The 1,086,396-nt window shown below is 35.6% G+C and overlaps 3 protein-coding genes, 1 long non-coding RNA gene, 3 other non-coding genes and 5 pseudogenes across 21 annotated transcripts; 8 read left to right on the forward strand and 4 right to left on the reverse strand.

Moving 5' to 3' along the window:
* Positions 1-46,897: 46,897 nt before the first annotated feature.
* LOC124984069 (cytochrome c oxidase subunit 6C) lies at positions 46,898-57,754 on the forward strand. Of its 3 annotated transcripts, none has more exons than XM_047551836.1 (4): positions 46,898-47,034; positions 47,990-48,116; positions 52,822-52,949; positions 57,638-57,754. In XM_047551836.1, exons 2-3 carry the CDS (start codon positions 48,003-48,005, stop codon positions 52,933-52,935), a joined length of 228 nt encoding a protein of 75 aa, XP_047407792.1. In that variant the 5' UTR covers positions 46,898-47,034; positions 47,990-48,002; the 3' UTR covers positions 52,936-52,949; positions 57,638-57,754. The 3 variants fall into 3 exon arrangements, with proteins under 3 accessions (XP_047407792.1, XP_047407794.1, XP_047407793.1); XM_047551838.1 differs by having other exon boundaries at positions 46,933-47,034; positions 47,995-48,116; XM_047551837.1 differs by lacking the exon at positions 46,898-47,034 and adding an exon at positions 47,854-47,904.
* Positions 57,755-58,480: 726 nt separating this feature from the next.
* On the reverse strand, positions 58,481-887,911 carry Vps13b (vacuolar protein sorting 13 homolog B). 7 transcript variants are annotated; one of them, XM_047551787.1, is made up of 62 exons: positions 887,675-887,902; positions 887,081-887,255; positions 867,306-867,449; positions 819,574-819,694; positions 811,797-811,964; positions 808,867-809,048; positions 804,113-804,287; positions 796,888-797,156; positions 774,629-774,724; positions 774,055-774,177; positions 773,470-773,607; positions 772,343-772,430; positions 767,004-767,195; positions 760,046-760,215; positions 749,942-750,136; positions 729,412-729,536; positions 705,960-706,141; positions 605,784-605,918; positions 604,860-605,033; positions 504,285-504,394; positions 498,888-499,035; positions 480,103-480,230; positions 469,144-469,378; positions 447,425-447,645; positions 421,950-422,153; positions 385,921-386,092; positions 385,265-385,379; positions 382,858-382,999; positions 380,094-380,502; positions 360,514-360,625; positions 333,357-333,560; positions 308,681-308,807; positions 305,479-305,622; positions 250,500-251,187; positions 230,360-230,497; positions 214,136-214,543; positions 193,852-194,054; positions 191,851-192,058; positions 191,367-191,551; positions 156,080-156,276; positions 146,859-147,040; positions 145,294-145,643; positions 139,884-140,045; positions 117,572-117,727; positions 109,352-109,615; positions 109,002-109,085; positions 108,648-108,823; positions 107,809-107,979; positions 107,151-107,352; positions 105,876-106,064; positions 103,273-103,419; positions 100,770-101,053; positions 98,253-98,380; positions 97,845-98,044; positions 85,073-85,191; positions 80,297-81,102; positions 75,448-75,624; positions 73,382-73,552; positions 66,732-66,908; positions 64,616-64,718; positions 63,790-64,039; positions 58,481-60,060 (listed from the first exon to the last, which is right to left on the reverse strand). In XM_047551787.1, exons 2-62 carry the CDS (start codon positions 887,225-887,227, stop codon positions 59,812-59,814), a joined length of 12,069 nt encoding a protein of 4,022 aa, XP_047407743.1. In that variant the 5' UTR covers positions 887,228-887,255; positions 887,675-887,902; the 3' UTR covers positions 58,481-59,811. The 7 variants fall into 7 exon arrangements, 5 of the variants coding, with proteins under 5 accessions (XP_047407743.1, XP_047407758.1, XP_047407734.1 ...); XM_047551802.1 differs by lacking the exon at positions 382,858-382,999 and adding an exon at positions 383,533-383,599; XM_047551778.1 differs by having other exon boundaries at positions 705,912-706,141.
* On the forward strand, positions 358,770-359,193 carry LOC124987925 (40S ribosomal protein S19-like; annotated as a pseudogene).
* On the forward strand, positions 682,290-682,396 carry LOC124968231 (U6 spliceosomal RNA). The gene has a single exon (XR_007105652.1). It is a non-coding gene; the product is annotated as a U6 spliceosomal RNA (small nuclear RNA).
* LOC124988036 (NADH dehydrogenase [ubiquinone] 1 alpha subcomplex subunit 1-like) lies at positions 691,397-704,308 on the forward strand (annotated as a pseudogene).
* On the forward strand, positions 738,664-739,676 carry LOC124984044 (E3 ubiquitin-protein ligase RING2-like; annotated as a pseudogene).
* Positions 853,318-853,424, forward strand: LOC124968283 (U6 spliceosomal RNA). Its single transcript, XR_007105658.1, has one exon. It is a non-coding gene; the product is annotated as a U6 spliceosomal RNA (small nuclear RNA).
* LOC124984055 (40S ribosomal protein S13-like) lies at positions 871,737-872,190 on the reverse strand (annotated as a pseudogene).
* A 104-nt stretch (positions 887,912-888,015) lies between the features above and the next one.
* LOC124963182 (uncharacterized) lies at positions 888,016-914,193 on the forward strand. 5 transcript variants are annotated; one of them, XR_007104675.1, is made up of 6 exons: positions 888,016-888,207; positions 898,437-898,563; positions 906,067-906,264; positions 909,789-910,132; positions 910,908-911,135; positions 913,377-914,193. It is a non-coding gene; the product is annotated as an uncharacterized LOC124963182 (long non-coding RNA). The 5 variants fall into 5 exon arrangements; XR_007104673.1 differs by having other exon boundaries at positions 906,067-906,146; XR_007104674.1 differs by having other exon boundaries at positions 906,067-906,146; positions 909,789-909,844.
* Positions 914,194-958,606: 44,413 nt separating this feature from the next.
* On the reverse strand, positions 958,607-968,958 carry Osr2 (odd-skipped related transciption factor 2). Of its 3 annotated transcripts, none has more exons than XM_047550056.1 (6): positions 968,541-968,958; positions 968,178-968,244; positions 965,847-965,981; positions 961,093-961,861; positions 959,953-960,052; positions 958,607-959,181 (listed from the first exon to the last, which is right to left on the reverse strand). In XM_047550056.1, exons 4-6 carry the CDS (start codon positions 961,746-961,748, stop codon positions 958,999-959,001), a joined length of 939 nt encoding a protein of 312 aa, XP_047406012.1. In that variant the 5' UTR covers positions 961,749-961,861; positions 965,847-965,981; positions 968,178-968,244; positions 968,541-968,958; the 3' UTR covers positions 958,607-958,998. The 3 variants fall into 3 exon arrangements, with proteins under 3 accessions (XP_047406012.1, XP_047405400.1, XP_047406815.1); XM_047549444.1 differs by having other exon boundaries at positions 968,530-968,958; XM_047550859.1 differs by lacking the exons at positions 968,178-968,244; positions 968,541-968,958 and having other exon boundaries at positions 958,607-959,099; positions 965,847-966,225.
* A 55,990-nt stretch (positions 968,959-1,024,948) lies between these two features.
* LOC124968380 (U6 spliceosomal RNA) lies at positions 1,024,949-1,025,055 on the forward strand. The gene has a single exon (XR_007105697.1). It is a non-coding gene; the product is annotated as a U6 spliceosomal RNA (small nuclear RNA).
* Positions 1,025,056-1,061,015: 35,960 nt separating this feature from the next.
* On the reverse strand, positions 1,061,016-1,061,871 carry LOC124963694 (60S ribosomal protein L6-like; annotated as a pseudogene).
* Between the last annotated feature and the right edge of the window lie 24,525 nt (positions 1,061,872-1,086,396).

Below are 1,086,396 nucleotides of genomic sequence, written 5' to 3' on the forward strand. Positions count from 1 at the left end.
TAGTTCCTCTGAGAACTGTCACCCATTCTGAAGCTATCTAGCTCTCCTGTTAGGAATATTATTTGGTTTTAGTCCCAAATATTATTACAAAAGATGTTCTTATGACTTAGATATTTAAGGGGGCTTGGGGACCTCTGTGTCAGGAATCAGGAACAGAGACTGTTTTAGTCAGTTTTTTCACTGCTGTGACTAAATGATCTGACCAGCGCAATTATAAAGGAGGAAAAGTTTGAGGGCTCACAGTTTCAGAGGTCTTAGTCCATAGAAGGTCGGTTCCATTCCTCGGAGCTCCAGATGAGGCAGAACATCATGGTGGAGAAGCATGGCAGAGGGAAGAAGCTCACATCATCAGGAAACAGAGAGAGGGAGTCCACTCTCCAGATAAAAAATATATGCCCCATAACCACACCCCAATTCCCACCTCCTCCAGCCACACCCTACCACTTCAATTAGTCCCATCAGGGACTAACTCACTAATTGGGTTAAGACTTTTACAACCCAATCATTTTTCCCCTGAACCTTCCTTCATTATCTCACATGTGAACTTTTGGGGGACACCTCACATCCAAACCATAACAGAGACCAAATATATATTTCTTACTATGTTATAGTCCATCCCATGGTCTCCGTTCATGGACCCCTTACAGTAAACAGATCATAAAAGTCAAAAGATAATGACACATTACTGGAATCCCATGCATTCGTTAATTAGTCTAGTTCATCATCATAACACATGAAAATTTCTCCCAGAGCAAGGCCACTCAGGTTGGCAGGCTTCCTTTCTATGTTACCGGGTTCTAGAAGCAGGAGTGGTGTCATCAGACTTATAGTACCCTCTTAGATGTCTGGTATAGTTGAGCCATGAAACAATATTTTCTCTTTCCCTGAGTCTCTTTTAGGGTAGTAATGTAACATTGAATTTCCCTCATTAAGGAACCCATTCATTCATTCCTTTATACTCGGCTACTATTCCTCCTCTCTGTTTATGTCCAAACTTTTCTACCTTTGGGAGAGACATTAGGTTCAGCCACTGTGCTTCAGGTAGTGATACCAATCTAGCAAGTACCTCTCCTCAATCCACATTCAGATAGATTAAGACTCCCTAGGTGCAAAATTAGTGGGTTATTTAATACAGTGCAGCTGCCCTCACTGCTAACCCTGATTTTGGCAGATGGGGTAAAGGCACAACCTGCTTCACCAGGTCCTTAGAAATTCTGATGTGAAGGTTTGAAAACAGAGTTAAAATTTTTTGTTTAGGAATCATCCTTGTTTCTGGCACCTAGAGTGGCAGCCCTGGTCCTAGGACTACCACATCAGAGAGAACTTGAGGTGATGTAGGGAAGAAAGAAAAAACAGGTAACTGTTGTATGAACATCCTCCCCATTTGGCAATAATTGTATAGTTTTTCAGGATTCTCTACACTCCCTCTTGTCTAGATCTACTGCCCACATGCCTGCTCTCTGGGGCTACCTGCTATTATCTACAGTTGGCAGGTATGACGTGTTGCTCATAGTGGTATCTTTCTGGAGTCCCCACTGGGGATTCACTCCAACAGCTCCATTTCCATGGCTACACTTGGCATTGCCCCATGGGGACCTCTACAGGGACTCTACTCCTGCAGCACACTTCCCTCTGGTGTCCTACGATTTCCTTTGAAATTTTGGTGGAAGCCACCATGACGCTCTAACTCTTGAATTCTGCGCTCCTGCAAAATCACAATGTGGTCACCACCGGCTGCTGTCAGCATAAGCTGCAGCTGGCCTGCTTATACCACAGCTCTAGCCAGGGCATGCTTTGCAGGCTGAATGCAGGGAAACAAATTCTGAGATGAGCTTAAGGAGAGTGTTCCGGGGTTCTGTGAAACAGTTTTGCCCTAAAGGTCTCTGGACCCATGATGAAAGGGGAGATTTCTGAGATGCCTTCAAGTTCTTTTCCCAGTTGTCCAGATGCAAAGGCAACTGTGTCTTTTTCCACGCTAATCTCTTGACCAAGTGGTTTCTCAATCACATCCTTACATGCATTTTCCTCCCTCCTTCCCTGGCCAGGATGCAAATTTTCCAGGTTTCTTCACTCTGCTTCCTTTTACTCCCAAGTCTCCCTGTAAATCTGACTAAACATGGTCAATAATACCCATGCCTTAGCCTGAAAATTTTATTGTTTTGAATTACTTCCATAAACTAAGCTAGTCTGTCACTTTTAAATTGTGCCTTCCACAAAGACTTTGGACGCGGACTCAATTCAGTGAATTTCTTTGCTACCTCCTAACAGGAATGTCCTTCCCACTGATTTCCAATTAAATCCTTCTTTCCACCGGAGATTAGTTCCCTAATTTCCTCATCTCGAGTGCTCACCGGAATCACGTGTAACATAACCCCCCACTTGAATCACGTGTAACATAACCCCCCACTTGACAGCATGCTAGGCTCTTTCTGTCCTGCTCCTCCAAACTCTTCCAGGCTCTGCCCATACGCCAACTCCAAAGCCACTTCCACATTTTCAGATACTCATTAGCAGCAGCTCTACTTCTTCGTACCAATTTTCTGTATTTATTCATTTTCTGTTGCCGATAAAACAGTATTACAGGCCAGGTAAGTTTTAATGAAAGAGGTTTATTTTGGCTCGTGGTTCAGAAAGCCCGAGGTGGAGGAACTGCATCTGGTGATAGCCTTCTTGCTGGCAGAATCCTGACGTGGTACAGGGCGTCATCTCCAGAGGGAGGAAGCATGCAGGTATAGTCGGTCTCTTATTTAATTGTGAGAGCTCTACCCTGATGACCTTATCTGATCTTAATCACCTGCCAAAGGCTCCCTTTTTTAAAAAATATATTTTTTATTTATTCTAATTAGTTATACATGACAGAATGCATTTGGCATGCATAAATGGAGTATGATTTCTCATTCTCCTGGTTGTACATGATGTAGAGTTATATAGGTCAGATAATCATATATGCACATAGGGTAATAATGTCCAATTCATTCTACTATCATTCCTACCCGCATGTCCCCTCCCCTCTTCACTTCCCTCTGTGTAGTCCACAATGCCTCTATTCTCACCACCCCCTGTTGTGAATTAGCATCCACATAGCAGAGAAAACATTTGGCCTTTGGTTCTTTGGGATTTCACTTAGCTTATTTAATTTAGCATAATATTCTTTAGTTCCATCCATTTATTGGCAAATGCCATAATTTCATTCATCTTTAAGGCTGAGTAATATTCCATTATGTATATATGCCACAGTTTCTTTATCCATTCATCTGTTGAAGGGTACCTAGGTTGGTTCCATAGTTTAGTTATTGTGAATTGTGGCTGTGTCACTATAGTATGCTAATTTTAAGTCCTTTGAGACTTAAAACCAAGGAGTGGGATAACTGGGTCAAATAGTGTTTCCATTCCAAATTTTCTGAGGAATCTTCATACTGCTTTCCATAGTGGTTGTACCAATTTCCAAAGGCTCTAACTCTTAACAGTTCATACCATCTTTCCATGTTGCTGCACTAGGTACCAAGTTCCCAACACATAAACCTTGAGGGAAAAACAACATCCAAACCATAATACCATATATAGCTACATAGACACCCAGGAATCAAAGGTTCCTCATTCCCTATTCTTTATCCTTATTCCCAAAACACTTTTTTCAGTAATCCAGGACCATTCTAGAAAGCCCCACTTTTTCCATATCAAATCTAGGAAAAAACTTTCTTCTACTATAAAATTTTTGACATCAAATGTGTAGATTTTCCATACAAAAAAATAAATCTCCAATTCTCTAAAAACACCAAGTGGGCTTCCTATATTTTAATTTAATTTGGACACTAACTACCCAGAGTTAGTTCAGACTACACTGGTTAAGAACTTGGTCCCATAAGACTTTCCCCTCTTCAGATGCTAATTCCAAGTGTCAGGTCACTCAGTCTCCTGTGCTCTGACCAACGAACTAAATCAGACGTTCCCACAACTCAATTTTCATGTATAATTACTTGCTACAACAATTCACCAAAATTAAAGAAGCATTTCTTTTAGTTTTATGGTTTGTTATAAAGGAAACAACTCAGGAACAATTTAGGAAGCTAAATGGAAGGGATTCAAAGGGCAAGGAATGTGGAAAAGGCTCGGAGCTGAGGTGAAGGCCTCCAGGTGTTCACCAACCCAGAAACTCCAGCCCATGGTGAGTAGTTGTAACTTCTGACCAGTGCTTGACTGAGCACCACACTGTCAGGATCCAGCAGTAACCCCTAGGTAATAAGGTTTAAACATAAAAACAAGATTTAAAAAATGAGCAGAGATATAAGTAGCTATACAGCGTAGAGGGGACAGATTGTAGAATTAGTCCAGTCAGGTCGCTAAACAACGAAAAACCCGAAATGCAACAACCCCCAGGGTAGGACTTGGCCAGTGAATCGGAATCCAGAGATACTATATTATCTGAAATTCCAATAATCTTTAAAAATGAAAACTATAATACATGCAAATAAATGGAAAAGTGTGACCATACACAGGAAGAAAAGCAGTCAATAGAAAATGTGTCTGAGAGGGCTTACTTATTTGAATTTTCAGATAAAGACTTATAAGTATACTTAACTACCTGATATAAGTATACTTATATCAAGGAAAGTATGATGACAATAATCTCATTAAATGAAAATATCAATAAAAAGTTTGGAGTTGAAAAGCATAATAACAAATGAAAAATTCACTATAGTAATCCAATATCTGAGCTGGAGGAGGAAAGAATCAATGAACTTAGAGATAGATTAATAGATATTAGACAATCCAAAGGACAGAAAGAAAAAATAATGAAAATAAAAGAATAAAGCCTCAGAGAACCATGGACACCATTAAATATACCATACATGCATAAAAAGAATCAGAACAAAAGAAGATAGAGGTGCCATAAAAATATTTGAAGAAATAATGAACAAAAACATCCCCACATCCAAATAAAACTCTAATCAACACATCCAAGAAGTTTAGAAGCACACCGGATGCAAGGTTGATTGAACAACTCCAAATCATTTAATGTATTATATTAATAAATGACAGCAGCCGTATGATCATTTCAACAAAGAAGCATATGGAAAAAATCCAGCACCCATTCATATTAAAAATCCTCAGCAAATTAAGAATAGAAAGGAACAATCTAATAAAAGACATCAGCAGGGCTGGGGACATAGCTCAGTTGGTAGAGGGCTTGCCTGTCAAGCACAAGGCCCTGGGTTCAATCCCCAGCACCACAAAAAAAAAAAAAAAAAGCCCAATAACTAACATTATACTTAATTGTGAAAGATCAAAGGTTTTCACTCTTAAGATTGGGACCAAAACAAAGGCATGCACTCTTGCTACTTCTATCACTGTACTGGAGATTCTAGTCAGTGAATTTAGGTAAGGAAAAGAAAAAAGCAGATTAGAAAGGAGTGAGTAAAACTGTCTTCATTTACAGATGACATGAGTCTATATCTAGAAAATTTTACGGAATTCAAAAAACCTACTAGACCTAATAAATTCAGTAAGGTCACAGAATTCATGGTCAATGTACAAGAATCAATTATATTTCAATATACTACCAGTAAAGAAACCAAAAATGAACCGTGCATGGCGGGCCATGCCTGTAATCCCAGCGGCTCGGAAGGCTGAGGCAGGAGAATCAGGAGTTCGAAGCCAGCCTCAGCAATGGCAAGGTGCTAAGCAACTCAGTGAGACCCTGTCTCTAAATAAAATACAAAATAGGACTGGGGATGTGGCTCAGTGGTCGAGTGCCCCTGAGTTAAATCCCCAATACTCCCCCGCAAAAAAAAAGAAAAGAAAAGAAACCAAAAATAGAAACAATGAACACAGTTCTATTCACAATAGCACCAACAGAATTAAATACTTAGAAATAAAATTAGCAGAGGAATTTCAAGACTCATACATTGAAAATTGAAAAACATTGTTGAGATCAGTTAAAGATCTATAAATGGAAATATATTCCATATCATGGACTAGAAACTGGATATATTAAGGTGCCAATTCCTATGAAATTTATTAATGAATTCAATACAATATTTATCAAAATTCCCCAGAACTTTTTGTGGAAATAAACAAGCTGACCCTAAATTTTATATGGAAAAAGCAAAGAATATATGCTAAAATAATTTCAATAAGGACTTACACAAATCAATTTAAAAACATTTTATAAAGCTATAGCAATCAAGACAGTATGATATTGGCCTCAAAACACATTCAGATCTATGTAACAGAATCGAGAGATCTGAAGTAAATCCTCATATTTATTGTCAACTGATCTTTCAACACAGGCATCAAGACAATTCAGTGAGGAAATTACCTCACACAAGACACAAAATTTTCTTCAAAAAAGATCATAGATCTAAATATAAAATAGAGTTTTTTTTAAACAACACAGGAGAAAAATCTTTGTGAACTTGGGTTTGACAAAATTTTCCTTTGTACTAAATCAACTGCTACATCCATAGAAAAATGTCAGAACAAAAAATTATACTTCAGAAAATTAAAAAATTTTTGTCGGCATAGTGGCACACACCTGTAATCCCAGTTAGTTGGGAGGCTGAGGCAGGAGGATCAAAAGTTCAAGACAAGCCTGTGCAACTTAGACTCTGTCTTAAAAAATAAAAAATAAAAAGGGATAGGGATGTGGCTCAGTGGTCGAGCACTCCTGGTTTCAAATTCCAGTACCAAAAAATAAAAATAAATATTTAAAAGTTCTGTGCTTCAAAAGATATCACTTAGAAAAAAAAGAAAGACAAGCCACAGAGTGGGAAAAAATACTGGCAAATCATCTGCCAAAGAATTTGCATCTACAATATGTAGAGAACTTTTGCAATTCAATAATTAATAGAGACCAATAAAAACAAGATTTTAAAACCATATTTTGCATCTTTGTTTATTTTATGTGGTTTAGTTTTCTATTAAAAATGTTCATTCAATACAGTTTTTAAAAATGTCCTCACTTTTTTTATTAGAGCACTAATGTTTTACATAGTAGTTGTGACAAAATGCAAGGAATTTGATTTTAAACCCCATTCTTCCCCTTTTCCCTCCCCTCCTTTTCCCCTTATTCTCCTTCCTCTACTCTACTGATCTTTTGGTTTGTTTATTTGTTTATTTTTGATAGGTACTCTCTCTATATATATAAAGTTTGTACTCCCTGTGGTATATTTTTATATACATGTAACATGATTTTGTTCAATTCTTTCCTTATTTTCTCCCCTTTCCCATTGCTGCTCCCTGCATTTCAATCTCTTTCTTCAACTCCACTGATCTTGCCTATATCTTTCCTTTTTTTGCTCTAACTTCCACATGAGAGAAAACATTCGACCTTTGATTTTCCAAGTGTGATTTATTTCACTTAGTATGATATTGTACATTCCATTCCTTTACCAGCAAATGCCATAATTTCATAACTGAGTAAAATTTCATCAAGTATATATACCACGTTTTCTTGATCTGTTCATCTATTGACAGGCATCTAGGCTGATTCCTTAATTCGGCTATTGTAAATTGTGCTGCTATGAACATTGAAGTGGCTACATCACTATAGTGTGCTGATTTTAATTCTTTTGGGTAAATACCAGGGGGTGGGATAGCTGGGTCATATGGTGGTTCCATTCCTAGTTTTTTGAGGAATCTTCATACTGCTTTCCAGAGTGGTTGTACTAATTTCAATAAACCCACAATGTATCAGTGTACCTCACCAGCATTTATTACTTTTGAGTTCTTGAAATTGCCTTTCTGATTGGGGTGAGATGAAATCTTGGTGTAATTTTGATTAGCACTTCTCTGATTGCTAGAGATGTTAAATATTTTTTCCACATTTTTTTGGCCAATTATGTTTCTTTTTTGAGAAATATCTTTAGTTCTTTTGCCCATTTATTGATTGGGTTATTTGGTTTGTTGTTGTTTGTGAAGTTTTTTGGGTTCTTTATATATTCTGAATGTTAATCCCCTGTCAGAGGAGCAGCTAGCGAAGATTTTCTTCCACTCTGTAGGCTCTCTTCATATTTTTAATCATTCCTTTGCTGTGCAGAGCTTTTTAATTTGATGACATCCCACTTCTTGATTCTTGATTTTATTTCTGTAACTTTAGGGGTGTTGATGAGGAAGTCAGTGCCTGCACCTATGTGATTGTGTTGACTCAATGTCTTCTTCTATCAGTTGCAAGATTTCTGGTCTAATTCCTAAGTCTTTGATCCATTTTGATTTGATCTTTGTGCAGGGTGAAAGTTAGAGATGTAATTTCATTCTTCTACATTTGGATAGCCACTTTTCCTAGCACCACTTGTTGCAAAGACTGTTTTTATACTTTTGCCACCTTTGTCAAATATCAGATGACTGCAAGTATATGGGTTTGTCTCTGTGTCTTCTATTCCATTGGTCTTCATGTCACTTTTGATGCCAATACCATGCTGTTTTTGTTACTGTTACTCTTTAATATAATTTGGAATCAGGTATTGTGATGCCACCTGATTGTGCTCAGGATTGTTTTGGCTATTTTGGGTTTCTTATTCTTCCAAATCAATTTAAGATGGTGTTTTCTAATTCTGGTATTTTGATGGTGATTGCATTGAATTGCACAGTGCTCTTTGTAGTATAGCCATTTTGGCAATATTAATCCTGCCTATCCAAGAACATGGGTGTTCTTTCTGTCTTCCAAAGTCTTCTTCAGTTTCTCTTTTCAGTTTTCTATAATTTTCACTAACCTCTTGGTTAGATTAATACCCAGGGGTTTTTTTCCTTGAAGTTATTGTGAAAGGGATGATTTTCCTGAATTCTTTCTCAGTGGAATTGCTGATAGATTATAGGAAAGCTATTGATTTGTGAGTGTTGATCTTGTATTCTGCTACTTTGTTGAATTCCTTTATCAGCTCTAGAAGTCTTCTGGTGGAGTTTGGGCTTTGGGGGTTGGGATGGGAAGTCTTTTAGATATAGGATCATGTCATCAACAAACAGATGGTTTGACTTATTCATATTTGTATCCCTTTAAATTCCTTCTCTTGTTTGATTGCTCTGGCTAAAGTTTTGATAACTATATTAAATAGAAGAGGTGAGAGCGGACATTCTTGTTTCTGACTTTAGAGGAAATGCTTTCAGTTTTTTTTTTTTTCATTCAATATGATGCTGACTTTGGATTTGTCACAGAGCCTTTATAATGTTGAGGTAATGTTATATGCCTCATTTCTTCAGTGGTTATTTAACATGAATAGGTGCTGGTTTTATCAAATGCCTTTTCTGTATCTATTGAGATGGTCATATATTCTTAATCATAATTCTATTTAAGTGGTGAATTACATTTGATGATTTACATATGTTGAACCAAATTTGCATCCTTGTTATGAAACCCATTTGATCATGGCATATTATCTTCATGATGTGTTTTTGAATGGATTTGCTGATATTTTAATAAGGATTTTTGCATCTATGTTCATCAGAGATATTGGCCTATAGTTTTCTTTCCTTGATGGATCTTTATCAGGTCTTGTCATCAGAGTTATAATGGCTTCATAGAATATATCTGGAAGTGTTCCCTCCCTTTCGAATTCATGGAACAATTTGAGAAAGGTTGGTGTTAGTTCTTTTTGTTTGTTTGTTTAGTTGTGTATGAACATAATACCTTTATTTTATTTATTTTTTTTATGTGTGCTGAGGATCAAATCCAGTGCTAGGGAAGTGCCCTACCACTGAGCCACAATCCCAGCCCCTGGTGTTAGTTCTTTAAAAGTCTGGTGTAACTCAACTGAGAATCCATCTGGTCCCAGGCTTTTCTGTATTTTAAGGCTTTTAATTGCTGTTTCAATTTCATTACTTGATATTGATCTGTTTCAATTTTCTATATCTTCCTGGTTCATTCTGGGCAGGGCATGTATGTCTAGAAATTTGTCAATGTCATATAGATTTTCCAATTTATTGGAGTTTAAATTTACAAAATATTTTCTAATGATCCTCTGGATTTCAGAAGTGTCTATGGGTATAAACTGAGGAGTGGGATAACTGGATTTAAAATTAGCATACTACAGTAATGCAGCAACATCAATGTTTATAGTAGCTCAATTCACAATTGCTGGATTGTGGAACCAACCTAGGTGCTCTTCAACAGATGAATGGATAAAGAAACTGTGGTACATATTCACAATGGAATATTATTCAGCCATAAAGAAGAGTAATATTATGGCATTTGCAGATAAATGAATGGAATTGGAGAATATCATGCTAAGTGAAATAAGCCAATCCCAAAAAACCAAAGGCCGAATGTTTTCCCTGGTAAGTTGATGATGATATATAATGGGGGTGAATGAGAGAAGAATGGAGGACCTTTAGATTACATAGAGGGAAATGAGAGGAAGGGAGTATAAAAAATGGTGGAATGAGACAGACATGATTACTCTATGTACATGTATGATTACACGAATGGTATGAATCTACATTGTGTACAATCATAGAAACGAAAAGATGTACTCCATTTGTGTACAATGAATCAAAATGCAGTCTGTAAAAATAAAAAAAATTTAAAAAAGAAGTATCTATGGTGATATCTCCTTTTCTTTCACAAATTTTAGTAATTTGAGTTTTCTCTTTCTCTTTGTAGCATAGCTAAGGGTTTTTCAATTTTTTTTTCAAAGAACCAACTTTTCCTTTTGTCAATTTTTAAAATTGTTTCTTTTGTTTCAGTTTCACTGATTTCAGCTCTGATTTTAATTATTTCCTGTCTTCTACTGCTTTTGGTGGTGTTGATTTGTTCTTCTTTTTCTAGGACTTTGAGATGTAATGTTAGGTTGATTTTTTTTATTCTTATAATGAATGAACTTAATGCAATGAATTTTCCTCTTAGCACTGCCTTCATAGTGTCCCAGAGATTTTGATAGGGTGTATTGATCTTCTCATTAAACTGCTAAGTGTTTTTTTGTTTCCTCCCTGATTTCTTCTGCTATCCATTCATCATTCAATAGCCTATTATTTAGTCTCCAGGTGTTGGAGTAGCTTCTATTTTTTATTTTATCATTGATTTCTAATTTTATTCCATTATGATTTGATAGAATGTGGACTAGTATTTCTAATTTTTTTGTATTTGCCAAGAGTTGCTTTTTTAGTTGTAGGTGTACACCTTTATTTTTATTTATTTGTTTTTATGCAGTGTTGAGGATGGAACCCAGTGCCTCACATGTACTAGACAAGCACTCTACCACTGAACCATAACCCCAGAACCACATATGGTCTATTTTAGAGAAGATCCATGTGCTGCTGAGATGAAAGTGTATTTACTCGTTGATGGATGGAATATTTTATATATGTCCTTAGAGTCTAAATTATTGATGTATTATTTAGTTATACAGTTTCTTTGTTTAGTTTTTATTTCAAAGATCTATCCAGTGGAGAGAGAGGCTTGTTAAAGTCACCCAGTATTATTGTGTTGTGGTCTAATTGATTCTTGAAATTGAGAGTGTTTGTTTGATGCTCCATTGTTTGGGGCATAAACATTTATGATTGTTATGACTTGTTGATTTATGCTTCCCTTAAGCAGTATGAAATGTCCTTCGTTATTCCTTCTGACTAACTTTGACTTGAAGTCCACTTCATCTGATATGAAGATGGAAACCCTTCCTTGTTTACACAGTATTTATGAGTGATATTTTTTTCCCCATCCTTTCAAATTCGGTCTGTGGATGTCTTTTCCTATGAGATGAGTCTCTTGAAGATAGTGTATTTTGGGTCTTTTTTAAAAATCCAATCTGCCAGTCTATGTCTTTTGATTGATGAGTTTAGGCCATTAGTATTCTGGTATTTTTGAGATATGATTTATATTCCTAGTCATTTTGGTTTATTTTTGGGTTTTAACTTTATTTAGTTTCTCCTTTGATTGACTTTTCCTTTAGGGTAATTCTTCCCTTTGATGATTTTCATTGTTGTTTTTCATTTCTTCCTCGTGAAATATTTTGCTGAGAATGTTCTATAATGCAGGCTTTCTAGTTGTAAATTCGTTTCACTTTTGTTTATTATGGAAGGTTTTTATTTCATCCTCAAATCTGAAGTTTAATTTTATTGGATATAAGATTCTTGGTTGGCATCCATTTTCTTTCAGAGCTTGATATATGTTATTCCAGGACCTCCTAGCTTTGAGGGTCTGGGTTGAGAAATAAACTGAGATCTGAGTTGGTTTCCCCCTATTTATAATCTGATACTTTTCTCTTCCAGACTTTAAATTCTATCCTTATTCTGTATGCTAAGCATCTTCGTTAAAATGTGCCTTGATGTCCCGACCCGCGGGACATCAACGCAGGACGGCAAACCTAAGAGAGAAGGAATGAAGGGTCAAGAGACACAGGGAGTGACAGCAAGACAGGAATTCTGATCAAGCTGCAAATTTTTATTGTTCTCACGGGTATTTATGCTGAGGGAATGGGGGGTATGATGAGACACAGGCTGGTTGGCTGTGTTTTTCTTTTGGGCTCCTGATAAGGTGCAAGTTCATGCCAGCGGGAAGGTGAAATCCCGGAAGAGAAGCGGGGGCGGTGCCATAGGCAGAACTATCAGCTGGGAGTGGGGAGGGGGCGCGCTCCGGGAATCCATCAGCCATCAGCTGCAGGGTGCCTGAGTCAGCTGCAGGGTGTTTGCGCAGGGGATGCAACTGCAAAATGCTCCCTGGGCTGCTGCTTATCGTAAAGGTCAGAACGTCCTCAGAATGAGAACTTCTTCTTGGTCCCTGACACCTTGAGTGGGTCTGTTGTAATTTTGTACACTTGGTGTCCTGTATGCCACCTGCAGTTGATTTTCCATTTCATTCTTCAGGTTTGGGAAATTTTCTGATATTATTTCATTGAAAAGATCATGCATTCCTTTGGTTTGTATCTCCAGACTGTCTTCTATTTGATCTTTTCATGTTATCCCATAGTTCTTAGAAGTTCTGTTCATGGTTTCTTACCATCTTCATTGTGTGGTCAACTTTATTTCCAAGATTATATATTTTGTCTTCATTGTCTGAGATTCTGTCTTCCAAGTGGTCTAGACTGTTGGTGATACTTTCCATTGTGTTTTAAATTTGGTTAATTGATTCCTTTATTTCGAGGATTTCTTCCTAATTTCTTTTTATGATCTCTCTTTATTGAAGTGATCTTCCATCTCCTGAAATTTATCTCTGATTTCACTCCTTACTTCATCTTTTATGTCGAGGGTCAGTTTAACTATGTACATTCTCAACTTCTTCTCTGACATTTCTTTTACTGTGTTGTCAATGGATTCTATTATTGGATCATCTTGGTTTGTTTGGGTGCCTTGTTTTTTCATGTTGTTTGTGTTTCTTCCCATCTAGCAGTGCAGATCCAAGGTATTACAGGTTTTACCCTGTAGACTTAGAGCATCCCTGCAGGTTTCCAATACCTCACCTTTAAGGGGGGGATCAATATTAACAGCACCTACTGCAAACAGTATACAGCCTTAAACCAAATAGCTCCTATTAAGACGTCTATAGTATTGTTGCAATAAACAGAAATGATATGTTCAATTATTGTCTGCAATATAAATACCCAATCAGCCAAAAATCTTTGACCAACATTAAGTGAAAAACTCCTAGGTGTTATGTTTTGAACTAGGTACTGGGTATACAAAATTAAATAAGATCCAGTCCCTGTTCTCACTTAAGATAGTTCATAGGCTAGGAGAAGTGCTTGTAGCATAGGAGTTTTGACATGTGCAGGACTTTGATATTCATCATGGCCCTTCTTTCAGTGTGGTTCGAGTCCTTGTGAATAGATCAGGGTGGGGCCCTTGGCTCAAGTTGGCCTGTGTCCTTATAAGGAGATCAGGGCGGGGCACTTGGTTCAGTGTGTCTGTGTCCTTATAAGGAAAACAGCGTGGACCCTAGTTCAGTATGCATTGTGTCCTTATAATGAGAACAGCACAATCTTTGATTCAATGTGAATTGCTTCATTATATGATTATCTTTCCTCCTAGTTAGTTGATGATAGTAGTGAAATGCCTTGACCAGTGTGGCCAAACTCTTGGTTCCAGCTGGGGAAAAGGGGGATTGGAAAATAAAGATTCACAGACACAGCTCTTGAAGATTAAGCTGGGATCAGGTGGAACTCTGCTCTCTGATGGAGATGTAGATCTAAACAGTTACTCCAGTAATCTTTATTTATATGTCTCATTATCAGGTTAAAGACTATGGAAGCATTATTCTTTGTATTCAGAAAAGTTACAGAAACCAGTATATCTATGTAGCTTTTCCGCAGTTGCAATCCATAGCTGCAAAGTGCAATGTTAGGAGCTTTGTGCAGCTCTCAAGAAAGTCCATTGTTAAAAGTTACTGTAAAGGGGGCAGGAACAGAAGCAGAGCTGGTGAAACATTTTGGTTGTGTAGCATAAGAATTCCTTCATTCCCAGGTGCTATGTGCCTGAGATCAAGGTCAGAGCTGATAGGACCCTTGCACAGAGCCTCCTCATGCAGGGCATTGCCACAGCAGCTAAGCATCCTGTGCCCTTGCACAGAAACATTTCCAGACACCAGGCATGCCACAGCCGTGAGGTCATCAGAGACCCCCAATCTCAGTCACTGCTCTCCCATCCTCTGTCATCACTCTGCACAATTGACAAAACAAAAAGTTGGTTCTTTGGAAAAATAAATTCAAACAAGGGCCACACTAATGAAAAAAGAGAGAGAGAGAGAGAGAGAGAATCCAAATTACTAAAATATGTGATGAAAAAGGAAATATAGAAGATAATTAGAAATATTTTGAAAATTTATACTCCAATAAAACATAAAATATTGAAGACATCAACAAATTTCTAGAGACAAATGACCTACCTAATCTGAATCAGGAGATCCTACATGATTTAAACAGAACAATTTCAAGTAATGAAATATAAAATGCCATCAAAAGCCTACCAATTGGGTTGGGGATATAGCTCATTTGGTAGAGTGACTGCCTCACATGCACAACACCCTGGGTTCAATCCCCAGCACCACATTAAAAAAAAAAAAGGCCTACTACCAATTGAGAAAAACCTGGGATCAGATGGATTCTCAGTAGAGTTCTACAAGAGTTTCAAAGAAGAATCAACACCAATACTCCTCAAATTATTCCATGTAAAGGAGGGAACCCTTCATTCTATTAGACTAATATTACCCTGATACCAAAGCCAGACAAAGACACATCAAGGAAAGAAAACTTCAGAACAATATCCCTGTTGAACATAGATGCAAAATTATCAACAAAATTCTGTCAAATTGCACACAAAAACATATTTCAAAGATAGTACACCTTGGAGTTCATCCGAGGGACGCAGGGTTGGTTCAATGTATGGAAATCAATAAACATAATCCATCATATCAAGAGACTTAAAAACAAGAATAATTTGATAATCTCAATAGATGCAGAAAAAGTATTTGGCAAAATACAGCACCCCTTCATGTTCAAAACACTAGAAAAACTAGGGATCATAGGAACACACTTCAAAATAGTAAAAGCCATATATGCTAAACTGAAGGCAAACATCATTCTAAATGGAGAAAAATTGAAAGCATTCCCTCTGAAAACTGGAAGAAGACAAGGATTCCCTCTTTCATCACTTTCATTCAACATTGTCCTTGAAACTCTAGCCAGAGCAATTAGAAGAAAGAAATTAAAGGTATACAAATGAGTAAAGAAGAACTCAAACTATCACTGTTTGCTGATGACATGATTCTATATTTAGAAAATCCAAAAAATTCCACCAAAACCTTCTGCAACTAATAAATGAATTCAGCAAAGTAGCAGGTTATAAAATCCATACCCATAAATCAAACGTGTTCGTATACATCAGTAATGAATCCACTGAAAGAAATTAAGAAAACTACCCCATTCACAATAGTTCCCCCAAAAAACATACTTGGGAATCAATGTAACAAAAGAGGTAAGGGGCAGGGAATGTGGCTCAGTGGTAGAGCGCTAGCCTAACACATGAACCACATAAAAATAAAATAAAGGTATTGTGTCACCTACGACATATATATATATATACACACACACACACACACACATATATATATACAATGAAAACTACAGAACACTAAAGAAAGGAATTTTTTTTATTGTAAACAAATGGGATACATGTTTCTCTGTTTGTACATGGAGTAAAGGCATACCATTTGTGTAATCATAAATTTACATAGGGTAATGTTGTTTGATTCATTGTTATTTTTTCCCTTCCCCCCACCCCTCCCGCCCCTCTTTTCCCTCTATACAGTCCTTCCTTCCTCCATTCTTGCCCCCCTCCCTAACCCTAACTCTAACCCTAACACTAACCCCTCCCACCCCCCATTATGTGTCATCATCCACTTATTAGTGATATCATTCGTCCTTTGGTTTTTTGAGATTGGCTTATCTCACTTAGCATGATATTCTCCAATTTCATCCATTTGCCTGCAAATGCCATAATTTTATCATTCTTTATGACTGTGTAATATTCCATTGTATATATATACCACAGTTTCTTTATCCATTCATCAATTGAAGGACATCTAGGTTGGTTCCACAATCTGGCTATTGTGAACTGAGCAGCTATGAACATTGATGTGGCTGTATCTCTGTAGTATGCTGATTGTAAGTCCTTTGGGTATAGGCCAAGGAGTGGGATAGCTGGGTCAAATGGTAGTTCCATTCCAAGTTTTCTAAGGAATCTCCACACTGCTTTCCAGAGTGGCTGCACTAATTTGCAACCCCACCAGCAATGTATGAGTGTACCTTTCTCCCCACATCCTCGCCAACACCTGTTGTTGCTTGTTTTCTTGATAATCGCCATTCTAATTGGGGTGAGATGGAATCTTAGGGTGGTTTTGATTTGCATTTCTCTTATTACTAGAGATGTTGAACATTTTTCCATATGTTTGTTGATTGCTTGTAGATCTTCTTCTGTGAAGTGTCTATTCATTTCCTTAGCCCATTTGTCGATTGGATTATTTGCATTCTTGGTGTAGAGTTTTTTGAGTTCTTTATAGATTCTGGAGATTAGTGCTCTATCTGAAGTATGATTGGCAAAGATTTTCTCCCACTCTGTAGGCTCTTTCTTCGCATTGCTGATGGTTTCCCTTGCTGAAAGAAAGCTTTTTAGTTTGAATCTATCCCAGTTATTGATGCTTGCTTTTATTTCTTGTGCTATGGGAGTCCTGTTGAGGAACTCTGGTCCTAAGCCAGCATGTTGAAGATCTGGACCTACTTTTTCTTCTATAAGATGGTCTGATTCAGAGGTCCTTAATCCATTTTGAGTTGAGTTTTGTGCAGGGTGAGAGATATAGGTTTAGTTTCATTCTGTTGCATATGGATTTCCAATTCTCCCAGCACCATTTGTTGAAGAGGCTATCTTTTCTCCATTGCATATTTTTGGCCCCTTTGTCTAGTATGAGAAAATTGTGTTTATTTGGGTTTGTGTCCGTGTCCTCTATTCTGTATCATTGATCCACCTTAAAGAAAGGAATTGAAGAAGACTTTAGAAGATGGAAAGATCTCCCATGCTGCTGGATAGGCAGAATTAATATTGTCAAAATGGTCATACTACCAAAAGGGTTGTACAGATTTCATTAAATTCCTATTAAAATCCCAATGACATTCTTCATACAACAAGAAAAGGCAATCGTGAAATTCATTTGGAAAAATAAGGGACCCAGAATAGTCAAATCAATCCTTAACAAGAAAGTAAAGCAGGAGGCATCACAATACCAGACCTCAAACTATACTACAGAGCTATAATAATAAAAACAACATAGTATTGGCACCAAAATACACAGGCAGACCAATGATACAGAATAGAAAACACAGAGACAAACCCACATAAATACAGTTATCTCATACTAGACAAAGATGCCAAAAATATTCACTGGAGAAAAGATAGCCTCTTCAACAAATGGTGCTGGGAAAAATGGAAAGCCACATGTAACAAAATGAAATTAAACCTTTCTCTCTCAACCTGCATGAAACTCAACTCACAGTGGATCAAAGACTTAGGCACTAGAACAGAGACCCTGTGCCTATTAGAAGAAAAAGTAGACCCAAATCTTCACCATGTCAGCCTAGGATCTGACTTCCTTAACAAGACTCCTAAAGTACAAGAAGTTAAATCAAGGATCAATAAATGGGATGGATTCAAACTAAAATCTTCTTCTCAGCAAAAGAAACAATCAATAATGTGAAGAGAGAGCCTACAGATTGGGAGAAAATCTTTACCACATGCACCTCAGATAGAGCATTAATCTCTAGAATGTATAAGGAACTCAAAAAATTTAACACCAAAAAAACAAATAACCTAATCAATCAATGGGTTAAGAAATTGAACAGGCACTTCACAGAAAAAGATATACAATTGATCAACAAATATATGAAAAAATGTTCAACATCTCTAGCAATTATAGAAATGTAAATCAAAACTAAGATTTCATCTCACTCTAATCAGAATGGCAATTATGAAGAATACAAACAACAATACATGTTGGTGAGGATGTGGTGAAAAAGGTACGCTCATGTACTGCCAGTGGGAATGCAAATTGGGGCAACCATTATGGAAAGCAGTATGGAGATTCCTCAGAAAACTTGGAATGGAACCAACATTTGACCCAGCTATCCCACTCCTCAGTTTATACCCAAAGGACTTATAATCAGCATACTGCTGAGGCAGTCACATCAATGTTTATAGCAGATCAACTCACAATAGCTAAACTATGGAACCAGCCTAAGTGTCCTTCAACAGATGAATGGATAAAGAAAATGTGATATATATATACATATACAATGAAATATTACTCAGCTTTAAAGAATGAAATGATGGCGTTCACTAGTAAATGGATGGAGTTGGAGAATATCATGCTAAGCGAAATATGCCAAGACCAAAAAATCAAAGGCCAAACGTTTTCTCTGATATGTGGATGCTAATTCACAGTAGGGGATGTGGTGCTAGGGAAGTATAGTTACTTTAGATTAGATAGAGGGGAGTGATGGGAGTGGAATGGGTATGGGGGTAGGAAGGATAGTAGAGTGAAACAGACATTAATACCTCATGTACATATATGACTCCATGACTGATGTGATCCTACAATATGTACAATCAAAAAAATGAGAAATTATACTCCATTTATGTAAGATCTATCAAAATGTATAAATGCATTCTACAGTCATGTATAATTAATTAGAACAAATTAAAAACTTTTTAAAAAATAAAAATTAAAGCAGAATGATTTAGGAGAAAAAGATGGCATTGTTTTACATTTTTATAAATCTCTTGATATCTGGCTTCACAAAGGAAAGCTGAATTCCCTGCTTCTCCTTTGAATCTGTTACAAGTTTTTGTTTTAACCAAAACAAAAAAGAAAGTAAATCTGATCTCACATAGATATGTAAGGAAGAGAAATACTTCAATAGACTTCCCAAATTATTCTTCCTCACTTTATTTTTCTGGTGCAGAGGATTGAATGCAGGGCCTTGACTATGCTGGATAAGCACTCTGCCACTGAGCTAAAGCCCCAACCTCTGCTCTTTATACTACAGCAGCACTCAAAAAAAGTGGTTTATTCCTTTTTTATTTATTTATTTATTTATTTATTTTAGTGTTATGGTTTTATTGTCCCCTAAAAAGCTCATGTGTAACACAATGCAAGAATTTTCAGAGGTGAAATGAGTTATATTATAAAAGTTGTAACAGAATTAGTAGATTAATCCACCTTCATGGGTTAACTAGGCAGTAACTGTAGGAAGGTAGGGTGTGGCTGGAGGAAATAGGTCACTAGGCGTGTGACTCTGGAGTTTATATTTTGTCCTTGGTGAGTGGTTGCCATGTCCAGACTTCCTCTGCCATGTCCTTCTGCCATAATGTTCTGCCTCACTTCTGACCCAGAGCTATAGAGTCAGCTGAACATGGACTGAATTTTGAATGTGAGACAAAGTAAACTTTTACTTCTCTAAGTTGTTCTTATCGGGTCTTTTGGTCACAGCAACAAAAAAGCTAAAACATCCAAACCATATTATGATGCCAAAAGAACCTTGGTACCAAAACACCATCTACGCGAGCATAGCTTCCCCAGAGAAACTTCTTCCCTCTCACCTTCTGGTCTGTGCCCAGACTCAGAGGTCTCAATCCATAGACAGCTGGTTCCATTCCTAGGGGCTACAGGTAGGCAGGAACAACATGGGGGAAGGGTGTGGTAGAGGGAAGCGGCTCATGTCATGATCAGGAAGCACAGAGAACAAGTGGTTTATTCTTAAAGATTAGTTGCAAAGTAGATGATGAACCCATATCACTACTGGAACTTATATCAATGTTTTCATTCTCTGCTATGAAAATTCATTAGTCTGTTTTGCTTTTTTTCAAAAAGATGCTTTTTGAATGCATCTTTTGCCCACGTGTAGTTTTGTAACTTCACACATTGCTCTTAAAAGGGGGAGGGGACACTGAATTATGTAGATATTCCAAATGTTAATGTTTCATTGAGCACTATCCAAAAATCACATTAGTTATTATCACCACCAACTGCACACACACACACAAAATCTTTAAGTTGAGAAACTATCAACTTGTAGTGGTAGATTTATAAGTGGAAGATAAAAGTTTTCCAAAATTCTTACTTTTACTTTTTTTTCAGTCACTGGAAAATTACTCTCCTTTTCTTTGACATAGTCTCAATTTGTACATTTTAAAGAAAGCATTTGCCTAATACTCAAATTTAAATAACCACAATTTGCATATTAGTCCTTTCAATAATACCTGGTATGCCATGAAAAAGTTGCTAAAGTCAGGCCCAGGGGTGCACACCTGAAATCCCAGTGGCTCGGGAGGATGGAGAGTTCAAAGCCAGCCTCAGCAAAAGTCTGACACTAAGCAACTCAGTGAGACCCTGTCTCTAAATAAAATACAAAAAAAAAAAAAAAAAAAAAAGAATAGACTGAGGATGTGGCTCAGTGGTCAAGTTCAATCCCTGACTCAATCCCTGGTACCACCTTCCAGCCTCCCCAAAAAAGTTGCTAAGTCAGCTGCAACTCAAACAACTAAACTAATGTTTTTTTCTGGAGCATTATATTTAGGATTGTAAAAGATATGTTTTTTGTGCACTTCCCACAAAATATTAAAAAGATATGTACTCAATGTTGACATTAATATTTCAATATTTTTGGACATTATTAAGTAAAAAGAGTTATTCTACTTTAAAAAAGTTATTAGTGTATTACTGATATACAAAAAACCTGCACATATTTAATGCATTCAGTTTGATAGGTTTGGACTTATGTGTACACACATGAAATTATCACCACAATAAAGATAATAGACATATTCATCAACTCGGAAGGTTCCTTGCCTTCGTTTTTTTTTGTTTGTTTGTTTTATAACATGAGATCTACCCTTTTAACAAAAATTTAAATGTTACAATGCAGTATTACTAACTATAAACACTATGTCTAGATCCCTAGACTCTGTTCATAATCATAACTGAAACTTGTACTCATTGAACAACAATTCCACATTCCCCCTTTCCTAACCCCAAGCAACAACCAGTTTATTTTCTGTTCCTATGAGTTTGACAATTTTGGATACCTTATAGAAGTAAGATCATGCGGTCTTTGTCTTCTGTAATTTGCTTATTTCCCTTAGAATAATAAACTCAAGATTAATCCATGTTGTTACAAATGACAGAATTTCCTTCTTTTGAAGGATGAAGAATATTCCTGTTTTAGTCAACTTTTCTGCTTCTGTGACTAAAAAACCTGACAAGCATGATTAGGGGAGGAAAAGTTTATTTGGGGCTCATAGTTTCAGAGGTCTCAGTCTATAGACTGCAGGTTTCATTTCTTGGAGCTTGAGATGGAATCATGGTGGAAATGTGTGGTGGAAGGAAGTGGCTCACATGATGATCAAGAAGCAGAGAGACTTCACCTGCCAAGCAAAAAATATATACCCCAAAGTCATGCCTCCAATGCCCACCGCCTCCAGCCACACCCTACCGCTTCAGTTACCACTTAGTTACCACTTAGTTAAACCCTCTCAGGGGATTGATTCACTGATTGGGTTAAGGCTCCCCTAACCCAATCGTTTCTCCTCTAAACCTTCTTGCTTTGTCTCACACATGAGGTTTTGGGGGACACTTCACAAACCATAACAATTCCATTGCATTAATCTGCCACATTTCTTTATCTGTTCAACCCTTGTTGGACATTTGATTCCATATTTTAGCTATTGTGAATAATGCTGTAATGAACATGCATAGTGGCTGTACTATTTTACATTCCCACAAGGTTCTACTTTCTCCACAACCTCACCAACACATTTTATTTTTTAAAAAAATCATAACCTTTCTCATTAGGTATAAACTGATATATCACTGTGGTTTTGATGTACATTTCTCTGATGATGAGCACATTTTCATATACCTGTTTGCTATTTGTGTGCCTTCTCTGGAGAGATGCCAATTTAAATACTTTTAAATCAGTTTTTTTCCCTATTTGGGTTGTAGGAATTTCATATGTATTATGGATATCAGCCTCTCATCAGATGTATGGTTTGCAAATATGTCCTGACACACTCAGAAGCTTCTTAATCTTAGGTATTTCTTAATTCAATCAAGTTGGCAATTCAGATTAACCGTTATATCTACTTATCTATTTTGCTTTCATTGCCTGTGCTTTTGGTGTTGTATGTAAGGTGCCTTTTAATTCTTGTAATGGTTTGGATCTTGAATATATCCCCAAAGGTCAGGGGAGAATTGAATTGAATCCTCAAATAATGGTGCAATTAGGAGGTGGAGGAACCTTTAGGAGGAGGAGCCTCCTGGAAGAAAGTTAGAATCCTGGGATCATGCCCTTGAAGAGAAGAGGATATTGGAAACCTTGCCCCCTTTCCCTTTCTCTCTCTCTCTCTCTCTCTCTCTCTCTCTCTCTCCCCCTCTCTCTTTCTCTCTTTTTCTCTTTCTCTGCTTCCCAGCTACCATGAGGTTAACAGATTTGCTCCACCACATTCTCCCCACATGACTTTCTACCTTATTCCAGGCCACAGTGAGAGGCCATCTAGCCATGGACTAAGACTTGTGGAACCATGAACCAAAATAAACCTTTCCTCCTATTAAGTTGTTTATCTTTGGTATTTTGTCATAGAGAAAGCTGACACAATTCTTTTGGTTATTTCTGTTACTATACAGAAGCTTTTTAGTTTGAGGTAGCCCCACTGTATTAGTCAGGATTCTTGTTATAGTTTAGATATGAGGTGTCCTTCAAAAGCTCACATGTAAGACAATGCAATAAAGTTCAGAAGTGAAATGATTGGGTTATGAGAGCCTAAACTTAATCATTAACCTACTGATAGGGATTAAATGGGCAGTAACTATAGACAGGTAGGGTGTGGCTGGAGGAGATAGGTCATTGGGGGCATGCCTTTGGAATATATATTTTGCTGGTGAATGGAACACTCTTTCTTCTTCCTAGTGTATGGAATGCTATCTCTTCTTCCTGGTGCCATGTCTGAGTTGCTTTCCTCTGCCATGCCCTTCCACCTTGATTTTCTGCCTCACCTTGGGTTCAAAGTAATAGAGTTGCCTACTTATGAACTGAGACCTCTGAAACCATGAGACCCAATAAATTTTTTCTCCTCCATGTTGTTCTTGTCAGGTCTTTTGGTCACAACAATGAAAAAGCTGACTAAAACAGTTCTCTAAAAATTCCCTTTTTATAATAAATATATTATTATGTATGTGATTATATATATTTATTATAAAAAAAGAATTTATTAGATTGGCTTGCACAACCAGAAACTGAATAGTCACACAATGGTCATCTGCAGGCTGGAGAGCTGGAGGAGCCAGTTTCTGCTCAGCCCAAGAAGCTGAAGCCTCAGAACAAGAGGGACCAAGAATGCAACCCCACTGCAAGACCAAAGACCTGGAAACTACCTGGAGAGTTGCTGGTCAGCATCTTCTTTGAAAGAGTAAATAAGTTAGAGTCTGATGTCCTAGGTGATTCCAGCAGCAATCAAAGTGCCTGCTCAAAAAGAATCAAGTTTGTGTCTGCTTCTGCTTCCTTATTCTTCCACCTTTTAGTTCCATCCAGGCTTCCAACCCATTGGTCTGTGCTGCCCACGTTCGAGTGAGTTTCCTCTCAGTTTGCTGTCCCATATGCCAATCATTCCTAGAAACACCCTCATTGACACACTCGGAAGCCTCTTCATCTTAGGTATTGCTTAATACAATCAAGTTGGCAATTCAGATTAACCATTACACCTACTTATCTAGTTTGCTTTCATTACTTGTGCTTTTGGTGTCGGACCCAAGAAATAATTGGCAAGACCAATGTCAAGAAAATGTTCCTGAATGTTTTCATCTTGAAATATTACAATTTCAGTTCTTATGTTTAAGTCTTTAATCCATTTTGAGTTGATTTCTATGTATGACAAAAGGTAGGAATGCAATTTCCTTCTTTTGCCCGTGGATAATCAATTTCCCAACACCTTTTGTTGTGGAGATTATTCTTATTATTCTAAGCACTCTGGTTGAATATCAGTTGACTACATATGTGTGGACTTATTTCTAGGCTCTCTGTTCTATAACATTGTTCTGGCTTCTGCCAGTATCATACTCTTTAAATTAAGGTAGTTTTGTAATATATTTTGAAATCAGGAAGCATGATGCTTCTACAGTTGTTCTTCCTCCTCAAGATCACTTTTACTATTCTGGATCATTGATTGTACCATATGAATTTTAGGAGACATTATAATTGATACCATAGAAATAAAAATGATTGATTTTAAGAGACTACTATGAAAAATTACACTGCTAACAACTGCATAACCTAGAAGAAATTGTGAATTCCTAGAAACATGAAATATAACAAGACAGAATAATGAAGAAATAGAAAAACTGAGTAGACCCATATCAAGCAAGGAATCAAAAATTAAATTACCACCACCACAAAAAATAAAACAGAAAACCTCAGAACCTGACAGCTTCAACTATGAATTCTATTAAATTGTTAAAGAAGGACTAACCCAGTCCTTCTCAAACTTTTCCAAAAACCTGAAGAGTAGAGAACATTTCCAAACTCATTTTCTGAGGCCATCATTACCCTGATAGCAAAGACAAAAATACCACAAGAAAAGAAAATCACACACTAATATCCTGATGAAAATAGACGCAAAACACCAAAAAACCAAATTAAACAACACATTGGAAGCATCATACTCTGTGTTCATGTGGGATTTATCCCTATGATGTAAGGATAGTTCAATATTCACTAATAAATAAAAATGAACTGGGTGCAGTGATGCAAGCCTGTAATCCCAGCAGTTTGGGAGACTGAGGCAGGAGGATTGTGAATTCAGGGCCAGACTCAGCAATTTAGCAAGGCCCTCAGCAACTCAGTGAGACCCTGTATCTAAATAAAATATTAAAAAGATCTGGGGATGTGGCTCAGTGGTTAAGTACCCCTGGGTTCAATCCCCAGTACCAAAATAAATAAATAAACAAACAAACATGATATGCCACAGTAATAAAATGAATAATAAAATATCACATGATCATTTCAGTTGATGCAGAAAAAAATTGATAAAATTGAACATCCTTTCATGATTGAAAAAGAACATTCAACTTGATTTAGGCAGAATGTACTTCAGTGTAACACAAAGCACACATGATAAGCCTACAGTTATCATCATATTCAATGATGAAAAACTGAAAGCCTTTCCTCTAAGATCAGGAGCAAAACAAAGATGTTGACTCTTATCACTTCTATTCAACACAGTATTGGAAGTTCTAGCCAGAGCAATGGGCAATAAAAAGAAATAAAAAACTTTAAAAGAAGAAAGAAAGAAGATAAATCATCTCTTTTTGCAGATAACAGGAGCTTACATGTAGAAACCCTAAATATTGCACAAAAAACAGAGCTAATAAATGAATTCAACAAAGTTACAGGATGCATATTAACACACAAAAATCAGTGCACTTTTCTACAATGACAACAAACTTTCCATAAATTAAATTAACACAAAAATCCATTTACAAGAGCATTAAAAAGAATAAAACACTTAGAAATAAACAGCTAAGGATGTGAAAAACATACACACTGAAAACTACAAACATTGATGAAAGAAATTGGAGAAGACACAAATAAATAACAAGACGTCCCATGTTCATGGATAGGAAAACTGACATCATTAAAATGTCTATACTGTAAAAAATGTTCTAAACATTCAATGCTCTTCCCATCAAAATGCCAATGGCTTCTCTTTTTTTTCTTCTGTGTGCAAGTGTGGGACAGTGAGGAATATAATCATTTTGACACCACTTCCTTGATACATACAAGCCAGCAGTTTTACCCACCATTGCATTAGCATCATCAGTCTACAAATGTCAAGAAAGAAAAAGTCAAATAAATCCTAGTGTTACAGTGAAAACAGTTTGGACCTTGTAAACCCCTTATTAAAAGGAATCCACAGAGCATTAAGAACCACTGTTCTCTAACAAATTATCTACAACTCACAAATGGGCCATGACAGTTTTATACCACGCTATCTGCCTGGAAATTCCTTCTCTTTTCATCTTGCAGAACTCCTACCCATTTTTCAAAGACCCAATTCGAACATGATATTCTTAAAACTGTCCCTGATCCCTTCCTCCTGACCAGTTATCATTTTGTCTTGCCATGGTGTTTTCTTTGCACTTACCTCTGCTGCAGTACCTAGTGCATCATTTTTGTTTGCATATTTTATTAGATAACTCAATAATTTAATAAGGCTGGAATTTTATTATTACCTACCACAAAATCATGACAATGACTGTCTTTTCTTGTTGTGGGCTGTTTTCAACTGTTTAAACAAAATAGTGCTGTCGTTTGGCCACTTTGCACGGTACATGGCCATTCAATTCCTGTACAATTGTAGTTCTTAGTCAGATCCCCTTATTTATTTATTATTTTCACATATATTCTACAACAAAATAATAATTTACCTATCCAATTCCCATGAAAAGTGTACAGAGAATATAGTATTTTTGGTGAAGTGTTTTGTCTCTTTGTGTCCTTCTTTTTAAGTTCAAGTAACACTTATTTACTAAATTTTTCCAGTTATCATGAAAAGAAGAAAAAAACTTAAATTTCTTGACAGAATAATAAATTTGCTCATATGAAAAACACTTTTTTACAGTGATACACTTATTTCATCTGATGATTTTTAAATGGAGAGTTACCAAAATAATCAGTGCATTTTTTATTTTGTATACCATTCATTTGTAAGGCTTATTGGCACAAGAGAATATACTTAACAGATTGTGCTTTTAATTGAAGAATTTTTTTTTTTGTCTATTAGGCTATTATAGGCATGGCCCTTTTATGCCATATGTGTTTGAAATTCCCATCCTGCCAGAAATAAATTTTTTTTTCAAATCAAGAGAATTATCTCTTCTCAGAAAAATATTCTTGTACACAGAAAAGCAATCATCTCATTAACTAGAATGTGAAATGAGACAAATGACAGAACAAACAAGGAACAAACACATTGTCATACAGGAAGAATGTGCTTGCGTGCAAGAGCTTATGCATTACTGCTGCTAAGACAAATAATTTGATGTATCAACAAAAAGTAACATACTGTGTGAAATATTTTATAAATGTGTGTGGGGGTGTATGCGTTTGAAGAATGGCTATTCTTGTTGGTAAGTCATTATTATATTTCAACCTAAGGAGAATGACTGTTTTAATTCAGATATAATTCAGCAAAGACAACTGTGTAATCATTATAGCCATCAACGAACTGATTCATGTGCAATTGGTCCAAAAGTTACAAAAGCTGTTTTCTGAGTTCTTGTTTGTACCCACCATCTTAAGATTACATCAGAATTAAAGCATGCAGGACTTGAACTGACTTCAAAGACTAAACTTAGACTTCTAGCTAGTTTAGCTTTTTTTCTTTTATTGGTTTATGTTTTCCATTTGGCTCCCATATCCTGTTCTAGCTTGATGCCCCTTCTAGAATTTCATTTACAAATCTTACAACTCTGGTTGGTGAAACATACTAATTAATATTGTTGTGGAGGCTGAAGATTTTAGCAATCTCATGACTTCTGCTTGGAAAAATATCTGCTGTTTTTCCACTCCTGTTTAGCACCATATTGAACACAGCAAAATGTATCTTTCATGAAATTCTAAATGCATTTAATCAAAATGCATTTAATCAAAATGCACTCAAGGAGGACTGTTTATTATCTGTTGACAATGCTATTAATCATAAAATCCAAACCTTTCAATGCAACAGAAATAAAAAATCTACTTTTTCTTAATTGGATTTTTTTTCAAGCAAAATGATAAAGTAAAAACAGGCCATTTTATGTTTTCTAAAAGTTCCAAGTAATGCTTAAGCAACAATGTTCCAGCTTTTAAAAACAGGCAATTCTATAGGCTTTGTAAATTTCTTATGATAATATTAAGTAATATTAATTTAAGGGACAAACTCCAGTTCCATAGGTTTTTGACTTGCCTGACAACCCTGTAGAGCTCACCAAGTTCCTATTTGAAACTTTGTGCTTGAAGAAACTCTATATGGGCCCAACTATGCAACAGATTTGGGTTAGTGTGATGGTACCTATATCACATTTTACTTGGAATTGAATAAACCTACGATTACTTGTGTTAATTTACCTTCCAAGTTTATAGCAGATCTGTGTGGTGCTGCATATTTTTGGTGATTTCCTAGATCAGTTCATCTGTAGGCCATCTTCTGATGATGTTAGTAAATGTCATTTTAGTGTTTCTGAGCAGCATATGGAGTCCACACTTCTAGTAGGTTTTAAATCTTTGAAAGAATAGTTGGGTGTTCTATGAGCACTCTGTTTTGTAGATCATGAGATTATAGTTCAGTTTCTAGCTCTTAGATTTCCTCCACTCCAGATGAGTGAGAATGAGAAAAAGACAAACTACTCCTGAAACTCAAAATTCACTGAGGCGGGATAGCAGTCCTGTTGTGTTGGCTAACTTGCCTACATTTGTTGGCTATCTATAAACAAGGGAAGATGGAAAGGATGCTTTGTGACTCTGTGCTGTAGATTTAGCAATTTACACTGCCAATTTCAAAGCTCTATTTTTCCAGGTTCTCTTATTGTCCAAATCCTCGTGTATTTGAAAGCTTTATGTGTCCCTGGAGACCTTCTGATGAATGTGATTCCACCATACTTCCAAGAACCTGGAGATCCAGGATTAGCTAGTGAAAAGATAATTTATAGTGCATTTGCCCTGAGTTCTGATGGGCAGTATTCGTTAATGTAGCCCCAGTGTTTTGTCTAATGTGTATATGCGCAAACACAAAGGAATGACAAGTTGGTTCCAAAACAATAATTTTTTAAAAAGTACAAGGAAAAAAACCTGCATGTGGCTTCCTTAAGATTGTCTTTCCTCAAAATTTAAAAATATCTTTTCCAACATGGCATGCTCCAAATTTTCTAACATTTAATTGAAAGTTTATTTTGAAAAATAGAGAAGTATAATTCAGAAGTGTATTCACAGGTTTCTACTCCTAAAACACCTGTCACAATTGTCAGGTGCTTCACATTATGCTGTTGGTATCCATATTCCTATTTTACTAAAGGGAGTACAAAGGAAGGCCCCAAATGACAACATGTGTTGCTTATATTCTTTTTCACATTCTTATGCAAAGTGAATGACAAAGTTATGATATCAGAACTAATAACATCTAAATTTTCTTATCGTAGTGATGGCTATGATGATGATGATGATGATTGTTGACATTTATTAAGCAATTTTTTCCTGGTACCAGGGATTGAACCCAGGGGTGCTCTACCACTGAACCACATCCCCAGCCCTTTTTATTTTTTATTTTGAGACAGGGTCTCACTAAGTTGCTGAGGTTGACTTAGAACTTGTGATCCTCCTGCTTCAGCTTCCCTAGTCTCAGGGATTACAGGTATGTGCCACCCTGCCAGGGTATTAAGCAATTTTCAGGTACAAAGCTGTTTTAGGTATTCCTCAAAAATTCAGTTGCCATAACCAATAGGGCCAGGGTCAAGGATGTGGCTGGCATGGTTGGCAGAGGTAGGGTTCAGGAGATGCCCTATGTGGTTAGGAGATTGATCATATACAAGAAGATTGACAAAATAACACATTGAGGAAAACAGCAGCCTCACTGTTATAGGAGGGAGTTACAAAGAAATGTGAGACTAAATCTTGGGGGATTCGATTGAATTGGAATTACTGGTGTCAACTCATGGTTTCTGTAGTTTCGAATATCTCATTATGAGCTACTTACTAATTGTTAATGAGTTAAAGACATTAATTTACAGTGGAGAAATAAGGCACATGCCATTTTTTATTGTGGTAAAATCTACATAATATAAATTTGAAATTTTCATTATTTCAGTGTGTTCAGTGGCATTAAATACACTCACATTGTTGTGCAACCAATGCTGCCATCTCTCTCTAAAAATTTTTCTTCTTTCCAAACTGAAACTCTGTACCTGTAACTTCCCATTACCCTTTCCTCCAGCTCCTGGAAGCGCTACCATCCTGCTTTCTGTCTGTATGAATTTGACTAATTTCAGTACTTCCTGTGGGTAGAATCATAAAGTATTTGTCTTTTGTGACCAGCTGATTTCATTTAGCACAATATCCTCCAGTGTCATTCATATTGTGGCACGTGACAGAATTTCCTTTTTAAAGGCTGAATCCTATTTTATTTATTTATTGATGGACACTTGGATTGCCTTCATCTTTTGACTATTGTGAATAAGGCAGCTACAAAGATAAGTATACAAATATATCTCAAGTCTCTATTTTCAAATCTTTGTATACACATACATAGGAGTATAATTTCTGAATCATATGACCATGCTTTTTTGACTTTTTGAGAAACTTCCATAACACTTTCCATAATGTCTATGCCATTTTATATTCCCACCAGCAGGGCACAGGGTTCGAATTTCTTTACATCCTTCATAACACTTGTTACTTTCTGGTTTTTGTTTTGTTTTATAGTACCATCCTACTAGGTGTGAAGAAGTATCTCACAGTAGTTTCCATTCACATTTCCCTAATAATTTGTAATATTGAACATCTTTTCGTGAGCTTATCAGTCTTTTATACATCTTCTTGGATAAAAATGTCTGTTTGAATTCTTCACCTGGTTTCTACTGTGTTGTGTTTGTTGTTGTTGTTGTTAAGTTGTGGGAATTCTTTATATATTATTGATATTGACCTCTTCCCAGATATGTGCTTTGCAAATGTTTCTTCTTTCCATGACTTGCCTTTCATTCTACTGTTTATGTCCTTTGATGCATATAAGTTCTAAGTTTTGATGTAGTCTAATTTCTCTATTTTGCCTGTGCCTTTGGTGTCATGTCTAAGAAATCATTGCTGAATACAATGTCATGGGGATTTTTTCTGTTTTCTTCTAGGAGTTTTATAGTTTTAACTATTATGCTTAAATGTTTGATCTGTTTTGAGGGGCCTTTTTGTTTGTTTGCTTTATTATTTCCTTTGGTATGTGTTGAAAGGTAAGGGTTCAACTTCAGTCTTTTGTATGTGAATATTTAGTTTTCCAAACATTATTTGTGAAGAATACTCATTTTTCCATGGGATGGTCTTGGTGCCTTTTTTGAAAATCATTTGAACATATATGCAGGGATTTATTTGTTGGCTCTATATTCTAGCCCATTGCTCTGTATGTCTGTCTTCATTCCAATGCCACATTATTTTGATTACTGTAGCTTTGTAGTATAATTTGCAATCAGAAGATATGACTCTTTTAACTTTATCCTTCTTCAAGATTGTTTTAGTTATCCAGGGACACATACCATGTTAACCAAGTAATGAGAACAATTAACATTGTGTACTTCCTGATACCATGCACCATGAAGAACATAGCGTAACTGCTTGGTATTCCTTCTCCTACCAAAAAAAAAAAAAAAAAAAAAAGAATAATTTGTCTTGAATAATGAAGGATATCTTGCAAAGTAATTGTCATGTATTCTTCAGAAAGTCAAGGTCATGAAAGACAAAAAGGAGAATTCATTCAGATCGAAGGAAATTAGAGACATGGTAACTAAATGTGATGTATGAAAATGGGTTAGATCCTAGGCTTCTAAAGAACATTATCAGGTAGTATAGTCGTTATGAAAAACATTGCACAGTTTCCTCCATAAATTAAAAGTAGAACTACCACATGGTTTAGCAATTCTACTTCTAAATCTGTTTACAAAGGAAATAAAATCAGTATGTCAAAGAGATATCTGCACTGCGTGTTCACTGTAGCATTATTCACAATCATCAAAATATGGAATCAACTTAAGTGTCCATTGATGTATGAATGGATAAAGAAAATGTGATACACACATTTGCACACACACACATGCACACATTTTGAAATACTGTTCAGCCCTAAGAAGGAAGAAAGCCTGTCTTTTGCAACTATATGGATGAACCTAGAGGATATTATGTTAAGTGAAATAAGGCAGGCACAGAAAGACAAATACCACATGATCTCATGCATACATGGTCTCTAAAAAAGTAGAACTCATAGAAGTAGGAGTAGGTTGGTGTTTACGAGAGAAGGGAGGAGAAAAAGAGGATATTTAAGTCCAATAGTACAGTTTCCTTTAGACAGTAGGAGTAAGTTCTGGAAACCTTTTTTGTACAGCATGGTGATAAGTATTTTCACCACAAAAATTTGGTAATATGTGAGGTGATATGTTAATTAGCCTATTTATCATTTACCATTGTATAGATATATGAAAATGTCACAAAACATCACACATTACACCAATAGTATATGAAGTTTTATGTTTTTCTGTATTAATAAAAATGAATTAAACTTTATAAAAATACTGTATAGATGTATATAATTTTAATTTGTCAATTAAACCTTAATAAAGCTGGAAGGGAAAAAAAGAACATTGTCAGGGGAATCTGAAATTTGTGCAGAATCTGTGAATTAGATGATAATATTATGTCAATGTAAATTCCCTGACTTTGGTTCATTCTATCTACAACTTTCAAATGGTTCAAAAAATGTGTGTGTACGTGTGTGTGCACGTGTGCACCTGTGTCTAAGTGTATGTACATCCACAGAGAGACAGACAAAATGATTAAGCAGATCTGGCAAGGTGTAACAATTGAATGTTACCATTAAAGAGGAAGTTGTTTTTTTCCCTACCACTCTTGAATTTTTCTATAAGCTTAAACTTTTAAAAGTTTTTAAAACTTTAAAAATTGTGGCTACATATAGACGTTTTCAGACAAGCAAAAGCTAAGAGATTTTTGGCACTAGATCTGCACAGCAGGAAAAATTAAGGAAGTTTCTACGGCTGCATAGAAATGATCCCAGATGGGAGCCTGCATCTGCAGGAAGGAAGAGCACAGGAAATGTTAAGATTTCTAAACTGTAAGACTTGTGATTCAATATGGTGGATTAAGCATGTGTGCTTAGCTCCTCTCCCTCCAAACTCCTAAAAATGAGTTTTTAAGGCTAACGTTATAAACCCAGAAAAATTGAGGGCATCAATTAATCAGAGATTGCAGAACCACATGCAACAATTTTCTTGAGAATGAAAGTGGATGTTGGAGTAAGCACTGAATGAGGAAGCAGAGAGAAGGAAACCTCACTTAAAAGAATGTATGGAGGATACTGTAGCTGAGGAAGCCATGGGCTACTCCTCAGAAGCCTGGATTTCCCAGCTGGTTCAAAATGCAGATCTCGGGCTACGCCCAGACTGGGTCACAATCTGTGCGACACTGAAGTTTAAGAAGCATTTCTCTCCAGCTCCTGATAGAATTGACTTGAGCCTCCTCCCTGCCACCCTAATGTATCCAAGCTCCAGCCAACTCCTCTCTGATTTTCTCCCCACCTAATTGTTATTTCCCTTTGAGTAGGGACTGTATATTTTGGATTTATGCTTTATTCACTCCTTATAATCCTGTTTCCTGGTGGACTTAATTGTTGATTATCTAAAATTTTCTCTACTTAAAAATACAAACCAAAATCTTTGGCTCTTAAGATTACTCACCTATTGCCAGATTTAAGTCACCTTAGTAAGTTGACAGTCCCTGAGGACGGTATGTACAGAAAGCTCTTCCTCTCTAAGTACTGGAGATACCAACAACAGGAAAGCCCAAGTTAGCATCTCAAAATTTTGATGGTATCTTTGATATTTTAAAAAGTGTGCCAGTTTAAAGAAAAAATGTTAAAAAATAATAGTGCAAACAATCAAAGTTGGAAACTTAATTCAGGTTGTAGGCAGCCTAAAATTCTCACCTGGGGCTGTGCCCATCTTCACTTGTCCTGAGTCAGCCGCTCTGTAGAAGCAAAATAATTGGCATAATGAGCCTAATTCTACCAATAAGAACAGCTTGTGATATTTAAGAACTGGGAAGTTGGAGGACAGTGTTTTGGAATTCAGAAGAGAAAGAAGATGTCTACAGGACTCTGGGAACTTCTCAGGGTTTGAACTGTGATCATCTGTGCTCACAAACTATCATGAAATCAGGCCAGTAGAAGCCCCAGGAAACGTTTAGAATGAGCACCTTAGACTGAGAGCATGTAGAGTTTTGTATTTCTTAAGTTGTTTAAAGAAATGCTAGATGTGAGCTGATTCTTCATAAAAATGGAATGGCTTAAGAGAAATGAGAGGACTTAAAAGTGAAAATACAATGAAATAAAGAAAAAAACTTATAAATAATACACCTATAAAAAATCTTAACATAACAGCAAACGGGGAAGCCAAAACAAAATTAATGTGGTTGCTCAGCAACTTCGCTGGCGAGTTGGCATTTAAAGGCCTCTACCCCAGGCGGGGGGCACAGCTTGGTGGCAGAGCACTTGTCCAGAGTGTGCACTGGCCTGGATTCCACCCTCTGCACTGCAAATACAAAAGAAATATTAGAAAGGATGATGCCTAGAATCATGAGGGGTGGTCTGAGGTTCACAGATAATGCTAAACAATTCAATTGTCTTAAATATTTTATTACAAAAAACAAAGGTTTCTGCACAGGTAACAGCAAACAGATTAATGCAGTGAACTCCCCTACACACACGATCCAGCTACAATAATGATCATTTTGCCCAGACTGACCAAATTATAGCCCAAAGGCCAAGTCCACCTGTTTTTGTAAATAAAGTTTTATTAGAACACATTCACACTCATTTCTTTATAGTTTGCCTGTGAGCACTTTTGAATTACAATGGCAAGACTGAGTAGTGGCAACAGGGATCCCAGTTTTATTTTCCCATTATCAGTACCCCCTGTTGCCTGTTCATCAGCCTACCCACTGACTTGTATTATTTTGAAGCAAATAATCATAATGTCACTTGATTTGTAAATATTTCAGCCTGTACTTCTAAAACATAATGCCATTATCACTCCAGAAAAGAGATTTCAGAATAATGCCTTAAAATCATCAGAGAGCCACCTCACTTGCTGTCCCATTGAGGGGGACGATCCTCCCCCAGATCTTTACGGTGTTCACTTCCTCCCGTCAGTAGGAACTCTGCCCAAGGTTCCCTCCTGGGAGAAGTGTAGGCCTCCTCTAAAAGGCACCTCTTCTCCACTTTGCTTCATTTTTTTCACAGAATTTACCACTGTTGGAAGTTATAGGATGTATTTATGTGTTTATTCTCATGCTGAACAAGGAGTAAACAATGTGAGCTCATATATTCCACGAATGTAAGAAATTTATCATTTTCTCAATTCATCTTTAGTGTTAGGCCTGGGTTGATGTATCAATAATCTCACACTTATTTCCCATCTTCCAAACTTGCTGCCTTAATTCATTGACTCATTTCGGTCCTGAACTCTAGCCTCTGGTATTGGTTTTTTTTTTTTTTTTTTTTTTTTTTTTTTTTTTTTTTTGACTCTTTAGCAAAATTTCCAGCTACTAGAGCTAAAGGGCTGGATTATACAATTCCTTTCCCTGTTCCATAATGACAGGCACAGATCTGGGAACACAGTAGAGGCTCAGCAAATGTTTTTGGAATACAGTAAGGGAGTTTGGTTTAATGTCTTCTTGAAAGTGAAGTGTAAAACATCACATATACAACGGTTCATCCTTCATGTTCTGTAATTTGTAACCCAGAGAAAGCTTAAGACCAATGTGAAGGAAAGTGTATACAATAGGGGTCAGATCTACTCATTTTTTCAGACATTGATGGGTGTGGTGATCCTATTCAAAAGGTCTGCTTGGGGCCCCAGATTTTAAATGTGCGCCATCAGGGTGACCTGGGGTCCTCTAATGATTGTGTCCTGCTTGCACACAGTGACTGCCTACCCAGCAGAGCATCTGGAAACTAAAGATATCCATGTTTATTGGATCCAATTAGTTCACCATGTCCATAAATTAAAATAAACCTGAGTTCAAAGTGGGATTTTGAAGTAACTACCAAGAGATCCTTTTTCCCAAATCAATTAAAAGTCATTAAGTGTACTATCATAGACAATTTATATCTTTTGGCTTTGTTGTGTCCTCTTGGAAGTTAATGCATGATATTTCCCCCTTCTCTTGAATTTTTTCCCATATAGTAAACTTTGATTCTTTTGCTCTCTCTGTATTCTTAATGCAACTGAGTTTAACAAGACTCTCATTTAATGGCTTTATTTCATAAAGGCCTTTATCAGTCCAAGACATCTCTGACTATAGCTTCTGTGATTGATGTCGACCTTATTCTGGGGAAACTGTTTTAATTACTACTGGCTTTGATATACCCAAGGGAGTACCAGATCTCATCACTATTAGTCTGAATAAATAACCTCTTAGATTTTCTAAGTAGGACATAGGAGGATATGTCTATCTAACTAAAAGAAACTGAAGGCTATGAAATAATCTACTGATTTGAGGAGTGTTCTCAGTGGCTGCTTGGGTGATCCTCTCAGCTATTAGAGACAACAACAGAGAATATAGCAGGGACTCAATGAACTGTTATAGGTTGATGAGTGGTGTGCGCTAAGGTAAATTTGTTTTTCTTTTTAATTTTTAAAATTTGTTCTAATTAGTTGTACATGACAGTAGAATGCATTTATTCATTTTGGTAGATCATACATAAATGGAATGTAATCTCTCATTTTTCTGGTTGTACATATTGTAGGATCACATCAGTCATGCAGTCATATATGTGCATGAGGTGATAATGTCTGTTTCACTCTACCATCTTTCCTACTCCAGTCCCCTTCCCCTCCCTTCACTTCCCTCTACCTTATATACAGTAACTCTGTTCTTCCCTATCAGCCCACTTATGGTGAATTAGCATCTGCATATCAGAGAAAACATTTGGCCTTTGTTTTAGGGGGATTGGCTTATCTCACCTAGCATGATATTCTTCAACTCCATCCATTTACCAGCAAATGTCATCATTTCATTCTTCTTTAAAGCTGAGTAGTATTCCATCATTCATATATATATATGAATATATATATATATATATATGCACACTATATTTTCTTTATCCATTCATCTGTTGAAGGACACCTAGGTTGGTTCCATAGTTTAGCTATTGTGAGTTGAACTGAACTGCTATAAACATTATGTGGCTGCATCACTGTAGTATGCTGATTTTAAGTCCTTTGGGTATAAACTGAGGAGTGGGATAGCTGGGTCAAATGGTGGTTCCATTCCAAGTTTTCTGAGGAATCTCCATACTGCTTTCCATAATGGTTGCACCATTTTACATTCCCACCGGCAATGCATGAGTGTACCTTTTCCCCTATATCTTCACGAACATATATTGTTGTTTGTATTCTTCATAAATGCCATTCTGATTGGAGTGAGATGAAATCTTAGAGTAGTTTTGATTTGCATTTCTCTAATTCCTATAGATGTGGAGCATTTTTTCATATATTTGTTAATCAATAGTATTTCTTCTTCTATGAAATATCTGTTAATTCTTTAGCCCATTTATTGATTGGGTTATTTGGTTTTTTTGGTGTTAAGTGTTTTGAGTTCCTTCTATATCCTAGAGACTAATGCTTTATCTGAGGTGCATGTGGTAAAGATTTTCTCCAAATCTGTAGGCTCTCTCTTCACATTATTGATTGTTTCTTTTGCTGAGAAGAAGCTTTTTAGTTTGAATCCATCCCATTTATTGATCCTTGATTTAACTTCTTGTGCTTTAGGAGTCTTGTTAAGGAAGTCAGATCCTAGGCTGACATGGTGAAGATTTGGGTCTACTTTTTCTTCTAATAGGCACAGGGTCTCTGTTCTAGTGCCTAAGTCTGATCCACTGTGAGTTGAGTTTCACGTAGGGTGAAAGAGAAAGGTTTAATTTCATTTTGTTACATGTGGCTTTCCATTTTTCCCAGCACCATTTGTTGAAGAGGCTATCTTTTCTCCAGTGAATATTTTTGGCACCTTTGTCTAGTATGAGGTAACTGTATCTATGTGGGTTTGTCTCTGAGTCTTCTATTCTGTACCATTGGTCTACATGTCTGTTTTGGTGGCAATACCATGCTGTTTTTATCACTATAGCTCTGTAGTATAGTTTGAGGTCTGGTATTGTGATGCCTCCTGCTTTGCTTTCCCTGCTAAGGATTGCTTTGGCTATTCCTTGTCCCTTATTTTTCCAAATGAATTTCATGATTGATTTTTCTAGTTCTATGAAGCATGTCATTGGGATTTTAATAGAAATCGCATTCATTTTGTATAATGCTTTTGATAGTAAAGCCAGTATTCATTCTGCCTTTCCAGCCGCATGGGAGGTCTTTCTATCTTCTAAGATCTTCTTCAATTTCTTTCTTTAGTGTTCTGAGAACAATTTCAAGTAATGAAACTTGTTTTTCTTTGGGTGTTCTTATCTCTAGAGTGGAAGGACATTACTGGAAGTTCATGCTCTAGGTTCTAGTTCCAGTTCTGCTATTTTTTTTAATTTTATTTTACCACTATTACCCTCAGTTCCTTTATCTAAAAAACAACAATCACCTCTTATCTCATGGGATCAGTGAATGGACAAATTGAAAACATATGTGAAAATGTTTTGCAAACTACTAGGTGATAAACAGGACTTACAAATACAGTGAAGTAGCCACTTAGCTCTTGGAGTGGCCAGAAAACACCATCTCGATCTACACACAAGCTTCACTTCTGCATCAGAAGTCCTGGACTGATGCTTCAGGCGCTCAACTTCCAAAGAGGCCCAAACATTCACAGTTCCCTTGGGCCAGAAGATGGAGGGCTATTAACAAAAGAGGTTCTATTTAAAAATTCAGGGCTTCTTCACAGTTTCTCTGGAGGTTAGGGCTGGACTTAGGCATGCCACCATTCTGAAAGACCTTTTGTTTTCAACTTGGAAGATATTGTGATGATCAATACAGCTTCTTTCCAGTGCCACTTTAAGGTCCTCATGTTCTTTTCTCATTCATTTTGTCTCAACATTTATGCACATGAATCCTTAACTAAAACAGATTATTTTTTTTTCCTTCCATGGCAGTCAGGATGAGCTAAGTCTATCTCTACGACTGCATTAGTCAGCCTTCCCATTGCTGTGACATAATACCTGAGAAAATCAACTTAAAAGGAGGAAGGAGTTGGAAAGATTTATTTTGGCTCATGGTTTCAGAGGTTTCAGTGCATGGTCACTTGACCCTGTTGCCTTGGGCCTATGGTGAGGCAGAACATCATGGCATAGAATGTGCAGCAGAGGGATCTGCTTACCTCATGATGGCCAGGAAAGCAAACGAGAGAACGAGGAAAGGACTGAGGTCATAATATTCCCTTCAAAGACACACAATGACCTAAGTTCCTTCCCACTAGGTCCCACCTCCTAAAGGCTCCATCAAATCCCGATAGTGCCATAGGCTGGCAACCAACCCTTTAACACATGGCCTTTGGGGACATTTAAGATCTACACCAAACAACCCCTGAATCTCACTGAATAACACATCAGTAAAACCGTCCTCACCCACCGCACCGGGCCAGTACAGGTGAGTAGAAGTGCTTTGCTCATCCTGGTTTCTTATGGACTCCATGACATAATGGTTGTATCCATCAGTATTTCCAGGGCAGAGTGAACATGGCAAGCCACAGGGTTTGTAAAGTTTCTGCTACTGATTTAAATGGGAGCAGGGAAATATAACCCTACTGTGTGCCTGAAAGGAGAATAGACATCTTTCTTAATTGGTTCTAACCACAGTCACAGCTCTTGTAGTTGCAAAACGACATCACTTCAAAAGCATCTACTTACTCTTACTCTTACTATTATGTGTCAAAGAGAAATAAGGTTTCATGGAGAATTAAGGCTGCCCATCAGTTGATGTTAAAATAGGGAGATGATCTTCAGTTACCCAGGTGGGCCACAAGAAAATGGAAGAGGAAGGGCAAGAGGAGAGTCAGAGGGAGAGAAGTGACACAGCTGGCTTTGAAGGTGCAGGTGACTGCCATGGTTTGTGTAAGCACAAAAGGACGGGAGGCAGACCTCGATGGAGTCAGAGAAGTCTTTATTCCTCTGTGGGGGCCCATTTTCTGGATGGGAAAATGGCTGTCAGTTACAGAGGGGATTTTGGTTTTATAGGGTACAGTGATGTAATCTTGAGAGCCGTGTATGTGCAGTTTCGACTGTCAAGGGCTAGTTAAGAACAGGTTAAAGCTTTAATTTAGAAGAATAGTTGTAAAAAGATTGAAACTTGTTGTTGTCTGGGGAGATAAGAGTCCAGCATGGAGGGATGAGCACTCAAATCTTGTCCATTGGTATTTGCTGTGCTTCCATTTAGGATTAATTTGCGATGGGGGAAGTTCAAAGGTTAGGGTCCAGCATTCAGTATTTGCCACTTTCCTTTAGGGCCCATTGTTATTAGGAAAGGGTACACTGGGAGAGGTTAACGTTTGGCCAGTGTCCGCCCCTCCTCCCGAGCCTCGCTGTCCCTCCATTTTTCTTGTGGAGCTGTCTTGCAGGAATATGATTTTCCATAACCCTCGAGTTTGGATGTGGGTTGTCCCCCAGTGGGGCAATGTTTAGGAGTGATGAAACTTTTAAGAGGTGGGTCCTAGCAAGTCACTGGGGACTCTGCCCTCAAAAGGAACTGTCAGGGGACCCTGGCTAGTTCTCTTAAGAGGGTTGTTATGGAAGAGTGAGACTTACCCTCGAATCAGTCTCTGGCTTGCTGTCTCCCCAGGCAAACTCTCCCCTCTACATGTGCTCCTGCCATGAAATCATCTACCCTGTGACACAACCAAGGGGACCTCACCAAGGCTGAGTGAAAGCTTGTGCTACACCCTCTTTTATTTTTGTTTGTGTGTGTTTGTTGGTACTGGAAATTCAACCCAGGGATGCTCAACCACTGAATCACATCCCCTGCCCTTCTTATTTTTTATTTTGAAACAGGATCTTGCTAAATTGCTTAGAACCTCACTACATTGTTGAGGCTGGCCTGGAACTTGCAATCCTTCTGCCTTAGCCTCCCCAGATGCTGGGATAACAGGCTTAGGCCACTTTTTTTTTTTTATAAAGGCCCCAGCCTCAGGTATTTCATTACAGTAAGAGAAAGTGACTAAAACAAGGATTATTTCTTTGTTATGAGAAACAACAAAAAGCAAGGAAAGAGATTCTCCACTAGAGACTCCAGAAGGAACACAACCCTGATAACACATTGCGTTTGGGTTTAATCCAGCAAGACCTGTGTGAGACTTTGGAACTACAGAACATAATGAATTTGCATTGTTTGAAGCCAGTAAATTTGTGGTCATTTGTTACAGTGACAATAGAAAACTAACATACCTCACTTTTGAAAAATCAGATTTATTATTTGTTTCTTTTCCTAACCATAAAAGACATGATCAGATTTGGAATGAAAAAGAGTAGAAAAATGAAATAGAAAAATAATACACGATATAAGTTATTGGTGTATGTCTTTTTAGTATTATTTCTGTGTATAGCTACATATGTATATGTGTTACTAAGTTAGAGCACACTGCATTGTGTTGCAGTTTGCCTTTTCATTTAGTAATGGCTCATGAACATTTTCCTATGACTAAAACGTTCTAACGATGTTTCAGTCACATGTGGCTTTTAGAACTTGAAATGTACTTACTATAAACTGATATGTGCCATAAGTGAAAAATACACCCCAGATTTCAAAGACAGTATGAAAAAAATATAAAATATCTGGGAATTTTTTATACTGGTTACATGTTAAAACAATAATACTTTGGTTTGTGTCTGAGATGTAGCTCAGTGGTAGAGTGCTTGACTAGCATGAGGAAAGCCCTGGATTGGATCCTCACCACAAAAAAGAAAAAAGAAAAGAGAAAAAGAAATAATAATATTATAGCTTTATTGGGTTAAATGTATCAACATTAATTTCACTTGTGTCCTCTCGCTTTTTAATGTGGCTGCTAGAGAATTTTACATTACCCATATGGCTAGATTTATGTTTATATTACACAACACTGTTCTAATATGTAAGGATTTTTTTTTTCTTGTGGTACGGAGGGTCCAAACCAGGAGTGCTTTACCACTGAGTTACATCTCCAGTCCCTTTTTATTTTTTAATTTTGAGACAGGGTCTCACTAAGTTTCTGAGGCTGGCCTCTAACTTGCGATCCTCCTGCCTTGGCCTCCTGATTTGCTGGAATTAGCAGGGCACAGTGATGCACTACTAACATGTAAGATCTTAAATGCAAATTTTTGATAGTGAAGAATTTCTTTGGAACTTTCACCCTGTCTCTTATTTAGGGTGATAACTACCTTTGAGAAAACAGTTACATTTCCTCTGCACTGTCCCCAGCGTTTGTCTAAAGTTGCAGTGAACTCCATTAAGATGTGGGACCATGTTGTAGCTGATGAGTTTTTCAACACTAGACCAGTGCCCTCCTTAAACTGCACTATGATCTTCCTTGCCTCCCCAGGTCCATGCCAGACAGCATCAGTGACAGGAGAAGGATCTCTCCGGCATAACTACATTTCTGGGGGACACACAGAGCCAGCATATATCATGTTACCTGAAACAATACTGAATGTTGTTGGTCCCCGGGCAGGAGATCATTTGCAGATGATCACTTACTGCATTTGCTTTATCAATAAGAAAGTCACTAAGATCCACAGTATTGTTTTACCAGCTTCTAAAAATTCCCTTGGATCCTCATCTACATGTTGGATACAGTCAGGTTTTTAAAAAGTATTCCAGTCCCAAGCTTTGTGATGGTCCATATCCTCAGCTGGGTCCTTAGACCCAACTCAGGGAAATATTGAATATGACTTTCAGGGTGAGGCAGCTTTTCCCGTTGAAACTTGCTGACAATTTCTTACTTATTGATCAGTGGGCATGCAGAGTAGGGTGCATAGTATGTAAGTGACCACATCTCTGAAATCTTAGATTTTCTTGGTGATAGTGAGTGATAAATAGAAAATTTCTTCCCTCATCTCTTAATTCTATGCTCTAACGTCCAGCTCAGCAATCTTTTATTATTTGTTAAATTTGAAAGTAGAAATAAATTACAAATAAGAGAGTTAATAGATGAATCTTTGAAATTTGTCAAATGCTTATTATAACCGCTGCCATTTTACCTTACAGAAATTTGTTGTTGCTACTGCTGTTACTTTTTAACTTCTGAGCACCTCACATTTTCTTAATCCACAAAATTATTTATTGCTCCTGCCTCTGATATCAGAAATACACAGTGTGGTTGGAAGGATTGAAAGCTTTCCACTCCTTAGGGTTTATTACAGCTTATTCTGTGCAGTCAGCTTCATTTCTTTGGGCTCCTGGCACTGTAGTCTGTACACACCACACAGTGACGGGCTGCGGCACAGATAATGCCAGGTCTTCTCAGAAGTACCTCAAGAGCAGGGCAGTAATGAATGAGCCAGAGCAGTTGCTTCCCCAATACCTATACTCCCCAAGGGTATCTTCCCAACATGTTTCAAGGTAACAGGTTGACCTGGTGATTGTCAAGGCCAGCATGCAAATGGACAAAGGAAGCAAGACTGTAGTCCTGTCTCCTTACCAGTTAGGGGATTCTTGTCTTCCACAGTTGGATGTCTCTGGTTGAGGATCACCTTGAAGGGAACTGATTTCTGCTATTGTGAACATTTAACTGAAATCTCCCTGTATCTTTCATCTAGTCATCCCAGTTTATTTCCTGGGGCCATGCGGAACGAGCCCAATCCTTCCACTGAGCCGTTTTTTACTATAGTGTGGAGTGTGGACTCAGGTCAGAGTGCCAAAGTCTTTCTCAGTCTTCCTATGTCAAAAGATAATTCTTCACACAAACTTTCTTTACCCTTCTTTACTTTTTTTTTCCTTTGCTCTTATCTCCATTGGATACATTTTTGTTTATTGTTTGTTTTGCCTGCTGGAATAGAAGCTTCCTGAGTGTAGGCTCTTGATGTCATTCCCCCCACCCCAAGAGTACCTGGCACATTATAGGTGCTGGAGACTCTCTGGCCTCACACTCTCGAGGATGCACAGAACCTCTGCTCTATCCCATTACAAACTCCCTTCCCTTCAGAGGAGATCCTTTTTCCCCATTCCTTTCAACAGAAGTTTCATTAACCTGACTAGGGGTTTGTGCTCATCCCCAACAAATCCTGCTGTGACCAAGGCCATGGGAGACCTTGTTTGACCATTCTTGGGTCATCTGCCCAACTGGAATATGATTTGGCCCTTGGGGAACCACATGGCTGGAAGGGTTGATTCCTGGAAAGACAAGCAGGCTAGAAGAAGGAAAGAAAGAAAGCAGGGTAGGCTAAAAATCAGAGTGTGGAATGCAAATTCAGAGCATCTATTTACCAAGCACTATACATACATTATGCCATTTAATTTCCACCATAGCCAACAAAGTGGAGACTGTTTTAGAGGAGAAAGCAGACTTCTTTGAGGAGTTAAGATATTTGCTAGCTAGAAGGTGGAGATCAGGGACTTAAAGGCAAGTCATGAACAGAATTCACAGATACCATCTCCCTCTGCTCACCCCCTCCAGCAATCAAGTTCTTTTGAAGTGTTGACTTCAGTCACTTACTATGGATTTATTGTGATTGGTCCTGGACTTCCCTACTCAACCAGTGCCCCTAACCAGCCTCTCTACTCCATCCAGGCTAGGCTCTGTGCCTTGAGTTTTGTCTTGGCCACATTCTTCCAAATAATATTGTCTTTCCTACTTCTCCACTTTTCCAGACCTCTCCATTAGACTGAGACTGTTTTGCTTCTGTCTTCCATATCTTCTCTGAAGTTTTTGCTGATGGTTTCAACACACAGAAAAATCCTAGTGAATGCTCAAATGCATTGCTCATTCTCTGGTCAGTGGGGATGGAAAGGGAGTGAGAACAAGTGAACTCCTGGACAGATATCATGTCATAGGGAGAAGTTCCAAGAAGTTCTCGGAAAGGGGGTTAACTTGATGCAGGGCAACTGGGGTCCTTGGGGTACATGAAGGAAAAGAATTTCAGTACATGCCAATCAGAGGCATGGACAGATTTATTTAGGAAAGCAGATACACATTCAAGGGAAAATGCTGGCTCTCTCAAAAGAGAAACACATTTTGGGGGTTCCCAGCTCTTCCTTTAAAGGAGTGTGGGAGAAGGTATGTGGGAATTACAAGGTCCTGGTGACTCTTATGGTCCTTTAGGCTTGGGGGTCTCCATTATGTGATCAATAGATAATGCTGGGAAGACTTCCAAATAATAGATTTGTTAAAATATTATATCTCTCTTTACTTAATCTATTAACTGGTGGACTAATTAACAGCATCCAAGGTAATTTTCATAAGTGAATAATTTTATGGTAAGATTTATAGACTTCTCAAAAATTTGGTAGTAACAGGACAGGGAGAAGAAATTAAGGAGTGACAAAACTGAAAAAGTAAGTAGAACTTTAAATTAATATTATATTTTCTTGTCCTCCCTTTTGTCTTCTCCTCCTATTTTTTTCTGTCCTACCTCAGGTAGGCCCTCAGGGTCCTGAACAATGTTGCTGAGGCCCATACCTATTCTGACTCTTAATGAGTATCTTTCTGCATATAACGGGAAGTTTTCACTCCTTTTAACTTTCAGAGTGTCTGTTGAGGACAAAGACTCTGTAACAATGCACCTCCTTGCACCTGTCCTCCTGTAAAGCAGAGCTGAGCATTAATAGGTATATAACCAAAATATGTTGAATCAGTATCATGTGACTTTACTGGGGATTGAACTCAGGGGCACTCAATCACTGAGCCCTATTTTGTATTTTATTCAGAGACAGAGTCTCATGGAGTTGCTTAGCAAACTGATGTTACTGAGGCTGGCTCTGAACTTACAATCCTCCTGCCTCAGCCTTCCAAGCTGCTGGGATTACAGGTGTGTGCCACCACACCTGGCAATGTCATGTGATTTTTAAGTGTCAGTGTATCTTCCACAGTGCTTGCTCAGTTGACTTAAATCATGCTTTTCAAATAGAGGTCATTTCAATAATAACAAGTCAGCACAAATACCTTCCTCTTCTACACCACTTTCTAGGAGCTTCTAGTTGCCTGCCTTAAAAACGCTCGTCTTTTATTAACAATCCAACACAAATACCCCTTTCATTAAAACTTGCTCAGCTTTGACAACCTTCCAAAATTGCTTCTGTGGTAGATGGCCACATGTCTGTGTTCCTTCTCACTGCAGGGGATTGGTATTAATCTGTTTATGTCTGTCTCATCTGTTAGACTGTGAGTTCCTGGAAGTCGTCTCTTTACCCAAACCAAGCGATTATTCACGTAAAGGTAGTCATAAAGTGTTGGTTTGCACATGCTTTAAGCAATTGTTTGGCCTGGGTTAATCTATACTCCATTTGCAGGGTACATTTTTTTTTCACATATTAAATATCTTTGAATTCCTTAATAAGTTTATAACAACTCTATATGAGTAAGATTACCATTTCTAATTTACCAAGCAAACTGTCTCAGGAGGTCAATAGTTTCAAGGTTGCACAGTGTAGAATCTGAACCCATCTATGATTCCGCAGTGAACGGCTGGAGGCGCACTAAAGGTCTTTTGGACCCTTTGGGTTCCCGTCGCTGCAGCCGCTCCGGGCACTCTCCTTCTGCGCCTGCGCGCTGCGGGACACCGTCCATTTCTCCATCTACCGGGAAGGACGTTGGTGTGGAGGTGAGTTGGGGTACTCTTTGAGGCCTGCGTTCGGGTTCAAAGACTGCCGCTTCCCGCTCTCTGTCGGCCTGGGAGTTGAGTCGTGAACTCCAAGCCTTAGCCGCGGTGGAGCCCCGGACTTCTGTCCCACGTCGCCCTCCGCACGTCCCCGCGGTGGCCTTAGGCGGGCGGCGGGCTGCCGGGGTGGGTGCAGGCGGCTCCCCCGAAGCGCTGGGACTGGCAGGCAGGGACTCCTCAAGAAGCCAGCGGGCTTCGGAGCCGGTCGGCGGGGCCCGGGTCCCGCTACGTTTCCCCCCGTCAGTGTGACCTTGGTTAGGTCATTTGGCCTATCGGGCCCCGGCGTCTCCCTGGTGAACAGGGGATGGGGGGTTCTTCCCCAGGCGGCTGCAAGGTTTGAGGTCGACGCAGGTGTTTGCCGGGTAGCCTGGTTTGAGATTAGAGTTGGGCGACTGAGGAAGGTCACTGGACTGTCACGGAGGGAAGGATGAGCCGCATTAGCCGCTGGGGCCCAGGCGCCTGGCGGCCCTCAGACCCCAGGAGCCTGGGCGCCGTGGGGAGCGCGGGCCGCCGGGGCCGCGGTCCCGCCTGCGTTGTAGTCGCTCCCGGTGTGTTACCCACCTCCCTGTCTCATGGAGTTGTCGCGAAAAAAAGTTGTGAGGGCAAATGCTGTAAGTATATTTGCACGTGTAATTACCACGAGAGCTACTGCAAGTCTTTGTGGTTGCGAGAGATTTTTAGTTGTAGACTTTGATCAGCGGTTTCTGGGTGTGCCGTAATCACCGCGTTTATTTGGGGTATGGAACTGTTCAGCAGGCTGACACCAGACTTCTTGGGCTTTGAGGGAGGAGTCGGCCCATGGTTGACCTTTGCGTGAGTACTAGAGTAGCATGCGTGAGAGTTCTTCGGGTGTCCTACTCCGTTCTAAAGGTTTTCCCCCTTTATTTTACCTGTGAAGGACAGGCGCTGCCATGGCTTCCGGCGCTTTGACTAAACCTCAGATGCGGGGGCTTCTGGCCAAGCGTCTGCGGTTTCACATCGTAGGGGCATTCACGGTTGCCCTGGGGGTTGCAGCTCTCTATAAGGTACGTATGTTTGTTTTTTGCTTTGTGTTTAAAGTCTTAAACTGTGTTTTTAGTTTAAAATTTTAAGAGTCTTTTATTTAAATGAACTCTCTTTACGGTGTTCCCTCACTAGCCTTCCCTGCATTTACTTCATTATGACAGGAACTACCTCCTGCTCTCCAGATAGTTTGTCCTTGATCTTCAGATGCAGCTGTGTTCTTTTGCCAGGACTGCCATAACAAAGAATCACAGACATAGGGATTTAAACAACAGAAATTTATTTTTTCATGGTTCTGAAGACCAGAAATCTGTGGGAAGGGTTGACGTGTTCTTAGGCCTTTTTCCTTGCCAAATTAAATGGCTGTGTTCTCTATCTTCACATGGTTCTCTGTGTGGGCACATGACTGGGTTAATTTCCTCTTATAAAGACAACAATCATACTGGGTTAGGACTCATCCTAATGTAGACCTTGTTCTTAACAGTTATCTCATTAAAGTCCTTTTTTCCAAATAGGTTCTATTCTGAGGTATTGCAGTTTAGGACTTCAATATATGAATTTTTGGAGACCACAGCCCCAAAAAGGCAGTAGTTCTGCTTGGCACCTTAAAGAATTGTCATTTACATCTTAATGCTGGGCCTTGGTGGATTTTAACATTTATACATTTGTTGTTATCAAAGGTTGTATATTTATATCTCCTTTTTATAAAAATGTTTATGATAATACGTGTTTATCATTAAGTAGTCCATGAGAGAATCAGATTTTATAATTCCTCCTACTAATCATTTTTGGTTTAGTATCTGTTTACTAGGCTCTGAGCCTCATTAAGGCAGGCGCCATGTCATTTATTTATTTATTTGTTTATTTTTTTTTACTGTGTCATCCCAGTGTCAGGTGCCTTACACACAAATAGTTGCCTAGAAGTATCTATTGAATAGGAGGCAGTATCTGAAATTCAATACAGTGTTACATAATGTGGAGTTACAGGTGCATTGGAGGATCCAAAAAAAAAAAAAAATATATATATATATATATATGTATATATATGATTCATCCTCTGTCTTTAAGAACTTAAGAGGTATATTGGGGAGGTTAGGGTTAAAAAAAATTAGAAGATATTGCAAGATAGGACATAAGTGAAAGAATGTGGTTTTAGGGGGAGGATATTATGTGCCATTCTTTATTCAAGGAAGTGGAATTTGAGCGTTGAAAGTTAGGGAGAACTTGGAGAGTAAAGAGGAAGGGTAAACACTGAACAAAAGCACTAAGTGGACCTTTGCCTTGGGATCCTTTGAGGAGACAAGCACAAGAAATAAATCCTTTGCTTAGTCCTTGAGATCCCTGTTGCTTGGTACATAGTGGGCACAAAATAAGCATTGGTGGGAAAAGGGATAGATACAAAAGAAAGCAAGATGGGGACTTATTTTTGGCTCTGTCATAATAGTTATTATCAAAGTTGTGACCTTTATAAATAATTGTATAGCTTCTTGCTACTTCTAACTTGTAACCCCAGTGTTTAGTGAGTTTCAGACTTTTTACCTCCAGTGAGAAATACATATATACATTTTTGCATTTTGATTTAGTTAACACATATTTTATACACATGGGTGGAAAGTTTGTTTACGTACATATAACTGGAACAGTTTGCAGCAAAATTGTATGTGCTGCACTTTTAATATTTTCTATTCATTTTTTTTGAAGTGATGACTAACCTTCTAAATTGGTTTCAAGTTCTATTGATGGATTGTGGATAATTTGAAATAAACTCATCCAAAGGCTGATACTAAAACTTACTTTTGATTCTAAAACCTTTGCCATTTTTCCCTTTTTTCCTTTCCATTGTCCTCCCCAATCACTTGTAGTACATTCCACTGGGAGTCTTTAGACCTATTTGCTGTTACCCAGTGCTGCTTTCTCCCATGATTATGAGCATGCCAGGAATATTTTTTATCTCATTGGCAAATTCATGTTTGTCTTTCAAGGCCCTCTCAAATGTTTTCTTTGTGGAGCAGTGTGCACCCTATTCCTCTTGTGAGGTTGGTTGTACTCTCCTGGGTTCTCGCTCATTTCATACCAGACATGTATTTTCTGTTAAATTTTATTTCCTACCTTTACTCTAAATAGCTGGGATCCTGCCAGACTCATGGGCTGTCTTCTGTGATGAAAAGTCAGAAGTGCTTTGTAATGAAGCAGAGTGTTTATGTATAATTAGCTAGTGATGTTTGTTTAGAGGGAAAGTTCCCAGAACATTGAGGAACTAAAGAATAAGACAGGAGCTTTGGTTGTCTTAGTTGCTGATCTTCTTCATTTCCCCCTTCCCCATTAGTGTTTGTGCTTTTGAAGACTTAATGTTTTCATTTTACAGGTTTTGGACTGTGTTCACAGTTTCAGTCAGCTTCTGTGTGTGTTACATGGATTACTATCCAGCAAATCATTTTTGGATGTTAGTGTGCTCTAAAACTTAATTCATGAATATTAGTTAGATTTTAAGAGATAAATGAACAGCATTTACATCAAATGTGGAATTTCCTCAAGGTTCACTAATTACTATCATAAATTAGGCTTTTTCTAAATCTTCTTGTATTGATAATTTTATAAAGTTACTCATGACCTGGAGGACCTAAATTGATAATTTCATTTCATTTCTTTTTTGAAGTCCAAATTTTTCAGAGTTAAAAGAAACTTACCATTTGAAATATTACAGACAAAATAATTTAGATGAGGTTATAAAATCACTTTGCTTCCATCTTGGGTTCACTAATTGAGCCTATTATTACTTTCTCTCTGCCTTGATGTTCCAAAAAATGTCTAATGAAAAATATTTTTCTTCTAACAAATTGTGGTTGCCTTGTATAGTATGTTAGGACTCTCCAGAGAAACAGAATCAGTAGAGGGTGTGTGTGTGTGTGTGTGTATGTGTGGCAGACTCACCAGCTGCCATCTACAAGTTGGAGATCCAGAAAAGCTGATAATATGTGTAATCCAGTCCAAGTCTTAAAGGACTGAGAATTAGGGAAACTAATGTTGTACCTCCTAGTCCCAGTACAAATGCCTTGCGGGCAAAGAGGTTGCTTCTAGCCTGCCTTGCGGGCAGAGAGGTTGCTGTTGGCTTAAGTCCCAGAGTCTGAAGGCCAGGAGCACTGATGTCTGAGGGCAAAAGATGGATATGTCAGCTTGAGAAGAGAGAATTTGTTCTTTGCCATTTTGTTCTATTTAGGCCCACAATGGATTACACCCTCCCACATTGGTGAGGTTGGGTCTTTTTTAATCTCTTTCCAAAATACCCTCATAGATATATCTAGAAATAATATTTTATCATCTGTATTTGAATATTTCTTAACCCTGTCAAGTTTATGCATAAAATTAGACACCATATGTAATGATGGACCCCAGCAGACTTCCTTTCAGATGTATTTCTGTAGCACTTTGACTGAAGTGGAATGACACTTGAATTTTTTTCTGGTTTTTATATGCAGGCTTAGATTTGAATTTGGATTATAACCCACACATTGAAATCCAATAAGCAGCATTTTGTGGAGAATAAAATTTTTGCTATATGGTAGACATGGGTTTGAATCCTGATCCAGCTCCTAGCCAGCTAGTGCCTCTTTCTAGACCTTGATCAAGTCCACATTGCTCTCTTGAATTGTCATTTATTTTTTCTCCATTTCTGTCTCCCCTTTGTATAAGAGACTACAAAATAACAACAAAATGAAGACCCCTCCATCCAATCCTTTTCCTGCAGTTTTAGCAGCATCAAGGCTATCTTTTTCTCAAAGTGATCAGTGGACATCATCTTGGGTCCATTCCTTCATTTGTAAAATAAGACAGTGCTTATTCTTAGAGTTTGTTTTTTTTATTAGTGCACATTAATTATACAGAATATATTTCCTTGTGGCATATTAGTATTTGTGAAACCTACCTACCTATTACCTGCTCTGCCTCCTTCCCCTGTCCCCCTTCCTCATCTCTAATAGTCTCCCTTCTTCTTTCAAACACTTATGTGGTGGGCTGGGACTATGACTCAGTGGTAGAGTGCTTACCTAGCACGTGTGAGACACTGGGTTCGATTCTCTGCACCACATGCAAAAATAAATAAAGATATTGTGTCTGTCTACAACCAAAAATATTTGTTAAAAAAAAAACTTGTGTTGTTGAAGTATAAATCATCTCAAACTATTCTTGCTAGATAAGAGTTTCCTGTGCCTTTTAGAGGCAGGTGGTTACCACATCAATTTCAGACTCCTTTGAAATTCAATGTGGCTTAAATTGAAGTAGAATATTGTTGTGTGTCTCAGCTGTGGGGATACGTAGGCTTGCTGGACAGAGGCTATTTATCTGCTCTCAAACACCTTTTAGCATTTTGGCCATCACCCTCTGACTCTTGCCAGTCCGCACTTATTTCTCACCAAACACATATACAAATCACATTTACATAACTCATCCAGGGGAAGGTACAATCTGTTCCTAGGAAGTGGGGTTGAGTCTTTTTTGCTGTGTAGTTTTCATGAAACTACTTTTTCTTCATTGCATCTGGGTCACCTCTCCTATTCCTTACCTTTTGAATTGTAGGGTTCAAATCCCATTAAGTCCCAAGCTTTCAATTCTCTGTAGGACAGTAGGACATAATGGGTTAAAGAGTGAACACAAATATGTTCTAATTCACCTTTTCTTTAGATATTTTTAATAATTTGAATAATACATTAAAGGACTGTGTTACTTTTTTAGTTTGGTGTGGCTGAACCAAGAAAGAAGGCATATGCAGATTTCTACAGAAATTATGATTCCATGAAAGATTTTGAGGAGATGAGGAGGGCTGGCATCTTTCAGAGTGCTAAGTGATTTTGGATATAAAGGTAATGCCATTTTTTTTTGAAGTTGCTTTTTCAAAAATGATTTGAACTGTGGTAAAATGCAATAAAATAAAATTTCATCTCAATCATTTGTAATTTTATAGTTCAGTAGTATTAGCTACTGTACATTCACATTATTGCGCAGTCTCCAGAACTCTTTCTTCTTGTAAAACTGATGCTGTCTTCCCTTTAAACAACTCCATTTTCCTGTGGCCCTGGCATCCTCTACTTTACTTTCTGAATTTGATCACTTCAGATATTCATATAAGTAGAATCATACAGTATTTATCTTTTGTGACTGGCTTATTTTACTTAGTATAATATTCTTGGTGTTTATTCATGTGTAGCATGTGTCCTTTTTAAGGTGGAACAGTATTCCATTGTATACTACATTTTGTTTATCCATTTATCAGTAGACACTTAGCTTGTGTTCACCTTTTGGTTGTTGTGAATAACTACTGCAAACATAGGTGTTAAAAATCTCTCTTCAGGGTCCTCTTTACAGTTCTTTTTGAATATGTACTCGGAAATGGAATTTCTGAATCATATAATGATTTTGTTGTGAAGTTTTTAAGAAATTGCCATACTGTATTCCACAGTGGCTGCACCATTTTATATTCCCACCAACAGTGCACAAATGTCCAGTTTCTCCACATCCTCACCAACACTTGTTACTCATTAATTTTTTGGTAGTAGCCATCCTGATGTGGGTGGGATATCTCATAGTGGTTTTGATAGACATTTCCCTAATGATTTGACATGTTGAGTATCATTTCATGTACTTATTGGTCACTTGTTTATCCTTGTTGGGTATATTGGAGATTTTGAAAATTCATTTTTCTCATATTTGAATTTGGTTGTTTTTTTGTTGAGTTCTGGGAGTTCTTTTTACATTCTGGATATTAACTCCTTATCAGATATCATTGATTTGTATTTATTTTCTCCTATTTCATAAGTTACCTTTCACTCTGAGGATTGCATCCTTTGCAGAGATTTTAAATTTTGATGTCCAAAATAAGAATTTTATTATTTCAGTGCTTACATTTTAGGTCTTTGATCCTTTTTTGTTGTTTTTTTAAACTTTGTGTATGTGGTGCTAAGAGATTGAACCCAGGGCCTTGCTACCTCCTAGACTTCTTTGATCTATTTTGAGTTAATTTTTGTATATGGTATAGAGATATAACTTGATTCTTTTGCATGTGGATGTCATGTTAAAATTATCTTCTCCAGGGATGGAGTTGTAGCTCAGTGGTAGAGCACTTGCCTAGCACATGTGAGGCACTGGGTTTGAACCTCAGCACCATATAAAAAAATAAAGGTATTGGGTCCATCTACAACTAAAAATATTTCTAAAAAATGTTTGTCTTCTCCCCACAAATGGTCTTGGCATCCTTGTAGAAAATCATTTGTCCACATATTCCAGAGTTTGTTTCTGGGTTGTCTATTTTGTTCCATTGCCCTGTATGCCTGTCTTCTTGTCATTACTACACTATTTTCATTACTATAGCTTTGTAGTTAGTTTTGAAACCAGGAAATGTGAGTTCTGTTTTTTTCCCCCAAGATTGTTTTAGCTATTTGGAGTTCTTTTGACAGTCTCTGTGAATTTTAGGAAGGCTTTTTCTATTTTTTGCCAAAAAATGCTGTTGGGATTTCGATTGGGATTGCATTAAATCTGTAGATTGCTTTGGTTAGTATGGACGTCTTTACAATCTTAAGTTTTGCAGTCCATGAATATGGGATTGTCTTATTTCTGTCTTTAATTTCTTTTTAGTAGTGCTTTGTAGTTTTCTGTGTAAGTCTTTCATGTTTTGGTAAAGTTTAGTTTTGTTTTATTCTTTCTGATGCTATTGTAAATAAGATTATTTTCTTTGAAATGTTCATGTTAGTGTAGAAAAACAACTGATTTTTTTGTATTTATATCATATCCAGCAACGTTGATGAATTTGCTTATTCTAACAAGTTTATTTTTTGTGTGGAATCCTTAGGTTTTCTACAGACAAGATCATGTTACTTGGAGGGATAAATTTCTCCTTTCAATTTCTGGATGTCTCTTCTTTTTGTTGCCTAATTTTTTGGACTAGGACTTTGGGGGTACATATGATATTGAATAGATTGTATATGACTTAATATTAAGGTACATAATTTCTGTACCTAATTTGCTGAGTGTTTATATCAGTAAAAGGTTTGGGATTTTATCAGATTATTTTTTCTGCATCTATTGATCATGTGATTTAAAAAAAAAAAAACCTTTCATTTTGTTACTGTGATATATCACTTTTATGAATTTGTTGACTCTTGCTTGCATTCCAGGAATAAATCTCTTTGCCCTCAGGTGTAATCCTTTCAATGTGCTATTGAATTTGGTTTGCTTGTGTTTCATTGGGAATTTTTGCATCAGTATTAATGCAGTTGGCCTATAATTCCCTTGTTTTTGTTTGGCTTAAGTATGAAAGTATTTTATTGTTCTTATTTCTGGAAGAGGATTGGCGTTAATTCTTTAAATGTTTGATTTTTTTAATTGAATTATTATATTTTTTCAACTTCAGAATTTTTTTGTAATTCATTGTTTTCATTTTGTTTACCTGTTGTTTTCCTGATTTTTATTTATCTCCTCATGTTCTTCAGACTTACTGAATGTATTAATTGTTTTTAAGTTTTTGTCAAGCCAGAAGTCAGTGTTTCTTTGTGGTTTGTGGAGATAATTTTGTTTGTTTGGGCCATATTTCCCTGTTTCTTTGTGTGCCTTATAATCTTTTGTTGTAGTTTGGGCATTTGAAAAAACAGCTATCTCTCACCCTGCGGACTGGCTGCATGTGGGAGAAGACTTTCACTAATCATACAGCCTTAGAGTCCTCTTTTTTTCCTAAGAATGTATCTACCTAGTACCTATGCATGTGCTTTTTTGTTAGTTTCCCTATATACACAATTACTCTTAAGTTTTTCTTAACTTTCCTAAAAGTTTCAGTTCTGCTTCCTGTTGGAACTCTGGTTATTTTCTGTCTGTTCTTTCTTGCCCCGAATCCTCCTGAAGCTCTCTCATGCCAAGGCATTCACCATTGCTTTCATTTGTTTCCAACCTGATATTCAGACTGTGCCACTAATTCCCATCAGTGCTTCAAGTCAGGCACGACAGAATCCATTTCCTTGGGCAGGCACCAGATGAGCCAGCATGTTGTAATAAGCAAGTTGCATTTTTTGTCTTCTATCCCAAGGAGAAACCAGGAATTGGGTAGTTTCCTTCAGATCACACTGCACTGCCTGAAGAGGGGTTAGGACAAGAACAAGCAAAAATGTCACAAAATTTCCAATTTTGAGTGGTTTTCTTCTTGGTTAGTTGTTCATTTGGTTGCTGTAGCTTAACTGGTTTCTGGAGTTATTACATATGTAGTTGACATAGGAAGTTCCTTTTTATGTTCAAAATCATTTAAAAGGTTTTGTTATTATTAACTGATAGATTGGCATTAGGAAAATAACTTTTTAGAAGTGACTTTTCAAAAAAAAGCAGTATTTTAGACTTTTTGTTGTTGTTGTTTAAGTGTTTAAGTACTGGGAATTGAACCCAGGGATGTTCTACCACTGAGTTACATCCCCAGCCAGCCACATATTTCTACACATACACACATACATACTTATTTTTTAAGTTTACTTATTTAAAATTTTGACAGATCTTGCTAAATAGCAGAAGCCTGGAACTTGTAATTCTCCTGCCTTAGTCTCCAAAATTGCTGGGATTATAGGCATCTGCCACTGAGCCTCACTAGATACCTTTTATAGTTTGTTGGATGGGTGTGCACAGCTGATTTGCTTGTTTTTTTGTAGATTCTGATTTGGCCTGTCAAATCCATGAGGTCCTTATATCTCTTGTGTGAATTAAGATTCTACATCTAAAAGTGAACTGACTGGTGTGCTGATGCAAGGATGTAATACCTGTTGATATTGTTAAGTGTGATATGTACTATGAGTGACTTTTGCCTTATACATATGATTTGATTCTGCAACATTTTCTAGTTGTTATGGAAAGTTCTGAAATGAAGAAAATGTACTAAGATGTGCTATTAAATTATGTAATAGAAAATTAAGAATGTTTTATTTAAGGGATGACCTGTTATAAGTCTTGCATATGGAGAAAGACTGAAGAAAAAGATCCACAAAAATATTAACAGATGTGTTTATAATTCTTAACATTGCTATTTGAACTTTGAAATTTTCAGATTTTCCACAGTAGGTATGTAACTCATAATCAGATATTAGGCTAATTTTTATATATGTTAGATTTTTTTTATCCCTTTTCATAAGAAGGTGATTGTTCTAAAACTACCAAGAAGAAAGATTTGGAAACAAAACAATTTGGAAATGATGAGTTCTTTTATAATAACAGGTATAGATATGAGAGGGAATTGGGGAGGGGCTAGACTTCAGTGGGGGGAGGCAGAATGTGTTAAATGAAAGCATAAAGCAAGAGTAAGATATGTTAGGTCCAAAATGGAAAAGAGGCTAGTGGTTAGGCCAAGCAACTTGGTGGGAAAAATGAACCTAGAGCTCAGGCAGCCTAAGGCTTCTCCTAGGGTTGAAGGTGAGCAGTGAACATGTAGTAAGGACTACTAATAAGAACAGACCTCAGTTAATGTCAAAAGGTAGTGAATATTAAGAGAATATTTGTTATTAACTATTTTCTTTCTCTCTCTCCACAGAATTTCTTTGGATTGAGGTCCTTAGAAGTTTGTACTGATTTGGCCTCCTGAACTATAAAACATGAATACGTGGGATAAGGAATAGTTTTTCTTGGTAAATAAACAACTAAAAAATACTGTGGACAGTGTTTGCTCAATTCTTATTGATAACTTTGGGCACTTAAAAACATCGTAATTGTTTGGAAACTTTTAACTCCGTTTATGAACCTTATGAAGATAACTTGATTTCAGTATTTCTTACAATTTTTGTTGTTTTTATACATCTTTAATTGCTCTGATGTTTTGTCTATTTCACTGAGATATACTACTCCCAGGTACAGTTACCTGGTCCTGGCCTTGAAAGGGTCTCCAAGAGTCCATATAAAATTTCTGTATTGTGGACTCTAAGATTTTATTGGAAGAACTATGTCTCGTCTGTCTGTGGACATTGTCACTACTAGGTACCCCTGCCACCATAAAAGGTGATAACCAAGAAATACTCAGTATTGTTTTGTTAAAGCACTAACCATGTGTATATGGGACTGTGTATCTTAATACAGAAATTCATTTTACTTGAGTAATGTGTTAATAACTAAACAGTGTTAACTTTTTTCAGAGGAATTCTTACAACCTCTTCTTTGCTTGTGATGAAAGTAACACTATACAGCACTTTGAGAGTTACATTTATTTTATCCAAAGCTAGTTTTAATCATGAATTGTCACTTCGTTAGATAACAAAAACTGTATCTTACCCTTTTGAACTCATGCAAAATTGAGTCCCACTGATGTAACCTGTATTAAACTCAGATGGTATTAATGAAAAACTTCATTGTAAAAACCCCTGGTAAACAACAGATGTTTATATATGGCCCGTAATTCAAGGACACCTTTTATTTTTAACAACTTTATATAACAATTCTTAGCAGTATGCAAAATTACCGTAAAACATACAAGAATTGGTACATACTTACATTTCTAAAAATAGTTATTCTTGAGGTTGACAAAACTGTCACTTTCCTAAGTGAGTATACATAACAAACTGAGGAGCTGTTTTTCATATACAACCTGAATTGTCCATTAACAGTTTTGCTTTCCAGGAACAGTGATGTAGTGGTGACTTATGCCTAACAACCTGTGAGAGTTCAGTCAAAGATCAGTGGGCCTTTGAAGTTGCATTTTAGCATTTCACAGTTGTAGCAACAAGTTATAGGCCCAAGCTTGAAAGTAATCGAGTTTAATTAATTGGACCACGAGACAGATATTTACTGAACATTAAGTTATTTGCTGACTCAAGACCTGAGTCAAATCCACTCTTAGATGCTAACAGAAATTTAGCAATGTCTTCATGCTTTATCAAGTCACTCAGCAAAATAAACTATCTGGACTGATGTCATTGCTAGTATTAATGTTGGGGTTCTTGGCTCCCCTCCCAGGAGTTCCTAGTATGTTTGTAGAACTAAAGAAACTCACCTGAGTACTTCAGGTGTGTTTTTAATGGGTAGACACATAACGATTTACTTTTTAGCTCATCTATTGAACACAAGTGGGAAGAACATTTTTCTAAAATGGACAGTCATAAGACTGTTTTATAAAATTCAGTGAAATGCAAACTTTGAAGGGAATATACATAGTGGCTTTCACTAAAGGAATTTCACTGTAGTTAAGCAACACATATAACAAGTTAACCAACAGAGTTCTAAGCAATTCATGTCATTTAAAGAATCTAAACCTTTGCAGAAAAGGAGTTATTAGGCAGAGGTGGTATCTCAGTCCCCCTAAAACAGACGGAACTGGGAATGAAGTTTTAACTCTGGCTCTACATTCTAAGGCCTAACCATATTTTGCTGTAGAGCAGAGAATTAACAGATCCAAATTATAGTGGAAATTTTAGCAAATGGCATTGTTTTCCATGTGTGGGGAGAATACGACATATAAAGGATTGTGTTAATCATTGTCTTCAAATGGGAGCGGAACCCTGCCCACCCTTTCCCACCCTTTTATTCCATCTTAAAGTATCTAATTTGTTGTTAGGGAAAAGGAAGCTGAAATAATTATAGAAGTGGCTAGAAAGTTACTATACCTGTAACTATAGAAAAGTGTTGGCCTTGTGTCCACACTGAATGTTAGAACTAACCTCTAGGTTTCTTGTTTCAGAAATAAACTGCACAAGCAATAATCAACTTCTTAGAGGGGATTCAAGGGAACCCTTTCCTTAGGGCTTTATTCTTCACCATGGTAAATTTACTAATGAAGACCTGACCAAAATGTGGGTCAACCAAATAATGGTATGTTTTAACAGTGGAAAGGGGAGGGTCCACAGCCACCACAGGGGATGATGTCTGCATGGAAGAGCAGCTGGGGGCCAGGTGACAGGAGGTCTTTGTGATATAGTCCACGAGTCTGTTGTATTGTTGCTCTGACAGTCTCTCTCGGACTCCATCCACCTGGGTTCCAAAAATAAAGATTCATTAGCTGCCAAACCCTTATGATGAGCTTTCCACAACAAAATTATTCCTTTTCCTTGATGCCTTCTAGGTCATCTAATTAATAAAGCCTTTTTGTCCAAAGCAGTGTTTCCTTTTCTTTTTCCTATGAGATGTGGCGATAACACTATTTCAGCAATATAACAAAAGCTCTGCATGCGAATATTAAGGGACACTTCTTTGAATAAGCATCTGGTGTTGCATAAAGTTCCCATGTTTGAAGTTGACGATTTGATAACATTTTACCCAGTAAGTATTAAAACATCTGTCATTGCTCTTTAACAAGAAGCCCGGGAACAAAGAAGAAAAATGTCTTCCCTGTGCTTTAAATTTAATCAACATTAAACTCAGCATCCTGAAATAAAAGCTCTGCTAACTTGGCTCCTCGAACCTCTTAAGATTAAACCTCTTCAATTTGACAGAAAGTGGGGAAGAGCACCTCGTTCAAACCAGTGGCTCTGGGCAGAGCATTAAGAAAACAAATACCTTTTGAACTGTAACATTTTCTGCTTTTAAAAATACTACGATTTAAAGCCAGAGAAAACAGAAAAGCTGGGCAGAGGAAGGGGAAATTTTTATGGAAAAAAGGGAGGATGCAAAGTACATTTATGGTTCATAAAAGTCTGGCTCATCTTCAGTGGAACTGAGTAGCAGAACTGAGATATACTGAGTTCTTATGTGAGATATTCTGAGAAAGTGCCCATCAAAGGCAGTTGGAGCTGTAAATTCTTCCCATCCTCAAGTCCTGCAGCTATCTAGTGTGTTGATCAAGCACTGGGGGAAGTTTGCAGTGTGAGCCACTGATCTGTGAGAATTAAGTAGCCACTGACCTTGTAGTGGTTTTTACCTACCGAATGTTGGCAAGACACACTGGAAGAATTATAAACAGTTTAACGAGGGCTTTTTCATCCTCCAAGTAGTGGTAAAGATTTTTATATTTCTGTAGGACCCGGAAACAATGCAATTGAAAGCGTCCTAAAAGCTGCAGAAAGCCAGTGAGATGGCAAAGAGAGTCAAGGGGCCTGCCAGAAGAATAAGCAGGACATCCTAGAGTTTGTCTTATATTTTCATGCTTGAGAAAGAAAATAGAGGCCTCCACAGATTCACTGACAGATGAAAGCTGTGCTCCACTAGGCAAAAGCCAGAGCTCTGATGATATCATTTGATGGGGCCAGAATTCAGCTGGAAAGCTTTGAATACACAAAAAATCTTAATTGCTCCTCCTGAACAGCAGCACAGGAAAACCCGTGTTGTGAAAGGAACCTGGCCAAGGAATAAATTGACCTTCTGACTCATTTTGAGCCTCTCATAAGGGATTTCAATAACGTGCCAGGCATATTAAGCAATTATTACCCCTAAAAATGGCTGTATTTAACCAAGAAAAGCAAATGCTGATTTTAAAAAATCTGAATCCTGCCATATTTGAATATACTGAATGATGTCATCTACAAATTAATTCCTTCCAAAATTCAAAGGAGCTATGTTTCCTAGCCTCCAAGGCAAAAGCAATAAATCAGAAAAGCTGTTTTATGTGAAGAGCTTGAAACACTGCTCTTGATTTTCACTGGAAGGCAGCAGGTACGCTTCCTAACCAAGCTCTGTACCTGCATTATAATGAGAGGCACTGACAGCTGTGGGGCGAATAAGGAAAACTGTCAAAGTAGCACCCGAAGCCCCTTCCCGCCCCTGTGCAAAAACATTGGTTTATAGCCCTTTTAATAAAGGACTCATTAAAATACTCTGCAGTTGGGTTTTCTTTGGGGTGAGTGGGGGAGGTTAGGGATGGACACAGGATTAAGGGGGGATTCCTGTATCTTAGGAGTTGAGGTGGGGAGGTAAGGTGGAATAGATGAGAGCAGAATGTGGAGACAGGTGCGTTGGATATCCACCCTCTGCCCACCTCCAGGTACTGCTTGTGTGAGCTCCGCTTCTCTAATGGCTGGTCTGTAGCACTTCTGGTCTCATTTTTTCCTGTCTTTGTTTTAGCCATCCCTTGATCCCAACCCTTTTTTATTCCTGGACACAGGGAAAATCAGTATTGAGCATAGTGTCCAAGAGCTCCAGAGCTCCACCCCTAACTCAGTGATTCCATGGTCTCAGCCTTGGCACCTGTTAAAGGTGCTGACTCCTGCTATCATCTCCACAACCCCTGGGGGAACAGGTCTCTTCCTCTCCAGCTATATGAATCCTCTCAGTACCCTTCTCAAACAGAAATGCAAAAGAGAAGGATCACATTGAAGACGGTTTAATGGCAAAAGATGAATCTCCAGGCTCAATTGTTTAAGATCTTAAGCTTTTCCAGCTAAGGAAAAAAGAAGGTCACAGATATTCCTAGGGTCTTGGAGGTTTCTCGTTAAGGACTAAGAACTTGAAGATAATGATACTATCCTCTGCCAAATCCTGTAGCCAGATCACTGCTGCTTTATTGTCAACTGGATCAGAAGATTTTTGGCAGATGTAATAAAGTCAGCCTGGACATCTGACCTCTGTTTATTCCCAGAAAGTCATCAACTCAAAGCAGCAGTATAGTCCTCGTGCCAAGCCCCAGCGTAAAGCCTGACTGATTATGATCCAAGAAACTAGAGAAATCTTAAGAGTTGTTGTGGTTGGCTGCTTTCCATCTTCTCAGATAATTTTTACCCAAACAGTGGTGTGAGGGAGGCAGGCTCCCATATCAGGAAGAAAATAATGAAAAAAGGGATCAGGTAAGGCTTGCTGTCCTTTGCTGAAGCCACTCAGTCCCCAGTGAGGACCAGTAAGCTACACCTTGCCACTGATCACGCCATATTGATTTTCTGGAAAAAGACTTGTTTCTTGGGTCAACAATCAGGGCCTGTGGATAAGGCCATCTCCTGGGAGGTAGAGGTGGAGAGCAGTTTTCCAGTGGGTGCATCTGCGTACCCTGAGCTGGACTGCAGGAGGCTGCAGCCACTGGTTGGGGCTCACCTCCGAGCCCTGACGCTAAGGACGTCCCATCTGGGCATCCATTCCATATTACCTAAGTGTGCCAGGCCCCAGCAACCTGTGTGTTTCAGGAGCTGTGGGGCCAGGAAGCTGCCCCAAGAATCTAAGCACTGTCCCCAACCCTGTGTTACTTATGGGACAGGAAATTGTCCTGTCTTGTTCTGGAGAATTAAAAGCAGTGGGCAGAAATGAGATCTATTTATAAAATAAATCTCTGGGGTTGGATGCTGGACAGGGAGCAAGGGAGGACCCTCGTGTTGCATCAGTTTGTGGAGGTTCCTGCCCTCATCTTGGGCCCCCCCGCTTTTGCAGCTGTTCCTCCTGCACCCACAGGCCTGTTGGAGATGTGCCCGGGTGGTGTGCAGCCCAGGGGCTTCCTCTGTGGATAGCTGCCAGGAATTGCTGTGTGCTCCTCACCCTTCCTAGGCCACCCCACTCATTTTGGAGCTCCAGCGTCTTGCTCTGTCCTTCCCTGTCCTGGGGCACTCCAGCCCTCTGACCAGAGCAGGATCAGCCCTGTTCTATTCACTTGGTGAAGGGCTCACACGCACACTTGGGTGGGGTCTTCCAGCATACCCGTTCCCCACCACCTTCACTGTCTGTCCTGTCTCACACTCTCCAGGTCTGCAGCAGCCACTCCTGAGACACAAAAATGCCTGGGTACCAGTATCGGCCTGTGTCTCCACTCCCTGGCAGTGAGCCCAGCCCCCATTTTCTGAAACGTACCTCCACATCACAGGCCACTCTCGGCTGCTTGAGCTGCACGGTGAGCAGGTTGCTCTGCTTACTGTCCTGTGTGCAGTCAATCTCTGTGACAGGGAAGGCCTGTTGCTGTGTGTCCTCACTGACGCTCACCACGAAGAGTACTTCTGAGGTCAGCAGCAGGCACCCTTCATGCTCCTGGCCTGAACCCCTCACCAGAACCACATCCAGGGCCATGTGGACTTCTGGTCTCCCCAGAGACTGGAGCATTTTCCTGTTTAAAAGAAAGCAAATGAGGCCAGAGAGAGCTTGGAAAAGGCAGTCACTTGTCAATGTTCACTGTTTACCAAAGACTTGGGACAACCCTACACAAATCTCCCCAAGGGCAAAGGACTTTCACCAATCTGATTATTCACTTTAGCTAGAAATGTTAATTGTCAGTTTAATTCTCAAACTGACTCGGTCAACAGAACCTGGCTTCTCCTGGGAACAAAGATTTCCTGTGGCTCTGTTGTGCTTCCTCTCTTCCCATTAGAACTGATACCTCCTAATTAAGAGTGCTGGTTCCGCAGGGAATCTGGAGCCCTCTCACAGGCCCTGGCTTTTCCGCCAATGTGTCCTCTCCCTGAGTGGTCAGGGTGGAACAGAGTTCTGTAATCAGCCCAAATCTGGGAACAGCGGTTTCCCCCAGTCCTCCAGGATGCCCTGCTACTGCCCAAGATGCCAGTGCCAAGAACAGCTGTTCCTCTTGTGCTCCCCTGGAAGCATGGCCCCTTAGCTTGGGAGCAAACTAGGAGCTATTAACATACAATGTGGATGTAAAGTTGAGCAAGTGTTTCAGTAACTTTACCAGACATATTTGACATGGCTGTTTGGAGCCTGGTCAGCATGTAGATCACTTGGCTGATAGCGCTGTTTGGGAAGCTGAGAAAGTCCAGCTCCATGTAAAATACCTGTGGGGAGAGCAGCAATGGAGTTTACTGGCTGTTTTCTGGGAACCACTTCCATACTGTAGTGATGTCATCTGCTTAGAACTATCCATAAAATGTTACAGATCTAAAATGATGTCACATCTAGAGAAGCAAGTGTATAGATAACCATTACAATGCTCTTAACCCTGGCAATCTTACATTAGCTGCAAACTATGATCGTGCTACAGTCCAGGCAGGACTAGCACTTAGGGGAAGCGTAACACTCCTGAGAGCAGCTCGTCATGAGCAATAGCGGACACGTCATTTACAATTTGTGTTAAAAAAGTCAAGATTTCTAGTTGACTTCCTTACTTATTATATACTCCTGTATCTGTGCTGTGGCTGGTCAAATAAAAACACAACACACACATAGATACATATGAAGGCACATGGTTTGCCTAGATACAGTATTTAAATGCTAAGTGACTTAATCCAGCTGTTAAACAAGATTCCATATACATTTATGAGTGCTCTTGGGGCCTCGGGTTTATTACATGCTCTCCCTGGTGCCAGCTCCAAATGAGGGCACCCAGCGGCAGCCACACAGGCTTCCAAAGAGGCTCTCCAGAACCAAAGATGGTACAGCATGTGTGCTTTCTGAAGGCTTGTAAATATTTATAAACGAGGCATAGTCATTAGACTAAGAGTTAGTGGTTTGTAAAACCTTCAGTGTGGTAATAAAAGTTTTACAAGAGTGATGGAAACCAAAGAGGCCATGTGAAGCCTGCTCTGAGATGCTCTTACATAAGGCCGAGCCCTGGGAAACACAGGAAGGGACGATGGCATTTTCGAAACCAAAAGAATTTATGAAGCACAAGTTGACCTTACTTCACAGGAGTCTGTAGCAAAAGGAATAAGTTTTTTAAAAAAATTAACATAGAAGTCCTAAGCATTTGGTAAGGGAGAGTTTCACCTTTTCTACTTTCAAGGTGCAGCGATTCTTACAGTCGGCTTTCCTGTGAGGAGCGAGTGTGTCACTCACAGGAGAGAAGTGGCGGGGGAGAGGGAGGGATGGAGCGAAGAGGGGCGCTGCTCGTGCCTGTGTGGTCTCAGCGGCTCGCGAGGGCCTGCCTCCCACCGTCTGCCTTTTAGATACCAGTTTTATGTCCTGATCTGGCTGCCTCTTAGCCCTCCTGAGGGGAAGGCCATCGTGGTAAAGTGAAACCCACGGGCGCAGGGCCAGAGGCAGGCTGGTGCTGTCTGACCTTCATGTGTCTGAGATGCTAGCTGGATTGGCCTGCTTCACCAACAACATGATGACAGCAATTTTAGGTAAAAAAGGAGTAATTCCAGTCACACGTTTACTAAAAGTTACTTTAAGGTGCTCTGCTGAGAGAGCAGAAAAGAAGCACAGGAGGAGGGGCGTGTGAGGGAGAGGCCCTGCGTGGCCCTACCCAAGTAGAGCAGCGTCCCAGGTCCCAGGCCCTCGCCTGTCCGCCTGGGGAAAGGGTGTTCCCTGCAGTGCAGTTCCGCGGGCCAGGGGCTTGGCCTGGCTGGAAGCTGCAGGATGGTTTCTGCAGGCGAGAGCCACCCCACCCAAAGTCCTGCACGGCCCCTCTTAGCTGCCCGTGCTCTCACAGGATTTTTCCTGCCTCTTTCCTTCCAAATTCCTCATGGGGGAGAAAGTCACCATTCTTTTCTTTGTTGCAGTATATTCTCCAAATTGCTCTTAACCCCTAACTGCTAACTTTTCATTAGAGTCCTTTTAATTAAGCAAACTGTAAAACAGATTCTGTGACACAGAATCACAGAATTTCCTCTGAAATTGCTATTGGAAATTACCAACTGACGTTCTGGGTCTACACTTTTATTTTTGTTTTTAGTAGTGTAGTTCTACTTTGTATGAGTAAGCACAGGGAGGCAAGAAAGGTCACTGCTATTGTCTGTTGTACTTTTCTCTCTTCTCCCATGTGGAAGGACAGAGGACCTCAGGAACCTGGTGTCACCATGCAAACCAGTCAGTAAAGTCCCAGCAGCCTGTTCTCTGCCTCTTACCGTAGCCGGTCTGCGACACGAGCTCAGCAGCTCCTCCAATGGGCTTTGTGAACACCCCCATGATTCCTTTCCCCACACCCGAGATAACACCCTTGGCCTTGTGTCCGGCTGAAGCCTGAGCCTCGGATGTTTTCTGGAAGTTCTGCATTGGCTGATCGACTATACCAGCAATTGCACCTGAAATAACAAAGCCCTCAGTGAGTACAGAGGCTTAAAATCCTCAGCAAATGAAAACCTCAGTCAGGCATGCGGTTTTATTTGGATTGAAAATGAATCCCTGCCCTCATTATGAAGTTCTTTACATTTATTTACCAATTATCTAAGTACATTTTGGGCTGTTTACGTTAGACATTTTTTATCTTCATTGAAACGCAATGTTCAGACTGGGTTTGGTCCACACAGCCAGGATCAACCATATCAGACTATTTCCAAGTGCTATTCCTGTGTGTTTCCCCAGAAATAAGATGACACAGTTTAAGAAGAAAGAGCTAACCATTCATTCCTCAGGCGGCCAGAAAGCCTGCACAGTCTAGTAAAGTTCCACTCAATCAAGGGGGGAGGGGTAGAGCCAGCCTCTTTCTGTGCCTCCAATTCTAATAAAAATGACTATCAATAATCCAATATCATCATCCATTATTATGATTTAATGATTATTTAATAAAAGTAACCATTGATATGATAATTATCTCTTTTATCGATAACCTGTCTTGAGTGCTTACTAGGTACTGGGGACTATGCAAAGAGTTTCACCTATATGAGATCATTTAAACCTAATAATTCTATGAATCAGGCATGGTTTATATCATTTTCCAGAAGAGAACACTGTGGCACAGAGAGGTTAAGGAGTTTTCCCAAGGTCGCACAGCTGTTAAACGGTTAGGCCTGGATTTGACTCCAAAAAGTGTGAGTCACAGCCTACTCTTAACCACCAAATTTATCACTTATCCTGTTTATGAAACAGGCTCTTCTCCTCTCTACCAATCTTGGAAAAACTTCCTTCCCTCTCACTTCAACTGAGGTTTGGCTACTTACTCTCCACTTTAGAATAGCTACCAAAACTCTGCTTCACTAATGTACTCCAACAGCTTCACAATGGGGCCACCATTGCCTTGACTGAGCTTGAAGGCTGCTGCAAATGAAAGACATTCCTCGGCCACTCCTCTGGATGTGTCCTCCCTGCTCCTCTTGCTCCATGGGAACAGTGATGAGTCTAAGAAAGGCCCTAGGAGTCCTGCCGTTTTTCAGGATGGGAGGCGGGCTCCCTAACTCAGAAGTACACATTCCTTACAGTTCTTGACAGAATCCCCTGCTTTCAGCTCAAGCCGGGTAGGGTTAATGAAAACACACGCACCCTGGTAGAAATTTTAGGTATGTCAAATCCTATCACTCCAAATGTCACCAATCCTGAATCTCTCCTGTAAACAGAGATTTCCAGGTCTCAGTTAATGATGTGCTAATTTCAAGTCATGTTCCATTGAACAAAAACTAATAAAACAAAAGGCTGGTTTCTCTAGGTCAAAGGTTAAGGATCCCAATGTTCACGGGCTCCAGTCCTTTAGGTCTTGACAGGGTTGTTTACAATTCTGCATTGACAGACTTAACTGAATTAACTGAAGTGATAGGTCTGTTTCCCACCCTAGATTAATGCCACCCTAACCCTCTAAAGACATGTCAGGGGGTGATGAGAGGTAGTTGCTCCTGGTTGGCACAGGCCACTCTGGCTCTCATGGTTGACTGTCCCTAACTTTGTCAGCGGCTGATGAATCAGATGCTCTGCTCTCCACCTATATGATCAAAGGTCAGTGGCCACACAAGGTTGGGGGGTGGCATCCACCAGCAGTGTGATGGAGAGGCAGGGACTTGGGGTCTTCTCCTTAAATCATTTTATGGCAGGTAAAGCGAATAGCATCAGATTAAAGAATGCAGCTTTCATCATTTCATTATCTGATTTCTCTGAAAGGTCTTGCTTAATAATACAAAAGTGGGTAAATGATTACAAAAACACCAATAGATTAAATTATTGCCAATATTTCTGGTAGAAATGTCTTCTCAAGCATATCTTTCACTAGGCCTCTTAAAATTGGATTGGGGGATGGCCAGGCATGGTGGTGCACACCTGTAATTCCAGTGAATCAGGGGCTTGAGGCAGGAGGATCATAGGCTCGAAGCCAGCCTCCGCAACTTAGCAAGGCCCTGTCTCAAAATTAAAAAATAAAAAGGGTTGGGGATGTGGCTCAATGGTTAAGTGTTCTTGGGTTTAATCCTTGGTACGAAAATAAAGAAGTAAGTAAATATATTGGGTTGAAGGCAGGTGGTCACCTCATTTACGGTCTTCTCCCGTTTCCCTTTCCTGTGCTGACCCTAACCTGTACAAGGAATGTGGAGCCCTAACCAGCTGTGTCATCCACACAGGGTACAAACAGGTATGGCGGCAAAATTCCCCTTTGATCTTCTGCTTGCCCCACTTGGCGGCCACAGTGAAGGCCCCAGTTGCTGTGGCTTTGATGGATAGGCTGTTGGACAGCCAGAAAAGCCGAAAGCCTGAGCCCCATGACGGGGTCAGTGCCTACAAGGTGGAGGAGTCATCAGATTGCACACCCCCAGCTCAGCACCAGACCTCGAAGGGGGAAAGCCACCCATCACACACCGGCACCTCACTGGTCGCCAGGTGCTACTGTCTCTCGCTGTGTGCTGATGAGCTGGGGAATAGAGAGCAGGGGAGACGAGCAGCCGTCCAGGCCTCTGCGAGCCGCCTGCAGGGAGGCCCTCTTATTAAGCTAGTCCAGCTGACTCCTGCGACTGGTGAGTTATTTACTGTCATGTACTTAAACTCTAAAGCTTTAAGTAATGGAAAGGGATCTCAAGACTTGTCTGCTGGCAGCAGGCCCACGGGCGGGGGCCACATGGAGAGGGCTGTGACGTGATGCAGGGGCGCGGAGGGAAGAGGGCTCCTAGGAGGGCACCAGGGACCCTGCGAGTGGGCTGGGCTGTGGGGTGGGGTGGGCTTCCTGGGCACCTTGGCTGTAGGAGGGCCCAAGGGACCAAGGGAACTATGAGCCCCTCCTTCACCTCCCCTGTGACTGTTCCCAGTACCAGGCAAGGATGCGCCCTCACTGATCTATTTTGGTGCCAGCCTTAACACAGAGTGTAATCTTATTTTGGGCACTTTTTTGTCACAATAGCAGAGGTACAGACCTAAGCTGGGATACCACTCCATCCACAACTCACCATTCCAGACACAGGTGACCCAGAGCGTGGAAAACATTCCAGCTCCGGGGCAGTAGTTGTGTTAGAAGAGAGGCAAACTTTGGTCTGTCGCCCTGAAATTCCCAGCTGTCAGTCTGACTGCTGATGAGAGATTCTGGTGGCTACACATAGCTCCTTGCTCACTTGGAGGGAAACTCTGGCTCCACCTGGGAGAGGCCAGATTGGGATTCTGAGAGGAGCCCCCAAGAGTGCAGGAGGTGGAGGGGTGCAGCTGTAGGGATCCAGCCCGTGATGCATCAGTCAGGCAGTGGCCTGGCCTGGCCTTTGGTGTTTGGAGAAGAAACAGGTCTGGGAAGGAACATGGAGTGAAGAGAAGACATGGAGTTGCCCAGCCTTCCATGGTGCAGGCTCCAGGGCACAGGGTCAAGTGTGTGTATTTGGGGAAACAGATTTGGTAAGTGTGGGCAAGGCTGATACCAATTCTACAGGCTGAACACAGTTCTCTCAAAAGTCACTGCTTTTAGAAATACTGTTGTGGAGCGCATCCAAAAGCCCTGGTGACCTCTCTCGGCCAGTTGGAAGACCCCGCCTCACTGACCTTCTGGTCCCCAGAAGGCAAAGCAGAGACAAGAAGTCCCCCAAATCCAGATTCACTAGGAGGAAAGGTGTTTCTCCTACCCTGGAACTTTTGACTGTTAAGTCTCCCTACATCCTGTTTTCAGGCCCAGAGCCCTCCAGGGTAGAAGGCTCCCAGGTTCTGGTTCTTGCTGGAGGTTTGATCTGGGCAGTCACCTGACTTCTTCAAGCCTTGGGCTGTGAAGATCAAGTAAGGCGGCACATGTGAAAGTGCTGTTAACCCTAAAATATTCTTTAAGTATATATTTTTTTATAACTGGGTCTTTAAAATTTCTGTCTTACGGGCTGGGGAGATATAGCTCAGTCGGTAGAGTGCTTGCCTTGCAAGCACAAGGCCCTGGGTTCGATCCCCAGCACTGCAAAAAAAAAAAAAAAAAAAAAGAAAAAAAAAAATTTCTGTCTTACAAAGTAAGAAACTAAGCAACTAGAATTTTAATTTCCCTACCAGAGGTTTCAAACTACTATATCACAAGAGCCCTAACTTCAATTAGACATTGAATTGTATCTAGCAATTTTAAACACCATTTCTGGGGATGAATGAAATGGTGACAAATCTGTACTTCTCACATAGGAGGCCTGGTTGCTCCTGCTCCTCTTCTTTCCTTCTTGCTCACACTGGTGGTTCTAAGACCAGGCATTTTGAGATGAGCCAGAGGTTCTGAGAGACACAGACAGAACTCTTTGAGGAGGAAAGAAAGTTGCTTTGGCCAAGCTAGAGACACCCATTATGAACTCTGAGAAGCCCAGAGATGGTTGTCGGATGTGTGCTAGGCGGGACCAGAGCTCCCAGGGGTCAGGGCAGGCCAGTGTTGGCAGGCGTGGGGAGTTTATGTCAGCTCCAGAACTCAGAGGTTTCTACAAATTACCAGAAGTGAAGAAAGACTGCATGAGCTCACGGTCATTTCCACAGACAGCATGGATGAAGATACACGAGACACATGCAAAAGACCACAGCAAAGATCAGGGCTCTGTGACTTCCACCCTGTCCGTGAAAGCCAGGTCCAAAGGTGACCTTAGCAGGACAGGGTCAGGGCTCCTCAACGAGCTGATCTCTACTTCCAGACACGTTTTTAGACAGTGACTGGGGCTTCATTGGGTGAGAAGGGAGTAGAATCCACAGGCTAGAATTCAATCAGGATCAGGATGGAGATGGCCATGCACTGGCCAGATCAGGTCTCTTCTTCCTGATCACCTGAAAGTTCTAGGAATAGCTTGACTGGGGGCAGGGAGCTCTTATATCCAGAGTAGAGGGCACTGAAGACTAAAATTCTTAGCATAAAAGGGTCCCAAAGTCCCAAATGGTGACCTTGATGCCCCAGGATAACATCATTGTTGATTCCTCTGGTTATAGCAACTTAATCCACTGGACTACATGAAAGCAAAGAATGCTCCTGCCATTACTCCAGATGTCTCTTTCCTGGGACACTCTTTGAAACCAGGCAACTATTATATTACCTTTGCTACCATAATACAATAAATACTGACAGGTGATATCTGTTCAACATGGGCTTTGTGCCTGCTGTTACTTCCAGTAGTGGTATTACCAGTCTCAGTTTATAAGGCAGAAACCAGGATGAGAGAAGTGAAGAACTTATCTGAGGTCATGAAGAAAGGACTTGAACACTGTAGACTGGGGCCCAGGGTCCTGAGGGATGTGGTCCACACTTACCACACCAAGTTCCCTAAGGGAAACACATGGTCTTTGGGTTGCTGAGTCAAGCAAGAAGATCGTCCTTTACCCAGCATGTCCACCGCAGGTCACTAGCTTCCCTGTTGCCATGCATTATCAAGTGACAGTGCCCCACACCGTGGACTGTTATTACTTAAACAATTTCTAGTGACTTAACCTGCACTTGTAACTTTTTACTACTTCCTCCCTCAGCCTGAGCTGGCTGCACACAGCTGGGGGGCTGCATAGGGAACTGAAGACCAGGGGGAGGACGGAGCCTTTCAAGCCCATCTTTCCCACCCTGTGCTCTGCACTGCCTTGGTCACTTTGATCTCTGAGAGCCCACACTCCCTCAGACACGTGGGTGGCAGGTTGCCAAGCTGTACAGTTTTAAATTCCTTTTGTAAGCAAATAAACAAAAAATACCCTTGAAAATCCTGCACTGCAAACCTTCAGCTCTGAAGCTTCCTTTTTATAGATTTTCCAAAGCAACTTATTTTTAAACATTTGAAATGTTTTGAAACATCCATAGCAATCTTCACCTCTAGCTATACCACTGACTGCTTCACAAACAATCATGCTCTGAGTCAGGCAGATCTCAAAAATAAGTAAATGAATAAATAAATAAGAGGAAAAGCAGGCTCCTCGCTGAAGTTCACATGACACGTGTGCACTGCGCAGGTGCTGCTCAAACAAAAGCAGGCGCCCGCGATGCTTGCAATAGGGGCCAGTGAGTGCTTCGGAAGGGTGTCTGTTACTCTAAAGAGCAAAGGGTGATGCGTTGCCTGTAGTGTGGACGCCATGTGCTCAGGGGCGTCCCACGCAATCACTCTTTGCTTTGGAGTACCACACTCAGGCCCAAGTTACGTTTCCTACCAGATGCAAATGAAGGCAGAGCACAGGGGTTTGGGTGGGCCAATGTCCCTGCCAGGCAGGTCCTGGGAAGGCCTGTCTCTACCACATGATGGCTCTGAAAACGGGGTCTGTCCCCACGGTGGGCACCAGGACGAGTGCCTGTCCTTCTGAGTACCTCAGCTTTGGCTACAGAAAGGAGGTGAACTTCACAGCATCCCCAGGGAGAAGGCAAAGCTGCCAACCCTGCAAGAGCCACCCTGGATGGGAGTGGCCCAGCCCTTACCGAGCAGGCTGATGCCCAGCCGGGACAGGCCCTGTCGCAGCCCCTCGCCCAGGCTCTCAGGCAGCTGCCGCCGCCATTCCTCCTGCCGGTTGTAGTGCTCCTCATCCAGGGAGAGCCGGTCCATGTTCCGGGCCAGGCTGGTGGCCAAGTTGGTGATGGATGTGAGGGTACCTGAGGGCACAAGAGCACAGGGCTGTCCTCTTTGTCACATGCATACTGGACCCTAGAGCAGAGGCCCTGGAGGTCTGCTGGGGGAGTGAGAAGGGGCGGAGGCAGCATTTGTGTCCTTCCTGGACATGCCCGGTGGGGAGTGGCACTGCTTCCCTCCTGGGCCACGCGAGGCATGAGTTTTAAACAAATGAGGTGCAGATTAACCTCTGCCCAGGAGGGTGACGGCACTCTTCAAGGGGGATAAGAAAGGCCTGGAGTTTCACGTCCTTCATAGCACTTGATTGTCAAGACTTGGCAAAGAAGTTCTGAAATCCCTGATGAAGCCCCGTTCTGAGGCTAAAATTCCCCCGCTCTGATTTTAAAGTTTAAGGTTAAGGTTATGTTGCTGTATTTTAGACAGATTGTAAAGAAATACTTTCCCTTTAGGGATGAAATTTACCTCCCCTTCATTACTTCAGTCTTAATAATGGCAAACACTACACCTTATCATTTGACACTCTGATTAAATAATCACTGTGCCACAGAGAACACACGCAATTTTAATATTCCAAATGTTAACAAAAAACAAGTGAGGACAGTGAAGGGGGCGAAGTCACAGCCGCTCTGGTTGTCCTAAGATGGTGACTTCAGCCTCTTGCTCCAAACAGTCCTAACCCCTCTAGCAAGTCTGCATGTCTTTCAACCAACAAAACTGGAGGACAGACAACTAGTCTGGAGAAGGCATGGCAGATGTCATTTTTGCAGCTGTGTCTTTACTAGTGATCTGAAAAGAAACACAAACACACCAACAAACCAAACAGACTCTGCAGGAGAACAAGTGTAAAGGACATTTAGTGAGTAAGTCTGCTGAAATCATTGCTGGGGTTCAGTGCAGCAGGTGTAGGTTGTCATATTTTACAATAAGAACAACAGGATGGCAGTGTCAGGAGGAGCCCCTGCCTCAGTCCCACTGACTCATCTGGTGAGGGCAGTTCTGTTCCCAGGCCTCCCAAAGCTCCTGGGCTGGGAAGTGGTCCTTTTCACTGTCAAATGAACTTGTTTTTATTGTTCTTGCTGTTTTCTTACCCACTACCTTGGGCCTCCGCCCTACCCGATGGATCTTGGATTCTCATATTTCAAGTTCAAGTCTTCTTTTGAGGTCTTCTAGAGACTTCCACAACCTGCCCACTCATGACAGGGTTGTGGCACTGTCTACAGTAAAATGCCTTTTATGGGGAACAAGGCCTTTGCCCTGTTTTCCCTGCCTCCTGCTGAGAAGAAAAGGGGCCTCAGATGGCTCTTGTTAGTTCCCGAGTCACTGCCAACCTGACCAAAATATCATCAAGCAAACTCAGGGATGAAACGAAAACATTCTCCTCCTTATGGGAAGCGGTGTGGCCTGTGTGCCCGGGGACCAACTAGGGCCACAAGATGGCACTGTGTACGTATCATGTTGGAGAAAAGTTGGCTGCTTCGCCTCTGAATCCGCTTCCATGTCAAAATGCATCCATAACCTCAAGAAAGTTATGACAACTGTATCTACATTTTAAAAAAACACAATGAGGCAACACAGTGTGGGATCTCTGATGTCTGGCAGAAATCCTGAACACCTTTAATATTTCTGCATTTATCACACGGAATAACAGTTGAGCCGATCCTTATTTTCCCAATGGGAGGTTTAAGATTCTGACGTTTCTGAAACATTTTCACACACTACAGGCAAGCAGTGAGCTGTTTAAAACCTAAGACATTATACATGAGCATTGTTACAAACCCAACACTTCACTGCAAGCTAACACACCGAACAAGCTAGAAGTCATGTGAGCACACTTACAACTTCAACTTGGTCTTTACAAATAAAAGGCAGGACGAGGAAGGAACGAGATAAAGCATTATCACAAGGAGCCGACAGCTACCTTTGGAAATGTGCTTCACGAATGATGTTGTCCCTCGGGAAACTCCACTCACGAAGGCTCCTGGGCCTCGGGTCAGTCCCTCATAAGGAAGTCTGAAGAAGTCGGAGATGCCATTCCCTACGCTCCTCACCAAGCTTGCCGGGCTGCCGAGGATCTCCAGAGACCCCACCACCCAGCCTGCAACGGACCAAAGGAAGTCGTTACTGAAACCTGACTACTGCACTTCAACATTTGTGAAAAAGTGGCCCATTTTCCCTGCAATTCATTTTTCACACTAGAATTGAGAATGTAATAAGCATCTTTGGAGCAAAATATGGGAAATAACTCATTCACTGTGAATTCATAAATGGTGAACTTTCATACTTTATAAATCAAAGTGATCCTCTGGCAGTCTCACAAATGGCTTTAATATGACTTCCTTGCCTGAGCCTCCTGGACTCCCGTAAAAGGGATTCCTGTGCAGGGGATCACTCCAGCCAGCCCATGGTGCTGTGCTCTGGGTTGCAGGTGCTCCCAGGCGGGGAAGTTCCTCCTGAACCTGCACAGGGCAGGGAGAGAGGCCAGATGCTAAATGGGGTGCTGTAAAGGGGACACAAACTTCTGACAAGGATGGAGGAGTTATTTTTAATCTTTCCCAATCCTACCAAGTTGAGTGCTTCCCTTTGGAGCAGGGTTAGAGCCAGACAAATGTCTCCCCTTCCACCCCAGCTTTGGTTGTGTAAACATCAGTGACAGGGACATACTGATTAGGTTAGCAACAGGGGAGTGTTCCCTGCGGATGTCCCAGGGGGTAGCTTTGAATCTGGTTTCCTACTTAAGTTCAGCCTTGCCAGAAGCCGTCCTGTTTAGTGGCCTGATGGCCATAGCTGCCTCGTGGGAATGAGGCTGTGGTGCAGGTCTGGCAGAGGCTGACCTTCCCCTTCCGCCCTGGGGTGGGGATGTGGGGCTCTGAGCCCAGAGAACTACAGGGGCAGGTGTGGGCCAAGGGCCAAGGGGAGGAGGAATCTGAAAAGGCAACTTCCTCCAGCAACCCACTGCCCCGCCCCCCCCAGCCCAGTGCTGGGGCCCTTTTGTGGGAAGCTGTGGGGATAAGAGGCATGTGGGAGTAACCTCCCTCAGCCATGAGCCTTTGGAGGACAGGACTGTGACAGATCCTCAGTTAAGTAACAGGTCCGAGAGTATTTGGAAGGTGAGTGTGCAAGAGCTGGACCAGAGTCCCAAAGGGTTTCAGTCCATGCAGAGAGGGGCTTTCTTAAGTTTTGAGCCCCTCTCCACCTTCTCTGGAACACATCAGGAGGATAAAACTAGGTTTAGGTCCAAGGAAGGAGAGATTTCCAGTAGATGGAGAATACAAATGGGAGGACCTAAGCAGCTGGGCATGGTTCCATTTAGTTCTCACAGCATCTGTGTGAGAGTATCATTATCTCCCTTGATTCAATTAGGTTAACCAATAACTGAGCTGTTGCTTGGCATCAAGGGCTACACTAAGCACAAGAGGCAGAGACAAATTCAACATGGTGTCCTCTGCCTCCATGGTCTCACTGTTAGGTAGGAAAAGGAGGACCCTGGAGCTCAAAGATTAAGTCAATTGCCCACAATCTCCTGATTAGATATGGGGGTTGTGCTTCTAACCCAGGTTACCTGATTCCAAAGCCTATCCATGAGCCCAGGCAGCAAAAAGGCAGGATGTGGGAGGTTGTGGAATAGTATTCCTGGGAAGGCCCTCTCTGGGGGTGAAGAAATAGATTCCCTAATGCCTGGAAGGGTTGTAAAGGTCCACATGAAAGCAGGTCTAGAGACATCTTAATTCCCAATCTCTCCAAAGACTTGATATTTGAAGAAAGAAAAGCAGCTTTGACCAAATAAATGCCTCCCATGACAAGGTTCATTCAAGTACCTTTAAGGACACATAGGCAGAAGGCTCCAGCCTGGCCACTGAGCACCTGCCCACTACTGGGGCCCTTTCCTACTCTTTTCAGTCACATGAAGGGTGTGGTTAGGATTTCCTGGGTTATGACCTTGGAAGCCTGAAGTCATGCCTGGTGGAAGGCTATTTGTGGACCAGAGGTACATCTCAGTAGTATTTGCTTCTGGCCAGAAAAGGGTAGAAAGTACCCAAGGACATTCCTTTAATTAATTTCCTCCAAAAGCAAATATTGTTGTTCTTTGGTATCCACGAGGGGTTGGTTTTAATTCCCCTATATATATAAGGATGCTCAAGTCTCTTATATAAAATGGCATAATATTCACATGTAACTTGTACACATCCTCCTGTAAACTTTAAATCATTTCTAGATTACTTATAAGACTTAATAAATGTGAAAGCTATGGCAATAGTTGTTATACCATTTTTTTTTTTAACTAGGGACTGAACCCAGGGGTGCTTAACCACTGAGTCACACCCCAGTCCTTTTACATATTTTATTTAGAGATAGGGTTTCAATGTTGCTGAGTTACTAAGTGCATTGCTAATAATCTGCTGAAGCTGGCTTTGAACTCCTGATCCTCCTGCCTCAGCCTCCCAAGTTGCTGGGATTACAGTTGTGCCTCACCATGCCCAGTTGTTATGCCATATTTTTAAGGAAATTGCTGATAAGGAAAAAGTATGCACACATTCAGTACAGATGCAATTCTTTTTTGGGATACTTTTGTTCTGTAGTTGGTTGAATCTGTGGATGCAGAACTTGCAGATACAGAGGGCCCAGCTTATCTTTTGCTTAGGTTTTTGGGAATTTTGTTGACAAAGAAAGTCTGGGTGGATTCCCATGAAATTGAGACTTGGAGGTAGACAGGGACCTCAGGAAATTCTCAAGCCCACATTCTTTCGAATAGGGTTAGTCACTCATTTGTAATCATCATTTATTTATTTTTAAAAACTCTTCAAATGGCTCCACAAACTTCCCTAGAAATGAGGTCAGGGTGTTTTTGACCACTGTGGCCAGGAACCTTCTTCTCCAGCCCAGTGGATGAAAGCTGACCCAAATGAGATACAACGTGCTCCCTCCTAGGCCAGCCCTCTCCCTGCTAGTCCATTCTCTAAAATTTCTCTACCTGGCTTGGCAACCTCTGGCCATCTGTCCATATCCTATTCCTTGGATCACTGCTTGCGTTCAGATAATCCTCATATTGACCATAGATTTTTAGTGACAGAGTTTCCACAGGCTCTAAAAACTTGGCTCTCTCTATTAGAATTTCTTGTCTTGGTATACAGTGAGATTGGGACAGCAAGAGGATTTTTAGGTGGATTACAAAAACTACAAACAGAATGTTCTTGTGAAACCTCATTAAAAACAAAACGAAGAGATCATTTTTAGCACAAAGCTGCAGGGGCCATGGTTACTTGGGGCCACAGGTGGGGTTTCTCCTCCAGCTCATTAACAGATGGGTGCTTCCTGCACCTTGGCATCACCCAGTGACCACACAGAGCCTTACTCCTCCCCTGGCCTCAGATCAGAGCTTAGTAACCTACATGTCTGCTTCTCATGTTAAAAGCAAAGTTGCCTGAAAGGGTATGTTTCTGGAATGGTTTGTAAATATACCCATCTATTAAATTTGAAATGTTAACTGCTTATTTTTAAATGACTTCTTAGCAAGAGGAAAACATTTTCTCCATTGTTGTGCAAGCTCTCAAAACAACAGGTCTGGCAGGGCCCTCTCCCTGATCTTGTCATTTTCCTTTATAAGAGTCTGGATAGGCCTGTTAACTCTATGACTTGCATTGTGGGGGAAATGTAATCTTACCAACATGGCCAGTTACTGGCATCTCAGCAGCGATAACATGGGCCATTTATTGCTACAATCTGAATCTTCTATGGGAATGCATTTACCAAGTACATGGTCTCAAAGAGGATAGGGCAGATGTTCTCTCCTTTGTCACTTTCATAAAGTCAGACTTCCATGTTCTTTCCTGGAGAGGACTGATGAGGCTGACCTGGGGTGGTGCTCTGCTTGAATTCCTGGGACCATGAGGAGCCAGACTATCAAACAAACTGCTTTAGAGTGAACTTGGCTCAGGAACACAGGCTCATGCTGATTACTGTAAAGTATTCTGAGACCACATGGTTCCCAACACTCAATCTTTGGTGCACAGTACTGCCAATATAAGATTTTGTACACATATTAAACCACCCCTTGCAAACTTTTCCAGTCAGACTGAAAAGGCCCTCTCTCACTGAGAAACAGCAACCTCTGGCCTACAGGAAGCCACCTGCCTGGCACCACACGGCAATCAGGATGAGCAAGGGCCATTCTTCCTTTTTGGAGTTGGGTCTGTGGAGGGGCCGAGACACTGATAGCTTTCTCTTTGCAAGCTGTCTAGACAGGCGGTGAGGCACAGGGCAGGCAGAGGGTTCTTTGTGAATTTTAGAAGCACAGAAATTCTCTGAATTTCTCACCTCGAGCTATTCATGAATAGAAATGAAGAAAACTAACCTAGAACTGGATTTCTTTTTGGTCTAGTTTTCCTGGTTGCATTAGTGTGCTAACACAGGGTTTTGTGCTTGCAGGTGCTAAAAAAGTGTTTGCTAAATTGAATTAAAGTCTACATCATATAACAGCTAAAATATTATAGTCACTATTGCTTAAGAGTTCATTAAGTGCCAAGCCAAATGTTGGGTACTTCATATACTTTCATCTGGTCTTAAAAAAAATCTTAAAACCCACTTTATAGATGAGGATGTGAGACTTGGGGAGGTTCAATAACTTTCCCAAGACCTCAAGTCTAACAGCAGCAGAGTCTAGATTTGGATGTGGTTTTAATTGCCCTTGTGTACCATCTTTCACTGATGGCTCAGCCACTACCCCAGAGCATGTCATTATTGTCGTCACAGACCCTTAGCTGTGTCCTCACCTGCTCTGAAGAGGGCCCCAGCAGCATAGTGCATTGCCAGGGCATGCACGAGCTGTCTTGCAGTGGTGAAGATGGGTCCTCTTTCAAACACTGAGAAGGAGAGCGGAGTGTGGTCAGAGGCTATGTACAGCTTGAGAGATGCGTGGATGCTGACGAGCAGATTCACTGGCTGGATCACCAATCTCCGTAGCTTCACAGGATTCACCAAGGCCCTGGCATGCTGTCTCACCTGCACAGGTAGCACCTGCTTTCTCCCAGAGAGCTGTGGGGGGCGACAAGCCAGCCTGCTGTGAGGGAGGTAAGTGTCAAACAAAGTTTTGATGTAGTACACAAATGTGTCTTCCACATATAACCGGGCAGGTTTCAGTTCAAAACTGAACTCATTAACATCCAGTGGGACACTCCTGCCCTCAGTTAAGGTGACTCGAAGCTTGATAAAGCAGTTCTCCTTGTATTCTTCCAGATCTCTGCTGGAGGCAAGGAGACTCTGCCCTTTGGAAAACTGAGTAGGCTCTGTTTTTTCTCCCTGGCAGACCAAGACAGCAAAGTGGAAATTGGACTTGTTATAGAGCTGGTTATCCAACTGCAGGTCCCCACAGTACACCTCCACACAGTGAAGCTGGAAGAGAGCGGCAGCAGGTTCCTCCCCTGGAAGGACGCCAGCCACGGGGGCCATGTGCAGGAAAACATTGTCCAGTGTGAGCCTCAGCAGTTCAGATGATGCTCTGTGGTGGGTGAGGTCATCGGACACTGCCAGGCTCAACTGGGTGATGAACACTCTAAAGGCAATGGTCTTCTCCAGAGTTCTAGAGGAGAAAGGGAGAAAGGGAAAAGGACATCAGCCTCCCTTTTCTTTCTTTAGTATTTCTTTTTTAATGACAGTGCCTTATTAAACACCTCCTGATGGGACATCAGATTCTCATAAGAAACAAATAAGAACTCAACTTTTAGTACATCGTGTCTGGACAGAGCCAGCCACAGTTGAACAGTATTGGGAAATGTTCCCAATGGGATTATTACAAGTTCCCGTCATGTTTCTGTGTGTGTTTCCCTTATCAACACCAGATTTTTACTCCCAAATCCTTCTAGTTTTTGTGCACTAATTCTCTGTCATGATGATCACAAGGCACAAAGATTAATAAAATAACTAAGACCCCTTAAGTTGAAAATATGAGGCTAGCAGAAGAGAGCTCAGCATGAAGCCTGCCTCCAACTGCCCCTGCAAACCTCTGCCCTCCCCGTGTCCCCTTTCTGGAGGGGAACCACCTGTGCACCTTCTGGAACCTTCGAGGGCAGCATGGCCCTCTGCACTCACCTGCTCAAGACCATCACTCGAGTGATGCAACTCTGTCCTACAACATCTTTTCCCTCCTTACTAGCAGTTCATAAATGTGTGGTTATTTCTCTTAGAAAACACCTCAATCACTCACTTTTATGACCCCTTTATATAAAAAACTCCGTAGAGTTTCCTACACGAATTCTCTCCTATTTCCCTCCTTCCCTTCTCTCTAAAGTTCCCTACAGATAGGCTTTTGCTCCCACGAAACAACTTTGTCAAGGTCACTAGTGACTTCCATTTGGCTAAAGTAAATGATGGACTTTCAGGTTTTTGCTTATGCAAGTTACTAATGGCATCTGGCATTGTTGGCAACTCCCTCCTCCTAGGAACACTTTCTTTACATGTATTCTCTTGGATCTTCTCCCTCTCTGTTCACTCTCCTCAGTCAGCTGTGAAAATATTTTCCCAGTTCTCTTAAAGTGATGGGGTTCAAGGCTCGGCCCACAATCCTCTTCTCTTCCCCACCCCCATGACCTCCTTGGGGAGCTCATGACTTGGCCACTCTAATGACTTCAAACACTGCTCATACGCTGCTGCTAAGAACTCCCCCTGAAACTCTAATTCTATGTATCTAATTGCCTATCCATACAGTTATTTAGATGACTGAGTGATATTCAACTTGCCCTGTCTGAAATCTAACTCTTGATCTTATCCCTCACCCTACACACAGTCTTTCCCATTTTAGTCAATGGTAACTATATCCTACCAGCTGTTCAGACCAAAAAGTTTCAAGACATACTGGATGTTACAGCTTGGATATGGAATCTCTCCCCCAAATTGATCCCCAATGTGGCAAAAGAGGCTTTAGGCAATGGTCGGATCCTTAGGGCTTTGGCCTTATCAGTGGATTAGTCCATTTGGTGGATCAATAATTCAAATGCACCAACTAGGAGGTGATAAAAGACTATAGGCAGGTCGGGCCTATAAACCTATTAACATGTTGTATTTATTTTGTGTACATCCCCCATTCCTAGACCTATGAGAATACAATCTCAAATGCAGGAGTTTCAGTCTTTTTATTCATTGATGATCCCTAACCCTAGAACATCAACTGTCATCCAGGCAAAGCTTGGAATGGAAACACCATTTGACCCAGCTATCCCACTCCTTGGCCTATACCCAAAGGACTTAAAATCAGCATACTACAGAGATACAGCCACATCAATGTTCATTGCTGCTCAATTCACCATAGCCAGATTGTGGAACCAACCTAGATGCCCTTCAGTTGATGAATGGATAAAGAAACTGTGGCATATTTATACAATGGAATATTACTCCGCAATGAAGAATGATAAAATTATGGCATTTGTAGGCAAATGGTCGAAATTGGAGAATATCATGCTAAGTGAGATAAGCCAATCTCAAAAAACTAAAGGACGAATGATCTCGCTGATAAGCGGATGAGGACATATAATGGGGGGTGGGAGGGGCTAGCATTAGGTTTAGGGTTAGGTTTAGAGTTAGGCTAAGGAGAGCAGTAAGAATGAAGGAAAGAAGGACTGTGTAGAGGGAAAAGAGGGGTGGGAGGGGTGGGAGGGGTGGGAGGGGTGGGGGGGAGGGGAAAAATATAATAAACATCATTACCCTATGTAAACGTAAAAAAAATAAAATAAAAAAAAAAAAAAAGAAAAAAAAAACTGTCATCCAGGAAGCACTTAAAAATATTTGTTGAATAAATGAATCAAGGAAGTGTAAGTAGATAATTGGACTGTTCTTATTTCTACCTCCAAATGTATGGGTTGTAGTTATTGTCATTAGTATTTATGCCCTAGACAAATGTTTCTGAAATTGTTGTGTAGGCTTGAAATTTGGGCTATATAATTAAAATTTTTTTTTACAAACCCTTTCAGGCAAATAAGCCGATTTAATATTTTAATTTAATATTTAATTTTAATTATTATAAACAATTATAATATTGTTTGAAATGCTATAAATTCAAATTAGCAGCACCTAAACTAATGAGTTCTTAGCCATACATGAGAAGCACAGAACTTTTTTTATAAAGGGCTTATATGAAAGTGTGCAAGTTAAAGTTAACCTTACATTCTAATTTAAATTACTTTTATGATGATAAAATGAATAAATGCTATTACAGAAAATCAAAATAAAGAATTTATTAAATAAACACAACCCCACACCCATCTATTAACAATTTTGATTATTTCTTTTTCAGTCTTATTTCAATCTTTATTTCTGGAAATTTTATATATCTTTGTAAAAATATAAGAAAATATATGTATGTATATAATATATATTTGTGTGTCTATATGGACAGATAACACATAAGTACAGATAACACATAACCAGGATATTTATATATTCAATATTATATTCAGTTTGCTTTACTTTAGGTTATATTATATGTATTTTCTGTTTTTTGTGATATACCATTTGTGGTACATTTATGTATCACCTATTTCCCTACTGATGGGCATTTTGGCCATTATGTTTAGCAATATAATAAACATCTCTCTGTTTATCTTTTCCTTTCTTTATTTCCTTAACTCTTAAAACTGCAATTTCTAAGACAAAGGGATTTTAAAACTCTCAATATATATTGCTAAAGTGCTTTCTAGGAAATGGCACAAATTATCATTGGATCACCATTGTTAATTTGATAAATAATATCTTATTTAAGTTTCTATTCCTTTGATTACTTATATTTCCTTCTCCCAGATTTCAAATTTTCTGTTCATATCTTTGGCCTTTAATTTTTTTTGAAAGGAGGGGTTATCTTTATATTATTCCTATTGAATTATATGAGATCTTTGATTTATTTACTTATTTTTTTGGTACCTGGCATCAAACCAAAGGGTGTTTAACCACTGAGCCACATCCCCAGTCCCCTCCCCCTTTTAAAAAAAATTTTATTTAGAGATAGGGTCTTGCTAAGTTACTAAGGGCCTTGGTAAGTTGCTGAGGCTGGCTTTGAACTCGCTATCCTCCTGCCTCAGCCTCCTGAGCCCCTGGGATTACAGGAGTGCACCAGTTCTTTTAAATTTGGATATTAATTCTTTGCCTATTTCATGTTTTTAAAACCTGATGGCAACACTCAGGTCAAAACTGTGGCTCTAAGAGGTGTATTTATATTTGATGTACCTCTAATTGCTAAGGCTACTAAGTTGTCATGTGGGTACAGAAATGTTAACCTAAATTTCACACTAACAACAGTGGTATAATTCTGAGATACATGTCTCAGTTTGTAAATTAGTTTGTTAAATTTATCACAGAAGAACCGGAAGGAAGATCCAAGAATGATAATATACTGCTACCTATTATAGGTATGATTGAGTGCTAATTACTAGTTCTAACTTATAGTTTACACAATAATTAATCCAAAGTTTTAGGATGTATATGGGGATGAGAAAGAATGGTAAATAACAGATTTACAACTTTATAATGGGAAGGCTTACTACAGGGAAAATTACGAAGCCTACCTGTTGGTGTTGGTTAAAATCGATCCTGCTTTTCCTTCTGGGGCCACAGTGATGAAGACTGTGCCACACTGATGGACAACGTCCACGTACACATAGCCAAAGCCAGTGAGGAACACAACCTGCAAAAAGAATATTCAGAATCTGATTAAAAAGAAGTAAGAACACTACTGAAATGGGTGACTTCAAATGTCTCAAGTTCTGATTCAATACCACAAACACTTCCTGGTTATATTTCTTTATATTCATGTGTACAGGCTATTCAGCTGACTTAAAATGAAAACAAAAATCAAATCCAGATTTTTCAATATACAGCTGTAAGGATCACAGAAAAAAAAAAATGATGGATGACGGGGCAGGAGTGTCTTCATTCTCTGCTTTTTTGGAATTGGCAAATAACCCTGTATGGGCTGGAGCCCAGCCATGGGGCCAGCTTTGTGAGCACATATGAATCTCTGTGGAAAAAAACTCAAGACTCTGGACTTGAAATGCAATGCACAAAACATTTTCAGGCTTGTAAGTGTTCACTTACTACTACAGGAGTGAGTGTCCTTCCATGCTGGGCACAAAAAGCATCCCCTAAGACACCAACAAGACATTTCATAACCCCGCCCCCCTGAGGTCCTCACATAACTTGCAGGAAGAATTTTAGGTAAGTCAATTTGCCTAGAGTCAAAATTACTTTTTCTATCATGAGAAGGTGAACTAAGACCTAAAAAAAGTTCTATCTCAGCAGCCAGGTACCAGGCCAGCAGAACACATGTCCTATCAGCATCAAATGCCAATGTTGCCTAAATGATAAATATTCGAAAACAGAACAGAACTATGTAAATAACAACTCTAAGAACATTATGTTCACAGTCAGGATTACCTGAGGGTTGAGGTAAGAACTTCCTTGTGCTTGGGAATGTGGTTTTGATGATCTGTAGTATCAATTTAGTTCAAAACTAGGCCATTTATGAATGTTAGGACAGTAAATAAAAGAAGAAAGACTGACAATTCCTGGATGAAGGAACAAAGCTAGATGCTTGCTTGACAAGTAATGAACGTATTCTTATTCTGCCCACAGGAAGCAGTACTGGAGAGAGTATACACAGATCACAGATTTAAACTTGGAAGCAATTTCAAGGTGACTGGGCTTCTTTCTTGTGTAGTGATTCCTCTCTCAGAAATCCTGCTCATATTCAGCATCCAGGACACCTGGAAGTCATCTCTGCTTCCTCCCTCTACTCCTTCCCTGTAGTCCAGGAGTTATCAGATCTTCTAGGTCTGCCAGGCTATTGTTCAAACGTAGGCCCTTGTCTGCCATTCATTACTACTGGTACCTAGAATACACTTTTCCCCACATAATTCCTTTCAAAGTCCTAAGTATCTTTCACGTACAGCTTAAAGAATTCCTATTCCATGAAGCACTTCTTTTTTATGAGGGGGTGGGTGTCCAGGGATAGAACTGAGGGGCACTTGAATACTGAGCCACATCCCCATTACTGTTTAGTATTTTATTTGGAGATGGGGTTTCACTGAGTTGCTTAGCCCCTTACTTTTGCTGAGGCTGGCTTTGAACTTGAGATCCTCCTGCCTCAGCCTCCTGAGCTGCTGGGATTACAGGCCTGTGCCACTGTGCCCAGCCCACAAAGCACTTCTTTAATCTTTCTATTCCCTTCCTCAGTTTGACACCTCCTCCCTAATTCTAAAAGTACTTAAACCATATTTCCACTAGATCATGAATTTTATTGTTTTAATATTAGTTACCTGTTTTATGTATCTGATTCAGTCACTCTATTATAAACTTCTTAAGAGCAAGAATGAGTCAATTTGTTGTATCTATATCCTCTACAGACACATTTTCCAATGATTTCCCAAAAATACCTGTTTCCAAGGATTCTGTATCCTGATTTTTCTGTGTTTGTTCTAGGTAAGAATTGAACTTGACTATGATAAAATTTGAAATTAAAATGGTTCAGCTCATGAATCTAAAACAAAATGAATATTCTTTGAGAAACATTCCTAATTATAAAAGTCATCCTTTTTAACATCATCTTCAGCCATTATGAAATAAGAACACTTAACTGTCCTTAAGATAATAAAGAGAAGGCAAGTTGATGATTGCTGTTAACAGCTGGAGGGACTCAAAAGCAAGCAAATTAGCCTAAGCTTTTAAGGTACTTCTTTCTTCTGGCCCAAAACCTGAACTATGGAGAGAGATTTTGCTGGGTGTCCCTTCTCCCTACAATGAGAATGGAAGAAACAAACTTTAACACATGGCTTCTCTCCTTGTCTCCTTTCCTACAAAGAGCAACAACTCACAACCTTAAGGCTTTGCATAGTACAGCTGTAGTGATTAGGAAACTAGGTACCTAAGAGATACAGAAATTAGGTACCTCTGACCTTGACTCTAGAAATTTAAAGGAAATCTTTGCTTTGGTCTGATGCTTTGGTCATCCAATCATTCCATTCATTCCCTGATAAAGGCCTGAACTGTACCCACAAAGAATCAGTTACTGGAAAAGACAGTCATACCCTCAAGTGGCTCACAGCCCAAGTGGCAAAAAATCCGACTGCATAAATAATGAGATGAGAACTGGCCCAGGGCAGAGGTGCCTGTAGTGCTTCCCCTTCTTAGGCACTGACCACACTGTGATCCATGAAAGCAATGGTTTTATGTCCCTTTTCTTTAGTGCTTAAAACAAGTGCCTGGTCCTTGGATGATTTGCCTGGACATATCTGAAGGTGGTTCCTGAGGTACGACTTGTAGTGGCCATCCATGTCCAGGTCCCTCTCCTTTCAGTCGCAGAGCTAAATTGTACTTCTTGCCCCTTGCAGTTAGGTTTGGCCAGGTGACTAGTTTGACCAATGTACTAAAGGTAGGACTGACATGTGTATGTCACTTGTAACTAAAGCATAGAAGAGATATCTTTCTCCCCCTGCTGTAAAGAGTGAATACAGGGTTTCTGTTTCAGATCAGTGGTAGGCCACTGCCTGTTACTGAAAATAAAGTTTTACTGGAACAGAGCTATGCTCATTTGTTTATATACTGTTTCTACCTAATAAATGATTTGGGAAGTTGCAATAGAAACTGTAAAGCCTAAAGTACTATCTAAATGTAAAGAAAATGCCTGCAGAATCCTACACTCTTGTAGTTGTGGTAGACTGTTACACAATCAATGAGTTGTATATCCCAGTATCTATGCCCTTGTGTATCCCCTTCCTATACTGACATTGGGTTTGGTTCTGTGACTTTCTGTGGCTAACATGACATCAGCGAAGAATACACTCGAAAAAGTCTGCTTATTGGGGTCTGCCTTCCTGTTGCCATGTAAGGAAGCTGGTCTAGCCTCCTTAAGGAGGAAAGACCACATGGTGAGAAAGCTGCCTGGAGTTTGCAGCTGAGGCTTCCTCCAGACACTCCTGTGCTGCACGCAGCTGCATGTGTGAGTCCAGGCTCGCCTGTAGGAAACTCGGTCAACTCCCAGAATCATCGTTTTAAGCCACTAGGTTTTGGGGTGACTTGTTACAATGGTGCAGATGCAAGATGATGCAGCCTTTATCAACCTGGGTCCCTGAGTGACCATGTAGAACAGAGCCCCTTAATGACAAATACTGGCATGTAGCATGACAAGAAATAAACTCGGGATTACAAAAGGCAACATAATCTGGTTTATATACTAATGTAGATACTTGTAATAGAAATAGGGTTCTAGCAAAAACTAAAAATATGGTGCCCTGGATTAGTGGTCAGACAGTAAAACTAGACATTGAAAGTTACAAAAATGGAGATCCTCATTTTGAAATGTCAAAGTATTTAGTAAAACTGTTGCCTGAGGATACTGGGGATGTGAATCATAAACCTAATAAATTTGTAGCTCTAGAAAATGAGGTTCAGTAGTATGTGTTGGCTGCTGTTGGCTCTCTAGCAATGTAATCACAAAGAGATGAGCTCAGGACAGAATTGGCCAGGTTGCAAACAAATGAAAGAGAATAGAGAGATTCCAGAAATTCTAGGTCTTACAAAGTTAGAAATGTTTTAAACCTGCTATGGTCTGAATGTGTTCCTTTTATATTCATATATGGAAATCCTAATATCCCCCACAGATCACGCTATTAGGCAGGGATCGGTGCCCTTTTAAAGGAGGCCCAAGAAAACCCCTCCCTACTACCATGTGAGGTTACAGTGAAAAGATGGCTATCTATGAACAAGAAGCGAGGCCTCATCAGATACCAATTCTGGATGTACCTTAATCTTGGGCTTCCTAAACTCTAGAACATAAACAGAGAGAACAACAGAGAAATAATCTCTGTTGTTTATAAGCTATGCAGTCTATAGTATTTTGTCATACTAGCTCAAACAGATGAAGGGAAAACCCCAAACACAACAAATAAAATCAGAAAGTCCTTGAACGTGAAGGCAGATTAACATTCAGCATTAGGACAGATCATAGGCATCATACTCACTACTAAAACTTTTTAAATGTTAAACTGACAAATGAATTCAGATTAAGGGTATAATTTTCCCATAGAAGCTCTTTTAAATTCATAAAGAGGTAATGAAGCAAGATAGCAAAGAAAAATGTCTTAAGTCAAGGGATATGGTAACTAGAAAATGGAATTCTAAATAATCAGACAGGTAGGGAGTATAATGAGTTTCTGAGAGATCACTATGATCCAGTATACTCATGAACCTAGATTGATAGACACTGTGATTATCTGAGGCTGAAGACAAGCTTCACATGGCCCAGGAAGATCCTCCTAGAGAGTGGATCCAGGAACCTGAACAACAGTGGTAAGAGTGCTCTCCAGAGAAGAAATCAGGGCTGTCAAAGGCGGTTTCTTGCTTCCAGGGTATAAGCCATACCCAAAAATATACCTGGAAACATTTCAGAATTGCTATTGTCTCATTCTTCCTGGTTTCAAACTGGACAGGTTGTTACTGTTATTTTGTGCTAAGAAACAGAAGGGCGTGGCAGATCAGTTCAGATCAAAAGGAATCACATCCAAACTGAGCATCACTCAGAAGTACTGAACTTCAAGTGTGATGCCTAGAATCTTCGGAGAGTGGACATTTATTTGTTTTATATGTGGGGAAAGAACAAACTAAATGAATGATGGTCAAGAGGATGTTTTCTGGGGGGTTGTTCATTACCATGGAGCAACCTAGCCAGTCCTGAACCATGCCATCATGTTTACTTTCATCACTTTTCACTACTAGTATGTGGGGTGGGGAAAGGTTCTGGGTAACATATACTAACATACTTGCTGCTTTAACCACAAAACAGACCTGGGGATGCTCTGAGCTTTGCTATTTGAATCTGTGTCAGAGAGCTCTGATCAGTAAAGCTCTATCTTACCTAATGTGGGTATAAGAATATCATTCAAGGCCTAGGTCCTGCCCTCCTCTTACTACATCATCTATTACTGTACTTACAAAACTTATGCTTTTCTATGTACTCAGTTATCTTTCCTAAAATGATTTTTCTTAAATTTATATTTAAGACAATTAAAAAAAATTATGCCAATTTAATTTTACTAAATCAAAAAGTTATGCAGTGATAGAAAAAAATGGAAAATATTCTGGAAAGTCTCTCTTCCACACTCACCCCTCCTGGCATTCCACTCCCCCCAATAGGCTCTATGTGCCGAAGATATGGGGCTAACACTGCAGCCAAGTTAAACTTAAATAATAGCTATCCCTGTTATTAAAATCCTTAAACTATCCCCCTCCTTCAGTTTTCATTAATTCTCTCTTCAACTGGCCTTCAATTCCTATTATTGGTCCATCTTGGCTGGGCCTTTTCCCTCTGCTTCAACCTGACTCATTCTGCCCCACCTCAAATTTTCACTCCCTTTCTTAGAAAGAATGAGAGTGTAGCCATCTCTTTTTCTTACCTCCAGTCTTTTCTAGCTACCTTTCCACAACCAAAATTATTCATCCAACTGCTTTTGTAAAGATCATTTTCTCCCCTCATAGAATTCAATTTAGTCTCAAAAATGATAAAAGATGAACATTTCCTACTTTTGCATCTTCAAGCTTTAGTGACATAATACAACAAAACCAAAACTCTACCTCTTATTTTGGGAAGGAATAAGTTAAAACTCTACTACTCATATGTCTATGTAAGTAGTATGTAAGAGATTCTCAACTAGGAAAACCATGATAAGCAAGACTGCTAGAATTCTTAGTCTTTGAAGAAAGGGAACAAGAGATTTCCATGTGTGCTAAGGAATTGATGTGTGGTCTGTTTTACGTGGTCCAGAAGACTGGACAGTTTTCCCTGAGCTGGACTGTTTTAGGAATCGCATTGGTAGCAGTTATGAACACAGACTTAAGGGTAGAGAGGATGACAATGGAGACACCATTTAAGTCACTCTTCCTAAAATCTGAGATGGAGATGATGAACCAAAGGCCTAAAACAGAGAGAGGCACCAATTTCAGAGACATGTCTGATATATCCTTGAAAGAAGCAGGCAACTCCCTGGATGTGTGAAGGAAGGAAGAAAAAGGAAGGCACTGGAATTCAAGAGGGAGAAGCCAAGTCTAGAAGCTAGGCCATACTGGGTTTGAACTCCAGACTGAGTTATGCTGTGCAAAATCACCTCTAGGGGTTTCAGGCAGCATCATCCTTTGAAGGGACATGACAGGGACTAATGCCAATACTTTTGAAGTGCTTGAGAAAAAAAACAGGTATTCAGTACTATATTACTTAAGGCTTTGTGTTCTGGGAAAAGTGTGATGACATTAACTGAAGCAGAGATGCTAGGAGAAGATGGCTTGGGGTCTGGGAAATGATCATCTTGGTTTTAGACACATTGGTGTGAGTTGCTTGTAGGTCTAGATCTTCAGTGGGTAGCTGGAACTGGAGTTCAGGAGGGACATGAGGGACACACACACACATCTGGGAGTGATGGGTGACAGACAGTAGCTAGAACTATGAGAAACTACAGAAAGGAAAGAAAGGGAAATGAATTTCTAAGATGATTAAAGTAGAAAATGTTGGATAGGGATGAAAAGATAAAAGTAGATATTCTGGATATAATTTTTCTCTCTGTATACTTTTAGAAAAATATTTTAGAGGATCTTTACTCTGAATATCTGTGGTAACAGTTTTGACTCAGCCAGAACAAACTAAAAGCACACAGGAGACTCTAGATCAGGGGACTAAGCAAGCATTCATAAGTGGGTGCCAGCTTGCTTCTGGCCCTGAAATGGGGGTGAGGGGGATGTGAGAGAGGTAAGCAAGAAGTCAAAATACCTGCACTACATATTTTCTAAATCAGATCTTCACTTGGATCCACAATTTTTTGCTTTTCTATGTAAAAATTCCTGTATGGAGGTAGGTATATCTCTGAAAACTACCACCTGTGACTTTAAGCATCAGTGCCTGGGGTCACATCTGTGTGATGTTTACTTGATGGACTGATCACACATTTGAGTTCTGGTTCACCAAGGAACTTTAACAAAGTACTTCATGACATTCTTTCAGATAAGATCCTGCACATTACAGTTTAAAAGTACTTACAGGTATATTTTCTAAAAACTGTGGGCTAGATGATATAGTTTGGCGTTATTGGCTGACTGGAGGGAAGTCTCCAGTGATCCTCCACAGTATACTGTAGGCCTTGGACTTGTCCTGTTCAACATATTTACTGATGACCTGGATGAACATGGAAAATGCATGCTCACCACATCTAGAGCTGATGTAAAGCTACCATGGATACTTAATATGTTAGATGACAGCATCACAATTTTTTTTAACAGTAATTTCAACAAGCTGGACTAGGCCAATAGCAACAAGACTTAATTTATTGGGGATAAATGTAAAGTCCTGTCATTGGGTTCAAAAAGTCAATTATATAGCAAGTCATACGATAAAGACCTGGGGGATGTGGTTGACCACAAGTTCAATAATAACAAACAGTCTGAACTTGTTAATAAAAAGCGAAGTCAATCTTCTACTTTATTAATGGAAGCACAGGGAGGTAATAGCTGGTTAGACCACATTTGGAATATAGCATGTAATTCCTGCTGCCAGATTTTTAAAAGGGAACATAACACACTGGTGTGTTCAGACAAGGGAAACTGGTGATGGGTCTGGAAATCACATTCACTAAAGGAGTGACTCAAGGAACCAGAAATGTTTGGCCTGGATAAGGGAACACTTGGGGAAGATGTTGAAGCCTCCATCAAAAATTACAGTGTGGCTCTACTTAAGGGGATGTCAGCCCACGAAGCCCTACAGGGCAAAACAAGGATGAATGAGTAGATGCTATTGAGGGAGAGTTTTCAGTTGGATTAAGAAGAAGGTTTCCTACAGTCACCACTGGACTAAGCCATGACTATGACACTGGGACTTTCTGAGATAAGATGTCATGCAGACATTCTCGCACTAGGAGAAATTAGAAAATGTTCTCTAACCTGTGCTTTGATGAGCTTTCAGGTAGCAGTATCTTTAGTCAGCAGGACTACAGAGGACAACCAGTGACCGCAGTTTGGTGTAGAAGAGAAACAGCTCTGGGAGAGCTGTGAGCACAGCCAGGTGCCAGCCTGATCCTGCTCAGTTGTAAGCCAGCTTAGCTGATTATTCTTTAAGCCTCAAACCTCTCATCAGTAAAAAAACATAAAAATTATTGTTCTTTACTGGATGAATTTAGTTAAGTCCTTAAAGGTAGGAATTATGCCTTAATAAGGGCATAATTTGATAGACCCTCAATAAAAATTTGTTGAACAAATCAAAGAACAGATTGTGGGAGAGCACTTCAATGGCACAGAGCCATATAAACACAAACTGTCACTCTATGCCTCTTCCCCTCCCAAACATAAACAGATTGAGAACCAGTGACACTGACCCCACTAAATACTTCTGTTAAGAGCCAAAGATCATGAGAATTCACCTGATCCTTTTAGAAGGATATTCACCTGCAAAGGGATAATTTGGAAGTGGGGAGGGTATTTCAAACTGAGCATTCTACTTTGCTCATTCTTCAGGGGTGCATAAATTACTTTTCATAAGTTCATGCCTTGCATCCTTGAAGGCATAGATGAAAAGCCCCTCACAGAGACACAATCCGTGGCCCCTCAGACTGGCCTACTGTGCTCTCCTACAGCACACCTACTCCCTTCCTTCATTGATCCCACCAGAGTTTATGATAATACAACTCTCCACGTGATTACTTCCTTATTATCTACCTTTTTCACATGTAAACTCCCTGGGGGCAAGGGCTGCGTTTTTTTTTGGTTCAGTACATTTTAGGTAGTTCAATTTAATGTCTGGCTCATATTAGAATCTCAGTAACTGTTTGTTGATTGAACGAATAAAGCAAGCTTTACAATATTTTTGTTAAGCAGAAACTTCTATGTGCTCTCTTTGTACTTTGTTTTGGTTTTTTAAAGTAATGTTTCCTAACTTTGTCAAAAATAATGTTTCTATTAGATATTGAAATTCCATACACTATGACAGAATTTTAACCTATTGTGCTGACAGAAGCAGTATAAATGATCAGTATAAACTTGTTTCTTAGGCCTTTATTAATTTATCAAGAGCCTAAAGGTTCCCCCTCCTAAAGTCAGGTTACCACCCACTGTCACATGATAATCAGTTGTCACTTTGGGGCCTCTGGCTGAATAACCACAAGATGTCTTCTAACCAGGTGTGAGCCAAGGACACAACTCCAGAAAGCCCAGACCAACATCATAATCTGGATTTTGTGGCCTGCCTGCTGTGAGGTCTTCTTTATAACTCTTGGTACAAAGAATGCTTGTCTGTGAGATTATAAACCTGTTTGTGCACATTCTTTCACACACTGCATTTAAAATTGTACAATATGAGATTGTCTTATTTACAAAACTGAGCCCGGGGATAGTAGGGCTAATGAAACCCAAAAGAGTTTCTTCCTAACGGCATAATGGAGATCTTTGGTGTTTCCCTTGAGCTTGTCTAGGCCAGCTTTGAAACTCGCATCCCTTCTCTCAGACCAAGGGCTGAGGGGAGGTCCTGAGAAGACAAACCCGCTCCTCCCAAGGGCTGCTCTTTCATCAGGGACACAACTCCTTCATTCCCCAGTGATTTATATGCCTGGGGTATTATGGAGAAAATGTCGGTGAGGGTCTGAAGCATGCCTTCCTCCAGAGGAGGAAGTGCACCATGGTCTGTAGGACATATGGCACACAGCTCCTGAAAGATCAATGGGAAAATGGAACCTGAGCCTTTGCTGACCACGGATGATCAGGGTGTTGGAAAGAGCACCTTCCCTGAGCTTTGAAGTATCCCTGACTACAAAGGTTCGAGGAAATTTAGAGTGAATAGGAGCGCCCAAAATATAGTTTGGCAGGCAGAATGCCTATCGTAAAGAATTCCCAAGTCATATATGAGCAAGATTTCAAAACTCTTCAGACCAGTGCAGGGGAATTTAGGAACCCTTGAGAAGCTTACAATATTCACTTTGTGAATTAACAAGACTGGGAACATCTCCAGGAGCTGCAGAGACTCCACAGATTTTCAGTGTTCATCAAATGAGCACTGCTGATGGAACGCACGCCCCTGGCTGCTGCAAGTGCAGGTGTCCAGTGAGTGCGGCGCTGCCGGCTGCTCAGTCATTCTTTTGTTTATCCCTGGCCAGATCCTTCATCTGTTTCCACAGCTACTGCTCTCCCCACACCTCTTCTTCTTTCCCTCTCTCTTGGCAGATCATTCACTCCAACTTCACAAATAAACTCGAGGCACTGAGAACCAATTCAATTAATTTCCTGGCCCCATCCCTTCACGTTTCTATCTGCATCTGTGCTCATCCTTGCCCCTTTCCCCTGCTGGAGAAACAGAGTGGTCTTTCTAGTCAAGTTCAACTACTTTGCCTGTGCCTTGGACCTGAGTCTCTGGGCACATCCTTGCTCATATTTTCCACTCTCCTTGCTTGGCTTCTCTCCCACAGTGTGTAGTGCTTTCTCCCCACTGATCTCATTTTCTTATGCCACACTCTTTGAGAGAACAACACTCATCTGCTCTTCTATTCCCTCACTTCTGCTCACTCTGAACTTATAATTTCTCATCATTATCTTAGTTGGCTTCCCTCCAGGACTTTCCACCCTGTCACTGTTCTCCTCTGGATGCTTTCCTGTCACTCCACCCAGGTTCTCTTCCTACCACTTGTCTCCTTTTCTCCTTTCTTTCACTGCTCTCTATTTGCAGTTGGAGTTTCCCTGGATTGCACCTGCTACCCTCTTGGCCTTCTTCATACAATGTCTCATTTTCTCTTTCAGTTCATTCATTCAGACATTCATTTATTCCATTGATTTTTAAGATCTTCCTGTGTTGACGGGTTCTCTGCTGTGGGCTAGGAACGCATAAGGTATTACCTAACTGCCAGGAATCTTGATGTAGTAAGAAATCATTTAAAGAAATAAGTGCAATTAAATGCTATACTTGCTGGAGGAGCATATAGAGGGGTTGCAGAGGTGAGGAAGGAGGCTGCACAGAGGCTCTAGGAGAATCTTGAGATGAGAAAGAATGTGCCTGCAGGGCTGGGCAAGAGGAATCAAGGAATTCCAAGTAAAGAAGTAGCACATGTGGCACAGTGTTTCACAGCATGGATTTTGGAGCCAGGAAATCTGGATAAAATCCCAGGTTCTCATCTTGTAAGGAATGGGAATGAGAATGTGCTACTTTTACAGGTCTCATTTTCTATTTCTGCAACAAGCCCTAACTTGTATGGCTGCTGTAAAACTTAAATAATAGCAGAAGTGCTTATTAGCACAATGACTGTCGTAGAGTATGTGATTATTAAATAAGCCATTATAACTACAAATATATTTATAACTTTAACATGGATTTTATAACCATTACAAAAGGATCTATTTCATAAGCTTGTTGTGAAGACCAAATGAACTAACAAATGTGAAAGAACTAAAAAAGTATAGCACAAAATTGTTCAGTCATAAAAAGGAATGAAGTTCTGATACATGCTATAATATGAATGAGCCTTTAAGAAAATAAGGTAATAAACCGGACACAAAAGGACAAATAGTTTATGATTCCCCTTGTCTGAGGTACTGAGAGTAGGCAAATTCATAGAGACAAGAAAGCCGAATAGAGGTTACTGGGAGTTGGGGAAAGGAGGCATAATGAGTTATTATTGAATGGGCACAGAGTTTGTTTGGAATGATAAAAAAAGTTTTAGACATAGTGGTGATGCTTGTACAACACTGTAAATGTATTTAACACCACTGAATCATACACTTACAAATATTAGGTTTCACGTACAGCAGAAAGAAAATAACAAATTCATATGCTATTTTCAACAAAATACCACTCACATTCAGAGTCTGACAAACAAATCAGGATATTTTCCCTGCTCAGGTTTTTAAAAACTATACTTACATTTGCAGAGGTTTACTAGTATAAAAATGTACATTTTTAAATTGGTACATTTTCAAAAAAGGAAATTAATCTAGGGTTGGTATTTTGATCATCCTAAAATATGGACAACGAATTTACTTCTAAATAAAGAAGTCTAATAATTGTGCCTCACTTTTGACCTGTGTTAGAACCAAGATGACTTGATTTTTTCCACATGCTCCCTCTGGTGAATAGTTGCATAGTATACTTTGGAGATACATATTTGTATTTAAGAATTTAAGTCAGATGAGGATGTAAAAACGGATACACAAACACCCCTACATAGAGACAAGTCCAGCATTTAGAAAGCTGTGTTTAAAATAAAAAACCAACAAGGCTTCAGAAAGGGGAATTTTCCCTTGGGGCTTGGCAGGGACACATGGCTTACTGACCTGCATCCCCTGACTGTTGATGTCAACAGCATCACTCCACTCACTGGTTATTTCATCTGGCAACTCTGTCCTCAAACAGAGGCTAGGAAGTAAGTCTTTGGTCTTGCAGTCTGGATAACTGGAAACCTGATGATAGAGCTCATGATGAACTGAGCTTTCAGAAGGAATTTTTCTGCAATAAACCTCAAATTTTGGGACGTCTGAAATTAAAAAAAAGGCATATGCAGACTTAGGTCTGAACCATAAAGACAGGGGTATTAAACATTACATGGTAAAATGAACTTCTTAAGAAGGGATGAGCAATACTTTTATTTAAACATTTTTCAGAGGATACAGGTATCTATTAAATAAAAAATAAACCTCCAGAAAGAAAGTTTTATTATTTAAAGTCAGTTCTATAAAATATACCTTTAATGTTTTCCTTTATAAGCATTGCTACTGGGCATCTGTTGTGGAAAATGACTCGAGGACTAGGGTCTTCTGAGAGGGTTAAATAAGTCACTCCAAAGTGTTCTTGATATGTCAGTGCTATAGCCCTAAAATAGAATCAAATCAAATGACAGAGATGGTTTAGAAAAAAGTGCAAGTTCTCTCTCTTGATCATGTTTACTTGGATTAGCAATGTTCCAAACACTAAAATGCCTCTCTTTTATACCTTAGGGGAGATTTTTTCCAGAAAAATGAGGCCATCCCTTCATTTAATTTAGTATAGGAACTGAATATTTACTGATTTTTTAAAATGGTAACATACTTATTGTAAGATATCCAAAAAATGTGAGGAATTATTTAAAAGATTAAAAACCATAACTCTACCACTCAGAAAGAACTACAGCTAACTCTACAGTCATCTTGTCCTTCCACCCTTTTCCTCTATGCATATGTATCTTAAACTACTCAGACAGGGTACCATCTTCTCCAAAAGTGCTCAGTAAGTTCTGATAAAGGAAGAGGTGAACTACTTTAAGGACTACTTCAGAATGTGGATGTCTGTCCATTTCCATTATAAAAACAGACAGACTTAAATGTTGGTTGTCAATTTTCACAAGATGGTCAGGCTTCACAGGATCTACATTTTGACCACCAGGTCAAAGGTGTATTGCTAGCAATAAGAAAAATAGCTGCCTGGGCACAGATTGCCCTCTGTAATAGAAAGAGAAACTCTCCTATTGTATGTACTACAGACTATCAAATGATATTTCATGTCAAATCAGGAAAAAGATTCTCTCTGAAGTTCAAATTACATACACTGTCAGAAGTAATAAAATAAATTAGTTAATTTGCTGAATGTGGTTTTTTGTTTATGCTTATTAAAATGGGTTAATAGCACATTAAACAATTTCCTGTTTGCCATCTATCCTATTTCCAATTTGCCAATGTGAGTTCTTTCCAAAGATCACAGTAGTCTAAGATGCCAAAGTGAATAGTGCATTAGCATTTGGTGAAAGATAATACCATCAAATGTGCACTACAGAGTGAGGGGAGGAAAGAGATGAGGAAACCGGGAGATGAGCAGAAAGTGCATTCCTTTTCAGAGTGAAGCTCTTAGATAAATAGGGAAGATCCTTTCTTAGACTAATTTTGGAAGAGCTGGGAAAGCTGAACTCAGACAATTTTCTTTTGATAGCTATGAAAGTTGGGGGCCAAACTAGAGCTACTTAGATTTAATATTTATAGACAAGATTAATTTATATTATAATTCTTTTTTTAAAATTTATTTTTAGTTATACGTGGACACAATACTTTTATTTATTTTTATGTGGTGGTAAGGATGGAACCCAGTGCTCCACATGTGCCAGGTGAGTGCTCCACCAATGAGCCACAACCCCAGCCCCTATATTACAATTCTTAGAATTTTAAGCTTCATTTCCAAATAAAGTTTTCCTTCAAATTTTGACTTTTACTGTAAAAATAAGATTTGTTTTATAGACAGAAGTTTGTATACCTTTCAAGAATACTTCCTTAAATTCAACATGCTTAATATTATCTAAAACCAGAATATAAATTAGGGCAACCCCTCTTTGCAGGGTTAAGGCTGAAAATGTTGGTAAACTCAGGGATTTTTGTGAATGTTGTGAAGGAAGAAAGTATGTGGATGTGGAATAGGGCCTTACCACTATGGACAACTCCAGTTAAGCTGTTATCTTTTAAAATATTACTATTAAATCTTTGTATACATCAAAAAAGTTAGGATGGCTGAAGTCCAAAAACCTATAAATTCATGATCATGAGCATAAGGTACCTCCCATAAGGTCACAATATGTTTTCTTTTGTAGCTGTTATATATACCATAAATAAGTTATTCCTGACAGCTGTAGAAAGAATGGATTGCATGCAAAACAACCACAAAATAGAAGTCCAGTATGAAGAAACCATTACATGTCTCTGCCTTGATTCTGTGGCTGTTATTTGCATAATTGGTATTGGTAATTGGCAACTGGTGTGCAGAAACAACCACAGCAGAGAGTCTTCTGTGGATCGTGTTTATCTAAGTTCTCTCTCTAGATGATTTTTTTGTGAAAAATTCCATTTTGAAATAAAAGTACAATATTAGAAAAGAAAAAGCTTTCCCAACTTGGTTTTCTCATATTTTAGCCTTAATTTCTCACCATTTTACAGAGGCTAAGAACTCCTAAAAGAAGGTAATCTTTTTCATTATGGTGTATTGCTGCTATGCTGTGGTACAAATGACATCATTTTCCCCCAGGATAAGATGCATACAGAAAAAATCTCCTAAGCAGTACACTGGGACAACCCATATGTGATCACAACATCTGACCAACTATATATAATGTCTAAAAGTCATTAAAGATAAAAGTAAAATGTAGTCTTACATATGTGGAACATTGCACCTATTCTGTCTCTCAGCATCTCCATGGACAGTGACACTGACAGGCAAAGAAGGGCATTCACATATATGTAAAATACCTGGTACAGAATCCGTTTTCCCTAGAATTCCCAAGGGGCACTGCCACACTCTGTCTGGGAAACTCTTGTTTAACTAGAGCTGGCAGGCTCCAGCACTGTGAGCTGTTGGCACCTGCAGCAGGAGAAAAGCCCAGCAAAATCTGTTTCTGAAGTAAGGATGCATCCAACATCGATGGCCCAATGTCAGGCATTAAATCCCAGCAAGGAAGGGAGCTGGGTTGCATAGCAGGCTGCTCTCCACCTGGGCAAATGCTGAAAGTAGCACTGTCTGGAACATGAAAATACTGGAAAAAGAAAAGACAATGCAGAGAGGGCATAGTTACTACAACAATGCAGTGAAGTTAAGGTTTAAAAGCATAGCTTCTAAGAAACCATAACCATGTGTTCTCAGAAAGTGGCCAAGCTGGGAATGTGGGTCTATTGGTACAAGAAAGCCCTAATGAGACAATTAAAGTACTGGAAGCAGGGTTGCTTTTCAGGGCATACTGAAACATGATAGAGCTGGGGTGATCTAAAAGATGATGCACAGTTCCCACTGGGTTCCAGGTATTGCAAAAATCCCTATGCCACCAGGGTAGAAATACCATGTGTTGGGGAGGAAGTCCTCTTGAGTAGATAGGTTTGGCTACACTGAAAGGGTGTGGCTTGGTGGGGATGTCAGGAAAAGAGATCTGGGTAAGATTCAGAACAGGAAACTGGGAGTTCAGAAGACAAATTTTATGTAAGGCTCATCCTGAGGGAGGAGCAAATTCTGATGGAATTTTACACTGTTTCTGGCATTAGTGTCTGAATTTTAGACTTAAAAAGAACCTCAAGGAATAATATATTTGAATGTCCTCTTTCACAGCTGAGGAAGCTGTTTGTTTTTATTTCATTTTTGTTGTTACTGTTGTTTGTTTTGTTTTGGTATCAGGGATTGAATCCAGGGGTGCTTAACCACATCCCCAGTTCTTTTTATTTTGAGATAGAATCTTGCTAAGTGCTGAGACTGGCTTTGCATTTGCAATTCTTCTGCCTCAGCCTCCTGAGTCACTGGGATTACAAGTGCATGCTACCATGCCCAGCAGGAAGCTGCTTTTGACTGAGTTTTGTCCAATATCACAAAGCCAGGAAGTGGCAAAGCCCAGCCAGAAGTCAGAATTTCTGCTTCTGAGTCTGGGGTTTCCCCACTGTTCCACAGTCTTCCTGAGAGGCTAGGGATTATCATGCCTCTTGAAAAATTCCACATCTGCCTGAAGCAGAGTCAGTGTTGGAAAAGGGGATATTCCTCAGCTATAGGGGCACACTGGGTCTTCCTCTTCATCCAGGAAGCTTAGGCAAACAGAGGAGATAGAGGATCCTGGGTGATGTCGATGCTGCAGATGCTGCTGGCTACAGTCATTTACTAAGCACCTATCCTTTTTCCTTAGTTAACTTATTTAATTCTCATTAAACCTACAACGAATGCAAAATGATGCCTATTTTATAGATGAGAAAACGTCATCTGGTCCAATGTTTCAGGAAGTCCTAGAGTAAGAACTAGGACAATTATCTAGAGGCATGCTGATTCTCTTGTCAAAGCAAATGTTGTTGACCTCTATTTCTTAATTGGATAATCAACTGGGTACTTCTGGTCACCTATTTATTTATTTTTTATCAATGAACCAGGGAGGAATTCTAGTGTTCCACATTTTTGTAAATACCACAACACACTGTCTAAAAAATGTAAGATTTTATCCTGATCAATTATTCTAATATAATTTTTAGAAACAATGTAAGGAATAATAATAACTGCAGAAAAAGATAAAGAAAGATAATACTTTCTCATAGGACAGTTTCATTAACATTAAATATCAGCATACTCCTTGGCATATTGTTAAGTTTTTCTTTTTTTAAAACAATCTCTACTTACTTTCTTAAAATATATCTATTCATTTTCATTGTACAGAGCTGAATCAAGAACACCTCTCAACATTCCTGGATTTATTTTCTACATGTTCTGCCATTGAGATGTTAACATAAACGAGCTGGTACATTTTCACATTCACTCTGTGTGAACACAAAGCTCACTGCCCCAGATCATTGGCTTGGTCTGTTCGTGGCTCGGGTTGGCTCTTGCCCTTGGTCCACTCCAGTTACTCAAACCAGCTCTTCAGTTGCTGCAACCTGTGGGGCAGATGTTTTCTTCGTGCAACTCAGAGCTGGTCCTCGGGCCCACTGCTTTGCTAGTGGGGGTTCAGTGAACCTGTGAGAGGACCATGCTGGAGCCTCTGAGCAGATGGGGCGCAGGCAGAACTAATCCAGCAGTGTCAGGACCTGCTGCTCTGGAGGATTTCTGATCATTAATTACCTTGGAAGTACTGACCATGACATCCATGGCTTTAATTAGAGCCACAATAAGTGGATTTCTCTTTACCTATATTCAGCATTAGCCTATTCTTTGCCCTAGGCTATAAAAAATTGATCCTATTTGTTGTTAATTAAGCAAAATGTAGACAAAACAATTATGTTATGAATTGCTTACCTCCTTTCCAGAATGGGGTTTGGAGACAGATAGCTGTGGTTTATAAAATATCTGATATGGTGTGTTATTGATTACTGTAGTCTTGTCTTCAATCTGAATAATCTGTATGCCTTGCTGTACCATGGAAGAGATGCAGAACTGACACAACTGTAAGATAATTGAGGAAAGGGTATTTTTAAAACAATATTATAAGGCATATGCAAATCTTTTGACTATCTTTAAAGGTTAGTTATATATTAGTTTGTGCAAGATAGCACCAGTTTACCTTTCTCCAGAGTACTTAATAGGATTTCCTTTCAGTCTCCAAAATGCCCTGGCCAATACAGGGCTAGCATTTACTTTAACAAGCCAGTTATTTGTGCTACTATTGCAAGAGATTTGTGTTCAGATTATTTTACAGATTACCTCACACAATATTTATAAAGTACTTATATGTAAACAAATTCCTACTCATCTTACTCAACAGAATTCAATATGGCATCCCTTCTTAAGAGCATCACAGCAGCGACCTCACAGTGTGCCTATAATGGGCTCAGTAGAGTTCTAAAACTTTAAAAGTGACAATGAAGATGAAGGAAACAATAATGATTGACCTTCATGTATTGTTACATCATGTACCCCACTTGTTTTAAGTAATTTATGAATATTAATTCACAAATTCCTATGTATAGTAATGATATAGGGTTTTTTCTATTATTCCCATTTTACAGAAGATGAAAGTGAGATGCAGAAGGTCAGCACTTGTCAAGGTCTGGCTGGCGCTGGAACCTATGTGGTCTGGCTGGCACTGGAACCTATGTGGTCTGGCTCTGCAGGGCTGCTCCTCACCACTATGTGCATTGTTCCTCACACTCCTGCATCACATGTGGCACTGATGCTTGGATGGTTACCTGCCTAAGGGCAGCCATCCAGTCAGTGCCAATCTCAGAGCAGCAGTTCTCAAAGGGTGGCCAGGGACTCGTATGGAGGATCTCCAGAAAGAGTACTAAGTTGAAAACTGTTTTTATAATACTGACATTATATTTTTCTCTTTACTTGAATTTCCTCATGAGCATACAGTGGAATTTCCCAGAGGCTATGTGACATACCATGTCATCTCTGATGGCTAATGGAAAACTCTTATGTTTAAAAAACATCTTGGGGCTCAGTGGCAGAGCACTTGTCTAGCACATGTGAGGCACTGGGTTCGATCCTCAGCACCACATGAAAATAAATAAACAAAGGTATTGTGTCCATTTACCGCTAAAAAAAAAATCTTAATTTTCAATCTGGTAAAAACTGATAGAAACAAAAGGTCTCTGGGGCGGGGGTCCCCAACAATTTTTAAGAGTATAAAGGAATCCTAAGACTAAAGTGTTTGAGAGTTACTACTGAGAATAATTAGACATCACTATATGTTCCAACAGTTAGTTCATTCATTCATTCATTTGCAAGCATTTATTCAGCACTTGCTATGGCTACTTTGTGAGGTGCTAGAGGTATTGGGAGTTTGCCTGCATTGTTTCCAGGTTTTGATGGCAGTTCTCAACTTACAACTATTCAACTTTGGGTGATTCATGCTTACAGCTCTTTGCCATTTACACCCATGTTACAGCACTTTGGCAGGCAGAACATAAACATGTGTTGCCCAGACAACCTTGAGGAAATGGATACCAGCCTTGAACACTGAAGACCAAGTTCTTATTTTGGGGAAATTTATTTTTTAAAAAATGACCAAAGAACCCTAACTTTTCTCAAAAGATTCTTCAAAGATGCTCAAAAAGACACTCTCCCCAAAGAAAGGTTATTCTGAATTCTACTATTCTGATAAATTCTACTATTCTATTTTATCTCTTTCTCATTTGGGAAAGCTAAAATGATGAAGATAATTTTAAATACAGTATGAGACTTCCACATGTCACACTACATATTATACTTTCATACATACAATTTAATGTGATTAGCTGCTATATTAATCAGCTAATTGGTTTTCATAGACTTTAGATTTATGCTGAAAAGCACACACCATTTGTATTCATTTGAGTAACTGCTTACGTATGTTTTTGTTTGTGTGTGTGTACAAATCCTACTAAAAACATGGGCACTAGTTGACTGTTGAAGAATTCCATCAGTTGAAAACTGTTATAGGAATTTCCTCCTTTAACACTGGTTCTGTGGGAAAAACAAACTTGGTCCACATAATGTCGCTTAGGATGCCCTTTCCAGGAATATAACCTCTGCTGTAGGAGTCTTTGTTCTTTCACTCAATGCTTAGAGTGTTAGCAACTTTACTTCCTGTTCTAAAAAAGGAAGCCAAAGTACAGTTTGTGGATATTTTGGACTAAGTTCATTCCCCTCTCATATACTATAAATCAAGTGACTGCTGAGTGTTCTGAAATAGAGCAGTTATGGGATAAATTATGTGACACAGCTTTTATCACTGGTAAAGAAAAATACATTGTAAAACAGAAGTCTAAGTACTTAAGAAATCAAGTATTTCATTATTATATATTATTTAGAATATGTAATATCAAAAAAGGATTTTAAAAAAGGGTAGGTTTATATTAAATAGTTTAAGGGAATGGCATGCTATTTCCCTTGAGCCACATTAACTCTGACCTTACCTTCTGATGTCCTGGGAAAGCACCAAGTCTTATTTCAGCATCAACAAACCCTTCTTCGTCCAATGTCACAACTTCACCATTACCTCCATCTTTCCACTTTGGAGATGTCAGATTATGGACTAGTTTAATTGCTACTGACTTGTGCACAGTGTTTGTATTTGCCCAGTATATTCCAATTTGAAAAGCTTCCTGGAAAAATAATACCTCAATTATAAAGTATTTTTCTTAAATTTGGTATATTTTTTTAACCTCAAGCACCAGAAATTTTTTCATATTATATAATAGGTGCACCAAAGCAACCAAATATCATTCCACTTTTTTTTTTTTAAATAATAGCAATATACATTTTATCTTTGTTTCCAATGTCAATTTTGATTCACAATGAAATTCATATTTATGGAAGGGGAAGAAAAAACAAACTTGAGATGTGACTATCCTATAAATACCAAGGCTTAAAAACTGAAAGTTTCATCTCATTTGACAAGAGAATAACATGCAATATTAGGTCCATCCAGGTCAACATTCCAATTCCACAAGGTAACAGTATCTGATTATTAAAAAATGAAAAATGCAATTGAATAAAGATGTTTATGGACTGGAACTCAAAAAAAAAAAAAGAACTCTGAAATTGTTTTCTACCAGGAAAATATTTTATTTAGGAGTTATTTTCACTTCATTTTCTTACAGATTTATATGTCTTGAAATGATCTAGCCTTATAAAGTTAGTTTTATAAGTTAGAATATAAAATCTTCTGAAATTTTATTTCATGATTAGGTTTTTCTCTCTGTGTCCATGTTATAATTAATAACTGGGTAAGCCTTCATAATTATGGACATACAAGTCCACTTATAAAGAAAAAGAAGTCTGACAAAAATGGTGGTTCAGAAAATCCTCAACACCTCACAGATTTCAGAGAATTTAAAAATTGCAGAGATTATCAAGGGGGTGGGTTAGCATATAATACAACCCTGTATCCTTAACACACCGAGAGATTAATCTTAACACTTGTCAAATATCCTGTACACAACAGAAATGAGCATGTAACTAGTACAAATTATCAAAATTTAATGATAAATCAACCATGAATACTGCTGATGGGGGGAAAATGGGAGGAAATGTTCTCTGAATATCAAAGAACATTCCATACTCCTTATGTACATATCTATAAGGACAGTTTTCCACAATGTACTCATTCTGTTAAATCATAAATGTAACCTCAGAATAAAATCTAGTTGTTGGGAGAAGAATTATGTTACTTTTAAAAGTTATAGTACCTGAAAATTAGGAGGAATAATAGTTTTGCCAGCAGGAACCTGTAGAACAATCTTCTCTCCTTCAAAAAGCCAGAGGTCCCACTTGGACTGATTGATAAGCAGGGCCCAGGGCAGAAGTTCTATCAACAAAGTTCTAACATATGGCTTCCAGACTGACAGCTTCACTCGCATTGGGCTATCCCACTGACTCAGCTGTTCATTCCTGTTTCAAATACCACATCCAAGAGACTCAATGAAATATGATGACTTTAGTATTCATGAAATATGTTTAAGGATTCCAGACACACAATGCTCCTGTAGGATACCTCTTCATATCAGTCATTCAATGTTGAATTTGCAAGCAGGAGAAAGCAACTTTTCATATAATTACGTTGTACATTATGAGTAAAAAAATCTATAAATCTATCTACTAGATGACAAAAGGTCAGAATCTCACAAATACATGCAAATATCTTTTTTCACACCATTTATGGTATCTTAATTTTTTTTTTTTTTTTTTTTTTTTGCGGTACTGGGGATCAAACTCAGGGCCTTGTGCTTTCGAGGCAAGCACTCTACCAGCTGAGCTATCTCCCCAGCCCGGTATCTTAATATTTTTGTGAAGTCATTTCTTAATGTTTATTAGCACATGTAGAAAAAGATAGCTGAAGACTGTTACCTGTCAGAATCCTTCTTATTATAGGGCCATGTGGGTTCAAGAGACTTTTCTGGTCCATAGAATTCATCAAGGATCTGATTAACTGTACCTCCAGGGTGTATCTTAGTGGCTATTTGCTTAATGAGGGCTGTTGAGATGGGAACAGCACAATCAGAAGGATCATATTCTTCTCTAGGAAATGGAAAGAAAAAAATAAGTATCAGAATCCTAAAGTGTTCTATAATTTATTTTAAAATACCTAACTAAAAATGTACTATGAACCATACTTTTAAGTGGCTTGAGTCCATTTTCCATGATTTAGGAAAGTATGATAGTTTTTGGATTACCTGGTCTTGGCTTTTCCTTCTTACCTGCCCATGCTTGGGTGAGATCTCGAGTCACGCCTTCTTCCACTACAGAAATCATGTGTCAGTTAAATCTAAACTAAATTACATTTTTTTGATGACACTTCCTGATTGGTTCTTTTTTCTTTCTCTTTGTTTTGAGTAGTAAATATTTATTATAAAGGGATAATACACACTTGAGAATGGGAGTATGGGCAATCACATGGAGGAAAAAAAAGGACAGAGAAGAGGGAGAAGGGAGAAGGAGAGAGTCAGAGAGGGGAAAAGGGAGACACACACACATGCACCACTCTTATTTCTAAGCTTGATGTGAAAGGGTAAATTTTATCTAAAACTATAGAAGAGAATAAGAGAACACTAAGCAGAACACTATTTAAAAATAACATTCTTCTAAGATAAAAATTCCATGCATGCTCCCTCACTCCTCAAGAATACAAGGTTACTTTTCTACCAAACTTCTTTTAGGAAAATAAAAAAAATGTATCTTGCTAATACCTTGCTTGAAATGTTAGGTGATGTACAAGGTCAGGTTCTATGTTTTGCAGTGGTTTTTCCTGCCCTCTTCCTGGAATTATCTGTGTTTCATTCAATCCCAGACTCCTTTTCTCCAAATGTATGATAATGGGGTCTGGAAGATGACTCCTCATGATAAAAAGAGGGCTGAACACAATCTATAAAAATAAAAGGACAGAACAACTTTCATATTTGCTTTGTTGCAGTATCCCAGCTGTTTGATGCTGAAACAAACTCGTAATAAATCTCTTCCCTGGGTCACTGTGACCTTAATTTATTTCAGAACAGGAAAGGTCAGAGTCGTATACCATATTTTAGGATTGGGAAAGCACTCACCATTCGTTGTTGCACTTGAGAGTTGGGTTCTAAAGTCAAAACTGTGCACCAGACATAAATAATAGAACTGTTTGAAGATGGCACCTACGCATGAGATAGGAGAGAGTCCTATTAAATACCGAACAGCTACACATTAATCAAAATAAGACAAGGATATAATATCAGTTTGGATGATAAAAAAACTTAAAGTTGGATAAAAAGCACCCCAAACAAAACAAAAACAATGAAGCAAAAACAGACTTTGACATGGCATAAAGTAAATGTACAGTGAACTGAAGGGGCCAATTCATTCCATAGAGAACATTTCAGTTTTAAAGCTGCTTTATTCTAGATTGTACTACTTCTCATACCTGGATGACAATGCTATACTCAGAGGCTTTGGATTCCAGGCACACATCTCTTGACCAGTCTTCATCTCCTTTGGCCTTCACACACAACTCTGTCAGTTCACTGTTTTCTAATATATATGAAGGCAATTTCTGTTGAGCTGTGAGGCAGTCGAAATGTTCTCGAACCACGGCTTGTCCATCTTGTCCAATATAATGCTGAACAACTTTTAGTTCTATGCTTTGAGACAAATAACTACAGATGATCTGTCTTCCACAGATGATAATCTAAAAGACAATGTGTAAATATACAAGGCTTCATCAATTCAGAGTTCATTACATACAATCATCCAGATAGATATGTTGAGGTTAATGGAAAGCAAATGAAGTAAATTAGCTTAATACAAGAAAGAAAAGAGACTTGAAGGAAAGAATTTTGCTCTGTCATATTAAGTTTTCAATACTTTAAAGAGAGACTCATAGGGAGGGTCCAGTGCCCAGTCAGAAATACTGATCAGGTGCTCAGGAGAGAAGATGAAACTGCAGACAAAGACTTGTGAAAGAAAAGCTGTGCAAATGTGCATCGACAGAGGACAGTTCATCCAGAGGAGAGGATGGAATCTCAAGCCCAGAAATTGACCGATACTGTAGGAACAGGGTAAGAAGTCAGAGAAGGGGCCAGAGGAAAAAGGGGTGAAGGAAGGTGGAAATAAATCAGGAGAAAGTACTTTTGCTGAAGCCATGAGAGGTGACTGAGAGGTGTGTGATCAGGTGGTGGTTAATCTCATCAAATAATGTAAGAGTTGAAAAGGATGGGAACTGACAGGAAGTATTAGCTCTGGTAACTGAATAGAAAACTGTGGTCTATCTATTTTGCATAGCTGATTTCCTAAAGTATACTGTCCTCTTATCTGGTAAGAGATGTCTGAATACAGCAAGACACAAGATCTTTGACTGAGATATCTCATTATATTTTACTTTATTCAGTTTCTTCTACATTGTAGTATATATCTTTATAAAACACTCAGAATTATCCATTAAACCCTCAGATCCAACTTTGTACTTGGACAAGAGTTCATAATAGGTATTAAGAAATGTTTCTTGAATTGATTGAAAATGAAAGGATATTGGAAAATTTACTCTTATTCAGTAAACAATTTTAGAAAGCAAATACTTTTGCAATAAATATTCACCACGGTTACAGAAAACAGAACTTTCACAAACTAGATTTTATATTTTTAATATTCTTATAGTATACTTAAGTATACTATACTTAATATAGTATACTTAAGGGTCTAAGCATGTGATGGTTAACTTTAATGTGTCAATTGGCTATGGAGTGCCCAGATATTTTTAATCAAAAATTATTCTCAATGTGTCTGTGGAGATGTTTGTGGGTGACATTTACATTTGAACTGATAGGCTGAATTAAACAGATTGTCCTCCCCATGTGTTTGGTCTCACCCAATCAACTGAAGAACTGACAGCAACAAAAATGCTGAGTGAGAGGGAACTCATTCTGTCTGACTGCTTGAGCTGGGACACTGGTCTGTTTTAGCCTTTGACCTTGAACTGTAACATTGGTACCCAGAAGCTCTGACCTAGAATCTGTGTTGAAGATCACCCTGATAATCTGTCACTCATAAAATTAATATCTACTCATAAGAAAATTTAGATTTCAAATGAAAGCAAGTTATGGCTGATCACCATAACACAAATGTGGCAGAAATCATTGGTTGTCTTCCTATAGTGGGTCCTTTTTTATTCCTGCTGTTAAAAATTGATTTGGTTTAGGTTCAAAAGACAGTCAAGCACTCAAGGGAGGTGAATATCTCCCACGAACCTTGGAGACTGTACTGAAATGGGTGAACACTAATCCTGGTGATTCATTTCCCCTTTACCAATGATTAGCTTAGGGGTGAATGTGTTTTGGCTACTGATGTGAAAAGGCAAGATGGCAAAGGCTCTGGAGAAGATTTTACTCCTTGAAAGAAGGGAAACAATTTGAGAAGAAAATGTCCTTCTTTTCTGTCATAGAAGGTATTAAAAGAGGATGTACATCTTGAGACCAGAGAAGCATACACAGAGGATGGCAGAGAAGTAGATACAGTACTGAGGTGCTGAGGTCACCAACACCAAACTCGCCTTCTTCCTTCTTATGATGTGAAATAAAATAGGAATAATAATAATAGGATCTGCCTTATTAACTTTCTATGAAGATTACAAAGTATATATTTTTTTCAAATTTTATGAGTTTATTATATTTTTAAAGATAAAACATTTGAAAAACAAACATATTGAAAATAACTTGTATTTGGAATGTACAAAGAACTCTTAAAATTCAATAATAAATAAACCACCTAGACTTTTTTCTAAGTGGGAAAAAAATTGGAGCCTTTTCACCAGAATAGAAAAACAGGTAGCAAATAATCATATGAAAATGTTCAACATCATTTGCTATCAGAGAATTGCCAATCAAAACAAAATAAAATTTTGTTTCTACATACTTTTAGAACGACTGAAATAAAAAAAAAAAGGAAAATACTAACTACTGCCTAGGATGCAGAGCAACAGAAACTCTTTTTAAACTATTTTTAGATATACATGACAGTAGGGTGTATTCTGACATATTATACATACATGGAATATAATTTTCCATTCTTGTGCTTGTACATGCTGTGGATTTACTCTGGTGGTGTATTTATATATAACATAGGAAAGTTATGTCACATTCATTCCACTCTCCTTCGTATTCCTATCTCCCCTCCCTTCCCTTCATTCCTCTCTGCCTAATCCAATGAACTTCTATTCTTTCCCTCCCTGTTTTGTTGTATGTTAGCAACCACATATCAGAGAGAATATTCAACCTTTGGTTTTTTAGGATTGGTTTATTTCACTTAGCATGATAGTCTCCAGAGCCATCCATTTACCAGCAAATGTCATAAAGTAATTCTTTTTATGGCTTAGTATTCCATTGTGTATATACAGCATATTTTCTTTATTGATTGGTTTGTTGAAGGACACCTAGGTTGGTTCCATAGCTTTGCAGTTGTGAACTGAGTTACTATAAACATTGATTTGGCTGCATCACCATGCTGATTTTCAATTCTTCGGGTATATATCAAGGAGGGGGATAACTGGGTCAAATGGTGATTCCTTTCCAAGTTTTCTAAGGAATCTCCATACTGCTTTGCAGAGTGGTTGCACCAATTTGCAGTCCTACCGGCAATATATGATTGTAGTTTTCCCCCCACATCCTCACCAACATTTATTGTTACTTGTATTCTTTATTTTTTTTTATTTTTATTTTTGTTTTTTGCAGTGCCGGGGATTGCTTCCAAGGCAAGCACTCTACCAGCTGAGCTATATCCCCAGCCCTGTTACTTGTATTCTTGATAACTGTCATTCTGACTGGAGTGAGATGGAACTCAGAGTACTTTAAATTTGCATTTCTCTAATTGTGAGAGATGTTTAACATTTTTTCATGTATTTGTTGATTATTTGTATTTCTTCTTCTGTAAAGTGCCTGTTCAGTTCCTTTGCCCATTTATTGACTGGGTTATTGGAAAAATCATTATTTAACAAACATAATTAGTTGATACTTTTTCCATGTCATCAAGAGTTCTCTGTGATGGTCATTTAAAATGAGCTACTATTTACACACATAAATATAATTATTTTTGAAGGAACTATTATTTATCCAAAAGACACCTATTAGATTGGTGGATCAAAAATGAAATCTCATAGTTGTTTTGCCTTGTGCAATTTACATAGTTAGATTCAGCATTTTCTTCAATATTTATTTTCTAACTATCTGTTAATTTGCATTTTCTTTAGGAGCACATGTGTAAACTTCACTATTATTAAGTGTATACTTCACTATTATTCTTCCCCTAGACCTCACAGTCATTATACCTATGCTTTCAAAATAATAAACTATTAAAATCAACAGAACTATAAGACTTAAATTAGCAGGCAAGCTTATCTTTAGCATATGCTAGGGATTACTAGACACTCATGAAAAAGTCTTATGATGCCATAACAGAACCTAACTTCAAATAAACATTTGAGAATTTGGAGGCAGTATTTAACTCTTTTCATTCTTGATCTGCCAAGCCTGGCAACATGTGTGCACCACTCTTGCCTTACAACCTTTGAACCTCAGGAGATTTAGAAGAAAATTTTGCTGTCTCTCACAGAAACCACAGAATATCTGCAACCATCTGGGACTCACTTTGTTTAAAGACAAAGATCCTCTTGATGGGTTTTTATAGTTTCATTTTCAACTAAAAAGTCTGTTAAATAGGCTTTCAGATTTGATAAAAAGAAAATCCTTACAAGTGGCCAGGGAGGGAAGACTACTGGGATAAAGGACAATCCAAAATGACCACTCATCAGAGTGATGCTTTGTGTGGTTGTGGGTTCAGGAGAGCTCCGTCTGCTCTTCTTCAAAGTGACCAACTTACAATGCCTTTATTTTGAAAATTATGGTTAGAATTTCAAGATTAATTTATCAGTTGAAGACAGCTACTTAATTTTTTTTAAATGTAGGGTTTCTCTTTAATACATATTTCCCGCTTTCACACTAATTCCCCTCTCTTACCAAAGCCACAACGATGAGCACTGAAGATTCCACATATGATTTTACTTAGCAGGTTTCAGAACTCTTATTAGATCAGTGCCAAGAACAGAGATATTAAAGAATAACTCCAGAGCACCAGATGCACTGGAAAATGATATCTTAACCATGATTAAAAGTATATGTATAAAGTTGCAAATATACAAACATATATACATACATTTGGGCTTTTAGAGTGGTGAAGGTTTGTTCAATGAAGGCCTGGGAAACATGGAAGCAATGCGTACATGAGTAGTCATATAATGTACAAAGGTCCTGGGAAATTTTATATGTGGTCAACTTTCATTCAATTGTGGGAAATGAGAGGAATAAAGGAGAGGCAGAGTACAGATAACAAAACATCAACATTAAAGAGCTCTAGCCAACTCTCCATTATCCAGGGCGTATTAATGTGGTTAAGGTACATCAGGGATCTGCATGCACTCACCTCACCAAATGAGTCTTGGTAATTAGGCAGCTGCAGTTTATTGCAAATTTCCAGGCCCAAGTGGAATAGAAGGAAAGAAGCCAAGATGTGAGGGAGGCAAAAATCCATGGAGCTCTTCTGAAGCTTGATTCCTTCCTTCCTCACCTCACCATCTGAGGAAATCCTACGTCTCTCAAGTACTTTAAGTAGACCTAATCTGGATGCTAAACTACCCTGACAATAAAAATTAAATCCAATTGGAAAAGACATTTAAAATTTTTGCTTGTGTGTGTATGTGTGTGTGTGTCTGTGTGTGTGAGAAAAGGAAGAAGGACAAAGAGAGAAGTAAAATTTTGTGAGCAGTTTTTAGAAATGTATTTTTCAAATAACCAATGATTCTAACATTTGGTGGACTGTTGCATTGTGTACTATCTGTGTAGGAATATCATGTTTATTTATCCCTGAAGTTTAACATAATTCCTCAAAAATACAGATCTATGCAAGAATGAGATGCTATTGTAGGTTAACACAAAAAAGTCCAGCTAGTGTTACTCATGCCTGAGAATATTTCATTACCATAATTTTAATTGTCGTTTACTGGACTGACAGTGGGCTGGGCACATCAAAAGCACTCTGCATACAAAAACTCATGTAATGCTCACAATAACTTCCTAAGGAAGCCACCATTACTATCCTTATTTTCTAGGTTAAGAAATTGCTTTAGAAAAAGATGCAATGATTTGCTAAATATCACACAGCCAGCAAGGGGATACAGATGGGTTGCCTAGGATCTTAACTGCTAGGACATATCATTAAAACCATTTCTTGGCACCGTTTCACTCTTTAGTAAATGTTCTAGCAACCACACGCAGAGGAGTTGAAGAAATTGGGAAAGTTTGGATGGGAGGAGGGATAGTGTGGCCCCTGGACCAGTGGCATCAGCATCACTGAGAACCTTTTATTAATACAGATGATCAGGTTACTCCCAAGACCTACTGGATCTGAAACTCTGGGGGAGGGATCCAGAAATCTGTGTTTTGACAAGCCCTCCGGGATTCTGATGCACACCTGAGAGAGAGAACCCTCAGCCTAAAGACAAGGAAAATGTGCTAGTCCCCTTCACAGTTTTGAAGGGCTGGAATATAGAAGAGAGGTGATTTGTCCTTATAACAAGGTGTTGTGTGTTGGTTGTGTACACCTCACAGTTCTGGAGAATGGTAAAAGTTTGTGGAATGGTGAAAGATTTTGGTAAAATTTGGGAAGAACTTCCTAACAGTTGGTAGAAATCAACAACAGAAAGGGTGAGGGGATTGGTCTCTGGTCTGAATTCCTCAAACAGAGGCTGAGTGATCATTTCTCAGACATGCTAGTGAATGAGAAGGTGGATAGACATTTCTGAAAGAGCATGAGTAGCAGAATTTGAAACCCAGCGTGTATTTGTTGGGCAGGTCTTTACTGAGTGAACACCAAGTAAGAGACCTCTGAGGGCCAATGACAGTCAGGGGCACTTTCAGTTCTTATGACTAGCTCAAAGCTCACATGAGTAGATTGATCTCCCATGAGTCCTTCAACAAGATTCATAAGATTCATTTATTCTTTGTGTTGTTTTTTAATGTAATTCCATGTGCTTGGAATATTTCTTAATCTAAATTCTAATATTTTCTGAAGCCAGCTTCAGTTGTATCTTCTTTTTTGTCAGGGGTGGTACCAGGGATTGAAATCAGGAGCACTCAACCACTGAGCCACATCCCCAGCCCTATTTTGTATTTTATTTAGTGACAGTGTCTCACTGAGTTGTTTAGTGCCTCCTTGCTGTTGCTGAGACTGGCTTTGAACTCATGATCCTCCTGCCTCTGCCTCCCCAGTGGCTGGGATTACAGGCGTATGCCACCGTGCCCAGATAGGTTGTATCTTCTTAGTAAAACTTCTGAATTCCCTTCAGAATTACCTTACTCTTAATTATATACATGGCTGGATTTACATACATTTACAATGTAAGAGCAAAGACTGTGTCACACACTTGGTGTCTTCCACTTTACCCTGTTCCACGTAGGTGATCAATACATACTCTGAGGAATGACAGTTAATTGAGAAAAGTCTTCCACATTTCTTCTCTGGACTCCTCTGCTGTAGTCTCTTTTCATTTCTGTTACTCACACTAATGAGAACATGAAGCCCACTCCCTGATTAGGTGCAGACCAAGAATGTACATAGTTTGGGGCCTACTGTTCCTCTCTCGCCAGTTGCTTCCTGCTTGTTTCCTGGCACAGGGCAGCAGAAGAACCCCTGCTGCTTGATAAGAGGAGCTCCCTTTTCCAGGGCCTGGGTACTATTTCTATCATGTCCTAGTTCACATACGCTCTGGCTCAACTGCTACAATCCAGATGCAGATGTATATGTGAAAACTCTTATGACAAATCCAGTTATTATGTGTGTGGTGAAGCCAGTTTTCAGATTTTAATACTTCCTTTCTTTCTTTCTGCTCTTGTCATATGCTCCATGCTTGAAAAACATCTTTTAGAAACCACATTTTCACATCTTAAGAACACAAAAAAAGTGTCAGATACTTTTTTCCCTTCGCAGTCTTAGAACTTCAAAAACAGCCAAAAGGAAGTTTTATAAAATACGTAAAAATATGTGCTGAGAGCTGAGGTTTTATATGCCAAGAGTTAGGCTGCAGTGAATTTTTACTGCAGTTAATATTAACTTCTAGAAGAGAAAAGCTTGCTGGAGACCCAGGCTTACTGTGTCACGGGAGAGTATCACAACACTTTCACACAGCTTCTTCTCACATGCTGCAGAAACAACTCCTGGTTATCCACTGGTGGATTATCCAGGGTCCCCACCACCCCTTGCTTCTCTTCCTTCTCAGTAAAGGCCTTTGGCTATTTCACAGCTCATTAGCACCTCCACCAGAAGGTAGGTGGTGACAGGGAGAAGAGGTGAAACTAAAATCAGTAAATTTTACTGCTCGTTAGCAGCTCTTGTAAAAGATGTGGGACAAGAGGTTTGATACCATCATCATCATCAGGCTTATCAACCAGCATTTATTAGGTGCTCATATGTATGGTCATAGTAGGCCTAACCAGGCATAACCACTGTGATATTTTTGTTATGAATTATTTATGTTTCTTTTAAGTTTCATCTCCATTACATCAAATATATGAGATGTCTAGGACATGAATACAAAGAAACTTACCTGTTTTTGCACTCCACTGAGTTGCTGAACCTTGATGATGAGTGATGCAGTTCGACCCTTGTACTGAATCGTTCTAATAAACGTCCCAGCATGGTCCACACTGAAGGGCTCTGACCAACGCCAATTGCCCCAACCTTCAATACAGATGTGTAACAGCTGGAGAGAAAAACAATAATCATCACAATGCCAAATGTGCCAACAAAAATCTAGTCCTAAAATGAATGTCTCATTGCTGGAAAACCTTTCTATTTGTAATATCTAGCATCTGTTTTCTCTCTAACCTGCATTATTCATCCATTTCCAGCTTATTCCGCCAGGCTAATAATAGAAAATATGCCACATAGAGTCAATGTAGTTTTCCAGATCACATTTTAAACCTTCTTAAAAATAATGGTCCTATCAAATGGTAAAAGGCCTCTTGAATATCTAAGAAAAGACCATTTCATTCATTTTGGAGGACAAGACGGTTTAAATGTGAGATCAAAGAGCCTTGGTCTTAAATGACAGCTTTTTATTTATTTATTTTTGGTTCTGGGCATTGAACCCAGGGACATTTTGCCATATAGTTATATCCCCAGTCCTTTTATTTTTTAATTTTTAAATTTTGAGACAGGGTCTTATTACATTATTGAGGCTGACCTTGAACTTGAGATCCTCCTAGTTCAGCCTCCCCTAATATTACTGGGATTATAGGTATTCACCACCAATGTCCAGTAGTTTATTCCTTCTTATAGTTAGGTTGTAATAAAAGCTAAGTTTGATTTGTGGTATTTTATTATTATATTATTATTAATTTATTTTTTGGCACTTGAGGACATACTTATTTTTTTCCTTTAATCTTACAATAGGGTATGGATTTTGCACACAACTGAGAGAAAGGATTATATCAAGGTCAGAGTGTTGATACTAGGCAGAGGCCACAAGCACATTCAAGCCTCACAGGAAGTCTTTTCCTCAGCAATTCTGTCAAGGTCTGTATCCCTCTATGAGAAGTCTGGAGGAGATCACAAGCCTGACAAAGTTGTCCATTCTCTGATCAGATAACTGACATCCTGGAATGTCATTTCTTATGGTCCCACTGTCTTCCAGAAATATCCCCTTTCTGTAGCTACATGGAATAAGCCTACAGTAAACTGAGATGGGTATGTAAGAGGGGGAACCAAGGAGCTAGGTGTTGAGAAGTTGGAATGGTAAGATGTCTGGGGAGACTCTGGATGGTCCAGTTCTTCTTCTGTGTCTACAGAAGGGGCACAGAACCAGAGCAGCTAGACCAGTTAGCCTGGAACAGGTGCATGGCATTATCTTTTTTTTACCCTAAATTACCATTCCTTATTTTTTCTTTTGATAAAGAGCAAAACAGCAATTTGAAGATTCAGTTCATTTAATATATTCCCCTTGTGAGATCACAATATCAAGTTAGAAATACCTTCAGTATTATGATGTAAGAAAAAAACTTTGTTCTTTTTGTTTTTTGCACTACATATTTACTGTTAACTTTTACCAACTGAATCTCTTGATTCATATTTTAATTTATTCATATGGTATTGCCACTTTGGTACTATCTGGATTTCTTCTGTGCTCACTTAATTTTCCTATTTTGACCCATTGAGGAAGGGAATCAGTTTATGTGGACATTCCAAAGTAATAATTATTAGTAGTACTTCTTTAGGACACATTTACATGAAAATAAACAATGTTCTATGAGTTTTTAAGTCACCCAATATCATTAGTCATCACAACATGAATTTTGATGATTAGGTGAAGTAGGGTCCTACCATGAACAAGGCATTTTTAAAAATATAACTACCACCCCATCTTTAATATACAGCCCCACTTCAGTTCTTTTTCCATACAATTGCCAGTGAGTCTATGAAATCAAAGGCTACCAGTGAGATGACTTCTAAAAAGAAAGGCTAATAGTGAAGAGGAAGAAGAAGAGGAAAAATAGAAAGAAGAGTGGGTAGGAGGAGGGGGAGAAGGAGGAGGGGAAGGAGAAGGAGTAAGAAAACCCAAAAACCTAGATAGCAAATATCTTCAGGGGAAAATAGGGTCTTTTATATACTCCCCAACATAAAAGTACTAGAGTAACTTTGATGTTTAAATATAAGTTGCAGGGCAAAAAAAAAAAGAAAAACAATAGCAGTGTTTGGAAAAATTTCAGTTTTTTACAGCAACAACTGGGAATAAAGCTCAGGGCACATACAAAACTAAAAGAAATAAGAAAGTTGTTTTCTTTGGAGAGACTAGTAGCTGGAAATGACCAAAAAAAAATAATGAGGCAAGGTACTTAAGGTCAAGCTCAGCTATATTTTTCCTGAACATTCCATAGACTCTAGAGATAGCAATAATATACACGATGTAATTTTAATTGAGGAGTGTTCACATTTGTATATGAGCTCAATGTAAGATAGCTACTCACTCTATGTACCTAGCTTTTAATGACTGAATGTCACTAAGGAATATTCGGTCAGGTTTTGCTTGGCAGTTATTGGTTCTCAGAATGTATGTGCAGTTTTTTTTTTGTAGAATTATAAACTTTTAGATCTATTTTGATTTAGTTCACATACTAAAGTTAAGAGGGAGAAAAATTTTCCTAACACTTCTCCCCATATGCATCATCAATTGAATATATGTTAAGTTTGGTCTTTTGTTAAAAAAAAACTCCCTAAATATTCACTAGTAATTTGATGTATATACTTATTAGGAAAGGAATTACATTCTTAAGAGAAACAGCTACACAAAGAAATTGAGGAGGCCCAGGAGTATCACATTCCTCCTTCTCAGGGTTTAAATACCATGCTTGGGAGCTGTGGCCCTGGGTTTGGACACTGGATGGCAGTGGCTCAGATACCCACAGACACCAAGCCAGGGTGGGAGGTGGTATTCTTGCTGGCCCCACTGAATCAATTTCACTGCTACAAGTACTGAAAATCTCCATTTAATAACAAATATTCATGTACCTATTTTCATTTCTATACAGAGGTAAGTGTAAAGTCAGGCACAAAAATGTGAAATTTGTGTTAGACCATCTGATTTTAATGAGATTTCTTTCCCACATTCATCCATTTTCACCACATAGGTACTAAATGGAAGGCACTATGATAGGCCCTATGGAGAAAATAAGGAGGAAGAAGGAAGAGATGTGCTCTTTATCCCATAAGGAACTTTTGATCTTTCAGGGAGAATAAGGCAAGGCAAATAATGAACAGGAAGCAGCAGGAGAGGAACACAGCATTACAGTAGTCCAGAAGAGAGGGGGGCCTGCTTCAGGCCTCCTTGACTGAGAAAGCTTCGGCATTAGCTGAGTCTCACCTTGGGTAGGATTTCAACCTGAAAAGATGACAACCTGTCCTAGGTCAACAGACAATCTGAGATGTGAAAAATAGACGCCATGCTTAGGGAAAGTCAATAGTCTCAACTGGCTGGAGAAATGGAAATGTGGAAAAAAGAGTAGTGGACAGGGTCAGATAGGTAGATCTGGCTGGTAGGTCAGGGATTTGTGGTCAGTCACTGCCAGAAGAGTAAGTGTGGCCTGTGGAGGCGGAAAAATTATAATAGTAAGGATGACCTCAGTGTGGGGAAGAGGAAGGAACTGGCTTATTCTTCTTGCCTAGAGACTGAGGACTTTTTATCTTCTCTTACCAACTTGGACATTTTCTTTCACCTCTTTTGTTTCCCTTACTGATGTACTTCCTCCACCACCTTTCCATCCATCCAGGCTTTTCATTCTTTTTTGGTTCATTTAACTAGTATGTAATGTTTTCCACTGGGGGAAAAAAAAGTCAAATAGAAGCCACAAGCAGGATGTACAGTGGCCACAGTTGTTGTGAGGTCCCAAGGGGCTATGTTTTCTGTTTTTCGGCAGACCCCCAGTTTTACACTGGCAGTTAGACTATAGTCATAATTTTACTACTGGAGACCTCAGATAGGAGCATGTATAGCTTTTGATTCTTTTTTTTTTTTTTTTTTTTTTTTTTCCTGTACAAGCTAAAACTTAGAATTAGTCATCAGGGAGTTAGGGATTATTTCTGAGGACCACACACAGTCATGTCCAAAGGAGGAATTCCTGAATCAATATTCAGAAAAAAATAAAAATAAGATAAAACCTAGGAAAAAAGAGCATACCAAGAAGGAGAAGGAGAAAGATTAGGCAAAAATTTTAAATTACATTTTGAAATACAAACGATAAAAGTACCAAATACTTTTCTGTGAATTTATGTATCTCGTTTATTTAAAAACTGTTGAGACTTTTTCTACCTCAATAACAGCAAATTAGAATTTTGTCTTCAGACCTCTTTGTGATATTCTTTTGCATTTTCTGGTAGTGTACCCTATAGTGATATGTAATGTTCTAAAGAGAAACTGAAAATCTAAACAACTTCAAAAAATTTCCTAATTCATTATGTTCATCATAGAAATTTCAGGGGTTATGAAAAATGATCATGAAATCTACGGGGAAATAAGTTATTGAATATACATTCATTTATTTATATATTATACAAATATTTGTAAATGTTCCCTGTATTAATAATTAAAACTTAGGTATAAAGTATTTGTTAAACTTTAAAACTCATCACTATAAGAGCCTAATGCACAGTGGGCACTCAATAAAATTGAATAAATAAATAAATAAAGGTTAATTTCAAAAAAGTAAGTATTCAAAAATTTTAGTGGTGGTATTTATATATAAAAATATAATAAAGTGAGCATTAAATTAAAGTATTTAGAAAAGATTATATGTTTTACACAGATATTAGATGAAACCACAAATCAGTGTGATTCCTCAGCTCCACAATTCAGATATTACAATATTAACATTAAAATATCAAGTATACTCCAAATGACAAAACAAATGAACATCATGAGTGAAAACTGAGTTTAAATATATTAAAAATTATTCATACAAAATATTGTTTGGAAAGCAAATTAAACAGATCAAAGTTAAATTGCTTGTTTCAAATGGATGACTCTAAGTGGAACTGATAATACATTTCACACTGCTAAGTTAGTATAAAAATGAAATATGTTGTTCACTGCTGCTTTTTCAAGGCAGTTGGATTTCAGGACATTAAGGGTAACTGAAATAATGCTAAGAATTAAGTAGGAAAATTTCTAGAAGATGGCTCATACTTAATGTCCTCATGACTTGATACTAAAACTCTAACCCTACATATATCCATTCATATTGATAGAACACAATCTGCCATCTAAAAGAAAGATTAGGTGGAAATAAATAAAACAATTGCTTATTATGAGCGGATACCTTGGATTCTTTGGTTCAGTTTATTTTGGCAGAAGCAAGAAAGAAAGTCAAAATATAAAAGTCTTTCCTAAGCAAACTTGCAGGAAGCAACAGACCCTGTCACAATGCAAGTGCTGGGCTGTTTGCTTTCCAAAGAATATGAACACTTGAAAGTTTCCCCTCAAGACTGAATTCATTGAAGGACATCAATACTGTTGCAAGCGGCATGAAGCATCCTCTTTAAAAAGGTTAACACTTGTAAGGTTGGAATAAAAATTGCAATGGGAGGGTAATCCTTGAATCAAAAATCTTAATTTCATACTTAGATTCATCAATTCTAAGAAAGAATTTATCCTCATGTGATAATATAAATGTGTGCAAAGTCTTAACTAGTTGTGTGTCTATTCCAGAAGATGTATGCTTACTCATTAAAATAATAAAGAAAATTTGGTAGCACTAAAAATTGGTCAAATAAAATATAGTAAAAATAACAACATCTATCATTTATTAGACTCTTACTATATGCTTGGCTAAGAGCTTTTTATATATTATTTTATTTATTCCTTATAACAATTTTGTAAGGTAGGTACTTTTTTTTTTCTCTTTTCGGGATGAAACAAAGCTGAAGTACACAGAGGCTGAGGCTGAGTGACTTCTTCAGGGACACAGTGCTGGGAGGGGAAGGTAAGAGATCTGATCATGTGCTAACTTAGAGTTTCTGTTCTTAATCATCCTTATATACTGCAGAGTCCTCTCAAACTACTGAACAAATTTATAGCATAAAAAAATGCTAACACTCTGTCAACAATAGATTAACTGGAAAAAAAAACTACAAAAAGATATGTGCGGCACATCCCATTTTGGTAAAATAAACAAAAGTTACCTATGTATGTGTAGTGTGTGTATGTGTGTGTGTTTATGGGTTGTGGGGTTATATATTTTAACTTTCCTTTTTTCATATGTTTTGTATAATTTATAAATTTTAATCTGTAAATATGTAGTATTGTGTAATCAGTTAAAATTAATGCTATTAAAATGAAAAACATCTAATAGCATATACAGCTTGTATTTCAAGTAAGAAGAAGAAATATATTTCTATTTTAAAATCCCATATTCAATCTCTTGCATGAAGTTCCCCATGTGTCCTGGTCAAAGTCATTTGCACTCTTGGTACTTTGCAAGAAGGTGACTGAATCCTCAGTTCATCTCCAGGGCCTCCACAGCTGCTAGCACGGTTTCTGGCTTGCTAAATCACTTTATTATATAATCACAAGATTCTTAGAGTAGTTTAATGTGATGATGTGAGGTTTTTTCCCCAGGATAATTTTATTCCAATTTTGCAAGTATTTTTAAGGATCTAGAGCTATTAAATATTTACCATAAGCCAATTAACTATGTAACACAGGGTAGATATAGAAAAGAATGAGATGTTTTACTTAGGTTAAAAATACTCTCAATATAGTGTGAGAAACAGATATTCAACAAGACTATACTGCAAAATTAGAAAGTTAAAAAAAAAAAAAAAAAAAAGGTTGCAGGAATCCAGAGACATTCTGCAGGGGAAAGTTAAAAGGTTGACCAGAGGACATATTATACTTATCCCAACAAGTAACATGAAAAAAGACAGGTTGAAATGGAATGAAAGATGACCAACAGTACTGTTACTTCTGATAAACCAAAGCAGTTAATAGCCTAACTTGCCATGTGACTACAAGACAGAGTGGTTCTTTCTGTACAAAATTAATGTCTCCAAAGGATACTGACTGCATTAAAAACAAGGAAAATTCATAAAAGTGACAAGCTATTGCTTCAAACTAACTGTGAAAAAAATTTCTGGTTATACTTCTTATCCATATAATTTGGAAAATTAACTTTATATTAAGAATTCATCAGCTTCCTTTCCTCTAATAGTTCTCATCATAACCCGAATGGAGCCATTGAATGTTGATCCTGGAAAGGACAGAGTCAACATGGAACAAAATTCATTGCTCTAGGAGGTCAAATCTTACTCGTGGTCAGCCAAGAGGCCTGTGTGACTGGCTTATTTCACTTAGCATGATTGTCTCTAGTTCTATCCATTTACTGGCAAATACCATAATTTCATTCTTCTTTAAAGTAATACTCTATTGTATATATATACCACACTTTAACAATTCATCTGTTGTAGGACACCTAAGTTGGTTCCATTGCTTGCTATGGGAAATAAGCCAGTCCCAAAAAACCAAAGGCAGAATATTCTCTCTGATATGTGGATGCTAACCTACAACAAGGGAGGGTAAAATCAAAAGTTCATTGGGTTAGAAAAAAGGGAACAAAGGGAAGGGTGTGGGGGATGGGTACAGGAAAGACAGCAGAATGAATGGGACGTAACTTTCCTGTCCTTATATATGAATACATGACCAATGAAACTCCAAATCACGGATAACCACAATATGAAATCCTAACTGGAACAAGTTATATTTATTCTATGTATATATAATATGTCAAAATATACTCTATTGTCTTATATAACTAGAAAGAACAAAAATGAAAGAAAAAAATAAAAGGCCTGTGTTTAGACTAGTGGGAATATAGAGAGGGGAGCACTGGAAAGCTAGGGAAAGGCCTTGCCTGAGGGAGTAGTGAAGAAAGGAATGCGAAGAGGCAGTGAACTCTTAGGTCAGTAACTGCTATTTCCCCTGGAACATCAATCATCAATCAACACCAGGGACTGAAATATGAAAGACAATGAAACAAAGCAAGGGAAACAGTACTGTTTGGCTGCTTGAAATAATGTTATTCATATACTGTACCTATATTCTCAAAGTTTTAAAACTGCATTGTCATTTCATCATCTAGTTTCACTGTCATTTGAATTTACATGGGCAAGTGAGGGTGTCCAAAGTCACATATTTCTAGCAAACATTAAGGATTAATCAATGTCTTAGTATATCTGTAATAAATCAATCAGAATATTTTAAGCATTATTTTTCATAAATAACTATAAGCAAAACTCTAAGTTCAAGAATTCGTTTATGGACTTTCTGTTTGGTCTCTGGCTAAAGTTTACATACTTAGAGAAAATGAGTTAAAAAAATAAGAGTAGGGTGAAGAGTAGTGGCACTTTTGTTTTATACTTATCTGCCAAACAATGGGATATTTAGTGGGCATTCTTTATTAAAATCATCTAAATTTAAATGATCTCTCTAGTATTAAGTGATTTACTTAACATTTTTTTTGCAGAAAGATTACATTAGCAAGCGGTCTCATATATTGAGAATATTTTAACATTTTATCCATAATGTTCTGAACATTTCCATCATGAATTATAAATTTGCACAGTAAAAGTATGAAATGATACACAGTCTTATTTTAAAGAGGTCATTTCAACATCATACGTATCTATTATTTTCACGTTTCTAAGAGGTGTGGGTTTTCCTACAGTTATGTGGTATGTGACTGAAAAAACAAGAGCTGTGATAGTAATGACTATCTCAAGTTCAGACTGTATGACAGTTTACCCTTTATCACTACACAGGGTTGAACAGGAAACTTTCAAAAACCAGTGATATGTATATATATGTGTGTATGCAGAAAAAGATAACTGACATTTTATTTTTAAATGAATACATATGACAAATAAAAACTTTCTTTTTGTTTAATAGAGTTGTACCTAACAGCCAGGAGATTATGGTGCTGTGGAGACACACTCTTTTGACACAATGATAGTCAATTTGGTCATCTTGTAGTCGGTTGGACATAATTCTTTAGTGGAAGAGTTTAGAGTACGCTGGATGGAAACAATACGACTAGTTTAGCTGCAAAATGGAAGCCAACAAGATAAGCAACTGGAGAAGCAACTGGTCTCAGAGAAACATTCTGTGAGTCAAGTTGTCAGGTTTTGTTTGTTTGAAACTCAATTTTGACTAAGTGTAAGTATAAACAACAGAGAAACTGACCCCGAGTTTTCATTAAACTTTCTTTTAAATTATTCTCGAATGAACATTCATTGTTCATCAAAACTGATTTTAATTTAGAAGACATGTCAATACATATCCTAAGATCAAGTGGTTTTATGTGATTTAAATTTATTTTTAGTCATTAGGGCAATTTAGACAATTATAATCGTTATCACTAATTTTTAATTAGAGAAAAAAGAAGTCAACAGATGGATATAACAGAAATCCAAAAATTTTAGTTATTTATTTTCATTTAACTAAACTGCCTTGCCATACTAAGAAAACATTTTTGTAAAGGTTAAGTAAAGTATTTCATGGCAACCACTGCTTCTTAGTGCCTGTATAACAAGAAACATGAGCCAGCCAAAGTTGTGCAAGTTGGTTTTCTTTCCCAGTGAGGGAATGTGGTATCTAAGACCTTGTCCTAACTCATTTTATCCCCAAGTGTAAGTCAAGCAAGTCAAACATGAACTAATGCCTGAAGGGAAGTCCCTGACTCCAAAAGTATGGATTATTTCACATTTATCTTAAAATCTGCTCTCAGAGTTCTTAAAATTCACTAACTTGGCAAGTCAGGAATTATCATGAGAAATGAAATAATTTCATAACTATGAAGTCATCCAACATTCCATGCATCTGACACTCACTGGGCTTGGCCATGTCTTGGGCATTATTCTGACCTTTAAATAATAAGTTCCTCAATATTCTGGAAATAATTAAAAAGCATGGAAATAATTAAAAAGTACCACCAAGTAATAGGTATGCCATTGTCTTTCAGTTAATGCTTTTGCTAAAAGACTAATGGTGATAAGTATGATTAAAGACAATCACACTAGTTATGCTAAAATCTTTATAATATTCTTAATCAGTATTTCCCATTATTTAAAAATGGCAAAATACCATTCTTTAATGGTACAGCTGCATTCCCTTTCTCCAAGCACTCTGTATTAAATTCACATTTAAAATTAGTTCGGTGAAGAACCTTTATGTTTAGACATCAAGAATTCACATTTGTGGAGCACTGGCTTGTGAAAAGGCTTTGAGTGTCTTGTAAAAAGCTTAAGGAATCTCCAGTATGTTTTCTCCAAAGCAATATTTCAATATCTAAAATTTATTGCCAGGGGAGGGACATGGAGACCATTAGCAGCACCAGCAGTCATTCCTCTGGGTGCTTCGTAGCTAAAATAATCCCCAGTCTGCCACTTTCGTGCAGGTTTGTAAAAAACTCCAGAAATCAGTCCTGGGACTGGATAAAGCACGCTATCACAATCCTATCTTAGCCATTTCTTGTGAAAGACTTAAAAAGATTTAAAACAGGTCATACTGCAAACAATTTTTACAAAGAAACTTTAAAATCTATAGGAAAAGAAAACTCAATGTCAAACTTCTGTCTCTAATTTAAGTAGAATAAATGTGTTCCCCAACAGAAAATGAAGAAATTCCAAATATGCTCTGTGCATTAGACACTTAACAACCTAAACTGTAAGGGCCCCATTTACTTCTACTGGCGACTTCAGAAGGTACTGTCAGCTTTCTTAGAGAAAGTGAGTTTCCTGGAATCCCTCATGAAACTAAAAATACTTTAAGAGAGAAAAGTGAAGGAACTGAATCTACAGTCTACTTTTTCTGCTGTTTTGATTACTGCTTAAAACTGAAATAAAAATGCAACTGATGTCGAATGGACAGTAGTTCCGGGTACTCAAATGGAGTCAGTGTTTACAGAATATTTTGGATTAAAATCCTTGCCAGATGGTCCCAAGAAGTGTTTACCTCACTGTTGATTTTAGCTATCTTAATGTCAGCACAAAGAAAAAGAAGCTTGTTACTGCCACTGGGGAGCAAAGACATAAAATCCTTCCTCCCCAAATGGAACTGCTAGTTGCAGACAGCTGTGCCCTATACAACAATAGGGGTGATACTGTAGACTTCTGGGAAATGATATCCATGATTAGAGAAAAAGACAGTGTGTGGCAAATTTAGTTTCCAATGACATCTATCTTAAATGTGTAATATTTAGTTATTGTACTATATGCTGTTAGTTTGTGATAATGAGAATTTGGATAGAATAAACACAAAAGATTAAGCAAAAGTGTGAGGAGCTGGACATGCATGTGGGGCTGAAAGCTGTTCCATCTGAAGTAAATTGCTAATAGCAATCTGTAGCATTTTCCTATTTTATGAGATTTTGCTTGAGGCCACAGGGAGCATCAGGAGCTATTCTTAGAAGAGTTCAAGTGCATTGACAAGACACTGAGGCATATATTTTGAGGTTAGTGCCTCCCTTTGTGTACTTTTGTATATACTAGATGTGAAGGACAGTGTTTGTGATTTTAATAGTTAAAATAATTAAGATCATAAATCTGTGTTCTTGAGAAATGTTACAAAAAGTATGAGAAATCCCAACATTTATCTATTCACTGAACATTAAGTAAGACACAGGAGTAGATATTGTAGAAACACTGTTTTATTAAAGCCTATTCCTTTTCTCCCCTTTCATGCTCAGCAAACACCCACTATAATCTCATTTACATTCACCATTCCCATTCTGTCTTTCCTGTCTCAGTAGGAGGAGTCTTTTGTGGTACATTGTTAATGGGCACAGATCCTCTGCAGCATCTCTGAGGATCTAGCTCTCTATCCTGTGGATTTGGTCGAACCTTGTGACTTGCTCTGTACAACAGAATGGAGCAGAATGGCAATGTGTGAGTTCTGAGCCTAGGTGCAAAAGGCCTGTTCTACTCTTGTTTTCCTGGGACAATTTTACCATGTGAAGAAGCTGCTCAAGAGGCTCTTGGAGAAGAACCAAGGCAACAGTGTGCCAACTACCAAGTATGCAGGTCTGGCCATCCTACACCACGTACCCCTAAGTGCCTCTTGAATGAGCCCAGGTGAGACCAGCAAAAGAACCTCCTGAGTGCACCGCTGTTTCCAATCAACAGTCTTATGAACTGATAAATGGATTTTAAGCACTACGTTTTGGGTGGTTTATTAAGATATCTGGCAAGAACTGCTTCCTAGCCAAGATTAATTCTTCCATCTGTGAACTGAATTCTTTCCTCTTCTCCCCTTCTAAGGCCTTATGCTATTGACCATTCTTTTTCTGTTCTGCCTCATCAATCTCTATGCTATTTATTTCTTCTTATATGAACATGCCTAAATTTCATCCATTTAATGCCCTCCCCCAACTATGACCCTGCAGTATTCTAGAACTAAAATATCTAACAAAGATTAAGAAAAAAAAAAATCTGACCCATCCTTTCCACTTTCTTACTTCCCATTCAGTTTTCAACCTGCTGGTAGTCTGGTTTCTAGCCCTCTCTCTCCATTGAAGGAGCTTTCCTCAGGCCATCAATGATGTCCCAATTGCCAAATATAATGGTCTCTTTTCAGTTCTTATATCACTCAATCTCCTTATGGCATCTGATAACACTGATAATTCTATCCCGCAAAACCTTCTCCTTTCTTTAAAAAAAATTTTTTTTAACCTGTAGATGGACATATACCTTTGTTTTATTTATTTTAATGTGGTGCTGATGATCAAACCCAGTGCTTCATACATGCTAGGCAAATGCTTTGCCACTGAGCTACAACCCCAGCCCCTCCTTTCTTTACTTTTAAAACACAATTAGGTGCTGGTTTTCCTACTATCTCCATTTTCCTTATACCTGTTATTCTCTCTCAACACTTCCCATTCCTCAGCCTAACCTCCAAATCTACTATTGTTCCTTATGCAATCTCATCTCCCAAATAGCTTCAATGATCCCTGCCTCTTATTATCCATGTCTCTGTTCAGTGTACTCCACATTAAGTAGGCCTGACCTATAGCACTAGGATACTATGAACATGATAATGAATGACTTCTAAGGCTAAGACATAAAAGACACTGAGGCTTCTGCCTTGTTCTGTCTTGGATCACTTGATCTGGGAGAAACCAGCTGCCACGTAATGAGAAAAATAAAGCAACTCTATGGAGAAAGCCTCACTGTGAGGAGCTGAGGCCTCCTACCAAGAGTTATGTTGGTGTACCATTTTGGAAGTAGATCTTCCAGCCCAGTCAAGCCTTCAGATGACTGTAGCTCTAGCTAAAGTCTTGACTGCAACTTTATCAGAGACTCTGGGTTAGAACCACCCAGAGCAACTCCTGAAATTCCTGACCAATACAACTTTGAGATATGTTTGCTGATTTAGCTACTCAAGTTTTGGGATGATTTATTTTTAATTTTTTTTTTTTTGAGATGAGGTCTTGCTATATTGCCCAAGCTGGCCTCTAGCTCACTATCCCCCTACTTCAGCCTCCCGAATGGCCAGGAATATGGGTGTGCACCCAGTTTCTTCAGAGTTTCTTCACACTACAAGTTCCCACCTTTCATAAAATTTGGGAAGTTTTCTAGGATTATTTAATATTTTGTCTTATTTTTTTCCTTTTTCATTCTGGAATTGCTATTTCTCATATCTTAAACATTCTGACATTTTCCCAGAGGTCCCTGGGGCTCTATTCATTCTGTTTAAATCTATTTTTCTCTTTCTTCTTCAGAGTGGACGAGTTCTATTGACATTTTCAAGTTCACTGACTTTTTCCTTTCAACATGTTATATTTCTATTACTAAGTGACAAATCACCACAAATTTAGTAGCTTAAACCAATACACATTTAGTTTCTCACAGTGTCTGTGGGTCAGGGGTCCAAGCATGGCTTAGCTAGGTCCTCTGTTCAAGGTCTCACAAGTTTGAAAATGAGGTATCAGCTGGGTGCATTCCGGAACTGAGAAGAATCGACTTATAAGCTTGCTCAAGTTGCTGGCAGAGTTTATTCCTTGTGGCTATATGAAGAGAATCTTAACTTCTTAGTGGCTGGTGCTGGCAGACACTTTCAGGTTCTGGAGGCTTCCCACAGCTCCCTGCCCCATGTCCCTCTTCACAGGCCATCAAAACAGGGCAGTTTACTTTTTCAGGGTCAGCAGATGTGTGTCTTTCATCAAAAAAAGTTCTAATCTCTCTTTTTAAGGTTTTTATCTGATTACATTAGACCCATTCAGGATTATCTCCCTTTTGATTAACTAAAGGTCAATTAATTTAGGACATTAATTACATCTATAAAATTCCTTCACTTTTCACAGATGCTTTAAAGTGCAAAGCTGATAATGCCAACATCGGGACTATCTTGGGGTTGGCATCTATTAATTATCTTTTCTTTGAAATTGAGTAACATTTCTTTGTCCTGACTCTAATCTATTAAGTAATTCAGTCATATCATGAACACTGTAAATCTTAGGTTGTGAAGACTCAGGATTCTCTTGTGTTTGCTTCAAAGAGTATGGATGTTTTTGATTTACTAGGTAATTAATATACTTAGCTTTAAACTGAAAACTCTCACACCTGGGTGAGTGGCAGCTCAGATGAGTTCAGTTCTTTGAGCCCTGAGTACAAACCACCTTCATCTGTCTCAGGCACGTGTGTGGTTCAGTCAAACAGTTGGGCCAAATTTAAACATATTATGTCCTCATTTCATGACTTTCTTCTTCCCAGGGTTTTCTCCTCTCTCTGTAGCAGGCTTGCTAGACATTTCCCCTTGCACCAGAAAGATGATATGCCACCCTACACTGCCACCATTGTACTTGCCCAAAAGGCAAAGTTACAAAAGATGGGGAATTTACTCTGCAGAGTACTTGCTCCAAGTTTTGACTCTCCTCCATAATCTGACTCCCTTTTTTTATTCTCCTGAGCCCGCAGGTAGATTTTTTTTTTGGTTCAGAATTTATAGCTCTTATGCACAGAAAGACCTTTTCCTTAGGCATTAACATCAATCTATGCCTTCTCTGTCTTAACTCAGTCACTCTCCTCTCCCTCCCTCCTAGACAATGCAGCAGTGCTCAGCCTACTCTCTGCTTGTGTTCTCAATGTCCTCTAGACCCTCTTCCACTATACCAGAAGCATTTTCCCAAAGCAGTTGTGATCCTGGCATTTCTCTTGTCTGTCACATAGAGGATACCACCTCAAAATGGACTGCCAGGCTCTTCAGAACACAACTCCTCCAAACAGTGGTGTGCTGGAGTTGGCTCATACTTGCTTATGAAAACCAGTCATTAAGTATTCAAGAATTCTGTAAGCTGGTTTTTAAACAATTGGTCACTTGAAATCAGCTATATGGGATTATTTGATCTGAAAATTGGTGAACCCTACAAATGAGGGCTTTCTACCACTACTGCCCTAAGAGCCAGGGTACCAGCATACATTTCTTCAGCATGGCATGACGTTTTGACACCTCAATTATACTGAAGAAATCCTGTATTTCCTTAACTATGTGACATGCTGTGTGTGTGTGTGTGTGTGTGTGTGTGTGTGTGTATCTACATTGATATATATTATATATTCTGGTTCTGTTTGGTGTGCTGGCTCCACTGTGTCCTCAGGGCCAACCTCTACTCATCTTTCAAATCCCACCTCCGTGGAAAGCTAATCAGACCTCTTTGAGTATACAGACTATCGCAGTCTCAAGTTGGCAGTAAAACTGCCTAGCACAGTGCACCTTTGCCTCCTCCACATCTTGCAGTTCCACGCATGTCCTGAACACTGCAGCCAAATGAGCCAGGTTCTCCTATCACACCATGCCTTGGTCACTTTCACACTGTTGGGTCATTTATCTGGAATACCATCTTTGCCCTCACTTCAGTGGCCTATCTAACTTTATTTAAACATTAAATTTAATACCAACATCCCTTCTTCTATGAAGCGTGGACAGATCCTCATCCTCCTGTTAGGTTTGGGAACATTCTTACATTCCAGGGAAGACTTTGTCCAAATCCAGATGTAAATGATTCTGTATTTTTTTCTTCCTGTGGCTAGTGTTTTAACTAGCCACCCATCATTTTTCCTTCTCCTAAATTGCTCAATGAAATCCTGATGTACACTGATCATGTTTATAATGTTATGTTGACTTTTCTGACTCCCTCAATAGACACATCATATATTCCTTAGAAGAACGCACATACTTAATTACTTAACGGATCACAATAAACTAACACTTATTAATTAAGCAATGAATTGGAGGGAAGGAGCCTTTAAAAAGCTGCTAGAGAGAAATCATGGAAGGCATAAGGGCCTATAGGAAGACGGAGCTAGGCCTGGACACCAGAGATCCAGATATTACCTAACAGATTTTGGGGAAGCCTGTGAAGGTTTTCAGACAGGGAAGAATAATAATCAAAGTATTTAGGAAAACTACTTGCAGCGGGCAAACTATAATTAAGAAAGTAACTGAGAAAAACTGCTGCAACAGTTCATATGAAAAATAACTTAAAGATAATCATTCTTGATATACCATTATACTTGCCACTGTTTTAGTTGAAATCTCAAATTCTTATCTTTTAGGCTGTATATATATATATTTTTTTTTGGTACCAGGGATTGAACTCAGGGGCGCTTAACCACTGAGCCACATCCACAGCCCTTTTTTATATTTTATTTAGAGGCAGGGTCTTGCTGAGTTACTTAGGGCCTTGGCAAATTGCTAAGGTTGACTTTGAATTCGAGATCCTACTGTCTCAGCCTCCCACACTGCTGGGATTATAGATGTGTGCCACTGAACCCAGTTGTATATACTTTTTTTTATGGGTTTTAACTTTGATTTAAAATTTATGCCCATTATTAAAATGTTAAAAATGTTAATAGAAAAATATCACCTTAATCCACCACACAGGGTAACCATATATAATCTTCTAACATTTCTTTTCAATATTTTTCTTTGCATTTGCTTTTATGTTGTGAAGATCAAATTGTATACACAGAATTTTATATTCTGCTTTTCTGATTTATATGATATGGCAGTGTTTCCCCTTTCTAGAAACTTAAAGGTCTTATAATAGATCACTTTATAGACATATCAGATTTTACTTATTTCCTTAAAAGTGAATGTTTTGCTATTTAAAATTTTTCTACCATAAAAAATTGTAATAAACATTTTTTACATATAAATGTTTTAGCTTGCATTTTCTTTTTATTTCTTGCTTAATTTTTTTTTTTTTTTTAGTTCTACATGACAGTAGAATTCATTTTGATATAATTGTACAAGCATGGAATATATCTTATTCTAGTTAGGACCCCATTCTTATGGATGGACAACATGATGGTGGGATTCACTATGGTGTATTCATATAAGTACATGGGAAAATTATTTCAGGTTCATTTCACTGTCTTTCCTTTTCCTACTTTCCCCTCCCTTCCCTTCATTCCCCTTTGTCTAATATACTGAATATCCATCTATTCTTCCCCCCACCCACTTATTGTAGGTTAGCTTCCACATATCAGCAAAAACACTCGATCTTTGGTTTTGTGGGACTGCATTATTTCATTTAGTATGATAGTCTGGGTTAAAATCCATAATCATTTTAAAATCTTTGATGCTTCTTACACAATTGCTTTCTAGAAAGGAAGTACCAAATCTTTTTGCATATTCAGTATGTGTCAACTCATTTGCCCTTTTTAAACAAACTTTAACAGGTATGTAGGCATAGGAGAATGCTTGAAAAATGTATCAGTTTTACTAACAGAGTCTTTCCTCATCCCTTAGTCTACTTTTTTTTAGTTTTAAATTGTGATGATGGAAATAATGTATCCCTTTCTTCAGCTACATGTGTACACATGCATTGTATGAATGGATTTGGAAAGAGTGGGAACTGAACAGGAATTGCCCTGTAGTTAATGAAACTGACAAGTGGCTGAAGTCACCACAGGGTAGGTCTATACTCAAAACCTGTTGTTTTCCTTTTTGGATAAAGGAAAATGATCAGATCTTACTTTAAAATATTTTTACATCCAAAAATAGAAATGGAGAGCTTTCTGTTTATATGCTGATTAGACCCAGAACAGATAAAAATAATTATTTAACAGTTAATATTTAACAAATATATTTAATAGTTAATATGAAAAAAAATTTAAAATATAAAAACTATTTTATATTTACATTAACATATATATATATTTTTTTTTGGGGGGGGTAAGAATTTGATTTAAACTATTATTTGTCATTTATCAGTTTCTGAAATTTATTACCAAACTTTCAAGTGATAGGAATACCATTTAGGTCAGAATGAAAACAACTTTAGATCAAATCTTTGGCCTACTGAATTGTATGAACTGAGAGACCTGAAATGAAAGGTTGACACACGTGGGCCAAATTTGGCAAAATGCCTATTTTGGGGTGGCATATGTTCTAAAAATGGTTTTTACATTTTTAAGGGTTGAAAAAATCAAAAGATTTCATAATGTGTGAAAATAACATGAAATTCAAAATTGACTTTGTCCACTACCAACTTTCATTGGAACATAGCCACATTCATTCACTTATACATCACCTGTGGGTGCTTGCAGAGTTGAGTAGCTCTGTGACTGAGACTGTAAAACCTTTAAACTTAAAATATTCACTTTCTGGCTGTTTAAAGAAAAAGCTTGCCAATCTCTGTCTTATAGCCAATGTAGGATTTATGCTTTTCTTTCTATGTCTATTTTTCCAAAATGCTCTGCTGCTCATCAAAATTAATTCTTACTTTGTTATATTTGCATTTTAAAAATATTGTTGTTTTCATCAACTTATGAAACTGCTTTTATATTAATTTTAGAGAAATATTTTATTATTTTTTATAGTTGTAGCTAGAGCCCATTTCCACCCTATTGATGATTTAAGTACTAAAATCAAGTCATTGGTAACTGGAATTCTGCAATTCTGAAAAAATGTGCATAATTCAGAAAGCGTGTATATTTGAGCATAAAAAGCACATGTAAATCCTTACATGAAAAGTAGAGGCATTCCTATCCCCCACAGTTTTGTTATCCAAGAGTTTTCTCTATCAGTCAGAAAAGGAAGGTAATTTCAGCAGCTTATACACAAACCCCACAAACCTTACTAGCTGGTGAAGGTGCCACTGTATCTGGTTTGGCTAAATCAAACAAAGTTTCCCTCAACTCTGTTGCAAACACTGCTCATATTCTGGGAAAAGATTCCATAAACTCACACTTCAGTGCTTAGGTTTAGTTCTGCACAATGCAAAGCACTTCTTTGAAGACAAACCTTTTGCTGGTTGTTGTTCTCATTCAACCTGATCTTAAGTCTACTGAACTGGGATGTTTAAGGGCCCTTTGTGGTGGCATCTATGATTCTGTGCAGCTGAACATGGTGAATTATTCCCTAGGAAATAGTTTTGTTCTTCCTTTGTTTATTTAGGCAAGAAATTGTTGTGGGATATCCAGCATTTTAAGTGACTCTGCCTCAAAGCATGTGTTAGGAACTATAAGCAGAGTTTATGACTTCTCAATTCTAAAAGGTTTCTCAGCTTCGGGTTTCTGGAATTGGTTGTGTCCATGTTTCTTCCCACCCTACTGGGACTTAATGTTGTTAGCAACCTCCTGTGTGGTTCTAAGATATCTTGACCTCTTTGAAACCTTTCCAGGTGTCATTGCCACTTTCTTGATCTCTGCAATATAAGCTACATTGTTTAGTGGAGTTAAGTTCTATGAACTTTAGAAATTCTCCCTGAGACTATGAATTGACTAACACCTAAGGTAGCATAAACATTCAGACACAAATGTTCCTAAAACCAAGCTTGCTGGGCAATGCAGGATATGACTAGGAGTCTGGAAAAAGGAACATTTTGCTCACTTGTGCATCTCTGACTAGCTCCAGGTGCAGTCTGAAGCTAAGTGGCTAGTTCTTCTGATCCTCAGATATAACTTCTCATTAGAACAAGTAGAAGTTACAATTGTGAATGTAAGGAATTCCATGAAGACCCTCCGGACCCATTAAGACTACTGGCTTCAGAGGGTCTTAAAATACACTTACTTCAGCACACACAGATTTAGTAGTTTCCTATAAATTTAATTTTAACCTAAAAATATTATAGTGACTGAAGCTCATCTCAAAACTTTGAATACTAAGTCTGCATTTACAACTCTAAAAGAAAAAAACATTTTAACAGATACCTGTCTATGTTTCCTGTTTGTCATGATAAGGTTCTTATTGCTTTGGTAATACAACTAAGACTTTGCAAGTAATACAGTTTTGGTAATGCAGTTAAGTATTTACTTGGATAAAGAATCTTGTTTCAGTCTAGCTTTAGACTTGCATGGTCTATTCTATCAGATCACTCAGCCCTTCTCTGAAACCTTACAACTTTGCTAACACACAAATCATGCTGCCCAAACCTAGGGGAATGAGACAATGCTATAGAAATAACACCAGGTATACAGAGAATTGAAAGATATGTCTTCTTGTCTAAGAATACGTGTGACAAATAATACAAACAACAGGAATATTGTGAAAATAAAACTAATGATAAATATAAAACAGCCTTGAAAATGTGGAAAAGGGCATAAATATGAAAGATGTAGTGGCTGACAGTGGTTGTCCATTCTTTTTGCCTATTGACATCTTCCCCCCCAGAAACTGTATGTCCCCACAATCCTGAGTCAGCTGTTCTTATGATCACCCTTCCCATCCTGGCCCCAGTAGGTCATGAAGGGCAATGGCCCCATGAAAGTCATGAAGGGCAATGCTAGCTATGCATCTTCACATGACCATGAGCAAGGTTAAGTTTCTTCTGCTTTGCTTACTATAGGCTGAGACCTGCAGCTTGCTGTGTGTGGGCAAAGTGGCTACAGGTATAGTGTACAATTAATATTGCTGTGGCTCCTCAGAGGTTTCTTTCCTCCTACTAATAATAGTTCATTGCTGGGAATGCAATTACCATGGAAACCTTTATTAGACTAAAAGGCTACACAGGAAGAGTTAACATGGGATTACAGCTGTTTGGATTTTTTTGTGTGTGTGCTTTCACTTTTGCAATCAATAGAAAAAAATAATAAAAAGAAAATGCATTTTGAAACAAACACAATGTCCTTTAGCTATGTTCCTACGGGCAAACAACTTTAACAACTCTCTAACATGGAAATTTCTCAAAAAAGAAAATTGGAAAATAAAGGCATGGGATCACCCCAAAAACATGACTGTACTACCATATTGTGTGACAAGTTCTTATAAGAACTTTTGTTAAAAAAGATTTATCTAATTTTAATGTCCTATTAGATCAATTTGAATTAAATACATATATTTAAATAAAAAATATTACATTATATCTACTTTTCTAAATTTTATAACAACAGTGTGGCAATCTGATGAATAAAACAAGAAATTGGAATCTAGCTACTGGGGAAAAAAAAAAAAATAAGATGGAGCCTGAGGGTATAACATATTCTGAGGCTGGCCTATAGACCAGATGGGAAAACTTGCTCTCTAATCTAATGACTTTCTTTTAATCATAAGCAGACAGTTATTACCCACAGTTTTAGAAATACATTATTCTTCAGAGTTCTTCTTAGGATTTCTTTTACTCATTTAAGACCACATCTTTATATTTAATTCATCCTTGTATTATCCCTGTAGGGCACCTCTCTCTAATTATTCCCATCTAAAGTGACAGGAAAATGGAATTATACTATTGGAAAACAGGCATCCTTTGATATGTCTCCTTGCTGCTCCCTTGGGCAGTTTGTCACTGAGCTCACCAAATATAGATTTTGAGCTGCACTTAGAGGGCACAGACTATGACTTCCATGTCTTTGCAGTCCCAGTGCCTAGCACGTGCCTGGTACAGAGTATGCACACAGAAGAAATCTGAATAAAGGAATGATAATGCTCAACATGTAATGCTTACTGTATACCAAGTACTAGTCTAGTACCTTATACGTATTAGCTATTTAGTCCTCACAACCCTCTGGAACAGGTATTGCTTTTATTCCCATCCTATCTATAAGATAAATGAAGCACAGAAAGTAGAGCAAGGTTCTGCAGAGCCAGGATGCAGACCTACTACATGCTTTGGCTCTAGAGTCCATCTTGTAACCACTACATACTGCTGCCTCACCAGCACCCTTGCTCAACAGGAAAATGCTCCATTCCAGGGGAAGCACAGATATACTGGGACCCACCTCTAAACATTGCTGGGGTTTCTGTCAAATGTAGATACCCTGTGTGGTTCCTTGGTAGACTTAAACAGGGAAATAACTGGACACAGGCACATGAATGCAGAGTAAATGAATCTCCAACCTTAACAATTGCTGTGTTTGTAAGACTGTTTCTCAAATACCTGTGGGGATTTGTGAGAGCGCCAGCTGTACTGGTGACTGTGGAGACTCGCCAGCAGAATATTTTCGTCAGTATCCACCTGGCCAAACCGCAGTGTCTCCTGTGTGTCATTACAGATCACAAAATGGCTGAAGACCAACTCCTCTACCTCAGGGCATTTGTTCTGAAAGAAAAAGAATATGAAAGCCAACGTGTATCAGATTAATTGCAAGATGTTTGGCAGCTGTCTGCCCAGTGGCCATTGTTACAACACAGAAACCCTAAGGATCTGTTGTCATTAGCTCTGGTATACAAAGTATTCTATACTTCCAGGATAAGCACACACAAAAAAATCTTAAAGAGATCATAAATGTTCCAAGAATGTGTTTTGATTTATATTCCTACAAAATAAATCATACAGAAGAGTAAGAGAACAATGAAATCCCTTTTAACATTTCTTAAAATGTATTAACACACTACAAAGAGTGCTGGACTGGGTAGTGCACGTTTCTGAGCAGTATACTAGAGGCTAGAATTACCATGTCCCCGGCCTTCTAAACTCAACAATCAAGACCAATTAGCAAAGCCACAGTTTGTACCCTACAGAAAGTAAGGATCATTTAGGTAATACATCCCCAGATCCCTTAAGGGGGAGGGTGGATGTGTGTGTGTAAATCTGTTCAGGGAGAGAGAGACATAAATAAAACCATAACTTTCTCCCTATTGTTAAGAGGCTGAACACAAAAAACAGATCAACTCCAGAGTCAGTTTAAGCCAAACTGTAGTTTTCAAGAGAAATAATGTTAGTTGAAAAACAGTTTCCAACAAATGCTCAGTTAATATTCATCACTCAATATTCTTCATTAATCTGCTAAGTTTCAGCAAATTAGTAATATGTTCCAGTGTTGACACCTCTTTTTCGACTAAATGGGGGCTTTATTGGCTGCTGCTATAACAAAACACTGGCACATTGATAGAGGACTTCTGTGATTACACTTTCATCATTCTGGTTAGGCTATGGCTTAGAAATCAGGAAAAATTTTAGTAAACTAGTAAATTGAGAATATAAGGGAAAAAAATCATCATTAGGTAATCAATTTGCTGATAATGGAAGATACTATGCAATGGATGCTTCTCCAATTGGCCTCAATTCCCTGGCTGTGGATCTAATGAACACCACAGTGACATGTTTCACCCTTTGCCCCTTTACTGAGGTGAGGGAGAATAAATGGAGTTACAACTCAGAAGCATACTAATTCAAGCCACTGGGAAGCCTGAAGCCAAGAAGTCTATGGACGAAAGTACCTGGAATCCAGCAGGGACGGAGATCATACCTAGAGCTTCCTCAGGGAACAGTCATCTTGGGAAATAGAATCCACTCCTAGCCATGCAGAATGTCCTTGAAGTGGGTGGCAGTATACTATGGCTGCAATTGGTGAAGAGGCCCCAACAAGCCTCATTCTTCTGGTGGCCCTTGAGGACTTCTAAGCCCTCTTTCTATCACCCATCCATTCTCACCAAACTCTGCTTAAAAGTCACACTAGTCACCAAAAAGAATCAGTAGAGTTTGCACTTATAAGCAACCTGCTTCTACCATAATGCTCTCTGTTGTAGCTTTTGATCATTAGCCATGAGTTCAAAACTTGCCTGCCACCAGGTTTTAGATGTCCAGTCTCACTCTTGGGCCCTGCCCACAGCTCTGTCTGCTACTTGAGCTACTTCCCATTTCCTGATGATGCTTGCTCAGGACACCCCAACTCTACTAGTAATTTCTCTGCTTTTCCAATACTACCCTGGTCTCCTCTCAATTTATCCAACATATCAAACTACTTCCTGCCTCACTGCCTTCTCTCTGCTGGGAACTCTTTTCTCTCACCTCTTGCTTGACTAACTCGCTTCTACTTTTCAGGTTCCTCTTGAAAGGTCACTTCTCTGGGGAGCCTTCTAAGATCCTTCCCAGATCAGACTAGGTTTCCTTATTTTATATCCACGTGACACCAAATCACCTTCAGAACACTTGCTCATTTGTACCAGCCTGGGCTCAGTATTGTCTTCATTATTAGACTATGCTACGAAAGAGCTGGAACCCTATCTGTATTATTTACAACTCCATTGCCAATACCCAGCATAATGCCTAATACATAAGTACTCAATCAACACTTAGGAAACTAAAATAGATTTAATTTTTAAAATTATATGTTCAGCATATTAGAAAAACAAGAAAGTTATGAATTTTAAAAAACCCTTTATTTTGCAATCAGCAATAATGGCTATTAACATTACAGTGAATTTTCTTCAAGCAATTTTTTTTTCTTTTCTGAATATCCTAGCAGTTGCTATTCTAATCTATCCTATCCGACCCTATCTTATGTGTTTATCTACAAACCTCTAATCAAACTGGAAGCACAGTGTATAATTAGTTTTGATGAGATTTTTCCATTTAGTATTATATAATCAACATAAACTGCTCTCCTTGTAAACATTTTCTCTCCTTTCCATCCAAGAGTTCAAACATGAAGGGATATGATTCCAATCTCTCACTTAGTTACACATCCTGAAATTAAAATTCAGTTTTCATAGTGAATTGGGATCAATCTCAACACAGAAGTTAAGTTACCAGATGGAGCTTGAGTAGAAAAACTCATATTACTTTCCTCATCTCTAAAAACTGACCTTTAATAAATGATGAGGGTTTTAGGAAAACATGTAAATTAAAGAACACAAGGGGGTTGTTTACATTTTTCTAAAGAATACTCAAAGTCCTTAGGGAACTATTTCTCTACTGTTCCTTCATCTGTGGAGTTCATTATAACTACAATAAGTTTAAGTACGTCTTGGAATGTTTTAAATTTTGGTGTATTATAAAAAAGCTCATTCACATTTACTGTGACATCATAGATGCTGAGCTTCAGAATGTTCACTGGGTTTGTAGTTAAAAGTTGACTTATTCATATTTAAGTTTCACAGCATACTGTACAGGCATTTGAAATTAAACAGTAATACTGTTTTTGTATAAAGGAAGAAATATGAATATAACCTTGATTTTTAGGTAATCCCTTTTAAATACTACTTTGTTCAAATCTGGGAATGTGACAAATATAAAGCAAACTCACAATGGCATTTTGGGTCCATTCAATATGGTTTCACAGAACAGTCATCATGTATGAGAGAGAGAGAGAGAGAGAGAGAGAGAGAGAGAGAGAGAAAGAAAGAACTGATGAAGGTTTCTGTTAATCTTGAACTCGTGACCTAAAGGTGAAAGGCCAAAGTATTTCATTCTTTAGCTCTCTGGTCCATCTATACTGGGTAAGAATGACTAGTCTCCGATATGAATCTGATATAAAGTATTGTGGAGAACTCATATCACTTATCCTGCTTATTAAATTCATTTTTCTCTTTGGCAACAATTACACTGTGAGCATTATATACACAATAAAATTGAAATTTGGGAAACTAAACTTCCCTACAAAGAGGATAAACCACATTCAGAACATCTTAGGAACAATGAACTTAATAAACCTCCATCAGCCTATTTCAATGTCAAACACTGTATAATTTCAAAGTAGTGCACTTTCATATTTACTTTAGAATACACAGGGTTAGAAGCATACCACATTAAAACTTGGTGGCAAGTACCCTTGACATGGGAGGAAACAAGAAAATTACAGCAACAATTACAGAAGTATATCCTCTTGTGGCTCATGTTAACATTGCCAAATCCCTGTATAAATCAGAACCAACAATTCATAGAATGTACCTGTCAGCAATATGCTACGTGACATATGGCTCTACTTAATCAAATATACAATTCCTTAAAAAAATTCAGCATATTCCTTCAAGGCACTATGTTAGCCAGTCAGTCATTCACACTCTGATGTGGTTTAAAACATTTAAATATTTATGCACCATATTTTATTTATACGTATAGTGGTGTCTATGAGAATATTTTTACCCTGGGAGGAAACTGATATTTCTCAAGGCCATTTTGCAGTAGTTGCTACACATGAGTCCTCTTATAATGGCTCTGATAACCAAGACAAAAATATCCTGGGTTTAAATGCTGTATCAATGACTCTTTTATATTTTCTAGGTTTGTTTTTTATTAAATGCATTGTTCAAAATATGACAAAAAAACAGAAATTGGAGCCATGGAGGTTTTTTTCACACTGCTATTTGAACCAGCTGCAAAGATTTAGATCACACTAGCTCTTATTTTACGCATGTCCTTTGCAACAAGAAAACCATGGAATGCCCTTAAAAAAGATTTTTAAAATATAAAACAGATGTGTTATCTTCTTTTCCTTTGCTATTATAGTACCATGTTAGGTAATTAATTCCTTAGTCTTGTATAGGTCTTCATGCATATAAAGAAAAACATTAAATTTTATTTCCAGAAAATTTAATTCCCATAAAAATTCTTGTTAGAGAACTAAAAATTCTTTTTTAGAATTATTTCATAAAAATTTATTTTCATGAAAATTCTTATTGCCCTAAAAATCTCCCTATTCTTTTCACTTATTTCCATTATAATTTTTAAGTTAGAGAACTCAAGTCCCTTCCCTCACCCTCTAGTGCCTCTGTTCCTATAAGAGGGGAGGTAGGAGGAAGGACCATTCCTCCTGGGGATCCAGCTCCACATAAGTGTTTGCAACATATACAAAAAGTGGGGAAATGCCTCATTTTACATGGCAACCAAACATGAGGGTGATACAATATAACACTAAATATCAGTATGGAAGCAGACACGATTTGTTGTTAAATTGCTGACCATATTATCAATCAAACATTCTGTGAAATTACTTTCATGCTAGCTAGACAGGGACAGGTTTCCCATTTTAAATATGTCATATAGCAAAGACACAGACTTCATCCCTTTTTGATGTGGATAATTTCTTATTAGGGATTTAGATTACTGGAAATTATTGGAGTAACCAAGAGTCTCTGATGGATCCCAAAACTCCATTGTCCAGTGCCTTTTAGTGAATCAAAAAATCAGAATGACAGTTGAGGATTAGGACTGTGCTGTGCTCACAGATGCCATCTCACTGCTCTTTTTATTTAAGAAACTGGATCACTATTATGAGGAAGGCTCATGCAGGTTCTTCAGTTCTGTGGTGGACCCTCAGTTTTGGTATATGGTTAAGTTGAAGCTTTAGCAAAATAAGGACACAGTACTTGGAGAAATTTTCTGGGAATATGTTAATTTCCATGCAGATGTGGTACATGATCATGATCCCATATTCTTCAAAGTTTAAAAAAAATAACATGCATCACTTTGTCCAAACACAGAAGGCTCCAAATATTATGGTGCCCATCAAATTCTTCACTCTCTCACATTTTTGTGTGTAACTTATAATTAGAAGTGATAACATATAGTACTTAATAAAAGATCATATGTAGCCAAACTGTAAACTGTTCTGGAATGTGCATACCTGTTGCCAAGCTTGTACTGCAGTGTTTAGAGAATGAACTACATGTTGTCCAAAGTTTATAAATACGGAGTCCACTGTCACGGTGCAGTCAAGCAGCTTTCCAAGTGCATCACTGGAAACGGCAATCTGTCCAAAGATGCTGAAAGGTTTTATTACACTTTGCATTGTAACATTTCTGCATTCTAGAAGTTTACAGTCTGCCTGAGCTGAGAACCGGATCTCCTGGCAGACAGAATCATTATTCCATTGTCGAAGATACATATGTGGTTCTCTGAAGGAAACAATCATGTATTCTAGTTCAGATGGCATGTTTTTATCAGAAATGAATGGTTGTAGGTATTGTGGTGAAGCTGTTGAGAAAGAAACAAAAAAGCCAGCAATTAAGATGAGTCAATAGTTATGGAAATAAAGAGATGATGTAAAAATTACTCACTTTTCAGTTATGAATTTAGTATTTAATAAACTGAAACATTCTCTTGAAGATACTAAAATCTCTGAATTATTGTTTGATATTTGAAAATAAAATTGTTTTGTTCAATCAGGTCTCTTAATGTATACTGTCTAAAGGTTAATTTTACTTTCACAGACAAAAATTTTTGACTGCAAAGAACAAATAAAACAGAGGAGGAAACTATCTAAATTTCTATCTACCAAACAGATCTCAGGAACAAAAATAAAAATATGACTCACAGTTAGAAAAAGCAGAAGCAGGTTAAACTCTAGTTTTGCTGAAAAGGCAAGATGTTTAACAGCAGCTATGTTTGCTTTTAATCTGATCCCACCCCCGTTTTTCCATTACATGTCAGGAATCAAAATGTTTTGACTGATATGTAAATGAAAATGTATTAACTAAAAAAGATTTGGTACAGAATATAATGCTTTAGAAATAACTATTCAAGTAACATTAGCAAGTTTATAAAAGGTCACTTTGGGTATGTGGGGAAATCATCTTCCTTCTAAACTTATAAAAATGTGACTCCTGTAGACTAAATTAAAAATGGGTTCGTCATTTGTAGAAGGTATTCATGCTTTTAAAATCAGGCAGGGGGGCTGGGGAGATAGCTCAGCTGGTAGAGTGCTTGCCTTGCAATCACAAGGCCCTGAGTTCGATCCCCAGTACCGCAAAAAAAAAAAAAAAAAAAAAAGTCACATGGTCATAAAATCAGGCAGTATCAAGTGCTTTTGGAATCTGCCACTAATATGATGGCCCAGGATACAGAACAAAACCAGATGCATTTCTGTCAAAAAGATCATAATTAAATTAATTATTAATGTTAAATTAATATTAAAACCTGCTGTTTTAAAAAATTCCTTGAAAATTCTCCTTAGGAAGCATGCCAAAACGTGTGTCAGCTCAATACCATTGATAACTTACAGGTGTGTAAGCTGGTTCAAAAGTAAGGGGTATGCTTTTTGTACCAGATCAACTTCAGAATAACTGCCAATGCTCACTTCATACTTCCTGGAAATAAATCAGCTGGGTCAAAATTGATGAACTGGGTCTTAAGAACACTTAAGAGATAGGTATTAAGTGAAAGTTATCCTGATGGTAAAGGAAAGAATACCTGTGCCTAGTTGATCAAGATGATGACAGAGATGGAACTCCAGGTGAGCAAACTGGAAGGACATACAAAGAGACGGTACAAACCATGGGGTAAAACAGGAGTCGACTCTGGTACAGGCAGCCAGAGCTGTTGGAGTTACAAGTTGATCACAAGTGCTTTGAGAACCAGATTCACTTGCAGAGCTACAAGAAATAGTAATAAGAGAAGTTTGATAACAAATTTTCAAATATCATATAAATGCAATGTCTTTTCTATATGAATTTTAAAAGCTGGTCCACAAAATTCTAGATTCAATATGTTATCATCAAATCTTCTGTATACACTCACATAAATCTGTTTAAAAAATAATTAAGTTCATGTTGATTTACTGTATGTGGGCTATTCCGAGAGTACTTCAAAGGTTTCCTTCAGGTTATAGTGACCTACCTCCAATCTAATTTTCCTCCACATACTTCTACAAAACTTATGGACAATTTGTTCTCATATTAGTTTAAGATCAACACAATTCAAAGTATGCTCAAAAAACTCAGCAGGGGCTGGGGGCCTGGGTTGTAGCTCAGTGGTAGAGGGCTTGCCTACTACGTGTGAGGCTCTGGGTTCGATCCTCAGTGCCACATAAAAATAAATAAGTAAAATAAAGGTATTGTGTCCATCTACAACTAAAAGAAATTTCTTAAAACCTCAGTATTAACAATGCCACCATGCATGTTTCACTTTTGCTCTACTTCTTCAGATTTCCATGAGTCAGTTAATACTCTTTACTGAACATCCATTGAATATTGTACTAGATATCATAAAAGTTATGACCACATTAAAAGAATGAGGATCCCATGGTCAATAACTTTGCATGGATCTTCTCTTCACTTGCTCATTCTCTTAACACCATTTCATATATGTAGAGTCTGATTAAATGAGTATTGAGGGCATTCACAGAGGGAAGACATTTGCACACAATGTCTACTGGTATGCATAGGAAGTATGTTGACCGGACTGCATTGTGCTAATGGGACCATGAGAGCTGGGGATTGGAGTGAAGAAGGAGAACAAGATGCATACTGTTCACTGTGGATCACTAAATAGATGCTGCCCCTTCCCCTTGAACTGTCCTCCACGCCTGCCTTTTCAATTGAATTTGCTGTACAGTTCTGGTAGCCTGACTTCCAAATCTACTAGGAGCCTAGAGAACAACACTGTGATTTACAGTATCTTTGAGAGAACTATGACAGGAAAAAGCGAGAGATAAGTTCTTAGTTTTCAAAGAATTCACAATTTAACTGGTGGCACCCAGTACATAGAAATTTGCAAACTTTATAAAACATTACCTGGAAATAGGAGAGTCAAAGTGCTGACAGAGTAGATAGCTAAGGATTCTCTGAGGTCTGAATTTTCAGATGGGTTTTGAAAATGGTTATGAAAAGGCTGGTGAAAATGAAAGCTGGAAGAATTCCAACGTGTTTACTGAGTTGTTTAACCTCAAAGAGTTTTTAGTTATGTGGTGGTATTTATTGAAATGCTAGTAAATCTCCATTGCACACAAAGAAAATACAAACTCTGGGGCAATATGTTATTGGCTAAACACTATACACAAAAACGCAGCTAAGATATTCTTAGAATGTCTATAAATGGGCATACTAATTTAAATCATTTTCTAGAACTTTATCTATTGGATTTCAAATAAAAGACTTCATTGGTAAGGTAAAATTAACTTTTATTTATTCAGAAAGAGTAAAATATATTAGTTGTACCTGTGTTTCACATATTGAGATCTTTCCCTAATACAAAAGATGCTATAAAAAATAGGGTACAAACTTAGTCAAAATATTATTAAAAATCCAGGCAGGAGTTCTAGAGATCAGTTTTAAAACAGTGAGTGAACAATTTGAGGTGTTTATCTGAAGCATTTTTCTTGCCAACTACAATTTTTGGACCCCAAGATTTTCTAATTTTCTATCTCTAGAGATCAGCAGATATTATAACATATTAGAAAAGTTTGTGAAAATATCATGAGTATCTTCCACAATCTTCTTTTTGACCAACTGATTATTTCTTCACCTTTTTTCTAAGTTAAATACACAATCAGTGATTAGTAAGAGATTTTTAAAGTATACATAGTATCTCCTGAATCATAAAACCATACTCAAGTGGTCAGCAATACTCTTTTCCATCTTGAAATCCTGACTGAAATGGTTACTAGGTTAATCATATTCAGAAATTTAGGCTTTTATTTAAAAATTAGAATCATATCACAATTAAGCATTTCTTTTAAAAATATTTTCTAGACACTGATAGACCTTTATTTTATTCATTTATTTATATGTGGTGCTGAGAATCAAACCCTTTGCCTCACACATGCTAGGCAAATGCTCTACCACCAAGCTATAACCTCAGCCAAAAATTAAGCATTTCTTAAACACAAGATTAACATGGAATATATAATGTGAATGTACCTTAACTGTACTTTGAATTAGTACATTTGTAGGTTTTTGATACTATAAGTTTGATTACCACTACATGCTATAAAATGTTATCTGCCTACCTTTTACATAAAAATTGAAAAGTTCTCAGTGAAAAAGAACTAAATAGTTATAAATCTGAGTGATAACCTTGCTAATAACTTATAGTAGTCAAATTTTTATAATTTCTTGAATTAGGAGCAACAATGGACTTTGACTTGATATAGAAATCAAAAGTAAAAATGTATATTTATGAGATGTACAACAGGGAGAATAGAGAAGAAAGTTTTAAAAAATTCAAAAACTTTCAACCTATGATATTTATATTCCAACACTTTTCTTTTTCCAAAAAGATTTTCAAAATGGGTCAAATTTAGGCCAAAGAGTGTTCACAGAATTCTCTGGTATTGCTTTTTTCTAACATGCTGGGAAATGGTTCTTAGAAGCAATACCTCTAGTAACAGAGCTCAAGATTTAGCAGTTTGTTCAACCATCTGTAAGTTCAATGCAAAATCAATTTTTTAGAGCAATGAAAACATTAGGACTGCTGGGAGTTTTGCCTATCTATAACTTCAGTTTAGCCCAAGGACGATTTATTAGCTTTAATGGTGGCCTACATTTAGATGTAGATTGAATCTACCATAATGGCACTGTGAGGACCCAGGCATATCCCCTAAAGATTCACCCCCGAGGGCCGCCTGAGGTGAAACCCTACAACATAGCAGGTACCAAATAATACTGTGACCCAACTGATGAAGCCCTGAGCTGCTCTCTGCATTCCTTGGTGGCATTAGGTTTTACAATATAGCATAATAGAGCATACAGGTTAAGCAGAGAATGATAAGGGTGAGAGAACCTAGATCAAAATGCATGCCCTGCTATCACTTGCACTGTACTTATATTGGGTAGGTTATTTCACCTGGCTAAATTTTTATTTTCTCATTTGTAAAATGAATATATTAACTAGACCTACTTTTTGAGTATTAAATGAGACACTGAATTCTAACTGCTTAGTATAATGTCTAGCATTTAATAATAGGAAAAAAATCCTTTTCTTGATGGCCAAACAAGGTACAATACTGGTTACTTAGTGTAATGTTAACTGTTGGAAATTATCTCAGTGGGCACTGCCTCTCACCAATGGTTCATGTAAACACTCTCCCGCTCACTGTGGTAACACTGCTCTGTTCATCCTGGGAGTCATAAACAGATGACAAGACATGGGAGGAAGTGTCACGCTCTCTAGTCCTTACAGTTGTAGTTTCTCAAATGTCTTAACCCAACATAACAAATACACCTTTATTGAGACACTGTAAACACATATAAAATGGGAGGGGTTCCCCAAAACAACGATATATAATGATAATTTTATAGTGTTAATGTATCATAAAATTTATCATCTGAACCATTTTAAAGTATATGGTTAGTGGCATTAAGTACATTAATTTTTGTGCAACTATCATCATCACCCATTTCCAGGACATTTTATTTTCCTCAACTGAAACTCCATACCCCTTAAATAATTACTCCCCATTCTCCTGGCCCTCCAGCCTGGGCAACCACTATTTTACTCTCGGTCTCTATGAAATGGACTACTCAGTATCAACACGTAAGTGGAATCGTACACTATATGTCTTTTTTTCTATTTTATCCTATTTTATTAAAAAGTTTCATTTGCAATCTGCTAAATTCTCTCATAACCCACCAATGGACTGCAATTTGTAGTTTGAAAATCAACTTCAAATGGGCCCTCAGGGACAGAATTCCTTTAAATCAAATTAGAGAGAGGAAGAGGGGAGAGAATGTACACAAAAGAGATAGAGATATCTCCTAAGATTCTTAGAATAAGCAACACAATACAGAGACGTTGTTCATATCATCAACCTAGAAATTTAAATACCTGAGGAACACCAAATGCTTCAAGGAATGTATATCAAAACTACATGGCAAAGAACCAAGCCCTTGCAGGATTCCTGCATAGAGTTTAGTCACTAACTAAAAGGAAATAGCAAAAGGCCCCAAAAGTATACTTGGGAAAAGACTGCCATGCCACCAAAGGGAGAAAAGGAAGAAATTCATGTTTAGCCTTTGGAAAGAATAAAACAAAGACTTTTCTGGATAAATCCTAGAGTATATTATTGCGTAGAATCACAGGTGACAAAGCAATTCCAAACGTTGAGTTACTCTAAATGGCTTATGACATTCAAAATTTTGATTAAAATAGAAAAGCTACCCCCCAAAATATTGATGTATATAAAAGCAGATTTGAGTAGTCAAATGGAGGGCAAGTACCTGGAGGCCACAGTCACCTTCTCATAGGAGGTGGAGAGAAAAACTTAGGGACTTGACCATCATCACTCTTCCTCTGATTCTTCCTTTGTCTGTATATGTGAGGGTCAGTGCTTTGGGAAATGAAAACAGTTCCTCCCTACACACAACAGAAGCTGTGAGTCACTGTCTCAAATATTATGGAAGATGAGTGGACAGTGACTTCTTTTATGGGATCTTTTGTGGGAAGAGAGTAGAAGGGGAAAGAAGAAAATATAAATGTAAATGTGCTTAATGCTACTAAACTCGTTTCCTTCTTTTGGGCACATTCAAAGATAAAAGCACTTCAAAAAACTTACAAGAGGTTCAATTTTCATCATATATGAGAAGAACCACACACCCTTTATGCATTTCTCTTTCCAAGATGACTCTCATCATTAATCTGCATTTTTGGGGGTGGTGATAGAAAGTCCTTTTAAGCCATCTGCTGGCACATGTTTTACTACTGTGGGAAGATGGCCATGCAATACAAACAATGAAATGCCAAAGACAGAACAACAGAGTTTAACATTATCATTAAGGAACTTATAATCAAGTATCACTGGACTGGTATATGGTGAATACCTATAATTTGTGTGATGTTAAAATAAGTACCTCTAGAATTGGTTATTTGGAGGTGAAGGTAAGGAAGGGGGGAACAAAGGAAAAGTTCAGATTCATCAGAAGATACCTGATAGGAAACTCAGGGAACTGGGCAGGGTGGCTCAAAGTCTGAGAGCAGTGCCATGACTCCTTTTCCCCTTTCTTCTTCCCAGGGTCAGTCACTGGGTAAGAAACTGCAAATTGCAATTAAGAGCATGTACTCGCTGGGCATCTTCTGTTTGCTATCTAGATTCACTTTCTACCCTTCCCCACATTCCTTCTCTGTCCCTGGAAAAGGACCTTTCTGCATTGCATCAACAAACTACTTTGTCCTCTTTCTTGTCTTGAGTGTCAGTCAGTGGAATGGACCCACACATTAGAATGCAAGAGGGCAGTGAGGTAAGGGTGTACATTTTCCTGGTTCTTCCTCAGTCAGATCTCTGTACATGGTTGTCTATTTACCAAAAATAGCTACGAATAATCACTCTGAGAGTTCTGGGTAACTGCTCTGTCACTTGACTCTTTTAGTCCTAAAGTGGGATAGTTTCCCAGGGTTTCTAGTCTCAAGGTAATATGCCATCCCCTGGCCTCCCCATTCTTCTGTAAAAGGAGTCAGTTTGAGTTGCCATCTTGACAGGGACTGACTGATAAAGGGGGCTTACTTAGGCTTCTGCAACAGGTAGTGAGAATGGCCAAAGACATCCATGATGGAATTAAAATGGATAGCCTCAGAGGGTTCCACAGTTTATATCTCTTGCCTCCATCGAGTGCACAGGAAATAGAAGGGGAAGGTTTCTAAAGATCTATAATATTGTGGAAACTAAGACCAAAGCACAACATTGACTACACTGCAAATAGTACATCTAAAAAGCAATAATCAGTATCAACTCTTTGTTTTTAATACAGATCAGCAAAACATTAGTTAAAGATAATGGAATGAGGGTTGGGGTTGTGGCTCAATGGTAGAGGTGCTTGCCTAGCACATGTGAGGCACTGAGTTCAATCCTCAGCACCACATAAAAATAAATACATAAAATAAAGGCATTGTGTCCATCTACAACTAAAAATATTTTTTAAAAAAGATAATGGAATGTAATAATTAACTCTATCTCCAGTCCTTTGTACTGGAGGCTCCCTGTTTATTCTTCAAAGAATAATAGGCTAATAGAAACAGGCTCGCCTATTAATTCTTCAAAGTCTCAGTTTAGCAAATCTGTTTCTCAAGGTCAAATACACTGTTTGTGATAGAGTCAGAACTTAAGCCTAGGTCTTCTAGCTTGGAATTCTGCTACATATACTTTTATTTACAAACATACAGTGATGCCATTACCATTCTAGCAGCAGACCTACACTGTTGTAATGTCACTTCAATTGTGGGCAAGATGCTCTTCTTCTTCTTCTTCTTCTTCTTTTTTAAGAAATTCATGGAACTTGTTTTTATGAGCATTTTTGCAGTACATCCAATAGTTAGTTGCATATCTTTCTCAGGTCATTGAAAATATTACTTATGATAAGATGATTTCTAATCATAATAATGCCAAGTTTTGGTATACATTTAGATTTATTATGTGACAGAATATACTGGAAGTAACTGAAAAAGCTTCTGTGCAATTTGCTTTTGCAAGAAATTTTTTGCTTTTGTTTTTGATTTTTGGTGCTGAGGACTGAAGCCAGGGTTTTGTGTATTCAAAGCACACTTTCTACCACTGAGCTATACCCTGTCCCTGTACATAATATTGACATTGATATTTTCTTTCTAGAAATTGGATGAAATTTGTTATCCTTTTTGAAAAATATCTTCAGAGTATTTTATTATGTTGCTTTTTAAACTAACTCTTTAATTTAATTTCTCTAATGTCAATTTTTACCTGAGAAAAGAGTAACCTCAAACAATTTAAAGTGAGATCAATTGAGGGGCTGGGGATATGGCTCAGAGCTATAGCACTTGCCTAGTGTGTGCAAAGTCCTGGGCTCCATCCCTAGAACTGAGAAAAAAAAAAAAAGTAAGGTAAATAGTGAAATATTAGAAAAAAATCCAAAATTTCGGGCAAGGACAAAAGATCTGTGATCACAATGTCAAAATATTGTTGAAAAGCATCCTGGATTTGGTTGTCTGTATACATTTCTGCCTCTTAAAGGCTCCACATTTCAATAGTGCTGAGCTTACCATGAAACTAATTGTCATGAATGTTTCAGATTCAGAGGAATTAACCTTGTCTAAAATGGTTCTTTCAATGAAGAAAACGCATTCTTCCATAATTAAAATCAAGAAATTATTTCTAACTTGATACTCTTAATGCAACTCAGAGTTTGAAAAATCAAAGTAATTATCTATAGTTCCACTTTCTGATTTTCCTCATTTCTGATGAGGTAATTTATACTTAGGAAAAGCAATCTATTCATCTGCTAATTCCTCATAGGATTGGTGTTCTTTTTATTGCTGCAATACTTTGAGTAAAAATCAAGATCTTACTTCTCTAATGTATTTTCACCAATTGTGTATTACTAGGTAACATACTAGGAGAGTAACTACTTTTAAGGAGCCCAGACGACCCTGAAATAGAATATACAGAGTACAAAACACATCCCTATCATTAAGCATATAAAGTAATCAACAATGAAAAAGACTCGGGCTACAGAGCAAAAAAGAGGTTATTTTGGTGTGATATGATTATAGTAGGTGTTATTTACTTTCAAAATGTACTTCAGTGAACACATATAATTAATAAAAATAAATACTTTCAAAAGAAAAAACATTTAATTATTTATAATATAAAGTAGAAATTAATACAAAATGGCCTGCTGCGATTATAATATAAGTATACATATGGGCAAAACAGAAAAGAATTGATTTGCAGAGTATTGGAATAGTGAGTATTTTTCTCTACATTAGTGTCAGAATGTTGTCTAAGGGGGAAAAGGGATTGTATAAAATAAATAAAATATGTAAAGCCAAACCCATCAGCAAAATTGGAGTAGAACATTGAAAGCAATGAAGAGTCTTGCTATACATTATCCAAGAAAACTGTCCAATGTTGTGGTTTACTTTCTTTTTCTTGTATTTTATGAGAGCAGGAGCAGAAAAGTTTGGTAGGGTGTGTAAACTAGAAGAGGTGCTGTAGAATAGGTTGCTGAAGCCATTTTCTCAACCTTAAGTCAGTTTATGTGTTACACAGGCAAACACAGGAAATGGGTATAATCTAATCCGTTTCTACCATTAACCAGATGTCCATTAGGAATAAGGAAGTTCCAGGGACACGATACAGAATACCTGAATTCTGTAGCTCTTGAGATTCACTGTGGCCAAATTGACTTTATAGCTGGATAAAACTTTAGCTCTTGAATTTGGTTAGTCAAGCTTTCCTAATGTCTGCAGGTCTGTCTTTTAAAGTTCTTTAAAACCGTTTCAGAAGGAAATACTTCCAAAATTTACCTTTTAGAAGAAAAGAATTCAATTTATTTAAACCTTCCTTTTAATGTCCAGGGTTATCTGAATACACACGGATTACTCTGCCATTAAGAGTCTATTGAGATATATGTGGCTCTTTTTTCTCTGTATTTTTGGCTTCAAGATGACTGGATATATATTTTTTAATTGCTTTTATGCATTTTTTCTTTTTATATTTAAGGAACAAATTCTTAGGAAGGGTTCTAAACAGGGCTATATTATTAGTAAAACACAATTTTTAGTACAGACTGTGAAACATCAGATTTTACCCATCTTCTTATTTGTAGTTCAGGCAGTCGCATGTGCTAAAGCAGCTGTGATACAAGCAAGTGTCACTAGAGAAGAAAAGATGATTTGGAGATTGTTTACTAGTCTAATGCCACTAATGCTTTCATCTATTGTTGAGTTACCTTTGGTCATCAGCTCCATTTTGGTTGCTGTTCAAGACAATTCTCCAAAGATCTGAGGATACCAGTTTCTTCTGGTCATTCACAAGATTGATATCTGGCAACTGCAGTTCACAAACTTTGCTTTCAGACAGACTAAATTCTTGAAATGCAACAAAAACCTTCTGGAGTTCATCCCAGTATTCCAAACTACAAGGAACCTATGTCAGGGTAAAGATAAATTTAGAAGTTATAAATAGGAGCTATGCTTCTGTATATGTTGAAATACAAATTGAACGTTCAATGCAGTTATAACATTAAGACTGTGAAAGGAGGATAAAATTGTAAAAGACAATGGTTTAGGATTTATTTTCATAGTTATAGCACCGTGTTTCTTTATTTTTAAAAGACCCACAACAAAGTCAAAATTTTCTGAATAAAAGAAATAATAGGGACAAGTCCTATAAGGCATTAAGTGTACTCTAAAGCTATAATAATTAAAAGGCTGGAGTAGTAACTTATGAATAAATTAAAAGAACAGAATGAAAAACAGTAAAAGAGGTGAGTACAGATGATATGTTAGTATTCAATGAAGGTGTTCTTTCAAATAAGCTGGGGACAGATGGAAAATGTGGTTGCAAGAAATGGCTAGTTATTTGGTAAAACCAAGGTAGGTCCCTACATCATTCTTTATACAAAAGTAAATTCCAAAAGGATGAAAATAGTAAAGGTTAAAAAACTGAAAGTATAGGAGAAAAATAAGTCAGTTTTTTTTTTTTTTTGGTAATCAGGCAGTATTTCTATGTATGCAATGAAATGCATGAATAGGGAAAAACTATGATTGATAAAAATCAAATTTAAAAAAGTAAACTTGGATAAGACAGGCAATATTCAATGACAGATCAAGGAATATGGGTTCTGATAACAAAGAGTTCTTATAAATCAAGGACAAACAGATAAGCAAGCATACAGAAGAGAGAAGTGTACCTGCCAAGTTCCATGGTCCTTTACTGTACCAAATATCTACTGCATGCATAGCATTCCCCTGGAACCCTTCTGCATCATACTTGTGGGACTTGGGGAGCAAGGAGGAACCAGTACAAATATGAGGATCATGCTGTTCACTGTTCCAAAAGCAATAAAGCTTTTGTTTCTGACCCAGGAGTCTTATGTCTTCTGCTAGCATACATGAAACATTAAAAAGATAACTTACTAGCTTGCATAGAGTAAAAATCCCAGACCCTGACAGCAATTAGTTCACAGAAGAAATATAACAGCCAGTAGACATGAAAAGGTACTCAACCCATACTAAAAAAAAATCCTAATTAAAATAATAAGGTAACATTTTTATTTATTAAACTGGCAGTTTAAGAGACTAATAATTTCAATTTTTGTTCAGGGGTGGAAAAATACTTCTTCACAGTATTTCTGGAGGGTAATTTAGCATACCTATTAAATGCTTATATTTTTTTACCTAGGAAGTGTACTTCTAAGAATTTGTTTTATAGGGATTCCAATGCAAGGACGTGTGTATGCATACATATGTGTGTGTGTGTGTGTATATAAATATATATATATATTTTATGTATCTTGTGTGTTTGTACATATTTACTGCATACAGGAGTAAATCTAATACTATGTATATTAGTAATAAAATTGGAAACAACTCGAATATCAATGGGGGTTAGTTTTAGATCTTCAAAGTGGATTACTATACAACTGTCAAAATGAATAAGGAATATCTATATACACGAACACAAAAAGTACCCAGTATATATTACTATACTTAAAAATATTAATTTAAAAACAAGAACATGGGGGTTGATCCTATTTGTCTTAAAAACAGAGCGAGAGAGGGGCTGGAGTTGTAGCTTAGGGGTAGAGCACTTGCCTAGCACGCATAAGGCAAGGCACTAGGTTGGTTCCAGAGAGAGAAAGAGAGAGAGAGAGAGAGAGAGAGAGAGAGAGAGAGAGAGAGAGAGAGAGAGAGAGAGAGAAAGACAGACACTTGGCACAGATGTGCTTCCTTCTAGAAGCATTCCCTAATGACCACCCTGAGCTGATCACAGCCTCTCCTCTGTCATCTCTATTCCTAGTACAATCCTTTATCACAGAGCTCACTACACTCTGCAATTCCTAACTTACATGTCTGTCTCTTTTATTAGACTCTGAGATTCTTGAGGATAAAAAGTACACATTAATTCAAAATTTATTGTTAGCACTTAACACAGTCTGGAAAACATAGTATGATCTCAAAAAAGTTTCCTGAGTGAACAGATTTCTCCTTAACTTTTTCTGCCTACATAACTGATCCACCCCATCCTACCCTGGTGGTACCAGGCATCAAACCCAGAACTTCATGAATGCTAGGCAAACAGACGTATATCTGATTCTCAATCTTACAATGGCAATATATTTCACTTCCACCTACGATGAAGTTTCTTTTCTTTAAAAAGTGAGTTGAGCATTCACATATGAAGAGATGCTAGATGGAAGAAGGGAGAACAAAATAAATATATGTAAGAGCCTAACAGTGTGGTGAAATAAAGGCACATGTTTTAGATTTTGATAAGTAACATATTCATAGTATTCCATGTTTAGCTATCATTTCTTGAAATTCCCTTTTCTTGCTATTCATGGCATAATTTTCTCTTTCTCTCTCTGGGTCATTGTTCCTATATTCCCTCTCAGTCTAAAATACCTGTACACTCTATTTTCTCACTGTCCAATGTCTTCCATCTATCAAGGACTAAATTAAAAGCTACCTTTCATCTCTCAAGATGGAAAAACTCTCCCTTTTCTGAATACCAAAATTTAAAAATAGGAATCTGTTTCATAGCTTTTATCACTGTATACCTCAAGTTATACTTATTTCTATACATATCTTCCCTGGTAGACACATTCCTTGAGAGAATGATTTCCATTTGGCTAAACTTTGGATTTTTTTTAGCACCTGGCATAGTATATACAACGAATGTTCAAAAAGAGTTGCTGAATGAATAATTCATAGATGAATGAATGAATACATACAAACCAGACTACTCAGCCCATTTCTGGCACATTAAAGAATCTCCACAATGAAGTACAAAAGTAAAAACATGAACTCTGTAGTCAGACTTACTGGGAATCAAATCCTATCTCCATTAGTTATAAGTTCTTTGGCAAATTAATTTTTCTAACATCAGTTTCTATATCTCTAAAAAGGGATATTAACAGAGCTACTCTCATGAATTTTTGCAAAAACAAAGAGCTTAATAAATGTTATCTAATAATTATTTATCCTCTTCATGCTCAAAGAACTCTCCTGAAGGCAACTTTATGTTATGTTGTGACTAGAATCAGGTTAAGTCATAGAGTCCTGCTATTATTTCCTAACAGTGGGTTATCTAAAGAAAAGAAACCTCAAACTCAGATGTTCAGAAATACTGTGACCATAGTTCAGTGAGTTCATCTGCTGCATGCTTGTCAAACTGGCCTTCTATGCATCCTATTATTATTATGTAAAAGAATTTCCTTGTTTAACTTCTCTTTGGATTTCCAGTGACCCTGCCCTTTGGTATAGGAGACTCAAAACCAGGGGTGGAAGAGTTGTGGGAAGTGAGGTATGAACCTCTAACTGGCATATAAGAATCTCAGCGGAAGAGGCAAATGAATTTAGAAAAAGTGACTAAGACACCTGATGGGTTTTTTAGAATACAAATAATGCAATGTAAAGTTCAACATAATCTTTTTGTAGACAGATAACACAGGAAACGGCAAAAAAATATTTGATCCTGGCATTGACTCCAGAAGTTCTATATTAGAGCTAACATACAATAGTTAATGAAAACTTGCAGTCACACTGTAAAGTGGAGTAGGAACTTAAGGAAAAAGAACTAGTTAGTTCTGATGGGGTTGGAATCAGTCTATAACATGGGGAAGTTCACACTGGGAAGTGCTGTGGGAAGCTATCAGGCAATTTAAGGGCAGTGAACGTGAACAGTACCAACATACACAAGGCCCAGGGTTCGATCCCCAGCACCACAAAAAAAAAAAAAAAAAAAAAAAAGTAGTACCAACATAAGTTGGGGGAAGGAAGAACTGTGGGGGCTCAAAAACAGATGTGCAGGAGAGTCAAAGAAAAACTTCATTTAGTTTACAACTTAGGTGAAGCTGACCCTATAGTTATATACTATAGTTGGACAACTCTGAAATTTCAGAAAATAATAGAACACTGCTTCAGAAAAACATCCCAATACATGTTAGTTATGTGTTCAAGGATTTTACTTTTTATACTATATTTTCATTGGTTAATAAAGGGGTATTAATAAATTCACTCCAAAAAAATACCCATTAAAAATTTTATGCCTTAAAGTACAAGTCACACAATTATCCTTTTTTCCCATCATAAGAATATATACTGTCTTCAGTATTTAAAAACAAATGCTAATAATAAGCATAATTAGTATTTTAAAGGTAATTTTATTAAATCATCCAAATATATATTGTATGTGTGTGTGTATAGAGAGCCATAAATTTATAAAAGAAAATAATACAGATAATAATCTTTATGTTATCTTATTTTTCCATCTTAAAAAAAAACAAAAACAAAACACCTCACTGATATTCCACAAGGGATAACATTCAGGTCCTGCCACTTAAATCGAGACTCTATGACCTTGCAATCTATTTAATGACCTAAGCCACATTTCCCTCATTTGTAAAATGAGGGTAATAAAACTTACTTACATTATTTTTAAGTACAATTAAGGATTTTGGACTTTAACTCTTTAGGTCAATGGTATATCTCTGAAGGGTTTTAAATAAAGAAGTGATATAGTTAAATTTACATTTTTCAAGGATTCTGGATATTATAGAGAATGGATTTTAAAAGGTTAAGTATGGATGCCATAAGACAAATTAGGAGCTCTGAGCTAGAAATGGTAATAACTTAGAGGTTGGTGGCACTGAGGATTCTTAAGACATAAAATTAGTAAGTCTAGTTGATTGATCAGATATGAGAAATGAGAGGAAATTATCAAGGATGATTCCGAGATTGCAGGCCTGAGCAATGATGTGGATGCTGATATCAGTTCTGAAATGGGTAAAAGTCTGATTTGTTTCTCTAGGGAGTAGGTCTGTGGTATATGTGGGGTAAAGGAGGGAAGGTCAGAAGTTCATCTTTGGACAAGCTGAGTTGGAGGCACCAATGAGTCTTTCTAATGGAAATACTGAGTAAGAAGTTGGTTATTCCAGAGAATAGCCAAAGGAATTTAACTGTGCTGATGCAAAGCTATAAGGCTTTACCTTTTGTCAGGAGGGCATAATGGAAGGGAAGGCATTGAGGTTTAGGGTATTTATTTGCAGGACAATGTTTTAAGTGATGAGTTAAGAATATAAGCTCACTAAAAAATTATATGAAAACGGTAAGTTGATGGATAGGGAGAAATCAGAGAACTATACATAGGTCAACATATAAAGTATGACTGTAGTGGCAATTGTTGGGTAAGTAGGCTAGAGGGCAATAAGACTGTGAGAAAGATCACGATGCTGTAACAAATGATTTGGGAGGCAGAAAATAGATGATGTCAAGATCCAGGGCTTGTGTGTGGAAGTGAGTGGTAGATGGAATGGAGGAGATCACTGAGAGATGAGAGAAAGGCAGTTTGTGCTGGGTCATTCACATAGATGCTGCTAGAAATGAAGAGGAAGGAGGAAAGTTGTGAGCCAATGACTTTTAGGAATGAGAAACAGTGCTCATAAAGTCAGTGAAAGGCAACAACAAAGAAATGTAAGGATGGTATGATTAGATGGGATGAGGCAAAAAGAAACAGGGATTTGACAGTAGGGTAGAGTCAAGGCAAGTGGCATTGATGAGCAGAGAGAACACCTTACATCTTCTCACTAGAGAACAGGGATGTGAGAAATTAAATAGTCTCCACTTCATGTTGCTGTAAATAGGGTTATAGGGGACACAATTTTATTTAAGGTAATAAAACAGAAGAAATGCTTGAAGAAGAGGGTGCTGGGGTTTAGGGAGCTCATTAACTTTAAAGTAGGTGTTCCAGAGGGCTCCAAGGAAGGGTATGGAAGGTGGAGGAGGAGGGAGGTTGGTAAGACTGGAAAAGAAAGACATTCAAATCAGTAAATAAAAAGGATACATTTTATAGTTTGGGTGGTGACTAGGAAAGTAGGAAGTATTGAAACTGCATTCTGATTTATGAGGTGCAGGGGTGGCAGTATGATTTTAAAAGTAGCCTACTGCTACTTCTTTAAGCCTGGCTTTAATGCCATGTGTTCTCAGACCAGTATCTTAAAGAACTATAACTATTTTGCCAATAAATTCATCGAACAAGGTCTAGTATATAGTATATGCTTAATAAGTACTTTTAAATTAATCAATGTGGGCTGAGGATGTAGTTTGGGAATAGAGCATTTGCCCTGCATGGAAGAGGTCCTGGATTCACTCCCCAGCACTGCCCCCACTCCCAAAAAAGAAATAATAATGAATGAATGAAGATAGTTGCTGAAAAGAGAACAACGTCACCTTCTTTAGCCATCTTATTCTAAAAAGGACTTTTATGTATTTACTGGTTCATCCACTCAAGTCATTTTGCCATTGCATTCATTGTTAACAAACTTCAGTGCATTAATCTTCTGTCTTTCTGTTAAAAGTTGACATTGCTCAGCTAATCTGTAGGTTAGTAGTGACATAATTAAACTAAAAATCTAATGTGGTCATATTATGCTTACAGCTTCATATGGTAGCAATTAATTTTTCTCAAGGAAAACGTTGGGTTCTATTTTGTGTGATCTATTTAAAATAACTTTATTATGTGCTTTTAGGTTTGAAAGAGATGATAGGAATGATCTTTAGTTACATATCTATAACTGAGGATTTATTACTAATGCCTGTACTGAATAACTTGAAGGAAAGATGACTATTCCAAGAAAGTTTGGTTGCCAAAAAATAGTTTAGAAAGCCTGAATATCTAGTACTGAGTCATGGGAAGTGGGAACAAGTAAATTGGTTTCACTGGAAAACATTCCACATGTAACACATGGTACATTTCAAATGACTGTCAAGATTATATATTTTTTTTATTACATTTTGTTTTCCTATCCATTATTTGACAGGACCTAAAAAATTAGCCAGCCATACATAATAAACTGTACTCTAAGCATATGTGGTCTTTGCATATATTTTAGGTTGTATATCTGCCAGTTGGTAAGAGCACATCTATTTTTGCATTTAAAATGTTATTCCACAATTTGTTTCCATCTGATGGCTAATTTGGGAGGATTTGCATGTGTGTTGGCCATTTAAAAATATTTTTGGTACAAAGGATATTTTGGCACTTAATTTGTTTTTATTACTTAGTAGTACTGCCAAGACTATTAGCAGGGTTACAACTGCCCATCTGTCCTTGTGGATGAACAGCTCTGACTTCTTTGTGCAGGGGCTGCTGAAGCTAGGCAATTATGTTCTTCTTCCCATTCAATCCCACTAGACCACCTAGAAAAATGATACAGAAGTGTCTTCCCTGTTGATACGTCCATAATAAAGAGATAGTAGATACAAAGAGAGATCTAACAACTGATGCATCCTTTTAGTCTGCTTCAATTGTCCTTTCCTTTGTCTTATGACAAAATAGGTTAGCTGCCCATGTAGAGTTTATAAATACAAGAGGGTTTCCATTCTGGACTTAGTTATTAAAGTTTAGCTGCAGGAGAGATTACTACCTTCATCACTCCTCCCACATGTCTAGATTTCCCAGGATGCCAAGTCAACAGGTGATTATAACAGAGGGAAGCACAGCTTCCACCACCATCTGGGCTTCTAGAAGTAGCAGCAATAGTCATGGCAGCTGGAGAGGAGAAGGAAGACACTACCTTTTAAACAGCACTTTACACTTTACTAAGATTTTTCTTATATATTATTTTAGGAAAATATTTCCACTTTCAGATAAGTTAACTGTGGGTTCAGAGAAGTTAGGTAATCTGCTCAAAACTACACATTTAGTTAAGTGACAGATCTTTGGCTGTAAATACTGTTCTTTAAACAAATCATCTCTAGATTAAAGAAAAATAGACTCATGTCATTTACAATTTCCAGTTCTGGATTCTTTAAAGTAGAATCTCAGGAAACAAATAATGTAGAATACATTTTGACTTTTGTCATTTATCTCAGTCATTCATAGGTACTTTAATTTGGCAAGTATTTATTTTTTAGCACTTTTTGTCATTTCATTGTGTTCTGGTCTCTACGGTTTTTGATGAGAAATCAGCTGTTAATCTTAGTGTTCTCCCTTATATGTAATGTGTCACTTCTTTCTTATTGCTTTCAAGGGTCTCTGTCTTTTTTTTTTTAGTTGCTTGTTCAGTAAGTTTATTATCTTTATCTGAAAAAACTTCATAGAAAAACTGTTGTTTGGTTTAGTTCTCAGCAGTCCATTCCTAAGGTCTGAGGAAGGAAGCTCTCTTCTTTAGAGATACCTGATCTTTTTCCTGGGCAAGGGACATTTTAGGAGGGTCCACCTCTTCTTTTTAACTTCTCTCTTGGGCTTCTTCTCATAGACTGGATTCTCTTGTATAGCAGAATGAGCTTTCTTACACATCTCCATCATGTCAGGGGTAACACTGTTCTTTATATACTGAGAGAATTGTTTCTTGTAAGCACCTTCATCTTCTTCCATTAGATAACACATATAATCTGCAACATTTTGACCATGATGTGCTTCCATCACTTCTGAAGGCAACTCCTTGCCTTCAGAATCATAACCAGGGAATTGTTTGGTACTGAGGGATAGATAAGGCTCCATCCACAGCTCCCTTCAAGGCCCCAAAGACTTTACTGCCAGTTGCAGTTCTAGCAAGGCATGCATTCAAATGACAGATGAAGGCACCAGATTGATTATCAATGCTTTCCACATTGTATTCATCTCCAATCACCTCCACTTGGCCTTCATAGATCTTGTCCGTACCAAACCTACTGAGAAGCTGGTAGGCCAGCAACAAGCCCGTATAATACGCTGCAGCATAATTTATTAGGCCATCTTTCACACTATATTTTGTTCATGTGCATATGCTGTGCAGATTATCAAATCCCCTTCTATAAGAGCATAAGCAATCTGGCAAATGATATGTTAGTTACATGAACTATCAACCTGTATTTCGGTGTGTTGTACTTATTTTTGTCCCTGGTAACCAAGTATTTCCAAGCATAGTAATCAGTTTTACCCTCTCATCTTCTAAATTTCACTTGATATCTCTTAAAGTGACCTCGTTCTTGACAACTTTAACAAACCCCATCCTGCAGAACAGAGACCCGATCCGTGGCTCCACACAGACCTCAAGATTCTTTGTCTTTTGACAGCTTGAATCTAGGGGTGGGTATCTTTCTTTGAGTTAATGCTACTTGGAGGTCATTGGGTTTCTTAGATGCATAATGTCTCATTAAATTTGACTGAAAGTATTTAGTCATTATTTGTTTAAATATTCTTTGTTCCTCTCCCATTCTCTTTTCTTCTGGAACTCCCATTATGCATATATTGGTACACCTGATGATGTACCACAGGTCTCTTAGGTTCTGTTCATTTCTCTTTGTTCTTTTTTTCTTTTTTTTTCTTCAGAATAATCTCAACTGACCCATTTTCACTTACTGATTCTTTCTTATGTCTACTCAAGTCTGCTGTTTAGTTTCCAAGCGAATTTTTATTTTGGTTATTATGCTTTTCAACTCTGGAATTTCTACTTGTTTTTAAAAATTATTACAGGTTGAGTATACTTCATCTGAAAATCCAAAATGCTTCAAAATATGAAACTTTGTTGACCTAATTCTACAGTGGAAAATTCCACATGCAACTTCATGATGGGTTTTAGTCAAAACAGGCACACAATACAGTGTGAAAAATTATGAAAGATATGGTATAAGATTGCCTTTATGCAGTGTATATATCTGAAATATAAGTAAATTACATGTTTAAACACAGGTCCTGTCCCTAAGATATCTCATTATATGTATGTAATGTTTCAAAAAAGAATCTGACATCCAAAACAGTTCTGGTCCCAAACATTTTGGATAAGAAATATTGAAGCTTGTATTTTTCTATATTGATACTTTCCATCTGGTCAGACATCATTCCAATATCCCCCTTTAGTTCTAAAGACATAGCTTTCTTTAGTTCTTTGAACACATTTCAAACAGCTGATTTAAACTGTTTGTCTAGTAAGTCAAACATCTAGGCTTTATCTTTACATGAGTCACACTTTTTTTTTTAATTTGTTTTTTTTAGATGTTGACAGTCCTTTATTTTATTCATTTATTTATATGTGGTGCTGAGAATCAAACCCAGTGCCCCACATATGCTAGGCAAGCACTCTACCACTGAGCCACAACCCCAGTCCCCACTTTCTTACTTTACTCATAAATTTTTGTTGGAAATTTGATATTTTAAATAATGTAAAACTTTATAATATTAATAACATTAGGTATGCTTAATATAAACATTATTTTTAACTTATTTATAAACAATGAAAATTATAAAAATCAGATTTTGACCCTTCCCCAGGGTTTATCATCATTGCGATTTGTTTCAGTTGTTGTTTATTGATATCTACAAACTAATTTTGTAAGGTCTGATATTTATTGTTGCTATGATATGGATGTTGTTTATCCCTGTGAAGGTTCACATGATGGGAGCTTGGTCACCACTATGACAATGTGGGAATTGGTGAACCTTTGAGAGGTGGGGCCCAAAGGTAGATCTTTAGGTCACCGAGGGCATGCCCTCAAAAAGGATTAAAGTCACTCTTGTGGTACACTGGTTAGTTCTCACAAGGTGATTGCTATAAAAGCCTGAGCCTGGTCTCTCCTGTAGTGAAATATGATCACACAGTTCTGCCTTCACACAATAATTGAGGGTTCTAGTTATGAATGGGTTCAAATGTCCTTTTAAATATAAAGACCACTTTTCATATCAGTTATTTATAATTAACAACAGGAGACACATCCTCAGCTACAGTCCCAGCCCTAGAATCTATGTTTTGTTTCTACTTCATTGTAAAAGTCTATCATTTAATAATGCAATAAAATATAAATGTTTGTAGTCTCCATTGTTTCTGCATATATTTCTTTTTGTATGTATGTGCTTATAAGTTGATTTTGAACAAGGAAAAGAAAAGCTTCTATGCATCTTCAAGTAATAGAAGTTACACCAAAAAAAAAAAAGCCTTGTAACATTGGAACCAGTTGAGAAACCACAAGTATTCAAATGCAGGAAATCATGATTTTATAACATTCTAATGTGATCTGCTCTTGGGAAACAAAGTTAACCAAACTCTATTTCTGAACAGGAAATTTTCAGTGTACAGTTGTAATACATTGTGGTGAAGGGTACAGCTGCAGATTTTTCACCTGTAATGCCCCACTGGTATTGTGGCTTACTGCATTGCATCAAGACTGCCTTCCTGTCCGGAAAACCCTCTAAGTACAAACAAGTCTCTAACTCCAGATTTTATTTTCCCTTGGTATCAGAATATGGTAATTTAAGAGCCCTGAGAAATACTTCTTAGCCTTTAAAAGGAAATGTGTAACATTCTTTTATTAAGATCTATGTTTGGGTTGTTTTTTAAAAAAGCTTAACATATGACCCAGTTATCTTATCAACTGATCAAGCTACCAGGTTTCAAGCAAATGCAGGTGTGTCATATGACATTCTTCAAGATTATATTTTTTCTTAAAGAGAAATAATAAAAATATATTAAGACTTTCTGAGTCAAAATTGCCTCAAAATAGGGCAACTTTACTATTTCAGGGTTTCTTTTTATCTGACTAAAAACCCTAAATTCACACTGTGCCTTGGTCTCATTTCTAACTATTTAGGTATTTTACTCATTTATATCAAACACAGTTAAATGTACATGATATACTTTAAAAGTCAACAAATAACTTGTTCACTTGCAAATGGGTGAAACAGACTTTTCAATTATACTTTTCAATTATACTTATTGAATAGATATTTGTATATGTATCACATGCTTACTTATAATTTAATAAATATTTTATAAGTATAATACTTACTTATAAAATATTTATTAAATATTCCCATGGTAAGGGCAAGATAGGAATATGATGGTCAGCAAGACAGACACATATAATTCTTAACTTCATAGAGCTTATAAAGAAGTAGTAAATAGTCAATTACCTGGGGTTGCCAGCAGTGATTTTAAGTGTTTTTTTAAAATATGCTTTTTCCAGAAATGTACTTATTCTATACTTTTCTGATACATATGAATCTGTCTTTATAATCGGATAGTCTAAATCAATGTGATTTAATTATTTATCAGGGGCAGAGATCACCTTGTAAGTGCATATCAAAGTCCTATCTTTTCACTAGATCTTCTATAAGAGCTGCTGATAAGTATGCAAGAGAGACTCATGTGATTTTGACTCTGACGGAGGTGCTAATGGGAAGAAAAATTACTTGTAGACATATAACAGGAGGTAGGAAGAAGAAAAAGTATGAAAGAAAAAAAAGAGGGGACTGGTACAATCAACTCCTGAGTAAGGAATAGTGTAGCTTTGAAAACAGTAACTTTGTTTGGCCTCTGGTATTCTGGGTAGATAACCTAGGAGAATAAATCTTAGAATGGTCAAAATGGAATTATGTACAATATTCTATAGAATTAAGCACAACCTGGTCCTCTTTCCCCAGACTACTCTTCTATTTTAATACTACATATGTCTTTAGCCATCATCAGCTTGTTTTCATCAGTGTTTCTTGAAATCTCATATAATCTTTCAAATCTACTCACTACACTACCTCTCAGAAAAACAACCTCCCCAAACAACCCTTAATAATCCAAAATAAAAGTTCTTCTGAACTTCTATAACATATATGGTGCTTACAATACTTAGTAATACTATCTTATCTGTGCATATTTCTACATATGGAGCTCCTGTCTGTGAATCTCTATGATTACCTGCTTCTCCTTAATTGTACCCTGTGGCAGAATAAGCACCAATCCTGGATATCTTATATCTTTACTTCTTATCAGACTTATTGGATGGTTTTCTTTGTCATTAGCCTACTTAGAGATCCACCAAACAGCTAATGATAACAGCATGTAAAGTCCAGACTATAAAGAAGATGCAGACAGGGTTTTACTTTAGCCATGATGTTTTAGGAGACAGTCTTGATACATTAAACTAACCTTATTCTATTTCATCTTAAGCTTCCACTTAGTCATGGTCAACAACACCAAGTAAATGTTAGGTACTAGAAATCAAAGAAAATATCATACAAACTCTCTCCTCAAGAAACCCAAAGTAAACGGAAATCAGTAATATGAGCATTCAAAAGGAGGGCAATGTTCCCAGTAAGCTGAGATAGAGGATATTATGGAGAGCTTTGTGGAGGAAAACTGAAGAAACAAATACGTAAAAATAACAAATCCACACATATATAAGATGCATTTGATCTTTTCAGGGTTCATTTTAAGGCCTTCCTACCTTCGAAATATTTCATCATGAATGAATACAAAATACATTTAATTTAAACTAAATGTGAGTTGTTACATTTAAAACATCCATAAATCTGATTGACAAGACATGACAATGTGGGCTGGGGATGTAGCTCAGCAGTAGAGCACTTGCCTTGCTCTACTAGTCTACACAAGGCTCTGGGTTTAATCTTCAGTACAGCGAAAAACAAAATCATGCACAAAAACAAAAAGAACAAAATGATAATGTAACTGGCACAAACCATAATGTACTCTCTGTTTAAAAATGGATATGTATTTCAATGTAAATGCCCAAATGAGAAAACATTTTTTTGTCATTATTGTGTATTTTAAATTTTGTTCATGACATATAAAACTTCATAGAATTTTGAAAAATGTTTTTTAAATCTGATAAATAAATATGAGCAAAGTGTACAGTTTTTTTTAAACAATCATATTCATCAGTGACCATTTTAATACTGTAGCCCCAAAGTGGAATGCAAAAAAAAAAAAAAAAAGTAGTCAGGCACATATATGATATATAGCATCACAAAGAAACAAGAAGGTCTCTAACATTGTCATGATTCTTTTCCTATTGTCTGTCATGTTAAAGTTGCCTGAAATAATGATTTTTAGTAGTTCAGTGTGAATTACTCAAACCTTAAACTTAAAAAGACTAAAAAGAGTAGCCATAGGGTGTTAGAAAACATCTGCTTACAAACCAACTGAACATACCAAACCACAGTTTGTCCACTTAGTTTGTTTTTAGGCTTCAGGTAGCTAGGGGAACAAAGAATGCTCTCATACATATCTATAATTCTCTAAGTCTTGCAAAATCTTCTCTTAGAAAATCTAAGAAGAGGCAAATTTCCTGGACTGTAATGACTAGCTATTTCTTCATGAATTTGCAGATAGAATTTCTGGCTGTACTGACCACCATTATTTGGTGGTGACCTATGTCCTATTAAATGGATCATCATGTAGAAAGAATGTAATGTGGAAAAGATGAGTTTTGGGAATGTGTTTGAGACAATTTAGTTAAATTCATAATGTCATATGTTAAAATAAAAGCTACAGACACCTAGTTTCCTGTTTAGGGGTATGAAACAGACTATTTGTGGGGTATTTTTCCCTTAAGATTCATGGAAATGAAAAAAATTAAAGTGTAAAATACAAAATAAACAAATAACCTGGATAAGGATGACAACAACCCTGTCAACAACCAGTGGTACCCATAGATACACTTAAATTTGCACAGAATAATCAGGAACTTTCTTGATTATTACCCTCTCTTATTCTTTTCACCTGGTCCTGCTACCCAAAGGGGGAAAAATATTCTTAGAACAAGCTGCTCTTCAAAAAGCAAAAAAGAACCATAAAGAAAAAAAATTCTCCCTAATATAACCAATTTTAAAAGTTTAGGATGCAATTAAAAAATGGCATTAATTTTAGAGATTTTTCCCCTCACTAAAAAAAAAAAAAAAAAGCTTACTTAAAAATACAAACATTTTGCCATGTCTTACATAATTACACAATATTTTAAAGGTTTTAGGTTCTATTTATAATTCTTGACATGTAAAAACTGATAATTGGAAAGAGCAGCAGAATGATTTTATTTGTGATAAAAGAATATAGGATTATAGATTCTCTATAAGGTAAAATCTGGCACGGGTTTGAGGAACTCAGGGCTGGCTGCATTCACTTGAATGTAATGAACAATCCCCCTGCCCCAACTATTTATCCCCAACTAGAACCTCACTTAACAGTTTGATCTAAGTATTTTAAAGAATTTTTTTTTTTTTTTTGGCTAAAAGTCAAATTCAAGACTTTTTTTTTTTTTTTTTTGGTATAACAACATATCTATTTCTAACTTCTGGCATGCTTTTCTCTTTGGATCCCATCCCTGACAGACATCTGTATTTTGTAACTTTTCCTACATTCTGGCTCTGAAGACACTTTGAGTTCTGGCCCAATAATCCTCTTCTGTTTGAATTCATTAGTGTGAGAACGAACTTCAGGGCTGAAAAGGATTTTGGGAGGTCATATGAACATCAACTTGCTGCTCTGGACAAGATAAACTCCAAACCATGAAAACAAAAGATGTGTAAACACTTGAAGAAAATGTGTTATAATGCAGTTTTTTATTTTATATAAATGGTATTTGGTGAACACCATGACTTTCTATAAAATGAACTACCATTGTTTCTATAAAATGAGCTTACATTGTTAGCTCATTAAAGGGACATTTAATGCTGGAATTGCTTTGAGTACTACTAAGCTTATATGACATTAGCATCACTTTACTAGAAACAGTACAAATGCAACTGATGTCATTTTCATTCAGCCTGGTTATAGTTTACTTTATCCATTTCTCAATGAATGTTCTCAAGGTTAACTTTTCACAAAACAATTCCCCAAGTCTACATAACTGGGTCCACTTACTTACTGTATGACTTGAGAAAATTAATTTCTTTATTTCTAGTTTCCTTACCTATCAAACTATAGTAATATATGAAATGCACAAGATTTGGGGAAGAACAAGGCAAAAAAGATAGGTAAATTGTCAATCATAACTTCTGACATGCAGAAATGCTCAATAAATGCAGGTTGCCTCTTTTAGTAAAAAATACAATGAAGTTACTTTCTGGGGTTTGGGGAAACTGCTGACAAACCATGGTACACATCACTGGGTGCTAAAACCACTATTTAAAAGGTTGATGGGGACTTTATAATGATAGGTGAGACTGAAAACACCTGACCAATTTTAGCGTAAGTGACATAAATAGGCATATGTGCCTCTGCCATAATGCAAAAGGATACCTAGGAGGTATGTTTTAAAAAAAAATTCAACTTATATCTAATTAAGCTTCTATAACAACAATAATGTTACAGAAAATATGGTGGATAGAGGAACATGTTTAAAAATATTATAAAGATACAATGAACCCACAATTCAAAATAGGAAAAAATTTCCAGGCCAAATGATCCAATTATTTCAGCAAATAAAAGGCATGGTGCGGGGTAGACAGGAAACCATTATAGCATAAAAGAGACTGAAGAAACATATCATATGAACCACAGTGGGATCTTGATTCAGAAAAACCTACTCTAACAATACAGTTTTGGGATAACAGGAGAGAATTAAATATACACTAAATTTTATGTGCATAAGGAATCACTACTTTTGTTGGCTCTGATAATAAAGGTAAAATGATATGATATCTGAAACTTCTTTTACAATACAGCAGAACAACAATAACATCATTAATAAAAACTGAGGGATACGAATAGGAAAAGAAGAACTCAAACTATTCCTGTTCTCTGATGATATGATTATATACTTAGAGGAACCAGGAAATTCCACCAGAAAACTTTTAGAACTCATAAGTGAATTCAGTATGGTAGCAGGTTACAAGATCAATGCTCATAAATCCAATGCATTTTTATACATAAGTAATGAATCTTCAGAAAGAGAAGTTAGGAAAACTACCCCATTCACAATAGCATCAAAAAAAAAATAAAATACTTGGGAATCAATCTCACAAAAGAGGTGAAAGACCTCTACAATGAGAACTACAGAACACTAAAGAAAGAAATTAAAGAAAACCTTAGAAGATGGAAAGATCTCCCATGTTCTTGGATAGGAAGAATTAATATTGTCCAAATGGCCATACTACCAAAAGTGCTATACAGATTCAATACAATTCCAACTAAAATCCCAATGACGTACCTTACAGAAATAGAGCAAGCAATTATGAAATTCATCTGGAAGAATAAGAAACCCAGAATAGCTAAAGCAATCCTTAGCAGAAAGAGTGAAGCAGGGAGTATCGCAATACCAGATCTTCAACTCTACTACAAAGCAATAGTAACAAAAACGGCATGGTATTGATACCAAAATAGAAAGGTAGATCAATGGTACAGAATAGAGGACACGGACACAAACCCAAATAAATACAATTTTCTCATACTAGACAAAGGTGCCAAAAATATGCAATGGAGAAAAGATAGCCTCTTCAACAAATGGTGCTGGGAGAATTGGAAATCCATATGCAACAGAATGAAACTAAACCCATATCTCTCACCATGCACAAAACTTAAACTCAAAATGGATTAAGGACCTCGGAATCAGACCAGAGACCCTGCAGATTATAGAAGAAAAAGTAGGTCCAGATCTTCAACATGTCGGTTTAGGACCTGACTTCCTCAACAGGACTCCCACAGCACAAGAAATAAAAGCAAGAATCAATAACTGGGATAGATTCAAACTAAAAAGCTTTCTCTCAGCAAAGGAAACTATCAGTAATGCAAAGAAAGAGCCTACAGAGTGGGAGAAAATCTTTGCCACTCATACTTCAGATAGAGCACGAATTTCCAGAATATATAAAGAACTCAAAAAACTCTACACCAAGAATGCAAATAACCCAATCGACAGATGGGCTAAGGAAATGAATAGCCACTTCACAGAAGAAGATCTACAAGCAATCAACAAACATATGGAAAAATGTTCAACATCTCTAGTAATAAGAGAAATGCAAATCAAAACCACCCTAAGATTCCATCTCACCCCAATTAGAATGGCGATTATCAAGAATACAAGCAACAACAGGTGTTGGCGAAGATGTGGGGAAAAAGGTACACTCATACATTGCTGGTGGGGTTGCAAATTAGTGCAGCCACTCTGGAAAGCAGTATGGAGATTCCTCAGAAAGCTTGGAATGGAACCACCATTTGACCCAGCTATCCCACTCCTTGGCCTATACCCAAAGGACTTAAAATCAGCATACTACAGAGATACAGCCACATCAATGTTCATAGCTGCTCAATTCACAATAGCCAGACTATGGAACCAACCTAGATGCCCTTCAAATGATGAATGGATAAAGAAAGTGTGGTGTATATATATATATACAATGTAATATTACTCAGCCATAAAGAATGATAAAATTATGGCATTTGCAGGCAAATGGATGAAATTGGAGAATATCATGCTGAGATAAGCCAATCTCAAAAAACCAAAGGACGAATGATCTCGCTGATAAGTGGATGATGACACATAATGCGGGGTGGGAGGGGTTAGAGTTAGGGTTAGGGAGGGGGGCAAGAATGGAGGAAGGAAGGACTGTATAGAGGGAAAAGAGGGGTGGGAGGGGTGGGGGGAAGGGAAAAAATAACAATGAATCAAACAACATTACTCTATGTAAATTTATGATTACACAAATGGTATGCCTTTACTCCATATACAAACAGAGAAACAACATGTATCCCATTTGTTTACAATAAAAAAAAAACAAAACTGGTGAAGAAGTCGGGCACGATGGTATCTGCCTATGTTCCCAGTTATACAGGAGTTTGAGGCAGGAAGATCCTATTTTCAAGACCAGCCTGTGCAACTTAATGAGACCATGTCTCAAAACAAACAAACAAGCAAACAAACAAACAAACAGGACTGTGGGTGTAGCTCAGTGGTACAGCATTTGCCTAGCATGTGTGAAATCCTGGGTTCAAACCCCAGTAAAACACACACACACACACACACACACAAACATGCAAGGAGAAATTAGATGTAACAAGGACAACTGGATATTGGTAATTACCAAGATGGGTGAGAGACTATTCAAAGTTAATTATACTAATCACTCTACTTTCATTTACTATATATTTGAAATTCTTCATGATAGAAACTTAAAATTCTTTTCAAGGGAAATTATCAAAAATTTTTTCAACTAAAATCAATTGAATGGGTTGGAGTTGTGGCTCAGTGGTAGAGTGCTTATCTCGCATGAGTGAGGCACTGAGTTTGATTCTTAGCATCACATATAAATAAAAAATATACAGGTCCATTGACAACTGAAAATATTTTAAAAAATCAATTGAATAATAGAAGTTTATGTTAGGAAATAATACCGTAAAGATGCATATCAAAGAAAAAAAATTTAAAATTTAATTGAAATTTCCCTCAAGATGAGTTTATGAATCACATTAGAATGATAGAGTTCATGTAACAGAAATAATTGTGATGAAACCATATTTATAAACTGTACAAAAGGCCCAATTTATATTGGATCATTAAGAAAAGAAAAAAAGAAAGTCTAAGAACTAAAACAAACATGATAATACTAATATTAATATTTTATTTACTGGTCTGTGTTGATTATATTAATATGATAGTTTATAAAGGTACTTTTATGTGGGATGACAAATAATTAGTGAAGATTTTTTTTTTTGAAGATTTTTAACATGGTATATAAATTTTAGAAAGTTCAAGGAAATGCTTAGAAAGAATGTAGGGCTATGTATAGAAGGAGTCAAATTTACAATAGGATAAATTGTGGTAAAGAGTCTTCAAGACCATTTTTATTCTGAGTATACTAATGATACACTAAAACAATTACTAAGAGTGGTTTACATCAACATTTATCTCAGAATTTCCTTAATGTACTCAAAAGTTGTAAAAAAGAGAAAAAATTCAGTAATTTGTATCTTTTTAGATTTTTTTAAATGAAATAGGAAGGAACTTTGAAAGCTTGCTATTTTTACAGATATACTGTGATTTAGATAAAAGGATCCTGATATTGATAGTGTTTGAAATTCAGCATTGAAATGACTTTTCTGGGTTGGGGCTGTAGCTCAACGGTAGAGTACTTGCCTAGTATGTGTGAGACACTAGGTTGGCTCCTCAGCACCACATAAAAATAAATAGATAACATAAAGGCATTGTATCTATTTACAACTAAAAAATTATAAAAATATAACATTTTTGAAAAATAAATTATTTTCTTCATGAAGGAAAAAATTGTCATGATAAAGGTTAAAAAAATAAGATTAATAAAATCATTGTTTATATTTAAGGAATGGTTAAGGTTGACTTTACAAATATTTCTCCAAGGCTAAATAATTTTCAATCAACAAATATAAGATAAAACTGTATGTTTGTTTCAACATCACTATAATAAAATGAAGTTTGAGCTGTGCTGAGAGTCATGATGATAACAAATTCTCTGAGAATCTTAGTTCAGCATATATATATATATATATATATATAGTGAGACTCCAAAGAAAACCACATCACTCATCTTTCTTCACTTTAAAAATGACCTCTGTTGAGTATTTTCATAAATAGTTAAAAGAGGCTATATTATGTATTGTACATTAGCAAACCATTTCAGCCCAATATATGATGTAAGAGAACTGTTAATAAGAAAACACACTTACCAGAATGCCTTTCAATAGAAGCCTAAAATCAAAGTATGATTTAGTTGCTTTGGCAGCATTCTGCGTATCTCAACTCAGTGATTTGCCACCATGTAGCTAATGAAGCAGTGAAAAAATGATTGCCATCTGTAGTTCCTTATTTATTAAGTCTACTCTTTCAAAATAGTATGACAGCAAGATAGAGAAAACTGTCCAACACATGCTTTTGGCTTAGATCAATTTAAAAAATACAAGAAGACCCTGTCAATAACTAATAGTATAGGAAAAAAATAGAAATCAGAATATTATTTTATAATTTTAAACATTAATAAAATACATTATAGAGTAGAATATGGAATTCAGGTGGGGGACAAAAGGGGATTTCAAAAAACTTTTGTGATTGGGGAAGGGAGGCTGCTGCTTTGGGATGATACTAAAGATTGACAAGATTCAAGAACCACTGATCATCTATGAAGGTGTGTTTCAGGAAAGACATCTTCAAAATGATGCCCCGAAGGATCTCAAATTCAATAAGACAGACTTGTTTATCAGTCCAAAGTATATACCCATCCCTTTAGTTAAATGGTAGATTCAGTAATCAGAATGCTTGAGATGGAGTTCTGGCTTTGCTATTTACCCATGGTATACTCTTGGGAAAGCCTTAGCTTCCTTATCCATCAAATAAGAATAATAACAATGTGTGTAACGTAAGAATAAGTTTTTGTAGCCTGAGGATTAAGTGAGATAATTATGTAAAGCTATTAGCATAATATCTAATAAATGGGGGAAAGACTACCATGGTTGCCTGGTGTCTAAAACTCTCCAAATCAGCAATGTCCTCAAAGATGTTATATTCACTGCTTGCTTCCCCCCGACCCCCGAGTCAACAATATGTTATGTTTGCAGGCACGATGCTCCTGATCATTCCAATCTTCCTGAACTTTTCACATTTCCTCACACTGTAGTCTCCTATGCCTTCCACTGTGACCATTCCTTTGTTGATTCCTGTATTAGTTTCCTAGGGCTTCCACAGCAAATTACCATACTACGTGGCTTAAATAACAAACATTTACTCTCTCACTATTCTGGAAAGCAGGAATATGAAATTAGGATGTCAGCAGGACCATGATCCCTCTGAAGACTCTAGAAAATAATCCTTCTCTGACTCTTCCTGGTTTCCAATGTCTCCCAGCAATCTGTGGTGTTCCTTGGCTTGCAGCTGCATTGTTCTAATCTTTGCCTCTGTCTGCACATGGTCTTCCCCCCATTTGTCTGTGTCTCTATTCAAATTTCCCTTGTCTTACAAGGATACTAGTCACTGGATTATAGCCTTCCTTAATCTAGTATGACCTCATCATAACTTAATTACAGCTGCAAAAACTGCATTTCCATATAAAGTCATACTTGAAGCTTTCAGGTAGAAATGAATTTGGGGATGATACTCTTCAACCAACCATAATTCCTAATCTGGACGTAGTAAGCTTTCTCTCTCATCTTTGACCTCTTTACTCCCTCTAACTGTGACTTCTATTTCACTTGGATGGGTTCACTTTTTACTTCTATGAGTCTGACTCCCAAAACTGTTTCTTAAATAACTCTGACTCTTCTCTGCCCACAATTATCAGCCCAGATTTCCAAATTTCTGATAGGCATTTCTACTGTGATTTTCCCCCTGAAATCTTAAATTGTAAGTGTTCAATGCAGAACTTATTATCTCTTCCACACGCCTGACTGTTCCATTTTTCCTGACATTTCCAGTCCCCATTAATGGTGGTGTTCTATTCGTTTAGTCACCCGGCAGAGACCAAAAGAGTCATCTTTAATTTTCCTTTCCCATTACTGGCTAGGTCCAGGCATTGAAATCTGTTTATTCTGCCTCCAGCTGTCTATCGTACATTAATTTCCTCCTTCCTCTTCCAACTGTCATTCTTATCATTTCTGAGTAATTGCTATGCACTGTGAACAGGTCTCCATGCATCCAACCTATAGTATCCTTTAATTCATCCTTTCCTGTGTAATTGGCCATGGCTGTTGCTTAGCTCAATAACCATTTTAATCACTACCCTCATAGAATAAAATTCTTTGTGAAATAAAGTTCAAATGTCTCAGTGAATCTTACTTTAAATCTTTTTTCCCTAGCTCATATCCTACCATATTAACTTCTTTCTCTGTGCTTTGATTATAACACTTGCTATATTCTGCTGCATAATCATTGTGAATGTATTTGTTTCTTGAAACTTAGAAGATTCTAAGTTTTTTTGAGAAAATGCATGTAAGAACACCTTGAGAATATCATTAATCATCATCACTTTTTGTTCTCCCCCTCAAGTTTGTAGTACAGAACAGAATCTAAGTAAGGAGGAAAAGGATTCAAAAAAATGAAAATATCCAAATGCCCTTTAACTGATGAGTGGATAATTATAATTGGCATAGCTATACAATAGAATTATTATTTGACAACAAAAATAAATATTGATCCATGATAAACTTGGATAACTATAAAATATGCTGAATGACAAATGCCAACCACAAAAAGGCAATTTACATGAGATGTCTGCAATAAAGGTGATACATAGAAACAAAGTAAATTTGTGGTTGCAAATGGAGGATGGGGAGATTGGAGAGTGATAACTAAAGGGTAGTAGGTTTTTTTTGAGGTGATGAAAATGTTCTAAAATTGAGTCTGGTGGTGACTGCACAATTCAATGAACATATTAAAAACCACCAAACCCTTCAAATGGGCAAACTGTATGTGAATTGTTTCTCAATAAAGTTTAAAAAGGGAACCAAGATCCTTAACTTTAATATTTAAAGATATTGCTACAAAACAGTATAAAACATGTAATCAAGTTAGATTTTTTTCCTGATCAATGTCTTTATAAAAAGATAAGGAAGAGAAAGAATTTGTAGTTTATAATCAAAACTCAACTGTCCTCTAACATTCAAAATTTAGGGCAGAACATGAGGCAAACTGGCATGTAGTGGGCTTCTACTATGTGCTAGACATACTAAGTGCTCTTTACATCCAGCAGTCATTCCTTCCAACAACTTAGTGAAGTAGGAGCTATTATTATCTCTAATTTACAGATGAGAAAGATAAAGAACAGAGATGTTATGTAACTTGCCTGAGGTCACCAGCTGACCTTGGGTTTGGAGCCAGAGACTCTAGCTCCAGAAACTGTGCTCTTAAGAGTTGAGCTATAGTGCCTCTTTATCCATTCCTCTTTTCTTCTGTTTGTTGCTCTCTTAAACAATGAAGAATCTATACTTAATGAATTATGGTTTTCTGCTGTGAATCTCAGTGGGAAATATTTCTATTTGGCAGAGACTAATTCATAAAAAGATGATCATTAGAACATCATTCATATTTATTATTATTTCATTTTATCTTTTTTACATCTCAAACATTTTTAATACTGAGCAATAAACATCAAACACACTCTCATTGCTAAGCATAGTTCTGTTTCCAGAAAGAAATACCCTGTCCACTTTTAGATGTAAGAGTATTTAATGGGAAAAGAGAAATAGGCTAATAAAATTTCTACCACCAAATAAAGTGACAGGACAAAAATGACTTCAGTATTCTTCCAGTTTGCAAATGTTTTCCATTTACTTTAAAAGCACATCTTACTGACAGATTCCTTCCCCACCTCTTACTTTTTTGAAGGGTGAGGAATGTGAGCATTTCAAACTATTTATTTTTTTATTTCAAAAATAATATTTGTGTCTTAAGTTCTGACTACAAATTCTGTCTCAGCAGACCTTTTATTAATGAATTACAAAGTTAGTTTTCTCACTGCGTCATACATTAAATGGTGTACCTCACAGCCAGGCAGGAGGAGAAGCAGGTTGCAGGGCGGGAGAGCACAGCAGAGCCCTCCTCAGGGGGCTAGCAGGGAATACTGCTGTCTCCCAACATCTCCTCTTTCCTTCCTCCTCAGATAATGAGCCCAATTTCCCTTTCAACTAGGTGTGGCCATGTGACACAATTCTGGACTCTGTGATGTTGGCAACACAGCAGTACAGGGTGTGGGTTCCAAGAAATATCCTTAAAAGAGGAGATGTGCTTTTGTTGGTTCTTTCCTCCTCCTATGGTTGGAGTAGGGACAAGCTGGTTGAAGTTTGTGCATCCATCTTGGACCATGAAGAAAAACCAACTGCTGGAGACAGCAGAGCAGTATGAGCCAGAGATGCCTGTGCCCTCAGAACCTTGTAGAGATACTTGCAGTCCTGATCAATCCTGAGAGGAATAAACTTCTGTTCTGTTTAAGCTACTGGCATTTTGTATTTTTTTGCCTCTTATTCTGAACCAAATCCTAATTGATTAGCAGTGTTTCTTGTGTTATTGGGATTCTTCACCAATGATTCAAACTTAGCTGACAGGGGTCTACAAACTTCCTGCAATTGTATGTTAAGTCTCATGTGCTTTCATGCATTTTTCTGAGAGAAAGGTCCAGGGCAACTCATTTAACGTTACAGATCTTCTCAGCTTCCTTGCCTCTAATAAACGAACAACAACATTCCATTGCAGGACTGGTTTCAAGCTTAGAATTTGTGCCTCACAAAGAGAACAGAGCTTAGCATAGCAGGGACTCCTTATCTCCGAAATTGTGTAAATGCTCTTACCTTCCTCTTATTGAGCTTAAATTTCTCACTCATATTTAAAATTCTCTTACTGTTTCCTTAAATGACCATATTAGTTGTCAAGAGCATCCATTTTTTCTCTACACATGTCCTGTATTCATTTCTTTTTCTCCATCCCAACTAGTCCCTTCAGTTTAAAGCCTTTGCCATCTCTGAGGTCCCTATCATTCTCATTTCTGGTCTCTCCTTGTTGCAAGTCTATTTCTACCAGACCACTAGGTTAATTTATCCCAAATCCTGAACTGCCAGTGGTTTGTCAAGGTTGATCAAATGAAAAATAAACTCCATACTCTAAATGTAGTTAGTCAAGGCAGCACAACACAGAAGGACTTAGGGATTCAAACAATCCCAGGTTTGAGTCATAGTTCTACCCCTGCTACGACCTCTAATGTGGAGATAACAATAGCTACTCCTTAGGGTTATAGTGAAGACAGAGATGACATACACACAGTAGGTACTCAATGAATAAGTGGTCTTCTCCTTTCCTTCCATGGACAGACAAACAAACTGTGTCTGCAGATTATCACTCTCCTATTAATCCCACTCTTGTCTAACCTGTACTAGTCAAATCAGACTATTTGCCAAGTCCTAGAAATGTTATATTCTGCCTTCTCTATTTAATTTTGAAATTTTGTTCATATTGATTTTTTTTCATAATTCCTTTCTATTTTTTTTTTTTTACTCCTAATCTTTTAAGGATCCCCTCCACAGCCATCTCTTCTGTGAAGCCTTGTCCTGATACCCCCAATCAGCTATAAACTCTTTGTCTAAAGAGGTACATTTGCTATGTCTTTTCAATGACACATCTCAGGCTATGTCTTGTCTTATTTTTTGAGCTTATTGACTACAGGCACATTGGGACTAGAGCTAGAACCCTCTCTACCTTTATATCTCTCACAGCACTTAGCTGAAGGTCTTTCATTTGTATTTACAGAGTTAACCTCAAAATTCTCAGGCATGACTCTTTAAAATTCCTAGATCCTATTCCTAGATCCTTTTTTCATATTTTTACAACACTATGAAGACAGAATGATTAAAAGTGTATTCAGGGAATACTCTATTTTATATTTCCCTTCTTTGGCTTCTGGATGTAAAACACTTAGTAGTCGATCCAGCACTGTTACCCATCATTCAAAAGCATTTATAATTGTGTCCACCGAGTACACAGGATCTTTTCCTTTCCTTTATTTCCTAAGAGTCTGACTCAGCCTCTTATTTCCCCAATGCCCCCCAGACTTTTTCTTCTTTTCTGCATTTCAACAACAATGAATATCATAACTGGCTTTGAGTACCCCTCCTAAAGATGATGGATAGGAGCAAAGCCTTCTGGGACACATTAGTACAGCTGCCAGTGGGCAGGAGGTGCTTATAAAATAAAATGCTCAGGATTCTGGGAACATATGTGTAGCTATAAGCAAACCAACCAACACAGCTGAAAAGAAAGAAACACTCAAGAATATTTCATTTTATTCTTTTTAAGCTGTGTGTGGAAGAGGCAAATCATATTAGATTGCAAATAACTCTCAGAAGGATTCTCTTTTTGTAGTGTCACCATGTGCTAACACTGTAACCTTTGCCTATCAGGTCCATGTGCTTTAGAAGTATAAGAAACTTGTAAAGTTAAGTTTAAAGCAGCAAAAGTCCAGTTTCTAATTTATTGAATGATATCAAGAACAACTGTCTGACCTGGAACATTTTCTGCATAATTATGAAAAAGGAAAAAATCCACACAACTATAAGATTTAATGGAGTTTTAGTTCAGTCCGGGGATAAACAGAAGATATTATGTTATCAGAAAACTAAAGACAATGAAATCACCACTAAGCTACAAATATTAAAACATCACATTACAAAATCAATTTTTTAAAACAGAAAATTATATGTAAAATTCTCATACCTCATCAGAACTAGGAGTATATTTATGGAATCTGTGAAGCTGTCCATTAAAAAGAAAGCTCTGGCAAGAGTGGCACTGATTATTTTAAGCATACTGGGGACAAGAAATGATCTCATGTGTGTCTTATGCACCTTGTGTGACTTATATTTTAGGAGGAGGACAATGAGAAGATTTAAAACATGGTTTAAAGCTTTTCTCCAGACACAGACAGTTTTTGATGTATAGAGAGAAACGACATCACCAGATATTTGCAAATGGAAAAGCTAGAAAACCACAGCAAAAAGGAGTCCATGTTTTTAGGGAAGCAGTCCTTCTAGAAACCCTTTGCCATTGACGATCCTTTCTCTAAAACCAAACACCATCCAGGGAAGGCAACCCTTTGAGAAGAGCAGAACATGTTGTTCAGACCTTCAGAATCAGAGTGGAAAGCAATGGCTGGTGGTGCGTGATCAGTACTGGCCCATCCAGCGGAGACTAAATGTGAGAGCAGTAAGAGACCTGTGACAAAGAACAGATCCTTTGGTGGAGGATTTCTGCAAAGCTCACATTGACCACTAATTCTCAGTTGTGTTGGTAAAATGTCACTGTCTCCTATAACCATGCATGACTGGGCCAAGAGTACCACTTCCCAAACAGAATTAATTAAGAATGTGCATCTGCCAACAGAGGTTGGACTTGTCAATGTAACTATGGGACTTTGGGAGCTGTGGGCAACTTATCAGGTGGCCTAAGAAATGAGGAGAAAAAGCCAGTCTGTTGAAAAGGAAGAATAAAACAAACACGGAGAAAGAAGCAGAGAAGACCAAGACTCCCCTGGGTCCCTGTCTTCCATTCCAGAATCCCAGCTGCATCTTGCTTTTGGCCTCAAGGACTCCCCATTGTATCTTGATAATGGACTCCCTCTTCTTTGCTTACATTAGCTTCATTGAAGTTTCTGGTTACTTGCAACCTAGAAAATTACAACTGACATACTACCACAGAGGCCACAACTGCTGAGGGAAAGTGTCTCTTAAGAGTACTCATTTTCTGTCAGTGAAAGTATTCCACTTATTAGTCACATGAAGAGCCAGCATCCTCAAAATTATGATGGCGTTATATTTATGGCATAAACCATAAATATAGAAAATGGGATTTCTTGGTCTAATACAGTAGGATCCAGGTTCTTTGATCAATTGATAGGATGATGATACTGATGATAATAATCATAATAGCTACTGCTATCTGTCACAATGATTCCTGTAAGGCAACATGCTAGAAGCTTTACAAACATTATCTCTACTCCTCATAACTCTCGAAGGTAGAGAAAGTAGAAGTCTCTTTGGAAAAATCTGTGACATACTGAATAATACAGATTCATTTGGGAAAGGCAAGTAGTCATAAGAGGGCATTTAATGTGATAGATTCACCATGACTCAAGATCTAGCTGTTGGTCTTGCAGTCTCAAAAAATTTCAGTGGTGTCCTGCCACTGACTAAACTTAGGAATGCTGACTCATGCTAACAAAGTTCACTAGAGACTAATGTATGAACCAGATGCTAGGTTATTAATTTACCATGAGATGTCTAACTGCCAAGCTGCCTGGATACTGATGCTGGCTCAAACACTGTATGATACTTTCTCTGTAGACGGACAGTATTGGGAGCCAAACTGTTAGAAGGTTGTTTAGGTGGTTACATGATTTGAACGTTAGACACAAAGATTTGACAGCTGCTACATTCATCTCCACAGAGGGGATTTAGCTACCAGGTGAACAGACACTTGGGCACCATTTCTTTGGATGCTGCCAGGAAGGTCTTTTCTGTGACTGCTCCAGGCCTCCAGTAGACCAGTCCTCTTTGTGAAGGAAACATTCTTTCTTTAGATGTCCTAGTTCCCAGCCTATCTTGCCTGGCTGGTGTCCTTTTATTGATTTAAAGTTACTTAGGATATCTTGGGGATAACCATTTAATGATTCAATAGCTTACAGGAAGAGAGAATTTTATTTTTCTTCTTTCCACATTTCCTAATTAGATGGTTCACTCACTTTCACCCTAGTATATCCTCTACAATATTATCATCCTACTCTTCTACACAAAGGGGAAAGAATATTGATTTTAGAGTCAGAAACAAATAGGTTTTAGAGTCAGAGAAGTTGGGGATGAAATTCTGGTTACCACATTTATAAATTTTAAGATTTAAGGCAGTTAATTAACTTCTCTTATCCTATGTGTCCACACTTCTACAATGGGGATAATGCCCACCTTGGAGAATAAAAAAATTTTGTTCATTGTTTTTCCAGTAAGGTTTTACTTTGAATTTTATAATCATACTAGTGTTACTTTAAAAACTAATTTTCCTGACTTGAATTGGGAAAAAAAAGTGAACTGGGCACAAGTGCGTTGAGCTCTTTGGCTTACTCTTCTCCTTTTCTGCCAGAAATAAACACAGGAAACAGCTTGATTTTGTCTTTTCTCTTCTTGTTACCCTTAAGAAGATTTCTTTTAAGGACTCTAGTCAAAATTTTTACACGGGAGAACTCTGCACTAAATTTTGAAGAATCTGTATAGGAGAAATCATGCAGTTTGGGGAATTCTGACATCGAAGAATAAACTGAATTAATTGGGAAAAAGAATAAATTTTTTACTAAAGATACAAAATTGCATAGCACTTTTTCAACCAGAAAAGGAATTCTCAAGCTTCAGAATCTATTCTTGGGGCTGGGGAGATAGCTCAGACGGTAGAGTGCTTGCCTTGTAAGCACAAGGCCCTGGGTTCGATCCCCAGCACCCCCCCAAAAAAAAAAACCAAAAAAACAGAATCTATTCGTTTCCTCAATATTGAGTCTTTCATGTTTCCCTTCTTATTTTTATTTATATATTGCACTAAACTGTTAGATATCTTCATTTGTTATGTGACAATGACCCAAAGGGGAGTAAGAACAAGCAAATGACAGATCTATGTAAGAATTAAAATATTCATTGTCAGTTTTCCCACAAAGGATGGATTAAAATTTACAATTTTGCAACACAGATATTTTCAAAATGGAATCCTCAATAAACAAAGTACACAGCAGGAAAGAGGAAAGCCTACTATGTGCCAGAAATTTCTTACACTTAGGCTCATTAAAACCACACAACACTCCTTTTTAGAGTAGTGGCACTATTTTATAATTTTACTTTACCTTATAGATCCTAATTTATTGACATCTAAATATATCAATAACACTTAAGATTACATAATTATAAATTGACACAAAATAAGCTCCTTTTGTTTTCCACGAACATTAATTTCAGGGTTTTTATTCAGAACCTATGGTTAGTTTGATTTAATATTACGGACATGCTTCCCATATTTTTCATTATTATTACAAAATAAATTCCGTAAGGTTATATGGGGGGTTGTTTATAAATATCACTGACATCATCAATGATGGAATATAAATAGATACATCTGAGGATTCTGTAGGGTAACTGAATGCTGTAAGGTCCATTTTTAAATGAACTAATGGTCCTGAAAGAAAAAGTCATCCAAACTCGATTCTGCTTTTAGGACTAAGGCCAAGGAGATTAATTTATCTTCATACATAAGAACTATCCTCTGTTTAGGGAACAAGTAGGCTTGGCAGAATATTCAATGATCTCACCAAGAGCCTGGGTAGCATAATAACATTAGACTGTATGTTTATGGCAGATGATACCACTGATGAATAGCACACTGCATCCTGACATAGTTCAGTTTGGAAAACCAAAATGTATTCATTAGTCCCATAAAATAGTGATAAATAATATAATACTTTTAAAATAATATGAAATAGGAACATGGACATTCATGTATTTATTTCTCCATTCAATATATTTTATTGAGCATAACTGCAGCAGATACTCTAAAGAAAATAATAACAAAATAGATATGATCACTTCCTTTAGAGACATTAACTCTAGGAGGGAGACAAGATATAGACAAATAAGAGAAAAACTGATGAATAAACTGGGTGCAGTGTTGTAGTTCTGTAATTCCAGCTACTTGATAGGCTGAGGTAGGAAGAATATAAGTTTGAGGTCAACATGGACAAGTTAGTGAGATCTTGTTTTGATAAAATAAAAAAGGATTGGATATGTAGCTCAGTAGTAGAGTGTCTCTGGGTCAATCTCTAGTACCAAAAGAAAAAAAGCAAGAAATAGGGTGAAAAACAGCATAAAAATCATAACATTAAGTGTTCTAGGATTTCAGATTTAAGGGTATCATGTTAAGACATGTTATCTGGGAAGGGGTTCATGAAACAGACAGCCTGTGAGCCATTCTTGAGGTGTGGACAGGATTTCAACTGGCAGAGAAGGGAGGGATTCAAAAAAAGATGAAGCAAGGTGTTGCAGGTTGGTGTGGGGAATGCCAAATGGGCCAGCTTAACTTGAGCATAGGGGCTGTAAAGCGAAGCTGGTGGAGTGGTGGTAGAGGTGATGGCTACACAGGGCTGTTAAGATCAGGGTAGTAGGGTGATACACTGACAAATCTTCAGGGAATTATAGAATTCATCTGTTCCCAAGACCTTAGGATAGATTGAAAAGAAGAGAGACTGAAAGTTGGAATTTCAGTTAGGAGTTTCTTTTAGCGGTTCAGGCATTTGTGTATAAAAAAGGAGAAGAGGGAAGAAAATAAACATTTATTGAAGTTCATCATGTGTAAGGCACTTAGTTAAGAGCATTACCTATAATATTCCATTTGACATAATCTCCCTGAATAATTTTGAAAGGTAGATAACATTAACTCCAGTGTTCAGTCAAGGAAATGGAGCTCTAATAGACGAGGAGTTTGCCTGAAGTTGCTGAATCAGTAAAAAAGGGCCAGGAGATGAGACTTCATGTGTTTGCACTATACCACATTGACGAAGGGCATTCCTTTCACGAGCTCCCTGCAATTCAAGATCACAAGCTTCCAACACACAAACAATATTTCATCTGCCTCTTAATTCCCAAGACAAAGGGTGTAATACTGTACATGCACAAGAAAAAATCTGTTGAATTGAATTATACCTGTGATTTATGCTATATATTTTCTGTTCTCAACAGAAGCTCCAACAAAACAAAACAGTCTGTATGAGTCTAAAATTGCAGCTCCTGGTTGTTTTTACTGATGAGACCCATTCTAAGTTCTGGGACAAACTCTGCTCCTAGTCAGGAAAACATGGGGATTATAAAAGGAATTCATCAGCATGGTGTCAGGTCAGCCCTGTTGCCTGTTCTACTCTGTTCTTTCATCCAAGCTGTTGATTCTGGATCAAGCTCTTTCAACTTTTACAAGCTATAACCCTGTCTTGCTCCCTTCTTCTCTGTCCAGTATCCTTGTCTTTGTCCCTCCCATCTTGGTTCCTGATTTCTTCACCAAACTGTGAAACATGACAAGACCTTTCTGATAACAAATCTGAGACCTTCCAGGCTTCTTTCATGCAGTGCTTTTCTTACATGTTAAGTTCACTACTTAGGCCCTGGGATTACCCCAGATCTGGACTATTCTAGTTGGATCACAAAGCCATCCATCAGACCCCAGTTCTCCCTGGCCTAGCCTATGCTTCTGCTTGATGAAAAGAGTCTTGACAGTAGTCATCATAATAGGTGGTAACACTAATACTTATATAACACTTGCTATTTGCCAGGCATGATTCCACATGTTTTATGAGTATTAATTCTTATATCATTAATACTTCATTTTATTATTTTAATAGAAGCAAAACATGAAACCCAAGGCTGAAAGGTCATTACTTCCCTACTGTGATATTGTTTGCAAGTGGTAAAGGCAGAATCTGAACGGGGCATTATGCCTATAGTTTATCCTCTTAACCACTGTGCCCCCCCCGTCTAATAGCAGTGAGAAGATACAGAACATGCCACTAGTGAATGTACTTACTACTTTAGTTAAGCAATTTAATAGAACTGACATCATAATACTGGTAATAATTATTTATTAACTTATACTGTAAATGCATTAATATTTAACCATAAATTTGAATCTAAACATCAGTTGGAAAGAAGCTTTAATATGCTGCTGATACTTTTATATATAACTATTTTCATCTTGATTGAAAATCTATAGATATGCAGTATTTAGAAAGTCTAATAAGAGAGGAGAACTCACAGATACTGCTATTTCATTTGGCAAAATAACCCAAGAATTCAGGCAGAGAATATAATCATGAACATATGATTTTGATAGGAAAACAACAAATGTGATGATTTAAGAATCAGAGAGGAGACTGTTGTCATCTTTGTAGTCTGGATTGTTCTGCACATTTGAATTCATCTGACAATATGATGGCAAGCTTCATTGTTATCAATTAAAAAGATGAATATCTGACTAAACATAACTAAGAATTTAAATAAGAATAATTAAGAATGCAAGAACACCTATATTAATATGTATCTTGGATTTCTCTGATTTATATCATTACTCTAATTTGTTAAGTATAGAGCAGTCATTTTTTTGAAAAAATTGGTGAGAACTTCTAGGTACTAGGGGCTAGAGATATGTGATCAAGAAACACAAACAGCTAATAGAGAATGAATATATAAGCAAGTAAACAAATAAATGCATAAAATAATTTTAGACAGCACTAAAAGACATGAAAAAGGAAAGCAAGGTAATATAATACAGAATTAAGTAGTGGTAAGTGGGCTAACCAGGCTATGTCATTTGAGCTGGTATCTGACTGACATAGATCAAAAGTGTGGCTGGGGTTGTAGCTCAGTGACAGAGCACTTGCCTAGCAGGTATAAGGTACTGGGTTGGATCTCAGTACTGCATTTAAAAAAAAAAAAAAAAAGATTGAGAGTGGTGAGGCAAGGGCAAGAGAAAGGCAAGAGAAAGGAGGCCAGGGTGGCTGGAGCACAGTGTGGAGGAGGAGACGACCTGACTTCCAGTCAGAGAGCAAGGCTGCAGTTCTGTTCAAAGTATTAGAGGAGGCTACCACAGAGTCTTAAATTGTGATTTGATATGACCTATATTTTAAAAACATCACTCAAGCTGCTATTTGGAAATGCATTACACATAGTCAAGAATGGAAGTGAACAGACTAACCAGGAATAGGGAATAGGTGATAGCAGCTTGGACTCAAGCTGTACTGGTAGAAACAGAAGTAGGAAAGCAGGTAGAATAGGGATATATCTTGGAGGTAAAACTGATAGGACTTGTTGATGGTTGGATGTGTAGAGTTAGGGAAAGAGAGAAATCAGAAATGAGTCTTGGGTTTTGTTTGTTTGTTTGCTTGTTTGGTATAGGGGATTAAACTCAGGGGCACTGGACCACTGAACCACATCCCCAGCCCTATCTTGTATTTTATTTAGAGACAGGGTCTCACTGAGTTGCTTAGTGCCTCACTTTTGTAGAGGTTGGTTTTGAACTCATGATCCTCCTGCCTCAGTCTCCCAAGCTGCTGGGATTATCAGTGTGTACTATAGTACATGGCTCAACTCCCAGGTTTTGAAGGGATGAATTTGAGATCCAGTAAGAGATGGAATACTAGGGGTGAAACACATTTTATAGAAATTCAGATCAGTAGAATAATAATAAATATTCACAGTGATACTCACATTAAACTCAGGGAACCTGATAAGCAACAAGCATTTCAAAACCATAGGGAATATAATCACTGGTTAGACAATTTTTCTTGTTAGGAAAATCAGCCTACCTCAAGTCCCAAGACCATTTTCAGTTCTGGAAATGAAAATTACAGTTATTGAATTCTGGCCTTATGTGGGCATATTTTATTCCAAAGAGCAGTTCCAGAAACTCTAAGGAGTGCAAACATAGTAGGCAGCTGATAAATGTGTGGCAAATTGAATGACACCTTCTTTTCCCATTACAGTAAAAGATCATGTAATCTTATATACATCAGGATGAAGATGAGCATTAGGAACTCTTGAAATTCCCATGTATCTTGAATCTGAATTACATCATTCCTTTAATTTAAAATTTCTATTGTACATACAGGTGTGTACATGGTATAAATGTGTATATTTCTCTATGATACTACTGACCATAAGGAATAAGTATGCCACAAATCATTCTTAACGAATGATCAACACTTTCCCACACTTTATTTAAAAATGAATATTTTTTACATACCTGTAGCACATCACCCAGGTCTGCTGTGCTAATATCTGGATCCTCTGTGGTGTTGAAAGGCACAGGAGTTATTCGCACCAGCGTAAGCACTCTGGGTTCTGGATATCTCCATAACATCATTCCTGGGCTATCTTCTGTTTCATTGTAAAACAAGACTTCATAGATACCAGGGAGTTTCAAAGGCTCTGTCAAATGAAAATATAACACACTGTATGCTTTTAGAAGGGACACATTGGTTCATAGAATGAGAAGAAAGTTTTAATACCAAAAGAAAATAATAAAAAGAAACCATTTGATCATTTTTATATGGTTTGAGATAGAAAGAAATCAAGAATTCCCTTGAGAGATTGAATGAGAATGCATTATTACTGTACTGCAAATATGAATGCCCTGTCAAGTGACTGATATGTTATAATTTAGTGAACATGCATTTAAACACACACACATGCACATACACTCTCATACTGGAGCTGTTGCTACTTACCAGCATCGTGAATGTACTGAAAAAGACCTGTTCGTAGGTCATCTGAACTGTGTTCACTTTTAAAGGCCTGATTCTTTTCCACAGGAGATGGCATCTGAGGCACTGATTCAGAAACTTGCACTTCAACATTTGTCTCTTCTTTAAGATATCCAAAAAGTAATTCATGTAGGAGGACTAAACAATTCAAATGTTCTTGACCCCAGAAGACCTTCAAAGTGACATGAAAAATTCTAATGGCCTTAAATACAAACAGTTCTTAAGGATAATTAGGTGTGATCATATTTAAACTAATGGAAGACTATAATTGTGTTCATTTTATAGTTACTGATAAATAACTAATAATAATAAGAATAAACTAATAATAATAAACTAACATCTAAGATGTAATTAACTTATAGGAAGAAATTCTATTACTTAAATATATAATAACAACAAAATCAATTATATCATCTATTGTGTCAATAACACATCTTAAATGTTAGATTGATAATGAAATAATATTGATGTGAAATAATGTTTATAAACTCATTTAGTTAGGAGGGCAAAGAATGCCTATTATAGTACAAGAGAAGGCAATGAAGACCCTTTAGGTAAAAACGCTAATAAAATAATAATAATAGCTTTATAGAATAGCTTCCTGCATTTTGACATGAGATTAAATAAATAATTCTGATTATGAGGTTCATTTCTTTGCTCTTCTACACTTAAGAGAAAAAGAGAGAGGAAACCTGCTCAGTGGTCTTGAACTTAGAAGGCGCCAATCTTCCGCACTTAGTGACAATATGCTAATACACAGGATTCCACAGCCCCTCCCTGAGACTATACTGCCCAGGAGCTACAGAAGAGTTTTAGAGCAAAGGGAGGAAGAGGTAAACTTTCCCTCTAATGGAGAAGATTAGAAAAGAATAGCCCAATACCTGTGGGTAAATTTTAAATAATAGACTTAGGTTCTGTTCTTTGGAATTGAGGCATCTCTGAAATGGAAGTAAGAGATACAACACTGTTCACTTTTGTTCTCATCAATATTATTTTTATTGGATGATAAGAAATAGAGATGGGTGAAAAGTCAAGTTGGGGAGAAGAATACCATGTCCCAGATCTACGCTGTTAAGAGAGGCACTGACTAGAATGTAGTCATGAAATATCTAGTTTTTGCTCTTAATGCTTTTTAAATGTGTACTTTGCTGTCTTGGAAAAAAAGTTAACAATGATAATATTCTCTATAAAGCACCACAAAACTGCATGCTTCTTACTAAATACCTGAAAATTTATGAGAGACACTGAAAATCTTCAAAGCACCATAAAGCAATAAGTTAGTGGAGTTCTCTGAGTCAGTAAAACTGGTGAAAAGTTGAGGCAATACAATTTTTAGATGAAATCAAGAAATTTGTGTTTAATATGCCGCCATTACTCACAAATCAGTCATTTCAATTTTCTATTATTGTGAATCTTATAAACTTTTTGGATTCCTGGCAAGTTTAGACGACATAAAATCACAAAAATGTTAGATTAACATCTATTCGAATAATATCAAGAAATAAGATGGATACGCATGCATTGTGTACCTGGCTAAAATGCAAATGCATAAGAGGTTGCAATGTCACTTATATCAAGTGTTAGTAATCAGCAATCATAATATGTAAGAAACCTGTCACCAGGAATGGTTCTTATATATTGCCAGTGATACTGCTTAAGACAGGTCTACTACTTTGTAATTAGAAAAGAATATACATTTTTAAAAGTTTCCCCCCAAAATTCTACTCCTAATTATATACTCAAATCACTGAATTGACTGAATTGTACTCTTTAAATAGGTGAATTATATGGCATGTGGTTTTACCTCAATAAAAATACTCAAAATTTAATAAGAATAGCAATCTGACAATACCCTTTTCTCACCACACAAAGACTTAAAATTTAGTGAAATAGCTGAAAAAAACAAACAAAGGTACCTTAAAAATTTATGAAAAAAAAAAAAAAAAAGGGTCAATCCCCACTGACCTGTAGCAGACCACCTCTTAAATCGATGGATATTTTTGGTATGGACTGTTCTGGGCCTGGATTGCCACTGTGTTTACACCATTTAGCTTCTAGATTGGCAGTAGCACAAAATGGTCCTGTCAAAATCCTACTTCTTTCTCTGAGACTTGTTTTAAGGAGAAAGTCATTTATGCTGAGTAGAAATGATGATCCAAGAATTATGCCTTAAAAAGAAAAAGAAAAACTATAAAGAAGTATATAATTCTACCTTGATCCCCCCAAAAAGAGTTTGGAAAAGGATTGTCTATATTTTTAAAGAGTGTTAATTTACCCTCTGTCAGAGTCTTCTTTTTCATTTGGCTTTTCGACCACAGTTTCGTGCCATTTATATAGAATTCTAGTTATGAAGCAGGTATACCTCATTCACATTCCTTAACAAAGCAATATTTGCCAAAACATTATGACTTTCTCCACGTGTTAGTATTTTAAGTTTTATGAGTAGAGACATTTTCATTAAATTGTTCAAGTTTTTCAAACAGCTACATTAAGAATAAGAACAGCTGCTTCATTTGTCTATCGTTAACATGACGGGAATGGGCAATTTTCTATGATTTCTTACAGCACCAGAGTACAGTATATTATTTTGCTAGGCACTCAAAGTTTTTGACTGGCTCATGCTAAAATTCAAAACAATCAAAATATATAACATGTGTTTCCTAAAAAATTTAGTTTAATCCAAACTTCACACATCATAACCATTTGAAGTTTACAAAGACTTAAAAACAGATAGTGGCAGGTTAGATTTATGAGAAAAACTAAATGCTGTAGTTCAAAGTAAATATACCCAGAAAAGGAATACACTTCAAAATGTAGGTTTTCTTTTGAACTTAAAGTACGAGTATGGATCAAAACCTTTTCATAAAACTAACCACACACTTTTAAGATATTTAGATGCAAAGTTAGAGTGGTGAGTTCACTTTCCTCCCAAGGAGCTCATATTCTAAATTGTCATTGTGAATATTGAATTTCACCAGACCAAGTGTGTAATGCTCAGGGCTTATTTTTCTAATGCTATTTGATCCTTAAAAAAAGATGAAAGATTAAAAAACACCTTAGGCCCACAGTATACACATTTCAAAGTATAGTATTCACACTGACTTTTCAAGCCATGGACATTTGAAAACTTCATATATGTTGTATGTTCCTACTGTAGAAATAAGATACATAACTTATAAATCTCCACCAAAGGTCTCACACCCACAAAAGTGACAGTGCTAAGACTTTTTGTTTAAAAATTACAGTGAAAATCAATCTCTTAAATTTTTAAACAAATCTACTGTACCACTGACACTTCATTTTTTCACACAATTATCTTTATTCAAAGTAACATTTAATTTACACTAAAGGGAAAAAAACAGAAAATAGAGAAATAGAAATAGGCTAAAAAATACTCAAGAATCAAAAATCATCTTTATCAATGTGGTTTGTTACTTGAGTCATAACTTCCTGACAACTGCATTACATTTCCTGACTTTTCAACAGTAAATATCTGCTAAATGAAGAACATCAATTCAACAGCCAGAAATTATTGTAATAGAATTATAAAAGCATAGATTTGTTGGATGAGGGGCTACCCACCTATACTCCCACTTACTCAAAAGGCTGGGGCAGAAGAACTGTGAATTCAAGGTCAGTCTGGGTAATTTAAGGAGTCCCTGTCTTAAAATAAAAAGGGGCTGATGTTACAGTTCAGTGTCAGTGTGTACCTAGCATGTGTGAGACCCTGAGTTCACTGGGGATTGACAGTATCATGGAAGACAGGGGAGTATAGGCTTACTCTTCTGACAGGGGGTTAATATCTAGAATATATAAAGAACTCAAAGTTAACACTAAAAAATAATAAATGGACATAAACTAAACATTTCTCAAAAGAATATTAATGCCAACAAATATGTGAAAAAAATGTTACACATCCTTAGCAATCAGGGCAATGCAAATTAAAACTACACTCAGATTTCATCTCATTCCACTTAGAATGGCAGTCATCTAGAATACAAATAATATGTGAGGGGGTAAAGGAAGAATGGACTGTGTAGAGGGAAATAAGGGGAGGAGAGGGGAGAAGATGGGGGGAAGGAAAGATGGTGGAATGAGACAGACATCATTACCCTATGTACATGTATGATTACATGAATGGTGATTGTATACAACCAGAGAAATGGAAAGTTGTACAATGAATCAAAATGCATTCTGTTGTCATGTATAACTAAATAGAACAAACAATTAAAAAGCGAGGTGCTAAGCAACTCAGTGAGTCCATGTCTCTAAATAAAATACAAAATAGGGCTGGGGATGTGGCTCAGTGGTCAAGTGCCCCAAGTTCAATCCCCAGTACCCAGAAAAAAAAAAAAAAAGAATACACATAACAACAAATGCTGGCATGAATATGGGGAAAAAGTTATCTCATACATTGCTGGTGGGACTGCAAATTAGTATAAACACCTTGGAAAGCAGTATAAAGAGTTCTCAAAATTTTGACTAGGAATGGAGTCGCTGTATGACCCAGCAATCTTGTGCCTTGGTATTTATTTGTACCAAAGAAACTAAAAGCACACTATAGTAATATATGCATACCAATGTTTATAGAAGCACAATTCATAATAGCCAAATTAAGGAACCAGTCAAGATGCTTGATAACACATGAATGGATGAAGAAAATACACAATGAAGTTTTACTCAGTCATGAAGAAGATGAAATTATATCATCTGCAGGAAAATAGATGAAGCTAGAGAAAGTCATGCTAAGTGAAATAAGTCTGTCTCAGAAAGTCAAGGGTCAAATATTTTCTCTCCTATGCAAAAGTAAGAGAGAGGGAGAGAAAAAAAAGGAAATTTTTAAAAAAGGTGATCTCATAAAAAATAGAAGGGAGACCAACAGAGTAGAGGAAGGGGACAGAGAGGAGGGCACAGGGAAGTACAGGGGAATGAAATCTACCAAATTATGCTATGTCAATATGAATATACCACAATTTATCCTGTAGAGATATAGATGTGTATATATATATATATGTAAAATTATAATGTACTAACTGAAATAATAATAGTAGTAGAAGGTATAACAGTGGGTTAGAGTAAATGGATGGGGGGAAGGGCAGGAAGGGGAAAGTATTGGGGAATGAGATTGATCAAATATGTGTTTACACAAATATGGTATAATAAACCCCACTACTATATATAATTGTAATGCACCCATAAAATTTTTTTATAAAGGGCTAGGTGGGGATGCAGCTCAGTGGTAGAGTGCTTACCTGGTATTCGTGAAGCCCTGAGTTCAACCCCCAGAAATGAAGGGCAAGTTTATGGAAGCAACAGTAATTATCTACCAAAGAAAAGACTATTAACAGCAAGAGGTGATATTTATTTCTGGAAGTCTCTTTAAGAATGGGCTCAGCAACATTGTTTCTGATGCACACAGGTGAGTGAGATTACCTTTTCTCACTTTATAGTAGCTTTCATTTATATAAGACTATTTGTAAGCATACAAAAAAAACATATCTAAGCAGAAATAACAATACATACAGACTGTATCTTACTAGGTTTCTACCATGTAGGAACTATTTCAAAATACTGATATTGTATATCTAGTTTCTGAGGTTTGTCTAAAGAACTCTTAATACTGGGATGATAAATTTTGTATGCCTTCTATATACTCTGAAAGTTATGTATCTCTTCTCCAAGAGGAACTTAAGTAGGAATAATGAAAGGAGTTCTTCTTAACTCCACCAAATTATGCACGTATAAGTATTTACTGATGGTGGTAAGGCGAGAATAAAAAAAAAGTCTCTAGACTTGAATTATTATGAAAACAAATAAGGAATGGTGAAAGCTTGTGTGTCACTGTGTGAACTGCTAAACCCATGAACATTTTCCTCTCATTATACAAATCCTGTTTTTCTTTGCTTGGGCAGAGAGAATAGGATGGCTGGAATTCTCAAGAGAGAAAGCAAAAGGGTAGCATGTTAGCTTCATATTCCTATGATGAAATATCTGAGATGAGTAACTTATAAAGAGAAACAGATTATTTTGGCTTACAGTTTTGGAGGTTCCAGTTTGTGATCCCATTGTTTTGGGTGGATGGTGAGGTGGCACATCATTGTGGGAACACCTCAAGATCAAGAAGCAAAGAGAAAAAGCAAGAGACTGGAGTTTCACAATCTCCTCTGAGGGCATGCCTCCAATGACCTCCCCAAAGGTCCCAACTCCTAAAAGTCCACAGCACCCTCCAACAGTGCCAGGCTGGTGACCAAGCCTTTAATACATGGACCTTTGGGGGACACTCAACATTCAAACTATGCAGCTAGAAACTGATATCTCAGGAAAATATGACAGCATTAGGAAGCCAATAGCCAGTCAACCCTTTGGGAGTCTGAAACAAGAGGAAAGTGAGCCAGACTCTGAAGAGTACGGAGAAGGGCAGGAGGATGAACAATATGTCTGAGATAGAAACTCTGTAATTGTATCAGGTACTGACCCCGCTATTGCTATGTTTCAGACTGGGAGCTTGCAACATTTTATAGATTTTCATGTTTGATATTCACTGGAGTTTGGTTTGGTTCAGAGGTAAGCATGAAAGCCAACAATGAGGTAGACTGTTACTATGGGAAAAAATGACCCTTTTTGCTTCTTAATCATATGCAAAAGGAAGACACTGGAGGTGCTGGATGTTGCCAACAACTGGAGTCTGAAGTTGAAACTGGGTAATGTGGAAGGAAGAAATCTAATCATTGTTGCAGTGCCTGAGGACAGCAATGGTTTGGTGCTCTTCACTTTCATGACACTGCTTAACTCACTTTTGGTTGTTTTTTTCTATCACTTACAACCCAAAGTGTCCCAACTGATGGACATCTTCTAACCAATGGGATTTTCAAGGTAATCCTCAGTCTGCTATTCTCCCCCTAATCTATGTCAGTGTACTTCTCTATTCTCATGGCTTTAAATACAATTTCTTTTTCGATGGAGTATCCATAATCAGGCCTATTTTCTTAAACAAGTGCTACTCCTATGCTTCTGTCTGTAAGACAACTGAACTTTCTGGCTTGCCTTCAGCTTAATATTCATGTATTCATGAACTCATTATTGAATCAAAATTCACTCCCTGAGTATGCAAAGATAAAGTAAATAATTTACAATTTTCTTTTGTATTGTATACTCTTTCAAGTTCTGAGATCTCAGTAAACACTAGAGGGAAAACTAAGAGCATTTACAGTAGTGACTACTGGCTGGGTGTGGCAGCACACACCTGTAATCCCAGTGACTTGGGAGGCTGAGGCAGGAGAATTTCAAGTTCAAGGCTAGCCTCAGCAATGTGGGGAGGCCCTATGCCAAAAGAACAAAAATAAAAAGAACTAGGAATGTAGTTTAGTGGTACAGTGTCTCTGGGTTCAGTCCCCAGCATACACACACACACACACACAAAGATAAAAATACTGACTGCTGAATATATGAGAATGGTTATAGAACATGGACATTTTGTTGCTCTCATATAAATTCTATTATTTTGGGCTTTCATTTTATTCATGTTATGTGTTATCAATTCTTTTATTCAGGAATTTAATTGAGTCTGTTCATTTCTTTCTTTCTGTTCCCTTTTATTTTTTCCCCCAATAACCACCCCTCACTGTAACATTTTCTAATCATTTAGTCTTGTAGCTCAGGACTACCTGCACTACCACAGACTTGTTTAAACCTACTGACAGAACTGAGAATTTTTAAAGAGAATTTTTAGAGAGAATTTTTAAAGTTCTGTTTAAATTTGCTCTGGCTGTAAGCACAAATGTATTTGATGTGCCATCCTTGACATTTCCTGTACTTTTAATCTTCCCCTCTAAATTTCCAAAAATTAGAAAGAGGGAAGAAAAAAATACTAAAGAAATGATGCTTAAGTTTAAGATGTAATATTATCACTTAACCTTTGAAAGCATTTAAAGTTACTTACTTGGTTATGGATCAAGTCTTTTTTTAAAACTTCAAATTCTGGAATAAATTTTAGATTTTCACCCAGCTTCCCTTAATGTTAATATCTCACATCAAACTAGATGTTTGATGGCTTTCTCAAAAGTCAGTAAATTAACAGTAGTACAATACTACTAATTTATAAAATTCTGAATCACATCAGTTTCTCCTCTAAAGTCGTCTTCTTCTTCTTCTTCTTCTTTTTTTTTCCTGTTCTAGGATCCCATGTTGTATTCAGCAACTATGTCATCAGGTCATCTTGACCAAGGATACAACTTCTTCTCTCTACCTCCTTTCATTCAGCAGAATGGTCTTCTCCTAGTTTTTTCCACTGACTTCTTTCAAAAATTTGTGTTTACATTTTTAAATTCAGTTTTAGAAAGCTAATAGCATATATTTAATTAAACTAAATGAGGTATAGCAACACTGAGAAGTAATTTCAGAAACAACTGATGTGATAAACAGAATCATGCTTTGTTTGCATACTGACATACTTTTCATTGAGTATAAAAATCTAGTTCCAGGAACAAATAGTTTCATGACCTTTAAAATACTCCTTCAGAAGACTAATAAATGCAAACCATTTGTTTTGGAAAATATTTACAAAACGCTGCCAGTCCTACATCATCAGTGCACACTGGACTCTAAGTAAGGTTCTTATTTTCTACATGCTGACTGAGCAAAATGCAATCTAAATCAAGCTTCTGTATATCATTAGAAAGAGTACTCAATGACGACATGTGCTAGCAAAACTTATCCAGGTATATTTTTTTCCATCTGGAAGCAATCTTAGACTACTAGAAAATCAGCAAGCATGTGTTAGAGACATCCAGAAGCTGATTTGCATAGTGAAGCCTAAAAGAGGAGAAAAAAATTTGTTAAGTATGATTCATAAAGATGTGACCAAAAATAAAATCAATAAATCAATAAATTAATAGAATCAATAAATTCGATGGACTCAAACTAAAAAACTTTTTTTCAGCAAAGGATACAATCAAGAATGTGAAGAGAAAGCCTACAGAGTGGGAGAAAATCTTTTCCACCCACACTTCAGACACAGCACTTATCTCCAAAATTTATAAAGAACTTGGGAAAAAGGTACATCATACATTGCTGGTGGGGTTGCAAATTAGTGCAGCCACTCTGGAAAGCAGTATGGAGATTCCTCAGAAAGCTTGGAATGGAACCAACATTTGACCCAGCTATCCCACTCCTTGGCCTATACCCAAAGGACTTCAAATCAGCATACTACAGAGATACAGCCACATCAATGTCCATTGCTGCTCAATTCACCATAGCCAGATTGTGGAACCAACCTAGATGACCTTCAATTGATGAATGGATAAAGAAACTGTGGCATATATATACAATGGAATATTACTCAGCCATAAAGAATGATAAAATTATGGCATTTGCAGGCAAATGGATGAAACTGGAGAATATCATGCTAAGTGAGATAAGCCAATTTCAAAAAAACAAAGGATGAATGATCTCGCTGATAAGCAGATGATGACACATAATGGGGGGTGGGAGGGGTTAGCGTTAGGGTTAGGGTTAAGTTTAGCGTTAGGGTTAAGGAGGGTGGCAAGAATGGAGGAAGGAAGGACTGTATAGAGGGAAAAGAGGGATGGAAGGGGTGGGGGGGAGAAAAAAATAACAGAATGAATCAAACAACATTATCCTATGTAAATTTATGATTACACAAATGGTATGCCTTTACTCCATGTACAAACAGAGAAACAACATGTATCCCATTTGTTTACAATAAAAAAAAGAAAACATTCAAAAAAAAATAAAGAACTTCCAAAACTTTACAAGAAAAATACAAAGAACCCAATCAATAAATGGGCCAAGGAACTGGACAGACACTTTACAGAAGACACAGAGGCAATTAATAAATATATGAAAAAGTGTTCAACATCTCCAGTAATTAGAGAAATGCAAATTAAAACAGCTCTAAGATTTCATTTTACTCCAAAGAGAATGGCTTCTATCAAGAACGCAAACAATAATAGATGTTGGTGTGGATGTGGGGAAAAAGGCACACTTTTTTTTTTTTTTTTTTTTTTTTCTTTTTTCTTTTTTTTTTTTTTTTAATTTATTTATTTTTTTTACGTTTACATAGGGTAATGATGTTTATTATATTTTTCCCCTCCCCCCCACCCCTCCCACCCCTCCCACCCCTCCCACCCCTCCCACCCCTCTTTTCCCTCTACACAGTCCTTCTTTCCTTCATTCTTACTGCTCTCCTTAGCCTAACTCTAAACCTAACCCTAAACCTAATGCTAGCCCCTCCCACCCCCCATTATATGTCCTCATCCGCTTATCAGCGAGATCATTTGTCCTTTAGTTTTTTGAGATTGGCTTATCTCACTTAGCATGATATTCTCCAATTTCGACCATTTGCCTACAAATGCCATAATTTTATCATTCTTCATTGCGGAGTAATATTCCATTGTATAAATATGCCACAGTTTCTTTATCCATTCATCAACTGAAGGGCATCTAGGTTGGTTCCACAATCTGGCTATGGTGAATTGAGCAGCAATGAACATTGATGTGGCTGTATCTCTGTAGTATGCTGATTTTAAGTCCTTTGGGTATAGGCCAAGGAGTGGGATAGCTGGGTCAAATGGTGGTTCCATTCCAAGCTTTCTGAGGAATCTCCACACTGCTTTCCAGAGTGGTTGCACTAATTTGCAACCCCACCAGCAATGTATGAGTGTTCCTTTTTCACCACATCCTCGCCAACACCTATTGTTGCTTGTATTCTTGATAATCGCCATTCTAATTGGGGTGAGATGAAATCTTAGGGTGGTTTTGATTTGCATTTCCCTTATTACTAGGGATGTTGAACATTTTTTCATATATCTGGTGATTACTTGTACATCTTCTTCTGTGAAGTGTCTGTTCATTTCCTTAGCCCATTTGTTGATTGGATTATTTGTATTCTTCGTGTAGAGTTTTTTGAGTTCTTTATAGACTCTGGAAATTAGCGCTCTATCTGAGGTATGGTTGGCAAAGATATTCTCCCACTCTGTAGGCTCTCTCTTCACATTTCTGATAGTTTCCTTTGCTGAGAGAAAGCTTTTTAGTTTGAATCTATCCCAGTTGTTTATTCTTGCTTTTATTTCTTGTGCTATGGGAGTCCTGTTAAGGAAATCTGATCCTGAGCCAACAAGTTGAAGATTTGGACCTACTTTTTCTTCTATAAGATGCAGGGTCTCTGGTCTGATTCCGAGGTCCTTGATCCATTTTGAGTTGAGTTTTGTGTAGGGTGAGAGATAGGGGTTTAGTTTCATTCTATTGCATATAGTTTTCCAGTTTTCCCAGCACCATTTGTTGAAGAGGCTATCTTTTCTCCATTGCATATTGTTGGAACCTTTGTCTAGTATGAGAAATTTGTATTTATTTGGGTTTGTGTCCATGTCCTCTATTCTGTACCATTGATCTACCTGTCTATTTTGGTACCAATACCATGCCGTTTTTGTTACTATTGCCATGGCTAATATCATTCTAAATGGTGAAAAACTGAAAGCGTTCCCCCTAAAAACTGGAACAAGGCAGGGATGCCCTCTTTCACCGCTTCTATTCAACATCGTCCTTGAGACTCTAGCCAGAGCAATCAGACAAACCAAAGAAATTAAAGGGATACGAATAGGAAAAGAAGAACTCAAACTATCCCTGTTCGCTGATGACATGATTATATATTTAGAGGAACCTGGAAATTCCACCAGAAAACTTTTAGAACTCATAAGTGAATTCAGTAAAGTAGCAGGTTACAAGATCAATGCTCATAAATCCAATGCATTTTTATACATAAGTGATGAATCTTCAGAAAGAGAAATTAGGAAAACTACCCCATTCACAATAGCATCGAAGAAAATAAAATACTTGGGAATCAATCTCACAAAAGAGGTGAAAGACCTCTACAATGAGAACTACAGAACACTAAAGAAAGAAATTCAAGAAAACCTTAGAAGATGGAAAGATCTCCCATGTTCCTGGATAGGCAGAATTAATATCGTCAAAATGGCTATACTACCTAAAGTTCTATACAGATTCAATGCAATTCCAATTAAAATCCCAATGATGTACCTCGCAGAAATAGAGCAAGCAATTATGAAATTCATCTGGAAGAATAAAAAACCCAGAATAGCTAAAGCAATCCTCAGTAGCAAGAGCGAAGCAGGGGGTATTGCAATACCAGATCTTCAACTCTACTACAAGGCACACTTTTACATTGCTGGTGGAGTTGCAAATTGGTGCAGCCACTCTGGAAAGCAGTATGGAGAAACCTAAGAAAACTTGGAATGGACCCACCTTTTGACCCAGTTGTCCCACTCCTCGGTTTATACCCAAAGGACCTAAAATCAGCAAACTACAGTAACACAGTCACATCAATGTTTATAGCAGCTCAGTTCACAATAGCTAGATTGTGGAACCAACCTAGATGCCCTTCAACAGATGAATAGATAAAGAAACTCTGGTATATATACACAATGGAATATTATTCAGCCATAAAGAAAAATAATATTATGGCATTTGCAAATAAATGGATGGAATTGGAGAATATCATGCTAAGTGAAATAAGTCAAATCCAAAAAACCAAAGGCTGAATGTATTCCCTGATAAGTGGAGAACGATACATAATAGGGGTGGGGGGTGGGGAATGAGAGAATAATGTGGGAACTTTAGAATACATAGAAGGAAATGAGAGGGAGTGGGGTATGAAAATGGTGGAATGAGACAGACATCATTATCCTATGTACAGGTATGTCTCCAAATGGTATGAATCTACATTGTGCACAACCATAGAAACAAAATGATGTACCCCATTTGTGTACAATGAATCAAAATGCAGTCTGTAAAAAATTAAAAGCTAAATAAAAAAAAAATCTTTCCATTTCTAGTTCCTTCAAATAATTACCCTGAAGCACATAAACGTGACATTTGGGTGTTTTAACCATGAAAAAATCCCAGATGCCCCATGAGAATGTGTAAGTTGATCTGATATTATTTAACTACATTCAATTTTGTAATAAGCTTATACACATATACTGCATCTGTTACTATAGTAAACTAAAACATAGGATATAATTGATACATGGAACAAAACAAAACAGAACATGTTTCATGGAGTCTGATGTAAGCTATAAGGGAAGCGAGTGCCCTCCAACAAAGTAACTTAAAAGTCTAGTCATAAAATGAGAGCCAAGTTGGGTGGCCCACTTACTACTGTCTCTTTTTCAAAGTACCTAATGACTTCTCCTAGGCAGGATTTCCAGTGTTGTTAGGAACTTTTATCCAGTCCTCACTGCTGAGTAAAAGCTGGGATTCCTAGTCTAATGCAGACCTTATTGTTTGGATATAAGAGAATAGAAAAATAACTAGAAGGCAGAAGAGGAATTTTTTTCTTTCATATAAAGAGAACAGGAGAATTTCTACAGGCAAAGCATCTACTGATTGACTAGTTGTATTTGGTCTTTGTCCAGGAAAGGTACTTTGTGTGAAAATGTTTAAAACTCTAGAATCCTAGAAAACTTAAAAATACCAAAGGGCGATGGAGGTTATGCTTTGCCTCTTTCTTCCCCTCCAAACTGCCACTATGCTCACTTTTGATACTCTTATCAGTTTATAAGAAAAATAAAACCTGACAGGACTATGCAGTTATGTTTTTTTAAAAAGGCAGATGAACATCTAACTCTATATTGGAGACCATATGACAACCTTCTTACTGAGAAAAGAACAACAGTAAATACATACTTGAAAAGCTTTGAGATGAATGCAGGAGCTCGTTAATTCAATAACATGAGGAAACTCCTACTAAATCACACTTTTTTTGGTCAGCAAAATGGATAGAATTGGCATAAATAATGTTGAAAGCAAAATGACTTGCTAAGTAATTTACTGCAATGGCTTAAAAAATGGTCTTTATCTACATAACCCAGTTTTTAAAACATGGATATAACAGAAATATCAGAAACCAGAAGTTCACTTTATTTCAGAATAACCATGGACAGCCTGGGCATGGTAGTGCACACCTGTAATCCCAGATACTTGGGAAGCTGAGGCAGGAGGATGGTAAATTGGAGGCAAGCCAGGGCAATTTAGCAAGACCCTGTCTCAAAATTTAAAATAGAAAGGGTTGGGGACATAGCTCAGTGGTAGAGCAACCCTGGGTTCAATCCCTAGTATTGCCAAAAAAAAAAAAAAAAAAGGAAAAGAAAAAAATGATCCTTGGACAAATGCTTACCCTCTCTACTTCACTCAATAAGGCAATTAAGACTAGCTCAGTGGGCTTTAGCTCAGAGTTCCTTGACACTTAGGGTATCCCACATGGTAATTGTAGCCCATAAGATAATTTTAGTATCCTAAAGAGCTTCAAAATCATGAGTCTGTCTGAGACTGGGCTGTGGAATGAATGAAAGTTTTTATTTTTAGCTACAATCATATCATGTTGGTACAGTTGACTATATAATCCTAAATTCAATGTGTTTGGACTATGGAAGAAAAGAATAAAAAGTACTCTTGATAAAGAAAAGTATTAACTTTAAGGTAAGTTTTAGCTAAAAAAAAGTTATCTGTGACTTCAGCATTCAAGTGGTGTGACTTTGTTGAGGGAGGGAAGGAAAGAAGATAAAGATCAGTATTTACTGAGCACTTAATTTGTGACAAGCAGTATGTAGGGTTCTCTGCACAGATTATGTCATCTAATACTCTGAACACCCTGTGAATTATTTCTGCTTTCATTTGGGAGATGAGCTATGCAGTAGTTTCTTCCACAATCAACTAGGTAGTAAGTAGCAGGGCTGAGATGCAGACTGTCAGCCTCCTTCAAGTACCATGGTGCTTTATAAAAACTACCACTATTAGTTAGCTCTTAGTAATTTCATTTTCTAAGTGGTTCTGCAGCTCTCTTGCACAGTCTTACTGTGCTATGTCAATTTAGCCAATAGGTCAAGGGGACCAGCTAGGGTACTAAAGAACATCTCAGATGTATTTTCAGTCACTCATTACTGCCAGGGTTGCTTTGCCAGCAACTTTCTTAGCAAACAGCCTACTGGCTTTTGTGGACAATAGGGCAATTTGTGACCACAGGCAAAACTAAATGTTGCCACAAGTTCAGCAGAGTGATAGATGCAGATTTACTTTTGTCTCTTTTTCCACAGTCCCATTGTTGGGACTCTGACAATGTGCCCATTTCACTGAATACTAACTAATAAGTACTATCATTAGGATGGAAAGAAGAGACTACCAAGATAAAGGTTATAGTTCTTAATTATTAGGGCTGAAACTTTCCTCTCCAAAGACATTTTGCACAGTGAGATATTCTCATGTTAATTGATAGCACTTTTGTTTTCTCAAAGGCCTTTTATCCTCCTATCCAAGAACATTCTGTTTTAATATGTCTGAATGTAAAATTTATATCACTTGTTTTTATACAAATGCATCAAAATCTAGGGAAATGCATTGTTCTTTAAAATACTTGTGTTAAAATTTGGAAAAGAAAATAAAAAGCACTGATTTTTTTCACCCTATCAGATATAGGACACATAAGGGTCAGTGTAATGGGATGTGATTCTAAAATATATATGACCTGAGGCCAACAGTTTTCTAGCAAAGAATTTGTAATCTGGTAACTGAAACTGATAGCAAGAAATAGGTTAATTTAGGCAGGGAGAAGATTTGAGGGTGGATTTACATGAAACATTATAATAACTGCACTGCATTTCTCATTAGAAGGGAGCAGAGTCTTATGAAGACTTCATACTCCCCAAGAGAACCATATTTATACAATTAACAATTCTTTGTTGAAAAAAGCTTTTCATTATTGTGTGTGGACACATGTGGGCTGTGTAAAAATACAAGAGATGTGTAACACACGGTAATCAGAAAGTAATGATCTTAAACAGGCCAAATCCTTGAACTCGTCATTAATAAATGTCTCTCCTACATTCAGCTACCCGGGCTGCTGGGAGCCTGTTTTCTTCAAGTACTTCAAACACTGAAATCCAGGAACATTTATTATTTTAATCCATTACAGGCAGTGCTTGATTTAACTTTATTGGTTGTGGTGGTACTAGTGGTTATAAGTGGGGGTATAGCTATGTTCTTTTACACATCATTTCAAAAGGGCTTAATTATATTTTATAGTTCAGGCCAGGAATTCTGCTTGTTTTTTGTCTAACAAGGTTCAAATGGAGTTCAGGTCAGCGATGAATCAGAAGAAAAAGTCAGAGATGGTTATCTGTGTGCAGTGAGCTCATCTCCCTGTAGAAAGACTGGGCAGGTACATCATGTTCCCCACACCACCACAGGAGATCACTCTGATAGCCCAAGATTGCTGCTTATTAGAAAGTATTCATTTTCATGCAACCTTGAAATTAAAACAGCAGAGATTCAACCCAGGGGTTACCTTCTATAGCGTTGGAGTTAACTATCCTGCGTATTTGAGAGGCTTCCTACTGGAATCCAAAACAGCTATAGTAGCCACAGCACTAAAACAAAATCTGTACCAAAGAACAACAATCACTTAACAGACATTTTAAGAAATGCATAAGCCTGTTACCACAGAAGATGAATATATGTCATAAAATAAAAAGACATAAAAGTTTGCAAGAACATAATTTGCTTATACAAAAGCATAAGTGACTATATAACATGCCCAAATAGCAAAAAGCTACTAGTTTTTTTCAAAAGTCAAATACTCATAATTTTAATCTTTTTTGAGGGTGTAAAATGACATTTTCTAAGGTAGTAGTACTTTAATATTGCTGACTACTGTCCAAAAGTCTATGTACTCATATAACAATTACAGCAAGAATAAAACCTGTACATTGAGATTCTTCTCCACTGTATGTGATGTCTAAGAAGATAGAAGAATTACAATAGCTCATATATTTATGAATTTTATTTTCCATCATATTAGAGAAATAATATGGGACATTATTTTGAGAGAAAAAGTTATAATAATTTTACTGTTCTATTTATTTCCTATTTAATGTCTAGAACCTCCTTCTGCTTTATTTTTTTAAATGCCTCAGTATTTTACCAGAATGTACAGAAAAACATCACCACTGAAAAAACTCAGCAATTTATAGGTAATTTAAGGGTGAAAAATAGGTACATGCCAGTTCATCAGTAGCAACTTTGAACCTTGTTATAAAGTAATAGGAGGGAATCTGACCAGGATTAATAGTGGTACTCAGTCCTGGGATGAGGGAGTGTCGTGTTTCACGAACTCTAGGCCATCTGTTCTGCCTGCCTACGTTTTACTTCTGCAAAACTATAAACGCACCTCTACCTCAGGGACTATAGAAAGGCATTAGAATTCTTCTGCTTTTCATTATCACAAGATTCAGTAACTCATTTCATTGTCAAGATAATCCCCTTTTACTCTTTCTTTTGCGCTTGCAGGGTATGCCAAAATGACAAATAAAATCCCAGATGTTACAGACCCAATGAGGTCTCCACCTTTCCTTGAGTGTTGGGTTTAGGCTACTTGGGACATGGTGTCAAAAATGACAGGACCCTGATGCCCACACCCAATATTCATTAAGGTTTGTTAGTGATTTGTATAGCTGTCTACAAGCTGTACTTCCACTTCAATCCTCGGTGGTTGCTTAAAAGTTACATTTGTCCTTTGGCTTTTACTGTCAAAGAATTCATTTCCTATTGTGCAGGCACTGAAAAGAGATGCTATTTCTTTCTAGAAGTAACAAGGGTCTTTGGGGTATTATAAATGACTTATTATTGCAACATATTATTTTAGGTAGTCATACCTAATTTAATGGTTTATTTCCCTTTAGGCTAACCTGAATGTGCAGTATCGATGCCTTAAGAGATTTTCCTCAGGAAAACCAGTTAACAGAATGAAAAGCTGAAACTCTGCTTTCTATCAATTAAGGACTGGGTTTCACTTTTCAGTATATGAGAAGATATTTTAGGTTCCTGATATTTTTCCTGGTCCTGAATTCGGTGAACATGAGAAGAGATATTTTGTATACATGAAAAATAACATGGTTATGCTTTCTTTTTCTCCTTCTGTTTATACACAAAGCTAAGTACATCTGGATGCTAATGGAGAGTATAGTCAAAGTTACTTAAACCATGATTCTTTGACTAGAAGAAGTTCAACTTACTGCTTTCTGCCTGGGTGAAAAGTCCCCAGCATTTTTCTATGGGCATGGGGGTTCCAACCTTTTCCCAATTCAGAGTAAAACATCAGCCAACATGGCCTCATGTAGGCTTTTCCCTTCTGTGCCACCTAACTTGTTCACCTATTTTCCCCTTTCTTGTCTATGTGGGGGTTGTCAATATCAGTGCTCCCAATGGGCAAGAACAAGGTAACCTCAAGTACCATGATTTCACAGCTCTCAACTGCATACTCTTATTTGCTGAAATCTAAGGATCACTGCCCTAAGAGAGCCATAATTTAATCTGACAAGGGGAGCTAAAATGTGCAGCTCACTCCCCATACTGTTTATGGCACAGCCAATTCAGAATTGGTAATACACTATGGTTTCTCCCAAATGCTACACTGGATTGGCAAAAAAGACTGTGTTGTTTGCTCATGTGGAAGGAAGGGGTTATTTTTAAAAAGTATGTACTATGGAATAGGATGAATCTAATGGATAGCAAGAAATATTATCTGCCTTATAATATTTCAGAATATAAGATATAATTTTTAAAGAACATTCATTGTTAGTGACAATGCAATCAGGATTTTCTGCATTATACACTAACTTTTAATATATAAGCATTACACCTACTAAAATCAGAACTTCAAGGACATTTTGCAAAATAGACTTGGGAGAACATAAGTATTCTAGCAGAAATATGAGTTTGGTTATTGTAAGTCACTGCTACACAGCATCTGTGCAGTGGAAATAAAAAAAAAAAATCAAGTCCCTTGAAACATCCGTAGTTTAGGGTTGCAAAGTAGCACAAGAGGTGAAAAGAACGGGTAGATTTTCCTTGTAAAGTGGAAAATATTTAACCATTTCCCATTTTGTTTCATATGATGAAAACAGGAATTCCTTTAACCACTTCAGTGAATAACTTATAAACATTTAGTTTTAAAAATGAGTAAATGAATATGAAAGAAAGCATTTCAGCTTATTTAAATATATTGACAATGTTTCAGGGAAAACATTAACTTTCTCATTTCATGCTTTTATTATTCCCCTTTCCCATACATTTCTCATAAGCTTATGACAGCTTAAATGATTAAAAAATATAATCATAGGCAAACTCAAATATTTTTTGTACCTCTGATGAGTGAGGGTACATGCCTACAACACATTCCCAATGGCGTTTCTCTAAATATTACTTAGCACATAAGATTCCTCTAGCATTACAAATCTATTTCAGCTCCTAAATTAAAATTCATCTGGAAAAGACCATTTTTCCCTGTTTATATAACATTGTCACATAAAGAGTGTTAAAAAAAATATTTCACTAAAAATAGCTTGCGTAAGTTAGGGATTAGAGTAGTTTCTGCTGCTATAATTGTTCCTTTGTAGTTTTTTCCATGATGTTTTTGCACAGTGTTTTTGACTGTGTTTATTAAAGTCAGCACATCAAAAAGGATCAAAGAGAAAGTGAGTGAGAACCAAAGAAACCCCAAGTGTGTTGTCTCATTGGGGAGCTATGCAGATTTGAATAAACAAGTGCAAATTGTTGAGGTTTTAATGAAAATTTTCTACAATTATTTTATCTTAAGTCATTCTATACAATAACATCTGTACAGCAGATGGCCATACTGTACCGAGGCAATGCTCCTTTTTCTTTCTCTGTTTAATAGTACATCTGAGATGACTACTTTTGTCACTGTGCTCAACTGGGTTCAGCAAATAATTTGAAAAATACAGCTGCTGCAGATGGTCACAATAGTTATATAAACTGTAAAATCAAAGACACAGTTAAGTATTTCTGTATTAGATTCAAACTATAAAAATCTGACATTAACCCCACTGAGCTCAAAGATATGCTATAAAAAGTTTTGGATGAATGCAGAACTATGTCACTTGAAAACTACAAAAAGAAAGATGACTACTGGTAGGAGGTTTGTGTGTGTGTTGGATACTTTTTACCACTTGGCACTACTATACCTTAAAATATATAAATATGTTTGCTTATATTTCATACAAACTGCAAAGCATGAAATTTGAAGATATTCAATTGTACAATGGAAATTGTTACTCAAAGCTTAAATTATTTTAAAAATAGTTAAAATTAATTTTCTAAAAATATGAAGTTATCTCTCAAGTAAATTTTCCTAGAAATCAGCCCTTAGTAATAGTTAACACTCAATACAATCTTATTTTCACTTAATTGTTTTATTTATTTTGCTAACTATGCTATTTTCTTGTTTGAGCATTCTGTCACATAAGGACGAAATGGAGAAGAATTAGATTTTGGTGTTTGTTATGGTCTCAAATTAAAATTTTTACTATTAAATGGCTAACTTCAATTTTTATTTAATTTGACACAAATAATTATTTTAGAATGTTTGTTGGACACTACCCAGTAGAGTTGTATAAAATATGTTCTGGTCAAAGCCATAGTTTCTATTTCTGTGTTTAACTAGATTTAGGAACATAATTGTAAGAGGAGAAGGGCTATGTAGTTTTTCTAGTAAAAAGGGGAGAAAAACAAGTTACAAAAATAGACTAAGTATGGCTCAGTGAGAGAAAGATTTTAATTATATTTTAGAGACTAATGTTTACCAAGGATAGATACCATGAAGAGTGGGTAAAATATGAGTAGCAAACAAATTTAAAAGCCAAGAGAATGAAAAACAAAAAGGACTTAGAATGGAGTACAGTATGTTTAAATTCTTCTAGTCTGTTTGAATTCTAACTTTCCCCGCTATGATTAAGGTAAGACTGAAAAGGCGTGGGAATGAGTCCAGTGTTGTCTGGGCTGCAATTTATTTGTGGATAAATTGGACACTGTAGCGTCCACTGTTTCATAGGCTTTCATGTCCCATGAACCTAACATTTTTCATTTCTAACTTTAAAGACAATAAAAAAATACAGAGCTTTTAGCTGGCTTGGTCACAAATATTTCTGGTGAGAAAGAAATAAATCATCCATGTTTTGGACTAAAATTCATACTTCTCAACTGTAAAACATTTTTTTTTCTTTATCTTTTAAACTACTGTGCCCAAACTGGCTGTATGGAACAGACTTAGCTGCCACCTAATTACTTTTTGTAAGCAACTAAATTGCACATAATTTAAGGATTTATTTTATCCCTCGCACTATCTCATAGCCCCCTTTTTTTTTTTCCCCTAAAAATTAAAGTGGAAAAAAGGGTAGTTTCCTCTCCATACTTTTACTTTCAGAACAAAATATCTGGCACTGTGCCCTAAGCTTTTACAGTAGCAGTTTCTGTGATTGAAAACTGTTATTTCCCACCTGTGCATTTCATTTTTTCTTCCCCTCCTCACATTCCTTCTGCCCACCCTTTTTGATTCAGTGTGAAAAAGCACATAACAACTTAGTCATGGTAACAGAAGAGAAAAATGTAGATGTCACTGCCAGTTAACTTCTCACCTCTCCACCCCTCAATGACATTCATTTTGCAGGGTCCAGGCCTCTGTGTTCAGCTGGGCACAGAAGCACAGACTTTCCTTGCCAGGTGTTGCTGTCGGATAAAATGCCTCTGCAGCACTCCTGCAAAGCTGAACCTTGGATTTGATTACACTTTGTGTAGCATATCTGCCACCACAGCTATTTTTCTTTATTACATAAATTGTTACCAGTGATTTAATACAGCGCATCAGAATCACCTGCAAGGCTTTTTGAGACAGACTGCTGGGCTCCATTCCCAGAATGACTGATTTGGTAGGTCGGGGGCAGGGTTTGAGAATATGCATTCCCAAGAAAGTCCTGGGTGATACCGATGCTGGTTCTGAGACCATGCTTTGAGAACCACTTTTCTAATGGTTCACAAAACTCGACTCTCTGTTGTCCCACCCTATTTTAGGTGAAAAGAAATGAGGAATTAACAGTTTTAAAACATCTGTAGGAATGTGCCTGAAGAGGTGGACAGAACAGTTTAGTTTAGTTTAGGGCATTAAAATACCTAGGCTCGAAGGATTTGTTATAAAACTATCTCTGCAATAAGGTCACAAACCAGAAATGTTCTCTTCTCTAATGGCCTTTAAAACTTTTAACTTCTACATAATAAAAATCTTCAAAATGATGCATTTTTCAGATGTTAACAAACGATTTTGCTTGGTTACTCTCTCCCTCCCCTGCTCCCATTTTCTGTGACTTACCAGGTACTTTTTGTGCTGCTTTGACACTAAGGCTTCCATTAAGATTTGATAGAGATGCCAACAGGCATGGTTTATTAGGATGGGGGACAGTTTCCATGGAGAACACAATCTGAGTAGTATGGACAGAAATTTTTTGAAAGCAGGAAATGGCTCTCCACATGTTTTCTTGAAATGAAAACTTCTGTACTCCATCGCCATGTACTTTAGGTTTAGACAACTTTCCACGGTAACATTTGGAGACTGGAAGCTCATCCTTATTCGGTGTGGTGTCTGAAAGAGCTGAGGTCTCTTTGTTATGTGCAAAGCCATGTGCACTTTTTATCTTCTTTAAAAAATGGTTCATCTGATCCAGTTTGGTAAAACTCAGGTTTGCTTTCAAAGGCTTTGATATATCCAAGTTGACATCCGCTAGAGAAGTGAAAAAGACAAGAAAATAACTGAAATTCTCTTATTTAATACCCATTAGGATGCCAGAATGTTATATTTCTTTTACTCATCACCTAATTTTTTCTTTCCATGTAGTTAGCTAAAGGAATGTTCTCTTTTGGTCACTTACGCCTATATTCTTGTGATTGTTCCTGCTACAGCCAGTACTGCATATGTATGATAGCAAGACCATCCGTTCCATCTCTTCCCACACTCCCGAGGTAAACTGACGCAGGCTTTGCCTTTCATTACTTACCCAAAACTGGCATTCTTTTTCCCAAAGAAAAAGGACTTCCCTTTCTTCCCAGAGCAATGTTTGACACAAACACTGATAGTAATCAACACTGATCCAACTGAATAAAGCAACCTCCCTTACCATTCCCTAAACAAGTTTATGCAGAAAATGTTTCTCCTTCGTCACCTGCTGCAAACCAGAAGAGTCCCTGCACCTTTCCCTACATTTGACATTGATAAAAGTTGTAATCTCTAACCCACGTTTACTTAGATCTGGATTTCTTAAAATCTATAGTGCATTTCACATGTAACGTATAGCAGACACTGTCCTTGTCACTTGGTTGCCTGACATTAAAACAAACTGGCCTTATTATTTATTTTCTTATTCACCTTGTATCACTTTTTCTCCCTGATTTAAGACATAAGACTGTGTCACGAAGGCACAGCATGTCATACATCTTGCCTGACAGTGTGTCTTGGTATGTTCAATCAGTGCTGGAGCTTAACTGAAAACTACAATTGTTTGTTTCATCTATCCCCAGCTCCAGAAAACCACTAATCTTAATTTCTGTCTCTACAAATTTGCCATATAAACGGAACCATACAATATGTGCTCCTTTGTGCCTGGTTTTCTTCCCATAACATATTTTTGAGGTTCATCCATTCTAAGACAAGGGTCAGTACTTCATTCCTTTTTGTGGCTGAATAATACTCCAAGATATGGATACATTTTATTTGTCTGTTATCAGTTAATGGATATTTGGAGCCATTATGAATAATGCTATGAATATATCTATGTGCAAATTTTTGTGAGGACATGTTTTCAGTTTTTTAAAATATTATCTAGGAGTAGGATTGCTGGGTCCTATTTGACTGGAGTCATTCTAGTTGGTGAAAAGTAGCATGTCCATGAGGTTTTGATTTGCATTTCCCTAATGACAAATATGTATTCAAATTCTTTTGTCATTTAAAAATTGGATTATTTGTCTTTTTATTATTGATGGGGTTCTTTATATATTCTGGATATACGTCCCTATCAGAGGCATGATTTACAAATATTTTCTTCCATTCTGTGTATTATCTTTTCACTTTATTTTGACTTTATCTTTGGCACTTTTATTTTTCAGTTTTTTTTCCAGCACAGAATATTTAAATTTTTGTGAACTCCAGTATCCTTATTATTTTCTTTTCTTTTTTTTTTTTTTTGGGTGCTGGGGATCGAACTCAGGGCCTTGTGCTTACAAGGCAAGCACTCTACCAACTGAGCTATCTCCCCAGCCCCCTTATTATTTTCTTTGTGTTGCTTAACCCAAGGTCACAAACATTTACATTTACGTATTTTTAAAGAGGTTTAAATTTATAGTTTTACCTCTTTCATTGGCCCACGATCCTTCTTGGATTAATCTTTGTATATTGTATAAGATGGGGGTCCAACTTAACTCTTTTGCATGTGAATATCCAGTCACAGCAGCAATATTTGCTGAAAGGCATTATTTCTCACTTGAAGAATTTGGGGTTCTGGAAAAAGCTGATGGGAATATTGCAGGGAAGCTATATGGTTCAAATTATCTATGCATTTACCTACTGTGCTTATATATTCCTTTATATGAACTTCTAAATTTGGTGTCCCATAGAAAATTGTCCACCTCTACATTGTCCACAATGAAAAACATAGAATAATGTTAGCAGATGATAGCAAAAACAAAAAGTGCAAATTAAGCCAAAATACAAAGAAGATTCAGCTGTTATGGGTCTGAAACGCTGTGCTTTTTCTGAATTCATAGCATAAAAACTTGAAACTAGGTGCCAGAAGTGCTCATCTTGTAGCCAAAGAAACAACTTAGTAACTTAAAGTTGCCCAAATAATATCCACCTAAATCAAAAGATTTCCTTGACTTCAGACATGCATAGCATCCACAGGACAGTATACATGGGAGGTGCTAACAATTAGTTTAGTATGGACCCTCAACTTTCCACTTGCCCAATTTGTCTTTCTAGACTCAGCCCTTGAGTCATTTCCAGGACATGTTTCTTGGTCCCTGTTGCTGAGTGAGGTGCCTCTCATTGCATTCAGAATATCCTGTGCATTTTTTCTGTCACTGGGCACTTATTTCTATTATTGTTATAGCTATCTGCCTAAGTGTTTGTCATAGTTCAGTGAAATGTGAGTTCCTGAATGGTAGACTGTGCTACATCTTAATATTCTGAGTACCTAAAATACTGTTTGTTCTATTGTAATTAAATGAATGTTTAATAATGCAATGAAGGAACAAACAAACAAATATAAAAGCCTGTTTCCCCTTTCTACTGAACTTCCAAGGGCTCATCAAATCAATTTATCCATTAACTACCTTTAGACATGCTATTTTCCCTGTCTCAGCTAATGGTTCTAAAATCGACCACGTGACCCAAGTCAGAAATCTGGCTTTTTTACTCTTCATTTCACTCCCTCTTTCCCTGGTCCCAGTCCAATCACTGAATAACTTCTGTCAATTTTATTTCCCAATCACTGCTTGAATCTAATCTCCTCTCTTTAGCATTCCAGCCACTCCTATTTTTCTTCTCCAGGCCTCTCATTGTTCAGTTATTATAAAGTCTCTTAAATGGTTTCTCTGTCTAATCCATTCCCTTTAGTCCAGTCTCCACTGAGTCATTTCCAAATGATTTATTTTCAATGTGATCCTGATTGGTTCACTCCTATTTAAAACTCTTTACTGGTTCCTCCTCATCTAGAAAATAAAAGACCAACTTCCTTAGGAAAAGAGAAAAGGTCTTGTCTTTATTGGCAGTTATTACTTGACTCCACCTTTAATAAGTATTAGAGTTTTTAAAACCTACTTCCCCCAACCCAAACTATGTCATATCACTAGGTCTTTGCTCATATATTTAATGCACCCTTTTTTTGCCTAACTATTAATCTTCAGAATACTCTCCACATTTTCTCCAAGAAGTTAATCCACAAGGTTAGGTTAAGTGCCCCGCCTCAGAGCACTAGAGCACCTGCACAAGTATCTTTATGGGAGATGATCTGTTCCACCAGTTAAGAAGACCTTAAATGCACATTTTCCCCTTACTAATTAACTTCAAACTTGCCTCAAATCACTTTGTACTGAAGCACTCCAGAACATTCTAATATCATTCTAGATAGGCAGAATTCTAACCAGTTGCTCTTTCCCCAGATTTTTATCTTGATTATTAAATCAAACACTAATCTATGTGCTGCTATGCAATGAAGGGATGTTATCATTGTGATTGAAGTCCCAGGTCAGATAATGGAGATTATCTGATGGACCTGATCTAATTATGTGAACCCTTTAAAAGGCCCATGAAGGAGGCAAAAGAGGAAGTCAGAGAGATGTGAAGCATGAGTAGGGAATCATGAAATGTTATTGTTGCTATGAAGATGTCATGTGAGAAGGAATGGGTATGCTAAGAGCAATTCTTGTATAATAGCAAACGAGGAATTGGGAACTTCAGTCCTACAATCATAAGGAACTGGATTATGCAATGAACCAGAATGAATTTTGAAACAGATTCTGTCCAGGAGCCTTCAGATTAGTGCCTAGCCCAAATGACATACTGATTTTGGCATTGTGAGAGAACCTGAGTATAGAATCCAGCTGAACCCACTCTGGTTTCTAATAAAGATGGAAACCCATGCCTCCACTGGAGAGAATATAGCCAAAAATTCTACATGGAACAACTCTTTGAGAAAAAGTAAAGGGTAACAAGTAGGCTGGGGAAGAAGAATAGAATTCCAAATATCACCAAAATGGTATTTTTCATTTATACTCCCATCACTCCTCGCCTGGATCAATGGTGGCTCGAAATTCAGAGGTGTGCACTATGTGCATATAGAGTAACTATGAGGGGAAAATGTCTACTTTTGACTTCAGAGATTGTGCAGAGAACTCTTAATGCGTAGAGGAACTATGGAAATTCTCCATTTTTTCTTCTTTCTTTTCCTTATTCTTTCTCAGGCCCCTGAATAGAAGAGAATTTTTTGTATTCATTTTATGAGATCATCATTACTAATAGCGAATCTAAGATAATTTAAGAAAACTATACACATATATCCCTCAAAATCAGAGACATAAAAATCCTTAACATATTTAGGAAATCAAATCCAGCAAGATATAAAAGCAGCAATATATCACAGCCAAGCAAGATTTATCTTGGGACTATAAGATTGGTTGAACCAGTGTAACGATATTAACAGCTTCAGGGGGAGAGGAGATATCTCTTGATGTAGCAAAAGATACTTGAAAAATCCAATATCCACTCATTGTTAGAACTCCTGGAAAACTATCAATATAGGGGCACTTTCTTAACCTAAAAGAGGTCATATATGACGAACCTACAACTAATATTATAAATGTGAGAAACTGAATGCTTTCCCCTAAGATCAAAAAGAAGGCAAGGAGTTCCATTCCCAGTGATCATATTCAATATAATACTGAAAATCATAGCCAGTGAAATAAGGCAAGAAAAGAAATGAAAAGCATACAGACAGGAAAGGATGAAGTAAAACAATGCTTATTTGCAGATGACATCATTTTATATGTAAAAAATCAACAGGAATCTACAGAAAATTTTGGTAGAAGCTAATGAGGGACTCTGATTAGGTTTTACAGTATAAGGTGTCAGCATGCAAACACCAACTGAGTTTCTATATACTAACAATGTGTAGATGGAATAAAAAGCTTAAAATATAGCATTTACAATAGCTCCAAATAAAAGGAATATTTAAGTATAAACATGATAAAACACATAAAGAATCTATAGATCAGTCAAATACAATGGTATGACCTATAATCCCAGCAACTCGGGAGGCTGAGATAGGAAAATCTCAAGTTCAAGGCCAGCTTCAGCAACAGCAATGAGGCACTAAGCAACTCCGTGAGACCCTGTCTCAAAATAAAGAATACAAAGGGTTGGGGATGTGGCTACCAGTTAAGCATCCCTATGTTAAATCCCCAAAAATTTGTATGCTGAAAACTACAATATTGAAAAAAAACCAATTAGAGGCTGGGAAACCTCAACAATAGAAAGCATACTTAGCATAAACAAAGTCCTGGGTCCAACTAAATACTAATAAATAAATAACAAAATTAACATAATAGATGGATGAATCATATACAGAACATGTTCATGTACTGGAAAATTCAACATAATAAGGATACCAGCACTGAGAAAGGTGACATATGCCTGTTAGCCAAGCAACTTAGGAAAAATGTTTATTAAGCATTAGGTTTTATTTCATGAATTTGAACAGTGAATTCTAATGTTAACCTTCTGTGGTACTGGTTTTTGAATGACCCTTTCTCAGACCAGTTAAGTAATAGAAAGGTTGCTTCTTTAAGCACTTTAGTCACTTGATTTACCTTTTTTGTGGGGTCATGTCAAAACATGTATCAAACCTTTTAATCTTGGATGATCTTAAATCTGGGATTATAAATAAAATTTCTCAACCACTGAGCAGTAACTGATGAAAGTTTTTATAAAGTCAAAAATCTATATATATAGCTATATGTGGTCTAAGGTGTTACCTTTTAATAAGAAACAAAATTGTTACTTAAAACATTTAGATGATTAAACTTTTCAAGTCTTTTATATATGCTCATGCATAGTGCAACATCCATATAAGGCCCTCCAGTGGCCCAGAGTACATCAGCCCTACCCCACTAGAGTGAGAGGGCTGAGCCAGTCCTGTTTGGGCATGTTGGACAGGACGATAAGCCAAGTGTGGGAAAAGCAGAGCTGAAAAGAGGCTATACTATAATAATGGAGCTTCCTTTCCAAAGTGCCCACTGAAAGACAGGAACCCCACACAAGAATGAGAAGCACCACGAATGAAGCAACACCCTTTGTTGGTATATAAAATACACTAACATATATCCTTTACCAGAAATCATGAAGTCAATGTCACACTTGGTAGTTCACCAAATTTATATCGATAATTGTAGTATCCTAGAATAATACATTTTCACCTCCTAGCCATGTACACAATGAATTATTGCCCTCATTGTGAATACTTTCAGTCTCAAAATGACAGGAAGATTATTTTTAGAAATGGCAAACTTATGCAACAAAAATTTGGCATTTTTAAACATAAAAATAAAAATCAAGCAGACCACTTTTCTGGTCTTCCTTTATACTTTAAAAAATTAATGAAACAGTGGATGATGACACATAATGGGGGGAGGGGGCAAGAATGAAGGAAGGAGGGACTGTATAGAGGGAAAAGAGGGGTGGGAGGGGTGGGGGGATGGGTAAAAATAACAGAATGAATCAAACAACATTACCCTGTGTAGATGTATGATTACACAAATGGTATGCCTTTACTCCATGTACAGAGAATCAACATGTATCCTATTTGTTTACAATAAAAATAAATTTAAAAAAATAGTTAAAAAGTTAAAAAAAAAGTCAAGTGTCAAATGTTTTCTCTCAAATGTGGAAGTTAGAGCAAAATAAGTAAAACCAAAGAGGCGGGGGGAATACCACAAAACTAGAAGCGGGAGGTCAGTAGAGTAGAAAGAGGAGTTTGAGGAGGGGGAAGGAGGGACAGGAAAAGGGAGGAAGTGCAGAATGAAATAGACCAAATTACACTATATATACATATGAATATACCAGTGACTTCTACCTTCATGTGTATCAATAAAGCACCTCTTAAAAATTAAGTAGAAGGAAGAAGGGAAGAGGGGAAAGAAGGAGGAGGAGCAAAGAGGAAGCACTGGGGATGGAATGAATCCCACTATTATGTATAACTATAATGCAGTAATAAAAACATTTTTAAAAATTGATGAAACATAGTAACCTCATCATTAAGATAAAAACATTAAAGAAACAAACTAAAAAGTTTTTTCAACAGAGACACAGAGTTATGCAGAATAATATTTTTAAAGAACTGGGCATAGATTGTTAATGTGAGTTTCATTCCAATTTTACCAGATTCTTGAGTTTAAGAATTTCAATTTTTTTTCATAATCCTCATTGAACTTTAATAAATGGATTAGTTTCAAAGGTTTAGATTTTAGGAATATGCAGTAATAGAGAATCTCCCAGCTGAGTCATCTACTTCTCTGCCAGCTCTAATTCCTCACCATTTCTGGAACATATTCTGTATCTTTAAATTACCAAGTAAACCATGTCTGTCAATTATTAGATTCTAATTACCCTTCAAAACTTTCTGAACAGCTATCAGGAAACAGAATGATGGAAAGACTATGGAGTTAAAAGGCAATTAGACAAATACAAATAAATTACAGTTATTTTTTGCTCCCATCACCCAAGAAGGTGACTTAATAGTGAGAGGAAAAGAATCATATTGCAATAATGAAATCAGAGAGGGAATTCAAGCCCCAGACGTGATTCCCCTAAGTTTATGTTAATGCACACCTTGTGGGGGACCAAACATCAACTGGAAAAGTTTCCTGAAGACTGTTCCAGCTATTTTCTCATTTAAAATGTTCCAACTTTACTTGACCCATTAGTCATCATATTACTTACATTTATGATGTATTATGAAATCTATTACCAAAAACCCAATGGGTTCAATATGGCTTGTTATACTCAAATCATAACATTTATGAAAGAAAACTCCTTTGTTAAAGTGTTTCTTCCTTTGGAATTTTATTTGCAAGAGACAATTTATTTATTTATTTTTAGACAAGTATGGCTTACTAGGAAAGCACTCAGTGCACATGTGGGGGGCTATGTACAGACACAAGAGTGGTAGCACTTTTATTCCCCATCTCAGAGAGGTAAATACAAAACACAGAACCAATCTATAATCTAACTTGACTTGATAGTTTATAATAACTTTAATAAAAACATTTATATTACTAGGTCATAGTACATTTTTATAAACTTATCAACTCAAATTCATATTTTTGTTACGGTATCCCAGTAAAGGTATTCATGATGACAGTGGACACTGGAGACAGTATTCACCTGGAAAGCTGCCCAAGACAATGAGATCAATGTGTTTGTGTTGAAAGTGTGACATGTAAAGACCTCAGTGGCAGCAGACCTGAGTGCTTTAATTAAAAATGGTATATTAAATGGAAATGGCAGATGATATCCTATGTCCTGTGAGGAGGCTCAGATACCTGAGTCAGATGGCAGTGATCATGGTGCTTATCAATGGGTCTGGGTATCATCACTATTAGAAGTATTACTCAGGCACACATGTTCATGAGCAAGAACTGACTTTCTGACTTCATTATTTCCCCCCAAAAAATACCATATAAAATTATGATTACAGAGTAATTGCACTGGTTTTCTAAAATGAATGTATTGAACTGGAGTTGGATGAGCTTCTCTCCTCTATTGAGCAAACCATACAATGCTAAATACATCCCACGCTCCAGTAATACTGGCCAATTTTTTGGTGCCTTTGTCTTTGTTCTGCTGTTCTCAATGGTGGCAAATACTCATCTTTAGAGACAATAGGTATAACTTGTGGAAAGAGTCAAATGTTGAGATAAGTTTAATGAAAATTATATTAATAACCTGCTCAAGGAAAAAGGAGAGATTACAGAGAAATTGGGGTGAATGGAAATAAAAGAGAAAAGGATACCAAAGGAAATGCAACTTATACTAAAACTAATACCACAGAATTAAGGTAGACAGAGAAAAAGGGAGCAAAGATTCAGACTAAGGAGCCAATAAGATTAAAGACAAAGAGATGGCAACTTACAGAGGACACCACTGCAAGAGATGAGACAATCTGAGCATCATTAAAAATAATGAGTTTAATACCAAACAAAATCAATTAATTGGCCATCATTAGGATATGCTAGAAAACTCACTTATGAAAATGGGTAAGAAAGTGAAAAATTAAGGATTTATCCTGCCTTTTCATATGAACAATAGTACTGAGTAGCCAAACTGTAGGTAAGGGAATGTTTTTCTTTAAAAAATATGGCAGCTAATATATAAAAAAGGAATGCTAGAAATAGAATATTGCTGTTTATAGCTTCCAATGAATTCAGGCACTGAATATCACAAAAATAGAGACCTTCAGACATTAGGTACTTCCTGATAGAATAAAACAAAATCTCATACAAAAAATAAACCTGAATCAGATTAAGCCAAATGTCAATTTAGATGTAGGAAATATGGAGAAGGAAAGGGGTACCAAGGCAGGGGCTGAGAAGTTTTTGACTAGATAGACTGAGGGAAGTGGGCAGTCAAGATTCATATGAATGTGGTAGGAGAGGCTAATCTAGTGAGGATGGAGGAGATGGAATTATGAAGTAAAAGGAGACTCTGAAGTTGGGATTACTGGTAATCATAATGAGGACGTAATCAGGGCATATGCCTACACCTGGGAGATATTAAGCATAATGGAGGACCATTTCAAAGGAAAAACCAAAAGAGAAAGACAACAGTACAACTGTCAGAAGACACGATTGGAATGACACGCTGTCACAGTTTTAAAGAAGGCAGAACACTATACTAAGGGATGGAGAGAGGAGAGAAAAAAATGGTCTAATCTGATGTGATTAACACATTATTAACTAAACATATCTACTAGGTAGATGGAGAAAGAGCCTTGGAGTTGAATCATAAGTCAAAACTAAAGCTAGGCATTTGGAAGTTCTTAGCATAAAAGAGATGGCTGAAGCTCTTGTACAGATAAGAATAGAAGGCTCAGGGCTGTGTCCTTCAGAAAGCACAGGGTTAGTGAGTTAGGGGAAAAAGAGCTGAAGCAAGCAGAAGTTGGGAGAAGCCAGATGTATTTCTTTTTTCTCTTTAACCTTAGCCTACTCCATATTCCTAGAAAGATATTCCCCAATCATCCTCATTCTCTTCTGTAGAAGAAGAAATGCTGACAGAATTAGGCTCCACAAAGAAATAAATAAATCTAAAACACTGCCACTCCCCTGACTCCTTTATCTAATCTTGCCACACCTATGACCAATATCTGCAATTCCTAAGGTCCTACTACTTAGCCAAGTAGCAGAGAGGTATAGCATCCCAGAGGTACCACTGTCAGCAAGATCTGGAAAGAAGATTTAAGTCTCTTCATTTTATTATGAGGGAAAGTAATGGCATACTGATTCTATGGTAGAAAATCTGATATTAAAATCAGGTTGTTTTCTGAGAAAATAAAAGTTTATTTACAAAATCATTTTATTTAAAATCATTCATTTTTCTCATTTCTTCTAATATACAAGTTATAGTTGAAAAACTAAGGTCAAAATAATGGTTTTTGTATTCTAAATTCTTGATCCATTCCCTATTTGATATCCTAACATCTAGTTTGCTGTTTAATTTGTATTCTAAATTCTTGATCCATTTATTTGACATTCTAACATCCAGTTTGCTGTTTTGTTTTGATAAATCATGGGAGAATGAACTATGATAATATAATGCTCAAAACTGGAACCCATATAGTTCAGGAAATGTAAGCCAAGGTTCTTATGATTTTATTAATTACTTTGCATTTCTTAAATGTAGAAGATAGCTGGATCATATGGCTATAAAACTGAATTAACCTAGAGGCAGGACTCCAGTGATTGAAGTACAGGCCTTAGTTCTAGTTCTGGAAAGAGAAAGGGGCAAAGGATTAAACATCAGGGTAACAGTAAGAGATATAAGTTAATTAAAATTAGCTTAAGATCTTTTCTTTCAATTTGAATCCTCTTGCCTTTTAAAAAAATCACATTATTCTTCATTTTCTTCTCCAGAAAATGTCAAGAGACTATTTAGCTCACCTTCTTCAGGTATGTTAATCCCTCTGAATCAGTTCTATTTAAGATACATCTGAATTAATCCCCACCGAGTAATGAATTTAGTAATAACAAAACATAAAAGAAAGAGTTCACCAAGAGAAGTAAAAGTATTTCAAAATACAAGGTTAGGGGTAAATAACCTAAAGGTTCCACTTTATATTCAGATAAATCTATTTGAAAGATGTATTTCCATATTTAAGAAGTCTTTTAAAATTAAAGAGGCTGTGGAAATAAAATATTTTGGATGTTTAGAAATTTTTTAAAGTAGAAATTAAAAACACTGTAACCTATAAAACAATAAATTAACCAATAAAATATAAGTAAAGAATATTCAAAATAGGATTACAGTCAGTTAAAGTCAAACAGATTTTTAAACAAAAACCAAATACAACTAGAGAGGAAACCAATCCGAAGATAATATAAAATTAGAAAACTACACAGGTAATTCAATGAACAAATTAAACAGGATGAGACTAAACAAGTGATTGTACTAAGAGAAAAACACATCAGTGGTTATGCTTTTCAACTATAGACACTTCGTATATTAAACTAAAAGAAATGTGAAATTTCATTCATAAATTGGTACTTGATAAACTCATGGTAATTAAATTATATGATAAATGAGGCATGCTAATCATGAATTTATAATAAAACAGAAATGACTTGGGAATGTTGGTCCTAATTTGGCAGTTCTGTTCCCTGCTGTCATTACAATGTCATTTCATGGCTATAACGACAATGCCTCAAATTTTTTTGTGCCAAAGAACTATGAAAAAACAAAACAAAACAAAACAAAAAACCCAAGAAGCTCAAATGTTTTCGTAAATGACCCTGAGTTAATTAGAAAAATCTGCACCCTTACCAGTTATTCATCTCACGTGTCAGCTCTCATTAAATTAGAAAAAAAAATAATTTCAAAGTTAAGAAATCCTATGGTTAAAACTTTTAAACTGGGATCAAGTGGGCACATTCCTACATTTCTGTATGATGTCATACCAAACACTTCACAGCTGAATTTGAATTTGCAAGAGTATGAATGACTTATCAATATAAGAAGTATCTGATCTAACACTGATTTTTTTCTCTGTAGGCTAACTGTGCTGGGAACAGGTGGCCCTGCTTTCAATTATGGAGGGTTAGCATGCCAGTGTGAGGCCTGGATTAGTTCACCTTCTCACGGGGAATTTTCCTCGGTTGGGAATGGATTTATTATGGCTTCACACATGGAATAGAGCTCATGTCAGCTGAGGGCAGTGACACATCATATGATTCAAATTAACCTGCTGTGGACTGTTCCGCAGGGCTTAGATTGTGTATTAAAATGACGACATTTTAAAAACAGCTTGAAAGAAACCAGGATTGCTGAACTGAAAAGGTTCCAATTTGTTCCAACTAATCTATCACCTGCTGGAGATATTATTCTAGTGGGTTTCTGGTAGCTGCTGTTTTCCAGGTTTCTCCAAGCCACTGACCTTGCTAATGGGTACAATTGTTGCCTCTGAAGGAAAGACATGGGGGTTTGGGAGCTTTGAAGGAGTTTTTGATATAGAAGTTTGGACCTACCATTTGCCTAAGATGATATTACATGAACAAAGGAAATAAAGGAATACTCACTAATTCTGAATTATGTTTCCAAACACAAATGCTAAAGAACAGAATTTGTATCACCTTGTTTGGAAAAAATAATCCCTAAAAAATGAATCTGAAAGGCTAACTTCCAGAATTGTTCACACTTTTTGTTTGAAGAAAATGTAAGGTGATGCAGTTATAGTCAGTATTTCCTCTACCTTTCAGGGTCATCACTTTTATTGTTACCATAACCTAAATTTAAAAGTAAGACAGAACAGATTTAGCAGTAAGACATTCTCTGGAATGATACTTAAATAGATAGGCATACAGATTAAAAACCTAATGGTAGAAAATATTTCTAAGGCTAACAATGACAATTTTACATTAAAAATTACAAGTATTATTTGTAATGCCTTTATTTGTGATTTTTAAAAATGTTCCAAGGGAAGGGGACAGTATTGGGGAGTATTATAAAGTTTGTTCTCTCAGTCTCAGCATAAATCATATTCTCTTACTTAAAGTCTGGAAAACAGAAAATTTTTTTGAGTTGCCTGAAATTAATAAAATGATAAACTCATATGGCAAAAATGTTTTAATGTGTCTTGTTATGTCCATTTAATTAATCTTACTATTTGCTCTAGCTTTTTGATTTTTAAATTACAGAGTAACATTCTTGCTATGTAGTGAGAGAGTGCATTCTGTGGAATAACACCTACTTATCTGCTCTGACAAATTGTTTACAGTAAGAAAATTTTTGTCTAAGACAGTAAATTTTGGAGTTCAAGGATGTTAGATTAGTGTTTTAGAAGAAATCCCAAAGAGCTGATATATTATTCAAACTAATCTTTCCTTAAATACAAAGAAAATATAAATACTTTTGGTTAAAATGTTTTAGATGTGAAGAACTTAAATCACTCATTGTACATTATGTTCAATTTTTGACAACAAAAGTACCATGTTTAAGACAACTTCTTTCTTTGTATCATTCCTCTCTCCTGTATCCCCAAATTTCTGGAGTTTGGTGCTCAAAGACTGTGACTGATGCTCTTGAGAAAATGTAATTTGTGTGCGTGTGTGTGTGTGTATGTGTGTGTAATATTTTAAAAAGAATTTTAATAAGAGTCACATAAAATCTTGCTACAAAAAGTATAGTCCCCAGATCAATATCACTCACTTCACCTGAGAGCTTGTTAGAAACATAGACTTTCAAGCCCTACCTTCTAGAACCATTAGATCACCATTTCCATTTTTAACAAATTCCTCAGAGATGCTTCATATGCAGACTCAAGTTTGAGAAGCACTGCTGTAAAATAACTATTTCAATTCAATAACTTAAAAGTGTGAATCTCCAAATATAGTATCATCATTATTAAAAGGACACGAAATAAAATATGGTGTATATCTACTTCCCAGCTGTGAAAAGTATCCTAAGAAACACAAAAGTATAATTACTTTAAAAATCACATTTCTGCTACTTAGTCATATTAAATGATAAAATTAAAATGTATAATTTTTCATTATATATAGGCATTTCTTCTAAAACTAAGTTTTTTGGTTGCATTTGAAAATATGGTGCTATCTACCCTCAACTTGCAGACTCCATCCCTTTTACAAACAAATCAAACAAATGTAAACTACAAGTGAACTTTTTAGCCAAACTGAAAGACTGCCTGAAAACAAATGAAACCTGCAACTAAAACTGAGAAATAAGAAGTAAATCCAAGTTTCCCTTCCTTTCCTCTATGATCTAATGACACGTTCTTACCCTAAAACTGTTCAGTCTTTGACACATGAACCACTCTGAAACCAAGAAATGTTCTGCAATTGACAATATAAAAGAAAACTGAATCATAGTTTCAATGGCAGTTTTTTTTTCTTTCTTCTTAGTGATACATAAAATGTTTTTTCTTACAATTGATGATGGTTCAGTTTCAATGAAATGTGGTACTTCACACTTCATACTTACTGACTGAGTGCTAGGAACCACTCTTCCAATCCACTTACCACCTCACCCCACAGGCTTCTTCCAACACTCTGAAGACACCCTTGCAGTGCTTAATCAGTTTCTTACTTTCCTTCTATTCTTTAAAACCATGTCTAGATATTTATCATGAAGCAATTCTTTATAGCAGCACTGGTGATATGTGCTTAATCAGAAGTGGGGCCCAATGAAAGGGTCAGTGCCGGTGGTTTTAGGCTCTGCACAGTCCAGATATCATGACTGACCGCCTTCTGTGTGGTACACAGTAAGTGCACTGTTAGGCCATGAAACACACACTCAACAAGGTCCACACGTGGATATTTTTCTTCATCCAAATCCATGCCTTACAGAGCTGTTGCTGGAGTCTTAAGAGAGTGTAACATCATTGTTCGAAATTCCTATTGAAATTCCTAATGAGGAAACTAATATTCCTTTGATGGCTAACATATTCTGAAGTACTATAAATATAATGAAAGCAAAATGAAAATACAGGAATTCTGTTAATAAAAATAAATGATACTACACTGAGGGGAATACTAATAGAAGACGAGGAGGAATGTAAGATGAAAAGAACAGAAAAAGAAAAAGAGCAGGGCAAGGATAAGGAGAAAAAGAAGAAAAATCTCTAATTATGTTAAAATTAGTGTGGGACAGATGTTCAGAATAGTGTTTGGAGTTATAAAGGCCTAGATTTTTGAATGGCTCTTCTATTGCTGGCATTTTACGTCACTTTCCTTAGTGGTAGCTTCCTTATTCAGAAAATAGGGATAATTGTAGTACCTACTCCTGGGTCTTTATGGGTGTGTAAAGCACACTTTGATATCTTTAGCTGTCTAAAACTGAGTAATACGTCTCAAGCACTCTGTTAAACATCTTAAGTAAGTAGACCCAACTAATTAATCTACATATGCTATCTTAGTAATGTATATCATATATCCCATCCATCTATCCATTCACTTTTTTCTCTTTAAATACAGGTAAGAAAACCGAGGCACAGAAGATAACAGCAATTGCTTAAGATTACACAACTAATTAATAGAAAAAGCAGAAATAAAATATCAAGTCTTTAGCTTCCAGTCAATTATTCCTTAATCAAAAAACATTTGTCAGACTTTTTTATATCTCTAGAATGGGCAGCCTGAAGGTAGTACCCTTCTGGAAAACAAATCAACCACTCATTTTTGGCAGGGAATGTCAAAATTATTATATGCATGTTAGTATAGTCACATGGAAAAAAATGGAGACCCTTTTGAATTAAGAGTTTCTTACCTGGTCCATTAAGAAAGTCTTTAATCTGCAGCGTTACAAGGGAGGGTGGGATACCACTTTTGCTGTCTGCTTCTCCAGGTACTGTCTGTAGCCACACAGTGTTGTAATCAAGGGCCTCAGGCAGTGTTTTCCCAGGATCTAGAGGGACAAAATAGAAATTGAAAACATCAGTTACAATACAGACATCTCATTTTGGTGTATGAGTTTGAGTTGATAAACAGGTGAAAAAATGGTTAAATAGCTACGTGTATCTTTCATTGTTTCCTTTATTTGTATACTACAGTGTACAAGTATTGTACTAAACAAGATCAACTGCTGTACAAAGTGGGATGATGAAATACCGTTTTCCACAACAAGGTCAAAGAGAAAAAGACACTTCAAGTCTTTTATCATCTGAGTGAAGCAAAGTTTCTGTACTGTGAGTTGCTGACTCCTAACAGTTTAATAGTTATATTTTTAGAAGAACATGATGTTGGAAACAAATTAAAGAAAAAGGGCAACCTTGTCAGCTTAAAAAAAAAAGGGCATACATATTCAAAGATGCAGTGGATTAGTACTACTTAGGGGTTATTTGATCTGTTTTAGAGTTTTACTGACATTACAATCACTTTTTACTACAAGGCTTTTGAAGTTAACTTCAGTAGCTTTCCCATAACCTTCTCTAATGATAAAAATTGGTCAATCTTTTACAAGGTTCAATTAGACTAAAACTTAGGGTTTTTTTTTTGTTTGTTTTGATTTTGTTTAATACTATGCATGTTTTTTACTTTTTCTGGTTGATACTGTGTATTTTTTAAAAGTATATTTTGGCTATTGGTGATAGCAAACTTAATTTGCTTTTTAATGCTTAGAAATCCACAGTTTTTATTGAAATAGCTCTTTAAATAAGACTGCTGTATCTTGGCATACAGTGTAGCAGGCTTTTAAAAAAACTTCTAAATATTCGCAGTTTTTCTTTAGTTTCAAGATTGTTTTACTCTCTGTGTTTTAATGGCCTCTGAATGTCAATTTTATAGGGATGTTCTTGCCATAGAGCCCATCTATTCCATTTTCAGTCTATTTGAAATGTGTTATTAAAGTGTTATTTATTTTAGCTTTTATTGATTGGACTGCTTTCAAGAATAGCATTTACATACAGTGTATTATATTCAACATATGGTTATATAGTATTACTGTCATATGTGAACTGGGCATATAAATTCTGCCTTGGAATTTGTATTTCTTGACCTTATCATGTGATCCTTATGAAATTTGGCACATATGAACCTTTATGTGATTTCAAAGAAAATACTGAAAGCAATTGATCATGACGTTAGATCTATGTGGTAAAGATCAAACACTCAGCTAGTGCATTCTTCTCTTTTTATATGATCAGTGAATTTAAAACTGAGAATATGAATAGTATACGCATTACATAGTAAGACTATACTATTCTCTCTTTTAAATGCAGTGGTCAGGTCTGGTGAATGGATAATAGAAATCTGTTGCTATAGGCTCTACACTCTGTGTAGGATCTATGTAAACCTACCAGAAGCTGAGTGTTTATTTCTAGGATTGCCCCTATCTAGGAGTCACTAAAAGTGGTTTTATCAAGTAAGAGGTACTTGCAAGATCTATGAGAGGAGATATTTTTCACATTATGAGAAAACAACTGAGAGAAAATATTATCTGAGAGAGAAAACACAGATGTGATATAAATAACAATAAATAATGAATAGACATGAATTAAGCTGAGATAGAAAGGTGAATAAGATAAAAAACTGGGAGGTAAAACTTAAGTAGAACAAGTACCAGGAAATGCATATTCTAAATTATATGGAATTAGGAAAACTGTCATACTTGTCGCATTTAAAAAACACAACCCATTTTCTATCTTTTTTAGGGATAAGGATTCTGAGTAGCAGGGCAATATACACTATGGGAATGTAAGTACATTGATTGTTATATCCTACATCATCAACAATAAGATGCCAAAATTACAAAACAAAAGTCTCATATACAGTATATGACATATAAAACTTTTGTCAAAGGAGAGCATGAATAAAGTAAAAAGTCAAACAGCCAACAAAAGATAAAATTGCAACATAAGTGACAGTGACAAGAAGGAGATATCACTAATATATAGAGCTCACATAATCCATATAAACACAAGTAGAAAAACCTGTGGTGTAGAGAATAAGCAATTAAAAATGGCATATAAACATTTGGAAATTGAAACATTAAAAGATACTGGTTTTAGCAATAATCAAATAAAAATTCTTAAAATAAGGTAGACATTTTCACCTGTAAAACAATTGATAATGCCTGTATTGATTTATGATGAGATGTCTCCTCTAATCCAATAGTGGAAGGCCTTTTTGGAGGGTAATTTTCTAGTACGTGACAGATTTTAAATGTGTATATTATTTGATGCAGTAAAATCAAAGAAAACAATCAATCAGGTAAGTACACACACACCCACACACACACACACTCATATACACACATAGTCAACTGTAGAAGAGTTCAACATTTTTCTACTTTTTTTTTCTTACTGATTTGTAGGAACAAATATTTCCTATTAGTAGGCTGACTATCTTTCAACTGTATTCTGATACTTTTTTTGATATGCATACTTTTAAAAAATAGATATAGTAAAATATTCTATAGACTTTGACTTTATGAATTTATTCCTACATATATATATGTGTATATACACACATGTGTATATATGTGTGTGTCTTATAGTTTTTTGAAGATTTTTAAGTTTTTAATTTCCTTTAACTATTTAATCCTTCTGGAGAGCACTGCTTTATGAAAAACAGGAAAAATCTGTTTAGCCTCACTGTTAAATGGGGATTTAAAAATTAAAATGATAAACTCAAGCTTGCATTCATGAGATCAGATAAAAAGATTGATGATGATATCCTGTATAAAGGGTGAAGGAGGAGAAATGGATCCTCCATGTGTGCACATGTAATATTTCTGTATGAACAGGAAGTTGGTTGAGAATGACTGCTCATCAAAATTCAAAATTGTTATGCCCATGGCATCAGAAAGGTCATCTATAAGGAATCTAACTTTAAAAACTACTTAAGAATACATAGATAAATGTCCAAAGGAGTTGACTGTAGCATCATTTGGAATATTAAAAATCTGGGAAAATAAAATTAAATATCCATCTACAGAGAAATAGTAAAATAAACTAGGACTAAGTTATGAATACTGCAGAGAATATTTTATGCTGCTGATAAAAAGAATAGCGAGAATCTCATGTACTGATACAGAAGACCTTCAAAGTACTTGTTCAGTGATTAAAAGAAATAACTAGGACAGCAGATTTAGTAAATATGAATATTAGAAAACCTGTATGTATAAAATATTCAGGAATCACTCTAACAAAATAGGTAAAAGATCTATACAATGAAAATTACAGAACACTAAAGAAAGAAATTGAAGAAGACTTTAGAAGATAGAAAGACTTCCCATGCTCCTGGATAGGCAGAATTAATATCATCAAAATGGTCATACTATCAAAAGTGTTAAACAGATTTAATGCAATTCCAATTAAAATCCCAATGACATTCTTCACAGAACCAGAACAAGGAATCATGAAGTTCATTTGGAAAATTAAAAAACCAGAATAGCCAAAGCAATCCTTAGCAAGAAGAGTGAAGCAGGAGACATCACCAGACCTTAAACTATTCTACAGAGCAATCATAACAAAAACAGCATGGTACTGGCACCAAACAGACACACAGACCAATGGTACAGAATAGAAGAGACCCAGAGACAAGCCCACAGAAATACAATTATCTTGTACTAGACAAAGGTGCCAAAAACATTCACTGGAGAAAAGATAACCTATTCAATAAATGGTGCTGGGAAAATTAGAAATTCACATGTAACAAAATGAAATTAAACCCCTATGTCTCACCCTGCACAAAACTCAACTCAAAGTGAATCAAAGACTCAGGCACTAAAACAGATAATTTGTGCCTAAAAGAAAAAAAAGTCGGCCCAAATCTTCACCATGTCAGCTTAGGATCTGACTTCCTTAACAAAACTCCTAGAGCACAAGAAGTAAACTCATGGATCAATAAGTGGGATGGATTCAAACTAAAAAACTTCTTCTCAGAAAAAGGAACAATCAATAACATGAAGAGAGAGCCTACAGATTGGGAGAAAATCTTTACCACATGCACCTTTATCTCCAGGATATATAAAGAACTCAAAAAACTGAACACCAAAAAAACCAAATAACCCAATAAATAAATGGGCTAAGGAACTGAACAGACACTTTACACAGGAAGAAATACAATAATCAACAAATATATGAAAAAATGTTCCGCATCTCTAGCAATTAGAGAAATGCAAATCTACTCTAAGATTTCATCTCACCCCAGTCAGCATGGCAATTATCAAGAATACAAGCAACAATACATGTTGACGAGAATGTGGGGAAAAGGTACACTCATACATTACTAGTGAGAATGCAAACTGGCGCAACCATTATGGAAAGCAGTATGGAGATTCCTCAGAAAACTTGGAATGGAACTACGATTTGACCCAGTTATCCTACTCATCCGTTTATACCTAAAGGACAAATCAGCATATTACAGAGATGTAGTCACATCAATGTTTATAGCAACTCAATTCACAATAGCTAAACTATGGAACCAACTGAGATGCCCTTCAACAGAAGACTAGATTAAAAAATGTGATATATATATGAAGGAATATTACTCATTCTTGAAGAATGAAATGATGGCATTTGCTGGTAAATGGATGGAGCTGGATAATATCATGCTAAGCGAAATAAGACAATCCCCAAAAACCAAACCAAAGGCTGAATGATACGCAGATGCTAATTCACAATGGGTGGGGCTAGGGAATGAATAGTTACTTTAGATTAGGTAGAGGTGAGTGAGTGAAGGGAGGGGAGGGGCTATGGGGATGGGAAGGATAGTAGAATGAATTGGACATTATTACCCTATGTACATATATAACTATGTGACTGGTGGGATACATCATGTATAGCCAGAAAAATGAGAAATTATATTCCTGCATATATGATGTATCTGCCTATAGTCTTGGCAATTAGCTAAATCAGCAGTAGCAGAACAGTATGTTAGAATCCCAGAGAAACTGCTAAAGTTCTAAAAGCACCATTTAGTCCCTATGCTCTACCAGCCAGATGCTAAAGAAGATGACTTCTAGACTTCTTGGACTCTCTTCAATTTAACTTCCCCTTAACTCCATCTTCAGGGCTAAAAATGAGTCATGTTCACATTTCTCAGGGTCCATATACCTGGGAAAGCACCAGATCAATTAAGATTAAAGGAGCTTGTAAATATAATATAAGCAAAGTGACAAAGACTGCTGTTTCATATTGGAAGTTCCTTCCAACTTCTCTATACTTAGGAAACAGTTAATTTATTCACGAGGGGGAAGCTCTCAAAAAAGAATAAACTCCACTTAATGTGGATGGGCACATTTACACCGTTGTCCTAAAGCCAAGGAAACAGGAGGTTTCATCTTAGGAAGAGTAAGAGGGTGGGAAATGGATCAGATAAATGGTAAATTGCTCATAGCCATAAACCTTGCTCAAGATGGGTTAGAATTCACTTTTAAAAGACACTGTTGTTGACCAAGTTGTAATGTTTCCTTTTAGCCTGACCTGGCCCCTCAAAGAAAATCATGTCACAAAGAATACCTAAAGAGAAAATTGAGAGCCTCAGTTTAGTTCCCAGATTAATCAAAGTATTGAGTTTCATAAGGATTTGATCAAGATTGTATTACTCATATTGGTAGGTGACTTTACTCTTCTTCAGAAAAATTTTCATTTCACTGACCTGCATGGGACAAATTTCATAGAATCTGATAAAACTGTCTTTTCAAATGCTGTGAACTATTATTTTTAAACCTTGGCAGACATCTGCAGAGTTAAGTATATATTTGCTTACCATTGGAATGCACAAAATACAACATAATTCAGTTCAGACAACTCAAAATAAAGCTTTGAAAATGAACTCACTTATGTTCTTTTAATTTTCTACATATCAAAAATTTTGTTTCTCAAACTCACATAGAACAGATGAATGGGACCAATTTTTAAGCCTTACTATTATTATGCTGCTCTGTTCCACTATATGTCCTGCCATATATGGAACAGAGCAGCATAATATGTATATATGTATTTTTTTTTCATAACAAAGCTAAACTTTTACTAAGTTACTAAAAAAATGTTTTTCCCTCCAGATTTCAGTGGTAATTTCCTCATTATGAGAATGATAAAGGTTTAGCTCAATGATAGAATGTTCACCAGCTCATATAAGGCCCTGAGTTCAATCCCCTGAATCATACTTCCCCCAACTGATGTAATACTGAATATAAAATGATGTTAAATTGCTTTTATACTGGATAATTCTAAGAAATACCCATCATAGATACAATTCCTTTTTTTTTTACTTTTATGTTATACATAAAGAACTTTAAATTTTAAAAAGCCAAGTGCCATGAAAATCTGTTTATTTCAAAGTTTAACTTTTATAGAAAGGACTAAGGTGGAATTCTAAGTCAACATCATTTCTCTCCTCACACTCCCCTCTCTTCTCTACATGGTTACTTTCATCAATCATAGGCCTATTGTGGAGGTGAAAGTCTATGTCTCTTTGTGCTTTCTCTTGACTTAAAGAGTACCTCTGCAAAGGAACTGGTTGAGAAATGGCACAAAAAGAAGTCAGTCCAATAGTTATTTTCTCTGGCAGTTCCAGGCAAAGTTTTTTGTGTGGGAGATGTGTGACTATAGTCACAATAATATTTTGTTTTCCTTGGCTCAATTTCCTTAGGCTACCCTTATTTTTTACATTTCTGTGGAAATGAGTGCTAACTTAAATATGAAGTACTATTGAGGAAACTAAAATTTCCTATGGAAGAAAGTTCTTGCAAACCTGTGCACTTACAAAAGTCCAATCACATTTAGGGGATGAGTGCTGAAAATTATCTTTCTTTTCTTTCTTTTTTTTTTTTTTATAATTTTAGTTGCAGATGGACAAAACACCTTCATTCCATTTATTTATATGTGGTGCTGAGGATCAAATTGAGCGCCCCACACATACCAGGCAAGTGCTCCACCACTGAGCCACAACCCTGGCCCTCTCTTTCTTTCCTAACACAGGGTCTATGTTGCCCAGGCTGTCCTCCTGCTTCTGCTTCCTGAGTAGCTGTGACTATACTGGGCATGCCACCACAACCAGTTTAACCACATTTTCTTCAGCAACCAAATAACCTGTCACCCTATTGCATGCATTGACCTTCTAATGCATGAATCTGTTCTTGTAATTTTGGGTAATATCTTGCGCAATATTATCAACTCATGAAATGACACCATGCTTTACCTCCTAATCTTACTGATGCAGTTAGCATTACTAATGACATATAATTAAAATCAATGTTTTTCCTAAACTATTACTATCATAGATTCAAAATTCAGTAACATTTTGCTTTGATGCCATATTGCATTGCACTGACTGACTTTTCTAATAGTAGCACATAATAAAAACATCACAAATTCCTCAGACGTGCAATAAAACAAATGCTTGTGTGATATGGCATTGCAAATAGCTTCAAGATTTACTTCTGTCTCCATTTTTATCACCTCCAGAAAGTCCAAAAGCTCTACTGTGATTTTTCTTAGAGAAATAACAGACGTATACATTTTTATTCACTTTTTTTGGTGAAGTCTTCAATGAAGTATTATACAAATTTTAAGTGTATTCTAGTGCATTATAGCTAATAAGACCAGGCCTGTCCTAGGCTGCCTCAGAATCAAGGTGGTGCCTACACCAGTTTGGGGAGACTATTTCTTTTTGGTCTGTGGTATACTGGGCTGTCATATTCATGAAACAGCATTTAAATGACTTTCAATGAGCTCTTGAGTAAATAACTGGAAGGTGATATGATACTGTCCTATAGAAGAGATTTGAGAAATAATTTGCTAATGACTCAGGACTCACAGGACTCACTGAGCACAGTTTAACTTTCAATGGTGCTTTCCTATATGTTGTTCTGTGTGAGAGTTTTAACGTGGGAGAAAGTATGGGGTAATGGAAAGAACACGGAATTGGGAGTAGTCGGATTTGGGTATAAGTCCTGATCCCTTTAACTGGGTAAATTCAATTTTATTGAATTATTCCCAAAGTGGGGAAAATAAAAAAAAATTGTGAGACTGTTGAGAATACTATATTAGATAATGTATGCAACGTGCTTGTATGACTCTTGTCAGGGAATTCAAGAGTTACCATTTTGTTTCTTTTTTTTTTATTGTAAACAAATGGGATACATGTTGTTTCTCTGTTTGTACATGGCGTAAAGGCATACCATTTGTGTAATCATAAATTTACATAGGGTAATGCTGTTTGATTCATTTTGATATTTTTTTCCCTTCCCCCCCACCCCTCCCACCCCTCTTTTCCCTCTATACAGTACTTCCTTCCTCCATTCTTGTCCCCACCATTTTGTTTCTTATATCTGAGCTCTAAACAAAATGAGTATATATGTTTGTAAGGTATGTCATTCAAGGGCATACTGTTCCTGGTTTAAAAAGGTTTCTTTTTTCCTTTTATCTCCCATCTAAAATAAGAGACAAATAATAGAAAGGTAAAAAATATAAAAAAGCTTTGATCATTAGTAGAAATTATACTATTTTTGTCTTAAAAATTGTTAAAAATAGTATTAATTACTAAGGTTTCAAATAATAGTCAACGTATTTGACCTCCCTATTAGTACTGTTGACTGAGAAGAAATCTCACTCCACTTTGGTTCTGATGACTGTCAACATTCAACATTATATCCTTACTTCCTTTCCTATTCCTTAGAAGTATTTGGTCTATATGTAAATCAAGGAAGTAAATAATCAGCAAGCCAAAATAGTCTGTTTTCTATTTTCTAAACTGGACATGAGAGTAGTATCTGGGTATATCAACCTTTATACAAAGAAGACCCTGAAATGAGACTTGACAGTAATTTTCAAGTAAACACAGTGAGTGTGGAAGAATTTCAGTTTTACAGGCTAGGCAGAGTAGAATGGAAGAAAATACCTAAGAAGGCATCAGGATAAATAGGTCAGCACTTCAAGATTGCTTGCTTTCCCTCTCTCTCAATTCTTGGAAAAAAAAAAAAAAAAAGATGTTCGGTGATGGTAGTTCAGTTTAATCCTTTTATGTCTAGCTCAAAATAGACAAAGGTGTTTCTTAAAAGAACTTGCAGAAAATGTAAAGGAAAGCATTTTGTAAGACCTATCATACTAGATCTGTTTGCTTCTATCTATGGAATTAATATTGTTAAAGCTTCTAAGGGAACTTAATCAGAAACCATGACTATGCTTGGTCTTGGCTAGGCTCAGTGGCTCAAAGTACAACCCCCCTGCAATAAATGAACCCACTACCAGAACAGTCACTCTTGATCCCTAGAAATGTAAAAGACAAATCTACAAGCTCTAAGTTTCTCGTGTCTTTCTATATTTATTTCATGATTCATAGTTACTGGTTACCCTTTTCTTTTTTCAAAGTAGCCACAGAAGCAAATGTAGTACATGAGGCTCCTATTATACCTTAAAGTTAAATTATGAAGAATCCTAGATCCACAAAACACCATAATAACTCAATTCATGGAAGCAGAATTGTCCATGAAAGCAATTCTACACTGTTCTGGATGCACCAGAGCATCATCTCTTTCTGAATATCCAGACATGTGGCAAACTTCATAGCACTATTTTCTATGCTCTGCTGTTCTGCACCTTCTCTGCACCTGGTAAGATGTGACAGGAAAGGAAAAGAGATTTACTGGCTTGAAATATCAGGTCTGCTGCACATAGGTACAGAAGAGATTATAACGGCTGTTGGGATGTTTGACATTGAGTGTCCACTGGATCTTAAACTTTTAGAACCAAGATTTCCATATCCCATGATATTATGAAGTTGTGGTAAACATAATTTAATGTCTATACAATATAGAGAATATACCAGAGTGTATTGTTAAGACATTTGATTGTACCTTGTTTTTCACTGTTATAAATAATGCTAGGATTAAGTATTTTTATAGTAAAGCAATTTAATTTATCTTCCTGTAATTCCTGAAGTAGAATTATAAGATAAAAGAATATAAATATTTTATGGTTCTTAAAATTTAAATTGGTTTATGGTAAGATTTTCTTCCTTCTTTTCTACTTCCCACCCTCCCTCTTTCTCTCTCTTCTTCCTTCTTTTATTATAAAGCATATTCTTTACTTTTAAAAATATTTTTAGTTGGATATAACCTTTATTTTATTTATTTATTTTTATGTGGTGCTGAGGATCAAATCCTGTGCCTTACACATATTATGCAAGTGCTCTTCCACTGAGCCAAAACCCCAGCCCTAAGCATATTCTTTCTACTTAATGATGTCAATTGGTGAATGCTGTGTGAAATATCAATTCAACAAATCCCTTTTAGTTTGTCCTATTTTGTGATATTCTTGATCACGTTCCTATTTGGTTGTTTTCATGTTAAAGTCTAATGTGGGTTTCAAATATTTTACAGAATACTAAAATTCAGTGCAATTAAAATGCAGTCCTGCAAAGAACATGTAGTCACATACCCAAGGAAGATTAACTTAATGCCAACCGTCAACATCTTGTCTACTCTAAGCAAAGTCTGAAATCTGTAAAAGTAAAGTCAGTTCAGAGTCAGAAATGGTGCTGCACCTGTATAATCCCAGTGATTTGGGAGGGTGAAGCGGGAGGGTCATAAGTTTGAGGCTAGCCTCAGCAACTTAGCAAGACCTTGTCTCAAAATACAAAATAAAAAAGAACTAGTGATTTGGCTCAGTGGTAAAAAGTGTTCCTGGGTTCAATCCCTAGTACCCATAAATAAATAAATAAATAAATGAAGTCAATTCAGAGTCTTCAAATGATTCTCCCCATTTTTCCATTCATTTTAAGTAAATGTTGATGATCAAAATAGGTATCACAAAGGCCAGGTGATCAATCATGTCCAAAAAATTGAGTCCATTAGTTTCTCCCTTCTACTGCTAATAATAACAGAAGTCTTAATTTACAGCCGAATAGTGCTTTACATTTCCAAAGCATTTCATAAATATTATCTCATTTGGAACTCGGATAAAACCATTTCAGTACAAAGACCAGATATTATACCCATTTTAGAGATAAGGAAACTAAAGCACTAAGAAATACATCTGTATCAAACCAAAAATTAAAAGTCAAGGTTTCTGATTTCCTTTCCAATATCTTTCTCCATGTAACATTAATTCCCCCTGATGACTGGGCCATTTCTTATTTAACCTTTTCACCACCTTTCTCTCTCAGTGATGCATGCCTGCCTCTCATTTAAGAGATCTACTTACTTGCAGATGCCTGTCAAAGTAAGAATTTCAATCTCACATTATTTTCCAAGAAGAAATGTTTCTAGCAGCTAAATTTTCAGATAAATGTTAAGTTGTGATCATTATGACATTAAAGTCACAGGTTAATTCTAAGCCTTTCCAGGGACATTAACAAAACCTTTAATTCTAAAGAGACAGGTAATTTGATCCTTAAAGTCACAATAACTAAATGAAATCAAGATATGATTTATGAGGTGTAAAAAGCTAGTTTATGATTTTTTCAACTGTTAGTTTACTCAAATGTCTTTGGCATATTTTCTGCAGTTCTATTCATGAAAGGGTAAAACAGTCAATTACTATAACTGAAAAATTTCACATTACACAATAGTTATAAATACACCTAAATGATGTTAATTTCTTAGCTAGGTACAACCAGTATTTTAAATAGGTTTAAAGAGATAATACCCAATTAAAATACAACAATATTAATATTTATTGAACCCTGTATAGTACACTTAACTAAGAGCTTCACACACCATTTAATCCTTGTAACAAGTCTAGGAGGTTGCTACTAGTATTACTCCCATATTATAGATAGTAAAACTAAGGAGTAGAAATTAAAATAATTTGTCCGAGGTCATACAGTTGTAAATAGCAGAGCTGGGATCAGAACTCAGGACTCATTCATTATCTCCAAATCTAGAGCTCTTCTTGGACTCCATTTCCTGTCTTTCTCTTAAATGGACATAACAGCATATCTGCAACATTTATGAAACTTTAAAATGCAGAAAATATCCCACACTGGAGATGTTATATTTTAGATATTACTCTCCAACAAAGAAGTGTATTATTGCCTGCTTTTTTAATTATGATACAGTCTAATTAACTTCTGCATTTTAATCTAGCTGATGTTTTAAAAGTTACAATCAGGTAAAGAAGTTGCAAGAGGGAAGTTATTATTTTCAACTGGTTTCTTTGTTAGAAACCAACACATTAACGTGTCATAAGACACTGGACTGACTGTACACCCAGAAGTATGGTGGTGAGTTGAGTTCCTTCAGAAAGACTGAAACCTTCAACCGCACAGATGGCACAGTCGTTACTTCAAAAACAAACAAAAAGTCCTACACAAATAAGAAGAAAAACGACATTCTGAGGTTGCCTTGGGCTGCATAGTTAGGTTATGAGGCAATTTCAAATCTGGACTCCATTACCTTAAACAAAACAAATACCAATTTTTAAATATTTATAAACACAACTAATACGATTATGTTAAAAACAACTACATACATCTTTATTTAAATGAGAATCGCCAATAATACAGCTGCTACACATAAAGGTACTGGCAGAAGATCTCATTTCTGCTAGAGGCTGCTCCAGGTGGGAAGGGCATGGAAAAGACCATTGCCATACTATTTTAATATTTTTAAAGACCTCTTAACTTACAGACATATTATTTACTTAGACTAGATGGAAAGTCATTTGAAGTTGATCATTATTAATAGTAAAAAAAAAAAATTTAGGCTGATAATTTAGGTGTTTACTCTGCCAGTCTTTAAGGAAAGAAAATACAGTGCTGTATATACTTAAAGATATAGTTAGTATAATTTAGGATCACTATAAATTATGCAGATTGGGAATTATACTTTACTAATAATTTTGAAATAAGTAATTGTTATTTTATTTCACATCAGCATTCTAAAGTAGATGTAGTTATAGATTACATTTGTCAGCTATTATGGGAAGAACTCATAGGATTTAGGTTTTATATGTATTATATATAATATACACAAAAATTTAATTATACATAAATCATATACTTTTCAGTCACGTGTTGGGGAAGGCAGGTTAACAAGAAAGGCAATTTCACACCACATTTCCTCCTATAAATGGATTTTATAATATATGAAAGGAAAGCCCTTAGGAATGCATAGGAAGAACACCATTGCCACCCTTTGAGTATTTGGGCATGTTCTTTGCTTAGTGGTGACATGGGCAGAATCAAGTTAATGCTGACAACTCCCTAAGAGCAGTAATTATTCATTTATAATATATCTAACTGAACTGTGCTCACAGATGCAAAGATATACATGTATCAGTTTTGGAGGAAATCCTGTATTAAGTTTCTTGAAAACCAGGTATTGGAAAATGGACTAAAAAATATTATTTTAAAACTGGAGAATTCCTGGTGTCAGTCCTAATGGCACAAGTTTACTGCTGCCTAACCCTTATAACCCAAAACACTATAAAAAATACAAAAAAGCCAATAAATACCTGAGAGCTCTGAAAAGGAAGTAAGAACAACACAAATTGGGAAAGGAAGTCAAATTTATGGACATAACACATAGGGTAGTGAGTTTTCTGTTTGCTTTGTTTTTGCTTTTGCTTTTTTCCCTTATAACTGACTTGAGAGTGAGTCCTAAGTTGTGGTACACAGTAATGACCACATTCCCTGTCATTTAAAATCCCTGTAGTTTGAAGGATATGAAGAAACCTGCTACTTTTTTTTTTCTTTTTTCTCTTCTTTTTTTTTGCCAAGAATGTGTGTGTGTGTGTGTGTGTGTGTGTGTGTGTAGAAAGAGTGATGGCCATATAGTGGTGGTGGTGAAACAGGCACATAAGACTTTAAACAGCTATTACAACTGTATTTCATGAGGTAAATGTGAACACACCTGAAATGACTGGAAATCCAGAAGTTTTCAACAGAGAGGCTACCAAAAATTAAATAAATAAATAAGTACATAAATAAATAGTTTAGAGCTGAAAAATTCAGTAAAAATTATCCAATCTGAAGAATGGGGTGGGGGGTATTAAAAAGTTTTAGAGATCAGTAAGGATAATATTAAAATTAACAATGAAGTCCCAGAAGTAGAGGAACAAGAAAGTGGTTTAAAAAAAAAATCTGAATAATGGCCAAGAAGTTTTCAAATTTAATAAAACCAAAACCACAAATATACAGAGTCAAGAAGCTCAGAGAACCCAAAAAACAAAGCAAACAAACAAAAAAATCAAAAAAATCAGAAGTTTTGCTGAAAAAGAATTGTAAAAGGAAGTTCTTAGGGACATGTACCAGAGGGAAACTTGGAACTTTAGGAATGAAGGAAGAGCAATGGACATGGTAAGTATCTAGGAACATAAGAGATTACATTTTGCTCCTTTTTTTTTTTTTTTTTTGGTTTTCTTTTTTTATAGTAAGATTACTGAGGCAAAGATCAAGCTCTTATCTGGTAGGACTTTCAATGTATGTTGATGTAGCATATAGGGCAATTAGAACATAAATGGGAGACAATAAAGGAATCTAGAACATTGTCAGGCTTCTACATTTTCCTTGAAGTGATAAAACATTACCTCTAAGTTTTTGGCATCTATAGTGTAATCCCTGGAGCAACCATTAGACTATATTACGAAGAAATATGGTTGAAAAGCAAATAAATTAAATAGAATATTTAAGAAATCCTGTATTGCAGTTAGAGCTGAATCTACTATTAATATAAAATTCATTAAAGATCAGTCCTCTGTATCTAAGAAGTTTTCCTTAAACCATCCCAATACAATTGATACTAGCTTTTCTAAATTTCCTCCCCAGAAGAAGTTACAGTTCTTACTTAACTCTCCTAAAGTAATTCACAGCACTCCATTTTATGAAGATCTAAATTCTGCTAAACCTCCATCAATTATGAATAAAATTATTAATGAAGTGAGGTATCTTAAGGCAACTGGGTCTTATTTATTACTGGTTCCTCAGCATCTTGCACATATTTGATAAGAGGCAGGTGTTCTAACGGAATAAGTGATCATTCAAAAAGATTATCTGAATGTAAACCTAAAAGCAAGGGCTAAGAGGTTCATTATAAGGTAAATAAGTCAAGCTGATTCTATAAGACAGGGGAAAAAATGTGATTTCAAAAACTACCTTAATTTAATGGGGTCACCTTGAAATATTCTACCATACTCCAACAATGTTTAAAAAATTTTTAGTATTTGCTTTCAGAGTTTTTATTACTGTCTCTAAATGTCAAATGGAATCAAACATTCATAATTTAATACCAAAATAATTCCACCTTATTAGAATCACCCAAGAGCCATGCTTTAGCAGTACAGAATGTCAATGATCAAGTGATTCTTACCATTTTTAGGACCCTAATGAATTCTAGAATAAAAATCTCTGAGATAACCAGGTGTCTTGTGCATAAATTCCTTTGGACATTCTTGTACATTAGTGAATAAAATTAATTAGTCATTAATTAATTGAGTAAAATAAAATCTTAGACATACGTTCAATTGTATTTACATAAGAACTATGCTTTTAAAGTTTATATTTCTGTTCTAATAAAATTTTGAACTTTCAAATCAATTTCCAATGTTTTTCATTTTATTTGCTGTCAGACCAATTTAGTTTATGAACTAAATAAAAATTTGAATGTGAAAAAAACTATAATCTTTACCTTTAAAAAAATCTCCTAAAGATGGTAAGTCTTTTGAAAGAGTAAAACAATGTGAACCAGAGTTCACATTTGTCTCATATAAAGGAATATGAACATATAGAATAATGGATTATGATTTGCCCAGAAATCAACAATTACAAGTCACATTTTAATAAAATTATTTTATAATCAAATAAAACAAGTTTAAAAAACAGAAACAAAGAACCTAAATAGCACCTCTATAACCACGTTAGGTGTGTCCAAAATACTGAAAAGAAACAATTATTGAGGTGCATATATATATTAAAATTGCTATTGCCTGGCTGTTACTTGTTACCTTTCAGAAGAAGATTAATATTCAGAGAGAAAGTAGAACATAACATGTTTCTTCTTTCATTTTTCACTTTTGGTGCCTTAAACTTCTTCTTAACTTTTCTTAAAAGGTTAGCATTACAGTGACACTCTTCTTGCCCTGAGGCACTGAGGTCTGCTGGACTTCAGAGTCAGGAACAGAGCTAGCCACTCCTACCTTACTGTTCCCTCCCCACCCTCCCCATGAATGTTAACATTACAGCCACACACATTTCTCTCTCTCTCTTTCTTTTTATTAATTCAGTTATCTCAGGACTTCCAAAGACTATTGAACATGGAATGGGGCTTTTGTGGAGGATAGAAAAGGTTACACAAAGTCTTTTTCCTTTTTTGGTACTGGGGATTAAACCTAGGGGCACTTAACCACTGAGCCACATCCCCAGCCCTTTTTTATATTCAAGAGACAGGGTCTTGCTGAGTTTTTAAGGTCTCACTAAGACGCTGAGGCTGGCTTTGAACCTGTGGTCTGTGGAGTTGCTGGGATCATAGATGTACGCCACTGCACTGAGCACACAAAGCTTTTTTAGATAATCAAATTGATAATGGGTCTTTAAGGGGTTCATGCAAGTGAACCAATATATAAATCTGAAATTTCAGAGATCAGTTTTTAAAAACTCATTTCATTGACATTTAATAACATTTATGCATTTATAACTATAAAGGAACCAATCAGTGATCTCCTAAACGTATCAAAAAAAGATTTCATCTTCAAAACAAGTAAAAAAAAAAAATTTAACCAGATATGGTAGTGACTTACTGATCTCAACTCTCTGAGGTTAAAGCAGTATAGTTAAAATATTTTTGGAAAGGTAATGGTGGAAAGAGGAATTCCAAATTACAGCATGATAAGACTTTAGAACTTTTATAATCATCACATTTTACAGAAAAATAAACAGAAACCCAAATAAGTGAACTATCTGGCTAAGAGCACTGTGCCAAGGTAGGACCAGTATAAAAAAATCTTGGTTTTTCTACTTTCTAGTTTAGTAATCTTTATACTACATAATAGAAACAACTAAAGCAGAAACAGCAAACATTTATGAGGGTCTCTACTCACTAGGCTCAATTCTAAATACTTTAGAGTTATTCAAAAAACATCTTTCATTTTCATAACTGCCCTATGAGATAGGTATACATTTTGTGACAGAGTTTGAACCCATTTGCGTTATACTAGTAAGATAGGTGGGACTGTGTAGTCACATTATGCATACATTTAACATTGTACAAATTTGCCAGTTAAAACTTAGGGAAGCATTTGATGGTCTGGAGTAGGCCAACGGCGTCTGATTGAGAGACCTGTGGATCCATATCTTGTTCTTCATTTGAGGGATCCTAGAGTTGGAGAGTCCAGGCTCAGAAGTCCAACAAATCTTGGGTTTGAATTATATCTGTTTATTGCTAGGTCTATGGCCTTGGGACAATTATTTAATTTCCCTCATCTGCAATATGAAATATAACTCCAAAGAGTTGTTATTAGAATGAAATGAAATAATGCATTTAAAGCATTTAGTACAGTGCCTGGCAGAGTGAGTACTAAATAAATGTTTGTTACATCTTTTTATAATCACTGTATTTACCTAGTTGCCTTTTTTGGCTTTCTTATCAATTTTGCCAGATCATTAAATTCCATTTTAAGAAACATGATTATGTGCATTGATAGCTCTTGATTATGACTGAGAATTACTGCATCATGGAAGTGTCCAGGTAGATGACTTTTGTATAAGGAATGGCATCCACAAGGATATCATGTAGTGGAAGCCCCTCAGAACTCAAGAAAGACTTTTTCCTCTCACACATATACTCCACACTAATGCTAGCTCATGACTGTCACTCCAACTTCATCTGCTGAAATTGGGTTCTATGTTTGTTTACATACAAAGTCTTCTTCTCCTCAGCAGAATACTTTATTATTTTTAACTTAGGAAGATATAATTCAAATGACTATCTTGAAATGAGCCCTCGTAAATTTACTGCATATAAGTTTAGATAAAGTATATAAACTTATGATTTAGGAGTATATTAATAAAATGGATTAAAGAAGATCTCCTCCTACAACTTAGGAAAATGGAAACAAATACATCGATGGCAGTTTTCTTCTATTACAGTGGACCTTTGCTTGCCTCAGCTCAATGATTATTTTCAAAGGCTGAAGATATACAAAGAGTATTCTTAGATTGGGCTTGAAGTACACAAAACAAGTCTTCTGGGATCTCTGTATCATTACAAATACAAGTCTGGAAGAGGGCATAGCTGTTCCTATCAACCCCTTTCCCCTGTTCTAGTTTCCTCTACCTTTTCCCAGTATCTCTTCCAGGATCACAGAAGCCACCTGCCTACAGAGTAACTGCAGCTGAATGAGCTTAATGAAGAGCTAGGAATGAAGATACATTCTTAGTTCTGGATCTAGTTTTCACCAATGTCAAGCAGACCTTCAAACAGGTACTGGATATGTAGGCATGAGTCCGAGTCATATAACATGTTATACCACTCCAGCACCAACCCCCAACTCAAGTACTTCTTTTTTTTTTTTGGCCTTGTGCTTGCGAGGCAAGTACTCTACCAACTGAGCTATATCCCCAGTCCCATCTCAAGTACTTCTGACATACCTATTGTATTGTTGGCACCCAGTAATGCCAGTATATCTGAAGAAGGGAAGCATTAGTGCTAGTAAATGTTTATCAAATGTCTAGGAATAGGAGAGCTGATTGATTAATATTGATGGTGTAAATACTCTCACCATGGCTGTTTTAAGTTACTAACGATTAACAATTATCTTGCAAAGTTCCTGAAACTCTAATAATCAGCTCTTTAAAGCCAGTAGGAGCAGCCAGCTCTAGCACATCACTGGAGAGAGGTCTAATAAGCAGTCTAGGGGGTAAGTAACCCTAGGTTACTCCTTCCTTAGCAATTAGTCAGTTACCCCTTTGGTAATGCAGAGGACTTCCATTAAACATGGGCAAGACACTAGAGTTCCTTCAATTCTACTTCCTTGGGCTGTCTTGATCCCTACACTTGCTGTCTGCTCTCCAGGATCCAGGATTCAAAGTACCCAGAACAAACCAGCCTGCCTTCAGATCAGACAGATTCTCCAAATGTCTCACTGCTGGTATCCATCTGCTAGATGGGATTGGGACCACCTATAGCAACACAATGCCTGAAGTACACCTGTGCTTGCTAGGGTTCTCTTCAAATACTGAGTCTTGTTTGACCCTGTAGACTTTGCCTTCAAATTTCCAATTATACCTTAACTAACGAAAAAGGCCCTCCCATTCTGTCTTACTCAAGCCCATTTCCACCAAGCCTTGTTACCTAAGAGGTCATATATCTTAAATCTGAATATCTGCTCACCTTCCTAGTTTCAACAAACTTCAGAAGTTTCACAGTTATAATACAGGATGCCCTCTGGTTATAAGGTAATTATGAATGGGGCTACAAGAACCTATTAGACAACACCATTAACAAATATTTTTGTTGTAGATGTATAAATAATTAAATCATCTTACTTTATTAATAAACTTTCTCAATAACATTTAATTTCATGCTGGTTCAGTGAGAAATTAGATCATAAAGAACACCCAAATAATAGACTTTGTATTTTAAAGTTTTTTCTTCTTCATCAACACAGCTGCATTCACATGAACTGTATGCCTATGGGCCATTAATAAAAAAAAGGATAAACTTCTCAAACACTGGAAATTGTTAAGCATCTGTATAGCCAAGAATGAGTCTTCTTTTCATTCACCTCCTGAGAAAAAGTGAATATTCATAGACACACCAAGAATGTTAAGGTTAAAACCTTGGTACATGTCAACTTTGCTTAAACATGATTCAGCTGTGGGACATGCACTTTATGTATTCTGTAGAGAAAAAAGGGCTTGTCTAGTCTGCCAGCTGCTTTCTGTTTGATCAGTACTGAAATTATGGGAATAAAATTTACAACACAGTAGTAATTATTAGATCTTTAGTAATTTGAAACTCTTACCTGTACATTTGTAATCAGAGGATACCCCTTTAAGCACAGCATCAAAAATGGATATTTCCACTCGCTGCTTTCTGTGGTGACAACTCAGAAGCAAGGAAGGCTGGGACACAATGAAGTACAGAAACGGTTCTAGCTGTAAGTCACCAGTTCCTCTTCGACCAGGCTGCCGGACGATAGTTATGCCAAGTGCTTGTCTTGCAGATGACCTTGTGGATGCATGAAGACTTTCAAGAGAGAGAACCCCTATTTTTTTCCCTGAAGTTAAAGAAGTGCTACTGCTTAAGAGATCTTCTGCTGTCACCATGGAAATACATGCCTGGTTGGGCTTAGCAACATCTGAATCAACTTCTGGAAGATTTAATGAACTCTTGCCTGTTTTTTCATCTTCTTTCTGTTCTTGTGATTTCGATTTGGGCAAGGCTGTACAGGAATAGGTCATTAGTGAGATTCTACTTGCTGTAATAAATATGTCAAAAGGAATAAAATTTAGATTTTTTACAATTGACGACTGGCGTGAGGGACGGGCAATGCGGTGCTGACTAGCACCACTGTGCTGCTCTATTTGCACTATTCTGATTTTAACGCTGTCACTGCCAATTCCACTGTCCTGAGCACCACTGTACCGAGATGAGGTTTCAGCCATGCCTCCATCAAACATATCCATTTTTTTCTGTTCCTGTTTGGAGATCTGTAAGAAAAAACAATGTTTCGAACTAGTACATGTCTAGTGTTATGATATAAACAGGATGTTTAAAAAGGAACTTCAAAGTGTATCTAACATAACTTAGAGTAATCATGAAAACAAAGTAGGTAGGTGCCCTCTCAAAAAGAAATTCACCTTAGAACGCTAAGGAAATACTTGAGAAAAAGTATTAGATGTGCATTCCCTTCATTAAAACCAACTTTTGAGTACCAGATTATCCTATTTAGGGTTCATACAATCTAGAAGTTATTTTTAAAAGCACTTCTTCAAATAATGATTTTAGTATTATTTATAGTGATTTTCCAAGTAATATAATAAGTTGTTTCCAAATCATGTTTAATATTTTATGTAGGCATGGCTTATGTTATGTTCTTTACGCTTGTTATAAATCTGATTTACAGGATTTTGCACAGTGAGAAAAGTAGAGGACAATCAGCAATCCTAAATTATGAAGGACAAAGAAAAGTAAACTAAAAAAATGCACAATATTTAAAAAGACATTTATTTTTCTTTGTACAATAAGACTTTGCACAAAGGTAAATATAGGTGATCAAAAAAAATTAAGTTAGAAATTAAGTAATTAAAGCCTCTCAGGGTAGATTTTTCCTTTGTGCAATAAAGGTTGTTAGTTCCCAACATTGTTCATCCTTGACTCCTGAGAAGAGAACCAAGAACAACCTGGTAGCAGCAGCAGTTATGATCACTTTGCAGCATGACTCCAAAGACTTCCCTTCTTCCCTTTTGTATGTCCTCCAACCATCTATTCAGCAACTAGATTTTTCATCTAATTTTCTTTGAAGTAATACGGAATTATCAATGTAACCATGGAAAATCCAGAAGGCTAAGAGAAAAAAACAAAATCCTCCCACTCCTAATTCATCAGCAAATATAACCAATAGTAATATGGAACATATTTCCTTTCAGTCGTTTTTCCTTATATAAATAGACACCCTTCATCTACACCACTGTGATTATGATCATACTGTACAGACAAATTTTAAGTCTATTTTTTAACATGCTATTATACTCTGCATAAATAGAATTTTTAAATGGCTGAATATTTCAGTTAGTGTTGGGAATAATTTGTTCAACCATTTCCATATAAATGACATTCAAGTTTCCAATTTTTGCCAAAAAAAATCTATGACAAACATATAGTAGTATTTCTTTAGGACAGGCTCCTAGAAGTGGAATCCCCATGTACATGACATGAATAATGTTAAAGTTATTGAATACTGTCAAATTGCATAAAGGCTGCACTAATTTACATTAGTACTAGCAACAGAAAATTATCTCCCAAAGTACTGGACAGTTGAATATTACTTATCAGTTTTTATACTCTTCCTTAATTTGGTTGGTTAAAAAAAAAAAAAAAAAAGAGTATGATTTGCCCATGCTACAAATTATTATAAGTTCTTGTCAAAGGCTCATGTGGAAATGTTCAAGGACTAATAAATAATTAAAGAGAATGATGCAATAGTTATTAAAACTTTTCAAATAATATTTCTTTTATATACCTTTTATATATAAATTATCCATGGACCTTTTTATTTTTTTAATTATATGCAATGCTGAGAATTGAACCCAGTGCCTCACACATGCTAGGCAAGCTACAACCCCAGTCCTCAAATAATATTTCTTGTTAATTGATTTCATAGTTGTCAAGGAAGACATATTGTGAAAAAATATACTATCTGAATCAAAACAACTTATCCCTGCTCTTGGAAGACACCATGTTATTTTAAATCATTCTACTATGCTGTGCTCCTTTCCTGCCTGGAGACCCCTCTGAGTTTGCCACAGCTGGCAAACACTTGTCCATCAAAATTAACAGAATTTGTCTGAGAATTATTTCTTCACTCTTTTTCCTCTTGGTGAGATTAGTACTTCACTCATACTTCTATTATGAGTGAGGATGGATTATATTCTACTAAAATGTTCTGTGGTGATAATATCAGACCGGGTTACATCGATACAGAAGTACCTATAACATTTTGGTCAATGATTAATGTATATACCATGGTGGCCCCATGAGATTATAATCAGGCTGAAAAATTCCTATTGCCTGGTTTCTCTGTAGTCATAATGTCCTAAAAGCAATGCATTACCCATGTGTTTGTGGTGATGCTGGTGTAAATAAATCTACTGTGTTGCCAGTCATAGAAAAATACACATATAAGCTACTTGGGAAGCCAAAGGCAGGAGGATCACAAAATTGAGACTAGTGAGCAACTCAGTGAGACCTTGTCTCAAAATAAAAACTAGGCATGAAGTTTAGTAGCAGGTACTGGAATATCATGTGTGAAACCCTGGGTTCAATCTCCAGTACCAAAAAAAAAGTATAGCACATATAATGCACAGTATATAGTTGATAATAAATTACTGGTTGCATATTTATACTATACATTATTTTTGCATGTACTTCTACTTATAAAAGTTACCATCATGTTCAGTGAAATAACTCAAACTCAGAAGGTTAAGGGTACTATGTTTTCTCTCATATGAGGAAGCTAGAGAGGAAAAAGGAGAACAAAGGTGGCGGTAGAACTCTTAAAACTCAAAGGGAGATCAGTAGAGGAAAGATGATGAGGTAGTGGGGGGGGGATGCTGGGGAGTGATATTGGACAAATTATAGATGTTATATTGTATGCATGTACAAATATGGAACAATAAATCCCCTCAATATGTACAACTATAATGTACCAATAAAAAATGTGGGAATGAAAATTTACTCTAAACCAGCATGCCATCTTATGCCTGCAGCAGCCTCCTACATCTCATGCTTACATCATCTTTCTTCTTAACTGCATTGTTTTCTCTCGTGCTTGATTTTTAATCTTATGTTGTTTTGTACACCATGGCCCACAGAGAAAAGGATATAGCATGTGTGTGAGCGCACACACACAACACACACACACAGAATCCCTGGGTGTAGAATAGGCTAGATCATCTAGGTTTGTATAAGTATACTCTACAATGTTCATATGACTAGGAAATCACCTATTGCATGTTTGTCAGAAAGTGTCCCACCACTAAGTGATGCATGACTACATCTAGGTTTTGGAGTTGGACCGGGGGATCAAGACCAACATGACTTTGGGAAAACTACAAACCTTTCTAAAGCTATATACTTTTATCTGTAAAATGGGAAATAATAATTCCTCAGAGTGTGATTATGAGAATCTGACAAGGCAGTCTGCCTAAAAAAAGGTCAGCACAGTACCTGGCACCCAGTAAATACCAGTAAGAGACAGCTATCACATTCATCTCTTCTACCAGGTGAAAAACTGCCAAAAGAATGGACCATGTCACTTTGTGTATTACTAAGGAGCAGTGCAGTGCCTGACACATTTGAAAAGATCCATAAATATCTGATGGGATGTTTGTTTCTGATACAATACTAAATGAAAAAATACCTGATAGCACACACTGTAATCCCAGCAGCTCAGGAGGCTGAGGAAGGAGGATCATGATTCAAAATCAGACTCATCAACCAATCAAGGCCCTAGGCAACTTAGCAAGACCCTGTCTCTAAATCAAAAATATAAAAAGGTATATGGCTCTGTGGTTAAACACCCTGTGGGCTCAATCTACTGCTACAAAAAAAATTTAATATATAAAATAAATTAATTAATAAAAAAATACTACCTGGCAAACAAGTCGATTGTTAAGATATATGTGGACGAAAACTTCCCAGTACTGTACTTTATAAGGTCTTTCCCAGGTGAAGGGATCCTTCCTGATCTGTACCCTCTACCTTGTGAGCTGAACACACTTCGGGCTATCCTCTTAGTCTCTGCTCCATCCTCATTTTCACATTGGGACATTAAAAAGTCAAGTTGCTACAACATTAAATGAGTTAATGTGCTGAACACACAAAGTGGGCACTCATAACAGGTAAGTTAAAAAAAATCCACCTTCTTTATGAAGACATCTGCAACCCTTCCAGATGCTGCTAGTCTCTCCCACTTCTATGCATTTAAAACAACTTATTATTATAGTACTTTTCACAGTATATTCTTTCTCAGAGACTGTAAGCAATTGAAGCTAAATAAGATGCTATTAAATATGTTTATTATTTGTCACATATTGTTAGCATGATACATACATCTTCTTTACTGTTATAAGTCTTTGAGAGAGAGAATACTGTTATCTCCATTTGAAAACTGAGTAAATGAGGCTTAGAGAGATTAATCAACATGTCCAAGGTGATGCAGCTAGCAGGCTGTGGTATGGGGAAACACCATGTTAACATCCTCAGAACATACCACACTGCTTCTCACATAGGAAAGCTTAATAACTATGTGCTGACTCATTATATGAATAAACAGATTTAATTCAGAAATTCAGCAACGCAAAAATAATGTCACTGGTTTTTGAGACAACAACTTAACTTTAAAGCTTTGTTATCCCTATTATGAAAATTTCAAATATACCTCCAAATCCACTGCAAACTAGGAATTCTCAAATAGCATGTGAAAAAGTAATAAAATCAAGTACTTGAGTCATAAGGATTTACTGTACACATTTTGAGGCAATACAAACTAAATATCTGTATACAGTTTTAAAAATCCTTTAGGTTGAGTTCAAATCAGGAACTCAAGATTCATAAACTATTTTTATTTTCTCAGTCAGGAAATCAACAACAATTACCTATATGCAACTAGATTTCCTGTGCATAGAGACTTTTTTCTAATTTATCTATTCATATTTTAGATCTAGTCTCTCCTGCTTTAAAAATGAATTAAGTGTCTCATAGGTGTTAGCAAGGAAAAACAAAACATCTGTAGGGGAAGTTACAGAAATTTAGTATCCAGCCTTATTACGTGTTGAGATTGCCACATTAGGCTCCAGTCCATGCCAAGTGGCGTGATCCTGAGATATAAATAATCAGCAGGGCAGGACAGCAGCTATCAGCTTGGGTCACACAGGTTACTGAACAGAAGTCAGATGGTAACTAATTGTAGTCACTCCTGAGTAGTAGAATGGAATCTGAACCAGTGACCCAGAGATGAAAGACTCTGACTCTCACTGGAAGGAAGGGCAAAAAGGTGTAACTTTCCCAGTCCCGGAAAACTAAATTCTTAAAACTGGGTTAAAAACCAAGGTTGCTCCATTTTCCTAAGCTTCCAAATTATCTGTAGCACTGCAACAAGTTGAGGATTTTGAGACATATTTTAAAACCACCAGTATGTCACCAGTTCACTGTAGACTTATCTATTATATTGAGAACTATCTGGTCCACTACTGAGAAATATTTTACAATTAGTTATGAGTGCTGGACCCTAAACTTGGGCATCAAGTTTACCATTCCCCTGAGGAAAATGAAAAGTTCACAATGCAATCTCTCTGAAAATAACTTTTGCTTTATTATTGTCTAAGGAGGCTAATAAGTTGTCAAAAATAGCAACATATCTGCTTGCTGTGGGTGAGTGGTGTGTATCTCTGGGCAGCACTGTTACATCAGCTTTCCTGCTCTTTACCTAACTTATTCAAAATGAACAATAAAAGTTTTCTTTAATTAGCTACTGGTGTGCATTAACATGATCATGATTAAACCATAAAAACCAACTGTACATTACTTTGCTCTCCTGTTCCATATGTTTTGAATTATTCTGTTTGAAAATGTACTTTGCGTCCCTTTTAAAAGTTCGACCTTCTGCTTTCAGAGAATTAAATGCATATTACTGTAGTGAAGAAGATAATGTTTCAGACCTCCAGGCATATATTAAACACACTGGCAGCACTTGAGACAAAATGCTTTACTTATTAGATACTTCCTATTCTAAACAGTGTCATCAAAGGCTAAAAACAAAATCCATATAAAAGCTGCACAATGCTTCCACACAGAACCTGTGCCAAAATCCCTGTACTTTCCAACTAATGAGGAAAGGATGTGTACTCTTAACATATGAATGTAAGATTTTCCAAGCATTCACTTTAGGAAACTAGGCTATTGATTCCATATGGGTTATGTTAAATGAAACTGTATTGGTAAAATAACCTTTAAGATATCTGGCATGATAACAATAATTAAACAATATTCAAAAGACTAAAACAAAAGGGAATTTGGTTCCACAATGGCTAATTAAAATAAAATGAAAAAACATAGCATGCCATCCATCAAGATAAATTGTTATTGTTTAAGAACTTTTTAAATACTGTTAAAATATACTTTTAGATAAAATCTGAAAGAGCTGGAAAAATATTTGTGGCTTAAAAATGGATAGTTTGGTGAAGAAAAAGTAGAGGACTCTGAAATTTTATGTGGAGATAACAGCTTTAAAGCCTTGAGCACAACCAGATGGTACTTAAATTGGAGGAATTCTACAATTTCACTATCAATGGGTTTCAATATAAGAGGGTTTTCAATAGCCAGGAAAACATGTCAAGTTGATAGTTTACTTCTTAGATCATTTCAGTGCATTTTCCCATCCTTTCACAGTTATGTATGGTACAGCCACCATGGAGAAGGTGCTGAAAGCTGTACTAGTAGCCAGAGAACTGTAGCTAATTCCTCTTTTTAATGTACTGAGATAGGTAAGTTTACTAGCTCACCCTAGGGTCTGGTTAAGACCCATGCTGTCTTAGAAGAAGTGAATAAAATCACACTTGAATAATGGGATAATATTGAAGGATGCACTGAAACTGTTCCAATTACATTAATTACATGTTCTTCAGTAGCATTTTGGAGTAGAGAAAGATAAACTTGATTGAAACCTCCTGTTGGGCCATATCAACCTTTTTTATAAGCACCATCAAAAGTCAGCTACATTTAAAAAATACTGCAAATAAATTAATGTTTAAATTATTAAAGAAAAATATGTGGAAAACAACCTCTTGAGAATTGACTAGGACCAAAATAGTTCTGTTCTGATGGCCACCAATGGAAAGAAATTCAGCTTCTACTTCAGTGTTTGAATTCATATTATTTTTTCAAATTCCTCTCTTCTAAGAAAAACTTAATATTTACCAAACGTAAGTATAGCCACAGATTTTCCACCTTCTTTTCACAATTGTGGTTATATAACAGTAACACTGAAGAAATACTTCTAGCGAGCAACAATTGTACTTTAATCTTGTTTTTTTTGCAGTACTGGGGATCGAACTCAGGGCCTTGTGCTTGTGAGGCAAGCATTCTACCAGCTGAGCTATCTCCCCAGCCCCCACAATTGTACTTTAATCTTGGTCAATACCTTTTTCCAATTACAACATCATTTTTCACATCTTATAAATTATAAAAATGTTAAGTATAAAACCGCAGAATCAAGTGACAATCATTTCTGTATACCACTGTGACATACCTTAATTTTACTACCCTTGCTGAAATGTAGTAGTGTTTCCAAACAAGTAAACGTTGTATCTATCTTACAAAATCCAATACAGTTTAAAAAAACAATCAATCACAGTATTTTAATAGCTTTACATACTGGCATTACAAAGGAGAAGTTATAAAAACTTGAAAATATTATATGCCTCATTGTTTAAACATTTGCAAATGTATTTGTATCTCAGAAGTTTGTGTAGGATGGTATGGTGTGGTGGGATTGAGAAAGGTTGTCACATGTCTTTAACAGAGTCTACACTGGAAGCTTTATGTAAATAGTATAATTTAATCAAAGGAACAATAAGAATGCATTTTTAGGTCTCAAATTTTCAATGGCATCAGTATTATAAATCATAAACTTGTATGATTTTATGGATGAATTATCATCTCAATTCAGTGATATAGGAGGTGAAATTTATCTTAGTATAATACATAAAAATGCATTAAAAAGTTGACTTCATTATGAAACATCTCATTCAGTGTCACCATTGTCATTTTTTAATTTAAAAACCAAAACTGAACAAGCATTGTATGAACTTTGGTAGTACCAATACTGAGTGCTAGCAAACAAGGGCTTTTTATATTTTATTTCCTTAGGCCAATGTTATACAAGATCTCACATAATATAACTGTTCCCAGTTGGATGACAAAAAAAAAGTTTTCACAATACTTCAGTGATTATGTAAAAAAGCAGAACTAATGATACCCATCACTGCTTAATTGACAGAATGGTAAAGAGTATTATAGTTTCAAGTTTTCCCTTTCATGAAGTTACTTTTCTGGCTCTTTGAAGTAACAGTCTGAGGCCACTACTGCCTATAAGTATTGGGTCAAATATTCATATTTCAAGACCTGTGATAACTGTAATAAAAGAAGCATGGACATACTTCAGTCAACATTGTGTTTTACTTGTAGTCTGTGGCCTACAGTTCTAATTTAACTTGTAAATTATGAAAAGGGATCAGGACTAGTGCTGACTGACTATAATATCTAGATGATTATCAGTGACTGTTACAATGATAGACAAAAACTATACACAACAACCTATCCACATAGGCACATGTAAATTCAAATCCTACCTACTGAGATTTTATCTGCAGTATTGATCTTTAGACTTTTGTGTCTGTTTGTCACTTTACACATATATGATTTCATAGCATAAACTTATTTGCAGGGCCTTCTACATTCATGAAAATAAAAAAAATTAGTTCCAGCAAAACACTGCATACAGGGTCTTAATTCAGAAACAGTTCTGATTGTCCTTCCCTTTTGTTATGTCTCCTGCATATACAATAAACAGGAATATGTTGGTCATTTTGTGTTCAAGAAGCACAGATCTAATTGATTTATATAATGATCCAAGTTTCAAGTTTGACTTGTTTACTTCTTGTAATGAATTCAGTTTTCAAAAAACAAAACTTGACACATTCTGAGAATCTTAATTAAAACAGATGCCTCTATATCAGAAACAATAACCTGGCTTAGAAATAGCCGGGATGTTAATTCTTAAAAAGTGGCTACTGTGCATACAAGGTAACTACTCTTCAGACTGATGAAATCTAAGGTTCGTTCCATTGATGTCAATGTGGAAACCATTTTGTCCCATGGCTGCTTAAAGAGTTTCAATAGGATTAAATCAGCTGCAAGTCCTCATTATATCAGGGTTTACAATTGTGTCTGAGTTGGAGTCTGTTTCTCATAGAATTTTATTCAGAGACTGACTTAGATTGGCTCCTTAAAGCTAGTCTGATTTTACTAGAAACAACTGTATCACATCAGCCACTCTCATAAACTTGCTTTAAGATTGAATCAGTCCTAACCCAGAAGCAGATGAAAGTTTCCTGAGCCTATGCATTCTCTCTGTAAGAGTCACAGAAAAGGTTGCATTTAGTTTCTGCAGCAAGGTAGAAGTAGACTATGCTTATTAACTCTTCCAGAGGGTTCTGAATTGCAACTATGAACTTAATTTTCTGAGAAGAAAACTATAGTTTAACTTGTAGAGATATCTATTGATAAGATAGACAAAAGTCCCTTATTTGATCATGTCCTCTATAATACTGTTTCTTGCTTCATTTCTTTAAAGAAATTATGTAGGGTTTACGGAAATGAAGCAAGAAAAGAGGATGCTTTTAAATCAAAAAATTTCTCCAGTATTCAGTACAAGTTGAGAAATGATGACAACAATCAAGCCTATCTATAATTAACTGTATCTAGTAGCTGGTTTTCATTTTCAAATAGACTATAGTTATTTAATAAAAATATTGAGATGATTTTCATTACTAGATATTCTATTACTAAATGAACTTGGCTCAGTTAACTCTACATTCTCTTCAAAGTAAGCCCAGATCTCAGGATTCTCCACTGATTTCACTGAAATCTATATTACAGAACAGAGGATCATATGCAAAGTTTATTGGTTACTCTTTAATTTCATGATGGAGATCAAATCCAAACGGAACTAAAGCCACGTACTAATTCTTTCTGTCATATATTACCAACACCTTAAAAAGTAATGATGCAAAGAATTTGTAATGAAAAGTAATCAAGGTGTTAGAAACATCTGTTTATGTTCTGCAGACAATATTTCCTTTCCCTTAGAGAGACATTTTTATCTGTTACTAAATGAAAATCATCATTACACCAAAATGATCTTCCACATAAAAGCTGTGACCATAACCTCTTTCTTCAATCCTTGGAAATCTGAAGTATCATCTAAATCAGATAAAAATTTCAAACAATAGCTCTGCTCAGTTAGCCCCCTATCGTCAATAAATTTTCATATTCTGACATGACCCAGGAATTCTTGCTGTTCTTAGGAAGCTACCTTCTGTAGACTTAGGAAGGTAATCCAACATATACCTTAAGTTTGGATATTTCTGGTCACATGGGATTGCTTGAATAAAGAGTTTAAAAGTTAGAAAAATTTAATTTCCTCCTTCCAGATACCAAATATCATTATATAAATATTGAAGTAGTAACCAAGTCTAGGAATTCCAGAGAAAACTTTCTTAAAAATTGATGAATTAGAAGATAAATTTTCACTATACTTTGTACATCATTATTAAATCATCTTATGAGAATGGTTAAGGCTAAATTCAGATCACATTCATGATAGTATTTCCAAGTCAGTACTATTAAAAAGGAGTACTCTTTAAAATTTACTGATATTTCTTCAAATTAGAAATAAATAGTTGTTTTAAAAATTATGTTAAAGTAACATTATTTGGTTAATAAAATTACCAAATAATATTGAGTAGTTGGGTTTCAGCTATAATTTTAGTGGAATAGAATATTTCCTGAGCTTGTTGAAGACAGAGCCAACCTTCAAAATTACTTAGCCAAAAGTGGAATGAAATTTTATTTCACACTGTTCACGCAACAAATTATAACTGAGCATAAAGTCTTATTTTCATGGAGTTTATATTGCAGGAAGTCTTATTTTCATGGAGTTTATATTGTAGGGAGGAAATAACAAAAATTAACACACACAACAAATCTGCTGATGAATTAGATGCTGGGTATTATAAATGACAGGAGTAAGAGATGATTTGAGTGTTTTGGTCTAAGTAGCTATAAGAATGGAGAAAGATGAATTTTGAGGTTTTTGCAGAAGATTTCCAATCTATCCACATCTTATGTCAATGCTTTTACAATTAGTCCAAACTTTGCCTGTTTTGTTAAGAATTCTAAATCTCCACAGTGATCTTTACTTGGGGAGATAACACTCACTACTTTACCCAATTCAATTATGCAGTCTTCCTAGTTTCTCCAACAAGTCAAACTTCTTATCAGTTAAGAACCATTCAATGAAAGGCTATGATTAGTTTTCTGGGAGATCAGAGAAAAGGAGCTAAGACTTGCATTCATGCCAAGATCCCCAGAAAAATCAGTTGAATGAGACATAAACAACATATCTATAACATCACCAGAACATTATAAAATATCTTTTCCCGGAAATAACACTTCTCTACCTTAACTTAATTTTTTCTTCTCAAAAGGCTTGAATATTAAATATGCCCTCATGGTCCCCCCATCAATTACTGCTGGTCATATCTTCATTTCATTAATAATCCTTGGTGGTTCCTTTGTATTCTGTATTTTCACTGGTCCTTCCCACTGTACAAAGTTTCTCAATAACTAATGAATGAATTAATTAGGAAAGGAAAAACAAACTGAATCATCTGCAAGATACATATCAGGTGTGTAGTCATAAGCAGATGTAAGAATCAGTTAAACTTGGAGCCTGCTTTCTAGGGTAGAGAGACACATTAATTTACTAAAGATACCTTCTGGACACATCTGAACCAGTACAGAAAGAAGGCAGAATTTGGACTCATTGAAATGACATTAATGACACTTAGGGTGAGGGAATCGCACACACATCAAAGAGAAAATAAAAATGAAATCATTTTAGAGAATGGGTAAGTAAGGAAAGGAAAATGTCCAATCTGCCTCAAACAAAGACTATATTAATAGGAATAATGGAAGATGAGGTTGGAAAGGCAGGATAAAGCAAGACTGTAGGTGGCAGGAACCTGAACTACACCTTTCACCCCAGTCTTCCTCAAAACAGGGCCTGTAGGGCACCTCAATCAGCATCGCAAAGGGCCCTTGCTAAAACTGAGATTCTCCAGCCCCAAGCCAGAAACATTTTATCTGCCAGTGAGAAAAAGTTCCCATAATTCATACGCACACTAATGTTTGAAAAATACTGTTAAGGACAATGAAGAACCATAAGAACTTTGTTAAGCAAAACAGTGAGAAAACTCTGAGGAAAGAGATGTGATGAAAATGTACAGATGGGAAATTGCAGGTAGTGTCACCAGTTAAAAATGGGGATATCAAATAAGGCAATGTGTAAAGCAGCAGGCCTTAGGTGAATGAGGAAATGTATTTGATTACCCCAGTTCAGAATCTGGTCGTGACAGATGACTGGTTACTGAATAATCTAACCAGTATTCTGGGCCTCCTCTTTAACTCATCCCTTACTACTTCTCCATTCAATTTCTCCTCTTTGGAGCTTCACACTCACTTTCTTGCCTCCGCATCCTCATTCACCTTGTTCTTCCAGCCTGTTCTGCCCTCCTGAAAGGTTCACTTGCTTGGTGAAGCACTCCCTTGATCAGCCCATAGCTACTCTGCTACAATCCTGTGGGGCACTATTTCTGTCATTTAGCATGTGCTACTTTCTATTACAGTTTTATTTTAATCCTTATGCTTTCTCCCTTAACTAGAGTATAGGATTCTTGAGTCCAGAAACATGCCACATCCGTTTTTGTAAACCCTGTACACAAAGCATATATATGTGATAGGCATCTGCAGATGGCAATGATGATGGTGATTAAGATGGTAATAATAACCTAAATAGTTGATTTCCTGATCACCTGTAAAGCACAAAAATCAATGCATAGCTAACACTCATGGCATGCTTAAAATGTGCCAGGCACTTTTCTATGTGTACCACATTTAATCCTCAGAACAACTCTATATAGAGTAGGTACATCATTATCCCCATTTTGAGATAAAGAAACTGAGGCCCAGAAATGTCAAGTAACTTGCTCAAAGCCATGCCGCTAGTAAATAGTGGAGTTGGAATTTAAATATTTGCAATATTACTTCAGAATTCATTTTAAAATCACAACCTATGGAGTTTGTCTCCCAGAACCTTTTTTTTTTTCTCTTCACAGCTCTTATTACAACTCAAAAAACGTTAAACTCTTTGCTGTTCTAACGAATGTCTCTCTTAAATAGCAAGATAAATAACTATAGGAACTAAGTATTATTGTTCCCTACTACATACTTACTGCTGGGCACAGATGCTCCATGAATATATGCTTTGTAAATGAATGAAGGGGAAAAAAGCGAGGAAAAGGGAATAGGAGAGAGGAGTACAGTAATGAAGCTGCAAATACCACTATGAAAATCTAGGGGAACCACACAGTTTTTTGCATTGCAGCAGATTTCAGACAGATGGTTTCCAAAGAGAGCCTTCACCAATACATGAATACATTTTGAAATGCTGAAAGGAAAAATCCATTTGCAAGGTGCTGGGACCAGGTGTCTCTATTTTAGCAAATCACTGTATTCAAGAACAGGAAGGAGAACTTGGAGATAAAGCACTGCACTAGGGAGCTGAAGGCTGGCTGAGTTCCAGTTTCCACTAAGTCACACCTGTCTTTGTTCACGGCTTTCCTTTTGTTGATATGGAGTTAAAATGGAGTAATGTATAGGCCAAATTCAAATTCTCAATTAAATGCAGCAGAATCATGGCTTGTTAGAGCTGGAAGAGGTTCTGGAGTTCATTGTTTCCAGAAATTTTCAAACCACTTTTTTGCTACAGTATCCCTGTTTTCAAAGAAAATCTTACAGGGTGTTGGGGTAGTGGTTGAGGGCTGGGAGAGGAGGGAGGGTGTGCAATATGTAAAACAGAACAAGGTTGCCATGGAAGACTGCGTCATGCTTGTGTGTGCATGGCATTTGAGGACAACACAGCTTGTGCCTTCAGTTACCACCCATTGATAGGATTTTTCATTATTATTTTTGATCAACAAGTCATAATTATATACATTTATGGTCATTTACGTGGTTTTGGTATTATGTTTTGATACAAGTTTACAATGTAGAATGATTAAATCAGGCTGATTAACATATCCATTACCTCACTTATCATTTTTTAAGTAAGACATTTGAAATCTACTCCTATTTCCTACAAACATACGTTATTATTAAATGCAGTTATCCCGTTGTGCAACAGATCTCAAAACATTCTTCCTGTCTATCTAAAACTTTGTTTTAATCAACAACTTCCCATTTCCTCCCTGGCTTCCACCATCTGGTAACTCATTCTACTCCTCCCATGAGTTCAACATTTTAGCTTCTTCATATATGAGAAACTTTGGTATTAATCTTTCTGTATCAAGCTCATTTCAGTCAGCATAATGTTCTCCAGATGGATCCATGTGTCACAGAAGTTCAGACCCTCCACCTTTAAGACTGAGTAATATTTCACTGTGTATATATGCCACATTTTCTTTACCCATTCATCTGCTGATGGATACTTACATTGATTTCATACCTCTGGTTATTATGAATAATACCACAAAGAACATGGGAATGAAGATATCTCTTTGATATACTCATTTTACTTCCTTTGGGTACAGACCCAGAATAGGAATTACTAGATCAAATAGTAGTTCTATTTATAATTTTTTGAGGAATCTCCATGCCATTTTCCATAATGGCTGTCCTAATTTATATTCCTACCAACAATATACAAGAGTTCCCTCTGCTTTGCATCCTTACCAACACTTTATTACTTTTGGTATGTTTAAATAATATTTTATTGAGATAATAATTCACATAAAATGTAATTCACCTATTAATTGTACACAGATAATGAAGAAATCCCATACCCATTAGCAGTCACTTCACCTGCTAACTCACCTCTCCTACTCTCTGTGAGTCCTAGGTAACCATTAATACTTTTGTCTCTATGAGTTCTCTTACTCTGGACAGTTCATATAGATGGAAGCATATAACACTTTAGTCTTTATTGACTTGCTTCCTTCCTTTTGTACAAGTTTGTAGGATTCATTCATATTGTAACATAAACATGAACTTTATTCCTTTCTTTTCTGCAATGCTGGGGATTGAACTCAGGGGCAATTAGCCAAGAACTACATCCCCAGTTTCCCCACCCTTTAAAAAAAAGCTTTTTATTTTGAGACAGGGCACTTCTAAATTGCCACAGCTGGCCTTGAACTTGTGATCCTCCTGCTTCAGCCTCCCGAGTAGCTGGGATGACAGTAGTGCACCACCACACCTGGCTCACTTCTTTCCTTTTTTATGGACAAATAATACTCTGTCATGTGGATATGTTACATTTTATTTACCTGTTCACTGGGAGATAGATAAAGGTTACTTCCCTTTTTTTTGTTATCTATTATGAATAATGATGGTATAAATATTTCTATTACAAGGTATTTTGTGGACATGCTTTTCTTTCTCCTGGTTATATATTTAGGAGTCCTGGGTTATATAATTACTATATGTTTAATCTTTACAGGACCTGCCATACTGTTTTCCACAATAGCTGCACCTTTTCACATTCTCATTAGGGATACAAAGTTTCTAGTGTCTCTATTCTCATCGACACTTTTTACCTGGGTTTATGATCAAAGCCGTACTAGTAGGTATAAAGTGGCATCTCACAGTCTGCCAATTTGCATTTTCCTAATGACTAATTACACTGAGTTTTTTCAAGTGTTTATCTGCTATTTTCATATCTTCTTTTGGAAAATATCTGCTCAGATCCTTTCCCTAATTTTTAAATTTTGTTAGTCTCCTACTAACAAAAAAGCAAAAGGGTTTATTTGTCTCTCTTTCCCTCTTGGTTTACATATGAGGTGTCACCCAAAACCTCAAGTCTGAGACAATGCAAGAAAGTTTAGAGGTGAAATGATAAGCCTTAACTTTACCAGCCTATTAATTCACTTGAATGGGTTAACTGGGGGTTAACTATAGGTATGTAGGGTGTGGCTGGAGGAGGTATGTTACTAGGGGTGTGACTTTGGGGAATATATTTTGTCCCTGGTGGACAGAGCTCTTTGCTTTCCTCCTCCACACCTTCTGCCATGATGTTCTGCTTTAACTTGGCCTAAAGCAATTGAGTCAGCCATCCATGCATTGAGATCTCTGAAACTGTGAGCCCCTAATAAAGTTTTCCTCCTCTAAAATTTCCTTTTCAGATCTTTTGGTCACAGCAGCAAAAAAGCTGACTAAAATACCTCTGAACTTTAAAAAAAATATTTTATAGACAAGTTGCAAACTGTGGCTGAAGTAGAGGAACTGTTGTGGACAGAGCACCTTGTGCTCACAGGAGTCTAAATTCTCAGGGAACAGGGAACCTCTTCTCCAAGTGTGCCTGTGCATACAGTCTTCCTCAGTTAAAATGGATGTTCCAATACAATGCCACTTTTCTGAAGAGAGAGATTTCTCCTCCATGAAAGGGTTCAAATTGAAAGTTTAAGAAAAATGGAATGTATTTCTCTTTTACCACCTGCCTCTCACACTCCAATCAGTTGCCAATAATTGACTTTCTACTCTGTCTGTCCATTCTTCACTCTGCCCTAGATCTATATTTTCCAAAGAATTGGAGATGGTTCTGTGATTCCATCTACCCTTGGCACTTCTCCTTCTTCAAGCACAGCTGAAGGCACACTGCAAACGAAGACACTTTATCCCTTATTAGGTATACTTCATTTACAACAGGAGTCAAGAATTGTACATTCAACATTTCTAGAAGTACCTTGCACTAAATTAAGGAGAATTAAACATATTTTAATGTGCTTTCTTTGAATCCTGAATCTTTTGCAAATATTAGTTTAGAAATACAATATATTGTATTGTCCTGATTATTACATTTTACTTAAAAAACTTTTTCTTATTTTTATCGAGTGTGCTTTTTTCATGTTACATTGTTCTTTAGATCTTATTTAAAAGAGGATATTTTAGGAACTGAGGTTTTAAAACATTTTATAAGAACTTGTTTGTTAATAGGAATGTGCTTGACATCAAAGTAAAATCACAAAGAAAAACCTGGTATGTTCAAGGTTTTCACAGGAAAAAAATGGTCATTAAATGTGGGGGAAAATATTACTGTTGCTTTTGGCAATAAGATAAAATGATGAATCAGGGCTTCTGTAACAATGTAAAGACAGTGGGACAGTGACTCAAGGTACTGGCAGATGTTTTATTTTGATACTTAATGGAGTTCACAGAATACCAGTTGACTTTATTCTTAGGGGCATATTTTACAAATGGCAATGATGGATTTTCAGGCCTGGTTACACCTACCAGGAAAATGATGCAACCATTATTCACCTCTTCCAACTATGGTTTTTATTGGCATCTTCTATGAGTTACACTTTGGCACTCTTCTAAACATCATCAGAGCATAAGTTCATTCTAAATCAAAAATTTTTACAAACTAAACAATCCAGTGCTAAAAACTACCTAATTTACAAAAACCTAAAACTGTTTCCGTTCCAAGGAATGGGGCTATTTTGCAGGGGAAAATGTTCTTACTACATTAAGAGATAAATAGCTCTTTAACCCAATATAACTGGGTTTGCCAGAGCATTAGCCAAAACTGTACTGGCCATTAACTACCAGATGTGACCTACTGGTGACCTTTTCTAGTCCCTTTATCCCATATACCCACATCATGGATTGTCTAGACAAGTTAAAATTGCCAAAGCATATCCCCAGTAATTGCTGCAAGTATCTTCCACTTCTATCACCTGTATCTGCAGTTGTACTGCAATAAGGCTTATATTCATCAACTGCTGTGAGAACCAACATAGTATTGCCTTCTCAATAAAATTAAATTCTTTGCTCATCGGTATTCATGAAAGAGGTTCATCATTTATTCATTTAGCAAACTGACACTGAGCTCTAACTCTGCACCCAGTAATTTAAGGCACTATGGATGTAACAGTGAAAAAAAAATAATTAAAAAACTGTCTTTGTGAAACCTATATTCGGAGAAGGTGGAGAGAAGTCATAAGTAATTCTATAGAATGTCATTAGATCATAAGTGGCAAGAGAATGATAAGAGAAGGGTAAAGCAGATGTGGAGTTCTGAGGAAGTGTTGTTAATTTTAAACAGGGTGGTCACAATAGGCTTGGCGAAGGTAAAAACCTGAGGAGCTGCTGGGAAAGCATCCTTGCGAAGGCCATGGCAGCAACCACACCATGTATGCTCAAGGAACAAGGAGGCCACTACAGCTGGGGCAGAGTAAGCAATGGGGAGGGGAGTGTTAGCAAGAGAGGTCAGACAATAGTGGAGACACCCAATCTTAATCCTAAAAGCTATTTATTTCATGACTATGACCAAAGTACCTGCTGAGAACAAGTTAGAGGGGATAAAGTTTTTTGGGGGCTCATGGTTTTCAGAGGTCTCAGTCCATAGATGGCTGATTCTATTACCCTGGGTGCAAGGTGAGCAGCACATCATGGGGGAAGGGCCTAACAGGAAAGTTGGAAGCAGAGGATGGGAGAAGGGGCTACAAGGAAGATGTAGCCTCTTCCAGGGCACATCCTCAGTGACCCACCTTCTCTAGTCATACCCCATCTGCCTGTAGTTACCAACTAGTCCGTCCATTCAAACGAGGATGGACTGATTAGGTTACAGCTCTCACAATCTAATAATTTTACCTCTGAATATTCCTGCATTAACAGGAACTTTTGGGGGAGGCCTTGTACCCAAACCATAACAAGATCCATTATTATAAAGACTGGCTTTTCTCTGTGAGAAACAGAAGCCTTTGAAGAAAGCTTTTGAGGGGAAGGTGCCCAGTTTTTGGAGGTGGAGTCTAGATTTCTTATCAAATTTTAGTGAGGTTAGCAGGAAAACAACATGGATGATAATCTCAAGTTTTGGAAATTCTTTGGTAACTCTAACTAAAAGATGCTTGCAAGATCCATGAGGATCCTCTAGTGTTTCTCTCTCCAAAATGCCCTTGGACACATGCACTTGAGTAAAAATTTACTGAAAGGGTTGTCTTCTGATCTAAGGTTAGAGCACTCCAAAGGTTGGGAAGATATTTTATTTAACCTTGTAACCAAAGATCTTCTGGCACATACATAACAGGAATTCAATAAAGGAATTCAATCACTCTTCTGATTCTTACCTCTTGAGTAAAGGTCCTCAAATCCTTTACTTTGAGTGGTGCCTCCAGAGATTTTTAGGGATATCTCACCTATGCTTCACTATCCGTTCAAGCTATAGGGTGCTCATAAGAAATATTTAATACTAAGCAATTTTAAGGCAGGAAACATAGAATTGTAGACTATGCATTTCCCCATAAGGAAATGGTATGCTTCTGGTACAATAAGGCAGTATCATTCTAGAAATTCACCTAAAATGTCATTTGGTTGTTAAACTTATTACTGTCTTAAGAATTCTGGCTTCTAGTTCATGGGAGTCATCTTTGGTGTTTTCTTGTGGAATTATCATTCTTGTAAATTCATTTTTTGTTAATGTCATAAAGAAAATTTTTATGACATTTAAAAAAAAATTTTTTTGAAAAAATTTTATGGTAAACATCTATGTATTTACCACTTAGATTCTCTAATGAACATTTTCTTGTCCACTAGTTTTCATAATTATCTAGGAATAACTGATGGCATAAGCTGCAGAAGGAAAAAAGGGCACTTTTGTCTTTGTTTATAATTTCAAAAGCAAACAAAAAAGATTATAACAACTATTTTTTAGTACTTCCTATCACTTAAGTCTCATACCTACATTGTTTTTCATTCTTCCAAAATTCCTACAAGGAAACCTAGGCTTAGCACATGAGTTGAGCAACCTGGCCAAGTGCCAGAGTAGGCACTTAAATGCCAAAACTTATACATTTTTAATTATTCTGTACCGACCTTAAAAAAATCACATGAAAAAGAAAGACAAAACAAATGAAGGAGGCATTACTGACTACCTGTTCACCAAGCATTCCTCTTTCCCCCATCCTAAGAGAAATCTAATTTTTCATAACACTTCCTACCCTAACCTAGTGCCTCAGGGAAAGTTACCCCTTAATCCCAACTCCAGGATCCAGGGAAAAAACAGACCTAAGGGTAATCTTCCTTTCCTGTGACTGAGTCAAAAAAACAGTTCTAAACCAGTCAGATAAGGCAGGGCTTCAATCATAGGGCTTGAGTCAGGAACAGGCATGAGACACAATTTGGGCTAATAATTCATGGAAGATGTTTTCTCAGAACTTCTGGGGAAGAAACTTCCCCATTCCTATAATATAGCTTTGGAAAACAACTCTGTATACCGTGAAGCAACCAAAGAGCTAGAAGCTATTACAGCCACAGAGCCACCATGAAGAAAGCAGTCTCAGGATAACATCAACATACCAAGGAAAAGAGAACAGAGCAGAAAGTTAAGAGAAAAGAAGTTGTATTCAACTGATACAACTCTAAATTCCCTCTAATCCTGAACTTCAAGTTTCAAGAGTCAACACACTTCTTTACTGTACAATTACTCTGGGTTTTTTGATGTTCCTATTATATAAGAAATACGCTAACAAAACCACCAATGTATTATGGAAGAAACAGATCATTTGTCCTTTTATCCTTCCCAGCTGGTTGGAGTGTGGTCCACATAGAGCAATGTGTAGCTTTCCCCTAAGCTGTAATGTTAGTATTTATCCCAATGGAGAACAAAGCACAACTTACTAAGGAAGGAACATTTTTCAGGAAATAGAATATCAGGAAAACACACACGCACACCCCAAAAGCTGAGAGATCATGGGTGAGTTAAGCTGCCAGAGTTGGGTCTGAGGTTTGTATTCAACGAAAGAGAGGGCAGAGAGGAATGGCCAACACATTTTTCTTCAGTTTAACAATGCTTCCTGAGCTGGGAATGGTATTGTTTATACACTTTGCCTCCTTAAAACAATAAAGCCTAGTAAAAGTGAGGGTAGAAAAGTTGTTTATACATCATTCAATGTGATAGATGCCGGAGTACAAGCGCGTATTGTCCTCTTGTTCCTTACAGGTGTTATACTGAACTACATCCAAAGTAGGTTAAGTGTTAAAAAAATTTATAGACTTTACTATTTCAAAGTAGTATTATGGATGTGTGTGTGTGTGTATCATATAATCAATCTCATATTAAGTAATATAATAGAGCCAATGTATGAGGAAATATTTTTTAAACAGAACAGATGCAATTAGTAACTCCTAAATTTATTCACCTGAGTTTTTCAAATGCTAGGACTTTTCCATTGGTTTTTGGTGTATATGTGTGGCATCTGTGCTGAAATTTTTAAAAATTTAACTGATCATACTCCTGCAAGTAACAGCAAAACATTATGGATGTGAACTGAACCTTATAACAGTATACTTCTGTTGCCCCTCATGGATTTTGTACTACCATAATACACATTTTACTCCCCAAACTGCCAGGTTATAAACTGCCAAATACATTGTTACTATTTTAGCTTCAAACATCTTTTAAAGAGATTTAAAAATTGCAGGAGAGGGGGAAGTCCTTTACACTAACCAACCCCACTGGTCTGCTTTCTTTTGCATAGAGACCTGCTGGCAGCTGCTATCATTTCCCTTCTGCCTAAGTAAGGACTTCCCTTACCTTCTTAGACAGTGTAGGTCTGCAACACTATAAGGAATTCTTCCAGCTTTTATATATATGAAAAGTGTCTTTATGTTGCTTTAGTTTTTTAAAAGATGTTTTATGTGGATATAAAACTAGGTTGACATGTTTGTTTTTCTATACTTTACAGATGCTTCACTATGTATCATCTCCTGGCTTGCATTTCTGATAAGAAGTCTGCTACTACTTTTTTTTTCTTTTACTCTTTAAATTTTTTTAAAAAAAATTGCTCTTTTTAGTTATACATGACAGTATATTTTGAAATATTCTTACAAAAATTAATTATTTTAATTAGGATCCCAGTCTTGTGGTTGTACATGATGTGGAGATTCACTGTGGTGTATTTGTATATGTACACGGGAAAGTTATGTAGAATTCATTGCATTGTCTTTCCTATTCAGGTCCCCTTCATTTTCCATTTTCTAATCCAATGAACTTCTATTCTTCTCCTCCCCACCCTTGTTGTGTGTTACATCATATATTAGAGAGAACATTCAGCCTTTGGTTTTTGGAGATTGGCTTATTCTACTTTGCATGATAGTCTCCAGATAAGTCCATTTACTGGCAAATGTCATAAACTCATTCTTCTTTATGGCTGAGTAATATTCCATTGTGTGTATATACCACATTTTCTTTATCTATTCATCTGTTGAAGGGCACCTAGATTGATTACATAGCTTAGCTATTCTGAATTGTGCTGTTCTAAGCATTGATGTGGCTGTCACTGTAGTATTCTAACTCCTTAGGATATAAATTGAAGAGAGTAACTGGGTCAAATGGTGGTTCCATTCCTAGTTTTTTAAGGAATCTCCATACTGCTTTCTAGTATGGTTGCATCAATCTGCAGTCCCCACTAGCAATGTATGAGTAAAACTTTTCCCTACATTCTTGCCAACATTTATTTATTTTTTTATTGTTACTGCTTTTGGTGTTGATTTGTTCTTTTTCTAGGGTTGTGAAATGTAATGTTTGGTTATTTATTTGTTGACTTTATATTCTTTTAATGAAAGAGCTCATTGCAATAAACTTTCCTCTTAGCACTGCCTTCATAATGTCCCAGAGATTTGGTAACTTTTACCACTATTCTCATTTTACCTCTAAGTATTTCTTTTACTTTATCCTGATATCTTCTGCTACACATTTGTCATTCAGTACCCTATTACTTAGTCTCCAGGTGTTAGACTAGTTTCTTTTTTTATTTTATCATTGATTTCTCTTTCATTCCATTATGATCTGATAGGATGCAAGCTATTATCTCTATTTTCTTGTATTTGCTAAGAGTTGCTTTTTGGCATAACATATGGTCTATTTTAGAGAAGGATCCATGTACTGGTGAGAAGAAAGTATATTCAGTTATCAATGGATGGAATATTCTATATATGTCTGTTAAGTCTAAATTATAATTGTACTTTTTAGTTCTATAGTTTCTTTATTTAGTTTTTGTATGGAAGATCTATCCAGTGGTGAGAGAGGTGGGTTAAAGCCACCTAGTATTAATGTGTTATGGTCTATTTTATTCTTGAAATTGAGAAGGGTTTTTTTTTTTTTTTATGTACATAGAAGCTTCATTGTTTGCGGCATAAATATTTATGATTGTTATGTCTCATTGATATATAATTCCTTAAGCATATGAAATGTCCTTCTTTGTCCATTCTGATTAACTTTGGCTTGAAACCCACTTTATCTGGTGAGGATGGAAACCTCTGCTTGCTTATGTGATCCATCATGTGAATGATATGTTTTTTTCCCCCCTATCTTTTCATTTTCACTCTGTGGATGTCTTTGCCTTGAGGTGAGTTTCTTGGGGACAGCATATTGTTGGATCTTGTTTTTTAATTCAATCTGCTAGTCCGTTTTTTTTTGATTGATGAGCTTAGGCCATTTACATTAATGTTATTATTGAGATATGATTTGTATTCCCTGTTATTTTTACTTATTTCTGGCTTTTAATTTGAATTAATTTTGTAAATGATTTTCACTGTTCTTTTTGTGTAGTTCTTCTCTTTGCTGGTTTTCACTTTTATTTTTCATTTCTTCATTAAGTATCTTATTGAATATGTTTTGTAGTGCAGGCTTTTTAGCTGTGGATTCTTTTAAACTTTTGTTTATCATGGAAGGTTTCTAGTTCATTATCAATTCTGAAGCTTAATTTTGTTGGGTATAGTATTCTTGGCTGGCATCCATTTTCGTTCAGAGCTTGGTACATATTGTTTCAAGATCTCCTAGCTTTTTATGGATTGAGAATCAACTGAGATCCAGATTAATTTCCCTCTATATGTTACCTGTTGTTTTTCTCTGGTAGCCTTTAAAATTCTATCAATATTCTGTATGTTAGGCATTTTCATAATAATGTGTCTTGGTATAGGTCTGTTATAATTTTGTGTATCTGGGGTACTGTAAGCTTCCTGTACTTGATTTTTCACTTCATTCTTTAGGTTTGGGAAAATTTCTGATATTATTTCATTGAAAAGATTGTGCATTTATTTCATTTGTATCTCCAATCCTTCATCTATCCCAATAAATCTTAATTTGGCCCTTTCAGGTTATCCCATATTTCTTGGAAATTTTGTTTTTGGTCTTTTTACATCTTTTCTCCATGGTCAACTTTATTTTCAAGATTATAAATTTTATCTCCATTGCCTGAAACTCTATTGTCCAAGTGATCTAGTCTGTTGGTGATGCTTTCAAGTGAATTTTTAATTTGGTTTATTGATTTTTTCATTTCGAGGCCTTCCTCTTATGTTTTGGTTACAGATTCTCTCTTTATGGAAGTGATCTTTCACTTCTTGTATTTTCTCTCTGATTTCATTCCTTTACCATCCTTTACTTCACAGATCAGTTTAAATATGTACATTCTAAACTCCTTCTCTGACATTTCTTCCACTGTAACGTTGATGGATTCTGTTTATTGAAGTATCTTGATTTGTTTGGGGTGATTTGTTCCCTTGCTTTTTCATTTGTTTGTGTGTCTACCCTAAGGCAGTAGTGTTTCTACCCTATGGACTTAAGAGTGTCCCTGAAGGTTTCCCATACCTCACTGTTTAGGAGAAGACAAATAATAACAAGCACCAATGCAAACAATATACAGCATTAAGCCAAATAGGTCCTACTATGGTATCTATAATAAACAAAAATAAGCAGATATTGCCTACAATAAAAAAGCAAGTCTGCAAAAGAATTTATGATTTCAAATGGTGGACTGGGAGAAAACAGAAGTAATAATAGATATGATGCTTATGAAGGAGGAGGACATTAGATAGAGGTAAAAAATTAAAGGAAGAGTGAAAGAGAGAACAATAGAGATTGGTTGTTAGTGGAAGAAAAGAAAGAGAATCAAGGAAAACAGGTAAGAGAATAAAATAAACATTTTTAAAAATTAAAAATAAAAATAAAAAAATAAAAAACAAAACTAAAATATACTAATCAAACAAACCAGTCCTCAAAACAATTGATCTGCGAAAAATAAATGGCTTCAAAAATGCTCAAAATGAGAAAAAAAACTGAGTATGTATAATGTCCATGTACCATTAAGGTCACAAATAAACAGAGAAAAGTAAAGGGGGAAAAAACAAGAAGGAAAAAAGAAAAAAAAAAAGAGAGAAAAAAATCTCAATGTAGAGTTGAAGAATTCTTTCCCTTGGAGTTTAAAAGATTTCCAACTTCTCTTCTCAGCAGTTTTAGGTGGGGTTGTCTGGAGCATGATGCTCCATCCTCTGGATTGCTGGAGTGAGAGAGGTAATCTGATAGGTAGAATTCCTGGAGGCTTTTAGGCTTAAGTGGGCTCTAGACTCTTTGCTGAATGCCAGTTGGTCTGGAGATTTTTAAATCATCACACCTCCAGAGCCCAGTAATTGAAGGCTCACCTTAGGGATCTCCCCTAGGTTTTCCTGGTGTGGTGGAGGAGCCAATTCTTAGTTCCCTACATCAGCTGCAGACTGCACATTTCCTAGTTTCAATCTCTCCTTCCCCTACCCTTCCAAATTCCCAGCCAGGAACACCTCTTCCAGCCAGTCCTGTAAGCAGCCGGATTAGAGGGGGAGGGAAACAGCCAGGAGGGTTTCTAAGACCAGTTGTTCCCTATATAAACGTCTCTCCATGTTTGATTTTTCTCATGGTCAGTTAAGCACACACCATGTTGTGCAGTGTGTGTGTTTACTGGGCCTATATTTTGGGCGAAGCTTGGGTTTGACAGGAATCAGTTTCCTTAGCTACTGGCCCCGTGCTGTGGCAGAAAAATGGTTCCTTCTTTGTCCCCCACACACCGCTTGGAGAGATGGTGGCTTCTTTTTCCCACAGGGATATTGTGCAGCATGTCATTCAGATTAGTCGGACAATGTCCTTGATCTCTAAATGCTCCATACCCAGGCACACCTCAGGCTTCCTAAAAATGGGGGTTTCTTTAATTCCCTTATTCCTCCACTTTGCTCGAGGGGGGACCACTTTTGCTGGTGGATTCAGCCCTGCCCCAGCAGCAGCTTTGCTGCTGGGGATTTCTTCCTTATTTTATTATATTCAACTTTGAGTTGAATTTTGTGCAGGGTGAGAGACAGGTTAAATTTTATTCATTCAACATACAGGCCTTTGGGGGACACTGCCTATATTCAAACCATAGCAATAGCCCTGATTATCACTGCCAACCAGATTTAGAAAAAACCTATTTATATCAAATCATAGACAACGAAAGGAAGATGAACTTTTAGAATAAACATTAGAATGATCACATTCTACAAATAATCATTGAATTTTAAACTGAAAGGCATTCACATATTACAACTCCTCTTCTCCTAACTCATTTCACACAGCAGAAAACTGTCCCAGAGTCATACAGATATTTGACCAGGACTCTATCATTACTGGCAAAGCAAGTTTCACAGCAATCTTTCTGATTCTTAGTTTAGATTTATTTCCATAATATCTCAATGTTCAAATCTCAATTTAGTTTAGATCACAGAAAATTCAAATAATAATTTTAAAATGATTCATCATAAATTGCCCCAATATATTTAAATATATAGGTTTTCTCATCAAAGGAACAATTTTTAAAAATGTATAAATTAGGGGCTGGGGTGGTAGCTCAGTGGTAGAGTGCTTGCCTAGCAAGTGTGAAGCCCAGGGTTTGATCCTCAGTACTAAATAAAAATAAATAAATAAAATACAGGTATGGTTTCCATCTATAACAATTTTTAAAAAATATATAAATTAATCTATGGCAGGGAAATTCCAGCAATGACACCTAACAGAATATTTGAGGAGTGTTGATGAAGTGCCAAGTCTAAGTGTTTGATTTTTTTTTTTTTTTCTCCTTTGGTACCAGGGATTGAACCCATAGGTGCTTAACCACATGCTCAGCCCTTTTATATATTTTATTTAGAGACAGGATCTTACTGAGTTGGTCAGGGCCTTTCTAAGTTGCTGAGGCTGGCTTTGAACTTACAATCCTTCTGTCTCAGCCTTCTGAGCCAGCTGTTCACCAGTATGCTCAGTTAAGTGTTTGATTTTTAATTCACATAATTTCATTTAGACCTCACAATAAGGTTAAGAAATAAACAACACTGACTAGGAAACATGCTGGAGAAATTAGACAATTTGCTAACCTTTCAAAGTAAATAAATGGTAGTGTCAGAATTTTAGCCCAATTTTTCTCAACTGTACTATATTTTTTGTACTATGCTATATTATTTCAATTAGAAGATGGTCAATAATATTAGTCATAAAAATAAAATGAGGAATTATCACAATGAAACAATGGCAAATTTCAACAGCTCTGAAAGCTTCCTGATATCAATTTTAGATTTCTAAATATGAAACTTAGTAAAGGCATCTGCTATTTCTTCTAGACTATAATAAAAGAAATTTATATTTAATTCCAACAGCTAAAGCAAAAAGTTTTATTATAAATAATTAAATAATGTAGAACTGTTTTTAAGCATCTGGATCAAGTCTAAATTCCCACATAACACTTAAAATCATCCTAGACTATGAAACTTTCTGTTTATACTGAAATATTTTTAAAAGAGTAGTAATTTAGCTGGGTGTAGTGTCTCGTGCCTGTAATCCCAGCAGCTTGGGAGACTGAGGCAGAAGGATGGTGAGTTCAAAGCCAGTCTCAGCAACTTAGCAAGGCACTTGGCAATTCAGCGAGATCCTATCTCTAAATAAAATATTGAAAAAGGGTTGGGCACTCTGGAAAGCAGTATGGAGATTGCTCAGAAAACTTGGAATGGACCCACTATTTCACCCAGCTATCCTACTCCTTAGTGTCTACCCAAAGGACTTAAAATCAGTATACTACAGTGATGCAGCCACATCCATGTTCACAGCAGCTCAATTCACAAAAGCTGGATCGTGGAACCAACTCAGATGCCCTTCAGTTGACAAATGGATAAAGAAACTGTGGTGTATATACACGATGGAATATTACTCAGCCTTAAGTAGAATAAAATTATGCCATTTGCAGGTAAATGGATGGAGTTGGAAAATATTATGCTAAGTGAAATAAGCCAATCCCAAAAATCCAAAGGCCAAATGTTTTCTCTGATAAGTAGATGCTGACACATAATGGGGTAGGGGGGTAAATAGTGGAGGAACACTGAATTGTATAGAGGGAATTAGGGGAGAGGAGTGGGAGGGGGAAGGAAAGATGGTAGAATGAGACAAACATCATTACTCCATGTACATGTACAATTATATGAATGGTATGACTCTGTACCATGTACAAGAAAAGAAATGAAAAGTTGTACCACATTTGTGTACAACGAATCAAAATGCATTCTGCTGTCATGTATAACTAAATAGAACAAATGTTAAAAAAAAAAAAAGGGCTGGGGATTTGGCTCAGTGATTAAGCACCTGTGGGTTCAATCCCTAGTACAAAAAAAAAAAAAAAAAAAAAAAAAAAAAAAAGCTAATAATTTAAAATAAGGCAAAAAGATTCTTCCATGGAGTCATTTTTATGTAGTAAAATCACATTAGCCTATATAGACTACTAGTAACACTTTAATTTATCATTTATTTCTTCTTGTTTATTTAACTGAGGAGTTAGAATTAAGTACTAAGACATTCCTGTACACATTAGGACAAAGACAATATTTTCCTGGGTCTTTTTTTTCTTTTTCTTTAGGATTAACAATGTTTTTTCTGAGTACATGTTTTTTGAGAGCATGCCAACAAGTTAAAGTAAAATGTATCCACTTGGTTTTACATTTATATAAGCTATCATTCAGGTTCTGAAGCACTTTGCTGTCTATAATATTTTACCAACAAACAACAGGAGGACATGTTAACATTTCATCTTTCCCTTATGTTCCAGGCTACTAAAAGTTCATGCAACAAAACACACTAGGGATTTATTACAAAAAAGTGATCATGAATCACTGCTTGATATACAGAGTAGAGGTGCTACTCCTAAAAGCTCTCCCAGTCTTTATTTATTGACTTATTTTGTAGTACTGGGGCCAGGTGAATAGATAGATAGGCAAATAAAAATGTAAATGAGTAAACAAATAATGAATATTGCTTTAATTGCTCTAAAAAGCTTTCAGTCTAAGAGGAAGTAATTTAGAAAACACGAATTTATCATTTATTATAGACCTAGCATTATGCAAGTTACCAGTAATGCTGAGAAAAATGTTACAGAGTATTTACGCCCAAAGAATTTAAAACGGAGACCCTATCCTCCAGAAATACTTAACAAGGTGTAACACACAGTACTGTGTATATGTTGGGATACTCAAATATGAATCAGACTTTGAACCTAGCTTTTAAAAAGGTGTAGGTTAGTAAATGACCTTCTTCATAAAAAATAATTATAGACAGATATAAAGGGTAAAGATATGTAAGAATTTAAAAAAGAGCACAGGCATAGTTCAGGTATAAACTCGAGGGATCTAGGAATATAAGTGATAATTTAAGTGTGGCACTGAAGGCTAGATAATATGAAAGCAGCTATAGATCTTAGGAGAGGAAAAAATATTCAAACAAACAGCAGGATTAACGTCATAATAGGAAAAGATGAGGAATATTCCAGGAGCAGAAGACTGAACATATTGACTACCCACATTTGTGAGTGAGACCATTCATGTGTAAGGCAGTTATACTCATGGAACAGCTTGCAGCTGGCCCCAACCCTCTAACTATTGGTTGTAGATCTTCAGGAACAATGGCAATCTAAAATTTCCAAACTGTGCTCCACTCAAAATGAGAACTACACAAAAGTTTTTGTGTAGGATAAAATAAGTAGGAAAGATAAACTGAAGTATTCAGTATTAGGCTGAGTTCTTATTCTGTTCAGTAAGCAAAGGGAAATCATTGAAGATTTCTGAATGAAAGGGTATTATGATTCTAAATTAACTTCAGGATAATTATTCTGGCTGTTGTGTGTACTGGAATAGCTTTAAATGAGAAAAGAAAGCAGAATCATTTAGGAGAATATTCCGTACTGCTTCAGAGTAGAAAGGGTTATCTGGCTGGAAATGAGGTACTCCATATTTGTTTTGTTATTATTATTGTCATAGACATTGCCATTTACTGAGGACTTCTGTGTACTAAGGACTGTGCTGAACACTTTACTTTCTTATTTATCCTCACCACAAGCCTCACAGGGATCTGTGACTCTCAAAAGTGTTAAGAAATTTAAAAACTGTTAACTCTTGTTACCATTTTATAGAGGAGGAAACTGAAGTTTAACATTTTTAAAAATCATACAAGTATATAAACACTTAAGTGGAAAAGCCAGGGTCAGAAATCAAAATTGCTAGTCTAATGAAAAAAGTAGCAAGTACTTTATACATAATCTGAGTTGGAATCATGAATCCCAACTGAACAAATATATCATCTTCAGAAGATAACTTAAATCTTTGTATCCTCTCCCCTTTAAAAAAATGGGAATATGAACTCATATTTTAGGGGATTTTAGAGAAAATGGAAAAGATGCTTATATGATATTTATTATACTTAGCTAAAAGCAAGTTTATAATGAATGACTGTCATCATCATCATCATCATCATCTTTATTATTCTAACTCCTCAGGGTCCTAAAATTTTTAGACATTACGTGTTATCCTCCATCTACAGTTTTTGTGGAAAAATTCAATCAAATCTATTTTATGAGAACACCATTTCCAGAAAGGAGAAAATGTTTTAAAGTGTATAGAAAGATCATATTAAGGTCTATTTTACTAGTGTTAAAATATAAATTTAAGTTATGTTGTGCTAAGAAACCAATACAGAAAGTAAAACCAAAACATCTGTCACAAAACAATCCCTGCATAAAACAGAAGGCTACTTTGATGATGGTTTGGAAGGTGAAAAGGTTGTTTTTGAGTGGTGAAATGACTCCTGTGACAAATAAATATGTCAGTAATTTTACATGCAAAGCTTTGTTGTTGTTGTTTTTAATTTTTGGTCTATTTGACCTTAGATCAATTATTTCTATATTCTTTTTGAAGAATGAGATAATGCACATAATAATGCAGATAGTATTTGGTAATTATCTATTGGTATCTTCCTTCCCTTCATCATCACTATTAATAATGTGATCCTTGAGAAATATATGTAAATATGTGATTCAAATCTTCCTAATAGTCTCATTTCTGCTAAAAATGTCCAAATGAAGTACTGACAAAAATCTTCTTTCAACCAGATAATAATCTATATGTAACTTATTTTATGTTTACTGCAGGGTTTTATATAACTAATTCATTCAACTTAGCTTTTGCAGCAATAAAAGGTTTTACAACTGAAGGCACATCTCATTCTTAAAATATTTCTTTAAACTGCTCAAATGAATTCATTTCCTGTAGAATACTGCTTAGGGGAATTTTACATGAGAATGTTAGAATGTCAGCATAATTCATATCCAATTTCTCGAATTGAACCGTTTTTATGTAACCATTTTTGAAACCTAGGAGATTATCTGAAGATTATTCAATGTGACAGACAAATTAAGCCTACACTTTGGACTTTTTCAAAGATATTATGATATTTCAAATACACTTTCTAGTAAAGTAGCCTCTTAAGAGACTTGCTTAGACAACAAGCACATTTCATTTTCAAGATTAGACATCTAAATAAAAATCAATTTCTAATGTTTCCTCATTTTAAAATAAGGGTGGAGACAATTTACTTTCTGAATTTCTTTAGATTATGTAACTAGTAAAGGTAGTCAAATTGGAGAAATCTGTCACAACTATATCATGTTCCAAAATTACAAAAACAATTTGTTTCCATTCAAAATGATAAAATCAGTTTTCATCAACTTTAACATTTCTGGAAAATATTTTTTAAGGAAGACAAACAGGGACTGAAAGCTTAATGTTTGAGAGCAACATTCTCAAAGCATGGTCCATGTATACCCTGAAGTCCCAGAGACCCTATTAAGGACACCTAAATGTCAAAACTGATTTCATAATACTAAGACATCACTTCTTTTCTACCACACTGACATTTCCATTGACGGTGCAATAGCAATGGTGGGTGCTTTAGCATGAATCCAGGCAGTAGAAATCAATAGGAACTATTTCTTGCTGTATCCTTCCCAACCATACACTGCAGTATAAGTTTAATTTAAGAATGTTCTTAATGAAACAGTAAAAAAAAAATTCATTTTATTGAATTCTGACACATCGATAAACATTTTTAATATTCAGTGTGATAATATGTAAAGCCCATACAAAAATTCTGCTGCATACCAAAGAATGATAGTTTGAGGAAAAGCAGATGTACAACTGAACTGTAAGTTATACCAATGGATTTCTTTATGAAAAACCATTTTTATTTGAGTGACTGACAAAACTATGGTTATTCTTAATTGGTATTTCACAAATATTTTCTTTAAATCAAAGTAAGCTTGGTACTTCAAGAAAAATAATATATAGTGTTTGTTGCCAATGATAAAACTCAAGATTTTAAGGAAAATTATAAGTTTTGAAAACTTGTATTTGCCATCATGAAGTTGACATAGCTGTCCAATTTTGAGACTTCAGATGAGATTAGTAGTAATGTTGCAGAACATAATGGAAACTTTAGCAGTTTAAGAGCTGACCAGCTGTGGTTTCACACATTGACACAGTAAGCTCTGCTTACTGACATTTAACCATAGAGGCCTGCAGCAGCTAACAGGTACCTGTAATAGATAACCTCAGTAGCAAAAACAGAAAACAATGTAGTGGGGCAGAACAATCCACCCTTTAGGTTTAGTACAGTAAAAGTCCCTAAGCTATATTAGATAAGAGTCCCTAGGCTGCTGACAAGCTTGTACCCATATAAGGAATGTCGAATGTATCCTCCAATAGAACTGCACCAATTCCCTTGCCTTGATGTACCCCAAACTTGCTTATGTATAAAATAAAAAGCCCTGCTGTGCTTGGGGCTCAGACTTTGGGAATTATCCCTCAGGGCTGTGGCACCCCTAAAAAGTGTTGCTACCATGTCTTGGTGTCCTGACCCTCATTTCCTGCTACAATATTTAAATGTGCGAATTTTAACAATATGTAATAAAATGTGTCAACTTTTGGAAAATCTATATAACTAAGTAAACAAATTATTTTCCAAATGATCTATGCATGATGTTTAAAATTGCATATGGGTAAAAGATTCATTGAAAGTCAGGACAATCAATGAACTATAGCATAAGGGAAAAAGAAAAGTTCATCGTTTATGGTTTCAGATTTCTTACTGTAACTAACCATTAAGAAAGTACTTTTGTAGTTGCATGCCTGTAAACCCAGCTACTCTTGCATGGCTGAGGCTGAATGATCCCAAGTTAGAGGCCAGCCTGGGCAACTTGGCAAGACCATGTCATAATAAGTCTTAGAAATAAAACAAAAAGGCTGGGGATATATATCAGTGATAGATTCAATACCCAGTACCACAACAAACTAAACAAAACAAAACAAAGTGCCAATGTTAAACAGTCCACCAGATTCAGCAAGTCTAAAACCTAGTTATATTTTGAAAAATAAATGAAAACATGTCCACACAGAAACATGCCAGTGAATATTCTTAGGAGAACTACTCATAATAGTCTCAAAGTGAAAAACCCCAAAGGTCCAACAATTAATGAAAGCATAAAAAACTGTGTTAAGTATGTATATACTAAAGTATTATTCAGCAATGAAAAACGGGATACTGATATAGTAGGTAAAACAGAGGAAAACTATAAACATGCTAAATGAAAGAAACTAGTCATAAAGGACCACATATTATGATTCCATTTACATTAAGTCTTCAGAATAAGCAAATAGAGAAAAAAATATACTAGTGGTTGCCTAAGAATGGAGGGGAAGGGGGAATTGGTAGGTGACAGCTGAGGGGTGAAAGATTTCTTAATGAGGTAACAAAAACATTCTAAAGTTGAGCAGGTAATGAAAATGTTCTAAAATTGATTGTGGTGATGACTACACAACTGAATATATTTAAGGACTACAGAACTGAACACTTTAAGTATGAACTTGTATGTTGATTATATCTCAATAAAGCTGTCAAAAATATCAAATTAATAAAGTAAATAAAGATACTGCTAATGCTTGAGTTATTATATTATAAAAGAATAACCATAATTATATTGAAGGTTTTTAAAATTCTGTCTTTTCTAACTACATATCTGTGTGAGGTTATATTTTCTTCATATACTTCAATCAAAATAATATCTTGTCACAGACTGAATACTGAAGCAAAATGCAAAGTGAAATATTTGGCTGTCCTCCATTAAGTCATACATTAATGAAATTCATAAAAATATAAAACAATGTCCGTGATTGTGTTTTGGAAAACATAATTTCATAAGAATTGTCATTTTTACATATCAAGGGTTTGTATTGTTATTTTTCAATGAGCTAATAAATATCATTAAATTTTATTTTATTATGATAAATATTGATAGCTCTACCCTACATAAACAGAAATTCTATGTGGTTCTGCTGTTTTTAGCTTATAAAGTCCTTAAAAGTTGATAACTTTTCTTTGATGTAAGAAAGATGAAGTGTAAGAAGATATGGACCCACCATGGTTGGTAAATGAAGATAAAGGAAGGGTACCATGAGCCAAGTGATATAGGAAGTCTCTAGAAGTTAGAATAGGCAAGCAAATGGATTCTTCCCTAGGGTCTCCAGAAACAAATACAGCCTGTCACCTTGGTTTTAGTCCAGTGACACTTCTGTACCACATTTCTGACCTAAAGAGATAAAAGATAATAAACTTGTGTGGTTCCAAGCCACTAAGTTTTTGGTAATTTGTCACAGCAACAAAAGAACGCTAATACAGTGGTAATATCAGTTTTCACCTCTGATTGACTAAAGATTTGCCATAACATTAAAGAAGAATAAGCTTTAAGGTCTTTTACTTGTGGAGGCCATTTTTGAGGTCTTGAACCTAAGTTGGTATTTATAATTTGCATTAGTTTTAAAGATAATCAACTGCTGAGCCCAGAAATCCTAGCTCCATTTAGGGAGAATGCTGAAAACAATATTAGAAGAATTATTCCTGATCAGATATACCTCAATCCCAGAGGTTTATAAACATCTTCTGATATTACTGGGATAGCAATTTCTTAGTTTTTATGTAAATACAGCTCTATGAAGAGAGAGAGATGCCTGAGAAAAAGATCAGGAAGATGAGAAATTGACTTAAGAAATGTTTTAAGAGAACTGAAATGAACATTGGTCAAAATTCTTCTAAAATACTGCAAGAAAATCATTTAAGCAGAACAAACATTTATGAAACGATCATATCAATAATTAGGGGTAACTACAGATTGAAGAACATTTAAACTCCTTATTCTTTCTTTCTCCCAAATGACTCTAATTTCAGAAAAGCAGAAGAAAGAGACATTTTTAAGTTGCTTCTAGAAAGAAACTTCACTAATCATATCAAGGAGAAGTTGAGGCTTTTTATTAATTTTCAACAAATAATGTATAAGAAACTCTCTTCAGTGAGTGTTACTTTTTCTTAACTACCTGGTTGCTCCAACTTATCTCCTCAACCAAGAGGCTTTTATTTTTTGGAGCACAGCACAAATTACCACTGGAGGTCAGTCTTGGGCTTTCCCTCAGGTCATCAAAAACAATAAAAGATGAGCAGGGGAAGTGAAGGTCAATTAGCATGGTCCAAATCTCTTCTTCTGCAGATGAGGACACTGAAGCTAAAAGAGTCTTAGATATGAACTCTGGCATCCTAGAGGTTATAGTTGCAATCCATACTACTAATTGATTTTTAATTTTTTTGAGAATCAAAAACATATCTTTTAAGAAAATATTTTACTTAAGTATTTTAACTGAAGGAGAACAGACAAACCTGAAGAGAAGATCTGTATGATTCATGATGATTCATGTAGGTACTCTACTCTCAACATTAGATAAATCCAAATTAAAGGACATTCTACAAAATATCTGACCAGTAATGCTAAAAACTGTCAAGATTATACAAAACAAGGCCAGCATGAGGAATTGTCATGGTCTAGAGCCTATGGAGACACAACAAACTAAATATCATATGGTAATCTGGATGGAATCCTGGAACAGAAAAAGGGCAGTAGGAGAATGTCTTGAGTAAAAACTGAGGCGAGCCAAATAAGTATGCATTTTAGTTGACAATAACATATCAATAGTAGTTCATAAGTTGTGATAAACATATCTTAATATTGTAAGATATTAATAAGAAGGGAAACTGGGTGCAGGATATAAGAGAACTTCTATATATTTGCATAACCTTTATGTAAATCCAAACCATTCTAAAAATTCTTAAAAAATAAACACATTATTGAAAATAAAACATTTAAAAATTTAAAAAAATTAAGATTTATAAATAAATAAAAATTTTTTAAAGTTCTATAATAAAATAATAAAAAGCTGAGGTTTAGACTCTAATGGCCTGAGTTTATATATTTTTAATCCTGGGGTCTTCATTATTAGATTATTTGTATGTATCTCTGAAGATTCTGATCTATATTTACCAAGCCAAAAGTTAAAAGTTTAATAGAATAAGCCTGTTCCTGCCCCATCTCGAACCTTCAAACCCAACTTATCATTCTTTTATAAATGACCTTATATCCTATTTTCAAGAGACAGAAAACAATGTCATTAATGGGCATCCTCTCAACTCCCTCTTAACCAAACTCATGAACCTGTTTATATCTGATCATTTCTCTTCCCTTCTGTCATATTAAAAGTATTCTGCATCCCAATGTCAACCTCCCCTACCATTTTAGGTGTACACTATTCTCCCACTGTTTTAATAATATTGTACTATCAGTTTATCCTTCTCATTCCAATATATTTCAATCTCTCTTTTAATTGAATTCTTCCACTGACATTTCAACATGCTTGTCTTTTCCATATTTAGAAATAAAACCAAATAAAGCAAATAAATAAATGTCTCTTGAAACTTTAAGCAGAAAATAGTTCATTCTAACATTTTTTTATATGTCAGCATAAAGGAAATGCTGGTCAAAAGTTTAAGAACAGGTGCAAACTGGTCACCCTGACACACATCTGTAGTCTTAGGTACTCAGAAGGCTAAAGCAGGAGAATTACTTGAGCCCAGTCTGGGCAACCAGTGGGACCTCATTTAAAAAAAAAAAAAAAAAAAAAAAAGAGAGAGAGAGAGAGAGAGAGAGAAAAGGAGAGCAGAATGCAGAGAAATACTATTCTATGACTTTCTAATTTTTGTTTAACTCTTCCTATAAATTCCCAATTCATATGCTTGGTCAGTGAACTGCCTCTAACCATGCTTCTAATCAATATATTCTCAATGGTGTGTGTGTGTGTGTGTGTGTGTCTGAGAGAGAGAGAAAGAGAAAGAGCAAGACTGGCAGGGTGGGAGGCAGATAGAGAATGCAACCCTGGCTTTGACACTTATTAGAATATACCTTGGGCAAGTTATAAAAACTTTTTTGAAATTTAGTTTCCGTATCTGTACAATGTGAAAAACAGCCCCAAACTCAGAGAGTGATTATAAAGATGAAAGGAGTTCAGGTATGGAAAACAGATCACTGTCTTAACACATAGTGAGTACTCAGTTAAGGGTTGGCTGGTATTACAGACTTTGAGTAGCTACTCTGACACTGATGGAACTCATTGTTGCCAGTGAGCTGTTGTGTCTTCTAAAGCTCTGCTACTGAGCAGTTCCTATAGCTAGGTTTATTGAAGCATAATTGTAAATAATAAAATTCACCATTTAAAAATGGACAGCTGTGGCGCAGTGGTAGAGCACTTGCCTGGCATATGTGAAGCACTGAGTTCAATCCTCAGCACTACCTACAAATAAATAAATAAAATAAAGATATTCTGTCCATATACAACTAGAAATATTTTTAAAAAATACACAGTTGGATGAGGTTTTAAAAATGTACACAGTTGGGCAACTATCACCACCACCAAATATTTCCACTACCTGTGTACTTCTGTATTTTTCAAAGATACACTACTGAATGAGTCAATCTTTAGAAAGAATTGTGTGGGGGCCACCTATGGCATGTTTTCTTTTATATGATTCTTTTTAGTTATGTTTAATTTTATACATGACAGTAGAATCCATTTTGACAATCATAAAAGCATGGAATATATCTTGTTCCATTCAGTCCCCAGTACTTCCCCATCCCTTCTCCCTTCCCTAACTCCTGCTCCCTTTCCTCCACTATCTTTCTGCTATTTATTCATAGTTTTCTTTTAAAATTAATTTCTTGTAGATGCACAGAATGGTGAGATTTGCTGTGCTATATTCGTATAAGTACATAGGATTGTTATGTCAGATTCATTCCACCGTCTTTTCTTTTCCCATTCCTCCTTCCTTCAGTCTCCATTCTCCACTCCACTGAAGTTCTATTCTTTTTTTTTAAACCCCCCACCCCCACTTATTGTGGATTAGTTTCCACATATCAGATAAAACATTCAACCTTTGTTTTTTTGGGATTGGCTTATTTCACTTAGCATGATATCCAAATCCATTTACCAGCAAATGTCATAAACTCATTCTTCTTTAAGCCTGAGTAATATTCCATTGTATATATAAACCACATTTTCCTTATCTACTCATCTGCTGAAGGGCACCTAAGTTGGTTCCATAGCTTAGTTTTTATAAATTGTGCTGCTATAAATATTGATGTGGCTTCGTCACTGTAGTATGCTGATTTTAAATCCTTTGGATATACACTGAGGAGTGGGATAACTGGGTCAAATGGTGGTTCTATTCCTAGCTTTTTGAGGAATCTCCATATTGCTTTCCAGAGTGGCCATACCAATTTGCAGTCCCATCAACAATGTATGAGTATCCCTCTTTCCCCTCATCCTCACCAACATTTATGGTTACTAGTATTCTTGATAATTGCCATTCTGACTGGAGTGAGATGAAATCTCAGTATAGTTTAATTTGCATTTCTCTGCTTGCTAGCGATGTTGAACATTTTTTTATATATTTGTTGACGGTTCACACTTCTTTTAAGAAGTGTCTGTTTAGTTCCTTTGATACGGAATATTTTCTGAAGTCTAGGAATCTTACTAAGTGTAAGAGGAATATTATTGGGTTTAGGCTTGGTGTTTATTTTATATATGTCTATATTCTGGGAGGATTTTTAGTCATTTGCTGTGCGGAAACTTTGAGGATAAGCCAAAATTCTAGAAATAAGATATCTAAAAAGCTATGAAATCTTAGAGGAGAGTTATATATATTTCAATGATTCTGATGTTAGTGTTTTAAAAAGTCAATTCTTTTACATAATAGTAAGCATAGCCTAAAAATTGCTTATTAGAAAAAAATACAGACTATCAGAGATGAAACCAAGCAAGTCATGGACCCTCAGTTATTTTAAAGAACCAACTCATTTATCCCATTTTTAATCAGAAAGAATAGCAATGAATCAGTTATTAGCTATTTTCCTAGGGCTTTTCTTCTTATATACAATAATTTTTGTGCCACTAGAACATGGCATTTAAAAGACAGCACTGGAAATTAGAGAAAAATAGTTTTGGGGCTGGGGAGATAGCTCAGCTGATAGAGTGCTTGCCTCGCAAGCACAAGGCCCTGAGTTTGATCCCCAGTACTGCAAAAAAAAAAAAAAAAAAAAAAAAAAAAAAAAAAAAAATAGGTGAGGAAGAAGCAATAATTGCAGAGACAGAATTGAGTGTCAGAAAGAAGACTTCTTCCTTAGCATGGATCAGAAGAAAGAAACTGCGGAGAAGTAGATGGCAGAGGCCTGTGGAAGGACATGAGGAGAGAGCAGCCTTGAGAGCAAGGGCTGAGGGAGCATGGGGAGGTGGCTGGACCAAAGGGTCTTTTACCTGCTCCAACAAGCTGGACTGAAGTTTTATTTTTTAAAATTTTGTAGTTATAGATGGACTGCATGTCTTTATTTTATATGTTTATTTTAATGTGGTGCTAAGGATGGAACCCAGTGCCTCATACATGCTAGGCAAGCACTCTGCCACTGAGTTATTTCAGGATGACTACTTCATCTTCAGCCCCTAAAATATTTTCAAAATGTAACTTTAGCATGCTTCATAGGCAGATAAATATGGTGTTCATGTAGTTCTTTACACTTTAGACAGATAGACAGCAGCCAAATATAATAAATAGTAGCAGAAAGTCTAGGGAAACAAACCTTTACTTTTAGATAGAAATATTCATTTCTTTAGAAATGTTAAAGGAACATGGAGTAAGAACTGTATATTTTGTGATGGGTAAGTGAAAAAAAATTTTTTTTCAAATGAGATTTTCCTTAGAAAACAGAATTTTTACCTATCAAAGAGGTACCAGGCAACAGGCTATCAAGTGCATCAACAGTGGGGACTGAAGGAAAGGGAGAGCTAAGGAAGTGCCTAAAACCAAGTGGTTAAGTGGAGGAGGAGGAAGAAGAGAAAAAGCAAAGAAAGCAGCACTCAATTAGCTGTGAACTGTCTACTTTCCTCTCCAGGATATGCAGTACATGGATCAAAGGACTCCCACATCAGATCTTCAGTGATGTGGTTATATTCTTTGTCCCTGAAAACATGGTTTATATTTTGCTTCAGAAGTTTTATTTACTCTAAGACATTGATTTTAAAATGAGCATGTGTTACTCCTTATATACACCACCTCTGTAAGTAGGCTTAATAAGATGATTACTTGTTATTCAGGAATTACTATAATTACTGCAGTCAAATGAACATAACCCATGGCAATCTGAACCCTCTCAGCCTTCTATTTAGTCCATTTTGAAAGTGCTTAAGAAAATAAGATAGAATGATTGCAGCTTCTGGAAGCAATGGGTGATACTACTTGGTATAGATATTTGAATTCCTTACTGAAATAATCAGATAGTGGTTCCTCATTTATATTATATGGGGGAAAATGTACATATGATTTTATGTTTGAAGACCACATGCTTACAGAGGACTACTATCAATATGTGAGAATTTAGTCTAAAATGGATCTGAGCTTTGAAGCATACCTGTCATTCTCTAGCACAACAAACGTCAACTTCTCTCTATTGCCTGTTGATTTAAAGAAAACATTTCAGCCTCCTATTCACAGTCCTCCACAATATGCACCAAACCTGTCCAAAAACTATACAGTTAGTCATCAAGTTATTCAAATTCTTTTGGAGTATATATTGCATATACCTTATCTTCTCTATTTGTAGGAAGAGATATAGGAATTCCCATGAACTAAGAAATCTCTTTATTAATTCATAAAGCAAGCATTTACTCAGCATCAATTCCAATGTGTGCTCAGTATTTTCCCAGGGTTTTATCATCCCCCATTTAGTAAACTACAACAATACCTGTATCAGAGGAGACTGTGTTTGGCCTTATGTTATAGAAAGTCCAATATTAGTGGCTTGCTTAACAATTTATGATTATTTTTCTCACATAATCTAAAGTGATGGCTGATGGTAATACTATTATGTCCTTGTATATAAGGATCATTTTTCATTGCTATTATCACTATATGGCTTTTGTTCTGTTTGTCATCACATGGTCACAAGTGGCCAATAATTCCCATCATTGTTATTCCAAGGAAGAAAAGGAGGAAGTAAAAATCTTTCCCAGAAATCCATGGAGTACTTTATGGACCAGAATTGTGTCAAAGGAATCAGAAGAGGTCATTAAGATCCTGGGTCAATTTCTTAGCTTTGCTTATTGTGTGTGTTCACCTCCTATTTTCTGTATTTATTTTTAAAATACAGATAGGTTGTCTTCCCATGACAATGGTAAAGTAGAAGAACAGGTTATGGTCAATGACATTTTCATTATTGCAGCACCTAAACTTATTCATCCATAGGAAAGAGTTCTTTCTTTATAGTATCTTCATATGAAACACTGCCCTTGCCTGAATCCATTAACTAGTAACCAGGTCAGAAAGATTAAGTACAACAATTGGCTAAGTATTTGTCACATGACTACCCTATAATAGGAAGGCCCATCAAAATCACACAGAATGGAAGAATGTTGTACACCCAAAGAGAGTTCTACCATTTGACGAAGAGAGGGAGAAACACTGGGAAAAGGCAGTGTCCATGCTTATAGTAGCACTAAACAATTTGTAAGCTAACGTTATTATATTATATGGTAGAGAACTTTAGGCTCTATTTGGGGATATGTTCAAAGTATTGTGAAAATGCACGGCTTCTTTCTGAGGAATATTCTGGCTTTACTTTCCAGGTAACCCTGAAATCTCTGTACCCCAAATATTAATTATCCCTTCTTCCATAGTAAAACAATTTCAAGCAGGGCACATGGCCATTTAACAGGGCACACAGCAGTAAAATAATGTTTAGCAGGGCAGATGTAAAAAGACTGTTTCTTAGCCTGTGCAGCTGAGTATGACCAATGGAATGTGAGCATAAAGGATGCAAGCAACTTAAGGGCCTGTCCTTACAGGGAGCAGTGTGCTCACTACTCCCCATTTCATTTCACCTTTGCTCTAATCTGCTGATTACAACACAGTAAATTATCTTGGACTAATGCAGGGAGACACCTTAGAAATTACTAAGGAACAAGAGGAGAGGAACCTAGGTCTTTGGATGCAGTCCTCATCCAGTCTTAGATCACTGATCTAAGAAAGAAACTTCAAGTTTTGAGTTTTGTGACATGTAGCTAAGTTGAAACAACAGGTGAAATGTTATAACCCTTATTTTCATAATAGACCTCTCTTCAAACCTATCCATTATTGATCTGGTTTTCTAAGTGTATGTATCTGTTCTTAAAAAGAAATAACACATATTGTGCACTCTAGATTTCAGTTGGAAAGCTATGTAGTTCAATTTATGAGTTAATGTGTGTATGTGTGTGGCATGTGAGTGTTTCAAGAACGAATAATAAAATTTCAGAGATATACTTTAGGGGTAGTAGTTTCAAACTCTGACCTACTTAATGTTCAGAATTTTGCAGAGATACCCCAAGTGTCACTGAATAGCGGGCCATGCAGGTAAACAATCTGTTCTAATGTAGGAAGGTTCTAATTCTTCACATCCTTTCCTTCACTTATTATTTGACCTCCTGATTATAGCCATCACAGTGAGTGTGAAATGGTGTTTCCTTGGGGTTTTAATTTGGACCTCCTTAGCTGCATGTCACAAAACTATCTTTGGAAAAATATTTATTCAGATCCTTTATATAAATCATTAAATTTGATTATTTTTCTTTTTATAAGACTTCTTTATATATCATTGGTAGAAATCCCTTATCAGATAAATGATTTGCAAGTGTTTCCTCTCATTCTGTGAGCTGTCTTTTCATTTTCCTGGTCATGTCCTTTGAGCCACATAAGTTTGAAATTTTGATGAAGTCCAACATGCCTATTCTTTTAATGGAGGGAGGTGTTCCTGGTGCTTTTGGTGCCATATCTAGAAAGTCACTGCCTAATACATTTATGCCCATGTTTTCTTCTAAGAGCTTTATAGTTTTAGCTTTTATATTTAAGTCTTTGATCGATTTTGAGTTAGATATGGTATGAGTTAGGCATCTTCCTTCATTCTTTTGCATGTGAATATCCAGCTGTCCTGGCACCGTTTGTTGAAAAGACTCGTCTGCCATTGAGAGGTGTAGGCTACATGTACATTGTCAAAAATCAGTTAACTGTAAATGTTAGTTCCGTTAGTTCCTGGACTCTGAATTCCAGTCCAATGATTTATATATCTATCATTATATCAGTACCACACTATCTTGATTACTATAGTTTAATCATTAGTTTTAACATCAAGAAGTAAAAGGCCTCTGATTCTCTTCTTTTTCAAGACTGTTTTGCCTGTTTTGGATCTCTTGCATTTCATTATGAATTTTAGAATAACTTGTTAATTTCTACAGAGATCAGTTGGGATTCTGAGCAGTATTTTGCTGGTGGGAGATCAATTTGTGGAGTACTGCCATGTTGACTATTAACTTAAAGTAAGTCTTGTGGTCCACAAATGTCTTTTCATTTATCTAGATCTTTAAAAACTTTCTCCTAGGGTTGAGAATATAGCTCAGTGGTAGAGAGCTTGCCTAGCAGGCATGAGGTCCAGCACCAAAAAAATAAACAAATCCTTCTCTCAATAATATTCTGCAATTTTCAGAGTGCAAATTTTAGATTTCTTTTGTTAAATGTATTTTGAAGTATTTTATTCTTTTTGATGCTATTATAAATAAAATCATTTCATTTTTAATTATTTGTTGTAAGTATATTCAAGTATAATTAATTTCCATATACTAATCTTTCATCTTACAACTCTACTGAACTCACTTATTTGTTGTAAATTTTTTTAGTGTATTTTTTTCTACACACAAGGTCATTTCATCTGTAAATACAGATAGTTTTACTTCTTCCTTTCCAATCTAGAAATCTTTTTTTCTTTTCTTTTTATAAATATTTTACTTGCCTACTTTCCCTTGCGAACCTCTCGAGTTCAATGCTCAGCAGGAGTGGCAACAGAAGATATATTTGTCTCTTTCTTGGTTTCAGAGGGAAAGCATCCAGTCTTTTATAATTAAGTGGATTTCTTATAGATATAATGTATTGAATTGGGGAAGTTCCCTTCTATTCCTAGTTTTTTGAGTGTTTTTATTGTGGAAGGATATTGGATTTTATCAAAAGTTTATTGAAATGAGTGTATGATTTTGTTTTTTAGTTTAGTTTTATTTTTTTTTTCAGTGGTGCTGAAAATTGAACCCAGGGCCTTGTGCACATGAGGCAAGCACTTTACCAACTGAGCTATATCCCCAGTCCCTGATTTTGTTTTTTATTCTATTGATACAGTTTTTTACATTAATTGATTTTTAGATGTGAAGCCAACCTTGGACTCCTGGGTACATCCCATCCAGTTATGGTGTATAATTCTATTTATATGCTGCTGGATTTGGTTTGTCAGTATTTTGTTAATGATTCTGCATCCATATTCTCCGGAGATATTATTCCATAGTCTTCTTTCCTTATGAACACAGTTTCTTAAACGCCACTTCAATCTTTTGCCAAGAGATTATACATAACAAACAAATACCACTTTTACTATGTTACCCCACTCATTTTAGTTTTTAAGCTTTGTTTCCCAACTGTCCACAATAAAATACATACATCATAATACATCTTCCATTATTTCCCAGCACAGTTCTTTCATTTAAGAAAAATGGACTTTTCAGCATTCCATCAAGAAATCCTAAGGTTTACAAATTTCCATGTCTTTTTCCACACTATTTCTTCATACCTTAACTAATTTTTAGTAACACCAAATGTCGTGTCTATCCCTCTACTGCTTCTCTTCCCCAACATTCAATCTCTAATCTCATGAGATTTAGGTTTGTAAGAATGATTTGATCAGTTACTAGTAGTTGTATTTACATATATTCTGACCTGCTCTAATCTCTGATTATTTATTTATTGTCTATCTTCCCTACAAAATAATCACTAGAAAATGAGAGTAGACACTTTACCACTTTTAAGTGTTGTCACCCTAGTATCCATACTCTTTCTCACGAAAGAAGAACTAAATATTTGTTGAGCAAATAAATAAGCTACTTTTCTCTACCTCATCAATTTCAACTTTTCCATGAAGCTAGGTTATTGATAAAATGGCCTAAGGTCTTTCTTCCCTGGATTCTTATAATGTTAAGCTTCCCAAGGGGAATATTTAACACTTAATACATACTACTCTGTTCTTAATTATCACTGTAGTTATCTATGCTTTACCTCCCAACTGGCTATAAAATTCTAGAGGGTGGGGACCACAGTGTATTTATCTTTCACACCTCTGTTCCTCTGTAGCCCATAAATGGTAGATACTAAGCATTCAATTGACACTACTGAAGAAGGCAAGGGTAGTCAGTTTAACAGAACCTTAGGAAAACTTAATGCATTTACTGGATTTCTGGCAGATGAGTGATAAACATCATTATAGTGGAAAAAATTTAAATTTTTATTGTCTTCTTGATATTTTCTATCTACTTTGAGGCAACAATGATGTTTCCACCTGAGCACAGCCTGTTTATCAGGAGAAAATTTTCACTACTTTTAACATTTACAAGGCTTAACTAAAACTTCAATAGGTATGAAAGTTCAGTGTACTTATGAAATCCTTCCCTTGAAGAGAATACAGAGTAAATACTTAATCTCTTTTCCAGGTCTAGATTTTAAGTAATTCAAGGTATTCCGTCACAGCCCCTCTTGTGCATTTAAGGCTTGGCTTGAATTAACATTTTACTGGAGTCTGTGTTTATGGCCTGATTACAAGTAGACTATCCAGGTGCCTTGGAAGGAAAACAAATACTTAGTATAGCAACACCACAGGGAGGACACTACATGTATATTGTCCAAAATTCCCATCTCCTTTTCCTAAATATAGAAACATATAACCTCTGGTCTGACTTTTCCATTTACAGTCTCTTCAAGATAGAGAACATTGAGATAGGTTTGAACATCAACAAACTCCCCCACAGCAATCTTGGTTTCCAGTTTCTAACCCAATCTGTACCCACCACATATGTTCTTGGGATGTGCACTGCCTCTATTTCCCTCATTTTACCTGAAATTCTACTACATAAACATCGGGTACTATACCACCACACACTTAAGACTCCCTTTTCCTCTTCACCCTCAAGTTTCTATTTCTATTTCTAGCAATCTGAAGTTGTTCAAATGTGTCTACAAGAATTTTTTTCCTTCTAATAAAAGATTTTCCACTTCTAAAATGAAGAACAATTCCAAAGCAAATTATTTGCAGTTAAAGTAGAAAGAATACCACCAAAATAATCTCAACTTCACCACTATTTTCTGTGCACATTCTCAACCACAGTTCATACCAGAAGTCTAATGTGTTATGGTCTATTTTATAACAAACTTTATAAACATTCAATTAAACTATATTAATCAGGTCTAATAAATTAATTACAATAGTTTTATGTACTGTTTTTATATGGTAATTCACAATAGTTACTATTTTAGAATGGTGAGGTAAAGAAATTAGCAAATTTATGTATTCATTGAACATAATGGTTTTTTGCACCCTAGATTTTCTCCAACACTCTACATCAACCTCAAAAATCATAATTTCCTTTCATTTAGCTATTTTGTGCTAAGGGCACAGTAGGTCTAAAGAAGCAACAGTACAGAATGAAGAATGCAGAACAAAGTCTTCAGGAAAAACGTCATGGTTTCAAGGGCTAAGGGGCAGAGGTAATATTATATAAGTTTCAAAGTGTGAAAATTATTAAGCATTATGTAGAGCTACTGGTGAGAAAGGCAAGAAAAATAAAACAGATTTTTGAAAAACTGAGCAAATACAAAATATAGCAATGACCAATTTCAGGAAAAACAAACAACAAACAAAAAGCATAAAAAACAGGAAATACAACCATACAATATGACTTCACTACAGAATGAACATTATTTACAAAATCTTTATAATGAAAACAATTTATAATGACAAAGAAAAAATACATAAGAATATTGGGAAGATGGAGGCATGGAATACAAAAGCAGAAGAGATGGAACCTTTATATACAATAACTATCAAGTGAATAAGATTATAGTGAACCAAGAGATGGTAGTTAATTCAGGTTATTCAGAAACATTGGATATCAACATCATAAGAAAGAGCTTATAGAGACAAAAGTGGTTAACGAAGGAGCAGAATGAGGTGGGAGTACTGGGGGAACTGAAGCTAATTTGGATAAATATAACTAAGCAGTACTTGATTACTAAAATTCATGTACTTCTTCAATGAAAATAAAACTATATTATAAAAAATAAACTAACCATTTCAATTGAAAATACTAATTTTAGTATGTTATCTGTATTCTTTGTGATTTCACAGATAACAGATCATTTATTTTTCATCTTTCAGTCTAAATCTCTCTAAAACATTAAAACAACATGTAAAGTTTATGTTGTACCTTTTTTTTGATCTTCACTTTTTAATTCAATAAACTAGTAAAGAGTAAAAAGAAAGATTTAAAAAACCATGGTCCATACATAAAACTAAGGCCTACAGATATTTATGTGATATGAACTGAGAATGAAATACAGGTCTGTCTACCCAAATACCCTCATATCATCCACACTACATACAAGCACACACGAAGACATATATACCACTCTGCAGTTGCCTCCAGTAACCTTAAAATATTTTCTCTGAGCAGAGCTTTAACATATTATTATTATTATTATTTGTTTTTTTAAAATTTTTTACTTACAACTGATTTATTTGCTTATTTTTAATTTTTTTTTATTTTTACAGACTGCATTTTGATTCATTGTAGAGAAACAGGGTACAACTTTTGTTTCTATGGTTGTGCACTATGTAGATTCACACCATTCATGTAATCATACATGTGCATAGGGTAATGATGTCTGTCTCATTCCACCATCTTTCATGCCCCCGCCCCCAACCTTGTCTCATTTCCCTCTATGTAATCTGAAGTTCCTCCATTATTCTCTTACCCCTCACCTCCTACCCCCACCCCCATTATGTATCATCAGTCACTCATCAGGGAAAACATTTGGCTTTGGTTTTCTGGGATTGGCTTTATTTCACTTAGTACAATAGTCTTCAATTCCATCCATTTGCCTGCAAATGCCATAATTTTATTATTTATGGCTGACCAATATTCCATTGTGCACATATACCATAGTTTCCTTATCCATTCATCTGTTGAAGGGCATCTAGGTTGGTTCCACAATCTAGCTATTGTGAATTGAGCTGCTATAAACATTGATGTGGCTGTGTTACTGTAGTATGCTGATTTGAAGTCCTTTGGGTATAAACCAAGGAGTGGGATAACTGGGTCAAAAGGTGAGTCCTTTTAAGTTTTCTGAGGAATCTCCATACTGCTTCCCAGAGTGGTCACACAAATTTGCAACTATACCAGCAATGTACAAGTGTGCCTTTTTCCCCACATCCATGCCAACACCTATTATTGCTTGTGTTCTTGATAATAAGCCTTTTTAATTGGAACAAGATAAAATCTTAGAGTTGTTTTAATTTGCATTTCTCTAATTACTAGAGATTTTGAATACTTTTTCATATATTTGTAATATGTAATTTGGCCCATTTATTGAATGGGTTCTTTATATTTTTGGTGTAAAGTTTTGTAAATTCATTATAAAATTTGGAGATTAGTGCTCTATCTGAAGTGCATGTGGAAAAGATTTTGTCCCACTCTGTAGGTTCTCTTTTATAGAAGACATTGACAAATTTTTAGAGACATATGATCCTCCCAAACTGAATCAGGAAGACATACACAATTTAAACACATCAATTTCAAGCACTGAAAGAGAAGAAGCCATCAAAAGTCTACCACCAAGAAAAGCCAGGGACCAGATGGATTATCAACCGAGTTCTACAAGACCTTTAAAGAAGAACTAATACCAATATTCCTCAAAATATTGCGTGAAATAGAAAAGGAGGGAACCCTTCCAAATTCATTCTATGAAGTTAGTAGTACTCTGACACCAAAATCGGACAAAGACGCATCAAGGAAAGAAAACTTTAGACGAATATCCCTGATGAACATAGACGCAAAAATCCTTAATAAAATTCTGGCAAATCGCATACAACAACATATTAAAAAGATAGTGCACCATGATCAAGTGGGCTTTATCCCAGGAATGCAAGGTTGGTTCAAAATCCGGAAATCAATAAATGTAATTCATCACATCAATAAACTTAAAGTTAAGAATCATGATTATCTCAATAGATGATGAGAAAGAATTTCATAACATATAGCACCCCTTCATGCTCAAAATACTAGAAAAAATAGGGATAATAGGAACATACCTCAACATTGTAAAGGCTATCTATGCTAAGCCCAAAGCCAAAATCATTCTAAATGGAGAAAAACTGAAAGCAATCCCTCTAAAAACTGGAACAAGACAGGGATGCCCTCCTTCACCACTTCTATTCAACATATGTTGTATCTTTTTTTGAGACTGTAACTGGAATAAATGATATAAAGGTAGGACTGTCTGTTTTCTTTTTGAATTATTTGTTAAAATGTTCTGTATACTAATAACCTTGGGAATATTTACAATGATTTTTAATTTCCTCTTCTCATCATATAAAATGACCTGCATTATTTCTCTAAAAATACCTACATGAATTAAAACTTTTTACCTCTTTATTTCTTCACATTCTCTTATCAAAGCTTTCTGAAACTTAGTGAAGATGTAATGAAACAATCTTCCTAATTCCTGCATGTCATGATATTATTACTAATAGCCATGTTCATATAATTGGGTGTTCATGGGAGCAGAACCATTTTATAAGAAGGTAAATAATCTTCTAAAGAGAAACCAATTGTGCCAATCATCACTGCCCTGCTGAACACTGGGAAGGAAACCAAGGCTAAGCAGTAGAGCTTTGGGGAAAACCTTCGAATTCTAGGTTTGGCTTTCACTCTTATGGTATCTAGCACACTGACTACCATCTTATGTAAATAGGAAGGAACTAGGATCTAAGAATCCCAAATAACATGCCTGTTGTACTAGCTTTACAGAGCCCAGTGCTGTCAAGAGAGGACTACTAAATGGAATGGTGAACACTGGCACTAAGCTACATAAAAACACATCCTTTGTACTGTGGAATGAACTTCAGTTTTTTGAAAATTAAATGTTGATCTCTCTTATGTACTTTTTCAGACTATCATATCATGTATAGAGAAACAAGAAAAGATTAATTTAAATGAAGGAAGATGTATATGCTAGAAGCCATATGCCATAAGTAACAATGTTGGAAGGGGACAACGGAAATCAAAGACTACAAATACAAGCATAGATGTAGTGGCCTCATTCTACCTAGTGTACATTTTTTTCCCAAGCAAAAATACTGGAAATATTTTGTTCAAGATGTGTGGCAACTTGCTTAAATCATCACTACACATTTTATTACTCAGAAGTGGTTCTTTTCAGATATGAATTTGAAAGTTCCATTATGTGTCAGTTGTTTGTTTAACTAAAATTATTGTTAAATATTGTTCTAGCTGCAATCCTTAAGCTGTCCTATTGTGCTCACTTCTATTTGCAAAGATATGTCCTTTGTTTCTCTTTCCTTTGTTTATAGTGTAGAAATTTTCCTCTACTAAACAAAAATCCACCTATCCATACCTGAACAATATTTTAAAAAATATTTCAAATGAAACCTTGCCAAAAATTTGTCTGAAAATATTAACGCTCTCAAAAATAGCAATATACTAAATATGCATGATGTCTTTTTACTGAAATATATTCCACACTACTGCATCAATATAGTGTCAGATGTGGGGCTTAAAATAGACAGCACATTGACTGGTCTGTAATTCCCAGGATCCCTTTACAGTGCTAATAAATGATATTCTCATTAGTAATTCATTATTCTTATAAAATAGTAGCTGTTCCTAATTTGAGGATACACTTTTTTAACAAACACATATCCCTTCTTGCATTTCTTCATTAACTCAGTCTAAATTTTTAAAGAGTTAAAAATAATAATAGTGCGGTTGTTTTAAAGGTAATCACCTATGTATCTGTGAAGGATGAATTGATGTTCAGGGAAGGGTGTTTGTATTCTGAGTGTCCTTTTATTTACTGAAATTTGTTCCTAGGGATAGGCAGTACAAGTATGTAGGTAAACAGTTATAAATTCCTTGGCCTAGCATGAGGAGTTATTGCTGTCCTGCTGTGTGTGGCATTCCAGCCTCTTTGGCTTTGGCTAAGAAACTGGAACTTCACATGCAGATATTTTTTGCAGGGGGAAGAGGTGGAGGTGGTGCAGTACCAGGGATTAAACTAAGGAGCACTTGGCCGCCACATCCCCAGGCCCATTTTGTATTTTATTTAAAAACAGGGTCTCACTGAGTTGCTTAGTGCCTTGCTTTTGCTGAGGTGGGTTCTGAATTTGAGATCATACTGACTCAGCCTTGTGAGCTGCTGGGATGACAGACAAGCTGCTATGTCTGGTATCACATAAGAATTTTTCAGGGTGTACTTTCCATGACCTCAGTAGATAGGGTCCCAACATACGTTATTGCAGCTTATATTGTAGACTATAAATGCAGGGCTCTGCCCTCCTTGCTAAAGGATCACTGTAGAAGACTTCAGACCTATAGATTGTATGGTGAGAAATCCTAAAAGTGGGCAGATTGTTGGGACAGGCCCCAAATGACTACAGATAGGCTCCCTTGCCAAGACTTCTGGTGGGCTATGATATGTTTTATAATATGTTTTTAGTGTGTAGCCAGGGTTGGGAATTGGCTGTTACGGTTAGTGAAGGCCAGAAACACTGATTCAGTGTGTGTACTCAAGGTTATAAACATTGACTTGTAAATACACACCCTCCCTTCAGTAAGCTGTTGGCAGTGTGCCAACTTCTTTATTTGAACTATACCTAAAAAGGGCCTACGAAAATGGTTCAGAGGGCTGGCTAATGGCTGTGGCCACCTCTGAATAAAGGATGACCAATTTCCCCAGCATGCCTCTGCATCTTTCAACTGCTGATCCTTAAACATTGGTCCCTAGAACTGAGCCTAGTCCTCAACGAAACAAGGCTCTAATCTTTCTGTGTTTCTCTTTCTTTTTGTTAAAAGTGGTATGTAATACAGCCTGCCTCAAAGTGTCACTTTTAGGAGAAAATTAGGTAAAATGGTCTGGATATTTCTTGGTATGTAGGAAACATTATATAATCTGCAGTTATGATGGTAATGATTATCATAGTTTATGGAATTTCTCTGTAATAAATGAGATAACATACTTGTTTGACAACATAAAAACTACATCTCACAAAAATAACCAGTTATTAATTCCTAAAATAAATCAGTAATCTGTGAGTAAATTTCTTTGATATAAGAGATTTATAAAACTGGCACAAATAATATAGGGATATAAAATATTATTTTCCAACCCAACTTGCTTCATGGACTTCATTGAAAATGCATGGGATAATTTTTAAAATCTGCTTATTTTATGCCATATAATTATGTTTTTATGGATTATCTAAAGTACACTGGAAAAAAGTCATTAGATTTGAGAATATATAGCTTTGTGGTCCTTAAAAAAGACAATGAATAAATATAAATCATAGATGGTGAAAGATGATTGAGTTAGAGAATCTCCATTTACAAAAGTTTATCATACTTAAATAGCTTTTGAAAACTAAATAAGACTGAGAGAAAGAGGTGATAGGTACATGATCTGTGGCAGAATAAGAAGAGAACTGAATTTAAAGACCTAAATTCAATACACAGGTCTTCATTTTCTGGCTATGGATGATGATTTGGGGTAGGTCACCTCTCTACTGTAAAATGGGAATAATGCCCATCTCATAGGCTTAGTATAATATGATTGTAGATGTCTGTGTTATCTTATGGGACATGCCTGGCCATGCTGACTGGCACAAAGTGACTCTCTGTGAACACCTCTTCCTTCCCTACTTCCCTACCTCTACATTCTTTTTTATTTTTCCTTTTTTTTTTTTTTTATGTACTGGGGATTTAACCAAGGGCACTTTACTACAGAGTTACATCCTTAGCTTTTTTCTATTTTTGAGACAAGGTCTTGCTAAGTTGCTTAAGGCCTCACTAAGTTGCTGAAGCTGACTTTGTACTTGCAATCCTCCTGCCTCAGCCTCTGAGCTGCTGGGATTACAGTGTATACCACCGCACCTGGTTCTCTACGTTCTTAATAAACAGAAATGAGCCTTCTCTGTAACTTATGGTAAGAATTTTAAAAAACACCTTTTTCACAGTTTGTTCTCCTGGGATTATATAGAAGATTTATTCTAAGTACAGCTACAATAAATGAAGCAGAAAATAAAAGCAAAGAAAACACTTCAAGATGCTTCTAAGAAGCAGTGTTCTGTTTTATGCTGACATGCTTTGTGGTTATAATAGACTTCCAATGAAGACCAGATCAAAATTAAAGTACTAGGCAGGCATTCAACTATTATCATTGTTTCCATTCTTCACTGAGCATGGGAAATAAATGATTTACCAGTTATTTATTGAAGATATTCCCATAGTACTCTTACAAAGTTCCCTTTCAAAAGAAGCCCTATCCCTGTAATGTATCTGAGTCAATGAAAGCTATACCAGGTTTCTTATAGCAGGGAAATAAAATCATGTTTTCAACAAAGGTTTTTCTGAGGTCAGTCCACAGCAATTTTGTAAAGTTGCATGACAAATAAGAGGAAAAGAGACTGAACAAAATTCAAAACTAAAGAACATCAATCCAAAATGATTTATGACCATATTGTGAAAAGTTAACTGCAGACTAATTAGCAGAAAGCATCTAGTTTAATTATAGTTGTTCTATTGTAAAGCTGGCACAAATGCAGTGAGTCTAATCAAAATCATGTAACAGTTACCTCTGTGGCCTTATTTGATGGTTCCAGACCAGTCATATTTGCTACTATTAACTGATGTAAGAGTTGAACTTGAGCCACACTTAGGAAGAAATCCAGGTTTGTTGTTATATTCACTTCCAAGGAATGGCCACACACTAAAATCTCCTGAAGGAGGGGAACAAAGGTTGAATATAGATAAAGAAATATGATAGGTTTCAGAAGATAATTTATCATTTTTATTCTTACTTATTTGACTGTTACTACTTCCTAAGTCTGATGGGACTTAAATTCATACATTAATAAGAAAAGCAAAAATGGTGAGCACAGTTGCTTGACATAGATAATGGATTAATTTAAAGACTATTTATATAGGCTTGCAATATGCCTGGCCTTGTGTTAAATACAGGGTCATTAACAAGAATTTTTCACCTTTTCATATCCATTTGACTTGTTCATACTTCAAACTACTATCCTTGTTTTAATATATAAGCAACAATGTAGTTCTATAGCAGGATCTTGTTCATCAGTTCAAATCAAGTATTTACTAAAATTCTTCTAAGTACTAGTCATTATAGTAGAATACTAGGACTATCATAAAGAATAAGGTTGTTCTTAAAGGACAACTTGCTCTAGAGGAGGTTATAACGTAAGGGGCAGACAGATATAAACAGACAACTGCAGTAGGCAATTTTAATTGCAAACACTATGGTATAAGTATTATTCACAGGATACATTTTAAGTGTTTGCAATAATATATGGTGCTAAAGCCAAAGATAGCTAGACTAGTTAATTTTACTTCTTAAAACTGCTAAAATCTTGGCAGCATTACACGTCCACTATTTAATTGTTGCTGTTCTGCATAACTGAGTCACTTGAACATTTATCACTGGAAAACCTATTACAGAGGAAGACAACAGAAAAAAAAATCCAGAAGCTTCAGCTAATAAGCAAAATTCCTGCCTCTTGTCATGAAGTCCATGTGGACAATGTTCCAATGCTTGGAAATGTCCAACATGCCTTCTCCTTATTAGCATCACCCAAAGGAATGGATTTGAAAGGAGACTATGGCTGTCCAAATACAAACTGGACAGCTTAGAATAGCTTTTAATAAAGCCATAAAGAACAGCATATCTGAAATGATTATCCTTTTTTTGGTTAAACTTTCCTTCACAAATTTCCTGTATTTATTCATTATACTTGAAATTCTTATTTTATTCCTCAAGTAATGATGAAAAAAAGTATCGCTCAGAAGGTCTTCTTTTTCTTTTTAAATTGTCATTGTTGCATTTCCCAAGGATATGAAATTTTGTCCTCAAAAATATGTTAGTTCTATTAGTAGACTATCATCCCATGAAAATTAGCATTTTCTTGTCTGTTAAATGGTATGAATGCAATTGGTAGAATCATTAGCTAACACCATAAAAATAAGTTCTGTTTTTACTCCTTTTATAATTATCATCTGATCAGTTTGATCTTTAAAATAATCCGGAGGCTAACTGGGGCATAACACTATGCCTTTTATTTCATTTTTGTGAGTCATATATAATCAGGAAATTGAAGTAATTAAAAAATGTGATTCTAATATGTTAATCTTTTTTAGATATATTTTTAGTTGTTGATGGATCTTTATTTTATTTATTCATATGCGATGGTGAGAATTGAACCCAGTGCCTCATACATGCTAGGAACTGAGCCATAACCCCAGTCTGTGACTCAATTCAAAAATTTTTTTTTGGCGGTGCTGGGGATTGAACCTAGGGCCTTGTGCTTTCGAGGCAGGCACTCTACCAACTGAGCTATATCCCCAGCCCCTCAATTCAAATTTTTATAGCAGCATTAGTATGGGGGTGAAAAAAGAACTTTTTAATGAGTTCTCTGTTTTCCAAACCAATTTTCTTACTAAGTAACTAGTAAGAATTAATCTTTCTACACCTTTTGTGGACATAAAGAAACTTTTTCTAATCTAACTTTCCCAGTACAGCTATTATAAACATCAAATGAGATAATACATACAAAACACTGTTTTTAAAAAATATCTAGAGAGGGAATGTAAGGTATCATTATCTTGGATTAATACACATACTATACTCCTCAATTTATAATGGGGTTATATTCCAACAAACCCATGGCAAGTTAAAAATATCATGAATCAAAATGCATTTAATACACCTAACCTACCAAAAATCCTAGCTTAGCAAGGCAGAGTATCAGCTGTCTCCCTCATGATTGCCTGGTAGACTAGGATCTGTTGCTTGCTGCCATGCTGCCCAGAATCATGTAATGGTATGGTTCGGCATATCACTAGCCCAAGGAAAAATCAAAATTCAAAATTCAAAGTATGACTTGTACTGAATTCATATACTTTCTCACACTATAAAGGTGAAAATCAGTAAGTCAAACCATCTTAAGTCAGGAATTTATTTTATACCTAAGCATTTAATCTATACCAATTTTTCTTAACTTTTCATAATACTGCCTATACTTCTATGAAAAAGCAAAAAGTTTATAATGTGTTTAGCATAACAAATTCTAGGAAGAATCTTTCTTTTTAAATTATGGAAAACCACATTTGTATTCATTTCTATTTTAGACATGGAGACAGTATTCCATAATGATCAGAATTGCAACCTGGACCCACCATTTAAGTTACTTAACCTCTGTTGATTTCAGTTTTGATTAAGTCAAGTTACTTAATCTCTTTTGATCTCTGTTTCCTCATCTATAAAACATGGATACAAATAAAATATATCCCATAATGATGCTATGAAAATTAAATATAGTAATTAACATAGAATTTATTTTGAAAGATAATCTGTATGAGGATTACATATTATTTTGTTGGTATATAGTTTCATTTGAAAGATGCTATACAAGTTAATAGTATACAAACTGAAGTTAGACCAATTGAGATCATACTTTGCTTGTTTCTTACTACTTTGAAATTTGGCAAATTGGATACCCTCTTAAAGTCTCAGTTTCCTCATCTATAAAATGCAGGTAGTAGGAGTAGCTGATAGGATTATCATGAGGATTAAATGAGTTATTACAGGGAAAGTAATAACTGGATAGTATTAGGAAGTGCTTAGCAAATATAAGCAATGATGTTAATTGTTATTATTAATAAGCTAGTTTGATGTCATGGGCTGAAACTCAAAAATGTGTAACATACTAAGAGGAACTGCTCCATTATTTAGACTAAAATGATATCTATATTATGTCCTACCTCAGTATGTAAATTTTCTGAAGAACTTATTTTGGTGAAAATGATGGCAGGTGCTCCAGTTATTCGGACAGAAAAATCAGTCAAAATGGGGGTCAAAATAGCTCTCCTTTCTTGATGTCGCCTTATGCTAAAAGATAAAGTAAAAAATTATTAGCTCACTTTTTTCACGAATAATTTTCATTAAATTTATATAAGGTTTTAAACTACAAAGATAGAAGACAAAATTATATCACTATTCTGAGAGTGCTGCATATTTTATAGACACAGTTTCTTAACTGTAGTACCATAAGATATGAAAAATAGGAAAAATCTTCACTGGAAAACATAGATGTAATTAAGACATTTCATATTAGTATCATCTTAGGATCTTTTAACAAATTACTTCATTTATTTTAATTCCTTTTGTTCTACAAATAGATGCCTATCTTTTGTCATCATCAATAATTTTACTGTTTTTGGAATTTTTTTTTTTAAGCAGAGATTGAACCCAGGGGCCCTTAACCACTGAGACACATCCGCAGTCCCTTTGTATATTTCACTTAGAGAGATAGTCTAAATTGCTAAGGTTGAATTTAAACTCACAATCCTCCTGCCTCAACCTCCCAAGTCACTGGGATTACAGGCGTGTGCCCAGATGAAATAATTTTTAATTTCCTCTTTTTAATATTTATGACCTTCCACTTGACAACTGCCAACATTTTCAATCTCATTAAGCTCATGAGCATATCCTCTTAATCTTTGAACTCCTTTTTTTAAGCTCTAAGAACCATCTAAGTATGAATTACTGCAGTCTTTAAAGTCTATTAAATAGCTTTTGTTCCTAAAACCAAATGTTTTCTCAAAACAACCCTCCATATAAAGTAAAAACCAATATTAGACCCACATTACCAATGAGAAAATGAAGTTTTAGACTGGGCTAAAGTTATCCAATAGGAACAAAGGCTCCAGAACTGGCTTGGAGGGCAAGTTGGTATCAGACAACACATTTTCTTACCTCTGATCAGTTACATAGCACAATATTTCTACTTAGCACTGAAAATTGCTAAGAATTTCAAAGGAAGCATTGATTACATGGTAGAAGATGAAACTGGAAAAAGTGCTGAGAAACCAAATCGTGTGTTGTTACCGATCTTCAGGATCATTATTTATATCCTTAATTTTCATTTCATGAAACAATATACTGAACTTTTGTTTTACTAAAAAAGTCATACCTTAAAATTTCAATCAAACCATTAATTTAATATTCTTTATAAAAGTATTCTTACCATTCCCTTATATTATAAAATGATAAAGTTAAAATCAAAGAATTGACAAGTTATCTCATGAAAAAGTCTAGATAAAATTCAAGTCTCTGCATATCTCCGCACCCCTGCCCCCCAAATCAGAGGGGCCTAGAGAGTACTAACCTCTTTTGTTAAATGTGCAACAGGCAGAGCTTTATGTGGTGTCTGCCAAAAAAGTAAATTGGATCATCTGGTTCTGTGACACATAAGTATTGGATTTCAAGAAAGTCAATTTTAAAGAATTAAGAGATCTGGTAAGTAGAGAGTAACAGGAAGAAGTATTAAAGTATGTGACTACAGAGGAAGGGTTTAGATCCTGAGAGACACTATAATTATAGCCTAATAGCTCAAATTCCATAAAATGACCAATGTGAGAAACATGTAACATCTGATGTGTTCTCATAGGGGAGTGCTAAAATATATGATGGATTAAAAATACCTTAAAATGGAAAAGATGGCAGGGAACCAAATAAAAACAAATGTTAACTAAAGCACTGATGGAAACAAAAAGTACTTGTCCATAGCATATATTTTTTCTCATTGTATGATGAATTAAATCAGTGACTAAAAGTATGAGAGACATACAGTTATAGAAGAAAACTGAAGTCAAGTCAATAGTCCTAGAAAACTATAATTTTTCTTGTATAAAGTATTTTTATTTTGTTATATCTTTAATAAATATTTGAGGTAAATATAAACTTTAAGAAAAAAACCTTTGAAAATGTTTGTAGGTCAGGTATTTTCAAGGGTCAATCAAAAGTGAGAAAAAAAGAAACACTAAAGAAATAACTACAACGAGAAGTTAAATTCTGAAAATATTTTAATAGTTAATAGTTCACAGATCAAAACTTAAAAGAAGGAACTAAAATTTAAAGTATTAAATGAGGTTGTTCATAGAGGACCTCAGCATTTTATGCATTTTAATAGCTAATTTGAAACAAGGCAAGAGTTTTGAAATGAGCTGCTTACCTAGATCTTAGGTCCTTAAAACGCTAAGAGAATATTAGCCCATCTGAAAAAGGGAACAAGGGAATTTGCCTGTTTTGCCAAGATTTTTTGTTGGAAAACAAAACATAACAAAACAACAAAAACAACAAAAAATTATGTACACACACACACACACAAAAACTCCTAGATATCTTCCTGGGAAATAAAAAATGAGAAATTCCCCGTGTGTGTTAGGTGGTTTTAATTTATATTACATGTATGGTCCTGGAATATTCTTTTGGAGTTATTTACATAAATGGGGCATCAGATCTTTGATAACCTTATAGCATCTGTCCAAAATAGATGTAAAATCTCTTTACAAAAACATGTCCTCAATGCAAACAGAATTATTAGGGACAAAGACCACTGAATATAAGCTCCTAATCATGGATCATTTTATATGCCAAAAACATTGTTATTAGCAAGAGAAGAATTAGATCCCATTTTCAAAAGCACTGCCAAGAATTTTTGATAAGAAAATTAGTTTATATGGATAATAAAATATACTTGTTTAAAATTATTAAATAAATATGTAATAAAATAAAAATTAAAATTAAAGCTACAAAAATAAATATAATTTGCAGAAATTAAAACTGTAGCTATTAAAATTGAAATGCATATTAGTTGAGATAAAAAGCATTTTAGATAATAGCTTAAGAAAGTATAAACTAGCCAGGCACAGTGGCACACACATGTAATTCAGCAGCTTGGGAGACTAAGACAGGAGGATCTCGAGTTCAAAGTCAGCCTCAGCAAAAGCAAAGCGCTAAGCAACTCAGTGAGTTCCCATCTCTAAATAAAATACAAAATAGGTCTGGGGATGTGGCTCAGTGGTTGAGTGCCCCTGAGTTCAATCCCTGGTACCCCCCAAAAAACAAAAAAGAAAGTATAAACTAGAATACAACTAGTAGTACTTCAGGAATGTACTATAGTGAATTTTATTTGTTTTTTCTTTTTAATTATCACATAATAATTATTTTTAAATAATTTAATAATTTTTAAAATAACTATTATTATTTTGGGTACAGTAAACTTTAAAATGGAAAGGTGAAAAATTAAGAGACAAGGAGGGAGAAGTCTCACATATTTATTAGCATTACAAAATGAGAACAAAGATAAGAAAAGGGAAGATAGTAAAGAGACAAAGGCTAAAAACTTCTTCATAACTGATAACATGTAAGAATCCATAGTCTGAGAAAACACAATTAGACATAGCTTGTGAAATAGTTTATCAACCATGATGATGGGAAGGTGTTAAACTGACCCACAGAGAAAACAGTTACCTATATAGCTTGCTATGACACATGGGGTTAGGAGAGTTGTGGATGAAATATTTCTCTGATGCACTCAAATATAACAAAGATTTACATTGTCCACAGAAACAACAACAAAAAGGACATTTATTTGTAGTTATCATCTAATGTAGAGGTTTGTATCCATAGAAACTAAACTCTTGTTATAAGTAACAAAATATTGAATCTCATAAGGTTCTAATCAAGTAACAGGAAAGTAATCCTGTGTTAACAAAAGTTTTTCAGTTAGGTTTTAAAGGTGTATATTGTAAGCAGGGAAGGTATTATTTTCTAAAACTATTATTAAGCAAGAATGCCATAGGCGTGTGCCACTTGGAGTGACAAAAACATATTCACAAAGACTGGTCAGTTTTCTTAGGCTCAAGGTATTTACACTAAAGTTCTGCCCAAGTACCACACATTTTGGTGTGTCTTTGTGAAAAACATCAAAGCAGATAATAATACTTAAAATACTGAATATTATGAAAGTCCAGAAGGAGGAAAAATGGTATCCACGTTTTCCAAAATATTCCACTAAAACGACAGATGAAAAGTGTTGATGACCTACTTGTGAAGACAATTCTTAAGCAACATAATTTCCTGCCATGGTATTAGAACTGAGCTCCAGACAGAATAGAGCAGAGCAGAAGATACTTCAGTCTCGTGATGATTACCATTAATAATCAGCAGCTCACAATAGATATTTTTAAATATAAAAACCAGTAATATTCACATTTATTTTAAACAATCAGGTATTTGGAAACCTATTTGTTCCTAGAGATTCCCCTTACTTTTAGATTAATGAGAGTCATAAGGATAAATACTTTGAATTCTACAGTAACTTTAAAAATGAAATATTTACTCATATGTTTAAGCCTATTTAAGTATTTTTTTCAAGAGGAACATTATCTAAAGACTTTGTATTTTAATGAAAATAAAAGTTGACCTCCCTTTGACCTAAAACACCATTTGTAATTTACCTCTTCTCTCCCTAAAATGTGACTTCTGTTACTCTTGTCATGCTAGCCCAGCATGGTACATAAATGTATTAAACTTGTTCCTACTCAAGGGTCTTTGCTCTGCCTGGAACATCTGAGGTAGAAGTACTTCAGGGGTATTTGCATGTACAGCTCATTCTTTTCATTCAGGTATTAAAGGAGGCATTCCCTGAGCCCTAATCTAAAATAATTTCCCAGTCACTCTTGTCACATTATACCAATATACTATTTTCATAGTATTTATCTTTCTCTGAAATTGAGAAACATGAACATGAGTATCCACTATGATGCCAAGATCTTTGCTAGTGATGGGGAAATGGGAAATGGCAAAAATAGATACATAGTGCTGATTCTCATGAAGCTCAATTTAATAGGAAAGATAACTAAGCAAAATAATCATAAAGTATAAAAAATAAAATAACGGAGGTATGGGAAGAATCAGTAAATGACCTAATGTTTTATCTTAAGGTTATAGACATAGAAAACATCTTGTGAACAATGCTATAAGGACTACAGGATGTAATGAGGATTATTTTTAAATATATTAAAATAAAATGCCAATACAAATTTAGTTTGGCAAAATTAAATAAAATTAAAAATGAAATATTCCAAAAATATACAAAAACAAAACACAAACCACCAAAACCATAGAACATCAACTCCAAAAACTCATCTTCCCAAACAGGACAAAACCCAACAGATAATAAATCAAAACTATGGCTACTGTAACTGTGATGATCACAAGTGCTAGATTTATTACAGTCTCTATTTGACAGTTTTATAACATACCTGAATTGAAATATTAACATAATTGATTTTTATTGAGATCCAATGAATACTGGTTATACCCTCCAGTTGTTTATATTTACAGCTGGGAACTCCTGCATCTAATTATACTTGATAGACCTTTGACAAAGTAAACCTTCAATATAAGCTTCACTGAGGAAGAAGAGACTAGAGGAAGTGCCACGATTTGACAGGGAAATATATTGAAAATAAATAGGAATCTAACAAGGGATGGAGGCTCAAGAGATTTCTTTTATTTGATTACAAAGTTATTAATAACATATATTCATGTTGTATATATGCTTTTAAGTACACTCTTGATATTATCTTCTTAAAACAAAATGCTGCAAGAGAGAAACTGGTTATTTGGGGATTTGGTTAATTGAGTTTTAATGAATCAGGTATCTATTTGTCTCTATCACAATTACCATTCTGGGAGCTGAAAGACTTCAAAATAACTGAAGGACGGGTTGGGGTTGTAGCTCAGTGGTAGAGCACTTGTCTCGCATGTGTGAGGCACTGGGTTTGATTCTCAGCACTGCATATAAATAAACGAAATAAAGGTCCATTGACAACTAAAAAATAGTAAAGACAAATTTTAAAAAGTATTAAAAATAATTGAAGGAGGTTTTAAAATTTTATCATTTGGTATACTACTATGGGGATTACATTGGATATAAAGATTTTTCTTATTTTTTGAGTACCTGTTGTTGGTAACTGTGCAAAGATAAAAGAATGAGACCAGGCAAGACAGGATTTCTTTCCATTTACTTCTCTGCCATCTTTTCTGATTGCCACAGAAAACACCTTCAATCAAGATGGAAGGAAGCAGATACCTGTTGGTTGCTAGGAAGTATAAACTGACTCTTTGCTCCTTTGTGTTGCATCAGGATCTCTTTTCCCTTCACTCTCAGTCTTCAGGTACTTTAAACAGGAAGGAAATCACATTCTTTCATGTAAAGTCATGGAAAGGTTTAAGCAAATCGTTATAAAATTATATAATATATAGGTCACTCTAGGTATTAATCTATGAAATATGAGAATTAGAATAACTTCTATAATTTTTTTAAGTGTTAGTTTGATAAACTAGTAAATTGCTATAAGAAAGGGATGGTTTTTAGGTTAAAGATTTAAAAGAAAAAACTGCTTTCCTTGCATATTATTACTATTTATGATTTCAGGTGCAATTCTGGAAAAATCTCATATTTGTTTAATTACAAATCAAAATATGCAAGGGCTACTGTCAGGTGTGAACATTTGGATAACACTTCCAAAAACAAAAATTAAAGAGATCAGAAGACACTAAATAGACACAATCTCTCAGAAATAAGGTTAGTAGTAATATATGGTTCTGGGATTTTAATGTCAACACTTAGGAAGTTACCCATATTTAATGTTATGGTGACTATGACATATAGGACTGATGGATTTGGGGAATGTGTCATATTCAAATGTTGCTTGGTAAGCAAACACAGTAATAACAATCTTAAAAAAAATCTGTTGGGGTGGGGAAGGCCCACAAAATATCACATGAATTTGATCAATTTGTATCAAAATATTTAAATGAACATATATTTTTTTGGTAATGAAACTCAAAAGATAAAATTTCCAAGGAAATCAAACATAATCAGTGATAGGAAGAAATAAAAGTATTGTAATAAAAAATTAAATTGCTTCCACCATCTTCCCTGTTTTCCCTGAGACCACCACATCAGTCATTCAACTTTAGGTTTCACTCTCCTGCTTTGGAGTCCCAGATTGCTCTGCTGTGCAGGGGCTGAAGATCCCTAGGGACAAGGACTGGCTCCTGAGCACCAGGAAATGAAAAGAATCCATGTGCTGCTAAGAAGATTGTGTATTTGAAGATCCAAGATGGTGGACTAGAGGGTGACTGCATCTCCCATCTCCAGAACTCAGGATTCAAGAAGGGGAGGTATTGAGACACTCGGACCAACATAGAGCCGCGGGAAGAGTCGCTCCCACCAGGTGAAGCTCGGCCCCGGCCCCGGGTGGCAGGCCCAGACAGGGGGCAGCTTCTTGAGCAGGGCAGGGTAGCAAGAGTCTTCCCCAAGCAGCTCTGCTCTCTCTGGCAGCAGGCTTGATTCACAGCCAGCTTCTAGGAACAGGCCAGTCCAGTGAGAGCTTTTCTGCACAAAGCCAACCCTAAGACCCGGACCCAGCGGCCCGCAGGCAGTTTCTCGGACCAGGGCAGGGCAGCGAAAGACTTCCCCAAGCAGCCTGGCTCCCTCCCATGGCAGGCCCGGTCCACAGCCAGGTTCTCAGAGCAGGCCCGCCCAGCGAGAGCTTTTCTGCACAGAGCCAACCCCAAGTCCTGGACCAAGCGGCAGGCCCCTGCCCACAGGCAGCTTCGGGGACCAGGGCAGGACAGGAGAGGCTTTCCCTGAGCAGCCCGGCTCCCTCAGGCGGGGGCAGGCCCTTTCTATAGCCAGCTTCTAGGAGCAGGACCGCCCAGTGAGAGGATTTCCACGCAGAATCAGCCCCCAGGCTGGACCCAGTAGCGGGCTAGGGGCAGCTTTCTTCGGACACTGCATTATCAAGTTCCTCCAACACTTCAGGCTACTGAAGGCTGGGAGGTGATATACTGGAAATCTACAGGGACACTATAAGCCAATAGAGGAAATCTGCAATATCTCAGAGTCCCACTGACATCTGACCAATATGAGAAAACAAGGGAAGAAAATGTCCCAAACAAACCTAGATACTATATCAATAAAACCCAATGACAGCATAGCAGAAGAAATGTCAGAAAGGGAGTTCAGAATGTACATAATTAGCAGCTTCTCCAGGTTCTCGGAACGGAACTGGCCCGCTAGTGAGAGCCTGTCTGAACAGAGCAGGCTCCGCGAGTCCCGGAGCCGCTGCAGTGCAGTGTACTCCTGCAAAGAACCAGCGGAGAGCCTCGATCTGCAATCAGCCTCAGGGATAAGGGCAGGGCAGCCGGAGACCTCTTCAGGCGGCTCTGCCCACTCCGGCTGCGGGCTCTCTCCACGGGGCGATCCAAGATGGCGGCCTAGAGGGAGACTGCACCCCCAGTCGCTCCAGAACCCAGGAGTTAAGAAGGGGAGGCATTGAGAGACTTGGACTGAAGTGGAGCCACGGGTGAGTCTGCCCACTGGGTAAAGCTCGGCCCGGGTGGCAGGCCCAGATAGAGGTGGCTTATCGGAGCCGGGCAGGGCAGCTAGAGTCATCCAAGGCAGTCCTGCGCACTTCGGCGGTGGGCCCCGCCCACACAGCCAGCTTCTCCAGGTTCTCGGAACAGAACTGGCCCGCTAGTGAGAGCCTGTCTGAACAGAGCACGCTCCGAGTCCCGGAGCCGCTGCAGTGCAGTGTACTCCTGCAAAGAACCAGCGGAGAGCCTCGATCTGCAATCAGCCTCAGGGATAAGGGCAGGGCAGCCGGAGACCTCTTCAGGCGGCTCTGCCCACTCCGGTTGCGGGCTCTCTTCACGGGGCGATCCAAGATGGCGGCCTAGAGGGAGACTGCACCCCCGGTCGCTCCACAACCCAGGAGTTAAGAAGGGGAGGCATTGAGAGACTCGGACTGAAGTGGAGCCACGGGTGAGTCTGCCCACTGGGTAAAGCTCAGCCCGGGTGGCAGGCCCAGATAGAGGTGGCTTAGCAGAGCCGGGCAGGGCAGCTTGAGTCCTCCCAAGGTAGTCTTCCACACTCCGGCAGTGGGCTCTTCCCACACGGCCAGCTGCACGGTGCAGGCCCACAGTGAGAGCATTTCCGCACAGAGCCAGTTCCAAAACGTGGAACCAGTAGGGGGCTAGGGGTAGTATTCTTCGAATGAGCTGCTTTATCAGATTCCTCCAAGACATCAGGCTACTGAAGGCTGGGAGGTGATACACTGGAAATCTACTGGGACACTATAAGCCAATAGTGGAAAACTGCAATATCTCAGGGTCCCACTGACAACTGACCATTATGAGAAAACAAGGGAAGAAAATGTCCCAAACAAACCTAGATACTACATCAATAAAACCCAATGACAGCACAGCAGAAGAAATGTCAGAAAGGGAGTTCAGAATGTACGTAATTAAAACGATCAGGGAAGCTAATGAGGAGATGAAAGAGCAAATGCAGGCATTGAAGGAGGAGATGAAAGAGCAAATGCAGGCATTAAATGATCGCACCAATCAACAGTTAAAAGACCAAATACGGGAAGCAAGAGATCATTTCAATAAAGAGTTAGAGATACTGAAAAAAAACCAAACTGAAATCCTTGAAATGAAGGAAACAATAAACCAAGTTAAAAACTCCATAGAAAGCATAACCAATAGGATAGAACACCTGGAAGACAGAACCTCAGACATTGAAGACAAAATATTTAACCTTGAAAACAAAGTTGAACAAACAGAGAAGATGGTAAGAAATCATGAACAGAATCTCCAAGAACTATGGGATATCATGAAAAGGCCAAATTTGAGAATTATTGGGATTGAGGAAGGCTTAGAGAAACAAACCAAAGGAATGAACAATCTATTCAATGAAATAATAACAGAAAATGTCCCAAATCTGAAGAACGAAATGGAAAACCAAGTACAAGAGGCTTATAGAACTCCAAACATACAAAATTACAACAGACCCACACCAAGGCACATTATTATGAAAATACCTAACATACAAAATAAAGACAGAATTTTAAAGGCCGCGAGAGAAAAGAATCAAATTACATTCAGAGGGAAACCAATAAGAATATCAGCAGATTTTTCAATCCAGACCCTAAAAGCTAGAAGGGCCTGGAACAACATATACCAAGCCCTGAAAGAAAATGGATGCCAACCAAGAATCCTATACCCAGCAAAACTTACCTTCAAATTTGACGATGAAATAAGATCCTTCCATGATAAACAAAAGCTAAAGGAATTTACAAAAAGAAAGCCAGCATTACAGAACATTCTCAGCAAAATATTCCATGAGGAAGAGATGAAAAACAACGATGCAAATCAGCAACAGGAGGCGCTAGCCTAAAGGAATAGCCAAATAAAGGAGAAACCAAATCATGTCAAAAACAAATATGAGTCAATTGACTGGGAATACAAATCATATCACAATAATAACCCTGAATGTTAATGGCCTGAATTCATCAATCAAAAGACACAGACTGGCAGATTGGATTAAAAAGAAAAATCCAACAATATGCTGCCTGCAAGAGACTCATCTCATAGAAAGAGACACCCATAGACTAAAGGTGAAAGAATGGGGACAAACATGCCATGCACACGGACACAGCAAAAAAGCTGGAGTATCCATCCTCATCTCAGATAATGTGGACTTCAAACCAAAACTAGTCAGAAGGGATAAAGAAGGACATTACATGCTGCTTAAGGGAAGCATAAATCAGCAAGACATAACAATCATAAATATCTATGCCCCGAACATTGGCTCATCCACGTACGTCAAACAAATCCTTCTCAATTCCAGAAATCAAATAGACCACAACACAATAATACTAGGCGATTTTAACACACCTCTCTCACCACTGGATAGATCGTCCAAACAAAAATTGAATAAAGAAACTATAGATCTCAACAACACAATCAGCAATTTAGACTTAACGGACATATATAGAATATACCATCCAACAAAGAATGAATACACTTTCTTCTCAGCAGCACATGGATCCTTCTCCAAAATAGACCATATTTTATGCCACAAAGCTACTGTTAGTAAATACAAGAAGATAGAGATACTACCTTGTACTCTATCAGATCATAATGGATTGAAATTAGAAATAAATGACAGAATAAAAAACAGAAACTTCTCCAATACCTGGAGACTAAATAATACACTATTATATGATGAATGGATAACAGAAGACATCAGGAGGGAAATAAAAAAATTCTTAGAAGTAAACGAGAACAAAGACACATCATATCAAAATCTCTGGGACACTATGAAAGCAGTACTTAGAGGAAGATTTATTTCATGGGGTGCATTCAAAAAAAGAAGTAGAAATCAACAAATAAACGACTTAACACTACAGCTCAAAGCACTAGAAAAAGAAGAGCAGACCAATACCAAAAGTAGTAGAAGACAGGAAATAGTTAAAATCAGAGCCGAAATCAACGAAATCGAAACAAAAGAAACAATCGGAAAAATTAATAAAATAAATAGTTGGTTCTTTGAAAAAATAAATAAAATTGATAAACCCTTAGCCACACTAACAAAGAGAAAGAGGGAGAAAACTCAAATTACTAAAATTCGGAATGAACAAGGAAACATCACAACAGACACGAGTGAAATACAAAACATAATTAGAAGCTATTTCGAAAATCTATACTCCAACAAAACAGAAAACCTTGAAGACATCAACAAATTTCTAGAGACATATGAACTACCTAAACTGAACGAGGAGGACATACACAACTTAAATAAACCAATTTCAAGCAATGAAATAGAAGAGGTCATCAAAAGCCTACCAACAAAGAAAAGTCCAGGACCAGATGGGTTCTCAGCCGAGTTCTACAAAACCTTTAAAGAAGAGCTCATTCCAATACTCCTCAAACTATTCCATGAAATAGAAGAGGAGGGAACCCTACCAAACTCGTTCTATGAAGCCAATATCACCCTGATACCTAAACCAGACAGAGACACATCAAGGAAAGAAAATTTCAGACCAATATCCTTAATGAACATCGATGCAAAAATTCTCAACAAAATTTTAGCAAATCGCATACAAATATATATTAAAAAGATAGTGCACCACGATCAAGTGGGTTTTATCCCAGGGATGCAAGATTGGTTCAACATTCGGAAATCAATAAATGTCATTCACCATATCAATAGACTTAAAGTTAAGAATCACATGATTATTTCAATAGATGCAGAAAAAGCATTTGATAAAATACAGCATCCCTTCATGCTCAAAACACTAGAAAAAATTGGGGTAATGGGAACATTCCTAAACATTATAAAGGCCATCTACGCTAAGCCCATGGCCAATATCATTCTAAATGGTGAAAAACTGAAAGCGTTCCCCCTAAAAACTGGAACAAGGCAGGGATGCCCTCTTTCACCGCTTCTATTCAACATCGTCCTTGAGACTCTAGCCAGAGCAATCAGACAAACCAAAGAAATTAAAGGGATACGAATAGGAAAAGAAGAACTCAAACTATCCCTGTTCGCTGATGACATGATTATATATTTAGAGGAACCTGGAAATTCCACCAGAAAACTTTTAGAACTCATAAGTGAATTCAGTAAAGTAGCAGGTTACAAGATCAATGCTCATAAATCCAATGCATTTTTATACATAAGTGATGAATCTTCAGAAAGAGAAATTAGGAAAACTACCCCATTCACAATAGCATCGAAAAAAATAAAATACTTGGGAATCAATCTCACAAAAGAGGTGAAAGACCTCTACAATGAGAACTACAGAACACTAAAGAAAGAAATTCAAGAAAACCTTAGAAGATGGAAAGATCTCCCATGTTCCTGGATTGGCAGAATTAATATCGTCAAAATGGCTATACTACCTAAAGTTCTATACAGATTCAATGCAATTCCAATTAAAATCCCAATGATGTACCTTGCAGAAATAGAGCAAGCAATTATGAAATTCATCTGGAAGAATAAAAAACCTAGAATAGCTAAAGCAATCCTCAGTAGCAAGAGCGAAGCAGGGGGTATTGCAATACCAGATCTTCAACTCTACTACAAAGCAATAGTAACAAAAACGGCATGGTATTGGTACCAAAATAGACAGGTAGATCAATGGTACAGAATAGAGGACATGGACACAAACCCAAATAAATACAATTTTCTCATACTAGACAAAGGTTCCAACAATATGCAATGGAGAAAAGATAGCCTCTTCAACAAATGGTGCTGGGAAAACTGGAAAACTATATGCAATAGAATGAAACTAAACCCCTATCTCTCACCCTACACAAAACTCAACTCAAAATGGATCAAGGACCTCGGAATCAGACCAGAGACCCTGCATCTTATAGAAGAAAAAGTAGGTCCAAATCTTCAACTTGTTGGCTCAGGATCAGATTTCCTTAACAGGACTCCCATAGCACAAGAAATAAAAGCAAGAATAAACAACTGGGATAGATTCAAACTAAAAAGCTTTCTCTCAGCAAAGGAAACTATCAGAAATGTGAAGAGAGAGCCTACAGAGTGGGAGAATATCTTTGCCAACCATACCTCAGATAGAGCGCTAATTTCCAGAATCTATAAAGAACTCAAAAAACTCTACACGAAGAATACAAATAATCCAATCAACAAATGGGCTAAGGAAATGAACAGACACTTCACAGAAGAAGATGTACAAGTAATCACCAGACATATGAAAAAATGTTCAACATCCCTAGTAATAAGGGAAATGCAAATCAAAACTACCCTAAGATTTCATCTCACCCCAATTAGAATGGCGATTATCAAGAATACAAGCAACAATAGGTGTTGGCGAGGATGTGGTGAAAAAGGAACACTCATACATTGCTGGTGGGGTTGCAAATTAGTGCAACCACTCTGGAAAGCAGTGTGGAGATTCCTCAGAAAGCTTGGAATGGAAACACCATTTGACCCAGCTATCCCACTCCTTGGCCTATACCCAAAGGACTTAAAATCAGCATACTACAGAGATACAGCCACATAAATGTTCATTGCTGCTCAATTCACCATAGCCAGATTGTGGAACCAACCTAGATGCCCTTCAGTTGATGAATGGATAAAGAAACTGTGGCATATTTATACAATGGAATATTACTCCGCAATGAAGAATGATAAAATTATGGCATCTGTAGGCAAATGGTCGAAATTGGAGAATATCATGCTAAGTGAGATAAGCCAATCTCAAAAAACTAAAGGACGAATGATCTCGCTGATAAGCGGATGAGGACATATAATGGGGGGTGGGACGGGCTAGCATTAGGTTTAGGGTTAGGTTTAGAGTTAGGCTAAGGAGAGCGGTAAGAATGAAGGAAAGAAGGACTGTGTAGAGGGAAAAGAGGGGTGAGAGGGGTGGGAGGGGTGGGGGGGAGGGGAAAAATATAATAAACCTCATTACCCTATGTAAACGTAAAAAAAAAAAAAAAAAAAAAGAATGTACATAATTAAAACAATCAGGGAAGCAAATGAGGAGATGAAAGAGCAAATGCAGGCATTGAAGGAAGAGATAAAAGGGCAAATACAGGCATTAAATGATCACAACAATCAACAGTTAAAAGAGCAAATACGAGAAGCAAAATATCATTTCAATAAAGAGAGATACTGAAAATAAAACAAACAGAAATCCTTGAAATGAAGGAAACAATAAAACAAGTTAAAAACTCCATAGAAAGCATAACCAATAGGATAGAACACCTGGAAGACAGAACCTCAGACACTGAAGACAAAATATTTAATCTTGAAAACAAAATTGACCAAACAGAGAAGATGGTAAGAAATCATAAGCAGAATCTACAAGAATTATGGGATATCATGAAAAGGCCAAATTTAAGAATTATTGGGATTGAGGAAGGCTTAGAGAAACAAACCAAAGAAATGAACAATCTATTCAATGAAATAATATCAGAAAATTTCCCAAATCTGGAGAATGAAAGGGAAAACCAAGTACAGGAGGCTTACAGGACTCCAAATATACAAAATTACAACAGACCCACACCAAGGCACGTTATTATGAAAATACCTAACATACAAAAAAAAGACAGAATTTTAAAGGCTGTGAGAGAAAAGAATCAAATTACGTTCAGGGGGAAACCAATAAGAATATCAGCAGATTTTTCAATCCAGACCCTAAAAGCTAGAAGGGCCTGGAACAACATTTACCAAGCCCTGAAAGAAAACGGATGCCAACCAAGAATCTTATACCCAGCAAAACTTACATTCAGATTTGATGATGAAATAAGATCCTTCCATGATAAACAAAAGCTAAAGGAATTTACAAAAAGAAAGCCAGCATTACAGAACATTCTCAGCAAAATATTGCATGAGGAAGAGATGAAAAACCATGATGCAAATCAATAACGGGAGGAACTAGCCTAAAGGAATAGCCAAATAAAGGAGAAACCAAATCATGTCAAAAAACAAAAATGAGTCAAATGACTGGGAATACAAATCATATCACAATAATAACCCTGAATGTTAATGGCCTGAACTCATCAATCAAAAGACATAGACTGGCAGACTGGATTAAAAAGAAAAATCCAACAATATGCTGCCTGTAAGAGACTCATCTCACAGAAAGAGATACCCACAGACTAAAGGTGAAAGGATGGGAACAAACAATCCATTCACATGGACACAGCAAAAAAGCTGGGGTATCCATCCTCATTTCAGACAATGTGGACTTCAAGCCAAAACTAATCAGAAGGGATAAAGAAGGACATTACATACTGCTTAAGGGAAGCATAAACCAGCAAGACATAATAATCATAAACATCTATGCCCCAAACATTGGCTCATCCATGTACGTCAAACAAATCCTTCTCAATTCCAGAAATCAAATAGGCCTCAACACAATAATACTAGGCGATTTTAACACACCTGTCTCACCACTGGATAGATCTTCCAAACAAAAATTGAACAAAGAAACCATAGATCTCAATAACACAATCAACAATTTAGACTTAATGGACATATATAGAATATACCATCCAACAAAGAATGAATACACTTTCTTCTCAGCAGCACATGGATCCTTCTCTAAAATAGACCATATATTATGCCACAAAGCTACTGTTAGTAAATACAAGAAGATAGAGATACTACCTTGTACTCTATCAGATCATAATGGATTGAAATTAGAAATAAATGACAGAATAAAAAACAGAAACTTCTCCAATACCTGGAGATTAAATAATACACTATTATATGATGAATGGATAACAGAAGACATCAGGAGGGAAATAAAAAAAATCTTAGAAGTAAACGAGAACAAAAGCACTTCATATAAAAATCTCTGGGACGCTATGAAAGCAGTACTTAGAGGAAGATTTATTTCATGGAGCGCATTCAACAAAAAAAGTAAAAATCAACAAATAAACGACTTAACACTCAGCTCAAAGTCCTAGAAAAAGAAGAGCAGACCAACACCAAAAGTAGTAGAAGACAGGAAATAGTTAAAATCAGAGCTGAAATCAACGAAATTGAAACAACAGAAACAATAGAAAAATTAACAAAATAAAGAGTTGGTTCTTTGAAAAAATAAACAAAATTGATAAACCCTTAGCCACACTAACAAAGAGAACGAGAGAGAAAACTCAAATTATTACTAAAATTCGGAATGAACATGGAAATATCACAACAGACACGAGTGAAATACAAAACATAATTAGAAGCTATTTTGAAAATCTCTACTCCAACAAAACAGAAAACCTCGAAGACATCAACAAGTTTCTAGAGACATATGAATTACCTAAACTGAACCAGGAAGACATACACAATTTAAATAAATCAATTTCAAGCAATGAAATAGAAGAGGTCATCAAAAGCCTACCAACAAAGAAAAGTCTGGGACCAGATGGGTTTTAAGCTGAGTTCTACAAAACCTTTAAGGATGAGCTCATTCCAATACTCCTCAAAGTATTCCATGAAATAGAAGAGGAGGGAACCCTCCGAAACTCATTCTATGAAGCCAATATCACCCTGATACTAAACCAGACAGAGACACATCGAGAAAAGAAAATTTCAGACCAATATCCTTAATGAACATCGACGCAAAAAATTCTCAACAAAATTTTAGCAAATCACATTCAAAAGCATATTAAAAAGATAGTGCACTACGATCAAGTGGGTTTTATCCCAGGGATGCAAGGTTGGTTCAACATCCAGAAATCAATAAATGTCATTCACCATATCAACAGACTTAAAGTTAAGAATCACATGATTATTTCGATAGATGCAGAAAAAGCATTCGATAAAATACAGCATCCCTTCATGCTCAAAACACTGGAAAAAATAGGGATAGTGGGAACATTCCTTAACATTGTAAAGGCCATCTATGCTAAGCTAATGGCCAATATCATTCTAAATGGTGAAAAACTGAAAGCGTTCCCCCTAAAAACTGGAACAAGGCAGGGATGCCCTCTTGCATCACTTCTATCACCATCGTTCTTGAAACTCTAGCCAGAGCAATTAGACAGACCAAAGAAATTAAAGGGATACGAATAGGAAAAGAAGAACTCAAATTATCCCTGTTCACTGATGACATGATTATATATTTAGAGGAACCCAGAAATTCCACCAGAAAACGTTTGGAACTCATAAGTGAATTCAGTAAAGTAGCAGGATATAAGATCAATGCACATAAATCTAATGCATTTTTATACATAAGTGATGAATCTTCAGAAAGAGAAATTAGGAAAACTACCCCATTCACAATAGCCTCGAAAAAAATAAAATACTTGGGAATCAATCTCACAAAAGAGGTGAAAGACCTCTACAATGAGAACTAAAGAACACTAAAGAAAGAAATTAAAGAAAACCTTAGAAGATGGAAATATCTCCCATGTTCTTGGATAGGAAGAATTAATATTGTCCAAATGGCCATACTACCAAAAGTGCTATACAGATTCAATGCAATTCCAATTAAAATCCCAATGACATACCTTACAGAAATAGAGCAAGCAATTATGAAATTCATCTGGAAGAATAAGAAACCCAGAATAGTTAAAGCAATCCTTAGCAGAAAGAGTGAAGCAGGGGGTATCCCAATACCAGATCTTCAACTCTACTGCAAAGCAATAGTAACAAAGACAGCATGGTATTGGTACCAAAATAGACAGGTAGATCAATGGTACAGAATAGAGGACATGGACACAAACCCAAATAAATACAATTTTCTCATACTAGACAAAGGTTCCAACAATATGCAATGGAGAAAAGATAGCCTCTTCAACAAATGGTGCTGGGAAAACTGGAAATCCATATGCAACAGAATGAAACTAAACCCCTATCTCTCACCCTGCACAAAACTCAACTCAAAATGGATCAAGTAACTTGGAATCAGACCAGAGACCCTGCATCTTATTGAAGAAAAAGTAGGTTCAAATCTTCAACATGTCCGCTTAGGATCAGACTTCCTTAACAGGACTCCCATAGCACAAGAAATAAAAGCAAGAATCAATAACTGGGACAGATTCAAACTAAAAAGCTTTCTCTCAGTAAAGGAAACTATCAGTAATGTGAAGAGAGAGCCTACAGAGTGGGAGAAAATCTTTGCCACTCATACTTCAGATAGAGCACTAATTTCCAGAATATATAGAGAACTCAAAAAACTCTACATGAAGAATACAAATAATCCAATTAACAAATGGGCTAAGGAAATGAACAGACACTTCACAGAAGATGTACAAGCAATCAACAGATGTATGAAAAAATGTTCAACATCTCTAGTAATAAGAGAAATGCAAATCAAAACTACCTTAAGATTCCATCTCACCCCAATTAGAATGGCAATTATCAAGAACACAAGCAACAATAAGAGTTGGAGAGGATGCGGGGAAAAAGGTACACTCATATATTGCTGGTGGGGTAGCAAATTAGTGCAGCCACTCTGAAAAGCAGTATGGAGATTCCTCGGAAAGCTTAGAATGGAACCACCATTTGAGCCAGCTATCCCACTCCTTGGCCTATACCCAAAGGACTTAAAATCAGCATACTACAGAGATGCAGCCACATCAATGTTCATAGCTGCTCAATTCACAATAGCCAGACTATGGAACCAACCTAGATGTCATTCAATTGATGAATGGATAAAGATACTGTGCTATATATATATATATAATGGAATATTACTCAGTCATAAAGAGTGATAAAATTATGGCATTTGCAGGCAAATGAATGAAATTGGAGAATATCATGCTAAGTGAGATAAGCTAATCTCAAAAATCCAAAGGATGAATGATCTCGCTGATAAGCAGATGATGACAAATAATGGGTGGTGGGACGGGTTAGTTTTAGGGTCAGGGTTAGGGTTAGGGTTAGGGAGGGGGGCAAGAATGGAGGAAGGAAGGACTGTATAGAGGGAGAAGAGGGTGGGAGGAGTAGGGGGGAAGGAAAAAATAACAGAATGAATCAAACAACATTACCCTATGTAAATTTATGATTACACAAATGGTATGCCTTGACTCCATGTACAGAGAAACAACATATATCCCATTTGTTTACAATAAAAAAAATACAATAAAAAAAACTAAATTGCCCAAGTGTTGTTTTCAAAGGTCTATTCAAATTATGCCTGTAAACATTATAAATAAGAAAATAATATTAAATTGGAGAATTAGAGCTTAGTGGTACTTGTAGCATATCATAAGATAAACTTCCCACCAACCCCTCCATATAAAACATCAACATTGCTCTGAAGGTGCAATCTGCACACAGCAGGTATTAGCAAAGGTCATTTAGTTCTCAGCACTTCATATTCTGAGTTTATAAAATCAACTCAGATATAGCAAATACAATTTTTAAGAGGAAAAATTTTTAAAAAAAGATTAGGTAAGAATGAACTGTAGCATAAACCTATGGGGGTAAAGCCTAAGCAAAGTAGGTAAGGAAACTAAGGAAACCAGGGTTCTAGAATTAGCTCTATATTTAAGGACACTGGACAAGCCAGGAATTAAACTTAGTATTCTGTAGTTCTTTTGTTGTATAACAGATTTAGAGTTTAAGGTCGTCAAGAGTGACCTCCATAAAATGTGAAAGATGTAAGGAAATAGTAATAACCAGTACTCTATGAAAGTCATCATGGTTTAAATGCAGTGAAAGACCAATGCAGAAGTGCTGGAAGATACTAGCTTATCCTCACTTTACTTGGCTGTGTGCTCACATCTTCCTCCTGACTGAAAGAAACTCCAGGGCCAAACTCAGATGCAGAGGCCACAACTTCCAACTAATTTCTCTATCAATCTCCTCTTGGTTCCACTCTATCAGCCAGATGCGTCTGGTTTCCCAGGTTCTTTTGAAAGCTGCAATGATTTTACCCAGATCAAGAACTTCAAGAGGCTTTGTTCCCAACTTCCTCTTTTAGATCCTTACTTCCCAACTTCTTCCCTAATAGAGTAATATTTTATTCCTAAAATAAATTATTTATAATATTCATAGTGGTCTGCTGTCCAGTTGAATCCTTTCAACTTTGGAAAATTAATATTTGGGAAGAGGAGATCTACAAGTTTTAAAATTTAATGATTCTCTATGCTTAACTTTTTTATTCCCCTTCTCTCAACATACACAGAAAAAATTTGAGTAGCATAATCAGGAGAAGAGAATGAAAGTCATTAAAAAAGACTACAATTTGTTACTGGTCATGGGAGGGAGCAAATTATCTTTACTTTGAATCTTTTTGCATCTTTTAAATTTTATCTATAATACCTATTCAAAAACAAATAGAATTATATTAAGACCCTGTTTATACTTTTGTTGAGATTACTCATCAGAACTGGATTCTATTTGATTTAAAATTTCTTGTCTTCATCTGAATCAATGTCTCTCAGAAATATTTACATTCAGTGACCTGACTTGTCAGTGTCACTTAATCATCAAATCATTCAATCTTTCATTGATTTACTCAAACCTCTATTTTCTATTATGTGACTAGTATGATGTCATATGCTGGGTATTCAGAAGTGAATAAAATATGACACACTTCTGGCCTCTGGATCTAATGCTTCCTCAGTTTAGAATGTTCCCTCTCTCCTGGCACCCATACTCTTAAAAACAAATTCAGGAGCCATGTACTGTATGAAACCTTCCTGAGACCCCACTCACAGAGCTAATCATTAACTTCTGCCTTTAAATTTTCTACTTTGTACCAACAGACATTGTCAACGCAGCAATAATTTATTGTTTGATTTATGTGTCTGAGATCTCCTATGTGTATAGAATGTGCTTATTCTGATTTGTGGCTCTTTCTGTAAGTCTAGGTGTACTGTAGTTGTTTGTCATAACATTTTCACTGTACTCTAATGGTTAATTAAGTAGCTTGTCTCCTTGACTGGATACTGAACTTGTTAAAGAACAGGAACATATTAAAAATTATTTCATTTTGTCTAATATAAAACAACTTTAATGGTATACATTTTATATTCAGAAGTAATCGTTAATTTTTGACAATGGTAACAAGACCATCCCAAAGGTAAAGAATAGTCTCTTCAACAAATGAAGCCAAGACAACCAGCTATTCATATGTAAAAGAATGAAGTCGGTTGGATCTTTACCTCACACCATATTAAAAAGAGAAAACAGGAAAAAAAGGAAAATACATAAAAACTTCAAGTGGATCAATGATTTAAAAGGGATAAAACCATAAAACTATTAGAAAATTAACAATAGGAATAAATCTTCATGTTCTTGGATTTGGCAATGGATTCTCAGATATAGTACCAAAAGTAAGGATAAAAAAATCAATTAAACTTAATCAAAATTAAATTTTATACATCAAAGGACACTGTGAATAAAATGGAAAGATCATTCCTAAATCACATATCTGATGAAGGCATAATATCTAAGATAAATAAAGAACCCTTATAACTCATCAAAAAAAGCACAAACAATCCAATTTAAAAATGGTCAAAGGACTTGAGTAAACATTTTTTCAAAGGAAATATATAAACATGAAAAGCTATTAATGATTAATCATTACAGAATTATACTTTCAACCCACAATGACTACCTTCTCATACCAAAACAAATGGTATTATTAAAAAAAGTTGGGGGGAGTGGGTGAAGTAACAAGTATTAACAAGAGAAACTAGAACTCAGGGACATTGCTGATGGGGAAATAAAATAGTTCGGCTACTGTAGAAAACAGTTTGGCAGTTTCTCAAAGGTTGAGAAAAAAATTACAATATGACCCTATAATTCTACTCCTATGTGTATATCTAAATACTTATAAACAGGTACTGAATCAGATATCTGTATGGCAAAAACCATAGCAACAATATTCACAATAGCCAAAAGATGGTTAAAGCCCAAACATCCATCAACAGATGAATGAATAACAAATTGTGGTATATACACAGGCAAAAAAGAATGATATACTAATACATGCTATGATGTGGGTGAATCTATACAGGATACTAAGTGGGAAAAGATATAAAATGTTACATATTATATTATTCTATCTATATAGAAATACAGAATAGATAAATCCACAGACACAGAATGTAGATTGGTGGCTGACAAGGACTCAGGAGAATGAGAAAGATGGATAAAAACTGCTTAACACATAAGGGGTTTTACTTCAGGGTGAGGAAAATGTTTTGAAACTAGACAGAAGTGGTAGTTTTGCAAGACTGCAAATGTACCAAATGACACGGGATGTTTGCCTCACAGTTAATTTTATGTTACATGACTTTCATTTCAATAAATTATTAAAACATAATCATGAGTGTGTATACAAGCACATATTTACAGTTTGTTAAATGAATTAAAGAGCGAGTAGGAGAGACTTAACTGAGTTAAGACTAGATGGCCATATATTTCCTAGGAAAATAATGTTCATTTTCTTTGTTGATGACAGAATTTGTGATTTTTAAGACCTCATAATCTATAAGGTTTTTAAGCTAAATTTGAAAATTGAGTGAAGAAGAGGAATTAGGGGCCTTGAGGCTGGCTGATGTTATGTAACATTTAGAGATTAGGATTGGTGTAGTGGATGCTGCGGTGTGTCACCCAGATTCTCCCTGCAGGACAAAAATGAAGTCCCTAGGTGCCAGGCCAGTTTCCTGTAGATAGTTCAATAGCTGCATCCTCTCCTGAAACTTACCGTGGTTGGTTATGTTTCCTCTTTCACCCATATTCACACCTCTCCTCAGGAGTACATTCAATCATTTGTAAGTGAAGGGCTACAGTAATACATCTTACATCATTGCAGTGGTATATGCTTGGGATAAATCAATAGACAAGATGATGAACATCTCTGTTTTTGGAACCCAGATAAACATATATATCACTTAGCATATTATATATTATGCAATTGTATACATAGTTATAAAATATATAATTATAAAATTAGTATAAAATATGCTAAGTGATTAGTATAAAATATGCTAAGTGATATGGTAGGAGCATATACAAGGAGGATCTAACTTGGTCTTATGACAGAGTCAGAAAAAACATGTTTCCTCTAAGACTGGATGAGGGGAGAAGCAAGACAAGTGAAAGGGTGGGTAAAGAAGACCACATAGAAAGAAGAAGAAGAACCTTAGAAGTCATGCTAAGGAACAAAAACTGTATCAGTATTTTGGTTTAGGGAAAGTATCGATCTACTCTAGGATTCAGTTTCTTCAGGTATAATCAGGGAAAAATAATAGCTCTTACTTCAGCTTTATTGTGAATATTAAGTTAAATAAGGTAAGTGATAAACATTATATAATCCTAATGAATGTCACTATTATTATTGTCAAGACATGGAGAAATATAGTTTTGGTATTAAAGGAATAGAACCAAAGCAATCATCATTGTAAAAGGAGTACAGCAAAGACTACACAAGATGATGTAAAGAAATCTAATCTTTTTTTTTAAAGTTGTAATGAACACAATACCTTTATTTTATTTATTTATTTTTATGTGGTGCTGAGGATTGAACCCAGTGCCTCATATGTGCCAGGCAAGTGCTCTATCACTGAGCTACAACCCCAGCCCAAGAAATCTAATCTTATAAGCAGAACACATGAGAAATTAACTGTTAAAATCATAAAGACCTCCAGTTTCCACAATATAAAGTTAGTTTTAATGCCTAGTACCTTCTTTCAGCAAATAATCTTACCCATCTCTCTGATGAGAACCATGAATGCCTGGGTAAGATGGCAGTGGTTCTCTACAGATCTTAATGGTTCACATTCAGTACTAATTTCTTTAAAAATGTTCTCTGTGAACATAGCTGCTTTTAGTTAAAGACAATGGAAAAAAACCCAGGGCTAGGAATTCTTGCTGTTCCCCCTTTTCTAACTTAAACATAGCCTTACAAAGCATTTGTTACTCTTCTCCTTCTATCACTATAAGTAGAAAGAAGAGACTAAAATATTAAAAAATTGACCCTAAACCCAAATGGACTTTTGAGAAAAATTATAATTGTATCTTTTAGACTAAAGTGAATCCTTTCATCAAATAGCAAGGTTAAAACAAACAAACAAACAAACAAACAAACAGGATCAACTTTAATTTGTAATAATCACAATGTAACAGTGGTAACATTAGCAGGCTTCCCAGCAAAACCATCAGCTACAATTACAAAACTTATTTTATGCTTGTAAAGAAAAGCGAAGGCAATACCAAACACTTAGGTTGGGCATGCTAAAGATCAGTGACTGCTGGCAATGAAATATTAGAAATATTTCTCAATAATTTTGTACCTGCTGGCCATATTCCACTCAAGGGCTGGATTTTGAGAATTCCTTTCACTCTCTGTAAGCACCCCTCTTGTTCCACTTTCCTTCTCTGGTTTTAGTTGATCCCACTGTGCAGTACCAATATTGATGGACTGCAGGTCTATTTGGTATTGTCTATCTTCGATTTCTGATCCAGGATCTCGAAGAATTCCTAAGTTCAAGGCTCTTCTGTAAAGCAAGTGGAAAAAGTAACAGATATAATAAACAACCTACATTTATTTTGTTTACTAAATAGTATCATTATCTTTTTTTGTATTAGTGATTAATAAACTAGGTTAATCACATTTATGATAGTTAATAGAAAATTAACATATGTTGTGACATCAAAATTTATCACTTACAATTATCTATCCTATGACAACTTCTTACATGTTTCTCAGCACAGTACTCTTTTCCTATGTGGTTTCATATATGTGATTTCAATTACTGAGATGCTTTCACATTCTGTTATATCCACTTTTACCAAAGAGTAAACCAAATTCAGAGGTTCAAAGACAGCAAAGTTACAAATTTACTCAAAACCCTTTCCCATGCTAATCATTTACCATCCTAAGAACTTTGATATCTTGTTAGGAAAGGTGAAGGTCAGCACTTGGGGTTGAGTCTCAAATATGGTATGAAAATGATTTCAATTTGGAGAGGTTTGTCTCAAGTAGGAAGTGCTACCAAAGACAAAGGCAAAGGCAGAAGCATATTTTCTTGGGGTAAACTCAATTTCAACTCAAAGAATTTTCCCACTTTAGGTTTCAAGTAAAATGAGACATTCACAAATAAAATTCACAAGTCACACATGAGTGACCATGAGTAAGACAGTAGAAATAGGGCAGAGAAGATACATCCTCAGAAACTTAAAAAAAAAAAAAAAAAGTGTACTAGCATACAAAAAATATGAGACAATTGTTTATAAAGTTAAAAAGCATCCTCAAAGTAAGGCAAGGAATAAGGCTTATTATAACCATGTAGATCCACAAAGAACAAAATTATAATTTAAAACTCAAAACAGATTAAGCCCAAAAGTGATAGCAAATTGAACCAAAGATCCAAATAAATTCAGAATACAATTCAAAGAGACAAAGAAATCGTGTAGCTAAAAGAGGTTTAATGTATGTATAGAAGACAGCAACAAGGTCTAAAAAAATGCCTCATTGGAGTTTGAGGGAAATTATAGAGAATGGGAAGGAGGCATTATTTGTAGAGAGACTGCCAGAGAATTATCCCACAATTGTTGAAAAGTGCCAAATCTAAGATCCAGATAGCCTGACATCCTAAGAAGTAATGATAAGGAAAAAAACCGGCACCTATATGGATAAATCTAAATAAATATTATCTTTAAATGAATAATATTCATATGTCTAAATTGAAAGAAGAAAGGGTAAAAATAAGACACTGAACAATAATAGTATATAAATTAGGGGACTAGGTAATGTGAAGTAGTGTTCTAAGGTTGTATGGTTGTGGAGAAGTGAAAAGATGCTGATTTAACTTGAGGTTTTTGTTAACTTTGGATACATGTTAAAATAGCTATAAAAACCTCTAAAATAATATACATGAATGACATAACTTTCACAGAGTAAAAATTAGAATGTAAGAAATAAAAAAAATTGAAAAGTTTTATTGAAATTTAAAAACATTTTCAAATTTACCATTTGTTGGTCAAAAATAATAAAAATTAAGAAATAAATAACAATGTTATGCATTAAAAGTGATATGCAGTAACAGGGACATTTGAAGAAAAATTATCATCTAAAATACTTGTTTCAGCAAAGTAGAAATATTTAATATTAGTAAGATAAACATAAAAAGGCAGCATAAACTAAAAAGAGAGGGAAGGAAATAAAAGCAGAAATTAATGAAATAAAAAAAAAAGAGGAACAAAGCTAAAAATAGACATACCTCCAGCACCAGGGGGGAAAAGAGACAAAGATAGAAAGTCAAATAAACTATATTTGTAATGAAAAAAGGAAACATAACTATGATGCTGTAGAAATTAAACAGATAATAGAATGATACCAAGATTTATGGAGACAAAGATTTTATAATTTATTGTGGAAAAAAATCTCTCCAGATCATCACTGTCCCTGGACGATATTTCTTCCCTTTTCACTACAGGATTAATATAAAGGTTATCTGCTCATTTCTTCCACCAAATATAACATTTCCTTTCTTCATACAGTTCTTTTTCTCTATGAAACCACACTATTTTAAAACCCTGAGAGAACAAAACTGCTTGTTGGTTTAGTGAGAATCACCAAACTATCATCCTCAAGAGATTCTTCCTTCAATGAGCTAATTTGCATTTGTTCTTTGAATGCAAAGTTACTTAACACTCTCTTTTAGGTTTTGTGATAGGCCCTAGGGACACTAGGTCCTAGCCCTCATAGATTTAGTCTAGTGGGAAGAAGCAACTATAAAGCAGACAACACTACAAAAGGTCGAGTAGAGAATGCAATTAGAAAACCTGACCCAGGCTTGGGAAGACCAGGAAAGAGAAACAATGTTTAAAGGAGCTCAGAAAAGCTCTATTTTCTCATCTCATACAGTGTAGAAAGTACCTCAGGTAGGGGAGTCAACAAATTCAAAGGCCAAATGTGTGAGAGAGTAGTGCATCCTGTAATTAGAGTTTGAGAAAGTCTACAAAGTTTAGGAGACCCGTACTAGGCCCAACCTTTGGCAATGATGAAATGTGGCCTGAAAATTGGAGTTGCATTGTAAATCGGCCATTTCACTCCTACCAAACAAGATACAGAAATTATGTAGTAGTGTGGTAGTTCAGAGCAAACAGAAAATTGGGTATCTGTCTTAATTATGAAGATTAAGTAAAATAATATATATAGCATATAAAGTAACATCATAAAAACTTCTATAAGTATTAGGAAATAATCATACTACTTGGACTCTTCTCCTCAGTCTCTGAATAAAATGTTAAATAAAAGTGAAATGATTGGAAAGTGATAGGAAAAGAGACTCATCGGGATAAAGCCCATTTTAGTATTTGACAAAAAATAAAAAAGCTGAGCAGAGAAACCACTGACCCTGAGTTTAATAAGTCAAACTCAATAAATTCTACCCATATTTTCTAATTGGATCTAGTTTATTAGCCTAAAAAGATTTTAATAGCATGCTGGTTAATATGTAGTAAACCCCTTACTTTCTAGGTCAAGTAAGTTTACAGTGGAAGATTTAGTTCAATTAAAAATATACTTGCATCTTTAAAAACACCCTTTCTTCAGTAATTTTTTAGCCTCTTGAAATATCAAAATCAGGAAGTATCAATATTTCCTCTGCAGACAATTTCCCATTATGTAAAAGTTAAATTTATTTTATAAATTTAAAACCATAAGCCATTTGCTTATTAGTTTTTGTTAATAAGATTATAGTCAGTTAATATGCATAAATTTTATAAGTTTGATTTTTCCCTAATAAAAATAAATGAAGAATAGTTTTTTTCAGAATTAGATAATTAAAATCCAACTTTTCTTTCTTATTACATGATCCTCATGATTTATTTTCAATTCATTATAGTTGGACAAAATATACTAGTAGAATACTGATTTACTTCATTTTCTGGAAAGTACTTGAGAATTTGTTTTCAGCTTGGAATAGTCACTAAGTTTAAATCTTTAAAGTATAAGATATGCCCTGGTTTGTTTTATACACATGCAAAAATCAGTCCAGTTATTATATAAAATATTCAAAATACTGTCTTTTCCAATACTAAATTAAGAAAATATACTCAAAATGTTTTCAAATACCATGCATTAACTTTTATTAAGCCCTATTACAACAAGATGTCTTTTTATTTATGTTTCTTATACATATTAACTCATAGTAATTGTACAAGTTAATGGTTTCACTGCAATGTTTCCAGGTGGGCATATAGCAAGATGTCTTCTGAAAGAAATATTTCATATTTTATGGCACACTAAAATTTTTAAAAAGGTATAGATAAAATATTAACAGATATAAGATTCAAAACTATTTTTATTTTTCAATAATCAGAAATTGCTTTATAACTTTACAATTTTTAAATGTGGGAATGAAAAACTATTTGATTGCAAATATCAAAATTGGAGTAAATTTTATTCAAGAGAGCTTTGAGTTAGTGTACCAGACTTTCATAGCGCAAGAAACAACTGCAGAATCAAAGAATTCCATAAGAATGACATTTTAGTAGGGAACTAATCAGAGGAAAAGAACTGTGAGGGAGGGAGGACTAGGTGCCTAAAGTTAGCAATGACTGCCTTAAAAATACAAGAATTTCTTAAAATAAAATGCCTTGTATTATTGTTTCATTTCCTAATTAAATTTTTCCTAGAAATATCTGCTGTCAAAAACAGTAATCAAAATTTTGTTTAAAATTCTCATACTTTTAAAAGCTTTGAACTTTGCTCTCTCTTCTTATTGTAGCCTTTAAAACCTTTTAGCAATTCAAATCAGGAAAGAGGGTGAATCAAGATGCCCATAACTTCCTTCCTCTTAACACAAAAAGCTGCTTTATTGGCTAAAATGTAGGAGTTTTAATTGTAATTACTTTGCCCTTCCGAAACTCTTCTCCCATACCATTTGAACCATTCAGCAGGTGGTGTGGGAGGATAAACTAAGTCTGCAATAGTTGGTCAATAATGTAATCATAGGAACCAAAGACGTCTTTAAGTGTATAACAGGAAACATAGCTTTAATGTTTTCCTTTTTAAATTGATTTAGTCTGGGTCAGGCCTTTTGTATGTTTACATAAGGAACAGCTCATGTTGAACCATTTACTGCTCACTGCTGAATAGGCATATCTCGGGAATTCACTGTAAAGAAGTAACATTCATTCTCTTATAGCTCAATTGAGATCTACAAAATGTTAAACAAGCCAGAAAATAGGAATGTAAAACTTTTGTCTTGATTAAATTAAATGGGTATATATTTATCATCAAGTTTCCATAATTTATAATAAATTTGAAAATAAATAGGCTAGGGGATAACATGGTTGACTGTCTGGCTGAAACCAATGCTGCATTCCTTGAACAGTGACTAAGGACAGGAACATAGTCTCCAGATTGCAAAAGAATCACCTGAGCAGCTTGTTAAAAACGTTATGCTCCCAGCTCTACAGATATTGATTTAGCAGATTTGGATTGGGGTTCAAAAATATCTTCTTTCATTTTACTCTAAACTAGTATCCCTATGGAGTCTAAAAATCACACTGATAACTTGAAGCATTATATCTCCTTGACTTAGGACATTTTTTCTCTGCTACCTGAATAAGCAGGAAAAGAACCAGTAAAATCTAAGAGTGTTTCATTTATAAACAGAAATTCATATTTTTTCTTCTTCCTCCACTAAGCTCTTTAGAGGAAGTGTCTATATGGGGTCAGATCATTAGTAACGTGCCAAATGATATGTATGGCTCTATTAAATGGTTTTATCATTAATTAAAAAAAAATATTTATTTATTTTTATGTGGTGCTGAGGATCAAACCCAGTGCCTCACATATGCTAGGCAAGTGCTTACCACCGGGCGACAACTGCAGCCCCTATCATTAACTTTAATGAATTCATAAATGGGACATCAAATTTTCAGAAGATGAAGTTGATAAGTACAGCTAAGATGATGAATTATAGAATTATATGATAGTTCAAAAAATGAGCTAATGAAAATTAATAAGATGAAATGACAGCAACAATTGCAAACTTCCATTTATGGATTCAAATAGCCAACATACAGAATGTGAAAGAGTTGGCTTAAAAATGCTATATTAAATCAATAGCAACAACAAAAGATACCTGACAAAGTTAGGAAGGTTTATGAGAAATAGAATTATCAAAAGGTTTGTTAAAACTATAATTCTACTGTCATGTATAACTAATTAGAAAAAAAGAAAAAAGAAAAAACTATAATTCTAGTCTTAATATTTTTAAACATTTTTTAATCATTCTAATTATGCATGACAATAGAATGTATTGATGCATTTTGATAAATCATACATAAATGGAGTATAATTTCTCATTTTTCTGATTGTACATATTGTAGGATTAGTCTTATTTTAATTAGCATAACAAACACCACAAATTGTGAATTTTCACAAGATTAAGAAATATTTTTACACTAATAGAATTCTTAAATACTATTCATTAGTATTCAAGTATTAAATTTTAGAATGAATACATTATATTTGCATAACTTCAAGTGAACTAATAAAATAATTCATTGACAACATGGCATCAGAAGGTTTTTGAGAATGTTATAATATGTTACAGGTGTGTTTACATAAAATCCTCATAGGTTACTAAAATGTGCAAGTACTTGGCATAAATGTTAACTTCATATGTACTAGACTCAGAATGGTCTTACTTAGCAGTGAAGTTTACTGTAATTCCCACGAAAGGTGATTTTGAAAGGCTAACTGTAAACTTAAGTTCCTTTTCTTTAGGTTTCCATGGATGGTAATAAAATAAACACATTGAATTTATAATGTGTCCTTATTAGGGACAGTCAGACCTCCTACTTGCTCTAATGTTTTTAACAACATGTCTTCAGCACACTCCTGTTTTAGGACTTTCCTATAAAACATGCCATGGCTGCAAATCAACTTTTATAAACATGAATCACTAACACTTTATTCCAACTATGTTAGTATCCTTTCTTATTTAGATATACTCTTCATATCTTTTTTTTTTAACATTTACTCAAAATAACCAGTTTTGGTCATTCAAAGACTCTATTTCCAAATCCAAGTTGAGTAATACTATTTGAATATTTCTGCAAAATTCTCCTAGTGTTTTTAATGTCTTTTTTCTGCTAACCAATCATTACCCAGCATCTCCCAGTACTAAAATTATGTTTAACAGAAGGCATCTTTTATAATTCAAGTCAGAATTCAGAATTGGCTCTTTATTTATTACCTCAGCTAACAATAGATAGCAAGTATTTAAACTCATTGCTAAGTCTTTAAAATGAGGTTTTAAAAGAATATATAAGGACATAAGGACAGAAATATTCATAATGCATGAGTAAACATAGTTCTGGTTCAACTATCAAACTATAAATTACTGTGTAATACAAAACAAATGCATACAAATGACAGTAATATTACTAATATATTAGACTGTACATTGTCTTACAGTTGTCTTACAAAGTGTTCATTCATCATTCACAGGGTGTCAAAGGTACACCCCATTTGTGGATTCTTTAGGTAGGAAAGAAGCACAGTCCAAACTGGAAGCCAACCTTCTGAGTACAAATTTGGCCCTCTCTTCTCACCTACTTAACTATATCTACATAACAATATGAGAACTTTCCAAATTAAATAAAAGATGATACTTTATTAAAATGCATTTGTGTGTTTTGTAGTTGGTGGAAAAACTGTGAGACTTGTTTCAGTAAGATGGCCAAATGGGAGTTATGGTGCAGTGGGATCCTGGGTAACCCTGAGTTTGGTTGCCTTCACTACAAAATGTGAATAATGGTATTGAATAATGCCTAGGGCTGTGGTGAAAATTATAAGAGGCAATGTATGCTATGCAAATTGTAGCTATTAATGTGATGTGGCCTGTTATTAGACAGGGCTTGAAACTACAAGTTGAAAATTATCTGGTAATTTTTAGCTGCTCTAAACATCAAGGGAAGGTGGGTAATCCCTATCTTGCTCTCTGTCTCTGTCTCCCTCTCTGTGTTTTGTATATAAGAAACTACAATTTCTTACTTTTGCCAGTGATGTTTTTGTATTTCTGCAAAGGAATGTGAAAGAAACTGCGTTATATAATATGGTATATTATTTTACCTATACATTCTTTCAATTCAAAAACCTTAGTTCAGAAAATGACACAAAAGTGGTAGAACAGCTTAGACATATTTTATCATTAAAATTCAGATGTAAAAGTGGTAAAAAAGGATATTGTTCACAATTGTCATGTATGGGGGACAAAAACATTCAAAGTGAACTTAAGTTAGAGAACTGAAAAACAACGAGATCAAACTGCTGTTAAAGAGATGCTACTAAAGAGACTTCCAAATTTAGCAGGTGATGAATTTTAATTCTCATTTATTTTCACCAACACTATAAAAGAATCCATAAAAATGTAACTGTTTATAGAAATTAAGATGTTCTTTTCTATTTTAGGGTACCCAAAAGAAGGAACAGAATATAGTTCCAAAGAGAGAGTGGATTATTATTCTTACTCCTAGATACATTTTCTATCAGTGATTTTTCTAACTATATTTACTCATTATATCATTTTTATTTGATTATGTATCAATACTTCCTTTGCTAAATACTGAAACTGTTATTCACACTTTGTATTAAAAAATCATATTCAGTTTAAAATATACAAAGTTCTTATTTGACATTAACATGTTTTCATTTATACGTTGTACTTCTATATATTGACATGTTACAAAATAATTCAAAAGAAATTGCCGAAAATTATTGTACCTATATTTTAAAGGTCAGTTGATGGGCATGAGTGCAGCTCAGTGGTAGAGTGTGTGCTTGGCATGTGCAAGGCTGTTGGTACAATCCCCAGCACCACAAACAAACAAATAAATAAAGGTCAATAAAACTGTTTAAAATTTAATGATGGAAAGTGTCATCTGTTTTTTTTTAATGATGAAAAGTGTCACCTGTTTTTTTTTTGTTTGTTTGTCTGTTTTTTGTTCTTTGTTTTTTGTGGTGCTGGGGATTGAAATAGAGCCCTCACACAAGCAAGGCAAATGTTCTACCATCAGTCTACACCCCTTGCCCTGTTTTTGCTTTTAAAACTTTCACTTTGTACTTATTAAGCTTGGAATAAAATCATGATAATTTGTCTCTTAAATATTAATATCATTAACTAGGGTCTGAAAAATTCATTAAACTATGGTGACAAGGGGCTAACATACAAAACTGGTAAATATCTTCCTTTGAGATGAAATAATGCAGATGTTACATTAGTATGCTATAGATTAAAAATCTAAAATACTTGTTTATAATTTAAATGTTGCATATATTTCTTTGCTTTGGGAAAATTATGTTCAAAAAATCATTCAATGTCAAAGATAATTAAATTATGTTCTACCAAGGTAAAGACTATTAATATGTTTTATCCATGCAGCTTTACATCTAGCAAATACTTTGCAAACTGTCAGCATTCATACGTTATCTGAAAGCAAAAATAAGTGATATAATAAAACATATTTATTATGTATGGAAGAAAGACTACTTATTTTCCTATAGGCAGAGGCTTTTGGCAGTTGATGTATGCCTGCAGTCTTATCCTGCAGTATTAATACCTGTATTAATAATATATTCAGCACTGGCACTGAAAAGGAGACAAAAGACAAATTCTAAGAACATCTGGATACTCATATGCAGGGGAAAAGATGAAACTGGTTCTTCAAATAACAAAAATTAACACACACACAACCCAGGTTAGAGCACATACTCATTTAGAATCATCAAACTGTAAACAGTAATGGATGAGCTAATGACATCATACTAAAATAAAGTTTAAAACATTCCTAAACAAATATAGAGGGTCATACAAAAATGAATAGGAAAGAATAAAGGATCTATTTTCACATATTTTAACTGAATAATATTTTAAAAATTAAAAAATTAAATAGCTAAAATCTTAAATACAAAAGATATAAAATAACCATTTTTTTTTTACTTTTAAAAAAGATTCAAATGAGTCTTTAAAACACTAGAAAATATCCATAGAAAAGAAGAAAAGCAACTGCTTACAGATGCATTATCTTAGGTAACTACCTTTGACAATTTGGTGTGAAACCATTCAGGCTATTTTCCATTCTCATAGAAATCTGTAAACAGGTGAGATCATACTATACATACAGTTTTTAAAATTATTTTATTCACTTACCAAATACCTAAGTATTATTTCATTCCAATAAAGCAGTACACATATCATCTTTAGAGATGACTGCTTAGAATTTACCTGCATGGGTATTCAATTATTATATTAAATGAATCTCTATAGCTATTTAGATAGTAAACAAATTTTGCTAAATACAATCAGCATTGTTGCTCATATATATTTTAAAAGAAGTTTAAATCCATAAATTTAGTAATTTACTGCTTGTGAATATGTGATCTGAGAATACAGAGCATGTGTAATTGTCAAACTGTGTTTCATTAAAGGAATATAATATTGCTAATAAAGATTTTGTTGATGTTATTGCATGTAAGATTCACATGCCCAGGACAACCACACTGTAAACCTAGTTTCCGTCTTGAACTTTATATGCTCATAGGAGACTGTGGGGAGAAAATGCTTTTAAAAAAACAGGTCTGCATGGTAAAGGGAGGAAACCTAAAGAGCATGTGTCTCTAGTAATGTTAGTATTGGCAGTCCCTAACACTGAATCATCTCTTTCATGAGAATCATAGTTAGTAGGATGATTATCCAATTTTGAAAAATAAATATTTTAATGAAAATGAGGTGGTTATTTAAAAGAAAATGGTACCCTTAATTATAATAATGCTGTTAGATATAATTAATGACCCTATACATTAAGGAAGGTCGTACTTTAATGACCTGGACCACACCAGGGTCACAATTGGTAGCAGAACATTGATCATCATATAAAAGCCACCAAACACATGAAAAGAATTACAGTACATCACACATCAAACACTTTGGCCTGTTGCTTCCTTCCTCTAATCCTACTGGCAGGAAATGTTCCACATATCCTTTGAGGTGACCAGACACATTTAAAAGTAGTCCCTTGTTAAAAAAGCTCTCCAATAATGCAATTTTCTCTAAAAAGGAGAGCAACTTCTGCTTAGCACTACTGTACTACATTTCCATTTGCAGCACTGAAGTGGAGCCCACTGATGAGGTACTGTAACTGCATAATGTAACTTCTTCTTGAAAGGGTTAAAAAAGTATACAGCATGGATCTGGAAAAATGGGTTTTCACATTGTGTATAATAAATATCAGGCAAATTCACCAATAATGTTATTGATTTAACTGTTTTATTACAGACAAATGCAAATGAAGTTAAACAGTATTGTTAACATATTTTAGCCTATATCACCTTATAAATCAGCTTTTCTCCTGCATAAACTTACGGCACTAGAATATTTTAAAATCTCTTTCACACATAATCATATTTTAACCTGGACAATGATTCTGGTGCACTGTTCAAAAAAGGTTGCTACTTTTTGAGAACTCATTTTCAAATAAAATAAATGAATGAAGTTGGAAAAAATCAATTCAGATAAAAGAATAATTTTTCCAGGGGAACACTTGTTGTGATATAAACTATGATAAAAAAGATAAAGATATTTGATTTTACTGTATTATTTTACAACATAACTAAGTTAATAGCATAATTTGACGCTATTTACCAGAATGACAGGATATTTCTATATATTTCATTAATATCTGTTTTGTTTCCTAACTGAACAAAGGGCAATGCAATTTTGTAACCCAATGCATGTTAATTCTTTTGCTAGTTTTTGGGAAATTCTTTAAGTTTAGTGGTACTATACCTCAGTTTTATCAGGTGTTCTTTAAAATCACCTGGAAATACTGAGGTTGTGTTTCACTGAACACAAGCTTCGTAGCTGCTATTCAGAACCTAAATGACTAAAAATGAGTTCAATGCCAAAGACATGTGGTCCACAGTGTGTTTGATAAGCTGACACGGGACAGGGATTCTTTTCACTGTTGTGTCAGTTTATCAAACCCATACCTGGATGACAGTCGATTCAATGCCAGGAAAATGGAATACTAGAATACAAAGCATGGGTTCCTTCAGAGAAGCTGTGTACTCTATGATGTACTAATATCACATAATATATGTAGATAAAGTGTCCACTGAGTAAACCTGGCAATAAATAAAATGGATAGAAACTGGTTCAGAAGTTTATTATATAACCCCAGTTATTAAGGTTTACTCTAGAAATTTAATGAATGGAGGTTTTCATCCTCATCACATCACATTCAGAGATTTACATGGAAAAATACCATGAATAGTGAATGAATATAGATAGATAATAAGGTATGATCAAGTAAAGTTTAAAGAAAACTTAAAAAATTGATATTAACATTTAGTTACATAAAAACTTACCTATCCTTACAAAAGTCAAAATAGTGGTTGGTTATCTTTGGCATACTACTGGCTGGGATGGGGATGAAGGTTTCTGTAGTTCTGGGTTGTGTTAATGTGGCTGTATACATATGTATAAATTCATCAAACTATATACATATGATTAATACATTTTCCTATATATATAAATAAAACTATAAAAAAAAGTTTAAAAAAGTAAAAAAAAAAACTATAAGTCAGAAAAAAATCTGACAATTTTTAACTACTTGTACAATCAGAGTCCTATTTTTCATCACCTCTGTGAATGTGGAAGGTTCTTCTGGTATCTGTTTTTGCTTCAAGATCAAAGTTAGAAATTATGGGGCAAGAAAAGTGTTTCAGATTAAGGAACTGTCTGTCTTCAAACCAAATGATACAAGGTCTCCAAACAAAGGATAAGTATTTACAGTGTGTAAAAGAGTAAATTGTAGTGTTTACTCAGTGGGCACAGAATATGAGATTAAGTTAAGCGGGTGTATTTAAAATAGAGTTTCAGAACATGCTTATTTACTTGCTTTCATGCAAAAACTACAATATTTTTAGTAGCAGCTTTTTACTTTACTAGTTGTTAGCAGGTGTTTTTATATTATGTATGGAGGTAATTTATTATTAATCATATATATTAAATGTATGTATAGATGCTTGTTTCATAATTTTCTAATTAGCTACTGTACTGGTAGTGGGGATAAGAGGTATTCAGATGAAAACGGAGACTAGTCAACAAAGAGTAAAGTGGAACTTTCTCAAAATTAACTACCAAGTCTACACTGTACCTCTCATTTACAAATTTCTTGAACTCTAAACTTCTTAAAGATGAAAAAAAAAAAACCCCACAAATATCTATTGATCTAGCTACCCATCCATCCATCCATGCACACATTCTGCTTAATTCTTTTAGGATTATGAGCAAGTTACACTATATGAATAACTTTAGGCATACACATACAGGGTACTCTTTAGATATAAAATTTAATCATTGTTATTAGTGGGGAAAATTATTTCCTCCTTTATATCAGATACTTAGAGAGCAGCACAATGTTTTAGTAATTTTTAAAGAGTTACCTTGTATGACAGCAGTTATAGTGCACAACTATACCCCAGATGCTCTGAAAAATTTTTTAAATTTTTCATTTCTTACCCTTTTAAGATGTATTTTAAAGGTAAACTATGCCTTCCTCTCACTTGTCTTTATGCCTACACAGATGTTAAGATAATAAATTCATATGATAATGTTGGTGCCTCAATGAAGGTGCACAATCAGGAATTGATAGAATAAGATATGTGTCCACTGTACTTTATATAACCCAAATGTATTTGTAAAAAGTATAACACAGATTTTCCAATAAAAACTGTTATGATGTGAACCCAAACATTCTATTATTCTCTAGCTTCTTTTCAATATGAATGCCTAAAGTATAAAAAATGTCAATAAAAAGGATAAAATACATTTTTAAAACATTCCACAATTTATGACAGTAGAACTTAGTCATTTTCAACATTGTTACTGAGGTAGCTTTTGGCAGCAAACAGAAACATATTCAAGGAAACTTATATCCTGCTACAGGAAGCCACAAAAGACACAGTTAGTTTGGTGAGGGCCAAATGTAAATCTAAAGCCTTCAAGTAGATCAATTGAGGAACATGACAAGGACCAAAACTCTGCCAATACTATTTTCAAACAAAGTTTTTAGGCAAGCTATGCTAAAAACCTACTCCTCCAGGCTCTCTGACTTGCTAAAAGGGGGTTATTTAAAACTAGCACTAAGCGTTATAGGATTAGGGTCATAACGTCACTTGATATGAAACATACCTTGCCAAAAACCAACACAAAGGTTATTTTGAGAACATTTTTACACAAAGAGTATTATGAAGAAATTAAAGGTTGGGAGAAGGGAATAAAACATAATTTTGTGGGGATTTGTAGAATTTAATCTTAATCTTGTATCTGGAAACTATAGCTCAGTGTTAAAGTAGATGATAAGCTAGGTTTTAGAAGAAACCATAAAAAAAAAGAAAAAAAATGTCATAACTTGAGCTACATTCATCAGAAATAAAGAAAGGTTATTATTAACAGAACCATAAAAAATGTTTTTCCTATTTTTAAATAAACATAATTTGTTGGAATACACATGCATTATTGTTAATGATGTTATATTAATCTATGGAAGGATCTTAATCTTGACTATGAATTTCTATTGTTTATATGCTTCAATTCTCAACTGCTGAAGTATATGTGCAATAAAATTTGGGTTAATCTTAATCATGGTTTCACTGGTCACATCAATGTAATGTTATTTCATATTGAGAACATTAATCCTTTGAATCTTCAGGATGACCATTACAAAATTTGCTGGGATTACATACAGCAGAAGAAATGAAGTTGGAGGTCAAAGATATTTTAAAAAATACTGTCAAGATGTGAATGTGGGCTGGGGATATAGTTCAGTTGGTAGAGTGCTTGCCTCACATGCAAAGGCCCTAGGTTCAATTCCAGCACAGCAAAAAAGATGTGAATATATCAAACAACTCTCACAAATGTTTCCTGGGATTGTCTCACAGTTTATCAAGGTCTATTTATTATATCACTTTGAACAAGATAGTTGATTCCAGATTTTAAGTAAAGTATGTTTTTAAAATTCACAGTAAATCGAGTATACCCCAAAGTCAATAAAAAGACACATTTTATAGTAGTCTATAAAAGCCTTTGCTAAGTTTGATAAAATAGTAAAGCTTCTATTTAGGAACCATGCATTTTTTTTGTTTTAAGTATTTATGCTACAGGTCATGAAGTGAATTTTTGCAATGAAAACTGCAAGTTTCTCAAAACTTATATGAGACCTGTTTTTCCACTTGTCCTGTGACTGGTTGTGTCACATGAAGTTCACAGAGAGAAACAGCATGCAACCACTGTTGCAAAGTTGTTCATTAAAAAGCAACAGGCAGCTGGAGAACAAATTCTGTATATATTTCTGGAAGAATTCTACCATTGCAAGTCTTCTCAGGGTGAGAAGTGATATCCTGTCTTTTATAATATTTTAAAAGTGAAATGCCAATGATTAAACTGCCAGAGAATAGGGTATACCTTTTGAAGCCCCACTTATGAAAGATGTTTGTAACCAATTTGCCAAAATTACCAAGGTTTATTCATATAATGTGTGTAGAAATTTTTTAAGAGAATGAAATTGTCTGAGAAAACTGAAGCCCAATACCAGATACAAATCTATTAAGTACTGAACACAATAAAAAGGATTAGCAAATGTCTGCAAAAAAGAAATGGAAGAAAAAAAAATCTAACAATCGACCAGTTTTTAAAGAGCTATGGAATAAATTAGTCACAGATAAAATCCCAGAAGGGACATCAGAAGACCCACAAATATTTATGGCATGAACAAAAAACTGCATGCAGGAGTTTGCAAATGTCCAATTACAAGGATACAACTCTCTCAAGTAAAAGATGAAAGTTAAGAAAATTCTAATTAAAAAAAAAACTACAAAAGAAAAACCAGTTTTTAGTATGTACAATTTTTAAATAAATAATTTTATACATTTTCCCACAATATTTTGTTAAAATCACTAGTTTATTTTTAAAATTTCCTAGAGTATGTATTAAAAACTTTTATGAACCTTATTTTTTAAAATTTTTTAGTTGTACATGGACATAATCCCTTTTTTAAAAATTTATTTTCATGTGTTGCTGAGGATTGAACCCAGTGCCTCACACATGCAAGGTAAGTCCTCTGCCACTGAGCTACAACCACAGCCCCAGCATTTGTGAATTTTTAAATAATATGAAAGTAAATGATGCAGGGAGTAAAATATATAATCTTAAATGTCTTCCAACTTTATCTAATTCTACAACAAATTTATCTAATTCTACAAGAGTTATTTTCAGATCTGTAGCTTGAACATAGTAGTTCTTAATTATATAGGACGAATTATTTGAAACCTTCATAACATACTCAACTTCAATATAATTTTGGTATATGAAAAATACATGTAAACAAGTAACAAATTATCTTAAAGTTAATATTATCTTCAATATAATTTATGAAGTTAATTTGTGGATATGAATAATTAAGGAGTAGGAGGTGAGAAATCTAACAAAAATTTAATGTACGATTTACCATTTTGAGATACAACTAGAATAATAAGCAAACTTTGCTAAGGAAAAAGAGAAGAGATTCATAAATATTTGTTTTATAATGATTTAAAAATACCTTTTATGAAATAAGAACCAAAAATATACTGACTTTATTAATCAGATAAATTTATGTTAATATTTACATCTGGTCATGATTCATTGCAAAGCTCATAAACAATATGACAAAAATCTTAATGACAAAATCATTAGCTAGGGAAGGTTTTTTTTTGTTGATCTAATGCAATATTAAGCACACTCTGATGAAAATTCTTCTAAAATGGTTTGTATGTTCAAGTGCCTCCAAGGACTAAGAAACATGAACACTGGGATTTTAAGAGTTTTCACCATGATTTATAGTTCTAATATTAGGTTCATCCTAGTTCATAATACTTTAAGAAACCAAAGGAAAATACATAATCATTGCTCAGGAGAATACAGTTGGGGGGAGGGAGATAGTATTTAAATAAAAAAGAGTAATGAAACATGAATGTGGAATTTTTAAAAATTAAGTTTAAACTTGATATTACACACTGTTTATAAGTTAGTTAACCTAAAGGCCCTCTGTATTAAAGAAACTCAGATACAGGCAACCAAGACACAGTGGTAAAGAACAAGTATAATGGAACTGATATTCTGGGTCTGTCACATATTTTATGTGATCAAGGAGAAACAATTTGATATCTAAAGACTCAGGGTTTTTTGTTGTTGTTTTGTTCTTCTTCTTTTTTTTTTAATCTGTAATACACAGATAATGACCATAATGCCTAAGGTATAAGATTATGATGTGGATCAACTAAGATGTAAGCACTGCACTGAAAGCCTGAAGCAGAATCTTTTGACACAAAGGAAGCACTACTGCTACATGCTACTGTTTTAACACTACAATTACAGGAAGGTAGGTTAGCCACTGCTGTAGATGGCCAAATAAAGGGACATTATTACTTCTTCCTTCTCTCTCTCTCTCTCTCTCTCTCTCTTTTTTTCCTTATCTCCTAGTCTTGGGCTACATCCCGTCTCAAAATAAAAAATGAAAAAGACTGGGATAAAGCTCAGTGGTAAAATGCCCCTGGGTTCACTCCACAGTGCAGCAAAAGAAAAACAAAATGTTGAACTCTAAAGAAAAAAAAACTTAAGACCTATGACTCCATCAATGTAAGATTTGTCATAACAAAAAGTCCTGAAAAGTTGAACTGGAAGAAAGCTATACCTCAAGAAAGTTGAAAATGTATACATAAATGAGTCACAGAAAGGTACATACCTGAGCTAAACAAAATATTGAACAAGTGTCTTACATAAGGAAGTGGTAAGATCTGAAGTATAGGATGAGATCAGACCAGGGAGCATGTTGAGTTAAAAGATAGGGATTTTGTGTTGTTAAAAATTAAGCACGATGATAGGTATTGAATATACTGTTGAAATTATCAAATAATGTTTCAGAGGGGTATATTAAAGTTCAAACTCCTAAAATATTTGAATTTACACAGCAGTGTTGAATTGTGAATGACTTGGGCTTTGCATTCAACTGGTAACAAAGTACATATTAGCTAGAATAATTTTAACTTCTGTGCAGATACAACTGTTCTTTCAGGACTACCCTATTAGCTATTTCACTGATGGAACCAACTAATTTTTGCTTTTATGTTTTATCATGTAAATGTTTGGATGTCTGCAAAATCTTGATTACAATATATTAACGAGTTAAATTTAGGGGAGCTTTTCATAAGTGGATAAATTGTTTCAAAACAAAAAGCAGAATTTAAATTCTTTTTATCTATGTTGTCTAAATCAATAAGTTTAAAAACAGGCAAATATTATTGAATATGATGACACCAAAGGATGACCACAATATATTAGAGTTAAAACAAAAGTAAGTTATATAACATCATGTAAAGTACAATTCCATCATTTAGGACAAAGACACAGACATACAGAAAAATGGGCTGAGTATGAATCTTTTTTTTTTTTCCTAATCTTCTGAATCAAGAACACTTAGCACTGAGTATATCCCCACTCCTTTGTTATGTTTATTGTGAGACAGGGTCTTTGAAGGATGCCCAGATTGGCCTGAAACTTGTGAGCCTCCTAAGCAGCTGTGATTACAAGTGTACACCACCTCTTCCAGTTCAATGTAAGTATTAACATTGGCCATCGAGTAAGAAGTGGTCGCCATTCATAATAAGCACTGGTAAGTAGAGAAACTGCATTTTCTAGTACGTACATTTCTGGTATTATTTTTTATAAAGTGAACACCACTATCCTTTTATTTAATAAACATGAATCTTAGTTATACTGGTTGATCAAAAGATTAAAATAAAGATGTCTTAGTTATCAAAAAAGTATCCACTCACATGTTTATACAATTTCAGAATGTCATTATTTTAACTTTTCTTATTCATTTATATTTTTAGGGGATAGTGCTTGAAATTAAAACTTGGGCCTCCATCACATTAAGCATATGCTTTACCAGTAAGCAATACCACCAGTCCTATCCTTTCTTACTTTAATTTGATAATTTAAAGACTACACATTAATTTTAAGATATATTTGAAATAACATTTTTAAAATTTAGAATATAAAAAGAATTTGAAAAAAAAACATTAAAATGTAAAGAAAAAGTGATTTACTTAATTTAAACAACATGAAAAATTAATGTTAACATCCTGATCCCCTCTCCACTACTTTTAAAGGGGGAAAAATTGGAATGGTATAAAAGACTACTTTTCTGTAATTCTTTCTCTGAAAACTGAGAACTAGATGTTATACCTGGAATCATTTTTTTCCTCTTACAAACACTTTTAGAAGATATATGACAGAATGCTATAAGGATATTTAACAACAAAAATGAAACCATGAAAAAAGGCAAAGCATATAATATTATGATATCAGATCTATAAGAGCTTCACAATATACCTTCCTTGACTCAGGATGATAGGGCTGAAGTCTTAAGTTCTATAAGGGGAGGTACCATTTTGTCAAGGTGAAAATATACATTTACCATTAGTGTCTAGTACAATATAAGCACTCTAATAAATATCTATTCAATAACTGAAAGAAATTAATCGATATATATTTTAAATATAAATGAATTACAGTAATGAATGCAAGAAAAGGAATGTAATGTCTCAAAGATCTTTACTGTTTTAATAGGTGACAAATGGCTGTTCTATTTCACATATTAATGACTATCTCAAGAAAACCACCAATGAAAATCAAGTCAAAAAACTTATAAATAACATTCAGGATCATAGGCAATGAGGTTTTCAGAAAAAAACACAGGAATCTGGGAGCAGTGGCACATGCCTGTAATCTCAGAGACTCAAGAGGTTGGGGCAGGAGGATTACAAATTTGAGGCCAGCACTGGCAACTTAAGGAGACCCTGTTTCAAAATAAAAAAGTTTTGGGGATATAACTCAGAAGTAGAGTACCCCTGGGTTCAATCCCCAATATTGGAAAAAAAAAAGGCATAGGTAGTAGAAATAATATAAAAATAATATATATCCAGTGTAATTTGCCTCTAACAGTTATAGTGTATAGAATAAAATGGCTTAAAGTTTTCACTGAAATATGTTTCTATTATTCAACTGAAACAACTATTAACACTAGAGCTAAAGATGATGCACTGGCATACTGTATAATATAAAGTGTCTAAAAATTATATATAAATCTTTACATAAGTAGTAACCAAATTATTAAATTTTAATATGCTTAACTTATAAACATACTTAAACACTTTAATCTTGCTTGTTTATACCATCTATTGATTTTCTTAAATTAGCCTATGAAAGAACACTTAGCATAGGTAATTTTGGAAAATCTGCCATTATAACCTTTTTTCCTTAACTGTTTACCTCTTTCTCCTTTAGAAATTGAGACAAGAAATTGAACTATTTCTCAGGAAAAAAAGATGTGTAAGAAAAAGGAAAATTATCAGGCCAGACTGTCTTCATAACTATGGTGTAAGTGAAGAAATGGATGAACATATCACAGAATAAGAGAATCTCCAACTGAATTGAAAGGAAACAGATCTCCTGTCCAGGAGTTGGCAGTTATAAACTAGGTAGATTAATGGATAAGAAGACTAGGGAAGAGCCAAAGGCAACAAATACCTGGACTAAGCATTGCATGAAGACTAAATAAATAACACATTACATATGTTGTTTTCTAGTGGATCGTATGTTTTTAAGAGTAATAAGGTACACATGCACATAAGGTATTAGCAAGTTAATAGAAGTATTTTATTATTATTTTTTAAATATCTTTTTAGTTGTAAGTAGACATAATACCTTTCTTTCATTTATTTATATGTGGAGCTGAGGATAGAACCCCATGCCTCACATGTGCTAGGTTAGCACTCTACCAGTGAGCCACAACCCCAGTTTGTATTTTATTATTTTACATTTCTATCAAATGGAAATGTGTGAAAACTACAATGTTAAAAAAGAATCCACTGAGGCAACCCTGTTTGGGAGTGAGAAAGCCTAGAATGCAGGAAACTCAACATTTAAGCTTCTTCTCACTACTGTGGGAAAACTACCTTAGCCTTGGAATCCTTTGGGGGAGGCAGATGTGATTGTATGGTCCCTTTCTTCCCTTAGCGTCCTCCCATAGCTTATCAGGGAGGAGTCTCTGATGTTCAGCAATTGGCCATGTCATGCCCAGCTACAGTTTGCTTTGCATTTGGTTTGCTTGGGTTGAAAATAAAGTAATGGGCTTCTTGAACCACTGATTATTTAATTTTGGAAATCTCAAAAATTATCTCATTATTTCTTCTGTCCCATTCTTTCTTCTATTTCTGTACTAATTATACAAGTTAGATCTTTTGACAGTGCCTGTCCTTTGGTTTGTTCTGTTTCCTTTTTCCTTTACTTCTTTTGCATTCCTTTTTTCTACTCTGTGCCTCCGTTTGGATAATTTTTATTCATCTATCTCCAAGTTGATTCATTTTATCTTCTCTGTTCATCTGCAGTTAAGTCTCCCCAGTAAGTTCTTACATTTCCGATACTGTATGCTTTTTAATTTCAGAATATTTAGAAGATAGAGTTTATATCTCTGAAGTTCTCTATTTTTTGACATTTTTCTTTAAAATAATGGTAATTATTTCAAACTCCTGTCTGCTAATTCCATTTTCTAAGTCACCTATTGGTCTTTTTCTTTTAGCTAATTTGTTTCCTGATACTGGATCATCTTTTCCTGCTTCTTGGATATCTTACAATTAAAAAAAAATTATATATTAAATACCACATATAAAAAACCAGTAAGGACACTGAAGTCAGCATTATCTGTCCCACTACCCTCCAGAGAAGACATCCTTCTCCTGCCAAGCAGATTAAATAAAGGGTGGATAAATTTTATCCAATGAGGAATTGAGCTGGATTGGCAACTTTAGGTATATTCAGTTTAGCTTTGATTTCAAATACCTCAAGGATGAGACTTACTTGGTGTTTATGTAGTCTCTTCCTATATTGTGACACCATTCAATGGAAATATAAAACAAACTACAAATATGAGTAATCAATATAAATCAAAATTTTTGAGTGGCCTCAGAGAAAAAAATTTTAAAGTGCAAAAAGTTGTTAAAGTATATTTCATTCAATATACCTACAGTACGATTATCACAACACCCAGTGAACATAAAGAACACTGAGAGCTGGGGTTGTGTCTCAGTGGTGGAGTGATTACCTTGCATGTGTGAGGCATTAGGTTTGATCCTCAGCACTACATAACAAGAATAAACAGTTATTGTGTTCACCTATAACTAAAAATATTTTTAAAAAAGAATACTGAGGTATTTTACTTTGTTTTCTTGTACATTTTCCATTTTTGTTATGTATTTTATGCATCTTAATTTGACTAGCCACATTTTAAAGGCAGAATAGCCACATACTGTTCTGGACAGCATGTCTGTAGTGTGGCTTTGTCTTAAGGAATATGAAACTTAGAGAAACTCAATTTCTTTTTGCCAGCATTCCCTCCCAGAAAAAACACCGTGGAACACTGGTTGTATGTCTGGAGCTCTTCCAGATTCCAATTTGTTACTCTTGCCCACAGGATTGATAAATGCCCCCTGCTTTCTCCTTCTGACAACAGAATCCCTCTGCATATACCCAGACAGGCAAACACGAGGAGTTAAAAAGAATACTCTACCTTCACCTACCTAGGAAGAAAAGTTCCCCTTCTGCAATTAATTCCTTTGGACCTCTTTGTGATATCAATCTATGACTTTTTCTAAAATCAGCTTTATTGAGACATAATTGATAACAAAAAATTTAACCATATAAGATGGATTTTGTATATTCTCAGTATGCTCTTGCTATGCACCACTCATTGCACATCTCATTTATATTACTAATTTCTAATTCCAGAATATCTTCCTCACCCCCAAAAGAAATCCCATACCCATTAGTAGTCATTCTCTTCTCCCCTCCAGCTTCCAGAAGTTGTATTCTACTTTCAGTTTCTATGGATTTATCTACTCTAGGCATTGCACCTAAATGGACTCTAAGTGGTCTTTTAAATCTTTTTTCACTTTGTGTGATGATTCCAAGGTTGTCATGTCATAGCATAATTTAACTCAATCCTGAAAATATCTCCCTGGAGATAATATCAGATTCCGCAGGTTAGCATTAATCACACATGACTGTTCCTCTTCTTTTTAGTAACTGTTGAAAGCCTCAAGTTGTTATCTGTGATTCTCATGTACTGCCCATAAACCAGGGTTCCTACATCTTCCTCTCTTCAGGTCCTATTAATTTACTAAAGCTGCTCTCAGAACTGAGAAATACCTCAATTAACTTTACCTACTTTTTAAAAATAAAGGATATTATAAAGGATAAAGATAACAGCTAGATGGAAGAGATCCACAGGGCAAGGTATGTGGGAAGGGCTTCTACAGGTATGTCACCATCCTCAGGTACACCTGTGTTCAACAATACAAAAGCTCATCCAAACTCTTTCTTTTGGGGCTTTTACTGAGGCTTCCTTACATAGACATGATTGATTACAACAATGGCCATTGATGATATCTCACCTCTGAGCCCTTCTTCTTTCCCTCAAAATTAAGGAGTGAGACTTAAAGTCTCAACTCTTTTATTATACTTTGGTCTATCTGGGGACCACCTGTCCCCAGCTACCAGTCACCTTGCTAGTTTTCAAAAGATAGTTTTATCATTCTGGAGGTTTCAAGGGTTTTAGGAGCTACAGGTCAGGAAGTGGGACAAATACCACATATATTTTTCATAATATCACAGGAACCTGATGTCAGAAATGTTGTATTGAGTATAATGTTGACTGTGTGAAGGCAGGAAAAAACACTTTGGGTTTTTATGTCCTTCATGGTTTTAACTTCTCCACATTTGTTGTCTTTTTGATTACAGTCAACCTGGTTGTTATGGTTTTGATTTGACATTTATCTAATGGACTAATAGTGTTGAACATCTTAGTATGTGCTTATTAGTCATATTTATTTTCATCTATATCTACTTAAATTCTTCGCCCACTTAAAAACTGGTTTATCTTTTTTAATCAATGAGTTTTAAGAGTTCATTATGACAGCAGCCCCTTATCAGATATATGATTTGCAAATATTTTCACCCATTCTTTGCAGTTTTAGTTTTTTGACAGTGAAATGCAAAAGCAGCATATAAGTTTGAAACTTTGATAAAGTCCACTTTAGTTTTCCTTTTTGCCTTGTTCTTTGGATGACATGTTTAAGAACCCATTCTCTAATCAAGATAATAAACATTTACTCCTAGTTGTTCTATACAAATTAGGATGACAGATCTTATATTAAGGTCTCTAATGGTCGAGTTAATTTCTGGGTATGATGAAGAAGGAGTAAAACTTCATGTTGATATTCAGTAGTATAGGGACCATTAATTGAAATGACTATTGTTTTCCACTGAATTATCTTGGTATCTTTATAAAACACCAAGAAAAAATAATGTGACGGTTTATTTCTAAATGTCCAATTCTATTCATGGATCTATGTGTCTATCCTTATGCCAGCACCACATATCTTGACTATTGTTGCTTTGCCATAGTTTAAAGAAGTGTTGAGTCCTCCAGCTTTATGTACTTCCTGTCTTCATGGATCCATCTGTTCTAAATAGTTCATACAATATATATCTGGTCCATTGAGATTTTATTGTTAATAAATATCATAGGAATAATATAAGTAGTCCTAGGATACAGGGTCTTTTGCTTTGTGTGCATACCTGTTTATTCTGAGATACTTTTGCTCTCAGAATTCATTCAATTGTATTTTCTGTTTTTGCATTTTTTTTTTTTTTTTTTTTTTTTTTTTTTGGTACTAGGGTTTGAACCCAGAGGCACTTTACAACTAAGCTACATTCCCCAATCCCAATACTTTTCATTTTTTAAATTTTGAGACAGGGTCCTGCTAAGTTTTTGAAGTTGTACTTGACCTTGCAACCCTTCTGTCTTAGCCTTCCAAGTCACTGGGATTGTAGGCTTGTGCCACCATGCCCAGCCCCTCCTTTAATGTTGATGCTATAGAATTTCAATGAGATCTTGAAACGTTTTCATAAACCCCTATATGAATACCTTCTATAGTTTAGTTATTTAGAAAAGACTTTGGAATGTGAATTTTGGAGGAAAAATGTTGAGTATGCTATAAAATACCCAGAATTTTATGTTTGACACTCTAACACATATTTCTAATTTTGGACTACAGGAGCGTTTCAAAGTTAGTATACATGTTTGGAATTCAATTTATTCTCAGCCAGGAGAGCAGAAGGACTCATCCAAGAAGAAATGGCCAACAAGGGATAAAAGGGAAGGTCTGAGAGATATTAACATTAAAGGGATTGTTTAGGACAAAGAACAGTAAAGAAAATAAATATAAACTGAATTCCAAACAAGTAAGGATAAAAATTCATGTGAGAGCTTGAAAGTGTTTCACTTTGCTAACAGAAATAGAATCTTTTAATATAAAACATATTTTGTGCATCAAAAGCAAAGCTGGCTTGGTGTGGTGGCATACACTTGTAATCCCAAGTTAGGGAGGCTGAGGCAGGAGAATCTCAAGTTCAAAGCCAGAATCAGCAACTTAGCAAAACCCTAAGCAATTTAGTGAGACCCTGTCACAAGATAAAACAGAAAGCTTTTTCCCTGGCTGGCAGCATGGAGGCCGCTTGATGCCTGGAGTTTACTGTAAAAGATGTAAACCAGCAAGAGTTTGTCAGAGCTCTGGCAGCCTTGCTTAAAAAGTCCGGCAAGCTGAAAGTCCTGGAATAGGTGGTCAAGCATCTCTCTCTATGTGAGAATGGGTTCTACACATAAGATGCTTCCACAGCATGGGACCTATACCTCTAGGGTGGCACTGGGGTTGGCTCCATGACCAAGATCTATGGGGGACATCAGAGAAATGGTGTCATGCCCAGTCACTTCAGCAGTGGCTCTAAGAGTGTGGCCCACAGCGTCCTCCAAGCCATAAAGGGGCAGAAAAGGGTGGGAAAGGACCAAGATGGGGGCCTTAAGCGGACATCTCAGGGACAGAGAGATCTGGACAGACTCTCTGGACAGGTGGCAGCTGCCAATAAGAAGCATAGAACAAAATAAACTGCCTCATTTGTAAAACAAAACAAAACAAAACAAACACACATAAAGGACTGGGATTATGACTTTGTGGTTGAGTACCCCTGGGTTCAAGCCCTGGTACCAATAAAATAAGTAAAGCTGTACCCTGAGGTCAACTTATTCACCCTAAATTTATGTTCTACTATAATTCTCTCCTTCAACTCTAAAGAAGTTAATGATAGTTATAAAACTTGGCTCTACTTCTGTTTGGAGACAAATCTTTTGGATACTTAGTTTCCTAATCTATAAAATATTAAAGAAAATGGATCAGATATTTCTCAAGGTTTCCTTCTGTTGACAATGCTTAGATTTTATATAAGCATAACTATATAAAACTCATTTAAGAGATGAATACTATAAGCTACACATAAAAAAATTAGCACAATTTAAAAGACCTGATATAAAAGTCAAAGGAAATATTATCAATTCAGATATCAGAGAAATTTTTAGAAATATATAATTCTTCTATTTGAAGTAAAAACGGATGTAACATGTAGGTAAATGTATTAACAAAATTAGAATATTTTCCTAGGAATATTTACTGGAGAACAGTAGGAATTTATTCTTTTTAAAAAGTCAGACCCAACATCTGAAAAACAGACCAGCAGGAAGAATAAGATACTTGTTCATCTGCATTTCTGTGACTTTTCTCACTTGGTATTATGTACAACTGTACTTTTATGTCTGCAGCAGGGCCAACTTCAGTACAAATCATATATTATTTTTATCATGTTGATTACATATGTTCACCAGTTTAGTTGTCTATATATGCTTGGTGTGGTTTGCAAATTCTCAGTGACAAAGTCCAGAGCATGGCATTTTCACAGAAAGTGTTTACTGTGAAATTTCTCCTTAGAAGTTTGCTTTGTTTTACGGCTTTGATCCATATGTCATACATAGTACTACATTTCAAATAATGGCATACATTTAAATTAAGTAAATGCTACACTTTGATACAACTTGACTACAGTAGGATGTGGTGGTTCTAGAGAGGACCTCATTTTCTTATGTGATTAGAGATGTGGTCAAATTTGAAGTCTGTTAGAATTTTCCAAACTATGCTTCTTCATTTTTATGGTGACTTGGTACTTACATTCTGTTATTCATCAACACTTCACAGAAATACTTGATTTGTCTGAATGAATTTTAAAACCCACAACTGAAGAAAATCAGAAAAACCTGGTTTAAATATCAAAAGATTTGGAATGAAAAGTATTTCTACAGGCCACACTTAGCAAGTTTTACTGATAACTGTACTTTGCAGAAACTGTTGCAGGATTGAACATAAGAACATAAACTTACTGGTAAATATCTTTCCTGAGGACAGACCGGCCAAGGGGATTGTCAGCCTGGGGAGCCATGGCAACAGAACCAATCTTCAAAACCATTGTGTCTTCCTTCAATGCCTGATTGACTGTAAGAGATGGACAGATACACTGTGGTTCTGTGCATAACTATACACAAGGAGAAATATGTGAAGGAATGGGATAGAGACACATTAAGACAACCAATAAATGAGGAAAAGTAAAAGTAAGAAATAATGTTGAAGCTAAAAATATTTGATGCTTTTCTTAACTCTATTTTTTTCAGATTCCACTTTGATTAAAATACATTAAAGTAAAATAACAATGAAAAAACAAGCAACTCTACCCCAACATTAAACTACATAATAATATTAAGTAATACTGAAGCCACAGGTTTATCTAATTTCACAATCTCATAAAACTGCATCTTTCTCACAAGCGATTTTGAGTCCTGGGTTTTTAACACTCTCTTATTATCTACAGACATATTAAAAGATATCAGTGAAATAAAAAATTCTTAACGACATCTTAATTTACATGATTAGTAATTAAAATTAAATACAAAATGCACTCTCTCTCACACACATCGAGTATAGCACCTTAAGTTCTAAAATGTCAGAGAAATATGATGACTATAATGTTGATGGAAAAGAGCAACTAGTTATTTAACACAAGAGAACATTTCAACATGTTATGTTAGGCACTTTAAATTTTAATAATTTCTACTGTGTGAGTGTTTGAGAAAAGTAACCGCACACCTGTTTAAAAATTCTACCTCCTAACAAAGTCTAAAAGTAACATAAGTAATCTTAGGAATCAAAAAAGGTAAATGGATATGTGAATTATTTTTCTTTGTACTGAATAAGAGAATGTCATTTGTTCTCATGAATTTCAAGCTTTTCTCATTGGCTAATCCAATGACTTCTCTAAGGACTATCTGGGATGGGTAGGGGACATATTTGTTAAATTTGACTCTTTATTTTCCAAAAGACAACTTCACTGTAGTAGGTTTGAACATTATTTAAATTTGTTAACAATATATAATTTTTAAATTTTTGAAGCAAAAATATATTGTAACATAATTTCTCTCAAGGAACTATCATCTGCTACAAACAGCATAGAAAAGGAAAGACTGCAAGACTTCAGGAATATCCTGAACAGAACATGTCTTACAAAAGCATACAATCCATATTTCCGAAACTGTGGTGCTCAAGGAATGCAAATGCTAGGAGATTATTTCCAGCTGCTTCAACAATACACTTGGTATGGTCTGACTTAAAAAGAAAGTTGAAATTAAGAAAATCAGAAAAAAATAAGAAGAAAGATATTCAGCAAGGAAAAGGAGCCAGAATAAGATGACAATAAAGGGAATGGAAGAAAGTCAAACAGTAGAGAGGTTAGGAGGTGGGAGGGCAGCAAAAGGAAGAGAAAGAGATGAATTATCATCATTAATACTACCATGTGGATGCCACAGTCAAGATAATAAATTTTAAAATGTCCAATACAAAGAGAGATCAAACAGAACTACTTCTTATGCAGCCGCAGTATTTTCAAATGACTTGCAGTCTGTCTTGATTATAGGTCCTCATACAATGAACACTGTTTACATTTCACAGATCTTGCATTTTATGCCAAGCTTATCAAATAGTTCCATGTGGGTAAAAAACCTCTGATTAAGCAGCAGGCAACAATTAAATCAATAAATAGTAAGCCTGGAGAATAGACCATTCCACAAAAGTGCAATTAGTGTACTTGCTAACTGTTCTTCCAGGCTACAGATACTACCCACCAGATGAAGTCTGAATTGTAATAGAAACACTGCAGTAAATGAGGCACATATGGAAGAAAAATGACGTACTTAGTGTTACATACAAGGCCAGATCCGAAAACAGAATTCTGTTTCTGTTATAGCCAAAAGTGTTCTCAGTAAATTATACTGACAATGAAGTTATTTTATACACACAGAAACATACACACACACACACACACACACACACACACACACACAACATACACATGCAAGCACACATACAAGCAAATACCTACATATGAGTATACCTGGGTAAAGGGAACTCAGTGGAGATTATTCATAAACTAGATCAAAATAACATTTTATTAAAATATTCATCTTATCAGAAAATTTCATTGATATATAAGCAAAAATTAAAAATGTATTTATTCAAGACAGTGCCTTGAGTCATTTCTTCAGTTACTTTATAGCTAGAAAAAAAAAGCTTCCTGTCTTGGGTTTATTTCACCTGCATTTAATAGTTGGGCCATATGAGGAAATATTCACTCTTAAAGCATTTTCAACATGAAAATAAATGCCTTCCTTCTTTAACTGTATTTTTAAAAACTGAACCTCATGAGGAACTTATCACCATAGAAGACTCACACCAGATCCAAAACACAGTCCTCTATTCTGAAATAAAAAGTTTAAGTTGGAAGTAAAACACCTGCAGATCTAGAATCTTGACATTAATTGCACATAATGCAAACAATACTGAGGTTGAAATCAGATTTTCAATATCACTTCTCTAGAATATTACAATGTTAAATATATTGTCATCATTAAATTTCAGACAATTTAAAAGTTTTACATTAAATATCAATAATTCTAAATCTGTAAGATTTTATTCATTTGGGGGTCAAAAGTTTGTGTATGTGTGTGTGTGTTCATGCAGATGCATAGCAAATAAGTATGTTTGTAGCAAATAAGTAGACTATAAATCAGTGAAATCCTGAGATGCATCAGTAACCAAAAGTTTAGACAAAGCATTGAATTTTCATGCAATTGTCAGATAATGTAAGACTAGAGCTTAAACTACTCTTTTTAAAGCTAAATATGAAATAAAAGTGTTTGGAGATTTTGACATTTTTGAAGATTTTCAAAATAAATTCAATATAATAAAACATCTAAAGTTTCAAGAGTTTTGAAAACTGTCACTGTATAAGGCTATAGTTTTATAAAGCCGTAACTATTATGACAGCCCAACACAAAGTCATTAACAAAGGTTTTAATTAGTTACTGCCATATTAGCAGTTAAAGACAGAAGATTCAATAAGTGTGCAATCTCAAGAACATTATGCGTATTAAGGGGAAAATTAGTTTATGAATCATCTCTGGCACAGATTACTCATCACTTTAAGGAAAGTTTGCTCTGTGGTATTTTTATAATAAAATGTGGGAAGTATGGTATAGTAATGTTTAGTTACACTATCATATGTTATAACCATTCATGAATACATTCTCAATTTCTTTAACTTGATAAACATATTATTCAAACTTTCTTTTAAAACCTTTCTATAATAAAATGAATAATATGCTCTTGATTCTATTTTACTACTCATTTAAGTAATGATATTTATTCTAATGGAACTGTGGCTTCTTTCATGACTTTCATAGTTACATTATAGCCTTAAGAAGTGTTAAATGGAAATATCCAGTCCTCCACATAAAATGTATTTAAAAATATATTCTGCACCAGAGTCCTGCATATGCTACACAAATCTCTTCCACTGAGCTACATCCATAGCCCTTTTTAGTTCTTATTTTGAGACAGGGTCTCATTAAATTGCCCAGGCTGACACCAAACTTGCCATACTCCTGCCTCAGTCTTCTGAGTGGCTAGGATTATAGGCATGTGTGCCAGCATACTGGGTTCTTTCTAAAAAAATTTTTTTTCTATAATTTGAAATGGGTAAAAGTAGTGAAAAAGAAAAAAATTTTTCTATAATTTGAAATGGCTAAAAATAGTGAATATAATATCAATTTTACATGAATGAAAAAATTTCCATTTCCATTTTCATGAATGAATTAAGTGCATGTAACATAAGAGTGGCAATGGGAAGAGATAAAATATCAAAAAATTGAGCAATATATCAAAATCTTTCAATATTTGGCAAGCATTTTTGTATTTATATTTTCACAACATGGCCATTTATAGCATATCAGCTAGACATGGATGCAGGTATAAGTAAATACAAATATATGTGTAGAGATCCACAAACATATGCACATACAAAGGACAAAACCAAAAAGGTAAAGTTATATACAGTACCTGTGCTAAACAAAAGGTTTAAAATATATAAAGGTATTATTATTAAAGATGAAAAGATTTGATATCTCTTAGCATTTTAAAGGTATGTATCTTTTTTAAAAAAACTTTTAATTGTAGATGGACACAATGTCTTTATTTTGTTTACTTAATTTTTATACGGTGCTGAGGATCAAACCCAGTGCCTCACACATGCTAGGCAAGTGCTCTACCACTGAGCCACAACCCCAGTACCAAGGTATGTACTTTTTGATCTATCCTTTTTCTAAAAATTAATATAATAGAACTACAAGCTATAAAAAGTACTACTTAAAAAAAATTCATAGAGCAAAGAATTAACCTAAAATTCCATAGAAAAATGTGAGAGATTACATATTCTAAAGATGTCCACATCTCCCATCTCATATGGTCTTATTTAAGGTGACATTAGGAACTACTTAGGCATCAGAACCCTGGAATTATACATTAAAAACTCCAGCACGACTACCACCAAAAAATAAGAGAAAAGAATCAGTTTAAAAAATAACAAGGCAAAAATCCAGAAATATTTTTGCAGTTACAATTAATTTGTGATTTCCCTAGTTATAGTTGACCAATGGAATTTAAAACCAAAAATATAAAAAATAAAAATTATGTGATGCAGCATTAGTTAATGATTATAACACAGTAAGCAAAGAACGAAAAACAAAATAAAACAAAAAATGCATAGAGGAAATAAAGCTGGTTTTTATTTCCTCCCTTTCTCAAATAGTTAAGATTCCTATTCCTTTTGACATATATACAATTAAATCAATGAAGCACATAACCTGTTTCAATAAACCTTGGGAAGTATGACAGAAAAATAAAGCTAGAGTTAAACTGTGAACTTCTGACCTCTCCCTCACCACAGCCCAGCACAGAGGTGCTACTAACACACCTGCTAGGAGAGGGTTCCCACTGCTTTTCCTGCTAACAGCACTATGCTTGCACACATAAACAATGTTCAGACACTGGAATGAATTCTGCTGTATTTAAACTGCCAAACAGGTTGATGGCTCCTCAAGATATAGATTTTAGCCAGGCATGGTGGTGCACACCTGTAATCTCAGTGGCTCGAGAGATTGAGGATTTCAAATTCAAAGACTCAGCAAAAATGAGGCGCTAAGCAACTCACTGAGACCCTGTCTCTAAATAAAATACAAAATAGGGCTGCGAATTTGTCTCAGTGGTCAAGGGCCCCTGAGTTCAATCCCCCGTCCCCCAAAAAAAGAAATTGTTGTGTGTTTTTTTTTTTTTTTTTTTTTTGTGTGTGTGTGTGTGTGGGTGTGTGTACACAGAATGTGATATGTGATATGTGGTAATATATACAGAATTATCACATGATCATTCCTCTCTAGGCTATAAGCCCACAAGAACTGAAAACAAGGTTCCCACAGACACTGGACTTTCAGTGTTCATAACTCACATTAGTCAATCAAAAGGTGGAAATGACCCAAGTGTTCAACAGATGGATGGAGAAACAAAATGTGATATATAGCCATATTAAATAATATGATTTAACCACAAAAGTAATTAAGTTCTCATATATGTTACAAATTAGGTGAAGCCTGAAACCATTATGAAAATAAGCTAGATAAAAAAATAAATATATGATTCCATTTATTGAAATCTCCAGATTTGGTAAATCATAGAGAAAGAAAATAGATTAGAGGCTATCAGGGATTTGGGAACTTACTGCTTAACGGGTACAGAGCTTCATCTTGTGGTGGCAAAAACATTTTGGAAATGGATAATGGTGATGGTCACCCAAAATGTAAATGTAATTAATACAATGGAATTATTCACTTAACAATGGTTAACATGTTTTGTTATGCATATTTTAACACAATAAAAAAAATGGAAGGAAAAATGGTTTACAAATCAATGGCCAAGACATTTTATAGTTATTTACAGGCAAACTCTGTCTTAGGAGGTAACATTAATCATTATAAATAAGTTCCTTCTAAAGAAGACCATGTAGGAGTGGTGAACAATACTGACATGGACAGCAAAAACAAGTCCGTCACGTAGGTATCTTTTACAGATAAGGTTAGTTACAAAAACTTCATGCAAATGAGCTCTATAATGAAGATCTAACTGAAGCAAAAGAGTAGTTTATTGTGAAAATGTGTCCTCCACAATAAAACACTGAAGACTTTAAAGAATTAGTCAGTATATCACATCAACTAGATAAAATATTTTAAGAAAACCAAGCAAATTTTGGATATGGATCAAATACCCACATTGAAGAATAGCCATATCTGATTCAGGAAGATTTACCGGTAAAAATACAACTGGACCCATATATTAAAAGCCTCAGTCGGGCTGGCTAATACAGAAAAATCAACCTACTAATACTGTTTTATGTTCTTGGTCCAGTTTTAAAATTTTATAAATGAATGATGAAGCATATGCATTTGGTATATATTTCAAAATGCATACTTGTGAACAATATTGGTAATTTATGGTGTGAAGCATGTTTTCAGAAAAGAAACCCTATGGAGGTAGGGTTACAGAACAGTGGTAGACTATGTGCTTAGCATGTGTGAGGCCTTGGGTTCAAACCTCAACCAAAAGAATGAAAAGGAGAGGAGGATCCAAGATGGCGGACTAGAGGGAGGCAGCGTTCCTTGTTGCTCCATAACTCCGGTTTCAAACAGAGGATATCTGTTTCTTGGTGAGGCAGTTTTTGCTGCTTATCGATCCCCTGCTGTTTATCCCATTTGTCTGCTGTGATCACCTGCAGTCTTCCAGCATATGGATGTCTTTTTTGAGTGCAGATTGCTCACTGTCAGGCGCCTATCATCCGCCATTTGCCTTCCTCTCGCCTATCCATCGCCTGCCTTACACCTACCCATCACCCAATCCACGAGGTTCACCTCCAGATCGTCCGACAACAGTCAGCGATCTGATCACCGACCGCCAGTGGAGCACCAGCTGCCTGCTGTTGCCTGGAAGTTCACTGTTACAGTACCTACAGGTTTGATTATACGTGGCTGCTGCCATTTTGAGACAACAGCCAGGCCCCGTAGGAACCCTGGCTGGACTGACTAAGCCCCATCTCCAGGACCCCTCAGCCCGACCGATCACTCCCTGCCCCTGGGGCCCTCACATCAACTGACTGACTACTCCTGCCGCCAGGACCCCCAGACCAACTGATTGCACCCAGCCTCCAGGATCCCACAACCACACCAAACACACCGGACTTCTAGGACCCCTGCCCGACCAATCGAGACCCGCCTCCACGACCTCCAGCTGACCACGTCCACACCCTGAGCTGCAGCTCCCCATTTGCCAACACATTTTGAAGCCAGAGCGGTCATCTTGGATAATCCTAGAAGCTGGAGCTCCGATCTTTAGGTGGGGCAAATCCCATCTTGAGACGCCTGCTGGAGGCTTGAGGCTCATTGTCAGGTACCTCTCATGCATCAGGCTACTGAAGACTGGGAGGTTTCATTACTATATGAGTGTTATACTGTAGATTTTCTTTTTTCTCCTTATTGAAAAATTTTAAGTTTTTATTTCTTTACTTTTCTGGCTCTCTTTTCCTTTTATTTACCTGTTCCCCCAGTGTCTCTTTCTCCCTTTTTTGCATGCTAATATCCAATTTCTTTTGATTACACTCTCACCCTTTCTATTTTCTAGAACTTCTGTATATTCTTTTCTTATCCCATTAACACCTTCTACATCCCTATGCATCCTCTTTGTCCTCCATTAGAAACTGCAGACCTTATTACAAATCTGTTTGTTTTACTGAAGAAAATATTTGAACTTATTCTGTTTATTATGACAATTTTGTTATTGTCCTCATAGGGGCTATTTGGTCTACGATTGCATAGTGTCTGAATTGGGCACTGCTAATATTGATTTCCCCTTAAAGAAAAGGTTTTGGAAACTTATAGGGCCACTATAAGCCCATAGGGGGAAATCTGTAATACCCCAGATCTGCACTGCTAGAGGGGAAGATACATGAACAACATGAAAAAAAGGGAAGAAAATGATCCAAACAAATCTAGATTCTGTATTAATAGAATCCAATGACAGTATGTTAGAAGAAATGTCAGAAAAGGACTTCAGATTATACATGATTAAGATGATTCGCGAAGCAAAGGATGAGATAAGAGAGCAAATGCAGGCAATGAATGATAATACCAATAAGCTGAAAGAGCACCTGCAGGAAGCAAAAGATCATTTCAACAAAGAGATAGAGATTCTCAAAACAAAACAAAACAAAACAAAAAACGGAAATCCTTGAAATGAAGGAAACAATAAACCAAATAAAAAACTCAATGGAAAGTCACCAAAAGACTAGACCACTTGGAAGACAGAACCTCAGACAATGAAGACAAAATATTTAATCTTGAAAATAAAGTCACCCAAACAGAGAAGATGGTAAGAAATCAGGAACAGAATCTCCAAGAACTATGGGACATCATGAAAAGACCAAATTTAAGAATTATTGGGATTGAGGAAGGCACAGAGATGCAAACCAAGGGAATGAACAACCTATTCAATGAAATAATATCAGAAAATTTCCCAAACCTGAAGAATGAAATGGAAAATCATAAAAAAAGAGGCTTACAGAACACCAAATGTACAAAATCACAACAGATCCACACCAAGGCACAGTATAATGAAAATGCCTAACATTCAAAATAAAGATAGGATTTTGAAGGCCATGACAGAAAAGCATCAGATTACATATAGGGGGAGACCAATACGGATAGCAGCTGACTTCTCAACCCAGACTCTAAAAGCTAGAAGGGCCTACAATAACGTATTTCAAGCTCTGAAAGAACATGGTTGCCAACCAAGAATCCTATACCCAGCAAAACTAACCTTCAGATTTGAAGATGAAATAAAATCCTTCCATGATAAACAAAAGTTAAAAGAATTTATAAATAGAAAGCCTGTGCTACAGAATGTTCTCAACAAAATATTCCATGAAGAGGAAATGAAAAACAACAATGTAGGTCTACAAAGGGAGGTACTACCTTAGAGAAAAACCACTCAAAGGAGAAACTAAGTCAACTTAAAAACCAAAAATAAGTCAAATGACTGGGAATACAAATCATATCTCAATAATAACCCTGAACGTTAATGGCCTAAACTCATCAATCAAAAGACACAGACTGGCAGAATGGATTAAAAAGAAAGACCCAACAATATGCTGCCTGCAAGAGACTCATCTCATAGAAGAAGACATCCACAGACTAAAAGTGAAATGATGGGAAAAAACATACCACGTACATGGAATCAGTAAAAAAGCAGGGGTTTCCATCCTTATATCAGATAAAATGGACTTCAAGCCAAAGTTAGAAGGGATAAAGAAGGACATTTCATACTGCTTAAGGGAACCATAAATCAGGAAGACATAACGATAGTAAATATTTATGTCCCAAACAATGGTGCATCCCTGTACATCAAACAAATCCTTCTCAATTTCAGGAATCACATAGACCAGAACTCAATAATTCTGGGTGACTTTAATGCACCGCTGTCACCACTAGATAGATCTTCCAAACAAAAACCAACCAAAGAAACCATAGAACTCAATATCAATAACCTAGACTTAATAGACATATATAGAATATTCCATCCATCAACAAGCGGATTCACTTTCTTCTCAGCAGCACATGGAACCTTCTTGAAAACAGACCATATGTTATGCCACAAAGCAGCCCTTAGGAAATGCAAAAAAATAGAGATACTGCCTTATGTTCTATCAGATCATAATGGACTGAGAGTAGAAATCAATGACAAAATAAAAAACAGAAATTACTCCAACACTTGGAGAATAAATAATATGCTATTGAATGAAACATGGATAATAGAAAACATCAGGGAGGAGATAAAAAAATTCTTAGAGGTCAATGAGAATGATGATACAACATATCAAAATCACTGGGACACTATGAAAGCGGTACTAAGAGGAAAATTCATTCATGGAGCCCATTCCAGAAAAGAATGAAAAGTCAACAACTAAGTGATCTAACATTACAACTCAAAGTCCTAGAAAAAGAAGAACAGAATAATAGCAAAAGTAGTAGAAGATAGGAAATAACTAAAATCAGAGTTGAAATCAATGAAATTGAAACAGAAGAAACAATTCAAAAAATACACAAAACAAAAAGTTGGTTCTTTGAGAAAGTAAACAAAATAGACAAACCATTAGCCACACTAACAAAGAAAAGGAGAGAGAAAAATCAAATTACTAAAACTCATGATGAAAAAGGAAATATCACGATAGACACCACTGAGATACATATTGACAAATTTCTAGAGACATGTGCTCCGCTCAAACTGAACCAAGAGGACATACACAATTTAAACAGATCAATATCCAGTAATGAAACAGAAGAAGCCATTAAAAACCTACCATCCCAAAAAAGCCCAGGACGAGACAGATTCTCAGCCGAGTTCTACAAGACCTTCAAAGAAGATCTCATTCCAATACTTCTCAAAATATTCCAGGAAATAGAAAAGGAGGGTACCCTACCAAACTCATTCTATGAAGCTAATATCACACTCATAACCAAACCAGGAAAAGACACATCAAGGAAAGAAAATTTTAGACCAATATCCTTGATGAATATAGATGCAAAGATCCTTAAGAAAATATTAGCAAACCGTATCCAAAAACATATTAAGAAAATCATGCACCACGATCAAGTGGGGTTCATCCCTGGAATGCAAGGATGGTTTAACATCTGTAAATGAATAAACGTAATCCATCATGTCAATAGACTTAAGGATAAGAATCATATGGTTATTTCCAGTGACGCAAAAAAAGCGTTTGACAAAATACAACACCCCTTCATGCTCAAAACACTAGAAAAAACAGGGATAGTAGGAGCATACCTGAACATTGTACAGGCTTTGATGCTAAGTCCATGGCCAACATCATTAATAATGGAGAAAAACTAAAACCATTCCCTTTAAAAATGGGAACACGACAGGGATGTCCTCTTTCACCACTTCTATTCAACATTGTCCTTGAAAATCTAGCCAGAGCAATTAGACAGACTAAAGAAATTAAAGGGATATGAATAGGAAAAGAGGAACTTAAGCTGTCACTATTTGCTGATGACATCATTCTATATTTAGAGGATACAAAAAACTCCTCCAGAAAACTTCTTGACCTCATCAATGAATTCAGCAACATAGCAGGCTATAAAATCAACACACATAAATCTAAAGCATTTTTATACGCAAGTGATGAAACATCTGAAAGGGAAATGAGGAAAACAACTCCATTTGCAATAGTCTCAAAAAAAGTAAAATACTTGGGAATCAATCTAACCAAAGAGGTAAAAGATCTCTACAATGAAAACTTCAAAGCATTGAAGAAAGAAATTGAGGAAGACCTTAGAAGATGGAAAGATCTCCCATGTTCTTGGATAGGCAGAACTAATATTGTCAAAGTGGCCATACTACCAAAAGTGCTATACAGATTCAATGCAATTCCAATTAAAATCCCAATGATGTACCTTACAGAAATAGAGCAAGCAATCATGAAATTCATCTGGAAGAATAAGAAACCCACAATAGCTAAAGCAGTCCTTAGGAAGAAGAATAAAACAGGGGGTATTGCAATACCAGATCTTCAACTATACTACAAAGCAATAGTAACAAAAACGGCATGGTACTGGAACCAAAATAGACAGGTAGATCAGTAGTACAGAATAGAGGACATGGACACAAACCCAAATAAATACAATTTTCTCTTACTAGACAAAGGGGCCAAAAACATGCAATGGAGAAAATATAGCCTCTTCAACAAATGGTGTTGGGAAAACTGGAAATCCATATGCAACAGAATGAAACTAAACCCCTATCTCTCAACCTGCACAAAAATCAACTCACAATGGATTAAGGACCCTGAAATCAGAGCAGAGACCCTGCATCTTATAGAAGAAAAAGTAGGTCCAAATCTTCACCTTCTTGGCTTAGGATCAGACTTCCTTAACAGGACTCCCATAGCACAGGAAATAAAAGCAAGAATCAATAATTGGGATAGATTCAAACTAAATAGTTTTCTCTCAGCAAAGGAAATTATCATCAATGCGAAGAGAGAGCCTACAGAGTGGGAAAAAATCTTTGCCACTCATACTTCAGATAGAGCACTGATTCCCAGAATATATAAAGAATGCAAAAAACTCTACACCAAGAATACAAATAACCCAATCGACAAATGGGCTAAGGATATGAACAGACACTTCACAGAGGAAGATCTACAATCAACAAACATGAAAAAATGTTCAACATCTTTAGTAATAAGAGAAATGCAAATCAAAACTACCTTAAGATTCCATTTCACCCCAATTAGAATGGCGATTATCAAGAATACAAGCAACAATAGGTGTTGGAGAGGATGTGGGGAGAAAGGTACACTCATATATTGCTGGTGGGGTTGCAAATTAGTGCAGCCACTCTGGAAAGCAGTGTGGAGATTCCTTAGAAAACTTGGAATGGAACCACCATTTGACCCAGCTATCCCACTCCTCGGCTTATACCCAAAGAACTTCAAATCAGCATACTACAGAGACAGCCACATCAATGTTCATACCTGCTCAATTCACAATAGCCAGATTGTGGAACCAACCTAGATGTCCTTCAACTGATGAATGGATAAAGAAACTGTGATATATATATATATATACACACACACAATGGAATATTACTCAGCTATAAAGAATAATATGACCCAAACAGTGGCTCATCCATGTACGTCAAACAAATCCTTCTCAATTCCAGAAACCAAATAGACCGTAACACCAATAATACTAGGTGATTTTAACACGCCTCTCTCACCACTGGACAGATCTTCCAAACAGAAATTGAACAAAGAAACCAAGGATCTCAATAACACAATCAATAATTTAGACTTAACAGACATTTATAGAATATACCATCCAACCAAGAGTGAATATACTTTCTTCTCAGCAGCACAGGGATCCTTCTCTAAAATAGACCATATATTATGCCACAAACCTAATGTCAGCAAATACAAGAAGATAGAGACACTACCTTGTATTCTATCAGAGCATAATGTATTGAAATTAGAAATAAATGAAAGAGTAAAATACAGAAACTACTCCAACACCTGGAGATTAAACAATATGCTATTATATGATGAATGAATAACAGAAGATATCAGGAAGGAAATTAAAAAATTCTTAGAGGTAAATGACAACAAAGAAACATCATATCAAAATCTCTGGGACACTATGAAAGCAGTACTTAGAGGAAAATTTATTTCATGGAGCGCATTCAATAACAGAAGAAAAAATCAACAAATAAACGAACTAACACTACAGTTCAAAGCCCTAGAAAAAGAAGAACAGACCACCACCAAAAGCAGTAGAAGACAGGAAATAGTTAAAATCAGAGCTGAAATCAACGAAATTGAAACAAAAGAAACAATTCAAAAAATTGACAAAATAAATAGTTGGTTCTTTGAAAAAATAAACAAAATTGATAAACCCTTAGCCACACTAACAAAGAGAAGAGAGAAAACCCAAATTACTAAAATTTGGAATGAACAAGTAAATATCACAACAGACACAATTGAAATACAAAACATAATTAGAAGCTCTTTTGAAAATCTATACTCCAACAAAATAGAAAATTTCGAAGACATCAACAGGTCTAGAGACATAAGAATTGCCTAAACTGAACGAGGAGGACATACACAATTTAAATAGACCAATTTCAAGTAATGAAATAGAAGAAGTCATCAAAAGCCTACCAACAAAGAAAATCCGGGACCAAATGGGTTCTCAGCCGAGTTCTACAAAACCTTTAAAGAAGAGCTCATTCCAATACTTCTCAAAGTATTCCATGAAATAGAAGAGGAGGGAACCCTCTGAAACTCATTCCATGAAGCCAGTATTACCCTGATACCTAAACCAGACAGAGACACATCGAGGAGAGAAAATTTCAGACCAATATCCTTAATGAACATCGACGCAAAAATTCTCAACAAAATTTTAGCACATAGCATACAAAAACATATTAAAAAGATAGTGCACCATGATCAAGTGGGTTTCATCCCAGGGATGCAAGGTTGGTTCAACATCAGGAAATCAATAAATGTAATTTACCATATCAACAGACTTAAAGTCAAGAATCACATGATTATTTCAATAGATGTAGAAAAAAGCATTTGATAAAATATAGCACCCCTTCATGCTCAAAACACTAGAGAAAATAGGGATAGTGGGAACATTCCTTAACATTATAAAGGCTATCTATGCTAAGCCCATGGCTAACAGTATTCTAAATGGTGTAAAACTGAAAGCATTCCCCCTAAAAACTGGGACAAGGCAGGTATGCCCCCTTTCACCACTTCTATTCAACATTGTCCTTCAAACTCTAGCCAGGAAATTAGACAGACCAAAGAAATTAAAGGGATACGAATAGGAAAAGAAGAACTCAAACTATCCCTGTTTGCTGATGATATGATTATATACTTAGAAGAACCCAGAAATTCTACCAGAAAACGTTTGGAACTCATAAGTGAATTCAGTAAAGTAGCAGGATATAAGATCAATGCTCATAAATCTAATGCATTTTTATACATAAGTGATGAATCTTTGGAAAGAAAAATTAGGAAAACTACCCCATTCACAATAGCTTCAAAAAAAAAAATACTTGGGAATCAATCTAGCAACAGAGGTGAAAGACCTCTACAAAGAGAACTAGAGAACACTAAAAAAAGAAATTAAAGAATACCTTAGAAGATGGAAAGATCTGCCATGTTCTTGGATAGGCAGAATTAATATTGTCCAAATGGCCATACTACCAAAAGTGCTATACAGATTCAATGCAATTCCAAATAAAATCCCAATGAAGTACCTTACGGAAATAGAGCAAGCCATCATGAAATTCATTTGGAAGAATAAGAAACCCAGAATAGCTAAAGCAATCCTTCACAGGAAAAATGAAGCTGGGGGTATTGCAATACCAGATCTTCAACTATACTACAAAGCAATAGTAACAAAACGGCATGGTATTGGTACCAAATAGGTAGATCAATGGTACAGAACAGAGGACACAGACAGAAACCCAAATAAATACAATTTTCTCATACTAGACAAAGGTGCTAAAAATATGCATTGGAGAAAAGGTAGCCTCTTCAACAAATGGTGCTGGGAAAACCGGAAATCCATATGCAACAGAATGAAACTAAACCCATATTTCTCACTGTGCACAAACTCAACTCAAAATGAATTAAGTACCTTGGAATCAGACCAGAGACCCTGCAGATTATAGAAGAAAAAGTAGGTCCAGATCTTCAACATGCCGCCTTAGGACCAGACTTCCTCAACAGGACTCCCATAGCACAAGAAATAAAAGCAAGAATTAATAACTGGGATAGATTCAAACTAAAAAGCTTTCTCTCAGCAAAGGAAACTATCAGCAATGCGAAGAAAGAGCCTACAGAGTGGGAAAAAATCTTTGCCAATCATACTTCAGATAGAGCACTAATCTCCAGAATCTATAAAGAACTCAAAAAACTCTACACCAAGAATGCAAATAACCCAATCCACAAATGGGCTAAGGAAATGAACAGACACTTCACAGAAGAAGATGTACAAGCAATCAACAGATATGTGAAAAAATGTTCAACATCTCTAGTAATAAGAGAAATGCAAATCAAAACTACCCTAAGATTTCATCTCACCCCAGTTAGAATGGCGATTATCAAGAACACAAGCAACAATACATGTTGGCGAGAATGTGGTGAAAAAGGAACACTCATACATTGCTGGTGGGGTTGCAAATTAGTGCAGCCACTCTGTAAAGCAGTATGGAGATTCCTCAGAAAGCTTGGAATGGAAACACCATTTGACCCAGCTATCCCACTCCTCGGCCTATACTCAAAGGACTTAAAATCAGCATAGTACAGAGATACAGCCACATCAATGTTCATTGCTGCTCAATTCACCATAGCCAGATTGTGGAACCAACCTAGATGCCCTTCAGTTGATGAATGGATAAAGAAACTGTGGCATATATATATACAATGAAATATTACTCCGCCATGAAGAATGATAAAATTATGGCATTTGCAGGCAAATGGATGAAATTGGAGAATATCATGCTAAGTGAGATAAGCCAATCTCAAAAAACTAAAGGACAAATGATCTTGTTGATAAGCGGATGAGGACATATAATGGGGGGTGGGAAGGGTTAGCGTTAGGGTTAGGGTTAGGTTTAGGGTTAGGGATAAGGAGGGCGGTAAGAATGAACGAAAGAAGGACTGTATAAAGGGAAAAGAGGTGTGGGAGGGGTGGGGTGCAAGGGAAAAAATAATGAATCAAACATCATTGCCCTATGTAAATGTATGATTACACAAATGGTATGCCTGACTCCATGTACAAATAGAGAAACAACATGTATCCCACCTATTGTATACAATAATAATAAAAAAATAACTGGGATAGATTCAAACTAAAAAGTTTTCTCTTAGCAAAGGAAACTATCAGCAATGAGAAGAGAGAGCCTACAGAGTGGGAGAAAATCTTTGCCAATCATACTTCACATAGAGCACTAATCTCCAGAATATAGAAAGAATTCAAAAAACTCTACACAAAGAATACAAATAACCCAATCAACTAATGGGCTAAGGATATGAACAGATACTTCACAGAAGAAGATCTACAAGCAATCAACAAACATATGAAAAAATGTTCCACATCTCTAGTAATAAGAGAAATGCAAATCAAAACCACCCTAAGATCCCACCTCACCCCAATTAGAATGGCAGTTATCAAGAATACAAGCAACATTATGTCTTGGTGAGGATGTGGGGAAAAAGGTACACTCAAACATTGCTGGTGGGGCTGCAAATTAGTGCAGCCACTCTGGAAAGCAGTGTGGAGATTCCTTAGAAAACTTGGAATGGAACCACCATTTGACCCAGCTATCCCACTCCTCGGCCTATACTCAAAGGACTTAAAATCAGCATAGTACAGAGATACAGCCACATCAATGTTCATTGCTGCTCAATTCACCATAGCCAGATTGTGGAACCAACCTAGATGTCCTTCAGTTGATGAATGGATAAAGAAACTGTGATATATATATATATATATATATATATATATATATATATATATATATATACACACAATGGAATATTACTCAGCCATAAAGAATGATAAAATTATGGCATTTGCAGATAAATGGATGAAATTGGAGAATATCATGCTCCAATTTTTGAGATAAGCCAATCTCAAAAAAACAAAGGTCGAATGACCTCTCTCATAAGCGGATGATGACACATTGGTGGGTGGGAGGGTTAGTGTTATGGTTAGGGAGGGGGGCAAGAATGTAGGAAGGAATGACTGTATAGAGGGAAAAGAGGGGTGGGAGGGATGGGGGGAAGGGAAAAAATAACAGAATGAATCAAACAACATTATCCTAAGTAAATTTATGATTACACAAATGGTATGCCTTTACTCCATGTACAAGGACAGAAACAACATGTATCCCATTTGTTTACAATAATAAAAAAAAGAAAAAAAATTACATCTAAAATACTTTCATCTGAAAATCCTTAATGTGAAAGAAAAATGTAAAACTATTTAAAATACTGTATAGTAAAATCTAATAGAAGAGCACAATATTTAAAATACAATAAAACCCAAAGATAATGCATCCCCAATAACATGCATGTGAATGTAATGCAACTACTTGCAGAACCTCCAATCAACAAGACCATGCACTGTATGGAATTTAATTTTTAAACTGTATTCATGTCATCATGGTGAGGTTTACTGTGTCTCAACTATGCAAAAGACACCAATAATTTTATTTCCTTCTATTAAGTACTAATACACAGTGCACAATGTGATTCCTTCTAGTTTATTAATAAATATATAATTTTATATACATATATCCCCATTTTATCAACAATAAAACTATAATCTTAAAAAAAAAGAAACAGCATTTTAATCTAACTTATTCTCTTATATTTTAAGTTTCTAAAATTTTCTTATGGTTATGATAATGGCATAAAAATCTGGATAAGCAGAGTATGTATATAAAATATTCTTTTAGTTTAATTAAACACTTTCTGAAATATGTAAATTTCTTTTGACTCTCAGATGTTTAAGTGTTTATTCTTATATTTCTATTGCTTCTAATTATTCTGTTTTCTATATGATCCAACATCATAAACTTATTTTAGAAGAAGAAGAAGAAGAAGAAGAAGAAGAAGAAGAAGTAGTAGTAGTAGTAGTAGCAGTAGTAGTAGTAGTAGTAGTAGTGAGGCCTTTGGAACTAATTAGGTGATGAGAGCTCCATCCTCATATAAAAGGGCTTCAATATATTTATCCCATTTTGCCCTTCTCAATTTCTGCCATGTGAGGACTCAGCAATGAGTTACCATCTGAAGAAATATAGTAGCCCTCACCAGACACTGAATCAAATGGCTTTTTTAAATCTGGGACTTCCAAACTTCCAAGCATCCAGAACTGTGAAAAATAAATTTCCATTATTTATAAATCATCCAGTCTATTTTATTATAGGTTCAAGAAAGAACAGAGACAACATACCACCACCAAAGTAAAAAAGATTGTTATCTGAGACTTAAGTATGGCCAATGAGGTAAACTACAACTTTAGTTTTTTTAAAAAGAGCACAACCTTCTAATGAAAACACTTCCAATTATTGAGAACATACTATGGGACCTGCACTATACACACAGGCTCATGTTTTCATTATTTGAAAGTAAGCTTTTTCATAAAACCTACTATCTAGTTAGATCCTATAATCAGTATTATACAAATGAGGATCATAGATTAACTTGCTTAAGATGTCAAAATCATAACTAGCAAAGTTGAGATTTGAACTCAATTCTGAATAACTTCAAAGTTCATACCATTAAGTACTGAGCTATCTTGACTCTCAAAATCTTTAAAGTTCTCATTTTTTTGAATACATAAGAGAAACTAAAATGTTTTAAAATACTTTTGTGGATGGAGTCAGTTGCATTATCAATTCATTTCAGTTTAATGCAGTAATTTCATGACACTGAGGAGCCTGGAAAAGTGAAAGGGGTCTTGATACGTTGACTAAAATTTTTCCCATCCTCAGTCATCAACTAGATATTTAAATCATAGAATTTTTATATATTTCATCATTATGAACATTATTGTTTTGAAGCAAAATTTTAGTTATCTTAGATGTATAGAACTCAACATTTGAATCTCACATAAAAAATGGCAAAAAGTATAAGCTTTATTGGCAAGCATCTCTGGAAAAAAGTCTCCTATTTCTGACTGTAGTAACTAATGAAGGCAGATACTTAAATCAGTGTTCTGATATAACTTCAAAAGATACAGCTGTACAATGAGTATGATATATTTACTCTTTCTAAAATACACCAAACTCAAAGTAGAAGCAGCTGCTTTGAAACAAAACACAGAAAACTAAGGTCTCTATAATAAAATTATGTAAATTCAAACAAAAAAAAATCAGAAGACAATACCTTCAACAGTTGACTGCATTTCTTCTGTTTTTGGAACAAAAATTCTGATTACACTTGTGTTGATATAAATCAAAGGTAAACTGCGTGAAGTCAGTGTATGGGTCCTCATGGGCTGACCAGGAGATTTTCTTTTCTCTTTTTGGGTCCTTGGTGGTTTTGCTTGAAATACACTTGCAATGGCATTAAGTAAAGGAAAACAAAGCACAACATCAAAGGCTTGGGCTGAAAGAAGAATTTCATGAAGAAAATGAGGGGAACCATCCATTAAACCTTCAGATAACTTATGAAAATTTCTTCGTTCATTTCTTGATGTTAACTTGTGGCGAACATTTTTTGTTACAGCTTTTGTGTATGTCAGAGAGAGAAATCCATGCTGCTGATGTGAGCCATCTAGAAGTTTTGTAGTTGTCTGTTTCAGAAAAAGGAAACCACAATACATATTATTTTTAAAAAAAGGAAAATGATAGAAGAAAATGATCTTAGTATTTTGACCTTTTTATCTTACATACCTACACTTCTTCATAAACATGTGACTGATCAATTTTGCAGATGGGATAAAAGCTTCCACGATTATTAGAATGACTGACCTGAAATCAGGAATTCTTTAGTGTTTTGTTTCCTGAACCAATTAATGGTACACAGACTCCTGTTTTGCAAATTATGCAACATAAATCTAGAGAATTGGTATATTCCACATACCTCCCAAACACTTGAAAAAGAGTTTTATTTGTTAGGGTCCCAGGAGTGATATTAAGGTAAGAACTAAAATAGGGAAAAAGAAAAGGAAGGTAATACATTCTGAAAAATAGGGAAAAAATGAGAAGCGACAAAGTCAAGATGTTTTTGTGTCCATGTCATTCTATCACTCCTAAACCTCCTTTTTTTTCTACTCTGTTCCTCTCATGTTGATACCTACAAACCAAATAATATTATGAGAGGAAAAATGTATGCGGTTATACTACTCCTACTAATTTTGCTTTTCATCTGAACTTTACAATGAAGGAAAGTGAGAAAACACTGATTTTTGTACATGTTCTCTTGTTTATACAAGTTAATCATTTGGTCTTTAAAACAAACTGGGAAATTAATCATTTAAGGGTTGTGAAATATAAACACTTTTTTCTGAAGTGGACCGTCACTCAGAACATTTTTCATTGTTTCCTACATTCTCACTGTTTCTACTCTATTATTTCCCATTATTTTTAAATTTTCAAAATTTAAAAAGGAGCACAGTAAAGCAAGGAAGATTTCTAGTAGTTTGGTCAGTCACCATGTTGCTGGCTAGTAATCAAAAACAGATGATGAGAGATGTGGTGTGGCCTCAACGGCCATAGCAGCAGCATCTGTTCTAGGTGTCTGAACAGCACTTTAGGGAGTAGGGTAGTAGTTACCACTAATTTAAATAATTCAACTCATAAAAAAATCTTTATTCATAGCAATATTTGAATCTCAGGTATAGTAAAGGGTATTTCAATGTATGAATATTTTTATTTGGAAAAATATTTTAAACCTATTGAATAAAAGCACTCTTAAAAAAAGTAAGGTAGATGAGGAAAAGGTTTTTCCCTTGTTAAACTGATGCATGCCTAACTCCCTTAATATAATAGGAAAAATACATAGCTGGAATTGGAGCACTATAAGTATTACTTTTCATACAATAATAATATTTAATACTATTTAAGACAGAAAGTTAGAAAACTGATAATTAAAGAAATGCTAATAAATGAACTTAATCATTAGAAATTTAGAGAATGATAAAGTTTAAAAGGAATCATTTTTTTTCTGAATATATTTAAAATTAGTAAGAATCTTTCTCACTGACACTAATGAACATTAAAAGAGAAAAATAAATCTAAACAGAACTTCCACTGGCATGAAAGTCAGATTTCAGAGGTATCTTTTTCTAGTATTATAGGGATTGCTAGAAAATTCAAAAATCAATCAGAAAATAGCATTTACTACTATGGAAATAAACTATTAACCACTAAATGAAGAAACAAAATTATTTATGTCTTAAATATGTCTTAAATCTCAAATGAGCTAGGAAAAAAGGAAATACATAGTTCACATGTGCTGAGAAAATAACTAGTAATGTTTGTAGTGATTTAAAAGAATAGACATCACCATTGTAAAAATCTGCTCATAATATTTAAAAATTTCAGGCATTTTATTCATTTTAAGAATACGACTTAAAAGACTTAGTTTAAGAACACATGTACATGGTGTTGTACTAGTAGAAAATGCAGGTTTTAAACTTCTAAAGCTATTGGTAAACAGTCTACAGTTCATCTTCTATCCAATCACTGACAACACAGATTTGTTCAGATTCAAGAGGGCACCAAATTAGATAATTTGAATTAGTTGTGAGGAGAAAACAATGGCATAACAAAAAAAAATAACAAAAAGTAATCTCAGCAAAGTCACAAAAGGAATGACACAAGCAGTACTGGTCAACTCTTGATCACTCGATACATGTACAATTTAAAAAGCATTATATTTAACATCTTACTTTGATTTTCTTATGATCAATAGTAAAAACCGTTTGTATTCACAAATCCAGAATGACAAAAGTATTATATTTGACTCGGAAAAACATTATAGTGAAAAACCAATCTATATTTGAAAATATAATATTGTTCATTAACAAAGTGAATGATAACAGAGAAAAATGAAAATCAAGAGTTGACTCTATGAATAGTTAAATTCCTTCTCTGGGTTCCTGTTAAGGGTAGTTCTGTATCAAAATTTTAAAATGATTTCTTACAGAAGGAAAGAAGCCAGAGCAATTACTGAAAGGGTCCTGCTTGCTGACGGGTCGAACCAACAAGGTGCGTCTATTCAGCTTGTCAGTACAGGAAAGGAAGACACCTCCACATTGCCCCAGAGACCAACACTCTTCCCCAAGGCTTGAGGTGATGGACAGGAGCAAAGAAGGTTGAAAGACAAAAAGTAATAAAAGCCATAAGCAAAAAAAAATCTGTAAAGATTTTAATTCTGCTCAAGTTTGCACAGGTTTAGGTTTGAGGCACAGTTAGGTAGGGACTCTGGACCATCTTCTGCAAAAGTATTGTTAAATGGAAGTAAACAAAAAGTAATTGCTTTTAGTTCACAATTACTACTTTTAGTTTATGACAAAAGACAATCCAGCATGAACTCACTTATGAAGGGAAAAGTTTCCAAAAGTCAATGTAGTAGTACATTAAACAGCAATCCTACCTTTGCCTTTTTGATAAATTTACTTAATTGCTATAAAAGAAGATGGTTACAAAACATGAGCAGATTAAAAGAACAGTTTTAAATTTATGAGGTAATTTTGGAGGAGCAGGTCAAAAAGAATATACTCAGCTTTAATTCTTGTAACTATTGGTCCTATTGCATGAAACAAAAAGAAACAATTTATAATATATTTTTGAAATTATAATTACTAAATGAGTCTCACCACAGATTTTTCTTTGCATTGTAGAAATATTCCTTCAAAATGTCCTGACTGCCAACCTTCCCCTGGCCTGGAAAACATAAGTTCACCTTATCTGTTCTCTTCAATTTTTCTGAGTTAAAAAATTGAGCACATATAACTATTTCAAAAGTTCAAAAGTAAACAACACTACACTGAGTTGGCTCTATGAATATAACAATGCAATCAATAGAATCATTTACAAATTAGCACCACACCCTGATAGTTCTGTATTTATACTTTAACAGTAAATTGTTCATTTATCTGGTTGGTTATGAATTTCTATCACATCCACTAGAGTATATAAAGTCCATAAGGGTGGAATCTATGTCTGTTTTTGTCAAATATTATATCCTCAGTGCTTAGCATACAGTTTAGCACATATCATACACTCAATAAACATTTGAACTTAAAGAATAAATTACCTAAATATATAAAATTTATATAAATTTAACTGTAAAGTCAAGGATAAACTCTAATATTCATTCAGCAAGAAATTATATTGTTTGAAAATTATACTGTAATATAATTTGCAAATATCATTTTAATATAGACATGTATCACTGAAAAGGAAATAGTTAAACATCAAGAGTCAATTAATGATTTAATTTTAATGATACAAAAAAATTATTATATGACAGAATATAACAGGTTCTAATATATAACCAGTGAAATATTTTGTATTTCACAATTATGACATGATTTTGCAGTTGGAACAGTTTTGATAATTACTGACATAAGCAAAATGATATATGTAGTAACAGGTAAGAATTCAAATGTTTTCAATGAAGAATTAGAAACTTTACACAAAATAAAAAATAGACTTTTCAGGACATGCTATGGATCAATACACATATAGAAAAGCATGTTGCTGCAGACACACAATAAAAAAAACTGTTGAACGAATCTATATCATGAATTCTGAAATAAATGGACTTTAATGCCATTTTTCTAAAAGAAAATGCTACTAAACAAAATATAATGTTAGTTAAAATATTTTTAAAAAGCATGCGTGGGTTTTAAATGATGTGAGTTCTGTTTCAATAAAAAAAATAAAAATTAGAGTTGAGTTGTAAAGTCAAAACAACAAAACGATTTGCATTTTTATTTGGGAAATATTAATGATAAAACTGCTTTATGGCTTTGTGACTACTAAGCAAAAATTAACTTTTTTACTATCATTTACTATTCCAAACAAATAATATTTGCATATAATATTACTTTTGATGAAAATTTATTAGGGAAGGAACAGTATGATTTTAGAAACACTTACCACATGTATATGAATCATTCATAATATAAGAAGTCTTCAAAGTGCTAACATACATGAGCAATTGCTCCATTTCAGTACAGATTATATAGAGAGTGAATAAAAGTATACAGCAAAAACCAAAGCCATCAAAGTGTTCCAAGTATCTCAACAAGTACATAACACACTTAGTAAATTGTGTGAGATTATTAGTAAAACCAGGTTATTCCATATAATATGGCTATGAGAATGTTTATGAACAGATATGCAATCTTACAAAACAAAATCTTATTAAACCACGTAAATGAATGAATACTAAGTAAAATCAATTTATTTATTAAAAATCCTCCCTGGGAATATGTATAGTTATTTCAAAAAATAATAAGTCAAACTAAGTTAGAAAAATTCTTACAGTGACTTTGTTCAAAGAAAGTATAGTTTTTCCTATATTAATTATTTATCATTTACCTGCTTCTATAGTGATCAATATTGAAACTCTCTATTTTACATTTCACTTTGGTATATACATCCTGCACATCTATGGAAGCACTGAGATCTTCTAGTTCACTGACCATACAAATCTCTGTAAAAGAAGCAAACGTAGATATCAATAAGTCATGGTCAATATTAACACTTTCTATTTTATATTTCACATTGGCATATACAAAGTGGACATCTACAGAGACAATAAGACTAGACAAGTTCCAACAATCATAAGCAAAATTAATATTAAATAGGACTTCCAATTAAGATAAGACACCTATCTCAAGACAGGAGAAATTTCATTTAATGTTTGAAGTGCTAAATCTGAGACCAGTTAAAGATCTTTGTATATAGTAACAATGATATAATGCATTCACATGACCAATGGTGAAATTCCCTCATGGATATTAGGATGAATTTTAGTACGAGCAAGCAAAATTAAGGTATTACACAAAGAGAATATATGCACATAAACCTTAAATATTGATATGACTATAAATATTAATAACAGATATCACTTGAAATAGAAAAAAATGTTCACTTAATTATAAATGATAATATTAAAATTAATTCTAATATTTCTTTTTAAAACAGTTCTTAATAATTGATGTTTTTAGTAGAGAAGAAAAGTAATCCTATACCTGTGCCTTTGTTTTCAGGATCTGGAGCAAAGAGCTTTATTGTAATTTTGGGGAGAACCCACTGCATCCAGAGACTAACCCGTCCACTGGATCCACCAATGTTACTAGTAGTTTGTTCCAAGGTAACAGAATCTGAGAATGGTGACTCATCACCTGCTTGTATAGAATCTCCCTGGGATGAAGAAAAAACAAATTGCAACTTAAACAAAAATAACTAAAAATAAAATTTATAATTTTAAATTATTATTTGCAACACTTCTATATCACATGTGCTAATGGTAAACATAAATAGTAAGGCTATTACATAAGCATTTAAAGTACTTGTTTCTATAGCAATATATAGGCATGATATTCCAGTTTTCTCTAAAAATATATAAGATTCAGAAGAAGTTAGGATCATATCAACAATTATTTTCTTAGAGAGTGAAGGTCTACAAGCTATACCAATGGCCAAATCTAGCTGTTTTAGAGAACAAAGTTTTGTTAGATCATAGCCATATCTATTCATTTATTTTAGTTGCTTTTCAGCAGGGCTGAGAAGTTATTACAAAGATAGCATGGTCCATAAAGTCTAAAGTGCTTATTATTTCACCCTTTATAGTGAAAAAACTGTCTATCTCTGATACAGAATATTTATGAATTAATCTAGAACAATCATAACAAAGTTATTAGCACAGTTTATGAAACAACAAAACATTCATCATATATTATATATTTTAATATGAGATATTAAAATTAGACTGGACAACGGACTTTTAAAAATGTTTTAAATGATTAAAATGTAGAGGAACAAAGCATGAACTTATTCAATTCAATACATACATTCTGAATATTGAATATGTATCAAGTTCTAAACTGGGTGCTAACAAACTTGCCACTGAAGACAAATTGATTTATTTTTGGTCTTTTCAGCAGCTTTTAGTAGCTCAGAGGGGGGGAAAAAACCCTCTTTTACCTCAGGTTAAACTGGAATTGAATAACTTCAGTCTCAAATAAAGGAAAAAATGGTGCTAGAGGCAGTGATCACTAATTGATATGTTCAGTTCTTTTAGGATTAGTTACCCAGTATTTCAATTTTTGAAATCCTAAACTTTGTTGTCCACTTTAAACCTCAAATAAAACTTGGAAGCTTAAACTCCCAAGAACTGATCACATATAACCTGTTTATCTGTTTAAAATACATGTGTGTGGGGGGCTGGGATTGTAGTTCAGTGGTAGATTGCTTGCCTAGCATGTGTGAGGCACTGGGTTCAAGCCTTAGCACCACATAAAAATAAATACATAAAATAAAGGTATTGTGTGCATCTACAACTAAAAAATATTTAAAAAATACATGTGTGGGCATGTATTTAAACTTTAGTTATACCGACTTTATTTAGTTTGGCAGGCAATATGATGTACTAGGTTTAGGACCTCAAACACCAGTCTGTAATTTTAGGCCAATAATTTAATTTCTCAGAGTTCATCACCTCCTTTGTAAAATGGTTTTTACAATGACACAAATCTCCTACAGTTAAAATTAAATGCAAACATGAATGTGAATGACATATCTACATATAACAAATATTTCATATCTGGTAGCTATAATTATCACCACTAAGCAAAACCAATTCTAAAAAAAGTAGATACTCACATTCTTACATAATTTGATATGCCTCCTCATTTTGTTATCTTTCTAACTTCAGATACATTGTTGTTTGGCATTTACATTCTTAATCTCTAACAGTTCACTGTTGCTCTGAATGTCTCAAACAAAATACCTATTTCCTATGCTAAGCACTCGTAACAAAAAGACACCTTAAAATTTTAGAGAAATCAATTTAACATAGTAATTATACTACTTTATCAATAGTTTGTTAGACCAGAAGTCATTTATTTCTACATCAAGTCATTAGCTTGACATCTAAAAGTAGAAAGTAAAATAAAATTCCATAAAAAATCAACCAAAACCTGTGCTCATTACCACAGACACACCATCCAGAAAAGAATATGTTTTAGTTCCTGTATGAAGATTTTACTCTGACCTCAGCGCTTTACAATGTCTTTCAATCAGAAGAAAATTCAATTTCCCCAAATCACCTGAATGAGGCAAAATCAAATGGGAAAGATTTTCACAGAACGATAGCTAAGTTGTTTACTGTACAGATACTTAGGCACCAAGCACAACAAAGCAATAAGAGTCCAGGGACTGACTGTGACACCAAATTATGGTTAAACCTGACTTGAAGACAGCATTGTCACTCCTTGACCCAATTCCACCAAGCAAAGAAAATAACTTGCTGTTTGTGAGCGTTTCATACAAATACTTCTTCAAAATAAGTAGTCCTAAATCTGCTACAATTGAAATTTCTAAAACTTGAGAAGCTATTAAAAAAAAAAAAAAAACCCCAGATTTTTAGTTGGTTGTGTAACATAACAACAACTAATGAAAATGATAAATTCCGGAAAATAATGTTTTGTTTTTTTTTTTAAACAAAGTCAAGTCAAATAAAAGACAACATAATGTGATCAGTACGACTTTCTTTGTGGATAGGTTCTTAGAGCAGAAGCCTGCATAAATTAAATCCTCCAAACATTGAGAAGAACATCATACTCCCAGAATAGAAAACTGCAGAGAAAATAGCATCTCAAATCAACAAGACCTCAATTTTCAACACTATTGTGTACACTTGGTAAGAATGCTAAGAAAACTGTGGCTTCAAATTTAGTAAGTACTCTTGAGAAAAATCTTTTCTCTACTTCTTCATGCAGTTTCAATTTTCATTTTGGATTTGCAACATTTGGTGTGGCATTGTTAAACATGTTTGTGCATTAATTTTCTGCTCTGTTTTCAAATCTATAGTGAAAATGGGGCCAGAAATGGAGATGTTGAACTATTTTCCCACACTTCTTAGGCCAAGTTCTAAAGTAAACAGTTCATTTTTTTTTAACCATTTTGTTGCAAATTGACCAAATTCCTGAATTTATTTTCCTAGGTGAATTTATCTTTATTCATCTGGAAGAACAAACACTTCAGTCATTCATCCTTGGCCTGCTTCAGAGTTCAGGGATGATCATGCGTTTTGGCCACATTGCTACTTTCTCTTATCAAAATAACTCCAGCATTCTTGGTCAATCACAAAATCTCCCAAAGGGTTAAACACTTCCACCACTGTTTGTTCTTAAGTCAACAGTAACAAGTGGCCTGCTGGGGTCTCCACTACCTTTTTCTAACTATTTCAATGCAAGGGTGGGAAAAAAAATGATCAACTGCTTTTAAGCTCCATACTTTAGTCTCTCATTCATATTTCCCACTCTACCTCTACCCAAACTGAAATGCAGGAAAATACAGTACTCATTATCAACATGCCAACATGAAAAGAATTGCTCATAGTTTAAATGATAAATTATCTAGGGATTATGTAAATAAATACTCATATTTAACACAAATAGTCATTAGAATGTATTTTCAAAACCAGAATTATTTTTATTCTCCTGAATATGGAGAACTAAAAAATTTTAGTTTTGACTCAGATAAGAAAAAATACTTTAAATAGTAAAATATTTAAAAATTTGTGGGTTTTTTATAAAACAATACTTTCTTTATTTTTAATTTTTTGTGGTTCTGGTGATTGAATCCATGGCCTCAAGCACGCTAGGCAATTGGTCTGCCACTGCCACTGAACTGATCCCCACCTCTTGAGATTTTATGAATGCAAATTTTAACTTGAAACCTTAAAACACCAAAACTGTAATTTTGAAATGGACCCCAAAATATACAACTGGCATAAAGAAGCAAAATAAATATAGGGTAACATCAGATCACTATATTATATTTATAAAATTTTACAAAAATGCCTAAATTTTACAAAAAGCAAGTAGCCAACAGAGATGAAAGACAAAGGCATTTTCTGATAGAATTATTTTGAAATAGAAAAGGTATTTATATAAAATATTTTGCTGAACAGTATGTGAAGGCTAATCATTATCCTTCATTTCTTTGAACTACTTTGATATCTTTCTTTATCCCACAGTTATGCAAATGATAAGAGAATAGTCTAAATGCCATGATTTCCATATTTTAAATAAAATTCCTCCTTAAATATTGGAGATAAACACATGTAAAGAAGAATGTTAAACAAAATGTCAATTTTCAGGAAAGATTTAAAAATATTATGAGATATTCTTAAAATAGCAGTTGAGTAAAAAGATCAAATTAAATATACCATTTAAAGGATTTTTAAAATAATAATTTGAGGTAGAATACTTTTTTGGTTAAATAATTAAATAACTGAAAATCTAACAACAGTTTTGCTATAGCAGTTGATGTCAAGCAACCTCTCAGTTCAGTTTCAGTTTGTAATGAATGAAAGTGAATGCACTTTAAGCAATTATAGATATTTTTAAAAATGACCATCTCATGCTAGATTTTCTTTTAAGCCTAGGCTGCTAATAATTTTAATTCTTGGATCAATAAACAATGCCAATTGAATTTTGCCAAGAACTTAAGTTTGTAAACCCTGGTAGGTTAATATATATCAATTTCTACTTTAGATAGAATCATTATTTTTAGCATTCACTTAGAATTTCAGATTTTTTAAAAAGTTTTAAAATTATCTTATATCATTGTTAGAAATAAAGAAGACATCAGCCCAAAGTATATACATAAAAGCTAAAATTTCAAAAAATAGCAAATAGTTTGACTAAAATCACAACTGCATTGGGATTTAATTTCATCAATATAGAATATTCATCCATAATTAATGTCATTTCTAAATTACCTTCACTAATACCATTGAAAACTCAGAGGTTTGAAATATCATTTTAGGTAGTAATAACAATTTCAAAAGGACCTATGAATTGTGACTTATTGTGTAAGGGAAATATGTGAATATATTGTGTGTATTTGTATATGTGTTTTATTTGCTTAATTATTGGGCTGGGGATATAGCTAGTTGGTAGAGTACCTACCTTGCATGTACAAGGCCCTGGGTTAATTTCCTAGCACCATTAAAAAAACAAAACAAAACAAAACAAAAAAACTACATGCTTAATTGTTATAAAAAAGAAACATCAAAATGTTAGTGCTTCTAATGATATTTCTATTGTTGGGCTGTTCTATCAGTAAAGATGACATAAAATTTTTTAATGAATGTAATCTGTGTAGTGTTTCACTTTCCCAAATACCTACCTCAACACAAATTTTTCCTGGGAACTGAACCCAGGTCCTCATGCATGATAGGCCATTATTCAACCTCCAAGATATATCTTCCACCCCTAAAACAAATTTTTTGACAATTTCACCTAGCTGAGGTACAAAGATAAACTGGTAAAGTTTGGTCTTTGAATCCGTGACAATTGTTAATGTGGCATAAATTACCTGTCTGAAACAAGATAATTTTTCTGCCACTTGTAGAATACAGAATTGTCTCTAGAAAGCAGCTCAATTATGGGTTAAATTTCCAAGCCCACCTTTTTATTATATGTATACACATATTCATAACCCCACTAGAAATATTATAAATTCTTCTAAGGATAAAAGAGTATGTCTTTCACTTCCTTTTTTTTTAAAGACATAACATTAGTAAGTATCAAATTCAAGAAATTAGAGAAACAACAGAATAAACCCAAGAAAAAGGCAGACTCTATCTCAATCTTGTAGGGAGGAAATGTTACCCTTAAGAATTTTTAAACCAAACTCTGGAGTACATATAGGCTGACAGGCTTGAGTTCATACTGCCAATGTTTTATGAACCTTCTGGCTATGAAATAAACAGTAAAGGTGTCCAAAGCTACTGATAGCGTCTAGAGTTCCTTAAAGAAGTAAAACATGTGACTCTGTTGAACAGGCATTCAACCAATATGTAAGAACCTAATAAAGTTCCAATGAGAACTATGATGAAGAGCACCTAACACAAAATTATGTAACACATACAGAAACTATCTTCTATAGTCAAGAGTTGAGAAAACAACAGTGAGATGAGACTCTAAAGAAATTAAGATACCAGGTAAGCTCTGATAAAAATATAATTAGGTTTAAAATGATTAAATACACAAAAAACAAACTAAAAATATAAACTTGTATATACTTTTATTCCTATAAAAATATCTGTAGTGACTTAATGAACAAATATTTCTCCATTGCATGTACCATGATAAATTAAATTTAATCATTATGTTAGTTGATATTATAAAATCATTTGACATACATACACCACAGAACAATAAGCTTAGAACCTATCCTGTACAGAGTTTAAAACAAAAGGCGGTTATCCTTTGATAATAAAGATAATGGATGGTGGACAGTGGTAAAATGTTTGTATATCAAATCTAGTACAGAATTGAAATAATATAATCATTATTTGATACTTTTACTTCTGAGTCAATGGAAACCTCCCAATCTAGACAATTTTACTTCATATCTATAATGTATAACTTAATACTTATTTAAGATCAAAAATAACATAAAACTAATATGAAAATAAAAAGGGTTAATTTGTTAATATCTTTTGTTATTTACATAAAATTTAATTAGAGCCAAAATAATACTGAAGTTTCCCTTCACAATAAAGATAATTTTCAAGAGAGAAACTTATGTTCATCTTTGCAATTATTTCCTAATATTTTTTAAATGAACAGGAAAATATATCCAACCTAGTACTGGAAGTTCTCATCAGGGCAATTAGGCAACAAAAAGAAGAAAATTGGAAAGAAAGAAGTAAAATTATATTTTTTTGCAGACCACATGATCTTATATGTAGAAAACTCTAAGGGCTCAACAAAACTAACAAAAATTTCAGAACTAATAAATTCAGCAAAGTTCCAGGACATGGAACCAAAACAAAATATTCTGTTGTTTCCATGCTCTATCAGTGAATAATCAGAAAAGGAAATAAATAATTCTAGCCACAATACCATCTAGAAGAATATAATAGTTAGAAATAAATCTAACCAAGGAAGGGAAATGTTTGTGCACTGAAAATTACAAAATGTTGATAAAAGAAATTAAAGATGACAGAAATAAATGGAAAAACATCTGTGCTCATATATCAGAAGATTTAATATTTAGATTTCAACTTGCTGATTAACAGATACAGAGTTTCAGTGGAGAGAAACGAAAAAATTATGGAAGTGGATGGTTATACAATAATGTGAATGTATTTAAGGCCACAGAGTTTTAATAATGGTTGAAATGGTAAATTTTGTGTTGTGTATTGCTACAGTATGGATCTGGAATATGCCCCAAAAACCCAAGTATTAAAGGTTTAGTCCATAGCTTGGTGCTACTGGGAGGTGAAGTAGTGGGAACTTTAAGAGGTAGGGAACCATGGGAGGTCTTCTGGTTACTTGGGAGGTGAATGAAATTGGGACCCTAGCCCCCTCCTCTTCTGCTTTTTTTTTTTCATTTGTAGCCAAGAAGTGAGCAGTTTTGCTCTAAACCTACAGGTCCCAAAACAACAGGACAATTAATCATAGACTGAAACCTGCCAAACTGAGCCAAAATAAATCTTTTCTTTTCACAAGTTGACTGTTTCAGGTATTGTTTACAGTAAAAGATGAATATGTATATATTTTCTCACAATAAAAAAATTAAGACAAAAAAAGGCAAACTGGAATATAAAAATCATACTTGTAAAAACAATATATTATATATGGTTAGCATCTATAATGAATATGCTCACTAGTTTTATTTGACCTAAGGCCCCTGAAATGGGATTTGAATAATTTTCATTAAGTATTATTTTTCAATGAATAGTATAAAATTCACTTTCTAGGAAGATAGCCAAATTGGGGCTGGGAATAGGATCAAGACGCTTTCCTGTGTTCCCTTTAGAAAACTCAGTGTCCATTGTCCATCTAGTACTACCTTCTTTATTGTCTCTGTATTCTAATAATTTTCTAAGTTAAAATTTCTTCTGTATCTAAATAAGACTTACACCAAGACCCTCTATTTATTATACCATATATATAATTCATCTGTATTATATTATGTGTTATAAATAAAGTGCCTCTTCAATCAGGACAGTTTTGTTGTCCTGGGAATGTATAGTTATTATGAGAGTTTCACATGAAAAATGTACTTTTCTAAGAGAGTAGAAAAAGAAGGAACACTTCCCAAATTATTTTTTGAAGACCATATGATCTTGATACCAAAATATGACAAAGCTATTATATGACAGAAAAGTCAAAGGCCAGTGTCATTCATGACTACAAGTACCCAAATCCTAAACAATTAGCAAACATTTCAGCAATATACAAAACCAAAAATATATAACAACCAAGACTGAGTTTGTTCCAAAAACCAAGCTCAGTTTATCAAGATAATTATTCACATAACAAAGGAGATAAATCAAGTATATAATAATCTCAACTGAATATAAATATCAAATATTGAAGAATAAATCTAGTATAAATTATTCAATCCATAACAAAGAAAAGCAAACTCCTAATGAAATTAAAAAACAAAAATCAATAAAGTAATATTTCATATTTACAGGGTACAAGACAAACATAAACTCACATAATAGCTGTACTACCATGTTGAAAGAAGTATCAATATTACCTTATTTTATAGACAATGTAGCTAAAGCACATAGGTTAAATAATGTGATTGTGAGATAAAAACTCAAGCTAACTCCAAGGTCTCTATCACAGACTCCATAAACTTAGAATTGTGCTAACATAAGTTGGCCCAGTCCCTACTTGTGTGTCTTCAATTCACTGCTTCCATTTTCTAGTACATAAAGTGAAAATGCAGATCTAAAAGATTTCTCAGATAATCTCTTCAACAATACAGTTGTAAACTGAGAGATTAAGAGAAAGATCTTTGCTCATGTTTCAAACTCTGGAAAACTACTATGCCAAAATCGGAGGCAGACAATTCTTAGGACTGAGAAAAGTGAGAGTCTATAACAAACCCTAGGAAAGTAGCAGAAAGCATTTAATTAGTTTTCTCCAGGAGAAAAGAAATACCCCTAAGAGAAATTAAATTACTAATGTACTATTTCTTTTGTTTGAAAAGTTACTATGGAAACTAAACACACGATTCTAATTTTCCCTTTTGGTACCCACATTTTCTGCCAAAATTTTGAAATATGCTTGAACACATTTGGTGTGTTCAGCACATATAAGTACTACTATAAGTTTAGACCATCTGTGTTAGTACTAAGTCAATCATATAAAGATGACAGAAGAGTGCTCTTCTAAGTCAGAAAAATTAATATGAATAAAGTACTTAAAGTTACCTAAAGTGTATTTTATTCAATATTGATTTTCTGACTTAGAGGAACCCTTTTTCTTCATTCTCCCCCTAGTATTTACACCACACATCTCAATTATCCTTAGGTTCAAAACAACTAAAGAATATTTCTGGTATTAGTTTTGAAATAGCTTGTCAGACACAAGTCACATAAGATGCAGAAGCCAAAATGATTTCACTAAAAATAATCAGTCCACGTACCACAGTGTTCACACCCAAATATGCAAACAACCTACACATCCGTCAACAGATAAAGGGATAAACTAAATGTGCTATATACACACGAGTGTTAACCAGTCATAAAAATGAAAAAAATTCTTGAATAGTTTTGATTAGCATTTCTCTAATTGCTAAAGATGTTGAACATTTTTTCACATATTTGTTGATCAAATGTATTTCTTCTTCTATGAAGTGTCTGTTCAGTTCCTTAGCCCATTTATTGATTGGGTTATTTGTTTTTTTCTTTTTTTTTTTGGTGTTAAGTTCTTTACATACCCTGGATATTAATGCTCTATCTGAGATGTGTGTGGTAAGATTTTTTCCCATTCTGTAGGCTCTCTCTTCATGTTACTGATTGTTTCTTTTGCTGAGAAGAAGCTTTTTAGTTTGAATTCATTCCAATTATTGATCCTTGATTTTGCTTCTTGTACTTTAGGAGTCTTGTTAAGGAAGCCAGATCCTAAGCCAACATGATGAAAATTTGGACCTACTTTTCAAATTGGCAATTATCAAGAATTCAAGCAACAATAAATGCTGACAAGGATGTGGGGATAAAGGTACACTCATACACTGCTGGTGGGACTGCAAATTGGTGCAACCATTATGGAGATTGCTCAGAAAACTTGGAATGGAACCACCATTTGACCCAGCTATCCCACTCCTCAGTATATATGCAAAGGACTTAAAATCAGCATACTAAAGTGACACAGCCACATCAGCATTTATAACAGCTCAACTCATAATAGCTAAACTGTGGAACCAGCCAAGATGTCCTTCAACAGATAAATGGATAAACTGTGGTATACACACACAATGGAATATTACTCAGACTTAAAGAAGAATAAAATGACGGCATTTACTGGTAAATGGATGGAGCTGGACAATATCATGCTAAGCGAAATAAACCAATCCCCCAAACCAAAAGTCGAATGTTCTCTCTGATATGCGGATGCTAATTCACAATAAGGGGGGGTGGGGCAAGGGAAGAACAGATTTACTTCGGATTAGGCAGAAAGGAGTGAAGGAAGGAGAGGAGGTCTGGAGGGAGGGAGGATAGCAGAATGAACCAGACATTACCTTATGTGCATATATGACTATACAACCAGTGTGCTTCTATATCATGTCAACCAGAAGAATAAGAAGCTATACTCTATTTATGTATGACGTGTCAAAGTGCATTCACTGTCATATACAACTAATTAGAACAAATTTAAGAAAAAAATATATATATATACATAAATGAATGAAACTCTAATACATGCTACAACAGAGTGAAATCTTAAAAACATTACACCAGACAAAAAGGACAAACTGCGGAGCTGCCACCCTGATCGCAAGCATGAAAGTGCTGTGCTGAGGCTCCCCATCTACCACCACGTGGCAGCCTCCATCTTGGGACACTCCAGCCACCTCCATACCCCCTCCATGTGGTAGCCTCTACCTTGGGATACTTGACAGGGCATGGAGACAGTCACCCACTGCAGCACAGGCCACCACAGTACTACATCTCTGAACAGGCTGCACAATGCCACTGCATGGCCTGCCCTTGCTGCCACATCTCTGAAAGTAGTTGCCTCCATCATGGGACAACTCCACTGCCATCTTGGGTTACCTCTGCTGCCACCATTGCCAATTTTATTTGGGGCAGCATCCATTTTGGGACACCAGGCAGATCCTGGAAGTCCAACAGCAAGGTATATACAGGCTTGGCATGGTCACCACTACCATCTAGGGACATGACTGCTCCATGTAGGGATAACAGCCAGGTCCTAAAAGAATATCACCAAGGTCCCTGCAGGTTTGATGACATCTGAGGTATCCCTCCTAGGTGTGCTAATAGGCCCCATCTTGCTCAAGAGGCAGAAGAGAGACTTGCAAGGGGTTGGTAGGTTGGAAGAGGGTGTGAGGCATCTTAATCCCAGCTCGTCCAGCCAACCAGCCTGGCACCCACCAGGATCCCAGAGACAACTCCAAAAGTACTTGATGGGATCCAACACCAGCTGGTCCACAACTCCCTCCCGAGTACAGCATCCACCAATCTCATGGTTCCATTGGTTTAGTAATCAACAGGGTCCTCCAGGTCCTCAATCCCCAGGCTCCCAACTTGCACCCTCTCCCCACAGCCACCAATACAGCCCAGCGCTTACAGCTACGTGGTTGGCCCACAGCTCTCAATGCCTAGTCCTGATCTGCCCAATACAGAATAGTTTTCCACGACAGGCACACACTCTATATTCCTCTTATTTATCTGTTTCCTTGGAGTCTCTTTCTCTCTTCCCTCCTGCTAACAACCAACTTCTTTTGATTCCTCTTTCACTCTTCCTATGTTCTAATACCACTATATTCTCACCTCCTACCTCATTAACATCACATCCTACACTCACTCATCCATTTACCACCAATAGAAATTGTAGACTTTATAGCAAACCTACTGTTTATGTTATAGATAATAATCAAACACATTATTGTGACAAAATTGTGTCTTAATGGGTGCTATCTGGTTTAAGGGTGCATATTATTTGCTTTGGGTGCTGTTAATATTGATCTCCCCCTTAAAGGTGAGGTATTGGAAACCTGTAGGGACACTGTAAATCTAGAGGGTAGAAAATGTAATATCTCAGGTCTACAATGCTAGAAGGGAAGACACATGAACAACATGAAAAAAAAAAGGGAAGAAAGCATGCCAAATAAACCAAGATGCTGTATTAATAGAATCAATTGACAGGATAGCAGAAGAAATATCAGAAAAGGAGTTCGGAATGTACATAATTAAAATGATCTGCAAAGTAAAGGGTGATATAAGACAGGAAATGCAGGGAACAAGAGATCACTTCAATAAAGAGTTAAAAGAACAAATGCAGGACACAAAAGATAGAGACAGAGATTCTGAAACAAAACAAAACAAAACAGAAATCCCTGAAATTAAAGAAACAATAAACCAAATTAAAAACTCAATAGAAAGCATCACTGAAAGATCAGATCACATGGAAGACAGAACCTTAGACAATAAAGACAAAATATTTAATCTTGAAAATGAAGTTGACAACACAGAGAAGATGGTAGGAAACCATGAAAACAACCTCCAAGGATTATAGGATAACATGAATAGACCAAATTTAAGAATTCTTGGGATAGAGGAAGGCACAGAGATAGAAACCAAAGGAATGCAAATCTTTTTTTTTTTTTTTTTTTTTTTTTTTTTGCGGTGCTGGGGATTGAACCCAGGACCTTGTGCTTGCAAGGCAAGCACTCTACCAACTGAGTTATCTCCCCAGCCCCTGCAAATCCTTTCAATGAAATAATATCAGAAAAATTCCTATACCCGACGAATGAAATGGAAAATCAAATACAAGAGGCTTACAGGACAAAAAATGTACAAAATTACAACTGATCCACACTAAGCATGTTATAACAAAAATGCTTAACATACAAAATAAGGATAGAATTTTAAAGGTCACATGAGAAAGATACATACAGATTACATACAGGGGGAAACCAATTTGTTTATCAGCAGATTCCTCAACCCAGACCTTCAAAGCTAGGAGGTCCTGGAAGAACATATTTGAAACTCTGAAAGAACATGGATGACAACCAAGAATCTTATATCCAGCAAAACTAACTTTCAGACTTGATGATGAAATAAAAACTTTCCATGATAAACAAAAGTTAAAGAATTTATAAGAAGAAAGCCTGCACTACAGAACATTCTCAGTAAAATATTCCATGAAGAGGAAATGAACACAACAATGAAAGTCAGCAAAGGGAGAAACTACACTAAAGGAAATGTGAATCAAGGAGAAACCAAGTCAAGTTAAAAACCAAAAATAAGCCAAAATGACTGGGAATGCAAATCTTATTTAAATAATAACCCTGAATGTTAATGACCTAACCTCATTAATCAAAAGACGCAGACTTGCGGACTGGACTCAAAAAGAAGATGCAACAATATTCTGTCTTCAAGAGACTCATTTCATAGGAAAAGACGTCCACAGCTTGAAGGTGAAAGAATGGGAAAAAACATCACGCACACAGATTGCTTAAAAAAGCAGGGATTTCAATCCTATCAGATAGAGAAAATTTCAACCCAAAGTTAGTCAAAAGGGATAAAAAAGGAAATTTCACAGTGCTTAAGGGAACCATAAATCAACAAAACATACCAATTGTAAATATTAATGCTCCAAACAATGAGGTATCTGTATGTCAAACAATCCCTTCACAATTTCAGGAACTGAATAGACCACAACACAATAATACTGGGTGACTTTAACACACTTCTCTCACCACTGGATAGATGATTCAAACAAAACCTAAACAAAGAAACTATAGAATTAAATAATATAATCAATAATTTAGAGTTAACAGACATATATGGAGTATTTCACTCATTATCAAGCTAATATACTTTCTTCTCGGCAGCACATGAATCTTTCTCTAAAAGAGAACATATGTTATACCACAAACTAACTCTTAGCAAATGCAAAAAAAAAAGAAATACCTTGCATTCTATTAGATCATATGGAATGAAATTAGTAATCAATGAGAAAATGAAAAAAAGAAGCTACCACAACACCTGGAGGTTAAATAACATGCTACGGAATGACAAATGGAGAGCAGTACAAATCAGGGAGGAAATTAAAAGAATACTTGGAAGCAAATAAGAATAGCAATACAACATATCAAAATCTCTGGAACACTATGAAGGCAGTGCTAACAGGAAAGTTCATTGAATTCAGTACATCCATTAAAAGAATAAAAAGTCAACAAATAATGACCTAACATTATATTTCAAAACCCTAGAAAATGAAGAACAGATCAAAACCAAAAGTAGTAGAAGACAGGAAATAATTAAAATCAGTTGAAATCAATGAAATTAAAACAAAAGAAGCAATCAAAAAAACTGACAAAACAAAAAGTTGGTTCTTTAGAAAAATTTAAATTGATAAATCCTTAGCTACACTATGAAGAGGAGAGAGAAAACTCAAATTACTAAAATTTGTGATGAAAAAGGAAATATCACAACAGACACATTTGAAATACAAAAGACAATTCGAAGCTATTTTGAAAATCTATACCCAAACAAAATAGAAAATCTTGAAGGAACTAACAAATTTCTAGAGACATATGATCCCAAATTGAATTAGGACTACATACACAATTTAAACAGATCAATTTCAAGCAATGAAACAGAGGATACCATCAAACGACTACCAACCAAGAAAAGTTTGCGACCAGAGGGGTTCTCAGCCGAATTCTAAAAGAATTTCAAAGAAGAACTAATCCCACTATTCCTCAAAGTATTCCATGAAATAGAAAAGGAGGGACCCCTTCCAATCTCATTCCATGAAGCTAGTATCACCCTGATACCAAAAGCAGATGAAGACACATCAAGGAAAGAAAACTTCAGACCAATATTCCTGATGAACATAGATGCAAAAATACTTAATAAAATTCTGGCAGATTGCATAAAAAAAATATTAAAATCAAGTAGGGATCAACCCAGGGATGCAAGGTTGATTCAACATCTGGAAATCAATAAATGTAATTCATCACATGAATAACTTAGACTTAAGAATCATATGACCATTTCAATAGATGCAGGAAAAAGCATTTGATAAAATACAGCACCCCTTCGTGCTCAAAAGACTAGAAAAAATAGGGATAACAGGAACATATATCAAAATTGTAAAGGATATTTCCGCTAAGCCCGTGGTCAACATCATTCTAAATGGAGAAAAACTGAAAGTATTCCCTTTAAAATCTGGAAAAAGACAGGGATGCCCTCTTTCACCACTTCTATTCAACACAGTGCTTAAAACTCTAGCCAGAGCAATGAGACAGACAAAATAAATTAAAAGGATACAAATAGGAAAAGAAGAACTCAAACTACTACTGTTTGCCAATGACATGATTCTATATTTAGAGGATCCAAAAAATTCCACCAGAAAACTTCTAAAACAAATAAATAAATTCAGCAAAATGGCAGGATATAAAATCAGTACCCATAAATCTAATGCATTTCTATTCATAAGTGATGAATCCCCTGAAAGAGAAATTAGGAAAACTACCCCATTCACAATAGCCTCAAAAAAATACTTGGAAATCAATCTAACAAAAGAAGTAAAAGACCTCTACAATGGAAACTACACAACACTGAAGAAAGAAATTAAAGAAAACCTTAGAAGATAGAAAGATCTCCCATGTTCTTGGATAGGCAGAAATAATTTTGTCAAAATGGCTATACTACCAAAAGCTCTATATAGATTCAATGCATTTCCAATTAAAATCCCAGTGATGTATCTCATAGAAATAGAGCAAGAATCATGAAATTAATTTGGAAGAATAAGAGACCCAGAATAGCCAAAGCAATCCTTAGCAGGAAGAGTGAAGCAGGAGGTATCATAACACCAGAACTTAAACTAAACTACAAAGCAATAGAAACATAAACTGCATGGTACTGGTGCCAAAATAGGCAGGTAGAACAATGGTACAGAATACAGGACAGTTCAAGATGGCGGACTAGAGGGCGGGTGCATTTCACGTTGCTCCAGGACACAAGATTCAAAAGAGGAGATAGTGAGAGACTTGGGACCAACTCAAAGCCGCCAGGTGAGTCTCTCCCGTTGGGGAGGCGTCCCGGATGGGGCGGTAGCCCCGGAACGCAGGGAACTTTCTGAAGTAGAGTTGCTCGGCGAGACGCCCATCCCCCAGTTGGAGCGGTAAACACGGACAACTGGGATCATCGTAGAGGAGGCGGCTCAGCACAGCGCTTGGACTTGGAGCGACCACTGGGACTCCGGGCGACTGCATGAGGAGGAGCTGCATGGCGAGCTGTTTGGACTCAGAACGACCGCTTCTGAACACCGGGGGGCTGCCCGGAGAAAGAGGAGGAACATGGCGGGTCGCTTGGTCTAGGAGTGACTGCATCAGAGCCACAGGCAGTTGCCAGAGGAGAAGCTGCATGGCGAGCTGTTTGAACTCAGAACGACCGCTCCTGAACACCCGTGGCCTGCCTGGAGGAGGAGCGCAGTGGGTCACTTGGTCTCGGAGCCACCGCTCCTGAACACCTGGGGGGCTACCCCGAGGAGGAGGAGGAACAGGGCGGGTCACTTGGACTCAGAGTGACTGCCTACGGCTATGGGCGGTTGGCGGGAGGATGAGACGCGAAGTGAGTTGCTTGGACTCCTAGTGACTGCGTTGGAAACCAGGCAGCTGTTCGGAGGAGGAGGTGTGTGGCGGGTCTCTGGGTCTCAGAGCTATTGTACGGGACTCCAGGTGGCGGCTCAGAGGAGGGGCCGCATAGTCAGGCAATTAGGTGCAGAGCAGGGTCCCAGGAGCTAGGCGGCTTCTTGCTGGAAGAGCCACACAGAGACACGCCTAGGGGCGGAGCAAAGGTTCCAGGGCTGTGGGCAGATTCTCTGGGAGAGGCAGCCTAAGGAGACTCGCCTGCGGAGGGTGAGGGTCCCAGGCCCAGGAGGTAGGTCCGGGCCCCTGGGAACGTTGCAGAGGAAGACAGCCCAGCCCAGGCGGTACTTGTGGACTGAGGGGAACCTCTAGGAGGGTAACTGACCAGCGATACTTCCCCATGGGTGAGTCTTCCCTGCCGGGTGAGGTTTTCCCACAGGGACGGTAAAACCAGAGACACAGGAACAAACAGGCTTTGCCTCAGCCCGCAGCCTAGTTCCCCTTTGGATGACCATTAGTCAACAAGTGGAGGCACCTCTGCCCACTAGCAGGGAATATACCCCACCTGAGGGTCACCACCCCTAGAGAGGCAGCTTCTTCGTGGAGCTCCACATTATCAACTTCCTCCAAGACTTCAGGCTACTGAACGATAAGAGGGGATATACTAGCAATCTTCAGGGACATTATAAGTCGATAGAGGAAATCTGCAATATCTTAATGACCCACTGATTCCTGAACAATATGAGAAAACAAGGGAAGAAAAGGCCCCAAACAAATCTAGACGTTACATCAATAAAATCCAACGACAGCATGGCAGAAGAAATGACAGAAAGGGAGTTCAGAATGTACATAATTAAAATGATTAGGGAAGCAAATGATCAGATGAAAGAGCAAATGCAGGCATTGAATGATCTCACCAATCGACAGTTAACAGAGCAAATACAGGAAGCAAAAGATCATTTCAATGAAGAGTTAGAGATATTGAAAAAAAACCAAACAGAAATTCTTGAAATGAAGGAAACAATAAACCAAATTAAGAACTCCATAGAAAGCATAACCAATAGGATAGAACACCTGGAAGACAGAACTTCAGATATTGAAGACAAAATATTTAACCTCGAAAACAAAGTTAAACAAACAGAGAAGATGGTAAGAAATCATGAACAGAATCTGCAAGAACTATGGGATATCATGAAAAGGCCAAATTTGAGAATTATTGGGATTGAGGAAGGCTTAGAGAAACAAACCAAAGGAATGAACAATCTATTCAATGAAATAATATCAGAAAATTTCCCAAATCTGAAGAATGAAATGGATAATCAAGTTCAAGAGGCTTATAGGACTCCAAATATACAAAATTACAACAGACCCACACCAGGGCACATTACAATGAAAATACCTAACATACAAAATAAAGACAGAATCTTAAAGGCTGTGAGAGAAAAGAACCAAATTACATTCAGGGGGAAACCAATACGGATATCAGCAGATGTTTCAATCCAGACACTAAAAGCTAGAAGGGCCTGGAATAACATTTTTCAAGCTCTGAAAGAAAATGGATGCCAACCAAGAATCTTATACTCAGCAAATCTTACCTTCAAATTTGACGATGAAATAAAATCATTCCATGATAAACAAAAGCTAAAAGAATTTACAAAAAGAAAGCCAGCATTACAGAACATTCTCAGCAAAATATTCCATGAGGAAGAGATAAAAAACAAAGAAGCAAATCAGCAAAGGGAGGAATTATCCTAAAGGAACTGTCAAATAAAGAAGGAACAAAGTTGTGTCAAAAAATAAATAAATAAATAAATGAAATTTTAAATATGAACCAAATGACCGGGAATACAAATCATATCTCAATAATAACCCTGAATGTTAATGGCCTGAATTCATCAATCAAAAGACATAGACTGGCAGATTGGATTAAAAAGAAAGATCCAACAATATGTTGCCTGCAAGAGACTCACCTCATAGAAAGAGATACCCTTAGACTAAAGGTGAAAGGATGGGGAAAAACATACCATGCACATGGACTCAGCAAAAAAGCTGGAGTATCCATCCTCATTTCAGATAATGTGGACTTCAAGCCAAAACTAATCAGAAGGGATAAAGAAGGACATTTCATACTGCTTAAGGGAAGCATAAATCAGTAAGATATAACAATCATGAACTTCTATGCCCCAAACAGTGGCTCATCCATGTATGTCAAACAAATCCTTCTCAATTCCAGAAACCAAATAGACCGTAACACAATAATACTAGGTGATTTTAACACGCCTCTCTCACCACTGGACAGATCTTCCAACAAAAATTGAACAAAGAAACCAAGGATCTCAATAACACAATCAATAATTTAGACTTAACAGACATTTATAGAATATACCATCCAACCAAGAGCGAATACACTTTCTTCTCAGCAGCACAGGGATCCCTCTCTAAAATAGACCATATATTATGCCACAAAGCTAATGTCAGCAAATACAAGAAGATAGAGACACTACCTTGTATTCTATCAGATCATAATGGATTGAAGCTAGAAATAAATGAAAGAGTAAAAAACAGAAACTACTCCAACACCTGGAGATTAAACAACATGCTATTATATGATGAATGGGTAACAGAAGATATTAGGAAGGAAATTAAAAAATTCTTAGAGGTACATGAGAACAAAGAAACATCATATCAAAATCTCTGGGACACTATGAAAGCAGTACTTGGAGGAAAATTTATTTCATGGAACGCATTCAATAAAAGAAGTAAAACTCAACAAATAAACGAACTAACACTACAGCTCAAAGCCCTAGAAAAAGAACAGACCACCACCAAAAGCAGTAGAAGACAGGAAATAGTTAAACTGAGAGCTGAAATCAACGAAATTGAAACAAAAGAAACAATACAAAAAATTGACAAAATAAATAGTTGGTTCTTCGAAAAAATAAACAAAATTGATAAACCTTTAGCCACACTAACAAAGAGAAGACGAGAGAAAACCCAAATCACTAAAATTTGGAATGAACAAGGAAATATCACAAGAGACACGACTGAAATACAAAACATAATTAGAAGCTATTTGAAAACCTATACTCCAACAAAATAGAAAATTTCGAAGACATCAACAGGTTTCTAGAGACATAAGAATTGCCTAAACTGAATGAGGAGGACATACACAATTTAAATAGACCAATTTCAAGTAATGAAATAGAAGAAGTCATCAAAAGCCTACCAACAAAGAAAAGTCCAGGACCAGATGGGTTCTCAGCCGAGTTCTACAAAACCTTTAAAGAAGATCTCATTCCAATACTTCTCAAAGTATTCCATAAAATAGAAGAGGAGGGAACCCTCCCAAACTCATTCTATGAAGCCAATATTACCCTGATACCTAAACCAGACAGAGACACATCGAGGAAAGAAAATTTCAGACCAATATCCTTAATGAACATCGATGCAAAAATTCTAAAAATTTTAGCACATAGCATACAAAAACATATTAAAAAGATAGTGCACCATGATCAAGTGGGTTTCATCCCAGGGATGCAAGGTTGGTTCAACATCAGGAAATCAATAAATGTAATTCACCATATCAATAGACTTAAAGTCAAGAATCACATGATTATTTCAATAGATGCAGAGAAAGCATTTGATAAAATACAACATCCCTTCATGCTCAAAACACTAGAAAAAAGAGGGATATGGGAACATTTCTTAACATTGTAAAGGCCATCTATGCTAAGCTAATGGCTAATATCATTCTAAATGGTGAAAAACTGAAAGCATTCCTCCTAAAAACTGGAACAAGGCAGGGATGCCCTCTTTCACCACTTCTTTTCAATATCGTCCTTGAAACTCTAGCCAGAGCAATTAGACAGAACAAAGAAATTAAAGGGATACAAATAGGAAAAGAAGAACTCAAACTATCCTATTTACTGATGATATGATTGTATACTTAGAGGAACCAGGAAATTCCACCAGAAAACTTTTAGATCTCATTAGTGAATTTAATAAAGTAGCAGGATATAAGATCAATGCACATAAATCTAAGGCATTTTTATACATAAGCGATGAATTTTCAGAAAGAGAAATTAGGAAAACTACCCCATTCACAATAGCTTTGAAAAAAATAAAATACTTGGGAATCAATCTCACAAAAGAGGTGAAAGACCTCTACAATGAGAACTACAGAATACTAAAGAAAGAAATTAAAGAAAACCTTAGAAGATGGAAAGATCTCCCATGTTCTTGGATAGGAAGAATTAATATTGTCAAAATGGCCATACTACCAAAAGTGCTATACAGATTCAATGCAATTCCAATTAAAATCCTAATGATGTACCTTACAGAAATAGAGCAAGCAATTATGAAATTCATCTGGAAGAATAAAAAACCCAGAATAGCTAAAGCAATCCTTGGCAGAAAGAGTGAAGCAGGGGGTATCGCAATACCAGATCTTCAACTCTACTACAAAGCAATAGTAACAAAAACGGCGTGGTATTGGTACCAAAATAGAAAGGTGGATCAATGGTACAGAATAGAGGACATGGATACAAACCCAAATAAATACAATTTTCTCATACTAGACAAAGGGGCCAAAAATATGAAATGGAGAAAAGATAGCCTCTTCAACAAATGATGCTGGGAAAACTGGAAATCCATATGCAACAGAATGAAACTAAACCCATATCTCTCACCATGCACGAAACTAAACTCAAAATGGATTAAGGATCTCGGAATCAGACCAGAGACCTTGCATCTTATAGAAGAAAAAGTAGGTCCAGATCTTCAACATGTCGGCTTAGGACCAGACTTCCTCAACAGGACTCCCATAGCACAAGAAATAAAAGCAAGAATTAATAACTGGGATAGATTCAAACTAAAAAGCTTTCTCTCAGCAAAGGAAACTATCAGCAGTGTGAAGAAAGAGCCTACAGAGTGGGAGAAAATCTTTGCCAATCATACTTCAGATAGAGCACTAATCTCCAGAATCTATAAAGAACTCAAAAAACTCTACACCAAGAATGCAAATAATTCAACTGACAAATGGGCTAAGGAAATGAATAGACACTTCACAGAAGAAGATCTACAAGCAATCAACAAACATATGGAAAAATGTTCAACATCTCTAGTAATAAGAGAAATGCAAATCAAAACCACTCTAAGATTCCATCTCACCCCAATTAGAATGGCGATTATCAAGAATACAAGCAACAACAGGTGTTGGCGAGGATGTGGGGAGAAAGGTACACTCATACATTGCTGGTGGGGCTGCAAATTAGTGCACCCAGTCTGGAAAGCAGTGTGGAGACTCCTTAGAAAAATTGGAATGGAACCACCATTTGACCCAGCTATCCCACTCCTTGGCCTATACCCAGAGGATTTAAAATCAGCATATTACAGAGATACAGCCACATCAATGTTCATAGCTGCTTAGTTCACAATAGCCAGATTGTGGAACCAACCTAGATGTCCTTCAGTTGATGAATGGATAAAGAAAATGTGGTATATATATATACAATGGAATATTACTCAGTCATAAAGAATGATAAAATTATGGCATTTGCAGGTAAATGATGAAACTGGAGAATATCATGCTAAGTGAGATAAGCCAATCTCAAAAAACCAAAGGCCAAATGATATCGCTAATAAGTGGATGATGACACATAATGGGGTGTGGGAGGGGTTAGTTTTAGGGTTAGAGTTAGGGTTAGGGAGGGGGGAAGAATGGAGGAAGGAAGGATTGTATAGAGGGAAAAGAGGGGTGGGAGGGGTGGGGGGGAAGGGAAAAAAATAACAGAATGAATCAAACAACATTACCCTATGTAAATTTATGATTGTACAAATGGTATGCCTTTACGCCATGTACAAACAGAGAAACAATATGTATCCCATTTGTTTACAATTAAAAAAAAAAGAATACAGGACATAGAGACAAACCCACATAAATAAGTTATCTCAGAGTAGACAAAGGTGCCAAAAACATACAATGAACAAAAGACAGCCTCTTCAACAAATGGTGCTGGGAAAACTGGAAATCCATACGCAGCAAAATGAACTTTAATCCTTATCTCTCACCCTGCACAAAACTCAAATCAAAATTGATCAATGACCTAGGAATTAAACCAGAGACCTTATACCACCAAATAGAAGAAAAAGGAGACCCAAATCTTTATCATTTCAGGTTAGGACCAGACTTCCTTAAAAAGACTCCTAAAGGGCAAGAAAAAAAAAATCACCATCATTAAATGGGTTGGATTCAAACTAAAAAGCTTCTTCTCAGCAAAGGAAATAATCAATAGGGATTATTGGAGGAGAGAGCTTACAGAGTGGGAAAAAAATCTTTACCATATACTTCAGATAGAGTACTAATCTCCAGGATTTATGAAGAACTCAAAAAACTTAACAAAAATACAAAGAACCCAAACAATAAATAGGCTAATGAACTTAGCAGACACTTCACAGAAGAAGATATACAATTCATCAACAGATATATAAAAGAAAGTTCAACAGTTCTAGAAATCAGAGAAATGCAAATCAAAACTACTCTAAGATTTCATCTCACTCCAATTAGAATGGCAATTATCAAGAATACAAGCAAAAGTAAGTGTTGGTGAGGATGTAAGGAAAAAGGTACACTCATACATTGCCAGTGGAGTTGCAAATTGGTGCAACCACTCTTGAAAGCAATATCGAGATTCCTTTAAAACCTGGAATGGAATCCCATTTGACCCAGCTAGCCCACTCCTCAGTTTCTACCCAAAGGACTTAAAATCAGCATACTACAGTGATGCAGCCACATCAACATTTATAGGAGCTCAATTCACAATAGCTAGATTGTGGAACCAACCTAGGTGTCTTTCAATAGATGAATGGATAAAGAAACCGTGGTATATATACACAATGGACTATTACTCAGCCTTAAAAAGAATATAATTATGGCATCTGCTGGTAAATGGATAGAGTTGGAGAACATCATGCTAAGAGAGATAGTCTATCCCCAAAAAACAAAGGCCAAATGTTTTCTCTGATAAATGGTGCTGATACATAAAGGGGATGGGGGGGAAAGGAAAGAATGAAGGAATTTTGGATTGGGCAGAGGGGAAAGAGGGGAAGGGAGGGGGCACGGAAGTGGGAAGGATGGTGGAATGAGACAGATATCATTACCCTATGTACACGGATGATTGCATGGATTATGTGACTCTACATTGTGTACAACCAGAAAAATGAAAAGTTGTACTCTGTACAATTAACTGAAATACATTCTGCTGTCATGTATACCTAATTAAAAAAGAAAAAAAGTCAAACGCTGTAGGGTTCCTCATACATGAGGTATCTTGAAGAGGCAAAATCATAGAAACATAAAACATAACAGAAGTTACCAGATAAGAGAAGAAGGGGATGAGAAATTGTTCTTTGATGAGTACAGAGCTTCTGTTCGGAATGATGGAAAAGTTCTGGAAATGCAGAGTGGTTATGGTTACACACTGAACTGTACATTTAAAAATGATTACAATGTGATATTTTCAGTCATATATATTTCATAATCATAAAAGATCACTGGTCTAGCACAGAGGTACACACCTATAAACCCAGCAATTTAAAAAGCTGTAGAAATATTCCAAGGAAGAGTCCAGCCTCAGCAAGTCAGCAAGGCCCCAAGAAACTTAGCAAGATGCAATATTAAAATTAAAAAAAAATTTAAAAATAAAACGGGCTGGGGAGCTGGGGTTGCAGCTCAGTGGTAGAGTGTTTGCCTCACATGTGTGAGGCACTGGGTTCAATCCTCAGCACCACATAAAAATAAACACATAGGGGCTGGGGAGATAGCTCAGTCGGTAGAGTGCTTGCCTTGTAAGCACAAGGCCCTGGGTTCGATCCCCAGCACCCCCCCCCCAAAAAAAAAAAATAAATAAATAAATAAAAAGATATTGTGTCCATTTACAACTAAGAAATATTAGAAAAAAAAAAGGCTGGGGATGTAGCTCAGTGGCATAGCACCTCTGAGTTCAATCTTTAGTACCAAAAAAAAAAAAAAAAAGACACAGTGTCACATGCCTGTAATCCCAGCAGTTTAGGAGGCAGGAGGATCACAAATTCCAGGTCAGTTTCAGCAATACAAGACCCTGTTTTGTAAGACCCTGTCAACTGTTTTGAGAATGTAATATAATATGTATCAGGTAGAGTGAGATTAAAAGACTAATTCATTCAAAAATGTCAAAAAAAATTTAACATTGAGACTAAGCTGAAATGAACACTTCCTGTTTATAGTATAAAAATTCTGAATAAAATACCATGCTATTTTGTTTAAATACATGGAATTCTTGTGTATATTTTCTTTGGCCCTCTGAATCTGCTCTGCATGTCCACCATCCTCTATGACTTAAAAGCCTAATGTATATGAACAATATGGATGAATTGCCTTTTCCTTTGGTTTTTAACTGCTTCCAGTCAAAGGGGAATATGAGAGGAGATAGAAAGGAGAGAAGAGAATGAAGTCAGCGTATTTATTTCCTGTTCCCATAATCTCTCCCTGTTGCCCTTTAAGTCTATTGGTGGCAATAACATTACAATATTAACTAGTTTAAGGGTTAATATTCTAGATATTAATCCTCTGTCATACACAGTAGCAACCAAAGATTTTCTCCCATTCTTTAGGTTATATCTTCACATTCCTAATTGTTTGCTGTGAAGAAGCTTTTTAATTTGATGCTTTCCCATTTATTAACTTTTGATATTATTTTCTGAGCATTAGGAGAACTTTTGATAAAGTCATTGCCACGTACAGGCAAATACTACATGCAAATTGTTCAACTAAAACTTTTTAAATTTAGTGGGTCATCATTTTATGTTTCCAGCTCTTATAAAGACAGGAACAATGATATTTACCCAGAACAGTTCAAACAGTCAGTGACAGGCCTCCATGTAGCTTCTTAACAGATTCTTGAAAAACTAATCAGAGTTAAATAGTTATGTCATTTGAATTTAACTTTTAATTTTGTTTTTAGCCCTGGGGACATGAATGAGATTCTGCTACACTAATCAAATGGTGTAGCATTGTAGCCCAAGGCTATTATCTGTTATAGTATGATTTTATTTTAACAATAAGGGAAGGGGATATAATTATAAAAAATTCAAAATAATGATTTTACTTAAATGCATTAATATTCTATTAAAGGAGAAATAATAAAAATGTTAAGAATATATTTTCAAAGATTATAACTCAGAGCTTGCTAACTAGTGGGCCAGGGGAGGGTTGGGATGAATGGAGTTTTCAGTCTCTTGGAGCTTTTCTGATTACCCCTCTTATGCAAATCATTTTCTATATATACAATGACATGAAAAAGTTTGGAAAGTACGCTAAAAAGAACCACAAAATACATACTGTACATTTAATTCTATGTACAGATAATTCTGTTGTTTATATTATAGTGTTAATAAAAATACTCTTATAATCAAAAGATCACCACAACAATGATGACCAACAAGAGCAAAGGAATGCTAGAACTGTCTATGAATGGTACATCTAAAGAAGTATAAAGGTTTGTGAATGGGTTCAAACAAAATATGTATATATACTCTCATCATAGTCTAGGTCCTGTATAGTCTCATTCGTTTTAAAGCTTCTCCAATGAGAGAGCAATTTTATTTCTGTTCAGCAGGTGACATTTAAAAATACAGGCAAATTCATCAATATCACAAAACATCTTTTAGGTAACATGTATGATACATGATAACACATTTTTTACAGGATAGCAATGATGTAGCCTACCATGTAAGAACCCAAAATAAAAGGAATGAAAATTACAAAGGTCAACAAGCATAGTTTTAACAGAATTGTGAATCAAGGAAAAAGAAATGAAAGCTTAGGAACAAATTCTGAATTATTAGTGAATTAAAGAAGCACAGGTAGGTCACAGATAAAGCACTCATATCATGTGGAAACCAATCATTATATTTTTTGATGTCACCATTTACTAATTAACTCTCACAGAGGTAAATTTAAACTTGGATGCATACAGTTAATCTCCACATAAATATTTTCTTGAGAGGAAGACAAAAAATTAAACAATTGTTTGAAAGACAAACACCTTGCTCTTAGCTACTGTAAGGTAGAGTTAAACGAAGTCTTAATATTGATTTTTATCATGATATTATGCATAAAATCCTTCCTGTTTCCTAGGGAAAACAAAACAAGATCTACATAAGGAGACAGATACATTTTGCAAATGTTTGATACTTCTTTATCTACGACTATCCCCATAACTCCCTGTAACCTTCAGGGAGCTACCTCACATGTTTTTTGTTTGTGTGTTTTTTGGGACCAGCAAGTGAACCTAGGAACACATAACCACTGAGCCACATTCTCAGTTCAGCCCCTTTTTATTTTTTATTTAGAGACAGGGTCTCACTAAGTTACATGGGGCCTTGCCAAATTGCTGAAGCTGGTATTGAACTTGCAATCCTCCTGCCTCAGCCTTCCCAGCCACTGGGATTACAGGCATTACCACTGCATCTAGTTCACAAGGTTTTGCTTGAACATTAATTTATGAATGTGTGAATTGTTTCATTTTTACTTCTTTGTCAAACAAATGAGATTAATTTCATAACAGGTACAAAACTAACAAATCCACTATGAACATTTTCATTAATTATCATTATGACCCAATCGAAAAAAAATCTCCAACAATCCAACTTCAAATTAATTAGGCATGCAATGACCTTATTAAAATCAGAATTAGTTTGTTTATTTTGCATTTGTTTTACAGTACCGGGAACTGAATCCAGGACCTTATAAATGCTAGGCAAAATGCTCTGCTACTGAGCTACTTCTCCATCCCAAAATTAATTTAAGCATTGAGGAAATCCACCTTTCTTATTCCCTTCCTTTTTTTAATTCCCTCACATTGGCTAAGGAAGATACTATTCTTCTAGTCTATTATATTATAAATTAACTAAAATAAAATCATTACCAATGTCTCATTCACTTTTAAAAAAATACATTTCAGATACTATTTCTTCTATGAAATATCCATAAATTTCATAAAATCAATTTGCTAATCCTTACTCTATAAATGTAGAACTTTTATTTCTACTACATCTCACATTCAGGCCACAGTGTCTTCTGTGTGAGTTGTCTACTAATAATTCTAGAGTCACTATTCACACAATACCTTGAATGAATAAGAGTCCTATATGTATGATCAACAGCTGTAAAAATTCCTGGCTCTCCTGTACCTGCAATACTTTTTAAAAGTATCTCTTTTAAAAGAACACTTTCAAAATAGAAGGTTTTATTCATCTCTGTGAACACAGTCCTTAGCAAAAAAAAAAAAAACTGTTTAATTGAATGTTTACTATTCTACTAGTGAAATATCTCTCAGATTTAACTGTATTTAAAAATTAGAGCTGTAACTAACCTTATCTAGCAATTTGTTACTTCTTTGAATACTCTACCAAAGTATTTCATAAAATATATTTTGTACAGTGTTAAGAGTAGACTATGAAAAGAGTCTAAACAAATTTTGAATTGTTGCATTCAATAAGGCCTGAATGCAGTACTCAGGATTGATCCCAGAGCCCTGAGTATACTAGGCAAGCACACTACCACCAAGCTATACTCCTGTCCCTTTTCAAATTATATTTTGAAACAGGGTCTTGTTAAGTTGCCCTGGTCAGTCACGAACATGTGAGCCTTCTGCCTCAGCCTCCGGACTAGCTGGGACTTCAGGTGTATGCAAGGATGCCTGGCTAAAGTTTTCTGTACGGCAAAACTTCTCCAAGATTTTGTGTGCTAATAAATAACACTGAGAATCTCCAAGAACAAATTCACTGCTTTTATTCTAGAACATATACACTCCATTACCTTCATAAGGGCTCATGAGATCTAGACTTTCCACTTGTACCTCATTTGGAGGAAAAGGAAAAAAAGGAAGGAAGGTAAGAGGGAGGGAAAGAAAGAAGGAATGGAAGGAAGGAGAGGAAGGAAGGAAGGAAGGAAGGTAGGAAGGAAGGTAGGAAGGAAGGAAGTAAGTTTGTAAAATTTATTTATTATTATTTATTTATTTCAACTCATTGTAAACAAATGGGGTACAACTTTTTCCCTGGTTGAACATGAAGGAGAGTCACACCATTTGGGTAATCATACATGTACATAGGGTAATGATATTTGTCTCATTCTGTTAAGTTTCCTTCCCCCCACCCCTCCAATCCCTCTTTTTCCTTTATACAATCCATCCTTCCTCCATTATTGCCTCCCTCTCCACCTCACCCCCATTATGGGTGCAATAAGCAAATTCAAAATTTGTTTAGACTCTTCATAGTCTACCTATTAACACTATACAAAATACATTTTATGAAATACTTTGGTAGAGTACTCAAAGAAGTAATAAATAGCTAGATAAGGATAATTACAGCTCTAATTTGTAAATAGTTAAATCTAAGAGACATTTCACATTTTATCAGAGAGATCATTCCACCTTTGGTTTTTTGGGATTGGCTTACCTCACTTAGCATGATATTCTCCAATTTCATCCCTTTGCCTGCAAATGCCATAATTTTATCATTCTTTATGGCTGAGTAATATTCCATTGTGTATATATACCACAGTTTCTTTATCCATTCATCAATTGAAGGGCATCTAGGTTGGTTCCACAATCTAGCTATTAGGAATTGAGCAGCTATGAACACTGATGTGGTTGCATCACTGTAGGATGCTGATTTTAGGTCCTTTGGATATAGGCCAAGGAGTGGGATAGCTGGGTCAAATAGTGGGTCCATTCCAAGTTTTCTTAGGAATCCCCACACTGCTTTCCAGAGTGGGTGCACTAATTTGCAACTCCATCAGCAATGTATGAGTGTACCTTTTTCTCCACATCCTCGCCAACACCTATTGTTGCTTGTATTCTTGATAATCACCATTCTAATTGGGGTGAGATGGAATTTTAGGGTAGTTTTGATTTTCATTTCTCTTATTACTAAAGATGTTGAACATTTTTTCATATATCTGTTGACTGCTTGTAGATCTTCTGTGAAGTGTCTGCTCATTTCCTTAGCCCATTTGTTGATTGGGTTATTTGTATTCTTGGTGTAAAGTTTTTGAGTTCTTTATAGATTCTGGAGATTAGTGCTCTATTTGAAGTATGTGTGGCAAAGATTTTCTCCCACTCTGTAGGCTTTCTCTTCACATTGCTGTCAGTTTCCTTTGCTGAGAAAAAGCTTTTTAGTTTGAAACTATCCCAATTATTGATTCCTGCTTTTAGTGCTTGTGCTTTGGGAGTCATGTTAAGGAAGTCTTGGTCCTGAGCTGACATGAAGAAGATCTGGACCTACTTTTTCTTCTATCAGGGGCATTCTCTGGTCTGATTCCCAGGTCATTGATCCATTTTGAGTTGAGTTTTGTGCAGGGTGAGAGATAGGGGTTTAGTTTCATTCTGCTGCATATGGATTTCCAGTTTTCCCAGCACCATTTGTTGAAGAGGCTATCTTTTGTCCATTGTATGTTTTTGGCAACTTTCTCTAATATTTATGTGGGTTTGTGTCCGTGTCCTCTGTTCTGTACCATTGATCTACCCGTCTGTTTTGGTGCCAATACCATGCCGTTTTTATTACAATTGCTCTGTAGTATAGTTGAAGTTCTGGTATTGTGATACCCCCTGCTTCATTCTTCCTGCAAAGGATTGCTGTAGCTACTCTGGGTCTCTCATTCTTCCAAATGAATTTCATGGTTGCTTGCTTTATTTCTATGAAGTACATCATTGGGATTTGGGATTTAAATTGGAATTGCATTGAATTTGTATAGCACTTTTGGTTGTATCACCATTTTGAAAATATTAATTCTGCCTATTCAAGATCATGGGAGATCTTTCCATCTTCTAAGGATTTCTTTAATTTCTTTCTTTAGTGTTCTGTAGTTCTCATTGTAGAGGTCTTTCACCTCTTTTGTTAGATTGATTCCCAAGTATTTTATTTTTTTCAAGACTATTGTGAATGGGGTAGTTTTCCTAATTTCTTTTTCCAAAGATTCATCACTTATGAATAAACATGCATTAGATTTATGAGCATTGATTTTATATCCTGCTACTTCCCTGAATTCATTTATGAGTTCTAGAAGTTTTCTGGTGGATTTTTCAGTACCTCTAAATATAGAATCATGTCATCGGCAAATAGGGATAGTTTGAGTTCTTCTTTTCCTATTTGTATCCTTTTAATTTCTTTGGTCTGTCTAATGGCTCTGGCTAGAGTTTCAAGGTGGATGTTGAAGTGGTGAAAGTGGGCATCCCTGTCTTGTTCCAGTTTTTAGAGGGAATGCTTTCAGTTTTTCTCCATTTAGAATGATTTTGGTTGTGGGCTTAGCATAGATAGCCTTTACAATGTTGAGGTATGGTCCTACTATCCCTATTTTTTCTAGTGTTTTGAGCATGAAGGGATGCTGTATTTTATCGAATGCTTTTTCTCTGCATCTATTGAAATAATCATGTGATTCTTAACTTTAAGTCTGTTGATATGGTTAATTACATTTATTGATTTCCAGATGTTGGACCAACCTTGTATCCTGGGATAAAACCTACTTGATCATGGTGCAATATCTTTTAAATATGTTTTCCTATGCAATTTGCTAAAATTTTGTTAAGAATTTTTGCATCTGTGTTCATTAAGTATATTGGTCTGAAATTTTCTTTCCTTGATGTGTCTCTGTCTAGTTTTGATATCAGGGTGATATTGGCTTCATAGAATGAGTTTGGAAGGGTTCCCTCCTCTTATATTTCATAGAATACTTTGAGGAGTATTGGAATGAGTTATTCTTTGACAGTCTTGTAGAACTCTGCTGAGAATCCATCTGGTCCCAGATTTTTCTTTTTTGGTAGGTTTTTGATAACTTCTTCTATTTCATTGCTTGAAATTGATCTATTTAAATTGTGTATGTCCTCTGGATTCAGTTTGGGTGGATCATATGTTCCCAGAAACCTGTTCATGTCTTCAAGATCTTCTATTTTGTTGGAATATAGATTTTCAAAATAACTTCTAATTATATTTTATATTTCAATAGTGGCTGAGGTGATACTTCCTTTTTCATCCTGAATTTTAGTAATTTGAGTTTTCTCTCTCCTTCTCTTTGTTAGTGTGGTTAAGGGTTTATCAATTTTGTTTATTTTTCAAACAACCAACTTTTTATTATGTCAATTCTTTCAATTATTTCTTTTGTTTCAATTTCATTGATTTAAGCTCTGATTTAACTATTTCCTGTCTTCTACTACTTTTGGTGTTGGTCTGCTCTTCTTTTTCTAGGGCTTTGAGCTGTAATGTTAGGTCATTTATTTGTTGACTTTTTGTTCTTTTATTCAATGTGCTCCATGCAATGAATATTCCTCTCAGTACTGCTTTCATAGTGTCCCAGAAATTTTGATTGTTGTATCTTTGTTCTCGTTTACCTCTAAGAATTTTTTGTATTTCCCCCCAATGTCTTCTGTTATCCATGCATCATTCAATAGCATATTATTTAATCTCCAGGTGTTGGAGTAGTTTCTGTTTTTTAATTTGACATTCATTTCTAATTTCATTCCATTATGATCTGACAGAATACAAGGTAGTGTCTCTCTCTTTTTGTGTTTGCTAAGAGTAGCTTTGTGGCATACCATATGGTCTATTTTATGCGCTGCTGAGAAGTAAGTGTATTCACTCATTGATGGATGAGATATTCTATATATGTCTGATAAGTCTAAATTATCCATTGTGGTATTGAGATCTATGGTTTCTTTGTTCAATTTTTGTTTGGAAGATCTGTTCAGTGGTGAGAGAGGTGTGTTAAAGTCACCTAGTATTATTGTGTTGTGGCCTATTTGGTTCCTGGTATTGAGAAGGATTTGTTTGACGTACATAAATGAGTCATTGTTTGGGGCATGGATATTTACGGTTGTTATGTCTTACTGATTTGTGCTTCTCTTAAGCAATATGAAATTCCTTCTTTATCCCTTCTAACTTTGGCTGGAAGTTCACTTTATCTCATATGAAGATGGATAACCCCACTTTTTTACTGAGTCCATGTTCATGGTATATCTTTTCCCATCCTTTCACCTTTAGTCTTTGGGTATCTTTTTCTATGAGATGAGTCTCTCTATCTCTTTTTTTTTTATTATTATAAACAAATGGGGTACAAATTGTTGAGATGAGTCTCTTGAAGGCAGCATATTGTTGGATCTTTCTTTTCAATCTAGTCTGCCAGTGTATGCCTTTTGATTGAGGAGTTCAGGCCATTAACATTCACGGTTATTATTGAGATATGATTTGTATTCCCAGTCATTTGGCTTATTTTTGGTTTTTAACTTGACTTGGTTTCTCCTTTATTTGGCTATTCCTTTAGGGTAGTTCCTTCCTTTGCTGACTTACATAGTTGTTTTTCATATATTCTTCATGGAATATTTTGCTGAGAATGTTCTGTATTGCCAGTTTTCTATTTGTAAATTCTTTTAGCTTTTGTTTATCATGGAATGATTTTATTTCATTGTCAAATCTGAAGGTAAGTTTTGCTGGGTCTAAGATTCTTGGTTGGCATCCATTTTCTTTCAGACCTTGAAAAAACTGTTCCAGGTCCTTCTAGCTTTTAGGGTCTGGGTTGAGAAATCTGCTGATCTGTATTGGTTTCCTTCTGAATGTAATTTGATTTTTTTCTCTTGCAGACTTTAAAATTCTATATTTTATATGTTAGGTATTTTCATTATAATGTGCCTTAGTGTGGTTCTGTTGTAATTTTGTCCATTTGGTGTCCTATGAACCTCTTATATTTGATTTTTCATTTCATTCTTCAGATTTGGGAAATTTTCTGGTATTATTTCATTGAATAGATTGTTCAGTCCCTTGATTTGTATCTCTGTGCCTTCCTCAATCCCAATAATTCTTAAATTGGGTCTTTTCTTGATATCCCTTAATTCTTGGAGATTCTGTTCATGATTTCTTACCATCTTCTCTGTTTGCTCAGCTTTGTTTTCAAGATTAAATATTTGGTCTTCAATGTCTGAGGTTCTGTCTTCCAGGTATTCTATCCTATTGTTTATGCTTTCTATGGAGTTTTTAATTTGATTTATTGTTTCCTTCCTTTCAATAATTCTTTTATTTTTTATAATTTCTATGTCATCAATGAAATGATCCTTTGCTTCCTGTATTTGCTCTTTAACTGTTGATTGGTGCGATCATTCAATGCCTGCATTTGCTCTCTTATCTGATCGTTTGCTTCTCTGATCATTTTAATTATGTACATTCTGAACTCCTTTTCAGACATTTCTTCTGCCACACTGTCACTGGATTTTTTTGATGTAGCATCTAGGTTTGTTTGGGAAACTTTCTTCCCTTGTTTTCTCGTATTGCTCATGTATCTTCCCCTCTAGGAGTGCAAATCTGAAGCATTGCAGTTTCCCCCAGTGTACTTGCAGGTTTCCAAGAACTCACCTTCTCGTCTTCAGTAGCCTGAAGTTTTGGAGGAACTTGATAATGCAGTAACCTAAAAAGGATGCTGCCCCTCTAGAGATGGTGACCTTCAAATGGGGTATATTCCTTGCTAGTGGGCAGAGGCGCCTCCACATGTTGACAGATGGTCAACTGCAGGGGCACTAGACTAGACTGTGGCCCAGCTGGGCTGGGTCCGACTCTCTGGGCCTGCCTCCCCAGTCAGTTTGTTAGTTTTTACTTGGTCACTGTTTTTACAGTTTTCACTGAGCAGGAGGGAGAAGTTGTTTGAGCAAGGGGTTAACTGTATCTACCTGAAAATATTTAAAAGTCTCATAGCAGGTGAAACTTACCCTTCAGAGTTTGCTATCACCGATTTGTAAGAGAAAAAAATCTTTTGGGACTGCGGTTGTAGCTCAGTAGTGGAGCACTTGCCTATCAGGTGTGAGGCACTGGTTTGATCCCTGGTACCACATAAAAACTAAATATATAAAATAAAGACATTGTATGCATGTACAACTAAAAAAGATATTTTATAAAACCCTTTAACACTCCCTTTACTTCACTGTTCTCCCACCACTCCATATTAGGCTTTATTTCCAGAGGAATTGATGTCTTTATGCAGAAAGAAACACATAACTTCTACCTCCATCTACTATAAAACAGTAGTTCTCATTGGGGAAGTTCAGCAGTATAGGAGGTTTTCTGGAAGTAAATGAAGATGTTCTGGGGTCACTGCTGGCATTTCAGGGATAGGAGTTATAGAAGTTTAAGAGGTCCTGTTGTGAATAAAGCAGTTAATCCTGCAAAATGAAGCCAGTCTCACACATAAATCTCATAAGTAAAATCCTATTCATGAAAATTTGGGCATAAAATCTGTTTTCAATCTTAACACAGTTTGTTTTTTACTTTTATATGATTTTAATATTAACAGTTGCAGAAATGCAACTACTGAAATAAAAGGCTAAACTATGCTTTATTTAAAACTTTGTCAAGTTTGTCACTATTTCAGAAAATACACCACCAAAAGCAATACTAGTTGTGGTATTTAAAAAAGACTTGCGTAAGTCATTGTGTAGCCATCCCATTCACAATAATTATACCTGACTACTCTACTATGTCTTCTAATATGTCACACAAAAGCATCTGTATACTGAAATACGCATTACTGTAACTTAAATTACTTTCCTTTATAGTTTATTTATTGTACATTTTATTTTTTAATACTTTATTTCATGTAGGTAAACACATTTTTATTTTTATATTTTATTTTTATGTGATGCTGAGGATCGAACCGAGGGCCTCACATGTGCTAGGTGGTGCTCTACCACTGAGCCACAATCCCAGCCCTATTGTACATTTTAAATTATATGTATATATAGGTTTTACCACTATTAATTTTCACTTCATGTTATATCACTGTTATTTTCATTTCAAGAAAATAAAAGTTCCATTATAAAATATTTGTAATGTAAGAGGGGTATTAGTATGCGGGGTAAAGTGAGGGTGTTAAAATATAAAAAGAAAGGATTTTATCTTAGAAGGGAAGAAGGGGAGAACACTGGGCATGTTAGGGTTGAAAACCATGAATCTAAACAGTAATACCTCAGTTCAAAGAAACGTCTGGAGGCATAGTGATGGGGAAAGTGAGAGTATGAGCCTCTTTTTCACTTAACTTCTAAGTTTCCACAGTCCTGAGGAAACGTGCTTTTACTGTCTCAGCTTCTGCCAGTTTCAGAGTCTACACAGTCCTGAACTAGCGCCCACAGTCTACTGAAAGTGATAAAAATCCTTGGACCAAAAAGGAACGTAAAACACAGTGCTACAACAGCTCCTCATGAGCCTTCTGAATCTGTCAGCTTCCACAGTGGTGAGGTCACCTTCACTCCTGACCATGATATGGAACTCTATGTTATATATTACCCTTCATTTGGTAACAGAATTTTTCAAAAACACTTACCTCAGTAGTAGTTCCAATATCAGCAGATGGGCTGCATGTGCTAGCATCTGGAGGAGCTGTGCCTACACTACTTCGAACTGGAGAACTAGGGACAGGCCCTCCCACAGTCTCTGAGTAAGCTGAAAATGAACTGAGATTGCCTCTCCTCTGAATCTTATTCCAGACCTTCTTCATGGTATCAGTTAACTCATAGAAGAGCTGGACCTGGGCAAAAAAAAAAGCAAAGGAAAACTTTTTCAACTTCTATTCACAAAGTCACAATCCACTAAAATACTAACTATGAGAAAAATAACCACTCCAAGGAAACAATCTACAAAACAAAAATTTACCAATATTTTGCCACTTGCTATTTGCCTCATACTCACAATATGATATTTTATAATCAATTCAGCATTTCTGTGGACTGAAATCCTAACAGCTTGTTATGAAGAGTAGATTTAAGATACTAAAAAATAGAACAAATTCAGATGTCTCTTAAGCAGAGGACAGGATCAGAATAAGAAAACACACATATACCCCAGTAAATGTAATTATTTAATGAAATATAAAATGGTTACTCTCATTTCTAAATAATTTTCTAATTTTCCCTTTTTATAAGACATGACTCTGAAACTAGGATTTCTGCTTGGCAACATTAATCACAAAAGAATGATAAAGAATAGAAAAAAACACAAAATGTTACATATGGGACTTTTTTTTTATTTTTTATTTTTTATTTTTTATTTTTTTTTACATTTACATAGGGTAATGATGTTTATTTTATTTTTCCCCTCCCCCCACCCCTCCCACCCCTCTTTTCCCTCTACACAGTCCTTCTTTCCTTCATTCTTGCCGCTGTCCTTAGCCTAAATCTAAACCTAACCCTAAACCTAATGCTAGCCCCTCCCACCCCCCATTATATGTCCTCATCCGCTTATCAGCGAGATCATTCGACCTTTAGTTTTTGAGATTGGCTTATCTCACTTAGCATGATATTCTCCAATTTCGACCATTTGCCTACAAATGCCATAATTTTATCATTCTTCATTGCGGAGTAATATTCCATTGTATAAATATGCCACAGTTTCTTTATCCATTCATCAACTGAAGGGCATCTAGGTTGGTTCCACAATCTGGCTATGGTGAATTGAGCAGCAATGAACATTGATGTGGCTGTATCTCTGTAGTATGCTGATTTTAAGTCCTTTGGGTATAGGCCAAGGAGTGGGATAGCTGGGTCAAATGGTGTTTCCATTCCAAGCTTTCTGAAGAATCTCCACACTGCTTTACAGAGTGGCTGCACTAATTTGCAACCCCACCAGCAATGTATGAGTGTTCCTTTTTCACCACATCCTCGCCAACACCTATTGTTGCTTGTATTCTTGATAATCGCCATTCTAATTGGGGTGAGATGAAATCTTAGTATAGTTTTGATTTGCATTTCCCTTATTACTAGGGATGTTGAACATTTTTTCATATATCTGTTGATTACTTGTACATCTTCTTCTGTGAAGTGTCTGTTCATTTCCTTAGCCCATTTGTTGATTGGATTATTTGTATTATTGGTGTAGAGTTTTTTGAGTTCTTTATAGATTCTGGAAATTAGCGCTCTATCTGAGGTGTGGTTGGCAAAGATATTCTCCCACTCTGTAGGCTCTCTCTTCACATTTCTGATAGTTTCCTTTGCTGAGAGAAAGCTTTTAAGTTTGAATCTATCCCAGTTGTTGATTCTTGCTTTTATTTCTTGTGCTATGGGAGTCCTGTTAAGGAAATCTGGGACTTTTTTATAGAGGAAGAACCTATCCAACCCACTACTCCAGTGGGATATGTCATTCCAATATTCAGAGAAAACAACTGTTTAAGTTGTACATTGTTTGGCTGCACTCTAAGATATTTACACAAGATTTCATAAATAAGCATTAATCATGGAATTTGTATAACAACATATTGCCATATATTGTATAAAACAAGCTCAGGAAAAAAATGCAAACACAATATATAAGCAAATCCACAGCTGGAAACCATATTCTGTTTGCCATTTAAGAAAAAAAAAGCGAAATTCTCATATTTATAAGAAGTTTCAGCCCCAGGACACATCCAGATGATGAAGCTGTCTTCTTATGTGGGCAGAACAGATGCATAAAAATACTGTTGTCAATTCTTATTTGATATAAAACAATTCTTGGGTATACAGTTTTCTCCTGCTTTTTGTGTAATGAAGTCTCCAATCTCAGGTTATAACTATTTTTGTTTTTAAATAATGTAATTGCTAAAGATCCTACAAAACACTTCACAGAGAAAATTTTTAGTTCAATTTTTTTTCTCCCTTGGAATGATGAATAAGTTTCTTTCTACAATGAAACAATTTTGTTGCAAATCACATTTTTAAAAAGGTTATTTTGATTTGTTTTTAAATAAGAGAAGTGACTAATAAGGAGAGTATAAAGTAAAAGGAAAAGAGTTCTACATACTCTGAAGAGCAGAGGTTTATTTACTTAAGAGAAATGATGCTTTTATTGTCACTATTTCTAATTTCGTTGTGATTATTAAAAAATTGTGTATGAATGTCAAAAATGTTGTGTTTAAAGTGTCAAGCAAACAATGACATAACCATTAAACATATTTCTATTTTCAAAGAAGAAAGTTACTAACAGAACACAGACTTTCTTCAAAAAGTAAATGAAATATTTAACATAATAAATATTCAAATCTTACCCTTCACGTTTACTGAAAAAACTGTGCCAATGAAAGCTACAATGAACTACCACTTCCCACCCACTAGAATTAAATTTTTAAAAAATATTTTTAGTTGTACAGTAACACAATACCTTTATTTTATTCATTTATTTTTATGTGGTGCTGAGGATTGAACCCAGTGCCTCACACGTGCTAGGCAAGTGCTCTACCACTGAATTGCACACCCAGTCCTTAAATTAAGTCCTAAAATAAAAAAGCCTAACCATTCCACATATTGGTGAGGATAAAGATCATGTGAAACTCTCTATTGAGGAGAGTGTAAAATTTACACTACAATTTGATAGTTTTGAAAAATTATTTATATGAGTCAGCAATTCTACTTTTAAGTATTTCCACCCACAAGTAAAAACCTATGTCCACAGAAACACATATGTCCACAAATGTTCACAGCACCATTACATGTAGTAACCCAAAATGGAAAGATTCTATAGCGGTAATCCCACCCCCCCATACACCAAATTACCTGAATAAGAATTAATGAAGCCAGATGAAAGACCATAATGCCTAGTTTAGTAAAAAAATAAGAAAAGATGCACAGAAGGTAAGAAGAAAGAGCTGTAGGCATCACCATCCCCTAAGTCCAAGCAGCATAGAGAGAGGCACCTCTCATTTGGGAAAGGGAGAAGGAATTAAATTTCAGGCCTCAGACTTAAAACATATTACTATGTACACCACAGTGGAACTCAGTGCAGGGCAAAGTACCATAACCCCTGCCACAGGTCAGAATCTACACACTGAGCCATTGGAACTGTGATAGGCAGGCAGCAGACTGTCTCAATCTCAGGAAGAAGACAAGAGAGGGACTCCACTCACTGAGAAAGGGAAGAAAAGCAAGGCAGGAAAGCTAATAAAGGCTTTGTCTTAGAGCTCAGTGAGAGGCACACTAAAGTGAGACTTAGCACCAGGCAAAAATCAAGGCTCATATACCCAGGTCAGACCTCACAGAGCAAGACACTAGACCTGATCTAATATCAAGTGGAGACCAGTGCACCAGTGGGACAAACTCATGTTTTATTCTGTATTACCTCCAGCTACAACATGGAAATGGGCACATGAGGCTATCCAACATCTTAGAACTATGACATTAGGGGAACCCAGCTTAGCATAAGTTTTGATTGCCAAGAGACTACCTTCATCAGCAATACCCCAACTTTGGCAGAATTATGTACAGAAAGACTATTTGCTGAGGGTAGTACAGGGTAGTAAGCATGAGACTTGGTCATGGACCTCAGATCCAGGCTATTAAAATCTGACACTAGTAAAATCCTAATAGCCTCCAATCCCAGGCCTGCCTGAAGACAGGGCCTATGAAACAGTCCTGGTGTTACAAGAGAAATGCAACCCCAGTCCATTGGTCTTACATTCTGGTCAGCATTATGTAATCTAACTGCAGTAATCTTGGGCTATTAGACATCTCAGAAGTAGATAGCCCATAGCAACATAAGCTTTGGTCTTACCCAGTGCTACCCAGGGCTCAAGGTGTGACACAGTAATGAAGCATCAATGTCCACAAGAATGGCAAAGGAGCCTCAGGCGGGTCTACTGTGGCTCTGCAAAGAGCCAAGAAGAATTCCATAGTATCTGATCACAGGCCAGTAACTATGGATGAGATGAATGGGTTCTGCTAGTGGCCTCTGCCAAAGGCTTGTAGGATAGACCACCCTCTCTAGGTAAATCCTCAGTTTGTGTTGAACAACACACCAATGGTGAGTATGGGACAAAATTGAGTTTGGATCATAGCCTAGTGCTAAAATAACACAACTCACCAACAGCAGACTCAGAAAACTGAAGAGCACCATTTAGTGATGAAATAGTGGTAGTGACTACAGACTGAAAAGCAAGCAGTCTGCTTAGAATTTCTGGAAACACACGCACAAAGTCAAATTATAAAGACCAGAGTAAGTACCTAATCCTTCAATGCTGAGATGTTTTCATATACCAACATGCATCAAAAACTTTGTTTCACCAAGTGGTAAAACTAAGGTACAACAAATTGACCATATAGTAATTAGTGCAGGTGAAATCTCAGATGGAGAATTTAAAACACTTGTTTAAAGAATACTTAACAAACTTCAAGACTGAAAAATGATTCAATAGTCCATCAGAGAAACTTAACAGAAAGATGGATGCTATTTTAACAAATGAAACAAATTTAAAAGTAAAGTGTAACTAAAAACATGATAGAAGGCATAAATATGAATACATCAAACAATAAATAATTAGGGAATTTAAGGACAGGATATTTAAAAACATAAAGCTGGAAGAGAAAAAATAAGAATGATGAAGCAGAATCAAGAAAATATATAGGAACTTGTAGAATGCCTTGACAGAGTAAAGGGTAAAAGGGCTCAAGAGAAACTAAACCGTCAGAGAGTTTATCCAAAGAGATAATAGAAACATTCTCAACCCTACTGAAGGAATCACATATCCAGATACTGGAATATCAAAGGTCACTGGTCATATTTAACTCAACCAAGTAAGTCTATCCCCAAAACAGATTATAATCAAGCTCTCAGAGGTGAACGATAAAGAGAAAATTCTCAAGGCATCAAGAGAAGAGAAACAGTACACAAGAGTGTACCAATTCACTTGACAACAGCCTTTTCAGCAGAAACCTTAAAGTCTAGTAAGGGTAGCCTCATATTTTCAGAGCACTAAAAGAAAAAAACCTGCCAACAAGAATACTATACCCAGCAAAGCTATACCTTAAGAAATGAATAAGAGTTAGATGATTCCAGACAAAAAACAAAAAACAAACAAAAAAAAAAAAAAAAAAAAACAAAACAAAAAACAAAAAACAAAAAATCTAAAGGAATATACCTCCACCAGACCCATCCTACAAAAAATGCTAACGGGAGTTCTTCAAACTTAGAAGAGACATAAATATGTAAGAACAAAACAACAAAAGGTATAAAATGACTGGTAAAAGTATCTATACAAAGTCAGAATGTTCTAAATGTTATAAACATGGTATATAAACCATTCATTTCTTTAGTATAAAGATGAAAATACAAAATAATTAAAATAATGACTATGTTAAGAGAAAGATAATATGGAAAAATGTAAAGCAGGACATCAAAAATTCAAAATGTACCAAAGAACACAGTGCAACTGTTGTGTTTTTATTAGTATATTTTCCTTTTATAGTTTCTTTTTCTTCATGATAGATGTTATGTTGTAATAATTTTGAAGTAACTTGTTATAATCAAAATATATTTTTGTAAACCTCAGATTAACCACAAGGCAAAAATAGGGAAATGAAAAATAATGAACAGGAATCAAAACGTATTATCAGATAAGTCATTTAACCACAAGGTAAACTGTAAGAGAAAGGAAAAAAAACTATATAAAACTAAAATTCAAGGTACAAAATGGACTCTCATAGGAACTTACAATCAAAAATTTTCTCAAATGTAAATGAATGAAATTCTCCAGTGAAAAGATACATGGTGACTAAATGAAAATCAACACAAGTCATGCAAGGTGGTGTACACCTGTAATCCTAGAGGCTCAGTAGGCTGAGGCAGGAGGATTGCAAGTTCAAAGCAAACCTCTGCAAAAAGCAAGGCACAAAGCAACTCAGTGAGCCCTACAAAATAGGGCAGGGGTGTGGTCAAGTGCCCCTGAGTTCAAACCCTGGTCCCAGAAAATTAAAAAAAGAAAAAGAAAAAGAACATACAACAAAACAAAACAAAAACAAGACCCAACTATACACTACTTACAAGAAATTCAATTCATATCTAAGGAAATGCACATACCAAAGGAAAAAATGGAATAAGATATTTCAAGCAAATGGTGGAATCCCAAAGAAAGCAAGAATACTAACATCAGAGATTCAAGATGCAAACTTGAAATCAGTAAAAAGACATAAAAGGTATAAAAAATAAAAAAAACATAAAACATGAAAAAGATACCAAAAAATAGCATGAAAGGGGGAACTTCAACATTTGACTTTCAGCAATGGACCACCCAGACTAAAAAACAAACAGGAGAGTTAAATTGTACCCTAGACAAATGGACCTAACAGACATCTATAGAACATTCAACATCTACAGAATACACATTCTTCTTAGTAGTATATGGAACACTGACCAGGACAGATCATCTTTTAAGCCATAAGCTATGTCTTAACAAATTAAAAAAAAATCATATTGTATATATTTTCTGACTATAATTAAACTAGAAATCAATAATATAAAAACTTTGCAAACAAAAAACAAATGGAAATTAGACAAATTATTCTTCAAAAATCAATGAATAAATGAATAAATTAAGAAGGAAGTTAAAATATTCCTTTAAGCAAATGAAAATGAAAACACAACATACTAAATCCTATGGGAAACAGATAAAGCAGTGCCAAAAGGGAAGTTTATAGCAATCAATGCAAAAAAGCACAAAGATCTCAAATAAACAATGTAAGTTTGATCTCAAAGGAAAAAAAAAAAAGTCAGTGGAATAAATATTAAAGATCTGAGCAGAAACAAGTGAAATAGAGAATTAAAAATAATACAAAGGATCAACAAAACAGAGACTTGTTTCTTCAAAATTAAAAGTACCTCCCTTCCCCAGAAGAACTAAGAAAGAGAAGATTCAAATAAAGAATAACAGAGATGAAAAGGGAGACCTTATAACTGACACCACAGAAACACAAAGAAACACCAGAGATTATTATACATAACTATGTTCCAACAAACTTGATAACCTAGAAGTTATGAACAAATTCCTGGACACATTAACCTCATCAAGATTTAACCATGAAGAAATAGAAAACCTGAACAGACTAATAGTAATGAGATTGATTCAGAAATATCTTCCACCAAAGAAAAGCCCAGGATCAGATGGCCTCTTCTAAACACTCAAGGAAGAATACCAATTTTTTAAAAATTTTTAGTTGTAGATGGACACAATGCCTTTATTTTATTCACTTATTTTCATGTGCTAGGCAAGTGCTCTGCCACTGAACTATAGCCCCAACCCCAAGAATACCAATTATTCTCAAACTATCCCCCCAAATTAGAAGAGCTTCTTCCAAAGTCTTTCTGTGAAGTCAGTCTCTTATACCATAATCAGACAAGGATTCAAAAAAATAAAAAAATTTTTGGGTCAATATACTTGAACATACATGCTGTTATGGTTTAGATATGAGGTGTCCCCCAAAACTCATGTTTAACACAATGCCAGAAAGTTCAGAGGTGAAATGAATGGATTATGAGAAGTGTAACCTGATCAGTGGACTAATGCACTGGTGTATTAACTGGGTGTTAATTGTAGACAGGCAGGGTGAGGCTAGAAGAAGTAGCTCACTGAGGGTATGCCTTTGGGGTTCATATTTTGTCTCTGGTGAACAAAGTTCTCTCCCTCAAAGAAGCTGCCATGTCCTGAGCTGATTTTTTTTTCACCATGTCAATTTGGCATGATGTTTTCCCTCACCTCAGGCCCAGAAATGTAGAGTCCACTGACCATGAGCCAAAACAAACTTTTCCTCCTCTAAGTTGTTCTTGTCAAGTCTTTTGGTCACAACAGCGCAAAAGCTGATGAAAACAGAAACTGGTATCAACAAGTGGGGTCACTAATGTGACTAATGTGACCACATAGTTCAGAAAACTTTGGAACTGGTTTGTGGGAGGAATTTTGAAAAGTTGAGAGATGCAAGCTGGACAAGTTTTAGAACATTTTAAGTAGAGTTTAATGGGTGATTCTGGTGAGAGCTCAGAAGACCAGGATGATAATAAGACTGTGGGCAATGAATATTGTTCTCATTATATTTCAGAGAAGAAGGGGACTCTAGACTAGGGGCTGTTCATGTTACATTATGGCAAAAAAGTTATCTTCATTTTACTCATGTCCTGAAACTACAAGGCTGAATTTAAAGGTGAAGGACTAAATCTACAAGGGGAAATTTCATGGCAGCACAGCATTCAGAGGATGGCATGGACACTTTTAGCTAAGTTTACTGTCATAATCCAGAGCACAATGCAGAGCAGAAATATCTGAAGAACTTGCATTTTGGCCAGAAAGGTGCAAGTAAAACAGAGACTAAGGAAGGAGATTATAATCACCGAAGAGATTCTACACAATTTACCCAGAAACAATAGAAAAAATGGCTTGAGGGCATCTCAAGAATTGACAAGATCATACTCATCTCAGACTCAATGGAGTCAAAGTAAAAATTTCTTTGAGAAGAGACCATGGGGGAATCCTGCTTGCCCAGGGGGGTCTAGGAAGTCGTTTCACTGTGCCCAGCTGCACAGGCAGTTAGAAATTGTTGCAGTCATGGTCCCAAGAGGCTTGCTATTACAAGAAATGGTGCAGACCTTGGCATCAGCCATGTGGTCCTGGTTCTGCAGGAATTTAGGAGGCTGGACTTAGGGGTTCATGGAGGTTTCCATTGAAACTTCAATGGAAGATCTGAGAGGTCAGGTAAAATGATGCAGGGTTGAAATTTCTGCAGGCAGTCTCTGAGAGGGCAACAAATGAACATGTGAAAAGAAAAACTTGCAGTGAAGCACCTTAGGTTAGGACATGCCAGTAATGTGAAATTTCTACCAAGGAAAATTGAAGGAATCAAGCAAAGACAAGCCAGGAGGGAATCCAGATGGGCTACAACTAGAAAGTCTTTAGTGGCACAACCACAAAGGTCCTTTAGAGAGAACAACACAATGCCATGTGTCCCAGATGCTAAATACAAAACTACAGGACTTGTTTGCCTAGCTTGATCTTGGTCTTGCTTTAATCCTATGCTTGATCTTGGTCTTGCTTTAATCCCATCCTTTCCTTTTGTGTTCCTATTTCTCCATTGTGAACTGGAAATGTTTACTCTATGTCATTATAGATTGGATATATGTAACTTGCTTTTCATAGTTGCAGGTGAAAACATCCAAGAGTTTGCCTTGAGTTTCATATGAGACTTAGACTTGACTTTTTGGTAATGCCAAGACTGTTAAGACCATGGGAACTCCTGGAAATGAACTAAATATATTTTGCATTGTGATGTGCATATGAGATTTTATAAGTCAGGTACAGATGTTATGGTTTAGAGATGAGGTATGCCCCCAAAAGCTCATGTGTGACATAATGCAAGAATATTAAGAAGTGAAATGATCGGATTATGAGTAGTGTAACCTAACCAGTGGATTAATGCAGTCATGGATTAACTGAATGGTAACTGTAGGCAGGTAAGGTAGGTGGGGCTGGAGGAAGTATTTCACTGGGGGAATGCCTTTGGGGTTTACATTTTGTCCCTGATGAGCAGAGCTCTATCCCTGCTTCCTGGATGCCATATCCTGAGCAGCTTTCCTTTGCCACACCCTTCCATCATGATGTTTGCCTCACCTCGGAACCAGTTATGGAATAGCCTATGGGATAAACTTCTGAAACTGTGAGCCAAAATAAACTTCTTCTCCTATGGGTTGTTTTTGTCAGATCTTTTGGTCACAGCAAAGAAAAAGCTAATAAAACATACACAAAAATCCTCTATAAAATACTAGCAAAACACATCCAAGAGCAAATTTAAAAGATTCTTCAGGATGATCAAGTGGTATTCATCCCACAAAAGCAAGGAAGGTCCAATGTAAGCAAAATAATAAATTATCAAATATAATGCATCAACAGAATGGAGAAAAAAACAGCTGAGCCCGCCCCCACACCGATGTCAGCGGCCTGTAGCTGAGCGCGCCACCACACGCCAAGGTCAGATACCAATAGCTGAGTCTGCCCACCTGCACCCCTACTGCTGAGGGACAATGTGCCTGCCTCCGGACTGACTCAGCGCACCCTCGCTGGGGCTCCCCAGCTTCTTTGGAGGCTGGTGCAGACATTTTGAATTATTCCTGAGGGCATGGCCATCATCACTGGAAGGGAGGTTCCCTTCCTGAGACACCTACAGGAGACTGGAGGCCCTTTGACAGGTACCTCTACTTACTCACTTACATCCTACACCCTTCCCCATCCTCTTGTTCACAACTAGAAATACTGTAAATAGTAATTGAACTGATCCTGTTTATTTTAAAAATGTTAAAGTCTTTATAGGGGCTATCAGGTTCAGGACTACATTTTCTCTGTATTGGGTACTACTGGTATGGATCTCCCCTTCAAAGGAGAGGTAGTGGAAAACTGCAGGGTCATAATAAGCCTGCAAGGCGGGAACTTCGGTATCTCTGATCTTCACTGCTAGAGGAGAATATATAAAAACAATATGAAAAAACAGGGGAGGAGAGTATCCATAAAAAATGAAGATGCTATTGACAGAATGGCAGTAGAAATGACAGAAAAAGAGTTTAGAATCTGCATAATTAAAATGATCTGTGAAACAAAAGACGAGATGAGAGAGCAAATGCAGGTAATGCATGACCATTCCGGTAAACAGTTGAAAGAGCAAATGCAGGAAGCAAAAGAACACTTCAATAAAGAGAGATTCTGAAAACAAACAAACAAACAGAAATATTGAAATGAAAGAAAGGATAAACCAAATTAAAAACTCAATAGAAAGCAACACCAACAAAATAGATCTCGTGGAAGACAGAATCTCAGACAATAAAGACAAAATATTAAATCGTGAAATAAAGTTGAATAAACTGAGAAGATGTTAAGAAGTCATGAACGGAACCTCCAAAAATTATGGGATATCATGAAAAGAATGAATTTAAGAATTATTGGGATTGAGGAAGGCACAGAGATACAAACCAAAGGCATGAATAACCTGCTCAAAGAAATAATTTCAGAAAATTTCCCAAACCTGAAAAATGAAATGGAAAATCAAATACAAGAGGCTTACAGAACACAAAGTGCACAAAATTAAAACAGATCCACACCAAGACACATTACAAGGAAAATACCTCACATACAAAATAAAGATAGGATTTTAAAGGCTGTGAGAGAAAAGCATCAGATTAAATATAAGGGGAAACAAATACAGATATCAGCAGATTTCTCAGCACAGACTCTAAAAGCAAGAAGGGCCTGGAACAATATATTTCAAGCTCTGAAAGAACACGGATGCCAACCAAGAATCCAATACCCAGCAAAAATAACCTTCAGATTTGATGATGAAATAAAATCTTTCCATGATAAACAAAAGTTAAAAGAATTTACAAATAGAAAGCCTGCCCTACAGAACATTCTCAGCAAAATATTTCATAAGGAGGAAGTAAAAGCAACAATACAAGTCGGCATAGGGAGGAACTATCCTAATGGAAAAGCCCGTCAAAGGAGAAAGCAAGTCAAATTAAAAACCAAAAATAAGCCCAAATGACCAGGAATACAAATTATATCACAATACTACCCCTGAATGTCAATGGCCTAAAATCAGTAATCAAAAGACAAAGACTGTCAGATTGGATTAAAAACAAAGACCCACAATATGCTGCCTTCAAGAGACTTTTATGCTTGCCTTAAGTGAACCATAAAACAGCAAGATATAACAATTTTAAATATTTATCCCCAAACAATGGAGCATCTATGTATATCAAACAAACTCTTCTCAATTTTAAGAATCAAATAGACCAAAACATATTAATAGTGGGGGACTTTAACACACCACTGTCACCACTGGATAGATCCTCCAAACAAAAACTGAACAAAGAAACTACAGAACTAAATACAATAATACAGACTTAATGGACGTTTACAGAGTATTGCATCCATCATCGAATGAATATACTTTCTTCTCAGCTCATGGATCCTTCTCCAAAAGAGATCATATGCTATGCCACAAAGAAGCCATTAGTAAATACAAAAAAAAAAAAACCCCAAAAAACAAAAAAACAAGTTAGAGATCCTACCCTGTATCCTATCAGACCATAATGGAATGCAATTAGAAATGAACAATAAAATAACAAACAAAAACTACTCATACACATGGAGACTAAATAATATGCTATTGAATGATGCCATGATAACAGAAGACATCAGGGAAGAAATAAAAACATTCTTAGAGGTAAATGAGAACAATGATACAACATATCAAAGTCTCTGGGACACTATGAAAGCAGTACCAAGAGGAAAGTTTGCTGCACTGAGCTCATACATTAAAAAAATAAAAAGTCAACAACTAAATGACCTAACATTACATCTCAAAGCCCTAGAAAAAGAATAACAGATCAACACCCAAAATAGTAGAAGACAGGAAGTAATTAAAATCAGAGCTGAAATCAATGATATTGAAACAAGATAAACAATTACAAAAAATGACAAAACAAAAAGTTGTTTCTTTGAAAAAGTAAACAAAATTGATAAACCTCTAGGCACACTAATGAAGAGGAGAGAGAAACTAAAATTACTAGAATTCATGATGAAAAATGAAAGATTATGACAGACACCATTGAAATACATAACATAATTAGAAGTTACTTTGAAAAATCTATACTCCAAAAAATAGAAAATATTGAAGACATTGACAAATTTTTAGAGATATATGATCCTCCTAAACTGACATGAGGAAGACGTACACAATCTAAACAGATCAATTTCAAGCACCAAAATAGAAGAAGCCATCAAAACCCTACCACCCAAGGAAAGCCCAGGACCAGATGAATTCTCAGCTGAATTCTACAAGACCTTTAACAAAGAACTGATACCAATACTCTTCAAAGTATTCCAGGAAACAGAAAAGGAGGGAACCCTTCCAAATTCATTCTCTGAGGCTATTATCACTCTGATACCAAAACCAGACAAAGACACATCAAGGAAAGAAAACTTTAGACCAATATCCCTGATGAACATAGATGCAAAAATTCTTAACAAAGTGCCGGCAAATCACATATAAAAATATATTTAAAAGATAATGCACCATGATCAAGTGGGGTTTATCCCAGGGATGGAAGGTTGGTTCAACATCCAGAAATCAATAAGTGTAATTCATCACATCAATAGGCTTAAAGTTAAGAATCACATCATTATTTCCATAGATGCTAAGAAAGCATTTGATAAAAAAACTGCACCCCTTCATGCTTAAAACACTAGAAAAAATAGGAATAGTAGGAACATACCTCAATATTGTAAAGACTATCTATGCTAAGCCCACAGTCAACATGATTCTAAAAAGAAAACTGAAAGCATTCTCTCTAAAAACTGGAACAAGGCAGGGATGTCCTCTTTCATCACTTCTATTCAACATTGTCCTTGAAAAACTTCTTAGAGCAATTAGACAGACCAAAGAAATTAAAGGGATACAAATCAGAAAAGAAGAAGTAAAGCTATCACTATTTGCTGATGACATGATCCTATATTTAGAAGATCCAAAAAACTCCACTAGAAAACTTCTAGAACTCATAAATGAATTCAGCAAAGAAGCAGGATATAAAATCAGTATGTGTAAATCTAATGCATTTCAATTCATAAGTGATAAATCCTCTGAAAGAGAAATTAGGAAAACCACTCCGTTCACAATAGCCTCAAAAGAAAAAATAAAATACTTAGGAATTGATCTAACAAAAGAGGTGAAAGACCTCTATAATGAACACTATAGAACATTAAAGAAAGAAATTAAAGAAAACCTTCAAAGATGGAAAGATCTCCCATGTTCTTGGATAGGCAGAATTAACACTGTCAAAATGGCCATTCTACCAAAGGCCCTATACAGATTCAATGCAATTCCAAGTAAGATCCCAATGACATTCCTCATAGAAATAGAGAAAGCAATCATGAACTTCATCTGGAAGAACAAGAGACCACGAACAATTAAAACAATGCTGAGTAGAAAAAGTGAAACAGGAGGTATCACAATACCAGATGTTAAACTATACTACACAGCAATAGTAACAACAGCATGGTACTGGCACCAAAACAGACAGGCAGACCAATGGTACAGAACAGAAGACACAGAGACAAAACCACATAAATACAGTCACCTCATACTAGACAAAGGAGCCAAAAACATACAATGGAGAAAAGGTAGCCTGTTCAACAAATGGTGCTGGCAAAACTGGAAATCCATATGCAGTAAAATGAAATTAAATCTCTATCTCTCACCCTGCACAAAACTCAACTCAAAATGGATCAAAGACATAGGAATTAGACCAGAGACCATGCACCTAATAGAAGCAAAGTAGGTCCAAATCTTCATCATGCTGATTTAGGATCAGATTTCCTCAACAAGACTCCCAAAGCACAAGAAATCAAAGCAAGAATCAATAAATGTGATGGACTCAAACTAAAAAGCTTTTCTCAGCAAAGGATACAATCAAGAATGTGAAGAGAGAGCCTACAGAGTGGGAGAAATCTTTTCCACACACACTTCAGATAGAACACTTGTCTCCAAAATTTATAAATAACTTACAAAACATTACACCAAAAATACAAAGAACCCAATCAATAAATAAGCAAGGAACTGGACAGATACTTTAGAGAAGAAGACATATAGGAAATTAATAAATATATGAAAAAGTGTTCAACATCTCTAGTAATTAGAGAAATGCAAATTAAATCAACTCTAAGATTTCATCTTACTCCAATTAGAATGGGTATTAGCAAGAACACAAACAATAATCGATGTTGGCATGGATGTGGGGAAAAAGGCACACTTTTACACTGCTGATGGAGTCCAAATTGGTACAGCCGTTCTGGAAAGCATTGTGGAGAATCCTCAGAAACTTGGAATGGACCCACCTTTTGACCCAGTTATCCCACTGCTCAGTTTATACCCAAAGGACTTAAAATCAGCATACTACAGTAACACGACCATATCAATGTTTTTAGCAGTGTAGTTCACAATATAGCTAGATTGTGGAACCAACCTAGATACCCTTCAACAGAAGAATGGATAAAGAAACTGTGATATATATACACAATGGAATATTATTCAGTCATAAAAGAATAATAATATTATGGCATTTGCAAATGGAATTGGAGAATATAATGCTAAGTGAAATAAGCCAATCCCAAAAAACCAAAGGCCGGATGTTTTCCTGATAAGTAGAGAATGATAATGGGGGTGGGTAGGTGGGGAGTAAGAGAAGAATGAGGGAACATTACATTATGTAGACGGAAATGAGAGGGAGAGGGGTATGAAAAATCGTGGAATGAGACAGACATCATTACCCTATGTACACGTATGATTTACATGAATGGTATGAATCTACATTGTGTACAACCACAGAAATGATGTATCCCACTTGTGTACAATAATCAAAATGCAGTCTGTAAAAATTTTTAAAATTAAAAAAAGAATGGAGAAAAAATATACAATCATGAAAAGGTGCAGAAAAAGCATTTTATAATTCAACATACTTCCTTGATTAAAAAGTCTGAACAAATTAGATCTAGAAGGAACATATCACAACATAATAAAGGCTATAAATATGAAGATAACAGCCAGGTGATGAATGGGGAAAAACTGAAACCTTTCTCTCTGAGGTCTGGAACAAGAAAAGGAATCCCACTTTCACCACTTTTGTTCAACATAGTACTAGAAGTCCTAGCCATAGCAACCACAGAAGAGAAAAAAAGAACAGGTATCCAAAATGGAAAAGAGGAAGCCAAATTGACAATGCTTGTATATATAAGACTTTGTATATAGGAAGTCCCAAAGAATTCATCAAAAGACTTTTAGAAATAACTACTTCAGCAAAATTGCAGAATACAAAATCAATATACAAAAATAAATAGTATATATATACACCAATAGCCAGTTGTATGAAACAGAAATCTAGAAAGTAATCCCATTTACAATGACTGCAAAGAATATGTCTCACCAAAGAAGTGAAAGATCTCTACAACTAAAACTTTAAAACAACAATGAGAGAATTGAAGGAAGCATATACACACAAAAAATGGAAAGGCGCTGTGTTCATGTACAGTTAGAATCAATAGCATTAAAATGTCCATACTACCCAAAGCAGTCTACAAACTCAATCCAACCTTTATGAAATTACCAATGATGTTCTTCACAGAACTGAAAAACCAATCCTAAAATTTGTATGCAAACACATACACACACACACACCAAATATCTAAAGACATTTTTAACAAAAAGAACAAAGCCAGAGGAATTATGCTACACCTGGCTTCAAATCATAGTACAAAGCTACAGTAATCAAAACTACATGGTACTGGTATGAAAACAGACACATAGACCAATGGAAAAGAATAAAAAGCTTTGAAAATCAACATATCTATAGCCACATGGTTTTAGACAAAGATGTCAAGAACACGCAGTAGAACAAGGACAGTTTTTTTTCAATAAGTGATGCTGTTAAAACTATATGCACATGTGGAAGAGTAAAACTAGATCCCTTGTTGCTTGCCACATACAAAAATCAACTCAAAATGGGTTAAAGCCTTAAATGTAAAACCTGAAATGATGAAACTACTTTAAGTAAACATAAGGACAATCTTTGAGACACTAAAATAAGTAAGGAATTTTTTTATATGACTAAAAAAGCACAGAAGACTAAAGCAAAATTAGACAAACAGAATTGCATTAAACTAAACAGCAAAAGAAACAATAGACTAAAAAAAACTATGGAAGGATGAAAATATATAGAAACTACATATATGACCAAGAGTTAATATCTAGAATATTCAATTAATCCTAAAAGTTCAATGGGGGAAAAAAAAAAACCTTATAAAATAACTAAGCTAAGTTAGGCAGTACACCTAAGTAGCCATTTCTCAAAAGGAGACATATGAATGCCCAAAAGGTATATGAAAAAATGCTCAATACACCAACCATCAGGAAAATGAAAATCATGTCTGCAACAAGGTATTACCTCTCCCCATTAAGAAAGTTATTATCAAAAAGGCAAGAAATAACAAATGCTAACAAGGATATGGAGAAAAGGAAGCACTTGTTCACTGTCAATGGAAATGCACATTAGTAACAGCCATTATGCAAAATAGTATGGAGGTTTCTTTAAAACTTGAAAACAGAAGTAACATATGATCCAGCCAAAGAAAATGTTGAAGAGATATTTGAACTCACATGTTTATTGTACCATTATTCACAATAGCTAAGAAATGAAGACAATTGTAGTGTCCATCAAAAGATGGATGGATAATAAAGAAAATGTGGTACATATACACGGTGGAATACTATTCACCCATAAAAATGAAATCCTAATATTCGTGATAACATGGATGAAACTGGAGCAGATTATATTAAATGAAGTAAGCCAGACAGAGAAGGAAAGTACTGAATGATCTTACTAATACATATAATGTGAAAAATAAAAGTTTAATTCATGAAAGTTGAGAATAGAATGGTAGTTCCCAAAGGCTAGAGAGAATGAGAGAATTAGAGGGATGGGGATTTATCTATCTATCTATCTATCTATCTATCTATTTACTTATTTATTTATACCAGGGATTAGACCCAGGGGCACTTAACCACTTCCCCAGACCTTCTTTATAATTTGTATAGAGACAAATTATAGTTGAGTTGCTTAGGGACTTGCTAAGTTGCTGAGGCTGGCTTTGAACTTGTGATCATCCTGCTTCAGCCTCCTGAGCTGCTGGGAGGATGGGACAAATGTGATAGGTGGGCACAGAGCTAGAGTTAGGACTAAAATGTTCTGATATACTATCATACAGTAGGGTGACCATACATAATCATAATGTAGTTTGTATTTCAAAAAAGTAGGAGAAAGGATTTTGAATATTTCCATTAAAGAGCAAACATGTGAGGAGATAGATTTGATCTGATTTAAACATTACACAATATGCACATGTATCAACCCATTACAGGGTGCCATAAGTGCATACAATTTTAAGTTTTCATGGGTTCATTTAAAAAAAAAACCTACTTTAAATCTGAAAAAAGAAGAAAAATTGACACACATTTTCTCTTTTAATCTATAGCCACTGAGGAAAAAGATGTAACTGGACAAGAGCCTAAGAAAAGGCTACAGAAATATATTCCTAAGGTAGACAGAAGATTTAAGTGGGTGCAAACAGCCATTACAGTACAGTATGAGAAGAAAAAAAAGTCAACTGAAGGGCATTTAAAGGGAGAAAATATAATATAGGGCCAATGAAGAGTCCTACACAATTAGAGAGGAAGAGCTTCTTTTGCAGAGTATTAGGCAACAGGTCAGACAAAATCATAAAAGAAGAGAGGAAAAAGAAAACGGTGGATACATTATGTCAATGAAAATTAAGGAGGAATGGGGTATGGTCCAGCTGAGTGATATTTGTTTAACTACGTCATTCTTTAGTCTTCATGTAAGCTTTTTTTTTTTTTGCGAGGACTGGGAATATAGCTCAGGGGCAGAATGCCTGCAACAAAACAATAACAACTAAATTTTTTTTTGCTTCATTTAGTGAAGATTTGAAGTTTAAAAAGTTTCTTTTAATTTTTGTAACTAAAAGATGTGGCTTTTCTGGTCTCCATAGTTGCTTATGGGAAAGTAAGTTGTTAATCAGATCTTGGTTTCACTGTATTTAATATGTCATATGTGCATTCTCTTATGATATTTTCATAACATGCTCTTTATCTTTGGCTTTTAACAGTAGGATTATGACACACGTTGAGACATGGCGTTCTTTTTGTGTTTTTCTTCTTCATTTTTGTTTCTGTCATATCTACAATATGTGTAAGTATATAGGACCCACTAAATATTTAGTGAATTCATTTGGGGGGAAAAATCAAGTCATTTTTTTGAATTTTGACTGAATCCAGGAGTATGGAAGCATTAGTAAAAGCAGTCACTCATAAGAAAGATGTTTATTTGGACTAGTTTTATTATTAAAATGTAAAATGTAGGTTATTCTTTGCACAGAGGAGATTAAAAGTTATTAACCTCTAACTAAATCTTTGAATATATACTGATTCTTCAATGTTATATTATTTATGGTTTCATATCTCTTCAGAAATACTGTTATATTTTACCTGAGATATTCATACCAATTTGGTATAGAGTATTTTAATCAGTGTAAACTAACAAAATGACATTTATATAGCATATCAGAGTTCATATTTTTATAAGTACCTCAGATTCCCATCAACATTGTGATTAACTTTTGTTAAAGCAGTTGGTAAAAAATTATCACAAGTCGATTTATGATAGCTTATCAACAAGATAAATAAGAAGTAAATAAATAAGAATTATTATGTTTTGGTGACAAGTGATTCTCAGTGTACAAGGCTCATTAAGTCTTGTTCTAACTCTCCCAAAATCAATTTTTAGTATTTCGGAAGCAGAACAAAAGAGGTCTGGAGAACCAGGTGATGCAAAAAAGGATAACAGAGAAAAAACACACACAGGAAGGAAATAACAGACCAAATGCTAGCTTTATCTATGTGATGACATTACTTAAAATTGACAGTTAAATAATAAAAGTTAAGTTTAGACCCAAGCAAAGTAAATAACTAAAGATACCCCTGTGCTCTAGTTTTGATTCACAGTAGTACATTTAAGAGGTACTATGAAAATCACAAAAACTATTGAGTATCTCAAAAGATAATTTAGAAAAGATTAATAATAATGAAGTCCAAGACTAAAATAATAATGGTACAAAGGTGTTTTGCTTAGCTAGGATGCTTATGGATAACCAGAACACAATGGGATAAGAATCTATAAGCATCTGTCCTAATTCTCTGATATAAGAATTCTGGTAGATAATGTAGAATAGCAGAGTGCTGTTTTATATATGGCTTTACAACAGATTCAAAGCAATCTCCATCAAAATACTAGTGACATCTTTCACAGACCCAGTATATAAAATCACAATCATAAAATTCACATGGAACCACAAAAGACCCAGACTAGTAAATGCAATCCTGAGCAAAAGGAACAAAGCTGGAAGCATCACAATACCTGACTTCAAAACAAGCTGCAAAGTCATAATAACTAAAAAAACATGACTTTGGCATAAAAATGGTTACAGTCCAATGGAACAAAAAAGAATATTCAAAAATTAATTTATGTTTATAACCAAGCTACTTTCAACAAAGGTGCCAAGAAAAATAATGGAGGAAGGACAAATTCTTCAATAAATGGTGCTAGTAAAACTGTGTATGAGTACAGAAGACTAAAACTAGTCCACTTCCTTGCCTTTATTTATTTTGCTTGGTTTACTGCAAAGGCTATTAATGTTATATAACAGATATTGAAAGTAGACATATTCAGCTTTTTCCTCACCTCAGAGGGAAACAATTTGATATTTTATAATTATGTGTATGCAGTGTGTGTGTGTGTGTGTGTGTGTGTGTGTGTGTGTAACTCTATCGTGAGACAGATTCTTGCTATATTACCCAGGCTAGATCTGAATTCACAATTGTTGGTCTTGCATCTATGTCCTTTATCAGTTTGAGAAACTTATCTGTTGTTGGTTAAATGCTGACAGTTTCTTTAAATCACAAAAGGATATTAAGTTTTTCAAATGATTTCACTGCATCTATTGAGATAATCAGGTAATTCTCTTCATTTTGTTAACAGGGTAAAAAATTATATTGAATAATTTTTAATGTTAAACCAGACTTGCATTCTTAACATTAAATCATACTTGGTTGTTATGTTCTTCTTAAAATGATTATATTTTATTTACTAATCTTCATTTAGAATTTCCAGGAATGATACTGATATCTTATTTCCTTCTTTTGTAAAGTCCTTTCTTTAGATGTACTGAAAGTTATTCTGGCTTCATAAAAACAGAAGAGCAGAGACCCTTCATCTTCTCTTTCTGAGGAAAAAAAACTGTAGAAAAAAATTGTTATTTTTCCCCATGAAAATTTGATAAATTTTACCCATGTAGACCTGACTTTTCTTTATGAAAAAAGTTTTGGCATTACATTTATTTTCTTGAAAAGATAAAAAGCTGTTCAATTTTGCTATTTCTTCTTACAACAGTTTTAGAATTGTTCTCTCTAGGGAAAATCATTTAAACTAAGTGGCTGCATTGTTTGATATATAGTTGTTCATTGTTTTCTTATTATAATTTAAATATCTGTAGGATCTGTATTGTTAACTTCCCTTTCATTACTAATATTGGTGATTTGTAATCTCTCAGTCTCTTTCATGTCTAGGTAGGGTATTTCTTATCTTTTCAAAGTAACAGTTTATGGATTTAATTTTCTCTCCCACTTATTGTTTGTTTTTTCAGTGGTTCTATTCAACTCTGCTGATGTCTTCATTATCTTCTTCATTTACTTGCTTTGAGTTTATCTTATTCTTTTTTTACCTTCTGAAGTTCAATCTTAAGTAGTTGAGAAAAGATCATTTTTCCTTATGTAAGTGTTTAAAGTTATGCTTTTCTCTAAACAATGTTTGAACTGCATTTACTTTTCAATATCATTTAATCAAAATATTTTCTAATTTCCAAGTGATTTTATCTTAGCTTCTTGAATTATTTGGAAGCATATTTTTCAATATCCTGATATTTAAAGTTTTTCTAACTACTTTATGACCGCAGTAAGATAACACAATTTCATGTGCTTTTGATTCTTTTAAATATAAGAACATTTAGACTTGCAAAAAATGGTCTGTTTGACGATTGTTGGATATACTGTTCTATGAATGTCAATTAGATCAAGTTGAGCTCACGGTATTTTCAAATCTTTTGTATTTCCAATTATCTATTTATTATTTAAAAAATTTTCTTTCTAGGTATTTTATCCATTGATGAGCAAGGTATTAAAAAATTTCTTACTTTGTAGAATTGTCTATTTTTTCCTTTGAGTCTACATCACTTTTTATATCTGGTAATACACTTTTTTGTTATTTTTATCTTTATTAAAATAAGTCAGTCTAGCCTCCTTAGGCTATTTGTATAGTGTATCTTTTCATATGCACATTGGTGTATCTTTACTTAATATGCTATTTATATTTAAAGATTTCACTTTTTGGCCATTTATATTACTATCTTTTCTTCCTTCCTTACCCCCTATAAATTTTTGCTTTTTAATTCAAGTATTCAGATCAAGAATCGGTGAACTTTCTCTATAAAGGGCCACATAGCGAACAGTTCAGGATTTCTGAGCCTGACTGGCTTTAGTTCATCTGGTGTATGCCTTTGAAGAGAAATGTGGACCCAGGTCTCCTTTTTGTCTTTTCACTTCTTGGCCATGGGGTAAGCAGACCAACAAACCAGTAGGTAACAACAAGTATTTTTTTCTGTATAAGTTGATTATCTTGGGTATCTATTATAGTGAAAGGAAATTGACTAACACAATCTAAAGAAGTTGAACCTTTTCTTTTATATTCTACTTGGCAGTTTTGTTAAAAAAAAAAAAGTATTGTAAACTAGGTGAAGTAAATCAACAGAAATTTCACATTTCACATTCCTGGAGGATAGAACACTAAGCCAAGATATCGGCAGGATCATGTACCCTCTGAGACTGTGAGTAGTATTGTTCCTTGTCCCTCTTCTTAGCTTCTGGTAATGTCTGGCAATCTTTCTGGTTCCTTGGTGTGTAGCTACAACATCAACTTCTGCTTCTATGTCCACATGGCACTCACTCTATGCATCTCCATATCATCTTCAGTCTATATGTTTCAGTATCCAAATTACCCATTTTTATTGGAATACAGTTCACCCTAATGACCTCATTTTATCTTGATTTCCTCTGAAATAGTCAGAAACTAAATAGATCACATTCCAAAATACAAAGATCTAGGATTTCAACATATCTTTTTACAAGGACACAATTTAACTCATAACAGTTTCTCTCCCTCTTAGAAATGTTTTAAGACAACCATTAGCAGTAGCATTCAGATAGTAAACTAAGAGAGAGTAAGAACATTTAATAATTATTTTCTTCTACATCACAATGAGTTATAATAGAATGGCAAATGGGCATTACACTGGCTTATTTATTATTTGGAAGTATTAGGCAGGTGTGGTGGCACACTCCTATTGTCCCAATGATTTAGGAGGTTGAGGCAGGGGGATTTAAATTTGAGGCCAATCTCAGCAATTTAATGAGACCCTGTGATAAAGTAGGAAAAAAAAAAAGTTGGTGCAGGATGTAGCATAGTAGTAGAAGTCCCCTAGATTCAATCTCCAGTCTTGGAGAAAGAATTTATGACTGATTCTAAAAAATAAATGACTTATAAAGGAGGATGGGTTCTTAATTTTTATGATAGAGTTCTTTTATTATAAGTGCCTTGTCAAAAGTCTACATTTTACATACATTTTACAGTAAGACCTTCACCAACACAATAGCTGATTAAATCTTTGCCAAGGGCACATATATATGTGTGTGTTAAACCAAGCTGAATAGTAAAGAGAAAGGAGCAGTGAGAAGAGAAAAAAGGAGGAGGATGGCATTAGTAAGAGAACACTATAAAATATGGGCTGACATTAGAATTTACTTTTCAAAAAATACTTTAAAAATTGGTTTTTAAGGATGACATAAACACAGATTCATGAATATCAGATCCAATAATGTTCTAAAAAGAATTGTTTTAAAAATATAAATTTAAATAGTATTCAACATCAACAGTCTGTGGAAAATATAGTAGAGTTTATTTGAGGTTAAAAGTAAGTGATAAAATATATGTAACTAATCATTTGTATAAATTTGAGCAATATGAATTCTTTTTTTTTAGATTTTTTAATTTAATTTTTTTTTTGATTCATTGTACACAAATGGGGTACAACTTTTGACTTCTCTGGTTGTACGCGATGTAGTCACACCTATTTTTTTTAGATGTTGATAGACCTTTATTTTATTCATTTATTTATATGTGGTGCTAAGAATCCAACCCAGTGCCTTACACATGCTAGGCAAGTGCTCTATCACTGAGCCACAACCCCAGGCCCCAGGCAATATGAATTCTTATTAAGATGCAAGACTGTATAATACAATATAATTTTCCGGCAACAACTGAAATCTTATGGGATTAATGATGTCTAAAAATAGTAAACAATGCTATTTTCTTTTTAAAAAAATACTCCAAGATGAGCAGAAGTTCTGAATGAGAATATGATAGAAATTTATACTTTATCATTTATTCACTTCAATTCTAACAGTAAAATAGTTCTTCTGTGTTTATAACATAATTGCTGGCAATGGAGAAAACAATGCTAAGTAAAATAAGCCAGGCTCAGAAAATCAAGAGTCCAGTGTTTTCTCTCATATGTGAAAGCTAGAGCAAAATAAGGGAAGGAAGGTGGCAGAGAGGATATGATATCATAAAGATATAAGGTAGATCAGGGGAGTAGAAGGAGGAGAACAAGAAACAGGGAGGAAAGAAGATAAAGGGAAGAAAATATGGAATGAATTTAACAAAATCATGTTATATACAAATACAAATGTACCAAAAATAATTTTACCTTAATATATGTGTAGAAAATACCAATCAAAAAATAAATAAAGGAATGAAAGGAGGATCAACAGAGGAAAGGAAGGAAAATAGAAGGAGGGAGGAGGGGAGAGAAAGGGGGATATGGTGATTAAAATCAAATTCCTTGCACATCTTATTCTGTCAAAATGAACCCAAATACTGAGTATAAATATAGTGCTCTAATAAAACAAAACTGAAAAGGAACAACTTAGAATGCCTGCAACATTAAAATAATTAAAACTGTTTAGTGCATCAAAAAAATCTGTATAATTGGTTTCATTCCATTAGCCAAAAGATGTATTTTTGCTGCCATTATTACATTTTCAGAAGAGTTGAATTACAAAATTTGAGAGAGCTTCAAAACAATTCTTAATCTAAACACTCTGATCTTAATGGCCTAAGTAAAAAACAAACAAACAAACAAATACTAGGGTATAAATGAAGAGAAACCCGTCAACAAAATGGATGACAAATGTTTTTAAAATATTAACTTTCTTTTTATAATTTAAAAATACCAACCTGAGGATTAGAACATTTTATCTCTAGGGACTCTAGGTCAACATGGAGACAGACAACAAATGAATGTCTGGCATCAGGTCCAGTAGCAAGTAGTTTTTGAGATGTGACAGCTAGAGTAGAGGTACAACCCATAGGTTCCACTAGGCAAAGTGTCACTTGTTTTCCAATAAGGGTATAGATGCTAAAATGATGCAAGTTGATGGTCCATGGAAAAGCATCACCTGAAAAAGGGACAAAGGGAATAGGAAGCACACAAACAAAACTACAGTTAATTGTCACTTGATAATAAATGTTCTACTATTTATATTTGAAATATAAAAATAAAACACTGCATCAAAAAAGCGAAGAGATCCCAGGTCAAAAGTTCTAAATAAGTTAAAAGCTTTAAGATAGCTTTTAAGATAAGTTTTTTAAAATGTTTATATTTTTACTTATGAACATATTTCAACAGCAATGATTATGCATATCATACACAACAAATGAATAGTGGATTGTTCTTTGTAATAGTGGGAGACATATGCATCTGTATTGTGTCCAAGTGAACTGTTCTGTGTAACAGTTGGAGATGTATACACCACACCTAAAAATCATAGAAAATGGCATAAATTATGTACATGCAGCAATTTTTGTAGGGACTTAAGATGATCATAGATTTGTCTAGGGAATGGGAGAAGAAACAATAAGTAGTGGTCTATTGGACAACCTGTATGAGAGTTGTGTGGGATATTTACTTAAAATAGATGTGCCTGGGTTCTATTTTAGACCTACTTAATTATCTCTGCTGATAAGACTCAGTAAGCATTTCAATATTCCCTGGATAATTCAAAAGTATAAAAAGTTCCTTTTAAGTAAATGCTCTCGATAAAAACTAACACTCAAATGTCAGTATGAAACTAAAAAATCCTTTCCTTCTTTTATATTCCTATCTCTTACTAATTTATGGTTAGATAAGATTAATTCATTAATATACATTTCTCATATAGAATATCTTAGTTTTTATTATGGTTATAATAAATTACTCTGTAAGATGATTTTTAAAAGTCCGGTATAAGAATATTTATTTATTTATTTACTGTATTTTGTTTTAACTGTAGTTAGATACAATACTTTTATTTTATTTTTATGTGGTGCTAAGGATCAGACCCAGGGCCCCACACATGCTAGGCGAGCACTCCACTACTGAGCCACAACCCCAGAATATTTATAAACATTTACTTTTGTGATGTCAGATATTCCTGTCATTTGTATTTTTGACTTTACAATTTTACCAGCACCTAACAGTATAGAGGGTAATAAACATCTTTTTAGATAATTCAATTATTTAGATAATTTTAAATAATTCAATTATTTGAAAATAAATTGAGAACATTTATATTATAATTACAGAGGTACTCAGTAACTCACTATAATTTAGAACATATGCTATTTAAAGAGCAAAACATCAAAACAGGTCATAACCCAACTTCTATCCTGCCACTACCAATAAGTACTATTAATATTTTGTCATAGTTCCTTCATATATTTCCCTCCTATGGTTGATAGTTGTGCTCAGACAGAAGTAAGAACAGGGATCGCACTGTTCTTATAATTTCACATTCTTTATTCACTGAAGAAAAAATATCAAGTGAATTGGGACAAGAACCATACTGTACTTATATACTTAAGGAATCTAAATATGCATTAGATATTCCACAATTTCCATAGGTAGATTCTAATCAGGATGAACATTCAACATGTCCTGACCAAATGTACTCAGTAAAACTGTAAAATAAGAATCTTTGAAACTGAACCTTTGATAAAAGAATAAATCTAGCTAAATACTAGTTCACAATAACTAAAAACAATGACAACTGAATACTAACATGTGGTGAATACTGTGATACTTTGCCTATCATAATGACTTAAAATATTTTTTCCCTCAAGAATGAATGACAAACTTATTTACTTATTCTTATTTCTAAAATATAGACTTTAGGTTTCAGAACTGCTTTAGGTTTTCAACGAAACTGTGCCAAGTTCCAAATTCCACCTTCCCCTTCACCTTGTTCAACCTCATGTACATGTGTACATGAAGTTTCTCCTATTATTAGCATCTCTTTTTTTAATTTATTTTTATTGTAAACAAATGGGGTACAACTTGTTTCTCTGGTTGTACATGAAGTACAGGCGTACCATTTGTGTAATCATACATTTACATAGGGTAATGGTATTTGATTCATTCTGTTATTTTTTCCTTCCCCCCACCCCTCCCTTCCCTCTCCATTTACGTAGCATATGCATTATTTTAAAAAGCACACTATACATAATAGCTGAGTTGTTAGCATGTAATATCAAAAATTCCCAAATTAATTGTTGTGATAAAAATTTTCAAATCAGCCAGGTGTGGTGGCACATGTCTGTAATCCCAGCAGCTCAGAAGCCTGAAGCAGTAGGATTGTGAGTTCAAAGTCAGTCTCAGCAACTTAGCAAGACCCTGTCTCTAACTAAAATACAAATAAAGAGCTGGGGATGTGGCTCAGTGGTGAAGTAGTTAAATGCCCCTTGGTTCAATCATTGGTAACAACAACAAAAAAATTACAAATCACGTTAAGTGCACAAGTTATACACACACACAGAAACACCTCATCTTTTTATAATATCAGCAGAATAATGTTCTGCATATTTCCTAAAATATACCCACATATCCACGACAGGTCAAAACTATATTATTTTGATAATCCCATGTAGATTTTTATGACCTTCACAACTAGGATTTTTATTTTATTATTTCCTTTTTTGAGACAGGGCCATTCTGAATGTAGTGAGTTGAAATCTCAATGTAGTTTTGCTTTGCATTTCCCTGACTGCTAAGAATGTTAAACATTTTCTGATATATTTGCTGCCCATTTGTATTTCTGTTCAGAAGTTTTTGTTAATTCCTCTGTTCATTTATTAATTGGGTTATTTGGTTTTTTGGTGGTAAGTGTTTTGAGTTTTTTTTTTTTTTTTTCCATGTATTAATTCCCTTTCAGAGAAGCAGGTGGCAAAGATCTTCTCAAATTCTGTAGGCTCTTTCTTCAAGCCCTTAATTGCTTCCTTTGCTGCTCAGAAGCTTTTTAATTTAATGTTGTCCCATTTATTGATTCTTGGTTTTATTTCTTGGGCTTTAGGGGTCTTTTAAGGAAGCTGATATCTGGGACAATGTATTAGAGTGCTGAACGTATATTTTTTTCTAGGAGTTGCAGAGTTACAGATCTAATACCTAGGTCTTTGATCACTCTGAACTGACTTTTGTGTAGAGTGAAAGACAGAGGTCTAGTTTCATTCTTCTACACAAGGATATCCAGTTTTCCCTGCAACATTTGTTAAAATGGCTATCTTTTATCCAACGTATGTTTCTGACACCTTTGTCAAATATCAGAGGAGTATCTCTCTGTGGATTTGCTTCATTAAAAATTAATTACACACAATTAAAAACACACAATCAATCCAACTCTTTGGGAAGCAAAGAATCTGGCAAGTATTTATGATTTAAAAACTGTTGAATTGGGGTGTTAAGAGTATCTGATCCTGCATAAAGTCACTTCAGTCTTTCCATAGTTCACTCAATGTGGATATTGACTGCCAAGGTGAAAAAAGAGTTTACCTGATTTGGAGTGCTAAACAATGCCCACACCTAGTAGCACTATTGGTGAATTACGATCTCAGTAGTGGCTGAACACAGACAGAAGGCCAGCAGTTCAACTAGTCTGAAATTGTGGATGGGACTGAAGCAAGACTCTTACTGATAGTGGTAGAATATACTTACACATTGGGCAGTGAAAAATTACGTAGCATACACATGTGTGTATGTGTGTGCTCCAGAGCAACCCTGAGATTACAAATGTGTGCAGGGAACAGGAGGGAGAACTCATGTAATAAGAGCAGGGCACATACGAATATGGCCAGAATACTGAATGCACAACATATGTACATACCTATCTATCAGTACAAGACAAAAGTCTGACTACTGATAATCTGGGAGCAAACTCTTGTTCAGTTTTGGCTAACTACTAAGATGAGAAGACACATGGTGACATGGAAAAAGCCAGGGTTTAAAATAAAACTGAGAATAAAAACAAAACTCAGAAGCATCAGTGGTTACACAAATAGAAACAGATGGCAGATTTAGCACATGGAAGTTCCTAAATGAAGAAGCAAGTAAACAAAAAAAGCACACTATCTTTAGAGGAAAAATCAGAACACAGAGTTTGTGTGTATGTCTACATACATCAATTAAAAAATACTGAAGGGGTATAAAGAAAAAGGAATATGAGATTTATGGCAGAAAAAAATCTGTAGTCAATAAATATCATCTTTGAGTAACTGCAGATATTTGATATAGCACAAAAACAACAAAAAATCAAAAAGCAGCTCATATAAATATAATGAGAGACAATGGAAAAATAATTTAGAAATTAAAGAATGATGGGCTGGGAATGTAACTCAGTGGTAGTGTTTGTCTGCTATGAATGAGGCTTTGGGTTCAATTCTAGCACTGTAAAAAATAAGAAAACTAATAAATAAATAAAATTAAAGGAGGATATGACAACAATGAATTGACAAAGAATTTTAAAAGGAAAAATTGAGAAAGAACCCAATTACATTCTAGAGTAGAACATATCATGATTAAAGTGAAAACTTCAAAAAGGCTCAAGAGCAGATTCATGATAGCATAAAAAAAATAAATGAACCTAAAGAAATATCATCAGAAATTATCCAATTTAAAGAATGATAAGAAAAAATATTGAAGAATAGTTCACAGAACCTCAGAATCTAGAGGGATACCATCAAGTGTGCCCACATAAATGTAATGGAAATCCTAAAAGGAAAGAATTGAGAAAAAGCAGAAATATTGTGATTGAAGTCTCCAAATTGATTAATAACATTAACATACACAAGTAAGTAGCTCAACTGAGCCCAAGTTGGATAAATACCAAGAGACACTTAGATGCATCATAATCATTTTGATCTGCCTTAAAGAAACAGCTTATCCTTCAATTGATGATTTAATGCACAGGAAAAAAAAAAGAAGAAGAGCTCTGGATATGACCAATTTGTGGGTTATTCAAAAGACTCCGTTAACATGTTATTTCACACTTCTTTTCTTAAGTACATCACAGACAGTTGATGTGCAGAGGACAGGAGGGAGAACTCATGAAATAAAAGCAGGGCACATATGAATATGGCCAGAATAGTGAATATAGTTACAGAGCAGTAACTATAACCCTGTGTCATTGTATTATGATACACGTAGATTTAATGTGTGCCAACAGAAAGGGGGAAAGACTAGATATATACCAGAAGAAATATTCTATAATTGACTATAATCGAGTAGGAATTTATCTAAGGCAGAATATGATAAATTAAGATGTACACTATAATCTCCAGAACCAACACTAACAATATAAATAATAAAAAGGCAACAGTGAAAATGGTAAACTAAAATACAGATTTAAAACAAAGATAGTAATGAAAAAAAGAATGAGGGGCTAGAGTTGTGACTCAGTGGTAGAGAGCTTTCTTGGAACGTGTAAGGCCCTGGGTTTGATACTCAGCAACACATATAAATAAATAAAATAAAGTCCATTGACAATGAAAAGAAATTAAAAACAAAGAATGAGAAAGAAAACAGGCAAGAGAAATAGTCAGCGAATAACAAATTAATTACCAAATGAATTCCAAAATATTATTATTGCATAAAATAGAAATATTCTATATACTCAATTTAAAATCCAGAGATTGTAAGACTACATAAAAAGCAAGATCTAGCTAAAAAGTCTCTAAGAGAGAAACAACTTTCACTCAAAATCAGAATGAAGTATAAACTAAAAGGAGTCTAGGGATATAGCTCAGTTCATAGAGTGCAAGCCTGTCAAGCACAAGGCCCTGGGTTCAATCCCCAGCACCGCAAAAAAAAGAAAAAACTAAAAGGAAATATAAAGATATACTATTAGAACTATAACCAAAAGAAAGCTGGAGTAACTAAAAAGAGATTTAAGACAAGAAACAAAAGAGACAAAGAAGGATATTTCATAATGGCAACAGGGTAAATATTTTAGGAAGAGATAATAATCATAGGTGCATATAAAACTACCAACAGTGACTCAAATTTATGAAGCGAAAAACTGATCATTTAAAGAAAAAAACAAATCTACAAAAACAATACTTGCTGGTTGTAATATCCTTTCAAAATTAATTCTATTAAACATTTAAGGGGCTGGGGAGATAGCTCAGTCGGTAGAGTGCTTGCCTTGCAAGCACAAGGCCCTGGATTTGATCCCCAGCACTGAAAAAAAAAAAAAAAAAAAATTTAAGGACATACTGCCATTTCTTCCTAAATTCTTCCAAAAATAGTAGAAAAAAACTTCCTAACTCAGTCTTTGAGGTCAGTATTACCTTGATTTAAAACCAGATAAGTCTATATAAGAATACTGTAAACTAATATTCTTCCATCAACAGAGATTAAAAAAACTCCCTGAAAAAATAGTGGACAGACATCCAGCAGCGTATAAAGAGGATGACACAATATTACCAAATGGAATATATCCCAGAAATACAAAGTTACTTTAATTAACTATTCAATAAATTATATAAAATTGGTTAATGTAATATTCAATACTTAAAGCATAAAGTACAAAAACTAATTATTAATAAATTCATAAATGCATTTGGCAAAATTCAGGAAAAAATCATAGTAAAAAGTCTCAATAAACTTTGAATAGAAAGGACCAATCTCAACCTGATGAAGGACATTCATAAAAAAATCCACAGTGCTATAGCTTGGATTTTTTTTTTTAAATAAAAAGAGGGTCTTGCTATGCTGCCTAGGCTGGTGCCAATACATGCTTCTACCATAATATGATATCTTACCATAATATGGCCCGAAACAATATGGTCACTTATTCTTGGATTTAAAACTCCAAAACTATAAGACAAAATAAATCTTTACTCTTTATAAGTTTATTATCCCAGGTATTTGTCATAGTAATAAAAAAGTAACACTCAAAGCTAACATCATATTTAATGCTGAAAGATTGAATGCCTTCCTCATAGAAGTAGAAACAAGATAAGCATGTGTAGTCTCATAGGTCTCTGCAATGCTACACAAGAGATTCTAGTCAATGTACTGAGATAAAAATCAAAACAAAACAAAATTAATACCATTCGAATGGTAAAGAAAGAAGTAAGACTGTCTTTAATTATCTATAGTATGATTCAGAATATAGAAAATCCCCAAAGAATTCAAAATAAAAATAATTAGTACTAGCAAATAAGTTCATCATGATTCAGGATACAAGAAAAATATACATATTTCAACTCTGTATTTTTGTGTAATAGGAATGAAGAATAAAAAGTGAACACAAGAAAATAATCTCATCAGATTAGCATCAAATAAATATATGGGGAAAAAATTAAACAAAGTTCAAGATTTCCACACTGAAATCCATAAAATATTGGTAAAGACTTAAATGAAGTAACATTCTATTTTTCTAAATTCATAGATCCAAATATTCAATGTTGTTGAGAAAGTAACTTTTTCCATACTGAACTACAAAATAAATGAAATTTGCTACAAATTCTTAACAGGTTTTTTTCTTTGAAAATTGGTAAATGGATGATAACATTTTATAAAACTACAAAGGATAAAGAATAATCAAAATAATTTCAAAAAAGAAAAAAATTGATGATATTTATAATCTAATTTTAAAATTTACTAAGTTACCAGTATGATCAGGAATGTGTTGTACAGACACTACAATAGGCACATAGATCAATATAAAATTAACAGTTTGGGGAAAAAATTGTATTTATGGTGAACTGATTTTTAACAACAGTGCCAAGACAATGAAATGGGGAAAAGTATCGTTATTGGAAAAAATAATAATGTGACAACTGAATATCCAAAGGCAATAAAATTAACTTAGGACCTTATTTCATACCATATTTTAAAAACTATCTCAAAGTGGATCATAAATAGATCTAAATGTACAGCTAAAACTCTGAAAATAAAAATGATTCATAAAAGAAAACTGACAAACCAGATTTCAACGTATTTAAAAATTTTATGTTTCAAAAATTAACTATTAAGAAAATGGGTTGGGGTTTTAGCTCAGTAGTGAGGCATTGGGTTCAATTCTCAGTACCACATAAATAAATAAAGGTCCATTGACAACTAATATATATGTAAAAATATATATTTAAAAAAAAAGAAAACAAGAAGATAAACTGCAGCCTTGAAAGTAAATCGTAAATCCAAAAAAAAGATTTGTATCTAGAATCTAAGAAATTCTTACAACTTGAAAATAAAACACCTCAAAAATAGCCAAATGATTTACATAGATGTTTGTCCTAAAGATAAATTAACCGTTAATAAATAAATGAACATCATTACTCATTACAAATACAGAAGTTGCCCATACAATGAGACACTACTATGTACCTACTAGATTGGCTAGATACCAAGTGTTGACAAGGATGCATGGAATATAAATCCCTAACACACTGATGATATGTAAAACCATCTGGAAAGCAGTTTGACAGTTTCTTGAAATACTCAACATAAATTTACCATACAGCCCAGTTATTGCCCTTCCAAGACTATCCGTGATCAATTAAAACATTAGCCCATATAAGCATATGCACACAAGTATACATAAAAGCATTATTCACAACAGGAAAAAAAAAACTGGTAACAATGCAAGTATGTATCAACTCATAAGCTAAGGAACAAAATGTGATATAACCATACAGAGGAATGTTCCTCAACAATAAAAAGGAATACACTATTGATACATGCTACATTGAGGGAAAGCTTCAAAAATGTTACACTAGATAGTCAGATTCAAATGACTATATGTTGTATGGAATCCTGCTATTATATTAAAATGTTCACAAAAGGCAGCATTTATTTAGGGGGGGTACTAGGGATTAAACTCAGGGGTACTCAACCACTGAGCCATATCCCCAGTCCTATTTTGTATTTTATTTACAGACAGGAGCTCACTGAGTTGCTTAGTGCTTCGCCTTTGCTGAGGCTGGCTTTGAACTCGAGATTCTCCTGCCTCGGTCTCCAGAGCTGCTGGGATTATAGCCTTGTGCCACTCCACCTGGCAAAAAAGCAGCTTCATATGGATAGAAATTAGATCAGTGGTTTCCTAGGGTTGGAGGTAGGAGCAGAGAATATATACAAATGATTAGAAAGGAACTTTTAGAATGATAGAAAAAGGCTGAATTTATATTGTGATTAATTAATGAAAATGACTCAAGTGTACACTTATAATGTATTGCTACTATGACATGTAAATTATTCTTTAATAAAAGTGAAATTCATTTTAAAAAGTATTTATTTATTTTTTCAAAGGGCAATAAAGAAGGAAATAGCCAAGCCCAGATTCTGATTTTCAGCAGAACTTCTATAAAGCTACCAGAGCTGCCATCATGACCATTATAATATATCCCACACTTTCTCTGGCATATTCTGGCCACTTCATATTATTTCCAATGCTCTTCTTTGGCCCTCAGAGGTCATGGAATTCCCATTTCCTAAGATAACATTCTTCTTCCTGTGTAACTTGGGAAAGTATGATTTATAAAATAGTGAAAGTTCACATTTGCTAAACAATGTGAAAGAGTTTTTAACAGGTTTTTAACAATCTTCTTACTTTAAGATGAAAATGAATTTTTACAATGCTAACTCTACATGAAACACAATAAAATAGTCAAGAAAGAAAAGGCTGAATTTTTAAAATTTCAGTACTTGCCCAATTGTACATAATATCACTTTACATAATGAGTATTATGGATGTATGTGCATCTATGAATTAATTATAAAGTACTGTAAAAACCGGGAAGAAAAAAAACAAAACAATAATTGTCACCATGAAGAGTGATTTTTCTTCTATATATTTCTCACTATCCAAATTTCCTTTGATAGGAACATATTGACTTTATAATCATTAAAAAACACATTTTTTTCCCAGCAAGGTGGTTCATGCCTATAATCCTAGTGGCTTGGGAGCTGAGGCAGGAGGATCACAGGTTCAAAACCAGTCTCAGCAACTTAGTAAGGCTGTAAGCAACCAAGTAAGACCCTATCTCAAAATTAAAAAAAAAAAAGGGCTGGAGATGTGGTTCAGTGGTTAAGTACCCTTGATTTCAATCCCTGGCACCAAAAACAAACAAACAAAAAAACCAAACCAAAACAAACAAACAAACAAACAAAAAACCACATTTTTAAGGTCTTATGGTCATATAAACCAAATAGAAACATTTTATTCTAATAACATTAGAAAACACCCTTTACAAAAATTACTCCAAGTGGATCACAATCAAATGTAAAATAAAATGGTGAAACTTTAAAAGTACCTGGAAAATAATAGAAAAGTCTAGATAATACTGGGTGTGAAAATATGACACCAAAGGCACAATACATGGATCAAAGAACTAGTAAGCAGAACTTCACAAAAATTAGAAATTTCTGCCATGCAAAAGGCACTGTCAAGAGAATAAAAAGACAAGTCACCAACTGGGAGAAAAAACTTGTGAAAGAACTCTGATAAAGGGTTATTATCCAAAATATACAAACTTAGAACTCAAAAGGAGAACAAACTACCCTATCAAAAATAGGCCATTGGGGCTGGGGTTGTGGCTCAGTGGTAGAGCGCTTGCCTAGCATGTGTGAGGCACCGGGTTCGATTCTCAGCACCCCATATAAATAAATGAGTAAAATAAAGGCCTATCAACATCTAAAAAATATTAAAAAAAAAAAAAAAAAAAGGCCAAAGATCTTAACAGACACCTCACTAAAGAAGGTTTACAGGTAGCAAATAAGTGTGTAAAAAGATGCTTAGTTGAGTAATTTCACATCATATGCCACCAGGGAAACACAACAATAACACATTACGCACCTATTAGAAAGGCCAAAACACCGACAATACCAAGTGCTACAGAGCATGTGGAACAACAGGAACTCTCATTCATCAGCAGTGGGAATGCAAAATTGTACAGTTACTTTTTCTTCTTCTTTTTTTAGAGTTTTATGGTTATACACAATAGTTTGGTTCATCCCCAAAAACTCATACATGCATGGAACCTATTTCAGTTCATATACAGCTACTCTGAAGACAGTTTGGTGGTTTCTTACAAAACTCAACATACTCTTAGCACATGATACAGCAATTGCACACTTGTCCAAAGGAGCTGGAAACTTAAGTTCACACAAAAAACTGCATATGGATGTTTACAAGTTTTATTCATAAATCTTAGATGCAACCAAGATGTGCATCGAGACAATGAATGGAATATAAATCACTATAAAAGCTTAACACTAAAAGAGCTGATAAGCCACATAAAACATAGACACTTAAATGTACATCAATAACTCAAAAGAAGTTGATGTGAAAAGGATACATCTTATATAATTCCAACTATATGACATCTAGAAAAGGTAAAACTCTGAAGTCAATGTAAAGACCAGTAAATACAAGGGGCTGGGGTGGAAAAAGAGCCAGAGGGATAAATAAATGGAGCACAGAGATTTTTGAGGTAGTGAAAATACTATGTATAATACCGTAATGGTAGAAATATGCCATTATACCTTTCTCTAAAGTCACAGACTGTATATCACTTGGAATGAGATCTAAGTATACTATACATTTTGGATGATAAAGATGTGGCAATACAGGTTCATCAGTTGTAATCAATATAACACTCTGATGGGAATATTAATAATGGAAAGGCTATGCACATTAGAGGCAGGACATGCATAGAATATCTCTCTACCCTACTCTTAATTCTGCCATGAACTTAAAACTTTCCTAAAACAAAATAAAGTCTTATGAAGAAAAGGGATCAGGAAAAATATGACAAGATATTAAATTTGCCATGTTTATTTTGTTTTTAAAATAAGGGTGTGTGGTGGGTTAGTAACTGAGAAATTGATAAGCAGGAATCAATGTACAATGCAAGGTTACATTTTCAGCCTTTAAAAGCTACAGAACCTACAGCTAAATAAATTATGGAGCTAGCTGGATGTATGCTACTAAGAATAATGTATGTGGCAATTCTCATAACTACATTTAGGTAGTTCAAAAGCTTAATTTCATTTGTAATATATACATGATGGTTTCTAGGGCATTTGTATAAAAACATCATCATCATCATCAACAATACAACTGGAGTTCTTTTCTGAGCTTCCTCTGATTCCCAAGGAATTCGATTCACATACATCGTTTTAAGGATTAAAGTCAAATAAGCTGAGTGAAACTTGAAAAAAATTATGAAAGTATATCATCTTTCAAAACAAGTGAAACTTGAGATTATGACACTATAAAGAAACCTAAAATGGTGTGTGTGTGTGTGTGTGTGTGTGTGTGTGTGTGTGTGTATGTATATTTCACTCCTGTGAACAAAAATTACATAGAAAAATAGCCACCTTATTTTTCATAGTTGCTGAATAACTTTCCCATCAATTTCTATTAAAACATACTAAATCCAAAAACAGCAAAGTTTTAATTTATCAATGATCTCAATATTCTATTTCTGTCAAAATATTTTATTAAAGGCATAGGCAACTCTTTCAAAGAAGAAAAAACAAACCTCTACTAGGCACAGTATAGAAACCCATCTGCTTAAAGGTGTTGGGTGGATATAGCAAATTACATCTGCAAGGCTCACTGCAAGTGCTCCCTAATGAAACTCAGAATGTTGATTTTGACCCAAACACTCTAACAGATTGGATCTGGCTATAGGAGAGATCATTTCTCTCTTTCCATGGCAATTGAAATCAGATGACACATTTCAACAAACAGTCCCTTATTTTGAACTTCAGAAGTTCAAGTTAAGTATAGAAAGAGTTTTAAATCTATAATGATTACTCTTCTGGTTCATCTTATTAATCATTTCTGTAGTGCTTTTCTTTCATTTTCTAAAAGTTATTAATTAGAAGGAATTCTTTTTCAATTATTTATGGATCTTAAAACAAATTACGAGTTTATGAATTATTTTTTTACTCTTCTATTCTCCTTTCAGAAACCAGAAAGTATTTACTATGAACAGTTTGAAACTTGATGTGGTCTACAAGTATACAGTGAGCTACTCTGTGCCATGTGCTAGGCTAGATGATGGGAACAGAGCAATGAACAAGACAGGTAAAGCTTGCCATCTCTTCACTGCAGTAGTGTAATTAGATGCTGAACAAAAATAAATAAAACTGGGATAAGGGATGTAAAGTGATGCGCCGGGTAAAATGAGAATAGAGAATTGTGGGACATGATTAAAGAGAGATACCATGCAGCCTGAAGGATGAGAAGGAAGCTTAGAGAAAAAATTAGAATGGAGGCAGCCATATTTGTAGTGTGTTAAAACCCTGTAATAGAACAATGGTATGTTAGTCCAAAGAACACAGAAAAGTTTACCAGAGCTAGAGTTGGGCAACAGCTTGCAGCAGGACAGTGGCAGGAGGTATGGTTCAGGGGGTGGGTAGGGTCAATTCTCACTGGTCTTGTTAAAATACATTTACCCTAAGACTGAAAGGGGCATGATTTTCAGACTTTGAAAGTAAATTACTCTGCACAGAAAAGAGAAAAGCATTTGAAATTTCTTTGATCAGGAAAGAGGGACAGAAATGAGACAGAAAGAGAACTTTTGTAGCAGAGTTGCTAAGTAAGGGTTCAAAAGCACCAAAACATCTAGGAGACTAATTCTCATTTTAAAATTTATTTCATATGAAGTATACCAGTGCCACATCACCTATAGGAGATCTTCAGTAAACTCTGTTTGTTTTTATGTGACTCAATTTGACAAGTGAATTAAAAGAAGTGGATAGTCTATGCCTCTTACAGAGACAGGTTCATATACAGCATTCCAGGGAAATCATGCAGAAAAAAACAAGAAGATAAAATATATCTGAAAAAAGCAGTGATTAGAAACCAGGCCCTTGACCTTGGAAAACATCCTTGCATATCAACAATTGCGACATAACATCATTTATTGAGCACTTACCATGTGACAGATATGTTTAAAGTTCTCAATATTACCTTCATTTAATCCCTTCAACCCTTTGAAAAAGGTACCAAGTAATAAACAAGGATTCAACCAGAAATATAGATTGCACTATTTTCCTCAAAAATACCAGACAGCAGGCATCCTATGTGTCTAGTTCAAATCTACATTCCCTGTGTCTACTGAATGTTAGGTGCTCAACAGATATTTGTTAAATGAATGGGACAGTTGGGACTGGGATGAAAAAGAAATTTTTTTTAGAAAGTCTAGAGGATTGAGCAGGATAAAGAGGAGAGATGGGGAAAGTAAGTGTCAGTCTAGGTTACAGGAATTTTAAAAAAAAGTAGAAATGTTTAGAATTCTGTGTCAAGCAACCCTTCATCCATAAAGATAAAGATTATTGTTCAAATCTTACTGAAATCAAATTCATGTCGCTTTAACTTATCTCAAGATACTGAGAAACTTTAAGGCAGCAATAAAAAGGTATCACTTTATTATATATTTTTCTGGGTGCATTCACAATGATAATCCTGAGTAATTTTTTAAATAATTGAATTTTGTGATCTATTTTCTGCTGAGATCAAACAAATAAATATCATATACCAAAATATTGCCACCCAAATAAAAGTGTTAGGAATATACAATCTTAGTTACATAGAGAACTAATCTTTGTGGTTCATTCCATCATGATTCTAAAAAACTGACTTCAAACAATTATTATTTTAATAGACATTTAGACCTACAGAATGATTATCCAGCAAAGCCAAAAGAAAAGAACAAATAATTTCTCAGGAGGTATGAAGCAAACAAACAAAGAGAAAAAAGGAGTAAAAGTTTTTAATAATGATCTTCAAAACTATCAGTCTACAGGGGATTAATACCAAAATTTTTAACAAATTTGTTTTCAGTAATAGAATACAGAAGAGTCACTCAAGTCTATTTTTGCTTAAGTATCCTAACTTGGTTCCTATTGCTTACAACTACAGAATATCAAGACACATGTGTACCTAAGTTCCTTTCTCACTCACCTGGCTATCTTAAATAATAACTTAAAAAACTAAAGATTTCTTGTATCAGTTCTTCATTTTCTATTCAGTCCTCAAGCCACCATCATCTGACTTGTATTAGTATCAGCCTTCTGAAAGTATTGCAATAAGAAAAAAGAGTGACCTAAAATTGTCAAATTCTTTTGATACTTTTTAGTCCTTATCATATTGAGCAAAAAATACCTATTTTGGTTGCAGCAATGAAAAAGCTGACTAACACACCCTTGTTATAAGTGGATCCCATTTAATTTGTCACTATATAAGTGACACTGCTCTCTCTCCATGGTTTTCCTTGCTATCATTCTGTATTTACAACAATGACACTCTTTTGAGTTCTGGATCTATATATGTAGCAGCTCATCAGATGTATTTACCTAAATGTCCCACAAGTACTACATAATGTGCATCAAAATAAAATCATCTATTCTGCCTTGTACACCAAAAGTGACCCTTTTTTATTATTAATCATAATATGAGCTATAAAATAGTTATTCAAGCTAAGAAGCACAGAGATACTCTTCATACTTTCCTCTCTTTCACTACTCATAACTATTCCAGTAACAAAGTTTAGACACTTATCTGTAAATCTCTTAAATATTTCCTTATTCTACCCAAATCTTTCCCAGTTACCACTATGCATACTGGATCTAACAGCCATGTTTTACTCTAGATAATTTTTAAAACTAGCTGTAATATCTAATTAATCTCCATGCCTAGTTTTCCTATTTTATCCCACCCATCCACCCATCTCCTGTACTTATAAACAATTGCTGAAAAACAACAACAAAAAAGCAGGATATATAACAATAGCATTGAAGTAGTAGACTGGAAAGGGGTGGGGGATTTAGAGTAGGGGATTTAGACATTCCATATCTGGTTGTACATGAATGACTGGAAATATTTATCTATATTCTGAAACCAGAAAAATTACAATGAGGGGGAAACTCATTACAAACCAAAAAGGAATATGCGAATAATAGAGGATATGACAACAGATAAGACTTATCACAATTTTTTAAACATGGAAAAAGTACATAAAAACAGCAAGTGACTGAGAACATAACAGACAAGCCATAAAGGAGAAATGTGCCATTAGTCCCTTGACAGGTTTCAATATTCAACATATGTTTGAAAGAGAATGCAAGAGTTATACTAAAACCCAGAACATTTGAAAACTGGTAAAAAAGAATATATACTTCCTTTCTGCATATACATATAACAACAAAGACTAGATAACTTTACATATATATGTTAAAGGATTATATGCCCAAATTTTTTATAAACATCCTTGAAAATAAATAAAAATAAATTTATGGCCATTCATAACAAGTCAATATTTATAATTTTTAAGACCTAAAGAGGATTTTGAATATCTTGAAATACTCTCTTTTCCTGAGGGTAGGTTTGGCCAGTGAAAATAACCACATAGTTTAAAAGTCGTTTTACTTTATGTTTCACTGTTGATTATACAGTCATCCTATATTCTCCAAGGGAGCATGAAAAATAGTACTAAGTTTCTACTTGATTCTAGCCCTATCTATCTGGTAAGTGATTTTTTTTTTTTTAAGTTTAAAATCAACTAAGTTGTTGTCTATCTCACTTCCAGAAGAAAAATTCGACAATATAATATTGTAAGCTCTAAAGATAGAGACTTCTGTAGTTGTTAAGTCATTTATAATGTATTTGAAGAACGAGATGAAAATAAACTTGCCATACGAAAAGGAAAAGCTATAGCCCTTTGCACAAAATTTTGTAGAAGTAATGAGGATTTTAAATGACTGATGAAGAGATAAAGAATGATGGGTAGTATATATCAATCCTTTATAAAATTCACTAGACAAGGGGAGGCAAAATATTCTCATGATATCATTTAAAAGAAATTAGAAGAATTCTATATATAACAACATAGTAGACACAGATCATATAAGTGATCTTTTCAGTAAAAAAACAAAAGTGCTGATTATATACTTAAACCTATATATTACATACTATGATTAAAATTTATACAGTTTATTTTCCTCCCTCCCCCTCTCTCTCTCTCTCTCTCTCTCTCTCTCTCTGAAATTCATTAATAAATATCCTAAAATAGTAAAGCCTTTCTAAGGTCAGAGACTGAGGGAAGACATAAGCTCAGGTAAACAAAGTAAATGACTGAGGCACTTCGATGCTGCTAAACTGAGCATCCATATTCACAACTAAAACAAATTTAAGATACAATATAGTCCACTTGTAGTTCTGAAACTAATGGAACAAAAAGCTCATGTGCAAATAGTTATAATGTTAATGTTAGGGTCAACTAGAAAAAAAATTTGTCCTATTCTTCTGCTCTCTGTATGACCCCTTCACACAGGCTACCAGAAAATTTAACTTTGAATATAGGAAAACAAATAATCACAACCACAACTCAGCCATAATTTATAAGAGGCTGTAGCTTGAATGTTTATTATTTAGTGATACAGAAACCTTGAACCAAGAATTTAGTTTCAAGTGATTCTGACGCAATAATGCCTCAATATATCAAAAATAAATTCACACATCCATTAAAGGAATCTTACAGGCTGTTCGTCAAAAAAAATTTTATAGTAAAATTTCCAGTGAAAATAACCCCAAAAATGAAACAACCTACAAGGAACACATGAGCAATACGAGGCACAGCAGGCAACTGTCAATAGATCATAACAATTTTTTTTCATGTACAAATAAATAAAAGGAAGCTCTGAAAATAATTATTTTTTTTTAAAAAGATTCAATGAAAACAATATCATAAGAAAATTTAAATTCAATAAAGTACTATAAAGTTTCAAAATAGGTAAACTAATTCATGATTTTATACATCAAGATACTATTTATGTCTGAGGAAAAAGGGACTGGAAAAGAGCTAAAGATTTTCTGGAACTATTCTTGATATTGATTCAGGTGCTGGTACCACGTATAGGTTCACATTATGAAAATCACTGAAGGTGTACACTAAGTGCTATACATTTTCTAATCTGAAATATTAGACTTCAATAAAAGTTTATGCAAAATCAGTGTACGACTTTAAGAGTAGATGAAATATAACTAAAAAGAAAATTAATGAACTTGAGAAGATTAATGAGACTAACCAGAATGCATCCCAGCAATATAAAATGACAGTGGTCACTCAAAAAGTTAATGAAAAGCAAGAGTCAGAGCAACAGCATCAGTGAGGATAGAAGTAAGTATGAACAAGAAATATATAAAGGAAAATACCTTTCAAAAAGGAAATTAAAAAAAATTATAAAGGAACTCAAAGATAGTTTCAGACAAATGCTAATATCAGATCCCCATAAAAAGGAATTCTAAAGGATGTACCTATGGTAAAAATTAAAATATCTGAGCTGGAAGGAGGAATGGCTGTGAAAAGGAATAAATACTAGGGTTCTGGCATAGGGATCAGCAAATAATGGTCTAAGATCAAATCTGGGCAACCATCAGATTTTGTCAATAAAGTTTTACCGCAACACCATCATGCTGTCATTGATATATTGTCTGCAGCTGCTTCTGTACCACAAATCACAGTTGAGAAGTTGCAAAACAAACTAAAAAATGATACATTTCCAACGTCATGACTCTTTACTGAAAAAGTTTTCCAACCCTTGAACCAGTTATATATAGGTATGTCAAATTAGCCAATGATATTATTAAGAAATACTGATATTTTAGGAAGTTATAATTAAAATAAATAACAATAATAATCAGGTAATTTGGAGAGAAGCATTAAATTAAAATACACTAAAACTCATGTGTTATGCAGAAGGGGGATAAACAGATTGATTTACCATGTGATTTAACAAATTAATTATGTATACTAATATTTCCAGTATTGCATTTTACTTTTTGGAGGTATGTTAATTTCTACATCAAAAAAAGTAATAATAGTGAGGGAATACTTTCAGATAAAACACAAAAATGTGCAACTACAATATATTAAAAGAAAATCAGCAAGAAAGTAAAAAGACAACCCAGAGGAAGGGAGAAAATAACTGCAAATTATATACCTGAAAGTGGTCTAGTACACAGACATAAAAGAACCTTACAGCTTTAAGAAACCAAATAATGTAATTGAAAAGTGGGCTTTAATTTAAGTTTTTTAAATGAAAAGCTGAACAGAAAAAAATACTTAAAACAATATACAAAAAATGAATAAGCACATAAAAAGATGATCATTAGGAAGATACAAATAAAAACCATGTGATACTATTTTGCTGCACCTAGGATGGCTAGAACTAAAGCAACAAAACAGACAATTAAAAATGGTGACAAAGATGGAGAAATTAGGACCCTAATGTACAATTACAGATTGTAAAATGGTGCAGACAAGTTGGACAACACTGGCAATTTCTCAAAAGGACTTAAAATCAGCATACTATTTTAACAACAGCAACACATTCACATCAATGTTTATAGCAGCTCAATTCACAATAGCTAGATTGTAGAACCATCCTAGATGTCCTTCAATAGATGAATGGATAAAGAAACTGTGGTATATATACACAATGGAATATTATTCAGCCATAAAGAAGAATAAGATGATGACATTTGCAGGTAAATGGATGAAGCTGGAGAATATCATGCTAAGTGAAATAAGCCAATCCCAAAAAACCAAAGGCCGAATGATTTTTCTGATAAGTGGTTGATGATACATAACAGGGACGGGGGGAGGTAAAGGAATATTGGAAGAAGGATGGATTGTGTAGACAGAAATGAGGGTGGAGAGGGTGTGGGAGAAGGAAAGGTAACACAATGAGACAAATATCGTTACCCTATATACATGTCTGAATACACAAACGGTATGACTCTACTTTGTGTACAACCAAAGAAACAAAAGTTATATTCCATTTGTGTACAATGAATAAAAAAAATTAAAAATAAAAAGCAAAAAAAAGCTTAAATATAAAGTTACCACATTACCCAATAATCCCCCTACTAGATATATACCTAATAGAAATTAAAACACAATCATGTAAAAATCTATAAAAGAATATTTGTACCAGGATTATTTATAAAATACAAAAAGCAGAAATAACACAAATGTATATCAATGATAAAATGTGTAAAGAAAATGTGACATATCCATACATGAAATATTATTTGGAATATTATTCACTTGTAAAAGAACAAAAAAATTGCTACAACATGAATGAACCTTAAAAATCATGGTATATGAAAGAAACCACTGTCAAAAGATCAGATACTATATGATTTCATTTATATGAAATGTCCAAAATTCAGAGAGACATAAAGTAAATTAATGACAGCAAGAGGCATGAGAAGAGGAACAAGATGTGGCTGCTAAAGGTTTAGTGTTCCTTTTTTTAGGAAATAAACCTGCTCTAAAATTCCATAGTGGTGATGGTTGCATACAGCTATGAACATAGTAATGATTACTGAATAAAATACTGTAATAATTCTGTTACATGTGCATTATACTTTAAAAATCCGTTCCATGTTACATTGTTAAATTTTGATAAAAATCCAGGAACAGTTATTTTAATCTTACAAAAATTATTCCAGCATTTGAAAAACAATTAGGGAGCATTCCATAAATCACTTTGTAAGAGAAATATAACCTTGATCCTCTATACAATAGCTGTGGTAATAATAAAGAATTCCTGAAATCCAAAAGGAAATAGGACAGAATGAATATATCAAAGATACTAGAGAAAGAATCCTTGTATCAAGAGAAGGACTATACAACGACTTGAAAAAAAAAAAAAAAGAGTTGCCTTTAACCATTAGAATTCTATGATTTTTGATGATGATGGTATTTAGATTGTGAATACAAACCAAATTTTAAAGAGTAGAATCCTTTTTACTTCTTATGAGAAAAAATGGATTTTAATGGAAATTTCAGAAAGGAAAGAGAAATTAACATCAAAGTTGGAGCCAATAATTGCACAGGCTGTCTACTCTTCAGTGAGAGTATCTACAGTAATTTCAATGACATCAGGATTCATACACTTACACCCTAATAATACGAACAAGGTGTTGACCTATTTAGCACTGTCAAAAATTTGAGCCTTGTTATTAAAATATAGATTCACATTATTTACTTTGTGACTCAAAACTTTCCAAGGTTCACATTTTGTTTGAAATGAGTATGTCAAAGTTCAAAAGGGTATACACTTGCAACAGAAAACACTGCAATGTAAGAAATCAAGAATGTACTGGAAAAAGAACCATGGTTCTAATCACTGCACAAGTATCTACTTTGTGTCAATAAATGATAAATTTAAAATTACATTATGCCTGATGTAAATAAGATATTAATTCTACTACTCATGTATAATATATTCATTCATAACTCAAGTGGCTTTGATTAAGATCAACCCTTCTTATCATTCTTAGTTCAACCTAATGCAAACACAAAAAAACAAATTTCTTCAAGTTAATGTTAGCAATTATATTATATTGCACATATACTTTAATAGACAATTCAATTTTATCTATTAATATATAAATATGACTAAAAGATGAATGTCAATAAATGGCATCACTTCATTTATTTAGGTCAAGAAAATCATTCAACAAGAAGATGACTTACATATATAATGACATATTAAAAGAAACCTAAACATACCAGTAAAAAGTAAAGTATTAATCCTGGGAAGATTTTTTTTTTTAACATACCTTCTTCCAGAATAGGTCGTGGGATAACAAATGGAATTTCCTGAAGAGGTTCCATATATTTGTGACCAGCACTGATAATCTTAATTTGAGGCAAACAGAGGACAAGTGTTCCTGGCATGCTGGTTTGTCCATGATACCAACTTCTTACTGTTCCAGGAATGTCACCAGATACAATTGTACTTGGGGAAGGCAGGCTATCATTTGGAATGAACACACAACAAGACTGAACTTCAAGCTAGAAAAGAAAAACAGAATGAAAATATTTTTATTGGACTAAACATTCCCTGAACACCTAATATCTGTAACAGAATAAACAGACAAACCAAAAATGAAAATGTGTCCTACATATGTCTTTATGAGTTACATTTTACCCAAGAAACACTTGAAAAGGTATTTTTTTCATGCTATAAACTTGATCAAAAGCACCCAGTGGCATAACATGAAAATATATTTGCCCTTTTACAGTTCTTTCCAAGAAACATGATTCAGTTAGAAAAATGTCCTGGCAAAAAAAAAAAAAAAAAGGTGAGAAAATGCTCCTTCTCTTCCAGTTCATTATATTCTGTTAACACCAACCAGATAAGGCCTTAGAGTTGATTTTAGTTTTAGAAAAAATAAAGCTATTTCTGCATGAATCGGGCCCTAACATTTTTACTTTACACACTAAACTATAAGAAAAAAAATGATTCAAACATTTGATAGCTCTAGACAATCATTAAAGTACAAATTTATACCACATATTTTCTCTTTTCCTATACACAAAGATTCAAGTGTGTGTGTATGTGTGTGTGTGTATATATATATATACAGACACATGTATATATATATATACGTTTATACACACACACAATCATACTTATATAAAGCAGATATGTGGAAGTAATTCTAAAGAAGTTTTTAAAAACCAAAGCACTATTTCTTGATTTGTTCATTTTTCAAATTATTGCTTCAATTTTGATTTCCTATGAAATTTTTATGCTCCCTTTAAAAACTACTTAAGTATAGTTACTTAAGTTGTGAGGTCCTTAAGACTATGTAAGCACAAATCAGAAACTGAGTTTATTTTGAGTTCCTAATTCCAAAGCAATGCTGATTAAAATCTATTAGTCTGAGCTCTCACAAAGCAATACTCTGCTCAAATTTTATTAAATTGCCCCACCAGCCTAACGTATTTGAATTATTTGTTAAGCAAATACAAACTATAACCCTGATTTTCTACAAACTATTTGGCATTTAAAAGTGCTATTTGAAAGTATGAGAAGAAATATTTTTGCTTGATAAATGCTTGGATATGCTAGGAAGTTTCAAAGAGACTTTTTATTTCATAAAACATAACTAAAAGAATATCCCTTCTCTAGGGCTAATATACTCTCAAAGGATTAATATACTCTTTAGTGAGGATATAGTCATATGTAATAGGTTTAGAATTCCTTGATATGATAAATGATTTCCCACCCTACTAATAAGCAAACCTATTTGTGCTTACTTTACATATATGGGCAAAGACAAACTAATGAATTCGGTGGAGAAAAATACTGTAAAATTTTACAAAACTAAATGCTTTTGTTCATAAAAGCTCGTTAGTTTAATTCTAGAATTTTATCTTGCAGTTTTGATGATTACACTGTGTATACTAAATAGTTGGTTTAAGATCACATATTTTATTCATTCTGAATAGGTATTATCTCAGATATAATTGTTTTTAAATGTTTTAACAGATTTCATTAATGTTAAATTGCACAATTTAAAATGACACATAAAGTGCATATTCTCTATCAATTCTATTAATTTCTATATATAAACATGAAGTGTAAAATATTTAACACTTCATAGAGGTACTGATGCTATACTGAAAAATGCTCTCAACAACCTGCGGTCATTAGTTTAATATGCTATCATTTGCAAACATACACATCTATGTCTGTAGAAACAAATTTTAATTGGCCAAAATTTCCAAAATCATAAAACATTACAAATTCCACTATTTCAAAATTCATTTTTTCCATCAAATTTAAACAGTTTGAGCAATGTACACAAAATCAATAGCATAATGGCATGAGCTATGCAATGACTCTAAATGATAAACATTCTAAAATATGATATATGTTGTCAGGATTCCTTTTATGATAAGAATCAAAACATAGATATAATCTAAATTGTTCAAAATTATTATAAAGTTACATTGTTGATATATACTGAAGTTATCACATAAATCTTTTTACACTTTTAAAATAACTGTTAAACTATATTCTAAATTTGTGGTTTTAATGTAAAATCTTGAGTGATTTATAGTACTGAATATAAATCTGCAGCAGTAAATTTTACATTAATGTAAGGATCTGACAATCCAAGGGAAAGAAAATGAAGTAATCTGCCAGTAAGAAGTCCTCAAGCTGGGGGTCAGATCATGTTCATGGAAACCATCTGGTTGGGACCCTCTGAGCCACACCAAACACAAATGATCTTTTAAAAAAATATCCTATTCATTAATGCATCACAGCTGCACTGAGTGTTACTTCATTTTTCCATGGCAACATCCTTTCTGTTTCAAGGATCTTGTTTCAGTTTTGGTAGCAACGTGTTCTTTTGCCAATATTGAACACATTCATGTGTTAAAGTGAAGGGATTATTACAAATTCTTGAAGTAGAATCACCTCTATTTTGGTTCCTATTAGGTCAAGGGCAGCATATCAAAGTATCACATACTGAGGATAATAAACTAATAAAGTAAAACTATTTGGTATTTTTATTTTAAGAAAAGAAATTCACTTAAAGTTTAAAGTTTATCTGCAATTTGAAAAGACAGATGACAGTGTGTTTCTCCTCCCCTATATATGAGGTTTGGGAAAAAGCTTTTTCTTTTTTCTTTTTTCTTTTTCCTGATTTATGTGCTATATAATTGGGTTGCAAACCAGTTTTAAAAAGCAGAGGGTAAGTTTCATTTACACAATAATCTGAAAATCTTTTCTTTTTCTCCCTCTTCTTTTTTATTTTTTTTTTTTGGGGGGGGTGGTGCTTGGAATTGAACCCAGGGTCTTGTGTATGCTGAACACTCTACCCCTGAGCAATACTGTCAACTTGTAATTAGAAAACCTTAGTCACTGGCCATCATAAAAATAATTCATTTATAAATGTTTCTAAATGCTGTATCATATTTCTGCCTTTTCAAGTAACATTATTATTTTCTATTCCCAAATAACATATTCCTTTTTATCTAAAACCTGAAATTTTAGTGGCAATATTTTACAATATTTCTACAAAATAAGATATCATATACATGAATGCATTTTATTCTTCGGGGAACAGTTTCAAGTGAAAAATAAAAATAAATACTGTAGTTTGTAGTTGATTCATATTTCTTTTATTCATGGATTCTTTAGTGCACTAAGCTGAAAGTCAGTTATACAGAAACAAAATGCACTTTCTAGTCCTCAAAGAGCTTAAAATAGGAATTTTCAGTATTAACATCCTTATAAAATTCTCACTAGAATGGAAGCTTTGTACAGTCAAATGACTGGTCTTTTTTTGTTCCCGCTATAGTCTTAGTAATTGTTACAGTGCCTAGCATGTACTAAGTAGTCAATAAATAATTATTAAATAAGTGAACATGATTATCATTATCATCAGATATTAAAATAATTCCTTCATGCATGTTGTTCATAATTACATTCCACAAAGTCTAATAGGGTAGTTAATAAAACTGACTTGTCAGTCAGATGGGTTCAACAAATCCAGTTGCAGAAACTTTGACAAGTCTCCATGACTTCCATTTCCTCATCTATAATTTGAGGAAATCATGGCATTGCTATAAATATTTATGTGGCAAATGTTACCACAACATTTTAAAAATAAATATAGTCAATAAACAAACACTAATATTCTATTATTTGTCATGTACGATATACTGGCCTTTATGGATTTACAAAAAATGTTCACAGTACATTAAAAAATACCATTGATCATCAATCAATGTATGTAGGGCTTCCAAAATAAGGAGTATTACATTTATATTATGATAAATATATAAAACTAACCCAATTTATCTACCCTATTTAAAAAATTTTCACTGTGTCATGAAAATATTTTGGGTAAGAAATCTAAATAGAGTCATCTGGGGTCTTCAATAAAAAAATCTCAAAGGTGAACCTTTGTTATCTTCCTTTCCAGACTCATTATTATAAATCAGTTTATGATAAATAAAACTTTTTCTATAAAATTTTGCCAAGGGAAGACATGAAAAATTGCCTAGATTTGAATTCCAGATTTCTTCCTTTTAACAAATTACCACACAATGGTTGTTACTTGTTCAATTACTATAAATAAGAATGTTAAGTCTCTGCAAAACTGCCAGTGTTAAATGTTTAAAAACTTGCTTTTATAAATAATATGATGAGAGTTCATCTGTCTGGCCTGAAATATCTACTCCTTATTTGATGCTGAAAATAATTCAGGGAGTTCATGGAACATCGAGCAATATGATTACTTCATCACTGGTCAGGCTCCAGATGAAATTTCCTAGGAAAGAAAATTCAATTGGCCTAGCTTAACTGGTTTATGGTGCTTTGCCTGAGACACTATGATACTCTAATCAGAATCACACAAAATGTGGGAAGTAGTCCCCTAAAGTAATAATACAATTATTAGCAAGAGACCAGGATAGTTCAGAGACTACCAAAACCCAAAGCAAATGAACAAATGCACGCTAAAAACCCACTAAATGCTATAAAATAGAAAAATAACGTCATGAACTTCAATATATACAACCAAAAAGCAAAACAAACAAACAAACAAAAAAGAGTCTGGCAAAAACAAAGAAAATTATTATTCTTTCTTTGGGAATTCCAGGCCAGAACATTTCTATTTTATCAACTACATGCCACAACTCATTATATGCCTGTGGAATAAATATATAGTCTTTTGAGTATAACAGATAGGATCTTTGCTGATGAGGAGATAGAGAAAAATTGCAAATAATGAGTTTATGAAAATCTGTTGTTAAAAGGCCCTAAAAGCAAGTTCACATAAAAAAGATTAAGACTACATGTATTACTACAAAATAAACCATTATAATGAAATACGAAAGTTCCATTTTCCCACTTAAAAACAGGTTATAGCAAATGTTGCTCATATCTTTACACAAGTTTTTCTCTCCTTAGTGGAAAAGAATATGGGCTTATTAGTAAATACCAACTTTGGCCCCCAAATCAACTCTGGTTCCAAACGTATTCACTTGCTCAAACTTTCAACTGAAAGAATAATTCTTTGATGGCTTTAAATTATGATGTTCTGTTTTATCTGATGACAACTTTGTAGTTTTCTATTTTACATTTTGGTTCATAAAACATCTTGGAAAAAAAAACTTTCTAAAAACTCAGAAATTTAGAGCCTTGATTTTAAGTATTTAATCAGAATCTAATTTATTCCCCCCACCAAGAATATAGTATATAACATAGTCAGGACTAGGGTGAGGCAAGAAAAGCATCTCCAGGTCAAGAGAGCCTGCCCTAAGGTATTATTTAGGAATCTTATACATAATTTTATACCTAAAAAGCTTAGTCAGAATGAGTAATAACAATAAACTGTATACTTGGAAAAGATGGAGATGGCAAATTTTATGTCATATATGTGTATTTTATCATAATTAAAAGTAAAAATAATATGAGGAAAAATAAAAAAACAATACTATCTCTATTTATAATTGATAATAATGTAAGATTAAGCGCAGTGTAGATGGTAAAGTTAATAAGGCATTGCATCATTATAAAATGAGTAAGATTCAAAAGAATACTATGAGGATGTAGGATTAAATATTAATCTACCCATTTCATACTGTAGATAAACAAAGTAAAACCCAAAGTTAACATCCAGAATTTGATAATGCTGATCAGTGGTTCCTTGAAATTCTATAGTCCCTGAGATTCCATAAAGTCTCCAGCTACTCTTCCTACTTTTCTGGTCACTACCTTTTAGCATCTGACCAAGACACTTTCTCTTTTACTAACTACATTAAAAATGATAATCCCTTAAGCCCACTGCTCTTTCAACTTTACATACTTTCTTCTGATTTTTTTTTTTCCTTTGGGACTGGGGGTTGAATCTAGGGGTGCTTTATCACAGTGTTACACCCCAGCCTTTTCTTTTCTTTTCTTTTAATTTTGAGACAGGGTCTTGCTAATTTGCTGACACTGGCCTCCAATTTGCAATCCTCCTGCCTCAGCCACCAAAGTCGCTGGGATTACAGATGTGACCAGAGCACACACGTTTGCCTGCCTGACCCATTTTCCTGCTTTTAACCATCTTCAAGGTGACTCTCCATACTGTATCTCTACTCTGAATTGTTTCTTTAAACTCTAGATATGTCTCTTCTACCAACAGATGCCTGGACATTTCACAGTCATTTCAAACACACATGTAAATTCAAATTCCCTATTTGCCCCTAATCCTGAAAAGTTGAACTCCCTTCATTAAATGACATCATTATCTACACAAACATCAAAATTAGAATATGACAACCTCTTAGACAAGTTCTTGTTCTCTCATTTCTTAAATTCATTGGTGAATAAGTTCTGCTGATTATATCTTAAGTCTCTCAGAGATCACCATTCAACTTGGCTTACTGCTTAGTGCTCTGAAGCCATTGTTTTGTATATTTTGTTCATTTGGGGGTGAGGGTTGCTTCAGGCAGCAAGAAAAATCTAATACCTGTTAATTCATCTTAGCTAGATGAAGACATTCTTCAGTATATCTTATATTATGAAATACTGATGTGCGATAGATATAAAAACTTTTTGATACCATTTGGAATCTTTGAGTGGAATATTTTCCTAGAACTTTCAAATAATCATGTAACATGATACTAATGTTCACATCCTGTTATTGAACTTCTCAAAAGATATCATCAAAGGGTACTTACACCACATTTTTCAATTCATGGTAGGATGAACAAGAAGGAATGAGGTTACTTTTAATACAACAACCTACACCATTATAAAATACTATAAGGGCTATAATAAATTTTAAACAGTTAACTATTATTGATAGTAACCATAGTCTAGACCATACAATAGAGTCAACTAGTTCTTTAAATCAACAAATTCTCATCTGGAATAGTATTCAAATTCATCAGGAACGAGGCAGCATATACTCTATCTTTATATCACCAACTTTCTTTTTGATTCATAAGTTTTCTAAGGGATCCTTTAAGAGGGACTTCACACAAGATATTTCATATCTGGGCACATGGCCTTTTTCCTGCTAGACCATAAGAACTATTATGTTTATTTTGTCTCCTTAATACCTAATATGACACATAACAGAAAGTAGGAGCTAAATATAGGAATGAATGAAAGGAATAGTAAGTGGAAAGAAAGAGTGCACACTACGATGTACTATTAAGCAACTTGCTATTTTAAATAAGTTTATACTAGAGTGTTAAAAGATTAAACATGTTCATTATTATCTGGTACTTCTATTTTAACAGGAATATTTTAGAACTATAATAATTATCACAAAGAACATGCAGAACTTCAGAAAGCCAAGATTATATTTAGCAGCACACTGCCTAGTAGCATTCCTCATATTATATTCTATCTCCTCAGGGTTTTCACTGAGAAGAGCACAAGATAATTAATTTGAAAGACACATAAGATCCAAAAGATCTGTGTAGCCTCATCATAGTAAAACTTCACATATACAAATTTCAAATATATAAATATATGTGTGCATGTGTGGGTATACAAATGAATGTAGGCTAAATTTGTTTTCCAGAATTTTGCTATCAAAGCATTTCTACTACAACAGAGGAGGAAAATTGAACAGAAGAAAATGGAAGATAGGTACTTAGAAATAAAAGCTACAGATTAGAATCAAAAGAAAGCAATATATATATATATATATATATATTTGGAAATCAAAATTAAAGAGAGAAGCTTTCTATGAAAGTCTATTATATATCAAATAAGTCTCTGAAAAGATGTTTGTTTTCCTACTAGAACGCCTAATTCCCAATTTAGTAAAATGCAAATACCACTAATTCATACACAGATCAGGCTTAAACTGCTAGAAAAGAGCCTGATATATAAGGAAATGCACTACGGAGTGATCTGATAATATCTGAAATATTCATTTCTGCCATGAAATATTATTTGTGTCAGGCCATAATTTACAATTTCTAATTGTACTATAATCAGACAAGCTCACTGTTACTTGTATGATTACAGGAAGAAGAAATGCTCTAAGTAGTAAGTTGCTCACATGTAGAACTACTAACTCATTAATTCAGTATTTAGCTTGTCTCAAATATTAAATATATCAGATTACTCTTTCAGAGAATTATTAAAATAATATGTAACAAGATGTTAGGTCAAATGGATCAAGAAAGATCTACTTATTTTATTGGCAATTTAACAGATATAAAAAATCCAAAGCAACTATAGGAGCACATAAGAGTCTGGGAGGCATTGTGGAGAAACACAAGAAATAAACAAGTAGACTGCTCATGTTTATTTTCTTAGAACTACAGACTGGAGCAAGTTAAGAATACAGATTGAGTTTGACCAAACTGAGAAAGAGTATGTAACTGTGGTAGAACTGCCATGAAGGATTCTCATTTCCATCAGTAATGGGTCTCCACTGAAAAGAAAAAGTTAGATGTTATTAAGCTACCCAAAGCATAGGGGATCTAACCTGAAGAAATAATTATGGGTATGGGAGTGGGAGTTGAGTGATTTATAATGAAAGAGATCATAAGGAGACAGTGTTTTATATAGAAAGACTAACACTGACTGTATATGTCCGGTACCACCTTAGAGTATTATGTATTTTTTGCTTCTACAATCACAATGTAAATGAAACCAGTGTGTCTGCATTCATGTTAAATAATCTGCCCTATATGATGTCACCACTGCACTAAAGGATGCTGTAGGACAGAAGAATAGCTGAATCAACACAATGAGATATTAGGATAATATTAACAATAAAAGACTTCATGTGTTGTGAGACCGGTGAGACTTAGCTGATGCTTGTGAGTTAAGTCATATTCCTGCAAACTAAAGAGTCAAAACACTACTGTAAAGAAATAACAGCCACATTTGCTCCCTCCTACTCTTAACTTTCTTATGACCACTATGGTCAAAAAAAGACAGGCTGTAAAGAACTGCCAAACACAGCTTACTGGCTCTTTTATAAATAATATTTCAAATAAACACTCTCACTGACTGATACTCTATAAATGGAGATGTTTATAAATATATTAAAAACATTAGATATAGGTGGATTTAAATGTAGCAATTAATCAGACTATATCACTGCTATGCTATGAAATGTTTTATATCTGTATGTACTAGCTTTCTCTGCTACTAAATTACCACAATTATGGCAGATTAACACAATATGATTTATTATCCCGCAGTCTTTGTAGGTCAACAATCTGGGTTTGGCTTAGATGGGGACTCAGATCAGAGTCTCAAAAAGCTACAACAGAGATGTTTGTCATCTGTATTTTCACCTAGACAATAACCTGGGGAAGAATAAACTACAAAGCTCACTGTGATGTTGGCAGAAATAATTTCACCACATCTGTAGGTCTAAGAATTGGTGTGAGTATAGCACAGACAAGAGATTCTATAAATGTCTTCTTAGTAAATGACTGAAATTCCATTTAACCAATGAATTTGGATCTTAAATCCCCTTTATTTTGATTAAGGGTCACATACTGTTTGTTGAATTTAATTGGAAAGGAAAGGGAAAAGAAGAGCAAAGAGTATATTTTTCCTCAATAGTTATTATCTGACAGGTTTACTCTTTCTGGCATATTTCATTATTTCTTGCAAAACCAAGATTTTATCTATTATTGTTTCTCTTCAGCTAAAAGAACGTCTTGAAGCATATCTTGTAGTAAATTTCTGTTGAAGTAAAGTTCTCTTTTCATGTGTTTATTGAGAGTTTTGTGTGTTTTCTGAGATTCTTAATCTGTGGCTTGCTTCTCACCTTTTAGATTTGAGTTTAGCCCACTTATATTACCACAATGTAAATTTGAAATTTCAATTTGAGAGGCTTAAAATCAGTGGAACTTTGTAGGGCATATAGCTTGCTCTCGTTGTTAAAGTGGGAAAAATTTTCTCCTGTAAATTTTTGTATCTCAAGTATAACTACTAAACTCCCAATATTTAGGTATTACATATAAAGTTTCATACAGATGACCCTGGTATCAGTCTTTCATATTTTATACAGAGGAAAGATTATATAAAACATGCAATTTGCAAATGTTCAGTTATTTTTATCTAATTCCTGCGAGATCAGACAATCATTTAATTAAATATATTTTCATCAATTTAAATATCATCTGGACTGGGGTTATAGCTCAGTGGTAGTGTGTTTGCCTGGCATATGTAAGGCCCTGGGTTTGCTCCTCAGCACTGCATATAAATAAATAAATAAAATCAAAATAAAGGTCCACTGACAACTAAAAAAATACTTAAAAAATATATATATATCATTTGTAAGGAGGGTAATTTAAAAAGATGATATGCATTTCAAATTTAGCAACAATAAAATAAGGAAGTAACTGTAATTTTCATATTTAAATCTATAGTTAGGTTAAAAAAAAACAAATAGGTAACTCTTTCAGGTTAATTTAATTCCAATTAAGAATCTATCTCAGTACTAAGTGTGATTTTTACACTGAGCTTTAAAATCTTTTAAATATTATTCAAAACAAAAATTGGAATGAACAAAAATTTTTAAAGAAATCTCAAAATCTCCAAATGTGTAAATTTTTACACGGCATATAGTTTCATAATTTTGCTTATAATAAGCAAAGTAATCAAGTTTTCAACCAAATTGTGAAAATGAGATAGTTCACATGAGTGTTACTTGAGAGAAAATTTTTACCAATGTTAATAATGTAAAAAAATTTAAAATATTATAGAAACTAGAATCATAACCTAAGTTTTACTTTACCTGTAGTGTGAGACTCTTCACTGCATTCCACACTATTCCAATAAATTCTTTCATTCTTTCTTCAGGACTTCTACAGCCTTCAGATATACTAAACATGGCTTTCACAGGAACTGATAATGGTCGGGATTCTAAGTATTAAAACAATAAATTATTTGACAGAAGTATACAATTTTTTTTCCCAAAAACTATTAAGAAAGCATTTTCAAGACCATTTATTTCCTTGATTAAAATCTAACCTCTATATAAGATTATAAAAGTCTTGTTAGATTACTTTATCTTACAGAATTACTATTTTTCACAACTATTCAAGGGATTGGTGACTGGAAGGTGGACTTGAGGAATGATGTAATGTTCTATTTATTGACTAGATGGAGGCATTCATTTTGTGAAATTCATTAAGTTGTAACTGAATTTATTCATTTCTCGATATAAAATAATACTTCAATAAAAGTTTTTCCATAAATCACTTGATTCATCTAAAACTAAAAGGAAATGAATCTTCCCTTAAGTGAAACTTTCAGACAACAAAAACTTACCCATATAACCAATTAAAAATAATGATTTTCATGTTAACAAAAAGATGAACATAAAAAGCAGATTTATTTTAGAGTAAAATCAAATGTGCTATTTTACTATTATTAAAAATCTGTTCATCTGGGCCTGGGGAGTGCTTGCCTAGCATGTGTGAGGCACTAGGTTCAATTCTCAGCAGCAAATATAAATAAATAAACAAAAAAGGGTCAATCGACATCTAAAAAAATATTTTAAAATCTGTTCATCCAAAGAAATTACACAATTTCAACAATTTTTATACTGTGAAATTTCAGGAATTAAAAAATTTGATAATTGAAAATGCCAAATTTCTATCAGTTTTTATCTAAAGAAATTCTATATACTTACATGTCTTATGTTAATGCAAATAATTTACATGTATTATTTTATTAAAGTAGCATAAAATAAATAAATCATATCTTTACTTTCAAGACTTACTAAATTGAACAATCTACCTCTCCAAAATAAGTGCTACCATATCAACACCATGAGAATGACTGATTACTATATTAACTCACACTTCCCCTCTTCTCCCAATTTGGTTCACATATGTGCACTTTCAATAGATCTAAACTACCTTAAAAGCATGGACCTTTACCATTCTTATAATCCCTAAAATTGTGATACTGTGCACAACAGAAATTCAAAACAATGTTTGTTACAGGAAACAGTATATATCTACACACAGTTGGAACAAAATACAAAAGTCCAGAGTTAGGAATATGCGTGAGATTTTTAAGCAATGGTAAAGAAGCAAGGATCACTTGGCAAGTGAGTAAAGGTAAAAGAAGGAGATGAGGTTAGAGTTACATACAGGGACCAGCTCACATAGGGCTTATATGTGCCATGGTAAGGAGATTGGTCTTTACACTGAGAAGCTGAGATATAATGGGTTCTGAATATTGCCATGGCATTACTGAAGATATATTTTGAAATAATTGTTCTGCTGCATAGAAAACAGATCACATGGATCAAGTGCTGACACAGAAAAACCAGTTGGGAGAGATAGTAGCAGGAATGGAGATTGCAACCAGTGATATTCTATATTCATTTTAAACATATAACCAATAAGATTTACTGATGGATTAGATGTACTATAAGCAGCAGAGAGGATAATTAACATATCCAAGTCACCTGGCTGGTAGGTAACAAAACAAGGATATAAACCTAGGTAGTATGACTCCAGATCTATTCTTTTGACTATTATTCTATATTACCTCTTCTATTATTCAAATTCTGTATAATGACTTCTAGTACAAATATATAATAAATGTATCATATTTCTACTAAGGGTCACAGTACCATAAATACTTCATAAAATATCACATTTATTTATTTCCATTGGAAATATATAAAACCTACATTTAGCATGGTACCCTGAATTCAATCATATTTATACATTTTTTGCTTTTAGCAATAAATAATTTTGAGACCCTAATTTTGCTGGTTAAAGTAATACAGACAATTATTCCACAGGAATGATCCATCTAATTTGAATATTACTCTTCTATGTTTATACCCTGGAAAAAGTACTACACTTGGAGTCAACATGAGTTTATGCTTTAGCTGTACAATTTTCTGAATGATTTTGGAAAAGCAATTAAACCTAAGGGTCAGTTTCCTATTCTGTACTAAAAAACAAAAGCTAATAATGTTTGTTTTTCAATTGAAGAATACTTTTCAGTTTAATGTAGCAATGTTTAAGACAGAACTAAAATGTATGAAATAATGATGGAAATTTAACAAATCATTATGGACAGTAAAGACATGAAGGTTACACAATTTGAAACTTAACTGTACACCTTTTATATCAAAATCAAACTACTCTACCTCAAATGGCATTTTCTTTTAGAAAAGGTGACTGATTTCACAAAATTAGATTGGGTCCTTTCTTTATAATCTGACAAAATTCAAAGAATTAGCAGAGAAATGGGAACACTGCAAGAACTGAGGATTATATATGACTGTCTGAGTACAAAAAAATTTTACCTCAATATTTTGGGCTGAACTTGAACTATTTTTACCATAATTCAGCATTTTACATCATATTTTAATTTCTAAATTAGTAGGAATACACACCAATAAAAATGTACCAAAAGCTGTTAATTTCTAAAAGTTCAGTAAGCATCCCTGGAAAATCTGAGAAAAAGATATCAAAAATGACAGGAAATCAATTTAAATCCATACAAGGACAGGAGTGAAAGTCATTAAACAATGTGATTTGTCTGTCCCTAAATAAAAATAACAAGAGAGAAAAGATTTCACTCATTCATGTAACAACTTATGGCATATTTGTTCAATGACAGAAACGGATGTTAGATTCTGCAAATACAAAACAGAAAGAGTTACATGAGGCCTGTGACATACATTCTACAGGAGGAGACAGAAAGATAAATAAATAAATGGAAAAGATGCTAAGACTTATGAGGACAAGGAAAGAGGTAATAAGGCAGGGAATCCTGGGGGAGAGGTTATGGATCTATTTTAAAAAATGGAATATGAAAGGTTTCTTTACTGAAATGGTAACACTTAAACTAAGACCTGAAATATGCGAAGTCCATAGCTATGAGAAGAGCAGAGACAACATAAGCAAAAGATCCCTATGAAAAAGAAAAAGCATGATGCCATCCACAAGGAAAGAGGATCAGTGTAAGGAAAAATGATAGAAGATGGAACAGAAGAATGTGATACAGGTTAGATCAGGGCAAACTTTTTATGATATAGTAAGCAGTTTAGAATTTATCTTTTTTTTAATTTATTTTTTTAATCTTATTTTTTTATTGTAAACAAATGGGATACATGTTGTTTCTCTATTTGTACATGGAGTCAAGGCATACCATTTGTGTAATCATAAATTTACGTAGGGTAACGTTCTTTGATTCATTCTGTTATTTTTTCCCTTCCCCCCACCCCTCCCACCCCTCTTTTCCTTCTATACAGTCCTTCCTTCCTCCATTCTTACCACCCTCCTTAACCCTAGCACTAAAGATAACCCTAACCCTAACGCTAAACACTCCCACTCCCATTATATGTCCTCATCCTCTTATCAGTGATATCATTCGTCCTTAATTTTTTGAGATTGGCTTATCTCACTTAGCATGATATTCTCCAATTTCATCCATTTGCCTGAAAATGCCATAATTTTATCATTCTTTATGGCAGAGTAATATTCCATTGTGTGTTTGTGTGTGTGTGTGTGTGTGTGTGTGTATAATATATCACAGTTTCTTTATGCATTCATCAATTGAAGGACATCTAGGTTGGTTCCACAATTTAGCTATGGTGAATTGAGCAGCTATGAACATTGATGTGGCTGTATCTCTGTAGTATGCTGATTTTAAGTCCTTTGGGTATAGACCAAGAGGTGGGATAGCTGGGTCAAATGGTGGTTCCACTGCAAGCTTTCTGAGGAATCTCCATACTGCTTTCCAGAGTGGCTGCACTAATTTGCAGCCCCACCAGCAATGTATGAGTGTACCTTTTTCCCCACATCCTCTCCAACACCTATTGCTGCTTGTGTTCTTGATAATCGCCATTCTAATTGGGGTGAGATGGAATCTTTTTTTTTTTTTTTTATTGTAAACAAATGGGATACATGTTGTTTCTCTGTTTGCACATGGTGTAAAGGCATACCATTTGTACAATCATAAATTTACATATGGTAATGTTGTTTGATTCATTCTGTTATTTTTTCCCTTCCCCCCCACCCCTCCCATCCCTCTTTTCCCTCTATACAGTCCTTCCTACCTCCATTCATGCCCCCTTCCCTAACCCTAACTCTAACCCTAACACTAACCCCTCCCAAACCCCATTATGTGTCCTCATCCTCTTATCAGTGATATCATTCGTCCTTAATTTTTTGAGATTGGCTTATCTCACTTAGCATGATATTCTCCAATTTCATCCATTTGCCTGCAAATGCCATAATTTTATCATTCTTTATGGCTGAGTAATATTACATTGTATATATATATACCACAGTTTCTTTATCCATTCATCATTGATGGACATCTAAGTTGGTTCCACAATCTGGCTATTGTGAATTGAGCAGCTATGAACATTGATGTATGGTGATTGTAAGTCCTTTGGGTATAGGCCAAGGAGTGGGATAGCTGGGTCAAATGGTGGTTCCATTCCAAGTTTTCTAAGGAGTCTCCACACTGCTTTCCAGAGTGGCTGCACTAATTTGCAGCCCCACCAGCAATGTATGACTCATATTCCATAGTTCTTGGAGATTCTGTGCATGATTTCTTACCATCTTCTCTGTTTGTTCAACTTTGTTTTTGAGGTTAAATATTTTGTCTTCAATATCTGAAGTTCTGTCTTCCAGGTGTTCTATCCTATTGGTTATGCTTTCTATGGAGTTCTTAATTTGGTTTATTGTTTCCCTCATTTCAAGGATTTCTGTTTGTTTTTTTTCAATATCTCTAACTCTTTATTGAAATGATCTTTTGCTTCCTGTATTTGCTCTTTTAACTGTCAATTGGTGTGATCATTCAATGCCTGCATTTGCTCTTTCATCTCATCATTCAATGCCTGCATTTGCTCTTTCATCTCATCGTTTGTTTCCCTGATCATTTTAATTATGTACATTCTGAACTCCTTTTCTGTCATTTCTTCTGCCATGCTGTCATTGGATTTTATTGATGTAACATCTAGATTTGTTTGGGGCATTTTCTTCCCATGTTTTCTCATATTGTTCAGGTATCAGTGGATCGCTGAGATATTGCAGCTTTCCTCTATTACAGTGTCCCTGAAGATTTCTAGTATATCCCCTCTTATCCTTCAATAGCCTGAAGTCTTGGAGGAAGTTGATAATGCAGGGCTCCACAAGGAAGCTGCCTCTCTAGAGGTGGTGGCCTTCAGGTGGGTATATTCCCTGCTAGTGGGCAGAGGTGCCTCCACTTGTTGACCAATGGTCATCCAAAGGGGAATCAGGCTGCGGCCTGAGGCAAGGCCTGTTTGGGCCTGTGTCTCTGGTTTTACCGTCCTTGTGGGAAAACCTCACCCGGCAGGGAAGACTCACCCGCTGGGGAGGTCTCGCTGATCAGTTCCCGTCCTAGAGGTTCCCCTCAATCTACAACTACTGCCTGGGCTGTGCTGCCTTCCTCTGCAACGTTCCCAGGGGTCTGGACCTACCTCCTGGGCCTGGGAGCCTCACCCTTCGCAGACGAGTCTCCTTAGGCTGCCTCTCCTCAGAGAATCTGCCCGCAGTCCTGGAACCTTCGCTCCGCCCCTAGGCGTGTCTCTGTGCGGCTCTTCCACCAAGAAGCCTCCTAGGTCCTGGGACCCTGCTCTGCACCTAATCGCCTGGCTATGCGGCCCCTCCTCTGAGCAGCCACCTGAAGCCCTGTACAGTCGCTCAGAGTCCCAGCGACCTGCCGCACGCCTCTTTCTCCGGACAGCCGCCCGGTGTTCCGGTGCGGTCACTAGGTGTCCAAGCAACTCACTGCGCACTTCCTCCTCCCGCCAACCACCTGTAGCCCTGGGCAGTCACTCCGACGCCAAGTGACCCGCCCTGTTCCTCCTCCTCCTCCAGGTAGCCCCCCGGGTGTTCAGGAGCGGTCGCTATGAGTCCAAACAACTTACCACTCACCTCCTCCTCTGAGCAGCCGCCCGGAGCTCTGATGCAGTCACTCCGAGTCTAAATGACCCGCCGTGCTCCTCTTCCTCCTTCGGGCAGGCCCCGGTGTTCAGGAGCGGTCGCTCTCAGACCAAACAGCTCACCATGCAGCTCCTCGTCTGGGCAGCCGACCAGAGCCCCACTGATTGCTCCAAGTCCAAGCTGTGTGCTGAACGGCCTCCTCTACGATGCTCCTAGTTGTCCGAGTTCACTGCTCCAGCGGGGGGAGGGGTGTCTCGTTGGGCAACTCTACTTCACAAAGTTCCCTGCGTTCCAGGACTACCACCCCATCCCGGACACCTCCCCAACGGGAGAAACTCACCCAGCTGCTTTGAGTTGGTCCCAAGTCTCTCAATATCTCCTCTTTCGAATCCTGAGTCCTGGAGCAACATGAAATGCAGCCACCCTCTAGTCCACCATCTTGAACCACTTCCCCATGAGATGGAATCTTAGGGTAGTTTTGATTTGCATTTCTCTTATTACTAAAGATGGTGAACATTTTTTCATATATTTGTTGATTGCCTGTACATCTTCTGTGAAGTTTCTGTTCATTTACTTAGCCCATTTGTTGATTGGATTTATTTGTATTCTTGGTGTAGAGTTTTTTGAGTTCTTTATAGATTCTGGAAATTAGCGCTCTATCTGAAGTATGAGTGGCAAAGATTTTCTCCCACTCTGTAGGCTCTCTCTTCATATTACTGATAGTTTCCTTTGCTGAGAGAAAGCTTTTAAGTTTGAATCTATCTCAGTTGTTGATTCTTGCTTTCATTTATTGTGCTATGGGAGTCCTGGTAAGGAAGTCTGATCCTAAGCCAAGAAGTTGAAGATTTGGACCTACTTTTTCTTCTATAAATGCAGGGTCTCTGGTCTGATTCCGAGGTCCTTGATTCATTTTGAGTTGAGTTTTGTGCAGGGTGAGAGATAGGGGTTTAATTTCATTCTGTTGCATATGGTTTTCCAGTTTTCCCAGCACCATTTGTTGAAGAGGCTATCTTTTCTCCATTGCCTTTTTTGGCCCCTTTGTCTAATATGAGAAAATTGTATTTATTTGGGTTTGTGTCCATGTCCTCTATTCTGTACCATTGATCTACCTGTCTATTTTGGTACCAATACCATGCCGTTTTTGTTACTATAGCTTTGTAGTAGAGTTGAAGATCTAGTATTGCGATACTCCCTGCTTCGCTCTTTCTACTGAGGATTGCTTTAGCTCTTCTGGGATTTTTATTCTTCCAGATGAATTTCATAATTGCTTGCTCTATTTCTGTAAGGTACATCATTGAGATTTTATTTGGAATTGCACTGAATCTGTATAGCACTTTAGGTAGTATGGCCATTTTGACAATATAGAAAGCATAACCAATTGGATAGAACACCTGGAAGACAGAACCTCAGACATTGAAGAAAAAATATTTAATCTTGAAAACAAAGTTGACCAAACAGAGAAGATGGTAAGAAATCATGAACAGAATCTACAAGAATTATGGGATATCATGAAAAGGCCAAATTTAAGAATTATTGGGATTGAGGAAGGCTTAGAGAAACAAACCAAAGGAATGAACAATCTATTCAATGAAATAATATCAGGAAATTTCCCAAATCTGAAGAATGAAATGGAAAACCAAGTACAAGAGACTTACAGGACTCCAAATATACAAAATTACAATAGACCCACACCAAGGCACATTATAATGAAAATACCTAACATACAAAATAAAGACAGAATATTAAAGGCCACAAGAGAAAAGAATCAAATTACATTCTGGGGGAAACCAATAAGAATATCAGCAGATTTTTCAATCCAGACCCTAAAAGCTAGAAGGGCCTGGAACAACATTTACCAAGACCTGAAAGAAAATGGATGCCAACCAAGAATCTTATACCCAGCAAAACTTACTTTCAGATTTGACGACGAAATAAGATCCCTCCATGATAAACAAAAGCTAAAGGCATTTACAAAAAGAAAGCCGCTGGTGGGGCTGCAAATTAGTGCAGACACTCTGGAAAGCAGTGTGGAGACTCCTTAGAAAACTTGGAATGGAACCACCATTTGACCCAGCTATCCCACTCCTTGGCCTATACCCAAAGGACTTACAATCAGCATATTACAAGCCACATCAATGTTCATAGCTGCTCAGTTCACAATAGCCAGATTGTGGAACCAACCTAGATGTCCTTCAATTGATGAATGGATAAAGAAACTGTGGTATATATATACAATGTAATATTACTCAGCCATAAAGAATGATAAAATTATGGCATTTGCAGGCAAATGGATAAAACTGGAGAATATCATGCTAAGTGAGATAAGCCAATCTCAAAAAACCAAAGGACGAATGATATCACTAATAAGTGGATGATGACACATAATGGGGGGTGGGAGGAGTTAGGGTTAGGGTTAGAGTTAGGGTTAGGGAGGGGGGCAAGAATTGAGGAAGGAAGGACTGTATAGAGGGAAAAGAGGGGTGGGAGGGGTGGGGGGGAAGGGAAAAAATAACAGAATGAATCAAACATTACCCTATGGAAATTTATGATTACACAAATGGTATGCCTTTACGCCATGTACAAACAGAGAAACAACATGTATCCCATTTGTTTACAATTAACAAAAAAACAATTTACAAAAAATTTTAAAAAAATTAAAAAAAAAAAAAGAAAGCCGGCATTACAGAACATTCTCAGCAAAATATTCCATGAGGAAGAGATGAAAAACAACAATGGAAATCAGCAATGGGAGGAACTAGCTTAAAAGAATAGCCAAATAAAGGAGAAACCAAATCATGTCAAAAAACAAAAATGAGTCAAATGACTGGGAATACAAATCATATCACAATAATAACACTGAATGTTAATGGCCTGAACTCATCAATCAAAATTCAAAAGGCAGATTGGATTAAAAAGAATTTATCTTCAGAACAACAAGAAGCAACTAACATGTTTTAAGCAGAAGTGACAAGATTTAATTTGAATTGGGAAAAGAGATATCTCTTGCCAACATTTAAACAATGAAGTAGTAACTGAGAAAGAGGATTAGAGAACATGGGATAGCAACAGTAGAATACCTTTCCACACAAGAAATAATATGGCTCTGACTAGGGTTGCAGCATACAAATAAAAAATTCAAGATATAATTTTGAGGGAGAAAGCACAGGAACAGAGATTAGGAAGAGGAATCCTGGGGTTATGCCTTGAAGCAACATGGTGACTGGTGGTGAAAGAGAGGTATATAGTTACACATATATAAGAAGGCAGAGGTAACAAGACATGTTAGACTTGAGCAGCATGTTAGATATTAAGCAGAGATCTGTCAGAAAATAGACATAAGACACGTTAATTTTAAAAAAGAAAATAGAAATAGGCAACTAGTATTTACACAAATAATATCAGAGAAGGGAATAACATCAATGTGAAATAAACGTTATTTTGTAGACATGCATTGATATACTGGGTTTTAAGCCAATTTGCAGATGATTAAGATCCAAGAGAGAAAAGAAAGAATAAAATCACTCCTCAAGGGCTATTAGATAAAATGTTTCAGTATGCTTAAAGTTCGAAGTTTTCCTTTTAAAATTACAACACTGAAAATGTGATCTTGATGTAATAAGTTGTGTTTTATAAAGAACTTCCACATATGTTATTTTGGGCTGATCTTATAAAACACAGTAAGATATTGCTGGTATAAGCAACCATTTTATAAATTAAAAAAATAGGGTTGTGTGAGGTTAGCTTGACATGCATGGGGGTAGTGTCATAAATCAGTTTTCAATCCCTAAGTCTACTGATTTACCTACCATACCTTACTACTTCTTAATATAGAATTCTTAATATATAATTTATACTGTTCATTATTTTTGGTAATATACATGTAAATAATTGGAAGCGAAAGTGATATTTACATGCAATTTTTAAATTTCTGAAGGTTAGATAATATTTACAGCTTTAAGCAACATGCCATAGAACTACAATAATGTCTAATACTTTTCATCAAAATACAAACTACATTTGATACTATCACTCTTGAAAGCCTCCTGGGAAATAATGCCTTTTGGATTCTGCAAGTCAGCGTGACATGGCATACAAAATTGCATCTCATGCTGAGCCAACCAGGAAAATATATGTCATCACTATGTGACATTCAAAATTTCATCTGGAAACTATAATCTTGTTCTGACTGCTAAAACAGGGTGAAAAGACTGCATACAAAACAACTTGATTGATTTTTTGCTGACTTCTTGCCAGATCATATAAAAACTAAAATAGCATACTTATATCCAAAAAATCCAAATCTGAAAAACTTGCAATGCACTTATTTATATCACAATGTATTCTCAAAGAACTGTTCAATTAACCATAATGATTCAAATCATATGCTATAACTTGACTTAATGGATTTCTGGGAAATTTTCTTTTAAATGAAACCGATAACACCGGAAAATTAATAAACTGTGCAAATCAGAACTGAATTGTTCAAACTACATACAACAAAAACACTTCCTAATTCCTTTCCCCCAAATGAATAAAATCTAGATTAAACCAAAACAAAATAAAACAAAACCTCTTGGAGTGTAGTTCAGTGGTAAAGAGCTTGCCTAAAATGCAGAAGGCCCTATATTTCATCCTGAGCACAATTTGCCTTAAATATCTGATATCTCATCTAGATTTTTTCCCCATCCCTAGTTCATGCATATAATACCTTCATAATCCATTTACCTTCTTCCTATCCAAAAAATATGTGAATGTGACTGAGTCCAAGTGTTATATAAACATGTTTTAACTGTGCTGTGAGAAACTAGAAAAGGCAACATCAATACATACAAACTAAAATATTCAATTTCGGCTTTCCTATTATTTTCTGTATTGTATCTCATGACCCTGCACAAAGGAATGGATACATGACCCAACCTGGGATGACACTGGACCAATCATAGTACCTCATCTCCTTAGTGACTATTCAATGTGGACACATAATCCAAAACAGCAAAATTTTCCTTGGGTACATTTTCAGTAGACAATGAACCTATTTCTCTTTTATAACAAATGGTTAAGCATGGAAGTTCAGATGTACTACTGTCACATACACTGTTATACCAAGAAACGTGTGTTCAATAAGAGAAAGATAAGCCAACATGAAAAGACAAAGACCTGACAGTACAGTCTCTGGTATTAAGTCATTCCAAAAAAAAAAAAAAAAAATCTATTTTGTCTTTCTGATCATTTTGGTTATGGGTATCAGTAAACAAAATCCCACTGCCTGCTTCTGAATATTATTTATGTCCCTTATCATCAGAAAGTCTTTTTATAATTTAGAAATGTTTAATCTTTAGTTAATAAATCACCTATCGATCAGGAGTCAAACCAGGCAATATGTCAGTAGTTGTACATGCCCTGCCTTAGCAACAACATTATCCAGCCTGCACAGATCCTCAAAAAGCTTTAAGCATATCATGGGGCTTATTTCCCATCTTTATTTCCTAAGAATTGTTCCACCTCTTTCCCTTCTCTTTTTTAAAATTTGTTTCTTTTACATATACTAAAGTGTATTTTGACAGATTATACATACATGGAGTATAATTTATCTAATTAGGATCCCATGCTTGTGGTTGTACATGATGTAGAATTTCACCACTAGTGTATTCATACATAAACATAAGAAAGTCAACCTCACTCCCTTCTTACCATCTGTCACACGGGTCTCAGTCCTTCCATTACCATATTCACTGGTCATTGTCCTGCTGACCCTCAGACGAAGCCTACAGACTTGGAAATAGTGGTACTGACTTTTTTTATTATTTGGATACTTTCTTCACCTATGACTTTCTCAACTACCTCAGACCATACTCTTTTAATTTTAACTTGACTCCTTATGACCTGCAAACTGTTTCTATGGATGGCCTTGGAGCAACCCAGTTCTCTCCCCTTCCTTGCTTATAATTTTCAAGAACAGTTATAGAATATATAGGAAATGCAACATCCTTATAGGGAAGGACTGGTCAGAACAGAAACAGAACACTCAAAATGCTTTAGCCAGTCAGTCCCAACAACTCAGGATATAAAACACAGGGTAGCTGCTTTCTAGGGTCTCTGTTGTAGTTCAAGTGGGGTATGATCCTCTGATGAGAAACAGCTTTCCTGGATAGTTTTCCTGAACACTAAGGGCTCAGATCACAGAGTTCTAGGATTCTGTGGTCCCTTGCTTATCATCAGTAAGTAATTAATATACTTCATGTAATGCATTTCATGTGAGTGTATTCTGTCTCTTCTGACAAGTTCATAGGTAACTAGTGTGAACAGTGAATGGAGAATGCTCATTTCTGACCCCACATGAGAGGTTTTTCTCTACATAAAATTAAACATCCAAGTAAAACATTGTAAAACAGCAGAGTCCTTCCAACATGTGGTACACAAAACTAAAAATATGAAAATACATAGTTTGTTAATATTTAATTAAGTAGATCTCCTTATGTTAGAAGGCCACTGCTAACACCGTTAAGTATAATGAAGGAAGAGAGGACATTCAACAACAAGAAGGGATTGGAACAATCCTACATTTGTCCTGTTAACAGTGGCATAATTCACATATAATCTGCATGATTAAGGAGGAATCTAAATTTTATTAGGTTTTTTAAAGAAGCTGTCACACTCCATAGATACATAGACTGATACAAAAGACATAAAACAAATATAAAGGTTAAAGATAAAAAATTTATTTAAAAGAAAAGGCAACCCTTTCCATTAAATTGGAATAATTACATTTGGGAAGATGGAAATTCACTAGCCTGATATCAGTAAACCTTTCCAAAATGAACTGGAATGAAAGTAAGAATCCTGAGTGCAGTCATTAATGACCCTTTCCCTTCTTAGATCTATGGATCTCAGTGAGGTGACTTTTCAACAAAAAAGCATTTGGTCTTGATTTTTGTTTGTTTTTTGTCTCTCTTTCTGTTTTCTATAGATCCAAACTGGCTTGGGCAAAATGTTTTGAAAGGGAAGTACCAATTGTAATCAAAGTGCTTTACTTTAAAGGGAAGTAATTTCCCAGCATTAAAATAAGTTTTCTCTCAGACTACATTTAGATGAATCTATATCTTACCTTCAAAATAAAAAAAAAAATGAAAACTTGAATATATTAAAAGGAATCATACAAACATATCTTCTGTTTTGGTCTTAGAGAAATTTTTTTTAAATGGAACAAAAAGATAAGGAACCCAAGAATTTGAAAAAAAAATATGAAGTTAAGTATCAGTCTTAATCTCAAAAACAGGTTCCCCCCCAAAAAAAATCCATGCTAAAAAAAAGGGGTAGTATGTTTAAAATTGTAAAAAAACCTAATCTGATTAATAAACTATTTTACTGGAATTAACAAATACTAACTACAATACACTCTCCAAGACACATTTAAGAAGTGTAATTATATCTTCATCTTTCTATCTGCTGATTTACATACGAGTTCTATGTACACTAGGAATGCAATATAGTAAGAATCAAATAAGTAATTGGTAGATAAAGCTTCTAACCAGTATCACTAAGTAATCAAGGAAAAAGTCAAAGTGTTAAAGATTTCAAGTCTATGAGTAAAAACATCTACACTATGGCTGACATATCAAAAGATCATCTAGAATCTGTTGAAATCCTTAGGAAACTAACTTTTGAAATGTTATCTAATTACAAACTTACCCTGATTGGTCAGAATTCATGCAGAAACAACTTAAAAGGGAATTTTAAGTATCATGTTAAGCTCTGCAGACTAACATTTTTCCACATGAATTTTTGGTTTAGAAATAAAAATGAATTTTTTTAAAAAATGGATAATTTTTTCTCACAAATGAGAAAAAAAGTTGTATATGTATATTCACATTAAATTCTCTGATGATGTTCTGAATATTTCCAAATTGTTTTTATTTTCTATGTGCATTATCAAACATACTTCATTTTATTTTGAACTTCATTCTAAAATGGGAAAATATTTTTCCACATTTTATCCCTGAGAGAATAAAATCAATTGCACGTTATACATAAATGTCTACCCTCATACTTTAATATTTTCCAATGAAATTGTCTAATTAATAATAAAAGAATGGGATTTTAAACTAAATTGCATGATTAAAGCAACTCCTAATATACATAAATCCACACAAAAGTATTTATTCTATATTAATAATTCTTCACTGTAATTAGGAACATGTTTATCATTCAAAAACAAATTAAGGATGACTTGAGATTTTTAGATAATTAACTACTGGTGTGACTCATTTTGTTTATAATCCACAGTTCTTACAATTAGAAATTCAAAATATATCTCAGTGCCTCAGGAGCAGTTACTACTAGCACAAATTGGAAGTCTCTCTACTTACAATCACCCTAAAACAAAAATAAACGAACAAACAAAAAAGAGATGATTCCATTAAATGTTAAAAAAAAGTACACTGCCCATGACTAGAATGATTTTTTTTTTTTAATTTAAAAGATTTTGAAATTTGGTCTGGGCACATTGGCACATGCTTGTAATTGCAGCAGCTTGGGAGGCTGAGGCAAGAGGATTGAAAGTTCAAAGCTAACCTCAGAAACTCAGTGAGACTCCATCTCAAAATAAAAATAAAAAGGGCTTGGGGTGTAACTCGGTGGTTAAGTGCCACTGGGTTTAATCCCCAGTACCAATTAATAAATTAATTAATGAAAATTTGGAATTTGATGAAAATAGCAATATAATATGCTTTCTTTTATATATGGAACATGTTCCCTATATGTAAAATTAAAGGGCTACTTGAGTGCTTAGTTAAGTAAATAATTACAAAACTTGTTAGTAAGTTGTAAGCATAGACCAATATTTTTTAAAAAATTGTAATACAATCACTGATACAATATATATATGATTTAGGACTTCCAAAGTTATATTTAACAAATAGTCAAACCCAAGTACTGCTTATTTAATTGAAGTAGGATTTTTTTTATTATCCCATATTGATTTTAGAAAAAAGATGATATTGATTTATTAGAGAATGAGGTCATCCAAAATGCATACTTTTACTCTGATGAGGTTTATTTTGTAATTGCTGATTCATATTGTTGCAATAAAAAATCGCATTTAAAATAAAGTCTTAACTTTGATAAAATTGGACTCTGTACATTTTTTCCCATTATTCTTCTGATGCTTTATTTGATATGTTTCTCACTTTGTCTTCAGGTTTGCTGATTTCTCCTTCTGTAATGTCTAAATGTACTGCTAGTTCCACTGCAGTTTTTTTTTTTTTTTTTTTTTTTTTTTGGTATCTTTCATGTCTAGAGTTGGGTCTGACTGCTTTGGATATCTTCCACTTTTTCCTCAATATGTCCAACTTTCAGTGAATCTGTCAACATTGTATGGTTACCTTGTTTTACATACAAATATTTAATGTACCTGCTAATTCTACCATGTGTGTCATTTCTCTCTATTGGTTAGTTTCTTTGGTGGGGGGTAGTTTTCTACTTCTTGACAATTGAGATACAAATATTTTTGGTTTTGTTTTTAAATTATAACTTAAGAAGTATCCTTTTTAATATTTTCATCTCTATTGCAGACATTTTCATCATTTTCTAAATTAAAGTTCATAATATTTCAAAATGTGTGTTAAAAACATGTCATAGCTTTTAGGGGTTCCTAGGTTTGAAGGGTTTATCAGTTCTCTAGCAGAGTATTTAGGATCTTGTGAAATATATTATCTTCTTGTGCAGAATGATTTCATTCCAGTTTGACCGACCCTCTGTGACTATCACTGAAACAGGGCAGCTCTGCTGTCAACACATTTCAAGCTGATGCTGGCTACTTAACATTTGTTAACTGACATCAAGAGAAGAAAAGACCAGCTTCCTGTTGAAAATGAAAAGGCAAAATCAAACCAAATGCAGTAAGTAAGTCTTGGTCTTCCTGTTTAGTGATGTGCTTAAGATGAACATCAACCATCAATTAAGAATATAAAAATAAAAAATAATTTTAATAAAAATCCAGCCAAAAAGTCAGATGTTGTGGCTCGCCTCTGCTGCCTCAACTACTTGGGGAGCTGAGGTAGGAAGATTGCTTGAGTTCAGGAGTTCATGGCCAGTCTAAGAAATATAGTGAGACCCTGTCTCTTAAAAAAAAAAAAAAAAAAAAAAGGACTCAGGCATAAATTAACATTAACATTTCTCCACTGTAAAATGCAGTTAAAAATAAATTTGTGCACCTTAATTATGAACATAGTTAAGACTGTTGAATATTATACTTCAAACTGGTTAAGATGGTTTTTAAAAAGCACACAAAAAAACAACTAAAGATGTGCAAAAAAACAACTAAAGATGTGAAGATATGCAAAACTATAAATGTCTTACCAAATTCATTACAGTTTCTAATGCAATATAAATAAGTAAAACAATGATAACTACATTGAGACATAGATATGAATTAAAAGAAATCAGAAAACATGTTAATTTAATAACAAAGACTGCAGACTTTAAAAATAAAACAAACTTCCAAAACAAAATTCTGAGTAAAGAAAGGGTTTAGTACAGAATATTTTCAAGAAAAAAGAGAACACTAGCACCAAATTCCCACCAGAAGTAAAAAGAGTGGATATCCAAGAGGAAGATACACAATTCCTGAATGAAGTTAAGCGCAGGGCTTTTTGACTTCCATAAATCTTCACAGTATCCAAATAGGACAAACAGTGGCACTGGTGTTATAGTTATTAATATTTATGCCAATTTGATTAATTATCTATATTTTGTGAAATACTGATGTTTTTACCTACAAAGAGAATACTTATAGGCATTCTGAGTATTCTAAAGGAAGGAAAACATTACATAAAAAACAATTATCCTCAACTCAAAGGGAGTAAAACCCCCACAGTTCATACTTAGAATTTGAAATAAGAAATAACTCAGTGTTTTTGCTTTCATAGTTAAAGAAAAAGTAATGATTAATGATAGGAAATTATGTTTTCAGCTTTTATTATTTTCCTCACTGAAAAAAATCACTGTTAAATTCTTATAAAAACATGAACAATGTAGTAAAGGAAATAATTCATAGATAACTGATACCACTTGTTAATTGATATGACTGATACAAATTTAAATATAAACTTTTCCATGCATATACACATGCATTGTTAAATTTTATATAATTCTATATTATGTATTTTCATTTATAAATGTTTTTATAATCATTAATTATCCTTAGCAATTATTTCAAATCAATTATCAAATGGGATTTAAAGAACAGAACTAAGTGGTAAGACAGATAAAAATAAATGGTTTACATGTATACAGAGTAAATTTATTTTTATTAACAAACACTTATAAGAAGTGACAGTCATAAATCTTTGTGTAAAGTACCAGTTCAAGAGAACTAAAGTTTGAAAAAACCTTGTCCATGCCAAAGGAAATAATATCTACTTTTATAATCAAAACTCAACACAAATGAATCTTTCAGTGATTCAATAGGAAGTATAGGCATTTTTATCAATTGATAAATAAAATATCAATGCAGTAAAGAGATCATAGATATTGACAAGTAGAAATGTAAGGATTCCATATGATAAACATAAAGTCATATTTTAGGAATCAATAATTATGTATAAGATCCCACAAAAACTTATTTTAGCTTTGTTTATTCTTATTAAGAACAATGAAGAATATGTTGGCATGACTTTCCATATGTACGCAATCATTTAAAGTTCCTTAAGAGGAATCATGTCTTATTTATGACCTCAATTTCACTTAATAAGAGTCTTGCCCATCACAAACACTCAATGAGTGGTACTGATTTTTTGCAATGTAAATCTTTATCAGTGTGGATGGGAATATCTGAATAATATGAAATAAAGCTAAATATTTAAAGAAAACATAAAAAATTACCTAAAGAAAGTTTGACCATTATCATAACAATTAGAAGTTAGAAAGAAAAAGATCACTGACAATGTAATCATAAAGTGCTTTCTTTATTATACAAAAGTCAAAGAACCATTTTATGGAAAAATACATTTTACATTTGCATAAATGATCTGGCTCTCAATTTGAGAGAAAGAGGAGAAAAGAAGATCATGTATACTGTATAGTGGTTTTCAAGAATTCACTTAAAGCTAGAACCACACTACTGGGAGACAATGCTCTGTGGGTTGCTTGTGTTTCTGCTTATCTTGCAAGTAGAGGCAGTGACCTTTCTTCCCAACTGTGTTTTCAGTATATTTGAATAGTGAACAGCTTCAGCAAACAGAGATGCCATTTGCCTTCAGAGGAAAGGGCAAGTTTGCTTAGAGTCTTGAAAAGTAAATGGAAAGACTCCCTTCAGAGAAAAGGGCACACATGATTTTTATCCTTATAAAAGGTGCACCTCCTTAAATTTAAGATTCTTATCCAATAACATAAGCCACCATATATAGATGTAACCTGGTCCTATTCATGCCACCCTGTAGGAACTGGGCTTAGAACACTAAGGGAAAAAATGCTAATACTGGGATTTTTGCTAATGTGTGTAATAAAGTCCATTCTCTTCATTCCTAGAGTCTCATTTCTTCAGCCACCATCAATGAAATCCTGGTGGGCTAACTTGTCAAGTTTAGAAGCACAGTAAAACCAAAGACCCTTGAAAGTTCTTGACACATACCTGTTATTGTTTTTGTTTTTATAGGGCTGCTGGCATATTCAGAGGCCTGATATGATTGCTGCTTTGCCAAGGGTGCACTCCCAACAGACAGCTCATCCTCCTTCCTTCTACTAATTGGCATAACAAGAGGAACAGCTACCACAGGTTGCTGAAAGAGTCAATATTGGGGGGGAGGGATTATTGTCTTTCTTAACAAGGTTAAACATGGCATCCTTGAGGACCATCCTTCAAAATTTGGGGTTGAGAATATATTAAAATATTTTAAATCATTCTCTCCTTTGTTTCCTTCATCTTTCTCTTTTTGTTTCGTATCTAGCAGGCCCCCTCATACTCAGGGAATATGTTCCAAGATTCCCAGTGGATGCATGACACTGACCATAGCCCCAAACCTTAGCTCTCCATATCCATGGGTTCTACATGTATGGATTCAACTAAACATGGGTCAAAAATATTCACAGAAAAAACTGTATCTCTACTGATCATGGAAGAGACCTTTTTTCTTATCATTATTCCCTAAACAATATAGATTAACAATCATTTAGAAAGCATTTACACTTTTTTAGGTACTATAAATAATCCAGGGATGAGTTAAAGTATATAAGAGGATGTGTGAAGGTTATATGCAAGTATGATGTCATTTTTTATGAGGGACTCAAGCATATGAAGATTTTAGTATGGGGGGACAGGCAGTGGTTATGAAATCAACCCCTCATGGATTTTTGAGGGACTGTTTCTTCCTATACATAATTATAAACTTATGTTTGATTTTTAAACTAGGAATAATAAGAAAATAATAATAAAAATATAATAATTATAACATAATAAGACATTTAAACTTAAGCATTATATATCTGTACAATTTTTCATTTAATATTTTTAAATCGTGGTTATTAATTCTGTGAAAACCAAAAAAGAATGCAAGTACTCAGTTAACATAAACTGCAATAAGAAACATAAAGATAGTATGGAAATGTCAAATCAAAGCTGAAATTTCCTTGGGAAATTATGACTCCAAACAAAGGGAATGTTATCATTGTAAAGTTATATTTTAGGAATATACTTTATAAACTATTTATGTAAACATGAACAGTCCAGTTTTTTGAAGACATACTAAGAAATATATATATTTTGTCTGACAAAGGGATAACGATAGCACATTTAGAAAGCAAAGAAAAATACCTACAGTTAGATGAAGCTGGAAAACATTATGATTCTATGTCGAATGCATGAGTGCTGAGCTAGACAATAAAGCAGCTGTTTCATCTTTGGTCACTGAAATAAAGGTTGATGTTACTGCTGATGACTCCCCAAATAATTCTGTCATATTTTTGGCAAAAAAAGGGGGGGAATTTTTAAGTTTTCTTAGGATCAAAGATCAATGTAGAACTGGGTAGAAAACAATCAAGTGTTGAGTTTTAGCCATAAGTGAGAAAAAATTTTCCAACTTGAAAAACAACAGATGATAACTGTAGTACAGCCGTATCTGAGCTTGCAATACAGTTGTATCTGACAGACACTGGTCATGGTGCAGTGAGTCCAGTGTTATTCTCAACATCACGAAGAGTAAAGTTTACAGATAGGTAAATAGAGAAATGAGGGGAATGGCAAATTATCTTATAAGTTGCTAAATGGAGTGGCAAAATGATATGAAATTTGAAAATAGGAGACTGAAATGATTATTTATATATTTAAATGTATCAACATATTTAGTATTATATTAACTATATTTAATAATATATTTAATATTTTAAATTTCAGTTTTAATACTAAGACTTTAGTCAAACTGATAATACTTAAAACAAATATAAATAGAAAACAGCTTTTAAGACCTAGGTGAGAAATATTCAACACATCATAAATTTCAATCATTTACAATTCCTCATCTATAAAATAGGGGGGTAGGCATGTTTATTAGAAAACCACTTTATACTCCAAAAGGGACTTCATAATCCCTTAAATTCTGTTTATCATTTACATTCCTGGAATACAACCAAGCACTATAAGAAATTATAATCAAGTTCAGGATTAAATTAGAACATGTATGTGTTGCATAGTGTGACACTGAACTCAAGCACTGTAGCTAAAAGATGAAATTAATGAAAGCCATAGTAGTGGCAATACCCAACAACAATACCAAAATGTCTTTGGGTAACTGAAATTCTGAGTGTCTTTTCACATTAGTAAGAATACATTCAAATGCCAATCAAAAACTCTTACCATGAGAGTAATGCTCATGTATGTCTTATAAACAACTATATATAAAACACCTATAATATAAAATACCCATAATGGTACCCAACAAAGCCTCAATAATATCCATTGAATGACTATTAATACAGAAACTATATATTAACCACATGATACAGGAAAAGAAGTTAGACCAGTGTTTCCCTCTACTGTTCTGAAAATATGGTTACACCAATCAAAAATATCAAAAGAAGCAATACTTATATTTAGTAACTTTTTATTTCACTTGGAATAATACTGCAGATTCCTCAATATTCAGTTGCATTCTGGCCCCAGATCTGTCCTATCCTTTCCCCATCAATGTCCCACCTAAAGCTTTTCAAACTCCCCCTTCCTAATTTATCATTAAATTATCAAGAGAGGCTTATAAAGAATAACATTCACATTCACATTTTAGTTAATTAATAATGGCTATGATATTTATAAAAGTTCTTCAGATTTTTACACACATACACACATTTATTAAGTGCCATTTTGGAAAATACACATAAATGCTCTCAAACTGCATATATCCTTGGGAAATTCCTTTTGCATTAAACATAATATTGAGACATCATACCAAGAAATATGAGATGTTAGTAAGCATTATGTCATGTGAATAGGCCATGCTTTATCCCCACTCCTTCATAGGCATTTAGGTTATTTCCATTTTTACATTATATGAATATGTAATGATGACTTATATATGATTCCTTAAGCTTATATGGATGTCTAAAAGCATACCTACATCAAGAGGTAGAATTTGGAGGTTATACCGTCTGCCTATTTTCAGTTGTATTAGATATTACCAAATAAATTTATTTTCACCAACAACCGAACTAATCATTCTCTACATTTCCATCAATACTGCATATTGGCATTTTTTTCAACCAAGAGATTCTAAAAGTAAAGATGAGTGATCAACAGCTGAAAAATGATTAAGATGGGTGAGGAGAACTTGTGGTTCAACACTATTCTCTCAATTGTACATGATAAAAAAAAATTAAGACTATTTTTAGAAGTAAATTTTGGGGTATTACTGAACTGTGTAAAACAGTAACGTTATAAATTCTGATGAAATGTAAATTGTATACCAATTGTGAAAGCAATCTGGCAATATAACCATCTTAAAATAAGACTTGAAATGCCAAATTACGCGTGAAGAACTACTAATTACACTTCTAAAAATATACTTAATGAATAAGAAGAATGCAAAGTTTTAGATATGAAGATCTTTACTCCAATATTATTTGCAATAGCAAGTAAGAGAGATAATGGATATTTATTAGTTTTCCTTAAACAAAAATATTATATTTGAACACAGAATTTAAATTTAAATTTCAAAAGTAATAAAATAATAAAAATAAAATGAAAAACAAAAGTCCTTGAATATGCTTGTTATCAATTAAATGAATGTCTAATTTACTTAAATAAGCTGCTAGAACACTCAATTTGATTTTCAAGGATATCTACGGAATGCTAGAAGTAACTATACAAATTACCAAAAAACAAATAACAACAACAAAAAACTAACCAAGGATTTATAATAAAAAATCTTCTCTAATGGTTCCCGCCATTTGTCTCACTACTCTATCCATCCATTGTCTACATTTTGTAAAAGTAACTTTCTAAAATCCAAATGTTTACATCAGCTTCCTATGCATTTTTTTTATCCTTTAGGAAAGTCTCAAATAAATAGCATTACAAATAAAATCCTTTAGGAACTGGTTCCCCTTTCTACCAGTCTCCACAAGAAAGTTTACTTTAGTTCAGAAACAAAACTAACTCCTCCTTGCCATGATTTTGCATTTTCTTTGTCTTTGCTCTAATAATTCCTTTGGAAACAACCTTGCCTGTCTGGTTTACTCCTATGATGCTCAGTTTATTTCTTAATTACTCCTATTCACATGTTCTCAGCATGTGAGAACCATTTCTCTTTTATTTTCATATCATCTTGGACATATACCTACATAGCAAATAGTAAATATGGTTTTTCTATATTCCTTAATATTCTCAAATACACTAAATACTCCTAAAGAAATACTCTCAACAATAACTTCAATTTCTGAAGAATTGGTGCCTAGTACACAGTTTTATATTCTGTAACTACTTATTAAAAGAAAGAATGATACATTAGTAAGGATGGCATAAATTTCAAATGAATTAGCATAATGTGAAGAAAAAAAAAACTTTTAAAAGATGCTACTTTGGGACTGGGAGTGTAGCTCAGCAGTACAGCATGTGCTTAGCATGAGCAAGGGCCTAGATTCAATTCCTAGCAGAAAGAGAGAAAGAGAAGGAGACACTGAGAGAAGGAAGGAAAGAATGAAGGTTGAAAGGAAGGAAGGAAAGAAAGAAAAGAGAGATGCTCCTTGAATTTTATGTTTCAGTAAATGTTTTAATTGTTACATAATTATGAAATCATGCATTTTTCTTCTACCAATTAGCATTAATTTAGGACAGGAAAAAGAAGGATACAAAACCTCTTCAAACATAGAAAGTATCAATATGGCCTCAAAAATGGTTGGTTCTGCTATTTACAAACCAAGTGACTGTAGGTAAGTAAAGCTCAAAAAACAGCAGTGTCTTCAACTTTAAAATGAGAATAATAAAACAAATAACCACAATTACATGTAAGAATCCTGACACAGAAAATTTAAGTATTCTAGAAACTACAATTACCTATTTCTTGCTTTTTAATTTGTACCCTTTTAAACAAAGATACATGTGAAACATTTTGTATAAACAATCCTATTTTAAGCATTAGGAATTCAATAAGGAGGAAATGTAAGATAATAAAAAAAAGTGGAGGATAAAATGGTAAGATAATAAAAAAAGCTAACATTTACTAAGCAATGTCCTATGTCAACAAACAGGTAGACACTATGAGGGAAAGCAGGGCCATGAAACAGGGTGGCCTAAATTGTCTTATTAATCTGTCTGCTTTATAAGCAATTGAACAGAAAGCTCCTTCAATAGTCAAAGAAATTCTGTGTTGAGCTGCAATATTTTATAAATAAAATTAAGAAACAGAATTGCTCAAAAGGAGTAGAGCAAGGCACAAAGAAATTCTTGCACATCCATAAAAAGAGAACCAATGAAGAGTCATAGATAACTATACTAAGTAACTGCAAAAATGATGTACTCATTAAGAGAAAAGAGATCTCTCACCTGTGGTATGTGTCTGCTTGTTCGTTTCTGAGGTTGATAGATGAGCCATGCATATAAGATTGGGTCAATATTAACAGCAAGTCCTTGTACACTACAAAGAAGTACAGCACCTAAAAAACAAGATTTTAAAACTCTCATAATTCCTCATAGAAATGAATAAGCTTGAATCAATTTACAAGTCAATGGCTGCAAGAAAATGATAGTAAATAATAAGTGTTGACAAGAACATGGAGGAATTCAAACCCTTACACAGCAATGTAAAATTGAGTAATCACTTTGGAAAACAGTGTGGCATTCCCTCATTTAAAAAACAAAAACAAACAACAACAACAACAAAAAAAAACATATCTTATAATATGACCCAGTAAATGCTTTCTTAGGTACAAACCAAGGAGAATGGAAAGCAAATGTCTACCAAAAAATTAGTACTTAAATTTTAATATAACATAATTTACAATAGTTAAAACAATACAAACGTTCTTAAGTTGATAACTGGATAAACAAAATGTGGTATATGCATACCCTGGAATATTATACTCCCATTAAAAATAAAGTACTGATACAGGCTACAAAATGGATGAACACTGCATACTTTACACTAAATAAACCAGTCACCAAAAAATACATAATGTAATATTTTACCTATTGAAAATAGCCAGAACAGGTTAAAGCATAGTGACAAAAAGAGACTTAGTGGTCACCAGGCCTGGCAAGTGGGGAAAGTGGAAATAACTGCTAATAGAAATGTAGGGTGTCTGCATTTTAATTATAAGCACTTATTAATTGTGCCAATTACTGTTTTTCATTGTGACATTTGCATAAAGTGTATAATATGATTTGATCAAATCTACATCTTCCTACTGATCTCTCTGACCCTCACCTATCTCTAATAGGCTTTCTTCTTCTACTTTCATGTCATCCCTCTTTTTTCTTTTTTTTTTTTCCTCCCTAGCTTTCACGTGAGGGGAAACAATACTTTTTCTGAGACTAGCTTATTTTGCTTGACAAAACGATATTCATTTTCATCCATTTTTCTCCAAATGACATAATTTAATTCTTCTCTATGACTGAATGCTATTCCACTGTGTATATATACCACATTTTCCTCATCTATTCAAGACTTTATGGGCATCTAGGCTGACTCCACAACTCAGCTATTATAAATAGTGCCATGATAAACATGAGTATATGGGTGTCTCTTTTGAAGTAGTTTTTATTGAAATTAATGAGAAATTATGGAATTAGAAAATGGTGATTTCACAAGCTTGTAAATACGATCATTCCACAGTATCTGTAGGGTGTTGATTCTAGGAATCCCATGTATATAAAAATCTGCATATGCCCAAATACCTTCTATAAAATGATAAATGATTTGTGTATAACCTATAGGATAATCCTGCATACTTTAAATCATCTCTAGATTATAATACAAATTCATTGTAAATGTATGTATATAATTATATACTATATTGTTTAGTGACTAATGACATAATTGTATGTGTTCAATACACAATTTTTTTCAAATATTTTTGACTGATGGTTGAATCTGTGAATGCAGAACACATGGATAAGGAGGGTCAACTGCACACTAAAACTCATTAAATTATCAATTCAAAATTAGTTTATGGAAAGTGAACTAAATTGCACTCAAAATGTATTTATCATTAAAAATAATAAGCTTAATTTTTTAGGCAAAGAGCAACTTCAGTACTGGCCTTGAGAATGGAATATTATATCTCTTTGTTAAAAACATAAAACTAACTCAAGATTTAAAAGAAAGCTTTATTATACTCATTCAATAAATCACTGAAAATTATAGTTTTGGTAAAAAGTATACAGAGAACTGCCTATGGGAAATATAGGCTAACAACCCAATCAGACATTTCCGCACCCCACCCCACCCCCCAAAAAAATCACAAGGCTTAAATGTAACAGATCCTTACTAATTAAAACATTTTTTTCTTTTTCTGATAAAAAAGTAGCTCACATGAAACTAAACTAAAAGCAAATACCAAATTCTTAATTTATGTGCAAGTTATTTTTTACCTATAAATAAATTCTGCATTTATACATATTTTTCAATACAAATATTATTAGCTCCACTAGGATGTATAAGACATAAAGGACTATTTGTCATTTCTGTTATAATCTGCATCTTCAAAATCAAGACAAGTACCTGCTATAGGGTAGGGACTAAAAACAATATGTTGGAATAAATGGTGGACAGGTTGTCAGGTAAGTGAAAAAAGTCCATGTGTTCTATTATGTCTTAGAATATTTAAACCAGTACAATTAGTACTAACACTGTGAAAAGTGATCCACACAGCCACAGAAAGGAACTAAGAGGAAGGAGAAATTTATCCTTTATTCAAATGTTGTACAGAATTTTCAAATAAGAGAGAAGTGCTATGTACACTTCTGTTCAACTTTGTAGTGTTACTTATCCCATTAGCCCAGAATTAATACAGATCCCTAAGCAGCACACTAAAGACAACATAAGTGATGCTGTCCCCCATGTGTCAATGCATGTGCTGCTGAGAAACAAATCACTAAATACATGTCAAGAAGGAAAGATGGGAGAATCTAAATACAAGATGATTACAAAAGGAAATTCCATAATTGTTAACTGAAAAATCTGATTTCGTATATATTTTGGACTTTTACGAATTGCAAATATCTGCTGAGAAGCTAATTTCTCTACTTCTCAAATATCACAAGTATATAAAATAAAAGCTTAAAATGCTATATTATATTAATAAAAATAGGAATTTCCAAAAATCATATTCAATTTTCTAAACAATTCTATGAACTCTATTACAGCAGAGACTATCATTGCCACATCGTAACAAAAACACAGTACTATAGATTGCAACAACATTTAATTTGCAAGTGTTCTTATAAGTATCATTCTGGGCTGGGGAGATAACTCAGTTGGCAGAGTGCTTGCCTCACAAGCACAAGGTCCTGGGTTCAATCCCCAGTACCGCAAAAAAAAAAAAAAAAAGTGTCATTCTATCCCAAAATATTATTAGCTGAGAAAGAGAATTTGTCTCCAGATTTGAAAATTGTTCATGAAACCTTCTGATTTTAAAGCACTGAACACAATTTGAACTTTTAATTTAAAAAATGTATAATTCCATCTTAAGTGTTAAAGATTTTTCTAAAATCCATAGAAAGATGAAATTGGAATTAGAATTTCTATGAAACACTGTCTCCCACATTAGCCCAAAATAAGTAATTTATTTTATTATATGTATTTTTATATATAACACTTTATATATAAATATATATTTATATATAAATGTATGTACAAATGTAATATATAGATATATGTATGTGTATATATATATATATATATAATCCATAAAGGATATCTAATTATAGAACATAACATGACTGTGCTATACAGTGTTTATGATCAGAATGATGTATATTCTGAAAAATAAATGAATCAATCAAACTTACAACAATAATGGAAATATGTCATACTGGGGGCTAGAAAGGGTAAAAGACAATTTTCTAAAGATATCTTCCAAAGTAAGAAGTCAAAAAATAATGCTAGAAAATGAGCAAAAATGACTAAGAAAAGTCAAATTATCTCTTTTTGCTGATAACATGATTCTATATTTAGGAGAACAAAAGAAAAAAAAAAAAGAAAAGAAAAACCTCTACCAGAAGATTTCTAAAACTGATAAACATCTAGAAAAGCAGCAGGATACAAGATCAACATATATAAATCTATCACTTTTCTAAGCTCCAATAATGAATCTGCTGAAAAAAAAAAAAAAAAAGAAATCAGGAAAACTAACCCATTCACAATAAGCTCAAAATGGGAAAAAAAATGTTTTAAGAAATATTCAGGTATAAATCTAACCTAGGATGTGAAAGACCTCTAGAACAATAGCTACAGAACACTGAAGAAAAAAACTGACGAAGATCTTTGAAGATAGAAAGTCCTCTCATTTTCATGGATAGACAGAATTAATATTATCAAAATGGCCATACTACCAAAAGCATTACACACATTCAATGCAACCCCCATCAAAGTACCAATGACACTCTTCTCAGAACTGGAAAACATACTTCAAAAATTGATTTGGAAGAATAAGAGACCCAGAATAGGCAAAGTAATCCTGAACAACAACAGCAAAACTGGAAGCATCACCATACCTGATCTCAAATTATACCACAGCACTATAGTAACAAAAACTGCATGATATTGACATCAAAACAGACATGAAGACCAATGAAAAAGAACAAAATACACAGAGAAAATCCACAAACAGTCATCTGATACTCCACAAAGTTGCCTAAAACATACATTAGAGAAAAGACAGTCTTTTTAACAAATGGTAGGAAAATTGGATATCCCTATATAGAAGAATAAAACTTGATCCCTATCTCTCACACTGCAAAAAAGACAACTCAAAGTGGATCTAAGACCTAGCAATTAGACCAGAAACTAATCAACTGCTAGAAGAAAATGTAGGCTCAGCACTCCTACATAATGATATAAGGTACCAACTTCTTTAACGAAACTCCTAAAGCATAAGAATTAAAACTAAGAATCAGTAATTATGAAAGCATAAAACTAAAATCTTATGCACAGCAAAGACACAATGAAGAGAGCATGATGAGAGAGCCTACAGAATGGGAAAAGATCTTTGCCATTTGTTCCTTAGGGAATTAACATCCAGAATACATAAAGAACCCCAAAGTTCAACAACAAAAATAAAAATTTAAAAAAAACAATTAAGGCAAGGGCAAAAGAACTAAAGAGACACTTCTTAAAAACTACAAAGAACAAACATAGGGAAAAATGTTCAACATCTATAGGGATCTGGAAAATTAAAACTACATTGAGATTGCATCTCACTCCAGTCAGAATGGCAATTCCCAGGAATACAAATAATAATAAACGCTCGTAAGAATGTAAGAGAAAAGTACATTCACACATATTTGGTGAGATTACAAATTAGTACAACTACTCTGGAAAACAGTATGGAGAATTCTCAAAATACTAGGAATAAAACCACCATATGACAGAGTCATCCCACTCCTTGGTATATATCCAAAAGACTGAACTCAGCATACTACAGGAATATTGCCACAGCGATGTTTATAGCAGCATACGTCACAATAGTCAAATTATGGAACCAAACCAGATGTCCATCATCACATGAGTGGATATAGGAAATGTGCTATATATACACAATGAAGTTTCACTAAATTGTAAAGAAGAATCAAATCATGGCATTTAAGTGGAGACAAGAAGAAGACATCATGCTAAGTGAAATAAGCCAGACATAGATGAGTTTTAGCTCATATGCAGAAACTAGACCAAATTAAGGCAGGAAGGGAAAGAAAAGGTTGGGGAGGGAATTTCGTGGAAACAGAAGAGACAGCAGTGGAGCAGAGGAAGGTGACTACAGGACAGGGAGGAGGAAAAGGGAAGAATGGAGAAATTAATCCAACCAAACTATCCTACGTACGTATATGAATATACCATATGAATTTCACCTTTATGTATATCTGTAGTGTACTAATTTAAAAAGAAGCTACAAAGAGAAGAAAGACCAGAAGAGTAGAGGAAAGGGAAAAGGCACAAGTGGAGAGAAGGAAATGGGGAAACTGGGGACAGACCTAGAACAAAGCAAATTATATTCCATTTTTGTATAATTATATCACAATGAACCCCAAGCACTCATAAATACAAAAGGTGGAGAGTTTCAGTTGCACAGAGAATACAAACTGGGATCCTGAAACTCTGGAGAGCAGAAAGAGAACTAGACAACCCTTCGATTTTCTTTTGAGGCTGAAAACCCTAGTCACTGACAAAAAGGACAATTATATTTAGATGAAATTAATTGTCATATGAGCCAGAAATAAAGATCTACCAATGTTACTCATAACAAAAAATTAGCAAACATGCAGAAGGCAACTCACTGTAAAGTCAGAAGTACTAATAAATTAAGACACCCTCCTTCTGCCCAACCCCCAAAAAAACAGAGCTACTCAAATACAGAATATAAAACAGGAAATATAAAATGTTTAAAAACCATTAGGATACTGTGATAAAAGTACTGAAAAAGTATCAGTGAAAAGATTTTTTAAAATGGAACTTATGCAAATGACAAATTATTGAAATGAAAATCTCAGAGGACAAGTTAAAAGCAGATTACATACAACTGAAAAGATAATTAGTGAAATGAAAGAATGAGATAACTTAGAATGCAGTATAGATAGAAAAGTAAATACAAACTAGTAAAGAAAGCTATAGAGGTCTAAGTAAGAAGATATAACATATGTCTAAATGGATACCAAAAAGGCTATACTAAAGAATGAGGAAGAGGCAACACTCCCAAAAAAATAATGACTAGGAATTTTATAGAATGGTTGAAAGACAGTAAACCTCAAATCTAGAAGGTTTACTGAACCCCAAACTGGATAATTAAACAAAAAAGATGAAGCTGAAAAGAAAGAAGAAGTAAAGGAGGTAGAAAGTGAGGGAAGAAAAACTGAGGATTAGCAAACATCCCAAAATAAAAAAGACAGATCATCTGAGGAAAGAAAGGGGGAAAAAAATAGATTGAATACCAAGTTTTTGGCAAATAGTTGGTGATACTAACTATATTATTTTACTTCAGAATTTGTATATGTTGCATAATCATTTAAAAGACAGTAAAGAAGGAAAAATAAGAAATTAAACTGATTTTTAAAAATTAAGATAATTTGCTGAGTCTGGCTTTGAACACAAGATCCTCTTGCCTCAGCTCCCTGAGTCACTGTGGGGAAAAGGTACACTCATACATTGCTGGTGGGACTGAAAACTGGTGTAATCACTATGGAAAGCAGTATGGAGATTCCTCAGAAAACATGGAATGGAACCACCATTTGACCCAGTCAACTCAGTCCTAGGTTGATACCCAAAGGACTGAAAATCAGCATACTATTGTGGCACAGTCACATCAATGTTAACAGCAGATTAATTATCAATAGCTAAATTATGGAACCAACGTAGGTGCCCTTCAACACATGAATGGATAAAGAAACTAAAGTATATATACACAATGGACTATAACTCAGCCATAAAGAATGAAATTATGGCATTTGCTGACAAATGGATGGAACTGGAGAATATCATGCTAAGCAATATAAACCAATTCCAAAGAACCAAAGGCTGAATGTTTTCTCTGACATGTGGATGCTAATTCACAATGGGGGTGCTAAGAAAGAATAGAGGTACTTTGAATTAGACAGATGGGAGTGAAGGGAGAGGCAGGAATGATAGCAGAATGAATCAAACATTATTACCCTATGTGCATATATGATTACACAACCTGTGTAACTCAACATCACGTACAACCAAAAGAATGAGAAATTATACTCCATTTAGGTATAGTGTATCAAAATGCATTCTACTGTCATGTATAACTAACCGGAAATTAAAAATAAATTAATGGTACAGAATAGAGGACATGGACACAAACCCAAATAAATACAATTTTCTCATACTAGACAAAGGTTCCAACAATATGCAATGGAGAAAAGATAGCCTCTTCAACAAATGGTGCTGGGAAAACTGGAAAACCATATGCAACAGAATGAAATTAAACCCCTATCTCTCACCCTACACAAAACTCAACTCAAAATGGATCAAGGACCTCGGAATCAGACCAGAGACCCTGCATCTTATAGAAGAAAAAGTAGGTCCAAATCTTCAACTTGTTGGCTTAGGATCAGACTTCCTTAACAGGACTCCCATAGCACAAGAAATAAAAGCAAGAATCAACAACTGGGATAGATTCAAACTTAAAAGCTTTCTCTCAGCAAAGGAAACTATCAGAAATGTGAAGAGAGAGCCCACAGAGTGGGAGAATATCTTTGCCAACCATACCTCAGATAGAGCGCTAATTTCCAGAATATATAAAGAACTCAAAAAACTCTACACGAAGAATACAAATAATCCAATCAACAAATGGGCTAAGGAAATGAACAGACACTTCACAGAAGAAGATGTACAAGTAATCAACAGATATATGAAAAAATGTTCAACATCCCTAGTAATAAGGGAAATGCAAATCAAAACTACCCTAAGATTTCATCTCATCCCAATTAGAATGGCGATTATCAAGAATACAAGCAACAATAGGTGTTGGCAAGGATGTGGTGAAAAAGGAACACTCATACATTGCTGGTGGAGTTGCAAATTAGTGCAGCCACTCTGGAAAGCAGTGTGGAGAATCCTCAGAAAGCTTGGAATGGAAACACCAATTGACCCAGCTATCCCACTCCTTGGCCTATACCCAAAGGACTTAAAAGCAGCATACTACAGAGATACAGCCACATCAATGTTCATTGCTGCTCAATTCACCATAGCCAGATTGTGGAACCAACCTAGATGCCCTTCAGTTGATGAATGGATAAAGAAACTGTGGCATATTTATACAATGGAATATTACTCCGCAATGAAGAATGATAAAATTATGGCATTTGTAGGCAAATGGTCGAAATTGGAGAATATCATGCTAAGTGAGATAAGCCAATCTCAAAAAACTAAAGGACGAATGATCTCGCTGATAAGCGGATGAGGACATATAATGGGGGGTGGGAGGGGCTAGCATTAGGTTTAGGGTTAGGTTTAGAGTTAGGCTAAGGAGAGCGGTAAGAATGAAGGAAAGAAGGACTGTGTAGAGGGAAAAGAGGGGTGGAAGGGGTGGGGGCGAGGGGAAAAATAAAATAAACATCATTACCCTATGTAAACGTAAAAAAAAAAGAAAAAAAAAAAGAAATAACATATTCCCTGCAAAAAATAAATTAATTAATTAATTAATTAAAAAATTAAAGTTTTGTTCTAATGTTATACATGTCAAGTACAGGCCAAACACAAATGATATCTTTTTTTAATTATCTTGAAAAGCACAAAGAAACCCTACATAAACAAAATGGCATATAAATTAAAAAGTATTCAAACTAGAAAAAAACAAGAGTTAATTAAGAAAATACAGACTTTCCTCATATTATACAGGTTACTTTAAAAGTCTTAGATTTGTCAAAAATTAATGAGTGCAAATACATTTTCAAAACATTCTCAAAAAGTAATTAGCATATTATTATAACTGGGATTTTAGACAGAGGAAAAGGAAAAGGAATATAACAAATATTTTTCCATGAAAAATTAATCTTAATGTATTATTTATTTTACTATAATTAAAAATGTAAAAAAGTTTACCAACAAATTATATGAGTTATATGAGTAACACAAAAATGACTTCATTCCTTATAGTCAGGCTTGAATTTATGGATGTTTAATAAATGAGAAAAAACAATAACCATTAATTAAACATCAATTGAGTTGAAATTGTAATTTAAATATAATGCTCTTTTAAATTTGAATGGATATGTGAATCCCTCCCTAAGTCAACAAGACAGAGCCTTCATAAATAAGGCATATGTTTGATATTCAGTTGACTCAGAACAGATTCCCTATAAATCACTAAAATTTGAAAATATATTTTTGTTTAATTTTAGAATGAGAGATAAATATTGAGAAAAGTGTGATTTATTTGATCATTGCCAGAACAGCTCACTTAGTCACATTCCATTCAGGCTTCACCCATTAGTTTAGCCAGGACACTACTGTCATTTTCAGTTATATCTTAAACTAAAGAATGAGAGTTGAAATGAGAATAAGTTGTGCAGAATTAAACACGCATGCTTCTTATCATCTATGGAACTTTGTCATATACGGAACTGTCTTACCATATATCAAGTTTTGTAAAGGAAAATGCATCCTGTGTTTTCTCTTCAACCAATGAGACCAAAAACAGACGTATTACTATATTGCTAAGCTTAAAATGGCTAAAAACTATTTTTTCTATGAAGCAGGTACAGAAAGATAATAATTTTCACTACCCCTAGTTTTAAGACTAATTTCAATTTTTTTGTTTTTGTTTTTTTTTAATATGTATTTTTTAGTTGTAGGTGGACACAATACCTTTATTTTATTTTTATGTGGTGCTTGGATCAAATCCAGGGCCTGACCTATTCCAGGTGAGCACTCTACCACTGAGCCACAACCCCAGTCCCTGTTTTTTGGGTTTTTGTTTGTTTGTTTGTTTCTTTGATTTTTTTTTTTATTGGTTCCAAGGATTGAACTCAGGGAAGTTTTTGGCTAAACAATCAAACAGAAAACAAAAAAAGGAAACATCAATATTTCAAAAGAAAGGGTGAGGAATAAAGACTAATGAGAGGCTACAAAAAAACTGAGTGAACATGAACTGCCAACACCTGACAACTTTATCCAAGGTAATTGTTAAATTTAGTATAAATGAATCATAAGATTTATAGGTGTGTATGTATAATAGTTTGTTACTTAATTAACAATTATTTCCCCTTATCTTAGAAAACAGAAAATCACAAAAGAACTCTAATCTATCAATAACAAGAAAAGTCACCTAACCTATCAAAGATTTTCAACATTCACCATAGAGCAGAGTTCACAAAGAATCTAGTAAACAAAAATAAAAGTAAAAAGACCCTTAGAGAAAAAAATGAATGAATTGCTTCTTTCATTCTTGGCAGAATAGTTGGGAGAGAAGAAAGCTAATAAGAAGGAAAAAAAGGAACTGAAAAAAAAAATACTGAAAGACTCAGTTCCTCATTGGCATAACAGATTGGCATCACTGAGAACCCTAGACACAAGGGGATTCTACCTACCTGATAACTTGTTCCAAAATGCCTCCAACATTCCTTTCTAGAATGATAGGATCAGGACTGGAGAAATGAGAAAACCCCACTGAGGTACTGGCCCTCAGATCCTAATGAAGTTTAATAGTAAAAGCAGCAAGACTGAAAGAAATCTCACAGTCATTCCAAACTTTCTATTGAGCACCAAGCAGGGTGACTGGTACTGGGGAACAAGGAAAAAGCTAAAAGTGAGTCCTCTCCTATGACACAGGTGAATTGGCATGGTGAAATCTTGGGATATAATGGGAGAACAGAGAGAAAAATCACATACCATACAAAAAGAAAAGATTCTGAACTAGCTTTCAAAAACTGTTGAAAGGATCTGGGGTTGTAGCTCAGTGGTAGACTGCTTGTCTAGCATGCATTAGATCATTGATTCAATCCCCAGTACCCAAACAAGCAAAAAACTTGGAGCTTGTAGTGAAATGAAAATATGCAAAGTAAAAGCAATTCCAGCTCAAACTATGTTATAGGAAACAAACAAAAGATCAACTTAATTATGCTAATGACATGATAAAAGAAGGGGTGTGCCCTCTTGTGGATATTAACATTATTCACTCCAGAGTCCATTATTGATTTTTTAAATCCAATGCTTGGCTTTCAATAAAAACTATTATAAAACACAAAATAAATAGGAAAAGAAGAATCACTGTTAAAAAAGGAAATGTTCAATAGTACTAGAATCCACAGTGGCTCAGATACGAAAATATCAAACAGGGACTTTGAAACAACTCTGACAAATACGTTAAAGAATGTGGTAAATATACCACAGTTTCTTTATCCATTCATCTGCTGAAGGGCATCTAGGTCAACAGATGAATGGATAATGAAACTGTGGTATATATACACAATGGAATATTATTCAGTCATAAAGAATAATAATATTATGTCATTTGCAGATAAACAGACAGAGTTAGAGAATATCATGCTAAGTGAAATAAGTCAATCCCAAAAACCAAAGACCAAATGTTTTCCCTGATAGGTGGATGATGATATATAATGGGGGTGGGAGTGGGGGGTGAGAGAAGAATGGAGAAACTTTCAATTACTTAGAGGGAAATGAGAGGGAAGGTGGGGTATGAAAAATGGTAAGGAGACAGACATCACTGCCATATGTACATGTATGACTGCACAAATGGTATGAATCTACATCATGCACAACCATAGAAACAAAAAGTTGTACCCCATTTGTGTATAATGAATCAAAATGCAGTCTGTAAAAATAAAAAAAATTTAATAATGTGGTAAAAAGGTAAAGATCATGCATGAATGAAGAGGAATTTCGGCACAGAAAAACTATTTTAAAAAGAGCCAAATCTAAATATTAGAATTTTTAAAAATACAATGAACAGACAGGAAGAATTTTTACAAATTTTTAGAAAATTCTTTACAATAATTATGAAAGTTATTAAACAACAAATTCAAAAAGTTCAGCAATCCCTACAAAGAATGAACAACAACAAAAAATCCAGTCTAGATAAACCATGATCAAACCATGAAAAATCAAAACCAAAGGAAAAAGAAAAACCTAATACACATAAAACTTATGGTGAGGATAACTTTCTCATCAGAAACAATGATTTTCAATTAACAATGCTAAGAGGCTTGTAAAGGGCTGAAAAACGGAAAGTCAACCTAAATTTCTACACCATTGAAAAATGTACTTCAAAACTGAAGACATAATCAAACAAAATGATAGAATTTGTCACCAGAAAGCTTATACAACACGAAATTATAAGAAAAGAGCATTAGGTTGGAAGAAAATAACAGAAGTTTAATTCTAAAGAAGGAATGAAGAATATCGGAAAGGATAAATAAGTTGGTAAATAAAGAATTTTTTGTTTGTTTGTTTGTTTTTAAAGTACTGGGGATTAAACTCAAGGGCACTCAACCACTGAGCCACATTCCCAGTAATATTTTGTAGTTTATTTAGACACAGGGTCTCAATGAATTGCTTAGACCCTCACTGTTGCTGAGGCTGGCTTTGAACTCATGATCCTCCTCTCTCAGCCTCCCAAGCAGTTGGAATTACTGGTGTGCACCACCAGGTCCAGCAAGAAGACGTCTTTTAAATTTTTTTCTTAAATATTAACTTCATATATTGGTATTACATAAATGTATACATAAATTAAAATATTCATTTTTAATCTTTTTTATAAACTCTTTTGATTGTTTAAAGTAGAAATAATAACAATGAAATGTAGGGATCATATTGGGCAAAGAGGTAAAATGTGTTCAATGAACAGAAAACTGAAATTAAAACAGTGTAATAATGTACTTCCTTTACTAGACTCTGAACTTGGCAATATTATTGTCAGATTCAGATCAAATAAAAATATATATTAAGCACAGGTTTATGTACATTACCTCTCCAAATTCTGTACATTTTTTATTCAAATTATCCTTTGCCATAGAGTCTTCCTAACACCACTGAGCTTTTCATTCTCTAACTACAATACTGAACATTACAGTGCTCATGTGGGTCATGGATTCAATTCAATTTTATCAGTGAATCAGTAAGAACATTTACACTTGACAATCAAGATGACAGAGATGAAGACAGGTGCTTTAGGAAACTTCAGAATATGTGAAATAGTAACACATCTATTGGTTTACAACATCAAGGTACCATCTCTGTTCTTCTTCCTGAATTCAAAATGAGACCTCATATCCTGGATGCATATTTTTCTCCAGACAAGTTAAAGCAGAGATGAATTTCATCCAGTGTTTGTGTATGTTACATGCATACATGCATGTATACATATGTTTCCCTGATGATGTTTTCCCCCAGATCAATATACACTTCCTTACCTACCTTCATCAGATATTAAGTTAATTTTTGGTCTCCTTTATATTTGACTCCTTTGTCTTATTTCTCATTTTTCACAAAATCCACTAGAGAGATTTAATAGTAAACTCATACTATAAAAGACAGTAATTACTGACTTTGTATTGATTCAACATTTTGTTGTCTGACTTTAGGTTCAAGAAATAAATCTTAAAACTATAAAGGTTATTACAGACATCACTGATGAGGAAAAACTTAGAATTTCTAAATGATAAAAACAACCTTAAACAATTAATAATGAGAGTCAGAAGAAGAGATTAGAAATCTACAGAACGAAATTAATATTCATGATACAGAAAGAACTCCTAAAATGTACTAAAAAAAAAAGACACATAAGCGAACAGATGAAATATAAACAGCAAAGACAAAAGGGCAAAGAAAAATATAAATAGAAAAATCACAGGATAAATACGATGTCTTCACTTATGTTCAATATCACCAGCAGTCAATGCAATTTAAGGTAAAGCAATGAGATATCTTTTCCATGTTAAGAAAAATTTGAATGAAAGAAACTCCACTACTGATAAACCTATGAAAGATAAAGCATTATCGTGCTTTGCTGAAAGAAAAAATAAAAGTATGGCTGATTTCAAAATTAAATATCTGCAAGTATATGAACTATGCACTATATAAACAACAAATATCTCATTTTTAATTTTAAAATAATTTATTGCCATATATTTTATATTCTAAAACCAAGAATCTATATCAGTAATTTTTCCTCACCAATTATGAATTTCAAAGAAAACTTCATGAAAGAAACAAAAGGAAAACATGTTTTCCCACAATCAAAAAGCATTTTTAAAAGTATCAGTGCTGCTGAAAGTCTATTATCTGTAATTTGTCACTATTCTTTATTTAGGAATTTTACTCAGCATTCCCCATTCCAGTGATCTTAAGTGAAATTTTAAAAATCTAGAATTCTACAACTAAAATATACTTTTTAAAACCAGTTATTCAATTTAAATTGTATGTAAGGGCTGGTACTGCAGCTCACATACAGAGCAAAGAGAGAAAGAAAACAGAAGGACAAGGAGAAAGGAAGGGAATAAAATTAAAATCAAAATATAGATACAAATTAACATCAAATCATTCTAAAATTCATTACCATATGACTCATACTCCTCAAAAATATTCTTATTATTGTCCAATATTATGCCAGATTTGGAATACTTCTGAATCTATTTATAAGGATGCCTAAAATGTCCACATGTATATTAAATAGTATTAGTGTATATGAAATAACTTAAAGCTATTAGTAATGCAGACACTTATCAAAATGATAGAGGTACCTTCTAAATTAATGATGCATGAGATATAAATGGGGGGATGGGGCTGTAGCTCAGTGGTAAACAGCTTGCATAGCACATGTGAGGCAATGGGTTTGATCCTCAACACCACTTAAAAATAAGTGAATAAAACAAAGGCATTGTGTCCATCTACAACTAAAAAAATATTTTAAAAAGATATAAATTAATGTATACCAATATGAAATAACCACTATCTGGCTGAACTTGAGTATTTTATAACCCATGCTGATAACTGCTGACCATGTTTAATTCTAAATATTTAATTTATATTGTACTGATTTGCCATTTTAATCTTATTGACTATATGAAATTATCCACAACTGGCTTAAATTTTAAGTACAAAGTGAAAGATCATATGCATGTATTTTTTTTAATTTAGAAAAAATAAATTCAATATTTCTTTTTTTTAACACTAATCTTGAGATATTTCTTTTTTTCCCCTTTTTTAAATTATTATAAACAAATGGGATACATGTAGTTACTCTGTACATGGAGTAAAGGCATACCATTTGTGTAATCATAAATTTACATAGGGTAATGTTGTTTGATTGATTCTGTTATTTTTTCTCTCCGCCCCCAACCATCCCACCCCTCTTTTCCCTCTATACAATCCTTCCTTCCTCCATTCGTGGCCCCCCTTCCTAACCCTAACCCTAACACTAACCCCTCCCACCCCCCTTTATGTGTCATCATCCACTTATCAGAGAGATCATTCGACCATTGTTTTTTTGAGATTGGCTTATCTCACTTAGCATGATATTCTCCAATTTCATCCATTTGCCTGCAAATGCCATAATTTTATCATTCTTTATGGTGGACCAATATTCCATTGTATATATATGCCACAGTTTCTTTATCCATTAATCAACTGAAGGACATCTAGGTTGGTTCCACAATCTGGCTATGGTGAACTGAGCAGCAATGAACATTGATGTGGCTGCATCTCTGTAGTATGCTGATTTGAAGTCCTTTGGGTATAGACCAAGGAGTGGGATAGCTGGGTCAAATGGTGGTTCCATTCCAAGCTCTCTGAGGAATCTCATTACTGCTTTCCAGAGTGGCTGCACTAATTTGCAGCCCCACCAGCAATGTATGAGTGTACCTTTTTCCCCACATCCTATCCAACATCTGTTATTGCTTGTATTATTGATAATCGCCAATCTAATTGGGGTAGATTGCAATCTTAGTGTAGTTTTGATTTGAATTTCTCTTATTACTAGAGATGTGGAACACTTTTTCATATATCTGTTGATTGCTTGTACATCTTCTTCTGTGAAGGGTCTGTTCATATCCTTAGTCCATTTGTCGATGGGGTTATTTGTATTCTTGGTGTAGAGTTTTTTGAGTTCCTTATAGATTCTGGAGATTAGTGCTCTATCTGAAGTATGATTGGCAAAGATATTCTCCCACTCTGTAGGCTCTTTCTTCACATTGCTGATAGTTTTCTTTGCTGAGAGAAATCTTTTTAGTTTGAATCTATTCCAGTTGTTGATTCTTGCTTTTATTTCTTGTGCTATGGGAGTCCTGTTAAGGAAGTCTGGTCCTAAGCTCTGCTCCAGGACTCAAGATTCCTGTATTTGCTCTTTTAACTGTCGATTGGTGCAATCATTCAATTCCTGCATTTGCTCTTTCATCTCATCGTTTGTTTCCCTGATCATTTTAATCATGTACATTCTGAACTCCCTTTCTGTCATTTCTTCTGCCATGCTGTCATTGGATTTTATTGATGTAACATCTAGATTTGTTTGGGGCATTTTCTTCCCATGTTTTCTCATATTGTTCAGGTATCAGTGGATCGCTGAGATATTGCAGCTTTCCTGTAGTGACTTATAGTGTCCCTGAAGTTTTCTAGTATATCCCCTCTTAGCCTTCAGTAGCCTAAAGTCTTGGAGGAAGTTGATAATGCAGTGCTCCACAAGGAAGCTGCCTCTCTAGAGGTGGTGGCCTTCAGGTGGGGTATATTCCCTGCTAGTGGGCAGAGGTGCCTCCACTTGTTGACCAATGGTCATCCAAAGGGGAACCAGGCTGCGGCCTGAGGCAAGGCCTGTTTGGGCCTGTGTCTCTGTTTGTACCGTCCTTGTGGGAAAACCTCACCCGGCAGGGAAGACTCACCTGGTGGCGAGGTGTTGCTGGTCAGTTCCCCTCCTAGAGGTTCCTCTCAATCCACAACTACCGCCTGGGCTGGGCTGCCTTCCTCTGCAACGTTCCCAGGGGTCCGGAACTATCTCCTGGGCTTGGGAGCCTCGCCCTGCGCAGAAGAGTCTCCTTAGGCTGCCCCTACTCAGAGAATCTGCCCACAGTCCTGGAACCTTTGCTCCGCCCCTCAGCTTGTCTATGTGCGGCTCTTCCACCAAGAAGCCGCCTAGGTCCTGGGACCGTGCTCTGCACTTAATCTCCTGGAAGTGACCCGCCTCACGCCTCTTCCTCTGGGCAGCCGTCCGAGCTCTGGTGTGGTCACTCCGAGTCCAAGCGACCTGCCACGTGCCTGTTCCTCTCAGCAGCCACCTGGAATTCTGGTGCGGTAGCACCAAGTAGCGAGTCGCCGCACTCCTCCTCCTCTGGGCAGCCGCCCGTAGCTCTGGTGGGTCGCTCTGAGTCCAAGCATTGTACTGACCGGCCTCCTCTCCAATGCTCCCAGTTGTCCGAGTTCATTGCTCCAGCACGGGAAGGGGTGTCTCGTTGGGCAACTCTACTTCACTAAATTCCCTGCATTCTGGGACTACCGCCCCATCCGGGACGCCTCCCCAACGGGAGAGTCTCACCCGGCAGCTTTGAGTTGGTCCCAAGTCTCTCACTATCTCCTCTTCTTGAATCCTGAGTCCTGGAGCAACATGAAATGCAGCCACCCTCTAGTCCACCATCTTGAAACCCTCCACATGTATTTTTCTTACAGATTCTAGTAGAAATCCTAATATGTTTTTCATTATAGTGATTCTTAAAATGACATAGAATAAATCTTCAGAATCATCTACATTAGGTGGTGTCTATAGATTTTAAAATTTGGTATACCAGTAGATGATAGAAATGATTCTTTAAACATCATTATAATTTTCAAAAGCATACATTATGGTTCAATTATAAAATCCCTTACACTAAACATTTTTATAGTGAATCTTACCATCAAATTTAGAAGAAATGTTGTTCTGACCAAGAGCAGACAAGCAAGTATTTTCTGATACCTGACACCATTAACTCTCATTTCATCTAAGATCTAGTGGTATAAAGTATAAGAACAAATTTCTAACATTTCTATATCCAAGATACTACCCTCCATTCCTTCAGTCATTCTTCTCCAGTCCTTTCTTTTAATATTTCAGAAATTAAGGCTGAACTAAAACACAAGAACCCAAAGATCATCTTGTTCAAAACATAAAGTTTCATAAAACTGATTTCCTGGATATATCAAAACCAAACTAAAATATCAGTAATTAGATTTATCAGATAGTATCCTGAAACTAAATAATCTCTCTCTCCCAGTTTAGTATGCATAAATAAAAACTGATAGCAGTGACAAAACAAAATTAAATCTTCAAATTTAATGTAGCAAATAGAAAATCTTGAAAAAACTTAATAAAGTACCTGAGAGTCATTTAGAATCTTGTATTCATACCATATGAACACTGTACATAAAATAATATTCTGAAACATGCGCATGCATTATTCTGATAATGGTTCCAGTTTTCAAATCTTCCCACTGTAACAAACTCATAAAACACACTAAGGGATATATATATATAACACACACACACACATATGTATATATAACTTTCAAAAGCAGAAAATATTAATTCTTCCAGAGAGCTCTCAAGGTTAAAAAGCTTAACATGGGTATGAGAATTAGATGAGAAGCCTTCAAAATTCAAGACAATCTGATTTCTGAACACTGTTTCAGTATTAAATGCTACTCCTGATTGCAACAAGAATGACTAAAGAAAACGATGTATATACACAATGCATTATTACTCAGTCATAAAAAAGAATGAAATTATGGCATTTGCCAGTAAATGGATGGAAATGGGACAATCATGTTAAGTGAAATAAGTCAATCCCCAAAAGTTGAATGTCAAATGATTTTTCTGATATGCTGCAGTTAATGCAAAGTAGAGGAATGGGGGGAGAGACAAAAAGAGAAAGGGAAAAAAGGGAGAAGGAATTTCATGGAAAGATCAGTAGAATAGATGCAGTGGTTTGATAGGGAGGAAGGACGGATGGTGTTCCGTCCAGCGGAACTGGCGCAGAGAAAGGAGACACCACCAATCTTTAGTTGACCAGATTTATTGCGTCCTCCCTGTTTTCCTGCCTCCTTTGTTCTGCCACTATCTCCCTTCTTCTTCCCTCTCCCTCTCTCCTCCCCCAGGCTCCTAGCTTATCAGCCAATTATAGCAAAGCTTTCTCTCACACAGGAGAGCATACAGAGGAATGTCACCATAGCACTATATGAATCACGAGCTGTCCTCCCACGGCATGATATTAGATAGCCAATCCTAGAGCCTGGCATCAACACGTCATAAGTCTCCAAGGAACTAGTAGGCAAGCAACCTTTATGGGTACTTCCTTATTTTGGTACCCAGTGCCTTTTGGCTCATTGCCAGGTGCCATCTTGTCCAAGACGGCCTTCAATAGGATGGGATGGGTAGAATGGTGCAATGAATCTGATTGAACTTTTGTATGCACACATATAAACATATCATAGTAATTCTCAACATCAAGTATATCCAATACATACTAATTAAAAAAAAAAACTAAATAAACTGCAGAAAGATAAGTAGAGTAGAGGGAGGAGAGTAAGGGGAGGAAAGAAGGTGGAAGTACTGGAGACTGAATTAGAGCAAATTATATTCCATGGGGATGGGATTGTGGCTTAGTGTTAGAGAGCCCGCCCAGTATGCATAAGGCCCTGGGTTTGATCCTCAGCACTACGTAAAAATAAAATAAAGGTATTGCATCCACCTATAACTAAAACAAAATTAAAAAAATTATAACCCATGCTTTTTTAATCATATCAAAATGTATCCTAATGTTATATATAACTAAAGAAAACTAAATGTAAAAAAAAAAAAAAAGAAGTCATTACCATTCCTGGAATTTGAATTGATGGATCAGTGTCTCTTAGAATATCACAAAATTCAAAATAATTTGGAACAAATTTACAAAATACAGAATACAAAGAAAACTTATGAATTAAATTAAAACCAATCAGAGGGCTGGGGTTGTGTCTCAGTGGTAGAGTGCTTTCCTAGCATGTGTGAGGCACTGGATTCGATTCTGAGCACCACATATAAATATATAAAATAAAAGACCATTGAAAACTAAAAAAAAATTTTGTAAAAAAAGGACACTTAAACAAATCAGAACTATAAAGCACATTAATTTCTTTTTTCCTTATTTTTATTGGTACATTATAGTTAAACATAATGGTGGAATTTGTTATATATTCGTACATGCACACACACATTAATTTCTTAATGCACTTTGTTTTTAAAAATAATGATGGAGCTTTTGAGTGACATTATTAAATATTATTTAAAAGTTTTTCAAATTTATTTAATTCCAAAGTTTTTAGACATACAATTTAAAAAGGTTAAATTCAAAAAAGGGCAAAAGTCTGGTAAAATTAATAGTGTCACCCAGGCTTTAGCCTGAAGACCCTGAGTCAGCCACCTGTTTGTTTAAATAAGTTTAATGTAACACAGTCATGTCCATTTACTTACATATCATCTATGGCTGCTTTTGCACTGTAACAGCAGAACTCAATACCTGCTTCAGAGATGATATAGCCCATAAGTCTAATATTTATATCTGGCTCTTTAAGAAAAAAGATTGCTGAAACCTGCAACACACTGCTGGTAGGAATGTAATATAATATATTTTATATTATATCACATAAGTTATGAAAAATGCTGAAAAATCAAGCCATGAAAGATTGTGGACCCTGACATATGAAAAACAAAATAAATGAGCACCACAACTGTCACATCTTACTGTCATGGTGGGAGAACTTCCAAGACATAGTACAAAGAGAAGAACGTATCCAAGCCTGGAGGTCTCTCCAAGTGGAGGAGACAGAGTTGAGCATATAGGAAACCAGGGTAGCTCAATTTCTCAGGAAACAGAACCAAAAATAAGAGAGCTACTGAGAGAACTGAAGAGATTTGCAAAGGCTCCCTCAAGTATTCAACAAAGGGAGGAAAGAGCAACAGAAATACAAATGGCCAAGAACCATATAAAAAGCTACTTGATATTACTAATCCTTACAGAAATGCAAATAAAAACCATGAGGTAGTACTTCCATACCCATTAAGATAGTTTAAAACACACACACACACACACACACACACACACAGAACATAAGAAGTGTTGGTGAGGAAGTGGAAAAACAGGAATACACAGAAACACTGCTGGTGGGAATAGAAATGGTTCAGCTACTGTGAAAAACACTTTAGTGATTTCTCAAAAAGTTAAATACTGACTTAACATACAACCCAGAAGTTCCACTCCTAGATATATATCAAAAAGTACTGAAATGGGTACTTAAATATATTTATACACATGTTCATATTCAGCAGTACTATTCATTAAAGATAAAAGGTTTCTGAATATCCATAATGGATAAATAGAAATGTATAACAACAAAACATCTATCTAAGACACTCACATAAATGTTTGTTAACTGTTAGTTATAATAGCCAAGATTTGGAAACCAACCACTCACTTATTAACAATGAGTAGATAATCTATTTGTTGTATATATTAAAAAAAAGATGATACAACATGTCAATAAAAAGCAGTAAACAACATACAATGTTTCAAAGTAACATGCTGCATTAAATGAATATAAAAAAGTACATATGGGGTTGCATCACATTTCTATTGCATAGTGCAGCTTTAGATTTCTAAACTAGCACTGAGTGATAATCATATCTTAATCCAAACAAAAAAAGTAATGTAATACAAATTTTCAAGTGACTTATGTTGTGTTGAATCAGAAACAGTTTTTCTCAGCACATACTGAAGTTATCACCTTTCTCACATTTAAATAGAAATCTTTTGTAATATGTGATGATCTTAAGGAAAAGACTGAATGAAATCTCACAGAAGTGCTTTCCTTTTGTGCAAGCAAGGACATTTTACCCTATGATTTAAAAAGGAGGGATGGAGAATAATGAAAAAGGCTTCACACTAGTTCACATTTTTAATTTTTATTAGACTGATCACTCTTACAAGCAAATGTCCCCAAGGATCTATATTTCAAAGCAATTATGAGTCTAAGAACTAAAGGTTAAACTGATAATGGTGCTGTTTACAAACGTTAGAGGAGATCTAAATGTGCTATTTATTACTTTTACTATATTATTATTGTTTCATTTTTACTCTGGTTATAAAGTTTCACATAATATATATTGAGGGATAATGCTTCTAAACCTACTTTCCTGAAAGACTTGTTAATGTGATGGAATTACAAGAAGACCCAAGAATACTTCTGGCTTGACCTTTCCTATAACGAGAGGTGTCATGTACCAGCAACCAAAATTATTTACTTAACGTAATCAATCTTATAAAACAATCTTTCTTCTAAGAGAAAGACATAAAAAGACTCAGTGGCAGGGAAGGGAGGCAATGCTCCACTAAGCACATCCAGGAAATGAAAACCGAGTAGTATTAAAATGAGAGTAACAGGAATGAAACCACCATATAACCCAGTTATCCCACTCCTCAATATATATTCAAAGGAGTTAAAAATCAGCATACTACAGTGACACAGCCACAACAATGTTCATAGCAGCACAATTCACAATAGCTAAGCTATGGGTCCAACCTAGGTGCCCTTCAACAGATGTATGAATAAAGAAAATGTCACACACACACACACACACACACACACACACACACAGAGGAGAAGAATGACTTGATGACATCTGCCAGTAAATGGATGGATCTGGAGACTATCATGCTAAGTGAAAATAAGTCAGTCCCAAAAAAACCAAAGGCAAAGGCAAATGTTTTCTCTGATATGTGGAAGTTAACTCACACTAAGGGTGTGGGGGGGAGTTTAGAAGTTCACTGGAGTAGACAAAGAGGACTGAATGGAAAGCAGGGGATAGGAAAAAGAAAGAATGGAAGGAAATGAATTGGACATAACTTTCCTATGTACATATATGAATATATCACAGAAAATCTTATCATCGTTTATATCCATAAGAAGTTAATTTTTAAAAAATAACTGAATAACTATGGGTAAATGGCAGAAAGATCAGTAAAGGGAAGAGAGTAGGGAGTGAGAAAAGGGAAGGGGAAGGAGAGATACTTGGGTCTAAGTTAGAACAAGACATATTCCATGCTTGCAGAATTATGTCAAAACAGAGTCTACTGTCATGTATAACTAAAAAGAAACAAGTAAAAGAGAAAAACTAAAGAATCCATTCCAGGAAAACATGATGGTGGGGGTGAGCACATGAGAAGCAAAGGGAGATCAGTAGAATAGAGGAAGGAGATGGTGAAGGAGGGGGAAGAACTGGGGAAGGATAGTAGCGAAATTATATTATTCTATTATTGCATGTACTAATATGTAACACCATATCCCACTATTATGTTTAATTATAATGCACCACCAAAAAAGAAAGAGAAGGAATAGTAGGGTATGCTTTAATCAAGAAGGACTTACTGTAGGAGGTCCCTGCAGATGCTGGCTTCTATATTTATCTATGAAATTACTATCTACCTATCTATCCATCAACCCATCCATTCATCCAAAGGGAACCGTATCAAATAGCATATCTTCCTATGTACATTTATTTATGTCTCTATCATAGTTAACAGAGGGAGAAATACTACTCTGTTCCAGCTACTGATGCCTGAATAGAATAATTTTACACATTAGTCACCCATTGGTAAGGGGGATTAAATCTATCTCATAACCTATGAAGCCAATGACAATTATGGCTGATACTTTTTCTAAAAGTTTTCTTAATCAAAATCAGAGTGCTTTATATTGGAACCAGAAGTATAACTATTATACCACATATATGAGAGATATTGTCCCTGATGTTCTGCTACCTTGTTTGCTAGCCAGCTTCCACATGGTTTTCCTCTAGGAAAAGGATCAACAAACTGTACTGGGTGAAATCGGTATGCCATTTGATTGCAAATGAAAAATTATTTTTATATTTTAAATAGATATAAAACAAAGGAATAACACTGCAGGATTTGTGAAAATCACATGAAATTCAAATGAATGGCTATAAAGGAAGTTTTATTGGAATGTAGTCACTTTCATTTATTTACATCTTGTCTATGGCTGCTGTCCAGCCTATAATAGCTGAGCTGGGTAGTTGCAACAGAGACCACAAAAGCCTAAAATATTTATGATCTGGCCTTTCATTAAAAAAAAAAAATTGTCAAGCCCTACAAAAATAAAATATACATTTTTTAATAAGTACTATGAGATGTTAAATGCCTATTAATTCCTCGATAACACAGCTAAAAGTCTACTGGACCTTCTATTAAGACTCTGGATAGATCATTCTGAAATTCTTTTTTGGTGATGATACCAAGAAATAGCCATTACTTCTTGATGTTGATTACTACATGCCAGGTATTCACAATTTTATAAATGATAAAACTGAGAATTTGTGGAAGAATGTTAACTTGCTCAAGTTTACTACTATACCTAGCAATTCAACCCAACAATGTTGCCACAAAACCTGTATGCATAAGCAGTATAGCCTTAGTATAACAAAAAAGTGAATAAAAGATTTGGGAGTACTGATTTCCCTCAAAAGAAAATAATTTCCCACTGTGATATAGATAACGATGTAGTAATAAACACGCAGCAGAAATCAAGACCAATATCCTTCAGAGTAAGGTATATATGACCTGTCCTAAAAGAGGTTGAAAACAACTTTTTCTCAAAATTGGCTCTCACTGTAATCCCCTTGCTTCTGTCAGTGGTATCACTATTCTCAATTTTGCAAATTATGTAACAGATAAATTATGTAAGCTTTTATATTTTCCAGGAGATCATACATAAAATAGCCAAAGTCCATGAAAATAAGCTATATGTGGTGGTGTACACCTGTAATCCCAACAGCTTGAGAGGTTGAAGGAGGAGGATCATGATTTTAAAAAGTTAGCTTCAGCAATTTAGTGAGGACCTAAGCAACTTAGTGAGAACTTGTCTCTAAATAAAAAGAAATAAATACATAAAAGGGTTGTGGTGTGGTTCAGTGGTTAAACACCTCTGGGTTCAATCCTTGGTACCTAAATAATTATAATAATAATAATTGAAGAATATGGAATAACAACCCTAGGGATAAAGAAGGCAAACAATGAGCTCTGGGCTCTCTGTACTTTCATCCTTTCCCAGTAACAATGAGTCCTGGGGTGGAGAAGGCACAGGAAGGGGGCCGGGTTCTGGACTTTCATCCTAGTAAAAATGGGTTTCCAACTTTTTACAATTGTTTCCCTGCTTTTGACTTTTAACCTGCACAACTAGTTTCCTGACTGCCCAAGTCTCTAATGATTAAGTCACACTAAACATTCTGCTATGATTAACTCTCATTAAAATCTATAAAAAACAGACCCTCTCTTGTAATCAGTTGCCATTTTCTCCCCTAAAAACGTGCCATTCCAGCACTGTTTAATAAAGACAGGTTGCTGATCCACTGAGGTCTGCTACCATTTGTTATTTTTTGCTTACAAAAATAATAATAACAATAATAATAGTTTCAGGAATTAAAAAGTCTGCAATTTCTCAGTTATAATATCTTCAAGTCTACAATACAGTGTTTCTAAAAGAAAAAAATGTGGCTTCCATTTGTAGTTCAGTAAATCGAGATTTTGGATGTGTACTGTTTCTTAATCTAGAGGTCATACTTTTCCATTAGAATGGGCACAGTTTTTACTGCATAACTGCTATGCATGTAACTGAGCATGTACAAATTTACACAATGTGTACAATTTAAGTCTACATTTAAACTGTTCTTTAGTTTTATTACAAATATCAAGGCTGAATAATATAAGTACACTGTGGGAGTTTAAATTTCTTTTAAAAAGATGATAACTTGTGTTTTTTTAATTACATGGAGGACTCACATCTAGTATATTTTCTTTACTGTTTAAAATATAAAATGTCTTTCATTATAGTATCTACAGTACTTGTTCTTCCTACCCCTTATATTCATCCACCTTCATTACCATGATTTTTTTTTAAAGAAATTACACCAAAGAGTTAGGCAAGGTGGTGCATGCCTATAGTCCCAGCAGTTGAGGCTGAGGCAGGAGGATCACGAGTTCAAGGCCAGCCTTAGTAAAAGCAAGGCACTAAGCAACTCCATGAGATCCTGTCTCTAAATGAAATACAAAATAGGGCTGTGGTTGTGGCTCAGTGGTTCAGTGCCCGAGTTCAATCCCAGTACACATCCACAAACAAAAAAATTACACAGAACATAATCCTGCAAATATTTTTCTTTCAAGACAAATTAGAAGAGTCTATATGTGTTCTAAAGGAGAATAATAATAAGTAACCACCTGTCAAAAATATAGAAATATAACACCAATCCCTGAAAGAAAATTAATATTCTGACTTTAATGAAACTGTTGCTTTTAAATCCAATGTTATTTTATGACTATAAAACTTTGTCCAAAAATTATTAAAAGTGCATTTAAGCTTACTGGCAAAGAATTATGTTTTTAAAAGCCAAATTACATGCTATGTTATGACAGCAACTGACAAGAATTCAGTAACTACACGGTACTTATATATTAATTTGCAAAATTATTTTAAAATGAAATAATTTTTTAAGAATATACCTAATTTATAGAAAAACAAGATACTATCTACAAGAGTGATATGAAATATTATTCCTACACTTTAAAAGCTATCATGGTATATATGCCTAAAAATCTGAAACATTTAAATGAATTAATACCATAACAGGCAAAAATTTAAAAATTAATTTTATAGATTCAAGAGTAAAAAGTGTCCAATGATCAAAATTTACATATGATTTCTAGTGGTAATTGTAGATTTGGGTCCTCCTACTTTTCCCATCCTGATTAACAGCACCTCTGTAATAATGGCAAGGTATAGGAAGCACCACAAGGTGGTGCTAATATCCTCTCACAATCAGTTGGGTAGACCAGAGTTGCTAACCAGAGTGGCCTAAAATGAGATTCTCTAACCCTCAGGGTGGATACCAACTCTAATCTTCTAGTCCAAGAGAAAAAGCAAAACATTCAGTGTTCAAAGTAGTAATAAAAACTACAGAAAATAAATCAATTTATAATAGTCTAATGCTTGGTTTACATCAACATTCTTGTCATATGGTCACAATACTTTACATGTAAAGCAGATAACTGTAAGCAACAGTCTTTATACCACTGTCAGATGAAATCACAAATTTACAGTCAATGAATGAACTTTCATCAAGTACAAAGCAAGACTTCTTTATCAACAGTGTTCTTACATGGGACAAGTGATAATAAAAGTCTTGTGTTATGAAACCCATAATGCTACCAAATTCTGCTCCCCAGATTAACACTTTTATTCAATTCTGCATCCTTACTCATCTTTTGAATAGACACTTTGATAAACATATTAGTATTTCTCCACAATTTCAGTTCTACAGGGAATAAACAGGCTATTTTCAAGCTGTATTCAGGCCCTGTCAGACAGACAAATGAAAAAATGGAAAAGAGGGAGGAAGACGGCAGGTAGGCAGGTAAAGGTCTGGCTCCAGAAAAACGGCAATTCATGGGAAAATATAGTTACCTCTGGAATAAATAATCTTCACTTTACCAATGTAGAAGATGGGCTTTATAAAAGTTAATGAAGTTTTATAAGGTCACAAAAGCACCAACGCCTTTTATTATGCCTTCAAATAATGCTGTTAACTTGATGAAGATCACCAGTACTTACGTGGTATCTTCTGCCAAGCAATGTGGTAATAAGCAAAAATGCCTATTTTCTCACCTAATCAACACACCTACCCTAAAAGGTATTATCATTTTCTCCATTACAGATAAGGAAACTGAGGCACAGAAACACTGAATAAATTTCCTAAGATAATACGACCATTAAAGGTGAAGTTGGGATTCAAAGTTAAGTAATGTAGCTACATGTCAAAACAAATGATATCACTCATAAAATATTTCCTTTTGGAGTTAAATTAATGGCTATTTTTAAAGGGGATTAAAAACAAAAACAAAAACTATCATTCTAACATAAAATGAACAAAAATGCTAACATAGGCCATGGAAACAGACCTCAAGGAGCTTGGAATCAAGATCAAAACAATAGTTAGTAAGGCTTAAAAAGTTTCGAGAACTAAAAACCATAAAACAGGGGCTGGAGGTGTGGCCCAGTGGTAGATCACCCCCTAGCATGAGTTAGGCCCTGGGTTCAATCCTCGGCACCACATAAAAATAAAATAAAGATAATGTGTCCATCTACAACTAAAAATAAATATTTAAAAAAATAGTAGAAATGCAAAAATGATTAATTACTGATGGTTAAACACAAAATAAATATTCAAAATGATAAAGTAGGAGTAGTTACAAATAATAACTGCAATTAGATAGATATACAAATACTTAAGGGAATAGTAGGTTGGGAAAGTCATTAAGGAAAGGCAGATTTCAACTAAATATTTTTGAATACACAGGTTTGAATTGGTGAGTAGACAGAAAGGACATTCTAAGGGGTTTAGTAAAATATTTAAAAGTATGGATGCAAAAAACTGCAAAGTTGTATTCAAAAGTTGATTATTTGACTGACTATAGTGTTTACATACAAATTAAAATAGAAAACATTTTTGAGTTCTATTCTCCCATAGCAACCAAAGCCTAGAGATGAATACATGTGTGTGTTTCTTTTACAGTAATTACATTTTCTATAAAATTTCATAAAACAAGAGAGAAACTGGATTTCAAATTGCATAAAGAATGAATCAAATGGAAACTTGACAAATGTGATATATGATAGGAAATGAAGTGACACAGAAATGGAAGAACTAATGGAGTAAAGTTGAAGAAATTACTAAGACTACCAGCCTGCAATCCAAAAAGCATTCAAAACCTGTACTAGACATTCCTGAAAATATTCATTATTGCACCGACTAAATGTATAACATTAAACGAAAATTCATACTTTCAAATCATTTCATCCTTAAAACAATAAAGATATTTTTCAGTATTTTTTTTCCAAGAGGGTAATAAAGAATTTAATTTACAATATTTCATGAAAAACTCTTAAGCATATTATATATTTAATCTCAGGAAAATCCTGTGAGAAGTTACTTTACAGAAAAAGAACCACAGTCACAGAGGTTCAATGACCAAGTCAAAATTATACCTGGGGGTGTCAAGATTTCAATATAGTTTTCCACACTCAGACTTGAAAATTGAATTCAATTGTTAATAAAAGAACTTTATTTTCATAATAATAAAAATTACGGTGCAAAGTTTCTGAAAATTATCAAAAGTATGACCCAAACCAGATACACTGATATGACATGGATACTACACATAACTTAGACCAGTTGTTACTTCCTTTATTCATCCAACTATTTATTGGGCACCAACCGTATTAAGCACCAAAAACTATTCTAAGCATTAAAAGACATAGCAGACAAAATAAGAGGCAGGAACACAAGAGAACAAGTTGACATGTGAGTTGATATGAAGTTAGGCAAATACAAAGTGTTAAAACACCACAGAAAACAGAAGACACATTTAGAATATCAGACCTGTCAGGAACATATTTGTTGTACCGCAGCCAGAACACAGTCATAGATGAGTTCAGAGAGGTAAAGAATTCCTAAGAAAAGGAGCAGCCAATGGGGACCTTCATCAATGTACCAGGTCCACCTGCCTGCTCACCAAGAGATTGAGCACCTGCACTGCAGGTCCCCATTCACCAGAATTCCAAAGTTTCTGCTGCCATCTTGAATTATCCTGAACCTGAAGCTGACATCTTTAGGTGGGGCAGTTCCCATCCTGGGAAACCTGAGGGAGACTAAAAGCCCGTTATCAAGAACTGCTCAGGCATTGGGGCTCACTAAAGACTTGGAGGTTTGAATTGTATATTACACTTATGCTGTAGTTTTTTTTAATTTTTTTTTTTAATTTTAATTTTACTTTTTTGTCACTCCATTACCTCTTATTAACCTGTTTCCTTGGAGTCTTTCTCCCTTTTCTCATGCTAACAACCAACTTCTTTTGATTCCACTTTCACTCTTCCTATGATCTACTAACTCTATATACTTACTTCTTATTACATCCTACACCCCTCCCCATCTTCTCTGTCCACCATTAGAAAATATGGACCTTATGGCAAACCTATTCTTTATACTGTAGATAATAATTGAGCTCATCCTCTCTATACGACAATTCTGTTAATGTCTTAATGGGAGATATGTGGTTAAAGGCTGCATACTGTTTGTATTGTATGCTGCTAATATTGATCTCCCCCTTAAAGGTGAGGTATTGGAAACCTGCAGGGACACTATAAACCTATGGGGGGGAACATAAAATAACTCAGATCTGCAATGATAGAGAGGAAGACACACACACAAAAAAATGAAAAACAAGGGAAGAAAGGGCCCCAACCAAACCAAGATGCTATATTAATAGAATCCACTGACACAATGGTAGAAGAAATGTCAGAAGGAGTTCAGAATGTACACAATTAAAATGATCCGTAAAGGATGATATAAGAGAGCAATTAAAGATACCTTCAATAAACAGTTAAACAACAAAAGCAGGAAGCAAAAGATCATTTCAATGAAGGGATAGAGATTTTGAAAAAAAAAAATTGTTGAAATGAAGGAAACAATAAACCAAATTAAAAACTCAATAGAAAGCATCACCTACAGACTAAATCACATGGAAGACAGAACACCAGACAATGAAGACAAAATATCTAGCCTTGAAAATAAAGTTGACCAAACAGAGAAAATATAAGAAATCATGAGCAAAATTTCTAAGAATTATGGGATAACATGAAAAGAATTAACTTAAGAATTACTGGAATTGAGGAAGGCACAGACTTACAAACCAAAGGAATGAACGACCTATTCGATGAAATAATATCAGAAAATTTCCCAAACCTGAAGAATAAAATGGAAATCAAATACAAGAGGCTTACAGGACACCAAATGTACAAAATTACAACTGATCCATACCAAGGCACATTATAATGAAAAGGCACAACATGCAAAATAAACATAGAATTTTAAAAGCTGCAAGACATAAGTATCAGATTACATACAGGAGGAAAACAATTTAGATATCAGTAGATTTCTCAGCTCAGACCCTAAAAGCTAGGAGGTCCTGGAAGAACATATTTCAAGATCTAAAAGAACATGGATGCCAACCTAGAATCTTTTACCCAGCAAAACTAACCTTCAGATTTCAGGATGAAATGAAATCCTCCCGTGACAGAAAAAAGTTAAAAGAATTTACAAATATAAAGCCTGTACCACAGAAAGTTCTCAGCAAAATATTCCATGAGGAGGAAATGCAAAACAACAATGGAAGTCAGCAAAGGGAGGAACTACACCAAAGGAAACGTGAAAGGAGAAACCAAGCCAAATTAAAAACCAAAAATGAGACATATTGACGGGGAATACAAATCATCTCTTGACAATAATCCTGAATGTTAATGACCTAAACAAATTAATGAAGAGACAAAGACTGGCAGATTGGGTTTTTAAAAAAGACCCACAATACATTGCCTTCAAGAGACTCATCTCATAGAAAAATACATCCACAGTCTAGTGTAAAGGTAAAAGGAAAAAATAACACACACAGACTCAGTGAAAAAGCAGGGGTTTCCATCCTCATAGCAGAAAAAGTGGACTTCAAGCCAAAACCAGTAGAAAGGGATAAGGAAGGACATTTCAAACTGCCTAAGGGAACCATAAATCAACAAAACATAACACTCATAAATATTTATGCCCCAAACAATGAAGCATCCATGTATGTCAAACAAATCCTTCTCAATTTCAGGAGTCAAATAAACCACAACATAATAATACTGGGTGACTTTACCACATCTCTCTGACCTCTGAATACATATTACGAACAAAAAATGAGCAAAGAAACAATGGAACTCAATAATGCAACAAATATTTTATACTTAACAGATATGTGTAGAATATTCCATTCATCAAGCAAATACCATTTCTTCTCAGCAACACATGGATCCTTCTCTAAAACAAAGCATATGTTATGCTACAGAGCAACTCTTAGAATACCAAAAAATAGAGATACTAAATTGTATTCTGTCAGATCGTAATGGAATGAAATTAGAAATCAATGATAAAATAAAAAAGAAACTACTCCAACACCTGGAGACTAAATAATACACTATTGAATGGTGCATGGATAGCAGAAGACATGAGGGAGGAGATAAAAAACAATTCTCATGGGTAAAAGAAAACAATGGTGCGAACATAACAAAATCTCTGGGACACTATCAAGGCATAGTGCTAAAAGGAATATTCATAGCATGGAGCACATTCAATAAAAGAATAAAAAGTCAACAAATAAACGACATAACATTACATCTCACAGTCCTAGGAAAAGAAAAACAGATCAACACAAAAGCAGTAGAAGACAGGGAATAATTAAAATAATCAGAGCTGAATTCAATGAAATTTAAACAAAGGAAACAATTCAAAACAGTGATAAAATAAAAGTTGGTTCTTTGAAAAAAAACAAAATTGATAAACCTTTAGTCATACTAATGAAGGGAAGGAGAAAGAAAACTCAAATTACTAAAATTCATAATGAAAAAGAAAATATCATGACAGACACTACTGAAATAGAAAACATAAGTAGAAGTTATTTTGAAAATAGGAAATCTCAAAGACATTGAAAAATTTATAGAGACATATCACCTTTCCAAACTGAATAAGGAGGACATACACAATTTAAACAGATCAATTTTAATCAGTGAAACAAGGAGCCATCAAAAGCCTAAAAACCAAGAAAAGTCCAGGACCAGATGAATTCTCAGATGAGTTCTACAAGACCTTCAAGGAAGAACTCATTTCAATACTCTTCAAAGTATTCCATGAAATAGAAAAGGAGGGAACCCTTCCAAACTCATTCTATGAAGCTAGTATCACCCTGATACCAAAACCAGACAAAGACACATCAAGGAAAGAAAACTTCAGACCAATATCCCTAATAAAGATAGATGCACAAATTCTTAACAAAATTCTGGCAAATTCCATACAAAAACATATTAAAAAGATAGTACACCATGATCAATTGGGGTTCATCCCAGATATGCAAGGTTGGTTCAACATCCAGAAATCAATAAATGTAATTCACCACATGAACAGACTTAAAGTCAAGAATCATATGATTATTTCAATAGATACAGAAAAAGCATTTGATAAAACAGAGCACCCCTTCATGCTCAAAACACTAGAAAATATACGGATAGTAGGAACATACATCAACATTGTAAAGACTACCTATGCTAAGCCCATGGCCAACATCATTCTAAATGGAGAAAAACTGAAAGCAATTCCTCTAAAAACAGGAACAAGACAGGGATGCCCTCTTTCACCACTTCTAGTCAATATCATCCTTGAAACAATTGCCACAGCAATTAGACAGACCAAAGAGATAAAAGGGATACAAATAGGAAAAGAAGAACTAAAATTGTCACTATTTGCTAATGACATGATCCTATATTTAGAAAATCCAACAAACTCCACTAGAAAACTTCTAGAATGAATTCAGCAAAGTAGCAGGATATAAAACCAACACTCATAAATCTAATACACTTCTTTTCATAAGTGATAAATCCACTGAAAGAGAAATTAGGAAAACTACACCATTCACAAAAGCCTAAAAAATAAAATAAAATAAAATAAAATACTTGGGAATTTGTTTAACAAAAGAGGTGAAAGACCTCTACAATGAAATCTACCGAACACTAAAGAAAGAAATTGAAGAAAACCTTAGAAGATGGAAAGATCTCCCATGTTCTTGGATAGGCAGAAGTAATTTTGTAAAAATGGCCACACTATCAAAAGTGCAATACAGATTCAATGCAATTCCAATTAAAATCCCAATGATATAACTCATAGAAATACAGAAAGCAATCATGAAATTCATTTGGAAGAATAAGAGAGCCAAAAAAGCCAAAGCAATCCTTAACAGGAAGAGTGATGCAAGAAGTATCCCAAAACCAGAACTTCAATTGTACTCCAGAGCAATAGTAACAAAATGGCATGGTATTGGCACCAAAATAGACAGACCAGTGGTACAGAATAGAGGACACAGAGACAAATCCACATAAATACTAGACAAAGGTGCCAAAAACATACAATGGACAAAAGATAGCCTCTATAACAAATGGTGTTGGGAAAACTGGAAATCCATATGCAGTAAAATGAAATTAAACCTCTCTCTCACCCTGCACAAAACTCAACTCAAAATGGATCACTGACCTAGGAATTAGACCAGAGACCCTGCACCAAACAGAAGAAAAAGGGGGCTGACATACTACCAAAAGTGCTATACAGCTTCAATGCAATTCCAATTAAAATTCCAATGATGTACCTTACAGAAATAGAGCAAGCAATCATGAAATTCATCTGGAAGAATAAGAAACCCAGAATAGCTAAAACAATCCTTAGCAGGAAGAATGAAGCAGGGTGTATCGCAATACCAGAACTTCAACTATACTACAAAGCAATAGTAACAAAAACGGCATGGTATTGGTACTAAAACAGAAAGTTAGATCAATGGTACAGAATAGAGGACACAGACACAAACCCAAATAAATACAATTTTCTCATCCTAGACAAAGGGGCCAAAAATATGCAATGGAGAAAAGATAGCCTCTTCAACAAATGGTGCTGGGAAAACTGGAAAACCATATGCAACAGAATGAAACTGAAGCCCTGTCTCTCACCCTGCACAAAAATCACTCACAATGGATCAAGAACCTTGAAATCAGATCAGAGACCCTGCATCTTATAGAGGAAAAAGTAGGTCCAAATCTTCAACTTCTTCACTTAGGATCAGACTTCCTTAACAGGACTCCCATAGCACAAGAAATAAAAGCAAGAATCAACAACTGGGAGAGATTCAAACTAAAAAGCTTTCTCTCAGCAAAGGAAACTATCGGCAATGTGAAGAGAGAGCCTAGAGAGTGGGAGAATATCTTTGCCACTCATACTTCAGATAGAGCACGAATTTCCAGAATATATAAAGAACTCAAAAAACTCTACACCAAGAATACAAATAATCCAATCAACAAATGGGCTAAGGATATGATCAGATGCTTCACAGAAGATCTACAAGCAATCAACAAACATATGAAAAAATGTTCCACATCTCTAGTAATAAGGGAAATTCAAATCAAAACTACACTAAGATTGCATCTCACCCCAATTAGAATGGCGATTATCAAGAATACAAGCAACAATAGGTGTTGGAGAGGATGTGGGGAAAAAGATACACTCATACATTGCTGGTGGGGCTGCAAATTAGTGCAGCCACTCGGGAAAGCAGTGTGGAGACTCCTTAGAAAACTTGGAATGGACCCACCATATGAACCAGCTATCCCACTCCTCGGCCTATACCCAAAGGACTTCAAATCAGCATACTACAGAGATACAGCCACATCAATGTTCATAGCTATGTGGTATATATATACAATGGAATATTACTCAGCTACAAAGAATAATGAAATTATGGCATTTGCAGGCAAATGATGCAGTTGGAGAATATCATGCTAAGTGAGATAAGCCAATCTCAAAAATCCAAAAGGCGAATGATCTCACTGATAAGCGGATGATGACACATAAAGGGGGGTTGGAGGGGGGCAAGAATGGAGGAAGGAGGGACTATATAGAGGAAAAACAGGGGTGGGAGTGGTGGGGGGAAAGGAAAAAAATAACAGAACGAATCAAACATTACCCTATGTAAATGTATGATTACGCAAATGTTATGCTGTTACTCCATGTACAAATAGAAACAACATGTATCCCATTTGTTTACAATAAAAATAAATTAAAATAAATAAAATTTTAAAAATTTAAAAAAAGAGAGGTGAGCATATTCAAAGATACCGAGGCATTATAGTTCATATACAACACACACATCACACAAGCACAAGTGCTAAACTCAGGAAAGAGAAAAGGTGGTGAAGAGTTAACTGATTCTGGGAAATGGCAGACTAGAGGAACCTACCTTCTAGTAACTGTTCTCTGAGACTGAATCAAAACAGAAGTTCTGTGATTATAGAAAAAAGGTTGTGGGGAAATAACTAGAAACAATAACTAGACATATTGGTTTAGAGAATTAATAAAATGAATAGAGTACAAGAGTGGCAGGCACATGGAGGCTCAATGGGCAAGGAAAACAGGTTTAAGTAAAGCAGGTTCTGCTATCCAGGAAATTCAAGTTCTGAACAGAAAAAAACAGTTCAGACAATGCAAACTGAGCCACCACAAGAAACACCCAGCACTTCCCATCTGAGTTAGTCAAAGTAGAAAAGCAGTGCTAAACTAAAAAATAATAATAACAGGAGATATATGGTAGGAGATCAGAATTCCCTGCAAATTTCCATTGTTTTCATTTTTCTTTCTCTGTTTTTCAATTCTTTTCAGGCTTCTTACTGGTATGCTTCTTATTGAATACCCACGACCCACAGTCACTTCTGCTTTTCTGGAGTGGTGAGTAGCCAAGTCCAGGTTCAACTTGGGCACCAGGACTATGCACAGACTTTCAGAAGTTCTGGAATCCACATCTGCAAAGAGTGAAGGGCACTTTCATTTGAAATTGATGATAAGAAGTAAGGACAAAGGTATTATGATGGTGGTCCACTTGCCCTTTAGAATATAGCTCTGAGGTTTATTTTTAAAAGGAACAAGTTTTCCTTTTTCTCTTCTCCCACTCCCCATCCCTAACCTGGGGGCAGGGAATAAGATTACCCTGAGCTATCTGTGCTCCACAGAAAGGAGATATCTGCCAGAGGACCTTGGAAGTGATTAGCTCCCAAAATAACAAGTATTAACACACCATCAGGGTGCCTTGGAACCCCCTGTCTGGGCACACCTGGAATGAAACCTTTGAAGAACTACTTTACAATCCTCCTGATCCTCCAGATGAGGGGAATCACAGGCTTTGGGACAGGAGCCCCCTGTATTTCCCCTTCGGGAGCAAACCAATAAAAAACTTCTTTTTCCTTTTTCTCAAAACCGTGTCCTCGTTATTGAATTGGCATTGGGGGCAAGGATCTAGATTTCAGCAATAGTATGAACTGGGATATACCAGAGTCAGGTCAAAAGGATTCACCTACAGCATCCTACTGTGGGTCCCACCACCTCCCCTACACCCAGAAGGGTCAGGAGTATCTGCTAACTCAATTTATACCTCCTTACAGCTCACAGATTAAAGTTCTCAGAACCAAGGGCATGGTATAATCCAGATCCGCTCACAGGCTACCCAAGTGAGCTGGCCAGCACTACCTGCCAGAGTTGCACTCCCATAACCATTTACAGTAACACAGTCACACTAAAGGTGAATTCTGCTCTGAAATAGTCAATGTTCCCTCAATACTTTTAAGCAAGGAGGGTGCAGAATTCAGCATACAGAATCCCCTGACAAGTTTGGTGAGTTTGGGTCAGAGCTCAGAATGAACAAATAGTAAACATCCTGACTTCTCTGGGATTCTAAAATCAAAACACTAAAAAGAAATGGGGTTTTAAAATGTAGGCAGAAAGAAATCCCAATCTTTTTATGATTGCTATTATATTAACTGATTTGTTTTTTCAGAGTTCTATATAATTTCACATATTTTGTCAATTAATGGGATCATTTCTCCATACTTCTTTTCTTTTTTCTCATCCCGATGTCTTTCCCTTCTCAAACATCTTCTTTCTCTCCTCATTTAATTATCTGTCCCCATCCCTTACCCACCCTATTTTTTTTCATTTTTTCAATCCTTTCTTTCAATACAATTTAGTATTAAGTATACTACCATTAATGGTTAACTTCCAGTCTATTTTACATTTATCATCACTTTTATTAGGATACTATAAAATTTCTTCAAATAAGAAACCCTAAAGTACAAAAGGACTTGAAACAATGTGTTAAAAGCCCTGAAATAAAATAACTGCCAAGACAAAGCTATACTTCAGAATCAAAGAACAAATAAAAGTCTTCAGAGAAAAGCGTAAGCCAAGGAATTCATGACTGCCAACCCAACATTGCAAAAATGAATTCCAAGTAAATCCTACACAGAAAGGTAGAAGATAATAAAAACTAAAAGTTTGGGAAAGAATAAATCTCACTGGAGCAATAGATAATCAGAGGAGATTCAGGATTAAACCAAGCATTATAAATTAATCAAAAGGGCATAAAGTAATAAACACCTCTTCATAATAACAATGAACATTAAGGGTCTCAACTCTCTAATTGAAATACATAGTCTGGCAGGTTGGATGAAAAGAAATAAACACCCAAATATATGTTGCCTGCAAGAAAACAACTCATAGGCAAAAATACCCACAAGTTAAAAGTCAAAGGATGGAAAACAACATTTCATGCAAACAGACACTGAAGATAAGCAGGAATAGGTACTCTCAAGTATAATCAGACTTTAAGCCAAAATTAGAAGACAATGAAGTTCAATACGTACAAGGGAACAATCCAAGAAGGGGCTATGATGACAATAAGAATTTATGCCACAAACATGGATGTACCTAATTAAATAAAACAAACTCTCCTGTCATAAAAACTCAGTCAGATCTGAATAAAATAATACTTAGTTGTTTCAATGTGCCTGTCACCAATAGATAATCCAGACATAAAATCAGCAAATATACTTCATATATACTTATAGTACATTTAAAATATACTATAAATCAAATGGACTTAATAGATAGCTACAGAATATTTCATCCAACAACAGGTAAACACATTTTTTCTGAGCTACTCATGGAAATTTCACCAGAAGAAATATTTCAGATACACAAGTGTTAACAAATGCAAAACTGTTGATAGAATTCCTTGCATTTTATCTGATCATTATGGAAAGAAATTAGAAATCAATAAAAAGAAAAACTACAGAAAACATAAATATGGAGTTTGAATACGCTTTTAAATGAAGAATGTGAGTAAATTTTTTAAATTCTTAGAATGAAATGAGAAGAGATATACACAACATACAAAAATATCTGGGACAAAGGAATTTCTAAGAGGAAAGTTTATCTCTATGAGTGCCTACATTTAAAAACAAACAAACAAAAACCAGAAATAATCCAGAATAGCCTGATGATGTGTCTCAAAGTCTTAGAGAAATGACAACAATCAAAGTCAAAACCAGTAGAAGGAAAGAGATAATAAAGATCAGAGCCAAAATTGATAAAATAGAGAATAAAAAGTACAAAGGACCAATGAAACAAATAGTTTCTTTGAAAGGGTAAATAAGATTGATAAGCCCTCAGGGATACTAACTTGGTGGTGGGGGAAGACTCAGTGAAATTAGAAGTAAAAAAGAAGATAACACAATAGACATCGCTGAAATCCAGAGGATCATTATGGACTATTATGAAAACTTACATTCCAATGTTACAAACTGAACAAGACATGTCCTCTAAAAGGGGGACAAACCAGGAATATTCAGAGATGAAATGTTTAGACTATGAGAGCTGTAGCATAATCAGTGGATTAATCCTTTTGAAGGATTTGAAAGATAATTTAAAAGAACTACTATCCTGGGTAGAATCTGTGGGCAGGTAGAGTGTGGCTGGATGAAGCAGTTCACTGGAGGTATGCCTTTGGGTTTATATTTTGTCCATGAAGTCAGTCAGTCAATCCCCATCCCCACCCTGTGCTTCCCAGTTGCCATGATGCAAGCAGTGTTTCTCTACCACGTCCTCAACCCTTATGTTCTGCCTTACTTCAGGTCCAGAACAATGAGGTCAGCAGACCATGGGTTGAAACTCTAAAACTTCATGCCCAAAATAAACTTTTCCTCCTCTAAGTTTTTCTTTTCAATAAATTATAAAGTACGAAGAAACGGATAAATTTGTAGAACAAACTACCAAAATTAAACCAAGAAAATACAGAAAACTTAAACAAACCAATAAATCAATGAGATTGAAGGAATAATAAAATGCTTTCCAAGAAAGAAAGGCCTAGGAGCAGAGGGAGTCACACTTTAATTCTATCAGACCTTTAAAGAAGAACTAATGTCAACATTTGTCAAACTATTATTAATTAGAAAGGAGGGAACATTTCCAATTTCATTCTACAAAGCCAGTATCACCCTGATATTGGTCTATAGACACCTGATAATCATGGATGTAAAAATTCTTAAAAAAGTATGAGCAAATCAAATTTAAAAACAGACTACAATGATTACAGACCATGATTAAAATGGTTTCCTTATAGGGATGCAAGGATAGTGAAACATTTGCCAATCAATAAACCGAATACATCACATAAAGTGAAAGAATAATAAAAGTCACAGGACCATTTCAGTATAGAAACAGAAAGCCTTTAAAAAAATTCAGCACCCATTCAGGATAAAAACCCTAAAGACACCAGTGATATTCCTTTTACTTCAACATAATAAATGCTTTATATGACAAGCCCCAAACCAATTTTATTTAATGGGAAAAACATAAAAGCATTTCCTCTAAAATCAGGAACAAGATAAGTATTTCTCACCACCCCCATTCAACATAATACTTGAAATTTTAACCATAGCAATTAGGCAAAAGAAGAAAACGAAAGTGATACAGATAGTAAAGGAAGAATGCAAATTATTGCTGTCTGCAAATGATATGATCTTATACTTAGAAGAACCTGAAAGTTCCACTAGAAAACTCCTGGATCTGGGTAACAAATTCAGTGACATAACAGGATACAAAATTAACATACAAAAATCATTAGCTTTTCTATTCACCAATAATCAATCTGCTGAAAAGGAATGCAGAAAAAAGAATTTCATTTACCATAGGCTCAAACAATAATGAAAATATTTAGGAATAAACCTAACCAAAGACCTCCACAACAAAAATTATAGAACATTGAAAAAAGAAACATAAGAAGTTCCTCAGTAATGGAAAGACCTCCAGTGTTTCATGGATAGACAGGATTAATACTGTTAATATGGTCATATTACCAAAAGCAATCTACAGATTCAATGCAAGCTCCATCAAGACACCAATGACATTCTTCACAGAATAGCTGGGGGGGGGGTAGTGAGGAAAAGCCTTCAAATTCATACAGAAGAGTAAAGGATTCAGAACAATCAAGGCAATTCTGAGGGGAAAAAAAGAGCAATACTGGAGGCATCAGAACACCCAATTACAAATTACAGTACCGAGCTATAGAAATAGAAATAGCATGGAACTGGCAAAAAATCAGGCATGTAGACCAATTGAATTGAAAACACAGAGGCAAACCCACACAGATACAATCATCTGATCCTTAACTAAGGCTCCAAAAATATGCTGAATATACACAGACTTTTTATCAAACGGTTCTATAAAAATTAGTTATTTATATGTAGAAGAATAAAACTAGATCCTTATATCTCACACTGCATAGGTCAGCTCAATGGATCAAAGACTTAGGAATTAAACCAGAAACACTCCAACTGCTAGAAGAAAGCATAGGGGAACACTCCAATACTGCACAGGCAGTGACTTCATTAACTAAACTCCTGAATCTCAGGAAATAAATCAAGAATAAGTGGGATGTTCTCAAATTTAAAAGGTTCTTCACAGCAAAGGAAACAAAAGCATGAAGAGAAAAGACTACTAAATAGGAGAACATCCTTGCCGGCTACTATTCCCTGAGATTATTATATTTTTATATCTAGAATACATGAAGAACTCAAAAAACTTAATATCAAAAATAGAAAACCCGGGCTGTGGCTGTTGCACAGTGGGAGGCACTAGGTTCAATCCTTAGAACCGCATACAAAATTAAGCAAATAAAATAAAGGCATGCTGTCTATCTACGGCTACAAAAAAGTGAAAAAATTTTTTTAAAAATCAATAAATGGGCAAATGAACTAAACAGACTTTTCTCAATAGTAGTAGTATAAATGTTCAATAAATATATCAAAAAATGTTCAACATCTTTAGCATCAGGGAAATGCAACTCAAAACAACACTGGGATTTCATCAGACTCCAGTTACAATGGCAATCATCAGGAATTTGATTAACAATGATGACCAGAATGCAGGGGCAAGAAACTCTATGCATTGGTTGTGGCAATGTAAATTAGTACAATCATTAAGGATGTCAGTAAGGTGGCTGCTGGAAAGACTAGGAATGGAGGTCCTATGTGATGCAGCTAAATCACTCCTTGGTATTTACACAAAAGTCTTAAAGCCAACATACTATAGAGATAGCATGTATTCCCATCTTTATAGCAGCACAACTCATAACAGTCAAGTTATGGAACAATAACCTGAAGAGACCAATGTATTAAAAAAATGTGGTGTATATACACAATGGAGTTTATTCAGCCATGAAGTACAAAATTAAGTCAGTTGAAGGAAAATGCATGGAACAGGAGAACATCATGTTAAGTGAAATATGCAAGTCTCACAAGTCAAGGGTCATATGTTTTCACTCATATGTGGAAGCTAGAGAGAAAAAAGGGAAGGGGAGGAATTCATGAAAAGGGAAACCAGCAGGATAGGGGGAAAGGATCAGGAGGATGGAGGAGGGGAAGTATAAAGGGAGGAAATGGAAATGACATTTTATTGTTATGTGTATGTCCAAATATATCACAATGAATCCTGCTATTATGCATAATTATTTTGCAACAATAACAATTTTAAAGTTGTCTTTAAAATTAACTCTTATTGGCAATGATGTTTCATGGAAGGTTTTGAAGCAAAGGAATCATCTTATCAGAATTTTGGGGGGAAAAGATGAACAACTTAAAGGGGTTCACTAACTGATGAAAGAAAAACTAGGCAAATCTATACAGTTTTATTCTACAAATTCTTTAGACTACACAATGGAATAAATAAAACTATGGATACATTTAGATATTGATTAGATGGCAAAGGTCCTTATTTTATAATAGTACTTTTAATACAAGTCTATTTTTCCCAATAGAATATATTATTAAAGGTAGGTAAAGTCTCCCTTGGAAAAGTTGAGAAGATAATATGTGCTATTATCATAGTTCTTTTTTTACCATAAGAATACTGAAATCATTTATGATATAAAAACTTAAATTATAAATGTTAGTATGAACAGAAGTACTAAACAAAATTAATTTCAAGGTAATTCTTAAAAAGTTTCATATTAAAATCTGATTAGCCCACCATAAACACTTTTACTTTAAGAAATTGCTTGAAATGATTTAATTTTAATTGCTAATTTGTCTTGCTAAATAACTTCTTAAATTTTTTCATTAGTTTTTTAAAAATCTTTAATTGTATCTATGGAACAAATCAGAAATGCAGATGTTACATATTGTACTTTTTATGCCTGCCATATACCAACATTATCAGTAATTTCAGAGAATTTTTGCCTCCTAAATAATTGTAAAGTTTGCCTTCTCCTGGCCATTCCCAACTTCCCTACTTAGATCAAACTCCTAATTATTGCTCAGAGGAGCTACTACCATATACTTTCTACTAGTCTACCAAATTTTCCTTTTATGTATAAAACCTTCCCATCATACCAGTTCTCCATATTGCAACCAAAATGATCATTTCAAAACAAAATCTGATTCTATTAACATTTACAGAATCAATTCCCTTGGCTTAATGGATGCAAACCTGACTCCTCCGTGTAGCTTAAGTTTCTGCAGGGTGCTGTTCTTAACCATTCTCTCCAGCTCTGCCTAGTGTTCTTGTATCTCCTTTAAATCATCCTCCTCACAATATTACTCCTCACCCTTCATTCTTTCTGAAAAGCCATCTTTATCACCAGTTAACACAATACTAACTCCTTCATATCTAGCTCTAACTCCACTTCTTCAAGAATTTCTTCTGTGGGCCTGGGGATGTAGCTTAAAGATTGACATGTACAAAGTCAGAGTATTGCAAGTAAGCAGTCAAGCAAGCAAATAAACAAATAAATAAATAGTATAATCTGATAACATTTAAGACTTTTTCTTCTGTGATACTTATTGCAATTACAATTTGATAGTTTTTACCCATATAATTACTTGCCCGTACCACTCATAGCTCTGTGAGTTATCAAATATTTAGTTATCTTTTGCAATCCACCATATATATATCTTTACCACTTTGACAAAAATGTAAACAAATAGCTTAAGCATTTTAAAAAGTACATTCTTTAATAAATTAATTCCATAGACAGAGCATAAAGCATTCAAAATATTCCCTTCTCCCATGTAATCACAGGAAATAATAACCATTAAATTCAGTTGCATTTTAATGGAGACATTTTTCAAAAATTATAGAAAAGTATGTATCTAAAATTATGGTTTTTGAAAAAGAATCATATTTGGGGTTGCCAGATATCAAATAAAAATACAAGATACTCAGCAAAACTCAATGTTAAGATACAGAACAAGTATTTAAAAGATAAATGTGCCTGAAATACTGCATGTTGCTTATCTGAAACTCATATTTAACTACACATCCTGTACTTTATCTGCTACTTCCAATAATCTAATACATATTGTTCTGCAATTTTGTTTTCTCCATTGTGGGTTCTACGTTTTGTGTTAAGTATAATTACAGGAGATACTGAATTGTACCTACAAGGAACTATTAGTCTGAATGATAAGATAAGGGGGAAAAGGTTTGCTATTTTCAAATATAAAAATGTTTTGCATCCCATAAATAAACTTCTATTCTTCTATTATCCAAGAAAAAAATAATGTATTTCAAGTATGAAAAATTGATATCCACTGAGCATTATAAGGTTCCTCAAGAAAACATTCAAAGATGGACATATGGTAGAATATTTTTCAAGGTAACATTCAAATATGGGCATATGGCAGAATATTTTCATGCTAAAAATAAACACATTTAATTCAACTTCGTGTGCACTTCAAAAATTACATATTAACACATATAACATTAACATTTTATCTTTAGAATTACGGAAGGTTCTTGAATAAAATATCTACAAATATCTAATAATAACAGCATGTGTTAGAAGGTTCCTTACTATATGTAATGGATCATAATGACTGTACTTTATTTCATGAAGATAAAGTGATACGACCTAAAATGTTAATGACAAGCACAATTCTCTCATCAAAGTAATCTCATTTGACTCGTAAAATACAGAGTTGTTTTAAATGGTTCCATAGGGGAAATAGTATCATCTAATTTATGCCCATGGTGTTTAGCACTGTAGAAAAAAAAAGATTTTTGTAAGTCATCTTAAAAGTTTATTTTCATGATTGTCTTACTTAGCAATTTTGACTTCATCTACAATCAGAAATGTGGTACAAACCATGGAATAGAAATGACTAGAATTTATTTTGTTAGCAACTTAAAAAAATAAGACCAAATAAAGAAATCTTATACAAGAATCCTAAGAAATGTTATGGTTCAAATTTCACCACTCTCAGGCCAACAGAATACAACAATAAAATGACAATTGTGTGGTGCAAGCAGTCAATCTAAAATTGCTGAAATGAACAGTGACAAATTACACCATATTCTCTGAAATATGTGGGAGTTTGAAGACACAGAACTGAAAACAGACAGCTGACACAGATGCAAGAGAGTTATTGCAGATAAGATTATGAAACAGTAGAAGAACTTCAGGGTTCAGAGCTTGTTCAAGCAAGGGTTGGGTAACAGATAGTTTTGAAAGTGGACCACATATGAATGTTATCCCTGATAAGTGGATGATGATACACAATGGGGGAGGGTGGTGGGGAATAAGAGAAAAATGGAGGAACTTCAGATTACATAGAAGGAAATGAGATGGTGGAGGAGGCAGGAGTATGAAAGACATCATTACCCTATGTACATGTATGATTACATGAATGGTGTGAATCTGTATCATGTTCAACCATAGAATCAAAAAGGTGTAGCCCATTTGTGTATAGTGAAACAAAATGCAGTCTGTAACAAAGAAAAAAAAGAAAAAAGTTCGGAATCAAGGAAAACCAAATGACATATTGTTTAGGGTTAATATATACGATACATTATTTTTCATTATAAATAGCAAATGAATGATAAAACAATTCTTCATAGTAGATAACTCTGAGGAGGAGGTAAGACGCAGGTTGGAAGAAAAGCAAATCATACACACAACAGTATAAGAATTATTTTGGTTCTTTAAATTGGGAAGTAGTGTTAATCGTATTATTCAAAATTTACATAGATATTTGATATACAGTTTTGAATGTTCAAATATTCTATGATACAAAATGAAAAACAGAATTATGCAGTTTCAAAACAAAAAAAGAAAGTAGGCCATATAAAGCAGGGAGACCAAGCTGAGCTGAGCTGCAGCCCCAGGTAAAAAGTCAGGCTCTTAATATGTTCATTTAATGGTCTGATAAGATTATAGATCAGTTTATGCTGCCATACCACCATCTAAGGTGCTTAGATAATATTTGAACTCATTTTGTTTATTATGACAATTTTGTTACTGTCCCCACAGGGGCTATTTGGTCTAGGATTCCATAGTGTCTGATTTGGGCACTGCTAATATTATCTCCCCTTAAAGAAAGGGTTATGAAAACCTATAGGGCCATTATAAGCCCAAAGGGGGAAATCTGCAACACCCCAGATCTGCACTGCTAGAGGGGAAGATACATGAACAACATGAAAAAACAAGGGAAGAAAATGATCCAAACAAATCTAGATTCTGTATTAATAGAATCGAATGACAGTATGTTAGAAGAAATGTCAGAAAAGGACTTCAGATTATACAAAATTAAGATGATTCCTGAAGCAAAGGATAAGATAACAGAGCAAATGCAGACAATGAATGATAATACCAATAAGCTGAAAGAGCACCTGCATGAAGCAAAAGATCATTTCAACAAAGAGATAGAGATTCTCAAAAAAAAACCAAACAGAAGTCCTTGAAATGAAGGAGACAATAAACCAAATAAAAAACTCAATGGAAAGCATCACCAAAAGACTAGACCACTTGGAACATGGAACCTCAGACAATGAAGACAAAATATTTAATCTTGAAAATAAAGTTGCCCAAACAGAGAAGATGGTAAGAAATCATGAACAGAACCTCCAAGAACTATGGGACATCATGAAAAGAACAAATTTAAGAATTATTGGGATTGAGGAAGGCACAGAGATACAAACCAAAGGAATGAACAACCTATTCAATGAAATAATATCAGAAAATTTCCCAAGCCTGAAGAATGAAATGGAAAATCAAATACAAAAGGCTTACAGAACACCAAATGCACAAAATCACAACAGATCCACACCAAGGCACATTACAGTGAAAATGCCTAACATTCAAAATAAAGATAGGATTTTGAAGACCGAGAGAGAAAAGCATCAGATTACATATAGGGGGAGACCAATACAGATAGCAGCTGACTTCTCAACCCAGACTCTAAAAGCTAGAAGGGCCTACAATAACGTATTTCAAGCTCTGAAAGAACATGGTTGCCAACCAAGAATCCTATACCCAGCAAAACTAACCTTCAGATTTGAAGATGAAATAAAATCCTTCCATGATAAACAAAAGTTAAAAGAATTTACAAATAGAAAGCCTGCACTACAAAATGTTCTCAACAAAACATTCCATGAGGAGGAAATGAAAAACAACAATATAGGTCACCAAAGGGAGGAACTATCTTAGAGTAAAACCACTCAAAGGAGAAACCAAGCCAACTTAAAAACCAAAAATAAGTCAAATGACTGGGACTACAAAAATGTATAAGTCTAACAAAACCAAATATGGACAAGGAAGTAGCATGAAATAAGAAGTCTACTGATCTGCAAAAGGAAATATGATAGTGTATAAAGAGGAACTTGGCAACATGTAATGAAGTGAAGGATACAACTACCTTATCACTCAGCAGTTTCAATTTAACAAAGTAAGAAAAAATTCTAAAACACACAAATTATAAAAAAAGACACTGCCCAGATTAATGTTAAGGGACCTTTTTCATTGTTTCCTCCTCTAGTAATTTTACAATTTTCAGTTGATTTTTTAAAATACAGTATTAGATAAGATCCAATTTCATTCTTCTGCATGTGAATAACCAGTCTTCCCAACACCATATATCAAAGGGACTGTCCTTTTCCCAGTGTGTTTTCTTGGGATATTTGCTCAGATCATTTATGGTAAATTGTGGTGAAGGTTTATTCTGGCCTTTACATCTTGTTCTACTGTTCAGTGAGCCTGTTCTTGTGCCTGTGCCAGGCTCTTTCAACTGCAATTCCTTTATAATGTCTTCTGAAATCAGAAAGTATAAAACTGCCATCTTTGTTCTTTCTGATTAAGATTATTTAGGTCTTTTAAGGTCTTATACTGTTTGGTCTTAAGGTCTTTTGTGGTTCCATGAAAACACAATTTTTTTTTTTCATTTTCTTTGAGAAATGACAGGAATTTTCATAGGGATAGTTCACTTTCAGTAGTATATACATTTTCACATTATTAATTCTTCTATTAAAGAAAAATCACAGGAGGCTGTTGTTTTAGGCTAAGGTAATGCTCTCAGGCCCAACTAACCAGGCTAAAAATCAAAATTAATCATTAGTGCTAAAGTTTCATACTACCAAGATGGAACTAATCTGCTCATCTGATCTTCCCAGAAATCAGGATTACAGAAATGCCAAATTCCAAAATGAATTTATTTAATTGCATTGACAATTTGGTTCCTGCTGCCTTAGTTGTGAAACAAACAAACAAAGAAAAACGGTATCATTACCAACCAAAGTGCTTGTCAACAAACAAAGAAAATATGGTATACATAATGGAGTTCTACTCAGACATAAAGAAGAATGAAATTAAAACATTTGCTGGTAAATGGATGGAGAACATCATGCTAAGAAAAATAAGCCAACTTCAGACAGTCAAGGGTCAAATATTTTCTCCCACATGGAGAAGCTAAACCAAAATAAGTTGGGGCAGGGTGTAGTGGGAAGAACCCCACGAAAATAGAAGAGAGATCAGTGGAGTGGAGGAAGGGGATTGAGGGGGAAAGTTGGAGGGACAGATAAAAATGCTAGAATGAATTTGACCAAACTTGCCTATGTACATATATGAATACAGCATAGTAAATTTCATCTTTATGTACACCTGTAATGTACTAATTGAAAAAATATATATAAAATAAACAAAAGAAAGATCACTAGATTAAAGCGACCTGGGAAAGAAGACAGGAGGGAAAGGGGATGTACTGTGGACTGAACTGCAGCAAATTATAATCCAGGCTTGCAAAATGATGTCAAATGAACCCCAATATTATATATAACTATAATGAACTAATTTGATGCCTAATTGAAGGCATCAAATATACTCAAAAACATTTTTTGAGGGGCTAGTGCTGTGGTAGAGGGCTTGCCTAGCACATGTGAGGCACTGGGTTTAAGCCTCATCACCAAATAAAACCAAATACATAAAATAAAAGGAAATTTGTTCATCTACAACTGAAAAAATATTTTTAAAAAAATTGTTTGAATGTAAAAACAAGAGGTATCCTGAAGTAGTCTGATATTAAGTAATCAGTTGACTTTCTATTTTTGCATCTCTCTGTCCCTACCATACAAGGAAATTAACTTTGAAATCACCAATTTGCTTTCCAAAACCTCATTGAGATACTTATTCTAATTTATGCAATAAAATGTTCCTCAATTCTATAATTAAAAAAAAGGGGGGGATACAGGATGGCGGACTAGAGGGTGACTGCATCTCCTGTCACTCTAGAACCCAGGATTCAAGAAGGGGAGGCATTGAGAGACTTGGACTAACATAGAGTCACGGGGTGAGTCTCCTCCACTGGGTGAAGATCGGCCCGGGCGGCAGGCCCAGACAGGGATGGCTTCTCAGAGCAGGGCAGAGCAGATGGAGTCTTCCCCAGGGAGCCCTGCTCCCTCCAGAGGCAGGCACCTTCCACAGCCAGCTTCTCAAAGCAGTCCACCCAGTGGGGGCCTTTCTGCACAGAGCCAGCTCCGGGTCCGAAGCCGGCGGCGAGCTCCAGCCCGCAGGCAGATTCAGGGACCAGAGTAGGGAAGCCAGAGATTTTTTCAAGCAGCCCTGCTCCCTCTGGCAGCAGGCTCCTTCCACAGGGCAATCCAGGATGGCAAACTAGAGGGTGACTGCACCTCCTGTCGCTCCAGAACCCAGGATTGGAGAGTGGGAGGCATTGAGAGACTCGAACTAACATAGAGCCACAGGGTGAGTCTACCCCACCGGGTGAAGCTCGGCCCTGGTGGCAGGTCTGGACAGGGGCGGCTTCTCAGAGCAGGGCAGGGCAGCTAGAGTCTTCCGCAGGCAGCCCTGCGCCCTCCAGCGGCCAGCACCTTCCACGGCCAACTTCTTGGAGCAGGATGCCCAGTAAGAGCCTTTCTGCACAGAGCCAGCTCCAAGTCCCAGAGCCAGCGGTGAGCTCCAGCCCGCAGGCAGCCTCTAGGACCTGGGAAGGGCAGCCAGAGACTTCTCCAGGCAGACCTGCTCCCTCTGGCGGCAGGTCCCTTCCACGGCCAGCTTCTTGGAGCAGACAGTGCAGTGAGAGCCTTTCCGCACAAAGCCAGCTCCGAGCCCTGGAACCAGTAGGGGGCTAGGGGCAGCTGTCTTCGGAAGCACTGCATTATCAAGTTCCTCCAAGACTTCAGGCTACTGAAGGCTGGGAGGTGATATACTGGATATCTTCAGGGACATTATAAGCCAAGAGAGGAAATCTGCACCATCTCAGAGTCCCACTGATATCTGACCAATATGAGAAAAAAAGGGAAGAAAATGTCCCAAAAAAACCTAGATACTATATCAATAAAACCCAATGAAAGCACAGCAGAAGAAATGTCAGAAAGGGAGTTCAGAAGGTACATAATTAAAACAATTAGAGAAGCAAATGAGGAGATGAAAGACCAAATGAAGGTATTGAAGGAGGAGATGAAAGAGCAAATGCAGGCATTAAATGATCGCAACAATCAACAGTTAAAAGAGCAAATACGGGAAGCAAGAGATCATTTCAATAAAGAGTTAGACATACTGAAAAAAAAAAAAAGAAATCCTTGAAATGAAGGAAACAATAAACCAAGTTAAAAATTCCATAGAAAGCATAACCAATAGGATAGAACACCTGGAAGACAGAACCTCAGACATTGAAGAGAAAATATTTAACCTTGAAAACAAAGTTGAACAAACAGAGAAGATAGTAAGAAATCATGAACAGAATCTACAAGAATTATGGGATATCATGAAAAGGCCAAATTTAAGAATTAATGGGATTGAGGAAGGTTTAGAGAAACAAACCAAAGGAATGAACAATCTATTCAATGAAATAATATCAGAAAATTTCCCAAATCTGAAAAATGAAATGAAAAACCAAGTACAAGAGGCTTACAGGACTCCAAATACACAAAATTACAACAGACCCACACCAAGGCACATTATTATGAAAATACCTAACATATAAAATAAAGACAGAAATTTAAAGGCTGCTAGAGAAAAGAATCAAATTACATTCAGGGGAACCAATAAGAGCATCAGCAGATTTTTCAATCCAGACCCTAAAAGCTAGAAGGGCCTGGAACAACATTTACCAAGCCATGAAAGAAAATGGATGCCAACCAAGAATCTTATACCCAGCAAAACTTACTTTCAGATTTGACAACGAAATAATATCCTTCCACGATAAACAAAGCTAAAGGAATTTACAAAAAGAAAGCTGGCATTACAGAACATTCTCAGCAAAATATTCCATGAGAAAGAGATGAAAAACAATGATGCAGGGGGGATTTCAAGATGGCGGACTAGAGGTCGGCTGCATTTCATGTTGCTCCAGGACACAAGATTCAAAAGAGGAGATAGTGAGAGACTTGGGACCAACTCAAAGCCGCCAGGTGAGTCTCTCCTGTTGGGGAGGCATTCCGGATGGGGCGGTAGCCCCGAACGCAGGGAACTTTGTGAAGTAGAGTTGCTCGGCGAGACGCCCCTCCCCCCACTGGAGCGGTAAACACGGACAACTGGGATCATCGTAGAGGAGGTGGCTCAGCACAGCGCTTGGACTCGGAGCAACCACTGGGGCTCTGGGCAGCGGACTGAGGAGGAGCTGCGTGGTGAGCTGTCTGAACTCAGAGCAAGCGCTCCTGAACACCAGGGGGGTTGCCCGGAGGAAGAGGAGGAGCGCGGCGGGTCGCTCGGTCTAGGAGTGACTGCATCAGAGCCACAGGCAGTTGCCAGAGGAGGAGCTGCGTGGCGAGCTGTTTGAACTCAGAACGACTGCTCCAGAACACCGGTGGCCTGCCTGGAGGAGGAGAGCGGTGGGTCGCTTGACCTAAGAGTGACTGCATCAGAGCTACAGGCGGTTGCCAGAGGAGGAGGCGTGTGGTGAGTTGACTGGACTAAAACCGACCGCTCCTGAACACCAGTGGCCTGCCTGGAGGAGGAGCACGGTGGGTCACTTGGTCTCGGAGCCACCGCTCCTGAACACCCTGGGGGCTTCCCCGAGGAGGAGGAGGAACAGGGTGGGTCACTTGAACTTGGAGTGACTGCCTACGGCTACGGGTGGTTGGCGGGAGGAGGAGACGCGAAGTGAGTTGCTTGGACTCCTAGTGACTGTGTCGGAAACCAGGCGGCTGTCCAGAGGAAGAGGTGTGTGGCGGGTCTCTGGGTCTCGGAGCTATTGTACAGGGCTCCAGTTGGCGGCTCAGAGGAGGGGCCCCATAGCCAGGCAATTAGGTGCAGAGCAGGGTCCCAGGAACTAGGTGGCTTCTTGCTGGAAGAGCCACACAGAGACACGCCTAGGGGCGGAGCGAAGTTTCCAGGGCTGCGGGCAGATTCTCTGGGAGAGGCAGCCTAAGGAGACTCGCCTGCGGAGGGTGAGGCTCCCAGGCCCAGGACATAGGACCGGGCCCCTGGGAACGTTGCAGAGGAAGACAGCCCAGCTCAGGCGGTAGTTGTAGATTGAGGGGAACCTCTAGGAGGGCAACTGACCAGCGAGACCTCCCTACCGAGTGAGTCTTCCCTGCCGGGGGAGGTTTTCCCACAGGGACGGTAAAACCAGAGACACAGGCACAAACAGGACTTGCCTCAGCCCACAGCCTAGTTCCCCATTGGTTGACCATTGGTCAACAAGTGGAGGCACCTCTGCCCACTAGCAGGGAATATACACCACCTGAGGGTCACCAACCCTAGAGAGGCAGCTTCTTCGTGGAGCTCCACATTATCAACTTCCTCCAAGACTTCAGGCTACTGAAGGATAAGAGGGGATATACTAGAAATCTTCAGGGACATTATAAGTCGATAGAGGAAATCTGCAATATCTTAATGACCCACTGATTAATGAACAATATGAGAAAACAAGGGAAGAAAATGCCCCAAACAAATCTAGATGTTACATCAATAGAATCCAACGACAGCATGGTAGAAGAAATGACAGAAAGGGAGTTCAGAATGTACATAATTAAAATGATTAGGGAAGCAAACGATGATATGAAAGAGAAAATGCAGGCATTGAATGATCGCACCAATCGACAGTTAACAGAGCAAATTCAGGAAGCAAAAGATCATTTCAATAAAGAGTTAGAGATATTGAAAAAAAACCAAACAGAAATCCTTGAAATGAAGGAAACAATAAACCAAATTAAGAACTCCATAGAAAGCATAACCAATAGGATAGAACACCTGGAAGACAGAACTTCAGATATTGAAGACAAAATATTTAACCTCGAAAACAAAGTTAAACAAACAGGGAAGATGGTAAGAAATCATGAACAGAATCTCCAAGAACTATGGGATATCATGAAAAGGCCAAATTTGAGAATTATTGGGATTGAGGAAGGTTTAGAGAAACAAACCAAAGGAATGAACAATCTATTCAATGAAATAATATCAGAAAATTTCCCAAATCTGACGAATGAAATGGAACATCAAGTCCAAGAGGCTTATAGGACTCCAAATACACAAAATTACAACAGACCCACACCAAGGCACATTATAATGAAAATTCCGAACATACAAAATAAAGACAGAATTTTAAAGGCTGTGAGAGAAAAGAACCAAATTACATTCAGGGGGAAACCAATACGGATATCAGCAGATTTTTCAATCCAGACACTAAAAGCTAGAAGGGCCTGGAACAACATTTTTCAATCTCTGAAAGAAAATGGATGCCAACCAAGAATCTTATACCCAGCAAAACTTACCTTCAAATTTGACGATGAAATAAAATCATTCCATGATAAACAAAAGCTAAAAGAATTTACAAAAAGAAAGCCAGCATTACAGAACATTCTCAGCAAAATATTTCATGAGGAAGAGATAAAAAAAGAAGCAAATCAGCAAAGGGAGGAATTATCCTAAAGGAACTGTCAAATAAAGGAGGAACCAAGATGTGTCAAAAATTTTAAATATGAACCAAATGACCGGGAATACAAATCATATCTCAATAATAACCCTGAATGTTAATGGCCTGAATTCATCAATCAAAAGACATAGACTGGCAGATTGGATTAAAAAGAAAGATCCAACAATATGTTGCCTGCAAGAGACTCACCTCATAGAAAGAGATACCCATAGACTAAAGGTGAAAGGATGGGGAAAAACATACCATGCACATGGACCCAGCAAAAAAGCTGGAGTATCCATCCTCATTTCAGATAATGTGGACTTCAAGCCAATGTTAGTCAGAAGGGATAAAGAAGGACATTGCATACTGCTTAAGGGAAGCATAAATCAGCAAGATATAACAATCATAAACATCTATGCCCCAAACAGTGGCTCATCCATGTATGTTAAACAAATCCTTCTCAATTTTAGAAACCAAATAGACCGTAACACAATAATACTAGGTGATTTAAACACGCCTCTCTCACCACTGGACAGATCTTCCAAACAAAAATTGAACAAAGAAACCAAGGATCTCAATAACACAATCAATAATTTAGACTTAACAGACATTTATAGAATATACCATCCAACCAAGAGCAAATACACTTTCTTCTCAGCAGCACATGGATCCTTCTCTAAAATAGACCATATATTATGCCACAAAGCTAATGTCAGCAAATAGAAGAAGATACAGACACTACCTTGTATTCTATCAGATCATAATGGATTGAAGTAAGAAATAAATGAAAGAGTAAAAAACAGAAACTACTCCAACATCTGGAGATTAAACAATATGCTATTATATGATGAATGGATAACAGAAGGTATTAGGAAGGAAATTTAAAAATTCTTAGAGGTAAACGAGAACAAAGAAACATCATATCAAAATCTCTGGGACACTATGAAAGCGGTACTTAGAGGAAGATTTATTTCATGGAGCCCATTTAATAAAAGAAGTAAAACTCAAAAAATAAATGACCTAACACTACAGCTCAAAGCCCTAGAAAAAGAAGAACAGACCAACACCAAAAGCAGTAGAAGACAGGAAATAGATAAACTCAGAACTGAAATCAACGAAATTGAAACAAAAGAAACAATACAAAAAATTGACAAAATAAATAGTTGGTTCTTCGAAAAAATAAACAAAATTGATAAACCTTTAGCCACACTAACAAAGAGAAGACGAGAGAAAACCCAAATCACTAAAATTCGGAATGAACAAGGAAATATCACAACAGATACGACTGAAATACAAAACATAATTAGAAGCTATTTTGAAAACCTATACTCCAACAAAATAGAAAATTTCGAAGACATCAACAGGTTTCTAGAGACATAAGAATTGCCTAAACTGAACGAGGAGGACATACACAATTTAAATAGACCAATTTCAAGTAATGAAATAGAAGAAGTCATCAATAGCCTACCAACAAAGAAAAGTCCAGGACCTGATGGTTTCTCAGCCGAGTTCTACAAAACCTTTAAAGAAGAGCTCATTCCAATACTTCTCAAAGTATTCCAGAAAATAGAAGAGGAGGGAACCCTCCCAAACTCATTCTATGAAGCCAATATTACCCTGATTCCTAAACCAAACAGAGACACATTGAGGAAAAAAAATTTCAGACCAATATCCTTAATGAACATCGACGCAAAAATTCTCAACAAAATTTTAGCAAATCGCATACAAAAACATATTAAAAAGATAGTGCACCATGATCAAGTGGGTTTCGTCCCAGGGATGCAAGGTTGGTTCAACATCAGGAAATCAATAAATGTAATTCACCATATCAATAAACTTAAAGTCAAGAATCACATGATTATTTCGATAGATGCAGAACAAAGCATTTCATAAAATACAGCACCCCTTCATGCTCAAAACACTAGAAAAAATAGGGATAGTGGGAACATTCCTTAACATTGTAAAGGCCATCTATGCTAAGCCCATGGCTAATATCATTCTAAATGGTGAAAAACTGAAAGCATTCCCTCTAAAAACTGGAACAAGGCAGGGATGCCCTCTTTCACCACTTCTATTCAATATCGTCCTTGAAACTCTAGCCAGAGCAATTAGACAAACCAAAGAAATTAAAGGGATACGAATAGGAAAAGAAGAACTCAAACTATCCCTATTTGCTGATGATATGATTGTATACCTAGAGGAACCAGGAAATTCCACCAGAAAACTTTTAGATCTCGTAAGTGAATTCAGTAAAGTAGCGGGATATAAGATCAATGCACATAAATCTAAGGCATTTTTATACATAAGCGATGAATCTTCAGAAAGAGAAATTAGGAAAACTACCCCATTCACAATAGCCTCGAAAAAAATAAAATACTTGGGAATCAATCTCACAAAAGAGGTGAAAGACCTCTACAATGAGAACTACAGAACACTAAACAAAGAAATTAAAGAAAACCTTAGAAGATGGAAATATCTCCCATGTTCTTGGATAGGAAGAATTAATATTGTCAAAATGTCCATACTACCATAAGTGCTATACAGATTCAATGCAATTCCAATTAAAATCCCAATGATGTACCTTACAGAAATAGAGCAAGCAATTATGAAATTCATCTGGAAGAATAAGAAACCCAGAATAGCTAAAGCAATCCTCAGTAGAAAGAGTGAAGCAGGGGGTATCGCAATACCAGATCTTCAACTCTACTGCAAAGCAATAGTAACAAAAATGGCATGGTATTGGTACCAAAATAGACCAATGGTACAAAATAGAGGACACAGACACAAACCCAAATAAATCCAATTTTCTCATACTAGACAAAGGGGCCAAAAATATGCAATGGAGAAAAGATAGCCTCTTCAACAAATGGTGCTGGGAAAACTGGAAAACCATATGCAACAGAATGAAATTAAACCCCTATCTCTCACCCTGCACAAAACTCAACTCAAAATGGATCAAGGACCTCGGAATCAAATCAGAGACCCTGCATCTTATAAAAGCAAAAGTAGGTCCAAATCTTCAACTTCTTCGCTTAGGATCAGACTTCCTTAAGAGGACTCCCATAGCACAAGAAATAAAAGCAAGAATCAAAAACTGGGATAGATTCAAACTAAAAAGCTTTCTCTCAGCAAAGGAAACTATCACCAATGTGAAGAGAGAGCCTAGAGAGTGGGAGAATATCTTTGCCACTCATACTTCAGATGGAGCACTAATTTCCAGAATATATAAAGAACTCAAAAAACTCTACACCAAGAATACAAATAATCCAATCAACAAATGGGCTAAGGAAATGAACAGACCCTTCACAGAAGAAGATGTACAAGCAATCAACAGATATACGAAAAAGTGTTCCACATCTCTAGTAATAAGAGAAATTCAAATCAAAACTACACTAAGAATGCATCTCACCCCAATTAGAATGGCGATTATCAAGAATACAAGCAATAACAGGTGTTGGCGAGGATGTGGGGAAAAAGGTACACTCATACATTGCTGGTGGGGTTGCAAATTAGTGCAGTCACTCTGGAAAACAGTATGGAGATTCCTCAGAAACCTTGGAATGGAACCACCATTTGACCCAGCTATCCCACTCCTTGGCCTATACCCAAAGGACTTAAAATCAGCATACTACAGAGATACAGTCACAACAATGTTCATTGCTGCTCAATTCACCATAGCCAGATTATGGAACCAACCTAGATGTCCTTCAATTGATGAATGGATAAAGAAACTGTGGTATATATATACAATGGAATATTACTCTGCCATAAAGAATGATAAAATTATGGCATTTGCAGGCAAATGGATGAAATTGGAGAATATCATGCTACGTGAGATAACCCAATCTCAAAAAACCAAAGGAAAAATGATCTCGCTGATAAGCAGATGATGACATATAATGGGGGGTGGGAGGGGTTAGTGTTAGGGTTAGGGTTAGTTTTAGGGTTAGGGTTAAGGAGGGGGGCAAGAATGGAGGAAGGAAGGACTGTATAGAGGGAAAAGAGGGGTGGGGGTGGGGGAGAAGGAAAAATATAATAACAGAATGAATCAAACAACATTACCCTGTGTAAATTTGTGATTACACAAATGGTATGCCTTGGCTCCATGTACAAACAGAGAAATAACATGTATCCCTTTTTTTTACAATAAAAATAAATAAATAAATAATAAGGCCAATTAAGATGTTTAAACTATTGCAGCACTTATAATCCCAGTGGCTCAGGAGGCTGAGGCCGGAGGATGATGAGTCCAAAGGCAGCATCAGCAAAAGCAAGGTGCTAAGCTACTCCATGATAACATACAAATTGGGGTTGTCTCTAAACAAAATACTAAATAGGGCTGGGGATATGGCTCAGTGGTCCAGTGCCCCTAAGTTCAATTTCCTGTACCTGCCACAAAAAAAAAAAAAGATGTTCAAACTGTTGCAATTTTTTAAAATTTTTTGATCCATGAACATATTTTTTTCCATTTATTTGTGGGTTTTTAAAATCTCTTTTGCAAGTATTTTGCAGTTTTCAGTATATAGGCCTACTTCAAATCCTTGGTTAAATTTATGCCTAATATGGTTTTGCTGTTGTTATTACTTTAAGTGGGATTTTTTCTTAGTCTCCTTTTGAGAAAGTTCATTATTTGTATATAGAAATGCAGCTGGTTTTTGGATATTGATTTTTATCCCACAACTTAAAGCATTGGCAACAAAAGCCAAAAACAGACAAATGGATTGGCACTGAACAAAAAAGCTTGTGAACAATAATAGAAATAAGCAACAAAGTTAAGAGATAATTTGTGGAATGGGAGAAAATCTTTGCAAACCATACATCTGAAAAAGCATCTCACCACACACACTTAAATACGACCAATACCACAACTTCCACAGACTATTTTAAACACACCTAAAAGTGCTGAGGATGTAGCTCAGTGGTAGAGCCTTTGCCTTGCATACAGGAGGCACTGGGTTTGATCTCCAGCAGCAGAAAAAATTGTAAGCAGATAAAGTAACCTACAATTGGTATAGTGAAAACTTTATAATAAGTCCCTTATATGTTTATCTCCCAACGGTTTTACTTCTCTGATTAGACATTTTTGATTGTTTTTTGGTTTTGTATTGTTGTTTGTTAGCTTGTTTGTTTGGGGGGGGTTATCTTTTTAAAATTTTTTAAATTTTTTTGGTACTGGGGACTGAACTCAGGGACACTCGACCATTGAGCCACATCCCCGGCCCTATTTTGAATTTTATTTACAGACAGGGTGTCATTGAGTTGCTTAGCGCCTCGTTTTTGCTGAAGCTGGCTTTGAACTTCCGATTCTCCTGCCTAAAAAATTTTATTGATACAAAATTTCTGTAAGATGCATTTTATGTATTGTTAAGGAATATCCCATTACATTACAAGTCAAGAACAGCAGGATGGATAAGACAAGAAATGTCAACTATAGGTAGTAAACATGTATGAGATACAGGCAGAACTCATAGAATGTGGTTGTAAGGAAAGTAGCTTATAAAATATAGTAGAATGATTAAAACACGGCAACCATAAGTGGTAAGTTATCTGCATGTGGGGGTAAGAGAAAAAGAATAAAATACATCAACACTTTATGCCAGAGGATTCAGGTATTGTGGTCTTTCCAATTGGCTTGCAGAGTATCCTGAGTGTGTTGACTGCCCTATCTCTGTGGTTTTGCCTTGTTATCTGATCAATCTTGGTTGTACTGTGAAGCAAATTGTTGTATTTATTTGAGTTGCCACTTGCTTTATAGGGTTAATGGTTTGTTTTTACTATCTTGAAGTCAAGTCCTAGACAAGAATTTTTATCTTATTTTATGGTGACAATGATGCATGAGAATTTTGTTAACCTGATATTTCATGAAAAGTATACAATGTAAAATTCTGTATAAAACTGTCCAGCTGTCAATCTCAAAATTCCCAGTATGACTCTATTATATTAGCTGGAAGAAATCTGAAATAAATGCAAATTTTACCTTTCCCTACCAATATATTTCTCAAGGGCTTTAGCACTATTAGAGGGTCCATAAAAGTTATCAATCTTAAAAACATATTGTATCAACTCTATCTTAATTCATAGTTTGTGAAGCTCAACCTGTATTAGGACCAACAGAACCAAAGTAGAAAAGATTCAGTGCTGATATTACACCAAAATATCCAGACTAACCAAGATTTTTTATTACTACCTGGAGAATAGTCATTTGTTAAAAGAGGGGCAGTGGGAGTTAGGGGAATGGAACTGAAAGGATTTATGTAAGTATTAAATCCTACAGAGGATTCCATTTCTCTCCAGCAAACATGCCCCTCTTCCTTCTGAAAAGAATCTCAATTTTTTTCAAGACTACTCTCATATACAGTCTAAGCTATTCATGAAAATTCTATTATTTGAATATTTTTTAAAAAGAACTAAAGCTAATCAATACATGCTATTTTATTGCAATTATTACTGGGTTGAAAGGAGGCACATGGTTCAATTTGACCTAATCACAATGAATCAAAGAAAAATGTTATTTCTTAAATAGAAAAAAAAGTTTGTTTCTATCTACCATAAGCAGAATTTAAATTAAGAGAAATTTCTTATATTCAAGGTAACACTTCCTAAAACTAAGAAAATAAATTCATTAATAATTTAAGAAATTAATGAAGATATTAAAAAGAAACTTGTTTGGAAAGTATGAACTATCTCAAACATTTCAGAAAATACTACTTTTTACAGTTATAGATACAGTCAGTATATTAAGGCTAACTACTATCCTACTTCAAATTCCAGGTTTCTAGTCATAAATAAAGTCACCATTCTTCAATAATACACTTTTAGTCACTGATTAACTTTAGGAATTCAAACAGAATTGGCCTGACTCAATTTACTACAAATACCATTTTACCCACTTATGTTTGCAATGTTTATTGCTTCTATTCTAAGACATACCAACTATGATATACTATTGTTTTTACCTGTACAGAGAGTTGGAAGAAGAAAGGGTAAAAAAGAGAGAGAGAAGGAAAGGAAAAAAAAAAAAAAAAAAAGGAAACCCTCCAAGCTGACTGAAGTAAGAAAATTCAAGAATTAGCCTTTGCATGAGATGAAGGACTTGGGAAGAAATGTCCTCACACAATTTAAACCACAACCCAGTACTCATACAATTTCGACCAGAGAAGTCCAAAAGTCATCTAACAAACAACCTAACTCAAAGTGGTCTCAGGTTGGTAGTGTCTGAGATGACAGAAGAAATCACAAATTCCCTCTGTAAAACCTAAACTTCATCTAATACCAAAAAAAAAAAAAACCCCAATAAAAAGCTATTTGTTTAAAGATGCAGCTAATTTCAGAAATGTTATATGACATAAATTAGGCATGGTAAATGATATATTTGTAAGAGATAAAGAAATATATGAAATTTAATGATTAGTATGGGAGAAGGCCATGAAAATACTTTCTAGTTACTGCAATATTTCATTTTAAATCTGGTTGATGATGAAATCATTCCTTCCATATATTTTTCCAAAATTAACCATTATGATACAGATGGGTTTTTTAAATTTTTTGTTTTGCTTTCTTTTGTTTGTTTTTGTCAATGCTGGGATTGAATGCAGAACTTCACACATGCTGAGCAGTGCACTATGACTGACCTACACTCCCACCCTCAATGCATTTGTACTATCCATCTATTCAAAAATCTTCTTTCTACAAATCTTAATATCTTAACATATAACTATGAACTTAGTTTTATTCTATTTGTTCTTCCCTTTGTGACCACAGAATTCTGACCACTGAAGAAAGTGAAGCCTTAGGTATTTATTTACATATAATTTCAGTTGTATTATATTTTCCAAATGTGATTAATCAGAATTTATTCCAAGAGAAAATTTTTTATTTTACAAATTCCTTATTAACACATAAGTATTATCTTCATTTTGCCTCAAACTGTCAATTTCCATTTTTGAACAAAATTACTTTCATAATTCAACCTGCTTTAACCAAAAAGTCAAAAAGAAATTTGGCCTTACTCTTAATTATTTAAGTTTTTCCAACTATGTATATACTCAGTGAATAGAAAAATTCATATTAAAAAAGAACATTATTTGAGCTCTCCCAAAGTTTCGAATCTAGCTGGAAACAAAATATATGTTCACACATAAGATGTAAATGCAGTAATCCACCCCTTGATTTATCTACAGGGGGATGTTTCAAGAATTCCAGTAGATGCCTGAGACCTCTTGTAGTACCGAACCTTATTTATTTTTATACACATAACTATGACAAGGTTTAATTAAAAAAAATCAGACACAGTAGAGAATAACAATAATTAAAAATAAAATAAACAACTACAACAATATATTGCAATAAATGTTATGTGAACATGGTATTTATCACTCTTTTTCAAAATACCTCACCATACTGTACTCACCCTTCTTGTTTGATATAATGCCTACATGATGAGATGAAGTGAGGTAAATGACAAAACATTTATCCTGTGTTGCACACATTTGGCAGTTTGAGACACAACAGCAAAATTAGAATTTATTTTTTTCTTTCTTCACCTTTTCACAGGTATAAGATTCACCTTAGTAATCTCAGCATTTTTTTCTCTTTCCATAAGCATTCAGAACTTTCACTTTTTCACTTAAATGAAGTGCTCTCTGAAATGCAAACTGTCAGCATCACTAGTCTCACACATTAGGGCCATTATTTAAAAAGGAAGGAAGGGAGGGAGAGAGGGACGAAGAGTTTATTTGAAAACAGCAGTGCAATATCTTGACAGTCTATCTGATAACCAAGATGGATACTAAAGAACTGGATATACTGGACAAAAGAATGATTCAGTCCAGCATGGGATGTCACAATTCATATTGCTACTCAAAACAGGACACAATTTAAAGCTTGTGAATCATTTATTTCTGGAATTTTCTGTTCAGTATTTTTGGACTACAGTTGACCATAGGTAACTGAAACCACACACGTGAAACCATGGAAAAGTGGGGACTATTATAACACAAAATTTTCATTCAACATACACTAAGTAACTACTCTATATGCTAGAGATTGTGCGATTTTGCAACCAGGGTTCTCCAAACCACAAAACACAAAAAATTATTTACATGAATATTTTCTCAATTCTTCCCAGTATAGTATACAATTATTATTCTAGATGCATAGTATAAAAGGGAACCCAGTAGAGAGCAGTCAAGAAGAAAAAGTGATATGTTGTATGTTTTGCTTTCAATAAATTAGTTGCAAAGATAAATAAGCAAATCAAACATTACAATATACTATGGGAGCACAGAGGAATGACCTCCAAAACATATCCTAGGGGAAAAAATAAATAATTTAATAAGGGCACAAATCTAAAGAAAGAAAAGATTATTTTTCTTAAGATTCTAAGGACGCTGCCAAGTGTAGTCTCACACATCTATAATCCCAGTGGTTAGGAAGGCTGAGGCAGGAGGATCACAAGTTTAAAGACAGCCTCAGGAACTAAGTGAGGCCCTAAGCAACTTGGTGAGACCCTGTCTTAAAATAAAAAAATACAGAAAGGGCTGGAGAGAGTTCAGTGATAAAGTGCCTTATAGGTTCAATCCCAAGTATCCCTGTCCCCGTTGCCCACCAACCTCCCCCCCCAAAAAAAATCTAAGGACACTGAGGGAATACATGGTTTCAGTATTTGGAATGGAGATACAGAAGAATATTTTAAAAAGTATTATAAGAGTTCATAGGCATTTATATAAAGACACAACCAGGAAACTGGCTGATAATGGAAAAATGATATGACTGTCTCCTATCAAAAGTGATCTTTTTTCTAAAAGGAACTAATAAAAACATCCTGACTAGGTCCTTGTCAATCATAGGAAATAATAAGAGATCTAAATCATAACTGCCTTTAAGATCCCAGATATATGTTAAATGAGAAAAATTTTAGCCTGAGCTATAGACACATAGATAGAATTACTCTAAAGTTGCTCTTAGTAATAAGTTTCATAAAACTCCATTTGAGAGGCAGACTGAAGTGTCAATATATTTTAGTTCAGATAGTAATACAATGAAAAACAAAATGAAATTGTTTTGTTTTACTAAAATAATACATGAGCAGCTGCAAAGATTGAAACATTTGCATTTTATCTGCTAGATTACAGGGAGTTACTATGTGGCTTCAAGAGATAAAAATCAATAGGGCAATTTATACAGAATGACTATAAGAAGGCAAAATTAGCAAAGGAATATTCTACTTATCTTAAGAAGTCTATGATTAATGTTGAGAATCTAAAGTAGGGTAAGTTGGAATAAAAAGCAAGGGATAATTTTAAGAGCATCTTGAAGATAGAGATTTTACAACCTCTTAACTAGATTAGTAGTAAAGTATAGATTTAAAAATGTTATTAGAGGGCTGGGGCTGTAGCTCCAGTGGCAGAGCGCTTGTCTAGCATGTACAAGACTCTGGGTCTGATCCTCAATACTACATAAAAATAAATAATTAAAATAAAGGCATTCCGTCCATCTAAAACTACAAAAAAATTTTTTTAAATGTTATTAGACACTTGAGAATAACAATACATATTAGCTTACATGTTTAGGACCTAAATGAAAATGAGAATGATTATGAAAAGTGCTTCAGATTTTATCTAAAAGATACCTTAATAGTTGGTTCAGTGGAGGGAAAACAAGTCTAATTAAAACCAAATATGAAAATATAACAATTGTTTTGGAAATTATAATCTCTACAATCAGAGGTAATCCTACAAAACTGCTTACATTTTAGTAAGAAGTCTTAACCCCTCAGTCTATAAACAATCAGTTTTCTTCTTTAAATATAAACTTCAAAAAATCCCTTGTGTTCATATCATTTGAAATACATGATCACAAAAACTTAGGAAATAAATTTTGTAATTAAAGCCCTTTTACATTAAATAGCTAAACATGTGGCTTTCAAAATTTCTTGAGAGTAGAATCCTTTTTCTTTTTTCAAACAAAACCCTACGGTGTATTCAGCAAATAAATCAGAAGGGAAAAAGCAGGGTTCCTTATGGAATCTAGGAAATGCTGGACTCTGCAAAGTTTTAAAATAAAATGAAATGGAAAGAAATTTTATATACTGTTTAGTTCATGGAATAAAATCTGCACAACTAACACTAAAATTAAACTATTTATCTGTTTGACAGATTGAGATAACAAGTAGCACTTGAAAGCTGGTTTAAAAAGCTAATATTTGATTAGAGGAAATAGGTAACTGATAATTTAACAGCTTGAAAACATGAAAATTATCATGAGACACTGCACTAGTTTAACTTTGATTACTTTCCCAGGTGCATACCACTGCTTGGCTTCTAAGCCTAAATTTTAAAAAAAGAGTCTGATCAACTCCTAAGTTAAAAAGGATTCCTACCGCTTTTATCTTTTAGTAAAGCTACTGTCTACAAAGACCTCCCCCAGAATCATAGAGTATGAACTATAGGATTGCTCATGTCTGGTTGCTTATATCCCAGCCTGCATTCATTACTTCACCCCATTAACATTCCACACTGGGAGTCCTTTGCCAGTTTTACGAGGCGAAACCACAAAATGTCAGGTTAACAAAATCCTCACACAGCAATTTTACCTTAAAATATTGCCTGTCAAGGACTAGGTTCCAAGATATTCAATAAATCACTAGCTCAATAAAGCAGGCTGCAAGTCAAATAAATGCATCAGAGCACAATCAAGGTTAATCAAACACAAGCTGATTATTTAGAACTTCAACCTGATGGGGGGAAAAAGGGGCAGCAGTCAGATACCTGGTAGCCCACCTCAGTTTTTATTGTGCTTCCACGTAACTAAACTCTGTTACTCCCATTTCCAATCATTTAGATACCTGATTTGAGACAGCATGATATAATAAAGAGTTTTGGGGACACATACTCAACTATTTCAATTCCTGGTTCTGCCACTTAACAGCTATGGATCTTTGAAATGGTTAATAAATCATTTTGCAATACCTGAATCTAAGCCTGTGTTCTCAATGTCAAAATAAAGAAAGAATTTTTCTAGGTTAAAAAGATATAAGAAAGAAGTACCATGTATGGTGTGTGATAACAGCAAATGTTCAGTAGCTGTTAGTTTCCCCTCTTCTATCCCTTATTGAGATAGAAAACTGCCAACTTGATGCTCTCTAAAGTGATTATTAAGTCAGAAATTTCACCTCTTGTTTCTTTAGTCATGGATTAAGAAAGTCAGGGTGAATATGAATGGGAAAAAAGAAAGCAAAAGGGCGACTTTGTTGTGTACACAGGAGTAAATACGTGCCTGTTAAATACATCAACCTGCACTCCTCCTTTCCTAGCTCAACAGGAAAGAAAGAATATAAACAGTTCAAACCTGTGTATCCTACCTTCTGTGTTTATCACAGTCAATGGAAGTATTTGGCCTCCTTGTGACAAGTATTAAGCCATGCTGGATAATTATCCTCAAAATTAGTAACTTTAAGTAGGTCAGTACTTAGATTATCTTTATACTCTGGTTAACCATGCTACAGATTGTCTAAGGAAGATTCACAGAGAATCTGAACTATTTCCAGACTGTCAAAATGGACAAAAATCACCATGAATCCTTAAAACTACATTCTAGTCTGGGATATGAAGTTAGTTGCCTGAAATTTCGCTCATTAAATAATTCATTAACTATTTATTGGGTAACATGAACCAAGCAAATGGCTTCCAAGGAACTGTTATCAGGACACAGAAAAATGACTACCCTTTTAGGCCTGAATTATTCCCAAACAAAAAGATAGGGTATAACGGAAAAAGGGTGGGAGGGGTAAGGGTAGGAAAGGTGAGGGTCCCAAAACAAATAACCTTCCAGGAAACTGACAGGAAAACAGACCAGACTCACACTGTTCAGAACTAGTTTCCAAAAGGAAAGCAATTTATACTCTGATGCTGTCTTATACTTTTCTGATAAAAATTATTTGTATAAGTCATTTTCATAACCTTTGTGATTTAGGATAAAGTGCAGGAGATGATACACATTGGAGAGAACTATAAAGAAATTAAGACAAATACGTTCAAAAGTCATTACTGTTAGTTTTCCTTGTTTCCTCCTCCATACTAATGAGAATGATTTCCCCTGTGCTATGAAACTGGTCTAATCTCTCCAAATTCTTTTGTTAACTCAGGCAATAGAACCAAACAGAATAAGGAACTAAAATATCGATCTAGCAATATTTAAACCTTTGCACGTATATACATCCACCTTCAGAAAAAACACAAATCTTTGACAAAGACACCTAGATTGCATTCATATTAAGTTCCCAATTCAACATTTAAATAAGCATTCATACTTCAACTCTCATACACAAAATGAAACTTAGAAATTGATATTAAAATTAAACTGAAAAAAATAATCATTTTTGATATGAGACTAATATGACCAGTGATCATGAACAACCCTCAAATTTAAAATGTACTTTTATTTTCCTGTTGTGTTCCTCTTATGAAAAGTTCTGGATAACATTTTTTGTAAATGCAAAGATTATATTTACACATACAGAGCAACATAAAGAACAGCAAAAAATTCTTTGGTCCTCAAAAGCCCAGAAAAGAAAGAAAATATCTATGCAGTGAAAAACAGCTACCCATAATTAAGTGAAAACATTAGTGATCTTCCAAACCTAACTCTAATGATTCAGGTTGATCTTTCTAACTGGATATGTTAAATGAGAGCACCTACAGATTTCAGTGATATAGGAACTCTCAAGTGCTCCACAAAAAAAGACAGCCATTTTGCTCCATACTAGTATTAGCACTTAATTCCAAATTGCTCTAAGAGCAAAGTTATAGAAAGAAAGATAAGAGCAAGGACACAACAGTGCTGCACCTGTAGTCCCAGCTACTTAAGAAGCTGAGGCCTGAAAATCAAAAGGACACTAACAACAGAGGCACTCATCAGAATGGTGTCGGCAAAAGCATTCACAGTTTCTGGACATAAGCAAATAGGTGTCTAATTTTATTGTGTTATCTAATACCATAGAGCAGCCTGTTTGATTTCCTACAAAGAAAAGACCCCCCCCATAAAAAAGTCATTCCAGATATTTATACATTAATACAGAAACCAAAGAACATAAAAGTCTTACCTTCATTCAACTATACAAAAGAAGCCTAAGTCTTAAAACCCCTTGAGATGTAAAAATACAAAACTGAGATTGAAAAATAGTAACTATATATAATGAATATTATAATCCTTTCAAAATCCTATATCACACTTCTCATACAGTGGCAATAAAATTAGACTTATCAAGTAAAAAGATGTTTTCAAGTAAAGTAAAATTATAAGTACAATTCAAAAACAACTGCTCGACCCAGGAAATAAATGAAAAGTTTCACTAATGTAAGTGCAAGTATTATTACCAAAGAATGGATAAATATTTTTAAACACTTTATAGTGAACAGGGTATAACTAAATATAGCCATCTCTCAATTATTTAAGCACATACATAAAATTTTGCATAGAAAAATCTTCACCTTCTAAAACAATTTAAAGTCATCTGAATCAATCTGAATTATAACTTAAAAGGTTTTCAGTAATTTTATGTAATATTCCAGAATCTGACTTTGGTAATATAATATGCAACTGACAATAATTGCTGTTCTTATACAAATGACTTAATATCATATTTAAGGAGAGAGTTGGTTAAATCAGGGAAATGCTAAATATTCATTTAGTTTTAAATATTTCAGAACTTACTGGCTCAAAACTCAAAATGCTGACTAAATTAGGGTCAAGGGCAAGTGGAATTGCAAAATCAGCAATGCCTGACCCAAAGGTGACTTGGAATAATAAAAGTAGAAGAAAGCAGTTAGAAAAATTTAGCTTTTCCATATTGTAAACAGATGTAAAATAATTGCAGTAAAATACTAATCACATATTTATGTAAGTTAAAATTTTAATAAATATCTATTTAAAGAAAACCTCAATATTTGCATATAAATATAGACTAGCACAGATTAAATGCCACCTCTTTTAAATAAATGGGGTTGTGATTTAAAAAGGAAGACTAGGATTCCCTCCCAATATTTTCAAAGTAATAATGCTCATTAAAATGAAAAGAAGTAGTTATTCCATGTTAGCATAATGGCAAATTGTTTGGAAGGACTAAGATGAAAATTAAACAATTAACAGGACTAAGATAGCAAATATTTACTGAGAAAACACATGTAAACAACAGTTGGTCAAAATTGCAGGAGGAGGGAAAATAGAACTGGAAAAAAAGAAGAAATGATTGCTGCTATTTTAAAAGCAATGTAACAGATAAGGACTCCTAAAGGAAGTTCCTTGAGGAATAGCTAAATAGAAGTATAATAGGTTATATTTTATTCCTGAATTTATCAAGAATTCTCTATTACTTATATCCTAAGTATTCATTGAATGGCCTTTTGAATGATTATATAAACCCAAATATTAACCCTATTCAATATGAAAATTCAAAAAGAGTGCTTAATTGGCAGAGTCAGAAAATTATGGTAGGCATACAATGGCAAAGGCAATCTGAGTTTGGAAACTAAGGTCAAGGTTTAAAATGTATACTGTGAATCAAGGTTGTTCAGGGGTTGCCGAGTTTTCTTAAAAACTAGTTTTCATAGTTTTTGAAAATATGTGTGGACAGGAAGCACATAACTCCTACTTGCTTACAGTACCTTTGTGCATGAATCTAGATTCATGACAAAGGGTTTTTAAAACAATGAGCTGAATAACTCTTTCCCTACTGAGAATTTCTATTCATAGTGAAAAAGCACTCTAGTAGGTCTTATCTCAAAGGTACAACTGAAGAACCACTGATTATATAGTAATTGAATGGTTCAGCTTCTATAGACATTTTTCTAAACTTCAGGACAAGGACTGCTCACTAAATGATTATGCAAAATGTAACACCATGTTCAACTGGTAAATCTAATATAACAAGGAGGTCTTGCTCATAAATACACATATGAAATCATTACCTCCTTTAGCCACACACATGCACACACAATGCAAGCACGCGCGCACGCATGCACAAAAATGATCCTACAAAGGTCATTCTCAGTCACCTAAGAAGCTCCTAGGTTATGCAGATTTTCCTACAGTCCACATGCCATTCCTTGTAGGTTATATCATTGCTTTTGTATCTTCTTAAATCTAAGATTTTATTAATTATAAAGTTTGCTTAATTTAAAGTATCGTTAAAAGAACACTAAAAAAGGAAGTCTATTTGCAAGTCCCTGTGTTACCTTTCTGTCACTGTTACAAAAGACCTGAGAAAATTAAGTTGTAAGAAGGAAAGGTTTATTTTGGCTCATGGTTTCAGAGGTTTCAGTACATGGATGCTTGACCCTATCGCTTTGAACCTATGGCAACAAAGTATATTATCATGGAATGTGTGTGGGAGTAGGTTTCTCATTTCATGGCAGCCAGGAAGCAAAGAGAGCGGGGAGATATTAAGGACCTAAAATCATCTTCAAGGTCATGCACTCCTTCCAGTGGAAACCACCTCCTTAAATGTTCCACACCTCCCAATAATGCCACAGTGTGACAACTAAGCACTTAATGCATGGGCCTTTGGGGAACAAACCGCATTCAAACTACAGTCATCCTGCATAAAGATGACACATCAAAGCTGCCATTACACAGGTAATAAGAAACATATGACTTACGCTTTACAGTAAATCGAGAGAAAAAACACACCTTTGGGGAAAAAACCATTAGTATTAAAACAAAAGTTATTTTTCATGCAGGTTTGCAGTCTGAATCCACACTACCAATTAACTGAAAAGTCTCAAGCAGACTATTTAACTTAAGGTAGTCTGAAGTTATAGTGCCACTAGATGATCAACAGAAGCTAATACGTACGTACCATCTAAGGTAGAACCTGACCTCAACTCATCAGCAACAGTAAAATATCACTAATTGCATGATTCCTAATTCAAATATTTTAAAATATGAAACTGTAAAAATAATGAAATAGCAAAACTAATAGTGAAATAGCTTATAGAATTTTTAAAATTAACAATAATAAATGAAAATATACATAGAAACAGACTAAAAGAAACTCAGGATCTCAACATTAAGGGCTTTCAAAGGAAAAATACGAAGTTCCAGCTATGAAATTTCATTTTATTATTCAAAATGAGCCAAAAGCACCCCTTTCTTAAAGAACTTGAAGTAAGATGCAAAGTTTAAGAGTCCTTCTTTTATTTATGTCAGTGAAATTATATAATTGCACAAGCTATAAAGTCTGAGGATGGGAATTTCTAACACTTTTTAAAGGGATCAAACTAACTGAAAAGTTAACATTTTAAAATTAATTTAAAAGGAAATTTAAAATTTAATGTCATTTTCTCTGAAGTCAAACATACAGAAATGTATTCAGACAGATATATATTAAAAGACTCAAAATACCTATAGTGTACATACACTCAATAAATACACAAATTACTGCTGCTTTTTACCAAGAGATTAAATATAACAGGTGAATTTTTGGATGCCCTTTAATATTTTCCAGGCCCAAAGTCAAATTGTATCAGTACAGTTTCATTGCTACATCCACCTTTGATAGATTTCAAAAGAGAGTGTACTTTTACTCATGTACTAATACTTGCTTAATTGAGTTAATTAACTACAGTCTAACTAAAAAGCTCAAACAGACCTCACACAGCATTCAAAGCATAGTTTGAAATCTAACCCTCCCTGTTTTTTCTTTAAACTGGCTCTGGGGATAAAATCAATAAATTGTCAATTAATAACATGCTTGCTTTGATGACTATTCAGTAATTTACTATCACCCACTTCATAAGTTTTTAGTAAAGTTCTGGGATTTCAAGTAAGATACCACTTCCATGGGAAAACTCAACTTAAGAGTTTTCTGCTGCCAATAAGACAAACTAGCTGATGATCCTCCCACACTAAAACTGTGTTGGTGTAAGCAATCAACCAGTGAAAGTTTAATTTGTTCCGCCAATGGCACAGAAAACAACCTCAATTTATTCACTAAATAAACCTGAACATTAGTATCTTGCATATGGTTAGGGCTCTGGTTGAACTAGGTTATTTATAAGCAAAAATAAATTGTCCTGAACCTAGTAATAGATTAAAATAAACATAACTAGAATACCACTAATAGAGAGAAGATGTTCCTCTATATATAACATAGAGACTATTGTCTACAAACTATACAATAGTCTAATAGGAATGTATTCCTGATCTGCTGATTCTTAGCCTCTTACTCTCAGGGAAAATACCCTGATAAATTCATCCTATCCTCATCATTCCCTGGTCTCTCATACTATAAAAGACAGATCCCTGTTTTCAAACACTTAACTGACTTCAAGGACTAGTTTTCCTAATGAGATGTTCTTAAATTACCTCAATGGGGTTGGGATTGTGGCTCAGTGGTAGAGAACTTGCCTACCATGCATGAGGCCCTGGGTTCGATCCTCAGTACCACATAAAAATAAAATAAAAGGTATTATGTCCACCTACAACTAAAACAAAATATTTTTTTAAATTACCTCAATGAAGTCATTTCATATTTATACAATGAATGTACCAAATATGGGAAAGGTGAGAACTTTCACATTTCTAGTCATATGATAAAGCAAAATTTAAATATCATTCACAGAATAAACAATTAAGAATCAAAAAGTGATGTTATAACTATATACATAAACACAGGCAATGTGCAGGTATACATAAATATTCATTTGCAAATAAGGATATACATATTCTTTATGTGTGGGGGTGATGAGAAGCAGAGAGGATTTGACAAAATCACTAGTGCTAATAAAGTAAACAAGACCAAACAGTGACAACAATGCGGTAAACAAATAAAAGGAAGACATCTGACGAATGTCAAATGGATAAAAGCTTACATATCAGTCTGTGTCCTTATTTTTTTGCCTCTTGAATTAATTCTCATTATCTTTCATTAAAGACAGGTTTACCATATAACTATTATCAAAGATTTTGTTTTTATTTGAAGTCATTTATTAATTCAATGAACTTTTACTGAACAACAACCATATATCTAAGAATGAATATCAGATTTTCAGAGATAAATAAGAAATAGTCCTTGAGTTTGAGCTGTTCATAATTTAGGTGGGAGACAATTAAAAATTTGCTTTTCTTGTTTGATAAGTACTTTAATAAAATATTCATTAACAGTTACAGAATGCTGAGAAGCAAATATGAGGGACACTTACTGTTTTGATAAGAGAATTCATGAATTTCAATGGATGTAAACCTTGAGTTGAATAGAAAGGAAAGAAAAAAATAAGAAAATCAAGGAGCTGTCTACACTGAAAAAATCATACATATTAATGAAAAAGGTAAGGGAGAATGGCATGATCATGAAATTGAAAAGTTACACATTAATGGGAGGATAGTACACACAGGAAAATGCCACACTATATAAGGACAGAGTTGTACTGCTAAGAAGTCTGAGCTTTTTCAAAAAATCAACAAGGGAGACATTAAATATTTTAAAAGGATTGGCAAGACCATATTTGTCTTACAGAAAAGTTTTATAGAAAAGTCTTAAGAATTTGTTGACTAGCTACTCAGACAGGAAAGGAGGGAAAGAAAAATGTAAAACATTCCCTAAGTTTATGACTGGATTGACTGGGTTAATAATACTATCTTTCACTGTATAAAGAAAACAGGTCAACGAATTTCTTTCCAAGTCAAGTCATAACCAGCACTATAGAGTCACAAGAAAGAAACACACTCTAAAGCTTCTTTGTATGTGGGGCTGTACACAAGAATACTGAAGTTGCTTCAAAATCTTGTTGCTATTGGATTTCATTTTTGGATTCACTGAACATAGGATACAACAGCCTTTAAATATATAAAATATTATTCATTCTAAATGTCACTGAATTTCTTTAGTGGTGGTATCACAAGAGAAAAAATGGTAGCATAGGTAGTTATAAAGTTAAAGTACTACCCATTATTATATATAATTGTAATGTTCCAATAAAACATACAGGGAAAAGGGAAGTTAAAACACTATGAATCACAGAGGGTCTGTACACTATGGAAGTGCTCTCTGTCTCCACCAAAAATGTCTTTTGCAAAAATGATGTCTTATCACTTCTCCCTCTTGACCACTTTTAAACAACAAAGACAAACATTTTCATCATTTACTCAGATATTCAGCATCAAAAAACTAATATGCTAATCTTAACAAAACCAAGTAATCAGGCTGGAAAGTTTGGAGCCACAGCCAAAGAAGTCAAGAAATGGGCAGAAAATTCAGCATAATCAACAAGTGGAATGAAAATCTAGTAGCAGCCTTGACACACAGGAATAATCTAGTGACACTGCTTTCTGAAACTGAGTTCCCCTGGAGATAGGTGAAGTATGCATAGCTACAGAGGGACAAAATTACAGTAGAAACCCTTTCATTTGACACTATGAGTACTGGTGCACTTGAAGGGGGAGGGGGTGTCAGTTAATGTGAAGTATCATAAGAAAGAATACATCTGTACTCTAAACATTTTATTTAAACGTAAAACAAAAATGTCTATTTTTTTTAAAAAAAATTTAGTTGTAGATGGACACAATACCCTTCTTATTTTTTTTTATTATTCATTTATATGGTGCTGAGAGTGGAACCCCATGCCCCATGCACGCAAGGCAAGCGCTCTACCCATTGAGCCACAACCCCAGTCCCACAAATGTATATTTAACCACTAATCTTTTGATGTAAGGAAGCAAAACATTTTAAATCAAGATCTGCCTCATCCTACATGAACACCTGTAATGCAACATTGACAATTTCAACATTCAACTTCTTTTTAAAAGGTAGGGTAAATTTCTGTTTCATACTCTTATGAGAATGCAAGAGTACCTAAAAATGGTGACTGACACTAGTAATTAGTCAGTAAAAGCTAAAGTGTTTATTAATAATTCCTTATTAAAAGAACAGGTTTAGTTTACAAAAAGAAAAACACCAATAGTAAATCATGTGACCCTTTCAATAACTCCATGAGGAGTAAGTTAGTATATACCAATATTCTAATGTCCCAGGGGAGACTATTTGAGGTACACAGCAGATAGGAAACACACATACACACACACACACACACACACACACACACACAGAGTAAATCATAGAGCTGAGGCTTGAGCCCAGCTCCATAAGACTTATAGAGTCAGTCTCTCTTTAATAGGTAAGTGAAGAAAACAGAAAACTGATAAGAGAACACAGGAAGATGCATCATGTCAAAAGACATTCTGAAAAATAACACCTAGGCCAAAAGGGACAAAGCAGTAAAGATCTGGAAACCTATACTCGTCACCAAGCACATATTAGACTAGTCAAAAACTGATTTGAGATATACCAAGAACTTGAAGTTACTACACACTGGGTTGAGAAAGGTCTAAGCAGAGTCAGAGGACCATTTGTTGAGTATATAAAAGAAAGCAAAACAAATAGAGCAACCAACATTACTATATTGTAGTTGTATATTGTTTCTTATTTATAACCAAACATGATGGAAAAATATATTTTTTAATACACAAAAATCTCTTTTAAAAGTTGACATAATATTATTTAGAATAAGTGATTTTCTGGTTATCAAAGAGCAAATTCATGCCTACTGTGTGCTATTCAAAAGAAATACCAGAAAGCAGGCTGGGTATTATTTGGGAATTAGAGACAAGAGAGGGGTCCCATACCAGGGATACAAACCAGGATGCTAGAGAGAGCCCCCCTAAGTTATGTGTGCTCTCTTTCTCTCTCTCTCTCTCTCTCTCTCTCTCTCTCTCTCTCTCTCTCTCTCTCTCTCTCTTTCTCACACACACACACACAAACACACAGGTTTGCTTAAAGAGGTCTAAATAAGTAAGGTGTAAGCAATGATATAAAAATACAGGATTAGCAAAAAAGCAGATTCAAAGATCAAATATATATACAGGTCTCAAAAATAAAACTTTGTGGCACATACCTTTTCTAAACAGTCAGATAGTAGCAAGGAAAATTACTGAGAATTTGTTAATTACAAATTTATTTTTAAAAAGACAAAACTATAAGCTTACCACAATAGAAAATGAATAACTGAAATATAAATTCATATTAAATGTGGAATCATTGTTCTGGTGAAAAAAAAATGAAACTTGTGGTAACAAGAAATATTTACCAAAACACTGTTCTAAGTACTTTATACATATAATTTTACTTAAGCCTCACAAAATCTTAGGTGGTTCTTTTTTGTTTTGTCTTCTTAATGAAGAAAGTAAAACTAACAGAAAGAATAATTTCCTTTGGACTGAGCAACACAGGACTCAAACCCACATCTGTATAACTCAAAATGCTGTGTTCTTTACCATTACAACCATTTCTGCAAAGGAGAGGTGTTCATTTTTTTATATTGGTTCTTTTTAGTTGTATTTGACAATAGAATCCATTTTGACATAATTATACAAGCATGGAATATATCTTGTTCTAATTCAGTACCCAAAAACTCTCCTTCTCCTCCCTTCCATGATCCACTACTCCCTTACTCTACTGATCTTTCTGTCATTTACCCAGTTCTCTTCCTTTTTTTAATTTATTGCTTGTGGATATACACAATGGTGAGATTCACTATGATATATTCATATGTGTACACAGGAAAATTATGTCCCATTCATTCCACTGTCTTCCCTTTTCCCTTCCCTCCTCCCTTTCCTGCTTCACTGAACTTCTAATCCCCCACCACATTATTGTGAGTTAACTTCCACACATCAGAGAAAACATTTGATCTTTGGTCTGGGGGGATTGGCTCATTTCATTTAGTATGATAGTCTTCAGATCCACCCATTTACCAGCAAATTTCAGAAACTCATTCTTCTTTATGGCTGAGTAATACTCCAGAGTGTGTGTGTGTATGTGTGGCATCAAATTTTCTTTATCCATTCATCTGTTGAAGACACCTAGGTTGGCTCCATAGCTTAGCTATTGTGAATTGTACTGCTATAAACAGTGATGTAGGTGTGTCAGTGTAGTATGCTGATTTTAAGTCCTTTGGATATATACCAAGGAATGGGATAAGTGGGTCGAATGGTGGATCCATCCCAAGTTTTCTGAAGAATCTCTATACTGCTTGCCATAGTAATTGCACCAATTTGCAGTCCTACCAAAAATGTATGAATGAACACTTTCCCTTCACAACCTTGCCAACATTTATTGCTACTTGAATTCTTGGTAATTGCCATTCAGACAGAAGTGAGATGAAATCTCAGTGCAGTTCTAATTTGCATTTATCTAATTGCTAGAGATGTTGAATATTTTTTCATATTTGTTGACTATTCATATTTCTTCTGTGAAATCTTTTAGTTCCCTTGTCCATTTAATGACTGGGTTATTTGTTTTTTGATATTAAATTTTTTGAGTTATTTGTATATCCTGGATATTAAAGCCCTATCTGGGGAGCAGGGACAAATATTTTCTCTCTCTCTTCATATTCTTGATTATTTCATTTGCTTTAATTTGATGCCATCCTATTTACTGAATTTTAAATTTTACTTCATGCACTTTAGAAGTCTTGTTAAGGAAGTCAGTTCCTGAGCTGGTACATTGGAGTGTTGGGTCCACATTTTTAATGCAGGTGCAGGTTTTCTAGTCTAATTCTAGGTCTTTGATTCACTTTGAGTTTTGTACAGGGTGAGAAACAGAGGTTAAATTTCATTATGCTACACATGGATTTCCAGTTTTCAGAGTAGAGAAGCAATTTTCTGAGTACCCTGCAGTTGCTTCTTGGCACTGTGTTGAATCTTTGCATTCATTATCTTGAAAACGAAAAACAAACCATATAAAGGAGTAGCACTGCTCTATAAATTTTGTATATGTGAAAATGAAACCTGGGGAGGCTGAAGGAAGTCACAAAGAGAGTTAAAGCAGACTGATATTTGAAAACAAGATTGCCTGATTTCCAGATCCAAACCATTTCTCCCAAATGGTGCTAGATCCATGAAACTGGAGAAATGATTTGAGAAATACTTTTGAGCAGACAGCTGATTAATGCAGTAAGACCAACTTGAATTTATAAAAAAATAGAAATTAAAAAGTAGTTTTAAAAAACCTTAATGGCAAAGACTTTATTATCCACATACAAATGTATCTACACAACATCTTGGAACTTTCCTAAGAGATGAAAATGTATTACTTATGATATAAATAAGACAGATTCACTATAGTTCTATGAAAATTTAGTAAAATGCATTACAATTTTTAAATTAACTTGTTTACTGCTAAACATCTGAAAAATAAACATTGGTAATGATTATCAAGAACAAAATAATGCAGCAAAATGTCTTTAATAATTTGCTACAATAGGAAAGTCACAGGATGAATTCAATAAGATTATTCACACCAGCACTTTTTTTATCTTAGTGACAAATGAGACAAATCCTAATATCTACCAGTAATATATTACCCAGCAATAAAATATTAATTATGTTAATTTTATTGAAAACATACTATACTAAAATTCTACATATATAAGGATGAAAAACCTACTTAGGGAATAGAAAAACAGTTTTGAAACACCACTGAGTGGGCTTGGGTTGTAGCTCAGTGGTAGAGCACTTGCCTAGCATGTGTGAGGCACAGAATTCAATTCTCAGCACCACACATAAATAAATAAATAAAATAAAGGTCCATGGACAACTAAAAACAAATTTAAAAACATGCTACTAAATGAAAAAGCAGGTACAAGAAGAGAGTGTATAGTATGAAATCACCTGTGTACAATTTTATATTTATCTTTCAATTGAAATTATCTAAAAGGAAATTCATCCAAATATTAACAATAGCTAATCTCTAGGTCCCATTTCAGATGAGTGCTAATACTCCCTAGTATTTTTCTTTGCATTTGAGGTTTTGCATTGGATATTTATCATAATAATAAGGTACTTTATTTTGTTAAATAAAAATGATAAAAAGAATCAATCAGCATAAGACTTTATATATCACTCAATAGCAAGGTAAATAAAGATATCTGTTATTTAAAGCCTTAGACCAAGTTAATCCATAAAATATTTTTTCAAACAAACCTCTTATTTTAATAAGGAAAATAGTTCAAAAATGTTTCCTAATTTTCCAAAAATCAGTGTCACAAATGTGGGCCTAAGGTTTAATACTTTAGGTTAACAAGGTTGGCATTTAAAAAAACAAAAAACAAAAAACAACCTAAGTTCCAATAACTGGTGGAAACCAAGACACAGATCTAATATAAAATACAGAAAAACCTGCCTAAACTGAAATAGTTGTGAAATCAAATCTTTCCAGTATGTTTTCAAAAGGATAAAAAGATACAAAAAAAAAAAAAAAAATCCAAGTTAAGCCTCATCTTTAGAATTTCAGGTCAAGGCAGACAGATGCCGGACACCACGCCTGCCCACCCTTGCCACAGACCTCTACGATGAAAACTACAGAACACTGAAGAAAGAAACTGAAGAAAATCTTAGAAGATGGAAAAGATCTCCCATGTTCTTGGATAGGCAGAATTAATATTGTCAAAATGGCCATACTACCAAAGATGCTATACATATTCAATGCAATTCCAATTAAAATCCCAATTACATTCCTCATAGAAATAGAGAAAGCTATCATGAACTTCATCTGGAAGAATAAGAGACCTCTGATAGCCAAAACAACCCTGAGCAGGAAAATTGAAGCAGGAGGTATCACAATACCAGACATTATACTACACAGCAAAAGTAACAAAAATGGAATAGTACTGATGCCAAAATAGGCAGGTAGAGCAAGGGTACAGAATAGAAGACACAGAGACTAACCCACACAAATACAGTCAGTAACCTCATACTAAACAAAGGAGCCAAAAACATACAATGGAGAAGAGACAGACTTCAACAAATGGTGCTAGGAAAACTGGAAACCCATATGCAGAAAAATGAAATTAACCCTCTATCTCTCACCCTGCACAAAACTCAACTCAAAATGGATCAAGGACTTAGGAATTAGGCCAGAGACCCTGCACCAAATAAAAGACAAAGTAGGCCCAAATTTTCATCATGTTGGCTTAGGATCAGACTTCCTCAACAAGACTCCCAAAGCACAAGAAAGCAAAGCAAGAATCAATAAATGAAATGGGCTCAAACTAAAAAGCTTTCTCTCAGCAAAGGACACAATCAATAATGTGAAAAGAGAATCTACAGAATGGAAGAAAAGCTTTTCCATGCATTTCAGATAGAGTACTTATCTCAAAATTTATAAAGAACTTACAAAACTTTACACCAAAAATACAAAGAACCCAATCAATAAATGGGCCAAGGAACTGGACAGACACTTTACAGAAGAAGACACACAGGCAATTAATAAATACATGAACAAGTGTTCAACATCTCTAGTAATTAGAGAAATGCAAATTAAAACAACTCTAAGATTTCCTCCAATTAGAATGGATATTAGCAAGAACACAAACAATAATAGATGTTGGTGTGGATGTTCAGAAAAGGCACACTTTTACATTGCTGATGAGAGTTTCAAATTGGTGCAGCCACTCTGGAAAGCAGTATGGAGAATCCTTAGAAAACTTGGAATGGATCCACCTTTTGACCCAGTTATCCCACTCCTCGGTTTATACCCAAAGCACTTAAAATTAGCATACTACAGTAACACAGCCACGTCAATGTTTATAGCAGCTCAATTCACAATAGCTAGATTTTGGAACCAACCTAGATGCCCTTCAACAGAAGAATGGATAAAGAAACTATGGTATATATATACACAATGGAATATTATTCAGCCATAAAGAATAATAATATTATGGCATTTGCAAAATAATGGATGGAATTAGGAAATATTATGCTAAGTGAAATAAGTGAATCCCAAAAAAGCAAAGGTCGAATGTTTGCCCTGATAAGTGGATGACAATGTATAATGGGGGTTGTGGGGTGGGGAGTGAGAGAAGAATAGAGGAACTTTAGATTATATAGAAGAAAATGGAGGGAGGGGTTATAAAAAATCATGGAATGAGACAAACTTATTTCTCATAGTTCTGGAGGCTACAGCATCCAAGATCAAAGTGTGCACAGGTCTGAATTTGGTGACAACCCAGTCTCTGCCTCCAAGATAGCACACTGAACACTTTTTCCCCAAAAGGTGATGGGAAAATGGCAAAGTATACTCCCTCAATTCTATTTTATAAGGTCACTAATCCCATTCATGGGGACTGTCCCTCAGACTTAATCACCACTAAAGACCAGTAACTTGTAATATTATCATGATGGCAATTTAAGATTCAACATGAGAACACATTCAGACCTCTGCAGTCACCATCCTTGCATATATGTTAACATGCTTTCACGCTATGTGCAGATAAGGCTTTGTTTTTAAAGCTAAAGAAAGGTTCATACAAAAGGATTCTGATTTCAATCAACATTCAACACAGGTTTTCATTTCATATACTAGAGAAAAAAAGTCACATTGTAGTAACACTAGCAATGACAGTAATGCCACCATTAATTACATAAATATTATCCTTAATTCTAAGTTTCAAAATTGATTAAAAATGTATGGCAACTAAACTGTAAATGCTTTTCAAATCCTTCTCCTAGTTTGATAACAAAATGACAACTACACAAAGTAATCTGGATACAGAATTAAAAGATTCACAATAAAAGCAAGTGAATGAACTCAAAACCCATTTTTAGTATTAATATTTATATTATATACATATTTACATGTTCTGATTTTGTTTGTTTTTGCAATACTCAGTGTTGAACCCAGGACCTCACACCTGTTAGGCAGGTGCTGTACCACTGATTTATATATCCTTAGTCTTTTTTAATTTTATTTTGAGACATGGCCTCACTAAATAGCCCAGATTGGCCTCAAACTTACAATCCTCTTACATCAGTCTCCCAAGTAGCTGATATTACAGACGTGTACCTGGCATTCTGTCCCTTTTATCAAAACATTATATATGACCACTTGAATTTTTACATTCTTTCAAATTTAAAACAGCTCCTTTCTGATTAAAAAAATCCACTACTTACTCACTTTACTAAAACATTACAAGACATACTTCTTGCACTACCTCTTTATCATGCAGACTATTTATAGGCATAGAATTAATGTACACATAAAGCTATTATATAAATTAAAAATTATATTTGTGATGTTAACCTCTGACAAAATCTTAGTATGTCATTAGTATAACTCATCTAAATATATAATTAACCTAAGCTTCATCAATAGATGAGTGGATAGAGAAAAAATGAAATAGTATTCAGCCAGAAAAAATGAAATCTTGTCATTTGTGACATCATGGATGAATATTCAGGATGTTAAGTGAAAGAAGTCAAACAACACAAAATAAAAAATACCCTGTGATCCCACTCATTTGTGGAATCTAAATAAATAAATGGTCTGCAAGAAATAAGAGAACAGAACAGTGGTTACCAGATTTGGGAGAGCATAAGCACAGAGGGAGCATGCAGGGAGATCAGTCAACAGATACGAAGTTACAATAAAATAGGAAGAATAACTTCTATTGTTCTATTATATACTAGGTGACTATGGCTAACAATAATGTGTTCAATATTTCACAATAACTATGAGAGGATTACGAATATTATCACTGCTAAAAAATGTTTGAAGTAACATAAAACTCTAACTTGATCTTTATTAAATGTATAATTATATGAAAATGACAAAATGTACCCCATAAATTGGCACAATTATGTGTGATTCAAAAATAAGAATAAATGATTTTCAATCTCATTTTTAATAGCAGGAAATACTTTAAACACATATTTATGTTTTTAAAAAATGACCAAACACTATCAATGTTGCCACCTCCAGCTACATACCTTCCTTCGTTTTCCTTCATTCTGATCATTACTGTCATAATAAACCAATTTTGTGAGAACAGTAATTTTACTTCCATCATCCAGAAAGTCATTCCAAAAGATAGCAATAAAAATTAACAAATTCATTTGGTTTATTATGCAGAAGATTCTCAGTTTAAACAGATATCTTTATGCAAGGAACAATCAACTCAGTATTTTATTGCAACCATTTAATACACTAAAATGATAAAAGTGAGATCAAGTGATTTACACAAAGAATTACCATTCAGTTTCAGAATTACAATTCAAGACTAACAATCTTAAAACATGAGACACATTTCCTCCTTCCTATAATATAAAGTTTTCTTAGCTATGCTGTATCACTCCATATTTCTAAAAAGCCTCTTTGAACCTACCATCAAAAAGATAATCAATGAAAATAAACAAGAAGCACAAATTGTTTTCTGTGTTTGTAAGTAGTTGGGATTCAATAAATCAGTCTGTATTTTTAAAAAACTGCAAAAGTTTGCACACACAAAGGGCTATTAGAGATAAATTTTCCACCAAACTGCAGTACATGGAAGATACTATTTGACCCTCAGAAATAGACACATTTTAGATTTCATTTAAAAATAACAAATTTATTTCTATGATTATATTTAAATAATTCAATATTTTTAGTGATCTAAGTATATGTAATAAACAGTAAAGCATCTAGGTCCATGTGTTTAATCTCAGGCATTTTAACTGTCTAATATCTAACATGATCTTTTAAGTTACAAACTTCAGAGACTTATTTCAGAGGCTATAATCATTAAAAGTAATGGACAAAGTTGGAGCAATCAAATTGATCATGTTTCCCTGACGGCCAAAAACAGTAGATGACAAGAGAGTCCAACATTTCCCACGTGTAAGGAGTGAAGGCTTTCAACATTTGGATGTATGCAGGCATCTTATTTTCCCAGGATTTCAGAATCCACATGCAGGCTGCTGTTCAGCTATTATGAATGAGTAATTCAAGTAGGGCATGACTATTTCTTGTATTAACTTGATAAAGATGTTTCGCTCCAAATGCATCAACAGTTGTATTAAGTCATCCCTTTCAAAGGCTCACTGAGGCTTACTTAGGCAAAGCCTTGTTAAAAATGAGTCCAGTTTAATACAAAAGAAAAAAATAAAGCTTTAATCACTTTTACATTTATTTTTCTAAGGCTAAAAATCAAGCTCTATTAATAATTAACTCCAAGCCAAACCACAAAAACTAACTAATAATCCCAACATTAATTTTAAGAGTTCGTCTTAGAAAACAAAAGCAATAACAAGTATTTCAAATTTTATATTTTCAATCATTCCAAAATTGAAAAACTTCATAAGAGATACTCTATACTTACTTAAAAATACTTTGAGTTAAATGTATTTTGATTTTTTCCTTTAGCACACTACCTTACCATAAATATGTACCAAGTACTTTTTTTACAGCAATTATAGTTTATACTTTTATAAAATTATGATCTTCAACTAATAATAACCATTTAAAACAATATAAGAAAATTGAAAGTATTTGTAATGCCAAAATAAGAATTTCTAGTTAATGTGCAACTTTTTAATTATGTGTCTTAAATATCAATTCTTCTTTGAGAAACTTTTCCCAATATCATTCACTCTTCCTTTCCTGCATTCAAATTAATCTTTTCCGTTTTCAGAAACCTATACTTTTCTCCCAATCAATTATAAGTCAAGTTTGATCAGGGCCCTGTACTGAATACCTTTTTGTACCAACCTCTAGCAGTGTCTTCCATGCAGCTGGCAAACAATAAATAAAACTAAACCAAGTTCAATAAACTGAATGATGTATTATTTAGGTCTGAATTTCTATACAGTCTGTGCTCCTTGGTGCAATGCAGAAGAACGTAAGTTCTGGAGTCAATCTCTTGGGTTCTATTGTAAATGCTTAGAATAATATCTGGCACACAGGAAGAACTAGAAAAATATTAATGTTGTTACTACTAAGATTTCAATGTCCCTTTCAAAACTTTATGTTGGAATTTAATTACCACTGGCATGGTAGCACACAACTGCAATCCCAGAGACTAAGGAGGCTGAGGCAGGAGAATGGCATGTTGAAGACCAGCCTCTGCAACACAGTGAGACCCTGTCAGGAAAGAAGGAAAGGAGGAAAGAAATGAAAGGAAGGAAAGGGGAGGGGAGGGGAGGGGAGGGGAAAGGAGAGAAGGAAGGAAAGGGGAGGGGAGGGGAGGGGAAAGGAGAGAAGGAAGGAAGAAGGAAAGAAGGAAGGAAGGAAGGAAGGAAGGAAGGAAGGAAGGAAGGAAGGAAGGAAGGAACTTAGTTGACACAGTAACAATTTTGAGAGGTAGGACCTTTAAGAGGTGATCAGGTTGTGAAGGCTCTCATGAATAGATTAATGCCCAATAAACAGAATGTATTCACTCCCATTTTCTCTCATGTATATTTGTGCTCTCCCACTATGTGATACCTTGTCGTGTTATGAAGTAGCACAAAGGCTCTTACAATGAGCCTCCATTGTTTATAATTTACCAGGCTGAGGTATTCTGCTATAAAAACAGACAACAAACTAAAACAATTAAACCAGCTTTTTCTACTACTCTAAATAAAATCTGGTTTTTGTTCCTTTATTTATTGTCTTACTGAAAGGTACTCTTCTGTCTACCTAATTCCCCAAACCAGACAGTAGGTTCTTGCTTTCCCTACTATGCCATTTCCCTTGGCCACCATTGTCAATTCATCAATCTGAGTTAATTCCACCACATTACTATTCAACAAATATGTTTAAATTCTTATCATTAGCATTATCATTTTTTTCATTGGAACATTCTCCTTTTTGTCCTAACCCCCTCATCCACAGGAGATGCCTAAGTTTGTTTCTAAAGTATAAATATGATAAAGCCTTTGATTTTTCCCTTTAGCACCCAGTTCAAACCTTTTAAATGAATCTCTTATAACCTGAGGGGGCTTGCTTATCTCAAGAGTCTGAACTCTTGCCATTGCTCCCACTCATTCTAAGCTCTGGTTACACAGGAGCCATTCGGTTTCCCCGAGTCTGACCAGTGTTTCTCATCTAGTTCATAAGAGAGGGCTCAACATGGCCATGACTTACTCCAGGAATTTACCTGTATGCCTCACCCAATGAACTACAATTTCATTTAAGAAGAGGCAAAAAAGGTCGTGCTCATTCTTTAATTACACGGTTCTAGGAATAAGTAAATATGTGTTGAAAACAACTATCTGATCACCTGAAAGTAACCATTTAATATACATAGTAAAAAGGAAAACCAGACTAGAAGAGTTAGTCTTATCTCAACTGCTAACTCTGATAGCAACAGCTCACCACCTGTAAGATGTTTGCATTCTTTTCTTATGGATTAGAAATGATCTATTAAGGTCTCTCCCCTTTAATATTATACACAGAATTAGCAATAATAACAAAATTTTATTTCAAGAATAACTAGCAATTAATTTAGCACAACAAACTGAATTTTAAAATGCTTTTTTTCCCAATTATTGATAGTTTAATTTTATTTATTTCTCCTTTCCTCTTTATTTACTGGCTGTCCATTACCCTGTCAGAGGGTGTGGGACTCGTCACCACCTATCTTGCCCCAAAGATTATCCACTGGGCTTTATTTGCCTTTTACCAATTTCTTGTTTCAGGTGGTCTCATGCTCATCTACAGAAATAAGTCCTCTTAAAATTCTTGACTTTCTTCTTCCTGCACCTCTGTCAACTTTCATCCAATCATCTCAAATAAATGTTCTCTCAACTTGAATACAAAAGTAATAATCCAAGTTAATAATCACAAATTATACTTGAAGCAAAAAGGAAGAAAATGACTGCAGATGAAGATAAATATTAAAAAAGAGCAGCTCTGTCAGTCTCTAATGTGCTAGAAATGTTGACAAATACCTCTGAGTGCCTCTATAAAAGTATCTTCATATTACCACAGTCTCCTAAAACTACTTTTACTTGAAGTAGAACAATTTCAGAAATTATTCAAGTTTACTGTTTTCTAAAAGTCTTCCTTAAGGTAATTACTTCTAGAGTATTAATTCCTATCATTGTCCATTAAAGTTTATTGATGCTCCTCAACTTATGAGGAGGTGACATCTCACTAACTCATGACAAGTCGAACATTACAGCTTAGCAAGAAAGTACAACTAAAGAATCTGTCGTTTGCCCTGGTGAACGATCACATTTCTTACTGGGAGCTGCAGCTGGCTGTTGCTGCCCACCATCACAAGACAGCATGGCAGGGAAGAGAACCATATCCTTTCAATCATTACCCCAGGCAAAAACCAAAGTTCAAAATACAAAGTATGGTTTCTAATACAGGCATATCACTTATGTACCACCATGAAGTTGAAAAACAGTAAGGTGAACCATCACAAATCAGGGGTCACATGTATTTCAAATTCATTATGGGTTTAACAAAAAAAGAAAAAAGAAAGGAAAGAACTTTGTGAGTTAGCCTTGGATTTTAACTCATATGAATATATCTTTGTTTCTAAATAAAAATTCATTAAATATTCTAAGAGCTATTTTTCAAGGGAACACTAGATCACAATACATTGAAGGTTTTCCGTTTTGTACTATACCCAATAGTTCACCAATACAATAAAATACCTCAGAAGGAAAACATTTTAATTTTAACTAGAAAACAAATTATAGTAGGAAATGAAGGCACATTAAACATTTCAATCACTACTTACACTGAAATTGTTTAAAGAGAAATGCAAACTGTGCTATCTTAAAATCTGGTATTTTATTCAGGTACAAAGAACAAGACCCATAAAGCATCATTAAACAGAGTAATAGACTATGTGACTTTCAGGGCACATATATTCTTTAAACATGAAATTTTATTTAAGTAGTAAGGTTATTCAAGAATCGTTGTGCAAACATGCCTTGTGCCATAGTGACCTATAAATAACTTACTTTAAAGTAAGTACTTTAGAGAAGAAATAAACAATTATGTTACCAGAAAATATCAAATACCACAGAAAAATATAACCATGAATGGAAGATGATACATAATAATAATTTTTTTTTTTGCAGTGCTGGGGATCAAACCCAGGGCTTTGTGCTTGACAGGCAAGCACTCTACCAACTGAGCTATCTCCCCAGCCCCCATAATTTGATTAAACACTGGTAAACACTACTAGAAAGTAATTTTCAATGTGTGTGTGTGTGTGTGTGTGTGTGTGTGTGTATATGCCTCTATTGAGAAAATTTCACAAAACTGTGAATTTATTCAATATAGCTTCATTTTTGTTGTTGTTTTGCAGTGTTGAGGATGGAACACAGGCAGATGTACAACTGAGGCAAGAACTCCACCACTGAGCTATACTCTTAGTCCTTAATGTAGTTTTTTAATTTCTATTTTTTCACCTAAGTTAATATGAACACTTCCCTGTGACATCAAATATTTTTATTGGCTAATTTCAAAGCAGGATTTCTAGGGACATATTCTGATCTATTTCATAATTTTTCTACTATTGAACAACAAAGAGGACTTGTGATTACTTATTATTGTTCACTTCACTGACTTCTTACAGTTTGAAATTTTTTCATTGTATTTCTGCTGTGTCTCCTTTGATTATTTTCCCATGGTGTATTTGTATTTTTGTTATTTTGTTGTTTGTCTATAATGGAGTTTTCCACAACTTTGTCTACTGTATCTTTGCAGATATTACCACATTTCAGATTTCCATATTTTAAGTGGAATGAAAATAGAAATTTAATCTAAGTAGAAACTAGAATTTCCACCTTTTTACATTCAAGGAAAGGCTTCAGATAATTTAGGTAATACTTCAGTTTTAATTCTCACAAGAAAAATATAAGATAATATTAACTACTATAGTTTAAAAGTCATAACAGAATGTTAGTTCTGGGAGGTTTGGGAACACTTCATGTGTTGTAAGGAGGAGAGCTAAATTCTTAATGCTTAAATGATGTCAAATATACAAAAGATATTCAAATATTTGCTATATAAATTCTTTTCTCAAGAAAGCACTCTAAAATTTTAAAACACCATATTTATTTAACAACAACAGTCTTGAACATTTTATCACTTACTTATTTAACAAAAAGCAAAACAAAACCAAAAAACCTTATTCTGCCGAGCTTCAAATACTGACAAAGGGACTGGTTGAAGGGAACTTGGTATGACAAGATTTCAAAAGTCCAACTTAAGTTCTATATCAGAATTATTCTACAATTAATGCCTCCTTTGAAAATGAGGAAACTCTTACTTCATCACTGCCCTCTGCCGGTGGTATTATTTCCTTTTAATTTCCCCTGCATGCCCTAAACTGTGGCTTCACAAAATTACCTCAGACCTGCCTGTATATTTAACTACCCCAGCTAAAAATAGCCTAGCCACCTGGAATTTAGTGAAGTTGTAGGAAATAACTTGTGCCCCAAGATAAAGCTCTGCATTGTTTATGGCACACCCTGTCATGTTGTCTGAGTCTGAATCTTTGGGGAATTCTGTACTTTTCAATGCCTTTGAGCTATTTTATAAAACAGTAGATTATAGGTTACTAACAGTAATACAAAATAATTTTTTAAAATTTTTCATAATTTTCTTAAATTTTTAATGTTTTCATTATTACCTTATAGTATACATAACCACTGTAACATATTCATAAATGCATAGAACAATTTGCTCCATTTCATTTCTCAAGACTACCTCTTTCTCTCCCCACCAACCTCCCCATGACCCCTTTCTTCCACTCTACTGTATATCTTTTTATTCTTTTTTAACTGGTGCATTATAATTATACATAAAAGTGAGATTCACTGTGATATATTCATACATGCACATAGCAGAATATTGTCAATTTCATTCCTTAGTTCCTCCCCTTTCCTTCCCCTCCTCCCTCCCCTTCAATTCCCTTCCTCTACTCTACTTTTCTCCTTTCTATTTTCATGAGGTCCCCTTTAAAATAAAAAATTCCTTATATTTCTCTAGCTTCCACATGAGAGAAAACAGTCAACCTCTTCTCTAGTTTCATTCATTTACCAGCAAATGACATAATTTCATTTTTCTTTATGGTCGAGTAGAACTTCATTGAGTTTATACCACATTTTCTTCATTGATTCATCTGTTGACAGACATCTACTTGGGTTCCATTAACTTGGCAATTGTGAATTGCACTGCTATAAATATTGGAATGCAAGTATCACTACAGAATGCTAATTCTTGACCCAAGACATACAAATAAATTGTCAGGTAGAAGTGCAATTGACCTCCCTTCTTTAATCTAGAAGAAACCAATTTTTCAATTTCCAAGTTTATTTCAGTATTACTATTTTATAAATGCCTCTGTTTCCCCCCCCCCATCTGCCTATCATATCTACCTGGTTCCCTCATTAACAATGAGCTAAATAAAAACTTTAACACTTGTCCATTTTATAGCTATACAAGGGTCATGAGTTTCCTTTAAAAAAAAAAAATTGTTCCTTAAAACAGTAAAGCCAGACTAAATTTTCCCCCAATTTAGAAATAAAATAATAACGACCTATAGACAATAGGCTATGCCCAAAAAGCAATAAAATTAAATACATCCTTTGGACCATTCTATATTTACTGAAAACTTATGATGTTATATTCATGATTTCTGTCCTCAGGAAGTCCCAGTCTCAGGGGGAAGGAATCCCATAAACAGTAAAAATGATCTACATTGTGATATCATCAAAGTGTCATGGCAGAATTTAGAAGGGAGTAAAGAAAGGGTAGATGGGGAGGAGGTGGAGGGAGGAGGTGGAGGAGGGAGGAGGTGGAGGAGGGAGGAGGAGGAGAAGGAAGGCCAAATGTCAGAAGGAGGTGAAAGTAAAACAAAAACACCCTCCCTATAATCCCACATATGGACAAGTGACTCCTGTTACTTATTTACAAATTACAACAATGATATGGGGAACAGTTCCTATGTGTACTGTTTCAACTAAAAGGGATGCAAAAGCTGTCTGTGGAATAAAATTTCCTCAAGAGGGGATGGAACAACTAGGAGAAGGGACAGACAGCAAAGACCAATTTAATCCCTGGATTTTGTATGAAAGCCACAACAGAGCCAACTATAAAATTTAGACAGGATCACAAAGTTAGTTTTACTCAACCTTAAATACACAAGCTAGGACTTACAAAACTAAAAACTTACTTTCCAGATTTTTATCAGTTTCTAAAATATAAAATGAGGTAATAATAACTTTTTGATCCACATAAAATATACTTAAGATAAAACATAAAGCATTTATAGTTAAATTTACTTGTAGCCCATTTTCAACCTAAATATTTCTTGTATACTAATTTACTACTTACTAAAGAAGTTACTACTTATTTACTTTGAATACCATTTTACTTTTACTATGCAAATAGTTAGAAAAAATGCCAAAATTTTGACCTCGTGCTATAAATGAAGGAAACAACTGGTCACCCACAAGACTCAAAGGATTTCATTCTCTGGCTTCCTTCCAGAATCTGGGACCATTCAAAGGAACAAGTAAAGTAATTTCCTGTTGCTATTGAAACTGTTGCTAACTCCTGGAATCATGGCTTCCAGGAGAAATTTCAATGTGGAAGGAGGATTCTGAAACTTAGGTAAAGCAATCTCTCCTTATATTCAGAACTACATACTCACTGACTTACTAAATAACTTTAAGGAAAATGTAAAATGGATCAGGATATGTTGGAATATAGAGAACAAGGAAGAAAGGCACTCAATAAAAACCTGAAGTTTTAAACGAAGTGATTAATACAGAGTACTAGTTTTAGACAGAGTAATACTGAAATTTTGCACTATGTTTACAATGTACTACAGAATACAGAATATAAATTAATCTTCACAATAATCCTAGCTTACTGGGATAAGAATATCTGCTTTCCACAGATGAAAAAAAAAAAAAAAATCAACACTCACAAAGGCTGACTGCTCGAAATAAAATAGTTTACAATGAATGATGGCAAACCCAGAACACAAACTCTATTATCAGTCCCTCATTCTGCTGTGGTTATTTATGTCTATGTCTTCAATATATCAGCAATTACTTTACAGTAGAGACTCTAAGGCACCATTTAATTTCTACAAGTGGAAAACTTGTAACAAAATTTTTACTGGATAAACGAATGAATAAATAATGAATAATTATACTAAGTATGCACAATGTGAAAATAGTAAAGAAATACTGAAAAGTAGTCTTTTAACAAAGAACTTGACAATCAACTAAAACACAAAGTAACTCCGTGACTTGCAAAAGGAAAACAAATTTTAAATGTACATTTGCTTTAATATATATACATTTAAATACGTAAAGTCCTTTAATTTCTATTCTAGATAGAAACTTTTATTTCTTATATTCAAAAATAATGTGTTTTCATAATCATGTATTTTTTATTTAAACTTTCTACAAAAAAATAGGTTACAATCAAAATGCATATGGCAAATACTTCACCAAACCTTTCAAGGCGTGTGTTTCTATGTACATACATGCAAGTGTGTGTTTCTGAATGAAAAAACACGACAGATTTTTAAATAAGTAATCAGTATGTTGTCTTGTGCTACAAATGTAACAATCTCAAAATGCTACATCCTTGTATCCAACATAATCCTTTAGAAATTGTTTGTATTATACTTAGAAATCACTTTGTTCACATATTCCCACAACTAGTTTGTATGGTAAAGAGATCAGTAAACTTACTTTTATGCGTAACATCTTTAACATTTGCTCCCCTTTCTGTGCTTGTGATTAAATGTAACATTTTGAAATCCCAAAGTTCTGAGAAAAACATAAATCCTTGTCTCACAGCTGCTGTTTGACTCTAGAAACACATGCATTTTCTTTTCAAGCATCTACCATCAAAACTCCCAAAGGGCTTGGACTGGAGAACACCTGCATCTCTTCATTTAGTTCCAATAACAGAGCCCAAACTCCAAAATTACAAAAATAGACGCTCTGTTCAGCTGTACTTACATTTTGCCCCTAATTCCCCGTGAACAAAAATGCTAGGAGCATGAAATCATTCAGGCAAGCTCTGTCATCAAGAGGATAAGATTTTTTGCACCAGAAGCCCAGTGGGAACATGATAGAAAACTGGCAACAATTACAGATAAAGTACATAGTAAAATCCTCAGGGAGAAGAGAGGAAATGTAATAAGATAGATGGGTATAATTTTTACACATTTATGCCCAAACCACAAATGTGAATTGTCTTTAATTGCTACAATATATAAGCAATCTTACTCATACGTTCTGTGAAAAATACTCAAAACAAAACTTCAAGGCAATTCATTTAATTCTAATTATGAGAATTTTTTTAAAACAAAAAAGGCATTTCCTATAACTGAAACTTAAAATGTAAAATGCTGTCTCCATTTTAAAATCGCCTTAGCAATTCATATTCTAACCAACCAACATTGAATGCTGTTTGATCATTGTTTTAATCAAAAAGAGAACTACTAATCAATTTAACTAAATTTCTTGAAACGAGACTGTGATTATAACTTTCGTTCCACTAACAATGACTAAAAGTTCCCCATATTTGATGATTATTTTAAATTTATCACAATCTAATAAAGTTGAAAACATTATAGGCACTTTTAAGAAACAATAAGACTGGCTTAAACTATCATTACTTTTCAATATTATTTTAAGAAAAGCACTTGTTTTACATTATTTTAGAATAGCATCATAATCACCTAGTTCTGTTTTTCTAATCTTATTAAGAAAACTATACTTTGATTTTCACATATTAAAAGAAAAAATAACATGTCACTTGTACAAGTAACTAATAGTAATAGTCAACCAGATTTTTTAAAAAATATTTTTACTAGTTGTTGATGAAACTTTATTTATTTATTTGTATGTGGGGCTGAGAATTGAAACCAGTGCTTCGCATATGCTAGGCAAGCTATCTACCACTGAGCCACAATGCCAGCCCCCAACCAGGTATTTTTAAATATGTCTTTGTTTTAGTGGAGCAAAATAAATTAGGTAAAATTCCATAGGAATAAGTACAAAGATCTTCATATAGGTTCATAAGTTAATGTAGATATATAAAATATAAAAAAAATGCCATAGGAGCAGTTCATATGAAAAGGACCTTATGTGTTCTAGTGACACAGAAGCTTAAAACAAACAGAAAATATAGTGAGGTATCCTATACAAATCTAAGAGCTGTACACACTATACTTTATGTTACTTAAAAGACTGTGTTAAATTTTGGAGTATTATTTTAAGAGACATTTCCAAACATGTAGTGGAAATAAACAAAATGGCAATCAACCTAAATCATAAAGGAAACGGTTGAAGTCAATTTATCATGTTTAAGCTGGACTATTCAGTCAAAGACAAAGCAAACAAACAAAAACCTTCCTTTGGAACATCACCTGTATTGAAGACAGAAAGAAGGAAGAATTGAGCTAGTGGTAAATTGACAGCATTAAAAGGGAAGCAGGGCAATTATAATTTAAATGGTGAAAAATGGAGCAGGAAATAGGGAAGAAAAATTATACTGAGTTTATTTTAAACTATGTTAGGTACAATTAAAATATCTTCAGGAAAATGACTAAGAGGTGGCTGAAATTTGGGAATTTGAAAATAAATGGAAAGTGATATAAACTTATAGTTGGTTGCTAAAAACAGAAGTGCTGATTAGACCATACAAACAAAAAGAAGAGGACCAATACATAATCTTAGGGGGAAAAAGACCTATATTTAAGGAACAAAAAGAAATGCTTTGGGAGGGGAACAATGAAAGGAGAACCAAAAACAAAAACTGTTTTAGTGTCCAGAATTATAAGGGGCCTAATATTTTACCCAACCACAATTTCATGAATGTTGCAGAAGACATGACTCTTCTTTAGTCAGAGACTCAGGACTTTATTTATCATAGCACAGGAAGCAACACCAGGATCAACATATTTGCATTATTTCCCTTTGCCCCCAATTTCTACAGACATGACACCACAAAAATTCACACAAATAGATATTGTGAAGTACAGAATAGATGAACCCTGAGTTGATGAGCCAAATGTTTTATCATGGGCAGTAAGCATGCCTTCCTTTGCTCCAGAGGGAGGGAGACACTGTCTTATATTCCAGCTGGAGAACTATCTCCTAATACATGGAGGCCAAGACAGACTAAGGTTTGGTTATAGGAGTAAATACTAGAGACTGAAGAGGACGTAACAAGGGAGAGGGGGGAAACCTAAGAGGGTTAAGATTTGTCAGGTATATTTTAGGTTGATAAATTATTTCATGTCGTCAAAAAGAATAAAGGAAGACCAAGAAATGGAAATTACAGTCCAGTGAACAAAGAACCTAACAGTAATTAGAATTATCTAACAGAGAAAGATACTAATAGATAATTTCTCCAATGGTGGTTACATGGAGTCGGACAAGGAGGAAGACCTATAAGAAAAAAAAAAAAAAGAGGAAGAAGCTAATGTGTATTAACCTTGGGGTGCACACCTGTAATCTCAGCAGCTCGAGAAGATGAGGCAGGTGGATCATGAGGTCAAAGCCAGCTGCAGCAACTTAGTGAGGCCCTAGCAACTCAGGGAGATCCTGTCTCTAAATAAAATATAAAAAGGGGCTGGGCATGTGGTACAGTGGTTAACACCGCAGGGTTCAATCCCTGATACCAAAAAAAAAAAAAAAAAAAGGAATTTATTATTTGTCTGTCTAATAATTTATCCCTGTCTAATAATTTATCCCTTCACCCTCTGTCATAAATGTTCACTCATTCATTCATTCATTCATTCATTCAGCAAATGATCTCTAAAGCATTCCTTATGTGTCAGGCAATGTTAGGAGGCCTTGAGGATAAAATGATAAGCAACCAGGACTAACTCTGGAACTCACTATCAAATGGTACAGACTATATAAAGACATCCTGTCATAAGAGCTATGAAAGAAAAGTACAGTGAACTATGAAAGAATGTTAGCAGAGATACTTAACCAGATTGGGTGGGAGCGGAAAAGGGAAAGGGATTTTGAGGGAACTCTTCCTTTAAGAGGTGGACATTGAGTTAAGATTGAGCTGGTATTAAACAGGTATAGAAAGGGGAAGGATAGTTTTAAAAATCAAAGGCAGAAAAACAAAACAGGATACATAAAAGCATAATCATCACCAAGAGAGTGAAAAATGAGATCTGGAGCAAAGAGAGATAGGGAGTCTCTAACATTGGCTAAGCAACTGAAGTAATTACTTCTAAGTTCTTTTGATTCTAAGTTGATAGTGCTTCACAACAATTTTATATTCCTAAAAGGTAGACACTCTAAATTTTATTTATACATCAATGCCATAATTAGCAAAGATTCTGGCAAGAAGAGCATGCTATAAATCATAAAATACAGCACATGAAGAAGAACCGAAGTCCATATGTTAAAAGGGAAGAAAAATGTTTCAAATTTATTTAAAAATATTTTATATAAATCAATTATAGTCAACAAGAGTTTCTACTTATGAAGGAGAAAGAGGGGCATTTGTTTCACTATTTGACTTCTAACATCTATACAAATATAAGAAATGTTAGGGTCATTAAGTTATCCTCCAAAAGAGTAAACATGAATTGGATTGGTACATGAATTCCCAATGGAATCCTCTGCTCCTTCACTGTAACCAGTCAGTCAAGTGCAGATGGAATCAAAGGGGAAAGAGGGAAAAGTGCAAAGGGAGTCACTAATACTTCAAATACAAAGCAATGTTGTGAGATCATGAGAGTGTGGCTCTTCTGACAGGGCTTATTGTAAAGTTAGAGAGGAACTCCTCAAAGGCAAAGATTTTTTAAGACTAGCGGGTGCAGTGTTTAGCAATGTGGATCCTAAGGTTAAAAGACAAAATGGTAAACAGCCTCAGAAGTGGGAAAATATTATAGTCTGAAGCTCCAGGTTCTAATTCAGAGTCACTTACTAGACACATGGATAAGTCATTTAACTTCTACACGTCTATTTCTTCCTCAGTAAAACACAAATATTTGCTATGCTTAACACAATCTTGTGAACAAATAATTTACATGATAGTGATTTTTAAACTGTAAAAGTATTTTAAAACAAGTTTGATACCATGAATAGTTTGTCATATTAATTCCAAATCCCCATTAATAATGCTGTCCATTCCAACACAATCTGAAATCCCCAAAGATTGCCTGACTGAGCTCCTCTCAAAATTCACTTCTATATACAACCACAACATTTACTGGTCTCCAGATTTAATCTCCTCCCTTCGATTTGGGAATATCTATGCACAACTGGCAGTTGTCTTCCACATATCATGCAATGATCCTCAGAAGCTAAAGAACCCCTGTGGAAAAGTTCATTAACACATCACCTAAACAGCTATCTGTTTCTGAAAAAGCCAGCAAAGACAACCTATGCTTTCCTTAATTCTTGATCTAGAAGTGTTTGACTCTCCAGCACCTTTGTTTTGGGGGAAGGGGGGCAAAAGTGAGCAATACTGGGGATTGAACCCAAGGGTGCTTTACCACTGAGTTATATCCACTGTCCTTTTTATTTTGAGACAGGGTCTAGCTAAGCTGCTGAGGCTGGACTCAAAACTTGTGATCCTTCCTTCAACCTCAGCAGTAGCTAGGATTACAGACCTACACTATGGTGCCCAGCTTCTTCTTTAACAACAACAAAAAAAAATCAACAAAGATTCCTGTTTTGACACATTTCCATAAGATGTTCCAGTCTCAAAAACCAAAGAAAAGTAAATGTAATCCTTACTTACTTGCTCATTCATTCACTGTGAGCCTACTATGTACTGAGTAATGTTCTAGGCACCAGAAATACCACAGAGGTTAAGAAAAAGAAGGAAAAGATGGAAAATTCCAGCACCAAATAAAATCATCACAGTACAGGAAAAAAGCAACAAGATAAACTGTATACTAATGCACAGTACGGTATATTACAGTAGACTGTGATAAGTAAGAAAAACCAAGGAATTGGGGAAATAAGTGTCAATATGTGTGTATGTCTTTGTAAGCACAGGCAAAGAAAGGACAGGAAAAAATTAGATACTGTAGCTATGAAAATACTTGCTGAGAGACTAATATTTTAGTAAAATCTTGACAGACTGTTAATAATTTACTTCTTTAAGACTTATTTATGATTTGGCTATAACATCAGTCATACAATACACACAAGCACACCCACACTCACTCTCTCTCAATTTAAATCTTGTTACATGGCATAAGATTAATCAAATTCATGTTAAAACGGCTTTTAAAAAATAATTATGAGCTCTCTAAACTATATTATAAATACCTAAGCCATTAATGTGTGTGGTAGTTCCAAGGTGAATGGAAAATTTAAATTTAAAACTGCACTGAATAAAGTATTTTAATGCAGGTTAAGTATAAGCACTTTACAGTTAAGGATTAAAACATACCCAAAGGAATATTTTCTAAGCACCAAATAAATAATTACATTAAAATTTTACACACAAATTCATAAACATCACCAAACACAACACTAATGGTAAAGATTAGGTGAATTTCCTTAACAGCAAGAAAAATTGTATAACTTTATCCTATAAATATCAGTATCACAGATAACTTTTCTTATACTAATGTACTTTTATAACCACATAAAATGTCAAAAAATGCAAGTACAACTTTGTGACCCTAGAATGCACTGGAATTGCACAGAGTAATATGAATATTGTCAGGAGCAAGATCACATTATTATTCAAACATGGTGGACTCACTATTTATTCTGTTTCTATAGTAAAATAAAAAACTACAAGACCTTGCCCAACTCAAGCGTAGGGGCAAATTCAAAGATTTGTACCTTCTCAGATATAAAACTCACAAATTTATATTCTGGTCATTTTGATGAGTATCTTAATAATTTGGTAACCTAAAACCAAAACCTACTAAAACTTCTCTGTGGATGATTATATAAAGGAATTTAGTAAACAGCATATTTAAGGAACATGATTAAATAGTAACAAAAGCAGTTTATTCAAGCACCAATCCCTTCTCCCAAGAACAAAGGTAGATAACCCACATAAGGCAAATGCAATCCATTTTCTGTTTTTTTGTAAATAACATTTCCTTGGAACATAATCAAATCCTTTTATTTCTGTCAATATTATTTTTGTGCCACAACAGCAGAACTTAACAGCTGAGACAAGAGACCGTATGATACACAAAAGCTCAAATATTAACTATATGGCCTTCTAGTAAAATATTTACCAATCCATGTCATGAAGGATAGGTAAAATCTTCTATCCATAGGCACAGTCTTAGTAGGGGTCTAGGTCTTTTTCTAACAGCATGATTCCATACCATTCTCAAGAGACTGAATGCTTTTCAAAGAGTTGTTGCCTTTGGAAGTATAATGACAAGACAACCTCAGACTGACTTTTCAAATATAGCTTTCCACTTTCTAATGTGGACAGCATTCAGCTACAAGTGATACTGCAACAAAACTCATCTTCACAATCGTTTTTGTGTTCCTGAATATGTGCACTCGTGCATGCTTTTAGTATTGCTTCCACAGAATTACTGTCTAGTTAGTCAGAAATCTTTTTATACTTTCTGCTTTGAACTTCATAATGCTTAACATACTCTGTATAAGCAACAGGATTTGTTCAATAATGTTAATGGAGTTATGTTCTTAAGTAGCTACTTGAAATCATTTACTGGCCAACGAATTCTAAAGAAAAAGTCATATCATTTACCCTTTTAAGAAATCTCTAAAGCAATATTTCTTATTTCTAATATCAACGACTGACTACCTAAACACATACTGGTTAATTGAGCTCAAGGTTGATATAGCTATATCTATCATAACTTCTTTCTTTCCTAGTCTTTATTGATCTTTCTGATATTACTTCTCAACATGAGAGGTATGGTTGTGCTATTAAGAGTTGAAAAAAATGAAACTGATTCTAGATAAAGTACCACTAGGAAAAAAATATAACTCTAACAAATGATAATATAACCTCTAAGTGACTTTGTTTTATTGGTAGCACTATCAAAATCTCTTCCTTTCTAAAAACTACAGAAGGCCCCAAAACCTCATTTTAATATGACAAACTGTGGATCACAACAAGCTAGTACCCCCCAAAAAATATGACATGCTATACTTTAAATTCAGTTAAACTTTGTAAATATAAACCTAAGGTTAAGAGATATGTATAAAGCTAAATTTCCTTATACAAAAAATAAAACAAAATCATTATTATTATAAACATATTTCAATTATCAAAAATAATACAAAAATACTTCATTTAAATTTTGGAAAAGCAGAACTTCAGAGATTATCCCAATGAACACAAATTGTTTTTTTTTTTTTTTTTTTTTTAAAAAAGCACATTTTAAAAGCCTTTCTGGAAAAGGAAATGCAAAATAAGGGAGTAATGACAGATTTGTACTTACCAGAATTGTGGCAGTAGTCCATATATTGAGGGACTTGGACCGTGAAGGCTATCAAATCTGGAGCTAAGAGAGACTCTGGCTTTCTACTCTCATTGAGCCACTTGGTACTATGAAGGTCTTTAGTGTCAGAAGGACCCTGAAGTAAGGGAATCAACTTCTCTTTTCCACTGTCACCTGAAGAGAAATATTATTGAAAAAACAAGAACCAACAACAAATCTTATTGAGTAAAATAAAGCAGTAGCTTGAAGAAGCTTTATACCAAGATATACTAACAACATAACATTTCAATTATATTTGGTAATTTTAGCTATAATTAGTTATAGCCTAAGAAATCTATCTGATAAAAGCATTTTTAACTCAATGAAATTGTTTCAACATCATGGCAAGGAATGTAGAATATGTTCATAAAATTTTATAAAAGAAAACAACATGAATACATCATCTTCTAAAAAATTCAACAAAATTTGTACCATTGCAAACTTGTGCTAAAAAATTTAAAATAATGTTTTAAAATATTATGAAACAGAATACTGGTTGGAAGGTGAAGTCAATTATAATTCTAAATTTAAAGAAAACTAGATTTTGTGTTTAATCCTACTAGAACATTTAATTTAATATTTATGCATCATATATAAGTCCAAGTCCCAAAAATGTTTGAGTAAATATTCCATCAAGTTTTCTCCCTCATAAATATTCTTAAACTACCCAAGTTTTTTCTCCTTAAAAAAAATTAATTTGTTAAAGTCAAGAAGTATCATCTTGGCACTACTAATAATTTTTAAGTAAAATTTTTTTTAAAAAATTAAAACCTCTGATTCATAGGAACAATGAGTAAATTCTTGTTTCAGTAACGCTCCTTGTAAAATGCAAGGCCAATTCTCCTATACAGGCAATAAAGTTTTACACGGTCCAGCTGCACATACCTGGGGTTTTGGCACAAATTTTTATTGATCCCATGGTCCCAGAGGCACATTTGACCAATGATGTGCTGCAGTACTTCAATTCAACATTCTGGATTGAGCCCTCAAGAGTTGGCAGGGGATTCTTAGATTTCACACCTAATAAAAGAAAACTGCAAATGTACTAGCCGATTGAATTTAAATAATTTTTATACTCCTTCACCAAGGCATTTAAACTTAATTATACTTTAATTATCTACCTCAGATGTTCTTACAGTATTTGTGTTAGGTTTCAGAGTTCAGTGTTTAAAAGGTGAAAGGATGCAGTTTTAAAATAAATGGGCTGAACTCTCATAACTCTACTTATGCAGTCAGCTCTTGATAAGTCAAGCTTGAAAAAAGTAAATGTACAAATATTTACTTAAAAAACAAGAGATTTTAAAAATCATATTTGGCTTTAAAATATGCAATAAGATTTTTCTTCTTGAAACAAATTTAACTCGTAAGTTCAATTTCATTTTGGCAGAAGCACCTACACAGAAAACTACTGCAGTAAATAAAATGTCTTGGGCAGATGCAGTATAAAGATTAGGTCAGAAAAGTTCTTGGGTTAAAATGCAAATGCTTTATAAGCAAAATGGAAGCCAAGAGACTTTTATCAAGTTACCAAAAAGCTAGACATTAAATCTCTACCGAGTGCCGTTCAAGTGAAGACAATAATTATCATTAAAAAAAAAAAAAAGTGGGAAAATTTTTGAAAGGAAGAACAAAATTCTGTTGATAAAGGGTAGATGAGAATTACACAGGCAAACATATAGAACATTATTCTGACCATACTGACAAACACTACAATGATGAGGATGACCTCTAAATAATTAACATTCACTCAAAACTTACAATGTGTTATGCATATAAACTCATTCAATTCCCAAAAAAGCCTATAATGAAATGATAATATAGATATTATCATCCTCATTTCACAGATGAGGATACAATGGATTAGAGAAGTTTCTCAACTTTTGCCCAAAGTACTATAGTTAGTAAGAGAAAGGGCAAAGCTGTTTAACGAAGTCTAATTGATCACAGAATACTTTTGCCTATATTCACAAACACCCAAGAACATAATTTCCATTTTTTTTCCCATTCTACATTTTGGCCTAATATACAATTCTATCCATATTATCTGAGGATTCTTCCACTATATATGAACAAGTAAAAACATAAACTTTCTGTGATATATTAAAATTATTCTAAAAACATTGATTTTAAACTTTAATGTACTCAGGAAGACGCATAATTTCTCTAAGAGATTATGACAGTCTTCCTGAACTGTGGCCCAGGAAGATATGACTTAACTCACATACTAAATGGTTAGCAGCTGTAGTCCTGAAAAAACGGTTTCTCACATACTAACCCTAATTTTTGAAGGAGATATTAAGGGGCTAATTTTCATTTAGTAGTAACATACTTGTGCATCAACTGGTAGCTAGTTTCCAATATTCTAGTTTCCAATATTGTGTTCTATGTAAAGTACTATCATCATCCTCAAAGCAGGAATTCTGAACTGAGATCACAAAATTCAAGGAGTCAAGGAAAGATATAAAATGGTTATCTAAAATGCTGTGTATGCAAGCATCTTTCTTAAGCATTCTTATATCTTGAAATCATGAATGAAACACTTTAATATCTCAAAAAATTAAATAAGGTCAATAATACTCATAGTAGTACTAGCTGTCATAGCCATCTAGCTTTGAGCACTTTGAGTGCCATGCACTATGATTACTTTATTCTCTCTCCCCCCACACACATAGAGTTAGCACTATTTCCATTATACATATATAATGCTATATGTATTATACATATATACTATTACACATATACATGAATAGAAATGAAAGCTTAGAGAAATACAGATTTTGCCAATGATGTGAGTCAGAAAGTGTGAAGGCATGGCTCACATTTGATCTTGTAAGAAAGGATGCTGAGCTACCGTACATATTTAACATCTACTTTGAGTGCAGGGAATAATAATCAGGACCACTTGCCCTGCTCTAATTACTGAGCTAAGGATGAAGGAATACAGAACTGAATAATATCTTCCCCTTCAAGCTTCATAGACTCTTAATATATATTTTTTTTTCAAAAATATAGGAGTCAGCAAGCTACTAAAAGATTCTCTCAAAAGTTACTGACAATGTTAAGAGTCATAAGAATTCAATTAGCTTTCAGTATGTACAAAAGAAAAAGAATATGAATATAACAAATGTTTTTAAGGATTTTATAATAGTACTGCTTTCATAGTTTACAAAGTTTAGAACTCTACTTTGAATCATGAATGACAGGTCTTTATTAATATCTCAAGAATGCTATATATGACTATTATTAAAATAAGTTGCCTGAAACCTTCCTCTCATAAGAATCTTGTATACCTGTATAAGGCATGATGGTTTAGACTATAACACTGTCAGGAACTCAGTTCTACATAGATGCAAAAATTCTCAATAAAATTCTTGCAAATCACATACAAAACCATAGTAAAAAGTCAGTGCACAATGATTAAGTGGAGTTCATCCCAGAGATGCAAGGCTGGTTCAACATATGGAAATCAATAAATGTAATTCATCACATTGATAGACTTAACGACAAGAATCATATGATCATCTCAACAGATGCAGCAAAAACATTTAACAAAGTACAGCACCTGTGATGTTCAAAATGCTAGAAAAATTAGGGGTATTGGGAACATATCTCAAAATTATAATGCTACCTATGCTATACCCAAGGCCAACTCCACTCTAAATGGAAAAAAAATTGAAAGCATTCCCACCAAGAATTAGAAAAAGCAAGAATGCCCTTTCACCACTTTAAATCAACATCATCCTTGAAACTCTAGCCACAGTAATTAGAAGAAAGAAATTAAAGGAATACGAATAGGAAAAGAAGTACTCAAACTATCTTATTTACCAATGGCATGATTCTTTATTTAAATTTTACCAGATATGTTCTAGAAGTAATGAATGAATTCGGCAAAGCGGCAGAATATAAAATCAACACTCATAAATCAAATGTGTTCCTATGTATCAGTGATGAATCCACTGTAAGAGAAATTAGGAAAACTACCCCATTCACAATAGCCTCAAACTAAAATAAAATAAAATACTTGGGAATCAATCTAATGAAAGAGGTGAAAGACCTCTAAAATGAAAACTACAGAACACTAAAGAAAGAAATTGAAGAAGATCTTAGAAGATGGAAAGATTTCCTATGCTCTTAGATAGGCGGAATTAACATTGCAAAAATGGCATACTACCAAAAGTGCTATACAGATTTACTGCAATACCATTTAAAATCCCAAAGACATTATTCATAGATATAGAAAAAGCAATCGAGAAATTCATTCAGAAAAATAAGAGACACTGAATAGCCAAAGCAATGCTTAACAAGAAGAATGAAGCAGGAGGCATCACAATACCTGAACTTAATTTATACTACAGAGCCATAGTAAGAAAAACACTACGGGGAGCCAGAGTTTCGATCCGCAAGCAGTCTCTGGGATCAGGGCAGGGCAGCCAGAGACTTCTTCAGCCGGCTCTGCCCACTCCGGCCGCAGGCTCTTTCCATGGGGTGATCCAAGATGGCGGCCTAGAGGGTGACTGCATCTCCAGTCGCTCCAGAACCCAGGACTCATGAAGGGGAGGCATTGAGAGAATTGGACAAAAATAGAGTCACGGAGTGAGTCTCCCCCACTGGGCGAAACTTGGCCTGGGCGGCAGGCACAGATACGGGTGGCTTATCAGAGCAGGGCAGGCCAGCTGGAGTGTTCCCCAGGTAGCCTTCGACACTCCGGCGGTAGGCTCCCCCCACATAGCCAGCTGCACGGTGCAGGCCCCCAGTGAGAGACTTTCGGCACAGAGCCAGCTCCAAGCCCTGGAACCAGTAGGGGGCTAGGGGCAGCTTTCTTTGGAAGCACTGCATTATCAAGTTCCTCCAAGACTTCAGGCTACTGAAGGCTGGGAGGTGATACACTGGAAATCTACCGGGACACTATAAGCCAATAGAGGAAATATGCAATATCTCAGATTCCCACTGACATCTGACCAATATGAGAAAACAAGGGAAGAAAATGTCCCAAACAAACCTAGATACTACATCAATAAAACCCAATGACAGCACAGCAGAAGAAATGTCAGAAAGGGAGTTCAGAATGTACATAATTAAAACAATCAGAGAACCAAATGAGGAGATGAAAGAGCAAATGCAGGCATTGAAGGAGGAGATGAAAGAGCAAATGCAGGCATTAAATGATCGCACCAATTAACAATTAAAAGACCAAATACGGGAAGCAAGAGATCATTTCAATAAAGAGTTAGAGATACTGAAAAAAAAACAAACTGAAATCCTTGAAATGAAGGAAACAATAAACCAAGTTAAAAACTCCATAGAAAGCATAACCAATAGGATAGAACACCTGGAAGATAGAACCTCAGACATTGAAGAAAAATTATTTAATCTTGAAATCAAAGTTGGCCAAACAGACAAGATGATAAGAACTCATGAACAGAATCTATAAGAATTATGGGATATCATGAAAAGGCCAAATTTAAGAATTATTGGGATTGAGGAAGGCTTAGAGAAACAAACCAAAGGAATGAACAATCTATTCAATAAAATAATATCAGAAAATTTCCCAACTCTGAAGAATAAAATGGAAAACCAAGTACAAGAGGCTTACAGAACTCCAAATATACAAAATTACAACAGACCCACACCAAGGCACATTATTATGAAAATACCTAACATACAAAATATAGACAGAATTTTAAAGGCCACGAGAGAAAACAATCAAATTACATTCAGAGGGAAACCAATAAGAATATCAGCAGATTTTTCAATCCAGACCCTAAAAGCTAGAAGGGCCTGGAACAACATTTACCAAGCCCTGAAAGAAAATGGATGCCAACCAAGAATCTTATACCCAGCAAAACTTACCTTCAAATTTGATGATGAAATAAAATCCTTCCATGATAAACAAAAGCTAAAGGAATTTACAGAAAGAAAGCCAGCATAACAGAACATTCTCAGCAAAATATTCCATGAGGAAGAGATGAAAAACAACGATGCAAATCAGCAACAAGAGGCGCTAGCCTAAAGGAATAGCCAAATGAAGGAGAAACCAAATCATGTCAAAAAACAAATATGAGTCAAATGACTGGGAATACAAATCATATCACAATAATAACCCTGAATGTTAATGGCCTGAACTCATCAATCAAAAGACATAGACTGGCAGATTGGATTAAAAAGAAAGATCCAACAATATGCTGCCTGCAAGAGACTCATCTCATAGAAAGAGACACCCATAGACTAAAGGTGAAAGGATGGGGAAAAACATACCATGCACACGGACACAGCAAAAAAGCTGGAGTATCCATCCTCATTTTAGATAATGTAGACTTCAAGCCAAAACTAGTCAGAAGGGATAAAGAAGGACATTACATGCTGCTAAAGGAAAGCATAAATCAACAAGACATAACAATCATAAATATCTATGCCCCAAACATTGGCTCATCCGTGTACGTCAAACAAATCCTTCTCAATTCCAGAAATCAAATAGACCACAACACAATAATACTAGGCGATTTTAACACACCTCTCTCACCACTGGATAGATCGTCCAAACAAAATTGAATAAAGAAACCATAGATCTCAATAACACAATCAACAATGTAGACTTAACGGACATATATAGAATATACCATCCAACAAAGAACGAATACACTTTCTTCTCAGCAGCACATGGATCCTTCTCTAAAATAGACCATATTTTATGCCACAAAGCTACTGTTAGCAAATACAAGAAGATAGAGATACTACCTTGTACTCTATCAGATCATAATGGATTGAAATTAGAAATAAATGACAGAATAAAAAACAGAAATTTCTCCAATACCTGGAGATTAAATAATACACTATTATATGATGAATGGATAACATAAGACATCAGGAGGGAAATAAAAAAATTCTTAGAAGTAAACGAGAACAAAGACACATCATATCAAAATCTCTGGGACACTATGAAAGCAGTACTTAGAGGAAGATTTATTTCATGGGGCGCATTCAAAAAAAAAAGTAGAAATCAACAAATAAACGACTTAACACTACAGCTCAAAGCCCTAGAAAAAGAAGAGCAGACCAATACCAAAAGTAGTAGAAGACAGGAAATAGTTAAAATCAGAGCCGAAATCAACGAAATTGAAACAAAAGAAACAATTAGAAAAATTAACAAAATAAATAGTTGGTTCTTTGAAAAAATAAACAAAATTGATAAACCCTTAGCCACACTAACAAAGAGAAAGAGGGAGAAAACTCAAATTACTAAAATTCGGAATGAACAAGGAAACATCACAACAGACACGAGTGAAATACAAAACATAATTAGAAGCTATTTCGAAAATCTATACTCCAACAAAACAGAAAACCTCGAAGACATCAACAAATTTCTAGAGACATATGAATTACCTAAACTGAATGAGGAGGACATACACAACTTAAATAAACCAATTTCAAGCAATGAAATAGAAGAGGTCATCAAAAGCCTACCAACAAAGAAAAGTCCGGGACCAGATGGGTTCTCGGCCGAGTACTACAAAACCTTTAAAGAAGAGCTCATTCCAATACTCCTCAAAGTATTCCATGAAATAGAAGAGGAGGGAACCCTCCAAAACTCGTTCTATGAAGCCAATATCACCCTGATACCTAAACCAGACAGAGACACATCGAGGAAAGAAAATTTCAGACCAATATCCTTAATGAACATCGACGCAAAAATTCTCAACTAAATTTTAGCAAATCGCATACAAATATATATTAAAAAGATAGTGCACCACAATCAAGTGGGTTTTATCCCAGAGATGCAAGGTTGGTTCAACATTTGGAAATCAATAAATGTCATTCACCATATCAAAAGACTTAAAGTTAAGAATCACATGATTATTTCAATAGATGCAGAAAAAGCATTCGATAAAATACAGCATCCCTTCATGCTCAAAACACTAGAAAAAATTGGGATAGTGGGAACATTCCTTAACATTATAAAGGCCATCTATGCTAAGCCCATGGCCAATATCATTCTAAATGGTGAAAAACTGAAAGCGTTCCCCCTAAAAACTGGAACAAGGCAGGGATGCCCTCTTTCACCACTTCTATTCAACATCGTCCTTGAGACTCTAGCCAGAGAAATTAGACAAACCAAAGAAATTAAAGGGATACGAATTGGAAAAGAAGAACTCAAACTATCCCTGTTCGCTGACGACATGAATATATATTTAGAGGAACCTGAAAATTCCACCAGAAAACTTTTAGAACTCATAAGTGAATTCAGTAAAGTAGCAGGTTACAAGATCAATGCTCATAAATCCAATGCGTTTTTATACATAAGTGATGAATCTTCACAAAGAGAAATTAGGAAAACTACCCCATTCACAATAGCCTCGAAAAAAATAAAATACTTGGGAATCAATCTCACAAAAGAGGTGAAAGACCTCTACAATGAGAACTACAGAACACTAAACAAAGAAATTAAAGAAAACCTTAGAAGATGGAAAGATCTCCCATGTTCCTGGATAGGCAGAATTAATATTGTCAAAATGGCCATACTACCTAAAGTGCTATACAGATTCAATGCAATTCCAATTAAAATCCCAATGATGCAGAAATAGAGCAAGCAATTATGAAATTCATCTGGAAGAATAAGAAACCCATAATAGCTAAAGCAATCCTAAGTAGCAAGAATGAAGCAGGGGGTATTGCAATACCAGATCTTCAACTCTACTACAAAGCAATAGTAACAAAAATGGCATGGTATTGGTACCAAAATAGACAGGTAGATCAATGGTACAGAATAGAGGACATGGACACAAACCCAAACAAATACAATTTTCTCATACTAAACAAAGGGGCCAAAAATATGCAATGGAGAAAAGATAGCCTCTTCAACAAATGGTGCTGGGAAAACTGGAAAACCATATGCAACAGAATGAAATTAAACCCCTATCTCTCACCCTACACAAAACTCAACTCAAAATGGATCAAGGACCTCGGAATCACACCAGAGACCCTGCATCTTATAGAAGAAAAAGTAGGTCCAAATCTTCAACTTGTTGGCTTAGGATCAGACTTCCTTAACAGGACTCCCATAGCACAAGAAATAAAAGCAAGAATCAACAACTCGGATAGATTCAAACTAAAAAGCTTTCTCTCAGCAAAGGAAACTATCAGCAATGTGAAGAGAGAGCCTACAGAGTGCGAAAATATCTTTGCCAACCATACTTCAGATAGAGCGCTAATTTCCAGAATATATAAAGAACTCAAAAAACTCTACACCAAGAATACAAATAATCCAATCAACAAATGGGCTAAGGAAATGAACAGACACTTCACAGAAGAAGATGTACAAGCAATCAACAGATATATGAAGAAATGTTCAACATCCCTAGTAATAAGGGAAATGCAAATCAAAACTACCCTAAGATTTCATCTCACCCCAGTTAGAATGGCGATTATCAAAAACACAAGCAACAATAGGTGTGGGCGAGGATGTGGGGAAAAAGGAACACTCATACATTGCTGGTGGTTTGCAAATTAGTGCAGGTGCTCTGGAAAGCAGTATGGAGATTTCTCAGAAAGCTTGGAATGGAACCACCATTTGACCCAGCTATCCCACTCCTTGGCCTATACCCAAAGGACTTAAAATCAGCATACTACAGAGATACAGCCACATCAATGTTCATTGCTGCTCAATTCACCATAGCCAGATTGTGGAACCAACCTAGATGCCCTTCAATTGATGAATGGATAAAGAAACTGTGGCATATATATACAATGGAATATTACTCCACAATGAAGAATGATAAAATTATGGCATTTGTAGGCAAATGGTCGAAATTGGAGAATATCATGCTAAGTGAGATAAGCCAATCTCAAAAAACTGAAGGACGAATGATCTCGCTGATAAGCGGATGAGGACATATAATGGGGGGTGGGAGGGGTTAGCATTAGGTTTAGGGTTAGGTTTAGGGTTAGGGATAAGGAGTGTGGTAAGAATGAAGGAAAGAAGGACTGTATAGAGGGAAAAGAGGGGTGGGGGGGAAGGGAAAAAAATAATGAATCAAACATCATTGCCCTATGTAAACATATGATTACACAAATGGTAATCATATGACTCCATGTACAAATAGAGAAACAACATGTATCCCATTTGTATACAATAATAATAAAAAAAAAGTAAAAAAAGAAAAAAAAACAGAAAAACACTATGGTATTGGCAGCAAAACAGATATGTAGAGCAATGGTTCAGAATAGAAAACAGAAACAAATGCACATTAAGACTGTAATCTCTTACTATACAAAGGTGCCAAAAACATACAATGGAGAAAAGATAGCCTCTTCAACAAATGGTGCTGGGAAAAGTGGATATCGGTATGCAGCAAAGTGAAATTAAACCCGTATGGATCACCTCACACAAAATTCAACTGAAAATGGATCAAGAAATAGGCACCAGAACAGAGACCCTGCACCTAATAAAAGAAAAAGTAGGCCTAAATCTCCAACATGATGGCTTAGGAACCGATTTCCTTAATAAGACGCCTAAAGCACAAGAAGTAAAACCAAGAATCAATAAATGGGATGGAATCAAACTAAAAAGCTTCTTCACAGCAAAGGAAACAATCAATAATGTGAAGAAAGAGTCTACAGAATGGGAAAAAAATCTTTACACACGTACCTCAGAGTATTAATCGCCAGAATATATAAAGAACTCAAAAAATTTAACATCAAAAAACCAAATAACACAATCAACAAATGGACTAAGGAAATGAACAGAAACATCACAGAAGAAATACAATCATTCAACAAAAATATGGAAAAATGTTCAACATATCTAGCAATTAGAGAAATACAAATCAACACTGCACTGAGATTCCATCTCGTTCCAGTCAGAATGGTAATTATCAAGAATACTAGCAACAATAAATGTTGGTGAAGATATGGGAAAAAAGGTACAATCATACAATGCTAGTGGGACTGCAAATTGTAAATCACTAGGGAAAGCAGTATGAAGATTCCTAAGAAAACCTGGAATAGAACCACCATTTGACCTAGTCATCCCACTCCTAGGTTTATACCCAAAGGACTTAAAATCATCATACTACAGTGATGCTGCCATATCAATGTTTATAAGCAGCTCAATTTGCAAAAGCTAAACTATGAAACAAACCTAAGTGCCCTTGAACAGATGAATGGATAACGAAACTGTGCTACATATAGACAATGGAATATTACTCAGCCTTGAAGAAGAATGAAATTATGGCATTTGCCATTAAATGGGTGGAACTGGAGAATATTATGCTAAGTGAAATAAGGTAATCCCAAGAACGAAGGCTGAATGTTTTCTCTGATATATGGATGCTAATTTACAATAAGGGGGGTTGAAAGAATTTGGACAAGACAAAGGGGAGTGAAGGGAGGGGAGGGAGCATGGGGGTAGGAATGATAGTAGAATGAATCAAACAGTATTACCCTATATGCATATATAATCATATAACCTGCGTAACCTGTGTAACTCTATGTCTTGTACAACTAAATGAATAGTTATACTCCATTTATGTATGATGTGTCAAAATGCATTCTACTGTCATACATAACAAATTAAAATAAAAAATATATTTAAAAAAAAAACTCAGGGTTGGGCCTGTGGCTCAATGGTAGAACACTAGCCTAGCATGTGTGAAGCACTGGGTTTGATCCTCAGCACCACATATAAATAAATAAATAAATAAATAAATAAATAAATAAATAAATAAATGGAAGGTATGTGTCCACATACCAAAAAAATTATAAAAATTAAAATTAAAAAATGGACTCAGTTCTATATTTTTAAAGATCTTTTCATTTCTCAGATATTTTTAAAATTGTTTTTATAATAAAACATCATTATTCATCATTTCTCTTTAAGAAGTTCTTTTTATACAGAAATTTGCTTTCAGTGCCACAAGCCCATTTAAAAAAAGAGAGAATGAATTTTATTCCCTCTAAACAATTTTTCACATTAAAGTAGTCTGAAAAAGTAATCTTGGTTTTTTTCCACTTCATTATCAAACCGAAACTGAAATATGCCTTAAAGATAAGCATCAGAAAGGTAATGGGTGACAGAATCAAATCTCTGTACAATTCTATTTTATAGGAATGATGCTCTATGAGATTTCTGAAGGATAATCTATTAGGGAAGCAACATGGTAAAACAAAAAGTGCCAAATTTCTGAAGATAAATAAATGTGAGATATGAACAGGATTACTTGTCTACTTTGTAATTAGATAGCTAAAGGCAAGTCACTATTTATTACTGTTAATTGCAGAGGCCAAAATAATTGTAGTTACTGTTGAGACATTTAACTCAGAGAACTCAGTTTAACATTCTACAAGACTTACTTTATGGGAGGGATAAAGTATTTGATAGGATGTACGGACAGCTGATATTAGTCTAGAGGACAATCATAAGGTTATTGAAAAAAGTCTTACATTAAAAGAAAACTTTAGGAAGTAAACTATATTTGTATTTTGGGTGTTAACTTTTTGAGTTCTTTATAATAATAATAAATTCTGAAGATGAGCACTCTATCTGAAGTACATGTGGTAAAGATTTTCTCCCAATCTGTAGGTTCTCTCTTCACATGATTATTTCCTTTGCTGAGAAAAAGCATTTTACTTTGAATTTACCCCATGTATTGGTTCTTGTTTCTATTTCTTGCACTATGGGAGTCTTGTTAAGGAAGACTGGTCCTAAGTCAACATGATGAAGATTGAGGCCTCTATTTTCTTCTATTTGGTGTAGGGTCTCTGGTCTAATTACTAGGTCATTGATCCATTTTGAGTTGTTTTGTGCAGGGTGAGAGATAGAGGTTTAATTTCATTTTGCTGCATATGGATTTCCTGTTTTCCCAGCACCATTTGTTAAACAGGCTATCTTTTCTTCATTGTATTTTTTTAGCACCTGTGTTTACTATGAAATAACTATTTACTTGGGTTTGTCTCTGTGTCTTCTATTCTGTACCGCTGGTCTATCTGCCTATATTGGGGCTGATAACATGCCATTTTGTAACTATTGCTCTGTAGTATAGTTTAAGGTCTGGTATTGGGATACCTCCTGCATCACTCTTCCTGTTAAGGATTGCTTTGGCTATTCTAGGTCTCTTATTCTTCCAAATGAATTTCATGATTACTTTCTCTATTTCTCTGAGGTACATCTTTGGGATTTAATTGGAATTGCATTGAATCTGTACAGTGCTTTTAGCAGTATGGCCATTTTTTTATATATATTTTTCAGTTGTAGGTGGACACAACATCTTTATTTTTATGTGGTGCCGAGGATTGAAGCCAGGGCCTCAGGCATGCTAGACAAGCATGCTACCACTAAGCCACAACCCAAGCCCAGTATGGCAATTTTGACAATATTAATTCTACCTATCTAAGAATATGGGAGATCCTTCCATGTTTTTCCATGATTTTTCCTTCAGTTTCTTTCTTTAGCGTTCTGCAGTTTTCATTGAAAAGGTCTTTCATCTCTTTTGTTAGATTGAATCCCAAGTTTTTTTTTTTTTTTTTTTTTGAGGCTACTGTGAATGGGTTAGTTTTCCTAATTTCTCTTTCAGAGGATTCATCACTTATTAATAGAAATGCATTAGATTTGTGAGTGTTGGTTTTATATCCTGCTACATTGTTGAATTCACTTATGAGTTCTACAAGTTTTTTGGTGGAATTTTTTGAATCCTCTAAATATAGAATCATGTTGTCAGCAAATAGTAGTAGTTTGAGTTCTCCTTTTCCTATTTGTATCCCTTTAATTTCTTTGATCTGTCTAATTGCTCTGGCTAGCCTAGATACCCTTCTATAGATGAATGGATAAAGAAACTGTGGTATATATATACACAATGGAATATTATTCAGCCATAAAGAAGAAAAAAATATAGCATTTGCAGGTAAATGGATGGAATTGGAGAATATTGTGCTAAGTGAGAAAAGCCAAACCCTGAAAAACCAAAGGTCAAACATTTTCTCTGATAAGTGGAAATTCACATATATCAGAGGCCACAGCGGGTGGGAGCAGGTAAGGGAAGAACGGAGGAACACTGGATTGTGTAGAGGGAAATGAGGGGAGGGGAAGGAGCAGGAGGAAGCAAAGATGGTAGAATGAGACAAATATCATTACCCTACGTACATTACCCTACGTACAATTACATGAATGTTGTGACTCTACATCATGTACAGAGAAATGAAAAAGTTGTACTCCATTTGTGTACAATGAGTCAAAAAAATTATTAGTCCCATTTTAAGTTATTAAATTTAATTTTAATATACCAAATAAATATTTGGAATTTTGACATACCAAATAAATATTAAAAGGCAAATTGAAAAAGAAAGTGAGTATCCCATACATTTACAGGAAGGCTGTCTGTGTTCAAAGTCCACTAGAAGAAGGAAGAGAGAATCCCAAAGTACCACAACTGAAATATAATTTTACAATATATTATCATGAAATAAGTTTAAAATAATTACAAGTTACAGATTCAATGCAATTCCAATTAAATCCCAAAGATGTACCTCAGAGAAATAGAGAAAGTAATCATGAAATTCATTTGGAAGAATAAGAGACCCAGAGTAGCCAAAGTAATCCTTAACAGGAAGAGTGATGCAGGAGGTATCCCAACACCAGACCTTAAACTATACTACAGAGCAATAGTTACAAAATGGCATGTTATCAGCCCCAAAATAGGCAGATAGACCAGTGGTACAGAATAGAAGACACAGAGATAAACCCACATAAACAGTTATTTCATACTAAACACAGGTGCTAAAAAAATACAATGAAGAAAAATAGCCTGTTCAACAAATGGTGCTGGGAAAACAGGAAATCCATATGCAGCAAAATGAAATTAAACCTCTATCTCTCACCTTGCACAAAACAACTCAAAATGGATCAGTGACCTAGTAATTACGCTTTCCTAGCATGTGTGAGGCACTGAGTTCAATCCTCAGGACCGCATAAAAATAAATAAAAAATAAAGGTCCACCAACAAGTAAAAAAATATATTTTAAAAAACCATGAATTCAATTCTCCTGAAATTAATAGAAAGATTGTGAAATAAAATGAGGAAATCTCCCATAAATTAAAAAAAAATCCAGAAACTGAAAATGAGAAATAACAAAATACAATCAGCATAAGCAATTTAACATCTGAAAACCAAAGGTTCTAGAAGAATTACTAAAACAAAATGGAGAAAATAATCAAAGAATAAATTTAAGAATACTTCCTCAAGTTGAAGTAGTTCAAAACTAAAAGAGCCTACCATGTATCCAGCACAAATTTAAAAATACATACACTGACTGGAGTTGTAGTTCAGTGGTAGAGCACTTGCCTATTATGTGTGAGGAACAAGGTTCAAACCTCAGCACCATATAAAAATAAATAAACAAAAATAAAAATAAAGGTATTTTTTAAAAATACATACATAAATGTATAACACCTGGACATTAGTATTATAAAGCTCCTTAAATTTTCTGAACTAAAAAACAATGTTTAACTCTAAACATAAAAACAAAAATACACAAAAGCTAAACAATGAAAATGCCATCAAACATCTCAACAGCAATGTCAAAAGGAAGAGGAAAACAATGCTTTTTAAATTCTACAGGAAAATAACTCCCAACCTAAAATTCTATACATAACTATCTATCAGTCACATATAATGTTAAATTAAAGATTTATTCAGACAGCAATATGAACTCTATTCACTGCTGATGGGAATACAAAATGGCATAGCCATTGTAGAACAGATTGGTAGTTTTTCACAAAACTAAACATATTTTTACCATATGATCCAGCAATTATGCTCTTTAGTACTTACCCAAAGGAGTTGAAACATATGTTCATACAAAAAACTGAACACAGGTATTTAAAGTAGTTTTATCTAAGACTGCCAAAATATGCAAGCTACAAAGATATTCTTCCAGCAGGTAAATGGGTAAACTGTGGTGGATTCAGATAATGTAAAATTATGAATAAAAAGAAATGAGTTATTAATGCATGAAAAGCTATAAAGGAACCTTAAATCCCTATTGTTAATTTTTGAAAAAATCCAACCTGAAAGGCTTTAATATGACATTCTAAAAAAGGCAATCTATGGAGATGGTAAAAAGATCAGCGGCTGCCAGGGCTTGGGGTGTGGGAGGAAGTATAAATATGCAAAGCATACAGGATGTTTAGGGTTGTGAACATATTCTATATACTCTAATGATGGGTACCAATCATTAATAATGTGTACAAAACGACAGACAGTACAACACTAAGAATGAACCCTAATGTAAACTATAGATTTACATAATTACAATGTGTCAATGTAGGTTGATCAATGTAATAAATGTACTATTCTTATGGGGATGTTGATAATGGGGAAGCTATGTATATGCTGGGAAAGGAGAGTAAGAAAAATCTATGTACCTTCCTCTAAATTGTACCTAAATGGTCTTTTTAAAAATTAAGAAAACCAGTTAACCTACTTTTGCTCCATACCACATTATGATTCTATGTATGGGAATGTGAACACTCTGGATATAAGAAACTAGAGAAATACATGTCTTTATTTGAAATAGGACAAAGTCCAATCTAAACACTGAGAATTTTCACTTTATAGATATACTCTGACAAGATTCAAGAACTTAACTTTGGCTGAAAAGGGAATGTTCATTGCACTGCATGTATTTTAAAGAAGAGGATTTCAGAGAATGCCACAAATATACGGTCAAGGAAAAATAATATCTTGCTCCTTGACATCTTCATCACTGAGCACAAGAAACTAAACAATCTAACGTTGTTAGTAAATCATGTCATTAATTTCTTTTCCCTCTAGCTATCTGCAGAGCACCCCAGGGTTTCACCAAAAGATGTCTCCTTGGACATTTAGGTTTATTTTTCCTGCTTGAAAATCGCAATTCTTATATCTGAAGATTCACATTAAGCATGAATTTCATTGGGAAAAAGGGTCTCTAAATATTGCTTCTTTTCTTTTTTCTCCTTCTGAGAGCGTAAAACACAGAATTCCCTCACTCTAACTCAAATTTTTTACCTATAATTCCCATTTCTCAGATACAATTTTCAGCACTGTATTTTCAGTAATTTCCTGACAACCACCCTCAAGTTCACTAATAGTATCTTCAGATGTATTTAATTTGCTTTCAATCCATTCAATAACTTCTTACCCCCCCAGGGATTATTTTTCTATAAAATTCTCTATTCTATTATCTTGTGCCTCTCATGTTTTCCAACTCCATCTTTTACTTCTCTCATCATTCTAAATATAGACATTTCATATACTAATAACACAAATTACATTTTCTGACATTCTAGGAGTCTAATTCTGCCACTGAGGGCTTCTGCTCACTCTTACTTTACTGCTAATGGATCATTTCCTCAAGTTCTTTCTAATTTTGAATTGTGAGTTTACATTTCACAAGGCTTTATTTTTCAATCACACTGCCAGAATTGAGAATATATATCACAGCAAATATTTGTATTTACTACTGGGTACTGAGAGATGTAACCAGGCCACCCAGGATCATATTTTAACTTCTTGGCTTGATGGTCCCTGGATCATGCAGGAAATTAAAACCTGAGTGAAGACAGGAATGTGGTTACAAATTCTACAGTAAAGTACCCTCCCCCTTCCCAATCAAGGCCAACACAGAGAACATTCTTTATTAATTTGGGAGTGGAAAAGATTTTTAAGACAGTCTGCCTTTGAAATTACGAGCTTACAGAAGAAGATCACTTTCAAATACTCCCTTTGTGAGCCTACCTCCTTGTGCTGATTAAAGTCAAGTCCAATGGTTACTCAGAGAGTCACAGCCCATGAGGACAGTCAAAGCATCATTGCAGACTCAATGCAATACCAATTAAAATCCCAATGACATATCTTATAGAAACAGACAAAGCAATCATGAAATTCATGCTTTTCTCTGGTTTTTCATTTCATTTTTCTTGATTTTTTTTCTTTTCAGAAAGTCATGCTATGTTCTTCCTATAGTTTATAAGTGAATTTTCTAGTTCCCTAATGTTTCATCCAAAACAGACATATAAGCAAGGTTTCTTTTTTGATGTTAAATACTACAGGTTGTGCACAGACAATAAATGAATTCCCCCAAATTTACTGTTTCAGTTTTCTAGTCTATAAAACTGCTGTGAATCACTAGTTGCCTTAAAAGTCATTATGAGCATTAACTAAAATGATTTGGACAGCAATGAACAGCGCATTTTTCATTACGTGCTCAATAACTGCCAGTTACTATATTATGATTATTGTTACTATTACAACAAACAGTGTAATCTTCAAAGTTCAAAAATATTAAAAAGTAATAATGTGAGTTGGGGAATGTTGCTTAGGGTAGAGGATAAGCTTAGCATGCACACAGTCCTGGGTTTAAAACCCAGTAGCCACCCAACACACAAAGTAAAAAGAAAGTATACTAATTGGTAAACCTTTATTTTAGGTATAAGGTCTATCATCAAATGGCTGTATATTCTTGGATTTAAAACCTCAGAATCTCAGTTTCTTCACCTGAAAAAAAGGGAGTGATTGGATTATGATGTTAAAGATTCCTTCTAGCTCTAAACGCCAATGATTACTAGATGCAATGGACAGAATAAATGATTACACGATGGGACATGTGGTCCAATGAAAAGTGGTATTTCAGATAGAAATATTGTCAAATACCTTAAGTATACTTTCCTTGAGAGGAAAATTTATAGTAATTAAATAAAGAAATCATCATGCTTTTGAACAGAGTAAAAAATATGAACTAGATATAGTCAGAGATGAAGGGAGATAAAATTATAAAGGAATTACTATAAATATGTTTATAAACTGGTATGGCAAAGAAAACATTCTAATTCTTTCATATCATCACCTAGACTCAAGAATTATATGCCAAGTGAAGAATGCTAATTATTGTTTATAATAACAATCACAAAGTGATGTAATTAAAAAAATTATTATATATAAAATATAAAACGTAATTAGAGGCTAATTTGAAAATCAATACGCCAACAAAATAGAAAATCTCGAACACATCAAGAGGTTTCTACAGACATATGAATTAGCTAAACTGAATGAGGAGGACATACACAATTTAAATGGATCAATTTCAAATAATGAAATAGAAGAAGTCATCAAAAGCATACCAACATAGAAAAGTCCGGGACCAGATGGGTTCTCAGCCGAGTTCTACAAAAATTTTAAAGAAGAGCTCATTTCAATACTCCTCAAAGTATTTCATGAAATAGAAGAGGAGGGAACCCTCCCAAACTCATTCTATGAAGCCAATATCACCCTGATACCTAAACCAGACAGAGACACATTGAGGAAAGAAAATTTCAAACCAATATCCTTAATGAACATCGACGCAAAAATCCTCAACAAAATTGTAGCAAATTGCATACAAAAACATATTAAAAAGATAGTGCACCATGATCAATTGGGGTTCATCCCAGGGATGCAAGGTTGGTTCAACATTCGGAAATCAATAAATGTCATTCACCATATCAACAAACTTAAAGTGAAGAATCACATGATTATTTCAATAGATGCAGAAAAAGCACTTGATAAAATACAGTATCCCTTCATGCTCAAAACACTAGAAAAAATAGGGATAGTGGGAACATTCCTTAACATTGTAAAGACCATCTATCCTAAGTCCATGGCCAAAATCATTCTAAATGGTGAAAAACTGAAAACATTCACCCTAAAAACTGGAACAAGGCAGGGATGCCCTCTTTCACCACTTCTATTCAACAATGTCCTTGAAACTCTAGCCAGAGCAATTAGACAAACCAAAGAAATTAAAGGGATACGAATTGGAAAAGAAGAACTCAAACTATCCCTGTTCACTGATGATATGATTATACATTTAGAGGAACCTGGAAATTCCACCAGAAAACTTTTAGAACTCACAAGTGAATTCAGTAAAGTAGCAGGATATAAGATTAATGCTCATAAGTCCAAAGCATTTTTATACATAGTGATAAATCTTCAGAAAGAGAAGTTAGGAAAACTACCCCATTCACAATACCCTCGAAAAAAATAGAATACTTGGGCATCAATCCAACAAAAGAGGTGAAACACTTCTACAATGAGAACTATAGAACACTAAAGAAAGAAATTAAAGAAAACCTTTAGTAGATGGAAAGATCTCCCATTTGCTTGGATAGGAAGGACTACTATTGTCAAAATGCCCATACTACCAAAAGTGCTATACAGACTCAATGCAATTCTAATTAAAATCCCAATGACATATCTTACAGAAATAGACAAAGCAATCATGAAATTCATCTTGAAGAAAAAGAAACCTAGAATAACTAAAGCAATCCTTAGCAGGACGAGTTAAGCAGGGGGTATTGCAGCACCAGACCTTCAACTATACTACAAAGTAATAGTAACAAAAATGGCATGGTATTGGTACCAAAATACACATGTAGATCAATGGTACAGAATAGAGGACATGGACACAAACCCAAATAAAAACAATTTTCTCATACTAGACAAAGGGGCCAAAAAAGGCAATGGAGAAAAGATAGCCTCTTCAACAAATGGTGCTGGGAAAACTGGAAAACCATATGCAACAGAATGAAATTAAACCCCTATCTATCATCCTGCACAAAACTCAACTCAAAATGGATCAAGGACCTCCGAATCAGACCAGAGACCCTGCATCTTATAGAAGAAAGAGTAGGTGCAAATCTTCAACTTCTTCGCTTAGGATCAGACTTCCTTAAGAGGACTCCCATAGCACAAGAAATAAAAGCAAGAATCAACAACTGGAATAGAGTCAAACTAAAAAGCTTTCTCTCAGCAAAGGAAACTATCAGTGAAGAGAGAGCCTACAAAGTGGGAGAAAATCTTTGCCACTTATACTTCAGATAGAGCACTAATTTCCAGAATATATAAAGAACTCAAAAAAATCTACACCAAGAATACAAATAACCCAATCAACAAATGGGCTAAGGAAATGAACAGACACTGCACAGAAGATCTACAAGCAATCAACAAACATATGAAAAAATGTTCAACATCTCTAGTACTAAGAGAAATGCAAATCAAAACTACCCTAAGACTCTATTTCACTCCAATTAGAATGGTGATTATCAAGAATACAAGCAACAATATGTTTTGGAGAGGATATGGGGAAAAAGGTATACTCATACACTGCTGGTGGGGCTGCAAATTAGTGCAGCCACTCTGGAAAGCAGTGTGAAGATTCCTTAGAAAACTTGGAATGGACCCACCATTTGACCCAGCTATCCCACTCCTTGGCGTATACCCAAAGGACTTAAAATCAGCATACTACAGTGATACAGCCACAATGTTCATAGCTGCTCAATTCACAATAGCCAGATTGTGGAACCAACCTAGAAGCCCTTCAATTGATGAATGGATAAAGAAACTGTGGTACATATTTACCATGGAATATTACTCAGCTCATAAAAAATAATAAAATTATGGCATTTTCAGGCAAATGGATGCAGTCAGAGAATATCATGCTAAGTGAGATAAGCCAATCTCAAAAAACCAAAGGACAAATGATCTCACTGATAAGCGGATGATGGTACATAATGGGGGGTAGGAGGGGGGCAAGGATGGAGGAAGGCGGGATTCTATAGAGGGATGAGAGGAGTGAAAGGGGTGGGGGGAGAAAAAAATTACGGAGTCAAAAACTATTACCCTAGGTAAATATATGTTTACACAAATGGTATGCCTCTACTTCATGTACAGAGAAACAAGATATATCCCATTTGTTTATAATAAAAATGAATTTAAAAAAAAGAAACACACACACACAAAAAAAACGCTGATTGCTTACAACTAGATTCAATCTTCTCACTTCCATCACTGCCCTCCAATTTCTAACAAAATGAATGGTCTACTACAAATAACTCTGGACTATCTTAGTAGCAAGGTGACTTGACCCAGTATACTTCATCCTGTCTTAGGGATGCAAATTATATCTAAACCTAACCATGACCATGGTTCTTGATGCGTAGCACTAACTTTGACTCGGATGCCATTCATTTATATATTCATTCAACTATTAACTCACTATATAACAAACTCAACCGGGGGTATGTGGGGTTGGGGGGACACAAAACCAATTCAGGGTCTTCTCACAAAAAATTCACAATAATACAAAGACAAACAGTAATTAAAACAATAATTATAGGGTTGGAGCTACAGCTCAGTAGTAGGAGGGCATTTGCCGCATGTGAACAAGGCCCTGGGTTCAATCCCCAAATAATTATAAAAATAATGATTTTTATTATTACACAAAAATATACCAACTTGATGTTAACATGCCAAAAAGAGGATGTTAAGAGTACTATGAAAACACATAGAAGGAAAGTGTGAGAGAAGATGCAAAGCATTTATCTCCTAAGAGACTAATACAAGAGTGCATATAGAACTCCTAATGTGCAACAAAACCTGCTTCAAAACTTGGCAAAGGAGATCAAATAGTACATCTCCAAGGAAAATATACATATGGCCAACAAGCACGTAAAAATATATTAGGCAACAATAATCACTAGGGAGATGCAAATCAAAACTATAATGGGATAACCACCTGAAATCCATGAGGAAGCATAGTATTTAAAAAAAAAAAAAAGAATAACAAGTGTTGTCAAAGATGAAGTAACTGGAACCCTTAGCAATGTTGGAAGAAATGTAAAATAAAATGAAAAAAAAAAAAATCCAATGAAGAAGAAAACTACCTAAAGATAGAATTCAAAAAATTGAAAATAAAACTACTGTAGGATCTAGCAATTACATTAGTGGATAGATACCAAAACAAAAAAAAGCAGAACCACCAAGAAATATTTATATACTCATATATTTATAGCAGCATTATTCAAAATACCAAAAAATGAAAATAAACCAAATATTCATGAACATATAAGCAAAATATGACATATTCATACAATGAATTATTATTTAGTCTTAAATAAGAAGGAAAATGTGACATGCAAAAATATGAAAAAACCCTGAGTACCCTATGCTAATTAGAGGAAGGCTGTCACAAAAAGACAAAATATTGTATTATTACACGTATCTAAGATATTTAGAATAGTCAAAATCATATAGACATCAGCCGGCCCAACCACCACACTGAGGTGGATGCCAGGGCTGAGCCTGCCTGCCCGCTACAGCTGAGGGACACTGCACTTGCCTCTGTGCTGAGAGCGCACCCTCCTGGAGCTCCCCAGCTTCTGTGGAGGCTGGTGCAGGTGTTTTGAATCATTCCCAAGGGCGCAGACATCATCATTGGAAGGGTGGCTCCCTTCCTGAGACACCTATAGGAGACAGGAGGCCATTTGACAGGACCCAGGATTCAAGAAGAGGGGGTACTGACAGACTCAGGACCAACTCAGAGAAACCATGTGAGTCTCTCCCATGGCAGGAGGCTCCCCGGATGGAGCAGCAGTCACGGAACGCAGGGAACTTCGTGGAGTGGAGTTGCCCAGTGAGACTCCCCCGCTGGAGCCGAGAACCTGGACAACCAGGAGCATTATAGAGGAGGGTCACCCAGAGAGAGGCTTTGGCGCAGAGCAAGGATCCCAGGCCCGGGTGGCAGGACTGGACCTCAAGCAACTACTCAGAGGAGAGCCACCCAGTGGGAGACTTCAGCACAGGGTGACGATCCCTGGCCCAGGAGGAGGCCCAAACCCCTGGGAATGTCCCACAGGAGGGCTGACCAGCCCAGGTGGTAGTACTGGAAGTAAGGGAATTTCTCAGAGGAGAGTTGCCCAAAGAAAATTCCCCACCGGGTTAGTCTTCTCAACCGGGTGAGGATTTCCACCAAGTTGATAGAACCAGAGACACAGGCCCAGACCAGCCAAGCCCTAGCCCTCAGTCTAGACCACCTTTGGCTGACCATTGGTCAACAAGTGGATGCACCTCTGAACACTAGCAGGAATATACTCCACCTGAACACCACCACCCCTGGAGGGGCAGATTGCTTGTAGAGCACTGCATTATCAAGTTCCTCCAAGACTTCATGATACTAAAGGGTAGGAGGTGACTTACTGGAAATCTACAGGGACAGTATAAGTCAATACAGGAAATCTGCAATAACTCACAGTTTCACTACTAGAGGGATAGATACCTGACCAATATGAGAAAACAAGGGAAGAAAATGTTCCAAACAAACCTAGATGCTACAGCAATAACATCCAATCACATCACGGCACAAGAAATGTCAGAAAGGGAGTTCAGATTATACATAATTAAAATGATCAGAGAAGCGAACGATGAGATCAAACAGCAAATGCAGTATTTGAAAGATCACACCAATCAACAGTTAAACAAGCAAATGCAGGAAGCAAAAGATCATTTCAATAAAAAGTTAGAGATACTGAAAAAAAAAAACAAAAAACAAAATAACAAAAATCCTTGAAATGAAGGAAACAATAAGGCAAATTAACAACTCCATAGAAACCATAACCAATAGGATAGAACACCTGGAAGACAGAACCTCAGACACTGAAGACAAACTAATCTTGAAAACAAAGTTGACCAAACAGAGAAGATGGCAAGAAACCATGAATAGAATCTATGAGAATTATGAAATATCATGAAAAGGTCAAATTTAAGAATTACTGGGATGGAGGAAGGCACAGAGAACAAACCAAAGGAATGAACAATCTATTCAATGAAATAATATAGGAAAATTTCCCAAATCTAAAGAATGAAATGGAAAATCGACTACAAGAGACTCATAGGACTCCAAATATACAAAATTACAACAGAGGCACACCAAGGCACATTACAATGAAAACACCGAACATAAAAAATAAAGACAGAATTTTAAGGTTGCAAGAGAAAAGAATCAAATTACCTTCAGGGGGAAACGAATACGGATATTAGGAGATTTCTCGATCTAGACCCTAAATGCTAGAAGTGCCTGAAACAACAATTTTCAAGCTCTGAAAGAAAATGGATGCCAACCAAGAATCTTATACCCAGCAAAACTTAAATTCAGATTTGACAACGAAATAAAATTCTTCCATGATAAACAAAAGCTAAAAGAATTTACAAAAAGAAAGCCGGCGATATAGAACATTCTCAGCAAAATATTCCATGAGGAAGAGATGAAAAACAATGATGTGAATCAGTAAAGGGAAGAACTACCCTGAAGGAATAGCCAAATAAAGGATAGATCAAGTCGTGTCAAAAAAAAAAAAAAAAAAAAAAAAATGAGCCAAATGACTGGGAATACAAATCATATCTCAATAATAACCCTGAATGTTAATGGCCTGAAGTCATCAATCAAAATACACAGACTGGCATATTGGATTAAAAAGAAAGATCCAACAATATGTTGCCTGCAAGAGACTCACCTCATACAAAGAGATACCCAAAGACTAAAGGTGAAAGGATGGGAAAAAACATACCATGCACATGGACTCAGAAAAAAAGCCAGAGTATTCATCCTCATATCAGATAACGTGGTTCAAGTGGAAGGTAGTCAGAAGGGATAAGAAGGACATTTCATACTGCTTAAGGGAAGCATAAATTAGCAAGACATAACAATCAAAAATATCTATGCCCCAAAGAGTGGCCCATCCACGTATGTCAAACAAATCCTTCTCAATTTTAGAAACCAAATACACCATAACACAACAATACTAGGTGATTTTAACACACTTCTCTCACCACTGGACAGATCTTCCAAACAAAAATTGGACAAAGAAGTCATAGATCTCAACAGCACAATCAATAATTTAGACTTCATGGACATATATAGAATATACCATCCAACAAAGAGCAAAGGCACTTTCTTCTCAGCAGCACATGGATTCTTCTCTAAAATAGATCATGTATTATGCCACAAAGCCACTGTTAGCAAATACAAGAAGATACAGATACTACTTTGTATTGTATCAGATAATAATGGATTGAAATTAGAAATAAATGAGAATAAAAAAGAAAAAGTACTCCAACACCTGGAGATTAAATAATACATTACTGAATGAAGAATGGATAACAGAAGACATCAGGAAGGAAATAAAAAACTTCTTAGAGGTAAATGAGAACAAAAATACAACATATCAAAAACTCTGGGAAACAAGAAAAGCAGTACTTAGAGGGAATTTTAATTCATGGAGTGCATTCAAAAAAGGAAAAAAAAATCCACAAATATATGACCTAACACTACAGCTCAAAGCCCTAGAAAAGAAGAACAGAGCAACACCAAAAGTAGTAGAAGACAGGTATTAGTTAATATCAGAGCTGAAATCAATGAAATTGAAACAATCAAAAAAACTGATAAATAAATAGTTGGTTCTTTGGAAAAATGAACAAAATTGATAAACCCTTAGCCACACTAAAAAACAGAAGGAGAGAGAAAACTCAAATTGCTAAAATTCAGAATGAACAAGGATATGTCACAACTGACACAATTGAAATACAAAACATAATTAGAGGCAATTTGAAAATCTATACACCAACAAAATAGAAAATCTCGAAGACATCAACAGGTTTCTAGAGACATATGAATTAGCTAAACTGAACAAGAAGGACATACACAATTTAAATGGATCAATTTCAAATAATGAAATAGAAGAAGTCATCAAAAGCCGACCAACATAGAAAAGTCCATGATCAGAAGGGTTCTCAGCCAAGTTCTATAAAACCTTTAAAGAAGAGTTCATTTCAATACTTCTCAAAGTATTTCATGAAATAGAAGAGGAGGGAACCCTCCCAAACTCATTCTATGAAGCCAATATCACCCTGATACCTAAACCAGACAGAGACACATCGAGGAAAGAAAATTTCAAACCAATATCCTTAATGAACATCGACGCAAAAATTCTTAACAAAATTTTAGCAAATTGCATACAAAACTATATTAAAAAGATAGTGCACCACGATCAAGTAGGTTTTATCCCAAAGTTGCAAGGTTGGTTCAACATCCGGAAATCAATAAATGTCATTCACCATATCAATAGACTTAAAGTCAAGAATCACATGATTATTTTGATAGATACAGAAAAAGCATTTGATAAAATACAGCACCTCATCATGTTCAAAACACTAGAAAAAATAGGGATAGTGGGAACATTCCTTAACATTGTAAAGGCTATCTATGTTAAGCCCATGGCCAATATCATTCTAAATAGTGAAAAACTGAAAGCATTCATCCTAAAAACTGGAAGGAGGCAGCGATGCCTCTTTCACCACTTCTATTCAACATTGTCCTCAAAACTCTAGCCAGTCAATTAGACAGACCAAGGAAATTAAAGGGATACGAATATGAAAAGAAGAACTCAAAATATCCTTATTTGCTGATGACACGATTATATATTTAGAGGAACCAGGAATTTCCACCAGAAAACTTTTAGAACTCATAAGTGAATTCAGTAAAGTAGCAGAATATAACATCAATGCTCAAAAATCCAAAGCATTTTTATTCATAAGTGATGAATCCTCAGAAAGAGAAGGTAGGAAAACTACCCCATTCACAATACCCTCAACAAAAGTAAAATACTTGGGAATCAATCTAACAAAAGAGGTGAAAGACCTCTACAATGAGAACTACAGAACACTAAAGAAAGAAATTAAAGAAAACCTTAGAAGATGAAAAGATCTCCCATGTTCTTGAATAGGCAGAACTAATATTGTCAAAATGGCCATACTACCAAAAGTGCTATAGATATTCAATGCAATTCCAATTAAAATGCCAATGACAAACCTCACAGAAATCATGAAATTCATCTGGAAGAATAAGAAACCCAGAATAGCTAAAGTAATCCTTAGCAGGAAGAATGAAGCAGGGGTATCACAATACCAGAACTTCTACTATACTACAAAGCAACAGTAACAAAAATGGCATGGTATTAGCACCAAAATAGACAGGTAGATCAATGGTACAAAATAAAGGACACAGACACAACCCTAAAAAATACAGTTATCTCATACTAGACAAAGGTGACAAAAACATGCAATGGAGAAAAGACAGCCTCTTCAACAAATGGTGCTGGGAAAACTGGAAATCCATATGCAACAGAATGAAACTAAACCCCTATCTCTCACCCTGCACAAAAATCAACTCACAATGGATCAAGGACCTTGAAATTAGACCAGAGACTCTGCATCTTATAGAAGAAAAACTAGGTCCATATCTTCAAAGTGTTGGCTTGGGATCAGACATCCTTAACAGGACTCCCATAGCACAAGAAATAAAAGCAAGAATCAACAACTGGGATAGACTCAAACTAAAAAGTTTTCTCTCAGCGAAGGATTCTATCTGCAATGTGAAGAGAGAGCCTGCAGAGTGGGAGAAAATCTTTGCCACTTATACTTCAGATAGAGCACTAATTTCCAGAATATATAAAGAACTCAAAAAACTTTACACCAAGAATACAAATAATCCAATCAACAAATGGGCTAAGGAAATGAACAGACACTTCACAGAAGAAAATCTACAAGCAGTCAACAGATATATGAAAAAATGTTCAACATTTCTAATAATAAGAGAAATGCAAATCAAAACTACCCTAAGATTCCATCTCACTCCAATTAGAATGGCAATTATCAAGAATACAAGCAACAATAGGTATTGTACAGGATGTGGGGGAAAAGGTATACTCATACATTGCTGGTGGGGCTGCAAGTTAATGCAGCCACTCTGGAAAGCAGTGTGGAGATTCCTTAGAAAACTTGGAATGGAACCACCATTTGACCCAGCTATCCCACTCCTTGGCGTATACCCAAAGGACTTAAAATCAGCATACTACAGTGATACAGCCACAATGTTCATAGCTGCTCAATTCACAATAGCCAGATTGTGGAACCAACCTAGAAGCCCTTCAATTGATGAATGGATAAAGAAACTGTGGTATATATATACAATGGAATATTACTCCAAAATAATAATAATAATAATAATAATAATAAAATTATGGCATTTTCCAGCAAATGGATGAAATTGGAGAATATCATGCTAAATGAGATAAGCCAATCTCAAAAAAACCAAAGGACAAATGATCTCACTGATAAGCGGATGATGATACATAATGGGGGGGTGGCAGGAGACAAGAATGGAGGAAGGAGGGATTGTATAGAGGTAAAAGAGGGGTGGGAGGTTTGGGGGGAAGAAAAAAATAACAGAATGAATCACACACCATTACCCTATGTAAATGTATGATTACATGGTATGCCTCTTACTTCATATACAAAGAGAAAAACAATTTGTACCCCCTTTTTTACAATAAAAAATTTTTTTTAAATTTTAAAAATACCCATAAAACAATCATGTAGACAAAAAATAGAATGGTGACTCCAAGGGACTAGAAGATGAAGCAATGAGTAGTTACTGTTTAATGGGCACAGAATTTCAGATTTGCAAGGTGAAAAGAGTTCTAGAGATGAATGGTGATAGTGGTTGCACATCCTTATAATTACATTTAAAATCATTGAACTGTACATATTAAAATGATAAAGATGGTTAATTTTTATGTATATTTTACAATAAGAGAAGAAAATTTAAAAATAAAATTTAAAAATAAAAGACAAAACAAAATAAAAGCAGGGGCGGAATTAAACTAGGCTAGGGAGTTTCAAGAAAACACCACTTAAAGTATGATAATGTTTCACAACTACAGAATACTATCTCTGAACATATACACTGTTGGAACCAGTATGACAAACAGATTGCTTATGTGGACATGTCCACTCAAAGGGACAGATATTTAATTTAGTAAGTCTCATTTTGATAAAGATAATAATAATGAGTAATAATAAACTTCTGAGCACACAAAATCTAGCAGGAAAAGGTAATACAGTTTGAAGTCAAATATAGCTCTTTGTAAAAGTTTCTATGTTAGATAGTAATCACAATTATTTTAGATAATAAACATAACACTTTAATGTTTGGACAACCCAAACACTTTAATTTACTGAACTGTTTAAAGTTTCTTTGACAAGTATCTAAAATCCTAAATAAAACACTTACTAGGGGCTGGGGCTATAGCTCAGTGGCACAGTGCTCCCATAGAATGTGTGAGGCACTGGGTTCAATCCTCAGCACCACATACAAATAAATAAATAAAATAAAGTCATGCTGTCCATCTACAACTATAAATAAATAAATAGATAAATAAATAAATAATAAAACACTTAAAAGGTATTTTTTAAATGAATGATTTCATGAGTTCATGATTCAGTGAATAGCAAAGAAAACAAACAACAGGGCTGAGCCTGTAACTCAGAGGAAGAGCACTTGAGTAATATGCTGGAGGCTCAGTGCTGCCAGGGAGAGGGTGGTGTTTACAAAAGGAAATTCACATAAAAGGAAATAAAATAGTAAAAATACATGATAAGAGATGAATTTTAATCGTAAATAAACAAAACTAAAAATTAATCATCATATGTATGTACAATCTACAATATTTTGTAGAGGATTTTTAAAAACAATCATCCCCACTTGTATTAAATATTCATGAAATGATTTTGAAGAACAATACTTACTATGTGTTATTTTTAAAGTTCAAATTCTTTACAAAGTTACTTCAGTTATGGGAATTTCTCCCCAAGAAATAACTAACTGAAAAGAAGAAAAAAAATGCTTGTAGTAACATCAGCAAAAATCATGAAAAATTTTAATCTCACACAGAAGACGAGGATTAGGAGCATTATGAAACATCAATATTCCATTTTTATTGGCAACCTATTACTCAATACTTATGTATATGCATACAAAACATATTTTTTAGTTTGGGCAAGGTGGCACATGCCAGTAATCCCAGCAGCTGGGAAGGCTGAAGCAGGAGGATTCCAAGTTCAAAACCAGCCTCAGAAACTCACCAAGACCCAAGCAACTTAGGAATAATCTGTCTCAAAATAGAAAATAAAAAGGGATGTGGTTCATGGTTAAGCACCCAGTCTGGGTTCAATCCCTGGTACAAAAATATAATGGGAGGAAAAAGAAAAAAAAAAAAAAAATATATATATATATATATGTTAGCAAATAATAAACAATTGAACATGAAATGTAATAATGATTACAGCTATATTAAAATTACATGTGGAAAGTATTTGAAATTATATAGAAATCGTCATTTATTGTAGAAAAATTAGATTTTCTAAACTTTTATATATAATAAACAAATAGACAATAAGTTTGGGAAACAAATAAAATCATATGACAAGTTTCACAGCAAATACTAAAGATGAACAATGTCCTATAATCACCATAAGTAGGATCAGGATTTATATATTATATAAATATATATATTTATATATAATAACAAATTTTATATAAATATATATTTATAATATATATTTATATAAATATAAATATATTAAAATATATATATATATAAAAATTTAGCAAATATATATATACCCACACAAACATATATCCCCAAATTTATAAATGAAAGAAAGAAAATAGAGCATAACATAATAACATATAAAAAAAAAAACCTAAGTTTTTCCAATAAATAACCCAATTATAAAAATAAAATGGAGGAAGATCTCAGGACTCCAACAAAATAAACTTAGAAGGTATATGTAAAGGTAGAAAGAACAGAAATGAAAATCTAATATATACATAAAGTGAGCTCTAAATTATTCAAAAATCTTACGGGTCATAACCCTGAAAAACAAATTATATTACCACTATCAAATTCAGATTAGAATATCATGTCAAATAGCTTATGTATGGATAAGCTAAGAAATAATAGCATCACTACATCGGAGACTGCTTAAGGTCACAGATAGCTTTATTGTAATCAAAAAGAAACAACTTTTTTAATGATAGCTTTCTGCAATACTTATAGAAATATAGAAATAAACAAGCTAATTCCATGTCCAGGAAGACCAAGTGATACTTTTTCACATTTCTCATGTAAGTAAAACCAAAAAACAGACATCATAAATAACAAAAAATACAAAACTCTAAAAGGTAAAGAGAAGAAATAATAAAATTAGGGACTTTTGGATCGAAGGAATAATAGTATTATGGTTCATGGTTTTATTTATGCTTCATATATCCTACACTTGAAATTGAAATAACCAGTAACTCAGAAAAGTAAACAGGCACAGACACAAAAATTCCCAACAAAAGCTTGCTCTTCCTATACAAAGAACCAAAAGAGGACATACTAACAATATATAAAACTTTTAGACAATAATGGTACTACTTCAGCCAAATACCACAACAAAAACTATGGTCCAACCCCCAATCCCCAAACAATAGGAAGATCTATGGGGAGTCTAGACCTCTATCTCCTGCATGCTCCAACAAGCAACCTCAAACATCCTGCCTGGGTAGAATAAGCAAAGGCTAAATAGGAAGTCTAAACTTACCAAACCCAGCAGTAAGGAGGTGTCCTCCCACCTTCCAGCCATAGTGGCATCAAAGAAAACCTGGCAGAGAGTACGAAATTTATTCACTAGCACTCAGTGATTATAATAAGCTACGTGCCTCCATCACCACAGACAACAGAAGCCTCACGGAAGTAATAATTGATAATTCAAGCACTGCAAGCAGGAAGGAACCAGTGGCTCTTCTTAGAATTTTCACCCTGGGCAAGAAATAAGGAGAATTCCCCTGATCTTAGTTAGATACAAAAGGAAGCCAAGTGGAGAATCTCAACCTCTATGCCCACCTGACAGTAATAAGGTAGCATGTGCCCTTCCATGCTGCTGGGGCATTTTCAGAAAAAAAAAAACAGCTAAATCAGCAGGTTTAAATAAAAATTAGAATCTCAGAACACAATATCCAAATCATGTTTCAAGTGAAAATCAAGAAGATCCAAACTGAATGAAGAAAAAAAATAATAGATATCACTGAAACAACAGAGATCTTAGAGCTGAAAAGGATTTTAAAGCAGCCACAATAAAAAAATGTTTAAATTAGCAATTATATGCATGCTTGAAACAAATAAAACCAAAGACTTTAGAAAATTAACAGAAAGCAGTACTCAAATAAGACATAAAAAAGAACCAAATAATTTTTAAAATTGAAAAATTAATAAATCAAAACAAGAAACTTGATGGATCTACCAGTCAGGACACCCAGACAGTCTGAAAGGAGAGAAGAAGAAAGATGAGGTGGAAAAAATATTTCAAAAAAATAAAGGCTAAAACTTCCATATATGGAAAAACAAACGTAAATCAAAGGATTAAGAATCAGAGCTGACCTGAGTGAAACAGTAAGTGAAAAGAAATTCAAAGACATCATAGACTTTTAAATGTTAGAGAAAACAAAGTTGAAAAGAGCAACACTAAAAAAAATAAAATTAAAATGACAGCAGATATTTTATTAGAAACCATGGAGATTAGGAAGAAGTGGCAAATTTTTTCAATTGCTAAAAAAGAGAACCAAAAACCCTATATTCAGTAAAAACACCCTGTGAGTTCAAAGGAGAAAAGTAACAATTGTCGAATAAAGAAAAACTAAAGTCCGTCACCAATAAACCTACCCTAAAAGCTAAAGTTAGTTCTCCAAACACAAAGTTAAGGACTAAATAACGAATGTTGTAATATTAGGAAAGAAAAAAGAATATGATGACCAAAACAGAGATAACAGTAGTAGACTATTCTCCTTCTTTTGAGTTTTCTAAACTGTTTCACACTGAAAACACACACACACACACACACACAGATTCATTTCTCAATTTACATATTAGAAATTTTTAGATCAATGCTCATAAATCCAATGCATTTTTATACATAAGTGATGAATCTTCAGAAAGAGAAGTTAGGAAAACTACCCCATTCACAATACCCTCGAAAAAAATAAAATACTTGGGAATCAATCTCACAAAAGAGGTGAAAGAACTCTACAATGAGAACTACAGAACACTAAAGAAAGAAATTAAAGAAAACCTTAGAAGATGGAAAGATCTTCTAAGATCTTTCCATGTTCTTGGATAGGCAGAATTAATATTGTCAAAATGGCCATTCTACCAAAAGTGCTATACAGATTCAATGCAATTCCAATTAAAATCCCAATGATGTACCTTGCAGAAATAGAGCAAGCAATTATGAAATTCATCTGGAAGAATAAGAAACCCAGAATAGCTAAAGCAATCCTCAGTAGAAAGAGCGAAGCAGGGGGTATCGCAATAACAGATCTTCAACTCTACTACAAAGTAATAGTAACAAAAACAGCATGGTATTGGTACCAAAATAGGTAGATCATTGGTACAGAATAGAGGACATGGACACAAACCCAAATAAAAACAATTTTCTCATACTAGACAAAGGGGCCAAAAATATGCAATAGAGAAAAGATAGCCTCTTCAACAAATGGTGCTGGGAAAACTGGAAAACCATATGCAACAGAATGAAATTAAACCCCTATCTCTCACCCTGCACAAAACTCAACTCAAAATGGATCAAGGACCTCGGAATCACACCAGAGACCCTGCATCTTATAGAAGAAAAAATAGGTCCAAATCTTCAACTTGTTGGCTTAGGATCAGACTTCCTTAACAGGACTCCCATAGCACAAGAAATAAAAGCAAGAATCAACAACTGGGATAGATTCAAACTAAAAAACTTTCTCTCAGCAAAGGAAACTATCAGTAATGTGAAGAGAGAGCCTACAGAGTGGGAGAATATCTTCGCCACTCATACTTCAGATAGAGCACTAATTTCTAGAATCTATAAAGAACTCAAAAAACTCTACACCAAGAATACAAATAATCCAATCAACAAATGGGCTAAGGAAATGAACAGACACTTCACAGAAGAAGATGTACAAACAATCAACAGATATATGAAAAAATGTTCAACATCTCTTGTAATAAGAGAAATGCAAATCAAAACTACACTAAGATTCCATCTCACCCCAATTAGAATGGCGATTATCAAGAACACAAGCAACAATAGGTGTTGGCGAGGATGTGGGGAAAAAGGTACACTCATACATTGCTGGTGGGGTTGCAAATTAGTGCAGGTGCTCTGGAAAGCAGTATGGAGATTCCTCAGAAAGCTTGGAATGGACCCACCATTTGACCCAGCTATCCCACTCCTTGGCCTATACCCAAAGGACTTAAAATCAGCATACTACAGAGATACAGCCACATCAATGTTCATTGCTGCTCAATTCACCATAGCAGATTGTGGAACCAACCTAGATGTCCTTCAACTGATGAATGGATAAAGAAACTGTGGCATATATATACAATGGAATATTGCTCCACCATAAAGAATGATAAAAGTATGGCATTTACAGGCAAATGGATGAAATTGGAGAATATCATGCTAAGTGAGATAAGCCAATCTCAAAAAACTAAAGGACGAATGATCTTGCTGATAAGCGGTTGATGACATATAATGGGGGGTGGGAGGGGTTAGTGTTAGGGTTAGGGTTAGGTTTAGGGTTTGGGTTAAGGAGGGTGGCAAGAATGGAGGAAGGAAGAACTGTATAGAGGGAAAAGAGGATGGGAGGGGTGGGGGGGGTGGGGAAAAAATAACAGAATGAATCAAACATTACCCTATGTAAATTTATGATTACACAAATGGTATGCCTTGACTCCATGTACAGAGAAACAACATGTTTCCCATTTGTTTACAGTAAAAAAAATTTTTTTTTAATTAAAAATAAAATAAATTTTTAAAACAACTATAATCAAGGGAGTTTAGAGGTGCATAAAGGGAAGTAAGACTTCTAGACTTTACCTAAATTGGAATAATAAGATATATGAAATGTAATAGCTATAAATAATCACTAAAAAAGCTTGAGGAAATATACTCAAAATCACTACAAGAAAACAAAAATGGAATTTTTATATAGTGTTCAAATAACCCCCCAGCAAATCAGGAAAAAATAAAAAAACAAACAAAAAACCTAGATCAAACAATAAAAGGATAATGGCAGACTTGAGACCCAACATATTAATAGTTTCATAAACTATAACTGGCTTAAACAAACCAGCTAAAAATCAGGATTTGGTAACTGGATAAAACTATTTTCAAATATAAAAATCTAGGTGAGATGAAAGAAAAAGAATGGGAAAAAAGCATAATATATAAGTATTAATCCAACAAAAGTAGACCATAGTAATAAACAACTTCATACTATCTAGGGTAGCTATAATATAAAAGATAAATGGAAGGAACCATTGACAAGGACATGGAGAAACTGGAACACTCATACATAAGCAATGGAAATGAAATATAGTGAAGTTGCTATGGAAAACAACTTGACAATTAATCAAAAGGCTGAACAAAGATATACTACAGGACCCAGCAATTACATGTATCCAACTTTAATATCCAAGAGACCTGAAAATTTTATGTCTGCACAAAGGACTGTATAAATGTTCACAGAAGCATTATTGTTAATACTTAATAACCAGAAACAATTCAAATGTTCACTAATTGAACTCTTTTCTCCTTTCTAACTGATCAATGAAGAAAATGTAGTATAATCATATTATAACATATCATAGTACATCATTAAACCATAAAGAAAAAATGAAATACTGAAAAATACTGTAACAAGGATGAACCTTAAAAAATTAGGCTAAGTGAAAGAAGTCAGACAGAAAAAGGTCACATATTGTAGAGTTTCATTAAAAGAAATAATTTTCAGAAGAGGTAAATAAATCAAAGGTCACACTTTACAGATTAGTTATTAGGGGATTCATGCATTCTAAGTGGGCATGAGACTTCTTTTGAGAATAGCAAAAATGTTCTGAAATTAGATGATGATGGCAACACAACTTTATGAATACACCAAAGGCCTCTAAATTGCATACCTCAAAATGGCTACATGGTAAAATTTCCCTTGCACAAATTTTATCTAAATTTTTAAAAAAGAATGTTTTTTCCTTAAGTATTTTAAATGTATTTGATTGAAAAGAATTACATATTTATCAAGTATGTGTTGTTTCTAAAATTTACTGACACTGTGGAATGACTAAATTGAACTAATTATCATGCATTACTTCACATACTTAATTTTTTGTGGTGGGAACACACAAAATCTACTCTGAGAAATTTTCAAAAACGTGTTTTATTAATCATGGTCATCATGTTATACAATTGATCTAAACTTATTTCTCCTGTCTGACTGAAACTTTGCATTCTCTCACCAACAAAGGTCTAGTCCCATGACAATTATCCCAGCCTCTAGGAATCACCTTTTTTTCTACTTCTGTGGTTCAACTTTTGTGTTCCACCTATAAATGAGTTCATGCAGTATTTGTCATTCTGTGACAGGCTTATTTCACTTACTATTATTCTCCAACTTCATTCATGTTGTCATAAATAAGAAAACTTTCTTCTGTTTTGAAGGTAAACATATTTCAATTGTGTGTGTGTGTTTGTGTGTGTGTGTCACACAAATCATATTTTCTTTATCCACTGATGGACATTTTTATATGAATCCATATTTTGGCTATTTTGAACAGTGCTGCTACAAACATAAAAATGCAGTTATATCTTCAACATACTGATTTCTTTTATCAGTCGTGGGACTGCTGGATCATATAACAATTCTATGTTTTTCCACATTTTTTAATTGGTGCATTAGAGTTGTACTTTACTGTGGGATCGGCTCTTACATATCTGTAGGTAATCTGGCCAATATTGCTCCCCTTACCCTCCACCCACTCCATGGACCCTTTCCCCTCTTCTACTGATCTCCCTTTTTGATTTTCATGAGATTTCCTCACACACATTTCTTTTCCATTTTCCTGTTTAGCTTCTACATATGAGAGAAAACATATGAACCCTGATATTTTGAGTGTGGCTTGTTACACTTAACATAGGTTCTCAAGTTCCATCCATTTTCCTGCAAATGGTATAATTTCATTTTTTCTTTATGGCTGAATAAAACTCTATTATGTATATATACCACATTTTCTTTGTTCATTCATCGGTTGACAGGACACCTAGGCTGATTCCACAGTTTAGCTACTGAGAATTGGCTGCTTTAAATATGGGTATCATATATCACTGTATTATGATGATTAATTCTTTAGGATAAATATCAAGGAGTAGTATACATTGGAGAAAGGATGGTCTTTTAGCAGAAATCAACAGATCTAAATATTTCACAAGTCAAAGAGGAAGACTCAGGAAATTTAATAACGAAAATATAATGTGTCAAAATGTGTAGGATACAACTAAAGTTGTTGGAGAAAGAAATTTATAGCTCGAAAATGTATGCATTAGGAAAAAGGTCTCAAAACAAAACGCTAGGCTCTCACCATAAAAAATCTAGGAAAAGAATAGAAAAATGAATCCGAAGCAAGCACAGAAAAGAAATAATAAAGACAGCAAAAAGCAATGAAATTCACATTTAAAACTTCTTTTTAGAAAAATAAATTGACAAAAGGTTAGCAAGACTAATAAACAGAAGCCGTAAGTTAAAAATACAGGGAGTGAAATGAGATATCAATAAAGATCCTGCAGATATCAAAAGATGGGTATGGGAACAAACCATTCTAAACACAGTAAAAAATATGACTACTATATAGACCAATTTCGTAAGAGTGAAAACAAAAAACAAAAACTAAATCTCCAGTTATATATGGAAAAAATCTACCAAATCTTTAAAGAATTAATATTCCTTCTATACAATATATTTCAGGATACAGAAAAGGAGGAAATGAGTCCTACATCATTTTATAAAGCTAGAATCAACCTGATACTAAAAACAGGCAATGACACTAAAAATAACAATACAGAAAATTATATACAAATATTCCTCATAACAATGTATTAGTATGTGTTCATCTGAAGAAGGGACAGTTGGAAAAAAAGAAATCAATACAATCCACCATAGTGATAAGGTAAAAGAGAAAAAAAATTATGATATAAACTGATGCAGAACAAGCATTTAACAAAATTCAATTTTCATTAATGATTTATTCTAAAAATTTAGGGAAACAGGAATAGAGAGGAATTTCCCCAGCATGAAAAAGAGCATCAGTAAAAAACATGTGAAACTTCTTAACCATAAAAAGGTTGAATGCATTCATGTAATGTCTGGGAAAAAGTCAAGGATTTCAATTCTCACTACCATTATTCACAATAATGTCAGAAGTTCTAAACAATGTAATAAAGAGAAAAATACACAGATGAAACAGGCAAATAAACAAATATAGCTTTGAATTGATCCCATTTATTGATTCCTGCTATTATTTTTTGTGCATTGGGCGTTTTGTTAAGGAAGTCTGGTTTAAGCTAACATGATGAAGATTTGGGCTTACTATTTCTTCTATTTGGTGCAGGGTTTCTGGTCTAATTCCTAGGTCATTGATCCATTTTGAGTTGAGTTTTGGCAAGGTGAGAGATAAGGATTTAATTTCATTTTGCTGTATATGGATTTCCAGTTTTCCCAGCACCATTTGTAGAACAGGCTATCTTTTCTCCATTTATGTTTTTGGCACCTTTATCTAGTATGAGTGTGATGGGCTGACAGATCTGGCTCCATGAGAATGTTATAGGCCTGACTCTAAGGGAAATGACTAAACAGACTCCATTTTGCTCTGAGACTCCATGTTATGTAGGAAATAAGTTTCTCCCATGGGAATACCCCGCCTCTGTGCCCATCATCAGTTACTTACTGTGACATGTTTAATAATATACAATGGCAACTCCTACGTAGTGAAGAATTGCTCTTTTTGATTCCTATTGCTCCTAAACAACGTACCATGTGAACAGTGATTGTGTGGATGTTAGCAACCATTCTTTAGTTTGTACCTAGGTAAGGGTCATTTTGACCCACTTCCCCCTCTGTCGATGATCTCATGATGTTAATGTGTAATTTCGAATCACAGCAACAGACACTTATGATTAATGTGATTTTTGGTATAAGAACCCCTACAACCCTGTGGTCAGGGCTATTCTCCCAATAGCCATTTTTTGGGGCATTGTGTGAGACAGTCAGCTGGCCAGCTTAATAAAGACTCTCAAATTTGGACTTCTCAGTGGTGATCGGTCTGTTCTTAAGTTGCGCCCCATAACATGAGAAAACTGTATTTATATGGGTTTGTCTCTGTGTCTTCTATTCTGTACCACTGGTCTGTCTATCTATTTTGGTGCCTATATCATGCCATTTTGTTACTATTGCTCTGTAATATAGTTGGAGTCTTGTATTGTGATACCTTCTGCATCACTCTTCCTGCTAAGGATTGCTTTGGCTATTCTGGCTCTCTTATTCTTCCAAATGAATTTCACAATTGCTTTCTCTATTTCTATGAGGTATGCCATTGGGATTTTAACTGGAATTGCATTGAATCTGTATAGCACTTTTGGTAGTATGGTCATTTTGACAATATTAATTCTGCCTATCCAAGAACATGGGAGATCTTTCCATCTTCTAAGGTTTTCTTTAATTTCTTTCTTTAATGTTCTGTAGTTCTCATTGTAGAGGTCTTTCATCTCTTTTTTTAGACTGATTCCCAAGTTTTTTTTTTTTTTTTTTTTTTTTGAGGCTATTGTGAATGGAGTGTTTTTCCTAATTTCTCTTTCAGAGGATTCATCACTTATTAATAGAAATGCATTAGATTATGAGTGTTGGTTTTATATCCTGCTACTTTGCTATATTCACTTATTAGTTCTAGAAGTTTTCTGGTGGAGTTTTTTGAATCCTCTAAATATAGAATCATGTTGTCAGAAAATAGTGAGTATTTGAGCTCTTCTTTTTCTATCTGTATCCCTTTATTTTCTTTGGTCTGTCCAATTGCTCTGGTTAAGAGTCTCAAGGATGATGTTGAATAGAAGTGGTGAAAGTGGGCTTCCCTGTCTTTTTCCAGTTTTTAGAGTGAATGCTTTCAGTTTTTCTCCATTTAGAATGATGTTGGCTGTGGGTTTAGCAAAGACAGTCTTTACAATGTTGAGGTATGTTCCTACTATCGCTATTTTTTCTAGTGTTTTAAGCGTGAAGGGGTGCTGTATTTTATCAAATAGTTTTTCTGCATCTATCTAAAAAGCTTTTTCTCAGCAAAGGAAACAATCAACGATGTGAAGAGAGAGCCTACAGAGTGGGAGAATATCTTTGCCACTCACACTTCAGATACAGCACTCATCTCCAGAATTTATAAAGAACTCAAAAAAACTTACACCAAGAATACAAATAACCCAATCAATAAATGGGCTAAAGAACTGGACACTTCACAGAAGAAGATTTACAGGCAATCAACAGATATATGAAAATATACTCAATATCTCTAATAATAAGAAAATTGCAAATCAAAACTACCCTAAGATTTCAACTCACCCCAATTAGAATGGCTATTATCAAGATACAATCAACAACAGGTGTTGGCAAGGATGTGGGGAAAAAGGTCCACATATACATTGCTAGTGGGATTGCATATTTTTTTTTTTTTTTTTTTTTTGGTACGGGGATTGAACTCAGGGCCTTGTGCTTGCGAGGCAAGCACTCTACCAACTGAGCTATCTCCCCAGCCCGGGATTGCAAATTGATGCAGCCACTCTGGAAAGCAGTATGGAGATGCCTTAGAAAACTCAGAATGGAACCACCATTTGACCCAGCCTCCCACTCCTTGACCTATACCCAAAGAAATTAAAATCAGCATACTACAGAGATGCTGTCACATCAATGTTTATAGTAGCTCAATTCACAATAGCTAGATTGTGGAATCAACCTAGATGCCCTTCAATAGATACATGGATAAAGATACTGTGGTATATATACACAATGGAATATTATTCAACCATAAAGAAGAATTAAATTATGGCATTTGTGGGTAAATGGATGGAGATGGAAAATATCATGCTAAATAACATAAGCCAATCCCAAAAAACCACTCTGATATTTGGATGATGGTATATAACGAGGATGGGGAGGGGGTAAGGGAAGAATGGAGGAAGGATGGATTATGTAGAAGGATATGAGAAGTGGTGGGGGGGAAGAAAGTTAATGGAATGAAACAAACATCATTACCCTATGTACATGTATGATTACACAATAGGTGTGACTCTACTCTGTGTATGAGAGGAATGAAAAGTTGTACCCCATTTGTGTACAATGAATAAAAAAAAAATTATTTTTTTAATTTTTTAAATTTAAAAATAAAAAATAAAGCAAACCTATCCCACTCTGCATTTAACAAAACTATTCAGAATCTAAAAATAACAAAAACCTCCAGATGGAATAGGTGTATTTCATAAGAACATACAAAATAAAAATGGACAAATCAGTGTGTAATAGCAATTGTATATGTATATAGATAGTAAAATTAAAAATCCAGTACCATTTACAATCAGTGAAAAGAGCAAATACTTAGGAAAAAATACCAAAAATCTACAGTACTTATGTGCTGAAAACCTAACAAACTAAAGAAATGTTTATGAAAGAAATTGAAGTTAATCTAAATAAATGGAGAGACATAGAGTATTCATGGTTAGAAAACTCAAAATAGTGAGGTTTTTTTTTTAAATATAGACAATATTCTAAAATATTTAAAGTAAGTCAAGGAAACTAGAATAGCTAAAAAAAAAAAAAAGAAAAGAAAAGAAAAGAAGAAAAAAGGCCAAACAGAAGTCAATCAAAGCAATCAGTCCACCCAATTTTAAATCTTACTGTATAGTCCCAGTAATCAAGATGGTGTAGTATTAGTCAAGGAAAAGTATAAAGGTGAGGAGAACAGAATAGAGAACAAAAACCCAGACACACCCACCTTTGCCAAATAGTTTTTGAGAAATGTAGAAAAATGAAATTCAATGAGAAAACCTATTCAATAAATAGTGCTGGAATAGGTGGGCATCCACATGAAAAAAAAAGACCACCAACCTAGCTCAGAAAAAAGCACAAAGAATCTTCGGGATCTAGAGCTAAGCAGAGTTCTTTTTTTTTTAAGTGTCATTTTGATGTATTTAATAATTTTTCTTAGTTTTTTAATATATTACCCCAGACTAAATATACCAATATTAGTTCAGTAAAATATGAAAACTTCAATATTAGTATGGATAAGATATAGGATAGGCTCTAAATTACTGCTGAGGGCCTCACACTGAGTTGCTGAATTTGTGATCCTCCTGCCTCAGTCTCCCAAGTCACTGAGATTACAGGCACATGCCACCATATCAAGCACATACTCCTTTTTTTTTTTCATTTTAAAATATGTTTGCTTTTTTTTTCCTAAGTTTGGAGCATGGATTTTATTTTTAAAATGTTATTTGCTTTTTCATTATAAAAGTAATACATGCACATAATAATTCACACTAAGTGTTCCAAGTGACCTACATATATTAACAAATAATAAAATGTTAAATACATTTAGTCCCACAATAACTCTATGAGGTAGGCACTATTAATATCTTGCCCCCATGCCTCTATCCAACTTTATTCTTTCTCTTTTTTTTTTTTATCGTAAACAAATGTGATACATGTTGTTTCTCTGTTTGTACATGGAGTAAAGGTGTACCATTTGTGTAATCATAAATTTACATAGGGTAATGTTGTTTGATTCATTCTAAGCAGAGTTCTTAACGATTATTAAACTACTAAAGAACAATTCATAAAAGGAAAAAATTTGGCTTCATAAAAGTCATTACAAAATTTTTTCTTTATAAATTGTGTTGACAATGAGAAAGAATGCTAGTAACTTAGAAAATATATATATATTTAGAATCCATATATCCTACAAAGGACTAGTATCTACAATGTGTAAAGAACACTCAAAACTTCACAGTGAAAACACTGTATCACACAATATTTCACTGAGGAAATATACAGCTAGCAAGTAACACATTAAAAAATTAAAAATTTAAATTATACTGCTATCAGGGAAATTCAAATTATAACCACAATGAGATGAACACTACAAATATATCACAATGTTCAAAAAGCAGTAATGATCATAGCAAATTATAATGGCAAGTCATACGCTATTGGTTGTAATATAAAATGGTGGGGCAACTCAAAAAACAGTTAGACAATTTCTTTAAAAACTAATATGTATCTACCATACAGCCCAGCAACTGGACTCATGGGCATTAATCCTAGAGAAATGAAACAGTGTACTCACATGAAAAATTGTAAACAAATGTTTAAAGTAGTTTTATTAATAATAGCCCCAAAGTAGGGACACATCCAACCTTCAACACGTAAACAGTTAAAAGTAACTGTGCTATGGTCATATCATGGAATACTATACAACAATAAAAACGAGTTACTAATAAATGCAACTTGGATAGATCTCCAGAAAATTATACTGAGAGAAAAAGTCACATATTATAAGATCTTTTCAATATGGTATATTCAGAATAGGGAAAGCCACAGAGACAGATAGTAGTTTAGAGGATACCAGATGATGGAAGAGAAAAGGGAAGTAATTACTTTAAAGGTGTGGGTATTTTTATGTAATGATATAAAGGTTTCAAAATTAAGAGCTGGTAGTTGCACACCATTATGAACTGCTGAGGCTGGTCTCGAACTTAACAATCCTCCTGCCTTGGCCTCCCAAGTTGCAGGGATTCCAGGCATGCACCATTGCACACTGAACCTTACATTTTAAAATGGGTGATTATATGCTGTATGAATTTGAACCTTGTACACATACAAGAGACAAAGGCAAGAGGGGAAGAGACTAACTGATGGGAGGGAGGGAGGAAAAATCAATCACAGTTTTAAAAAGAAAATCTACTGGTTCAAGTATTTAAAGCCTAGAACAAAATTTGAAAAATACCCATTTATTATCCTTTCAATTTTCCTTTTAGTTCACGTTTATAAAAATTCATTTGTGAAAGAATGTTGTATGTTTAAACAATAAGCAGGTGCCTCTTATCTCTATAGGTTATGCCAGAGAAAAGAAATGTAGGCGCTTGTATACGTAGGTGGAACCACTGCAAATCTTTATAGACTAATACATTTTTTAATGTTTCATGGTGTTCCTAATCAACTGTAGAGCTATCCAAAACAGGGCTATCACACATTCCAAACTATTTCTATCATAAAGATATAAAATACAGTTTTGGAAAAACAAAAGTTTAAGACTACAAAGAAATATTATTTAGGAAGTCCTTCAAAAAATATTTGCAAATACATATATGCATCTTGAAAAGAGATTTTTGGGAAGTGGCATTTCCTTATCATTAACAAAGAAAAACTAAAAAAAATTCCCTCTATCAATGAAAATATTTTTTTCATAATCACGACAAAAATTTCATGGACTACACATTATACTGACAATTATTACAAAGAGAGTCTATTAATCACCAAGTCAAACATCATTACTGAAATGTTAGCAAGAATACATTTAGCCTCTTTCTCTGGTCAAATCACTGGAAGCTAAGTCGTGTCTGTACAAACCAATCATTTCACCAGCAGTTTTATATTTCTTTAAAGCCTCATATAAAAAGCACCTGCCTAAAGTGAGTAATGGAGTTTTATATTCATTGCACTTAGGAACAGCGTATGTAACCTATTCCGTTTTCCTCCCTTGTGGAATATATTTCAGCTTATATTGCACAACACATTACCAATGCATATAAAGACTCTCTGATCAGCCATTTGGACTGCCGTCAGCAACCTGCCTAGGTTCTTTATTTTTTTTTTTCCCCTGCCCTAAATAACATATTCACTTTATTTAATAAGTCAAATGAAAATAATCTTTTAATGATGGTGATCTTACTTTCTTAATAAATATATAACACATGTATGTATACCAGGCTTATTTGGAATACAAATGCTGACACATAACCCTTAAAATTTGTGCAGCTATAGTAGAAAACTAGCTGAATGTTTCATTCTAGAGGAATAAAAAGGAGAAGTTCATGTGATATACTTCGTGTCTGTTTTCTCTCTTGAGCAACCCACAATTTAAAAATTAGTGTGACCACACCAGCAACAAAGGCTGAGGTAATATTAACTCATTAAAGGGCCTGGACATAGGGGAAACTATTATTAAAACTAGGTCAACTTCACATCTGCCACAACTCCAAGATATTTTCAAAATACAGATATTCCAGTCATTGCCAAAACTCCCTGAAAGAGAGATGGAGGCAAAATGTAAAAAGGTGATTAAATGTTGTATGCTGTTTTGTAGCTCAGATAAATCTAAAAATTAAGTATAACTGACAAAGAGGCCAATGAAGATTAAAGGGAATTACAGAAACAGGGAAACTTTTAGGACATTTCTCATAACTATAAAATGACAACTTGGTAACTACATAAAATTTTATAACATGTTTGTTTTCTAATGTATTAGAAAGGAATGAGACTTTTTTAACTTACATATATATAAAAACCAAGTATGCAAGGCAAAAGCTCCACACTGACCCTTGCTGGTACCCTCATAAGATAACCTAAGGACAGTAGCTAATATCAAGGAATAAACATTAACTTAGATCTAACCAGGCAAAGTTAACCATGCTAGTTAATGAAGAATTCAAATAAGTAGAAAATACGATATGTGCCTTCAATCATTCAAAATTCATTAATCAAGAAATAAAAAGACAAGCAACACTCTAGGTAATTCGCCAATGGATTATATCAAGAACACAAAATCTAGGAACGGGCACAATCATGATAATCCAAGATCATAATATAAAAGTAGGAGTTTTATGTATAGATAGTAGATATTTTTGGTTTAAGAGATATACACTCTCTGTTACATAAATATCCGACTCTACCACTGTAGTACTAAAGAACAGAATAGTATCTTGGGCCTAATTCCTAGGTTCTTGACCCATTCTGAGTTGAGTTTTGTGCAGGGTGAGAGATGGAGGTTAATTTCATTTTGCTGCATATGGATTTCCAGTTTTCCCAGCACCATTTGTTGAAGAGGCTATCTTTTCTCCATTGTATGTTTTTAGCACCTTTGTTTAGTATGAGATAACTGTATTTATGTGGGTTTGTCTCTGTGTCTTCTATTCTGTACCACTGGTCTACCTGACTATTTTGGTGCCAATACCATGCCATTTTGTTACTACTGCTCTGTAGTATAGTTGAAGTTCTGGTATTGTGATAACTCCTGCTTCATTCTTCCTGCTAAGGACTGCTTTGGCTATTCTGGGTCTCTTATTTTTCCAAATGAATTTCATAATTGCTTTCTCTATTTCTATGAAATACATCATTGGGATTTTAACTGGAATTGCATTGAATCTGTATAGCCCTTCTCATAGTATAGTCATTTTGACAATATTAATTCTGCTATCCACAGATAATAACTAAACAAATATCCAGGTAATGGTGATTATGTTTCAGTCAGAAACAGGTGTTGGATTGGATTTGATCTGTGGTGATGCTTTGCCAATCTCATCTCAAAGCAGTTGTTCTCAAGTCTAGGTCCACATTACATTGACAAAAGGATATTTTTTTAAGAGATCAATACCTAAGCCCCATACTTAAAAGATTCCAAAATAACAGGCATGGTGTAGGAACTGCATATCAGTATATTTTACACCCCCTGACTACTACTCTAGAGGAAAAGAGCTTGGAAAATGAGATACCTGCAAGCCATAGTCAAGTCTTGTGCTCTTGAACCCATCAATTTTGACCCTAAAATTAAGAGAAACATGACAGGACAGTCTGGACACAAAGGGGTATGTATCTGCAAAATAATCTGACATTAAAAGTCAATTGCAGGAGATGGGGATGTGGCTCAATGTTAAGACTCTTGCCTAGCATGCATGAGCACTGCAAAATAAATAAATATATAAATAAGTAAATAAACAAATAAATAAATGGTGGCAGGGATTGCGGCCAATTGTGGTGGCACGCAGTAACTCAGAGGGCTGAGGCAGGAGGATCACAAGTTCAAAGACAGCCTCAGCGATGTAGCGATGCCCTAAGCAAGTTGGTGAGGCCCTGTCTCAAAATAAAAATATTAAAAGGGCTGGGGATGTGGTCCAGTGGTTAAATGCCCCTGGGTTCAATCTCCAGTACAAAAAAAAAAAAAAAAGTCACTTGTATCTGAAAAACAATTTCTTAGGTAAGCTGAAATAAGAGAAATTAAAATATACATATGATTTTGTTTATGCTCGAAAAAATCACATTTGTTCTCATTTCTAAAGTCAAGATATTTATTAAGGAAGGATTGCTATTATGAAACAAAATCCACAAAGTGGACTACAAAATTTACAGAACCAATTACAAGTTCATTCTGATTAGTTACTTAATTCTTGTGGTGCTTAAATCATAGTAACAAAAGTTTAGAAAAAAAGAATACCACAAAAATATTCTCTTGCCTCCAGATATTCAAATTCATGCAGAAAATGGCTAAACTTTATCAAAATTTTAAGTAAGTATATCATGCAAAATACTTTATATGATCTTTTCATAATACAATAAAACAACATGACATAAATACCTCTATCAGCACTGAAAAACTAAGGATTGAGAGGTTAGGCAACTTATCCCATGTCACACAAATATAACTGAACTGGGCTTGAAAAAGATTTCACACTGAAGACTATGTTTTTAAACATTATGTCGTAAAAATTAAAAATAATTACAAGACAAAATTGGGAAACAAAAGAATTAACAGAGAATAAGAGACAATAAAACAGTCGTGTTCACTTATAGTTGTTTATATCACAAACATGAGCTCTGTTAGATAATAACAGGGCTACTTTTGTGCTTCCTATGCATCATATACATGTACTTGAACATGTATGAGTCCATACATTTAAAATATGTAAACATATGTATGCATGTGTATTACCCCCTTGAGTAGTCTATTATGAGATACTCATAAAGCTAATGTAATAGTCATTTATCATATTTTGTTTAGTGAAGAAACACATATTTGGCCTAATAGTAACAAGTAATACTCTGCTGATTCAAGCTTCCATAACACTGTATTCAATTTTGAGATTTATTGACAAAATGAATATTCTTATTGCTATTATGGAACAATCTTCTAAAATGAAACTATTTTATGAAAGATTCAGATATCTTTCGAAGTCATTTCCCAATAACTCCATGAAAATATGTGAGAATAAGTTTTTTAAATATGAAGTTTCTGGAAATTCTTACTTTATAAGATTTTTCATTTTGTAACCATAGTAGGTCCTCATATGCTACAAATTATGATATATATAAAACATATTACTTTTAAAATCTACATTAATAAAGTTTCAAGGGAAACAATAAATATTTGACAAGAGCAAATTCCAACATCTACAAATTAACAATTAACTCTTGAATCAAAATATTTACCTTAAAAACTATACTATTTGGATTTGTTTTTAATATTAGTAATTCTTAATGTAACTTGAAATGTTTATAATCTTATAACTTTCAAAGAACTTATTTTATAACCTGGCTTAATTTGTGAGAAAATAGCTTATATGAATGCCAGTTGTACTTCTTTGGAAAGACAAATGTAAACCTATTTAGTGATCTGATTTTCTCTTTCATCTTGTCTCTAGTTTCTGTGTAGATTTATAATGTTCATTGTTTCCAATTTTAACAAATCACCTAATGGCAGAAAGGAAAATATGTTAACCTTGGAATTATTTGCAGTTGGTGAAATCCCTTTTGTCTGGCCCATACAGGGCCTGCAATCTGTTTTAAACACAGATTGTCTGTCTTTCGTCTGACAGCCACCAAGCTGCACAAATTACTTTCTGCCTGTTCACCTGTTTGCAGCTGCGTTTGTAAGCTAAAGATTCTGCAGTTTGACTTGAGCAACCACTTCAGGATTGATGACATGTGCTGCTGATAAAGTGAGCAATTTGAAGAAATTACTGGCTATAGTTATTGAAAGACATCTGGGCATGAGCTGGGAACTAGAAGCCTTCAATCATGTGCTTGCAACCTGCAGTGGCGGCAGTAGTGTTTGAAGTGATACCCCACTAAAGGCAGTTGGCCTTGGCACTAAATAACCAAGCAATATATGGAACGCAATCCCTCAAATGAGTAGTAAAAGGTTCTTTTAGCTATAAAAACTTAAAGTTTGGTCCTTTCTTTAAAATAATCTTTCGGAAATAACATAAGACAAAAATGCAGCTTTCCTGTTTTCCATTTTTTTCTGAGTTAACTTTATAGATATCTCTTATTTCTTACATAATGAACTATGGCAAGCTGTTACTCCTACTGATATAAAAGAAACGGTCAACATTCACTGAATACATGCTACATGCTCCAAACACTGACCCTAGAAGAACTTTTTGTCCATTATCTTAATACTCACATCAATTTTAAACTACAATTAATATTCCCTTTATCTGGTAGAAAAATTTAACTAAAGCTCCAAGAAACTAATGTCACACAACCACAAGGAACAGACTTGAGTTTGTATGTATCCTGACTAAATTTGTTTAACTACACTGCCTTTCTGCCCTGTTTTGCAATTTTCTGGTTACTTGATGTACTTCTGTTTTATGATAAATTATACATTTTGTCAGAAACATTCTATCCCTCAAGTCAGTCATTAAGAGATGTGGTTTCTAGTCCATTTTTCTGTCTCATTATACAAACCTATTCCAAATCAAACTGTCGACATGAATTGAGAAGCCTGAGTCAGTCAAAATTCGCACTTTTACAACTACAGACAATGTTAGAAGCTCAGAATCTTATATTTGCTGCAATTCAAAGATAGTATGAGTTCAAGACTTATGTCGAAAATATTGGCAAATATACATCTCTATGATAATGAAAAAATACACTATACCTACTAATGAAGAAAACGAAATCATGCCTATTAAAATGCTATTCAAATAAAAATGAAGCCTTTGAAAATATTTAAAGTTTGATGTTTTCAATAAAAATAATAATTACAAACTGTACAAAACACTACTGAAATATAACATATTCATTCAATTTTCCTAATATAAAAATGAATATGATTTTGGGTAAGTACTGGAATTCCTTCTTTCCACTGTGAATACCGATAAATCAGTATGGATGAAATATTACATAAACTTCATAAAGAAATCACAAGTACAGAAAAAACAACTAACTATTCAGAGCACTAGTTCTCATTGTGTAATATCTAAAAATTCTTAATTTGGATACATATTTCATATATATGTTAATATTTTTTAAAGTGACCTAACTGAAATATACCTGTTACTATTACCAGGTACTGAAAAAATTAAAATTAGCTGAAAGGTTAAGGTAGTTCTTAGGGGAAATGATTATACCAAACACAAATCAACAAGACTTTCAAATCTAAATCTGCAGTCAAGTAGCAGATATGAATTATCTAATTTACAATTATTAATTTGAAGATCAATTTTCCAACTGTCAAATCATAATTTTTTGTTTATGGTGGATGCACTAGATTTCTTCATTTAGTGAGAGGGGATATGTTAAAAGAAAGAAAAAAATGTTTTTTTCAAAGGTTATTTTGATTAACTGGTCTTTGCATTATTTTTATGTTGGTCTTAAATTTTCCATAGACTTACAAAACATTATTCCTGGTATTTATAAATACTAGAATCTCTTTCAGAAAATTTTAAATACATTGGTGAGACTGCCAAAAATGTACCATCATTTTAACTTTCTAAAATTAAATATACTTGAAAGAATAGAAAAGCCAAAGTGTTCAAGCTAAGTAGCTATATAAATTTGTCTTTCACATTTCAGTATTCACAAATTGGATTCAACACAGAACTAACTCTAGCCACAAAAGAGGATATATATCATTTGTGATGATGATAAATCAAAACTATTTATCTAATAATATGGCAAAACATTTTTATACAAAAGAAAATAGTAAAAAATTATATCTATGTCACTATCCTCTTTCCTAATCATGAGTTCATATTTTTAATAGCAGCTTTTATTTTAAAAGACCTTGGTCGTGAGAACATTCATACCACTTCGTAACTTTGACAGAAAGTACATATAAAAAGATTAGACTTTATTTGGTATAAAATCAGTTGGCAGTTTTACATCTGTGCATGCAACATAAATACACCAGCTGGCATCTCAAGCACACACACATATGGACTTCAAAACAGAAACTTCCTTATTTGCAGCACTGCCAGGGTAATTTTGTATCCTCTGCATACTACAGCTATTTGTCAGGCTCCTGCAGGTGTGCACTGCACATAAACACACAGCTGTAGTCCAGCAAGCCAAGTGTTCCATCAAACACATAAAGGGAGACCTCAGCAGTTGGATTAGTCATCCCTACAACAGGTCCAGGGAGAACAATATGGGTTAGTATTTTTGGAAAAAGCATGGATGGGAAATTTATGATTATACTAGTCTTACCAAATGACTGGAGGATTGTGTCATTTTTAAAGCAATGCCTACTTATTAAATTTTTGTTAGAATAACTGCAGAAAAGTAAAATTTGTTTTCAAGTTTTAAACTTCTTTTATATATAAACTAGTTTAACTGCAAAATATGAAAAGTCTTTCATATTTGTGTTTAGTTTTTGAATGTTGCTGAAATCACGTCTTGGTTTACAAATCAAAATTAGTATACCTTAAAACTCTTAGCCAGTTCTATATTATAATAGTTATAATTCAATTTTCTATTTATATGAACTTAATATGAACATCTCAATGTAAGCTAATTTAGCCAAAAATTATATACTAGACAACAATTAACTACACAGTCACAGACTATGTTGAATTGTGAAAATTATTAAAATTTTTAGTTTTCAAATATGATGTAATAGTACATTCGCCTAAAAACAACTAGGGAAATACATGAAAATATAAGACATGGTCATTTTATAATCATATGAAAGCCTCCAATCCAGTTAAATGTGACCTTATTAATAGTCCTTAAAATACCTGGTAAGCACTTCAGGGAGTTGATAATTAGGACTACTTTAATTACATTTCCTCCAAAATACTCAGAGTCCACCTGGAAGTTGACAAAACATGAAAGATAACTTAGAAAATGAGCTTGAATGTATTATGCCTAATATACTAATCTTCAGTGAACTTGAGGTCAAAGAGTTGGTAATCAAGAAACATCAGTCTCTGACATCAGGGAATTCATGTTTTCTCATATCTAGAATGTACAAAGGTACTTAAAAATTATGTTAGTCTAATACAGATCTCACCTTTCTATGTGAAACCTAACTTTATTAAGTACTACTTTAAGAGGGTCACAACGTACCATGTAAAGTAGGAAAAGAGAAAGCAAATGAGGAGAAAGAACTGAAAGGTTTCTAATTACTGAATTAAATTCCTTTAAAGTAACTATCCCATATCTTATTTTATGATTTTGTCTAACTTATTAATAGAAAACACTGAATTCAACCCGGATTCTATATACAGATGTGTCCCTCAGATGTGATTCAAGGCCCTTTAAGCTTCCTAATAGCCTTAAATGTTTCAGGTTAGACCTGACTGTATTCTTAACCTCAGAAGTTCAACTGTGATACTGTCTCAAACATTTACATCACCATTCTTTGGCCAAAAACAATGTCATCTAGAAAACTGTCGAATGATAAAGATAAAGAAAATATCTTGTTCCTATATTTCCACAATAAAATATATTTAGAACAAAATTTAACTGTTCCAGTTATTACTGTGGATCTACTCCAAAATTTGGTGATTTATAACAATCTATTTTTATCTCTTAACAGTTCTACGGATATTCTGTACTTATCTAGGTGATTCTTGTTTGGGTCTCTCTCATGAAGCTGCCAGCAGATGATGGTTGAGCCTGGAATCATCTGAAGGATACACTGAGCTTGGATATCTATATCCAAGATGGTTATGTAACTCACGTGTGGAATGACTGCAACAGCTGAGGGCAGGATAGGCATCTTTCTTTCCTTCCCTAAATTAGCTTTTCTATATCATTAGCTCTGGCTTCCTCACACCAAGGTGATAGCAGAGACATGGAATTCATATATGCTTGCTGGATTCTCCCAGAGCACATATTGAAAATGATCCCAGCAAAAAATTACAAGGCTTCTTAAAACCTAGCTTTAGAAGTCAAAAATGAGCAATTTTACCAACAATCTACTAGTCAAAAGCCATCCCAGACAAGGGGAAGAGCCCACAGAAAGTCAGAGATACTGGGAAGACTGAGAGCTATTTTTGAGGACAGCTATGTCCCTGTAACAATAATATTATTTTTTAAAAATTTTCTATTTTTTGCTAACAATTAACCTGTTACTAATTCATTATTTTAATTCTGTTATTTTGTTACTTCCTGATAATATTCATTTACATAGGTTTGATTATAACTACAATGACTAAAGGATAGCAAGGGCACTTCATTTTTTCTGAAGTTGGCATCATTGATTCCTTAGAAATTAAACTTATTCCCCCAAACCAATTCTATTAGCATTTTAAATACAATACAAGGTATGAGAGGGTTCGTCCAAAAAGGATCTCTCTGTTTGAGGAGTTTACAATATTAACTCCCAAATACTGAAAAGTTTTTCATTTACTTAAGTGAATCTTACCTCAATTGCTTAAAACTACTACACTTTGTAAATAATTACTAGGGCTTCTAAAAGACCTTGTTAAAAATTGAGTTGGGAGCAGGAATAGGGGGTGTTAACAGGGTTAGTTATAATAGACAGTAACAGTCAGCTACTACAAACACGCGCAGAAAAGCACACACGCTCTCACATGTACACACACACAAAATCACAATGGGCTTAATAAACTTGGTTATGTGAAGTTAGGAACAATTCTTACCATGCTAAGAGTTAAAGGTTACATTTCCCCACTCAATTAGAAAGAATTTTCACCATAATAAGGAGCAGAGCAAGAGACAAAAAAAGGAATTTAAATTTTTATTTATTTGGTGAGGAGTATCTTCTCCCAATCCCAAAATATAACACAAAATATAAAAGGCAAAACTTTTTACAAAAGGGTAAAGAAGTGAGTCTCATATACTCCATTCTTCATCTCATCCATGCCCTGTGTTTTCCCAAAGGTAACAAATGATAGCTGTTTTACATGTACCTCCAATTTTCTAAACAAATCAATCAATCAATTTACCTACCAACTTGCATATCCACCAATAACACACACACACACACACACACACACACACACACACACACCAAAATACTCATCCTACTCTTTTCCTTTAAGTTTATTTTGTTTATTTTTTTAATGTGGTGCTGGGGATCAAACCCAGTGCCTCACGTGTGCTAGGCAAGGGCTCTCCCACTAAGCCACAACCCCAGCCCTCATCCTACTCTTAAAAAAAAAGGTGGAGGGGTACCATACATGTTGGTTGGCTACTTATGATTTATCTAGTATCAATCTATCCTACATATTTTAAAGTTGTCTCATATAAAATAGCATAATATTATAAAACATAAATCAATGTTATATTCAAACAATTTTGACAGATCACACATTTTTGTGGAAGAAATTAGGTACAAAAGAGTACATACTGTATAGTTTACATGAACTTCAAGAACAGAAAAAATCCAAATCTATGGTAAGAGAGATCTAAACAAGAACTGCTTATGAGGGTGATGCTCAGGACTGACTGCAAGAGGGTACAAAGAAACCTTCTGACACTTAGTCTGGAAAATTTTGAAATTATTTCTGGTTCTAAGACAGAACAAAACCGTGTATCAACAGAGCATTTAGTACCTTTGCTCCTTTTCCTTCAATTGCAAATAACAACTGACTCTTTCAAAATACAAAGTTATTATTACCCACATTGAGAAATGAGGAAACTGAGGTTGTGAAAGGTGAAGTTAACTTACCCAAAATGCCACGACTAATCAGGTAGAAGTCACATCTGGAATTCAAACTTTCTCAAACTTACATCAGAGCTAATTTTTCTTTCTCTTTTAACACTGAACTTTCTAGATAGTATTACAAATTTTATTGAGATTTTCAGCTATTGTAAGCAAACAAAAGTAGGGGGAAAATCTACATTAAAACTTTAGGGACTTACAGAAAGAATACCTATAAATTATGAATTTGAAATCACCAAGTCTTACAAAGTAAAGACAAATTTTAGCAGCTTATAACAAACTGATGCAATGAACTGCAAAAGGAACACATAAAGAGAAACAACTAGAAAAATGTTTCAATTTATCACATTGATTATGTTTTGGTAACAGATTTAGGAATTATTTTTATCACATTCTATGCATTTTCTAATAATTCCCATATCATACAACCCACTTTTATAATACAGTTATATAAAATGTCATAATTTTTATAAAGGAAATGTGTAAAAGGGGAAACACCCTAAATGTTTATCAATAGAATAGGTAAAATAAATAATGGTACTTCTACACTATGGAACTGTATGCTGCTTTTAAGAAGTTATATTTGTACTGATATGCTACATTAATAACTATAACGTGACAGTAAGTGAAAAATGCAAGTTCTAGAATATGCATCTAATCTCAATGAAATCCACATACACACGCAACACAAACCCACCTGTATATTTATGTGTCTATCAGCACAGAAAAGGGGAAACAGAAAATTAACTTTAAAAACAAATAGTTGTATATCCACAAACTGCTTTACATATTAAAATATATACATGTATTAATTTCACTTAATAGAAAATTTAAAAGGTAAAAAACAAGTCAATGCCTAAGTTCTGTATCTTTTATAAGCAACATAGAATCAAAGAATAACCCAAATTTAAAAGGTCATTCTCTTACAAAGTCAGTTAGGGAATATATTACAAAATCTTCTAAACAGGCTAATCTAAAAAAATGAAATAGTTTACTAAAATTGTTAACATTTGTGGAATATTATAAATATCAAAGTATATAAAAATAAATGCCAATTATTAAGGATAATTATTATTCAAACTGCTGAGAATTTCACATATTTATACTGATATTGTTGATAATTATTTTTGCATCAACTATAAAAAACAAAACTGCTTATGACATGGTATATCTGCAAAGTTGGGTTACAAAAAGAGTAAGTATAAAATAATTTGACTGATTTTATCAATTCATATGTAAAATTTTGTGCATTCAAATAAGTAATCCCAATCAATGCACTGAAGCATACTCAAAATGCATGATGGAATATATATAATCATTCAAAAGAACTTCAGGTTTATAGAAAACATATCAGTAGAACTGAATGGCTAGGAGAGTAAGAGTCAGTCAGTAGTAGGAAAAAACACCTGGGATGGGTCTCATCTACAAAACAAGACTGGTGTGAGCACCTATTTTATTAGCATATGCTCCCAAGCAATTCTTACACAGATCAAAGTTTTAAAATAGTTTCTCATGTTATTGAGCTAAACGAAAAATTTAAAAATGCCTTTCTTCCTCAGAAGAATTCTTTGGAGCATATAACTGAATGATCCTTACATTCAAGATATACTAGAGAACAGATAATATGTAAAATATACTCTGATCATTCATTAGAATAAATAAGTCATTCTAGAGCAAAAACTGCCATCATATAGCATGTTGTGTGTTCAATTCATAAAGCTATTTATTTTCCAATACCCAATTAATGTCTTGGTGGTTTAAAATGTCTTAACATTTTTACTGTGAAGTGAAGAAACAATAAACTGGCCAACAGCCATCAGTATTAATATGAAGCATCTGAAAATTTTAGACTTTTCATGTGAAAATTATGAAAATTTTACTTCTTCCAACACAAATTTTATCATGGCCCTTCAACTCTTTTTTATTCAACCAAAAACAGTGCCAAAATACAGGAGAAAAAGTTCTTGCCAAAATGTAGCCTATTTTTACCAGCCACTGGATCCAGATTAACTCATTCTTCAAAACCAAGTTCAAGCATCATCTTTCACCTAGCCTTGTCTCTGAGTCACTTGTTCTCCCCTGTCCTCACCAAGCTGGACTGACAAGTAATATAATAGCAAAAACTAGAACCAGAATCTATTACTTCAAAACATTTATTTTGTACGTACTGACCAGACATCTTTTCCTACAAAAGTTATCTGTCACTAACCTAGAGAAATTGATAATTAAATAAAACATCAAAACAACATGTGACAAATACTATAAGGGAGGAACAAGGTGTTAAGAAATTATATAAAAAGAGGTCCCCAACCTCATGTAGAAAGTTAATACTTAAGGATAAAAATAAACCAGAAAATGGGGTGATGATAGAATTACTCAGAGTACTCCAAGCAGTAGAAAGCATGATTCCCCAATCTGAGGAATGAGGTAAGACTGTCTACAGAAGCTATTACAGAAGTTTGGTGCGAGTAAAGCCTATGGGGAGGAGGGGTAAGAGAGAGAAAAGATGAAGCAGAAGAACTAGAAGCCATATTTATTTTGTGCTTACTGACCAGACATCATGTAAGGAGTTTGGCATTGCTAATTAAAAATATGATCACCTAAAAGTGCATATTGTAGTTGGGTAAAAGAAATGCTTCCCCAAATAATTCCATATCCCTATGGTATGGCCTACTGTCCAAACACATGTGTGACTTTTTCTATTTCACTCATGACTTTTTGTTGATGTTGTTTGCTTTTGTGGTGCAAGGGATCAAACCTAGGACCTCCTAGATGAGCCCTCTACCCCTAAGCTAAATTTTCTGTCCCAGGACAGGATTTTTCATTAAATATTTCCCTATTTATATCTCATTCCTCACTGACCATGTGCTGTTTTCATTTTTACTGAAATATCTTCTTTTCCTCTACCATATTCTCCTGGTTACTTGCTCTGCCATTTTCACAAACAGCCTCAATTGTTACCCCTTGCATTAACAAAATATTAAAATATTGACAGAATTTTAAAGTTATATACTTCTCTACTTCCATACTGATTTTAGAAATTTTTATCTAGTAGTCAGTTCTTTCACTGCTGTGACCAAAAGACCTGACAATAACAATTAGTGGAGGAAAAGTTTATTTGGGAGCTCACAGTTTTAGTTCACAGACAGCCAACTCTGTTCCTTGGGACCCAAGGTGAGGCAGAACATTATGGTGGAAGACTATGATGAAAGAAAGCGGCTCAGGACATGGAAGCAGAAGCAGTGAGAGCTAGAGGTCCCATCACCGTGGACAAAATATAAACCCCAACGGCACACACCCATTTATCCACCTCCTCCAATCACATTCTACCTGCCTAAAGAAACCACACAGTTAATCCCTAACATGGGATTAAGTAAGGCACTGGCTAGGTTAACACTCATAACCCAATCGTTTCACATCTAAACTTCACTGCATTGTCTCATACATAAGCTTTTGGGGTTTCCTCATATCTAAACCATAACATCAAGTAATACAAAAATCATCTATAAATGCAAATATTCAACATCAAGTATCTCATTTATTCAAAAAGCTGAAATGTGGTTACAGAAACAAAATTTCTGAAACTACCCTTTACATAAGACAGTACTATGAAATCATAAGAGTCAGAATATTGTACATATCACATAAGCAATACCTCTTTTCTTTCCATTTCCATTTTTCCATTTAAAACTTCAGGTTATTTTATCAGGTGAACATGAAAGGATATGATGATCATTGCTGAGTGTAGCTAGAAACATATCTTAATTCATCTGCCCTATACTTCAGCAAATGCCATTAAAAAGCTACATGGTAATTCCAATTGAGTTTCATATTTATATGTCATTAAGAATAGATTTTAGAAGTTCCACTGAACTCATAGTAACAAATGAATTATATGATAAACCTATCATTAAAAGAAAAACCCACAAGAACTATTTTTAGACCTTAGACACCACCACCACCAGAGATTCAGCCAACAAAAATGAATGAGAAACAATAGTGCTTTGAAGCATCTGCCAGTAAATGCAACAGTGATTTGCCATGAATAAAATACAAAACATAAAAGACCACAGTTAATTAAATTGAACCAGTTCTTGCATTATTAAAGTATTTCCAATGTTACTTCTTTGGATACTACAGAATTTGAATACTACACAATCTCTAAACCCCATCTACAATAAACACTACTCTGTTTTCTATTTTTTAATTATAACTAGTTTATTTTTTAATTTTTATTTGTTCTAATTAGTTATACATGACAGTAGAATGCATTTATGTATTTTGATAAATCATATATAAATGAAGTATAATTTCTCATTTTTCTGCTTGTACATAATGTAGGATCACAGGGGTTATGTAGTCATATATGTACATGAGGTAATAATGTCTGTTCCACTCTACTCTCCTTCCTATCCCCATAACCTCTTCCCTTCCTACCTATTCTAACTATTCTTCCCTACTGCTCCCCCTTATTGTTTCATTTTTTTTTATTAAATCAGTAAGAGGTTATCATTGTCTTCTACTGTATCAAAAAAAAAATGTGTGTTTTATTTCCATATCACCCTGTTTCATAGCATATGGTTTTTGATATTTTAGTTTGGGTGCTGAGGATTGAACATAGAGCCTTGCACATGCTAAGCACACATTCTACCACTGAGCTTCACAGTATGTGATTCTAATTACTCTATCTTATGAAATAACTTATACTAAATATTGCATATACTGATTTAAAGGGAAAGTAAAATAAAATATTTTGCATAGCAATATTTTTTATATATCATTTCCATATAAATTATACTGAAGGATATTTCAGTTTCATTTGTTTAATGTGGATTTGATATAATGCATTACTTAGTTAAAAGGAAAAATATTGGGCAGTAGTTCAGATTGTACATGTTAAAACTTATAAGAAATCCTTCCAATTTTATGTATAATGTGCAGTCTTTTGAATTACTGATTAAAACAAACTAGCCTCCAAAATATGTTAGGAGAAAATTCAGGATTTTGCATTTATTTCTTCCAAACTTACCTAACATTCTGAATAATTTGGATAAATTAATAAACATATTAGGCACATAGAAGGAAAAAGTTTAGGTTTTACTACTTTCTACAATATTAAAAATATCGCATATTAGCTGTGTCAAAAGTCAAATATCATCATAGAATAAATTTCTGGAATACAGGAATATAAACAGAATCTCTTTAAAAGGTAACTTTTAATAAATATCCTAAGAACTGATTTTAATGTGACAGTATAGTACACAAAGAATTTCTCACCTGCTAAAAGCTGCTACCTTATTTCTACATTACATTACTGCTTCTATAAACTATTACTTGTCTAGTCTACAAACCTATAATACTAAAATATATTCTCAGTTTCAACTGAAGTTGTTGGGGGAGTAGGATGCTTTTGGTCTAGTACTGGTGATGCTGATATTTCTAGTAAATTATTAATTTTTCCACCTTTAGTAATTGACCAATTAAAAATATGTACAGGAGTGGTTATAAAGCATTCTTGAAAGTCTGTAATTGTAAGAACTATAAACAATAGGATGTGCTCGTCACTTCATTTTTCTATGACACCCTCTTCCTTTCATACTTTCCATATCTTTATTACATCTGAATCACATATTAATTTCTTAGATATTATTAAACAATTTGAGTTACCCCTCCACCAAAATTCTGATATTTGCATTTAATTCAGTCTCATGAGTTGAGAAAAATTCCTGAATGACCTTATCTTGAGACCTATGGCAAAATTAAATGACTAGAAGATGAATACATAAAATTTTATTAATGCTAGTAAATTAAACAATTCTATTAATTATACAAACAATAAATTTTTAACCTAATCTCCATAACTGTCTTTGTTATTAAAATGTTTATGAACATTTTTAAATTAGAAAAATCACAAAGACCTTCATAAGGTTACCTAAGTACTTGGTTAATATTTATGTTAACTATCTTTACCTACTCTTTGAACTTTTAAAATAAGAATTACTTTTGTACATGAAATTAACAGCATATACAATAAATAATAATTTATTATTTTATTCTTACAATAATGAATAGTTATACTTTAAATCATGGATAGAATTTTACCACATAAAGCCCATGAGAAAATATTCATTTTTTGTTAGATTCAAAATGGTTATTTTGGCTGGGTATGGTGCCTGTAATGCCAGGCTTAGGAGGCTGAGAGTTCAAAGTCAGCCTCAACAACTTAGGTGAGGTCCTGCAACTTAAGCAAGACCCTGTCTCTAAACAAAATATAAAAAAAGGGCTGGGGATGTGGCTCAGTGATTAAGTACCCCTGGGTTCAATTCCTGGTATGTAAATAAAGGTAAATATGAAGACATTAACAATAAATCCAAATAGCATGTCTCTTATTAGAAAAGTGATGCTGTACCTCTTAGATACAATGGAAAGCATTTTCACAAATTCAAGAATGCCAGAAATGACATTAACATGACTATTCTGCTAATAGAATAAAAATTATATTAAAAATAGCAGCAAAACTGGGTACAGAGGCACATGCCTATAGTCCCAGCTACTCCAGTGACTTAAGTAGAAGAATCACTTACAAACTAACCTGAGTTGAACTAAGCAAGACCTTGTCTCAAAAAATTCAAAAAATAACAAAAGCACCAACAATTACCATTCATAGAATAGTCACGATATGCCAGGTATTCTACATTATTTCACATTATTTCCCACTATGGGCCTATGTACTAAGTACAAAGAATGGGGCTCCCCATTCTATAGAGGAGAAAACCAAATGCTAAAGCAGTAAAGAGATCTGACTAAATCACATGGTAGATTAATGATGAGGCACTAAGAAGACACTTCTCAAAACTGGAACTTAATTTTTAATAAAAAAAATACATGTTTAAATAAGTCAAGATAACTAAAATTCTCAATTAGATAAGTCAATATTATGGTGGGGATAGAGTTCTAAAATTTTCTATGGGAAAGTGCAAATTTCTGACACTGGGGAGTGGGGACAGTGTCAGAGCTCTGAATAATAGCATTGTATAGATCCCCACTCTATGTAGGACACCCAGGATGGATCTTAAAATTTTATCCTGTACTACACCACAGAACTGCATGGATCCACTGAGGGACTAGTTAAACCTCAAATGTTCTCAACACATTCACATGAAGAGTTTAAAATGCTTAAATAAAATTCCTACACAAGATATTTATTTGCTTTTTACAGAGCTAAGAATAGGCAAGCAAAAAAAAAAATCACAAAGTACTATAAACTAAAAATTAATATGGCTCTTCTGGGTAAAGAACAGTTACTAAATATTAAAAGAACTGATAAATGAGCTACTATAGAAATAAAGAAAATCGGTCAAGTAAACTCTGACAATGAAATTGACATACATGCTGTGTTAGTCACCTTTTCAACTCTGTGACCAAAATACTTGACAAGAACAAATTTGAGAAGGAAAAGTTTATTATGGGCTCACCATTTCAGGGTTTTATTCCAGGGTGGGCTGACCCCATAGCTCTGGGCCCAAGGTGAAGCAGAACACCATGGTGGAAAGGCTACGACAGAGGAAAAGAGCTTACCTCACCGCAAACAGGAAGCAGAGAGAGAAGGGAAGGAGTCACAGAGAAGATGAACCCTTCTAGGGCACATAGTCAATGACCCACCTCTTTTAACCATGCCCCACCTGCTACAGTTATCATCCAGTTCATTCAGAGTAGGAAGGATTGATTAGGTTATAGGTCTCATGATTCAATCATTTCATTCTTGAACATTCATTCATTAACACAGAAGCTTTTTTTGGGGGGGTCACACCTCATATTCAACCCCCAACACATGTTTTTCTTCAGATATGATATTATTGCCAATAATATAAAAGAATTCTCCAAATGAAAGCAGACTGTATCAAAAGTCAGAAGTCAAGACAAACTTGCATTATGACAATTAAATATGGAAACTGGTAAGGAGGACTAAACTTTCTAGAACATTAGATAAAATTGTATTATCCCTTTGGTTAAAACCTTCCATGACCTATTTCCCAACCTCCAAAAAGAATGAAATCTAAAGTTCTGAATATGGCTTCCAGGGATCTAGAATATGGCTCCTGCCGCACACTTTTTCCCCCCACAACTCTCCAAGTGGTCTTCTTTTGTCTCTCTTTTATGCTGAGCTCTTTCCCATAAAAGGTCTTTATATCTGATTTATTTTTTGCTTGAACATTCTCCTTCCATATATTTTCTTGACATGAGCACAGGGACATAACTGTTTTGTTCACATCACCCATTTCCAGCACCATTCCTAGCACATAGTGAGTTCCAGTAGTATTTACTAACAAAGTGAATGAATGCACAGAAGATTCATTTCATGCCAAAGTCCACTCTCACCCTCATTTCTGCCCCAGAAACATAAATGTAATCCTTAGATCACCCTTCAACAAAGAACACATTGCCTGGCCACTAGAAGTATGACTGGCTGAAAGCCACCTGATGTTAGGTTCTAGAGACTTTGTCTCAGCATTGTAGCCAAAGGCAAACTCTTCTTGGAGAGGCTAACAGGCAGTATCTAAGTGATGGTAGTAGAAGAGCCTATACATTTCCACTAATGCAGAACTCCCCCAACAACTTTTCTCCAGTGGTTCTAGTTGGGTTGACAGAGACTTTATCAAACAGGCTTCTCAATGTGAACCTCTTCTAATTCTGTTCCTATTCTTTTTTTCCCCCACTGTTGTTACTGCCTAGTAAACACTTTACAATCTAACTCCATCTCAGAGTGTGCTTCCTAGAGAACCTACTCAGTATAGTTCTATTTCAAAAAAATACTCCTTATGTCTACAAATTAAAATGGCCATTTTAACATTACATAGAGAATTTATTTTATATCAAGCATCTGATGAGAGACAGTCACTATCTGTCTCTCTTATGCACATGCACAGCCACAAAATATTAACTCTTCAATGAAACCTTCAAATACAATCATCACCTCTTTTCTTGCGGCTTCCTTCTTAATGTCTAGCAATACTTACCACACTGGTATAATTATGTGTTTACATGTCAATTTCCTATTAAAAATGTAGCTACTTCCATCTGTCCCTGCTTCACACTAATAACCCTGCCTTATAATAAACCTAGCAAAAATAAGATATTCTATAAATTTGTTGAAGAAATTAAAATAACAGTGAATTTTTAAAGTTTAAAACCATATCATTTTACACCATTTATATATATATATATATATATATATATATATATATATATATATATATTTATCTGTGAGGCTGAATAACTATAACCAACATGTTTAAACATTCACATACTCTAAAAATAACTTCAAACTTCTTAGTGAATAAAATTCAATTTGTTTTCAAGAGGTGGTTATTAGTGTTAAAATTGAAAGCCACTAGGCAATTTAGAGGCTTATTCATTTTGAACTTTTTAAGACACTTCCCCAAAAATAACATATTATTATCAAGGAAAAATGAAGCACTAGTTTTTACAACTCATTAAATTTCTTTTCAACTTCATATAATCTGTCAGTTCTCAATTAAAACCTCCTGGAACAAAAATCAGATCAGGCATTCGCAATATAAAAGCATAAAATAAAACTAATCCGTGAAAAACATACGCACAAAAAGAATAGTGTCTACCAGATGAGCACTTTTTAAATTATAAAATTTTAACTATGAGAATTATTTAACACCAAGAATTAAGCCACGCCACTTTTTTTTTTAATTCAGCAAGTTAAAATGGAGTAAGCAGCATTACTCCTTTACCCACTAATCATAGAATAGGTGAACAATTTTAAAATCCAAATATTTTAAAGGAAGGTTAAGCCTCCCATAGGAAATAAAAGTGGAAATAGGTCCAAGGGAGAAAATGGCTTGGTTCCACACCCTTAAAATTGCCTACAGCAATGCATCAAAAAATAAAATAAAATAAGCCCCTTGAGTCCAGGTCAGCAGCATAGTGTTACAACTTCAGCATTGGGTCATCAGTGGCAATGGTAGGCTGATTAAGGATTGAGGTAATATATTTACTTACTGTAGTTAGGAACTGTGTAACAGTACCGCCAATAGTACAAAGAGTTCTTATGTGGATATAAAAAATACATCAATCTAGTTATATTTTCATATTGAAATATAAAACATATCAGAACAAGTTTAAGAAAAAAAAAACAAATAAATATTATAAATACTCATAGTTCAACTCACTCCAAAAAAAAAATTTTATTCAGCAATCTACTAATTATATTTTCTAACAAAAAACACCTCATTTTTATTGCTTATTATTAAAATCTGATCCTAATCAAAACAACATTCCTCTATTCTAAAGGACAAAAGCAAAACTACAATGTTGATAAGGAAAATTTTCAAGAACTCTTATCAATAAAAAAAACCTTTTAAACTTATGACATTAACAGGTTAAAGATAACATTCATTTGTCTTTGAATCTAAAAGCTCCAATTAGTACAAGAACCATGCATTAAATATATTATGGATATTATTATTCAGAGCTGCCAGGAAACCTGTTCTGAAATTAATCCAGAACAGAATCAGAGAGGGGAAGAATTTTACTGTGTTTCCAGTACCTTGCAGACAGACTAGTGTACCATACTGTCCATAAATATTTACTGAATGCAAAAATTAATAAATATTAATTTCAAGGTCATATTTTTTCTAAGAATAAACACTCATTTAAACAGAAAAATATCAGTACCAATAGTGTTCGTTTGCAAAAATTACTTAACATACGTTTTGATCAAGATTAATATTAACAATTATTACTCAAAGGACAATGCCCAAGAATCATAAAAAGTGTCGCTATCATTGAGCCAATATTACTACTGTTAGAAACTTCAGCAGGAAAATAACTTTAAAAATATAACATGCATTAAGATGCAAAATATTTTATTTAATAAACAAGTATAAACTACCTGAATTCTAAGTGTCAATGAATTCTACCCTGACACACACACACACACCAAAAAAAAAAAAAAAAAACCACTCAGTAGAATAATAATAATTTAACTTGAAATATTTTAATGGCATATACTCTATACTTGGCATATCATGTTAGCATTCTTTGGGGGCATGAAAGGACATCTAAATAAGACTGAAGAATTTGAAACTTCAGCTATATCTTAAGGGAAAAGAAGTTAGACAAGAAGAAATGGTTATGAGTATAGGAAAAGTGTTCCCAACAAATACAATGACATGTACATCATCAAGGAGGTATGAAAGTCTATGTGTTTGGGCTATTACAGGTAGTTTAGTAGTTCAAAACAGCTAAAGAAAATGGCTGGTGGAAGTTTCCAGTAACGAGTCTTAGAAAAAGGCATAAAATGACCATGTAGTGACACCAGAAACCAGTTTCAATTTTATCTTGAAGAAAAATGGGAAAAACCAACAAAAGACATAATCAGAATTCCAATTTAGAAAGACTACTGAGACTGCAGTGGAGAGAATGAATTGCAGAAGAACAAGAGAGGATTGAGAGATGATGTGGAAAACATTACAACAGTTCCAGTTAGAAACAAAGGAATGGAAACACAAAGCAGAGCCCGAAAGACAGGAAGATTTAGGAAGAAGAACCAACAGACCCAATAACCTACAAGATATTAACAAGAGAAGGAAAGCTAAAGATAATTCCAGGTATTTTGCCTAAGATAATGGATGAATAGTGAAAGCATCAGTCATAATTAGAAAATGAGTTTAGTTTCATTTTAATATAGTGTGCTTTAAATACCCTGGAACATTCAATGAATTTTATCAGTTTCAAGAAAGGTTCTGAGCTAGAAAGATCAATAAGGCAGTTATTCAAGTGGGTAAGAGCTGAAACCACGAAGATTACTTCCTCTCAAGGTCAAGGATAAAAGATAAAAGAGAAGAGGACACAAAGCAAGAAGAGAGTTTCACATGTGTAAGTTTTATAGATTAAAACTACCAAACATGGAGCACTAAAGCTAAGTGAAGAGACAATATGTATATCATTCTATATCATTTCTGTCACAGAAAAGAGGAAGCTACAATAGGAACTTAAGAGAAACTTAAAATCTGAAAATTTTTTTCTTTGTATGCTTTTCACAAAGAGAAAGACCAGAGAAGTGGTATGTGACCGCTAAAAAGAGAAATTTTAAAACAATGCTATGAAAAGAAAGGAATAACATGAAATGGTATATACATAAGAAATAATAACCATGTAAAATTTATATATAAAAACATGGGTTAGAAGAGAACAAGGAAAATTAAAAAGTCATGTTATACTCGTGTTTTTTCCTTTTATGATTCCCTTTAATGTGGTCCTATGCTTTCATAATTTAAAAATGAGCAAAGAAAATAACCACTGCATACATGTCCCCATCAAATCCCACCATAATATTAAAATAATTAACTAGGTATGGATACCCTAATGATTAGTAACAATAAAATATATACCTAATCCTAATTGTTAATAATCATCTAATTTTAAAATGTGCATTCCTAAAAGTGATCAGGTTGTTTCCAAAAGCCTTCCCATGTCTCACAAAACTTGGAAAATATGAGGTAAATGACATATTAACTTGAACAATCATAAAAATGCTTAGAAAGTAAAAGGCTCATTTAATGAAAAAAAATTTAGAAATGTTTCCACATGTTTCTATGAAGTATTCTTTTCCTAGTAAATGAACACATTCAAGATTTTATTTCTGGCTTTGTTTCAGAAAAAAAAAAAAAAAAAAACCATCTGCATAGTATAGCACTTACAAGCACATCTCAGTCATGCAATAGTTATGTCACAGCTCATATATCAAATAAAAATCACATTCAAGCCCACACAACCTCACAGACCCAAAGTCTTCCTTTCTATTAAGAGTATTCCTGAGAGAGCTCTCATTGCAATTCACCGCTAATGTCACATGACTTTTGTTAGGAAGTTAAATCCTAAAACTAAAATATCAAACAGTTTGTAACACAGTTGTGAATGACCTAAAAAACTAACTTTCACAAGTTATAAACTATGAATACTTCCTTTTCATAGAAGCAGGTGGAGAAATGGTTTAAAAAAAAAAAAACACTGTCACTCTACCTCACCACACTGATTTTTTTCAAAAAGCATTCTTTCATATGTCAAAGATGTAATAAATTGCTACTTCATTTAATACTTAAAATAACCTTGCTAGACTTTTGGAATTCATCTCTTTTCAATTCCACATATGTGTACATGGAAATATATTTCTCACAGATTAGAAGTATTTTATAATATAACATTTTTACAAACTTCATGTATTTCTGTATCAACTTTATTATCCATTTCCCATTTATAATATTGCTTACTCAATAAAAAAAAGAAGCAGTACTGCATGGTAGGTAAGAGGTTGGCCACTGTTAGAGCATGTGGACTGATATTCCAGCTCTGCCACTTACTAAATCCATAACCAGGGACAAGACTGTTAATATCTCTGTACTCCAGTCACATGTATGCAGGGGAATAAAGTGACTTCTTCTCAAAACTTTTGAGGACTAAATGACTCAATAAATATCAAGCACTTAGAAAAGTGCCTCATACAAAGTAAGTGCTCAATAATTAATACCATTATTAATATTTATCTTTAAAATTATCCATAAATTTTACTTCAAAAAATTATGATCAAACTTTTATTCCACTGTTATCTAATGCAATAACACCTCAAAAAATGGGCATAATGTGTGAAAAATTTAATGAAAAAAAGTTTCCTATATACTTCTAAAAATCATCTCCAATACCATCTGTGATTTATACACCAATAACAAATACTTAATAATTATATAAAGGTTATCCACAACATTAAAAATTGACCAAAAAGCCAAGGATATGGAAAACAAAAGACTCACATTGTTCATTCAAAGAATATTAGAGACATTTAAATACCCAGATGAAAGCCTATGATAAGTGTAAGTATATTGCTAGCAATAAAAATACATAATGCTTTCTGAGGGTAAAGGGTACTGGGAAACAAAGAATGCAACACCATTCAATAATAACTGTCATCAGGTTCCACTCCAATTTTTAAAATACTATTTTCTTCTTTACATCAACCAAATTTCTTCTACTTTTGACTCATTTCTTTTCTTTATAGAGTTAGAAAACTATTACCTTTCGTAAAATCATGAGATAATCCAAGAGGGATTTGACTATGGCTATTAAACCATCAAATACCAAGTCAGGCACTGTTGATGAATGTAATGTATCACAATCAAACCATGAAAATTTTATTATATCCATATTTTCCCATGAAGAAGCTAAATTTAGAGAACCTAAGCAATAAGCCTAAGGTACCACAAGTAGCAAAAGGCAAAAGTGAGGTTGGGGTGGAAAGGTGGTTATGTGGGGCTAGAATTTAAACCATAAGGTCATGATTTATACTATAGGCATCAGCAGACAAAAGGTGGTGTCCTTTTTAGTACTTCTCACCCACAACTATACTAATAGCCTATAATTCATTCTTTTACATTGTCCAGTGATGACAAACCTTGATCATTTGAGGTGTCCTGATATTTGAAAGACATAAAAGTACCATTCATAGTGAAGAGCAATGGATAGATGGACAGTGGAGTTGAACAAATCTCCATGTTTTAATAAAAGGTTAAAACCATGAACCAGTAAATTTCTATTCATCATAAATTATAGTCAATGGTATTCTGTTACAGCAGCACAAAATGCACCAAGACACACCCTTATAGAAAAGCTTTAACACTTGCTCCACTACTTGAAGTAAAAAGCATATGGAGCCTGTGACATAGAGGGAGTTTTCCCCAAACTGCCAGGGTCTGATTTGCTGATGTTCTGATTAAACTGAAATCCAATGGTGTCTACTATACTACTTAAGTAGCTCAACCTCAGCTCCAGATATTCAGTGGGCACACTGCAGTATTTTAGGTCGTTCTCATAATTCTGGCAACACAAGTCCTGATGAACCTTGTCATGAATGACTGACCCATGGGTTGTTGCCAATGGCCAAGTTGTTTGTATTGCCACTTGGAAAACTAAAAGGAAGCAGATTTAAAGACTAAAGATTAGGTGCCACAAAATACAGAAGAAAAAAAAAAAAAAGATAGCTCATCAAATATCCACATTACCCATACTGATGCCATAGAAAGGGTGCATTGTCTAATGAGACCAACTATACCCAAGCTGCTAACTGAATCTGTACTGCGCCATCACCTAGAACGATAACACTGCTTCCTGGATCCATCATTGTATCAGTCATGGCAATATGCCCATCATCACACATCAGGCCAAAAGTAAAGAAAGATGTTCTGATGCAGAGGTTGCCAATGTATGGCAGATAGGTGTCGATAATATAAACCAGTTTATACTATGGTAAGATGATTACAGCAATGCCATCCATCCCAGCCCCATCGACTCTTACCAAACTGACAACAAAACTTTAAAAACTAGCCCCCAACCACCCTCCATTCATTATGAACTACTTCTTGCCACATCTTTGTGGTTGTCAAAATTAAGCTGTTATATATCTGACCTCTTATCATATGTCAACTGTACACCTTTTATCACGAAGAACACACAATAGCCTGAAACTGTAGCATTTGATGGACACTCCACTCTCCCTATCTAATCCACAGGCATATAATATAGTCAAGCACAGGATGGCTTTTTGATACATCTTCTCAAAAAGCTGACTATCTTTATCATCTTCTTTTGGTTCATATTACTCAATAAGGTAGTATGATTACTAAACGCAGCTCTCCTCACAAAGGTTTAATATCCTTTTTGACTGTTTCTAAGGGCAATGATCAGGAAAAGAGGTGGGGATTATATAAACCAGGAGTCAGCAAATTTCTTCTGCAAAGAGTCAGAGAGTAAATATCTTAAGCATTGTGGGTTACATATGATATCTTGTATTCTTCTTTAACACATTCTATTGTTTTTTCAAAACTCTAAAAATGTAAAAGGCATTGTTAGCTTGTAGGCTAAACAAGAATAGGCCAGATTGGGTCTGCTAACTAGTGTGTCAAGTGCTGGTATATACTTATTGTGAAACTGTAGGATTTTGCCCTGCATCCTTCATCCCCCTAAAAGCAATCCCAAACCAGCCTGATTGTTTTAACTTCCAGGAAGAAGTTCAAAGGAAACCAAGAAGACTCACACTTAGTTTGTGGTCCAGCACCTAGATTCCCTTATTGCATTAACAAGGTCATGAATCAGGAGTAGTCAAATATTTTATGTAAAAGGCCAGAGAGTAAATGCTTTAAGCTCTATGAGTCTTAAGATCTCTATTCCAACTAATCAACTCTACTACTGTAGTGTGAAAACAGTCATAGACTTATGATCAAACACATATACACATACAGTGACAACTCTATTTTTATCCTCAAGAGATTTACGTTCAGAAGGAAGACACTTATACATCTTTTTTATAATAAGGTTTAGTTAAGAAGATTCATATGCTTTATAAACATGCAGTTTTGTTGTATTTCAAGATTCAACACAGTATTAATAAAAACACAAAACAACCATATATTAAGAAAGCTGAAAAGCATAAACTAAAAAACACATTCTGAATTTGTTTCAAGACAAATATTCCTTTTGAATGCTTAGGATGTGAGTATATCATATGGCCAGAGATCTGAAATTACATTATCTCATTTCATCCTCTGCATTACATTCTTAGGTACTATCATTAACATATACATGATTAAGACTCAAACATACTGTGTCCATGACCTTGTTACTTAAGCCCCTGTCCCCAATTTCCACCATCAGAAAAAGAAAAATAATAATGGTAACAACCAAGTCATTTTAAAGACTGAATTTATTAATACATACAAGGTACTTAGAACAGTATCAGGCACATAGTAATCATGTGTTAGCAATTATAATTACTATTATAAATATTTTGGTGGGGATAAACAAAAATTACTAGAATATAATAAAGTTCCCAGTGATTCCATGTAATTGTTTTGATCGTATAATTAAATTAAAGGACTAAATGATAAATTTTGTGTCAGTTTTACTCACACATTAGTTTCTGGACAATGTGAAAGAAAAGGTAATACACCATTTTCAGTTACTTTTTTCATGGTAACAGCCAAAATTTAAACTCATGATGCCACACAATAAGGTAAAACCATTGCTTCACTTTCTGAGCAAGTGCTATGTTACTAAACAAAAATGTGGCACACATAAAATTAAAATTGTGCAGTAACCATATTAATGTAGTAAAACAGCAAAATCATTAACATCTTTATATGCCCAAATAAAACCAAAATATCATCATTTAATGATAAAATGTTAAAAAAAGAACTAAATTATTTCACATTCCTAAGTTTTTTTTTCTTTTTTGATAAAAAGCCAGGTAAGGTGGCGCAGTTATCCCAGCAGTTCCAGAGGATGAGGTAGGAAGATAGAGAGTTCAAAGTCAGCTTCAGCAAAAGTGAGGCACTTAGCAACTCAGTGAGACCCTGTCTCTAAATGAAATACAAAATAGGGCTGGGGATGTGGACCCCTGAGTTCAATGCCAGGTACCCAAACAACAACAACAACAAAGCATCTGAATCTAATAAATATTTTATACTATTTCTCAGTTGAGTCTTACCACATATAGGTAGAAAAAAGTCATATGTGACTAATGGCTAAAATACTGAACAGCACAATTCTGAATTATTAACTATATAATTCTCAAAAATGTCAAATTTTAATTATCTTTCTCTCCTTTTCTTCTGGCACTCCTCTTTCCTCCTCAACCCAAATTTTCAATCCATTCATTCATTTACATTAGGTACAAGCATGAGAATGCATTCCTTCAAATAAGAAAAGAGACGACAGTCCAAATACAACTGCAAAGTAATGTCAGGTATAGCTAACCTGAGTGATAAGAGGGATAAGAAAGTGAGGTATGACAAAGGACATCTACACTGAGACATAAAAGCTAATTAGGGATGAGGTTAAAAAAAGGTGGGGGGACCGACAGGTAAAGAAAACCACAGTAAAAGCCAAAAAAAAAAAAAAAAAAAAAAATGAGTTTGGTTTATTTGAAGAACAGGAAGCAATATAGCTTAAGCCTAGGAAAATAGAGTAAATATGGCACAAGATATGGTCCATCAGGGATTCAAAATTTCTCTAAGGAGGGTGAAAACACAGACTAGGATTTGGTAGTGTGTACCTAATACTTATTCTTTTTTCTTAGTTACTATACAATTTCAGTAGAATTTTGTTCAAGAGAGAAATGTACCCAGAAACATACTCACCTCCATAAATGAAATAAAAAGTAGATACCATTAGGAAACACTGTTATAAGAAATATACAAAAAAGACTTAACACAGCACCCCTAAGACTGTTATCCTAAGAAATCCTTCTTGGAAAGCTGATCTTAGAAAACTAGACATCTTAAAACTGGGCTTGTTTCCATTCTCTTAACTGATAAGACTGGTTACTGTGCCTAGACTTTTATACAAAAAAGGGGGGGGAAAGATAGTTTATACTGAACATCTGCTTTCCTTCTGGAGTCTGGAATTTTGTTACTTGCTAGACAGAGGTTGCTTATATGACCAGCCCCCAATAAAAACTCTGGGCATTGAGTGAACTTCCCTGGGCAGAAACACTGCACATATACCTGTATTTTTGTTTCTGGAAAAAAGAACAGACTCAAATGCACACCCACAGCAGACAGTGAACATAGGGAACCATGTGCACCAATTTTTCCAGACTCTTCAGGGATTTTTCTCCTGTGATCACAACTATGAATCCTTACTACATTGCTACAATGAATCTTAACCATAAGTATTATATTAACTCCTATGAGTCCTTCTTGAGAATCCCCAAATATAAGGACCCAAAACACAAGAATGCACATAGCAATTCTACTTTAACAATTTGTCACATATAACTTAAATTGCAGTATTTTCTTACTAATAAGTATTTCTCATAATTTAATTGTAAGTGGTTGGTTGACTTTGTTCACTCACTAAGAGAGATCTCCTAGTTCCCATCTCCTATACCATATGTGGTTGTCAAAGGGGGAAAAATAAGATACTCATTGTTACTAGAATTTGGAAACCATTTATATTCAAAAAGTCCACCATAAGAGCAGACAAACACCATCTTTAGACATCCTCCAAAGTAAATACTAGTTGCTGAGGATACAGCAAGAGAATAAATGAGATCTGGTACCTGCCCTTGTAGAATGTATTTTCTACTTAATGAAAGCTCCTCTGAGGAAGTGACATTTGAGCTGGGCTCTAAAGGATAAGTACAGAAAAAATAGATGAAATATAGCAACAAGAGCACTGAGAAAAAAACACATGATGAAAAGAAGCACAGTTCTTCTGAGAAGTTGAAAAGTTAATAGCCAGATTTTATCCTATAATTAATAGAAGTCAGTGACAGGTAATAGTATGATCACATTTATATTTTTCAAAGGTCATTCTTGTCAACAGACTGGAGGGGAAATGAAATAATGGTGTTGCTCTAGTATGGTAGAAGTAAAAATGGAGAAAAACGGATACATTGTAAAAATATATACAAGATAAATTTGGCAATATTTGGTGATTGATTTATCACAGATAATACAACTTAAAGGGAAAAACTATCAGTTACCATAATCACTTAACCCTACATATATTGGATAAGATACCTCAACAAAATGGTGGAAAAAAATGAAAACAAGTTAACAGTGAAGATTAAAGTTCAGGACATCTAATGCCTAATATCTGATTAAATAAACTAAAAAAATGCACAGAAATCACATGAATAAATATGCTAATTTTGGGTAGAGGTTGTGGTTCAGTGGTAGAATGCATGAATGAGGCACTGGGTTCCATCCCTAGCACCACATTTAAAAAAAAACTAAATAAATAAAATAAAGGTATTGTGTCCATCTACAACTAAAAAGAGTATTTTTTAAAATATGTTAATTTTTCACAAAATCACTACAAATAAAATATTTAAAATAGGTACCTGTACAAGGCTACATAAACTATATATAGTGAACAATATTTTTCTGGTAAAGGGACATACAATGAATGTCTTCCTATTTGGGAGCCATGTGAGTTCTGTCTAAACTACTCAAGGGTACCAAGATAGGACAAGGTGTAGCCATAGGCAATTTTTAAAGGAATAAGCATGGTTGTGTTCCAATACAATCTTACTTACAAAACTGAGTACTAAGCCAGATTTGTCAGCCCTTGATCTTGAGAAAGATATACAAGGCAAAAGATGACATAAATGTAATATAACCAATGATACCCTTTAAAAAGGTAAAATGAGTAATCAGTAAATAAATGACTTCAAATAGGTCTGGTAATATTTAGTGGAAAGTACAACATTCAGAGGTCTGAAATTAAGGAAAAACCTAAAGAACATATGAGAGTATAGAAAGAAAATTTGTGACGTTAGTGTTTAATGAGCTAGGATGCCAGGCAGAATGTGACCCAGCAGAAGAAACAGGCATGCAAGCAACTGAAATGTCAGTAGAAGATGGAAGTTTGGTCAACTCAAGCAAAAGTATAATCTATTAGGCTAAGTATAGAGTCATAGAAGGATTAACTGCAGAGTTAAGTAGATGCTCCTGAGTCACCAGAATACTGAATGTACATTCCTTAAATTATCCCCAGGTTTATGATAGGATTGGTCCCAGGCCCTGAGGCATGGCTGAAAAACAGACAAAGATCAAGTGGTTCCAGCTGTAGAGATGAATGAGGTGGGTGTGGAGTATCAAGTAGATTTTCAGAGAAAAGAAGAATTATTAAAAAGTGATTATTTCTGAAAAAAGGATCTAAAAAGCAGGTCAAATTAGGGAAGAAATTGTTAGCTACTTTACTTACTGCTAAGTTCTATTTCCCAATGTACAAATATTAATCTAATGTCACATGAAATTTTAATGTGTTCTACTGATAGTCAATTAAAGTGTAATAAAACATAATGAAGCTTTTTTTTTAAGAGGGGGGAGTTTCCAACACACAATTCTTTTGCCTCATCCTTCCACGTATCTAGGACTACACGTGCATGCCAGTGCCACTTCTCCAGCTTAGAATGAAGCTATTTTTAATTACCATCAAATTATAATTTTCATTCTTTGCTTTTGACATTAAAACCTAGAGTAAACATTTTTATTTGATAACTGAAATAATAAAATGTTAATTCATTACCATTTGTGATTAATTCATTGATAAATTATTAAATTCATTTTAACTGAGTATCTGCAATAATTTTTTAAATCAAATATGACCATCAAAAGGTAATAACTGAAAATTCCTAAGTGTCTAACAATAAGATCTCTTACAGCCACTCAGATTTTGTCAGAAAACCATAGTAGAACAGTTACTATAATAAAGAAAAATAATGTGTAATAAAAAAAAATACACACTGTATTTCCCAGCTAGACTGAAAAGACCTTTGAAAACAAAGTTCAAACTTGTCACTCAGTAGATAATAAATGTCTGCTGGATTGAGTTGATACATCATTCACAATAACATCACAAAGGAGGAAATAAGCTCTGCTTGAGTAAGAGAAGGATTTATAGAGGGCACTGACTAAGACTACTTCTAAAGAAAGAATAAGATAGAGGACACATGAAAACAGAACTATGGAAGGCATGACTCAGTCTACAAACTTTATGGTATGATCAAGACCTAAAGACAGGATATGCAGAGGAAGCAGGACAGGGGTGTTCCTGAAAATGGAGCTATAGACATTGGTAAAGAAGATTAATTAAGGTGCTTTTGGTTTCATGCTAAGAGGTTTTATCTCAAAGTTCATGACAAGCTGTATTATTTAAGATTCTCTATGATATAAATTCAAAAATTGTAGCAGTAGCCAGATGGAAGAGAGAAAGAAAAGTTCCACCTTAAATCAGCTGTAAATTACATGGCAATGGTGCTTGCTTCAGTAGCTCATATACTAAAATTGGAACAATACAGAGAAGATCAGCATGGCCTCTGCACAAGAATGATATGCAAATTCATGAAGTATTCCATATTTAAAAAAATAAAAACTACATGGCAATGTAAAGGTAAATTTAACATCAAGATCAGGTGCATTCTAAGATTCATGATGTCATCAGGTTTGTGACTCCATATTTCTGAGAGTCTTCAGCTCTGTCTTACTCTACATGTGTATTTTTCCTCAGACTTCCCACAGTACATATTTTTAAGTATAATAAGTAAATACAAATAAGAGAAGTAAGTTTTAAGTTATGAACCAATACAATAAAGTCAGCTTTCAAAATAAAAAAAATAAAAGGTTGTATTTTCAACATAAATTTAATGCATTTCTCCATTAATATTACATAATTATCAAAATTAACTTGTTAAAATACATTATTATAATGCTGTTTATAAAATATTTTAAGACTGACAAATCATACTAGAAGTATATGTTACTTACTTGTTTAAAGTCCAGTGAAATATTCATACTCAGAATTTATGGCAGTGTGTTTATCTCAATTTTTTTGGTACACTCAAAATTTTGTACAGGGTGTTTTCTACTATTTAAAATTATATTTCAATTATATTGTTGATGCATTCTTATATGAAGTGATACTGAAATATTCTTGTGCCAAAGGTATCATCGGACAAACAAACTTATAAACATTATCAGATGTTTAAGACAGAATGCAGAAAGAAAGCATACCTTATAAACACTCTCAATGAGTATTTAAGATTTACATAACATTCATTTCTTAGTAATGCTCACCTATTCTACGAATGAGCTCTCAATGATAAATATTCACATTGTGAAAATTTTCACATAAACACTTAAAAATTCACGAGATTTACAAAAGTCTTTTTACTCAGATTTCAATATAAAAAAAGTTACTGGTAGTTCTTCATGCAAGTCTAACTCAATTCATTATTATTTTTAAGAAAAGATAAATTCATAGCCAATGTCTCTATCAGGCAAGAAAATTTTATAAAAGATGAAAACTATGTATCTTACAACATATTCGAGTTATTTTCAGATGTGAGGGGGGAAAAGTAGTTTGAAAACAGAGGGACAGAAAAAGCGTATCACTACACTTCAGTCTTTTTTGTAAGTGGTTAAAGAACTATTCAACAACTCCAAAATCCCTTTTATATGCACACCTGGGAAGAATACCAAATCCGTAACTTCGCTTGGAGTTATACTGATGTGGTTTTAGACCAGATGTTTAAATGTTACAGTATGTACATTTTCTTCCTGTCTTCTAAGGCACAAGTAAAGTAAGGGGAATATTTGACTTCACTCCACAAGAGACCTATTTAATAGTTTGGCAGTTATGTAAGTAAAGGTAGCTTGGCTAAGTTAATGTTGACGACATACAGAACGACATGATCCTAATGAGTTGGAAAATATTGGCTCTCATGAGAATAGACCAGATGCTACTGAGCTGAGAAAGCTACTGTATTATTGAATTTCATTTTTATGAGGTAAAATTTATTATTCAACCATTAAGGTATCCCACATGAAATCTTGCATAAAATAGTTTTACAGTTACTTTCTGGAAAGTGGATTTTTATTTTAACATTAAGACATCATTTAAATAAGGATTCAAGTGTCTACTTGATAACCTTTATACAGCTTCTTAAACCTGTAAGTTATTTCCCTGCAAATACCAGATTAATGGAACTACACTGTCAACAAAATAATGAACTATGGAAAAAGGGGTAGCAAGTCCTTATTTTAAAGGACTTTGTAAAAATTTTAAAAAAAAATTATCGCTACAAAAAAACAAAAGAATTGTTATGATTTGAGTACTATCAGAAATGTGAATGACAAAATTGCATAGTTCAATAATCCAATAATAAAAATTTTGTTAAAACTTTAAATCTCTCCATCCTTTATAATTTCTCTATTATTTTAATTAAATTTTAATTAAATTTCAAATAATTGCTAAATTTTCATTAAATGAATTCTAAAGGAGAACCAAACAGTAATTATCTTACACTCTTTCTGGCCTTATTTACCAGGGAGGTTGTTTGATACAGGAGAAATAACAAAGTCCTAGCTTCAAAAACCACTTAGTGAATAGCAGTGGGATGATATTTAAGAAAAACACTAAATTGCTCTGAGCATAAATTTCCCCATCTGTAAAACAGGATAATATAACCTGCCAACAACAATATTGCTGGTAAAAAGCCAATGAAATTATTGCATAAGAAATATCAACCTTAAATAGGTGAGCCAACTCAGATATTCAAGAAATTTTATTGTAACCAGTCCCTGTGCAGCTCACTTCAGGAAAACGATTAGCAGACAGCTGCAAAGTATGTGAAAAGTAGATGAAAGACAAGGTTTCATATTACTGTTATCCCACTGCATTGTCACGTCCTTTTAAGGTCTATTGAGGCACTCCTCACTTTTGGAATCCCTATGGAGAACTCAGAATATATATTTCATCATAGGTTTCTATAAGCCTTGTAAGGACTCTTGTAAACAAGCATGTTAAAGAGTCACCAAATGTAGACTTTCTTCACTAAATCTAAATGGACCTAAGTTTTAGCTTAATTTTTGCCATCCATTCATTGATATCACTACTTACTATCCTAATTATTTTCTTACCTTAGGCTGTGAATTTACTTCATCCTCTCATTATCTCAGCTAAAAACTCTGAATCACCTAGTCCTCAAGTGTGACAGGAGTCATCTCTGTCTCTTAAGAAATTCAGACCCTAGAACCACTTCTTTAAATAAATATCCCTACATGGATGACTACTGACAAGTTTCTATCGTACATAAAAACAAATCAGCTCACCCAATAATACTCTATTTGGCACTCAAAACAACTTACAGCAGCTATGAAGATACTACCATTTTACAGATGAGAAAATTAACTGATACTTAAAGAAACAAACTGATCTTCCTTTATTCATGTAAATAGTTATTAAGGGGACCTTCACACACTAATTCAATGACTTATACTTGAAAGTGAAAATACATATACAACCTGACAGAAAAAGATATTTACTGCATTATCTACATGTAAGATACAAATCAAATGCATAAAACCAAATCTCTAACAAGAAGCAGCATAAAATTTTTGTTTGCAAATATAATATACATTTAATTTTAACTTTTGCAAGAGCCAAAAAGGATTCATCATTGTAGATTTACAGAACATACAGCTCAACATTCATACAGATGTTCTCTCCAGTTCTCTTAGATTAACTCATCCACAAAATATAAGAAACTCATGATTTATTGTACACACCAAAAAAATCTTGTTTTGTGACATATTAAAATATAGTTTATCAAAGAAAAAATCTTATCTGGAGGCGTTTTGTACTTTTAATACTTAAAATTAAAACTGGTATCACATTAGTGCAACATTTCTAGTACAATATTTAGAAAGAGAAGACCTTGAGGTACAAAATTGTTGTACGTTCAAAGACCCAAGGAAATCAAACAAAGTATTAGTAGTCTGCTGTACAGACAAGGATCTGTTCAATACCTTCTATTATTAAAAAGAAAAAATAGACAAAAGATCTGTTTTGCAAAACTGGCAACTAATCAATAAAATAGTGAAATAATTTTGTACCTATAAAACAAAGAATGAAAAATTATTTTTCTCTTAATATTCTCTATATAAAATTATAAATAGAAGACAGAAAAAACTATCAAACTGATTTATTTCCTTTGAGTAAGAAATTTGTATTATTTCACAATTTCATACTGGTCACTCCTCATTGTCATGTCTTTATGATTAAGAAAAAATAACCATATATTCATGGATACCAAGACTGGAGGACAAATAGTATTCATATTAAAAATTATCAAGTATATGAATGTTCTTCACTGTACAGGAACATGTATTTGAACAATAACCCTGTGGCTGCCCACTGCCACATCTTCTAAACAGACATAAAAAAAACAATACTGCATCTTCCAGCTGAAAGAAGGTAAAATTTGAACATCATGTCCTCAAATATTTAAACAAATTCTTAAGGAATAATAAAATTTTCTACCTTTTGTTCTCAAGATAATTTTCATGACCTCTTAGTTTCTAAAACTCAAATACTAAAAAGTACATAATTATATTTGTACTCTTTTTTCTTAGTTTATTATACTTTAACATAACATTTTGACATAAACATATAAGCATAGATTATCAGTTACTCCAATTCATTCCTAGTACTTCCTTTTTCCCTCCCCTCCACTATTCTGGCCTTCCTTCTATTTATGTATGGTTGTTTTCTTTTACTCAGTGCTTTACAGATACACATAAAGGTAAAAATCACTGTGATATATTCATGTACACAGGATATATATGTGCACAGGATAGTTTGGACATTTTTATTACACCATTCCTCCTTTGTCTCATCACTCTTCCCTCCCCCTCAAATCCCTTCCTCTATTCCACTGTTACATCTTCTGTTTTCATGGGATTCCCATGCCCTTTTCTTTTCCCTTATTTTGCTCTTGTTTCTGCATATAAGAGAAAACATTCAATTCTTCACTTTGAGTCTGGTTTCTTTCTCCTAGAATAATATTTTCTGATTCTTTTCATTTACTGACAAATTCCATTATTTCTCTCTTCTTTATGGCTGACTAATACAATACAGTGTACATATTTATACCACATTTTCTTTTTTTCTATTTTTTTTTTAGTTGTTGATGAACCTTTATTTAATTATATGCAGTGCTAAGAATCGAACACAGTGCTGCACACCTGCTAGGCAAGTGCTCTACCACTGAGACACAACCCGTTTATCTGTTTATCTCTTTATCCATTTATCTGTTGACAGGATTCAGGGCTGGTTCCATAACTTGGTTATACTGAGTTGCACTGCTGTAAACACTGATGAGGCTGTGTTACTATAGTATGCTGATTTTAGTTCTGGATAAATACCATGGAGTGTGATGGCTGGGTCATTTGGTGATTCCATTCCTAGATGTTTTAAGAAATTCCATACTACTTTCCAGAATGGTGGTACTAATTTGCAGTACCACCCACAATGTATGAGTGTTCCTTTTTCCCACATTCTCATCAATATTTATTATTATATGTATTCATGAAGATTACATTCTAATAGGAGTGAGATAAAATCTCAGAATAGTTTTGATTTGCATTTCCCTGGTTACTATAGATGTTGAACATTTTTTCATATATTTGTTCTACATTTATATTTCTTCTTTTGAGAGAAGTGTCTCTTTGGTTCTTTCACTTATTTATTAATTGGATCATTTAGTTTTGTTTCTTTGCATGCATGGGTATTAAGTTTTTTGAATTATGTATTCTGGATATTAATCCCCTATCTAAGGAGCAGGAGGCAAAGATCTCCCATTCTGTAAGGTGCTCTCTTCATGCTATTAAACGTTTCATTTGTTGTACAGAAGCTTTTTATTTTGATGCTGTCCCACTTACTGGTTCTTGGTTTCATTTAGGAATTTTGGTAAGGAAGATGATACTATATGTCAATATTCTGGAGTGTTGAGACTATGTTTTCTTCTAGCAATTACAAACTTTCTGGTCTAATTCCTAGATCTTTGATCCACTCTTGAGTTGACTTCCGCAGGGTGCAAGACACAGATCTAGGTTCATTCTTCCACATACAGATACTCAGTTTTCCCAGCACCATTTGTTACAAAGGCTATCTTTTCTCCAACATATATTTTTGCCACTTCTGTCAAGTATCAGATGACTATTATCAATGTGGATTTGTTTCTGTGTCTTCCAGTACATTGGTATTCAGGTCTGTTTTGATGCCAATACCACATTCAATATGTTACTATATAGCTCTGTAGTAGAATTTGAGAACAGGTACTGTGATATTTCCAGCATTGCTATTCTTGCTAAGGAATGCTTTGGCTATTCTGGATCTCTTACTCTTCCAAATAAATTTTAGGACTGTTTTACTAGTTCTGTGAAAAATACCAATGCAATTTTGAACAATTTTTATTTTGATAATATTACTTATGCCTAGCCAAGAGCACAAGTAGACAGAATTTCAGCATCTAAGATCTTCGATTTCTTTCTTTAGTGTTCCATAGTTTCCACTGTAGAGATCTTTCACCTCCTTAGTTAGATTTAGTTGTGTATTTTGTTTTGTTATTTTTTTTTTGAGGTTATTGTGAATGGGATAGAGTTCCCTAATTTCATTCTCCAAAAATCTGTTATTGGAGTATAACAAACCATTTATATATACTGATGTTGTATTCTGCTATTTTGCTAAATTTGTTTATTGGCTCTAGAAGTCTTCTGATAGAGTTTTTTGAGGGGGGTCTTCAAAATATATGATCATGTCATCAGCAAACAAAAATAATTTCACTGATTTTCTTATTTGTATCCCTCTATTTTCCTTCTCCTGCCTGATTACTCTGCTAGAGTTTTAAGGAATATATTGAATAGGACTAGTGAGTGAATATCCTGTCTTATTCTTATTTTTTTTTTTTTTTTTTGAGGAAATGCTTTCAGTTTTCTTCATTGAGTATGATATTCACCTGGGGTTTGTCGTATATAGTCTTTACAATGTTGAAGAAAGTTCCTACCATCCCTAGCTCCTCCAATATTTTAAACATGAATGGGAACTAGACTTTGTCAAACACTCTTTTTGCACCTATTGAAATAATCATATGATTCACAGTCTTAACTCTATTTAAGTGGTGAAGTACATTTATTGATTTGTGTATGATGAACCAATCTTGTATCCACTTGTTCATGGTATATTATCTTCTTAATGGGTTTGCCAATAATTTCTTAAGGATTTCTGAATCTGTGTTCATCAGGGATGTGTTGGTCTGAAGTTTTCTTTATGTCTCTGTCTCTTTGGGTAGAAGGGTGATATACTGGTTTTATAGAATGAATTTGGTAGTGTTCCATCCTTTCCTATTTTATGTTATAATCCTGGAGGAATGTCATTAGTTCTTTGACTTTATAGGTCTGGCAATACTCTGCTAAGAATCCTTCTATTCCTGGGCTTTTGTCTGTTGAAAGGTTTTTATTTGTTGCTTCAATTTCACTGCTTGATATTGATTGGTCTGTCTGTTTTCTAGATACTCATGTATCTATTTGGGTAGGTCATATGTCTAGAAATTTGTCAATATCTTCCGAGATTTCTAGTTTATTGAAGTACAAATTATTCAAAATTAGTTTCTAATGATCCTCTGAACTTCAGAATATCTGTGGTGATATTGTCTTTACATTCAAATTTTGTTGATTTTGTGTTTCTTTTCTTTTGGTTAGAAGGGCTGGGAAGCTAGCAATCTTGTTTATCTTTTCAAAGAAACAACTCATTGATCCTTTGTATTTTTCTATTATTGATTTCACTAATTTCATCTCTAATCATATGTTTCCTGTCTTGTACTAATTTGGAAATTAATTTGCTGTTGTTCTTCTGGGGCACTGAATTCTAATGTGACATTATTTGGGATCTTTCTATTTTTTAAAGTAGAAATGTAGTACTATAAACTTTCCTCTTAGAACTGCCTTCCTGCTATCCCAGAGATTTTGATACATTGTCTCTGTCTCATTTGTTTCTAGAAATTCTTTTTGATACCTTTCCTGATTGCCTCTGATCCATTCTTCATTTAAAAGTGTATTATTTATACCAAAGGTATTAAAATGGTGTGTTTTTTATCTGGTTTTTCATTTCTAATTTTTACTAATTTTATTGTTGTAGATTAAACACAATACCTTTGTTTTAATTTTATTTGTTCTTATGTGGTGCTGCGGATCAAACCCAGTGTCTTACACATGCCAGGCTACAAGCCCAGCCCCTGATTTCTAATTCTATTTCATTATAATTGACAGGATGTTAGGAATTATCTGTTTTTTGGTATTCGCTAAAATATGTTTATGCTCTAAAATGTCTCTTTTCAAGACAGTTCCATGTGCTGTTGAGAAGAAAGTAAATTTCGTTGTGGATGAGTGAAATATTCAATAGATATTTATTTGATTAATAGTATTTTTTTTAGTTTCAAAGAGGCTCTACTTAGTTTATATCTAGATGACCTATCTAATGGTGAAGGCTGTGCTGAAATTATCAAATACTATGCTATTGTTTGATTCTTTATATTAAGAATGGTTTCTTTTATGTATGTAGGTGAACCACTGCTTTAGGTGTAAATATTTACAATCATTATATCTTTTTGGATGATTCCTTATACAAAGTGACCTTCTCTCTTATGATGAATTTTGGCTTGAAGTCTACTTTGTCTGCTATGGGAGTAGTTATCCATGCTTGCTTTAGGTTTCCATTTCCATGGTGTATCATTGACACTACTGGCCCGGATAATAAAGCTTAATAAAAAGACCAGAAAAGATTCAGTAATTAAAAAAAAAAAAAGACAAAAAATAAAAGGGCTAAAAGTCACAATGATACCAAGTAACAAATAAATCAATTCTAAATAAGGATCAACATAAAAATGTACTTGAGATGGGGGAAATTTAAAAAATAGACAAAAGATCACCATCAGAAAAATGAAAAGATGCTAGCCACAGTGATGGAAAGCTTTCACCCCAGCAACTCAAAGGGCTGAGGAAGGAGATGGCAAGTTCAAAGTCATTCTCAGCAACTTAGCAAAGCCATAAGCAACTTAGACCTTGTCCCAAAAAAGGAAGGGTGGTGTGGCTCAGAGGTTAAGTGCCCCTTGATACCGAAAATAGAAAGAAGAGAAAAATGAAAGCAGAAAATGCTTGCAAAACATTCTGGTATGGGACTTTTATCTAAAAGAAATCTTAAAATTCAAAACAAACAAAAATAAAAAAAAAAAGAGAAGCCAATAGAATAAGAAACAAAGGGGGGGTTTTCAAGATGGCGAACTAGAGGGTGGCTGCATTTCATGTTGCTCCAGGACTCAGGATTCAAAAGAGGAGATAGTGAGAGACTTGGGACCAACTCAAAGCCGCCGGGTGAGTCTCTCCCATTGGAAAGGCATCTCGGATGGGGCGGTAGCCCTGAACGAAGGGAACTTTGTGGAGTTGCCCAAAGAGACACCCCTACTCCCACTGGACCAGGGAACTCAGACAACTGGGAGCATCGTAGAGGAGGCCGCTCAGCACAAAGCATGGACTCAGAGCAACCCACCGGGGCGGTGGGGGGGGTGCCCAGAGGAGGAGCTACGCAGCCAGCTGTTTGGACACAGAGCAACCACTCCCGAACACCGGGGCCTGCCCGGAAGAGGAGGAGGGGCGCGGCGGGTCATTGGGACTTGGAGTGACTGCACCAGAGCTACAGGCGGTTGCCAGAGGAGGAGCTGCGCGGCGAACACCGGGGTGCTACCCGGAGGAGGAGCACGGTGGGTTGCTTGGTCTGGAAGCAGCCGCATCAGAGCTCCAGGCAGCTGCCTGGAGGAGGCGTGCAGCAGGTCTCTTGGACTCAGAGCGACCGCTCCTGAACACCCGGGAGGCTGTATGGAGGAGGAGGAGGAACGGGGCGGGTCACTTGGACTCAACAGTGACTGCACAGGGCTACCGGCGGTTGTCGGGAGGAGGAGGCGCGCAGTGAGTTGCTTGGACTCCTAGTGACCGCACCAGAACACCGGGTGGCTGTCTGCAGGAAGAGGCGTGCGGCGGGTCGCTGTGACTCGGAGCGACTGTACGGGGCTCCAGGTGGCTGCTCAGAGGAGGGGTCACATAGCAAGGTGATTAGGTGCAGAGCAGAGTCCCAGGACCAAGGAGGCTTCTTGGTGGAAGAGCCACACAGAGAAACGCTTAGGGGCAGAGCGAAGGTTCCAGACCTGCGGGCAGATTCTCTGAGGAGAGGCAGCCTAAGGAGACTCGCCTGCGAAGGGTGAGGCTCCCAGGCACCGGAGATAGGTCCGGATCCCTGGGAACGTTGCAGAGGAAGGTTGCCTTGCCCAGGCGGTAGTTGTGGATTGAGGGGAACCTCTAAAAGGGGAACTGACCAGCAAGACCTTCCCACCGGGTGAGTCTTCCCTGCCGGGTGAGGTTTTCCCACAAGGACGGTAAAACCAGAGACACAGGCCCAAATAGGCCTTGCCTCAGCCCGCAGCCTAGTTCCCCTTTGGATGACCATTGGTCAACAAGTGGAGGCACCTCTGCCCACTAGCAGGGAATATACCCCACCTGAAGGCCACCACCCCTAGAGAGGCAGCTTCCTTGTGCAGCACTGCATTATTAACTTCCTCCAAGACGTCAGGCTACTGAAGGATAAGAGGGGATATACTAGAAATCTTCAGGGACATTATAAGTCAATAGAGGAAATCTGCAATATCTTAGCGGTCCACTGATACCTGAACAATATGAGAAAACAAGGGAAGAAAATGCCCCAAACAAATCTAGATGTTACATCAATAAAATCCAATGACAGCATGGCAGAAGAAATGACAGAAAGGGAGTTCAGAATGTACATAATTAAAATGATCAGGGAAGCAAACGATGAGATGAAAGAGCAAATGCACGCATTGAATGATCACACCAATTGACAGTTAAAAGAGCAAATACAGGAAGCAAGAGATCATTTCAATAAAGAGTTAGACATACTGAAAAAAAAACAAACAGAAATGCTTGAAATTAAGGAAACAATAAATCCAATTAAGACCTCCATAGAAAGCATAACCAATAGGATACAACGCCTGGAAGACAGAACCTCAGATATTGAAGACAAAAATGTTTAACCTTGAAAACAAACTTGAACAAACAGACAAGATGGTAAGAAATCATGAACAGAATCTACAAGAACTATGGGATATCATGAAAAGGCCAATTTTAAGAATTATTTGGATTGAGGAAGGCTTAGAGAAACAAACCAAAGGAATGAACAATCTATTCAATGAACTAATTTCAGAAAATTTCCCAAATCTGAAGAATGAAATGGAAAATCAAGGCCAAAAGGCTTATAAAATTCCAAATACACAAAATTCCAACAGACCCACACCAAGGCACATTATAATGAAAATACCTAACATACAAAATAGAGAATTTTAAAGTCTGTGAGAGAAAAGAACCAAATTACATTCAGGGGGAAATCAATACGGATATCAGCAGATTTTTCAATCCAGACCCTTAAAGCTAGAAGAGCCTAGAACAACATTTTCAAGCCCTGAAAGAAAATGGATGCCAAACAAGAATCATATACACAGCAAAACATACCTTCAAATTTGACGATGAAATAAAATCCTTCCATGATAAACAAAAGCTAAAATAATTTACAAAAAGAAAGCCAGCATTATAAAACATTCTCAGCAAAATATTCCATGAGGAAGAGATGAAAAACAAAGAAGCAAATCAGCAAAGGGAGGAATTATCGTAAAGGAATTATCAATTAAAGGAGGAACCAAGTCGTGTCAAAAAAATAAATAAATAAATAAAATTGAAAAAATGAACCAAATGACCAGAAATACAAATCATATCTCAATAATAACCCTGAATGTTAATGGCCTGAATTCATCAATCAAAAGACAAAGACTGGCAGATTGGATTAAAAAGAAAGATCCAACAATATGTTGCCTGCAAGAGACTCACCTCATAGAAAGATACCCAAAAACTAAAGGTGAAAGGATGGGGAAAAACATACCATGCACATGGACTCAGCAAAAAAGGCGGAGTATCCATCCTCATTTCAGATGATGTGCACTTCAAGCCAAAGTTAGGCAGAAGGATAAAGAAGGACATTACATACTGCTTAAGGGAAGCATAAATCAGCAAGACATAACAATCATAAACATCTATGCCCCAAACAGTGGCTCATCCATATATGTTAAACAAATCCTTCACAATTTCAGAAACCAAATAGACCATAACACAATAATACTAGGTAATTTTAACACGCCTCTCTCACCACTGGACAGATCTTCAAACAAAAATTGAACAAAGAAACCATAGATTTCAATAACACAATCAATAATTTAGACTTAACAGACATTTATAGAATATACCATCCAACCAAGAGCGAATACACTTTCTTCTCAGTAGCACATGGATCCTTCTCTAAAATAGACCATATATTATGCCACAAAGCTAATGTTAGCAAATACAAGAAGATAGAGACACTACCTTGTATTCTATCAGATCATAATGGATTGAAATTAGAAATAAATGAAAGAGTAAAAAACAGAAACTACTCCAACACCTGGAGATTAAACAATATGCTATTATATGATGAATGGATAACAGAAGATATTAGGAAGGAAATTAAAAAATTCTTAGAGGTAAATGAGAACAAAGAAACATCATATCAAAATCTCTGGGACACTCTGAAAGCAGTACTTAGAGGAAAATTTATTTCATGGAGTGCATTTAATAAAAGAAGTAAAACTCAAAAAATAAACGACCTAACACTACAGCTCAAAGCCCTAGAAAAAGAAGAACAGACCAACACCAAAAGTAGTAGACAGGAAATAGATAAACTCAGAGCTGAAATCAACGAAATTGAAACAAAAGAAACAATACAAAAAATTGACAAAATAAATACTTGGTTCTTCAAAAAAAATAAACAAAATTGAAAACCTTTAGCACACTAACAAAGAGAAGACGAGAGAAAACTCAAATCACTAAAATTCGGAATGAACAAGGAAATATCACAACAGACACGATTGAAATACAAAATATAATTAGAAGCTATTTTGAAAATCTATACTCCAACAAAATAGAAAATTTCGAAGACATCAACAGGTTTCTAGAGGCATATGAATTTACTGAACCAGGAGGACATACACAATTTAAATAGATCAATTTCAAGTAATGAAATAGAAGAAGTCATCAAAAGCCTACCAACAAAGAAAAGTCCAGGACCAGATGGGTTCTCAGTCGAGTTCTACAAAACCTTTAAAGGAGAGCTCACTCCAATACTTCTCAAAGTATTTCATGAAATAGAAGAGGAGGGAACCCTCCCAAACTCATTCTATGAAGCCAATATCACCCTGATACCTAAACCAGACAGAGACACATCGAGGAAAGAAAATTTCAGACCAATATCCTTAATGAACATCGACCCAAAAATTCTCAACAAAATTTTAGCAAAACGCATACAAAAACAGATTAAAAACATAGTGCACAATGATCAAGTGGGTTTTATCCCAGAGATGCAAGGTTGGTTCAACATCAGGAAATCAATAAATGTAATTCGCCATATCAATAGACTTAAAGTCAAGAATCACATGATTATTTGGATAGATGCAGAAAAAGCATTTGATAAAATACCGCACCCCTTCATGCTCAAAACACTAGAAAAAATATGGATAGTGGGAACATTCCTTAACATTGTAATGGCCACCTATGTTAAGCCCATGGCTAATATCATTCTAAATGATGAAAAACTGAAAGCATTCCCCCTAAAAACTGAAACAAGGCAGGGATGCCCTCTTTCACCACTTCTATTCAATATCATCCTTGAAACTCTAGCCAGAGCAATTAGACAAACCAAAGAAATTAAAGGGATACGAATAGGAAAAGAAGAAGTCAAACTATCCCTATTTGCTGATGATATAATTATATGCTTAGAGGAACCAGGAAATTCCACCAGAAAACTTTTAGAACTCATAAGTGAATTCAGTAAAGTAGCGGGATATAAGATCAACGCACATAAATATAATACATTTTTATACATAAGTGAGGTGTTTATACATGGGAATACTGGATGGGGAAACCCACTCAACATATCTCTCCCACTCTAGACCAGCAGCTTAAAAGAAAAACTAGAAGAGACAACCTAGGTGGGAGAGAAGATCGTGGCAGGGAATTCGAAACGGGAGGGGAGGAACTGAGTGAATTCCAAGACTGAACTCAAGAATCCAGAAAACATGGAGTAATGAGTGATTAAGGTTAAGAAGTATTGGACATCTACCACCTAAGTGAAACCCAGGGATTCTTCCTAGAGGATAGTCTCCCAGCATGGTCTGGCAACTATGTGGACCCACAGGTGTGCTAATTTAGAATCTTCACACCAATAGCCATTCAAGGAGCTTACCTATGCCTAAACTCCACCCCACAGGTTTCCCTGCCTCTGGGATTACCCTTCACACTCCAGCAATACACCTGACACACCTGAGAAGGGAAGCCAAGAAACTTTTGAACACCAATGGAAACAATTCTCTAACTTTTCATCGAGATTCCTTTTTTTGTTATTGTTTCTTTTTTCTTCTCTCTGTTCAATTGGGACATGAATGGTTCATGGACAGTTGCATATACATATTCATCTCTTTTCATTATTCTCATTCCTGGCAATTTTTGAAGACATTTTTTCATGCATCAGTATTTTGAGGACTAAGATGTTTGATGACATTATATTTGTTTACTTCTTCAATTATTTCATTTTATCTTTAATTAGTTTTTTTTATTTTTATTTTATATATTTTTTCTCTACTTATCTGTTTCCCTTCATTCTCTTTCTCTCTTTTCCTCTGCTAACAGCCAGTCTCGATTGATCAGTATCACTCTTCCTTTTTAACTTCTATTTTCTCCTGTCCCTCACAATCACCACATCCTAATCACTTCTTATCTATCCCTGTTCACCACTTGAAACTGTAAAGCCTATGTAAACTCACTGTTTAACTGTGGACAATAATTGCTCATATCATTTCTGTTTATATACTGTGACAAATAACACTGGAGACGCCAAAGCAGGAACTATTTGCTTTAATGCTGTGAACTGTTTCTATTGTTCTTATAACTGCTTGTTATTATATGTCTCTCCTGAACTCGAAACCATCAGGGACACTAAGTCCACGGGGTAGAAACTCTACTGCATCAAAACCATACTATCAGATGGGTACACACACAAACAAAAAGAAAAAACAAGGGAACAATCCCCCAAACAAACCAAAATAATTCAATAAGAGAATACATCAACACTGCGATGAAAGAAATGGCAGAGGACGTTAGAATATTCATAGTCAAATTGATCCTCAAGGTAAAAGATGAAGTAAGGAGTGAGAAAATATTTAGTGAGAAAATAAAGGAAGCAAAAGATTCCTTCAATAAAGAGATGATTCTGAAAAAAATTAAGCAGAAATAATAGAAATGAAGGAATCAATAAATCTATTTAGAAATTCATTCAAAAGCATCACCAGCAGACTAGAAGACTTAGAAGAGAGAGTTTCAGGCAATGAAGACAAAATATATAATCTTGAAAACAAGGTTCACTATGGAAAAGATGTAAAGAGACCATGAACAGAAGTATCAAGAAATATGGGGGGACTTTCAACATGGCAGACTAGAAGGTGACTGTATTTCGTGTAGCTCCAGGACTCAGGATTCAAGAAAAGGAGGTACTGACAGATCGGGACCAACTCAGAGCCGTTGGGTGAGTCTCTCCCACTGGGCAAGCTACCTAGATGGGGCAGTACTCCCGGGACGCATGGAACTTCGTGGAGTACAGCTACCCAGCGAGACTCCCCCGCTGGAGCTGTGAACCCAGACAACCAGGAGAATTGTAGAGGAGGGACCACTAAGCAAGAGGCTTCAGAGCACAGGGAGGGTCCCAAGACTCTCAACCAGACAGGACGACAGGCAGCTTCTGGGAGGAGGGGCCACGAGCAAGAGCCTTGGGGACACAGCGAGGCTCACCAGACCAGGCGGTAGTTCTGGACCCCAGGGAACTTCACAGAGGAGGGCTTTCCAGTCCAGGGGATGGTTCTGGACCAAAGGAAACTTTTCTGAGAACTGCTACGCGAGACTTCCCACCAGGCAAGGATTTCCCATGAGGGCGGTAAAACCAGAAAAACAGGCCCAGACCAGCCATGCCCCAGTCCGCAGTCTACTACACCCTTTGACTGACCATAGGTCAACAAGTGGATGCACCTCTGCCCACTAGCAGAGAATATATCCCACCCGATGACCACCATCCCTAGAGGGATAGCTTCCTTGTGGACCGCTGCATTACCAAGTTCCTCCAAGACATCAGGACACTAAAGGGGAGGAGGTGAGTTATTGGAAATCTACAAGGAAACTATAAGACAACAGAGGAAATCTGCAAAAACTCAGAGTTTCACTACTAGAGGGGTAGATACCTGAGCAATATGAGAAAACAAGGGAAGAAAATGTTCCAAACAAACCTAGATGCTACAGCAATAAAATTCAATCATATCATGGAAAAAGAAATGTCAGAAAGGGAGTTCATATTATACATAATTAAAATGATCAGAGAAGCAAACGATGAGATCAAAGAGCAAATGCAGGCTTTGAAAGATTGCACCAATCAACAGTTAAACAGGAAAAGCGGAAAGCAAAAGATCATTTCAATAAAGAGTTAGAGATACTGAAAAAAAAAAAACAGAAATCCTTCAAATGAAGGAAACAATAAGGCAAATTAACAACTCCATAGAAATCATAACAAATAGGATAGAATACCTGGAAGACAGAAACTCTGACATTGAAGACAAAATATTTACTCTTGAAAACAAAGTTGACCAAACAGAGAAGATGGCAAGAAACCATGAATAGAATCTACAAGAATTATGGGATATCATGAAAAGGCCAAAATTAAGAATTACTGGGATAGAGGAGGAACAGAGAAGAAACCAAAGTAATGAACAATATATTCGATAAAATAATATCAGAAAATTACCCAAATATAAAGAATGAAATGGAAAATCAAGTACAAGAGGCTTACAGGACTCCAAATACACAAAATTACAACAGAGGCACACCAAGGCACATTATAATGAAAACACCTAACATAAAAAATAAAGACAGAATTTTAAGGTTGCAAGAGAAAGAAATCAAATTACCTTCAGGAGGAAACCAATACAGATATCAGCAGATTTCTCGATCCAGACCCTAAATGCTAGAAGTGCCTGAAACAACAATTTTCAAGCTCTGAAAGAAAATGGATGCCAACCAAGAATCTTAAACCCAGCAAAATTTAACTTTAGATTTCACAATGAAATTTAATCCTTCCATGATAAACAAAAGCTAAAAGAATTTACAAAAAGAAAGCCGGCGCTATATAACACTCTCAGCAAAATATTTCATGAGGAAGAGATGAAAAACAATGATGTAAATCAGGAAACGGAAGAACTACCCTAAAGGAATAGCCAAATAAAGGAGAAACCAAGTCCTGTCAAAAAAAAAAAAAAAAAATGAGCCAAATAACTGGGAATACAAATCATATAGCAATAATAACTCTGAATGTTAACGGCCTGAACTCATAAATCAAAAGACATAGACTGGCAGATTGGATTAAAAAGAAAGATCCAACAATATGTTGCCTGCAAGAGACTCATCTCATAGAAAGAGATACCCAAAGACTAAAGGTGAAAGGATGGGGAAAAACATACCATGCACGTGGACTCAGCAAAAAAGCCGGAGTATCCATCCTCATAACAGATAAAAAGCAGAAGGTAGTCAGAAGGGATAAGAAGGACATTTCACACTGCTTAAGGGAAGCATAAATCAGAAAACATAACAATCATAAATAGCTATGCCCCAAACAGTGGCTCATCCATATATGTCAAACAAATCCTTCTCAATTACAGGAATCAAATAGACCACAACACAATAATACTAGGTGATTTTAACACACCTCTCTCACCACTGGACAGATCCTCCAAACAAAAATTGAACAAAGAAACCATAGATCTTAATAACACCAACAATAGTTTAGACTTAACAAACATTTATAGAATATACCATCCAACAAAGAGGGAATATGCTTTCTTCTCAGCAGCACATGCATCCTTCTCTAAAATAGACCATATATTATGCCACAAAGTTACTGTTAGCAAATACAAGAAGATAGAGATACTACCTTCTATTCTATCAGATCAAAATGGATTGAAATTACAAATAAATGAGAGAGTAAAAAACAGAAACTACTCCAACACCTGGAGATTAAATAATACACTACTGAATGAAAAATGGATAAGAGAAGACATCAGGGAGGAAATATAAAAATTTTTAGAGTTAAACGAGAACAAAGACACATCATAACAAAATGTCTGGGACACTATGAAAGCAGTACATAGAGGAAAATTTATTTGATGGAGTGCATTCAATAAAAGAAGAAAAAATAAACAAATAAATTACCTAACACTGCAGCTCAAAGCCTTACAAAAAGAAAAACAGAGCAACACCAAAAGTAGTAGAAGACAGGAAATAGTTACAATCACAGCCAAAATCAATAAAATTGAAACAAAAGAAACAACAGAAAAAATTGACAAAATAAAAAGTTGATTCATTAAAAAATTAAATTGATAAAACCTTAGCCACAAAAACACAGAAAAGGAGAGAGAACACTCAAATTACAAAAATTTGAAATGAACAAGGAAATATCACAAAAGACACGAGTGAAATAAAAATCATAATTAGAAACTATTTAGAAAATCTCTACTCCAACAAAATAGAAAATCTCAAAGACAACAACAGGTTTCTAAAGACATATGCATTACCTAAACTGAACGAGGAGGACATACACAATTTAAATAGATCAATTTCAAGTAATTAAATAAGAAGTCATCAAAAGCCTACCAGCAAAGAAAAGTTCAGGACCAGATGGGTCTCAGCCGAGTTCTACAAAACCTTTAAAGAAGAGCCCATTCCAATACTTCTCAAAGTATTCCATGAAATAGAAGAGGAGGGAACCCTCCCAAACTCATTCTATAAAGCCAATATCACCCTGATACCTAAACCAGACAGAGACACATCAAGGAAAGAAAATTCCAGACCAATATCCTTAATGAACATCGACGCAAAAATTCTCAACAAAATTTTAGCAAATCGCATACAAAAATATATTAAAAAGATTGTGCACCATAATCAAGTAGATTTATCCCAGAGATGCAAGGTTGGTTCAACATCCGTAAATCAATAAATGTCATTCACCATATCAACAGACTTAAATTCAGGAATCACATGATTATTTCAATAGATCCTGAAAAAGTATTTGATAAAATACAGCACCCCTTCATGCTCAAAACACTAGAAAAAATAGGGATAGTGGGAACATTCCTTAACATTATAAAGGCCATCTATGCTAAGCCAATGGCTAATATCATTCTAAATGGCGAAAAACTGAAAGCATTCCCCCTACAAACTGGAACAAGGCAGGGATGCCCTCTTTCACCACTTCTATTCAACAATGTCCTTGAAACTCTAGCCAGAGAAATTGGACAGACCAAAGAAATTAAAGGGTTATGAATAGGAAAAGAAGAACTCAAACTATCCCTATTTGCTCATGACATGAATCTATATTTAAAGGAACCAGAAAATTCCACAAGAAAACCTTTAGAACTCATAAGTGAATTCAGTAAAGTAGCAGGATATAAGATTAATGCTCATAAATTCAATGCATTTTTATACATAAGTGATGAATCTTCAGAAAGAGAAGTTAGGAAAACTACCCTAATTCACAATAACTTCGAAAAAAATAAAATACTTGGGAATCAATCTCACAAAAGAGGTGAAAGACCTCTACAATGAGAACTACAGAACACTAAAGAAAGAAATTAAAGAAAACCTTAGAAGATGGAAAGATCTCTCATGTTCTTGAATAGGCAGAACTAATATTGTCAAAATGGCCATACTACCTAAAGTGATATACAGATTCAATGCAATTCCAATTAAAATCCCAATGACGTCCCTCACAGAAATAGAGCAAGCAATCATGAAATTCATCTGGAAGAATAAGAAACTCAGAATAGCTAAAGCAATCCTTAGCAGGAAGAATGAAGCAGGGGGTATCGCAATACTACATCTTCAACTCTACTACAAAGCAATAGTAACAAAAACGGCATGGTATTGGTACCAAAATAAGACAGGTAGATCAATGGTACAGAATAGAGGACATGGACACAAACCCAAAAAAATACAACTTTCTCATACTAGACAAAGGAGCCAAAAATAGGCAATGGACAAAATATGGCCTCTTCAACAAATAGTGCTGGGAAAACTGGAAATCCATATGCAGCAGAATGAAACTAAACCCTTATCTCTCACCCTGCACAAAACTCAACTCACAATGGATCAAGAACCTTGGAATCAGACCAGAGACCCTGCAGATTATAGAAGAAAAAGTAGGTCCAAATCTTCAACTTCTTGGCTTAGGATCAGACTTCCTTAATAGGACTCCCATAGCACAAGAAATACAAGCAAGAATCAATAAATGGGATAGATTCAAACTAAAAGCATTCTTTCAGCAAAGGAAATTATCAGCAATGTGAAGAGAGAGACTACAGAGTGGGAGAAAATCTTTGCCATTCATACTTCAGATAGAGCACTAATTTCTAGAATATAAAAAGAACTCAAAAATCTCTACACCAAGAATACAAATAACCCAATCAACAAATGGGCTAAGGATATGAACGGACACTTCACAGAAGAAGATCTACAAGCAATCAACAAACATATGAAAAAACGTTCAACAACTCTAGTAATAAGAGAAATGCAAACCAATACTACCCTAAGATTCCATCTTACCCCAATTCGAATGGTGACTATCAAGAATATAAGCAACAACCAGTGTTGGCGAGGATGTGGGGAAAAAGGTACACTCATACATTCCTGGTGGGGCTGCAAATAGGTGCAGCCACTCTGGAAAGCAGTGTGGAGATTCCTTAGAAAACTTGGAATGGAACCACCATTTGACCCAGCTATCCCACTCCTTGGCCTATACCCAAAGGACTTAAAACCAGCGTACTACAGTGATGTGGTCACATCAATGTTCATAGCTGCTCAATTCACAATAGCCAGATTGTGGAACCAACCTAGATGCCCTTAAATGGATGAATGGATAAAGAAACTGTGGTATATATATACAATGGAATATTACTCAGCCATAAAAAGAATAAAATTATGGCATTTGCGGGCAAATGGATGAAATTGGAGAATATCATGCTAAGTGAGATAAGCCAATCTCAAAAAATTAAAAGATGCATGATCTTGCTGATAAACAGATGATGACACATAATGGTGGGTGGGAGGGAAGCAAGAGTGGAGGAAGGAGGGACTGTGTAGAGGGAAAAAAAGGGGTGGGAGGGGTGGGAGGAAGGGAAAAAATAACAGAATCAATCAAACACCATTACCCTATCTAAATGTATGATTATACAAATGGTATGCCTCTCCTTCATGTATAGAGAAACAAGATGTACCCCATTTGTTCACAATAAAAGAAATTTTAAAAAATAAGAAATATGGAATAACATGAAAAGACCAAACTTAAGATTTATCAGGGTAGAAAAGTTTGAGAGATACAAAACAAAGGAATGCACAATCTTCTCAATGAAAGAATTTCTGAAAATTTCCCATACCTTAAAATGAAAAAGAAAATCAAAAGACAGGAAGCACAGGGTACTGCAAGTATACAAAATTATAACTGACCGACATCAAGTCACTTTATTATGAAAATGCCTAACATACAGAAGAAGGACAGAACTTTACAGGCTGTCATAGAAAAATGACAGGTCACTTTAGAGGAAACCAAATGTGGATATCAACTGATTTGTCAACTCAGACCATCAAAGCTTGGGGGTCTTTGAATAATATATACCAAACTGTGAAAGAAAATGGATGCCAGCCAAATATACTATATATGGCAAAAGCCTCAGAATTGATGATGAAATAAAAGCATTCCATAATCAACAAAAGTTTAAGGAATTCACAACTAGAGAGATTACACTAAAAACATACTAAATGATATATTTCATAAAGAAGAAATAAAAAATAAAAGTGAAAAATAAGAAAGGGAAAAACTACACTAAAAGAACAGTGAATAAATGGATAAACAAATTCAAATTAAAAACCAGAAATGTGAATCCCAATCACTTCTAAGCAGGCTAAAGGTTAAGGATTTGGTTTAGATAACCATATCGAAATATGGTTCAAAATTCTTCCAGGACTCCGTATAATGCACATGCTGGGTTATCCCGGGAGTGGCCACTGCCTACATCCACAGGTTCACTAATGGGGGCAAGGAAAAAAGGGTTGCCCATTTTCCCTATCAGTGAAGTTTGATGGAAAGAGAGAGACACGTATCCAGAGTTCATTGTTATTATAAATCAAAGGGTTTGGAGAACATTGATTAAGGAAGCATTTTCCTGATTGATGGAAAAAACTCAGTATGGTCATCTAACCCTGCTAGAACATTATTTGATACACTATGTAGCATGCAGTGTGATATGAATACATAATCAAAATAAAATAGAAACCAAATTAAAGTAAAATGAAAAAGAAAAATTTAAAAAAAAACACAAAAATGAATAAAAATGACAGAGAATAAAACTCATGTCTCAATAATAACATTAGCTTTAATTCATCAATTGAAAGACAAACACAGGCTAAAAAGAAGACCCAATAATATGGTGTCTCTGAGAGACTCACAATCTCTGGGATACTATAAAGGCAGTGCCAAATGGAAAGTTCTTAAAAAAATACAATATTAAAAGAATACAAAATTACCAAATAAATAACTATAGGTTATACCTCAAAGCCCTAGAAACAGAACAAATCAACACAGAAGACACGAAATAATGAACATCAGAACTGAAATCAATGAAATTGAAAAAAAAAATTTTTTTTCAAAAATATCAATGAAAAAAAATACTTAGTTACGCTTACCAAAAAAAAAAAAAGAAAAAATTCAAATTTCTAAAATTAGTGATGGAAAGGAAATATCACCATGGACACTACTGAAATACAGATCATAATTAAGAAATTATTTTGAAAATCTGTACCACAACAAAATGGGAAATCATGAAGAATCGACAAATTTCTAGAGACATAAGACCTACACAAATTGAATCAGCAGGATATAGAAATTTGAAAAGATCAATTTTAAGCAATTAAATTGAAGATGCCATTAAAAGTTTAGCAACAAAGAAAACCCCAAGATGAAATGGATTCTCAGCCAAGATCATCTAAGAAGAACTTGCACCAATATTCCTCAAATTATACCATGAAATAGTAAAAGAGGGCGCCCTTCCAAACTCATTCTATGAAGCTAATAGCACCCTGATACCCAAACCAGACAAAGACACATCAAGAAAAGTAAAGTTCACGAGCTGCTATAAACATTGTTATGGCTGCATCACTGTAGTATAAAATGTCTCACCACAGCTACTGAGGTATTTAAGTACTGTAGCGTTTATCAGTATGTTAACAAACTAGAATTAATCATTACACATTACAAACAAATATCAAAACTTCTCATTGTATCCTATTAGTTTACAAATTTATGATGGCCCAACTTAAAAAAATTAAAACCAGCTGGGCCCAGTGACACATGCCTGCAATCCCATCATATCAGGAGGCTGTGGCAAGAGAATTCCAAGTTGGAGTCCAGCCTCAGCAACTAACAAGGTCTTAAACAACTTAGTAAGACACCGTCTCAAAATAAAAAATAAAAAGGGGTGGAGATGTGGCTCAGTGATAAGCACCATGGGGTTCAATCCCTGGTATTAATTTTAAAAAATAAATTAATTGATTAAAATAAATTTTAAAACTGTATATTAGTAGAAAAATATTATCGTCCTAGTACAAAGCATATCCAGAAATTTGTATCAGGGAACCAAATTGAATTGCTTATCCCACAACTTAGATTTTTAAACATAAGCTATAAATACCCACTTTCAACAGAAATATGATTTAAGTTGAGCAAGATACGGATTTGAATGACAAAATACTAGTTACCTCTACTACAAATTTCCCTTTTATTTTTCAAGAAAACTGTGTTCTGACCTACAGTTTGGAAGACTTCATTCATCAAAACTTCATTCACTGCTGAAGAACTGATATTTCCAATATGAGACCAACTTTGATATACTGCTTGCAGCAGAAGTGTCTGTGCTCTTGTAGCTTGAATTGTGAGATTTGGAAGTTCAAATATACCTTCAGTTATAACAATTTGAGATCTTTTGGTCCTGTACAAGAAAACAGAAAAAATAATAATAAACAGAATTAATAAACAACATATAAAATGAATTAAATTGCAAGGGAAGAAAGATATACATTCAGAATGTTTTTAAATGGAATTAAATCTGTTAGGTATGCAATTCTGATAATATTTAAACAAGTCTATTTCAGAAATTCTCAAAATAATAATAAAAATACAAACTAGAATAATATCCATAAACACAAAAATTTTGCTGAAGCAATTACACTTCTTAGATCAAGTATCAAAAAACAATGAAAATACTACAAGTTAACACACATTGAATTACTAGCAATTCTGTATTTTTAAAAATATATATATATTAACCCATATAATTCTATCATAATAAGCCTACAAGGATCTATCACATTCACTTTTCAGATGTAAAAACTAACACATATAAATTAAAATATCATAATAGTAAGTGGAAAAATTGGAATTTAATTCTAAGTGATCTCATCCAGAGCCCTCTGTCCTATGCTTCATATCACAAATATTTATGAAGTACTTACTTTATTCCCAGGCCTCTACTTGCCAGTAATATGGAAAGATAACATTGTGAATGCCTAAGGGTAGCATGCAATTCTCTCATTCAGAATTAACATAAAAGAAAATAATACTTTTTATATAAAAGTAAAAATTTCAAAATAAACAAGGTAATTATGTCATGCATGCATGAAATGTTTTCGTGGTTCTATTTTTCAGCTATAACCAACCACAAAAAATAGTACATTTTATTACACTTCTGTAAATACCCTGGTAATACTGAAGCTAAAATAAATAAATTTGAAGTGATTTGGCAATAAATGGTAACTTGCACAATAGTATAACAATATCAATGAAAAGGATTTTTTTCTTTTATTTTCTCATTTTGGAAATATATCCAATAGATTAACATATATAGAAAATAACAAACACCCATGTATTTATTACCTAAATCATAGCACTACATCAGTTTGGCTCCACAAATTTTTAAAATGTTCTATAGCTTCTACAACTTAGCTAATTTACTTGGGAGTCCCTAAAATATCAATGAAAACTCTATAAATGTGTGATTTTCATTATAATTTATGCCAATATACATTTATTACACTTTACTTAAAATAAAACATCACAATAAAAATTCATATTAAAAATATCTAACATTTTGGACTCAATTGTTTTGATATTACTAAAGCTCCATTTTAACAGTTAATTTATTCAACAAATACCTATTTCTCATACCCAGAAGTCTTAGTCTGAACATATGTTCATTTTACAGAATAGGTTTAAAAACTATCAATTTAGACATAACTCTCCAAGGAAATATAAATTTTAGTGTAACTAGTGAGATAAACAACTCATTAAAACTCAACTTGGACAAACTCCAGGATAAATTGAAGGAAATAGAAACAACAAGTAGGTCTTGATATTTAGTAGCAAAGACAGAAAATGAATATGCCCTAATTAACAAATACTTTAATAGATTATTATTGGGCCACTTGCTAACAAACTAATACAGGGCTGATGAAATTTCTGGACCAATCTGCCATTCCTATAAAGAAATTTTTTTTTCTTTCAGACTTTAAATAGAAAAAAATGTAAATGTGGTTCTTACTACTGGATGCAATCCATTCAGGTTCACAGGGACACCATAAAATTTTGGCTAAAGGTACACTTGAGGAACAGACATCCATTCTCTTAAAATCAACACACCTCACAGCAATTGAAAGAATATTCTCAGCAACAGCTGGATTTGAAGATTTATGTACAGTCCCCAAATGCAAAGTTTTAGCATAAAAAATGGTTCCAAAAAATGTATTTTTGTTATTACTCATATCCTGTATGGTAAAATAAGATTAGTTCACTGTTTCCAAAATAAAATGCACTAAATCAGCTTATGAGTACATTTCAAAAGTCTAAGACATGTATATTTCTTTGCATAAAGATTACCTACATAACATATCATACTCAATTGAAAAAAGTTTTAAAGGTGTAAAAAAATTAAATGGCAAGTAAAATGAAAAGAAAAGTTAAAGATATTGTTTTTTGTTTTTTTGTGGGCGGTGGTGCTAAGAATTGAACACAGGGCCGTGTGCATGCTAGGCAAGCACTCTACCAAGATATATCCCCAGTCCAAAAGGTAAAATTATTCTTTACTCCCATTCCACTTCCCACAGATAATCACGTTTTATGAATTAAGCAGATACACTTAGAGAACTCTGTATGTTGACCTCATGTATCTGAACGTAACATTTATAAATTCAATGGGAATATGTATATGTACACAATCTGCTTTTATGACTAAGCGACATATTTTAGAAATAACCAAGATCTTTCCAAATGATTACAAATGCTTCTTTTTTTTTAAATATATGTATGATATTACTACTGTTCAGCAGTATAACCACATAAGCTTTTCTTAATATTCTTACCACTATCAGGTATTATATTTTATTACAATGACTTTAACACTTACAAATTAATTTTATATAATTTTTTTATAAATCATATCCTGTTGAGAATATAAAAATACTTCACTGTCTTTCAAATTTCTGAAATAAATATTATTTAAATTTAAATGTTAGATAGCAGATGGGAACAAAAAATAGGAAGTATATGTTGCCCACTACTAAAAGGAAAATACAAAGAACATGATTATTGTAATGCATAAAATACAAAGTCTTACAATGTACTAAGCAAACAAAAATGAATTCTTTTAAAGCCACCACGAGGTATTATTTCACATCCACTAGAACAGATAACAATCAAAAAGAGAATAACGAGAGTTGACAAGACTGTGGAAAAACAGGAACCCTTATCCATTGTTGAAAACAATGTAAAATGGAGACATTAGCCAACACTTATTGGCAGTTTCTTAAAAAGTTAAACAGTTAAAAATATAAATTTACTGTATTACCCAATAATTCCTCTCTAGGTATCCACCCAAGAAAATGAAAATATAAGTTTACACAAAGATTGCTGTAATTTGTATTATTTTGCCTTATAATATTATATTAACATTGATATGTCATTTTAACACTAATATTTATGATAATAGTATTAAAGTTATAAACAACCTAAACGTCCATCACCTGGTGAATGAATAAATAAAATGTAATCTCTCCATACAACAAAATCCTATTTAACAATAAAAAGGAATAAAGTATGATATAGTTACAAAATGGAGAAACCTTGAAACAAAAGACCACACACCATAGATTCCAGCGATAGACAATACCTAGGGAAAGTATATAGGTAGATATTTAAGTATGTCTGTAGTTTTCTAAAGCTCAAATGGGAACAAGCACTAACAGTGTAAAAAAGAGAATCTAACTAGGTGATGGGAATTCTGTTGATGTATCCCAAAATTCAAAAATTAACTAAAATTCTTTGAATTTTATTCTTAAAGCAGGCTAATATTGTCTCAACAAAGTTGTTTTTTAAAAATGAGTAATTATAAATTTACTAGAGGACTATGTATGAGTTTCTAAGATCTTTAAAACTCTCAAACACTATGATTCCAAAGAGAGAATACCCAATAAAATCCATGTTTATGAAGCAATTACTAAGCATTAGACTCTACCGCACAATACTACTACTTAAAAGCAAATCTATACTCATGGAGAAACTTATAACATGTACTGCATTAAAAAAAAAAAAAAAAACTGCACGATACTGAGCTACATATCTCCCCAACTTCATCTGAGAATTGTCACTGTGAACTTTTTACTTAATAAGTTCCAGAGTAAAATTTCATTAAAGAAAGGATCATTTTAACAGGAAACAAAAATTCCACTAACGTGTATAAAGTTCAATATACCCCACGAACAATGAAAGTTTCCTATTAGAAATTCTATGCCTTAGGAGCAACAGTGGGGGGTACAACAGCATACTCTAAGGTTTAAACTCAACAAAGAACTGAGGCAAAATACAAACAAAATGGCTACAATTTAAACAAAAAAGGTATACATGTAACATACATTAGAAACCATGAATTCCTTCTGATATCTCCAATTCTAATACTATGCAACATATTTGTAATCCTTCTTTGACACATTCATAATCCTTCTCCATGGATGAGACACCCAGGTACTATTATCCTAAACAAATCTACTGATTGACATAGTCAAGCTAAGAATAAACAGAAAATGTTGGAAAACTCATATTAACTAGTTGTCAATTCACACAATTAAAGAAACCAAACAAGACTCCAGGTTTGAAGTACTTTTTTTGGTTAGATAAAATTAACCAACAGCAAATTTGAAAATCTGTATCATATAAATGTTTGAGTTTTGACAAATACTCATACCTATGTTATAGCCCACACACAACTGAAATACAGAAATTGTCATCTTCCCAGGAAGTTCCCTTATATCCTTACCAAACAATCATTCTCCATCTTCTCAGAAGCAAAATTTTACATTCTTCACCACAGATTGGTTATAACTCTTATAGAAATTCAAATATATAGAATCAAAGACCATTGTACGTTTCTTCTGTGTCCAGTGTTTTTATTCAAAATACACAATTGTTGTGTATCAGTAGTTCATTATTTTTTATCGATGAGTTGTATTTCATTATATAAATATACCACAATTTGTTTCATCTCACGGTTGCTTCCACGTTGGAACTATTCTGAATAAAGTTTTTATGATCATTGTCAGTGAGATTTTTAACTGGCATTTCCCTTATGACTCAAGTACTTTTTCACATGCTTAATATATCTTCCTTTGTTAACTGTTCAAGTCTTTAGTTCATTTATAATTGGTTGGAGTTTTTTTCTCATTAAGCTATTAGACTTCTTTAAATAGTCTGCATAAAAAAATTCTATCAGGAATATATTTTGTGAATATCTTCACAAGTCTTCTAGAAGTTAAAAAATGTACCAATTGGTTATATCTACGATATTAATACATACAACTAAAAATACTCTTCCTTTTATTGTCATTTGGTTGAACAGAATTTTACACAATCTTTAATAGAAAAGATGACCTATTAGTTTCATAAATATTGCAATGTATATTCACTTTTACAGTTGGGTAAAGATGTGAATGTAAGTTAACATGCAGAAAATGGATATTTTTTCTGAATAGGTCACAAATGCATAAAAATCTTATGTGAGAGAGCCTACAGAGTGGGAGAAAATCTTTGCCACTCATACTTCAGATAGAGCACTAATTTCCAGAATATAAAAGAACTCAAAAAACTCTACACCAGGAATACAAATAACCCAATCAACAAATGGGTTAAGGATATGAACAGATACTTCACAGAAGATGTACAAGCAATCAACAGATATATGAAAAAATGTTCAACGTCTCTAGTAATAAGAGAAATGCAAATCAAAACTACCCTAAGATTCCATCTCACCCCAATTAGAATGGCGATTATCAAGAATACAAGCAACAACAGGTATTGGCGAGGATGTGGGGGAAAAGGTACACTCATACATTGCTGGTGGGGCTGCAAATTAGTGCAGCCACTCTGGAAAGCAGTGTGGAGATTCCATAGAAAACTGGGAATGGAACCACCATTTGACCCAGCTATCCTACTCCTTGGCCAATACCCAAAGGACTTAAAATCAGCATACTACAGAGAAACAGCCACAACAATGTTCACAGCTGCTCAATTCACAATAGCCAGATTGTGGAACCAACCTAGATGCTCCTCAATTGATGAATGCATAAAGAAACTGTGGTATATAAATACAATGGAATATTACTCAGCCATAAGAATAATAAAATTATGGCATTTGCAGGCAAATGGATGCAGTTGGGAGAATACCATGCTAAGTGAGATAAGCCAATCTCAAAAAACCTAAGGACGAATGATCTCACTGATAAGTGGATGATGACACATATAGGGGGTGGGAAGGGGGCAAGAATGGAGGAAGGAGGGACTCTATAGGGGGATAAGAGGGATGGGAGGGGGAGAAAAAAAATAACAGAATGAATCAAAAACTATTACCCTAGGTAAATGTATGATTAAACAAATGGTATGTCTCTATTCATGTACAAACAGGGAAACAAGATGTATCCCATTTGTTTAAAATAAAAATGAATTTTTAAAATATCCACAAAACTTAGTGGAACTCTGGACCTTACATCTATGCATCTATATTTTTTATTAAATAAATGCTACAATTTTGTATGATATATTCTGTACCTTTTTTTTTTATCACTATATATCATGAAAATCTCTCTATACCAAGGTAGGCAGTGGAAAGCCAATATGATTAACACAATGGTATGTGCATTTTTCTTCCTTGCTCTTGCAAGTATTGATACAGTTCTCCATAAGCACTGTTTAATTCATATACCAGCAGTCAGATTTGTTTGACTTATTTTTGTAAGATATCTCTAATTATGTCCTTCCCTTACTAAAATATTTTGCATCTCACAGCTTTTGCAACAGATTAAAACCTTTAAACCATTCTGTGATACCATCCATAGTGCGACCCTGCTTGGATGTCTAGACTCACCTAAAACTGCTCCCACCTCCTCTGACCTTCTTCAGTTTCTCACCTGTTAGCCAGTCTTTTACTATATTTTTCCACTTGTCTATAGCCTTAATAATTATTCCACATACCTAGATATTCACCCTGCTGATAATTTGTCTGATGAAGTCACATTCCCTTACTATATGCCATCAAAAGACAATGTTTTTGGTTTTTGCTGTATTTTTCATAGAAGGATTTACACACAGTTTTGTGATTATTTAATATCATTTACCACTTCAAAAACATTAGTTTTTACACTTCTGGCACCAAAAAAAATAAAATTTAAACAATTAAAGACTCATTAGTCAGCTGAAACTTGAAAAATATTAACAGATTCTTCTACAAAAACAGCAATATGTTTTAAGTTATAAATCATAAGAAAGAATAGAGTCAGAGTTATTAAGACCCTGCAATTCCATTCTCAATTGTAACAAAAAATAAATAAATAAAATGCCTAGATATAACCTAACCAAAGAGGTAAAAGATCACTACAATGAAAACTAAAGAACAGTAAAGAATGAAATTAAAGATAACACCAGAAGATGAAAAGACTCTCCATATTCATGGATCAGCAGAACTGATTATTTTTAAAATAATCATATTACCAAAAGCATATACAGATCCAATGCAATCACCATCAAAATACCACCAAAATTGACATAGGACTAGACTTCCTTAACATGACACCCAAAACACAAGAAATAAAAGCAGAATAGATTCAAACTACAAAACTTTTTCTCAGCAAAGGAAACAATCAACAATGTGAAGAGAGAGACTACAGAGTGGGAGAAAATCTTTGCCACACGCACTTCAGTTAGAGCACTTATCTCCAGAATCTACAAAGAACTCAAAAAACTTTACACCAAAATTACAAATAACCCAATCAACAAATGGGCTAAGGAAATGAGCAGACACTTCACAGATGAGAATCTACAAGCAATCAACAGATACATGAAAAACTGTACACCTCTAGAAATAAGAGAAATGCAAATCAAAACATATGAAAAAATGTACATCTCTAGTAATAAAGAGAAATGCAAATCAATACTATCCTAAGCTTTCATCTCACCCCAAGTAGAATGGAGATTATCAAGAATACAAGCAACAAAAGTGTTGGTGAGGATGTGGAGAGAAAAGTACACTCATACTTTGCTGGCGGGGTTACAAATTAGTGCAGCCACTCTGGAAAATGGTGAGATTCCTTAGAAAACTTGGAATAGAACCACATTTGCCCCAGCTATCCCACTCCTTGGCCTATACCCAAAGGACTTAAAATCAGCATACTACAGTGATGTAGCCACATCAATGTTTATAGCAGCTTATAACACAATAGCTTGATTGTGGAACCAACCTACCTGCCCCTCAACAGATGAATGGATAAAGAAACTGTGGTACATATATACAATGAAACATTATTCAGCCATAAAGAAGAATAAAATTATGACATTTGCAGGTAAATGGATGGAGCTGGAGAATATCTTGTTAAGTGAAATAGGTCAATCCCAAAAAAATCAAAGGCCAAATGATTTCTCTGATAAGTGGTTGATGATACATTACAGGGGCAGGAGGAGGTAAGGGAAGAATGGAAGAAGGATGAATTGTGTAGACAGAAATGAGGGGTGGGGAGAGGGTGGAAGAAGGAAAGATAATAAAATGAGACAAACATCATTACCCTATGTACATATGGTATGACTCTACTTCGCGTACAACCAGAGAAACGATAGTTGTACTCCATTTGTGTATAGTGAATCAAATTTTTTTAAAAAATTGACATTCTTCAAAGAACTAAAAAAATTCATAAAATACAAATGGAAGCATAAAGATTTAAAATAGTCAAAATAATCCTGAGTAAAGAGCAACAAAAGAGGTATCACTATACCCAATTTCAAAATATATTGAAGAGCCATAAACAAAAACATATCACTAGCATAAATATAAACACATAGACTGAAGAAACAGAGGAGAGAGAAGTAAAATCACACAGCTCCAGTCATCTGATTCTTGAAAAGGGTCCAAAAAACATGTATTGGAGAAAAGACAGTCTTTTTAACAAGTGGCACTGGAAAAATTGGATATCCATATGTAGAAGACAGAAACTATATTCCTATCTTTTGCCCTGAATAAAAATCAAGGCAAAATTGATCAAAGATCTAAAGATAAGACCTGAAATGTTAAAACTGCTGAAAGAAAACACTGGGGAAACACTTCAAGATACAAGCAATAACTTCTTGCATGTGACTCCAATAATGCTGGAAATAATAGCAAGAATGAATGAACAAATGAGATTGCACAGCAAAGGAAACAATTATGAAAGTTAAGAGACAGTCAAAAGCATGGGAGGAAACCTGTGCTCCCTACTCTTTTTGACTGAGGATTAATACCCAGAATATAAAAAGAAATAAAAAATTAAACACAAAAAAATCCAATAAATAAATGAGAAAACAAACTGAATACACACTTCTCAAAAGGAGAAGTACAAATGGCCAATAATTACCCAAAAAAATATTCAACATCTTTAGCCATCTGGGAATGCATCAAGATTCCACCTCATCCCAGTCAAAATGGCTATTATCAAGAATACAAAAAAATGCTGGTGATATGGATATTGGGGGGAAAGGAATTCTGACACCCTGTTGTTAAGAATATAAATTAGAACAATCACTATGGAAATCAGCATAAAGGTACTGCAAAAAACTAAAAATGGAACTATCATATGATCCAACTATACCCCTCTATAGTTTATACCCAAAATAATACTATAGAGATAATTGCATAACCATGTTTATCATGGCACAATTCACCACAACCAAGATACAGAATCAGCATAGGTGACCATCAATGGATGAATGGATAAAGAATATGTAGTATGTACACACACAAATATTTATAGACACATACAATGGTGTATTATTATTAAATCACAAAGAAGGAGGAAATCATATCATTTGCAGTAATACAGATGGAACTGTAAATCACCATGTTAAACTAAAGAAGCCAGACTCAAAACAAGTGTTTCCCTCAGGAGTTTTCTCTCATTTTTGGAATCTACAAAAATAAAATTAAAAAGACAACATTAGAGTAGAAGGCAGACTAATAGAGGAAAGGAATCAAGGAGAGGGTACAGAATGATAGTAAGGGAGGGTCATAAGGGGTGCATATGATTGAAGTATGTTATTTGCATATACAAATACACCAGCATGAAGCTTATTATTCTGTAAGATTAATATGCAGTAATAAAAATAAAAATTGTAAATAGGTTGCTAATTGTTAACAGCTTACTATTAATGGTCCTATCATTTACTAATTAAAAGATATCAAGAACAAGTGACTCACTGGAGGTCCACCATCTCAATTTCCCTAATTACTCAACTATACATCCATAAATTAAAGGTAAGATCTATTTATTACAACTGTTGGTTGTTAAGATTCAAATAATTCCCTGTATGCAATGAAAACTCAGTTAACTTCAAAATGCTATACAAGAATATTAGGATGCTATCCTTAGGAATTTCTTCCATAACTTAAATATGCATTGTATGATCTTGTTTATGTGGGAAACTCCCATGATTATATGTTCCTAAATGTCAAGTCAATATATTAAAGAGAGATTAAATCATCAAAACACAGGAAGGAATAAAGTTTAAAGGCAGTGATTTTTTTAAAAGGTCAATTTAAGCCATTACTAACCATTTCTCCTTTAATAAATATACTAAGTTTTTTTCAATATACTGTTCAATTTTAGTTCCCCAGAACTAATGAAACAGACTTTTTTAAAAGATACTGTCACTAGAACAGAATGTTGTCACAGGATAATAACATAATTCCACTGCTGCACACAGATAAAACTGAACCCTGATAAAAAAGCCAATAGAACTCCCATAGAAAGAGATACAGGTATTCAAAAATCAAACTTACAGGCAAAAACCTAAAGATTCTTAGGTTCTAAATTCTCATTCAGGTTCCACTGAACCAAGTATTTTACCAAGACTGAAACATTAAACAAAGGAATTAAAAATGGATAATATCTATCTATTCAATTTCATACCCAATTTATATAATTACATGTGAAAAACTTCAAATTTGCTAAAATCAAAATCAAAGGAGACTCTTACTTCTCAATGTACTAACACCCCCTTGCTTGTTTATGTGTCAAATATTCTTTGTACCTTTACTAAAAAAAAAATTAAAAGAAAAAATCTACCTGATAAAGATAGGTGCTATTTACCTATATTTATGCTTTTCATATTCTTTTAATTCTGTATATATAAATTTTTCTTTTTGAAACTACAAAAGTATATATTTTTCAATTAGTCATTTATTTAAATACATTATCAAATAAGAACCAAAACACGGGGCTGGGGAGATAGCTCAGTCGGTAGAATGGTTGCCTTGTAAGCACAAGGCCCTGGGTTCGATCCCCAGCACCCCCCCCAAAAAAAAAAGGAACCAAAACATGATGAAAGAAATTGGTAGGACCACTAACGTATATTGGGATTTATCAGATTTTCTAGCGGAGATTTTTCAACCAATGGTATATCAATATTCTAATAATTAATAAACATTACTAATACAAAAGATTATTATAATATTTGTAGCTACAATGTGGCAAAGTGTTGAAAGTAACTAATATAAGTCTCAAACCAATATAACAGTCTCAAAGGAGTATAATATTGACTTTAAAATTCAGTATTAAGAAAAAGACAAATAGAATATCTGACAAAAATATATTTGAAACCAAATATTAAATTTATTTCTGGACTGTTTTTCAAATAAAGATGACTTGGAAGGCAAATTTTCTATGAAATTTTAAAACACGAGGTTTAATTAATTAGGATCATTCAGTCATGACAAATTCACAGAAAATTCAATGACATAATTTTTAAGAACATCATAAACCAAAATAAAGCCTAGGTTCACTTCTGCTGAAACCCTCCAAGGGAAAAAATACATATATACACAGATATACACACACATCTTCTTGTAATAAAAATTATTATTTCTGCTATAAATAAAAAAGTTATTTCAGATGACAGTTTTAATTTAGGTAAAACTGGTCACCTAAATACAATCCAGGGTAACAATAAATTCATCAAATAAAATAAAATACATAGAACAGTAGTAAAACAAGTTTTTAAAATTTCTTTTTAAAACATTTAAAACAAGTTAATCTTGTTTAAGAATTACATTGCTATGTTTCTTGTCACAAAATATTAGCCCCCCATATGTCACATATCAAAATTTTTTCTATTTTCCTATTTTTATCTCTTTCTAAAGTATCATTACTTTTTTTTTTTCCTTAGTTCTGGATGGACCTTTATTTTATTTATTTTTATATGGTGCTGAGGATCGAACCCAGTGCCTCGAACATGCTAGGCAAATGCTCTACCACTGAGCCACAACCCCAGCCCATATCATTACCTTTCAAAGGTATTAATTACCTGAGCAAAAGATGTTTGATGAAATGATAACATGTAAATGTATATAAAATCTAATTACAGCCACTGAGCATAGTGGTACACACCTATAATCCTTGTAGCTCAGGATGATCACAAGTTAATGCCAGCCTCAGCAACTTAGCAAGGCCCTAAGCAACTCATCAAGACCTGTCTCAAAATAAAAATAAGTAAAAAGGGCTAGAAATTTAACTCAGTGGTTAAGCATCCTGGGCTCAACTCCTGGTACCAAAAAAAAAAAAAAAAAGAAAAGAAAGAAAGAAAATCTAATTACAAAATCTTTTTTTATGCAAATGAAAATGCTTTGTGACTCAGTCTATGACACCAATGGGCTATAGGAATCCCAGAAGCCCTGGTGAAGGGAATTAATCACCTCCTTGAGTTTTGGGGAAAAACAAAGAATAAAGTAAGCAAAAATGAATTGCTGCCTAAACGGCAGCCAACCCCACTCATAGTATATAGGATTGGGATCAGATGAGACTCTCCAAGAGGTGAGGGAAGGACTGGATGCAATGGGACAGGATCGAATTTTGGAGATTACAAAAATATTCTTTATCTTGATTTTGGTGGTAGTTACCTAACTGTGAATCTGTCAAAATCACTGAAATGTACACTTAAAATTGTAGAACTTCACTGTACTCAAATTACACCCTGAATATTTTAATGCTGGCAAGCACTTTACTATCATGCTACACCTCCAGTTCAACTCTAATTTTAAAATAAAAACAATGTTACCACAAAAACTGGCATAACCATGCTATAAACTATTATAGAGAACTTTATAAACCACATTCTACACAACTCTGGAGTACTGTGAAAGCTTTCTAAAGTTACCTATATTCTCAGGTGTAATTCTTCTGGTACTTCTACAAATTTTAAAATTTCTCCAGGGATTTTATAAAACTAAGAATGCTTCAAGGAAGAGGCAGATAGTGGATTAAAGCAAAGAAACACTACCCAGCAGGTCCTCGGGTTGAGATTAAAAAGCAGGAAGACTGCTCCTCAGTGAAGTGGTTGACAGAGAAATTCAACAATGGACAGCAAAATAATCATAGAGACACAGAAAGTCAGAAACTTTGAACATAATAAAATAAATAATACATTAGAGAAGTGCCATCCCACTATGGAGGAGTGGGCAAGCACAGCCAAAGAGACAAAAACACAGCAAATACAATTGGCTTGAGGAAACCTGAAGAACAGAGAGAGAGGCAGGTCTTATGCTAACCCAGACATAATGGAGAAAGCTGTTGAGTGAGAAGTGATTAAAATTAAGTCAGTCAAGGAACAGAGAGCTCAACCCAAAGTAGGAATAACTAGAGGGGAGCTCAGGTCCCTCTCTCAGACATCTACTCATACAGCAAAAACAGAGAAAAGAAACTAGAACCAAAAAGATAACTAACAATACACCAAAGGATATGTTTATAAAAGTATAAAACTGATATGAAAGCCCAAGACATTTGAAAACATGAGGAAACAGGCAAACAAATCTCCAACCAAAATTCAAATTTGTCCAACAAAGGAACCCACAGTATGGAAGTAGATGAAATTCCAAAGAAAGACTATGAAAAACTGATAATTAAAATATTCAATGAACTAATATAGGAAGTAAATACAATTTCAATAAAGAAAGAGAAATAGAATAGAAATACTGAAAAAAAAATCAGAACTCCTAGAAATATTCAATGCATCAAATTTAAAATACACTTGAAAGTATCAGCAAGATCATAGATTACATGGAAAATAGAACTTCAAGAGCTGAGCATGGTGGTGCAACCTGTAATCCCAGTGGATCTGGAAGCTGAGGCAGGAGGATTGCAGGTACAGAGCCAGCCTCAGCAATTGAGCAAGGCTCCAAGGAACTCAGCAAGACCCTGTCTCTAAATAAAATATGAAAAAAGGGCTGGGGACATGGCTCAGTGGTTAAGTGCCGCTGGGTTCAAGCTCTGGTGAAGGGGAAAAAAAAGAAAACAAAGGAAAGGAAGGGAGAGAAAGAGAGAAAGAAAAAAATATAACTTCAAACCTTGAAGATAGAACTTCAGGCCCTGAACACAAGCTATAAACTAGAATAGTCAGTATGCTTTAAAAGAAAAGAACATCTGTTTTAGTCACTTTTCTCACTGCTGTGACTAAAAGACTGAACCAAAACAACTGTAAAGGAAAAAAGATTTATTTTAGGTTTCATGGTTTCAGATGTCTTAGAGGGCCAACTCCATTCCTCAGGGCTTGAGGTCAGGCTGAACATCGTGGTGGGAGAGTGTGGTGGAGCAAAGCAGCTCACATCATGGTAATCAGGAAGCAGAGACAGAGAGACTCCTCTCTCCAGATACAAAATATATACCCCAAAGCCATGCCCCCAGTAAACTGCTTCCTCCAGCCACACACTACCACTTCAATTACCACTCAGTTAACCCCATCAAGGATTAATTCATTGATTAAGTTAAGACTCTCACAACCCAAATGTTTCTCCTCTGAACCTTTGGCATTGTCTCACATGTGAGCTTTTGGTGGACAGCTCATATCCAAACCATTGCAAACATGATCAGAATACACAAAAATGATGGGACTACAGCAAGAGACCAAACCCGGGGATCACTGGGTTAGAATAGAACATGGAGATACAGGCTAAAGGCAGTAAGAACCTCTTTAGTGAGATAGCAGAAAATTTCTCCCACCTTAGAAATGAGATAAGACATTCACATACAGGATGCATATAGGACCACAAATAGACAAAATCAAAAAAGAACCCCAAGATGCATATAATCAAATTGCCTAACAGAAAATAAGGAAAGTATATCAAAAGCTGCAAGATAAAAAAACATCACGTTGCATATAGAGACAAACAATAAAGCTCATTTCTGACTTCTTACCTCAGAGACTACGATCAAGAAGGTACTAGAAAGAGAGATATACCATGCTGTAAAAGAAAACAATCAATTAGCAGACAACATTGCTGTATCCAGCGAAACTATTTTCTAGAATTAAATGTTCTATAACAAGGATAAACTAAGAGAATTCATGACCACTAACCCAGCACTACAAAGAATACTTAAAAGATACACTGCACACAGAAGAACCCAAAATCAAACCCCAAAGTTTCCAAATAGATGAAGCTCACTAGAAGAACTGTATTAAAAGAAAAACAAGATAGAATTAAATATGGGGAACTGATCAAAATGGCAGCAGATAATAATCATCTAGCCACAATAACACTGAATGCAAATGGTTTCAAACTCCCCAATTAAGACAGATTGGCCAAATGGATAAAAAACAAAACTTAACTATATGCTGTTTTTAAGAGACTCATGTCATAGGTGGACATTCATAACCTGAAAGTTCAAGGATGGAAAAAAAATATTACATGCAACAGAGTGTGAAAATAGCAGGACTAAATATTCTCCTATATGACAAAGCAGATTTCAATCAAAATTAATTACAAGAAACAAGAAGGTCACTACATACTGATAAAGGGAGCATTCTAACAAGTATACATAACAATAGTAAATATTTGTATCCCAAATGTCAGTGTACTTCATTACATTAAATTTTTTTAAAAAAAGTTTTCTTGACATAAAATCCCACATGGACCCCCAATATAATGACACTAGCTGATTTCAACAGACTCATAACACCAATAGACAGGTCATCCAAACATAAAATAAATAAAGATATTTCTAATCTAAATAATATTATAATTCAAATAGACCTAAGAGACACCTAAAGAATACTTCACCCAAACAGCTGAATTCATTTTCTTCTCAGCAGTTTATGAAACCTTTTCAAAAACAGACCATATTCTACATCATAATTCAAGTCTTAGCAAATACCAAAAGAAAGATTTAATCCATGTATTCTATCAGATCCTAATGAAATGAAACTAGAAATACAGAGCAAAAATATTTATAAAAAACCCATAAACATGGAGACTGAACAATATGCTAATGAGGAAAGAAGAATCAAAGAAGAAATCAAGAAGTTCGTACAAAGACATGAGAACAGAGACACAGCTTATCAACATCTCTGTGATTCTAAGAGGAAAGATTATAGCACTAAGCGCCCATATTTTCAAAATAGAAAGATTCCAAATAAATAAAATAATCTAATGCAATATACCTTGAGGCCTCAGAAAAGGAAGAACAACTTAATGCCAAAACAAATAGCAGACAGGAAATAATTACGATCAGAGCCAAAATTAATACATTCGAGAATTTTAAAAGTACACAGAATCAATGAAACAAAGAGTTGGTTCGTTGAAAAGATAAATAAGATTGATAAACCATTAGCCAAACTAACTAAAAGAAAGATCAGACCCAAATTCACAAAATTAGAGATTAAAAAAAAGGAAAAATCACCAAAGACACTTCTGAAATCCAGAGGATCATTAGAAATTATTTCAGAAATTTATTCTCTAAAGCTAGAAACTCTAGAAGACACTGGCAAATTTCTAGACACATGTGACCTGTCAAAACCATAAAGATACAGAAAATTTAAACAGACTAATAACAAACAATGAAACTGAAATAGCAATTAAAAGTCTTCTATATGAAGTTCAGAACCAAATGGATTCTTAGCCACAATCTATCAGACCTTTAATGAATAAATTCCAATCCTCTTCAAATTATTCCATTAAAAAGAAAAAGAGGGAACACTACCAAATTCATTCTGTGAAGCCAGTATCACATTGATACCAAAACCAGACAAAGACACAAAGAAAAGCACAAAACAAATATCCCTGATAAACACATATGAAAAAATATTTAATAAAATATTAGCAAACCACATTCAAAAAACTCATCAAAAAGATAGTACATCATGATCAAGTGGATTATATCCCAAGGATGCAAGGCTGGTTCAACATATTCAAATCAATATGTGTAATTCACCAAACTAATAAAATTAAGGACAAAAATCATATAATCATGTCAACAGATGCAGAAAAAAGTCTTTGATAAAATGCAGCATCCATTCATGTTAAAAATGCTTAAGAATCTAAGAACAAAAGGAGTTTGCCTCAACATCATAAAGGCTACACATGACAAACCCAAACCCAACATCATACTGAAGGGAGAAAAAAGGAAAGCAATTCCTTTAAAATCTGGAACAAGGCAAGAATGTCCACTCATCGCTTCTATTCAATATAGTCCTTGAAACTCTAGCCAGAGCAATCACACAAAAGAAGGAAATCGAAAAGAAAGACAAATAGAAAACAAGTCAAATTATCTATTTGCTGACAATATGCTCCTAAATATAGAAGACCCAAAACACTCCACCAGAAGACTTGTAGAGTTGATAAATTCAGCAAAATAGCAGAATACATGATCAATATTCACAAATCAATATCTTCTCTATAATCCAGTAACAATTCTACTGAGAAAGAAATCAGGAAAACTATCCCATTCACAATAACTTCAAAAAATAAAATACACAGAAATTAATCTAACAAAGGAGGGGAACGATCTCTACAATAAAAACAACACAATACTGAAGAAAAAAACTGAAGACCTACGAAGATGTAAAAACGTTCCATGCTGTTGGATGGGGAAGAATTAATATTATCAAAATGGCAACACTACAAAAAGCATTATAGATATTCAATGCAATATCCATCAAAATACCAATGACATTCTTCACAAAACTAGAAAAAGCAGCCCTAAAATTCATTATGGAAAATGAAAGACCTAGAACAGCCAAAGCAATCTTAAGAAGAGTGATGCTGGAGGTATCACAACACCCAATCTCATACTACAGAGGTATAGTAACACAAATAGCATAGTATTGGCATCAGAACAGACATGAAGAACAATGGAACAGAATAGAAGACACAGAGATAAACTCACATAAGTTCATCTGATACTTGATAAAGGTGCCAAGTATCAAAAAGGCAAAAAGATAGCCTTTTTAATATACGGTGCTAGAAAAACTGGTTATCAATATGAAAAAAAAAGAAACTAGACCAGTATATCTCTCACACCACACAAAAGTCAAATCAAAGTGGATCAAAGACAAGAATTAGACCAGAAACTCTGCAACTGCTAGAAGAAAACATAGGGTCCCATGCTCCAATACATTGGCATGGCACTAAGTTAACAAGAATCCAAAAGCACAAGAAATAAAATCAAGAATCAATAAGTGGGACAAATTAAAAAGCTTGGGGTGATGCTTTCTAATCAGCTCCATGGCATGAGACCAGGAAAGTGAATAAACAGCTTTTCAGTGAAGTACATAAAAGAGAGACTTTACAGGGAATTAATACTGAACTTTCAAAACAGTTTAGGAACTCAGAGGTTTGGATAATAAAATTTAAATAGAAAAAAATAAAAAATCATACTGCTGGCAGCCACCAGGGTGAATCCACTGCAGGCAAATCAGAGGGGCACCCCAGATTTTAAGTGGTACTGTGGTATATCTTGATGCAGAGAAATCAGAGATCAAAGATATCCTTGGACTGATTCAGTTGGTGAGTTACACTATATTCTTGTGTGGTAAAGATGCTGCATGTCTCATAGCCTCCAAGGATAGCCAAGACAGATGTCATGCCTCCTCAAATGCTATGCCGGTTGGTGGCTGTGGAACGAAACCTTGGTCCCCAGATGTTTGTAATATAAGCTGGGCCCAAAAAGCAGCAGAGGGAGAGGCTCACCACACAATTCAGACTGTGCCTTGAAAACTGAAAGAAATTCAAACACAGTTTTACTCAGAGAAATACAAAACACTCAGATCTGAGAGATACTGGATTCCCCTCAATTTTTAAGTCTAGAAATTCCCAAGACCAGCTCCAGGTGCACTTTGGGATGGAGTCCAGGAGGCCAAGGAAGGATTTACAGGTGGCAGAGGGGGTTGAAGGATTGGCTTCTCTGCTGAGCAAGGGGAATGGAGGATAGACTCAGGAGGTACAGACTTCCAGCATGGATAAGCAGCTGCCTGGCTCTGGAGCTGTGCTGACTGAAAATCTTTGGATCAACTGCCATTCAAAGAAGCATCAGGGAACTAACAAGACAGTGACCCCGCCCTGGGAATGGAGCACACAACACTCCCAAGCCTACCCACCTCATACTTCCAAGAAAGGAAACCCTGAATATTTTAACTCTATTCACCAACCTGAGGAGCAACAAAAAAAGAGGAAGGAGACTATCATATAAATGCTTTGTTTGACCCTGTTTAAAAAAAAAAAAAAAAAGCAGAAGGTCTAGACAGCCTGTGGCTTCTACTCTCATGTGCAATATATACCTCAAGAAAAAACAGAAACAAAGATACTTGGGAACAGACAACCAATATATATTCTCACTGACAATTTTTGACCATGGCAACTGAAAAACTTCCTTAATTTTTCATCAAAAATATTATTTTTTAATTATGTTATTTTTTATTGTGTGTTTAATGGTTCATGAACATTTGTACATATACACATTTGTCTAACTTTTCTCATTTCCAGCACTTCTTGAAGGAAGTTATTTTTCATGACTGATTTTAAGGGCTAGGGGTTTTTATTAGTATATGTTTTGGTTTTGTTTTATATTGTTTTTTCACTTGTCTATTTCTCTTGATTCTCTTTCTCTCTCATTTCTTTTGCTAAAAGCCAAATTCTATTGTTCTCTCTTCAACTGTTCTTTTAAATTTTTTACTTCTACTTTCTCTCCTACCTCACAATTTATCACATCTTACCTCTTCTACATTCTCCCTATTCAGCTATTGAAATAGCAAACCCTTTTGCCATCTTACTGTTTCTATTATTGGCAATTGTTTATCATACCATTTCTGTCTACAATGGCAATTAACATTGTAGATGTTATAATAGGAACTAAATATTTACTTTACGGTATATTGTTTTCATTGGTTGTTGTCATTATTTGTCTCCCCCTAAACTGTGAGGTACTAGAAACCTTCAAAAAATTATAAGTTCATAGAGTAGAAGCTTAGCTGCCTCAGACTCATACTTACAAATGGATAAAACCACAAACACTATGAAAAAGCAAGGGAATAAACCATTCCAAACAAACCTCAATAAAAGAATCCACTGATACCACAGTGGAGGAAATGTCAGAGAAAGAATTTAGAAAATTCACAATTACACTGAGTTCAGGATAAAAGACAATACAGGAGTGAAATCAGAGAGAAAAAAACAGGAAGCATAAACCTACATTGTAGAAAAGAGTCTCTTCAACAAATAGTGCTGGGAAAACTGGAAATCCATATGTAACCAAGTGAAACTAGACCAACTCTCTTATCCTGCACAAAACTCAACTCAAGTAAACCAAAGATCTACTAGAAGGAAGCGTGGGCCAAATCTCCTTCATTTTGGCTTAGGAACTGACTTCCTCAACAAGACTCCTAAGGCACAAGATGTAAAATCAAGAATCAATAAGTGGGATGGTATCAAATTAAAGAGCTTCTTCACAGCAAAGGAAACAATCAAAAATCTGAACAGAGATCCTACAGAAAGAGAGAAAATCTTTCCCACTTGCATCTCAGATAGAGCATTAATCTCTAGGTTATACAAAGAACTCAAAAACCTTAAAAACAAAACAACAAATAACCAATCAATAAAAGGGACTTCACAGAAGAAATACAAATGGTCAAAAAATATATGCAAAAATGTTCAACATCTCTAGCAATTAGAGAAATACAAATTAAAACTACACTGAGATTTCATCTCACTCCAGTCAGAATGGCAATTATAAAGAATACAAGTAACAATAAATGTTGGTGAGGATGTGGGGAGAAAGGTACTCTAAAACATTGTTGGTGGGACTGTAAATTGGTGCAACCACTCTGGAAAGCAGTATGGAGATTATATGGACTGAAGATAAAAGAATGGGAAAAAAAACTATCATTCACATGGATCTTGTAAACAAGTACAGGTTTCTATCCTCATATCAGATAATGTGAACTTCAACCAAAGCTAATCAGAAGGACATTTCAAATTGCTTTAACGAATTATACATGAACGAGACATAACAATCATAAATATTTATGCCCCAAGCAATAGAGGATCTATGCACATCAAACAAACCATTCTCAATTACCAGAAAATTTGGAATGGAATTACCATTTTGACCCAGTTATCCCACTCCTTGGCATATACCCAAAGGACTTAAAATCAGCATGCTATAGTGATGAATCCACATCAATGTTCATAGCTGCTTAATTGAAAATAGCTAAATTATGGAACCAACCTAGGTGTCCTTCAATAGATTAATGGATAAAGAAAATGTGGTACATATACACAATGCAATATTACTCAGCCATAAAGAAGAATAAAATTATGCCATTTGCCAGTAAATGGATGGAACCAGAGGCTATCATGCTAAGTGAAATAAGCCAATATCAAAAAACCAAAGGCTACATTTTCTCTCTGATGTGCATATGCTAACTCACAATGGGGGGAGGGGGTGGAGATTCACTGGACTGGGACGGGGGATCTGGGGGATGGGAGGGGAGATGGGAATGAATCACAGAACTTTCCTATGTTCAGTGTAACTCCGCATCATGTATAGCACAAGAACAGGAATTTATACTCCATGTATATATGATATGTCAAAATACATTCTACTGTCCCATATAACTAAAAACAATTAAAAAACATGAACAATATAAAATAAATAAATTGCACTTAAGTAAACAGCATATGTATGTATTGACTTCTGTATTATTTGCAAATTTCAGTTGCTAAAATTATGTTAAAGATAATTTTCCTATTTAGGAAAAATAATTTAAACTATTTCAAAACTATAGTTCTCTAAAGTATGGCAAAAACAAAAATCACTGAAATAATACAGAAGGGGGTCTCATCTACAAAAATAACAATTTATCCAAATAAAAATTAACATTCTGTGATCTCATGTCTTTAGTATTAGAATAAGTTTAGATTTGCACAAACATATTTTATGTCACATCTGACTTTATAATAAACCCTATATATCCTTAAAATAAACCTTATTAATTCTCAATTCTTTTCAATGTAAAGGCTACAATTCATTTTAGAAACTACCCTTTTTTTAAGAAGTTAAAAAGTTTCCACAGCAAACAGCACATAATTGAGATAAGTTTTTAGAAATGGTTATTAAAACTGATAATGACATATCAACTGTGACAAATTCACAGTATTTCTTTTTAAAATCTTTTTAGTTGTAGATGGATACAATACCTTTATTTTATTTATTTATTCTTATGTGCTGCAGAGGATAGAACCCAGTGCCTCATATGCTGGGTGAGCACTCTACCAATGAGCAACAACCCCAGCCCCCATAGTATTTCTTAATACCTTAGAATATAAAAAGTGGCTCAAATACAACATGTGATATACATAGATATAAATACATCTATCTCATTAAAATACATAAATGACAGAAGGACTATGGATGACTAAGTAAAAAATGAAATTTACGAAGAGAAATTAAGAATAACAACATTAAAATGGCTTAATTTTATAAAGGAATTCATACCAAGACTTTAATACAAATTATTTTAATTTTCTGGATCAAAAGGCAAATTTCCTTAAAATGTGATCAAGTGCTTACTAATTTTATTTTAAAAGTTACATAATATTAAAGAAATTAAAACATTTTAGATTTTAAAAACTATTTTTATTTTAATAAAGAAAACTAACGGAAAATGTTCTGTAAAAATAAGATTACTAATGTTCTGTAAAAATAAATTACTAAGAAAAGATACTTTAAAAATAAATGAAATATTTCATATTTTCAAGTATAAAAATACTTCACTAGAAAATAATTTCATATATTTAAGCAATTATTTCTTTAATATATTGAAAGCATTACTTCTATTTAAAGACATATGACTAGACAATAGTACCAGAAAAATATTAACCTGTCTATAAATCTCCTTGAATTTAAGAAAAAATGACTTTCAACTAAAGCAACCCATTCTGAATGAAAATAAGAGCTAAACATCAGTTTCTTCCAAAATGTTGCTTCTATGACAAATATATTATAACTTTATATATAATGGGTATGCTTTGTTCTGTGGCTACAAATACATATGAAATCATTTAGTAGATGAATACTCAGGTCTTGATAATAAATCCACCTCTTTTCTAAAATTAAAAAAAAAAAAAGGTGCTTGCCCTTGCAATTCCTATTACAATTGGAAGCTACAAAATCGTCCAACATGGATTAACAGTTATTTCCACAACAGACATTATGAACAAAAACATTTTAGACATTTGAAAGATTAATTTTAGAGTCTGGATAAAAGACAGTACAATTGTGATAGTAATAACATATGGGCATAGGACAGAAACATCTTTTTCCTCCCTAAAATTATAAAATGAAAATTAACTTAAAACACATATTAACATACAATGCTTACCAGCAAGTGGGGAATTTCAGAAATTTACCATAAAGAGCAGTGCTGAAGGAGGGAATAATCGGTACAGGTAAGCAGTAAGATCCATTAACATCCAAAGATGTCAGTCCTGCCTGGAAACCAAATATCTGGAAGAAAGAAAAAATCCAAATGTTCACCAAGTTTTAATAAACACAGGATAAAATGTCAATTTCAATTTCCTGTATAATAGCTGCACAATATGCTTCAATCTCTTTCTCCACTTCCCAAATGAACCACGTTTTCTTTTATTCGATTTGTAATTACAAGATCAGATTACACAGTATTTCTTTCCTATCTCTAAAAGATCACTGTCTTTTTTGGCAAAATTTTTAGGCTTCACATTGTATTTCTATATATATTCTTTATGTGTTGCTATGTTGTCCACTAAAATGTACATATTTTTCTGTAAGAGGCTAACTGCATTTCCCACATTGTAAATTATAAATACATTAGTATTATCTGATAAAAATATTAACTACAAGAAAAAATATTTAAAGTGTATCTTGCCTTCAACTTGCATTATGCACACACAAAAAGGATATCCAAAAATATCTTAAAATACTACTTCTTTCTCCTTTCTTTGGTGAAATAATTGTAGGTTTGAGGTTTATACTCCAGAAAATTTGGCTCATGACATAATTTATTTGTATTAAGTTTACACTTAAAAGTAGCAAATCACAATAAAAAAATCTCATAAGCAGTGACAGAAATTCCTGGACACTGTATTTCTTTAAAAAAAAAAAAAATTTCACACTGGAAAGGGTGACCAAAAGCATTACAAAACAAAGGGTGACTGTTTTCCAATAATATGCAAAAGCAGTTTAACCTCAACATTCATCTTGAGTTATTTTTATTCTTGGATTAATAATGCAATGACTTCATGGTTAAGCCACACTAGCATTAATTCCAAATGCATCAATACATACTAATATTCAAAAACTAATTTATTCAATTAGCATTCAGTAACACTTAATTTCTTAAAAAGAGGGCAGAAGATGTGTATGTAGTTCAGTGGTAGAGTGCTTCCCTACCATATGGGAATCCCTTGATTTTGCTCTCCAGCATCATAATAAAATAAAAAATGAAAAATAATCACCTACTTTCAAATGGTTTCAAAACCCTATTACGCTCCTAACATTTATCAAATTCACAATGTCAAATCCATATTTCTAAAACTAGCTTTCAATCAACAAACAGTTTTGGAAATGAGACATCAGAAAGAATTACATTTCGAGAGGAAACTCCATTTTAATGGACTTACCCATCTAATTACTATCAAGAAAAAATTCATAGTGGTACATCTATTAATTCCTATAGGTCCGCTCTTAACAATTGGCAATAATTGTAAAAAACCATGTTTCTAATATTAAATGATGGCTTTATATTTTAACTTAAAAATTAAACTATTTCAGGGCTGGGGCTGTTGCTCAGTAGTGGAGTGTTTTCCTAGCATGGATTCAATCCTTAGCACCAAATAAAAATAAACAAATAAAATGGGGGTATTCTTCCATCTACAACTACAAAAAAAAGTTTTTTAATTAAACTATTTCATATTTGTTCTTTTTTTAAGACCTTTTCTGAGCAACAAAATAAACAAATTACAAAGCTGAGAACTGTATAATTTTTGGCATTTCACATTTCCTCAAAAAGGCACGATATTTAAAAGATTCTGAAATTTACAAGTATATGACAACACAAAACAGAATTACTGAAAAAATGTCTACTCAGGAGGCTAAGGCAGAAGGATTCCAAGTTTGAGGCCAGCCACAGCAACTTAGCAAGACACTGTCTCAAAAAATAAGAACTGGAGGATGTAGCTTAATGGTAAAGCACCCACGGGTCCAATATCTAGTTAAATTTAAAAAGTCTAACCTCCAAATATTTCTAGAGTTATGAATACAGATGAATAAAGGTAATATTTTTATCACATATTACCTATGCTAAACTAGTAACTCTCTCAAAGTCACTAATTTTCCATTAAGCTCCCATAGTATGATTACAGACACTATCATTAATATTACTCAGATGAAATTGGGTGTAGAGGAGATCCCCTGCTAGTTATCTGCAGAACTGTAAAGGATTCTATGGAAACTATATTATTCTATTTTTTTTAATTTTTTATTATGCTTGTTGTCCAGAGATGCTGCTAAGAAAACACTCAAGCAGGTAAAAATTATAACAAAAGGGGAATGTTGGACAAACAAATTACCTTCTACATACTGCCAAATTATTATAATAATGATATTGTGCTTCCTATTATCCCATGGGAAAATATTATAAAATAAATCTCCACCTCACTCTTTTAAATTACAGCAGTTAGATACATTTGCAGGACTTACATAACCTAATAACTTGTCAATAACTTTTACTGAGATTATAAATAGCTGACATAGGAAAAGGAAAACAAGCCCACTGTGAATTAAAGTTACTTTCACACACAGCTGGTCACACATGCAGAAAGGAATGAAAGTGCAGAATGCCAAAAACTAATTGTAAAAAAAGTAGTGAAAATGTACCAAGCAGAGTAAGTTAACAACCAATATAAGCTTTACCTAAAGACAAAACTGAATGAGATAAACATTACATTAAATGAAAAAGTAAATATAATGCCACTTACCAACAAAAATCTTTATCTAGCAAAATATAAAAATATATCATCAATATTTTAACATTTCATAACAAATATTCTTGAAATAACACCTCTAATACAAGAAACTATAGGAAATTTAGGAACACCAATAAAATAACTTCAAATTTTTAAGAAAAACAGAAGGATAAATTAAGATTTGTAATTTTAAAAAGAAAAAAATTTAAAATATGCAATAACTGCATTTATGTAGGTTTGTCCCAGTGTCTTCTATTAAGTTCCACTAGTTTTCATGTCTGTTTTGGTGCCAATATCATGTCATTTTTGTTACTATAGCTCTGTAGAATATCCTAAAGTCCAGTATTGTGATGTCTCCTGCTTCACTTCTCTTGCTAAGAATTGCTTTGGCTATTTTGAGCTTCTTATTTTTCCAAATGAATTTCGTGACTGCTTTTTCTATTTCTATGAAAAATGTCATTAGATTTGAATAGAAAATTACATTAAATCAGTATAGTGCTTTTGGTTATATGACCATTCTGACAATATTAATTCTGCCTACCCAAGAAGATGGGAGATAGTTTCATCTTCTAAGATCTTCTTCAATTTCTTTCTTTAGTGTTCTGTAGTTTTTCATTGTAGAGGTCTTTCACTTCTTTCGTTAGACTGATTTCCAAGTATTTTATATTTTTTGAGGTTATTGTGAATGGGATAGTTTTCCTAATTTGTTTCAGTTTATTCATCACTGATGTATAGGAATGCAGCTGATTTGTGGGTGTTAATTTTATATCCTGCTTCTTTGTTGAATTCATTGATGAATTCCAGAAGCTTTCTGGTGGAGTTTTTTGGGTGTTCTAAATATAGAATCATGTCATAAGGCAAATAGGGATAGTCTGAGCTGTTTTCCTATTCACAGGCCTTTAATTTCTCTCTTTTGTCTAATTGCTCTAGGTAGGGATTCCACTTATTCTTTTGCATACAGACATTCAATATTACCAGTATTGTGTGTTAAAAAGACTGTACTATCCAAGTGAACAGTATTGACATCTTTGTCAAAAATCATTTAACCATATACATGAGGGTTTATTTCTGGGCACTCTATCTTATTCCATTGCTACATATGTCTAGATTTATGCCAATACCATACTGTTTTGATTGCTGCCACTTTACAGTTGGTTTTGTAGTAGATTTTATCAAGTATGAATTCTCCAGTTTTGTTCTCGAGGTTGTATTTAATGGACAGTTCTCAAGACTATTTTGACTATTCAGCATTCCTCAAGATTTCATATGAATTTTAGGATGGGTTTTTCTATTTCTACAAAAAACATCATTGGGATTTTGATAGGGATTGCACTGAATCTGTAGATTGCTTTGGCTAGGATTGATTTTTTTTAATATTAAGTCCTCTAATAATGACCATGGGATGTTTCTACTTTTTTATGTCTTAACTCCTTTCAGCAGTGTTTTATAGTTCTTATTGTACAAGTCTTTCAACTCCTTGGTAAGTGATAAACCTCTCAAAGGTTTATTAAAACGACAAGGCAAAAGCAAGTTACAGGCCACAAGCGAAATTCCACTCACTGCCTCTTTTTGTACAGACTACAACTTAATACTTGTTATACATGAATATTAATAATCAATTTGATGATGTGATCACTGAATTGGAAAAATTAATTAGGTTAAACATGATTCTAAGAGAAAGGATTTCATTCTTCTAATTAGTAAAACTGTATTACAAAAAAAAGTATTCAATATTACATTCTGAATGCTATCAAATCAAAACTGCAGAAACTTTTTTCTTGTTCTTTTTGTTTTTTCCAAAGGGTTGGAATTTTTTATTTCATTTAAAATTTTAATTTTGAATAGTCATGTGCTGTGAACATCTGCTGGATTGGATGGCACTAGAACTTTCAAGAATCACAGTTGCCTTAAATTCTGCAGGAAGAAGAGGAGAATGCCTATGTTCTTATTTTGTGATCACTTAAACTACTTGGATCTTTAAACAGTCCTGCAGAGCTCTGTGCCTCATGAAGATCTTTAGTTTCTACCTGCAGCTCATTCTCTAGATCACAGACACCAGTAGGATTGGAAATACACAAAGTCATTTTGCTTTTGTATCTGAATCTACCTCTTGACCTCTGCACCTCCACCTACCATAATCCTCAATTTTGCCTTCTGGCCCACAAAGTCTATAATATTTACACTCTGATCCTTTAAACAAAAGCTTGCTTTACTCTTGTTGTACAGTATACATTAAAAATTGAAACAAATGGGTATTAAGATAGAAATGCTTTCAAATGTTTTATATACTACTAAAGCACTTTACAAACTGACTGCACTAACTCACATACCAATCAGATGTGTATGAAAGCAACATTTCCTCCCAAATGACTAGATATTTACTTGAAGTCAAAAATTACTGAATTCAAGGGGTATTTTTTTCCTTAATTTTTTTTCAGTTGTTGATGAATCTTTGCTTTTAATTTTATTTATATGTGGTGCTAAGAATCAAACCCAGAGTCCCACATATGCTAGACAAGTGCTCTACCACCCTGCTATGATCCCAGCCCCCAAGAGGTTTTGATTCTATCTTAACCCACCTACTTGACCTCTCTTCAAGCATCTGATGTACCTGATCCTTGTGCATAACACAGGCTTAAAGTTATACATTATTTTACAATTTATAGGATAAATTCACATAATTTTGTACATTTCAAATACCAGATGCCTTGGAAGGCCTTAGCTACTCAATGTCATACATACAGTATGGGTTTACCAGAAAAAGAAAAAGAACTTGTAAGACATAGTCAAGTTTTCTCTCTGTTAAGAAGGGTTTCAGAAGATGTCAGTAAAAGGTACAAAACTTCATTGAAATGAGATGAATGCTCAAGAGATCTACTGTATAATATAAAGACTATAGGTAGCGTAGAATTTCTGAACTTTGCAAATTAATGAAAGATTGTACTTTTTACCATTAAAAAAAGGTAATGCAACCCATTCCACAATGTATACATTTTTTCAATAACATGTAAAATGTGATGAACCCATAAAACTTTTACTGACAATTAAAAACAAGAGTTTCATCTTCATTTTTCTATACATTCATGCCAACTCTCCCAATTAATAAATTTCATTAGATGAATGGGAGTTATAAAATATTCCATCATATAACTAATACAATCAAAACTAAGTATAAAAAATGAAAACTCAAGTATTTGAGTGTGTAATTGAAAATGACAAAATGGGCCAAACATAAAACAGACACAAATTCTATATTATTATAACACTAAAATAATAAACATAAAATTCTGAAAACAACCTCAAAGGTTACTGAAATCACAAGAAATAGATACTGCTATATACTTATGAACAAATTAATATTTTGAGTCAATCTGAAATAGTCAAATAAACAACAGCTCTCTAGCAAATCCTGAAAGTACAAAAATGTACTAGGTCACAGAAGTATAAAAAGTTAAACAAAATATTTAAGACAAGCAGGACTTGAGGTTTTATTTCAAAGAGCATTCAATACTCTGAATACCAATAAATGGCTTTCTTCCATATTTTATACCATTCCTATTCTGCTCAATACATGAATTCTCATTGGACATTAAACTTATCCATTATAGCTATAGTTAAACTAAACAAAACCAGAAAAGACAATTGGAAGGCATGTATAGCAAAAGTACTTTTCCTGAAACATAATTGCGCACAGACTACACTGTGACTTTTATATTACACTGGAAATTCAAGTGAGCTTTAATATGTTAACAAATAGAAATAATGAACAACTATTCCAGTAACTTTAATGTCAGTACGGATGGTGATCATATTGGTGACCAAAACTTTGGTGACCATTTTCCTAGAGGATGATGAAATGTCCTGTTTATCATTACTGCTGAACATCTGAAATATGGAAAGAAAATATTCAAAAAATGAATGAAAGCACATAAACAGAATACCTTAGAAAATACAGTGAAATGTCAAAAACTAAAGCTGCTTCAAGAAAAAGGGCATATAGGCCCTGGCAAAGCTCCAGGGCCACCCAAGGGCCCGGACTCAGCACCAGGTGGCTCCCTATCTTCCAGCACATGGGGAAGCCTCTGCCCACCATCATGGTTTATTACCCACATGGCGGTCACCATATTTAGTTGGGGCAGTTTCCATCTTGGGAGATTACATTATCAAGTACCTTTCACGAATCAGGCTACTGAAGACTGAGAGGTTGGAATAGTATATTATAGTTTTGTTGTAGTTCTTTTATTATTATTATTATTCCTATTTTTTTATTATTTTTCTCACTCTATTTTCCTCTTATAGATCTGTTTCCTGGGAGTATCTTTCTACCTTTTCTCATGCTAACAACCAACTTATTTTGATTCCACTTTCACTCTTCCTATGATCTAGTAACTCTATATAATATTCACTTCTTATCTCATTAACATTATATCTTACTCTTTTCCCCATCCTCTCTCTCCATCATTAGAAAATACAGACCTTATTACAAACCTATTCTTAATGCTATAGATAATAACTGAGTTCATCTTCTCTATGCAACAATACTGTTAAAGTCTTAATAGGGGCTATTGGTTTAAGGCTGCATACTATTTGTAATGTTTGCTGCTAATATTGATCTCCCCCTTAAAGGTGAGGTATTGGAAACTCACAGGGACACTATAAACCTACAGGGAGGAAACTGTAATACCTCACATCCACACTGCCAGAGGGGAAAATATAAGAACAATATGAAAAACAAGGGAAGAAAGCACTCCAAACAAACCAAGATGCTATATTAATAGAATCCACTGACAGCACTGTAGAAAAATGTCACAGAAGGAATTCAGAATGTACATAATTAAAATGATTCACAAAGTAAAGGATGATATAAGAGCAAATTCAGGCAATGAATGATGACTCCAACAAACAGTTAAAACACCAAATACAGGAAGCAAAAGATCATTTCAATAAATAGAGATTCTGAAGGGAAATCAAACAGAAATCCTGGAAATAAAGGAAACAATAAACCAAATTAAAAATTCATTAGAAACCATCACCAATAGACTACATCACTTGGAAGACAGGATCTCAGACAATGAAGACAAAATATTCAATCTTGAAAATAAAGTTGACCACAAAGTGCAGATGAAAAATCATGAATAGAACCTCCAAGAATTATGGGATAACATGAAAAAAACAAATTTAAGAATTATTGGGATTGAGGAAGACACAGAGAAACAAACCAATGGAACAATTAATTCAATGAAATAATATCAGAAATCTTCCCAAACATGAATAATGAAAAGTAAAATACGAGAGGCTTACAGGACACCAAATGCACAAAATTACAACAGAGCCACACCAAGGCACATTATAATGAAAATGCCCAACATACAAAATAAAGATAGAATCTTAAAGACTACAAGAGAAAAATATCAGATTACCTATAGGGGGAAAACCAATAAGGATATCACAAGATTTCTCAGTCTAGCTCCCAAAAGCTATGAGGGCCTAGACCAACACATTTCAAGCTCTGATAGAACATGGATGCCAACCAAGAATCTTACACCCAACAAAACTAACCTTTGGATTTGATGATGAAATAAAATCCTTCCATGATGAACAAAAGTTAAAATAGAAAGTCTGCATTACAGAACATTCTCAGCAAAATATTCCGTGAAGAAGAAATGAAAAACAACAATGAAAGTCAACAAAAGGAGAAACCAGAGGAAAGGAAAAGTCAATCAAAGGACAAACCAAGTGAAGTTAAAACCCGAAAATAATTTTGCACTGACAGTAACTTGGTTATACATGACACTGGCATGACTTACTTTGTATTATATTCCATAGCATATTAAAAATGGTAAAATTTTTAAAAAAAGAAAGAAAGAAAAGACAAAATGACTAGGGACTACAAATCACATCTCAATAATAATCCTGAAAGTTAATTTTGGCCTAAACTCACAAATCAAAAGGCAGATTGGATTTTAAAATAAGAAAAAACAATATACTGCCTTCAAGAGATTCATCACAAAAGAGACTAAAGGTGAAAGGATGGGAAAAAACATACCACAAACAAACTGTAAAAAAGCAGGGGTTTCCATGCTCATTTCAGATAAAGTGGACTTCAAGTCAAAATGAGTCAGAAGGGATAAAGAAAGACATTTCATAGTGCTTAAGGGAACCATACATCAACAAGACCTAACAAATGGTAAATATTTATGCCCCAAACAATGGGGCATCCGTTCACGTAAAAAAAAAAAAAAAAAAAAAAAAAAAAAAAACCTTCTCAATTTCAGGAATCCAATAGACCACAATACAATAATACTGGGTGACACACCTCTCTCACCACTGGACAGATCTTCTGAACAAAGAAACCACAGATCTCATTTCAATCAATAATTTAGACTTGTCCATCCTGCGCCTCCGCCTCCTCCCATACTCGCTTCTTCCAGCTCTCCCCACAGCTCTAGCCGAGCTGGTTTCCCCATAGTCTCTGATGAATACTGAGGGGCCCCTGTTGTACTTCCAGAGCTCAATGTGGAAACTGAGGCTCGCCAAACTGTGCTGTGGCACCGGTGGCCAGGGCAAGTAATACCCAAGTCTCACTCCGGCCACAGTCAGTGGAGCCTCGAACTGGGGTAGGAGCCGCAATGTCTCAGGCTGTGCAGACAAATGCAACTCAACCATTAAGCAAAACATGGGAACTCAGTTTATGTGAATCACTATGAACACCTCAGGAGGCAACAACAGATGGCATGGAAATTGTGGTTTCACCTAGAAGTCTACACAGTGAATTAATGTGCTCAATTTGTTTGGATATGTTGAAGAACACCATGACTACTAAGGAGTGTATGTATCATTTTTCTGCAACTTGTATTATCACAGCCCTTAGAAGTGGCAACAAAGAATGTCCTACTTGTCAGAAAAAGCTAGTTTCCAAAAGATCACAAAGGCTAGACACAAACGCTGATGCACTCATCAGCAAAATTTATCCAAGTCATGATGAGTATGAAGTTCATCAAGAGAAAGTATTAGCCAGGATCAACAAGAACAAAAATCAGCAGGCACTCAGTCACAGCATCAAGGTAAGGCTGAAGATACAGGCCATGAACAGATTACAGCGAAGCAAGAAACAACAGATTGAAAATGACAGTGGAGCAGAAGACAATGGTGAGAGTTCACACCGTAGTAATGCATCCACACAAAGGAATGAGGAAAAAGGCCCTAGTAACAAACCGACCAAAACATCTGATGATTTTCGGCTTGAACTTGATAGTAACAATGCAACAGGTGGCAACTGATCCAGTAATGGATGGTGCTAGTGAAACTGAATTAGTATTCAAACCTCATGCAACACTTACAGAGAAAGATAACAGTGCACAGACAAGATATATAAAGACTTCAGGTAATGCCACTGTTGATCACTTATCTAAGTATCTGGCTGTGAGGTTAGCTTTAGAAGAACTTCAAAGCAAGGGTGAATCAAACAAGATGAACCTTGATACAGCCAGTGAGAAGCAGTATACCACTTATATACAAACAGCAAGTGACCAGTCCACTGTATTAAATGGCTCTTTTTCTTTGAAATTGGTCAGTGAGAAGTACTAGAAAGTGAAAAAAAACCATAGAACTGTATTAGGCAACCACCAAGGAGCACAAATGAGCTTTTAAAAGCCAGTTCTTAAGACTGAAATTTTTTATACCCTGTTTCTTTAATATTAAAGATGTACCATCATTAAAAATACTAATAATAATTTAGACTTAACACACATATATAGAATACACCATCCATCGAGTGAATTAATTTCTTGTCAGCAGCACATGAATCCTTCTCTAAAACAGACCATATGTTATGCCACAAAGCAACTGTTAGTAAATACACAAAAAAGAGATACTACCTTGTATTCTATCGGATCATAATGGGATGAAATTAGAAATCACTGATAAAATAAAAAACAGAATTTTGCCTGCCTCTGACCAGTCCATCGCCTGCCTTACACCTATCCATCCAACGCACCAGGTTCACCTCCCGATCGTCCGACAAGAGTCAACAAACTGATCATCAACTGCCAGTGGAGCACCAGCTGCCTGCTGTTGACCGGAAGTTCTCTGTCACAGTACCTGCAGGTTTGATTACACGTGGCTGCCGCCATTTTGAGACAACAGCCAGGCCTCATAGGACCCCTGGCTGGACCAACTGAGCCCTGTCTCCAGGATCCAATAGCCTGAACCAATCACTCCCTACCTCTGGGGCCCTCACATTGACTGACTGCTCCCTGCCACCAGGACCCCCAGACCAACTGACTGCGCCCTATCACCGGGACCCCAGACCAACGGACTGCACCCGGTCTCCAAGATCCCACAACCACACAAAACACACCAGACCTCCAGGACCCCTGCCTGACCAACTGCATCCCGCCTCCAGGACCTCCAGCTGACCACGTCCACACCCTGAGCTGCAGCTCCCCATTTACCAACACATTTCGAAGCCAGAGCGGCCATCGTGGATAATCCTGGAAGCCATTGCAACGAACTTTAGGTGGGGCAAATCCCATCCTGAGAGGCCTGGTGGAGGCTTGAAGCTCATTGTCAGGTACCTCTCATGCATCAGGATACTGAACACTGGGAGGTTTCATTATTATATGACTGTTATACTATAGATTTTCTTTTTTCTCCTTTTTAAAAAATTTAAGTTTTTATTTCTTTACTTTTCTTGCTCTCTTTTCCTTTTGTTTACCTGTTCGCTCAGAGTCTCTTTTTCCCTTTTTTGCATGCTAACATCCAATTTCTTTTGATTACACTCTCACCCTTTCTATTTTCTAGAACTTCTGTATATTCTTTTCTTATCCGATTAACAGTCACATTCTACATCCCTCTGCATCCTCTTTGTCCTCCACTAGAAACTGCGGACCTTATTGCGAATCTGTTTGTTTTATTGAAGATAGTATTTTAACTCATTCTGTTTATTATGACAACTTTGTTATTGTCCTCATAGGGGCTATTTGGTCTAGGATTGCATAGGTTCTGAATTGGGCACTGCTAAAATTGATTTCCCCTTAAAGAAAGAGTTTTGAAAACCTACAGGGTCACTATAAGCCTATAGGGGGAAATCTGCAGTACCCCAGATCTGCACTGCTAGAGGGAAAGTACATGAACAACATGAAAAAACAAGGGAAGAAAATGATCCAAACAAATCTAGATTCTATATTAATAGAATCCAATGACACTATGTCAGAAGATATGTCAGAAAAGGACTTCAGATTATACATGATTAAGATGATTCCCAAAGCAAAGAATGAGATAAGAGAGCAAATGCAGGCAATGAATGATAATACCAATAAGCTGAAAGAGCACCTGCAGGAAGCAAAAGATCATTTCAACAAAGAGATAAAGATTCTTAAAAAAAAAAAAAAAAAACGGAATTCCTTGAAATGAAGGAAACAATAAACCAAAAAAAACACAATGGAAAGCATCACCAAAAGACTAGACCACTTGGAAGACAGAACCTCAGACAATGAAGACAAAATATTTAATCTTGAAAAAAAAGTTGCCCAAACAGAGAAGATGGTAAGAAATCATGAACAGAATCTCCCAGAACTATGGGACATCATGAAAAGACCAGATTTAAGAATTATTGGGATTGAGGAAGGCACAGAGATAAAAAACAAAGGAATGAAAAACCTATTCAATGAAACAATATCAGAAAATTTCCCAAACCTGAAGAATGAAATGGAAAATCAAATACAAGAGGCTTAAAGAACACCAAATGCACAAAATCAGAACAGATCCACACCAAGGCACATTATAAAGAACATGCCTAACATTCAAAATAAAAATAGGACTTTGAAGGCCGCGAGAGAAAAACATCAGATTACATATAGGGGGAGACCAATACGGATAGCAGTCGACTTCTCAACCCAAATTCTAAAAGCTAGAAGGGCCTGGAACAACATATTTCAAGCTCTGAAAGAACACGGTTGCCAACCAAGAATCCTATACCCAGCAAAACTACCCTTCAGATTTGAAGAAGAAATAAAATCCTTCCATGATAAACAAAAGATAAAAGAATTTACAAATAGAAAGCCTGCACTACAGAATGTTCTCAACAAAATATTCCATGAGGAGGAAATGAAGAACAACAATGGAGGTCAACAAAGGGAGGAACTACCTTAGAGAAAAGCCACTCAAAGGAGAAACCAAGCCACTTAAAAACCAAAAATAAGCCAAATGACTGGCAATATAAATCATATCTCAATAATAACCCTGAACATTAATGGCCTTAACTCATCAATCAAAAGACATAGACTGGCAGAATGGATTAAAAAGAAAGACCCAACAATATGCTGCCTGCAAGAGACTCATCTCATAGAAAAAGATATCCACAGACTAAAGGTGAAAGGATGGGAAAAAACCTACCACGCACATGAAGCGGGGGTTTCCATCCTTATATCCAATAAAGTGGACTTCAAGCCAAAGTTAGTCAGAAGGGATAAAGAAGGACATTTCATACTGCTTAAGGGAACCATAAATCATATGATAACAATAGTAAATATTTATGCCACAAACAATGGTGTATCCCTGTACATCAAACAAATCCTTCTCAATTTCAGGAATCACATAGACCATAACACAATAATTCTGCATGACTTTAACGCATCACTGTCACCACGAGATACATCTTACAAACAAAAACCGAACAAAAAAAACATAGAACTCAATAACACAATAAATAACCTAGACTTAATAGACATATATAGAATATTCTATCCATCAACGAGCAGATTCACTTTCTTCTCAGCAGCACATGGAACCTTCTCGAAAATAGACCATATGTTATGCCACAAAGCAGTCTCTGGGAAATGCAAAAAAATAGAGATACTGCCTTGTGTTCTATCAGAGCATAATGGGACTGAGAGTAGAAATCAATGACAAAATAAAAAACAGAAATTACTCCAACACCTGGAGACTAAATAATATGCTACTGAATGAAACACGGATAACAGAAAACATCGGGGAGGAGATAAAGAAATTCTTAGAGGTCAATGAGAATGACGATACAACATATCAAAATTTCTGGGACACTATGAAAGCAGTTCTTCGAGGAAAATTTATTTCATGGAGCGCATTCAACAAAAGAAGAAAAAAAATCAACAAATAAACGACCTAACACTACGGCTCAAAGCCCTAGAAAAAAAAGAACAGAGCAACACCAAAAGTAGTAGAAGACAGGAAATAATTAAAATCAGAGCTGAAATCAATGAAATGGAAACAAAAGAAACAATTTAAAAAATTGACAAAACAAAAAGTTGGTTCTTTGCGAAAGTAAACAAAATAGACAAACCCTTAGCCACACTAAGAAAGAAGGAGAGAGAAAACTCAAATTACTAAAATTCGTGATGAAAAAGGAAATATCACAACAGACACCACTGAGATACATAACATAATGAGAAGCTACTTTGAAAATATGTATTCCAACAAAATAGAAACTAGCGAACATATTGACAAATTTCTAGAGACATATGCTCCTCCCAAACTGAACCAGGAAGACATACACAATTTAAACAGATCAATATCAAGCAATGAAATAGAAGCCATTAAAAACCTCCCATCCAAGAAAAGCCCAGGACCAGACAGATTCTCAGCCGAGTTCTACAAAACCTTCAAAGATGATCTCATTCAAATACTTCTCAAAGTTTTCCAGGAAATAGAAAAGGAAGGTACCCTACCAAACTCATTCTATGAAGCTAATATCACTCGCATACCCAAACCAGGAAAAGACACATCAAGGAAAGAAAATTTTAGACCAATATCCTTGATGAATATAGATGCAAAGATCCTTAACAAAATATTGGCAAACCGTATCCAAAAGCACATTAAGAAAATTGTGCACCACGATCAAGTGGGGTTCACCCCTGGAATGCAAGGATGGTTTAACATCCGTAAATCAATAAACGTAATCCATCATGTCAATAGACTTAAGGATAAGAATCATATGGTTATTTCCACTGACGCAGAAAAAGCGTTCGACAAAATACAACACACCTTCATGCTCAAAACACTAGAAAAAATTGGGATAGTAGGAACATACCTGAACATTGTAAAGGCTATTTATGCTAAGCCTATGGCCAACATCATTTTTAATGGAGAAAAACTGAAACCATTCTCTTTAAAAACGGGAACAAGACAGGGATGTCCTCTTTCACCACTTCTTTTCAACATTGTCCTCGAAATTCTAGCCAGAGCAATTAGGCAGACTAAAGAAATTAAAGGGATACGAATAGGAAAAGAGGAACTTAAGCTGTCACTATTTGCGGATGACATGATTCTATACTTAGAGGATCCAATAAACTCCTCCAGAAAACTTCTGGATATCATCAATGAATTCAGCCAAATAGGAGGCTATAAAATCAACATGCATAAACTACAGCATTTTTATACATAAGCGATGAAACAGCTGAAAGGGAAATGAGGAAAACAACTCCATTTGCAATAGCCTCAAAAAAAATAAAATACTTGGGCATCAATCTCACCAAAGAGGCAAAACATCTCTACAATGAAAACCACAAAACATTGAAGAAAGAAATTGAGGAAGACCTTAGAAGATGGAAAGATCGCCCATGTTCTTGGATAGGCAGAACTAATATTGTCAAAATGGCCATACTACCAAAAGTTCTATACAGATTCAATGCAATTCCAATTAAAATCCCAATGATGTACCTTACAGAAATAGAGCAAGCAATCATGAAATTCGTCTGGAAGAATAAGAAACCCAGAACAGCTAAAATAGTCCTTAGCAGGAAGAATGAAGCAGGGGGGTACAGCAATATCAGAACTTCAACTGTACTACAAAGCAACAGTAACAAAAACGGCATGGTATTGGAACCAAAACAGACAGGTAGATCAATGGTACAGAATAGAGGACACGGACACAACCCCAAATAAATACAATTTTCTCATACTAGACAAAGGGGTCAAAAATATGCAATGGAGAAAAGATAGCCTCTTCAACAAATGGTGCTGGGAAAACTGGAAAACCATATGCAACAGAATGAAACTAAACCCCTATCTCTCACCCTGCACAAAAATCAACTCACAATGGATCAAGGACCTCGAAATCAGACCAGAGACCCTTCATCTAACAGAAGAAAAAGTAGGTCCAAATCTTCAACTTCTTGGCTTAGGATCAGACTTCCTTAACAGGACTCCCATAGCACAAGAAATAAAAGCAAGAATCAACAACTAGGATAAATTCAAACTAAATAGCTTTCTCTCAGCAAAGAAAACTATCAGCAATGCGAAGAGAGAGCCTACAGAGTGGGAGAATATCTTTGCCACTCATACTTCAGATACAGCGCTAATTTCCACAATATAAAAGAACTCAAAAAACCCTACACCAAGAATACAAATAACCCAATGAACAAATGGGCTAAGGATATGAACAGACACTTCACAGAAGATCTATAAGCAATCAACAGATATATGAAAAAATGTTCAACATCTTAAGTAATAAGAGAAATGCAAATCAAAACTTAACTAAGATTCCATCTCACCCCAATTAGAATGGTGATTATCAAGAATACAAGCAACAATAGATGTTGGAGAGGATGTGGGAAAAAGGTACACTCATACATTGCTGGTGGGGCTGCAAATTAGTGCAGCCACTCGGGAAAGTAGTGTGGAGATTCCTTAGAAAACTTGGAATGGACCCACCATATGACCCAGCTATCCCACTCCTTGGCCTATACCCAAAGGACTTAAAATCAGCATACTACAAAGATACAGCCACATCAATGTTCATAGCTGCTCAATTCACCATAGCCAGACTGTGGAACCAACCTAGATGTCCTTCAATTGATGAATGGATAAAGAAACTGTGGTATATATATACAATGGAATATTACTCAGCTACAAAGAATAATGAAATTATGGCATTTGCAGGCAAATGATGCAGTTGGAGAATATCATGCTAAGTGAGATAAGCCAATCTCAAAAATCCAAAAGGCGAATGATCTCACTGATAAGCGGATGATGACACATAATGGGGGGGTGGGAGGGGGGCAGGAAAGGAGGAAGCAGGGACTGTATAGAGGGAAAATAGGGGTGGGAGGGGTAGGGGGAAGGAAAAAATAACAATGAATCAAACATCATGACCCTATGTAAATGTATGATTATGCAAATGGTATGCTGTTACTCCAAGTACAAACAGAAACAACATGTATCCCATTTGTTTACAATGAAAATAAATTAAAATAAATAAATAAAAAACAGAAACTATTCCAACACCTGGAGACAAATTATTTAGTTTACTGAATGATGCATAGATAGCAAAAGACATGAGATAAAAAAATTCTTAGAAGTAAACAAGAACAATGATACCACATATCAAAATCTCTGGGACTCTATCAAAGCAGTACTAAGAGAATAATTCATTACATGGAGCACATTCAATAAAAGAATAAAGAGTCAACAAATGAACAATCTAACATTGTATCTCAAAGCCCTAGAAAAAGAAGAACAGATCAACACCAAAAGTAGTAGAAAACAGGGAATAATTAAAATAAGAGCTGAAATCAATGAAATTCAAACAAAAGAAACAATTCAATTGACAAAAGAAAAAGATGGTTCTTTGAAAAAATAAACAAAACTGATAAACCCTGCAGCCACACTAAGAAAGAAAAGGAGAGAGAAAACTCAAATTACTGAAATTTGTGATGAAAAAGGAACTATCACAACAGACACTATTGAAGAAATACCAAGATAATTAGAAGCTATTTTGAAAATCTATACTTCCAACAAAGAGAAAATCTCGAGGACATCCACAGACTTCTAGAGACATATGATTCACCCAAACTGAATCAGGAGGACATACACATTTAAACAGATCAATTTTAACCAATGAAATAGAAGTAGTCGTCAAAGCCTACCAACCAAGAAAAGTCCGGAACCAGATGGATTCTCAGCCGAATTCTACAAGACCTTCAAGAAAGAACTCATTCCAATACTCCTCAAAGTATACCATGAAATAGAAAAGGATGGAACCCGTCCACACTCATTCTATGATGCTAATATCACCATGATACCAAAAGCAGACAAAGACACATCAAGGAAAGAAAACTTCAGGCCAATATCCCTAATGAACATAGATGCAAAAATTCTTTACAAAATTCTGGCAAACTGCATTAAAAATAACATAGCAAAAATATAGTGCACCACGATCAAGTGGGTTTAATCCCAGATATGCAAGGTTGGTTCAACATCCAGAAATCAATAAATGTAATTCACCACATCAAAAGACTTAAAGTTAAGGATCATATGAACATTTCAATAGAAGCAGAAAAAGCATTTGATAAAATACAGCACCACATTGTGCTCAAAACACTAGAAAAAATAGAGATAGTAGGACCATACCTCAACATTGTAAAGGCTATCTATGCTAAGCCCATGGCCAACATCATTCTAAATGGAGAAAAACTGAAAGGATTCCCCCTAAAAACTGGAACAAGGCAGAGATGCCCTCTTTCACCACTTCTATTCAACATCATCCTTGAAACTCTAGTCAGAGGAATTAGACAAACCAAAGAAATTAAAGGAATATGAATAGGAAAAGAACTCAGGGGCTGGGGATATAGCTCAGTTGGTAGAGTACATGCCTTGCAAGCACAAGGCCTTGGGTTCAATCCCCCGCACTGCAAAAAAAAAAAAAAAAAAAAAAAAAAAAAACTCAAACTATCACTATTTGCTGATGACAGGATTCTATATTTATAGGATCCAAAAATTTCCACCAGAAAACTTCTAGAACTCATAAATGAATTCAACAGAGTAGCAGGATATAAAATCAACACTCTAAATCTAATGCATTTCTATTCATAAGTGATGAATCCTCGGAAAAAAAATTAGGAAAACTACTCTATTCGCAATAGCTTCAAAAAAATAAAACACCTGGGAATCAATTTAACCAAAGAGGTGAAAGACCTCTACAATGAAAACTACAGAACACTAAAGAAAGAAATTAAATAAGACCTTAGAAGATGGAAAGATTTCCCATGTTCCTGGATAGGCAGAATTAATATTGTCAAAATGGCCATACTACCAAAAGTGCTATACAGATTCAATGCAATTCCAATTAAAATCCCAATGACATACCTCATAGAAATAGAGAAAGCAATCATAAAATTCATTTGGAAAAATAAGAGATCCCGAATAGCCAAACAATCCTTAGAAGGAAGAGTGAAGCAAGAGGTATCACAATACCAGAACTTCAACTATACTACAGTACAAAAGTAACAAAAACAGCATGGTATTGGAACCAAAATAGACAGGTGGACCAATGGTACAGAAGAGACGATAAAGAGACAAATCTACATAAATACAATTCTCTCATACTAGACAAAGGTGCGAAAAACATAAATGGAGAAAAGATAGCTTCTTCAACAAATGGTGCTGAGAAAACTGGAAATCCATATGCAGCAAAATGAAATTAAACCCCTCTCTCTCACCTTCTACAAAACTCAACGCAAAATTGATCAAGGGCCTTGGAATTATACCAAAGACTCTGTACCAAAAGGTGAAAAAGTAGGCCCAAAACTTCATCATGTCGGTTTATGGCTAGACTCCCTTAACAAGACTCCCAAAACCCATGAAATAAAAGCAGTAATCAATAAATGGGATGGATTCAAACTAAAAAGTTTTTTCTCAGCAAAAGAAACAATCAACAATGTGAAGAGTGGGAGATAATCTTTACCACATACTTCAGATAGAGCACTAATCTCCAGAATTTCTGAAGAACTCAAAAACTTTTAGACCAAATATATAAATAACCCAATCAATAAATGGGCTAAGGAAATGAGCAGACACTTCACAGAAGATTTACAAGCAATCAACATACATGAAAAAATGTTCAACATTGCTAATAATAAGAGAAATCCAAATCAAAACTACCCTAAGATTTCATCTCACCCCAATTAGAATGGCAATTATCAAGAATACAAGCAACAACAATACGTGTTGGCAAGAATATGGGGATAAAGGTACACTCATATACTGTTGGTGGGATTGCAAATTGGTACAGCCACTCTAGAAAGCAGTATGGAGATTCCTTAGAAAACTTGGAATGGAACCACCATTTGACCCAGTTATTCCACTCCTTGGTCTATACCCAAAGGACATAAAATCAGCACACTACAATGACGGAGTCACATCAATAGCTAGAGTGTGAAATCAACCCAGATGCCCTTCAATTGTTGAATGGATAAAGAAACTGTTATATATATCCACAAAGGAATATTACTCAGCCATAAAAAAGAATAAAATTATGGCATGTGCAGGTAAATGGACGGAGCTGGAGAATATCATGCTAAGTGAATTAACATCATTTCAACTAACAAAAAGTAACCAAAAAGCTAGCATGTTAAACCATATTTATGAAACATTCCACCCTTTAAATGTTCCCTTCAAAGAAATCATGAGTCTTTTAAAGCACCCATTTTAAACTGCATGTAAAAATAATTAACAGAAGCTAGGGTTGTGGCTCAGTGGCAGAGCACTTGCTTAGCATGTGTGAGGCACTGAGTTCAAGTCTCAGCACCACATAAAAACAAATAAATAAAATAAAGGTATTGTGTCCATCTACAACCAAAATTTTTAAAATAATAATTATCAATAATACATAATATCTCCAAAAGTTATACTAACCATCATTGACAAGCATCAAACTACTAATTCCAAATAGCTAAAAAAAATTTCTTAAAATAAGCATCTTTTTATTCTACTGAATTATATTGGAATGATGAATAAATCTATCTTAGATCTTATTTTAATTTTACTTTATGCACGACTAATTCTATGAAATTACAACTCCAAGAAAAAGAAACTTATTTGACACTCTAAGTGAAACTCATAATAATAAACAACGAAATTCATTTTTCATACCTTAAGATAGCAGTGAACATAGCAATAATGAAGGAGATTATCAGAAGGCTGAGTAAGGCTGCTGACCACATGCACCAAGTGCTCAGCATACATTGGGACAGAATGTTCCAAATTTATTTTATCCACCAGTATCTGAATGGATGGCAAAGGTCGAAGAGACTGGAAGTTTGTAGTATTCATAAAGTTAGTTGAGATCTGGAAAATAAAAGTATTCACTTTTATATTTTAGCAGTAGAGCAGTGACTGATATACAATTCCTTCTATACAAGCTTCAGACTTGCACATTTTGCAGTGATAATAAGTCAATCTACCAAATATGAACATCTACTTATTTTAAGTATGCCCCATATTCCAAAGAATGCATGTTTTTTTTCTAAAGTTATCATTATCTTTTAGCTAATTCTTTTTATTTTCTCAATCAACTTCATAGTATCACTACATGCTTCAGTATGATAAAAACATTTTCTTTCTTACATTAAGCTCAATCATATGAAAAACTGGTCTAAATATCTAAGAACTAGCATTCTTTTAATTTCTTTCCCTTTACTCACATTTAGATGATTACAGAAACTAAGGGACTATACCATACAATGTAAAAGACATTCACAATAAGAAACTATGCAGAAAGGAAAAGAACTCTGATCCCAGTCATATTTACTAACAATACTTACATTAATAGCACATAAAGTCATAGGAATCCTGAGGAAGACTTGGTGGTCTTAGTTGTTACAGAACCATTTTGAGCATCTAAATAAATATGTGTAAGTTTCAAGATATCCAGGGAATGTGCCCTAATTAGTGTAACCCCTTTCTAAAGTAGAACTTTTCTTCCTTAAAATATCCTCCCCATGGTGCTCAATGAGTAATGCCATGACCTTCTAACCAGGAGGATGAGAAAATATATAAGAGTATTTTCGTTTTTTTGTTTTGTCTGGTTTTCACTGTCATAGTAACACTTCCATTTTACAGGCTGTATCCGAAGATGTTAAATGCTACATGACACTTTCCAACCCAAAAACCAAGAAGGTCATTACTGAGAATATACCTAAAATTGAAGAAACTGAACACACAATCCTGATGGTTTATTCAATATTTAAAACCAACACTTATTGACTAATTGCTTCATTTTATTCAACTATTTTTGATTACCGAAACAAAAAGAGAGTAAAGCACAGAAATCTGGAGTATGGAACTCAACAAATTCTTACACCTATAATTACCACCTACATGAAGCACCTTGAAAAGCTGTCCAATGTCTTTTTCCAGGCAACTCTAAATACCCTCCTGAGGCAGCCAATATTCTCATTTTAATCACCACAGTTTAGTTTAGTTTCTTCTTGAACTTGAAAAAATTGGAATCACACAGTATACCTCTTTCTCTCAATATAACATCTGTGGGAATTATCTATGCTACTCATTCTTTGAAGTGACACCTTCATCACCACCAAGTGGTTCTATTTCTGATAATACTTCTTACTTTAAAAACTAAACTACTTTCTCTGGTATTAGAATAGACTATTTTTTCTTTTAATTAGTTTTTAAAACATACATATTCTATCCTTTATCTTCTCACCTGTGTCCCCCTTATACTTTCCAATTCCAAATTTTAATTTCATTCATTTTTATGGATTAGGGAGTCTTATGAGAACTGCAACGTATTTCTCTTTTTCCTTCAAATTACTAAAGTTACTAGTGTTATAACCCCCACTGTGTTTCTGTATGTACTGTTGTGGACTAATCCCTGGTCAGACAAGCACTCTACCACTGAGTTACATTCCCAGTTCTCCAATATCTTAATCACCTCTAACACTACTTCTATTATTTTTTTCACATTCAATTTGCTCTATTTTTTTAGTGTACTTATTTTTATTAGGTAATTCACATCATGGATATAAATTATAGAGGCTCTTTATAATATTATCTTCCTTCAAAATGAGCTCACTATTCTTTAGCAAACGTACAGAATAAAAGCAGATTATCTTGGTCTTCCTGTTCATGAATGGAATTAGGCGCTATGGGGACTAATCTGCTTCAGTTAGTACTTACTGATAGATTGTGGCTCTTGCAAGATATCAAAAAAGAGCAACGGGTGTTCACTTGGCAGGGCTTGAATTCTACATCTTCATGCCCTTCACCATGCAGATAGTGATATTTCTCCTTTGTATTTTCCACTTTGTTTTCTTCTAGGGTTCCTAAAGTTTTCTAAAGTTTCTCTAAAGTTTTTCATTGCACTGAGCAGCTCAGAGTTAGCCAACAATCTGAAGGGAGTTTTGTGCAGATTTGGGGTTGCCACCTAAGTGAGGCCTCCTTGGTAGCATTTTTCCCTTTGTTGGGCATACTTGAAGATCAGACATGGCTGAGGAAAGAATCTATGAGCTCTATGTTAAGTTAAATAAGCCCAGCTTAAAAAGTCAAGGATCCATGCTTTCTTTCTAATGTGAAAGCTATAGAGGAAAAAGGAAAAGAAAGGTGGGAGTGTGAAGCTAACAAAATGAAAGGGAGACCAGAAGAGTACAGGAAAGGGACCATGGGGAGGAAGGAGTAGAGGGAAAGGAAAAATATGGGAAACAATATTGATCAAATTATGTGAGGATAACTTAGAACCCATAGTTGGCCATGGATTTCTGAGAGCCACTCGCTTGGCAGGTGCAGACACTGTGAACACCTTCCTCAAACGAAGCTGAACACCCAGTGCCTGTGCCCAGGCTCTGAGAAGCCCCTCATTTCATGTCCATTGCCCTCAGAAGACCCTTGTACAGGTGCACAAGTCATACTTGTAGGGTGCCTTCAAAGGTCTGCACTACCCTCCTGCTACCTGCTTCCACTCTGCAAGGCAGGTCTGGACAGAGCGCCTCTACTCTGGCCTTGCAATCAGACTCCAGCAGGAGAGGCAGCTTGCCAGTAAAGAGTCCTCTGCAAATGCAGGTCAGAATTTTCAGCTCTCCTATTACTTGATCACAGAATTCCAGGCTTTCATATGCTTAACCTCCTTCAATTCTAAGGTTCATTTATAATAAAGTTTTTCCAACATGAAACTTATCTATCCATATTTAAAAACATTTCACATTTCAAAATTAAGATAAACTTAAATCATTGTGTTTCAAATCATTGTGTTTGAAACACTTAAGAATAGAAACACTTTCCAACACCCAACTTTCCTTTGTCCTTAATTTTTTCAACCTACCTTTACATACAATTTGTTAATCCATAAAAATATATGTATATATTAATCAAATTAGTGTTGTATCATGTGCATGTAAGAATATGTAACAACAAATCCCATTATTATGTATAATTATGATGCACCAATAAAAATATGGAAAAAAAGTAAAGAAGAAAAAGATTTTCTCAAACAAAAATTGAGGAAATTTATTGCCAGCAGACCTGTCTTACCAGAAGTATTAAAGGAATTCTTTAGAGAAGAAAAATGATACAAGTCAGAAATTCACATCTACTTAAAAAGCAACCAAGAAGGAATAAATGAGGGTTACATAAAAACATTTATTTGTCTTATTCTTAATTCATTTAACAAATCATACATTTGTTTAACAGAAATGATATATTCAGTCGTGTGTGTATGTGTGTGTGTGTGTGTAGGCTTAGGTATGCTTACACATAAACAAAATGAATGATAGCAGTGATACAAGGGACAGGACAGTGGAAACCAGGGTTATTTGTTTCTATGAGAAACATGTGAGGTGGTAAGTGTTATTTGAATGTCGACACTGATTAGCTATTAACATATAATGCAAACTCTATGGCAAACACTAAAAAGACCAAAGGAGTATTAGAAATATGATAATAAAGGAGAGAAAATAGGAAACAGAAGTATATGAAATGTTACATTAAAACCAGAAAAAAATAAAAAGGATTGGGGATGTGGCTCATGCTAGGTGAGGACTCTATCACTGAGCTACAAACCCAGCCACCTAACAAATTTAAAAGAATAGAAATCATATTGAACCAACCTTGCATCCCTGGGATAAAACCCACTTGATCGTGGTGCACTATCTTTTTAATATATATTTGTATGCGATTTGCGAAAATTTTGTTGAGAATTTTTGCATCGATATTCATTAAGGATATTGGTCTGAAATTTTCTTTCCTCGATGTGTCTCTGTCTGGTTTAGGTATCAGGGTGATATTGGCTTCATAGAACGAGTTTGGTAGGGTTCCCTCCTCTTCTATTTCATGGAATACTTTGAGAAGTATTGGAATGAGCTCTTCTTTAAAGGTTTTGTAGAACTCGGCTGAGAACCCATCTGGTCCTGGACTTTTCTTTGTTGGTAGGCTTTTGATGACATCTTCTATTTCATTGCTTGAAATTGGTTTATTTAAGTTGTATATGTCCTCCTCGTTCAGTTTAGGTAGTTCATATGTCTCTAGAAATTTGTTGATGTCTTCAAGGTTTTCTGTTTTGTTGGAGTATAGATTTTCGAAATAGCTTCTAATTATGTTTTGTATTTCACTCGTGTCTGTTGTGATGTTTCCTTGTTCATTCCGAATTTTAGTAATTTGAGTTTTCTCCCTCTTTCTCTTTGTTAGTGTGGCTAAGGGTTTATCAATTTTATTTATTTTTTCAAAGAACCAACTATTTATTTTGTTAATTTTTCCAATTGTTTCTTTTGTTTCGATTTCGTTGATTTCGGCTCTGATTTTAACTATTTCCTGTCTTCTACTACTTTTGGTATTGGTCTGCTCTTCTTTTTCTAGTGCTTTGAGCTGTAGTGTTAAGTCGTTTATTTGTTGATTTCTACTTCTTTTTTTGAATGCACCCCATGAAATAAATCTTCCTCTAAGTACTGCTTTCATAGTGTCCCAGAGATTTTGATATGATGTGTCTTTGTTCTCGTTTACTTCTAAGAATTTTTTTATTTCCCTCCTGATGTCTTCTGTTATCCATTCATCATATAATAGTGTATTATTTAGTCTCCAGGTATTGGAGAAGTTTCTGTTTTTTATTCTGTCATTTACTTCTAATTTCAATCCATTATGATCTGATAGAGTACAAGGTAGTATCTCTATCTTCTTGTATTTGCTAACAGTAGCTTTGTGGCATAAAATATGGTCTATTTTAGAGAAGGATCCATGTGCTGCTGAGAAGAAAGTGTATTCGTTCTTTGTTGGATGGTATATTCTATATATGTCCATTAAGTCTAAATTGCTGATTGTGTTGTTGAGATCTATGGTTTCTTTATTCAATTTTTGTTTGGACGATCAATAAATGTCATTCACCATATCAACAGACTTAAAGTTAAGAATCACATGATTATTTCAATAGATGCAGAAAAAGCATTTGATAAAATACAGCATCCCTTCATGCTCAAAACACTAGAAAAAATTGGGGTAGTGGGAACATTCCTAAACATTATAAAGGCCATCTACGCTAAGCCCATGGCTAATATCATTCTAAATGGTGAAAAACTGAAAGCGTTCCCCCTAAAAACTGGAACAAGGCAGGGATGCCCTCTTTCACCGCTTCTATTCAACATCGTCCTTGAGACTCTAGCCAGAGCAATCAGACAAACCAAAGAAATTAAAGGGATACGAATAGGAAAAGAAGAACTCAAACTATCCCTATTCGCTGATGACATGATTATATATTTAGAGGAACCTGGAAATTCCACCAGAAAACTTTTAGAACTCATAAGTGAATTCAGTAAAGTAGCAGGTTACAAGATCAATGCTCATAAATCCAATGCATTTTTATACATAAGTGATGAATCTTCAGAAAGAGAAATTAGGAAAACTACCCCATTCACAATAGCATCGAAAAAAATAAAATACTTGGGAATCAATCTCACAAAAGAGGTGAAAGACCTCTACAATGAGAACTACAGAACACTAAAGAAAGAAATTCAAGAAAACCTTAGAAGATGGAAAGATCTCCCATGTTCCTGGATAGGCAGAATTAATATCGTCAAAATGGCTATACTACCTAAAGTGATATACAGATTCAATGCAATTCCAATTAAAATCCCAATGATGTACCTTGCAGAAATAGAGCAAGCAATTATGAAATTCATCTGGAGGAATAAAAAACCTAGAATAGCTAAAGCAATCCTCAGTAGCAAGAGCGAAGCAGGGGGTATTGCAATACCAGATCTTCAACTCTACTACAAAGCAATAGTAACAAAAACGGCATGGTATTGGTACCAAAATAGACAGGTAGATCAATGGTACAGAATAGAGGACATGGACACAAACCCAAATAAATACAATTTTCTCATACTAGACAAAGGTTCCAACAATATGCAATGGAGAAAAGATAGCCTCTTCAACAAATGGTGCTGGGAAAACTGGAAAACCATATGCAATAGAATGAAATTAAACCCCTATCTCTCACCCTACACAAAACTCAACTCAAAATGGATCAAGGACCTCGGAATCAGACCAGAGACCCTGCATCTTATAGAAGAAAAAGTAGGTCCAAATCTTCAACTTGTTGGCTCAGGATCAGATTTCCTTAACAGGACACCCATAGCACAAGAAATAAAAGCAAGAATCAACAACTGGGATAGATTCAAACTTAAAAGCTTTCTCTCAGCAAAGGAAACTATCAGAAATGTGAAGAGAGAGCCTACAGAGTGGGAGAATATCTTTGCCAACCATACCTCAGATAGAGCGCTAATTTCCAGAATCTATAAAGAACTCAAAAAACTCTACACAAAGAATACAAATAATCCAATCAACAAATGGGCTAAGGAAATGAACAGACACTTCACAGAAGAAGATGTACAAGTAATCAACAGATATATGAAAAAATGTTCAACATCCCTAGTAATAAGAGAAATGCAAATCAAAACTACCCTAAGATTTCATCTCACCCCAATTAGAATGGCGATTATAAAGAACACAAGCAACAATAGGTGCTGGCGAGGATGTGGTGAAAAAGGAACACTCATACATTGCTGGTGGGGTTGCAAATTAGTGCAGCCACTCTGGAAAGCAGTGTGGAGATTCCTCAGAAAGCTTGGAATGGAAACACCATTTGACCCAGCTATCCCACTCCTTGGCCTATACCCAAAGGACTTAAAATCAGCATACTACAGAGATACAGCCACATCAATGTTCATTGCTGCTCAATTCACCATAGCCAGATTGTGGAACCAACCTAGATGCCCTTCAGTTGATGAATGGATAAAGAAACTGTGGCATATATATACAATGGAATATTACTCCGCAATGAAGAATGATAAAATTATGGCATTTGTAGGCAAATGGTCGAAATTGGAGAATATCATGCTAAGTGAGATAAGCCAATCTCAAAAAACTAAAGGTCGAATGATCTCGCTGATAAGCGGATGAGGACATATAATGGGGGGTGGGAGGGGCTAGCATTAGGTTTAGGGTTAGGTTTAGAGTTAGGCTAAGGACAGCGGCAAGAATGAAGGAAAGAAGGACTGTGTAGAGGGAAAAGAGGGGTGGGAGGGGTGGGGGGAGGGGAAACATAAAATAAACATCATTACCCTATGTAAATGTAAAAAAATAAAAAAATTTAAAAAAAAAGAATAGAAATCATAAAATATCTGCTTTCAGAATACAACAGAATTAACTTAGAAATCAATAACAAAAACATAACTGGAAAATCCTCAAATACTTGGAGATTAAGTAATACATGGGTCAAAGGAAAAAAAAAAAAAAAAAACAAGAAAAATTTTTTAAAAATGCCCTGAATTAGATAAAAATGAAAACACAATTTATCAAAATTTGTGGGATGTAGTGAAAGCAGTACTCAGAGGGAAATCTCAGAATTGAATGCATATATTAGAAAAGAAGAAAATATAAAATCAATCACCTACACTTAAATTTTAGAAAAGTAGAACAGAAAGAACAAACTAAATCCAAAGCAAGCATAAAAAATAAGAACAGAAACCAATGAAATTGAAAATAGGAAATCAAGAGAAAATTAATGAAATCAAAAGCTGCTTCTCTAAAAAGGTTAATAAAAACTGATAAGGTTTTAGCCAAACTAAGAAAAAAACAAAGAGGACATAATTTATTAATATCAGAGCCAGGTGCCTGTAATTCCAGCAACTTGGGATGTTAAGACAGGAGGATCAGAGTTTGAGGACAGCCTCAGAAACTTAGTGAGACCCTCAGCAACTTAGTGAGACCCTGTCTCAAAATTAAAAAAAGGACTGGGGATATAGCTGGGTGGTAAAGCACCCCTGGGTTCAATTCCCTGTACCAAAACAAAAAAATGAGTTATTAATACCAGAAATGAAAGATATATCATTAAAAACCATGAACATTAAGAGATTAACAAAGAAATACTATAAACAACTCTACACCTACCAATTTAATATTTAGATAAAATGAGCCAATTCCTTAAAAGACACAAAATGATTACGTTGGGTTTAGTGATGACTTTAAGATATGACTCTAAAAACACATTTTATAAAAGGAAAAATTAGTAAGCTGAACCTAAGTAAAATTAAATTTTCTGACATATAAAAGATACTCATCAGAACGAGAAGATAAGCCACAGATTAAGGGTAAATATTTGCAATGACACACACATTTGATAAATGACTATTATCCAACATATATAGTAAACTCTTACATGTTAATATTAAGAAAACACGCCCTTTAAATATGCAATAGATTTAAAGAGACATATCACCAAAGAAGATATACAAATAAGCATATGAAAAAATTCTTCATATCATATGATATCAGGAAATTCAAGTTAAAACAAGATTAATTCCACACCTATTAGAATGGCAACACCAAATGCTGGCAGGGATATGGAGCAACAGGAGTGCTCATTCATTGCTAGTGAGTATGCAAAATCATATTATCACATCAAGAGACAGTTCAGCAGTTTCTTTAAAAACTAAACATACTCTTACCATATAATCCAGCAATTGCCCCTTGGTATGTACTCAAAGGAGTTAAAAATATTCAAGTACATAAAAACCTGCATAGTCATGTTTAATAACAGCTGTATTAATAACTGCCAAACCTTGGAAGCAAAAAACATCTTTCAGTAGATAAGTGGAAAATAAACTGTGATAAATCTAAACAATGGAATATTACTTAGAAGTGAGCTTTAAAATCACTAAAAAGACACTGAAGACATCTAATCGCATAGAGTGAAAGAAAAAAATCTGAAAAGGTCACATATTGTAAGATTCTAACTATAAGGCAGTCTAACAATAAGGCATTCTAACTATACAGTATTCTGGAAAAAATACACCAGGAAAAAGATCAGTGATTTTCAGTGATGAGGGTGAAAGAAGTATGAACAGGAGTACAGATTTTTAGGTTAGTGAAACTTCAATGTGATAGATATCATTATGGGAGACACATGCATTATACAGTTGTCAAAACCCACAGAATGTAAACAATAGTGAACCCTAAAGTCAATTGAGGACTTAGGGTGATAATGATGTTCCAAGGGAAGTTCAGTAATTATAATAAATTTACCACTCCAGTGGGGAAGGGTGATCATGAGGGAAGCCATCCAAATGTATGGACAGAAAGTATATGGGAAATCTCTGTACCTTCTACTCAATTTTGATGTGATCCTAAACTGCTCTAAAAAATAAAGTCTATTTTTGAAAAGTTGGGAGATAACAAAAATGGAAATGACAGGAAATACTGACATGTCAATTTTCTCCAATGAAATTTTCTCCAAACGCAATAATCATTAGTGGTCCATACAGAGCAAATATTTTACAAAATGAAATTAATAAACTAATGCCTCATATTTACTTCTCTGCCATATTCTTTCCCCTTTTTTCATTTTTTTGTTTGTTTGTTTTTTGTTTTAACCAGGGATTGAACCCAGGGGTACTTTAACCACTGAATCACATCCTCAGCACCCCCCCTTTTATTTTTTTGAGACAGGTTCTCACTAAATTGCTTAGGGAATCACTAAGTTACTGAGGCTGGCCTTCAATTTTCAATCCTCCTGCCTCAGCCTCCTAAGTCACTGGGATCACCAGTGTGCCCTACTGCACGTGGTTATAGTTACTTACTAAGAATTACCAATCAGTTACATTGCCTTCACTCCATGATAGATAAAGATATAAGAAATTTTATTTAGTAACGACATACATGCATACATGAGGGGGGAAAAGTAAACTGTAATTATACCTTTCCTCCTATAATGACAGGAAGCAAACAATCCAGCAAGTTGAACTCAGCCATGAAAATTGTACAGGTACATTTGAGGAGAGTAACACTTGTATGTCGAGTAGGAATATATTCCTCCAAAGAAGCCACTTCATCAGGATTCAGTATTGTTTCATTTTCATCCTTCATTTCTAAAATGAAAAATGACCTTTAATGAAGCATATTTTTAAATACCTAATATTCTTAAACAATTGAAAAGTGAACTAATGAGTTCCAAAATTTTAGGCGAAATTCTATTTTTTCTTTTCAACAAAGAAGCAACTCTAAGTTACTTAAGAATGTCATATAAATTACTCTGTTACTCTGCTATAACAAAATTAACTAATTTTTAAAATATTTGGTCATGTTATTTCCATTTCTGCTTTTTTTAAATGCTTTTTAGTGCATTATAGTTATAGGTAATAGTGGAGTCCATTTTGACATTAATTGAACATGTATGAAATACAATTTGCTCTCTTTTGGTCCCCAGTAGTTCCTCCTCCCTCTCCTTGCTCCTGTTCCTCTACTGATCTTCCCTCTATTTACTGTGTTCTTTTAATTAGTGTGTTGTAAATATATAGGTAAAATTCACTGTCCCAGCACCAAAAAAAGAAAATTCACTGCAGTTTACTCATGTACATTCATGTATTTACACAGTATAATTTGGTCAATTTTGTTTTGCCCTTCTTTCCTTTTCCTGTTCCTCTTTCCTCCTTGTCCTTTACAAATTGATCTATTTTCATGAAATGCACCCCACCTCCAACCTTTTCCTTATTTTGGACTAGCTTCCACAAGAGAAAAAACATTCATCCTTTGACTTTCTGAGACTATTTCACTTAGCATGACACACTCCAATTCCACTCATTTACTGGCAAAAGTCATAATTTCATTCTTCTTTATGGCAAAAAATGTTCTTTGTATATATAATATTTTCTTTATCCATTCATCTGTTGATGGACACCTGGGCTGGTTTCATGACTCAGTTATGGTAAATTGTGCTGCTGTAAACATTGATTGATGTGTCTGTATCACTATAGGCTGATTTTAATTCTTTTGGACAAATACCAAAAAGTTGGATGGCTGGGTTATATGAGTTATATGGTGGTTTATTCCTAATCTATTGTGGAGATCTACAATGCTTCCAAAGTGGTTATGCTAATTTGCAATACATGCATGAGGGTACCTTTTCCCCGACATCCTCACAAGAATTCACTATTTTTTGTATTCTTGATTATTGCAATTCTAACTGGAATGAGAAAATTTCAGTGTAGTTCTGATTTGCATATCCCTCTTTGGTACAGATGTAGAACATTTTTTTGTATATTTGCTCTTCATTTGTATTCTTTTGAAAAATGCCTGTTTAGTTCTTTTCTCCATTTATTTCCTGGGTTGGGTTTTTTCCCCAGGGTTAATTTTGTTGTTGTTTTGTTCACTTCCTGGGAATTAACCCCCTTTTGTAGGAGTAGCAGGCAAAGATTTTCGTAAGCTCTATCTTTAGTTTTGCTGTGCAGAAGCTTGTTAATCTGATACTTTCCCATTTATTGATTCTTGGTTTTATTTCTTCAGGTTTAGGAGTCTTGTTAACGAAGTTGGTGCCTATGTCAATATGTTGTCACACTGACCCTATGTTTTTTTCTAGGAATTGCAAAGTTTCTGGCCTAATTCCTAGGTCTAATTTTGATTTGCTTTGAAATGACTTGATTTTAATTTCAGGTTGAATTCAGATCAAATTTGAATTGACTTTTGTGCAAGAAACTAACCAAATACTCATCAACATTAATGTGGATAAATAAGTTATAATATACAATAGAAACTTACACTGCAATAAGAACAAATCTCATAAACATAATATGAGCTAAAGTCTGAGACAAAAGGGTACATATCATGTAATTCCATTTATGAATTCTAAATAAACAAAACTAAATTGATGATGTAAGTAAGTGTAGTGGTTACTCTTTAAGACATAATATTTGGTAAGAAGAGGATTTTTGAAGAGTTGCTAAGTTTTTATTTCCTGATCAATTAATTAAATAGATGTGGTTAGTATGAAAATTTCACAGCACTCTATCCTTAAGTTTTGTGTACCTTCCAGTATTTATTTATATATATATATATATATTTCAATACAAAGATAAGGAAAAAAGAATACAGGATTAAGTGCTAATAACTTAAAATTTAATACATATGCACTCAAAAATATATGTTTATGAATATACAGGAAGCTCTCACTATCCTCAGTACTATTGTGAAAGAATCTGTTCTCAGTTATGGTTCAAATATCAAATGCCAATTTATATTAACTAAGTAATTGCATAAATTACAAACTTATAGTTCTTTAGTCTACAAATCATTAGGTAAATAATAAATGAGCATCCTGATCAAAAAACAATAACGTCACTTCTCTTAGTTTTGTCAGGTTTACATTGTGGTTACAGTACAACTGCTACTGAGCTCAGGATAAGATGGCAAAGTAGTTGTATTGCCTAACTGCCACTGATAAACCTACATAACTTTTTTTTAAAAAATGAATAATCCAAACAGAAATATAAAAAAGTGCTGCAAAGAAAACAAAAATTGGTAACAATGGAAGTGAAATTCTAATTGAACATAAATGGAAAAATAGAAGACGTAACCTTGGAAGTATCAACACTGGACCATTTCTAAAGACTTGAAGAGAATTCAGTAAAAACAAACACGACATAACAAGGTGATAAAAAGAATGAGGATGTCTCAAAGTGACACAAGCAAGTTCATAAGTTCTCATTAAAGGGAAATATAAACTCTGAGGTTTTCAAGAAACTGTAAGTATATAGCACAAAATAATGGACTCTTATCCAAATGTAGAAAGCAGTTATGACAATTTATCAAGGCATAGGAAAGACAGTTCATATTTTAGGTTATACCAGAACGATAAGAACTATTCAAACAACTCATTAAATTTTTCCCACAAACTTATTTTTAAAGTTTACTTTTATAATTCTTTACTATTCCTTTTAGATTTTTCACTTTTCTATATGTTTATAACCTATAATGAGTTTTGAGGGGGCTGAGGTTGTGACTCACTGGTAGAGCACTTGCCTAGCATATGTGAGGCACTGGGTTTGATTCTCAGCACCACATATTAAAAAAATGAATAAAATAAAGGTCCATCTTTGAATGTTTTGACAAAAATTTCTAAAGGTTTTGTGATAATTCTACTTTTTCCCCAATTATTAAGATCATTTTGCATGGTAATTTTTATAGTTCCAAACTACTACAGAACATGAGGACTGCTTATATATGAAACTAATATCACCTGTTTTTTTTTAATTGAATATTACATTCTTTAGATGACCAACTGCTTCAAACGAAGACTAGTTATATGTATGACATAATTCCATTGTAGCAGAGATTGCCAATTACCTTGGAGTAGTTACTGCTTCCTTTTGAAGTTAGCAATAAAACTCTCTGAATTTAACTAAAGTAAATTAGTTCTTCTACAGATTACCTTGTAGTTATATGCACATGTCACTCACCATTTTGGTTAGTGGAATGACAAAATCATTTCCTTAAAATAAAACTACATACATACCATTTTCTTCTGTCCTCCCTTCTTGCTGATTAAAATTAAATATTGTAATGGTGAGCCAACACTGATCACTACTCTACATCACTAGCTCTAAGATAAAAATAAAAGAGTTATTAGTAGAGGTTGGGAAGGGTGGGGGAGAGGGTGGATAAAGCAAGGTTAGACAGCAGGTACCAAAACAGAGGCAGATACAAAGAATAAGGTCTGATGCTCCAGACACGAAGGGATGGCTATAGTTCACAATAACCTATAAAGTATTTAATGATGATCTAGAAGAAATGAGTTTGAAGTCCTCAAACATAAAGATATGGTAAGGAGAGAGAAATACTAAAATCACCCAGATTATGTAAGTGCATGATGTATGCACGTGTTAAAATATCACAAGCCAGATACAGTACAACAAATACAGAATGTTCTAAGTGATATCTACTTAGGTGTATAACTAACCCAATAGAGGAAAGACTATCATAACAACAAATAGTGCTTACTGGAGCAACTGGAAATGAAAAGGCAAATAAATATCTATCTACCTATAACATATTCCTTATGGAAAAAAAAGAATTCAAAGTAGATCAAATTTACATATAAAATGAAAAATTATAAAAGTTTTAGAAGAAATAAACAATCCAATTAAAAATGGGCGAAAGAAATAAACAGATGTTTCACTGAGTGAAAAAAATATAATGCAAAGGAGCACATGAAGAGGTTTTCAACGTCATCAGTCAATGAAGAAATGCTACTTAAAACTACAATGAGATTGCAGACTGTTAGTTAAAACTACATACGTATCAGAATGACTAAAATAAAGACTGACAATACCAAATAGTGGGAAGATGTAAAGAAACTGGATCACTCATTCATTGCTGATGGAAATGTAAAATGGTACAGTTGCTCCTGAAAACAACGTGGTAGTTTTTTTTCAAAAATTAAATATACAACTATTAAATCACCTAGAAATTGCACAGTTGGGTATATATCCTAAAGAAATGAAATTTGATGTTCTCACAAACACCAGTGCATAATTACTAAGACCAGCTTTATTTGTACTAGCCCAGAAACAGACTCATTCCAAATGTCCTTCAGTGAATTCACAAACTTTAGTAAACACATACAATTTAACACTACTCATCAATAAAAATAAACCACTGATACAAGCAACAGCTTATATAAATCTCCAGAGAATTACACTTTAGCAAAATAAGCCAATCCCAGAAACTTATATACTGAATGATTCCACTTATATAATGCTTATGAAATGATAAAATTCTAGAAATGGATCACGTTAATAATTTCAGGGATTAGGGATAAAGGAAGAGAGAGGGACAAGATAGATGGATGAGGCTGTAACGCAACACAAGGAACCTTTATAGTGTTGGAATTGTTCATTTTGAATGTGGTCAGGGACAGACAAATCTACACAGCTGATAAAATTGTATACACTTAACACACACACACACACACACACACACACACACACACAAATGAGTACAAGTAAAACTGGGAAGAGCCAATTTTTTAAAATAATGAATAATGTACATTGACTCTGGTAATTACTATTAAAGTAGTAAGTTAATAACTTCCTTACTCAAGATTTTCCAATGATTCCATCACATTTAGAATAAAATTCAAGGGCACCTTTTAATAGCTCAGCTGATAGAAGACTGTCGACTGAACAGGCATCTATAGAATAAAATCCAAATTCCTTTGACCCTGAGGTCTAACAGAGTGATGTCTACCTCTCTGACTTACCAGTATTTATTATGGTCCACATATTATAGCCTGCTTTTCTCCTTTTATAAGCTGCCAAATGTCCCTACCTTAAGGTTTGCTTAAACTCTCTTTTCTCAGGCAACTGCAAGACTCACTTCCTTACACATTCATGGGTCAGTTCATATATAAACTCTTCAGAGATGACTTTCCTAGCTACCTAACTACAACAGGTCTCCTCTTCCTCTGCCTTTAGCACTCTAACCCTACCTTCTTTTATTTTATTCTCATAGCACTTACCAATGTCCAAAATAATATGCTTACTGTTCACTCTGTCCAACCCATTAGGATATAAGGACAGAGATTTCATTTCATATATTTTACCTGCCACAGTATCCTAGTACACAGAAGAGTATCTGGCATGACATAGGTATTTGGTAAGTTACAATCCACAAAGGCATGAACATGTCAAACACCGTGCACTAGGCACTATCCTTTTTACAAGCAGTTTTTACATGCAATCTCATTTTGTGCTCACAACAATATTTGGACATAAACCCTACTATTTTTCATCAGTTAGTATAACAGTAAGGTTGCTGTGTAAAAAGTAAAATAGAAGTTTCAACAAAAAACACAAGTTTATTTCTCTTACACAACAACTAGTCTAAGGGACATGGTGCTACCACAGTACTAAGGACCTAGGTTCTTTTTACCTTGCTGCTTTGTCGTCCTTAGCCCTGCAGCTTTAGCTCAAGGTCTAGGACGGCAGCTCCAGTTCCTGCTTTTATATTTATTTTTCAAAAGAAGAAAAGGGAGAAGGAAAAAGAGTATACTTTTTTCCATTTAAAATCATGACCCAAAACTCCAAACATATGAAGTTTATTTCCCATCATAATAGTCAGAATATGGTCATACAAGTATACCCAGAATGTAAAATATTTACTTCCATTACAGAAGTTTCTATTATAAAAATGAGAAAAATGGACATTGGGAAGACAATTAACCACCTCTCTCATAATAATTGAACATAAGACAGAGAAAGAGAAATGGCAGACCAGAAATGTTCATTAAATTTTCTAAGGTTATTAAAAAGTAGGGTTCAGATTTCAAGTCAGCCTGACTCCATAGGCAAAGTTCTTCACTACTATTGTATATTCCTTCATTACTATATTCTGTTCTATTCTACTCAAGAGCTTTATTTTATTAACAAGGAATTTATACTTTACAAAATTGATAACCACATGTTCATACCATGTACAAAAAACCTAGTTATATAAAAAAATTCCTTTTTACTAGTAGTACCAACATTTTCTTAAATGTTAAATATGTATTTTTAGAAACCATGTTCATATCTGGCTCTTAGACTCCATTAATGTGAAAAATAATGATCATAATTCACAAGTATACACTGGAATGGGCCTCAAAAGGATATGACAATTAAATACCTGCAAATAAAATACTGATGCAAGTACTGATGATTTCCAAATTTTTTCCTCTCCTAGAACTTGCATACACAAGTATATTCTCTAAATTGACAGAATACATAAAAGTCCTTGCTGACAAGCAAAGTATACTAAAGATGGAAAGTTAGCAAAACAGGACAAACTGGAGTACATAATCATTCAAATCAACTAGCATAGATTCAGAATTAAACCAAAAACAAACCTGGTTTTAGCCTGCTATATGGTTCATATTCATGTTCCAAGGCACAAACAATCATTTTCAAAATCCTATGTACTGCACTGCTATCCAAGCGAAAATCAAGGGGACCTACAACAAGAGTTTTCGTAGACTTCTCTTGAACTGTTCCCAAATCTTCATTTCTCCCTGAAGTAAAGTCTTGTTGAATTGCAGAACCTATAAGAAGTCCAACTTTATATTAGTAATTTAAGCATCAATCAGATATACAAGTATATATTTTAATATTATACTTTTATCTTTTAGTTTATTATAGCTAAATGCCTAAAAAGCATTTCTCAATCAGCTAGATACACAGAGCCCTCATTATTTATCTTTATATCCATGTACATTCCTGTTATCTAATGTTACAACAAGGGCTATAGTCCTTCTTAGAAATTACTCTATAAAACCTAAAGATCTTAGATCCATCATATTTTATTTTTGTTTTTTGGGGGGTACAGAAGATTGAACTCAGGGGCACTCAATCACTGAGCCACATCCATAGTCCTATTTTTTTTTTTTTTTTACTTTTTATATAGAGACAGGGTCTCGCTGAATTGCTTAGGGCCTGGCTAAGTTGCTGAGGCTGGCTTTGAACTCGTGATCCTCCTAACTCAGCCTCCCTAGTTAACACGCCCAGCAGATCCATTGTTTTTTAACTAGAGACACTTTGGAGGAAATTGCACTTTACTACAATTTATCTTCAAGTGTCACTGAAAATTAGTTTAACATTATATGTTCATGAGAGACCTTGAGGGTAATGTATCAAACATTAAAATTAATGTTGTTACCTGCAATCAAACATTCCAGAATAAAACTATTGTGACCTTGCTCCATGATGCAGAGTCCTATATCCCTGTATCCTTCATCTGCCCTTATACTAAAGAGGAACAAAAGGTTTTCTAAAGAAATCTTGATTCTAGCTACAGACAAATCTTGTTATCTAATATGTACTCTTCTTTTATCACACATCTGATATAAATATACAAATTTGTTATTATATGTGACAATATAAAATTTTTAATTCTTAAGCCATTTTGTTTATTCAAAGAGGAAAATAAGGCTCTCCAGCATTAACAAACGTTTAGAATCTAGAAAACCCTAATAAATACAAAAAGTCTGTACCTATACCTTCTAATAACAAAAATACAAAGAATACAGTTAATCCTTAGTGTCAGCATGGATGAAATTTATTACTTTTTTACTTACTAAGATGACTCAGCAGGCAGAAATTTTTTAAGGTGACTATGTAATACAAATATAAAATCAGTAAGCCCATGCACAGACTTACATGTCAATTAAAACATACAAAGTTACCACACACACCTCAGATACAGCATCTCCAGGATATATAAAGAACTCAAAAAAACTTAACAACAACAACAAAAAATAACCTAATCAATAAATGGATTAAGGAACTGAACACATTACAGAAGATGAAATACAATTGATGAAGAAACATATGGAAAAATGTTCATCATCTTTTGCAATTAGAGAAATGCAAATCAAAACTGCTCTAAGATTTCATATCATTCCAGTCAATATGGCAATTATCAAGAATACAAATAATAATAAGTGTTGGCGAGAATGTGGGGAAAAAGGTACACTCATACATTGCTGATAGAACTGCAGACTGGTGCAACCACTAAGGAAAGCAGATGGAGATTACTCAGAAAACTTGGAATGAACCCACCATTTGACCCAGTTATCCCACTCCTCGGTTTATACCCAAAGGACTTAAAATCAGCATACTACAATGATACAGCTACACCAATGTTAACAGCACCTCAATTCACAATAGCTATATTATGGAACCAACCTATAGGCCCTTCAATAGATGAATGGATAAAGAAACCGTGGTACATGTACGCAATGGACTATTACTCAGCCATAAAGAAGAATAAAATTATGGCATCTGCAGGTAAATGGATGGAGTTGGAGAATATGCTAAGTGAAATAAGTCAATCCCAAAAAACCAAAGGTCGAAAGTTTTCTCTGGTAAGTAGATGCTAATACATACATAATGGGCGAGGGGGGGGGGGGGTAAGGGAAGAAAGGAAGAACACTGGATTGTGTAGAGGGAAATGAGGGGTGGGGAGGGGGCAGGAGAAAGGAAAGATGGTTGAATGAGACAAACATCATTACCCTATGTACATGCATGATTACAAGAACAGTGAGACTCTACATCGTATACAACCAGAGAAATGAAAAGTTGTACCCCATTTGTGTACAATGAATCAAAAAAAAGTACAAAGTTAATCTTACACATACTTCTGATATGCATATTTAATACTGACACATAGAAATCAAGTATAAATAACACCATTCACATCTACCGTAAAAGGTGATGGGAATTAAAAAGCTAATACATGTAATACACTTAAAACAGAACTCTGCATTTAAATCCAATAAATATTAGCTATTATTATCACCCTCATCCCTATACAAGTGATTACAGGTTCACAAAAAGAAACATGAACGTTTAAATATAGTTACCTAAAAGCAAAAAAGGAAAAAATAAAAAGTGAAAAAAAATGAAGACGCATTTAAAGTACATTGATATTCACAAAGGAATAGTGGAATTTTGTTATTTTCTGGGAAAAAATAAAAAGGTCAGCTCAGCTTGTAAAATTAAGAAAACAGATGTTGCTGGGCACAGTGGAAGCTCAGGTGGCTAAGGCAGGAGTTCAAAGCCAGCCTCTGCAACAGAGAGGTGCTAAGCAACTCAGTGAGACCCTGTCTCTAAATAAATTCAAAATATGGTTGGAGATGTGGCTCCATAGTGAGTTCAATCCCTGGTACCCAAAAAAAAAATTTTTTTTAAAGTGGATGGAATCAAGACAGATTTTGGAGAAGAAATTCAACCAAAAATAGAAAACGACAATAAATTTAATTCTAGAATAGAAAGAAAGAGTGCATCATGATTATAGCCAGGTTTCTGGTTTGAGCAACTAAAAGATAATGGTACAATTTTCCAAGAAAAGATGATCAAAAATAGAGGAGGGATACAGGTAGTAGGTGGTCAGGGGGATGTTAACAATTCAATGTTGAACATATTCAGTTTTAAAATATTTGTGAGACACAAAAGTGAAAATGTCAAGTATGCACTGGATATTTAATTCTGAACCTTTAAAAAATCTAGACCAGAAATTCGCATATGGGCATCAACAACATAAAGTACTTCAATGCAAGAAAAGAATGGGATTATTTCAATAGAGAGTTCAGGAGAAAAAATGAGTTCAGAAGACTGACTGATGAAAACAAGATTCAGAAAACACTGCAAAAAAAAGAAGGCAATCTATAAAGAACTCAAAAATCTTTACACCAAGAACACAAATAACCCAATCAACAAAAGACCTAAGGAAATGATCAGACACTTCACAGAAGATCTACAAGCAATCAACAGATATATGAAAAAATGTTCAACATCTCTAGTAATAAGAGAGATGCATATCAATACTACCCTAAGATTCCATCTCACCCCAATTAGAATGACAATTATCAAGAATACAAGCAACAATAGGTGTTGGCGAGGATGTGGGGAAAAAGGTACACTCATACATTGCTGGTGGGGTTGCAAATTAGTGCAGCCACTCTGGAAAGCAGTGTGGAGATTCCTTAGAAAACTTGGAATGGAACTACCATTTGACCCAGCTATCCCACTCCTCGGCCTATACCCAAAGGACTTAAAATCAGCATACTACAGAGATACAGCCACATCAATGTTCATAGCTGCTCAATTCACAATAGTTAGATTATGGAACCAACCTAGATGCCCTTCAATTGATGAATGGATAAAGAAACTGGAATAAATACACAATGGAATATTACTCAGCCATAAAAAAGAATAAAATTATGGCATTTGCAGGCAAATGGATGAAGTTGAAGAATATCATGCTAAGTGAGACAAGCCAATCCCAAAAAAACAAAGGACGAATGATCTCTCTGATAAGAGGATGATGCTACACAACGGGGGGTGGGAGGGAGGCAAGAATGGAGGAAGGATGGATTATATAGAGGAAAAGGAGGGGTTGGAGGGGTGCAGGAAAGGAAAATTAACAGAACACAACAAACATCATTTCCCTATGTATATGTATGATTACACAAATGATACGACTCTACTTCATGTACAACCAAAGAAACAAGTTGTACCCCATTTGTTTACAATGAATCAAAATAAATAAATTATTTTAAAAACAAGAAGGCAGAAAATTACTCTCTTCTCTCTTCATTAGAGAAAATTTATTTCAATATCAACTCTTCTGTGAGGTCTTCAACCCCTCAAACAAAATTTGTAATTTCTTACCTGGACCTCTCTCTCCTATTCATATGACTGTTCCTAACAAACAATATAATGACCATTAATTTAAATGCCTAATTCAGCACTACTTGTTGGCTTCTTGAGAAACATTTTGATGTTCTACACATCCACAGTACCTATCACCTAACATATGTTACGCTGGATCTTAGTCAAAAAGCTAAGATACAATAACATAGCACAGAGAAATCATTTTTAATACAAGAATATGAAAATTTTAAAAGGGAACCTATTTTTCAATATAAAAAGACCAAATTAACAAACACATCATATGTGCACATAAAGTATCAAATGGTGAAATATTTTAAAACATCATTTGCTTCCTATAATAAAATAAAATAATAATTACATAACAAAATTATAAAACCTATGGGTTTATCAAATGTGGGATAATTTATTTTGACTTTTTTGCTTTGAAACAAACTATTTTGGGGGGAGTGTGCAGGGGAGCATACCAGGTATTGAAATCAGGGTACTCAACCACTGAGCGACATCCCCAGTTCTGTTTTGTATTTTATTTAGAGACAGGGTCTCCCTGAGTTGCTTAGTACCTTGCTATTGCTGAGGCTGGCTTTGAACTCACAATTCTCCTGCCTCAGCCTCCCGAGCTGCTGGAATTACAGGTGTGTGCCACCACACCCAGCACAAACTTTCTTTATAATAAAAAGACGTATAAAACTTCAAAATGAATTCAGTACAGAAAATAAACTGTTCTTTTGGACAAGTTAATGTGATATGAAATTCGATCTTCACATTTTTAATATTTAGTACATATATGAGAACTGTTGGTTATACAAAATGTCTTTTCAATCAGCTGTACAAAAAAGAAAATGGACAAAATGCCAATATTCCAAGAAAATTCTAATATAACATTAAAATTAAACCATTCCCCAAGTACCAGAAGGTAAATCTAACATAACAGAATCCAACTAGTCAAGGGCCAATTGAGAGATGCCTTTGTTTCTATTGTTCAAAGAAAGGCAAACAAAAGAAAAGAAGCCAATACCTTTGCCATTGGTGCTATCCATTGTGTACAGGTAATCCATGTAAAAAGCCCCAAACCTTTGCATTCCAGCTATCTCAGTATATGTCTCCTGTCAACAAAGGAATGCAAACAGACATTATACAGAAGAAAGTTGAGTTTAAAACCTGATAGATATCCTTACATAGATTTTATCAACTCAAAGAATTACCAAAACAAAAGCACAGAAGTTAACCAAAGAATTCACTTCTGAGAAAGGTAATGTTACCTTTACTGCATACCACACAGGACATCCATAATTCTACTAGACATTTTGACTACTTTATCCACAACACCTAGTTAATGAGTACCTATAATGGAATAGATATTATACTCTTGACCTTTATCACTATCACAAAACTGTCTAATAATGTATACTCTCAAATGGGTCTTAAATATTTTAGTTTAAACACTAAAAGATATACTAAAATATTCTAAACGTATGTTAATTATGCAGTAGACATTAAAGTCTTTACTATTAATGATGAAAATGAATCTTTTAAAAAAATTTTTTAGTTGTAGATAACAAAATACCTTTATTTATTTATTTATTTATTTATTTATTTATTTATTTATTTATTACGTGATGCTGAAGCTCAAACCAGTACTAAAGAAGCTCTCTACCATTGAACCACAACCCCGGCCTGAAAATAAATCTTAATGAAAAAGTTAAAATGTAAATTATTATACTATGTTAATCTTCAGGTAACATTTTTGAACTCTACATTTATTTCATAAATTAATATTCCACAAACATATTTATATACTCTTACATGAAAAATTCACATAGTACTAAAAAGTATACATACTGAAAAGTGAAATTCATTTTTTCTCATCAAGCTCACATGCTAGAAGTAACAAATAATAAAGAAAATTCAATACATTTCCTCCAAGACTATTTTGGCAGTACATGGACAAACATACTATGATTATATATTATATAAAATTAAAAACCTCTGTGCATTCCTTAGGCCTATCTAGATGTAGAAGTTGGGCAAAAACATTCTAAATGTTTCAGTAGACAATTTGCATTCAGAAGATATTATCTGGCAAACTTTGAGTGTTCATCCAATCAACAGTGCAGAATTTGACACAAATATATATTCTCTGACCTTATGATGAGCTGCATCCAAGATAAATTCTGCACGAGTACCATTATTTTCTGGGCTTCGGTAATCAAACAATGAATTTGTAAGGTATGTCAAACCTTTCGTGCTCAAATTTTCACCACAAATGAAGAAACAGGCTTCCTGAAAACAAATGTAAAATTTTTAAACAGGAGGAAAAATCATTAAACAGTTAAAGAAAATAAAACCCTAACTTTATAACACCTATTGAGTATCATTAATACTTGGGGTACTGTAAAAAGATAAGAAATGCTATCTCCACTTACATTGCCTATTTTTGGCAAAGAACGTTTTTACAAACCAAAAAGGAACTCTTAAGTAGCTGCCATAAACAAGAGAGTATTTATGAATTGGAAAATATTTGGAACTCATGTCCAGGTGTTAAGTGCTACCAACTTTTTAAATTCCCTTGTGTTCTATAATTTTGTGCAGAGGAAATGTAAAGGAAAACAGTAAAGCCTCTCTCTCAAGCCAATGATATATGTAGTCTAGCACATTTTGTAAGGTTAAGCCCTTCATTGTCCCTGTATAAAACTCAAAAAAGGGAGATAAAAGGAAATTTTAACTTACTGTTTCACTTCTATTCATATTTTCTTCAAAATCTTTAACACCCATAATTCCTTTAAGACACACAGCTCTACATCCTACAAACCCAATTTGGCAGTCAAAGAAAGGATCTCCCATCATAAGGGCCTATAAGAAGAAGGGGAACATTAGAACTAATAATATATTTAATAAAAAAATTAAAGGCTTTCTTTATAGAATGTCTAATTTAGCTAGACATCTTTAGACAGCCAAATGTATTCTCCTTAGATTATAAACTATGAAAATAAGAAACATCTGTGTTGTTTCTGTACTCTCAAGTCTTTGTATCCTCAATGATTTATACTTCATCACCATTAATATGCACATACACATTCACACATACATATGTTAAACAAAGAAATAAGCCAAATGAAATGTTGCATATTAAAGCATTTGTTAAAGTAATATTTCAAACAATACTAATGATTACTAGAAAGAAATATACAAGTATAATATTTTAAATGTACTACTATTAACAATCATTAATCTGCTAACTATAAATATTAACTTTAAGAACATTCAGAATTTTTTTTAAATACATTCAATGTTGAGAGATTACCTCAATGGTAGTTCCTTCTTGTTCCCAACACAATATTTCTTTAGATTTTACTTTCTGTGGGCTATAATAACTACTCTCAGCTTGCATTTCAGTGAGCTAAAAAATAAGAATATTGAGCAAATCAAAACAAGCATTTAGTGGTAATATGCTGTCATTATTATGATGACCCAATGAAAATATGGACAATTTTAAGATTCAGGAAACTTAATTTTTTTTTTCTTTTTAGGAAACTTAATTAGTAAGCAGGAAAACAGGTGCTGCAAAAACAGCTGTAACACATTACTCATGGAATTAAAATTGAGTATGGTAGTCTACACTTATTTATCACTTTTTATGATTACACAAACAGTATGCCTTTACTCCATGTACAAGAAACAACATGTAACCCATTTGTTTACAATAAAAAAAAGGAAAAAAAAAAACCTTAAGACTGTTTTAAAAAGTTAAAGCTATGAAAAATAACAATCTCACTTATAAAACAATTCATACATTCTGCAAAAATTTATATACATTATAAATTCATTTATTTTCAATAGTATATTCAGCCATGTTTAATTTCAATCATTTGTTTTCTATTTGTAAAAAATAAGAAAGCAAGCTGTGAAGAAACACAATTTTTAAAAAGAAGAAAGCAAGCTGTGAAGAAACACAAATAATTCAACAAAACTTTTTGGTTTCTATGAGGAAGTTAGGATCCTAGGTGTTCTCTGTCAAAGTCTCATACTACATCTCATAGACTCATTCAGTTATGCAACAAATACTTTTTGAGTACCTGCTGGATAACAAGGACTAAAGAAAATACTGATAAAAGCAAAAAATGTATTTACAAAGTATTATTATTATCAAAATTAGAACATTTAAATCATTTTTAAAATGTACTTCTCTATATACAATGTCATATCCCAGTATGGATCATGGTTCAGAAAAAAAAAAGCATTCAACTGAAGTCTACAATTTAATAGTCATTCATCAACCTTGGCTTCTAAGTTTTGACAAATACAGTGAGAGCCTAAGATAACACAAAAATAGGGGAAACTGGGTAAGCAATATAAGTGAACTCTGTCCCATCTTTGCAACTCTTCTGTATCTAAAACTATTCCAAAATAAAAAGTCAATTTTCAAAAAATTAAGGTAGCCTGCCTAGGTTTGATGAAGATTTCATTATCATTATTCCCATTAAATGGATTATGTAGTATTCTTGAAATTTAAACACAAAGTCAAAGATCATATTTTTAAAATATATTTAGATGAAATCAAACTTATTTAACTGAAAAATTACAATTTTAGGTCTAACTAATTTTATTGAAAACCAACTAATTATTCTCAATTTTAAAATAAACTTTTTATGTATTATATTTTTCATACAAGTCCTTAATTCTTGGATATTTCTACTGGCATATTCAATGATGCTATTTGAAAGTACAACTTTGTAAGCTAAAATGCTTAAATAAAATTGAATTTTTTAAACTTGATCACCCTTCAGCTGTCTACAATTACTGCAGAGAAAAAGCAATTAATTGATTAGAAGGACTCAAACATTACAAGAACAATTTTAAACATTATTAGAAAAATGCTACATTTAATTTGGCATGATTTTTGTTGGACTGATATCAACTGTTCATAATGCTAATGCAGAAACATGACCTTATTTTCTGACCAAAATACGAACCACAAATTAATTCCATACATTCTTTGAATCCAAGCTGATTCATGAACTCTAACGTTTTCCTTCTAAATATCAACATATTTTCCTTAAAGAAATCTTTGAGAAACAAATGTTTTAAAATTTTTAAAAAGAAAATTGAATAACAAATACTGCCCCAAAAATTCCACATTAAGTTTTCAAAGTAAATGCCTATTCCAACTCAGCTAAAAAAAATTTTTTTCAGTAATATAAATGTACCAGAATTATTTCAAATTTAAGAGTAAACAGGCAAAACTCTCCAGAAAAGACTGTACATAAAGACCTCACCTTTACCAGCAAACTCATATTAAAAATGTCTTAGAATCCTAAAACCAAAAATTTTAAGAACTTCAGGTCCACAGGTAGGATAAAGTTTATAAGAAATGGATGTAATCTAGAGGAATTGGTGGTAGAATATGTTGACAAACTGGATGTGATAGGACAGGAAAAGATATTCACAATTGTTGAAGTCTAACAAGTGAGTGAACAATGTTGCAATTCAATGAGATGTAAAACAGGGAGAAATCAGAACTTAAGAAAAAAATCAAGTGTTCTGTTTTTATCTGGGTTTAATGACAGATATGCAAGTGATGATACAAAATAGGGAACTGAATTCTAAAGTTCAAAGTAAAGACTGGAGGCAAAAATCTTATACTCTGTCAGCATCTACATGATGATGAAATTATACCATCTTGAGAACATGTAGATAAGGCCAAAGACAATAGGACCAAAAGACCAAGTCCCATATGCCAACATTTAAAGGTCAGACCAAAAAGGAAAATCAAGAAAGAAGATTGAAAAAGTACCTGGTAAACAAAGAAAGTTCCAGAAAAAAAATTTTAAAGAGGAGCCATGCATGGTACCAGAGGCCTGTGATCCCAGCAACTCCGGAGGCGAAGGCAGGAGGATCACAAATTCAAGCCCAGACTCAGCAACTTAGCAAAGTCCTAACCTATTCATTGAGACCCTGTCTCCCAAAATAAAAAATAAAAGGGGTAGGGATGTGGCTCAGTGGTTAAGTGCCCCTGGATTCAATCACAAAAAAGAAGGCAGGTGTGCTGGTTTCAAACCAAAAGTCCCTACCTGGAGAAACTCTACCACATATATACATGCTAAAACATATGTAACATGTTATTAACAGCATTTTTTTAAACACAACAAAAATATTAAACAAGTGGTATGATCCTCCAACCATCCTTGTTGCAGTCAAATCAATTCCCAAGTCATTCTGCTCATTCTATGAAGATTTTGGTTTGGATTCTCTCTCACATTACCTTATCACTGTCATGATTCCTGGTGATTTCAATATCCACACAGATGATCATCTTAAAGTCTGATCTCTCAGTTTCTTTACCTCTACCCCTACAAAGACCTTTTCCTCTACTTATCTTCATCATTCATTCACCTTTATTCAAGTACTGGATTAGGACCAAAGTACAACCACCATGACTGTTGCCTCTACAAATTCATGATCATCCCAAGTCCTTGCTTCAATATCCTCTTCACAGTAAAACCTTTCCTGATCATTAAATTTTAAATTACATAATCTTCTCCCTTTTAGTAAAACACTATTCTTCTTTCCTAGTTTTTCTTTGTAACTCTTATCATTGATTGATAAACTATGTATCTTATTTACCAGTTTATAACAATAACAAATTCTAAGAGGCAGGAATTTTTATCTATTCTCTATCTTATCTCTACAGATAAAACAGTGCCTGGAACACAGCTGGTAGTAATAAATATCTGTTACATGAATTAATATACTATTCAGGGATAATGCATGTTTGGGAACAAATAACCCAAAATTCAGTTTGGGTTATATCTGAGAGACAAGAAGGCAAAATATGACCAAAGAACACATAGAGAATAGCAAAAGTATAAGAACTTTATATTTTATAAATAAATGTTGTTCACTTTACTGTTCTTTATGAATTTCATCATTACATACTGTATTATAAATATATTATTTTACACACACTTATAATGGAAGAAATGGTCAAGGTACATTAAATGTTGCAAAAAACTGAGAAGATAAATTAAGAAATTAAGACTGTCTTTAAAAGTGAAAAAAAGAGTAACTGTATGTTAACAGCCCTTTGAAGAAATTTTGTTATAAAATGCTGGCAAGAATGCAGAGAAAGCTGGTGCAGAAGCACACATCTGTAATTCCAGTAGCTCAAGAGGCTAAAGCAGGAGGATTGCACATTCAAAGCCAGCCTCAGCAACATATGCAGCCCTATCTCAAAATAAAAAATAAAAACATGCTGGGGATATGGCTCAGTGGTTAAGTGCCCATGGGTTCAATCCCCAGTACTTAAAAAAAAAAAAAAAACAAAAACAAAAACAGGACAGGAACAGCAAAGATAGTGAAGGAGACTGCACAATTCAACTCAAAACTGCTGGTAGAAAGCTATGCCAGGCAAAGGAGCCATTTAGTAGAGACTACACTTAGCCAACCATCCTAGAAGAAATTAACTCTATATACAGAAAATAACACATAAAACCATAAGGAACACCTCTGAAAATGGTGGTCCCAGTAATAGATGAATAAGGATTTTGCAGAGGGGCAGTTGTTAGCAGGTTATGGAAATGCCCTCCTCACTATGTAGACAAGGGGAATGGGGTGGAGCTGATCTGAGAACCATTCGTTCTCAGGGGGTGCTACACTGAAAATGTACCCTAGTGTTGCTGGCTGCCATGATACAGTCAAAGATGGGCCAAATGACACCCTTCCCCAGTGGCAGGTAAAATCCCTGTGATCCGGAACAGTCAGTGTGGAGAGTTTCATGATAGAAGCATGGAGGGCCTGCACATACAGGTCTCACAGTTAAAGACAGTTGCCAACATTTAAACAAGGGCCTCTGCCCACAACCACCAATACAGCGGAGCAGGTGCTCAATAATACACAAAAGTCAACAACAGCCCTGATCTTTGCACTCCTGCACCCAGGAAAAAAAAACAAGAGATGTCATGGCCAATGAGCATGCAGACTTGGGTATCTGGGCTAACAAACAAGAGCAGCTGGCTCAGAACCGAACCAGTCAGAGCGGAGGATCCTGTTAGCCAGCAAGGCATCATACCTCTCAGAGGGTACAGAGCCAGGAATCCCAAGAGCTACCAGTAGACACAAAGCTCTTCAGTCCCGGGGGCTCATGGTGGGCATTATCTGAAGGTAATCCCAAGTAGCCAGAGATGAAACTCATGCTGTATGCAATACTGAAGAGTCCCACAGGCACGAGTCACTGCTGAATGTGTCCAGATACAAGTCCACTGACCTGCACACACCAGAGCAGTACAGCAGCACTACACCTCCCGTGGGCTACCCAGCACCACTTCAGCTAGCACCCGTCTTAGACTGACACTCCCTTTGAAAAATACACAGGGAAGCCCATACCAGATTTGTTAGCTCTGGGTTCATGGAACTTCTCTTCAGGAAGGCACAAAAGACTGTACCTCTAACAGAAAGAAATCTGGATGCTAAGTAACAAAAAATTAGGGACTGTCTCCTCTGTCCCATCAGGAAGCTAGCAGGTACCTGAACACAACAAAGACAGGAGGGAGACTTCGAAAACTTTATCAGATGTGTACTGATGGGAACACTATCTCCACATCCAAAGAAACTTAGAGATAAAGCCAAAAGCCCTAGGCATCTTCTGAAAGTTCCAAATCCTGAAGAAATCAGATCAGGACAACTCAATACAAAATCTCATCACCTCAAAAAGCTCAGCACGGAATGTCATAAATATCTCTAATGTCAGTTTTGATCTGACAAATTATTTTTCATATTGAATCTATAGGGGTTCCCTAATTATTCAATATTATAGTTGTAAATCCAATTAAGTAAATTTCCTCAAGTGTTTTAAAGCTTTAAATGGAATCATTTTATCTCTCTTCTGAAAGCTCAGGTTTATAATTGTTTTCATGGTTCAAATATGAGATATCCTCCAAAAGCATCTGTACTAATGCAGGATTATTCAGAAGTCAAATGACTGAATTCCAAAAGGTGTAACCTAATCAGTCCATTCTAGTATGAAAGGATAGACTAGGGGGTGGGGGTGTGGCTCAGTGGCAGAAAGCTTGCCTAGCATGTGTGAGGCACTGGGTTCAATCCTTAGCATCACATATAAATAATAAAATAAAAATCCATCAACAACTAAAAAAAAAACAAAGAAAGAAAGAAAGAAAAGAAAGGATTAACTGCGTGGTAACTATAGGCAGTAGGCATGGCTGGAGGAAGTGGGTCACTGTGGAATGTGCCCTAAAAGGATTATTCTCCCTGTAGGCTCTTTCCCCTTCCCTCTCTCTCTCTGCTTCCTGGCTGCAATGAACGGAGTAGCATTCCTCCATATCCTTCTGTCATGGCATACTACCTCACCTTGGGCCCAAAGCAACGGACTCAATCAACCCTGGAATAAACCTCTGGAACTGTAAGTCAAAATAAAATTTCCCTCATCTAAATTGTTCTGTTCAGGAATTGCAGTCATAGCAACACAAAGCTGACTAAATCACTCCTCTCTAGTCTCTCTTTTCCCTGTTGCATTACCTACTACTCTCTCAAACTCACTCCTATTTTTCCTACTATTTATCTTTGTATTTTTTTTTCTCTTCTTTGATCTGTGCAATTGTTCTCTTTTCCCTTTTCAACCCCTAAGTGGATTAATAGTACATTTACCATATTTAATACCTAATTTCTCAATCTACGCAAAAGTGTTACTCTCATTTTATACGTGGATTAAAAAAAAAGTATGGAGAACATTTTCAAAACGTTTTAGGATTTATTAGTATAAGGCTTCATTCTGAAGTAATTGCGGGTAAAAGAGATTAATATCTTCTCTCAAAGTGAAGCTTGTTACTGAGCACAGCAACAGGTGCACACTGAGTGGAAATATTGACACTTGGATTCACTCATACTAGGACACTTACTAAAGAGAAAGCAACTCACTAAAAAGTCCCTTCGGTAAAAGTAGAAGAAATAATCATTCCAATAGAAGGGTAGGAAGACTAATGATATGAAAGAGCAAAGAAATAAGTCACCCCAAGTAGCTCACAAAAATTCAACTCCTAACGCCATTAACACTACTGCAGAGGAAATTTCAAATAAAGAATTTAGAAAGTTGATAATTAAAATGATCAACAAACTAAAGGAATATGTAAGGAACAAATTAAGAGAAAACTCAGAAACTGAAAGAATATTTCATAAAGAGAGAGAGATTCTGAAAAACAACGAAACATAAATCCTAGAAATGAAACACAATCCAATTAAAAATTCACATGAAAGCATCACCAACAATTAGACCACACAGAATACCTATTTTCAGGCTTCAAAAACAAGGTATATAATCTTGAAAACAGAGTCAGCAAAAAATAAGACATGTTAACAAACCATGACAAGAATACTGAACAAATCATATAATCTAATAATCATTGGCTTAGAAAAAGGCAGCAAGATACAAACTAGAGCAATGTAGAAACTTTTCAGTGAAATAATGCCAAGAAATTTTCTAAACCTTGGCGATGAGATGGAAATCCAAATAAAGGAGAGATTTAGAACTCCAAATAGACAATATCAAAAAATACCCTCTCCAAAAAACAATGTAATTAAAATGCCTAATATATAGAATCCAATGACAGAATGGCAGTAGAAATGACAGAAAACGAGTTTAGAACCTGCACAATTAAAATGATCTGTGAAGCAAAAGACACGATTAAGAGTGCAAATGCAGGCAATGCGTGACCATTCCAGTAAACGGTTTAAAGAGCAAATACAGGGCTGGGGTGTTGGCTCAGTGGCAGAGTGCTTGTCTACCATGTGAGAGTAACTGGGTTCAATACTCAGAACCACATACGAATAAACAAAAAAAAGGTCCATTGTAAATTAAGAGAAGATTAAAAAATTTTAAAAAAAGATCTAATGCAGGAAGCAAAAGAACACTTCAATAAAGAGATAGAGATTCTGAAAAAAGAAATAAAATACTTGAAAAGAAAGAAACGATAAACCAAATTAAAAACTCAATAGAAAGCATCACCACCAGAATAGGTCTCGTGGAAGACAGAATCTCAGACAATGAAGACAAAATATTTAAGCTAGAAAAGAAAGTTGAACAAACTGAGAAGATGTTAAGAAGTCATGAACGGAACCTCCAAGAATTATGGGACATCATGAAAAGACAGAATTTAGGAATTATTGGGATTGAGGAAGGCACAGAGATACAAACCAAAGGCATGAACAACCTGTTCGATGAAATACTATCAGAAAATTTCCCAAACCTGAAAAATGAAATGGAATATCAAATACAAGAGGCTTACACAACACCAGGTACACAAAATTACAGCAGAACCACACCAACACACATTATAAGGAAAATACCTCACATACCAAATAAAGATAGGATTTTAAAGGCCATGAGAGAAAAGCATCAGATTATATAGAACAAGAAACCAATACAGATATCAGCAGATTTCTTGGTCATGACTCTAAAAGCAAGAAGAGCGTGAAACAATGTATTTCAAGCTCTGAAAGAACCCGGATGCCAACCAAGAATCCTATACCCAGCAAAACTAACCTTCACATTTGGTGATGAAATAAAATCATTCCACAATAAAAAAAGTTAAAACAATTTACAAATAGAAAGCCTGCCCTACACAACATTCTCACAAATATTTCATGAAATATTCCCGCAAAATATTTCATGAAGAGAAAGTGATAAACAACAACACAAGTCAGCAAAGGGAAGAACTACCCTAAAGGAAAAGCGACTCAAAGGAGAAACCAAGTCAAGTTAAAAAACAAAAATTAGGCAATCCAAGATGGCAGACTAGAGGGTGACTGCAATTCCTGTCGCTCCAGAACCCAGGATTCAAGAAGGGGCGGCATTGAGAAACTCGGACTAAAATAGAACCACGGGATGAGTTTCCCCCACCGGGTGAAGCTCAGCCCGGGCCGCAGGCCCGGATAGGGGCGGCTTCTCAGAGCACGGCAGGGCAGCTAGAATCTTCCCCACGTAGCCCTACTCCCTCCGGTGGTGGGCTCCTCCCACACGGCCAGCATCTCGGAGCAGGTCCCATAGTGAGAGTGTTTCTGCATAGAACCAGCTCTGAGAACTGGAGCCAGCGGTGAGCTCCGGCCCGCAGGGAGCTTCAGGGACCAGGACAGGGCAGCCAGGGACTTCCCGAAGGAGCCCGGCTCCCTCCGACGGAAGGCGCCTTTCAAGGCTAGCTTCTCAGAGCAGACCGTCCAGTGAGAACCTTTCTACACAGAGCCGGCCACAAGTCCTGGAGCCAACAGAGAGCTCCGGCCCGCAGGCAGCCTCTGGGACCAAGCAGGGAAGCCAGAGACTTCTCCAGGCAGCCCTGCACCTTCCAGCAGCAGGCTCTTCCCACAGGACGATCCAAGATGGCAGACTAGAGGGTGACTGCATCTCCTGTCGCTCCAGAACCCAGGATTCAAGAAAGGGAGGCATTGAGAGACTCAGACTAAAATAGAGCCACGGGGTGAGTCTCCCCCACCAGGTGAAGCTTGGCCCAGGCGGCAGGCCCGGATAGGGGCGGCTTCTCAGAGCAGGGCAGGGCAGCTAGAATCTTCCCCCATGTAGCCCTGCCCCGCTGGCGGTGGGATCCTCCAACATGGCCAGCTTCTGGGAGCAGGTCCCCCAGTGACAGCCTTTCAGCACAGAACCAGCTCTGAGTCCCGGAGCCAGTGGGGAGCTCCAGGCCGCAGGCACCTTCAGGGACCAGGACAGGGCAGCCAGGGACTTCCGCAAGCAGCCCTGCTCCCTCTGGCGGCTGGCTCCTTTCACGGCCATCTTCTCGAAGCAGACTGCCCAGTGAGAGCCTTTCCGAACAGAGCCAGCTACAAGCCTTGGAACCAGTAGAGGGATAGGGGCAGCTTTCTTCAAAAGCACTGCATTATCGAGTTCCTCGAAGACTTCAAGCTACTGAAGGCTCGGAGGTGATATACTGGAAATCTAAAGGGATACTGTAAGCCAATAGAGGAAATCTGCAATATCTCAGAGTCCCAATGACATCTGACCAATAAGAGAAAATAAGGGAAGAAAATGTCCCAAACAAACCTAGATAGTATATCAATAAAACCCAGTGACAGCAGAGCAGAAGAAATGTCAAAAAGGGAGTTCAGAATGTATATAATTAAAACAATCAGGGAAGCAAACGAGGAGATGAAAGAGCAAATGCAGGCAATGAAGGAGGAGATGAAAGAGCAAATGCAGGCATTAAATGATCACACCAATCAATAGTTAAAAGAGCAAATACGGGAAACAAGAGATCATTTCAATAAAGAGTTAGATATACTGAAAAAAAAAAAAAAACAGAAATCCTTGAAATGAAGGAAACTATAAACCAAGTTAAAAACTTCATAGAAAGCATAACCAATAGGATAGAACACCTGGAAGACAGAACCTCAGATATCAAACAAAAACTATTTAATCTTGAAAACAAAGTTGACCAAACAGAGAAGATGGTAAGAAATCATGAACAGAATCTACAAGAATTATGGGATATCATGAAAAGACAAAATTTAAGAATTATTGGGATTGAAGAAGGCTTAGAGAAACAAACCAAAGGAATGAACAATCTATTCAATAAAATAATATCAGAAAATTTCCCAAATCTGAAGAATGAAATGGAAAACCAAGTACAAGAGGTTTATAGCACTCCAAATGCACAAAATTACAACAGAACCACACCAAGGCACATTATTACGAAAATACCTAACATACAAAATAAAGACAGAATTTTAAAGGCTGCGAGAGAAAAGAATCAAATTACATTCGGGGGAAACCAATAAGAATATCAGCAGATTTTTCAATCCAGACCCTAAAAGATAGAAGGGCCTGGAACAACATTTACCAAGCCCTGAAAGAAAACGGAAGCCAAGCAAGAACCTTATATCCAGCAAAACTTACTTTCAGATTTGACAAAGAAATAAAATCCTTCCATGATAAACAAAAGCTAAGGGAATTTACAAAAAGAAAGCCAGCATAACAGAACATTCTGAACAAAATATTCCATGAGGAAGAGATGAAAATCAACGATGGAAATCAGCAATGGGAGGAAACAGCCTAAAGGAATAGCCAAATAAAGGAGAAACCAAATCATGTCAAAAAACAAAAATGACTCAAATGACTGGGAATACAAATCATATCACAATAATAACCCTGAATGTTAATGGCCTGAACTCATCAATCAAAAGACATAGACTGGCAGATTGGATTAAAAAGAAAAATCCAACAATATGCTGCCTGCAAGAGACTCATCTCACAGAAAGAGATACCCACAGACTAAAGGTGAAAGGATGGGAAAAAACAATCCATGCCCATGGACACAGCAAAAAAGCTGTGGTATCCATCCTCATTTCAGATAATGTGGACTTCAAGCCAAAACTAGTCAGAAAGGATAAAGAAGGACATTACATACTGCTTAAGGGAAGCATAAATCAGCAAGACATAACAATCATAAATATCTATGCCCCGAACATTGGCTCATCCACGTACGTCAAACAAATCCTTCTCAATTCCAGAAATCAAATAGACTACAACACAATAATACTAGGCGATTTTAACACACCTCTCTCACCACTGGATAGATCGTCCAAACAAAAATTGAATAAAGAAACTATAGATCTCAACAACACAATCAGCAATTTAGACTTAACGGACATATATAGAATATACCATCCAACAAAGAATGAATACACTTTCTTCTCAGCAGCACATGGATCCTTCTCTAAAATAGACCATATTTTATGCCACAGAGCTACTGTTAGTAAATACAAGAAGATAGAGATACTACCTTGTACTCTATCAGATCATAATGGATTGAAATTAGAAATAAATGAAAGAATAAAAAACAGAAACTTCTCCAATACCTGGAGACTAAATAATACACTATTATATGATGAATGGATAACAGAAGACATCAGGAGGGAAATAAAAAAATTCTTAGAAGTAAACGAGAACAAAGACACATCATATCAAAATCTCTGGGACACTATGAAAGCAGTACTTAGAGGAAGATTTATTTCATGGGGTGCATTCAAAAAAAGAAGTAGAAATCAACAAATAAACGACTTAACACTACAGCTCAAAGCACTAGAAAAAGAAGAGCAGACCAATACCAAAAGTAGTAGAAGACAGGAAATAGTTAAAATCAGAGCCGAAATCAACGAAATCGAAACAAAAGAAACAATCGGAAAAATTAATAAAATAAATAGTTGGTTCTTTGAAAAAATAAATAAAATTGATAAACCCTTAGCCACACTAACAAAGAGAAAGAGGGAGAAAACTCAAATTACTAAAATTCGGAATGAACAAGGAAACATCACAACAGACACGAGTGAAATACAAAACATAATTAGAAGCTATTTCGAAAATCTATACTCCAACAAAACAGAAAACCTCGAAGACATCAACAAATTTCTAGAGACATATGAACTACCTAAACTGAACGAGGAGGACATACACAACTTAAATAAACCAATTTCAAGCAATGAAATAGAAGAGGTCATCAAAAGCCTACCAACAAAGAAAAGTCCAGGACCAGATGGGTTCTCAGCCGAGTTCTACAAAACCTTTAAAGAAGAGCTCATTCCAATACTCCTCAAACTATTCCATGAAATAGAAGAGGAGGGAACCCTACCAAACTCGTTCTGTGAAGCCAATATCACCCTGATACCTAAACCAGACAGAGACACATCGAGGAAAGAAAATTTCAGACCAATATCCTTAATGAACATCGATGCAAAAATTCTCAACAAAATTTTAGCAAATCGCATACAAATATATATTAAAAAGATAGTGCACCACGATCAAGTGGGTTTTATCCCAGGGATGCAAGGTTGGTTCAACATTCGGAAATCAATAAATGTCATTCACCATATCAACAGACTTAAAGTTAAGAATCACATGATTATTTCAATAGATGCAGAAAAAGCATTTGATAAAATACAGCATCCCTTCATGCTCAAAACACTAGAAAAAATTGGGGTAGTGGGAACATTCCTAAACATTATAAAGGCCATCTACGCTAAGCCCATGGCTAATATCATTCTAAATGGTGAAAAACTGAAAGCGTTCCCCCTAAAAACTGGAACAAGGCAGGGATGCCCTCTTTCACCGCTTCTATTCAACATCGTCCTTGAGACTCTAGCCAGAGCAATCAGACAAACCAAAGAAATTAAAGGGATACGAATAGGAAAAGAAGAACTCAAACTATCCCTGTTCGCTGATGACATGATTATATATTTAGAGGAACCTGGAAATTCCACCAGAAAACTTTTAGAACTCATAAGTGAATTCAGTAAAGTAGCAGGTTACAAGATCAATGCTCATAAATCCAATGCATTTTTATACATAAGTGATGAATCTTCAGAAAGAGAAATTAGGAAAACTACCCCATTCACAATAGCATCGAAAAAAATAAAATACTTGGGAATCAATCTCACAAAAGAGGTGAAAGACCTCTACAATGAGAACTACAGAACACTAAAGAAAGAAATTCAAGAAAACCTTAGAAGATGGAAAGATCTCCCATGTTCCTGGATAGGCAGAATTAATATCGTCAAAATGGCTATACTACCTAAAGTGCTATACAGATTCAATGCAATTCCAATTAAAATCCCAATGATGTACCTTGCAGAAATAGAGCAAGCAATTATGAAATTCATCTGGAAGAATAAAAAACCTAGAATAGCTAAAGCAATCCTCAGTAGCAAGAGCGAAGCAGGGGGTATTGCAATACCACATCTTCAACTCTACTACAAAGCAATAGTAACAAAAACGGCATGGTATTGGTACCAAAATAGACAGGTAGATCAATGGTACAGAACAGAGGACATGGACACAAACCCAAATAAATACAATTTTCTCATACTAGACAAAGGTTCCAACAATATGCAATGGAGAAAAGATAGCCTCTTCAACAAATGGTGCTGGGAAAACTGGAAAACTATATGCAATAGAATGAAATTAAACCCCTATCTCTCACCCTACACAAAATTCAACTCAAAATGGATCAAGGACCTCGGAATCAGACCAGAGACCCTGCATCTTATAGAAGAAAAAGTAGGTCCAAATCTTCAACTTGTTGGCTCAGGATCAGATTTCCTTAACAGGACTCCCATAGCACAAGAAATAAAAGCAAGAATCAACAACTGGGATAGATTCAAACTAAAAAGCTTTCTCTCAGCAAAGGAAACTATCAGCAATGTGAAGAGAGAGCCTACAGAGTGGGAGAATATCTTTGCCAACCATACCTCAGATAGAGCGCTAATTTCCAGAATCTATAAAGAACTCAAAAAACTCTACACCAAGAATACAAATAATCCAATCAACAAATGGGCTAAGGAAATGAACAGACACTTCACAGAAGAAGATGTACAAGTAATCACCAGACATATGAAAAAATGTTCAACATCCCTAGTAATAAGGGAAATGCAAATCAAAACTACCCTAAGATTTCATCTCACCCCAATTAGAATGGCGATTATAAAGAATACAAGCAACAATAGGTGTTGGCGAGGATGTGGTGAAAAAGGAACACTCATACATTGCTGGTGGGGTTGCAAATTAGTGCAGCCACTCTGGAAAGCAGTGTGGAGATTCCTCAGAAAGCTTGGAATGGAAACACCATTTGACCCAGCTATCCCACTCCTTGGCCTATACCCAAAGGACTTAAAATCAGCATACTACAGAGATACAGCCACATCAATGTTCATTGCTGCTCAATTCACCATAGCCAGATTGTGGAACCAACCTAGATGCCCTTCAGTTGATGAATGGATAAAGAAACTGTGGCATATTTATACAATGGAATATTACTCCGCAATGAAGAATGATAAAATTATGGCATTTGTAGGCAAATGGTCGAAATTGGAGAATATCATGCTAAGTGAGATAAGCCAATCTCAAAAAACTAAAGGACGAATGATCTCGCTGATAAGCGGATGAGGACATATAATGGGGGGTGGGACGGGCTAGCATTAGGTTTAGGGTTAGGTTTAGAGTTAGGCTAAGGAGAGCGGTAAGAATGAAGGAAAGAAGGACTGTGTAGAGGGAAAAGAGGGGTGGGAGGGGTGGGAGGGGTGAGAGGGGTGGGGGGGAGGGGAAAAATATAATAAACATCATTACCCTATGTAAACGTAAAATAAATAAATAAATAAAGAAAGAAAGAAAGAAAGAAAGAAAACGGAAGCCAAGCAAGAACCTTATATCCAGCAAAACTTACTTTCAGATTTGACAAAGAAATAAAATCCTTCCATGATAAACAAAAGCTAAGGGAATTTACAAAAAGAAAGCCAGCATAACAGAACATTCTGAACAAAATATTCCATGAGGAAGAGATGAAAATCAACGATGGAAATCAGCAATGGGAGGAAACAGCCTAAAGGAATAGCCAAATAAAGGAGAAACCAAATCATGTCAAAAAACAAAAATGACTCAAATGACTGGGAATACAAATCATATCACAATAATAACCCTGAATGTTAATGGCCTGAACTCATCAATCAAAAGACATAGACTGGCAGATTGGATTAAAAAGAAAAATCCAACAATATGCTGCCTGCAAGAGACTCATCTCACAGAAAGAGATACCCACAGACTAAAGGTGAAAGGATGGGAAAAAACAATCCATGCCCATGGACACAGCAAAAAAGCTGTGGTATCCATCCTCATTTCAGATAATGTGGACTTCAAGCCAAAACTAGTCAGAAAGGATAAAGAAGGACATTTCATACTGTTTAAGGGAAGCATAAATCAGCAAGACATAACAATCATAAATATCTATGCCCCGAACATTGGCTCATCCACGTACGTCAAACAAATCCTTCTCAATTCCAGAAATCAAATAGACCACAACACGATAATACTAGGCAATTTTAACACACCTCTCTCACCACTGGATAGATCTTCCAAACAAAAATTGAACAAAGAAACCACAGATCTCAATAACATAATCAACAATTTAGACTTAACGGACATTTATAAAATATACCATCCAACAAAGAGTGAATACACTTTCTTCTCAGCAGTACATGGATCCTTCTCTAAAATAGACCATATTTAATGCCACAAAGCTACTGTTAGCAAATACAAAAAGATAGAGATACTACATTGTATTCTATCAGATCATAATGAATTGAAATTAGAAATAAATGAAAGAATAAAAAACAGAAACTTCTCCAAGACCTGGAGATTAAATAATATGCTACTATATGATGAATGGATAACAGAAGACATCAGGAGGGAAGTAAAAAACTTCTTAGAAGTACACTAGAACAAAGAAACATCATATCAAAATCTCTGGGACACTATGAAAACAGTACTTAGAGGAAGATTTATTTCATGGGGTGCATTCAATAAAAGAAGTAGAAATCAACAAATAAATAACTTAACACTACAGCTCAAAGTCCTAGAAAAAGAAGAGCAGACCAACACCAAAAGTAGTAGAAGACAGGAAATAGTTAAAATCAGAGCCGAAATCAAAGAAATTGAAATAAAAGAAAAAATCAGAAAAATTAACAAAATAGTTGGTTCTTTGAAAAATAAACAAAATTGATAAACCCTTAGCCACACTAACAAAGGAAAAGAGGGAGAAAACTCAAATTACTAAAATTCGGAATGAACAAGGAAATATCACAACAGACACGAGTGAAATACAAAACATAATTAGAAGCTATTTTGAAAATCTATACTCCAACAAAACAGAAAACCACGAAGACATCAAGTTTCTAAAGACATATGATTTACCTAAACTGAACGAGGAGGATATACACAAATTAAATGGATGAAATTGGAGAATATCATGCTACATGAGATAAGCCAATCTCAAAAAACTAAAGGACGAATGATCTCGCTGATAAGGGGATAAGGACATATAATGGGTGTAGGATGGATTAGCGTTTGGGTTAGGAATAGGTTTAGGGTTAGGGTTAAGGAGGGTGGTAAGAATGGAGGAAGGAAGGCCTGTATAGAGGGAAAGGAGGGGTGGGAGGGGTGGGGGGAAGGGAAAATAAAATAACAGAATGAATCAAACAACATTACCCTATGTAAATTTATGATTACATAAATGGTATGCCTTGACTCCTTGTACAAATAGAAAAAAAACATGGATCCCATTTGTTTACAATAAAAAAAAAAAAGTAAAGGAAAAAAAATCAGCCAAAATGATCAGGAATACAAATCATGTCACAATAATAACCCTTAATGTCAGTGGTCTAAAATCAATAATCAAAAGACAAAGACTGGAAGATGGATTAAAGACAAAGACCCACAATATGCTGCCTTCAAGGGACTCATCTCATAGAAGACATCCACAGACTAAAGGTATAAGGATGGGGAAAAATATAGCATGCACATGGACCCAGTAAAAAAGCAGGGATCTCCATCCTCATAGCACATAAAGTAGACTTCAAACCTACATTATTTAGAAAGGATGAAGAAGGACATTTCACACGGCTTAAGGGAAGCATAAAACAGCAAGATATAACAATTTTAAATATTTATCCCCAAACAATGGAGCATCTATGTATATCAAACAAATCCAACTCAATTTTAAGAATCAAATAGATCAAACCATAATAATAGTGGGGGACTTTAACACATCACTCTCACCACTGGATAGGTCCTCCAAACAAAAACTGAACAAAGAAACTACAGAACTAAATAATACAATGATACAGACTTAATAAACATTTACAGAGTATTTCATCCATCATCAAACAAATATACTTTCTTCTCAGCTCATGGATCCTTCTCCAAAACAGACCATATGCTATGCCACAAGGAAGCCATTAGTAAATACAAAAAAAAAAAAAAAAAGACCCTACTCTGTATCCTATCACACCATAATGGAATGCAATTAGAAATGAACGATAAAATAACAAACAAAACCTACTCATACACAAGGAGACCAAATAATATGCTATTGAATGATGCAATCATAACAGAAGACATCAGGGAAGAAATTTTAAAAAATTCTTAAGAGGTAAATGAGAATAGTGACACAACATATCAAAATCTCTGGGACACTATAAAAGCACTAAGAGGAAAGTTCATCACATTGAGCTCATACATTAAAAAAATAAAAAGTCAACAACTAAATGACCTCACATTACACCTCAAAGCCCTAAAAAAAGAACATATCAACACCAAAATTAGTAGAAGAATGGAAATAATTAAAATCAGAGCTGAAATCAATGAAATTGAAACAAGAGAAACAATTCAAAAAATTCACAAAACAAAAAGTTGGTTCTTTGAAAAAGTTAACAAAATTGATAAACCTCTAGCAACACTAACAAAGAGAAGGAGAGAGAAAACTCAAATTACTAGAATTCCTGATGGAAAAGGAAAGATCACAACACCATTGAAATACATAACATAATTAGAAGCTACTTTGAAATTCTATATTCCAATAAAATAGAAAATTTCAGAGACGTTGACAAATTTTTAGACACACATGATCCTCCCAAACTGAATCAGGAAGACATACACAATCTGAAAAGATCTATTTCAAGCACCGAAATAGAAGAAGCCATCAAAAGCCTACCAACCAAGAAAAGCCCAAGACCAGATGGATTCTCAGCCGAATTCCAAAAGACTTTCAAAGAAGAATTGATACCAATACTCCTCAAAGTATTCCAGGAAACAGAAAAGGAGGGAACCCCTCCAAATTCATTCTGTGAGGCTAGTATCTCTCTGATACCAAAACCAGACAAAGACACATCAAGGAAAGAAAACTTTAGACCAATATCCCTGATGAACACAGATGCAAAAATCCTTAACAAAATACTGGCAAATCACATACAAAAATGTATTGAAGTGATAGTGCACCATGATCAAGCGGGGTTTATCCCACGGATGCAAGGTTGGTTCAACATCCAGAAATCAGTAAATGTAATTCATCACATCAATAGGCTTAAAGTTGGGAATCACATGATTATTTCAACAGATGCTGAGAAAACTTTTGATTAAATATAACACCCCTTCATGCTTAAAAAAACACTAGAAAAAATAGGAATAGTAGGAACATACCTCATCATTGTAAAGGTTATCTATGCTAAGCCCACGGCCAGCATCATTCTCAATGGAGAAAAACTGAAAGCATACCCTCTAAAAACTGGAACAAGACAGGGATGCCCTCTTTCACCCCTTCTAGTCAACTTCTTCCTTGAAACAACACATGCCAGAGCAATTAGACAGACCAAAGAAATTAAAGAAATACCAATGGGAAAGAAGAACTAAAGTTGTCATTATTTGCTGATGACATGATCCTATATTTAGAAGGTCAAAAAAACTCCACTAGAAAACTTCTAGAACAAACAAATGAATTCAGCAAAGTAGCAGGATATAAAATCAATACACGTAAATCCCATGCATTTCTATTCATAAGTGATGAATCCTCTGAAAGAGAAATTAGGAAAACCACTCCATTCACTCAAAAAAAAAAAAAAAAAAAAAAAAACAACTTTGGGAATTAATCTAACACAAGAAGTGAAAGACTTCTACAATGAAAACTACAGAACATTAAAGAAAGAAATTGAAGAAAACCTTCGAAGATGGAAAGATCTCCCATGTTCTTGGATAGGCAGAATTAACACTGTCAAAATGGCCATTCTACCAAAGGCCCTATACAGACTCAATGCAATGCCAATTAAAATCCCAATGACACTCTTCACAGAAATAAGGAAAGCAATCATGAACTTCATCTGGAAGAACAAGAGACCTCAAATAGCCAAAACAATCCTGAGCTGAAAAAGTGAAACAGAAGGTATCACAATACCAGACATTAAAGTATACTACAGAGCAACAGTAACTAAAACAGCATGGTATTGGCACCAAAACAGACAGGCAGACCAATGGTACAGAACAGAAGACACGGAGACAAAACCACATAAATACAGTCACCTCATAATAGATAAAGGAGCCAAAAACATGCAATGGAGAAAAGACAGCCTGTTCAACAAATGGTGATGACAAAACTGGAAATCCATATGCAGTAAAATGAAATTAAACCTCTACCGCTCACCCTGCATGAAACTCAACTCAAAATGGATCAAAGTCATAGGAATTACACCAGAGACCCTACCCTAACAGAAGACAAAGTAGGCCTGAATTTTTATCATGTTGGCTGAGGATCAGATTTCCTCAACAAGACTCCCAAAACACAAGAAATCAAAGCAAGAATCAATAAATACAATGGACTCAAACTAAAAAGCTTTTTCTCAGCAAAGGAAACAATCAAGAATTTGAAGAGAGTGCCTACAGAGTGGGAGAAAATCTTTTCCACACGCATTTCAGATAGAGCACTTATCTCCAAAATTTATAAAGAACTCACAAAACTTTACACCAAAAATATAAAGAACCCGATCAATAAATGGGCTAAGGAACTGGACAGACACTTTACAGAAGAAGATATACGGGCAATTAATAAATATATGAAAAAGTGTTCAACATCTCTAGTAATTAGAGAAATGCAAATTAAATCAACTCTAAGATTTCATCTTACTCCAATCAGAATGGGTATTAGTAAGAACACAAACAATAACAGATGTTGGCATGGATGTGGGAAAAAGCACACTTTTACTTTGCTGGTGGAGTTTCATATTGGTGCAGCCACTCTGGAAAGCAGTGTGGAGAATTCTCAGAAAACTTGGAATGGACCCACCTTTTGACCCAGTTATCCCACTCCCTGGTTTATGCCCAAAGGACTTAAAATCAGCATACTAAAGAAACACAGTCACATCAATGTTTATAGCAGCTCAGTTCACAATAGCTAGATTGTGGAACCAATCTAGGATGCCCTTTCAACAGATGAATGGATAAAGAAACTGTGGTATATATACACAATGGAATATTATTCAGCCATAAAGAAGAATAATATTAAGGTATTTGCAAATAAATGGATGGAATTAGAGAATATCATGCTAATTGAAATAAGCCAATCCCTAAAAAGCAAAGGCTGAATGTTTTCCCTGATTAGTGGAGAATGATATATAATGGGGGTGGGGAGGTGGGGAGTGAGAGAATAGGTGAACTTGAGATTATGTAGAAGGAAATGAGAGGGAGGGGAATATGAAAAATGGTGGAATGAGAGACATCATTACCCCATGCACATGTATGATTACACAAATGGTATGAATCACATCATGTATAACCACAGAAACGAAATGATGTACCCCATTTGTGCACAATGAATAAAAATGCAGTCTGTAAAAAATTAAAAGTTATATAAAAAACTGGTCATACTACTAAAAACAATCTACAGAATTAATGCAATCCTTATTAAAATATCAATGACATTCTTCACAAGTTAAGAAAAACAGTCCTAAATTTCACTTGAAAGAATAAGAGACCCTAAATATACAAAGCAATATGGAGCAAGAAAAGCAATGCTGCAAGCATCACACCACTGGTCCTCAAACTATACTACAGAGCTATATTAACTAAAATTGCATGGTACTAGCATCAAAAGAGACATGAAGGCAAATGGAAGAGAAGACACAGACAAATCCACATACATAAAATCATCTCATCCTTGACAAAGGTACCAAAAACATATGCTGAAGAAAAGATCCCTGTCACCCTGCAAACAAGTCAACTCATAAAGGATCAGAGACCTAGGAAACAGACTGGGAACAGCATAACTACTGAAAGAAAACATAAGGTCAACACTTCAACATATCCATGCAGGTATGCTGCAAATCAAATGCAAATCAAAACTATACTGAGATTTCATCTCATTCCAGTCAGAAGAGTAATCATCAAGAATACAAATAACAATAAAAGCTGGTGACAATGTGGGGGAAAAGGTATCCTCACACATTGTTGGTGGGACTCCAAATTAGTACAACCACTATGGAAAGCAATACAGAGATTTCTCAAAAGACCAAAAATGGAACAACCATATCTCTCAGTTCTCCCACTTCTGGGTATCTGTTTAAAGGAAATAAAGTCAGCATACTATAGTGACACATGTAAATCAATGTTTATAGCAGCATAATTTACAATACTAAAGTTATGGAACGAGGCTAGGTGCCCATTAACAGAAAAATGTTTAAAGAAAGTTTGGTGTGTATACATAATAGAGTTTTACTCAATCATAAAGAAAAATGAAATTATGTCATTTGCTGGTTAATGACACAAATGGAGACCATCATGCTAAGTGAAACAAGTCAGATGCAGAAAGTCGAGGGTCAAATATTTTCTCTCATACGTAAAAACTGGAGAGAAATGAGAAATTTTTAAAAAGGGGTATCTCATGAAAGTAGGAGGGAGCACAAAGAGATAGAAGAAGGGGATCAAGGTAGATGCTGGAGGGATGAGAAAGGAGAGGGAGGAACTGTGTATTATAATTCACCAAACTATGCTACATGGATATATGAGTATGTCACAATGAATTCTACTTTTATGTGTTACTATAATACCCAGTTAAAAAACAACAAACAATTGTGTATTATGTGTGCTAAGCACAAAACATTTTGTTAAACAAGAATCTTACTAGCAATAAAAATTTAAGCATTAAAGTTGAAAGAGATATTAACAGCAAAAGAAAGTATACCTACTTTGAAAGTCACAGTTGCCTTTGTGCAGTAAAATCCTACAGAAACAATAGGATCCTTCAAAGTCTGTGCTTTCTGCTGATGTATGTTTAATGTAGGATCATTCCCAAGGTAGTCCTCCTCACCATCATCATAACTCACAATTGCAGGCACAAATGACCAAGCCCAGGATACCCATCCCTGTGGTTGCTCATCATCTTGCTGTGAATACAACTCTTGGCCTTTGTACTGAGCAGAATATTGCATATCTATTCTTGTTTCATCTTCAGCACCTGGGAATCAAAATAAAGACACTTTAAATAAATTAATAAGACAACCTTAAAAAAATGGATAAATTCCAATTGAAAATCATGCATTATATTATCATTTGAAATAAATAATATCACTGTCACTCTCAAGGTTTTATATGTTGTACTGTGTCAGTCTTTTCATAGGTTAAGATTAATGTTATGTAGATAATAGTTTATCGACTATACATAATTTAAAGCATTTTTAATAAATAAAAAAATAAGATAACATTCTTCAACATTTAACTAATTTTTTAAAAGACCCACCACAAACTCTTCTCAAAAATAAGAATAATGTATTGAAAGACTGACTTTTCTCAGAAACATAATACCAGAATGATCTAAGTTCTTCATTTCCTAATGTATCCGGAGAGAAATGAGAGAAATGACAAGTACTTCTAGACAAAATGTACCCACCAAAATAAGAATTATTCAAAAGAAAAGAAAATGTTACAAAGAAATAACTTTTATAGGCAGTTAAGAAAAATAATGGTATTGGAGACTCATAGTGAATAAGATGTATTCATATCTTTCCTACTCTAAAGATAAAAAAATTTCAGAAAAGAAATTCTATCAGTTATGAATTGGCAGACTAAGGACATAGAGTCCAACAACTCATCAGTTTATTCCAAGTAAGATATCAAATTGAAAATTATCAGTTTTAAACTGAATATCAGTTACACTACAAGAAATCAGGTCACCTCAACTTGGGAAACAATGTCCAGCTTGCATACACAGAACTGGTCTCTAGACCCCTCCTGTCTAGCCCATTGAAACCAAAGGAGTAATCACTGCTTGAGGTTTGTTTGCTTGTTTAATATTTTTTTAGTTGTTGATGGACCTTTTTTTAAAATGTATTTATATGCAGTGCTAAGAATCAAACCCAGTGCCTCACATGTGCTAAGCCAAGCACTCTACCACTGAGCTAAAACCCCAGTCTACTTCTTGAGCTTTACTCACTTCCTTACAAAAGAAATAAATTAGAGCATGGAAAAGAAAAAAAAAATCAGTCATAATTTCCTTAAATTCCCTTTTATTCTTCAGTATAATGCATATTAATCTGGGGCCCTTTGACAGAATTTAGATACTCCATGAATTTTAATGGGAATTACATATATATATTAAGTATTAACTAAAATGTACTGTCACTTTGTATGAATGTCAATAATAAATGATAGTTTTAGCAGTATGTGACTCTCACATAAAAATCACAAATAAATCAAATCACAGCTATCACACTCATTACCTGAAATGAGTGATAGCTATCATAGTTACTACTATATCTGATTTTAATATGTAATTAATATTACTATATAATTTCTTAAATACTTGATAGTTATATCAATACAATGCTTCTCTTGTAATACAATATATTTTCTTTAAGCATTTAAAACATTCAAGAAATCTTCATTTAGCAAATATTGAGTAACAGAATTTGTCCTTCAATTTAAAAAAATAAAATAAAGACAAAATGAATGAAATAATGGTTTTCAGACAATGATGTCAAGAATGAAGGTTAGTGACTCCTAAGAGGTAGAAAACAAGAATAATGAGCTCTCCACAACTGCCCCATCTTACTGCCTGGTACAAGTTTCTAAACCACAGTCAGGAAAGAAGAAATCCAAGGAAATTCAACAGTTCCCCTTAGATGAGAAGACAGAGAAGAAAGTCCAAGAAAACTAAGATAGTTAGAGTTAGCACCGCAGACACTAAACAAGATAGCTACTCAGAGAGCCTCTGAGGCCAACAGAGGACCCTTTTCAGTACTTACTCGGTATTTAACAGGCACATGAGCATAAAGAAACTACCTAAGGCCATGGAAGAATCACCAGAAAAGGAGCAAAAGACACAATCCCCAGGGCTCACAGAGGATTGGGAACAGAAATAGTTTTAATGCTCACCAGCAAGAAAGACAAAATCTTCTAATTCACAAAAAAAATTCTAATTCATCAAGTAGAGTACTTATCAGTAGTGAGGAAAAAAACAGGCCTAAGCAAATGGCTATTCTGGTTCCACCTAAAAACCTTACAAACAAACTTTAAAGACCTAAATTGTTTCCAATTAGGAAATGATTATTGGAACACAAAAAATATCCAGCACCCAACAAGTCAAAATTTATAATGTCTAACATTCAATTAAAAATAATTGGGGAGCTAGGTACAGACTGTAAAACAACTAGGAGGATCACTTCAGTACAAGAGTTTGAAGTGAGCCTGGACAACTAAGAAGACCCTGGACTCAAAAAAAAAAAAAAAAAAAAAAAAAAAAAAAAAAGCCAGGTAGAGTGGCTCAAGTGGTTCAAGCCTGTAATACAAGCTACTCAGGACACTGAAGCAGGATGAGAATCAGAAGTTCTAATCAAGCCTGGGAAATAATAAATCCTGTCTCAAAAAAAATTTGTTTAAATTTCAAATTTAAAGGGCTAGAAATACAGTCCCAAACCACTCAGAAGTAGAGAGCTCCTGAGTTCAATCTCTACTACCACAAAAAAAAAAAGAAAAAATACTAGATAAGTAAAAAAGCAGGAAAATATAATACATAATGAGGGAAAATGTCAATCAAAAGAAACAAATCTAGAATTGACAAAGATCACAATGTAAGTAAATAAAAACATTAGAACTATAAAAATAAATGCATATATTCAAGAAAGTATAAAGAGGTTAAGAAGAGACAGTAAGTATATAATGAAACCCCAATTGAACTTCTAAAGATAAAAATACAATATCTGAAATGAAATATATATAAGATGCAATTAACAAATTAGACACAGCATGAGATTAGTAAATTTCAACTGAAATTTAAACTATGCAAAATGAAAAAGAAAATGCATAAAAAAAATAAGAACAGTGACTCAGAACACTCTCAAACATCGAGCAGGATAAGATACATAGAAGTGGAGTCCCTATGAAAGTAGACCAGGAACTAAAAAAATTTTTGAAGAAATAATGGCCAAAATTTTTACACATATAGATATATATAAACTATAAACCCAGAGACCTAAAACCTGAAAGCACAAGTATCATGAAGAAATAATCCTAAGGAACATCATAATGAAGGTGCTTAAAACTTTCTGAGAAAACGTTCAAAGGCTTTACCAAAGTGTCAAAGGAATCCCTGGCACATACACCCCAAAAAGGTTAAGGGTTCCTGCCCCAAACAGTATGAGAAAACTAATTCAAATGCCACCAAAAGCAAACAGTGGAGTTGCTTTCTTTCTCTCTTAATAAACAATGAAAACCTAAACATTTTATTAGGTCACAAAAAGCAAGTTATAAAAGAAAAATTTGATAATTACATTTTATCAAAATTTAAAACTTATGTTCAAGATGCCTTTTAAGAAATGAACAGGAAATGAGCTGGGAACATGGCTCAGCAATGGAGTGCTTGTCAAGTATGTGAAAGGCCCTGGGTCAATCTCCAGAATGGTAAAAAAAAAAAAATAATAAATATATTAGGCAAATCACAGAATGGAAAAAAAATACTCTTAAAACATATATATGACAAAGGACTTGAATTCAGAATATACAAAGAACACTTATAAACCATTAAAGAGGCCCAAAATAGTTCTTAAAAGAACAAATATTTAACATATATTTCACAAAGGTAGATTTATTAAAGATCAACACCAACATGAAAAAATTCAAAACATGTACTTGTGAAAGATGTACCAATTAAAACCATAAAATATCACAACACACTCATCAGAATGGCAAAAAGTAAAAATATGCAGACCCCACCATATGTATAAAGATATAGAGCAATTGAAAACATTCATTGTTGATGGGAATGTAAAATGGGACAACTACTTTGGAAAAAAGGTAAGGTAAAAAAATTTGGGTAAGTGTCCCCCCAGAGGTCCACACATTGTTAAAGGATAATTGCCCTGAATGGCACTATGGGGAGGTGGAGGAACCTTTAGGAAGTGGGGTCTGGTGGAAGGATTTTGCATCACTGAGTGCATGCCTCAGGTCCCTGAATGCTCCTGAATGCCTCCTTTGTGCTTTTAAAAAAAAAAAAAAAAAAAAAAAAAAAACAGTCAAATAAAGGCAACAGTGAGAACAAGCATGAGCAGGAAAATCCAGCTTTCTCTTGTGTACCCTAGGGATTAGGGCAAGTTAGTGTTATCTGGAGAAAGGTATTTTCTTGCATGTATATAAGGATATTTCTCCTTGGGATGTTGGTCATGCAAACACATTATTGCTGATGATGTCTCACTGCCTCTGCAGTCCTATAAAACCCCTGAGACAAAATGAGTGCATAACTCAGGACACTGAGGAAAGAAATGACTCAAGCAACCAGCCAGCCACCATGTGACAAAGGTGCTGCTTGATGAAGCAGTTTGAGGAATGCAGGTGCTATATCTGTTCAGCCTATCACCCCTGAACTCTTCTTGAAGTCATCACTGATCTCTTGCAAGCCTTCCCCAATAAATCATATGTCTCACACGCTGTCTTGAGGAACTTTCTTTGGTCTTTCTACAACCTATTCCTTAAAAATGACTAGCTGCTTTCACTTAAGTTTTCAGAGTTCATTTATGTTGCAGTATGTATCAATATTTAATTCCAACCATACAAAGCCCTGGTACTCCTAGGCTAAGGATGTGACAAAAGTCTTTCACAAAAGTATACACTTTATGATTCCATTTATATGAATCCTAGAATCAATAAAACTAATTTATAGTGTTAAAAAAATTTAGAACAGTATTTACCAGAGTAGAAGTAGGCAGGAGGAGGAGGGAATGACTGGAAAGGAGCATAAGGAACTCTTTGAGATGTTAATGATCTGTATCATAGTGAGTGTTCTGCATCACACAGGTGTATGTATCTCCCAAAAACCCATGAATAGTATACTTAAGATTTATACATTTCACTTTATAAATTTAACCTTCCGAATAATACAATAAACAAACTAACAATATTCCATGATGTCTTGGGCTTAAGTATACTAGCTGTAACTCACTTTGAAAGGCAGTAGAAATACTGGTTGCATTAAAAAATAAAGGGATATTAGACACATATGTGTTGCAGCAAATGTAATAAAAATAAATGGTGGGGTGGGATGTAGCTCAGTGGCAAACCGTCTGCCTTGCATTTGCAAAGCCCTGGGTTCGACCCCTAGTACCAAAAAAAAAAAAAAAAAAAAAAAAAAAAGACAAAAAAAAAAAATGGTGGAATCCAGATGATGAGTACATAAGTGTCCACTGTACGATAACTCAGTTATGATGTACATTCAAAATACGTCATGCTAGAGAAAAAGTATGAATAGAGCACCTTCTGTGTGCTGGGTTTTGTTCTAGGTGTTAGCCACTGTTCGAGTCTCAGGAGTTCATTGTATAACAGAAACTCACTAACAGGAATTCACTGTGAAGTAAAGGGGTATTTATTTAAAGTAACTTAGTAGTAGTTGTTCTTTTATTTCTTTTCAAGGTAAAAATTTTAATGAGATAACAGTTAAATATCATAAACTTTACCCTTTAAAAGTATATAATTCAGTCATTTTTAGAAATGTATCAAAGTTGTACATCATCATTCATTTTAAAACATTTTCATCACTCTCAAAAGAAATACACCTACTTGCAATTATTCTCTCCTCCTCTTAGCCCCTGGTGACTAAGCTACTTTCTATATAACTGCCTCTATAGAACTGCCTGTTGTAGACCTTTCATATAAATGGAATCATACAATGTGTTCCTTTTCAATTGGCTGCTTTCACTTGAAGTTTTCAGTATTCATTCATATTGAAGTATGTATCAGTATTAAATTCCTTTGTATAACTGTGGTATAGGTATATACCATAATTTATTTATCCATTCATCAAGTGATGGGCATTTGAGTTGTTTCCAGTTTGCAGTTATTATGAATGATGCTGCCATGAACATTCACATTCAAGTTTATAGGTGTGTGTATATTAAGTCTTTTGATATATACGTAGGAGCACATATGGTAACATGTTCAATTTTTAAATTGCCAGATTATTTTCTGAAACATATGTACTATTTTACATTCCCACAAACAACATATATGGATTTCAATTTCTCTACATCTTCACCAACACTTGTTATTATGTCTTTTTTTATAACAGTCACTCTATTGGCTATGAAGTGGTATCTCATTGTGGTTTTGATTGGCACTCCTCTAATGGCTAATGATATTTAGAATCTTTTCATGTGATTGCTTGCCATCTGTCTTCCGGGGAAAAATATTTATTTGTCCACTTTTAAATTGGATTATTTATCCTAAATTTTAAATGCTCTTCAAGTTCTATTTTAATTAATTACTTAAAATTTTCCTGAGTCACAGGTCCAAAACCAAGTCAAAATCAATCATTCCTTTTATCATCCTTCTACTTCAGATCATTCACACCTCTGTTTATCACTCTGCTACTATACCATTCATCATACTTAACTGTTCATTCATCTGTCTATCCCATTTAACCTTAAGATTTTAAGAGAAGGGAACACATCTTATTTATTTCACATTACTCACGTATTTTCCTACATTACCAACCATACTGCCTTCCATATAGAATTTCATAAAACTGGAATGAACTGACTTGAGTTGATCCACTTAGTATCTTTCAATAAAGCACACATTTCACTAATTGTATTAAATAACTCTATTAATTAAATGACAGCCTTTGGAGAAAAGTACCAACATTTTTTACTAGGAAATTTTAAAGTTGCACTACTTTAATACACCTGTAAATAAATATTCTGAACACTTATACCTATTAGACATATTGTCTTAGTATATAGAAAAGAGAAAAATCAAAATAAAATTTAGCATGTAGGTAAAATCAAAATGTGCCAAAAAATCAAAATATAATCATTCCATCATATATGATGGAATATATAACTCAAACTATTGTGTTTTTAAAGTTTTACCAATGAGGAAAACAATTTCTAAGAATGACAATTCTAAATTCAATTTTGTTATACTTACCTGTAATGTTTCCTAACATATCTTTATTGTGACAAGTAGAATCCTCTGTTTCGCCATCTTTAAAATTGCCTATTTCTCCATAGTAAAGAGCAATCCCAAGCTGCATTATACGGATAAACATAGGCAATTGTTGATCTGTGATAGAAAGTTTCAAGCTCTCTACTAAGGTATGAATCTGTATTTTGAAAAACAAAAGATAACAAAACCATGTTTAATGGGAGTATCTTTTAAAATAAGAGGATAAGTGTTAAATGTCTTAAAATGCAAGATCATTTTAAAAACACTGATCTACCAAATATTTCTAATAATTAAACCAAAATAATATTTACTCTAAAGCTTAGAGATTAAGTAAATTTTTGCTATGATGATTAGTAAACTTCAGATTAAAAAAGGATTAAGAAAAATAATGTAGGTACAAACAATTAATAATCAGAAGAAATATTTGCATTAGATTTACAGATAACTATTCCATAAGAAAGTAACCAAATACCTACAGTATAATACTTCCTCTCCCTGGGGGGAGGGGGGAGATCTCTGTCAAATCCAAGAATAAAAAGCTCAGGATATTATTTCATTAAACCTTTAATCACTCTTCACAATTTAATTAACCTAAAAGAATATATGTGCATTCGCAAACCATATGTTAAAAGTAAGTAATAAAATATTAATAATATAACTATGTAAGTATGGAAACAAAATTTTATTATCAAATATGGAAAATCAAATGAAATATGTGTTCAAGAAAGTTTTTCAGAAGAATTTTAAATATATTTAAACATGACAAAAAATTTGTAACATAAATCAACTATAAGAAATAAAACTAATTACTACGAAGGAGGATATATAACATTCAAAGTTCTTAAAGAAAGAGACAGCAATGGAATATAAACACTGCTTCAACGTAATGGTTTCCTGCTGTTATATAAACACGGAAGAAAACCAATTAAGTCAAAAAGTTAAGTCTCTTAGAAGGTTTATTTTGACTACCTGGTATTTGAGTGTCTATGAAAAAGAAGTAATGGGAATCATATTTATAGAACTCAAGACCCAAAATAATGATATTAGTAAGGGGAGAATGCTGAATAATGGAAGAGGGGGGATAAAACACTGTATTTCAGGTACAGGAACAGTTTTCTTCAAACTGACCTAAAAATCACAAACTGAATAAACCATGGAGAGATAAGAAAATGCAGAGAAAGGAGCAGTAAAGGAGTATGTAAGCTTGCAAAGTTTTTCTGAGTTGAGATTTCTGTAACATCCTTTTACAAATAATGTATCGCACAAACAGCACCAGTGATGAGCAATTTTAGCAAAGTCAATGATGAATAAAGAATTTACTTAGCCATAAAGAAGAATAAAATTATGACATTTGCAGGCAAATGGGTGAAGTTGGAGAATATCATGCTAAGTGAGATAAGCCAATCCCAAAAAACCAAAGGACGAATGATCTCTCTGATAAGCAGATGATGACACATAATGGGGGGTGGAAGGGAGGCAAGAATGCAGGAAGGATGGATTATACCGAGGAAAAGGAGGGGTGGGAAGGGTGGGGGTAAGAAAAAATAATAGAATGAGACAAACATCATTATCCTATGTAAATGTATGATTACACAAATGGTATGACTACCTCATGTACAATCAGAGAAACAAGTTGTACCCCATTTGTTTACAATGAATCAAAATAAATAAATTTTTAAAAAAGAATTTATCCTTAATATACATATTAAAAGTTCTTTAAAAATCATTAAGAAAAGATGAATCCTCAACAGAAAAATGAACAAATAACAATTAAATGACCAGCAAGGGTATCTACAAAATTCCAACTCACTAAAAAACATCAATAAACTTGTGTTACATTTTGCTCAACGGGTTAGCAATTATTAAAAAAATATGATCATATCTAAGGCTAACAAGAGTATCACACAAGCATTTCCGCTTAACATTAATGGGTGTATAACCTGGTTAAAGCTTTCAGGAAACAATTCTGCAATCCCGATTACATGTCTTAAAATTTGGGGGGCAGGGGGTACCAGGGATTGAATTCAGGAACACCTGACCACTGAGCCATATTCCCAGCCCTATTTTTGTATTTTATTTAGAGACAGGGTCTCATTGAGTTGCTTAACACCTTGGCTGTTGCTAAGACTGGTTTTGGACTCTTGATCCTCCTGCTTCCCGAGGTAGGTGGGATTATAGGCATGCATCACTGCACCAGGAATGGCTAAAATTTTTTAAAATATATTTACAAATATAGGAATTTTTCCTAAAGAATTAATCAGAGATGTGGCCAACTATTTATGTGCAGACTTTCATGCCCCTTAAAAAGCTGAAAGTAGAGAAAACAATAAATTATGTATCCATATGATCTGTTTCTCATAAATGTCAGTCTCAGGTCATGTTTCATATAAAAGATAGAAAATTATAAACATCTACCCAAAATATAAACCAATATATTCAAAAGCTATTTAAGCATATATGAAAGGTTTAAAAAACAATGAGGTATCTGGAAAATTTGGGAAAATACCCTGTCCTTGAGGTGAGCAATGAGATTAACTACATCTCTTTAACACATATTTCCTAGAACTAGAATTGAAAGAATGATGGGTCTAACCAAAAATGGCAAATATTATATCACAATTACATTAATAAAAATGTTTTAAATCTATTTCAGTTGCCCATAATACAGTGGTACCTTATATGTGGTGATTACCAGAATCAAAAACCACATAGCAACAAGATTATTTATGCTAACATACTTTTCACAGTGAAATGTTATAACAAATCAACTTTGAGAACACACAATGACATGTATATCAACAGTAAGTTTTCCTCAAGTTCATCTATTTTTACTTTGCTCTAATTTATCTATATCCTAGAATGGACAAATAAATTTGTGCTAATGATCAATAAGATTATTTCACAGAACAATTTACAGACATCCATTACCTACTTTTGAAATATATTTTAAATTTACCTTTTCATTCTCCAGTTCATTAGAAGATCCAAAGCTAAAAAAAGCAAGCTCATTTCTCAAAGATGGCAATATTGACACTATTGAGTTAACATTTTCCCATACTTGCCATATTTGCCAAAGAAACTAATTCAAAAATAGAAGGAAAAATAAGTTTTGAACAAACCAATATGAATTATACACAGTGGAGGCTAAAAGTAACAAGATGATTGAAAAACAAGGAGATTTTACATAGAAATAAAAAGTATGGTAAAGCTACAAAATAAAATGTTTTAAGGAATTATGTAAAATTATGTAAAAACCAGTATTTATGTAGGCAGGAAATACTATTGTTATTCAGAGTTAAGGCCAGTCTTTCTATCACAGAACTGAGGCAATCAGAGGCAAGTAATTCAATAATAAAAATGTATCCCCCATAAAAACTTACTTAATAAGATCGAAGTTGTTGTGTGAATTCTTCCAAGAAAAATAGGCAGAAGGACAATATTCATAAAACCATTAAGTAACAAAAAAATGACAGAATTTATGCTTCTATACCACACTGAAAATATACACTGCAAAATTATGGCATTTGCAGGTAAATGGATGGAGATGGAGAATATCATGCTAAGTGAGATAAGCCAGACCCAAAAAACAAAGGCCAAATGGTATCTCTGATAAGTGGATGCTGATATATAACAGGGGTGGGCAAGGGAAAAATGGAGGAACTTTGGATTGGGCAGAAGGGAATGAGGGGAGGAGGCAGAAGGTGGGAAAGATGGTGGAATGAGATGGACATCATTACCCTATGTACATGTGTGATTGCACGAATGGTGTGATTCTACATCATGTACAACCAAAGAAACGAAAAGTTGTTCTCCATTTGTGTATAATGAATCAAAATGCATTCTGCTGTCATGTATAACTAAATAGAACAATTCTTTTAAAAAATGTTTTAAAAAAAGAAAATATGCACTGCTACCTTAAAGAATAATAAATTTTCATATTAATTAAAAGATGTCCTGAAAAACTCCCACACCATAATATTTTGATTGTATATTGATATCATGGATCAAAACCTAAAACTTCTTTAAAAAATGAACTGTAAGGTTATAAGGTTAGTGATATCAAGCCTTATAAAGTTATCTAAAAAAAGGAAAATGACTATTGTTGACTAATCATGCTGAACAAATTATAAGGATTAAAATATAGATTACTGCTATTCAGAACACTGTGTATATACACTTCTGTGTGTGTGGTCTGGAAATTGAACTCATAGTCTCATGCTACTTTTTTAAAAGTTATTTTTTAGTTATATACAACACCAGGACAAACCCTGACATTATCACAAAAGCATGGAACACAATCCATTAGAATTCAGTCCCTAGTAATTCCCCCTTACCCCTTCACTCCCCTCTCCACCACTGATCCCTCTTCAATCCATTTAGTTTACTTTTTTTTACTGTCCTATGGATACACCGATGCCCGGACCCACCATGCCATATCCAAGTCATGCTACTTTTTCATAAGCCACTTCTATCAACTTGAAGAGAGAAACATTAATAAACAGCTAGATAAACTGAAAAATAGAAATTATAACATGAAAGAAAAGGTTATCTCCAAATATCTCTTCTAGAACACATACAAAAAGTTTAAATATAAAAATTATACAAAAAACTTTACAAAAATGAATGTCATATACATTTATGAGATTAATTTCTTCTTTGACTTATAATTAGCATGCACAAAAGCCAATAAACAAAATAAAGGCTTGCAACTTAATTACAGAAAAAGAGACACCTACTTTAATAACAGATGGCATCTTGGAATTCAGGTTATCATATGTAAAATGTAGACGAGTTCTGAAGGAACACTTGTACAGTAAAGGATCCTGATAAAATTCTATTTTACCACTGGCATTTCGTTTATCAAGACAAACTGTACAGTCAGAAAAATTGATAACCTTTCTTAGCACCAGATCAGTTGCTAAAAAGAAAAGAAAAATTTTAATTAAAAAGGAAAATTAGAGGAAAAAGGCAACCATTATTAGTACAATAGCAATTAAAATAATAATTATAGCAAATAATATTCATGGAACATTTAATGCATGTCAGATCCTATGTAAAGAATTTCTCATGTTTTGTATCATTTGAATATTACAATTGTATTAAATAGGGAAATTTTTGTATATGAAGAATCTGAGGCCTAAGTAGACTGCCCCCATTTGCATACAAGGGAAGACATAACTTAGGAAAATTTTCTCCATAGTTCTTTCCTACAATAAGATAATAACATTCTTAAGAATTCAAATCTAAAATAAACTTCTGAACAATAGACACTCATTTAGTATTTATATACCCACTAAAAAGTTCACTGATACTTTAAACCCACATTGTTCAATGACAGCCATCAGCTGTGGCTATTTAAATTTACATTTAAATTAATGTAAAAGACAATACAGGATTAGCAGTTAACAAGCACTCAAAAAATGGAAGACACTATTTTTAATGGCTTTATCACCACTACCGTCATGGAATTTGACATGGTATCATATTTGATTCTCATAAATGAACTGGTGTGTTAGCAGTACTAATAATACACATTTTACAAATAACTCATTCAAGGTTGCATTGGGTTAGTGGTAAATGGAAGATTCAAATCAAGATTCTCCAACTCCTAAACTAGGGCTCCTCCTAATTCACTGTAAATTATTTCCCAAAGCAATATTTACATCACTTCTTTATTAAAACTAAAAATGAAATGTCTTCACTTAAAATGACTCATTTCTTCAATCCTGTATTATCCAATTTGTTTTCGGGCCTTTTTATCAAATACGTTGTTCAACACAAAGAATATGAAGGAGCAATGTATAAGAAACTGTGCTTGGGCCTTTGCATACATTCTTTTGTTTTTTGAGGGGAAGGATGTTTTTGTTTTGTTTTGTTTTATTTTTGTTTGCACCAGGGATTGAACCCAGGGGCATTTAAACACTGATTCACAACCCTAGCCCTTTTTTGTATTTTATTTAGAGAAAGAGTCTCACTAAATTGCTGAGGCTTGCTTTGAACTCATGATCCTTCTGCATCAGCCTCCCAAGCTGCTGGGATTATAGGCATGAGCCACTGCACCTGGTTCTTTGCATACTTTCTTATTTATGCCTCATAACAAAGCTGTGAATCAAAATTAATTTCCATTTTAAAAATATAAAAACTTGAACCTTGGATAACTCACAAAAATGAAATTATACTCCGTCCTGCTAGTTTGCATTTTCATATCTTAACTAGAGTTAACATTTAGTCTCGAGACTCTATTTTACTTTGTTTTAACCCTTTAATTAGGACTTAATCCATATGTCCTTTGTCCTATATGTAACATACCTATAAAAATTTAAAATTGAGCAACAAATATACCATTTATTAGAAACTTCGCACCTGTGTCAATTTCATTGAAATATTCACAGAATTGAAAACTTTGGACTTAATGGGCTAAAATTAATAAATGAATAGATGTAAGAATATCAAAGATGAGAAGAGAATTAGAAAAAATGAATGTAAAAAGTAATAGCACTTAGTGGGGTACGGTGGCACATGCCTATAATCCCAGCAGCTCAGGAGGCTGAGGCAGGAGGATCGAGTTCAAAGCCAGCCTGGACAGCAGAGAGGCACTAAGTGACTCAGAGAGACTCTGTTTCTAAATAAAATACAGGAAAGGGTTGGGGATGTGGCTCAGTGGTTGAATGCCCCTGAGTTCAATCCCTGGTACCAAAAAATAATAATAATAATAGCATTTCATTTTCTGGCACTACAGGATACTTTTGTAAGTTTTCAGTGCATTAACTTATTTAATAAAATGAACCTATTGGTAATATCTTATTGTGTCCCTGTATAAAAATGAGGAAACTCAGGAAATAGTTCACCCAAGATCATAGAGATACCAAGAGGGACAGCCAGAATACAAACTCAGTTAGTGCTAGCAACTGGGAAAAAAATACATGCCATCAAATCACATTTTTAAAAAGATGCTTACAACAGATTTACTTTTCAAAAATCCTATTCTAGTCTCTATCAGAACATGTACCAACAAATATTATGACTAATAATACCTCTCCCAACAAACCTAAACAGTGTCTATCTTCTTCACAGCTGCATTTTCAATACTTAGTACAGCGCCTACCCTGTAGAACATAATAGTACTAAATAAATGCTGTTAAAAATGAAATCATTACTTAATAGCTCTTTTAAGATAAGCCGAAAAATGCAGCAAGTAATAATTAAAAAGTGGGTCCAGGATACTCAAAATTTTCCAAAAGTGCTCTAGAATATACATAAGCCTAAAACAGCTCAACCAAATATATTAGTTTGTCATTACCAAGCTATGTAAAAGTATCATGCTTCCTTTCCCCTCTTCAAAGACATTAAAAATACAAAGCAAATATTTAATTTTTATTGCTACAACCCTTGACTTATAAAATAATATGCATCACATTTGAAATAAGCATGTATGAGGTAAGAAGGAATAAAAATTAAGAATCTTCAAAATCAAGTCTAGGTGTTCTTAATCTCAGATTTTATTAACCTCCTATAATTATAAGATAATTTTATATATATGTGCATTTTTTCCCACACTGGAGGCATAAAGCTTTCATTAGACTTAACCAAAAGCCAACTTGCTCAAGGTTTAAAAATCAAGGAAACTGTTTTATTTATGGAAAAATTACACTCGACATTTACTCACCAGAAATATCCATAAATGCACGATCCCATAATTCACCCACTGTATAGCATTCTGCAGAAGTGATATTCACTGAGAGAACAATATCGTCTTCAACATATTTTAGTATGAGATTATTTATAACAATGTTTACATTATTTACAACTCGTCTAATCAGACTTTGGACATACCCTATAAAGTAGAAAAAAAAGGGTTCAATTAGCCACAAGTCTATCAATGAATAATTAACTCTTAAATTGCGTTAGACTTAACAGATGTGAAAAGTGGGTATTATTTAACAAAGGAAAATAAAAAGTTGATAGGTTAAAAAACTCTCTCAAGTGAACAGTTAAGGAGGAGCAAACCCAACTCAACAGATACTTAAACCAAGAAGTTCTATAATGAAGCATACATGTATTAAGAGAATTCACAGATACCTATCTTTCTTAAAACATAATGCTAAATCCCATACGATGATTATATTATACGAGTACTTTGTCTGGTTTCTGCCTCCTTTACATGCATACATATTTAAAATGGAGCGATGCTACTATATGCTGCTATATTGTGTGTGTGTAAACAGTGTCTGTCTTCTTCACAGTTGTATTTTCAATACCTAGTACAATGCCTACCCTGTAGAATATAATAGTACTAAATGAAAGTTATTAAAAATTATATCATTATTTAATAGCTCTTTTAAGATAAGCAGAAGAATGCAGCAAATAATAATTAAAAAGAGGCTTCAGGATAATCAAAAATTTCCAAATGCATTCCAGAATATAGATAAGCCTAAAACATACATTGATCAGATATATTTGTATACACACACACAATATATTAAAAGATGAGATCCTTTAAGCTTCTTTTTGAACCAACAACAATCATCCTCTTCCTCCCTTAGCCATAAAAATATCCAATAGTTATGCCTGGGGGGAATAAAAGAGAAACATGACCATTCTAATGAAGTCAACTATATTCACTTAATAACATGTAATAATGAAACAAAGTAGAGGAGAAAATATAAGAAGAAAACATAACTTAAAGAAGAATACAATGAAGATAAAAGAAAAAGTTAAAATGTATGGAAGGAAAGAGACTGAACTAAAACAATGAGAATAGGAAAATACAGAAATAGAAATAATAGTTTTTAAAAACTAACTCAAAACAACTACAGTAATTAATGAACATTATTTTTCTCCACAGGCTACTTAGAATTTTCAGAAGTTTTCTTTCAATTTCATACTATTGTGGAATAATCTATAATCTCACAAGTTTCCCACATAAGAAGTACATAAATGGACATATTACTGAGGAACTTAACTGAAAATATAAATAAAACTAATTGAATATAAATAGTATTTTAAAAGAGAAATAACTTTTCATTTTACTCAGTGCACTTTAGACTATAAAAAGCTATTTAAAATATAACTAAAATTTTAACTTTTTCAAGAAAAAAACATACCCTTGCATTCTTTAAAACAGTACTTTACTGGACAAAACCAAATGAATTTCTGTCAGCAGATGTTATTAACAACATCTACACTGAAGCCTGCTTATTATCTATTCAATTATAACATGTTTGAAAAACCAACTCCTTCCTTCATTCCCAATGGATGCAAATAGGAAAATGTAAGACAAGTTAGACTCAAGGTTTCTCCTACGTGTAAACTAGTAAGAGTTATTAACATACCAGTTATCGTATACTATAAAATTAACACAAAAAAATATTAACAGGTTTAAAGCAAAAATGTTTATTTATAGCAGCTCAATTCACAATACCTAAGCTATGGAACCAAACTAGGTGCCCTTCAATAGATGAGTGGATAAAGAAAATGTGGTATATATACAGAATGGAGTATTACTCAACCATAAAGTAGAATGACTTTATGACATTTGTCAGCAAATGGATGGATCTAGAGACTATCATGCTAAGTGAAGTAAGCCAGTCCCAAAAAAACAAAGGTCAAATGTTTTCTCTGATATGTGGAAGTTAACCCATAATAAGGTGGGGGGGTGGGTTGAGGGAAAGAACAGAAGTGCAATAAATTAGACAATGGGGAATGTGGGAAGGGAAGGGGGATAAGCAAAGGAATGAGAGTGAAATAAATTTGACATAATTTTCCATGTACGTAAATGAAAACAACACAGTGAATCTCATCATCATGTTCATCCATAAGAATGAGATGAAAAAGACATATTCCATGCTTGCATATTTATATAAAAATGGATTCTGCTGCCACATATAATTAAAAAGAACCAATAAATAAATTTTTTTTAAAAAGTTCCAACTTTGGGATTTTGTTTTCCTGCTTAATCAATCATATTTCAAGTCTGCATTATTATGTGCATATAATCATTCTAAATTTTTGAACAACTATGTATCTCTTACTTATCTCAATGTTCTTTTGCTTTTGGTTTTATTTTCCTTCATTTTCATCCTAAAACTGTGAATTTATTTTGGATATTCTTTGTCTGCTATGTCATTTCTCATCCTTTCATCTTCAATTTTTCATGCCTCTTTCTTTAATGTATGTTTTGGATACTACACAAACCTGTCATAACTACTCTTTCCATTTAGTGTCCAAGAAAAAATATTTCTTGTGCTTCATTAGAACTCTTTCGTTTGGCTTTACACAGTGACCAGTAGCTTACACTAAACAGTTAATTCTTTCCAAGAAAGATAACACTGAATGAGCTGCTCTACCATATTCTTATTCCCTAAACAACTCATATTGAGGGAACTGAACTGCTTGCTCTCAATGAATATGCTGAAATGCAATTTAATTAGAATGAAATAAAGGCTCTCCATACCATCTTTGCTATTATAAATAAAATATAAACATCAGATAACTTTATTAACAGGAAAACAGTTTGAAGCAGATTTTAAAACAGATGAAACACATTCATGAGAAAGTACTCGTATACTGCAAAGTTGGCTGGCTATCCATAATCTGTGCATCTCATTCCAGAATGTGGAATTGTTACTAAGATATGATTTCTGAGACATACATAATATCCATGCAAATAATTTCCCTCAAAAAAATATGAGAAGATTATGTATCACTTCCAACCTGGAAATATTAAGAAACAGTTGGGTCTTCTCCAGATTCTCCTCTTGAACAATAGGCTGAAAGTAGCAGTATTCAAAGATTGGTCTAAATAATACCAACACTTTCAGACAAAAGTAGTTTGAATTTCTGGTAGGACACTATCTTTGAATTGGTACATTTTTTTAAAAAAAAGTTTGTTAAGTCACTAAAATTCAAAAGTTAACTTGTCCACCAGTTAATATTTCCCTAACTTACAAAACTTACAAAGTCTGTGTCATTTTTAAATACAAAAAATTAGTTTGACCAGAAAACTTTAATGTACAATGTTAAACGATGCAAGCATGAAATGTTAAAGCATTAAAAAATTTTAAATTTTTAATTTAATTTTAAAAAGGAAGGAAGAGAGGGAGAAAGGAAGAAAACCACGCCCTAAAAGCCCAATATGGTAAGGACTTATGCAAATATCCACACACACTCTCTCCTCTCTATTTCATTTTTAATATTTTCTGCAGTATATGACTTTTAATTAAAAGATGTCTCTTCATGGATACCAAAATATTAGTTTCTATTTTCTCTTTCACAAAATGCAAAGATGCTTAAACTTATAGATTGGTTTCGGCAGGTATACAAATACCCTAAAGTTATATGTCAATTTTGAACATGTGGACGTGAATCTATACAATTTTTTCAACATATTTTCAAGGATCAATGACCTAAAAAGGACTGATTGCTAGACCAGAAAATCTGAATTACTTTCTTATTCCAAATTTCAGTTGACTCTTTTAATTGAATTATCTAAGCCTAAGGAGTACTAAATACTATGTGATTTTATACAGTTATAAACATACAGTTCATCTGGATTATGAATCAGATGTTATATTTAGATAAGGACCAAAAAAACAAGACGTGGGTCATCGGGTTTTATAAAGTTTTACTGGAAAACAGTCATAGTCATAAGTTTATTAATCATTTATGGCTGGTTTCACACTATATGGTAAGTATGGAATAGCTGTTGTGATAGAAAATAGCCTGCAAGTGGTCCTTTAATGAATGTGCTTGCAAACCCCTCTGCTAGATGAATATCAAAAATGACTTCTGACCCACTAGGCACATGGCTTTCAGTTTAATTATATTTTAAATGTTTCCAATGAAATATGTTATTGTTGGGACTAATGACACGTTAACTAACTCAGGCTGACTCCTTATCCCCGGCAAGTGAGCAAAATCAAGGCCTCAAAGGCGGTTTCAAAGGTTAATGACGATAAATCGAACCACCATCAGGGATTGGTTAACAAAAGTTCTGCAAACTTGATCAGTTTGTGCTTGCCATATAGTCCTATGGGACTCTCACCTGCGTGAATCCCCCATGCCTTGCTGATCTTTAAGCTGATTGATTCCCACCTAGCCTCCACCCTACATAAAAGCTGTGTGACTTCCTCAATAAACGAGCTCCTGCTGTGACTGGTCTCCCTGACACATCTGATTGTCCTCTGCCCGGAGAGCTGGGTGCGGGCGGTCAGTCGGCCCTACCTATCCTGGTCTGGCCTTGTTGGGGAGTACTCCCTTCCCTGTTGCTGGTCGAGAAGAGCAGGGGGGCTTAAGAACCCGATATGTTATGGTATATCTATATTTATACACATATATACATTTCTGATCAAAAGAGTAAGTAGAAGAAAAGGAAAGATAATTATACAATTTTTTAAAACAGGAAAGGAAGTTATGCAAGAGAACATAAATTTATCTCTGAGGTGCCTAGCAGGGGAAAAAAATAGAGAAAATGTTTAAGAACTAACAAAAAAATACTGGTTAATTAAAAGGCCCTGAAAAATTAAAGCCATTTTAAGAAAATGAAGAAGTAGCCCACAAATTGCTGCTTCTTACAATGTCCTTCAATAAAAGCCAAAGACTATATAATTCAACACATAGAAAGCTAAATAATTCATCTTAGACATGGTTACTTTATACTGAGATAAAGTACACAGAACTGGGGCAGGGGTATCACTCAGTTTTAGAGCACAAGGCCGAGTTCAATGTCCAACACTACAAAAAATAAAAATAAAGCACAGAGAATACAAAGAAAAGCATGAATAAATAACTAAATGAAACATCATTAAACTCTAAAATTGTCAGCACATCTTACAGAATATTCTAAGCACACAATTCAAGACTGTTATTCAAGCACTAGTAATTAAAGATCTCAATCTAAATGTATCATTAACTTAAAGAAAATACATATGCTTCAAATAAATTAAGATTCAAATTCTTTTGACCTTCTCCCAGTAAGAATTACACCAAATCTCACCACAAGAACATGCACACATATCAGTTTCTTGAAATATTACTTTTACTACATGCTAATATGCTATGATGTTTTCTATCCTATGCCATATATTTTTTCAAATGATTGCCATGATCCACTAAACTGTTTTAACAATGTACTAATGGATCAAGATTCACAGTCTGAAAAACCTTTTAAAACAGATGAGACACATTCATGAGAAAGTACACACATATACAGCAAAGCTGACTGGTTATCCATAATCTGTGCATCTCATTCCAGAATGTGGAATTGTTATTAAGATATGATTTCTCAGACATACATAATATCCATGCAAATAATTTCCCTCAATAAAATATGAGAAGATTATGTATCACTTCCAACCTGGAAATATTAAGAAACAGACAACAAGACTAGAGTTTGCACAAATATGTTATATGCTTCTTTTCCTATTAGAAAAGCCACCTATCCAGGAAAGGAGTAAAACAGTGCCTGTCTATTGAAGACACCAAAACTTCTCTCAAAAATCATCTCTGGCTCCATATAAATGCTCAAATTCCAAAACTGTAACCACAGGTCCCAGAAGAAATAACCTTGCCCCAGAAATTTATCTCTACCATGAAAAAAAACCTTAATATGATTCTCAGGCAGGATAAGGTTGCAAGAAATGAGTCCTCAAATAACCATTTGAGTTTATCCTTTAAACAAAATGATCTACCATTTATCTAACACAAATCATCTACCCCAACCCATGGCAATATTAAGTTTGGCTGCTCTGACTCCCAGTAATTGGCCAATAGATTCAGTTACTTTTTAAAGCAACCTCCTAACTATGATTTATATCGGTATAAAAAGGCTGAGTCTTCCTATTCAATAAAGTAGAAAAGTACATGCTAACCCAAAACTACCTCAAGTAGTTCAGGTTGAACACAATTCTGTCTTATGTCACTAAAAATACAATGATTTACATTATGTTTTATATGACTAAAAACATAGGCCAAAAGGAGCTGCAATTGTAGCTCAGTGATAGAGCACTTCGCCTAGCACACATGAGGCACTGGGTTTGATACTGAGCACCACATAAAAAATAAATAAATAAAATAAAGTTTAAAAAAAAAAAAAAAAAAGGCCAGTAGTCACAATTCTATCAGTCTGAATTCTAATATGGTTCTAAAGAGCTATTACTAGCCTAGGATTTGTTTTGAATACGTGCAGTTTGACCCATAAGTTTCTGACTATAAAATTAACAAGCAACCAAAGCTTCAAAGTTTTCTTGAGCAAGTTTCTTAGGAGAAACAAAATATGGAATAAGAATCAACAAATCTAAAAGTGAAAGGGATGCAGGGAGGGGGAAGAGAGAGAGGAAACAAGAGCAAAACAGACATCAATGTTTAAATCCAGAGCTATCATAGGAAATTTTGTGAAGATATCAGGTCAAATTTAGAGACCTTAAGAGACTGCACATTTAATAAGTAAGAATAATCCAATGGTTTAATTTTTAATTCCTCAATGATTTTTCCTAAGGAGTTAATTAATAAGAAAGTTGAGAATGTTTTAGAACCATCACACTTAAGCAAAGCTGGAAACATTTAGAAATAAAATTTCTTCTTCTGGCACCTTTTTCAGCTTGTAACAACTAATCTACCAAAAAGTGAGATGCATCTCCAAATGTGCTGGATACAGTTCTGAACAATATAAAGTATCAGCATCTGTATCACTATAGCACTAACAATGTTCACCTCAACTATAACTTAGGAGGTATATTTAAGGAATGCTAAGTTATATATCTAACTACAGTCTCTGACAATATATAGTGTCAGAAGACTGACAAATTTAACTAGGTTAAAAACCAGTAAAAAGCTCACAACCTTTTGGGACAGAAAACGAGAATATACCAATGTTGATGATACTGCACAAAAAAAGGAATGACTGATAAAAAAAAATAAAAGTGACTGATAAACTATTCCTAACTATAAAAGGCAGGAAAACACTGGTCACAGAGCTGACATAATAATTTTTTCCTTAATCAAAGAACTATTTTTTTGCAAGGCACTACCACCCCAAATAAATAAAAATATCAGGAAATAAAAGTGATATTATACAAGGTCTCTTCCAATTATAAAATCCTGTCATTTAGTGAATTTAAGAGCTTCCAGAAATTCAGAATAATCCAACATCTTCTTTTGTTATCAACACACAAGGGGGAAAAAAGATCATGAGTCTTCATTGAGAAAGGGTGTAAGAAAGAAATTCAAATAACAACTTGCTGCAAAAAAAAGAACAAAAATCTGAATGAAAGCCACTGTAGGACTCTGGTCCCAAAACATTCAAAATCATGCAGCAAATGCACATGCATATACAGCATAAAGGTTTTATGACTGTAAAAACAACTAAAAATGTACACTGTAGAAAAGATAAACAGAGTCTTCCTAACTATACAAAGTTTACCTTTACCAACCCTAGAAGAAATTACCTGGTGGTAAATCAGGATCTGTAGGAGCAGCCTGCTGAATTCTTCGGGGTTTTATTGATGATTTTGTGTTCTCAGTAGCACTACGATTGGTAGAATTAGAACCACAGCTTTCGTGGTCATCCTATTTTTATTTTAAAGAAAAGAAAAAGAAACACATTAACTACATTCAAGACCATGGAAAAATTGTATTCAATAATGCAGTACAAGGATACTAGAGAACATTACATATATTATTCTTATTTTTTAGCTCTAAAAACTGTATAATCAGCTGGGCATGGTGGCACATGCTTGTAATCCCAAAGGCTCAGGAGGCTGAGGCAGGATTTCAAGTTCAAAGCCAGTTTCACCAATTTAATGAGGCCATAGAAACTCAGCGAGACCCTGTTTCTAAATAAAATATTAAAAAGGGCTGGGGATATGGGTCAGTGGTTAAGTGTCCCTGGGTTCAATCGTCTTTACCAAAAAAAAAAAAGTATAATTTGCATTCTCAAATTGCATTTTAATAAAGAGCCAATAGTTCAAAACTAAATCCTTTCTTTCTTTGACTACTATCAAAATAAACTACTTGCCAGATTTGGTAGCACACACCTGAAATCCCAGCTACCAGGAAGGCAGGAGAATCTCAAGTTCCAGGCCAGCCTCAGCAACTTATCAAGACTGTCTCAAAAAAATAAAAATAAGAATAAAAAAAAAAAAAAAAAAAAAAGGCTGGCAATGTAAAGGACCCCTAGGTTCAATAACCAATACCAAAAAGGAAAGGGGGAAAAAAAAACCCCTACCTGAAAATGTTAGAAAAATTCTTATAACTATAGAAAAAGAAGAGAGCATTTAACAAGAGTTTTTAAACAATTTCCATGTCTATAAGCAGAAAATAAGTGAAAAGGGTCTTATTTCTCCCATTTGTTCTTTATATATTAAATTCCTCACCATTTAGAATCTAAGCTATCTTCTTAGCTATATTTTAATGACTAATCTTAGCCATTCTTAGAATCCTGAGCATCCTATTTTAACAATGTTTACTGAATTGTTATTCATGTTTTAGATGCAAGATCTACAGGGGTTTCAAGATGATTAAATAACAAAAAAGAAAATCTTCAAAAGAAGAAACACAATGGCCAACAAACAAATGAAAAAATGTTTCAAAGTACCCCAGTGCCTGGCCCCCCCATCGACCCTGCCCAGTCTCAGAGCTCCTCAGAGGAAGGGAGACCTGTGCCTCAGAGTTCCTCAGAGGAAAGGGGACCTGGATGGGCTTTCCCATCAGCCCTCCCTGACCTTCGAGATCCTCAGGGGTGAGGGATAGGAGTGCTTGGGTCAACCTGCCCCACCCACCTCTGCACTCCCTGAGGGAAAAGCAGTTGCTGCACCTGCCTCAGAAAACTGCCAACAGAGACTGGATGGAAGAACAGGCTCCCCTGAAGCTGGTTTAAAAAAATAAAATAAAATAAATCCCCAGAAAGCCCCTGAACCAAAGAGACTGAAATAGGCATAAAAATTTTTTTTGACCTGGATCATTCAGCATCAAGACCCCAAGGGAGAAAGCCCACATTCCTACCGGAACTACAAGGTCACACAGGTACATCTGCATTCCAAGGTAAACACCTGGTACTTTATACATATATCAGCGAAGCTGAAACCAGTGGCAAATTTTATCCCTACACCCAAAAAAGCAGATTTTAACAAAGACCCTTACAATCCAGACAGGGCAGAGACAGGCATCTCCCCACCAAACGTAATAGGGGAGAGGATTAACCCCCAAATACCCACCCACAAAGTTACAAAGCTGGGTTAAATCTAATTACTTGAATTTTAAACTCAACAATCAGCACCACCACCCCACCACAGAAAAATACAATTTATCATCACCCAAATAGTGCTAAATCAAGATATACTGGGCAACTGGAAACAAATCTACTACAACCAGTTGTGACACCTAGCCACAGAGGCAGGCAGCTAAGTGAGAAACACAAAGGTGTCAGGCTATCCAATATCCAATGCTCAACCCAAGTGCTGAAAAATCAAAAGAAAATGCAATGAATGAACATCTATCCCAGCAATTTTAACCAACCCAAGAGAAAGCAGCTTTTTATTTTGCAGCAAGATTTCTTCTGCACTTCTTTCTTTCTTTTCTTATTTTCTTTCACCATAACCCCACTTTAATTTTTTAATTCATCTTTCAAATTTCAACTTTTAAATTTTTTTCCCAATTGGCACTTTATCATATAGTATTATTTTTCACTTTGCTCCATTATACACTATTTTGAGTGCATGAATGTGGGTGTTTGTGTGTAGGTGTGTATGTACTCATTGCAGAGATAAGTTCAAAGAAAATATAAGTGAATATTAGCACTATAGATGTCAAAGGAGACACCAAACAATTATCTTAAAATTGACACTCTGTCACTGTCATTAGTACTGTTACTGGCTCCCAATCCCACTAAGAAGGGCTGGAAAGTCACTGGGATACTTCAAACTTGCAGAGTAGAATCCCTGCTGCCAAGAAAGACTCACAACTCAGTCAAGCAACAGGGAACCTCACCCCACAGTTAATTCAACCCTGCCTGAGTATAAACATTACTGCAACTCAATCCAAAAACCAGGCCCAAAAGAGGAACAACTTCAGTTCCCCAGCTAGATGTCTATTCTTCAGCCAAAACAAAAATCCCAAAATAAAAAAGAAATATATACATAAAGACACATATATAAAGAGGAAAAATAACCCACCTCAATTGATGCACAAGAGCAGGACCTCAGAAAACCTGAGGTAACAGGCAAATAAATCCCCCCCAAAATTCAAAATACCCCAACAAAAGATATCACAGAAATGGAAGGAATAAATTTCAGAGAATGACTGTAAAACATGGTTCTCAAAATGTTCAATGAACTAAAAGAAAAACTAAGGAATGAAATAAGAGCAAATGGAAAGGTGAAAGACTATTTCAATTAAGTGTCAGAAATACTAAAAATAAAGTGATCAGAACATCTGGAAATGACAAAAACAATGAATTAAATTAAAAATTCACTTGAGCCAGGCACAGTGGTAGCACACACCTGTAATCCCAGCAGTCTGGGAGGCTGGGGCATGAGGATCTTGAGTTCAGAGGCAGTCTCAGCAAAAGCAAGACGCTAAGAAATTCACTGAGACCCTGTCTCTAAATGAATTACAGAATAGGGCTGGGGATGTGGCTCAGTGGTCAAGTGCCCCTGAGTCTGATCCCTAATACCAAAAAAGCAAAAACAACAACAAAAAAAAAAAAGAAAAAAAAATCACTTGAAAGCATCACTAACAGACTAGATTGTATAGAAAACAGAATTTCAGCACCTAAAGATATAACTTAAGGACTTAAAGACAGGATACATGAATTGAATACACAGAATGCAATAAAAAAATAGAACATGATCAAAATATACAGTAACTGAGACAATTTCAAAACACCAAACATGAGAATCACTGGGATAGCAATTCAACCTAAAGGCATTAAGAATATTTTCAATGAGAGAGTTACAGAAAACTTTCCCTATATTAAAAAGGAGAGAGACAAGCACATACAGGAGGCATACAGGACCTCATATAGACTAAACCAGAAGTCTTCCAAGACATGTCATAATCAAAAAGTCCAACACAGAAAAATAAGGAAAGAATATTAAAAGCTATAAGAGAAAAAAGAAGGTCCCATTTAGAGGCATACCAATTGCTCATTTTAGACTTCTCTACTCAGACGCTAATATTAAGGAGGACACAGAACGAGATTTTTCAAACTCTAAAAAACAAACAACTGATTCTCAAGCAAATTCAAAGCACAATTCATTCCAATACTCCTCAAAGTAAACCTTCCAAACTCATTCTATGAAGCTACAATCACCCTGATACCAAAACCAGACAAAGACACATCAAGGAAAGAAACTTTAGACCAATATCCCTGATGATCACAGATGCAAAACTTCTCAATATAATTCTGGCAAATTGCATACACAAACATATTAAAAAGATAGTGCAACACGATCAAGTGGGGTTCATCCCAGGGATGCAGGGTGGTTCAAAGTACGGAAATCAATAAACATAATCCATCACATCAACAGACTTAAAAACAAGAATCATATGATCATCTCAATTGATGCAGAAAAAGCATTTGACAAAATACAGCACCCTTCATGTTCAAAACACTAGAAAAACTAGGGATAGTAGGAACAAACCTCAACATTATAAAAGCTACATATGCTAAACCCAATGTCAGCAAAATTCTAAACAGAGAAAAACTGAAGCATTCCCTCTAAGCACTGGAATAAGATAAGGATGCCCTCCTTCACCACTTTTATTCAACATTGTCCTTGAAACTCTAGTCAGAGCAATTAGGGAAAAGAAAGAAAATAAGGGGATATAAATAGGTAAAGAAGAACCCAAACTATCACTATTTGCCAATGACATTATTCTACACTTATTCAAAAAATTCTACCAGAAAACTTCTAGAAGTAATAAATGAATTCAGCAAAGTAGCAGGATATAAAATCAACACCCATAAATCAAACATGTTCTAATACATCAGCAAAGAATCCACTGGAAGAGAAATTAGGAAAACTACCCCATTCACAGCAGCCTCAAAAAAATAAAATAAAATATTTCATCAATATAACAAAAGAGGTGAAAGACCTCTACAATGAAAACTACAGAACACTAAAGAAAGAAATTGAAGACCTTAGGAGATGGAAATACCTCCCATGCTCTTGAATAGGCAGAATTCATATTGTCAAAATGGCCATACTACCAAAAGTGTTATACAGGTTTAATGCAATTCCTATTAAAATCCCAAAAATATTCTTCACAGAACTACAAAAAGCAATCATGAAATTCATTTGGAAAAATAAGAGACACAGAATACCCAAAGCAATCGTTGGCAGGAAAAGTGAAGCAGGAGGCATCACAATATCAGACCTTAAAGTATACTACAGAGCTATAGTTAACAAAAATGACATGGTATTGGCACCAAAACACACACATAGACCAACAGTAAAGAACAGAAGACACAGAGACAAACCCACACAAATACAGTTATCTCATACTAGACAAAGGTGCCAAGATAGCCTATTCAACAAATGGTGCTGGGAAAAATGGAAAGCCACACTTAAGAAAATGAAATTAAACCCCCTATCTCTCACCCTGCACAAAACTCAACTCAAAGTGGATCAAAGACTTAGGCACTAGAACAGAGACCCTGCACCTACTTGAAGAAAAAGAAGGCCCAAATCTCCATGTCTGCCTCGGATCTGACTTCCTGAACAAAACCCCTAAAACACAACAAGTTAAATCAAGAATCAATAAATGGAATGGATTCAAACTGAAAGGCTTCTTCTCAGCAAAAAAAACAATAATGTGAAGAGATAGCCTATAGGTCGGGGGAATATTTTTACCATATGTACCTCAAATAAAGCATTAATCACTAAGATATATAAAGAACGCAAAAAACTTAACATTGAAAAAAAACAAGTAACCCAATGCATAAACAGGCTAAGGAACTGAACAGACACTTCACAGAAGAAGCAATACAATCAATCAACAAATGTTGGGGGCTGTGCAGTGTGGAAGGCGCCAGGATGGTGCTTGGCAGCAGCCAGAGGTTGCTTTGATCACATCAGCGGTGAGGAGGTTCACTGGCATAAGCACACCCAGGTGATTTGTCATTGGCCGTATCCAATTAAGTCCACTCACAAAACGTATGCATAGGTGCTCCTGCTCATGCCTGCTCGTTTTGACCTTTGCCATGATTGGGCAGCTAGCTCTCGCCTAATCTTTGCATGATTGGCGTCAGCCCTACCCTTCCCCTCCTGGAGGGGATATAAGCCGGCTCTCGCTCGCCGAGAGAGAAGAAGAAGGGAGAAGGTTTTTCCTAGAGGTTCGAGGTTCCAGTTCCCGGGTTTCCAGATTCATCAATAAACCGTTCCGAATTCAAGAGCCTCGCTACCCTTTTATCCCCGTAACAAATTGACTCCGCTGGATGGCGTCAAACAAATATATGAAAAAATGTTCAACATCTCTAGTAATCAGAGAAATCCAAATCAAAACTACTTGAGATTTCATCTTACTCCAGGCAGAATAGCAATCATCAAGAATGCAGGCAACAAAAAATGTTGGCAAGGATGTGAGGAAAAAAGTATGCTCATACATTGCTGGTGGGACTGAAAACCGGTGCAACCACTATGGACAGCAATATGGAGACTCCTCAGAAAACGTGGAATGGAAACCACCATTTGACCCAGCTATCCCACTCCTCGGTTTATACCCAAAGGATATTACATCAGCATAATACAGTGACGAGGCCATGTCAAGGTTTATTGCAGCTCTACTCACAATAGTTAACTATGGAACCAATCTAGGTGTACTTCAACAGATGAATGCATAAAGAAAATATATTATACATATTTGATGGAGTATTACTCAACTTTAAAGAATGAAATTATGGCATCTGCAGGAAAATGGATGGAGTTGGAGAATATCATATCAAGTGAAAAACACCAACCGCAAAAAACCAAAGGATGAATGTTTTCTCTGGTATGAGAGAGCTAATTCACAAGGGGGTGGGGGGCTGCTAGGGAAGAATAGAGTTACTATAGACTAGGTAAAGTGGAGTAAAGGGAGGGGAGGGGACATGGGGATAGAAAGGATAGTAGAATGAAACAGATATCATGACCTTATGTACATATATGACTGCATAACCTATGTGATTCTACAACATGTATAATCAGAAAAATGAGAAATTATACCCCATATATGTATGAGAAATTATACCCCATTATGTATCAAAGTACATAAACACATTTACTGTCATGAATAATTAATTAGAACAAATTTTTAAAATTAATTAAAACAAAAAAAACTGCCATCTGAGACTGCTGTTCCGAGCAAAACTCTACCTCATATTTGATGGGGCAGGAAAAACCTTCTATGACAAGGATAAACTACATGCATACATGACAATAAAGCCAGCACTACAAAGAATACTCGGTAATAAACTGCTATAGAGGATCACAAAATCAAAACTCCGATCTTTGGGTGAGGCAAATCCCATCCTGAGGTGCCTGCTGGAGGCTTGAAGCTCACTGTCAGGTACCTCTCATGCATCAGGCTACTGAACACTGGGAGGTTTCATTACTATATGACTGTTGTACTGTAGATTTTCATTTTTCTCCTTTTTAAAAAATTTAAGTTTTTATTTCTTTACTTTTCTTGCTCTCTTTTCCTTTTGTTTACCTGTTCCCTCAGAGTCTCTTTCTCCCTTTTTTGCATGCTAATATCCAATTTCTCTTGATTACACTCTCACCCTATTTTCTAGAACTTCTGTATATTCTTTTCTTATCCGATTAACAGTCACATTCTACATCCCTCTGCATCCTCTTTGTCCTCCATTAGAAACTGGAGACCTTCTTGCAAACCTGTTTGTTTTACCAAAGATAATATTTGAACTCATTCTGTTTACTAGGACAATTTTGTTATTGTCCCCAAAGGGGTTATTTGGTCTAGGATTGCATAGTGTCTGATTTGGGCACTGCTAATATTGATCTCCCCTTAAAGAAAGGGTTTTGGAAACCTATAGGGTCACTATAAGCCTATAGGGGGAAATCTGCAGTACCCCAGATCTGCACAGCTAGAGGGGAAGATACATGAAAAACATGAAAACACAAGGGAAGAAAATGATCCAAACAAATCTAGATTCTATATTAATAGAATCCAATGACAGTATGTTAGAAGATACCTGAGAAAAGGACTTCAGATTATACATGATTAAGATGATTCGCAAAGCAAAGGATGAGATTAGAGAACAAATGCAGGCAATGAATGACAATACCAATAAGCTGAAAGAGCACCTGCAAGAAGCAAAAGATCATTTCAACAAAGAGATAGAGATTCTCAAAAAAAAAAAAAAAAACAAATGGAAATCCTTGAAATGAAGGAAACAATAAACCAAATAAAACACTCGATGGAAAGCATCACCAAAAGACTAGACCACTTGGAAGACAGAACCTCAGACAATGAAGACAAAATATTTAATCTTGAAAATAAAGTTGCCCAAACAGAGAATATGGTAACAAATCATGAACAGAATCTCCAAGAACTATGGGACATCATGAAAAGACCAAATTTAAGAATTATTGGGATTAGGACAAATGACCTCGCTGATAAGCGGATGATGACATATAATGGGGGGTGGAAGGGGTTAGCATTAGGGTTAGGGTTAGGTTTAGGGTTAGGGTTAAGGAGGGTGGCAAGAATGGAGAAAGGAAGGACTGTATAGAGGGAAAAGTGGGGTGGGAGGGGTGGGGGGGAAGGAAAAAAAATAACAGAATGAATCAAACAACATTACCCTATGTAAATTTATGATTACACAAATGGTATACCTTGACTCCATGTACAAACAGAGAAACAGCATGTATCCCATGTGTTTACAATAAAAAAAAAAAAAGAATTATTGGGATTGAGGAAGGCACAGAGATACAAAGCAAAGGAATGAACAACCTATTCAATGAAATAATATCAGAAAATTTCCCAAACCTGAAGAATGAAATGGAAAATCAAATACAAAAGGCTTACAGAACACCAAATGCACAAAATCACAACAGATCCACATCAAGGCACATTATGAAGAACATGCCTAACATTCAAAATAAAGATAGGATTTTGAAGGCCGAGAGAGAAAAGCATCAGATTACATATAGGGGGAGACCAATACGGATAGCAGCTGACGTCTCAACCCAGACTCTAAAAGCTAGAAGGGCCTGGAACAACATACTTCAAGCTCTGAAAGAACATGGTTGCCAACCAAGAATTCTATATCCAGCAAAACTAACCTTCAGATTTGAAGATGAAATAAAATCCTTCCATGATAAACAAAAGTTAAAAGAATTTACAAATAGAAAGTCTACACTATAGAATGTTCTCAGCAAAATATTCCATGAGGAGGAAATGAAAAACAACAATGTAGGTCAGCAAAGGGAGGAACTACCTTAGAGAAAAACCACTCAAAGGAGAAACTAAGCCAACTTAAAAACCAAAAATTACCCAAATGACTGGGAATACAAATCATATCTCAATAACAACCCTGAACGTTAATGGCCTAAACTCATCAATCAAAAGACATTGACTGGCAAAATGGATTAAAAAGAAAGACCCAACAATACGCTGCCTGCAAGAGACTCATCTCATTGAAAAAGACATCCACAGACTAAAGGTGAAAGGATGGGAAAAAACCTACCACGCACATGGACTCAGTAAAAAAGCGGAAGTTTCCATCCTTATATCAGATAAAGTGAACTTCAAGCCAAAGTTAGAAGGGATAAAGAAGGACATTTCATACTGCTTAAGGGAACCATAAATCAGGAAGACATAACGATAGTAAATATTTATGCCCCAAACAATGGTGCATTCCTGTACATCAAACAAATCCTTCTCAATTTCAGGAATCACATAGACCACAACACAATAATTCTGGGTGACTTTAACGCACCACTGTCACCACTAGATAGATCTTCCAAACAAAATCCAACCAAAGAAACCACAGAATTCAATAACACAATCAATAACCTAGACTTAATAGACATATATAGAATATTCCATCCATCAAAGAGCAGTTTCACTTTCTTCTCAGCAGCACATGGAACCTTCTTGAAAATAGACCATATGTTATGCCACAAAGCAACCCTCTGGAAATGCAAATAAATAGAGATACTGCCTTGTGTTCTATCAGATCATAATGGACTGAGAGTAGAAATCAATGACAAAATTTAAAAAAGAGAAATTACCTCAACACCTGGAGACTAAATAATATGCTATTGAATGAAACACGGATAACAGAAAACATCAGGGAGGAGATAAAAAAATTCATAGCGGTCAATGAGAACGACGATACAACATATCAAAATCTCTCAGACACTATGAAAGTGGTACTAAGAGGAAAATTCATTGCATTGAGCACATTCCAGAAAAGAATGAAAAGTCAACAACTAAATGACCTAACATTACGGCTCAAAGTCCTAGAAAAAGAAGAAGAGAATAACAGCAAAAGTAGTAGAAGACAGGAAATAATTAAAATCAGAGCTAAAATCAATAAAATTGAAACAAAAGAAACAATTCAAAACATTGACAAAACAAAAAGTTGGTTCTTTGAGAAAGTAAACAAAATAGACAAACTCTTAGCCACACTAACAAAGAGAAGGAGACAGAAGACTCAAATTACTAAAATACATGATGCAAAAGGAAATATCATGACAGACACCACTGAGATACAGAACATAATGAGAAGCTACTTTGAAAATCTATATTCCAACAAAATAGAAACTACCGAACACATTGAGAAATTTTTAGAGGCATATGCTCCTCCCAAACTGAACCAGGAGGACATACACAATTTAAACACATCAATATCAAGCAATGAAATAGAAGAAGCCATTAAAAACCTACCACCCAAGAAAAGGCCAGGACCAGACAGATTCTCAGCCAAGTTCTACAAGACGTTCAAAGAAGAACTCATTCCAATACTTCTCAAAGTATTCCAGGAAATAGAAAAGGAGGGTACCCTACCAAACTCATTCTATGAAGCTAATATCACCCGCATACCCAAACCAGGAAAAGACACATCAAGGAAAGAAAATTTTAGACCAATATCCTTGATGAATATAGATGCAAAGATCCTTAACAAAATATTGGCAAACCATATCCAAAAACATATTAAGAAAATTGTGCACCATGATCAAGTGGGGTTCACCCCTGGAATGCAAGGATGGTTCAACATTTGTAAATCAATAAACGTAATCCATCATGTCAATAGACTTAAGGATAAGAATCATATGGTTATTTCCACTGACGCAGAAAAAGCGTTCGACAAAATACAACACACCTTCATGCTCAAAACACTAGAAAAAACAAGGATAGTAGGAACATATCTGAACATTGTAAAGGCTATTTATGCTAAGCCCATGGCCAACATCATTCTTAATGGAAAAAAACTGAAACCATTCCCTTTAAAAACAGGAACAAGACAGAGATGTCCTCTTTCACCACTTCTATTCAACACTGTCCTCGAAACTCTAGCCAGAGCAATTAGGCAGATCAAAGAAATTAAAGGGATACGAATAGGAAAACAGGAACTTAAGCTGTCACTATTTGCGGATGACATAATTCTATATTTAGAGGATCCAAAAACCTCCTCCAGAAAACTTCTAGACCTCATCAATGAATTCAACAAAATAGGAAGCTATAAAATCAACATGCATAAATCTAAAGCATTTTTATACGCAAGTGACGAAACAGCTGAAAGGGAAATGAGGAAAACAACTCCATCTGCAATAGCCTCAAAAAAAATAAAATACTTGGGCATCAATCTCACCAAAGAGGTAAAACATCTCTACAATGAAAACTACAAACCATTGAAGAAAGAAATTGAGGAAGACCTTAGAAGATGGAAAGATTTCCCATGTTCTTGGATAGGCAGAATTAATATTGTCAAAATGGCCATACTACCAAAAGTGCTATACAGATTCAATGCAATTCCAATTAAAATCCCAATGACATACCTTACAGAAATAGAGCAAGCAATTATGAAATTCATCTGGAAGAATAAGAAACCCAGAATAGCTAAAGCAATCCTTAGCAGGAAGAATGAAGCAGGGGATATCGCAATACCAGAACTTCAACTATACTACGAAGCAATAGTAACAAAGACGGCATGGTATTGGCACCAAAATAGACAGGTAGATCAATGGTACAGAATAGAGGACACGGACACAACCCCAAATAAATACAATTTTCTCATACTAGACAAAGGAGCCAAAAATATGCAATGGAGAAAAGATAGCCTCTTCAACAAATGGTGCTGGGAAAACTGGAAAACCATATGCAACAGAATGAAACTAAACCCCTCTCACCCTGCACAAAACTCAACTCACAATGGATCAAGGACCTTGAAATCAGACCAGAGACCCTGCATCTTACAGACGAAAAAGTAGGTCCAAATCTTCAACATGTTCACTTAGGATCAGACTTCCTTAACAGGACTCCCATAGCACAAGAAGTAAAAGCAAGAATCAATAACTGGGATAGATTCAAACTAAATAGTTTTCTCTCAGCAAAGGAAACTATCAGCAATGCGAAGAGAGAGCCTACAGAGTGGGAGAATATCTTTGCCACTCATACTTCAGATAGAGCACTAATTTCCAGAATATATAAAGAACTCAAAAAACTCTAAACCAAGAATACAAATAACCCAAGCAACAAATGGGCTAAGGATATGAACAGACACTTCACAGAAGAAGATCTACAAGCAATCAACAAACATATGAAAAAATGTTCAACATCTTTAGTAATAAGAGAAATGCAAATCAAAACTACACTAAGATTGCATCTCACCCCAATTAGAATGGCGATTATAAAGAACACAAGCAACAATAGGTGTTGGAGAGGATGTGGGGAAAAAGGTACACTCATACATTGCTGGTGGGGCTGCAAATTAGTGCAGCCACTCTGGAAAACAGTATGGAGATTCCTTAGAAAACTTGGAATGGACCCACCATTTGACCCAGCTATCCCACTCCTCGGCCTATACCCAAAGGACTTAAAATCAGCATACTACAAAGATACAGCCACATCAATGTTCATAGCTGCTCAATTCACAATAGCTGGACTGTGGAACCAACCTAGATGCCCTTCAATTGATGAATGGATAAAGAAACTGTGGTATATATATACGATGGAATATTACTCAGCTATAAAGAATAATAAAATTATGGCATTTGCAGGCAAATGGATGAAATTGGAGAATATCATGCTAAGTGAAATAAGCCAATGTCAAAAATCCAAAAGACGAATGATCTCACTGATAAGCAGATGATTACACATAATGGGGGGTGGGAGGGGAGCAAGAATGGAAGAATGAGGGACTGTGTAGAGGGAAAAGAGAGGTGGGAGGGGTCGGGGGGAAGGAAAAAATACCGGAATGAATCAAACATCATTACCCTATGTAAATGTATGATTATGCAAATGGTATGCTGTTACTCCATGTACAAACAGAAACATGTATCACATTTGTTTACAATAAAAATAAATTTTAAAAAAATTCATAGAAACAAATAAAAACAAAAATATATCAAAACTCTGTGGGACAGTATGAAAGCAGTACTAAGAGGAAAGTTTATTGCACTGAATACCTACATTAAAAATACAGAGTTGGGCACAATGGCTCATGCTTACTATAATCCCAGCAGCTTGGGAGGCTGAGGTACAAGAATCTCAAGTTTAAAGCAAGCCTCAGCAATTTAGCGAGACCCTAAACAACTCGGCAACCCCTTCTCAAGCAACAAAGGGCCAGGGATGTGAATCAGTGGTTAAGAGCCCTTGGGTTCAATCCCTGGTATCAAAATAATAAAATAGAAGTCTCAAATAAATCAATGCTCCACCTCAAGGCCTTGGAAAAATTGGAACAAACTAATTCCAAACTCAGTAGAAGACATGAAATAATAAAGATCAGAGATGAAATTAATTAAACTGAGAATAAAAAACAACACACAGAATCATTGCTATGAGTTGGTTCTTCAAAAAGATAAATAAGATTGATACAACCTTAGCCAAACTAACCAAAAGAAAGGAAGAGAATAACTAAATCACCAAAATTAGGATGAAAAAGGAGATATAACCATAGATTCTTCTGGAATGCATGGGATCATTATAAATTACTTTGAAAATTTATACTCTAATGACTAGCAAAATCTAAAAGTAACTAACAAATCTGTAGACACATAGGACCTGACCAAACTGAATCAAGATACCAAAAACCTAAACAGACCAATATCAAAAAATTCAAACAGCAATCAAAAGCCTCCCTACAAGAAAAACCTAGAACCAGATGGATTCTCAGTAGAGATTTACCAGACCTTTAAAGAACTAACACCAGTCTTCCTCAAATTATTACATGAAACTGAAAGGCAGGGACCCCCCCCCCCAAATACATCTATGAAGATAGTTTAACTCTCATAACAAAACCAAAGATACATCTAGGAAAGAAATCCACAGACCAATATCCCTAATGAGCATCCTTGCAAAAATCCTCAATAAAATACTAGCAAAGGGTATTCAAAAACATATTCTGAAGATAATACACCACAATCAAGAGGGTTTTACTGTAGGGCTATCGCTCAGCTATTACACTCTCACACTCTTTGGTATTTATCCAAAAACTAAAGTCAGCTTACTATACTGATACAGTAACTAAATGTTTGTAGCAGCACAACTCACAACTGCCAAATTATGGAATCAACCCAGCTGCCCATCAACAGATAAATGGATCAATAAATCGTGGTATATACACACAATACAGCTTTACTCAACCATAAATATGGACGAAATAATGGCATTTGCTGGTAAATGGAAGGAAATGAGAAAATCATGCAAATAAGCCAGATTCAGAAAATCAAAAGTCAAATGTTTTCTTTCATATATGGAAGTTAGAGCAAACTAAGGGAGAGAAGGTGGCAGGAAAGGAGATTGAATACCATGAAGGTATAAAATCAATAAAGAAGAATGAATAAGAAGGAGGGAGGAAAGAAAGGAAAGGAGTAGATATAAGGAATGAAATAACAGCTTGTTACATACATATATAAAAGTACTAACAAGAGTTTCACCTGTGTGTGTGTGTGTGTGTGTATACACACATATATTTGTAGAAAATATCAATCAAAAATAAATGAATAGGGCTGGGGTTATAGCTCAGTGCTAGGCTATGTGCTTCACACATGTGAGGCATCACATAAAAACAAATTAAACAAAAAACAAATTAAAAAATAAAGGTACTGTCTCCATCTAAAAAAAAAAAAATATATATATATAATAAAAAATAAATGAACAAAGAAGTGGGAGGAAGATCAATAGAAGTGAGGAGAGAACACAGTGGGGAAGGCAGAGGGAAAAGAATTAGGGAGAGGGAAATGGGGATTAAAATCAATTTATTGCATGTATTACTTTGTCCAAATGAACCCAAATACGATGTATATTTACAATGCTCTGAAAAATAAAAATTATAAATATATGTATGTCTGCGTGTTAAAAAAAGAAATGGTGGTATATATACACAGACAATAGAGTACTAGTTAGCCATAAAGAAGAGTGAAATTATGGCATTTACTGGTAAATGAATGGAAATGAAGATCATCATGCTAAGGGAAATAAGGCAGACTCAGACTCTCAAAAGTTGAATGTTTTCTCTCATATGTGGAAGTTAGAAAAAGGAAGAGGGAAGGAGATCATAAAGATATCAGGAGATCAGGAGATGGAGTGGAAAGACAGGAAGAGGGAGGCAATGCAGAATGAAATCGTAAAATATAATGTTAGGTGCATATATAAAAATATCAAGGGAATTTTACATTTAGGCAAAAATAATTAATAAAAAATAAAGAGATAAGGGCTGGAGTTGTGGCTCAGTGGTACAACACTTGCCTAGCATGTATAAGAAACTGGGTTCAATTCTCATCACCATATGAAAGAAAAGATATTTTTAAATTTTTTTAAATTTTTTTCAAAAATAAAGAGATGAGCAATAGGAAGTCAAGTCAAGTACAGGAAGGAGAATGGGGTGGGAAGATACTATGGGAAGGAAAAAGGAGGATCATGAATTAAATCAAATTAACTCAAATTCCATGCAGGCATGACTTTGTCAAGATGAAAAACACAACAAGTATGCATAACTATAATGCTCTGATAAAAAAAAAAAAAAACTCAACTAAAACTCTCACTAATAGATTACATTAAGTGCAAGAAAAAACAGCAGGTCTTAAACACAAGGCTGATAATTTATCACATTCAGACAATAATAAAAAAAAAAAAACACAGCAGAATATACAAGAATTCTAAGACACCATCAAGAGACCAAATATACAAATAATTGGAATACACAAAGGAGCTACTGCAGAATCAAAGCACAGAAAATGTGTTCAACGAAATACCAGGAAAATTGCCACAGCTTAGGAAAGACATAGACATTTAACATCAAATATATATGACCAGGAAAGACCCTCTCCATGACACATTTGAGTTAAACTGCCAAAAGTACAGAACAAAGAAAACATTAAAAACTAAAAGAAACACCAAGTCACACTAAAAACAAGTCCATTGGAATACCAGATTTCGTGGCACAAATTCGAAAGGCCAAAAGGGGCAGTAAATGATATATTTGAAGTCCAAAAAAAAAAAAAAAAAAAAAAGATACCAAGGTTGGACACCATCGCTGACCTGACCCCCTACACTGAGGTGGAAGAAATCCCTGAGCCGGCCCCCACACAGAGGATGGAGGCCAGTAGCTGAGTCTGCCCACCTGCCCCATACTGCTGAGGGACACTACGCCTGCCTCCATGCTGACTCAGCACACACTCGCTAGGACTCCCCAGCTTCCTTGGAGGCTGGTGCAGACATTTTGAATTATTCCTGAGGGCAAGGTCACCATCACTGGAAAGGCAGCTCCCTTCCTGAGACACCTACAGGAGACTGGAGGCCCTTTGACAGGTACCTCTATTTACTCACTTGCATCCTACACCCTTCCCCATTCTCTTGTTCACAACTAGAAATACTGTAAACAGTAATTGAACTGATCCTGTTTTTGTTAAAAATGTTAAAGTCTTTATAGGGGCTATCTGGTTCAGGGCTACATTTTCTCTGTATAGGGTGCTACTGGTATGAATCTCCCCTTCAAAGGAGAGGTAGTGGAAAACTACAGGGTCACAATAAGCCTGCAAGGCGGGAACTTTAGTATCTCTGATCTTCACTGCTAGAGGAGAATATATAATAACAATATGAAAAAAACAGGGGAGGAGAGTATCCATAACAAAAAGATGCTATTGTGATAGAATCCAATGACAGAATGGTAGTAGAAATGACAGAAAAAGAGTTTAGAACCTGCATAATTAAAATGATCTGTGAAGCAAAAGACAAGATTAAGAGTGCAAATGCAGGCAATGCGTGACCATTCCAGTAAACGGTTTAAAGAGCAAATACAGGGCTGGGGTGTTGGCTCAGTGGCAGAGTGCTTGTCTACCATGTGCGAGGAACTGGGTTCAATACTCAGAACCACATACGAATAAAAAAAAAGGTCCATTGTAAATTAAGAGAAGATTAAAAAATTTAAAAAAAAGATCTAATGCAGGAAGCAAAAGAACACTTCAATAAAGAGAGATTCTGAAAAAAGAAGAAAAATACTTGAAAAGAAAGAAATGATAAACCAAATTAAAAACTCAATAGAAAGCATCACCACCAGAATAGGTCTCGTGGAAGACAGAATCTCAGACAATGAAGACAAAATATTTAAGCTAGAAAAGAAAGCTGAACAAACTGAGAAGATGTTAAGAAGTCATGAACGGAACCTCCAAGAATTATGGGACATCATGAAAAGACAGAATTTAAGAATTACTGGGATTGAGGAAGGCACAGAGATACAAACCAAAGGCATGAACAACCTACCCAACAAAATACTATCAAAAAATTTCCCAAACCTGAAAAATGAAATGGAAAATCAAATACAAGAGGCTTACAGAACACTAGTTGCACAAAATTACAGCAGATCCACACCAAGACATTATAAGAAAAATACCTCGCATACAAAATAAACATAAGATTTTAAAGGCTGAGAGAGAAAAGCATCAGATTATATAGAACGAGAAACCAATACAGATATCAGTAGATTTCTTGGTCCAGACACTAAAAGCAAGAAGGGCCTGGAACAATGTATTTCAAGCTCTGAAAGAACACGATGCCAACCATGAATACTATACCCAGCAAAACTAACCTTCATATTTGATGATGAAATAAAATCATTCCACGATAAACAAAAGTTAAAACAATTTACAAATAGAAAGCCTGCCCTACAGAACATTCTCACAAATATTTCACGAAATATTCCTGCAAAATATTTCATGAAGAGAAAGTGATAAACAACAACACAAGTCAGCGAAGTGAAGAACTACCCTAAAGGAAAAGTGAATCAAAGGAGAAACCAAGTCAAGTTAAAAAACAAAAATTAGCCAAAATGACCAGGAATACAAATCATGTCACAATAATAACCCTTAATGTCAGTGGCCTAAAAACAATAATCAAAAGACAAAGACTGGCAGATGGATTAAAGACAAAGACCCACAATATGCTGCCTTCAAGAGACTCATCTCATAGAAAAAGACATCCACAGACTAAAGGTGAAAGGATGGGGAAAAATAATACTATGCACATGGACCCAGTAAAAAAGAAGGGGTCTCCATCCTCATAGCACATAAAGTAGACTTCAAACCTACATTATTTAGAAAGGATGAAGAAGGACATTTCACATGGCTTAAGGGAAGCATAAAACAGCAAGATATAATAATTTTAAATATTTATCCCCAAACAATGGAGCATCTATGTATATCAAACAAACCCAACTCAATTTTAAGAATCAAACAGATTAAACCATATTAATAATGGGGGACTTTAACACATCACTCTCACCACTGGATAGGTCCTCCAAACAAAAACTGAACAAAGAAACTACAGAACTAAATAATACAATGATACAGACTTAATGAACATTTACAGAGTATTTCATCCATCATCAAACAAATATACTTTCTTCTCAGCTCATGGATCCTTCTCCAAAACAGACCATATGCTATGCCACAAGGAAGCCATTAGTAAATACAACAAAAAAAGGATCCTACCCTGTATCCTATCACACCATAATGGAATGCAATTAGAAATGAACGATAAAATAGCAAACAAAAACTACTCACACACAAGGAGACCAAATAATATGCTATTGAATGATGCAATCATAACAGAAGACATCAGGGAAGAAATTTTAAAAATTCTTAAAGGTAAATGAGAACAGTAACACAACATATCAAAATCTCTGGGACACTATAAAAGCACCAAGAGGAGAGTTCATTACATTGAGCTCATACATTAAGAAAATAAAAAGTCAACAACTAAATGACCTCACATTACACCTCAAAGCCCTAAAAAAAGAACATATCAACACCAAAATTAGTAAAAGAATGGAAATAATTAAAATCAGAGCTGAAATCAATGAAATTGAAACAAGAGAAACAATTCAAAAAATTCACAAAACAAAAAGTTGGTTCTTTGAAAAAGTTAACAAAATTGATAAACCTCTAGCAACACTAACAAAGAGAAGGAGAGAGAAAACTCAAATTACTAGAATTCCTGATGGAAAAGGAAAGATCACAACACCATTGAAATACATAACATAATTAGAAGCTACTTTGAAATTCTATATTCCAATAAAATAGAAAATTTCAGAGACGTTGACAAATTTTTAGACACACATGATCCTCCCAAACTGAATCAGGAAGACATACACAATCTGAAAAGATCTATTTCAAGCACTGAAATAGAAGAAGCCATCAAAAGCCTACCAACCAAGAAAAGCCCAGGACCAGATGGATTCTCAGCCGAATTCCAAAAGACTTTTAAAGAATTGATACCAATACTCCTCAAAGTATTCCAGGAAACAGAAAAGGAGGGAATCCCTCCAAATTCATTCTCTGAGGCTAGTATCTCTCTGATACCAAAACCAGACAAAGACACATCAAGGAAAGAAAACTTTAGACCAATATCCCTGATGAACACAGATACAAAAATCCTTAACAAAATACTGGCAAATCACATACAAAAATGTATTGAACTGATAGTGCACCATGATCAAGTGGGGTTTATCCCAGGGATGCAAGGTTGGTTCAACATCCGGAAATCAGTAAATGTAATTCATCACATCAATAGGCTTAAAGTTGGGAATCACATGATTATTTCAATAGATGCTGAGAAAGTTTTTGATTAAATATAACACCCCTTCATGCTTAAAAAAACACTAGAAAAAATAGGAATAGTAGGAACATACCTCATCATTGTAAAGGTTATCTATGCTAAGCCCATGACCAATATCATTCTAAATGGTGAAAAACTGAAAGCATTCCCCCTAAAAACTGGAACAAGGCAGGGATGCCCTTTCACCACTTCTATTCAACATCGTCCTTGAAATTCCAGCCAGAGCAATTAGACAAACCAAAGAAATTAAAGGGATACGATTGGAAAAGAAGAACTCAAACTATCCCTGTTCACTGATGACATGATTATATATTTAGAGGAACCTGGAAATTCCACCAGAAAACTTTTAGAACTCTTAAGTGAATTCAGTAAAGTAGCACGTTCCAAGATCAATGCTCATAAATCCAATGCATTTGTATACATAAGTGATGAATCTTCAGAAAGAGAACTTAGGAAAACTACCCCATTCACAACAGCATCGAAAAAAATAAAATATTTGGGAATCAATCTCACAAAAGAGGTGAAAGATCTCTACAATGAGAACTACAGAACACTAAAGAAAGAAATTAAAGAAAGCCTTTGAAGATGGAAAGATCTCCCATGTTCTTGGATAGGCAGAATTAATATTGTCAAAATGGCCATACTACCTAAAGTGCTATACAGATTCAATGCAATTCCAATTAAAATCCCAATGATGTACCTTACAGAAATAGAGCAAGCAATTATGAAATTCATCTGGAAGAATAAAACTCCCAGAATAGCTAAAGCAATCCTCAGTAGAAAGAGCGAAGCAGGGGGTATCGCAGTACCAGATCTTCAACTCTATTACAAAGCAATAGTAACAAAAACAGCATCGTATTGGCACCAAAATAGACAGGTAGATCAATGGTACAGAATAGAGGACATGGACACAAACCCAAATAAATCCAATTTTCTCATACTAGACAAAGGGGCCAAAAATATGCAATGGAGAAAAGATAGCCTCTTCAACAAATGGTGCTGGGAAAACTGGAAAACCATATGCAACAGAATGAAATTAAACCCCTATCTCTCACCCTACACAAAACTCAACTCAAAATGGATCAAGGACCTCCAATCAGACCAGAGACCCTGCATCTTACAGACGAAAAAGTAGGTCCAAACCTTCAACTTGTTGGCTTAGGATCAGACTTCCTTAACAGGACTCCCATAGCACAAGAAATAAAAGCAAGAATCAATAACTGGGATAGATTCAAACTAAAAAGCTTTCTCTCAGCAAAGGAAACTATCAGTAATGAGGAAGAGAGAGCCTACAGAGTGGGAGAATATCTTTGCCACTCATACTTCAGATACAGCGCTAATTTCCAGAATATATAAAGAACTCAAAAAACTCTACACCAAAAATACAAATAATCCAATCAACAAGTGGGCTAAGGAAATGAACAGACATTTCACAGAAGAAGATGTACAAGCAATCAAGATATATGAAAAAATGTTCAACATTGCTAGTAATAAGAGAAATGCAAATCAAAACTACACTAAGATTTCATCTCACCCCAATTAGAATGGCGATTATCAAGAACACAAGCAACAATAGGTGTTGGCGAGGATGTGGGGAAAAAGGTACACTCATACATTGCTGGTGGGGTTGCAAATTAGTGCAGCCACTCTGGAAAGCAGTATGGAGATTCCTCAGAAAGCTTGGAATGGAATCACCATTTGACCCAGCTATCCCACTCCTTAGCCTATACCCAAAGGACTTAAAATCAGCATACTACAGAGATACAGCCACATCAATGTTCATTGCTGCACAATTCACCATAGCCAGAATGTGGAACCAACCTAGATGCCCTTCAGTTGATGAATGGATAAAGAAACTGTAGCATATATATACAATGGAATATTACTCCACCATGAAGAATGATAAAATTATGGCATTTGCAGGCAAATGGATGAAATTGGAGAATATCATGCTACGTGAGATAAGCCAATCTCAAAATACTAAAGGACGAATGATCTCGCTGATAAGCGGATGAGGACATATAATGGAGTGTAGGAGGGGTTAGCGTTAGGGTTAGGTTTAGGGTTAGGGATAAGGAGGGTGGTAAGAATGGAGGAAGGAAGGACTGTATAGAGGGAAAAGAGGGGTGGGAGGGGTGGGGGGAAGGGAAAAAAATAACAGAATGAATCAAACAACATTGCCCTATGTAAATTTATGATTACACAAATGGTTTGCCTTGACTCCATGTACAGAGAAACAACATGTATCCCATTTGTTTACAATAATAAAAAAAAAAATTCTGAAAAAAAAAATAATAATAATTTCTTGCATCTTAACAAATCATAATGGAATGAAACTAGAAATCAACAGCAAAGGAAAAAGACAGACATTATATAGACACCTGGAGACTGAATAGTATCCATAATGAACCATAGGTCATTGAAGAAATTGGGGGAAATTTAAAAATTCCTAAAATCAAATGAAAATAGTAACATAACACACCAGAATCCAGGAGACACAGTAAAAGTGGTACTAAGAATTTTTAGCAATAAATACTTATATTAAAAATTAGAGATCTTAAATATATAAACTAATAATGCATCTCAAGGTCTCAGAAAAATAAAGTAATAAAAATAAACCTAACATCAATAAATGAGAAGAAATAAGCTCAGGGAATGAAATGAAATGAAATAGAAACTAAAAGAACAATGCAAAGGATCAATGAAACAAAGATGGTTCTTTGAAAAGATAAACTACATCAACAAACCTTAGCCAAACTAACAATAAGAGAGAAAAGACCCAAATAAATTGAGGTGGAAAAGGAGACATTACACCATATACCACTGAAATACAAATGCAGACTAAAAACTATTTTGAAAACAACCAATAAATCAGAATATATAGGAGAAATGAACAAATTTCTAGATACATATGATTACCAAATTGAACCAAAATAATATTTTAAATACCTCAATATATCAATAATGAGAAATAAGATTAAAGCATCAATAAAAAGGTTATCAAGGGGCTGGGGATATAGCTCAGTTGGTAGAGTGCTTGCCTCACAAGCACAAGGCCCTGGGTTCAAATCCCCAGCACCACAAAAAAAAAAAAGGTTATCAATAAAGAAAGCCCAGAAGGAGACAGATACATTGCTGAATTTAACCAGACTTTTAAAGTACTACCAATGCTCCTCAAACAATTCCCTAAATAAAAATGGAAAGAATTCTTCCAAATTCATCCTATTAAGCCAGTATTATCTATTAAAACCTGATAAGGACACACACATGCACACACACACACACGCACAACAAACCAATGTCCTTGATAAATACAGGTACAAAAATTCTCACTCTTCTAGTCTCAACTGCTATAGGAGCTATGGCTTACAAGTGTAGAAATGGTCAAGTCCAAGAACCACACCATGCATCAGGCCCAAAAATGACACAGAAATGGCATCAAGAAACCCCCTCACAAAGAATGAATCTCTTAAAGGGAATGAATCTCTTAGATGCCAATTTCCTGAGAAATATGCATTTTTCCAAGAAGTACAAGAAGAGCCTGAAAAAGATTCAGGCAAGCAACACCAAGGCCATGAATACATGTGCCCAGGTTATCAAGGCCCTGGTTAAGCCCAGGGAAGTTTAGCCTAAGATGCCAAAGGGTGCCAGCCACAATCTTGATCACCTTGCCTTCCTTGCCCACCCCAAGCTTGGGAAGCGTGCTCATGCCCACATGGCCATGGGTTGTGGGCTCTGCCAGCTGAAGACCAAGGCCCAGAGCCCAAACCCAAGCCAAGACCAGGTCCAGTATCAGCTCTTGTTCCAGCTCCAGCTCCTGCTCCCAAAGGTGTCCAGATCCCCAAGGGAGCCCACAATCCTGCAAAGGCTCCATAGTAAAAGCTTCTGTCTGTGAATGTGAGGACAGAAGGACTGGTATGACCTCTGGGCACCTATCTACAGGGGACTGGTGTCCTCCTGCACTGTTTGTACCAACAAATCCAGAGTCAGGAAAAAAATTTTTTTTCAATAAAGTACTTGAAATTCAAATTCAAGAGCACATTCAAGGGCTAGCTAGGGCTGTGGCTCAGTGGTAGAGTGCTTGCCCAGCATGCATGAGGCCCTGGGTTCAATCCTCAGCACCACATAAAAATAAAGGTACTGTGTCCACCTGCTACTAAAAAATACATTTAAAAAAAAAAAAAGAGCACGTTCAAGATATTATACAACATGATCATGCTGGTTTCATTCCGGGAACGCAGGGAACAGTAAATGAGTAGCTCAAAGAGTAAATGAGAAGTTAAACTAGAACGAAAAGCATAGATTGCTCTTTTAAGAACTCAGCATTAGAAAGAAAATAGGGTAGTAATATGAGGAAAAAGCAACTGGCAACTTCTTATTCCATTTTTAAGGATAAAAGAGTACATTGGTACGTTGGAATAGAGTAAAGGGACTGAAGGGGAAAAAAGGAGAAGTCCTGGGGAATGGGAAAAGGGAGAAACTATGGAATTAAACTGAGAAAATTGTGTACATATATGAATATAAACCCTTATGTGTGTCTATAAAGCACCAATTCAATAAGTAGCCAGGCACAGTGGCACACTTCTGCAATCCAGCAACTAGAGAGGTTGAGGCAGAAGGACCACAAATTCAAAGCCAGCCTCAGAAACTTGGCAAGTCCCTGGGCAACTTAGTGAAACCCTGTCTCAAAATAAAAAAAAAAAAAAAGGGTTGGGGTTGTGGTTCAATGGTAAAGCACCCCTGGGTTTAATCTGGTACCAAAAATAAAAATAAAAGAACAATAAATAAATAGAAGAAAGATCAACAGGGTAGAAGAAGGTAAACAGGGGAATGAAGGAAGGGAGGGAAGTGAAAGTACTGGGGATTGTAATGAATCAAATTATATTGCATGAATGTATGAGTATTTCAAAATGAACTCCACTATTATATATAACTAAAATACACAAATAAAAATTTTAAGACTACATTTTAACTTGAAGGCAAGATGCAGACATGGAGTGAGAGCAAAAATACCAACACAAAGGGTAAATCATGGTGTACTGTACATCATCAACTCATTAACAATGTATTACTTTCCTATGATCATATATGAATACACAACCAATGTGACTTCACATCATTTATAACCACAGAATGAGAAGTTATACTCCATATATGTATAATATGTCAAAATACATTCTACTGTATGTATAACTGAAAAGAACATATAAAATTTTTTAAATAATATTTTACAATATTTACAATAATGTGATGAGGTTTTACATTTTATGTATTTAAGGAAAAATTATAAGAGCAAATAAAAAGAAAAATAATCATTAAATTTACCAATATAATAGGGTACAAGAGGCAAATGAAAACCAAGAGAGAAAATATCCTTTAGAAAATAAAAATTATTATTCAGAACCACACTAGGAGAAATACACAATAATAAACGTTGACTCTTTTACAAGAGAACATGGCTTCGGATACTAGTAATATATTTAGGATAATTTTTGTTTGAAGCTTTACACAAACAAAAAGTAAAATAGTTGATACTAAAAAAAAAAAACAAAGAAACTTTCTAATAAAGTCATGTTGTTTTTAATTAATGTAAAACTAATATCACATTTTTTTATTCCACAAAACAACTTCACAATTCAATTCTTAAAATGACATCTTCTGTTAGTTAGGGGGATGTTGAAGTCTTTAAACACTGAAAGACTACTACCGTGAATAAAACCTTACTGTAATTACTTTTGGTTCCATTTAAATCCGTAAAAATGTCCACAGTCATACACTTCTGCACAATGTTAACATTAAAAGCACACTATTAATTTTTGAAACATGTGGTCACCTCAAAAGCCCAGGAGTAAAACATGTTCATTAAAGAGATGTGAAAAAGTTCCAAGTGAACTGCCAAAACTAGCATAATTATGAAAATATTTAACACTGAAACCATCTGAAATCACATACTACATATAGATTACAGTGATGTCATAATAAACATTCCAGCCAAATGCACTAAAACTACTGCAGTCCAATAAATCTGGTATACATGGGATGACAAACATGTTAAAGCAAAAGAAAGAACAAGATTTTTTTTATTTTAAAAAATTATGAGCAGCAAAAAGGGGTAGATTAAATTTGAGTTTCCAAAGAGCTAAAACACACACACACACACACACATTAAGAAAGTTTCCTTACAAACTACACTGTTAGTATTCAAAACAAAAGCAAACTAAATAACCATTTGCTTAAATAAAATTAATAAACCTGAAATTTTACTATTCTCAGAAATGAACATTAATTGTACTCAAAGGAATATACACTACGAAACAAACATTACCAAACGTGCTAACATCTTTTTTTAATTGGGGTAGGAAACTGTAATTACACACATATTATAATTTTAAATAATCATTTTGATAATCTGTTTTCATTTCAATTACATTTTAAATTTTATCATTTTTAAGTAGGTTTCCACTCAAATACTACCCTAGCCAAAATAAGTAAAATGAAAGCAAACCAAGAATAATTAAGAATAGAAAATAAATCTAATATTTACTACTAAAAATGGAATTGCTTCCATAATTAGTTTTGAGTTCATGATGTGTTTTTAACTAATAGGCATCACTTTGGACCATTACACATTTATACTTCATTGAAAGCATCTGATTACTAATAAAAGAAACTGTTCTTAAAAAAATTCTAAATACTATCTTAAGATAATTTTTAACACCAAACACATTACAGTTTCTTTCTTATTTCAGTTATAATTTTTCAAAAATGTCTGGTAATTACATTTCATGGCAAAAGAATGTTTGCTCTTGAGGATCACTTAGATATTTCTGAAAATACTGTTCTTTGCTCCTCATGAAACAAGCAACAATGTCATTTCCTAACAAAATTTTCTAGTTGAGGTAAAATGTGGCCAACAGTATATGAAAACAGATCCATTACTTTTGTACTGACAGCAGATCATGGGCATACTGAATACTCATTCCCTTACCCTTTATAGGTCTATTCAATTAAAACTTGAAAACCATCAATTACCAGTTTTTCAATGGTGTGAATAAGATTGAGAACAAAACTTATATTAGGTGACGAAATCATTCCAATTCTTTGTCTAAAGATAGACCAATAAGTTAAAATACAAGAAAGAGCTGAAGGTGAAATTAAGAAGTACTTAAGGTGCTTTATGCTTTTCAGCCTTGTTACACCAAACTTGGCAATCAGAAAATGACTAAGGCTCATCTAGGAGCTGTGACCACCAAAAAGCTCCTAAACCATTAAATAAACTACTACAAGACTCTTAGAAAAACTCACCTTTGTCCTGTGCAATAATAAGTACTATGGCAATTGTCACAAGACATAAAGAATTCCTTTGAGTAAAACCATACTTCAGAGTCAGAAAGTCAGAAAGGCAATGAAGTAACCAGCTCAGAGGTATACTTGAGGAACACAAGAGAAGACCAGGAAAAACACATTTACTAGATCTCATGATAAAAGTGGGAATCTCTGATTTACCTCTATACCCTTAGAGCTATTCATAAAGTTAATGCAGGTCACTGCTATAGTTTGAATATATTCCCCAAAATTTTGTGTTGGAAACTTAATCCCCAAATTCATATTTGATGGTATCTGAAAATGGGGCCTTTGTAAGATAGTTAAAATGAGGTCATGAAAGGTGAGGACCCCATGATGGTATGAGTGACTTTAAAAGAGGAAGAAAGACTTGAGCTGAGTGCGTGCTCTGACCTACCATGTGATGATCTCCACCATGTTATGATACAGCTAGATATCGGTGCCATGTTCTTAGACCTCCCGGCCTCCAAATGAGTAAGCCAAGTAAATCCTGGTTTGTTGTTTTGTTTTTTGATTTTTGGTTTTTGGTTTTTGGTTTTTGTTTTGTTTTGTTTTGTTTGCAGTGATGGGGAGCAAACCTAGGGCCACAAACATGCTAGGCAAGCAGTCTCCATTGACTCACTCCTGGCCCCTATACAATTCTATTCTTTATAAATTATCAGTCGCAGATATTATGTTACAGCAACAGAAAATGACTAAAACAACCATATTAAAAAACCAAAAACCACTGGGCATGGTAGTGCATACCTGTAATCCCAGCAACTTGGAAGGCTGAGGCAAAAGGATTGCAACCAGCCTAAGCGACCATCCTGTCTTAAAGTTAAAAAGTGTACATATAATAAAATGAATTAATTAATAATAAAAATATAAAGCCAGAAACAGTGATGCACAGTTGTAATTCCAGTAACTCAGAAAGCCAAGGCAGAACAATCACAGATTTAAGGCCAGCCTGGACAACTTAGTGAGACACTGTCTCACAACAAATAAAAAGGGTTCAGGATACAGTTCAGAGACACAGCACTCCTGGGTTAAATCCCCAAAACCTCCAACAACAAACAAAAAAAGGGCACGCTTAAATAAAAGAAGAATGTGTAGCACCAATCTCTTCACACATCAACTTTAGCACACAGAGGAGCTATTTTCATCTTCTCTGCCCAAGGTTGAGTACACAGGTTTAGAAGAAACTAGAAAAGAAAAGTGACCCTCCCCTGCATTTTTATACTTGATCAGTTCAAAAGAAGAAACAACTAATTTGACTGGCAAAAGCTAAACTTTTACTGGACCACATCATAATAATGGAAGAGACCACTATACACTTCTGCGTGATGGGGCTTCTCTTCTGTGATCCATCCTACCCAGTAACAGGACCAGAGCTAATGTCCCCAAATGACTCAATTGTTAGCTATCCTTCCTCTGCCTTCTTTTCACCCCCACAGATACCTGACACAAGATTCTACTCCAGCTACAAAACAATCAAACCATATCAGTTAACAGCAGCACATGTTAGGAATCATTCATTCTTTATGGTGCCCATAATGTTCCTTTTTTTTATGCTGGCAAGTGAGTACCAGATTCCCACCCTCCTACTCCCCTATTTTAAAACCACTAAATTAAAGTGGTTAGACCCTCTTTTAGATTTTGAAGGTGAAACAGGGAGAGATTCAAGGAAGAAAGATAAAAAATATATTCAGAGACATTTGGCCTAAACCATATTCTATGATCCAATTTTTATCAGAATTTGCTGGGGAGATTGGGCCCCAGAACAGATTACTAAATGTACTTTTATCATATGTCATTCCCCTCAGCAAGTCATATCTGAGCCAAGAAAATCATGCATTAGGCACTTTCAGAGAAAACAAGTAGTATAATAAATGGTACTTTATCCAGGTACTTTACCTATCTACTTGACAAATAATACCTATATACATAAAAAAGTTAAGAGCAATGTAAGAATTAGTCAGTGATTTATATATGTCACAAAGAAACAGCAGTTACCTTTATTGAGCATTTGTATGTGCTAGACAGTACATATTATAGGCAGTACAGTAAGGAAACTAGGGTATTCCCACACAATAAGGAAACATTGGAGGAAGGGGACAAGAAATGATAGTAATAAATTAAAAAGAAGAAAACATTAGCTAAGCTCTAGGCAGTGAGTCGAACTTAAGATGACATACAGCTCTGCTGAAGTTGGCCTTTGCTCTTAGAGACCTAGTAGAGCTAAGTGGTTAAGATTGAAACATTTAATAGCAGTAAGATTTTGAGCCATTATATACTCTATTATGGTCTGGATATGAGGTATCCTCCAAAAGCTCATGTGTGAGACAATGCAAGGTTTAGAGGAGAAATGACTGGATATAAAAGCCTTAAACCAGTCTTTGAATTAATCCCTATGGGGATGAACTGAGTAGTAACTGAAGGCAGATAGGGTGTGGATGGAGGAGGTGGGTTATTGGGGACGTGGTCTTTTGGTATATATTTTGTATCTGCTGAGTGCAGTCTCTGTTTCCTGATCATCATGTGAGCTGATTCCCTCTATCACACTCTTCTGCCATGTTGTTCAGCCTCACCTTGAGCCCTGAGGAATGGAACCTGCTGTCTGTGGATTAAGACTTCTGAAACCATGGGCCCCCAAATAAATTTTCCTCCTAAAATTGTTCTGGTCAGATCTTTTAGTCACACCAGCAAAAAAGTTGACTAAAACACTCTCTTTATGCTTTACTTTCCACCTATAAAAAGAGGATATTCTTGCATTCATAGGGCTTATTAGGGGACTTATGCAAGATATGGGTGTAACGTATTTACCAGTATTGACATGTTGGAAGTATCATAAACACAAAATATTTTTGTCTCTTTTTTCTTCCTCTTTTCTTCCCTTTTCTTCTCTTTTCTTCTACTTTTCTGAAGAGATATCTAAATGTAGCACATTACTAAATATCTCCATAATACAAGAAAGGAGAAATCACAATGAGCTTGATTAGTCGGGAAAAAATTACAAAGATCATGATGTCTGAAAAGACTGATCTGCAGGAAGAAAGGGATAAAGAGGAAGAAGCAAATGTTTTATTGAAATGAGGGTGGGTAGCTCAATTTAGGTAAAACAGACAGCAATATAATATCAGCCTATAAAAGAAGCGAAGGCCTTGAATATCAGTCCAAGTAATTTAAGCTTTATTCTATATGTTGACAAGCCAATGAAATTTAAGAAATAACAAGATAAAATGCTTGACTCAGGAAAAATCTTTGAAAGCAGAGATACCAACAATTAATAGAATATTTTAAAAGTCTAAAAATTAAATGAAGAGGGGCTGGGGAGATAGCTCAGTCGGTAGAGTGCTTGCCTTGCAAGCACAAGGCCCTGGGTTCGATCCCCAGCACCCAAAAAAAAAAAAAAAAAAAAAAAAAAAAAAAAAAAATTAAATGAAGAAAGAAGCAATGAGAATTCTTTTTTTTAACGTTAGCACCACAAATTCTGTATGTCTAAAACAAAATGTATAAACTCTACAATTGATTCAACTCATTAACCCACTATTCTCATTTTCCCCACAAATTCTCTTGGTTCTTTATGCTCTAATTCAATGACACTACCATCTTACTCTTCTAAGAAAGTATAACACGATCTTTCATACCTGCTCTCACCTTGCAAAATGATGCTAATGAGTCTTACATCTTCAGAAAAGCAGACGCTTGATCATGAATTGTATAGAATGACACTACTCTCTAAGCTCCATATTACCCAAGAAACAACCAATTAAACTTTTGAAAGATGCAATTTTTAAAGTGAAATGGTGGCTGCACTTTTAGATGGAGGTGTTTCCAGTAAAAGCATATCATACCAATATATATGTCCACACAGGAGCTGAATATATTATAGTAGAGATCAAAATAGATCAGATAAATAAAGAGTTAGGACAAATCTAAATAGAAAGGATGTTTGGAACTTTTATATTTCCAATAAAAAGAAAAAACAATTTATGCTTCTGATAGTAGTATACTAGATAAATGGTAACATGATAACAATAAAATAAAAAGAAAATTTTAACTAAGCTCAAGGCATTGAGTCAGAATGAAGATGACACATAGTTCTGCTCAAAATTCAAAAGCTGTGAGAGGCACAAAAGGAAAACAGAGGATTCAAAATGGTCATGCAAGGGGTTGGGGTTTTAACTCAGTGGTAGCACACTTGCCTAGCATGTGTGAGGCACTGGGTTTGATCCTCAGCACCACATAAAAATAAATAAATAAAACAAAGGTATAAAAGACAAAAAATAGTTATCAGGCTCACTATTTGAAATCAATATTGGAGTGAAACTCCAATACTTGAAAGGAGGCCAAAAAGAGATACTGCCAACTGCTGCCTAGAAGGTGCAAAGAAAGAAAGTCAGAGGAAAACAAACTCAAAATAAAGAATTCTACGATATTTCCCAATATCAATATTGCAGGAGCTCTGAACTGCCAAGTTAAGATCTGATTCTAGACTGCAGAATAGAAGTAACTATAAAACTACAAGGCCATGAGAAATGTACAAAGGAAAAGCTTAAAAGTGAAAATGTGACAGATAATGACCCTTCTAGTCAAAACAACCTTACAAACCACTATTCTAAAGTACTCAAAGAAAACTAATGCTAAAGAAATCAACAAAATTACTTCAATAAAATTAATCTTCTAGAACAGCCTTAAAATATTTCATAATTAATGTATTAAGTATCCTCACAGAGAGATCTAAATGAATATCTCTACATACACACAATGGGGAGAAATTGCCCCCAGTCCACATTAGGATTTATTTTAAAACCATGATAATTTAAACAAGCCAATGGAACAGAGGAGAGCCCAGAAATAGAGCAAGACAAACAGACAGACACATACATACATACGTATGTACATACAAACATACATACATATGTACATTGATACTTACTCAGAATAGAACAAAGGACCATTATAAATCAGTGGGGAAGAGATGATTTGAATGGTACAGAAAGAACTAATTACCATTTCTGCCTTATATGATACATGAAAATAAATTCCAGTGATTTAAGATAAATGAGAAAAATAAAATTTGAAAGTACTAAAAAAAGTCATAGGAAAATATCATTATAACCACAGGTCAACTGGAAATTTCCCATGAGACATAAAAGCCAAACAAATAAAAATGAACACTAAAACATCCAGCTATATGAAAATTAAAATAAACTATTCTACAAAATAAGAGATACTAAAGAAAACTTAAGACCAACCAAAGATTGAGAGAAGATATTTGCAACACACCTAATAAGCAAGAAAACAGAGTATCCTGAATAAAGAAAGGAACCCTGTAATAGAAAAACAAAAATATAAGAACTGTTATTGCATAAAAACATGTTATGTAATGTATTTTACATATATATAACTATAATTAGTTTTAATTATATAATTATATGATATATATGACTAACAAGAATAGTAAACAAAGTCTTTTTTTTTTTCTTCTTTTCTTTCTGTTTTGTTTTGTTGTTGTTGCTGTTGCTGTTGTTTCAAAGTACTGGGGGATTGAACCCAGAGACATTTCAACACTGAGCTACATCCCCAGTCTTTTTATTTTTTGAGACAGGGTCTTACCAAGTTGCTTAGGGCCTCACTAAATTGACAAGGCTAGTCTAGAACTGGTGATCCTCCTGCCTCAGCCTCACAAGTCACTGGGATTACAGGCATGTGCCACCACACCCAGCTAACAAAGGCTCTTAATAGGCAATTACACAAAAGGAGAGTCACTTGTTATCACAAAAATGTAGATATAAATAATATAAATGTCTGAAGAAGAACATCAAAAAAAGACAAAGAATTAACCTTTACTACTTATTTATTTTTATACTATATGAATTATTTTTCAATAAGAACCACTTTTGTGACAAAAAAAGCATAAGCATTCAAGTATTTAATTCCATGTGGTTAAAATTTCACTAAGTCTATAACTGGGGCTGTCCTAAAAAACTCAAGGTATGTATTATCAAATTATGTACTATAATATAAGAAAGAATGTTTTCACAGAAATGATTCATATAATCATTCCAAAAAACTCCAGAATATTTAACTAACTGGACAGAAGACATATTGGTATTTTAAAGTGTTAATAATTTGCTAACAATATAATACACCACATATTTTAAGATAATACAAAATTGTTTTAAAAACAAATTCATGAAAAAAGGATGAAGAGTTTTTAATACATTTTTCAAATATATTGTCTTTTTTTTCTTTTTTGTGCAGCTGGGGCTTGAACCTAGAGCCTTCTCATCTTAATTCTCTTTCTAAAAGTACATATGCTTTAAAGTTTTCAAAGGCATTTCTTATGTTATCCCCTAAGTTCAAATAAAAATAAAGGCTTACTAAAAAAAAAGAAGTGTTTGTTTAAAAATAAATAGGTTAAAAGACGATTTGAGAGGCCTAAGGAAAAAGAAAAGATAAACATTTATGAAAAAAAGAATATATGCAACTGCTGCATATGAAACTGCAAATTCTAAACATATGCAAAAGTAAAGGTCAAAATCAGGCCAATATTATGATGATCTAAAAGCAATATGGGAGGGCTCACTTCGGCAGCACATATACTGTAACTGGAACAATACAGAGAAGATTAGCATGGCCCCTGAGCAAGAATGACATGTAAATAAATGAATCATTCCATGTTTTTAATTAAATTCCATGTTTTTATGTCAAAATGAATCCTAAACTAAAAAGAACCAATTTTTTTTAAAACAAACAAACAAACAAACAAAAAAGTAACATGGGAAAAAGACAGGGTTGTGGGGGGAAAAATCTGCAAACACCTTCTAACAATGTCTAATTTCAAAGAAAGAAACCCAGGAGCTGGGGATGTACCTCAGTGAAAGAGCATTTGCCCAGCATGCACCAGGTCCTGGGTTCCATTCCCAGGAGCAGGAAAAAAAAAAAAAAAAGGGAGGAGAGGGGAGGGAGGAGGGGAGGGGAGAGGAGGGGAGGGGAGGGGAGGGGAGGGGAAGGGAGGAGAGGAGATAACTATATAGTTAAATAAAATATTTTTTCTTGTTTATTTCTTAAAAATCAACAAACTTCAAAGCAATAATAAAATATTGTGAGTTTGTACCACATATAGAAGAGTTATGACAATGGTATCACAAATGATGATAGAGGATAAAGAGAAGCATACTCTTTAAACATATTAATATAAGGGATGCTCTATATGAAGTGATATAAAATTAAGAATAGATGGTGATAAGTTACACGAGCATGCTGTCAGTCCTGAAGCAAATGGTCAAAAGTAAAGAGGTGTGATAGCTAAGAAACTAAAAATAAAGGCAAAATGGAATGCTAAAATACAGCAATCTCCCCTTATATGTGGAGGATACATTATAAGAAACTCAATGCAACCCTGAAACTGCCAACAGAAAGAAACTCTTATGTATTTTCCTATACATATGTCTTTAAGACAGTTTAATTTATAAATTAAGGCACAGAAAGAGGAACAAAAACTAATAAAAACAATTATATACTACAAAAAACTGCCTGTATCACTACTCCTGCACTTTAGGTCATTATTAAGTAAAATAACAACTATTTTGAACACAAGCACTGTGGTACTACAAAATTCCATCTTATAACCAAAACTGCTACCAAGTGACCAAGGGGCAGGTAGGGTACACAGTGTGGATATTTTAGACAAAGGAATTACTCACATTCCAGATTTCATCACACTACCCAAAACAGCATGCTATTTAAAACTTGTGAACTGTTTATTTCTGGAACTTTTCATTTAATACCTTCAGACCATGCCAAACTTCAGATGACTGAAATCACAAAAAACTAAATCACAAATGAAGGAGGATGACTATACACTCAAAACAAAAGCAGACAGGAAAAGAAAAACAAAATCTGATGGAACTAAGATAGAACAAATAATAATACCTGGGCATGAATATATCCATAATAAGTATATGAAATAATGCCAGGTACAGTGATGCATGCCTTTAATCCCTCTGACTCGGAAGGCTGAGGCAAGAGGATTGCAATTTCTAGAACAACATCAGCAATTTAGCAAGAACTTAAGGACTTAGTGAGACGCTGTCTCAAAATAAAACATTAAAAAAAAAAAGGGGGGTGGGGGTATGGCTCAGCAGTTAGGTTAAGCCACCTGGGTTCAATCCCTAGTACAAAAAAAAAAAAAAAAAAGGAAATAAAATATATATATGAAATTAAATCTAAACACTTCAACTAACAGGCAGAAATTTTCAGACTAGTAAAACCCAACAATAATCTGTCCATAGAAAACTCAATTCAGGTATACTCAGTACAGTTTCTAAATACTAAATATCTTAAGTTTCCAAAAGTCGGTCATGGCAAAATGAACTAGTCTAAGGAAAAAGAAAATCAGCAACTTATAATCACCAAAACTAAAATTAGAGAACTGTTACATATAAGTTTGTGAATCAAACCAAACAAAAAAATGGAAAATGTGAGCTGAGGATGTAGCTCAGTGTTCCAACACTTGCCGAAGTATTCACAAAGTCATGGGTTCAACCCCCTAGCACCACCAAAACTAAGAGGAAAAGCAAAACCTATAATCTCAGATCCTTATTATTTGTAATGCCAGGTAATGAATGGAACAGCAACCAGCAGGGAAGAGAAAATTTGCAACCACCAGCAAACTATAAATTTTCAAAGTAGAATATTTTCTGTATACAGTCTTGAGACATATAAATTCTAGTGACCAAGCACTGAACACTATAATTAAGGTTGCACGGTCACTTCTTCTACAACCCATACTTTTAATCATTCATAACATTCTCAGAAAGTCTCTCATGAAACTAAAGTTTTACTTGTCTCAATCCATATGTTTCTTCCTCCTTAGAGAAGCTATGAGAGAATAAAAATATACCTTCCCAGCTCAAAAAAGGGGGGAAAATTACACCAAGGAAAATAAAATATAACAAAACTCCACAAACTTCCAATTATGGCAAACAACAGTTAAAACTTACTCATTAAGTAAAAAATAAATTTTTACTGAACCACTTTATACCAGGTTTGGTGTTCACGTGCCATAAACTTCAGGCTTATATATGACATAAGACATTTGGATTTAAATCAATACATGTACTGTTTAAAGATATCTTTATAATGTTATCTTCGCAATAGCTAACTAAAAAATTTTTTTTCTCCTACTATTTCTAGGCTCTAGACACATGTAAATGTTCAGGAAACTATGATTTTCCTCTGTTCCTGAACACTAAAAGCATTCAACACATTCTAACATAAACTGACCTACATTTTCATCCAATTACAGGTCAGTTATTTGTGGTTTTTGGCTTTTTATTTCCATTTCAGTAACACTATTTAATAACCCCAATTATTTCAGCCCAATAAGAAGTTACACCTAAAACAAAACAGTTTAGCTTCCAATGATTTTGAGACTACAAACAATATTTCAGGCTAAAATTAATTCATAAACAACGTGTAATATGTCAGTTATGTAATATGTCGATTTTTCCTTAAAAACTTCCAGGAAAGAAAAGTGCTTGTCTGTCTCATTAACTAATTTATCCACAGCATTTAGTACAGAGTTATCAACTCAACATATTTGTACTAAATGGATTAACTTTTCAACTTTTCCTTCAAAAAAAGGAAAATAAGTATTAAAGTGATAATTTCATAAGTATTAAAGTGTTAATTTCATATGTAATTTATTCACAGTGCTTAATGTCAACTTTATTATTCTTCAGTTAGACCCATGGTGAGCTTGACAAGTCTTTAAACTCTTTTCCAAAATCTAAATTAGGGCTGGTGGTTTAGCTCAATGGTAGAACACTTGAACAGCATGCATGAGGCCCTGGGTCCCATGCCCAGCACCTCAAAAAAGAAAAAAAAAAAAAAATCTAAATTAATAGTACCATAAATCCAGTAATCCACACTAACAGTCCTAAGCCAAAATTCCAAAAGTCATCCTAGAACTTTCTACACTCTTACTCTAGAATCTATCCTTATTTCTTTATGGCTACAACAAATAACAGATCCATCTGGTTCCCATCATTTTTTCTCCTAGAATGTGACAAAATGAATTCTCTGAAATGACTTCCTCCAATGCTTTTCTCCATGGTGAAAAACCAGTTAACTTCCTAAATCACAAAATCAATCAAACTGTTTACCTGTTTAAAATAATTCAATGACTCCCTAACAACTACACCAGTGGTCCTCAAATATTTTTATCTCTTTTAAAAATTACTGACAATCCCAAAATGATTTACATGTATGAATTACACTAGCCATATGTACCATATTAGAGATAAGGAGAATGTTTGACATATATTTATATTCGTGTACATATTTAGGTTCATTTTTTTTTTTTTGATGCTCGTGAACCCAGGGTCTCTTACATGCTAGGCAAGTGCTGTGCCACTGACCTACTTCCTAATTCCCAGCTTGCATACATATTTTATGATTTATTTTAAAATAAAAATATCACATTTACAAATAAATTCATATTATGAAAATTTCAAAATAAACTAAAATTTTTAAATTTCCAGATTATGAAAAATAGCTACATTTTCAAAAAAAAAAAAAAAGAAAATTGGCATTATTTTACATTTTTTTAGCTCTGGATTAGTAGAAGACAACTAAATTCTCATATCTCCTTCTGTTTTCAATCTGTTCCAATGTCATTTATCAAGTAGTCTCTTGAAAATTCCATAGTACATTCATGAGAGAATGAGAATTTTTTAAAACTAAATCATGTTTAGTATTATGAAAATAGTTTAAACCAAGCATACCCATGAAAAACCTGAGGAAGACCCTGAGGGTCTTCAGAGAACCACTAGAATACAATAAATATTAAAGTCTCTTATGAGTTGCACAAAAGTTCATTATCAAAGACAAGAAAATCTTTGGATAAGAAAGAAAACAGATTTTAGGAAATAATTCGCATTTAGGAATATACTTGGAGGCAGTATGAAAACAAGTTTGGAGAGAAGTACCAATGAAGGCTGGAAGAGATATATTCAAAAATAAGATAGCAGTAGAAACCAGGTTTGATAAATAATTAGATATAAGAGATGCATTAAGTTAAGGATGACTTTTGGGTTTCTGATTTGGATTGAATGTTCATAGTAGAAAATGTTCAATGAAAAAGGAAATATATAAAGGACCAAAGGATTTAACTTTAATATGAATTCAGTTTGGGACACTGTATAAGACATATAAGTGTACATTCATTTAGCTATTAGTGCTAGAGAAAAAAAAAAGACTGAACCCTAAAATAGCATTTATGAATAAAGAACATAGACCATAGAATAACAACAGCCTACTGGAAATAATATCCAAGAAGAGTGAAAACATGACTAAAATAATGAAAGCCCAGAAAACTTCAATTTAAATTTGGGATGGATAACAGAAAATGATTAATAGAAGCCAGAGAAAAGGAGCCAAACAGGTAGAGAAAGAGAATCAGAGGAACCAAGAAAGTGAAGTTTTAAGAAAGAGATCAAAATACTAAATATCTAAGGTAAATAAGAATTAAAAAATAAATGAGGGCTGGGGTTGTAGCTCAGTGGTAGAGCATGTGTGAGGGTTCGATTCTCAGCACCACATATAAATAAAATAAAGGTCCATCAACAACTAAAAAAAAATTTTTAAATATTATTAAAATAAATAAATAAAAGTATCCACTGAAGTGTGCAGACATGATGTTATAAATGACCTGTGCTCAAATGCTTACTTGTAAAAGCTAAGGCCAGTGAAAAGATTCATCATTTTAAAAAAGGGTGGGAAAAGTTGATGGCTCATGCCTGTAATCCCAGAGGCTCCGGTGATGGAGGCAGGAGGATTACAAGTTCAACTTAGTGAGGCCTTAAGTACTGAGGAAGACCCTATCTCAAAATACAAATTAAAAAGGGCAAGGGATCTAGCTCAGTGGTTAAGTGCCCCTGGGTTTAAAAAAAAAAAACAGAAAAGGTGTGAGGGCATAACTTCTACTCATAGAAGTTACTGTCCATGTAGGAAATCCCAAAGAAATCAACCAGAAAACTACTGGAATTAATAACATAAGCAAGATCACAGGATATAAGATTAATGCACAAAAATTATATATATATATAATTGCAATTTTGTTTATATATATATGCAACTGCATTTATACATAAAAATGAACAATCAGAAAATAAAATTAAATACACAATATTTATAAATGCTCCAAAGAAAATAAGTATAAATCTAATAAAACATTTAAAAGAATTGTAGGCTGAAAACACAAAATGCTAATTAAAGCAATAAAGAACAATCTAAATAATTGAAGAGTCACTCTGTTCACAGAGTAGAAAACTAAACTTAGTAAATATGTCAGTTCTCCTCAAAATCATCTCTATATTTAAGGCAATTCCTTCAGAAACCCAATAAAGGATTTTTCACAGCAACTAAAAATGCAAGGATAGCCAAAATTTGCCTTCTCATTTCAAGTACTAACCAAGATTAGAACATTAACAAAAGCTCAGTTCTTTAGCTAAGTAATTTAAAGTTTTGGTTAGGTACAAAACTTTTTAAAGTCTCTTAATAATAAGTATCACTTATATAAACAATTGCATTTATTAGGTTAAAATTTTTTCAAAATTTACTTTCCAGGTATTAAAAAAAAAACAGAAGAGATCAGACCCCATCACTGAGTGGACCCGCCCGACCACCACGCCAAAGTCACTCCCAATCTCGGAGAAAGCCAGCTGGCGAGTCAGCACGCCTGCATGGCGGGGTTAGGGGACAGGCAAGCCAGCCCAACCAACCCCCACGGCGAGGTGGGTCACCATTCTGGAGGGAGCCAGCGGCGAGCTGGCCCACATGACCCCTACACCGAGGTCAAGCGCCATTGCTAAGCCTGCCTGCCTGCCCCCTACAGTTGAGGGACACTGCAAGTGCCTCTATGCTGATTCAGCGCACCCTCCCTGGAGCTCCCCAGCTTCTGTGGAGGCTGGTGCAGGCGTTTTGAATCACTCCCAAGGGTGTGGCCATCATCATTGGAAGGGTGGCTCCCTTCCACACCAAGGTACATTATAATGAAAATACCTAACATACAAAATAAAGACAGAATTTTAAAGGATGTGAGAGAAAAGAATCAAATTACATTCCCGGGGTAACCAATACGGATATCAGCAGATTACTCAGTCCAGACCCTAAAAGATAGAAGTGCCTGAAACAATAATTTTCAACCTCTGAAAGAAAATGGATGCCAACCAAGAATCGTATACCCAGCAAAACTTAACTTCAGATTTCACGACAAAATAAAATCCTTCCATGAAAAACAAAAGCTAAAAGAATTTACAAAAAGAAAGCCAGACCTACAGATATTCTCAGCAAAATATTCCATGAGGAAGAGATGAAAAACAACGATGTAAAACAGCAAAGGGAGGAACTACCCTAAAGGAATAGCCAATTAAAGGAGAAACCAAGTTGTCTCAAAAAACAAAAACGAGTCAAATGACCGGAAATACAAATCATATCTCAACAATAACCCTGAATGTTAATGACCTGAACTCATGAATCAAAAGACACAGAATGGCAGATTGGATTAAAAAGAAAGATCCAACAATTGGCTGCCTGCAACAGACTCATCTCATAGAATGAGATACCCACAGACTTAAGGTGAAAGGATGGGGAAAAACATACTATGCACATGGACACAGCAAAAAAGCTGGAGTATCCATTCTCATGTCAGATAATGTGGACTTCAAGCCAAAGTTAGTCAGAAGGGATAAAGAAGGACATTTCATACTGCTTAAGGGAAGCATAAATCAGCAAGACATAAGAATCATAAATATCTATGCCCCAAACAGTGGCTTATCCATGTACGTCAAACAAATCCTTCTTAATTCCAGAAATCAAATAGACCACAACACAATAAAACTAGGTGATTTTGACACACCTCTCTCACCACTGGACAGATCTTCCAAACAAAAATTGAACAAAGAAACCATAGATCTCAATAACATAATCAATAATTTAGACTTAATAGACATATATAGAATATACCACCCAACAAAGAGCAAATATGCTTTCTTCTCCAGCAGCACATGGATCCTTCTCTAAAATAGACCATATTTTATGCCACAAAGCTACTGTTAGCAAATACAAGAAGACGAAGATACTATCTTGTATTATATCAGATCATAATGAATTGAAATTAGAAATAAATGACAGAATAAAAAATAGAAACTATTCCAACACCTGGAGATTAAATAATGTGCTACTGTATGACTAATGGATAACAGAAGACATCAGGGGGGAAATAAAAAAATTCTTAGAGGTAAATGAGAACAAAGATACATCATATCAAAATCTCTGGGACACTATGAAGCAGTTCTTAGAGGAAAATTTATTTCATAGAGCGCATTCAATAAAAGAAGAAAAAAAATCAACAAATAAATGAGCTAAAACTACAGTTCAAAGCCCTAGAAAAAGAAGAACAGAGCAACACCAAAAGTAGTATAAGACAGGAAATAGTTAAAATCAGAACTGAAATCAACAAAATTGAAACAAAAGAAACAACAGAAAAAATGAAAAAATAAATAGTTGGTTCCTTGAAAAAATAAACAAAATTGATAAACCCTTAGCCACAATAACAAAGAGAAGGAGAGAGAAAACTCAAATTACTAAAATTCGGAATGAACAAGGAAATATCACAACAGACACGGGTGAAACACAAAACATAATTAGAAACTATTTTGAAAATCTATAGTCCAACAAAATAGAAAATCTCGAAGACATCAACAGATTTCTAGAGACATATGAATTACCTAAACTGAACCAGGAGGACATACACAATTTAAATAGATCAATTTCAAGTAATGAAATAGAAGTCATCAAAAGCCTACCAACAAAGAAAAGTCCGAGACCAGATGGGTTCTCAGCCCAGTTCTACAAAACCTTTAAAGAAGAGCTCATTCCAATACTTCTCAAAGTATTCCATGAAACAGAAGAGGAGGGAAGCCTCCCAAACTCATTCTATGAAGCTAATATCACTGATACATAATCCAGCAGACACATCGAGCAAAGAAAATTTCAGACCAATATCTTTAATGAACATTGATGCAAAAATTCTCAACAAAATTTTAGCAAATTGCATACAAAAATATATTAAAAAGATAGTGCACCACGATCAAGTGTGTTTTATCCCAGGGATGCAAGATTGGTTCAACCCAGAAATCAATAAATGTAATTCACCATATCAACAGACTTAAAGTCAAGAATCACATGATTATTTTGATAGATGCAGAAAAAGCATTTGATAAAATACAGCATGCCTTCATGCTCAAAACACTAGAAAAATAGGGATAGTGGGAACATTCCTTAACATTGTAAAGGCCATCTATGCTAAGCCCATGGCCAATATCATTCTAAATGGTGAAAAACTGAAAGTGTTCCCCCTAAAAACTGGAACAAGGCAGGGATGCCCTCTTTCACCACTTCTATTCAACATTGTCCTCGAAACTCTGGCAGAGCAATTAGACAGATCAAGGAAATTAAAGGGATACAAATAGGAAAAGAAGAACTCAAACTATCCCTGTTGGCTGATGACATGATTATATATTTAGAGGAACCGGGATATTCCACCAGAAAACTTTTAAACTCATAAGTGAATTCAGTAAAGTAGCAGGATATAAGATCAATGCTCATAAATCTATTGCATTTTTATACATAACTGATGAATCCTCAGAAAGAGAAGTTAGGAAAACTACCCCATTCACAATAGCATCAAAAAAAAATAGAACACTTGGGAATCAATCTAACAAAAGAGGTGAAAGACCTCTACAATGAGAACTACAGAACACTAAAGAAAGAAATTAAAGAAAACTTTAGAAGATGGAAAGATCTCCCAAGTTCTTGGATACGCAGAATTAATATTGTCAAAAAGGCCATACTACCAAAAGTGCTATACAGATTCAATGCACTTCCAATTAAAATCCCAATGATGTACCTCACAGAAATAGAGCAAGCAATCATGAAATTCATCTGGAAGAATAAGAAACCCAGATAGCTAAAGCAATCCTTAGCAGGAAGAATGAAACAGGGGGTATCGCAATACCAGAACTTCAACTATACTGCAAAGCAATAGTAAAAAAAAAACAGCATGGTGTTGGCACCGAAATAAACAGGTAGATCAATGGTACAGAATAGAGGACATGGACACAAACCCAAATAAATACAATTATCTCATACTAGACAAAGGTGCCAAAAATATGCAATGGAGAAAAGACAGCCTCTTCAACAAATGGTGATGGGAAAACTGGAAATCCATATGCAGCAGAATGAAACTGAACCCCTATCTCTCACCCTGCACAAATTCAACTCAAAATGGATCAAGGACCTTAGAATCAGACCAGAGACCCTTCATCTTACAGAAGAAAAAGTAGGTCCAAATCTTCAACATGTCGGCTTAGGATCAGATTTTCTTAACAGGACTCCCATAGCACAAGAAGTAAAAGCAAGAATCAATAACTGGGATAGATTCAAACTAAATAGCTTTCTCTCAGCAAAGGAAACTAACAGCAATGTGAAGAGAGAGCCTACAGAGTGGGAGAAAATCTTTGCCACTCATACTTCAGATAGAGCACGAATTTCCAGAATATATAAAGAACTCAAAAAACTCTACACCAAGAATACAAATAACCCAAGCAACAAATGGGCTAAGGAAATGAACAGACTCTTCACAGAAGAAGATCTACAAGCAATCTACAGATATATGAAAAAATGTTCAACATCTCTAGTAATAAGAGAAATGCAAATCAAAACTACACTAAGATTGCATCTCACCCCAATTAGAATGACGATTATCAAGAATACAAGCAACAACAGTTGTTGGCGAGGATGTGGGGAAAAAGGTACACTCATACATTGCTGGTGGGGCTGCAAATTAGTGCAGCCACTCTGGAAACCAGTGTGGAGATTCCTTAGAAAACTTGGAATGGACCCACCATTTGACCCAGCTATCCCACTCCTTGGCCTATACCCAAAGGACTTAAAATCAGCATACTACAGAGATACAGGCACATCAATGTTCATAGCTACTCAATTCACAATAGACAGATTGTAGAACCAAACTATATGCCCTTCAGTTGATGAATGGATAAAATGTGGTATATAAATACTATGAAATATTACTCAGTCATAAAGAATAAAAAAATTATGGCATTTGCAGGCAAATGGATGAAACTGGAGAATATCATGCTAAGTGACATAAGCCAATCTCAAGAAACCAAAGGACGAATGTTCTCGCTGATAAGCAGATGATGACCCATATTGGGGGGTAAGAGGGGGGCAAGAGTGGAGGAAGGAGGGACTGTATAGAGGGAAAAGAGGGGTGGGAGGGATGGGAGGGAAGGAAAAAAATTACAGAATGAGTCAAAAACTATTACCCTAGGTAAATGTATGATTACACAAATGGTATGCCTCTACTTCATGTACAAACAGAGAAACAAGATGTATCCCATTTATTTACAATAAAAATAAATTTTTAAAAAAAGAACAAATAAGTACTTTAAAAACAAATTCACCACTCTCTTTACATTGCAGTAGTATTTTTTCCAAGACTTAATACACTAAGCAAAGAATGCATGCTCATCACAAAATTTAAAACACTGTATAGGAAGTCTTATCCCATTTTGCAGATGAAGTTCACCAAGGATGAACAAGCAAGAATACAAACAAGGAGAGGAAAACATAATTAAATGTAAATTCTTGGTAATGTTTTAGTTCAAGTTATATGCTAGATTCACAAGTATTTATTATACTACATAAGAACGGACATAACATTGTCATGAATCAAATTGTGTATCTAAAGTCCAAAATAGAAAAAAAACAGGTTACAAGTTACAAATCCACAGGATCTAAAGGTAGGGACAATGACTGACATACAAGGTCTCTCTCAAAGTGAACAGCAAATAGTTAACAAGTATTTTATGAAGTTTAAAATTATTAAAAATTATTCTAAGTGAACATCAAAGTGGCCTTTATTTTATCCAACAGAACTTGGTCACTTTCTTTAAAAATCTCTATAATTAAAATGGATTTCAAAGAAATGTTGAGTACATTATAACCATGAACATTAGAGTCACACTGAAACATTATAAATCTCTCTAAGTGTCCTTTGCTGAGTGTCTACAAATATCTTAGCCATGCTTTTCAATGCTGGAGGTTAGGCAATCAACAAATGTTGGCAGCATCAGATTGAACATAAAAAATTTGTCATATTTTTTATCAAAGCATCTAATGATGGGCTGGAATTGTGGCTCAGTGGTAGAGTGCTTGCCTAGCATGTGTGAAGCACCAGGTTTGATACTCAGCATGAAAGAAAGGAAAGAGGAAAGAAAGGAAGAAAGAAAGGTACTGTGTCTATCTATAATTAAAAATATATGCATATAATTAAAAAAGCATTTAATGATTCTGTATTCTTTTAACAATCTGAATTAAACCTCATATTTTCACCTGCTAATCATTTTACTATATTCCCATAAATTAATGTTAACGTTTTTTGCATACTCATACATTTGAATACCTGTGATTCTAAAAGGTCCCTTCATTTAACCTACCATCTCACCCCACTTTTATTTAGGAAATGAAGTCTTTTCTTTGGTATGATGGTACAACATAATTAAACTTCAAATAATTTAAATATGGAACCATTCCATTCTCCTAGTACATGCATAATTTTAACTTAATTACATACTATACCTATAAAAGCTTAAAACCTAAAATTAAAGTACTTTAAAATATGTTTTATCTATAATGTTTCTACTCAAAATTTAATTCCAATCAGTAGTATAAACCCAAGTCTTACTCTCCAGGGGTATACACTTTTAAATAATTTGTCCAAATGTCAACTGCAATTTTCAAAAATTCTTCCTACAACAAAATTTTAAACATCTGCAAAAAACACTTGTTTTGAATGTGGTTTACATTCATGACACTTGACCTTTTGTTCCACACACCACAAAATTCAAGTTTCAAATACCATGCAAGCAGGAAATCTGATCATTCCTTCAGTAGCCATCTGCATGGTTCAATATCAAATATTAGTTCTGAGCTGCACTAAGTCATGTGTTACAAATCTTTTTCTGTAGCCTCTATAATTAGTTGTAATTTGTTTCTTTTAAATGTGTTTCTTATGGGACATCTGGCCTTGAAACTTCCACCTTTTCATTGAAAAAAATACTTAGTGACTGGATTTTTTTTTCTTTTAATACAGAGCACTACATGGGTGGTATAACCAAGTCCAGACTTAAAAAAAAAAAGTTCCAATAACAGATGATGATTAAGAAACCACTGCAGTATTACCAAATATAAAACTTACTGCAATATAACTATCTACAGGTTTCTAAAATCACTCTCTCAAATACTTAAAAGTTCACAAAGTCAGTTTTCATGAGAATATACCATTGGTCTATTTATTCTCAGGAACCACATTATTTAAGTTCAATTGGATAATGCAGGTTTAGAATCAAAGATTCTAAAGAATCTGAGTCTAATGGATTGATATGACAATCACTTTAAAGAATCTACTTAAAATAAGAAATAAATTTTAATAACATAAATAACCCTAATTTCACAGAAACTAAAGTTATACTAGTATTTGCTAAAATTGCCTTATGGTTCTCATGAAAACAGTGATTTTAGTAATACTTATAGGGACTGGGGATATACTTTAGGGGAAAAGTGCTTGCCTAACCCTCACAAGGCCCTGAGTTTGATCCCCAGCACAGAAAGAAATAAACAAACATCAATTCACTTAAAACTAAAAAGTCAATGTTAAATACACACTAAGTAAAAAAACTAATGACAGATACATGACTTTTCTACAAGATGAAAGTGAAAACATTCTTCACAGAATGCTGCTGTCCTGACCTGCTGGCTTCCTAGATAGGAAAAATTTTGGCAGATACTCTGTAAAACCAGTATTATACCTTTGCAAAAGAACACCAATGAGAAATGTACAATGAGTCAGAGAAGAAGTAACTGTCTGATAAAAAAAAAAGTTTCTTATGCAAAAACAATAATGAAATTTGCTATTAAGGTAAATATATTTTCATCTTCTCAGAAATTAGCCTGAGAAATTGTCTGATTTAGAAGATTTGGGGCTGGGGAGATAACTCAGCTGGTAGAGTGCTTGCCTTGCAAGCATAAGGCCCTGAGTTCGATCCCCAGTACCGCAAAAAAAAAAAAAAAAAAAGATTTGTAAGTACTAGTCCTCTGCAAAAACTCAAAAAACTTCACCTAAAAATTAGACTTAATCAGGCCTCACTTCCATTGTAAATACAGGTAATAAGCAATATACATTGCTCCCTAGTAAAATTATGACCAACAAAGTAAACTTTGTATGAAAGTATCCTTTCAAAGTTTTATTCAAATTTCAGAACACCCTTATGTAAATAATTATTACTTTAACAGGCATATAAAAAAATGTATACAGATTTACTGATGTGACAAAATATTCTAAAAGTTATAGAATTATCAGATATAATGAACAATAAAATTAGTTAACATTCAACAACTAGATTTCATAATTTCTTACCTGTATTCCATCTTTAAGTTTCAATATGCATTCCATTGTATTGATGGTAATTACCACTGGTTCTGAACCTAATTTTGTCCATGGTACATGAATCCGCAATTCATGAATATGTCCACTTAAAAAAGTGAATGGTAATTTCAGCTCCTTAAAACACAAAATATTATAGTTAGTAAGTACTTAATATTTTTATCCTAGTATCCAAATTCCTTTAAAAGAAAAATGAAATTTCCAAAACAAAAATATTTCATTCATTACTGTTTATCACAAAGCAGAATCAAATAACTTATTAAACTATACTTTATGATAAATCACAAAAACTTAAGCAAATTACATTTAATAAGTTACTTAAACTCTCTAGGCCTCAGTTTGCTACTCTGCTGAATATAAATGATACAGAATACATGGTCTATGATAAGGGTTTACATGTGGTAGTGGTAGCAGTCATAGCTATAAAAAGCAGCAGTACTCGAGAAAACTACAATTGTCTTAAATTTCTAAAAATATGCCCTCAAAGGTGTTTTCAGGGCAAGCTGAAAGCAGGGGCTGAAGTGAAGAGAATGACCTGACAACATAAAACTGATCAACCACAAAAACAACCTATTGTGTTTTAACTAACTATAATTTACCTCAATACTATTTGGTCATAAATTTGAAATGTTTCTGATTGCTTTCCAGTATTACTAGATAAAACTTAGAAATGATAGCATAAATGTTCACTCCAATCACTTTATACTACTTTGTTCCACTTCTGGACCATACCTTTGTTACAAGCCAACAAAGAAAAAAAAAAGACTATACTTCTATCACATTTTTACAGTTATTGCAGCTATGTCCAAAAGTTAATAAATATTATTAATTTTATACCCCCCCATCTACTTGCTTTAGCAAAATAGCAATAGAGCTAAATACAGGCAAAATGGCAAAGTGGTTACAAGCAATTACTCTAGAGCCAGCAGACATGGATTTAAATTCAATCTCTGCCACTCAGTAGCTCAATGACACTAGGTAAGTTGTTTGATGTATCTGTTCCTACTTTCATTATCTGCAAAATCTGGATAATAATACTATTTTTTGAGCACTGGATCAATTCATTTATATAAAGTGCTTAGAACACTGTCTTCCTCATACAGAAATTATAAAGATGCTAAATATTATTATTATTACTATTATTAGAAAAATGTGGGTCTAACTTATGTCTTAGAGACTTTTTTAATGCCAGACTACTAAAAATCTATTGTCACTACTCTTTCTAATGGAATGTCACAATTTTTAAACATTTCTATTATATTAAATTTAAAGATGCAGTCATTACTTCAAGCATTATTTAGCTGACACAAATTATATACTAATCAGTATCTGCAAAAAGGAAAGTATTTACTAAGCACTTGTATACAAGGCACCATTCTAAGCATCTTACCTGCATATAACCATTTAATCCTAAGAACAACAAAACGTAAATACTACCATACCATTTTATGATGAAAAATCTGAGACATGCAGGGTCCAGTAACTTCCCAAAATGAAACAACAAGAAAAGCCAGAACTCAAAACTGAGACATGTAATGCTAAAACTCTTGCTCTTTATAATACTGCCTTTATATTATCATTATGAGTACTGACTACATTTATACCAGCTATGTGTCTCCTTGGAAAATGAATGGATTTTATTTCCATCTCCACCACCCCCTGACTTGTGCAACAATGATACATTTGCAAAATGGCTACCATAATTGTAATCTATGGGCACAAATTAGATTTTCTCCAGGAGAAGTTAAAAGATACCCAAATTAAACTCAAGAACTTAGTGCCATAATAATGCTACTAATTAATTTAGCTACTAATCAAGTATTAACACAGAGGTGGTTCTCCATGTTAGAACATGGGATTTTAAACCATATAGCCCATGTTGGAGGTACAACTAAAATGCAACACCTATTAATTATCTAACTACAAACAAGGTAGTTTGATCAAAGTTGTTGTGATAAACAAGAACACATATGTATCTTGTAAAAGACAAAATACAAATGTTGATTATTTTAACAAATGGATCTTGATGTAACCAAAAAGAAATTATTTTCCTTTCATTCTTTTCCATTCTTGAAATACAAACCTACAATTTTATAATAAGTTTGTTTGCAATGATATATTGCATAAAATGTATCCCCAGAAGTGGGGTGGTAGTAGCCAGTGGTAGAACACTTGCTTAGTACGCGTGAGGCCTTTGGTTCCATTCCCAACACTGCAAAAACAAACAAAAAAAGTATCCCTAAAACCAGTATATCTATGACTGTGCAAAGGCTATTCTTAAAGAATTTAAGAAGAGGATTGAATAGCTCTCAAAAATCTAATTTTAGGTAAGCTGTTAAAATATTCTAACCAAAAAAATATTCAAAACTTAAAACAGCAAAAACAAAAATTGACAAATAGGATTATATCAAACTTTAAAATTACACAGTAAAGGAAATAATCAAGAGTGAAAAGGCAAACTCTGGAATAAGAGAAAATATTCACAAATCATGTATCTGATAAAGTGTTAATGTCTAGAATATATTAAGACTTCATATAAATCAAAAACAACAAAGAAAACAATTTTATTTTTAAATGCACAAAGGAATAGACAATTCTCAAAGAATATACACAAAGAGCCAAAAAAAAAAAACATACAAAAAGATGTTCGCCCTCTCAGATCATCAAGAAAATGCAAATCAAAACTACAATGTGCAGGCTGGGGAGAGAGCTCAGTTGGCAGAGTGTCATTCACAAGCACAAGTCCCTGGGTTCGATCCCCAGCACCGCAAAGAAAAAAAAAAAACTACAATGTGGTATCAGAGCACACCTGTTAGGATGGTCACTATAAAATAACAATAATAATGTGCAATTATTAAGAAGGATGTGGAAAACCTAGAATCCTATGCTATCTCACTTGGAATGTAAAATAGTACTGCTGGTATTGAAAACAATATGGCAGTTCCTCAAAAATTAACAATAGGATTACCATTGATAAAGTAATTTCACTTCTGGATATAAATTCAAAAAAATTAAAAAACAGAACTTTAGTATTTTTATGTGTAATTCACATATAGTAATTAAACATTATGGAGAACAGTGTGGCATTTCAATACACGTATATGCTATGTCAAAGCAGAAGTAGTCGGCATGTCCATCAAAAACAGAATCTCGAGATATCAACACACCCATATGTGCAGCAGTATTTCCACGACAGCCAAAAGATAGGTAAGTTCTGTCATTCATTCATGTATATTTGTGTGTAGGTAGGGTATGTGTGGTGATAGAAAAATACATAACACAAAATTTACAACTTTAACCATTTTTAAGAGTACAGTATCGTAAAACAGGACTTCAAAAACTGCTGAGACTGGGCCGGGCATGGTGGCACAGCTCAGGAGGCTGAGGCAGGAGAATTGGGAGTTCACACTCAGTCTCAACAGATTAGCGAGACACTCAGCAACTCAGGAAGACACTGTCTCTAAATAAAAATATATTTAAAAAGGGCTGGGGGATGTTGCTCAGTGATTAAGTACCCCTGTGTTCAATCACCGGTACCATAAAAAAAAATTAAAAAATAAAAAAATGCTGAGGATGGGATGGGGATGCAATTTGGGAGTAGAACTCAGGATCCAAGCAGCAGGAATATTGCTCCTCAACAAGGTGGGTGAATGAAGGACTTCACTGAAATTCAATGTTGGAAAGTCAGAGTTTCTGAGAGACTCAGAAGTTTGATAAGTGCTCTGTGTTTCTCAACTGGCAAGCACAGAGTTGAGGTAGGGACACATCCTGAGGAAGCCACACTACAGATCAATACTGTAGGACACCAGGAAATCATAGCACATATTGTCATACTGTCATGGCTTATGCCTACTATGTGGCTTAGGCATACTTAGCAGTAGTTAACTGAAATAGGCACAGAGAAGATTGTGAAGAGAAGTCATATACAGAGGAGAGTGCAATTCACTTTCCCTGAGACTTGTGGCTCACATGATCAGCTGAAAAGAGTCAAAAAACTGAACAGGAGGGCAGGAGATTACACTGGAGAACCAACTTGGGAAGGTCATATTCATGAGCAGCAGAATGTGAGACCTCTGGAGGGTCTACTTCCCTTCCCTACTAGCAGAATTTGTGGGAGGACCCTAAGATTCCAGTAGAAATCAGCATCTGCCTAGATCTAGGGATGTGTTGATGTAGTGTTTCCAGAACAGATATCACCCAACAAAGTCCCAAACGTGTTTAGAGCTAAGACCCATATACCAGATCTCCCAACTCAGAACTCTGCAACACCCACCCCTGCCCTGGAGTCCATCAATCTGGTCTATCCAGATGAAACTCCAATCAAGAGTACTTTCTCTCTCTCTTTTTTTTTTTTTTTTTTTTTAAGTTAAACAATGCCTTTATTGCTTGAATACATACAGAAATTTATGCCACCAGGGCACAGGCTGTGGATGACTCATATTTCTAATTTGGGGGAAGGACCCACTTGGTCTTATAATATCAAGCCAATTGGTGAATTCAGCTCTCTATCAGAATCAGGTGGACTTTAGCATCATTATCCTTTCTATTCCTCTCAAGATGCTTTCAAACAGCAACTGCTTTCTTAATTAAATGACAGATTCTCAGGAAGATCAGGAGCAAGTCCTTTGGACTAAGGATTCTCAAGATTTTATTGCTACTCACAAAACATACTTGTGCAATACCATGTGAATCCCTCAGTATCCACACCACTTTGTGAGGGAGTCGGACCCTTCTGGCCAGTTTGTAAATCTGCTCCTTCACATCATCAGATGTCAACTTCAATCAGGTTGGGGACACTGCAGCAACAGGGCTGAGATGACTGGGACAGGCCCTTCCTGGAAGCATGCATGCAACCCATGATGGCCGTAGTCAGTCAGCAAAAAGAGAACAGTACTTTCAATTCTGTCCTTATACTGGTGAGAAGAGAAGCTGAAAACTATTTCAACCAGCTCCAGTATTAGGCCACTCCAGCTGGAAGTTCAAGGTGCAATGCAGGGCTGGGGAGATAGCTCAGTCGGTAGAGTGCTTGCCTTGCATGCACAAGGGCCTGGGTTCAATCCCCAGTACCCAAAAAAAAAAAAAAAAGGTGCAATGCAAACATAGGAATGGCTTAACAACCCCCAGTCCAAGGGGTACACAGACAAAGAAGAGATGTAAAGGACACGGTTGGGCATAGGCAGTAATTATCCATCCTTCCAATCCCTGGGTAGGGAGGCCACAGGTCCCACTCAAGGACATTCACTCCTACAGCAAAAACAAAGAATTAACACAAAAGCTATGGACACCACACCTATGAGTCATCTCAATCTAGATCACTACCGTAAGTCATTAGAATATACAGAGTTGTTAAGTGAAGGGAAACCACAGAGGTTATACACCACATACTCTACTATATATAATACAACTCCCTGACCTACAAGAACAAACTCATCTTTTGAAATGTACAGTAATAATGGAATCCTCAAGTTGACACAATATACACTGTATCAATAAACATTAATTATCACCAAAGAACCAGTAGGGAAACTATACTACAAAACTCATTGGGAAATATATTGAAAAATTCACAACAACCTGATATCCCAGAATACTTTGGCAAGAAAAGGCTGTGGCCTAAAAAGGCCAGCACATTAAGAATCAGAAGAGAAAATCCATCCCAACAGAGGCATAAAACCCAATACAGGCATATAAGAAATATTTAAAAAAAAAAAGGTAATATGATAGCTCCTAAAGTTCATGATTCACCAGCAACTGATAACAAGAAAGTGATGTGGATTCAATATCAGATAAAGAATACATAAGAATGAATATAAAATGATCAAAGAATTCCAAGAGAACATAGAAAAACAACTGAATGAATAAAGGAAGTCAGTACAGGAAATGAAAGAGATATTCAATAGAAAGACAGGGATATTGAAAAAGAACCAAACAGAAATCTTGGAAATGAAAGACACAATAAATCAAATAAAATGCTGAGATGAAAATCTAATAGAGTAAACCATGCTGAAAACAGAATCTCAGAGCTGGAAAACAAAGTGGTAGACCTTGAACACTCAGACAGTATTAAAGAAAAGAAAGTAAGTAACAATGCACAGAATACATAAGAACTGTGGAACAATATTAAGCTAAGGGCATGGACAACCTCATAAAAGGTATATATAACAAACCAAAGTCAACGTAGTGAGTGTTAAAAACTGAAAGCATTTTCTTTAAAATCTGGAATAAGACAAGAATGTCCACTCTTACCACTCCTAATCAATGTAGTACAAAGAATGGCAGCCAGGGTATTAGGCAAAAGAAATAAAAGGGATAAAAACAGAAGAGGAAGCTGGCCATGGTGGCACATACCTGTACTCCCAGCAGCTCAGGAGGCTGAGGTAGAAGGATTGCAAGTTCAAAGCCAGCCTCAGCAACTTAATGAGTCCCTAAGCAACTCAGTGAGAACCTGTGTCAAATAAAAACATTTTTAAAATACAAAAGGGGGACTGGTGATGTGGCTTAATCATTGAGAGCCCCTGGGTTCAATCCCTGGTACAAAAAGAAAAAAAATAGGAAAGGAAGAAGTCTAATTATCACTGTTTGCAGATAACATGATCCTATACTCTCAAGATTCAAAAAGCTCCACTAGAAGAAAAATACATCTAGGAATAAATCTAACCAAAGAGGTGAAAGATCTCTACAATGAAATATCTCAACATCTCCACTACAGAGCACTGAAAAAAGAAACTGAAGAAGACACAAGAAAATGGAAGGACCTCCTATGATCATGATAGGCAGAACTGTTACTGTTAAAATGGTCATATTGTCAAAAGCAATATATGAATTCAATACAATCCCCATCAAAATACCAATGACATTCTTCACAGAACTAGAAAAAACTGTTCTAAAATTGATTTGGAAGAATAAAAGTTCCAGAAGAGCCAAAAACTCTAAGCCAAAACAAAATCAATACTGAGGCAATTGCAACACCTGATCTCAGATTATACTACAGAGCTATAGTAACAGAAACTGCATGGTACTGGATCAAAACAAACATGCAGATGAATAGAACACAATAGGAGATTAAGAGAAAACCCCCATAAAGACATAGTCAGATCCTTGACAAAGGTGCCAAAAACATACGCTGGAGAAGAGACAGCCTTTTAAAAAAGGTGCTAGGAAAACAGGTTCTCCATACGTAGAAGAATGAGACAAGATTCTTATCTCTCACCCTGCACAGAAGTCAAATAAAAATTAATCAAAGACCTAGGAAGAAACCAGAAACTATGCAACTCTATCAATTAGGAAGATGCAAATAGAGACAAAACTGAGATTTCATCTCACTGTTTAGAATGGCAGTCATCAAGAATACAAATAATAATAAATGCTGGAGAGGATATAGAGAAAAAGGAACACTTTTATACTGTTAGTGGGAAGGTAAATTAGCACAACCACTACAGAAATCAGTTCAGAGGTTCCTTAAAAACTAGGAATAGAACCACCATAGGACCCAACTCCTGTAGTACTCCTTGGTACGTTAGGAATTAGCATGCTACAGCGATACATGTATACCCATGTTCCAGCACCACAGTTCACAATAACTATGAAACCCACTTAGGTGTCCATCAACAAATGAATGGATAAGGAAAATGTGGTGTATATATACATAACAGAGTTTTATTCAGCCATAAAGAAGAATGAAATTATGTCATCTGCAGGAAAATGGATGAAACTTGAGAACAATATAAGCTAAATAAGTCAAAATCAGACAGTGAAGGGTAGTATGTTTTCTCACATGTGAGGAAGCTAGAGGAAAAAGGAAAAGAAAGATGGATGGGGATGGGTCTCATGAACATCAAAGGAAGATCAATAGAGTAGAAGAAAGGAACCAGGAGGTGGCAGGAAGAGAGAAAAAGGGGAAATGGAAAATGATCTTGACCAAATTATATTGTTATATTCTGTGCATGTAACAATAAATCCCACCATTATGTATAATTATAATGTACCAATAAAAACATATGGCAAAAATAAACATTACAACAGTAACATTTAGTGATGTTTTCTCAGAGAAAACACTAAAAATGTAATATTATGTCAATTTTATCTCTATAAAAATAAGATATGAAAAATGATAAAATGATCAATTAATGAACAATATAACACTTACAAAAAACCAAACCCCAAAATACATAAAGCAAACTCAAACAAAACTCAAAGGAGAAAGACATAATAATATTGGATGAAGACTTTAATATCTCACAATAATGGAACAGACAAAAAATCAGCAAGGACATAGAAGATCTGAAAAACATTAACCAAATACACCTGACATCAACAGACCTATAACTGCAATTAACAACTGCAGAAAATACATATTCATCTCAAAGAAAATTAGAAAACATCTGAATTGAATAAAAATAAAAACATAATGGTATGAACATTTATGAGATGCACCTGAAATTTATAGTTGTAAATGGTTATAACAGAAGAAAAATGTATCTCAAAAAAAATAACTTTCCACCTTAAAAAGAGAAGATAAAAAATGAACTAAACCCAAAACAAGCAAAAATGAGGACCATATTAAAGAAGGCAGAGAGAAAGGGACAGTATATACAGTAAAATTGTTGTAAAATTTTCAGGAAATGGTGAAAGCAAATCTAATAAAGCAAATAAATGAACTTTGTAATCTTTGAACAAATGAAATAATTTTTTAAAGTATATAAAGACTGAGACCCAACCAAGTCACCTGTCCCAGCACCCGCGTGAACATCCCACAGAGACCTGGCCCGGAGCCCACTGTCTCCAGCACAGAGACCCAGACCATGGTCTAGCGCCCTCATGCTGGGGCTAACCATCTATCAACACATGGGGTCACCTTTGCCGGTTAGCATGGATTATTCCCAATCTGGAGGCCACCATCCCTAGTGGGGCAGCACCCTTCTTGGGACACTGCATTATCAAGTTCCTCTCAGGCATCAGGCTACTGAAGACTAGGAGGTTTGAACATTACAGTATAGTTTTATTGTAGAGTTTTTTTTATTAGTATTATTATGATTATTCCTATTATACCTACTATTATTCCTACTTTTCCTTTCTTTTATTAATATTTTTCTCACTCTCTTTTCCTCTTATCTATCTGTTTCCTTGGACACTCTTTCTCCCTTTTCTCATGCTAACAACCAATTTCTTTTAATCTCACTTTTACTATTACTATGACACAGTACCTCTATAGACTCAATATTATCTCATTAACATTTTATCATACACCCCTCTCCATCCTCTTAGTCCACTATTAGAAATTGTGGTCCTTATTACAAACCTATTGGTTATGTTGTAGATAATAATTGAACTCATTGTCTCTGTTTATTAAGACAATATGGTTAATATCTTAATAGGGATTATTTGGTTTAAGGATGCATAGTGTTTGTACTGTGTGCTGCTAATATTGATTTCCCACTTCAAGGTGAGGTATTGGAAACCTGAAGGGACACTAAGTCTATAGGGGAGAAACTGCAATACCTCGGATTCCCACTGCTAGAGGGGAAGATACACAAACAACATGAAAAAACAAGAGAAGAAAGAGTCCCAAACAAATCTAGATGCTGTATCAATAAAATCCAATGACAGCATGGTAGAAGAAATGTCAGAAAGGGAGTTCAGAATGTACATAATTGAAATGTCCAAGAAGCAAACGATGAGATAAGAGAGCAATGCAGGCAATGATTGATCACATCAATACACAGTTAAAAGAGAAAATGCAGGAAGCAAAAGATCATTTCAATAAAGAGATATGAGAGTCTGAAAAAAGAAAAAGAAAAAACAGAAATCCATGAAATGAAGGCAACAATAAACCAAATTAAAAACTCAATAGAAAGCATAACCAACAGGCTAGATTACTTGAAAGAAAGAATCTCAGACAATGAAGGCAAACATTTAAGCTTGAAAACAAAGTTGACCAAAGAGAGAAGATGGTAAGCAATCACAAACGGAAACTCCAAGAATTTTGGGATATCATGAAAAGACCAAATTTAAGAATTACTGGGATTAAGGAAGGTACACACCAATTCAAACCAAAGGAATGAATAATCTATTCAATGAAATATCAGAAAATTTCCCAAATCTGAAGAATGAAATGGAAAACCAAACACAAGAGGTTTATAGGATATCAAATGTACAAAATTACAACAGATCCACACAAGGCGCATTATAATGAAAATACCTAACATACAAAATAAAGATAGATTTTTAAAGGCTGCTAGAGAAAAGCATCAGATTTAATATTGGGGAAAAACAATACGAATATCAGCAGACTTCTCAGTCTGAAGAGGCCTGGAACAACATATTTCAAGCTCTGAAAGAAAATGGATGCCAGTCAAGAATTTTACACCCAACAAAACTTACCTTCGGATTTAATGATGAAATAAAAAACCACAATGCAAGTCAACAAAGGGAGGAACTACCCCAAAGAAATAGCCAATTAAAGGAGAAACCAAGTCAAGTTAAAAGCCAAAATATAAACCAAAATGAGCAGGAATACAAATCATATCTCAATAATAACCCTGAATGTTAATGGCCTAAACTTATCAATCAAAAGACATAGTCTGGTGGGCTGGGGAGATAGGTCAGTTGGTAGAGTGCTTGCCTCCCAAGCACAAGGCCCTGGGTTCAATCCCCAGCACCACAAAAAAAAAAAAAAAAAAAAAAAAAAAAAAAAAAGACATAGTCTGGCAGATTGGATTAAAAAGAAAGACCCAACAATATGCTGCCTTCAAAAGACTCCATCTCATAGAAAAAGATACCCACAGACTAAAGGTGAAAGGATGGGAAAAAAACATACCATGCACAGGGGCTCAGTAAAAGAGCGGGAATTTCCATCCTCATATCAGATGAAGTACACTTCAAGCCAAAGTTAGTCAGAAGGGATAAAGAAGGACATTTCATACTGCTTAAGGGAACCATAAATCAGCAAGACATAAAAATCATAAATATTTATGCCCCAAACAATGGTGTATCCATATACATTAAACAGATCCTTCTTAATTCCAGGAACCACCTCTCTCACCATTGCACAGATCTTCCAAACAAAAATTGCTCAAAGAAACCATAGAACTCATTAACACAATCAATAATTTAGACTTAATAGACATATATAGAATATTCCATCCATCAACAAGCAAATACACTTTCTTCTCAGCAGCACATGGATCCTTCTCTAAAATAGACCATATGTTATACCACAAAGCTACACTTAGCAAATACAAAAAGACAGAGATACTACCTTGTATTCTATCAGATCATAATGAAGTGAAATTAGAAATCAATGATAAAATTAAAAAAGAAACTACTTCAACACCTGGAAACTGAATAATACACTAATGAATGATTCATGGATAACAGAAGACATTGGGGGGAGATAAAAAAAATTCTTAGAGGTAAATGAGAACAATACAACATATCAAAATCTCTGGGACATTATGAAAGCAGTACTAAGAGGAATATTCATTGCATGGAGCGCATTCAATAAAAGAATAAAAAGTCAAGAAATGAATGACCTAACATTACAGCTCAAAGTCCTAGAAAAAGAAGAAGAGATCAACACCAAAAGTAGTAGAAGACAGGGAATAATTAAAATCAGAACTGAAATCAATGAAACAAAAGAAACAATTCAAACGCTTGACAAAACAAAAAGTTGGTTCTTTGAAAAAATAAACAAAATTGATAAACCCGGTAGCCATACGAACAAAGAGGAAAAAATTCAAATTACTGAAATTTGTGATGAAAAAAGAAATATCACAACAGACACTATTGAAGAAATACAAAACATAATTAGAAGCTATTTTGAAAATCTATACTTCAACAAAATAGAAAATCTCAAAGACATCAACAGATTTCTAGAGACATATGATCCAACCAAACTGAATCTGGAAGACATACACAATTTAAATATTTCAATTTCAAGCAATGAAATAGAAGAAGTCACCAACAAAGAAAGTCCAGGACCAGATGGATTCTCAGTCCAGTTCTACAAGACCTTCAAAGAAGAACTCATTCCAATACACCTAAAAGTATTCCATGAAATAGAAGAGGAAGGAACCCTTCCAAATTCATTCTATGAAGCTAATATTATCCTGATACCAAAAGCAGACAAAGACACATCAAGGAAAGAAATCTTCAGACCAATATCCCTAATGAACATAGATGCAAAACTTCTTTACAAAATTCTGGCAAATTGCATAAAAAACAACATATTAAAAAGACAGTGCACCACAATCAAGTGGAGTTCATCCCAGGGATGCAAGGTTGGTTCAACATCCAGAAATCAATAAATGTAATTCACGACATCAACAGACTTAAAGTTAAGAATCCCATGATTATTTTGATAGATGCAGAAAAAGCATTTGATAAAATACAGCACCTCTTCATGCTCAAAACACTAGAAAAATAGGGATAGTAGGAACATAAACATTGTAAAGGCTATCTATGCTAAGCTCATGGCCAACATCATACTAAATGGAGAAAAACTGAAAGCATTCCTCCTAAAAACTGGAACAAGGCATGGATGTCCTCTTTCACCACTTCTATTCAACATCATCCTTAAAACTCTAACCAGAGCAATTAGACAGACCAAAGAAATTAAAGGGATATGAAAGGAAAAGAAGAACTCGAACTATCACTATTTGCTGATGACATGATTCTATATTTAGAGGAGTCAAAAAATTCCACCAGAAAATTTTCTAGAACTCATAAATGAATGAAGCAAAGTAGCTGGATATAAAATCAACACTCATAAATCTAATGCATTTTTATTCATAAGTGATGAATCCTCTGAAAGAGAAATTAGGAAAACTACCCCATTCACAATAGCCTCAAAAAATAAATAAATAAAACACTTGGGAATCAATCTAACAAAAGAGGTGAAAGACCTCAAAAGAAATGTACATGTTATGATTACACAAATGGTGTGACTCTACTTTGTGTACAACCAGAGAAACAAAAGTTATAACCCATTTGTGTACAATGAATCAAAAAAAAAAAAAAAAAGTATATAAAGACTTTAAGGCAAGAAGAATAACTAGGGTCAAAAAGGGACACATTTCAGGAAAATTTTTTTAAAGTATATTCAATAATGAGATATCAAAATATTAAACTTGCTATGTACTTACCATAGTTTTAAGATATATAAAGTGAAAACTGACAAACCTAAAAGATAAGCAAATACACACTGTTGGAAACATTAATATACCTCTCCCAGTAATTGACAGAAAAAGCAGATAACTGGAAACCCATAAGAATGTGTAATACTGTAGAACTACCACTCAGTTTGAAACAACAGATCTCTTGTAGAACTCTACAGCAACAACTACAGAATACACATCTTTTGACAACGGTACATGGAACATTTGCAAAAACAGACCATACACTGAGTCATAAATTTTAATGGATTGGAATCATACAGAAACTGTGCTGACCACAGGTGAATTAAATTAGAAATCAATGACAGAAAGTTGATTTAGCAAACCTCCATGTGTTTGGAAATTAAGCAATATACCTCTGAATAACTCACTGATCAAAGAAATCAACATGAAAATAATAAAAAAGTTTAACTGAAAAGATAATATATGAATGTCTGTGTGACAGAGGTTAATTTTTGGTTAGAGAAAAATTCATAACATTAGATGTATATATTTCAGTAGAAAAAGTTAAAAAGAATCAATGATCTAAGCTTTCTTAGATTCTTAAGAAGCTAAAAAAGAGAATAGTAAATCACAAAGTGGAAAGAAAGAAATAAGAACAAATAACAAAAAAAAACAAAAGTAGAAACAAAAAAAGTTAATTCTTTGAAAACATTAATTATACTAAAATTAATTAATGATATTAACTGATAAGATCCTAGTAAAGTTGATGAAGAAAATACAAATTATCAAATGAGGAATGGTAAAAGAGACATCATTATGGATTCCACAGGTACATTGTTTTTAAACAACTTTAAAATAAATTTCAAAAAAAACTATATATTTAAATAGAACAATTTAGGGCAGAGGTAAGCAAATTTTTCCTGTAAAGGGAGAGCAAACATTTTAGGCTTTCGGAAGTCATACAATCTCTGTCATAGTTATTGAAGTCTGCCATTTAAGTACAAAAATAGTCAGATACTATGTAAACAAATGAGAACAGCTGTGTTCCAATACAACTTTATTGATAAAAATAGGGCCAGGTCACAGCTTGCTAATCCCTGATTTTTTGGAAATGGAGAAACTCTGAAAATACAACTCTCTAAAACTGAAGAAAGAAGAAACACAAATCTAAATGATCCTGTATCTGATCAAAGAAATTAAATCAATAATTTACAACTTTCCAACCTGACACCGATAATTTTTCCCACACTTAAAAAAAATAAGGTACAGAGGCTGGGGTATGGCTCTGTGGTAGAGTGCTTGCCTAGTATGTGTGGGGCTCTGAGTTCAATCCTCACCACCACATAAGAAAATAAACAATTTACATTTAAAAAAAAAGAAAGAAAAGAAAAACTAAGCAGCTGAGTGCCATGCCACATGCCTGTAATCCCAGCAATTTGGGAGGATGAACTAGGAGGATTTCAAGTTCAAGGACAGCCTCAGCAATTTAGTGATACTTTGTCTCAAATAAAATAAAAAGGGCTGAGGATGTATCTCAATGGTAGAGTGCTTGCTAGTATGCTTGAGGCCTTGGATTCAATCCCTAATACTGGGGTTGAGAGGGTATATGAAGAAAGTGGAGATTACATCTTTTCTGATTTCAAAACTCATTACAAAACTACAGTAATCAAAACAGTCTGATACTGACATAAAGGCAAACATGCAGACCAAATAGAATGGTATAGAAAGCCCAGAAATAAAACCTTAAATCTATGGCCAAATAATACTCAACAAGGACACCAAGACCATTCAATGGGGAAATGAGAATATTAAATAAATGGTGCTAGTAAAACTGAATATCCACATGCAAAAAAAAAAAATGAGGTTTGAACCTTCATATCGTATACAAAAATTAACTCAAAATGCATGTATACATTAGAGCTAAAAATTAGAAAAACAATAGGATAAAAATTTTATGACTAGATTTGGCAATGATTTCTTGGGTAGGACATGAAAAACCCAGGCAAGAAGAAAAAAATTAACAAAACTGTACATCATTAAAAATCAAAACATTTATGCATCAAAGGACACTATCAACAGTAAAAGGCAACCCAAAGAATGAGAGAAAGTATTTGCAAATCATGTATTTGATAAGAGATTGATAGCCACAATACATAAAGACCTCCTACATCTTAACGATAACAGTTTTTTAAAAAACCTGAATCAAAAATGGACAAGGAACTTAAACAGACATTTCCCTAAAGATGACACAAAAATAGCCAATAAGAGCCATGCATGGTGTCACATGCCAGTGATTCCACTGGCTCAGTAGGTTAAGGCAGGAGAATTTAGTCTGAGGTCAGGCTCAGCAACTTAGTGAGACCCTGTCTCAAAATAAAAAATTAAAATTAATAAAGGGCTGCAGGCAGGGGATGGGGGGCCACTGGGGTTGACCAGCAGAGCACTTGCCTGGCAGGTGTGAGACCCTGGGTTTGATCCTCAGTCATATAAAAATAGAAAACTAAAATAAAGGTATTGTGTTCATTTACAACTAAAAAATAAAAATAAAAAAGGGGGGGCTGGGGATGTAGTGCCCCTGGGGTTCAATCCTCAGTACAAAAGAAAAGAAAAGAAACAGTAAGTAAAACACTATTCATAAAGGAAATGACAAGGCAAACTAAAACTAAAATGATATACCATTTCACACCCATCAGAATAGCTATAATCAAAAAAAGTGTTGATAAGGATATGGCGCAACTGGAATTCTATACATTCCTGAGCGGGATTTATAATGGTGCAGTCACTGTGGAAAACAATACTGCAGTTCCTCAAAAAAATTAAATGTATAATTAGCATATAATCTTGTGCTTCTACTTCTTGTTCCTACCCAAATGACTTGAAAGTAGGGTCTCAACAATATATTTTTACACTTATGTTTATAGCAGCATTATTCATAATAGCCAAAAAGTAGAAAAACCCTTGTATTCACATATGGATGAATAGATGAACAAAATATGTTATGTACATACAATTAAATATTATTCAGCCTTAAAAATGAAGGAAATGCTGACAGATTTCTATAGTACAGATGAATTTTGAAGACACAGTGTGACAAATATTGAACAATTCCACTAATATAAAGTATCCAGAGTAGTCACATTCATAGAGACAAATATAATAGTGGTTCCAACAGGCTGGGAAAATATGAAGACAGGAAGTTAAATGTTTAATGGGTACAGAATTTCAAGTTTAAGAAAATGAGAAAGTTCTGGATTTAGATGGCAGCGAAGGTTTTACAAAATATGAATGTAATTAATGCCACAGAATTGTACACTTAAAATGGTTAAGATGGTAAGTTTTGTTATATATAAAATATAAAAATAAACAAAATTAAAAACTAACAATACCAATCTTACATAAACTTTCCTAGAGATTATGAAAATAATACTTCGAAAATAATCTAATGAAGCCAAAATATCTGATAATCAAAATCATTACTAAAAAAGAAAAATGATAAGCAAATTTCACAAGCAAAGATGCAAAGAAACTAAGCAAATAAAATCCAACAATATGGAAAAAGTGGATCATAACAACTAAGGTTTATTCTAGGAATGCAAGATTAGTTTAATTTAAAAACTCAATGTAACTTCCCGCATTAAAAATAAAAATCAGATATGAAATCATTAAATATAATATTTGACATAATTCAACATCTATTCAATATTCAAAAAATTCACTGGAAAGTAGAAACAGAAGAGAATCTCCTTAACCCAATAAAGGGTGTTTGTTCACAACTAATATAATGGCATAATATTTAGTTCCCACTGAAGTTAAGAACAAAAAAAAAATCTATTCTCTACCAACTCTTCATTGTAAGAGGCCCTAGCCAATGCAACAACAACAAAAAAAGAAATAAAAGGTACAAGCATTGATAGTAAGATGTAAAACTGTCATTATTTACAGATGACATGACTGTCATTCCCAAAGAATGTAACAAAAAGTATTAAATACAATGGAATATTACCCAGCCACAAAAAAAGAATGACTTATGACTTTTGCTGGTAAATGGATAGATCTGGAGACTATGATGCTAAGTGAAATAAGCCAATCCCAAAACCCCAAGGGCTGAATTTTCTCTTTGATATGTAGATGCTAACATACAATATGTTAGGGGAGGGAGGAAATAGAAGTTCAGTGGATTCAACAAAGGGGAATGAAGGGAAGAGAAGGAGGATGGGAACAGGAAAGATAGTAGAATGAATCAGATACAACTTTCCTATGTTCACATATGAATATACCACCAGTGAAACTCCACATCATGTACAACTACAAGAATGGGATCCGCATTGGAATAATTTATACTCCATGAATGTATAATATGTTAAAATACACTTTACTGTCATGTACATTTAAAAAGAACAAATTTTAAAAAGTCAAAAATGTTTTGCACAAATTAGAAGGCAAAAATTTCATAAGACATAAAAGGCCCTAACCCTAAAGAAAAGATACAGTGGATCTCAATAAAATCATGAACTTCTATTCATCAAGATAATTTTAAGAGGGTAAAAAGCCACAAACCAAGAAAAGAAACTGCAAAGCATGAAAACATGTATCTGGCAAAGAACTCATCTTCCAAATATTAGAAAAAATCCCTAGGGGACTTGGGAATAGCTCAGTGGTTTAGCAGGTGCTTGGCATGCATGAGGCCCTGGGTTCATCCCCATTCCCCCAACCAAAACAACAACAACAATGGAAGGGGGGGAAAAAAGCCCTCTTGGAGAAATGCAAAGACAGAAAACTCAATTTTAAAAAAGAGGCAAAAAACTTTCCAGGCCCAGTAGCGCACACCTGTAATTCCAGCTACCCAGAAGGCTGAGGCAGGAGGACTGCAAGTTCCAGGCCATCCTCAGCAACTTATCAAGACCCTGTCTCAAAATAAAAAACAAACAAAAAAAAGCTGCAGATATAGATCAGTGGCAGAGCAATCTTAATTCAAATCCCAGTACTGCAAAAAAGTATGAGAATTTACAAAAGAGGATATCCCAATGGCCAGTAAGCATATGAAAACATTTTCATCATTAGTCATTAGGGAAATACAAATAAAAATTACAATCAGTTATCACTACATAACCATTAGGAAGACAAAAATTAAAAGAACAAATAAAATAACAAATGTACCTAGTAGTAAAAATGTAAACTCTCATACACTGTTAGTGAGACCATAAATTGATAAAACTACTTTGCAAAACTATTTGGCAGTATACATGAAACAGATGCTTACTTCTTCAGTATACACCTACAAGAAATTAATACTTGCACCTATCAAGACAGGTGTATAATAATGTTCTCTGAATAGGAAGGTAAACCATGGAATCTTTATGCAATGAAATACTACAGGGCAGGGCTGGGGCTATAGCTCAGTGCCTAGCATATGTGAGGCACTGGGTTCAATCCTCAGCACCACATAAAAAATAAATAAAATAAAGATATCATGTCCATCTACAATTTAAAAAATATAGAAAAAAATACTATGGGACAATATGAAAAAGTATTGTTCATCCAACAATATAAATTAATCTCAGCCATAATATTCAACAAAAAAAAAAAAGTCAGACACAAATGATTTCAATATATTTGAGATTGAGTGAAACTTATCTATTTTGATGGACATCAGATTATCAGCCATCTCTTTTAGGAGTGGGTGTACTGATTACAAAGGAACATAGGAAAGCCTTTGGGGTACTGTTAGAGTGCTGGTAGCTGCACAGGTGTATACATAAAAACTGAGCTGTTGTACTTAGGATTTGTGGCTTATTAAGAAAAATAAAATAAAAATATTAAGACACCCAATTAACCTGAGGGGCAGGGAAGAGTTAATTCTAGATTATTCAATAATGGAGGAGGTGGGGGAAGAAAAAAATTATTCATAACCATCACCATCAGATGAAGTCTTCCCATACCACCTAAAAAGCAGAAGGTCTCTGACTCTTGAGTTTCCACAGATACTTGATATCCTCAAATATAACAACTGCTTGGCATATGTTACTATTAAGTGTACTAAATGAACTAATCAATGTGAACTATGAAGTAATGATACATTTGCAACAGATCACTCTCCTATTAAAAGAAACTAAAAAGAAGTGGCTTTTGAAGAGATTTTCAATTTTACTGCCATTCTCACTCTATGTCTACTCAGTTCTGTGAGGATTCCACTCATAATGTCATTTTTCCTACTGAAAGAACCTTTCTCAAGATCTAACCTTACATCTTTCACGCTATCCAAAAAAGAAAACAGGAATGTAACATTTTGCAGCTTCATACACAATTCTGAAAATGTACATAAACTCCATCAAGGGTACATCTCCAGTGACCTAACACTTAAGAGTTGAGTTAATAGTCTGAACAATTCTGACAAGAACAATGAAAATGTTTTCCTATCGATCGAAACAACTTCTGGGGAATCCTACTGTTATAAACTCTCACTAAAAGAAACCATTAAAATATATATGTAAAATAAAGTCTCTAGTTTCAGGGCAACCCAGAATACAATAGCAGGAAGATTACATTTTTACAGCATAAAGTCAAAGCACAGGAAACAGATTATGTTTAAAAACAGTTGAAATGTTTCTAGTCAATGACAGCTACACAGCTTACCTGTTCCAGCACATCTAATTTTAACTCGAGCTTGCTGAGAACCACGTCTCCACCCCATAGTGAAAGCTGTAGATCCGAAGGTTTTAAATTCTTGATATAGCGATTCACATAGCTCATTAAAATTGGAGTTACATATGACTCCAACATCTTTTCAGGTTAGGGTCAAAATCAGACTCTGAAAAGGGTTGACACAGAAACGTTAGAACTGAGTCAGCGGTGCAGCAAGGTTTCTCCAGAAGCATTTCTCAGGAAGGTCTGGAAAGGCCCAAAAGCGGCTGCTCGCCAACTACCACAGCAGAGAATATGCAAGCGGACTCCCGGCTGCGGCCACTACTTCTCCACTAGTCCACTTCACCTCACCTGGCCTGGCGAGGAGTAGGAGGGCAGACAGAGGGGTATCACGGAGTGGGAGGACGAGACGCACGCTACCCCTGGGCTGCTGCAGCTCCTCACCAGCCCCGCCACCCCTCCAGGCCCTCTCTTCCCGGAACCCAGCCGGATCTGCCGCCATAGAACCAGAACGAGAGCCAGGCCCGCTCCCACTCCCGCCACCGCCACCGCCGTCGCCGCACCCCACCCTCGGGAGACACTCACGCCAGAGTGCTGTGGCGTCTCCTCCACCTCGCGGTACCCAGCATCCGCCCCCGGCGGCGACGCGGCTTCTGTACAGCACCACTTCCGGGTGTGCCTCACTCGGTGCTCAAAACACTGCGTCCCCGCTGCCTCTTTTCCACTCGGCAGCCTCTCTAGATTTCTCAGGCTGTTGAAGCTAATGGGTCTTCTTGGACAACACTTGCAAACGGCCCGCCTGCGCCCGGGCTCCGACCCTGCTAGTAGTCATCAGGACAAAGCTCTAAGAAGTGCCCAGGGGAGGGGGCGGACTGGTAAAGTGGAGACACCCGAGATCCGGAAGTTGCGCTCCGGCGAAAGGGTGGTTGAGGGTGTGGGGTCACTGCACCCACTGTGGTTCCCGAAGTGGAGGTCAGTCGTAGGAGGGCCAACGCTGGGGGCCTTCGGTCGTTGACGGGAGGGGAGATGGTGCTAGTACTTCAGGCCGACTGGGGAAACCGACGCACTGGGCAGAAGAACTTGGGTTGAGTGGAGAGGGCAGTGGTAACAGGCCGCAGGTAAGGGGAGCGAGGTAGTGGGAAAGATTTAAATTTAGGCCTGAGTTTTAGTTGACGGAAAGAGGGTGGATGTAGACAGAAAATTGAAGGGGTTAGGATGTACACTTTTGGAGGATACATTAGGACTAAACATGTAAACAGGCTCACGTGTTTTTTTTTTACTTTCACGAAGCATTGGTAGAGTATACCCCGCTTTGCTGATTCAGGTGCAGGAATGAAGAAAGCATGGTCTAACAAGATTTTGGGGAACCTTTGGATTACAGTCTGATATGAAACTTCAAAAAAACCGCGGGAATATCAAAATGAAGGAAGTCAGAATGCTAGAGACAAAGTGAAAATGATTGTTGGGGATGAATTCTGAATTTTGAAAATCAGTATTGGTTTTGCTAGGCTATTTATGAATGTATGAAATACTACTGTTCCTTGTAGCAGCTTGCAAGCTAACAAAGTCAAGTAACGCAGAATATACACTGACCTTATAGGAATGGGATAAGACATGCTGCCTGATTTTTTTGCCAGCTTCTCTTATTTTTAGCAACCTCTGAAGAAAACACCTACTACTGCACTTTGAAAATAGACACTTTTTTTGTAAAGTTATTTAATACCTACCCTTGCCTAAAGCTCTTAACTGAAATTCAAAAATTAGTTTCTTTAAAAAACCTTAGTGACTACAGGAGAAAAAGAGGCATAAATGAGAATGTCAAGGTGTTTCAATTTTTGTTAAGGAAAATAAGCTGTGTGCAAAAAGAGCAGCAATAGCAGCCAATTGCTAATTCAGAGCAGCTGCTTCCTCATAAAAACCTCGAAGAAAGCTCCCAACAATTTGAGAATTATAAAAACTTGGTAAATTAGGCAAATAAAGTAATTTCTTTACTTTCTGCTTCACTTGAAAAGCAAACAGGTTGAGGCCATGACGGAGAGATTTTAATATAAAGAAAATGATTCCTCTATTATAGAGCTCTCAGTAGTCCACACTAGGAGATCCAGGTCTTGTCATCGTTCTAGAGAAACAAAAAGGGCCTACTTTTATTTTGTGGTAGTCTAATAAATAAAAACACTGTATTAGGATAAATTATCCACATATTTAAGATACATAGAAGTAGATACATGAGTGGCATTTTTAAACTAAATAATGGAATGCTAAACATTTTTTATTCTAGTATGCCATTTTTTTCTCAGAGCCAACAAAAAAATTGCCAAATTCGGTGCTTAGGAAAATTATCAGGGTGCTGTTTGAAGTATCAAAATTTAGTGATTTCTGGGTTCAAGCCCCAGCAATCTCCCTGCCAAAAAATAGTAGTTTTCAGCCTGCATACTCTTATGTGGAATTCTGTAAACAGTCAAGATAAATTTAATTCCTTTTCATTAGTATGTTTCATTGCTCATGTTGTTTATTTTAAAGTCAAGTGGGCAATATTTTGCAAATCTCCCACAGTTATGAGTCTTTTTATTGTAACTTTGTCCCCACAAATATTTTTAAATCTCTTCTAGAAGACTTTGAGGCAAGTTGATTAGGTAATAGTTATACAGAGACAGGCTTTGATCTTAGCAGAAAACTCAAGTTTCTCACCATTAAAATATGTTATCAGTTGTAGGATTTTTGTAGACATACTTTGGCAAATAGAGGAAGTTCCCATCTATTGCTAGCTTACTAAGACTTTTCCATGAATAGGAATTTGATTTTGTCAAATACTTTTCCTGCATCTTTCAATATTATCATGTAATTTTTCTTCTTTAGCCCATTGATGTGATGGAGTACATTAATTGATTTTTGTACATTGAACCAGTCTTGCATACCTGAGTTAAATCTCAGTCCTGTGTTAGTCAGCTGTCACTGACAAAATGCCTGAGATAATCAAAAGGAGGAAAGACTTATTTTGGCTAATGATTTCAGTCCATGGTCACTTGGCTATTTTTCTTGGGTTATGGCAAGGTAGAGCATCATGTCTGGGAGCATGTGGTCAACCAAAGCTGCTTATCTCATAGGAGCTGTGAAGCAAAGAGAAAGAAAAAGGAAGGGACCAATATCCTTATCAAGGGAACACCTCCAGTGACCTACTTCTTCCACTAGCCTCCACCTCCCACAGACTAGTGACCAAACCTTCAACCCATGGCCTTCAGAGAACTTGTAAGACCCAAACCCTAACAGGTCACTGTGTATAATTTTTTTGTACATTGCTGGGTTTGATTTGCTAACGTTTTGTTGCATCTGTTCTCGTGAGAGATACTGGTTTGTAGTTTTATACTGTCTTTATCTGGTTTTGGTAATACAGTTATGCTGGCTTCATAGGATGAGTTAGGAAGTTCAGTATTCCCTCTGCTGCTATCTTCTATAAGAGATTGTAGAGAATCAGTGTAATTTATTCCTTAAACATTTGATAGTATTAACCAGTGAGCCCTTTTGGACCTAATGTTTTCTGTTTTGGAAAGTTATTAACTCAATTTCTTCATTTCCACTATAGTGTTTTTGCTCTCTAGCATTTCTTTTTTATTCTCATACAATGTCCATCTCTCTGCTTATATTATTCAACTCGTTTTACATGTTGTCTACCTTTCCACTAAAGCCTTTAGCATATTAATAGGTTTTCTTTAATTCATGGTCTGATAATTCCAACATTCCTGCTGTCTCTTACTTTGTTTCTGATGCTTGTTATTCTCTTCAAACAGTGTTTTTTGCCTTTTTGTTTTTCATGAAGCTTTCTCTTGAAAGATAGGCATGCCGTGTCAGGTAAAAACAGAACTGCAGTTGGTAGACCTTTAGTAATGTGGTGGTAAGATATCAGGGAAGGAAAAAGTGTTCTCTAGTCCTTTGATTAGGTCTAGTCTTGAAGCTGGTGTTAGGTATTCCCTTTCCCAAGTCAACTGGGCTCTCATAAAACAAAACACAACAGGTCAGGTTCTGGAAGATCTTGTTAGGAATAACAGAATGCTGTGCCTTATTTAAAAATGGGTCCTTTTCCTCTTCTCCTATCGGAAGCACATAGGGACTTTTCCTCCATAATCACTGAAAGGACCAAGTCTGGAGGTAAAATTCACAAAAGCATGGGACCCTCCTATTGCTGTGTCCCCTGGAATTTATAATTCTCAGACTTGTCCACATTGAGCCTCAAACAATTTTTACAGTTTAGGTTTTCCTGGCACTGGTTCCATTGGAGGTTTCTGCTCTGACAAGTTTGATTCTCTCTACTCAACCTGTCTCAAATTTTGGGAACAGTGGTTTTCACCATGACCTTACTTCTGTGATGGATCTAGGAAGCTGCTGATTTTTCAGTTTGTTCAATAGCTTTTTATTTATTAGGATGCCTTATATGCCAGACCAAAAACTGGAAGTCTTCAGGTAAAGTTTTTAAATACTTAAATGGAGATTGGAACAGGTAGAGAAAGTCTCCTTCCGTTTTCTTTTATGGGTAGTATATGGATGGGATATGGGCACCTTTTATATTATATGGTAATTAAAAGATTATGGCAGTGATTGACTAACAATTATTCAGTAAATCTGTTTCCCTTTCCACCTGTGTAGACAGCTAGATTATTATTCAGCCTTTCTTATGGGTGTTATCAAGTAACTGCATCCTGACCATCTGAATGTGGACAGAAGTGATGTAAGCATGGGCCTTCTCAGAAATTTTTTATATGACAGCCTCTTTCCTGCATCACGAAGCTGAATTAATAAGATGCAGAGGACTCCAGGACTGAGGAAATACCAATGACAAGAACTAGGAGATAGTCTGTGAATCATTGCCTAGAGGAATACAAACTGCCGATTGGTAATACCCAGAAGGATTTTACATAATTAAGAAATCAACTACTATCTTAAATTATTGAGATGTTTCATAGTTGGAAGTATTATTTTAAATAATAGACATGAACTAAACTTAATTCAACTTTGTTATTTCAGAAACGCTAAAATTATAACTTGATTTACTCATGAAATGATTGCAGTTTGTTTAAATTTTAAAATATACTTACCTAGGGGCTGGGGTTGTGGCTCAGGGGTAGAACACTTGCCTAGCATGTGTAAGGCACTGGGTTCAATCCTCAGTACCACATAAAAATAAATAAAAAGTATTGTACCCATCTACAACTAAAAAAAAGTTTAAAAACTAAAATAAAATATACTTACCTAGACAATCACTGAATTACTTATTGAATCCTCTTTATATGTTATTCTTTGTTACATTTATAACAAAACATGAGAAGATGAAGTTCAGATGCAAAAGTGACCACCTGTGGCCACAGCTAATCAACCCAAGTTTTCTGATTTCAAGTATCCATTCCCCCACACACACTTTTTTTTCTTTTAATTTGGAGACAGGATCTCACTGAGTTACTTAGGGCCTCACTAAGTTACTAAGGCTGGCTTCGAACTTGCATTCCTCCTGCCTCAGCCTCCCAATTCCCTGGGATTACAGCATTTCTCTCCTTTTGAGAAGAAAATAATCAATAGCACAACAACGTTGTCTAGATTCAGTTTATATACATTAAGTAGCTGTACAAAGCACTTAATGACTAACTTCCTAAATAGTTAAAGCATATAAACATTCTCAGGGTAGCCTCAAAATTAACTGCAAACAAGTATTTGGCCATCTTTTATAGGTATTTTTCACCATAAGTGGGTACAGTGAAGTCCTTTTGGTAGGAATCAATAATAATCATAGTGGGTTGATGTTATTTGTTAGTTTGGTATTCTGAATTTACTCATTTTTTCTTTTGTTTTGTTTTGTTGGTGGTGGTACCGGGGATTGAACCTAGGGGCCTCACACATGCTAGGGAAGTGCTCTACCACTGAGGTACATCCCCAACCTCACAGACATTCTTTGAATGTCAACCATGTGGCATATACCATGCTAGGCACTTAAGCATGCCTACGTGGAAGGAGCTCAATTTAATTGGAATCACAAATATTTTTAAAAAACTATTAAAATATTATGATTAAGCAGAAATGCACAGAGTACTGTGAAACATTGAAAAATCATTTAGAACTGTCAGAGAATCGATCAGGGTTTAAGACAGGAATTGTTGGCTACAGATGACATTTTACTGTACCTTCTATTAAAGAAGTAGTTTGATTCTCCAGGGACAGAGACTGGGAAAAGTAGGCAGAGTCCAGCTTCTACCCAACAGAAAAACAGGGTGTTTTTCCCACTGACTTAAGCCTTTTAAGAAAATTCAGTTAACTTTCTGTTTGTAAGTCTCATTAAAATAAAGTAGATACCCTCCACCAGTGGAATGATCTAATTTAAGACTCTATCAGAGAACAAAAACCATTCTAGAAACCTCCATTTGATTAAAATAAATTGGAGGATAGATAAATACACTAATGGAACTGAATAGAGAGCCCAGAAATAAACCTCCTCATTTATGACTTTTTTTTTTTGGTACCGTGACTGAACTCAGGGGTACTCAACCATTGAGCCATATCCCTAGCCATTTTTTATTTTTTAGTTTGAGGCAGGGTCTCACTCAGTTACTAAGAGCCTCACTAAGTTGCTGAGGCAACTTAGATCCTCCTACTTCACCCTCCTGAACCTTGTGCCACACTCAGCTACTTATGACATCTTGATACAATGACAGAAATAGCTTTACAAATCAATGGGAAAGTGTTTGCATATTTCAGTAACTTTTATTGAGCCACTTACTGTCTATTTAGGAAAATATTAAAATTAGATTCCCACTTCAGACATAGGAGTGAAGTCCAAGTTTTGAGGGGCCTGAAACTTATAATATGTGAATCCTCATTTAAGAAAAGAAGAATACTAGAATATTTTACTTTTACAAATTTTATAAAAATATGTAATTGATATGAACATATTGCTTGGTCTTCTCCCAAGGCCTTGGAAAGGGCTTGTGCAAATAATGGTCCCTGACACTTAAACTTCATTAGTTCACAGTAAATCTACCTCTGCTCACAACATATACAAAAATAAATCCTAAGTGAAATAAAAACTAAATGTTAAAAGAAAAAAACTGTTAATTGTTAAAGGAGTTATAGGATGCAACTTACAGTGCTTCAGAGAGGAAGGATTTAGTAAATAATACACAAAAAGGAAGATTAGTTTTTCATTCCTCAGTAGTAAAATAAAAAAAAATGAAGATTTTTAAAAAGTAAAAGCATAATGTTTTATATATTAAAATTAAAGAAGGTTGTCTTCATCCAAGAACATGATAAAGTTAAAAACAAGCCACCGCTCAGTGGTAGAGGGCTTGCCTCAAATGCATGGGGTGGGGCACTGGGAGTGATCCTCAGCACCACATAAATAAAGGTATTGTGTCCATCTACAACTAAAAAATTTTTTAAACGTTTAAAAAACCAACAGGCTAGATGAAGATTTATGCAATATATATTACTTAACAAAGTATTAGAATCCTGATTTCATTACAAATTAATGACTTAAGGATAGAACAATAGAAAAATGGACAGTTCATAGAAGAGGAAGCCCATATGTCTAATTATCAAAAGAAAATATGTTTAACTTCACTAATCTGGAGGATGTGGGCCTGTTATCTACTACCCATCATTGATAACATCTTTAACATCTAATGACAATGAGTGGAATGGTAGGAACTCCTACACTGCTAGCGAGCACTACATGTGGACGAGAATTCAATACCTATAGGAGTTAAAGATTTATATGATCTGTGACTCAGCATTTCTACTTGTAAGTATAGACTTGTATATATGCACAAGGAGACATGCTTAATGGTATTTTTACAACATTTTTTCGTATTGTAAAACAGTGCAGGCTGGAGTTATGATTCACAGTGATAGAGTGCTTACCTAGCCTGTGTAAGGCACCAGGTTCGATTCTCAGCACCAATATATAAAAAATAAAAAAATAAAGGTCCATAAACAACTAAAAATATATATAAAAATTTTCAAAACAGTGCAAACAATTGAAATATCAATAGAAAAATGGTGAACTAAACCAATATTCACCAAATAGGATATTATATATAGTACTGAAAATGAAGGTTAGAATTATCACTTTCAAATGGTTTGTGTCATTTGGTGGGAAGTGGGTGCAATACTAGGGATTGAACCCAAGGGTACTCTATTACTGAACTACATTCTCCAGCACTTTTCATTTTTTAATTTCAGACAGGATCTCACTAAGTTGCCCAGGCTGACCTCAAACTTCAATCCTCCTGTCTCAGACTCCTGAGTCCCTGAGATTATAGGTATATGCTACTTCTCCTGGCTTTCAACTGCTCTACCTACAGTGAGGAATACATTTTGTATCATGACTCAATACATATATGCATATCTATAAAACCAATATGTATATAAATATATATGTATTGAGTCATCATGTGAAATATACACGTGTATATCTCAGTAATATATATGCTTATATGTATTGGGTTTAAGAAAATATTTAGAATGTATATGATATGCTCTATTTTTTTTAGTGTTTCTTTTAAGTAGTTTATGACCTATTAAATTGATTTTGTGAGCTATAAATGATACACAACTCAAATTTGAGAAAATAGTGAACAGAATTATATATTTACCAATATTAATAAATCTGAAGAATATTGAGGAAAACATTAGTAACAAAATATATATCATATATATATAATATATATACACCCACATATATGTGTCATTTAAGAAATGCTTTAGATTTACTATAGCTATTCATATATATATATATATAATTTATATAAATATATATAAATTTTATATATATATTTAAAATTTTTTTTATTTTTTTAAATATATATATATTTAAAAATAATTTTTAAAACCTTCAGGAGAATGAGAAACACCAAATTCAGGACAGTAATTGCCTTAGAAGAGGAAGAAACAGAATGAAACAGGAAGGAGTTACACTGTATTCCAATTATGTCTGTAATAATTTATTTTCAAATAGAAAAAAATATTAATATTTGATAGACATTGAGTATATAGGTGTTATTTGTGTTTTTATAAATGTATAAAATACTTCATATAAAATTAATCAATTGAAACAGTATTTCTCAACTTTATACCACCTTCAAAACAATCACATCCCACCAGACACAGTGGCACACCTATAATCCCAGTGGCTCCAGAGACAGGTAGGAGGATCTGGAGTTCAAAACCAGCCTCAGCAACTTAGCAAGACCCTATCTCTAAATAAAATATTAAAAAGGGCTGAGGATGGGGATGTGGCTCAGTGGTTAAGCATCCCTGGGTTCAATCCCCAGTGCTCCCCCCCCCAAAAAAAAAATCACATCCCACATTTTCCAAGAAACTATTTATAAGAATTTGATTATCTTAATCATTTATAGTGAATTTTAAAGAAACAAGTTATAATCATTACTACAGGAGCTGGCTTAAGGATTTTTTGTTCTATTTTGCTGTGCCAATTAATGATACTAGGTATAATAAGCTATAAAGATATGGCTATATCCTAATCCCCAGACCATGTGAATATTACCATACATGTTAAAAGACTGAATTTTATAAGGCAAAAATGTGACTAAGAATTTTAAGAGGAGCATTATGCTGGGTTTTCCAGGTAAACCCTAAATCCATTGACAGGTGTCCTTATAAGATGAGATACAGGGAGGTAACAAGGGCAGAGAGGAGGCAGCACTGGAACCATGGAGGTGGAGATTACAGTGATGCAGTTTAAAAAGTCAAGGAATGCTAAGAGGCACCAGAAGCTGGAATAGCTGGAATAGAAGAGAAAATAAATTCTCTTCTAGAGCCTAGAAGAGTATAACACCTTAACTTTGAACATCTGACCTCCAGAATTATATGAGAATAAACTTATTTTGTTTAAGCCATCTAGTTAGTGGTAATTTGTTACAGCAGCCACAGTAAACTATATACTAAGTCAGATTGGCAGGAGAAATACTTTTCATACAGCATGAATATTAAGCCTAAACATTAAGAAGATGTGTTAAGATTCTATCTTAAGTGACCAAAAGACTTATGACAGAAACACAGTCGAAACTCTTTTACAGGGAAATTCAAGAGATATCTATGGGGTCAGGATTTAAAAATAAGGAGTTGAAATATTTCTCTTTTTTGTTGTGTTTTGTTTTCTGTAGTTCCAGAGCCTCAAACATGTGAGTCAAGTACTCAACCACTGAACTACATCCCCAGCCCTTGAAACATTTCTTTACCTAGGATAGACCCAGTATATTAGGAAGAAAATGGGGAAAATAGATTTACTGTGATAAAATATTATGGGAAATCTGAGTGGGGACTGGTGGCACATGCCTGTAATCCCAGCAGCTAGGGAGGTTGAGGCAAGAGGATTGCAAGTTTAAACACCAGCCTCAGCAAAATCAAGGCGCTAGGCAACTCAGTAAGAGCCTGTGTCTAAATAAATACAAAATAGGACTGGGGATGTGGCTCAGTGGTTGAGTGCCCCTGAGTTCAATCCCTGGTACCCAAAATATATATACATATATATATATATATATATATATATATATATATATATATATATATGGGAAATCTAACCACCTGTTTAGGGAGACAAGGACTGAATACTTTCTTTCCTAAGTCAGCAACATCAGAAACATTTTTTTTTTTTTTTGTACTGGGGATTGAACTCAGGGGCACTCAGCCACTGAGTCACATCCCCAGCCCTAATTTGTATGTTATTTAGAGACAAGGTCTTGCTGAGTTGCTTACCACCGTGCTTTTGCTGAGGCTGGCTTTTGAACTTGTGATCCTCCTGCGTCAGCCTCCCAAGTTGCTGGGATTATAGGCATGAAGCACCACGCCTGGCAGAAACATCTTTATAACTTTGTCTGCATGCATTGCCTTGTTGGTTATAGTAGTTTTAAAATATGTCCACAAAATCATTAACAGTATGCCCTTCAGGGGCTGGGGAGATAGCTCAGTTGGTAAAGTGCTTGCCTCGTAAGCATAAGGCCCTGGGTTCAATCCTCAGCACCGCAAAAAAAAAAAAAAAAAAAAAAAAAAAAAAATTTAGTATCCCTTCAGAAGGTGGAGCCAAATTCCCCATCTTTTCAGTATGGGTTGTATTTAGTGACTCACTTCTAAAAAATACTATATGACAGAAATGACAATGTGACTTCTGAAATTAGAACATAGAAGGTATTGTGGCTTCCCTTTTGTTTTTTCACTTGGTTTATTCACTCTTGGAGAAGCTAGATGCCATGGCATGAGGAATACTCAAACTGCACTATGGAAAAGTCCCCATCATGACAAACTGTCGCTTCCTACAAATAGCAAGGAATAAACTTGGGCTTTCTGTCCACAGTCAATCTTAAGATGGCTATGTCTCTGGCTGACATCTGAACCACAACTTCATGAAAGACCCTGAGCCAGAACCTCCCCTCCCCACCCCAGGAACAGTGCCCTGAAATTCCTGAATCTCAGCAGAAACTGTAAGATACTAAATATTTTTTTAACCTACTAGACTCTGGGTTGATTTCTTACACAAGTAGGTAACTAAAGTACCGATGCACCTCGCAGATAAAGCAGTTTTTGTTCAGAAAGCTTTAACATAACAAATATTCTAACCATCCTATGAATCACTAGATATTGTCATGTCATAAATAATCTTGACACCACTATTGTGTCGTAAGTAGTTTTAAGAATACCATTCATTTAGTTCTTAATATGTACTGTAAATTTTATCATTGAGAAAACTTAACCTTTGAGTACCATACTTCATATTATGCAGCTATTACAAGTAAAAACTAGCATTTGAATCCATGTCCCTTTGAATACAAATCCTGTGCTCTTAACTATTCTACTCTTACTCTGAAAAACCTTTAAATGTTTAAAAACTTCTATTTCCACCTAGTCCTTTTATTTCTAAACCATCAGAAGTTTCTTCAGTCTTTTAGTCTTCTTACCTTAATTTACTTCCTCTTAATTTACTTCTTAATTTACTTCCTTTGTAAATGTCAAATGCATTTACATTTGACAGTGTTCCAGAATTGAAAATAATATTGTCATATGATCATTACAAATTACTATACAATTACTACTTTTTCTTATCTATAAAATGAAAAGAAAGCCTGACTTTACTATGTCATATCCTTACCTTTTATTACAATCATGGTCAGTTAAAATTCCCAAATCTTCCATGTAAACTATGACTGTATAAAGTTTTCCTTCTTTATCTAAGGCTTATAAGTTAGTAAAGATATTCTAAGAAAATGAAAAGACAAGCTACACACTGAAATATTTCTAAACATATATCCCCACAAAAGGAATTATATTAAAAAGATAACAAAAATTCATCTCTCAACCTTGAGAAAAAAATTTAATGGGCAAAATATTTGAACATACACTTCACTAAAGGAGATACATCGACAGCAAGTCAGCATATTATAAATATGTCCAATATCATTAGTAAAATGTAATATAAAATCAAATGAGATACCAGTGTACACCAACTGTAAAAGCTAAAATTTTAAAAACTGACCAAACCAAGTACTGGCAAGGCTATAAAACAATTCTACACTGGTAGTAGAATATAAAGTGATCCAAGAGTTTTTCTATTATTGGAATGGCTATTGTTTTCCATTTTTGGTAGTAGTTTGATGTTTCCTAAGAGAACATAAATCCACCATACAACACAAGCATTTCACTCCTAGTTACTTACCAAAGAGAAATAAAAACATAAGAACATAAAAATATTTATATAAAAATGTTCAAATAGCATCATTTGTAATGACCAAAAAAGCATAAACAGCCCCAAATGCCCATCAATATATGAATGAATAAACTAATAAACTGTGGCATAGACATGCAAAGGAATAGTACTCAGGAATAAAGAAATGAACTATTGATAAATACAACAACATGGAAAAAAATCAAAACCAATTGTGTTACTCTACTAATATAAAATTCTAGAAAATGGAAACTAATGCATATTGACAGAAAGCAGATCAGTGGATGTAGACAGGGTTGTATGATTGCATTGCAGGGTTGTATGATTGATTACTAAGGTGCATGAGGAAACTTTTCAAAGTGATGTAAACATCTTAATGGTGATGATTCCACAGATGTATACATATGTATAAAATTATAAGTTTTAAATATGTACAATTTATTGTACATCAGCTATACCTCCATAAACCTGTATATAAAATGGTATTTAAATGTATAGAGCATTATATATATATGTATATATATAATATGCATACTGGCCTAGAAAGAGTTCACAATGTCATGACAGCATAATTCATAAGAGCCAAAAAGTAGAAACAATCCAAGTGGATAAATGAAATTCAGTATATCTAATGGAATATTATTTAGCAACAAAAGATAATTAATTACTGATACATGCAACACCCATGTCCAAAATCTCTGCATGCTCAGAAAAGGACCCTAAGCTTATATCTCTGAATGATCTTTAGTGCCAGTACAAACAGAAGATATAGTATAAAGCAGAGCTGTAGGTGGTCAGTCTAAGCATTAAAAATAATGACTCAGAGCCAATATGAAAAAACAAGGAGAATCGTTCTTTGGGATTTTTTTACCCACCTTTCTAGCACCAAGCATTTAAGGAGATTTGTCAGGTCACTGACTAATCACTGAGATAATACAACAGAGCCTTATATAACCATATGCCCAAAAAATATAATCCTTGCAAAAACAGTTTGAGAACATTCCTAGACAGATGCCTGTAACCCTCAGCAACAGTAGTAAACCCTGTAGAAAAGGGGTGATTCCAATTTCCAGCACTAATTTATAATATTCAAAATGTTGACAAAAAAGAAAAAAATCACAATGCACACAAAGTATGGCCCACTTTCAGGGAGGAAAAAAAGTGACAGAAACCATTCCTGAGGAAGCCCAGGTATCAGACTTACTAGGCAGAGGCTTTAAGTCAACTATATTAAATATACTCAGCAAAAGGAAACCTGAATAAAGAACTAAATAAAAGTAGAACAATGTATGATCAGATAGAGAATATCAATAAAGACAATAATTCTTAAAAATTCTCTACCTGAAGTGTACAATAGCTGAAATTAAAATTTCACTGTAGGGAATATATTTTAGTAAACAGAAGAAAGATCAGTACTTGAAGATAGGACAATTGAAATTATCCAGTCTGAGGATCAGAAAGAAAATATAATGGAAAAATAACAGCCAAAGGGATCTGTGGAACACCATTAAGTCTACCATAATCCTGGAAGAACAAGATGAAGAGAGGAAGGAGCAGAAAGAATATTTGAAGAAATCGATGATTGAAAACTCCCCAAATATAATGAAAGACATGAATCTATGTAACAAAAAAACTCAACAAACTATAAGTAGAATATACTGAAAAGAGATTCACATCAGAACACATTATAATAAAACTGTTGAAAAGCAGGAAGATTCTGGAAAGCAGCAAGAAGGAAGTGATTGATTCATGATCCTTCAATAAAATTAACAGCATGGTTCTCATCAGAAAACCTAGAAGCCAGAGCGGGGAAGAACATCAATTAAAAAAACAGAGGTGATCAGCTAACATTTTTAACAAAATTATCCTTCAAAAATGAAGGAGACATTAAAACATTCCCAGATACATGAAAGCTGAGAGTTCATTGCTAGAAGACCAGCCTTATAAAAAATGCCAAAGGGATCCCTTCAGAATGCAGTGAAAGGATACCAGACAATAATTCAAAACCTATGAAGAAATAAAGAATGCCAGTAGAGGCAACTATGTAATTAAAGGTAGAAGCCAGTATCATGTTTTTGTTTTTGTTTTTTAAGTTTTAAGTTTGGAACCTTTTGATTTTCTATGTTTTAAAAGATAATAAGACAGTAATTATAACTGTTAAGGGACAATAATGTATTAAGATATAATTTGCAACAACATGAATTGGGGAAAAAACTGTATGAAAGCAGTTTTGTGCTATTGAAGCTAAGATGATATAAATTCAAACTAGAATGTTATAAATATGAGATGTTTATTGTGATTCCCCAGAATAAACACTAAGACAAGGCTGGGGAAATAGCTCAGCTGGTAGAGTGCTTGCCTTGCAAACACAAAGCCCTGAGTTCGATCCCCAGTACTGCAAAAAAAAAGAACACTAAGACAATAAAACTTAAAAGTATACACAAAAGAAATGAAAAGGAATCAAAGGAATAATAAATAACACAAATACAACTGCATTAAAATAATTAAAGAATGAAAAAATCTAAAACATAGTAAACAAACAGCAAAATGGTTAAGTAAATCCATATTTCTCAGTAACCACGCTAAACATAAGTGGATGAAATTCACAAAAGACAGAAATGATCAGAACAAAATTTTTTTAAACATATACAAGAAACTCACTTTAAAATTCCACAGGCACAAATAGGTTGAGAGTAAAAAAAACGGAAAAAGACATTTCATGCCAACTGTAATCAATAGAAAGGCTGGATGCCTGTACTAAGACAAAATAGATTGTAAGTAAAAAAAAATAGTTATCACAGTCAAAAAACGGACATTAAATAGTGATATAAGGGCCAATTTTCATGAAAATATAACAATTGCATCTCTGTAAGAAAGCAAAAGCAGGTATGTTCATGAATGTGAAAACTTAATATTGTTAAAATGGCAATACTACCTAAATCTATACACAGATTAAATATATTTATCAAAATCCCAAAGGTAAGTTTTGGAGAAATGGAAAAACATATCCTAAAATTTCTGTGAAGTCAAGATACCCAAAACGGCCAAAACAGTTTTGAAAAAGAACAAAGAAGTTTCTCACTTCCTGTTTTGAAAACTTACTACAGAGCTGTTGTAATAAGAACAATGTGATATTGGCATAAGGATAGACATTTAGACCAATAGAATAAAATTGAGAGCCCAGAAATAAAACCTCTCATCTGTAGTCAGTTGATTTTTATTGGTACATTACAGTTGTTCATAATGATGAGATTTGTTGTTACATATATATATATATACACAAAAGAAAACAATATAATTTGGGCAATATCATTCCCCAGCACCTACCTACTCTCTCCCCTCTCTCCCATCCCTTTCCTCTATTCTACTGATCTGTCTTTGATTTCAAGAGACACCCCCACCCAATTTCTTTTCCTTTTTCTTCTTTAGTTTCCACATGGCAGAAAAAACCCTATGATCAATTTTTTTAATTTTTTTTCTGTAGATAGACACAATACCTATATTTTATTTATTTATTTTTTTACGTGGCACTGAGGAACAAACCCAGTGCCTCACCCAGGCTAGGCAAGCATTCTACCACTGAGCTACTACCCAGCCCTCAACAGATTTTTGACAAGCATGTTAAGACCACTCAAATGGAAAAGAACAATCTCTTCAATAAATGTTATGGAAGAAATTGGATATCCACATGCAAAAGAAAGGAGACCCATATCTCACACCATACATAAAAATTAGTTAAAAATGGATACAAGATCTAAATTTAAGAGCTGACCTATATACTAAGGAATGTTATTAACCAAATTATATTTTCTGTTGAACGCATGTACAAATATGTAACAAACCCCATCATTATATATAACTGTAATGCACCAATTTTTAAAAATATGGAAGAGAAAAAATTTTAAATATATATTTTTAGTTATAGGTGGACACAATACCTTTATTTTTATTTTTATGTGGTGCAGAGGATGGAATCCAAGGCCTCACACATGCTAGGTGAGCATGCTACCACTGAGCCACAATCCCAACACAAGAGAAAAAAATTTTAAAAGTAAATGTGGTATAAAAAAAGAAGCTGACTCATAAAACTCTTAGAGGAGAACACAGAGGCATGACCATAAGAACTTGGATTTAACCATGTTTTTAAAGTATGACATGAAAATCTTAGGCAACAGAAGAAAAAAATAATGATTTAAAGCCTTCAGTGTACACTATCAAAAAAGCCAAAAAGATAACGTACAGAATAGAAGAAAATATTTGCTAATAACGTATCTGAGAAGGACTTAATGTCCAGAAAATATGAAGTCCTACAATTCAACAACAAAAAGACAACTGTAATTTAAAAATGGGCAAAAATGGAGCTGGAGATGTGGCTCAGTGGTAGACTGCTTGCCTAGCACGCACAAGGCCCTGAGTTCAACCCCAGCAGCACCATAAATGAATGAATGAATAAAGGCAAAAGAATAAGCTTTCCCTGAGAGAAGATATTCAAGGCTAATAATTGAATTAAAAGATGCTCAATATCATTAGTCATTACATAAATGCAGTCATAATGAAGCAACACTTCATGCCAATTAGTATGACTTTAATTTTTTAAGAAAACAAGCATTGATGAGGATGTGGAAAAAGACTGGAATCCTCGTACACTGATGATAGGGATGTAAAATTGTGTAAAACAAAGGCAAATTTCTCAAATTTAAAATAAAAAATTACCAAATGACCCACCAATTCCATTCCTAGGGAGGTACCTAAAAGAACTATAAACAAAGACTCTGACAAACTTGTACCATGATATTCATAAAAGCATTATTCTCAATCACAATCCAAGTAACAACATACGAATGAATAAGTAAAATATGTTGTATATATGCAATGGAATATTGTTCAACTATAAAAAATGGTTCTGATACTACAGCATGGATGAACCTCAAATGCACTATGGCAAGTGAAATAATATAAAAAAAAGGTCACATATGATTCCATTTATATTAAATCCAGAGTAGGAAAGTCCATCATAAAGACAGCAGACTGGTGATTCCAGGAGCTTGGAGAACTTGCATGAGCAAGCAAGTGTTTAATGGATAAAGGGTTTTCTTTAGAGGTGATAAAAATGTTTTTAAACTAGGTAAGGATGCTGAGTACAACACTGCTAATGTACTAAGTGTTGCTGAACTGTACACTTTAAAATGATTAATTTTATGTTATATGAGTTTCACCTCAATTAAAAAACTTTTTTAAATTAGGATTATAGTTGTGGTAGCACACACCTGAAATTCCAGCTACTTGGGAGACTGGGGCAGGAAGACTGCAAGTTGGAGACCAGCCTGACAACTTAGTGAGACCTTGTCTCAAAACAAAAAAAAAAAAAAAAAAAAAAAACCTGGGGGATGTAGCTCAGTGGTGAAACAACCCTGGGTTCAATCACCTGTACCCCCCAAAAATGTACATTTATAATATAAAATTAATGAAAAACGTTCAGAAAGTATACTGAACTTATTCTTAGCTTAATATAGATATAGTTGGCTACATAAATATAAATACATATTATCTATATGTTATACATATTATCTATATCAACGTATGTTCATGGGCTGGAGTGCACACATATATTTCCTTGTTTTGTCTGTTGAGAGAGTCTAGAAGCAACAGCACACTAACAATGATCACATCTAGTGCCCAGTTCCTGGTTTTTAATGCCATTCTTAAGTAAAACAACCCAAAACTCCTTGGAGACACAACTGATTTTAGGACTCATGCAGGAAATATACAAGATGAGCTTGGAGCCTCCTGTGCAAGAAAGTGAGGAAATAATAAACACACACATACTAATAGAGGTGGATCAAAGGGACATAGTTGTCAAATACAAGAGCTCCCAACAGCCAAAGCAGGATCAATATGAACCAAAACCTAAATATTGTAGTATTGATTTATACCCCAAAGCATAAAATAATATTCTTAAATCCATACTGGTTTTAATAAATGATGGAATAAGAAGGGAGGAAAGACAAATCTCCTAAGCAAACTTCAAATAATTTATGTATATATTCCATCCTCAAAGAGTTGAAGCACAACTCCTCCCTCCTCACTTCTTTCAAAGAGTATGAAAAGGTAAAAAGGGGAGGGAATGACTTTACAGAGGAAAAACCTGACACACACAGGAATGAAGGTCGACATTAACAGTGGTAAGTCACTTTGATAGTATGTACTTTTGATATGATGTGATGTTATAAAAATGGCACTTTACATTTGTGGTCTTCCTCCCCAGACCTTCCCATAACTAATCTAACCGTGAGAAAAACATCAGACAATCTGAATTGATGTACGTTCTACAGAATACCTGAACAGGTCAGTAAAAATAAAAACTGAGAAAGGAGCCAAGAGAAGCATCAGGAGACCAGAAAATTAGATGTAATATACTCCATTGGATGGGATCCTGGAACAGAAAAAGGAAAATAAGTACAAAGTAAGAGAATCAACAGAGTACAAACTTTACTTCATGATAATGGATCAATATTGGTTTATTGATCATTGTAAACGTACCATATTCATTTATGATGTTAAAAATAGTGGAGCAGGGCCCAAATGACTCATGCCTGTCATCCCAACAACTCAGAAGGCTGAGGCAGGAAGATTCCAAGTTCAAGACCAGCTTCAGCAATTTAGCAAAACCCTGTCTCAAAATAAAAAGGCTTAAGGAAGTAGGTCAGTGGTAGCATGCTCCTGGGTTAATCCCTATTACTGTAATAATAATATAACAGAGGAGACTGGGAATGAGTATATGATAACCATCTTAACTTCACAATTTTTCTGTAGTTTTAAAAAATAAATGTAGTTTTTAAAAATAAAGTATATGTGCAATACAATGCAATTCTTTGTACATGTTACCATATTAAGATGAAGAGTGTTATAATTGTTTAACATTATTTAATGCAGATGGAAAGCACACTGGACATATAAGTCTGGATCCCAAGCCTGACTTTAACCATGATTTGTTTCATGATCTCAGCAAGTCATTTATAATCTCTAGACTTTTTGTTTACACACATTGAATTTCACAGACTAGGAGACTTTAACTCTTTAATGTTCAAAGTTTATAAATCCATGATTTTATTTCTGTACTAATTCAATTATATCTGCAAAAAAGCATATAGGAAAATAAAGCAGCATTCAAATCATTAATGCTTACTAAACTTCAAGTTCACCAAAATAAGAATTTTTAAAAATACATCATTTCATTAATGATAACTCAAATATTACTACACAGAATTTATGAGCCTGTGCAATGTGAAGGCAGAACAATCGTTACAAATGCTTCTTATGGAATACTTTTTTATGGCCAGGCACAGTAGTGCCTGCCTATAACCCCAACAACTCAGGAGTCTGAAGAAGAAGGATCTCGAGTTTAAGGTCAGCCTCAGTAACTTAGCCAGACCTTTCTCAAAACAAATAAATAAAAAGGGCTGGGAATCTAGCTCAGTGGTAAGGTAAAGTGCCCCTGGATTCAATTCTCAGTATCATTTTTAAAAAAACCAAACCTTATTATGCTGTAGAATGCATTTTATTTAAACTTGTATCAACTTACACTAATGTAAGTTGTCCATGGAAGGTATGTAGAAAGTGCACAGTTTCCATATATTTTGAAAACCTATAATGTAATGTTATTTTAATGCCCTAATGTTGAAATTAGGATGAAAGGTTGAGGACACTTCATTAATATTAGTGTTCATTAGATGGTCATGACTTTTCTGAAACAAAGTAAAACAAAACTTTTTTTTTTTTTTTTGCAATGCTGGGGATTTGAACCCAGGGCCTTATGCTTGTGAGGCAAGCGCTCTTCCAACTGAGCTATATCCCCAGCCCACAAAACATTTTTAAGCTTAGCATTTCACCAAAAATATCTAACACATTACTCTTATAAAGTTTATATGACAGCAGTAATCAAATTTAGGGTAATTTTAAGAACATCTTCCATAGTCATTACATACTTATAAGCAAAGTATAAACATCAGAAAATTTTAAGGGAAACCTAATGTCAAATTATATTTAAAAATTTTTACAGTAGCAATGTTATAAAAGTTCACTCCCATGCAGCTCTATCGGTGATAAGTCTGACCTATTGAGATACCCATAGGGTGTGCATTAGATTAAAAAGTTTGATTTATTCTTCCTCTGACAGTAATATAATCTTAAACAACCCTGAGGCTTACTTTGGTCTGAAAGGTCAAGGTTATAACAACCCTATAATCTTCAGAGTACAATAATATTTACCAGGGTTTTTTTCTTTTTACTTTCTATGTGAAAAGTAGACATTGAATGTGTTAGTAGACACTAAGACACTAAATGTCTTAGTCATATGTGAAATTGCCATAGGAAAATAATAAAGTAACTAGGCTAACTGTAAGCTTTATATACAATATTAACTTATTAAAAATATTTAACATAGAAAAGGCATTGTAAATAATACTATACCAGATAACCTTGAGACATAGGGAGACATTCTATTATTCTATTCTATTAGTTAGCCAGTGTTCAAAAAAAATTACCTTTTTCTTTCAATAAAATGAAGTCCAAACCACAAAGTGTCTCTCACATATTTGAATAAAATATATTTTTAAATAAGTCATTTTTTCTCCACATTTTTATTGATACATTATAGCTGTACATCGTGGTGAGATTTGTTGTAACATATTCACACATGCACACAATATAACAATATAATTTGGCCAGCACTTCATGCCCTTCTGCCACCCCCTGGTTCCTTTCCTCTACTGATCTTCCTTTGCTTTTCATGTGATTACACCCCCGCTTCTTTTTCTTTTTCCACTCTAGCTTCCACATCTGAGAGAAAACATATAACTCGTGAACTCTGAGTTTGGTTTATTTCACTTAACATATGGTCTGTTTTCCTGCAGATGACACAATTTTATTTTTCTTTTTGGCTGAATAAAACACAATGGTGTATATATGCCACATTTTCTTTATTTATTCATCTGTTGATAGACACCTAGACTGGTTCCATGGTTTGGCTATTGTGAATTGTACTGCTATAAGAATGTGTATGCATGTATCACTATATAGTATTGACTTTAGTTCTTTAAGATAAATACCAAGGAGTGATATAGTTGTGCATATGGTAGATCCATGCTTAGTCTTTTGAGAAACTTCCATACTAATTTCCATAGTGATTTATACTCCCACCAATAGTATAAAAGTGTTCTTTTTTTCTTCATATCCTTTCCAGCATTTGTTATTGTTTGTATAGATTTGAATAAAAGTTATATTTGATTCAAAATTTAAGGAAATTTTATAACATCAAAAAAGGAGCTCTCGTGCTGCTTGACATGATTTCCTTTTATTTTCGAGTATTTAAATTTTTTTCAAAGCAATAGACTAAAATAAATGTGTTCATACATTATATTATCTAAGTACCCATTTTAATCAATTTACTAAAGTAAATTTTTGTCAAGGTATTTTATATTACTGGGATACTATGTAGAAAAAAATAGTAAAACAATGTCTGACACTCTTCAAATGTACTTTGAACTTTATTGATTTAGTGTCAGTTATTAATTGCTTGAATTGGAGAACTCCCTGCATATCACTAAAAACCTGCCAAAATTACATAGTATCTTGAACACCAAAAGCATATCACAGGATTCACCGTCCTCAGTTATGGATAGGATAAGAAGATTGCATAGTGAGATGATGTCTTCAACAGGAGTTTGTGTTTGGGCGAAAAAATAAAAATTGTAAAAGTAAGTCAATAGTAAATCTAAATCCATTCCTTTCAAGAACTGTTTAAATCTGTTTCTTACTTTTAGAATCCTTTCATCATTATAAGAGTTATTTTTTTTTTCTGGTTCAAAAATCTTGCTTTCCTCTTTTATAAAGTTATTCCTTAAAACATTGAGCTAGATGAGCTAATTTCAGATGGCTTATTTACCTGCTCATGGATTTATATGCCACCTGCTTTTGCTTTTTCTACAGATGCAAAGTCAACCTCTGGGGCAAAATTCCACCTTTCTCCTTCTGCCACACAAGTGGTAAATAACATTACCCAATAAATTTTAGCATTTCCTCAAATGTGTAGGATACAAAAAATGTATTCATTCGTGTGAGATATAAAAATGTACACTCACACTTCTGAAATCAACAGCCAGCCATTTCACACTTGGGCCAAAGGCAAACAAACATAATTCTCACTGGCAGCTGGACAACATTCCAAGCTGCCACCACATTAATTAACTCACCTCAATCAGATTCCACTTCAACTTGCACAGCTTGCTGCCAAGACGCCTAGCAATAAATTGTTAGGTTAAATACTGAACAAGGTAGGGAAATACCATATGGTATGTTGTTATAGAGGGTGGGATATTCTTGTTTAACACTAGTAGTGGGGTTTTCCATTTGCTTTTTATTATTGTCTCTTGTGATTTGAGAAAAATGAGTATATGTTCTTGTTAAATGACCTTCCATGTCTTATTTCGTAGAGGAGTGATATGGTAACAAGATAACAAAATACCTTTGTCCAAAAACTCCTATAGTTAATATTCCCTAAATTTGAGAGCAACAGCTCACTTAGAAAGTACTGGGAGCCCATTAATGATAAATTATTAGTATTAAATCTTTAGGGAATGTCAAGGAACAATAAACCCAAATTTCCTTTCATTGAGGACTACTGGGAATTTACAAATAAAAACAAACTACTTGTAGTTGAAAAACTTTTATCCTGGTAGTCAACATTTTAGTCTGAGACCAGTTTCTGACAGGTTGTGCCACTTTGATCAACCCACTTGACTTCCCTTATATTATTTCCTCACCTGTCATATTAAAGAATTTGGGACTGGGGATATAGCTCAGTTGGTAGAGTGCTTGCCTTGCAAGCACAAGGCCCTGGGTTCAATCCCCGGCACCCCCCCCAAAAAAAAAGACAAAAAAAAAAGAATTTGACTAAATGAATGGTTTCCAAAACTTAATGCACATATCAATTTAAGGAGCTTCCTAAAAATGCAGATTTTTGGATGCCACCTTTAGAGTTTGAAGTTGATTTGTTTTGATATCGAGCCCAGGAGTCTACATTTATATAAGCAAATTATTCTTTTGCAGATTTGGGATCACGTTTTGAGGAATACTGGACTACATGATAGCTAAGATTCCTTTACCTCTAATAGTGCCTAATTTTACATACCCGGCCTTATCATTGCTTTTATAACTTGTGTGATTTGGGAAAGCAGCATGATTGGGAGTGTTGATCCATGGTTTAATCTGCAATAGGCAGTTTAAATGCCTACTGAAAAAGATTGAGACCAGCAGAATATGACTATCCAAATTCATGTGAGTATTTCTCTGGGGAAGGGTGATAGGGGTGACAGTTAACTGGGCTTCTCTCCCTAAAAATACTGTGTATATATGTGGCAAGACTCCAAATTTGGATTTAAAAAAAACACTGAAATCCATCCAGCAGATCAACTGTATTCATATTCTTGATCACTCACCCAGCAGGTGTCTTTCTTTGCTCTAAGGGTATTGTAATAAATGTTCATTTCCTTAATCTTGCTTCTTGTACATCTGATTTATGCTACTTTACTTTTAAATGCCAGAAATCAAAGGAATATTTCATACTTGTTTGCAAAACTGTAAAAGTAGGAACTAAGGGAAATCTCATTCTTGGTTTTTAGGACATGATTTAATAAGGAAAGGAAAAAGATATTACTAGTTTACCCTTTATTTCAAATAAGAGCTTATGAACTTATATTAACCCATGTGACTTGCTTCAGCTGATCCCTCTTATACCAGCGGAGAGCCAATTCATAAGGCAGTTTTCTTGTATAGCCTTAAATGGGGAAAGAACACCCCTAAGTGGTCCACATAAAACAGCATGCAACACCGGTTTTTCTCATCATGTTACAAACTTAACAGACTTGAAGCCTCAGAAGAAGACATCATTATTTCATTCCTTAAAACTGAAATCCCTTTGCCCTTAGCTTCTGTCTGTGGAGGCTGTATAGAGGTAACAGTGGTGGTTTTGCTACAAGGTGTGCATAGACTCAGCCTGATTCTCTTAAACTGAAGCAGTTCCCTCCAAGCTACCCTAATCATCACAAATGTCTCCAAGTTCTAATAATTTCCTTAGACTATGGTAGTCTCTTGTTGATCTCTGTATTCTCCTCAGCTGCTAAAACCAGTCTCTTTGCTTAGTAGATGCTCACTAAAACAACATTAGAGCAATTCTGGTAGAGGTGTTGAATCCTGTTGCAGACTTTCTCCTCCCCTGCAGGTGGTGCTGGCAGACAGGTTCTCTGTTTACTTTTTTAATCATAAGTATTTGGGCCAGTACCAGCAAAGATGTTCTCAGTACTTGATTTAGAGCTCCTGTAATTATCTGAATCACCTCCTTTCCTTCACTTTAGTTACTGAGTCCCCAGAAGAAAACAAAGACTGAAAAAAGTGATTCAAGTAATGAAAATAGATCCAATTAAGATAACTGATGGTATCTCCAGGCCCAGCAGTGGAAAGATGCTGTAGGACTTTGGTGGAAAGAAGCTACATTTTTAGTTTCAAAAGAGAACATTTACTCAAGAAACTATTCCATGGTACTAGCTGGCCATCTCCTCAGATCTACTGCATTAACTCCAATACCATATCTGTCCTTCTTCTACATGTAGGATTTCTCACCAGGGTCAGTTGTCACTGATTGTTGGCATTTGGGGCTTCATTTCAAGATTCTTTGTTCAACCCACAAACAGTCCACCACACCTACAGTCATAGTCAGTAGCCCTCTCCTCTGCCTTCTTCCAGATGAATGAACATATTATGTTTTAAATATGAGAATCTCCCACTCACTGGAAGTCTCCTGTGAGGTAGATTGTATCTTTATCATCTTTGTATCACCAGTTCATTCCTTGCTTCTTGGAATGTACTAAATACTTATAAATTGAGTGAATAAAATAATCAATAAATCAATAAGAATTCTGCCAGTCACAGTCCAAGCCTGGGACAAAGTATGAATTTCTCTTCTATAATTCCTGCCCTGAAACTTTCTGACACCCCAAGCAGAGATCAGGGAAGATAGTCATAAATAAGGATATAATATTGTTTTAAATGACATAATATGATCCCCCGACCTACATTTCTAGTCACCTCCACCTCCCTATGTAAAAATCTTTCACAACTACCAGTCATTCTATTCTCGCTCTGATCCTTCTGCTCTCCTACTTCTGAGATTATGCCAGGTCTCTGTTTTGCCCTCAGGCTATTTTACTAAGTGGTTCTCAAGGGGCCCACCATATACAACAATCCTGTTTTCACTCTCATTCTCTTACAAGTGTACAGTGGGGTTTTCTAGAAGCTTTGTGAATTGTGATACAACAGATGCAAATATAGGAATTCAGTTGACTTCATTTAAACCATGTATTAACCCATTTTGTCCCATTACACCTACAAAAAAAGTAAGTGTAATATATAGTACATAATTATAAAACACATTATATATTTATATAATTTAGGTATTAATAATAAAATATAACTATAAAATAATATCAATTACTTAATGTATTTATTTCATTTTCCTTTTAGGTGATCAAATCAGGGCCTTGCACATGCTGAGCAAGCACTCTACCGCTGAGCTACACTTCCTGCCCCATGTTAACATGTAATTTATTTTAAGTAAACTAAATATTTAAAAATTTCTCCATTTTAATTAAAATAGATAAATACAGATGGGTATAACCCATATCAAGTGAAAGTTCTTTGGTGACCTCAGTAATTGAAGAGTGTTATTAAAGGCCCTAAAACCAGAGTTTGACAATGCTGATTTAAGTCATTTGTGTCTTTTGAAGTCCAAATGAAAGCCTGCCTCCTTAGTATGTTGTTTGGCCAGTGCAACTAAAAAGGAAAAGGTTTTATTCATTCAATTTGTTTAGTGTTTTCCATATTCTCCTGTCTATTCTGAATGCCAGGGCTGCTTTTGTGATTCTTTTGTGCCATTCACCTAACCACCAAGATAGTGCCAAAAAGAATTAATAAGGTTATACTGATTAAGAATGATAGAGTTTGGTCATGAATCATAAATAATCCTTATACTTCCAGTCTCTGATTAGAGTCTTTCCAGATTAAAAGGGAAAAAGAACATTTTTTTTCTTGAGTCAACTGATCCTTTTTACTAGAAAATTTTAATAAATTTTAATAAAATACACATAATATTTGTTTTGATTTTTTATTTTAAACTTGATAAATGTTCATTGAGAAAGAATGAAACAAAAAATTAGAAATCAAAAAGTTAAATTCACTCATAATGCCATTATCCCAAGATAACAATTGCTAATATTTTAGTGTATGTCTTTCCAGTTTTTGCCTAAATACATATTTTTAATAAATTTAAGTTGTATCGAACATACTGTTAAATTATCTCTTTTATATACTATTTTGTTAAGATGCTGTTTTGTTTCTTTAACTTACTGTCACATGATGTCCTGAAGGATTAAAGAAATGTGTGGTCCTATTTATTTATTTGTTTATTTATTTATTTAATATCAGGGATTGAATCCAGAGGCCCTTAACCACTGAGCCACATCCCCAGCCCCTTTTTATATTTTATTTGGAGACAGGGTCTCACTGACTTGCTTAGCACCTCACTGTTGCTGATGAGGCTGGCTTTGAACTCACAATCCTCCTGCCTCAGCTTCCAGAGCTGCAGGGATTACAGGCATGCATCACCATACCCGGTCAGTATAATCATCTTTTGATGGCACTTATACTTTTTCAATAGAAGAAAAACAAAACTGATTTAAGAGAAAAAAGGTTTCAAGAAGTAGTAAAGAAAAGTGGGAAAGCATGTGGAAGAATTAAAACTAAGGGAAAACTGCTACCAAAGGTAAAAAGAATAAGAAGGATTAGTAGAGCTGAAGAATAGAAAGGGAGACCACAGAAAAAAATGAGAGGTTTTAGAGTAAGGCAGATATGGATTTAAAATATAACTCATCCATGAATTATCTGTGTGACTTAAGCAAGTTACATAACTTCTCTTTTCTTTAAACTTTTTGAAATTGGTAGGAGAGCAAATCAGCCTTCAGAAATCATTTCTTTGACTGACCTTGAACCCAGAGGCTCACACTTTACACCTGTGTGCGTGCATGTGCACACTCAGGCACTCACTTTATCTTTCTCTTTTATCAAACAAAGAAAAACAGGTAACAACACCCTTTTACCACTCTGCTTTCTGTTACCTAACCTCTGGTCTTTGGTTTCGCTTCTATGAACTGAGGATAATAATCAAAGTTAAGAATCTACTTTCTTGAATTTCCCCAGCTGGACTAGAAACCCTGAGAAAACAGGTTGTCTTTTTCTCATGAAATTTTTTGGCATTTCATACTTCTAACTATGCCAAGAATGTGCTTGTACATTTTATTTGACTGTTCCTCTTGAAAATCTAAATTGAACCTGCCTGTTCACCATTACAACTTTAATGTGATTAAAAGAGAAAGCTCATCAAATCATAAAGGGGGTTTATTTAAATTAATAAGACCTGAATCAATTTTTATTTACCCCAAAATAATGCATTCCTGCTGCTTTTTAATAGCTAACTTAGTTTCAGATTGATGGAACCATCATGACTATGGGTGGTAAAAAATTCTCTTTAATTGTGATCCTTATTTAACTATTCTTAATTCTTTTGGAGGGTTCTACAGATAAGGATGATAGTGGCTTTTCACACAGCAATTTATTTTTAGGCACAATCAAGAAACAATTGTCACACAGCAAACATTTAATATACTTTAGTTGGAGAGAGTGATCTTCTACAAAATAGGTTGATGAAGAACCAGGTGAAATAAAGAATGGATGATGAAGGCGATTTTAAATCCAATTTAACAGCAGCAGTAAATGGGGTTAGACCAGACCACATTTCCAATTTATTCTGGGTTGTTTGGGTTATCCATTAATTTAATCTCCCCCACATTAGACAGCAAAATCTTCAAAATTTTCCTTCTCTTCTCCTCACTTTCCTAATGTCTATCTTCCCAGAAATCTGAAGTAATTGGAGTTCATAATAGAGTATACGCTTTCTTACAATCCTGTGATCAACCGCTCAGGAACTAGCACTGGGGTTCATAATAGAGTCTAGTTAAAAATATGTGCACTTGGTCTAGAGGTGTGATTCAGTAGTATAGTGCTTGCCTGGCATGTGCAAAGAATCAAATTTGTTGTGTGTATTTCATTCTTTCATATACCTTTGTGTTTTAACTTCCTTGTAGTAATTCCTTCCATCCTTAACCCTAGTGCACAGATTTTGATTTAATAAAAATCGTTTGAGGGTTGGGGTTGCAGCTTAGTGGTAGAGTGCTTGCCTGGCATGTGTGACACACTGGGTTTGATTCTCAGCACTGCATATAAATAAGTAAAATAAAGGTCCACTGACAACTAAAAAATATTTTTAAAGAAGATACCAAGATAAAACCATTCCTTTAAAAAATAAATAAAAATTGTTTGATTGCTTCCTTATAATGTTAAATAATACATCAAATTTCTGGTTCTCAGTTTTCCAGAAGCATTAAGTCTTAGAGTTCTTAGCAAAGATAATAAAAGAAATCCTATAAAAGGTTTCCATGAATCTATATTAAAAATCCTAAAGCAGGATTAGCAGCATTCATGTTTTCTTGTACCTACATTATAGGTCCCTGAGAGCAACATTTTTTTTTTTTTTTTTTTTTTTTTTTTTTTTTGCAGTACTGGAGGTTGAACTCAGGGACTTGCACATGCTAGGCGACCACTGTACCCCAGCCTCTATAGTATCTTTTTAAAAGATGCCCAGTTCTCTTTAAAAATATCAATTATACTGAACTTTTCAGGTCATAAAAGATATTTTTCATACAAAAATTTGCATCTCCCTTACAGTAAGACTTTAATAGAAACATCATTATGGATTATGGGTCAGTTGACTATGGATAATACTTACAATATACTCAAGTGTTTTATTTAACAGATTTGTTTGAACTTTACGGATGAAATTGGATAACCTAGATCTACACTGTCCAATACAGTCGTCAATAGCCACATATGGCTATTTAGATTTAAATTTTAACTAATTAAAAATAAATAAAATTACTAATTTCATTGCTCAGTCACACTAGTTACATGTAGCTGCTAGCCAATAACCACATGTAGCAATTAGCTACCCTACTGGATAACATAGACATAGAACATTAACACCATCACAAAGTTTTATTGAATAGCATTAGTATAAATCAGTTAAATATGGCGTTAGATAATAATCAATATAATTATTAGCCAGTCATAAATGAATTAAAACCACATATTAAAAGGTTATTATTTCTTCATCTATTATGATAAATTGAGAGATGACTTTAACATGCTCTTAAAGAGTTGAAAAAATAGCATTAATTGAACAATTTAGCAAAAGTTAGCAATGGAGAAATGTTTTAACTCACATAAACTATATAATATTGCCTTTCTTGTAAATAAATTGCCAAGTGTGTGTGTACCCTTCAAAATGCATGTGAACCTCATTACCATTTTAAAATGCTTACTTCCCATAAATTCTAGGGAAATTCTTCCCCCAGAAGTAAATGAAGACTGAATCAAGTTCTATGAGGGTGAATGAAAGTAGAGATTAACGTTAATATGCTTCCTTAAGTGTGCCTGAAATTCTATTGTGTTTTAGCTACTCAGGAGGCTGAAGCAGGAGGATGGTGAGTTCAAGGGTAGTCTCAGCAGTTTAGCAAGATCCTGTCTCAAATTTTAAAAAATAAAAAGGGCTAAGGGTGTAGCTCAGTGATAGAGTGCCCCTGGGTTCAATCCCCAGTGCTGAAAATAAAATCTGTTGTCTTTTAAAAATTCTCTTAGAGGTTAAACGTCATGAAGTGTAGAAATGTAAAAACTGGTTGGATGCCAGCAACTTTTTTCTGTTGCTATCTTTCCAAGAACAGGGACCACCAGAGCATTCCAACATATCTCCTGACAAAGGCTTTGGGGAATGTCTACACCCTGAGATTGTTCTGGAGCTGGAATTAGTTGGTTGTATTTTGTTGTTGTTGTTGTCAGCATACACAGGGAAATATACCAGCTTCACAGAGTTTGTCATTTCTAAAATGATCTGAGAATTTATAAGTAATTTATAAGTAAAAAACAGTCCCACAAAGTCAGACAGTTCCACAAAGGAAACAGAAAATTCCCTTAATCCAGACTTCTCAGGATATAATGCCATGGCTCATTCCCTCGTCATGAAGGGATTCAGGATAGGAAAAAAGTTAAAAGTTCAAATTATTGGATCAGTTGACTTCTATTAATAAAGATATCAGAAACCTATAATGGGGCAGGGTGTGGTAGTACATGCTTGTAATTCCAGCAGCTCAGGAGGCTGAGACAGGAGAATCACAACTTCGAGGCCAGCTTCAGCAATTTAGCAAGGCCCTTAGTAACTTAATGAGACCCTGCCTCAAAATTCAAAATAAAGAAGGGCTGGGGATGTGGTTCAGTGTCCCTGGGTTTAATCCCTGGTACAAAAAAAGAAACCTATAATGTGCTTTTGTCTTTGATATCATTTTCCCTTTTGTCAGCATCCTTCATAGCACAAGCAACTTTTTTTAAACATAGAACTGAGAAAAGTTCAGTTCAACAGATATTTTTTTACAATACTTTTTGTCACAAAACCAAAGACAATTTGGCCTCTGCCCTCAAAGAGTTCATTTTCTACTGAATACTGGCCATAGATAAAAAACAGAAGTGCTATGATAGAGTTAAGCAAAACCTTCAATGGAAAACCAAAGGAGACAATAATCACAGAAAGATTTCCTAGAAGTAAGGATCTTGAAAGATAAACAGTAGTTAGCCAACCAAGGAACAAGTGAGAAAAAAAATAAAATTTTAGGTGAGAAAGAACATGAGCCAAGGCACACAGTGAGAAAACAGCACAATACGTTCTGGGAATTACATGTAGCCCCATATTGCTAGAATTATTGGTTGAGAAAAATAAGTATCAGAGAGGTAGTCAGGGGCTAGATCATGGGTTCTTCTTTTGTTTTTTATTCTATAGATGATGAGGGAGTTAATCTTTTTTTTCAAAAATTTTAAACTTGCTCTAATTAGTTATACATGACAGTAGAATGCATTTATGCATTTTGACATATCATACATAAATGGGGTATGATTTCTCCTTTTTCTGATTGTTCATGTTGTAGATTCTCATTGGTCATGCAGTCATACATGTACATAAGGTAATAATGTCTGTTTCATTCTACTATCCTTCCTATCCCCACATCCCCTCCCCTCCCGTACTTCCCCTCTACCCGATCTAAAGTAACTCTATTCTTCCCTAACGCTCCCCCCATTGTGAGTTAGCATTCACATATCAGGGAAAACATTCAGCCTTTCGTTTTTTGGGATTGGGTTATTTCACTTAGCATGATATTCTCCAGCTCCATCCATTTACCTGCAAGTGTCATAATTTCATTCTTCTTTAAGGGTGAGTAATATTCCATTGTGTATATTTACCACATTTTCTTTATCTATTCCCCTGTTGATGAGTCACTGTCTTTTAATCATTGTGTTTTAGTGACTCTCTATACAGCTGCGTGCTGCTACACACTGATGCGGGGCAGGAAGAGGAGTGTGTTGGCTTTGTAGCGTTTGCCAATTCCCAGAGCAAAAACACCTCCACCATAAGTAGCCCTTCAGTGACTCAGGCTACCAACATTATGTTGCTGAATGAGAAATTGGGAAGAGACACATACCCTCCAGGCTGGTGAGCCAGCTCAAACCAGTTAGGGCACACTCCTTAGTCCCTGAAATTATTATGCTTATTAGTTTATTTGTAATCCTTTTCTCCTGGTGTTACAGGGGAAGGCCTGCTAGGAAACTGAGGCAGCCATGACAGTCCCTTTTCACTGGTCTTGTGATCACATGAGAAAGATTTCAGGCATGTCTCTCAAAGTAGCCAGCAAGAATTTATTAGAAGGTATAGGAAATGTGAACATTCTTGAGGGAGAGAGTAGGTCCTCTCAGACAGAAGCAAGAGGGCATGCCCTTCCTGCCCTCTAGTCTTATTGAAGATTCCAGGGAAGTTTCCAGAGAGTCCCACCCAGGTCCACCTGTTGACTTTTTTAAAAAAATTATTATTTATTATTTTTTAATTTATCTTTTAATTTTTTACATACTGCATTTTGATTCATTGTACACAAATGGGGTACATCATTTCATTTCTATGGTTGTACATGATATAAATTCATACCATTTGTGTAATCATACATGTGCATAGTGTAATGATGTCTGTCTCATTCCACCATTTTTCATACCCACCTTCCTCTCATTTCCTTCTACATAATCCAAAGTTCCCCCATTCTGAGGGAGTTAATCTTAAGGGGGTGTGATCTGTTGTGATTTATTCATGTTCGTGTTCATGTTTGTTTTAGATGGACCACTTTGTTAAACTCTGGAAACCATACTTCTACTGATGGGGGAGGGGCAGTTTGAGAAATATTAGGAAAAAGCACAACCGAGTGGAATTCAAACATTTCCAGTTCCTTAGCTAAGTGCCACATACTGAGATGAGGAATACAGGAAAAAGCCTAGGTTTGGGAGGAAGTTGGTTTAGGTTTAGTATTGCTACAAATTAGGTGGTACTGCTGGATACCTCCAGCTGGCAACTGATATATAATCCTGATTTAGAGGAAATATTGGGCCCACATATACCTCAAGGTGGAAGAATGGAAATGAGGGTGGGAAAACTGAGAGAACACAGGGTAAGAAGAGAATGAAGGATAGAAGCCTGGAAATGCCAACCTCAAAGGAGAATTACAGCAGAAATAGATCCAATGAAAAGAAATGATGGAGAGGAAGGAGATCCAGAATAAAATGGAAAAAAGTCCATCATTCTTAGCAAAACAAACTTTTTGGAAGAATTCAAAGAGCAAAGAAGTATAACAATAAAACTATAGCCCATCATTCTTCATGTAGCCCTATGGCTCTTCCTGGATGCTTCATCCAGCCAACCCAAGCCTATTCACCTATGGACTTGGAATTCCTTTCTCCCACATCCAAGAGGTCAAGACTCTGTAAGTCTACACAGAAGGTAGAATCAGATTCTATTATTAATATACATGGTAATGTATGGTATGTGACTTCTTTTTATGGGAGAAACAAAACTTTGTAGAGAAAAGCAGGGTTAAATTAGGTTAATATATAATCAAAAAAGTGGAAGATTTCTTGGTAGACAATCTAAGACAATGCTAACCAAGTTGCTGTTGTCCCAAAGTGAATTTTATTTTTTAACCTATTGCTTGGCTTGGATGCCAAAACAGTTTTGATCCTTTGGATATTTCAAGTTCTCATTTCCTTTTGAATCTTTACCCCTCTAAACCAAAGGTTTTTTGAAGACAGGAATTGATAGGCAAGAATCTCTAGAGGGAAAAACTACCAGACTTCAAATAATTATTTTCCCAAATAATTTTTAAATACAGTAATAGTGGAGGAATGAAATAAAAGAGAAACTAAATATGAAGAGTCAAAATTTTCAGGAAGCAGGGACTGGAGTTGTGGCTCAGTGGTACAGCATTTGCCTAGCACCTGTGAGGCACTGGATTTGATCCTCAGAATCACATATATGATAATAATAAAATAGATGAAATAAAGTTATGAAAAATTAATTTTCAGGAACCAGGAAGAGGTTGGTTTGGTTTGGTTTGGTGGGTCTTGTTGTTTTTAAAAGTACCTTGGTGAATGGGAAATTCTAGGACACTGTCACACAAAAAGTAAAAGAATGGATGTAGTACAATCAGTAAAATCCTGATAATGAATCTGAGCAAACCAAAAATCAAGTGCTAACCTGTACCAAAGAAACCCAACACACTGAGTAAAGATCTTTGTTCATGATAGACTTGGAGGAGCAGACAGGAATTCTCCTGGCTAAGGAGATGATGTAACTATCGAAGGAAATAGAAAAAACAGATGAAAAATTAGCACATTTTAAAGAAGTCAGCAAATACGTAGGTGAAAACACAAGTTAACTCCAAATTAAGCCCCAGATTTCTAGGCCTCCAGGAGCTACAGCCTGCAAACCTCAATCTACCAGAAAACTTTTTTATTTTTTTCTGTAAATGGATGCCATAAAACCTCCTGCAAGTCAGGTACTTTAAGGAGCAAGGAAATTTTTTATTTGACTTAAAAATCAATAGAATTTCTTAAAATAGGATTGTATATTCTCTGACCCCATCTGCATCTTGAGGGTTTGGACAAGCATTTTTATGGCTTTTGTAGATGTTCCAACAAAGTATCTCCCCCACCTCCCCACTTTCTCTCTCTCACACACACACCTTTTCAAAACTCTCTTAATTACTTAGCCCTCCCAAACTAACAGATTAACGACCAAAAGAATGGAACTAAAGTGGTGCTGACTAGGAAATCCAACAACCAATAAAAAAAATAATGTGCAAGAATTGGAAGCAAAACCTTTTCTTGCTCATGTGAAAGCACAGCCAAAAAAGCTGAGCTGACATTGGATTATTGTGCACAAACAGTTCCTGACTCATTCACTAAGTGAAACAAAAAGTACAAATGTTTTTCTATCCCTCTGCTAACATTTTGGTAAAGGTGCCTGAAAGGGGGAAAAAGAATGTTAATTAAATCACACACACACACACACACACACACACACACGAACACAACTTCTCCTCTCAAGGAATACACTTTTGAATAATAACTTCCATTTATATAATTCTGAATTGCAAATATGCATTATTATTAATGTTTAAAGTAAGAAGACTCCAATCACTATAATGTTGATTTGGTGGGAAAACAACTAAACAACTAATAGCTTGAGAAAAAAATTTGAAGGAGGGACTGGAGTTGAAGCTCAGTGGTTGAGCACTTGCCTAGCATGCGTGAAGCACTGGGTTCAATTCTCAGCACCGCATAAAAATAAATAAATAAAAATAAAGGTCCAGTGCTGGTGTTGTAGCTCAGTGGCAGTACATTTGTCTAGCATGTGTGAGGCACTGGGATTTGATCCTCAGCATCACATTAAAAATAAACGAATAAGATAAAGGTATTCTGTTCACCTAAAACTACAAAAAAAATTTTAAATGAATATATAAAATAAAAAAGGTCCATTGATGACTAAAAAATATTTTTAAAATATTTGAAGGAAATCCTAGTAATATTATAAATAAACAAAACTATAATTACTTGCATGGGTTATAAATTGTTACATTATTTTTGAACTTATCTTCAACTTGGTAAAGTTCCCCCTGTGTATACAATATTTGTTACAAAAAAGGCAATATAAATTTTATTTATCTGACATAGGAGAATTTAGTCAAAATTGCATAATTCAAAGCAACTGATAGTATTAAAAAAACTAAATATCCTTTTGTTACATGATTAAATTCTGAATAATCCAAATTGTCATAAATAAAAATATGGAATTCAAAATATTCAATACCATAACTGCCAAATGATATTACTTTGAAATTTTTATTTATTTTCAACTTTTCAGTTATAAATCTTAACAATTTTATATGCAAAAACTTATAAAATAGAAAATGGGTATAAGAAATAAAATAGTAGACCAGAATTTTTGGAGAAGAGGTTTCTAGTTAAAAGAACCACAGTGAGGGTTTAGGGGTGGTAGGGCTCAGTGGTAGAGCACTTTTCTAGCTTGTGCTGGGCCCAGCACTGTAAAAAAGAGAGAGAGGGGAAACAGAGAATCACAAAAAATGAGAAACATGAAAAACAGATTTGAAAAAATTAATATTACTAAATTCTATTTAACTTTAAAATGTGAAATATAAAATGAATGAAATTTATAAATACATGTGTAAATTAAATAATACTTGTCACTACTGCTACATACTCAATTTGTCAAGCACTGCACTGAGCATTTTGTGTATATATATCACCTCATTTAACCACCACAACCATGAAGAGTCCATGAAGAGTCTCACTAGGCTTTTGTATATGCGGAGTTCTTTTAAATTTTCAGAGCATTCAAAGCATTCAGAGCATTCTTCCAAAACAAAAGAAAATGTTAGCCCTATGTAAATTAGAGATAAAAAATAGAAGGAGAAATTAAAATCACTGACTTAGTAAAAAAAAAAAATAAGGTGGGAACAGTTATAGACTTAGTTTTCTATCTTCCAACCCCAATTCCTTACCTACCAGATGACACTTAGTGATCCTAGGAAATAGCTTAAAAATTTAATCAGCAAGCATTCAATGAGTTTCTGTATTTTATGAAGCACAAGAATTATGTGGGTGACATTGAAAATAGAAAAAAAGCAAAAATAAGATAGGAAAAATTGGAAATGTAAAGGAAGAAAAGATTCCATTGAAGAACCTAGTACATGAAAAGAAAATAAATTTTAAAATTGATAAAGAAACTGTGGCATATTTATACAATGGAATATTACTCCGCAATGAAGAATGATAAAATTATGGCATTTGTAGGCAAATGGTCGAAATTGGAGAATATCATGCTAAGTGAGATAAGCCAATCTCAAAAAACTAAAGGACGAATGATCTCGCTGATAAGCGGATGAGGACATATAATGGGGGGTGGGACGGGCTAGCATTAGGTTTAGGGTTAGGTTTAGAGTTAGGCTAAGGAGAGCAGTAAGAATGAAGGAAAGAAGGACTGTGTAGAGGGAAAAGAGGGGTGGGAGGGGTGGGAGGGGTGGGGGGGAGGGGAAAAATATAATAAACATCATTACCCTATGTAAACGTAAAAAAAAAATAAAAAAATAAAAAAAATAAAAAATTAAAAAAAATTGTAAAATAGTATATATCATTGAGTGCAAATAGCTGTGAGAATTATCTCAAGTATTTAATCATGCTTAACTCTCATGATAATAAACTATGCATTTTTTATTTGAATGAATCAATCCCCCCCAAAAATTTATTAAACTAACCTAATTTTCTAGCTAAAGAGAAACCTTATTATATGAATAATTGTTATCAAAAAAAGATAAATAGTTAGAAAACCAGAGAACACCTGACAATCTTTCTAGAAATTTCTGATCTAATAGAATTTTATTTGAGTTGAATATATCAATATCCCCACAATAAAGCCATTATGAATGAAAAAGTTAAAATTATTAATTACCATACTTAAGCTATAAATGAAGCAAACAATAAGAGAAAAAAATGTGTTATTTAAAAACAAAAAAGAAGTAAATACAATTTACACACAGATAGTATTTGGCTCAGAATATTGTTTAAAGAATGAAAATAAAGAATAAATCAAACAAAGTATACAAGATGCTGACACTATTTTTTAGAAAATATAATGCTTAATCAAAAGAAAGCTTCCACACACTTAAGGACATTTAAAAGCAGTTAGGCAAAAATCACTATATGGTTGTATAGTGATGGTTGCAAGAAAAAATTATTAGAAGAATAAATTCATTCTGTAAAGTCAATATTCTTTCTGGCTTTAAGATAGTGGACTCCAAAACAGATATGTCAGCACTCAATTCTGTAACTTATGGGGAACCAACACATTGTTATTCTAAGTGTGTGGTGACTTTTATTTCTCATATGTTTCACCTTCACCTTCACCTTGTAATTACTACTAATTTTTCTTCCATTCTCTTTCGACAGTTTCATACAGGCTCTCTAGATAAACCTCACTTATAAAACAACATTTCTGAAGCTAGATTAAGGATGATTAAAACATTCAAACAAACATTTGAATGCCATATGGGAGCTAAGCACAGATCTAGGGACTGGGGAATAGAAGGTAAATAACACATAGCAATGCCTTCAAAACACAGTTTAGCTGAAGCTTTCCAAACTGCAGGTTATGACCCTTTTGAGAGTTAGGAATCAATTTAGTGGTTTCTGACCAATGATCTTAAAAGACTAAAATAAATTGAAACAGAATTTAAAAACCCATGTGTTTCACACGTAGTAAGGTAAATATTAGTTCATGAACATTTTGTCTCAGTTACCTATATATGTGAATTGGGTCACAATGTAAAATTTATTTCAGATTATGGGTTATAGTTAAAAGTCTGATAGTCTCCTTGTTTAGAAAAGTACCTACAAGAATTTTTCATGAAATGTTTTTTTTTAACCAAACTTTTTTACAAAACTGTCATAAACTGGTAACTTCAAACATTCTAATCTAAATTAACTGACAAGACTAAATAAATATCTTACAGAACAAGTAGTCAAGCACCAGCAATGTCTTTCTTTGAAAAATGTTATCTTCATTTAGATCTCCTTTATTAAAATGTTCACCAGTCAATCACGATACTATGTAGTTACAACCAAATATTTTTACCATTAGTTAAGACAACATAAAGTAAGATTAACATGATTTTGCTCTGACATGATTGGGACTCAGAAGAGGGGGATTAGGGTACTACTTTATTATCCCTACTGGTATTCAATCAGAAACATTATACTCTGAATTGATTTTAAGGTTAAAAGTTTTCTTCAATAATGGTAAGCCACTTACATATAAATCAAGGAGTGGATGGTATCAAAATATTTAGATTATGAAATACTAAGTAATTTAAACAGTGCCAACCAAAAGACTGAACAGCCAGTCATACCACATTTTAGAGGCTGATTCATTCCAGCTGAACATATCTGAGTTCCACAGGTTAATGTGTTTACTTACTTTTTGACTAGTTAAACTTGTACTAACTCCTAAACAACCTAAAGGCAGAGGACACATTAATGTTTTGCACTCAAACAGTAAGTATTAAATTATTAACATTGAGTGTATTGTTGTTATTAATTTATTTTGTATTTTTATCTTACCAAAATATATGTATCTATATTTGATCTAGTCATATATCTCTACAGAAAGAGATTCATTCTATGGAAAATTTAAATCTATATGATCCCTTGCTTTTCTAATGGTTAAATAATTAAAACCAGTGAATGGTAATGACAATTATTTTGTCCTGGTAAATAGAGAAATGAATCTAAGTCACAGAATAATACAGTTTAAAGGTCACCCAACCCCACCCTCTTTAAAAACAGAAATCAGATCTGAGAGAGAGTTACTAATTTGTACAGCCTATCTATGTGAAAAACACTGCCTGGGTGATCTGGGAATTATAACAATTAAGACTGTCCTTGGCATCAAGCTACTTAAAAAATGGGGAAATATACAGGAAAAATGTATTCAGACATTGATGGGGCACTAAGTTTTTGCAAGTTACTACAGTCATTCAATTTAAATCTCATATTCTCTGAAAAGTCATTCTTGACCATGGTAAGCTAAAATATTCTCTCCCTTCAGCAATAGAAAGAACAGCAAATAGGCAACGTGAAACCTGGATTTGTGTTGTGCCTTAACCACTAATTAGAGGTTGGAAATAATAATTACTGAATTTCAGCTTTCTCATTTGTGTAACTTCTCATAAGAAGTTATACTGAAAATTCCTATAACCTTTGCACTGAATATATGGTTTTTAACAGGGAGGGGGATAAAGGATAAGTGATCTTTTAAAGGTCCCTTCCAAATCTAAGGTTCTAGCACTAACTGTCCATACCAGTCCATTCCAACTTTAAGCTTTAAATCAGAGTCATCGACTGTACACACCACAGGTTGCAGATTTATCAAATTTGTTTGTGGCAACCACCCAGGACGTTACCATTAATTCCTGCTTCTTATTCAGTATCTCTCTGGTTCCTTTTTGAGTCATCTCTAACCTCTCGATGTCTCAACTTGGTTTCCCCGATTTTGACACCTACTGTTCTCTAAAAGACCTGTTTTGTACTGACACTCAAGCTCTTCTTGTGCCTGTTCATGTCAGGAAAATACTCCCACCTCATCTACCTCTGGCTTTGGGATCTAAGACTGAGTACCTGCATATCTGCAGGGACACCCAACAGACATCATGACCCAAAATCTGGCAATTTTCCAAGTATTTATTTTAGATATTTCTACTATTACTATATTGGCTGTTATTTAAATTTTTATCATTTAACTTGATATGTTATACTAATTTTACAATCCCCAAAACCCTTTAGGTCAGATGTATTTTGGAATTCAGAATTTTTGGCTTTCAAAAGATAACATAGCATATATATTATATAAAAAGTAAAACATAATCAAAAGAAACATTTTTTCGATGAAACGTATGAAGATTCTTTTTGGGCAGGGGCTACCGGGGATTGAACTAGGGGCACTTGACCACTGAGCCACATCCCCAGCCCTACTTTCTGTATTTTATTTGGAGACAGAGTCTCACAGAGTTGCTTAGCACCTCACTTTTGCTGAGGCTGGCTTTGAACTTGAGATCCTCCTGCCTCAGCCTCACGAACAGCTGGGATTGCAGGGGTGTGCCACTATGCCCAGCTGAACATTATTTTTTTAAGTAGAATAATGAAAACCAAAAATAGCTTCATACCATCTCAAGTCAGGCATTCTGCCACGTGAGTTAATCGCAGGTTAGATTTTACTGCCAAATACTTTACCTAAGTAATAATAATAATAATAATAATAATAATTAGTTTTCAGGTAATTGTTGGATTTCAGAATTACACATAAAGGATTATGTATCTAATAAATGATGTGGACTTTAGTATAATTGTTTGTCTTCTGATTAGATGGCACATATCACAGGGGACAGACACCTATATTTTAATTCTTCAAATTTCTAGAAAAGTGACTTGCTAAATACTCAACAAAAAATAGGTGATGTTTATTTGAAGAATCCTTCACAGAGTATATACTATGTGCCAAACTATACTCTGAGTTATAAGGCAAAAAAAAAATAATACATAGAACCTGACCTCCAGGACATTATAGTCTCAAGAGGAACAAAGTATAAAACAAATGTTAAAAATGCACATCTGGGCTGGGTTTGTGGCTCAGTGGTAGAGCACTTGCCTAGCATGCGTGAGGCACTGGGTTCAATCCCCAGCACCACATTAAAAAAATAAATAAAGGTCTTGTGTCCATCTATAACTAAAAATATTTTTTAAAAGTATGTCTGTGGTTAAGTGCTAAAATTAGTAATTTAGGCAATAAGGGTGTTCGAATTAGGAGTTGTAAGTTGAAACGTGAAAACTGTAATTGAGTTGAACATTTAGGAGCTATCAATATCTCACAACTGTCAAAGTTGACATAACGATTTACAGTTATGCACAGGAGGTAGTGTGTAATTTGGTAAGAGAATGCTATTAGTCATAAGTTATACTGAAAATTCCTATAACCTTTGCCCTGGATATATGGTTTTTCAGGCAGTATTTCATTCACACTGTTCCAGAAGTGATCACTAAATGGGAATGAATCTTCAGACACAAAAATGTCAGAACATAAGACCATAGAGAGTTAGGGCTATACCGCTAGGCAGAACAGCCCTAGGTGAGACAATCTCATTTTGTTTTCTCTTTTATTGCTTGTTCTTTTTAGTTACACATGACAGCAGAATGCATTCTGATTCATTGTACACAAATGGAGTACAACTTTCCATTTCTCTGGTTGTACACGCTGTAGGGTCACACCATTCATGTAATCATACATGTACATAGGGTAATGATGTTTGCCTCATTCCACCATCTTTCCTTCCCCCTGCCCCCTCCCCTTCCCTCATTTCCCTCTACACATTCCAAAGTTCCTTCATTCTTCCCTTGCCCCGCTCCCCCTGTTATGTATCAATATCCACTTATCAGAGAAAACATTCAGCCTTTGGTTATTTTGGAATTGACTTATCTCACTTAGCATGATATTCTCCAACTCCATCCATTTACCAGCAAATGCCATAATTTTTTTATTCTTTATGGATGAGTAATAGTCCACAGTTTCTTTATCCATTCATCTATTGAAGGGCATCTATGTTGGTTGAATCTATGTGAATTGAGCTGCTATAAACATTGATGTGGCTGCTTGAGGAAGTTGTTTTTGATAGATTTTTCTTTTCTTGTCATCAATTAGGCCTACATTGAAAGGAATAATGAATTCTGGTAAAATTTAGTATCTTCTTGAGCCATGAACAAATCAGAGAGGAATGAGACACATCTGTTGGATCATACATTTGTAAATCACTACACTAAGTCACTTTAAAGATATAAGTGATATAACAATATATATATTTGTAATACATTTAAGTTTTTATAATAGAACTTATCTTTCATCTCTTAAAATTTTAAATATTCCTCAAAGGCACTAAATAGTTTTATGCCTATTTTACAGATGAAAACCTTGAGCCTGTTTTGATGTTGAATGCCTGAAGGGCAATTAGATCATTAGTACATTATAATTAGTTTTAAATACAAAAGTGCTAACTCCAACTTTACTAATTAACCACTATCTACCAGTAACCAAGCCTAGACAAAGCGATTTGAAAACTCGCTGACAATGCTTTTCCCCCAGTAAGTATGTACAGGTATCTTTGGGAATCAAGAAGTCAAAATAATCACATTACTTTGTCTATAAAAGCACTTTCTAAGCCTTGTCAATGCCTTGAGTTTCTGAAACAGAAAAACCAGTGATAAGCAAGTTATCACACAAGAGGTAAAGTTCATTTTGTTCTTTATGTTTTTGTTTTGTTTTTTTGTGTCGTCGTTTTTTGGCTTAGCTTGGTTTGGTTTTTGCTTGTATTTATTTATTTTTATTGATGAAATATAGTTATATATAAAAGCAGAAATCATTGTGATATGTTCATACAAGTACTTGACAGTTTGGTTAATGTCATTCTACTAATCCTCCCTTTCCCATTCCTCATCCTTCCCCTTGTTCCCCTTCTTCTACTCCATTCTTTTCACTTCCATTTTCATGAGATTCCTCCCTGATTTTTAAATACCTCATTTCTCTCTAGTTTTCACATATAAGAGAAAAGATTCAGCCCTTAACTTTCTGAGTCTTGACTTATTTCACTTAGCATGATGTTCTCCAGTTCCATCCATTTACCAACAAATGGCATAATAGCCAAAGCTATACTGTGCAATAAGACTGATGTTGCTGGCATCATGATACCTTATGTCAGATTATAGTGTAGAACTCCAGTTATAAAAACTGGTACTGAAATCCAAATAGACATTAAGACACAGAGACAAAATCATATAGATACAGTCATCTATCTGATCCTTGATGAAGGTGCCAAAATCATACACTGGAGAAAAGATAGCCTTTTCAACAAATGATGCTGGGAGAATTGACCCATATGTAGAAAAATGAAACCAGATTCCTATCCCTCACTGCACAAAAATCAACTTAAAGTGGATCAAAGACCTAGGAATCAGACCAGAAACACTGCAACTGCTAGAAGAGACATAGGGTCAACACTCCAATATATTTGTGCAGGTACTGACTTCTTAATAAGCCTCCTAAAGTTCAAGACATAAAACCAAGACTCAGAAAGTAGGATGACTTCTAATTAACAAGCTTCTGCAGAGCAAAGGAAACAATTAAGAGCATTAAGAAAGAGCCTACAGAAAAAAATCTAGGAGAAAATCTTTGTCTGCAACTCTTCCTATAGGAGGTTAATGTCCAGAACATACAAAGAACTCAAAAAACTAAAAACAAACAACAACAAATAACCCAATCAATAAATGGGCAAATGAACGGAACAGACATTTCTCAAAAGAAGAAATGCAGGGGCTGGGGCTATAGCTCAGTGATAGAACGCTTGCTTTGCATGTGTGAGGCACTGGGTTCTATCCTCAGCACCACATAAAAATAAATAAAGATATTGTGTCCGTCTACAACTAAAAAATAAAGAAGAAGAGATGCAAATAGCCAACAAATATTTGAAAAAATTTTGAACATTCTTAACAATCTGGGAAATACATTTCAGTTAGAAAGGTAATCATCAAAAAGACAATAATAAATGTTGACAGGGATGTGGAAGAAATGTGTAGACTTACACATTACAGTGGGACTGAAAATCAGTACAACCATTTTGGAAAGCAGTATGGAGATTCCTCAAAAGACTAGCTATCATATGACCCAATTATCTGACTCCTTGGTATTTATCAAAAAGAACTAAAGTCAGTATAGTATGGTAACACATGCATATCAATGTTTACAGAAGTACAATTCACAACAGACCAGTTATGGAATCAGTCTAGGTGTCCCTGACTAGATTACTGGATAAATATGCTTCAGTTTCTCAAGTAGCTGGGATGGTAGGCGCAAGCCACGCATCAACATTGTAATATTTTCTACCTAGTCTTGGAGCATAACAATCCCATATGGATTTATGAACCAAATAATGAACATTTGTTTTAGATAAGACCATTTATTATCAGAAAGAAAAAATTCTTTACATTTTGATTCCCTTAAGGAAGCTAAATTCTTGGTCTGATATCAAGTGACTTGTGAAGCATTTTTGGAAAAAAACTTTTTCTATGAATTAAAGAAAAAGAAACATCCTAGCTGTCTAAATGGGAAGAACAACCTAGCAAAGGCTATTACTGGTAAAAGTGAAAGAAAGTTCATAAGTGATATCATATGACATTTTCTATGGCATTATTTTGGTGGTGATATCATCTGACATCTTCTAGAGGGTTATTTGGGGTGAGTGCAACATTTTCTTAATGAGAAGATTGGGAAGTTGCCCTCAAAGAGCCTTATATAATGTATAAGGCCAATGAACATATGGATAAAATGTCGCTGGAAAAGTGTAAATATGACTCTAGAAGTAGTAAATGAAGGTTAAACATAAGCAGCTGGTCCAGGGGAAATGAAGAGGGGGAAAAAAAGGAAACTGTCTGTTTTTGACTGGTATTTCAGTAACCAGTAAGTCATCTTTATCTGTTATTTATTTCAAGTCACCTAGCCAAAATATATTGGATTTCAGAGTTTAAGGAAAACTTGTAAAAGTGCTTTCATTCAGTTAAATTAACCAAAAAAGACATTCGAGGACTCCCTTTTAAATATACTTTAAATTTTGACCTGCACAGATTTGTTTCCCTTTTTAAGAAAGCAGAACTTTTTTTTTCTTTTTTTTCTTTTTTTCTTTTTTTGGTGGTACTGGGAATTGACCTCAGGGGTACTTAACCACTGAGCCATATCCCCAGCCCTTTTTATTTTTTATTCTGAGACAAGGCCTTGCTAAATTTAGTGGTGAAAAAGATTAAAAAAGAACCTTGCAGAGGATGGGCTTTTGAGGAATAAATAGAATTTACAAAGAGAGCAGGTGGTAAATAAACATGATAAATAATGAGGCTAGCCTTGAATTGGCAATCCTCCTGCCTCAGACTCCCAAGTCATTGGGATTAGTGGCAAGTATCATCATGCCCAACCTTGTGTACAATTTGAAAATAAAGATATTACTAGTTGGTGGTTACTCCAATTGCATGGCAGAATTAAGTGAATTAAACGTCCCCAAAACATATTATTAAGTATTATACCAAGGAGCCTATGTGTAGTGTTTATTCCATGGGGATGTGGAATTTATTTCAGTCAATAAAATCTATCACTGATATATTTCTAGTAGTAGGTTATTTGAAAAATGAATGGTATAAAAAGTAAGATTTTTCCACTGAAATCAAATCATTACCAAAGTTGGTAAACTTTGGAAGCAGAACAAATGAAGCTAAAATTTTCATTTTGCTTCAAATTGCTTTCTGGGGTGAAAAGAAGTTGCTTATGACTTAATTTTTAAAAAAATCCTGCCACTAAACTGCTAATTTTTCTAGACTTCAAGAAAAAATATAATGTATTAACACCAACTATTAATCAGTTTTTCATCTCCAAAAATATATATGTAATGGTCTTGTCATACCTTATATTCCTGCTCTTGTAGTCTAAAGAAGTAGTGTATAATTTGGTAAATGAAGTCTATTAGTCATGGTGGGTTATATTGAAAAGCCCTGTAACTTTTCCTCTAGCTACATGATTAATGTTAAAAGTTGCAATAAATATAATACTAAATGTTGATTTTATATCATACAGCAAAAAATTTTAGACAACCCCATGATAAAAATGTTCCTGACCAATATCAAGTGGAACAACCACAGTCCCAGTACTCTAATTCAATAGGGTAAATTTATATTTGCTTATAAACTTTCATATAAACTTTATCTTATATGAATTCACATGTTTTGGCTTTATTAATCTGAGTTTTATTAATTTAGTTGACATTAATGGGACATACAATACAAGGCATTACTTTAGACAAGGTGCCTCTGCCCACAAGAAGCTTAGTCTGGAAGGCAAGATAAAACATGTGCACAAACAACAGTTGTTATACAATTGGAATATAATAAGTGCTCTAAGTGAGAAATACAAAATACATCATGAGAATTTAGTGGTGAAAAAGATTAAAAAAGAACCTCGCAGAGGATGGGCTTTTGAGGAATAAGTAGAATTTACAAAGAGAGGAGGTGGTAAATAAACATGATAAATAAGCATAATTTATTATCACATAATCATTATATCTAGTAAGTCCAAGCACATATAAGATACTGATGCTATATCTCTTAATGAGATCTATAATCATTCTCTGCATTCATGGAATTGGCAGTCCATTGGGATATATATTCAAATACTAAACAAAAAATAGTACTCTATTTTTTAAATTTCTTTTATAGTTGTAGATAGAAAGCATGCCTTTATTTTATTTATTTTTATATGGTGCTAAGTATTGAACCTAGGGCCTCATACATACTAAGAAAGTGTTCTGCCACTGAGCTACAGCCACAGTCCCAGTACTCTAATTTTTATAAAGCCAACAAAATGTAAAAATAGAGAGCCCAGCAAGGTGGCACATGCCTTTAATTTCAGCAGCTCAGGAGGCTGTGGAAAGAGGATAGAGAGTTCAAGGCCAGCCTCAGCAAATGTGAGATGCTAAGTAAGTCAATGAGACCCTGTCTCTAAATAAAATACAAAATAGGGCTGAGGATGTGGCTCAGTGGTTGAGTGCCCCTGAGTTTAACCTCCAGTATGAAAAACGAACAAATAAAACAAAACAAAACAAAGAAAGAGGGATATTGCAAAATTATGCCTACTTAATATAGAAGGAATTTAAATGTTGATTAACTCAATTATTTTAATCTAAAGTTTTGCTACATTTACTCACTCATTCCTTCATGTTGTCTTTACTAAAGTAAAATAGATATCTAATAACCTATGTTGAGTAATCTGAAAGAAATGTTGAGTAGGAAATTTAAAAACACGCTTAAAGTGTGCCACTTAAAAGGTAAACATATAAAAGAAAAGTCCACCCCTATCGCGTTCCCTCTGCCCGCAGAGAGAGACACGACAAACGTCTGAAGCTTTGGAAGTTTATTGTGCACAGTCTTCCTTTCTTTCCCTCTTTTCTATCCCTTTCTCTCTTTTCTTTCTCTCGCTCTCTTTCCCTCTGCTTAACTCTCGCCTGCTCCGGCCGCTCCGCTTCTCCCACTCGGCTCTCGCCCTCACTGGCACTCTTCTTTCTCGCTTCTACTCCTACTCTCAGCTTCTTCTTCTACTCCCCCACCCATCAAGCTTATATACACTTCAACCAATCAGGGGAGAGCACACGAGGTAAGCGGCGGACAGCTGCAGGCATAGAATAGGTACACGAGGGGGGCATGCTCTAATCACATCGTTAACTAGCCAATCATTGGAATTCGCTGGTTGTTTACTGTATAGCTGGCCGCTTTTGGCTCAGCGCCAGGCGCCATCTTGACCGTGCCCAAGGCTGGGGGTCCCGGAAACCCCGACACACCCCTATATGGAGTCTGAGTCCTAGCTCTATCAAAAACTGGCTATATTAACTTGAGGCCACTACTGTAAGACTCAGTTTCCCTGCCTATAAAATAAACCTAAAGGTATCCATTTCAGAAGGTTTCCCATGAGAAATCAATGAAATAAATGTATAATGCCACACAAATGTAATGTAATTGATCTTTAGCTTCCTATTGAATTTTACTCAATAAAACAGGCAATCTAAACCACCTATCTAACAATCCTTACTAAATACAAAGAACTATTTAATCAGGTTTTATTTTACACTTACTTTGGGGTTAACCTGTTCAAAGAGGTAGAAGCCCACTATCAGAAACTTGCAAATCTAATTGAAGCACTGTACTTTAGCAAAACTGGGAAGGTCTGCCTAGCCAAGTAAGTATTAGCATGCACATAAACCATAACTATTCATTTCCCAAAAACTTCATACAGGTTTTAAGTTTAATGTCCTAAGGTCCTAAAATAGTTGCTTGTTAGCCAAAAGAAATTCACTTCCAAATCATGCTACATAAAAACAAATGAAAATCATCTTTGAAGTAGAAGATTTGTTTGGAAATTAGTTTTTCATGTATATATGCATATACACATACAGCTACATACATACACATAAATACACAGCTACATACAGATATGTATACACATATATACACATATACAGTCTATTTTATATATTTAACTAAACATTAACTGAGAATAAAAGACCTTCATACTTCATGAATTTTAGTCATTTATAATCATTGCTAAGTAATTTTTCAATATGACATAAATCACTTTCCAAAACCAAAGTACAGGAGTGCCAACTTCTATCAGTAAGCCCATCTTTCTCAGACTGAGACCATATAAGACTGAAGTCACTCCATTTATACAGTTTTCAAGAGTTTAAAGTGACTACATGTACAATGGGTTCAGGGATTTCCTGTGATTTCTCCTCAGTATGATTGGTCCTACATTCAAGTATAACAACATATTAATGTTTTATTTTTGCATAATTGCTCTAATGATGGTGGATTCATTAATACCTTATATACCACTTGAATCCATAAATCATAATTTTGGCAATTTGATAAAGGTCATCATAAACACAGTATTATAATAAATATATTGGAATTTCTGTGTGTGTTTGGGTGGGAGGACTGAACCCGAGGCCTTTGGCCACGTTCCCAGGTTTAAAAAAGAAAAAAATTTTTTTTTTTTTTCATCTTGAGATAGGACCTCGCTAAATTGCCCAGGTTGGCCTCTAACTTGTGATCCACTTGCCTTGGCCTCCGGAGTGGCTGGGATTACAGGCACATGCCACCTCACCTGGCTTGGAATTTCAATTTATACCTTTGAATTACTTCACTTGCTTCCTTCCTATTACTGATGCGTGACCTTCTTTCAGGCAGCAAGAAGTAGAAACAGTCTTGTATAAACCTTTATTTCAATAAAAGAATTAGAACCAATTCTTACGAATGAGTCTCTTAGAAAACTGTTGATAAATAGGTTTATTTTCTTTAACAAATGACATTAATAGATGAGTCCTCCACAGATGGTCAAGAATTAAAATTTCTGCCTTACAACTTCCTTTTTAAACGCTAGGTCAGAAAGTCTGAATTTTCAGAGATTCTACTTTTCAATCTTTTGCTGGTATTTCATGGGCCTATCAGTGAAGAGGGGTAGTGAAGACATGCTTGGCCCTAAGGTCTGAACCAGGTCACTCGGCTAGAAGTAGTAAAAGTCTAATGACAGGATACGAAACCACCTCCCCTAAAAGAGTTAATTAATTGATTTCAGTACTGGGAATTTAATCTACAGTCCCAGGCATGTTAGGCAAGGGCTCACCCACTGAGCTACACCCCAGCCTTTTTCTTCTTTCTTAATTCGTCCGCGCAGCGCCTCCTGCCGGTTCCAAGGCGAGACTCCTGGCTGGGCCCAGACTGCGCAGTTCTGTGCGCGCGGGAAAGAGCGCTTGCCCGGACTCCACCGCCAGCGGCGACGCAGCCCTCCTGGCCTCCCAGAAACCTGCTGGGCGAGCTCGGGTCCCAGGGCTGCGCGAACGCGAGCGGCCTCGGCACCCGCCCTCCAGGGCAGCAAACTAGAAGCCCGATTTCACCTGGAGAGTGTGCAGGGGCCCTAACGTCAAGCCGCCACTCCAATTATCCCATCTCTCCTCTGGTGCGTCGCGGCCATGGATTCAGGATGACGCGGCCTCGGAGTGGCCTCAATTGCTCCTCCAGTGTCAGGCCCGACGCCCAGGGTCGCTTCTGCCCTCTCCACGCCTCACGCCTCACCGAGGTGGCTCCGCGGTGTGTTTGCTGGTGCCGGCCATCGGGTTGGCCCCGCGCTGGACCCAGTTCGGCGACCCTAGCCGGGGCTGCGCGGTCCACTGCCCCCGACCTGCCGCTAGCGCGGAGCCGGCTCACGGCTCCCGCCTCCCATCCGCCGCAGGCTTCCCGCGTAGACCGCACGAGCAGTCGGTAGTGCTGACCCAGGCTCATCTCTACTCTCCGCGATCTCCCCGGGGTCACTGCCAGCGCACTGCCCTTTGAATCCGTCGGTGGGCTTATCAATGAGTAAGACAGAAGTAGCTCAAATAAATGTTAACGGACTGTGAAGAAAACCTGTTCCTGGGTCCTCTCTCCCGCCCAAGTCCGCAGGCTTGCAGCGTCTCTCCAGGGTCTGGGGCCTGCCCACGGTCGTCGCAGGACCCTCGTTTCCTCCACGGAGTCGCGGACCCGACTCCCGTGTGGCTGACCCGACACCGGCGTGGGCGTTCGGATGGACGCCCCTGCTTTGCTTGAAGAAAGCATGCAAGCTCGGGCGAAGCTTTGGCTGGCGCGACCTCCGTGGGGTCTCCGGACCTGGCCAGGGCTGCGGAGCGGGAAGTGCGCGCGCCGCCGGGTCTCTGAGGCTGTGGAGATAGGGGTGGCCACGCCGCTGGCCTACACAAGACGAGGCTGAGAGGCTTTCCTGGAGTGTTTGGGGGCTTGTGAGACGTTTTAGAGGAAAAGCCTCGTGGACACAAACGAGGCCTCTCCCTCCCCTTCGCTTTCCCTGCCCACCGGCCCCGCACCCCGGTCTCTTCCACCTCTTTGTCCATCCCCCCCAGTTCACCTTCGTCATGTTACCCCCCTTGGATCTCTCTTCTTCCCCCCACCATTGCCACTAGGTCTTCTCCCTAACCCTTCATTTTCAACAACGCCCTCCCCTCTCCTTTAAGCCTCTTCCTTCTCCCATCCTCTCCCTCTTAACCGGCTTCCTCTCCATTCCCTCTAGTCTGTTTGCGTTCACTCCAATCTATTTGAGTGCTTATAACCTAATTATTTCTTCTTAGTTTATGTGGAAATAAACTATCCCCGGATACAAAGGTTAATTTAACCTACTTTTTATTTTTTAACCTAAACACACTTTCAGGTATACAAGGGGTGCTGCATAAATATCGAAGTTTACATTGGACCTCAGTTACATTGGTTGTAAGATAAGACCGTCCATTGGCCTGCAAGTTCAAAGACAGTGCGGGGCTGCCTCTTTAAAAGCCGTGCTAGGGGCTGCGAGCACCTGGGGGCAGGGTTCAGGGCTCGTAAAAAGTTCCTACAGGAGTTGGGCAGCAGGCTGTGGGTTCAGTCTTTCTGTCCCGCCCCTGCCAAGGTTGCTAGACTTCGGCAGAAACCCAGGCCTGCCACTCATGCGTCGGAAGACCGGTCCCGGTTCTGAGGCTGTGGCTCCAAAGCTGCGAGCTGGCATGGAGCGTGAGGGCCAGCACGCATCTCCGCAGACGACTCCATCTGGCCAGTAACCAGAAGCTGCCCTCCTCTCCGGCTTGATCAGGTCGTCTGCGGCCCTGGCTTTCCCTCGAGGCATCAGTTCATTCCCCGTAGAAAGGCCTTGGAGGAACAGTAGCGCTGTCCAGCCTGAGACTCGTGATGTCCAGAAGCCTGGGGTCCTTGGGCAACTATTGATACTCACCCAGGGTGGAAATATAAAGAGCCACGTTCGAACTCTGGCGTTGACACGTGGCCTCTTTCTGCTCTGGATAGTTTAACATTTATGTTTTTTACAATTTGTATATAGTATACGTTAGATACAACAATGAAACTTTTACTGATTACCAGAGCTTGCATGGACTATGTATCAGCTGTGGTCACAAGTAGAGTGTATCCAAAGAAAAAGAGATTGCAAGGTGGGAATTTTGGACGAAAATACAACTCTTACTCTCAATTGATTTAAATAGTTTTACACAAGTCACAAATTTTCTCTTTCCCTTTATTTCATCATCTATAAAATTGTTGAATAATCTTTATGATTATTAAGGTCTTTTCCAGCTGAGACTCTTCACAACAAAGAGGTTTTCTTTAAAAATTCAATTAACTTTTGAATTCATTGTTTTTCTTTTCTTCCTTTTAACCTTTGTTACCTCTCTTCAGAGAAGAGGGAAAATAGCTTAAATAGGAGAAAACATTCAGAGAAGTCTGCAAAAATGGATAATGAGAACTAAAGTGAAGAGATCCGTTACTGTAATAGAATGTATCAAATTTCCTCAGTAAAAATGAATCAAAAGAAGAGCCCTTTAGACCTCAGCCTCTGATTCAGTTTATGAAGGAATGCTGAAGCTCAAGTCTGTAGAGGGCTGGATGTGTATTCTCTAGGTAGGCCAAAAGGATTACTCTGAACTTTAGTTGTTGGTTCCATAAAGAGTGTCTGAAAGTGGTTGTGCTAATGTTCCAAGGATGAGTGGTGGCACTTGGCCCTAACTTAAGTGGAGAAGAAATGACTGGGGAAGAGAGAAATGAGGCTGAAGGAGTCTTCAGCAATGGTGCCACCGTAACTCAAAGCCCGGTCTTTCCCTTTAGCTTATTAGGTTTACACATGACATAGCCAAGAGAGTGGAGGGACACTATACCCAAATCTACTCCTTGATTTAACCAGCAGTCAGAATCTATTATGAGTTAGGCATTAGGTTCTGGAGACACCTATTTTTGATGTCCACTTCACTAAGTAGTGAGAGAAATGGATAGTATGAAAATTGCATAGCAATATGTGGGTGTCAAGGGAACAATAAGGAGAAACACTGGAGTCAGGATCAGGGAGAAGTTCTCCAAAGGAATGCCCTTGAGTTGACCTTTAAGGAAAGAGTTAAAAGCGGGGAGCTGGGTCATATGTGTGGGCACCCAATGACATGCAGAAAGGTCTGAGGTTAAAATAGCTTCCTCTGGAGAAGTTAAAGTAATCCTTTAAAGCAAAGACATGAAAAGATTAAGTAGTGGTAAGTCAATACAGCTGAAAAAAAAAAAAAAAAAAAAAGCCAGAAAGGGACTATATCTTGAAGGGTTTTGGATTCTGAATTTGAACTTTATCCTAAAAGCTATGGAAAGGGTTTTAAGCAGAAAATCTTTTCATAAAAAGATTTTAAGTGGGAAATGCATGATATGATTTGCTTTTTACCAATATCATTTTGACAGTAATATTGAGAACAGGTGAGAGGGTTGGGTAGATTGTAGGAAAACCAGTTAGGAGACTGTTGCTGAAATGCCTGAAAGAAGTGATGAGAATTTGAACTTAGGCAGAGATAGTAACTGTGGAAATGAAATTGAGAGAGGACAGGGAGAGAGGGAGGGACTGATAAAAGAGATAATAAAAAGGAAGACTATAGAACCTGATGACTAATTGAGTGTGAGGGATGAACGAGAGAGTAGATTCCCAGGCTTCTGGCTTCAGTCTGTGGAGATTCAATGATGCCACTTACTGAGAGAGAAGCTAGGATTGGAAGACTATTCATTTTGGGACATACTGAGTTCAGTGTGTCTGTGAGATATCCAAGTGAAGATACAGATGAATGGAAAGCTACCTCTGGAGTTCAGCAGTGATCTGGGCTGAAGGTTGGAATTTAGAAGTCACAAATGTAAAAATGTGCCCAAATCCTGAGTTTAGATGAAGTCACTTAAGGCGAGTTAAAGAACAAATTTAGGAAACAGTGATTTAACAAGCCATCAGAGGAAGAGGAACATTTGAATAATATTAAGAAGAAATGGCCGTAAGGGCAGAGGGAAAACATAAATACAGGCATCGTTGGGGGATCCAATTATATTCTAGCCAATGGCCCAGGGTTCTGCCCTCTCTCCTCGTGCTGGATATTGAACCCAGAAACTCAAGCATGTTAAGTACACTTCTACCACTGAGTTAGTCTCCCAGGGACTTTATGTACATTATTTCCTTGTATCTTCCCTGCTCCTAGAATCCAGTAACTTCAGGAGATAGGTGTTTTCAAATAGAAAAACTTAAGTTCTGAAAAGTTAAATAACTTGACTACAATATGTTCAATCTCTGGAGTCACAGAAAACCTATATTCAAATTCCACCTCCCAATAGCTATGGAAAATATGCAGATACTTGATTTCTCTGAGTCTCAGTTTCTTCATCTGCAAAACAAGATTAATTCTAACTCTGAAAATTAGATGAGAGGGTATATGTAAAGTGCCTTTCATAGCATAAATAATTGGTTATTATCCTTAACTACATATGACTGTTTTTAAAAAAAATAAATGTTATTGTGTATATTTAACATTATACAACTTGATGTTATAAGATATGTATTTAAATGGTAATTATAGTAATCATTAACATACTCATCATCTCAGTTAACTATTTTTCCCCAGGTGCATGAGTAGCTATAGTTTACTCATTTAGCAAAAATCCTGAATATAAGACATTATTATCAACTGTGGTTCCCATGTTTTAAATTAGATCTTTCAGCTTGTTTACTCTCTACACAATTTATTTTCTTTCCTTTGACCTGAATTTTCCCATTTCCTCTCTCCCCAATCTTGGTACTCACAGTTTTGTTCTCTACCTCAATATATTTGACCTCTTAGGGTTTTTTTTTAGATTCATGCAATATTTGTAATATTTTATTTCTGTATCTGGCTTATTTTAAGTCTTTCCATGTAGTGGCAAGCAAATGGCAGAATCTCCTCCCTTTTTGAACTTTTAAAGGTTGAATAATAGTTCATGTATATATGCTTATATATAATGTGATATATAATGAAATATATATTCTGTATTATATCCATTTCTTTATCCATTGGCCTATTGATGGAAATCTAGGTTGTTTCCACATCTTGGTCACTGTGAATAAAGCTATAATGAACATGGGCATGCAGATACCTTTACTGGGAGGTGACTTCTCTTCTTTTGGGTATATAACCTGAAAGATTACTAGGTTCACATGTTACTACATCAACTTGAGTATCATTATCTCTTCTGTAGCCCTTTGACTCAAACATGGACCCCAGATTATCACCGGAAGTTCATAGCACACAACTGAGACCTAAGCCAAGCTAAAGTATAATGATAATCCATTAACTGAGGGTTTAGGCATAGGTGAATAAGAATGAACACATAGAGCAACATAAAGACAGATAACCTGAAAGTTTGTCATTTCAGTTTGGGATCCCCTACAGGGGTAGCATCTTTCTGCCTAGCCCTGGGAGAAACCATCTTTCCCATACCACCTGGGAGCACCCCGAAGACCCTATCTACCTGAAAGTCCAGTCAAAGTGCATCCCAAAGGAAGTCAGGACTGCTACAGAGTCCAAGACCTACCTTCCAAGATTCTATTACTGAGAACCTGCCCCTTCCTGCCCCTCTCTGTACATTTTCTTCAGAGAGGGTCATGTCTTAACTCTAAGAGTGTGGACTTATTCTATGATCTCAACAGGAGAAACTTATTAGAATCCCAAATGAACCCTACATTCATATAACAGTTACACACTTCAATATTCCTAGAAAAGATAAAACACCTTGTATGATCTCTTAATCTTTCATGACCCTCAGGTCTTAACACAAAAGTAACTGTAAAAAGTGAATTTGGGAAAGCCAGACACCAACAACGGTCTAAGTATAACAAGACTTTATAGCAAAAGGAATCTACCAAAAACTGAAGGTAAGAAAAAGATTTTGTTAGTATAATCAAGAAAAAACCCCATGATATTTATGTTGTGAAAATTAAAAGCTGGAAGTACATATAGAAATGAATAAATTATTGGTTAGTGTTCACTCATGTGTTTTTAATCCTCTAATATGATTAGGTATTTCAAAGTATTGAAACTTTTGATCATGGCTTTAGTACAATTCATAATGGCAGTTCTTTAATTTTTTTCTTCACATTTGTTTCAAGGAATGTAGAGACATATTTGCCCTGGGGCTTCAGTCCTTTCACCTCTAAGGTGAGGATCCTATGCAGGTTTTTTGAAAACTAGGTATAGAACTTCATTAAGCAAATACTTCAAGTCCTGGCCTATTTTGCCCATTCTAAAAGACTGCATGTGTGACTCAATGGTAGATGCTTGCCTAAGCATGCACAAAGCTCAGGGTTTGATACCCAGCACCATGAATAAATTAATTTAATAAAAGTCATCTCCATTAACCATTTTAATGGTAACAGCTACCTGTGAAACATGGAAAAACTGAAATGGATTAGAATTTACATAAAATTTATTTCATTAGCCCTAGTATTTTTTTAATTGGGGAATGGCCATCTTTAGGTTTACAATTTTAATATCACTTGGTAGTATGGCAGTGGGTCTCCTCTCAACAATAATGGAAAAGAGTTGTGGTCAAAGAACCATGAGAAAGTCTGGGCTATTCTTTTTTTTTTTTATGGTTTTGCTTAAACTTTTTTTTTTCTAGTTGTATGTGGACACAATGCCTTTACTTATTTTTATGTGGTGCTGAGGATCAAACCCAGTACTTCACAGGTGCTAGGCAAATGCTCTACCACTGAGCTACAACTCCAGCCCTTATTCTTTGCTAATTAGACTTTATTACCAGACTTCTCAGAGATGTTAGTCATTAGTGTACATTGTGAAGTTTCGGATGTATTTGATGACAAAATCCTTTTTCTCAAAATATCTAAGGAGACATGAATTTAAAGAAAACTGCTATTTGCCATTACTATCAGACCATTATCAGGATAGCATGCTTCCTTTGGAGAAAGTTATTTGAATGCTCTCTTACTATTGATATAACATTCACCTCCTCCAGCAGAGGCTCCTTTCCCTTCCTCCCTCACCAGCAGGAGAAGCTTCTACATACAACCACGGAAACCTACACATACCTGTATTATGACATATTTCTCTATTTATTCCTGTTTTCATGTTCCTTATTTGTCTCTCATATTAGGTTCATATGGAACCTAACACATGGAAATATGCAATATTTATTGAATGATAAATATTGGAAAATTCAATCAGAGGAATTTCTTGGTTGAGGATATGTTCTGGGTTCCTCATAGGACCCCAGTGTGTAGAAAGATAAAAAGTACACTTTCCTGCTGTTGACACACACTCTAGACAAACACCTATATTCCTTATTCTTTTGTCCAGGCATCTTTAATCATTACCAAGAGCTCCTGTGAGTGGAACCATAGCTGTGTAATTCCATTGGATTGTTTCCATAAGGTTTTAGCTCAAGAGAGAAAACATGACTAGGGGAAAGGAATCCTTAATTACATCTTAAAAATATGATCAAAAGCAACATTTGAGAAAAGTGTTTCCAGGGAAGAGCTGAGGATGACACTCAGTTTATAATAATTTATTTTCCCAAACTTCAGAACATGTGATCAAAGCTGATATACATTATCTCAGGCTTGGTACCAGGGTGACTCATTTTTTTCTTATTTTTTTGAAGTTATTATTTGGATGAATAAATAGATGAGAATATGCCAAACCAGGGCAGGCCAGCCAGCCAGGTGTAGATGCTAAGAGTCCTGCTGCATGATCTAATTTTTTTTTTTTAAAACAAAGAACCTGTGGCCTTTGGCAGCTTGAGATACTATCATGTATCTCAAGGCCCTTTTGTGTCAAGATGGGAACACAGCATGTTAGAACTTGCAAGAGGAGGACAATGGAACCTCCTCATTAGAGGTGGAGGAGGTTGCAATCAGATTAGTTATTAGGTAAATTGGTGTGATACAAGTCCTCTTGACAACCTGTGTGCTCAACCCTAGGATCATTCAGTTAATCTAGGCCAGGGATTTTAAGAGATTGATACACAGTAAGACTTCATCTCAAACCAGTTAATCCTCCTTCCTAACACACCACCACAGAAGGAAATAAAACTATAAGCTTATAATTCCTTCCCTCTCCTCCCATAAGGTGTGCTTTTGTTGATTTGTTGGTAATTTTTGGCAGATCTCCCAGGAAGACTGAAAATTTGATAAATTCAATGACATACTTGAATAAAACAGATAAAAGCTTCCTAGTTTAGAATCTAAATAAAGAAGGAACAAGCAATGTGTTTTTCTGAGGATCTGATGGTCTGGAGACACCATTCCCTAACAATTCTAAACATTTTACAAAGTTCAATGCAAATATCTCATCTGTTTATACGAAAGGAATTCTCCTCCCCTTCCTCTAAATATGGCCTCTAAATATGGAAAGTAGGGAGCAGAGTGGGGCCAATCATTGGAAGGTCAATGAGGTGCATTTTTGAGCCCTTTTCTAACATAAAGTTATCTAACAGTGGTATCTCAAGTTCCTCAAAATAGTTAGGTGCCTTCCCTGCTGATAATGCTGTGTGGAGGATGGACAAAAACATCTCCGAAGTTCATTCCAATGGAGAGACATTGCTATTCTTGAAGCATAATAAAGATCACAACTTTAAAACTATGCCAGCTGTTGTGATTAGCAAACTCAGCTCTGTACCTCCCCTTCTTTGGTAAGTAATGTTTCCTTAATCATTGGTTGCAAAGACCTTGAGAGGGAGGTGGGATGGAAATGAAGAAAAAACAAAACACCTCCCGAGCAATTAACTATCTTATTACATATTCACTATTGCATATCTTTAGTAGAAAATTTGAAAGTTGCTGTTTCCAAAAGGAAGAATCATGTGAGATTAAAAACTCCTTGGTCACTAGAATTGTGAGACCCCCATAAAAAGAAGAAAGCTGATTGAGAATCATGTTACTCCACAAAACCAATGTAGTCCCCCAAAAGGGACTAAAAATTGAATTTTTAATCTAATGTTTTCCAAGCTTGTTACTTGTGTAATAGCATATGTTATTTCTAACATCAAAGAATAAGACTTTTAAAAAACTTTACATTGGCTCTTATTTTAGGCAAAGTCTGAATTATTTTAGTCTTTAAACGATATACTAATATGTATCACTTGATCCTACCAGTTCTACTAATTGCACAGCTATTATATGTCAACCATTGTGCTAAAAGCTTTCACATCATTTTATTTGGATAAATAATTCTAGGACCATGAGCAACAGAGACTAAATTACTAGTTTATAGGAAGGCTTCAGAGAATTTGTAAAGCTGAATGATGCATGTAAGAGCAATTATAATAAGGATAAATAACTAGGGACAAATGCTTTTATGTAAATTCCTTTACTGTGTTATTTTTTTTTCTCTTTAACTGTTCTCTTCCTGTTTTTTTAATAGTAGCTTCATTGAGATATAATTTATATACCAAGACTTTTACTGACTCTTAACACCTTATTTAAGAAGTCAGAGAAACTTGATGCCAAAGAACAGAGTAAATCTTAATTATAAAACAAACTAGCAGCTCTTCAAGAGCCCATGTTTCACTAATGTTTAAATTTAAATATGATTTTAAGAACAGATTGGAAAAAAGCATTTTGAAGCAAATGTAGAGAAAAAGGCAGAGTTTAAGGACAGAATAAAGGCACCTGAAAAAGACCATAAAAGAATAAAAGTTAGTGACATAGAGTATGTATGTGCGTGGGGCAGGGGTTAGTGAGTGTGAAGCCAGGATACTAAGTTTGTTGAATATCAAGAGGGTGGCTCAGGGCTTTTGAGAGAGGATGGGAAAGATTAAGAGACTAGCCAAGTTAATTTGGAAACAAGCCAGGTTCACATATAATAAGCTAAAGAACTGTCTGAGAGGATAGGTAATTCAAGAAGGTGGCCAAGGAAGGCTTGCTGCACATGGAGCAAAGATAAAACAAAGTAGACTGATGTCTGAAGTTTAGCTCAAGGGGAAAAATAACCTGTATATAAGCCTGGGCTACAAAACAAAGACAAGCAGCCCATAGCCTATTAATCAAAGATTCATGTTGGGCTTCTGCCTTGTGTTTTGATTCCAGACTAAACTGAATGATTCACCAGGAAAACCACATTGAAAAAATTGTTACATCATTAGTTCAATGTATACTAAATAATCTATTTTTAGAAAGACATGTAATTATAGGATCCAGTTAAAACATTTTTTTAAAAATCACACATAGAGAATGAATTTTGAATTTGAATTTGAAATATGACTTCTTAAATTTTGCCAAATGTCCCAAGTATAAGTGCAACTAGAATTAGTGTAATGATGATTGGATTATTTGGTATTTATTTTGAATGTTACAAAACTTAAAAATATCCAATGACTTTTTCACATCAGAATTTGTTTCATTTATTGTTCTCTCCCAAATGAAATCGCTGTTTTTACTCAGAGTGGATTACAGTCACAGTACAAATTAATTCATGCCACTGCTAATTAGAGCATAATTCATTAACCAAACAAATAGAAAACTTAGTATTATTATTAAATGTAATGGAAAAATTTTCAGCTGCTTTGTTTTTTACCACTTTGTACCACCAAAATAGTATATTTTCACTTTTCAACCAAATTAGCCTTTTATGTTATTTATTGCAAATAACCAGTTAGACTTTTTGTTAAGCATGGTTAAATCAGAGTGTTTGTATGTAAATTTAGCCATAACTGAGATCACACAAATTACCAAAGTCGTGGTCATTTGTTAATGTTTAAAAATAGAGGGAAAAGAAGGGGGGGAGGGGTGGGGGGAGAAAAAATAACAGAATGAATCAAATACCATTACCCTATGTAAATGTATGATTACAAAAATGCTATGCCTCTACTTCATGTACAAACAGAAACAAGATGTATCCCATTTGCTTACAATAAATAATAAATTTAAAAAATTTAAAAAAATAAAATTTGGGGAAAAGGAGAAAATTTTTTAAAATAAAAAAATAAAAATATGTATACTTTACTAGCATTTAAAAATTTATGTATATTTTTGTACAATGTGTGCTCTCAGTAAAAAGAGATTTAAAACTCTGCTTATTCAGATATTTGAAAAATTTTAAATACATAATAATATAAGTAATCAAATAAACCGACACTTTGTAATCTTTTTTGGATCACAGATGTCTCTGAAAATCTGATAAAAACTACAGCTTCCTCTCCCTGGGAGGAAAAATTTATATATATATATATATATATATATATATATATATATGCATGTGACATTTTGCTTACAGTTTTACAGAGTTTATGGACTCTCTGAAGTCAGCCTATGGACCCACGAAGGTCCATGAACTCTGGGTTAAGAACCTCTGCAATAAACCCACCCTTGTTTCAGCAAGATGGAAAACTATTAGAAATGATGACTAAGCTTTCATTCTTTAGGGGCATATATTAGAAAGGAATAATTTTTTAAAAATCTATTCTCTAAAAATCTTTGGCTCAGTTACCCCTCCTGCTTAGCCTTAAAATGAGGACCAATTTCCTTTGGGTCAAACCTCCAACTCTTAGTGTCTTGACTTTCTAAATGCTTGACAACTATAGACACTTTAATGAAATCCAAATGGGTGAAATTCAACACTTCATTCTGATGCTCTTTACAGATGTTCTTAATAAGGACACTGAAGAAGTCCTTAGAAGGCTAGCTTCACACATCAGCCAAGGAAAGAAGGAATTCATTGGAAAATGAAGATAATGAGCAATTCTTGAGTGTTCCTGTACTAGTCAATGCTGAGTCCTTATAACATAAACCTATAATTAGCTTCTAGGGAAGTCTGTGGGTAACAAAAGAGTAAACCCTGCTGATGGATTCCTGGGTAGAGATAGTGTTAGACCACACTACCTTCTGATGTTGGATATATTCTGCTCAGAATAATTTTTCCTCATAAAGATTTCATTTCTACAAGTGACCAATTTTTTTTTAATGAACTTAGGAAGAAGAAGCTGTAACAATCACCATCAGTTATTATATTATTAAAACAATTTTTTTAACACAGAGAGGTGAAGATAATTACTTTGATAGAAACTATGAATCCTAGATATTTGTAAGAAAAATGGATGTCATAACATCATCTAACTTGTCTAGGCCACCATAATAATTTTGTTCTTCTTCTCCCTTTTGGTAACTGCAGATAAAAGCTCACCTGAAATCTGTCTTCAAAGCTCTGAATAGAACAGTTACAGTCTGAGAAATGATTTCCCTGAACATCCCCTGAGATCATTTGGACAGAAGATTTTGCACACTTGAATGGACACATAAGTGTAAATTAAATATGTTTACTAATGAATTTACAATCTTTAAAGTGAAAAATACTATTTATCTGACAAGATATTAGTGTTAAAGGCCATTACAATTTTCAAAAGAATGGTGTTGGATTTACAGGAATGTGTGGAAGTGAGACAGGTTACCTCAAAGAGAAGATCAGAAAGATACTCAAAATTTTGCATCAGATTGTTCAGAGTTCTGAATTCTGATCCATAACCTGTCAATCTTATTACCTACAGAGTTTTAGGCAATTTATTCCGCCCCACTACTATTCCCGCATTCACCTCTTTCTTTACTCATGAAATGAAGATAATGCTGACCTACCTAATAACAAGGTCGGGTAAATTTAATATCATAGTCACAATATTCCAATTATTTTAAGACTATTTGGATAGGTTTTTGGCATTTGCTAAATTGGTACTTTGTGCCTATAATGTAAATAGAGATGGTGGCAAAATAAGTGCGACAATATCAGTGTTTTTGCTTAACACCATCAGTAATTAGAATAACATTAAGTTAGAGAGTGACCAAGGGAGGATATGGAAAGGCAGAGAGGAAAAGGGAAGGTTCTAGAACTAGCTTGCATCTTAGGAAAATCACTTAACTTTTCTGCTCCTCAGTTTTCTCAATCTCAAATGAAATGTAATTCCCTGTGTGGTTCCTAGTGATATCCTCTTTACTTTTATTTGGTCTCTTTCTGGTAGAACAGTAAAATGTAAGTTCCAAAGGTGTAGAGATCTTGTTTCTGGTGCACCCATGCATCCAGAGCACAGTGCTCATTAAGCGGCTCCGTAAATGTCCAATTCTAGACATTTCCTAAAGTCCCTTCAGTTCTCATATGTGATTCTTTTGAATAAAAAATATTTATGGACTGGGGGTATAGCTTAGTGGTAGAGCACTTGCCTAGCATGTGTGAGGCTCTGGGTTCAATCCCCAGCACTGGGGGAAAATGTTTATTATAAAAAAATTTCAAGCACATAGTAAAATACAGAAATTAATATAATAAATTTCCATACATTCATCATTCAGTTTCATCATCTTAATTTCTATCATTGTTTCAGGTATCTTTTTAAGAAATAAAACATAAATACAATTGAAAACCCCCTCACTGCTAGTTGCTAATTTCTTCCCTCTTTTTCCTCAAGGATAACTATTATCCAGACTTTGGTGTTTATTATTTCCAAGAATATTTTTTATGTTCACTGTGTTTACATAAACTACATGTTATGTTTCAAAGTACATGAATGATAAAGACTTGTCTTTCCACAACTTGCTTTTTTTTCTACACATTAGGTGCTTAATACATGTAGTATTCATCTGATCATTTAACCAGGATTTATCTTAACCATTTATTATAGGATATTCCATTATGTGAATATTCCAGATTTATTTATCCACTGCCCTGTTAGTGGTGATCTATGTTCTTTTGAGTTTTGCTCCATTAAAAACAGTATTTCAGAAAATATTCTTATTTATGTTTCTTTAGATGTGCTCAAGTTTCTGTAGTGTACTAACTGGTTTAAAAGGATATGTGTCTTTGATGTCACAATGTCTAATTGACTTGCCTGTATTCTTATTGAGATGTGTCAAATTATTTCTTTTTTTTTTCTTTTGGTATGGGCAGGTAATGAAGTGTTAATCAAATGAACAAGATTGTCAATTTTTCTATTTCTCACTTTTTCTAAACAGAAAACAGGTAAAATCTTTTTTGGAAGTCAAAAATATATAAATATATAAATCTTTTGTGAAGTCAAAAAGATTATCATAAATAAAGAGATTTCAGGTGGACCTAGATCAGAACCACATAAAAAACATGGTCATGTCTTGTCATCACATTATAATATTTACAACATAGCACTGTCAATATGTGATGTTGCAAAAACATAATGCCACATGGTAAATATTGCAGAGGCCTTTTAACAAATCCCTTTGAGAGCCCTGACTCTTTATGACCCAGATCACAAATGAAATAATTTTTAGAACTGAGAAGCACTGACTTTTTAGCCTAAGATAATGGGAAATGTTAAGTTCTGATTATAATACCAATTGAACTACTGCTTTAATTCTGTCCTTAAGTAGGCAACATGTGTATTAGTTTTACATCATGATCCAAATGCTAGATCTTGTGCAATTTGTTTAGCCCTTATTTCAGATGACCTGTTTGGAAGGAAGGTTATGGGAAAAGTTTCTCACTCTCTGCAATTAAACAGTTACGGGTTCCCTAAAAAATAAAAATAAAAATTTAATAAAGTATATGAGAGTATCTGTCTTATCTACTTAATGTAGTTTCTTTTGCTAGATTAATTTTCTCATTTGGATAAAAGATGTAGGGCATGATCAGTCCAGTTTCACTGCAAAGTTTATCTTGGTAAAAAGACAGGAGCTATTACATTCTATCTTGTCAATGATCCATGGATAATGGGTCACCAGGGGATTTAAGAACTGTATCTTTCAGTACTTGCCAGGGAGGTATATCAATGTGCACTGATGTGAACCATAACATGACACACCTTGAAGAATCCTCAAAACCCTTCAGGCACTTTCTCAGCTACCTTCTTGAAGGTAAGGAATAAAGTTGTCAGTTAAAGATGATGTTTTGTAAATAATTTCAATAACAGAATGATTTTTACTATTTCTCTATGTTAAATTCTAATAATTAATCCTTAGGGTTTTTTTTTTTTATTTTGCTCCCATTATATTAGAGGCAGTTTTGTTCATACTGATAGGAAAAATATACATTTTGTTTTACTGTTAAGGACAGAAAGAGAAGGAAGTTGCAAAATAGTATGATCCTGTGTGTGTAAGTACACACATTTGCATATCCACAGCAAGACATCTTGGAAGATACACCAAAAATATTCATAGTTGCTATCTCTGAGGAATAAAGAATTAGGAGGATTAATGGAGAGGGAAGATAAGAGACATATTTTATACACTTCTATAAAATTTAACTTTTTTTTTTTACAATAAACATGATTGTTTTCATCACCTGAAAAACACATTTATTTTTCAGTGTAAAAATAATGCTTTCAATCAACAGTCTTCTGTAGAATCTCTAAAATTCAAAAAGTTTTAAGAAAACAAATGATATGACAGTTTCAAGTAGAGATCATATTTGTTTTATTGAATTAAACATTTTTATGGGACAGAAGTGATGTGATTTCTGGTTATTTTCCAGATTTTGTGAAGTCAACAATAATTTTCTAAAAATGTACTTATGTGGGCTGGGGATGTAACTCTATGATAGAGCACTTGCCTAGCATGAGAAGGCCCTCAGTTCAATCCCCGGCACTGAAAACAACAATATCAATAACAGAATTTACTTATGTGTTACTTACTGACAACCATAAGTCTTCCAAGCTAGAGAGGGCATTATAAACTGTGTAGTATAAATTCTTATTTTATAGATGAGAAACTGAGTCTCAGAGAGGTTAAACGTCTTGTCCATAAACAGTTCCATAGCTTAAATCAAATTAAATCCATCTTCTGACTTCATGTCCCTGGTTCTATCATAAAATGACCTCCTGCTCTGAAATTTTAGTGTGATGTTAATATTTTAAAAATATAAAAAGCAGTTCAGATTAGCTCTGATCTTATACCCAGCATATATTCATACCTCAATACATACAACATTATCACAGCAAATTAATATTATTTATATGGAAGCTGATTAAGAAACCATTTGATAACAATATTTCAATTAACAAGTTGAAAATTATTTTTACCCTTTGATTTTTCTCATTTTAATCAACTATTACATTGTGTTTCCTCTTCTGCCTCTGAGTTAGTGAATGAACTAAAAGAACAAAGAACTAAGAAATAAAATATCAAAGCCAAAATGTCTATTAATATGAAAAGGAAAAATTGAAATTTGGAACAGCAACAATAGAGAAGTAGATAGATGGGAGAGACTATGGAAGATCAGCAAGAATCAAAGTGGAGGAAAAGTTGACAACTTCAAGGACAGTGAGTAAATAAGTAAAGTGGGTTGAGATTTACTTTATTTTTATTAGGGTAAGCAGGTCGTAAATGGCTGATGGATAAGATAAAGGGAATGATGGTGTCAAAGGCTAAGGCAGAAGTTCTCCCTCTAATACACATAAGAAGTACCTGAAGTGTTTGTTTAAAATAGAATCTTTAGTCTTTATCACCAGAAATTCCAATTCACCCACCGGATTAGGTAGGGAAGCCCAGAAATGAGAAGCTTGGGTAATTCTAAGATGACACCTTGAGCACCAAGAGGCTAGAATTACTGAAACTCTTAAGGGGAAGAAAACACAGTCAGAGAAGAACCAGCGTTCAGAAAGGAAATCAAGGAAGAAAGAAAGGGAAACCAGAAAATAAAGCTGTAACTGAATTAAGGAATGGTTTAGAAGCCATGTTAGGATTTATGTGGGTCCATGGAGGTAATGAATCAAGATGAAAAAGTAGATATACTGATCAAATTAAGGATTCATTTCGGATTTTTAAAATAATATGTATTGCATTTTTCCTCTAAAAAAGTGCACAAGTGCTAGTTGTGGAAAGTTGAAAAATAAGAAAAGGAGAAGGGAAGTGCACCCTCAGTTTGTCCAGAATGGAATGGCTGCTATTAACACTTGGGCCTATTTTCTGCTAGTTTTTGTTTCTGCTTAGTTTTTGGAAGGTTCTGTTTGTTTTATATTGTTGAGATAATTCTGTATATGTCATTAAGTATCCCAATCTAGCATTAGCATCTCCTACGGTTATTAACAGAACTAATTTTTAACATCTGCCTAATATTAACAATAGTCAATTCTCCTATCTTTCCTGTTAATACAACTCAAACTTTTTTCAGGTAGTCATTGTTCTCAGGGAAGGCTGACTCCATTTTTGCATATGGAAGGTGATGTTTATTTAGTCTTAGCCAATCCTGGTATAATTCATTCCCCTCATCAGTGATTGGCTTGAGAAAAGGCAAAATAGCTTACTTCTGGCTCATAAGATAAAAGGACAAGTGTAAAGGTTGGGTTTGTGGAGGAGATTCTTAGTTCTGGAAATCATCCTTTTTTTTTTTTTTTTTTTTTTTTTTTTTGCTCATGGAATGTGTGTGAGGAGGAAACAGTGGAGCTGGTGCAGCCATCTTGTGGCCATGAAGGGAGGCTGGCCTGAACACTGAAGATGGGAAAACAGGAAAGTGGGAAGAACTGGGCCTTAGATGATCTTGTCACTCCCATAAATTTCCAATCCCTAGACCCTACCTTGGGGCTTCTTGTCACATGAGAAGATAAACCCCTGCTTGTTTAAGTCTATTTTAGGTGAGTTTTCTGTTTCTTACAGTAGACAGCATCGTAACAAATATAGTATTATTATTTACTGAACAATTTTCCACTTGTGTACTACATAGATTATTTAAGGTATTTCACTATTAGCTTTTGTTTGGGATAGTTTCAAGAAAAGAAGTTACATAGCTTAGTAATAAAGTAATTTTGTGTGTGGGAAAAACAATAGACAATAAAAAGAAACAGGAATGAACTTGAAATATCTCAGATTATCAAAGCTGAAATCACTTTGAATCTCCACTCCCTTTTTTGCTCATTGGTGTTAGCAGAGGTGATTATGAGTGGTAAGCTACATTTAGGAGGAAAAATTGGGAAATACAGTCTCAATGTGACACATTGATAAGGGTAAACACAGATAGTCCTCCAAAATACAAAAGCCATTCCTGTTTTTTGCAGAGACCTGTTAGGTCTCATCAATATTTTCTCTTTTCTTATAATAATGACATTAAAGTTACTTTTGAAGTAAGAAAGCCAGTCCATTATGCCAATGCTTTTCTCATACTAAAATTTGCTGCACATTCTACACCATGTTTAATCTAAATTATCTAGTTGGCCATATCAACAACTTTTAATAGCTAATGTTTCCCAAAGACCTTTCAGAGGTAGGCTGCCCCTCCAGAATCAAAGTTGGGGAAGGGGTATCTGATTTAACATATTAAATGAAGAGGTCCAAATGTCTATGCTAACATCTGAAAAGTGAACAGAAGAAATTCTCAGTAACTGTCTCTGATTTCATCACTAGTTATAGTTGGGCCTCTTTGAAATTTGAGATTTTAGCTTTCTTGATTTTTAATATGTAATATTTAGTTACTCTAGAGTCAAATTTTAGAAAGGCATCCTCCTGTAAAAGAAGATATACCTGTGCAAAATAGCAATTTTAATTACAATTATAAAGCACTAGTACTACAATGACCTACATTTCAATATCAGCAACAACACATTCAAGAGCATCTATCACATTCATAATTTTATTAATGATTTATTATAATGTGATTCATTTTTAGAAATCTGCTTTAAAGGTTCACACATAAATGATGAGACTACAGTTGCAGCTTATGAGCAATTCTTAACTGTTGTTCATGAAGTTCTTTAGCACTGCAGTATTGACTCATGATATTTCCTCCTTCTGGTCTCTTGCTAGGAGTATCGATTCTTAAATTGATTTTGGTAGAGGGTGTAAGGAAAACACAGGCTAAGCTAAAACTCAAATAAGGACTCCTCTGAAACCAAAAAAACCTTAGCAGATCAATTTCCTAAGATATAAGATATAAGATATGGTTTTCCCTATTATGTCTCATGAGTTTATCTCACACAAGACTGATTTCCCATATACTTGGACATCCTAAAGAAGAAAATAAAACCTGAAATTCTGAGAGGAATTCACTGTTCAAAAGTTCAGCTGAGATCATGAAGAATGTGTGGAGGCTACTCAGACAGAAGCGAGATTCTTTCTGAACCTAGATGGATGGTGGATTTAAGTATCAAAGTTGAAGGGTACTGTTAAATTAAGCCCTTGAGTTATTTTCATGTTGTCCAAGAAGTCAAGATTCCAAAAATGTATCACTAGATGTGGCAAGGCAGAAACTGATAAATGAGAATCAGTGGAATCTGGCACATGAAAAGTCCATAATATCATGTGTGAAATTAATGAATAAAGAACTAAATTCTAAGTAAATTTACCATAACTTTTGAAACAGTATGTGTGTGGGAAAAGGAACTACTTTTTTCACTTTCTGCCCTTCCTCTTTCAATTCTTCATTTTTTCAACTAAAACACATGGAGAGGGACCATATTCTGGTCATACCTATCTATGTAGCCCAATGGCTGGGACCTCAAGGATATGCCTGCAACTTGATAGTGAGCAAGGGTCATTCTGTGATAATTGGACTGAACCCTGTGCAATGGAACTGTGACTCCTATAGTCAGTGGGGGGTGGGTGGGGCTTCAAGACTGCCTAGAAAAAGCCTGCAGGATTAGGGGGGCTCTAGGGACAGTCAATGTGTAACCCTGCCCTAAAGTAGTCAAATCTTCTGTGCCAAGACAGGCAGGACCTTGAGAGAGTAGGGATAGGGGAGGTCACTGAGTTAATTCTATACAAACAAAATAAAACAAACGACACATGCCTTCCATGCTCCATCCCTGCCCTTTCTCCTTCGTGAAGGCTTTGACCTCATCTCGTCCTGGGGAATGCATTTGTGTGTGAATTAGACACACAGACAGGTGAGTAGACATTGTGCTGGAGAGAATTGCTCTCTGGTGAGATGGAGAAGTGACTTCCATCCAGCTCCCCTGAGAACAGGGTAAGTAGTCAGTCTGGGATGTTTTTTTGAAAACTGCTCCCAAGTTTTATTGAACAAGGCACTGGTGAGAAATTTTGAATCTAGTCCTCAAAAATCCCTACCTACCCTTCTAAAGTATTATAAGGTACAAACATAGGAAATGTTGCCTGGTATCACCCTAAAGGTGAAACATGCCATCTCCACACAAATACATAAATTAAAAAAAAAAAAAAAATCCAAGAATACCTAATTCACCCCACTGTTCAGTGTTAAACAGTTTGTGAGAATCTACTGGGCCACAGGTTCCTTGGGTGTACCCTCTTTAAATTCAGTCATTTTCCTTCTTCCATTTTTTTTGCACACTAGTATTTATCTCCTTTTCAAGACTTCTACCCAAATCCTACACCATACTTCAAAGTTGTTGTTAGTACTAGTGTTGTTTTCTCTAAGAACCTTTCTGGAAAGGTTGAGATGCCTCAGCAAGTGATAACATATTCACCACAAGCTCTCTACATGGAGTAACCTGCACTTCTGAGATTTTCCCAGGGACAAAAAGCCAACCAGGGATGGAAACCTCCTTAGTGACCCAACTCACTTTGCTTTGTGAAGAAATCCTAACTTTCTAGCAGAATTGATCTCCACTCTTGGAAAGAGATATTATGTGTAAACATAGCTCAGTAGTTTCTCCTTCCTCCTCCTCTTCCCTATCTTCTTGAGGCTGTTTCTTCCTGCACTCTTCTGTCTGAGGATTTCAGACTTCTCCCCTGATGGCAGGATAAAGTCTCTGTTTATAGTGATAAATCATAGTGTTCAAAGTCTAATGGTAAGAGAAGTTGCCCATCATAAACTTTGACAACAGGTCAAGGACTTGCAGAAAATAAAGTGGTAAGAAGCTCCCTCTTCTCTTGCTTTATGCTTCTCCCCAACCTGGGCTTTCAAGTAGGGCAGCTGCTGGAGGTCATGTTATTAATAATGATTGATATATTGCTCAAATCTGAAAGAGTGATACGTAAGGAATTGGAATAAACAAAAGGGAATGAAACCTCAAGGATATCCATTTTAATATTTTTGAAAAACAGAGAAAGCACAATTACCCAATTTTAAAATGCCACCATAGAATAAGGGAAGGGCTGAAGTTTCAATAAGAGAATTGTGACAAGCCCTAGTTTTAAAACCTAGGAATAAAGAATACCTTTCCATGTTAAATTTTTTAAAGAGACTGCCCACTCTTCCAGAATCTAGAGGAAAAACAAGTTGAATAGCAGGACACTTTCGCAGGAGTGTTGAAACAAACAAGAAAATTTTTATTTGAAAATACAGTCTTTAAAGATTTTGGCCTCCATTTTCCAGATCTCGGTGCATCCAACAAGATACAAAAACAAACAAAACAACAAAACGAAGACCCACGACATTATGTACAGAGCTCTAAAATGAGCTGTGAATATCTACAAGAAACTAGCGTATGCTCTTTGTGAAAGGGTGTAGTGTGTGGCTTTCTATAGTTCTCAGTCCTCCCGAAGCACAGTTAACTCCCTGGAGCTGCAGGTGCGGCTGCGGCAAGGGAAGAGCTGGGGTCAGTGAAGGGTTGGGGGTGGGACCCTCGGGTGGGAGGCGTGGAGAGGTGTCTGGGGAGGGGAGTAGCGGCGGCGGCACGGGACAGATCCTGGGCTTCTCTAGAAGTCCTGCCGCGGGGTGTGAGTCAGGCTGTGCCGCCGCAGATCACAGTTTCGCCTGAACACTTTGCCGCACTGCTCGCAGCTGTAGGGCTTGATGTCTGTATGGGTGAGAAGGTGAGTTTTCAGATTACTTCTCTGATTAAAGGTTCTTCCACATGTGGGACATTTGTGTGGAGATTCCTGTTCAGATGTGAAGCAAGCAAAGGATTAATCCTTCACACCACCACTGCACTCTTCTCAATAGTTTCTGTCTTATCGGTATCACAAGCCTTAACATAACAAGCGCACAACAACAAAAGAAGGGGCTTGCAGGAACAAATCTGCACTCCTAATCCTCCAATCACGAAAACACACGTGCAGGCACACACGGAGGCAGATTAGACTGATAACTGCGGAGGCAGACCCCAGGCCACCGCCACTGCGGTGGGCTTTGCGATTTCCAGCTCTTCACATTTCACCACCATGTCACAGGCAGGAAAAGGGGGAAGGAAAAACCCTAATCCTCTCTTAAGGAACGACATTCTCCCGGGTAATAAGGCTCCTCTTTGCTGGAAAATTAAACTATTCCTCAATGTTCTGAAAGCTACAAATTATGAGGCCCTTGGGAAAGAGAGCGTATGGGATTTCACCATGCCTCCATTATCAAAATTACCTTTATTTCCTCCCAAACACGAAAGCTTTAAATACAGGGCAAATAGGATGAAAAAAATAATTCTAAAATTAGGATTTACTATAAACAGAGAGGCTGTTCATTAAGAAAAACAGAAAAGGCTTTATGTTAAATAAAGATTAATTTTATGCATTTAAAGATAAAGAGTGCTGCTTTCCTCACCTAGAGAACTAATCTAAAGAGAGCTCTTTAAGAGACAGACCCTGACATTGAATAAGTTTTGTAAAACAACAATGGTAACACCAAACTGTCACTGTTTTTAAGTAAGAAAACAAACTTACCTGCATATGTAAAGTTTTGTGAACTGCTAGAGTTCTAGACTGACAAAATCCTTTCCCACACTCCTGACATTTGAAGGGTTTTTCTTTGGAATGGATATACCTGAAAATCAATATAAGGTTTCATTGAAATGGATTACCCCCATGATGAGGGCGTGCTTTTTTTTTTTTTTTTTTTTTTTTTTTTTTGACAATTACTCGAAGGAAGTTGTGGAAGGACCAAAGAAACAGAATTTCTTTTATTTATGCTTTTAGATTTTTTTTTTTCTGTGTAATTCTTCTTATGGTTAACCTCAACTAACAGACTCTTCAAAACATTCACCGGGCAGCTGGCTTTATCTACACTTGATCGCCCTCTCTGGCGTATTCTGGAGCTTAAAACGCCGAGGAACCAACCCTTCACGGTTTTCTGTGGGTTTTAAATTGGTCAAATCAGGATATAGGCAAGGCCGAGTTTCAGGGAACTGATTTTAGCGAATCCCTTAAGAGCCTCAGAGGATGGGTACAGAAGCAAATAGCAGGTAGATTCAGGAGAAGGTACTTCCACCCACACGCCTGGGAATGTTTTTCATCGATGAAAACACTTATGTTACAGGTTACAGTATTCCTTCAATTGTTATTTGTTAATGCCTAGTTTAAGCAGGAGATTGGGAGCTGTTTTTAAGTTCAGTGACCTCATGACCCTGGCAAATGCAATTTAGAAGGGTCCTCATAGCAGAATCTGGGCCACTTCTGGGGAGGGAAGAGGAAAAAGGAGGAAGGGAACCCAGTAGAGATGGTTAGAACACATTTCCAGAAACGGCCCCAAGCAGCCAGAACCCGCACCATCGTGGGAAGACTCTGAGGCCCCCTGCTCCCCATGGGGACTGACTGAGATGGAAATAAGATAAGATTCTAAGGCCAACCCACCAGATTCTTCCTGACGAAGGATGGGGAAAGGCCATCATTCCAAACCAGAATTCATCAGGCAACGCTGGGGGAAAAGGTAAACTTTGGGGATCAGCTAAAGCCAGTTAGGGAAGGTCTTTAAGAGTATTATCTAGATAAGGGGGTATTTTAGTGACACTCGGAAATGTCTATTAGACTTTATGTAATGGGCAAATTCACCTTCCCTCTCCCGGCCAACCTCCTTCTCCACCTCACCTATGATCCCGAAGGTGATCTTGCCTCCGGAAGGCCTTGTGGCAGATGTCACACGTGTATGGCCTCTCATCCGTGTGGGTCCTCTCGTGGATGAGCAAATTGTAGGATTTGGTAAAGTGTCTGCCACAAAACTTGCAGATAAACTCTTTTTTCGTTTTGGACGGCAACCTCCCTCGAGAGGGCTTTCTGTCCGGAGTCAATTTACTGAGGCCCGAGATAGGGCTACCCAGCCCCGGGCTCAGCTTAGTTAGGTCTCCCATCTTAGGGGGATCCTCTTGCGTGGCGGCCACAGCCAAGTTGGCAAAGTCAAAACGGGGCCGGTCCTTGTGCAGGGCTGGGAGGACGTGAGCAATGGCCCCCTGCTTGGGGTGGAATAGGTGAGTAGTAAAGGGCAGAGCCGGGAAGGGGAAGCGCGCATCCACCAGACCCTGCGCCGCCGCCATCTCGGTGATGGTGGAGCGGGTGATCTCATGCACGTTGGGGTAGCCCAGCGTCCAGTGGTTCATGTGCATAGTCTGCACAGCGCTGAGGCCATATAGGCCCTGCAGGTGGTCCACCGCGGCCGGGAAGGTGTTCACGGCCTGCAGGAAGGAGTAATTGGTGAGCTGCAGCGACGGGTGGAGCGGGATGGGCGCCGGCAGGGCCTTGCTCCCCATTTTCCTGTATGCTGGGGGACGGAAGGAGCCGCCCCTTTCTTCCAGGACTCAGAGGTGGGTGGGCGTAGGGCTCCGGTGAAAACCCAGGGAGACAAGAGCAGGCAGAGAAAACCCTAAAAATGGCAGGGGGAGAGAGGAAGAGATCGTGACTATCATCCAAGCCAGTAGACTTGACCCTTTGGCTCCCGAGCGGCTTACCACACCTTCCAAGTTCCTTCCCCACTTCCAGGAGCCCAAAAGAAGCCATGAAGGGACGGCATAACGCCTGCGCAGCGAGTGCTCACAATGCTGCACCCCGGGATAGTAAGTGTTCCTCGGGTGAGCCGGGTGCCCATAGGAAGATCGGATTCCTGACACGCACCGAGCAGAAGACTCGGGTCCGCGGAGAAAGGAAGGTAGGTCCCCAACCTATTCCACCCACCCTCACCCTGTCGGGCGAAGCTCAGTCAACCCGACCGCTGAGACGATAACTTCTGCAGGCTGGGGCAGAGCCGCTTGTCGCTGCGGCGCCTTGGAACTCCCTGGGGAACCACGGGTTGTAGGTCCGAACCCGGGCTCGAGGGCCTGGTTCAGCCCCGGTGAAAACTACTCCTTGCGCGGCGCCCGCCGCCTTTCCCTCTTACCCGGACTACGCCGGGCGTGCGAGAGGGCAGAGGGGGCGCGCTCAGTCCTTCTGAACCAGAGGGCCCTCGAAGGGCTCGGCTTCGCCCCGCTTTGACCTCGAAGGTTTTCTTTTTCCTTCTTCTGCCTCAGTCCCATTTATCAGTAGTGACGGGCAGCAGGAAAGAAAAGTGACACCTCAGGGCTGGTTCGGCCTGGAATCACCCCCTCCTCCTTCCCAGGGGCTGCTTCCCCTCCCACCCCCCACCAAGATCCCTTCCAGATGGCGCAGACTCCCGGGGGGTGGGGTGGGGCGGAGAATGTCCCCGAGGCCGGAACCCCTTTTCCCAGACTGAGCGCCAAGCTCTCAGGAGGCCGGAGCGGCTTCCTGATCTGGCACCAGGAGCAGCCCCTATACCGGGGAGGCCTCTGGAGAGCAAAGGAAAGGAGAGCGCTCCTTGGGGAAGCAAAGGGAAGAAGCCGCAGGGGAACCGCAGCAGGCTGAGTGCCGAGGGGCCCTGCCGGCCTGGAAGTGTGTGCGGCTGCTTGCTCTCCTGCCACCAGGAAGGACAGACTGGGGTCTGCGCCTGGGCCTAAGCAGGGAGGTCCCTGCTCTGTGTCCTCCTGCTCTGATTTCAATCAGGTTCGGGCATCCTGGAGCACCTCACCGCATTCGTTGGCAGGCCCACGGGCTCCCAGTGCAAGCCCCTGCTAAAAGCGGGTTCTGCCAGTCTCGCGGACCGGGGCCTTCCTTTGGTGGGTGGCCTCCCAGGTGCGGGACTTAGAGCTAAGGGCTTCCCCGAGAGTGGTAGGCTGGCCAATCTATCAACAACTGCCGCTCTTGGAGTTTGAACCCAGCAGGAAGGTGAGAGAGCCTATCCAGCATTCCCTGCCCATCCGCTCCTTTCTGCTCCTGAATTTTTTCTGCAACTTGTGATAAAGTGGTGCCTGTGACTCTGTCTGAGGGCAGACTTCGGGGGCTATGCGAAAGACACGGCGCTCTGGCAAGGCTAAATCTGGCTGCCTTCGTGGGGCCCACACCTTCCTCCTCTGGAACAACTCAGAGACAGAGATTTATTAATGAATGGCTTCTGCCTGGTGGTATGTGGTCTGGGAGTTCAGGCTTAGGAGTTAATGAGAGGTGTATAACAGTCAGAGGGTCTCACTCAAACCATTCAACCGAAACTGTAAACCCCCATTAGTAATAAACTTTCCCACCACAAATCACTATTCACTTTTGATCAGCAGCAACCCTCAAGACTTCTCCTAGGGAGTTAGGAAAAAGGGATTCTACTAGCATACCTGGTAATCTATCTGATACTATCCCTTTCCATTAAAAATAAATTTCACCTTTATTTCCTTCTCCTTGGGTAAGGAGGATTTTCCAGAGATTCAAAATATTTCCCCCGAAGTGTTAAATAGCAGTCTCTCCCCCATGGAGAGGAAACCAAAATTATTATTTGGGTGTATTCCCAGGCTAGATTTCTTAGAAATAAATACAGGAGGCAAAGCACAACTCCTACTACTGTGATATAGGGGTAGAAGAGGGATGTTGTTAACTGAAGGACTATTAGGATCTGTGATTTTTTTTTTTATTCTGAGTACACAAAGTAAATTTTGCCATAAAGGTTACACTGTTAATTCTGCTGACAGAAAAATGAGTGCCATCTTCCTTTCCTTTTCTCAATAAACAGTTTAAAATACAGAAATCAATGATGTTATTAAAATTCAGCTTTGTGTTGGCACAAAAGTGCTACTTCATAGTGTATGTTGGTTTTAATTTGTAAGGCAGATAGTTTCTTCACAGAGGAAAAGCAAAACATTGATGCCTTATGTGAGACCCTTTTACAAACAACAACCCTAAGTATCCACCAAACACTGTTGCCATAAATAATTAGGGAGTTTAGATTTACAAACTCCTGTTGAGTTACTGGAAATGTATGTCAAATGATATTTTAAGCCAATGCAGAGATCTAATGTACTTTCGTTTTGTCTAGAGCTGAGCCATGTAGATCCCACATTCGGTTTCAGGCAACAAGAGTGTTCATCCTTGTCTGCTGTCATTTCTCCACCATCTCTTTTTGGACCATTGGTTACTTTTCATTTTGCAAAGAGAGAAAGTTAAACCATGAAAAGGCATACATAGATCAGGTTTGCTGAGGCTCCTTTTCTTTTCTCAGTCTTCTTCATAGGAATTTCCAGGCAAGTACAGGAGTTTTATAAAATATAGTTTACTAGCTGTCAACAAGGGAGATGTATACGTACTAATTTCAGTTTAGTGAAGTTTTCAAAATATTGGAGAAGAAATGGCAGTAGTAATTTGATAAGGAATCTCATTCTTTGGTAATGGTGTTACTGTATTGAATTATCTAAAAATAATATCCAGTCGTCTGCTAAAACTTGTGTTATTATCTGAAAGAAAAGACTGACGGATGGATAGTTTCGCTGAATTTCAGCCCAAACCACAACATAATTATATATAAATCAGAGATCTATAGTCTAAGGTGATCAAGGTCGTTAAAACAAAAAACAAAAAACAAAAAACAAAAAAAAAAAAAAGAAAAGAAAGAAAGAAAGAAAGAAAAAGAAAACCCAGAGTGGATCAGGTGAATAGAAAAAGAAAAAAAAAAAAAAACAACGACCGCTAAGTTCCTGCCCCTTCGCAGCGCCTCTGCCTTCCCAAGGAGTTAATTAAATTAAGATGCCTTCCGCATAATCTGGGTTCTGTTTCTCTCTGCTCCCTCGCTCCCCCTGCGTAATTTTCTTGTTCTGCTCAGGACTGCAGTTTGTTTAGTAGAGAAAGTAGCTGTCTGCGCCGCCGTTTCATTTCGGAAAACGCCAGCCTTCTTTTGTTCTCTGCTAACAGGTAGGGATACAGATCCGTCGCTCGCTCCACAAACACCTTTTTCTCCCTCCTCCTTCCTACAAACCCCAACTCCATTTTCAGTTACTTCTAGCAAATCCAAACACTTGAAGCCCTCGGGAGTTTGCTCTCTGCCCTCTTGGCCACGACAGGAGAGTGTGTGTTGGGGGGAATAGGAAGGCCAATACAAGGGTGGAGAATTTCCCAGGGCTGAACTACTACCCTGCTGAAAAGCGCCTTCAGTGTCACAAGCTGGGCAGGCACCGTGTTCCGGCCCTTCTAGCTGCGTTGCCGACGCCGCCCCAGGACAGGTCGACCCGGGCTTTCTAGGACAGGGGCACTAACATCATGGTGTTGTGGGACTTGATCTCAATCTGCGTCTATCAACTTTTACAAGAAGTCTTGCTGAATTCTTGGGCTAAATGTGCCATCCCCCCAATTAAAAATGGTATAGTGTGTGCGGTTGGGTATTAACTGGGAGTCTCCTGCAGGAGATCCAAGGAAGTGAGAAACACAATGCCCTGGGATTGCGTTCACACCAGTTCCTTCCACATATCTGAATTTATGGCACGCCAGACCAAGAATGTGAGCGCCCCCTCTCCCCTAAACTTTTCCTTCCCGGAGCGGACACTCACCTCTGGCAGAAAGGTCTGCCTGGGCAGCGCTGCTCAGACCACGTCCAGGCAACAAGGCGCGCAGCTTGGAAAGGTCATTGGGTCCACGCCGGGCAAACTTCTTCGGTGCAGAGTCCCCGGAGCAGCGGACATGATCTGGAGCACCGTGAGGAGCGAAACCAGAGCTGATCCTTGTTTTCGTCAGTGTGCGGACCCGGAATATGTAAAGACCGGGAGTACTTGGGGCAGGCGCTCAGCGTTCACCCAGAACCCAGCGCCTCCGCGAGCCTCTCGCCGCCGACTCCGGGAGAAGTCGGAGTCCGCAGCCTCGCAGGGCCATTACCGTCCAGCAGCGAGCGCGCGGAGCTCCGTCCCCGCCCGCGTCCCTCCCCAGGCTGCCCGGGGCCGCGAGTCCTGGGCTTTAGTAGCGGCCCCGCCTCCCCTTCGGGCGGGCGTCCCGCCGCCGCGGCTGCCGCCGAGCCGGGCCCACTGCACCCTGGCTCCGCCTCCGCGCCCGGCGCCCGCTAATGGTCCACTCTGTTTACTTGTGTTTGGATAGCAACTGAGTCTTAAAGGCACAGGTTTGCTTGAGGTTTCACTGTTATAGAGACAGCCCAAGGTGACTCAATTCAAAACTCACACACAAAGACAACGCCCACCCGCTTCCTTCTTGCTGCCACTTTTCCTCATAGTGTCAGAAACTGAACTGGTTCTCTGCTTTTCAAAGATTGTGCACCGAAGACTTTTGTAGTTTTACTTGGTGCGCTCGTCGGCTAATTTTCACTTCTTAACACATTTAACACAGCCATCCTCCTCAAAGGATTAAGTCAATCAGTTCTACATTATACTCTCCAGTATATATCATCCTTCCTCCCAATTTAAAATGGTTTCGTACATACTTTTGGTCGATTATGACTATACGTGTAGAATACTTTCGCCTGCTCTTTTCAAAACGAAGTTTGTTTATAGAGGTGACAATGGCTAATTTCGTAATTACTGCAAAGACAAGTAGAACGTTCCAGGAGAAATTTCTTCCAATATCTAAGCTTTAATCAGCTAATGTACATTTTATAAGTAGTTAACCAACTTGGTTAAGGAGGTGGGCATCTACAACCCACTGGCAAACAATAAAAAAATCATTTGAAATGGGCGAAAACAATCACTTTTTTAAATTAAGAAAATACTATTCTATCTTCTTAAAACATGTACTATCTTCATCCTCAGCAAAAATTTAGTTCATCGTTCAGTCACCAGGAAAGTAATCAAATTTGAAGTGCAGTGATACATTTTGCAAGTTCTTCTAAAAGTTCAGTCCTGCGTGAGTGTAAATGTAGAACGCACTTCAGCCACCATGGAATAGGGTGACAGAAGGGAAATGACACACACCCATTTTAAGCAGCTTCTTTTCAGATGAGATATGCCTGAGCAACACTAAATAAAACGCCCTTCGTCCCAGACGAGTCGCCAGAGGGGATTTGCGTTAGCCCAGGCAAGCCCGCGCTTTAAGGAGTATAGATCTTCTAAGAGGCTGTATAATTCAAATGATCCTCCAAAAGACAGTTTTGGATGAGCTTCCCCAAAATTCAATGAAAATAATCTCAACCGCGAGGGGATGTGGACAAATATAAGCATAAGGCTAAAAACCGCCAAAAGGTTTAAACAGTGACGGAGGTGCCAGGCAGAAGCTGCATTATTTTATTAAGATAAAACTCTGTTTTATTTATGCCAAGGTGGATTGAATTTTTCGTTCCTTTGGTAAAACATAACTCAGGAATAACAGATCTTTCCCCCATTTCTTTCCAGTTTTAGATTCTCAAAGATTCAAAAGTGAGCCTGAAATGAAGACCCGAGTGCTTAATATCCTTAAGAGCTTCAAAGTAAATTTGACGAACAACATGGAAATAGCGGAATGCCTGGGAGTTCAGGGGGTTTAAAAAACGTTTTCCCTAGAGTTCCATAGGGGTGCTTTCATTTCAGTGCTCAATCCTGAGCCTCAGCTGCGGGGATGCCTGCGGTCCCCTCTCTCCAACCGCCTCATTCCTTCCGCAGCTTTTCTCAATTTGGGAGATTTGGAAGGAACTTTCTCTTCTTTCAGGACCCACCCCCCCACCGCCGCCCCAGGACATACACTCATAGGGTGGTGACCTAAAGAGTGTTCCTAGGCTTCGTTATTTCCTTTTCACCAAAGTGGAGGCAACTAACTACCCAGCGGCGGGCTTCACACCTTTCCCGCCCTATGTGTGTGTACGTTGGGCGCGGAACCGCCTGCTTTTCCCGCGAGGTAGAATTTCCAACCACCCGTGAGCTGCGACCTGGACATCCCCCACCCCCCCGCCCCATTAATGTATTTACCTTGCCCTCCACGCCTTCGAAGTTCCAAGATGGAATCTGGGCCAAGCCGGCCCGCACGCTGCGGTCTCTGGAAAAGTAGAAAAGAATAGGCGAGATCCGACTTTGGTGGGAAGCCGCGAGGCCCGGGCAGCGTCTCAGCAGCCTCCAGGCTTCGCTGCCGCGATGGGCAGGTGCGCACCGGGCGCGGGGAGAGACCCAGAGGCCGATTGCCGCTGGAGGCTGTGCTCCAGTTTCCCCAGGCCACCTCCGCGCGCACCCGGGACTGGCCCTGAAGTTTCCAGGTACTCGGACCCTGCAATCCCCACTGCCTGGCCCGCGTTTAGGATGCACGCATTGCTGGGGGCCCACTTACAAGCAGCTCACCCGCCAGGTTCCCTTGGCAACAGCGCTTGGTGCTGAAAACAGGCCACCCGACCCACGAGAGAGTTGTGGAGTCTGGGTATGTAGAGAGGAAAATCCCGGAGTCTGCAGGGGCCCAGCTGGGCCCCCAGGTCTGAGTCTCCACGGAGCTGTCCTACTCTCCCTGTGCACTAGGGAGTGGAGCTGCTGGTTCAGTCTGAAATTTCCGCCGACTTGGTCATCTGCTGTCCTCACGGCTCTGGGCTTTCGACACCAAGGACGCTTCCAGGGAAAAGGCTAACAGACTGACAAGGGGAGCGCAAGCAATTGCTGCCCTAATCCCAACAGCAGCAAGTTTACGTCCCCGGAGGCAGCGACCAAAGTCTGGGAAAGAAAACGCGGAGGAGGTGGAGGAGGAGGAGGCACGCTGCTCAGGCCCCTTCCCCCTCGGCCCACCCAGGAGGCTCTGTGCAGCGAGCAGGTGTCAGACAAACTTCCCTGGAGTTGACTCCGAGCCTTCTCTCCGAGACGCGCTGCGGACATCCTAAAACCTTTACACTCGGGGGGGGGGGGAATACATATATATATATATATATATATATATATATATATATATATATATATATATATATGAAACAGTTACCTTTTTTTTCCCTACTGGGATCCTACCTCTGTGAATTGCTTCCTTCCTCCCCAGCCTCCCCTTGCCTCTACGAGGCAGGGACCTTTTGCATTTGAACTTCCCGCACTGTTTACAGGTTTTTTTTTTTGGGGGGGCGGGGGAGGCGGAGACTGGAACAATTGGGAACCCAGCGCTGCTTCTAGTAGGTGCGCTTCAGTCCCGGAGTAGTAAGAGGCTCGAGGGTGCACAGTAGAGGATTGTTTGAATTAGATTCAGAATTGAAGGTGAAGAGGTAGTGGTGAAAAGACTAATAATTTGATCTTAAGCTTGTCGGACTCGGCGCTCTAAACAGGAATGAGATGGGAAAGCGCAGCCCCTGGCTGCTTCAGCAGCCAGCGGGAAGGGTCGCAGCGCCCCCTGGAGGCGCAGGCCGAGCACTTCGCGGCGTGGACTCCTGGGTGTAAGTGTGTGGAGGCCAACTACACCGCCCTCTGGTTCCCTTCACCTGACCTGAGCCTCTTTACTGCGGAGGAGCAGTGTGCAGTGGCAGATGTTCTGAGAAGAGGGCCTGGGTCCGTCGTCAGAGCCAATAAGCCATTCTACCCCCACATCTGGACCCTTTGTGGGATTCCTACTCAGTGTCCTTCCCCCCCCAGCGACTTTACTCCTAGCGGGTTTCTAAGATGGATTTTCGGACCATGACCCAGAATTCCCCAGGGCAGGGAAAAGACACTCGTCTGACCCTAGCACGAAGATTTCACAAGACGGTGGGGTGCTGGTCAGCTCAAATTCCAAGGTCCCATACTTTGTATCTGCAGGAGATGCAAATGGGGGTTTTCAGAGACCTCATTCAGAAAGGTTGTCTCACTCACTGCGACCTACCCCTCAAAACACCCACGCATTTGAAACTTGGTGGGGCACGGGTTCCTAGGCAGTCTGTTCTGAAGACTAGAGCTGGAAGAGGCGTAGAGAGCTGCAGGGGATCGTGCGGGTCGGGGGAAGAGGTTTTATGGAGGCTGGGGGCCCCCGAGTACAGCACCCCACTCCAGTGGTCCAGTCCTCCGGCCCAGCCACCCCCAGAATCGGACCCAGCTGGCCAGCCTCAGGTGCCCAAGGTTGGGCCTTACCCATTGATTCTTAGCACTAGGAAGAGGGTAAGAGAGCGCGTTGGGCCCAGGAGCGCTCTCCAGGTGCCTCACTCAACTTCATTCTACCAGAGGCCACAATAGGCGCCCTCTGGCTACCAGCTTTCGAGACACCAAATGACTGGGAGAGGAAACCTTCTTGCGAACCTACAGCTCGCAAGCAAAGTTACGTGGCCAAGCCTGGGGCTCTGCCTGGAACTGGTATTCAGTCCAGGTTTGGGTTTTCTAAGTGCCGTCTTTGACCGGGGAAACAGCAAAGCCCAGAGCCGATTCAAGACCATCTCAGTGACCTGTCAGCTCCTCGCTAGTCTCGAGATGCCACAGTGGCCCTAGAGGCTGAGAGTCGCCCAGCGCCCTCCAGCCACCGGAGTCCAGACAGGCCTCAGGGACAGGAGATCACGAGATAGCCGGCTGGCAGTCGTAGGTGCTGGGGTGGGTCCGCTTCGCTTTCAAGGCCCGCGTCACACTCTGAGGCTGCAGACGCGCTAAGTGTAAGCGGGAACGTGGTGCCTTCCAATGAGCGCAGGTGGACAGATCTGCAGTTTTCCTCGCCAAAGAGAACCAAGTCAACTCCTGCTCTGGCGTCAAAGTTGCTTGAGTTCATGATACTCTTCTTACCTAACTGGTCAGGGTCCATGACGGAGGCGAAGGGCAAAACTCAGGTCCATCACAAGAAGAGGCTCTGCGGATGGAGTTTCTTTGGGACTGTCCCACCTGCTCATGCGGGGATTGGCTGGGTTTTCATGCTCTGATAAGGTCATCCTCAGAAAAGACTACCTGTAAACATGAACTTTTATCAAGCTTTCGTGTGTGTGTGTGTGTGTGTGTGTGTAAAAACGTGCTTGCCAACGCTTTAGCGATGGGAAAATTAGAACGGAAATCTTTATTTCCAACAAGCTCCAATTTCTTTTTTAAATTTTTGTTTTTAAAATTTTTGTAGTTGTAGATAGACAGAATGCCTTTCTTTTATTCGTTTATTTTTATGTGATGCTGAGGATCGAACCCAGTGCCTTCACACATGCTAGGCAAGCGCTCCACCACTGAACCCCAGCCCCAGCTCACAAGCTCCAATTTCTCTGCGGCAGTGAGCGGCTCGAATGAGCAGCTCTTCTGTCTCGGAGTTGTTTTAAAAATTCCAGGCTGAAGAATCGCCTTGAAGTTTCCAGTTCTCCATACAGAGTTCCTTTCTCCGGGATGTTAGAATTCCTTCAGAGTTACTCTAGAACAGGGCTTCTCAAAGTGTGGTCCATCAGCACCAGCTGGAACATGTTAGAAATGCAAATTATCTGGCTCCACCTACTGAGAAACTGGGAGTGGCCCCAGCAAACTTTTTGAACAAGCCTTCCCGGTGATTCTGATGCACGATAAAGTTTGAGAATAATGACCTACATTAAATTGACATTGGGGGTAATCGAGGTCGCCCCATTTATCTTTCAGGTTCTCCCTCTCCTTTAGCTTCTGCCTCTGCTTCTCTTTTTCCTTCTCTGGGGAGAATGAAAGCTAAAACTTTTAGCCTAGGGCAGGTCATCCATTCATTAGTGCATTCACCTACTCATGCATTCTTTCACTCTTTCACCTGACGTTCTAGAGGCACCTCCCAAGTTCTGGGAAACCTATTGAGGATACGCGGGCGGGGAAATAAGCGACCCTTTCCACAAGCAGTCTGGACTGATAGTGTAGGGCAAGAGAGCACCAGAGACAAAGCAGTGTGTGTGTCTTCCCCTTCCGCAGCCAGTTGTTTTAAATTATTATTATAATTTAATGCCAGATTTGATCTGACTTCACAAAATATCCCTGTTACAGACCGAACAGACAGGAGCATCTACTTCATTTTAGTTTCTAAGCTTTAAGTACTTTCACCTTCCTTCCTTCTCCAGGCTGATTTTATTCTCTCCTTTTCATCACATTCTAGGGATTCTGTATGTTGGCTGCACTCACCTCCACATACGCCTGACTCACACTGCCTACACTCAGCCTACTCTCCCAGCACTGGGTCAGAGTGTGTAGCACTGTGGAGGGAGTGAGGGAGTGTCATCACCCTCAGGATAGTATGTGCACCAGGACTGGGAGCCTCTGTGTCCTGGGTTACCCAGAGGCTGCATGAGACCTCTGAAAACATGAGAACCCTGCACTCACCCACTCTGCGCACTCTGGCTCCTGCCAGCTTCATTCTGCATCTTGCTGCCTCAAACGGCCTACCTCCCAGCAGACATGTGTATCCCAGAGAAGTGTTGACTCTATCTACCAATCTGTAGCCTTAAGATTGAATCAAATCCTTTACCTTTCTCTAGGAAGTACAAAACAGTATTATTGCTGCCCCCCCCCAACTAAATATCCCACCAAATCAACCTTCCTTAAGATTTCACTTTGCGCTTTCTCCCTAGAACCTTGGCTTGAACTTCTGTTGGCACCAGCCAAAGAACCACTTCCAGTGGACTATTTACTTCCTCAGAGATTTTTTTTGGTTGTCAGCAGTGAAAGTAGTGGAAAGCACTTTTTTCCACAGACTATCCAGTTCCTCAAAAATCCAGTTTAACTAGAATTCTTTTACCATCTATTTTCAGATTTTAAAATGTTTCATTTTAGTAAGTTGGTGCAGGGAAGCCATTGAAAATGCACACAGAAACGGATTTTCATATTGACCATAGTCATAAATTGCACACAAGTAGTCATCTCCACTTTGACAAAGACTTGCTATTTTAAAAATAACTTTTTCTTAGGGGATTTTCAAAATATAAAATGTATAATGGTCAGGAACATGATAATCTCTTTACAACTAGTGATCATATTTCTCAAGTCTTTTGCTTCCTAGTGCAGATGGTTTGACATAGTAACATTCAAAGCAGCCAGCACTTAGGAAATGCCAAGGCCAATATTTGAATTCAGATACAAGTTTTAACAAAGGGAAATGTATATCCTTGTAGCTATTTGCCTGTGAATCTTCCCCTAGAGGATTATATGCTATTCTTGAATTCAATCCAAGTCAGCAAACTCTTAAAAAGTCTGTGAGGTGCCAACTCATAAGGTACATGTAATTCCTTTTTAACAAATATTTTTGAGTGTCTACTATGTACCCTGCACTAGGCAATTGTATTACTATTTGAAACTCTGAACTTAAATCTTGGAATGGGGATGGGGTTGAGGGCAAGGAAGATGGGATTTTAAGGTTAGTTTCCCCCTTGGTTTTGTTAAATTGGTAAAGTATTTGTACTTAACAGTAATCTTTAAAATATTTATTGAACTCTTTCTTACATTTTTAGGTCATTTTTATAAGTCAAGGAGAGAAAGTCAGTGTTTAAGCCAGCTCATTTATAGGAAAGGGAATGCCAGTGCAGGTTTAACTTTTGGCTTTCCTATTGGAAGGCAGCATGTTATAATAATGTTATTTCACATTATGCCAGGTGATAATTTAGCTGTAGATTCCTTCTGATTGGTAGCCATAGTTCACTCAAGCCTGTTCTCACCTTCTGACCCTGTAAGGAGCTATAGAGAGAAAACAAACACTTCTCCTTCTGGCACACTGCTTGAGAGAGGAGTCAAGGAAGTGGGGATGGCTAGATTGGCTCCATTCTTGTTGTTCCTTGGTAGAATGTGGAACAGGACCAGCAAGATCCAAGCTTCAGAGAATCCAGGTCTTATAAGAAGTGATGAGTTCCATTACCTTTGCCTCTGAGCCCTACACACAGATAAGTTCAATGGATCTGGGGACATGGTATAAGAGGTTCAGAGGCTCACTCCTCTCTTACCCCATGCACTGTATCATAATGTCTGCTCACACTGTGTCTGCTAGCCAGGTACTTTACAGTCACCTAACCCCTCTGTCCACGTTCTCTCTCCTTATAACCCTCCCAGCTCGTGCTTGGCAAGCAGGCTTGCCTCCAGGAATCAGACTGGGTGGACACTATGATGTAAGAACACGGGGCTGCAGTGTTTCTAACATGTGGTAGGCTATGGTTGCCTTTTCCTTTCCTTGGAAAAGTACACAAAGTGCAAGCTGTTTCCCAGGCCATGAGGCACACATCCAAATGCCCTATGTGGTGGGCCCACCCAGGCCCAGGAGAGCACAGAGGAATACAGGACTGTGTCATATGGGTGTGTTCACTAGTCCCCTCTGTCTCATCCTTGACCACATTATCTTGACAGGCCCGTACAGCCTGGGAGTGACCTGGAATATATTAGGAGCATTTGCAAAGCAAGGAAGCAATGGCAGAGTGGAATTTTAGTCTAATTCATTTGACATGTATTTATTGAGGATTTGGTATGGTAGGCCCTGTGGTAAGTGCTAGGGATACAACAGTGAATAAGGAATTACTGTTTAGTAGGGAGATAGCCAAGTAAGTAGACAATTATGATGCAGTATAAATCAGAAAACCAGCTGGGTGCAGTTGGCACAAGCCTGTAATCCCAATGACTCGAGAGGCTGAGGCAGGAGGATCACAAGTTCAAAGCCAGTCTCAGAAACTTAGTGAGGTCCTAAGTAACTTAGTGAGATCCTGTCTCAAAATGAAAAATAAAAAGAACTGTGGCTGTGGCTCAGTGGTTAAGTATCCCTGGATTCAATTCCTGGTACAAAAAAAAAAAAAAAAAAAAAAAAAAAAAAAAAAAATCAGAAAACCTGGGCCCAAGGTCCCTAGTTAATAGAGGCAAATCATGCCATTTGTTGAAGTCTCAGTTTCTGAATCTACAAATGCAAATTATGGATATTCTGAGTATTAATGACATGGATACATATCTATGCTCTTAGTAGTTATGATTCTTTCTTACCTATTAACATGAACTGAACTTGTCAGCATAAAACTATTTCTCCCACCCATGCAAGGACTTGGAGAGGAGGAAGGGGACAAGATTTGACCTAGCACATAGTAGCAAGTTATCAAGAGTACAAAAATTAAGCCACTGCAACAAACATTAAAGAAAAAGTCATCTGCTTTGATGATGACTTTTGTCAAGGGAAAAATGTCTATATGTGCATTGTTTACTGGAATGTAGGAATACTCTAGTGTGTGTGTGTGTGTGTGTGTGTGTGTTTTGCGGGGGCTACTGGGGATCTAACTCAGAGGCACTCAACCACTAAACCACATCCCCAGCCCTATTTTGTATTTTATTTAGAGACAGGGTCTCTCTGAGTTGCTTAGTGCCTTGCCATTGTTGAGGCTGACTTTGAACTCATGATCCTCCTACCTCAGCCTCCCAAGCCACTGGGATTACAGGTGCGCACCACCATCCCCGACTGTACATTGTTTTAGTGTACTTTTATTGCAATTGAAAAATACACAGAGCAAATCTAAATTGAATAGATTTTTTAAGACTTCAAAGCCATTTTGGAGCTCTAATGAAAGAATAATGCAATGAATTTTGAGATGTCATTGACATATGAGACCTTAAGGAAGAATTGTTGTCAGAAAAACAATTGATCTGTATTAGAAAACCTAAAACATATCATGAATTTAAACAACAGAGAAGTTGATTTCTCTCTCACATAGATTTGGACCATATGGTGGATAACTTCTTTATGACCAGGTACTTGGGATTCTTCTATCATGTCATTTTACCAACCTGAAGACATGGCTTCTACCTTATGGTCCAACATGGCTGCATCCTGGCCAGCCTCAATGTAGAAGGGCAAGCCCCATCTCTTTCAAACGACTTCACAGAAACCCGACAGAACCTAGACACTAAGCATATCCAGCTTTAAGGCAGAATGGGAAATGTAGTCTTTTGTAGGCATGTGCCCAGTTAACATTCATACTTCTGTTACTAAAGAGGAGGAGAATGAATATTGGGGGCAACTGATAGTCTTGGCCATAGGCTGTCTAGGCCTGGGGCTCGGGTTTGTTTTATTTTGTTTTTGGTACTAGGGATTGAACCCAGTGGCACTTTACCATTGAGCTACATCTCCAACCCTCTTTATTTTTTATTTTGAGACAGTTTCTTGCTAAGTTGCTGAATCTGGCTTCAAAGTGTGATCCTCCTGCTTCAGCCTCTAAAGTTGCTAGGATTACAGGTGTGCACCACTGTGCCTGACTGGTGCTTGGCTCTTCATGTATGTGTAGGCACTAAAATCACTGTCATTGGTTCTAGAAAGTTTTGGCTGTCCTATGTGCTGCTTTTATGAACTTTAAGCATTTATATGTCTCAGTGGGATTCTATTTTGGAACTCCTGAGCATATTGCCACCATTTGCTCCTTTCTGGTTTACTCTTAGTTGTACTTACTGTTTGAAAACCTTGAGGTTAGAGTGGGGAAGTGTGAACAAAGAAGATGGGTCAGTTTTGTAGAGGTATCAAGAGACTGGCTGGAAAGATCTTGCTGTGGGTTTTTTGGAAAGGCTACTTGTACCACAAGGCAGCATTCCCTTTGTGGGATGTGTCCTGGGTGTCAGGTGGGTTGAATGACTAGGTCTTTTGCAGGAGCACTTCATTTTTTTCCTTAGAAGATGGGGTGAGAAAAGAGAGTACATCACTAGTGAAAAAGCTCCTCTATTAAAGCTCTGGATTCTTCTTAGCGCTGTTGCCCTGTGAGGCAGACTTTACATGGGGCAACTGCAAAAGCCAAGAATAGCTTTTTTACAGCCTCTGTAGCCAAAAACTGTAGAAAAAAAAAATGTGCAACTCAGGTTCCCAGAGCGGCACAGTCAAAACTGCAAGCAGACCTCACACACAGCGGGGAAGGCCCTACTCAGCTAGAGCCCAAGGACAATCTCCAAAGATAAGTGTGGAGAGACTTAATTACCATTTAAAGTTATTCTGAACTGACCTCTCTGCTTGTTGGGTTAACTTTGCTTTTGAGCCTTATCCTGTGTTAATACTTGCAGGCTGTTTCCCCTCCAAGCTTAGAAGGATATTTAGTAACATGATCTTCCAGGTGTAGACAGAGCCAGTGGGAAGGGCCTGCTGCTCCCCAGTCTCACCTGGAGTCACCTTCAGGATGCTGTTGTCTTGGGCAAGTCCGAATACAGAGGTTCCATACAGGGTATTGATGCCGATGTGTGGAGAGAAGGATCCTTTCCCTAAAGAAACATCTGGAGTGACACTGAGGACATATTTATACACATTTACACGAGCCTCAGGGGATTCTCATGCCTAAGAGAACTGGCTAGATAGTTCTTATTACACATTTATTTCCTTAAAGGAGGTATTTTATATTTTACCCTGTAATTCAATTCTTTTGGCTCCCCACCCCTCTAAGAGGGAAAAGAACATACCGTCCAAACAATTTTTAAAACCCAATTTTTTCCTCTCCAAATAGTAAATGTGCACAGTGTGTGCAATTTATACACATCTGTAAGCTATGACTTGTTTATACCAGCCCTTACAATATTTTAAAAATAAAGTATAATGTTTTTCAGTCTGTATACAATAGCATTTTCTTTTATCAACCTCTCACATACAAATGTATTTCCCCCTTTTAGGGTGTAATTACATGTCTAAATAATAATGTATACAATTGAAGTATAGGAAGGACATGTATGTTTTATAGCAAACATACCAAAGGATGTAAAACACACATGCTGATTCTTTACAATACAGTGTCTAGTAACCTGCAGAGTTAGAAAAGGCCACCTAAGTTGGTCTGACTGTATTCAAAGTGCTGGGTTTAGAGGATTTAGGATCATGGAATGTGAAAGTATTTTGGAGACGCTATCATGCAGTTCTCTTATTTTACTTGTGTGGCCACAGAGGCTCAGGAGGAAAGTAATTTTTTCAAGCTGACTGACTTCCACAGCACAGACCTGGGACTCCTGATTTCAGGTGAGGGTTTTGTTTTGACTCACAATCTCATCTAGATTGAAGGTGACATTTGGCTCCAGGAAAAGATGTTGACTTGTTCTACAAAGTATTGTGCTATATCAAGAGCCTCTGAGTACTGGAACTCCAGTCTCAGTTGTACTCCAGGGCTTACCTTTTCAAAGGATAATTGGAGGACCAGCACCTACCAGCAGATTAGAGGTGTACTCAGTTCTTCTGAATGAGGGTCTGAACTTTAACAAGATAGGTCTCTTAGGGATTTGCTTATAGATTAAATTTGGGTAGAACTGCTTCAGGCCACAGTGACTTTAATGCTAGATTATTTCCTTAAAGACCTTTTAAATTATCTTCCTCTGATGCATTAAAAACCCATTGCTTATCTCTTTCTATCCAAATGTTTTGTAAGCTCAGTCTCAATCCATCTCCTAAAGTATTGGGGAGTTCTGGTTTCTTGGCCTTACATAACATTTCTCTAGAGCCCAGTATGGGACTCTAGCTATTTAAAGAACTTCCCAGGTAACTAGCTTTCATGGGTCCTTAAATTGCTTGTTTGAGAACGACTGATTCACAATATTACTTAGGAATGATTAATAGGCAAATCCTGGAGAACAGCAAGCACTGTTCCTTGCTTTGTTCTTTTTCTCACATGCTAAAACACAAAAGGTGTTTTCCTACTGATTATATTTTCTCTCTGACTTTTCGCTTCATTGACTTCTCTAGTTCTCAGTTTGAGAAGATAAACTTCACATGATTCTCAAATTAACTCTTCTACTAACCCCTACTAATTGTTATCCCTAACAGGAGCAAACTCCCTCAGAAGCCTGTTCAGATCAAATCGAGAATCCTTCATTGGTTTAATTTGGCTTTAACACCTGACATTCCACTGCTCTCCAGGAATGATTTAAATAATCTGCTTTCCTAAGTGCAAGTCTTCACCTACCTCATCTTTCCATTGAAGTTCCTCCAGAAATTATGTTTTGGTCAAAAGGAACAACATTCCCAGAGCAAGAGGAATCATTCATTAGTCAAGGCAGAATCAATTAATGACCTCCAATTTTTAGAGCAGAAAGAAAATACTTATCCAGATTCCAAGCTTTTAACTTGCACCAACAGATCCAGGAAAAGAGATTGTTGTGTATACAAGGGAGCAATCTCGTTCAGCTTGTTTGTTTTTATTCTGACAGGGTTCCTCTCCTACATGGCAATGATTTAGGGCGGAGCCAGTCAGCAAAGTTTTTTGTCCTTATAATAGGCTGTTATGAAAAGCCAGAGCTTCCCAGTGGCTGTTCAGTTACCTCATTACAACAGTGATGTTATCTCTTGAGTGTCTGGGTTTACCACTGACCACAGCAGAGGCCTGGACGTTATTTACTCAAATGACTTTTTCTTCTTCCTCCTCTTCCTCCTCCTTTTTAAAGTTAAATATGTGTAAGATGAATTGGGCTGGGGCAGGCGGGGTGGGGATAGGGGTAGTTGTTCCACTGAGTACAATGTGTACTTTTTACTTTTTTAGCATCGTACTACTTCCATAAAGTAGACTTTATGAGCTGTATGCTTGCATTTTTGTTTTCTGACTTATTGTTCTTTATCCTACAATTGTTCTATTAATTTGATAGTATATGGTTTCAGCCAAACATTTGTTCCAAATTCTGCCAGATTAAGGGGGAGTTTTCAGACAAAATCCTGCCCAGGGGCCTTCCTAAACAAGCAGAATTTCTTCAATCCATCTCCCAGCCACTCATATATCTTCAGAGGCCTTTGAGAGCTGAATGGGATCAATAGTTGGAACCCAGCTCAGCTTATTTCAAGGGTACCTCATCTCCTTGTGGCAAAACACATCAGTAGGCAATTCTGGGACCAGCTCAGGGGTAGAAACATGGGTCAGACAGAAGCAGTGGGTTAAGTACTTGATCTGAGTGTTGAGACATGAAGTACAGAAGCTTGTAGGGTCAGCTGCATCCTTCTTGGGCCAAGCGTTTTCCTTCAGGCTCTGTGAAGGCCCATTCACCCCAGGATGACATTCACATTCCACTCAAGTAGTCTGCTTTCCTAATTCCCTGGGGATTTTCATGAGTATAGAGGTCACTGTCCCTGACAATTAAGCTTTAAAGTTAATTCCCAAGATAAATAGAGCAAATTGACACCACTTTGGTTGTAATTTTTCTTGCTTCAAATCTAGAAGATGAGAGTGAACACCAGCTGCCAGGCTTAGTTCCTGGAAATTCAAGAAACAGGCATTTTATTTTCTACCTTTCTAAATGAGGCAATCAGGGCCGTCAGAAACAGCAAAATCCATGTAAACGTCTTAATTCTACAATTTTGCTTGCATTTCTGAGAGGACAGAGAATCATTGTTTCCATTTTTTTTTTTTTTAAAGCTACATAAGTGGTGGTTTCTGTTTAAACTGGAATGATAGAGGGTTGTAATCTTTTTAATTCAGACCTTGCAGCAGAAAAGCTGGGTTTACTTGTGAACTGTATTATTCAGTAACACACTGCATGGAACAAGGAAAGTAAATAGCTGAACACATACTTTGTAATTACACGTGGGGGGAATTCAGAGTTGCAGGGCAGGGAGTGGAAATTGGGAACCTGGGGTGGGTGGCAGCTACAGCTTCTGATTTCTCCTTCACAGCCTGAGGGTGCCAGAGAGAACAGGAACCTGGAGGTCCCAGCAGCAGGACCCTGGGTGGTGAGGGACTTGAGTGAAGGATTGTCACTCTAGGTCTCAGCTAGCAGGAACATAATTAGAATTTACAAATAAAATGTGAGCCCTGGCTGGGACGCTAAGGATCTATGACGCTATTTCCTAGATAGTGTTCAGAACATCTCAAGATTTTAATAACTTTACTGAGGAAAAAAGATTTCATTGTCAAAGAAGTTTGGTTGTATAATAGTTTCCTTTTGGAGAATCAAAGTGCACCTTAGTTTGTCTCAGGCTCTGAGAAGTCCTATAGTAGAGATATCCATTTATTCTAGCCTTCCTCACTCCTGTTGGATTTCTCACCTTCCTTTTGGTTAAATGTCTCTAAAAGATCTTGCTGACCAAGCACTTTCTGTTTATTGAGTGATTTCATTTGATTAGGGAGAAAATGGTGATAAGTAATTCAAATTGGCTTATAATACATTCAAAAAATATAGAGGTTTAATTTTTTTATTGTTAATGCAGATCAAGAGGCTGGCACAATTTCATTGTACCAACATGTCTTTTAATTACAACACTATTATTTATCAGCTGGGTTGATGGTGAGTATTCATTCACTTGTCTCAGTTTCTTAACTTCTGATTTTTGATTTTTCTTGAGACAGGTGTCTCACTGTTGCCCTGGCTGGTAAACTTGTGGGCTCAAGGGATCCTCCTACCACACTGCACCCAGCTCCGACTTTTGACATTTGAATTAAAAATCTTTTCTGGCTATAGCACTTGTGCATGTGTGTCGATGTTGACTGGGTTTTCTTTTTCCAGGAGTTTCCTCTCTGTGTTCCTCACTTTCTTATTCATTTACCACAGAATCTAATCACTCAGTTTAGAATCTGCCTCATTCATTTCACACTTCCTAATTCATTTCACCACAGAATCCATCACTCAGTGTAGAAACTTCCTTCTGGTCCATAAAGCACTTTTGTGGGGGTCTATTTACAAGTAAAGAGTTTGTGCTTCCCCTTGGGAAGGTCATTAATATAATTTTTTAAATTAGGAAACTAATACCAGTATTGCAGAATCTTTGGAAAAGCAACAAGAGTATAGCAGAATGATATTTGGTTAATGAACATTTACTAAATGTCAGAGACTGTCCTAAGAGCTTTGCTAGTATTAATCCCAAGTCCAAGCCACACCAAAGCCCTCTACTCTTTATCCCAGGAACCTAAAAAGAATACTTTAAGCTTGTCAAAGGTAGAACAAGTGTTAACTCTATCTAGCTATTCTTGAGGGTCAAGCTAAGCAACCAATCCCCTAACCTTTTAGAGGAGGCATGAGGGGTATTTCAAAGCATGAGCATTGCAGTTATCTTGCTTTTCACAGGTGTGGCCTTTTGCTATTCAACCACCATTCTGTGGGTTATTTGCAGTGTGCTATAAACCTGGGCATTGATAAGGAAGATCAAATGTTTTCTTCTGTGAAATTATAGCCCTGTATTGCTTTAACTTTAGACTTCTCTGGAGTGTGTCTGTGGAGAGACAGTATGTTTACAGACCCTCGCTGATGCAAGGCACAATGGCAACGTAAGGACAATTGGAGCCGTGGAATGCCACAGCAATCACATGCATGTCATCAGATGCCAACCTGTGCTTAACACATTCTGAGTCATTTCTTTTGCTCTCATCTTCCCTAGTTTCCCCAGTACATACTGAAGTTCTCTACAGACAAATTTTTATGAGTCCAGCTTTTTTTTTTTTTTCAGGTGAGAAAACCCAACTCTAATTAGTTTAAGCAATAAAGGGAGATAAATGGTCCATGCAACTTAAAATCCATGGTCAAATAGCTTTAGGCACTCCTAGATCCAGGAACTCAAACCATACCACGAGGTTTCTTTCTCTTTTTTCATAACATGTAACCTCATTCTCTTCTGCAGATAACTCCTACCCTGTGACCTGGGGCAGTGGCCACTTGTATTTTCAGTTGATGTTTTCTTTATAGCCTTATAATCCCAGAGCAGGCTAGTGTGTCTTTCCTTGCATGCAAGTGCACAGGCTGTGGAACCAGACTGTCTAGTTATATAGTCCATCTCTACCACTTAGTTGTGTGATTGTGGACAAGTTACTGTGTCTTTGTTTCAGTTCTGTTATCTATAAAGGGAAGGTGAAAATAGGATTACATTATCAAATTATATGAGGATTAAATGAATAATGTATCTTAGGCATGTAGAAAAGTTGTTTTAATCAAACTTTTTTGCTGCTGTGACCAAAAGACCTGACAAGAACAACATAAAGCAGGAAAAGTCTATTGTGGGGCTCACAGTTTCAGAGATCTGTCTGTAGATGACTGACTCCATTCCTCCTGGCAGCAGAACATCATGGCAGAAGGGTGTGTTGGAGGAAAGCAGCTCAGGGTATTATCAGGAAGCACAGAAAGCACACTGCTCAACAAGAACAAAATATAAACCCCAAAGGACACCCCCTAGGACCCATCTCCTCCAGCCACACCCTACCTGCCTATAGTTACCACTCAGTGAACGCCTATCAGTGGATTAATTCACTGATTGAGTTAGGGCTCTCATAACCCAATCATTTCACCTCTAAACCTTCTTGCATTGTCTCATGCATTTTTTTGGGGATACTACATATCTAAACCATAACAAAAATTATAGGAAAACACTAAATAAATGCTGGTAGTAGGAGAAGATCTTCCATAGAAGCATTGGCTCAGCTTGAGCAATATGCTATCTGTGGTTAAATCACTGTGGGAATGGGAACAAAGTAATCTGATTGTCCAAACCTGTCACATTCTAACCCTTGTGCCCTGGTTGGGCTATACCCAAACCACACTTGATCAGAGAGAAGTCATTCCCAAAGGAAGAACTATTGCATAGACAAATAACATGTTTGCTAAAGGACCAACACCTGATCCAGTCTCCACCATGACAGGAAAGAGCTAGGTGACCTCTGCCCTGGCAGTCAGTGTGATTTGTAATGAAGTTAGATTGCCTGTATGGTAGTACATTCATGGTTTAAGAATGGACCTAATGAAGCCCTAAGTGGAAGCATCCTTACCCTCATTCTCTCAGATTTGAGCATCTACATATCTTGATTCCAACTCATTATCTGCTTAGATACTCAATCTAGAACTCCTGGCTCTGGATATAGCTGGGATACACCATGAACTTTGTTTTGTTTGCCTGTGGCCCTTATACATCCTGGTCTGGATTCTAGTTCCCCGACTCCTGTGGGAATGGCACACATACCACTCACCACTGCTGCCTGAAACCTCTGGGCACCTTGCCTTGATTGCTGGTTTAGACCAGCAGGTACTGAACTATACCTAAGCTTGCTGTGTCCTGGGACACCTCCTCTGGGTATCCTGGAGTCAGTTTCCTCATGGTTTCACCTCTGGCCTGCTTTAACTCCCTTCTTTCTTGCCCCAAATTTCAGAATATATTGGCTCCACTTTAACAAGACCAGGCTATGCTTTATTTCTCTCCAATCATATTCTTACAACTCTATTTGTATATTGTCTTTTTTTTTTCCTGCTCTTTCTTCTCTTCCTCCTCTTTCTTTTGGCACCAGGGATTGAACCCAGGAGTTCTTAAACACTGAGCCACATTCTCAACCTTTTTTATTTTATTTTTTAAATTTTGAGCCAGTCTCACGAAGTTGCTGAGGGCCTCGGTAAGTTGCTGAGGCTGGCTTATGAACTTGCGATCCTCCTGCCTCAGCCTTCCAAGCCCTGGGATTAGAGGTGTGTGCCACCATGTCTGGTTTTGCTGGTCATTCTTTCAATTTTGGTTCTTACTGAAAAATCTTTCCCATCTATATTACTGGAATGTGCACACACACACACACACACACACACACAAACAAACACACACACATACACAATTTGCATTTCTCTTGAAGACAGCATAATTTTCAATGTCTTAGTACAGGGCAACATGGGATGTGATAAACTTGAGTCTCTCTAAATGGCATCTTGGGTAGAGTGAAAAGTTCCAGATTCCATATGTATGCCTTAATAGACAATCAGTTCTCTAGCTGGCTAATAAATTACATTTCCATGTCAGCAAGTGGGTTTTTATATTACAATAAATGATTCCTCAAATACAAGAACTTCTAAAGAGCAGATAAAAGCAGCTGCAAATGTGATCTAGGAATAAATATCAAGAAAGGAAACACAAGCAGTCTGCAGAGCTCCAGCTGCTCTGCCTCCACTTATCAACATGGTCAGGCACATTTTGAAGTTGGAAGGCACTTTTCCAACAGCTCTCGCCCTTAAACATGGTTCTTGGAATATTGCAGACATTCTGGTTCCTATCAAAATAGTAGTCACTGTCACCAAAATTATTCACTTCCTCCTCATCCTCTGTTCTTCTTCTGGTCTTTCTTTGACATCTGTGTCTTCCCTCCTGATGCTGGAGATGACAAATGCTGATTAGGGGAGGCTATGACGCTACATGCTTTAATACGAGCTGAGCAGAGCCAGGGTTAGCTTGTGATTTATGTGATCATTCTACTCACTGGGACAGGCGAGGCTCTTTTAATCCCATACCTTTAATCCTTGCCTCCTCCAAACCAGTCACATTTCCATCTTATTGTTGCAGCTGCAGCAAGTTCCTTGAAACTAAACTGCAGTTTTCCAGGGATGGTAATTCCATCTTCCTGACTGATTCAAAGATTAAACAGAGGGCTTCAGTGACTGCATTCTCAGCAAGCTGCAAGGGCAATCAAAAAGTGGTATTTGGGCCAACAACAATACAAATTTCAGACGGAAAGAGGGACTGAAAAAGATCTTTAAAATTAGAGGCATTTGGATGAGTTTATATTTTTGACATTGAAGGCTGCCTTCTGTACCATAAAGTGCAAAGGATTTAGTATCACTAGTTCCTCAAACCTGGGTCCCTCAGTTAAATAAATCTGCAAGGCATACAGTACAGAAAACAGTTTCACCACCGTTCTGCAGTTAATCTGCTCCATAATCTTTGAAAATCTAATAAATTTTTTTTGCATAAAATCCATGTAATTCTCATTAGATTTTTCAATAACTGCCTTTTCCTGCCTTTGATGCTCTTGGTCTGTATGCCTTATTTTATATTTTTATTTGAAAGAAAAAAAGTCTATTATTGTTAAGCCTGGCAAAAACATTAGGATTATTGAGCCAAAAGAAAAATAAAAAAACTTGTCTTAGGAATTATCAGGAGAGCTATGACAACCTAGTGCATAGAGACAGCCCAGTTACCTGAGGCCGATGAGTGGCTTTAGAGAACCAGTGAGCGCTGTATCTGCTCCGTCCAGTCAACTGAACCTTCTTGTGGGTGACCGGGAGAAGGTTGGACTTAAGTAACACCATTTGCACTACAGGATATCTTTCCAGGGGGAATCTAGCTTTGAATAATTACTGTGAGTAGTTTCTCTCCTACTCTCCTCCTTTGTCCCCCATCATGTTAAAGTCAGAGGATTTTGTCCTTTTCCTTCTGATTGGTACCATACTGCATCACACACCAGCAACAATCCTGAGGCATTTCATGGGCACAGTGCCCAGACTCCACTCTGGCATAGGAAAAAAGAGCTGGGTTCATCCACGTTCCTCTGAACTCCAGCAGCCTCTCATTGTACCTTCTGCTCTCTGTAGACGTAGCTTCTAATCCTGACTTTCACCCTTTTCAGTTTTGTCTGTCCTTGAGTCAATAGATTCAACTATTTGTTCTTCAGTTCTGGCTTTTTACAAAGTTTGTTGCCCCACGTGGTATGATTCAGCTTGTCATTCCCAAGTATAAACCCAAACTCCATCCCGAACTTGGGTCTGTAGTGATTCTTTCCTTGATTTGTGCCCCTTCTTCCTCTCTCTCTCTTTTAATTTAAAGGATCGTGTAGAGAAAACTGTTGGTCCTTTAATAGGTCATAAGTTGAAGGTAATAACTTAACAAGAATTGAGGGCGCTTAATGAGGAAGAAGTTTGCATAAAGTCGAAGATCTTCCAGAAAAAAACTGTTCTGACTTCACCACTCTACCCGGGGCTGCCTGCTTACACAACCTTGTCATTTCTTTTTCCTGTGTGTATAAAGCCTTTATACACACAGTTGGGGTAAGCAGAGACTCAATTTAGCAGAGAAACAGAAGCAGATAATGTTTGTTTATTTACAAGGGAAGCAATCAACCTTTGTTCACAAACTTATTAAACAGACAAGGGTTCTCCCTGCTGCCCAAACTGCAATCTGAAGAATTAAGAGCAGGGAGGCCTGCTGGGGAAAAGGATACTTTCCACAAAATTTTCAGAAGCAAAATGGGATCCTTGTCCTCAGGCTTTCCTGCAATTTTTTTTTTTTTTTTTAGTACTGGGGATTAAACCCCGGGTGTACTTAACCAACTTAACCACTAAGCCTCATCCCCAGTCTTTTTATTATTTTTTATTTTGAGACAGCGTCTCACTAAGTTGCATAGGGCCTTGCTAAATTGCTTAGGGTCTTGCTAAATTGCTGAGGCTATCCTTGAACTTGTGATCCTCCTGCCTCAGCCTCCTGAGTCGCTGGGATTGCACCACCATGCCTGGCTCCTTCCCTGCTCTTTTGTAATAATTTTGTTTTGTTTTGTTTTAGTTGTAGATGGACACAGCACCTTTATTTTATTTATTTAATGTGGTACTGAGGCTCAAATCCAGTGACCCACATGTGTGAGGCAAGTGCTCCATTGAGCCACAACCCTGGCCCTTCCCTCCTTTTTTGATATGGACTCTTTGGGCCTTCAGACTTTCATGAGTCTCCTTAGAAAGATCTGACAACTATTTCAGGGTACCATAGATGGTTCTAGAACTAGAGTGTTTCTTTTTTCTTATTTCATGAATGTAAACAACTCCCACAAAGGAGAAAAAAAAAAAAAAAACTGGCTCAACATAAAACAACGGACACGCTTCCAAATTTCTCCCATCACTGTGAACATATAAACACACACATATACAAACACACACACACTCACATGTTTTTGTAAAGCTGTAGTCTCTGTGTACACACAGTTTTATGTTTACTGATTTTACCTTATTCCATGTACACATTTCTGTAACGGGGCTGGTATCCCAGGCTTCAAGACTTTTAACAGCTATAGAATATTCTACCTTGGGCACAGACCTCAGGCTGCACAACCCATGCATCTTCCTTCTGTGAGCATCTGCTTGTGCCAGTCTCGAGAGAACCATCTATCTGTCCTGAAGGACATGCCTGGGGGTTTCTCAGGCCATTTTCTCAAGGACTGCTAGATTTTGGGTCTGTTTGCTTGTTTGTTTTTATGATCTCTTCTGCCACAGTTCTCTCTTATGTTTGTATGACAATGTTATTTCTAGATCTGGTTTCTTTAAAAATATATCATATTAATCTTTGCCAGCTATCAGTGCATTTGTTCTGAAATGCAATCAAGGTTCACTCTCAAAAGCAAACAATACAAGTGTTGCCACCTGTTGATGGAAAATTTATTACTCTTGTTTCACTTGGGCCTTGATGAAGAACAGCATGAAAGGAAAAGAGACATTTTATTATAATTCCCACAAACTTGATCCCTAGACTTATTAACATAATATTTGCATTATTACTGCTCTTTTTGTTATTTCAGACCTTCTTTTAACGTGGGTCATTGACTGTAAGCTAGTATAAATTTTGCTTCATTACAATTTGCATTAGATATATTTAAAACCTTTCCATTTGATCAAGGCTCCACATTTTTTTTTAATTTAAAAGTTCCAAAGATCAAACATTTTGAAAACCCATGGATGGTATATATCCTAGTACTCCAAATGAAATGATGTCAGCAAGCAGCCAGAGTTTGACAATCCTCAGCGGAACCAATTTTAGCTAATTTCAAAGAAGAAAAATAGTTTCCATATTTCATAGAAAGGGTTCCGCTAATAAACATAATAAAGGAACATAGAACAGTTATTTTTCTTCAATCGTCAAGAATGAGTATGTGTATATTAAGAAAATAAGGCAGCAGCATTCACTTTGATAAACCATAATATATATAAATCAAAGAGCAAGAACCAAGAATTACTATAGTTTGTAACCAATGCCTTATACACACAATGGTTCTAAAATAGTCAAGTAAATAATATATTCTAACAACAGCCCTCATTCAGCAACCAGCAGTGCCTTGCATGTAATAAAAGCTCAATAAATGAACTTCTGAATACCTTTTTATTCATTTGCTCATTCATTCAACAATTATTGAGCTCTTACTATGTACCCAAGTTCTGAGCTAGGTGCTTGGGAATAAACAAGTTGAATAAAACACAGTAGAAGTGTAAGAATGTGGAAGTAAGAAAAGAAGCAGTTACGAAGTATTCAAATGCAGGTAATAGAAGACAGAACAAGACACTGATTGGACTCAAACATTGCCGATATTTATATTATCTTACTTAAGAAGAAGGCTAGAGGTAATTGGCTCCAGGAGCAATTCAGTGACTCAGAGAAGCCCAAGTCAGGCTGTTTTTGTGTTTCTGATCTCCAAGTCTTAGGCATTGCGTTTTCCTCCTCATGCTTGTCAGCACTGGTTGCAAGATGACATTACAGTCTACATTTATAGCAACAAGAAAGAGAGAAAGGGTAACACCAGAAAAGTTACTTTGTCTGAAAATAAGTTTTTAAAAAATCAAGAAACAAAATGTCTTTTCCAGAAGTATCCCAGCACACTTCCTCTTATACCTCATTGACCAGAACAATGTCATCTGTACGCCTAGCTACAAGGGAGCTTTCTAGCCTCCCTAGTAAGAAGGAGAAAGGGAAGAGCAGTTGAGAATGGCTCTGGATCCCCGCTGAACCGAGTTCAATACAGTGTGAAAAACCTCCAGCCCCTTGTAGGCTGTAGTAACTTGAAGATTAAAGTTTCAATTCATTCATTTGTTCATTCGGTAAGTTTATTTGAGAGCTTTTTTGGGGCCAGATCCTCAAGATAGGCAGTGAACAAGACAGATACCACCCCTGCCCTTAAAGAACTTAAAGTCCAAAAGGGAAAATAGAGGGCAACTAAATAATTACAGTAAAATATGAAGAGTTTCATCAGATCCTAATAACCCCAATTAGGATTTAACCCCAAATCCACCTACAGCTTGGGTACTCAGAAAGGACCTTATCAAATAGATATGGGGAATTTTAAAACTGGATATGTCCTCCCATTCACTTGCTTGACTAACCAACCAATCAACCAACCAACCCACCAAACTCTTTCCAGTGTGTATTTCAAACACAGCTATTACAATTAGGCTTTTTTGCAGTTTCACAAGTTGACCTAAATGGGCAATTTTCGTGTTCAACTGGCGCCTCCCAGCTAGTCTATTATGTTGGGCAGCCAGGTACTGACGAGGCAGATCACTGTTTCCAAGGGTGAGGTTGTAACCTTCTGCTGTTCTAACTTCGGCCTCTTGTCCTGCCTCTCTGGGGACCAGAGGATGTGGCCAAGCAGTGAGCATGGCTGTAGGCCAGCACAGGAGCCTGGGGGGCTTTCTTAGTGAACATGGGTAACATTTGCACAAACTGAAGCTTCTGGAAAAATCAGAGAGCAGAGCCCCAGGCCTGAGAAAAAACCATCAATGGACTCCACCAGGCCCAAACAACGGCTGGGCCACTTGTGGCAACATAAAAGGCCAACATCCCGGCCATGAGTAATGTGCTCTTGGCAGCTGTTAAAAGGGGCCTAAAACCTCACTGGCTCCCAGACTCAGCCGGACGGGCCAGGTGCAGGCTGACAGGAGAGCTGTGTTGATTCTAAAGGCCAGAGATGTTATTTTGAGGTTTGACTGTTTATGTCTCATTACTGCTAATTTCCATGAGTTTGCAGGCCTTGTTCTGACAACCCCAGCCCCTGGTGGAGAAATCTATCTACACACGAAGGCTATTCACTAACCTACCCCCACCCCCAATTTTTTTGTTTGATGAGAATCATTTCTGGGAATACAACAATCTTCATGTGGAAGTTTCTTAAGCAATTTTAGTTTGGGTTTGTGGGTCCCTCTCCTCTGAAGTCTTTCACTGGGTATGGGTAGGGCTGGCCTGGGATACATATAAACAAAGTTTTTACCTTCTAATTCTCCTCCTCTTAGAATGCTTGTGAGTATTAAGATAGTGGTCTATGTAAATACACAAAAGCATTAGCTTGCTTTTATAGTTAGAAAATTCAGTGGGAAAAGATTCAATACATAAGAAAAAAGAGCAACACAGCATTAAATTGGACAAGAAATGTGCAAGAGACAGAGATCTCCCCTCCCTTAGGCATTTTAGTCTGTTCCCCACACTGTCCTTGACTGTGCGGGACTCATCCCACAAGGTCCCTTCCTGGAGCTTAGTCCTAACCTTTTCTGCTCCAGACAAAGATTTCCACAGTTTTTTCTTATGGAAAACTCTAAACATATACAAAGTCACTGTCATTTCTTTATTATTGCCACCTCTACTCTTTGCCCCACTCCATTATTTTTCTTACAATTTTTAAAGGTAAAATGTACATACATTGGAATGCACAGCTCTTAGCTGTACACGTTTGATAAATGGAGACATCATCCATGTAACTTCCACCCATCACAAGAATGCATTTCCACCACTGGGTGAAGTTCTCTTATGTGCCTTCCCAGTCAATATCCTCAGGCAACCATTGTTCTGATTATTATTATTTTTTTATACCTCAGATTTTTGGCGGGGGGGGGGGCTGTTTTAGAACTGACAAAGATTTTTCTGTATCCTATCTCTGAACTCTACTCTCAGTTTCCTAAGGCAAGAGCTGGCTTATCTGCTGAGACAATGCATCCTCATCTATTAGTAGGTGCTAATGGATGGATGTGTTTCCCCTCTCCAGTCAAATCTTGGCATTCATTACACAGAGGTCTTTACAGATATAGCCACTAAACTCTAAAGGTCCCTCTTCCAAGGGACCACTGATAGTAGGGGAGATGCTTGAGGGGCCCCTCAACTCTGCCCTCTGGGCCTGTTGTATATAGTACCTGCCAAGGCACAATATAGGGTTCTTACACTGATACATTGGCAGATCTTGCTTGAGAAATCTTGGCTTATGAACACTCTCTGTTTCCTTCCCTCATTATTATGGTTTATTGTCATTGTTATGGGCCCATATGCCTAAGCCAGCTCCCCTGACCCTTTCTTCTGCTTGGCTGGGACACTGCTACTGCCTCCTACTCTGTGGCTAATCTAGACATGGCTGACAGAGGCACCATGTCACCTCTCCTCGCATTGTGATTGTCGGCCTCTCTGCTGAGCCATGGATTTGAACCCTGGAGAATGACACCTACAGCAAGGATTCAGATTTTTTTCTTCTATCGTTAGTATTGAGTAGATATTAGATTAGTATTTTTTTTTCCTATGTTAGTATAAATATCGTTAGTATTAAGCTGTCCTCAGGTAGGACAGCTGCCTTTTAATGTAGCTCTGGGTTTCAGCAGACAGGAAATATGTGTATTCTTATTTTACAAGCTATATGCCAGGCTCTTAATCAGCCCTAGGATGTCAGCAGCAAAAGGTACCCCAAATAGTTGGCTTCAGTGTATCAAGTAGGCTTTGACCCTTTGGGTAAACTAGGGCTTGGCTTCCCTGGGAGAAACCTCCTAATGTCATTATCATGATAGCGTTAATATGTTGGTTACCCTCTATTGATTAAGCACTTTATGTGTTTTATCTCCTCTAGTGCTTTTGAAGGCAGTTATTTTAGTCTTCAGAGAAAAAGGGGAAGGGAAAAATATTTTTGGTGTATTAGTTTACATCTGCCATCCCAGGCTTATGAAGTAGGCACTATTTGTATCCCCTCTGGAAGATTACATGGGTAAATACATCTAAGTTCTTTAGAATAGTGCCCGCCCAAGGAAAACACTACATAAACATTTACTTTAGTTCTTAGTAGGTAATTCACTTGCTAGAAGTTGCCTAGCTAGAAAGAAGCAGGGTAGGTGCTTAGAGTTGCTGTTCTTCCCTCACATTCCCCAAGGACACTTCTGAATCCTTAGACCCAAAGATATGGCACTAACTTTAGGCTCAGTTCCTGGTGTTTGGCAGGGGTTTGTGGGGTCTGTAATCTATAATAGGATAGGAGAAGTTTCTGAGAGCATACCATAGACTAGATGGCATATAAACAGTAGAAACTTATATTCTCACAGTTACAGAAGTCCAAGATTAAGGGACTGGTGTATTCAGGGTCTGGAGAGGGCCTACTTCCTGATATGTCTTCATATGGTAAAAGGGGCAAAGGAGCACTTTTGGATCCCTCATAAAAGGGCACTAATCCCATTCATAAGGGCTCCACCCACATGACCTAATCACTTCCCAAGGAAGAGCTCCACCTCCTACTACCATCATTTTTGAGGGTAAAGATTTCAAGATAAAAATTTTGAGGGGATACAAACATTCAGTCCATAATAGATGAGAAGCCTGCCTGTGGATTCTGCTCCCTGGAATGCAATCTGTACTGTTGTCCTTTTAAAAAGACTATGCTGAATTAACATTGTCAAAATAACCATACTACCAAAAGTGTTATATAGATTTAATGCAATTCTTATTAAAATTCCAATGATCTTTTTCATAGAAATAGAGAAAGTGATCCTGAAATTCATTTGGAAAAATAAGGAACCCAGAATAGCCAAAGCAATCCTTAGCAAGAAGAATGAAGCAGGAGGCATCACAATACCAGACCTTAAACTATACTACAGAGCAATAGTAACAAAAACAGTATGGTATTGGCACCAAAACAGACACATAAATCAATGGTACAGAATAGAAGACACGGAGATAAACCCATGTAAATACAGTTATCTCATACTAGACAAAGGCACCAAAAGCATACCTTGGAGAAAAGATACCCTCTTCAACAAAAGGTTCTGGGAAAACTGGAAATCCATATGCAGCAAAATGAAATTAAACCCCTATCTCTCACTCTGCACAAAACTCAACTCAAAATTGATCAAGGACCTAGAAATCAGATTAGAGAACCCTGCACCTAATAGAAGAAAAAATAGTCCAAATCTTCATCATGCCAGCTTAGAACCTGACTTCCTTAATAAGACTCCTAAAGAACAAGAAGTAAAATCAAGAATCAATAAATGGGATGGAATCAAACTAAAAGGCTTCTTCACAGAAAAGGAAACAAGAATGTAAAGAGTGAGCCTACAGAATGGGAGAAAATCTTTACCATCTGAACCTCAGATAGAGCACTAATCTCCAGGATATAAAAACAACTCAAAACACAACACCAGAAAAACAAATAACACAGTCAATAAATGGGCAAAGGAACTGAACAGACACTTCACAGAAGAAATATTATTGGTCAACAAATATATGAAAAAATGTTCAATTTATCCAGCAGTTAGAGAAATGCAAATCAAAAGTGCACTGAGATTTCATCTTACTTTAGTCAGAATGGTCATTATCAAGAATACAAGCAACAATAAATATTGGCATGGATGTGGGGATAAAGGTACACATATACATTGCAGATAGGACTGCAAATTGGTATAGCCACTGTGGAAAGCAGTATGGAGATTCCTCAGAAAACTTGGAATGGAACCCCATTTGACCCAGTTATCCCATTCCTTGGCCTATACCCAAAGGACTTAAAATCAGCATACTACAGTGATGCAGCCACATCAGTGTTTATAGCAGCTCAATTCACAATAGCTAAACTATGAAACCAAATGTATTATCCTTCAACAGATGAATGGATGAAGAAACTGTGGTATATATACACAATGGAATATTACTTAGCCTTAAAGAAGAATGAAATTATGGTATTTGCTGGTAAATAGGTGGAACTGGAGAATATTATGCCATGTGAAATAAGCCAATTCCAAAGAACCAAAGACCAAATGTTTTCTGATATGTGGATGCTAATTCACAATGGGGCAGGGAGCGCTAAGGAAGAATAGAGTTATTTTAGATTAGGTAGAGGGGAGTGAAGGGAGAGGAGGGAGTTTGAGAGTAGGAAGGATAATAGAATGAATTGAACATTATTACTCTATATGCATATATGATTATATGACCAGTATAATTATACATAACAAGAACGAGTAGTTATACTCCATTTATGTATGATATGTCAAAATGCTTTCTATTGTCATGAACAACAACAACAAAGACTATTCTGGTACATCTGCCAGTGGTTCAATGCCTGTTGTGTGTTGAGGAAATTAAACAGGAATGTGTACATCTCCGAATGTCTTTGGAATAGTCCTATGGCTTTGGTGCCCTGGCTTCCATCGGTTTTCTGTTTTTGTCTTCTCTCTCTCTTCCATTTGCTTACCGTGTTCTAGTCACAGAAGACATCTTCCTAGTGCACTGTTGCGTCAAGCTGAAGCTCATCTCAGGGCCTGTACTCTAGGTCCCTTTCTCAGCCCCAAATGCTCCTCTCCCAGATTTGCTCATGGCTGGCTCTTTCCCATTGCTAAGGAAACCCCCATCCTCAGAGAGACCCAACTACCCCAGAAGCACTCCTTTCTCCATCTGGTTGTGTGTGTGTGTTTTAAAGTTACAATGCCCTGTTTATTTCCCACCTACTAATCCTAAACTGAAATTATAATTACAATTACTTAGAAGGCTGCACAAAGGGCAGAGATCTTAGTCTGATCATTTAATGTTATGTCCCTAGAGCCTAGAACAGTAACTTCAACCTTTGCTTGCAATAGTTAAAAATAATATTTGGAAAATGCTTCATTGCCACTCATAGTTATGTGGTCCTCCCAATAACCAGGGGAGGGAGGGGACAATTGTGCTTATGTTACTGAAGGGAACATGAGTCTGAGTTGTGGAGCTGACAGTGAACGTGCTGCTTGCTCCCTATATTCCTTTTCACATTTTTGCATCCTGCACTGCAAGTCCAGCACGAGGTTGGCAGCTGGGGGTTTTAGAACTCCCTTCATTTGGAGGAAGCGGGCCTTCTTGAGCTTTTGCAGGCTGCCACAGCCGAGTGCAGCTGGAACAGCAAGGCAAGGCTCCTTCAGCGCCTGCAGCATGAAGACATGGTGAACGTGCTGCTGTAGGTCTTCAGAACAGGAATCGTTTTCTTCTACCTTTCATGGTTTCTGGAAAAGTTGTCCAAAAGGAAGAGGGTGTGTAAAATGACCCTTTGATCATTGATTTCTGTCACTAGAAAAGGAAGTATTAGATGACCCATATTGGTAGGGGCAGGGAGAGGAGAACTCCTTGGAGAGAGAACTGGCTGTGTCCGGGGTCTGTGGGTCTGTGGGCAGTGGATGTTTTCCCACAGGATGGCGGCTGCCCTGTGTGATAGACAGAATGATGGCTTGTCCTACCTGAGGACAACTTTTACAGAGATTCGGATTTTTAAAACACACACAGTATCATTTGCATTTTGAAGAGATTGCTCAAATGATAAAATAATATCCCAGTAATACTTGAGTATATTCGGTACCAGGTAGTCACTTCTACATAGTCTCCCGTTCGGTCCTCACGACCACCCTTCCCTTTGGGGTGGGTGGTTTTTTTCTACACTTTTCGGAGGAGGAAACTAAAACTCAGAGAGAGGGTTTAAGGACCTCGTTCAAAGTTACACAGTAAGCAGCAGAAATAAATTTGGACCTAAATCCAGTGTTCCTTTAAAAATGTAGTCCTAAATAAGGGATTGTCCTATAACACATAAAATGCGATCCTGCTTAATGAAAGATGTATTTATCTTCAATTTTTCAGGAATGTTTCCTTCAATCAACCACTATCTATTCTCCTTGTGTCACATCCATCTTTCAGGCACATATTCAGTGTATCAGCACAGCCAGCTCCTAAATGCCCCCAAGCATATGGTTCTGGCTCCATCATCCTGTTTGGAGGACCCATGTTTAGAAATCCATTCTGTTTAAAGAGAGATGAGGACAGTTTGAAAGGACGAAAAATAACCTGGTACAATTAACATGTCAATAGCAGCAATGTGAAACCCAAAGTTGAGCAATTTGGGCCTGTGGGAACAACTAAAGTAATTTCAAGTCCCTTTGTGAGTGGTGTGTGTGAGTGTATATGTGTGTGTGTGTGTTGCACACCATCCTAACTTACAAATTTTTTAAAAAATTGTCTTTAATGAGTAATCATCACGGAAGTATTTTTTGCCTTAATTTAGTGGAAGAATGTTTGGATAGAAAGAAACCGAAGAAACAGAGTTTCAAAGTAGTTCCAGTCTGATAAATCCAGCCTCTTTATTTCTGAGATAATAATAGGGAGGCTCAAGGAGGCTCAAGGACTGAGAGTAAAGAGAGACCCAGATCCTCAGCTTTGGCGCTGGCACCCATTGCCTTGAAGACTGTGTTTCAATCTTGGATTTCTGTTTGCTCGTGAGCAGATATTCATTTATGCCTGATGTGGAAGATTCTTTCCCTCAGGTTCAGTCACATGCAGTGTGGAAAGGGATTTAGTTTAATGCCTGAGTAGGCAAATGCGGTGCAAGAGGCTTGAACCCTGAAGTACCTATGTGAAAATCTCTGTACCTGGCATCTCTTTGGCGACACTCAGGCGCATGTGGATACTTTGTCCCAAGGAGTCTGGAAGAAGGCCAAGAGCCTTGCACAGCAAGTGTGGGTGTTGGATCAACATTTCTGGTTATGACTCTCCAGGGACTCTTCTTTGAAGATTACGCAACTCCAGCTAAGAGGATGGGCTTTCCTTACCAGCTTTACACACTGGATTAACTTTTAAAAACAAACAACAGCTTTCCTACTCTCTTTGAGAGAAATTTTTATTTTTTTGTTTCTAGCTAAGTCGTGTTTAGGGACAGGAGAGAGAATTCTATTGGGCATGACATTGTTTTTCTGGTTTTTAAACTTAATTTACAAGGCATTTTTAATATATGTGGAATATGAAAGAAGCATACATTAAGTGAATATGTTATTGTACATTTAAAAAACAGAGCTCTTGTTTGTTTTTCAAAATGTAAGAGACACCTCTGGTTAATGATCATTTGGGGGGCAGTTACTTGACACCAAAATTTAAAATCAATTTTGTTTGAAAAATAGTTAAAACTATTTCTTAGGATTACATAGTCCTGATTATCTGACTGGAGTTTTTAACCATTTGTTTGTGTTATAAGTGGGTTAGGAGTCTTCCTTTTACCTGGTCTAATTGATCTGAAAAGACTTTCCTTAAAGGAACATTCCTGGTCTCTCTACCTCTGTTTCTGGTTTGTGTTTGGGAATAAGAATGGGGCATGTTGGCTCAGCTCTTTGGGACTTCACTTCCCTGTAGGCTCATCTGCCTACAGAGAGCATGTTTTCTGATTTGTTCTCCAAATGGTAATTATAGTGAGGCATGTTCCTCTTTGTGAGGAAAGGCTTTAGTTTTCCATGATTTTCTGTGACTAGGCAAGTAAGTTTAATTTGGGGGCAAAGTGTAAGTCCACCATGGTGCTAGATCTAAAGCCACATTCTCCAAGCCAGCACTTTCAGTAACCAGATTAAACTTTTGATTTCCAATTGTCTGACTCTTAATGTCTATCTCTCAGTGCCTTTGTAACTCAGGAGGGGAAAAAGAAAGGGGGCTCATCTCTCTAACACTTCAACAAATATAAAGTTTTATAGGCAAATTCTTTGTTAATATTTTCCTATAAGTCATCTTTTTAGACTGGGAACAATTTTTAAATCAATCTTTCAAGAATAAAAACATTACAATAGGGCTGGGGAGATAGCTCAGTCGGTAGAGTGCTTGCCTTGTAAGCACAAGGCCCTGGGTTCAATCCCAGGACCACAAAAAACAAAAAAACATTACAATAAGCTATAATAAATATGGAATCATTTAGGATTAAGCTTCATTCTTTTTTGATTATTAGTTTCCATTTTAAAATGCAAGCTCATTAAATATAGTTTGGAAATAGGAAAAAGTAGGATAAAACTCTTATACGACCATTATTCCAAATATGCTGAAATTAGTTTTGACATATTTCATTTAAGAATATCTTCAATGAGTAACACACCCCTGTAGCTACCTTAGGAATTCTGCAAGGGAGGTTACTGACATTTTATTGATCATTCCAAGAGCAGAATCTTGACTTAACAATTAGTTGTGGTTTACCTATATCTAAAGAACTTTTTAAACTTTGAACTTCAGGAAGACAAAAAGATAAGAAGGTGATTCCTTGAGAATGACCAAACCCACTTTTTGTAAAGAGGACTAGTTACAAGATTATAGGCAACAAACTAATCAGTCAATCAATCAATCAACATCTGATTCCAGTCCCTAGTTCTTCCTCAAAAGAACTAGTGATAATCTTTTCCAGTGTCTTTTCCAGTGTGTGCTTCCTCTGAAACACTTCTGGCTGGCTGCTGCCTTGACGCGTGCGGGCCTCACCAGGAGCTCTGTGATACTTCAGCTCTTGCCCTTGCTGAGCACAAAGGCCATCCTGCCAGTGGGCTATATACCCATGCTGTCCTGGAACTGCAGTCCCTGTCCAGTTTTCTCTTGGGCACTGGAACATGGGAGAGACATCTGAAATGCCTTTTGGTTGAAAGACTCATTTCCTCTGGAGTCAAAGTTGAAGGATACCCTCACAGATAGGAAGTAGACTGTGCTAAATGCTTCCCAGGTGGTGTCATTTAATACTGCCACTTCACACCACCAGGAAGCAACTCAGAGGGACTAACAATTAACCAGCCTATAATGGGGGCTACATGAGTATAGTATAGAGCTTTCTTTTAAACCATAGGAATCAATTATGAGCTATGCATATTCAATAAAAGATAGAGTTTTCATAAAGGTTTTCCCAGAAAAGTCAGAGTCACTTTAATTTCAAGTCCTTACAAAGTCTATCATGTTATAGAAGGCTCTTTCTCAATTACTTTGTTTTGAATAACAATATATTGCTTAGGAAAGACATGTTAGCTTGGCAAAAACTTCAGTCAATGCTAGTTTTCCATGTTTATTAAGATCATCTGCTAGAATCTTCAAAAGTTAGTGAAAAACTTAATGGGGAGTCAATAATTCTTTCCTGGTCTTATGACTACACAATTGTAAGTACTGGTTATATTTACAAGTAAGTTTTTAAAAGATGACTTATAAAAGCATAAATGGTTATATTAATAAGTATTCCAAATACAATGGCAACTGTGGCAACAAGTCAAGTATCCTACAACTCAATAACAGAAAGACAAATAACCCAGTTAAAAATGGGCAAAGGAAAATGTACAAATGACCAATAAGTACATAAAATGTGCTTATAATCACTAGTCAGGACAGTACCAATCAAATCAAAACTACAATGAGATGCCACTTCCCACCCACTAGAATGGCTATAATCAAAAACTTAGAAAATATGTTGGTGAAGATGCAGAATCTCATATACTGCTAATGGGAATATTCAATGGTGTACCTGTTTTGGAAAACAGTCTGGACATTCTTCAGGTTGTCAAATGCAGGATTACCACATGACCCAGCAATTCTACTTCAGGTGTATACCCAAGCAGAATAAAAACATATGTCCACACAGAAACTTGCATACGAATGTTTATAACTGCTTTACTCATGGTAGCCCCAAAGCAGAAACAACCCAAATGCCCATCTAACTAATGAATGAATGAACAAGATGCTGTATAGTCATACAGTGGGATATTATTTGGCCATGGAAAGGAATGAAATACTGATAGGTGCTGCAGCACAGATGAACCTTGAAAATATCCCACTAAATGAAAGAAGCCAAGATCCTGGCATGGTGGTACATGCCTGTAATCCCAGTGGCTTGGGAGGCTGAGGCAGGAAGATTGCAAATTCAAAATCTTCAGCAACTGAGTGAGTCCCTAAGCAACTCAGTGAGACCCTGACTCTGAATAAAATACAAAAGGGGCTAGGGACGTGGTTCAGTGGTTAGGCATCACTGGATTCAATCCCCAGTATCAAAAAAAAAAAAAAAAAAAAAGAAGAAGAAGAAGAAGAAGCCAGTCACAAGGATCACTAATACTGTATATGATTCCATTTGTATAACAGGTTAGAACAGGGAAAGCAGATTAGTTTATTGTTTAGGGCTTGGGGAGGAAATAGGAAGATAGGGAAGTGATAGTTGAAAGACATGGGGATTTCTTTTTGAAAGGATAAAAATGTTCTAAAATAAACTGGTGATGTTGGACATACATGTGAATATACTGAAAACACTGAATTGTGTGTTTCAAATTGGCAAAATGTATGGTATGTGAATGCTATCCAAAAATTCAACATTTATCAATAAAATATGCTTATCTATTGACAAGAAAGGTTAGCTGTCCTAGTAGTTTACTATTCATTGTTTGTAGTTTACAATAAAATTTTCAGGGCCAGGAACCCATATAAAATAAGAAAGTACCATGTCACAAATAAGATAAAACAAAAACAAAACTAAATCACACACACACACACACACACACACATTAGGCATTAGGTCACTGTTGATAGATATTAGGTAACCAACTATTCTGAAAACTAATAAATAGAGATAAGGTATTAAATGTTTATCCTGTCATTCTAGAAGATTGTACCTTCGGGTAAATCAAAAGTTGCTCATAGCCAGACATTGTGGTGTGCTCCTATAATACCAGCGGCTCAGGCAGTTGAGGCAGGAGGATTGCAAGTTCGAGACCAGCCTTGCCAAGTTAGTGAGGCCCTGACTCAAAATAGAAAATAAAAAAGACTGGGAATGTAGCTCTGTGGCAAAGTACCTCTCTTGGGTTCAGTTCCCAGTAAAAAAGTTGATGACAGAAATTTCTCCTAATAGAAGTATTCCTAATAGAAGTAATAAATGGGGCTGCAGGTGCCACTCAGTGATAGAGCATGTGCTTAGTATGTGCGAGGTCCTGGCTTCAATCCCAGCACCATAAAAGGAAGGGAGGAAGGAAGGGAAAGAAAATCACAATTTTGTACTCTCTTGATCTAGGAAATGGTGATTAATGTCACAAAAAGGAAAAACAACCAAACATTGCCTGCCCCTTGAGGAAAGTCCTAAACTACCTATGATATATTCTTGCTGTCCAACAAATAGAACGTGAATGAGATAAAGCCTCTAGGACCGACTATTAGTTCCCAGCAGATGAAGGAAACCTGAGAAACCTGTTATGTGACACTAATGAATGCAATCAACAAAATTCCAGATGTGGGAAACACTAAAGGGTCACTCAACAAATGAATTGCATGAATGGAAAACAGAACCAGGGGACACCTATAGATTAAAAGAGAATTAAAAAAAAAAATCAACCAAAAGCAAAGTATGAACCTTGTCTGGATCCTAACTTAAGCACCTTTATGAGATAATTGGGAAAACTTGAACAGTTAACTGAACACTTGATGATGTGAAGGAATTGTTCACTTTGGGGGTGTTATAATGGTATGGTAGTTATATTTTTTAAAAGGACCTTCATTTTAGGGATGCATACTGAAATATTTTTGGATAAAATAATATGTCTGGGATTTGTTAAAAAATAATCCAAGGAGGAGAATGAATAATTGATAATAAGTGAGACTTATAAATACTTCTACTTATGTTTGAAATTTTCTATACTAAAAAATATTTTTAAGAAAAAAGTACTATAGTCCAGATACTTTAGACTGAAGTGAAGATGAGGTGGCTTAGGAAATTAATAGATAACATCTCCTTAGAGATGATGGAAGACACTGACTAAAACATGCAATTTTCAGGAAAAGTGAGAATAGAAAAAAGCAATTTAAAAAGCATCTTTTCTCCAAATGAGATTTTTGTCTAGTATTTAAAACTAAATCAATAGATTAAATGTTACAAGAAGATAGTTAAATATTTCATTTTAGTTGCTAAAAGTTTAAATATTCTAAGTTTCTGTCACCTGTCCCTAAAAATCCAATTGGTTTAGCATTTTCATTAAAGCTGGACACAATGGCACATGCTTGCAATCCTAGCTACTCTGGAGGCTGAGATAGGAGGATAGAAAGTTGAAGGCCAGCATTTACAGTTTTGTGAGACCCTGTCTCAAAACAAAAATGAAGAAAAAGGGCTGGAGATATAGCTCGATGGAAAAGTGCTTGCCGGGCATGCATGAGGTCCGGGATTTAATCCCTAGTACCACCAAAAAATAAACAAATAAAAAGGGTCAGGTATGTAGCTCAGTGGTAGAGCTTGCTTAGCATGTGCAAAGCCCTGGGTTCAATCCCTGGTACTGTAAGGTTAAAAAAAAAAATTGTTTTCATTAGGATTATTTGGGATTGTGTAATAGTCAAAATTACTTTACCTTCAGGCATATAATAAAAGCAATTATGCACTTAATGTCATAGCCTCGTCATCCCATGTTAATTTGAAGTTGTAGTAAACATAATTTTAATGGCTACAGAATACAGAGAGTAGAGGCTGGGGTTGTGGCTCAGTGGTAGAGTGCTTGCCTAGCATGTGTGAGGCACTGGGACCAATTATCAGCAACACATAGAAGTAAATGGAATAAAATAAAGGTCCATGAACATCTTAAAAAGAAAAAAGAAAAAAAAAAAAAAAAAAAAAAGAAGACTACATAGGGTACACCAGAGAGTGTTGTTTGACATTTGATTTACCTTGTTATGTAGCTAGTGAGTTTGCTTGTTGGTTTGATTTTTGGTGCTGGGGGGCATTAAACATGCTAAGTACAGACCTTACTACTATTTATCTAGTGTTAATTAAGAATCTACTAAGCTAAGCTCAGGGGTATAGTAATAAATAAAGCAGTTATGGTCTCTGCTCTCATGGAGCTTATATTTATGGGAGAGAGAAACATTAAATAATTTTGTATGTATAATTAATTTTGGTAAGTGCTAGAAAGTAAAGTATGGGATGCATTGAGAAAGCATAATATCATTAACAAATTTAGATAAGGAGTTAGAAAAAATTTTCTTGGTGAGAAATTGACATTTAAACTGATCCCTGAGGGACGAGGTGGGCTTAGGCCACACACATAGGGAAGGTGTTAGGTGAATGTGTGAAGGCTCTGAGGCAGGAAGGAGTATTACAATCACAGAAAGAAGGTCAGCATTTCTGGGACACAATGGACAACACAGATGACAAAGGACACGGTAGAGGCCAGGTTATACAGAGTCTTTAAGGCTGTTTGGATTTCATCTGAAGGGAAAGGCAGGATAGTGGAGATTGAAGACCCTTGGGTTCTAGGGTGAGGATGAATTCAAATTGGTTTACCTGTTCTTGTTCTGTCAATTTGGGCAAATTGCTTAATCTCTCCCAGCCTTAGTTTCCTTATCTATAAAATAGGATGGTGGGCAGGGGTTGCGGCTCAGTGGTAGAGCACTTGCCTGGCATGTGCAATGCCCTGGGGTTCCATACTCAGCACCACATATAAATAAGTAAAATAAAAGGTCCATTGACAACTAAAAATAAATAAATAAATAAATAAAAGAGGATGGTAATTGCAGAATTTTAAGGATTAATTTTAGGTAATATTTAGGGTTCTTTTTAGGGTGCCTGATAAATTAACTGTTATCTGTTGGGACTAATGACACGTTAACTAACTCAGGCTGACTCCTTACTCCCTGGCGAGTGAGCAAGATCAAGGCCTCAAAGGCGGTTTCAATAGTTAATGACGATGAATGGAACCACCGTCAGGGATTGGTTAACAACAGTTCCCCGAACGTGATCAGCTCTTGCTTGCCATATAGTCCAATGGGACTCTCGCCTGCGTGAACCCCCCTGCCTTGCTGACCTTTAAGCTGATTGGTTCCCGCCTAGCCCCCACCCTACATAAAAGCTGTGGGATTTCCTCAATAAACGAGTTCCTGCTGAGACGGGTCTCCCTGGCATCTGATTGTCCTCCACCCGGAGGGCTGGGAGCGGGTGGTCAGTCGGCCCTACCTATCCAGGTCTGACCTTGTTGGGGAGTGTCCCCTTCCCTTGCTGCTGGTCGAGAAGGGCAAGGGGGCTTAAGACCCCGACAGCTATCAAATGCAATGGGAAACCATTCAAGTGTTTTTGTGTAAGATAATGAAATGATCCCATTTACTGTGTTTAAAAATATCTCTGATTTCCGTGAGGTGGGCTCAGGGAGAGCTAACTGACCATCTAAAGAGAAGACTTGGATGTCATAAGAATGGTGACAGTGGGAAGATGCAAGCAATATTATGGGGGTGTAACATTTAGAGAGTAGAGAGATCAATGGTCAATTGGGTCGGGGTGGAGGAGAAAGAATCAAAGATGACTCCTGGCCTCAGGTATTCATGAATCACTGGGCAAATGGGAGTCACTGTGATTCACTGAGAGGAATGATTTGGGGGAGGGAGTGTGTATTAGGGTGTTAGGAACTAGAGGTTTTTTTGGTTTGGTATGGTTTAGTTTTGGTACTGGGGATTGAACCCAGGGGGTGCTTAACCCCTGAACCACATCCCCAGTCCTGTTTATATTTTATTTAGAGAAAGGGTCTCGCTGAATTGCTAAGTTGCTGAGGCTGTCTTTGAACTTGTGATCCTCCTGCCTCAGCCTCCCGAGTTGCTGGGATTACCAGCAGGCACCACGGCACCTGGCTAGTTTTTGACATGTTAAATTACAAAAGATTTCTGAGACAACCAAGCAGAGATTTCAAATCCATGATATTGGATAAATTGGTCTGGAGTTCACAAGAGAAGTCTGAATTGGAGATAAAAATGTAGGAGTAGATAATATTTCAAATCATGGAAATGGATGAGGTCGCCTAGGGAGAAGGAGAGTTCAAAGAGAGGACAAGACTTAGAGCGGGGCCCTAAGGAACTCTGAAGTTTAGAGGTCAAGTGGAGGAGACATGGCAGGACTATAAGGGTGAGATGGAATATCCAGAGGAGTAGGAGAAGGCCCGGGAGATGATGGTGTCATGGAAGCAGAGAATAGTGTTTCAAGAACCAGGGAGCACTCAACTGTGTGGAATGCAGCGAGCCTTCCCGGACAGCAATAGGCACCCCGGGAGTTGCCGGGAGAATGCAGAAAGGCAGCAGAGAGCACATGTGAAGTCAATGCTTTTGAGAAGGGCTGGGTTGACCCTTTGTCCCCTCTACTGCCCATTCTTTCCCAGCTTGCCTATTAATGATTTATTTGACTCACAGCAGTTTCACATTTCTATGTAGGGATCAGCCCTCTTTGAAAGGCAGAGGGTTTCAGACAACTGAGAAGCTCTCCCAGGACACAGCAAGCTGCCCTGCCCTCCCCAGCTGCAGCCGGCCGCAGTGGCTTCTCTCATCCCGAGGGAGCCAGCCCTGGAATGAGGCTGCCCCAGGAAGCAGGTGGGCACGGCCCACACATCCCAGCAGTGCGCAGATCTGCCCTGTGAGCTACCTGGGAATGGAATTTCAGCCTGGGAAGCCCTGCTGGTCCTGCATTTGCAAGAGCGGGGCTGAGACAGGCATGACAAGCAGTCAGAAAGCCTGGCAGGGCCTCCTGCTCCCGAGCTGTTTCTCCTCATCTCTCCCCTTTCTCCTCTCAGTCTCTTAAACCAATATAATCCCTGAGCACATTTCTGTGAAGCCATTGATTAACTGGAAATGTGAAGTAATGCTGTTTGGATGGGAGGGAGAAGTTTGTAGTTAAGAACAGCTATTAATAAAAGTTTATAGCAAATAAGAAAAACGTAAGGGCTTTATATGTATTATCTCACTTAATCCTCTCAATAAACCCACGATGTAGGAATCATTATCCCCATTTTACAAATAAATAAACAAAGGCTTACAGAGTTAAGAAACTTTCCTAAAGTCACTTGGTAATAAAACAGTGGAGCTGAAGATTCTATTTTAGTTTTCTCTCACATGGGGGACTTTTCATCACTGTGGTCAAGAGAAAAATATTCCAGAATGGTTCATCTATTTGTAATAAAAGATGACGATTTGGAATAGTATGTAAGATAGTATTCTTATTATTCATGCTATTCAAATATTTATGATAATGTGAAGTTAGAAAAACTGAATAGGGGCTGGAGTTGTGGCTCAGTGGTGGAGCACTTGCCTAGCAAATGTGAGGTACTAGTTTTGATCCTCAGAACCACATTAAAAAATAAATAAATAAAATAAAGGTATCCATCTACAACTAAAAAAGAAAAGAAAGAAAAACAGACCATAAAACAATAGCAATGTAAAAAACACACATAAAAACAGCATAAGAAAATATACCAAAAGATATATAATGTATACATATTTTAAAACCTTATACTGTATACTCTAAACATATAGATTTTGTGTGTGTGGTGTTGGCAATTGAACCCAAGACCTTATGCATGCAAAGCAAATGTTCTACCATTAAGCTATACCTCTACCCTGTTACATGATTTTTATTTGTTGATTATAACTCAATATAGCTGAAGTGGGGATGGGAATGTGTGTGTGTGTGTGTTGTGTGTGTGTGTGTGTGTGTGTGTGTGTGTATGTGTGTGTGTGTGTGTGTGTGTGTGTGTGAGAGAGAGAGAGAGAGAGAGAGAGAGAGGTGGGAGGGAGAGAAAGAAAGATTTGGGTAATTTTATATTTCCCTCTACATTTTGCACTTTTGGTAATTTTTAATTTAAAAAAATACAAAAAAGAACAACACACCTGATTGGAAATCAAGAAAATTGGCTTTTGGTTAGCAGGTCCCCTTTTAACCCAACTCTGCAGATTTTAGTTTTTCATGTATAAACTTAATTAATAACCAACATTTAATGAGCAATTACTATGTTCTAAGTAAGGTAACAAACAGCAAAATTTAAATTTCTCTACCATTCTCTAAGGAAGATATTATTATAACCATTGTACAAATGAGAATGCAAAGGCTCACAGAAGATGAACAGAAAAGGCAGTAGAGAGCCTTAACCCTGATTTGGCATCTTGGTGTCCCTCTTACAAGTTAACTGGATGTGGAGAAGTTAATCTCTTAGAATCTCAGTAAGTTTTACCTTCCAGGGTTCTTGTGAAGAGTAACTGTGATTATGCTTATCATGGCGTTGGCACAGAATAAAGCATTCTATGAAGAGTAACTATTATTAATTTTAAGCACTTTGCAAACAAGTTTTGTGAATGGGGACAAGGCATATTAGGAACTCATGAGAACAAAGCCTAGGCACCTTGTCCTACAAGATGCTCCTGCATGACCCCATAGCTTTTTCTGCCCTGTCTTCCAGGTCTAGCAGTTTATGATCCTAACATCTTAGCACTGAATGAGAGTCGTAAAACAAAGCCAAGTGCTTTTTTTTTTTCCTTTTTCCATTTTTAAAAATTTGTTCACAGTCAAAGGCCTTGGACTGGAGGTCTAGCACCTCATCTCTCTTTCCTTCTGGAAAGCACGTGTGTGTGTGTATGTGTGTGTGTGTGTGTGTGTGTGTGTGTGTGTGTAGATGCCAGTAAAAGGGAGTGAGGATCAGTCCATCCACTGGAGATTTTGTCAGTGTTGATGACTGAGTACATACCAGGTAGGCTCAATTTGAATTAACTACACATCTAAGGTTGCGAAACACTTTTGTCCTATGTGTCTTCCTTAAAAATTACTTTTAATATTGGAAGAAATATCATATCATGTTTAGGGTCTTTGGATCCCAGAAAGTCTTTGAGGAAAGTGGTTTTGTGCATTTGTATAGTTGGCTTCTTCTCTAGGTCTACTTCCTATATACTTCTCTATTGTGCAGAAAAATGAAGTTACTGCTAGTTGAATAATGTCATCTTTCACTCATAGTGCATTTTCTTAATGCTTTTTATGATGATTGGAAGTATTTTGTTAAGTCATTGATGGAGCACTAGGATCCCGCCACACCTGAGGCCCCTTTTCTCAGAATAGGAACCCAAACCAGTCTTTTCTCAAACATTAAGTCACTCAAGTATTCCTTGAGTTAAGTGGACCCTGATGCCTTGGTCACAGCTGATTAGACCGGGGTTTGATGTCCAAGCCAAAGACAATAATGTGGAAGCTGGATATGCGGGAGATTAACGACCTCTGACAGAGTTTACCATGAAACTGCACAGTGGGCAGAGTCTGTTGAATGGGGGCTGACGGACCTGAGTTCACACAGAGAAGGGTAGTCAGCCACACTCCACGTCAGGAGATGCTGTTCCAGTGCTACACCGGACGGGCATGCAGTCAGGGCTTGGAAGTCCAGGCACCCAGAGTACAGCCAAGGACACGGAAGAACAATTTCACTCCCACAGGCAACCTGGTAATCTGAGAGCTTCTTCTCCCAGCAAACTTAAAGAATAGCCCTAAAACTGGCCCTTAGGAATAATATGATCAAGTCCCTTCTTACAAAGGAAAACAGGCCCAGAGGACAAAACGGCCTTATGGTTAATTAGCAGTGACCCTGAGGAGAGGAGCCCAGGTGTCTTGATTCCTAATGTAGTTCTTTAAACTACAGTGCTACCTCATGTTTTGATATGCTGCCGTGATCATATACGCATGCTTTAGAAGAAACAAATTAATACTTATCTTAATATTCATTCATCTTGTAAGTACTTATTTAGAACCTGCTAAATATCTAGAACTGAGCTAGGAATGAAGGTGGAGAGAAAGAGAAAATCTAGACCATACCCTTATCTATGCTCTGAAGAACTGCACACAGCAATCTGTTTTATAATTAAGTAATAATATGGGTCTATAGAATGCAGAAATGTGGGCTGTATTTGATTCAGGGGATCAGAAGACATTTCTTTTTGAGCACCTCTGGAATGATGGTGGTTGATGTGATGCTTAGATAGGGATTGTGGTGCTACCAGTCACAGGAGGAAAGCACCATGGACTGACAGCAATTGATCATTTCTGATCCATGGGTGCTGGGAACGTGTGGCCTGCATTGTCATGTTTCTAGCAAAGGTGGGTCAGTTTTGCATAGACGCAGGTTAACACACAATCTACCTGATGCAAAAAATAGAGCAAAGTCTTGAGAGTGAGTGTGTATGTTTGGAGATGGTTGGGAGACTGATCAAGAATGGGGGCAGATAATTAAGTAGGCAATAGATGACATGAGGAAGGGTTTCAGCCTACCCTATGACAAGGCCAGTGCTTGTGCAACCATAATGAAATAAAGGTACCAGTTGACACCGTGACTCACCAAGGATGGTGTGATTTGGAGGAATGAAGTGGAGATGGGACAGGGTAGGGCAGATAAGATGCTGACTGACTCTCCCTACTCTATGGCGCACTCCTTTGTCTATTTTGTACATCATAATGTTGTACGAAAACATTGTTTTGCCTCGGAAGAAATGTTTTATGCTTTAATAAGACAAGCTTGAAGATCACTGCTATAAGCAATTGCGATCTCTGGAGATTTTTATCTCATGAATTCAATGCTTTAGAAAGATCGGTAGGGTACTAGTGTGTAGACTGTAGATGGGGTTCAAGAGAGAGGCTTTGAGTACTGTTGCACTTTTCAAGTGTGAGGAGACAAAGCCCTGATTTAGGATTAAGGCAGTGATACCAGGGAAGAGATGATTCATAAGAACCATTTCAGGGCAAAGCCAGAAAGGGGGATGTAGTCCCCATCCCAGGAAATAAATAATAAATAAAATAAAATTGTGTTCATTTGAGAAATTTGGACTCTGTCCAATTAATTTATCTTCTAGGCTATAAATTTTGTGAGGATAGGGGATTATGTATGTCTTGTTCACTTAGACTAGTGCATGGAACATGGAAGATATTCAATAAATATTTGTTCCATAGCCAAATGTCACATTAGGATGATTTCTGCTGTAAATAAGAGAAATCTTGATTTCAATTTGCTTAAACAGCGAGAACGTTCATTATATCATCTCCCCAAAAGATCAGGGATAGAGTAGGTTCCATATTCAGCACAATCAGTGGCTGAGTACTGTCATCAAACCACATTCTCTCCTTGCTACTTAATGGCCTTGGTATTGGCTTCCTCCTGAGACTGATGCTCCTCATGTTCTAGAATGGTTGCTTATAGTGACCAAGCCACATGCTTCAAAGACACCAGAAAGCAAAAAGAAAACTTTCCTTGAAACAATAATGTGGTCTGTAGTCCCTATTCCCATTTGCATCAGCCAGAGGAACAGCTTGTCCTGATTGGCTTTGGAGCTGGGGATGGGATTACTTTCTCTGAGTACTCAGGGAGGGAGGGTTAGATACATGGAAAAGACTGGAGTCTAGGAAGAGGAACCAAGGAAGAATGGGTGCTGAACTGAGTGACGTTCCTTGATGTGTGGTTTGAGGATTATTAGACAGCTCAGAGTCAACTGGGACCTTGTTGGAAATGTAAAGTATTAGGGCTCACCTCATCAAATAAAAATCTATATTAGCAAGATTCCTTTGGGGGATCACATGCAAGTAATATTTGAGAAACATTTCCCTTATCCCTTTGGGACCCTTTGATGGGCATGTAAAACAGATGAACATATACTTTGTCTTCAAGACCCAGGTGTGAAGAATTGGCTTCAGGACTTTTCACCTCTGGGTTCCCATGGCATTCCTACTTCTATATGTATTTCATCTCATTACATTATATCTACATGTTTAAATTATCTTAGAATCCTCAAGCACCCACCTTAGACTTGGTACTAAAAGATACTCATATTTTGATCCATTCATTCATTTATTCAATAGACTTTAGTGGAACATCTATGATACCTGGTACCATTCTAGATTTTGGGGACACAACAGTGAACAAAGCAGACCAAGTTGACCATTTCAGGGAGCTTAAGTTCTGGTTAGAGGAGTGAGGTATTTAAAATTATATTGTCTATTATATGTACTTGTGGAGTGAATGAATTCATCCAACAGGCATTTATTGAACACCTACTATATGTCAGACACTGTTCTAGGCACTAAGATAACATCAGTAAATCCAAACAGACACAAATCCCTATTTTCCATGGTGCTTACATTCTAAAAGGAGTTGAGGAGAATCTGTCAAATAATAGGTAAGTAAAGTATGTAGTATGTTAGAAAGCAGGGCAGTTGAAGGGAGGAAATCAAGAATTTCCATTGCAATTTGTTTTTTTAAAATTGTTTAGTGGTTAATGGATTTTTTAAAAATTTATTTATTTATATGTGGTACTGAGGATTGAACCCAGGGCCTCACACATGCCAGGCAAGCATACTACCACTGAGCCACAACTCCAGCCCCATGCAATTTGTTTTTGAGACATTCTCACTATGTTGTCTAGGCTGGCCTTGAACAGCTAACTTTCCTCCCTCAGCCTCTCAGCCTCCAGAGTAGTTAGGGCTATAGGCACATGCCACAGTGCTTGTCAAAAATTCTTATTTATTTATTTATGTATTTATTTATTTATCTTGTTTTCATGCCAGGTGTTGAACCCAGGGCCTCACAGTGGTAAGTACTTTACCACTGAATGACAGTACCAGATGGACTTGAAATTTTGAATAGGGTAGTCAGAGTGGGCCTCATTGGGGAGATGATAGTATATGTCCTACTATATCCCTAGGAAGGATATTCTGAGAGAATGTTGGTGCCATCAGCAAAAGTGAGGATGTTACAGATATGATTCAGGTTTTTTTAAATGGAGGTTAGGTTAAAAGTCAATTTGGATTTGTTCAGTTGAAGCTTTTGGTGAGATAGTCAAAGGAAATATATTATAGATTGAAAAATGTGAGCCTGGAGTTTGCTCATGAGGTCAGAATGGCTATATTGATTTGCATGGTGTGAACCTAAAAGTGAGAGCCATGATTTAGAACTGGTTCACCAAGGAAAGAATCCAGAGGACAAACATCAAAAGTTTATGACTGAGTCTTGCACATTGCCCCTGATCATGGAGTGGAAGGAAGAAGATCTTTTTGCCTTGCTCAGACATCACTGAGTGATTGATTGGGGGCAGAAGTTAAACAAGCTAATTTTATTTATTATCTTTTCTTTGTACTGATCATATACAAAAAGGGAAATATATTTCCTTCTTGGAGAGGAACATATATGAAAGCCTGTGATAAGCATAGATTTTTCATAGATATGTGTGTCTAGAAGAGTTCAGTCAAATTGGCCAGGGGGAAAGTCTATCCAACCCATCCTGCCTTGACCTTGCAGCTTCTCCATGGTACAGGCCTGGAGACAGAGAATCTCCATTGGGCCAGCCCTGGGTAAAGCCGCTGGGCCTGGTGCCGGTACCTCACTGTGCTACTCATGCAGTGGAACCAAACTTTCACTGTGGTAGCCTCAGGGATGAAACTAAGCTTCGGCAGTTATTTTCTCTTTACCCATGAAGGACCCTTCTAACTCTCTTGGTACTTTCTCTTTTTCCTTCCTTCCCAGGACCATCTCTCTTGACTAACCATTGGACAGGCTTTATCCTGTCCCCTGTTCTCCAAAGCCAATTCTGCCTTTTGTTTTTGAACTGTCTCAAACATATTCTCAGAGTGCTTTAGAGAGAAAAATCACACTCAAGTGTGAATTATCAACACTGGATGTTAACAGAAGATAAGACATTTCCTGGAATTTTATTTGCTCATCTATTCAACAGATATTTATTGAGTGACTATTATGAGATAAGCATTGTGCTTGTTCTTAGAAATATAGTAGAGAACAAGTGAATAGTTCTGGTATTCATGAAATACATAGTATAATATTCAAATGAATAGAACTTATATAGTAAGAAAGTGCTAAAATAAAAATAAATGAGCCAGGTGTAGTGGTACACACCTATAATCCCAGTGGCTCGGGAGGCTGAGACAGAAGGATTGCAAATTCAAGGCCATCCTCAGCAATGTAGTGAGGCCCTCTGAAACTTAGTGAGACCCTGTCTCAAAAAAGAAAAGAAAAAAAAAAAAAAAAAAAGGATGTGGTTCGGTGGTTAAGTGCCCCTGGGTTCAATTTCCAGTACCAAGGGGAAAAAAGGGGGGTGTTTTTTCACCTCTGAGAAGAAGAAGAGGGAGTGTTCCAAGCAGAAGAAATAATGTATACAAAGAAAGCAAGAACAAGGGATAGCTATAATTGGATCTGGAATATCCCCCAAAGTCCATGTGTTACAACCTTGGTCCTCAACTTGATCTTACTGGGAGGTGGTAGAAGTCTTATGGTCATACAGGGACATAACCTGGAAGGGGATATGGAGACTCCAGTTCCTTCTCTTTCTCTCTCTTTTGCTTCCCAGCTGCCCAGAGGTGAGCAGCTTGTTCTTCTTCATGCTCCCTGCCATGATGTGCTGCCTTATCCATAGTCCCAAAACAACAAGATCAACCGACCATGGATTGAAACCTCCAAATCTGTAATCCCAAATAAACCTTTCCTCTTTTTAAGTTGATGTATCTCAGGAATTTGCTATAGTAATGGAAAACTGTCTACCACAGGGACCCCAAGAAAAGATGTGTACCATGGGGTAACAGGGCAAGAGATGGGCCTGGAGATGTGAGCAATGATCAGACCATGAGGGCCTTGTCAACCTGTGAAGGAATCTCAGCCTCATCCTGAGGGCCATGAGGACCTGGCTAATGGTTTTATTTATATCTATTTTTTGAGGTGGGATCTTGGGCTTCATTGCCCAGGCTGATCTCTAACTCCTGGGCTCAAGAGAAGCTCCCACCTCAACCTACAGAGTGCTGGGACTACTGTGGGTGCCCATAACCATGCCTGTCTTCAGCTAATAGTTTTAAACTAGGATTGTCATAATCAGATTTGCATCTGAGAAAGATTGAATTTGTCGAAGTTGCAGTGTGATGAATAGACTGGAAGCCCAGAGACAAGTCAGAAGGCGACTGCAGCCGTCCTGGCAGGAGTCCATGGTGACCTGAACTATTGCTTTGTCAGAGGGAATGAAGATAAAGTGGGTTCCGTAGGAGGAATGTGTGCCTGGTAGATGGGGTCAGAGAAGGAGAGAGGAGTCAAGGATTATGCCCACATTTTTGACTGGGATGGAAATATTTCCTCATTGTTGAATTATAGGCATTTAGGTCCCAGTTCTGTAGCATAGACATTTTGGGGAGGTCGGGTAGGTGCTTGTCACACTTAAAATCCCATTATGCAAACAGCTGCCTGACCCAAATATTTACCTTTCAGAATGGTGCTGGCCCTCACTCATTTTTTATACTAGAATAGGCAGGTCCTTTGTTATGCGAGGACTAGGAGTGTTTGTGACCTGAGTACTTTCAAACTCTTGTGGAAGATCACTGAGTGTTTTCTGCAATTCTTCAGGTTATTGGCTATTTTTACCTACATGATGACTTGAGTCCAATCCCCAGTCCTTCACATTGTGAAGCTTCACCTTTATGCAGTTTCTTTTCCCTCTGGATCCCACGCTTCCCACCTCCTGTTTATTTATAATAGAAGGAGTTGACGGCTGAGAGTCTTTTAATAGCACGACAGACTGAATTGAATAGACCTTCTTTTACTACTGTTTATATCTGAGTACTGTGTATCTCACACACACACACACACACACACACACACACACGCAGAAGGCTTTATTTTTTAAAAAAGTAAAGTTGGACAGAGTGGTGCAAGACTGTTGTCCGAGCTTCCAAGCAGGCTGAAGCAGAAGGTGGAAGTCCAGGAATTCAAGGCCAGCCTGGACAACATAGTGAGACCTGGTCTCAAAAACAAAAACAAAAAAGTCTGCATAACTCACAAAACTTTTTGAAAAATTCCAAGCAACCTACACTGCAAACCTTGCTATGTATATGTTGAGAGTGCTGTAGTATAGATATTTGGAAGTTATCCATCTAAAGGAATCTATCCTATCAATTAATTATGTTTTATAGTTCTCATTATAATTTATAGTGCAACAAAGGATGGTTAATGTTGCACATAAAGAACATTGGAGTCATAAATGAGAATATTTGACAAAGCAATGAGAGTTAAAAAGAAAATAAGTGCACCTGGTCTGCTTTAAACACTTTTTAAAAGACTCTTTCAGGAAAGTTCCTGTAAGTGAATTAAGTCTCTGTTTCTCCCAGGGCTGCCAGCACTTTCTTTGGCCAACAGCTGCACCATGCGGTGGTGCCCAGCTGCAAAAGGCTCTTCTTGTGGCTGTGGTTGCTGCCCTGGCCCTGGCAGACTGACCTGTAGGAGTTCTTATGGCACTTTTTTTTTTGAGTGCTGGGGATCAAATCCAGCCGTACATGCTCATGGTGGCCTCTCCCATGGAGTTAGGTCCCCAACCCCTAGTTGGCACATTTAAGAACTGTTAGGAAGTCAGATTTTTTTCACTTGTGCAACAGTGTACAAACCTGTGTGCTTTCAACAGACTCTTTAAACTGAGAATAAAAGGCATTTGTGAGTCAGACAGCATGGCCATCTTTCAAATTAGGTCTCCCAGTTACTGGCATTGATAACCATGCTCAAGGCTGAGACAACAAAATGGAATCATTCTTCAATTCAAGGGCAAACACAATGCCAAGCTTAGTGGTATTTAAAAGATGTATCTTTACCAAAATAATGTTTTATCTGTATATCTATGTTTTCAGATAATGGATGGTTGTGAACTCTGGCCTAACCTCCTAAAGAGTTTCTCTTCTCTGGAATTACAAAAAGACTAGTTTTATAGATGTTTTCTTTTCTTCTTTGAGGGACTCTAGTTGTTGAATTATGTTTTGTACCAAGGCCTGTGGTAGAAGAGGGTAGGTGTGTGAACTAGAAAAGTCCAGTGGAAACTCCTATTTATGTGACCTCTGGTGGCTGGTGAGAGTGACTGGCATACCCAAACAATTTATCTTAAAAGTACAATGCCCTTATAACAACAGAGGGTGCCGATTGACACAGAGGGTCTGGTTGGTATTTCCTAATATTCTATTGTTACTTGATGTCACACAGACAAGGTAGATAGAAAAGTAAATTAATGGTACTACATTCATTACTTTATCCCTAAAAATTGTAACTAAAGGCTGGTGGGGTTATTAGGCTGCCCAATTTTGACTTCCTTTCTTAGGCTATGAAGATACCTAAAAGGACAAAGGAGAAATTCCTGGGCTGGGAATTTGGGAAGAAGAATTATATCCAAGCAATGCAGTGAAAACAAAGAGGTAGCAGCCAGTGGAGAAATCTGAATGAATTAGTATCATGGTGGCTTCCTCCTTCCTTGCCAAGCCCAAGTCCCATTTTACTCCAGTCGTGGCAAGAGCACTGGAATGACAGTCATGGCATCTGAGTGCTTCGTCCCCACACAACCATGGACGCACTGGGAACTTTGCACAAATTGATTCTCTCTAAGCCTTCATTTCCTCACTGAGGGAACGAAACTGTTGGACCAGACAGTGCCAGTTTCTAGGTTGTCCTGAACTCATGGCTTTGCGTTTTGCCCTTCCTAACACTAGAAAAGCTAGGGTCTTTATTTCTCCAGTTACTGCTAGTTTAAAGCCTATAGAATTACTGTGTATCTGATTCCCCCTCCCCCCATTTGGAATAGACCAGACATATCATCTCCTGCAGTATTTTTTTATTTGTTGGTTGGTTGGTTGGTGTGGGGATTGAACCCAGGGCCTCATACATACTAAGGATGTGCTCTACCACTGAGCTATACCCTTGCTGCTTTGGTGGCTCTTAAAGTGTGATCCAGGGACTATCAGCATGGGCATCAGGGAACCTGTTAGAAATACACATTCTTGAGACCCCCCTCCACTCCGGCCAAATCAGAGAGTGTGGAGGTGGGATCCTGCAGTCTGTGTCTTAACATGCCTTTCAGATGATTCTGACACATGCTAATGCTTAAGGACCACGGATCCAAATGAAGTGTGATACGTAACAGTTGAATGTGAAGAACACTATACTCTTGTTCTATTATGCTTTGCTGATGCTAACAGTCTGGTATTTTTTACCTTTAAAAACATGCCTAAGGGTACTAGTGATAAGAGGAAATTTGAAATGAGCCAAGTGAAATCTGTATGTCAAAAGTTGTCACATTTAAACATTTCTACATTTTTTTCTTTTTTGGATAATTACAGAGTTGTTTAAAATATATCCCAAGGCCCAAGCAAAGAGAATTCTGGGAAATGTAGTTTATTTATTTGTTATACGAGAGCTTCATAAAGGAGAGGAAAGGAAGGGGTTCTGGGAACTGTCTCCCCAGAGGGTATGAAGTTTTCCAGGGCACCCCAGAGTTGGCTGAAAGAGAGCCATTTCTGCTGTCGCTGGCAGCAACTGTCGGGCAAAAGCCCGCTGCATTTTATCTTTGCGTGTTTGTTTGTTCTGCTTGTTGAACACTGGCTTTCATACCATCTTGTTCTGTAATTCAAAACTGACTTTATAATTAGGTCTGAAAAGGAATGGTTCCCAGGCAATTCCTTTATGAAACTGGTAAAGACAGTTGCATTCGCTTTGGCTTGTTTTGATGTAATTTGTCAGAGAGGGCTGCAGGGTCGCTCTGTTTTAAGTTATCCTGGGCTGGCCTCTTCTGTGTGTCTGTAAGTGGGAGGGGATGAGGGCTGAATTCTGCTCTTCAGAACTTTGGATGAGCAGAAGATGCTGGTATACTCTTTCATCTTTGACAGTAAACTTCAAATTGGTTCATATGTTTAAGCCCACCTGGCTCAAGTTTGACTGCTTGGCCTGAGGAAAAGGTTTAACTAGCTCAACTACAGGGGCCGTGAGGGACTGCTTAGGAAGCAGACGGAAAACTATTACTGGTATGCTAATTCATAGTTTCCTTTTTCAGATTCCATCTAGTGGATACTTAATTTGCATTCTGAAAAATTGAAAATGTCACTGCATTTGTGAATTCCTTTTTTGCTGCAACATCTGTATGTGGGGAGCATCAGGAGGGCTAGTGGGGTTGAAGGCCCAGCTTGGGTCTTGAATCGGCACCTCTGGCTTCTACCAGAGCGACTTCACTTTGTTTTGATTGTTTACACTTTCATTTAAGATCTCTTTGGGAGGAAATGGTTCACTGCTTCAAAAAGTTTGAAAACCACTGTGTTAGACTAGGACTATGTAGCCTAACCTTTACCCTATAAATCAGGGAACTTCATCTGCTAGTCTATAAAGAAAGCCTCAAACACTGGAGGCGCTGGGGACCTCGCTTCCTCAGCTCCTGTGCTCTCTGTTTGCTTTTGCCCAACAACTCAGATTTCAAATTCTCCTCTGGAACCCACATTTAACCATCACTGACTCCCACCAGCACTTAATTCTCATGCCCCATTAAAGGCTGCATCTGCTCACCTCATCTCCAACTATCTGGCAGCTAATCAAATTGCCAAGTGCCTGCCTCAAAGACAGGAGGCAGCAGAGGCCCCTGGAGCCATGATCCTCTCTAGTAGCTTGGCTATGTGGTAATTTGTCCAGGCTTACATAATATGGTGTTTTTTTTAGTGTCCTTGTCCAGAACAGACTCTTCCCTCTGACGGCTCTTTGCTCTGAAGTCATCACTACTATAGAACCCAGATATAAATAATTATTTTTTGTCCATCTGTTTTCAGCTTCTCAATTTTCATAGTTGTGTTTTGATTCCTGTGGCCTCTTATGTAGGTGTGTGTGTTCTCCTAGGTTCATAATTCTTTTATTCCTCTACTCCTTTTAGTGGGACTTCAAAAGGGAGAACGATCACCATGTACACTAAATCTGTCATTTTACTAGAAATCCCTTTGTGTTGCTTTTTAAAAAAACTTTATGTTGAAGTAATTATGGATTCACAGGAAATTGCAAAAGTATCTGAGAGGGTTCATGTACACTTCATTCAGCTTCCCTTAGTGGTAAAATCTTACTTAACAATAGAGCAATATCAAAATTAGGAAATTGACACTGGTATAAGCCACAGACCTGATTCAGATTTTTCCAGGTTTACATCTAGTTGTGTGTTGTGTGTAAGTATGTGTGTATGGTTCTACACAATTTTATCACACACGGATTCATGTGACCACCACAAGTAAGACACAGAACTGTTCTACCACAAAGAACCCTTACACTACCCCTTCAGGGTCAAGCCCTCCCTCGCCTCACTGCCAGCCTCTGGAAATTGCTAATCTATTCTCCATCTCTATAATTTTGTCAAAAGTTATATAAATGGAATTATACATAATGTAGCCTTTTGATATTGTCTTTTTTCTTCACTCAGTATATTTCCTTTGAAATCCATCTGAGTTGTGGGTATCAACAGTTTGTTTCATTTGGTTGTTGAGTGATATTTGGTATAGATGCATAATGGTTTGTTCAACCATTTTATCAAGGTAAGGAAATTTGAATTTTTCCCAATTTTTTGACTGCCACAATAAATGCATTATGTTTATTTTATTTTTTAAAAATGTTTATTCTTAGTAAGTATGCATCAATTTCATTTGGGAACAGGAAAAATGTGAACATTTCAGAGTAATCTTAGTAAAGTAATATGTGGTATTGAAAAATTTTTCATTATCTTTTGTTTGACAATGTTGAATATTTTTAAAAATATTTTATTTTAGTTGTAGGTGGACACAATACCTTTATTTTATTTTTATTTTTAAGTGGTGCTGAGGATTGAACCCAGGGTCTCACACATGCTAGGTGAGCACTCTACCATTGAGCCACAAGCCCAGCCTGATAAATATTGTTTGAAACTTTTTTTTCATACATGTATATAGGGTAATAATGTCTATCTCATCTACTGTCCTTCCTACTGTCCCCACTCCCCACCCTCCCCTCACTTCCCTCTGCATAATTCAAAGTTCCTTTATCCTTCCCTACCCATCCCTTCACTATGGATCATTATCCACTTATCAGAGAAAACATTTAGCCTTTGGTTCTTGGGTATTGGCTTATATCACTTAGCATGACATTCTCTAGTTCCATCCATTTACCAGCAAATGCCATAATTTCATTCTTCTTTAAGGCTGAGTAATATATTGTGTATATGTACCACATTTTCTTTATCCATTCATCTGTTGAAGGGCACCCAGGTTGGTTCCATAGTTTAGCTATTGTAAATTGAGCTGCTATAAACATTGATGTGGCTGTATCACAGTAGTATGCTGATTTTAAGTCCTTTGTGTATAAATGGAGGAGTGGAATAACTGAGTCAAATGGTGGTTCCATTCCAAGTTTTCTGAGGAATATTCATGCTGCTTTCCAAAATGGCTGCACCAATCTGCAGTCCCACCTACAATGTATGAGTGTGCCTTTTCCCCCACATCCTTGCCAACACTTACTATTGCTTGTATTCTTGATAATTGCCATTCTGATTGGAGTAAGATGAAATCTTCTGGTAGTCTTGATTTGCATTTCTCTAATTGCAAGTGATGAACATTTTTTCATGTTTGTTGATCGATTGTATATCTTCTTCTGTGAAGGGTCTGTTCAGTTCCTTAGCCCATTTATTGATTGGATTATTTGTTTTTTTGGTGTTAAGTTTTTTGAGCTCTTTATATATCCTGGAGATTAGGAGCATGTGGTAAAGATTTTTCTCCCATTCTGTAGGCTCTCTCTTCACATTATTGATTGTTACCTTTGTTGAGAAGAAGCTTTTTAGTTTGAATCCATCCCATTTTTTAAATTGTTTGTTCTATTTAGTTATACATGACAACAGAATGCATTTTGATTCATTGTACACAAATGGGGTACAACTTTTCATTTCTCTGATTGTACGTGATGTAGAATCACCATTAACGTAATCATACATGTACATAGGGTAATGATGTTTATCTCATTCCACCATGTTTCCTTCCCTCTGCCCCCTCCCCTCCCCTTATTTCCCTCTACACAATCCAATGTTCCTCCATTTTTCCTTACCCTCCCCCCCAGTGCATCACATTTCTTATAAATAAAAGCATAAAACATAAAATTCAAAGATGCACTGCAAATGTTGAAGATAACACCATATTTTGGGGGGAGTGGTGGTGTTAGGTATCACATTTAGAATTTCATGCATACTAAGCATGTGCTCCACTAAAGCATGCCATCTTTACTCTTTTGAAAGAGGGAAAAAACTTGGCTTCAGTGTTACCACCACTGGTAAGTTCTTGCTCTACAGCCTCCTTTACTCACTTTTAAACGTGAACTGTGCCCTCTTGAAAATGGTGCACATCTGTAGGGGAGCAGGGGGGCAGGCCTCGTCATGGTTCAGCTAATTACCCAGTAATTTTTACAACCTTGGTAAGGCCACACTCTTGTATATTAAGAGAAGTTTGTTAAAGTCCCTAAGGCCATTCTCCATAATAGTGTGACCAGTTCCAACTGAGTTATAGGTAATTTGTCTAACACATGGCTCATTGTTAACAGGGTACTTCAATTGAGATTTATTTAATATCTTTTAAAAAACCATGCCCAACCACACAGGGAACTTGGAAGATGGTATTGTAGTATTCTTCAAGTTTTTAAAAGTAATTCTTTTAGCAATGGTTTCAAGCATCACAAATTTTTTGAAAGGATTACTTCATTTGTTTAATCAATAAATAGTCACTAAGCACATAATATGTGACAGTCATCATCTTTTTTCTTTTTGTACCAGAGTGCTTAACCAGTGAATCACATCCCCAGTCCTTTTTTATATTTTATTTAGAGACAGGGTGTTGCTGAGTTGCTTATGGCCTGGCCAAGTCGTTAAGGCTGGCTTTGAACTTGCAATCTTCCTGCCTCTGCCTCCTGAGCCACTGGGATTACAGGTGTGTACCACCACAGCTGGCAGACATCATCATTTTTAAAGTTAGAATATAATGGTGACCAAATGAAATGGTTATTGCTCGGGTGAGGCTTATATTCTAATGGGGTAGACAAAGTAATCAAACAATCCCACAGAAGTAAAGGTGCAACTGGGATAAGTTTGATATAGGAGAGGCACATAGACCCTGGAATTGTATAACGACCTGATCACTTCCCAAAGGCCCCGCCACCGTAGGGATTAGGATTTCAACCTATGAATTTTGGGGGGACATGAGCATTTAGTCCATTGAAATCTTGGGCCAGAAAGGAGAAATGGTGGGACAGTTGGGCAAACTTTGAAAATGGTCTGTAGTGATAATGTATTAATATTACTTCCCTAACTTCAATAAATAATGTTGTGGTTATATAACAGATTAACATTTGGGAAATCTGGGAATTCTTTATATTTGCAACTTTTTAAGAAGTCTGAAATTATGTCCCAAATGGGACATTTTATTTATTTATTTATTTTATTATTGTTACTTTATTTATTTAGTTAGTTTTTTGGTGCTGGGATTGAACTCACTGAGTCACATCCCCAGCCCCTTTTATTTATTTATTTTTTTTTAGAGACAGGGTCTCACTAAGTTGCTCAGGGCCTTGCTAAAATGCTGAGGCTGGTTTTGGATTTGTGATCCTCCTGCCTTACCCTCTCCAGTTGCTGGGATTACAGGAGTGCCCTACATGCCTATCCTTTAAAACAAGCAAACAAAAAACAAAAAAAGAAGCAACAGCAAAAAACTGAAGAAAGGAGTTCCCTGAGTAAATGTCTACCATAATCAATATTGACCTATATTCTGGAATAACATTCTGAAATTTCACAGCTTAAAGAATAATGAAATACTGAAAGGCTTTCAGGGAAGGAAAAAATAATCACATAGATGGGAATGAGAATCATAAGGGCATTAAATTTATCAACAATATTACTGAAAATTAGAAGACACAGCAAAGTTTGGTAAGTGTTCAATGACCTCATTCCTTATAGTGATACCTTGGAAGATTTCCTACACTGAGTCCAGACTGGTTGTCCTAGGCAGAACCTCCACTCTGTTCCGAATGGCCCCCTTAAACTGCTTCCTTGAGTCCCTCCCCATTCACCTTCCAATATGCAGAGGTTGTCCTTGGCTCCTTATTGGTTTGTGACTTTTCCTTCTGACTTCATTTGATATGCCTAGGGCATAAGTTTTAACTCCTAATGGGTCATTCAGTGTTCCTTCTTCAGCAGTTTGAACAAAGGACTAGGACATCTCTCTGATGAATACACCACAGGGAATCTCAACTTTGTGTGCATCCACAAAGCAGGGATCCTAATTAGAATAAGACATATTCCGTGTTTGTATAAATACATAAAAATAGATTCTACCATCATGTATAGCTAAAAAGAACAAATCAAAATTTAAAAAAAAAGAAAAGAAAGAGATATCTCTGAGCTGAGCTGGACTCCTTTTTGTTGTTGTTGTTGTTACTGGAGACTGAACCCCTGGGTTGCTTAACCACTGAGCAATATCCCCAGCCATTTTTATATGTTATTTTGAGACAGGATCTTGCTGAATTGCTTAAGGCCTCACCAAGTTGCTGAGGCTGGTCTCAAACTTCCAATCCTCCTGCCTCGGCCTCCTAAGCTGCTGGGATTACAGGTGTGCACCATACAGACCCAGCACTGAGCTGGACTCTCAAGTGGAGGAAATGTTACCACTCGTGGTCAGGAGCATTGCCATTTTTTGCCTTAAGAATTGGGCAGCTCCACCATCTTTAGGGAGAGAGGAATGGAGAGGTCACGAGGAGAGAGCAAAACCAAGAGAGGCAGTGAAATGCCCGGATCCAGTACCTTCTGAGAACAGGCAGGATTCCATCCTGACATGGGTTTCTTTAGGCGTTTCAGTGTATTTCAGATAACTTCTCCTCTTTATCAATCTTAAATCGATATTTAGACTTCAATAATAGAGAAGAGTTTTAGGATTTCCTTGCAAATGTTTTATCCCAAGAGAGTGATTTAAGGAGTTTAGGTTCCCTTTTTATAATATGCTATGTTCTAAAGTACAAATTTAATCCATAAATACTATAGTGGATATTAAAGCCTGAACCCCTATCAAAACCAAATGAATGTGAATTGTTTTGTGATTTTCAAACAGAATCGTTAACCCTCAGAAACACTTCGAGACCTTTTTTTTTTTTTAATTTTTTTTTGAGACACGGGTCTTCCTATGCCCAGACTAACCTCAAACTCCTGGATTCAAATGATCTTCCTGCTTTGGCTTTCCGAGTATCTGGGACTATAGGCATACAACATTACACCCACCTTGGAGGACTTTTTAAAAAATATGGATTCTGGATTCCCTTCTCCCTTCTAGCTATGGAAGGAGAACAGTGGAAGATAAGAAGGAGATAATTAAAAAAAAAAAAAAGGAGATAAATTTGTATTTTCAAAGAGTCTTCTATGCTAGTGGTCTTCCAACTGGAGTTTGTGTAAGGGTGCTTGGGTAGGTTTGAGAGGTTCAATTTTAGACATTCGACTTTCTTGTAATCTTTTCTCTAGAAGTTCTGCCTTAGCAGCCTTATCGTTTGCTGGCGTTCACAAAGTTCTTCTCTTAATTTATAAAGACAGACTCTAGTCGCCATCGCAAATCATGCTGGCCTTGGGTATGAAATCCTCCCGGACGCTACAGAGGTTTCCTGTGATGATGAATAACTACAAGGCCCTACAAGCCTATAGTTCTGAGCATGAAACCAGCATTAGAAATAATTATACTGGTCAGTCTTGGTATATTTGACAGAGTGTGGTGGTAGAGGTGATGACAGTTTTTGCTTAACACCTTCCTTTTCTGAGCACTCCTTGTCCTTGTTGCTCCAGATAAGCTGCTCTTAAACATGCCTTAGTGCTCATGTTAGCAGCACATATTCTAAAACTGAAATGATATAGAGAGGATTAGCATGACCTCTGTCCAAGAACGACAGATAGATTTGTGAAGCATTCCAGATTTTAAAATTAAAAAAATAAAATAAAAAAACGCATATCATATAGGGAATAAACAAAGAGGGCTTTGATATGGAATAGTGCCCATATATTATTTATTTATTGTAGTACTGGGGATTGAACCCAGGGATGCTGCGTGATGTCATCAGCATTTTTGTTGCTGTGACCAAGAGACCTGACAAAAGCAATTAGAGGAAAACTTTATTTGGGGGCTCACAGTTTTAGAGGTCTCAGTCCATGTACGGCCAGCTCCATTCCTTGGGGTGTGAGGTAAGGCAGAACATGATGGCAGAAGAGGCTGAGGAAAGCACCTGAGGATATGGCACTAAGAAGCAGAGAAAAATCTCTTCACCATGACAAAATATAAACTCCAAAGGCACGGTCTCCAATGACCCACCTCCTCCAGCCACATCCTATTTGCTTTTAGTGGCCACTCAGTTTAATTCCCAGCAGGGATTAATTTACTGATTGGGTTACAGTTCTCATACAGTTCTCATCATTTCACCTCTAAACCCTCTTACATTGTCTTACACTTGAGCTTTTAGGGGCTGCCTCATATCTAGACCATAGCACTGTATCATGAGCTACATCCAAAGCCCTTTTAATTAAAAAAAAATTTTTTTTAAATTTTGAGACAGGATCTTACTATGTTGCCGAGGCTGGCCTAAAACTTGCTATTATCCTACTTCAGTCTCTCAAATTGCTTGGATTACTGATATGATTCACCATGCTCAGTTCAAACTCATCTTTATTTATCAAAGTTACATATTTTTTTCCCAATTAATAAGAAATAACATGCAACCCAGTGTGGTGGTGCTTGCCTATAATCCCAGATACCTGGGAGGCTGAGGCAGGAGGATAACAAGTTCAAGGCTAGCCTTAGCAACTGTGGTGAGACCCTGTCTCAAAATAAAATTTAAAAAGGGATGGGGATACAACTCAGTGACAGAGCACGTGCTAGAAATATGCCAAGGCCTGGGTTCAATCCCTAGTACTGAAAAAGAGAAAGGGGAAAAAAAGGAAATAATAATAACACGCTAGTCTCTGGATTCATAAATTCTTAGTAATTCATATATTTTTCTTCCATTATTTTCAGGAAATTTTAGATTATGCATTTAAACAAAATTAGTGGAGTTTCACGTTTATAAATTAATAGATTTTTAAAAAATAATAAAATCCTCCTTTATTACCAAATTCTTATGGAGAAATTTAAATCCAAGGGGTAAATCCTCTTGTAAATTAAAGTCCAAAGAAAATAAATTTCTTTTAAAAACTATTTTCTATTTGTTCTTATTAGTTTTACATGATGGTAGAATGTATTGTGACATATTATACATATATGGAGTATAACTTCTCATTTTTCTGGTTGTACATGATGTACAATTACATTTGTTGTGTGATCATATAGGCACATAGGATAGTAATGTCTGATTCATTCCAGGCAGAATGTTTCCTATTCTCATTCCCCCTCCCTTCTCTTCATTTCCCTTTGTCTAATCCAAAGTACTTCTATGCTTCCTTCTGCTGCCACCTTTATTGTAGAGTTAGTATCCACATATCAGAGAAAACATTCAGCCTTTGGTTTTTGGGGATTGCCTAATTTCACTTAGTGTGATATATATCAGCAAATGCCATATTTTCATTCTTCTTTGTGGCTGAGTAATATTCGGTTGTGTATATGTACATTTTCTTTATCCATTCATCTGTTGAAGGACACCGAGGTTGGTTTCATAGTTTAGTTATTGTGAACTGAGCTGCTATAAACATTGATGTGGCTCTATCACAGTAGTATGCTGATTTTAAGACCTTTGAGTATCAACAGAGGAGTGGGATGGGTCAAATGGTGGTTCTATTCCAAGTTTTCTGAGGAATCTCCATACTGTTTTCCAGAATGGCTGCACCAATTTGCAGTTCCACCAGCAATGTATGAGCGTACCTTTTCTCCCACATCTTCACCAACATTTATTATTGCTTGTATTCTTGATAATTGCCATCTGACTGGAGGGAGGTGAAATTGCCATGTAGTTTTAGTTTGCATTTCTCTAATTGCTAGAGATGTTAAATATTTTTTTCATGTATGTGTTGACTGTATTTTTTCTGTGAAGTATCTGTTTAGTTCCTTTCACCATTTATTAATTGAGTTGTTTGTTTTTTGATATTAAGTTTTTTGGGTTCTTTATATATCCTGGAGATTAGTGTTCTATCTGAGGTGTGTGTGGTAAAGATTTTCTCCCATTCTGTAGGCTCTCTCTTCACATTCTTGTTTGTTTCCTTTGCTGTGAAGAAGCTTTTTAGTTTGAATCCATCCCATTTCTTGATTCTTGGTTTTACTTCTTGTGCTTTAGGAGTCTCATTAAGGAAGTCAGTTCCTAGGCCAACATGATGTAGATTTGGGCCTACTTTTTCTTCCATTAGACACAGGGTCTCTGTTTTAGTACCTAAGTTCTTGATCCACTTTGAGTTGAATTTTGCGTAGGGTGTGAGAGAGAGGTTTAATTTCATTTTGCTACATATGGATTTCCAGTTTTCCCAGCACCATTTTTTGAAGAGGCTATCTTTTCTCCAATGTATGTTTAAACCCCTGCTTATTTACTCGATCCATATGAGTGATATGTTTTTTCCCATCCTTTCACCTTCAGCTGTGGATATCTCTGCCTAAGGTGAGTATCTTGGAAACAGCATATTGTTGGGTCTTGTTTTTTAATCCAATCTACCAGTCTTTTGGTTGATGAGTTTAGGTCATTTATATTCAAAGTTATTATCGAGGTATGATTTGTATTCCCAGTCATTTTGGTTTATTTATGGTTTTTAATTTGAAGTATTTTCCCCTTCGATTGACTATTCCTTTAGTGTAGCTCTCCCTCTGCTGGTTTTCACTTTTATTTTTCATTTTATCTTCATGAAGTATTTTGCTGAGAATGTTCTGTAGTGCAGGATTTCTAGTTGTGAATTCTTTTAACTTTCATTTATCATGGAAGGTTTTTATTTCATCTTCAAATCTGAAACCTAATTTTGCTGAGTATAGTATTCTTGGTTGGAATCCATTTTCTTTCAGTGCTTGAATATTTTATTCCAGGACCTCCTAACTTTGAGGGTCTGGGTTGACAAATCAACTGATATCTGAACTGGTTTCCCTCTAAATAAATCTGACATTTTGCTCTGACAGACTTTAAAATTCTATGCTTATTCTGTATGCTAGGCATTTTCATAATAATGTGCCTTGGTGTTAGTCTGTTGTAATTTTGTGTATTTGGGATCCTATAAGCCAATTGTATTTGATTTTCCATTTCATTCATTAAGCTGTGGAAATTTTCTGATATTATTTCATTGAAAAGATTGTGCATTCCTTTGGTTTATATCTCTACCCTTCATCTATCCCAATAAATCTTGAATTTGATCCTTTAATGTTATCTCATATTTCTTGGAAGATCTGTTGATGGTCTCTTAACATCTTTTCTCCATGGTCAACTTTATTTTCAAGATTATATATTTTGTCTTCATTGCCTGAAACTCTGTCTTCTAAGTGGTCTAGTCTGTTGGTGACGCTTCCCAATTGAATTTTTTTATTTGGTTTATTGATTCTTCATTTCAAGGATTTCTTCTTGATTTCATTTCAGAATCTCTATCTTATTGAAGTGATTTTTCATCTCCTGAATTTTCTCTGATTTCACTCCTTAAATCATCCTTGCAGATCAGTTTAACTATGTACATTATAAACTTCTTCTCTGACATGTCTTCCACTATGGTGTCAATGGATTCTATTACTGGAGTATCTTGGCTTATTTGGGGCAATTTGTTCCCTCATTTTTTCATGTTATTTTTGTGTCTACCAATATAGCAGTGTGGATCTGAGGCCGTCCAGTTTCTACCCTGTAGACTTATAGTGTCCCTGAAGGTTTCCAGTAACTTGCTATTAAAGGGGAGACAAATAATAACAGCAACCAATCCAAACAATATACAGCCTTAAACCAAATAGCTCATACTAAGACATCTATAGTTTTGTAACAGAACATTTTTAGAGCAATTTTGTGTTTATAGAAAATTTGGGTGAATTGTGGATCCCAAAGCTGGGGATGTGGCTCAGTGGTAGAATGCTCACTAAGCATGCATGAGGACCTGGGTTCAACCCCTAGTAAGTTAAAAAAAAAAAAAAAAAAAAGATTTCCATACACACCCCATCAGCTTTTAATTCATTACAATTGTACATTTGTTACAACTGACTAGCCAATATTGATTTGTTATTATTAACTGAAATCCATGGTTTACATTGGAGTTTGCTTCTTATATTGTATATTTTGTGAATTTTGACAAATGTATGATGACATGCATCCACCATAACAGTATCATACATTATAGTTTCATTGCCCTAAAATTTTTTTGCACTCTACCTACTCATTCATCCCTCTGCCAGATGAGGCTGCAACAACTGATCTTTTTACTGTCTCCATAGTTGCCTTTTCCAGAATGTCATATGGTTGGAATCATAGGATGTAGCCCTTTTCAATTGACTTCTTTCATTTAGCAGTATGTATTTAAGGTTTTTGTCTTTTTTGTTGTTGTTTTTAGCACTAATTAAGTTCCCATTGTCTGGGTGTACCACAATTTATTTATCCATTCACCTATTGAAGGACATCTTCATTGTGTCCAAGTTGTAGTAATTATGAATGAAGCTGCTATAAACATTCATGTGTAGTGCATAAATTTTCAAGTCATTATTGTTAATACCAGGAAACAGAACTGCTCAATTATATGCTTAAGAGTATGTTTGGTTTTGTAAGAAACTGCCAAATTGACTTGTAGACTAGTGGTCCATTTTGCATTCCTACCAGCAATGAGCTTCATTTCCTCACAACTCACATCCTCACAGCACCTGTACCAGGGTATGGTGTCATGCATTTTAGCCATTCAAATAAGTGTGTGGTGATTTCCCACTGCTGTTTTAATTTGCAGTTCCCTAATGACACAGGATGTTGAGTATTTTTTCATTTATTTCTTTGGTGACGTGAGATCTTTCCAGATCTGGTCCATTTTTAAACAGGATTGTTTGCTTTCTTATTATTGAGTTTTAGAGTCCTTTGTATATTTTGGATGGAAGTCCTTTATCAGATATGTCTTTTGCAACAATTTTCTCCTTTTGCTTTTTATTCTCTTAATGGAGTTTGATTTTTGTTTTTGATGAATATTTTTTTCCCAGAAAATGAATGCCAGAGTTTAAACAAATTTACCAAAGTAATACTATGCCTTTTATGGTATTACACACTTCACAAATAATCTAAAAATTTAGAAACACATCGTGCTACATTTTTACAAGTTAAGTAATAAAAGATAGCACATTGATTTATTATCTTGCTTATCATGTTTAAATAACAAGCTATAATTAATTAAGTGTTATATTAATTAAAATATATCAATTTGATATTTAGGTGAAATCACATATGGTACTTTCCTGAAGATATTTCACAGTGGTTTTTCATAATGTTTTTGAAGCATGAATTAATTTATTAATTTGAATTGGAAAGCAAAACCCAACTTTTTGTGAAAGTAAAAATGACTGATTGGATTGACAAAGTGGATTAGGTCCTTAGATTATTTGGCAGATATTTGACATAACTTGATATGCAGTATGTTCAACTCCAAGTTTTAACAAACATATATTTAAATCATGTGTTGATTAAGAACATTTTACTGAAAAAAATGAGTTGGTAGAAGTGTAATGAAGTTAAGATTGACAGTTTTCTTAATCTTGTCTAAATCCAAAGGGCAAATATGATGCCTCTAAGTGAAAGGGTAACAAATATAATAAATGATAATTTAATGAGCCTTGGTAAGTCTTTTTGGTAGATATTCCAGAAATAGAGAAATTGCTGCTTATGACTAACAAACTATTTTGTAAACTGGGAGGTGTCCAATTCTATACTTTCACCCATCTGAGGAGGTTCTAAATCAAGCTATGATCTGCTAGATCATTAAACATCATTTTTTTTTTTTTTTGGCGGTGCTGGGGATTGAACCCAGGGCCTTGTGCTTGCAATAAACATAATTTTTGATGACATGCATGATTTTTTAAATTTAGAAGACATTCAAGACTTGATTGACATTGCAATAACAAAATTCCTTCTGTTCCTATCTGCTTCATAATGTGATTTTTTTCAATGTTTACATTTATTAATGTAAGAAAGAAAGAGATGTAATATAAAACACTCATACTCTAGCTATAAATCATATTAATTCATGGACACATGAACTAATTAAAGAAAAATCTTATTAATGTTATTGAGACACATTTCTAGCAAAAATAACCTTTTTATGGTTAGTGATCTTTAATCAAACATTATAATTATTATGTGCTAATAATAAGTCAAATCAGAATAATTTTAATACCAAGAGAATTATAGTCAGAAAATAAGACAAAATTTATCAATTCAATTTTTATCAATATTTCTGTTATAGAAAAGTATGACATAATAAATGATTTTAAAATAATAAATGATTTTAAACAAGAAATAAAAGACCATAATAGGATAAAATTCTGTGGAAGTATCAGAATAAAAAAGAAAGAAGTAAAATTTCAAATAACAAACAAAAGATTTTTGTTTTTGTTCTTTGTGCATGATATATAATTACAACCAATTATTATGATTTTTTTTGGTGGGGGGACCAGAGATTGAACCCAGGGGCACTTAACCACTTAGCCACATCCCCAGCCCTTTTTTTAATATTTTATTTTGAGACAGGGTCTCATTGAGTTGCTTAGGATTTCACTAAGTTGCTGAGGCTGGCTTTGAACTGGTGATCCTCCTGCCTCAGTCTCCCGAGCTGCTGGGTTACAGGCAGGTGCCACTGCACCTAGTTCATTGTGATATTGAAATTATTTTAGATGTATTTAAATTTGTGTGACCATTTTATTTTAGAGTTCATATTTATGGTATGTCTGAAATTGCATCCATTTAACTACATGAACATAGGATGAAAAATTTTAGATATTGTTACCTAAAAACCTTGAATGTCACTGCTCTAGGTTATTCTGACACGGAGGTTCACAGACTGGGTCTTAAGTCAGCTTCGCCCATTTCTGGAATAGTCTATGCTGACCATTCTAATTAGATTCCTTTTGTTTTAGTTTATTCAGAGAAGCAGCAGAACTTCCAGTTTACCTTTTATAGATTCAATGTGTGTTATTTCCTTAATTATTTCCTTAATTATATTTTGTAGACCCTATGACAACCCATCCATGGTAAGAGGAGATGTGTGTTTACACAAATACACCAATTTATAATGGCCATCTTTCTTTTTTTTTTTTTTTTTTTTTTTTTGTGGTGCTGGGGATCAAACCCAGGGCTTTGTGCTTGCAAGGCAAGCACTCTACCTACTGAGCTATCTCCCCAGCCCTATAATGGCCATCTTTCTAAAAGAATTCTTTACCAATAGACTTTTTTGCAACGAGTTTGATTATTATTTAATAGCACCAGTTTGGGCAGGTCAATTCACTCAGATCTGTGGGCCCAGTTTCTTCATGTATAAAACAAGGGAATGGACTAGCATGCTTAGGTTCCCACAAATTCCATACTTCTTTTGTTCTGTCATTGTGTCTTAAAACTATCTGGAAAACATTTTACAAAATACTACTAATTATTTCAATATCTTTTTGAGTTTTTTTCCCACAAACATGGAATGACTGAGTTCATTAACAGATAGTATTATTGTTAGATTTTAAAAAGTGAGCTGAAGAATGAAAATCTGAACCATCAGTTAAAGGCAATGTTCTAACATCTTGAGCTCTAGAATCTGAAAGTTGACAGTCTAGTCTCCTGAGTTAGAACAAAGACAATAGTGAGAAGGTCAACCTGCCTGTTATTCCAGACTCATGGTTGATAGAATTATAATTCTATCATAATTAAGTGCCAACCTAATACTGTTATTAAAATGTCCTTTTATGTTTAACTATAAGCACCATGGGCATTACATAGTCTACATGAGCCTCTTTTTTTTTTTTTTTTTTTTTTTTTTTTTTTTTTTTGTGGTGCTGGGGATTGAAGCTAGGGCCTCCTGCATGATAGGCAAATGCTCTGCCACTGAGCTACATCCCCAGCCCCCAATATAAACCTTAAAAGATCTGTTGACTTTGAACTTCTAGTTGTAATATATGGTAGTACATGTTGTTTCAAAAACTTTTTGAAATAAATGTCATAATTTGAAATCATAGTTATCTATCTAATCAGAGTCATTCTATCTCACAAAGTTTACGAAATATGTAACAAATTCTTAGATAACAGTACAAGGTTATGCTAGTTTTAACAGAATAGCCAGGATCTTTTTGTTCCAGACAGAATAAAGGTTCCTTTATCTATTCTGTGAGGAGTTAGCAGTTCATTCAAGGGCATTTCTGTCTTTTGAAAATGCAAACTTCCAAGCATATTGCCTACATTTAAAAATATAGATTTGCACAGTGCCCTGCAATGGATAGGGGTGCTGTTGGTCACATTTTGAAGCAGCTGAACTGGAAAGACTGAGGCTTTTTCACAGTCATACGGCTTCTTAGAGAAGACTAAATGACAAACTTTACTGACCCCTAGTAGGAGCAAGTCACTGTCCCTTTCCAAAGCCAGGAGGTTGAAGGTTTGTGGAGCCCCAATGTAGTGAGATGGTTATGTAGTCATTTCCAATAGGAAGCCTCTTTGTCTCTCCCTATGGCTTTGGTGTACTATTGACAGTCCTGGGCATAACCTGGCTTGCTAGTTTTGTTAATGGTAGCCAGAGACCACTGATTTCAGATTCGTGAGGACTCTAAAGTCTGAATTTAAGGGCATTTCTCCTGGAAAGAAAAATGTCATAGTTAAAACTATTGAGAGATTAATTTCTATTTTGTTTCTTACAGTAAGAAAACATGAAAAAAAATGAGAGGACTATCTAGAACCATCTTGGTCTTTGACCCACCCCTCCAAGTAGCCAGATGAGCTTAGACGATGGTCCTACTTTTATTCCCAGGAGGAATTAAAAGACTCTTTCTCACCTAACCCTCCAAAGTCTTGGCTCCTAGAGGTGCTAGGTAGTCCAAATGGTGGGAGAGGCTGAAGGGGGCTAAGTGGACCACCAGTCACTCCCATGTTGTGTATCAGAAGGGACTGGACATTTGATGGGGATGGCAGCAGCAATGCTGGGGAGAGGAGCAAACTCAACACTAAGAACTGTTGCCTGTGGTACCACAGTAGAAGTTTCCTATGACTGTGCTTGGCCCTGAGGTAATGGAGAGAATAGGGCTCTTTACCTTTAAACAGGTCCTGCAGGCTTGGTCAATGCACAACTGCTGCTGGGCTGACTGAGGAATGAAGGCTTTTCCACTATTTTGTGGGTACTGCATTATCTGACCCCTATGCCTACTGTTGCATTATCCAAAAGAGGAGGAAATTCACACCCCCTGATACCTATGATGACAGCTGCCATTCATTGAGCATTTCCTGCATGCCTGGCACAGTGCTTGCTTAGTAGGACAATTTATTTTACAAACTTCCTGTGGCAGAATAACTTGATTACAAAGTAGCATATCTTGTGTTCAAGGCTGTAGGCTCATCAGCAAAGAATGAGAGGAATTTTTCCATATCTCTTCCAACTGAAGAGCCTAAGCATTATGTTCTGAAGTCTAGATTTATTTTAACCTTTGAGAAGAATGAAATGCCTCTATTTATAAAGGTCTAATTCACATGTGGAAATCTAGAGGTCTGAGCTTCTGTGTTTTATTGGCCTGAAAACTTGAATTAAATGTTTGCATTTTAAAAACCAGGCAATTTCGTATAAAACTCTAAATTTCCAGTGTCTTGAAAAATCGGAAGATTTGGTATCATTCAGCCTGAATCCTGTGACAAGCAGTAGGAGCAGAGTTGGAGCTCCAACTCAAGACAAGGATGCTCTTCCAACTTGCCACAGAACCAAATGCATCTGAATATCTTCAATGGTACCCTCTTCACTGAAGAATATTTCTGCTTGGCTTCATTTCAGTTTTTGATCTCCGATCAGGGTCTATTAATGGGAAAAGAATGGGATATTTATACATCATTGAGGGAGATATCCCGATTCCAGATGTGGCCAACTCGCATCTGGTAAGAGGATAGGATCTAGAGCCTATCTACTGGTACATGAATGGCTATAGAGTCTTCTAATTCTTTATTCAGAAAAATATGTTGAGCACATGCTATTGAACAGTGGATGTTTGCCATGTATTATTTTAAAACAAAAATTGAATTACATTGTTTACAACTTGCATTTTTAATTCACTGGATATATTAAAAAATAAAATATATTTTTAAAAAGTTTTTTTTAGTTGTAGATGGACACAATACCTTTGTTTGTTATGTGGTGCTGAGGATTGAACCCAGTGCCTCCCATATACTAGGCCAGGGCTCTAAAAATGAGCCACAGGTACAACCCAAAACATCTTGATGGATAGTATACATATACTTGTGGCTGATAGAAGAAACAATAAATAGGACAATACGTTTGAACTGGCCAATGCTTGTGTATTAGTTTTTTGTGAATGTTGTAACAAATATGTAGCAAAGTTGACAGCTTAAAACAAGAGAATTTTATTCTTTTATAGTTCTGGAGCCAGAAGTCTGAAATAAAGGTATCTGCTGAGCCACACTAATTCTGAAACCCCTAAGAAAGAATCCTCCCTTGATTCTTCCAGCTTCCAATGGCTCCAGGCATTTCTTAGTGGTGGCTGCACAACTCCAATCTTTACCTCTGTCTTCACAAGACCTTCTTTGTGTGTCTCAAATCTCCCTCTGCCTTTCTCTTTCTTTTTTTTTTTTTTTTTTTTGCGGTGCTGGGGATCGAACCCAGGGCCTTGTGCTTGCAAGGCAAGCACTCTACCGACTAAGCTATCTCCCCAGCCCTGCCTTTCTCTTGTAAGGATATCTGTCATTGGATTTAAGGCCCATCCTGATTATTCAGGATGCTCTCATCTTGAGATCTTTAATGTTATTACTTCTGTGACGACTGTTTCCACATAAAGTCACATTGCAGGTGATCACATCTGGCAGGGGGCACTATTTAAGCCACTAACCTGGTTAAATAATTTTCTTCTTAAAAATTATTTTTCAAAAGATGGTTGATTGAAATTCCCGAGTCCTCCTCCTCTCATTTGGCTACATGTGGGCAGAACTGTACTGAAAGCAGAATTTACTTTGAGTCACTTAGCAGTTCCGGAGGCAGTATGTGATAATGTAACACAGGCCACATACCTAAGAAACGTGCTTAGGGCTTAGTTCCCTGAACTTGCTATCCAGAGGAAGTGGTGGTGAAATTGCAGCATTAGGTTAATGATCTCTTTCCCCAGGCTGTGGGATTTGGATTACAAAACTCAACTGAAGCTTTGAGATTTAGCCTCCATTCTTGCACTATCCAAAACTTTCTCAAAAGCAGATTTTGATAAAAGGTATTTTGTTTGGCAAACAATAAGCTGTTCTAATAGTTCTCTTTCATTTATTGTGCCTCTGGGATTATGCATTGAAGCTTAGTTGTAGTTGGCACTTGGTGGGTTTCTGGAGTTACTATGACCATTTAAAAACTGAATTCTTGAAACATCCAGGTCTATGGAATCATCCCTGGTGATAAGACCATGTATGGTGCCCAGAGAGAGGCATCGTCCTGTGGAAACAGTAGGCAAGGGTCAGCAGCACCCTGAAGATATTTCCTGCACTGTCTAAAGAGTTACTCCAAGTGAGAATGTTAAAATCATAGCTAACATGCACTTATTACTGACCTAGCACAGCACTAGGCCTGAGCACTAGCATGTTCTGTGTTCATCCTTCCTTTCTACTTTCTTTTCTTCATGGTGCTGAGCATTGAACCCAGGATCCTGCATGGGATATGAAAGCGCTCTACCACTGAGTTACATTTTCAGCTCTATTCTTTCATTTAAACTTTATAATAACCCTCAGGGGTACATACAACTATTATCTCCATTTTACAAAGAGGAAACTGAGGTACAGAGAAATACTTGCTTGGGGTTGGTAAGCAGCAAAACTGAGAGTCAACACCACTTAGGGTGGCTCCAGAGACTGTGTCTAACCAGTTTGTTACGTGCATCTGTTAAACCATTTCTGACAAAATTGTGAAGGAGGTATTTGTCCCTAATATTTGTCCATCCCTTTCCTACTTCTCCTTTTGATTCCTTTACTACTATGGTACAGTAGGAAGCATATGGACTTTTTAGTCAGTCTGACCTGAGTTCAAATACTGGCTAGGTGAATGCAGACAGGTTAGATAACCTCTCTGAATCTTAGTTTCCTCATTTTAAAGTGATGATTATGGTGAGTGTAGTGATTACTTCACATGGATTAAATAACAATATAGCATATGCTGTGGTGGGCTGCGCAGATCACGCTTTTAGAACCAATGCCCTCTTTCTCTCCCTCCCCTACTGCCGGAAATGTTGTCTGTTGACAGTTCACAGCTCAGCATCTTCCAGAAATTGCCTTCAGTTGAAGGAAGTCAGTCATCCAAAATTATGCCCCTTTCCTAGTGGTAGCTGGCATCCAACTGTGGGGCAGGGCAAAAAGGCCACCCCTTACGTCTAATTAGGACAACTCTGAAGGATCTTCCCAGATGTGTAGGAGGATTGGTCAAGGCCTGGATTGCAACTGCATTAACACACCACTGCTTCCTCTGCCCAATTCTGCTTCCTTCATTCCTCTCAGGTGTTGGTTGAGATCACTTCCCAATGAACCTCCTGTACTCCATCTGATTCCTGGGGAAACTGACCTCCCACAGTTAATGTGTGTCAATGTCTAACACATAGTACACACTCTAAATTATTTTCAATGTTCTTGCTCACCTCATAGTCTTCCTACTGTAATACCTTACCATCCTGAGAATTCCTTGTGCCTCCAACTTCCGCTGTCTCTGCAAAACTTGGCAATCCCACGTCTCACTACCATGGGGAGAAGCATCTTGTCAAAAGCTGGTTAGAAGGCTGGGGCTGTAGCTCAGTGGCAGAGTACTTGCCTAGCATATGTGAGGCACTGGGTTTGATCCTTAGCACCACATAAAAATAAACAAATAAACTACAAAAAAGAACTATTAAAAAAAAGCTGATTAGATTGTGCATAGTGGCACACCTGTAATCCCAGCAATTCAGGAAACCAAGGTAGGAGGATCACAAGTTGGAGGCCAGTCTGGGCAACTTTTCAAGAACTTGTCTCTGAAAACAACAATAAAAAGAGCTGGGGATGTAGTTTAGTTAAAGAGTGCTCCTAGGTTCAGTCCCCAATATTGAAAATAAAATGGGGCAATTAATGACTCTTTTTCATCTGGATGGGGTGGGCACATAACCTTCTAGAATGCATTAAGCAGTCACAGGGTGAGACAAGATTCTAGAGAAGACCCAATTATACCATGTAGGTAGCTGCCCACAGCTCCAGACATAACAGGCTCACAGTGAGTGTTTGTTGTTGATGATGTAAGGCTGCTTCTGACCCCAAATAATGAATGCTTACTTTTCAGATTCCACGTAGATGGAATTCAGAAACTACACATAGACACTCTTTCAACAGTAGGCACATTGAGAACTGCACAAATTTTGGAATTTCTGCACCATTAGCAACATGCCTGAGAAATCTGAGCACCATGGTCTAAAATCTTTAGGATATAGATAGAGCAAGAAGCAGCAACCACAGAGGGCAGGCAGTGACACATCCCGTGTGCACAAGGGCCTGCACATAACTAGCAGAGCTTCTGAGCATTCCAGGCTAGAGAACTGTATGGCTAGGAGGGAGAAACTGTCCAAGGTAGCACTGTGTGTTGTCCTGTGGGAGGCTCCTGACCTTGTAGAAGAGCTAGTAGGCTATTCCACATGATGGTCACGACAGGGAAGAGTTACAGTGGACCCTGATACTCTACTGTCTTCTAAAGTAACATGAAGATGGACTTTGATGTTTAGAATGATACTCTATGGTCAATGGCACTGGCCTACTGGTATTTTAAAGCCACCATGGTGTACCTTTATTGGGAAGTATACCTGAGCAATGGCCAGGGCTTAAAAATTAGCAAACTAATATGGCATAGAAAGACCTCTTTGGGCTGATTATGCTGGGAAACTGAGCAGTATGGGAGAAAGAAAACAAGCTCTGATGCAAGATCACCCCGGTTTAAAACAGCCCACTTGCTGGCTGTATAACCTTGAGCAAGTTATTTACCTCATAGGTCTGATTCTTTGTCTATGAAAAGAATTGTTTTTCACATTTTTTTGTTGTAAGGATTAAATAAAAGCATTCATTTCAAAGTTCTTTGATGTGAAATGCTCCCCAATTGAAAGATATAATTGTATGGCATGCTGGTACTGACACTTAAACAATCACTGTCCCAAAATGCTTGGGGTCTCAAGAAATGTTCTTGTGTTATAGAGGACCTCGGTTGTTTCCACCTGCTCTTTGGATACAAGAACCCTCTTACCTGTGCCAAGTTCACTTCATGTGACTTGTGTGACAATGTACTCATCTCCTCTAGCCTTGAGGGGTGAGAACATAATTGCTCTCCCTGGTTGCATCAGTTGGTTAAAGGATAAACCCTTGACCAACCTGGGTCAACCAGAATCTTCTCCAGACTTTTCTACCAGAGTTATTGGGAAAGGCTATCTCTTTTTTGCTAGATTTCTGGCTTGTTAGAATGTGAAGATAGGGATATTGGAGAACTTGTTTTCCACATGGAGCAGGCCTATCCAATAGGTGGAGAGACAGAAACTTTAGAGATCCTGTATGGCCAGGCATGATGGAGAATGCCTGTAATCTCAGTGTAATTCCATTTTGCTATTTACTGATCTACTCTACTGACAGTTTTTCTCCCCAGCAGTATATTTTGTGTTTCAGCTACTCATATGTAGATGTTCCATTTCTACTTGACATCTGCATGTGCTACTCTGTTAATGGGAATTTAGGCATTTTCATCCTGATGCTACTCCGAATAGTGTTGCTATGAATATGACCTTTTTCTTTTTTTTTTGGTACTGGGGATTGAACTCAGGGGCACTTGACCATTGAGTCACATCCTCAGCCCTATTTTTTATTTTATTTGGAGACAGGGTCTCACAGAGTTGCTTAGCACCTCACTTTTGTTGAGGCTGGTTTTGAACTCACAATCCTCCTGCCTCAGCCTTCGGAGCTGCTGGGTTTACAGGTGTGCGCCACCGCAAGTGACTGAACTTAACTTTTAAAGGAACATATTTATGTCTCTCTGTTGCATATATACCTAAAAGAGGAATTTGGGGGTCATAAGGTCTATGTTTACTCAGCTTTAATAGATAATACTTAAAATTTTCCAAAATGTTCCACATCCCTTTTTAATGGTGGAAAAAAATGTTTATTTAGAGTGAACCAGCTAGACTCAGGTTAGATGATCCCAATTTTGTAGGCCACATTCAGGCATCATAACTAGTAACCAGTTGAATCTGTGTCTTCTTCTATCTGTGAGACCTGATTTGGGGTGTTAACTTTGGCCACACTAGTGTTACAAAGCTTCTTCAGAACCTGTTTGATTTGGTGCTTGTTGACCTTGACATCCGCAATGAATACAAGTGTGTTGTTGTCTTCTATCTTCTTCATAGCAATGCAGTAGTCAGGGGAAACTTAATGGCATAGTGATCAAACTTATTTCTCCTGGGGGTGCACTTCCAAGGATATCTGGGCTGCCTCTAAAAGTGTCTTGGCCACCTGAAGATGGTTTACCTACAGATCGTCTTTGTGGCTGTGGACACCCTTCAGAACTGCCCTTCTTGGTCTTTGAAACCTTGGCTTTGATTTCAGCTTTGGGAGAGGCAGGAGCTTCCTTCTTTGGCATCTTCTTGGTGAAAAGGCCATATTTTTAAATTTAAGACTTTCTCGTTTGAAGTTATGAAGGAAATCAGAATGGCACTGCCAGGCAGACATTGATGGAACAAGGTGTTCAAGTTCAGGGGGGAAATTATATTCAACCTAGATATTAAAACCAGAAAAACCACCATTCAGATAAGAATGTAGACTATATTTTTCATTCTTCCTTGCAACCTGGTGTGCCTTCCTAACTAGATTTTGACAAATGACTCGAAAACTGAAGTGATATAAGCAACCTCTGAGACACACGCTAAAGAAACAACATCTTGCTCCTCTTTCCTTCCTTCTGACTGAAGTGTCATGGAAGGAATCAAAGCAACCAAAATGGACCACAAAAAGTTACTTATTGAGGATGAAAGTAGTAATAAGAGAACAAGACAGATTTCACCATGTTAGCCTTAACTGCTTAAGCTCAGAGTATTATGTGACGGATGTAAAACTTCTGTCTTATTTAAACCTCTATTATTTCAATGTAGTAGCTAAACCAGTGTTTTACCTAAAATACCAAATCTCCCAAAGTTTGCCCGTTATATACTTCCCTTATGAAGTTACTATGACATGCTCTATCAAGAGAATCCACCAAGAAAGAGGAAACCATGAGATTCAGGATAACAGAGGATTCAATACAAGTCAGAGACAAAGGAAGCACTCGGGGATTTGGTTAGGCATATGAAATAGAAGTTCAAATAGTTAATGGCTTTAACTAGGAGGATTTTTCTCACACTAAATGAGAGGTCTAGGAGATAGCAGTTCATGCTGTATAGATGCTCCATAATCTCCTCAAGCACGCAGTCTCTTTCTAGTTTCTTATTCCACCATCCTCAAGGTATGTCTTGTATCCTCAGTTTCTCAAGATGGTTACTAGAACTTTAGACATCACTACCATGTTTTAGAAAACAGGAAAAAGGAGCAGTTGATGATGAAATTCAGTTAACTCAGTCCACCCCAAAACTTCCATTTTCATCTCTTTGTCATAAATTAGTCACAGGACTCTTCTTATTTGAAAAGGAAGACTGGGAAACAGTTTGTTACCCACAACAAAATCAGGGTGTGGTTTCTAAGGAAGAAAGAAAGAATAAACGTTACTGAAGCAAATGATTATTTCTATCACCACCACCACTTCCTCTCACAATGTTTCATTGCCTTGGATAGTGGGAATCTGCATGGTGATGCATTAATTTCACTTTAAAAATGTTTGAGCCATCCCAGCAACTTGGGAGGCTGAGGCAGAAGGATCAAAATTTAATGAAACCCTTCCTCAAAATAAAATATATTTTTTAAAAAAGGACTGGGGATGTGACTCATTGGTTAAGTGCCCTTTGGTTCAATCCCTAGTGCAAAAAAAAAAAAAATGTTTGAACCAGGTGTGGTGGAGCACACCTGTAATCTCAGTGGTTCAGGAGACTGAGGGAGGAGGATTGCAAATTCGAGGTCAGTTTTAGCAACTTAGTGAGATTTTGTCTCCCCACCCGCCCCCCCCAAAAAAAAAATAAAAAAGAAAAGGAAAAAAGGCCTGGGGGATGTGGTATTCTTGTTCCAATTACCCATATAGAAATAAAATAGCTAACTTCACTGATTACTTACCACGTTCTAGGTCTGCTCTAAACAGTATATATGAATATGAATTTCTCACAGTAAATTTTTGAGGTAGGTGCTCCTGTTATCTCACACACACACACACACACACACACACACACACACACACAGAGCGAGAGAGGCATAGGGAGGTTAAGCAACTTACTCATTGTCATTCTTGTAGCAAGTGGGAGGGCCAGTGTTCAGACCTAGGGAATCTAGCTGTGAGTCGCCTTCATCTCAAGGTTTTACTACCCCTCCTCAAAAGAAATTAACAAAGAAAATAAAGAAGCCAAATGCTGTTAACACTGGTGACAATCCCTTTCTCACTATTTTTCATGAAGACAAGGAATGTGATTCCAGCATCCTTATTATCAGGATGTGCTCTGTGTCAGGTGAAATCCTCAAGTGGGGACTTCCTGCACACACTATGAAAAAAGAATCATATCCTCCTGAAATCAACTGTGTCCCCACCCAGAGGGTGGTGGGCTTGGGTTCTGCTCACTTTAAACACATTTGACATCCCTGGCAGTCCTGGCCATCATCAATACCACTTAACATACTTCCAAGGAGTCTGGTATGTTTGGGAGTGTCTCCTCGCCTCAGTCTAAATTGGCCAATCCGTAGGGTGGTGAGTGCCTGCATCTCTCCTAGGCTGGTTTGAACCTGTCTTGTGTACATAAGAATAAGAAATGTTAGACATCTGTCACTTCATCCATTACGTCCCACTTTAGTTTATTAATAGAGCCAAGAGTCTTAACATAGGTCACCTGACTCCTCCTTCAGTAGATGACATTTCAATGGATTTTACAGCCCCACTGAGACCAGAATTCTCATTTCTACTTTCTTGTTTCTTTAAATGATTGCATTAAGTAAAATCTCATAAGCTGAAATTGCATTGGCTGTGGCTGGTGACATCTGAGAGTTCTAACGCCTCCAGAAAGCCCTATTCAGTCTGGAATTGAGCCATCTTCAAATGAAAAACCCATTTTTTTCCTGGCAAGAAACAATTGATGCAAACCTAGACTAAAATGGCATTAAAGAGGCCTAAGAATTTACATAGCAGAAGATTGTTTGCTAGAATCCCAGGTCAGGCAGTGTAAAAATGTTTTCCCTCATTGACTAAACTGTGGATGGATTTGAATTTAACTTGGTTTAAATGTTGGCAAGTGGACTTGGTAGTCCTTGTGTTTGGATTTTGTTATCAAAATCCTGGCAATAAGTGATTTAACCCTGTTATACTTTAACACCTTGAAACCAGTGTCTGTAGCTTCCTGCATTAAGAAGGGAAAATATGGAACCCAGGTGTTCCATGGTTTTCCTTTTTGGCATGAAACTGAATTTCATTTTTCATACATCTTCCTTCTGTCTATTCCCTAGCAAGCTGTACTTGCTTCCCCTAATGACCTGAACTTCTTGCCTCCCTTTCTTCTCAGGGTCTATGGATTCCCCATTCCCTAGTCAGACTAGGTCTAAACAAACACCCATGGGGCTGAATATGACCACAGAGTTGAGTAGAAAGAAAGACCAGTGAACATTACTGAGTCTGGCAGGAACTTTAAACTATCCAGTTCAATCTCTGCAACAAATCTCTCAGGCTAACATTCTTTCAGATGAGGAAACCAGGACTTAAAATAATTAAGTAATTTCCTCCAGGTCCCACAGTGAAGTAAGTTCATGGACTTTGAACCTGTTACCTCCTTAAAATCATCTCTTTAACTCTACTCTGTTCAAAAGTTTCAAGTGCATCATTACTATCTCTTTCCTCATTTATAAAACAGAAAAGAGCTATAATGATATGTACAAATTTATATCAAGGTGCTGCCATTCTCTCTCCAGGTTTTAAAACTTTATTTACATATAAGTAATTGTGTATCCCTATAATTAAAATCCTTTGAATAACAACAACAACAAAAATGGCACTCTGATTAAACTGCACTTTACAGCCTGTAGGACACTTTGGATCAGCTTGGATTTTACTCTGAATTTCACTGTCCTCCACTCAGTTTCTTCCTCCACCAACACACAAGTTCATTTCTTTTTCTGCCATCCAGACAGGCAGATGGGAGCCAGGCAGGTGTGACCTCCACTGTCAACGGTTCTTCATTCTTTGATGTGAAAGGGGCAGCACAGTCATTAAACTTGGTCCAACCTCTTCGCATCTTCAAAGTTAAACAGCTAAACAGCTAACAGTAGGAAGACCGTGCTGCAGAGTGCACAGTCAAGTGATTCATGCCTCAGTCTGATCACCTGTTGCTTCTGCTGTTGGGCTAAGAACTAACTCTCCAGTGAAACTTTCCTTTTGAAAGCGGTGGACTTTTTCTTGCGTTTCTGACTTCTTCAGTTTGGTCCTATTGGATTTCTCTCTCTCAGCCATTCAGTTTGTCACATACGGTTGCTCAGGAAGCTGAGCAAGGCGTGTGGGTGAGTGGAGTCTGGTCTACAAGGTGACCCACCAAAGTGCCTTTCTCTCTTAATGGAGACCTTTTGAAGATTAAATATCCCAAGAAATGTAAGTCAGTGTGAGGTAATTAAACAAACATAGTGTTTCTCCTCCTCAGGTGATTTGTGTTTCAATTGGCCAAAACTTAAGTGAAAAGAATGAAACTCAGACTTCAGTGAGTACTGTTTCCTGATTCCCATGGAAAAGAAAGTGGGCTTCACTGACTTTCAGCATCTTCAATTTCTGCATTGTCCGGAGCCCAGACTCCCAGCCCCTGGTCAGCATCTTTGCCTCTCTTGATGCTGTTTCTGTTCCCACTGGAGAGTTAGTTCTTAGTCTGGTGTCCAGATTGTTGTGTTTTTAAGTATCCTTGTCCATAGTTCCTCTTTCTCAGCTTTACAATCATAGTTTCTCTGAAAATAAGTCATAACCTACCATCTTTCACTCCTATTTTATATTTAAAATAAAATTAATGTTACTCTAATGATAGAGTCAGCTTCCCCTTCCTCTGAACACACACAGCCATACCTTTCATAGAGTCTGTCTTCTCCCACATATTGCAATTATCTTATTTCTCTGTGTAGACTTGTAGTGCCTGGAGGCAGGGAAACTGCCCTGCTTATCTGTGTATCCCCCCTGACATCCATTAGAGTGCGTTTCACAGTGTAGCTTCTCAAGAAATGTCTGAGTCACTCCTTCCATTTTCTGGTGTCTAGCAGAGCCCAACAAATGCCAGTTGTGTTCTTAACAATGATGCAGCCAATCCACGGTCTGTCTGTATGGATAAGCATGTTCATGCTGCAAGACATTGTTGCCTAGGGTAGCCAGGCATGCCCTGCATGGTTAGCTCCTTCTAGTTATGCTCTGGATCTCAGAACCAAAAGTTCTGAAGGTAGTCATGGCAGCAGTGTTGCTAATGGATAGCATAATCAACCATGTCAATTGTCTTATCTCTAATAACCTTGTTCTGACTTTTTGAACTTTGACATCATGTCAGAATTTTTTTTTTTTTTTTTTGAGAACAGCCTCAATGACGCCTAGATTTCTGTGCTCCACTGTGACTTAACAGTCAGATCCACTTAAAACTAGAACTTGGATAACTTTCCCACTAATGTGTTTGTTAACTTAGGCCAAAATTCTTCTGCCATTTTTGCTTTGCATAGTTTATCCCTGTCTTTTTGGCATATCACTTCTTATAAAAATTTAGTATTGTTTTCAAATTTAGAGATTTTACTGTGCTCTCTCTTTTCCCAAACACAATAAACCATTAAATTAAATTGACCTAGAATTGATTGGTTGAGAAATAACACAATTTACACATCTACATTTAATAATATCCCTGCCTTACTACTTTGACATTAATTCTTTATCCATAATAAAACCCTCTGTCTGATTGTAGGGTAACTTAATTAAGAAATAGTTATTGGTATGAAAAATTGTCAAAGACTTTTCCTAGAACAAAAAACATTCATGATTTCTTCTTTCTCCACAAATTTATTTTCCTTCTGAAAGAACTTTTATAGATTAGTCAAGCATTATTTTTTTCTTCCAGAGACTAAGTTGGCTTTCCTCTAATTGAGAAGCATCTAGTAATCCTGCTTTTTATTTGTTTCCATTAATGTGTAGAGAGCACCCTGTTAGAGACTCTGTCTTCTCCACTATTCCTTCAGATTGAGGCTAAATCTAGGACCCCAATTTTCAATCTTTCTTTTTAAACGTAGAAAATAGATGCAAAAAACATTTTTTAAAAAAATCATGAGGCCTACTTTGTTATTTTTTAAAGTTATTTCAGTTATTTTTATCATTACTTGATGAAAAAAATTTGTCATTTGTGTGCATACTCAGTCATTGATAAACATGTAGGAAAGTTAATTAAAAAGGGACCTCATCAAAATCATCCTATTTTCCAGCACCCAGTTAAACATTTCAGACATGCCTTTTCTCTCTTTTGCTTCCCTCTAGTTTTGCCTTGTAATTGATTCTATCGTCATTCTCCTATCCAGGAATAGTTACAGCTCCTTCCTCAGGATTTATATTTGTCTTTTCCTTTTATCTCTATCTCAATAACTCTGTATATATTTTCATTGCTTACAGTCAGTAGTTGGCCTCATAATTAATTTTAACTTGAAATACTCATTTGGCTTCTACTTACAGTCATTAATGTCACTCTTAGAAGTTTTAAATGGACTTTAATGCATTATTCCTTTTTTAAGAACTTAAAAAGCTACTTACTCTTAAGAAATTTAAACCTATCCATTATTCACTAGCATACTTCTCTAAACAATGAGCAAATAAAACATTGAATCTTTTTTCTTTATTCTGCTCTCCTTGATAGGAACTTAGTACTCTTGATTCATTAATAAGGCAAATAAATCCTCCTTTGAAAGATGTGACAGGTGCTGTACTTGTGTTTAGAGTCATAACTAGAAATTCTGAGCTCCCAGGTAACAATTTTTGAGAATGCTCCTTTAACCTTCGTTAATTGCAAAATAAACAGATCCATGAAGCTCAACCTTCAGAAATCTGCACTAGACATTCAAAGGTTTTTAATGTTCTGAGAAGTCATCAAATACAATCCTTGCATAGATTTGACTATTGCTTGTTCCTAACAGCTTTATTGAAATATAATTCATATGCCATACAATTCACCTTTGAAAGTATACAATTGAGTGGATTTCAGTACATTCACCTGTATATGTAATCATTACTACCATTATCATTAAAACATTTTCATCACCCCCAGAAGTTCCATATTCTTTAGCTATTCTCTCTTTTTTCCCTAGACACTTCCTCCCCTTACCCTAAGCAATGACTAATCTACATTTAAAAATGTATGTGTATATTAAATATTTATTCATATTCATACATGCACACAGAGATTTCTTTATTCCAAACTTTCATATAAATGGAATCATGTAGTATGTGGTCTTTTGTGACTGTTTTCTTTCACTTAGCATAATGTTTTCAAGTTTTATCTATGTCATAACGATGTCATCAGTATTTCATTCCTTTTTATGGTCCAATAATATTCTATTTCATGGATATACCACATTGTTGATCCATTCATTGGTTGATGGACATTTGGGTTGTTTCCACCTTTTGGCTCTTATGAGTGATGCTGCTATAAACACTTGAGTACAAGTGTCTATGTCTTCATGTCTCTTGATCATGTGCCTAGAAGAGGGATTTCTGGGTCATATGGTAATTTTAAGTTTCATAGTTTGGGGAACCCCAAGACTGTTTTCCAAAGTGGTAACACTGTTCCACATTCCCACTAATAATGTTCAGAGTTCAAATTTTGCTACACGCTCCACACTTACTGTTATCTGACTTTTTGATTCTAACTATCCTTGTAAATATGAAGTGGATCTCATTGTGGCTTTGATTTTCTTCTCCCTTATGATTAATGATATTGAGCATCTTTTCATGTGCTTATTGGCCCTTTCATTTAAATCTCTTTTTTGAATCAGTGTTTATTCAGTCTTGTGCTCATTTTAAAATGGGGCTGTCCTTATTATAGATTTGTAAGGGTTCTTTATATAGGAACTTTTATTTTATTTTTATTTATATGCAGTGCTGAAGAACAAACCCAGGGCCTCTCACATTCCAGGCAAGCACTCTACCACTGAGCCACAACTCCAGTCCTCATTTTATAAGGCAAGTGCTCTACCACTGAGCCACAATTTTAAACTTTAATGATACCTAATTGATCTATTTTGTTATTATTGCTCTTGCTTTTATTGTTATATCTAAGAGACTATGGCTGAATCTAAAGCAATGAAGAGGGGTTGGGTGCAGTTCAGGGGTAGAGCACTTGCCTAGTGTGTGCAAAGCCCTGGGTTTTATCCCCATCACCCAATTAAAAAATAAAATCTAGTAATGAAGATATATCTTTGTTTTCTTCTAAGATTTTATAGTTTTTGCTCTTATTTTTATATCTTTGACCAGTTTTAATTTAATTTTTTACATGATATGAGGTGAGGGTCATTTTTTGCATTTGGCTATCCAGTTATCCCAGCACCAGTTTTTTAAAAACTGACTCTTTCCCCATTTAATGGTCTTCACACCTTGTTAAAAATCATTTGACCATAGATATGTGCCTTTATTTCTAGGTTCTCAATTTAATTCCACTGACCTGTATGTCTATCTCTGTGCCAGTACCACATTGTCTTGATTATTGTTGCTTTGTAGTATGTTTGAAATTATTCTCCTTTTTAAAAATTATTTTGTCTATTTTGGGCCCTTTAAAATTCCATATGAGTTTTAGAATCAGCTTGTCAATTAGTACAAAGAAATACCTGAGATGGATGTTGGAATTGCATTGAATTCAATTTGGAAAGTATTAACATTTTAACAATGTTAAGTCATCTGATCCATGAACATGAAATGCTTTTCATTTATTTGGATACACTTTAATTTCTTTACAGAATGCTTTTTAGTTTTCAGAGTAAGTTTTGTACATCTTTTGTTAAATTTGCTATTGTCAGTGGTTTGTTTTCTTAATTTTATTTTTGGATTTATCTTTGCAAATATACTTTAGTTTTTTATTTTTTGTATATTAATCTGGTATCCTTCAGTCTTGCTGAATTCATTCCCTGGTTATAATAGTTTTTAAATGAATTCCTAAGGCTTTTCTATGTGCAAGATCATGTTATCTTCAAAAATAGTTTTGCTCCTTCCTTTCTAATGTGGGTGCCTTTATTTCCTTTTTCTTGTTCATTTGCAACCATATTCTTAAGAGGTATTGTTTATATTTTTGTTTCATTGGGATATGTTTGTCTGGTCTTGCTGTCAAGGTAATTCAGACCTCATAGAATGCACTGGGAAGTATTCTCTCTTATTTTTTGGGAGAGTTTGTGAAGAATTAGCACTGATTCTTCATTAAATATTGGTAGAATTCTATGGTGAAGACATCTGGGCCTTTGTTTCTCTTTGTGGATATTTGAAAAATTATGAATTCAATCTCTTCACTTGTCATACTTCTGTCCAGATTTTCTATTTCTTCTTGAGTTAGTTTTGTAGTTTGTGTCTTTCTCTTGGTTCCTGATTCTCTAAGCTTTCCCACTTGACTGTCTTTAAGCAAATTTGATGACTCAGCACCAGAACTGCGAAAATGGTTGGATATAAGACTTGGAAGGAATAAAAAGTCAGGGATCTGCAACCTGTGGAATAATAAGCCAGAATGCGCATTAGTAAGAAAGTCAGGATCAGGCATGAAATGGAGACAGTGGAGACTAGACCCCAGAGAGAGGGTAAGAACCAGAAGGTATGCAAACCTGGGAAGGAAATGAGCAATAGAAGAAAAAGCAAACCAAGTTTTAGCCAGAGACCAGCAGGAAGAGCTTAATGCCTGATTCTGAACCAGTGTCTGCCTCAACCTGGACCTTTTCAGAGTTTGTGGTGAAGGCTGAAATCACTCCCCTAGCTTGATGCTGTGGGATTCAAAGACAGACCATCACATTGGGGAATGAGAGAAAGAGTTGAAATCATGTAAGAATCCTGAAATGATCTATATAACTTGCTCAAGATGAACCCTAAATTGAACCCCTTAACAGCAACAGACACAACCCAAGAACAATTAATTTAATTTAGTATTTGTGTGTTTAATTTAAAATTATTCTTGAGCTATACATGACTACACCAAACAATGCACAGACAAGCATTTTATATGTCCCAGAAACAAGAAATTATTTTCTCATATTCTGGAATATAAAAGCTGAGCCTTTATCCCAAACTAATTCTCCTCTAAAAAGAATGGGTAACATGAATCCATTAAACAAATAAAAGAAGTAAAATGGAAAATATTTTTGATCACATAGTTGATTAAAATATTTAGTATTATGTGTATCTGGAAAAAGACAGTCCCTTGAGGAATACAAATTCCAACTAAGATGGGGTCTATTTTAAAGGGAGAAAGCCACAGCTATGCTAATAATCCCTTTTAAGATTCTGTGGATAACATGAGACCCACAGTAGTATCTAACATAAACATGTAAAGAGATTTGAGAGAAACACAACAAAAATAAACTGTGAGAATCACCCCTGCAGAGTTTTTTCCACCCTCTGGTTCTTATAAAATCTCAAGGAAAGAATGAGAACTCCTAGAAAGATAACTAAAATATAGAGGGAAAAAAATCAGAAAAAGGAATTCATGAACTGTGTCCTTAAAGGACATTTTAATAGGTAGGTGTAGAGATAGATTGATTAGTATATGTGTCACTAACTAGGTCAGGACACTTCTAGTTGAAAGTACAAAAAAACAACATAAATTAGATTAGCTCAAAGGCAACTTCTTGGTTCACATGGTTGCAAAGTCTAAGACTTGAGCTGAATGCTACCCATCACTCTTTTGTCTTTCCATCTTTTAGCTCTGCCTTCTTCCTACTTATCCTCCTCCCATTCATCCTGCTCCTCCTCTCCTTATCCTTCTCGATCATCTCCTTTACTTCCTCCTTTTCCCTTCCCCTTCCTCATCTTTTATCCAATGTTGCTTTATTCTGCAGATGACTTCTTCCATGTGACTTGAGAACACAGCCTCTGACAAAAATAGAATTTCATACTCCACAGAGTTAATTGTTGATTAAATTAAAGAACTAATGAACACACTTTAGACCAGTAGAGTTGTAGTAACACAGAAGACAAGATAAGGGACCCAGAGAAAGACCATGTCTCAAGATCCCTCTGACTCTGTGATTTCTGTCCCTTCAACTATGACCTCATCACCAAGAGCCTTTCTCCCCAGCTGCCTGGACCTGAAGGGCTTCTGCACATTGCTTGAAAATGAGAATGGTTTTAATTCAACAGTCATCCACTAAACATTAGGAGTTGTTAATCTCCTCCTATGTGTGGGCTCTACAATATGGAGGTCAACAAGATAGATGAAGTCCTTGCTCTCATGGGAATTATGTTAGGGGGAGGGGGAGAGACAGAGAGAGAGAGAGGCAGAATTGTGTGTGTGTGTGTGTGTGTGTGTGTGTGTGTGTCTAAGGTGATGCATTTTTTTTTATTTTTTATTTATTTTTATTTTTATTATTATTGTAAACAAATGGGATACATGTTGTTTCTCTACTTGTACATGGAGTCAAGGTATACCATTTGTGTAATCATACGCTTACATAGGGCTATGATGTTTGATTCACTATTTTTTTCCCTTCCCCCCCACCCTTCCCACCCCTCTTTTCCCTCTATACAGTCCTTCTTTCCTTCATTCTTACCACACTCCTTATCCCTAACCCTAAACCTAACCCTAAACCTAATGCTAACCCCTCCCACCCCCCATTATATGTCCTCATCCGCTTATCAGCGAGATCATTCGTCCTTTAGTTTTTTGAGATTGGCTTATCTCACTTAGCATGATATTCTCCAATTTCGACCATTTGCCTACAAATGCCATAATTTTATCATTCTTCATTGCGGAGTAATATTCCATTGTATAAATATGCCACAGTTTCTTTATCCATTCATCAACTGAAGGGCATCTAGGTTGGTTCCACAATCTGGCTATGGTGAATTGAGCAGCAATGAACATTGATGTGGCTGTATCTCTGTAGTATGCTGATTTTAAGTCCTTTGGGTATAGGCCAAGGAGTGGGATAGGTGGGTCAAATGGTGTTTCCATTCCAAGCTTTCTGAGGAATCTCCACACTGCTTTCCAGAGTGGCTGCACTAATTTGCAACCCCACCAGCAATGTATGAGTGTTCCTTTTTCACCACATCCTCGCCAACACCTATTGTTGCTTGTATTCTTGATAATCGCCATTCTAATTGGGGTGAGATGAAATCTTAGGGTAGTTTTGATTTGCATTTCCCTTATTACTAGGGATGTTGAACATTTTTTCATATATCTGGTGATTACTTGTACATCTTCTTCTGTGAAGTGTCTGTTCATTTCCTTAGCCCATTTGTTGATTGGATTATTTGTATTCTTCGTGTAGAGTTTTTTGAGTTCTTTATAGATTCTGGAAATTAGCGCTCTATCTGAGGTATGGTTGGCAAAGATATTCTCCCACTCTGTAGGCTCTCTCTTCACATTTCTGATAGTTTCCTTTGCTGAGAGAAAGCTTTTTAGTTTGAATCTATCCCAGTTGTTGATTCTTGCTTTTATTTCTTGTGCTATGGGAGTCCTGTTAAGGAAATCTGATCCTGAGCCAACAAGTTGAAGATTTGGACCTACTTTTTCTTCTATAAGATGCAGGGTCTCTGGTCTGATTCCGAGGTCCTTGATCCATTTTGAGTTGAGTTTTGTGTAGGGTGAGAGATAGGGGTTTAGTTTCATTCTATTGCATATAGTTTTCCAGTTTTCCCAGCACCATTTGTTGAAGAGGCTATCTTTTCTCCATTGCATATTGTTGGAACCTTTGTCTAGTATGAGAAAATTGTATTTATTTGGGTTTGTGTCCATGTCCTCTATTCTGTACCATTGATCTACCTGTCTATTTTGGTACCAATACCATGCCGTTTTTGTTACTATTGCTTTGTAGTAGAGTTGAAGATCTGGTATTGCAATACCCCCTGCTTCGCTCTTGCTACTGAGGATTGCTTTAGCTATTCTAGGTTTTTTATTCTTCCACATGAATTTCATAATTGCTTGCTCTATTTCTGCGAGGTACATCATTGGGATTTTAATTGGAATTGCATTGAATCTGTATAGCACTTTAGGTAGTATAGCCATTTTGACGATATTAATTCTGCCTATCCAGGAACATGGGAGATCTTTCCATCTTCTAAGGTTTTCTTGAATTTCTTTCTTTAGTGTTCTGTAGTTCTCATTGTAGAGGTCTTTCACCTCTTTTGTGAGATTGATTCCCAAGTATTTTATTTTTTTCGATGCTATTGTGAATGGGGTAGTTTTCCTAATTTCTCTTTCTGAAGATTCATCACTTATGTATAAAAATGCATTGGATTTATGAGCATTGATCTTGTATCCTGCTACTTTACTGAATTCACTTATGAGTTCTAAAAGTTTTCTGGTGGAATTTCCAGGTTCCTCTAAATATATAATCATGTCATCAGCGAACAGGGATAGTTTGAGTTCTTCTTTTCCTATTCGTATCCCTTTAATTTCTTTGGTTTGTCTGATTGCTCTGGCTAGAGTCTCAAGGACGATGTTGAATAGAAGCGGTGAAAGAGGGCATCCCTGCCTTGTTCCAGTTTTTAGGGGGAACGCTTTCAGTTTTTCACCATTTAGAATGATATTAGCCATGGGCTTAGCGTAGATGGCCTTTATAATGTTTAGGAATGTTCCCACTACCCCAATTTTTTCTTGTGTTTTGAGCATGAAGGGATGCTGTATTTTATCAAATGCTTTTTCTGCGTCTATTGAAATAATCATGTGATTCTTAACTTTAAGTCTGTTGATATGGTGAATGACATTTATTGATTTCCGAATGTTGAACCAACCTTGCATCCCTGGGATAAAACCCACTTGATCGTGGTGCACTATCTTTTTAATATATATTTGTATGCGATTTGCTAAAATTTTGTTGAGAATTTTTGCATCGATGTTCATTAAGGATATTGGTCTGAAATTTTCTTTCCTTGATGTGTCTCTGTCTGGTTTAGGTATCAGGGTGATATTGGCTTCATAGAACGAGTTTGGTAGGGTTCCCTCCTCTTCTATTTCATGGAATAGTTTGAGGAGTATTGGAATGAGCTCTTCTTTAAAGGTTTTGTAGAACTCGGCTGAGAACCCATCTGGTCCTGGACTTTTCTTTGTTGGTAGGCTTTTGATGACCTCTTCTATTTCATTGCTTGAAATTGGTTTATTTAAGTTGTGTATGTCCTCCTCGTTCAGTTTAGGTAGTTCATATGTCTCTAGAAATTTGTTGATGTCTTCGAGGTTTTCTGTTTTGTTGGAGTATAGATTTTCGAAATAGCTTCTAATTATGTTTTGTATTTCACTCGTGTCTGTTGTGATGTTTCCTTGTTCATTCCGAATTTTAGTAATTTGAGTTTTCTCCCTCTTTCTCTTTGTTAGTGTGGCTAAGGGTTTATCAATTTTATTTATTTTTTCAAAGAACCAACTCTTTATTTTGTTAATTTTTCCAATTGTTTCTTTTGTTTCGATTTCGTTGATTTCGGCTCTGATTTTAACTATTTCCTGTCTTCTACTACTTTTGGTATTGGTCTGCTCTTCTTTTTCTAGTGCTTTGAGCTGTAGTGTTAAGTCGTTTATTTGTTGATTTCTACTTCTTTTTTTGAATGCACCCCATGAAATAAATCTTCCTCTAAGTACTGCTTTCATAGTGTCCCAGAGATTTTGATATGATGTGTCTTTGTTCTCGTTTACTTCTAAGAATTTTTTTATTTCCCTCCTGATGTCTTCTGTTATCCATTCATCATATAATAGTGTATTATTTAGTCTCCAGGTATTGGAGAAGTTTCTGTTTTTTATTCTGTCATTTATTTCTAGTTTCAATCCATTATGATCTGATAGAGTACAAGGTAGTATCTCTATCTTCTTGTATTTACTAACAGTAGCTTTGTGGCATAAAATATGGTCTATTTTAGAGAAGGATCCATGTGCTGCTGAGAAGAAAGTGTATTCATTCTTCGTTGGATGGTATATTCTATATATGTCCGTTAAGTCTAAATTGCTGATTGTGTTGTTGAGATCTATAGTTTCTTTATTCAATTTTTGTTTGGACGATCTATCCAGTGGTGAGAGAGGTGTGTTAAAATCGCCTAGTATTATTGTGTTGTGGTCTATTTGATTTCTAGAATTGAGAAGGATTTGTTTGACGTACGTGGATGAGCCAATGTTCGGGGCATAGATATTTATGATTGTTATTTCTTGCTGATTTATGCTTCCCTTAAGCAGCATGTAATGTCCTTCTTTATCCCTTCTGACTAGTTTTGGTTTGAAGTCCACATTATCTGAGATGAGGATGGATACTCCAGCTTTTTTGCTGTGTCCGTGTGCATGGTATGTTTGTCCCCATCCTTTCACCTTTAGTCTATGGGTGTCTCTTTCTATGAGATGAGTCTCTTGCAGGCAGCATATTGTTGGATTTTTCTTTTTAATCCAATCTGCCAGTCTGTGTCTTTTGATTGATGAATTCAGGCCATTAACATTCAGGGTTATTATTGTGATATGATTTGTATTCCCAGTCAATTGACTCATATTTGTTTTTGATATGATTTGGTTTCTCCTTTATTTGGCTATTCCTTTAGGCTAGCGCCTCCTGTTGCTGATTTGCATCGTTGTTTTTCATCTCTTCCTCATGGAATATTTTGCTGAGAATGTTCTGTAATGCTGGCTTTCTTTTTGTAAATTCCTTTAGCTTTTGTTTATCATGGAAGGATCTTATTTCATCGTCAAATTTGAAGGTAAGTTTTGCTGGGTATAAGATTCTTGGTTGGCATCCATTTTCTTTCAGGGCTTGGTATATGTTGTTCCAGGCCCTTCTAGCTTTTAGGGTCTGGATTGAAAAATCTGCTGATATTCTTATTGGTTTCCCTCTGAATATAATTTGATTCTTTTCTCTCGCGGCCTTTAAAATTCTGTCTTTATTTTGTATGTTAGGTATTTTCATAATAATGTGCCTTGGTGTGGGTCTGTTGTAATTTTGTATGTTTGGAGTTCTATAAGCCTCTTGTACTTGGTTTTCCATTTCGTTCTTCAGATTTGGGAAATTTTCTGTTATTATTTCATTGAATAGATTGTTCATTCCTTTGGTTTGTTTCTCTAAGCCTTCCTCAATCCCAATAATTCTCAAATTTGGCCTTTTCATGATATCCCATAGTTCTTGGAGATTCTGTTCATGATTTCTTACCATCTTCTCTGTTTGGTCAACTTTGTTTTCAAGGTTAAATATTTTGTCTTCAATGTCTGAGGTTCTGTCTTCCAGGTGTTCTATCCTATTGGTTATGCTTTCTATGGAGTTTTTAACTTGGTTTATTGTTTCCTTCATTTCAAGGATTTCAGTTTGGTTTTTTTTCAGTATCTCTAACTCTTTATTGAAATGATCTCTTGCTTCCCGTATTTGGTCTTTTAACTGTTGATTGGTGCGATCATTTAATGCCTGCATTTGCTCTTTCATCTCCTCCTTCAATGCCTGCATTTGCTCTTTCATCTCCTCATTAGCTTCCCTGATCGTTTTAATTACGTACATTCTGAACTCCCTTTCTGACATTTCTTCTGCTCTGCTGTCATTGGGTTTTATTGATGTAGTATCTAGGTTTGTTTGGGACATTTTCTTCCCTTGTTTTCTCATAATGGTCAGTTGTCAGTGGGACCCTGAGATATTGCAGTTTTCCACTATTGGCTTATAGTGTCCCAGTAGATTTCCAGTGTATAACCTCCCAGCCTTCAGTAGCCTGATGTCTTGGAGGAATCTGATAAAGCAGCTCATTCGAAGAATACTGCCCCTAGCCCCCTACTGGTTCCACGTTTGGAACTGGCTCTGTGCGGAAATGCTCTCACTGTGGGCCTGCACCGTGCAGCTGGCCGTGTGGGAAGAGCCCACTGCCGGAGTGTGGAAGACTACCTTGGGAAGACTCAAGCTGCCCTGCCCGGCTCTGCTAAGCCACCTCTATCTGGGCCTGCCACCCTGGCTGAGCTTTACCCAGTGGGCAGACTCACCCGTGGCTCCACTTCAGTCCGAGTCTCTCAATGCCTCCCCTTCTTAACTCCTGGGTTGTGGAGCGACTGAGGGTGCAGTCTCCCTCTAGGCCGCCATCTTGGATTGCCCCGTGAAGAGAGCCTGCAGCCGGAGTGGGCAGAGCCGCCTGAAGAGGTCTCCGGCTGCCCTGCCCTTATCCCTGAGGCTGATTGCAGATCGAGGCACTCCGCTGGTTCTTTGCAGGAGTACACTGCACTGCAGCGGCTCCGGGACTCGGAGCCTGCTCTGTTCAGACAGGCTCTCACTAGCGGGCCAGTTCCGTTCCGAGAACCTGGAGAAGCTGGCTGTGTGGGCGGGGCCCACCGCCGGAGTGCGCAGGACTGCCTGTGGATGACTCTAGCTGCCCTGCCCGGCTCCGATAAGCCACCTCTATCTGGGCCTGCCACCCGGGCCGAGCTTTACCCAGTGGGCAGACTCACCCGTGGCTCCACTTCAGTCCGAGTCTCTCAGTGCCTCCCCTTCTTAACTCCTGGGTTCTGGAGCGACTGGGGGTGCAGTCTCCCTCTAGGCCGCCATCTTGGATCGCCCCGTGGAGAGAGCCCGCAGCCGGAGTGGGCAGAGCCGCCTGAAGAGGTCTCCGGCTGCCCTGCCCTTATCCCTGAGGCTGATTGCAGATCGAGACTCTCCGCTGGTTCTTTGCAGGAGTACACTGCACTGCAGCGGCTCTGGGACTCGGAGCCTGCTCTGTTCAGACAGGCTCTCACTAGCGGGCCAGTTCCGTTCCGAGAACCTGGAGAAGCTGGCTGTGTGGGCGGGGCCCACCGCCGGAGTGCGCAGGACTGCCTGTGGATGACTCTAGCTGCCCTGCCCGGCTCCGATAAGCCACCTCTATCTGGGCCTGCCACCCGGGCCGAGCTTTACCCAGTGGGCAGACTCACCCGTGGCTCCACTTCAGTCCGAGTCTCTCAGTGCCTCCCCTTCTTAACTCCTGGGTTGTGGAGCGACTGGAAGTGCAGTCTCCCTCTAGGCCGCCATCTTGGATCGCCGCTAACAGTAGCTTTGTGGCATAAAATATGGTCTATTTTAGAGAAGGATCCATGTGCTGCTGAGAAGAAAGCATATTCGTTCTTTGTTGGATGGTATATTCTATATATGTCCGTTAAGTCTAAATTGCTGATTGTGTTGTTGAGATCTATAGTTTCTTTATTCAATTTTTGTTTGGACGATCTATCCAGTGGTGAGAGAGGTGTGTTAAAATCGCCTAGTATTATTGTGTTGTGGTCTATTTGATTTCTGGAATTGAGAAGGATTTGTTTGACGTACGTGGATGAGCCAATGTTCGGGGCATAGATTTTTATGATTGTTATGTCTTGCTGATTTATGCTTCCCTTAAGCAGCATGTAATGTCCTTCTTTATCCCTTCTGACTAGTTTTGGTTTGAAGTCCACATTATCTGAGATGAGGATGGATACTCCAGCTTTTTTGCTGTGTCCGTGTGCATGGTATGTTTTTCCCCATCCTTTCACCTTTAGTCTATGGGTATCTCTTTCTATGAGATGAGTCTCTTGCAGGCAGCATATTGTTGGATTTTTCTTTTTAATCCAATCTGCCAGTCTGTGTCTTTTGATTGATGAATTCAGGCCATTAACATTCAGGGTTATTATTGTGATATGATTTGTATTCCCAGTCAATTGACTCATATTTGTTTTTGATATGATTTGGTTTCTCCTTTATTTGGCTATTCCTTTAGGCTAGTGCCTCCTGTTGCTGATTTGCATCGTTGTTTTTCATCTCTTCCTCATGGAATATTTTGCTGAGAATGTTCTGTAATGCTGGCTTTCTTTTTGTAAATTCCTTTAGCTTTTGTTTATCATGGAAGGATCTTATTTCATCGTCAAATTTGAAGGTAAGTTTTGCTGGGTATAAGATTCTTGGTTGGCATCCGTTTTCTTTCAGGGCTTGGTATATGTTGTTCCAGGCCCTTCTAGCTTTTAGGGTCTGGATTGAAAAATCTGCTGATATTCTTATTGGTTTCCCTCTGAATGTAATTTGATTCTTTTCTCTCGCGGCCTTTAAAATTCTGTCTTTATTTTGTATGTTAGGTATTTTCATAATAATGTGCCTTGGTGTGGGTCTGTTATAATTTTGTATGTTTGGAGTTCTATAAGCCTCTTGTACTTGGTTTTCCATTTCATTCTTCAGATTTGGGAAATTTTCTGTTATTATTTCATTGAATAGATTGTTCATTCCTTTGGTTTGTTTTTCTAAGCCTTCCTCAATCCCAATAATTCTTAAATTTGGCCTTTTCATGATATCCCATAATTCTTGTAGATTCTGTTCATGATTTCTTACCATCTTTTCTGTTTGGCCAACTTTGCTTTCAAGATTAAATAATTTGTCTTCAGTGTCTGAGGTTCTGTCTTCCAGGTGTTCTATCCTATTGGTTATGCTTTCTATGGAGTTTTTAACTTGGTTTATTGTTTCCTTCATTTCAAGGATTTCAGTTTGTTTTTTTTCAGTATCTCTAACTCTTTATTGAAATGATCTCTTGCTTCCCGTATTTGGTCTTTTAACTGTTGATTGGTGCGATCATTTAATGCCTGCATTTGCTCTTTCATCTCCTCCTTCAATGCCTGCATTTGCTCTTTCATCTCCTCATTAGCTTCCCTGATCGTTTTAATTACGTACATTCTGAACTCCCTTTCTGACATTTCTTCTGCTCTGCTGTCATTGGGTTTTATTGATGTAGTATCTAGGTTTGTTTGGGACATTTTCTTCCCTTGTTTTCTCATATTGGTCAGTTGTCAGTGGGACCCTGAGATATTGCAGTTTTCCGCTATTGGTTTATAGTGTCCCGGTAGATTTCCAGTGTATAACCTCCCAGCCTTCAGTAGCCTGATGTCTTTTTGGAGGAATCTGATAAAGCAGCTCATCCGAAGAAAACTGCCCCTAGCCCCCTACTGGTTCCACAGTTTGGAACTGGCTCTGTGCGGAAATGCTCTCACTGTGGGCCTGCACAGAGCAGCTGGCCGTGTGGGAGGAGCCCACTGCCGGAGTGTGAAGGCTACCTTGGGAAGACTCTAGCTGCCCTGCCCGGCTCCAATAAGCCACCTCTATCTGGGCCTGCCACCCGGGCTGAGCTTTACCCAGTGGGCAGACTCACCCGTGGCTCTATTTCAGTCTGAGTCTCTCAATGCCTCCCCTTCTTAACTCCTGGGTTCTGGAGTGACTGAGGGTGCAGTCTCCCTCTAGGCCGCCATCTTGGATCGCCCCGTGAAGAGAGCCTGCAGCCGGAGTGGGCAGAGCCGCCTGAAGAGGTCTCTGGCTGCCCTGCCCTGATCCCAGAGGCTGCTTGCGGATGGAGGCTCTCCGCTGGTTCGTTGCCGGAGTACGCTGCGCTGCAGTGGCTCCGGGACTCGGAGCTTGTTCTGGTCAGAAAGGCTCTCACTAGCGGGCCAGTTCCGTTCCGAGAACCTGGAGAAGCTGGCTGTCTGTATCAGTTTTTAAATTAGGTTCTTGGTAAGAAATTTAGAACACCAGTTTGTGAGGATAAATTCCATTTGCTAGTGCAAAAACAGATTGCATATAGCCCTGGAGCTGAGGAATAGCTTTAATTTTGGGTAAAATTTGTGAGTCCACATCTTTCTGGATAACCTTGTGCTGCTCTGTAATCTTGTATTTCTCTTTCTCTGTGTCGAAGATTTCACCTTCCTGGTGTCTTGGGCTTCCTCAACTTCTTCTTGAAGTAAGCATCAGTAAGGTGTTTTGGGATTTTCACATTGCTGATATCAATCTTTGTGGAGGTGGCGATAACAAATTTCTGGTGTGTTCTACACAGAGGAACTCAATTAAGGGAAAGAGGTCCTGTCACAAGTAGCAAGCCAGTGCTCAACTGCTTCAGGAAAACCACTCTTTTGCCTCTGTGGCGCCCAGTGAGGATGATCAAGATGGTCCTTGGAGTGATGCTGGCTCGCAGTTTTTGCACATGCTGACTGAAGGGCTTTTTGCTGTGGCTCAACAGCTTCATGGCACATCTTCAGTCCGATAGTATCTAGGCATTTTGCGAAACTTAACCACTCTGGTTCCACCATTCTTGTCGCCACCAACTGGTTTTGTGACAGTAGCAAGAAACTTCTCCTTCTTCTTCTCAATTGGATTCAGCAGCCGAGGACTTCCTCTTGTGCATGGCCTTTCAGGAATACATAGCAGACCAGGAGTATCTGCCAATTCCTCTAACCTGGACAGGGTTTCGGCTGCAGTGGGGCTTCCCTTTCTTGGGTTTCTTATCCTTAGGGTCTCCCTTTTTAACCTTGTCAACAGCATCAACCTTCTTGGCTCCAGGTTTCTTCTTAGTGTCGAGCTTCTCAGCCTTTTCATCTGCCATTTTGCAAGATGGGAAAGAGAACTCCACAAGTCATTTTTTAAAAACTACATAGAAATCAAAAGTGCAGGAGGCAAATTATAGTCTTAACTTTTCAGAAAACTGAATAAATAATGTATAAGGCAAACTCAAGAAACATTTTATAGGACACAGAAAATGGATAAAGAGATAGATGAATATTTTGAGATTGAATATAATGCTGTATTGGACAGTTGTTTCTTTTCTGTTTTGCAGATGTATTTTTTCCTTTCAATAACCTTTTATGCCATGCCTAGTAGAGGTATCGATCATTGACATATTATGTGAAGCCTGACCTTTTTGTTCACATACAATCATAAGATAAATACTAGTAACTTGAAATGGTATGTAGTAAATGTCAGGCCTTGACATGAAGGATTGCCTGAGTTGAGGTATGATAAATGGATGAGGATTCTTCTCTTCCCACCTGAGAACTGGACATTAAATGTTATAGGATAACCATAAATTTAACCACAAATTAAATTGAAAAATTAAAGTTACTTGTATTTTGGAAATCTGATCATGTGCCTCCTCTGACCAAATGCTTTAGTGGCTTGAAGAAAACATCAAGATATTGGAGTAAGTTAATGACTTTTTGATGTTTTTAATAATTTCAAGAAAAATACAGTTTTCATTAAACAGTTAAACATAGTTAGCTTGTACTTCAGCAATTCCACTCCTAGGTACTCCTACAGAAATGAAAACATATGTTCATACACATAATTGTACAGAATATTTACAAGAACATTCTTCATAACAGCCAACAGTAGAAAACAACCAAATATCCTTTAACTGATGAGTGAATAAAGAAAATGTAGTATATCCCCACAATGGCATATTATTTAGCAATACAATGTGATGAAATTCTTATATATCCTACAACACAGATGAACCTTGATAACACTATGCTAAGTGAAAGAACTCAATCTCAAAGGTCCCTGCGCTATATGATTCCATTTGATTAAATGTCCAGAATAGATAAATCTATTGAGACAGAAAATAGATGACTAGTTGCCAGGGGCTGGGAGGGATGAGAATAAAGATGAGTACTGATAAGAACAGGTTTCTTTGAAGTAGTGAAAGTATTTTAAAATTGATTATGGTGATGGATACACGGCTATGTGAATATTCTAAAAAGTCATTTATCTGAATACATTAAATGAGTGAATTTGTATACTATGGAAAGCCTTTTTTTAATGAAGGCTTTATTTTTCTTAAACAGTAAGCAGAAAGGGAATGGCATATAACTGCTGCAAGACTCTGTCTGCTTCTAACCACCAATCTAAAATACCTGAGAGTCAGCTAATCATGTGCATTTGGAGAAGTCTAAGAACAGTGTTCTCTACTTGAACCTGAAGCTAAAGTTAATGACAGTAAAGTCTGGGAGGAGGAAATGCAGAGAAGAAGATGGTGGGAAGGTAGCCATCTACCTTGGTTCCCAGGCCTCACCCACATACCTCCAGTTGTTACTTTCTTCAATACAGAGTTAAGAGTGAGTTCACTGTTAAAGACAACCACTGGAATTAGAGAAAGATTATTGGTCCTTGGGTGTTGAGTCACATTTAGGATTGGAAACTGGGAGAAGCACAGTTAAAACAAGGGCTGAGGAATCGATGGAGCATCAAAGACTGTGGCAAAGAGAGAAAAGCCCTGGGATGGGGATTTAGGCCAATAAATCAGGGCTGGCGAGATCTATGGCTACTAGTGTAGAGCTGACAGTACAAAATAACTCACTCTGCTTCCTTTTAGCAACATACATAATATGCCATAGAGTGGTGGCCACTAGCAGTTGGTTTCTCTTTCTTTTTTTTTTTTTTTTGTGGTGCTGGGGATCGAACCCAGGGCCTTGTGCTTGCAAGGCAAGCACTCTACCGACTGAGGTATTGGTTTCTCATTTTTAAGCATGAGTTTTTGTTGTAGTTTCCTGTTTCACTTCATATATTGAAATATTGAATATGTTTGACATGGTTATGTTTCTTATTTTTCCATAAGTTGTTAGCTGATAAGGAGTAATATCAGGACTTAATACACTGGATTTTAGAGCACAAAAAGATGACTGGATAAGTTTTGGGTGTTCTTCTTTTGGGGAGAAAGAGATGGTGTTTTCATTTGTGAAAGAGAAATGTGCATTGTAATAGGGAGGAATACTTTTAAAGATGAATGTATGGCAATATTGGATGGGTGGTGTCTGTGTGTGTGTGTGTGTCTGTGTGAAAGAGAGAGAGAGAGAGAGAGAGAGAGAGAGAGAGAGAGAGAGAGAGAGAGAGAGAGAGGGAGAGGGGGAGAGAGAGAGACAAGGATCCTGAGTAGTTAAGAATGGCATGGAATGTAATAGACATCAACTCTGTCTTTGTAATTTCAACACCTCTTCTGTTTGAGAGCAGCCTCTTCAACATCTGGTGGGCATATGGTACATGCACTCAATACTGATTGGTCTTGGGTGCATCTCATAATAAAACCAATTAGAATCTTTTTATTGTGTGGAATTTATATGGAATCTGGGGGAGAGAAATCTCGTTTGCCTTGTGATAGCTCAAGCAGTAAATAACCTATAAGCCTGCCACTCCTGGGAGCAATTTTTGCTACCATTTTCAGAGAATTTATAAGAGAACAAAGCTAATACAGAGGAAAGTAAGCACTAAGGGGGCAAATATTTATGAATGTTTTGTTCATAGTTCAATCCTGGTACTTAAAACAGTATCTGGCACACAGCAGTTGCTCATTAAATGTTAGTTGAATAAATAAAATCAGAACTGAAAAATAGAATACTGGTGATGTGATCTAAGCTTCTGGTTCCAGTTATGTCTAGAGCCAGTTTTATTCTTTGGACTTCCCAGGTACCTGAGTCAGTAAAATTCCTTTTATTCTTTTAATAAGAGTGACAGATACTGTAAATTGCCTCATTCACTATCACTCCAATTCCTCATTAACATGACTTCCTTTATATCAGAGACTGGAAAACTAAAGTCTATATTACCCATATGCCTTTGCAGTGAGTATTTCTGCATGTGAGGTAGCATCCACCAAACAGATGCATCTGAATGAGATTTGGAAGGGACTTCTGAGCTATATAGGGTGGCTACCTGTCAGCAGAGTGGCAGAGGCATTTTGGTACTTTTGCAGCAGCTAGGTCAGAAACCCTGATGACTAGTCAGTTCCTACCTCTGTGCAAACAGCAAGGACAGCAGTCAGTTCTCATTGAGCAGCTCTCTTGACCATGGCAGAGGCAGCATGGTCTTTAGGTTAGTATGGTAGTGGCGGCAGCAGCATCTTTGTTAGGGCAGATTTAGATGTGTATCCAGGAGTTTTTCCTGAAAGTGCAGCTTCCTACCATAGGTCTTCCAATCGTTCAGTAACAAGTTAGTACTCTTTGATAAGTATCTCTATGCTTAAATAGGCTTGAGTAAATTCTTTTGACTGCAATTGTACTTTGACCAATATTATGAATATAAGTTGATTTCCTCTCAATAACAACTACAAGAGTCCAGGCTGATACTGCAGAACTTTGAAGATAAAAACAACAACAATTGGAGGAGGGAGAATAACAAAATATATGAGAAAAATTCCAAGTACATGAACACTGAAAAATGTCTGTTTTCAGTGGAAATATGTCAGTCTGACCTCAGGCTTCTGTACAATACCAACATCCACAGAAACTTGAGGGTGAGAATGCTATACTTACATGTGATATAAAAGATCTTAGAATCAGACCATCCATGTGTCCTGTCTGAAAAATTTCTCCAAGTAGGCTTTATATGGGCTGGGGTTGTGGCTCAGTGGCAGAGCACTTGCCAAGCATGTATAAGGCACTGGGTTTGATCCTCAGCACCGCATAAAAATAAATAATTTAAATGAAGGTGTTGTGTCCATCTTCAACTAAAAATATTTTTTAAAACTCCAAAAGATGAGCTCTATGACTCCAACAAGAGATCTGTCAAAACCAAAATATTAAAGATTGGGAAGTTTTGGTAGAGAAGAAGTATTGACATGTAACAACATGAAGTAAGCACATAAAAATCAAATTCATAACTGTATTACAAATCTGAATGCAAAACAAAACCATTATGAAAGAAAAAACTTTTTTTTTTTTTTGGTATGGGAAAGAATATCTATTAGGGTTCTTGAAACTAATGGAAACGAACTCTAAATAGCTTAGGCAAAAAAGGAAACTTATCAGGGGCCTTAGCCACAGAAACAAAACAGAAACTAAAGAATCAGGTCTCATAAAGAATAGGTACTGAGAAAGTCCAGGAATGCAGAAGGAACAAATTGATGTCTCCAGCCACCGGGATGCTCGGCTCCAACCATTGTCCATTTCTGTCATGTGAAAGCAAAGTGCCTCTGGTGTTCTCTGCTTATTACAAAGTAGAAAAGGAGGCTGGTGGTGTATAGCTCAGTTGTAGAACAATCCCCAGCACTGTAAACAAAACACAAAAAGGCAGGAGGATCACTTGGACCCAGGCATTTGAGACCACTAGTGAGACCCTGTTTAAAAAAAAAAAATAGTACAAAAGAACATTTCTTAACTCTATAGCTATAAATAACAATTAAGGCTTCTGTATTTTGTTCCAATACAGTAGTCTCCCTCATCCATGTCTCAAGACCCAGTGGATGCCTAAAATTGTGGGCAGTACTGAATCCTACATAGAGTAGACTCTTATTTTTTTCCTATGATAAATTTTGGCTTATAATTAGGCATAGTAAGAGTTAACAATAATAATAAAATAGAGAACAATTATAACAATATACGGTAACAAAAGTTATGTGATGGTGGTCTTTCTCTCAAAATATCTTGTCCTGTTGACCTTGGGTAACCAAAACTTCAGATAGAGGGGGACTACTGTGCAAACCTAGAACAGCAGTTGCAGTTAGAATTCCCATCTGATTATGCCAGCAGCAGTCCACTGTCATTCTTCAGTACTGTCAGGATACTTCCAGCTCCCTAACAGACCTCATCTCATGGGCTAGATGACTTCAAATCCCCATTCCTAAACCCATGAAGGCAAGGAAATGGACTTATTCAGATTCGAACTTAGTCTAACATTCATTTGCATGTACTAGGGAGAAGTTCGGTCTCCTTGAAGCCCATAGAATCCCATGGTTGTTTTATAACTTTAAAAAAGGTATTTTATTTGGCAAGTAAAAACATCTGTTAGGTAGGTCACAAATAGTGGCATCAGAATCTGAAATTCTTCCAGGGACACAGCATTGCCTTTGATTTACTCTTTTACTGGGGAGAAGGAAATTTTCCCTAGCACAGTAGTCCTTATTTCAATTCTAGGGACTTTTGTCAGTTGTTAAGAACATTTTATCCAATACGGAACTGGGGAAAAAAAAATCCAAGAATGAATGGGTTTAAAGTTCGACTGGGTCAAACTATTCATTCTAACTCAGGTACGTCTTTACTTTGATTTATGTGTGCTGAAAATTACTGTTAGCTCAGAGCAAGTATCTAAAATTTCCAAAAAGCCTTAATTATTTATCTCATCCTAGGACACAGTTTTCCTATTAAGTTGCCTTTAGGAATATCAAAGAATAATAGAGAGTGAATTTTTGCTATTACAACATGGTACCTCATCTCCTATTCAGATAAAATACTCTAAATTTGTGGATTCAGCTCTGAAAATTGGATGAATAAACTATAGTTTGACCTTAGGTCAGAACTTTATTCAAAATGCCTAAGATATTTTGGTTCCACAAATCAAGTAAGGCTTTAGAGGAAAGCCTTGGTTCAAACTGCATAGCCAGAGATCTCTGAGAGTAAGATCACTCTGATTATCTGTTCTTCCAGTCTTTTATTATATACTTGCCCCAGATTGTTCAGAGAGGTTATCTAATTTTGAGGATGCTGAGATTTTCCTATACATATTAAAAGGAGGAAGCACATTTTTTTTTTTTTTTTTTTTTTTTTTTTGCGGTGCTGGGGATCGAACCCAGGGCCTTGGGCATACAAGACAAGCACTCTACCAACTGAGCTATCTCCCCAGCCCGAGGAAGCACATTTTGATTGAAACATTTTTCATCAGTCATTTCCAACATTCAGAAAATAGTAAAGTTTGCAGTGAAGAGGACTGAACCCAGGGCCTTGCTAGGCAAGTGTTCGACCAATGAGCTATATCCCAAGTCTGGCCAACCTTTCTTTCTCCTTCCTTCCTTTCTTTTCTTTCCTTTTCTTTCTTTCTTTATTTTTTTCCCTTTGTTGGAATTTCTCTCAGCACTGAGGATCTCCAGGCCTTGAAGAAGGAAGAGTCATTCCAATCCTTCTTGGGGCAACAGTTACGGGTGTGTAAGCAGGACACTCTCGATGGAACTATTCCAGCATTCCTATCTCAGGGAGTCTTTAATTTCCTTCTTGTATGTAAGCCAAGGGATTTTTGGCATCTCCACTTTTCTTAATGAGGGCCAGTACTGGATTCTGATTTGCCTTATCCAACCCAGTTAGACACCCAACTGCTTGAGCCAACACTTTGAATGCAGAACTTATGATGAGTGCGTCTATAGTGATTGCTTTTAAAAATATATTCCCAGAACATTTCCACCAACAGTTTGTTTACTTAAAGTAGCAAATCTCTGCAACCTTTGCGGTTTGAAAAAACCCCTCCTGTTAGCAAAGAGACAATCCTGACCAAATATCTGAGATATTATTGCCTGTCATTATCCTTTATGTGCCCCAAACAGCCTGGCAAATTGAAGTACCTGTTGTTTAAAGTGCCAGGAGTGGTGTGGGCAAAATCTAAGAAGAGCTGGGCGCGGTGGCGCACACCTGTAATCCCAGTGGCTCGGGAGACTGAGGCAGGAGTATCGTGAGTTCAAAGCCAGCCTTAGCAATGTCGAGGCACTAAGCCACTCAGTGAGACCCTGTCTCTAAATAAAATATAAAATAGGGCTGGCGATGTGGCTCAGTGATTGAGTGCCCTTGAGTTCAATTCCTGGTACAAAAAAAAAAAAAAAAATCTAATAAGAGCTCCCCTCCAAAAATCATTATCCAAGGGGTTCTCAAAAGGATCAAGAGTGGGAAGTATCAAAATTACTTGATGATCCTTTGCAAAATGTATAGACCTGCTTCTACCTCTCAGGGATATATAAGAATGGTAGAGATTAGGGTAGGGAGGTCATGCATATTGAAAAATTTCTCTAGAGTTTTTGATAGGCACCCTCCCACACTCACAACTCATTACGCCCCATACTGCTACTATGCACCCATCTTAATCATGAATATGGTATAAGGGAGGTGATAAAATTGCTGTTTACAATTAATTATAAGGAGGGGAACTCTTCTTATGTTAAAACAAATTGTGTTCATGTTGCAGCTCTTCCCTTCTCTATAAAAGAATAGACAGGGGTTGTGGTGTAGTTCAGTGGTGTGAACAAGGCCTTGATTTGATCCCTTCAGCACCCCTAAAAAAGGGTAGATGAAGTATTCACTCCTGCCCCATTTGGGGGTTTAGCCATGTGACCTGGATCAGGGGAAGAGAGAGGAAGTGACAATGTGTTAGTTTTACACAGAAGCTTTACAAAGCAATTTGTGTTACTGCCTACTCCTTTGCTGTTCCCTCTGCCTTGAGAATGGCATGTTCCTTCAGCCTGGTTCCTAGAAAGAAACAGACAACAGAGTTGCAGCATTGACAGGCACTGTGAGTAAGAAATAAATGCTTGTTTTTAGATGCTGTAGAGATGTTGAGTTGTTCGCTACTGCAGCAGATCTGACCAACATATATCAAAAGATTTTTTTTTTATTATTGCTGAGCACCTTGATGGATTTGGCTAGGTATTTAAAGTAACACCAAAGCCTGAGTTTAGGGTATGAACTACAGGGAATACATTTTTTTATATAAGAAAGCAGGACATTTTTGTTCTATCTGCTTGAGGGGTAATTGACCAGGGAAATAAACAGATAAATAGAAGGTCTAATGAGGAAAGAGGATAAGCGATCCAAAAATTGTTAAAGGATTTTTAGGCCAGAAAATCTAATTTGAAATTTTGTATTGTTTCCCTTTTAGCTAAGTATAGTAATACACATACCATATGTGAATGCATTTTTGTGGAAATCTAAGAAAAGCTTTGAGTTCCACTCTTGGGTTAATTGTCCAGAAAAGGAGAAAGAAACAGCCTGTTGGTTTCATCCATCAGTTGCTACAATTGAACACAAGCATGAATTTGATGTTTGAAGAGACCTTGGGAATGTAAACCTCCTAGGGAATTTGTAAAAATTATAAGGAGGGCCTTATTTTCACAAGCCATGTAGTCAGAATTCACAACGATCTTTTCTAGAAACTTTGGAATATACCAACTGATATCTAGGAATAGATTTGAAAATCTTAAATAAATGTTAGATTAATTCTAACTACAACTAAAATAATAATCTACACTAAGTAGTGTATATCCCAGTAATCTAAGAGTGTTAGATAGGAAAGTTATTAGGATATGTTAGTATAAGAAAAAAAATCCCTCAATGACTACCTAATGATGGTTGAATGACATCTGGTAAATTAAATACTAACTTAACTTAAGGAAAAAAAAAAAAAACTCACTAAAAGGTATAATCTGGGTGCAGTACTGCAAGCCTGTAATCCTAGTGACTCAGGAGGCTGAGGCAGGAGGATTACAAATTCAAGGTGAACCTTAGTGAACCCTGTCTCAAAATAAAAAATAAAAAGGGTTGCTTGGAGGGGCTGGAGATGTGACTTAGCAGTAGAGCACTTGCCTGGCATGGGTGAGGCCCTGGCCCTGTGTTCAATCCCCAGTATGGCAAAAAAAGGAAAAAGAAAAGAAAACTGATTGTAAAAAGCTCTGGAGGTATAGTTCAGTAGTAAAGCACCCTGGGTTCAACCCCCGATATCATACACGTAAAGTATAAAAGAAGAGAGTCAGGGGTTTACACTCTCAGTGATAGAATGATTGTCTAACATGCAGAAGACCCTGGGTTCAGTTCCAAACACCACCCAAAAAAAGTGTAAAAGAAGAACGCTTTACTGGAATTTAAAAATATATTTTACCTTTCTTTTATTTAAGATGGGAGATGGTGGTCTCACTATATTGCCTAGGCTGGCCTTGAACATGAAATCCCCGTGCCTCAGCCTCCCAAGTGGTTGGGATTACAGATATGCATCAACAGGCCTAGCTTAAAAAAAAATCTTCTAAACTGTCATCATGAAACCTTTTGGTAAGAAAACCTCTAATAACTTTCTTCTGGAAATTTAATCCAACATAAAAAGGCAGAAGACAGAAATAAGAATTATAAATGTTAAAAGCGACATTATTAATATTCACAGATGAAATGATTCAATACTGAGAAGATTAAAAAAGATGGTGAATAATATTAGCAAGATAGTCTTGCATAGATCAAATTAATAGTGATAGACACATCATATTCCTTTTAGGGAAAACTAGCCATAAAGATGTCAGTACTTCCTAAATTAACTTGTAAATTTCCTTTCAATTTGTTTTCTTATTTTTTATATTGATTTGTTTTCTTACTTGATTTATTTCTGGGAATTTGACAAAATGATCCTAAAGTTCATTGCAATAATAGACACACCATAATACCAAAGAAAGAAATGAAAATTTTAGTGATGAAGAATAATTTATTCTACTGTGCAGAATTAAAATAGAATAAAATACAAAAATGTATAGTGACAAGAATAAAACAACATGGGCCTTGGATCCAATAGATTTAGGTTTTGAATTTCAGGTTCTGACATCTTGAATGATTAACTTAATATCTTTAAATAAAGCATGTATTATAGACTCTAAATGTCCTACTCCCCTTCCTTAACCCCAAGTTCACATGCTGGCCATGGTCTCATCATGGACAGAATATACTTCCCTGTCTTTGACCTTGGAAGTTGTTGGGGTGACTTGGGTTGGTCAGCAGCCTGCAGGCAGAAGTAACAGTGTTTCAGTTCCAACCGTGTTTTAGTGCTTCCTTTTCAGAAGCCTCCATAGTTCTGTTTGTCCTCCTGGCCCTCTGCTGTCACCATAAAAGCTTCCCAGAGAGCAGCAGCTGCCCGGTCAGCCTGGGCTTCAGGGTGAACACATAGAACACAGCTGCCCCACAGATCCATGAGAATAAACAACTGCTGTTTTAAACTGCTGAGAACCAGCCAACGACATGTACCAGCTGTTTCTTACAGAAGATTCCCAGGAATTGCCCCCAACACTTAGGCTTATATTTTATTGGCCAAAATTTAGTCACATGGCCAATTCTAACTGCAAGAGAGGCTGGGAAATGTGGCTAGCTAAAACTTAGAAGGAAAAAAATGGATTCTGTGGGACAACTAGCAGTCTCAGTCACAAGTGGATAATGCCTACTGATTTTTTAAAAATATTTTTTTAGTTGTCAATGGTCCTTTATTTGTTTATATGTGGTGGTGGTAATCGAACCCAGGGCCTCATACATGCTAGACAAGCACTCTACCACTGAGCTACAACCCCAGCCCTATGATTTTTAAATGCATCTTCATACATTTATTTACTTTTAACTTGGGAGTCACTCGTGCTAAGAAACACTGAGCTACATCCCCAGTCCCACTCTTTATAAATGAAATCATTCTGATTGTTCATCTATTATCTTTTTTTCTCCACTTACCTCTTTAAAAGATCTTTCCATGTCAATAAAAGGCACTTCATTCTTGACAGCTTTATATTTTCTATAACTTTATATAGCAATGATTTATTTGACCATTTTCCTTTAAATTATTTCCAATTTTTTCCCAATTCCAAAAGTACTAAAACAAAACCTTTGCACAACCATACTTATGTCTATGCATAATTATTTTTGTTGGAAAGATTCCTAGAAGGAAAAAAAGAAAAATTCTTAGGAATGGGATAGCTGGTTCAAAGCCTATATGCATTATTTCAAAAGATATTATAAAATTACTCACCAAAAAGACTTTCATAGCTTATATTTCTAAATGAGTATATAAAAATATCTCTTGGAAATCAATTCTTGATGGTACTATATCAAAACTTTAAACTACTCATGCTGTTTGTCCCAGTAATTTTGTTTATGGGCATTTATCCCAGAAAATAATATGAAAAGCAAAATGAATTCTGAACATATTATGCATTATAACTATAATACTACAGTGAAAAACTAGTTACAAAATGAATTTTTAAAATAGAGCAGATGCATTATTATAAAATGATTACAAAGACTTTAGTAACAAAAAATTGCTTATGATAATCTTATTTTAAAATACCAGACTTAATTAAAAGTTCAAAATAATTGTGCTTTGGATGTATACTCATTGATGCTATCTTCTTTTACCTACCTTACTACTTTTCATTTCATTGATGAAGATGTCTTAGTCCATTAGGGCTGCTACAACAAAATACCATAAGCAACAGAAATTTATTTCTCAAAGTGCTGGAGGCTGAGAAGTCCAAGATAAAGGAAGAGTGTCTAAGGAGGGTCCACTTTCGGGTTCACTGATTCTGTATTTTTTATTATGTTCTTACATGGTAAAAGGGGCAAGTGGCCTCTGATTGGGCCTTATAAGAGCACTAATTTCATTCATGAGGGATTGGCACTCATGACTTATGTCACCTCCCAAAGACTTCACCTTCTGAAATCATCACCTTAGAGGTAGAGTTCAACTTGTGAATTTTGAGCAGACATAAATATTCAGACCACAGCAGAAGATTATACTTTTTTTTTTTTTTGGGTGCTGGGGATCGAACCCAGGGCCTGAGTGCTTACAAGGCAAGCACTCTACCAACTGAGCTATCTCCCCAGCCCCATACTTTTTTAGTAAAAAATGAGTAGACAAAATTTTTGGATGGCTCTTAGGAAATTGTGTTAGTTAGCTCTTTTATCACCATAACAAACACTTGAGATAACCAACTTATAAAGAAAAAAGGTTTATTTTGGTTCACAGCTTTGAAGTTTTAGTCTATGATTGATGGGCCCCTTTCGCTTTTTGGCCAGAGTATGCCTGGAATTTCCTTCTTAAGGAAAAAAAAAAAAAACCCTCCTAATGTATCTATAATTTGTAATAATACTAGAGATAATTATAGTAAAAATACTCAAATTTTAAGCAATTGTGTCTAGTTTCAAGGTATATGATTTCATGCATTAGCGAATTCTTATTATAAACATTAGTATTTTCTTTTTATTGTAATTATCAGTGTATATTAATTGTACAAAACAATGGGAGTCAGTGTGACAATTTCACACATGCACATAATGTATTTTGATAGCATCCACCCATCCTACTTCCCTCTTTCCCCGCTCACCCTCTTCTGGTTCTTTTTCCCTTCCCTGACAGTTCCCCTTCTCTTTTTTCTCTAGATTTGAGAGAAAACATGTGATGCTGGTCATTAGGATTTCCAGTTCCATCCATTTTCCCACAAATGGCATGATTTAGTTCTTTCTTATAGATGAAAAATCTGTCATTGTGTATACGTACCATGCTTTCTTTATCCACTGATGGGCACCTAGGCTGAATCCATAACTTGACCACAGTGAACAGTGCTATGGTAAATATGGGTATACAGATATCTCCAGAGTATGCTGACTTTGATTCTTTCAGGTATATATCTGGGAGAGGTATAGTTGGATTATGTGGTAGTTCTATTTTCAGTTTCTTGTAGAGTCTCCATACTGTTTTGCATAGTAGCTGTATTAATTTACATTCCCACCAACAGTCTATAAGGGTTCCTTCACTGCCCCCCACAACATCCTCACAGGAATTTGTTATTTTTTTGTTTTCTCAATAATAGCCATTCTGACTGGGGTGAGACGGAATCTCAATATAGTTTTGATTTTCATTTCCTGATGGCTAAAGTTTTTGAGCATTTTTTCATACATTTATTGGCTATTTGTATTTCTTTTGAAAAGTGTCTGTTCAACTCTTTTGCCCATTTGTTAATTGAATTACTTGTTTTATTTTGTTGTTAATTTATTTATTTTTACTCCATGATTTCATTATTTGAAATTCTAGAACAGAAATAGCTAATCTGCAGTGACAAAAAGCAGATCAAGGTTTGAATGAGGCTAGAAACGGCGATGGATTGCTTGACTGCAAAGCAGACAAGGAAACTTTTGGATCACATTATATAACATGCTTGTGGTGATGGTTGCATAACTGCATACATTTTTCATAATTACATAGTAAAATGAAGGTAAACATTATTATACATAAATTATGTCTCAAAGATTATTTTTAAAATATTGTAGGTTATTCTGTACAATACCTTTTTTTTTTTAAACTGGGGATTAAACCCAGGGGTGCTTAACCACTGAGCCACATCCCCAGCCCTTTTTTATATTTCATTTAGAAACAGGGTCTCACTGAGTTGCTTAGGGCCTCACTAAGTTGCTGAGTCTGACTTGGAACTCACCATCCTCCTGCCTTAGCCTCCTGAGCCATTGGGATTACAGGCATGCTACAATACCTACTTTAATCACAATTAATTATTTTTTCTTTTTTTGTGTGGTACTTTAGATTCTTTATCACTGAGCTGCATCCCAGTCCTTTATTTTATTTTATCTTATTTTATTTTTTAAATTTTGAGACAAGCTTTCACTAAGTTGCCCAGCCTGCCTTTGAATTCATAATCCTCCTGCCTCAACCTTCTGGGTAGCTGGAATTAGAGGTGTGTGCCACTGCACCCAGCTTGGGTTCTTTATATGTTCAGAGGGTATTAATCCTCTGTGAGATGAATAGATGGCAAAGATTATCTCCCATTGTATAGGCTGTCTCTTCACTCTGTTGACAGTTTCCTTTGCTGTATGAAAGGTTTTAAATTTGATATAATCCTAGTGGTCAATTCTTGCTGTTATTTCCTGTGCTGCTGGAGTCCTATTCAGAAAAGCATTGCCTATACCAGTGTCTTCAAGTATGTTCACTACAAATATAAGTGTTTTCTTTTGGTATTGTTAATATTGCCTCAGTGAAGCTTGAAGGGATATTCTTTCCTCCTAATATTCTTATATTTGTGGAGTGAGTTTAAATTAACCCTATCCATATTTGATGCTTACCATGACTTTATAAGCTGAAACATAAGGCTCTTTATTTCCTCCCAGGCACAGTGCCTAGAATTTGGTGCCCCCAGGTAAATGGCTGAGTTTGAAAATGGCTATATGCCAAAGGAAAGGCTTCTTCCAACTAAGGCTTATAGCCTACACTTTTCTGGGATTCTATTTTTTCCCCCTGTAAAAATAACCACTTCCCAAACTTAGAATGAATACAAACTAGCCCTTGATTACCAGCATTTACTTTTTAAGAAAAGATAAAATATAACACAAGTCTAAAAATAAGTCTAGCCATAAAGCCATTTAGTGTCTCCTTGAATACATTTCAATGGGATGGCAGTTAACTCTATTTTGTTTCTATTTCGGTACTTTGCTAAATCTCTTCCTAGGGTCTAAAGACATTTGAAACTTATATATAGCTCAGTTCCAATTCTGACTCCAGCTCTCTGTCTGTTCACATATGGCTTCATCATAGAGCAAGCCTCTGGCTGCCACCTTCTCAATCAATGAAGCTTGTTCAAGGTATGAGACAAAGGTAACAATAGTTTTTATTCTACCTCACTAAGTTCTGTATTAAGCTTTATGGCACATTTTACAACTGGTCTTTCATGGGCTTGCTGAGGTCTTGCAGTAGCTATATATTTTTTAGTCTTAACTTTTCAAATAAATAAACTGAAGTCACTTCCATTGTCAATGATCTACTCCCTCTACTTCTCTTCTTCTCCCCTGACTCCTCCCCTTCTTTTTCCTCCCCATGATGATTATGGTGATTTCAAAACATTGTTGTATCCTTCATTTGTATTTTCCTGACTATTGATGAGATTGAGCATCTTTTTATGTTTAGGGTCCATTTGTATTTCTTCTGTGAATTCATTAATTTAGATTATTTGCCCGTTTGTCTATTGAGACTTTTTTCTAGTTAATGTCTTTATGTATTCTAGATATAAATCCTTCATCTATTGTATACATTTATAATACTTTTATTTCATTCTGTTGGTATCTACTAACTTAGATTATTATCCTTTCTCTTACATAAAATTTCAATTATTATGTAGTCAAATCTGTTTCCATTTCCTATCTAGTTTCTGAGTTTCACTTTTTGCTTATCAGGTGTTCTATCTCATGATTATAAGGATATTCTGCTATACTTCTCATAATACTTTTATATTTGGGGGTCTTCTTGTTAAAATATTTTTAAAATAAACTTAATTTTAGAACAGTTTTGGATTTAAAAAAAAAGTTGTGAAGATAGTGTAGAGAGTTACAATATACCCCAAATCTAATATCAGTATTAACATTGTACACTAACACGATATATTTGTCACAATGAATAATGTCCTATTCCTAGACTCCTGATATATTTGGGACACCCCACTACATTTAGTCCTCCTGTCACCTACCCCTCTCTGGTCTCTTGCACCTTACCTTTCTCAAGCTTTTCTTGTTTTTAATAATTATCTTGATGGTTTCAAGGGGTATTGGTCTGATGTTTTGTAGCATGAGTTTTCCCATAATGAGTCTGGAGTTTTGTGTCTGTGAGGTAAAGTGCCCTCTCTTCTCATGGTCTTACAGGTACATAATGTAATATGACTTATCATAGTTCCTGTTAACCTTGATTACTTGACCCAGGGAGGTGAGTCTGTTGTAGTCACTGTCCCCTCACTTCCTTCAATACGTGCAGTCCACACTTAATGAGTTAGGGATTATGATGGTGGAGATCTTTGTCTGTTACTAACTATTCAAATCTGCAATGCATCTGGAATTTATTCTGACACACAATAGATGATATAGTGGACAATGGGACTGTTTCTTCTATCTTTCTTTCTGTAACTGGAATTTCTTTCTTTGGGGTATTCATAATGCAAACTGACTACAGTCATACCTCTAAAAGAAGATTTTGCTGTTTTAGATCAAACAGGGGATTCCCATCCCTCTTTTCACAGTGATTTATTCGGTGTGTCAATCATTGGTTCAGATCTAAACCAAATCATTCCATACTGGGTCGTGGTCTAATAGCCAATGACAAAAAGGGAGGTTGTTTGCCTCGTATATTTGAAGTCCTGTGTTGGATCCCCAGTTCCAAAACAGAAAAGACAACAACAACAACAAAATTTTAGAGACTGAGACAGAGGAGGTTTCTCCTTCTTTTATGGGAGCTATTGAAAGACAGTGCTTTTTATCTTTGGGGCAGTTTGATGTACAGATTTGAAGCTTGGAACTTCAGCAGTCATTTTGGCTGAATGAAGTTGACTTAGGATGACTTGGACTCTGAAGAAGTCAGAACAGAGACAGAAAAATAAAATGAAAAATAAACAAATGAAAAAAGTGCCAGTGTCTTTCACATCAATATTGAGCCACTAACTCAAAGCATCCTTAGAGCCTGCTCTGGGTCTCTGGGGTCTTCTAGTTAAATGAGTCATTCACTGGGAAAGGCCATGTGGGCTGGGTCTTCAACTGCTTGCAATATAAAGAAAGTAACTGATGCAGGAACATAGAAATAGAGATCTGATTACATATATATATTATATATATAATATATATAAAATTGTATCTATTTTTAAATTAATACTTGAGTATTTCAATTTGCATAGTTTTGTTTGTCATCTGCCCAGACAAATCTGTCCTCATTATTCTTTTTTCTAAAAACTTATTTGCTCTTTTAATGTACATTCTCTTCATTTTAACTCAAGAATTAATTTGTTAAATTCCATATAAAGTTTTTCGAGAGTTTCAAAAATTTACATTACACTAAATTTGTAGATTAATTCAAGGAAAATTTGAAACATTAAAATATTGAATCTTCTCACTTAGGGATGTGGTATATCTTTTATTAGATTTTATTAGATTATTTTTTTCTTCCTCCTGCTGGAGATCTCATTGCCTTGTTTCCCAGCAGCATTAACTGTTGCCACCACTACCTATATATCTAGAATATTCTTATTTCCCTGGTTTTCTTTTTCTTTTTTCTTAGTTTAGATGAGACAAATTAGAAATCATTCAGAGAGGCTAAAGGCAGGAATAAAACAAAATAGGAAAAGCAAAAATATAAAAAGAAATTATGAAAGCAGAGAACGATTAGTTTATAAAGTTCCTTCTAGTAATGTAACTAAAGCCTGGTTATGGAAGGGCTCCAACTGATGGAATTTACCAGATTCTTAGTATTTATTCTTCTCCTTTTCTCTGTCCTCACAGTCAGTATTTTAACCAATCATCGCTGTGTTTTCAGAGCTCCTCAGCTTGTTCTGGAACTTATGTGGTATATAACAGAAACTTTTTTCCTCCTTAAAAGTGATGTATAACAGGGTGTATTTTATAAAATGGAAGGCTTTTTTGTTTTGTCAAGCCCTTATAGAACTTTTCTGGATGATAGAACTAGTTGATCATTTATTATACACAGATTGAATCATTATTTTACTCTTTTTTGTATATTTTTTATTTTCAAATAAGGAGAGTTCTTAAAGGGCAAGGACCACACTTTCAATATTTTCACTCATAGATCTTATTTATGATGTTTATATAAAGTTAGTGTATATCAGTGGTTCTCTCTCTTTCTTTTCTTTTGGTACTGGGGATTGAACCCAAGGGGTCTCTAGCGCTGTTATATCCCCAGCCCTTTATTATTATTATTATTAATTAATTAATTTATTTTGAGACAGGGACTCATTGAGTGGGCCAGCCACTCCTGCCTCAGCCTCCTGAGTAACTGAGATTACAGGCCTGTGCCACCGTGACTGGCAGATGAGTGGTTCTTAGAGTGTGATCTTGGAACCTATGGGGGTTCCTGGGAACTTTTCAAGGGGTCCACAATGTCAAAATTATTTTGAAAACAATGTTAAGACATTATTTTATTCTCTCACTCTCATTCTCTTATGTTAGAAATTTCCAGATGCTACAGAAGGTGGGATGATATCATGGCTCTGATGTCTAGTAGCTTGTGTACTTCATTACTCTTATGTTTAAAATTTTCTCAATTTTAATTTCTTAATATTGACAGAAGCAAAAGCTCTCTTTGGTTCTCCACAATTTTAGAGTGTAAAGTTATCCTGAGATCAAAAGTTTAAGAACTGCTCACATAGATTATTATGTTTTAAACTGAAAGTGAATCATGTGTGAAAGGAATAAGGCTGTGGCCATTCCTGAGAAATGGCCACAGCCCCTCCCACACACTATTTTTCATTCTAGATTGTTAACTTCCTCGTTAGTCATTGATCCAATTAGCCCGTGGGCTTTCACTACTTAAGGGTAGTTCCCGTGCTATTAGTACTCTTTCTCTTTCTCTTGCCCTTAGGGGCAGACACTCTGTTCATCTGCTTATTAAAATCTCTTGTGTGAGTTCCCGCGTCCAGAGTCTTTTTCTGGGTGCTTTCAATGTGGATTTTATCAATCTTTTTTTTACTTTGGAGTGGAGTCCGTGATTCTTTGCTATTATTCCCTGTATCAGTCAAGGTCCAATCTGATACAAAAATCACTAGAGACAGAAATCACACAGTTAAATATAAAGGAAAGTTTAATATAAAGAATTATTAACTATAACGGAGGATTGAAATAGCAAGGGCATGAAGCAAACAGAACTCTAAAGAACTTTAGTGCTGTGCTCTGAATATTTATGTCTCCCCAAATTCATATGTTGAAATCCTAGCCCTTAAAGTGGTGGTATTTGAGGCAGGACTTTGGGGAATTATTAGGTCATGAAAGCTACGTCCTTATTAATGGGTTAAGCACCCTTATAAAAGAGACCTAAGGAAGCTGTTCATCTCTTCTACAACTTGAGGACACAGAAAAAATGGCCATGTATGAACCAATGGGCCGTTTCCAGATATTTAATCTGCAAGTGACTTGATCTTGAGTTTTCCAACCTCTAGAACTCTGAGAAACAAGTTTCTGTTCTTTATAAAGCACCAGTTTACCATATTCTGTTATGGAAATCTGAGTAGACGAAGACAATACAAACAGCAGATATTAGGAGCAGTATATCTGAGATAGCACCCAAGAGCAACCCCTGCCCAAGGATTGAGATCCAGACCTTGTGGGAGAGGGCCCAAGTGTGCCTAACTGAATGACAGAGAAGTTATTGTGGTGCTATGCTGGTGGAATGTGCTAGAAATCTGCCCTCTGGCACTTTCCAGAAATCCTTTCCTCAGATGTGGGAAGCTGTTCGTGATGAGGTGTTTCACCTGGGCAGGGGAGAGGTGTGGTGGGAGGGGAAATTTTGGCCACTGAGTGCTATTGCTGCTCTACCCTACGGGAGCCAAGTGTTGGAAAACCGCTTGCGCTCTAAGATCCAGAGAAGCAATTCTGAGTGCTGGTCTTGGGGAGGGAACATGTTCCAATTAGGAAGGAAATTCATTATTTTTCTTCCTTTCTGTTTCTGTTCTTTCTTTTTTCTTTTTTTTTTTTTTTCTATTTGCGATGTCTCTCTCGTTCTTTCTATGACAAAGTTTAGTATCATGCCATCTGGTTAAAAAAAAAAAAAAAATTTAAAGGGCCTAGCCCCATTTATAGGGCAGATGAATTTGGAGCCGAGAGGAAATAAAATGACAAATGGCACACTCACTGTCTCTTAATGTGTAGTCTATGAATTACTGGTATTTCTTAAAATTCTTGATGTTTGTTTTGTGTGAAAATCCATTTTTAACTGAGAAAAAACCTGAATAAATCATCTACCTTTACTTGCTCTTAAATAACCCCCAAATTACTAATTTGGGAGGTCTCATAGCTGGGCAACACAGTATTAGTCTCCTACTAACTTTGCTGTGGGTTATGATGACGATGGTTGCCTAGGTTACTCTTCAAGGACCTGGAGGCTGCTTTTTCTGAAAATACTGACTTTTGAGTCCCATGGGTGACTGGAATAGGAGGAAAAGGCTTGGCATCTCTGTCATCATATTGTGTATTTCTCTTTTGTTGCCTTTTGGGTCAGATTCTGTGGAGCTTTGCATATAGACAGTTGAATATTTGAGAAATATTTTTTTCTAAAACCATAATTTACGGTTAACTTAACCTAGACTTGTCTAGTGTCCCTCTCTTTCTGCCTTTAGGGCAAAAAACACCTTCTAGCTACCACGACTGGAAATGTGAGAAGAGTGAAAGGAAGTGGCACCCAAGTTTCTAGAAAACCTCAACCTAGTCCCAGAAAAGACATGAATATTCCTCTCCTTTATCAGCCTATTATCTCCCTCATTATTCCTACCCCATATCCATAATCCCTCAATCCCCTGGAGTTGAAAAGCTGATTTGTGAGCAAAGCTCTCTTTAATTCTTTAGCCCCTGGTTAAAGCTTTTCTTTCTCCCCACTGCTTGTCTCTCAGACATTGGTTTTCCATGGGATGAGCTGCTGAACCTGAGTTGGTTCATTCATTCATTCATTCATTCATTCAATAAACACTTATTCAGGGACTATAATATTCTAGGTTCTTATGTGTATCAGACATGGTAGCAGGTGCCTAATAACAATTTTTTGCTTTCTTAAAAGTAGAACCCCAATTTTGTTCTTCTCTGTATGCCTCTCCTTGCCATAGGCTTCAGGGAAGGATAGTCTGAGGCTCATCTCCAAGTCCAGTTCCATGGAACACATCACAGTTTGCCTTAAGGAGGTTTTGGTGATCCCTTTTCCTTTGTCAGTGGTGGGTCTGGTGACATACTTCTGGCATAGAGGATATGAGGGAAATTCTGTAGAGTGCCTTCTAGGATAGATTTTTTTGTATCATCTTAAAAAATGGTATTCAGGGCTGGGGTTGTGGCTCAGTGGTAGAGCACTTGCCTAGCATGTGTAAGGCACTGGGTTCAACACTCAGCACCACATAAAAATAAATAAAGGTGTTGTGTCCATCTACAACTTAAAAAAAAAAGGCCCATCAACAACTAAAAAGTTTTTTTAAAAAAATGGTATTCAGAAAGAAATCCCTTCTGTTGCTGGACAGTGTCATGTTTCCATGTGATGCCTGAAATACTGGTGGCCACTGTGGGCATTTGAGAGGTAAGAATTTAAGGAGAGCTTTCTGTGTATAGCAGAGCAGGAAGTAACGGTCTATGGAAGAATAACTCAAATCTAAAAACACCTACTTCTAGGCTTCTTGTTTTAAAAAAAATACATTTTGAGTAAGATATTGTTCCCTAGGGGTTCATAGTCCATCAGAGAAACACAGAAGTGAAATCACAGTTTAAGATTGCTATGACAAAAGAAGAGAGTGGTTGAATTCAAATGCAAGATGTTATTGAGTTAGAAAAGAGAAACAGAGCAAGAGGAAATGTTTTGTAAAATTGACTCAAATAAAATTTCTAAATTTTCCTGCAATTAAAAAATTACACAATGTAATACACTGGTTCAGAAATTTCTCTCTGCCCAAGCTCTTGCTCTTGCTTGGGCAGAAAAGATTAACTAATATTTGTTAATTAATATTATTTTTCATAAAATATAAAAGTGAGAAAAAAATACAAAGTTGCAGTTTCAGTAAATAGCACCAACTATTACAATAAGGAACTTTTTTTTATCTTAATATTTTTCTAGCCCTAAAATTTGAAGCTGTATATATCAGTGACAAAAAAAAAAAAAAGTGCTTTTTGTTACTTAAAGGAACTGGGTCCCATATTGCAGATTTTCTCACATTTCTCTTAGCGCATTTGCTGTGGTTTGGATAAGTGCCTGCAAAAAAAGGGCCATGTGCTAAAGTCTTGGTCCTCAGCCTGTACTGTTGGGAGGTGGGGCTTAGTAGAAGGTCTTAGGTCACTGAGGTTGTGTTCTCAAAGGGGACTGTGGAACCCTGGTCCCTTACCCTTCCTTTGTTTTTTGCTGTTTGGCTATGAGGTGAGTGGTTTTACTCCACAATGTGCCATGATGTGCCACAACAAACCAAAAGCAATGGGGCCAACCAATCATGGACAGAAAGTCAAAAACTGTGACCCAAACCTTTTTTCTTTATAAGTAGATCATCTGAGGTATTTGTTATAGTGATGCAAAGCTGACCAATAGTAGTCAGTTGAGAACTGTAGTGAGCTGTTTGATAATAGAGTTGAAGTGCATGCTTAAATGAATAGCTGGAAACAGAAATAGGTTACCTTACTTCCATAGTTAAGTGAAGCTGAGTGACCCTTACCTGTACCTCACAATTTTCTACAGCTTCCATTTGTTCATGAATGGGGCTGCCCTATCTTTGTCAGTTGAATGATGATTTCTATGCTTTGCTTCTTGAAATCTTCAGACTGGCATCCAACAGACAAATTAAAACAGAGGCTTGAAGCATTTTATTTTTTCTTCAAAGTACTTCAGAAGAAACACAACTTTTTTCCAGTAACAACACAAGAGGCACATTCCTGCCTCTGGGTCTTAGCATTTACTATTCCCTTGGCCTCACAGTCTCTTCCTTGCTCTATCTGCATGAATCGCTCCCTTTTCTTTGTCAGTCACCTTCTCCTTGAGGACTTCCCTGGACATCCTTTCTAAATTCCACACTTCTCCCTCTACTTTGTATTCCTGTTCCTTATGTAATTTTTCTTTCTTTCTTTCTTTCTTTTTTTTTTTTTTTTTTTTTACCAGTTTTCACTATTTGCTATTCCTGATCAGGTACTTATTTATCTTATTGTTTTTCCCCAACCAGTATGAGAGCAGGAATTTTGTGTATTTGTCTATTAAACCCCACAAGGGCAAGAATTTCTGTTTCTTTTCCTATTTTCTTCACTGATGAATCCCCCACACTTTAAGCAGTACCTGACATATTTAGGTGCTCAGTAAATGTTTATTGACTGACTTATAGTGGAATGAGACCTGGTTTTGGAGATATAAAGACCTGGGTTAGAATGCAGACTTTCTGATTGGTCTAGGGTAATTCACTTTACCCCTCTGAACCTCAGTTTCCTCACCCATGAAATGAAAATAACAACTATACCACAAGGTAGTTTTAAGTGTTCAATGAGATAATGTAGGCTCAGTATTTGATCCTATTGGAGTCACACATGTTAGCCTTCTTTTCAAATTGAGGGAGATCTCAGAGATTTATTTTCTGATATTATTTTTTCTCTTTCCACAAATCTTAATTATGGGTGAACGTATACTTAAATTAGGGTTAATTGAGTAGGATTTAATTTACAAAGGGTCATTACAGAAGGACTGAGGTGTAGGGAAACATAAGATATATAGAAGGAACCCAGAGAATAGCAGAACAGTCATGACCCATTGGGCCTACAGGAGTGAAGGAAGAGTTGGGCAATTTGCCTTGAAAAGGACTGGGGACTCCCAAGAACACAGCTAGCTAGTGACCTCAAAGGAAGAAAACCAGGAGAATAAATAATAGTGACCTCTCACACTCCTTTACTCTTCTGATGACTTCCTTCCGGGTCACCTATCATCAGAGACAATTATAAGCCAGAGGGTTGGAGCTCCAGGATGTCAGTCATTCAGATTAACCCTCTGTGCAGAGAGCAGCTGAAGAAGGATGGAGAGTGAATCTGGGGAACAAAAGGAAGCTGCCAGCCCATTGCTTGCTGTGTAAGGGATAGAGAAGTAAAGATATGGTATGGCTTTCAGTTGGCTTTCACATTTGGGTTGGGATGACTGACCAATAAATAGAACTTCCATGCAGTGTGCCAAGGGGCATGCACAAGCCTGCACAGAGTGTTATGGATCATGTAGGACAGGCATCTCTTTCACAACTAAATGTAGGAGGTTGTAGGTGAAGGTGCTGGAAATTTGGGACAGGCTTTCTGAAGCTTGAGATTGGTAAGACAAGACCCCATTTTAAAGGATGACAAATTGAGTCTATTTTAAAGTATGAGAAATGTTTTAGAAAGATGAAAATACTTCTCAACTTCTGATTAAATGCAAAAGATGGGAGTATGGTATGGAAATGAGGATGAGAGTGAGAGGCACATTGAGATCATTTTAAGGGTACTTTCCAGCATTAATATTTTAATGATTTCAGTTTTTTTTTCACTCTATTTCCCTGTTGCTTCTGGATAGACTCTAGATCTTTAGTATATGCAAACCAGTATAACATTTTGTAATAATTTCTCTTGTTCACAAAATTTGACTGTTTCAACAGCAAACGGTCTTACTCTTAAAATAACTAGATTTAGGGAGTAATAAAATGGCTCGAAAACAGATTGTGTAAGCTTATTGTATAGTGAATCTTTAAAGCAAAGAGACTGAATTATTTTTGTGTAAAGAGCAAACAGGCAAGTTTAAGTTAAAATTCACATTATTTGACATTCTCTTCATATTCATTGTTTTGACCTCCCCCCAAACCCTATATGATTCTGCATCTTAACAAATTTCTTGCAAGCAAACTCATTATTCAGCAGCTGTAAGTGGCCATAAGAAAGATGACTAGATGACCACGTGTGTAATTTAAGATCTAAACTGTATAACACAAATGGATGCATGAAGGAGTCAAATTACAATGGGAAAAGGGTTGTTGGGAGTGGTTGGAGAAGACGAAAGAGGGAAGAAAATAAGCTTTTCTTGAGTGCTTTTCCAGGCACCATAATTTGTGATAGGGTTGCCAAGTTTCACCAATTAGCCGGCAAGACCCCAGTGTACT

This window comes from Sciurus carolinensis, chromosome 1 (genome assembly GCF_902686445.1).
Source record: "Sciurus carolinensis chromosome 1, mSciCar1.2, whole genome shotgun sequence".
Lineage (NCBI taxonomy): Eukaryota > Metazoa > Chordata > Mammalia > Rodentia > Sciuridae > Sciurus > Sciurus carolinensis.

Bases quoted from the DNA above. Each gene is read 5' to 3' on its own strand.
- LOC124984069 (XM_047551836.1), top strand. From the start codon at position 48,003: ATGGCTTCCGGCGCTTTGACTAAACCTCAGATGCGGGGGCTTCTGGCC. The intron at 48,117-52,821 runs GTACGTATGTTT...TTACTTTTTTAG, and splicing joins GGGTTGCAGCTCTCTATAAG to TTTGGTGTGGCTGAACCAAG.
- Vps13b (XM_047551778.1), bottom strand. From the start codon at position 887,227: ATGTTGGAGTCATATGTAACTCCAATTTTAATGAGCTATGTGAATCGC. The intron at 811,965-819,573 runs GTAATTTCTTCT...TCTACTTTATAG, and splicing joins AGATCCTGATTTACCACCAG to GGTATGTCCAAAGTCTGATT. The intron at 106,065-107,150 runs GTACTATAACTT...TTATTTTTCCAG, and splicing joins TTATTCCTCCTAATTTTCAG to GAAGCTTTTCAAATTGGAAT.
- Osr2 (XM_047550056.1), bottom strand. From the start codon at position 961,748: ATGGGGAGCAAGGCCCTGCCGGCGCCCATCCCGCTCCACCCGTCGCTG. The intron at 960,053-961,092 runs GTGAGGTGGAGA...ATTGATTTTCAG, and splicing joins GATCACCTTCGGGATCATAG to GTATATCCATTCCAAAGAAA. The intron at 959,182-959,952 runs GTAAGTTTGTTT...ACATCTGAACAG, and splicing joins ACAAAACTTTACATATGCAG to GAATCTCCACACAAATGTCC.